This window comes from Pongo pygmaeus, chromosome 16, assembly GCF_028885625.2.
Source record: "Pongo pygmaeus isolate AG05252 chromosome 16, NHGRI_mPonPyg2-v2.0_pri, whole genome shotgun sequence".
Taxonomy (NCBI): Eukaryota; Metazoa; Chordata; class Mammalia; order Primates; family Hominidae; genus Pongo; species Pongo pygmaeus.
The window spans coordinates 68465528-69439473 of record NC_072389.2 but is presented as its reverse complement, the minus strand read 5'-3'; the positions used below and the strand labels follow the sequence as shown (position 1 = coordinate 69439473).

Here is a 973946-nt window from a genome sequence, read left to right as displayed (position 1 = left end):
CGCTGTGGGCGTGAGGTTTCCAGGAGAGTCTGCGGTGTAGGGAGCCCTCTGGCTGGGAGGGAGGAGACGGCCTATTCCTCAGTGGGGCTTCCTCGCTCACGATGTGTATGGTGGGGAGAGGAGCACACAAGTGCCATTTTCTGAGGATTGTGCCAGACCATATCATACGTATAAACTCATTCAAATCGATTTCCAGATAAGGCCGGGGAGGGTAGCCGACTTGCCCAAGGCCACGCAGCATGTGCGCGGTAGAGCCGGTAGGGACGCGCAGAGGGTCTTGCAACCGACTCTCCCTGCTCTCCCAGGGGTCTGGGAGCCCTGAGGTGTCCCCTACCTGGCCGGGAAGCTGGGCTCTCGCCCCGGGACTGTCCGGAGGGGGCTCCAGCAGGGGGCGCCCCGAGCCCCGTCCCGGGCAGCCGGGCGCGCCTCCAGCCGGCGCCTGGGACGGGGCTGGCCGCTCCGCCCCCTCGGCTCCTCGGCTGCTCGGCGGGCGGGCGCCGGGCGCTCTGGGAGGAGAGAACTGCAGGGCCGAGCCCAGCGCACCCCGCCGCGTCCCCCGTGCCCGCCGTGCCCGCCGCGCCTGCCGCGGCCGCGGCAGCGCAGCCTCCCGCCGTGAGTAGCACCCGTCTGCGGGCTCGACGGGCGGGACGGGGCGCGCGGCCTGACGGCGGCAGCGCCTGGGTCTGGGGCTGGCGGGGCGAAGAGATCCGGGGCACTCGCTCGCAGATCCCGGGCCCGCCGCCTCAGTGCCTGACGCCGTGGCCCGGGGCATTGTGGCCGGCACCCGAGCGCGGGAGCTGCCCGCTGCTGCTCTGGGGCGCCCTCCGGAGCCTGGCACTTTGACCTGGGAGACAGGGTGGAGGCGGCGGGCAGAGCCAAGCACCCAGCAGGGAGATGGGAGACAGACGTCCATCGAGTTAGGCCCCCTGGAACGGGCAGAGCACGCCCGGCTCCCGGCCAAGTCTTCTCAGTTTGGGCCGACACTCTCACCGCTTGCTCCCGCCTGGCACAAGGAGGTGATGCGAGGAGGGTGCTCAGATGTCTGAGCTTCCTCTGGGGCTGAATGAAGCTGGGGTCCCCGCCGTCAGGCGCCCCGGCCTGGGGTAGAGCTAGGGTGGGCGCGGGGGCGGCCAGCAGGTGTGCTGCAGGTTGGGGTGGAAGGGCTTGGAAGGGCGTTGCCAACAGTTGACTAGAACTCTGGGCTAGGCATTTTGGAGGTCCCAAGGCCTGCATAGGTCTGGCTAACCCTCACCGTAACTCTGCACGGTGGAAATTGGTATTCTTACTTTACAAAAGAGAAAACAAAGCCCAGAGAGGTGAGCCTCGTTGAGGCCGTGCAGGTAATGGTAAGGTAGTGGTGCACACTGGAGGAGAGGGCACCATAGCTGGCTGCCTCGGGGGCAAGTGGGCAGGTGCAGGTACAGTGCCTGACATCTTGTATCCTGGAATCCAGTGGAGGGCAGGTTCAGGTACAGTGCCTGACATCTTGTATCCTGGAATCCAGTGGAGGGCAGCCGCTCTGGTTTCTGACACTGCGATTCCCAACTGCCTCTGTGGAAGATATTCCTGGGAGAGTCCTGTTGACCTAAGAGGCCCTGGTGCCTTGGCCTCTTCACAGCTAACTTCACAGCCCTGTCCTTCCCCAAACCACTCATCTCCCAAGATGTTTTTTGAGCACCCTCAAGTGGCACCACTGATGATTCAGCACCTTCAGAGGAGACTTGGGCAGAGGGGTCAGGGGTGTGTGGATGTGGCTGGAGGTCTGCTCCTCTGGGGTAAGTTCCTGGCTGGCAGGAATGAGACCCGCATTGACCCTGCCCACCTCCCTGAGGCCTCCCGATTTGTTAGCTGTGGGGTGAACAAGCAGGCTTCCCAAGGGTGCTGGATCTTTGCCAGAGAGACCAAATTTTTCTTGTGCCAACTCAGGCAGGTGGCTGACCTTCTGTGGGCCCCAGCTTCCTCATTGGAGACCGTGATGGGTCAAAGCCTGGAATGCAGAGAGGAGCTCTGTAATGCATGAGCCCCATCCCTTCTGTTGGCAGCCTCTCCAGAGTCTGAGTGTGATGATTCCTAATGGGGCTGTGTGTAATGAGACAGTCGTGTGTGTTTGGCCCAGCCATTGCCTGCCCTCTTGCTGTGGTCCCGTTTCACTCGCTTGCACTTGGTGAGGTGGTATGAGGAACTAAGAGAGTTCACTTTGCAGAGTGAGCTGGGCCAGTGGTGGAGAGGGCTTCTTCAGTGTTGAGAGTTTCCTATGAGGTGATCTTCCAGCCCTAGACACCTCCTTCTAGCTTCTCCCTCAGGAGGCCACTGACTTTGCCAACCCTGGTGACATCTTGGAGGAGTTGGGGTGGCTATCAACAGAAGAAGCCCTGGGAAGAGGAGCGGGATGGGTCACCTGTGTGATGTTCAGCGAGTCCCTTCCCCTGTCTGGATCTCAGCTTCCTCTTGTAAAAACAAGTGGGTTAGACCAGACAGCAGTGGTTTTCAAACTTCTGTTTCACAGTGAATTCTTACCCAGAACCCCAACATATAGTATGGATAACATGGAACTGCTCTGGCTTCCCCTTCTCACCCTGGTGATCCTGAAGCAGGTCTAAAAATCCCTAAATAGATGATCTGTGGGGTTCTAGGAAATCTGTGGTAGCCCCCTGAAGTGTTGCCTGGTATTAGAGTTCTAGGCAGGAGTTTGAATTCTCAGGACTCCATCAGGAGAAACGTGGCCATTAAGGTGGGTATCATCCTGGAGCATCTGGAGCTGATGGCCTGTGCCTCTGGCCAAAAGTTGTAACTGTGTCCCTCCCCTCTGCCATGTGATTTCAGCTTTTCGAGGCTGGAAAGGTCCTTGTGCCTCTGGCTACTTATATGGGTCCTAGCTGGTGACTATAATTCCACTTCAGTTTCACCCCTTTAGTTTGTTTCTAAACTGGTAAAATGCAAATTCACCTTAGGAGAGGTGTTAGGAAAGTGCTTGAAGTGGCTATCAGTTGTTTTACCTGATGAGCATCTGAGCAGCGGCCTTGAGAAAGGAACTAAGTTAAAATCAGCCAACACTTATATAGTGCCTACTGTGTATTAGCCTACTACAAGGGGACGGAGGTGAGAATGTCACAATTCTTACCCTTTTGGGGCTCCAAGACACAAAGAGGAGGGAAGGAATTCACGTTATCCAGGGACCGTTTAAAACATTACACATGGGTTATCTCATTTGTCTCACATTAGTCTCATTTTAAAAAATTATGTAAAATTTTGATCACATACAAAATCATCCCATATATCCATCTAACTACCACCCAGATCAGGAAACAACGTTGCTGGCACTTTGAAGCCTCCGAAGCTCCCCTTCCAAATATCCCCTGAGTGAGGGGATAACCACTCTTCTGACATCTAGCACCATGCATTAATTTTACCTAAATGGGATCACACAGTATGCAGTCTTTTGTGTCTGGCTACTTCCATTCAACATTATGTTTCTGAGATTCGTCCATGTTGTTGTAGGTAGCAGTAGTTTGTTAATTCTTATTGCTGTATAATGATTCCATTGTATGGGTATATAGTACCTCAACAATTTGTTTATCCAGTCTTTTATTGATAACCATTTGGTTGTTTCCAATTTTTAGTTATTGCTAATAGTATTGCAGTGACCATTCTAACGTGGATCATTTGGGAAAACATCTGCATGCATTTCTCTTAGGTATGTCCAAAGAAATTGCCGAACAAGTTTCCAAAGTGGTGGTCCCACTGTATAACCCTTCCAGCAGTGTTTGAGAGCTCTAGTTGCCGCACATACTCACCAACACTAGACATTGTCTTACGTTCACTTTCCATGGAGGGAATGTGAAACTCAAAAGTTATCCTGTGCTCAGCTAAGCACAATGTGCCGGTAAATGACGGAGCTGGGATTTGAACCCAGGTCTGTGTGATGACTATGGAATCTATTCTCTCCCTCTGGGTTAGACATAAACATAAGCCAGAATATGATCAACTTGAACCCTAAAAATGTATGAAGAGCACTCTGGGGGAACTTGAAGAGGTGGAGAATTGTCATCTGTTTTGGGAGGGCAAGGATCGTGGAACCGCACTGAGATGGTAGCATTTGGCTGGGTCTTGTGGGAAGTGGGTGGTTATGCCCACTCTCCAGGGCTTTCCAGCTGGGCCTCCCCGGCAAGGGCCCCACTTCAGCCGAGATATAGCAGGGATGAAAGTTTTACGGGAATGGGAAAGGTCAACTTTGGCTGGAATATAGGATATGTAAGGGAGGGGGCAAAGGCTGGAAAGATGAGCTAAAGCCTAACTGGTGGGTCTAGTTTGTCCCTAAGGGGCTCACCTGCCCCCCAACCCTGGCCACCCAGGATATAGAGCCCAAGGCAGAGGCTTACTATTTTGCTGGGAACTGGGGCTTCTTTGAATTCTGCTCCCAGCAAATGGAGCTGGCCTCTCACCAAATGGGAGATCTTAGCTGTTCCTGGGACCACTCTCAGGGTTTCTGCCAACAGAATTTTTTTGGAGTTTCCTGCTTGCTTCTAGCTGTGTGAAATTGGTAACCCCACTCCGCAGGACCTGACCAGGAATTTTTTTTTTTTTTTTTTTTTTTTTTTTTTTCAGTGAAAAGAAGATGGTAGATAGCACTCCCTTTACTCCCTGGGCCAGTCTCGGGAGATTTGCCAGGATGTTGGGGATGAGGGGCATCGAGCTTCTGATTATGGTCAAGCTAAACTTGCTAGAGGGCTCCCTGGCATGGGTTAAATCACAGTAATAATCATCTTTCTTATTTGTACAGTAGTTTATATCCTTATCCCCACATGGATGTGTGAAGTATGTGATATAGATAGTACGACTCTGTTTACAGGTGAGGGGATGAGTCCCAGAGAGGGTACCCACCTGCTGTGGGTCACAGGGCTAATATACACTCACGCTAGTCTGGAACTGAGGCTCCTGGAGCCTACTCTTCACTATTTCATGCTTGCTCCAGCCCTGGCCAAGCATGGAGGATGCATGAGGGAGCCTGGACACCCACAGGCAGGTGACCATAAGAGTAAGCCCTGGGAACCAGGCCAGCTCTGCCTGAGGGTCTTCAGGCTCTATGTGCCTCGGTGGAAGGGAGAGAGGCAGGTGGCATCTTGGTAATGAAGCTCTGGTTTGCAGGGGGCTAAAGTGGTGGAAAGAGGGTGAAATGTATACACCCGCTGAGAGTTAGGACAGCTCCAGCCACTTGGCGTTGATGAGATGTGCCCTTATGTAATGATGCCTCCACCCAGCCTGGTGAAAATAGTCTTTTGGGGTTCGTGGAGCCCATGTGTGGTTGGGATCTGATTGGCAGTCAGCAGAAAAGCTGCCAGTGCTAACCAAAATGAGCTCCAACAGGCCTTTGCTAAAGACCCTTGGAAGATACATCCACAGGCAGCTGGTTTTATTCTTGTGATTTGCAGACTGTGCCTGGGCCCTGCTCTTGGGGTGTTGTCCAGAGTGGCACATGGCTGTCCCAGGAATGGGTAAGCCTCTTGGGGCAGAGGGATCCCAGGAGAGAATGCAGACAGTCTTCTGGTGGAGTGGTAAGTGCTCCCCATGGCTCAGAGTTGGCCTATGGCTTTCAGTGAGATGCCTGGGGCAGGCAGAGTTGGCTCAGTTTTACAGATGAGGACACTGAGGCCCTTCTGACAAGAAAGGAGATCACAGGGCTAGTTGTAGGCAAAGCTGGAACTGGCACCTCAGGCTCCTGACTCCTGGTGCCTGTTGGAATTTGCCTCACTCCTCCTGCCCATCTTTCCTTTGGGGGTGACGAGTGAGAGAGTTTACAGATTAGTTCAGACACGCAGTTGGGTGGTACAACACCTGAGGGAGCTGAGGTCATGATAATCCTTTACCTTTTAACATCATTTTCTAGCTTACAAAATAATGTCATGACTTGAAGTTGATTTTACAGTATTAGCTCCATTTTACAGATGATGAAGCTAAGTCTCTGGCAGCTTAGGTGGCTTACCCAAGCAAGACTGGAGCTTGTACCTAGGACTTCTGACTTTAAAGCTAGTGCTTTTTTTTTTTTTTTTTCTGTCGCCCAGGCTGGAGTGCAGTGGTGCGATCTCGGCTCACTGCAGCCTCTGCCTCTCGGGTTCAAGTGATTCTTGTGCCTCAGCCTCCTCCTGAGTAGCTGGGATTACAGGTGCGTGCCACTATACCCGGCTAATTTTTGTATTTTTGGTAGAGATGGAGTTTCACCATGTTGACCAGGCTGGTCTCGAACTCCTGACCTCAAGTGATCCACCCACCTCGGCCTCCCAAAGTGCTGGGATTACAGTTGTGAGCACCGTGCCTGGCCATTTTTTTTTAAACTGTACAAGGCTGCCTCTTTTTGCAGTAGTTTTGAATTTAATGAAAACAAATAGCTGAAGTTTACCATGGATGTTTCTCTGAACTTCTTCAGACAGATCTGAAGACCTGAAGAGCTCTCCTTTCCTGTCTCCTTAACAAATTTGAATTCATATAAATCAAATAAGAACCATACATCATCAGCTGCAGGTGAGAAAAGGCTTGAGCAGGGCAGTTCTTGAGGAACCAAGGCTGTGGATTATTACTAAATTATTAGCTCCCTTGCAGCCAATTACGTTTAGGCCTTAGACTCTTAGGCTTGTGCTAATTTGGATGGCTGTCCTAACCACAGGTTTCTTCCCGTTTCAGGGTTGTATGTTCCAGGCCTCAATGAGGAGTCCAAGCATGGAGCCATTCAAGCAGCAGAAGGTGGAGGACTTTTATGACATTGGAGAGGAGCTGGGGAGGTAGGAGACTGTGTGAGAGGTGGGGGGATGCCGAGGGAGTCAAAGTCATGCTTCTTCTGGCACAGTTGTCAGTTGGTGTTGGAAGGCAGGGCCACAGGACCAGTGGGAAGCTTTAAAAATGAGCCTGAGGATTATTCACCTGCCTGGGTGACTTTGCACATAGTCATTGCTCTGGAAATAATGACTTGCCAGTAAAAGGGATGAGAATTGTTGAGTTCTGTGTTTTCAGCATAATCTAGCTGGCAGGGACAACCTTCATGATTCTTGTTTGATCTGTTACTTTTTTCATAAAGCTCCCCCAGGCTCTGGATGGAGACCTGACTTGTTGGTTTTCTTCTGAGTCTCACTTGGGATTCTCCATGGTTCCCAGGGTTTTGTTTTAAGCTCAGAACCTGAATGGGAGGTGAGGTAATACTCCTGAGAATGGATTTATGTTGAGTAACCAGCCACACGAACCCCATCATGAAGTTTTCCTGGGATCTTTGTTACTGGTGCATTTTCAGGTTTGCTGAGCCCAGAACACAGCCAGGGTGAAAATCAGATCTGAAAGTACTATTGTTACGATTTGGATAGAAATTAAGATTTTCTGAAGCTCTTTTCTTGCCTTCCATTTCTACCAGCTGCTAATATTTAGGTGGTAGTGTAGTGATTGCAAAACACCAGTCCTGAAGTTTGAGTCTCACAACAATGCATGAAATAGGCATTATTTTTACTCTCCTTTTCCAGATGAGGAAACTGTGGTCCAGCGTCTGGGCAAGTTGCCCAAAGTTGCTGAGCCAGTGAGTGACATAGCCAAGGTTCTGACCAGTCCATTTTGCACCTGCACACCTGTTATGCCCTCTCCCATGAGCTTGGCACTTGTACATTCACACATGCTCATCAGAGCACCTAGCCTCACCCCTTCACACACAGCACAGCGTGAAAACATGGGAATTTAGAGTGTGTAGACCCAGAAAATCTGAGACAGGTCTTAGTTAATTTAGAAAATTTATTTTGTCAAGGTTGAGGATGCACACCCATGACAGCCTCAGGAGGTCCTGACGACCTGTGCCCAAGGTTGTCACAGCACAGTTTGGTTTTATACGTTCTAGGGAGACACGAGACATCAATCAAATATGCAAGATGAACATTGGTTTGGTCTGGAAGGGCAGGACAACTCCAACTCTAAGCAAAGATGGGAAGGCTCTAATGGGGAGGGGGCTTCCAGGTCATAGGTAGATAAGAGACAGATGGTTGCATTCTTTTGAGTATCTAATTAGCCTTTCTAAAGGAGGCAATCAGATATGCATTTATCTCAGTGAACAGTGGGGTGACTTTGAGTAGAATGGGAGGCAGGTTTGCCCTAAGCGGTTCCCACCTTGACTTTTCCCTTTAGCTTAGGGATGTGGGGGCCCCAAGATTTATTTTCCTTTCACAAGTATCTACTGTATCCAACAGACAAAACAGGAGTTCTTTTCTCTTTATAGAACTCTTATGTCAGGACTAATTGTCTTACCTTTTTTTTTTTTTTTTTTAAACTTTCAAAGATAAAACAGAGCTTCAAAGCCAGAAGAGCTTCACTCCAAAGAGAATGAAAGGCAGCAGGTGCTTCAAGATCAGGGAGTTAGTCCTGGCTGGCTGGAGGGTTGGTGGGGGAGCAAATAACTGCAGAGACCCCAGAGGGGGATGACTTTTCCCAGTCTTGGGCCTGGTGAAGGGGTAGGAAGAGGACATAGGACCAGAGGCTGGGGTTGGTCAGCTGGAGCCTGCCTCTGGATGGGAAGCCAGGTTCTCTTTGCCTCAGGTTCTTCTCCTGCCCTTGGTGGCACCAGCAGAAAGGTGGCATTCTCAGCAACAAACCACGGCCAGCCCTGCCAATGGTGCTTGATTCAGTGCCCTCACTTGGCCATGTCCTGCATGTAGGGGTCTGTGCTGAGTACTGTGGGTACAAAGACGAGCAAGATGAGACAGTCTCTGCCCTCCTGGAGCTTCATCCTGGCAGCTACACACATGCTAACAAGGGCATTCTTGGATTGGACTAGAGTCTGGGTGGGCAGAGAAACTGAGAAGTTGTGGGGAGTGGGACTCTGAAGAAGGAAGTAGAAGCAGTTTCCTGGGGATTGCATTTGTGATTCCTTCTTAGTCTTGTCTCTCCCCGACTCCATATATCAAGGACATGTGCTATTAGACCCAGAAGAGACCTCATGTTTCCTGGTCCTCCACTTGCAACAGGGTGTGGAGATCCCATGCACCTCATAGCCTGGGGTGTCTTGGGGTGATTCTCACCTCCCCTACTCTTCTAAAGTGCTAATGGGGCAAAAGGTGAGTAAGCAGCAGGGGAGGCCCAGGGACTAGGGGCCAGGGGCCTTTGGAGTGGCCAGATGTCCTAGGATTTGTGGTCTAGGTCAGCTGACCTAGAAGGCCTTTAGAGGTCCTCTCTTCCAGGCCTCTCACTTGACAGTTGAGGAAATGGAGGATCAGAGAGGGGAAGGGTCTTGCCTGGGGCCACAGACCAGGCTAGAACAAGAGCTGCCTTTGAATGACCACTCAGCTTCTGAAGGGACAGTCCTATTCTTCTCTCCTGCCCTCCTGTTCTTCACTTAACATATTCTTGAGGACCTACTGTGTGCCACGCACCGTCCGAGCAGTGGAAAACAAAACAGACACAGTCCTGTCCTCTGGCAGTTTATGCTCCCCAGGCTGGTGGAGAAAGGCACTAGACAAGTGGACACTAAAGGATAAATCACCATAAGGTGTGTTAAGGGCTAAGAAATGAGAGAAAAGGATGCCCTGCAAGGGAATGATGGGGGATGGAGATGTAGTTCCATCTGGGTGGTTAGAGAAGATTGCTCTGAGGAAGTGACTGTTCATTTGAGAACTAAAGGGTAAATACAGAAGCAAAGTCAGCGGCATGGAAGAGCCCTGAAGTGGGGAAGTGCCTGGGACCTGGGGAGCCGGCAGGAGGCCAGTGTGGCCTTGGAAAGCGGGCCAGGGGCAAGCAGCGTTACATGAGGCTGGGGGCATGGGTGGGGACCAGATCCAGTTGGTGAATTCCTGCCAACACAGAGTGGTGGAGAGGTTTGGCCTTTGGGGTCACGTGGGTTGGGGTTTGGGTTCCTGTCCTAGCTGTGCAACATTAGGACAACCTGCCCTCTCTGAGCCTCAGCTTTTTTACCTGTAAGACAGAAATAGTGCCATTACCTAGCTCATGGTTGTGGGGATGAAATGAGATGCTGAGTCAGGAATCCCTCTCAGAGCTGGGCATGGGGTAAGTGTTCATGATCAAGAGCTTCTGGCCTTCAACAGTGAACAGATCGAGCCTTTGAAGTAGGTTTGGGGTGTCAAGGCCCCACCTTCTGCCTCTGCAGCCTTCTAGGAGGAAGGCATGGGACTGCAGGAAGAAGAGCAGGGGGATCATCCTGATGTCTAGAGAGCTCAATGTAAACCTCTTTACTTGGCTGTCAGTGAGCACCCTAGTGTAGACTCAGGGCTCTCTCATTGATTTTAGCTCTTCATTAAGTCTTAACTATGCAAAAATGAAAATGAACAACAGTTTGTTACATGTAACAATGGATGAAGCTCAGACATGTAATGTTGAGCAAAGGAAGGCAGACTCAAAAGGGTCTGTACTGCTTTATTCCATTTGCGAAAGTTCAAAACGGCAAAAGGAATCAGTGGTGCCAGAAGTCTGAATGGTGGTTATCCTTTGGGGACTAGTGACTGGAAGGGGGCACAAAAGGGATTTCTGGGGTGCTGTATTCTGTTTCTTGATCTGGGTGTCTGTTTCACAGATGTGTTCATTTTGTGAGTATTTATATGAAGACATGCATGCATATGGGCATTTTCCTGTTTATTAGACCTTAACTAAAATAGTATATATGTATGTATACATGTATGTATAGATGTATATGTATACATGTATGTATAGATGTATATGTATACATGTATGTATACACGTGTACATGTATATATGTGCATATACACGTGTGTATACACACACACACACACATATTTTTTTTTTTGAGATGGAGTTTCACTCTGTCACCAGGTTGGAGTGCAGTGGTGAGATCTCGGCTCACTGCAACCTCCGTCTCCCGGGTTCAAGCTATTCTCCTGCCTCAGCCTCCTGAGTAGCTGGGACTACAGGTGCGTGCTACCACGCCTGGCTAATTTTTGTATTTTTAGTAGATATGGGGTTTCACCATGCTGGCCAGGATGGTCTCGATCTCTTGACCTTGTGATCCACCCCCCAAAAAATAAATAACCTTTAACTCTACTTCTTGCCCTGGACTGGTCCACATGTTTCTGATTCCTTTAAAGGCTTTGTCTATCCTTATCCTATGAGTAAGAGCATCTCTGTAGGAAAAGCTTTGGATGGAAACAGGATACCCTGGCTGGAGCATCCTGCACTCTGCTGGGACCCTCCCTGGCCCTGCATATTTTGCCTGATTTCTAGCTTCCAGTGCTGAGTGCAGGCAGTTGGCTGTGCTCACACTTTTGGCACCAGCCTGCTTGGGATGCTGGAGGTTGTCTGCTGTTTCTGGGAGTGTTTGGAGAAATATTGGCTTGCAGAAATGTTTGGCATCTCCCAGCCTTGGTAGCAATCAGTAGAGCAGAACAGGGAAATATTAGAGCAGGGCTCATAAAGAGAAACTCACCCAACTCCTCATTTTTTAGATGAGGCTAAGGCCATAGAGGAGAAGAGGTGAACTGGTGATAGAACCAGGGTGGGGTCTGGTGGTCTGACTCCTAGCCCAGGACTCTGGCTACTGCATCATAAAGACCCACAAGACACAAAGTCATTACTTCCTTTAATCGGAATGTTTCTGAGGAGTGGGAGAGAATATAAGGGAAGGAAGTCTTTTCTGTTTGTACTCGAGGGTAGTGTAGCATGGTCAAAGTTAGGAGGATGAGCCTTTGGGAAGGATTGATGTTTCCCAGGAGGAGGGTGCTAGTAGGTAGGCCCAGTGATGGTTTTGTGAACTTCCGCATAGACAACTACTGCATGCACAATGTTATAAAGTAATTTAACGTAAGCAGCATATAATGAAGAGTGATTCCTTGTTTCCCATCCTTTGATTACTTTCCTTTACTTAGATGATTTTTTTTTTTTTTTTTGAGATGGAGCCTCATTCTGTTGCCCAGGCTGGAGTGCAGTCGCATGATATCGCTCACTGCAACCTCTGCCTCCCGGGTTCAAGCGATTCTCCTGCCTCAGCCTCCCGAGTAGCTGAGACTACAGTCACATGCCACAATGCCTGGCTAATTTGTGTATTTTTAGTAGAGACGGGGTTTCACCATGTTGGCCAGGTTCATCTCAAACTCATGACCTTAGGTGATCTGCCTGCCTCAGCCTCCTGAAGTGCTGGGATTACAGGAGTGAGCTATCGCACCCGGCCAGATTTTCTTTACTTATATTATATTAACATAAAATCATAAGATGTTTTTGTTGAGCTGGATTTCAACAAAAATTTAATCAAAATCTACCATTTCTATAGATGAGGAAAGTGAGGCCCAGAGAGGGGAGGTGATTTGTTTAAGGTCATAAACAAGCATTGGAGGAAGTGGAACTCAAAGGCAGAACCTTCTAGACTACTGTGCTGGTTTAAACAAACAAACAAACAGATAAGAACTTATTTAAATCTACATCCAACCTTTATCTATAGCCCCCACTTCTCTTAAGGATCTTACCTTACCATTACCCCACATATCACCCTTGCCCTGAAGAAGACAGCAAGCATATAATTGCTACCACTTAGAGGAGGCTCATGTATGCAAGACACCCTGCCAGACACCCAACCTGCAGTCTCCTTGTGTGGGGATGAGAGACTTCGGCAGGGGAAGGAGCCTCTGCACTAAAGCCTCAGCCTTCCTGAATGTGGACAAAGATTCCCTGGGGCAGCCATGTTGATGGGGGCAGGGGGTAGCCAGACTGGAGTCTCCCAGTGGGATCATCTGTGGTTAAGATCAGCCACCATACATTCAGCTTAGCCAGGACAACTTCTTTGGGGAAAGAAACAACATCCTCTAGGAAATGTGTGAAGTTTAAATGTACCCAGGCTGGGTTCAATAGTCCAGTCTAGCCACACTGGGCACTATAGAAAACAACAAACATAGGTGTTCGATTTACTCATCTCAGCCCTTGGCAAAAGAGCTCCTAAGACTAACCTTGAAGCAAGGGGGCTTTTATGATCCTTTTAAATTAAAAAGATGTTTGTTTGTTATAGAAGTTATTCAAGGTGAATGTCATAAAGTTATGAACTCCCTCTGCCCTCTCGCTGAGTCTCACACCCCACAGGTAGACTTTGATGGTCTAATGGTCATTTTCTTTTTTTTTTTTTTTTTTTGAGTCTTGCTCTGTCGCCCAGGCTGGAGTGCAGCGGCACCATCTCGGCTCACTGCAAGCTCCGCCTCCCGGGTTCACGCCATTCTCCTGCCTCAGCCTCCAGAGTAGCTGGGACTACAGGCGCCCGCCACCACGCCCACCTAATTTTTTGTATTTTTAGTAGAGACGGGGTTTCACCGTGTTAGCCAGGATGGTCTCGATCTCCTGACCTCGTGATCCACCCGCCTCGGCCTCCCAAAGTGCTGGGATTACAGGTGTGAGCCACCGCGCCCGGCGATGGTCATTTTCTTCTGTCACCATTCAGAACCTTTCTAAGTTAAGCAAGTGTGTGTGTGGACAGAGGGGACCACACGACCATAACCGTCAACAACTTGCTTTTCTCACTTAATGAAATCTGTTGAATATCTTTTTATAGCAGTGCAGGTAGATCTGTGAGACTTATTTTGGATGAATGGTTTTTTTAAATTAATAAATTTAAGGCTGGGCGCCATGGCTCATGCCTGTAATCCCAGCACTTTGGGAGGCCGAGGCGGGTGGATCACCAGGTCAGGAGTTAACCCAGCAGCTTTTTTTTTTTTCTTCCTTCCTTCCTTCCTTCCTTCCTTCCTTCCTACCTTCCTTCCTTCCTACCTTCCTTCCTTCCTTCCTTCCCTCCTTCCTTCCCTCCTTTCCCCTTCCCCCTTCCCCCTCCCCCTCCCCCTCCCCAGGGGTCTCTCTGTTACTCAGGCTAGAGTGCAGTGGTTCAGTCATGGCTCATTGCAGCCTCGACCTCCTGGGCTCAAGCAATCGTCCCACCTCAGCCTTCCAAGTAGCTGGAACCACAGGCATGTGCCACCATGCCCAGCTAATTTATTTATTTACTTATGTATTTTTGAGATGGAGTCTCGCTCTGTTGCCCAGGCTGGAGTGCAGTGGTGCCATCTTGGCTCACTGCAACCTCCACCTCCTGGGTTCAAGCAATTCTCATGCCTCCGCCTCCCAAGTAGCTGGGTTACAGGTGTGCACCACCATGCCCGGCTACTTTTTTTATTTTTAGTAGAGATGGGGTTTCACCATGTTGGCCACGCTGGTCTTGAACTCCTGACCTCAGGTGATCCGCCCACCTCAGCCTTCCAAAGTGCTGGGATTACAGTCATGAACCACCACGGCCACCTAATTTTTAAATTTTTTGTAGGGACAGAGTTTCTCGCCATGTTACCCAGGCTGGTCTTGAACTCCTGGGTTCAAGCAATCCTCCTGTTTTGGCCTCCCAAAGTGCTGAGATTATAGGTGTAAGCCACCACGCCTGGCTATTTTTATTTCTGAATCTTGCATATTAATCTTTGCAGGGGTATTTTTCATACCCACAGACCTCCTGCCCTTTGCAACTACTGTGGCACACATATTTGCATGTAGTTCACATTCCCCCAAGTGCTAAGCAGGGGCAGGTTGGAGAGGCTGGGGCGAGCAGCACTAATGGCCGTATGAGAGCCAGTGATGAGATGAGGCTTATCTGGCACTTGTTTATCAACTCTTTGAAAGCAGGTTCAGAGCTGTTCTCCTATTTGGAATATCACTGCAGCACTGAGACAGAGGCCAGGGGCCCACAAAACGTGTATGACTTATTTTTGCTCTTGCTGTTTCCTCACTCTTGGAAAAATTACACTTTTTCTTCAAGGTCCAGATCAAACACAGTGACTCTGACAAAATCTGCCATGCCCCGCCCCATCCACCCCACTCCCTTCTGTCAGATTTAATTACCTCTTATTCTGGACCACGTCTCTGATCATACCTCATGTTACACATAGGGTTTTCCTGGTCATCCTCCCTGCTGGACTAAAGGTTTCCAGGCTGGGCTCCTGTGTACATCAGCTTTTATCCGTCCATCTCCTCTGCTGTGGTGTCCACCCCAGGCCTTTTATACTTGATAAGTGCTTAACACCTACAGATACCCATAAGTTAACTGCAGAGCATCTGGGATCTGCCTTGAGTTAAATTTAAACCTAAGGCAGAAAACCTCAGCCAAGCAAGCTCACAGCCCCCATAAGCCCTGGAATTCATGAATGCCCAAGATTCCCCAAACACAAAGTGGGAAACAAAACACAAAAATTACTTCCATTTACTGGACATACATTATTGTGTTTAATTCTCATAACACCCTGTGAAGTAGTTATTCCCATTTTATAGATGAAAAAACTCAGTCTCCAAAATTTTAGGCAACTGGTTCAAGAAATACAAACCTACCTTATCAAGGAGATGCCAAGTGGGAAATTCTACTCTGTGTGACACAGAAAATCTCAAAGAATGTCGGAAATAAAAGCCAGAAACTTCCTCTGGGCAAAGCCCTGTTCACTACCCTGTCCTGGGATTTTTGTGCCTCTCTGATCACACACATGCTTGCTTGTATTTCCTGCTGCTGGGAAAGTGAAAACAATTGACATATGTTAAGAATCTACTGTTGGGACAGGCATGGTGGCTCACGCTTGTAATCTGAACACTTTGGGAGGACGAGGTGGGAGGATTACTTGAGCCCAGGAGTTTGAGACCAGTCAGGGCAACGTATGTGAAACTCCATCTCTACAAAACATAAAGAATTAGCCAAGCATGGTGGCACATGCCTGTAGTCCCAGCTGCTTGGGAGGATGAGATGGGAGGATTGCTTGAGCATGGGAAGTTGAAGCTGCAGTGAGCTGTGATTGCACCACTACACTCCAGCCTGGGCGACAGAGCAAGACCCTGTCTCAAAAAAAAAAAAAAAAAAAAAAAAAAATCTGCCCTCCTGTGAGTGTCTGTGCTGAGTACTTCCTCCCTTTCAGAACAATTGGACTTGGATCACATTCCCATTTCCCAGGTGAGGACAGTGAGGCTCAGAGAAGTTAAATAACTTATCTGTAGTCACACACTTTTAACAAGGCAGTCAGGATTCCATCCTAGGTCTGTCAGATTACAAAGCTCATACTGTTTCTATTATACTATGCAAATTCTGTGTGTGTGTGTGTGTGTGTGTGTGTGTGTGTGTGTGTGTGTGTGTGTATTTTGAGACAGGGTCTTGCTCTGTTGCCCAGGCTGGAATGCAATGGCACAACCACAGCTCACTGCAGCTTCAAGCTCCCTGGCTCCAGCAATCCTCCCGCTTCAGCTTCCTGAGTAGCTAGGGCTATAGTCATGTGCCCTAGACTTTGATAATTTTAAAATTTTTTGTAGAGATGGGTGTCTCACTGTATTGCTCAGGCTGATCTTGACCTACTGGCCTCAAGCGATCTTCTCACCTCCGCCTAATTATATAATTTAATAAAAATCAATCCAGGAGATTCTTCAGAGGTCATCTATTCTAGTAAAGGCCCAGGGCTCAGGGTGGTTGAGGGCAAGTAGGGGTGGGGGGTCAAAGAGTTTGTCAGTAAAAGGGGCTGGAAGGGGAGGAAGGGAGACAGGGCAGATATATCCATTCTCTGCATAGGGCAGCAGTGAGGACCATACCAGGCCACCAAATTCCCTTGGTGGGATTCCATCCTGCAGCCTTGATGAGGTTCTTAAACCCATGAGACTTGTAGCCACAGGACTATGGCCCAGTTCAGGGTTGGAGAGTGGCCACAAACAGGAGAGGCAGGTGAGGGGAACCAGCAGCCCCGTCAACATCTAGGTACAAGGGTATCGTATTTACATCATCTTTGATCTTGTCAACACCACAACAGACTTTGGTTTTTGGTTTTTGTTTTTTGAGATGGATTTTTGCTCTGTCACCCAGGATGGAGTGCAGTGGCGTCATCTCGGCTCACTGCAACCTCTGCCTCCTGGGTTCAAGCGATTCTCCTGCCTCAGCCTCCCCAGTAGCTGGGGCTATAGGCACCCGCTACGCACAGCCAATATTTGTATTTTTAATAGAGACCAGGTTCCACCATGTTGGCCAGGCTGGTTTCCAACTCCTGACCTCATGTGATCTGGCCTCCTCGGCCTCCCAAAGTGCTGGAATTACAGGCATGAGCCATTGCGTGCGGCCATACAGCAGACTTTAGAGAGAGGGGTGTCAGAGAGGGGCTCTCTACACCAGTTCTCCTGAGGGGTGTAGGGAACTGTGAGCTGGCCAGATCCAAAATGGTATAGTACAGTGGTCTCTTGTTACTCAGGCTGTAGACTGAGAGCAAAACGAACTTGGTTAAAAGCAAGGAAGCCTCCTCCACCACAGCAGCACCCTAGGCAAGCTGGTGGTTTCTAAAAGGTTAGTGGGTATGTGTGGATGTGTATGTGTGAAGGAGCTTATGAGTATGTGCACATCTGCACTGTATGTAGGTCACTATCACAGTCAACAATAAATATTCTTGGGCACCCACTGTGTGTTGGGGAAGGCCTTGCCCCAGAAGAGCTGAGGCTCAGTTGGGGCACAGGAGTACTCTCCTCCTTAGCAAATGAAATGAGATGTACTAGACTATGTGCTAATAGTGGGACCCAAAAACACGTGCCAGGAGATCAGAGGAGGAAGCTATCACCCTGGGTGGGGCAGGTTCTAATCCAGGAGACAGGCCGGTAACTACCTCAAGGGTGAGGGCTCTGCCATGACCAAGGAGCAGAGGCCCAGGCTTGGGCAAGAGGGCACGTGGAGGGGGTGAAGGGATGGGGCTGCCAGGAGGACTGACGACTACAAGGGGCCCTGGGTGGCAGAGGGTGTGGATGAGAGAGGGAGGCACTTTCATCACCCATTGTTAGGAAAACAAAGCACAAAGCCACTCAGACAAAGTGGCTGCATTGCACACGCTTGAGTTAGAAGCTCAGCACACAGTGCAAATCGCTTGCCCTAAGGGTAGGTCTCACTGAGCTCTCTCTGCATTATGGAAACTGTAAGAGCTGGGGGCGGGGAGCAGTACTTATGTGGGGAAAATGGAAACCACCATGGGCCTGTGTCTCCTGGATATCCTTGCTTTTCTACTTATTTATTGCTAGTGTGTACATTTTGTGTTGGATTGTTGTTTTTTGACTCCATGTTGTTTTTAAGTATGTACCTTTCCACATATCCAGAGTTCACATACTTAAAAATATTTTTGTTTTGAAATAATTTGAAATGTGATAAAAAAGTTGTAGGAATAACAAAACTCCCATATACCCTTGACCTATATATACCAGTTTTTAACATTTCGTCATTTCTCTCTCTCTCTTTCCCCTTCTCTACCTGCCTCCTTTCCTCCTTCCTTCTTTTCGTCTGTGGGTTATCTGTCTGTCTGTCTACCTACCTGCCTACCTACCTACCTACCTACGTATCCATCCATCCTAGTTTCTGAACCATTTGAGAATAGGTTGCAGACATTATGCCTCTTCACCCCTTAATACTTCACTATGGATTTCCTAGTGAAGCATTAAATACATGGATGTTCTCTTTCATAACCACTATAGAGTTACAAATTCAGGACATTTAATACCGATATAATATTTTTACCTAAGCTATCACTCTTGCTCTAATTTTGTCAATTTTCTTATTAGTGTTCTTTATAGCAGTTTTTCTCCCTACAGTGAAAGACACAGGGCAGGATCATGTGTTGCATCTTGTTGTTGTATCTCTCCAGTCTCCTTTAACTGGGAACAGTCTTTCTTTGACTTTCATGACACTAACATTTTTGAAGACTACTGGACAATTAAAAAATAAATAGGGTCGGGTGCAGTGGTTCATGCCTGTAATCCCAGCACTTTGGGAGGCTAAGGCAGGCAGATCACTTGAGGTCAGGAGTTCTAGACAAGTATGGCCAACATGGCAAAACCCCATCTCTACTAAAAATACAAAAATTAGCCAGATGTGGTGGCGCACACCTGTAGTCCCAGCTACCTGGGAGGCTGAGGCCAGAGAATCACTTGAACCGCAGAGGTGGAGGTTGCAGTGAGCTGAGATGGCACCACTGCACTCCAGCCTGGGCAACACAGTGAGCCTCCATCTCAAAAAATATAAATAGATAGATAGATAGATAGATAGATAGATAGATAGATAGATAGATGGGTAGATACAGTTTATGTACTTCTGTTAACTTCATAATATTCTATCCAGGCATGCCCAATTTAGGTAACTTTCCCCTGTTGTTTCTCACTGCTAAAAATATTGGTGTTTCGGTGAACATATTTGTTTAATTTCCTGTCTGCATTATTTTGGTTGGGTGTATTCCCAGAGGTTGCATACCAGGTCAAAGGTTATGACTGATTTGCTTAATGGTTTAAACTGGAAATAGTGAATCACTTTACAGTGTCATCAGCATGTACTTATTTCCTTGTGGCTTTGCCAATACTCTTTTATTGTTTTTGTGTATTTTTGGTAGTTTATGAATTTTGTAAAGATACATTAACATTTTCACTGTGGGAAAATTTAAAGTAGTTCAAGTTTTCTGTACTTTCCCCTTAATTTCAAACCTTTTTCTCTCCTGCACTTTACTTTTCTTCATGGTGTTTGCATTTCATTTTTATCTTTTCTTTTTTTGAGACAGGGTCTTGCTCTGTCACCCAGGCTGGAGGGCAGTGGCATGATCACGGCTCAGTGCAGCCTCCGACCTCCTTGGGTTCAGGCGATCTTCCCACCTCAACCTCTTGAGCTGGGACTACAGGCATGTGCCACCACACCTGGCTAATTTTTGGTTTTGTTTTGTTTTGTTTTGTTTTGTTTTGAGACAGAGTCTCGCTCTGTTGCCCAATCTGGAGTGCAGTGGCATGATCTCAGCTCACTGCAGCCTCCATCTCCCAGGTTCAAGTGATTCTCCTGTCTCAGCCTCCCGAGTAGCTGAGATTACAGGCACACACCACCATGCCTGGTTAGTTTTTTTGTATTTTTAGTAGAGATAGGGTTTCACCATGTTGGCCAGGCTGGTCTCGAACTCCTGACCTCAGATGACCCACCTGCCTTGGCCTCCCAAAGTGCTGGGATTACAGGCATGAGCCACCGCACCTAGCCTCATGTTTTGTATTTTTTATAGAGACAGGGTTTTGTCATGTTGCCCAGGCTGGTCGTGAACTCCTGGGCTCAAGTGATGTGCCTGCCTTGGTCTCCCAAAGTGCTGGGATTACAGGTGGTGAGCTACTATGTAAGTCATCATTATATTTTCATGGATATTTTGAAGTTCCAATGGCAACATAAGGTAGGTAAGGCAAACATAATAGTTCCCATTTTGTAAGTGATGAAAAGGAGGCTCAGAGACTCTATCCGACCCAGGCCAGTTGGGACTAAATGCAGAGCTCTTCCTATAGACTGATGGTTTCACTTTCCTTCTCTGAGAAGTAGAGTATACATGTCCTTAAGGGACCTAGAACTCCTGCCAAGGGGTCTGCTCCTTTGTCTCTGCTTTTAGAAGCTGGCTCACAGGATTTTCTTAGGAAGTTTTCTGAGAGAGTACCATTGGGAGAAGCAGGTGCTTGGGATGGTGAGTGCTTTCGAGAGGGCAAAAGGGAGAGTTTCTGTCCTCCACCTTGCTGGGGAAACCAAAGTGAGGCTTAAGAGGTACCCTATCAGGCCGGGTGCGGTGGCTCACTCCTGTAATCCCAGCACTTTGGGAGGTGGAGGTGGGTAGATAGCTTGAGCCCAGGAGTTTGAGACCAGCCTGGCCAACATGGTGAAACCCTGACTCTACGAAAAATACAAAAATTAGCCTGGTGTGGTGGCATGCGCCTGTAGTCCCAGCTACCTGAGGGGCTGAGGTGGGAGGATCGCTTGAGCCTGGAAGGCAGATGTTGTAGTGAACGGAGTTCATGCCACTGCACTCCAGCCTGGGCAACAGAATGAGAAACTGTCTCAAAAAATAAATAAATAAATAAAAAGAGGTACCCTATCAGCTCAGCTGTAGCAAAGCACCCCAGGGCTCTGGTAGGGCAGGTGGGAGGCTGTGTGAGACCCCGGCAGCTTCCAGGGTCTTCCAGAGAGGGGATGGCTCAGCTGCCAGCCTCTCTTCTCAAGATTGCCCCTCACCCCCAGTCAGCCATCCACAGGGTCTAGAACCAGGAACTCACCTGCAAGGGCTCCTACATTGTTGAGTGTGGGGCACAGAAAACTATAGCCCCACAGCCAAAATCTGGCCTGCGCCCTGTGTGTGAGTGGCCCTGGAGCTAAGATTGGCTTTTACAGAGGAACGTTTCCAGTAGATTTGATGATAGAGAACGCTAACTTTAGACCCCAATTAAGCAAAATGTTATCCATCCCCCACAATGTCCATATGTCCATTCTTCTCATTGGACTACTTGTATTATAAAAACAAAATAAAACTCAATTATTATTATATTTTGAATTTCATTAATTAATTAATTAATTAAAAACTTAAAAACTTGTGGAAATTCGATTTTCTCCTTTGTTATATAGGTGCCTACATAATATCCTACATTTTGCTTCTTGGCTTGCAATACCTCAAATATTTACCATCTGGTCCTTTGTAGAAAAGGTAGGCTACTCCTGATCTACTCCAGTAAGGTTTACCATCGAAGCAGCAAAACTGTAAAAGTAATTTATGATGGAATTGGGGTGCAGATGAAAGTGAAGGTGCAGTGTTGGGAAAGGAGGATGCAGTGGTGAGCAGAGGCCACCTGCCCCTTGCCCTGACATCCTTCCAGGGACTCAGGGCCCTGGGAAGCCCAGAAGCACTGTCTACCTAGGTCAATCCTGCCCTCTTCGGAGTGTGGCTGGGGTAGGAAGAAGGGAAGGGAGCTCTGGATGTTGAGGATCGAGTGTCTCCTCGATACCTAGCCCTGCACTAAGCTCTGAGGTCTGTTACCTGGCTTCATCCTCTTGCAGTCCTATGGGATTATAGGTATTTTTCCCTTTTTACAGATGAGGAAGCTGAATCTTAGAGACTGAATTAACTTACACTTGGTAAGTGTCTGAGCTGGGATTTAAACCTATGACTTCTGACTCCTGGTCCAGGGCTCTCTTTGAAGTACCAAGTTGCCTAGAATTTTCTTTCTGTCTGTGACCCTGGGATCCCCTCCAGAGAACAAGGAAGGTGGTTGATAATAGTGTCTGGGTCTCTTGGTGGTTTACTGGGGAGCCTGCTGAAAGTCCAGTTGTCCTGTGTCTAATCCATTTCCAGGGCTGGCACTGCCTCCCTGCTCACCTCCACCTCCTTGCTGGCAGCTTCTAACCCTGAGGCCTTAGGACCCTGATCTTGAATCCTGAAACACTGGCCCCTGGTGGCCTGGCCACAGGGCTTGAAGGGTGATGAAATATCCTTCCCTCATTGGGGTGAGGTTTATTTAGCACCCTGGGGGCAGGGCCCACTAGTTGAACTTGACTGCTCAGGGCTGTGGTGTGGCTCTAGTTGGTGAAGCATTCCTCCCTATGTTTTGCAGGCTAAGAGACAAGATGGACTGGGCAGAGGGGAGAAGGGCAGTGGAGAGACCCAGGCAGAAGGATAGGCTCAGGGTGGGACAGCCTGGCAGTGACTGTTCTTGGCACTGGAATCACCAGGTCCAAGGATCCTGGCTCTGCCACTATGAGCTCCTTGGTGCTTTGTACTCATAGGCTCTGTTTCTTCGTCGTAAGATGGTTGCTGTCTCACGGGGTTGTTGAAATACCACATGTGGAATCTGAGTCTCTACTTTTCCCGCTTTCTGGGGTCTCTGTCCTTTAATGTCCGAATAAGAATGAGCATTCCATTCCAAGCAACAGGAAGTCCTGTTCCCCAACCCAGGCTTTCTGAGCCTCCCCAGGGCATGCTCACATCTTCCTCCATGCCTTAGGCACTTGCAACTCGAGGATCACTTTCCTCCTTCGAGACAAGGCTGCACCTCCTCTGTGACCTTGGAGTCTCAGGCAAGGACCCTGGCCCATTTCTGAATCCCTCCCTTGCCACTGAGACTGGTTGAAGGATGAATTGATTTTCACCTAAGGCTTGGGGTTGATGAGAGGAATTGCTGCACAGAGAAGGAAATGGCTTAAAGTTGGGTAACAAAACCTCTGCTTCTTTGACTTCTGACCTCTGCCATGATACCAGGGTCTTCCAGGACCCCAGCCTAGGCCCCAAGTCTGCTACCATTCTTTTTACTTACTGCACAAGGTAGACTCCCCTTTTCTTTCAGATAGGCAGTTAAACTCCTTGTTGCAGCACCTCCCTGATTGGACCCCAGGCCTCTCTTTTGCAGAACCAAAGGTCCTTTAAAGTTTTTCTTAAACAAAAAGCCATCTCTGACCCCCGCACAATGCAGTCTTCTGCCTCCTGTAGCAGATGGTAACTTTGAGCAGCTTTTTAAAATAGCACCTTTTCCATTCCTGCCACAGATGTAAGGGACATAGCGTGGCACGTGGGAAGTGCCCAGCAAATGGCCGCAGATAGCAACATCATTTCCTTAAAGGCCCAGTCGTCGTCAGTTGTTTTGAAGAGTTCACAGGGAGGACTTGCCGTGAGGCCCTGGTGTCGGTATTTTTTATATGCCCCAGTTTGAGCAGAACATACAACTGGATCCACCATCAGTTCTTCAAAATGGTACTTGAGACACATCAGAGGCTCTCAGAGATGTTAGTTTATTCCTTTCCTCCCTTGATTGAGTGAGTCGGTTTATTATCCTCTGTCCCAGCTCTGTTAATTCTCTCTCTTTGCCTTTGCTCACGTTAGACTCCTGCTGGGATCTGCCCTTCCCCCACTATGTGTGTGTGTACCACACCCAACAGTGACTCCGCAAGCCAATTCCTTTATGGCTTCTAGGTTTACTTCCCACTAATAAGTGTATCCTTTCAGTGGCCACCTTTTCCTTAGAGTCCTATGCTCATCTAGGTCTCACCCATGCATTGAGCCCTACTCAAGTTCTGCTTCCTCCTGGAAGCGTGCCCTGACTACTGCAGGCAGGGTTGGGCGAGCCTGTTCTGTGTTCCCACAGCACATTGTGGATATCCCTGTTGTCATTCTTTGCCTGAGAGTCAGCTTCCACCGTCCTCCACATCGCCCCTTGACAAAGAGAAGAGACTCTGTAAACCCTTGCTGAATGAAGGATGAGTAAGTTAAGATGGCAGCAACTAAGAGAAGATAAAGAGATGGTGAGGATTGTATACTGGTACCTACAGTGAGTCTCCTAGCACTTTTGCCAGAAAATTTCTGGCAGAGATACCCTAAGGGGGTTTAGAAAGAGTCATTTCTCATCATGATATCTTAGAATTTAGACTGGAAGGGCCCCAAGATATCATCTGTCTAACCCCCTTTGAGGGACTGTGAACTCTTTTAGGGCTTGAGCTAGAGTACACACAAGTATTCTTCACTCGGTCTCACTCTGTCACCCAGGCTGGAGTGCAACGATGCGATCTTGGCTCACTGCAACCTCTGCCTCCTGGGCTCAAGAGATCCTCCCCCTTCAGCCTCCTGAGTAGCTGGAACTATAGATGCACATGACCACACCCAGCTAATTTTTTGTTATTTTTTTGCAGAGACGGCATCTCGCCGTATTGCCTAGGCTGGTCTTAACCTTCTGGGCTCAAGTGTTCACCTACCTCAGCCTCCCAAAGTGCTGAGATTACAGGTTTGAGCCACCATGCCCATGGGGCTGTGAACTCTTTAGGATCATTGAAACATTTTAGGTAGTCAATTCTTTACAGAAGTAGTCACCATGCACAAGGGAACTTCTCTATTGGGTGAAGTGAAGAATACTTGTATGTATCCTAGCTCAAGCCTTAATTCTGGCTAATGCTCTCTTTAGAGCTCTATTTAGCTCTTCTCAGAAATAAGTCTAGGAAACCTTTGCCTAATGCTTTGAAGAAAATGACTGTTAACAGAGAAAATAACCTAAACTATTTAAATGTTAATAATTGTAGGTGCTCTTTTAGTAGTAACAGTGTTGTACATTTCCTTTTGTCTCTGTGAGATCACCCAATAGCCACCACCTGTAGCATTGCCAAGATTAGCTCCCTTGTTGATACTAACCAGCATTTGGATGGTTACCCTAGGAAAATTGTACTCTATGCCTGTGGTTTGTGTTTCTAATATGTTTCCCTTCCCTTTTTGTTACCCTGTTTTCCTCTTTGCAGGGTAAGTGCTTCCAGACCAACGTTTAGGCCATCTCCACCCTATCCAGTGTCTGATACAGAGTCAGGAAAGTGGCTGGCAGATTAAACTGAATGATGTGACCAACTTAGTCTCATTGCTTTGCCCACTCTGCTGTCCAAACTTACCTCCCAGTACTTCCAAGCTTTCTCCTCTCTAGCTGCTTAGTCCAAGCCTTTTTATGAGATGTTCTTTTCCTCCTTCCTGTCTCTTCTTGTCTTCCACTTAACTAATTATACTTAGCTCTCAAGTCCAGTGAAAATACTTCCTCTCCCTCTGAGTTCTTCCCATGGGTTCTTCCTTCCAGCCCCATCTATCCCTCCAGCTTTGAGCATCCATAGCCCTTAGTATCTGTGCCTCTTACACAATTACTCCAAAGTAGAAGGTTTTCTGGGGATTCATTCTGTATTTCAAGCCAGATTGTGAGACCATTGAGGACAGGGCCACATTTTATCCTTCTTTGTGTCCCTTCCACCTCTAGCATATGGCTGGATCCACAGTAGGCACTCAATGAGCACAGGGGCTGGTAAAGCCATCAGCTGTGCTTAGCCAGCTTTGAGGCCCCAAGGGCGCTGAGCTTGTGTCCACAAGCCCAGGAGAAGGTAGAAATTCAGCAGCAACATTTTCATCAAGGCCCTGTTCACATGAGCTTCTTTGTTTTCTTGCCTGGAGGGGGTGGGGCAGGGGAACAGACCAAGTGTGCAGAGCTAGCTGCTTGACATCCCAGCAACTGTACGGAATGCTCACTCGCACTCCCTTTCATGTGCCAGAATCGCCCCACATCGCAGTATCATCCTGTGCTGATGTGAGCCTGGGGGCCGCTGTCCTGTTCCTCCCAAAAGTGACTGAGGCTGAACCCCACTGAAGTGCCTACTCCCAGGAGAAGATGCCAGGGCTTCCACTTGTGGGTAGGGTCTGATCTCTACTGAGGGGAAAGATGAAGAGAAATTCTGTTGCCATGGATGTTCTAGATCAGGGTTGTGGCTTTCTTTAAGGCTAATGATAAGAGGGGTAGAAAGACTCATCTGTGGCATCTGGCCCATCGCCATGGACTTGGAGTAAAGAACTTGTTTCATATCCCACTTTGGCTACCAATATGTTAATGCACTTGGGCAAGGCACTTTCTGTCTCTGGGTCACAAGGCATTTTGGTGGCAGAAGTGAGACCTGAATGTGGGTCTTTGCACTCCAGGTCCTTTGCCCTTTCCATTACTCCACAGAAACACTATAGGCATTTGGTATCACACCAAGTTATCTATCCTTTCCCTTTTGATATATTCCTTCTAGTACCTGAGGTGCTTTTGGGAACAGGGACTTTCTTTAGAGGCCTGTTGTCAAGGGGCTACCCTGACATCATTCCATGATTCTCCTACATTTCCTTTTTATAAATATTTTTCTTTAAGCCTAGATTTCTTTTTGCTATCAAATGAGTGTGTCTCTTTTGTCAACTATAAATCCTTCCCAGAGGAGATGGGCAAAGTAGTGCTGCTTTGGTGAAGCAAGCGATACCTTTCCATAGCTGGTGCTTAATAAAAATATGTGATATGAATGAATAAATGATAGCAAGAGGCAAGAGAATTGGTGATGCCATGGTATCACCTTAATCATTACTGCAAGACAACATGCCACTCTTGGGGAAGACCCCTGTGAAATTGACCATTTCAGAGCAAGTGCCGAGTTTCCAGTCCTGATGAAATGGGTTCTATCCCCCACTGCCTTCTCAGCTGTTTCTTCGTGTTGATGCATTCAACAAGGCAGTGCAATAAGAGTGTGCTGGTGTGGGAGAGAAAGGGGTCCTGGCTTTGGCTCTGGAGCTGCATGTGCTTAGGCAAGTCCTCAGTTTCCTTTCCCCATCTCTAGCATATAAGTGCCTTCTGGCGCTTAGCGTCCTGCAACTTCATGATTACGTGAAGTGTTCTTACTGGGCCATGGGCTGTCTACTCAGCTGGGGCAGGAATCACTCATCTAGAGCCATGGCTTATGGCACAGTAAAGCCTGCGGGTGCCACTGAGACTGCTTCTGCTGAGATTAGACACAGTGGTTTGGCACCAAGTCTGTGACCAATGCCTGTTTTTAGCAACACGGCTAGTAAATATTGACTCTGTGGCATGAAAATTGAAAGCAGAGATGACTATGTCAACTCACTCAGAGGATAGAAGTTCACCAACCTCTGATAAGATGTAGTTATACAACACATAGGTGTGTCACTAATAAATAAGTTGTTTGGGGGCAGGGAGAATGGAAAACAAGACAAGGAAGCATTCCATGGGCAATTAACAGCTACTTTCCTGTCTGCACTGTCTGGCTGGCTTATTTATTTATTCTCTTTAAAATGAATGGATACTTACATACACACTGGCATGCAGGAAAAAAAAGGCTAGAAAGAAATACACCGAAGCATTCACTGTGGCATTCTCTAGAAACAGTGAAATTGCCACAGATTTGTACTTTCATATACTTTTTCTGTTTTCCTCATGGTCTACAATGAGCACATATTACTTTTATTATCTGACAAGGACAATGTATTAGACATAAGATAATTCTTTCTGAAGAGTCTGAAGGAACTTTCAGAATCATGCAAGTACCTCAGACCTTTGTGTTTTGCCTACTGGACACTGGGTAGTACCGTAGTTATCAAAAGAGAAAAGTCCATGTAAGAAGCTACTCTTCCGAATAAATCCTGATCTAAGTGTGTTCACTGATTTATGTCCATAAAAGCAGATGTGGTGGGAAAATATTGCAATCATGTAAGATTTCAGAATTTTTTTCTGTGTAAACAGACACTTAACTGCTTTGAGTGCATTCTGTACTTCACAGCAGCTAGCTCCGCTTGGCCCAGAGGTGGACAGGTCTGAGACAGGGCACTCTGGTAAATGGTTGCATGTGACCTGAAGGTGGGAGCGATCAGTTCTGGAGGATTGACTAGACCTCAGGATTTGGAGTGTTGGGGTAGGGATGGGGGTGAGAATGGCGTTATAATAGTAATTACCACTGGTTAAGCACCAACTGTACACCAGGCACCATCCACATATTGTTATAACCTTACAAAGCCTTATTGGACAGGCATTAGCCACCTTTTAGGGAGGAGGAAACCAAGGCCAGGAGGAGTCACTTCTCTAAATCCTTAGAGGCAGTCAGCAGCAGGCCCCGGACTTAAACCTGGCCTCAAAGCATTTGCTCTCTCTACCATGCTAGGGTGTCTCTCAAAGGATTCAGAGTTTTGTAACAGAGAACAGAAACTGCTAAAGGGAGCCTGAGCTAACAAATAAGGTGCATGCATCTCCATCCAGGACTGAGGACCTTTGGAGTAAGAGGCAGCCCCAGGTGTAAAGGCTGGGCGAGTAGCTACAGGTAGGATCCTGGCCTTGTTAGCCCTGAACCCAGTACTGGGCGTGTCTGCCTTCCTCAGCCTGGTACAACCTAGAGGGGCCAGGTGGCCTGGGTTGTGGGACCCAGAGAACCATGGGACAGGTGGCCATTTCCAGTCTGGGAGGAACTTTCATCTGCCGGCTGCCTGTGTGATGGGGGAGGCCATTTTTTGGGGGCAGGGAGTTGGAGTGTGGGGTTGTGGCATCCAGGCCTGCGGGTGAAGAGGAGTTGGTCTCTCACCTTCTTCATACCTGGTTGATTAAAACAACCAGTAAAAGAGTCTTAAGGCTGTTTAACTTTTTCGCTGGGTTAGTAGAGCTAATTGCTGAGTCTGAGGCAGCAGTTGCTTCCTTGGGCTCACAGGTCCTGTCCTCACAGCCCTTGGGACTGGCCAAGTGCTGATTTCTTCCACCTCCACTGGAGATCTGTCTACCTGCAAACTGTCATTTGAGAATGCTTGTCTGCCCGCCTCACCAGGAAACGAGGGTCCTGCTCTCTGAGAATGAATGCCTCAGAGTTGGATTTCATCAAAGTTGGATTTCACTTAATTTCTTAAGAGAAAGGATGTATGTTTTGGGGGACAGGCCAAATTGTGTTGTGTGATGTTTTTGAAAAATGATTTTTTGGCCCAGGCAGCTGAGTTGATTGAAGCCCAGCAGTACCCATTATAGAAACGGCTCATCTTGTGGTTCTCTAGAGTCGTGGCTTGAATATTTTTGGTCTCCTGGCAAAGGCATATAGGATTTTGCAATTTTATGGAACGGGTTTCAAAGTTACAGGAATTGCAAGGAGCAGTGATGTTTGTCCTCTCCTCCTTCTCCAGGAGTCTGTATTCCTCTGAGGCTTAGGCCAGTGTGGCTGCTTTTCAACACAATGGGAATCATTGTAATAATCACCTGAATTTGTACAGAACTGTACAGTTGACAAAGCACATTGACATGCATTGTCTGTTTCAATGCTCATGGCTACATTTCTAGTTAGGCAGGGATAATTGACTATTTTTTACAAAAGAGAAAACTGAGGCTTGGAGACGTTAAGTGGCCTGGAGACACAGCTAGGAAGAGTCAGCATCAGAGTTGAGTCAAGGCTTTCTGACTCCAGACCAGGGAAAGCAGGGAGGTTTGCACCTGTTAAGGTGCGGACCTGCCCGTGTCCTGGAATGCGGCTCTCTAGGCACAGGGAGAGGCAAGCACCTTGAGACCTGACTGTGACTGTCCTAGGTCCAGCAGAGCCACCTTGGTGGAGGGTGGGACAGCCTTTGAGGTGCAGGTGGGGCTTCGTGTAGTGCTTTGCTGTCTTCCTATGCCTTCCTTGGCTGTTGTCTATTTGGTCTTTACAACTGCCCTGTGAGGCAGCAGGGTAGGTAGACACTATTAGCTGTATTTTATAGGTGAGGGAACTGATGTTTCAAGAGGTTAGGTGACTCACTCAACATCATGTATTCATTAGTCACAAAACAAATATGTATTAGGTGCCTACTGAAGGTACCTAGGGGACTGAGGTCACAGCCGGTGTCTGGGGAAGAAGAGACTTGAAGGCAAGTAAGAAAAGGGAACACAGTAGGTCCCTAGAACTCCCTGCTGAGTGAGAGCCCCCAAGGACAGCCCCCACATTGGGATCTCTTTGTATCCACAACAGCAATGAGAACAAGTTGGGCTTAGGCCAGTGTTCTAGAAAAACTTTGTTATGATGTAAATAATGGTGATGAAAATTCCTGCCATTTATTGTGCGCCTGTTGTATAGCAGACCATATACTGGGCATTTTACATGTCCTTCCTTCCTTCCTTCCTTCCTTCCTTCCTTCCTTCCTTCCTTCCTTCCCTCCTTCCCCTTCCCCTTCCCTTCTTTCTTTCCTCCTTTCTTTCTTCTCTGCCACCCAGACTAGAACTCAGTGGTATAGTCATGGCTCATTGTGGCCTTGACCTCCTGGGCTCAAGCGATCTTCCCGCTTCAGCCTCTGAAGTGGCTAGGACTACAAACATGAACAAACATGCCCAGCTAATTTTTAAATATTTTGTAGAGACAGGGTCTTGCTACTTGCCTAGGCTGGTCTTGAACTCCTGGCCTGAATCAATCCTCCTACCTCAGCCTTCCAAAGTGCTCGGATTAGAGGCTCGAGACATTGCACCCAGCCTACGCTATTCTAACTGTCACAATAACCTTGTAAGGCAGCGATTATTTACCCCACTTTACAGATGAGAACACTGAGGCTCACTGAGGTCAAATCACTCATATCCCAAGTCACCCTGGAATTAAAATCCATGTCTCTTTGGCTCCAAAGCCAGAACAATTTCCAATGAACTACACTGCCTCTCTGTGATAATGGACTCTAAGAAACTTGCTGGAGAAGGATAGTGCCAGTTACTTTGGGAAACTCATGGATAAGGGGGGTCAGGTGTGGAAGGTGCTGGAGAGATGGACAGGACCATGGCTCTGGGCAGAGAATCTGTAAGAGGCCATGTGTCCTGCTGGTGGCGGCAGTACCTGAGAGAGAGGAGGACTTTCCTGCTTATGGCCATGCTGACCTGCAGTCCCCAGGAGCCAGCCCTCCCTGCACTGTGTGGGCCCTGAAGAGCAGAGGCTGCTTTGTCCTCTCGGATGCTTTCCTGAAGAACCCAAGCCTTCCTCCCTATGCCCCCTTTCCCTGCTGTGTTAGTTTGCTGGGGCCTCCATAACAAATGACCACAAACTGGGTGGCTTCAAACAACATAAATTTATTCTCTCCCAGTTGTAGAGGTCAGAAGTCTAAAATCAAGGTGTCAGCAGGGTAGATTCCTTGGGGAGGCTCTGAGACAGAATCGGTTCCATACCTGTCTCCTAGCGTCTGGTGGCTGCTGGTGATCCTTGGTGTTCTTGGCTTGTAGACACATCACTCCAATCTCTGCCTCCATCTTCATGTTGCTTTCTCCCTGTGTGTCTCTGTGAGTTCTCCTCTGTCTAATCTCTGCCTGCCTCACTCTTATGGCATCTGTCATTGGATTTGGGGCCCACTCGGGTAATCCAGAATGATCTCATCATAAGATCCTTAAATTAATTACATCTGCAAAGGCCCTTTTTCCAAATAAGGTCATGGTCACATGTGCCAGGGGTTAGGATATGGACACATATTTTGGGGAGCCACTGTTCAACCCACTATGACTGCCCACCCCTGTTTCTTCTTGGAGTTGCATGAGAACTTTGGGGGTCAGTCCACTCACTGCAGGCTGGGCCCTGAGCTGATAGCAGCTGCCTCTGCTCTGCCTATAGCAGTGCACTGAGTGTTATGATCAAGTGGTCTCGACTCCTTTAGACCGGCAATGGGAAGACCTTATATAAAGAGCTCACAGAGCTCTGGGATTAGCTACTTTTGAACGTCAGAGTGGTAATTCCCACCTTGAACATGCTGTCGTTGTCTTGTGTGGCATAAGCGAGAGAGAGGATGTCCTTGGCATGGCGGGGCCCTGTGGGTCGGCCAGGCTGTTTGTTCTCCTGCCAGACTGCAGCTGGCACAGATTCCTGACCACACGGTACCCTTTCCTGCTGCCTTACATTTACTTAACACTGCAGAATCTGTTCTTCTCTCCTCTTCTGTCCAGATCTCCCTCCCCATCATTCCCTGCCCACTTCCTCTTAGCATTGTTCCTTACTGCACGCCTCTTGGCTGTCAACGCATCTGGTAATTTATCTGTCCTCCTTCAACAATGTCAGATTTTTTTTTTTTTTTTTTTTTTTTTGAGACGGAGTCTCGCTCTTTCACCCAGGCTGGAGTGAAGTGGCATGATTTCAGCTCACTGCAACCTCCACCTCCCAAGTTCAAGTGATTCTCCTGTCTCAGCCTCCCAAGTAGCTGGGATTACAGGCGCCCGCCACCATGCCCAGCTAATTTTTGTATTTTTAGTAGAGACGGGGTTTCACCATGTTGACCAGGCTGGTCTCGAACTTCTGACCTCAGGTGATCCACCTGCCTTGGCCTCTCAAAGTGTTAGGATTATAGGCGTGCGCCACCACGCCCAGCCAGGTCTTATTTTTATGTAATAATATTAACTCTTCTGAGGGATCAGGCCTTGTTTTTCCGGTTAGACGTAAGCCCCCCTGCAGTACCATGCAGTCGTTGGTAAACACCTGTCAATGCCTCCTTGGCTGCTCAACTGGCATAGGAAAGTGTTTGGTCTCGTCTCCTCTCTGTTCCTAAATCGTTGGGTGATTTTGAACAAGTGACCTACTCCCAGGGTTTTCATTTCTTCCTGTGGAAAGCCAGAATGTTGGACTATTGGATACTATCAAAGGTCCTTTTCAGGCAGAACACTGTGTGATTGTCCCAACAGCTCTCAGGTCTCTGAAGGCTCATGTCTGATAAGGCCAGGGCCTGGACCAACATAAATGTTCTCCCTGTGGCCAACGTAGGGTCAGAGATCCCATTCCCTCATCCTGGCCCCAGCAGTGCTGCCTGCACAGGTAGTATTCCTAAAAACCCAAACTGCAGGATGGACCACGCTTTTCCTTGTAAAGCATTCTCTGTGATAACCCCATTTCCCAAGGATCAGGTTCTCTGTGGGTAGGTGAAGTCCCTCTGGGAGCCTAGTTAGAGGAAAACCAAGTAAATAAACACTTGACCTGTGTTGGTGCAACCTCAGCAAGGCCTCTGGCAGCCTAGCTTCCTGGCCAGAACCCTGGCTAGAAGGTGTTCCTTTCTGGCACAGCTGCCAACCACACCTAGAGAAGGTTGGGGCCTCTCCCATTTGCTAAGTGAAATGACTAATTAGTCCTGAAGCAGGAGATTTCTATCTGCTCATAATGGCATCATGATTTATTCATGTGAGGCTGGACCACTTACAGGGACTGGGCCCATGTTTCCTGTGGCTTTGATGTGGTATGCAGCCAACTGTAGTTTTCCAGAATGAATAATTTCTCAAATCCAGCTTACTTTCTCAGTCACCGCTGCCAGGAAACCTATAACTCTGTTCACTTAATAGCACCCTCCTTCCCAGGTCTGCAATCATTTTAGAAGAAATGCATTCTTATCTGGGGCTCAGTTCCTTCTCTGGCAATGTAGGGGTTAGGCTAGATGGTATCTCACGGCCTTTCTAGCCCTTAGGTTTTTTTACTTTTAAAATTCTTGCCCCTTCTCCTCATGTTTTCTTAAGGTATTTGCTTCCATAGGACTGAATGCAAGGTAATCAGAGACATAACTGTTGAAAGCTTCTCTCCTGGTTTCACTTTTCTGCCCAATTACTAAGTCTTAAAGGCACGTAGTGTAGTTTAAGCTGTTAGTTCCTGGCCTCTTGAGACTGCCTACATTCACTTAATGTCTTGTGACTTGCAGCCTCCCAGCTTAAAATCTCAGTAATGAAGAACAAGATCTTAACCCTTGTATAAAGATAATGGCAGGTTACCCCATTTCCATAATCCCGTGCAGAACAAGGGAGTTAGACTGGTCTCATTTTACAGAACAACCGAAATGTTATTGTGACTGCTTTGTGCACGTGAACTGTGGAATGAGTCGGCTCTTTAATGATTTGGTTGCCACCTTATGGATTGTCTGGGGGTCTGGGGTGGCAGGGGTCTCAGGCCTCCTTTCAGGGACTAGGCTGGTAGGGACTGTCATAGTTTTGCTTCTGTGAATTCTTTCTTGTCTGTTTGACATTATGATCATATTGAAGATACAATTTATATACCATTTCCCTATTTATGTTGTAGTGTAAACATTTTACTGTCATTCCCTATATAAATATATTCATTGGCTATGCAGTGCCCCAGATAGAATGATTAACATGATCATATTTAACTTGTATAGTTAAGAAAGAAAATCAGTTAATAACAAAATTAAATAGTGCATTTAAAAGTTCCCTCCCACCATCCTCCTGAACCTCTCTAGTCCTATTCCTCATAAGTGATCATTAAGTTTCTTGTATATCCTTCCAGAAATTGTCAATGCATATATGAACTTACATACACATAGTCTATATTTTCAAAAAGGTAGAACAGACTGTATACACAGATGGGATCAGAATGTTGTTCTGTAACTTTGTATTTTAATCTTATGTATTTTCCCAGATCAGGGTATGTGTATCTTTTTAAAAGCTGCATAGACCACCTATTATGGATGGACCATAATTAATTTAAGCAGCACCCTCTTGATAGACATTTAGGTTGTTGCTGAAATGCACATCTTTTTACATACATCTGCATACCTCATTTACTCATCCGCTGTCTGCCAAGCATGGTTCCAGGCACTAAGGATTTAACTGTAAACAAGACAAACTCTTGTGTCACCCTTGTACTGGTAAAATTGTCAGATAAATTCTGGAAAATGGAATTGTTAGTGCATCAATTTATCACATTTCTTGAATGCATGTGGCATATAAGCCATGTAGACTATTTTACTGAATGTTTGATAAATCAGTGGATGTTCTCCCATCCCGCAGTATGGTCACCTCTTTCCAGCCTCTCAGTGGTTAATGGGTCATGTATTGAGGCTTCAGGAAGGTTGCTGCAGCAGTGAGGGGTAGTGACAATCAGTAATGTATGTTTGCCAGGACTTTTAAGGTTCCTTATGGTACAGCTTTGCAGTGTGTTCTCGCAACTGTGTGAGGAAATCAGAGTGGCTGGTCTGCACTTTACAGAAGGAACTGACACACAGAGAGATCAAGGCTGGGGGGCTGGAAGAGACTCATCACTTTCCATGAAGGTGGCTGGTGGCCAAGCTGGGCTGAGGGCGCAAGAAGAGGGGTTTTGCTTCCTGGGACTTCTTTAAGGGGTCCTTGGAATTTCTCCCACTTAGAGTAAAGCATGTGCAAACTGGAGGAGCAGTTTTATTTTTTCACTTACTATATGGAGACAAAGTTCTCAAGGACTTGGATTTCATGAATTCAGTTAGAGCTGCATTGTCCAATGTGGTAGTCACCAATAACATCTGACTGCTTAAATTTAAATGTAATTTAAAATAAGTAAAATTGCAAATTAGTTTCTCAGTTGTACTATCCACATTTCGAGTGTTCAGTAGCCACACGTGGCTAGCAGCTACCACATTAGACAGCACAGATACAGAACATTTTCATTATCCAAGCATCAACCTAGAGTGTATAAGGCTGTAGTGTTGTTTTTCTCCTAAACACTTCCACAAACACTTGAGTGTTTTGAATCTTGGCTCACTGCAGCTTCCGCCTCCTGGGTTTAAGCGATTCTCCTGCCTCAGCCTCCTGAGTAGCTTGGATTACAGGCGCCCGGCACCATGCCCGGCTAATTTTTGTATTTTTAGTTAGAGATGGGGTTTCATCATGTTGGCCAGGCTGGTCTTGAACTCCTGACCTCCAGTGATCCACCTGCCTCGGCCTCCTAAAATGCTGGGATTACAGGCATGAGCCACTGTGCCCAGCCTGAGATCATCTTTACTCTCTAACTTTTAGGGAAAGGAGGCTCACAGTCAAGAGGTGACTTGGTGCCAGAAGTCACATAGTTGGGGGTGCAAAGCCACAAGCACAGCCGATCCTCCACCTGTGTTTTTTCCACTCCAACCTGTGCTGTTGATCCTGATCCTTTGCATATGGCTTTATCTGTTCCATTGTCCTGCCTTTATGCTAATCTGGAGGGTTCAGATTGGGCGCCTGCCATGAGTGGGGCCCTCTGCCAAGTAGCTCTGGGTCTGTGTTGTTGCTGTGTCCCCAGACAGAAGACCACAGAATGAGTCAGCCACCTCCACGTGGGGTTGCTGGTGCCCTGCAGATTCTGCCCCAAGACTGAAGGCTTCCCTGTGAACCCTCTTCTGATGCAGTCAGGACATGCATCAACAGTTTATAAACAAGATTACAGGAAGCTTGCCTGCTGTTCTACACACAAACCCACCCCACCCACTGACCTGCAGAGCTGGGACAGGTGCTGAAGAATGAGTCCATAGGAAGCTTGTCTTCATGGGTGGGATAAAACCCAAGCTGGTAGCAGACTGACCCAATGTTTTCCAAAGTGGGGATGGGTAGACAAATGAGAGACCAAAACTGCAGTAGGGGCTCAGAACAATTATAGTGCCAACTGTGAAAATCAAGACATTAAGGCAGGCGGGTGGGGACTTTGCCTGAAGTGGTCAGCTGGGGTTTGGGAGTGATGAGAAATAACTGGTTTGAGGCTGAGAGACAAATGTGGGGATCATCATTCCATTGAAAAAGCCAAGAATGCAGATCCCCATGCCTATACCTATGCTGATAACCTCTTGCTCCTGAAAACTGTAGTTGGGAAAGTTGGCAGAGGACACTAAGCAGTCAATACTGTTGTTATATTATTACTATTATTATTGGGAGGAGTAGTAAATAGAAAGACCTAAGTTAAAAATGATATTTATAGGCCGTCTTTAGAGATAGAAGAAACTGAACCTTCTGGCATACCAGGATATTCCTGTTGTGTGAGAACTCGTGGTTCTCAAACTTTGGTGGGCATTAGAATCCTCAGAGGGCTTATCAAACCACAGATGCTGGGCCCCACCCCCAGAGTTCCTGACTCTGTAGATCTGAGCTTAGGGCTTGATAATTTGCATTTCTGACAGGTTCCCAGATGATCCTGATCTTACTGGTCTGGGGGTCACACTTTGAGAACCACTGGTTTATACCATCAGGTGCTATGGAGAACTCAGTTTGTTTCAGTGGCATAGGTTTACAATTCTAAGGCCCTTGGACAAACCCTCTTACCCACGGCCCAACTGTGCTGGCTGCCTAGAACAAGCCTTTGTGCCACTGGAAACTGCTTTTGTTGTTACTCATCATGACTGTGTTTCAGATTTTTAGTGCTAACCACCTCGAAGTCTTGAGCTGCTGTGAGGTGCCTCTCTTACAGTGGGTGTGGTGGGTCACACAGATGAAGTATAAGACATTGCCCTGCCCTTAAGCAGATTAACCTAGTTCAGGGGCGGGGGAGGGGGGGGGCGGGAAAGGCAAACACAGTAAAGAAAAGGGCACAAACGGATAATTAAGTGTACTGAACTTTAGAAGCTGATGCATTCCAAGGTGAGGGTTTCTGGGGGGTGCTATGGTCAGGGAAGACTTCCAGGAGGAGTTGGAACTTGAGCTTAAAACAGGAGTAGCATTTGGGTAGGCAGACGACCTCCTAGTTTAGGCAAATAGGGCTAGCAGAAGCCCAGAGGTGGGAATGAGTGTGTTGGGGTGTGTCTGCTGGGAAGCAGAGTACATTTGGGCAAGTAGAATGGGGCTAGGTGGTGAAAGGCCCCTGGGGCCCGGCCAAGGAGCTCAGGCTTGATGGGAAGGAGAAAATAATCTTGAGCAGGGAACATGATGATGTCTGCATTTTAGGAAAATATACTGGGGGATGTGGGGTGTGGATTGGGAGTGTGGGTGGAGGGCTGAAGACAGGAACACTGATCAGGAAGCTGTACTAAGTGTTGGTCTGTAAAAGTCTAGCTCAAGAGGATGGCAGGTAATGAAGAGACACTAGCCCAAGTCCATTCAGAAAACATGCACTGCACATCTACTGTGTATCCACTGTAGTTGGTGCCTGGGGGTACAAGGCTGGACAATTAGAGTCTAGTGAGGAAGAATAATATATAGAGAATTTCAGTAAAATGGGCTGAATCCCATGATGGAGGTGTGCACATGAGGTGAAAATAGAGGAGGGCCTCATGTCCAGGACACATAGAACATCTTGAGGGCAGGATCAGTTGTGACAATAAATTCTGGCCAACTTTCCTATGCCTCCTTTTAACAAAGAGGTCTTATGTTTGCAGACTGAAAAGGGGATCCTACCCTTTCCTCCCCTGTCATCTGTAAGGCCCTTGGTGATGCTGCAGCTCTGTGGCCTGTCCCTCAAGTACACCCTTGATTGGATGACAGCAGTGCACTGCTGTGTTGGTTAGGGATGTCTATGCAGGTGTTTCTTCTCATTTTCTTACTTTTAAAACACAGGAAATTTTAAAAGGAAAAGTTTCACTCAACTATTTGTTATCCTCATGCACTTTTGCATCTGTGTTCTCTAATACAAAAATTGAATCAAACCATACATATCATTTGTGCATGTTCACTTACTATTTTATAAACATGTCCCTCATGATGCTCATACTTGCTATTTTAATGTTTATATAATTGTCTATTGCAGCCAGAACATCTGATTGCCACAGCTGTTCCTTAGTGGAGAATGCTTAGCCTGTTTCCAGCTTTTTCTTGTCTATGAAACTATGTTCCTTCATTTGAAGTCCCTCTAGAAGCCAAATTCCCAGAATACAATGCACTTGGACTCAGATAATCTGATTTTAAGTTCTAGATCTGTGGCAAATTGGCTCTGTGACTGTAACTCTCTGAGTCTCAACTTCCTGATCTCTATAATGGGGATAGCACTGACTGTGCAGGGTGTTGAGATACGGTCTGAGGCCAATATATGAGAAGTGCTTCATAAAGAACCTGCATGTAGGGTAGAGTTGATATCACCTGATGAAAGCATGTGAGTATTTTTATGGTTCTTATTTTTTAAAAAAACAGAGATATAATTTATATACAATTCACCCATTTATAGTGTACTAAGGCCATTAGTACATTAGCATATAGTGTATTAAAGCCACTAATTGGCTTTAATATATTCAGAGTTGTGTGACCATCATCATCATCAATTTTAGAACATTTCTTTGCCACTCAAAAAACCCCCTTACCTATTAGCAGTCACTCCCCACTTCTCCCAAACCCACTAGCCCTAGGCAACCACTAATCTTCCTTCTGTCTATGGATTTGCCTATTCTAGACATTTTGTAGAAGTGCAATCATACAACATGCGGTCCTTTGTGACTGGCTTCTTTCACTTAGCATAGTGTTTTCAAGGTTCATCCATGATACAGCATGGATCATTACTTTTTTCCTTTTAATTGCCAAATAATATCCAGTTGTATGGCTACACCACCTTTTGTTCATCTATTCACTAGATGATGAACATTTGGACTGTATGGTCTTGACATTTAGTGCTAAATGGCACACAGCAAACATAGTCGTATGCTCCACGCTATTTGATGTGCGAAAAAAGTAGGACTCTTAGTCCCTTATGCAGAATTTTATAGTTAAACAAACTGTAGACATCAGGTAACTGTTAGGAGAAGCATCATAGAGCTACCCAAGGGGGTTTTGGGAAACTCCCGTGCAGAGTAAGCCTGTCCCCTCTAGGAGGGGACCTGTGCCTGCCTTCCCAGCATTGACTTTCTCTGAGGCTGGAAGATTAGGAGGCAGGAGAGGCTTCCAACTGGCCCTTGGAGGATGGAGAGCTCTGGATGGAGCTAAGATGAAATGTGAGCAGGGGACAAGTTGCCATGATAGGGGAGAGGAAGGAAGACTGGGGGGAACTGGAAACTGAGTGGGGGCCAGAAAACAGGCTGAGGAGACCCTGTATCTTCTGGTCATTTTGGGGAGAGTGAGAAAGGATTGTGTGAAAGAGAATAAGAAAGGTTGGCTGGGCATGGTTGTGCGTGCCTGTAATCCCAGCTACTCGAGAGGCTGAGGTGGGAGGATCACTGGAGACCAGGAGTTCAGGACCAGCCAGGGCAACATAGTGAGACCCTGTCTCTAAAAAAAAAAAAAAATTTTTTTTAATTAGCTAGGCGTGTTGGCACACATTTGTAGTCCTAGCTACTTGGGAGGCTGAGGTGGAAAGATCACTTGTAAAGTGAAAAAGCACAGTAAAGTGAGGGTGGGCCCACCACTGCCTTTAGCTCCCCTCCCCTGCAGCCCGTGCAGGTTTTTCCGAGTTAAGGTTTTAGCCTCCCTGTATTTCAGTGGCTTCCTGGAGTCGGGCTCCCTATGGGTGGGAGGGAAGAATAATGTCTGCTTCCTTCTTGGCTACCTGCTAGATTGATGTAATCTGTACTTGGCCTCACCTCCTCCAGCTGCCAGGCCTTCCCTTGGCAGCCACCAAGGCTGAGTTGTCTGACACATGAGGCAGGGTGAGAAGGGAAGAGAATGGGGCCACCTGACAGGAGACCTGTCTGGTCCTGCATCTATCACTGCCTGGGAGAATAGGTGATGCGGGCAATTCCTTTCCTTTGCTGGGCCTCAGTTTCCCCATCTATAAAGTGAGGTGATGGTGAGAAATTTCTTTTATTTCCATGGTTCCATGAGATTTTCCAAGTTTTATTGTATACTGGGGGATCTCTGACATCTTTCTTGGTTGGTTCTGCCCTGCTTTGGTGAAGTGGGAATGGAGTTGAGGGAGTTTCTTGCTTTTCTTGAGCGTCCTAATGTAGGTGATGATGTTGTACGTCCTTAGCGGGTGGTTGCCAAGGGCTGACATATACTGTATAAACCAGGACATGATATAAGGAGAAAAAAGTCATTTTTGCTCTCTGACTGGTCAGTCTGGGGGCCTATGGCCTCTGATGGTAAGGGCTGACACTCTGCCTCCTGGCTGTTTTTTGGTAAATTGGCAAAAGCTACGTGTCAGAACTTAGGTGGGTACACATCTTGGTGGCAGGTGCTGCTTTGGTGGCAGAGGGGTCAGGTTGGCCTGGGAAAGCTGGATGGACCAGTGTGGTGAACGGAGACCACTCAGTGTGGGTTGGTCCTGACACCCTCTCAGGAGTGATGGGATGCCAGGAGATGCTGTAGGGAGAACCATGCTCAGCTGGCTGGGTTTGTACGTATTGCAGAGGGTTTTCTGTTGTTTTTTGTTGTTGTTGTTTGTTTGTTTTTTTTTTTTTTTTTGAGACAGGGTCTGGCTCTGTCACCCAGGCTAGATTGCAATAATGCAATCATAGCTCACTGCAGCAGCCTTAAACTTCTGGGCTCAAGTGATCTTTCCACCTCAGCCTCCCAAGTAGCTAGGACTACAAATATGTGCCAACATGCCTAGCTAATTAAAAAAAAAATTTTTTTTTAGAGATAGGGTCTCACTGTGTTGCCCTGGCTGGTCCTGAACTCCTGGTCTCCAGTGATCCTCCCACCTCAGCCTCTTGAGTAGCTGGGATTACAGGCACACACCGCCATGCCCAGCCATGTTGCAGAGTTTTACGTGGGTTGAATCTGGTTCTTCTCCCAGATCTAGTCTTTGTGTTGACTTCTTCTCCTTTGTGGGCAAGATGGGTTTTTGTTTTCCTCCCCTGCCCACCCCTGCCTTGGCTATCTGTTTCCCCGTATTTGCTGTTGGCCTTAGGCATGAGGGACTCTGGGCAGATTCGTACAAGCCCATTCCCATGTTGGGAGGGCACATGGCTGTCTTCCCACCCTCTGAGTTGTTTCAGACATTCCCTTTCCACATCTTCTCCAGCACCTGCACATCTTTCCGGAACGGCACATGATATTCCTGGGCTGGCATCTGTGACTTAGGTCAAGGAAAGGTAAGTTTCTGCTCTTGTATCTAGTATCTGTGGTGGCTGAACTTACCAAACCCTTGATCAAACACACAACCTCACACACAGAGCCTGAAAGTGAATCAAAGGGTTTGAAATTACTGCTCTTTGGGAAAATCTAAGTAGGATGACTTGCCCTGAGCTAACTGGATACCCCTCCTGAGAAGAGCCTCTTGGCTTCCCTGAGACCACAGGACAGACCACCACTCAAGGATGGGTATTGGATTCACTCAGAAGACATGTCTTTGTCTTGTCAAACCCACAATCTTGCACCCTGAAGTGCAGGCCTGAGGCCAGAGCACAATAGCAGGTGGATCAGTTAAGCTTTGGGCTCAGTTTCCCTGTTTCGGAAGTGGGGTCTCTTGGCTAGTCGTCTTTCATCCTTACTTAAGTGCTAGGAGGATTAGGTAAGAGAGTGTTTTGAAAGCTCATGAAAACCCTCATCTCAAAGGAACTCTGGGAGTAGAAGGAATTAACGTTTCAAAGGAAAGACAAGTCATCACTGATTTTGGCACTGAAGCCAAGAGTGTGAGGTCAGAGAACAACCTGTGGCTGCTGAAAGGGAGGGTGTGGCTCTCAGAGTTATAGGATCATTGGGTTGTGTCCTTGGATGACTCAGGAGTGGTGCTGCACGTGCTTAGTGCTTTTGTATGTGTGCCCTGGAGCCTGTGTGAAAGCCCGCTGCCAAACCAAGGGGCCCACTGTGGAATTATTGTTATGCAAGCTGAGAGGAAAGACCCCACCAAACCAGCCAGCAGTTTCCATTGAGGCCTAGTAGAGACCCCCTACCTCCACCCTTGAAGAGGGGCAGTAATGTCTTTGAAAGTCTCTATCCCACTAAGGTGCTCAAAGTCCTCAGAACACTCGTCTAAACCAAACTGCCCCATCCAGGCAAAGGTATCAGCATGAGGCAAGCCATAGATTATGATGAGGATTTTTTTAAAAAGTGAGGGTCCCCTTGTTGTATTAATGGATCTAGGCATTGATCATCAGAAGCTGGTAATATCACAAAGAGAGATAGCCAACGTTAGGCACCTCCTGATGGGAACGCACAGCACCACCAATGAAGGAGTCTTGCAAGAAACTCAAACCTGAATCTGATCAAGCCTCTAGATCCAGCTACTCATTTACAGGAAATACAGGGGACAGAGGAACATGTAAACAATACTATGAGGAAGTGGCCAATAAAATCCAGACAGAAATGCTATAGGTCAAAAGACCTGGTATTTTTGACAAATGAAGTATAAGAAAAAGAGAAAAATGGAGGGATGGAGGGGAGCTCTGGGAAGGGAGAGAGAGAGAGAGAGAGAAGAACCTAAAGATTAAAAGAGGCTTAAGAGACAAATCATTTGCAATATGTGACCTTCCTTGGGTTTTGATTTGATGGAACAAACTGTAAAAAAAAGTTTAAGTCACATGGGGGAAATATGAACACCAAATGGATATTGATGACAATAAAGAATTATGGTTAATTTTAAAAGGTGTGATAGGCCAGGTGCCATGGCCCATGCCTATAATTCCAGCACTTTGGGAGGCTGAGGCAGGCAGACACTTGAGGTCAGGAGTTTGAGACCAGCCTGACCAACATGGTGAAACCTCGTCTCTACTAAAAATACAAAAAATAGCCTAGTGCGATGGCACACACCTGTAATCCCAGCTACTTGGGAGGCTAAGGCAAGAGAATCACTTGAGCCTGGGAGGCAGAGGTTGCAGTGAGCTGAGATTGTGCCACTGCACTCTGGCCTGGGTGACAGAGCAAGACTCTGTCAGAAAGAAAAGAAAAGTAAAGAAAAGAAAAGAAGGAAGGAAAAGAAAAGAAAAGAAAGAAAAGAAACTTAAGACCCAAGAGAGGATGACTGATTTGCTCTTGATCACTCAGCTGATTAAACCCAGGTAATGCCACCATGGGTCAGCAAAGAAGTAGGCGAATCCTGGTGATGCTGGAAGCATTGGATGCCCTGTAAGGACATGATTTTGATTTTGCAGTCTGCAAAGTGTGTCTAGGTCTCTGCCAGAGCAATGCACTGCCTATGATAGAGTGCTATTGCTAAACCTTCCCACTAATGTAGATTAATTTCACACCCTTTGCAAGTGTTGCTATTCCAAGTTTTTCCTCACTCGGCCACTGAAGAGGAACAGAATCTAGCGATGTGCTCTGGACCGAAGTCCAGCCTTCAGAGTTAGAAGAGAAGAGCCAGTAGGGAGTTGCCTGTCCATTCTATCCTCAAGGAGTCTCCCCTGAGGTCAGTTCTTCCCCACCTTACCTCGTGGCCTCATTGCATCCACCCACCTTCCTCAGCCTCCAAGCCTGGGTCCCATTCCTGCTAATTCCTGCTTTGGGTAAATTAATAAAAGAGTCAGCCTTAACACTACCCCACCACCTCTGGTCCCACCACACACACACACACACACACACACACACACACACACACACACACACACACACACACACAGTGTCTCAGTCGTTCTCTCTCTCTCTCACACACACACACACACACACACACACACACACACACACAGTGTCTCAGTCTTTCCCTTCCTCTCTCCTCCTGCCTCTGCTGGTTTCATTAATTAGGCGATTCTCTGTTTAAAAGACCCAAGACTCTAAGGAATGATACTTTACAGATGAGATATCAGTGAGTTTATTGGGTGAGTTGGGAGCACAAAGGCCCCCTGAACTCTTACCAAATAGCTGCCTACTGTATCTGTGTGTGAGACTGACGGGAGTTCATACTATCATCCCTTGCATGTGTGTGGCCTTTTGCAGTTTACAAAGCATATTCACTTGCATTGCTATGTGAGCCTCATAGAAGCCTGACATAGGTAGATATTAGCCTCATTTTACAGAAGAGGAAACTGGAGCTGGGAGAGTTTAGTATGTGTTCTGCCAAGTCCTCCAGTTGGTCATCTATCCATCCATCCGTTAATTATGAAATATTTTTTACTATTATGTACAAATTATGTTGATAGATGCTATGGAAGACACAGGGACAACAGAAGAAACTGTTAAAACCTTTCAAAATGTGTTCATCTTCAAAACATATTTTATTGAAGGACATATATTGTTTATTGCTAGAGCATGTAGAGCTCATTTGTGTTTCCAATAAGAAGACTTACATAAAAAAAGGAATTTCTGATGAACTCTGTTAATAAAAATGTTTTAAAGTAGTCCATCCTTTCCTCTCAACACTATGGTTGATCTGCGTTGAGCTGGGACATTTCCACCAGATGGGGATCAGAGGTGCCACCTTGGAGGTTGACTGTGCCACTCTCCCCAGGGCCCTGAGCTTGGCTCTTCTGTAGTAGGAGTTGGCAATACCTGTCCCCATGAGCCTCCCAAGGATTTGAGAGTGTAAAATGAGAGGATTCATGTGAAACTACTTTGCAAATCATGAAGTTACTCTTCAAGAGCTACTTTTATTCACAGAAGGAGTCACTCAAGAGATATTTATTAATTTGTGTTTGCTCATAATACTGCCTTTACCAAAGTAGGAAAGCAAATTTTCAGCAGAGGGTCAGAACCAAAGGACATGTGGCATGAATATTGGGGTGCCTAGGATTCTGTTAAGCAGTGGATTGGGGCCTTGCCATAATATTTTCTAAAACAGCACTTCTCAAACTTTAATGTGTATGTGGATCACCTGGGAGTCATGTTAACACACAGATTCTGATTCAGTAGTGCTAAGATGAGATCTAGGATTCCACTTTTCTGACAAGCTTCCAGGTGGAGTCAATGCCGCTGGTCCAACATTTAGGAGAAATGTTCTTAAGGGTGCAATTGAGAGGAGAGGAGGGGAAGTACAGCCCGGGGCTCCTAGAGTGGGGAGGGGGGCACACTGCTGACCTATTTGTGCTATAAGGGGAGATTTCCAGAAAGGTCTTGGGAGCTCTGATCACTGCTTAGTAGCCCCACTTCCTTCCCATCCTCCTCAAGTGGGAAGAGACTGTTGTCTTCTTAGGCTGTGTATTTGCTCTGAATTTTGGAGAGAGAAAATATATATTGTGAGTGCTTGAGCCCCATCTCGGGGTAGGAGGAGGAAGGAGATTACACCATCACATATGGTAACTGTTCTTTGTCGGGCCAAGCTGCTTGGGGAAGCATGGCTGTACCATGATCTAGAGATAGCAGATTCAGCCAGTGCCCGCCTTCAGCATCTGATGGCGCAGCACAGTAGAATCCAGTGCAGACTAGATTTTTTTTTTTTTTTTTTTTTTTTTTGGCAGGTAGTGGAGGTGGTTAAAGAGTGTTGACTCTGGCTGGGTGTGGTGGCTCATGCTTGCACTTGCAGCACTTTGGGAGGCTGAGGCAGGATCACCTGAGGTCAGGAGTTCTAGACCAGCCTGGCCAACATGGTGAAACCCTGTCTCTACTAAAAATACAAAAATTAGCTGGGTGTGGTGGCACACACCTGTAATCCCACCTACTTGGGAGGCTGAGGCAGGAGAATCACTTGAACCTGGGAGGCAGAAGTTGCAGCAAGCCAAGATCACACCATTGCACTCCAGCCTCAGCGACAAGAGCGAGACTCTGTCTCAAAAAAAAAAAAAAAAAGTGTTGACTCAAGTGTTTTGAAGAAGGGAGGGATTGGGGTGTAAGCAGTCAGAGGGTGCTCCCACCACCTTCATTTTACATTCATCAGATACTTTTTGTCATCACCTATTCCCAGCTTGCCAGGCTCTGGGTGCCCTCATGTGGCTCTCCAGCACCCCAAAGACCTCCACTGTGCAGCCATCTTGATCTGCCTTCCCCCTAATTACCACGGTTCTCCCCACCCCCAGCATCATGCCTTCTTCCATTACATCGAAATTTCATTTTTTTCCCCCTGCATACCTGAATTCTTCCAACTAGTAGGAAAGTAGTGTAATTCAGTCATGTTAAGGAATACATGGCTACTGATCCAACCAGCTATTAGTTGCATTTTTGTGAGTCATGACACACAGGAGTTCCTCCCTAGTTCTCTCCTCCCATTCAGAGCCTACACTTTAGGGAAAACCAGAGGCTTTGTAGAGGTCTCTTTTGCTGTAGGTGGTGACACCTCAGGAGTCTGGGTGTGGGGACAAAGTCCAGGTGTGCTTGGTGCAGGTGTTTGTTCAGGGAGAAAGGTTTCTTCTGCCCCATAGCAAGCAGGCCCCAGTAAAAGTGGGATGCTGTGATATAAGGGGGAGTTTGCTGTAGCGGGGTGGTTTTTACACAAAGTCCTGTGGAGCAGACCTATGGGCTGTGTGTGTGTGTGTGTGTGTGTGTGTGTGTGTGTGTAGTAGTAGTAGTCAGGCAAGTGCTTTGTATCATCCCCCTTTCAACCAAAGCAAAGATGCTTTGATCTATTCTGTACATTAAACATCTATGTAAGGCTTATTTGAAAATGTTCTTGATCGGGCGTGGTGGCTCATGCCTGTAATGCTAGTACTTTGGGAGGCCGAGGTGGGTGGATAGTTTGAGCCCAGGAGTTCGAGACCAGCCTGGGCAACATGGCGAAACCCCATCTCTACAGAAAATATAAAAATTAGCCAGGCATGGCGGTTGTGTGACTGTGGTTTTATCTACTCAGGAGGCTGAGGTGGGAGGATAGCTTCAGCCTAGGAGTTTGAGGCTGCAGTGAACTGTAATTGCACCTCTGCACTCCAGCTGGGGCAACAGAGTAAGACCCTGTCTTAAAAAAAATAAAAAAATAAAAGCAGGAAAAAAAGCATTCTTAAATACAAGAAGACTTAAAAATGGTGCCTCTGGCAAGCAGAACTAGGGCAGGAGAGGAATGGAGCAGGGGACTCTTGTTTCCATTATAAGGCTTTCTATGCAATCTCATTTTTACTTAGCCATGTTTGTGTATATTATTCTGCTAAAAAGTTTTTAAATAATGAAAAGGAAAAGACCCCTACTGATGGAGCAAGTTTGGAAATCCTAGCTGTTGTAGAAAGTCACAGGAATAGGAGTAAGAGACCTGGGGTCCTGGGTTGTGTGACTGTGAACTGCTTTGTGACCTTGGGCAAGCTGCTGTGAGTGTTTCCTCAGTTATGAGATGGGAGGGGAGATGATCCTTCCTCTCCCCGGTGGTTTGACCCTGCAGTTCCATGAGAAACAGCTGTTGGCAGCTGTGGGGGCAGAACTGTCCTCCCAGTCCCCACATGCCCTGGAAAGGCTCGGGTCTGATGCCTGGCCCATGGATAGTCCTGACTCCCAGCCCCAGCTTGGTCAGATCATTCCTGGGCTGGAGAGGAAGAGAGGTTTTGACCAAATTAGTTTGCTTGTTACTGGCCTCTGGGATCCATGGGAAAACTCCTCTCAGAACAGAGATTGATTGCTAAAGAGTGAATGGGCGAGTTTCCAGCATAGTGTCCATGCCATGCTCCCGAGCTGAGTTTAGTTTGTGTCAAAGTGCCTACTGTGTACTTTGTGGGGGATTGGGAGGTAGAAAATTTCACAAAACAGCTCTGCCCTCCAAGAGCACAGGAGAGTCAATACATAGAATATTTCCTTTGGGAAAGAGAAGATTTGTGAGGAAGCTGCCTTCTTCCAATATTTGGTGGTTCTTCCGTGGATGGGCACTGCGTCTTGTTCATCTTTGTGTTCCCGGTGTTTACTCTCAAGACTCATTATTCAACTTATCCTCATCAAGCACAAACGCACAACAGTGAACAAGCAGCACTGTCCCTTCCTTTCAGGAGACCACACCCATGGTAAGATTTGGGGAAGGAGACAGAACAGTGCAGGGCAGGACGAGCTGCAAGGGGGAGGATGCCAAGCTGTGCACATGGAAAGCACCTACTGTTACGGCCATGGCAACCTCAGCTTCTCCTGCCTGGGCTTCCTGGCGATTCCCCTGGGTCTCCTCTGGGCATAGGTCCACCCTGCAGAGACCCAGGGAGCCAGAGAGCCTGGCATATGTGGGGACCCTTCTCTGTGTATAGAGGAGGCTTGCCAGCCAGGCCCAGCCTCTGGCAGGAGAGACCCTGCAGAGTCCCCAGCCTGGAGGAACAGTGTGGTGGCAGGTGGCCCGAGGGAGACAGTCCATCCTTTGGCTGTCCGGGGCCCTGACATATTGAGACATAACCTGGCTTCTCCCTCTGTCCCAGAGGGAAAGCCTGGACCTGCCACCTCTCAAGATAAGGCAGGAATGTGCTTGTGTGGCCAGCCCACATCCATGTGGGAGCCCATGACTGCTCTGTCGGCCTGTTTCCCTGAGGACAGAGGTGATTTTCTGGGGTACTGAGGGGCAGGAAAGGGCAGCCTGCACCCATGGGTAAGAATGTCTGCTCTGACCCATGACACTCACTGTCTGACTGCTTCATCCTTCATCAATCAGAAACCATTTCCTAAGCACCAAGGATATGTCAGGCTCTGTGCTGTGTTCTCCCAATTCTCAAATTCCTTTTTCTTAACTGACTGTGAGATAAGTGTATTACTTTCATTTCACAGGTGGGAAAACTGAAGCCCAGAGCGCCAAGGATAAAATCCTATTTGTTGGTGTTTACCACGTGCTGGATGCCATCGTGGGCACTCGTGTGGATCAGCACATGAAATCATCATAGCTTATGAGGCGGTTTTCATTTCTGTCTCACTGATGATGAAATTCGCCCAGGGTCTCACAGCCAGCTTGTAACAGAACTGGACTGGAGTTATCCTGGAGTCCTTTCCAGAGACCCCCGTGCCCTCAGAGCACTGCTGGTTAACCTCTGCCCCTCTGTGACTCCAGTGTGGGCCATGTGGGTGAGGACAAGGGCAATTGGAGGCAGTTAGTGTGGGATACTTGATGGGTGGGTTTTCTAGAGGAAAGAGACCATTTTAGAGGCTAGGGTCCATTTTAAATTGCAGCTAAGGCCGGGCATGGTGGCTTACACATGTAATCCCAGCACTTTGGAAAGCTAAGGTGGGCAGATCACCTGAAGTCAGGAGTTTGAGACCAGCCTGGCCAACATTGTGAAACCCCGTGTCTACTAAAAATACAAAAATTAGTTAGGCATGGTGGCGGGCACCTGTAGTCCCAGCTACTTGGGAGGCTGAGGCAGCAGGAGAATTGCTTGAACCCGGGAGGTGGAAGTTGCAGGGAGCCAAGATCGTGCCACTGCACTCCAGCCTGGGTGACAGAGCGAGAATCTGTCTCAAAAATAAAATAAAATAAATTGCAGCTGGGGTAGACAAAGGACAAATAAATCATGTTGGATTTGACACATACCTTTCCTGCACCCTGACAATTAGGCTTGAAGGAAACCTGTCAGGCAGTGCCAAAGCCTGTAATGGCTTAGAGCAGAGTTGGAGGAGTTGGGCAGGAGTGGCAACCCTGAAGGCACCTGGGAGTTGCTAATTGGGGGTGGTGATGACAGAGGAGATGGCACAGCTGCACTCTGAGCTGCTTGCCTGACAGAGGCTCTGGCGTCTGCTGGGGAGTAGGGCTGGATGGGAGAGGTGTAGAGGAAGATGTGCTTCTAAGAGGACTTGGAACTGTTCCTTCTGTCCCCACCCAGCCCTCCAGGCTTGTGGGCATAGAGAGGCTGGGTGTGGACCTAAAGCCAAATCTTTTGAGGGTGGGGATGAGGGAATAGGCCACCTGCAAGCATGAGGGCAGAGGGGGATAGGGTGGCACCATTTTATTCCTGTGATAAATGCTTTTTGCTCTACAATCAACTTGGCCATTAGGATCGGCTGTACATGATTGCTTGAGTAGTCCTCCCTTGGGCAAAGCCTTTCACACTTTGGGACTCCCTTTAGCCGTCTGTGAAATGGGCTAAGCTCTGTTTTGGAAGGCATGCTCTGCTGCCCACTGTATTTCTCCATGCTCATGTCCTGGAGTGAACGCTGCAGTGATGGCAGCACAGAACCACTTATGGTTCCTCTTGCTCATGCATGTTAAGAATTTGAGGCAACCTATGATGAAAGGCACATGGATAGAAAGCAAACATAAAAGTGGAAGATCAAAAGCCAGATGCCCTCCAGAAGAGTATGATTTGGCAAATGTGTGATAAGGCCCGGGTGTCTCATTTATTTTTATTTATTTTTAATATTTTTGTGTTTAGAGCCAGGGTCTTGCTCTGTTGTCAGGCTGGAGTGCAGTGGCACCATCACAGCTCACTGCAGTCTCCTGTTCCTAAGCTGAAATGATCCTCCCACCTCAGCCTGCTGAGTAGCTGGGACTACAGGCACATGCCACCATGCCCAGCTAATTAAAACAATTTTTGGAGGCAGGGTAGAGATGGGATCTCACTATGTTGCCCTGGCTGGTCTTCAACTCCCGGCCTCAAGTGATCCTCCTGTCTCAGCCTCGCAAAGTGCTGGCATTATAGGTGTGAGCCACGGCATCTGGCTGTGCCTGAATTTTTAACCAGCTCCCCAAATGATTCTGATATGCCCCCAAGTTTGAGAATCCATGGTGCAAAGGAAGAAGGAGGAAATACACCCAACATCTAGGTCATCACAGTATGTCACACACTGACCTGTCATTCGGTACCAAGATAACAAAAAGGAAATAAGATAGAGGATGTCATTTTCATTATCTGAAATGAGGTAGACAAGCATCTTTATAGTAATTTCTGAAAGAAAGCCAACATGTGAGTCCTACTGTAAAGGACACTACACACATGCTGCATAATTTGGGGTCAGGAGAGATGCTTTGCCTCTCTAAAGGGGTCTTGTGCTAGTTGCCTCACAGCTGTGGCCCACCCTGGGGGCACCAGGCACACTCTGCAGCAGGACCTGCTCGCCCTTCAATGCCATGCCTTCCTTTAGTCAGCTAACAGGAGGGACATTGCCCGGAGCAAGAGTGCAGTGACTTTGAGGAAAGGACCAGGTCAGGGGGACAAGGGATGGCAGTGGGTCCCCTGGGCCGTGCAGCAAGTTTGAAGGTACACCCTGCATGGAGTGACCAACAATGTGACCAGCAATGGCAAGAGTCACTGAGGTACAGAATTGCTCCCTTCAGAGTAGCCCTAAGACACAGCAGTTGGGTGATTGAAGTAACAGGCAGGAGAAGTGAAGGGAAAAAACTTGTTAACACCTTCTGATGCTGAGAAAGACCTATAGCTCCTTTAGACAATAAACCTATAACCACTCTGGCCTATAAGAAAATCAGTTAGGCCTAATCAGTTAGGCCGAGGCAGGAGAATCGCTTGAACCCGGGAGGCGGAGGTTGCAGTGAGCCGAGATGGAGCCGTTGCACTCCAGCCTGGGCGACAGAGGGAGACTACGTCTCAAAAAAAAAAAAAAAGTAAAAAGGATTTTAGTATGTGCTGAAAAACATCTGAGGGGGCGGACACCAAGATGATAATGATGGTTATCTCAGAAAGGTGGGACTAAGGAACATTTTTTAGCTTCCTTTTTGTGCTTTTCCTTCCTTCCTTCCTTTTTCAACATATTTGACAAAAGGTTAAATATCACAAATACATAAAGAGCTTTTACAAGTAATAAGAAAAAGGAATAGCCAGGTGTGGTGGCGGGTACCTGTAGTCCTAGCTACTCGGGAGGCTGAGGCTGCAATGAGCTATGATTGTGCCACTGTATTCCAGCCTGGGTTACAGAGTGAGACCCTGTCTCAAAAAGAAAACAACAACAACGACAACAACCAGGGATGTATGCAGAGATTTATACATGTGGGTATTTATAACAGTATCATAATGATATTAAAAATTGGAAATGATATAAATGTCCAAAATTGAGAATTTGCTTTAAAAACCATGGTTTACCTGTATAATATGATATTATACAGCCATTTAAAATTAGATATTAAAATAATTTTTAATTATATGAGGAGATGTTAATGATCTATTGTTAAGGGGAGAATTTTTAAAAAGCAGGCTTCAAAATAATATCTACAGTACCATCTCACTTACATTAAAAAATGAAAAAAACAGGCCAGGCACAGTGGCTCACGCCTGTAATCCTAGCACTTTGGGAGGCCGAGGTGGGCAGATCACCTGAGATCAGGAGTTCGAAACCAGCCTGGCCAATGTGGTGAAACCTGGTCTCTACTAAAAATACAAAAATTAGCCAGGCATGGTGGCGGGTGCCTGTAATCCCAGCTACTCAGGAGGCCGAGGCAGGAGAATCACTTGAACCCGGGAGGCGGAGGTTGCAGTGAGCCGAGATGGAGCCATTGCACTCCAGCCTGGGCAACAGAGGGAGACTACATCTCAAAAAAAAAAAAAAAAAGAGTAAAAAAGATTTTAGTATGTGCTGAAAAACATCTGAGGGGGCAGACACCAAGATGATAAAGATGGTTATCTCAGAAAGGTGGGACTAAGGAACATTTTTTAGCTTCCTTTTTGTGCTTTTCCTTCCTTGCTTCCTTCTTTCCTTCCTTTTCTTTTAACATTCTTCTTTTTCTAATCAAAAACAATCAAGAATGTTTTATTTGTAAGTGAGTCTGCCAGTGAAGGGCTCCTGCTGCATTGGGGGCCAGCCAAGGGTGACAAGGCCCTTTATCACACTTCCCGGTTCTTCAGCTTAGATCATCATTTCTACAAACACTGGCTGAATACCTGTTTTGTGCCAGGTGCTGAGGTGGGCCCTGTGAGAGTTATGAAGATAACACCTCTTACTCTCCAGGCTCTTACAGGCTGGCTGATAGTTGAGTGCCAAGATGAATGCCCAGGTCATTTCTTATGGAAATACTTTTGTGGTGTTTGGAGAGTTCAGCATTTTCCTGGCCATGAAGATAGTCCCTGAGATCTGCTCTCCTTGCCTGAAGCCCTGGTGCTCCTTTGTCTTTGAAAATTTAGTTGGCTGACACGTGACAGATCAATGTCAGTAGCCTGGACCCATGGCTGGGCCCTGTGCGGTAGGAAACCCAGAAACCACCCTGTGTGTCTGTGGAATGTTTCATATGTATCAATATGAAACATATGATACCTGTGATACAGTGTGTCACACACTGACCTGCATCAGAGACTCTAACAGGGATTGGGATGAGGACCTGAAAGAGATATCTTGGCCCAATCCTTCATTTTTGGATGAGAAAACTGAGGCCCCAAGGGAAAAGGAAGCTTGGAAGTTGGTGGTAGAGCCAGGACCCCTAACCCTGTACTTTGCCCATGATATGTAGTCTTCCCCATTCACAGCCCTGCATGTCTGGGAGAGGCAAGCAGTCTTGGGCATTTTCAAGTCATGGTGAAGAAATAAACATGGGATTAAAAATTCACAAACATTTTGAGAAACAGAGACCATCCATCCTAGATGGCTAAGAGTTGACTATATCAGTGAAAAACAAGATTCTTGCATCAAGAATCTCTCAGGCCTTAAGATCCTGGTGGACAGAAAAAAAAATGGGCAAGAAATAACTGGTTATGATGTGTACACCATCCGTATTCACATACACAGACACACATAGCCCTCTGCAGAGCCACCTATTTAATGTGAATCTTGGGAAAGTAAAAAGACCTTTCTATCTCCAAGTCATCTTACCACTTGCCCCATGTGTGCCTAAACTTGCCACTATTAAAGCCCCTTCTTGGTCACAGATGGTGTTAAACTGTGAAGGTGTTACTTTGGAGGGAGGTCAGGATAACCCTTAGGGATCCTTTGTCACCTTACATGAATTATGGGAAGGATCACAGGGGGTTGTGGGCCAGGAAGAGGTGGAAAGTTCACAGGAGGCAGGCTGGATGCAGGAAAGGGGAGGGCAAGTGGGGAGGGGGGTATCCTAGAACATGAATGGTTCACTTTACCATTCTATGAGGGGTAATCCTGTACCCCCACAGTAACAGGACAGCCTCAAACCATCCTGGATTTTCCCATCTTCTTTCTGCACTCTTTTTCCTGCGTGGCAGCACAAGCTTGTTTTTAAGATATTATCCTTTGGTTCTGTCTCCTGGGCTTTGCCCAGGCTATGGGCCTGGCTGGCATTTCTAGAAGGGAGCAAACTGACCTGCTCTGTTGAAGTTCTTTTGTTAATCAAACATACATCTGACTGTCAGGAACTCAGATGGTGGGAAGGGTGCCTGACCCAACTGAGCACAACTGGCCCCTTGACTGCTTGTTCTCTCCTTCCCTGTGCTCCCATGAGGAGGAAAGGAAAGGGAAGGTTCAGCTTCCTGATGTATTTCCTTGAGAAAGCAGCCACAGCCTGATAGGGAGGGAGTGAAGGTGAGAGGTTAGTTGGGGCCTTCACAGAATGAAGCGTTTGTGTATCACTCTCTGCCTCTCCAGCTGTTGCAGATATTTCTTTCACGCCCAGGCTATATTTCCTTTTCATCTGCATTTGTCTAATCTCTGCAATAGACTATATAAGCCTTTCAAGTTGTGAGGTGTGTCTTGTTTACAGCACTTAGGACAATGATCAGTAAGTGAGAGACAGATGGATAGGTGAGTGGACAGTTAGGAGGATGCATGGGTGGATGGTTGGGTGAGTAAATGGGCAGGTGGGTGGGTAGTGGGTGGTACCTTCCAAGCCCAGCATTTCCTCAGTAATCTACATGATGTTTAGTGTCTAGAATCTAGACTCTAGACTAAGGGAAATATCAGAGGATACTGAACTATATTTTTAGTGAAAATCTTTCTTTACGTAGCCAAGTCAAACTTTAATTGAGCCTAACTTATTTCAGGTCCTAGACTTGCAGGCTTGAGCTCATTTGACAACAGCATCAAAATGTACTTAAGTTAAAAAATAGTTGTCATACTTTAGCCCGACTTGGCCCTGCTAAGTGATTCCTTCCTTTTTGTGCTTTAGTTTTTTTGACTCCCTGTCCCCCGCAACAACAACAACAAAATGTCTAGAGGAAGGAAGTTAGTCTGTAGGACCTGGGAATGAAACAAGCCAGCCTCTAAAGGCAGCTGCTGCAGGCCCATACAGAGCAGCCACCTGTGACTTTGTGGACAGGGGCCATTTATAGGTCAGGAGTCAGTTCCCTGGAGACTCTGGCTTCTGGTACTTAGCCTACATGTGCTCCTCACCGCTGACCCTGAGTTTGGCTTGGTTGGAGTGACTTCCTAAAAGACTAGATAATAATACTGAGAAGCATCTGCATGTTCTGTTTTTCATTTTCATTTATGATTTGAAACTTCTTTGGGATCCTCTAGAGCATGCTATGCTTCCATGCTATAGAGCAGTACTTCTCAAACTGTGTTCCCTGGAGCTTTTGGGGTTCCCTGAAGCCCTTTTAGGCCTCATGGGTGGGGGCGGTCAGTGGGTGGGCTCTGGATGCCTCTCCAAAAGAAGCACAGCTTTTAATCTGTTTTACATATTGGACTTTGGTGAAAGATTTGAGAGAGGGTTCCACACCTCAAATTTCAAAGCCATCGTCAAAGGACTAGAAAGACAGTAGCAACGAGGTCAGGGAGGGGAAACAGGCTCGTGAAACGGGGGGCCTGGGTCATTAGCTGGGAGAAGAGTCATATTGGGCAGCCCTGTGCCCTCTTCTGTTTGCAGGTTCTTGGCTGGTGTTTCTGTTGTTCCAGACTCTCCACCTGCCACTGACTTAGCTGCTGCTCCCTGCGTGTTTCTCACTCCTGTCATGCCCATCTAATTCCCAGCGCACTGCCCACCTGGCTTTGGTAAACTTTTCCTCCCTACCCTTGTCTCTCTGGCCTAAAACCCTGACCTGTTTCCTGCTCTGACCTCAGATAACGTTATGTTTCTTCACTCTGTTTTGGTTTCCTGAATATCTGGTCCCTTGCTTGCTCTGACCTTGGGGAATGTGTCCCCACGTGTTTTCTGCCTCTTGTTCATTGGATTTGGAGTGGCCTGGCTGGAAGATGGATGTGTTGGGAAAGGGTGGGAAATAAGGACAGGGTCAGCCACAGAGGCTCCACAGTGGAGCCTGGCCAGGCAGAGGAGTAGGGAGGGGGCTCAGTGACACCATCCCCAGGCAGGCTGTGGCTGTGGGATGTGGGTGTGGGTCCTCCGGGATCAGGCTGACCTGGTTCTTGTGGACTACAGCTTTGAGCTGCTCCTGCCTTTGAGACATATTGGCTGAAGGTCCTTGGCTGGAAGTTCCTAAGCATTATCCCTGCACCTATGGCCCTCAAACCTTGCAGGGTAATTCCAGAGGAATCACAGCTCATTGTTCTCCAGAGTGGAAAGAGGAACTGCAGTGTCTGCGGTGGGGAAGCAGGAGGAGGAAGCCAGTCTCTGCGACCCTCTGCTTTGGAACACTTCCCATTTGGTACCTCTCATCTCTGGTGGCATCTTGTCCCTCGGCTGGGGCCGTGCGTTCTATGCAGCTCTGCCTCATTTCCACCTTGATAGACTGGCGACTTAGGGGCACATCACTCAATTTGTGGACACTTTAGAGTTGACTAAGAGAGGGAATGAGGTAGACCCACTCAATCCATAGACCTTTCTTTTTCTTTTTTTTTTCTTTTTTTTTTGAGATAGAGTCTTGCTCTGTCACCCAGGCTGGAGTGCAGTAGTGCGATCTCAGCTCACTGCACCCTCCACCTCCCAGGTTCAAATGATTATTGTGCTTCACCCTTCGAGTAGCTGGGACTATAGGTGTGCACCACCACGCCCAGCTAATTTTTGTATTTTTAGGAGAGATGGGGTTTTGTCCTGTTGGCCCAGGCTGGTCTCAAACTCCTGACCTCTGGTGATCCTCCCACCTCCCAAAGTGCTGGAATTAACAACAACCACACCCAGCCCATAGACCTTTCAAAGCCTTTAGCAGCTTGGCCCTGGTAGTTGACAGAACAAGTCTGGTTGGCTGTGGCTTACCACAGAGGGTGAGGGTGGGTGGCAGTGGGAGTGGTCTACCTTGATGCAGGCCGTGAGGGGTGTATTGCCTTTTGAGAATTTAAAACCAATAATAGGCCCGGCGCAGTGGCTCATGCCTGTAATCCCAGCACTTTGGGAGGCCGAGGCGGGAAGATCACTGGAGACCAAGAGTTCAAGACCAGTCTGGCCAACATGGTGAAACCTCATCTCTACTAAAAATACAAAAATTAGCCAGGCATAATGGTGTGCACCTGTAATCCCAGCTACTTGGGAGACTGAGGCAGGAGAACTGCTTGAACTCAGGAGGTGGAGGTTGCAGTGAGCTGAGATTGCACCACTGCACTCCAGCCTGGGCAACAGAGCAAGACTATGTATGTATGTGTGTGTGTGTATGTATGTATGTATGGATGGATGGATGGATGGATGGATGGATGTATAAATAAATCAAACAAGCAAACCGATAATAAAATTGAGTAAAAATCAGTCTGCTTTTTACTATCACCACATGCCAGCAATTCAAAACAATGTCGAATACTGTTCTCTTCTGGGATGGGTCCCTCTCCTTACTACTTGGTACACACTACTGGTCAGTTACCTTGAGAGCCTCACTGTAGCCGGAGTCAGTGACATGGATCTGTGCCCTAGCCCTGTTCCCTGGCCTAACTGCCAGTCACTTTACTTCTCTAAGCCCAGTTTTTTCTCTCTTTTTTTTAATTGGCTTTTTTTTAGAGACAGAGTCTTGCTTGTCGCCCAGGCTGAAGTGTAGTGGTATGATCATAGCTCACTGTAGCCTCAAACTCCTGGGCTGGAAACCATCCTCGCACCTCAGCATCCTGAGTAGCTGGGACTGCAGGTTGTGCCCCCTTGCCTGGCTTTTTTTTTTCTTTTTTTTTTTGGAGACAAAGTCTCACCCTGTCACCCAGGCTGCAGTGCAGTGGCATGATCTCGGCTCACTGGCACCTCTGCCTCCTGAGTTCAAGTGATTCTCGTGCCTCAGCCTCCCAAGTAGCTGGGATTACAGGCTTGCACCACCATGCCTGGCTAATTTTTGTATTTTTAGTAGAGACAGGGTTTCACCATGTTGGCCAGGCTGGTCTCATACTCCTGGCCTCAAATGATCCCCCCGCCTCAGCCTCCTAAAGAACTGGGATGACAGGTGTGAGCCACCATACCTGTCCAGTTTTCTTATCTGTGAAATGGAACTAAAAATGATACTTGCAAATATTGAAAAAGAGAAGGAATATGAAGTTAGCTCATTAAGAGAAAAGCTGGCCGGGCGTTGTGGCTCATACCTGTAATCCCAGCACTTTGGGAGGCTGAGGCAGGCAGATCGCTTGAGGTCAGGAGTTCAAGACCAGCCTGGCCAACATGGTGAAATCCCGTCTCTACTAAAAATACAAAAAAAATTAGCCAGCCATGGTGGTGGGTGCCTGTAATCCAAGCTACTCAGGAGGCTGAGGCAGGAGAATCACTTAAACCCAGGAGGTGGAGCTTGCAGTGAGCCGAGATTGTGCCACTGTACTCCATCCTGGGCAACAGAGCGAGACTCCATCTCCAAAAAAAAAAAAAAAAGGAAAAGCTGGATGTAAATGTTGTAATGTTCACATTGCTATACAAAATCTATCCCATGGTGTGACATTTGGGTCATGCCCTGTTTATTCACCCTTGACAGTGAAGACTTTGGGGGGTGGGGATTAAGCCAGGCTCCTCCATGAACCTTAAGAGCTGAGGTTGGGGACATTTCTGAGCACTGAGAAGCTGTTCTAGGTATACCCCTTTTCATGTGAGTCCTGGGCAGACAACTAGAGAGCCCTTATGAGGTGGCACCTGGGGGCCTGACAAGTTTGGAAATGAGGCCCATCTGCCAGTGACACTGATCTTGACACAGCCCACTTGTCCTCCCAGGTGCTGAGTGAGTGAGGAGCTGAGTCCTCTGCCTGGGAAGAGGGGTGTGTTTCTGACAGAACTGCAGGAGAGTGTGCTGGCAGAAGCGGGGTGTTTTCTGTATCTTGAGGATTTACTGTCCCTCACGAAACCATCCTACGTGACTTTTGCAAGCCAGTCTCAGGCACAGAGTTCCCACCCACCCATGCCTCATGCTCTTCTGCAAGGCTGGATGGTAAAGTCCTATCTCAGACATTACCTCATGATTTCCCAAACAACCCTGGGAAGTGGGCAGGGCAGGTGTTTTCGTCCCCATGTGACAAAGAAGGAAACTGAGTCCCGGGGAGTTGAACAGGCTGCCCAGGGTCCTGGCTTGTTAGTGGTAGGGCTCTGACTAGACTCCCAGTCTCCTGACACCAGCCCAGAGTTAGGAATTTGGAGAGTGAAGAGAAAGGGCTTCATTCCTGTTTAGTGTTGTCCCAGGCTCTTTGGAGCTTTCCGACAGGAAGCTTTCTAAGATGAGACCTGAGGTGGCAGATGGAGAAACATGAACTGAAAAGGCAGCTCCCTGTCAAGCCCATGAAACTTTGATAGCAGATTAGGACCAGGAATCAGGCCTCCTACCAGCCCCGTGCTGCAGTAGACCATGCATAGGTATTGATTGTTGCTACGGGGGCAGAGATACTGGAATATGTGTGCTTTGCATATGTATACCAGATTCCAGTATTCCCATCATTTTTGATTTAGTGTTAGCAATGACCTTCATTAGAGGTTGAATTGCTCCCTTCTGCTCCCTTCCTGGATGACATTCTGGGTGGCTCTTTCCCAAAGTAGACAGACCCTCGCCTCCCACCCATCATCCCTGTACCCTAGCTGGCGACTTCTGCACTGTGGGGCCTCAACTTCTGGCTGCAGAGCCTTCTGTGTGCAGAAAAAGGCCTGTTGCTGTCACTGTCTTCACCTGCCCTTGGGTTGGCTGGGCCCTCTGCTGGGCATACTAGAGCCACCTCAGGTTCTGCTTTTGTGCATCTGCTGAGTACAGTGGCCAGGGAGTGCCTGACTGCAAATTTTCACTCCTGTTATCCTCCAAAAGCTAGAGTAATCTTCGGTCTTGATTTGCATATTCATAACACAGCAGTTAGACTGGTGAACCCCTCAAGCAAAAATCATGCTGATGGGAGAGACAACCCCTCCCCTCTGATTCCCTTTCTTTACTCCTTTCCTGAAATGATCAGATCAGAGAACTATGGGGAAGTGTAATACAGAAAAGGAGGAACTTTGTATGAGTAACAGTGGTATAGTTTCTTCATTTGTGAAATGGAGATAATCAGAAAGCTGTTGTAAGTTAGTGGTTCTCAGCCCTGGCTGCGTGTCAGTTACCCAGCGGGCTTTTAAATAGCCCCATCTTCAGGCCCAAACCCAGGAGATCAGAATCTCTCAGGGTGAGACTTAAACACCAGGAGTTTTAAAATTCCCCAGGCAATATCAATGTGTGGCCTGGGTTGAGAACCACTGCTCTAGGATTTAAAGAGTTGGCTACTTGCTTGGAATAGAGATATTTTCACATCTGGCTGTGTGTGGGAATCATTAGGGTGGGTAGGGTGGTACTTTTAAAATTAAACTGAAGCTGGGTGGTGTGGCACGCACCTGTGGTCCCAGCTACTCAGGAGGCTGAGGTTGGGAGGATTGCTTGAGCCCAGGAGTTTGAGGCTGCAGTGAGTTATGATCACACCACTGCCCTCCAGCCAGGGCAGCAGAGCCAGACCCCATCTCTAAAAATAAATAAAATTAAACCAATTCCTTGGTTTCACATTCCAGACCATTTGAATCAGTGACTTATGTCTCTGGATGTCTCTTGCTCAGCCTTCACATGAACCACTTTTGAGTACCACGGGCCAACATTACAAATATTTCCAGTCTTCACAATTCTCTAGCAGGGAACCCTGATTCCCATTTGACAGATGAGCAAATCTATGTTCAGAGCAGGTGAAAGCATAAGTCTCTGAGGCCAGGCCTGTCTGACCTTGAAGCCTGGGGGCTGGGTCTGGTGGAGGGTGTTCTCTACTCTTCTGGAAACAGCCCAAGGAATGGGGGACACCAGCCAGTGGCCTTGGCTCCCTCTGAGACTCCCCTCCACAGATTGAGCAGAGGGCTGTGCCTGAGTGAAGACAGGTGAGATGAGTGGTGGTGTGTGGTATTTGGCACCATCTTAGTTACCCACTCTCAAAATACCTCCATTTGGGGAAGGGAAGATGCCTGTGCAGTGGGCCTGCCCCAGTCACCACTCATTGCCACAGCTGTCTCGCAAAGAGAAAACTCAGGCAGGAAAAGCAAACACTCATTTGGTTTTTGACAGTTTGAGGAATTTTTCAGGCATGTGATATAGAAAAAAAATGCCTCTGTTTCCTTCATAAGACGAAGGGGAAACAACGTCAAGGTGGCCTGAAATGTTTAGCTCTAGTTTACAAAAGCTCTTCTGCCCCTTCCCAAGTCCTAAGGCTGTCTGTCAACAAAGTGCGGGGCTGGGAGCTGGGGGATTTGGATGCCAAGCCAAGCCCTGCGCCACTACCTATGTGCTCTGTAAACCTAAATGTATCCCTTACCACCCTTAAGCTTTGCTTTCCCCACCGGTCAAGTAGGAACTCAGGGCTTCTGTGACAAGGTCACAGGGACTCTGAAATGCCAGGCCCTGCCAGCGGCCGCTTGAGGTGTCGGAGAGGAGAGGCGTGTGGCTGCCTTGACACTGAGACTCAGAACCACCAGGGCCTGGAAGCTCGGTCAAGTGTTTGTTGGCACCTACCAAGGCACCCGCTGTCCTCGAGGCCCAGAGTGGCTCCAAGAAACCATATGTGTTAGAGATCACACTGAATGTGTTCACTCTGGCTCTGGGAGGCCTGGCTCCACTCCACCTGCGTCAGCTCTTAGTGTGTGGACAGCTCAGAGCCAATATTTGGAACTGAAATAGCTAAAAATTTAGAGTCAGTGGACGATGTAAGATAAATTTGGCTCCACAAAGCCTTCTCTGCCCACTCCAGCCCCCAGGGTCTTCTCTTTCCCTAGAGCTCCATCTGTACCTGTTGTCTGTGCCTTTGGTCCCTGCCCCGTAGTGCCCAGCACAGATCCTGGTGCAGAGTGGATGCCCAGAGAGTGTTGAGTGAATGGAGGTTAAAGCAATGGAGAGATGCATGAGTTTGTGTTTGGAAACGTCTCTGAAGTGGCTGCCATAGAATGCTATCTAAGTGTTGGCCCGTCTATCTGTTGCTTGATCAACTTGACTTTGTTGTTGTTATTGGCACTCCGGGTATTTTGAAGACTGTCTCACTGAGGATGATTCTAATGATGGAGTGGTTCAGATGCAATGCTATTTTGCTATTTTCTGCAGTTGGGGCAAATATCCCAGGCATTTCCTTGTATGTAGCTTTTAACCCAGAGCCACTAAGAGTGTACCTTGTAAGTCTGGAGTCTGCTGGCCCCTCATTAAGCCATTAAGCTGAACCAGAAAACTTTCTGAGTTACTCAAGCAGTGGGTATTTTGGGTGGCAAGAAAACATGGGGCAATGATGGCAAATGGCAGTAAGGGGATGGGAGGACCCCCTGGGCAAGATGGCCACTGGGAAGTCTCTGAGGACTTAGATCTGCTCCTGCTGGTCACTGAACTGAGGTGCAGAAGCAGGTGGTTGGTACCCTTCCCTGTGGGGAGGGCCCCTGGAGCACTCAGGGAAGCTGGCTCAGGGCTGCCTGCCACTCTGCCATGGGCTCCATTTCATGGTTGCTGTCTCTGTCCCTGGAGTGAAGGGTTTCTGAGCCCAGCCTTGGGTGCTAGTGCCTGAAGGGGACTAATAATGGTCTAGACTGCTCTGTCTCAGAGGCTTTGTGGACAGCCGATTGGGTATCTGACTTTGAGGCTTGGCTTTGCCATTAACTCTGCGATGACCTCAGGCGAGTCACATGACCTATCCTTATGCCTCAGTTTCCTAATTTTACAACTTTCTGTTTATACCAAGTCCTCTGACTGTGATGCTCCCCCACTGTGATGATTAACCTTGTTAGGCTGCCTCCTCCCCAAACTCTACCCAAACCTGGATTCCCACCAGCCCAGTCTGCTTATGGACATTGTGATTTCATCTGGTGGATCCTAGACTTGGGTTCTAGCTGAGACTTTGCAGTGACAAGGCTATGTCATCCTGATCAATAACCTTTCTGGGCCTCAGTGCTCACCTCTGTACACTGGGACTAACAATACTAACATTCATTCCTCATAGAAGGAATGGACAGAAGGGAAGCCCAGTCCCTGCCCCATCTCAGCCACAGGTTGTCATCAGGTGGGGATGCAGACTGGTTGCGTGATTTATCCTGTCCTGGCAGAATCACTCTGAATTTGTGTGACCTGGTAGCTGACAGTGGGGTCACTTCCCCAGTGACCACAGTGATGACCTAATCTTGTGGGTCTGTGTCCCCACAGTGGCCAGTTTGCCATCGTGAAGAAGTGCCGGGAGAAGAGCACAGGGCTTGAGTATGCAGCCAAGTTCATCAAGAAGCGGCAGAGCCGGGCGAGCCGGCGCGGTGTGAGCCGGGAGGAGATCGAGCGGGAGGTGAGCATCCTGCGGCAGGTGCTGCACCACAACGTCATCACGCTGCACGACGTCTACGAGAACCGCACCGACGTGGTGCTCATCCTTGAGCTGTGAGTGGGGTCCCCAGGACCCACAGGGTTGGGGGGCAGGCAGGGCAGTGGAAGCTCCAGCCACAGGCCCCAGGGGGCAGCAGCAACCAGGCCTAAGCTCAGCCTGGAGGAGGTGAAGTCAGTGGTGGGCAGATCCCTTCTGTCTCAGTTACCCCCTTCCTCCTCCTGAAACTGAGCCAAAGGAGGGCAAGCTTGCTGAATAGCAGGCGCAGAGGGCAATGGCCTAAGTCTGGCTTTCACTGGATCCTGGAGATCAAAGGGAAGAAATGACTGCACTGGGGTCTTTTCCTGGCTGGAGAAGCATGTGGGAGGGTGAGGGGGACAGAGGGTGGGGCGGGGCCAGGGGAGGCTGTCAGGGAGGGATGTGTACTATGAGGAGGGGAAGTACAAACATTTCCGGGCTCTGCGAAGCCCTTCTCCAGCCCTTTCCTGGGGAAAGTCCACTACATTTGTGCTGTGATTGACACCTTTATTGTTATAATAATAGCTATTATTTAGAGAATCCTACTGTAAGCTAAGAATTTGCTAGGTGCTTTGTATCTGTCGTCTTGTTCAATCTTTAAAGACTGTGATGAGGGAAATGTCTTACTAGTGCAGACAGGTTATTTTGTATTCATTGTGCAAGCCAAGTACTTCTGTACCTTATTTAATCCTCGTAACAATGCCGTCACACAGACACTCTTATTATCCCCATTTTACAGACAAGAACACTGAGAGGCCAGGTCACTCACAAGATCTTATAGCCAGGAAGTGGCAGGACCAGGACTTGAGTCCACACGGCCTGTGCAGACAGCTATGAGTGTGAGGTGGGTTGGCCTTATGCTGGCTTAGCAGAGGAAGACCTCACAGTTCATGATGGAATTTGGATAGACGACCTCAAGACTCTTGGGGTTGGCTGGCCACCCTGGCATCCTCCTGGGCAGGTGGGGCTCTGATAAACAATAGAGTTTGAGTTGGGTCGTGGACAAGTTATAGTGGCTGTGTCCAGTCAAGCAGCAAGGCCTATATAAAGAATGTTCTGGCCTGGTGCAGTGGCTCACGCCTGTAATCCTAGCACTTTGGGAGGCCAAGGGGGGCAGATCACAAGGTCGGAGTTTGAGACCAGCCTGGCTAACATGGTGAAACCCCATCTCTACTGAAAATACAAAAATTAGCCTGGTGTGGTGGCAGGTGTCTGTAATCCTAGCTACTCGGGAGGCTGAAGCGGGAGAATTGCTTGAACCCGGGAGGCGGAGGTTGCAGTAAGCCGAGATTGCATCACTGCACTCCAGCCTGGGTGACAGAGCAAAACTCCATCTCGGACAAAAAAAAAAAACAACAAAAAAAGAATGTTCTGAGGCTCATAAGCATGTATACACCTGCCTGGTAGCGGGAGTGATAGAATCTCTCAGGAATCCCTGATTTTGTGCCCTTGGACAAGTCACCTCAATTCCCTGAGCTTTAGTTCTCATCTGTAAAGCAGGCAGCCATCCTTAACCTGCCTACAGACTGGGTGGACCACCTGACATTTGAGATCATTCTAATTTGAGAACTATGCTCTGGTATTGGCAGGATATAGATTTAAGTAGCAGATGGACATTTGCATACTCTTGCATTTGATTCTTAAATTATCCATCTCAGTGTTTAAATGTATAGAATTGCCTGTGCTCTTCCCTTCGCTAGCTCCCAGTGTCCTCCATGTTTCTCCCACGGGCCTCCCAGCTGGTTGGACTACTGGATGCCTGCCCTGCCTGACCCAGAGAGAAGCTGAGGGTCAGCAGTCAGCATCCTGATTCCCAGCAGAGAGTGACATGTGCACCTTGCTGGAAAGGCCGAGCCACTTCTTAAAAAGTTTATTATGGGGAGGAAAAAAAAAAAAACTAAGCAGGAATGGAAAAGAAATTACATTTATAATCCTACAACCCAAACACAGCTATTTATGTTTTTCTGTGGTTCCTCTCAATCTTTATATATTTGTATACAATCATTGTACTTGTATAATTTCCTGCTCTACTTTTTTCCCCAATTAACATAATTCTAAAAATTGGCTTTTCTCTTTTAACTGACTATATATTTCACTGAATTGCATACCAGTATTTCCCTTGTCTTAGTCCATTTTCTATTGCTTATAATAGAATATCTATCTAAAACTGGTTAATTTATGAGGAAAAGGTATTTATTTCTTACAGTTATGGAGGCTGAGGAGTCCAAGGTTGAGGGGCCACATTTGATTAGGTCCTTCTTGCTAATGGGGACTCTCTACAGAGTCCCCCAAGGCAGCCCAGTGCATCACACGGTGAGGGGGCAGAGCGGGATATCTCAGGTCTCTCTTCTTATATAGCTACCAGTCCCACCCATGGAACCTGTTAATCCACTAATGCATGAATGGATTAATCCATTCATAAGGACAGAGCCCTCATAACCCAATCACCTCTTTTTTTTTTTTTTTGAGATGGAGTCTTTCTCTGTTGTCTAGGCTAGAGTGCAATGACGCGATCCTGGCTCACTACAACCTCCACCTCCTGGGTTCAAGCTATTCTCCTGCCTCAGCCTCCCAAGTAGCTGGAATTACAGGCACCCACCACCACACCCAGCTAATTTTTGTATTTTTAGTAGAGATGGGGTTTCTCCATGTTGACCAGGCTGGTCTCGAATTCCTGACCTTAGATGATCCGCCTGCCTTGGCCTCCCAAAGTGTTGGGATTACAGGCATGAGCCACTGCACCCCGACCCAATCACGTCTTAAAGGTCCCACTGCCTAATACGGCCACATTGGGGATTAAATTTCAATGCGAGTTTGTAGGGCACAAATAGTCAAACCATAGCATCCTTATTGTTGGACACATGGTTTTTATTTCCTAGCTTTTAACCATTACAAATTTTACTGATAAAACAACTTTCTTCTCATGATTTTCCTCTTTTCTTCTTAATTAATTCTTTCAGCAAAGTCCTGAGGATTTAGCTAACATCCCCAGGAATGGGATGACTAAGCCAAAGGCTGACATTTTTGGGATTCAATATCCTCACTTTTCAAAGATGGTGCTGGTTGACCATTACTACCACAACATAGGAGTGTTGCTGTGTGCCTGCAGCCCTGCCAGCCCTGGGTCATTTGTTTTGAAACGTGTTTCATTATTTATTGATCTTTATAGCTATAAACTGATACTTTCTTACTGTAATTGGTGTGCCTTTAATTGCTGGAGAAATTGCCTGCTTCTTCCTGTTTGTGGAACCCTAGGAGTCGGTGGCGGGGTTGTGGCAGGTAAATGCTCTTGAGATGTCCATGTTTTTCCCAACAGGGCTCATGGTCAGCCAGTTATGTGCCGGCTTCTTGTGAGCTCAGGTGCACCATCCATAACATCAGTTGTCACGCTGGTGCTCCCATGACTTGCTTGGGCCTCTGTGCTTGTTAAGTTCTGTCCCGTTTCTGTCTCCCCCTTCACTTCCAAGCGGTCTCATTGTTCTCAGGGTGCCTGTCTATGGACTGCTAAGAATTTATGAGATTGGAGAAGACCCAAGCATTCTAAGACTGTCCCTAACCCATGTATGGCCAGGGTCTGAGAGGGAGGACCTCCCAGGAGAGGAGTTCCTGGGCTTTTGTTTTTGTTTGTTTGTTTTTTGAGATGGAGTCTTGCTCTGTCACCCAGGCTGGAGTGCAGTGGTGTGATCTCGGCTCACTGCAATCTCCACCTCCCGGGTTCCAGTGATCCTGGTGCCTTAGCCTCCTGTGTAGCTGGGACTACCTGCATGAGCCCCCACGCCTGGCTAATTTTTTTTGTATTTTTAGTAGAGGTGGGGTTTCACTCTGTTGGCCAGACTGGTCTTGAACTCCTGGCCTCCAGTGATCCACTTGCCTTGGCCTCCAAAAGTGCTGGGATTATAGGCATGAGCCATCACACCCGGCCTCATGGGCTTCTGTTGCTTAGACTTAGTGACTCTTGTTAGGCTGGTCAGAAGTCTTGGCCTCCTTGTCCTCACTGTGCCCTAATAGGTTAGTGGGTTTGCCCAGTGAGTGTTAGTATCCACCTACTCAGTTGAAAGCTGCCCAGTTGCAGGTTTTATGAATGAGCCTACCCTAATCCCACTGCCCCTCTCAGCAACTGTTGCCTGGTGCAGGGCTTCCTCCTGCTTTCTGCTCAAGTGGCCAGCACTAGGAGGACATGCCTGGCCCTGATCTAAATCCCTTTCAGCTGTTATTATCCCATCTGTGACTTCCCTAGAAGCAGCTGCCTCTGGTCATGACTACTGAAGGCAGGACTGGGAAGGATTTAATTGTCCATATAGGTTGACTTCTGTGTGGGGTATAGAATATATTCAAAATCTCAGTAGCTTAATTCATGTCACATGTGGAACTAGCCCTGAAAAATGTAAGTCTCCCTGTGAAGGTTGGGCTGGCCTCCCATCTCAGGCCCCTGACTGCTCTGGGGCCTCCTGGATTCCAACTCTGTGGAAAGCGATACCGCGGTGGTGTCATACCAGAGAACTGCCTGGCAGAGTGCTCCAGGGTGGCAGTGATGTTTCCCAGGTTCCTGAATTGAGCCCAGCTTCTTGGGCCCAGCAGCTCTGGCAGCATTTTTCCCCTATCGCTGCCTGTGCAGGTCATTCATGTATACATTCCCGGAAGAGTCTGAAAAGCTTTTCCAGCAGGCATGCCACCCTGCAGGGAGGAAGGAGGCAAAGGTCAGATTTGCAGGAAGGGGATGATCCTGGGAACACTAGGAGAAGAGATGAGGCCAGGTCGTTAGACTTTGTTTTTCATCTTAAAGCTAAAGAGATGTGGGATGTAAGAGGAAAGAAACTTAGAAGGAGATGGGGGGTGGCTCCAGGGCAGAGGTCTTAGAGGCTAAAGAAACAACACCCAGGCTCCTTGATTAGGCTTTGAAAAGAGGTGACTGAGTGTTAATGTGAATGTCCCAGCCTGGGTATCCAGGGCCTAGAAAGTGGCAGGTCATCAGCCTCCCACCTTTCTGAGTTTCTGGGGGAGATTCTAGGGGTCACAGTGGCTGTTCCCTTCTTCATCCCAAGGAGACCATGTCCTACCAGGTCTCCTGCCCAGATCCCACCTTCAAACAGATGACTGATTACCACGCCCCAAAGTCCTCATTCAACCCGAGCCTTCATGTCAGTGGCTTTTGGGAACAGGATACATCTCCATTATAAGAAGCTTTTACATTGATGCAGCATTTTATTTAAAGTAGGAATTGCAGGGTTATTTATTTAGATATTCGCCCAAGGTTACAGGCCCACACAACCTGGCAGGGGCTGGCAGACTAAGGGTAGAGCTGGGTTCTGTGTGTTTCAGAGGGGGTACTGCAGATGTGAAAATTTGCAGAGGGCTCTGGACAGGTCTTTAACAAATACCAAGGCTTCACTGTCTATATGATACAGAATATTCTATATCATGTTATTATTTTTAATGTTTTATTTCTTTCCTTTGTTCTTTTATTCACCAAACTTCTATTGAATGTCTTTCTTGCACTAGGTGCTGTGGAAGCAAAAATAATCTAGCTGGGAAGAGAGAAAGATAGATAGTGAAGCCCACTGTGATGAGAGCGTGGATGCAGCAGAACAGGGATATCAGAGGACTGTCCAGTGCCTGGGGCTGCTTTGAGCCTTTCCATTTTGCATCAGCACCTCAGGCTTTGTAATATGGAAGGATTGTGGTGAGAGGGACACCTGGTGAACTGGGGCTGAGAAAATCTGGGTCTAAATCCTGGTCCTGCCACTTACTAGCTATGTGATCTTGGGCAAGTCGCTTGCTCTCCTGAGACCTCAGTTTTTTCATCTGAGAATGAGGATGCCCTCTGAGTGGATATCAAGCTCAAGTGAGGGAATGTTTGGGAAAGCACATTGCACTGGTGGCAAACTTCAAATAAACTCTAAATCAAGCCCCCTTCCACCACTGCCACCGCTGATGATGACACCATGTATGGTGTTTATGTCAAGGACTTTATCAAGAATCTCATGGAGATTCCTCTCACTCCCACCCTCACCTGCAAAGCTGGTAATGAAAGCATTTTTTTTTTCACTTGTTTCACAAGAAGAAAAGCTGAGCCCTAGAACTCTCACATGTCCCACCCCAAAGTGAAGGTTGTATCTTTGCTGCTGAAGGATTGGAACCATCATCTTGGCCCTTTGACCCCAGCCTGCAGAGCAGACCCAGGGTTACTCCAGCAGCTGGGAGGGTGCTCCAGCTTCCAGCACCTGCCCAAGGTGGGGGCAAGGGTCAGAGTGGGGCACAGGACGGCCTTACCCATGAGACACTGAGAAAATAGTGCACCAGCCTGGTCCCCAACACCAAGGCAGCTACCTTAGGCCACACCCTGCTCACCCTGAGCAGAGGGGCGCTGCAGCTATGGCAGATGGTACATATGCTCAAATGTGCCATCTTATCTCAGTCTCTCTTCACCCTTTCACCTTCCCCCTTCCCCCTTCCTTTTTTTGCCGCTTTTTTGATGCCATTGATATGTTGGAAAACTAGGCCACTTGTCCTGTCTCACAGTCTGGATTAGACTTGTTCCTTCCTCGTGGTGTTCTTTAACTCATTCCTCTGTTCCCTGTATTTCCTGTAACTAGTAGTTAGATCTAGAGGAGATACCCTGCCTATTGGCGCTGTCCAATAGAAATGTAATGTGAACCACATACGTAATTTTAAATTTCCTAGTTGCCACACTGACTAAACAAAAAGAAATAAGTGAATTGATTTTAATAATATTTTTATTTAAAATTATTAATGAGATAGTTTACATTCTATTTTTCAAACTAAGTCTTCAAAATCCAGTGTGAATTTTATACTTACAGCACATCTCATCTCAACCTCTTTTTTTCTTTTTTTTTTTTTGAGACTGGCTCTCACTCTGTTGCCCAGGGTGGAGTGCTATGGCACAAGCACGGCTCACTGCAGCCTCGACCTCAGGTGATCCTCTCACCTCAACTTCCTAAGTAGTTGGAACTACAGGTGCACATCACCATGCCCGGCTAATTTTTGTATTTTTTGTAGAGACGGTGTCTCACTATGTTGCCCAGGCTGGTCTTGAACTCCTGGGCTCAAGTGATCTGCCTGCCTCAGCCTCCCAAAGTGCTGAGATTACAGGTGTGAGCCACTGTGTCCAGCCCACATTTCAATTCTTATGCAAAGCAATGCAACGGTTAAAGTGAAATGCAATTCTACTGAAACAATAAAGTTGTATTTAATGGAAAATATTTTATACCACTTTGGTTTTTAAATTAGAATTAATTAAAATTAAATAAAAGTTAAAATTCAGTTCCTCTATTACACTAGCCACATTTCAAGTGCTCAGTAACCACATGTGACTAGTGGCTACTCTATTGGACAGCACATATCTAGAACATTTTCATCATTACAGAAAGTTCTGTTGATAGTGCCAAACAAGAGGCTTAAGCAGATTTAGGTTCCATTTTTTAAGTCATAGCGTATCATAGGTGTTGCTTTGTACTTCCTATTACACTATTTTATGTCCGGTTATTCTACTTTTAATGATGATGAGATTATTGAGTGGGTCCAGGTGTGCTTCTGGAAATGTTTAAAGAAAGAAGAAAAGAAGATTTTGATGCTCTTTATTTAGGGTGGACTGGGGACAGGGAATGATCCCCAAAGTTGGGTCAGAGCCATTTTAGCCATATAAGAATCATCTGGAGCTGGGCGCAATGGCTAACATCTGTAATCCCAATACTTTGGGAGACTGAGGTGGATGGATTGCTTGAGGTCAGGAGTTCCAGCTTAGCCAATATGGTGAAACCCCATTTCTACTAAAAATACAAAAATTAGCTGGGCTTGGTGGCATGCACCTGTAACTCCAGCTACTTGGGAGGCTGAGGCATGAGAAATCAGTTGAACCTGGGAGGCGGAGGTTGCAGTGAGCTGAGATCACATCACTGCACTCCAGCCTGGGCAACAGAATGAGACCCTGTCTCAAAAAAAAAAAAAAAGAAAAGAAAATCATCTGCAATACTCAGTATGCTGTAGTGGTTGAGAGCTGTTCTGTTGGGTTTGAATCCTGACTCTGTTTACTAGCTATGGGACTGTGGGCAAGTTGCTTAACCTCTCTGAGCCTTTGTTTCTTTAAGTGTGAAATAGAAAAATGTTAGTCCTTAGATCATAGGATATTGTGATGATTAAATGAGATAATGTACATAAGGCATGTAACGTAGAATATGTGTTCAATGAATATTAATTACTGTTATTATGTTGTTACAGTAAAAATACAGGTTTTAAGGCCTCACTGCTGGAGAATCTAATTTGTTAAAGTCTATGGTGGGATCTGGAAATCTGCATTTTAAAACAAGTTCTCCAAGTGATCCTAAGGTCCTGGATCCCTTGGCCTAGAACCCTTCCTGAGATCTTTCCCTTTGGACCCTTGGCTTTATTTCAGCCCCAGCGGAGCACATGCTGGCTGGATACCCCAGCTTCTGTCAGAGGATTGTAAACCAAAAATTAAATTCTAAGCCCCCCAACCAACTGAATAGACCCCTCTCTCAGCCAAGGGGATTCCAAAGTAAACCTGAAAAACTTTCAGGCCATGATGGGAAGAGGGGTTGGACATGCCTCACTATACTCTCCGCCCATTGAAATTCGGGCACAAGTGACCAGCATTAATATGAAAACAGTGAACTTAAGACTAACAAAACAGACTCTTTGCAGCAATAAGATAACAAATTCCAACCTGACTCTATTATAACATCACATGACAAATAGCAGGCCCTGAAAGAAATAGAAGTATTTTACCCTAATAAATCTTTTGACATATTTTGAAATGGCCCTGCAAAGCTGACTCTTGTGGGAAAAATCTGTATTCTGTGGAGAATCTCTGTGCCTTTCCATGACTTTTTCTGATCCTGAAGAGATTAGCTGAGCGTCTACCACCTTTTAAGAATGTGAATAGTAAACATTTGCCATCTATTGCCTCCAAGGGCAGCCACCTGTGAGACTTCATCTACATAATAAAAACCTCGGTCCATAACCCTTGTCTTAACTCAGACACTCTTTTCTATTGATTCCAGGTCTTTTGATAATAACCAATTGCCAATCAGAAAATCCACCTGTGACCTAGAAGCCCTCCCAACCCCCTATCCCCACCGTCAAGTTGTTCCACTTTTCCAGATGGAACCAATGTACACATTACATTTACTGATTGATTCTGCCTGTAACTTCTGTCCCCCTAAAATGTATAAAATCAAGCCCAACTACCTTGGGCACATGTTCTGAGGACCTTCTGGGACTGTGTCACGGGTCTTGGGCACTCATATTTGGCTCAGAATAAACATCTTTAAATATTTTACAGAGTTTGACTCTTTTTGTTGACAGGATAAACAAGCCCAAGTAGAGTTGCCAGATTTAGCAAGTAAAAACCTATTTTATCTGGCAATCCTAAATCTCAGGGGAGATTTTTTTTGCTCTGTCACATCAACTGTAGGAAGCAAGAATGTAGAGTGTGAAAAAGTAGTATCAAACATCAAAAATAGTATTCTAGAGTCTTTAAAGATGAATATAATTAATGGGGTCTTATGCTTAAGTTAGGGGCCATATTTAGATTCTTTTGAGCCCCATAAAGGGGCCATCTTTTATAAAGTTAAAGAAAGGGGGCTTTGGGGGCTGTCTTGCCCAATCTGCTTCTTTTGTAGGTAATGAAACCAGGGCCTGCCTGGAGAAGGGAAATGAGTTGTCCAAGGTCAGTGGCAAGGCTGAAATGGAACCTAGGTCTTTAGTTTCTGGCACAGCATTTGTTCCTCTTTGTCATCTGTCTTAGTCCATTCAGACTCTGGCATTCTGTCTTTGCCCCCCACCCCAATTAATGTCCTTCTCAAATGTAAAATACATTCCTTCCATTCCAATAGTCCCAAAGGTCTTAATTAATTCCAGCATCAACTCCAAAGTTTAAAGTCCAAAGTCTCATCTAAATATCTAAATCAGATGTGGGTGAGACTCAAGGTATGATTCATTCTGAGGCAAGTTGCTCTCCAGCTGTGAACTAATGACATCAAACATGTCGTGTTACAAAATATGATTGTGGGACAGGCAGAGGATACACATTCCCATTCTAAAAGGAAGAATAGGAAAGAATAAAGGAGTGACCTGTTCTGAGCCAGTACAAAACATTGAGAATAATCTTTGGCTCAATGCTCTGCCCTCCAGGCCCATGGGGGCGGAATGGAGGTCTTGCCCCTGCAGCTTTGGGCAACCCTGCCCATAAAGCTTTGCTCTCCAAACATTAGCCCCCACACCAAAGGCAGTTCTCTGCCCAGGGGCCCACCAGCTCTCTAAGGTATCTTTTGAAATCCAGATGAAGGCAGCCACCCACCCACCAGCTTTGCTTGGCACAGAGCATGCCACACTGTTGCCCTCCAGGAGCCACACCTGGTATGTCTGAGGAGTGTGGCAACAGAGTTTGGAGAGCAAAGCCCACAATGTGAGGCAGCACTGGGCAGTGGAGGCCCCTCCTTTGATATCATTCTGCCCTCTAGGCTCTGGCACTATGAATCTGTGATGGGAGGGACAACCCTCTTCACCCCCATGATCTCTGAAATGACTTCAGGGTTATTCTTCCATTGTCTTGGACAGTAGGTCTTGGCTTCTGTTTGGATGGCTGACTAATCCCCTTATTGTCTTGATGAATAGCACCCGGCTTCCCTGGAGAGCCATATTAATCTTTTTATCAAATGGTTGCTTGGTCACACCTTTTTTTCTTTCCCAAACAGGTTTTCTTATGTTTTCCAATATGAGGAGGCTGAGAATTTTGCATACTTTTAAGCTTTCTTCCCTTTGAGTAACAATTTTGTCTTTAAACCATTTCTTTTCACATCTTACTTTAAGTAGTCAAGAGGAACCAGGACACTCTTCCAACACTTTGCTTAGAAATTTCCTCAGCCAAATATTCCATTTTTATTGCTTACAAGTTCTGCCTCCTGTAAAACACTAGGGAACACACACAATTCAGCCACGTTCTCTGCTACTTTATAACAAGGATGCCCTTTCCTCCATTGACCAGACCAGTAACATGTTCCTCATATCCATCTGAGACATTATCAGAATGGCCTTTCCATCTGTATTTCTACAAATATTTTGTTGATGGCCACTTAGGTATTCCCTAAGAAGATTGAGAATCTCCTCTCTTTGTGATCCCTCACCAGAACCACCCTTACAGTCCATTCATTCATGGCAATGTAGGCTTTTTCTAGTTGGCACCCCAAACCTCTTCCAGCCTCTACTTGTTAGCTGATTTCAAAGCAGCTTCCACATTTTTAGGTATCTGTTACAGTAGCACTCCACACTTGGTACCCATTTCCTCTCTCAGTTCATTCAGGCTGCTGTATAACAAAATAACCATAAACTGGGTGGCTGACAAACAACATAAATTTATTTCTCACAGTCCTGGAGTCTGGGAAGTCTAAGATCAAGATGAAGGTTCACTTCCTCATAGATGGCTGTCTTTTGACTGTAACTTCACATAGTGCAAGAGAAAAGTGAGCCCTCTGGGTTCTCTTTTTTATAAGGGCACTAATCTCATTTGTGAGGGCTCTAACTTCATGACTTAATTGGTTCCCAAAGGCCCTATCTCCTAATACCATCACCTTGGGGGTTGGAATTTCAAAATATGAATTTGAAGGAACGCAAACATTCAGGCTAAATAATCTGCTTGTTTTTGTCCCCTGCCATCTCAGGCATATGGAGAGGAGAGGGCATCCTCCAGGGTGACTGGGACCAGGGCCTGGAGTGGGAGCAGAGGCTCTCCTGACAACACCTCCAGGGTGATTCCTGTCCTTGTGATCCAAAAGAAAGAACAAAGCAAATAGGAGTAAAGTCAGTCCCTGGCACTGGACAGACAAAGCCCCAGACATAAGCAAGGGGGATTCTGCCATACAAGGTCCCTGGGGGGTCAGGATCAGGGCTTGCACCCATCAGCCCAGCCTCATGACATGTAGAGCTGACTGGGCCTGGGCCTCCCCTCCCCTCGCTGGTGTTTTACAGAGTGTCTGGAGGAGAGCTCTTCGATTTCCTGGCCCAGAAGGAGTCACTGAGTGAGGAGGAGGCCACCAGCTTCATTAAGCAGATCCTGGATGGGGTGAACTACCTTCACACAAAGAAAATTGCTCACTTTGATCTCAAGGTCAGTAAGGGGAGAAAGTGAAAAGAATCAAATTTCAGAAGAAGAGGCTTAGTCCCTCCTGGTGTCTTTCCCAGGATGGGCCCAGTGCCCACCAGCCCTTCTTTCTCATCTTACAATGAAAAACCCTGAGCTCCTGGGAAAGAGATGATGCCACGGAAATGTCCACTTTCTCAGTTTCATTTTTCATAACAGGTTTTCTGCACACAGGAGCTGACTGCAGGGAGCTGCTTAAATCAGACTTCAGGCACCTTATTTATTTCAGGGAGCAGGGGGGAACACTTTCTAAATAAGTAGACCAGTGACAGGAAACTTGAAACCAAACACCTTTCACAAGGCTGAACTTTTCAGTAACAAAGAACTAGAAACGTTTGGAGGATTGCTGAAGTTGGCTGGCTCGCCAGACCCATTCACAGTGCAGCCTCCATCATCCCTTGACCAGAGCTTGTAAATCCTGGAGCCCAGGGACTGCTGGCTGCGCTCCCCCATTCACCACCCCTACTGTGCTCCAAACTGTGGCCATAAAACTGCTTGTAGGGGCCACTGATCATTTGTGGTAACTGGTATTCAGGATTGAGAAAGTTCACTGTGACCACATAGGACTTCATAAAGCAAGAATGTGGTCAAAGTAGAAGGATCAGTCCCTTAGTAAGTGAGCTCAGTTGCATAGACCGATGAGCCTATACAGATACTTAAAGTGTAAAGGTCCTCTAACTTTGATCAATTCTATGACCTGTTTGCTGGGGAGATCCCTTCATTTTTCTATCCAGAAATCCCTGTGGTCTTTCAAGCATGGTGCTGGGTGCTTGGGTATTGCTGCAGATACAAAATTCACTGAGGCCCTGTCTGAGATTACTTCACCTTTTCCAGGAACCTTAGTGTAGGAGATAGAAAAACCAGCAACTCTAAGTACTATGCTAGAAGGAAGCCCAGGGTGGGTGGGGAGGCTAAAGGAGGGGACATCTAAGTCCAACTGGGGTATCAGAGAGGGCTCCCTGGAAGAAGTGCTATTTAGTTGAGTTCTGAAGGATTGGCAGGAAATAGAAGAAGGGAAGGGCCTTATAAGGAAGAAAGGCCAGCGGAATACATGGTCACAAAACAGCGCAATGCATTCAGGGAAGTACAGGCACGGGAAGTGTGTGCTGAGTGGCTGGGGAAGAAGCCAGGAACAGTGCAGGAAGCAGACACAAGAGTCTGGGAGCTAAGCCAAGGAGCTTGCACTTTACCCTGAGAGATAAGGGTTCAGGTGAGCAGAGAAGTGAAGTGAGCATGTACATGTTTCAGAATGATCCCTCTGGCTGGGAGGTTAGATAGGCTGGAGACAGACTGGAGGCTTGGGCTCAGCTAGGAGGCTAAAGCAATAATCTAGGTAAGATGTGAGGAGAAGACAGAGTCAAGATCTTTTGCAGAAGTCAGTCTGAGGATTGATTAGGTGCCTAATTAGAGGTAGAGATGAAAGAGGGGACAGGGTTCTGGATGACACCCAAGTTCTGGCTTGTGCCCCTGGCCCAGAGAGGGTCTGGCATGTCCATTGTCTCACAGTGGCTATGCCAGGGCATGGGCTCAGTTCCCATATGAGTCCCTACCCCAGCTCTTACTCTACTCTGCCTGATAGGGTGACCTTCTGTGAGTCCCCTTAACATGGTCCCCCTTCCTTATGCTCACTGTCACTTTTTTTTTTTTTTTTTAATAGAGACAGTCTCACTCTGTCACCCAACTGGAGCACAGTGGTGTGATCACAGCTCACTGCAGCCTCGACTTCCTGGGCTCAGTCTATCCACTTGCCTTAGCCTCCTGAATAGCTGGGACTAAAGGCGTGTGCCACCATACCTGGCTAATTTTTGTATTTTTTGTAGAGGAGGGGTCTTGCCATGTTTGCCCAGGCTGGTCTTGAGCTCCTGGGCTCAAGTGGTCCACCCGCCTCAGCCTCTCAAAAGTGTTGGGATTACAGGCATGAGCCACTGCATCTGGCCATGATTGTCACAGTTTGTTTTTGGTGTTTCTTTCTGGGGGGGACAGGGTCTCACTCTGTCACCCAGGCTGGAGTACAGTGGTGTGATCTCAGCTCACTGCAGACTTGACCTCTCAGGCTCAGGTAATCCTCCCACCTCAGCCTCTCAAGTAGCTGGGACTACAGGAACATGCCACCACGACCAGCTAATTTTTGTAGTTTTTGTATAAATGGGTTTTCGCCATTTTGCCCAGGCTGGTCTGCAACTCCTAGGCTCAAGCAATCTGCCCACTTCAGCCTCCCAAAGTGTTGGGACTACAGGCATGAGCCACTGCTCCTGGCTGTCACGGTATTTTTTAATACCTCCAACAGAAGTCTTCCAGAGTTTTACTGAGGCATCACAGGGTAAAAATGGGGGTCACCGAGGATGGTGAGGCCTGGGCAGGCCTTTGGACCTCAGGGTGGTAACAGCAGGAAATGGTCTGCCTTGATTGCACCTGTGTGCCTTCCTGGTACTGCTATGGACAATTAACTTGTTGTTTTCTTGTGTCTTTGCTGACTCCAGGAGAGCAGCTTCAAAATTGGCTCCTTTATCTTTTCTTGAATGGGTCTGGTAGGAGGAGTGGCTGTAGCCCCGCAGGCACCAATGACTGTAGCAGGTTCGTGATGTTTGGCTTGCCTTTATGGCAGCTCGCTGTGGTGGGGAGAGCACTGGCTTGGAGTTAGCCAGGCTGGGTTACCATGTACCATGATACACCAGAACCTCAGCTTTTCAGCTTCAATGCAAATAATAATACCTACCTAGCAGAGCTGTAAGGATTAGAGAGAAGAAGTATTAAGTGCCAAATATGGAATAGGTGCTCTTTAATAGTAGCTGTTATTGTTATTCCCCTTCTCAGAATAGAGGAAAAGGAAATAGAACTTTTGTTACAGTGTTTTGGGCCCCATAGACTAGGAAAACAAACCCTGCGAGTACAGTTCTGTTAGTAAATTGCCCAGCAGAGAGCTGAGTTGGTTGCTAGGTAGAACTGCTGGCAAGGTCTGGTGAGGCTCCGGGGCTAACCTGGACATTTTCCATGACCTGGAAACAGTCTGGGTTTTCCCTGGATGCATGTGAGGTAAGGATGCTGCCAGTTCCCACCATGGCCAGGTATCCTTAGAGTTGTGAGGACCTGAGCTTTCTGATTCTTCCACCCATGGGTCCCTTGGCCCAGGCCCACCTGGGCAACTTCAGGAAGTGATGAATAGCTGGAACTCAGAAGGATTACCTCATGATTAGGTAGATGTTTCCTGGAGCCAGAATGTGGCTATGCATGCCTCCTGGCTGGAACATTCTGTCTCCTAGAAGGGATCATGCAATTAAGATCCAGCTGGTAGCTTAGAGGAGGCTTCTTGGTTCTGTGTTGTTTCCCACCATATAAAATCCACATTTTTCTTCCTGATTTTCATTCTCCATGATGGATTTTCACTTTCCTCTCCTGCTTATATTCTGTTAACTCCTTGCCAAGCTCAGGGTCCTTACTGCCCCAGGAACACAGCCAGCATGTTGTCTCCACACCCTTACCCATAACCTGTTCTCCATGCACACCTTCCAGCTTGAAGGGGCAGGTAATAGAAGAGGGTTCGCTCTCTTGCCTACCTTTGGAATGTGAACAACCTCTCTTCAGGCTGGTATTTAATCAGCTTCTCCTATGTTCAGCCATTGTGCAATGGACAGTCAGGCTCTGTCCCCGCCTACCACATGCTCCTAGCCTGGTTTCAGGGAGCAGACAAACGGACATTTTTTTTTTCTTTTTGAGACAGGGTCTCGCTCTGTTGCCCAGGTTGGAGTGCAGTGGCACAATCTCGGCTCCCTGCAGCCTCCGCCTCCTGGGTTCAAGTGATTCTCCTGCCTCAGCCTCCTGAGTAGCTGGGATTGTAGGCGCCCGCCACCACGCCCAGCTAATTTTTGTATTTTTAGTAGATACAGGGTTTCACCATGTTGGCCAGGCTGGTCTTGAACTGCTGACCTCAGGTGATCCCCACTACCCACCTTGGTCTCCCAAAGTGCTGGGATCATAGGCATGAGCCACCATACCCAGTCCGAATGGACAAATTAATATGAGATAAGCAGTATTGGTAAAAACAAGAGACAGAGCAAGATGACCAAATAGAAGCCTTCACTGATCACCCTCCCTGCAAGAACACCAAATTGAACAACTATCCATACACAAAAAAAGCACCTTTATAAGAACCAAAAATCAGGTGAGAGGTCACAGTACCTGGTTTTATTTATTGTTTTATTTTATTTTATTTATTTATTTTTTTGAGACTGAATCTTGCACTGTCACCCAGGCTGGAGTGCAGTGGCGCAATCTCGGCTCACTGCAAACTCCACCTACCAGGTTCATGCCATTCTCCTGCCTCAGCCTCCTGAGTAGCTGGGACTATAGGCACCCACCGCCATGCCCGGCTAATTTTTTTGTATTTTTAGTACAGACGGGGTTTCACCATGTTAGCCAGGATGGTCTCCATCTCCTGACTCGTGATCTGCCCGCCTTGGCCTCCCAAAGTGCTGGGATTACAGGTGTGAGCCACTGTGCCTGGCCCACAGTACCTGGTTTTAATTTCATATCACAGAAAGAGGCACTGAAGAGGGTAGGAAAGACAGTCTTGAATCACCTATACCACCCCTTCCCCATCTTCTGGCAGCAGCCATGTTGCATGGAGAAATAACCTGTGCACTTGGGGGAGGGAGAGTGCAGCAATTGCGGGACTTTGCATTGAAACTCAGTGCTGCCCTGTCACAGCAGAAAGCAATACCAGGCAGAACCCCGCTGGAACCCATGGAAGGAGCATTTAGATTAGCCCTAGACAGGGGAGAATCGCTCATCCTAGTGGTCAGAACCTGAGTTCCGGCAAGCCTCACCACTGCAGACTAAAGTGCTCTGGGTTTCTAAGTAAACTTGAAAGGAAGTCTAGGCCACAAGCACTGCAATTCCTGGACAAGTCCTGGTCCTGTGCTGTGCTTGGAGCCAGTGGACTTGGAGGGTACACCTAGTGAGACATCAGTTGGGATGGCCAAGGAAGTGCTTGTACCACACCTCCCTCATCCCCAGGCAGCACAGCTTGCAACTTCAGGAGAGAATCTTTCCCTCCACTTGAGGAGAAAAGAGGGAAGAGTGAAGAGGACTTTGTCTTGCAATTTGGATACCAGCTCAGCCACAGTAAGATGGGGCACAAGGCAGAGTCTCGAGGCCCCCATTCCAGGCCCTAGATCTCAGACAGCATTTCTAGACACTCCCTGGGCCAGAAGGGAAACCACTGCCTTGAAGGGAAGGACCCAGTCCTGGCAGGATTCATCACCTGCTGACTAAAGAGGCCCTGGGCCCTGAATAGTCAGCAGTGACATCCAGTGTATCACTCAGAGATGTGCACTCAGAGACATGCTGGCTTCAGATGTGACCCAGCACATTCCCAGCTGTGGTGGCTATGGAAAGAGGAAAGGGAATGATAAAGGGGACTTTGTCTTGCAATGTAGGTATTAGCCTGGCCACAGTGGGGTAGAAAATCAAGTGGGCTCTTCGGATTTCCAATTTCAGGCCTTGGCTCTTGGACAGCATTTCTGGACCTACCCTTGGCCAAAGGGGAGCCCACTGCCCTGAAGGGAGAGTCCCAGGCCTGGCAGCATTCACCACAAGCTGACGGAAGAGTCTTGGGGCCTCGAATGTACACTGGCAGTAGTCAGGAAGTACTTGCCATAGGCCTGGGGCAGTGGGGGCCATGGGGAGAGATGCCTCCACTTGTGGAAAGGGGAGGGAAGAGTGGGAAGGACTTTGTCTTCTGGCTTAGATACTGGCGGGGCCACATTAGAATAGAGCACCAGGTAGATTCCCAAGGTTTCCAACTCCAGGCCCTGGCTCCCAGATGGCATCTCTGGACCACCCAAGGCGGGGGGAAGCTCACCACCCTGAGGGAAGGACACAAGCCTGGCTGGCTTTGCCACCTGCCTATTATAGAGCCCTAGGGCCTTGAGCAAACATAGCCACTAGCCAGGCAGCTGTTATAAGCCTTGGGCAAGACCCAGGGCCATGCTGGCTTCAGGTCTGACCCAGCACAATCCCAGTGGTAATGGCCACAGGAGTGCTTGTGTTACCCCTCCCCTAGCCCCAGGCAGGTCAGTGCAGAGAGAGACTTCATTTGTTTGGAAGAAAGTAAGGGAAGAGAACAAGAGTCTCTGCCTCATAAACCAGATAATTTTTCTGGATCTTATCCAAAACTACCAAGGCAGTACCTTTACAAGTCTGCAAGAACCACGGCATTACTGGGCTTGGGGTGTCGTCTAATACAGATATGGCTGGAGTGACCAAAAACTTAGATTACAACACTCAAGTCCGTTCAAATATCTGGAAAGCCTTCCCAAATAGATGGGTACAAACAAACTGAGACTGAAGACTAGAATAAATACCTAACTCTTCAATGTCCAGACATCAATAAACATCCACAAGCATCAAAACCAACCAGGAAAACATGTCTTCACCAAATGAAATAATAAGGCACCAGGGACCAATCCTGCAGAGACAGAGATATGTGACCTTTGAGACAGAGAATTCAAAATAGCTGTTTGGAGGAAACTCAGTGAAAATCAAGATAACGCAGAGAAGGAATTCAGAATTATATCAGATAAATTTAACAAAGAGATTGAAATAATTAAAAAGAATCAAACAGAAATTCTGGAAGTGAAAAATGCAATTGATGTGCTGAAGAATGTGTCAGAGTCTCTTAGCAGCAGAATTGATCAAGCAGAGTAAAGAATTAGTGAGCTTGAAGACAGACTATTTGAAAATACACAGAGGAGACAAAAGAAAAAAAATGAAGCATTCCTATAAGATCTAGAAAATAGCCTCAAAAAGGCAAATTTAGGAGTTATTGGCCCTAATGAGGAGGTAGAGAGATAGAGGTAGAAAGTTTATTCAAAGGGATAATAACAGAACTTCCCAAAGCTAGAGAAAGATATCAATATTCAAGTACAGGAAGGTTATAGAACACAAAGCAGGTTAAACCCAAATAATAATCAAACTCCCAAAAATTAAAGACATTCAATAATCAAACTCCCAAAAGTCAAGAGTAAAGGAAGGATCCTAAAAGCAAGAGAAAAGAAACTAATAACATATGATGAAACTCCAATATGTCTGGCAGCAGACTTTGTAGTGGAAACCTTATAGGCCAGGAGAGGGTGGCGTGACATATTTAAAGTGCTGAGGAAAAAACCTTTATTGTAGAATAGTATATCCAGCAAAAATATCCTTCAAACATAAAGGAGAAATAAAGACTTTCCCAGAAAAAGAAAATCTGAGGATGTCATCAATACCAGACCTGTCCTATAAGAAATGCTAAAGGGAATTCTTCAATCTAAAGGAAAAGGACATTAATGAGCAATAAGAAACCATCTGAAGGTGTAGAACTTACTGGTAATATTAAGTACACAGAAAAACACAGAATATCATAACACTGTAATTGTGTGTAAACTACTCATATCTTGAGTAGAAAGACTAAATGATGAACTGATCAAAAATAACTACAACATTTCAAGACAGACAGTACAGTAAGATATAATTAGAAACAAAAAGTTAAAAAGTGAGGGGAGAAAGTTAAAGTGTAGAGTTTTTATTAGTTTTCTCTTTGCTTGTTAGCTTGTTTATGCAATCAGCATTAAGTTGTCATTAGTTTAAAATAATGAATTATGTGACAGTATTTGCAAGCCTCATGGTAACCTCAAATCAAAAATCCTACAGCAGAGACATAAAAAAATAAAAAGCAAGAAATTAAAACTTACCACCAGAGAAAATTACCTTCACTAAAAGGAAGACAGGAAGGATGGAAAGAAGGAAAAGAAGACCACAAAACAACCAGAAATAAAAAAGCCAAGTGGCAGGAGTAAGTCCTTACTTATCAGTAATAACATTGAATGTAAATGGACTAAATTCTCCAATCAAAAGACATAGATTGGCTGAATGGATTAAAAAACAAAAAACAGTTAAAAGTTTTCAAGGTGGCCGAATAGGAACAGCTCCAGTCTGCAGCTCTCAGCGTGAGCGACGCAGAAGATGGGTGATTTCTGCATTTCCAACTGAGGTACCAGGTTCCTCTCACTGGGGCTTGTCAGAAAGTGGGTGCAGCCCATGGAGCAGGGCGGGGTATCACCTCCCCTGGGAAGCGCAAGGGGTCAGGGAATTCCCTTTCCTAGCAAAGGGAAGCCGTGACAGATGGTACCTGGAAAATTGGGACACTCCCATCCTAATACTGCGCTTTTCCAATGACCTTAGCAAACGGCACACCAGGAGATTATATCCTGTGCCTGGCTCGGAGGGTTCCATGCCCACAGAGCCTCGCTCACTGCTAGCACAGCAGTCTGAGATTGAACTGCAAGGCAGCAGCGAGGCTGGGGGAGGGGCATCTGCCATTGCTGAGGCTTGAGTAGGTAAACAAAGTGGCTGGGAAGCTTGAAGTGGGTGGAGCCCACTGCAGCTCGAGGCCTGCCTGCCTCTGTAGACTCCACCTCTGGGGACAGGGCATAGCTGAACAAAAGGCAGCAGAAACTTCTGCAGACTTAAATGTCCTTGTCTGACAGCTTTGAAGAGAGTAGTGGTTCTCCCAGCATGGAGTTTGAGATCTGAGAACGGACAGACTGCCTCTTCAAGTGGGTCCCTGACCCCTGAGTAGCCTAACTGGGAGACACCTCCCAGTAGGGGCTGACTGACACCTCATTCAGCCAGGTGCCCCTCTGAGACAAAGCTTCCAGAAGAGGGATCAGGCAGCAACATCTACCATTCTGCAATATTTGCTGTTCTGCAGCCTCCACTGGTGATACCCAGGAAAACAGGGTCTGGAGTGGACCTCCAGCAAACTCCAAAAGACTTGCAGATGAAGGTCCTGACTGTTAGAAGGAAAACTAACAAACAGAAAGAACATCCACACCAAAACCCCATTTGTACGTCACCATCATCAAAGACCAAAGGTACATAAAACCACAAAGATGGGGAGAAACCAGAGCAGAAAAGCTGAACATTCTAGAAATCAGAGGGCCTCTTCTCCTTCAAAGGAACACAGCTCCTCGCCAGCAACAGAACAAAGCTGGACTGAGAATGACTTTGATGAGTTGAGAGAAGAAAGCTTCAGACGATCGGTAATAATAAACTTCTCTGAACTAAAGGAGGATGTTTGAACCCATGGCAAATAAGCTAAAAACCTTGAAAAAAGATTAGACAAATGGCTGACTAGAATAAACAGTGTAGAGAAGTCCTTAAATGACCTGATGGAGCTGAAAACCCTGGCACGAGAACTATGTGACACATGCACAAGCTTCAATAGCTGATTTGATCAAGTGGAGGAAAGGGTATCAGTGATTGAAGATCAAATGAATGAAATGAAGGGAGAAGAGAAGTTTAGGGGAAAAAGAGTAAAAAGAAATGACAAAAGCCTCCGAGAGATGGGACTATGTGAAAAGACCAAATCTACGTCTGATTAGTGTACCTGAAAGTGACAGGGAGAGTGGAACCAAGTTGGAAAACACTCTTCAGGATATTATCCAGGAGAACTTCCCCAACCTACTGAGGCAGGCCAACATTCAAATTCAGGAAATAAAGAGAACACCACAAAGATACTCCTCAAGAAGAGCAACTCCAAGACACAAAATTGTCAGATTCACCAAAGTTGAAATAAAGCAAAAAAAATGTTAAGGGCAGCCAGAGAGAAAGGCCGGGTTACCCACAAATGGAAGCCCATCAGACAAATAGCAGATCTCTCGGCAGAAACTCTGCAAGCCAGAAGAGAGTGGGGGCCAATATTCAACATTCTTAAAGAAAAGAATTTTCAACCCAAAATCTCACATCTAGCCAAACTAAGCTTCATAAGTGAAGGAAAAATAAAATCCTTTACAGACAAACAAATGCTGAGAGATTTTGTCACCACCAGGCCTGCCTTACAAGAGCTCCTGAAGGAAGCACTAAACATGGAAAGGAACAACTGGTACCAGCCACTGCAAAAACATGCCAAATTGTAAAGACCATCAGTGCTAGGAAGAAACTGCATCAACTAACGAGCAAAATAGCCAGCCGACATCATAATGACAGGATCAAATTCACACATAGCAATATTAACCTTAAATGTAAATGGGCTAAATGCTCCAATTAAAAGACACAGACTGGCAAATTGGATAAAGAGTCAAGACCCATCAGTGTGCTGTATTCAGGAGATCCATCTCAAGTACAGAGACACACAGGCTCAAAATAAAGGGATGGAGGAAGATCTACCAAGCAAATGGAAAACAAAAAAAAAAAAAGCAAGGGTTGCAATCCTAGTCTCTGATAAAACAACTTTAAACCAACAAAGATCAAAAGAGACAAAGAAGGCCATTACATAATGGTAAAGGGATCAATTCACCAAGAAGTGCTAATGATCCTAAATATATATGCACCCAATACAGGAGCACCCAGATTCATAAAGCAAGTCCAGAGAGACCTACAAAGAGACTTAGATTTCCACACAATAATAATGGGAGATTTTAACACCCCACTGTCAACATTAGACAGATCAATGAGACAGAAAGTTAACAAGGATATCCAGGAATTGAACTCAGCTCTGCACCAAGCAGACCTAATAGTAGACATCTACAGAACTCTCCACCCCACATCAACAGAATGTACATTCTTCCCAGCACCACATCACACTTATTTCAAAATTGACCACATAGTTTGAAGTAAAGCACTCCTCAGCAAATGTAAAAGAACAGATATTATAACAAACTGTCTCTCAGACCACAGTGCAATCAAACTAGAACTTAGGATTAAGAAACTCACTCAAAACTACTCAACTACATGGAAACTGAACAACTTGCTCCTGAATGACTACTGGGTACATAACGAAATGAAGACAGAAATAAAGATGTTCTTTGAGACCAATGAGAACAAAGACACAACCCACCAGAATCTCTGGGACACATTTAAAGCAGTGTGTAGAGGGAAATTTATAGCACTAAATGCCCACAAGAGAAAGCAGGAAAGATCTAAAATTGACACCCTAACATCACAATTAAAAGAACTAGAGAAGCAAGAGCAAACACATTCAAAAGCTAGCAAAAGGCAATAAATAACTAAGATCAGAGCAGAACTGAAGGAGATAGAGACACAAAAAACCCTTCAAAAAATCAATGAATCCAGGAGCTTGTTTTTTTAAAGATCAACAAAATTGATAGACCGCTATCAAGACTAATAAGAAAAGAAGAATCAAATAGACGCAATAAAAAATGATAAAGGGGATATCACCACCAATCCCACAGAAATACAAACTACCATCAGAGAATACTATAAACACCTCTACGCAAATAAACTAGAAAATCTAGAAGAAGTGGATAAATTCCTGGACACATCCAGCCTCCCAAGACTAAACCAGGAAGAAGTTGAATCCCTGAATAGACCAATAATAGGCTCTGAAATTTAGGCAATAATTAATAGCCTACCAACCAAAAAAAGTCCAGGACCAGACGGATTCACAGCCAAATTCTACCAGAGGTACAAAGGGGAGCTGGTACCATTCCTTCTGAAACTGTTCCAATCAATAGAAAAAGAGGGAATCCTCCCTGATTCATTTTATGAGGCCAACATCATCCTGATACCAAAGACTGGCAGACACACAACAAAAAAGAGAATTTTAGACCAATATCCCTGATGAACATCGATGCAAAACTCTTCAATAAAATACTGGCAAACTGAATCCAGCAGCATGTCACAAAGCTTATCCACCACAATCAAGTTGGCTTCATCCCTGGGATGCAAGGCTGGTTCAACATACACAAATCAATAAACATAATCCATCATCTAAACAGAACCAAAGACAAAAACCACATGATTATCTCAATAGATGCAGAAAAGGCCCTCAACAAAATTCAACAGCCCTTCATGCTAAAAACTCTCAATAAACTAGGTATTGATGGGACGTGTCTCAAAGTAATAAGAGCTATTTATGACAAATCCACAGTCAATATCATACTGAATGGGCAAAAACTGGAAGCATTCCCTTTGAAAACTGGCACAAGACAGGAATGCCCTCTCTCACCACTCCTATTCAATATAGTGTTGGAAGTTCTGGCCAGGGCAATCAGGCAAGAGAAAGAAATAAAGGGTATTCAATTAGGAAAGGAGGAAATCAAATTGTCCCTGTTGGCAGATGATATGATTGTATATTTAGAAAGCCCTATCATCTCAGCCCAAAATCTCCTTAAGCTGATAAGCAACTTCAGCAATGTCTCAGGATGCAAAATCAAGGTGCAAAAATCACAAGCATTCTTATACACCAATAACAGACAAACAGAGGACCAAATCACGAGTGAACTCCCATTCACAATTGCTTCAAAGAGAGTGAAATACCTAGGAATCCAACTTACAAGGGATGTGAAGGACCTCTTCAAGGAGAACTACAAACCACTGCTCAATGAAATAAAAGAGGACACAAACAAATGGAAGAACATTCCATGCTCATGGATAGGAAGAATCAATATTGTGAAAATGGCCATAATGTCCAAGATAATTTATAGATTCAATGCCATCCCCATCAAGCTACCAATGACTTTCTTCACAGAATTGGAAAAAACTACTTTAAAGTTCATCTGGAACCAAAAAAGACCCCGCATTGTCAAGACAATCCTAAGCCAACAGAACAAAGCTGGAGGCATCACGCTACCTGACTTCAAACTATACTACAAGGCTACAGTAACCAAAACAGTATGGTACTGGTACCAAAACAGACATATAGACCAATGGAACAGAATAGAGCCCTCGGAAATAATACCACACATCTACAACCATCTGATCTTTGACAAACCTGACAAAAACAAGAAATGGGGAAAGGATTCCCTATTTAATAAATGGTGCTGCGAAATCTGGCTAGCTATATGTAGAAAGCTGAAACTGGATCCCTTCCTTGCACCTTATACAAAATTAATTCAAGATGGATTAAAGACTTAAATGTTAGACCTAAAACCATAAAAACCCTAGAAGAAAACCTAGGCAATATCATTCAGGCCATAGGCATGGGCAAAGACTTCATGACTAAAACACCAAAAGCAATGGCAACAAAAGCCAAAATTGACAAATGGGAGCTAATTAAATTAAAGAGCTTCTGCACAGCAAAAGAAACTACCATCAGAGTGAATAGGCAACCTACAGAATGGGAGAAAATTTTTACAATCTACCCATGTGACAAAGGGCTAATATCCAGAATCTACAAAGAATTTAAAACAAATTTACAAGGAAAAAAAACAAGACCAACAAAAAGTGGGCAAAGGATATGAACAGACACTTCTCAGAAGAAGACATTTATGCAGCCAACAGACATATGAAAAAATGCTCATTATCACTGGCCATCAGAGAAATGCAAATCAAAACCACAATGAGATACCATCTCACACCAGTTAGAATGGCAATCATTAAAAAGTCAGGAAACAACAGGTTCTGGAGAGGATGTGGAGAAATAAGAATGCTTTTACACTGTTGGTGGAACTGTAAACTGGTTCAACCATTGTGGAAGACAGTGTGACGATTCGTCAAGGATCTAGAACTAGAAATACCATTTGACCCAGCCATCCCATTACTGGGCATATGCCCAAAGGATTATAAATCATGCTGCTATAAAGACACATGCACACGTATGTTTATTGCGGCACTATTCACAATAGCAAAGACTTGGAACCAACCCAAATGTCCATCAATGATAGACTGGATTAAGAAAATGTGGCACATATACACCATGGAATACTATGCAGCCATAAAAAATGATGAGTTCATGTCCTTTGTAGGGACATGGATGAAGCTAGAAACCATCATTCTGAGCAAACTATCGCAAGGACAAAAAACCAAACACCACATGTTCTCACTCACAGGTGGGAATTGAACAATGAGAACACTTGGACATAGGGTGGGGAACATCACACACCGGGGCCTGTAGTGGGGTGGGGGGATGGGGGAGGGATAGCATTAGGAGATATACCTAATGTAAATGACAAGTTAATGGGTGCAGCACACCAACATGGCACATGTATACATATGTAACAAACCTGCACGTTGTACACATGTACCCTAGAACTTGATGTATAATAATAAAAAAAACAAAAAACAGACCCAATGATATGTTGCCTACAAGAAATGCATTTCACCTACAAAGGCACACATAGACTAAAAATAAAGGGATGAAAAAAGATTTTCCAGGCCAATGGAAACTAAAAAAGAGCAGGAGTAGCTATATTTACATCAGACAAAATAGATTTCAGGATAAAAACTTTAGAGAGACAAAGCCATTATATAATGATAAAAGGGTCAGTTCAGCCAGAAGATATAACAACTGTAAATGTATATGCATCCAACATTGGAGGACCCTGCTTTCAGCATTGGACAGATCATCCAGACAGAAAATCAACAAAGAAACATAGGACTTAATATGCATTATAGACCAAATGGACCTAATAGATATTTACAGAACGTTTCATCTAATAGTTGCAGAATACACATTCTGCTCAGCACATGGATCATTCTCAAGGATGGACCATATGTTAGGCCACAATACAAGTCTTTAAAAAATTTTTGGCCAGGCGCAGTGGCTCATGCCTGTAATCCCAGCACTTTGGGAGGCCAAGGCGGGTGGATCACGAAGTCAGGAGATTGAGACCATCCTGGCTAACATGGTGAAACCCCGTCTCTACTAAAAATACAAAAAAATTAGCCAGGCGTGGTGGTGGGTGCCTGTACTCCCAGCTACTTGGAAGGCTGAGGCAAGAGAATGGTGTGAACCCAGGAGGCGGAGCTTGCAGTGAGCCAGGATTGTGCCACTGCACTCCAGCCTGGGCGACAGAGCGAGACTCTGTCTAAAAAAAAAAAAAAAAAAATTAAATTTAAATCATATCAAGTATCTTCTCTGACCACAATGGAATAAAACTAAAAAATAATAAGAGGAATTTTGGAAACTATACAAACACATGGGAATTAAATAATATGCTTCTGAATGACCAGTGGGCTATGGAAGAAATTAAGAAGGAAATTGAAAAATTTCTTGAAACAAATGATAATGGGAATACAACATACCAAAACCTATGGAATATGTTGAAAGCAGTATTAAGAGGGCTTTTGCAAACCAAACCCAAAATTAGTAGAAGAAAAGAAATAATAAAGATCAGAAGAGAAATAAATAAAAGTGAAATGAAGAAAACAATACAAAAGATCAGTGAAACAAAAAGTTGGTTTTTTGAAAAGATAAAATTAACAAACTTTTAACCAGACCTAATAAGAGGAAAAAAGACCCAAATAAATAAAATCAGAGACGAAAAAGGAGACATTACAACTGATACTACAGAAACTCAAAGGATCATTAGTGGCTACTGTGAGCAACTATATGATTTCCAATAGGCTGGAAAACCTAGAAGAAATGGATACATTTCTAGACATGTACAACCTACCAGGATTGAACCATGAAGAAATCTAAAACCTGTACACCAATAACAAGTAAGAAGATCAAAGCTGTAATATGAAGTTTCCTGGCAAAGAAAAGCCTGGGGCCCTATGGCTTTACTGCTAAATTCTATCAAACATTTAAATGAGAACTAATGCCAGGCCAGGTGCTGTGGCTCATGCCTATAATCCCAGCACTTTGGGAGGCTGAGGTGGAGAGAGCACTTGAGCTCAGGAGTTCAAGACCAACCTGGGCAACATGGAGAAGCCCCGTCTCTACTGAAAATACAAAAATTAGCTGTGTGTGCTGGTGCATGCCTGTAGTCCCAGTTAGTTGGGAGGCTGAGATGGGAGGATCACCTAAGCCCTGGAGGCAGAGGCCACGTGAGCCATGATCACCCCATTTCACTCCAGCCCAGGTGACAGAGCAAGACCCTGTCGCAAACAATGACAACAACAACAACAAAGAACTAATACCAATCCTACTCAAACTATGCTGAAAAATGGAGGAGGGAATACTTCCAGACTCGTTCTAAGAGGCCAGTATTATCCTCATACCAAAACCAGACAAAAACACATCAAAGAAAACTATGGACCACATCCTTGATGAACACTGATGCATTATAACAACAGAGTTAAGGAAAAAACATATAATCATTTCAATTGATGCTGAAAAAGCATTTGATAGAATTCAACATCCCTGCATGATAAATATCTCAACACAATAAAAGCTGTATATAACAGACCCGCTGCTAGTATCATACTGACTGGGTAAAACCTGAAAGCCTTTCCTCTAAAATCTGGAACACAACAAGGATGTCCACTTTCACCACTGTTATTCAACATAGTACTGGAAGTCCTAGCTAGAGCAATCAGACAAGAGAAAGAAAGGGCATCCAAATTGGACAGGAAGAGGTAAAATTATCCTTGTTTGCAGATATAATCTCATATTTGGAAAAACCTGAAGACTCCACCAAAAAATTGTTAGAACTGATAAACAAATTCAGTAAAGCCGCAGGATACAAAATCAACATATAAAAATCAGTAGTATTTCTATATGCCAACAGCGAACTATCTGAAAAAGAAATCAAGAAAGTAATCTCACTTACAATAGCTAAAAATAAACCTAGGATTAACTTAACCAAAGAACAAAATATGTGAAAGATCTCTATAATGAAAACTATAAAACATTGATGAAAGAAATTGAAGAGGACACACAAAAAAATGGAAAGATATTCTATGTTCATGGATTGGAAGAATTAATATTGTTAAAATGTCCATACTACCTAAAGCAATCTATAGATTCAATGCAATCACTATCAAAATACCAATGACGTTCTTAACAGAAATAGAAAAAACAAAACCTAAAATTTATATGGAACCACGAAAGACACAGAATAGCCAAAGCTATCCTGAGAAAAAAGAACAAAAGTGGAGGAATCACAATTATCTGACTTCAAATTATACTACAAAGCTATATAGTAACCAAAACAGCATCATACTGGTATAAAAACAGACACATAGACCAATGAAACAGAGTAGAGAACTCAGAAACAAATACATACATCTGCAGTTAACTCATTTTCGACAAAGGTGCCAACAACATAACTGGGGAAAGGACAGTCTCTTCAATAAATGGTATTGGGAAAACTACATATCCACATGCAGAAAAATGAAACTAGACCCCTGTTTCTTACCATATAGAAAAATTCAAAATGGATTAAAGACTTAAATCTAAGACTTCAAACTATGAAACTACTAAAAGAAAACATTGGAGAAACTTTCCAAAACATTGGATTAGGCAAAGATTTCTTGAGTAATACCCCACAAGCACAGGTAACCAAGAAACATAGACAAATGGGATCACATCAAGTTAAAAAGCTTCTGCACAGCAAAGAAAACAATCAACAAAGTAGAGACAACCCACAGAATGGGAGAAAATATTTACAAACAACCCATGTGACAAGGGATTAATAACCAGAATATATAAGGAGCTCAAACAAGTCTGTAGGAAAAAATCTAATAATCTGATTTAAAAATGGGCAAAATCAGCACCACAGGAAAGGTTAAAAAATGGGCAAAAGATCTGAATAGACATTTCTAAAAAGAAGACATACAAATGGCAAACAGGTGTATGAAAAGGTGCTCAACACCATTGATCATCAGAGAAATGCAAATCAGAACTACAGTGAGACATCATCTCACCCCAGTTAAAATGGCTTTTATCCAAAAGACAGTCAGTAACATGCTGGTAACAATGCTGAGAAAGGGGAACCCTCGTACACTGTTGGTGGGAATGTAAGTTAATACAACCACTGTGGAGAACATTTGGAGGTTCCTCAAAAAACTAAAAATAGAACTAACATACGATCCAGCAATCCCACTGCTAGATATATACCCAAAAGAAAGGAAATCAGTATATTGGAGAAATATCTGCACTTGTGTGTTTGTTGCAGCACTGTTCACAATTGCCAAGAATTGGAAGCCACCAAAGTGTCCCTCAGCAGACAAATGGATAAAGAAAATATGGTAAATATACACAAATAAGTACTATTCAGCCATAAAAAGAATGAAATCCTGTCATATGCAACAACTTGGATGGAACTGAAGGTCATTATGTTAAGTGAAATAAGCCAGGTACAGAAAGACAAACTTTGTATGTTCTCATTTATGGGAGCTAAAAATTAAAACAGTTGAACTCATGAGAGATTGAGAGTAGAAAAATGGTTGCCAGAACTTGGATGGAGCTGGAGACTATTATCCTAAGTGAAGAAACTCAGGAATGGAAAACCAAAAATTGTATGTTCTCACTCATAAGTAGAAGCTAATCTATGAAGATGCAAAGGCACAAGAATGATACAGTGGACTTTGGGGACTCGGGGGAAGGGTGGGAGGGGGGTGAGGTATAAAAGACTGCAAATTGGGTTCGTTGTATACTACTCAGGTGATGGGAACACCAAAATCTCACAAATTACCACTAAAGAACTTATGTAACCAAACACCACCTGTTCCCCCACAGCCCATGGAAATAAAATTTCTGGTTGCCAGAGCCTCAGAAGGGTAGAGGGGCCAGGCCGTGGTGGGGGGAAGGGAGACTGGTTAATGGGTACAAATATATAGTTAGATAAATGAAGATGATCTAGTATTTGATAGCACAATAGAGTATAGCCAACAATAAGTTATTGTATATTTAAAAATTACTAAAAGAGCATAACTGCATTGTTTGTAACACAAAGGGCAAATGCTTGAGATGATGGATACCCTGTTTATCCTGATATGATTATTACATTGTATGCCTGTGTCAAAATATCTCACATACCCCATAAATACATACACCTACTATGTACCCACAAAAATTTTAAAAAATTAAAAAAAAAAACAGATCATGGCATGCTCTTGCCCAAAAATCTGTGATGAGTCCTTGTTAGCCATAGGATGAATGAACCCACTCTTAGCATGGCATTCTCGGGCCTTTCTTGTACTGCCTTAGCCCTATTTCTGGCCTCATCCACTGTTCCTCTCTCCAAAACCTAGCCCCGGGCAACAAGATACAGATACACATCCTGGCCTCTCTTCTCTGTTTGTGCTATTCTCATCCCGGATGCTGCTGCTCTTCCTTTTTTCTGCTCATGGATTTCCTGCTAATCGCTCAAGGCCCAACAGAAGTGCCATTTCCTCCGAAACACTTTCACCATCCTTACCACCTCTGAAAAGTGTAACTAAGAACTAATCTGCCTTTCTGCTTCCATTGTTCTTTGTACAAACTTTTTTTTTTTTTCTTGAGATGGAATCTCGCTCTGTCTCCCAGGCTGGAATGCAGTGGCAGGATCTCGGTTTACTGCAACCTCTGCCTCCCAGGTTCAAGCCATTCTCCTCCCTCAGCCTCCTGAGTAGCTGAGATTACAGGCGTCTGTCACCACACCCGACTAATGTTTGTATTTTTAGTAGAGATGGGTTTTCACCACTTTGGCCAGGCTGGTCTCGAACTCCTGACCTCAAGTGATCCGCCCACCTCAGCCTCCCAAAGTACCGAGATTACAGGCATGAGCCAGCACGCCTGGCCCTGTGTACAAACTTCTGCTGAGCATTGATCACAATGAGTCACTTTCTGCTACGTAGTGCCCAACACATGCTGAGTTACTCAGTGTTGAACAAATGAGTGAATGGGTGAATGAATAAGTGAATGCGTTAGTGAAAACCAGGCACACACACGGATGGCCAAGGCCCTTTCATGTCTTACCTGGAAAATACAGAAGAGATTGCAGGTGGATTTCAATTTACTGATATGAATATTTGTTGAAGGTCTACTGTATGCCAGGGGGTAGAGTGACAAACATCAATGTGCTATGGTACCAGCCTTCCAGGAGCCCATTATCTACTAGGAGCTGGCCGTAGTGAGACTCGATTGGGATGCCATCGGAAATAAAAGGTAACCATTTCTCACCAACAAACGCTCGCTGCCAAGGAGTGCGCTCTCTGTCTCTGCAGAGTGGAGATCATCCTGGTGTGTGTTGTACATCCACCACAGAAAGCCCGCTGATGTGGGTAGGTGGAGGTGATGTGCATAGATGATGTCACCTATCTTGACATAGATGGAAGGGACACTGGGGCTGACTGCCCTTTGGTACCTGGTAGCACTAGATGTACCTTCCACGGGATGGATCACCAGGAAACAGGGCTCAGTTTCACCCAGGAACCTCACCCCCATGCATGATTCCAACACAAAGGCCTTGTAGAGGGCGTTTTTATGTGGTTTTGTCTTTGTTTTGGATTTGGGAGCTTCCCCTCTGAGTAATGGTATGTCCTTCCTCCACCCCCAATCTGCACCCAAGCCTGATCCAACTTGAGAACTCAGAAATGGAAGGTGAAGTTTTCAGGTCTGATGGTATTTTATGCCAAAATAACAAGTCATGAGAATTGATGAAAATTCTATGCAGGCCAGGAATCCAGAACCCCAGGGAGGGGGGAATTGTTTTATATAAACAGTGTTAAGAGGTATGAATCCTCGAGTAAGATATTCCAAAAAATCCAAATTCCTCTATGCCCTGAGTCATTCTGCGAGCTGTCCTTTAATAATGTGCGATGAAGTCTGCTGGCCAAGCTGTCATGAGGATGTTAATACTTCAAATGTGTGTGGAACTTTCTAGAACATGGTGTGTTTACATGTCTGTTTTCTCATTTGATCCTCACTGAAGTACAGGATCTTGTTACTTTTTTACATATAGGCAATGGAGATTCAGAGAGGTTAAGTAACTTACCCAAGATTACACAGTATTAAGTGACAGGGCTGAGACTTGAACTTAGCCAGTGAGGAAACACTAAACAAAGCTGCAGGTCACCAAGTTTTATTTTACCAGATTCTAACATTACAGATTTCTTACTTCCTTAGGTTATGCCTTTTACACACAGTTAATCCAAAACAAAAAACAAAAAACAAAACAAAAAAAAAACTGTTTTTTTTCTTTCTAATAGCTGTTTTTTTCTTTCTAATAGTTGTTTTCTCTTTCTGGCTGGGCACTGTGGCTCATGGCTGTAATCCCAGCACTTTGGGAGGCTGAGGCAGGAGGATTGCTTGAGCCCAGGAGTTTGAGACCAGCCTGGGCAACAGAGTGAGTCTCTACAAAAAAAAAAATGTTTTTTAATTAGCCAGATGTGGTGGTACATGCCTGTAGTCCCAGCTATTCAAGAGGCTGAGATGGGAGGATTACTTGAGCCCAGGAAGTTGAGGCTGCAATGAGCTGTGATCGCACCACCACACTCCAGCTTGGGTGATAGAGTGAGACTATGTCTCAAAAAAAATTGTTTTCTCTTTCTAATAAGTTATCCCTCATACTTAAAAATTTAATTTGTATTTTATTAATTGCTATAGAATGTGCATACATTTGAAAGTAGAACTTATGCCTGGAGCTGTTTCCATACTAAAACCTGAAGGCATGGAGTGGAGGTGAGACTTGGTAGAAATCTAACTGGCAAGATCTGTTAGGATGAGACTGTAAAAGTTCAGGGCCAGACCAAAGAGTTTCTATCGGCAGTCACAGCATGGAAGTGTTTTTCCCTCAAAACTTTATTGGGAAAAAAATTTCAGAACATTTGAAGAAATTGGGAGAATAAAATAGACATCATTAAACCCTCTCCTTACATTCAACATTCAGCCATATTTGCTTTACCTATTAACATTCCCATTTTGCAAGTGAGGGACCCAAGGCTCAAAGAGATGAGTGACTTGCCAAGGTCACAGAGCCAGGATGGGTAGAAGTGGAATCGAATCTCTGTCTACCTAAGGATGGGGCCCTCTTTAGCATTGGTTTTCTAAACACTGGACCCCAGCTGATTTTGACTTCCTTGCAGGCTTGCTTCGAAGTCATGACTCTTGGAGCCAACTCCTGGTGAGTTGGATTTAGTTGGTTTGGGAATTCTGATAGGCAATTAGCACAGATAGGGGGCCCCCTAAAGCACAGCTAGGTGCTCAGAATGCCTGAATCCAGGCCCAGGTTCCTCACTGGTTAGATGGGAGCAACATCCATCCCAGCCTCACCCGTTGGCTTTGAGGGTCTGATAAAGGAAAGGGAAGGGAGAGCCCACGGCAAATGGTGGTGTGTGGCACAGACCATAAAGCCAGTGTGCTGCTTAGCCCAGGACTGAAAGCCAGTGGTCCTGGAATGGCCTTGAAAGTGAATTTTTATTTCTTTCCCTCTATCCCATGAGAGTATAGAGACAGAGCAGCTAGTGGTTTTCTTTCCTGCTTTACCCAGTAGGGCAACAGGAGGTCAGAGCCACACAGTGGCCTACCCCAGAGGAGGAGGCAGTCATGGGTGAGTAGCCAGAGGCTGTGGTTTAACAAATGCAAGTGCAACTGAGTTCAGGCCCTTTCCTAAGCCACAACTGTGGGTTTTCTGGGAAAAACATGGAGCTGCACAGCAAACTGATGAGGCACCAGAGCTAGGTTGGAAATGGCAAACCAGCAGGCAAGAGTGATCTCAGAAGGCACGCCAGCATCAGCTAGAGGAGGGGAGGCCATGTGGAAGAGTGGAAAGCACACAGGATTGGGGGTCAGCCTGCGCTTGAATCTCAGCTCCATTACCTATTAGCTGAGGCAGTGTGGGCAAACGATCTCTTGTGCCTTAGTTTCTTCATCTGTAAAACTGGGGTCAGTTTTACAGGGGTCAGAAGCAAGACAGCACTTGCTTCACAGGGTGAGGACCAAATGAGACACATGTGACTACTTTGTAAACTGTGAAGTGCTACAAGTTTTGTTCTACACGGACCTCTAGGTTGGGTGTGTGGAGGGACACAGGAGGAGTGTGAGAAGCAGGCCCTGCCTTCAGCCAGTGTGCAGTCTAGCGGTGATATGGTTTGGATCTGTGTCCCCACCCAAATCTCGTGTTGAATTGTGATCCTCAGTGTTGGAGATGGGGCCTGTTGGGAGGTGACTGGATCTTGGGGGCGGATTTTCCCCTTAGTGCCTTGGTGCTGTTCTCATGATAGTGAATTCTCACAAGATCAGGTTGTTTAAAAGTGTGAGGCACCCTCCCCTCTCTCTCCCTCTTGCTCCTTCTCTGGCCAGGTAAGATGTGCCTGCTTTCCCTTCACCTTCTGCCATGAGTGTAAGCTTCTTGAGGCCTCTCCAGAAGCAAAAGCTGCTATGCTTCCTGTACAGCCTATGGAACCATGAACCAGTTAAATCTTTTTTTTTTTTTTTTTTCAGATGGAGTCTCACTCCATCATGCAGGCTGGAGCGCGGTGGTGCGATCTCCACTCACTGCAACCTCTGCCTCCCAGGTTCAAGCGATTCTCCTACCTCAGCCTCTGAAGTAGCTGGGATTACAGTTGTGTGCCATCACACCCAGCTAATTTTTTTGCATTTTTTCTTAGAGATGGGGTTTCGCTATGTTGGCCAGGCTGGTCTCGAACTCCTGACCTCAGGTGATTTGCCCACCTCGGCCTCCCAAAGTACTGGGATTACAGGCGTGAGCCACTGCGCCCATCAGGTATTTCATTACAGCAATTCGAGAATGGACTAATACAAGTGGAGAAGGCAAGACTCGCTCACAGAGCTTTTGGTGGTGGTTGGTGCTATGGATCAAGCTTGTTGCATGAATGGAGATGGGAGAAGGAAGAAGAGCTGGGCTGCATATCCAAATGATGCTTCTGGAGGAAAGAAGATTTGGGCAGGGCCTGGAAATGTGGTTAGGGGTTCAATAGGCAGATGATAAAGATTCTCATTCTGGGAGGGAGGGAGAGACATCATGAAGGAAATAGTCACAGAGATTATGATAACACCTATAGGCCACTTTATACGCCTTGTTTGATCCTCCTAGTAACCCTCTTGAGGTAGGTTTTATGATTGTTATTCCTAATTTATAGGTGAGAAACCTATGCTGAGAGAGGTTCAATAACTTGCCCAGTGTCAGGCTGCTGGTAAATAACTTGTCAGGCTGCTGATAAATGGCAGAGCTGGGATCCGAACCCAGATTCCAAGGCATGCATGCTTAGCCATTATCTATATACTCCAAAAGCAGGATGTGTGAGAGATGCATATGTGACTGCATTGGTCCATTTCTTTATTTGTCCAGTAAACAATAACTGGGCCCTGCTATAATGCCAGCCATCCTTGGGTGCTGGGGGTGGAAATTAAAGGCAAGGCCCTTGTCCTCTCTCATGGGGCTTTAGTATAGCGGGGACAGGACAAGTAAGGAAGGAATTGTAGTGCAGCTGGCTCTCTGCCAGAGGTGTGTGCAAGCTGGGGACAACTAGCTGTGTGTTGGAGGGGAGGGAGATTGTAGAAGAAGTTCCAGCGTGTGTGGGAACTGGGTAGGGAGGGGGAGAAGGAGCTTGTCAGGAAGGCTGTTCCAGCAGAGTGATCTGCAGGGTGGGATGGAGTGATGAAAAGGTAGCAGGGAGGTAGCAGAGGGAAAGCGGGCAGGGAGTAGGAGGTGAAGCAGCAGGGCCTTGAATGCCACACAGAGGCACGTATTGGGCATGGGCCACACTGGAGACTTGTGGGGAGGGGCTGCCTGTGGTCCCATCGACAGTGTGCGAGGAGAGGGAGCTGAGCACCCTCGAAACCTGTCCACAGAGGCCTAGCATGGAGCGGCCGGCCTTTCTCAGGTTGCCCAGCACTGCCTGAATAATCTGGGGCTGTGCTTGACATGGCCGGTGAAGATTGGTAGGTAGCTTCCTTGTCCCCACAGCACAGCCCTGGCTGGGCCTCTGCTTTGCTGAGCAGAGCAGCCTCACTCAGCAGCAGGCAGGCCACACGGACATCTGGAGAGGGCACCGGGCTGGAGGTCCTTGCTCAATGACCTTGGTGGTTTCTTGATGTCTCTGGGCTACTCTGACATGAAGGGACTAAATGATCTCTGAGGTCCCTTGCAGCCCCAACATTGTAAGCTCCCAGGGATGACTGTTCATGCTGCATCCCAGAAAAGAATGAGCAAACATAGTCGCTGTTCTCTGACATCTCACTGGGTGCTGCTCCTTACATAAACCATCTCTCTCAATCACAGAGCAACCCCATGGCTCAGTAGGTTTTGCCCCCATTTTATAGATGGGAAACTGAGCCTCTAAGAGCTCCAGTGTCTTTGTCCAATTTTCATATTGTGAATAGCAGGATTTGAACCCAGATTTGCCTTTGTGTTTTGTACTTTACAACATAGCCCCCCAAGGGTGTCTTCATCCTGCTCAGACTTCAGGACATGCTGTGCTGGGCCCACAGGCCATGGGTGCCCCACCGGACGACCACCACCTTCTGGTCGGCACCACTGCAGGCACCTCTGGCCAGATCCCCCAGGACACAAAGGAGCACGTTGGCCTCTCCCATGAGTGCCTCCCTGGCAGGATGAGCTGGGTGGGTTTGTTTTGACAAGGGCATTTCTGCCTCCTGGTGGCAGGCAGGCCCTGGGCTGGGCAGTGGTGGCACCTGTGGGAATGTGACCCCTCCCTCCAGCCGTGCTTTGGAGGTGATGTCAGGTATGGGGGTGAAGTATTTGGTTGAAGTAAATAAAGCTGGAGGAGAATGACAGGAGTGGGGAGTATGGCTAGGATCGGACTGCCCCAGAGGGCACTCTGGCTTGGACCCAGCAGTGTGTGGTTGCAGCAGCCTGTTCTTACTTCCTGACCGGGGGCCAGGAGACCTGCGCCTTTACACGTCCTGCCTTAGAGCCCAAAGCAGTAGGAATTTTCCCAGCCAGCTTGGGAGGTTGTGCCATCTTGAAACTGCAGAGCCTAGAACTTGAAGGGGCTTTGGATACCATCCACTGCCTGACTTAGAGTTGGGGGGCTGAGGCCCAGAGAAAGGACGTGGCCTGCTTAAGCTCACATGGCCTTAGGTGGTGGAGCTGGATCTGCAGTTTTCCAATCCGCAGGCCTGGGCTCTTTTGCACCACCCTGTTCTGTTTGGGGAGGGAGGAAGCAGAGAAGCTTAGACCAAATTCCTGGGGAACTGCCACTTTGCTGACCCTCAGCTTCCTTTTGGACCCTGCCTTAGTCCCGTTCCCTCCTGCTCCATCCCCATCACAGCCCTATGGGAGGAATGCACTCTGGAGCCCCTAGTGGTGGCCTGGCAGAAAAGGAGGAGCCTCTGGCCCTGGATTCTTTCAATTCATTTCCTCAAATATTAATGGAATATGCAGGATGCAAGATGCCACAGGGGATGCCAGGAACCCTAAAACCAATTAGAATTTTCCCAGGGAAAAGGCTGCCACCTAGGAAAGTGGCATCACCTGTGAGAGACAGCCTACAGCTTAGGACTGCCAGCAGGCCAGTATCATCAACACGGAGGGGTTAGAGCACAGGGTGGGGGGTAGCTCAGTGAGGAGTAAGGGAGTTAGCTGGGTGGTCAGGGTGGCTCACGTCTGTAATCCCAACTACTCAGGAGGCTGAGCGAGGAGGATCACTTGAGCTCAGGAGTTTAAATCCAGTCTGGGCAACATCTCATCTCTTTTTTTAAAAAAAGTTCTCTCTCTTTTAAGTAAGGGAGTAAGAGGAGGCAGGGTTGCAGGGGAAGAGGCTCTGAAAATGAAGAGGAGTAGGACAGGCATTCCAAGCCAGAGCAAAGGATGGAATTGAGATGTCGTTGTGGAGTGGTAGTGCCCACCCTGCGGGGATATAGAGCAGGTACAGGCAAGGGATGGGTGGTGAGGCTGGAAAGAGAGCATGGGGCAGTCAGTGCCTTGACTACCTCAAATATCAGGCGGGGCATTTGGACTTTCTCCGGTGGCCGGTGGGACCACTGAAGATATTTAACCAGATTCAGTTGTTGGGGAGAAAGGGATTGGACTGCCAGGGAAGCCCCCACCCCACTGCTCCCCACTGACTGTGACATTACGAGCTGTTGCACCTTGGCAAATCATTTAGCCCTGTGTGAGCCCCGTTTTCTTATCTGTGAAATGGAGTTGATAATAGTACCTATCACTCAGGGTGGCTGCAAGGATCACATAGAGCACTAGCATCAAATTTGGCTTAGTAAACATGCTGTAAATGTTAGTCCCTACCCTCTGTCCTGGCTGTCATCAGGCTAGTAGTGGAGCTTGGGACAGCAAGAAGGAAGCCTGTCTGAAAGCAGGTAGAGCTTCAGGCTTGGGGGTCCAAATTCCCTGGCCAGCCTATAGGTACCTTGGTGGCCTAGGAAGGAAGCAGAAACATGGTTGGATGGCAGGGAGCCATGGCCTCTGTTTACTCCCAAACAGGGCAGGTCTGAGTCTATGGGTATGTCTGGTCCAAATGGCCCAATAAGTGAGTGGTGAAGGTAGGGACGAGAACCTGGGTCCTGACCACCCAACAGAGCATTCCTACTGCCCCACGGCCACCTTCCAGCCTGAAACCCCCAGGCTTCATCCCTTTATCCAGACCCAGCTTGGGTGTTCGCCCTGCCAGGACCTCCATTTTCTCATCTGACTTGAGGACCTCCTGCTCAGGAGCTCCTGAGGCCAGGGATGGGGTCTGGGGCTACTCACTTGCATGGAAGCATCACCAGAAGAAAAGGCACCCTGGGGTGGGACGCAGGTGCCAGAGGAGGAAAACAGCTGTGTCTGAGCCAGGCACGAGGTTGCCCCAGGTTGCCAGGCCAGAGTGGCATTGCTGCTTCTCTCTGGGATAGATTTTTTTTTTTTTTTTTTTTGAGACAGAGTCCCTCTCTGTCACCCAGACTGGAGTACAGTGGTACGATCTCAGCTCACTGCAGCCTCTGCTTCCCGGATTCAAGCAATTCTCCTGCCTCAGCCTCCTGAGTAGTGGCGGCTACAGGCGTGTGCCACCACGCCCAGCTAATTTTTGTATTTTTTTAGTAGAATCGGGGGTTTCACCATGTTGACCAGGCTGGTCTTGAACTCCTGACGTCAAGTGATCCACCTACTTTGGCCTCCCAAAGTGCTGGGATTACAGGCATGAGCCACTGCACCCAGCCCCCTGGGCTAGATTAATAAGACCCCTGAGAAGCAAGGAAGGGGAATCATTTAGTCTAGTGGTTAGGAGCACAAACTTTGGGGCCTGAGAGATAAAGGTTAAAATTCCTAATGAGGGATAATACAAACTAATGTTATAGTCTTGGTTTCTTTTCTTTTCTTTTCTCTTTTCTTTTTGACAGGGTCTCACTCTGTTGCCAAGTCTGGAGTATAGTGGCACAATCATAACTTATTGCAGCCTCAACCTCCTGGGCTCAGGTGATCCTCCCACCTCAGCCTCCTGAGTAGCTGGGACTACAAGTGTGTGCCACCATGCTGGGCTAATTTAAAAAATTTTTTTTTGTAGAGACAGGGTTTCTCCAAGTTGCCCTGGCTGGTCTTGAACTCCTGGGCTTAAGCAATCCTCCTGCCTCTGCCACCCAAAGTTCTGGGGTTACAGGCATTAGCCACCACACCTGGCTAGTCTTGGTTTCTTCTTTTTTTTTTTTTTTTTGCAAAAGGAATGATAACACCCACCATGTTAGGTAGTTGAGAGTTCAATGAAGTATAAAGTATGTTGCATGTTTGCTTAGCACGGGGTCCGGTATATTGCAGGGGCTTAATCAGTGGCACCTGTCTTCACTTAGGGCACATATATTGAGCAGCTGCTGGATATCAGGCTCTATCCCAGCCTATGGGGAGATGACAGGAACAAAACCCTTGGGCAACCCAGTAGAGGGAGACAAGCAGACAAGCTCATCAGAGTAAGAAGCACTGTGTTTGGGTATTACAGGGTACTTTGGGAACTGGGGAGGGTGGCAGGCAGGGAGAGAGCAGAGAAGGCCTTCTGGAGGAGGAACTACCTTTGCTGAAATGTGAATAGGAACTAGCCAGGTTTGGGGTTGGGGCAGTGCAGGGAGAGTGTTCCAGGCAGGAGAGAAGTCACCTGCTGTGTGTTAGGTGCTTGGGGTGGGGCTGAGGACAGATGGGACTCGAGCGGGGGAAACATGGCCTTGCCCTGAGGTTCTTTTTTGTTTTTTTATTTTTGTTTTTTTTGTTGTTGTTTTTTTGAGATGGAGTCTCACTTTGTCGCCCAGGCTGGAGTGTAGCGGTGTGTTCTCAGCTCACTGCAGCCTCCACCTCCCGGGTTCAAGTGATTCTCCCATCTCAGTCCCCCGAGTAGCTAGGATTACAGGTGCATGCCACCACGCCCAGCTAATTTTTATATTTGTAGTAGAGATGGGGTTTCACCATGTTGGCCAGGCTGGTCTCGAACTCCTGACCTCAGGTGATACCCACCCCCCGGCCCCGCCTCGGCCTCCCAAAGTGCTAGGATTACACGTGTGAGCCACTGTGCCCGGCCTGCCCTGAGGTTCTTATAGGCCAGTGAAGAAACCATCTCTCCTGGACTGTATGCCACAGAGGTGAGCCTATGTGAGGAAGGAGACTCCCATCTTATTTCAGCCTCAATTCTTCCCCTCTACCACCTCATCCCTGCTGCTCCATAGTCCTGGGGATCACCAGGTCTGGTGTTTCCACCTCTGCCCACTGTGGCTCCCACCCCCATTCAGCGTGTGGTGTGAGATGGTGTCCTGGGCTCTCAGCTATGGTGGTCGGGAGGCCTGGGCCATGGCTCTTCAGCACCAGAGAGATGTCTCAGGGTCTTTTCCCTGGAGGAGAGGAGACGTTCCTAAGAGGGTGAAACTGCCCGCCTGGGAGATAATTGGCAGTTGGGAGGTTGCAGCTGACTGCATAGGGTGCCAGGACACTTGGGTCCATGGGCAACCCCCAGTGAGCTGGTCAGGGGTGCTGGAGTGGGGCCACTTTCCTGGATCCTCTCCAGGTCATAAGCTGACCTCACCCACCCTCATGCTCCTTTCTGTACAGCCTTGGGGAAATTTGCGGTGCCTTGGGGAAAGACTTGGACACATTTTCAAAACAGTGTTGAGAGTAATCTCCAGAGGGGAAGAAGAATAAAAAAGCAAAAAAATGCAAAAGGAAATGTGTTATTTATTTTTTTCAAAAAAAGGAAAAAAAGCTTGGGGAAGGCCTCAGCCACCTCCCTTGAGTGGAAGTTTCCAGCTGGAGGGTCACAGAGAGCATAGGCAGCCGGGGGACCTGGGAGAAGGCATCTGTCCAGATTCACTATCAGTTCAGCTAACAGCTAGGGTCACCCTCAGCGTGCCAGCTGCTGTGCTCTGCATTGCAGGGGCAAAGATGCAAAGATCTGAGTCCTCCTTCCGGCTGAGGACAGCTCTGGTAGGGGAGCTATGATAAAAACAGCAAAGGACCGCTGGACAAGAGAAAGCATGCCAAATGTCATCACAGAAAGGTTCAAATAAGCCTGGTGGGGCCTGGAGGGGGGGTGGGGCTCACTCCTGGGGGTGGTGGAGGGTGCTCAGGGTTGCTGAGGAAAGTCTGCAAGAACACAGTGGGTTGAGTTAGACTTTGAAGCTCAGCTAGGATTTCAATGGACAGAGACTGAACAGAAGGCTTTCCAGGCAGAGCAGATGGTGTGAACAAAGGTGCAAGCTGTGGAAACCCTTCAGTGCTTTAAGAAACAGGGATGTTCGATTTTCTTAAATATTTATTTATTTAATAGCTTTATGGAGATATAATTCACATACTATACAATTTATTCACTTAATGTGTACCGTTTACAAAGTTATATAACCAACACCACCATCATTTATAGAAAATAGAAAAGAAACCTTGTACTCCCCATCTCTCCATTCCCCCAATCCTAGGGGACTACTAATCTACTTTCTGTCTCTGGATTTGCCTATGCTGGGTATTTTGTATCAATGGAATATTTTTTGTCTTTTGTGACTGGTTCTTTCCCTTAGCATAAATGTTTTCAAGGTTCATTGCTGCTGTAGCAGGTATCAGTACTTCATTCCTTTTTATATTTCATTTTATTTATTTATTTATTTATTGAGACAGAGACTCACTCTGTTGCCCAGGCTGGAGTGCAGTGGCACGATCTTGGTTCACTGCAACCTGCACCTCCCGGGTTCAAGTGATTCTGCTGCCTCAGCCTCCCGAGTAGCTGGGACTACAGGCGTGCACCACCACACCCACCTAACTTTTGTATTTTTAGTAGAGACAGGGGTTTTGCCATGTTGGCCAGGCTGGTCTCAAACTCCTGACCTCAAGTAATCCACCCGCCTCGACCTCCCAAAGTGCTGGGATTACAGGCATGAGCCACCGCGCCCAGCAGTACTTCATTCCTTTTTATTTTTTTCTTTGGCTTCATTCCTTTTTATGGCCAAATCGAATTCACATGTGGATACTAGATGTGCTATGGGTGTTCACATCTTGTTTATCCATTCATTCACTGTTTCCCCTTCAGGGCTATTGGGAATATGCTGCTGTGAACATTTGTATACATATTTTGTGTGGATGTGTGTTTTCAGGACATTTCCTTTAGAGTGGAGTGAAGGAAAGTTGTGTGGAGTGGGAGAAAGTGGGTGAGGCAGAGGGGACCGTAGTCTGAGTGGTTGGGTGGGAATGAGAAGGGAGAGCTCAGGATTCCATTGCAGCCTCACTAGGAGTCTGGGGTGTGCGAGGGCCAGGCCCATAGGTGTGTGAGGGGCTGTCCCCTACCCTGCACCCACCTGCATTGTTGTGTCAGACCTGGCAGCTGCTTGCTGGTCTGGAAATAGCCTGAGCAGCTGGTATTTTCCCTGGAAATCGGGTGCATTTTTCCTGTGTCCTGCTGAGGACCAAAATTAGTTAAACACAGAGAGAAATGTGGTCTACACGGTTAGTCTAGAGGAGGGGAATGTTGTCAACAGGAAGTTGGCTGGCCAGGGGAAGGAGGCGGTCAGGAAGACCAAGGTCAGTAAGCCAAGTATAAACAGAGGCTAAGCTGGGATGTCCCCGTCCCTTTCACACTCACACAGCAGTGCTGGGTTTGTTTACAGGAAATGCTGCAAGTATCTCATTGACCCCATTTGACAGATGGGAAAACAGAGGCACTGCATTAAAGGGATCTGCCACTCAGAGACAGAATGGAGATGAAGGCTGGAGTCTTCAGTTCTGCTGTGAGCAGAAGGTTTGGTAAAACCCAGGCCTTGCCCTCAATGCTTTGCTTGTCTTTGGGTTCACAGAGAAGACTGAGGACCAGAAACAAGGAAGAGTTTATGCTGTTTCAGTCTCCTAAAAAGAACACCAAGTCCCACCCCAAACCCCAAAGCCAAAACACAAACCAACCAGCCTTTAATTACCGTCTTTTTTTTTCTTTTCTTCCTTCCTTTTTTTTTTCTACTTTTTGTTGTCCAGCCAGAAAACATTATGTTGTTAGACAAGAATATTCCCATTCCACACATCAAGCTGATTGACTTTGGTCTGGCTCACGAAATAGAAGATGGAGTTGAATTTAAGAATATTTTTGGGACGCCGGAATTTGTTGGTGAGTTGTAGGCCTGTTTCTCTCTCAGCTAAGAATCTGGCATCAAAGGTAGGGATCCTGGGAAGAAACCTGTGTCTGGGGCTATGGCCTCTGGGCAAAGAGATGATGCATTGGAACATCTCTAGCAACCTAATGGGTGGGGAAGGAAATGTCTTATTGGGCCTGGGGGTGAGGGCCCAGGTGTAGGCTTTGAGTGCTCAGTGGGGCAAGGGCTGAGTGGGGCCCAGTGGCTCTCAGTGGGGCTACAGCCTGTAAGGTTAAACCCTCGCAGCGCTGGCCCCACCTCGTGCTCTTAGATGAGTTTATTCTTGTGAAGATTTAAAATTACCTTGCCCTCTTGAATTCCCATAAACTCAACCTTCTCTGAACTAGCTTTTGATTTCCTGAAAAGGAAAAAGGAAATCATCTGCCAAATACCACATCCACCCACTCGCCTCTCCTCTATGCCTGGCTTTATTCATGCATGGGGGTTCCCAGCTCCAGTGGGGCCCTGGCTGCTTTCTCTTCCCTCTGTTTCTCTCACCCTTGGCCCAGGCCCCTGCCCATTCTGTACCCCAGAAGCCCCCTTGTAGGGCTTGGGCCGGAGATTGGGGTCATGGAGAAACAGCCTGTAGAGGGGGAAGGAATGAGCGCTGAGAACCACCATCTGTTTATCTGCTTTGGGAGTTGGAGTGGTCTTGGAGATAGGGAGGGCATGATGTCCTCAAAATCTGAGTGCTAAAACTTTGACCACAGTCAAATAAAAAAGAAAGAATGTGTCAGACCAACCACCTGGTGGATTTTCAGGCTCTGCAGCCACCGTAGAATGCTGCTCAGAGACCCCACAGATGCCAGGTCAGGAAGCCCTTGCTGTGTGCCAGGCACTATGTCTCATGCTCTACAAACATTGTCTTAATTATCCTCAAATGGCTTCATGAAGCAGAGTTAATTATTTTCTCCAACAAGTGCCTTGTTCAAGGCAACACAACCAGTAGGCGGTGGAGCTGAGATTCAAATACAGATACAGTCAACAGCAAAGCCTGTGCTCTTCCCATTATGCCGGGTTGTCTCTCTAAGAAAACCCTGCCCTCAAAGAGCTTACAATTTAGTTGTAGAAACAAGGCATCAAACCATCAAAAAAGAGTGCCAGAAGGATCTTTTTAGATTTTCTGGTCCAGTTTAACAAATGTGGAGATGGCAGGCTGGGGGATTTTAGTTAAGGTCAACTCAGGTTATTTGTCGCCTACTGTATGACAGATATTAGGTGATGTATGGGGGACACAGTGATGTTAAGGAGCCATACTCAGAATGGCACACCCAAGGTCACCAGTTCGTGGCAGAGCCAACTTAAACTTGGGGCACAGACATCTAGACTCGAGCTTTGTCTGAAAGAGCAGTTGCTACCCACCATTCACATATGTGGTAAAAATGCATGTCTATTAAATTTATTCTAATTGTTAAATAACAATAAACAACTAGAAACTGAGAGCAATAAGGAAGAGGTGTCACAAGACAGGATGTGATTAAGTGTAAAGCAAGTAAAATAGATGTTCTGAAAAGACTGTTCATATGAGATACCCACTCTGGCAATGGGATCAGTCATGGCCTTGAGTGAGTGAGGGAAAAAGGGCTGGTGTTGGGGTGGGAGAGGTCTCTGAAGAGGGGTAGGGAGGGAGCCAGAGGAGAGGAGGAACACCTCCCAGCTTCACTGATACCCTAGCAGGAGGTAAGGCCAGAGTAAGGCATTTATCAGGGACAAGTCACTGTCCACTCCAAATGGAGCTGAGAGTTCACACTAGACTGTTAGTGTGAGTGGGTTATTGATGGATGAGGCTATACTATGGAGAGTTTTGCCCAGTGGTATGCTGATAAATATCTAATAACCAGGTCTCAAAAAAATAATTCCCTAATTTAAAGCATTGGCCAATTTCAAAGTACTGGCATGTTGTCACTCAATACAGAGTTGGAAAGACATATACCTCATTGGCTTTTGTGAGCCAGTATGGTTTTGTTTGCACTGGTTTTGTTTTACCTTAAAATATATAAGATGACTTCTCCAAACCCTTGGCTAAATTATGATGACTTTCTTTTCCAAGACCCCTGAGAAACAGGTTATAACCATTTTCCCCTGCTCCCACCATTCCTTTGATATTTTAACCTGAGACCCAGGGTTAAAAAATTAGTGTCAGCTTTTAGTACTAGGGTGGATTAGGTGTTCTAAAAAGCCCTTCTCCTACAAAACTGGATTTTTTTTTTTTTTTGAGACAGGGTCTCTGTCACCCAGGCTAGAGTGCAGTGATGCAATCATACCTCACTGCAGATTCAATGTCCTGGGCTCAAGTAATCCTCCCACCTCAGCCTCCCGAGTAGCTTGGTCTACAGGCATGCACCATTATGCCTGGCAATTTTTAAAAAATTTTTGTAGAGGTGGGGTCTCACTATATTGCCCAGGCTGATCTCAAACTCCTGGACTCAAGTGATCCTCCCACCTCAGCCTCCCAAAGTGCTGGGTGACAGGCGTGAACCACCATGCCTGGCTTACAAAACTGGATTCTTGAGAAAAATTTTCTTTCTCATGAAATTCTGGTCTCACGGGAAATAAGGTAAATCTTTATTTTTATTTATTTATTGAGACAGAGTCTCACTCTGTCACCCATGGAGTGCGGTGGCGTGATCTCAGCTCACTGCAACCTCCACCTCCCGGGTTCAAGTGATTCTTGTTCCTCAGCCTCCCTAGTAGCTGGGATTACAGGCACCCACCACCACGCCCAGCTAATTTTTGTATTTTTAGTAGAGACAGGGTTTCATCATGTTGGCCAGGCAGGTCTCGAACTCCTGACCTCAAGTGATCCCCCTGCCTTGGCCTCCCAAAGTGCTGGGATTACTGACATGAGCCAGTGAGCCAGTGAGCCACCGCTCCTGGCCAGAGAAATCTTTAAACATAGTAACTCCTTCAGCACCACCTGTCCCACCCCCAAAAGCTGATGAGCTGAACCTAGAGCTAGAGCAGTGAGCAGCAAGAAAATTCAACAGAAGGAACTCCCCTAGAGGCAAGTGCACTTGTCACCACTTCAGTTAGAGACTAGCAAAATTTAGATGTTCAAGGACATAAGATATTGAAATTATCAGATGTTGACTGTAACATCTGATGGATGGAATATATACACTAGTGGAATATAAACATTAAAGTACATTTTATATACATAGAAATAAAAGGTAGACTCACAAGAATGAGCAAGCAACAAGAGGTGTCAAAAATGACCAGATGAATTTTAAAAAGAACTGGATAATAGAACTTTAAAGAATTTAATTGTTGAAATTTAAAACTCTGTGAATGGGTTATACATCAGATTGTATACAGCTAAGGAGAGAGTTGAAGAATTGAAAGAGCTGAAACAAATTAGCTAGAGCACCGTAGAGTGACAAAGACATAGAAATATGAAAGAGAGGATAAGCAAAAGAGAATAAAAAGAGAAAACTTATCATAGGTCTCTTTGGAATTCTAAAAGGAGGAAATAGATACCAAAAAAAAGGAGAAGCACTATTTGAAGAGAATGGCTGAGAATTTTCAGAACTGCATCCATGCATCCACAGACACAGAAAGGACAATATATACCAGGCAGAAAAAAACAAAAATCTTACCTAGACACATTATAGTGAAACTAAAGGGTACCAAGACAAAGCAGTCAGAGAAGACAAATACCTACAAAAGAACAATAATTAGATCTACAGCATACTTCTCAAAACAACAATGGAAGCCAGTATCCAGTGGAATATTATCTTCAAAGAGCTGAGGAAAAATAAAAAGTAAACCCATAATTGTGTGCCCAGAAAAAATATATCTCAAGAATGAGGCCGGGCATGGTGGCTCATGCCTATAATCCCAGGAATTTGGGAGGCCAAGGTGGGTGGATCATTTGAGGTCCGGAGCTCAAGACCAGCCTGACCAACATGGTGAAACCCTGTCTCTACTAAAAATACAAAAATTAGCCAGACATGGTGGCACACACTTCTAATCCCAGCAACTTGGGAGGCTAAGGCGGGAGGATCACTTCAACCCAGGAGGCAGAGATTGTCGTGAACTGAGATCTCGCCATTGCACTCTAGCCTGGACGACAGAGTGAGACCATGTATCAGAAAAAAAAAAAAAAAGAATGAGGGCAAAGATTTAAGAAAAACAAAAAAGAACAATTTTTAAAAAACCCCCAAAACATTGATATAGAGTTTACCACCAATACACCATCATTAGCGGAACTTCTAAAAGATGTACTTCTGAATTAAAGAAATGAACTCTGAAGGGAGGCCTCAAAGCAAGAAGTAATAGAAGCAAAGAAATCAGTAAATATTAAGCAAATATAAACATTTTTCTGCTTAAAATTGTGATGATAGCTGGGTGTAGTGGCTCATGCCTGTAATCCCAGCATTTTTGGGAGGCCAAGACGGGCAGATCACTCGAGGCCAGGAGTTTGAGACCAACCTGGGCAACATGGTGAAACCACACCTCTACTAAAAATACAAAAAATTAGCCAGGCATTGTGTCTCACACTTGTAGTCCCAGCTACACTGGAAGCGGAGGCAGGAGAATTGCTTGAACCTGGAAGGCGGAGGTTGCAGAGAGCCAAGATAATACCACTGTACTCCAGCTTGGGCAACAGTGAGAGTCTGTCTCAAAACACAAAACAAAACAATAGGCTGGGTGCCATGGCTCACACCTGTAATCTCAGCACTTTGGGAGGCCAAGGCAGGCGGATCACCTGAGGTCAGGAGTTCAAGACCTGCCTGGCCAACATGGTGAAACCCCATCTCTACTAAAAATACAAAAATTAGCTGGATGTGTTGGTGGGTGCCTGTAATCCCGGCTACTCAGGAGGCTGAGGCAGAAGAATCGCTTGAACCCAGGAGGCAGAGGTTGCAGTGACCCAAGATGGCACCATTGTACTCCAGCCTGGGTGATGAGCAAGACTCGGTCTCAAAAAAAAAAAAAAAAAAAAAAAAAAAAACCAGGATAAAACTAAAACATGAGAAAATGTTAAATGGAACAGTGTTTAAAATTAATGTTCTGAGGTTTTTAGGTTGTTAGAGGAGCATCAAAATGTTGATTTATATTAGAATTTGTTAGATATCCACAGTTATGTCTCAAAGATAGCTGTTAAAAAAAAAGAAGTTGGGGAAAAACAATAAAACCAAAAGTCTTCATTTTTTAAAGAAGGCAAGAAAGGAAAAGAAAGGCACAGAAAAAAATAAAACAGACAAATAAAAGCATGTTGATGACAGAAATAAAAGTGTATATATCTCAGATCAATGGCACGAGAAAGTGAGTTTTGCTTCTCAATCTATGATGAAAGCTTTAAAAAAAAAAAAATTCAGCTGGACGTGGTGGCTCATGCCTGTAATCCCAGCACTTTGGGAGGCTGAGGCCAGAGGCTTGAGCCTAGAAATTGAAGACCAGCCTGGGCAACGTAGTGAGACCTCATCTCTACAAAAAAATTTAAAAATTACGTGGTATAGTGGCACATGCCTGTGGTCCCAGCTACTTGGGAGGCTGAGGTGGGAGGATCGCTTAACCCCAGGGGGTTGAGTCAGCAGTGAGCTGTGATCATGCCACTGGACTCCAGCCTGGGTGACTAAGCAAGACCCTGTCTCAAAAAAAAAAAAAAAAAAAAAAAATCAATCTGTCCTGAACTGCTACTTCAGTAAGATACAATAAAAAATAAATTCTTAGGCCAGGCGCTGTGGCTCACACCTGTAATCCCAGCACTTTGGGAGGCTGAGAGGGGTGGATCACCTGAGGTCAGGAGTTTGAGACCAGCCTGGCCAACATGGTGGAACCCCATCTCTACTAAAAATATAAAATTAGCTTGTTGTGGTGGCGCACACCTATAATCCCACCTACTTGGGAGGCTGAGGCAGGAGAATCACTTGAACCCAGGAGGTGGAGGTTGCGATGAGCCGAGATGGCATCATTGCACTCCAGCCTGGGAAAAAAGAGTGAAACTCTGTCTCAAAAAATAAAAATAAAAACAAATAAATTATTAGAAAAATGATCATAGTTTGGATGTCACAACACTGTCACACTGCTATCAGAGTCTCTAAATGCATAGTCCAAATTTCTGTGCCTATCTTGTTGGACCAGTGACAGTCTGTGGACTATTCGTCTGCAGACCACACTTTGAATTATCACTGACCTAAAGAAAGTCTTTCGTGTGCACATTAGGAAACACATGCAAAAAAAAAAGTTCATAGCAATGTCGTTTCAATAATTGTTTAAAATGGAAGCCATTTAAATGAACTCTGAGAGGAGAATGACTAAAAAATGATACACATTCACACAATGGATTACTGCATAGCAGTGAAAATGTAAAAAGCATGGATGAACAATCAGTGAACACTAGAAGCATAAATGTTGAGTGAAAAAATAAAGTAACTATAAATCACATGCAGTATGACAGCATTTTTATAAAGCTAAAACAGCAGCAAAACCAGGAGCATAGTTCCCTGAGTCTTAAAGTAGCAGGATGCAAGAGGACAGGAGGGCAGACACAGGCTGTGGATGCAATGGTTTTGATATTGTTTTAGATAAACTCACACTTTCCCACTCTCCACCTTTTCCATTCGCAGTTGAATGGGCTCAGTCCTTCCTCCTTCTCAAGCTACTGTCCTCTCTTTTGCCTCCATGATCTCCAAGCTTTGAAAAAGTGTCATCTATGCTCTTACCTCCACTTCTTTGGAGCGTCTTTTTTTTTTTGAGACGGAGTTTCGTTCGTGTTGCCCAGGCTGGAGTGCGATGGTGTGATCTTGGCTCACTGCAACCTCCGTCTCCTGGGTTCAAGCAGTTCTCCTGCCTCAGCCTCCTGAGTAGCTGGGATTACAGGCATGTGCCACCATGCTCAGCTAATTTTGTATTTTTGGTTAAGACAGGGTTTCTCCATGTTGGTCAGGCTGGTCTCAAACTCCCAAACTCAGGTGATCTGCCCGCCTTGGCCTCCCAAAGTGCCAGGATTACAGGCGTGAGCCACTGCACCCGGCATTTTTTTTTTTTTTTTTTTTTTTTTTATACAGGGTCTCACTCTGTCACCCAGGCTGGAGTGCAGTGGCATGATCTCAGCTCACTGCAACCTCCACCTCCCAGGTTCAAGCAATTCTCATGCCTCAGCCTCCCAAGTAGCTGGGATTACAAGCACCTGCCACCATACCCAGTTAATTTTTTTGTATTTTTAGTAGAGATGGGGTTTCACCATGTTGGCCAGGCTGGTCTCGAACTCTTGACATCAAGTGATCCACCCACCTTGGCTCCCAAAGTGCTGGGATTACAGGTGTGAGCCACTGTGCCCAGCGTGTACCTTCTTGACACTCTGGGCACTGCGGGGCTGTGAAATTCAGCACACACTTTCCAGGGATTATCTGCTTGATCTCTGGGGAGCATTTCGTCTTCTTCTCTCCTTGGCAGAGCCTTCTCTCCTAGTCTCTGCACCCTCTCCTCGTTGGCTCAGCTCCTGCTCCTTCCTGTACATGGATAGCTCCAAACGTGATGGCTCTGGCCCACTCCCCTGGAGCCTGCCCCTGGACATCTTCCCCTGGCTGCCCCTCAGGCACCTCAAGCTCATTGTCTCAGGGGCCCCCAGGAATGTCCTCCTGCTCATCAGGTGGGAGGTACCCTCTTTCAGACCAGACTCAGGAAGATGGGGTTCTTCTCTGCCTTCTTCTTCATCACTTTCTAGCACTGACATGACTGGTCTTTACCAGAGAGTTCTAAAGCAGGCTGCGTAGCCGAGGCCCCATTTCTCCTTCCTGTACCTTCCTCTCCCTGCCCTTCTCTTCCTTTTTCAGGTGTTCTGTGTACTTTTCCTCTTCCTATCAAGGCCTGTTTGCAAAAGGTTTCTACCAGGATAACAGACAACTCTTTTCTTAGTCCTTTTGGGCTGCTTTAATGAAATACCTTAAAGTGGGTCATTTATAAACAACAGAAATTTATTGCTCACAGTTTTGAAGGATGGGAAGTCCAAGGTGAAGGTGCCAGCAAGTTTGGAATCTGGTGAGAGCTCACCCTGTTGCATAGATGGCGCCTTCTTGCTAAGTTGTCAAATGACCAAAGGGGCAAACAAGTTCTCTCAGGCCTCTTTTTCTATTTCTTTCTCTTTTTTTTTAAGATGGGTCTCACTCTGTCACCCAGGCTGGAGTGTAGTGGTGCAGTGATGACTCACTGCAGCGTCAACCTTCCCAGGCTCAAGCAATCCTCCCACCTCAGCCTCTTCCCAAGTACCTGGGACTTGTGCCACCATGCCCAGCTAATTTTTAAAATTTTTTGTGGAGATGGGGTCTCACTGTGTTGCCCAGGCTGGTCTCCAACTTTTGGGCTCCAGCAGTCCTCCTGCCTCAGCCTCCCAAAGTGCTGGGATTATAGGTGTGAGCCACCACAGCCAGCCCTCAGGCCTCTTTATAAGGGTACTAGTCCCACTTGTGAGGTTTCCATTCTCATGACCTAATCACCTCCTAAAGACTCTACCTCTTAATACTATTGCATTGGGGATTTGCTTTCAATATATGAATTTGGGGACACACAAACATTTGGGCCGTGGCAACTCCTTTCCTCAGAATTCTTAGATGCAGATTACCTTTATCTGCTGCTCTAATTTTCCTGGAGATTCAGGATGGAGACATTTGGCACCAAATTCCCTAAAATTCCCTACAACCACCTCTCCTCTCATTTTCATACTCATGTTGACTATTTAATATGACTTCTTTCAGCTCCAGAAATTGTGAACTACGAGCCCCTGGGTCTGGAGGCTGACATGTGGTAAGTTGGATAGGCCACTCAGGTGACCTAGCGATCCTTCCAAGGGCAGAAGGCCTCAGATCCTGCTCCAGGTGACATCTGCTTAACCATGAAAGCCCCTTACTCCACACTCACTGTTCAGAGCCTCTGGCTGCTCCCCCGATGTGTTAGACCTGTGGCCAGGGCAGCTGGAAATCTCTAGGCCTGGACCTGAGGCCAGTTAGCTCCTGGCCAGGTCACAGCTTTGTCAGGAATGGAGGAGCAAGAAGAGAGGCAAGGTGGAGGCGCAGGCTCACCCGTGGGCCTGCCCCTGCCGGGTTAAATATAATAGTAACAGTAGCTCGCTCAGTCAGCCAACCAAGTGGTCACTGAAAATCCATGAGTTCTGGGCACTGTGCTGGGCCTGCAGATACTGCAGGGATTAGTTCTCTGCACAGATGGGACTCTTTTCATTTGGACGCAGCTTTACAGTTGGCCAAGCACCTCTGTTACCTGGTTTTCTAAAATCCTGCTAACAGTCCTGTGAGGTAGTTATCATTATCCTCATTTTATAAGGGGAAAAGGGCTCCGAGGTGGTAAGGGACTTACCGAAATCACACAGCCTGCAAGTGCGAGAGTCTGATCTTGAACTCGGGTCTTCAGACTCAGGATTCAGAGCTCGATGACTCCAAACACACCCTGGGCTGCTGCTGAAGAGCGGGATGGAGAGGGGTGTGGAGCATGAGACGGCATCCAGGGTCTGCTGTGGAGGAGGCAAGTGACCTCTTCCCCTTAGATCCATGAGGGTGTCCCTTGCTGGTCGGGGATTGGACCCAGGCGGCCCTGACTTGACTGTTCTTTATTTTGCAGGAGCATAGGCGTCATCACCTACATCCTGTGAGTATCCCTGATCCAGGGGCTCTGGTTCAGCTTAGATCTGGGGGAACCAGAAGGAATGAGACAGGGGCAGGCTGACAGACTGACATTTACTAAGCACCCACCATAATCCAGATGCATTAAGTCCACACAGCAAGCCTGAGGCTAAGTGCTGTAGGTCCATTTCATCCATCTGACCCTGGCATTGAGGTTAAGTAGGCATCCAGGGGAGCAGCCTCAGGCTCTCCACTCTGCACAACCTGTGTCTGCATTCCTCCTGTGGAATGCCAGGGCTCCCCTGCTCACCCTCCCCCAGACTGAGGTATACTGGAGAATGTCACTTTTCACTCAGAACTCTTTTTTTTTTTTGAGACAGAGTCTTGCTGTGTCACCCAGTCTGGAGTGCAGTGGCACGATCTCGGCTCACTGCAACCTCCACCTCCCAGGTTCAAGCAATTCTCCTGCCTCAGCCTCCCGAGTAGCCGGGATTACACGCACCCACCACCATGCCCCATGCCCGGCTAATTTTGTATTTTTAGTAGAGACAGGGTTTCACCATGTTGGCCAGACTGGTCTTGAATTCCTAACCTCATGGTCCACCCACCTCAGTCTCCCAAAGTGCTGGGATTACAGGTGTGAGCCACCGTGCCCAGCCCTTCACTCAGAGCTCTTGGGACAGCCCTGTGAAACTACTTATGCCCTCCCCAATCTTGCCTCTTCTTTCTTTCCCCTTTTCCCCAGATCCCCTTTTCTTCCTCTCACTGTCTCTCTCTTCCTTTCTCCTTCCTCTTTGCCTGTCCCTGAAGTACTCAGTTGCTTAGACAGAGATTTCCTGCATAGCTCCATTGTGTAGTGAGTTACCTCTGGGGCTGGAGTCCCATGATACTATCACTTTCCATCTCTGTGGCCTTGGGTAGGGACTTAACCTCTGGGCTTGTTTTTCTCATGAGAAAAATAGGAATCACAAACTTCCTGCCATGGGTGTGTTGTGAAAGCTAAGTAAGTCAACATGCGCAAGTCTCCTAGCCCTGACTCTGGCACATGCACAGTAGGCTAGTGAGTATTCATTCCATCAGCCCTTCCCAACCATTTTGCCTTCATGGCACACATGGAAAATGCTATTTTTATAGCACACTGGAGTAAGAGTCAACCAGATGGGGCAGGGGGCACCAGTGCTCAGCAGCTGAGGGGATCATTCTCTCAATGATCCCTATGAGCCAGGTCCCTGACTCTCCCAGCAGCACTTGGACTAGGAGCCCTGTGTGACATGGTGGATCCCCCCGAGCTGCAGCTGAAGATCTCAACCCTGGCTGCACAGCAGAGCTTTTAATACCCACCATGGCCCAGGCCCCACCCCAGATCTATTATATCACAATTGCTAGGGGTAGGGCCTTAGTATCTGTATCTTTTAAAACTCCAGCTGAACTTGGTGCAGAGAAGGCTGAGAACCATGGATCTATAGTTTCAGATCAGAGCCAGAACAGTCTGATGTTGGCTCTTGAAACTTTGATTTCTTCAGGACTCTGATTTGAACTATGAAGGGATCCCACGTAATCCCAGCATTTTGGAAGGCTGAGGTGGGCAGATGCTTAAGTCTAGGAGTTCGAGACCAGCTTGGGCAACATGACAAAACCCCATCTCTACAAAAAACAAAACAAAAAACTAGCTAGGTGTGGTGGCACACATCTATAGTCCCAGCTACTTGGGAGGCTGAGGCAGGAGGATCGCTGGAGGATCGCTTGAGCCCAGAAGTTGCAGTGAGCTGTAGTCGCACTACTGCACTCCATCCTGGGCAACAGAGCAAAACCCTGTCTCAAAAAAAAAAAAAAAAAGAAAGAAATGGAATCCCAGTGTCTACTGAGCATATAGTCTTCTTGTGGATCATTTGAATTTAACAGCTTTGTTGAGGTCTGCTCCATGGCAGGCACTGTACCAGGCACCAGGATACTGACATGAAGGAGGGTCTTCCCTGTTTGCTGGGGCTTCCTGTCTGTGGGAGACACACCATACACCTAACTCGCACCCAGTGGAACCAAGGTTAGGCTGGAGGAATGAACATGCCTCTTTGAGACACAGATGGGGAGCCAGTGGTTTGCTGGACTGCTGAAGGTTTATTGAGAGAGAAATAGAGACAGCACATGACTGATGGATCAATTTGAACTGGGATTTAGGGAATGAAGTTAATTCTGTGGGTGGAGGAGGGAAGGGCTGTGCTGGCTGAGGAAATGGCGTAAGAAAAGGAACGGTAAACCTTAAGTGTGGCTGAAATGTACCAAGCGTGGGATAAGGACCAACTCTTTATGCCTTGCTCAAGAGTTTAGATGTGATCCTATAGAAGATGGGAAGTCATAGAGGGCTTTTGTGTTCTCACAATGGCAATAATAATGGCCATTAATTCCAGAGCCCTTAGTGTGGGCCAGGATTGCATGAAGGCTTTTGTATGTATTTATTCTTCACAACAATCATATGAGGTGGGAATTTTATTTTCTTCATTTTGCAGATGAAGAAACTACACAAGGGGTTCTAGCTTCACACAGCTAATGAGTGGCTGAGCTGGGATTCAAACCCAGGATTGCAACATCAAAATTTTTACAGTGTACCTTGCTGCCACCATGCTAAGAAAGTGGCTGTGGAAATGGGGATGACTTTCAAGAGATATTTAGTACATGGAACCCACAAGGAAGCTTTTGGCCAGTCAGATGTGGCAAGGGAATAGAAAGAAGAGTCCAAGGTGACTCCTGTGCTTCTAGCTTGGGTACATTCGCGAAGTACCCGTGATGAATGACAATTCATCAAGGGAGTGCTTGGAATGGGTTTGGACACAATGAGTTTGGGACAATGGCACGTCTGATCCAGACACTGCTGGATCATGCCTCTACCAAGGCATCCCATGAACAACTGAAATCTGAGTCAGGAGATAGTAGATGTAGGAGTCATTATTTGTATGATATCCTTGACAAACCCTGTTGGGGAACCACACAGACCCTTCTTGTCCCTAATGGTCCGTCTATTTCCAAACTTTGTGGGCTCTGCTCAAGTTGCTCCTGTAACCCAGAAGGCCTTTCCGTCTCCTTCTCTGACTGCTGACAACCTCTTTATTCTTGAAGACACAAACGATGCAAATATCTGTGCCACTGTGAAGCTGCACTGGGCCTCCCTCTTTCCTGTGCTCCCCTGTCCTTTGGCTGGCCTTCCATTATATTCTGCTTTGTCCTGCTTGGGATCACAAAAAGACATGTCTCTGTGTTTCTCTCCCCTCTGCTTTTGAGTCCCTTGAAGACACAATTTCTCTCTGTCAGGTGCTTAGGAGGAGCTCCGTGAACATGTATTGAATTGGACTCAGCTGAACAGGCTGCTGGTTGGCTGCCCAGAGGGGGCAGGCTGTGTTGCTGGGAGCCTTCCAGCTCCCTGCAGCAGTCATGGGGCAGGGTTCCCCGAGTCCATCATCCCCATTTCCACCTACTTTCCCTTAGTTATGTGATTCCCTCTCTGTTGTACTCAGCTTAAGTGGAGCATCCCCTTTCCTGGGAGACACGAAGCAGGAAACACTGGCAAATATCACAGCAGTGAGTTACGACTTTGATGAGGAATTCTTCAGCCAGACGAGCGAGCTGGCCAAGGACTTCATTCGGAAGCTTCTGGTTAAAGAGACCCGGTAAGAGGACAGAGAAGCCACTGGTTTCTCAGGTACTGATCCCTTCCTGTCGCCTCTGTCAAAGACCTGTCAGTGTGTCCCCGCTTTGACATAGCTGTCATCTGCACTGTTGTGGTCTAATCCGGGCAGGTGCTGGAAAGTGTGGCCTAGCCAAGATGTGGCATTTGTCTTGTTTGCTCAAGTCTTTCTGCTTTCTTCTCCTGTTGAAATGTAAATTGTGTGTGTGTGTGTGTGTGTGTGTGTGTGTGCTGCAAGTCAGCCTGGGTTTCTTTAGGGCTCATTACCTTGTGCAGTCTGTCCCAAAGGCACCTGGAATTCAGATTTGAAAAGGTTAAGTGGCAGGGTTTTCAAGCCAGTTCAGGTTGGGAGTAGGAGCTGGTAGGCTCAGAGAGGTCAGTATGGTGCGATGGTGGAAGACATGCTAACCGTATCCCTTCTCCAGGGGCCAGGGTGAACCCCGTGGCTGTGGGGTCAAAGAAGGAAATAGGCAGGGAATTGCAGAGTGCTCGGTACCCAGAGCATGCCCTGGATGGGGCAGGAAGAAAGGTCCACAGACTAGAACACCATGTCCTCTCCATCCCACAGACTTCAGAGAGGGCCAGAGTGGGGTTGTCTGGAGTGCAAGGGCCCTGATTTTCCTGTCTAAGAGCAGTGCTAGGGAGAGTTGCTTACCTGGGTACAGAGCAGCGAAAGGCAGAGAACAGATCCAGGAGGCAAACAGAAAAACAGACCAGGGATTTAGCAATGGAGAGTTGGCTTTCGGAAGATTCTGGAAGCTCATTGGAGCATTTATGACTCTTCTTAGGCCTTTCAGCTTTGGGACTAATAGTATGGGTTTAGGTAACAAGGCCACTCTATTGAGGGGTCTGCCTGGACTGCTTCCTTCCCCTGGAGTGCAGGATTTGCAGCCAGTTCCCATCCATTTCTGCATCCTCCATTCCACTGGTTTGATGGCAGTAAAGCCAAATAATGCCAAAATACAGGTCTAAAAAGAGTGAGAACGGAGATGGTTGCTCCCAACTTCTGTCCTCATGGATCATCACTGTTTCCCAATCCTCATTGCAGGAAACGGCTCACAATCCAAGAGGCTCTCAGACACCCCTGGATCACGGTAAGGGCACAGCCATGAGTTCCAATGGACAAAGGGTCCCTGCTCTGTCGCCAGGGTTGGCCTGGGCAGCCAGATGCAGAGGGCCCATGGAGAGGCCTTTGCTTTAAACACTGACCCTGGGCACAGATGAAAGCTAGCCAGGGGCCCCAGAGGGCCTGGGCTTGTTCGAATAGGTTTATTTGCTTGCTATTTTAAGTTTGTGTGTCTCAAATTCAGGTAACTTATGAAATGAAACCCTCACAAACCGCAGTTGAAACTCTTTTTCTTTGGGGCTAACTTACACAGTGTTCTTTGTTGAAGGGTATGTCACTGCCACTTCTCCAAGTGGAAATCAGGACTCCCCAGGTGTAGAGAGATCGATGACAATTGAAAACCCCAACTTTGTGACCAGGCCTCCTTCCTTCTGATTTTTGGGGCTCTAAGTCAAGGATGATACTTAAATCAGCCACCCACCTCCTCAGGCCCTGAGGAATGGGGCCTGAGACAGAGGCCTGGTGGAGAAGAGAGACAGCCACTGTTAGGGCAATTCTGTTCCCTCTGGGGAGAGTCAGGGCAAAAAAAATGAATCCCTGCCTAACTCGCCTTGCAGTCAGGCTTCTTGCTGGCTTTCCAGTCAGCTGCTGGCTTTCCAGAGGCTCTTGCGGTCTGGTGTAATGACGAACACTTTGAGAGGGTGAGACTCAGCAGGATTCAGGCCCTGATTCTGCTGACTGACGAGCTATGCACACCCAGGGACGTCACCAGACTTCCCATTCACCTTAACTGTTATGTGAGAAGGCCAGCAAGGATGAAATGACCATAAGAAAGGTGGAGATAAGAGAGGATGAGGCAGGCCAGGTGCAGTGGCTCATGCCTGTAATCCCAGCACTTTGGGAGGCTGAGGCAGCAGAAGGATGACTTGAGCCCAGGAGTTCAAGACCAACTTGAGCAACATGCCGAGACCCCATCTCTCTAAAAAATAATAATCAATCAATCAATACAAAGAGAAGGTGAGGCCTGTGGAAGACAGAACAGGGAGGGCTGGAGTCGTCTGGGAGGAGGTCAGCTTCATCTGCTCAGCTTCATCAGCTCATTGAAGTATGGGGAAGGCCCAAGGAGCCCTGAAAGAGAGATGCTCCTCAGCCCCGCTGTGTGAGCCCTGGCCTTGTGCGCTCCAGCCCTGCGCAGATGCCTGCGGAGTCCTGGCTGCAGCCTGCTTGTCTGCCTGAGCACCCCTTAAATGCTATGTGTGTGGAGCTCTCTCTAATGGCTGTGGACCCTTCCGCCCTGAATGAGCATGCAGACAGCACCCCCACACTCCTTGACCTCACTTATGGTCTAAGGGGGTGCTTATCCCACCCTGGTTCTCCCCGTGGCCTGACGCATGCAGTGAACGCCAGAGGCCGCTTGTGTGCCTTCCGCCTGCCCCTTGGACTGCCCTCTGGGGTGGGCGGCAAATTAACACTCTGGTTCTTCTGTCTGAACACCCACCAGTCAAAAGGAGAAGGCAGAGCCCCCGAACAGCGGAAGACAGAGCCCACCCAGCTGAAGACCAAGCACTTGAGAGAGTACACTCTCAAATGCCACTCAAGCATGCCTCCCAACAACTCCTATGTCAACTTTGAGCGTTTTGCCTGTGTGGTGGAAGACGTGGCTCGGATGGACCTGGGATGCCGTGCCCTGGTGGAGGCCCACGATACCATCCAGGACGATGTGGAGGCCCTGGTCTCCATCTTCAATGAGAAGGAAGCTTGGTACCGAGAGGAGAATGAGAGCGCCCGGCACGACCTGTCCCAGCTCAGGTATGAGTTCCGCAAGGTAGAGTCATTGAAGAAGCTCCTGCGAGAAGACATCCAGGCCACGGGATCTAGCCTCGGAAGCGTGGCCAGGAAACTGGACCATCTGCAAGCCCAGTTTGAGATTCTGAGGCAGGAGCTCTCCGCAGACTTGCAGTGGATCCAGGAGCTGGTGGGCAGCTTCCAGCTGGAGAGTGGGAGCTCCGAGGGCCCAGGCTCCACATTCCACCAGGACACCAGTGAATCCCTGTCAGAGCTGCTCAGCAGATCATGCACTGAGGAAGTTCTGGCCGGCTGGAAGCTCTGATCGCCAGAATCCAGTCAGTGATGCATCCCAAGAGGTTTGCAGAAGCATGTTCTCATCCGCCCTGCTGCAGCATCCAGCTAGAATTATCCTGCAGGGGTGTGTGTCTGTAGTATAGCCTTCCATCCTCTCCACAGAATCCAGAATCGCTGAGGTGCCAGTTAATTCTTCATTCTGCACCTCCCCTCACCAATCTGGTTTTCTGGGAGGGCGCTGGCAGGGCAGCCAAGCTGTTAAAACAATTAGAGAGTGAGTACCCCTCAGGGTCCCTTTCTCCAGAGGGAGGATGGCTGGCCCTGGGGAGTTGCTTGAGAATTGATTTGTGATGAAGGATTTGTTCACATTTCACTTTCTGCCTACATACCTTAGGGACTGTAGATCTTGGGTAATATTTGAGTTAATTAGGAATAACTAAGTCAGCGTGGTGCTTTCCTGCTACAGAAGCAGGGATTTAAAATGCATAGAGAAAATAATATTGCCTTTCGTTTGCATTGATTTTTCACTTACCAAGCACTTATGTCTGACAAATGACCTCACTTGGTCCTTAAGAGAACTCAGTGAGATAGAAAGGTGGGTGGCATTATTATTATTATTATTATTTCCATGTAACTAATGAGAAAATTGACTCAGAGAGGGAAAATGATATAGTCAATCAATACAGATGAAACAGAAACCCAGGATGCCCATCTCTAAGATGAGGTATATGGGAGAAAGTAGTAAGGCTTTGCTGTAAATATCTACCTTAATATTAAAGTCCAGGTCCCAGAGGCAAAGTAAGCAACTTCATGCATTCTGCCAGGTGTAGGTGGAACGCATACACCTGCAGATGATTGTCCCAGGAGCTCTGTCCCAGAAGGCACAGTCATTGTCCCTACCCAGCCCTGTCTCTGTCTGAAGACCAGCCTGCAAGCAGGAGAGAAGGAAAGAAGGAGTCTTCCCATTCTCCACCCTTTCCCCTCTTCTGGCTAACGGCCCCATCTCTGTGTCGAGAATAAAGGCCAGAAGGTCCTCAACAGGAGATTCCTTTTCTTAGGTACCTAGGCCATTGGGCCTTGAAGGCCTAAGAAGTTCCATGAGGGTTTTTGAAAAGGGCAAATGTAAAGATGGGGAAGTGCAAGGCCACATGGTCGTTTCATGACCCAAAGCTTTGAGCACCCCTCCCCAAGGATTATAAGATCTCATCTCCCTTTCTCTGGGGGAGGGGACAGTCAACCAACTCATGTCAACAGAGCGTGGCATATGAGCCTAGTGCTGAGCTAGAAGCTTATGGGTAGGGGCATAACTTGTATAGTTCAAACTTGTATAGTTCTTCATGGCCTCACAAAACATCCCTATCTTAGAGGCAGACTAAATGATATTCCCAATTTAGAGATGAGGAAACAGGGAGAGGATGGGATTTTCCCAAGGTCATATCATTATGGCAAAAGTAGAGACCTTCTAATGACAAGACTGTTGCTCTTTCTGCTTCCCCTGGCTGCGCCAGGCTCCAGAAGTTTACTCCCTGCTTGTGGGGGCAGCTCACACCTGGATTCATCCATCCATTTACGAATTATACTTAGGCACCAACCAACCTCCAAATGCCCGGCTTGACTCTGGGGATACAATGTTAAGTAAAAACAGGCCTGATTCCTGCCTCACGGAGTGCTCAGTCCAGTGAAGGATTTGAACATTGATCAAGAATCACAGAGAGATAGAGCTGCAGCTTGTGTTCATGCTGAGAGAGAAGCACATAGCACTGCAGGGGCCTGCCGTCGGGGTCTGACAGCGTTGGGGGAAGTGTCCTGAAGCAGTGACACTGGAATGGAGGTCAGCTAAGCCAACCAGGGAGAGAGAAGTTTCCCAACAGAGCCATCATACCAGGGCTCTGTGATGAGAGGCAGTGTGGAAGGTTGAGAATGCGAGGACTGAAAGCTGGAGGGGAGAGAATAGGAATACAGTGTGGAAATGACCAGAGAACAGGCAGGACCAGCAGGGCTTTGGCCATGTAGAAGAGCTCTGCCCTTATCCCAAAAGTCATGGGAAGCCAACGGGTTCCAGGTGCTGGGGAGGGAATGCCCCGTGAACAGCTCAGACAGGAAGTGGTTTAGGACAAGACAGGAAAGCTTCATCTCATGAAACTATTTCTTCAGAATCCTGTCTCCTTTTCTATATGCATGAAGGATCATTTCAAATATCATATACAATATTTGTAACAGAAACTTTCTTCATCAGCTATGAGAAACCATGGTGATAAGATGCATCATCATTTTATGGACCACTAAGAAAAAAAGCCCAAGATGGGGAGTCTAATAGGAAACTCTCTCTACCCCCACCACATAAAGCTGTGATGCCCTCAGTGAGAGGGTAAATGAGAAATAGAACCACCATGCAGAAAGGGGGAGCAAGGAAACCCGTGCATCTCAACCTTGACACTAAGTGGGGGTGAAAAATCCTTCCCTGAGAACAGGAGTCCCAAGCCGGTGGTACTCATGCAGGTTTGCTTTCTGAATTTGCACAATCAGTGTGATCCAAAAGAACATCAAGCAGAGTGTAATGTCCAACAGTCTGAGGCTGGGTGGCCCTGGATGGCTGGCAAAAACAGTACTATCCTCTCCCGGAGCACCTGCCTTCTGTCCGGGCCAACAGTAGGAATATGATACCATCATCTGGGAGATGCCTCCTGACTTCAGAGATCCAAAAATGTACATCTTGGCACCAGTGAAAGATGGTAAAAGCTCCGTTTCCTACATCTTACCCTAGAGAATTGGTTCAAATGACCTGTCTACAGTCTCTCCAAGGTCTTACCTGCCCTGTCACGGGAAGTTGTATACTTGTTTGGTGCTGAGACACTGCAAATATTAAATGTCCCTTTGGCCATGTTAACAGACCTTGACCTTCACACAGCCAGGTTTCTAAGGAGAGGAAGCCACTGATGGGGCAACACAGGGCAAGCTTTTTAGTGAGGGTCAAAATAGAATGCAGGCCCAGTGTGGTGGCTCACGCCTGTAATCCCAGCACTTTGGGACGCTGAGGTGGGTGGATCTCTTGAGGTCAGGAGTGCGAGACCAGCCTGGCCAACATGGAGTAATCCTGTCTCTACTAAAGATATAAAAATTAGCTGGGCATGGTGGTGGGTGCCTGTAGTCCCAGCTACTCAGGACACTCGGGAAGCTGAGGCAGGAGAATCGCTTGAACCTGGAAGGCAGAGGTTGCAGTGAGCCAAGATCATGCCATTGCACTCCAGCCTGGGCGACAGAGTGAGACTCTGTCTCAAAAAAATAAAAAATAGAATACAGTAAAAGAGTAAAATGTCGGCAATGATTTGAATGGGAGAAATTGGGAAAAGGGAGGGAGAAGTGGTTATTTTAGAATCATGATCAGCTATACACAGTGCTGAGAGTCACCCATTTAGTTGGCCCCGAGCTGGACTCTGAACTCTAAGTGGTTTTCCTTACAGCAGTGACATCGTCCTCTCTATGCTCATGTCCAGTCATAGTAACTGTTTCTCACTTAGATGTGTCGTAAACAGACCTTTTTCTGTACAAAGAGCTTCTAAAGACAAATGAAAGAGAGTTGAGAAATGCCCCCAAGTCTTTTGGGGAAAGCAGAGGAGACCATGACCTTCCTCTGTGTCCTGGCCAGCTGAAGTCCCGTCCTTCCATGGCATTGGAACCTAATGCTGGGGGAGCCCGGGGGCCTGTGGGATGCAGCCACAGGACCTGCTTATCTCTGCTCCCCACATGCCCTCAGCTGACTTTTTACAACAGTGTGGAGGGCTAACAATGGTGGGAAGGGCTGTGGGAATGGACTGTTTCGCTGGTGCCTAGAGGAAGGAAGTCTTGTGGGTGCTGCTCTGTGGGCAGCCATTGAGGATTTTTAATTCACCAAATTGCAATTTTTTTTGGAGGGGGGCACACAGAGTCTCACTCTGCCACCCAGGCTGGAGTGCAGTGGCATGATCTCGGCTCACTCCAACCTCTGCCTCCCAGGTTCAAGCAATTCTCCTGCCTCAGTCTCTTGAGTAGCTGGGACTACAGGTACGCAGCACCATGCCTGGCTAATTTTTGTATTTTTAGTAGAGATGGGGGTTTCACCACATTGCTCAGGCTGGTCTCGAACTCCTGACCTCAGGTGATCCACCCACCTCTGCCTTCCAAAGTGCTGGAATTACAGGCGTGAGCCACTGCGCCCAGCCCAGACTGCAAATTAAAGGTCGGCTTCTGTGCTCTGTTCAAACACCATCCTGGGCCATTTGGGAGGAGAAAGTGAGTGTATGACATTGCCCTGAATAACAATTCTCAAGGAAGCTGGCAAGCTGGCCCTTGGGGAAGGGAGCTGCCTGTCCCTGCTGTGAGGCAGGTGCTCACAGCCTAGCATTGCCTGACTGTATGTCAGAAGGTGGGGTGATGGTTTGGTAATCGATGATTCCACAGCTGTGGGAACCTGGCAGTGAAGGGATGGAGCAGAGGAATAATGGCAGAAAGAGCCGGAGTCTCCCCCATGGGCCCCCTCCCCTCCCCTGCAGGTGATCATGAAGATGGTGGCTTCCTACCTCACTCCATCACGCAGCACAAGCGGCCCAGCCCATGCTGGAGGTGGCTGTGTGCCCAGCTGTCACCCCTACTGTCAATCTTCTATAAATGTCTGTGGGACTAGATGCCTTTTTTCCTTGGTCTGTGAAATTCTTGACCCCGCAGTGGGCATGTTCACGTTGCAAAAGGGTCCAGTGCCATTGAACAAACACTGATTGTGCTCTGGCTCAGGGGGAGGTGACAGACAAGGACAAGACAACCTCAAATAAAAGACTCAGTGTCTGGGGCAGATGGGGATGCAGCCAACTAGATTGGAAAAGCTATGGTGAGTGATAAAATAGAGCTTCCTCATCTCCTAGAAATCAAAGGAGAGAGGAATCTGATTGAGAAAGGGTAAGAGGGTGGCAGAGAACAGAGGCCTTCCCAGGGACGCTGTCCCCACCAGTGACCCCCCTCCTCCACCCCCAAGCTGTGTCCCTTGAGGAAGGCATGAGTAAAGTCTGGAAGGTCGGGGGGCTGAGCCAAGATTGGGGTTGGAAACTTGGAACAGTTGAATGGAGATTAAAGAGAGGGAGATTACACAGATTTAAAAGAGTGTTTTAAACTTTTCGTTACGGTCCCCTCAGCAGGAAAATTGCCAAAAGTTGCACAGAAGTATAAGGAATGGGATAGTGGATTCCAGGACCTATGACCCCGCTCCAGCAGGAATGAAGTCATGTGGGTCCTCTTTCATTCATCTCTCCCATTACTTTTCTTCTGGGGTATTTTAAAGCAAACTTCAGACTTATTTAACTCATAAATTCTCCAGCATAAATCTCTGCTAAGGATTTTCTTCTTCTTCTTCTTCTTTTTTCTTTTTTTCTTTTTTTTTTTTTTTTTTTTTGAGACAGAGTTTCACTCTTGTTGCCCAGGCTGGAGTGCAATGGCGCGATCCTGGCTCACTGCAACCTCCATCTCCCAGGTTCAAGCAATTCTCCTGCCTCAGCCTCCCGAGTAGCTGAGATTACAGGTACCCACCACCACACCCAACTAGTTTTTGTATTTTTAGTAGAGACGGGGTTTCACCATGTTGGCCAGGCTAGTCTTGAACTCCTGACCTCAGGTGATCTGCCTGCCTCGGCCTCCCGAAGTGCTGGGATTACAAGCATGAGCCACCACGGCCAGCCAGGACTTTCTTTTTAATGCAACTCCGTGCCATTATCACACTTGACAAAATCAGCAATAATTCCTTCATCTCATCTGGATTCCCATTCCATACTCACATGTCCCCCCAACTCCCAACAGTGTCCCCTTAAATCAGGATCCAAACAGTCCACATGTGGCATTTGGTTGCTACGTCTCTCAAGTCTCTTGGGTTTTATAATAGTACAAAAGGAAGAACCTTTGAAGCTTTTCCTGGGGACAAAAAATTGCTCAGAAAACTGATGGTCCCATAGAAGAACAAAAAACAGAGCGTATCCACGTTGAGACCTAACTCAGAAATGTGAGACCAGGCCAAGCAAGGAAAGGAACGTTTCTGCCTCCTTCCACTGGCTTGTTCACTATAGGGGACAGCCTGCAGGCTCACAGCCTTTCTGCAACTCCCCCTCCCACTTAGGAGGAGGCAGAGCCTCAAGCCTCCCACAAGCCCCATGTGCTCCTTTCCTGGGAAAACAGGTGGGTGAAGGCAGCAGAGCTCAGGCTTCAGCCATCAGAACATCCACCGAAGGGGAGGGGTGGAGGAGTGCCACCTATAAAATTCCATTGAGGGAAGGGCAGTGGGGAGGGGTCCTGGGCAGGAGAGAAGTGGGTATGAGAGTGCCCTGGCTTTCACTGGAGTAAGGGGCTGGAGAGATGGCACAGATGGGGGTTGGAGGTGCAATCTGCTTGCAGTTCCTAAACAGGCCTAGTATCTAGAGAAAATCGTTGTGTGGGGGGTGGAGTTGAGGGAGTCGCCTCTTCAGTAAAGCCGGGATTCCTTTTTCATGCCTTAGCAGCGGCTGCTGCTTCCTGCCCCTGCCTGTGGATGTTGGTACTGACCTGGCACACCCCACTGGACTTTTTCAAAGGCATTTGCAGCTGCATAAACAAAACTTGACTACCCCACAGTTTTCTGTCTTCTTGCTTCCCTTTTGGACATTTTTCCAAGACACCAAACACACTTCTAGGAGCCTGGTCAGAATCGCCCAGGGCTCCCTGGTATCACGGATGGACCACAAGGCCAGAAGGCGGGCACTTTCTGTTTGCAGGGAGGGGCGGGTAAGGAGAAGGCAGGACACAGTTCCATCTCCCCCTCACACCCCCAGTTGAATCAGAAGTGTTTGTGCCACATTCCCTCTGGGAACAATTTTGCTGCAGAATTTTCACCTCTGCTGCAGAATTTACATCTTTCCAGGCTGAGATGTCAGCATCAGTGTTTGGTGGGGCTCTTAACAACCAGGAAGGCCCATTGATTAGGAAAGGCCAGCCTGACAGAATGATAGCCCCGTGGCCGCCTCCTCAGGGTTGGTGCTGTTGTGTGTAGCTATAAACAGGGCCCTCAAAAGAATTGCATCACCTCCCATTAATAGCCTCTGGGAATGATCTCACCTGACATTTTAGCTGGGCCCCTCTGCTCAGTGGCTGGCACTGCTGGGCCAGGAGGAGGGTGGGATTCTCATTAACAAGATTCCCCACACATGCAAGTTGACCTTCCAGCCATGGGCTTAGCTCTTCCTCCCCTGGGTGAGGGTGCCAGTCAGTAAGTGGGCAAAAAGAAATCTCTTCTCCCCCAGAGTCTACTAATCCCATCTGAGCAAACTCTCCTTGTGAGGTGTACGTGCCTCTGTGAGGGTTAGGCTCAAAGGTCATTCATGCCCAGGGGAATTGCAGACATCAGTGAAGTTAGACTTAGACATGGTTGATGGGTTGGGGAGGGTGCTAAGCACCTTGGAAAGGAGATTCTAGGAGCTTGGAGGTGTGAGGGAGAGAGGACTAACAAAAAACAAGCAGTCAGCCCTCCCTACCTGCAAGTTCCACATTCTCAGATTCAGTCAACCACAGATCAAAAATATGCAAAAAGTAAAAATAAAAATAACATTACAATAATAAATGCAAATAATACAGTGTGACAACTATTTAAATAGCATGTACATCATATATGCTATTACAAGTAATCTAGAGATGATTTAAAGCATTAGGGGAGGGTATGTGTAAGTTATATGCAAATACCACACTATTTTATAATAAGGGACTTGAGCATCCGTGGATTTTGGTATCTGCGGCAGTCCTAGAACCAACCCTCCAACGATTGAATGTGAATCCCTCAATGAGGATTCACATGAGGAGTGAATGTGAATAAATTCACATGAGGAATGAGGAGTGAATGTGAATAAATACAGAATAGAATATTGGGTAGCACCACGTGTAATGAAGATTTAGTGCCCCGGCATAGTGAATCATGGGGGAAGTTGAGTTGCTACTTTATATAGGGTGGTCAAGGAAGGCTTCCCTTAGGAGGTAACATTTGAGCAAAGACTTGAACAAAGTGATAAAGTGAGTATAGGAGAGAGCAAGGGCAAAGACCCGGAGGCTTTGGATTCACAGACCAGCAAGTGGACCTGTGCGATGGGAGCCAAATGGATAGGAAGGAGAGAGGTAGAAAATCAGGGTGGAGGGTGCAGGCCTTGAGGGTCTCCATGAGCTCGTGGAGATGTACAGAGGGCACAGGGAAGCCACTGGAAGGCTTGGAGAAGGGAAAAGGCAAGGTCTTCAGCACAGATAGGTCACCCTCCATCCACTTTTGTGCCTCCCTTCCAGGGGGGACTAGACCCAGGGCTGGGCTTGCAGGTGCACAGAGTGGGTGACAGACAGTTAAAGACAGGATCTAGAGGGCTGGACATGGCCTGGTGGTTCCTCCGGCAGCCTTGTCCTTTTCTCTTCCCATTCCTTGTCTTTCTCCTTCCCCTCCTTTCTTTCCTTCTGTACTCTTTGGCCCAAAAGCACTGTGCTTCAGTTTCAGAGGGTGAATAGCCCCTGGTTTTCTCATCTCCCATCCACTTCCAGGTTGCATGCACTCCCCCTCCAGCTCCGGGTCACCCCACCCCCTGCCCCTGGAGCTCTACATCCTACTGACTCCTGGGCAAAGCCATGGGGAGCCTTTGTGCCCTGACACCCTTTCAAGGTGGTGTGACTTGGCTGACCAGGTGACCTGGGCCCCTCATCAGTGGGAGTGAGTAGGTCCCAGGTCCTGGGATTTCATTCCAACTTGTCTCTCCAACAGCTCAGGGAAATGACTTAACCATACAACTATTAAGCACTCACTGTTGTAGGTCCCGGGTTGGGAGGAGAGTGGGGTGGGGCGTTGACGTAGACAGGAAGAAAGTCTGTGCCCTCCAGTCATTTTCCAGGAGTGGGGTGATTCCTCAGCAAGGCTGGCTCTGAGAGGTGCTGGACTTCATAAAGGAGCACACATGTGCTTTGTTCATGTCAGGGAGGGAGACATGATTTTCTGGAATTTGTCTTGGAGGAGATCATGTCTCAATTGGGCTTTGAAATACTTGAAGGCCTTCCAGGGGGATGGGCAGCAGGGGCTGCCACGGGATGGACCTCCTGCCAGAGGCTGCCAGCTCCAGAGCAGCGTGGCCAGCAGTGTGCACTGGCTTTCTTCTGGTCCCTGATGCCATGATGAAAAATCAAGCTTGGAGGTGTGCTCCAAGCATGGTTAGGAGAGAAGACCCACGCTTGGGAATCAATAGGCTCCCTCGCTTAGCGTTCACCAGGTGAGTGAGGCGTTGCGGCAGGAAGGCTGTCAGAGCAGAGAGAAAACCAGAGCTGCCCGGGACCTTTGGAATCATTCTAGGCAGTTCATTTTCTTGAGGTCATGGGGGCCTTTGAGAATCGATAAAAGCTATCGACTCTCCTCCAAAGAAATGCATGTCTGTACATACACACTAAATTTTAAAAATTAAGTTATAATTTATAGATCATAAAATTCACCATTTTAAAATGTACAATTCAGTGGTTTTTAGTATACTCACGAGGTTGTGTAACCATTATCACTATCTAATTCCAGAACGTTTACATTACCCCAGGAAGAAATGTCATACCCTTTAGTAGCCATTCCCTGTTCTCCCCTTTCCCTAGCCCCTGGCAGCTACCCATCTGCTTTGTTTCTATGGATATGTCTGTTCTGGACATTCTATATAAATTGAATCATACAGCAGGTAGCCTTTTGTGTCTGGCTTTTTTCATTTAACATAATGTTTTTAAGTTTCATCCGTGTTGTAAAATGTATTGGACTCAATTTTTTATGAATAGTATTTCTGACTAATATTCCTTTGTATGGATATATAGGCACATTTTGTTCACAGAACCCCTGAAACCTATCTCTTGATTTCAGAAAACCTTACTTTACAAAAGGGGGGTGTTGAAGAGGGAATGGAGAAGGCAGGAAAGCTCACAATAACTTATTACTATTTATTGAGTGGTGCTGGGCTAAGCACTTTATATATGCATGATCATATAATCCTTAACAACCCTGTGACATGATATTATTATCCCCATATTACAGATGGGGAAACTGAGGCTCAGAGAAGCCATCCCAAGCTTCTTGGAGAAGTCAAAATTTAAGCTGAGCTTTGACTGCCAGGCTGTGAAAAGCAACTGCACATCCTGTCGCCTCTTGACCTTCATCAAAGCCCTTATTTCCTTCCATTTATTTTTTAATGGAGTATGAATTCCCTGTCTACCAACAAGGCATTTGTTTTGCTAAGCCCAGAATCGCCCCAGTGCCCAGAGGGCATCCCAGACTGCTGTAAAATGACCCTCTCCCCAGAGTGATGTGCGATTGGGGATCCTGCCGCCTGCTGTTCCCCTTCAGGAGCTGCTGAGCCTCCAGCCAAGGCTGCGTGTGTGTCAGTCTGTGGTAATAATAGCTGAGAGGCATCTCCTGAACAGCTGAGACATGTGTAGCTGTTGCCCTGACTGTGATGCTCCCACGGTGTGCCCCGCCTGGCGGGGAGATGCCTGGGTCAAGCCAAGGGCGGTGGGCATGCAGTGGGTGGGGGGTTCTGTGGCGAGGAGGGTGGCTGCTGTCTGAAGCCCAGCATCAGCTGCCATGCTCTGCTTTGTCTCTCAGCCAGTGGACAACCAGCAAGCCATGGTGCGCAGGGAGTCTGTGGTCAATCTGGAGAACTTCAGGAAGCAGTATGTCCGCAGGCGGTGGAAGGTGTGTCCAGGGTTGGGGCCGCGGGGGACAGAGCGGGGGCTTGGGTGGGGTTTCTGGCTCTCCAGGGTCTCCATGCATGTTCTCACCTGGGCGTTCCTTTCCTCTGCCTCCCTCAGCTTTCCTTCAGCATCGTGTCCCTGTGCAACCACCTCACCCGCTCGCTGATGAAGAAGGTGCACCTGAGGCCAGATGAGGACCTGGTGGGTAAATGCATGCCCTCTTCTTGGGCAGAATTCTGGGGTAGCCTGGAACTCAGGGATGGGTGAGTTTCCTTTCCCCTCACAAGGCAGGTGGGTGTTCACTGTTTCCAGCCAGTTCTGCTGGCCCAGTCCTCCTGTTCACTGAAGGCTGAAGTGTGATCTTCAGAGGAGTGTGTTCTGGGGACCTCTGGGTGGTGCCAGGAGGGGAGTGCCAATGCGGCAGCGTGAACTCCTGGAGGATCTCCCATCCTTTCCTGGTGGGCATTCAGAGGGACCGCTGCTGCCGGCTGACCGCAGACAACCCAAAATGTATTTCTGACAACCCAAAAGCTGCTTTAGAATGGGAGCTTTACATTCTTTTTTCCATATTTCTATTTCTGCTTTGTTTCAGATTACCATCATCATAATATTTAGACAATATCTTATATTTGATTACTTTATTGCCATTTTGTATACATTTAAAAGGAGTAGCTTATAACAGAATAATATACTGGTGAAGAGGGTGGCCTCTGGAGTCAGACTACCAGGATTCAAATCTGCCACTTACTGCTTACTGTGTGACCTTGAGGAAATTACTTAACTTCTCTGTGCTGAGATTTCATCATTTGTAAAATACAGTTAATAGTAGTTCCTAAAGATTAAATAATGACATCTTCTTCCTTTTTTTTTTTTTTTTTTTTTTAGACGGAGTTTCGCTCTTGTTGCCCAGGCTGGAGTGCAATGGTGTGATCTCAGCTCACCACAACCTCTGCCTCCTGGGTTCAAGCGGTTCTCCTGCCTCAGCCTCCCAAGTAGTTGGGATTACAGTCATGCGCCACCACACCCAGCTAACTTTGTATTTTTAGTATAGATGGGGTTTCTCCATGTTGGTCAGGCTAGTCTCAAACTCCGGACTTCAGGTAATCTGCCCGCCTCGGCCTCCCAAAGTGCTGGGATTACAGGCATGAGCCACCATGCCCGGCCAATAATGACATATTCTGAAAGCCTGGTATGTGAGTGCTCAGTAAGTGTTAGCAATTATTGTTGTTTAAAACCCCTGTAGGCTGGCAGTAGTGGTTCATGCCTATAATCCCAGCACTTTGGGTGGCTGAGGTGGGAGGTTCATTTGAGGCCAGGAGTTAAAGACCAGCCTAGGCAACATAGTGAGACCCTGACTCTACAAAACAAAAACAAGCAAACAAACAAAAAAATTAGCCAGGTATGGTAACATGCACCTATAGTCCTAGCTACTCAGGGAGCTGAGGTGGGAGGATCACTTGAGCCCAGGAGTTAAAGGTTACAGTGAATTATGATCACACCACTGCATTGCATCCTGGGCGACAGAGCATGACCCTAACTCTAAAGAAAATTAAATTTAAAAATTAAAAAAATAAAATCCTCCTGTAGACTTTAAAATGCAGTTGGTAGGGGTTCCCTGGACAGCCCCACCCCCGGCTTATGGAGTGTGATGTAGGGTGCTCAGGAGTGTCTGGGATGGCACAGGTCAGGACAGAAGGGGACACCCTGTTCAGGGAGCGACTGGGAGGTGGGTGCCTAAGAAGGCTGAGCAGCCTCATGGTGCACGGCTAGACCCAGGACAGCCCTGCTGTCCCCACTCCCTCCACACAGCCTGGGTTCTTCTCTCTTCAGCATGATCTGTTGCCAGCACTTGAGGATTTATGGCCCAGAGGCCCCAAACAACTGTGTGGCTTTGGCCAAGCCCTGTGCCTGCCCTGGCTGCTTTCCTCATCTCCTATACAGGGGATTGGACCGCTCTCCCTCTGAGAATCCCTGATAATGGCAAGCAGACTTTACCCAGCTTATTTTTTTACTGTTTGGCTCTGACTCAAGCTAAAAAGTTGCTATTCAGCAGAGCTTGAGTTATTTTTATTGTTATAGCCGGGCTTGGTCTAGGATGTATTTGGCTAAAGTTGATCTTGACCTTGGATTTCCAGCTGGCTCAGGCTGGAGGAAGGGGAAAAGGCCCTGGGAGGATGAGTGGCAGATGGTGGGCATGCCTTGCAGGCTGAGCCACTGGCCCTGCTTCCCTGACAGATACAATCTGTGGGGAGAGAAGACCAGAGTAATTGAGAGGAATGTCAATTTTTTTTTTTTTTTTTTTTTGAGACAGAGTCTCACTCTGTCTCCCAGGCTGCAGTGCAGTGGCACCATCTCAGCTCACTGCAACCTCTGCCTCCTGGGTTCAAGCGATTCTCCTGCCTTAGCCTCCTGACTAGCTGGGATTACAGGCCTGCACCACCATGCCTGGCTAATTTTTGTATTTTTAGTGAAGATGGGATTTTGCCATGTTGGCCAGGCTGGTCTCGAACCCCTGACCTCAGGTGATCCACCCGCCTTGGCCTCCCAAAGTGCTGGGATTACAGGTGTGAGCCACTGCGCCCAGCCAAAAAGAATGTCAGTTTCTTTCCAAACTTTTGTTCTTGTACAAATATTCTTAAATAGTACTCTTTTTACTCAAATAGCAAGCACCATCAGCTCAAAGGTTCATCCTAGAAGTGGAAAAAGGTTGGGTCCCAGATATCTGTTATGCAGTTTTCCCAAATGGACTTTCCTTAAAAAAAAAAAAAAGAGTAATGATAGGTCCTTTTGTTTAGGAAGCAACAGGAATTGAACATTGGACAACAGATATTTTAGGAATGAAGTCATTGTGGAATAGTACTTCTTTTAATAATTTTATAATTACATTAGATCATCATGACTTGGATGAAAAGACATTATGGCCTCGGGGTGGCTGCCTCAGCTCTGGTTTGCCATGTAGGAACTGACAGACAGTACTTTACACTCATTTCCTCTTTTATAAAAATGGAGCTCAGAAGTCATTTACCTGGAAACACTGGTGGGCAAGGTGGCTGAAGGTGCAGCCCATCAAAGAAGAAGGGGCATGGGATGGTGGCTGTCAGAGCATAGGGAGGACCCTGTGGCTTATGCCATCCTCCAGTCTCTCTAGGCCGAGCTCAGGAGACCCAGCAGCCACAGACCACCCAGCCAAGTGGCCTCGATTATGTGGCAGCCACAAGGGGAACTAGATGTAATTTTCTGTATTATAATTTGGCCTCTCCTGATGTCTGGTTTCCCTTAGATGCCCGGCTGCTTTCCTTCCTCCTGGTAGTGTCCTTCCTCAAAGCAGTTGGTCTGGCCTCATTTCAGATCCCTCCCCTCCCCCAGCCTCTGGATGGATCAACAGGCTTGCTTTCACCACCCACCTCCCTGGCTTGCAGTCCCCTGATCCAGGTGAATCAACCCAGGTTGCCCAGCACAGCCCCATTCCTGGCATCTCATGATCCTCCTGCCCTTTTTTCTCCAGAGGAACTGTGAGAGTGACACTGAGGAGGACATCGCCAGGAGGAAAGCCCTCCACCCGCGGAGAAGGAGCAGCACCTCCTAACTGGCCCGACCTGCAGTGGCCACCAGGGAGGTCTGGGCCCAGCGGGGCTCCCTTCTGTGCAGACTCTTGGACCCAGCTCAGCACCAGCACCCAGGCGTCCTGAGCACTTTGCAAGAGAGATGGGCCCACAGAATTCAGAAGAGCTTGCAGGCGAGCCAGGAGACCCTGGGAGCTGTGGCTGTCTCCTGTGGAGGAGGCTCCGGCATTCCCAAAGCTCTTAATTCTCCATAAAATGGGCTTTCCTCTGTCTGCCATCCTCAGAACCTGGGGTGGGGATGTGGACTTAGGAAAACAATATAAAGGACATCCTCATCATCACGGGGTGAAGGTCAGACTCAGGCAGCCTTCCTCACGGGCTGAGGGGGTTCAGAACCAGCCTGGCCAAAAATTACACCAAAGAGACAGAGTCCTCCCCATTGGGAACAGGGTGATTGAGGAAAGTGAACCTTGGGTGTGAGGGACCAATCCTGTGACCCTCCCAGAACCACGGAAGCCAGGATGTCAGGCTGACCAACACCTCAGACCTTCTGAAGCAGCCCATTGCTGGCCCACCATGTTGTCATTTTGCTCATTTTTATTAAACTTCTGGTTTACCTGATGCTTGGCTTCTTTTAGGGCTACCCCCATCTGATTTCCTTTAGCCCGTGTGCCTGTGACTCTTGGGGGGGCACCCAGTGGGGTGCTGAGTGGGCAGAATCTCAGAAGGTCCTTCTGAACCGTCCGCACAGGCCTGCAGTGGGCCTGCCTCCTCCTTGCTTCCCTAACAGGAAGGTGTCCAGTTCAAGAGAATCCACCCAGAGACTGGGAGTGGTGGCTCACGCCTATAATCCCTGTGCTTTGGCAGTCCGAGGCAGGGGAATTGCTTGAGCTCAGGAGTTGGAGACCAGCCTGGGCAACATGGCAAAACGCAGTCTCTACAAAAAATACAAAAAATTAGCCAGGTGTAGTGGTAGGCACCTGGCGTCCCAGCTACTCCAGGGGCTGAGGCGACAGCATTGCTTAAACCCAGAAGGTCGAGGCTGCAGTGAGCTGAGATCACGCCACTGCACTCCAGCCTGGGTGACAGAGAGAGATCGTATCCAAAAAAAAAAAAAAAAAACTTGCCAGAGACGAGTATGCCCATGCTCCCTCTACCTCACTGCCACCACTCCTGCTGTTAGGGGCTGAGCGTGTGTCCCTAAAATTCCTATGTTGAAGTCTTAACCCTCGGTACCACAGAATATCACTCTATTTGGAGATGGGGTCTTTAGAAAGGTACTTAAATTAAAATGAGCTCACTGATGTGGGCCCCGATGCAACATAATTGGTGTCCTTATAAGAAGGGGAGGTTAGGACACACAGGAAAGACCACATGAAGGCCCAGGAGTGGGAGGGGGAATAGCCATCGACAAACTAAGGAGGGGGCCTCAGAGGAAACCAACCCTGCTGACACCTCAATCTTAGACTCTGGCCTCAAAAATTGTAAGAAAATAAACTTCTGTCTTTTAAGCCACCCAGTCTGTGGTACTTTTTTAGGGTGGCCCTAGCAAAATACACACCTGCCAACTACAGACAAGATGGGAGCAGGAGAATTCCTAATGATGTGGGCGGAGAAGGGCGAAGAAGGATCCACGGCGAGAAGGGAGAGGAAAAAGAGACGGATGACCTGGCCCCTCCGGTGGAAATGGCAAGGGAAGCTCACTCAATGGCATCGAAATGTGGGCCCTGTTTTTCAGGCCAAAAGAACAGTGTTGCTGAGCAGCATTCAAGAGATGACCCATGGAAGTCAGAAATAAAGTCAGGGCGAGGCCAGGAGGTTGGGAAAGTACATGGAAAGAGGCTGAAAGAGAAGTTTTGGAAGGTGAGGATACTGAGCTGAGGAAGGGAGCCAGGAAGGAGAGAGGGGGAAAACTATTATTAAAAGGAAAGGGCGCTGGTGAAAGAGGTCCCAGTTCCCTTTGTCAGCAGCCAGTTGATGGGCCCAGAGCAAAATGGCCCCACAGGAACGGCAAAGCAACCTAGTTTCAGAAAAGTGTCCGGCCAGAAATGGAGTGAGCCCGCAAGCTGGTTGCAGAAAGCTTAGCAGCTGACCTGGACTTCTTGAGCTTCCCCAGATCTCAGGCAGAAACAGTCCTGTGCCTCCCTCCACCCTGGGAGGATAGCAGAGGCCGAGAACTGCCGACTGCGGGCAAGCGCCCTGGGCCTGCGAGGGGCTCTTGGCTATGGTTGGTTACATAAATCAGCAGGGCGTGTTCTGGAACAGGGCTCACTGGGAGCTCCTAGAAAGTCAGTTATGGTAAACAGGGGGCTGCCCTCCTGCTAGGAAGAAGAGCAGGGAAGACCTTTGACAGACCCAGTCTTGATCAGAGAGCCTTTTACAACTTGTCTAGCCCAACCACTATGTTTCACTGAAGAGGAAACCGATGCCTAGAGAGAGGAGGTGACTAGTGCTTCACACAACAAATTTGTGAAAATATCTAATGACAGCCCAGACTTTCTGGCCCCTAGTAACAGTGCTCATTTCTTCAGCTGATAAACTGCAGTGGGCCTTTCAGGAAAGGATGAACCGTTCGCTTTGCCTCATTGTTAACGAGTCTCATCTATTCTTGACTGGCCTGCCTCATCCTTCATTCTTCGAAATGGAAGAAATTGACACACTTGCTTCTGCCCATCTTTCACAGTAAAGGACACTGCCCCTGGATGGGGGCATCTCAGCGGCCCACCCCCACAGGCTGCAAGGCTGTCAGGGAACCAGTATTCATCAGGCTCCTGCTGTATGCTTGGCACTGTTCCAGATGCTGGGTTGGAACAGAGCAGGACAGACACAGACCCTGTCCTAAAGTGGTCCACGTTCTCTAAGCCCTGGGAAACCAGGACTCCATCATGCCCATATCTCCTCCTGGCCCTCTTCTCATCCGGGTTATATAAAGCACTGCTAGCTGAGTCTTCTTAGCCCAGCTTTCTGGTGTTGGATGGCACCTGCTGTGTTTCCCAGAAGCCCTTGGGAAGCACAGGGCCAGGCAGTGGGCAGAGGGGAGACTTTGAGAATGCACAATCCTTTGAGGATGACTTTGAGGACCAGCAGCCAGAAGCCAGGCACCCATGCGCCTCCCAGACAGGGGCCCAGTCCCTGTGGCCTCTGCTAGCAGACGACTGCAGCCCCCAGGTGTGAGGATGAGCACAGCAGCTGGTCCAGGGCGCCACGTGTGTTCTGTTGGCTCTGAAGAAGGATGTGTTGACCAGCTGACACTTACAGGGCTGAAAGAGACCACAGCATTCTCAGAGGCAAATGGAACATTCCAGTGACGAAAGCCATGCCGGTTCAAATGCAATTCTTTCAAGAGGTCTGGAGGGTTCCTGCCCCAGAGTGTGTGCTTATGTGAGTGTTGGATGCTGCATTAATATTTCACAAATATCTATATAAATATTTTAGTGTGTTGCATTTCGATGTCAATCTCACTAGCTTTCCTGACTCCAAATCTTAGATTGCATTTGCCTTTTCCCTTCTCATATTTATTTGCTGAAAACCTTATTTTGGAAGCAAACGAAGGCCATACTATAGGAGTATGAGGTGAACTACAACATCTCTATGAAGGAAAAGTCAGGCCCTGGACTCCACAGACAATCAAAGTAAGTACATGTGAAAGAGCTAACTTGAGGACTCGTATCTCACAGGGAATTTTATCTGGCACAGGATTGGAGAACTTTCCTTCCATAGAGTCCCCAACTTGATTTCATCCTGACATTGTTCTGTTCACTGTAGCTGCACCCCAAAGGAAAATATCTTCCTTGGTGGTTTGCTGAGAGGATCCCATTCTAAGCAAACATCAATAGGCTTAGGGATTGAGCAGTTGAAGATCTGTGAACAATGGTTAATTGACATTTCAAAAAGCAGACACACCATTGGTGAGCTCCCCTTAACAGTTTCTCTCCTCCGGTTTTTCCCTCTCCGTTCTTTTTCTCTCCCTCTTCGTCCATTAGCAATTCATAATATATAGCTGAAGTATATATTTTAGTCTTTTATTTACTTATTGAATAAAATTCATGTTCCCAGTTCTTAATCTAAAAAGCAGTTGATTATATCATCTAGGGAGAAATATTTTTTTAAGTATTTTTTCCTCTATGGGTCAGTGATCCTCCACCCCTAAGCTAGAGGAAGAGTGAAAGAAAAGAAAATGAAGCTCATAATAATTGTTTAAAATCTGCTCTGCAATAGGAACATTTTGCATAAATTTCATTTAGTCCTCTTCCTAATCTTGTAAGGGAAATGAGAGACCCATTTATATGATACAGCTGAGATTCAGCGGAGTTAGGAAATTTGCATGCAGTCACACAGCTGGAGTACTTAGAATCGGGATTCCAGCCCAGTTTTGCCTACCCTCAAATCCACATTCTTCTCTACTTTTCCTAGAGAAGTACAGTGTTCAATGAAAAAGTAATCCCGGAGAACTATGTACACTATTCTTTTTTTTAAAGCTCACAAACTATGCCATAAGTTGTTTAGGGATACAAGTGAATGTGATAAAATTTGATTAATTAATTTATTTATTTTTGAGACACAGTTTCGCTCTTGTTGCCCAGGCTGAAGTGCAATGGCGTGATCTCAGCTCACTGCAACCTCCGCCTCCCAGGTTCAAGTGATTCTCCTGCCTCAGCCTCCCGAGTAGGGATTACAGGTGCATGCCACCATGTCCAGCTGATTTTGTGTTTTTAGTAGAGACAGGGTTTCAGCATGTTAGCCAGGCTGGGCTCGAACTCCTGACCTCAGGTGATCCGTCTGCCTCGGCCTCCCAAAGTGTTGGGATTACGGGTGTGAGCCACTGCACCCGGCCTAAAATTGAATTTTAAAAGCAAGGGAATGACCACTCTCAAAATTCTGGATGAAACTTACATCTGTGTGGCTGAGATGGGAAGGAAGACAAGGTGGGCACTGGGCTGTTGGCAGTGTTCCAGCCAACACTAAGTTCACGGTGGGCTCCTGCGAGTTCTATTTATTATAATGCTTTCTAACTTACATATTAGTTGTTTATGCTTTTGCATGTATCAAATATTATGTTAAAGGGAGAAATGAGGTGAAAAAAGTCCATCCTAATGGTCACCAGTTGCCGCAGCGGCCTCTGTTAGGGACAGGACGTAATGCCCCTCCCTGCAGTGTTTTTCCCACATGACTTGATGGTGGGCTTTTTTTATGTTCTTCTACTGGCATCTAGATCAGAGGTCATCACACCACTCAGTGTGAGAATACCTGGCTGGAATTTTCATTTCCCTTTTATTTATTTATTTATTTTAAAATTTATTATATGTATATTTTTTAGATGGAGTCTCGCTCTGTTGCCCAGGCTGGAGTGCAATGGGGCAATCTCGGCTCACTGCAACCTCCGCCTCTTGGGTTCAAGTGATTCCCCTGCCTCAGCCTCCCTAGTAGCTGGGACTACAGGCGTGCACCGCCATGCCCAGCTAATTTTTGTATTTCTAGAAGAGACAGGGTTTCACCATGTTGGCCAGGATGGTCTCGATCTCTTGACCTCGTGTTCTGCCCGCCTCGGCCTCCCAAGGTGCTGGGACCACAGGTGTGAGCCACGGCACCCGGCCTTTATTCCCCTGTTAAAGAGAAGGGGTAGGAAATACCCTCTGCCCCTCCCAGCCCTGCCTCCTCAAACATCGCCTCCCCTGGGAGCTTGCATAAGGACTTGGGTCTGAGGACAACTTCCAAGGCCGATAAGGCTGAGTTTGCCAGCTCATGCTCTGGTGCCTTCACGTCTCTTTGGATTTAAACCCAGAGGCCAGAACAGCATTTGAAAAGTCAGCTGGGCCATTATCCCGCTCTAGATGGGACTGCACTTGGGTTTCTTTGTCTCATTTTGGAATTGAGCCAGGGAGATCCTATATCATCCCTCAATTCCCTTTTCCAGTTCTTAACAGTCTTTATTATATTTTACCACTCAAATCCAAAAAGCCTGGGCTAAGTCCTGCCACTTTGCAGCTGTTGGAACTAAGCCTTGTCATTCAACCTTTCTGGGCCTCAGTTTTCTAATCTGTGAAATGGTGATATCAGTGTTACTTGTCATGAGTGCCTTGTTGAAACCAATTTTGTAAACTAGCTTTGTCAACTTTGAAGGACTTGGCAAGCATAAGGAATTTGTTTTTACACAATTTAGTTACACTCTGGGACCACAGGCATAAAGAGTGTAAGGAAGCTCCAACTTCCTCTGAAGATTCCATAACAGTCACTTCTGAAATAAATTGACAATAGACAGATTTACAGGAGAAAAACCATTTTAATTTTGTGGCTGTACACAGGAGCCTCATAGAAGAATGAGCCTCATAGAAGAATGAAGAATGAGCCTCATAGAAGAATGAGAGGGACCCAATAGTTGAAGTTTTTACAGCATAAAGGAATAGAGCCTTGAGGCTTTTGGGGGAGGTGGTGATAAGTTATGCGAAGGAAAGGGGAAGAACTGCACAGAGAATGGTGTCTTATGCAAATACAAGTCCCTCAGGTAATCAAAGTTGTTTTGGAACTCCCTCCAGAATAGGCAATAGCCTGTCTGGGGGTGGTGATGACTTTTAATCTCCTTGTGGTTATTAATATTGCCTGGTTGTTTGATGAGCTTCCTAGGGAAGGGGTTCAAGACAATTCCATTCCTTTTGGAAGACCATTCCTCAGTCAAGAGGTGGGAACTTCAGAGGGAGCTCTTCCCTGCCCTAGGGAGGAAACTGAGGGGAGGGAAGGAAAAGGTCAGAGAGAGACCTTAGTTTTCCTCTGGGGCCTTTCAGTCTCCTTTGTTCAAAGCAGTCAGCATAGCACCCCAATAAGAGCAACTCTGAGAAATGTAGACGTTAGTCAACCATGGCCAATAGTGAGACTCAACACTGCTTACCTAGACTCTGGGCGGAGGGCTCCTGGAGATCAGTGAACCTCTTACCTCTCAGACTCTCAGCAGTGGTTTAAACAGGAGAAAGCATCACATTGATGCTGGAGGCTCTCAGCGAGGGGCCTCTCAGCTGGCTGTCTTCCTTCCACCCCTCCGAGAGGGCCTGCTGGGAGTCAGGGAGCTGAAAGGACAGTATACTGCTCCTTTGTCTTTTCATTTAGCACCCTAACACAGGTTCTGAATGAAAAGACAAAGCGTGTAACAACTCTTTTTTTTGAGACTGAGTCTTACACCCAGGCTGGAGTGCAATGGCGTGATCTCAGCTCACTGCAAGCTTCTCCTCCCAGGTTCACGCCATTCTCCTGCCTCAGCCTCCCGAGTAGCTGGGAGTACAGGTGCCCGCTACTACGCCCAGCTAATTTTTTGTATTTTTATTAGATATGCGGTTTCACCATGTTAACCAGGATGGTCTCCATCTCCTGACCTCGTGATCCGCCCACCTCGACCTCCCAAAGTTCTGGGATTACAGGCGTGAGCCGCTGCACCCGGCCTGCTCTTTGTCTTTTCATTCAGCACCCAACACAGGTTCTGAATGAAAAGACAAAGACTGTAACAACTCTTTAAAGAACTAAGTGTGGGACTTGACTATTTGCCCCTACTCCGTTTTCTTATTTTGAGTGTTGTATTAGTTTGTTAAGGATGCCATAACCAAATATCACAGACTGGGTAGCTTAAACAACAGAAGTTAATTTTCTCACAGTTGTGGAGACTAGAAGTCCAAGACCAAGGTGTCAGCAAGATCAGTTTCTCCTGAGGCCTCTTTCCTTGGCTGGCAGACGGCCGCCTCCTTGCTGCTTCTTCACATGGTGGTCCCTCAGTGGTTGTGTGTCCCTGGTGCCCCCGTGTGTCCACATTTCCTCTTCTTAGAAGGACCCTTGTCAGATTGGATTAGGGCCCTTACAGCCTCATTTTAACTTAATCACCTCTTCGAAGTCTGTCTCTATAAATACAGTCACATTCAGAGGTACTGAGGGTTAGGGCTTCCACATGTGAATTTGGTGGGGACCTAATTCAGCCCATACACTGATGTGAATCTATCTAATTCTTCATTTAAAAAAAAGTAAGTACTTTGCCTTCCTGTTTTACATCCAGCTTCTGACTACCCCTGGGAGATGGAGCTATGGGCCCAGCCTGACACAGACTATCTTTGGTTTATGAGGTCAGGTGTGCCAAACCACCAGCAGGGCAGGAACAAGCATCTTTGTAGGCTTTATATTCCAGGCACCCTTGGGCATTGGACACCCTGCCTCTTTTCTTACTCAGGAGTTGATTGTCTGTGGAGTCCAGGGCCTGACTTTTCCTTCATAGAGATGTTGTAGTTCACCTCTTATGCATGGTGGCATGTGCCTGTAAGCCCAGCTACTCAGGAGGCTGAGGCAGGAGAATTGCTTGAACCCGGGAGGTGGGGGATGAAGTGAGCCAAGATCATGCCACTGCACTCCAGCCTGGGTGACAGAGTGAGACTCCGTCTCAAAAAAAAAAAAAAAATTGCCACACTGTAACTCTGCTGTGGTTGGTGTATATCTGCCTTTTTCACTCCAGTTTTTATAGATGAAATACTATTTTATGATGCATCCCAACAAGTATTCGTTAATTTCAAGACAGTAGTGGATAAAAGTGAGGTGCATAGGGGGTTAAGGTAAGAAAGAAGCTGCAAAGGCCGGGCACAGTGGCTCACGCCTGTAATCCCAGCACTTTGGGAGGCTGAGGTGAACAGATCACCTGAGGTCAGAAGTTCGAGACCAGCCTGGCCAACATGGTGAAACCCCGTCTCTATTAAAAATACAAAAATTATCCAGGCATGGTGGCAGGCACCTGTCATCCCAGCTACTCAGGAGGCTGAAGCAGAAGAATCGCTTGAACTTGGGAGGTAGAGGTTGCAGGGAGCTGAGATTGCACCACTGCACTCTAGCCTGGGCAAGAAGAGCGAAACTCTGCCTCAAAAAGAAAAAAAAAAAAGAAGAAGAAGCTGGGAAGAATTATGTTTCCATTGAAACTTAGAAATATACTTCAAATAGCCAAAGAGTTTCATTGTTTTGGCTGCTTCACTTATTTACACACTTTGCCCCTGTGAGCAGGCACTGAGTGTTTGTCTCTGGACTGGCTGGCAAGACAGAGGGTGGTGGAGGTGCTTGGAAGATCTGTCCAGAAGGGCTGGGCAGCCTGACGGAAGGTCGTGCAAGCTTCCCGTCTGTGGGTGCGAGAGGAAGCTCTGGATGGGAGCTCTTTGAAGGGAAGGACTGTCAGTTCATTTATGAGGCTCCACAATGTGTTGGTGCCTGGCAGATGGTATGAAGATCTGAGGAGGAAATATGGAGTGGGAGGGAATGAAGGAGGGAACAAGGGAAGGAGGGAAAGGGATAAGAAGTGTGGCCGCCCCGGAAGTGCCTTCAAGAGAGAACCCGCAGCAAGGAGGGCTGTTCACTGCTGGCCCCCAGCTGCCACCCCTTCAGGGTGTTGTATTAGTTTGCTAAGTGCCAGCTGACTTTTCAAATGCTGTTCTAGTCTCTGGGTTTAAGTCCAAAGAGACATGAAGGCACCTGGAGCGTGAGCTGGCAAACTCAGCCTCGTTGGCTTTGGAAGTTGTCCTCAGACCCACGTCCTTACGCAAACTCCAAGAGGAGGCGATGTTTGAGGAGGCAGGGCTGGGAGGGGCAGGGGTATGTTCTACCCCTTCTCCTTAAAAGGGGAATAAAAATCCCAGCCCAGGTATTCTCAGAGCATTCTCGGAGTAGTCACAGGGCCTTCGCTCTTTGTAGGCTGCTTTCGGCCAGCGATTGAGCATGGTGGGATGGGAGACAGGTGGCGGGTACTCGAACCAGGCCATTCCTGCCCAGCGTGGGACCCTTCTAATCTTTGCCCCTGGACTGCTCATCACCTGGCTGAGCCGTTCTCTGGGTTGCTCTGCCATCAGAGGCACTTCCTAGCCAGCCCTCCTTCCTTCCCACCCTCCTTTCTTAGGTGTCACACCGACATCATGGCCTGAAAGCTCTCCCTTGCCTACTCCTGCTTCCTTTCCCCTTTATCCTTCATAGGCGTTCCTCATCCCCCACCCCAGGTGTCCAGCACTTCTCATCCCATCTTGGCATCTGCTTCCTGAAGAACCTGAACCCACACAGGAGAGAGGGCAAAAGGAGGAAAGTTTGAATTTGCTCCTTTTTGTCTCCACTGATTCCTTTGGCAGGCATGGACTGACAGAGCCACCGCACTACCTTAAAGCTGTCAGCTGGGGACAGTGATGCACCTGTAGTCCCAGCCACTTGGGAGGCTGAGGCGAGAGGACTGCTTGAGTCCAGGAGTTGGAAGCTACATTGCAAACTATGATTGTATCTGTGAATAGTCACTGCAGTGAGACCTGTCTCTTAAAGAAAGACAAAAAGGAAAGGAAAGCTGTGAACAGAGCAGTGGGTACTCAGTTAGTCTTTAAAAAAAAAAAAAAATCAATGGTGGGCCCGGTGCGGTGGCTCACACCTGTAATCCCATCACTTTGGGAGGCTGAGGCGGGCGGATCAACTGAGGTCAGGAGTTCGAGACCAGCCTGGCCAATATGGTGAAACCCTGTTTCTAATGAAAATACAAAAATTAGCTGGGCATGGTGGCGGGCACCTGTAATCCCGGCTACTTGGGAAGCTGAGGCAGGTGAATCGCTTGAACCCGGGAGGCAGAGGTTGCAGTGAGCCAAGATGGCACCATTGCACTCCAGCCTGGGAAACAATAGTGAAACTCCATCTCAAAAAAAAAAAAAAAAAAAAGAGAGAGAGACCAAGAAGCATGGTATGAGGGGCGCATGGGAGAAGCTGCGGTTTCTAACTCTGGGAATCTGGAGGACTATATGAACAAGGTGGACTTTAATTTGGCCTTAAAGGATGGGTGCTAAGAGAAAGGACAGGAAGTTATGGGTTAGTATTCTGATTGCTTGTCCTTACGCCTTCTCGTGGCTGAACTTTGGAAAGCTCCCAATTAAATGAAAGAATGAGACTTCTTTTCTGGGGGTTAACTGCACAGTGGTGAATTGGTAGTTCTACCATTTTCCCCTGTCTATTGTGACCCTGGTTCTTGGTCAGAGAACAGAAGGCCCTGTCGGAGAGCCAGTGGCCATCTGTTGGGGTTGGCAGAAGCACTCAAGGTCAGGCATACAGGACAGATCTGATTCTTCCTGAGTCCTCTGGAGGAGTCTGTGTGTGTGTGTGTGTGTGTATGTCTGGCTGTATTTGGGTAACTGTGTTTCTGGGCATACCTAGGCGCCCGTTGTGGACATGTCTCTGTGGGGGGTGTGGACGTGTGTAGATGTGTCTGGGTGTTTGTGTGTGTAGATGTCTTTGTGTGTGTATCTGACTGTCTGGGGGCCTGTGTGTGCATGTGTGTGTTGGGTGTCTGGGTGTCTCTGTGTATGTGGGTGTCTGTGCATGTCTGTGTGTCTGTGTTTGGGGTATGTTTGGTTATCAGTGTGTGCACATCTGTCTCTGTAGTGGATGTGTCTGTGTGTGTGTGTGTGCATCTGAGTGTGTGTCTGGGTGAATGTATATTGTCCAAAAGGACTCGTGGAGAAAGTGCCTTCTGGGCCCAGGCTTTGCAGAATCTATTCTGCTGTCAGACCTCTGAGGCAGGTCAGAGTGACATTCTGGGCGATGTGGTTGAGGACAGCCGCATCTGCTGAGTCATAAGGATGTGGGCCTTGTGTGTTCACAGTTGGACGTATCGCCTTTCACACCCACGGAGGGGAAATTTCAGCCAGGCTGGCTGACCCTGCATTCTTTCAGAAGGTCATGACCTCAAGCATCCCAGGGAAGGAGCGGAAACAGGAATGCTCGTAAGACCTAGAGGTTGGCAGAAGGTGAACTGAGACCCAGGTGTTCCCCAGCTGGGTCCGCTGGGTCGTGGCTTTCTCAGGCCTTTCCAATAACTAAGCTGAGGGCTTTGGAACGGATGGGACACTTCCTGGTGGGGGAGGAAGCCCGGGCAGATTTTCTTAAATGATACAAACTGCTAAGCTCACCAAACTTTCACAATCAATGCTGACCCTGGAAAGCCCCACAAAGCCATAAGAGTCTAGACTCTGGAAAATGCTTCTCCTTCCTCTCCAAACCAGCCAACCAACCAACGAATAAACACTACCACTACACATAGTATGCTTAGCTGCCATGCAATCAAGCGAGGCTTTCACGCTTATCAGATTTAAACAGTAACGTTTCCCCCAGGGATGGCAGGGGCAGAAAGCTTCAGTCCCAGCCTTCTTGGTTGAAATGGGTTTCATGGGTTCTTTCCTAAGATCAGATGGGGAGGGGTGAGGAGGGCATTTGCCCGCTGGAGCACACCTGGGAGAGCACCACATGTGAGGGAAGGGTTCCAACAGGACATCGAAGGGAAATGCACATCTGAGCATTTACATGCACCCAGCATGGCGCAAGGCACTGGAGAATATTCTACAGGAGGATATTCCTGTTCCTAAGGAGCCTGAGCTGGGAGTGCACCTGTAGATATTCAGCCTGCCCATAGATGAGCTGCTTCCCCTGGCCACGTGAGGTATGGATGAGGTAAGGAAAGGCGATGTGAGTACATTGAGGTGGGGTTGGTCCTTCTGGGGAGGCAGTGATCAGAGGAAGGCAGGGAGGCTGGCCTGGAGCAGGAGGGTGTCACCACTGGTCACTCCTTGTATTCAGACAGTGAAGGCCACTGACAAAATGTCACACTTGCTGTGATCACTGGTCTCCAGTAAGGTCCATCCAGCCTGTGGGGCCTTGTGGGTCTGGCATGCTGGGCAGCGGGTTTGGTGGGGGGTCAGGTTCTCCTGGGGAGAGAGGGGCCCAGGAGGGACATTGAGGTAGTCAGTACTTGGTCTAAGCAGGGGTTTCAGAGACTTTGTAGATGCTCATCCAACACCACTGAAGATGCCCAGGGGTGACAGGGAGCTCAGGATCTCTTGGCAGGACCCTTAGGGGCTGGTATCAAACTGTTCATTTTGTTACAAGTTCTTTCTCGGGTTGAGCTCAAGTCTGCCTCCCTGCAGATCCATCCATTGTCCTGGTTCTGTCTTCTGGGGTCATATCTGTTTGGCAAATATATAGACAAAGATGGGAAAAGATAGTTCACATCCTCAAGGAATCCACAATGCAGTGACAAGGATGAAATAGGCGCTAAGCTGGGAGCTGAGGAAGGAGTCCTTTGTTCCGAGGGATGGGGGCCCAGGAAGGCCTCCAGAGGAAGTAGCATTTGAGTGGGCTTCACAGAGAAGAGGATTCACATGGGTGGAGGGGGCTACAGAGTCCAGGCCAGGAACAGCTTGAGCAAAGACACAGAGGCGGGAGAGAGCAAGGCATCCCCTGGGGACACGGGGCACCCTGTTGGGGTGGGGCCTGCTGTGGTGGGGAAGGGGGCTAGATAAAGAGGGGCTTCAACCAGGCTTAGGCCTTTATTCAGCAAGCTATGGGGAGGGTTTGGAGGTTTTGTGAGACTTTATCAGAGCTGTGGTTAAGATCGGTGGTTCTCAAAGTGTGGTCCCTGGCCAGCAGCATTAGGGTCACCTGGGAACTTAGAAATGCAAATTCTCCAGCTGCCTCCCAGACCTCCTGGATCAGAAACTCTGAGGGTGCTTTAATAGGCCCTCCAGGTGATTCTGATGTGCTGCTTTAGAAAAACAACCCTGAGAGCTGAGGGAGAGAGAGGGGAGGTGGGGGGAGCCTGGAAGAGGCCGCAGGTGCTGCTGCAGCCTCAAAAAGCAATCACAGCTGGAGGATGGACCCGAGCATGGGAGGAGATATCACTAACAACGCTCCCAACTACAGTAACTAACTGTCCCAGCTTGCCTGGGACCTGAGAGGTTTCATGGGACGTGGGACTTTCAGTGCTAAAACCAGGAGAGTCCAGGGCAAACTGGGATGGTCGGCCACCCTGCCCTAACACTGCCCAGGAAGACGTACTGCTCAGGTTGTTTATGAAGGGAACGGGTGAAGGGTGGAGTTCCCAACATCCCTGAAGCCCATCCTCGAGGACTTTGTAGTAGCTAAAGTTGCCTGTCCCTCTTGTCACCCGTTTCTGGTGCCTGCTGTGCCTGGCAGGAGCCCTTCCCACAGGCCTCTGCTGTGGCCAGGCTCTGGAGACCAGAGCAGAAAGGGAGGTGGAGCCCAGGCCAGTGACAAGAATACAAGGCTGGCTCTCCATGGCCATGTCGCTGGCCAGGCGCCTCGGTCACATGAAATACAATATGGCTGAGGCCTCTCCGACCTTGCTGATGCTGCTGGAAGCTGAAAATACCCAGGGTCCTGGCCTGGGCACCTGGGTGGCTCCTCTGGGCCAGGAATTGGAGGAGAGACTGTGGTGACTCAGCCAGGCTCTGGCCTCTGTGGGGTGATTTCAGGGCACTGCAGCCTCCTACCTTTCCTACAGGTGGAGGTTTTTAAAACAGGAGCCTTTTTATTACCCCAGCTGCCTTCAACACATACAGGGGATGGTGGGGAGAGTGACTTTACCATGTTCACTGAGCTGTTAAACACCAGACAGGAAGCCTGCCTATGGAAGCTTGCTCAGAAAAGTGGGGCAGCTGCTTTCTGAAGACCCCAGTGAGTCCCTCCCTGTGTCTTGTTGATCCACACGCCCTATCCGTGGACCAGTCATGGAGGCTGAGGGATGGATGAGGGTGATTTGTTTAGGCCTGAGACCCAAGGCCTTAGTGCCTGGGGTGGAGTTAGCTTCCCCGAAACTGGAAGGAGGAAAACTGGTCATTGCTAAGAGAAGGGGAACGGCTGCTGGGAGGTGAACCTCATGTCTCCTTCAATTCTCTTCCTCTGCTTCTCTGTGGTGCTCTCTACTTTTTCAGGACTGCCTCGTGAGCAAACTTTCTGGGGTTCAAATGAGGCTCCCTACTCCCAACACACCTGCCCAGGAGTTGGTCCTGCTACAGCCTTCAAAACCTTCAGGCAGGAGGATTTCTTGAGCCCAGGAGTTTGAGGCTGCAGTGAGCTATGATCATGCCACTGCACTTAGCCTGGGCAACAGAGCAAGACACCCATCTTTAAAACAACGACAACAACAATAATAAATAATAATGATAACCTGTAGGCCCTGCCTCTATCAACCTCCCTTCCCTGGAAAGAAGCATCATACCTGGGCAGGAGGTGCTGGCATGGAAACCCTGGCTTTGGAGTTAGACTGGACCTCAGGGTCTGAATCCCAGTTCTGGCACCTTCTTGGCTGGGTAACCGTTAGCAAGGAACTGAGCCTCAGTTCTCCCTCTTGTAAAATGGGAATGACAGTATGCTCCTGCAGGGCTTCTGTGAGGGTGAAATGGAATGAGCTGATGCATGTGAAGTTCCCATTCCATTGCACTCGGAATGTGGTTGCTGCTGTAACAACCATGCTTCTTATTGACAGCATATAGTACAGGGTAAAAATAGACATGTAAGTGAGGAGCCTGGAGCAAAAGGGGAAGGAAGATCCCCTGTAGTGGTTCTGCCTCTGGCAACCACTCTGGCGACTGCAAAGCATGTGATCGGTAGGGCCCTTCATATGAATAAGGGGTCATGCCTCTTGCTTCTGCATGCCATGGGCTGGGTGTATGGCTCCCACGGCCTGCATACTCTGCAACTCTGGGGTTAGTGAAGAAGCCTCACTACCCAGCCACAAGGCACATTCTACTTTCCACACATCTGACTCCTTCAACCAGAACCCCATGCCCCTGCCATGACCACCACCGAGTGCAAAGCTGCTGTGCCTGAGAGCTGCAGCTGCCAGCCCTCTTCCTGCCTGTCGGTGGCTGGTGTGGTTTGCGTAGGAGAAGCAATAATCGTAGCATCCCCACTTACCATGTGCCGAGTGGCTTGCACATATTATCTTTAGTCCTGACAACACTCCTGAGCAAGAGCTCTGCTCTGTTTTACAAAGGCAGGAAACCAAGGCTCAGAGAGGTAGATGACTTTTCTAAAACCAAACGGCTAGCAAAGTAGCAGAGGAGTTTGGGTTCAAATTCAGTTCTACTTGGCTCCAAAGACTGAGTGCTTTGTACCATGCAATGGGGCTCAGGAGACTTGAAGTCCAGGTCGGGGTCATCCATTAATCACATGGGACTGAGGCAAGTACCTCCCCTTGCTGGTCCTCAGTTTCCTTACCTGTGAATTGGGTAATGCCTAAGGTTAGGACTCTGTTCTCCCAGCATCTGACTTCTTGGAGGTCCTCTGCTGTCATGGGTACAAAGAGCAGAATTGTGACTCAGGTGATCTCAGTATCTCCCAGTTTCCCTTTGGGAGGCTTTCCTCTGGCCAGGCTGGTGTCTTCCCACTGCCAGGGGGTCTGGAACCCAGCAGTCACCCCTTCTAGGAGTGCTCTGCTCTGTCCTCTGAACATTCCTTTCTACAGCTTCGAAGAAAAATGTTTCAATGTCTTGTCTATGTTTTTATAATGTCTCATCTCTCTTGGGTTCTGCCATCTTCCAGAAGACCTAGGAGGGAAGCAGAGATGCTAATCTGAACTAAAGGGTGAGGGAATCATGGGCCCCTAGTTGCATTTTTATCAGGAGCTTCTAGAAATAGTGTCACAACCTGAAAGAGCAGATGGTCAATTTAGTAACTTCATCAGTGCCTCTGAGTCCCCTTAGTCCCCTGCACATTCACTGTGATTTGTGTTCTATTTGGCTCTCCCTGAGTATAATGCACTCCCCGAGGGAGGGCAGGGACTGGGCCTTGCTCCCAGGCCAAAAGACTCGATTGATTGATGGAGCACCCAGGCCTATAGCACAGGACTGGAACCCCACCTGACTCTGCTTGTGGGAACTGCAGCCACTTCCTGAACTCCCCTCCCCACCTCAGCCAGGCCTGAAATGTATTCCTTGCTAGCTAAAGAAGGGGCAAAGAGGAGGGAGAGAGTTTACAAAGACAAGAAGCATATGGATTTCTTCTTCCTCAATCTCTCCAATGCTTGAACCCTCCCAGGCCACAGGAAGCTCCCATGAGCCCAGCTAGGCTCTTTAGGGCCAGGGAGTAAAGCTATCTAGAAGTAACAAAAGGGAAGAGAATGAGCATTAATCAAGTTCCTGTTGAGCACAGGCATTATACTAGATGTGTCTACAGACTTATACTTGTCTCCATTTTGCAGATGAGAATACAGAGGACCTGAGAAGTTATGCTGCATGAGATAATGAGGCTAGTAGTTGGTGGAGCCGAGGTTTGAACTCAGGTCCGTAGGTGTGTGCTCTTGCAGGCTGCCTCTGGGTGGCTCCTTGGGACAGAGGCTGTAGAACTTTAGGACCTGTGCCTCATTTCCCTCAGGACCCACACAGGCAGTCCTGGAGGTCGACATTGTGTCCGCTGGGGCCAGCCCCACCCAGCCTGTGGACACAGTGCCATGTTACCCTTTGTCCTGGTCTGTGTTCGCTGGCCATCCACACGCATTTTTCTGAGGGATGCTTGGTAACTAAGGCCACCAGGTGGCGCTGCAAGGGCTGGGACCTTGACTGCTGGATCTAAGGCTCAGTAGGTTCTTAGGGATCTTCCATGACAGGCCAGGATTCCCCTAAGAGATTCCTAGGAAACTTTTTAAAAAATATATGGGCCCAGAGTGTCTGGTTTGATATTTTGGATTGGATTCTTGGAAACTTATTATTTTAAAATGGTGTTCATTTTCTATATTGGTAAAATATCATTCACATGGTTCAAAAAATTTAAAGTATAAAAAGGTATATAAGGCCAGGTGCCATGGCTCATACCTGTAATCCCAGCAGTTTGGGAGGCTGAGGCAAGTGGATCACATGAGGTCAGGAGTTCGAGACCAGCCTGGCCAACACAGTGAAACTCTGTCCTACTAAAAATGCAAAAATTAGCTAGCGTGGTGGTGCACACCTGTAGTCCCGGCTACTTGGGAGGCTGAGGCATGAGAATTGCTTGAACCCAGCAGGCTGGGAGGGGGAGGCTGCAGTGAGCTGAGATCACGCCATTGCACTGCAGCCTAGGCAACAAAGCGAGACCCTGTCTTTAAAAAAACAAAAACAAAACAAAAACCTTATTGTTCAAGGGTCAATTGTATATTTAACAAAAGAAGCAAAATAAACAGATTTTAATCAAAGTAACAAAATATGAACAGTATATTCATTTGCTTTCCATCAAAACATAGATAAAACAAAAAATATTAACAAGCAATAGCTATTGATTTGGTAGGAATATGAATATCCTAGCCATGACCCTTACTTGACAAATTCACTTGATTTTTGATTAGGCAATCTCCAATTGTGGTTTTAGGAATGTTTCACAGTCTAAGGCGCCAGGTTTGTGTGCCTCGTGTGTTTCGTCCTTCAGTGTTAATGATAAACGCTTGCATGGCATTCTTAATTCTTGCTTGCACAAGGCTGTCTCAATACCTTTGGTCATTAGGCTGATCCCATTCAGCTTTCAAGTGACCCTGCTTATCGGACTATATAGAAGTCAAAATAGCATGATGCTTCTGAAGGCTGTGGCAGATTCTTTCCAGGTGTTGCTCTCAGTTTGACCTTTGGGAGCCTTGGCTGTAATGATTGTCACTCTGGGAGGGGGGCCCTTAACCTCCTGCTATAGGATGATGCCAAACTGCCGGCTGCTCAAGCCTCCTTGAGATGGGGGCAACAGCTGCCACTGTCCCCCAACCATGGTGACCTGTAGGACCTGATTCCACAACCCAGAGGTCTGGTTGCCACAGTGCGCCTCACGGGGTAAGACAATTGCCTGTTATACATACTGTCCTGCACTTTGCTTTTTTCACTTAAGGGTATAGAGATATTTTTTCCATATCAGTTCAGAAAAGCTTCCTTATTCTTTGTTACAAATGTATAGTGGTTCATTGTATGGATGAAACATATTTTTACCAGTTCCCTAATGATGGTTGTTTCCTTTGCTGTTATAAACAATGCTATAATGAATAACCTTGTGCATATGTCATTTCATACATCTGTAATATCTGAGGATAAATTCCTAGATGTGGTCTTGCTAGATCAAATGGTATGTATGTTTGTAATTTTTACAAATATAGCCAAATTGCTCTTGATCAGAGTTCTACAAATGTATACATCTACCAGCAAAGAGCGAGAGTGCTTGTTCCTCATCAGTTTCACCAACACAGTGTGTTAGCAAACTTTACAACTTCCGTTAATCTGACAATGTGAAATGGCATCTTAAAATTTCTCTTATTATGTGAGTTTTTAAAAATATTTTCAAGATCATTTTCTATTTTCTGTGATTTGTCTGGGGAATTTGTCCTTTTTTTTTTTTTTTAATGTTCCTCACTTATAACCTTTGGCAAGACACAAAAACAAAAAAACTTAAAGGAAAAGATGAATAAATTTAACAACATTCAAATCACAAACTTCTATATGATAAATAATACCATGAAATGTTAAAAGATATAACAGGAAAAAAAATATGTGCAACCTATATCCCAATACAACTTGCAGCTGAACTTTCAAAAGAAGGGAAAAGGCCAGAATTCTGACTGTCCACTAGCTCTCACCATCTTTATAGCTTGTAAGGAGGTGCTTGTATCACATGACTCCCTGGATCCTCACGGAAGCCCTCTGAAGTGGGTGTTATCATCTCACAGATGCAGACTCTAGGCTCAGAGAAGTTAAGTGACCTGCCCCAGGTCACACAGCTGGGGGAGAGGAGATTAGGTGGTGTGCTTCCACCACACCACAGCTGCCTGAGCGCCCACTCTGGCTCTGCCTATACCCGTGTAACCTTGGGCAGGTCTCTTGTCCCTCCACTTCAGGCATCTTATCTGTACAGTGGGTGTGTTTTTTTCCATTGCTGCCAGCTCTAGACCGCTGCTGTGGAGATGGTGGCAGAAGGTGGATTAAAGTGTGGGTTGGGATTCATAGGGGCACACTGTGGAGGTGTGTCCACAGGAGAGGTGGTGAGTGCAGAAAGAACATTTCTGCAGGCTGGGAGTCCTTTCTGGAGAGCTCCTGGGCTCTCCCAACAAGTCACTTCCATTCAAGAGCCCTCTTGTGGCACCTTCATCCTCGTGAGGCCCTGCAGGGAGGGGATGATGCTCAGCCCTAAAGGAAGATGGCCATTTGCAGCAGCTCTCAATGAGGCTGATATTCTGGGGCAAGTGGGGACTCATATCTCATAGAGACTAACCCCTGAGGCCTGCCCTGTCAGGAGTCACCTTTCCACTCAGTCAGCCCTGGGGACAATCTGAGCAATTGACCTCATCATGGACTGGAGGGCAGTGAACTGTAGTGGGACCCATGTGATCCAGCCACATAGGCCTGTTGGGCAGATGTCCCCAGGGCCAGGCTGAGGCTGGGCAGGAATAGGGAAAATGCCAGCTCCACACCCATTCTTCCCACACAGCATGACAAAGGAGCCTAGTGTGCCCAGCATGGGCACAGTACTTGACTAATGGTCACCAACATTGGCCATCTTTGAGAAAGAGAGACAGAAAAAAAGCCGTGGATAAACAAATGTTGCAAGTTAAAATCTAAAACAAAACATAATCAAATAAAGATAGTATTCTATAAATACAATATAAGATTCCAGAGTTTTAAGCAGACAGAAGGGTCTCCATTGTTGGCATTAGTCCTGGGTTCTGTGCATGTATGTGTGGGCATACACATGTTGGTTGGGGCTCCTCAGAGCATCTGCATCCCTCGAGGCATCATGTAGTCAGGGGTAGAGTCAGGAGGAAGGACTTCAGGGGCCTGTCCCAGGCCTTGTGGCTTTCTGAATGATAAGGGCTGAGCTCAGAGCAGGACTAGAGGCCCTATCCACCCACTTCCCCATGTTGAAACCAACTCCAAAGCAGAATTCCCCAGGCCTAGCCCCAGCACTGGAAGAGGAGCTGGGGGCAGCTTTCCCAGGCCTCCAGCCCAGGGCCTGGCCCTCAGAGGAAGTGTCGGCAGAAGGGTTAACAGAAGCCTGGCTGGAAGAGGAGGAAGTCCTCCAAAGGACGGAAGTGGAGAGCAGGGGTCAAAAAGAGAGAGGAAAGGGGGACACATCCTTTGGAAAACTGCCGTGGCTTACATGGCCTTGTTTCAATGGCCCAGGCAGAGAAGAAAGACACATTCATAAGCATAGATTCCCATAGCACAGATGGACCTTGAAAATAGAATGCTACGTGAAAAAGGCCAGACACAAAAGACCATGTATGTGATTCCATTTATATGAAATGTCCGGGATGGGGAAATCTATAGAGACAGAAAGTAGATCAGTGTTGACTTTGGGACTAGGGGACCTGGGAATAGGGGAGTGATAGCTAAAGGGTGTGGGGTTTCTCTTTATGGCTATAAAAATGTTCTAAAATTGACTACGATGATGGTTACACATATTGTTGAATATACTAAAACCTATTGAATCATTCACTTTAAATGGGTGAATTGTATGGTGTGTGAATTATATTTCAATAACCCTGTTAAAAAGAGGGAGCAGGGGCCGGGCGTGGTGGCTCACACCTGTTAAATCCCAGAACTTTGGGAGGCCGAGGTGGGCGGATCATGAGGTCAGGAGATCAAGACCATCCTGGCTAACACGGTGAAACCCCGTCTCTACTAAAAATATAAAAAATTAGCCGGGCGTGGTGGAGGGCGCCTGTAGTCCCAGCTACTCAGGAGGCTGAGGCAGGAGAATGGCATGAACCCTGCAGGCGGAGCTTGCAGTGAGCCGAGATCGTGCCACTACACTCCAGCCTGGGTGACAGAGTGAGTCTCCATCTCAAAAAAAAACAAAAAACAAAACAAAAACAAAAAAGGAGCAATTCCCATGGAGAGTGAAGGACATTGGGAGCAGTTGGAACAGGTCCTATTGGGGAGTGGGCAGAAGGGTACAGAAAGTCTAGTGGGGCAGGGAAGACCAAAGAAAAGAACAACTTCCATTGGTCCCTGAGGATGGGCAGTGTTTCTGTTGCCTTTCCAAGAAGAAATGGAGGCCTCCTTCTCCCCCTTGCTCCCTCTCAAGCCATGGGCATCATGTTAAGAGAACTGTAAATTCAGACCATCGAGAAAAATCCAGAAACCCAACTCAGGGGCTGGAGAGGTCCTAGGATCTGACACTGGTGAGAGTGGAGAGGCAGCGCTTCCCACGACCATAAAAATGATTAAAATGGTAAATTTTATGTTATCTATATTTTACTACAATAAAAAAATTAATGAACTCAGACTTCAAGGAGATTAGGATGATATATCCTCTCTTGTGGCCTGGCTGGGATTAGAAGAATAATAGTAAATGTTTATTAAATCCATACTGTGTTCTAAGCCTTTTGCCTTACGTTATCTCGGTTAATCCCCCAACAAGCCTACAAAGTGGGCTTCCTTATCGTTGCCACTCTACAAACCATTAAGCTGAGGCTCAGCAAATTTAGGGGCCTGTATCCTTCAGCCCTTGCTTTAGTCAGCAAGCAAGGGAAGACTCAATTCAATAGATCTGAAGCAATTAAAGGATTTATCTGCCTTGACAAAAAGTTAAAATGGAGCAGCTTGGGGGAGGTGGTCTATTCTGCATCTCTCAATGAAATGCAATTAGAAGGTTATTTCTTATTTCTTTCTAAAAGCAAAGAGTCTTTGGCTGGTGTGGTGGCTCACTCCTGTAATCTCAACACTTTGGGTAGACCGAAGCAGGAGGATTGCTTAAGGCCAGGAGTTCAAAATCAGCCTGAGCAACAAAGCAAGGCCCCCCCCCCCACAACTCTACAAAAAAATAGAAAAATTAGCCAAGTGGAGGCTGAGGCAGGAGGATCACTTGAGCCCAGGAGGTCAAGGCTGCAGTGAGCCATGATCACAGCACTGCACTCTGGCCTGGGTAAATGACCAGAGCTTGTCTCCAAAAAAAAAAAAAAAGTCTTTTTGAAAATAAAGAAAAGTGGCAATCCAGAGACAATAGAGATATTTCCTGTGGTCCTGGGGCAACCTGTTCTGAGTGGGAATGTAGACAGGAAGAGGAGGGCACAGCAGGAGACATGCAGGGCTCTTGTCGCCTACAACCTGACACCTTTGAGATAACAGACCCTCCAACTCCTGGAGTGGAAATTGCAACCTGTTGGGAGTGGAGACACCTGTGGTTAAGCCCTGGTTCAGCAAGTCAAGGCGGTCCTTTCACCTGTGGGCCTTGGTTTCTCTAGCTCTAGAATGATAACCTCAAGGCTTCTTCTAGGTTTCAACCTTAGGCGTTTTGGCCTACACCTGGCAAGTGGGAATTGTTTGTTCAGAGCCAAATTACTCTGTCTTGTTTTCTTGAGTAAAAAGTGAAGGGAAACACAATCAAACCCCCATCCCTCTCAGACAACAGTCGTATTCTCCCCACGCTGTCGTCCCCACTGGCTCTGGGGCAGCCCTGGGCAGTGGGAAGATGGTGGAGCTGACTCCCACAATCCTGGTCCTGATGACTTGGAAACTGGAGGCACATCTGCTTCTGAGGACTCACAGCAAATGCTAGGAAAGTGCTGAGTGAACCTGGCGCGCGACCCACGCTCAGTAGTGGGTAGCAGTTGTTGTGATGGTCCTGCCAAACCCCCGATCCTGGTGGGAATTCTCTGCATGCCGGACTGCCTTCTGGAGGCCTAGGAGCTCTGGCCCTGTCTGCCCTTTCCTCATTCCGGGGGATCTCCCCAAAAGGACATATAGTAGCCCTAGAGGAGAGTAATGTCAGAGGGGGCCAACCCAGGGCAAAAAAACCCAGGATACTGGATCCCTGGCTGTCCCTGGATGGTGTGAGGCCAGCCCTGCCAGCCACCCTGCCCTGGCCTTTCCTGGCCTCAGGCAGAGCACAGGCCACTCCTCACAGGCTCAGGTCTCACACCTCCTGATTCACTCCTCTGCTCAGGGCATCTTGCCTTGACCCCTCAGGGCCGACCACCATGAGGAGGTCTGTGAACTATAACTTGAGGGTACAACTGTCCTCTTCACAGCCCTGCCCTGCTTCCTGACTCCTGCAATCGCAGAGCTAGAAATTTTTCTCTTTGATGCTTCCCTGAACATAAAAACATTTTAAGCCTTCTCCGTCACAGGGAGTAGGATGGGAATGATTCAGGGAGACTCTTTCCCAAGAGCAAGCTTCCGTGGGGCAAGCAAAGAAGGACACGTATCCAGGAAGTGCCCGGAGGTGGGTGGGAAGGGAACACAAGGCACAGAAAGGGTTCCTGAGACCCGTCTGCCTCACAGTTGTGCCCAGGGCCAGATCTGAATCTGCTCTTCCGACTTCCAGAGTGAAAAAATAGAATGCTCTTCAACGCTTCTCTTTTGTCACCTAAAAAATCAGCAAAGTGCCAAAGGAAGGTGCCTCAGATATCGGGGAGAGCGTGAACTTTGTGATGAGACAATCTTGGTTCTCTTAGGACCTGGTTCTGTCACCAACTCCATATGCGATAGACAAGTGACTTCACTCCGTTAAGCCTCAGTTTCCTCCTCTGTTAGACTGGGCCTAACGAAACCTACCTTGAAATGCTGTTATCAGAATAAGTTGAGAGAATGTATGGGGGGTACCTAGCCCAATGCCTGTACATAGTAGGCCTGCACTAAAAGCTGGCTTCCTTTCTTCATTCATCTCTCTTGTTCTCCAATCTGTTTGAATGGTGAAACAGATGGTTCTTCAGTTGAAAGCAGCAGGAACTGACTGGGGCTATAACGTAAAGAAGAAAAAGACATGTGTTAGGAAATTACCAGGTAATTCACCAAAGCAAAAGAAATTAATAAACTAGCCTTGGAAAGGACAGTAACTAGGAGATCATAGGCAGGACAAGCTGGTGATTTGGAGACCAGCTCCTCACCTGCCAGTGGGCTCTGGCCATAGGCCTGTGTGCTTTGCAGGGTGCACCCGGGGGCTGATGCTTGCTCTCGGGGAAGGCTTGTCCTCTTTAGCTCTCCAAGGTCTTGTCAATCCCAGGAGCCTGGGCTCTGAAGGCCCTCGGGGATAAGGAGAGCTTTCACTAGTCTTAGGCTGACCACAAATAAAACCCAAACCCTGCTTTCCAGCCCTGGACTCTGACCACTCAGCGCACGCTAATTCAGCCTGAAGGTTATGGGTGCCAGAGACCAAGGAGAAAGTTTGTTCTGAAAATATGTTTATTTATTTTTTATGGAGAATTTTTTCTCATTATAAAAGACAAGATACTCAAAGAAAATTTGGAAAACAGAAAAACACACAAAATCCCCCAAATCTCCACAATTAACACTACTCAGACCTAACCATTAGTAACATTTTAGAACATGTTCTTTATTTTTTCAACACAGACACACAGACACACACACACTTTCTAGCAACATGAGCTCATACTATCATAATGTTTCAGTACATTTTCATTTTTAAATTTTATTTTATTATATATATTTTTTTGAGACAGAGTCTCATTCTGTCACCCAGGCTGGAGTGCAATGGTGTAATCTTGGCTCACTGTAACCTCTGCCTCCCAGGTTCAAGTGATTCTCCTACCTCAGCCTCCTGAGTAGCTGGGACTACAGACGTGTATGCCACCATGCCCGGCTAATTTTTGTATTTTTAGTAGAGACAGGGTTTCACCATGTTGGCCAGGCTGTGTAAATCGAACTCCTGTTTAGTCAGATTTATTGATCTGTAAGGTGGAGGGGCCGTTCTGCCCACTTTCGCTTGGTGCCTGACAAGCTTTCATTTATATGATCTGAGCCTCTCATATTTGTTTCCGAAAACCAGTTGGGATGTCTCTGCCTCCTCTGGGTAAAGGATGTTTCTTGAGCTATAGGGCAGGGCCCAGAGTATAGTCCTAGCTGTCCATCCATGGGGCACAGCCAGGTGAAGAACCCTCTCCCCACACTGCCTGGGGTCACTGACCTCAAGTTCAAACCCTGCTTGGTGAAGATGATTCTGCTGATGAAGCCAACGTTCAGGTCAGCCTCAGCTGTTCAGAACATGTCTACCCACTGGCCATGCTGGAGCCAATGTGGTCAAGGCCAGCCCCAGATAACCTTCTGGGAACCCTGCTCTGGGCTCCAGCTTTGGTATTAGCCAGGGTGCTCAGAGCTTGGCCCAAGGCTCTCGGTGCAGTGGCTGCTCTCTAGGCCTTGCTGTGGAGCAGCTATGGCAGGGGCAGCCTCCCTCAGCCTGCCAGGCCTGAGGAAGGGAGGAAGGAAGGGAGGAAGGAAGAAAGGAAGGAAGGGAGGGACAAAAAAAAAAAACCCCAAGCAAATATTGGGGCTCAGAACACAATATCCCAAAATATGGCACTCTAGCACTCTGAGTTATTTGAACTGGAAGGGATGGGAAGGGCCTCAGAAACCAAGTCTTCCTGATCCTCTCCTGCCTTCCTTTTTCTTTCCCTCCTTTCTCCTTACCCCGTGTTGCCCCTGAAAGAGGTCATCGAAACTAGAACTCCTCTCCCCAGTGCAAGCCACAAAACCTGAAAGGTCACTCTCTAACCTTTTCCCATCTCCCTGGAAGACCCTCATATGACAGGGGTCCTGCCCCTTACTCAGGAAGGAAAGAATGCTACACAGAGGCCTTAGAGAAGCTGAACAAGAGGCCTCGCTGTGTTCCGCCTTCAGTCTATCACCATTAGAGCACACCCTCTTTCCAATCACATTTCTACATGGCTGTCTGTTCTTTATTGGACCTAACCTTAAAAATACACAGTTTTCCCTTTGTCTCTGGATCTTCATTTCTGAAGCCTCTCGCATCACGTAAAACTTAGATTAAATAAATGTGTTATGCTTTTCTCTTGTTAATCTGTTTTTTGTCATGGGGGGTATTGGCCATGGACCTTGGAATGGGTGAGGAAAAGGTACTACACCTCTTTGCCCTACAAAAGCAGGCTGGCAAGTAGGATGGCGCAGCGCCTATTGCATGCCAAGTGTCTTCACTCAGGCAGTTCCATCCGTGGTCTAAACAACCTCCCACTTTTCACTTCCCCACTTTGGGGATGAGGAAGCTGAGACTCAAAGGGGCAGGTTATTCGTCTTAAATCACTCAGTTGGCAATTGGAAGAAATAGTGTTTGAAACCACAATCTGTTGCAGCCTCCCAGATGGGTACCTGCCCACCAGAAGGTCTTATGCCTAGTGTTCCATTATTGGAATGCTAAGCAGGTGGGAGTTATTTATATCCTGCGGCTCAAGGTCATCACCAAGGCCTAATTTTTCACACATGTCTGCAATTCAAATTGTAACCTCTGGGCCGGGCACAGTGGCTCATGCCTGTAATCCCAGCACTTTGGAAGGCTGAGGCAGGTGGATCATTTGAGGTCAGGAGTTTGAGACCAGCCTGGTCAACATGGTGAAACCCTGTCTCTACTAAAAATACAGAAATTAGCCGGGCACGGCAGCCTGTAATCCCAGCTACTCGGGAGGCTGAGGTGGGAGAATCACTTGAGCCTGGCAGGTGGAGGTTGCGGCAGTGAGCTGAGACCACGCCACTGCCCTCCTGTGGTGGGCAACAGAGTAAGACTCTGCCTTAAAAAAAAAAAAAAAAAAAAAAAAAAGTAACCTCTTAAGCTCTCTCCTTAGCTTCTGGGAAAAATGAGTAGGGGAACTCATTCACACTAGAATTCAAATATAGGTTAATAATATCCTCTTTCCCAGGGGGCTCCAAGATATGGACCCAAGTCTCACCTTTCTCTATCTCCCTCACAGCCAGTCATGACCATGCGATGGCCTCGGACCGTAGAAGTAGTTGAACCGAACTGTTTCTCTTGGGAATTTCCCCTAAAGCTGAGGCATTTCCTTCTAAGTCTCACTGGAAAGTTCCCAAGAGCCTCCTTCCCTACGCCTTCTACCTGGTTGGCTCCAGGTCAGACCAGAGGTCAAGGCAAGGATGCGGCAGTAGTCTGCCTTAGTAGTCTGCCTCTCCCAACTCCAACTTGTCTCTGTGGCATCTGCAGGATTTCTATGATCCTTGAGAGCAGGAGATCGGCCGGGGAGGTGGGGGGGATGGGGGGGATGGTTGGTGTGAGGTGGGGGCGGGGAGACTCTTTGCCAGCCTTGTTCTATGGAGCAGGAGTTAAAGGTACCTTATCCCCCAGCCAGGCCCTGGTGTTGATTCTAGTGGTAGGAATGGGAATAGAAACGAGATTCTTCCAAAAGCACTGTGGATCTCCCAGGGGCCGCTGCCATGGAACGCATCCCAGATCTCCAGGCTTGAGCAGGCAGAGGGAATTCAGGCTTTGGATTCTGGCAGACTGGATTTGAATCCTGGCACTGCCACTTACCACTGAGTGCTTTAGGGGAGGTGACTTAATCTCTCTGAGCCTCGGCTTCCTCATCGTAAAAGGAGAACACTATCCCAAAGGGGCAAGAAACTGAGAGATTCCAGCAACTCAGTGGCAACTTCAATAACTGGTGCTGTCTGCCCAGAGTGGTGTCAACCAGCTGTCTCTACTGGGTGAGAGGGGTGAGTGGACACTTAGGTGTGACCAGTTAGCCATCTCTGACGTGGCGCATAGTAGATGTTCAATAACTAGGAATTCCCTTTTCCCCCTGCTTCTGGGAGGTCACCTTCTCCATTTGTCACTCCCTTTCCCATGTGTTCCTGGATGTCCCCTGTTCTTCTCTGCCCCCAGCCACAAACTCATCTGGTCGCTAAGGGTCTGAGGTTTGCACCCCAGGGGAGCCTGGATTCCTAATTGCAGAAACCTCCCTTTCTTCTGTGTTTGCCTCAGGAGGCATGCCACTAAGAGCCTCAGGATGGCTGAGAGATAACTCACTTCCGATCGAGGAACATGTCTAAATGTACATTTAAAATACCATACTTGGGCCAGGCTCGGTGGCTCAGGCCTGTAATCCCAGCACTTTGGGAGGCCGAGGCGGACATATCACGAGGTCAGGAGATCGTGACCACGGTGAAACTCCGTCTCTACTAAAAATACAAAAAAATTAGCCGGGCGTGGTGGCGGGTGCCTGTAGTCCCAGCTACTCCGGAGGCTGAGGCAGGAGAATGGCGTGAACCCGGGAGGCGGAGCTTGCAGTGAGCCGAGATTGCACCACTGCACTCCAGCCTGGGCAACAGAGCAAGACTCCATCTCGAAAAACAACAACAACAACAACAACAACAACAAAAAAAACCACACTTGGCGGGCGCAGTGCCTCACTCCTATAATCCCAGCACTTTGGGAGGCTGAGGCAGGTGGATTGCCTGAGGTCAGGAGTTCGAGACCAGACTGGCCAACATGGCGAAACCCTGTCTCTACTAAAAATACAAAAAATCAGCTGAGTGTAATGGCAGGCGCCTGTAATCCTCGCTACCAGGGAGGGTGAGGCAGGAGAATCACTTGAACCTGGGAGGTAGAGGTTGCAGTGAGCTGAGATCGCGCCACTGTACTCCAGCCCGGGTGACAGAGTGACACTCCGTATCAAAAAAAAAAAAAAAAAAAAAAATAGGCCAGGCACAGTGGCTCATGCCTGTAATCCCAGTACTTTGAGAGGTTGAGACGGGAGGGTCGCTTGAGCTCAGGAGTTTGAGACCAGCCTGGGCAACCTGGCAAAACCTCATCTCTACCAAAAATACAAAAAATTAGCTGGGCGTAGTGGCACACACTTGTAGTACCAGCTACTCAGGAGGCAGAGGTAGGAGAATCATTTGAGCCCGGGAAGTTGAGGCTGCAGTGAGCCCGGGAAGATGAGGCTGCAGTGAGCTGAGATCGTGCCACTGCACTCCAGCCTGTGTGATGGAAGTGAGACCCTGTCTCAAAAAAAGTAAATAAATAAATAAAAATAAATTAAAAACCATACTTAGCAAATAACTGCAAGTCTACATGCTGAAATAGTAACAGTGGCATTGCATGTATGCTATGGCTCCATAAAAATATATACTGTATATACATATATATGCAGGACTTTATTGCCTTTATATACATTAATGTATTTTTCAATGAACATGTATTATATATTTATAATAAAAAATAAAATAGCCGGGTGCAGTGGCTCACGCTTGTAATCCCAGCACTTTGGGAGTCAGAGGCAGGCAGATCACTTGAGGTCAGGAGTTCAAGACCAGCCTGGCCAACATGGTGAAACCCCATCTCTACTAAAAATACAAAAATTAGACAGGCGTGGTGTCGCATGCCTGTAGTCCCAGCTACACAGGAGGCTGAGATGGGAGGATCACTTGAGCCCACGAGGTCAAGGCTACAGTGAGTGATATTTGCACCACAGTACTCCAGCTTGGGTGACAGAACAAGACCCTGTCTCAATAAATAGATTAATAAATAAATAAATAAAGTACTGAAATCTGTATTGGCAGGTGCATCAAGATGTAGAAACTCTCCTTGCTCATTTTGGTTCTGTGAACTTCCAAGTACATTTGAGAACCCCCAAGGAATCTGACTCGGTTTCTTTCCTTTCAACTTAACCCATTTTCTAAATACTGTGCATCTCGGCTCTGTGCTAAGGTGCTTGGATTGTGCTGAAGAAGTCATAATCACCATCCTTAAGTGGTTGGACAAACTAAGGAAATAAAAGCCTCTCAGTGGATGGTATTTAGAGATGAAAGAATTATATACAGGAAGGAAAAATGTAGAGCGAGGCTTCTCAACTGGGCAAGGGACCCTCACAGGCTGTTACTTGGGTCCCCCAGTGTCCTCTCAAGTTTTGCCTAGGATTGGGGTCCCCAGGTGTGCTGTTGGGGGCTCAGGCCCCACAAGGGCAGCTCTCTGAAGAGGTCCACTTGTCCCTGCTGACTCTGAGGGCACAGCTGTTGAGATCTGGGTCCCTGGGATGAGCATTTTGGGAGCTGCCTCTAGGCTAGCCTTCTCTTGGTGTACTCCCTCAGTATTCCTGGAGCCTGGTCGGGGGCTGGCCCTAGGGAGCCCGCCCCTGCCTGTGCAGAGTTGCTCCTGGCCCAGGGGAGAGTGAATGCATCGTGCTCAGGCCTCAGTAAGAGGCAGCCTTGGCAACCAGAATCCTGAGGGAGGGTGTGCCTGGCAGGTCCCCTATGGACTCAACCAGCAGCTGTCCTCATCACCAAGCATTAGTTTGGGCACTAGCTGCTCCCTGCTACCAACAAGAGATCAAAGAATCATGTCTGGGACATAGAGTCCAGAGACCTGGGCTCTAGTCCTGGCCCTGTCACTAATTCTCGGGGCAAACTTGGTCATATTTGTTACCTCATATGTGCCAGACTCTGTGCAAGATACTTCACACACTTAAGGCCAGGCACAGTGGCTCACGCCTGTAACCCCAGGACTTTGGGAGGCCGAAGCAAGTGGATCACCTGAGGTCAGGAGTTCAAGATCAGCCTGACCAACATAGTGAAACCCCGTCTCTACTAAAAATACAAAAATTAGCTGGGCCTGGTGGCACGCGCCTGTAAACCCAGCTACTCGGGAGGCTGAAGGAGGAAAATTGCTTGAACTCAGGAGGTGGAGGTTGCAGTGAGCTGAGATTGCACCGCTGCACTCCAGCCTGGATGACAGAGGGAGACCATCTCAAAAAAAAAAAAAAAGATACTTTACACACTTTTTTAAAAAAGCATTTTCTCTCTTATCACATCTTCTGTCTCTGGACCTCCCATCTCTTCATCCTGCAGAGAGGCTGGACTTGGTGAAAGGAGAAGGCAGGAGGAGGCCCTTTGGCTGAACAAGCCTGCCCCGTGCCCCACCCCCACCCTAGAGGCATACAATCATTGCCAGCTGAGCCACCGGGCCCAGGATTTCCCCACTCTTTATGGTTGGGTTTGCATTGAGGCTTCTGGTTCCTGGGGGAGTCTGGCTGCAGAGTGGCCCCATCGGATGCTCTCAGATGTCCCCTCTCACCCACCTGCAATGGCCCCAGTCCACACACTGTAGGATGTTTATTCTTTCCTGCTCTCCTCTTCTCTCATCTTCTCCCCTCCCTTCCTCTCTCTTTTTTCCTGTCTTTCTCTCTCTTTCCCTTTCACCAGCTGGGGCTAGAATATCAACTTAAGGAGGAAAATACAAATAAAGGGCCTTCCTCAGGGAAAACCCTGATCAGAGGAGACTCTGTGCCTGGAGGCTGTTTTCTGCCAGCTGTCAGGGATTCTGTAAGATTGGCCTCTCCCAATCCAGAGCTCCCTAAAGCCAGGTTCCTTCTCCCTGCTGCTGTCCTTTGGCTTGGAGAGTGGGGACCTACATGTCCTGTCTCCTCCGCTTGACCAGGAGAACACGGCCTCTTGGGATTCTGAGGGTGAGCGCTCCCTGCAGTGCCATCGCTCTTTCCTGCTTATTACTTCACCATCCTCACAACAACCCTATGTCGGAAGAGAGCGTTCAATGGGCACACAGTTCCATGACCATTTTACCGATGAGAAAACTGAGGCCACACAACTACTAAAAGACAGGACTTCCATCTCTGAGTCCTGCACTTTGCTTAGGTGAGTAACTTCAGCCATTGAACAGGTCGTTCTGTGCCCCTCTCTCCAGCCTCCCTGGGGTTCTCTTGCTGAAGCTGTCTGAATTGGGAATGCAGCTTGGCTCCACGGGCTTCCCAGGTTCCTGCCAGAAGCACACCCAGGCTAGCTTTACTGCAGGAATGGAAGCTACCCTCTGCTCCATTTCTGCTAACAAGAATGCCTCAGATAGGCTGGGCACGGTGGCTCATGCCTATAATCCCAGCACTTTGGGTGGCCGAGGAAGGCAGATCACTTGAGGTCAGGAGTTTGAGACCAGCCTGGCCAACATGGCAAAACCCCGTCTCTACTAAAAATACAAAAATTAGCCGGGCGTGGTGGCATGCACTTGTAATCCCAGCTACTCGGGAGGCTGAGGCAGGAGAATCGCTTGAACCCAGGAGGTGGAGGTTGCAGTGAGCCGGGATTGTGCCACTGTACTCCAGCCTGGGCAACAGAGCGAGACTCCATCTCAAAAAAAAAAAAAAAAAAAAGCCTCAGCTGAAACTAGAAACCTGTGGGCATCAGAAAATACTTATCAACCACTTGCTCATGCTCCACTACACCCTAAGGCAGAAACAAGTGTTCCCCTGGATGCTTGTGGTGAGAGGTTGGCAGTAGGTCCCTGGAGCTGGGGCCTGTTGCAGCCCCTGGGATCAGGTGAATCAAGGGAATCAAACGCTTCTGTTCCACTTCCAGATAGGATAAAGGTTTCACTTTCTTCTCACTGGGGAAAGAGCTGACCTTGCCAGGTGACAGAAATGCTAATGAGGCCCCAAGAGAACACCTGCCTGGTAGAAAGGGTACTGAGCTTGGAGTCACAGTGTGCTCTGCTCATTTCTAGAGGAGTGAACTTGGGCAAACAAGGTTGCCACTGAGCCTGTCTTGTAAGTTGCTGGGGGGGGTGATGAGGCAATGCTGCAATGCTTATAGCCTTAGAAAGATGCTCATGATATGTTGGTATGAAAAAGCAGATTACAAAAAGGTATATGCAGTAGGCCCCCATTGCTGTGAAATATGGAAAAAGAGCCAAGAACCATATTCCACTATGCTAACAGTACTTATTCTGGTTGATAGGATCATGGGTGTATTATTTTCCCTGTTTACTTATCTATATTTTTAATTTTTTCTACAGTAAATATATATTATATAATTATTAGCTATTGCCACAATAATACTGCATAACAGACCAGCCCCAAATCTCAGTAGATTACAACACAAGGATTTATTCTGAAGCTCACAGTTCTGCAGATCAACTGCAATTTGATTGACTTAGGTTAGGCGTGGAAGGGCTGCTCTGTCTCAGCCCTGCCCTGCTAAATCAGTCAAATTGCAGTTGGACTAGGTCTGGCTCCTCACTGCAGGTCAGGCTGTATGCCCCACATGCCTTCATTCTGGGGCTCTGGCTGAAGGGGCAACAGCTATAAAAGCTTGCTTCGCTTCACCTTCCAGCTTGTCAGAGCCTAAGAGACAAGCCAAAATGCACAAGCATGTATAAAGCCTCTGTTTACCTCATTTCCTAACATTTCATTGGCTAAAGCAAGTCCCATGGCCAAGCCCAACACCAAGGGGGCAGGGAAGTATATGCCACCCACAGTGGGAGTGGGAGGGGAGTGGGTATATTCTGAGTACTAACCCAGTTTATTGCTTATTACTTGTATAATAAAGCAAACATGATGTGCTTTGTGACATGTTTTTATGTTATCCACTAGAGAGTATCCTATGGGGCTCCCCAAGGTTAAGAAAGTGGAGCCATTGTAGAATTTTATAGTTAGAGGATAGAATTAATGTGTTTTTGTTGTTTGTTTGTTTGTTTGTTTGAAACAGGGTCTCACTCTGTCACCCAGGCTGGAGTGCAGTGGCACAATCCTGGCTCACTGCAACCTCCACTTCCCAGACTCAAATGATCCTCCCATCTCAGCCTGCCGAGTAGCTGGGACTACAGTGTGTGCCCCCACATCCGGCTATGTTTTTGTGTTGTTGGTAGAGACTGGGTTTTGCCATGATGCCCAGGCTGGTCTCGAACTCCTGAGCTCAGAGCTCCACCCACTTTGGCCTCCCAAAGTGCTGGGATTATAGGCATGAGCCACCGCGCCCGGCCCTGAGGATAGAAATAATGTGAAAGGGGTAGGCTGACCCTCTCTTCCTTCTCCTCCGTCCCTTTAAGATAACCAGACACGACCATTTATGGCACCTACAGGCTCATAAAGGAAGGCAGAAAACACCCACACAGCCTCATGGGCCATTCTCGCCAGAGGCCCAGGACCTTGCTAGTTCCCATCCAGATCTGTCTGAATTGACTTCCTGCTGACTTCCTTTCTCTTGATTTCTCTCAGTTCATCCAGTCATTCATTCAAGTTCTATTTATTGAGCACCTACTATGTGCTGGCACTCTTCTAGCCCTGGGGTTATGTTGGTGAACAAGGCAAGTGTTGATGAACAAGGAAGTCTTTCCTCACAGGGATTACATTCTAGTGGGGAGGTGGGGTGGGGGCCCGGTAGGGGAGAAATGCTAATATCAAGTAGTATGAATGCTAAGAAGTAAGTAAGATGGGAGAGTGCAACAGAGAGTGACAAGGCGAGGGATGGCTACTTTGGATAGTGAGGTCAGGAAAGGCTTCGCTGAAGAGGTGCTGTTAGAAGTTACTGGAAGATGCTTCTTAGGAACTGATGTTTAGGTCTGGGCTCTCCAGACCTTGACTCTTAGTCCCTCTCAAGAATTTGGCTTCGGTTCTCCCTACTGTTTGCTCTCCACTTTGGCCTGCTGTAGGGAGCTCTCCTGTCCTAGCTATCTTCCAACCAGCTTCCCACTGGGTCTGGTGCCCAACTGGCTTAGCCGGTCCTCAACAAAGAGGAGACTCAAAAAACCCTAGTAGATCAAGCCAGTCACTTACTGAACTCCTATTGTGTACCAAGCTAGTAGGCGTTTATTGAGCACTTTCTATAAACCAAACCAATAGGCATTTATTGAGCATTTATTGGATGCCAGATCAACAGTCATTGAGTGCTCACTGCATATCCAAACCAACAAGTGTTGATTTACTTTGTTTCTGGAACTGAGAAGAAAACAAAACTATTGCTCTCTAGAGACTTGCAATCAAGTTGTGAAGGCAAATGTTACACAAATGCAGACCATTAGCTATAAAAGGCAGGACTTACAACTATAAGTGCCATGTTGTCTAGAACAGCATCCTGGGAAGCTAGAGACAGCCTAGAGGTCATTGTGCAGTGGAGTAGCCACAGAAGTCTTCATGGAGGAGGTGAAAATTGAACTGGGCTTTAAGGAATGGACAGAATTTAGATAGAAAAGAAAAATAGGGGCGGACCACAGTGGCTCACTCCTGTAATCCCAGCACTTCGGGAGGCTGAGGTGGGCAGATCGCTTGAGTCCGGGAGTTTGAGACCAGCCTGGGCAACATGGCGAGACCCCGTTTCTACAAAAACTATACAAATTAGCTGGGTGTGGTGGCATGTGCCTGTAACGACAACTACTCAGGAGGTTCAGTTGGGAGGATCACCTGAGCTCAGGAGGCTAAGGCTACAGTGAGCCATGTTTGCACCACTGCACTCCAGCCTGGGCAACAGAGTAAGACACCATCTCGCAAAAAAAAAAAAAAAAAAAAGAAAAGAAAGAAAAGAAAAATAGGGACTAGGGTAGCATGGCCCAGGCCTGGGGGCAGTTGTGTTTTGGAACCCTTGGATAGAATTCTGAACATTCATCATTTGGGCCTGGTGTCTTCTCTTTTCTGGTTTGTCAGCATTCCTGTAACAGCCAGTTACGCTATGACCCCTTTCTTCTAGGCCATGGCTAGATTCCTTGGCAGTCATAATTTGTCTGAGCAATCCAGGGCTGACATAATCTGGCTAATGTCAGAATGGGCCAACCCTGCAGAAAGGTGTTTGTGATGCTCTAGCTGGATAAGAGCATAAAAACCATGAAGGTTGGCCTCAGGATATCCAAGTGCAGTACATTTTTAGTCCAGGTGTCCTCTCCTCTCCTCCCAGGAGTCCTTAAAAACCCTCATGTTCGGCCGGGCATGGTGGCTCATGCCTGTAATCCCAGCACTTTGGGAGGCCAAGGTGGGCAGATCACCTGAGGTCAGGAGTTCAAGACCAGCCTGACTAACATGGAGAAACCTCATCTCTACTAAAAATATAAAAAATTAACCAGGCATGGTGGCGCACGCCCATAATCCCAGCTACTAGGGAGGCTGAGGCAGGAGAATCGCTTGAACCCGGGAGGCAGAGGTTGCAGTGAGCCGAAATTGCACCACTGCACTCCAGCCTGGGTGACAGAGTGAGCCTCCTACTCAAAACAAAACAAAACAAAACAAAATTCATGTTCATTTCTTCAGCCTGGAGCCTTGAGACTACAGCCAGGACTATTTAGAATTTATAGATTCAAGATATGGGCTCAGTGGCCTCTTTATATATTTCTGAAATCAGGAAGAATTTTATATCATTATTTTATTACTTTGATGATTAATAATATTCATATTATTAACCATGTTACAAGTTCGGATTTTCTGCTTTCCAGAAACCGGTCATGAGAAAATCTGAACTTGTAAAATGACTCCATTAAAGATAATCATTTCTTCACATTAAAAATATTTATCCAGTACCACTCTGTATAGTCTGGGTCTGGGGAAAAAAGGGAATAAGCCATAGATTCAGGGTTCTTTGACATAGGGAGTCCCTCTACCCCTTAACTATAAAGGTTAATATAATTTTTGGAAAGAGCTGTTTATACAGCTTTTCAGGAAGCTTGCTCTTGCTCCTAGTTGGGGGTGTCTGTACCATCTGTAGGATTACTTTCTATTTCATTTATTTTCACGTCACAAAGTCTGTGCAGCACTCAGGAAGCTTGGAACATTGTCATTGTGGAGGGAATTGTTCAGACCTGAGGCAAAATAAAAACCGAAACTGAAGGCCAGGTATGGTGGCTCACGCCTGTAATCCCAGCACTTTTGGAGGCCAAGGTGGGTGGGTCACTTGAGGTCAGTTCAAGACCAGCCTGGCCAACATGGTGAAACCCCGTCTCTACCAAAAATACAAAAATTAACCAGGTGTAGTGGTGTGTGCCTGTAATCCCAGCTACTCAGGAGGCTGAGGCAAGAGAATCGCTTGAACCCGGGAGGCGGAGGTTGCAGCGAGTGGAGATCACGCCACTGCATTCCAGCCTGGGCAACAGAGTGAGACTCTGTCTAAACAAAACAAAACAAAAATAACCTGAAACTGAGAGGTAGGTGTAAAACAGGCTGGAAGATTCATTTCAAGATATAAATAAACCCACGTAGACTTTCTTCCCCACTGGAGTCCCAGGGAAAAGTGAGAAGCAGCCAGGCAGGCACAAAGAGATCCCTGAGATTCCAGAGGCAGCCAGTCACTCCATCTGGAAGGAAGCAAGGAAGCTGTGGGAGGGGGGAGGGCTAAGGAGTTCTGTCCTGTGCTGTTTAAAGAAAACCAGGCAGCAGCTCACATTAGTCCCCAGTGTTTCCATTTCATGGCAGGTGGTACATGGTGCAGAAGAAGGATTATATAGGTCAGTCTAAGCCCAGCCAGCTACCATTAGCTGTGTGGCTGTGTTAGCCCAGGTCTTCCAAGTAGCAGACACCAAGACAGGTTATTATTCGGTAAGTGTGCAAAACTGGAGGGGGAGCTGGCAAGGCTGAGAGAGGCGTCAGACTTCAATGCAGGTCTGACCCATGTGATAGAGAGAGGGAAGGAAGGAAGGTTACATCAAAGTATCTTACACTGCAGTGCAGTTCTAAGAAAGGTCAACAAGGCCAGTGGATTAGGGGGGTCCTTGAGCTAAAGATTTCCTTCAGAGCAGTGCTGTCAATCTCAACTTCCAGGTCGGCCTTAGTATCCCCATAGGCAGATACTAGTGGGAAGTATGGCCTCAGGGGAAACACCTCAGGCAACTTATCTTACCTCTCTGAGTTTTGGTTTCCTCAATTATAAAGTGAAGGTTTTTGAGAGGATTAAATAAAATAGCATATTTAAATTAAAGTGTTTACGACCAGGGTGTGGTGGCTTATGCCTGTAATCCCAGCACTTTGGGAGGCTGACGTGGGCGGATCACAAGGTCAGGAGATTGAGACCATCCTGGCTAACACGGTGAAACCCTGTCTCTACTAAAAATACAAAAAAATTAGCCGGGCGTGGTGGCGGGTGCCTGTAGTCCCAGCTACTCGGGAGGCTGAGGCAGGAGAATGGCATGAACCCTGGAGGTAGAGCTTACAGTGAGCCGAGATCGCGCCACTGCACTTCAGCCTGGGTGACAGAGACTCTGTCTCAAAAAAAAAAAAAAAAAGTGTTTAGAATGGAATCAACTGCCTAATAAATGTTCAATGAACATAAATTCCGTTCCTTGTCTTCTTGTACCCCATCTTGAGGCAAGTTTGGCACAGCAGTATGACTCCTCTCCCCAGCCTGTCCTTCAGTCATCCTTCTTCCCTCTCCCCAGCCAGACACAGAGGAGGCAAGTAAGTGGCCCTAAAGGCCAGGACCTGAGTGCTTGTGTTTTTGTGTTTTGGTAGCCAGGCCTTGAGCCTTTATCCTAGATGACATGGGGCTTCAGCCCACAGCTAGGCTGGGATGGAGGAGGGAGACCCCAGAAGGAGAGATACCACTTTTTTTTTTTTTTTTTTGAGAGATAGTCTCTTTCTGTCACCCATGCTGGAGTACATTGGCGTGATATCGGCTCACTGCAACATCCACCTCCTGGGTTCAAGCAATTCTCATGCCTCGGCCTCCCGAGTAGCTAGACTTACAGAAGTGCACCACCACACCCAGCTAATTTTTGTATTTTTAGTAGAGACGGGGTTTTGCCATGTTGGCCAGGCTGGTCTTGAACTCCTGGCCTTAAGTGATCTGCCTGCCTCGGCCTCCCAAAGTGCTGGGATTACAGACATGAGTCACTGAGTCTGGCCAGATACTATTCTTACTTGGGAGAGGTTACTGCATAGTTGGAAGGATGAGCCACACCCCTTGGGAATACCGTCAGGGAAAACACTTAGGGAAGCTCTGCTCCAAAATTTTTCAGGCTGGGGTCCAGAGAGTCTGCTGCCCCGGGACTAATGCACATGTTCCCTCAGAGAGAGCCTTTAGGGATGGGTGTGTAAGACAGTCCCCAGCCCCACCCTGCCCACTGTCTCCACCGCACCCTCTATCATCCTCCGCATGCCTCATGCTCCTGCAGTGCTCTTCTCTCTCTGCCTCTGTCTCTCTCTCCCCAACCTCATAAATCTAGGCTTTGTTCCTGCTGGTCCCTCTCCCTACAATGTCTTTCCCTTCCTTTACCCTCCTAGTGAACACCTGCTTCTCTATCCAGCTCAGATGTCCCCTCTTCTGGGCAGCCTTCCCTGACGCACTGCTCTCACAACTGACTCCAGTCCCCAAGTCTGGCACCCCACCTCTCTGTGCCTCAGTTTCTGTAGCTGGAAAATACGATGATGATGACGGTACTACCATAGCTAAACACAGGGTAGTGGTAAGAATTAAATGAGATGATAAAAGCACCTTGTGAAGGGGCTGTATCACTGAGTGTCATGGTCAGTGGTAGGTATGTGTCAACAGATGCATACCTCATTGGTGAGCATATAATACTGTATGTTGCTGGGGGAAGCCCACAATGTGAGGACATGAGAGAAGCACTGGACTGAGGGTCAGAAGGCCTGAGTGTCTCTGCTGCAGATGGGCTCTCTGTCCCTGAGCCAAGCTTTGTCCTCCCTGGGCCTCAGTTTCCTCCTTTGTTTATTTGGGCATGGCCTCCAGGGCCCCTCCTGGCTATCCTAGCTTTGCTCAGAAGCTCTGGGTCCTGGGCTCTGAGCTCCGAGGCACTCCCTGCCCAGCTCCTGTTCTCAGTGCTGGCTCCCTAAGCTGGACAGCTCCCATGCTATTAATATTCCTGGAGACAGCAAAGGCTCTCAACTCTCAGCATCTGGACAGCACCTCAGGCCAGGAGCATGGAGGCCCAGGCACACATCAGACCCAGAGCTCCAGAGTGGGGCATGGGAGAGTGGGGAGCTCCTTCCTGGAAGAGGAGGTTTTCACCGGCAGCGAGGAGCTCCAGTGCTTCAGAGGGGAAGCAGGAGGGGGTTGGGCACACCCTTAATGGAGGAGCTCAGAGACTGTGGCTTTTGGGTTTTGGCTGCAATCCTTAGGGCCAAGATCACCAAAATCATTTAGACCCTGACATCCTAATTGGTCCTAATCCACATTATAGAATATAGGATTCTCACTTGATCCTATGGAAGAGCAAAATTTTCCACTGTGAATGTTCAGAATCTTCTTAGCAATCAAGGGCTCTATCCCACACATAGCAATTTTGTCACATCCTAGACTATGGGACTTTTTTTTTTTAAGTGCTTCAGTGTGTCTTTGATGCTGGATTTGGTAATTGGTTCTTGGGTTTTAAAGACTTGGTATTTCCACGGTGAGTCATAATTGTTCATTGACATACCTCATTGCCTAATGCCATTTATAGCCCCAAAAGATAACATACATCACATGAAGATTTTTTAAGCTCACTTCTTTAAACAGATTCTATATTGTACTGTTTGCTGGGTCATTCATCCATCCAGTATTCTCTCTGCTTCCTCATTTCTCCTGTGTGCTGGAGACTGTGCTCTCACCTTCGCACCCCTCATTTTATTTAATCCTCACAACCATCTCAGCGAGGCAAGAATTATCTCCTTTTGAAAAATGAGAAAAATATGACTCAGAGAGGTTAAGTGATATGCCCCGGGCCACACAGTAAGCGACTGGAATTAGGATTTCAACTTAGGGCACTGAACTTTTCATCATAGCAAATTGGCCTCCTCTCTCCTCCTAAGCTCCCCACTTCTCATAGCATTCAAGTCCTCCTTACTAGTGTGTGTGTGTGTGTGTGTGTGTGTGTTTTAGAGACAAGGTCTTGCTCTGTCATCCAGGCTGGAGTGCAGTGGTGAGATTATAGCTCACTGCAGCCTCAAACTCCTGGGCTCAAATCACCCTCCCACCCCAGCCTCTCAAGTAGCTGGGACTATAGGCACATACCACCACACCTGGATAATTTTTAAAAAAATTATTTTAAAGATGGGGTCTTGCTGTGTTGCCCAGGCTGGTCTCAAACTCCTGGCCTCAGGGGATCCTCCCACCTCAGCCTCCTGAGTACCTCCCCATTATTTTGAAGCAGAGAACACTGGGGATAATTATGAGTTTTTTGTTTGATGAGAAGAATATTGTCTAGGTTTATTTTATTTTTATTCTTGATGAGAAGAATATTGTCTAGGTTGATTTTGTATTATTATTCTTGATGAGAAGAATATCGTCTAGGTTGATTTTTTTTTTTTCAGGAGCTTATTTATTAATTCAATACATTTCAATGAGAACTGGCTAAACAGGGACACTTGGTGTTAGCCCAGAGACCTACAAGTCATGGCCACTTATTACATGCCAGGACCCATGGTCATTCCATAACCACCCTGCTCCCACCCTGAAAAAGAGTCACAAACAATTAGGACCCAGACTGGTGGGTGGTCTTGTAGGAGAGGGTCTTGTAGGAGAGGGTCCAAAGAAGCGAGGACAAAACGCTACCAATTAGAAGTCAAGTCTGAATGAACTCCAGGCAGGAAAAAAGAAAAAAAACCCATCAACTCAAAAAACCCTCTGTTCCCGTTAAGAGCATAAGCTTTAGATTACAAAGTCTTACATAGTGGCGAGATATCCTTGGGAAGGAGGTGTTGTGAGGTGGAGAAATAGAGGCACTGATGTTGGCACCCAGAAAATCCTGGGCCATCTCTCAGGCAAGTGGCTTGATCTCTCTGGCCTATGTTTCTTTATCTGCAAAACAGAAAGATGCTTTCCGTTTCTCAGGGTGAGGGGAGTAAATGAGCTAACATGTGCAAAGTCCTCCATTCCTGAAATGTGGCAGCTACTTTAAAATTGTTATTTCAATGCCATGAGTTATGTGTGGAGCAGTTGGTCCAGAATAGAGGGGGACCAAAATTTGGATCAAAGAACAGCCCCTGAGGGATTAAGCATATAAGATAGACATGAATCATTGCAAAGGCACACCCTTTTTCCCAATGTGCCAATGAGACTTCTTCATCCTATCAAGGAGTTAGGCTAAATGGAAGTGAGGTGGACTCTAATTCAAGACCTATAATAGACCAGGCATGTGCCATTGATAGATGCTAATGATGACTGCAAACAAAGGGGGGTGGCTGCATAAATGTAGCTTCCTCTACATGCTCTGGAGGAATGGTAACATCTATCTGAGACCCCTGGTTGGGGACTATAGGCTTAAGAAGGCCAATATAATAGGGAGGACAGCGTGGTAGCAAGAAAGAAGCTGGACTTAAAGCCAGAAGAGCCAGGCTCAAGTCCCAGCTCTACTTTCCAACAAGCTTTGAGACCCTGGGCCAGCCACCAAGTGTCCTGTCTGGTTTATGAGAACAGTTGTCTTAGTATCTGCCTTACCTTGGTCATAAAACTGTTGTCAGAAAGACAAAGTAGGTCCCTCAAAAAATTAAACATAAAATTACTAGATGATCCAGCAATTCCACTTCTAGGTATAAAAAAAATTGAGGCTGGGCTCAGTGGCTCACACTTGCAATCCTAGAACTTTGGGAGGCTAAAGGGGGAGGACTGCTTGAGGCAGGAGTTCAAGACCAGTCTGGGGCAACATAGTGAGACCCCCCCTTCTCTACAGAAAAAAAATTAAATTAGCTGGGCATGGTGGCATGCACCTGTGGTCTTGCCTACTAAGGGGGCTGAGGTGGGAGGATGGCTTGAGCCTGGAAGGTTGAGGCTGCAGGGAGCTGTGATCACACCACTGCACTCCAGCCTGACTGATGAAGTAAGATCTTGTCTCAATGAATGAATGAATGAATGAATGAATTGAAAGCAGGGACTTCAACAGATATTTTTACCCTCATGTTCATAGCAGCGTTGTTCACAAGAGCCAAATAGTGGAAACAACCCAAGTGTCCATTAATGGATGAATGGATAAGCAAAGTATGATACATACACAACGGAATACCATTTAGCCTGAAGAAGGAATGTAATTCTGATACATGTTTCAATATGATGATCCTTGAAAACACTATGTGAAGTGAAAGAAGCCAGACACAAAAGGAGGACAAATGTATGATTCCAGGTAGATGAGGTTCATAGAGGAATCAAACTCATAGAGAAAGAAAGTAGAATAGTCATTATCAGGAGCTGGAGGAGGAAGCAATGGGGAGTTATTGTTTAATGGGTACAGAGTTTCAGTTTAAGGTGGTGAAAAAGTTTTAAGATGGATGGTGGTGATGGCTGCACAACATGAATATACTTAATGCCAAAGAATTGTACAGTCAAAAATTGTTAAAATGCCTAACTACTCTGGAGGCTAAGGCAGGAAGACCACTCAAGTCCAGGAGTACAAGGCTGAGGTGAGCTATGATTGTGCCACTGTACTCCAGCCTGGGTGACAGAGTGAGACCCTGTTTCAAAGAAAAAATGTAAAAAAGATAAATTTTATATTATGTATATTTTAACACAATAAAAATTACCTTTTTTAAAAAAAGAAAGATACAGGCCAGGTGCAGTGGCTCACGCCTGTAATCCCAACACTGTGGGAGGCCGAGGCGGGCAGATTACAAGGTAGGAGATTGAGACCATCCTGGCTAACACGGTGAAACCCCGTCTCTACTAAAAATACAGAAAAAAAAAAAAAAAATTAGCCCGGCATGGTGGCGGGTGCCTGTACTCAGGAGGCTGAGGCGGGAGAATGGCGTGAACCCATGAGGCGGAGGTTGCAGTGAGCTGAGATCGTGCCACTGCATTCCAGCATGGGAGACAGAGCAAGACTCCATCTCAAAAAAAAAAAAAAAAAAAAAAGATATACTGTAGAGGAGAGTCCTTTGCAATCTGTACAGCAACATGAAATAATTAGCTGTGGTAGAGGGGTTAGGATGCAATAGTTACATTATTATACATTATTTTAACTACCCTCTACCACAGCTAATTACTATTGCTCTACAAGATTTCATATTGCTTTACAGCTTCTCTTAGAGCAATTGTCAAAATTGAGACCCTCATCTAGGACTTCTACAAACTGTTTTCCAATCTGAAAAATAGCAGGAAGGAGTAGATTTTTTTTTTTAAGACACTGTAAGAGCTGAACATGGTTTCCCTGGAAAGTGGGAAATGGGAATGGTAGGGACTGATGTTTTTCCTAACAGGTTTGTAGAACTGGAATCTTAAAAAAAAAATGTTCCTGATTCATTATTTTCTAATGCTCTTTATTTGCTATCTGCTCTGATCATTGACTTCTATCCCACAATAAAGTTGAACCAGCCAGTGAAAACCATGGTTGTTATTGCTAGGAAGAGGGTGCTGAAGAACACTGAGCATCCTGTGTTCCTCCTTTCTGCTGGGTGCGCAGTGATGGGGAGGGCCCTTCCCCAGGACTGCTCAGTGTGTCCCCATCGGTAAAAGGATCCATTGGCCTTCCTGTTTATCAGCCTCTCAAGCATCTGCATCAGAGGCCTGGATTCTCCAGAGCTTGGTTACCCCAGAGTGAGCTTTGCAGGTGGAGTTTGACAACTTCTGAGATGAAGATCAGACTCAGGGTCTAGGAGACATGGACAAGGTTCTTAACCTGGAGCAGCCCAGAGGTCTGGGCCCCTTTAATGACTGTACACCACTTAGGGTGAAAATTAAATTGTAAACTGTGAGTATATGGGTTAATATATACCAACAAATAAAACTTAACATGGGCAGTAAGTTGGCACAATTCCTATAAACAACACTTTATAGGAAATAAATAAGCAAATTAATATGCCCATTCATGTTTTTTAACAGATTTACTGAGATATAATTCACATACCATACAATATACCCATTTAAGGTGTACGATTCAGCCAGGCACAGTTGGTCATGCCTGTAATCCCAGCACTTTGGGAGGCCAAGGTGGGCAGATCATTTGAGGTCAGGAGTTTGAGACCAGCCTGTCTAACATGGTGAAACCCGTCTCTACTAAAAATATATATATAAAAATAATAGCCAGGTGTGATGGCGAGGGCCTGTAATCCCAGCTACCTTGGAGGCTGAGGCAGGAGAATCTCTGGAACCTGGGAGGCGGAGGCTTCAGTGAGCCGAGATCGCACCGCTACACTCCAGCCTGGGCGACAGAGCGAGACTCCGTCTCAAAAAAAAAAAGTGTACAATTCAATGGCTTTTGGCACATTAATTTATTAATCTTAACATTGTGAGAAAATATATATAACATAAAATTTGTCATTGTAACTTTTTTTTTTTTTTTGAGATGGAGTCTCACTCTGTCGCCCAGGCTGGAGTGCAGTGGCGCAAAGTCAGCTCACTGCAAGCTCTGCCTCCCAGGTTCACGCCATTCTCCTGCCTCAGCCTCCCACGTAGCTGGGACTACAGGTGCCTGCCATCACCCTTGGCTAATTTTTTTGTATTTTTTAGTAGAGACAGGGTTTCACCATGTTAGCCAGGATGGTCTCGATCTCCTGACCTCATGATCCGCCCGCCTAGGCCTCCCAAAGTGCTGGGATTACAGGTGTGAGCCACCACGCCTGGCCCATTGTAACCATTTTTAAGTCCATAGTTAAGTTGATTATATTCACAATGTTCTTTTATTTAATCCCTGTGAAGATGCCATTTTACAGATGAGAAAACTGAGGCTAAGTTAATGAATTTACCTATAGCTACTCAACTAGGAAGCAGCCAAGTAGAGTTGCAAACTCAAGCTGAAGGCTAGGTGCTTCCCAGCAGGCCAGGTTGCCTTCTATGAGGTGGAGAGGCTCCTGGCAGATCAACCATCCAGAGTAGCTGGAAGGCGGGCTTGTCATTGCCTAAAGGAGCCAGGGGAAACCGCACAGCATGCTTTGGCCCCTCGTGGCTCCTCACTGACCCTCCTAACTCGACTTTGAACCACAGTGACATGTACTCTCCTTTGTGCCCTGATACTTGTTCTCCCTAGAGGGCACAGATGGGCTACCTCCTCCTCCTCCTCCTGGCCAAACTTTTTGAAAGAAGGACCCACAACTCTCTCTGATTACTCATTCCTTGTTATTCCTCAGTCCACTGAGATCCAATCCCATCATTCCTCTGATACTACCTTCCCCCATCGGCGTCACTGAGTGGCCTGGAGAGCAAATCTAATGGATCCCTCTCCCGGAGCTGTACTGGCTTTCCTAGTGGCTCAATGGCACCCCACTCTCCTGGTTCTCCCAACTCTCACCACTCCTCTGCTTCCCTCACTCCTCCCTTCCCTAAAGGGAGGGCATAGAAGGCCAAGGGAGCCCTAAGCTAGGCCAGCATCTGTTTCCTCAGAGTACGGTCTCTCTTTGGACTGCACTTGCTTGCCTGGTCAGTCCCCTATCTCCCTTAGATTCAGAACCATCCATGTGTGGCCACTACCAAATCTCTACCTCCTGCTAGGCCAGACCTCTCATCTGAGCTCCAGCCTCAAGTCCTGCCCGGCCACCCTCCCTTGTCATCCCACAGGCACCTCAAGCGAACCATGTCTAATGGACCTCAGCACCTCTCCCCTTCCAAACCAGCTTCTCTTTCCATGTCCCTATCTCAGTGACACGCACCATCATCTACCCAGTCATAAGAAGCAGAAACCTGGGAGTCACTCTCTGGAATGTGAACTCACGGGGCAGGGGTTTTTTTCTTACTTGTTTAAAGCCTATATTCCAAGCAAGTGGAACTGGCTTAGGAGGTGCCTAATAAGTATTTGTTGAATGAAAACCTTTTTTTTTTTTTTTTTTTTTTTTTAAATAGAGATGGCGTCTCACTATGTTGCCCAGGCTGGTCTTGAACTCCCGGCCTCAACTGATCCTCCCACCTCAGCCTCCCAGTGTGCTGGGATTACAGGCGTGAGCAACCACACCTGGCATTGAATGAATTGTTGCCTTCTCCCACATACCAAAACCATCTCCAAGACCTGTCCATTTTGCCCTTTAAACATTCTCTTTCCTGGGATGGTGAGGCACACTTGTAGTCCCAGCTACTCCAGAGGCTGAGGCAAGAGGATTACTTAATCCCAGGAGTTCAAGGCCAGCCTATAGAACATAGTGAGACCCATCTTATAAAAAGAATAAAATGAAAACATTCTCTCACATACTTCTACATCCTCCAACAACGTTGCTGCTCCCCTTGCCTAAGTCCCCCTCATCTCTTGCTAGGACGACTGCAACAAACTCCTCACTGGTCTTTCTGCTTTTGCTCTCCCGTTCCCTGGGGCACCAGCTGGCGGATGCTTTCTACAACCCCAGCATCACCTTGCCCTCACCTGCTTAAAACCCTGCAAAAAGTCCCTGTTGATATCAGGATAAACTTTTTTGGCATTGAGGGGTTTAGAGAATAGTTTCGAATAAATGTTTTTCTACTCCCTGTAGCAGACCGAGGACCAGAGCCCTTGGCACGCCCAGCCCCAAACTTTTTTTCCTGAGGGTTGGGGAGTATCGAAGAGCCCTCTAACATCAGAGATTCTCCCAAGGGGAGTGGTGTCGAGCTAACACCAGGGAGCTCTGCCAGCTCTTTGCCAAGATGCTGGCCTAGCTTAGGACTCCCTTGGCCTTCTATTCCCTCCCTTTCCCTTTGCTCCTCCCATTTACTGTAGAGTCCATTCAGGGCACATGACCTGGGTGTTGCTACCAGCAGAGGTGAGAGAAAGAGAAAAACGGGAGAAAGAGAGAGCTGCCAGGGAGACTCAGTCCCCTTCTCTCCTGGGATCCTTCTTTCTCACCATCCTGAGTCTGCACCCTGATCTACCTGTGGCCACCACTGAGGGTCTCCTAGGGGCTTGGCAGATGGGGACACTAGGCTGCCAGCAAGGGGCAGAGGCCTTTGTCAGAGTAAGCAGGACAGAGAGACAGAGAGAGAGAGACAGAGAGAGAGAGACCTAGTGTCCTCTCTTCCCTGAAGGAAAAGACTCCTGGTTTCACGTGCCTTCCTGGCCTTGGGCCTTGGTAACTTAGAGCCTGAGGATGAGCCTGGAGTGATGGGGACTGGAGGCACAGGGGTTTCCTGGGGGTAGGACATAGAGGGATTCAGCCTGCAGGGGGGTCAGAATGCTTTGAACTCAGGCTGCAGGAACCTTTGAGAAGTGCTCAGAACTCAGATTCTAAGGACACCCTAGCAAAGTGACTGAACTGAGGCTGTGGGACCTTTTCGGGAAATGCACTAAATTTAGGCTGCAGGGGCTCACTGAATTCAGGCAGGGGGTTCTTAGGAAATGTACTGACTCTAACTGTGAGGCTGTCTGGGGAGGCTGATAAACTCAGGTCCAACAGGACATTCTTGAGGACTGCATTGAACTCAAGTTGTAGGGGCTTCTTGGAAAGACCCATGAACTGAGTTTATAGACCCTTTTTGGGGAGGTCACTGAACTTTCACTGCATGCCTGGAACTTTGCTTGCAGACTCAAAGTCCACGTGGCTGTCCTCTGCTACACAAACTCAGAGGTACAAGACATACAGACAGACATGGCCATGGACTGCAGTCACCCAAGGATCATTCACAGTCTCTCCTCTCTCCTCGCTCCACACACACACACACACCCTGTCTCTTCAGTCCCCTCTCCTGGTTCTTCCATATTTTCCTAACCTCTGAACACAGGAATGTTCAGAGTTCAGTCCGCAAACCTCCCCGTTTGTTTATACTCACTTTTTTCTTTCTTTTTTTTTTGAGACAGGGTCTTGCTCTGCTGCCCAGGCTAGAGCGCAGTGGCCTAATCTCGGCTCCCTGCAATCTCTGCCTCCCGGGTTCAAGCGATTCTCATGCCTCAGCCTCCCAAGTAGCTGGGACTACAGGCACATGACACCTTGCCCAGTTAATTTTTGTATTTTTAGTAGAGACTGGGTTTAACCATGTTGCCCAGGCTGGTCTTGAACTCTTGACCTCAAGCGATCCCAGCATTGTCTATCTGGGCACTCTTCATTCCTTTACCCAGCTTTGTATTTTCTCTGTAGCTCTTATCACAGTCTGATATACTGAGATTTATTTGTTATTTGTTCATTGTCCGTCTCTTCCCACTTAAATATAAACTCCATTAAGGCAAAGACTTTGTCTTGTTCACTGCTGTATCCCTCCAATTACAACAGTGCTTGGAAAATAGCAGTGCTCAATAGATATTTGTCGAATGAATGAATGAATGCTGGGAACCAAGTGAATATTTGTCGAATTGAGGGGAACTGGACCCCACTCTTTTTTTTTCTTTGAGACAGTTTCGCTCTGTGCCCAGGCTGGAGTGCAGTGGTGCAATCTTGGCTCACTGCAACCTCTGCCTCCCAGGTTCAAGCAATTCTCCTGCCTCAGCCTCCCAAGCAGCTGGGACTACAGGCACAAGCCACTAATTTTTGTATTTTTAGTAGAGACAGGGTTTCACCATGTTGGCCAGGCTGGTCTCAAACTCTTGACCTCAGGTGATCCACCCACCTCGGCCTCCCAGAGTGCTGGGTTCACAGGCATGAGCCACTGCACCCAGCCTGGACCCCACTCTTGATCTTTGTGGATCACACAGACCTGTATCTTCCTTTTCAGAGATTCTTTAAAAAAAAAAGAGATTTTTTCTAAATCAGTTACCAAGGCTGTTAAATGGGAAAATGAATAGCTAGTCTAAAGGAGGAAATTTAGCACTTCTAGAACAGCATGGGGTGCTTGAAGCATGACAGCTGAAGGTAACATATATAGGTAATGTAATACAGGTAACATAGCCTACATGAGTAATGTCTAGTCTGAAAACGAATACCACTTTGAGTATTTAAAACAGAAAGATGTTAATAGACATCACACAAGCAATGGAAGAATCAAGAAAGCACTGGAGAGTATGATGCAACTCAGATCAGCAGCAGCAGGAAACCATCTCTACTCCTAGGCCAGAGAGTGAGGAGAAGGTTTTCAGGGCACAGGGACCAGGGACATCAACAGATGCTTTCTTATAATTCTGACAGCTGCTATAAGGAGAGGAGTCTGGGGCATCTGGCCGGGTTTCCAAATCTGCTCGGCCCTTTTCTTCCAAGGATGATCTGGTTCTGCTCTTTGATCCAGGGCACTGCTTTAAAGAGCCTGTTCGTTTGTGGCAGGCACCAGACTAGTATTTTCCACTGGTGCATGGACTCTGAAAGTACCCAGAGGATCCACTGTTCCTGTGGCAGTGGATGATGGCAGAACACACCCTAGGTGCAGCTGGTGTCTTTGATTTAGTACAAGCACCTTTCAAAGATTTCATTACACTTGAAAACCTCACCTCCGGAAGGCAGTGGGTGGGGGAGCAGCTGTTCAGCCTCTGTAGAGATAGGACCAATGGGTGCATTTCTGAGGAAGTAGGCTTCAACTAAGGAAGAAGTTTTTAACACAGCTGCCAGCAATGGCCTTGGCTCTCTTGTGAAGGAGTGAGCTTTCTGCTCCAGAAGGTATTCTAGCAGTCTGTCAACAATCTTGCAGTGAGGAAAGCCTACAGTGGCCTATAAAAGCCTGCTAAATGCCTTCTCCATTGCTTCTAATTTTGCCCAACTCTGAATTCTGTTTGTGAACAACTAGCTCCTTTCGTTCTGGCCCTCTATTCTTTCTTTTTTTTTTGAGACGTATCACTGGTGTCACCGAGGCTGGAGTGCAGTGGGGCCATCTTAGCTCACTGCAACCTCTACTTCCTGGGTTCAAGTGATTCTCCTGCCTCAGCCTCCTGAGTAGCTGGGATTACAGGCATGCACCACGATACCTGGCTAATTCTTTTGGTATTTTTAGTAGAGATGGGGTTTCACCATGTTGGCCAGGCTGGTCTCGAACTCCTGACCTCAAGTGATCTGCCCGCCTCAGCCTCCCAAAGTGTTGAGATTACAGGCATGAGCTACCACGCCCAGCCTGGCCCTCTATTCTTGACACATCCTTCTGCAGACCAACCCCATGTCTGCAAGTTTCATAACCCCAGTGAGAGAGCATCTGAGGGCAGGGTAGGCATGTGCCACTCAATGGGACTTCCCTCCTGTCTCGCTTCTCACTCCCACGGCCAACTCATAGCCTGGCTTTTGGTTGAGGAAACTGGCACTTGGTGAATAGAGTAGATCGAATAACAGCCCCTCAAAGATGTCCACATCTTAATTCCTGAACCTACGTTAATTTATATAGCAAAAAGAGGTCTTGCAGATGTGATTAAATTAGAAATCATGGAATGGGGAGATGATCCCGGTTAGCCAGGTGAGCCCAATGCAATCACTAGAGTCCTTATAAAAGAAAGGCAGAGCAGAGAAAAAGACAAGCAGGGGTTGGAGTGATGTTCTTTGTAAAAATGGAGGAAGCAGCCATAAGCCAAAGAATGCAGATGACGTCAGAAGCTGGAAAAGGCAAGGGAATGGATCTCCCCTAGAGCCTCCAGAAAGAATGCAGCCCTGCTAACACCTTGCTTTTAGCCCCATAAGACCCATTTTTTTTTCAGGCTTCTGACCTCCAGAACTGCAAGATAATAAACTTGTATTGTTTTAAGCTCATACATTTGTCATAATTCATTTTCAAAACAGGAAACTAATATAGAGGACTTATGATCCATTCCCATGACAACCAACACAACAGCCTGGTAGTTGACCAAAAAAAAAGGCCAGGCATGGTGGCTCACACCTGTAATCTCAGCACTTTGGGAGGCCCAGGAGGGTGGGTCACTTGAGGTCAGGAGTTCAAGACCAGCCTGGCCAACATGGTGAAACCCCATCTCTACTAAAAATACAAAATTAACTGGGCATAGTGGCAGGCACCTGTAGTCCCAGCTACTCAGAAGGCTGAGGCACGAGAATCACCTGAACCCAAACCCAGGAGGCAGAGGCTGCGGTGAGTCAAGATTGCACCACTGCACTCCAGCCTGGGCAACAGAGCAAGACCCTGTCTCAAAAAAACAAACAAAAAACATTTTCCATAAGAAGGAAGCAAACATGGTAGTTAAAAGTGTGGGCCTCGCAGGCAGACAGACCTGATTCAAATCCAAGCTCTGCTAGGTTGCATGATAGCTCAGAGCTTCACTGCCTCATCTGTAAAATGGGAGTGTTATGGCCACCTTGCCCAAGACGGTTGTGAAGATGAAATAAAATAATGCAGTTAAAGCACTCAGCATAGGTCCTAGAACACAGGAAAGGCTCAGTAAATAGTAGTGGTAGCTATTATTACTGCTACCACCATCTCCACCATTGCTACCACTGTTACTACCAATACTACTGCAGTTGCTGCTGCTGCTGCTACTATTACTGCTGCTGCTATTGCTAATATTACTATTGCTATTTACAACAATATCTATGCCTGGGGTCAGACACAGTGAATCACTCCTGTAATCTCAGAACTTTGGGAGGCTGAGGCAGGAGGATCGCTCAAGCACAAGAATTGGAGACTCGCCTAGGTGACACGGCAAGACCCCATCTCTACAAAAAAATAAAAACGAAAAAATTAGTCAGGCATAGTAGCACATATCTGTAGGCCTAGCTACTTGAGAAACTGAGGTGGGAGGATTGCTTGAGCCCAGGAGTTTCAGGTTGCTGTGAGCTATGATTGTGCCACTGCCCTCCAGCCTGGGCGACAGAGAGAGACGCTGTCTCTAAACAAATCTATCCCTGAAGAGCAGGGGCGATGTCACAAAAAGGATGAATAGAGACAGCGGCAACAGTAAGGGAGGATGTGCTTAGAAGGGGTCAAAGTCTGGAAGTCACAACTTCACACTGCTATTTGGGATTGAATTTTCAGTCTGAAGCCTGGTCTGAGGGCTCTTGAGGCTGAGGAGGTTAACATCTGCATCCACCCACTCAACATCTCTGCTGGAGTGTCTGTGTCTGGGGTGCAGCCTCCTGGCTAAGAGACTCTGACTCAGGATCACCAACCAAGGCCTTCCATCTGTGCTTCTGTCTGGCCCAGTGCCCTTAGGCCAGGCCTGGAATTATGGGATGCTGTGGAAATGCAGACATGTGACATAGCCCAGAATTCAAGGTGCTGACCTTTTGATCTTAGAGACAAACCAGGATCCTGAACCCAGTTACACATCCATGTCCTCATTGTATTTCCCAGTTGAGAAGGCAAATCAGACAGCAAAAGAATGTGTGGACAAGGTACTAACGTTTCTTCGTTATTTCTGTGATTCTTTTCCAAGGCCTCACTGTTGTTTAGGGGCCTACCCTGCTGCCTTTCTTTGAATGTACAGAAAGGCACCAGGTTGCTTTTCCCGAAGACTCTGGGTTTTGATGAGTGACACACTAAGACAATATGCTGCAGATATTTTTTAGCAGCAACAGCACCTAACATGTTGTTAAGAATTCTCCTCTGGAGTCAGATAGCATCTGGCCTCACATCCTGGTTTTGCTACTTGTTAGCTGTGTGGCCTTGGGCAAATTCCTTAACTTTTCTGAGGCTCAATTTCCTCATTTTAAAATGGTTTTATAGTAGATACCTTCTAGAGTTCTTGTAAGGAGAAATGAGATGATCCATATAATCATACCGAGCACAATGCCTGTACTTTAGCCATTACTCAGTAGATGTGGGTCATTGCTGTTAGCGCTATTGTGATGTTACCATTTTCAGAGCATAGCTTTAACTTAGGACCAGAGGCAGCCACAAGTCTAGATGCTAATGTGGCTTTACCTCTCTATGTTGTCATAGTTGGCCTGAGGCTGCATGCTTGGCAAGGTCTGGGAAGTTAGAACTCTTTCCCTTTCAGAGTTCAGGAGGGTGAGCAGCTTAAGGATCCACCAGGTGGGTTCAGCTGGGCACAGTTCTACAAACAAGGAAGACATGTTGACATGTTCCAGGTGTGCTCCACAGCTGTTGTGGCAGGGATTGGTGCTGTTTATTATACTAAACCATAAAAGAGGCCAGGCACAGTGGCTCATGCCTGTAATCCCAGCATTTTCGGAGGCCAAGGCAGGCAGATCACCTGAGGTCAGGAGTTCAAAACCAGCCTGGCCGACATGGTGAAACCCCATCTCTACTAAAAATACAAAAATTAGCCAGGTGTAGTGGCAGGCACCTGTAATTTCAGCTACTCAGGAGGCTGAGACAGGAGAATCACTTGAACCCGGGAGGCGGAGGTTGCAGGGAGCTGAGATTGCACCATTGCACTCCAGCCTGAGCAACAAGAGCAAAACTCTGTCTCAAAAAATAAATAAATAAATAAAATTAAAAGAAATAAAAGAGGCCAGGTGTGATGGTTCACACCTGTAATCCCAGCACTTTGGGAGGCCAAGGTGGGCAGATCACGAGGTCAGGAGTTCGAGACCAGCCTGGCCAACATGGTGAAACCCCATCTCCACTAAAAAACACAAAAATGGCTAGGCATGGTGGTGCGCATCTGTAGTCCCAGCTACTCGGGGAGGCTGAGGAAGGAGAATCGCTTGAACCCGGGAGGTGGATGTTGCAGTGAGCTGAGATCGCACCACTACACTCCAGCCTGGGCGACAGAGCGAGACTCTGTCTCAAAATTAAAAAAATAAATAAATAAATAAAATAAATCAAAATCACTGCTGGAAAGTTGGTTTCTAACTTTACATATCTTTGGATGAAATGTTGACTTAGTTGACTGGCTAATTCACTTCTGAGTGATGAAAACATACCTGAGAAATCATGACACTTCAGGTTTACCGTAAATGTCATAACTCGGGACAAGATGCCTGAGTACAAACAAGATATAGAGAATGAGTCAAATGACATTTGGCAAGGGCTTTGAATTCACTCGCCTGGAGTGACAACAACTGATGGGGGGTAGTGAATTAGGCATGCTCGTTTATCACAGGTGGCAGTGAAATCACTGCAATCTTTGGGGATGTAATTTGGCTGTTCACATCAAACTGTTTATTTCTTTAGGCTTGGTAAAAGCCTAAAACACCTCTGATAATCTATTCTAAAGAAATAATCCACAAATTTAGAAAGAGCTGTATGCATATATTTGTTCGTTGGCTCATTATGTATAAGAGTGAAAAGATGGAAACCTACATGTCAACCTAAAGGTCTAACAACAGGGAGTTGGTTAAATAAGTGACAACATACCCACTCAGTGGCATATTATGCAGCCATTGCTAATGAGTGTCATAAAGGCATAGGAAATGGTGTGTGGTATATATCAAGTGAGAAAGTTAAATACAAAATAGTATAATTGTAACTGTGTGAACAACTGTAAATAGAAAAAGATTGGAAAGACTCAAGAAAGATACTATTAGTGATTGTGTTTAGGGTGATGGAGAAATTGTGGGTAACGTTTTTGTACATGTTCCAAGTCTTAAATTTTGTAGTTATATAACTTGTGTGGGAGGCAGAATGATGACCTTTCAAAGATCACCTTGTCTTAATCCCTGGCCCCTGTGAATATGTTACCTTGCATGGCAAAGAGGGCTTTGCAGATATGATTAAGTTAAGGATTTTCAGATGGGGAGAGTATTCTGGATTATCCAGGTGGGCTGAGCAGGATCACAAAGGTCCTTATAAAAGGCAGGTTAGGAGAGTCAGGGTGAGAGAGAGGTTTGAAAATGCTGTGCTCCTGGCTTTGAAGATGGAGGAATGGGCTATGAGCCAAGAAATGGAGACAACTTTTAGAAATTGAAAAGGAAACAGTGTCCCCTAGATCCTCCAGAAGGAACACAGCTCAGCCAACACCTTGACTTTAGTCCATATAGACCTATTTCAAACTTCTGACTTCCCAGAAATGTAAGATAAAAAATGTTTGTTGTTATAAGCCATTAAGTTTGTTATGACAGGGTATGGTGATTGTCCAGGCCTGTGTCACATGCCCACTCCTGCAATCGGGGACTAGGAGGAATAGTGTCACACAGCCAGAAAGAGGGCAATTCCTTAAAGGCATGCAAAAGCAGGAGCTATCCTCAATCCATTTTTATTTTATTTAACATTTATGACGTTTTAATTGAATAAAAGTCATATGTATTTATAAACACAATTTTGTAAAAATAATTTCAACTATTTTATTTTATTTTTTGAGATGGAGTCTTGCTCTGTCACCCAGGCTGGAGGGCAGTGGCGCAATCTTGGCTCATTGCAACCTCCGCCTCCCGAGTAGCTGGGATTACAGGTGCACGCCACCATACCCAGCTAATTTTTGTATTTTTAGCAGAGATGGGATTTTGCCATGTTGGCCAGACTGGTCTCGAACTCCTGACCTCAAGTGATCCGCCCACCTTGGCCTCCTAAAGTGCTGGGATTACAGGCATAAGCCACCGTGCCCGGCCCACAACTTTTATTTTAGATTCACAGGGTACATGTGCAGATTTGTTACATGGGTATATTGCATGATGCTGAGATTAGGCATATGAATGATCTCATCACCCAGGTAGCCAGCATAGTACCCAACAGGTAGTTTTTCCATCCTCATTCCTCTCCCATTTACCCCCTCTAGTAGCCCCAGTGTCTATGTTCCCATTTTTATGTCCATATGTACCCAATGTTTAGCTCCCACTTATAAGTGAGAACATGTGATATTTGGTTTTCTGTTCCTGCATTAATTCCTTTAGGATAATGGCCTCCAGCCCCATCCATGTTGCTGCAAAAGACATGATTTCATTCTTTTTATGGCTGTGTAGTATTCCATGGTGTATATGTACCACATTTTCTTTCCTTTTTGGAGACAGGGTCTTGCTGTGTTACCCAGGTTGGAGTGTTGTGGCCTGATTACAGCTCACCACAGTCTCAAACTCCTGGGCTCAAGGGGTTCTTCGGCCTTGGCCTCTCAAGTAGCTGGGACTACAGGTGTGTGCCACCACACTTGGCTAATTAATTTTTTTTTTTTTTTTGTAGAGACAGGGTCTCATCACCTTGCCCAGGCTGGTCTTGGACTCCTGAGCTCAAGCAATCCTCCCACCTCAACCTCCCCAAAGCCTAGAGTACAGGCATGAACCACTGCACCTGCTGGCACATTTTCTTTGTCCAGTCCACTGTCGATGTGCACCTAGGTTGATTCCATATCTCTGCTATTGTGAATTGTACTGTGATGAACATATGAGTGCATGTATATTTTTTGTAGAACAATCTGGATATTAGTCCTTTGTTGGATGCATAATTTGCAAATATTTTCTCAATTTTTGCAAATATTTTGTCAATTTTTGTTTTTGTTGCTATTGCTTTTGAGGACTTAGCCATAAATTATTTGCCAAGGCTGATGTCCAGAATTGTATTTCCTAGGTTTTCTTCTAGGATTTTTATAGTTTGAGATCTTACATTTAAAAATTTAATCCGTCTTCATTTAATTTTTGTATACAGTGAAACACAGGGGTCCAGCTTTATTTTTCTGCGTATGGCTAGCCAGTTATCACAGCATCATTTATTAAATAGGGAATCCCTTTCCCATTGCTTATTTTTGTCAACTTTTGTCAAAGATCAGATGCTGTCAGTGTATGGCTTTATTTCTGGGTCCTCTATTCTGTTTGGCCTATGTGTCTGTTTTTCTACCAGTATCATGCTGTTTTGATTATTGTAGCTTTATAGTTTGAAGTTGGGTAATGTGATGCCTTTGGCTTTGTTCTTTTTGCTTAGGATTGCTTTGGCTATTCAGGCTCCTTTTTTGGTTCCATATGAATTTTAGAAGAGTTTTTCCTAATTCTGTGAAAAATGACATTGGTAGTTTGATAGGAATAGCGTTGAATTTGTAGATTGCTTTAGGCAGTATGGCCATTTTAATGATATTAACTCTTCCGGTCCATGAGTATGGAATGTTTTTCCATTTGTTTGTGTCATCTTTGATTTCTTTCAGAACTGTTTTGTAGTTCTCCTTGTAGAGATCTTTCAGCTCCTTGGTTAGATGTATTCCTAGGTACTTTTTGTTTTTAATGCTCTTGTAAATGGCATTGCATTCTTGATGTGGCTCTCAGCATGAATGTTATTGATGTATAAAAATGATAAGATTTTTGTACATCAAGTTTGTATCCTGTAACTTTACTGAAGTTGTCTATCAGATCTAGGAGCCTTTTGGCAGAGTCTTTAAGGTTTTCTAGGTATAGAATGACATTGTCAGCAAAGAGAGGTCATTTCTCTTCTTTTTTATTTGGATGCCATTGATTTCTTTTTTGCCTGATTGCTCTGACTAGGACTTCCAGTATTATTTTGCATAGGAATGATGAGATTGGGCATCCTTGTCTTGTTCTTGTTTTTATTTTTTAATTAATTAATTTTTTTTTATTTTTTCAGACGGAGTTTCGCTCTTGTCACCCAGGCTGGAGTGCAATGGCGCGATCTCGGCTCACTGCAACCTCCGCCTCCCAGGTTCAAGTGATTATCCTCCCTCAGCCTCCTGAGTAGCTGGGATTACAGGCATGCACCACCACACCCTGGTAATTTTGTGTTTTTAGTAGAGACGGGGTTTCACCATGTTGGTCAGGTTGGTCTCGAACTCCTGACCTCAGATGATCTGCCCACCTCAGCCTCCCAAAGTGCCATTTCTTTCTTTTTTTTTTTTTTTTTTTTTTAATGAGACAGAGTCTTGCTTTATTCCAGGCTGGTGTATGGTAGGCTCGCTGCAACCTCTGCCTCCAGGATGCAAGAGATTCTTATGTCAGCCTCCCGAGTAGCTAGGATTACGTGCATGTGCGAACACACCTGACTAATTGTTAGTAGTAGCGACGGGGTTTTGCCAGGTTGGCCAGGCTAGTCTCAAACTCCTGGCCTCAAGTGATCTGGCCACCTCAGCCTCCCAAAGTGCTGGGATTACAGGCATGAGCCACAGTACCCGGCCTTGTTTCTGTTTTTAAAAGGGGTGCTTCCAGCTTTTGTCTATTCATGATGTTGGCTGTGGGTTTGCCATAGATATTTTGAGGTACAACATGATGTTTTGAAATATATATACATTTTGATATGGCTAAATCAAGTTAATTAACATATGCATACCTTATCTATCCATATTTTATATCACGATTAATTTGCATATTACTCCATAGTCTTCATAATTACCATTTTAATGGATTTAGGATTGCATCATACCATAGCTTGACTAACCCTTGTGTAATATTGCTGGCTACTTAGATTGCTTTTAAAATTCTTCTGTTATAAATAATGCTGTAATGAACATCTTTGTGCATATAGTTTTCTCTATAAGTTAGATTATTTCTGTCAGATAGATTTCCAGAAGAGGCGTCACTGAACTAAAGATGAGAACAATGATTTATTTTGGCAAATTGTTTTCCAGAAGGGCTTTATTAGTGCATAGAGAGTGGTGCAGCTGCTGAGGCAAAGGTGGAATTGTGCTGTCAGGCTTTGCAAACTGAGGTGGGTTGAAGACATATTATAGATTGGTGTGTCCTGAGCCCATGACTAAAGCAACAAACAGGAAACATGTTTATCCTGCAAACTGACTTGTAGTTAGGTAATGCATACCTTTTTCATCTTTCAGATTGGTAAAACTTTAAAGACTGATAGATAACATACAATGCTTGTAAGACTGAGAAAACAGATGCCACATCTTACTGGCTATCAAATACAGAAAAAAAAAGGTTATTCTGGAGGGCTCTACCTCATTCTGTTGTCAAAGGACCAAACCTGAGTTTAATCCAGTCCTTGGATACAGCTGCAGATTGTAGGAAATATGGGAGACAGAAAAACCCGTTGAACTGCGCCAAGTAAAACAGATGCCAGGTGATAGAAACGGAAATTACTACAACCTTGTGGGAAAATAATCGGCCATATGAATTAAAATTTAAAATACACATAATCTTTGACTTGGGAATCCCATTTTTGTGAATTTAACCTATAAAAAGACGGTATCAGGTCTGTTTCTTGTTGGTGTCAGTTCCTCTCTCTTTATAGCTTACAGCTCCCAGCATGGGTTGAGGCTATCATCAGTCTTTGGCCTTATCTCTAAGGGATGCCATATTCTTTGTCTTAAACAATTAAGCATTTGATATGGACTGTGGCAGAGGCAGCTGTCTCCAGCAGCCATTTTACCTTTCTTCCTTTTAGGAAGAGCCACAGAGCCTGTGATCATCCAGTTAGAGGCCATGAAACCTAGCCTCACTTACAGCTAGACGTAGCCACGTGAATAAGTTCTGGCCAACAGGACTTGAGTGCAAGGGATATCTGCAACCTCTGGGGGTGAAACAATCAGATTTATCCATCTGGAAATTTTGGCCTTGAGAAATACTAGTGAATATCCGCTGTCTCTTGAACTGAAAGACAGAATTGAGAGCTACAGGATGGCTATTTTCTGCCAGGGGAAAAGAGAAACGAGAAGAAATGTTTTGCAGAGAAAGGAGAATGGAGCGCATACAAAACAGAAGAGTTGAGGCTGGGATCCCATAAGGTCCCAGGGTGCTCAGAGTAGCTATTCCAGTCTTGTCCTTGGGTCCTTATTTTATTTTATTTTATTTTATTTTGAGACAGAATTTCTGTTGCTCAGGCTGGAAGGTAATGACATAATCATAGCTCACTGCAGCCTCGACCTCCTGGGCTCAAGCAATCTTCCCACTCCAGCCTCCCGGGCGTGTACCACCACACCCAGCTAATTTTTAAAATTGTTAGTAAACACAGGATCTCACCACATTGCCCAGCCTAGTCTTGAACTCCTGGACTCAAGCAGTCCTCCCACATCAGCCTGCCAAAGTCATGGGATTACAGGTGAGAACCACTGCGCCCTGCCTTTTTGGTCCTTTTAATAGTTGTCCTGTTTTTCCTTCAGCTAATTTAAATGATATTTCTTTCATGTGCAAGAAAAGTGGCCTTCATAAAGATAAAGCCCTCAAGAATAACCTTTTTTTCTGTATATGATAGCCAATAAGATGTGGCAGGAAACTGAGATGTTGTGTTTTGCTTTGCTGTTGTGGAAGAATTAGAAGAGGCCGGGCACAGTGGCTCACGCCTGTAATCCCAGCACTTTGGGAGGCTGAGGCAGGCAGATCACTTGAGGTCAGGAGTTCGAGACCAGCCTGGCCAACATGGTGAAGCCTCGTCTTTACTAAAAATACAAAAATTAGCCAGGTATGGTGGCGTGCACCTGTAATCCCAGCTACTGGGGAGGCTGAAGCATGGGAATCACTTGAACCCAGGAGGCGGAGGTTACAGTGAATCAAGATCATGCCACTGCACTCCAGCCTGGGTGACAGAGCAAGACTCAGTCTCAAAAGAAAAAAAAAAAAGAATTACAAAGGATAACAGCCATTTATTTAGTTAGTTATTCTTGGGGTTCCCCCTTGTTTTCTGAAAAGGTATGCAAGCTTTTAAGTTTCCTGCCTCAGAGGAAGTTTGAACTGTAGGGCTGAGAGAAGAGGTCACCTAAGGTGGCTTGCTCTCCTGGGTTAGGTTTCCAAAAGTTTGAGCTCTTTGAGGGGATTATTCTGGGGGAAGGGGGAGAGGTTAGATGTCTAAGATAGGGTAGGCACAAGCCATGAAAGTAAAGGGAGAGTCCTTGAGACAAGAGGGGATAGAAGTCTGTAGATTCTGTGACTTTGGGGTCCTGTACTCTAACCTGACTAGTCCCAGGGAGATGGCATGAACTCAGAGGGGACCAGCAGCCTGGTGTTTCCAGAGACTAGACCTTAGATCTTGGCTTTCCATGCCTGACTGTTGCTTCCTGACCACAACATTTTACTTATAGAAACAGGGGAAATTTGACAGATTTGGCCTGCAGGCCATAGTTTGCCAACCCTTGAATGAGAATATCATCATTTAACAACCCTCAGTGAATTAAATAGATATGGGCATTAGGCACTATAACATGTTAACATGGCTGTTATCATAAAAAGGGAGACAACCAGGCATGTGTGTTTGCTATGGACTTACCTAATATCTCTTACTCTGCTGTCAAAGGACCAAACCTGAGTTTAATCCAGTCCTTGGATACAGCTGCAGATGGCAGGAAATATGGGTGACAGAAAAACCGGTTGAACTGCACCAAGAATATGCAATCAGCAAAATCTAGACCATGGGAAGCTGTGCAGGTCAAAAGGATTCTTTAACAGATTGGGTAAAGAAAAGGGACAGAGGGTGTGTTAGTCTGTTTTCACACTGCTGGTAAAGACATACCTGAGACTGGGAAGAAAAAGAGGTTTAATTTGACTTACAGTTCCACGTGGCTAGGGAGGCCTCAGAATCATGGCGGGAGGCAAAAGGCACTTTTTTTTTTTAGACAGAGTCTTGCTCTTCATCAGGCTGGAGTGCAGTGACACAAACTTGGCTCACTGCGACCTCCACCTCCCAGGTTCAAGCGATTCTCCAGCCTCAGCCTCCTGAGTAGCTGGAACTACAGGCATGTGCCACCACACCCAGCTAATTTTTGTATTTTTAGTAGAGACAGGGTTTCACCATGTTGGCCAGGCTGACTTTGTGATCCGCCTGCCTTGGCCTCCCAAAGTGCTGGGATTACAGGCGTGAGCCACTGCACCCGGTCAAAAGGCACTTCTTACATGGTGGCAGCAAGTGAGAATGAGAAAGATGCAAAAGCGGAAACCCCTGATAAAAGCATCAGATCTCATGAGACTTATTCACTACCATGAGAACAGTATGGGGGAAACCGCGCCCATGATTCAAATTATCTCCCACAGGGTCCCTCCCACAACATGTGGGAATCATAAGAGTACAATTCAAGATGAGATTTGGGTGGGGACACAGAGCCAAACCATATCATTCCACTCCTGGCCCCTCCAAATTTCATGTCTTCACATTTCAAAACCAATCATACCTTCCCAACAGTCCCCTAAAGTCTTAACTAATTTCAGCATTAACCAAGAAGTCCACATTCCCAAGTCCATCTGAGACAAGGCAAGTCCCTTCTGCCTATGAGCCTGTAAAATCAAAAGCAAGCTAGTTACTTCCTAGATACAATGGAAGTACAGGTATTGGGTAAACACAGCCATTCCAAATGGAGAAATTAGCCAAAACAAAGGGGTTACAGAGCCCATGCAAGTCCAAAATCCAGCAGGGCAGTCAAATTCTAAAGCTCCAAAATGATCTCCTTTGACTCCATGTCTCACATCCAGGTCACACTGATGCAAGAGGTAGATTCCCACAGTCTTGGGCAGCTCCACCCCTGTGACTTTGCAGGGTATATCTCCCCTCCTGGCTGCTTTCACAGGCTGGTGTTGAGTGTCTGTGGCTTTCCCTGGCACACGGTGCAAGCTGTCAGTGGATCTACCATTCTGGGGTCTGGAGGATGTTGGCCCTCTTCTCACAGCTCCACTAGGCAGTGCCCCAGTAGGGACTCTGTGTCGGGGCTCCGACCCCACATTTCCCTTGTGCACTGCCCTATCAGAGGTTCTCCATGAGGGCCCCGCCCCTGCAGCAAACCTCTACCTGGGCATCCAGGCATTTCCATACATCTTCTGAAACCTAGGTGGAGGTTCCCAAACCTCAATTCTTGACTTCTGTGCACTCACAGACTCAACATCATGTTGAAGCTGCCAAGGTTTGGGGCTTGCACCCTCTGAAACCATGGGCCGAGCTGTATCCTGCCCCCTTTTAGCAATAGCTAGAGTGGCTGGGACTCAGGGCACCAAGTCCCTCGGCTGCACACAGCATGGGGACTTTGGGGCTGGCCCACAAAACCATTTTTTCCTCTTAGGCTTCTGAGTCTGTGATGGGAGGGGCTGCCATGGAGATGCCATGGAAACATTTACCCATTGTCTTGGGGATTAACATTCGGCTCCTTGTTACTTATGCAAATTTCTGTAGCCAGCTTGAATTTCTCTTCAAAAAATGGGTTTTTCTTTTCTACTGCGTCATCAGGCTGCAAATTTTCTGAACTTTTATTCTGTTTCCCTTATAAAATGGAATGCCTTTAACAGCACTCAAGTCACCTCTTGAATGTTTTGCTGCTTAGAAATTTCTTCTGCCAGATACCCTAAATCATCTCTCTCAAGTTCAAAGTTCCACAATCTCTAGGGCAGGGGCAAAATGCTGCCAGTCTCTTTGCTAAAAACGTAACAAGAGTCACCTTTGCTCCAGTTCCCAAGTTTCTCATCTGCATCTGAGACCACCTCAGCCTGGACCTGATTGTTCATATCACTATCAGCATTTTTGTCAAAGCCATTCAACAAGTCTCTAGGAGATTCCAAACTTTCCCACATTTTCCTGTCTTCTTCTGAGCCCTCCAAACTGTTCCACCCTCTCCCTGATACCCAGTTTCAAAGTCACTTCCACATTTTTGGGTATCTTTTCAGCAACATCCCACTATACTCGTACCAACTTACTGTATTAGTCTGCTTTCACACTGCTGATAAAGACATACCCGAGTCTGGGAAGAAAAAGAGGTTTAACTGGACTTTCAATTCCACATGGCTGCAGAGGCCTCAGAATCATGGTGAGAGGTTAAAGGCACTTCTTACATGGCAGTGGCAAGAGAAAATGAGGAAGATGCAAAAACAAAAACTCTTTATAGAACCATCAGATCTTGTGCGACTTATTCACTACCATGAGAACAGTATGGGGGAAACCACCCCCACAATTCGAATTATCTCCCACCAGGTCCCTCCCACAACAAGTGGGAATTATGGGAGTACAATTCAAGGTGATATTTGGGTGGGGACACAGAACCAATTAGAGGGGAAACCATATTAGAGGGGAAGATATGAGTTGAAAGAAGCTTAGAGACATATTAGCTTGGAGAAGAATGGGAAAGACTAAACCTTAGTTTAATAATGCACATTTGGGTGATTAATACAAAAATCAGGATATGAGGAGGGTTGCAATGGGGAAGGGGCTCATGGATGGAACTTCTGGGGTAGGTTGCAAGGTATTCTATTTCTCGGCCTGGTGGTGACAAGAATCCTCACTTTAGATTGAGCTATGCATTTGTTTTGGGTGGGCTTGTTTATTTATTTTTGAGACAGAGTGTCCCTCTGTTGTGCAGGCTGGAGTGCAGTGCTGTGAACTCGGCTCACCGCAATCTCTGCCTCCTGGGTTCAAGCGATTCTCCTGCCTCAGCCTCCAGAGTAGCTGAGATTACAGGCACCCACCACCACATCTGGCTAATTTTTGTATTTATCAGCAGCGTGAAAATAGACTAATACAGTAAATTGGTAATTTAGTAGAGACAAGGTTTCACCATGTTGGCCAGGCTGGTCTCGAACTCCTGACTTCAGGCAATCTGCCCACCTTGGCCTCCCAAAGTGCTGGGATTATAGGCATGGGCTACCACGGTCCTGTTTTGGGTGGGCTTTTAAAAAATTAGTTAATTAATTTTTTGATACAGGGGCTTGGTCTGTCTCCCAGGCTGGAGTGCAGTGGTACGATCATGGCCCACTGCAGCTCGACCTACTGGGCTCAAGTGATCCTTCCACCTCAGCCTCCCAAGTAGCTGTGACTGGAGGCACATGCCACCATGTCTGGCTGATATTTTATTTTTTGTAGAGACAGGGTCTCACTATGTTGCCCAGGGTGGTCTTGAACTCCTGGGCTGAAGCAATCCTCCCACCTCTCCCTCCTGAAGTCCTGGGATTACAGGTATGAGCCACTGTGCCCAGCCTGTTTTTTTTTTTTTTTTGAAATTGTGTTTTATTTTATAGTTTTTTAAAAATATTTTTATTATACTTTAAGTTCTAGGGTACATGTGCACAACCTGCAGGTTTGTTACATATGCATACATGTGCCATGTTGGTGTGCTGCACCCATTAACTTGTCATTTACATTAGGTATATCTCCTAATGCTATCCGTCCCCCCTCCCCCCCCACCCCACAATAGGCCCCGGTGTGTGATGTTCTCCTTCCTGTGTCCAAGTGTTCTCATTGTTCAATTCCCACTTATGAGTGAGAACATGCGTTGTTTGTTTTTTTGTCCTTGCGATAGTTTGCTGAGAATGGTTTCCAGCTTCATCCATGTCCCTACAAAGGATGTGAACTCATCATTTTTTATGCCTCCATAGTATTCCATGGTGTATATGTGCCACATTTTCTTAATCCAGTCTAACGTTGTTGGACATTTGGGTTGGTTCCAAGAATTCTTTTTTTTTTTTTCTGACACAGAGTCTCGCTCTGTCGCCCAGGCTGGAGTGCAGTGGTGCGATCTCAGCTCACTGCAAGCTCTGCCTCCCAGGTTCATGCCATTCTCCTGCCTCAGCCTCCCAAGTACCTGGGACTGCAGGCGCCCACCACCACGCCTGGCTAATTTTTCGTATTTTTAGTAGAGACGGGGTTTCACCTTGTTAGCCAAGATGGTCTCGATCTCCTGACCTCGTGATCCTCCCGCCTCGGCCTCCCAAAGTGCTGGGATTACAGGTGTGAGCCACCGCGCCCAGCAAAAAAAAAGAATTCTAATGACAACATAAGCCTAGAGCTGCTAGGTGCCATGATCCTTCTCTATGCAAAGAGAGAGAGAGCTGCTAGGGAATGAAGCCATTCCAAAGGAATGCAGTGCCTAGAGATACAGTGTGAGACATAAAGTCCATGATGATCTCTGATTGTCTGCATCCAGCCTTTTCTGAAGCTGGATATATCATGGAATTTCCAGTGATGTGAACCAGTAGTGTTCCCCCTTTGCAACCAAGAGAGTCTATCTACATTTCTGTAGATCCTTATAAGGCTAGTGAATGTTTCTCAAGGAACTGCTGGTTTTGCTGGGTTTTTGGTGATTGCTTTAACTGTCTGCAGTAACTCACATTCACCACCACACACAGGCAAACCTGTTCGTCTTCATTCTCAGTGCTCTTGAAAGCTTTATTCCATATTTCACAATGATGGGGGTCATTGTCATTCACTGAGGCTTGGTTCTTTCTGACCTTTTTGGAGGGTCAGCAGGGCTCACTAAGAGAGGGGATAGGAAGGGGTGTTTTGCTAAAGATGAATACAAATCCTGTCACCTGGAACAATTGGCCCATGTGCTGGGTTAGTGTGAGGCCCAGGGAAAATAAAGTGCAGTTGTGTATTTCAGATATCATTGATTCATCATATATTTATTGATTTCCAGGCACTGAACAAGACATCCCCAGGTTCAGCTCTCAGGGAACTCACAGCTGGGTGTGTGTGTGTGTATGTTTGTGAAGATCTACATGGTACAACCTAGTGAACTCTCAGAGGCCTACTTCTCTGTAAACAGCTTTGATTTTATTCATGTCCCTTTTCCAGGTTCTGAAATTCCATCTTTTGAATTATTTCTTAATATTGTTCAATACTCCCAGGAAGTCCAACTTAGAATGCAAAAATGTGTGGACTAGAGGGAAGGGCACATCAATTCTTTACAATGCAATATCACTATGGTGAAGAGTAGAACAGGACAGATACATTTTGATGAGAAGATAGTCCTTGGGGAAAGTCTCCAGACCTGGGCAGCCAGGAGGTAGTGTGTAAGGGGGATGAACACAGGAGAAAGGGTAAGAGAAAGACAGGTTAGGAAGGACCTATTCTTTCATCAGTTTTCTCAGATTTTGGTAGTACTCATGCCTTGAATATCTCTCTCTGGTAAGAAAGTAGGACTTACTTTGTATTCTAGGCTTTGAAGTGAGACAGACCTGTGTTTGAATCCCAGCCTTGCTACTTACTAGCTGGTGACCTGCAGAAAGTCATTTATTTTTTCTTTCTTTTTTTTTTAGAGACAGAGTGTCACTCTGTCACCCAGGCTAGAGTGCAGTGGTGCAATCATAGCTCACTACAGCCTCAAACTCCTGGGCTCAAGCAATCCTCCCGCCTCAGCCTCCCGAGTAGCTGGGACTATAGGTGTGTGCCACCACACTCAGCTAATTTTTAAATTTTTTTGTAAAGTCATTGTCTGGCTATGCTGCCTAGACTGGTCTTGAATTCTTGGCCTCAAGTGATCCCCTGTCCCAGCCCCACAAAGTGCTGGGATTACAGATGTGAGCTACTGTGCCCAGCCTCCTTATGATTATCTTTATCATGTTTTCTTTTCTCTAGCTTGCTTCATTGTAAGAATACAGTATATAATACACATAACATATAAAATACATATTAATAGACTGTTTAACGTTATTAGTAGGGCTTCTGGTCAACAGTAGGATATTAGTAGTTAAGTTTTGGGGGAATCAAAAGTTATACATTAATTTCTGACTGCAGGGGTGGGGTGTGGTTAGTCCCCCAGCCCTTGTATTGTTCAAGGGTCAGCTGTGTATAAAAGGCTCAGCACAGAGCCCAAACACAATGGATTTTGCCAATGAGTGTTAGTTCCTGTCCTTGGTTGAATAATCTGAGTTGTTTGATGGCATTCAGGTCAAAGACAAGAGAACTTTAAATGGCTCAGCTTTACAGATGGGCATTTTTTGGAAAGTTCTATCTCGCAAGAAAAAAGAACCAAAAACGTAGGCCACTCTCATTTGCTTGACATTCTACTATCACACTTCTCAATTTCCTACTTTCTGTTTGTTTTTTAGTAGCTCTCCTCATGACTTATTTTAGTCCCTGTTAAGTCCTATCCTATCTACCCCCTTCTATGTCAGAGATAAGGAGTTACAGAGTCTAGAGTCTTTTCCTTCCATTTGTTGTTTTTGGTTTTTCAAAGCTTTTGGTTCCCGAGGCAATCAGGAAATGCAGAGAGTTTCCTTTTTTGGACAACAGATCATTACAAATTATGATGTATTCAGGGCTGGCTGTGCGCCAGGCAATTGGTCTATGCATCTGGTTTTTTTTGTTTGTTTGTTTTGTTTTGTTTTTTTGAGATAAAGTTTCACCATTGCTGCTCAGGCTAGAGTGCAATGGCACGATCTCGGCTCACTGCAACTTCCACCTCCTGGGTTCAAGCGATTCTCCTGCCTCAGCCTCCTGAGTAGCTGGGATTACAGGGGCCTGCCACCATGCCTGGCTTTTTGTATTTTTAGTAGAGACAGGGTTTCACCATGTTGGCCAGGATGGTCTCGAACTCCTGATCTCAAGTGATCCACCTGCCTCAGCCTCCCAAAGTGCTGGGATTACAGGCGTGAACCACCACGCCCAGCCCAGGCCATGCACCTTATGTGGGTTTTAATCTTTACAATAACCTTATGAATGGGGATTATTGTATCAGATTTATAGAGCCTTATAGGTTTGTTTTGAAGATTAGATATTTGAAAAGTGCTTAGAACACCAAGATTCAATAGATGTTAGCTATAATTATTAGTATTATTTTTCAATGAGGAAATTGAGGCTCAGGTTGGTTAAGATGTTCACCTAAAGTCATCTGGCAAGATAATTGAAGGATTCCAGGTCCTGTTGTCATTAAGCCAGTGTGAAAGATCCACTATGTTTCATATCTTGACTGATATGACAAAACATTAATAATTTGAACAATGCCATAAAATTTTCAACCTCATTTTAACCTGGTAGTGCAGCAAATGTTACCATAATTTTGGGCCAACATGTTTCCTCCCCTGTTGATATGCTTCTTGTAAAGTTGCGATCTTTCAGTCCTTATCAATTCTCTGAACACAGCCTCACAAGACTGCTTTCCAGACCCCATCACCCACTTTCTCTTTTACTATGCTCTGCCCCTCCCTTGGGCCCCCTGGGATTGGTCTAAGGATGGGCACTGATCCAAGCCTGGCCAATTAGCATTCTTCCCACAGGATTTTTTTCAAACTTAAGAATGTTATTGCCATTCTAGGGGTGGAAATGGTAAGACGTAAAGCTAAGAGGTGCCATATATCCAGCTATATGAAGGAAGCCAGTCTGTGTTAAGATAAATTGAAGCCAAGGCAGCAAGGTGAGCAAAGAAGCAAGAGAGTTCCTGGCTCCAGAAGTTCCTGAAGCCTTGGCTCATTGCCCTATCCTAGCTTGACATTTAAATGCTTTTTTGGATCTCTTGAGCTGATTCTTCTTCACTTTAGCCTAAGCAAGTTCAGGTTGGGTTTCTGTCACTTGCAACCAAGAGTCTTGGAAAACATAAGCACCACAGAGCTACAACTAAACTGGACTGCCTGCTGATCCTGAGAACACTTTTGCTTATCCTGTTTCTTGTGCCTAGAATGTGCCCTATTCCCACTATCCAAATTTAACCACTCAACCTTTAAGAACCCATTTCTGGCTGGGTGCACACCTGTAATCCCAGCATTTTGGGAGGCCGAGACAAGTGGATCATTTGAGGTCAGGAGCTCAAGACCAGGCTGGCCAACATGGTGAAACCCCGTCTCTACTAAAAATACAAAAAAAAATTAGCCGGGCCTGGTGGTGCATTACTGTAATCTCAGCTACTCGGGAGGCTGAGGCAGGAGAATCACTTGAACTTGGGAGGCGAAGGTTGCAGTGGGCCAAGATAGCGCCACTGCACTCCAGGCTGGGTAACAGAGCGAGACTCTGTCTCAAAAAAAAGCCAAAAACAAACAAACAAAAAAACCCATTTCTCATTAACTGTCCCTGATCCAACCTGCTATAATTTAACTATATCTCGTCTAAGCCCCCCAGTCCTTTTTTGAAAGGAGAAAAAGGGATACATACTTCATGTTGTGCTCACAGCTTTCTAACTTGTGTTATGATTATTTATATATCCTGAGGCTTGACAGAGTGTGGAAAAAAGGTAAAATTATTTGTATAAGCTTCTTATTATTTTCTTTCCAGAACAAAGATGTGCCTAGTTCATCTTCTCAATGTGCTACCACAGTGTCTGGCATGGATAGCACTCTGTAATTGTTAGTTCCCTTCTTCTTTCCCTTCTCTCTACATAGTAGGCTTTTCCTCCTGTAGCTTCATTTTCTTTCCCCAGCATCAACATTCCATTCCCTGCTGCTGAATGAGAAAATGTTCGTCTGTGTCTGCCCCAGGGTATTGTGTTTTGATGAAACAACACTAACTGTTGTAAAAATAATTTATCTAAAAATGGTTATTGCATTGTAGGTCTAAGAAACAGCTAGAAAGGGAAGTCTTTAACACTGTTTAGATGGTGGGTTGTCCTAGTGTATGTAATATTTGATTTTAGGATATGGATTTCAAATAGAAACCCTAGAAGGTTTGCATTTAGCAAGAAAGAACTCTGTTTCCAAAAGAACCAACTGCCAATCTTATGATCCTATTTTTAGTATCCCTACTTCCCTTCAAACCTCTTTGGCAGATCAATTATCTGTTAGTGAGATAAGAGGCAATGAATGTGTTTTCATATGTAGATACATTTTAAGAAAAATTCTAGGCAACTTTTGTGGCTTGGAGGTTGGTGTTCTGAGAATACCTTATTATCAGAATATGTAAGTTTTTGTATTTAGCTGTCAGCTACCCTCTCAAATTCTACCACCTGGATGAAATTCTCTCCAGGAGTCTCTTCTGAGTTCTGGGGAATATTTATTTTCTTTCTGTACTTTCTTTTACCTTGTATCATATTGCTTTTTATCAAAGGCTATTTTTTTGTGCAAGTCTTTGTCTTCCAGAATTAATTTAAATTAGTCTTTAGGTTTAGCCAATTTCAAATTTTACCTGTACCAGGAGAAAATTGTCATGGTTGTGCTCTGTTTAAAGGATGAGGTATTCAAGAAGACCTACTAAAATACCTATTATAGATCTATAAATATCAAGTTAAAATCTTGCCCTTCTTTGATATCCTGCTCCTCTGGAAAAGCAGCAGTGTAGAGTGAACAAGTTTCAGAAGTTGGGCACCTAACTTTATAATTTTGCTCATACAACCAATAGGAAATATAAAGAGATAGAATAGACTATAAGGATAAAGGGATAGAGTTGTTTATTATTTAGCTATATTTTCATGGATATATATCTCCATCCATAGTTTTCAGACCTCTAAAGGGCACGGACACTCTTCATACAGCTTATAGTTCTAGCATAATGTCTTACACATGGAAGGCACTCAATAATTGTGAGAAATGATGAACTGATACACTCTCTTGGAGTTTCTTTGTAGGGAATATGATTATGAATAAAGTGTTAATAGCTATCTCAAAGCCTTTTGTAAAGAAGCAGAGTATGTGGAGATGCTCCTCCACATACGATGGGGTTATATCCCAATAAACCCGTCATAAATCAAGTCAGGCCAGGCGTGGTGGCTCATGCTTGCGATCCCAGCATTTTGGGAGGCTGAGGCGGGAGAATTTCTTGAGTCCAAGAATTCAAGACCATCCTGGACAACATAGCAGACCTCATCTCTACTAAAAATAAAAAAATATAAAAAATTAGCTGGGCCTGATGGCATGTGCCTGTAGTCCCAGCTATTTGGGAGGATGGGGTGGGAGGATTGCTTGAGCCTGGGTGGGTAGAGGCTTCAGTGAACTGTGACTGCAACAACAACAACAACAACAACAACAAAAGTCTGTCTCAACAACAACAAAAAAGTCAAAAATGCATTTAATACAATTAACCTATTGAACATCATAGCTTAGCCCACCCTAATTTGAAGTGCTCACAACACTTACATTAGCCTACAGCTGGACAAAATCATCTGGCAAAACAGGACACTGTAGTGTTGGTGATTGCGTGGCTGACTGGGAGCTGCAGCTTGCTGCCACTGCGCAAGACTGTAGGAGAATATCCATATTGCCCGGGAAAAGATAAAAATTCAAAATTTGAAGTACAGTTTCTACTGAATGCATATTGCTTTCACACCATCGTAAGGTTGAAAAATCAGAAGTCAGAGACCATCTGTATAAATAAACCATAAGTGAAAATAAGGTATGTGTTATCGTATTTTGGAAATGCCTCTTAGGCTCTGATCTGCAATATTACCTGGATCAAAAGAGTGGCTGAAGGGAACTATTGGGGACCAAGTACGTGAGGTGGAATGAATTCTTTTTCTGGTGTTTAAAACACAAGCTGTAAGAACAAAATGTTTCTAATTAAGATGCCACTAATTTTTCCCTCCATTAATTCCATATTTCTTCAAAGGTAAGGGTGTATATAATGACTCCACATCAAAGACTCTTTTCTAATGGTTTAGGAGATACTATTTTTATTAGAACCAAGGAGAATTCACAGCCCACAACAGAGCAATTTGTTGAAGTTATTTTGGAGTTGATTTAGGAATCGCTCTTCATGAAATGTGCTGAATCTTCATTATGGATGCTTTTTTTTTGAGACAGAATCTCACTCTGTCACCCAGGCTGGAGTTCAGTGGTGCGATTTCCTCTCACTGCAACCTCCGCTTCCTGGGTTCAAGCAATTCTCCCTGCCTCAGACTCCTGAGTAGCTGAGATTACAGGTGCCCGCCACCACGCCTGGCTAATTTTTGTATTTTTTAAATAGAGACGGGCTTTTGCCATGTTGGCCAGACTGGTCTTGAACTCCTGACCTCAGGTAATCTGCCCGCTTCAGCCTCTCAAAGTGCTGTGATTACAGGTGTGAGCCACCGTGCCTGGCCCATTATGTATGTTTTCTAAACCTCCTCTAAAAAGGCTTTCAGCTCTTTTTGCACTTCTTCTGATTTGCTTGCTCCCTCCCACTGTACCTTTATCACTTGCACTCTCCTCATGTTACATTATAACGATCTATTTTCTTCCCTCTCTCCTCCCATTAGACCATAAGCTCCTTGAGGGCAGGTATTTAAGCTTGTTCAATAGTATATTTAGTGCCTTGCACAATGCCTGACTTATGATAGGCATTCCACAAAGATCTGTTAAATGAATGAATGAATAATCATACCTCACATTTAAATAGTGCTACGAATATGGTTACAAAGTACTTATGTTATTTGACTCCCATGATACTCTCTGGCAGGCAGTGGGTTTTATTATTACCACTATTTACAGATGTGAGACTAGGCTCAGAAAGACTGTGTAATGGCAGGGCAACTAGGCTGCGATTTCTGGAGCTACCAGAACTCATGTCCATGGATTCCTGCTCTGGAGCTCTTTTCTGTTTTCAGAGTGATATGTTTCCTGAGCCAAGTGCCAAGGGCAACACAAACTTACTCCCAGTGTCCGTTTACCCCTGCTGCTCTGCCTCCATACTTTACTGCTCTGCTGGATTTCTTCACTTCCAACTTAGCCCTAATTTTTATTTAGGAGCTGCACATTTCCTATATGCAGATTAAAGATGAAAAATATATATTCTACTGTTGATTCTTCAGTTCCTTTGCCTGGGAACTCTGAGCTGTGGTGTGGTACTGTGAAATATGAGGCATGAAGTGGGGGTGACATATGTGAGGGGAGGAAGATGTGGCTGACTGGTATGGCCAGGGTGTACTGCTCAGAGGGCTATCAGACCAAGGGCTTGTGATGCTGAGGACTTGGCCGTGGCTCTGAGATCCCTCTATCCACTCTTCCCATCTCCAACATTTTTCTTTAGGGAAATCTGAATAAAATGAACTGGTGGAGTTGGGAGAATAATGCTGACAACAAGGTTCCACGATATGCTGATTTGAGTATGAAACAGTGTTTTGGCATGGTGCGGTGGCTCACGCCTGTAATCCCAGCACTTTGGGAGGCTGAGGCAGGCAGATCATTTGAGGTCAGGAGTTCAAGAGCAGCCTGGGCAACATGGTGAAACCCTGTCTCTACTAAAATACAAAAAAATTAGCCGGGTGTGGTGCAGCAAAAAGGAAGACTGAGGCAGGAGAATCACTTGAACCCGGGAGACAGAGGTTGAAGTGAGCCAAGATCATGCCACTGCACTCTAGCCTGAGCAGCAGAGTGAGACTCCACCTCAAAAAGAAAAAAGAAAGAAAGAAAGAAACAGTGTTTTGGGAAAGAGTGGTGTGGTCAAGGTGAGGGTGGCTAGTAGTTAGGGCTCACTTGCTGACACCAACAGTATTTGCTAATTGTATGCAACTGAACACAATTGTATTCAATTCTCTTTTACATACAGCTCTGAGGGTGGAAGCTAAGGAGATGGTAAGAGGGAGTCTCTTGATTGGTGTTTAAAGTAAGCAGTCCTTTTCTTGAAATAGAATGGGCAAAACCAGGCTGGGCACGGTGGCTCACCCCTGTAATCCCAGCACTGTGGGAGGCCAAGGCGGGCGGATCACGAGGTCAGGAGTTCGAGACCAGCCTGGCCAACATGGTGAAACCCCATCTCTACGAAAAATACAAAAATTAGCCAGGCATGGTGGCACACGCCTGTAATCCCAGCTACTTGGGAGGCTGAGGCAGGAGAATCGCTTAAACCTGGGAGGCGGAGGTTGCAGTGAGCCAAGATGGTGCCATTGCACTCCAGCCTGGGCAACAAGAGCAAAACTCCATCTCAAAAAAAAAGAAAAAGTGAAAAGTGGGCAAAAACCAGTACAATTTTACAAATTCAAGAAAGACAGAATATCATATTTGTGAGTGACGTAGATGACTACATCAACAAGTTAAAAGGATGACGAAAAGCTTGTTGCTTTTGAGTGCGCTTCACACACAATACCCAGATCATAAAGCACTAGCAACAATGACATCACTCCTCATGTAGCTACTCCCTTACATCGTTTATCAGAAATACACATTTTATACATAGAAACTTAAAAGCTACACACATAAGACTCATCATTTAATGAGTACTTAATATGTGCCATATGTGAGCTTTACATATATTTTACTCCTCAGAGGAACCTTGTGATAATAACTGGTATTATAAATTGACACATAAGGAACTGAGGTTCAGAGAGGTCAAGCAACTTGCCCAAGGTCACACACCTGGGGTAAGTGGGATTCCAGAATTCCCACCAGTGTCTGACAGTGAAGCACATGGCTCCTAACTCTTGGACTAAACTGCCTCATGTGACACACAAACATTTATCTAATTTAACCATGGGAAAGCACTCCCTCGTCTGTCTATACCGTAATTTCTTACATTAGTGACACATTCATGGCTCGTTTGTTTGTGTGCTTCTCCTACGCCTCCAATTGGATTGCAAACTTCTGGAACACAGAGGCCAACTCTATTTTTTGTCCCCAAGTCATCGGTCAGTTTAATTGGTGCTCGTTAGAATATCTGGAAGGAAAGACACCATGAAGGTGGCTGCAAAGGCACGAGTCCAGGAGTAAAACCAGGTACAGAAGGAGGAAGATGGAGATGGGGTATTCACTCAACAATTTAATGTCCACTTGGACCAATGTTAGGCGGTGGAGATATGGTGAGGACTGAGCCAGTCTGTGTCGTTCCCCTCATGGGGTTTCACGTGGAGGTCGAGGTCATGATCAAGGATGTAAGTCACCCAAAGGACACTTTACTGTGTTCCCAGGCAGAAAAGAAAACCGAGGAGCCAGGCCCTGGCATCTGCGGGGTTCTGGCAGTCCCGTAAGGCGCAAAGACATGAACAAGGTGGAAGAGTAGGTCAACGCTTTTATGTGATTGAATTTGGCCGGTCGGAGGGCCGGGGCCGCTGCGATGAGAGATAAAGAGCGTGGGGCGCCGGGTGCGCGGCGGAGATAAAGGGGTGTGGCCCGGGCCCTGCCGCCGGCCGTAACACGTGTCCCTTCGCCCGGCGGCTCAGGGACGCCGGGCGGCGGGGTCTTCCCTGCCCACCACGAGGAAAAGGGAGCGCACCGCATGGCCCCCGACTCCTCACCACCCTTTGTGAAACGCCCCCAATTGTGCTTCATCTGTGAAGTCAGGTCCCCGCAGGCGGTCGGGGCTGCCCGGATTCCGCGACGGCTGAAAGGTGAGGGCCGCGCGGTGGCAAAGTGTCCCCAGCACCTAGCTTGGCTCCCCCTCGCTCCCAAATCCCCTTCCCCTTTTCGCTCAACCCCCGGCTCCACCTCAGCCGCCTTCCTCTCCGTTCCCCTTTCACCTCCCGCGCTGGGCCTGCTGGGCGGGGCGAGGGCTCCCGGTTGCGCGAGAGTTCCGCCCAAATCTCGTGAGACTCGCCTGCCGCCGCCGCTGCCGCCGCCTCTTACGTCTTTCCCTTTGACAAGTCGCTGCTGCTGCAGCAAAAATAAAGGACGCGACCGCCGCAGCCTCTGCGGAGCCGGGCTCGGGTCGCCGGAGCCGCGCCCCACCCCGCCAGCTCCAGAGCCACGTACGGTAACGCATCATTTTCTGTCCTCCTGGTCCTGTGTGTGTGTGTGCTTTGCCGGCCGCGCAGGGCCGGCCGGGGCCGTTTCGGGACTGCCGCCGAGCGAGGCTGCTGGGGTCCTGGGTGGGCGGCAGACGAGCTGGGGGAGCCCTCCCGGCGCTCCGCGGCCCCCCCGGGTCCCCGGCTCTAGAGGCCTCCTGCCGCCCGGGCGCCTCGGAGCAGCGTAGAAGCCGAGGCGCCCGCGGAGAGGGCCGAGAGACCCGCCCCTCCAGCGGCTTACAATGTCTGTGCCCCGGCCCCGCGGTGGTCGCGTCTCTTTCTGCCTCATTCCTTTATCCGCTGACCAGCTCCTCTGCCCCGGCTGGGGCTCGGTCCGCGGGCGGCGGCCAACTCCCTCTCAGGGTCCGGGGAGTGCCGCGACCCCGGTGTCCCCAGGCGCCGGCCGCCTTTAGCGGGGTGGAGGCTGGGACGACGTATCTTCCTCCTCTCCTCTGCCTTTGGGTGGGGGCAGCTCATCTGCTAAACCTTTCTCCAATCTCCCGCCCCAATAAAACAACAAATTATAAAGACTTTGCAACCGGGAGGCGAGGCGGGGCGCATTGTTTAGTCTTCAGCGTGAGATGAGGATGATGATGGTGATGACAGGAGCTACCCCCCGGGGAACATGGTGAATCTGTTATGTGATGGGTGGCAGGTTACTGGGAGACACGAGGAGGACAGGAGCTTGTACCACCTCTCCCAGGAGGTTATGTAAAAGACATGTTATCTTAGAGAGCTATGAAACACAGGGACAGATTTGTCTTAGTTTAAGAAATGTCTGTAATACTTAGAATTTAGAGATAATTAAATGATAGGAATAACAAATCTGAACAAACTAACCCATCTTTGTAATTCCATCTCCAGAGGTGGCATTTCATGGTTAACATTTTGGTGTATTTCCTAACAGACACTTTTTTTTTTTTTTAATCCTTGCTTGGGACTTCCTCATTCTATATTTGTTCCAAAAATGATTTGTTTTATTTGAATCAGTTCTCTGGCCTGCTTGATTAAAACTGGCTACTAGTTCATTATCACTGGCTGAACTCTGCCGTCACTATCTTTTTCATTGGGCCCTTTTCCAAAATGATTGTTAGCTAAGTGGTTTGAAAAATCAAACGTTAAAACATTGTCTGTTTGGATCTAGTACCTATGTATGTATTATATTTTTACAATTCTGCTAGTGGTGGTTGCTCAAAATGGGGCAGTATTTGTAGAAGGCAAAGAAACTATGATTATTCATAGTGGGAAGAAACCTATTTACCTCAGGTTTTATGAAATTGATTTCTACTGGATATTTTTAGACCAAAATTGTTCTGTGACATTGTTAGTTTCATAGTGCCTGTTGTGATTAGTGTGGGATGAGTATGTCCCTTTGATATATGTGTTTCCATAGCCTGCGTTTATACAAGCAAAATTGAGTGTCCTAGGTGCCTGTCTTATGCATTAATGTACGTATATATGTATATATACACACACACACACACACGTATTCTGCACCTATACACATTTATATATCTTGGAAGTGAGTTAAGATGTATTGCTATATTATTTGAGAAAAGATAGCATTAGGAGGGCAAAGAACAGTCATCATATTTCCCCCAAATCACTTGACGAGGTTGTATGGCAGAATGAGATATCTAGGGAGATTGGAAATCTGGAGCCTTTTAGAAATAGGATAGATTGTCGTCTGGGGTTGTTGTTATTGGAATGGATTAAATGTCCTATTAAGGCCTCTTGTAATTCTAAACTTTTATGAATTTTGCTTTCCCTAAGGTTATCATTTTGCTTCTTAAATTTCCAGTCATGCCGTTTGCATGTGACACATCCATTCATTTGCTGGTCATGTATTCCATTTCCAACGCAGGCACCCTGATGTTGCATGGAAGAGAAAGCAAATGTAAATGCGTCACTTAATCTGCTTATTAATATAAACATCTCTTGAAAATCTCACTTAATTTAAAGGAATTTTGGAGGATGTGTTGGTGATTGGACTGGATTGGGTTAGTAGAGGGTGCAAATAATAAATAGTAATACAATTCCAACATTCCAAGCATTTTTTCTCCCAAAAAAGTCATACTGAATACTCCCTAATATTTGAAATAGAAAAAAAAAGGGCTGGGTATATTGAAGGAGCTGATCTTTTAAAATTTTTAAAATTCAGATTTTCAGATCTTAAAGTGATGATAATGATGACATTGTGGGTTGGAGAGTGAGAAGTTTGTGTTAGAATAAAAAGAAACTTCTGAAACAAAACTTGAATGTTATAGTTGGATAACTATATAATAGCAAGTAACAACCTTACTATAATCCGTTGAAGATAGTTTAAAAAATTGTAAATAGAACTTTTGGCCAGGCAGAGTAGCTCACGCTTGTAATCTCAGCACTTGGGGAGGCCGAGGTGGGAGGATGGCTTGAGCCCAGGAGTTTAAGATCAGTCTGGGCAACATGGTGAAACCGTGTCTCTACGGTAAATACAAAAATTTGCTGGACATGGTGGTGCATACCTGCAGTTCCTGCTATTAGGGAGGCTGAGATGGGAGGATCAATTGAGCCTGGGAGATTGAGGCTGCAGTGATCTGTGATTGCACCACTCTACTCCAGCCTGGGAGACACAGTGAGACTCTATCTCAAAAGCAAAACAAAACAAAACAGACAACAAAGCTCTACACAACTTTGGCTTAACATACACATAAAATACAATGTTATGAGCCCGTATTGCAGATTATCATGATGTTGAAAACATAAAAAGTTGGTCAAATCATTTACAGAGAAGTTTGCAAAGCCAGGAAAGTCACATCTGTTAACATTTTCTTTAACTACAAAAAGTGAAAAAGAGCATAAAGTAGTTATTTACTTACTAGATGCCAGATCCGATTTTCATGATTTTAGTTTGTTCTGATGTCGCCTACTGGGCTCTCTAAATTAATGGGACTGTTAAATTTCAGATGAGATCTTTCAGCAAGAAGATATGACAGTTGTATCAGATGATTGGTTGATGGATTTTAGTTATTTTTAATGGTTTATTTAGAAATAATGTTAGACTTACAGAAAAGTTACAGAGAGAGTACAGAGTTCTTACATACTCTTCACCCAGCACCCCCTAATGTTAACAACTTACATAACCGTAATACAGTGATCAAAACCAGGAAGTTAGCATTGGTGTAATTCTATTAGCTAGACTACAGATTTTACTTAATTTCACTGGTTTTTCCCATTAATGCCTTTTTTTTTTTGTTCTAGGGTCTAATCTAGGTTCCCATGTTGCATTCAGTTGTTGTGTCTTCTTCATTTCCTCCAATCTCTGACAGTTCCTCAGTTTTTGTTTTTTACGACCTTGACATTTTTGATGAGTACTGTTATTTTTTAGAACTTCTTTCATTTTGAGTTTGTCTGACGTTTTTTCTCATGATTTGATTGAGGTTAAGCATGTTTTGCAAGAAAACTACAGAAGTGATGTTGTGTCCTTCTCAATGCATCACATTGGGGGTACATGGTGTTGACATGTCTTTTTGCTAGTGGTATTTTAACTTTGAACCCTTAGCGGTATTCTTCACGGTAAAGTTACTATTCTTCCCTTTATTGTTCATACATATCTTGGGGGAGATACTTTGAGACTGTGGATGTACACTTTCTCCTCAAACTTCCTCCCATTGATTTTTAACATCCATTGGTAGATCTTGTCTGCAACAGTTATTACTGTGGTGTTTGGCTAATCATGATTTTGTATTTCCCTCATTCCTTCTGCATTTATTAATTGGAATTCTTTAAGGGAGAGATGTCCCCTTTCCGTCACTTATTTATTCAATTATTTGTTTATATTAGTGTGTTCTTATGGGATCTCTATTTTCTATGGATTATAATCCAATACTATCATTATTTATTTTGTTGTTCAAATTGTTCCAGCTTTGGCCATTGGAAGCTCTTTCAGTTTGGCCTCTACCCTTTTTCAAGCACTTCCTTATATTCCGGGGCCACAGGCTGTTCCATGCTCATCTTATTTTTTCTTGCACCAGTCCTGGAGTCGACTGCTTCTCCAAGGAGCTCTGGTTTCTTTTATTGGAGAATAGTATTTAAAATCAAAATCTGTATACTCAGTATGTTTATTGGAGTTTTATTGGTCCCAGGACTTCAGTTGACAGAACTAGGAAATATATCAGTATATTATATATATATTTATATATATATATAAACATATATGTGCACACACATATTATATATATATAAACATATATATGCACACACACATTTTATATATATATATATAAACATATATGTGCACACACACACACATACTGACATTTCTTTCTTTTTTGAGACAGGGCCTCACTCTGTCACCCAGGCTGCAGTGCCGTGGCGTGATCATAGCTTACTGCAGCCTTGAACTCCTGGGCTTAAGCCATCCTTCCACCTCAGCCTCCCAAGTAGCTGGGACTACAGACGTGCACCCACCATGCCCCACTGATTTTTTTAAAAATTTTTAGTAGAGACGAGGTCCTGCTATTTTGCCCAGGTTGGCCTTGAGCTCCTGAGCTCAAGTGATCCTCCCACCTTGGCCTCTCAGAGTGTTGGGATTCCATGCGTGAGCCACAGTACCCTGCCTGTATTCTATATATATTTAAAACCATGGGTTCATATTGACACCTATTCTAATCCAGTACCACAAAGTTCGTTCTAACCTTCTCCCATTCCTTATTTGTAGCTTCTGTCTCTGTCAGAAACCTGGCTTTCATGATGTAGAGTATACTCACTTATTTGTTGACTTCTAGAATACACATGAAGTGGTTACAGATTGCTAACCTGTACCCTAGTGAAAAACAGGTTTACTAATTAGTGTATTTGTATGTAGTTATTTTTGTCTTTAGCCTTATAGTATCTAGTCAAAATAGTTTTCCAAAGTTACTTAGATTAGTTATTTTTTTTCCCACTCCCTAAAGTTTAATCTTATTCATCCCTAATGCATTACGTTCATTTGTTATTGTTACTATTCCATTTTGGGTTCCCTCCAACCCTAGTTGATTTTAATTATTATTATTTTTTGGCATATGAAACAGTACAGTTACTAAACACTGCTACTACTAAACACTACTGTATAAAAAGGTGTACTAGGCTGGGCGCGGTGGCTCATGCCTGTAATGCCAGCACTTTGGGAGGCCGAGGAGGGCGGATCACCTGAGGTTGGGAGTTTGAGACCAGCCTGGCCAACATGGAGAAACCCCATCTCTACTAAAAATACAAAATTAGTTTGGCGTGGTGGCGCTTGCCTGTAATCCCAGCTACCCGAGAGTCTGAGGCAGGAGAATCACTTGAACCTGGGAGGCGGAGGTTGCGGTATGCCAAGATCACGCCGTTGTACTCCAGCCTGGGCAACAAGAGCGAAACTTTGTCTTAAAAAAAAAAAAGGAAAAAAGTTGTGCTCAAAAGTGTCACTCTCTCCTTGTTTTTACTATCTCATTTCCATCACCCCATCCTTGTTTCTACCTCTTGCCCATGCCCTGTGGGTACACAGTCTCTTTAGTTTCTGGTTTGTCCCTTACTTTATTTCTGTTACACAAATGAAAATATATGTGAGTGTTCTCTTATATTCCTTTTCTTCTGATACAGTTTCTTATTGCCATACAATTCACATACCATACAACTCACCCTTTTAAAGTGTACAATTCAGTGGTTTCTAGTATATTCACAAGATGGTGCAACCATCACAACTATCTAATTCTGGAACACTTTCATCACCCCCAAAGGAAACTCTGTATCCATTAGCAGTCACTTCCCAGGTCCCCTTCCCAGTCTACTTTCTGTCTGTGTGTGTTTGCCTGTTCTGGATGTTTTGTGTTAATGGATCATATAATATGTGGCATTTTGTGCCTGGCTTCTTTCACTTAGCATAATTTTGTCAAGGTTCATCCATGTCGTAGCATGTATCAGTACTTCATTCCTTTTGATAACTGAATGTTATTCCGTTGTATGAATATACTACATTTTGTTCATGCGTCAGTTGAGGTACATTTGGTTTTCTACTTATTAGCTGTTATGAATAATGCTGTTTTGTACATTCATGTACAATTTTTTGTGTGGACATATATTTTTAATTCTCATGGGTATATATATACCTAGGAGTGGAATTGCTGGGTCATATGATTACTGTATGTTTAACTTTTTGAGCAACTGCCAGATTGTTTCCTGTTCCCTTCTTTTTTATGTGAAGAGTATACTATACTCTTTTGCACTTTACTTTTTTCACTCAATAGTATATCCTGGAAATGACTCCAAATCAAGTCATTCTTTTGAAGAGATATTCCTTTCATTTTCTTCGGTCTTTTTTTTTTTTTTTAGACAGAGTCTCACTCTGTTGCTCAGGCTGGAGTGCAGTGGTACAATCATGGCTCAAACTGTGGCCTTAATCCCCTGGGCCTAAGCGATCCTTCTTCCTCAGCCACCCGAGTAGCTGGGACTACAAGTGTGCACCACTATACCTGGCTAATTTGTTGGTTTTTTGAGATGGGGATTTGTCATGTTGCCCAGGCTGGTCTCGAATTCCTGGGCTCAAGTGATCCTCTCACATTGGCCTTCCAAAGTGTTGGGATTATGGGCGTGAGCCACTGTACCCAGCCTATTCTTTTTTACAGCTGTGACTTGACTGTGTAGATGTTTCTTAACCTCTTCAACTATTCATCTATGTATGGGCATTTAGGTTGTTTCTTATGTAAATAGCCTTGTGCGTAGTATTTTGGTATCGTTAGAACCGTATCTTCAAGGTAGATTTCTGTAAGTGTGATTGCTGGTTCAAAAGTTAAGTGCACATGTAGTTTTGTTAGATATTCCCAAATTCCCAGATTTTCTTCCACAAGTGTACCAATTTGCATTCTCACCAGTAATGTGTGAAAGCACCAACAGAATACGTTGTCATACTTTATATATATGTATATATAATTTTTTTTTTTTTTTTGCCAGAGATAAGTGATTAAAAAAATAGTAGTCATTCTGGTGACCCCTTGTGGATGAGTGCTTAATGCTTGCAGATGGTTGGTTCTTATAGCTTGAAAATGAAATACATTGTCCACTAATATTGCATTCATACATGTAGCTTATTATGTGCAGGTAAAGTCCATTAGTTCTGGCCTAGTCAGGATTGCTCATTTTAACATTTTGCATTTAATGGAAGTGCTGCATTGATTCATAGTACCTGTGCTCTAAAATACTTGTGGGGTTTAACAAAGGATAACTGAAATTCTAAGAATATTTCTTCCTCTAGAATATGTGATACGGTAGTTATTGGTTCACATTGTACATAGTTATTTTGAACAGTATGTACAGTACGTATTGATACCCATGGTATGGTAGTTATTTGGACCAGTAATGGCAGTATCTTGGAACCTGTCATAGTTCCATAAGGAAGAAGGGCAGTTGTAATGAAAATTAAACCGCGAGTTTAAAGTTCTGGGTTAGGGCAATCCTATTAGATTTTAGCGGTGCCAAAAAACCAAGACAACATGAAGAAATCCCCATCTTTTAGGGTAACAAGTGCTGCCCAGCAAGACTGGAAATTTAGGTTCATTCCTAGAAAGAGTACTGCTCCAGGTGCTTGGAACACATTAATTGAAAATCAAAGATTCTGGCACTTGATGAGTTTATATTCCATTCGTTTTCTTTTTAAGAAATTATTATTTGGTCGGGCGTGGTGGCTCACACCTGTAATTGCAGCACTTTGGGAGGCTGAGTTGGGTGGATCACCTGACGTCAGGAGTTCCAGACCAGCCTGGCCAACATGGTGAAACCCTGTCTCTACTAAAAAAACAAAAATTAACTGAGCATGGTGGCGGGTGCCTGTAATCCCAGCTACTCGGGAGGCTGAGGCAGGAGAATCACTTGAACCCAGGAGGTGGAGGTTGCAGTGAGCTGAGACCCACCGCTATACTCAGCCTGGGGGAAAAGAGTGAGATTCCGTCTCAAAAAAAAAAAAAAAATTATTATTTTTCTTTTTTTTTAGTGGTTTTCTAATGAACTGATGTTCCCAGGAAAATAGATACTGAGTGCTGATTGTGAATGGAACCAGTAAAGGCCTGGGATAGTCTTAAAATACAATCACCTTTGCTGCTATAAAAACTTCAAATAATACTTCATTTTACTGATTACAAAATAAGCCCACAAAAAGTCACAGGATGGTAACATATTGTTCACCAGTCTCTTCTCTCTCATTTTATTTGTTTATTTCAGGCATACTTACTTATTTATTGTATAAATTTAATGTGTACACATGATGTTTTGATATACGTAGTGAAATGATTGCTATATAAGCAATTTAACATACCCATCATCTCACATAGTTACTTTTTTGTGTGTGTGCTAGGAACATTTAAAATCTACTTTTAGAAAACTTCTGGTATATAATATGCTAATATTAATTATAGTGCTCTTGCTAACTTTATTTATTTTTTGAGACAGAGTCTTGCTCTGTCACCCAGGCTGGGGTGCAGTGGTATGATCTCCGTTCACTATAACCTCCACCTTGGGTTCAGGTGATTCTCATGCCTTAGCCATCGAAGTAGCTGGGTGTGTGCTGCCACACCTGGCTAATTTTTTGTATTTTTGAAGATGGGGTTTTGCCAAGTTGGCTAGGTTGCTCTTGAACTCCCGGCCTCAAGTGATCTCCCTGCCTCGGCCTCCCACAGTGCTGGGATTGATTACAGGCATTAGCCATCGTGCCCAGCCCTCATGCTATACTTTAGATCTCTAGATTTATTCATCCTACATAACTGCAACTTTGTTCCCTTGACCTACATCTCCCCCACTCTCCCAGCCACTGTTCTAGTCTCTGCTTCTATGTATTTGACTTTTTTTTTTAAGATTCCACATATAGAAAAGATCATTTAGTTGTTTTTTTTTTTTCTTACGTCTGGCTTATGTCACTTAAGACAATGTCCTCCAGGTTCATTTGTTTTGTTGTAAATGGCAGGATCTCCTTTTTGAAAGCTGAATACTATTCCAGAGTGTGTTTGTATCACAATTTCTTTATCGAGCCATCCACTGACAGATGTGTAGGTTGGTTGCATATCTCAGTTAGTGTGAATAATGCTGCAGTGAACATGGGAGTGCAGCTCTCTCTCAGAGGTGCTGCTTTTATTTCTTTTGGGTTAAAACCCAGAAGAGAGATTGCTGGATCATATGGTTGTTTTCTTTTTAATTTTTTTTTTTTTTTTTGAGATGGAGTCTCGCTCTGTTGCCCAGGCTGGAGTGCAGTGGCATAATCTCAGCTCAGTGCAACCTCTGTCTCCCAGGTTCAAGTGATTCTCCTGCCTCAGCCTCCTAAGTAGCTGGGACTACAGGTGCCTGCCACCACACCCGGCTAATTTTTTTGTATTTTTAGTAGAGATGGGGTTTCACTGTGTTAGCCAGGATGGTCTCCATCTCCTGACCTCGTGATCTGCCCACCTCAGCCTCCCAAAGTGCTGGGATTATAGGCGTGAGCAACTGCGCCCGGCCCTTTTTAATTTTTTGAGAAACCTACATACTGTTTTCCATAATGGCGGTTCCAATTTACATTTCCACCAACAGTGTTCAAATATTCCCTTTTCTCCACTCCCTCATCAACACTTATCTCTTGTCTCTTTGATAATTGCCATCCTGACAGGTGTGAGGTGATACCTCATTGTGGTTTTGATTTGTGTTTCCCTGATGATTAGTGATGTTGAGGCATTTTTATGTCCTGTTTGGAGAAATATCTATTCAAGTCATTTGCCCATCTTAAAATCAGGTTATTCATTTTTGTTTTTTGTTATTGAGTTGTGTGAGTTCCTTACATATTTTGGATATTAACAGATACATAATTTGCAAATATTTTCTCCAAATCCCTAGGCTACGTTTTCATTTTGTTAATTGTTCTTTTGCTATGCAAAAATGTCTCTCATTTTAAATTATTCCTAATAGTAGTAATGGAATAATAATAATGGAATAATAGTAGTATAGTATAGTTTCCTTTTTTCTTTCAACTGGGTTTCATAAGAGAATTAAACCCAAATGCCCAAAGACATTTGGACATTTGTTATATGTAAAGAATTAACTTTTCTCCAATGTAGGATGGCACTAGTTATGTACCATCCTTGTGAGAATTGAGAAAGTATCCACTCCGACCATTGTTGATGTTCTGAGGTTCAGATAACAAGCCCCAGTTGAGAAAGGTCATGGGCATTGTCGTCAGTTAGATCTGTTCTTTTCCCCCACCTCCTTCTTCCTTCTACCAGTTAGGTAGAATGATGTTAGGCAAGTCTTAATCTCTTAGTCTCAGTTTTCTGATCTATAAAATGGGAATAATTACAGTTGCTACGTCATAGGGCTGATGTGAGGATGAAATAAACAAAATCTTCTACATCTATATTTATTTAGTTCCATGACTTTAAATACTATCTGTATGCCAGTTGACTCACATTTGTGTCTTCAGCCTAAACCTCCTCCCCAAGATCGAGTGTCATAGTTCATCTGCTTGTTCTCACTTATACGCGGGAGCTAAATGATGAGAAAACGTGGACACACAGGGAGAGCAACAGTCACTGGGGCCTATTGGAGAGTGGAAAATGGGAGGAGGGAGAGGATCAGGAAAAATAACTAATGGGTACTAGGCTTAATACCTGGGTGACGAAATAATCTGTACAACAAACCCCATGACACGAGTTTACTTATATAACAAACTATCTAATAGACATCTCAAACTAAATTTGTACAACACAGAAGGTATTAATAAATGGCAGGACCATGCAACTAGTTGCTCAGGCCAGAATCCTAAGTGATCTATGATTCTTCTTTTTTCTTTATACCCTTTAACCAGTCTATTAGCAAATCATCTTGGCTCTATTTTCTGAATACATTTCTAATCTGATCACGTTTTGTCATCTCTGCCTTATTCTGGTTTAAACCACCACCATCTCCTGTGTGGGTAATTATAATAGTCTCTTATCTGGTTTCCTTGTTTTCTCACTTGACCTCTTATAGGCTGTTTTCTACTTCATAACTAGAATGACCTTTTCAAATGTTAATCACTCCTTAATACTTTAGATGACATCTAAATTAAATTACAATTTATTATTTAAAATTACAATTATTATTAAAAATTTTTTTTTTTTTTTGAGATGGAGTCTTGCTCTGTTGCCCAGGCTAGAGTGCAGTGGCATGATCTTGGCTCACCTGCAACCTCTGCCTCCCGAGTTCAAGCGATTATCCTGCCTCAGCCTCCCGAGTTGCTGGGATTACAGGCACATGCCACCAGGCCCGGCTAATTTTTGTCTTTTTAGTAGAGACGGGGGTTCACCATGTTGGTCAGGCTGGTCTCGAACTCCTGGCCTTAAGTGATCTGCCCGCCTTGGCTTCCCAAAGTGCTGGGATTACAGGCATGAGCCACAGCACCTGGCTATTTTAAAGTAATTTAAAATACTGAAATTAAAAGAACAGCCACATTCCTAGCCATGACCTGCAAAGTCCTACATGATGTAGTCCCTGCCTCCCTCTCCTTGTTTATTCCACTTCTGCTACATTGAACTATCCGTATTCCTTGACCGGGCCAGGCACACTCCCAGGGTTTAAAACTTGTTCATCCCTTTCCTCAAGTTTTTGCACTGCTGGCTCGCTCACATAATTCAGGCTTCTGTTTAAAGAGAGTGCCTCAGACTTCACCCCTGTAGAGAGATCTTCACTGAATACAGTATAAAATAGTGGCCACTCCCTACATCCCCTATCTCTCTTGCTTTTTTTTTTTTTTTATGGCACTTATGCTTCCTTAAATTGAATTACTTGCCTACCTGGTTGTTATTTGTCTTCCTTACTAGAATGTAAACTCCATGAAAGCAGGAACCTTGGATATGTTGTTTATTCCACTGCCTAGAAAAGTGCCTAGCATGTAGTAAACTAGGAGTCCAACTTCAGGAAGTTGTCTGTGAAGTAAAACTGTCTCTAAATTAGATTAACTGATTTTTTTTTTTTTTTTTTTTTTTGAGACAGGGTATCACTCTGTCTCCCAGGCTGGAGTGCAATGGTGGGATCATGGCTCATTGCAGCCTTGACCTCCCAAGACTCAGGTGATCCTCCCACCTCAGCCTCCAGGGTAGCTGTGACTGCAGACGTGCACGACCACACCCTGCTAAATTTTTTTTTTTTTTTTTTTGTTTGAGATGGAGTCTCACTCTGTTACCAGGCTGGAGTGCAGTGGTACGATCTCGGCTCATTGCAACCTCTGCCTCGTTGGTTCAAGCGATTCCCCTGCCTCAGCTTCCCAAGTAGCTGGAACTACAGGTGCATGCCACCACGCCTGGCTAATTTTTTGTATTTTTTTTAGTAGAGACGGGGTTTTGCTATGTTGGTCAGGGTGGTTTCCATCTCCTGACCTCGTGATCTGCCCGCCTCAGCCTCCTAAAGTTCTGGGATTACAGGTGTGAGCCACTGCACCTGGCCCTCTGCTAATTTTTTTAGGGATGAGGTCTCACTCTGTTGCCTAGGCTGGTCTCAAACTCCTGGGCTCAAGTGATTCTCTCACCCCAGCCTCCCAAAGTGCTGGAATTATAGGCATGAGCTAGTGCACCTGGCTAGTTCAAGTAATTCTTAAGCTAAAGGAGGACTGTTGCGTCAGTTAAACAATGCTGTGAATTCTTTGCATTGAGTACTTACATGCGAAATGTTAGAATTTAGAATTTATAACATTATCAAGAGCATGTAATTGTTCATCGAGTGTGCTAAGTAATATGTAAAAACAAAACTTGAATTTTTAGCTCTTGTTCTGGTTGCAAGTGTTTAAGCTATTTGGTTGTCCCCTAATGATAATGGTAGTAATGTTAATGTAGTAGTAATATTTCCTCTTGTTTCTGGTAAGTTATTTTTCCCACCCTAAACTCCTGATTTAAAGTCTCTGTTAAGCTGGGCATGGTGGCATGCCTATAGTCCTAGCTACTTGAGAAGCCAAGGCCAGAGAACTGCTTGAGCACAGGAGTTCCAACACTAGCCTAGGCAGCATAGCAAGACCTTGTCTCAAAAGCAAAAAAAAAAAAAGGATAACGTCTCTGTTGCTTTTGATTTTTTTGAGATACATTGTTGTTTTTAAGCAAATACAGTAGTATTTGTGGAAGGCTTTTTAAAGTTTTGCCGTATTTTAAGACCTTAGTCCCTATACCATAGAACTCTTTGGTGATGGCCACTTTTATGTGATATAATTCAAGTAAGCAGCCTTGATAACTGATAGCATTGGAAATAAGTGGTTAACCTAATTTAGAACTAGGAAGATTATATTTCAGTGTTAATATAATTTAGAAGCATTGTGGGCCGTTATCTTTTTTTATGAAGTATCATTGAACTCTGTTATAAAACCAAGTATTCAGTCATGTATAATGAAATTTAGTCAGTAATATGATCATAGTATCTGCTTTCTCAAAATTTGCTCATTCTTTTGGAAAGAATGAGGGATGGAGAATGATGGAAAGATTTGTGTAATTAATGATGGTGGTGTGGTAGGGGAGTAGACAGATGCACATATAAAGGAATAACACTAGCACATTGAACGTTTACTGTGCAGTCACTGTTCTAAGCAGTTTCATGTTTTTTTTTATTTTTAAATTGGCAGATAAAATTGTATGTATTTCTTGTGTGGTACATGAAGTTTTGAAGTATATATACATTGTGGAATGACTACATCTAGCTAATTTACATATACATTACTTCATTTAGTCATCATTTTTGTGGTGAGAACTCTTAACATCCACTCTCTTAGCGTTTTTCCATGTATTATTTAACGCACGTTTAAACTTATGAGGTAAAACCTTATTTGCAGATAAGGAATTTGAAGCACAGAGAGGTTAAGTAACTTGCCTAAGATCATACAGCTAGGAAGTGATGCAGACTGGATGAGAATTCAGAAATGAAAAAGTGTTGGTGGAGACTAGCGGGGGCAGAGCGTAGACATGGCCAGCCTCAATGACATAGTTTTGGCTGATATAAAACCCCATCCAAATAGTGTCATGTGGGCAGGACTATGATATATGGGTGTTCAGGAATTCATGGTGACAATGAGACGGAACTTTAGAGACTACCTATTGCTTTGATTTCTTATAGCATGTTTCTAGTTCTGTTTTGCCAAGGAGAGGAATAGATGTTAGAAGAGAACAGTAATTGGTGTAAGGACTGGACTTCACTATTAAAAGTGAATATTAGTGAATCTTTATACCTTGAAATACAAAGTTTTTCTTGGTAGACCTTGAAACCCAATGATATTAAGGAGCAAGATTAAGCAAACTGTCTAGAGTGCAAACAAATAGAGGATAACAACTTACATTTATTTATAGTTTTTTAGTTTATAAAATACTTTGGTAAACATTTTCTCAATTGATGTAAATAACACCTCTGTGAGACAGGCAGGCAGATGTTATTCTCCCATTTGACAAACTTCCATGGAAGAGACAGCGAGCTGCCTTGGGAATGAGCCCCTGAATAATCTCAACCTCTAGTTGTTCTTTTTTTATGATGCAACCAGAAATGAACTGGTTCTGGTTCTGCAACCAAAGCCTAGAAATTGCTATTTCTTTGTAAAATTGCCAGAGTATGAGTAGTGGTCTTCTATGTTGTATGGTACTGCAGGTTTGATCTCCCAAATAAGTGATTGGAAAGCTACTTAATCTGGAAGCAGAAGTGCTTGGCATTACGAATGGGCCAAGATGGCTTATGGTAATTGGCATGTTCTTAAATAATGTTTCTTATACCAAAAGCCTAGGCATTTTACATAAATTTAGATTAAAACTATAATGGCAACACTATAATATCTTTTAAAGCAATATTTTAATTAAAACCTACTAGTAGGCTGCAGTAATACTGAAGTGGTTTTGATTGTATCATGGATTAGCATGGAGGTGGGGCACTTTACTCTTTAGAAGTTGAAAAAGAAAGTCTGGTAGCTTCTAAAAAGGCAGATGTGTGGCAGTAGTGAAATGTTGATAAAAGTTTAGTATGTCCCATTTCTGTTGTTCTTTTGAGAATAGTTTGAAATACTTTGGTTAATTTAAATTGGTCTAAGATATTAAGAAGGATTTTTCAAAACTCTCAAAGCTATGCCATATAAAGGAATAAAATCCAATACGAATTCACAGAATCACTTAGCTTTAAAGTAATTGAGTGACAAAATGTGACTTAGTTTTGCAAAAATCTAAGAAATTGGTGAATATTTTATATTTTTATATTCATATTTAAGATGTCTTTCAGTTCTTTCTGTTATTTTTTCCTGGTGCTGTCTTGTACTGCCTCCTTATCACCTCCCTCTTCCTTTTCGTCTGCCATCTGTCGGTTTGGCTCCTTATTTCAGAGTAGGCAGGCAGGAAAGGGTTTTTGTACACAAGATAAAACTAGTCCTGTTTGGGAGCTCAGTGAGCTGGAGTGCTTAGGCAGTAACTCTGCTGACAATAAATTCCAGAAGTACCAAAGGCCCGTATGACTAGAAAGACACCAATGATTCTGCAATATTGTCTGCAGTTTTTTTCTGTGACTGTTGCTTTATTTAATACAAAAATTTAAAAATAAATAATACTTAAACACTTTTTTTCACAGAGAGCTATAAATTGGTTAGATACTGTTAACAGACTTGCAAATAAGAGTAATTATTACATAGGAGAGCTTAGCATGTTGATTACTTGTGAAGTTCATGTCAAATGATTCCTTATGGTATTCTAGAAATATAATTTGATCTTAGTAAATTATGCTAAAGGCACTTACTTGTGCCTGACTCTGGGTTAATCTATTATGGGAATAGGTAGATACTATGATAATTCAATTCCCATACAGCATTTTTTCTTATCATTTTATTATAGTGTATTTTAAATATATATCAATATAAAAGTAGAGGGAATACTATAAAGAGCTCCCATATACCCAACATTGAACTTCAAGAATTATCGACTCATAGGCAGTCTTGTTTCATCTATATTTCTATCTAGCACCCCTCATCCCCAATCCTTGGATTGTTGTTGTTATTATTATTTGAGACAGAGTCTCGCTGTGTCACCCACACTGGAGTGCAGTGGCGCGAACTTGGCTGACTGCAACCTCCACCACCTGGGTTCAAGCGACTGTCGTGCCTCAGCCTCCCAAGTAGCTGGGATTACAGGCATGTGCTGCCCTGCCCAGCTAATTTTTGTATTTTTAGTAGAGATGGGGTTTTGCCATGTTGGCCAGGTTGGTCTTGAACTCCTTGCCTCAGGTGATCCACCTGCCTCAGCCACCCAAAGTGTTTGGATTACAGGTGTGAGCCACCACACCCGGCCTCTGGATTTTTTTAAATCAAATCCTTGACATACGTAATGTTTACCTTTCAGATATTTCAGTATTGATTTTTAAAAGATGGAGTCTCTTTCTTTTTTTATAGCATAACCATAGTAACATTATCATACCAAAAAATGTATAGCAAGTTCTTAATATCAAATATGAATCAGGCTTCATATTTCTCTGATTTATAGATAGCTATAGATCTATAGTTTATTTGCTTGAAGTGACATCCAAATAAGGTTCATACTTTACAACAGTTTGGCATGTTTATTACATCGTTTTAAATCTTTAGACTCTCTTCATCTCTTTTTTTTCTTAATTTTTAAAAGAAACCAGGTTGTTTGCCCTGATAAATTTCCCTTAGTCTCATTGCATCTCTGTAATGTCACTTAACATGTTCTTCCTGTCTCCTGAATTTCCTGTAAATTGATAGGTTGGTTTGTATTTTTTTTTTCTCTCAGTAAGAGTACTTCATAGGAGTGATTTGTGTTTCCATCAGGAGATATGTAAGGTCTTATGTCTCTTAGCAGCTGTTGATGATAATTGCTTAGACTTCTTAATTCATCAGGGATTGCAAAATTGTGAAATTCTATTGTTCCTTCTTCATTCATGTGTTAGATGGCATTTTCTTTTTTCAGTATTTCTTCAACCCTGTAAGTTGTATGTTTAGGACACTGTGTGCCAGCACTGGTACTGGGATGATTGGCAAGGTTCTGTGGTGGAATTCCTTTAAAGGAAGAGTGCAAGTCCTCATTATTGATAATTTGAGAATGTTGAATAAATAGACTTTATTTAAAGGATGTTGGTAAATAAATAGGTTAAAATCTCATCATGAAATAAATAGCTTGTGACTTACAGTATGGAGCTGGTCAATGATGTTTGTTCTTTTTAAGAGGACAATGTTGATATTCAGAAATTTCAAGAGTAATTTGTGCAGGGCAGTAGTTATTAGTTTCTTGAGCCAGATTTCTCAGCATGAACTTGAGAACAGACCTTTTGTGTGAATCAGATTAATAAAATATTGAGTTTACATAAGACAGCATATTTTTATTAAAGGCTGTCAAAGAACTGGAGCAGCAGCATTTCCCAATGTGGCTCCTTGACAAAAGGGCTCTGGAGTCGAATAAACTTGGGAAACAATGTGTACTTTATTTTCTCTTGGAATGTCAAGTACATATTAACATGTAAAAGACTTACAGTAAAGAAGCCTGTTTAACATTAAACTCAGTATTTTCCAAATTTATTTGATCTCTGAACCTTTTTTCCTCCTTATAACATCTTGAGGAACTAGTGAACAAATTTTGGGAAATGTTAGGTGATATGGTTTGGCTGTGTCCCCACCCAAATCTCATCTTGAATTTTAGTTCCCATAATCCCTACGTGTGGGGGGAGGGACCCGGTGGGAGGTAAATGAATCATGGGGATGGTTACCCTCATGCTGTTCTCCTGATAGTGAGTTCTCATGAGATCTGATGGTTTTAAAAGGGGCTTTCACCCCTTTTGCTAGGCACTTCTCCTCTTGCCCCCATGTGAAGAAGGATGTGTTTGCTAACCCCTTCTGCCATGATTGTAAGTTTTCTGGGCCTCTCCAGCCCTGTGGAACTGTGAGGAAATTAAACCTCTTTCCTTTATGAATTACCCAGTCTTGGGTATTTCTTCACAGCAGCATGAGACTGGACTAACATGTTAGGTTAGAGGATTTGAACAGAGTAAAAAAAAAATATATCCAGCCATGAAGAGTGTGTTTGACTTCACTACAGTGATGTGGAGAAACTTTTGATAGGTAAATAATAAGACATTTTTCAGTGAGAAAAAGCCAGAGGCAAATGTTGGTTCATTGTTTCATCTTAGCCTGTAAGCATTACACTTTTAGAGAAGCAAGGTTAGAAAAGGACTTCATCAGTCACTATGTAACATTTACTACATCCAGGCACGGTTTTCATTACTTTACACAACCTTCTGCAGTAGGCATACTCTTGTTATACCTATTTTACAGATGAGGAAACTGAGGCACAGAAAGATTAAGTAAATTGTGCAAGGTTACGTTGCAGAGTTAGTGACATAGCAAAGCCAGGATCTAAACCTACGTAGCCTGGCTCCAGGTTTCATGTGCATAGCCACTACTCTACGTTGCAAGATATAGAAGGTGGAGAGCATGAAATATAAATTAGATTAAGAGGGGATTTAAAGTCTTTTTGAAGGGAACAGACATATTTTCTTTAACTTTTAGACAATCAGAGCCGTAAGAGAAGAATGCAGAGAGTTGGCTATGTCCTAGTGAAGATAGAAAGCATGAAGACCTGGGAACCATTATCCATAAAAAAAAGATATACTTCTAGGGGAGGTAGGTTAGATGCAGGTAGAAGGCTGAGTTAAGAGGACACCGTTAATACAGAATTTCAGGTTTAGAAATGCGTTGGAACTCATTTAGGACCCCACTTATTTTATACATGAGATCTGAGGTTATACAGTTTTATTCATGGACTTGTCATAATCATAGCTCACATTAGTACATTGCATTAAAGTACTTTCATATGAATTCTTATTTGATCCTCTTAACAACTTTGAAACGTAGACAGGTAGGTTTCATATTTTCCATAGCAGAGCTGATTCTTGGATTTAAATTTTCTGCATCTTGAAAGCTAATGTTGGCCGTGTGTGGTGGCTCACGCCTGTAATCCCAGCACTTTGGGAGGCCGAGGCGGGCAGATAACTTGAGGCCAGGAGTTCAAGACCAGCCTGGCCAACATGGCAAAACCCTGTCTCTACTAAAAGTACAAAAACTAGTACAAAAAGTAGCCAGATGTGATGGTGCACGCCTGTAATCCCAGCTACTTGGGTGGCTAAGGTATGAGAATTGCTAGAAACTGGGAGGTGGAAGTTGCAGTGAGCTATCGTGCCATTGCACTCCAGCATGGGCAGCAGAGCCAGACTGTATCTCAAAAAAACAAAAACAAAAACAAAAACCTCCAATCCCCTCCCCCACCCACAAAGCTAATGTTGTCTATACTAAATCACATTGCCTTAGTTCTTGGCAAATAACATATATTAAAGAAGAGTAGTGTGTGCTCTTGAGATGAGGATTTGGGTCACAAAGAAAAGTTGCATTTTAACAAATGGAAATAACTCCCTTCTAAGTGTGAAAAGTAATATATTTGTTGTAAAAAATGATTTTTAGGTAGTGGAAAAAGTGAAAACCATCTGTAATCCCACGACACAGAATAATCATTGTTAAATTATGATGTATAATTGTCCAGATTTTTCATAGGTCTATTTATATACAGAAATACTCTTTTCCAAATTCTGTACGTATTGTTTTATAACTTAAAATACTGTACTCTTTTTTTGTTATTGTTTGTTTTTTGAGATGGAGTTTTGCTCTTGTCGCCCAGGCTGGAGTGCAATGGTGCTGTCTCAGCTCACTGCAACCTCTGTCTCCTGGGTTCAAGCCATTGTCCTGTCTCAGCCTCCCAAGTAGCTGGGATTACAGGCACCCGCCACCACGCCCAGCTAATTTTTGCATTTTTTGTAGAGACGGGGTTTCACCATGTTGACCAGGCTGGTCTCAAACTCCTGACCTCAGGTGATTCGCCCGCCTCGGCCTCCCAAAGTGCTGGGATTACAGGTGCGAGCCACCACACCTGGACAAAATGCTGTATTCTTAAAAGAGGACGTTGATAGGCATTTGATCTTCTGCCTCTGCCACAGTAAAATGGTACACGCAGAAACACAGGCATACAATGGTAATGTCCTGGGCAAACTGGGATGGATAGTTTCCTCTCCTCTTCTTCCCACACTAATAGCTGACCTGTTAGTTAAGGCTAGGTGAGTAGGTAAAAAATTATTTGGGGTTAAGTTAATTTAAGGAGACAATGAGTAGTGTAAATCTTCATTTTACTGTTTTTTCTTTAGACTTTGGGGTTATTGATTATTTTTTGGGTTGATATTAAAAAAAAAACCCTTTCACACTGTCCTAGATTAAAAGATAAGTAACTCAGGTTTTGTAAACATTAAGAAGAATAAAGTGTGGCTCTTTTGGACCACTCTATGTATGGGCTCTTTTAGTGCATGTACTTATGAGTGTGTGTGTGTGTGTGTGTGTGTGTGTGTGTGTGTGTGTCCATCTCTGATTATCAGTACTGTTGCAGTGGTGGGAGGGAAAAGAGCCTGTTGTGTTGTGAAATGGATTTTTGTACTTGAAGTCAATTCTTTAGGAACCACCTATATATTCTTTAGCAAATCTTCCTGATTTATTGACAATATCTAGTAATTTGCTTTGTTAATCATTCTCTCTGCCCAAGCAGATTTTTATGAAGGTCTTATTTTGAAAATCTTTTTGAGGGTTGGCAATATGTTTTATTTATGTATCTCAATATCGTTGATTGTAAGTTGATGGTAAGGTGTATGTTTTTAGCTATTCTAGTTCCTTAATCTTTCCATATAAAATTTTAAAATAAGGTTGCTTATAAAACCAAAAAAATCTTTCTGGTATTTTGTTAAGTATTACATTCAATTTATAGATCAATTTGGGGGACAATTGACATTTTATAATATTTAGTCTTCAAATCTAGGAATGTGGCATGTCTTTCCATCTATTTTATCTTTGATTTCTTTCCTTAATAATTTTTTCCTTTATTATTTTTATTTTTTTCTTTATAATTTTTAGCATGTAGATCCTGCTCATTTTGTTAAATTTGTACCTATGTGTTTTATTTAAAAATGTTTAAAAACCTTTTTTAATCAAAATATAATATACATTCATAGAAGTGTGTATATAGTAAGTGTGCAGCTTCATGAGTTCCACAGGGATGGATTTATTTTCATATTCTGCTTATTTTTTGTCACCCTGAGAGATTCTCAGGAGGGAGTTAGATACAGTTCAAGATGAGGAAACAAGAAAAACTTCCCATTTCCTTTTGAATCAGATCTTTATAGTGTGACTTCAGTGTGTTGTATGAAAGTGAATTCTCAAGGCAATAGATGTATTCAAAGAAAAGTAAGCACATACACATTTCCAAATCAGTTTGGCCTTTTAGATTTTCCCTGCTAAAACTTACCTCCAGTCATGTTACAATACAGATTTGCCTAGATATTTTCTAACATAGGAATTCCTACTGTTTTGAAACAATGAAAATGTGGGTTGAAGATTTAAGAGATGGAAGGTTGTGTCTTCCTATAATTTTTGGTGAACCAGGCTATTCGCTGCCCTTTAGCTTCCTTCTGTGTAATTTGTAAAAGCATAAGCCTGAGTAAACTTGTCATCTTGCTGTCTGGCTTTTCTCTTACTTGTAGGAAGGGTAGGCAACTTAGTGTCTATGTTTATGGGAACAGTGTTTTTCTGCCAGCTCGTTTTTGAGCAAGAGTTACAAATCTAGCTCTAAATTTATAGAGGTGGATTCACTGTAATTACTTAAAGAAAAATGATTATGTTGTAAGGAAATTAAAAGTAAGATTTGTTTAATACAGATACTCCAGGGAATGAATCAGTTTATTATGTATGCCCCGTCAGGAAGAACATGGTTAATAATGGAAAAACCATGTCTGTCATGTAATTCCTATGTATACTTTTATTGTCAAAGATAACCTTTGTTTTTTCCTTTCCGTTTTTTTTTTTTTTTTTGAGAGTCTCACTGAGTCGCCCAGGCTGGAGTACAGTGGCGCGATCTCGGCTCACTGCAAGCTCTGCCTCCTGGGTTCACGCCATTCTCCTGCCTCAGCCTCCCGAGTAGCTGGGACTACAGGCACCTGCCACCACGCCCGGCTAATTTTTTATATTTTTAGTAGAGACGGGCTTTCACCATGTTAGCCAGGATGGTCTCGATCTCCTGACCTCGGGATCGGGATCCGCCCGTCTCGGCCTCGGAAAGTGCTGGGATTACAGGCTTGAGCCACTGTGCCTGGCCCCTTTCCTCTTTTATGTTACGGGGGCTCAGCTGTGCCTGATTCAGCTGTTTGTATACTCCTCCCCAAATTCTGATTTTGAAAATTTCTCAAATTTATAGAAAAAATGAAGAATAGTGCTTTTCACCTAGATTCACAAATTGCAACATTTTGCTGCAACTGCTTTTTTCCTCTGCTCTAAACATACATACATTTTGCTTTAAGTGAGACTAAGTTGTAGTCATCATGATCCTCCCTATCCTCTCCCAGTACATTGGCATGTATCTCCTAAGAAGAAGGACATTCTCCAACTTAACCACAATACTTTTATCACACCGAAGGAAAATAACATTAATTCATTATCACCTAATATGCAACATTTGTGTTTAAATCTTTCTCGTTTCCCACATATCTTTTATAGTTGCTTTTTGTTTTTTTCGGGTCCAGGATCCAATCACATTCACATACTGCTTTTGGTGTTTATGTTTCTTTAACTCTAGAGTAATCCCCAGCCTTTTTTTCCCCAAATGATGTTAACTTTATTGAAGAATCTAGGCCAGTTGTCTTATACAATGTCCTACAATGTGAATTTGCCTCTTGGTTCTTTAATATTATATATTCAAGTTAAACATTTGCTGCATTAACACTATGTAGGTGATGTTATGTACTCCTTAAATCACCTCAGGAGGCACTTAATGCCATTTTCCTTCTTTATAGGTGATGCTAAATTTGATTGCTTAAGGTGGTGACTATCACCAAATTATTTCTTTGCAAATGTACTTTTTTCCCCTTTGTAATTAATGAACAATTAGGCGGTGGTATTTTGAGATCACGTGAAAATTGTCTCTCCTACAACCCTTTCCCATTGGTTTTAGCGTCCATAGAAAACTATCCTTGCCCTTTTTTTTAAATTAAAAAAAATTAAGCAATATATATAAATGATAAACTTACATAGTATAAAAAAGGTTGTAGCAAAAGATATATCTCCCTTTCATTCATTCTTGCTGTGTCTTCATTTTCCTAGTTTTTCCCAGAGTTAACTGTCATTGGTTTCTTATGTGTCTTCCAGAGATTTTCAACCACTCTAGTAATGCTTTCATATATATAGCCCCTCTTTTTTTTATTTTTACACAAATGGCTTATTTCATGAAACATAATAGTTTAAAGATCTACTCATAGTATATATCAAAATTTCATTTCTTTTTATGGCTGAGTACTATTTCAGTGTATGTATATACACCACATTTTGTTTATCCATTCATCTGTTGATGGACAGTTGGTCTATTTCTGCCTTTTGATTATTATGAATAATGCTGCTATTAACATTGGTGTACAAATATCTGTTTGAGTCTCTGCTTTTAATTCTTTTGTGTATATACCTTGATGTGGGTGCTTGGTCTGCATCTTAATGTATTTTTAACTTAGTATATCATAGTAATCATTTTCAACTTAATACATCCCAAATAACTGTAGATCTTCCTCATTCATTTTAATGATTGCCTTGAATTCTAGTATATGTGTATAATTTATTTAACCAGTTTATTATTTGTGGACTTTAGATTGTTTCCTGGCTGGGTGCAGTAGCTCACACCTGTAATCACAGCACTTTGGGAGGCTGAGGCAGGAGGATTGCTTGAACCTAGGGGTTCGAGACCAGTCTGGGCAACATAGTGAGACCTTATCTCTATTTTAAAAAAACAAAAAACAAAAAACATTGTTTCCCCTTTTCATTGCATTTATTACTCTTTTTTTTTTTTTTTGCTATTCTAAACAAGGCTGCAATGAATAGGATATTTCTTAGCTTAAACAGTACTTTGTTTCTTGATTAAAACTACACTAAGAAAATGTTGACTGAGCCTAGTCCTGCTGAGTATACCTTCTAAATGTCCTTAAAATTAATCTCTGTACAAGTTCAATATATTGTTCCTCTTTTATTTTAGGCCCATATTTCTCAACTCAACTTTTGCAGTGGCCCAGGATTGGTCTGTTGTGTCCTGGCCATTCTTTCTCTTCATTATGTTAGTGTTATCCACAGATCCTGATGTGTAGCCTTGTATGGGAACGTTATCATATTGTACTGTAATTGCTTATATATCTTTATATGCTTTGAGGTTCTGAGTCTTTTAGGAGCACTGCTTTGTATGCAGTGGAATTTACTATGGATAAATTTTGCACATTCTTGTTAAGTTGTTTGTAGTGGTAAGTCAGAATGCCTTTATTAAAATTAACACATAATTACAGATTTAGAAAAATGCACAAATAGGACTGACCCTTGGTTCATTAGAATATACTAGGGGTTCATGCCTTTATTTTTGTTTATTTTTTGATGAAGAAGTTAAAGGTAACTTCGAAGCCAGTCAGTGGTTGATACTATTGTGTCTTCCCCCTCCATCCCTATTTCTTTTGATACCATTAACTCTTTCAGATAATCTTTTGAATTTTATTTTTTTCTCCTTAAAATCTTACTCATATATAACTATTCTGTGACTATTTGAGGAGCTAGCCAGAGTATTTACTTCTGATATTTTTGCTATTTCTTCATTTTTTGTTTTAGGGAGGCCATAAGAATGAGTTCTTGAAGTATCAATTGGATATAACATTGGGAGTTCTGTGAGGATAAATTTACTAAAAATGTTGATTGTCATGATGTAGGCTTTCCTTTATAGTTGCTAACAGATTGATGGTTCTAAAGACGTGGAAGGTGATTTTTTTCTACAGACAATATGATAAGGACCCTCAGGATCTTCATTCCTCTAGAAAGTATACTTCTGTTGACATCTAGTGTCTGCTTCATGGCCACTGGTCAGCTGCAAATTAAGGTATTTGCATGTGCTGACATTTCTGTTTGCATTTCTGGATTAATTGCATCTATTACCATAACAGACTGTTGAACTTGACAAATGGATAACTTACTTTACTCTTTTTTTTCCCCAAAGATTCTTTCATTAAAAAGTACATTGATGAGCAGTGTACAGTGGGTCATGCCTGTAATTCCAGCACTTTGGAAGGCTGAGACAGAAGGATTACTTGAGGCCAGGAGTTTGAAACCAGCCTTGGCAACATAGTGAGACCTTGTCTCTGGAAAAAAGAAAAAAATTAGCTGAGTGGTAGCATGTGCTTGTAGTCCTAGCTACTCAGGATGCTGAGGCAGGAGGATCACTTGGACCCAGGAGTTCAAGGCTCCAGTGAGCTGTGATTGTGCCACTGCAGTCTAATCTAGGCAACAGAGCAAGACCCTGTTTCTTTGAGGAAAAAAAAAGTACATTGATGTTCTAAAAAAGAAACCACCCAAGTTTGATAGCAGCCGTTATTCAGAATCACTACATTGAAAACAAAATCATTAAAAACATAATAAATTTGCTTATAGCTGCTTGTCACAAACTTTTTGTACTCGGACATTGTAGTGATGTATTTTTTTTTTTTTTTTGGTCAACTAGAGTTACTATAATGTTATGCTAAACTTCCATAAAGGAATACAAAAGAAGAAACTTAAAATGGCTGATGTTACTTACCTTTAGGGGATATATGATGAACAATTAGAGACCATATAGGGTAACAACTAATATTTATTTTCATAGTTTTCAAAGTAGTTCCTTGTGACAGATACAGAAATTCCAAGATAAGAAAGATAATTGAGGGTTAAGGTTGTTCAGGCAGGTTTAATTTGGGCGGGGGGCGGGGGAGGTAGGATTTGAATTAGTAACTGTAGAAAGTATAAGTGGAAAGGAAGGGGTGGGCATTACAGAGGACAACAGCATGAATAGAGGCACAAAGGTAGGAGTGAACATATCTCAACTGAGTGATGTAGGAATTGGTAGGAATTCCTACCTGACTAGAGCAGAGACAGTTGGGGAGCATGGTGTGGTAAAATTTATTAGGTTGGTGGGGACAGTTGATTGTGAGCCTTAAGCAGACTAAGTGATTTTAATCCTGGGGAGCTATCTATATCAGTGAGGGTCCTGGCAGGAAATAAATGGACTAGTTGTAGAGGTTTGAATAGGGTTAAGGAGAGCAGCAGAGTATTGTCATGTTCCCAAGACCTAACCCTATTGGGAAGCCGTTAATATACTTTTAAGTCTGAGGGGAAAAGAAAAGGAACACTGGAAACTGATGAGAACTGGAGCAATGGAAGCCAAGCTAGTGGTCAGGACCTGTAGCCCTAGAGGAAATGGCTTTGTGAGATGGGAAGGGAGCTAGAGAAATAAAAACCCCAATTTCTTTTACTTCTCATCCTCTCATTTCCTCCTATGTGTGCCTCTCAATGGCCCAGTGCAACTGGAAGTAAGAAGAGAACTTGGGCAGTGTAATCCCAGAGGACAGCCTCACAGGGTACAGAGCAGAGCTTGGAAGGGTAGAGAATAGGCTTGATTTGAGGAGGTTGGGGGCAAATAGAGAATGCCTAGTCCAGAGCCCATTTTAAATTATTGCAGATTTATAAAGTAGGGGAGTGTTATAATGAAAATGCTCTTGGGGGAAGATTTGGTTTAGTGGATTTTGAGCCTTAAAAAAATCTCTCAGGCTGGGTATGGTGGCTCACGCCTGTAATCCCAGCACTTTGGGAGGCCAAGGTGGGTGGATCACCAGGTCAGGAGTTCGAGACCTGTCTGGCCAACATGGTGAAAACCCTGTCTCTACTAAAAATATAAAATTTAGTTGGGCGCGGTGGCGCATGCCTGTAATCCCAGCTGTTTGGGAGGCTGAGGCAGGAGAATTGAAGAGTGAGCTGACATCACACCACTGCACTCCAGCCTGGGTGACAGAGCAAGACTCTGTCTTGGAGTGGGTGGGGGCAGTCTCTCTCTGGGCAGAGTTCCAACTTACAACAACAAAGGCAGAATGCAATCTATTATCTGATTTATCCTTATAGCCCCCACTGTAGCTTATTTTGTTATTTCTCCGTAGACTTGTTAGACCAGAATTAATTCCTCTTCCCAGTGTTCTGAGCCCTTGCAGTGAGAAAGCTAGGGTGCCAGTGGCTGAAAGGGACAAAAGAGTAGGGCAGAGTACCAGCCTTGTAAAGCATGAGTCTGGTTGTGGGGTGGATGGAGCAGTAGTGATGAAGACAGGTACACAAATAATAACAAACCAGGCAGAGTATGATAAATGTACATGTGTGTAAGCAAAAGTAAGAGAGTTAGAGGAGGAAGTGATTAAATCTGTGTTGGTGAGCGTAGGGTGATTACAACGTGAAAAGCTTCATGGAAGAAGTCACCTTTGAGATAGGCCTTTGAAGGAGAAGTGTGGATTTTGACAGGTAAAGATTATGTAGGTGAGATGGGAAGATTGCTTGAGCCTAGAAGCTTGAGGGTGCACTGAGCTATGACTGCACCCGTGAATAGCCACTGCACTCTATCTAGCCTGGGCAACAGAGCAAGACGCTATCTCAAAGAAAAAAAAAAAAACAGTTGTGTTCTGCAGAAATGCTCATCAGAGGTGATTTGGGAGGTATCTGTAGTGATGATGAGTTAAGCTTTAGCAATGAACAGGAAGTGGTGGATGTTAAGAAAAAAAATATACTGAGAAGAAAAAGGAGGTTCTAGAACTTTTGGGAATACCAGCATTGGGTGGACAAGAGGCAGGGCCTGCAAGTAATTGGGTTTTGTTTGTTTTTTTGTTTTGAGACAGGGTCTTGCTCTGTTGCCCAGGCTGTAGTGCAGTGGCATGATCATGGCTTGCTGCAGCTTTGACCTCCCAGGCTCAGGCAATCCTCCTGCCTCAGCTTTCCAAGTAGCTAGGACCACAGAAGCGTACCACTATACATGGCTAACTTATTTTTTGTAGAAATGGGGTCTCCCTGTGTTACCCAGGGTGGTCTTGAACTCCTGGCCTCAAGCAATCCTCCTGCCTCAGCCTCCAAAAGTACTGGGATTATAGGCCTCAGCCATAGTGTCTGACCTTTTTGTTTGTTTTTGGTCAGCTTTGATGAGGTATAATTAACATACCATAAATTCACCATTTTAAGTCAACAGTTTGATAAATGTTAATACAGTTATGTAACTGCCTCCACAATCATCATATAGTCTCTTTTCATCATACCCAGAAAGTTCCCTTTTATCTCTTGGCTGTAATCTTCTCCACCTGTTCATTAGCCACTAGCAACAGCTGATGTGCTTTTTATCACTGTGGTTTTTACTCTAGAATTTCATGTAGCTAGAACCATAGTTATGTAGTCTTTGTGTCTGGCTTATTTCGCTTAGCATAATGCTTTTGAGAGTCATCCATGTTGAATCTCCAAATAATGAATAATAATGCTTATTATTATTTATTTTGCTTGTAATGAATAAGCATTATGTTGTTTGAATCAGTAGTTCATTCCTTTTTATTACTGAATAGTATGCCATTGTATGCATATATTATGATGTACCTATTCATTCATCAGATGATGGACAGTCGAGTTTCCAGTTTTTGGCTGTTATGAATAAAGACACTATAAATACTCATGACCAAGTCTTTATGTAATCATGTATTCTCATTTTTCTGGGCAAATACCTAAGGAGTAGAATTGTTGCATATGTGGTAAGTACAGTGTGTGTTTATAATAAACTGCCAAGCAGTTTCCCATGTCACATTTCTACCAGCAGTGTATGAGAGTTCTACACACTGGTGGTGACATCCTCACCAATACCTAGTATTATCTGTGTCTTTAAATTGAGCCATTTATTGAATTTGTAATAGTATCTTGTTGTGGTTTTAATTTCCATTTCCCTAATGACTAATGGCGTTGAACATCCTTTCATGTGCTTATTTGGCTGTTTATATATCTTCAGTGAAGTGTCCAGATATTTTGCTCATTTTAAAAATTGTGTTTTCTTATTGAGTTGTAAGGGTTCTTTTTATATTTTTTTGATACATGTCTCATTGGATATGTTTTACAAAATAGTTTCTTTCATCTTGGGGCTTGCCTTTTCATTTTCTTATTTGTGTATGTGTTCATCATATCTAAGTCTTTTCATTTTCTTAACAGTGGTTTTTTTTTTTTTTTTTTTTTTTTGAGACAGAGTTTTGCTCTTGTTGCCCAGGCTGGAGTGCAATGGTATGATCTCGGCTCACTGCAACTTCCACTTCCTGGGTTCAAGTGATTGTCCTGCCTCAGTCTCCCAAGTAGCTGGAATTACAGGCGCCCGCCACCATGCCCGGCTAATTTTTTGTATTTTTAGTAGAGACAGGGGTTTCACCATGTTGGCCAGGCTGGTTTCGAACTCCTGACCTCAGGTGATCCACCCGCCTCAGCCTCCCAAAGTGCTGGGATTACAGGCGTGAGCCACTGTGCCCAGCCAGCAGTACTTTTTGAAGGACAAAAGTTTTTAATTTAGATCAGGTCTAGCTTATCAATTTATTGTGTACTATTTAAGAAATCTTACCCAGGATTGCTAAGATTTTCTCCTGTTTTCTTCTAGAGATTTTCTAGTTTTAGCTCTTATGTTTAGGTCTATGAATCAATTTGAGTTGATTTTTGTATATGGTATAAAATTAGGGTCAAGGTTTATTTTTCCTGTTTGCATATTCAGTTGGTCCAGCACCTTTTGTTGAAAAGATTATCCGTTCCCTATTAAACTGCCTTGACACCTTAGATAAGCATCAGTTGGCCATGTATATGTGGGTCTATTTCTGTACCCTCAGTTCTGTTCTGTTGATCTATCTTGATGAAAGTACCACTATCTTTTTGCCACTACCACGTCTTGATTACTAGTTACTAGTTTTGGATTAATAATGAGCTTTAAAGTCAGATAATGTACATCTTTGATGTTTTCTCTATCAGAATTGTTTTGCTATTCTCAGTCCATTGCCTTTCTGCCTTGCAAGTTTCTGTGAAGACTGAAAAGTGTTTTGCTTCTTTTGTTATCCAATTGAGATCATTTAATAATCTTGAAAGAGTGGTTAGGAGGAATGTATTTTATCATAGCAACAAGACTTTTAAGAAGGAACTGAATTGGCAATTGGTCCATTAAAACCTTCTGAGGTTTTAATTTTTAAAAAGTTAGTATGGGGCTGGGCGTGTTGGCTCATGCCTATAATCCTAGCACTTAGGAGGCAGAGGTGGGAGGATAGCTTGAGCCCAGCAGTTCAAGGCTTCAGTGAATTATGATTGTGTCGCTGCCACTCAAGCCTGAGTGTTAGAACCAGACCCTGTCTCCAAAAAAAAAAAAAAAAAGAGAGGAAAAAAAGAGCATGATATACACCACAATGTTGATAAGAAGCAGCATGATTTAGTGGTTAAGGGGTCACCTGGCAGACTAGTCTGGTTTGAATCCTTACTCTATCAATTACTGGCAGTTGTGACCTTGGGCTATTTAGCCTCTCTGTACCTCCATTTCCTTTCCTGGAAAATGGGGATAATACAAGTACTTACTTTTTTCTTTTTATTAGTTTTTTAAATTTAAATTTTATTTTATTTTTTGAGACAGGGTTGCTCACTTTGTTGCCCAGGGGCAAAATTATGGCTCACTACAGCCTCCTAGGCTTAAGCAATCCTCCCATCTCAGCCTCCCAAGTAGCTGAGACTATAGAGGTGCACCACTATGCCTGGCGAATTATTTTTTGTAGAGACGGGGTCTCATTATGTCACCCAGGCTAGTCTCAAACTCCTGGGCTCAAGTGAGCCTCCCACCTTGGCCTCCCAAAGTGGTGGGATTACAGGCATGAGCTACCGTACCCAGCCCCTATTTTATAGAGTTGCTCTGAAGAGTAAATAATACATGTACTTTCTGCCACATAGAAAGTGCTTCAGTGAATGTTAACTGCTATTATTGCTTTGTTCACCTAGAGAATGCTAAAAGCTTCAGAATTTGATAAACTCACTTATAGGAACTTAAACTTACTTGCAGTAACTCGTTTATTTCAGTTTTAGAAAGATAGTTGTAGTGCTGATTGGTTTTTTCCCAGTTCCTTGGTAGTTTTCTAACCTTTCTTTTCATTGGTGAATTTTGGTAATTTATGTATGTATATCAGTTTGGATTTGTGCATTGTACCAGGAGTGGAAAAAAGAACAATTGGCTTTTAGTGTTATAAATTTTTACTGTAAATTAATAAAACTGCAGTTTTTCCTTTGCCAATATTTAGCTGGTTCATCAGGATTGTGAACTGGTGGTTCTAGAATGCAAGTGAAAACGCATTAGTTTGATTTGATTTTGTCTGTAGTTCTTTACTCACTGAATAGGCACGTCTGTTTCCAGGTTTATTTGACTAGTTCTCATTATTGATGTAGCAAAAACAATTTGCCAGCAAACTCAGCAAATCTTTTCCTTTTCTAAGTGTACTTTCTTAAATAGCAATAATAACAATGAAAAAGTTTTTTCTTTTTTAGCAGGAGTTTAATTTTGCACAGCTAACCATTGATAATTTGTGTGGTTTAATGAATAAGAGTGCCAACATCAATCATTCAGCTGAATGAAGCCTTCTAGAAGTACATGTGGCAGGAGTGGGGAGACCTGGACCACAGTGTACATTTAAGTTTTAGTTATAGAACTTTGCAAATGGGCTCTTCCTCCTGCACTTTCAGAAATGCCCTTGAGAAGTCTTTATTGACACTTTCTCTTATGATTCTCTAAGCACTGTGTATGGGGGGAGACATGGGATAGTAGATGTCGAGAGTTCAGTTTTAAACATGATGTGTTAGAGATTGCTTTGGTACATCTCAGTGGGTATATCATGCTGGCAGTGGATGTCCAGGTCTGGAGCTCAGGAGAAGTTTTGACTGGAGTCATTAGCATATGAGATAGGTAAAAGCCTTGGGAGTTGCTGGGATCCAAAAATGTATGTACATGAAGAGGAGGAGACTGAAGTGGACTGCAGATAGAATCCCTAGGATATATCCACTGTGGTACCACCACGCTTGCACTTGCTCACATTAGGTCAGTTCAGAGTAAGATAATAAGTGAGATTAAATTATATTCAATATGCATAATGGACTACCTGGATTCAGATTGCTCAGCTTAATTCAGGAAATATTTATTGAGCTCCCTCTATGTGCTTTACCTATGCTAATGAACACTAGGGATATGAGCAAAATCGACACTGCCTCTGCCCTGATAGTCTTTATAGACTAGTGTGAAAGTTTGTCTTTGCTGTTTTTACTCACAGCACTTCTGACAACAAGTGTGTGAGTTTTTTGCTCACACCAATCAATTCTTCAACTTTCCAGATACCAACTGGCTGTCCCTGCAGTTCGTTTCCATTCTGACACTATCCAGGGTTAGCATCAGACTATACAGGTTTAAGGGCTCAGTCCCACAAGACTACTCATACTTCAGATGCCAGTTGCATGTATTGAGTCCCACACTTCAGAATTGCCTACAGATGGGGGAGTTCCTACAACTACCCCCTCACCTTTGAGTGATTTGCTGGAATGGCTCACAGAACACAGGTAAACATCTTATTTACAATGACTGGTTTATTATAAATGATACAACTCAGGAATAACCAAATGGGAGAGATGCATAGGGCAAGATACAGGGGGTAGGGGCATGGAGTTTCTGTGTCTTTTCCTGACATGCCACCCTCCCAGCATCTTGATGTGTTCATCAACCTGAAAGCTTTGTGAACCCTGTCTAGGGGTTCTTATGGAAGCTCCATTATGTAGGCTTGATTGATTAAATCATTGACCATTGGTGATTAACTTGATCTCCACCCCTTTTCCTCTCCCTTAAGGTCTGGTGGTGGAACTGAAAGTTCCAACGCTTTTATCGCTTGGTTGGTTTCTCTGGCAACCAGCCTTCATCCTGAAGCTATCTAAGGGCCCACTAAAAGTCACCTCATTAGCATAAACTCAGGTATGGTTGAAAGGGGCTTGTTATGAATAACAAAAGATGCTCCTATTCCCCCATCACAAAGGAAATTACAAACACCAAGTATGTATTTCTTATGCCACAAATGGACATTAAACAAATCGCACAAATTATATATAATTGCAAGGTGCTATGAAGGTAAAGTACTGGATGCTGTGTGAACATTTTGGGAGAGACCTAATCTCACATGGGTACAGTCAGGGATACCTTCCCAGAGGAAGTGACATTGAATTCAGCTAGTGATACTGTTACTGAGTACCTAATTAATATCTCTGGTACTGTACTGTTTAAACTGATACCTTGTGACTAAACATTAACTGGGTGAAAGAGGATGGAATGGAGAAGGCAGGCTCTAAATAAAGAGAACTGCCTGTGCAAAGTTCCTGAAATACAAAGGAGCATAGTGCCTTCCAGGAGTTAAGGATCTCAGGCGTCTATAGAAGAGAGAGCAAGAGGAGAGGTCAGTTCTTGGCCTTCTTGTCAGAGGAGAGATTTTGTTCTTTAGAGTAAACCTATTCTTCAGAAAAATTTTAAACTCTTCCCCTTGAAATAGACTTCATTAACTTTTTATTACAGAAAAATATTAACAGATGTGTTAGTGGAGAGAATATTTCCCCATACCCCAGTTTCTTTCTTCTTCTTTTTTTCTTAAGAGACAAGGTCTCACTGTCACCCAGGCTGAAGTGCAGTGGCACGATCACAGCTCACTGTAGCCTTGACCTCCTGTGGCTCAAGGGGTCCTCCTGCCTCAGCTTCCCCAGTAGCTAGGACTACAGGCACATACCACCACATCTGGCTAATTAAAAATATTTTTTTTCTGTAAAGATGGAGTCTCACACTGTTGTGCAGGCTCAGGCTGGTCTCAAACTCCTAGCCTCAAGTGATCCTCCCAAAATGCTGGGATTATGGGTGGTAGCCACCGCACCTGGCCATGTTTTAGAGTACCTTGAGTCTGATTTAGGAATGGCTCCTGAAACCTGCTTACAGAATTTCTCTGACTCCTTTCTGGGTTCTCTGCAATTTTAGTTTTGCTTGCAGCTATCCTTGTTAAGTGTTTGCCATTGTTTTTTGGCATTTTATTGTCCTGTCATTTTCCATCTTCTGTCTTTTCCTCAAATTCTGTATTTTTCTTTGCTTTCAAAGCCTAGTTCCTTAATAACTGATCTCCATTACTACCCATGGAGATCATAATTTTCTTCCAGGAGTTTTGTAGATCATTGCCTCCTTTGGATACTGGCAGAAAGGATCAATATTTTTATTTTTATTTTTCATTTTTTTTTTAGAGGCAGAGTCTTGCTCTGTCACCCAGGCTAGAGTGCAATGGCACGATCATAGCTCACTGCAGCCTTGACCTCCTGGGCTCAAGTGATCCTCCCACCTCAGCCTCCTGAGTAGCTGGGACTACAGGTGCAAGCCACCATGCCTGGCTAATTTTTTAATTTTTTGAGAGACAGGGTTTTGCTATATTTCCCAGGCTGGTCTCAAACTCCTGGGCTCAACTGATCCTTCTACCTCAGCCTCCCAAAATGCTGTGATTACAGACGTGAGCCACTGTGCCTGGCCAATAGCTACTTTTTGTTAAAGCCTTAAGTATCAGAACTGAACTGAGGAAAGAGATAGGCAGAAGAGGCTGTCTCTGCTAAGCTACAGAGTTTACAATTTTGTTGAACAACTCCATGTCATTGGCTGGTTTGAAGTTAACTTGTCTGAAAATGTGCAATTATAACCTAGTTCTGAAACGTATCTTAAAAAGTAAGCTCAGAGATGATGCTTTAAAAAAGTCAACTTCTTTTTTAAAAAAGAAATTATTTGTGCCCTTTTTGCTTTGAGTTTGGAATTGGGACACCCCCAAACCTGATGGTAAAATATTTTATTTATAAATCTACTGAAGTAAGAAATAGTATGCAACCACTAAATGCTTAGGGCTTATAAAAAAACTGACATTAATATACCTATGAGTTACCATTTTGGTAGCCAAAAATATTTAAATGTAGAAACTGTAGTAATTAATTAGTTAATTTAACAAACACTATGATGGTCTAGGTTGTATGGCAGAGAATTAAAATAAGGTGGAATCCATCCCTAACAGTGAGGAATGAGTGCATTATCTATTAGGGGAGTAACAATCCTAAATAATCGTAGTTCAAAGTGAGAGGTATCCTGTTAGAGAATTAGAAAGTGCTAGTTTTCAAGTTCTGAAAAGCCCTGTAAAGTTTTTTTTTTGTGTAAAGTTTGAAGATTGAAGAGGAAGGACTTTAGTAAGTGAAGGAGAAGAGGATAGAAGCAGTGGTTTGAAGGCTCGGAATGACTTGGTAGTTTTAAGAACTTGTAAGATTTTCTTAAGTGGTTGTTATGTAGGTGGGAGAGGGTAGAAGAAAATTACCTGGAAAACACTTTAATTCCTGATTGTAAAGAGGCAGTTGTTGATTCAAAGTAATTAGTCTTTACCTGGTTAAGCACTGCGTAGTCATTCGGGGCTTTCACTAAGGGAGTAACATCAGATTTTGGTTTGTAGAAAGATGGAGGATACACTAGAATTGGGGAGAACCTGCTATCAGGGAGCTGAATAAGGAAGCTACAGCAAGGAGAGAATTTTCAGTTAAATTTTATCCTAAAGCACTGATTCTGGGGTTGAAGGGAGAAGTAGCAGGTGGTAGTGTCACACTTCTCTAAAATAAGTGCTTTAGTGAGATTGGGTGGGGCTGGGGACTTGGACATGTGTGTTTTGACAAGTTCTAACACTTGATTCTCATTCACATCCACTCAGCATTTAGAGTTAATTTTTCCAGGGAGTGATATTATGGGGCAGTGAAAATAGCACTGGACTTCAGAATCTGGAGACTTATATTCAAATCCTGACTCTGCCATTCACCTGTCATGTAATCTTGTTGTACTGTTTAATTTTTTGAAAATTGTTTTATGTTATTAATAACTATCTTACGGATTTTTGTGATAATTCAGTTGAAGTTCTGAAATCTCATAGGTATACAGTAAACATTTTGTAATCTGACAGGTTTTCCCTGCCTGCTGCACAGACAAAATCAATTAACAGATCACTGCATTGCAGTAAAGGAAGAGTTTAATTGACAGGAGGCTGGCCATGCCATGCATGAGAAAGAGTTATTATTCAAATTGATGTATTTCCCCAAAGGCTTGGAGTTTAGGGTTTTCAAGGATAATTTGATGGGTAGGGGACTAGGGAATGGGGAATGTTGATTGGTCAGGGAAAAAAAATGATTGGAGTGTGAAAAACAGTCCTGGTGTGATGAATCTGCCTCTGCATGGGGCCACAGGATGTTAAGTCTTGATGCAGGAGTCCAGGTGGGGTCATTCTGAAAGATAACACAAAAAAACCAGTCTTAGTTTCTATTATAATGATTTTCTCTATGAGAGTAATTGAGGAAGTCACAAATATTGTGACCCCTGGCCACATGACTCCTGAACAGTCATGTGGAATGATAGAAGCTATACCTGTCTTGTGACCTCTAGCCATGACTCCTGAGCAGTAAGGAATGATAGAAACTATGCCTACATCTTAGCAGAGTTCAGTCCCCTCTCATAATCCTAACCTTGTGGCCTTTTATTAGTTTTAGGAAGGTGGTTTAGTTTTGGGAAAGGTTATTATCATCCTTGCTTTAAGGTCAAACTATCAATTTCTCTGAAAATCAGCTTGGTCTTGTAAACCAAAAATAAAATTCTAAGCTCTCTAACCATCTGAATGGCCCCCTCCTCTCAGCAAGCATTCCAAAGTTAACCTGATAAACTAGTTCTGGCCATGATGGAAAGGGGGAGCCGGATATGCCTCATAATACCCTCCTGTCTTTTGGAATTACAGATAGAACAAGACTCTTTAAGTCTGATAAGAAACATTTACATCTGTTCTCTGAAGCCTGTTACCTGGAGGCCTCATCTGCATGATAAAACCTTGGTCTCCGTAACCCTTTATTGTAACACAGACATTTCTTTCTTTACATAATAATTCTTTCAACCAATTGCCAATCTGAAAACCTTTCAATGTATCTATGACTTGAAAGCTTCTGCTTCAAGTTGTCCCACCTTTCTGGACTGAACCAATGGACATTTTACAAGTATTGATTGATATCCCATGTCTCCCTAAAATGTATAAAATCAAGCTGTCCCCGACCACCTTGGGTACATGTCATCAGGACCTCCTGAGTCTGTATCACAGGCACGTCCTTAACCTTGGCAAAATAAACTTTCTAAATTGATTGAGACCTATCTCAGCTATTTTTGATTTACAGTCTACACCCAGGAATGATCGAGGATAGCTTGGAGGTTAGAAGCAAAATGGACTTAACTGTGTCAAATTTCTCTTACTGTCATAATTTGCAAAGATGGTTTCAGTTTTGTGAGTTTGTTTTAATTTAGAATTTACATTAGAAACGACTGAATTTAGTCACATTTCAGTACCCTTATCCACATATTAAATGAAATAGAAACTTATTAAAAGTTGCAGAAGATGTAACTGTTGGAAAATATGTTTGTTGGCATATGGACTTAAGGGATGATACCCTTTAGTAGTGGACTAAATTTAGTTTAAAAAATATAATTAATTTATTCTACTTGTAAAAAATAAAGGTTCCCCTTCAAAGATTTTCCTCCCTATTTAACTAGGAATAAATAGTAACTTCTCTTAGAAGCAAAATTTATTTAAAGACCTTTGCTAACATTCTTAAAAATCTGCAAGCTGTGATAAAGAAATCAATGTACTTTATGTTCTTAGCTCCCACAATTTAGCCTAAATATTTGCCCTGGCATGCTTATACTGGTTCAAGCAAGCATTAGGTCGTAGCCTGTTCCTCTTCCTTATTTAAAGGTATTTTTACCTTTCTCAGCATTCCACAAGTTAACTTCCTGCTTCCTTTATTCCCCTCTACCTTTGCCTCTTTTAAAAAGTTCTGAGTTGCTAGCCAGTTGGGACAAGTACAGAATGTGAAGTCCTGTTCCAGCCAGTGGAAACCGGACACAGCAGTAGGGCGGACACGTCAGGTTATAAATGACCCTGTCTCCTTTGTTTGGTGTACTCTCGTGGCAGAACTGCTGGCGAGTGTACCCTTTCTGCAGAAAGTATAAAAATGACCTTGCTGAGTAAATTAAATTTATGTTCAAGTGCTATTTCTTTACGGCACCAGGGAACAAGCATTTCAAACATACTGCTGGTTCAAATGGGCAAACATGAAATATCTTCAGATTGATTCAAAATAGGAACCTTTTGTATCAGAGCTTTTCTATTTGATTGAAAATAAAATCAACCCACTTTAAATTCCAATTAAATGTTAATTTTCTTACATTAAACTGATATTTTTTCCTCTCAATTTTATCTCTACTTCTATAATCTTAGGTGCTATCAACATCTCTCATACACATTTTCTGAAATCTGTTTTTATTGCTTATTTTATTTTAAAATTATCACTACTCTTTATCTACTTTGAACTTTTATTTCCAAAATGATAAATGCAAGCAGAATATTTTAATAAAACCATTGTAAAAGGCAAGCTTTAGTAACTAAGACAATTGACCCAGTTTTTCCTTCCTCAAAACTTTAAGATCTTTAAAGCAGAAACTTGTGCTTTAAAACCGTATTGATACATTTTAAAATGATATAATTTGTATGTCATTTAAATGTTTAAGTAGGAAAAAGGATGATTATTCCTTTACTTTTTTTTTTTTTTTTTTGAGACAGAGTCTTGCTCTGTTGCCCAGGCTGGAATGCAGTGGTGCCATCTTGGCTCACTGCAACCCCCGCCTCCTGGGTTCAAGCAATTCTCCTGCCTCAGCAGCCTGAGCAGCTGGGACTACAGGTACGCGCCACCATGCTTGGCTAATTTTTGTATTTTTAGTAGAGATAGGATTTTGCCATTTTGGCTAGGATGGACTTGAACTCCTGACCTCAGGTGATCCGCCCTCCTCGGCCTCCCAAAGTGCTGGGATTACAGGTGTGAGCCACTGTACCCTTTACGTGTTTTTCTTAAACTGCTGGGTATGGGGAGTGGGAAAGTAGGGATCTTAGCTGTTCTAAGATGAAAGAGTGGCATCTCCTGCTAGAGTCCCAGTTTTAATGGATGGTAGGTGAGATATTGTAAAATATATATTTGGTCTTCCCCTCATGTCTCCTGGAATGTAACTCCTAAAATCCTTGGAATCTCCAAAGTGATCTGTGTCTTTTTGTGTGCTGTGTGCTGTGTCTTTTTTTGGCTGATGCCTGGTCACCTCTGGTTAGCTTCAGGATTGGGGCTGGTCACTGGAAAGACTGAGCTATGATTAGAGGGTTAGTACTTTCAGCCCCATCCCCAACCTCTGGGGAGGGGAGGAAAGAAGGGCCAAAGATTGACTTGATCACTCAGTGATTCGACCAGTAATACCTAGTAATGAAGCTTCCATAGAACCACAAAAAGACTGGGTTCAGGTGTCACAGGAAAGGGGTTCTGATCCAGACCCCAAGAGAGGGTTCTTAGATCTCATGCAAGAAAGAATTCAGGGCGAGTCTATAGAGTAAAGTGAAAACAAGTTTATTAAGAAAGTAAAGGAATAAAAGAATGGCTACTCCATAGACAGAGCAGCCCCCAAGGGGCTGCTGGTTGCTTATTTTTATGGTTATATCTTGATGATATGCTAAACAAGGGGTGGATTATGCACGCCTCCCCTTTTTAGACCATATAGGGTGACTTCCTGACATTGCCATGGCATTTGTAAACTGTCAGGGTGCTGATGGGAGTGTAGCAGTGAGGACAACCAGAGGTCACTCTCATGGCCATCGCGGTTTTGGTGAGTTTTAGCCAGCTCCTTTACTGTAACCTGTTTTATTAGAAGGTCTTTATGACCTGTATTTTGTGCTGACCTCCTATCTCATCCTGTGAATTAGAATGCCTTAACCATCTGGGAATGCAGCCCAGTAGGTCTCAGCCTCATTTTACCCAGCTCCTACTCAAGATGGAGTTGCTTTGGTTCACACGCCTCTAACACAGGGAACTTCCAGATAGCTGAACCCATAGAGGTTCTGTACTGGAAAGGGGTCCCTATCCAGACCCCAAGAGAGGGTTCTTGGATCTCGTGCAAGAAAGAATTCGGGGCGAGTCCACAGAGTCAAGTGAAAGCGAGTTTATTAAGAAAGTAAAGGAATAAAGAATGTCTGCTCCATAGGCAGAGCAGCAGCATGGGCTGCTCCACTAAGGATAGTTATAGTTATTTCTTGATTATATACTAAACAAGGGGTGAATTATTTATGAGTTTTCCGGGAGAGGGGTGGGCAATTCCCGAAACTGAGGGTTCCTCCCCCTTTTGGACCATATAGGGTAACTTCCTGACATTGCTAGGGCATTTGTAAACTGTCATGGCACTGTTAGGAGTGTCTTTTAGCATGCTAATGCATTATAATTAGTGTATAATGAGCAGTACGGACTACCAGAGGCCACTTTCGTGGCCATCTTGGTTTTGGTGGATTTGGGCCAGCTTCTTTACTGCAAACGGTTTTATTAGCGTGGTCTTTATGACCTGTGTCTTGTGCCAACCTCCTATCTCATCCTGTGATTTAGAATGCCTAACCTCCTGGGAATTCAGCCTGGTAGGTCTCAGCCTTATTTTACACAGCCCCTACTCAAGATGGAGTTGCTCCGGTTCAGACGCCTCTGGCAGTTCCTGGAGGGTGGCATCCCCAGAGAGGGCATGAAAGCCCTGGGCCCTTTGCCCCATATCCTGCCCTATCCTCTTCATCGGTGTTCATTGATACCCTTTGTAATAGCCTTTATTATAAACCCTTAAATGTAAGTATAAGTGTTTCTCTGAGTTCTGTGAACTGCTCTAGAAAATAATCAAACCCAAGGAGTGCGGTGTGGGAACCCTGCTTTATAGCTAGTTGGTCAGAAGCACAGATGAAACAACCTGGGGCTTGTGATTGGAATCAGAAGTGGGAGACAGTTTTCTAGGACTGAGCCCTCAACCTGTGAGATCTGTTGCTGTCTCCTGTAAGTAGTGTCATAACTGAGTTGAATTAGAAGACACCCAGCTAGCGTCTGCTGCAAGATTGCTTGCTTGGTGTGTGGAGAAAATCTCCCACACATTTGGTCACAGAAGTGTTCTGTGTTGTGAGAGTGTAATAGGAAGAAACTGAGTTCTTTCATTCTATATCATCCAAGAAGGTAATATTAAATATTATTTTACATTAAAACCACACCATATATTATGAAGAAAAATGCCAAAATTGTAGGAGTTTAAAGTAATTTCTTGCTTAAAAGGGAATTAGTTGGGGATACTCCAAACTCCTGGAAGCACGCATTCATTCTGCTTTGCTGATAGGGTTATATCTGGAAAGGGTTTTGAAAAGTCAGTAATATCTTCTGCACTTGAAGTTATTTTTATTCTTTTTGTATTCCTTCCAGAGGTGGATAGAATGTAGTAAGAACCAATTTTGTGTGTTGAACATTTGGGTTTCATTTTCATATTATTTTAGATGTGGAAAGGACTTTGGAGATTATTTTATTCACATCCCTTATTTTTAGATGAGGCCTGGAGAAGAGGGTAAGTGTTCTTGCCCAAGATCATTTCTTGGGTATTAGAACCTTTATTTCCTGATACCATCTAATATTTATTGAATTGCGCTGGTCTGTTTGTAGCTAAGGTAGGAGATTAGAAACTGGTTTAAGACATTAAGGTTGGAGAATATTGGTCAGTTGAATATAAAGCTATCTATCAGTGAACCTACTATATACTTTATTGGAGTTTTAGGAAAAGTGAAAAATTAAATCAGTTATCAATTACACTTTGCCCCCAACTCAGACAGTTGCTGATAACAAGAATTACACTGGAAAGTAGTTGATTAAATCAATGATTTTGTTTTTTGAACAGTTGTGTGAGGCATCAATATAAGAGATGTTACTGCCAACAGATAATTATTTAGCTTTGAAATAAATGGTTTGAAAACTTGCTTTTATAAAATATTTGAAGGAATATCAACTTCTTTATTCTTAGTAAGGAAAAAATTCATTCTAAATTTTCACATTTAGAGAGGGACTGCTGATTATAGTTGATGTGAATGGGCTTACAGCTTAAAACATTTAGACATCGAATTGATTTTGAGTGTTTTAGAACTGAAGGAACCTGGATTTGCAATTTGAACTCCCTCGATGAATTGTTTTTTACTTTCATTTGCCACAACATAATCTGTTAAAGAACTAGGCAGAATTTATCCAGTAACTGAAAGTTTTATTGGAAATGTTACTAGTTGGATGTTCTGTTTTGTTCTTTGAACTTCCCTCTGCTGATCTTGTTTTGCAAAAGATCATCCCTTATCTTTGGCAAATCTTGCTGCATTGATGATTCATCTTTCTGTTTGTACAAGGCATCTTCAGAATATACACAGAGCTCATATTTGTAATATATGTGTACAGTACATATGTACATATAATTCTGAAAATTTTTGAGTCCCAACATAATATTCCAAGGAGATGCGCATTGGAACATTTCAGATTTTGGATTTTCAGATCAGAGATGCTCAACCAGCAACAATGCAAATATTCCAAAATATGAAAAAATTCAAAATTTGAAATGCTTCTGGTTTTAAGCATTTTGGATAAGGGATACTTAATCTGTACATACACACAATGAGAAGTTATAAGTAAAACTATCTCAGAGTGTCTGGGGGAGAAGGTTGATAGATATGGTCATCTCTCAGGTATTTATCCCCAAACTGCAAATTTCTGTATGTCCGAGGAAAGGACAAACCCATTAAACCTACTTTATTTTTTATTTTCCTAACTTTCTGTGTTCTAGTTAGAAGTGTGGTAGATACAATCAACCCTTTGAAAAACTTTTTTAGGATTTTTGGTTGTTAAAATGATGTTTGTAAAGATATCTTTTATAAAGATATCCTTCAGTTTTTATATACCCAAATTAAAAGAATAATAGGATAGGGATTATAACTTTTGATTATATTGCAATTGAAAACAATATGGTCATACAAACTTTTTTTGTTTTTCCTTTTCTTGAGAAAAATTTAAGACTGAAGAGAAGTACAGAGAATCAAAAAAAAAAGGAAAACCCTCCTGTTTCTTCTGCCAGCATTTAACAAGTGTTTATGCAGTCATTTTTAAACTTAAAAAAAGGGAAACATAACACACAAAGTTGATGTCCTGTTTGATACCCGCCAACCCCCTGGGCAATCACTATCCTGAGTTTGGGTGTCTATTATTCTAGTATTTAAAAAGTACTTTTTAAAAAAAAATTTTTTTTTTGAGATGGAGTCTTGCTCTGTCGCCCAGGCTGGGGTGCAGTGGTGCGATCTCGGCTCACTGCAAGCTCCGCCTCCTGGGTTCATGACATTCTCCTGCCTCAGCTTCCCAAGTAGCTGGGACTACAGGCGCCCACCACTACCCCTGGCTAATTTTTTGTATTTTTAGTAGAGACGGGGTTTCACCGTGTTAGCCAGGATGGTCTCGATCTCCTGACCTTGTGATCCGCCTGCCTCGGCCTCCTAAAGTGCTGGGATTACAGGCGTGAGCCACCGTGCCCAGCCTAAAAAGTACTTTTATATACACCTCCATTTCTACAACCAATATTGGTGGTAGAGATAGCAATAATAAAATGATAATGATCATAATAGCAGCTTACGTTTATTGAGTATGTACTGAGTTCCAGGCGATGAGTCCAAGAACTTTATATGCGTTATATCATGTAGCCCTCATGGCAATGATAGAGGTTCTTTTATTATCCATTATATTACAGATAAGGAAATTTTACAGATAAGGAAATTGAGCCATGGGGAAATTAAGCAGCTTGCCCCAGTCAGCTAGTAAATGGTATAGCCTAGATTCAAACCTAGATGTTCTGACAGACTTTTTGGGGTTTTCCTTTTAACTTACGTAGTTTGGTTCCTCTAATATTGTTTGTGTGATCTTGATCTTCTTTCTAGCATTTAGCTGATTCTTCTGATGGGTTTTTGAGGTATTCAGTATCATGTAAATAATAAAAATGTCTAGAATATATAATACTTTTATTTATTTATTTATTTAGAGACAGGGTTCGCTTGGTTGCCCAGGCTGGAGCGACCTGGGTGGCATCATCTTGGCTCACTGCAACTTTCACCTCCTGGGTTCAGGCGATTCTCCTGCCTCAGCCTTCCAAATACCTGGGATTACAGGTGCCCGCCACAACGCCTAGCTAATTTTTGTATTTTTAGTTGAGATGGGGTTTCACCATGTTGGCCAGGCTGGTCTCGAACTCCTGACCTTGGGTGATCTGCCTGCCTTGGCCTTCTGAAGTGCTGGGATTACAGGCGTAAGCCACCATGCCGGTCCTCAATTTCATTATTGATAATAGTGGTGACAAGTGGGCACTCTTATCTTCTACTTGACTCTAGAGTCAGTACTGCTAATGGTGGTTTTGTTTTGTGATATGTAATTTTAAATCATTTTAAAAAATCTTTTATTCCTGCTTTATTAGTAGATTTTTTATTAGGAATGGATTTTGCATTTTATCAAGTTTATTTTTAACATCTCAACATAACATGAAATTGGTTAATGTTAATAGATTTGCCTATGTTGAGCCATCATTATATTCCTGGAATGAACTCCTATTAATGTACTTTCTCATTTTCCTTGCTAATTTTTTTTTTTTTTTTTGAGGCGAAGTCTTGCTCTGTTGCCCAGGCTGGAGTGCAATGGCGCGATCTCCTGCCCTAGCCTCCAAGTAGCTGGGATTACAGGCACTTGCCACCACGCCCAGCTAATTTTTGTATTTTTAGTAGAGACGGGGCTTCACCATGTTGGTCAGGCCAGTCTCGAACTCCTGACTTCAGGTGATCCACCTGCCTCAGCCTCCCAAAGTGCTGGGATTGCAGGCGTGAGCCACTGTGCCCAGCTGCTAATATTTTTAATTGCAGATTTTTATTAATTATAGATTATGAAATCCACAACTGTGGTAGTATTACAGCTGTACTTTTTGTGCTTCATTAAGTTTTGCTATTGTTACTTTATTGACTGCTTAAAAAGAACTAAGACTCTGCTCCATGCCCTAAAACATTTAAAGTAGCTTAGGAATTGTCTGTTGAAGTCATGATAGAATTCTTCCTTAAAACAATCAGGGCTTTATTTTGTTGTGATTATAGTTTCTTTAAATCTCATTACTGATTTATTTCGGTAGTATCCCAACTATATTATCCCAATTCTCCAATTTACAGTGAATAACTGTTAAATTGGTTTTTTTGAAATGCATCCTTCGTTGAGGGCATATGGGTATAAGATGCTGTGTTAGGTGCAGATAACACTTTTGTTCCCCAAATCATCAGTCTGACTTGTACTAGATTATAGAATAAAAATCCAAATTCATTTGTTCGTTAACTGTCTTTTTCACATTCTGTACTGCTTTTCATTTTCCTACAATTTTATATGAATGTCTTTATGTATTCTAGCTATTCTGATCTACTTCCTGTTCTTTAAATGCACTTGAACTTTCTTTCCTTTGAATTCATTTTGATGAAACTGGCTTGTAAGGTTTTTTGTTTTGTTTTGTCTTTTTTTTTTTTTTTTTTTTTTTTTGAGACAGGGTCTCACTCTGTCACCAAGACTGGAGTACAGTGGCACAATCTTGGCTCACTGCAGCCTTGACCTTCTGGGCTCAGGCGGCCTCCCTAGTAGCTGGGACCACAGGCATACACCACCACGCCCGGTTAATTTTTTGTATTATTTGTAGAGTCGGGGTTTTGCCATATTGTCCAGGTTAGTAAGTTTTTTAAAAAGAGATAGAGTCTTGCTATATTATCCAGGAGTGATCATACTGCACTACAGCCTTGAAATCCTGGCCTCAAGTGATCCTTCTGCCTCAGCCTCCCAAGTAGCTAGGACTGTAGATGTGTGCCACCAAGTCTGGCTTTATAATATTTTGACCCATCAAAGTCATTCTTGATGTAGCGAACTTTTTTTGAGCATTTGGTTGCCCACCATTGGTTCTGTCTTTTAGTAACATACCCTCAGTTCATTTTGGGGAAGCATTATCTGCCATATATATTTTTTTAATTTAAATAATTTATTGGTCAGCCATGGTGGCTCATGCCTGTAATTCCAGCACTTTGGGAGGCTGAGGCAGGTGGATCTCCTGAGGTCAGGCGTTTGAGACCAGCCTAGCCAACATTGTGAAACCCTGCCTCTACTAAAAATACAAAAATTAGCTGGATGTGGTGGCACGTGCCTGTAGTCCCAGCTACTCGGGAGGCTGAGGCAGGAGAATCGCTTGAATCCTGGCGGCGGAGGTTGCAGTGAGCTGAGATCGCACCACTGCACTCCAACCATGGTGACAGAGTGAGACTCCATCTCAAAAATAATAATATGATAATAATAATTTATTGAGACTGGGGATGGTGGCTCATGCCTGTAATCCCAGCACTTTGGGAGGCCGAGGCAGGCAGATCACTTGAGGTCAGGACTTCAAGACCAGCCTGGCCAACATGGTGAAACTCCGTCTCTACTAAAAATGCAAAAATTAGCCGGGCATGGTGAGACCATGCTATTGCACTACAGACTGGGCAACAAGAGTGAAACTCCATCTCAAAAAATAAATAAATAAATAATAATTTATTGAGTTGAAATTCACATCACGTACAATTAACCATCTTAACGTGAGCGATTTAGTGGCATTTAGTACTTTCACAGTATTGTGCAACTACCGTCTCTAGTTCTAAAACATTTTCATAATTCCAAAGTAAAATCTTAGTTTCTCTATTTTCCCTTCCTCTCCAGCCTCTGGCAGCTACCAATCTACTTTCTATCTCTATGCATTTGGCCATCCTGTACATTTCTTATAAATAGAATCATACAGTATATAGCCTTTTATATCTGGCATCTTTCAATTGGCAGAATGTTTACAAGGCTCAAATTATAGCATGTATCAGTATTTCATTCCTATTTATGGCTGAATAATATTCCACTGTGTAGATAATATGACATTTTGTTTATTCATTCATATCTTGATGGTCGTTGGTGTTGTTTCCACTTTTTGGCTATAACGACTAATGCTCCAGTGAATGTTTGTGTACAAGTTTTCATATGAACATGTGTTTTCAGTTCACTTGGGTATAGATCTAGGAGTCGAATTGTTGGGCCATAAGGAAACACTGTTTTTAACTTTTTGAGATACCACCACCAAACTGCTCTTCACAGCTGTCTTTCCATTCTTCTTCTTCTTCTTCTTCTTTTTTTTTTTAATAGAAACAGGATCTTGCTGTGTTGTCTAGCCTGGAGTATAGTGGCTATTCTCAGGCACAATCATAGCATACTACAGCCTCGAACTCCGGGCCTCCAGCAATCCTCCCACTTTAACCTGCTAAGTAGCTGGGACTACAGGCACACTGCAGTGCATCTAGCTTGTCTTTCCATTCTTATTTATAATATTGAGTACCTTATGTTTTTTTTTTTCTTAATTTTGTTAGCTGATTGTTTTCATTTTTTTCCACTAAAGAATTATCTCTTGGGTTGGGCATGGTGGCTCACACCTGTAATCCCAGCACTTTGGGAGACCAAAGTGGGAAGATTGCCTGAGTCCAGGAGTTTGAGACCAGCCTGGACAACACGGTGAGACCTCTGTCTCTAAAAAAGAAAAAGAAGAATCATCTCTCTGAGATATCAATCCTGTTGTTTTTGAATTTTTCTAATTTACCAATTTCTCTTCCCTTCCCCTTCCTTCCTTCCCTTCCTTCCTTCCTTCCTTCCTTCCTTCCTTCCTTCCGTCCGTCCGTCCGTCCGTCCGTCCGTCCGTCCGTCCGTCCTTCCTTCCTTCCTTCCTTCCTTCCTTCCTTCCGTCCTTCCTTCCTTCCGTCCTTCCGTCCTTCCGTCCTTCCTTCCGAGACAGGGTCTCTGTTGACCAGGCTGTAGTGTAGTAGCATGATCTTGACTCACTGCAGGTCTCTGTTGACCAGGCTGTAGTGTAGTAGCATGATCTTGACTCACTGCAGCCTTGACCTCCTGAGTGCAAGGGATCATCCCACCTCATCCTGCTGAGTAGCTGGGACCACATCATGCGCCACCATGCCTGGCTAATTTTTTGTATTTTTTGTAGAGACGGGGTTTCTCCATGTTGTGCAGGCTGGTCTTGAACTCCTGAGCTCAAGTGATCCGCCCACCTTGGCCTCCCAAAGCGTTGGGATTACAGGTGTTAGCCAGCGTGCCCAGCCTAATATTCTTAAAGTTTATTTTGTTTTTCTAATTTTGAATTGAATTATTAATATATTTAATTTTTTTTAAGAGACTTTGTCTCACCTTATTGCCCAGGCTGGAGTGCAGTGGTGCAATCATAGCTCACAGCTTTGAACTTCTGAGCTCAAGCGATCCTCCCACCCAAGCCTAAATTGCTGGGACCACAGTCGTGTACCACCATGCCCAGATAATTTTTAAACATTTTGTCAAGACAGTGTCTTGCTATGTTCCTCAGGCTGGTCTTGAACTCCCGGCCTAAAGCTTCCTCCCACCTTGGCCTCTTAAAATGTTGGGATTATAGGAGTGAGCCACCACACCTAGCTTTCATTTAATTCTTACTTAGAAATGGAGCATTTAAGTCTTATATATTTATTTGAGTCAACTTTGACTACATTCCCTTGATTTTGATATATTTTTTTTTATGTAACTTTCTAGATAATTTGTAACTCCTTTCCCCTTCCTCTCTTTGTCTAAGAAACTTAGTTTCCAAAAATTTAGGTTTTGCCTTGTTTTGGATTTCTTTAAAAATGCTTTTTGCAAATTTGCACTGATAGGCCAGGCGCAGAGGCTCACGCCTGTAATCCCAGCACTTTGGGAGGCCGAGGTGGGCTGATCACCTGAGGTCAGGAAAGCGAGACCATCCTGGCCAACACAGTGAAACCCCGACTGTACTAAAAATACAAAAAAAATTAGCTGGATGTGGTGGCAGCCACCTGTAGTCCCAGTTACTTGGGAGGCTGAGGCAGGCGAGTTGCTTGAACCTGGGAGGCAGAGGTTGCAGTGAGCTGAGTTTGCGCCACTGCACTCCAGCCTGGGTGAAGAGTGAGACTCTGTCTCAAAAAGAAAAAAAAAAATTTGCACTGATAATACATGCACATATAAGAAATTCAAATTTATGCAGTGAAGAGCAAATATCTTTCCTACCCCAGCTCCTGGTAACCCAGTTCTCCTTCTCCCAGAGGCAGCTAGTGTTCCTAGGTTTTAAAAAAATGTTTTCAGCATTTATTCCATGCATCTATCAACATGCTATATGAATATATAAACCCTTTTTAATATAGTTATGTTACTGTATATGAACTATTACAGTATACACAAATACTTTACATATTTTTCTTTTTTAACGGTGTATCTTGGAGATTGTTCCATTTTAGTTATTTTGTAAATACTTTTTGGTTTCACTACTTTCTGACTAGAACTGTGGTCTATAATTATGTGTATATTTTTGAATTATTTGTTGGATAATAGTCAATTTGAAAATATTTTCCACTGGTACTTAAAAAGAACATATTTTAGGATATGCATAATATTTTAGATTAGATTTATCATCTTGGATTACATAGATGACTTCAGGACATCCATGAAACCTTTGGAAATTTGCTCATATTTTTATAAGTATGAGCGTAAGTTTTATTCTTTTTTTTTTTTTTTTTTGAGATGGGGTCTTCCTCTGTCACCAGGCTGGAGTGCAGTGGCATGGTCTTGGCTCACTGTAACCTCTGCCTCCCGGGTTCAAGCCATTCTCCTGGCTCAGCCTCCCGAGTAGCTGGGATTACAGGCACCCACCACCACGCCCAGCTAATTTTTGTATTTTTATTAGATACTATAAAATAAAATAATATTATTTTATTATTCTGTTGCTTCACCATGTTGGCCAGGATGGTCTTGATCTCCTGACCTTGAGATCCGCCCGCTTCAGCCTCCCAAAGTGCTGGGATTACAGGCGTGAGCCACCGCGCCCAGCCCAAGCATGAATTTTATTCTTTGGGGAGTCAGGGTCCACAGCTTTTATCAGATTCTCAAAGGAATTCATGGTCTACCAATAGATTTAAGGACTGGTGGTTTATATACTGTTGTACTTTGCCTTATTTGTCAAGTACTGGCATATACCTTAGAGATACTGTGGTTTGGTTCCAGACCACTGCAATAAAACGAAAAGTACAGTAAAGCAGATAAATCACAGTAAAGCCAATGTCATAGTAAAGCAAGTCACACAGTTTTTTTGGTTTCTCAGTGTATATAAAGGGTATGTGTACCATATACTGTAGTCTGTTAAGTGTACAGTAGCATTATGTCTAAAAAAAAAGTGTACGCAGCTTAATTAAAAAATACTTTTTTTTGCTAAAAAATGCTGAGAGTCCTCTGAGCCTTCAAAGAGTTGTAATCTTTTTGCTCATGGAGGGTCTTGCCTTGATGTTAATGGCTGCTGACTGATCAGGATGGAGGTTGCTGAAAGGTTGGGATTACTTTGGCAATTTATTAAAATAAGACAACAGTGAAGTTTGCTGCATTGATTGGCTTCTCCTTTCATGAATGATTTGTCTGTAGCATGCAATGTTGTTTGATAGCATTTTACCCACAATAGGACTTCAAAATTCAAAAGGAGTCAGTCCTCTCTAACTCTGCTACTGCATTATCAATTAAATTTAGGTAATATTCTAATCCTTTGTTGTCATTTCAGTAATATTCACAGCGTCTTCACCAGGAATATCTTTCATTTCAATAAACTACTTTCTTTGCTCATCCATAAGAAGCAACTCCTCATCCGTTAAAATTTTATCATGAGATTGCTGCATTCAGTCACATCTTCGGGCTCCACTTCTAATTCTACTTCTCTTGCTATTTCCACCACGTCTGCAGTACTTCTTCCACTGAAGTCTTGAACCTCTCAAAGTCATCCGTAGGGGTTAGAATCAACTTCTTCCAAACTCTTGTTAATATTGATACTTTGGCCTTTTCCCCATGAACTCTTAATGGCATCTACGATGGTGAATCCTTTCCAGAACATTTTCTATTGAATTTACCCAGATCTCAGAGGAGTCACTATCTGTGGCAGCTATAGCCTTACAAAATGTATTTCTTAAATACTAAGACTTGAAAATCGAAATGACTTCTTTATCCATATGCTGCAGAATGGATGTTGTGTTTAGTAGGCATGAACACAACATGAATCTCCTTGTACATCTCCAGTAGAGCTCTTGAGTGACTAGGTGCATTGTCAGTGAACAGTAATGTTTTGAAAGGAAACTTTTTTCTGAGCTGTAGGTCTTAACAGTGGGCTTAAAATATTTAGTAAACTGTGTAGTAAACAGATGTGCTGTCATCCAGGCTTCGTTGTTGCATTAGTAGAGCACAGGGAGGGTAGATTTATAATAATTCTTAGGTGCCCTAGGTTTTTCAGAATGTAAAAGAGCATTGGCTTCAACTTTAAGTCCACCAGCTTCATTAGCCCTTAGCAAGAGACTCAACCTGTCCTTTGAAGGCAGGTATTGAATTATTTCTAGCTATGAAAGTCCTAGATGGCATCTTCCAATAGAAGGCTGTTTTGTCTACATTGAAAATCTGTTGTTTAATGTAACTACTTTCATCAGTTACTTTAGGTAGATATTCTGGATAACTTTCTGCAGCTTCTACATCAGCACTTGCTACTTCACCTTGCACTTTTATGTTGTGGAGACAGGTTCTTTCCTTAAGCCTCATGAGTGAACCTCTGCTAGCTTCAAACTCTTTCTGCATCTTCCTTACCTCTCTCAGCCTTCATAGAATTGAAGAGAGGGCCTTGGTCTGGCTTAGGCTTTGGTTTAAGGGAATGTTGTGGCTGGTTTGATATTCTATCCAGACAACTTAAACTTTCCCCATATCAGGAAAAAGGCGATTTCACTTCTTTATCATTTATGTATTCATTGGAGTGGCTCTCTTGGTTTCTTTAAGAACTTTCCCTTTGCATTGCAACTTGGCTAACTGGCGCAAGAGGCTTAGCTTTTGGCCTGCCTTCCTCACTAAACTTAATCGTTTCTGGCTTTTGATTTAAAGTGAGGGACATGGTGTCTTCCTTTGTCTTGAACACTTAGAGGCAATTGTAGGGTTATTAGTTGGCCTAATTTCAATGTTGTGTCTTAGGCAATAGGGAGTCCCAAGGGTAGGGAGACTGGGGAATGGTTGGTTGGTGGAGCAGTCAGAACACGTACAATTTATCGATTAAGTTTGCTGTCTTACATGGGTGTGCTTTGTGGCACCCCCAAACAATTACAATAGTAACAATCAAAGCTTACTGATTACAGGTTACCATAACAGTTATAATAATAATGAAAAGTTTGAAATATTGTAAGAATTACCAAAATGTGACACAGATACATGAAGTGAACACATACTTTTGGAAAAATGGCACCAATACACTTGCTCAAATCAGGGTTGTCATAAACCTTCAATTTGTAAAAAAGATGCAGTATCTGTACAGCACAGTAAAATCAAGTGCAATAAATGAGGTATGGCTGTATTTAAGTCTCTATTACTGTGGTTACCATTCTTCCTATATTTTCTGTGGTTTCCGCTTCACTGTTTTATAACTCTGCTTGTAGTAAAGGTTTGTGACAGTTTTATTAGTGATTATACTGTTCATCATTACCAAGTAACCCTTTTTGTCCCATTTATTACCTAACAGATGATACTTTTTTGTTTGCATTTGTTTGTTATATCATTACCCTACATTTTATCTTTAACATTTTGAAATCACTTGTTTTAGATCCATCACTTATAGATAGGATATACATTTAAAAAATGATTTACTTATTAGATTTATAGTTATATACATTTAATTTATAGCAGAGATTATAAATTTTGGGCCATAACTACTTTCATATATGTTTTGTTCAGTTAGCATATAGGTTATTATTATTTCACATCAGGCTTTGTCTTTTGGTTTTAATAGGTGAATTTTACAGATGTTGATGTAGTAGCTGTGCTCGGTCTTACAGCTAACCTTTAGTCTCTGTTTTACCTTTTTTTTTTTTTTTTTTGAAACGGAGTTTCATTGTATTGCCCAGGCTGGAGTGCAGTGGCACGATCTTGGCTCACCGTAACCTCCGCCTCCCGGGTTCACACCATTCTCCTGCCTCAGCCTCCCGAGTAGCTGGGACTACAGGTGCCCGCCACCACGCCTGGCTAATTTTTTTGTATTTTTAGTAGAAATGGGGTTTCACTGTGTTAGCCAGGATGGTCTCAGTCTCCTGACCTTGTGATCCACCCGCCTCGACCTCCCAAAGTGCTGGGATTACAGGCATGAGCCACCGCGCCCGGCCTTCTGTTTTACCTTTTTAATACTTGCTTGTTTTCTTCCTTTATTTCCTGTTGTTAGATGGCCTCTGTTTCTTTGATTCATTTCTTGTTCTATCTTTGTATAATTTTGGAAAATATATGGATTTACCGAGATTACTAGACAGCAGTAATTAACCAGAAATGGAAATGAGGAAATTCCATTCATAGTAATCACAAAATCAAAAATACTTAAGAATCAACAGAAAAGCACAGGATTTATATGAAGAAAATCTAAAATAGGATAGGAACAAATAGAAAGGCACACTTTGTCCTTGGATGAACAAATTTCATAAAAATGTCTATTTTCTGAAAGTATATAAATCTAATGCAATTCAGATTGGAACCTCAATAGTGTGTTGGAAGGGATGGCATATAATTGAATAAAATAATTTTTTTTTTTTTTTTTTTTTGAGACGGAGTCTCCCTCTGTCGCCAGGCTGGAGTGCAGTCGTGTGATCTCGGCTCACTGCAACCTCCACCTCCCAGGTTCGAGCGATTCTCCTGCCTTTCCCTCCCGAGTAGGACTACAGGCGCGCACCACCATGACTGGCTAATTTTTGTATTTTTATTAGAGATGGGGTTTCACCATGTTGGCAAGGATTGTCTCCATCTCTTGACCTCGTGATCCGCCCACCTCGACCTCCAAAAGTGCTGGGATTACAGGCGTGAGCCACCGTGCCTGGCCTGAATAAAATCATCTTAAACTTTTGGGACTTGCCTTACCAGTCATCAGAACATTTATACATTTATAAGGCTATTGTAATCAAGTCACTGTTGTAAGAATAGACAAGTGGACCGGAATAGAGAATCCAGAAATAGATCCTATTAGTGGAAAAGTGAATTATTTTGTTGTTTAGATCTTCTGTTTTCTTATTTTTGTTCACTTGATCCGTCTTGTACTAAGAGTGGTATATTCATGTCTCATGTTATTAGTGTTTCTATTTATGTTTCCTTGTATCTCGTGTAGTTTTTGCTTTATAAAAGCTGTGGCTGTGCTATTTTGTTTTAAAATAATGCCTGGCTAATTCTTTTGCTTTTTAAAGTAATTTCATCTCTTTGCTCGGAGGTCTTTAGGATTTTATCTTTATCTTTGAAATATAATAGTTTTACTAGGCTATTTCTTGGAGTTGATTGTCTGGGTTAATTTTCTCAAGTACCTTGTATATTGATTCAGATATTTTTTCTATTTTAGAAAGTTTTCTTGCATTGTAGCTATAAAACCAGCTCTGTTTTTGTTTTGTGTTTTTCTTCCTCACGTAATCCAATAATATGAATATTATTCTTTTTTCTTATCTTTTTCCAATTATTTCTCTCTGACCCTTTTTATTTTTCTTTATGTCATTGAGTCTACTCTTCCTTGAACACTTTTATAATTCATTCTTCATTGCTGGGATAATTTTGCCTTTTTCTTCATATTTCTTTCCTGAGTTCACTTACCTCTTTCCTTTTCTTTCTTCCTTTCCTTTTCTTCTTTTTCTTTCTTTTTGTCTATTTCTGCTTTCAGTTTTTGGATTTTTGATTCAGGATTTTTCACATCATCATATGTTTCAGTTTATTTAATTTTGTTTGGATTGTTAACTTACACTTTCCTTTGCTTTGTTGTTATCAGGGAATTTCCCTCAATTGATAAGTGTAAAATTTAATTTTGTTTTGCTTTCTGCAATAGCTCTGTATGCACTTGAGTTTTCTCATGTTCATTTTTGTGGTATTGAGTATTTTATAATATTCTTAATTTAATTGCATTCTCTTCAGTCAATATAGCAAAGTCCAAATACAATAGCAGAAATTTTGTTTGTTTTACTTGAGGAAAGTGTTCTGTCTTCAATTTTATGGGTCTATTTTGCCTTGCAGGACACTAAATATTTCCCCTTTTTCTTCTTTTACCCTTCACCACTCAGTTCTTAAAGCATGCTTCTCTCTTCCTTTTTGCTTTTTCTTTCCTCTGCATTTCAACAAATGCTTATTTAACACTTGTCTTTTTTAATTGCACCTGATCTTTTAAACCGTGCCTTCTGCTTTAAATTAAATGTACTTTGAAATCTCTTCCCTGTAGTCTGTGCTCTGATCTGCCCAGATACTTTTCCAGTGTTTTCAGATATGGTGTGGATTTAATCTCTCTGGGAGTCACTCCAAATCATTTTTAGCCCCCTTCACTAGCCTTTCTCCTCTGTCTTTCCTGCAGTTTTTCTTAGTCTGCCTTTGCTTGCCACAAAGCCTTGTGGCTGGATGGAGGTGAAGGCATGTACCCTGGATTGGTTGACTTTTTGTCTTTTTTATTTACAATTATTTGCAATTTTGGCATTCTGTATCTTCAAGTTATGCTACAGGTGTGGTTTGGTATAGAATTTAATTTTTCCTTCTTGTTTTTCTTAAATTTTGGGCAGATAGCTATGCAGCTGCCATTGTCTTCAACTATGTAGAAGTCTTGGATTACTTAATAAATGGTAGTGGCATAACTAGCCTTCTACCTGGAAACAATAAAATTGGACTCAGCTTGTCCTATATAGAGTGTTTTAAACTTCCAGATAAATGTACAATTTATTTTAATTCCAGATGGACTAAAGACTCAGGTGTTTTTTTAAAAATCTCTCAAGAATATCAAGGTGCTTTTGTATAGGTGATTACCTATATAATCTAGAATTCATGTGGAATCTGGGTGTGAGAGTGGGGCAGGGATACTCTTTTGACCAAGAATGGAAAACAGAAGCTATAAAATAAAAGATGTGTGTGTATGTAAAAGATAGATTTAGAAGAAATATTTGCAATGTTGAGGACCGACTGTGATAAAATACAAAAAACTTTTACAAGTTGACAAGATAACAAAATAGGAGAATGCATGAATAAGTATTTCCCAGAAGAACATATCCAGATGACCAACAAACATAAGATGTTCAGATTTATTAGTAATCAGGGAAATACAAATTAGAGTAACAACATATCCCTCTACAGCTATCAAACTGGCCAAATTTAAAACAGCAAAATTACATATGGCTTATGTGGGAAGGGATGGAGGTAAATAAGGCACTTTTATGTCCTCTGCACAATGCTGGTGTTTAATACCAAATGAAGTCAGGGTGGGATGGAGGATCATGATTTTCCCCCCTCTAAAGTGCATACTTTACAAGTATCTTAGGAAGATGAATTAAGCATAGTAATCATAAACTTGTGAAGGCAAGTGTCATCAGATTTTATATTTAGAATTTACCAGGGCATAATGAGATATAAGAAACTCCTTTTAATTACTGTAGTCTGGGATCTTTATCGTTGGAGTGCTTTCTTGAAGATCTGCCTATGTCATGAAAATTAAATTCCCTTCAGTGATTGAGGTTTTTCTCTATTACCAGCTATTATAAGTGACATTCTGAGGACTTGCTTGAGAGACACCTTCCCTGCAATATTTTGTAATTAAAAATTTTGTGTGTATATAAAAAATATATGTCAATGTGTCTTATTTCTGATGCATTTCAAAATAAATTACAGATGTCTGTTTACTTCCCTCAAATATACTTCAGCTTGCATATCATTATTCAGTATTTGTTGAGGCAAAATTTACATGCAATGAAATGTAAAAATCTCAAGTGCACTTTCACTGAGTTTTTTTATTTTTATTTTTTTATGTAGAGACGAGATCTCACTATGTTGTCCAGGCTGGCCTCAAACTCCTGAGCTCAAGCAGTCCTCCTGCCTTGGCGTCCCTGAGTTGTTAGGATTACAGGCGTGAGCCACCGTGCCCAGCCCACTAGGTTTTAACAAATGCGCAATCTGTGTATTCCACACCAGTATTGAGACATAGAATATTATCTCAAGAAGTGTCCTCATGCTCCTCACAGTCAGTTCATGGTGTCACCCTCTAGAGGCAACCACTATTTTGATTGAAGTATTTTTATGGACTTATGTTTTCTTTTGGATAAATCTTTAGAAGAGGAATTGTTGGGTCATAGGGTTAGATATGCGTTTCGTTTTATGAGAAACTGCCAGCCACCTTTCCAAAGTGGGTGTTCCATTCTACAATTATGAGTCCCAAAGTTTTTGGCTCAGGGAACTAGAAGGATGGAGTTACCATTTATTGAAAGAAAGAAGTCTACAGGAGGGACAGGTTTGGTTGGGGTGGTGGTACTGGTAGATTAGGAGCTCAGTTTTGGATATGTTAATTTTGAGATATCCAACCATAACCAAAACTGTTAGATAGCCATGTGGAGGGGCCAAGTAGGCAATTGTGTATATGAATTTGGATTTAGGGAGAAGGCCCGGGTTGGAGATAAAAAGTTGGGAGTCATCAGCATGTAGAACCCACTGTTATACTGATAGTGGAATCAGAACTGAATGGAAAAGGTACATCTGAAGAAATTAGTGTTTTTTAAAATAAACTTTTTTTTTTTGAGACGGAGTCTCACTCTGTCACCCAGGCTGGAGTGCAGTGGCGTGATCTTGGCTCACTGCAACCTCCGCCTCCCAGGTTCAAGCAATTCTCCTGCCTCAGCCTCCCAAGTAGCTGGGACTAGAGGTATGTGCCACCATGCCTGGCTAATTTTTGTATTTTTAGTAGAGATGGGGTTTCATCATGTTGGCCAGGCTCGTCTTGAACTCCTGGCCTCAAGTGATCTGCCCACTTCGGCCTCCCAAAGTGTTGGGATTACAGGCGTGAGCCACCGCACCCGGCTGCATTTCACCAGTTTGAAATCATTAATTGTAATGTAAGATGAAATTTTAGAAACATTTTATGAGTCCTCTGTATGTTTTTGACTGTTTTCTCTTCTCCCTTTGCAGGACTAATGGCTGAAGGATAAATCAACATGGCAACTATGATTCCACCAGTGAAGCTGAAATGGCTTGAACACTTGAACAGCTCCTGGATTACAGAGGACAGTGAATCTATTGCTACAAGAGAGGGAGTTGCTGTTCTGTATTCTAAACTGGTTAGCAATAAGGAAGTAGTACCTTTGCCCCAACAAGTTTTATGCCTCAAAGGACCACAGTTGCCAGACTTTGAACGTGAGTCTCTTTCAAGTGATGAGCAGGACCACTATTTGGATGCCCTTCTTAGCAGCCAGCTAGCATTGGCAAAGATGGTATGTTCAGATTCCCCATTTGCTGGGGCACTTAGAAAACGACTGCTTGTACTCCAGCGTGTCTTTTATGCACTTTCTAATAAATACCATGACAAAGGCAAGGTGAAGCAGCAGCAGCATTCTCCGGAGAGCAGTTCTGGTTCAGCAGATGTCCATTCTGTTAGTGAACGCCCCCGGTCAAGCACTGATGCACTTATAGAAATGGGTGTTCGAACTGGTCTAAGTTTATTATTTGCGCTTCTCAGACAAAGTTGGATGATGCCTGTGTCAGGACCTGGTCTCAGTCTTTGCAACGATGTCATCCATACTGCAATTGAAGTTGTGAGCTCTTTGCCACCATTATCATTAGCAAATGAAAGCAAGATTCCTCCTATGGGCTTGGACTGCTTATCGCAAGTAACAACATTTCTTAAAGGAGTCACTATTCCTAATTCTGGGGCAGACACTTTAGGTCGTAGATTAGCTTCTGAGTTGCTGCTTGGTTTGGCAGCTCAACGAGGCTCATTGCGATATCTTCTTGAATGGATAGAAATGGCTTTGGGGGCTTCGGCAGTTGTACACACCATGGAGAAAAGCAAACTACTCTCAAGCCAGGAAGGAATGATCAGCTTTGACTGCTTTATGACCATATTAATGCAGATGAGGCGTTCTTTGGTATGTACTATAAATCTCAACTTTAAAGTTCATAATAGTTTTTGGGAAAGTCAATGCAGTTTTTAATGAATTGGTGGTAATAGTGAATGATTTGAGACTTTTGGTGATTTTTGAGTTAATTAAATATTTCGTATACTTGGAGTGAAGAAACTTTTATGCATATTGATAATATGTGGTTGGTACAGTGTTAAGACTACTGCATCAGGAGTCAGGTTTATAGTTTTAGCTTTGTGGATTCTCATGTGAACTAGGGAAATTCATCTAACTTTGTGTTTTAGCAAACTTATGAAAAATGAGAGATTTTGGCTAGTGATCAGTAGGTCTTTAGAAAAAAAACCCTCTGATTTTCATCTTTCCCAATTTATATTAAACATTTACTATATGCGAAGTACTATTCTAGGCCTTGGGGCAACAGCCTTGAGGATACAGTTTCTGCCCCCATGGAGCTAACAGCCTAGTAGAGGAGTCAGATAATAAATATATAATATCAGGTAGTGAAAATTTCTAAGAAGAAAAATAAAAGAGGGAAAGGGAATAGAGACTGGTAGACTTAGGACAGAGGTTGGGAGGTGAAAAGTTGCTGTTTTAGTTAATGTGGTCAGGGAATGACTCTCTGAGTTGTGACATTAGAGACCAGAATGAAGGGAAGTGATGAGCTAAGGAAAGATCTGTGAAGAGCATGTTGTCAGAGGAAATTAATTATTTGACTGTCATAACCTTGGATACTATATTAAAGAATAAACAATAAAATAGTGTAGTATAATCACTTTCAAGAATTTGTAAGACTGAAATATACCTTTGTGAAAACAAAGAATAAAAATTCAAATGTTAAAATACAAATTTAGGCTGGGTGTGGTGTCTCATGCCTGTATTCCTAGCACTTTGGGAAGCTGAGGAGGGTGGATCACTTGAGGCCAGGAGTTCGAAACCAGCCTGGCCAGCATGGTGAAACCCCGTCTCTACTAAAAATACAAAAATTATCCAGGTGTGGTGGTGCGTGACTGTAATCCTAGCTACTTGGGAGGCTGAGGCAGGAGAATCGCTTGAACCCAGGAGACGGAGGTTGCAGTGAGCAGAGATCGTGCCATAGCACTTCTGGGCAACAGAGCAAGAATCTGTCTCAAAAATAAAATAAAATAAAAAATAAAATACAAATTTAAAATATTAAGACTCAAACACTTAAAAGCTGACTTAATTTTCATTAGGTTACACTGATCAAGTCTTTTTTTTTTTTTTTTTTTTTTTGAGACGGAGTCTAGCTCTGTTGCCCAGGCGGGAGTACAGTGGTGTGATCTCTGCTCACTGCAACCTCTGCCTCCTGGGTTCAAGCGATTCTCCTGCCTCAGCCTCCCGAGTAGCTGGGATTACAGGCGTGCACTACCATGCCTGGCTAATTTTTATACTTTTAGTAGAGCCGGGTTTCACCATGTTGGCCATAGCTGGTCTGGAACTCCTGACCTCAGGTGATCTGCCCACCTTGGCTTCCCAAACTGCTGGGATTACAGGTGTGAGCCACCGCACCCAGCCTACATTGATTAGTCTTTTCAGTATCCTTTGTTACCAGATGTCAACCAACAAATCTATTTAGTTAAAATAACTAAAAATGTCACTTATAAATGATATATGTATATTTCAAGTCTCCCCCTACCCCCAACAAGTAGAAAGCTTTTGGACAGGAGTGTCTCATAAAAACCAGTTATGTTGAATTTATTTTCAAACCAGGGACATTTAAGTTTTCACCTACTTTACTTTTTGCATTTATGAACTAAATGGTAAATATTGGGTCATTTTTTACAGTTTTATCATAGGTAAGTACTTGGGGATTTTAGATCATAAGATCTATGAAAATTTGAATTTCTTACTGTTACATAAAAATAAATAAGAAAAGCATGCCGTGCTTTGTTTGGGTTATGGAATGTTGTCATGGGTTCTGTGCTCTTCACTTGAGGTGCCCAGGGATGCAATGATGTAATAATTAGGAAGGGCTTTAGGGACCAGCTGTGGGAGGCGTGTAGGCCTCTTTGTGTTTTCTTATTCAATATTCAAATCCTCTCACTTGCACATGCTTTTCTAACTTTGTTTTCTGATTCTTAATACTTTCTGGTAACATCCTCTTAGGTTATACTCCTTTCAAGTCTGTAAAGTGATTTATTGACCTAAAATAATGTATCTAATATATAAATAAAATAATGTATTTATGGTCACATGTTAATATTTCTGTAAGAAGTCACTTAATTCCTTATTTTACGGGCTATTTATTTTGCATTACCTTTGTTACAAAAAAGATATTAATCATTGCACGATATAGTTATGTGATTAAATGGTTGCCAATGGTGTGTTTGAACAAAATGCTAGTTACCTTGAGGCAGAAGCCTCTTCCTCGAGGATCTTACCTTCTAAGGCCTTATTCTACAATATTGCTCCTTAATGGGAAGAGGGTACCCCAGAAAATAGATTTCTTTCCTCAGTGTCCATTTAGCCTCATTGTCTAGGCTTGTATGCATATTTGATAATTGACTGGATAGTTTAAATATTTTTCCTTTTTCCCTTTTTTTTTTTTTTTTGAGACGGAGTTTTACTCTTGTCGCCCAGGCTGGAGTGCGGTGGCGTGATCTTGGCTCACTGCAACCTCCACCTCCTGGGTTCAAGTGATTCTCCTGCCTTAGCCTCCCAAGTAACTGGGACTACAGGCACCTGCCACCATGCCCAGCTAATTTTGTTTTTGTATTTTTAGTAGAGACGGGGTTTCCATGAAGGCCTACCTTAAAGTAGATCTAAAATAATTTTTTTTTTTAACTGCTGGATTTCCAGTTTTCTTTCTACTTGGCCTCTCATTCCCAGACAAAATAGCAAATTCACTAGTCAGGGAGGTGCCTCCCTCCTTCCTCTCTAAGGCCATACCCTATAATATAGCTCCTTATTGGGACAGAGATGCCTCTAAAAAACTAGATTGCTGGCCAGGCGTGGTGGCTTACACCTGTCATCCCAGCACTTTGGGAGGCCGAGGCGGGCAGATCACCTGAGGTCAGGAGTTTTGAGACAAGCCTGGCCGACATGGTGAAACCCTGTCTCTATTAAAAATAAAAAAATTAGCTGGGTGTGGTGGCAAGTGCCTGTAATCCCAGCTACTCGGGAGGCTGAGGCAGGGAGAATCGCTTGAACCTGGGAGGTGGAGGTTGTAGTGAGCTGAGATCGTGCCATTGCACTCCAGCCTGGGTGACAGACCAAGACTGTCTCAAAAACAACAACAACAACAACAAAACAACAAAACTAGATTGCTTTTCTCAGAATTCTGGATCTATCCTGGGGAAGAATATGTGTTTGACTTAATTTAGCTCTCTCAAAGCCACCTCAGGCCTACATTAGATTGAATTTTAATTAAATCTCAGATTGGTTTTAGGGGAAAGGAATGGTTATTAAACTGAATTATATATTTGTTATTTCTTCTTGCACAGTCAGTGACAGTATCTGATGCTTTTGGTTTCCAGAACCTGTGTTTCTTTTCTTTTCTTTTTTTTTTTTTTTGAGGTAGAGTCTTGCTCTGCCACCCAGGCTGGAGTGCAGTGGTGTGAACTTGGCTCACTGCAACCTCCGCCTCCTGGGTTCAAGCTATTCTCGTGCCTCAGCCTCCCCAGTAGCTGGATTTACAGGCACTCGCTACCATGTCTGGCTAATTTTTGTATTTTTAGTAGAGACGAGGTTTCACCATGTTGGCCAGGCTGGTCTCGAACTCCTAACCTCAGGTGATCTACCTGCCTCGGCCTCCCACAGTGCTGAGATTACAGGCGTGAGCCACTGTGCCCAGCCTAGAACCCATGTTTCTTACACTTTACTGTTGTCTGAGAACTAGGAAATTTGTAGAGTCTCTTCTGATACACTAGACCCCAACCTGACCTGATCCTCCCCGTCTTGAATTTCTCTATCCTTGGGTAACTGGGCCAGAACTTATCTCCAAGCTATAAGTTAGAGGGAGAGGCACATAACCATCTATTGAGTATCTGGTACAAGACCTAACAAAAATAAGTTCAATCTGTAAATTATATTTACTTGTGTGATTCTTAATCTCTGCTGCCCACACATATGTAATCAGTTTGGTGGGAACACACAATATATTCATTAACTTATATGAGAATAGGGAAGTAATCTCAGTGTACATCTTCAAATTATAAAAAATAACCATATGTACGCCATTCGCCTTTGATGCCACTAGGTGTTTACTGCGCATAGTATGCCAGATACTGCTAGGCACTGGGTTAAAAAGATGAATAAGCTTTGTAGCACCGTGTCTTTAGACAGCCCACAGTGTGATGAAAGAGGGATGCACAGACATTTCAAATTAATGATAATGGACTATAGTAGAAGTCTGTACTGGGAGGAGATGAAGGGATGCACAGACATTTCAAATTAATGATAATGGGCTATAGTAGAAGTCTGTACTGGGAGGAGATGATGGGATGAAAGAAGAGGGCGGGAGGCAGAGGGACAGAAAATGTCTTATGGAGGAAGTATCCCTGAAGTTAGTTGAAAAGTAGGAGGATTTTTCCAGCAATTGTGAGGTGTGTGTGTCAGGGGAGCTGGAGAAGTTTTCAAATGAGGGGCTCACAAAGCGATTGAGGTGTGGGAGAGCAAGCCCCAGGATGTATGGAATGGAATGAGATGAGATTGAGGCTGCAAGCTAGGCAGGGCCCTGTATCCCATGCTATAGGCTTTGGGGACTTGATCCCATATGCAATGTGGAGTTATTGAAGCAATTTTGAGTAAAAACAGCCAGAGTGGAAGGAAATGTACTCCATCTAATCTTATGTCTTTGAATATCTTAAGCAGACAAATGTGAGGGGGAAAAATTGTTATTTTGTATGGTAGATAAGAGGAAGGTAACTAAAGACCTGTGAAACAAAAACATTTATTTTATTTATTTTTTAAGACAGAGAGTCTCGCTCTGATGCCCAGGCTGGAGTGCAGTGGCATAATCTTGGCTCACTGCAACTTCCACCTCCTAGGTTCAAGTGATTCTCCTGCCTCAGCTTCCCAAGTAGCTGGGATTACAGGTGCCTGCCACCATGCTCGGCTAATTTTTTTATATTTTTAGTAGAGATGGTGCTTCACCATGTTGGCCAGGCTGGTCTCGAACTCCTGACCTCAGATGATCTGCCTGCCTCGGTCTCCCAAAGTGCTGAGATTACAGGCGTGAGCCACCGCGCCTGGTTTATTTATTTTTTTTGAGACGAAGTTTAGTTCTTGTTGCCCAGGCTGGAGTGCAATGGTGTGATCTCGGCTCACTGCAACCTCAGCCTCTGAGGTTCAAGCAGTCCTCCTGCCTCAGACTCCTGAGTAGCTGGGACTACAGACGTGCACCACCACGCCCAGCTAATTTTTGTATTTTTAGTAGGGATGGGGTTTCACCATGTTGGCCACGCTGGTCTCGAACTCCTGACCTCAGGTGATCTGCTTGCCTCAGCCTCCCAAAGTGCTGGGATTACAGTCATGAGCCACCACACCTGGCCCTAAAATTTATTTTAATTTCAACTTTATTTTTGGACCATTGAACTTTCTATCATGTTGAGAATGCGAACAAATGGAGTTATACATTTAATGGGCTATATTTTTCAAAATTTATTTTCTCTAAAAATGCCCAGCTTTAGCCATGTTTTTTTTTGGAAACAGTCTCACTCTGTCACCCAGTCTGGAGTGTAGTGGCAAGATCTCGGCTGACTGCAGCTCCCGCCTCCCAGGTTCAAGCAGTTGTCCCTGCCTCAGCCTCATGAGTAGCTGGGGTTACAGGTGCCCGCCACCACACCTGGCTGATTTTTGTATTTTTTAATAGAGACGGGGTTTTGCCATGTTGGCCAGGCTGGTTTTGAACTCCTGACCTCAGGTGATCCACCTGCATAGGCCTCCCAAAGTGCTGGGATTACAGGCGTGAACCACTGTGCCCGGCCTCTGTAGAATGAGTTTTAGGTGTGTCTTTAATCGTAACTGACTGAAGCTGGAGTAGACTTATCCTTAAATACTGACTTTTTTGGGAAGAAATTAACAACAGTCATTACAGTGTTTGTAGGATATTTTGTTGGTTTGGTATTGTTAAATTTGGCAGTAATTTATTAAAGGCTCCCGGTATTTTCTCTTCCTTCTCAATATATATATATACATAATGCAAAATAATAATTATTGCTCTCAGTTTTGAGATCTTACTATGTAGTGGGAACTGTGCTAAGCATGTTTTACACATAATTTCAGTTAATTATGTAACAGCTCTAAATGTTGTGGGCATCATTCCCATCTCAGGATGAGACCCTTTCAGTAAGAGCCAGTAAGTGATGGAGCCTAGATTTAAACCCAAGTTTATCACTAAAAACTTTATGCTGTTTTCAACATTTTTCTCCATACTGTAGAAAGGCATAAAAGAGGGATCATGATGGCGCTGGTGCCAGCTCCTAGAAAGGTGCATCAGCCTACTCCTTATCTGTTTTTGTTTTGGTGATCACTAGAGTTGGCTTTTAGTTAACGAAGCCACAGATCACAATTGCATTTTTTCTCAGAAATGCTTCACAGCTAACTAGGGAATTTGGAGATGTTGCAACCAAGTATTTGTTGGTGTAGCAACACATTGTATGTCTAGGGACTAGTTACTTTTAAACACTTAGCTTCCGGTATGATTCCGTACCTGAGTCTGGACTCTGAAGCCTTACTACTCAAAGTGTGAGCCACAGACAATAGCATTGGCATCACCTACATTTGTTAGAAATGCAGAATCTTAGGCTTCTTCTATACTTACTGATTAGGATCTGTATTTTAACAAGATCACCAGGTAATTCGTGTCAACACTGAAATTTGCGAAGCAACATCCTAAATAATTAAAAAGAAAAACTGACTTGGCAGCAGCAGGTTAATAGATGACCCAGCAATAAGAGAAACAGTCAAATAGAATCAGAGATCTGAAGACGATGAGCAATGTGCTATGATTGGAAGGCTCTGATTAGCTATCATAGTTATTGAAAGCTATCTGAGAAGTGAGAGATTTGGAACAGCTGAAGAGAATAATGAAGAATAATGATTATTAATGCGGTGGGGCGATAACAGAGACTATGACAACAGGAAGCTTTACATAGTAGATTTATAAAGATCTTGGAGAAAAGGAAGCTATATGAAGAGACTGAAGATTAAACGTCTCTGCAGCGTTGCTGGGGTGAGGAGAGTGGTGTGAAAGTCATTCACATGGACTTCATCATAGCAGCTTTTGATGGCAGAGGGGGAACTTGTTAGATGGCAAAAAAGTTCTGCCATGTAATACTCAGCTCTTCGGAGAACTCTCCAAAGTGATTGACATTTCATTGATTTGAGGGTAGCAAGATATTTGCTGTTTTGTTTTGTTTTTGAGACGGAGCCTCGCTCTTGTTTCCCAGCCTGGAGTGCAGTGGGGCGATCTCGGCTGACTGCAACCTCCGCCTCCTGGGTTCAAGTGATTCTCCTGCCCCAGCCTCCCCAGTAGCCGGGACTACAGGTGCCCGCCACCACGCCCAGCTAATTTTTTGTATTTTTGGTAGAGATGGGGTTTCACCATGGTCAGGCTGGTCTCTAACTCCTGACCTCAGATGATCTACCCGCCTCGGCCTCCCGAAGTGCTGGGGATATTTGCTGTTTTTATTTAGAAGTATTATTTATTGTTTATCTGCCCAGTAGATACAGATTGATGAAAATTTCACCGTTGTTTTATTTACCTGATGGAATAGAAAGAGGACAGATGAATATATAGAGCAACCTAAAACCTATAGGCCAGGCGTGGTGGCTCATGCCTGTAATCCCAGCACTTTGGGAGGCCCAGGCGAGTGGATTGCCTGAGGTCAGTAGTTCGAGACCAGTGTGGCCAACATGGTGAAACCCTGTCTCTACTAAAAATACAAAAAAATTAGCTGAGCGTGGTGGCGTGCACTTGTAATCCAGCTACTTGGGAGGCTGAGGCAGGAGAATTGCTTAAACCCGGGAGGTGGAGGTTGCAGTGAGCCGAGACTGTGCCACTGCACTCCAGCCTGGGCAACAGAGCAAGACTCCATCTTAAAAAAAACAAATGAAAAACCTATAAAACTTTAGTGTAGGCTGGGCATGGTGGCTCATGCCTGTAATCCCAGCACTTTGGGAGGCCCAGGTGGGCAGATCACCTAGGGTCGGGAGTTTGAGACCAGCCTGAACCAACATGGAGAAACCTCGTCTCTGCTAAAAATACAAAATTAGCTGGGCATGGTGGCTCATGCCTGTAATCCCAGCTACTTGGGAGACTGAGGCAGGATAATCACTTGAACCTGGGAGGTGGAGGTTATAGTGAGCCGAAATCGTGCCATTGCACTCCAGCCTGGGCAACAAGAGCGAAGCTCCGTCTTAAAAACAAAACAAAACAAAAAAACAAAAAAAACCCTAACCTTTAGTGTATTACGAAACTTAAAAAATTCTAAGCTTCGTTAATAGTTAATAAGCTTTATTAATGTGCTGTTTTTTATTTTGAGACGGAGTCTCATTCTGTCACCTAGGCTGGAGTGCAGTGGTGCGATCTGCAACCTCCGCCTCCTGGGTTCAAGTGATTTTCGTGCCTCAGCCTCTCAAGTAGCTAGGATTACAGGCACATGCCACCATACCTTGAGAGTTTTTGTATTTTTAGTAGAGACAAGGTTTTACCATGTTGGCCAGGCTGGTCTCGAACTCCTGACCTCAAGTGATCTGCCCACCTCAGCCTCCCAAAATGCTGGGATTACAGGTGTGAGCCACTGTGCCTGGCCAATGTGCTTTTAATGATATTAATTTTAATTAATTACTAATATATAATGTAATATAACATAAATAGTATTAATCAAATTAATTAGTCGGATTAATATTGATGAAGTTAATGTTTGACCTATATGATTATATTAATAGTATAAATACATTTTAATATTTATTAATAGTTAATAAGCCTTAATAATAAGCTTTGTTAATAGATCCTGAGGTGGGAGGATCACTTGAGCCTGGGAGGTTGAGGCTATAGTGAGTTATGTAAACCAAAAACTATCTGAGACAGGTCGCAAATCAATTTAGGTTTATTTTGTCAAGGTTAAGGACAATGCCTGGGAGATGAGTGTAAACCAAGAAGTGTCTGAGACAAGAAATTGATCTTTCTCTATCAGTTTAGAAAGCCATTGCACTCCAGCCTGGGTGACAAGAGCGAAATTGTCTCAAAAAAATAAAGTTTATTTTGCCAAGGTTAAGGACATGCCTGTGACAGCCTCAGGAAATCCTGGTGGCAGGTACCCAAGGCGGTTGGGGTACAGCTTGCTTTTATACATTTTAGGGAGACATAATATATCAATCAGTACATGTAAGATCTTATTGGTTTGATCTGAAAGGATGGGATAACTCGAGGCCGGGGGGCTTCCAGGTCATAGGTAGATTTAAGCATATTCTGATTGGCCGTTCGTTGAAAGAGTTAGTAGAAAGGAATGTGTGGGTTACAATAAGGGGTTGTGGGAGAGGTAGGTTTTATCATGCAGATGAAGCCTCCAAGTAGCAGGCTTAGAGAGAATAGACTGTAAATGTTTCTTTTTAGACTTAAGGTCTGTGTTGATGTTAACGCTGGATGGATATAAAGAGGCATGTCCGATCTCCCACTTCCCGTCCTGGCCTAATCAGTTCTTCAGGTTAAATTTTAGAATGCCCTCCCATAGGAGGGAGTCCATTCAGATGGTTGCTGGGGGCCTTTGAATTTTATTTTTGGTTTACACAGATCTGTGCCTTTCTCCAAAGGTGATATTGAGGGCTTCACTACTTAAAGGGGGTAAGCAGGCTGGAGGGGAACAAAGGAGGGTATGGTCACATTACTGAATCCACAAATTGCAAGAGAAAAGGAGCAGAATAGTGGAATTATGTATTTCTCTGGCACTCAGTAGATAGGCATTTTATATAAGATAAGGTGAACATAGAGTAGTTACCTGTGAGGATATTCACCCTTTCATCTGTAGCTATCTGCTTCGGAACAAAAGGAAAAGGCAGCTTCCTGCATAAGTCAGCCTTCAGCTTAATTTTTTTCTTTCGTCAGGGTGAATTGGAGTCTCCAGTTTTTATTTCCTTTTCACAGCAATAATCTTTGCCACTGAATTCCAGTCTTGGCAACAGAGCAAGACCCTGTCTCAGAAATAAATAAATAAATCCACAAATAAATAAATATTTTAAAAAATAGGGTTAGGCTGGGCATGGTGGCTCACGCCTGTAATCCCAGCACTTTGGGAGGCTGAGGCGGGCAGATCACCTGAGGTCAGGGGTTCGAGAGCAGCCTGGCCAACATGGCAAAACCCATCTCTACTAAAAATACAAAAATTAGCTGGGCGTGGTTGTGCAGGCTTGTAATCCCAGCTACTAGGAGGCTGAGGCACAAGAATCACTTGAACCCGGGAGGTGGAGGTTGCAGTGAGCCGAGGTTGTGCCAGTGCACTCCAGCCTGGGCGACAGAGTGAGACAACGTCTCAAAAAAAAAAAAAAAACATTAGAGTTAGGTATAAATACTGTGGGCATTTGAAGACGTTGATTGGAATTTTGTACTTGGTCCAAAATATTCATTTTTTAATTATTATTTCGGAATCATGTTACTTAAAATAGCCTGATTTGAAAATCAGAGAATCTTAGAGTTGGATGAGATCTTGTGGGTCATCTAAGTCAATTTTTCTTCCCCTGTAGAGGATATACTTTTCTGTGGTGTATCTGCTAAGAGATAATTTAGAATACAATTATTTTTACAATATAGTATCCTTTGAAATAAAGCCACTGATGAAAATTTCACAATTATATGATGGATAAATTATAGAAAGAATTTGACATTTGTGCTCTAAAGACTTAAGGATATGGAAATTTGAGGGACAATGGATATTGAGTTCACTTTCTGATTTGTCTTTTTTTTTGAGACAGAGTCTCACTCTGTTGCCCAGGCTGAAATGCAGTGGCGTGATTTTGGCTCACTGCAACCTCCGCCTCCTGGGTTCGAGTGATCCTCCTGCCTTAGCCTCTCGAGTAGCTAGAATTACAGGCATGTGCCCCCACACCTGGCTAATGTTTTGTATTTTTAGTAGAGACGACAGGGTTTTGCCATGTTGGCCAGGCTGGTCTTGAACTCCTGAGCTCAAATGATCTGCCTGTCTCCTCCTCCCAAAGTGCTGGGATTACAGACATGAGCCACCGTGCGTGTCCTATCATTTTTTAATGAGATAATGATTTCTCCCATTGGGTCCTATTGTGGAGAGTAAGTCTCAGAGAGGTGCTGTGATTCCTCAGCTGTGCTAGGAAAAGGATGAACTGACTTCCTGGTGTTAGCAGTGGCAAATCCTTATGAACCTGCAGCAACCTTAATTCTTGCCTCCTCAGAAAAAGAATTCGACTGAGGGGCATAAAGAGACAGGCAAATTTTAGAGCAGGAGTGTAAGTTTATTTAAAAAGCTTTAGAGCAGGAAGGAAAAGAAGTGAAGTACACTTGGAAGAGGGCCAAGCAGGTGACTTGAGAGATCAAGTGCCCAGGTTGACTTTTGACTTAGGCTTTTATATGTTAGCATACTTCCCGGGTCTTGTGTTTCTTCCCTTGGGGTGGGCTATTCACATGCACAGTGGCCTGCCAGCCCTTGAGAGGGGAGCATGCGCAGTATGTTTACCAGAGTTGTACTCATGCTCACTTGAGGTGTTCTTCCCTTACCCGTTGAATGTCCCTAGAAGGTCATATACCAGTTAAACTCCTCCATTTTGCCTCTTAATGTGCATGCTTGATCCCACTCACCCAGCTCCTGAGATCTTATTAGCAAGTTGCTGATCACAAGTTTCAGGTTTTTTTCTGTTTGTTGGGAGACTGCCTTTCCCTGGTGCTGGCTGCAATCAGTTATTGTTTAGAGAGACAGTTAACCACTGCCTGACCATCACTTGATGGTCCCGTGACATACCTGGTGGTAGGGGTTGTAACATTGTAACACTGGGACCTTGATTGTGGTGAAACTAAGAAGGGAGGGACAGACTTTCTGCTGCTTTGGTCAAGTCATTACTAAAGCTGGCTATATTCTGTCAGGTGGGCAATATACCCATGGGGAGTGTTTCCTGAGACCACATTTTCTGGATACTGGTCACCCAAAGAGTGTGTAACTGGCAAAATTCCACTTCCTTGATTGTTTCTAGAGCCCTGTGTCCCTTGGAATAAATCACTTTTTAATAAGGTAATCAGTGAGGGATTGGCACTTAATTTATCATGTGATGCGGTAGCCACCTCGTTTAATAAAACTTCCTTGCAAAAGTTAGTTTCATGACCTAATGTTAGGATTTGGTTTCAGTGCACATAATTATATAAACAGGTCTTCAAATAGGTGTTGTTTTTGTAGACTGTTTAAGTAATTTTAATGCATATGTCTCTCCCCTTCCTACACTGTGTCCCACAATGTTTTAATTATAGGGTTCATCTGCTGATCGGAGTCAGTGGAGAGAACCAACCAGAACATCGGATGGCTTGTGCTCCCTTTACGAGGCAGCATTATGTCTCTTTGAAGAGGTATGTAATAATCATGGCTTTTGTATTAAAAACTTTGTGTTAAAATGCTATGGCATGTATTTATCCCTTAAAAATAATCCATTTTCTCTGGAAAAGCTACAAAAGGAAGTGGCACCAGTTGTTACCTCTAGAGAGAGGAACTGGGGTATCTAGGGTGGGGGTGGGGTGAGTAGGAGACATACTTTTCAATGTATACCCTTTCATTTATTTTGATTTTTGAATTATGTGCTGGTAACTTTAATTGAAAAAATTTTGTGTCAAGTAAAACACATAGAAAAATGTACACATATATTGCTTAATGAATTATTATAAAATAAATACCCTTCTAATATGTACCTAGGTAAAGAGAGAATTTTCTTAGTCATTGCAGAAGGCCTTTCACAGCCTTGTCATAACCTCTTTTCTCCTCCCCAGAGTAACCACTATTGTGACTTTGACCACTTCCTTGCATTTCTTTATAGTTCTGTCAACCAGATGTGCATCCTTAGACACTATAGTCTTGCCCATTAAAAAAAAAAAAAAAGGAAAGTCTTTTAAATATTTTAATCTCTAGGTTCTCTCCTCCATTTTTCTTTTCCTTCAATATGTTTGTTCAGGAATCTAGGTTTTGTAGGCTGTAGCATTTCCCACAGTCTGGGTTTTGCTGATAGATTACTCATGATGCAGTTCCATACGTTTCTTTATTCTCTGTATTTCCTATAAATTGGCAGCTGGATCCAGAGGCTTGATCAGTCTCAGGTGTTATGTATTTAGCAAGGCTATATACATGTTGTGTTCTTCCATTAGGTTCCATCTGGTTGTCTCTCTTTGTGGTATTAGCAGCCCTTGATGCTTAATGACTATTAATTCATTTGTGCTTGGTTGCAAAAATATGATATTCTAATTCTATCATTTCTTTTTATTAGTGTTGGGGTGATCAGACCCAACACCAGGTCGTGGGGGTGACAAAGTCCGGTGGAGTCAAAGGATTGAGAAAAAGACAGTTTGAGAGAGAAAGGTGGGACACCAGGAGGCCATCGCTATTGTGGAGCCCACAAAGGCCCTGAGCTCTGGGAGCCCACAGTATTTATTGGTAATCCAACAAAGAAATAGGTGGTGAGAATGTGGAGGTCAAAAGGGCAGGTGCATGGTCTACAGCTGTGATGGTGTAGCATTTATATGGAACATGTTCTGCTACTTGAGATAATGGGAATAGGAGCCTAGGAGAGCTAGAAGCAAGGAGCCAGCAAGTCTAGACACATTCGAGAGGAGATTAGGCAAGCCCTGCCTCAGTTTCCCTCCCAACACTCAGCTTTTTCCCAACAATTAGTTGCAATATTTTTATGAAGAGATTCCCTTATTGACTGATTACTCTGCTATGGTTTATATAGGAAGAGCAGAATAAATGCTTGATTCTTTCTATCTGCTCTTTATTTACCAGTTTTCAATTTAATGAATTGTCCTCCTACCATCCTCCAAACTTGGCCAGTTAACTTCATTTAAAAAATATCATGGGCTGGGCGTAGTGGCTCACGCCTGTAATCCCAGCACTTTGGGAGGCCGAGGCGGGTGGATTACCTGAGGTCAGGAGTTCGAGACTAGCCTGGCCAATATGGTGAAATCTCGTCTCTATTAAAAATACAAAAAATTAGCCGGGTGGGGTGGCAGACGTCTGTAATCCCAGCTACTCAGGAGGCTGAGGCAGGAGATTGCTTGAACCTGGAGGCGGAGGTTGCAGTCAGTCCAGATCATGCCACTGCGCTCCAGCCTGGGAAATAAGAGCGAAACTTCATTTCAATAAATAAATAAATAAAAAATAAATCATTATGAACCCACAGATTTAAGCCTATTTGACTTTCAGCACATTGAATTATTATCTGCAGTGAAGGTCATATTGTTTCATTTTTGGCTATTAGTCTCTTCAGGGTGGTTCCTAAGTTATTTTAACATAAGCCTAATAATCTTTTATAGCCTCCTTGCTTTCTGATATGTTTCATTGTTTCTGGCTGATCTTACACATTTCTTTCCCCCAATCTGGAATCATCTGGCTAGTTTTCTGAAAAAAGTCCTGGTTTCTTTTATTGGAAAATGATATTTCAAGACCACAATCAGGGTGCTAGAAATGCTTACTGCTACTGAGTTGGTCTTATTTCTAGGCTTTTATATTTATAGTAGACAGAGCTAGGATGTGTATACATGTGTATTTAAAGCTAAGATACCTAATGAGTTCATACTGATACTTTCAAATTCACAGCTATAGAATTTTTACTTAACCCTTACATTTATATCTTCTTCCTTTTAAACTAAGATTGTTGATTCCCAAAGATACAAGGATGAGAATTAGAATATGCCATTATTACTCATTTGTTTTAATTACATGTTACACACATATACACATAAACAGCAGTACTAAAATTAGACAAATAACTACTGCTGTATGATTACTGAAAAAAATAATTTCTAAAGTATGCTTTCCCTGTTTTTTAATAATTGTGTTACATGTATATAGGGCATATAGTTATTACATACTCTCTGCATTTTTTTTTTTTGACACAGTCTTGCTCTGTTGCCCAGGCTAGATTGTGCAGTGGTGTGATCATAGTGCCCTGCAGCTTCTATCTCCTGGGCTCAAGTGATCTTCCAGCCTCAGCCTCCCAAGTAGCTGGGACTACAGGCCATGTGCCATCACACCTGGCTAATTTTTTTTTTATTTTTAGTAGAGATGAGGTATTGCTATGGTTGCCCAGACTGGTCTTAAACTCCTTAGCTCAAGCGATCCTTCTACCTCGGGCTCCCAAAAGTACTGGTATTACAGATGTGAGCCATGGCGCCCAGCCTGTCTCTGTGTTTTAACCTTCATTTAGTATTAGTTCTACAAATGATTACATATTTAATGCTCAGTACTAGTCTCTGTGTCAATGTCTATTCTTTTTGATAGTTTGAGGGTCATTCTCTAGTAGATTTCTTAATAAAGACTCATCAGAACAAGATTTGAGTTTTTGCATGTTGATAATTGCTGGGCTCTTTATTCTTGAATGTCAGTGTTGATAATATTCTTTAGTTCATCTTTTCTTTAGTTCACATTTTCTTTTCTTCTTGTCTATCTTAAATATGTTACTCCATTCTTTTCTGGCATAAACTGTTACTGTCAAAGTCCAAAGGTAATCTGATTTTCTTTCCTATGTGAGCCATGCATATTTGCTGAGAAGCCCAAAGGATTTTTTTTTCCCTTTAAAGATCAGTAATTTTACTATAGAATATGTCTTGATATTATTCATTCTGGGTTGATATTCTTAGAGATGTGATAATTCAATATGTAGTTTCAAATCTTTTTTATTTCAGGAAAATGTCCCTAAATTACAGTTTCTTATTTTTATTCCTTTGATTGGGTTCTATTCTTTAGGGATTTCTATTATGTGCATGTTGGGTCTTTGCCTGATTTTAATATTTGTCAGTTTTTCTTGAATACTTTTTTAAATTTTTTAATTTCTAAAAATGCTTTTTGTCTTTCATTACTCTTAGGGCATTATCTACTGTATTTATTTACTTTTGGGTTTCTTCTAGTTTAGTTTTCAGTTCCAAAATGATTTTTTTCTCTTATTTCTAATTCTTGAGTTATGTTACCTCATTTTTGAGGGTTTGTAATTCAGATTTCTGTTTTTCCTTTGTGTCTTTTTTTTTTTTGGGGTGGGAGGGGGATGGTGTCTCTGCTGCCCGGGCTGGAGTACAGTGGCATGATCTTGGCTCACTGCAACTTTATAATAACTTCATATGGGATTTGACCTCAATACTTTTCTGTTGCTTATTTCTGCGTAGGATTAGTTTTCCTGAACTCTTAGAATGAGGTGAGATTTAAGATGGCTTTTTAAACTCCATAGACTCCCTCCCTCTGTTTTTTTTGTGTGTAATGTTAAAAAAAGTGGTTTTCCAGTTTGTGCCCCTTCCCAACTTTTGTCTTGGTATTCTCTTTCCTTTCCATCTTTCCTTTCTATTGTCCCTATCCAGTTCAATTTTTTTTCTGCTCCCAATAGTTTTTCTCAGTGTAGGGGCTTTGTTCTGGAAAGGAATCCTGGCTGGCCAGTATCAAGAGGCGTGAGCCACCACACTGGCTGTGATAGACCTGTAGGTGAACGATTCTGACTCTCTTGGCCCCACTATCCTCCTTTATCTCCAGCAAAATTCCAGACCTTTTATTAGGGACTGACAGCTGTCCTCAGATACTGTCCTCATGTTCACTGGAAAATATTTGTCTAACACACATATTATTCTATTGTTTTGGATACTATTTAAAGTATCTGACCAAGATGACCCTATCCTCTCCCATTTCATGTGCTGGCAAACTAATATGTTGACTTCTTAAATTTCTTTTATTGTTTTGCTTGATTCAGCAAAACCAAAAAACTAAAAGGCAGAAAACAAATTGATGGTCACTGTAGTCAGTTAATATCTTTATTGTATTGAGTTCATACAAGTCAATTTAAAAATCTATTAAGTTCTAATAAATAAGTGAACAGAAGTTCACATCACAAAATATAGTAAATAGATGGAAAAATTTTAGTTTTGCTAACAATAAAGAAATGTGAAATTAAGATAAGGGCATCTTCCTTTTTCCTCATTCATGTTTGCAAAAAAATTTAAAAGCATAATACTTATTATGAGTATGGATTCAGTGAAATTGGTACTGGGATGGCCATCCTGGGTCCTATGCTTTTGGCAGGCAGCCTGGATTTTTAAAAAGGCTTATGAATGGCAACAGACTTTACCATTATATTCTACAGAAATGGTAAATAAGCCATGATTTTTATTTTATATATTCAGATATATGTGTGAATGTTAATTGCTTTGTGCCTTCGCTGTTTTTAGAACAGCCTTCTTTCGTACATTACTAGTGACGTATTAATAGCACCATTTTGGAAGGTAGTTTGGTATAGTATGTTTCAAGAATCATAGGATTGTCTTTTTTCGAATATTGAGTCCCATTTCTGAGGTTCTCTACTAAGGAAGTAATAAAAAGTATAGTAACAACTATATCCTTAAAAATGGCCTATATAACAAATAAATAGACTCTAAATGCCCTATTAAAGGAAAGTGGAGCCAGGTATGATTACTTGCGTGCCTGTAATCTCAGCTACTTGGGGGGCTGAGGTGGGAGGATTGCTTGAACCCAGGAATTTGAGTCTAGTCTGTGTAAGATAGTGAGACCCCATCTATTTAAAAAAGAAGTTGGGGGTGGGGAAGTGGTTGAGTACATTGTAATGTTTTTTACTAGATGGAATATTATCTATTCAATCATGAAGACTAGGTAGGCATGGATTTGCATGACTCTTTTGTGCAATTTGTCACTTTTATGTATCCTCTGTGGTGACTGTGTTAAAGAATTTGCATATGAACAATTCTGGAAGGACATATATTTAAAAGGTAAAATTTATTGTATTAAGGTGTTAAGATTATCCATGGTGATTTTTTCTACTTTATTTCTTAAGCTTTGTTTTTCTACAGTGTTTTGTATGCAGTAATAAAATGTTTAGCTAAAGGATTGTGTGCCTCCCCTTTCCCACTTTTGCCACTTTATTAGTGTCTTTCAGTGGTTTATTCCATATGAGTAAATAGTCTAGTTATCTTTATTTAATAGGTTCTTTGAGCATTTGAGAGTGTTGGAAGGAAAGGCAACAGTAATTTCAGAGGATATATATAAAAAATGCCCAGACTAAAACTGTCTTGACTATTTGTTGCATATTTTAAATTTTTAATAGGTTTGCAGAATGGCTTCTGATTATTCGAGAACATGTGCTAGCCCAGATAGCATTCAGACTGGTGATGCTCCCATTGTCTCCGAAACCTGTGAGGTTTATGTTTGGGGGAGCAATAGCAGCCATCAGTTGGTAGAAGGTACACAGGAGAAAATACTGCAACCCAAACTGGCTCCTAGTTTCTCTGATGCACAGACCGTAAGTTTTCTAAATAGCTTACAAACTGGTAGATAATCTGGTGTATATTCTTGCTTATTTGCATTAAATAATATTGAGTATTTTTTAAATGAGTGAAAATTATCGATGGTTATTTCTGATCTATATACTGCATTAGTTTTTTTCATTTTAATAGAAAAATACATTTTGGCCGGGCGCAGTGGCTCACGCCTGTAATCCCAGCACTTTGGGAGGCTGAGGCAGGTGGATCATGAGGTCAGGAGTTCGAGACCAGCCTGGCCAATATGGTGAAATCCATCTCTACTAAAAATACAAAAATTAGCCAGGCATGGTGGCGCATGCCTGTAGTCCCAGCTACTTGGGAGGCTGAGGCAGAAGAATAGCTTGAACCTGGGAGGTGGAGGTTGCAGTGAGCCGAGAACACGCCACTGCATTCCAGCCTGGGTGACAGAGTGAGCCTCCGTCTCAAAATAAATACATAAATAAATAAATAAAAAATACATTTTTAGTCCCCAGTATCCCTGACAGCATTTCCAACTTTCAGATAACTAAATTGGGATCTCGATTTTTAAAAAGTGTTAAGAATAGCAACAGACTTTACTGTTATGTTCACCACAAATGGCAATTAAGAGTAAATAAAGGCCCGGTATGGTGGCTCACACCTGTAATCCCAGCACTTTGGGAGGCCAAGGCCGGGTGGATCATTTGAGGTCATGAGTTCGAGACTAGCTTGACCAACATGGTGAAACCCTGTCTCTACTAAAAATATTTACAAAAATTAGCCAGGCATGATGGCGCATGCCTATAATCTCATCTACTCGGGGGGGCTGAGGCAGGAATTGCTTGAACGTGGTAAGTGGAGGTTATAGTGAAACGAAATTGCACCACTGCATTCTAGCCCAGGTGACAGAGCGAGACTCTCAAAATAAATAAATAAATAAATAAATAAAAACTGGAATTTCTTTTTGCTAGATTAGCATTTCATTTTCTTATGATCACTTTTTCTTTTACATTTATAGCCCACCTAGAACTTTCTATTTATTACTTTCATTAAAATGTATTTTTTTCAAATAGGTTTAGAATACATTTTATATGGTTCTTGCCATAATGTACCCTAAGGAATTTATAGGAAGGAAAATTTTATGTCTTGCCATTCTCAGTTATAAGAGGATATTAAGCGTTTTACTTTGTTTTCATTCAATCATAACCTGGACAATAACCTGGAAAGATAACATATACATGAAGAATTTGAACTCAGCAACAAAGTCATGAGCATGAAAAGGCCATTCATGTTCTCTTAAATTTCTGTATATTCCTTAATCTCTCTGGAGAATCATGCCATATTCTGCTAAAAGACTTCCTTTGAGGCTCTTTGATAAAACCAGCCTTAAATATTATACTTTGATACTCACAGAAGTATTTTATATTTATGATTCTTTGTTTATAGATTGAAGCTGGACAGTACTGCACTTTTGTCATTTCTACGGATGGCTCTGTTAGAGCTTGCGGGAAAGGCAGCTATGGGAGACTGGGCCTTGGAGACTCCAATAATCAGTCAACTTTAAAAAAGTTAACATTCGAGCCTCACAGATCCATTAAAAAGGTTTCATCTTCTAAAGGATCTGATGGTCACACTTTAGCTTTTACGACAGAAGGAGAAGTCTTCAGTTGGGGAGATGGTGATTATGGGAAACTGGGGCATGGAAATAGTTCAACACAGAAATATCCCAAGCTTATTCAGGGACCTCTACAAGGAAAGGTATGTGCATTCTTTTTGGTTGTAAAAATAATTAGATGCATTGGTGTTGTAATTGACAATATCTTTCAGATTTTGATGTGTTCTTTCAGCAGTTGCCCCTTCAACCCTTTGGCTTAATCTTTTGTATATCTGCTTTACAGTTTACAGAACACCTTTGTATACATTATTGAATTTTAATTCTTATATTCTTATAACTATTCTTGTAAGGTAGTTATTATCCCTATTTCACAGATAAGCAAACTGAGAGTCATTCATTTAACAAACATTTAGCACTTTTCAAGTGTCAGGCAGTATTTTAGGCATTAGACGTGTAGTAGTGAACAAGACAGATAAGGTCTCTACTTTAATCCTTTAGTCTTCAGGATAGAGATAATAAGTTAACAAGCATATAAAATAATTTCAGATAATATTAAAAAAAAGAGCAATAAAGATTACCTTGGGTAGGGTGTGGTATTAGGTAATGAGGTAGGTCAGAGAGTGCTCTTAGAAGAGGTGGCATCTTAATAGAGACCTGAATGGTGAGGCATTTAGAGTACCTAAGTAATTGCCAAGGACCCACACAAATAATTGGAACCATAAGAAACTGAGCTCATATCTTCTCTTTTTATTAATCTCCCCTCCCCTCCCGTCCTCTCTTTTCTTTCTTTCTTTTTTTGATAGGGTCTCACTTTGTCACCCAGGTTGGAGTGCAGTGGCGCTATCTCAGCCAACTGCATCCTTGATTTCCTGGGGCTCAGGTGGTCCTCCCAACTCAGCTTTCTGAGTAGCTGGGACTGTAGACATGCGCCACCATGCCTGGCTAATTTTCGTATTTTTTAAAAGAAACAGGGTTTTGCCATGTTGCCCAGGCTGAACTCGAACTCCTGAGCTCAAGCAATCTGCCTGCCTTGGCCTCCCAAGTGCTGGGATTACAGGCATGTATTTCAGCACTTGCGGGAACTCTTAGCTAGTCATCCTTGGCCTGAACACAGCCTCCACAACAGTACATGGAAATTCCTGGATGGGTTGTGAATATTAGTATCTGTGAAGTCTCTGTGTATAGGATCAAATACGGACTATATGTTTTAACATGTGCATGCTCATCGTATTTACTTGTGTGCAATGCAGGTAGTTGTTTGTGTGTCAGCTGGATACAGACATAGTGCTGCTGTCACAGAGGATGGGGAATTATACACATGGGGTGAAGGAGACTTTGGAAGATTAGGTAAGATTTTTTAAAAATGGAAGTTATTCTTCTAGAAAATTAGAAATGATTAAGTTACTGAGAAGCCGTGAGAGTGGATTTACTAGGCCAAAGACTGTCATTTATTTTGTTAGTTTAAGCTCAGAGGAAGATAATTTTATATAGGTAAGACCTATATTTTAGTGCTGATATTTAAGATGCAATTAAATCTAGCAAGCATTTACTGAGTGTGCCCTATTATGACCAGGCACTGTAGGGTTTCTGGAATAAAAGCAATACCATCATTATCCTGAAGTTTATAATCTAGTGGGTAATGAAAACAAGTCAACATGAGCATGAAACAGGACAACATAAGGTAAGTGCTGTGAGGGGAGCATGAAAAGAATATTCTAGTGGTTCACTGAAGTGACTCTATGACCCAGTTTAGGAGCACCTTAGAAGATTGAGAAGATGTTAGAAATGATTGTCTTTTTCATATTGCATTGCATTAAAAGAAATCTCAATTCTATTTTAAAGTTGTAACATTTATTCTACTTGTGAAGTCGAGGCCTAGAGAAAAAGAGTTAACGTTGTTTCTTTGTTGTTGTGTGTGTTTTATCCAAGGTCATGGTGACAGCAATAGTCGTAACATTCCAACATTAGTAAAAGACATTAGCAATGTAGGAGAGGTTTCTTGTGGCAGTTCACATACTATTGCTCTGTCTAAAGATGGGAGAACTGTATGGTCTTTTGGAGGAGGAGACAATGGTATGTAAAAAATTATTTATCAGTAGCTTTGGCTTTTTTCTTGAGTTTTTTAAAAATTTATTTTTCAGTTATATATGCCATGTAGAATGACTCAAATACAGATGAGCAGAAATTAAAAAATGAACTGAGCTTTTACAAATGTTACTTTAACCATTGTTAACATTTTGGAAATAGACTTCTAAATAAATACACATTTATACAAATATTTACATATATTTCTACTTAGATGTGTTTTTAAAAACCAAAGTATACCTACATGTGTATGTTTTATATAAGTTTATATATGTTTTGACATATATATATTTTACTCTAATAGTTTTTTTTTTTTTTTTTTTGAGACAGGGTCTTGCTTTGTTACCCAGGCTAGAGTGCAGTAATGCAAACCTGGCTCACTGCAGCCTCAACCTCCTGGGCTCAAGCAATCCTCCTGCCTCAGCCCCCCAAGTAGCTGGGACTACAGGCACGCACCACCATGCCTGACTAAGTTTTGTATTTTTTTTAGAGACAGGATTTTGCTTTATTGCCCAGGCTGGCCTCGAACTTCTGGGCTCAAGTGATCTGCCAGATTTAGTCTTCCAAAGTGCTTGTATTACAGGCATGAACCTCTGTGCCCGGCATAAGTATCTTTTTTATATCAACAAGTATGACTCTACATCATTCTTTTAAATGGCTCAAAGTGTCCTTTTATTTGATGGTGGCACAATTTATAAAACCAGTTTCTTATTGTTGAGTATCTAGATGGTTTCAATTTTTTTCAGTGTTAACAACAACACAATGAATGACTAAATCTTTGTCCACTTTAATTAGTCACTCCTACTAGCAGTGTGAATGCTTACTTCCCCATAGTCTTCAACAACAGCATGTATTAAATTTAATTAAATAATTTCAATAGTGCAAATGGTATCATTTAATTTATACTTTTTTTATTCCTGGTGTGGTTGGATTTGTAGATGGTTGGCCATTTGTTTTTCTTCTTTAATGATTTGTCAAGTTTTCAATTTCATGAGCTATTGATTTTTTTAAAAGTTTATGAAAAATTATATGCATATACATTCTTTTTAAGTTTATGAAAAATTATATGCATATAGTACCTGTGTATTTTGTCAGCAAATTTGAAGTTAGAAATATAGCCATTAAAGGGGGAGAAAGAGAGAAAAATAGTTTTCTATGTTTCTTTTAAAGTGATTTAAAGTGATTTTAAATTGCTCGATTTTAATTGCTTGAAATTAAGATATAAAAGGCTATCAGTGATTGTTAACTTTCTTGTAATAAAAATGCTCATTTGTTAACATCCTCAGCTATCAGAAACATAGCTTTTCATATCTGTCAGGTTAGTGATGGAAACATTAGAGCTCTTTATCAACTTTAGTAGTGTTAAAAAGAGTAGAGGTTCTTTAAAACAAGTAAATTGTTTAATGTGTTTGTTTTTATAGGTAAACTTGGTCATGGTGATACCAACAGAGTGTATAAACCTAAAGTTATTGAAGCTTTACAAGGAATGTTCATTCGCAAAGTTTGTGCTGGGAGCCAGTCTTCACTTGCTTTGACATCAACAGGGCAGGTAGGACTAAGGGATGAGTACAGAAGACTTAGAGTATTTCAGAGGATTAGGTGACTAAAAAGTAATAATTGTATTTAAATTTTAAAGTTCAAATAAATACATTTTTAGGCAACATACTGAAATGAAATATTTTCTTCTGTTTGAAGTAGAGTATCTGAGAAGGAACCAGGTTTTCTAACCTGGCATATGTGACCCAGATAAACCTTAGTGGAGCCTCTGTTCTTTGTATTAAACTGACTTTCTAAAATGTTTTAGCATTTAGCTTCCCTTAAACCTTTTCTAAAACATGGATAGTTGGGGAAAGCTGAACTAAATCTTGATGGAGCCAGTGATATGAACTAAGAAGGCAAGAGGGTGATCAAAAAGGAGGGTAAAGAGAACACTTAGGTATGGAAAATATCCTGAGAGAGTTAGGTGTTTCTGAGAAACACTGTGAAGTCAGGCTTAGGATGGTCGGAATTTTATGAGCCTTTATAAAGGCTCATAAGCTTTGTACTTTCATAGCTTATAAGCTTCGAACTTTTACATGCGTATTTTCACTCTTGCCCTATTTGTTTGTTGAGGATAGGGAGGAGCCAGGTATAGTTATAGACTGACAATATTTGTCCCTGTGTATCCATCAGTGATGGCAGTAAAAAAGTGAGCTGGCCACTTACTCTGTCATGTATAGGAGGCCACCTTGTGTCAGGCAGTGGTATAAAAGTGTTTTATGACTAATTCACAAGGCAGAGGAGCAGAAAAGCTGAAATCAGCATATAATTTGATTATTCATTGAGAAACTAGAATGCCTTGTGTTCTAAAAATCTTCAAGCTATTCATCATTACATTAGCTAGTTGCTGCCTTAAGAATATCTCTTCTATGTATTTCTCACTATGGTTTTTGTAGTAAGAATCCATGAATTGAAGTTAGAAGATGCTTATGTATTTGATGTATACACACAGGCAAATAACAGACATCCCTTGAGCATCATGTGCTTCTTTTTTTATGAAGGAGTAATAATTTCTGCTTTGCATACAAGTGATCATATAAGATAATCATTAGAACTGAGAGTTTCTATAGATTATCCAGTACTATTCAACTATTAGTTGGTGGTGGTAGTAATAATAGTAATAATAATAATAAATCCATTACATTGAATTCCAAGAGAACTTGTGAATTGTTTGCTGTATAGAATAGTTGTATTATGAGTACCTTAAGTTATATGAAATCAAATATATATGCATGGAAAAAAACAAAGTCAGAAATACTTTTAAGGGGTAGGAGTAGTTCTGTTTACCATTAAACTTGAGCATGAAATGATGATCAACATTTGCTTTTCCCTCAGTCTGTCTCAGCCCTTTCAGGCCTCTTCTGTACTGACTTCCCACCATACTATACAGTATGGTCCAGTCCCTAAAGGCAAGCCAAGTATTTCTCATCTGGTGCTCAACCGAAGGAACGCTGCAAGAGAAAACTCTATGTAGGCCTTACTGAGTGACAGTATTACAATGATGTGTCACTTAATGGGATGTGTTCTGAGAAATCTGTTATTAGGCCATTTTGTTATTGTGAGAACATTGTAGAGAGTACCACACAAACCTAGATGGTGTAGCCTACTACGCTCCTAGACTATATGGTGTAGCCTATTGCTTCTAGGTTACAAACCTGTACTGCATGTTACTGTACTGAATACCTTCAGAAATTGTAATATAATGGTAAGTATGTATCTAAACATATCTAAACATAGAAAAGGTACAGTAAAAATACTGGCATCAAAGCTCCATTAGATCTTAAGGGACCACTGTTGTATAATGTGGTCTGCTATTGACCGAATGGTGCATGAATGTGTATGATACTTTATGAGTGATTTAGGAAATCTTTGTGATGATTTTGAGTATACATTATTTCACTGTCGTTATCTTTAGTTCCTAACATCTCCTAAAATATGCCTTATATACTGGAATTTTGTTGCATTCTATACTTAAGTAAGTTATCTGGGAACAAGTACAAATATATGTTCTCATTTTATTTTATTTTGAACTCAGGGTCTCACTCTTTTGCTCAGGCTGGAGTACAGTGGCACAAACATGGCTCACTGCAGCCTTGACCTACCTCCTGGGCTCAAGAGATCTTCCCCATCCCAGCTCCCAAGTAGCTGGGACCACAGGCCTGTGCCACAATGCTTGGCCAATTTTTAAAATTTTTGTGGAGATCGGGTCTTGCCACATTGTCCAGGCTGGTATTGAACTCCTGAGCTTGGGTGATCCTCCTGCCATAGCCTCCCAAAGTGCTGGAATTACAGGCTTAAGCCACTACACCTGGACAGTGCTCTTTATTTTTAATTGAAGTGGTTTAATCTCTCAGCAGCAGTCTTTCCTAAAATAATTGCAAGACAAAAACAAATTCTCAAATTTGATGGCATGAAGATAAGAATCTATATAATCTTACCAAAATCTATTGAAGATAAAGAAAAAAAATCATTCAGATTGCTGATTGTTTTGATTTTGTTGATTCTGGGTTGCCAAATTGTCAGTCACTCACCTATTTGTCTTGCCAAAGACAAAAATTTTTTTTCCCACCTAACCGTTTCCCCAAGCATCTTAAATCAGTTAGTGATTATTTTCGTATTCATTAGTCAAAAATGAAGATGTTTAAGGGGAACTATCTTGTTACTGCTTCACATGGCCCTCTTTGTAAGTGATAATTATTGTAACAATGAGGTGAGGTATTTCTAAAACTAAATAATAAACATCAGTTTTGTGATTTATATAATCCATTTTATATGATCATACCTTGTTAAATCTCACCGGAATAGTGAGAAACACATAAAGGAGAAGTTTTAAGACAGTATTTTCAAAGCTGGTAAGATGGGGCAAATATAACAAATTGCAAGCCAATTAGTAGTTTAGCAGACCCTCTCCGAAGACCTTTCTGTTTTTTCTATGACCAGTTATTTTTATTTTCAGATCAGCTGTTTTTCTGCCTATACAGTGAATGCCTAAAGGCAGCATGATAAATCGCTATAACAATCTTTAAAATGATCAAAATGATTTTAACATCAGAAAGTTATTTACTATCAAACCACACTTTAGTTTCATAGATTTCATTTATCCCTAAAGCCAACAATCTAATCATCTCAGGAAGTTATGTGTAGCGTATTTCTGTTTTTTTTCAGGTCTATGCTTGGGGCTGTGGAGCTTGTCTGGGTTGTGGTTCTTCAGAAGCTACTGCTTTGAGACCCAAGCTTATTGAAGAACTTGCTGCCACAAGAATAGTTGATGTTTCTATTGGAGACAGTCATTGTTTGGCTCTTTCTCATGGTAAAGTCATTTGTTTTTAAGGAAATAGTATTAACTGTTGTCTTGTGTAAATATATTACACTTGAATTTGGCTTTTCTTTTATATAATACTTTATATTTTGTTTTTAGATAATGAAGTTTATGCCTGGGGCAATAACTCAATGGGGCAGTGTGGTCAGGGAAATTCCACAGGTCCTATTACTAAACCAAAGAAAGTGAGTGGCTTAGATGGCATAGCTATTCAGCAGATTTCAGCTGGAACATCACATAGTCTGGCATGGACTGCTCTTCCTAGGGACAGGTAAGAGTTATATTTATGTTTAAAAATTCTTGTGTGTTTTAACACAAGAAACACCAATAAAAAGTAGAAACACTAATAAAAACAGAAATAATTGTGCTTTGTTCATAAAATACTCTTCTGAACATATATAGTATTGCTTTTTCTCTATCATAGAAATGACATTAGATTTCTTGTGATTTGAATGTTGAGGTTAGACATGTTTCAGAAGCAAGAAGTCATACCCAGTATTTAAGACATTGTCTTTTAAACATTTTGAATTCTCTCTCATCTCTATATGCTGATTTAAAAAAATTAATTGTCTGCATATCAAGAGGAAATTAAAATAATTAAAATCAGAACTAGTCTTTATTGATTTAATGTTTAACCTCAGTGCTCTTTATCTGGTTGGTTTTTGAAATTTTTTTTTTTTTTTTTTGAAAAAAAAAAAAGATTGTCATACTTAAATCAAGGAGGTTACTTTTTGCAGAAACTTAGCTTTTTCCTAAAGTGCTAACTGTATATGTTTAGTCAATCAGGTAGGTGAGTTTCAGTCACTATTAGGAGATTGAATTTTAAAGAATGTTTGGGTTATTTCAGATATTTTCAGATACACATGGGCTAATTTATAGCTCAGAATGTATTTTATTTGCATTCTATGCCTTTGACTCAGGGTTTTAAAATGATATTCTAACCAATTAAAAATATTTATCGATAGTTATTCCTCTAACACAAAAGCCAAAATAAATAAGTTGAATATAAATAATTTGCTATTAGCATTAAATCTCCAGCTTCCCACTTCATATGTAGATGGTTGGGTCCCAGGAGCTTAAAAGTATTCACAAGAAATTTCAGGATTTTGTCTTTTAATAGATTTCAGTATATCACTCTATAGAGTCAGGATATTTTTCTTAATATGAAATATATATTTTCTGGACTCTTCGAACCAGAGGGCTTTAGTAGATCATGTGACTCAGCCCTCTGCTTTCAGGTGAGTGGACATCCAAACCTTCCAAAACAGGTGGTGGTTGTATGTTTTCTTCTTAAAGATGGCAAATTCTTGGTTTTCCTTAGTCGCTAAAATGAAAGGTTTTATCACTTTGATAATCAATAGTGTCTTCTTTGTATCTTGTTGAAATCATTCAGCTTTAATGTATATATGTATATATATATTTTTTGAGATGGAGTCTCACTCTGTCGCCCAGGCTGGAGTGCAGTGGTACAATCTCTGCTCACTGCAGTGTCTGCTTCCCAGGTTCAAGCGATTCCCCTGCCTTAGCCTCCCAGGTAGCTGGGACTACAGGTATACACCACCATGCCCGACTAATTTTTATATTTTCAGTGGAGATGGGGTTTCACCATGTTGGCCAGGCTGGTCTTGAACTCCTCACCTCAGGTGATCTGCATTCCTTGGCCTCCCAAAGTACCAGGATTACAGGCATGAGCCACCATGCCCGGCCAATATATGTTTTAATTTTCGTTTTTGATCATGCATAAAAATTTCATTTTAAGACTGTTTTATTATTTTCTTGTGTGTCCTTCTAGACAAGTTGTTGCATGGCACCGACCTTATTGTGTAGATCTTGAAGAGAGTACCTTCTCACATCTGCGTTCTTTTCTTGAGAGATACTGTGATAAAATAAACAGTGAGATTCCCCCACTCCCTTTCCCATCATCAAGGTATGTTATATGTACGTTTTGTATGTGTGTGTGTGTGTGTGTGTGTGTGTGTGTGTGTGTGCATGTGTATAAATTATTCCTTTTGAGTTTTGACTTACTGTTCTTTCTTGTTTGTCTTCCCAAATTATATGAAACTTTTTTATAATCTAGAAAAGAGCTAAACTTAGATACTTATTGATAATAACTTCTAGGAAAAAGTTATTTGTAATTTCACAAATCATGTTTTAAAAATTACTGTTGTTCATGACTTGACAAAAATTTTTTTTTTTTTTTTTTTAAGATGGAGTCTTGCTCTGTCACCCAGGCTAGAGTGCAGTGACATGATCTCAGTTCACTGCAGCCTCTGCCTCCCGGGTTCAACCGATTCTCTTTCCTCAGCCTCCTTAGTAGCTGGGATTACAGGCATCCGCCATCATGCGCAGCTAATTTTTGTATTTTTAGTAGAGATGGGGTTTTGCCATGTTGGCCAGGCTAGTCTCTAACTCCTGACTTCAGGTGATCCACCCACCTCGGCCTCCCAAAGTGCTGGGATTACAGGCATGAGCCACCGCACCTGGCCAACAAAATTTTTAAAGATATAAAAATGTTACCCAAACTGGATAGCACAGGCACTTTTATGTTCCAAGAATTCATAGACGTTTATTTGGTTTCAGAGAACACCACAGTTTTCTCAAGCTGTGCCTGAAGCTACTTTCAAATCACCTTGCTCTTGCACTTGCGGGAGGGGTGGCTACCAGCATTCTCGGGAGGCAGGCAGGTCCACTTCGAAATTTGCTCTTCAGACTGATGGACTCAACTGTCCCAGATGAAATCCAAGAGGTAAGAGAATAGGACTTGTGAATCTGTATCTCAAACCACATCTTTCTCTGAGATTTTAGCTATACAATATATTCAACTGTACATTGGACAATTTCAATTGGATGTTGTTTCCCTTACTCCTGTTTTCTTGGTGAGAGTATTTTTGGTTAACTCATCCTTGAGACAAAGGTCAGATACCATCTCTGAGAAACTTTTTATTCCTGCCCTCCCACCAGATTTGGTTTTTCTTGTGTATGTTCTCATTATATCACATTGTATTCTAGTTGCTTATTTACAAACGTGTCACTCTTTTTTCACCAGAAGATGAGTTCCTGAGGGCAAGGACCTAGTGCATGGCTTGGTCAGTAGTAGTAACTGAATAAGTGGACTGGATCATCTATTAGAACTGTAACCAGAGCTAAGGAGAGAAAGGTCAGCTTAAGGAGGAAGAAGTGGCCTAGAATAGAATACTGATTATAAATAAGGAGAGTATAGTTTAAAAAAACTATTTAGTATTATAATACAATATTAAATTTGGGGGAAACTTAAAAATATCTATATATTTTTAATACAAAATACAGAAAATAAACTCTTTTGGCAGGTAATAATAGAAAGTACAGTAATTTTTAAACCAGTGCACTCCTAAATTATCAATGGATCAAAGAAAGAAATTACAAGATAAATTTAATACTTAAGATTAATGAAAACAAAAACTTAACATACCAAAACTCATGAAATGCAGCTAAAGCTGTGCTTGGAGGAAAATTTATAGCTTATAAACATCTATATTAAAAAATATATATATATCGAATCAGTAATTTAACCTTCTACCTTAAGAAATTAGAAAAAGAAGAGTCAACCCAAAGCAAGTAGAAAAAAGGAACTAATGTAGATTAGAGTGAAATTAAAAAAATAAAGAACGGAAAAACAATTGAGGAGATCCAGGAAACTAAATGTTCGTTCTTTGAAAAGACAAAATCAACAAACCTCTGGCTGGACTGACCAAGAAAAATGAGAGAGGACTTAAATTACTCAAATCAGGAATGAAAGACAAGATACTACCACTGACCCTACAGAAATCAAAAGGGAAATTGAGAGGCAGAGCAAGATGGTGGAATGGAAGGCTCCACTGATCATTCCCCCTGCCAAGGACACCAGTTTAACAACTCTACACAGAAAAAAGCACCTTAATGAGAACCAAAAATCAGATGAGCACTTACAGTACCTAGTTTTAACTTCATATCACTGAAAGAGGCACTGAAGAGGTAGAAAGAACAGTCCTGAATAGGCAGTGCCACTCCTCTCCCTGCAGCAGTGGCAGTATGGTGCAGAGAGTGTCTTTGGGTGCTTGGGGAGGGAGAACACAGCAATCGTGAGGCATTGAACTCAGTGCTATCCTGTTAGAGCAGAAAGGAGAACTGGACCAAACTCAGCTGACACCTGTCCACAGAAGGAGCATTTAAACCAACCCTAGCCAGAGGGGAATTGCTGATCCCAGTGATCCAAATTTGAATTCCTGCAAGGCTTGCCACTGAGGGCTATAGTGCTCTGTGTCTCCAAGTAAACTTGAAAGGCAGTCTAGGCCAAAAGGACTGCAACTCTTAGGCGAGTCCTAGTGCTGAACTGGTCCCAGAGACAGTGGACAGAGGGGTACATGACATACTGAGACACCAGCTGGGGTAACTAAGGGAGTGCTGGCTAACACCCCACCGCCCCGACCCCAATGCCAGGCTACACAGCTCGTGGCTCCAAGAGAGACCCCTTTCTTCCACTTGAGAGGGAAGAGTGGGCAGGACTTTGTCTTGTGTCTTAGATACCATCTTGGTCACAGCAGGATAGGGAACCAGTCAGAGTCGCAAAGCTCCCTGTTCCAGGTGCCAGCTCTCAGATGACATTTCTAGACATACCCTGGGCCAGAAGGGAACCCACTGCCTTGAAGAAAAGGACTCAGTACTGGCAACATTCATCACCTGCTAACCGAAGAGCCCGTGGGCTGTGAATAACCAGCATTGATACCCAGCTGCTACGTCAAGGGCTTTGGGTGAGCCTCTGAGACTTTCTGGCTTCAGGTACCAGCACAGCCACGGAGGGATAGAGTACCAAATACACTCTTGGGATCCCTGATTCCAGGACTTAATTCTTGGATGGCATTTCTAGACCTGCCCTGGGCTACAGGAGAACCCATTACTCTGAAGGGTGAGTCCCAGGCCAGGCAGTATTCACCATAAGGTAACTTAAGAATCCCTGGGCCTTAAGCTTGAGGGAACATTGGTGCTTGTCTGGCAATACTCCTTGTGGCCTGGGGTGGTGGTAGCTATGGGGTGAGGCTCCTCTAGCTTTGAAAAGGGGAGGCACAAGTGAAAAAGACTGTGTCTTGTGGTTTGAGTGCCAGCTCAGCCATAGTACAATAGAACATTGGGTAGACCTCTAAGGTTTTTGACTCTAGTCCCTGACTCCCAGATGGCACCTCTAGACCCACCTGAGGCTTGGGGGACCTCACTCCCCCTGAAGGGAAGGACACGGCCTGGCTGTCTTTGCCACTGGCTGATTGTGGAACCACAGAGCCTTGAGCTAACATAGGCAATAGCCAGGGAGTGGTTACGGCAAGCTCGGGTGAGACCCAGTGCTGTGCTGGTGCTGTGCTAGCTTTAGGTCTGACCCAGTGCAGTCATAGTGATGTTGGCCACAGGGGTGCTTGTGTCACTCCACCCCCAGCTTTAGGTGGCTGAGGAGAGGGGGAGAGAGAGAGAGAGACACAGACACACACACAGACACACACACACACACACACACACACACAGTGGTGTTGGCCACAGGGGTGCTTGTGTCACTCCACCCCCAGCTTTAGGTGGCTGAGGAGCGGGAGAAACACACACACACACACACACACACACACACACACACACACACACACACACACACACACACACACACACACACACACACACTCTGGGAGAAAGTAAGGGAACAGAACAAGAGTCTCTGGCTGATAAGACCATCAAGGTGGTAACACACACACACACACACACACACACACACACACACACACACACACACACACACACACACACTCTGTTTGGGAGAAAGTAAGGGAACAGAACAAGAGTCTGATAAGACCATCAAGGTGGTACCTCTACGAGGCTGCAAGAACCACAGCGTTACTAAAGCAGATACAGTTTAGATCACAGTACCCAAGTCCTTTAAAATATCTGGAAAGCCCAAGATATATATGGAAAGCCCACGAAGGATGGGTACAGATAAGCCCAGACAGTGAAGACTACAATAAATACCTAACTCTTCAATATCTACTAGCATCCGCGCCATCCATGACCTGACCAAATGAACCGAAGAAGGCACCAAGGACCAATCCCGGAGAAACAGATTTGTGACCTTTCAGACAGAGAATTCAAAATAGCTTTGTTGAGGAAAGTCAAAGAAATTCAAGATAGCACAGAGAAGGAATTCAGAATCCTATCAGATAAATTTAACAGAGATTAAAATAATTTGAAAGGATCAAGTAGAAATTCTGCAGCTGATAAATGCAATTGACATTTTGAAGAATGCCTCAGAGTCCTTTAATACCAGAATTGATGGCAGAAGAAAGAATTAGTGAGCTGGGCATGGTGGCACACGCCTGTAATCCCAGCACTTTTGGAGGCCAAGGTGGGTGGATCACAAGGTCAAGAGATAGAGACGTTCCTAGCCAACATGGTGAAACCCCTTCTCTACTAAAAATACAAAAAAAATTAGCTGGATGTGGTGGCACATGCCTGTAGTCCCAGCTACTCGGGAGGCTGAGGCAGGAGAATCGCTTGAACCTGGGAGGTGGAGGTTTCAGTGAGCCCAGATTGCGCCACTGCACTTCAGCCTGATGACAGAGTGAGACTCCATCTCAAAAAAAAAAAAAAAAAAGAGAAAAAGAAAAAAAAAAAGAAAATGCACAGAGGAGACAAAAGAAAAAGAATAAAAAAGGTAGAAGCACACCTACAGGATCTAGAAAATAGTCTCAAAAGGGCAAGTCAAAGAGTTATTGGCCTTAAAGAAAAATCTCATGAAGAAAAGCCCAGGACCAAATGGCTTCACTTGTAAATTCCACAAAATATTTAAAGAAGGATTAAGACTAGTTCTTCACAAACTCTTCCAGAATGTAGAAGAGAAGCTAATACTTCCCAACTATATTTTGTGAGGCCAGTATTACCCTAATTGTGGACCAAGACATTGCAAGAAAAGAAAAACTATAGACCTGCTATTAAAGTACTCTGATGCATTCTTCAATATCCATTATGAAGATAGATGTAAAAATTCTCAACAAACTACTAACAAACCAAATCCAGCAACTTACCTAAAAGATTGTACACCATGACCAAATGGGATGTATCCCATTTTCAAAGTATGAAAATCAATCAATATAATACACCATATTAATAGAAAAAATGAACAAAACAATGTGATTGTCTGGATGCTGAAAAAGCATCTGACAAAATTCAACATCCTTTCATGATAAAAATATTCAACAAACTAGGAATAGAAGGGAACTTTCTTAACCTGATAAAGGGCATCTGTGAAAAAGTTATAGTTAATATCATATTCAATGGAGAAAGACGGAAAACCTTCCCCCTAAGATCGGGAATAAAATAAAGACTTCCACTCCTGCCATTTCTATTCTAGCTGGGGCAATTATATAAGATAATGAAATAAAACTCATGTAGATTGAAAAGGAAGTTGTAAAACTATTTCTGTTTGCGGATGACATGATTTTGTGTGTAGAAAATCCTAAGGAACACACACACACTCATACACAACTATTTGGGCTAATAAACGAGTTCAGCAGAGCTTCAGGGTAAAAGATAAATGTACAAAAATTGTTGCTATACACCAACAATGTACAATCAAAAAATGAAATTAAGGAAACAAGTTTATGTACAAAAGCATCAAAAAGAATAGGATACTTAGGAATACATTTAACAAAAGAAGTGTAAGACTTGTACACTGAAAGAACAAAACATTATTGAAAGAAATTAAAGAAGACCGAAATAAATGGAAACACACCTCGTGTTTATGGATTGCAAGACTTAATATTGTGAAGATGTCAATACTTTGCAAATTGGTTCACAGATTGAGTGCAATCACTATCAAAATTCTTGCTGGCTTTGTTTGGCAGAAATTGATAAGCTGATCTTAAAATCATATGGAAATTCAAGGATCCAGAGTAGCCAAAACAGTCTTGAAAAAGAAGAGGAAAGTTAGAAGACTCACACTTTCCAACTTCAAAGCATACTACTTTATAGTTACAGTAATAAAAATAGAGTGGCTGTGTCAGAAGGATAGATATATAGATCAGTGGAATAGAATTAAGAGTCTAGAAATAAACTCATACATCTGTGGCTTACTGATTTTCTACAAGAGTGCCAAAACAATTTCATGAGAGAGTAGTGTCTCATGGTACTTGGACAACTGTATACCCACATGCAAAAGAATGAAGTTGGCCCCTTACATCATATACAAAAAAATTAAAGTGGATTAAAAACCTAAATATAAGAGCTACAACTGTAAAACTCACAAAAGAAAACATAGGGCCAGGCGCACGCCTGTAATCCCAGCACTTTGGAATGCCGAGGCAGGTGGATCACCTGAGGTCAGGAGTTCAAGACTAGCCTAACATGGTGAAACCCCGTATGTACTAAATACAAAAAATTGGCTGGGTGTAGTGGCGAGTGCCTGTAATCCCAGCTGAGGCAGGAGAATTGCTTGAACCCAGGAAGCGGAGGTTGCAGTGAGCTGAGATCACACCATTGCACTCCAGCCTGGGAGACAAGAATGAAACTCTGTCTCAAAAAAAAAAAAGATGGGCCCGGCGCGGTGGCTCACGCCTGTAATCCCAGCACTTTGGGAGGCTAAGGCGGGTGGATCACGAGGTCAGGAGTTCGAGACCAGCCTGACCAACATGGTGAAACCCCATCTCTACTAAAAATACAAAAATTAGCCAGGTGTGGAGGTGCACGCCTGTAATCCCAGCTACTTGGGAGGCTGGGACAGGAGAATCGCTTGAACCTGGGAGGCAGAGGTTGCAGTGAGTGGAGACCGCGCCACTGCACTCCAGCCTGGGTGACAGGGCAAGAGTCTGTCTCACAAAAAAATAAAGAAAAAAAAAACCATAGATGTAAATCTTTATCACCTTGGATTAGGCAATGGTTTCTTAGCTATGACATCAAAAGCACAAACAACCAAAGGAAAAATAAATTGGACATCATCAAAATTAAAAACATTTGTGCTTCAAAGGATACTTTCAAGAAAATGAGGACAGCACACAGAATGGGAGAGATACTTGTAAGTCATATATCTGATGAGGTTCTAGTTTCTAGAATGTATAAAGAATTCTTACAACTCAACGATAAAAAAGACAGATACCCCAGTTTTAAAAATGAACAAAGAATCTGAGTGGAAATATCTCTAGAGAAGAGATACAAATAGCCAGTAAACACATGAAAAAATGTTCAACATCATTAATTATTAGGGAAATACAAATCAAAACCACATTGAGATACCACTTCACACCCACTAAGTGACAGTAATCAAAAAGGCTGACTAATAGCAAACATTGGAGGAGGTGGAGAAATTAGAACCTTCATGCATTGCATGAGAATGTAAAATGGCGCAGCTGCTTTGGAAAACAGGCAGTTCCTTAAATAGTTAAACATAGAATTACTGTATGATCCAGCAGTTCCACTACTAGGTCTGTACCCAAGAGCATTGAAAACGTGTCCACACAAAAACTTGTACATGAATGTTCATAGCAGCATTATTTATAATAGTCAAAAGGTGAAAACAACACGTGTCTGTCAACTGATAAACAAATGAACAAAATTTGGTATATTCATACAATGTAATATTATTTAGCCATAAAAAGGAGTGAAGTAGTGATACATACTACAACCTAACTGAACCTTCTAAATATTATCCTAAGTGGCTGAATACAGTGGCCCACACCTGTAATCTGCACACTTTGGGAGGCTAAGGTGGGCAGATCACTTGAGTCCAGGAGTTCGAGACCAGCCTGGCCAACATGGTGAAACCCTGTCTCTACTAAAAATACAAAAATTAGTTGGGTGTAGTGGCGCATGCCTGTAGTCCCAGATACTTGGGAGGCTGAGGCACAAGAATTGCTTGAAACCGGGAGGCAGAGGTTGCAGTGAGCTGACATCATACCACTGTATGCTAGCCTGGGCAACAGAGTGAGACTCTGTCTCAAAAAAAAAAATTATGGTAGGTGAAGAAGCCAGACACAAAGGGCCATATATTGTATAAGTCCATTTATTTATTTATTTGTTTGTTTGACAGAGTCTTGCTCTGTCACCCAAGCTGGAGTGCAGTGGCTCGATCTCGGCTCACTGTAACCTCCACCTCCTGGGTTCAAGTGATTATCCTGCCTCGCCTCCCGAGTAGCTGGGACTGCAGGTGCACACCACCATGCCCAGCTAGTTTTTGTATTTTTGGTAGAGACAGGGTTTCACCATGTTGGCCAGGCTGGTCTTGAACTCCTGACCTCAGGTGATCTGCCTGCCTCGACCTCCCAAAGTGCTGGGATTAGAGGCATGAGCCACCGCTCCTGGCCTATATAACTCCATTTATATGAAATGTGCAGAGTAAGCAAGTCCATAGCAATGCCTTAGTGGGCTGGGTGCAATGGCTCACGCCTGTAATCCCAGCACTTTGGGATGCTGAGGAATGTAGATCACTTGAGATAAATAGTTCGAGACCAGCCTGACCAACATGGTAAAACCCTTTTTTACTAAAAATACAAAAATTAGCCTGGCGTTGTGGCGCGTGCTTGTAGTCCTAGCTGCTTGGGAGGCTGAGGCAGGAGAATCGCCTGAACCTTTGAGATGGAGGTTGCAGTGAGCCGAGATCACACCACTGCACTCCAGCCTGGGCAACAGAACAAGACTCCATCTAAAAAAAAAAAAAAGTAAATTAGTGGTTGTTGGAGGTCTTGAGCAGGGATAGGGAATGACTGGTAATGGGCACAGGGCTTTTTTTTTTGGTAGTAATGAAGATATTCTAAATTGGATAGTGGTGATGGTTGCACAACTCTGAATAGACTAAAAACCATTGAATTTTATACTTTCAAGGGGTGAATTCTGTGGCATGTGGATTATATGTCAATTTCAAAAAAAAAAAAAAAAATTAATAATCTGACTTTTCAAGTAGAGGGACGTATCCCCTCAAATGGGGTTGGAGGAATATCCTGGTGGTGAGTAGGAACTGTAATGATTTAATATTTATCAGAAATGGGATAGTGTAAGAGTTTGAAAAGGATAAAAGTACTAGAATAAAATAAGGAAAAGTAAACTTAAAAAATTATATTTTGGATTATCTTTTTATTCTTTGGGTCTCTTTGATAGCCTTTGCATCTTAGAAGAGTACTTGGAGATAGATTGTTCCAGGATGTTATACACAGGCTGTTTCTGTTTACAGCTATTTGTGTTCCTCTTTTCTTATTTCTGAAACTTCTGGTAATTTATCTATTTGCAGTAACCACATTGCTGCTGTTTCTTGTATGCTTTCCCACCATTTTCCTTTGACCCTCTCTGAATTTTCTTTTTAAAAAAATTTTTTTATTTGAACTACCTGTAGACTTAAGGAAATATTGCATAAATAATAGTTTTCATATGTCTGTCACCCAGCTTCCCATTATGTTAATGTCTTACATAACCATTATATAATTATCAGAACAAAGAAATTAGTATTGGTTTAATACTATTAAGTAAACATCTTATTAGAAATTTTATCAGTTTTCTACTGATGTCCTTGTTTCGTTGCAGGATCCTATTTGGGATCCCATATTGCTTTTAATTGTTATTTCTCTTGTGTAACAATTTAGTGTCCTGCAACAATTCCTCAGTCTTTCCTTGTCTTTCACGAGCTTGACGTTTCATGAGTATTATTTAATTATTTTATTGAATATCTCTGTCATTTTTTCCATGATGGGATTGAGTTATGTATTTTGGGCAAGAATACCACAGAAATAATGTGTCCTTGGTATGTTATTACATGAGGTTAATGATGTCCATATATCTTATTACTGACAATGTCGGCCTCAATCACATGGTTAAGGTGATTTCTGCTGGGTTAAGGTGATTTCTGCTGGGTTTCTTCATCAGTAGCTTCTGAGAGAGGACTGATAGAAAATACATTAAATGAAAATATGCTCACACTTAAATAGTTTGACAATTGAATATCTTCTTGAATGGTTTAGGCATAAAATTCTAAATTGGAAATCATTTTTCAGTAAGACTTGTGAAGTCATTGCTTCATTGTCTTCTAGTTTTCAATGGTGTTACTTAGAAAATCAGTGCGCTTCAAATTTTTGATCCTTTGTATGGAAATCTGTTTTTCTCTTTAGATGCTATATAGCAAGTTCTTCTTGTCCTTTGTGTTCTCACATTTCAAAGTGATATGAACTGATGTGGGGAAAGTCATAGCCTTCAATATTAAAAAATTATCTTGGCCAGGCACAGTGGCTAACGCCTGTAATCCCAGCACTTTTGGAGGCCGAGGCAGGTGGGTCACTTGAGGCCAGGAATTGAAGACCAGCTGGCCAATATGCAAAACCCCTTCTCTACTTAAAAAAAAAAAAAATATATATATATATATATATATATATGTATATATATATATGTATATATATATATATATATCTGGAAGTGTTTTGTTGATTTCCTCTTCATTGTTTTCTGTGTTCTTTCTTTCTCTCTGGAACTCCTTATTATTGGGATACTTGACCTCCTGAGCCAGTCCTCTTAATTTTCTTATGTTTTCCTTCCTGTTTTCCATCTTTTCCCCCCTCTACTTTATAAGAAATTTAATTATATATTCTAGCCCTTCTATTGAGATTTTCTGTTTCTTTTATCGTCTTTTTAATTTATAAGAGCTCTTTTCTTCATTCTCGAAGTGTTCCTTTTTTAGTAGCTTCCCGTTCTGACTTACACTTTTTGAAGATACTAATTTTTGTTCTTGTTTCTATGTACTTTTTTTTTTTTTAAATTAGACCATTTCTGTTAGTTTTAGTCTCTGTCATAATAAAGGCTTTCCTCAAATTTCTAATAACCTTTGGCTTCGAAGCCAATCATGGGTAAGAGTGTGATGCTATGGCCGGGCGTGGTGGCTCACGACTGTAATCCCAGCACTTCAGGAGGCTGAGGTGGGTTAGTTACATATGTATACATGTGCCATGTTGGTGTGCTGCACCCATCAACTCGTCGTTTAACATTAGGTATATCTCCTAATGCTATCCCTTCCCCCTCCCCCAACCCCACAACAGGCCCCGGTGTGTGATGTTCCCCTTCCTGTGTCCATGTGTTCTAATTCTGTAATTCTTAAATGCCTAATCCTCAGGGAGATCTTCCATGAGCCCATAGACCATGTTAATTGCCATGTTTGTGTGCTCATGCAAGTTCCTGCACCCTTTTACTTTCCCTATGTGACTCTTTTCACATTTATACTTTCTTGCTCAGGGTCTTTCTTTCCCATTAGACTGCAGGTTCATGAAAGCAGAGATTTTGTCTGTCTTATTCATTTCTCCACCCAAATCACTTTGCACAGAGCCTTACCAAGGTGAATGCTATAGAATCAACACTAAATATTTGTTAGGTGATGATTAGCTATTTAGTGGCAAATCCAAAATATGTATTCATAGTCTTCTTAAAGACATCTGAAGGACGACTTGCATGCTTTCTTTTTTATCATGCCATCTTTTTTAGACTTATGTGATCCTAGTAGTCAGTGAGTTCGCTTTAAGTGTGTTTTTATTAAAAACTAAGAACCAGGCCAATCAGTACACTTTTCTCTTTTGATATTAGGTGGTAATTGAAACTTTGTCAGTGGGGGCAACCATGCTGTTACCTCCATTACGAGAACGGATGGAATTACTTCATTCTCTTTTACCTCAAGGACCTGATAGATGGGAAAGCTTATCTAAAGGACAGGTAGGCCTTTGCTTGCTATGTAAGTAAACCAGTAGTATCATAAAAATTTGGACTGAGAAGGAAGTAAAACTAATCAATTGCCATGTGTTCATGGAGCATAAGTAATTGATGGGTCTAGTAAATCCTGGTTATTTAATGTTGTATGCTGGAAGAATTCCCAGCTGTCTAACAACCTTAGGTGAAGCAAGTGATAATTTATTAAGTTATTTGGGGCTAATTATTAAAATAAGGACTAATTTTTCCAGTGTTTCTTATGGTACTAAGCCAGACACTCTGTGGTTTATTTGTAGTATGCTGAGTTGAAATCAAGTGCATGTGCTACTGTTGGTTCCATGCTGAGAACTTTGTCTCAAATCGTTTGTATAAAGAGTATAGATGACTATTAGGAAAAAGTATTTGGTAATATGAGTATACTTATTCTTTCCATTTTTATCTTATGTACCTTAAAATAGTACATTTTGCTCAACCAAGTAGAAGTTATCAGATTCAGAGATACAGATTTGAGGAAAAAAAATTGGTACTTATTTGCAGTATAATATTTACTGATACTTTTCTTTCTTTTTAAATCTTTTTTTGGAGACAGAGTCTTGCTCTGTCACCCACGCTGGAGTAGGGTGGTGCAATCATAGCTCATTCTAACCTTAAACTCCTAAGCTCGAGGGATCCTACTGCCTTGGCCTCTGGAGTAGCTAAGACTGCTGGCACGTGCCACCACACCCGGCTAATTTTTTTGTTCTTATTTTTATAGCAGTGGGGTCTTGTTGTATTTCCCAGGCTGTTCTTGAACTCCTGGCCTCAAATGATCCTCCTGCTTTGGCCTCCCAAAGTGCTGAGATTATAGGCATGAGACCCCTGTGCCTGGTCCACAGGTGATTTTTTTTTTTTTTTTTTCCAGACAGGGTTTTGCTCTGTCACCCAGGCTGGAGTGCAGTGGCACGATCACGGCTTACTGTAGCCTCAACCTCTTGGGCTCAAGTGATTCTCCCACCTCAGCCTTCTGAGTAGCTGAAACTACAGGTGTGCACCACCATGCTCAGCTAATTTTTGTATTTTTTGTAGAGGGGGTTTCGCTGTGTTGCCCAGGCTGGTCTTGAATTCCTGGACTCAGGCGGATCCACCTGTCTTGGCCTTCCAAAGTGCTCTGATTACAGGTGTGAGCCACTGCGCCTAGCCCACAGATGATTTTTAATGAGTATTTTGCATTAGTTTAGATTTCAAGTGATTTATTTTAAACATTAGAATAAGTAATTGTCATTGGTAATGTCACACTGTAGAATCATGTGTCATATTATTTATCTATTGGCATTTCGTACTCCTCTCTACTTACAGTACTAAAATCATTATGCATAGTATGCCATGTTAGCTTAGAGATTTAGGCATCATAATGAAGGCTGAAATAAAAACCTGTAAGTTGCATTTTCCTAAATCCCATTTCCTAAATGGGATTAATTGGGTAGTTTTTATAATTATGTACTTCCTGAAGATGATTGTTGATTAAGCTAGTAAGTGGATTAGTATAGTTTTTTTCTGGAATCCTTTTGTGTTCTTTTCTAGTGCATATTACGCTGGTTACTTGTTCCTATTTTATTGTTCTTTAGAGAATGCAACTGGATATCATCCTGACAAGTTTGCAAGATCATACCCACGTAGCCTCCCTGCTTGGCTATAGTTCACCCTCTGATGCTGCTGACCTATCTTCTGTGTGTACTGGCTACGGAAATCTGTCAGATCAACCTTATGGCACTCAGAGCTGCCATCCAGATACCCACCTGGCTGAAATTTTGATGAAGACCCTCTTAAGAAATTTAGGATTTTATACGGTAAGTTGTTCTTTTATTGTAGTAAAAAAAGAATAAAGGGGTAGGGATCTCTTTAGTCAAGGTATTTTGACATTTAAACACCTATGATAGAAATCAAACTCTAGACCCCTCTCCCCCAAGGGGAAAAACATGTCAGGTTTTCTGAAATATTGTGGGGACCAAATAACATGTAATTGAGAATTTCAAAGGGATTTATTTTAGAATTTTACCAGATTTTTCTGATACTGTAGGATAATAAAGAGAATAAAATAGTCAGGAACATTTTTAGAGAGAAGAATAATGAGCAAGGGATTAACCTTGCCAGACATAATCTTATAATGAAACAATGTACTTGGTACTGAATGAGAATAGGTTGGTCAGTAGGATAGAGGACAGTGGACCCTATAGCTTTCCCTGTATTAGTATGCCATTAATTCTAAATCTTTAGTGTTTCTTAAATTCATCTTTTTTTCCTGCCATTTCTTTGAGTTCTAAGCCAGATCATTATGATTCAGTGCTAATAATGTTATAGCTATTGCCACTATTGCTGGTTTCTTCTCAGCATCTTACTGCTGGAATAACTTTGTATTAAATAACTTATAAAATTAAAGAATATAACTTCTTTGTATTAAATTTAAACCCCTTCAGGCCAGGCGCAGTGTCTTATGCCTGTAATCTCAGCACTTTGGGAGGCCGAGGTGGGTGGATCACCTGAGGTCAGGAGTTTGAGACCAGCCTGGCCAATATGGTGAAACCCCGTCTCTACTAAAAATGCAAAAATTAGCCAGGCGTCTTGGCTGGCGTCTATAATCCCAGCTACTCAGGAGGCCGAGGTGGGAGAGTTGCTTGAACCAGGGAGGCAGAGGCTGCAGTGAGCTGAGATGGCGCCACTGCACTCCAGCCTGGGTGACAGAGCGAGACCCCATCTCAAAACAGCGCCACCACCACCACCCTTCAGACCCTTTATCGTCGGCTCACACACCATTCTTATCTGAAATCATCCCTTTCCAGAATTGTACATTGTACACGTATTCCTGTTGTTTTTCTCTACCAATCTGTGATGTGAGACTTGACTATTCTAGGAAACCTTGCCCAAATAACCCCATCTAGCCAGAGATGTGTATAGATACACATCTCTATACTCATCAGCACTTACAGGATCAGAGTGTACTGTGCAACTTAACTTTGAATTGTTTGTGTATCAATTCATATTGTTTCCTGTGGCTCTTCAGGGCCTGGTCTGTGTACTCTTTTTCTTCCAATACAAGTCTTAGCGCTCTATCCCACCCACATTGAAAGGCTGATCACTAAGTCAGAGTGAAAATTCTTCCTACAAAATTCTTTGCTTTCAGGTTTAAGAATGTAAATTTAATCTGATGTTAAGGAGTAATGGCTGCAAATGGATAAGAACAATATTGTGTATATAGCCATTTGTTAATGACCGAAAATTTTTCCCAAAGTTATAAGGAATGTTACAACAAAGTTGTAAGGAATATTAGGGCTAAGGCAGATTTATATATTATATGGAAATGGAAATAAAATACTAACTGCTTTTGGGTAGAAATAATAAATTGTTGTCTCTTTCTGATGTGATTTAAACCAAATTTGTTCTAAGATTTTAAAATAATGGTCCTAATTAACAACTTAGAGGAAGGGCCCTACAGTGTTCCCATATTCTATCTTGTATATTGTACACATAAACCAAATTTTCTGCCTAAAGATATTCAGCACGTGATTATTTCAGGAAAAAAAGTTGGAAATAACAGAAATATCTTAAAATAGGGGAGTGGTTAAGTAATTTATGGTGTATGTGTTCACTGGAATATTTTATTATATTTTATGTACACTTGGTTTATGAAAATGTGTAAAACATTTATGATTCCGTTGGAAAAGAGCAGACCAAAAATAGAATATGCAGTACAATATTATGAAAAATGTTTTAAAAGGACAAAATCAGGAAAGAAATAAACCAAAAAATATTATAGTAGCAGTCATTTTCTTTGAGTAGTTGTTTAAATGGTGCTTTTAACTTTTTAAAATAGAGTTTTGATATTTTCTAAATATACAAAGCATCTCTTTTAAAAAAATATTTTTAACTTGAAGTAATTTAAAACTCACAGAGGAGTTACAGGAATCATTCAAAGAATTCCCCTGTGCCCTTCAGCCAAATTTGTTCTCTGTCTCTAAATCATTTGAGAGTAAATTGCAGATGGCTGGCTGCCCCTAAGTATTTAAGCATATATTAAGTATGTATTTTTTAAAAACCAGGACATTTTCTTATGTAACAAGAGAATAATTATTGAATTCAGAAAATTTAACATTGATACAGAACTGTTATTTAATATATAGTCTACATTTACATTTCTACAGTTGCCCCAATAATGTCCTTTATAGCAGTTTCTGACCCCAGCCCTTCCTCTTCATGATCTAGTCCAGAATCACACATTGTATTTAGTTGTCATATCTCTTTTTTAATTTTAATTTTAATTTTATTAGAGAAAGGCTTTCTGTTGCCCAGGCTGGAGTGCAGTGGCACCATCATAGCTCACTACAGCTTTGAACTCCTGGGGCTCAAGTGGTCCTCCCACCTCAGCCTCCCAAGTAGCTGGGACTAGAGGTGTGCACCACCGTGCTCAGCTAATTAAAAAAAAAAAAAAAAATTGTAGAGATGAAGTCTTGCTGTGTTGCCCACACTGGTCTTGAACTCCTGGCCTCAGGCAGTCTTTCCACCTCGGCCTCCCAAAGTGTTGGGACTATAGGTGTGAGCTGCCGCACCCAGCTGCTTTTTTTTTTAATGGAAAAAACAAATAGAAGTAGCTTGATGAATTTTACCATCTAATAGCTAGTATCATAAGGATTATAGCAAATACTTAAAAATTGGTAATGGGAGAAAGGATATAATGCTTTTTTTTTGAGACATAGTTTCACTCTTGTCGCCCAGGCTGGAGTGCAATGGCGTGATCTTGGTTCACTGCAACTTCGCCTCCTGGGGTTCAAGCGATTCTCCTGCCTCAGCCTCCCCGGTAGCTGGGATTACAGGTGCCCGCCACCATGCCTAGCTAATTTTTGTATTTTTTAGTAGAGACCAGGGTTTCACCATGTTGGCCAGGCTGGTCTCAACCTCCTGACTTCAGGTGATCTACCTGCCTCGGACTCCCAAAGTGCTGGGATTACAGGTGTGAGTCACCGCACCCAGCCCATATAATGCTGCTTAAATTGGATTTATGGTAGGTTGTTACTTTCAATTTCAAGCACTTCAAATATAAACTTCCTTTGTGTGTCATTTTAGGATCAAGCATTTGGAGAGCTAGAAAAGAATAGTGATAAATTTTTACTTGGAACATCATCATCAGAAAACAGTCAGCCTGCTCATCTTCATGAACTGCTATGTTCACTACAGAAACAGCTGCTGGCATTTTGCCATATCAATAACATTAGTGAGGTATGTGATTATTTGTCTTTTATGGTGATCTATCAGGGACCTTGAAACTCAGATATTTGGATAGGCCATGATATTTTTGCACCTTGAATCTTCCAAAGTAGTAATTTAGGAACTTTATTTCTTCTTAGAACTCAAGCAGTGTGGCATTGCTTCATAAACATCTTCAGCTTTTGTTGCCTCATGCCACAGATATTTATTCACGTTCTGCAAATTTGCTGAAAGAAAGTCCTTGGAATGGCAGTGTTGGAGAAAAATTAAGAGGTGAGTTTGGTATTTCATTTCAAATTTAATCAGTCGTTAAGTAGCAAAAACAGTATTCCATGGTGTATATATGCCACATTTTCTTAATCCAGTCTATCATTGTTGGACATTTGGGTTGGTTCCAAGTCTTTGCTATTGTGAATAGTGCCGCAATAAACATACGTGTGCATGTGTCTTTATAGCAGCATAATTTATAGTCCTTTGGGTATATACCCAGTAATGGGATGGCTGGGTCAAATGGTATTTCTAGTTCTAGATCCCTGAGGAATCGCCACACTGACTTCCACAATGGTTGAACTAGTTTACAGTCCCACCAACAGTGTAAAAGTGTTCCTATTTCTTCACATTCTCTCTAGCACCTGTTGTTTCCTGACTTTTTAATGATGGCCATTCTAACTGGTGTGAGATGGTATCTCATTGTGGTTTTGATTTGCATTTCTCTGATGGCCAGTGATGATGAGCATTTTTTCATGTGTCTTTTGGCTGCATAAATGTCTTCTTTTGAGAAGTGTCTGTTCATATCCTTTGCCCACTTTTTGATGGGGTTGTTTGTTTTTTTCTTGTAAATTTGTTGGAGTTCATTGTAGATTCTGGATATTAGCCCTTTGTCAGATGAGTAGGTTGCAAAAATTTTCTCCCATTTTGTAGGTTGCCTGTTCACTCTGATGGTAGTTTCTTTTGCTGTGCAGAAGCTCTTTAGTTTAATTAGATCCCATTTGTCAATTTTGGCATGTTCTCACTCATAGATGGGAATTGAACAATGAGAACACATGGACACAGGAAGGGGAACATCACACTCTGGGGACTGTTGTGGGGTGGGGGGAGGGGGAAGGGATAGCATTAGGAGATATACCTAATGCTAAATGATGAGTTAATGGGTGCAGCACACCAGCATGGCACATGTATACATATGTAACTAACCTGCACATTGTGCACATGTACCCTAAAACTTAAAGTATAATAATAATAAAAAAAAATAAAGGCTTTAAGTTAAAAAGTGGCTGCGGCAGAGTACAAAGGATGGGAAAGACTGGTCAAGAAAGCAGACTTAGCAAGTGATGAGAGTAAAAGGATTTTCTAGCATTTTGGAATTTTCTAAATGTAAAAATGCAATATACAAATAAACTATGCTTCATGTAAAAAAAAAAAAAAAAAAAGCAAGAACACTTGCCTTTCCAAAGTCTTAAGAGGGCCAGAAGCCTCTGACTGGAATAGGAATGGTCTTGAATTTCCTTCTATTGAAGATTCCTTTAGTCTTGGTTTGGGGGTAGTGTTAGCAGTGATTGATCTTAGAAAGAGTCTACTTGGCATGACAGAGGCCTAATTTAAAGGCACTGGATGATATAAACTCAAAAATATTAATTTTAAATGGCAGAAAGTGAGATTTTTTAATCTGCTCTTTTTTTTTTTTTTTTTTTAAACCTGCTCTTTCTTTACCTTTCTCTTCAGCATTTACCATTTTTTCACTTTCCTTCTTGAAATTATTTCTTTGGGCTTCTATGTAGTCACAGTCCTTTTTTCTCTCCTCTTTCTCTGACTCCTGTTTTTCAGTAGGTTCCTATAGGCTCCTCTTCCTTGGACATGCCCTCTAATGTTGAGGATCCTCCGAATTTTGCCTTCTATCCTCTTTCCTCCCCCAATGGTCTTATCTAGTCTCAGTGTCTTTAACAACCATATACATATTAATGACTCCTATATTTCCTTCTAGCTGAGAACACCTTTCCTGAGTCCTAGAGCCTTTCTTTAATTGCCTACTCGGTGTCTTTTCTTGGTTATCCAAAAGACAACCAAAATTTAATGTTTATCTAAAACCAGCTGCCTCTGAAGTTACCCCACTAAAAAAAGAAAGAAGGGAACATTGTGAAACTGAAACCATTCCTCGTTAGATTACCTCCATTTGGCTGTTCCACAGCAACTAAAATATGTTCAAACTGAGCTCATTTCTGAATGGCCCTCTCTGCCCTGATATACAATGAAATATTGAAACAAAATTGATTTAAAACCAGTATGGATTATAAAAACACATGATTTAAGGTGATCTCGATTTTTAAAAAAGTAAATTTTGTTTAAAAAATATGAAAGCATTCCCTCACTAGCAGGTAAGCACCAAGGGGCAGGAATTTTTAACCACTTTCTTCAAGGCTGTATACCTTTCACCTAGAACTGTGCCTGGTATGTCAATAAATATTTCTTGAGTAAATTATAAAATGAAGATAAATTAATGAATGAGAAATTCATAATGAATTTTAAGGAAAACAGTTTTAATCCTTTGGATTTGTTGGTATGGAGGATACATATGCTTTCCTATAAAGTGTTTGTTGGTCGTACTTTCTGAAAGTGGATAAACACTGATACTACATCAGTCACCATGTAGGTGTTCAACAGAGAGTTATTGAATGAGTCTACTCTATTTCCAAGCTAAAATAATATTTCTTAGGTTCTTTTTTTTAAAGTTCATTTGAAACAATTGTCCCTTGTTTAATTTCTTGCCCTTCATAGATGTGATATACGTCTCAGCTGCTGGCAGTATGCTCTGCCAGATTGTTAACTCCCTGCTGTTACTCCCTGTGTCAGTGGCTCGGCCTTTATTGAGTTACCTCCTCGACTTGTTGCCACCTCTTGATTGCCTTAATAGACTCCTGCCAGCTGCTGATCTTTTAGAAGACCAGGAGTTACAGTGGCCTCTTCATGGTAAGTAAAGACAATAAAAGAGCAAATAATGCCTTTGAGAAAAGTTGTTCCTCTTGCACACATCACTGTGTTTTTCCATTGGAGTCTGTCTATCCTAAGGCTATCAAAGGAATTTCGTCACTGAAATCTTAAAAACTTTTCAAATTTAAGTAAGTTCTCTTATTTTATTGGACAGAATCCTGGGCTGGAGCATAAAAGGAAAAGCATTGGGGTTGGAAAGATGACCTTGAGGGCCTATCTTATTTTAACATTATACAGTTCAGTGATCAAGTGTCACTTAGTCCAAGTGTCAAATTTACAACCATATCAGGATATTGATTAGGCTTTATATGGAGTTGTTCCAAGTTTATTCTTTCCTTTTTTCTTTTTTTGAGATGGAGTCTCACTCTGTCACCCAGGCTGGAGTGCAGTGGCACGATCTTGCCTCATTGCAACCTCTGCCTCTCGGGTTCAAGCGGTTCTCCTGCCTCAGCCTCCTGAGTAGCTGGGATTACAGGCATGCACCACCACGTCCAGCTAATTTTTGTATTTTTAGTAGAGACGGGGTTTCACTATGTTGGCCAGGCTGTTCTTGAACTCCTGACCTTGTGATCCGCCCACCTCAGCCTCCCAAAGTGCTGGGATTACAGACGGGAGCCACCGCGCCCGGCCAGTTTATTCTTTTCTAAAGTGTCTCAGAACTTGCTAAGATTCAGTCTATTTCTATCAGGTGAGTAAGGTGTCATTTTATTTTTTCATCTGTGTTTATAACTGATATTTTTCTATAATTTTATTTTTTCATGCTATCCTTTCCTAGTTTTTACTACCAAAATTATACTAATCTCATAGCATGAACGCAGAACTTCCTTTTATTCTTGTTCACTGAAATAATTTGTGTAAGATAGGAGTTATCTCTTCCTGAAGTTTTAGAAGAATTTATCTGTGAAACTATCTGGCCCTGGTGTTTTGTTTGTAGACAGACTCTGGCAATTCTCATTCTTTAGTGATTAGTATTCTCTTCCATCTTATGTTTCTTCTCAAGTCCATTTTGGAAATATATATATTTCCAGGAATGTTATTTTGTTGTTTTTCAAATTTATTGGCATAAAGTTGTTTATAATACTCATGGTTTTAAAAAATCTCTAGTGTATCTATGGTTATATCCTCTTTATTCCTATTTTTTGAATTTGTGCCATCTTTTTTTCTTGAGTAATTTTATTAATCATTTATCCATTTTCCTTTTAGATAACTTATCCATTATCATTTCAAATAACCACTTTTTGGATTTTTCAATCTCTATTTTTATTTCATTGGTATGTGTTCCTTATAGCTGTCATTTTGTGAAGTCAAGAACTTTTAAAAACAAATGTACAATAAGAAACCATGGATCTGGGCCCGGCATGATGGCTCACGCCTATAATCCCAGCACTTTGGGAGGTTGGGGCCGCCGGATCACCTGAGGTCAGGAGTTCAAGACTAGCCTGGCCAACATGGTGAAACCCCATCTCTACTAAAAATACAAAAATTATCCAGGCACTGTGGTGCACACCTATACTCCCAGCTACTTGGGAGGCTGAGACAGGAGAATCGCTTGAACCTGGGAGGCAGAAGTTTCAGTGACCCAAGATCATGCCACTGCACTCCAGCCTGGGTGACAGAATGAGACTCTGTCCGTTCCCCCCACCTCTGCCCCCCAGAAAAAAAGAAAGCATGGGTCTGGATCTTGGTATTAAGACAATTCTGAATTCAAGCCTTAAAAAGCATTAAACAATCTTGAATGGCATTTTAATGGATAAATTTGTGTGTTGATTTTGGAGGAATAAACTCAGAATACTCCCTAAAGATAGTGAATTTTGGTCTGGATAATGAAAAGTAGGAATATAATTGATTGGAATAATGTTGTCATATGTTGTTTTAATGTTTATCTTAAAATTAGTAACTTTACCAAGGAAAATTTTATTTGATAGCATAACTTCTCTGGATATTATTTTATATCAGTCTGGTAAAGAGAAAAAATACAGAAAGTATTATAATTTTTGTTTTCATCATAAAATATTTTGCATCAGTATCTTATTTCAGTACGGTAGGAGACTATGAGAAATACTTTGAATCTTAAAAGTACCAGATAAAGACACAATAACTAATGATTTTGTCTTTAGGAGGGCCAGAACTAATCGATCCTGCTGGTCTGCCATTACCTCAGCCAGCTCAGTCCTGGGTATGGCTTGTGGATCTAGAAAGAACAATTGCTCTGCTTATTGGGCGGTGTCTTGGTGGCATGCTTCAGGGCTCCCCTGTGTCTCCAGAGGAACAGGACACTGCATATTGGATGAAAACGCCACTGTTCAGTGACGGTGTAGAAATGGACACTCCTCAATTGGGTAATGTGCTTCTCTGCAGCATTTAAAATACATGCTTGTTTGTACCTCAGTTGGAGATTTCTCTACTCTGATTTGCTAAACAGAGAACTGACAGGCACCAATTGCAACATTAGCAGTGTAGGGAATCTGGGGCTATGACTTGGAGCGCTAAGAAAAATGGTTAAATCCTGCAGCACGGTATGGTGAAAGAGCCCCCAAAGGAAATAGAAATTGTAGGTCTGGTCCTACTCTGTCATATTTATCACTCATTTTGAGCAAGTCATCAAACTCAATGCTTCATCACTTATCTTCCGAGGCTTGGAGGTTATGAAACTGCTTCCCAAAGTGTAAAGCACTGTAAGAGTACTTAACCATGATTTATCAGTGCAGCACCCCTCAGATGTGAGTGGCAGCCTCTTTTCCTCCCAGCCTGTCTTGCTTTCATGCTGACATTATATTATGTCCTAATTTTTTCTTCGCCACTTAAAGTTCCTTTAGGATTTCCCTTCTGCATCATCTTCCATTTGTATATATTGCTGGCAGGCTAGTTCCTAGACTGAACATGAAGACTTATCAGGTACCCCAGATAATCCAGTTGTTTTATCTAGAATTGGTCCTTTAATCTCTCTAGGCTTCTAATTTTGATTCTATAAAATAATGATTTGGATTAGACAGGCTACATGATATTATTAGATCTAAAATTTATTATTTCTCTGATAAGGCAAAGAGACTCAACATGTCCCTGAAGGAAAGTCTAAGAGAGACTGAGAGGAAAGAAGGAAAGAAGGAGAGCTGAAAAGAAAAGAAAAAACAAAATGAGAAAGATTATGCTTTGGGATTTGGAGGGTTGGAGAGTGGGAGTGAGGGAAGCAGTTGAGGATTTTCCTCCATTTCCAAATATGAGTGTACATTCATCATTTCATTTATGAACCAGAAAGTGATTTTGGCCATGGCTGGTGAATGTTGGACTGGTGTTTATGAAACATTTTGTTAAAGAAAGTAAAATCGTGGTTTTTCAAGGGGTATTTAACATGATAAAGATAGTTCCACTGCTGTCAATGTTTAACCTTGTGACAGTCCTAAAGGACCTCCTGAGAACAAAAGTGTCTCTATCTCTACCCTCTTCATATTTCTGTTATATTAACTCAATTAAACTGGCCTTTAATATGAAGAAAATCAATTTCTGTTTAATGTTATTTTTCACTTTTTAAGTTATAAAATCGTGAAACTATTAAAATTTTATTTTGTTTCCTTGTATGTATTAGAAAAAGGTATTGTCCTTTGTAAAATTATAAAAATAGAATAATTCAGTTATATTATGGGTTAAATTGATTTTTGATACTAGCCCAAGAACCTCATCATCACTTAGAACATGGTTTTGTTTGTTTTTTAAATGTGAAATGAATTCTGAATGTCAAATGTCCTACTGAAAAGTTAGGAACCACCTGTACAAATATAAATATCAATTGAGAAATTGTTCGTGGTATCTTTTACGTGGATCACTTTTAACTGATTATTTTTACTTAAGTCTATTAAAAAAATGGTCTAGTCGCTTTTCCAATGGTTCCTTGTTTCTCAAAGAGGATATCATTCCATTTTGAATGAGATGGTTTTTTGTTATACAAGACTGTTGCATGTGTAGGACATTTAATTTATCTGGCCTCTGCCTGCCAAAATGCCAGAGTTTTAGGGTACAGCTCAGAGGTAAAGCATTTGACTGCAAAATGCCAGAGTTTTTTTTGGAGTGTCACAATTGGTAGAGTGTTACATCCTTTTGGAGAATGTAAAACGGTTGATACTACCTCCAACTGAAAAACATTAAAGGACTTTACCTTGGTAGCATCTACTTAAAATGGTTTGAAGTTTATCATTTCATAATCATCAAATAAATGTGGTAAGATTTTATCTGTAGCACCAAAATTTATGATGTTAAAATTGGTAACGTGAGTATTTTTTTTTAGATAAATGTATGAGTTGCCTGTTAGAAGTAGCACTTTCTGGAAATGAAGAACAGAAGCCTTTTGATTATAAATTGCGGCCTGAAATTGCTGTCTATGTAGACTTGGCATTGGGTTGTTCTAAAGAGCCTGCCCGAAGCCTTTGGATCAGCATGCAGGACTATGCTGTTAGTAAAGGTAAGATAAAAAAGATAAAGGGAGTAAATTTGTAGTTAGCTCATAATGCTCACAAATATATATGCAGTATATGTAAGTGAAAATCATAGGGATCACCCTTTTTTTTTTTTAATAGGAAAAAGTATTTTATTAACATTTTTAAACAATTTGTTTTTCCCTTTGTGGAAAATAGTGTAACTATTTTTTATATACATGTATTCCACTTAAGCCTACTGTGTGAAAATTGAGATTTATATAATACATTTGTAGGTAATCATTTTACTAAAGTATAGTAGTCTCCGCATATCCGTGGGTGATGTGTTCCAAGACTCCTAGTAAATTGCCTGAAACCACAGGTAGTACCGTACCCTATCTAAATTACGTTTTTTCCTGTGTGTACATACTTGCCCATGGAAAAGTTTAATTTATAAATTAGGCATAGTAAGACATTAACAATAACAATAATAAAATAGAACAATTACAATAACATGCTAACTGAATCACTACTCTTGCATTTTGGGGCCAGTATTAAGTAAAATAAGGGTTACTTGAACACAAGCACTGTGATACTACAGCAGTAGATCGTATAACCAAGAGGGTTACTAAGTAACTTCGTGAGATTTCATCATACTACTCAGAAGGGCATGCAATTTAAAAGTTATGAATTGTTTATTTCTGGAATTTTCCATTTAATATTTTTGGACCACAGTTGACCGCAAGTAACTGAAACCATGAAAAGCAAGATCATGGATAAGGGAGACTGTTGTATTCCATGCTATGTAAATGGATCTATTTTAAGAGTCTGTTTAATGATTATCTTCCTTTTTTTTTTTTTTTCTTTTTTTTTTTTTTGAGACGGAGTCTCGCTCTGTCACCTAGCCTGGAGTGCAGTGGCGCCACCTCGGCTCACTGCAAGCTCTGCCTCCCGGGTTCTCGCCATTCTCCTGCCTCGTCTTCCCGAGTAGCTGGGACTACAGGCGCTCGCCACCACGCCCGGCTAATTTTTTTGTATTTTTAGTAGAGACGGGGTTTCACCGTGTTAGCCAGGATGGTCTCGATCTCCTGACCTCGTGATCCGCCCACCTCGGCCTCCCAAAGTGCTGGGATTACAGGCGTGAGCCACCGCACCCGGCCAACGATTATCTTCCCTTTGCAAGCCCTGGTTTAATGACTGAAAAGATGTGTACTTAGAAGTCTAAGCTATAGGTGCGGTCAGTATTTGTTCATCTATAAAACATTTTGCCTACTCTAGAGTGCTGGTGAAGATTCCAGTTTGAGATAAGATATACTATTAAGTACCATGGTAAAGTACTATGCAAGTTTGTGGTGGTATTTCATTTTCTAATATTATTTGATTGAGAAAATTAATTTTATAGGCTGGGCACAGTGGCTCACGCCTGGAATCTCAGCACTTTGGGAGGCTGAGGTGGGAGGTATCACTTGAGGCCAGGAGTTTGAGACCAGCCTGGCCAACATGGTGAAACCCTGTCTCTACTAAAAATACAAAAAAAATTAGCTGGTCATGGTGGCGTGTGCCTGTAATCCCAGCTACTCGGGAGGCTAAAGCACAACAATCACTTGAACCCAGGAGGCGGAGGTTGCAGTGAGTCGAGATTGCACCACTGCATTCCAGCCTGAGTGACAGAGTGAGACTCTGTCTCAAAAACAAGCAACAACAACAAAGAAAATTAATTTTATGTACATATTTTCAAAGACTGTACCTGATTTCTTTTTAGCTCCTTTGTTTTTTTAACAATGATCGGGATTGTTCAGAATCACCTATCTCTAGTTTTCTTTCTCTGTGTCATTCTCTTATCCTGTCATTAGTTTTGTCCATTTTTTTTGGATTTTCTTTCTTGTGTGATCAAAGTGGCAAAAATAAATACATTTTTACTTTTTATTGGCCTTTATTTTTTATAAAGAAAATGAAATGAGATACATATTATTCAGCTCTATCAATAAGATGACACCTTTGAACGTTTAATCTCATCTGTTTTTTGTTTTTGTTTTTTTTTTTTGAGGCAGAGTCTCCTCTTGTCGCCCAGGCTGGAGTGCAGTGGCATGATCCCAGCTCACTGCAACCTCCGCCTTCTGAGTTCAAGCGATTCTCCTGCCTGAGCCTCCCGAGTAGCTGGGATTACAGGCCTGCATCACCACACCCAGCTAATTTTTGTATTTTTAGTAGAGATGGGGTTTATGCCATGTTGGCCATGGCTGGTCTCGAACTCGTGACCTCAGGTGATCCATCCGCCTTGGCCTCCCAAAGTGCTGGGATTACAGGTGTGAGCCAAGGTGCCTGGTCCCATTTTGTTTCTTAATCATTTATTCATTCATTCTGTTGTGGTGACTCCTACCAGAGGTGAAATAGTAATGAGGAGGAAAAAAGTTTACTTTCTAAGATGTATTTTCTGATATTTCATATTTGTAACATTTGCTTGGGATATGTAGTTAGGTTTTCTATACCACATTATCACTTATTACCTTGCAATGAGAACTAAAAAAAAAACTAGATATAAGGTGAATAGAAACTTGTTGTATGGGTCTGTTTGTTGTATTGCTTATACACTGTAAGCATAGACTTTATTCTTGAGTAGTGGAAACATTCTTTGTTGTTTGGTATGAAATGAACATAACTTTAATGAAGGTGTTTTAAAGGAACCCATTATTTTTAAAATGGCATAGGAGAGTAATACCTGCTAAATTTAAAACACAACAAAGAGTGTTATTTTAGTTTGCTTTTAAAATTGAATATTAGGTTCCTCGAAATGGAGTCTTGTTGGATTTTTTAGTCATAGCAGTTCTCAGAATAGCAAACAATTCCATGGAACGGATGATTTCTTAAGAGCCTGATGAGGAAAAAATTTGTACCTAATACAGACTGTCATTCTAAGATTCTCTGTGGGCTGTAAGATTTTCTTAAAATCTGGCATATTTGTCCTTGTCAATTTTTTTTACTGATAAAGCAGGATAAGTCTGAACTTAAATTTCTGACTTAGGCATACTGAAATGAAAACCAGCATACAACATTTTTATCTCTGGAGATGAGAGTTTTAAGAAGGAATTAAGAACCAAAATTAATTTGAGGCTAAAAATTTTTCAAGCACATTTTTTGTTGGTTTTGTTTTGTTTATAAGTAGCCCAGACATTTAGCAAATCTGTCAAATGAGCAGAGACTAGCAGTCCCTCTGGGAGCAGAGTGGACAATAACTCTCCCACCCCCATTTGAAATCTACTGAATATACTACATTGTTAAAGTACAATACTGGTGTGCCAACATAGAATTAAAGAATGGGAAGAGGCCAAGTGTGGTAGCTCATGCCTGTAGCTCCAGCTACTTAGGAGGCTGAGGCGGGAGGATCGCTTGAACCCAGGGGTTTGAGACTGCAGTGAGCTATGTAGCCACCACTGCACTCCAGCCTGGACAACAGACGCTGTCTTTAAAAAAAAAAAAAAAAAAAAAGAATGGGAAGAAAAAGCACCTGACTAGTCCTCATCATCTAATGTGATTTGGGTTTTCAACTACATGTCTTCATTTCTGTTTGAAGAAATGTTGTTTCATTTCTTACCCACTTAAATGTACTTGTATTCACAGTGTATACTTTTATGGCGTCCAATACCAGATACATGTATACGTGACTAGTTTACTCACTATCTCCTCTAGAATGTCTAATGGAGAGTATTCAAAACTAGTCTCCTGATTCCAGCTCCCTACCCTCAAAACTGTTCCTGTGGTCTTCCTTTCTCAGTAAATGCCAACTACATTTTAAATACATTTAGAATCACCTTTGACTTCTCTCATATTCTCACATCACAGATCTGATCTATCAACAAATCCTGTCAATTCTACCTTCAAAATGCTTGTGGACTCTCCAGCCACTTGTCATTACCTTCGCTGCTCTTACCTTTTTCTGAGCCATCATCATTTCTCACTTGAATTACTGCAATAATTACTTCTGCTGTTGCTGTCCCTAAGTCAGTTCTCAGCAGAGCGAGCTTTCAAAAATACATGTCAGATCATGTTGTATCTCTGTTCAAAGCCTTCTAATGCTGCTTCTCGTTTTTCTCAGAGTAAAACCTGGAGGACTTTTACTGGCCTGCAAGGCCATTGGGATCTGGTCCCCAGCGAGCTCTCTGATGTCTTCTACCCACTCCGTGCATGCACGGTTTGTCCCAGCCACACTGGCCTCCTTGAACCCATCCCAGATCGTCTGCACTAGCTTTTTCTGAGGGGACCCATTTTCACAAGCTTCTTCCCCCGCTTCATTTAGATCTCCGCTCAAATGTAACCTTATCAGAAACTTTCCCAGACCACCTTAAATAGTAATCCCACATATACAGTACTCCCTGTTCTTACTCTGCTTTATTTTCCCTCGTAGCACTTACCTGTCATATTAATGTTTTCTTTTTAATTTTCTCTCCCGCCCCCCTCCTCCTAACAAGAATATAAGCTCTGTTAGATCAGGGATTTAGTTTTGTTCACTGCTATATCCACAGCGCTTGGAACAGTAAGTGGGATCTAATGAGGTGCATTTGTTAAGTAACTGTTTAGAAAGATGATAAAATTCAGGTGTTGGATGACTAAAGCTATAAAAATTACCTCTGAACTGTTTTCTGAGCCCTTTTAAATGTCAATGCATCATTTTTATTTTCAGATTGGGACAGTGCAACTTTAAGTAATGAGTCACTCTTGGACACTGTGTCTAGATTTGTTCTTGCAGCTCTTCTGAAACACACAAATTTACTTAGTCAAGCATGTGGAGAAAGCCGGCAAGTAACTTAAAACTATCCTCAGACAAATATTTGCTCTCATGATGTTAGAAATTAGGTAACTTTTCTATTTTGGTTCTTCATTTAGATATCAACCTGGTAAACACTTATCAGAAGTGTACCGTTGTGTATACAAAGTTCGAAGTCGTTTACTTGCTTGCAAGAACCTTGAACTTATTCAAACAAGGTCATCATCACGGGACAGATGGGTAAAGTTTGAAATCAATTAATTTCTATGTTTTTCTGCAAGCTGTGAGAGCTAGCTCTAAATTGGTTTATGTGAGAAAAAAATGTGCCTTCGTTATTGCATATGTTCAATACATGTTGAGTAGTTCTTTTTCTAGTAGAAAAAAAAAGGAAAAGATTTGAGATTTACTTAACCTCACATTTACCAAGTGTGATATTGGTTCTAAGAAAGTTTAGTTGGCTGCGTAAATATTAATAACAAATTGAATGATTCAAATCATAGGAATTATTATTCCTCTCTTTGTGCTGATCAGGCCACATTTGAATTATCCTGTTTAATTTGGGGTGCCATAATTTATGAGGGACATTAAGAAATACCTTGGCTTGATAAAGTCCAAAAATTATGTCATGCAAGGACTAGAAAGTATCAAAAATGTGCAGCTTAGAGAAGTGAAAACCAAGGAGGGGGTTGTATGTGTGTGTGAGTCACATAATAGCCGCCTTAAAAATACTTAAAGAGCTTCTCTGTAAGAGAGGAAATAAATGTGTTCCTTGTTCTGGAGGACACAACTAGAACCAAAGGGTAACAATCAAATGGGGAATCATTTTAGCTGAATATTAGGAAAATAGGCCTTCTGATGATTGGAGTTGTCTACCATTGGAAATGAAGATTGAAACTACTTATTTTTTATTTTATTTTTGAGACAGTCTCTCTCTGTCGCCCAGGCTGGAGTGCAGTGGCACGATCTTGGCTCACTGCAACCTCCACCACCCAGGTTCAAGTGATTCTCCTGCCTCAGCCTCCTGAGTAGCTGGGATTACAGGCATGCACCACCACGCCCTGCTAATTTTTTATATTTTTAGTAGACACGGGGTTTCACTGTGTTGACCAGGCTGGTTTTGAACTCCTCGAGTGAGGAGTTTGAACACCTCAAGTGATCCACCCGCCTCGGCCTCCCAAAGTGCTAGGATTATAGGCGTGAGCCACCTCACCTGGCTGAAACTACTTATTAAGAACAGTCCAGAAGTAATTCTTGCAGCAAAAAGGAGATAATTTCTAAAGTGCTTGGTAATCTTGATAACATGATCGTAAAATTATAAATGCAAGCCTGGATAATAAAACATTATCTTTGTAGTGCTTACTTTGAAACTTAACTAATCAGATGCTTTGCACTCCATTATTTAGTCCTTAGATTTAAAAAACCAAACTCTGTCTCTCCATTTGTAGACTTTTGGCATATACTGACTTAGTATTTGTGGATCTGTTTGTTGGTGACCTTGAAAGTCCACGAAATGTATTAATTTGCCATTTTGTTGAGGCTCAGATTTCAAACTCATATATGGGGATAAATGACATGTACTGTGTGTGTCTGACTACTCAGTATTCCCATCTCTGTAAAACTCTTAAGTTATTTAATGGTCACGAGTCACAGGTAACTTTTATGATGGATCTGGTGATATAATTAAAATTTTTCATTTGTGCTTTATATTAAATGGTATTCATGACTGTCTGAGTATCTGTTTTAAGGATTCTTTCCTTTGTCTAGATGACTGCTAGGTAGTAACCACTGTGGGAAATCAAGTCAACATTGTCCTTAGCAGATTTCTAATTTTTGGTTTGTTCAGGGGCAAAGTTAAAGAAAAAAAATTAAAACCAATACTGTTTTAAATTTAGAATCATTAAACACTTATGCAGAGTAATAGTAACATAAACAACTTGAAGAAAATGGAATGGAGTCAAAATTCTTTGCTTTAATTACCTTTTATGCTTGGTATCGTGTTTATCACTACTTACTAAGTTGCAGCTCTGTAGGAATTTATAGCTGAATAGCAATATAGATATGAATAAATTTACAGCATGACGTTTTAATTAAAATAATGAGGAAGGAAGAGCATATATGTGTCTGTATATATTTTGTATACATACATTATTTCTAATCTTTAAGATTTATCTAGTGTGTCTTTTGGGTTTTTGTAGTAAAGTTCATGTGTTATTACTGATATCAACAATATTTTCCATGATAAAAAATTAAAGGTTTTTTAAAGTTTTAAAAAGATTTTGGAAAAAATGTATTTAGTGTAGTTTCTGATAATTTCTTTAAGATATCAGAAAACCAGGATTCTGCAGATGTTGATCCTCAAGAGCATTCATTTACTCGAACTATTGATGAAGAAGCTGAAATGGAAGAACAGGCTGAGAGAGACCGGGAAGAGGGGCATCCGGAGCCAGAAGATGAAGAGGAAGAACGGGAGCATGAAGTGATGACGGCTGGCAGTGAGTATACCCTTCTTACTTTCTAGATACAAACTGTGGCATGCTTTTTGATAGGGGAACTAACTTGAAAGAGAAAGGCAAAGTTTCTCCATAGTTTTTTTAAAAGGACTTTATATTCTGCTGGTGATCTCAATTTGTATTAGCTGACATTTCAGGGGCTCCTACAACTGTGCTAGTACTATTCTGATGCTTTTGGATTGCATATTCAGGGCTGAGAAGCTCTGGAAGCAGGAATTTCAGTACCTGCTTCACTGAGCCTCATGCATGAAATGAAACTCATGAGTCATCGGATAGGGCCATTCAAAATATATCCTCTGGGGCAACAAGTTGTCCACCAGCCTTGAAGACCTCTGAGCGGTGAGGAAGAGAGCCCCTTTCTATGCCTATTAGGAGAGCCATATTGTTTTCCATGTGTGGAACTTTTAAAATTACAAATTTCAGCCACTGACTACACTGCTGTTTTGATAGGGAGCAAGAATATACATGAGACTGCTATTGACTGGGTGCATAAAACTTTTCATACCTTTATATTCCAAGGCTCAGATAGTTTTTAAAGGTAATTATTTATATGTTTAAAGAGAAGTGTTAAAGCTTTAAAAACATTTATTAGTATCTTTTGAGTGGTTTTGGCTATTTCCAGTTAAAGTGCGCATTCAGTCTGTACCCTAAAACATTATGATCAGCAATGCCTTTGGTTTTGAGATTGTCTGTATCTGTCAATTAACTTGGCACTTATTTTATTATCAACTTATTTGTGTTCTGCATACTTCTAAAAATGATTTTTGAGGGGGCTTGAAACAAGACTAAACATGATTTAAACAAAAGGAAAAAGATCCAAATGGAGTAAAGGGAGTTGGAGATGGGGAAGGAAAATAATTGTATTATAAAAACCTAGGCTGAGGGAACTTTTGCAGTTGAATATAAACTTAGTTTAGAAATTCCTGGAAGCAGACCGAAGGTGAAAATATAGTAAAGTATAACCCTCAATTACAATAAAAGAATGATAGTCATCTGGGAACTAATACTTTTTAAACTAGCTATGCTTTTAGAGCATCTATATATGCCAGGCACTGGTCAAGTTCTTTACATAGATTAGCTCATTATCATAACTGTCTAAAGTTCTAGTACTACCTCATTCTAAAGATGGATGAACTAAGGTTTAAGGATGCAAAATTGTATGACTTAGGCCACAGTTAGTAGCAGCTAGAATTAGAACCAGGTCTGCCCCAAACACCAATGACCATTCTCTTAACCACTTTAATTGATTTCTAGCTCTGGACTCTGAGAAGGCTTATTGCTTTGATTTTTGTGGAAATAAGGGACTTTTAATAGCTTAACGAAAATATTGTCACAATTTTATAAAAGATACAGATCAATTTTTAAAGTTTGTACTTCCATATTAACTGATGAATTTAGTATTTTACCAACTTTTTTGGCCTGGTTTCCCATTAAGAATACCGTCTTTGGGCCAGGCGCGGTGGCTCACGCCTGTAATCCCAGCACTTTGGGAGGCCGAGGCAGGCGGATCACGAGGTCAGGAGTTCGAGACCAGACTGGCCAACATGGTAAAACCCCGTCTCTGCTAAAGATACAAAAAATTAGCCGGGCGTGGTGGCATGCATCTGTAATACCAGCTACTCAGGAGGCTGAGGCAGGAGAATTGCTTGAACCTGGGGCAGAGGTTGCAGTGAGCCGAGATCGTGCCACTGTACTCCAGCCTGGGCAACAGAGTGAGACTCCATCTCCAAAAAAAAAAAACAAAAACAGAAAAAGGAAGAATACTGTCTTTACTCCAAATTTGTGCAAAAAATTTCTTTTCTAATGTGAAATATCTACCACTGCATCAGAACGTTGTTAACTCCATTGATGGAAAGGCTGGCATCAGATGGGTATTCCTGGTGATGCCATCTCACTCTGGAGGCAATCTTGCCCCGTATATTAAAACTAAATTCTGTTTCAGCAAAGACCTTTAGTGACAGTGCTTATTTAATGTGTTTAAGATACAGCAAAGTGTAGATGTTAGGGATTATATGGACTTTGGAAGGGGAAAGGGAATTTTTTGTTTTAACTAATATAACTTAAATTTTGTCCGGTTTTTTTTCTTTTGAAACCTCATATTTTTCATACCAAGCTTGTGAACGTTTTGGAAATAAGCAGTTATTTTTACCTAACCTTGTGCTTCACAGGCTTTTGTGGGCTTCAAAATCAGCTGAAGGGCCTTTAAAACAGAGATTGCTGGGTCCCCCTCCTAGAGGTTCTGATTCAGAAGGTCTGGGGTGGGCCTGATAATTTGCATTTCTAACAAGCGCCCAGGTGATGTGGGTACTGCTGGTCTGGGACCATATGTTGAAAATAACTGATCTAATTCATTAATAACATTTGAATTGTGATTACATTAAAATTCTATAAAGGCAGATTAGTATTTCCTAATGAAATTTTTATGAAAATATAGTATTTTAATATATTTTAAATGTAATTTTAACTAAGTTAACTATGTTGTATATAATGTCTAAAAAATAATTTTTCCCTCTTTCAGTAAGTTTTTGGTCCAAACTTTTTGACTATTTTTATTGTTATTTTCTTTGCTCTTCTCTCCCCATGTGTTAAGACCTTGTTTTTGTGTTGCATGTTACAGAAATCTTTCAGTGTTTCCTCTCAGCCCGTGAAGTAGCTCGTAGCCGAGACCGAGATAGAATGAACAGTGGGGCAGGGTCTGGGGCTCGAGCTGATGATCCACCTCCTCAGTCTCAGCAAGAGCGAAGGGTCAGCACAGACCTTCCTGAGGGTCAGGATGTGTACACTGCTGCATGCAACTCCGTGATCCATCGGTGTGCCCTGTTAATATTAGGAGTAAGTCCTGTGATAGATGAGCTTCAGAAGCGAAGAGAAGAAGGACAGTTGCAGCAACCTTCAACAAGTGCCTCTGAAGGGGGTGGACTTATGACCAGGTGGGACTGACTAGACACTGAAAACATGACCTACTCACTTCCCTTTGTTACTTTATGCACTGAAATGGTTTGTTTCCAAAGTTAACAGTGTTCTGATGTTAACATAAACATGAAAGAAGAAATGCAAATTGACTAGGATGAATTTAAAGTAAAGTAAATACTGATACTGATTCAGCATGGGCTATAAATTTCTGATTAAATGAGGAGGCACAATTTTTCATATATATAAACAACAGCAGTGAAAAAGCATGTGAAGTTACTTGCATCACTCTGTAGTTTAGTGACATGCAAATTATTTTGAGAAGGGCTTTGTGCTCAGACAAGAGTCAGGATTTCCTGTCAACTGACATTACTCCTCACTGTGTGTGTATATTATCTCTGTGCTCCAATTCCATTCAATTATATGTTCACTAACAGTCCTAAATTAAAAAACTTTTTTTTTTGTACATGTGAGACAGGAGTGAAAGTCTTACTGCAGAGAGTCGGCTAGTCCACGGAAGTCCAAATTATAGACTGATCAAATCGAGGAGTGAATCTGATTTGTCTCAGCCTGAATCAGATGAAGAGGGTTACGCACTGGTAGGTATACCCAGATTCAGTAAAGAAAAGTTTTTGTTTTCAAGGTATAGATATGTAAGGCTTTGGTTAGAGTAAGTAATATGTTTGTTTTAGACATATAAAAACTTTTTTCAAAAATAACTTAAAGAGAAATAACTGTATTGCATATATGTTTACCACATATGTGTTAATGGTTTCAATCTCTTGTTCTGACTTCTTTTTAAACTCTAAATTCATATATCTGACTCTCGGATAGATGTTCCACCCGAACGAGTCGGGTTACCCCAATCTTAACCTATCTATAAGTGAACTTGTCTCTCTCCAAACCTGTTTCTCTTTTATTCCCTATTTTAGTAGGTGGTACATTAACTATCCAAGCGAGAAACTTGGGATCATCCTTGACTCTTTTTTTTCTTATCTCCTGATCCCTTTATTCTCCACCCCTTCCCAATCCAGTTAAGTCTTAAAAATTTTACCATTAGTGTGTCTCCAGTGTCCTCTCCTCTCCCTTTCCTTCTGCCACTGCTCTGTTTTAAACTTTCTCTTTTGAGTGGACGTGTGCAGAAGCCTTCAAACTGGTTGCCTCACCTCTTGCCTTGTGCCCACCTTCCACATTTCACTAGACTAATATATCTAAAGTACAAATCTGTTTATACCTCCTCTACTCAAAATCTTTTAACAGCTCTGTTAACTATCAAAAAAGCCTCAGAACCTGGACTGTAGGCATTTAGGGTAAAGATAAATAAGATGCTAATTTATATAAAAAGGAAGTAAGGTAAAGGTATGCTACAGTGTCACTGGTAAAATATAAAGTGAAAACTAGAAGATTGCTTCTACTTGAGGAACTTTGGACTTGGAGTTAATTGATAGCTAGATTTTCAATTTGGCTGTTCCTCTGCCTTGTGTGTGATTCTATATGTGCTATGACCTCCCTGGGCTTTAGTGTCTTATTGTATGATACGAAGATGGTAGTGCCTGTTGTGTATATGGTGATGTGTCAAACTTGTCTTCTGGTCTCGATTCTACTGTTAAAGAGCTGTGGGATCTTGGTCATATCATGTGATAGCTCATAGAGAAATGCTAGCGTTTGAAATGGACTTATCTATAAGCTCCATGTTTAATTCTGAAATTCCTCTATTGTGTGAACTGAGATAAGGGATATGAAAATATTTTTGAAAAAGTATAAAGTGCTACATAAAGAATAAGTTATTGTTTTAAAAAAGCTTCCATAAAGGATTCCTCATCTAAGGAAAGTTGAACAGTGTCTTTACATTTCATTGTATCGTGACATTTTGTTTATACTTCCTCCTTTTCTCCTTCATTTGCATTAATATCTCTGTGCTTCCACTTCACACTCCCAGTCTTATAGTCTGGTGACATTCCTGTGCTCATTTATTTCTCTGTCAATTAATTTTTTAAATCTGATCAATCTGACTCATTATCTAGTCTCCTAACTCTGATAATTTACCTTTTTTTTGAGACAGGATCTTACCCTGTCACTCAGGCTGGAGTTCAGGCTGCTCACTGCAGCCTCGAACTCCTGAGCTCAAGCAATCCTCCTGCCTCAGCCTCCCGAGTAGCTGAGACTACAGGCATGTGCCACCGTGTCTGGCTAATTTTTTTAATTTTTATGTCTTGCTTTGTCACCCAGGCTGGTCTTAAACTCCTGGCCTCAAGTGATCCTCCTGCTTCAGCCTCCCAAAATGTTGGGATTACAGGTGTGAGCCACTGCACCCAGCTCCCAACCCTGCGATAATTTTGAAACACAGATCATGTCATTTCTCTGCTCAGAGTCCTGCAATGACTTCCCTTTTCTCAGACTAGAAGTCTAAGTCCTTACAGGGGTCTATAGGCTCTACATGGTCTGGTCCCACTACCTCTCTGATCTCTTCTGTTACTCTCCTCAGTGATTCTCCTTCTGCCACACTGGACTCTTAGCTGTTCCATGAATCTACAACACAAGTTCCCTTTAGGGCCTTAACTGGCTGTTTCTTAGGACTGGAATGCTATTGCCTGCATGGCTAACTCCCTCTCTTTCTTCGAGTCTTCATTCTGATGTTACTTTTTCCATGAAGCCTGTGCTGACCACCCTATGTAAAATGGCAATTTTCCTTCTTTTCCAAATAGTCACTTCCTGTCCCCCTTGCCTTGCTCTGTTTTTTCTGGGGCACCGATCACTTAATGTATAATGTAGTTATTCATTGATCAGTTAGTCTTAGTCTACATTAGAATAGAAGCTCTTTAAGGACAGGAATTTTTTGCTGTTTTATTCACTTCTGTATCCCAAGCACCTATAATAGCACATGGTAGGTAGTCAGGAAATTATGTTTGAATTTATAAATAACTGTAATCTATTTTGGCAAAATTTCCACATGCATTCGGTGTTTTCCTTTCTTTAATTGAAGCACCCTATTACCTGTTTCTGGAGTAGGTATTTTCAAACTGGTCCCCCTACTTTTTCCAGTTTTGCTCCTTAGACACTTCTTTCCAGATTAGAACTCTTGGAAACACACACAACAACAACAAAACACCTACCTGCTGACTGTGCTACTTTCCTACTCAAACATCTCGTCTTACTGCAGAGAGCCAGCTAGTCCACGCAAGTCCAGTTTACAGACTGATCAAATCTAGGAGTGACTGCACTGCCTACTTGGAAATCAAAGATTCTGGGAAGTGTCACCTGCCTGCTTTTGGAACCAGTATTCTTCTGCTGTGGTCTGCATTTTTGCCATAGTATTTCATCTGCCGGACCCCAAACATACCTCTTGAGCCTTTGCTAAAGCACTATTTGCCTTGAAAGTTCTCCTAGGCTTCCTTGCTGATGTCCTGTCTTTCCCTGAAGGACTGTCTAAAATGTTACCTCTTGCAGAAAGCTTTCCCAGCTACCTTACTCTCCCAGTTGTCCCATGACAACTTGTTAGGATCTCTAATAATTCACTGTTTGTCTTATGTTGGACTTATTTATGTATTATTAGTATGTCTTCCCAGTAAACCCACTAGAAATCTAGGATTTTTTGGTTTTTATTTTTCCTAAATGCCCCTGATATCTCCTACACAGTGCTTTACATATTGTAAATGATTAATAACTCCTTTGAACTAAAATGAAAATATAGAAAGGAGGATGGGTAAAATTAAAGTGGCGTACTTTTGGGAAATCAGCTATGAAATCTGACTCAGAATAGGGTTAAAACTCACTATGGACTTTGACCTGTACGAGACGTTTAACCTTCCTGAGCTCCAGTTTCTGTATCTTTGAAATGGAGAATAATGACTGTTGTACTTGCCTCAACTGTGTTGTGAAGAATAAATTTGGTAATACAATTTAAAACATCTGGAAAATTATAAATGGGGACAACAGATCAATGGAGGAGGATTGAGCTTAGATTTAATTGTTAAGATTGTTAGGTTTTTCTGGTGGTTCACTTAGTTTTTAGAAAATTTTTAAAAAGACTAAAAAAACCCATTTTTAAAAAAGATTGGGCCAGGCGCAGTGGCTCACACCTATAACCCCAGCACTTTGGGAGGCTGAGGTGGGAGGATTGCTTGAGCCCAGGAGTTCGAGCCCAGCAGTTCAAGACCAGCCTGGGAACATGGCAAAACCTTGTCTTTACAAAAAAATACAAAAAAAAAAAAAAAAAAAAAAAAAAAAAAAAAAAAAAATTAGCTGGGTGTTGCGGTGTGCACCTGTCCCAGCTACTCGGGAGGCTGAGGTGGGAGGATCACTTGAATCTGGGAGGCGGAGGTTATAGTGAGCCGAGATGGCACCACTGCACTCCAGCCTGGGTGACAGAGCGAGACACTGTCTCAAACAAAAAACACCAGATTGACTTTTGATCATCTTTCCTTATGGAATATTACAAAGATAGTGTCAAAAGATGGAAAAGACAAGAACTAGAGAGAAAGCAGATTCCATTTCAGATGAAGGGAGACCTGGGCTAAGCCTTCAGCTTCACAGAGCCTGGGGTGGATGAAGAGGAGCAAGCACTTGGGACAGTTTGGGTTTTCCAGCTGAAATATGTTACCCTTCTATACTATATGAGGTTATTTAAGATCACCATTCATATCTTTGATACCTCATTTACTCTGAATTGTTCGTGAATGAAATGCATTTTAAAATGTTTGAAGTTAACCACTTTAATGTCAAATCTTTGTTTTAACCTTCTTTCATAAAATGTATTATATGACGTGTTATCTACTGTTATTCTCTGTTTGCTAAAACAGAGAATACCAACCCTAAGTTTAACTGTTTGACAGGTGTTATTTTTACTAACATTTCTTGCTACACCCTTCTAGTCTGTTCCCTAGCTCCCTCGTTTCTGGCAGGATTTGATTTAACATATGAAAACAGATACTTTACAAAAGGATAATTTAGATGAATGAATTAGGACTGAAAAAGGCTGAGAGAGGAAACTAAAGCCCTGGGTAAGATATTCTTATCTCGGCCCATATCCTGTGGTGTTCTGCTAGATGTTGGTCACCACACAGGAAAAGCATAATGAGTTACATAATTCACAGTGTCTAAAAGATAAAAAACAAAATTGTTCAAGAGAACCAGATTTTTCTGGTTCTGAGGCCTGAGATCGTTTTCTTCCATGAGCCCTCATGGCAAAGGTACTATGTAATGAAAATGTTTTATTGCCTGACACAGTGATGCCTTGAGGAGCTTTGTGATGACTATTGTGTTTTATCCAGCACCAAATGGTCCAAGAATATATAATACTTATTTCTGTTGATACATAGGTAGGTGAGTATAAGAAAATGTGTGTTTATCTGCAATAGGGGTACATGTATCTATATATGTGACCAGGTAAAGATTTTATATAACATTTTCCAAATGAATCTGTTTTGTCTCTTCTTCTTTTTTTTTTGAGGTGGAGTCTTGCTCTGTCATCCGGGCTGGAGTGCAGTGGCACAATCTCAGCTCACTGCAACCTCTGCCTCCTGGGTTCAAGTGATTCTCCTGCCTTAGCCTCCCAAGTAGCTGGGATTACAGGCGTATGCTACCACACCCAGCTAACTATTGTATTTTTAGTGGAGATGGGGTTTCACCTTGTTGGCCAGGCTGGTCTCGAACTCCTGGCCTCAAGTGATCCATCTGCCTTGGCTTTCCAAAGTGCTGGGATTACAGGTGTGAGCCACCACTCCCGGCCTTGTTTTGTCACTTCCGGGCCTTCTTTGACACAAGCTTTTTGGACTGTATGATAGAGTACAATTGAAATTGCTGATACCATAAGCTTAAGTCATATATGATTTGTTTATGGTTGGCTGTACATATGGGCCAAGTAGGCAGTTGTCTACATCCCCCCCACCAGATACACAGGTAACACACAGAAATATACTTCCGTTGTTCTTGTAAGCCTTCACTGCTTTATTAAACTGTCTGTAGTTCACCAGTTTTGAGATTTATCTATTGTAATAGGTTTTCTAAAAAGACATTTAAAAATCTTTTCAAATACTACCAGAAGGTTTAGGACTGTTATTTTCTGTTAGTATGGAGACTATCAGATTTTCTTCTTCTAAACACCTAGCGAAGGCTAGTGGAAGTTTTGGAAAGAAAGTGAAGCTAGCGGAAGGAGTAGTAATTTTGGAAAATAGGGCACTACTTCAAGGCTTTAGGCATCCAGAAGGTGCTAATAAGATCATACTGTGTCCGGAAGATAAAAGACAAAGATTCCAATGGAAAAAAGGTAACACAAACTACTGCTACTCTGCAATGTTAATTAATGTGACTTTTTTGAGTTAGTGTTTCAGAGTTATATGTGCTTGAGCCTCCTTATAGCTATGTTCAGTGGGTTTTTAGGGACATTTTGTTATTAGTTTGACTTGAATGATGAATAAGACATTTCTGTAATTACATAAATTTATATTCTAATACTCTATTAAATCTTAAAATACTTTTCACAACTGAATTTTATTTACTTTTTACTTTTAATAGAGTGGCAGACGAAATGTTGATTTGGATTTGGCAGCATCTCGCAGAAAGAGAGGTAAGTGTAAGTATTAAGAACATAGTAAATATCTTAGTGAGACCCTGTCTCAAAAAAAAAAAGAGCATAGTAAATAAATTAAGAAGCTGTTTTTATATCTGATGTATTTAGGTCTGATTGTCTTTGAAATGTAATTGCAAAAAATTTCAGAATCATTTTATCAGAAGAGTTAAAACGAAGACTATTTTCTTTAAAATATACACCCTTTGCAAATCTGGGAATGTTTAGGAGTTAATAATCAGTTATTTTCTCATTTGTCATGTATTTTGACTTTTTAAAAGTCCTATAGAATTCTAAAAACAGTACATTCCATTATGGTGGAAAGGGGTTATTTACATAATTTTCCATGTTTTAGCTCACAGAGTTGCTATAGTTTAAATGGTGTTACAGGGAGAACTTCTTACCCCATACACGTGTACACACACTTTGAAATAGAAAGTTTCTATTTTTTTTCCCCTCTTGGCCTATTAAGATAAAGCATGTAAGAGATGCTTTATCTCTTACATAAAAAATTTTTTAAAAATTTCATGAGGAACAACTTAGAGTGTCATTGAGAGTTAAGGTCTTTTGTTAATGAATAGTATAGTTAACTCATGGTTATGTATACAAATTGAGGAAAAAACCCAGCAGTTTTAGATAATGTAAATCCAGTGATAACTAAAAACTCTCTTAAGCATTTTTCTCTATTAACTGGTACTGCTGCCTTTTTTTTTTTTTTTTTTGGAGACAGGGTCTTGCTCTGTTGTCCAGGCTGGAGTGCAGTGGCACCATCATAGCTCACTGCAGCCTTGGCCTCCTGCGCTCAGGGGATCCTCCTACCCCAGCCTCCCAAGTAGCTGGGACTACAGGTGTGCACCACCATGCTCAGCTAGTTTTTTATTATTTTTGTAGAGATAAGGTCTCCCTGTTTGCCCAGGCTGATCTCGAACTCCTGGGCTCAAGCAGTCCTCTCACCTTGACCTCCCAAAGTGCTGGGATTATTGTATGCATGAGCCACCATGCCTGCCCTAACGTATTTTTGTTTAAAACCATTTATTAAGTGGTTGTGAAAATGTGAAGTGTTAAAAATTGCCACTACTGGCAGTTTTCTAAAAGCCTGTGAAAAAATTTTTTTTCATGATATTAAATCTTTTGTATTTCAGAATGAAACCCTTCTCTAAATAGCTTCCTTGGCAGAATGTTAGGTTTCTCATCCATAGAAAAAAAACAGAAATGAGGGAAAGAAATGCACACATAATTTTTTCATTTTCATGTGTATAGCTCAAAAGAATAAATGTTGTTACTTAAAATTTGGCAATATTTCATCATTTAATTACAATTAGAATAGAAAGAATGGGCCAGGTATGGTGGCTCACACCTGTAATCCCAGCACTTTGGAAGGCTAGTCTGGGCAACATAGTGAGACCCCTGTCTCTACCAAAAAGAAAAAAAAAAAGCTAGGCATGGATGCATGCACCTCTATTTCTAGCTACTCAGGAGGCTGAGGTGGGAAAATCACAGGAACCCAGGAATTCGAAGTTGCAGGGCACTGTGATCATGCCACTGCACTCCAGCCTGTGTGACAACAGTGAGACCCTGTCTCAAAAAAAAGAATACAGAGAATGGTTTCTCTGAAATATTAGGAATAATAAAGACTAGAGCTTTCTTTATTGAGAAGTCTTTTGAGACCATAACATACCAAAGCTGCTGAGTTTCTTAAAAAAAAATTACAGAGGGTGGGGCGTGGTGGCTCATGCCTGTAATCCCAGCACTTTGGGAGGCTGAGGCGGGCGGATCATGAGGTCAGGAGATCGACACCATCCTGGCTAACATGGTGAAACCCTGTCTCTACTAAAAATACAAAAAATTAGCCAGGCGTGGTGGCGGGCGCCTGTAGTCCCGGCTATTCGGGAGGCTGAGGCAGGAGAATGGCGTGAACTCAGGAGGCGGAGCTTGCAGTGAGCCGAGATCGCACCACTGCACTCCAGCCTGGGCGACAGAGCGAGACTCCATCTAAAAAAAAAAAAAAAAAAAAAAAATTACAGAGTATTTGTGTTATCAAAAAAAATTAAGTGATATTTAGTATAATGTGCAACATGCATTTCATTATTTGGTAATTCTTTGAAAATTGGTAGTTCATTTTGACTTAGGAATTAAATTTTTGAAACAGATTTACTTTCCTAATTTTGTTTAGCTCAGGTGAATATAATTGCTAAAAGTTGTATGTTATATTAATAAATGTATATCATTTGGCGCTAGAGAGAAAATGACTCCAGACTTACTGAGTAGCATAAGAAATCCAATTTATAGTTTGTACTATATTACTTAAGTTTATATTTATAAGTAATAGTTCATTGGTTAAAATTGTTCTTTTCTCGCAAATCTCTATCATGCATATGGAAATATAAGTTGAGATTCAGTTTGTGTTAACCAGGTCAGCATGTGCAAAGTAATATCTTTGGAATAAAACAAAGTAGAATCTTCATCTTTCCAACTAAGAAAAAACTGTAATTTGAATGTGAATTACTTAGGCATGGATATAACATATTTAGGAGATTTTATTTTCAAAGAGATTTTACAAAAATATTGTATATTTAGTGACTGCCCTTTGACACAGTGGGGTTTTTTTGTTTTGCTTTTAAATGATAGTAAAATAAATGACTCTATTTCTTTTCCTTTTTTGTCAATATAGACCAGATGCCTTAAGCCATAAAATCTTCAACTGGGCAGTTGAACCTGCCAAGTCTGAGAACTGTTTGGGAGTCATTCAAACTGCTGAGTATTCTGATTCTGACTTGAGCCATGAAGGACAAACAAATGTCCAGCCGAGTGAGAATTCTTTTTTTTTTTCTGTCTTTTTTTTTTTTTGAGACAATGTCTTGCTCTGTCACCTAGGCTGGAGTACAGTGGTGCGATCACAGCTCACTGCACCACTGAGGCTTAACCTCCCCAGGCTCAAGTGACCTTCCCATCTCAGCCTGTCAAGTAGCTGGGAGGCACTACAGGCACATGCCACTATGCCTGGCTAATTTTATTTATTTATTTATTTTATTTATTTTTTTATTTTGTAGAAATGGGTTTTCGCCATGTTGCTCAGGCTGGTCTTGAACTGGGCTCAAGCAATCCACCCACCTTGGCCTCCCAAAGTGCTGGAATTACAGAAAGGAGCCACCGTGCCTGGCCAAGAATTCTATGTGCTTGTTTACCCCTTCCAATATTTTGAGGAAGAAATGTAAAATGTTTTCCCTCATACAGCATTTGCATTTACTAGTCTCAGTGGTCTTGAATTACTAAAAGCCTGATGAGAGGAATAGGAGAGAGATAATGCTGTTTAGTTATATCCTGTTTACTGAAGTTTAATGGATGTATAAATGACAATGGGTGTATACACATTTTCAGCTGCTCTTTCCATGCCTGCAAAGGCTCCTCCTTGAGAGGGCCCATTGCCTGTAATCTCAGTATTTGACAGTGGGGATACTAAGATTCACGCTGTTGAACCACGATTGTGCCTTTTTCTCCCCTCACTTCAGTTAATGTTTCACAATTGGTCTAAGCCCTTGGTCTAAGAAAGTGAATATGTAGGAAGGGGCAAAGAAATGTGGCGGATACATTTAGCCACCTTGCTCAGCTTTTCAGAGCCATCAAAGCTAAGTTTACTTTTTTTTTTTTTTGAAACAGAGTCTCGCTCTGTAGCCCAGGCTGGAGTGCAGTGGCGTGATCTTGGCTTACTGCAACCTCCTCCTCCCGTGTCCCTGTTCAAGCAATTCTCCTGCCTCAGCCTCCCAAGTAGCTAGGATTACAGGCATGCGCCGCTAAGCCCAGCTAATTTTTGTATTTTTAGTAGAGACGGAGTTTCACCATGTTGGCCAGGCTGGTCTTGAACTCCTGACCTCATGATTCGCCCGCCCCCCCACCCCCCGCCTCGGTCTCCCAAAGTGCTGGGATTACAGGCGTGAGCCACCGTGCCCGGACAGCTAAATTTCCTCGGTCTCCCAAAGTGCTGGGATTATAGGCGTGAGCCACTGTGCCCGGCCAGCTAAATTTACTTCTAAAAGAGGTGGATGAAACATTTCTTCTGGTTAGCACCTCAGAGGCAATATGAAATTTGTATTTAGTAAACATTTATAAACTACTTACTATATGAGCATTGTTCTAAGCCCTTCACAAATATTATAGTAACTCATTTAATAACAGCCGGATAAAATTCTTGACAAAACCTGTAAAAATATGTTAGTAATTTGGTACTTTGATAAAACTTAAAAGATTTGCTATGGTTGTACGATTGTTTACAGAAAGACAATACGTTTTTGCGGATATTTGATTTTAGTTTTCATATTTAAGTTGAAGATGATACAGTGAAAAGTTGTGGGATATCAAAACAGCACTTAAGAAGCAACATCAGAAATCTTATTAGTTAAAATACTGTGTGGTTTGATTATCACCCCTAATCTTTAAATATTTTGTTAGGGTTTTATTGCTAAAATAATGCTGGAAACATTTATCAACATGTGTGTTTCATGGTATAACATGTATGGGCGAAATGCTATTTTGTCTGTGCATTTCAAATTAGATGATATAAAGAAAAGTGAATGTAAATGTTTCTCTCCTGTATCAAATTTCTCCTTTTGTTTTCTGATTCTTGTGTGGTAGTGTATTTACTCCTTTTTGGCCAGTTGAGCCCCAGAAAAAAGAAGAGCTTCAAGCAAGTACATGATGGCATGTTTAATTTTTTTTCCCCTTTTAGCTTGCCTACATATTTTATGGTTTATAAAGTATGTATTGCAGCTCTGCCATGTTCATTTTGAAAATTCCATTTAAAAACTAAACTTGTAAGGACAAGTAAACAATCTCAAAAATGTTTTGTTGGATTTTGTATTTTCTTTATATAGTAGGTGATTCTGAATTAATATTAAGAATTGGGCTTAGTCTCAATTGTTATGTAGAAGCTTTTAATGCCCTTTTCAGATATAATATTTCCTATATTCAGATAGTACAGAGCAAACCAAAGTTATCAGATTGTTATACTTTAAAAAAAAATTAAAGTTCTTTCATCTCCCATTTCCATATTATAAATTTTTGTGTTTTAAGTCTTTTTGATGTCAAACTAAATATTTTGATGGAAATTATTTATCCTGATGCTTCCACATAGTGTGTTTCCTGTTCTTAATATTTTATTTATACAAAGTTACATTTGGGTTAACTTCATCCGTTAGGGCTCAGCAGACTACAGCTAGGAGGCCAAGACTGGCCTGGCACCTATTTTTGTTTATCAGGTTTTATTGGAACACAGCCACACTCATTTGTTTAAGTGGTTGCTTTCATACTACAACAGCAGAGTTGTGTAGTTGTGATGAGACCTTATGGTCTGCAAAGCCTAAAATATTTACTATCTGGCCCTTTACAGAAAAAGTGTGCCAACCCCTGCTTTAAATTGCAGAGGATTTAATTTTGGGCTTCGTCAGCCATTCCATAGAATATTTTGGTTTATATGAAGACAGTTCAGTATTGGTAGATTCATAATTGAACCTTTATATAGGCAGGCAATTGAAATTTCCGTCAGTGATTTGTGAGTTGGTTAATAATGAATATGTAAGACTACATCCCATAAAATTAAGGAATTAATGTCATTATGTGACAAACCAATTTTTTTGTGCCTCTGTTTCCTCAATTGTGAAAATTGGACTAAACTTTAAGGTCTCTTTTTCTTCTGCAGTTCAAATATCAGTTCCTTGCGCATTTTATATTCATTTTGAAAAGTAACTTATAAGTATTAGTAACTAGAAGAACCTTTTATTCTGAAATTTTATTATTAAAAAAAAACAAACCCCAAAAAACAAGTTCAATGTGAGGAGCCAGAAGCTATCATTTGTAAGTTAAGGCTAAATACAGATTCTGAATTTGAGGTGCTTTAAGGAAATGAAAAAAGAACGTATATATTTTTTACATTAGCCTCTACTTTATTCTTTAAATATTTTTAACTTAATACATTATGCATCTATGATATTATTCTTTGAATTTTCAGTCTTTTCTGTGTTACGTGAAAGAATATTCAGGTCTACAATTTAGGGAAATTTTTAGGTAGGTAGTTATTTTTCATGTTCAGCAAGACTGAAAATTAAGCTTTTTTTTTTTTTTTTTTTTGAGGCAGGGTCTCGCCCTGTCACCCAGGCTGGAGTGCAGTGGTGAAAATTAAGCCTTTTTAAATCTTAATAATTCTTGCTAAAACACAGAAGGCAGATAAACCATATATTCTTTGCCATTCTACATTATTTTACTAGGATACATATAAATTATTTCATATTTACTTTGTAATATTAGCTCCCTGTTACAAATTTTGAAGTTCTAGGGTTTAATTGACACCAGTATAGTAATTCAAAAATAAGATTCTACATTGAATATTGTGTTAGTTTGTTTTCTCTGTGGGCATTAGTGGTTAAGTAGTTATCTTCCCAAACTTTTCTATCTAGTTATATAACTGATAGAATGTTTATGCATATTTAATTGGGTACCTTAAGATACTTTCCTAATTGAGAAATTTAGTATATTCACATAATAGGATGTTATACAGCAATCAAATAAATGAACCATGGTTACACATGGTAATGTGGATGAATATTAGCAATATTATATTGAGTGAAAGAGTATGTCCAAAAAGGTGATATAAAATGATACTCTTTTTTAAAAGTCAACAACAACTAAAACCGTTATTCATCTTAGGAATACATTAAAACAATAAAAACAAGGAAATAATAAACCCAGGCTTCAGGATAATAAAACTTAGGTAGCAAGAGATGGGCTGGAGGAGGAGCAAATAGATAGAAGTTACCGTTAGTTTTCTACTTCTTGTGTTCACAGATGTTTATTATAAATATGTGATTTCAAAATTGGGCCATGCATGGACCAATGATGAGAGTATATCATGAACAAAGGATTGTAGTTAATCAAATTTATGTATCTGAGATCAGTTAAATTAAAGATTTGTAAGAATTGGACATTTATATATTTATTTAAAGCTAATATTGACAAATGACTTGGACAGTTGCTGTTGTGTTCAAACGTGTTAACATTTTGCTGTCTAATGTAAAGATTTTAGCTTAAAAAATACCCACTGTCAAATCTAATGGTATTATATTTAGCAACTATTTTGATGCCACTTGATAATTTTATATAGGTATCATTTTACAGTAAATCTCATATATTCTTGTCTGTGAAACTTTGCTTCCTCTATATAGGAGTTTCACAACCTGCAGTAAATATGCACATGACACAGTCAGTGAGAATGTTCCTTATATTAATGAAACCCAAAGGGTGATGTTTGTGTCTCCTTTTTGTGTAAGTTTACTTGCCCTTCTATATTCATTTTTTGGTAATGTTTCATTGCAGATATGTAGACACTTTGTTCAGTCTTAACTTGCCCTTTGTAATGATAATGTTAAATTAGATGAAATCTTTCTGTTTTGAGTAGGTCTTACCAGCAGTGTCTTAAGTGCCTAGTTCCTTTTTGTTCATAAATGATGATCTGGTTTAATACTGCAGAGCATTTTAAGCTAAGCATTTTGAGAACAGCTTCTGCCTTTCTTTTTCTTGTGGCAGCGTGTTGCTAAAGCGCTTACAGAGACACTGGTACATCAAACAGGGCTTTCCCTTTATTTTCTTACATTGCTCTAATTTTTGTTTGTTTGTTGTTTTTACCAAAGCATTTTGCTCAGATTCACTTAATGCATGCGTGTATTCAAACATGAGTATCCATTTTTCACCAGTTGGTTATGGTAGCAGCACTCAGCCTTATCTAGTTTCAGAATGTATGCTCTACTTGATTGCCGTTGATATATGTTTATTCTGTTTGTATATAGGTCCTATGCACAGTCAATTGGAATCCCTGAGTGACTCTTGGGCTCGCCTGAAACATAGCAGAGACTGGTTATGCAACTCCTCCTATTCCTTTGAGTCAGATTTTGATCTTACCAAGTCTTTGGGAGTTCACACTTTGATTGAAAATGTTGTAAGCTTTGTGAGTGGAGATGTGGGGAATGCCCCAGGTTTTAAAGAGCCAGAGGAAAGTATGTCTACAAGTCCCCAGGCCTCCATCATTGCAATGGAACAGCAGCAGTTAAGAGCAGAAGTAAGTCTTTGATATTTACTCCTTATGAGAGCTCTGGAAACTTAAAACTGAACCATTGAATGTATAGTTCTAGGGAAAACCTTTCCTTTTCTTCTGTTCCTTGCCTTCCCCTTTCCTGTACCTGAGCTTTTAAACATAACTTTCTTAACTAGAACAGCACGTTATTTTGTTTGAACTAGACAAGTGCATTTTAAAATTGTCATCTCTCAGAACAATATACTCAGAAGTCTTCATGTCTCCTACAAACTAGGGTGAGACTAGTTGATGACAATAGGTCATCAGAGCCTTTTTTTTTTTTTGGAGAAGGAGTTTCACTCTTATTGCCCAGGCTCTAGTGCAATGGTGAGATCTCGGCTCACTGGAACCTCTGCCTCCTGGGTTCAAGCGATTCTCCTGCCTCAGCCTCCAGAGTAGCAGAGATTATAGGCATGCGCCACCATGCTTGGCTAATTTTTTTGTATTATTAGTAGAGACGAAGTTTCACCATGTTGGCCAGGCTGGTCTCGAGCTCCTGACCTCAGGTGATCCACTTGCCTCGGCCTCCCAAAGTGCTGAGATTATAGGCGTGAACCACCGCTCCCGGCCCTGAGCCTTCATTTTTGACCCATTTGTCTCAGTGTAAATTAGACACCTGCTTTAGGTTAGAACCTCACAGAAATAATTGCTGCAATCAAGACCCACTGTTGAATGCTAAAATGAGTGAGCAAAACTTGAAAGAGACATAAGATGTTTGCATAGCCTTAAAGTATCTTCTCCCAAATATTTAGTAATTATTGTGGTTTTAACATGTCCACAATTCTTCCGTAGTTCTCCCTGCAGGAAGTGGAGATTAATTCTTCTCTCCTTGAGAGTGAGCTGGACTTAGTGGCTTGCTTCTAACAAATAGGCTATAGGAAGGAGATAAAATTGTAATTTCACATTGCAGAAAGCTGGCAGGTATCGCCTTAACTAAATGATTAAGATTGGCCGGGCGCGGTGGCTCACTCCTGTAATCCCAGCACTTTGGGAGGCCAAGGTGGGTGGATCACCTGAGGTCAGGAGTTTGAGACCAGCCTTACCAACATGGTGAAACCCCGTCTCTACTAAAAATACAAAAATTAACTGGGCGTGGTGGTGGACGCCTGTAATCCCAACTACTTGGGAGGCTGAGGCGGGAGAATCACTTGAACCCAGGAGGCAGAGGTTGCAGTTAGCTGAGATCACGCCACTGCACTCCAGCCTGGGCAACAAGAGTGAAACTCCATCTCAAAAAAAAAAAAAAAAAAAAAAAATCAAGATTAACATTACCTGTATTAAGTCATGTTGATATAGTGTAATGAGAACACTTTATGTGGTATTCTTCCCCCAAATCCATAATTCCACTGTAGTCATGAGAAAAAAATCAGACAACCCAAAATTTAGGGACATCTACAAAATATATGAACAGCTACTCCAAAGTGTCATCATAAAAAAGAAGGAAAGACAAAATCTGTCACAGGGTAGGAGAGACTAAAAAGTCATGGCAACTAAATGCAATGTGGTATCTAGGATTAAATCCTGGAACAGGAAATGAACATTATGGAAAACTAAAATCCAAATAAAGTCTTTTAATTAATACTATTTTACTTTAGGTTTAGTTAATAGTATTGTACCAATGTTAATGTCTTAGTTTTCATAAATGTACCATGGTTATGTAAGATGTTAAGATTGGGGAAGCTCAAGGAAGAGTATACAAGAACTCTCTGTACCATCTTTACAACTTTTCTGTATATCTAAAATTATTTCAAAATAATTTTTTTTTTTTTTTTTTAAAGAAGAAGGATAAGCTGATCAACTACAGTGATGGGGAGTGTCTTCCTAGGGAAGATAGGGGCAGAAGTTCAAGGAAATCACAGAGAAATAGTTCAGAAGTATTTCTCATTCCTGGGCTAAAGAGTATTCATTCTATATAAACTTATTAATAAAGAAAGCAATAGCACTACTACCTTATAGTTTTGAAACCTTCACATACATCTCCTTGTGAGCTTCACAATAGCTGTGTGAATAGATTAGATAAGGTATTATTAGTCTTATTTTATATACAAGGAAACAAATTCAGTAAGTTAAGTGACTTTCCCAAGGCCACACAGTAAGATAAAAGAGTCTGTCCTTGAAACCATGTCTCCTACATCCAAAGCTACTACTTTTCGTATTGTACTCTAACCTTTTCTATTCTGATGTGTGCTTATAGAGTTTTTAGAAATATCTTCATAAAAAGTAATAATAAAATAAATGTTTATCTTAGAATAGATTCATATGAAATGTCAGAATTTTCTAAGTGTTAAAAATACTGTTTTTGGCATACAGAGTTTAGTCGTGTCTGAGTTAAGTGAAGAACTCTAAAATACGTTTTTTTCCTCAAGCTTCGTTTAGAGGCACTTCATCAGATCCTCGTTCTATTGTCTGGGATGGAAGAAAAAGGTAGCATCTCACTGGCAGGAAGCAGGTTGAGTTCAGGCTTCCAGTCCTCCACACTACTCACATCTGTGAGGCTGCAGTTCCTAGCAGGGTGTTTTGGTTTAGGCACTGTTGGACACACAGGAGCCAAGGGAGAGAGTGGCCGATTGCATCACTATCAGGTAGGTGACACCTTGCGGTATATACAGATTTTAACTGTCATTTTACAAAGCCACTTTAATAATGTGAAACTTTTTGGTGTTTATGATTCAGTTTAAAAATACAAAGACTTTAAATTTTTTAAGATAGCTCATTGGTTTCGTTTCCTAAATAATGCAGTTGAGATTAGGTGAGCCATGGTATTATTGTACTATTGTAGATTATTTGCCGGCTCAGTTTTATTAATCCAGTTTTATTATCCAGTTTGGATGGGAATAGATCCAAGTAAGGATAGAGATTGGAGTTTGGGAGGATGGGTTTCAAGAGCTTATGTTTTGGATTTGATCATTTACCTAGTTTTTGTGATTCCTTTGATAACTTAGAAAAAAATGTTATCTTTATGTCTTTCATATTTAGGCAGGAAAAACTGCTTTGTGAGGAAATAGATTTTACAGACTCAGCCGGGCGTGGTGGCTCACACCTATAATCCCAGCACTTTGGGAGGCTGAGGTGGTCGGATCACCTGAGGTCAGGAGTTCAAGACCAGCCTGGCCAACATGACGAAACCCCGTCTCTACTAAAAATACCAAAAATTAGCTGGGTGTGGTGGTGGGCACCTGTAATCCCAGGTACTCAGGAGGCTGAGGCAGGGAGAATCTCTTGAACCCGGGAGGTGGAGGTTGCAGTGAGCCAAGATCACGCCACTACATTCCAGCCTGGGCAACAGAGCAAGACTCCATCTCAAAAAAAAAAAAAAAAAAAAGATTATGCAGACTCAACAATTATCAAGCATTTAAAATTAAATTTGGAGGCTGGGCATGGTGGCACCCACCTGTAGTCCCAGCACTTTGGGAGGCTGAGGCTGTTGGATTGCTTGAGCTCAGGAGTTTAAGACCCTCCTGGACAATATGGCGAAACCCTGTCTCTACAGAAAATACAAAAAATTAGCCAAGTGTGGTGGTATGTGCCTGTAGTCCCAGCTACTTGGGAGGCTGAGATGGGAGGATCACTTGAGCCTGGGAGGTGGAGGTTGCAGTGAGCCAGGATTGCACCACTGCACCCCAGCATGGGTGATACAGCAAGACCCTGCCTCAAAAAAAAAATTATTATATACTTTATATACTGAAATATAGTAAATAATTAAAAACCATTGTAAGGCTCTAGCATAGACTAGAAATAAAATGTTATTACTTCTTTTTGCAAGCAGGTATTATTATTGCTAATAGAAAAAGTAAATCTTTATGTGTAATTCAGGATGGGATCAGAGCAGCTAAGAGAAATATTCAGATTGAAATCCAGGTAGCTGTGCATAAAATTTATCAACAGTTGTCTGCTACCCTGGAAAGAGCCCTGCAAGCAAACAAGCATCACATTGGTAAGTAAACTGTCCTTGTAAATGCACAGTGCAGGTTACATTTTAGCCTGAGGTTATGGTACTAGTTATGTTCTATATTTTGTGTTTAACATTAGTAGATAAACTTATAGGTAAAGAATAAATAATTAAAAATAGTGTTTCATGTTATTAATATTTTAGAAAATGATTCATTTTAATAAATGCTTTGTTTACTCAAAGGAACATTCTTAACTGTCTCTTTGTCTTTTAGAAGCCCAGCAACGTCTCCTTCTGGTTACGGTTTTTGCCCTAAGTGTTCATTATCAACCAGTAGACGTTTCTTTGGCAATTTCCACTGGTCTGCTAAACGTATTGTCACAGTTGTGTGGTACAGACACCATGCTAGGACAGCCCCTGCAGTTGTTGCCAAAGACGGGTGTTTCCCAGCTTAGCACAGCTTTGAAAGTGGCCAGTACAAGGTTGCTCCAGATTCTAGCCATCACTACTGGGTAAGTATGGTAGATGTCTTTGTAGAACTGTCTGAAGTCTGGCCTTCCTCCATTTTACAATTCCCCCTTTCCCTCTAATCTGCTTTATGTATTTAAGCACTATGTTTGCCCTTCTGTGTGTTTGCCACTTATTTTTTTCTTTTATTTCACATAGGACCTATGCTGATAAACTGAGTCCCAAAGTAGTTCAATCTTTGTTGGATCTACTCTGTAGTCAGTTGAAGAATTTATTGTCCCAAACTGGTGTACTACATATGGCCTCTTTCGGAGAAGGGGAGCAAGAAGAGGGTGAAGAAGAAGAAAAAAAAGTTGACTCCAGTGGAGAAACTGAGAAAAAAGATTTCAGAGGTAATGTAAGCCTCTTTCTCTGTCTTTACTTACAAGCATTTATTAAAACCCCATTGTGTGCATATGATTAGAATGTAGAGTTCCTCTTCCTTATGAGGTATGATGGGATTTGTATTTGTTTATTTACAAACCCCTTTTCTCTTCACGTATATATGATTTAGATGAGCTTCTGACCAAATATCCTCTGCTTAGAGTCTGTTAACCCTCATGTTGTGACCATACTGCCCATTCTCTAGGTTCAGCCTCTCCTTGGCTGGCTGGGCTCTGAGACCTAGATTTTCGATGACTGATTTTCCCCAGGTTGCATTTTGCCTAGGGGGAAGCTTAGATGTTTTCTTAGCATTTGATCCTGACAAGCCATCTCTAACCTAAGTCCTGACCTAAACTTTCCCCCAGGCCAGGCGCAGTGGCTCACACCCGTAATCCCAACACTTTGGGAGGCCGAGGTGGGTGGATTGCTTGAGCCCAGGAGTTCAAGATCAGCCTGGGCAACTAAAAATACCAAAAATTAGCTGGGTGTGGTGGTGGGCACCTGTAATCCCAGGTACTCAGGAGGCTGAGGCAGGGAGAATCTCTTGAACCCGGGAGGTGGAGGTTGCAGTGAGCCAAGATCACGCCACTACACTCCAGCCTGGGCAACAGAGCAAGACTCCATCTCAAAAAGAAAAAAAAAAAAAAAAAAGATTATGCAGACTCAACAATTATCAAGCATTTAAAATTAAATTTGGAGGCTGGGCATGGTGGCACCCACCTGTAGTCCCAGCACTTTGGGAGGCTGAGGCTGTTGGATTGCTTGAGCTCAGGAGTTTAAGACCCTCCTGGACAATATGGCGAAACCCTGTCTCTACTAAAAATACAAAAATTAGCCTGGCATGGTGACGCATGCCTTTAGTGCCAGCTGCTTGGGAGGCTAAAGCACAAGAATCACTTGAACCCGGGAAGTGGAGATTGCAGTGAGCTGAGATCACACCACAGCACTTTAGCCTAGATGACAGAGCGAGAGAGAGCCTGTCTCAAAAAAAAAAAAAAAAATTCCCCAGCATCAAGGGTTTTGATACCTGTTTGTTTGTTTTCTGGGTTTTTTTTTTGTTTTTTTTTTTTTTGAGACAGAGTCTCACCCTGTCACCTAGGCTGGAGTGCAGTGGCATGATCTGGGCTCACTGCAACCTCTGCCTCCCAGGTTCAAGTGATTGTCCTGCCTCAGCCTGAGTGGCTGGGGTTGCAAGTGTGTGCCACCACACCCAGCTAATTTTTGTGTTTTTATTAGAGACGGGGTTTCGCTATGTTGGCCAGGCTGATCTTGAACTCCTGACCTCAAGTGATCCGCCCACCTTGACCTCCCAAAGTGCTGGAGTTACAGATGTGAGCCATTGCGCCTGGCCTGATATTTGGGAACTGGATTATAATTAGGAGGAGCTCGACTTCTTCCTAGACTGTTCTGTTCTCTAGTCACCAATAATTCTTTATTATACTTAGTCATCATAATTATAGCATATTCATTTTTATTGTACAGAGATGTAAAAGATGTTTCAAGTTTAGGCTTTATTTTCTGACCTTTCCCCATTCTGTTCTTCAGGTTTTCAGAATTCAGTAGCTGACAGCCTAAGATTTTGAATTAGATTTGTGCTTACTGCAGTTTCTAGGTTAAATTATGTGATATAAGACTATTTCTTGTTGGCTCTTGGTTGTAACGTAAACTTGTCTCTTCACTGTAGCTGCTCTTAGGAAACAACATGCAGCCGAACTCCATCTAGGGGATTTTTTAGTTTTTCTTCGCAGAGTTGTATCTTCAAAAGCAATTCAATCAAAAATGGCTTCCCCAAAGTGGACAGAAGTGCTTCTAAATATAGCATCTCAGAAATGTTCTTCAGGTACATGTCCTTTGCCTTTGTCTTAGAGTATTTATAGATATTACTTGTATTTTATTAAGATAATGCCAGACTTTAGCAACACTCTATGCATAACCTTGATTTGAAGACTTTTCTTTCTTATTTTCTGCGTACCTATTTGATCAAAAGAAAACTAATTTCAGAAGTAAAAATTGGCAGAAAATAAATAATGTAGCTCTGGAGAAGATCATGGAATTTATCTAGAGAACTTCATCCTCTTTGTTCAGATTGCAAAACTAAGAGTAAGCAGAGAACATCCTGTTTAATATGATATTTTAGCACAGATTCTGACCTTGCTTCTTGAATTATCAAGATGCAGGTCTGAATTTGTACAGTCTCTCTTATCATAATGTGATTTCTGTTGCCTTGATTGTGACTTCTGATTGTTTGATATTTATCACAGTTCTATGGAATAAGCTTAATCCCTGGTCCTTACCCTAAAAGGTCTGCTTACATAGATTACAGTCAGTCCTTTCCTGTTCTCTTTTGCTAAAATTGTGGTAAAGTGTACGTAACATAAAATTTACCATTTTAATCATTTAAATGTACAATTTAGTGACATTAAGCTTATTCACAGTATTATACAACAATCACTGCCATCCATTTCCAGAACTTTTCATAATCTCTAATCTAAGTATGCCAAACATAATGTAATCCTCTATGGCACATGGTATTTTATATGTTTACATGCTCAATATACTTTTTTTCTTAATTAGTATAACTTACAACTGCTCCTTTTCCTTTAATAAGGTAAGGCTTATATTAAGTTTCAAGAGGATAAAGAAAAATCAGATATTCATTTATTTTCAACTGATCTTATTACAGTTATATGTATTTTTTAATTACATATTTATGTATCAATATCCTATTTTCTACCTTGGATTACTTCATTTATTTATTTATTTTTTATTATTTTGAGACAGAGGCTCTCTGTGTCGCCCAGGCTGGAGTGAAGTGGTGTGATCTCAACTCACTGCAACCTCTCACTTCCGGGCTCAAGTGATCCTCCCGTCTCAGCCTCCCAAGTAGCTGGGATCACAGGCGTGCACCACCACTCCCAGCTAATTTTTGCATTTTTAGTAAAGGCAGGGTTTCACCACGTTGGCCAGGCTGGTCTTGAACTCCTGGCCTTAAGTGATCTGCCCGCCTCAGCCTCCCAAAGTGCTGGGATTACAGGTATAGGTCACCATGCCCGGCCCTTGGCTTACTTTAGAAAAGTACAGTCTGTTTACTCCCCGTTAACCCTAACAATCCCTGTGAGACAGTGCATGGATGGGGAGAGACAATGAGAGGGAATAATAAGCATGAGCTTTGGAGATTAACAGACCTACTTAAAACTCTACCTCTATGAGCTTGTGTGGCTTTGGTCAAGTTACATAACTTCTCTGAGCCTCATTTTTCTCAACAGTAAAATGGGGCTGTAATTCAGTTTGTGAGGATTAATAGAATGTATGTGTGTGAAATGTGTAGCATAGCATAGTATGTGGCACAGATACTTTTTTACAATGCTTTTCCCATTATGTATACATAAAAACTGAGGCATAAGCATGAATGTATTCATACGCATTTATGGGTACAGGATGGATCCAGAATTCTTGCGATAATAGTTTGAAATCAAGTTTGTTCCACCCATAAATGTTTAGCAGCCTCAGGAATTTTTTTCCCAGAAGTTCATTTTTACTTTGAATTTAAGTCACATTGATAATAAGAAAATGTCTTTTCCCCTCCAGGTATTCCTCTGGTTGGTAACTTAAGAACAAGGCTCCTTGCACTTCATGTCCTTGAAGCTGTGCTGCCAGCTTGTGAATCTGGTGTAGAAGATGATCAAATGGCCCAGGTTTTTATTTTTGAAGTTATTAGAAGATGTTTTCCATATTTGCAAAATGATTCACCCGAATCTGTACTTAACAGTCTCTTCAGTTGTAAATGTGTCTTATTCAGTAGCATAACGTTTACTTTTAGGACTGCTTTCTTTATTATTTCACCCCCAAGGAGAGAGCAAAAAAAATTAAGTTATGGGGTGTGAGAAGTAGAGGGATAGAGAATATTCTGCAAGGTCAGGAGGAAAGAAAAATCTGGAATTTCTTACTAGGTTTGGACCGCTATAGGAAGAAACATGTGGGCGTGTCCTAATCAGAGGTCTAAATAGTAAGGCAAAATGGGACCCACTTTCTAATGGGTTAATATTTCTTTTTTTTTTTTTTTGAGATGGAGTCTCACTCTGTCGCCCAGCCTGGAGTGAGTGCAGTGGTGCGATCTCAGCTCACTGCAGCCTCTGCCTCCTGGGTTCAAGTGATTCTCTGCCTCAGCCTCCAAGTAGCTGGGACTATAGGCACATGCTACCATGCCTGGCTAATTTTTGTATTTTTAGTAAAGACGGAATTTCACCATGTTGGCCAGGCTGGTCTCAAACTCCCGACCTCAGGCAATCCACCCGCCTCAGCCTCCCAAAGTGCTGGGATTACAGGCATGAGCCACCGTGCCTGGCTTCTAATGGGTTAATATTTCTAAAAAGTGATATTTAACTTATAACCACTAAAAGTAGCTGTTGAACACTGGTATAATCAAACTTCGCATGCGAGTTAATATTACAGTTAACATGATACAGCTTTTCTAAAAATACTTAGTTACTTTTTTACAAATTTTATCCTTTTTTCTTCAATAAAACAGATTGTTGAGCGCTTATTTTCCCTTCTCTCTGATTGTATGTGGGAGACACCCATTGCTCAGGCCAAACATGCTATTCAGATAAAGGAAAAAGAACAAGAAATAAAACTACAGGTAATTGGTTTTTCCTAAAAGGTATTTCTTAACAGCATAAGTGAATATTCTGTCACTTGTCTCTGAATGCCTGTTCCTCTGAGGCACCTTGCTCTATCATTTGTTCCATCTCCTCTCTTGGCATTCTGTCTCCCTCTCTACTGATTCCCTCCCCTCAGCTTATAACCACCCTTAACTCATTTCCCCTCTCCTAAATCACATTTTTATCCATGAAGCCTTCTCTGTTTTCTCTCTCGTCCTGTACTACTAAGCTTCTTAGAAGAGTAATCTGCATGTTTCAGCCACTTTCTTCTCATTATCTCTTCAAAGTACGAAATTAAATGACAAAGATAAGCATTTGTTGCTAAATATAGTGTATCCTTTTTTTTCCACTACTTACTTTACCTCTGGAAACTCTAGCCTTTTGTTATTTTCAAAACACTTTCTCCTGGATCTCCGTATATTCTCTGCCAATCCTGATTCCCTTTGAAAGCAACTCTTTTTTGGTGCCACTTTTACCTTGCCTTCATCTCAAAATGTTGGTTTTCCACAGAGTTTGATCCTTAGCTTTTCCAGCAGTCTCATCCATACCCAAAGCAGGGGACCAACATGCTTTGATTCATGGTTTTAAAAGATCAGTCTGCAGTGCCTTCCAAACTTAAATGCTAGCCTGGGTGTCTCCCCCTCAAACCCTTCCCCCCGCCGCTTTTTTTGTCCCATTTCTGATTGAAAGCACCACCATTCACCTAGTTTCCCAAACCCAAATTCCTGGGAATGCTAGATTATCCTAATGCCCCCATACATGTAGTCACTAGCCTCCATTGACTTATAGCTTGTGAATCCATCTCTTCATTTACCTTAATTCCTATCTTGGTTTTTGTGATTCCACACTTTTCCTGGTTCTCCTTCTACTTTGATAGAATGGCCTGTTCTCATTCTCCTTTATAGGTTCTTCTTCTATTCAATCTAAGTGTTGGATTAATCCCCATTCCTTCTTAAGAAACCTTATTCAGACTCATATGCCCATTTCTTATTCAGACTCATTAATCCACATTTCTTCTCAAAGAAACCTTATTCAGACTCATTTAAGACTTGATTCCCAAGTTTTAAATTCAAGTTCTGGCATTTCCCCTGAATTGTAGACTTATATCCCCATCTTCTACTAGTTTTATCACTTAAATGTCTAATAGGCATCTCATACTCAGTATGTCAAAAATGGCGCCCTTAATCACGTTCTGTTTCTTCCCCCAGGCTTTCCCAGCCTCCTAGTGAGTTACTCAAGTGAAAAACCTAGGAGTCATCTTGATGCCTCACCCCCATTTCTCTATCCATACAATCTCTAGATTCTGTTGGCTCGTCTTTAAAATGTGACTTGAATTTGCCTACCTCCTTATCTTTTCTGTCATCACCCTGTTCCAAGCCATTATCATCTCTGGCCTGAACTATGCAGTAACCTCCTAACTGTTCTCTCTGCTTCCATTGTTATGCCCTAAAGTCCATTCTCTGCACAGGGTCCAGAATGATCTTTTAAAATTGTAAATCAGAGCATGTTGGTCCCCTGCTTAAAATACTCCAATGGTTTCTCATCATTCTTGGGATAAAATCTAGAGTTCCTTGTCCTCTCCCCTTTGCTCACTATAGTCTAAGCAACTTGCCTTCTTCTTCTTGTAGTTCTTTAACACAGTAATCCTGCTCATTCCTTAGGGCTTTAAACTGGCTCTTACCTCTAGATATGTTTTTTAGAAATTTCTTGTCATTCAGGTCTCAATTATCACATCTTCAGAGAGTTCTTCCCTAATCAATCTAGAGTAGTTGCCACACACTCTTTGTCATGTCACCTGCTTTAATTTCAACATATCACTTAATCCTTGTATTTTCTTATTTTTTCTTTTTCTCTTCCAAAATATAAGTTCTATGAGAGCAGAGACCTAATACCCTGCTGAATATGGAGGACCTGATAGGATACCGGGCAGAGAATAGATGCTTAATAAATGCACATTGAATGAATGAATTCAGGCCCTCACTATTTCTTTCCTTCTTTTTTTTTTTGAGACAGAGTCTCGCTCTGTCACCCAGGCTGGAGTGCAGTGGCGCGATCTCTGCTCACTGCAGCCTCTGCCTCCCCGGTTCAAGCGATTCTTCTGTCTCAGCCTCCCGAGTAGCTGGGATTACAGGCACCTGCCACCACACCCGACTAATTTTTGTATTTTTAGTAGAGACGGGGTTTCACCATACTGGCCAGGCTGATCTCAAACTACTGACCTCGTGATCTGCCCGCTTCGGCCTCTCAAAGTGCTGGGATTACAAGCGTGAGCCACCACACCCGGCCCCCTCACTATTTCTTACTTGAACTTGCAGCGATATCCTGATTAGTCAGTCTCTCTGTCTTCATCCTGTATACCCTTCGTAAAATGGGTATACAGATGTGATCAGAGATCTCCTATGTACATCATTCTGTGTAGGTCTCCCTAATGTCAGTAGAGTAAAATTCAAACAATATGACACAGAAGGTTTTCCATTATTTGATTTCTTCTTCTCTTTCTGGACTTGTTTTCTGCCAGTTTCATCTTCCAGTCATTACATACTGCTTGTCTTTAAATCACTGAACTCTGTTGCATGTCTCTGCCTGGGCACATGCTGTACACACTGCCTTAAAATGCCTCTCCCCTTTGACCAGCTGCTTACTGCCTTCTCATCATTCAGGACTCAACTTAGAAGTCACCTCCTTTTCAACATTACTTCGTCCTTCTCAAGCATGGTTAGACACACTTTTATGTTTCTACTATACCTATTATGTAATTTTGATTATTCTCCCACTGTAATACTAGCATTATGTATTTGTCTTCTGTCCACTAATGACCTAAGCTCTTTATGGGAAGGGACTATGCTCTGTTTATCATTGTGTTCCTGTTGCCCTGCATAGTAACTGATTCATAGTAGATACATAATAAATATTTGTGGGATAAAACCAAGGAGCCTCAGAATATATCTTACCTGAGACGTGGATTATTCCAAAATATTGACCCAGCTTCTTTTCTGGTAGAAGCAGGGCGAGTTGGAAGAAGAAGATGAGAATCTTCCTATCCAAGAAGTATCCTTTGACCCAGAGAAAGCTCAGTGTTGCCTAGTGGAGAATGGACAGATTTTAACTCATGGCAGTGGAGGGAAAGGATATGGATTGGCATCTACAGGAGTAACTTCTGGGTGCTATCAGTGGAAGGTACGTAGAAAATCTAATTAGTTTTTAGCATTTTGTCTTTTAGTCCTTTTTTTTCCAGGTTCTTATAATAAATGTGTAGAAAGACTGAAAAAAAATGATATGTAAATGTTCTATTATTATGTAAGATAATATAAATGGAAACCAAGTGAAGGATATCCAGGAACTCTGTGCTATTTTTGTAACCCTTATAATTCTAAAGTTATCTCAAAAATTTTAAAAATGGATGTTTAAAATCATGCTATAGCCCTCCCATAAGGAGTCACACAGAACACATTTTCTTCTAGCAATGAAAATGAAGCAAAGCGTGTGATGTTTTTGTCTAGAAAAGCCCATTAGAGATTCAGTGCCCACAATTTTTATAGGGAACTGTTCATATTGGTACCCTCTGCCTGGCATGTACTAAAATTTTAGATTCCCAGAAGGAAAGCTAGTATTTAGCGTAAACCATATTTTGTTCGTACAATCTAGATACAATAAGCCAGCCTATATCAGTTGGGTAAAATTTTTATCAGTATAGGGGACTGTTTACCAGTCAAGTTCCCCCATGCCAGCCAAGGGCCAACATTGCAAGCAGGCATTTCTAAGGATAGTAGTCTCTGTTGTGTTAACTCCTTCTTTTGCACAGTCTACTCCTTTATCTCTTGGGCATGGTGTATATACAGTAAAACTATCAATAGGACCCCATGCAGGGGGATAAGATTGGCCAGTAATATTGACTTCAGTTATGCCTTTTAGGGGTCCTAGACTTAGCCAGTTACAACAGATCTCATTAATCAACAGGTCTATCTTAAAAAGCCATGTGACTTCATTCTTAATCTTTTGTCTTAACTTTTAAAATGTAGATTCGTCATCAATTTAGCACCAGACAACTCTGGCCAGTCCAGGACTGAGGTATTATGATAAGGTACACACACAAGAAATATAATCCCTTAGGGCATATGTGTTGCCCTTGGAAACAAAGAATTTATAATGATTAGAGCACCTGTAATCAGAACATATAATAGGCAGCACAGGTTAACATGACACCAATGTGACCTGCCCCCATGGGGCCTTCCACTCTGTGCTCCCAGTTCAGTCTGAATAATTAAGTTGAGTCTTGGTTTCAGAGGGACTGTCTGAAAGCAGTCAGTTTTAAAGGATTTTGTTTTCTGTGACATCATTATTCCCGCCTCAAGAGTATGGATGACATCTCAAGGTGTTTTGTGGAAACTGCAGGAGTTGGAGCCACCCACTGTGGTCTTTTGACAGACTTGACAAATTTGATGAGAAGCTCAGCAATCAGTTTGAATTTAAAGTGCTCACAGCAGCTTTCAAGACAAAATTGTTTTGTTTTCTTTTGTGTTTTTGGTTGAGACGGAGTCTTGCTCTGTCGCCCAGGCTGGAGTGCAGTGGTGCGATCTTGGCTCACTGCAACCTCTGCCTCCCAGGTTCAGGCGATTCTTTTGCCTCAGCCTCCCATTTAGCTAGGACTACAGGCGCCTGCCACCACGCCCGGCTAATTTTTTATATTTTTAATAGAGACAGGGTTTTGCCATGTTGGCCAGACTGATCTCGAACTCCTGACCTCAGGTGATCCACTCACCTTGGCTTCCCAAAGTGCTGGGATTACAGGTGTGAGCCACCGCGCCTGGCCCAACATAGATTTTTTTTCCCCACTAGAAGATAGAGAGCTTTTAGGAACAGTTCTGAAAAACAGATCATTAATGCCCTCCCCACTCCTCTATATTTTCCCAAGTCTTGAGTTTTTGTTTTTTCTCTGTATGAAATTGAGTGTCCCATTTAGTAATTACAACTTTAAATTTTTTAATTTTTAAAAATCATTTGTTATTTTTATCTAGACCTTTTGTCCAGAAGGGTTAGATGCAAGAGGAAGAGTTTTCACACAAAAACATTCATTTGCATACAACTTAACCAGAAAGGTTAGGAATCGGCCAGGACAAAATTTCAGTTACAGTTTATTTTTTTCAAAATAGGTTTATAAAACCTTCTACGTCTTTCGTCCTAATCATTCATCCAGTGAGCAGTCTGGAAAAGATCAGTTTCTTTCTGAGAACAGTTTTATTTAGTAAACTGCCTTATTGGTGTGTGGTGTTTATCAGGAGAAAGGTGAGGGATGTAGAGTCAAATGACCAGTCCCTTGTTGCAAACTGCAACTATTCTAGAAAGCTTAACATGTTGGGACATCACCTAGAGGATATTGAGAATACAATCTCTTAAAGAGTGAATGGAAGTATATTGCTCCCAGAAAACACACTCTTTTCGTGGATACCTGCAAGAGACCTGGAGAGTCCAGCCAGCATCCAAGATGTTTTTCAGACTTTGTGGCCCCACAGAGGGGGAGTGTTCCAAATCCACAACAGTCCCAGATTTTGAGTTTTGTTCATTCAGCTTGTGCCTGCTTTTAGCCGAGCACAGCTCACTTTGGGTTGAAATAACCTAGAGCACACAGTGTCAGGTTTTAGCTTATAGTCAGGTCCAGGCAATTAGAATGTGTGAGTTCAGGATTCCAAGCCAGCAGGTTTTTGGGGCAGCAGTTAAATCTAGATGGAGCCAGTTATGGGGGCATGTGCCTATAGTCCCAGTACTTGGAAGGCAGAGGCTGGAGGATTGCTTGAGCCCAGGAGTTTGAAGCCACAGTGAGCTCTGTTTACACTACTGCATGCCAGCCTGGGTAACAGAAAGAGACCCTATCTCTTAAAAACAATAACAAACCCTAGATGGTGTAGGACCTGACAATAGTGTTTTAAGTCCAGGCTTGAAAACAAGGCTTTTCTAAGCTCTGTTTGCTTGTCAATCTTGGAGTCCAAATTGACCCACTCAAAAATATGTACTTAGGCTAGAAAGTCATCAGCCTGTAAGTGTTAGACATATGATTTTATAAGAACTCATTGGCCACTGAATGTTTTTTAAAACTCTAAAAGCATATCTCTATATCTCCATCTAGAGCTTGCCTCTCTTTTATTTTATCTCCGTTTTCCCAGAGGCTCCAATAGGAAAAAATCATAGCAAAAACCCACCAGTTATAGACACTTGTTTTGTTTCCAATATAGAGTTTAAATTCCAGTCCACCCACTGGTGGCAAAAAGCAAGTAAGTTGTGTCCCACTAGTATGTTTTTCTTTTGGAGCTTTCCCTGATCAGGATGAAACTTCAGCATTTATGAAGTTACAAGCTTGTAACATTTTGCATCTTAATTTTTTTTTCTTTTTTTTCTTTTTTTTTTTTGAGACAGAGTCTAGCTCTGTTGCCCAGGCTGGAGTGCAGCGGCACAAGCTTGGCTCCCTGCAACCTCCGCCTCCCAGTTTCAAGGGATTCTCCTGCCTCAGCCTCCCAAATAGGTGGGACTGGAGGCACGCATCACCATGCCTGGCTAATTTTTGTGTTTTTAGTAGAGATAAGGTTTCACCATGTTGGCCAGGCTGAACTTGATCTCCTGACCTCAAGTGATCTGCCTGCTTCTGCCTCCCAAAATGCTGAAATAACAGGCATGAGCCATCATGCCCAGCCTTTGCATCATTTTTTTTTATCATACATCTAGATGTAGTCGCCACAAAATAAAGCTGTTTTTAAAAGTTTTCTTCCTCCCTTCTCACATCTTAAGTTTACTCAAACCTCTAGCAATAAATTTAGCATTTACGAGATAAATTGTGGCAGGGGGAGAACCTGCTGTAGCAATAGCAGCAGCTCAGCTTAAGAAAATAGCTGGAGTAGTTCCTTTCTATTCTTGTTTGTTTGTTTTTGTATATTTTGTAGAGATGGGGTTCTTGCTCTCTTGCCCAAGGTAGTCTCAAACTCCTGACCTCAAGCAGTCCTCCCTCCTTAGCCTCCCAAAGTGCTAAGATTACAGTTGTGAGCCACTGCACCTACACTCAAAGCTGTCAGGGGTTTTTGAACCCTTTCCCCTCCCACTGGAGGAGAGAGCAACTACAAGCTAATTTTTCTACTCTGGCTCATCTAAAGCCCACTTGTGGGAATGTTTGGGCCCTTTCTCTTCGGGAAAGAAGTTGTTCCTGGAAGAAAGAACAGCACAGTTTTTACCTGAACTGCTCTTTTTTCCTAACTTTAGCTAGCAAGGCCAAGAGCATCCGGGGTAGCAAACCAACTCTCTTGTGGTTGGATTTATCTTAAAAATTGATAGGTAACTTTTGCCCCTCACAACAGATAGCAGCTCACCTTCTGTTTCATACTATGTGTAACTCCATAGCCACCTAGGTACCAGAGTTTTATCTTTTCCATTCGTCTCTTTTTTCCCAGCAATATTTAACTATATTCTAATGCATCAAGGTTGTTCTAGTGAATCTCATTGCTGCCACTGCTAAGTCGTGAGTCCCCAAGACCACCCTCACATTCAGAGATTCACTAGACGGACTTGTCAGACTCCACATGTTGATACACTCATGACGGAGACTTATTATAATGATGCAGTAAGGATATACACCCAGATAATAAGGGAAGGACACAGGTGAGGTATAGAAGAATCCATGTACAGGCTTCCTTCTGTTCTCTCCCTGCCATGAGCACAAGTGCACAAGCTTTCCCCAGGAAGAAAAATAACACGTATGTGATGTTTCTAGAGAACCCCATTAGAGATTCAGAACCCAAGGTTTTTACTGGGGGCTGGTCACGTAGACACCTTCAACCTGACATGTACCAACATTTCATACTCCCAGAAGGAGAGCAGCAGGTATTCAGCATAAACCACATTGTGTGTTTAAATGTTCTAGGTCAGTGAGCCACCTTTATCACTTAGGGGAAGTTTTTTTTTTTTTTTTTTTTTTAAATCAGCGTAAGAAACTTCACCAAATTCCCAGATCCTAGCCAAAGGCCAGTGTTGCAAGCATGCCTTTTTGAAAATAGTAATAGTCCCAACACTTTGGGAGGCCGAGGTGGGAGGATTGCTTGAGGCCAGGAGTTCAAGACCAGACTATGTAACATAACAAGACCTCATCTCTACAAGAAATAACTAGCCAGGCATGATGGTGTACACCTGTAGTCCTAGTTACTCAGGAGACTGAGGCAGGAGAATTGCTTGAGCCCAGGAATTTGAAGCTTCAGTGAGCCATGATCATGCTATTGTACTCCAGCCTGGGAAACAGAGTGAGACCCCATCTCTTTAGAAAATTAAAAACAAAACAAAACAAAACAATACACCTAGTCTCAGGCTTAATATATTAACTCTTTCTAAACAGAGGTATATGCAAGAGAGTAGTTAAAATCTATATGTAAAGAATTAAAGTTTTCATTAATTTCTGGACTAAACATACTTCTTCAGCTTCATTATTAAGTTGTAAGTTCGAATTGCTTATTTTAAATACTATAGATATTCAAAGGTATTCTAAATGTTCTGCAAGATAAAGAGTAAGTTTGTTTTAAAATCTTTCTAAATTGATGCTATTATTTTCATGTTATTTTTATTTATGCTGAAAAGAACATGTTCCCATAAATGCGTTAGTATTATTTTTAAACATATTTTCAGTATTGGTTAATGCAGTTAATAGTATATAAATAGATTTTTTGAGTATTAATGAATATCCCACTTTTCTTTAGTTTTATATTGTGAAGGAAAACAGAGGGAATGAAGGCACGTGTGTTGGAGTTTCTCGCTGGCCAGTACATGACTTTAATCACCGCACTACCTCGGATATGTGGCTCTATAGGGCCTACAGTGGTAACCTCTATCACAATGGAGAACAGACTCTCACATTGTCCAGCTTTACTCAAGGAGATTTCATTACCTGTGTGTTAGACATGGAAGCCAGGACCATTTCTTTTGGGAAAAATGGAGAGGTACCGACACCCATTCACAAGCATTACATTTTTTTTTTGTTTCTATTTATAGTCAACTCGGTTATTCAAGTGCCACGTATTCAGTTTATAGATTATCTGCTCGTCTCTCCTTTCTCTCTAATACTTTCTGGTTCTTAAAACATTTATTAACAACAAACAGGAAGATAGTAAAACCCCAATAAGATTTTTGAAACAGATGAACACGTTATGATCACTTATTATATGTAGAATTTTCTTGGTTAGCAAGGTTAATTGAGAATTTGATCTAGTAACTTTGGTTCTGTCTCATAAAAGCTTTCAATTCTAATGTGGTTAAATATTGTGAATTAAATTTCTATTTCCTTTTTCTTTTCCTCACTGCTGCCACACTGTAGGAACCCAAATTAGCTTTTGAAGATGTGGATGCAGCAGAGTTGTACCCATGTGTGATGTTCTATAGTAGCAATCCAGGGGAAAAGGTAATGAAGTCTCAAACCTTTATTTAAGAATATTTGTTATTTTATTGTTTAGCATCAGATAGAGTTTATAAATATAATAAGCTATTTCTTCTGCCATTAAAAGTACTTGAGTTAGGTAATCCATTCTTCTAGAAGAAGGTTGCTTTCAGAAATTGATTTTACGATATATTAATATTAAGGCACTATTTCATGTTCTGGCAATTTGAATACAGTGAGTCAACTTTCAAACATATGTGAAGTCACAAGAACTACAAGAACTAGTTTAGGGATAATCTAATTCACTGGCAATTATAGGTATGAGAGAGAAATCTAGAAATAATTTTAAATATAATAAGATGTTATCAGCTGAATAATAGAAGTTCTAGTCATGATGAGGAAACTACCTTTCATTCAGCTGGGGGAATTTTCAGGTGTTGTAGATGGTGTGAATTTGAACTTCATGACAACAGTATTAATAGGATACCCTCCGTTGTAAAGTTTCTCTTTCACCTCATCTAAAACCCAGGCAGAGAAAACCTTTGTGATCTCCCTGTCCTGGTGGGTAGATTTTTTTCCCTACTCCATCCTTTCACTTGGCGGATGCATAGTACAGCTTAAGTCAAGTCTCAAGAATTTCTAGCCATTATGTAGTAGAAAGCTTTCAAGTTATATCATGTATAATATTTCCATAATGAAATTGCTGGACCTGATAAATTCTAACAAAGAAAATTACCTTTTATTCTATGTTTTTAAAAATACATATTTTTAATGTCAAGGAATTATAATTTAAGGCTAGCTGAGAACTGTTTCTTGGACAGCCAGGCAACCAAAACTGAACTGGAGATGAAGTAAAGATGCAGTCCAGTGCCTGATATCATCCTTTGCCTTATGTAGGTTTGCATCCCAAAGTAGTTTCTGTCATCTTCTGGTTCGAATGATGGCCTGGTGCTTTCTGCCATCTGTGAACCTTGAAGAAATTCATTCAGACTTAGACTATGTATCAATCAATTTATTCTATCTAGAAGGCATTTTTGATAAATTTTAGAACCTCTGAGAAACACAATACTTATAGCAGTTAACTTTTTTTTAACATTTACAGCGTGACTGGCAATGTACTAATAAGCACTTTATGTGCATAATCTCATTTAATCTTTAAAATAACTGTAGGAGACAGATGCTATTATTAGTGTCAGGTTTTAAATGAAAAGCTAAGACTTAGAATGATTAAATAATTTCCAAAAATTATACAAAGTTATGATTTGAACCCAAGTTTTGCTCCTCTTTTTACTTCTGTGTCTTATTTGCAATGTGTATCCAGATTGTGACTATTCCAAATGTCTAGATTTATGATTCTACTTTGCACCCCTTGAGCAATGTAAAATGTCCAGGACTCATCATTCTGGAGTCTTCAGGATGAGAATGAGTATGTCCTTAAGGCTTATTTTACACTAAATTGAGTCAGTCACATACGGCTTGGTCTCTATATTCGTCTTTCAAATTTTCCTAACATCTCTGGAATTCATGAGTTACAGGAAATGTAAATAACAGGGCAGCTTATTCCAGTGGACCATACCACTACTAACTTCAGTGTATCTGTAACATTTCCTTACTCTTTGGGGGCCAGTTGGTATAATTCACATGTGTGAAGAGACCCAAATGCTAGTTCAACATGGGATTCTACATGTTAGAATTTATAGTGACCAAGAAGAACTACTAATAGCACATGTTTTCCACCCTCTTTACTTTTATATAGGTGAAAATTTGTGATATGCAGATGCGTGGCACACCCCGAGACTTACTTCCAGGAGACCCTATTTGTAGTCCAGTAGCAGCAGTGCTGGCTGAGGCCACTATTCAGCTCATCCGTATCCTTCATCGAACGGACCGTTGGACTTACTGCATTAACAAAAAAATGATGGAAAGGCTACACAAAATTAAGATATGTATTAAAGAGTCAGGTCAGAAGCTAAAGAAAAGCCGCTCGGTTCAGAGCCGAGAGGAAAATGAAATGAGAGAGGAGAAGGAGAGCAAAGAGGAGGAGAAAGGTAAACATACTAGGCATGGCCTCGCTGACCTCTCAGAGCCGCAGCTGAGGACTCTTTGTATAGAGGTGTGGCCCGTGCTGGCTGTGATAGGAGGAGTTGATGCTGGTCTTAGAGTTGGAGGTCGATGTGTTCACAAGCAAACTGGGCGCCATGCCACGCTGCTGGGAGTGGTCAAAGAGGGCAGCACGTCTGCCAAGGTCCAATGGGATGAAGCAGAAATTACTATCAGGTATGATCTGTTGAGTTACACTTTTAGCAAACAAATATTTAATGGTGAAATAGGCCATTGCCTGTTGGCAGTGAGTAATTATGTATTTTAGGTGAGCTGCCAGTTAACTTTTAAAAATATTTCTCATGCAGCTAGGTGTTTGTACTGTAATTTCTTAAAGGAGAATTTCCTAAACCCATGTTCTTTGAAATACTAGTGGGTTTTAAAAATACATAGTCTTTTTGTTTTGTTTTGGGGAAAAAATGGTAAGCTCATTAGTTTATATGTTTAACTGGGATTCTTCCAATTTTTCATTTGGATTTTTGCATTTTGATCATTTCTGTTACACACTGGCATAGTAAAAAGCCAGCCAGCTAATCTGTTCATTGCATTTTGTGGTAGCAAGGCTCTGAATATTGGATACAAACGTTTGACGGACTGAAATTAGACTTTGCATTATCTGTAATTTTAAGTATTCTTCCTTTTTATAAAACCACATATTTCTATCCCCTCAATGTAAACATTTTGATTAGATGTGAAAGTTACATTTATTTGACACAAACTGGGTATTTAAAAGCATTTAGGTGTGTTTGCATTCAGAGAGGATTTGTGCAAAGTACAAATTTCATGTTTACAAGGAAATGCAGGTTGAGCATCCCAAATCCAAAAATCCAAAATCCAAAGTGCTCCAATGAATATTTCCATTGAGCATCATGTTGGTGCTCAAAAAGTTTCAGGTTTTCACTCAAAGGAGCTGCTCTTTGGAACATTTCAGATTTGGGATTTTTGGATTTGGAATGCTCAACTGGTAAGTACAATGTAAATATTCCAAAATTTGGGAAAAAAATCTGAAATCCAGAACACTTCTGATCCCATGCATTTTGGATAAGGGATACTCATCCTGTCAAGTATCTTCCTTGATAAGGAGACTCATTAATGACTCTACATAATTGTATCATTTGAAAATATGGATTTATTGGTGATATTATATAACTGTACATTATGCAGCCCAATGTGATTCCTGTAAAGTTACATGTTGGTATGACATAGAACAATATCTTTTTAAATTTTATTATTTTTTTTTTGAGACGGAGTCTCGCTCTGTCGCCCAGGCTGGAGGGCAATGGCATGATCTTGGCTCACTGCAACTTCCACCTCCCGGGTTCAAGCAATTCTCCCATCTCAGTTTTCCGAGTAGCTGGGATTACAGGCACCCACCATCATGCCTGGCTAATTTTTGTATTTTTGTAGAGACAGGGTTTCACCATGTTACCCAGGTTGGTCTTGAACTCCTGACCTCAAGTGATCCACCTGCCTTGGCCTCCCAAAGTGCTGAGATTACAGGCATGAGCCACCACGCCTGGCTGGAACAATATCTAAAACAGTGATTCTTTGTGGTTTTGGAATGGTACTGTTTCAGAATTTAGTGAATGCTATGGATCATCTTAGCCAAAAAATACATATACATAAACTTTACACACAATTTCAGGGGTTAATGGACTCTGCCTTCCCCTCCATTCTACCAAGCTAAGAAACCAGTGACAACTTCACAGAATGTCATGCAAGTGTCTACCTTTCCTCTCATTCTTTGCCTTGTTTCAGAAAGGATTTATGATGCCTGGTTAAGATGCATGCAGTAGGCTGGGCTTGGTGGCTCACACTTGTAATCCTGGCACTTTGGGAGGCAGAGGCAGGTGGATCACCTGAGGTCAGGAGTTTGAGACCAGCCCGGCCACCATGGCAAAACCTTCTTTCTACTAAAAATACAAAAAATTAGCCAGCCGTAGTGGCGTGCGCCTGTAATCCCAGCTACTCAGGGAGCTAAGGCAGGAGAATCTCTTGAACTCAGTAGACAGAGGTTGCAGTGAGCCGAGATCACACCACTGCACTGCAGCCTGGGTGACAGAACAAGACTCCGTCTCCAAAAAAAAAAAAAAAAGATGCATACAGTATAGCAAAATAAGTGAATTAATAAATTAAAACAAGAAAAATGAGCCTAGAGGAAAATAAAATTAGAAAGGTAATATAGAACCAAGATTTAGGTTAGAACAACAAAACTTTATACTGGCAAAAGCTTTTTATTGCATTTTGTATAATTATATCATTCTTAAACTTCAGGAAGTTCTTGCCAATATCAGGAAATATATAATTATATTTTGGCTTAAACTATAGAGGCATTATTTGAGACTACAAAGTAAACTTTTTTATGAAATGAAGTCCTCACTGAAATAAGTTACAAATAACCATTTGTAAACTAGATTTATTATACAAATTTTCTGAATAGCTTACATCAAACGACATCTGACCAACCTCCTGTTTTTGTAAGTAAAGGTACACAGCCACACCCATTTGTTTAGTTGTATCAGTGGCTGCTTTCGCACTATGATGGCAGGGTTGAGTGGTTGCAGCTGAGACTGTGTGCCCTGCAGAGTCTAAAATATTTCCTGTCTGGCCCCTTACAGAAAGTTTGCTAACTCCTGGCGTACATTATATATTAGTGAATATTCTTATTTGAAAGCACATGCACATCTCATTGCTTCTGCATTTAGCATCACATCTCCCCATTTTCTCATAATAGACTCGTTTTTCTCTGTGTTTGTAATGATTTCTCTAGTTTGTGTAAATTATTCTCTGTATTGTGTACATGATGCACCTTATTTTGTCTACATTATTTTCTGTACCTTCCTCCTGTCTTTCCCTCACTTGCTTCTTCCTGTGTCATTCTGATCTTTATTAAAGCTTCCCAACTTTTTGGTCGCCTAGTGATACTCCATTGTATAATCTGGAACCCTGTGAACCATTGCCGTTTGATGTGGCGCGATTCCGAGGCCTGACGGCTTCTGTGCTGCTGGACCTAACATATCTCACTGGCATTCACGAAGACATGGGGAAACAGAGCACCAAACGACATGAAAAGAAACACCGACATGAATCCGAGGAGAAAGGGGATGTTGAGCAGAAACCTGAGAGTGAATCTGCTTTAGATATGCGAACAGGCCTAACATCTGATGACGTCAAAAGTCAGGGTACCACAAGCTCCAAATCAGAAAATGAAATCGCTTCATTTTCTTTAGATCCAACACTGCCAAGTGTGGAGTCCCAACATCAAATAACAGAAGGGAAAAGAAAAAATCATGAACACATGTCCAAAAACCATGACGTAGCCCAGTCAGAAATCAGAGCAGTCCAGCTGTCCTATCTTTACCTCGGTGCTATGAAGTCACTTAGTGCCCTTCTTGGCTGTAGTAAATATGCTGAGCTGTTGCTAATACCAAAAGTTCTGGCTGAAAACGGCCACAACTCAGACTGTGCAAGTTCTCCAGTTGTTCATGAAGACGTGGAGATGCGAGCAGCCCTGCAGTTCTTGATGCGACACATGGTGAAGCGAGCAGTCATGCGGTCACCCATAAAGAGAGCATTGGGATTGGCTGATCTGGAACGAGCGCAAGCCATGATCTATAAATTAGTGGTTCATGGGCTTTTGGAAGACCAGTTTGGGGGCAAAATTAAGCAAGGTATGTTATCTGATTTTTTTTTTTTTTTTTTTTTTTTTGCTTTTGTGCTGTTGAGATTATGTTCATAATTGTCAGAAGTGATACATTCTGTAAGTGATTTGTAAAAAAAAAAAATTTTTTTTGGTCAAAGCAATTTTCACATTTTTTCTTGAAAGGAAAACAGTTCTTTTTTATTATTTTTATATTAGTAATCTTCTGTCTATAATTTTGCTGTTTTAAACCTATACCAGTGTTAGAACACAGCAATTATTACTACATTTTGTAAAACAAAATTTAACTTATACCAAAAAAAGTATTTATTGATCTGACTCAAAATACATAGTATTCTGGCAAGCGCCGTGGCTCATGCCTGTAATCCCAGCACTTTGGGAGGCCGAGGCGGGCAGATCACTTGAGGCCAGGAGTTCTAGACCAGCCTGGCCAACATGGTGAAACCCTGTCTCTACTAAATATACAAAAATTAACTGGGCACAGTGGCGTGTGCCTTTAATCCCAGCTACTCAGGAAGCTAAGGCAGTAGAATCTCTTGAACCTGGGAGGCGGAGGTTACAGTGAGCAGAGATTGTGCCACTGCACTCAAGCCTGGGCAGCTGAGCGAGACCCTGTCTCAAAAAAACAAAACAAAATACATAGTATTCTGATATCTTCTCAGAGACATTTTAAAGGCAATTTTAAAGTCTCTACTTTCATAGGCTGCATATTGCATGTAAAAAAAAAAAAGCTCCTGTTTTATCTTGTATCCTCACATTTGGAGAGAATATGAATGCAGAAATAAAAATGAGATTCGTTCAGTAAATGTTTATTGAGTACCTACTATGTGTTGGGTACTTTCTTAGGTTCTGGAGAGGCAGCAGTTAACAAAACAAAGTCCCTTGCCTTCATGGAGTTTATATTGTTCTTCCTTCTTTCCCTTCTTTCTTCTTTTCCTTTGTACTTATTCCTTTTCTTCTTGTCTTAGCTTAGACAGTAGGTAGAGAGAGAGAGAGAGGTACATGGTGTATATAAGTAGGAATGTTAAGATCATGATGATTGTGAAGTAATGTGGCTTTTTATCAAACCTAATAGAATTACTTGTCTTTGTAGCAACTCATATTTTAGTTATGTTTATTTGTAGGCTTCCTTAACAATTAAAAAAATATATAAATACTTTGTAAACTTTTAGACTTGTTAACTAAGTGGGTTTTTTAATGAAATTGTCCTTTTTAAATCGTGAAGTTTCTGTCTCGGTTTTTACTCTTCTTGTATTTACATGCTTTTATCTTTGCCTATTTGTAGATTAAAGATAGGCATCAAAATGAAAGTGTGAAGGAAACACAGTTTTAATGATTGGATACCTTAGAGAACCTCTTATCAGATCTTACAACCAAAAGTGAGACTTTTTTTGTTTTTAAGAGAACCCTCTTCTCTAAAAACAGAAATGTGTAATTACAAGGGCTCATTACAATACTGTCTGTAGAGTCTGGAATTAATAAGTACAATAGTGAATACAAAGATGTATATATGTAAGAATATTTTTTTCTGTCAGTCTTTCATAGAAATCGATGCTTGTGAAATATATTTAGAAACTTTTAAATTAAAAAGGTAGAAGTTTTTTATTCCCACTGTTATTTTTGAAAAAAACAAATCCTTACTACTTTCTTAACCTTTTTTTTGGTTTCTAGAGATTGATCAACAAGCTGAAGAAAGTGACCCTGCCCAGCAGGCACAGACACCAGTTACTACTAGCCCATCAGCCTCAAGCACGACCTCCTTTATGAGCAGCTCTCTGGAGGACACCACAACTGCCACCACTCCAGTCACTGACACAGAAACAGTGCCTGCATCTGAGTCCCCGGGAGTGATGCCTCTTAGTCTTCTCAGGTAGAGAAGTTGACCTTTAATGTCCGCCATACTGATGCCTGTGTTTCTGAAGGCACAGTTGTCCTCTTATGAATAGTATGCCTAACTGAATCTTGGTGTTCTAGAGCTAGAAAGAACCTAAGAGATCATATAGTCAAGCTCATTTTACTGAAGTTGGAAATGTCCCTCAGAACTTTAATAACTTACCCAAAACTCACAGCCAATTGGTGGTGATCCCAGGTCTAATCAACTGTGGTGCTGAGCAGCAAGTACTCTAACATTCTCTCTCTTATGATGATCTTTTTTTCCCCTAAGTTTTTGAGTATTTTTTTTCCTCAAAAAGTAAATACTTGTATTTTGAATATTCACCTCCATGAAAATAATTTTCTCTTCTCTGGTTGTTTTCCTTTTAAGCATACTTCTTTAACTGTATTTTTATTCTTAAAAAAATTTCAAGCAAGTCTGCTTTTCAAACGAAAAGGCATGTCTTATGATGCTTCTTCAGCCAACTCTATTTTAATAGGTTTGTAAATTCCAAGTGATGCTTACTTAAATTTCTTTTTGCTTTAATTTGCCAGATGTATATACAAATGAAAACTTTTGAGAGAAGAACCTTCAGGGAGAGACTGTTTTATGAGCTCTCTTAACTATGACTTAAGTGAAATAAGGGAAGCAGAATGGTTAGCCTCCCTTTTTCTTCTTTCCCCTCTTTCCTTAGTTAAGAAGGCATTATCATTTTCACTGTGTAGACTGACATCTTAAACAGTGGAACAGGGGAGTGTCTATTGTAGTGACTCTCAATTTTTGGTGTGCCCAAGAGCCACCTGGGAAACTTTTTAAAGTTCTGGGGCTGTATCCCTCAGCAAGTCTGATTCAGTAGGTCTGGCGGGGCCCATAGTTTACATTTTAATTAAGTTTCCCTAGTGATTCTGATACAGTGGCTTCAGTGTACACTTTGAGAATTACTGCTGTGGTCTTGTGCAGGAGTACAATCCTAGTACCATTTTCAGACCCCACATATCTCCTACTTGTTAGCTCTCTCACTGGAATAACAGTTTCAGGAGGTGTGTCTGTTCAAGGAATAAGGCAGATAGAGGAATAATAGGTTTTTTTTTTTTCTCTCTCTCTTTTTTTTGTTTTAAGAGACAGCATCTCACTCTGTCACTGAGACTGGATTACAGCGGCACAGTCATAGTTCATTGCAGCCTCAAAGTCTTCTAGGTTCAAGCCATCCTCCTGCCTCAGTCTCCTGAGTAGCTGGGACTACAGTACCACCACACCTGGCTAATTTTTTTTTTTTTTTTTTTTGAGACAAAGTTTCACTCTTGTTACCCAGGCTGGAGTGCAATGGCGCGATCTCGGCTCACCGCAACCTCAGCCTCCTGAGTTAAAGCGATTCTCCTGCCTCAGCCTCCCGAGTAGTTGGGATTACAGGCATGTGCTACCACGCCCGGCTAACTTTTTGTATTTTTAGTAGAGACAGGGTTTCGCCATGTTGGTCAGGCTGGTCTCGAACTCCCAACCTCAGGGGATCTGCCCACCTCAGCCTCCCAAAGTGCTGAGATTACAGGTGTGAGCCACTGCACCTGGCCCCTCGCTAATTTTTTGAAATTTTTTGGTAGAGACAGGATCTTGCTTTGTTGCCCAGGCTTGTCTTGAACTCCTGGCCTCAAGTGATCCTGGGGCCTCAGCCTCCCAAAGTATGCTGGTATTACAGGTGTGAGCCACCATGCTTGCCTGATAGGACATTCTAATATGGTTTTTAATCCCTCTGGCAATTACAGAATTCAAGGCGTCCACACAAGATCGGTAGCACTGTGACTCCTCGTAACCTTTTCTGCTCTGACTAGTGTGGGCATGGGATTCAGTGGTAAAATCATGCCCCCTTGCTCCCATAGGCATTCACCAGGACTTTTGACTCCTCATTTCTTCTGACTTCATTTCCCTGCTATTGGCTGGGACTTCATTAGAGTTGCACTTGGCTCTTAACTGGGCGAACATCATTTAGTAAAGGAAAAACCAGAGAACTATTGCTTCCTGTGTGTATACCATTGTATTACTGACTTGGTAGACAGTACATTTTTGATACTTAGAAGGTTCCTAGTTCTTTTGGACAAATCTAAAGAGCAGTCAGTGTGGATCTTCATGGACTTTATTCTCTAACTACTGTCCACATTTCTCAACTGAAGAGGGGCTCTCCCCCCATACCTTTCCCTGACTGTGCTCCACATTCTCAACGGAGGAGGGGCTGCCTCCCCGTACCTTTCCCCGACTGTGCTGCTGGCATATCATTCATGTACTGTTTTGCAGTTGTGCTAGGTGACTAGACAGTTACCTTTTCTTTCCATAACTTGCCTGTAAACCATTACTTTCAATCCATGTGAATAATTTTATGACTAGCTAGTGAGTTTGTATTAATATTTAAAAGTAACTGCAAGTTACCTATCTTTAAAAGCCTTCTTTGCACTGTAACTATACATACCAAATTACCCCTCTTATCTTGGTATTGTAGTTGAAGGAAAGCTCTGTGAAGGCAGGCATTTTTCATCTATTTTGCTAATGGCTGTATTCCCCCCACCTGCTATGTTGCTGGCATTTTGCTGAAAGAATCATAAGGTTTTATTACATTTGTACTGAAAGTGCTGCATGAGATAATCATTTTTAAAACTAAGGAGTCTTTCTCCCCACACTCCATTAAACTATAGCTAACCTGTTTAGTCTTCCAGGTTGCATATTCTTCTATAAGAAGATTGTGATGTATGTATTATTTCGTAAATTGGATTTTTATGCTAACCACTGTTATTTTCTTAAAGGCAAATGTTCTCTAGTTACCCAACTACCACTGTACTTCCCACACGTCGGGCACAGACTCCTCCAATATCGTCGTTACCAACCTCTCCTTCAGATGAAGTAGGAAGGAGGCAAAGTTTAACTTCTCCTGATTCCCAGTCAGCAAGGCCAGCTAACCGCACAGGTGCGTGTGCTGATATGCACTATGATATCCAAAAGTTGGCATTCCAGATGTGTGGGCCTTTATTATGTAGGCATTGTGTTTTGTCTTCACAGAAGGTAAAACAGTGATTTTAATGAAGGGGAACTGCCCCATTAAACTGAGCTATGATCTTCATGTTGAAGCTGTGGATTGAATTATGGCCATTTTGGAGAGAAATAATGTGCTGTACATTAGTCATATCAGCTCTTCATTTTTCCCAATATAGCCATTTTTAGTGTTGTAAGTTTCCCTCTAAGTACTGCTTTAGCTGCAACCCACACATTTTGAAATGCTGTGTTTTCATTTTCATTTAAAGTACTTTCTAATTTGCCTTTGATGTCTTCTTTGCCCTCTGGACTATTTGGAAGTATGTTATTTAGTTTTCAAATATTTGGGGGATTTTCTAGATATCGTTTTGTTACTGCTTTCTAATTTTATTATTGTCAGAGAACATATCTTGTATAATTTGAATCACTTTAAATTTATTGAGACTTGTCTTATAGCCTAGAATATCATCTGTTGTGGTAAATATTCCAAGTGTACTTGGAAAATATGTGTATTGTGCTGTTGTTGAGTGTTCTATAAATTGTTTAGCAGGCTCAAATTGGTTGATAGTGTTGTCCAAGTCTTCTTTATCCTTTCTGGTTTTTTTGTCTGCTTGTTCTGTCTATTATTGAGAGTGTTGTTGAAATCTGTGATGATAATAGTGGATTTTTCTATTTCCTCTTTTCAGTTTTCAGTTTTTGTTTCATATATTTTAAAGCTGTGTCTTTAGGTTCATAAACATTTAGGATTCTTACATTCTTTTAATGAATAGACCTTTTATTATTATGAAATGCCTTTATCCTTGGCGATATTTTTTTGCCCTGAAATCTGCTTTCTCTGATGTTATAGCCACTCCTGCTTTTAAAAAATTGTTAGGATGGTTTATCTTTACTCATCATTTTACTTTTCATCCATTTGTGTTTCTATATTTAAAATGGGTAAAGGCAGCATGTAGTAGTTAGGTCTTGCTTTTTTTTGTTTGTTTTTAGAGACAGCCTCTTGCTCTGTCACCCGGGCTGGAGTGACCTTGGGTCACTGTAGCCTCAACCTCTTGGGCTCAAGCAGTTCTCCCACCTCAGCTTCCCAAGTAGCTGGGACTACAGGCGCATGCCACCACACCCAGCTAATTTCTGTATTTTTTTGTAGAGACAGGGTCGTACCACCTGGGCTGGTCTCAAAACTCCTGACCTCAAGGGAATCTTGCTTTTTTAAATCCAGTCTGATGTTCTCTACCTTTTAATTGGGGTGTGTATGCCTTTTACATTTAATGTGATCATTGATATGGTTGGTTTTAAATCCACCTTCTTTCTATTTTGTTCCACCTGTTTTTTGTTCTCTTTTGAATTAATTAACTTTCTTTGAATTAAATAAGTTTTATTATTCCATTTTACCTCCTTTGTTGGCTTATTAGCTCTACAGTTGACCCTTGAACATTGCAGGGGTTGCAGCAGCAACCCCCTGAACAGTTGAAAATCTATATATAACTTTTGACTCCATAAAGATGAGAAAATATATTTACTATTCATTAAGTGGAAGTGAATCATCATAAAAGTCTTCATTATAGTCATATTCCCATTGAGTAGGCTAGGAAAAGGAGGGACTAGTCTTGCTCTCCCAGGAGTGGCAGAGGCAGAAGAAAATCCACATATAAGTGGACCTGAGCAGTACAAACCCATGTTGTTCAAGGGTCAACTGTACTTCGTTTTATATTTTTAGAGATTACCTTCTGGTTTATAGTATACGTCTTTAATTATCAGAGTCTACCTTAAGGTGATATTGTACCACTTCATACGTAGTTAAAGTAATAATTTTACAACAGGATGATTTTATTTTCCTTTCTCATCATTTATACTTTTGTTATCATACATTTCACTTTTACATATGTTATAAGCTCCATAATAAATTATTATTTGTTTTGGATAGTTTTTATAGCTATATCTTCTAATTCATTCATCTTTTCTTCTGCGTTGTCTAATGTTCTGTTAATGTCCAGTGTATTTTTCTATTCAGACACTATAGTTTCATCGGTAGACATTTGATTTGTTTTTTTTTAATCTCATCTTCCATGTCTATTTCACATGCTCAGTCTTTCCTCTAACTTACTGAATACATGGAATAATAGTTGATTCTCATTATTAGCAATAGTTATGTTCTAAAAGGTCATTATGAACACTGAATTAGCAAATACTGAACCATTGCTTCTAGGAGAAATACAGAGTTAAGTTCCTGTGAACTTCTAGTTACATTTCCACCATCTGATCAGTATACTGTATAATCTTGTTTTATGCATCTTTCTGTTTAAAGATACCACGTTTCATATATACTGTTTATTCACTAACATTGAGCTTATGGCCACCAACACTATAGCTCATCATGAATGAAACTTATCTAACATATGTATTTTCTTCATAAGGCACATTACAGCTTCCTTGTGCTTAGAAACACTAGACAGCACTTTAGCACTATGGTTGGGGCCATTTTAATCCGGGAAATCACTGACCAAAAGCACAAAAATGCAAAGAATGTAGCACTAAATAGACTATGAAAAGGACACTTGTTTTTCACATGAGAGCTGAAACATGAAGGCAGAGCATCACCTTGTTGGACCTCAGCTGTGAACACGTGTTGAGGGACTAAACTTTTTAGTCCCTCTGCATATGTCACAAATGACTACAAAAGTACATGAGTATTGATTTTGAGATTACAAATAAATTTTATTGAGTACACAGATTTACAAATATGGAACTTGGATGAGGAGTGGGTTATTTACATATTCTTGCAGTACCTCTACACAGATCTTTACTAAGTATAACATAAATGGATGGTAGTAAAACTGGGATTACAGGTGTGAGCCACAGTGCCTAGCCACATATTCTGAGTAGAGGAAAATTTCATTAAACTTGGGCAATACTAGGAAATTGAGGACTATGAAGACAATTTTTGCTCACGGTATCTAGTGATATTTAGGTTCTTATTTCTCTTCCTTTTGTCTCAGCCTTGTCAGACCCAAGCAGTAGACTTTCAACTTCTCCTCCTCCTCCAGCAATTGCAGTTCCCTTGCTGGAAATGGGGTTCTCTCTTCGGCAGATTGCCAAAGCCATGGAAGCTACAGGTAGGATAAGTTTTTATATATCAGTGTATACAGATATGAGAAGTCCTAGCTTATTAAAGACAACATAATTTTTAAGAGGCTATGAAACTTGGTAAGATTTTTAACACTATATTTTGTTAAAAGAGCATCATAGCAAACACTCTTAAACTGATAACATAAAGACCTAATTCTTTGCCCATAGTCAGCATCAGACTGTTTTTCCCCTGTATAGGTGCTAGGGGAGAGGCTGATGCCCAGAATATCACTGTCCTTGCCATGTGGATGATAGAGCACCCTGGGCATGAGGATGAAGAGGAGCCCCAGTCCGGCAGCACAGCAGACTCCAGGCATGGAGCAGCCGTTCTAGGCAGTGGCGGGAAGTCAAATGATCCTTGTTATTTGCAGTCGCCTGGAGACATACCATCAGCTGATGCTGCTGAAATGGAGGAAGGTTTTAGTGAAAGGTGAAATTCTAGTTTCTGTACTTTTGTTCCATGTGTTATAAATTTCAAAGCCCCATTTATTATATACCCTTCATAAATGCTTCTAATTGTATGTAAAGTTGATAAATATAGTTATATGAAAAGATGGGCATTTTAGTTACAAGTTTATATTTCTGTGAAGGGTAAAAGTGACATGACAAGTTTTGATTTGAATAGGTGTTTTCATGCCAGAAGGAATTTCATAATTTTTGTGTAAAATTATACAGAAAAAGGAAACAAGTCAAGTTTGTTTTGAAGTAAACATGCTAATAAAATAATTTTATCTCATACCAGTGATATAAAGTCGAGTATTCATTTTAATATTGGACATTGATTTAATGTATTTGATAGAATTGAACTTTTTTTTTTTTTTTTTTTTTTTCCTGAGACGGAGTCTCGCTATGTTGCCAGGTTAGAGTGCAGTGGCGCAATATCGGCTCACTGCAGCAACATCCGCCTCCCCGGTTCAAGCAATTCCCTGCCTCAGCCTCCCAAGTAGCTGGGACTATAGGCACGTGCCACCATGCCCGGCTCATTTTTTGTATTTTTAGTAGAGACAGGGTTTCACCATGTTGACCAGCATGGTCTCGAACTCCAGACCTCGTGATCCACCCGCCTCGGCCTCCCAAAGTGCTGGGATTACAGGCATGAGCCACTGTGCCTGGCCTAGAATTGAACTTTTAAGTCTTCTCTGTGTAATATTTATATTTTCATCTCTTCTATAGTTTTTAATATCTAGTAGAAGATGCCCCTTTAAAAAGTGTAAAAAGATTTCTGTGATAATGCCTATCCTAAAATGAGATGTAATAGAATATCTTACAAATTCTCCCTAAAATCTTTTTTCCTTCATCACTTCTTATGACTTTAAATCTTTATTTTTCACTTTAACTATAGAGCCATATAGTAACCAAGGCTTGTGTCCTAGATGGCATGCAAGCTTTTTCCAACAAGCTCAGTGAATATTTTCATAACGTATTTCAAAATACCTGTTTTTCGTAGGCAAGAATTCTCAATCATTTCAAATTTTAAGTATTTAATCTTTTAGGATTTAGTTAAGGTCATATTTGATCTCATTTAAATTTGAGCTTCATTAAACATCATTTTGTTGTTGGAAGAATTCAACATCAGATAAAGTTATTGCTCAGGTCACAGGAAATGTTATATGCATAATTGAACTGTTCAAGGGTTAAAGATGTGTTTCAAATTTTATCATAAACATATTTTATTCTCAGTGAGAATAAAGTAATACTACAAGTAAGCTTACACCTATGCTTTCTTTCCATAATGGTTTTAAAAAATTTGTGTTGCTTTCTCACTTGCACTTGTAGCCCTGATAATTTAGATCATACAGAGAATGCAGCTTCTGGAAGTGGACCATCAGCTAGAGGTCGTTCAGCGGTAACAAGAAGACACAAGTTTGACTTAGCTGCTCGCACATTGCTAGCAAGAGCAGGTAATTGTATGTTTCGTATCCTTTTCTTTGTGAAAGATCTTATTTTGAAAGCAATATAAAGGCACATTAAAGAAGATGCAAACTAATGATACTAAGTGCTGAGTCCCTCCACGTTAACAGAACAGCTATTTGGATATCATTTGCTATGCATTTACATAATTTTATTTAAATCATAGCATACATTCATAGGCTTATTTTTAAGTTTCCCCGGGTGCAGAAGTCTATACTGGCCACTTACAGATTTTGAGAAATTATATAAATGCTCTTCCTTCTGCTCTCAGTCAATTATAATTTAAGAAGTGATGATACATGTGTAATGTTTAGCATCAGTGGTAAGAAGGAGCTGGAAAGGGCACTGTGCCAAAAAAGTAGGCCCTGGCTTTTCTGATATACTACTCTGTGGATGTTAGGGCTTCACTGCTAGATAAGGACCAGATTCCCTCATTACATTAGTAAATTCTAGGATTATGTTCTGGGCATGTAAAATATAAATTATAGGGAATATATTTTCCAAACCAAAAACTTGAATATGTGATTTGTCAAAACAGAATTTGATCACTGAAATACTAGAACATGAGTAATGATTCAGTAATTTACGGGAACAGTGAGAGAACTTGAGACTGTCCTAGACAATAAAGCATGTATATTTCTCATATAATTAAGGTGACTGATTTTTTTTAAAACCTAAAAGAATAGTAATAGCCAATATTTATTGAAGTTTTTTTCTATATGATTAACATTATAGCAGTGGCTCATGCCTATAATCCCAGCACTTTGGGAGGTGGAGGCAGGAGAAATCACTTGAGGCTAGGAGTTTGAGACCAGCCTGGGCCACACAGCAAGACCCTGTCTTTACAAAAAAATTAAAAAACGGTTAGCTGGGTATGGTGGCATGTGCCTGTAGTCCTAGCTACTCAGGAGGCTGAGACAGGAGGATGTCTTGAGCCTAGGGGTTCAGGGTTACAGTGAGCTAGGATTGTGCCATTGCACTCCAGCTTGGGTGACAGATCCAGATCCTGTCTCTAAAAACAGCAACAAAGACATTATAAAGCATCGCATGGATTCTCTTACTTAAACCTATCAATAACGCAGTGAGATATGACTGCTATTATTATCCTCATTTGCAAGAGAGGAAACACACGTGATAGGTATAATTTGACGTTTTATGGTCTGAGATCCAATAAGACAACTGAGATAGGTTCTCACCTACATGTATGGCAGTTAAGAACTGGTGAAATATTCAGAATTATTTTATGCATGCAAATAAAATGCCTTTTTTGTTTTGTTCTGAGCGGGATTATACCGCTCTGTGCAGGCCCACAGGAATCAAAGTCGGAGAGAAGGAATATCTTTGCAGCAAGACCCAGGGGCATTGTATGACTTTAATTTAGATGAGGAATTGGAAATTGATCTTGATGATGAAGCAATGGAAGCTATGTTTGGACAAGACCTGACCAGTGACAATGATATTCTGGGAATGTGGATCCCAGAGGTACTGGATTGGCCTACCTGGGTGTGTGTGACTGCAGCGGGGGCTGCTCTGACTTATTTTCCTGCCCTCCTGTTCATATAGCTTACTAACAGCAGCCTTGCCTAGAGTTGAAACACTCTAAAAAGTCTTTTATCTCATCCTGAGGTTTGGGGATTTAAAGCATGAGGTTACTTTGATACCTACAAACTAATAAGGAAAAGTCTCTCTTGCTTTCTCTGTGGGATTTTATTGTTTCTCTCCCCAGACAAGATGAATAGAGTCATACTGTGGTAATATTTGATTCTGATGTCAAAGATAGATTACAAAACAAGCATCAGGTTCCAGTAGACGTTGACAGGTTATATAACATGGCTGCTATGCTCACATTGCTATCTGAATGCATGTTCTTCTCCTTCATAGGTTCCATTTAATCAATGTAATGCCTTATTCTAGGAACCAGTGCTCACCTAGATCTTGTAAATACCTCCATCCGGGGGCAGGGTACATGGTGGGTTTGTATATACATTGTTTAGCATTACATTTTTGTAGTAGGGAGACCAAAAAGCTCATAGATGTAAGTCCTACAGGAAAGAGGATCTGCTATATAAATAAGTGAATCGTTATGGTTTTTCTCAAAAATTTATAAAATAGGTATGCATTTTGTGACCAGATGAAAATTAGTCTTTTCACTAGTGGAGTTTTTTTTAAAAAAGCCTCATTTCGAGATAGGACAGATTGTCATGTTCATTAACTCTTCTCAGTAGGATACTCAGTTACTTGTATTGTTGATATAACTTATTAGAGTGAGAGAGGGCAAAGAACACCTTCAGATTGTGTTATCTGAATTCTGATTTGAAAGAAATTTTTTATGTAGCATTAATGAACATGTTGGAAATATTCTAGCATATGTAATAAAGTAATTTAATATCATAAATAATCTACTTGGTACTTCTTGGTTTTATGTTAAATTGACTAATCATTTGGTATGAAATCCTTTTGTGCAGCATGTTTGCGAGTCTGAAGACAGGGAAGAAGTGGTGGTGTGTGAACTGTGTGAATGCAGCGTTGTCAGCTTCAATCAGCACATGAAGAGAAACCATCCAGGCTGTGGGCGCAGTGCAAACCGCCAGGGCTATCGCAGCAATGGTTCCTATGTGGATGGCTGGTTTGGTGGTGAATGTGGGAGTGGAAATCCATACTACCTGTTATGTGGCACCTGCAGGGAGAAGTACTTAGCCCTGAAGACGAAATCCAAGTCAACAAGTTCTGAAAGGTACCTTGAAATTGTGTAGATATCCAGACCTCCTGAAGATACCTCATACCTTAAGTCTTGGGAACTATAGATTTTTCATGTGAGGAGTTACATATAACCTTCCCTGAAATCCCATGATTCTTACACTTTGGGCAGAAGGGATGGAGGGGTTTCAGAAATTCATGTTCCCAGGAATAATGGCATGGCAACATATCCTTCCCTGGAGTTTGACTGTGTTAACCTCTGACTTGTTGGCAAGTAATGGTCAGGACCCTTGCCTTAACCCTCAGGAGGCTTCTACTCAATTCTTTTCATTGGTGTTTTCTACCATATTTCTGGCATTTTAAGAAAAAACCAGACTTTTGATTAAACGAGTTCCATAAAAATATTATCTCTTTACATCCTTAATCCCTAGAGAGTAGGTTTGTTGCCTTTATTGTCAACTATTAAAATCTTTAAGGCTTTATGGAATAGAATTTGGTTAAAATAGTTGTTTTAGGTAACCCAGAAATCTCCCCAGTAGTTTGGTGAAGTAATCATTGATTTTGTAAGCATGTGTGTACCTACATACCAGCAGTTTTTATTATGTTAGCCTATAACATGAAACATACTTTTTTATTTTGTGCTGCTTTATTAATGACCTCTTAAAATGTTCTAATGACTTAATTTGCATTTTGGGGTACTAACTGTTTTATATAAAAATGCAATGTTCTTCATGTTTGGTGCAGGTACAAGGGACAAGCTCCAGATCTAATTGGCAAGCAAGACAGTGTGTATGAAGGTAGTTTGTTTTGAGAGCCTCTTTATTTTACATGTTTTTTTATATATCCTCTCTGCTTAACATCTGTTACTAAAATTCACCTTCGTGTGTGTGTGTGTTTGTATTTGTGTACATGTTAACTTAAATTTTCCCTTAAAAACTCAAGGGAATTTAATAGCAACAACGCTGGTTTAAAAGTCAAAGGAAAAGAACCTGGTTTCAAAGACCAACTTTACCACAGAATATTAATTTCTATTTGGTGTATTTTTTTTCAAAGTAGGGAAAGGATGTGGTATATTTTGAATTTCCACCCTAATTGTGGAAAGTAAAAAATAAATAGAGATGAGCATTGATTTTTCTGGAGCACTCATTTTCTTGAAATAACTCATTCCGTAATGATTACAGACAGCTAAGAACTCTTTGTTGGACCCATGACAATATTTTTAATTAGTTTAAACCTCTGTTACCAGCTGTAGCATTTGCTATTGCTGTCAACTTATTTAACTACATTGACTCCCTTTCCCTGAGAGTCTCACTTACGCTTCAGGAGTGCAGTTTGGTTAAGTTTTCAGGAGATGGTGCTGTAGTTCATTATGTGGTCACTGGACTTTCAATCCATCTGCATTTTATTTATTTATTTATTTATTATTTTTATTTCTTTGAGATGGAGTCTCACTCTGTTGCCCAGGCTGTAATGCTGTGGCTTGATCTCAGCTCACTGCAGCCATGGCCTCCCAGGTTCAAGCGATTCTCCAGTCTCAGCCTCCTGAGTAGCTGGGATTACAGGCGCACACCACCATGCCTGGCTAATTTTTGTATTTTTTAGTGGGGATGGGGTTTCATCATGTTGGCCAGGCTGGTCTCAAATTCCTGACCTCATGTGATCCAGTCGCCTTGGCCTCCCAGAGTGTTGGGGTTACAGGCGTGAGCCATCACATCTGGCTGCTCATCTGTGTTTTAGATGTATTTTCAGAATAACCATTGCCAGCAGGTTTATGTAATATTTAAATTCACGTACTATACATTTATTTATTTAAATTCCAGAAGACTGGGACATGTTGGATGTTGATGAAGATGAAAAGCTAACTGGTGAAGAAGAATTTGAATTACTTGCTGGACCGCTTGGTTTAAATGACCGGCGCATTGTACCAGAACCAGTTCAGTTCCCTGACAGTGATCCACTGGGAGCATCAGTAGCAATGGTCACAGCCACCAACAGTATGGAAGAGACTCTGATGCAAATAGGTAAACTGAAATCCTGATTTGCATTGATTTTATAGCATCTACTAGAATTTGTTTCTTAGATAGGTAAATAATAATAATAAAGTAAAAGTAAATAAGACTAATGGTTCAACATTATCTCACCCCAACAAGTCTCTTTAGCCAGTTGTTTTAACATTTTGAAGGTATAATGTGGTATTAAGTTTTGGCTGGGCATGGTGGCTTATGCTGGTAATCCCAGCACTTTGGAAGGCCGAAGAAAGAAGGTCGCTTGAGGCCAGCAGTTCAAGACCAGCCTGGGCAACATGGTGAGACCCATTTCTGTAAAAACAATGAAGAGAAGTAGCTGGGTGTGGTGGTGTGCACCTTTAGTCTCAGCTACTCAGGAGGCTGAGGCAGAAAAATTGTTTAATCCCAGGAGTTTGAGGTTATGGTGAGTGATGATTGAGCCACTGCACTCCAGCCTAGGTGACAGAACCAGACCCTGTCTCAAGAGGAAAAAATAAATGTTTTGATTTTTTTTTTTGTCTTTCATAATACCGAAGCAATAAAAAGATGTATAAAACTTGTTATTTAAAAAAAAAAAAACTTGATGTTAAGAGAATCCTGTAACCAACTCAAAATTATTGTGCAGTCTTCTTTTTATTTGGGTGAGAGGGTGTGGTAAATTTTTGGTATAGGGAATACAAAATAAAGAATTGGGCGGTATTGGTAATTCAGTCCTTTATAAATTCTCAAAGCATGTTTTTAAAACTTTCTTATATCTTTCTTATCATCGGTAGATGTGATACATGGGCAAAATGAACAAAACAAAAAATACGTAATGGAAAATTTCTCCTATGGTAAATACATTGTTAACATAGAAATATCTAAGTTAGAAATATCCATGTTTAAACTTAGAAGTATGTGAGTTTCTCCTAAGAAATTTTCTATATAACCAAGTTCCAAATGAGCAAAAGGCATTGGTTTGTTATGGAACATCTGTAGAATACGAAATTTTTTTAGTAGTTCAGATATATTTTTTTCTTACCTTGTTGAGAACGAAACAAAATTATGTTTTTCAGGTTGCCATGGCTCCGTAGAAAAGAGTTCCTCTGGGAGAATAACGTTAGGAGAGCAGGCAGCTGCCCTAGCAAACCCTCATGACCGTGTGGTGGCTTTAAGGAGAGTGACTGCTGCTGCTCAGGTTCTTCTGGCCAGAACCATGGTCATGAGAGCACTGTCTCTTCTGTCAGTCAGGTAAGTGAGTGTTATTTTATGTCACATGATGCTAAGTTAACTTCTAATGTACATTAACTGGGAGTCTGGTGGTGTTTGGGAGGGTGACATGGAATTTTAGAAGCTTGAATATGTACTGTTGAATGAAAGATGTTAGACTTAGTCATCATTGTTATTCACTCAATCAGTCATTCAGTTAATACTTGGCTCTTTTTAGGTAGAAAATAATGCCATTATCGCAACTGAGTAAACTGCATACATTTTATTTTGTTGCTTGAAATGGGAAACTAAGGCTGTTGATCCCAATGGTGCTGGATCAAAAACTAAAGGTCAAAATGTATTGACCGTCTGTGTAGCTAAGTCAGCCTGCAGATGCCATCATGGGGATCCTTGCTGTGTTCATACTGTGGAGTGTAATGTAAAAAGGGGATGAGAACCAGAAATACCTAAAAGACAGCTGTTTAAGAAATGATTAAGCAGGAGTATTTAATGGCAAATCAGTGAAGGCAGAAAGATCCTGAAAGAAAAACAAAATTTCCATAAGACTGTGTGCTATTGGCTCAAGGATAGGCAAATAGGATAGTACAGAAGAGAGTTCAGAAGCTGACCCACACATATAAATAAACACTTGATTTATGGTTTGATTTATGACAGTGGTTTACACTGTATAGCAATAGAGAAAGGATGTTTTTTTCAATAACTGAAGCAGGGTCTGATGGTTTATCCACATAGAAAAAAAAAAGCCTTGGTCCCAACCTCAAACTATATAAAGCAAATAGTTATAAAGTGGCTATTAGATCTAAATATGAAAGAAAAATAAATCAATAAAGTTTATTGAAGGTAACAGAAGAATTGCTTCTTGTTCTTGGGACAAGCAAAAATTCCTCAGGCAAGTCACAAAAGGAATCTGCCATAAAAGATTGATAAATTGGAATACAATAAAATAGAAAACCTCTGTTTAGCAAAAGTGATTTGAAAAGTAAAAGTAAAAAAGCAAGTCTGGAAGAAGATATTAGTAATGCATCTAACCAACAGAATGTGTAAAGAATTCCTATAAATTAACAAGAAAAAGACAACCCAGAAGAAGGTGGGCAAAACACATTAAGAAGTGTTTCACAAAAGAGGATCTCCAAATGGCCAATAAACATGAAAAGATGTTCAGCCTCACTCAGTCTTCAGAGAAATGAAAATTAAAACCCAGTGTGACTGGGAGGCCAAGACGGGAGGAACCCTTGAGCCAGGAGTTTGAGACCAGCCTGGGAAACATAGTGAGACCCTGTCTCAAAAAAAAAAAAAAAAACCTAAGACAAAAAACCCACCAATGAGATACTACTGCACACCCACAAGAATGGCAAACATTTAAAACACTGGGGAGAAAAAAGTGACTGAAACGGCTAAAACTCTCATACATTGTTAGTGAGAAAATAAATTGGTATAACCACTTTGGAAAACTGTTTGATAGTATCAACTAAAGCTGAACAGGAACATACTCTGTGACCCAGAGATCCACTTCTGGGTATATATCCAACAGAAATACTTAAATATGTGCCCCCTAAAGACCAATCATTCATGGTAGTACTATTCATAATAGCCCCATGTTGGAAACCGCCTGATTGTCATCTGTAGGGATAAATGAACTGTGGCAGGTTTCATGTATATGTCAATGAAAATGAACTGCTCAATGCTACAAGATTTGGATGAATCTTACAAACATAATATTGAAGAAGCCAGACACAAAAGAGTACATACATTAATTATTCAATTGATGTAAAGTTCAAAACCAGGCAAAACTAATTTGTAGTTTTAGAAGTCAGGATAGTGGTTACTTTTGAGAGCATCGTGACTGAGAAAAGCCCAAAGCAGGTTTCTGAGGTACTGGCAATGTTCTGTTTCTTGATCTGGAGGGTGGTGACATGGGTTTGTTCAGCTTATGAAAATTTATGCTTTGTGAACATTCCTGTTTTACTTTGGCAGTTCAATTGTACTTCAAGTATATGCCAATACTTATTAAAAGGAGAGAACGTTTAGATGCCAGTTTCCAGCTTGATACCTTTGACAGCTCTTAGGACATGTATGGCTAATAATAGTGCAGCTTACATTTTATTATGGTTGTTGATGCTGTGGATGTTATGTGGGACTGCAAATGGTCCCTTAAGAAATCCATTTTCTTCATCCATCTGAAATGTTTTTCTTTACTGGCAGTGGTTCCAGTTGTAGCCTGGCTGCTGGTCTTGAGTCTCTGGGGCTAACAGATATCCGAACGCTGGTTCGATTAATGTGCTTGGCAGCAGCAGGGAGAGCTGGCCTCTCCACCAGCCCTTCTGCCATGGCTAGCACCTCAGAACGATCACGAGGTGGGAATAGCAAGGCTAACAAGCCTATCTCTTGCCTGGCCTATCTGAGCACAGCAGTGGGATGTCTTGCATCAAATGCTCCTAGTGCTGCCAAACTGCTTGTACAGTTGTGTACACAGGTAAGCTAGTTTCAGTACTTTTCCCCGTTACATTGCTTATTTCTGAGTGATTCTTGAGCCTTTTGAAATGAAATATTTTTGTTCCAAAATTACATGTAAAAATTAAGCCTGTTTTTCCAATTGCTTCTTCAGAACTTGATTTCTGCTGCAACAGGTGTAAATCTAACCACAGTTGATGACTCAATTCAGCGAAAGTTTCTACCCAGCTTTCTCCGAGGAATTGCTGAAGAGAACAAGCTTGTGACCTCCCCAAACTTTGTTGTAACACAGGCCCTTGTGGCATTGCTAGCAGACAAAGGGGCCAAACTAAGACCTAAGTATGATAAGTCAGAAGTTGAAAAGAAAGGTAGGTTTCATACTACTGAAACATACAGTCTTCTAATCGACTTGATTCTTATTTTTAAATAATGTTTTTACATTGTTAGTATATGATAAATTATCTGACGTTTCTTAAGTTTAGAATGTAAAAGAAGTGCATAGATTCTTTTTCGCTGTGTATGGAAACAAAGATTAGAAAATGTACCATATTAGTTTAGTTATAGATTATGATTTGAGTTACCATAGATAATAATCCTGGTAGGTTTCTTTAATAAAATTTAGATGAAGGCAGTGTTATTTTTCTCTTTGTTTTAAGATTATAACACTTTGAAGGGACTACTTATCAGTACTGCCTTTCTCTTCATCAGGACCATTTAGCCAAGAGATACTGGCTTTTGTTTTTTGTTTCTTTTTGAGACACAGTCTCACTCTGTCGCCCAGACTGGAGTGCAGTGGCACAATCTTGGCTCAGTACAACCTCCACCTCCTAGGCTCAAGTGATTCTCCTGCCTCAGCCTCCCAAGTAGCTGGGATTACAGGCACATGCCACCATGCCCAGCTAATTTTTCTATTTTTAGTAGAGACGGGGTTTTGCCATGTTGGCCAGGCTCGTCTTGAACTCCTGGCCTCGTGTGGTCCTCCCACCTCGACCTCCCAAAGTGCTCAGATTGCAGGCATGAGCCACTACGCCCAGCTGATACTGGCTTTTGGATCTATAGCCCAGTTCCTTGACTGGTTACAATCACACCATCACTTTTGAGCAACAAAAGCCAAACTGTTTTTCTTAAAGGCATGCTGTCTCCGTCCTGGTTTTAAAATTATTTGTGCTGCTTTCTTAGTCTACTGAGTCCTTGGAGCAAAGACTATTGATTGCTGTACAATAATTTTTTTTTTTTTTTTGAGATGGAGTCTTGCTCTGTCCCCCAGGCCGGAGTGCAGTGGCACAATCTCGGCTCACCGCAACCTCTGTCTCCCAGGTTGAAGCAATTCTCCTGCCTCAGCCTCCCGAGTAGCTGGGATTACAGGCACACGCCACCACACCATGGTGTGGCTAATTTTTTTTTTTTGTATTTTCAGTAGAGACGGGGTTTCACCATGTTGGCCAGGCTGGTCTTGAACTCCTGACCTCAGATGATCCTCCTACCTCGGCCTCCCAAAGCACTGGGATTACAGGCGTGAGCCACCGTGCCCAGCCTAAAATGTGTATTTTTAATGAATCAGATTTCTTACAGAATTTGATGTGAGATAAATGCTTTATTTTTTGTGTGCATATTTTAGTGAAATAATTGCTTGCAAAAGTGCTAATTCTTAAAAGATATGGGTTAACCCATTTGCTTGTTCACCACCACCGAATCTCACCTGAGCATCATTTCATGTTTTGTTTAAGCAGGTTTAATTGCCCAATTGTATGCCCATCCTTCCTATGATCCTTCTGCTGTAGGCCCTCTGGAGCTGGCTAATGCCCTGGCAGCCTGCTGCCTCTCCTCCAGGCTGTCCTCACAGCATCGGCAATGGGCAGCTCAGCAACTCGTGCGCACTCTTGCTGCACACGACCGTGACAACCAAACTACTCTGCAAACACTTGCCGATATGGGAGGAGATCTTAGAAAATGCTCCTTTATCAAGTTGGAGGCTCATCAGAATAGAGTAAGTATTTTGAGTGTAAAGTGTGTTAATCACCTTATGTAAGATGAAATAGTCTCTGCCTTTCTCAAAGAGCTCAAAGTTTAGGTCTCTCTGTGTCACTCTCGTTCACACACGTACACATACACATGCACACAATTACAAAGATGTTCCTGGCGGTTAACAACTCTACTTTCTCTGTATTTTGATATAATAGTATACGAATTGGAGAATTGGATGGGGGATGAGAAGAAAACCAAAGGAATAGCTTCACAAAAGGTGAAGACTTATGCATTTGGTCCTCTGTATCTGTGGGTTCCGCATCCATTGATTCAACCAACTACCAATGGAAAATATTGGGGTAAAAAATAATGATCCAATAATAAAAAATAATACAAATAAAAAGTACAGTATAACTGTTTACATAGTATTTACATTCTGTTAGGTATTTAAAGTAATCATGAGATGATTTAAATTACATGGGAGGATATATATATATATGTTATATGCAGATACTACCCCATTTTTATAAGGAATCTATCTGCCAGTTTGGGGCAGGGAATCATGGAACCAATCACCCACAGATACTGAAGGACAACACGCAAAAGGAAAACGGATTGGCCTCACTCTTTTAATCTAACCCACGGGGTCTCTGAGCTATAACAAGAAATGAAGATTGAATTGTATTACTTAAACAATTTTTTTTTAACGGAGTCTCACCCAGACGAGTACAGTGGTGAGATCTCGGCTCACTGTAGTCCCTGCCTCCCGGGTTCAAGTGATTCTCCTGCCTTAGCCTCCCACGTAGCTGGGATTACAGATGTGCACCACCACACTCGGCTAATTTTTTCTATTTTTAGTGGAGACAGGGTTTTTGCTTGTTGGCCAGGCTGGTCTCAAACTCCTGACCTCAGGTGATCCACCCGCCTTGGCCTCCCAAAGTGCTGGGATTACAGGTGTGAGCCACTGCACCTGGCCTACTTAAACAATTTTTAAAATTACTTCTTAGTCAGTGTTATTTATTTTATAGAACATAAAATGTTAAAGTACTTATTAAGTAAACATATTTAGTAAAGATTATAATAGGTTTCAGATAATTCAAATGCATTAGTGCATAGTACCTTAAAGCTATACTTCAAATAAGTATAGCTTCACATATATTTGCAAGCCATTTAGAAAAGAGTAGAGGCTGGGTGTGGTGGCTCATGCCTATAATCCCAGAATTTTGAGAGGCTGAGGTGGGCGGATCACTTGAGGCCAGGCCATTCGAGACCAGCCTGGCCAACATGGCGAAACCTATCTCTACTAAAAATACAAAAATTAGCCAGGTGTGGTGGCACATGCCTGTAATCCAGCTGCTTGGAGGCTGAGGCATGAAAATTGCTTAAACACGGAAGATGGAGGTTGCAGTGAGCTGAGATTGAGCCACTGCACTCCAGTCTGGGCAACAGAGCAAGACTTCATCTTAAGAAAAGAAAAGAATGGATGCTTTTCTTTTAATTTCATGGTAGATTTTTAAAAATTGGATACAACTTTTTCAAATAATAAAATCATTTGAATCAAAAATTATTAGACTACCTGTTTCAACTTTTCTAGGTAATGACATGTGTTTGGTGTAATAAAAAAGGTCTTTTGGCTACAAGTGGCAATGATGGCACCATCCGCGTATGGAATGTTACCAAGAAGCAATATTCACTGCAACAGACCTGTGTGTTCAACAGATTGTGAGTGCTAACATCACATGTATACCATTTAAAATAAGAGAATCCTAAACATGCCTCACCTTGGTTGTGTTAATGTAATCATATTGTCACTAAAATTTTTTGAAATTTTCTTTTAGATTAGTATTACTGTATTTTCAGTGTGTATTTTTAACTTTCCAGGATAACAATTCAGAAAACATAATTTTAAATCATCTGTATCTGGACTTAGAATTAAATCAAGATCTACTAGTAAATAAATGTTCAGCTATGTAAAACAGTAGGCTAATTTGCCATAGGTCTTTAAGAGTTGTTTAGGAATTAGAGTAATTATATTGCTTCTGTATCAGAATGTAGCATTTTTAACAGGTTTTTTTTTTTTTTTTTTTTTTGAGACTGAGTCTGTCTCTGCTGCCTAGGCTAGAGTGCAGTGGTGCAATCTCGGCTCACCACAACCTCTGCCTCCCGAGTTCAAGTGATTCTCCTGCCTCTGCTTCCCAAGAAGCTGGGACTACAGGTGCCAGCCAGCACACCCGGCTAATTTTTGTATTATTAGTAGAGACAAGGTTTCACTGTGTTGGCCAGGCTGGTCTCAAACTCCTGACCTTGTGATCTGCCCGCCTCAGCCTCCCGAATGCTGGGATTACAGATGTGAGCCACTATGCCCAGCTGCATTTTTAATAGTTTTATAGCCAGCTGTAGCTATTTCTTTTCTGAAGACTTCTCAAGAGATTAGGCAAATAAGAATCAATGTTTTCTGAATAATAACCATCTGTATAACCCATACAAAATTTGAATGTCTTTATTGACAAGTGTACTACATTAAATGAGGAAAAGTCTAATATCACTCTTTTATAATTCATTTTTCACATGATGACAAACATTAATGAATGTGTAACTGTTAAATACTGCTAGCCAAGGTTTTGAAACAGAAGAATCAGTTACATACTCTAGTCTATATGAAACCCTTATTTTAAGGTTTGGGGTTTAATTTACTTTTGAATGATGGGGATTAGAATTGCATATCTATCTGTTACATTCTAGGGAAGGGGATGCTGAGGAAAGCCTGGGATCACCCAGTGATCCAAGTTTCTCACCAGTTTCCTGGAGTATCAGTGGCAAATATCTAGCAGGCGCTTTGGAAAAGATGGTGAATATCTGGCAAGTTAATGGTAAGAGTCATGTAAACACTAATAAACTGCTGAAAGTAGTTTTTTAAAGCCTTCTTCTTAGTCTTCTGAGTCCAAACAGTGGTTTCTCTTCACCTTGAAATTCACAAGCCTTCCAACAACTCTGAAATTTCAGTCTATGCACTGTGTGCTTGAAATTAGAGAGGAAGTGCTCATTTATTCACTTTTCTTTCTGGGACTTTCAACTAACCTAGTAGTTATAAACTTAAATTTTTTTTCGTGTACCACTAAGTATTCAGAGTAGGGTTTGAGGAGATGTAGTTGTCACTGAATTTTAAGTTATGTATTCTTTTGAATTGCTTGAAATATTTCTATTATGTTTATTTTGTAGGTATAAATTCTTGTCAGTTTTTATTATACCTCTCTGGAAAGTAAAAATAATTATTGTAATATTGAGCTTATTAGTATTTTCGTTTGTTTTTACATATTTGAGGAATAGCTGTTCTGTGTCACATATTTGAGGAATAGCTGTTCTGTGTGACGTATTTGAGGAATAGCTGTTCTGTGTGACATATTTGAGGAAGAGCTGTTCTGTGTGACGTATTTGAGGAATAGCTAGCCTTAACTGCAGGTAAGTTTCTTATGCTAATTTGGTTATCAGTAATTGTTGAGAAAGGACTTAAGTGCTTGACATTTGTACATTCAGTGTTTTTCTTTACACTCTCTTCTATAATGCTACCATTTTGCCCTATTAATAGTTACAGACAGCCAGGCGTGGTGACATATGCCTGGAACCTTAGGGACTCAGGGGCTGGGGCTCAAGGATTGCTTGGGCCTAGGAGTTTGAGGCTGCAGTGAGCCATGATCATGCCACTGTACTCACTCCAACCTGGGCAACAGAGCAAGACCCTCTTTCAAAAAAAAAAAAAGTTACAGAAAATCATTAAATAAATTTATTTATTTATTTATTTATTTATTTTGAGATGGAGTCTTGCTCTTTCATTCAGGCTGGAGTGCAGTGGCGTGATCTCGGCTCACTGCAGCTTCCATCTCCCAGGTAGCTGGGACTACAGGCGCGCCACCATGCCTGGCCAATTTTTTGTGTAGTTTTAGTAGAGAAGAGGTTTCACCATGTTGGCTAGGCCGGTCTCGAACTCCTGACCTCAGGTGATCCGCCCGTCTCGGCCTCCCAAAGTGCTAGGATTACAGGCATGAGCCACTGCGCCTGGCTGAAAAACTTTAATTTTATGATCATATATAGTATATAAATGAAGGATCCTGCCTTCACGGTCTTATTCATTAGTAGGCTATTATGAAATTCGGAACTGCTTTGAGTGTGTTAGAATTAAGTAGTATTTGTTTCTGTTCCTTTTTTTCTTTTTAAGAATTAAATAAAAACTAGTTAATATTTTTTCCCTCTTCAGGAGGAAAAGGATTAGTAGATATTCAGCCTCATTGGGTATCTGCCCTGGCTTGGCCTGAAGAGGGTCCGGCTGCAGCCTGGTCAGGAGAGTCTCCAGAGTTGTTGTTGGTGGGACGGATGGATGGATCTCTGGGACTGATTGAAGTTGTTGATGTGTCCACCATGCACCGTCGAGAATTGGAGCATTGCTATCGAAAGGATGGTAAATGACTGCACTTACGTCTAGTTGACAGAGTCTCCAACTTCCTTTCTAGACTTAGCTTTTTGGCATTTGCTTTTAAAAATACCAAGTGAATATTATCTTGGCTTTGTTTTCAAAATTTTCCAGTCATGTTTTAATTTTAATTAGTTACTGATTTGAAAGATATTTATCTCCCAGCCCCCACCACACATCTCTGTCAAAATGAGATTTAATAGTATTATATAACATTAGTAATTCATCTTTTGTGTGGCTTAATATTTATAGCAGATTCCAAGTCTCCTTTGAAAGTTAGGACTGTCCAAGACAAAAAAAGTCAATCATTGGTGGAGATGAAATTGTTTTTTTGTGTGTGTGTTTTGTTTTGTTTTGTTTTGTTTGAGAAGGAGTCTCGCTCTGTCACCAGGCTGGAGTGCAGTGGCACAATCTCGGCTCACTGCAACCTCTGACTCCCTGGTTCAAGCTATTCTCCTGCCTCAGCCTCCCAAGTAGCTGGGATTACAGGCACTCGCCACCACGCCCAGCTATTTTTGTATTTTTAGTAGAGACAGGGTTTCACCATGTTGGCCAGGATGGTCTCGATCTCCTTACCCTGTGATCTGCCTGCCTCGGCCTCCCAAAGTTCTGGGATTACAGGCGTGAGCCACCATGTCCAGCCGAGATGAAATTGTCTTTTAAAAAATGAGTAAAATTGAAGTAATGGAGGAAGGGGAAGCAGGGAATTCCTGGTCTGACAAGAGAGATTAGGAAGTCTGCTTTCTTCTTACTGTGGTGTTCCTTTGAACATGAATGCATCTCACTAGATTTTGTTGGTTGTCTGGGGGAAGTGGGGTAATTCAAAGTCATAGTGCCTGCTTACATGGTATTCCATTAACAGAAGAGGTTTGTTTTGTTTGTTTAAGAATAGGTAATACTTTCATAGGGTTCAAAAATTCAATTTTTAAAAAGTATACAGTGAAAAGTCTTTCTCCCGTCTACTCAGTTCCCACACTCCCATTCTACCCTCACAGATACTGTTTTTACTTCTTTTGTAGTCTTTCAGTGTTACATATACTTAAAGAAGCAAGTAGAAATACAGATTGTTAGAACAGAACATTTTGATAGAATATGGAAACATACTGAATAGGGAATATTAAATAAGCAGAAAAAGAGATGTAATTTTCTTTCTATGACTTGGGTTCTTTCACTTCTCAGTTTCATGGTAGATTTTGGTCCAAAAGGAAAGAACCTATAGTGACTTACAATCAGCAAAGGAATTTAATTTTTGTCTCTATTTTTCAGCAACCACGTGCAAAAGAATGAAAGATTATAAATTAGGTAGTCCTTGTCACAGATAAGTGACACTTTTAAAAAGTATGTTACGTGGAATCCCCACTGTACGCCTACATTTTGTCTAAATGCATTAAAGAGCTATTTGGAAATTTACTTGCAATGGTTGCATTATCATTATTTGTTTCAAAGTCTCTGTCTTTTAAGTCAGCCAATGACAAATAATTATATTTTCCTTACTCTTTTGCTTTTGTTTTTGTCATGTTAGTGTCTGTTACTTGCATTGCATGGTTCAGTGAAGACAGACCATTTGCAGTGGGATATTTTGATGGAAAATTGTTACTGGGAACAAAGGAACCACTTGAGAAAGGAGGCATTGTTCTAATTGATGCACATAAGGTAAATGCATCTTTAAAAAGCATAATTTTATGGGATACAAATATAATTTTGTTACATGGATAGATTACACAGTGGCGAAGTCAGAGATTTTAGGATATCCATCACCCAAATGACATACATTGTACCCATCAAGTAATCTCTCATAATCCACTCTCCTCCCAGCCCTCACCTTCCAAGTCTCCCTTGTCTATCATTCCACACTCTAGGCCTGTGTGTACACATGAGTTCCCTTTTCACCACTTTCTTGCCAACATCTGTTGTTTTTTGTCTTTTTAATAACAACCACTTAAAAGTGAAAAAAATGTAATATTTGCCCTTCTGTATCTGACTTATTTCACTTAAGATAATGGGCTCCAGTTCCAACCATGTTGCTTGAAATACCTGATTTCATTCTTTTTATGGTTGCATAGTATTCCATTTTTTATATATACCATGTTTTTATTATCCAGTCATCCATTGATGGACACTTAGGTTGGTTCCATATCTTTGCTATTGTGAATGGTGCTGTGATAAACGTATGAGTGCAGGCATCTTTTTGAGAAAATGATTTATTTTCCTTTGGGTAGATACTCAGTAGTGGGATTGCTGGATCAAATGGTAGTTCTGGTTTTTGTTCATTGAGAAATCCCCATACTGTTTTCTATAGAGTTTGTACTAATTTACATTCCCACCAACAGTATTTAAGAGTTCCCTTTTCACCACTTTCTTGCCGACATCTGTTGTTTTTTGTCTTTTTAATAATAACCATCCTGACTGGGGTGAGATGATATCTCATTGTGGTTTTATTTTTTTAATTTAAATTTTTATTTTTTTAGACAGTCTAGCTTTTTCGCCCAGGCTGGAGTGCAGTGGCACGATCTTGGCTCACTGCAGTTTCCAACCCCCAGGTTCAAGCAATTCTCCTGCCTCAGTCTCCTGAGTAGCTGGGATTACAGGCGCTCACCACCAAACTGGCTAATTTTTATACTTTTAGTAGAGACAGGGTTTCACCATGTTGGTCAGGCTGGTCTCGAACTCCTGACCTCAAGTGATCTGCCTGCCTCAGCCTCCCAAAGTGCTGGGATTCCAGGCATGAGCCAATGCGCATGGCTCATTGTGGTTTGAATTTGCTTTTCTCTGATGATTAGTGATGTTGAGCATTTTTTCATATGCCTATTGACTATTTGTATATATTCTGGTAAAAGCATCTTTACCAGATAGTTGCTTTTTCTTGCTTTTGTTTGTTTGTTTGTTTGTTTGTTTTTTCCTGAGATGGAGTCATGCTCTGTCACCCAGCCTGGAGTACAGTGGCACAATCTCAGCTCACTGCAACCTCCACTTCCCAGGTTCAAGCTATTTTCCTGCCTCAGCCTCCTGAGTAGCTGGGATTACAGGCGCCCACCACCACTCCCGGCTAATTTTTTTTTTTTTTTTTTTTGTATTTTTAGTAGAGACGGGGTTTCACTATGCTGGCCAGGCTGGTTCTAATTCCTGACTTCATGATCCGCCCACCTCGGCCTCCCAAAGTGTTTGGATTACGGGCGTGAGCCACGGCGCCCGGCCTTCTTGGTTTTTGTTTTTTTTTTTAACCTCTACTATTGCTTGATACTAGTTTCTTTTAAAATTTTTTTACCTCAGTCACTTATGACTTAATGTTCTATTGTTGCACAAAATCTGTGGACCGTGGATATACATGGATAAGTCTATGTAAAAATAAATAAGCCATGGAAGAGTAAAGCCAAAACAGTGAATTAGGAACACCCTGGTAATACCTCCTGTTCAAGTGCTCCCAGTAATGTCAGAAATTCCGTCCATGAAGAATGATTTTTTTACCTTAAACAGAGGTTGCCAATTCAGATATTTACAGGACCATCTAGGCAAGTAGCATAAATGCGTGAAACCAGGAGTTAGAAGATGTGGAAGAGGATTGAAAAATAAAAATAAAATCAGAAGAGCACAATGATCACAACCATATAAACACAAAACATATCCCAGATTCTCATAAGTGTTTGCTATTGGGATGTAAGGGGTGCATTTTTTTTAAGTCTCTTCTTTTTTATGCTGTAATGATTACCAGTCAGTAAGGATAACTCTTAATAAATACAAATGCTAATGACAGATAACATATCCCTTTTGAGTCAGAATTTCATAATTCATTTATCCTACTAACATTTGTTGAGCTTTGACTGCAGCAAATATATATAACACAGACTACATTAAAGGGTAAGTTGGTCTAGTGATTGGGAATGATACGGCAGTATCTGATTTGCATAAAATATTGATTTCAAAATAAATGAGTTATAGAAATATAGATACTAAGAAATATAGGTTATGTATTACTGAATTTAAAGTATTTGTGAAGGAAATATTACTCTGATTTTTTTCTCTTCCTTCCATTTTAAGGATACTCTTATTAGCATGAAGTGGGACCCTACGGGTCATATTCTTATGACATGTGCCAAAGAAGACAGTGTGAAACTCTGGGGCTCTATTTCGGGATGCTGGTGCTGTCTACATTCACTCTGCCATCCATCTATTGTAAATGGCATTGCTTGGTGCCGCCTTCCAGGGAAAGGATCCAAGTTGCAGTTACTGATGGCTACGTATGTTGTCAATTTGCATCTATACGTCTTAGTTTTTATATTGGTATAGACTGTTATTTGCATTAAGTGTGGCTTCTCAGTAGTCTTAAAGAGTTTATTGCCAGTTACTATTCTTATAATGTGTAACATTATAAGATTACCTCAGAGAAAAGAAAGAGCAGTAGTTGTCCAGTGTGAAACTTGGTATGTAATCTCCTTATCTCTGGGTGTGATGTTGTTAGAATATTGGCTTCGGTTGTATTTCTTGTTAAAGATTGTATGTACTACAAATAAGTTTAAAAAATAATGCAGTGGTTCTATCAGATCTTAATTGATTGCAATTTGGAAATATTTTTACTTACGCATATTGACATGTTTTGGTTTTATGTGATCAATTTTTTTAAGTGGCTGTCAGAGTGGCTTAGTATGTGTTTGGCGCATTCCACAAGATACTACACAGACCAGTGTGACTAGTGCAGAAGGATGGTGGGACCAGGAATCAAATTGCCAGGTAACATTCTGGTGTTTTTGAAGACTTTATCTGAAACTATGGAAAGTATATGACATCAAAGTCATTCTCCCTTGGTTACTAAAAAAGTCATTACCGTATCCCAAAGAGCAAGATCCATTGGGAAATATACGTAATTGTCATCCTGAATTAGCTTAATTTTTTATAAATCAGAGATACCATAATTGCTTGGTAAAATGAGATATTCCATACATATTAAGTGGTGACTGTTACTGTGATAGTGGATATAATTGATACTACAGATAGACGAGTCATAAGTTGTTAGCACATTAAAATAGAAACTCCATGGGAGCACATCCATCCAAAGAATCTCCAACTGATGCCAGAATCCTTGCTTTGAAGAACGATTTATTTATATTAAACAGAAGTTACAAATGTATATATTTATAGAGAGCCCTCTAGGCGAGTAACATAAATTCATGAAGCTAGGGTCAGAAGGTTTGGAGAGGGTAAAAAACAAAAACAGAAAAAAAAACAAAGATGCATACATGCTTTATATAAAGGCACACAGCTGATTGGCAGTTTCCAGAATTAAGAGCCTGTTGTTACCAGATTGTTTTATTTTTTCTATAGATGCTAAGAATCCAATGTTTAAGTAAAATCTCCCAATATTAAACGTTGGCACCTAACTTAAAATTGTTTAAAACACTGAATGACCAGTCAGATCACATCTCTGAGCTACCAGTTTGTACCTTCTGTTGCCTTCCTTTTGCTCATGATACCCTTGGAAGAAATACACTTTACATCATCTTTGGGTAATGAATACATTTAGTATTATGTTGTCATAACTAAAAGGAATAAGGAGCTTAAGCACGGGGAGAAAGGGTGAAGACGGAGGGAAGGAGTAGCCAATTCACTAATAGGAGAATATCACAACAGTGGAGGTGGGAGTGCTACAGATAGGTCTGGTTTACTCTTTGTGCTGGAGGGCAGCCCTATAGACAGGCCTTACCTATGTCACTTCTAAAGCCTGCAGAACAAATGTGTGACAGACAGAACCATCAGCCAACAAAAAGAGGAATCTATTTATATAGAGTCAGCATGTGCAGTTCACAAATGTTAGGGGATAAAAATGAAAATTACATGAAGTAAAAATTTAAAAATCAAAACACTGGTTAAAAAGTAGTCAGTATTTTCCTGTCTCTGAGGGATAATTAGAACTTTGAGATGTTATTTTTGTAGTTTGAAGAGTAGAAAACTAGTTTAGAAATATATTTTTTAAAAAAGATGAAAGCTTCAACAAAGGGAATCAGATTGATATTTTATGACTGATTCAGTCAAGCTTACTATCCTTTATGAGAGAAATTATCTCTCCCCCTTGGCAATTTTATTCTGAAATATAAAATTTCCAAGAGTGAATGATAAATCTTGAACTTATAATTTATCTTTATTTTAATGCATGTTAAAAATAATGAATTTCAGGATGGATATAGGAAATCATCAGGAGCCAAGTGTGTTTATCAGCTGCGGGGACACATCACTCCTGTTCGGACTGTTGCCTTTAGTTCTGATGGGTTGGCCCTTGTGTCTGGTGGACTAGGTGGGCTCATGAACATTTGGTCTTTAAGGGTAAGAGCACAGATTTTATTTTTATGTTAAGGAATATTTTGACACTAACTTAAACACATATGATAAAAATTAACCAATTCTAGAAACATTTTATATAGTAATTTCTTGAATACTGAGGAAACTTCTTTCAGAATCCTCTGCCCTTACATTTTTCTTACTGATAAGTATTTTTAAAATCACCTGTGTCCTAGAAAATTGGGTAGTAGGTATGTGATTGGACGTTGCTGAATTTAGCTAAAATGTAGACTTTAGAATATGTTTTTGTCAATGTGAAATATAAATTTAAATGTAAATTTATACCTACAGTTCAATGATGTGTATTGGTAAATGTATCTCATTTTAGGATGGCTCTGTCTTGCAAACTGTTGTGATAGGCTCTGGAGCTATTCAGACCACGGTATGGATTCCAGAAGTTGGAGTAGCTGCTTGCTCAAATAGATCAAAGGTAATATTGTAGTTATATCAAATGATACGGTGTAAGCTTGTAAGGAACTTTAGAAATCATAGTCTAACCACCTCACTTTATGGAGGAGAAACCTGATATCCAGAGGAATTACTACTTGTCCAAAACAGTGCAACTATTTAGTAGCAGAAAGAGAATTAGAACCTAAGTCTCCTGACTTATAGTCTAGTATTTTTTCTACTACACCCCATACTTTGGTGACAGTGCTTAGATATTGAACAATTTCATTTCCATTGGAAGTGATAAAGTAGATTTTGACTTTCTGCCATGATTTTTGACAGTAGCACTAAAGTATCTCAAGGCCAGGTGCAATGGCTCATGCCTGTAATCCCAGCACTTTGGGGAGGCTGAGGTAGGCAGATTGCTTGAGGTCGGGAGTTCAAGACCAGCCTGGCCAACATGGTGAAACCCCATCTCTACTAAAAATACAAAAATTAGCCAGGCGTGGTGGCACATGCCTATAGTCTCAGCTACTTGGAAGGCTGAGACGGGAGAATCGCTTGAACCCAGGAGGCAGAGGTTGCAGTGAGCTGAGATTGCACCATTTTACTCCAACCTGGGTGACAGAGCGAGAGCCCATCCCAAAGGAAAAAAAAGCTATCTCAAACAATTTTTCCCTGAAAAGAAGAAGCATTGCAAAGACATTTAACTAAGTATACAAAATATATCTTGGCTTTCAAATTTAATATTCTAGTAAAAATGCTGGTCTCCTGCTGTAAAGTAATTCTATGATATAACATTATTCCCTACAGTATTATTTTTCATACCCTTAAAGATTAGAGCCAATGTGCTGATTTGATTTACATTTTATATGGTTAAATGATGTTAAAATAAGCTGTAAACCTTCATGAAAGGTTCTACTGAAAGTAAAATGTAGAATCAGTCCCTAGGCAGTAGTGGCCTGTGTAGAATAAACCATAGAGCCAGAGTTAAAGCAGTGCCACCCCTTTTGCAGCTATCCTTGTAGTCATGTCAGACATGACTTTTGAAATATACTAGATGCCTTATTCTGCAGGTTCTGAAGAAATAGTTAATAATTGTCATTATTTCCTTAAAAAGTACCAGCTAATCAGAGGTAGTTCACAAATTTTATTATTTCTCATTATTTTTTACTTAGACAAAATTTAGGATATTTTGAAGTTCCATAGGCATTAAAAGTATAGCCTTTTTGGATATAAAATATCCAAAAAGCAAAGATGCCCCAGTTACTAGAAGGAATTTCGCAGATTAAATGGTGATAGCATTATTTTTTATTTAAACAAATTTATTATGTGGCATGATTTATTTTCAACCAGGATGTTTTGGTCGTGAATTGTACAGCAGAATGGGCAGCTGCCAATCATGTTTTGGCAACCTGTAGGACAGCATTGAAACAGCAGGGTGTTCTGGGATTGAACATGGCTCCCTGCATGAGAGCATTTCTGGAGCGGCTCCCCATGATGCTTCAGGAGCAGTATGCCTATGAAAAGGTAGCTCATTACACTCACTCCTAGAGATCCACAGATACCTGGTGCTTTGGAATGTGATTATAGCCTTGAACTTATCCCTTAAGAGCATGAGGTCTGAGGATAATAAGTGTGGCTTTTTGGGCAGAATCAAATGAAGGTAAGTCATGCCTAAAAGAGTTGTTCAGCAACCCTAAGTCTATTCTTGCTTTATTTTCATCAGAGTAAAATAAGGAAACAAACAAACACCAAGTTTGTATTACTGTTTTTTAGATTATTTATTCACTCCAAAGTTTCTTAAAATACCTATGCAGCAGAATATCTTCCCTTTTCTGACCCACACATATATCTGTTTTTATATGGCTTGGCCATTCCAAAGTTGAGGGATAGGGATGGATGTGGGTATCAGAGTGAACATCATCTCCACTTATTAGATAAATCTTTGTGGAAAATTTAGTGGAAGAGCTATGTTGAATTGAGTAGGGTCATTCAATACTGGAATGAGGAATTGCAGCATTTGAACTTGTCCAGACAGTGATCCTAAAGTAGCCTGTCTTCCAGCCTTTTGCTTTTCCTTTGATGGCTACCAGGATTCTCTTATAAAGGAGGAAAGTGAGAAGAGCAGATCTCTGTGGTTAAATAGTTACCTGCTTTTTTTTCCAATCAAGAAAAACCATGATGAAAATGTACTATATGCATTGTGATAGCTTAGATTGGATCCTGGAGCAGAAAAGGAGTATTAATGGGAAAACTGAGGAAAACCAAATAAAGCTCTGTGGTTTAGTTAGTATTGTACCAATGTTAGTTTGTTAGTTTTGATAAATGTGCCAGGGTTGTATAAGATGTTAACATTAGATAAAGTTGGGTGAAGGGTATACAGAAATCCTCGGTACTATCTGTACAACTCACTCTAACTCTAAAAATATGATTCCAGACTTTCAGACTGCGGTAGGTTAATTTAGAATATTTGGCACAAACTCTTTGACATATTATATCCTTGTATTTTGTTTTAGCCTCATGTGGTTTGTGGTGACCAACTTGTTCACAGCCCCTATATGCAATGCTTGGCTTCCCTTGCTGTGGGACTTCATCTGGATCAGCTGTTGTGTAACCCTCCAGTGCCACCACACCACCAGAACTGTCTCCCTGACCCTGCATCCTGGAATCCAAATGAATGGGCCTGGTTAGAATGTTTCTCAACCACTATAAAAGCTGCTGAAGCCCTGACCAATGGAGCCCAGTTTCCAGAATCTTTTACCGTTCCAGATCTAGAACCTGTTCCAGAGGATGAACTTGTATTTCTAATGGTAAATGTACTGTGAGCTGCTATTATTTGCAGCTGAGATTTTATCATGGGTATTTGGCATGTAGCAGACCCCTAATAAGTCTTTGCTAGTATGAATGGCTAGAAGGATACCCTTAAGAGAAACGGAAAATATTTTTCTTTCAGATAGTCACTTTCAATCTGATGGCAGGCCTCCATAGTGACAGGAATTGATAATGTAAGCACTGTTGAACTCTTGTAAACTTGCCAGCTCTCAATGATATAGTCCCATATTTTCTCATTTTCTTTTGTCCATAGGTACTTTGTTAGTGCTTTAGTTGTATATATCTTAGCATCTTTTCCTCGTCATGTGGTGGGTTATATGCCACATATAGATTCTAATTTATTTGGCATTTCAATCATGTCTTTAATTAGCGTCAAATAAAATATAGAAGAGCATTCTAATTGTCATTTCATTCTGATTGTATTTGCGAGTGTCCACTGTAGAAACTGTGACATAGATAAAATACCTGTGTAGACTACAGGACAGCACATGATCTAACAACCTCTTTGTAGACTTAAGATTTATGCATACAAACATTTAGATAAACATTGATACAATATGAAACAGACAAATATAAATTGAGTAAAATTATGTAACTGTAGTTATGCATCACTTGATGGGGATATGTTCTGAGAAATGCATTGTTAGGCAATCTTGACACTGGGAATATCATAGAGTGTATAGTACTTACACAAACCTAGATGATATAGCCTACTTACAACAAGACTATATGGTATAGTCTGATTACTCCTAGGCTACAAACCTGTATAGAATGTTACTGTATTCAATGCTCTAGGCAGTTGTAACAGTGATAAGTATTTGTGTATGTAAACATAGAAGGTATAATAAAAATAAGGTTTTATAATCTTATGAGACCATCTTCACGCATGCAGTTTGTTGTTGACTGAAATGTCATGTGGCACAAAAGTATAGAATATTTTAATCAGAAAATGTCCTTCTAAGCCCATTTGGCCCAACTCTGTAATTTTGTAGATGAGGAAGCTGAAGCCCAGAAAGATGAAGTGATTTGCACACAGCTACACAAAGAGTTTATAGGGGTGTGGAGTCCTCCACATGACCTTGTACCTGTGGGTGTTCAGAAAACACATGGCTAGCTTTGAATCACCAATGCTGTAGTGATAGTGATAGTGATAGTGATAGTGAAAGTGTTTATAATAAAGGGAAATACTGATCAGTGCATAAAATCAAGTTTGAAATAATGATAAAACTGCTCTTAATTTATCATAATATTACCATGTTCTTTTTTGGAAATAAGACTTAATGATTAGAAGAAGACTTTGTGGTTAATTAGAGCAGGTGAATCTTGCCTAAGCAGAATTGATCATTATGTACCCCCTGTTTTTCAGGATAACAGTAAATGGATTAACGGCATGGATGAACAAATTATGTCTTGGGCAACTTCCAGACCTGAGGTCAGTAAAGATGAAGATAACTGTATGATGGTTCTCAGTCAATGTTTTGATTCTGAATGCTTGTGTGTTTGTGCCCTGGTGTCTCCCATACAGGCTGGCACACACTTGGTACGTAGTACATGGCTGTTTGAGTGAATGGGTGACTCTAATTTTGAGATGATTGTGGTTTTCTAGGACTGGCACCTGGGAGGTAAATGTGATGTCTACTTATGGGGTGCTGGTAGGCATGGACAGCTGGCAGAAGCTGGAAGAAATGTAATGGTACCTGCAGCAGCTCCCTCATTCTCACAGGCCCAACAGGTAACTAACAGGGTAAAAAATAGAAAAGAAACATGGGAACTGAAAATTCTAATTCTTTTGCTTCTTATTGTGGGATAAAGCTTGTCCATTTCATAATCTTTTATGAGGAATCATTAAAGAAAGTCATGATACATAGCTTTCAAATAAAAACTTGCTGTGGTTTTTATCAGACTTAAGAAGTTAACACATTTCTAAATTTTTCTTTCAAGTTTAATGAACTAACATCATGATGTGTTAGGCCTGCGCAGTATGTATTTCTAGCAGTTTAGATACTCCTAATTAGTGATTTTCTCTTTAGGGCTATAAACTTCCTAGGATCTTTAGCCAGATTTTATTGACCACTCCCCTTTTCTAATAATCCTGGTATGATATAGCGCCAAACCCTTCTCAAGGCCTCTGCTTTCTCTTTTGCTCTTCTTTACCTCAGCTAGTCCAGATTGCATGACTCATTCTTATGTATGAGTTTCTGCTTCTTTCTAGCCCAGTCTTTAATATTTCCCCATCACCCCTTCCCTTTTCTTTCATCCATTTTGTTGTTCTAAACTATTTTAAATGGATGAATCTCATACATCTCTTGGTTAAATAAGCAGTTTTATAGTCATCAAGGAGTTACGGGACTGCATAGTTATATCAACTCTTCCCTTTCAGTAAAAGGATAAGACAATTATAAAAGCATTCTATGTATATGTGGAATCATTTCAAGTGCTTGCATGTTAAAGCAATATAATAAAGAATAAAATATTTAATTCTGTGTTTTTATACTAGGTCATTTGTGGTCAGAATTGTACCTTTGTCATCCAGGCCAATGGCACAGTGTTGGCTTGTGGGGAAGGAAGTTATGGCAGATTAGGACAAGGAAATTCAGATGACCTTCATGTGCTGACAGTTATTTCAGCCTTACAAGGTAAAATTGTCCTTAATAAAAAGATGGTTAGAACCTATGGCCTAATGTAGGTTTGGTCATACAAACCTTTGCCCTTCTCAAACCTTTGCTAGATAAAATCATATCAGGTTTTCACTTACATTTAAATCCTTGTTTAGGCGTGTGTACAGCTTTAATTGCCATATTTCAAGCTATATTGCAGGTTACTTATAGCAATGCTAGAATTCAGTGAAATATAAATAACACTTTTTGAGACCCACTGAAGATTGTAAACAAATGCTTAAAAATTGCAAAAGTGTAAGTAGGCAGATGTTAATAGCAGTAGCAATCATGCATGTGTTTCATTAAAATTAAAAATCAGTTTATATGGAAATCTGCAAATGTGCTGAAGACTTTAAAGGACATCTTCATCAGAGTTCTGTGTGACTTGGAGAGAGAACACCTTTGGAGAAACCACTGTACAAGCCCCCAGCTTGCTCATTAACTGAACTCATAATGACTCTGAAGCCTGCAAAGAGAGCACTGACGGTTTTTTTTACGTAAAAGCATACAAGTAACTATGAGTTCAGAACAAGTTCCTAGAAGCTCAAGTTCTTTTCATTGTGATCTGGGTGTGAAGAGCACAGCAGTAGAGATGAGAATATGTGCTGGGTTCCTATGGGTTCTACTGGTCCTTGGCTCTGGGACATTGCACAAGCTACGAGACCTTTTTGTGACTCAGTTTTCCCAATTGTAAAAATGGGATGTTAGTATCTGTTTCATAGGTGCTATGTGAAAGTAGAAAATGAGATAATCCATGTAAAGCATTTATAGGAGTGGCTAGAGCATAGCCAGTCATTAATGACTGTAACTATTGCTGTCATCCTCCTTTTCCTTGTCGTCATCATTATTTTAGGTGACTATTCGCAGTTTTGGTAGGTTATGGCTACAAATTCAATTTAAAACTAAAGAAATTGGGCCGGGCACTGTGGCTCATGCCTGTAAACCCAGCGCTTTGGGAGGCTGAGGTGGGTGGATCACTTGAGGTCAGGAGTTCATGACCAGCCTGGCCAGCATGGTAAAACCCTGTCTCTGCTAAAAATACAAAAATTAGCCAGGTGTGGTGGCACATGCCTGTAATCCCAGCAACTCAGGAGGCTGAGGCAAGAGAATCACTTGAACCGGGGAGGTGGAGGTTGCAGTGAGCCGAGATCACGCCACTGCACTCCAGCCTGGGTGACAGAGTGAGACTCCATCTAAAAAAACAAAAACAAAAACTAATGAAATTATTCTTATTTTCATAGTACCAATTCGGTGGTTTTTGATTGAGGGTATTCAGTAGCAGCTGCAAGTAAAGAGGAGAGTTTTAACATCCAGTGACTCCTGTTGGGTTTCTGTTCTGTTCCAGGCTTTGTGGTGACCCAGCTGGTGACTTCCTGTGGTTCTGATGGGCACTCTATGGCCCTAACTGAAAGTGGTGAGGTCTTTAGCTGGGGAGATGGTGACTATGGTAAACTTGGCCATGGGAACAGCGACAGGCAGCGGCGGCCCAGGCAGATCGAGGCCTTACAAGGAGAAGAAGTGGTGCAGGTCAGGCAGGAAATGGATAAGTTTGCGTTTCATTGTAAATATACTAGTTGTTGAATAGGTTTCTTAAAATTAGGTAACAGAAAATATAGTAAAAATATATTACACAATCATTATAAGAGATCCATTGGTTTTGGATGTTCAGATTCATTCTTGAGCTTGTCAGAAGTTTGAATAGGCTTTGGTGTTAGTATTGGTCTTGTTAGTATTGGTTAGAATGGTCTTTTTCCTGAGCCAGCTGGTTGGCCCAGACAAGGGTGCTGCAGGCCCTTGGAAGAAATATTGTGTGGTGGTTTAACTTCTGCCACACAGTTCTTAATACACAGATAAATGGAAAACTTTGCTTTTAACCTATCATTTTTGTTACAAAAGCTAAGTTAATATGCATTTTCTGGAAAGTAGTGTTCTAAAATCATATTGTAAGATTGTATAGCACCTTATAGTTTACAAACAATTTCCCCATTTATTATCTCATTTAGTCTAGGTCATCTGTACACAGCTGAAGAGTAGCAGTAGTTATTCCAGGGTATGCTGTTCAGCTTGGGCTTCCTGAGGCTATTGAGACAGATCAGACTTGGGAGAGCAGGAGAGCAACTTGGGCAGATCAGTGTACTAGTTGGCCGGATGCAGTGGCTTATGCCTGTAATCCTAACACTTTGTGAGGCCAAGGCAAGAGGATTGCTTGAGGCCAGGAGTTTGAGACCAGCCTAGACAACATAGCAAGACCCTGTCTCTACAAAAAATAAAAATAGACATAAATAGCCAGGTGTGGTAGCACATGCCTGTAGTCCCAGCTACTTGGGAGGCTGAGGTGGGAGGATTGCTTGAGCCCAGGAGTTTGGGGCTGCAGTGAGCTGTAATCACACCACTGCACTCCAGCCTAGGTGAGAGAGCAAGACACTGTCTTTTTAAAATTTAAAAAAAATTAAAAAAAAAATTTTAAAAAGCATTGGTCTTTGAAGATCCAGTTTTCAGTGAAGTTTATGTAAAGTTTATTGATATATTAATACCAAAAATGGCAGATTTACTTTTTTCTTAGTTTCCCTTCTTAAAAGTTTTCTTTCTCCTTGGTTCTTAGATGTCTTGTGGCTTCAAGCACTCAGCAGTGGTCACTTCAGATGGCAAACTGTTTACCTTTGGGAATGGTGACTATGGTCGTCTGGGTCTTGGAAATACCTCTAACAAAAAACTTCCAGAGAGAGTGACTGCACTGGAGGGATATCAGATTGGACAGGCATGGAATAAATCAATAAGATATTCTAGCTGATCATTGTTTCTCATTTCTTCTGTGTTCACTTAGACACCCTCAGGAAGATCAGGATCACCAGTTGTATCTAACCTCATGTACATTTTGCTGTGGTCTAATTGATAATTTTAACTGTTTCCCAATGTGAAATTCATATTTTAAGTCAATTTAAGTTTGTTTATGTGACAAACCAACAAATGTAACCCTTATTTCAGGTCGTGAATGTTTTTAAAGCCCCCTCCATAACATACTAATACCACTTGCTATAAAACCCTTAAAAAATACAGATACTAGTAGCTCCTGTCTTGTATCCTTGAGTTGTATGGCTGAATTGCAACATCACTGGTAGCTACTGCTCCTAAGTAGTAATTATCTCTGTCTTGTATACATCAAGAGTGTCCTTTAACAAGGAAATATTTTTGGCTTTTTCTGTATCATTCCTTAGATACTTTTTGATATGAATGAGTATTTTTGGGTTATGTATACATTTCCCCTATCTTTTGTACTGATTATGGTTTAGCCACAGACATTTGAAGGATTTCACTTTGAAGAAAAAAGTTTTATATGGACATTAAGAATTATTTCTTGTTGACTTATTTTGGTTAACATTTGTAGTATGCTCTGAAACCATTGTAGATATTTGGAAACATAGCCAAGTTTTTCACTGAAGTAGAGAAAAAGGGTCCCAGAAACGGGGGAGCATGTTTTAGGTCTTGTGATTTGCCTTACGGAATACTGTTATTTCTTCAGGTGGCCTGTGGATTAAACCACACTTTGGCGGTGTCAGCAGATGGTTCCATGGTGTGGGCTTTTGGAGATGGAGACTATGGAAAACTAGGCTTAGGAAATTCCACTGCAAAATCTTCACCTCAGGTCAGTACTGCCTTGAGTCTAGGTTTTCAGACAACATAAATAGTTTTCATCTATGTCAGTAGTTATTATTAGTTGGAAATAATTCACCTTTAGTACTTTTGGTAATTCATAATGAAGTTTAGAAGCTTCTGTTGTGCATTCTTGAATGCCCACATGCTAGGTCTTGATTTTAAATAAGCTATTAATCCAACTAAACTGCATTTAAAATTCTGCAAGGATAAGCTTCTGTCTCCGTAAATGAGTTTCACACTGTAGGACCTCTGATGTAGAGAAGAAATAGTTAGAAACATATCCCCAGGGTGTCATGGAAGGAACTATGAGTAATCCTTTGTAACCCTCTGCATGCAGCTGCCATTTCTGCTTATTATTACCACTGAATTACACAGGTACACATCTCCTTTTAAAAAACAATACAAAGGAAATCTGAGTCCATAAAGAAAGAAATTAGAAGCTGTTATTCACACTATAGAAGATTTCTTGACTCTGCAGAAGTCTTTCTATGTAATTGTTTTATGTGGGTTTTCCTGACACATTTCACAAGCAGTGTGATTTACAAAGCTTCAGCTTATATTCGGATTCACCACCATTTATAGTCTGTGACATCCTGATAGCTAGACTAGTAAATATTCAGCTAGGTATGCAGAGAAGCAGGAAAGCCCACTCTGGGGAACATACAAAGCAGTTATTGTCATCCATAAAAGCTAAAGTGTTAAACTAACGTGGTCTTCTAGTGTTCTTTAGAAGGTCCTGGAATTCTCCGTGGTCTCTATTACCCAGAGGAATGCTTCTACTTCACACAGGGCCCTGGGGACTTTAGTCAAACTGCCTCTGCCCCTGCACACTCCCTCCCCCAAATTCAGTTAGTTTGTAGAGCAGTAGGAGAAAATAACATTTCAGGTTTGGATTTGGGTCGAACAGGTAAGTAACAATTAGCATTTTTGTTGGAAGATAGTTTTTGATACATGCCATTAGGCAAATTCAAGAGTGATTTTTTTTCTTCTTCTTAAAGTTGTGTGCCTTACACTTTCGTTTTGCAGAAAATTGACGTCCTTTGTGGAATTGGAATAAAAAAGGTTGCTTGTGGAACTCAGTTTTCTGTTGCTTTGACCAAAGATGGTCATGTGTATACCTTTGGTCAAGGTAAGACATTTTTCAGCTTATTTGCTTGGGTACACATCATTATAAACATTGGCCTTCCAGTGTTATAGAATGTGCTCTAAATTGAGTCCTTTTTTTGTTCTAGGTGGTGAGTAGTCACTATGACCTTCTTTCAGTAGATAATTTTCTACTTCTCTTTCATGTATTTTATTATAAAGACAAACTCCCCTCCCCATTAAGACCCCTTATGCCAGAGCCAGCACTCTTGCTAGAAGAGTCCTTGCCAAGGGCCGTCCCCTCTTCTTTTCTACTGCCTTTGACAAGCTGCCACAAATACTGCCTTGACCACCAGAGCTCCTCAGTGTCCTGCCTCATTCTTCATCCCTTCTAGGGATTGGGACTGCAGATCTTAGGAACTGGAGGAATTCATAGGCGCTCTGGGTTCAAATCTTGAGTAGGTTCGTAACCCAGGCATTCACAGTGGGACTGAGATTCTTGGCAAGGGTAATTGTTGAGGGATGTGTGAGACAGGTGTGAAGAAGAGGAAGTAAACCATGACTGAAGTTTCTAGTTGTGGGAGAACATCAATGCCTCTGACTGAGGACATGAGCTGGTTTGTGGGGAGGGTAAGGAGCTTAGTTTTAGTTATGTTGAATGGACCCATTTGCCCTAAATAAACGTGTGGAAATGTCCACTAGGCTATTGAGAATTTAGATCTGGAACTCCAGAAGGATTGGTTATGAAGATGTAGGTTTAGGACATTAGCTGCATAATGGTAGTAGTTAAATCCTTATTCGTATCATCTAAAAAACCCAGAGAGAGAGAGAGTATAGAATGAGAAAAGAAGAAAATAGAGCTCTGGGGCATGTGATGTAAAGGGCAGATGGGCACAGGAATAAGACTTGGGAGGGCCGGGCGCAGTGGCTCACACCTGTAATCCCAGCATTCTGGGAGGCCGAGGCGGATGGATCACCTAAGGTGAAGAGTTTGAGACCAGCCTGGCCAACATGGCGAAACGCTGTCTCTACTAAACAGACAAAAATTAGCCGAGCGTGGTGGCAGGCGCCTGTAATCCCAGCTACTTGGGAGGCTGAGACAGGGAGAATTGCTTGAACCCGGAAGGCAGAGGTTGCAGTGAGCCAAGATTGTGCCATTGCCCTCCAGCCTGGGCGACAAGAGCGAAACTTCATCTCAAAAAAAAAAAAAAAAGATTAAAAAGAAGAAGAATTGGGAGAGCTGGCTTTGAAAGGATTGGGAAGAGAGGTCACTGGTGAGCCAGGGAAGTGCAGTCTCTGAGAGGCAGGAAAAGCTGAGGCCACATTATTAGAAGGTTGCATGATGTTCCCATGGGCTGGAGCCTGAAAATAAGCCACTGCAGTAGGCAATTAGGAGCTCACTCATGGCTTTTGAGAGTAGAATTTCAGTGCAGTGGAGACAGTGAAAGTTAGGCTGCAGAAGGCGGGCAAGCCAAATGGACCTAGCAGACTTTGCGCATCAGGGGCTGGCTAGCACCCTCTAGAAGTTTGGCAAGGTAAGGAGAGGTTGGTTGGAAGTTTGAGGACAAGACACGTTGAATGATCTCTCGTTTTAGAATATAAGAAACTTAAAATTAGCCAGGCAAGGTGGCATGTGCCTGTGGTCTGAGCTACTCAGGAGGCTGAGGTGGGAGGATCATTTAAACCCGACAGGTCGAGGCTGCAGTGAGCTGAGATCGTACCACTGCACTGTATTCCAGTCTGGGCGACAGAGCAAGACCCTGTGTCAAAAAAGAACATAAGAAACTTGAGGGCCTGAACTGTGTCAGTCAGACCCTATCCTTTCAAAGATGTGGATATTGGAGAAGCCTCTTATTTTGAAACAAGTTACCGATTTTAGATATGACTTTTTTTTTAATTTTTATGAATAAAGAGCCTGTGACATTTTGCAGAGAAACAGCTTCACACTTTTTATTTATTCAGAACCTGGTGTGCCTTTCCAGAATAGTAGCTTTAGTCTTAGTTGAGTTATATGTGTCATTGCCGTTCCACCATAAGAAGCTAAATGACTGATGAGAAAATATAAAAGCACTGTGGTGTGTGGTGCATAACATTTCCACATGTTTTTGTTTTGTTTTTTTCAGATCGCCTGATAGGCTTGCCAGAGGGGCGTGCTCGCAATCACAATCGACCGCAACAAATCCCTCTCCTGGCTGGAGTGATAATTGAAGATGTGGCAGTTGGAGCTGAACACACACTTGCTTTGGCATCAAATGGAGATGTGTATGCCTGGGGTAGCAATTCAGAAGGGCAGGTAAATATTTATATTGCTTGCTGCTCTCTCAAATTCTAGAAATCTCACAGTGTTCCTCAGTTGGGGAAAGAGATAAGCTAGGAAATTCATAATCTACTACAATACTCCAAGCACATCACTTTGCCATGGGACTGATTATTTTGTAAGTCTAGTTATGTCTTTCTCTCTCGAGTGTGGCCAAAGAAGTATTATACCATGGTTTAAAACAATTCTGGCAGTACAGCAAAGTGATTAAGGGGATTAACTGAGTATATATGTGTGTGTCCTCATACACTGTTAAGTGCCTGGCATGTAGTAAGCTGCAGTATGTAAGGATTTGCTACTGTCAACATTATCATCATTACTACAGCAAGATGTGAGATTAGGTCCTGGGAACATCAGTTGATATGGGAAAAAGAATGAAACAATAATATTTTTATATTTTATAATATGATGATATACAAAGTATCTTTAGGTTTATGCAGGAAGTCTTGTCACCCCCATTATTTATAGGATTAAACTGAGCCTCTGAGATACTGATAAGAGACTCAAGAGGTTGATGTGTTCACCCTCCTCTATTTATGAAGGAGGGAGAGACCTTGGTGTGAGATGTCTGAGATGCTATGATGGTGACTTTTAGCTCCACATGCAGAGCCACCTCCCCTTCCTCCATAAATCCTCTCTTGGTCTGGCTTCCCCTAGTGCCAGGGACCCTTAAGTTCAAGGTCTAGCATTATTCATATTAGCCTCAGTTTGGCTCCTGTGGTCTCCTCATCACTAAATTAACAGACAAGGAAGCTGCTCGTCATTGTGGTTGCACTCTTACTGAGAGGAGAGTTAATGTTGAAGGCACCTTTGGGAGTTTCCTGGCAGTGCCTTGACATGATCCTTCCTAATGATGTTGATTTGCTTAGCTGCTGAAACACTGGCTGTCCCAGTCAGACCCCACATATAGAGATTTGGAGATTAGAATTTGCTTCCATACATGTTTTTATATATGTTTATTTATTGTTACACAGAAATCAGTTTTAAGTAAAAACTCCATAGATCATTCTGTTATTATTTAACTTTCCAAGAATTCATTCCCTTTCCATAAGTGGAATCCAAGGATGTGTTTAGTCATTAAGACTCATCTGCTAGATTTGAAATTGCCTTGTTGCAGCTTAGTTTTTAGCAGTCTGAGCTGTGAGGACTGTTATGATAAAGAAAATCAGAATGTATTTTATTATTGGGGGCTGGGCGCGGTGGCTCACGCCTGTAATCCCAGCACTTTGGGAGGCCGAGGTGGGTGGATTGCCTGAGCTCAGGAGTTCAAGATCAGCCTGGCCAAGATGGTGAAACCCCATCTCTACTAAAAATACAAAAATTAGCCAGGTGTGGTGGTGGGCACCTGTAATCCCAGCTACTTGGGAGGCTGAGGCAGAAAATTGCTTGAATCAGGGAGGCGAAGGCTGCAGTGAGCTGAGATTGTGCCACTGCACTCCAGCCTGGACGACAGAGCAAGACTCCATCTCAAAAAAAAAAAAAAAAAAAAAAAAAAAGAACGTATTTTATTGATGCTGATGCATGGTTCAGTTATTAACTTATTTATGTCTGCCACTATCTAAGAAGAATTTCATATTGACTTCCTCTCTTCCTCTTTCTAGTTGAATGTCTGTATATTTGTGATTTATTCCCAGCTCGGCCTAGGCCACACCAACCATGTTCGAGAACCAACCCTGGTAACAGGTCTGCAAGGGAAAAATGTTCGGCAGATCTCGGCTGGTCGCTGCCACAGTGCTGCATGGACAGCACCACCTGTCCCACCAAGAGCACCAGGTGAGGAATGAAATATTCACGCTCCTGCAGCATTTCTTTTTTATCAGTACCGCATGGCACTGTCTGCTTTCCAGTTCCAAACTGTATCCAGCATTGTTGTGAAACCATCAAGCCTTCTGCCACACAAAGCATTCTTTGTGCTACTAGCACTGGAAGTATTTTCATAGCAGGCATTTGTCCTACTGACATCAGTATGAACCAGGTCCTCTCTGCACCCCCAAAAGCAGAATATATATTACTTATGCAAGCAAAAATTTATAATTTTAGCAGCAACTAAGTTTTTTTTTGTTTGTTTTTTGTTGTTTTTTTTTTGAGATGGAGTCTTGCTCTGTCACCTAGGCTGGAGTGGTGTGATCTCAGCTCACTGCAGCCTGTGCCTCCCAGGTTCAAGTGATTCTGCTGCCTCAGCCTCCCAGGTAGCTGGGACTACAGGCGTGCACTACCATTCCTGGCTAATTTTTTGTATTTTTAGTAGAAACGGGGTTTCGCCATGTTGGCCAGGCTGGTCTCGAATTCCTGACCTCCAGTGATCTGCCCGCCTCGGCCTCCCAAAGTGTTAGGATTACAGGCATGAGCCACAGCGCCTGGCCAGTATTTTTAATATATAAAAGAAATGACAAATTATAGTTTTCTAAGGCCCACTGTTAGAAATAAAGATTAAAAGCCCTGAGACCATTTGTCAAATTCCTCACCTTAGTTAACCATTTGAAACATGATGTCTGTGCATTGGCACAGCAATCAACTTGCTGTCATTTTATTCCTGTGTTTAGCAAGACTGGTGGGCTACTTCTAGCTTTTTGTTGTTTGTTTTATTTTTAATTTATTATGAAATTTTTATATAGCTACACAAAGATTTAAAGAAAACCATAATACATACTTGTGTGCTCAACACCCAACTGTGGGCCCTTTCTGATTTGATCTATCTTCCGTTCCTTCCAGATGTAGCTATTACCTTAATGTTGTGACATTTGTCATTCTTACACATTTCTTCATATTTGGGCTGTTTCCTTTTTTTTCGAGACAGAGTCTCACTTTGTTGCCCAGGCTGGAGTGTAATGGCGCAATCTCAGCTCACTGCAACCTCTGCCTCCTGGGTTCAAGCGATTCTCCTGCCTCAGCCTCCCGAGTAGCTGGGATTACAGGCATGCGCCACCACGCCCAAGTCATTTTTATATTTTTAGTAGAGATGGTGTTTCGCCATATTGGCCAGGCTGGTCTTGAACTCCTGACCTCAAGTCTGGAGTTCAAGCCTCGGCCTCCCAAAGTGCTGGGATTACAGGTGTGAGCCACTGTGTCCAGCCTATTGGACAAGGCCCTCATGCCTTGTCTTTCTACCATCTTCTGTTGTCTAAGGCACTAGAATTTCACTGAAGCAACGTTGTGCCTAAGAGCTCAGCATTCTCTTCCAGTTTTGTTAACCCCTCTATTTCTTAGGGGGGTCCTAAGATTCCCCATAGGGATTTTTTTTCTTAGATATCTAAGAGAGAAAAGTGGGAATTCCAGGTAGATTCCAAACAAGCAGGAAATGGTTTCTATTAACAGAGTCTAGAATGAGCAGAGCTGCCTACGCACTGACAATTTCAGGTACTCAGTGGCTTCAGAGGGATTTCACTTCCACTTCAGAGCAGAAGCTATCCAGTGTGACAGGTGAAGGTTCAAGCTCTGGGGCCACATTGCTGGGGCTGAATCCCAGCTCCTCCACATATGATCTGAGTGACCTTGAGACTCAGTGTTTTGTCTGTAAAATGAGGATAATAATAGTACCTACTGCAAAGAGCTGTAGAAGTAAGTGGCCCCATTCATGTAAAGCTCTTAGAATGGTGCCAGACACATAGAAGGTACTCAGTAAATGTTAGTTTTTACTACAAACAATAATAATACCTCTAGGAATTGCACTGTTCCAGTCTTTATTTACAGGAAACTGAAGTGACTTTGTATCTTGTTTTTATTCTTTTATGTGTTTTTATAGGAGGGTAGCTGTGGATGCAGGACTTGTAGTCTTTGCTTCTTACAGAACTTTTATTCTTGTAGTAAAAGCCTCATGAATCATGCACCTGTATGTTTCTGTCATGAATACTTGCTGTCAGATCCCTAGTGAATATGGAGTTGGCTCTGCTAAGTTTCCCATTTCCATTTTCCAGAACTGTCTGCCTAGTCCTTGCCAACATTTGCGGTATTATGAAGATGGCAGTTATTAAATATGAAAGGAAAAATTTGGCTTTATTTACTTATTTATTTTTGTGAAGGAACTGCCTAAGTTCTATTGTTAAATAAATGGGAAACGAAAAGAGAAAATAACAGGTTTCATTTCCATAATAATGAAGACATTTTATTTTATTTTATTTTTTTCTCCACCCCCTGATAAAGACATTTTAAAAACCAACACAAATGCACACACCAAACTAAGATGAATCGATGGATAGAGGTTGGAATGGGTGCCCATTGCGTAATTATCTCAACTTCTCTGTATGCTTGAAATTTTTCAAAATGTGAAAAGTGAAAGCAATGCTGTTTCCTTCACAAGTGCTCATTTGCTTTCTGGACAGGTGTGTCAGTACCTCTGCAGCTGGGCCTGCCTGACACAGTGCCCCCCCAGTATGGGGCGCTGAGAGAAGTCAGCATTCACACGGTGCGGGCCAGGCTCCGGCTGCTTTACCACTTCTCTGACCTCATGTACTCATCTTGGAGACTGCTGAACCTTAGCCCCAACAACCAGGTAACAGACTGGCATGGTAAGCAGCCAGGCACAGACTGGCTTGGTAAGCAGTGCCCATGACATGCTCACCAGGCCCCAGGGCCTTTCTGTCTGCCTTTGGAAAATTCTTTAATGGCTAATAAGATAACACTTCTATTCCCATTTTATTGCTGTGTTAGGGACAGTCTAGAGGTGGTCATGATGCTGCTGGACAGAGTGGTCTTCCTTCTGTGTTTTGGTTTATCCAGAAATCAAGTATGAATGGCTACGCATACTACACATACCATTTCCTTTTTTTTTTTTTTTTGTGAGACGGAGTCTCACTGTGTCGCCCAGGCTGGAGTTTAGTGGCGCAGTCTCAGCTCACTGCAACTTCTGCCTCTTGGGTTCAAGCAATTCTCCTGCCTCAGCCTCCTGAGTAGCTGAGATTACAGGCCAGGGCCACCGTGCCTGGCTAATTTTTGTATTTTTAGTAAAGACGGGGTTTCACCGTGTTAGTCAGGCTGGTCTCAAACTCCTGACCTCAAATGATCCCCCCACCTCCACCTCCCAAAGTGCTGAGAATACAGGTGTGAGCCACCGCGCCCAGCCACTAAGCATGCCATTTCTACAAAGTCTAAAATGTAAGCACACAAAGCTATTAGAACCACAGTTAGGGTTGTTATATAATTGAATCTGAGAAATTTCAGATACTTTTTTCTCTTCTTACAAATTAGCATTCTGGGTCCTGGGGAAAGGGAGGTCGGGGAAATAAAGTAAATTTTGCTAATATGTCTGTCTTTATGGACTAGTCCAGTAACAAAGTGGCTAGCTATTGTGTGTGCATGCGTGTGTGTGTGTGTGTGTGTGCGCGCGAGATTTGACAAATCACTGCTAGAAATAGATAGGCAGCAGAGTCCTGTGCAGCACTAAACAGAGTGTTAGCAAACTGTAATTAGTGGGAGAAATGTTTATAATATAAAGTTAAGTGAGAAAGGCAGCTCAGAATGATATTAACAGTGTGAAAAATGTTATGTGTACATACACAGAAGAGAACTGGAAGGAAATAGATGAAATTATTACTGGGGCATCTCTATATGGTAGGATTTGGAATTACTTAATTTGTGCATACATGTGTGTATCCTTCTCTGTATTTTCTAAGGTTTTTAAAAATGGTAATTATCTATTTTATCAGAAAAAAAATTTAAAGGTTACTAATAGTTCCTAATCCTGAGTTTATGCTCTTAAAGTGCATTTTTAAAAGAATGTATGTTCTTTTTTCAATTTTTAAAATAATATTGAGACAGGGTCTCACTTTGTGCCCAGGGTGGAGTACAGTAGCATTATCTCAGCTCACTGCAGCCTCAACTTCCTTGGACTCAGGTGATCCACCCACCTCAGCCTCCCGAGTAACTGGGAGTACAGGCACATGCCACCATGCCCAGCTAATTTTTGTGTTTTTGTAGAGACGGGTTTTGCCGTGTTACCCAGGCTAGTCTTGAACTCCTGGGCTCAAGCGATCCGCCCACCACAGCCTTCCAAAGTGCTGGGACTACAGGCATGAGCCACTGTGCCCAGCCAAAATAATGTATGCTCTACAAGTGAAAATTGTTATTTCTTTTAAGCCTAGATTATACCATTTCTGATAACCGTACCTTCTGTTACAGAACAGCACATCCCATTATAATGCTGGAACTTGGGGCATTGTACAGGGACAACTTCGGCCTTTGTTAGCCCCAAGAGTCTACACTCTGCCAATGGTGCGCTCCATAGGAAAAACCATGGTTCAAGGCAAAAACTATGGACCTCAGATAACTGTAAAGAGGATATCAACCAGGTTAGCATATGTATGTGTGTTTCACTAACGAGCTGGGATTTTTTCAGATGGATGTTATTACTAATTTCTGTGAGTCTTGGTTTCCTCACTTCTAAGGCAGGGTAGCTAGTAATAGTACTTACATTAGTATCTGGTGTGGTTACAGTGGGCCTAGCACAGTGCTTGCCTGTTAAACTAACTTTTTCATTCACTGATGGGAAGATATCATGTGATTTTGGGGAAACTGGTAAAAGTTGTATTTCATTGCTTTCTCCCTTTCTTTTAAAGAGGACGGAAGTGTAAGCCCATTTTTGTCCAAATAGCGAGACAAGTAGTTAAGCTGAATGCTTCGGACCTCCGCCTGCCTTCCCGAGCGTGGAAGGTTAAGCTGGTTGGAGAAGGGGCTGATGACGCTGGAGGAGTGTTTGATGACACCATCACAGAGATGTGCCAGGTATATTCTTGCAGTGTCCCCTGCTGAGTTATCTAGTCTGCTAGTGGCCATTTTGCTGTTTCCAGTGATCACTCTGCCAGGCATGTTTTTATAAATGTAGCAAGGATGCATTTGTGAGCCTCATATGAAGTCATGCTGTTAGTGATACATAGGTAAATTAGAGCAACAGCTTTTGAAACGCTTTGTCAAGATACCTTACTACATAAATATCAGTTCTTAGGCATCTACCAATGACTCACCATCTGTTGTGTTATAATATTGGCAGAATAACAATGGCATATATGTACATTTATGTAACAGACAAATCCAGGAGCACCCATGTGCTCTGATTTATTCTGGTGCTTTTAGAACAAAGTAGAACTGCCAGATTCCAGGGGAATTAGAAAAATAAATGTTAAGAACTGGTCTTAAAATTAGACCGGTTCTAATTTTAATATCTGCATTGGCAGCTTTGCTTCCAGATCAGCTCTGTGCTTTCCAGCATTGCCTAGTATCAGGATTTTTCCAGTAAACTCTGTGACTAAAATAATGCTTGGCTATCACTATTGAGTCGATTTGAAACATCACTACACTCTTTTCACAGCTACCACTACTCCTGCCCTGGATTGACTTTCTCATTCCTTTTGGTTCTTCATACATGAATGCTTTCCATGTGGGGGATTTCCTAATTTCATTTTAAATTGAAACCATAAAAATAAAGTATGAAATCGTTGGTTGTCACATGGCATTATAAATTCCTCAAAATATTCTCTTTTCAGTATGATCTTTAATGTAATTGGTTTGTTCTCTTCATGCATTTGATTGTCATTTCTCAAAAAATTTTTTTCTTTCTTCTGCAGGAACTTGAAACTGGTATTGTTGACCTTCTTATACCCTCTCCCAATGCCACCGCAGAAGTAGGTTACAATAGGGACAGGTATGGCAGTCAGCAAGTGTTCATTATATGTCTAAAATAATAATAATAGCTCACATTTATTGAGTGCTTACTATGTACCAGGTACTGTTGTAAGTGCTTTACACGTATTATCCCCTTCAGTCCTCATTGTAACCCTAAGGAGTAAATATTGTTGTTATCCTCTTGTCAAAGATGAGGAAACAGGCCAGGCACGGTGGCTTACGCCTATAATCCCAGCACTTTGGGAGGCCGAGGTGGTTGGATCACCTGATGTCAGGAGTTTAAGACCAGCCTGGCCAACATGGTGAAACCCCATCTCTACTAAAAATGCAAAAATTAGCCGGGCATGGTGGCACATGCCTGTAATCCCAGCTACTTGGGAGGCTGAGGCAGGAGAATCACTTGATTTGAACCCAGGAGGTGGAGGCTGCAGTGAGCCGAGATCACGCCACTGCACTCCAGCCTGGGCAACACAGCGAGACCACGTCTCCAAAAAAAAAAAAGGAAACAGGCACTTCCATCAAGACTTGGTATTTATTGAGTTATTGAGACCAAATCAATGATAATATAGGGGGGAGAGGAAGCTCAGACTTGATCATGAAACCTGATTTATGTTTCTGAAGGCCCACATGGCCTCCCCATAATGAATTTTCTGCACCAAAATTTATTTAAAAGTGTTATTATGCTAGCAAATCACAAAATTTAGTATTTGCAATTGCATATTATCTTTATATTTGCAAAATTTTGAATTTTGGATCCTGTTTCATGGACTTGTAAATTAAAAACAGAATGATTATGCAGCTCCTCACCAGCAACAGAACAAAGCTGGACGGAGAATGACTTTGATGAGTTGAGAGAAGAAGGCTTCAGACGATCAAACTACTCTGAGCTAAAGGAGGAAGTTCGAACCCATGGCAAAGAAGTTAAAAACCTTGAAAAAAAATTAGATGAATGCCTAAGTAGAATAACCAATGCAGAGAAGTCCTTAAAGGACCTGAAGGAGCTGAAAACCATGGCACGAGAACTACGTGACGAATGCACAACCCTCAGTAGCCGATTCGATCAACTGGAAGAAAGGGTATCAGTGATGGAAGATCAAATGAAATGAAGCGAGAAGAGAAGTTTAGAGAAAAAAAGAATAAAAAGAAACAAACAAAGCCTCCAAGAAATATGGGACTATGTGAAAAGACCAAATCTACGTCTGATTGGCGTACCTGAAAGTGACGGGGAGAATGGAACCAAGTTGGAAAACACTCTGCACGATATTATCCAGGAGAACTTCCCCAGTCTAGCAAGGCAGGCCAATATTCAAATTCAGGAAATACAGAGAATGCCACAAAGATACTCCTCGAGAAGAGCAACTCCAAGACACATAATTGTCAGATTCACCAAAGTTGAAATGAAGGAAAAAATGTTAAGGGCAGCCAGAGAGAAAGGTTGGGTTACCCACAAAGGGAAGCCCATCAGACTAACTGCTGATCTCTCAGCAGAAACTCTACAAGCCAGAAGAGAGTGGGGGCCAATATTCAACATTCTTAAAGAAAAGAATTTTCAACCCAGAATTTCATATCCAGCCAAACTAAGCTTCATAACTGAAGAAGAAATGAAACACTTTACAGACAAGCAAATGCTGAGAGATTTTGTCACCACCAGGCCTGCCCTAAAAGAGCTCCTGAAGGAAGCACTAAACATGGAAAGGAACAACCAGTACCAGCCACTGCAAAAACATGCCAAATTGTAAAGACCATCAAGGCTAGGAAGAAACTGCATCAACTAACGAGCAAAATAACCAGCTAATATCATAATGACAGGATCAAATTCACACATAACAATACTAACCGTAAATGTAAATGGGCTAAATGCTGCAATTGAAAGGCACAGACTGGCAAATTGGATAAAGAATCAAGACCCATCAGTGTGCTGTATTCAGGAAACCCATCTCACGTGCACAGACACATGTAGGCTCAAAATAAAGGGATGGAGGAAGATCTACCAAGCAAATGGAAAACAAAAAAAGGCAGGGGTTGCAATCCTAGTCTCGGATAAAACAGACTTTAAACCAACAAAGATCAAAAGAGACAAAGAAGGCCATTACATAATGGTAAAGGGATCAATTCAACAGTAAGAACTAACTGTCCTAAATATATATGCATCCAATACAGGAGCACCCAGATTCAAAAAGCAAGTCCTTAGTGACCTACAAAGAGACTTAGACTCCCACACAATGATAATGGGAGACTTTTAACACCCCACTGTCAACATTAGACAGATCAACGAGACAGAAAGTTAACAAGGATATCCAGGAATTGAACTCAGCTCTGTACCAAGCAGACCTAATAGTAGACATCTACAGAACTCTCCACCCCAAATCAACAGAATATACATTCCTTTCAGCACCACACCACACCTATTCCAAAACTGACCACATAGTTGGAAGTAAAGCACTCCTCAGCAAATGTAAAAGAACAGAAATTATAACAAACTGTCTCTCAGACCACAGTGCAATCAAACTAGAACTCAGGATTAAGAAACTCACTCAAAACCACTCAGGTACATGGAAACTGAACAACTTGCTCCTGAATGACTACTGGGTACATAACGAAATGAAGGCAGAAATAAAGATGTTCTTTGAAACCAATGAGAACAAAGACACAACATACCAGAATCTCTGGGACACATTCCAAGCAGTGTGTAGAGGGAAATTTATAGCACTAAATGCCCCCAAGAGAAAGCAGGAAAGATCTAAAATTGACACCCTAACATCACAATTAAAAGAACTAGAGAAGCAAAAGCAAACACATTCAAAAGCTAGCAGAAGGCAAGAAATAACTAAGATCAGAGCAGAACTGAAGGATATAGAGACCCAAAAAACCCTTCAAAAAATCAATGAATCCAGGAGCTGGTTTTTTGAAAAGATCAACAAAATTGATAGACCGCTAGCAAGACTAATAAAGAAGAAAAGAGAGAAGAATCAAATAGACGCAATAAAAAATGGTAAAGGGGATATCACCACCAATCCCACAGAAATACAAACTACCATCAGAGAATACTATAAACACCTCTATGCAAATAAACTAGAAAATCTAGAAGAAATGGATAAATTCCTTGACACATACACTCTCCCAAGACTAAACCAGGAAGAAGTTGAGTCACTGAATAGAGCAATAACAGTCTCTGAAATTGAGGCAATAATTAATAGCTTACCAACCAAAAAAAGTCCAGGACCAGATGGATTCACAGCCGAATGCTACCAGAGGTACAAGGAGGAGCTGGTACCATTCCTTCTGAAACTATTCCAATCAATAGAAAAAGAGGGAATCCTCCCTAACTCATTTTAGGAGGCCAGCATCATCCTGATACCAAAGCCTGGCAGAGACACAACAGAAAAAGAGAATTTTAGACCAATATCCTTGATGAACATTGATGCAAAAATCCTCAATAAAATACTGGCAAACCGAATCCAGCAACACATCAAAAAGCTCATCCACCATGATCAAGTGGGCTTCATCCCTGGGATGCAAGGCTGGTTCAACATACAAAAATCAATAAACGTAATCCAGCATATAAACAGAACCAAAGACAAAGACCACATGATTATCTCAATAGATGCAGAAAAGGCCTTTGACAAAATTCAACAACCTTCATGCTAAAAACTCTCAATAAATTAGGTATTGATGGGATGTATCTCAAAATAATAAGAGCTATTTATGACAGACCCACAGCCAATATCATACTGAATGGACAAAAACTGGAAGCATTCCTTTTGAAAACTGGCATAAGACAGGGATGCCCTCTGTCACCACTCCGATTCAACATAGTGTTGGAAGTTCTGGCCAGGGCAATCAGGCAGGAGAAGGAAATAAAGGGCATTCAATTAGGAAAAGAGGAAGTCAAATTGTCCCTGTTTGCAGATGACATGACTGTATATCTAGAAAACCCCATCATCTCAGCCCAAAATCTCCTTAAGCTGATAGGCAACTTCAGCAAAGTCTCAGGATACAAAATCAATGTGCAAAAATCACAAGCATTCTTATACACCAATAGCAGACAAACAGAGAGCCAAATCATGAGTGAACTCCCATTCACAGTTGCTTCAAAGAGAATAAAATACCTAGGAATCCAACTTACAAGGGATGCGAAGGACCTCTTCAAGGAGAACTACAAACCACTGCTCAATGAAATAAAAGAGGATAGAAATAAATGGAAGAACATTCCATGCTCATGGGTAGGAAGAATCAATATCGTGAAAATGGCCATACTGCCCAAGGTAATTTATAGATTCAATGCCATCCCCATCAAGCTAACAATGACTTTCTTCACAGAATTGGAAAAAACTACTTTAAAGTTCATATGGAACCAAAAAAGAGCCCGCATTGCCAAGTCAATCCTAAGCCAAAAGAACAAAGCTGGAGGCATCACGCTACCTGACTTCAAACTATACTACAAGGCTACAGTAACCAAAACAGCATGGTACTGGTACCAAAACAGAGATATAGACCAATGGAACAGAACAGAGCCCTCAGAAATAATGCTGCATATCTACAACTATCTGATCTTTGACAAACCTGACAAAAACAAATGGGGAAAGGATTCCCTATTTAATAAATGGTGCTGGGGAAACTGGCTAGCCATATGTAGAAAGCTGAAACTGGATCCCTTCCTTACACCTTATACAAAAATTAATTCAAGATGGATTAAAGACTTAAATGTTAGACCTAAAACCATAAAAACCCCAGAAGAAAGCCTAGGCAATACCATTCAGGATATAGGCAAGGGCAAGGACTTCATGTCTAAAACACCAAAAGCAATGGCGACAAAAGCCAAAATTGACAAATGGGATCTAATTAAACTAAAGAGCTTCTGCACAGCAAAAGAAACTACCATCAGAGTGAACAGGCAGCCTACAGAATGGGAGAAAATTTTTGCAATCTACTCATCTGACAAAGGGCTGATATCCAGAATCTACTATGAACTCAAACAAATTTACAAGAAAAAAACAACCCCATCAAAAAGTGGGTGAAGGATATGAACAGACACTTCTCAAAAGAAGACATTTATGCAGCCAAAAGACATGAAAAAATGCTCATCATCACTGGCCATCAGAGAAATGCAAATCAAAACCACAATGAGACACCATCTCACAACCAGTTAGAATGGCAATCATTAAAAAGTCAGGAAACAACAGGTGCTGGAGAGGATGTGGAGACATAGGAACACTTTTACACTGTTGGTGGGACTGTAAACTAGTTCAACCATTGTGGAAGTCAGTGTGGCGATTCCTCAGGGATCTAGAACTAGAAATACCATTTGACCCAGCCATCCCATTACTGGGTATATACCCAAAGGATTATAAATCATACTGCTATAAGGACGCATGCACACGTATGTTTATTGCAGCACTATTCACAATAGCAAAGACTTGGAACCAACCCAAATGTCCAACAGTGATAGACTGGATTAAGAAAATGTGGCACATATACACCATGGAATACTATGCAGCCATAAAAAATGATGAGTTCATGTCCTTTGTAGGGACATGAATGAGGCTGGAAACCATCATTCTCAGCAAACTATCACAAGGACAAAAAACCAAACACCACATGTTCTCACTCATAGGTGGTAATTGAACAATGAGAACACATGGACACAGGAAGGGGAACATCACACTTTGGGGCCTGTTGTGGGGTGAGGGGAGGGGGGAGGGATAGCATTAGGAGATATACCTAATGTCAAATGAAGAGTTAATGGGTGCAGCACACCAGCATGGCACATGTATACATATGTAACAAACCTGCACATTGTGCACATGTACCCTAAAACTTAAAGTATAATAATAATAATAAAACAACAACAATGATTTTAGAAAACAAGGCATTCTGGAGCACGTAGCTTAAGATCCTTACATAGTTCTTCTAAAAATAGTTCAGAATATAGTCCATGTGCTGTGTGAAACAATAACTACGGTCCACATGTGGCTTTTGAGAACTCAACATGTGATTAGGGAAGCCAAAGAACTGAATTTTTAGTTTTATTTAATTACTTTAGCCTTATGTGGCTAATGGATGCCATATTGAACAGTACAGGTATAGACTAACGCTATAGCTGTTGTTGCTAACTTATTTCTAACAGAAATAAGGAAAATACTGTTTGAAATATTCCCTTTAATTTTGCAGGTTCCTTTTTAACCCTTCTGCCTGCCTCGATGAACACTTAATGCAGTTTAAGTTTTTAGGAATTTTAATGGGGGTTGCCATTCGCACAAAGAAGCCTCTGGACCTCCACTTGGCCCCTCTGGTGTGGAAGCAGCTGTGCTGTGTCCCACTCACCCTAGAGGACCTGGAGGAGGTGGATCTGCTCTACGTGCAGACTCTCAACAGCATTCTTCACATTGAAGACAGTGGGATTACCGAGGAGAGTTTCCATGAGGTAAATCCTGGCCAGTCTGTGTTTCTACTGGTGTTGACGTCCTATATGCACAGACTAGAATTTTTCTGTGTAAAATTGAGATATAGTCTTCCACTTGCTGTCTGGCTGAACCATGCCATATCTATGCCATTGCTGCCCTTAGCAGCTCAACCCCAGCAGTTTAAACAGCTTCTAATAGATAGAGCGGGCTCCTGCACTTAGCTGCTCCCTTCCCCCTTAATTTTTTTCTGCCTGTTAGAGTGAAGAACCAAGGTGGAAGGGGAGGCCTGGGGTCACGAGAGTTCAACAGGCTTGGTTTGTGAACAGAGAGATTTGGTCCCATTTTTAACTACAGCTGGTTGAGTCATCACATTCCTGCTGATCAAATAGCCTGATCAGTCCTACCTGTTTGGTGTTCCTTGTTTTTATCCTTAAAAATTATGAGTTTGTTATTGCTGTGCCATATTTGTATGTAAAATACTTTTTGCTGTCATTTCTACCATGTAATAAAAATTCTTTTTTCTTCTGTTCCTAGATGATTCCTCTTGATTCTTTTGTTGGCCAGAGTGCTGATGGCAAAATGGTTCCTATAATCCCTGGTGGAAATAGTATCCCACTCACATTTTCCAACAGGAAGGAATATGTGGAGAGGGCCATTGAATATCGACTTCATGAGATGGACAGACAGGTGAGATAAACATCTTGGGAGGTACACATGAATGCTTGGGTTTCTCTTGGGGTATGCCAAAATCTGCTAATATGTATTTACTGTGTTAATTCCTCTGTATGTATGTATGAATTTATTTATTTTAATTTACTTATTTATTTTTGAGACAGCATCTCACTCTGTCGCCTAGGCTGGAGTGCAGTGGTGCAATCTCAGCTCACTGCAGCCTCTGCCTCCTGGGTTCAAGTGATTCTCTGGCCTCAGCCTCCCCAGTAGCAGGGACTACAGGCATGTGTCACCTGCCTAGCTAATCTTCTTATTTTTTGGTAGAGACAGGGTTTTGCCATGTTAGCCAGGCCGGTCTTGAACTCCTGGCCTCAAGTGATCCACCTGCCTCAGCTTCCCAAAGTGTTGGAATTACAGGCATGAGCCACCGCACTTGGTGATTCCTTTGTATTTATATTCCAAACCCTATTCAGAGACTTCCTCAGGCCTTTTTCTCCTTACCCAGTGCCTTAAATCGGTTCTGAATTGGTCTTTGGTTGGGTTGAGACCGTTTTCATCTGGCATTCAGACCTTGCCTTCTTATTCCTCCTTAGTCCTGTTTGTCCTCATGTCTTACTGCTTCCCAGCTCAGCGTCCCCACTCTAGTTGGGTTAGTCAGGGCCCACATAAATGAACCTTCAAATGCTGGTCTTATGACCTCACATGCATTTCCCTTTCCCTGTCTTGCTGCTGTTCTTTAAGCCTCAGCTAAGTGGGCATCTCCTGCACACACAAGCTTACCTCCAGGTCACCAACCTGTGGAGATCTTTTTCCTTACTTTGAAGTTCCTCAAGATATATCTTATGTTATGGTCTAAGAATTAGGCCCCAGAATTTAGGTCTTGTTTCCTCAACTTGCAAGAAATTGAATGAAGAATGCATTTTCTATTTCATTTGAGTTATCCTTGTTCTGTGCTGACAGGTAAGTAAGCATTTAATAAATAATGGGAGTGTGAATGAGTGACCACAGAAATAAATATGGTGTCCAAAAATGGTTCTTTTGATAATACAATCATTAATAGCATTTCAGTAATACTTTATTTGCAGAATATGTTGGGGTCTTCTCAAGAGCTGGACTCAGGCTGTGAAGCTATAGAAGTTTAGTGATTTGAAGTATACATACTCCATACCCCTCACTCCCGGCTCCTTCTTAGACTTTGGGCCAAGTCCAATCAGAAAAATGATATCTTTAGCCTAGTGAAGTTGGGTCTTGTCAGTGATGCTGTTTACACAGCCAGGGATTAGTGTTTGTCTCCAGTTCATGAATATTTTTAATTCTCAGAGAATAAATAACTGACTAGAAATGTATTGATAACCTCCTGCACGCCAGCCATGGTGCCAGGAACTCTTGCGTGCCATTTTTCCCATAGTTACTCTGTGAGGTAAGGATTGCCAGCTCCGTTTCACAGAAGAAAGCACTGAGTGCCCACACCAGAGCCAAGACCCCAAACCAGGCTCCAAGATGGTGTCCAGGCTCTTCTGATGACCCTTATTCTGAGGGTTGGATGGACACTCCCTTTCCACAGCTGTGCTCTGCTCTGCCCTGGCTTTGTTCTGTTCTCAGTAACAAGCCCTTCTTCCTCTTTCTTTGTATATGAATTGGTCTTTGGTTCCTCTTCATCTCTTAGAACTGAGTGTTTATCCCATAGCTGTCCTCAGTTGTCCCCCTGCCATCTCCAAGCAGCCAGCCCCATACCTCAGCCTAATTTTTTTTCCAGACAGCTTTTGTTTTGTGTTCCACCAAGCATAACAGCTTGTTTGTTCGTTTTTGTTTTCGTTTGGCAGACTTTGGTGGGGTATTGACCTTTACTATCAGTAGAGACTGCCTTTACTGCCAATCTCTGATACTTATGGGACAACCTTAGTGCCAGTTTTTTATTATTTTATTTTTTAAGAGAAGGTCTTGCTCTGTCACCCAGGCTGGAGTGCAGTGGCACAATGATAGCTCACTGCAGCCTTGAACTCTTGGGCTCAAGGGATCTCCTGCCTTAGCCTCCCAAGTAGCTGGGATGACAGGGCAAGCCATTGTACTTGGCCCAGTTTTTTTTTTTTTTTATATATATATAATAAATTTTGTTATGTGTATTTAAGGTATACAACATGATAATATAGGATATGCATATAGATAGTAAAAGTTATTATAGTGAAGCAAATTAACATATCCATCACCTCACATAGTTACTCACTTCCTTAAGGTATGGTCCCTATTCAGATTCTTAGACTTTTTAAATGGTGGTAGATGGTTTTGAGTTGGCCAAAAGCAAAGAAGTGTTTATGAAACAAACCTCGAACAGTGGTGAGTCTGTGTGTAGGGTATGCACTACTGTATAATCTTGGAGGAGACATTTTTCTAAACAAGCTGTCAAGGCAGCCCCTGGTTGCACCCCACTTGGCACTCCCCAACTTGCCTGTGCCCAGCACTATGATGCTAAGAGAACAGAGCAGGGTAGAATTACCCAGTCACACAGAATTTCATGTAGTTACTGATACACAGTTCTCATCAGAGCCACATGAGAGCAGCAATATCTGCTTTTTTCAGACGGAAAAATTAAGAGAGTTAATAATTGGTGGAGCTGGGAGTTAGAACCCAAGTCTCTTCACTAAATTCGTTGCCTCTTCTATTGCCTTCCTAAAGAAGGACTTCCCATTTTTTACTTTCTTCTTTGTACTTTTCAGGTTTTTTTTACGATGAGCACGAATAATTTTTACAAAAAGGATATAATTATTTTCAAAAGACAGATATAAATTTAAAAAACAGTAGACAGCTAGATGAGTCCCCCCAAAGCTTCTTACCTTTATGAGATGAGGTGTCCACACATGCATAGTTTGACAGCACATGGCACATATGATTAGGAATGTGAGTGAGTGGGGCTGGCATCAGGGAAGGCCCCAGTGGGCTGAGATTTTGTGGTAGAGGGAAGGCAGGCTCCTAAATTGGACTTGAACTGGAACCAGGAGTGTAAGAATCCCACAGCAGGGAGACGCTCTAACAAGGGTTGAGAGGCAGGGAGGGTGGGCCTTTTTGACTGACTCTCATGCCTGGCAGTCTGAGAAACAAGTAGAGGGTCTGGGGAGCGGATGAGCAGGCAGCAGGAGGCGCCTAGCCCCACAGGGCCCATGGCGGGTGCCAGGTTCACGCACACTCATTGAATGAGCAACCTCTCCTGGGAGCAGGTGGCTGCAGTCCGAGAAGGGATGTCCTGGATTGTTCCTGTGCCGCTGCTGTCCCTCCTCACAGCAAAACAGCTGGAGCAGATGGTGTGTGGGATGCCCGAGATCTCTGTGGAAGTCTTGAAGAAAGTGGTGCGGTACCGTGAGGTGGATGAGCAGCATCAGCTGGTGCAGTGGTTCTGGCACACGCTGGAAGAGTTCTCCAATGAGGAGCGGGTGCTTTTCATGAGGTTTGTGTCAGGAAGATCTCGACTACCAGCCAACACTGCTGACATTTCTCAGAGATTTCAAATCATGAAGGTTGATAGGGTAAGTAAGCTATTCTTTTTTCCTTTGTAATGTCTGCCTTATTGCGTCATTGTTGTTATTGAGACAGGGTCTCACTCTGTGGCCCAGGCTGGAGTGCAGTGGTGTGATTTTAGCTTACTGCAACCTCCGCTTCCTAGCTTCAAGCAGTTCTCTTGCCTCAGCCTCCCCCGTAGCTGGGACTACAGGTGTGTGCCACGCGTGGCTAATTTTTTTGTATATTTTGGTAGAGACGGGGTTTCACCATGTTGGCCAGGCTGGTCTTGAACTACTGACCTCAGGTGATGTGCTCACCTCGGCCTCCCAAAGTGCTGGGATTACAGGCGTGAGCCACCACGCCTGGCCCTCTGCCCGTTGTTGCTTTTATGTTGGGGAAACCAAACTATGACCCTCAAGTAGGCCTGCCGATTCATGCTTAATACTTAGAATTTCCAGATTAATGAAAAAAATCAAGCAGTAAAATTTGTTTAGAAATATCATTTAGCTTCAGTGGGAAGAGTCCTAAGTGGATGAAGAGAGCATACTACAACCAACAACCTTCCCTAAATCTTCCAGCATCTTCCTGAGTTAAAGCTGAATTTAGCAGAGGGATCATCATACTGCCTCTTCCTGTGCTGAGGCATGGCCTTGTTTGTTTTCATGAAGATATTAACCATTAACTGGTGGGTGTGCCCCAGAAGGAACCCAAAGATGCGGGGAGCAGCGATAACCTCTGTGCCCGCTTGTGTGGTGTGCATTGTGGAGCAGGCAGGGCTGCATCTCTGCCATCTGATGAAAGACCCCAGCTGCAGAGCCCCAGCCCAGCTGTGATTTTGACAGATGGCTTAGAAATAAGAGGGCTTAGAGTCTGAAAAGCACACTGCTGCCAGAGTCATCTTTCTTAAGCACCCGTCTGACCATGTTACTCTCCTCCTTTTAGACCTTTCAGAGACCCCCTATGTTGACTCCGAAATAAATGCCAATGACCTTAGCTGCCTTAAACACTTCTACAGTCTGGCCTCTGCCCCACTTTCTGATGTCACATCTTGATACTTCTCATGTTCTGGTCATAATGGGCTGCTTGCCTTTCTCCCCAGTAGACCAGGCTGTTTTTAAAATTCTGTGCTTTTATGTAACCTGTTCCCTCTGCTTTAGTAAGTCCTTCTTCACACCCCTTTCCTTCTATCTCTGGCAAGCACTTACTCATCCTATAAGCCCAATGCCAGTCATCTCCTCCAGGAACCCCTCCTAGATGCCTTCCAGGAGTGCCTCTACCATTGCTGAAGGCAGACCTAGCCAGACTCCTTCTCTCCACCTCCTGAACACTGGGTACAGCCCTCAAACCCAGAACTTACTGCATTCAGTTAGGAGTGCCTCTCCTCCCTCTCTGTCTCCATCCCCACTCTTCACAAGCCCCCTCTCCCACATGAGCTGGGCAGTTCTCTGAGCAGGGCCCATGATGTTTGTTCAGAAAACAGTAAGGGAAGTGGGGCCTCTTCACACACAGGCCCTTCCTGCCAGTTTAAGTGTCTGGCTTTCTGGTATAGCCAAAGCTATTCCTCCCCGTGCTGCCTCCGGAGGCTGCAGGCTGCTGCTCTGCTCCTGGACTAGGCTTGCTGGAGAAGCCACGTGCAGGAAGGATTATAAAAGAGCCTTTCCATAAATTTTCTGCATGACTTGCCAAGAACTATAAGTTGTAAATCTGTTATGTTGCTTCAGAGAGAAGTAGGGAGGAGGAAATGGCTCATTTCTATTCAGCTCTGGAAACAACCCTTGCCTTATATCTGTCCTGGGCTACTCCTGCCATTCTAGGAGTTAATCCCCCACTAATCTCCGGTCTCAGGGTTGTCAGCCTCAGTAACTGACTACCGTGGTCGGTTCCTCTGTGGCTTTTAGATCATTTCTACAGTACTCACATTTAGGTCATCAGAGCCACCTAGTGGCACCTCCCTTCCTTGCTGCTTCCAGTTTTTCTGCGTTGAGCTCTGTGTCATCACTGGCTCTGGTGCATTTGGGCTGCTGGGCCATCCACCTCCCATAGCAGGACATGTGGCTCACCTGGGTGTGGGCTCTGGGGAGGAGGGCTGATTTCAAGAGGATGTTGAGTGAGAGAAGACAGGTTCTTTTTTTTTTTTTTTTTAAGCAAACGTTTTAAAAATTTATAAAAACTGTATAATGCCATTACTGTTATTACAAATTGTTTAGAAAATAGTTGTTTGCAAGGAGGGATAGGGAACATATATAATCCTGTCTCTGCAGTAGTAGCTATTTTTACCTTTGTGAAATTCCTCATAGTCTTTGCCTCAATTGTACAAATTTTTACATGATGTATCTAGAATTTTTTCTGCCTTTAACCTCCTAATGTATCCTGAACACCTTTCTGTTTTGCTGCCAGTCATCATAATTATAATTTTAAATGATGCATCACCATCAGTTAAATGGATGGATTGGAGTTTAATTGACTGCCCCTTCCTTATGTGAGCTGTGCGAGGCAGCCATGGCACCTGCAAAGGAGGCAGAAAGCACATGAGGACAGGGAGAGGAGAGGGGGCAAAGAGGCTCCCATAGCCGGCTGCACCTCACAGTTGTTCTTTACATTCTACCTGCTCTGTGGGGGCATCCCTGCAGCTGGTTTCCAGTCTGCACCCTCTTGGTGGATGGGTATGAAGGACAGGTGCCCTCTTACTACACTCTAACCCTGTGCCAGGCACTGTGCGTAGTGTATTCTCTCAAGCAATCCTGCCAGTCAGAGCTTCTCCTCACTTTACACACACAGTCACTGGAGGAGGTGAGGACAGGAAGGAACTTCTTCACCCAGAGCCTTGAGGGCCACAGGGCAGTAGGGCCTCAGCTCATTCTATCTGGCCCAGTCTCTGTGTCCACTTGACTTAACCACGTGGCCATGTTAATTCCATCTTGAAGGCAGGGAGAGGTCATGGGCAGCCCCACTCCCCCTTAATGGCACTCTGATGTCCCCAGTCATGGCTCTGGGTCTCTCTCCACAGCCTTACGACAGTCTGCCTACCTCACAGACCTGCTTCTTCCAGCTGAGGCTGCCCCCGTACTCTAGCCAGCTGGTCATGGCCGAGCGCCTGCGCTATGCCATCAACAACTGCCGCTCAATCGACATGGACAACTACATGCTCTCGAGAAACGTGGACAACGCCGAGGGCTCCGACACTGACTACTGACCGTGCGGGTGCTCTCACCCTCCCTTCTGTCCCTCAATAATGCTCACTTCTGATTTGATGTTGATATACTTTTATGGTAACTACATAGATGTTTTAGGAACATAAATCAACATTATAAACAATGGCCACATTTAGTTACTCTAAATGTAACAAAGAAATTAGATGTTTTTATTTTTCTGTGATTGTACAAAAGCAACAAAAACAAAGTGCTCTCAGTCAGGTTTTTCCCTCCATATTTTTGGTCACTTTTGATAAGTTTGCATGAAACCATTTTGGTGCATTTTTAGTTGGGAATGGTACATTTTTGTAAACCCACCCAGTGAACATGAAATTGTACATTGTGTATAATTGTTCATTAGAAAGGACAGTTTTACATGAATATTCATATATTTATTTTGTTTTAATTTGAATTGCCTGTTCAGGGTTCCTTATGCAGAGAAATAAAGCAGATTCAGGAATTGGAGCATGGCTGTTGGTATTGCTTCCTGCGGAGCTTCTGACTGGGGGTTACCATCGAGGCAGACATTAGCCCAGAACAGAATGAGCTTCCAGGCTGGTCTTGCTCTGATGACTTTTTGACCCATTCAGAAACATTCCTTTACGTTGAGGGTGGGCTTCACTTGGAAATAATGTATCAGGGAACCATGTGGTTCTAGGAGACCCCTCTGGGTTGGAAGCCCCTATTTTCCATTGTTCTTCTGTCATCCTGGGTCTCTCTGACTTTGTTCCCTCAGCTGCTCCGCCCCTCTCAGCACCACCTGTCCTTCTCTGGACAGCCCCAGCTACCTAATGTGGAGGGCGACTCTAGAGGACCACAGTAATGCCGTCTGGCCCTTCCTATGAAGAACCTACAAAGATAAAATGAGCACGTGATGGAATTAAAGAACAGGGCAGTTTACAACATGTCTCAGTGGGGAGGGCAGCCAAGTGGAAGGTGTTACAGAAAGGCCAGCTACTGCTAGCAGGCACTTAGCATGTATCAATGAGTGAATGAGTGAGTGAATGTGTGAATTAGCATGAGAACTGATGAGTGGCTTTCATATCCTTGAATGATAGAATTGTGCAGAGGTGTAGGGAAGGGGTTACATTCTTGGTGCTCAAACTCAGCCAGCCCCTGCGGGCCCTCAGTGCCGTGTGTGTGTTCAGCAGCATCAGGGTGAGCCTGTGTTTCTCGGGGAAAGGGCCATCTTGAGAGCAGCTGGGAGGGCTCTGGCTTCTTGGAGTGTGTGCAGGAAGAGGGGAACGCCTGTGGACAGCTTGTCTCCCTCACCTACAGCAAGTTCATGCCACAGGCTGCTTCCCCTGTACTTCACGGACAGGGTCTTTGCCAACAGCCTGCTCAAATGAGGTGCCAGACAGCCAGCCCTCTGCAGGCAGTTATTTTCCACAAGGAAGATAGGTGTATGTTTTCAAAGAGAAATTAAAAGAAAAATAAGGTGTTGCCAGCTAAGATAATGTGGTAAATGGATCTTTCTTAGTGAGAATACCTAATAATATTTCGAATTGTGACATCTTTGTTTTATTGAAAAAAGGCTTCAACTAGAATTGGGTCTCAGGGAGAGACTACAGCTTTGGGGGGAACCCCAGGAGTTCTGGGTAAAGATGAGGCTTTAATACCGATCTAAGAGCGCAGTCAGTAGCATCGTTGAAGGGCTCTGGGCTTGAAGCCCTCCTGCTTGGGGTGGGAAGGCCCTGCCTGGGCCTCTGGACCAGGAAAGAATTTAAGAAAAGAAAGGCTCACGCCTGTAATCCCAGCACTTTGGGAGGCCAAGGCGGGTGGATCACAAGGTCAGGAGATCGAGACCATCCTGGCTAACACGGTGAAACCCCATCTCTACTAAAAATAAAAAAAATTAGCTGGGCATGGTGGCGGGCGCCTGTAGTCCCAGCTACTCGGGAGACTGAGGCAGGAGAATGGCATGAACCCGGGAGGCGGAGCTTGCAGTGAACCGAGATCATGCCACTGCACTCCAGCCTGGGCGACAGAGCGAGAAAAAAGAAAAAAAAAAAAAGCATCTGTGCTGCCAAGATCCTGGACGAATCCAGGAGAGGCCTCTTAGGGTCTTCTGAGCCGCTTCCTGCGCCCCTCTTGCTGAGCTGGGCTGAGGACATGCAGAGCAAAGGATACCTCTGCAGTCTCTAAATTCAAAATAATGCCTCACCCTGTGCTGCTGCCACAGTTGGCTCTGGACTCGGGGGCAGGAGCACCCCCAGAAGGCTGGCACTCATGGTTGCAGGTCCTTGGCTCAGGGCTAACAGACAGCAGCTCAGGTTTGACCCTGTGAGGGGAATCTGCACAGTGCCATGGTTTTATAACACACACTGTTTCGTTGCCAGCAACCTGTTATTTCCTCATTGTCTTGACTATTTTTTCATTTTTGCAGAGACAAGGTCTCACTATGTTGCCCAGGCTAGTCTGGAACTCCTGGCCTCAAGCAGTCCTTCCACCTTGATCTCCCAAAGTGCTGGGATTACACACGTGAGCCACTGCGCCCGGCCTCTCTTGACTTTTTGAAAACTCTGGAAAAGGGGGAAGCACAAGTCCCTGATCTGAGGAGCTGAATGGGCCTGGTGCAGGTGCTTCCCTTGGTTTACTTTCAGCTCTTAGAGAGGCTTAGGCAGTTGTTTGCTGGCCTCATTCACTTAACAGATATTGCAGTTTTTATGACCCTTAAGCGGTCTCAAGTAAACGTTGACCATCAGTTTTTAAAATTTAAGATTTCTCCAGACATCCTTCAAAGTATGGCTTTGTTCTGGGCCTCCTAGCTTTGTGGCCTTTGCCCAGGACTTCTGGCTGGATGAAGCCCACATCTTGTGAGCTCGGTTTTTAGCCAAAAGCAGATCTTGGATATTGAATCCTAGAGCTGGAGGGAAAGTCTCTAAGGGGTCAGATGATCTCTGCCTTTATAAACCAAGAATCCAAGGTCAGGAGAGGGAAAGCTGGATCATAGGTGTGCCCTGGCTAGAACTGGGAGCCTCTGCTTCCTGTCAGCGTGCCATGGTAGAGCCGGGGGGCTCAGTCAGTTCCCCTCCAAACACTCATCCTGTGCAGAAACAGGCCAGTGTGTCCCTGTAAGACAAGCCTCAGAGCACCACCTCCTGCCAGCAGCCTGCTGCCTCCTGGGGGGGATCTGGAACCCTGACCTAAGAGCCTGTGGCCCTGGTCTCTCTGCCGGCACTGGGGCTCCTGTGCAGACCAGTGCAATGTGGTGACAGGTCAGCCTCCAGCCAGGGAGCAGCGTCCTGCCCCAGTGGTGAGGTTCTGTTCTCTCCCACCACCTTTACCTGCAAGTGACCATTTGCTGCCTTGGCCAAACCTTAGAAAGAGTTAGCATTCCAGGAGTTGAGGGATGTCTGTGATCTAATGGAGGCTGTGAGGGCATAGATAATCCCAAACCATATCTGGGTGGCTCGGGAATACAATCAGGCTCCCATCAGCCCTGGCTCACCCATTCCCTGGATATGCCTTGGGCTTCTTGACCTTTGCCTTTGCTGTGCCATGCCTGCCAATGGGAATATTCTCCTTAACGGTTGGAACCTGTGGCCCAGCTCAAAAGCTCTGTCTGCCACAAAGGGTGCCTGGCTTACCCACAGATAGACCTGGCTTGCTTCTTCCCAGTGCCTGGGATTTGTGTGTTGTGCCAGGCGCTCAGCTTTTCTAGCCCCCTAAGGATATGAGGATACCTCCCCCTATCCCCCAATCCCAAGAGGGTATTGGTCCCATTTTGCAAATAAAGAAACTGAGGCTCAGAGAGGTCATATCTTGTCAAAAGCTATGGATGGCAAGGCTTGGAGATCACTCAAGAACACCCCCTCAACCTCAGCTGCATGCCTTCTAACTAGGGCTGAGTCCCTCCAGGTAGGGCCTGGCCCAGCCCATGGCCAATACCCAGTAAATGCTTGTGAGATGAATTAGTTGGTGGATTAATTAAGCCTGGAGAGCTCTTTGTTATATGCTAACCTGAGTTTGAAAGGATTTTTGTTTTTTACTTTTTTTTTTTTTTTTTGAGATGGAGTCTTGCTCAGCTGCCCAGGCTGTGCAGTGAGTGCAGTGGCCCGATGCTCAGCTCACTGCAACCACTGTCTCCCGGGTTCAAGCGATTCTCCTATCTCAGCCTCCCAAGTAGCTGGGATTACAGGCACCCGCCATCATGCCCGGCTAATTTTTGTATTTTAGAAGAGACAGTTTTTCACCATGTTGATCAGGCTGGTCTTGAACTCCTGACCTCAGGTGATCCGCCCGCCTTGGCCTCCCAAAGTGCTAGGATTACAGGCGTGAGCCACCACACCCGGCTGTTTTTTACCTTTTAATTTAGTGGGGAAGGGGCACAGAGATTCCATGCCCTCCCTGGACACACCACCCTCCAGGAACCTCCATGCATGTAGCTATCTGGAAGCTCCAAAAGTGGTTTTGTAGATTAAGTGAGGTATTGCGCTCTGTTAAGTGTTTTGCTCATGCCTGGTGGTGGTGAACAGTGTCTGTTAGAAGGCAGAGTGGAGAGCCATGTGTCTTCATCAGTGCCCACCTTCTGGGGGCACCTAAAATGACCCTTCACTTCAGAACCCAAAGCTCCTCTGGCTAAGGTGGGGGCCAATTAGGGACCCTAGAAACAGCACTGGACACAGCTGCCAGCACTGCTTGAGTTCTGTGATCACTATGTCTTGGGATGCAGGGGAGCTACTAGGCATTGGAGGGTTAACTGGGAACTTAACCCTCACTACAAAAGAGCTTCCATGGGAAAGGGGGGGTCGTCGGGGAATGCAGGTTACCCCATTCTAGCTCAACCTATAGTGACCTCTGCTTTACATAATCACAATCCTTACAAGAACCCCAAAAGCAAGGTTCCCTTGTTATCCTTAGTACTCAGATAAGAAAACTGAGGTTTGGAGAGGGCCAATCTGTCCTTGGTCACAGGGCTAGAATGTGAGGGAAATGGGATGGAAACCCAGATCCATTAGATCCTGAAGCCAGGATCCTGTTGTTCTCCAGGCTAAGCCACCAATTTAGGACAAATAGAACATGCTGGAAATTGGGGCTTATTGGAGAAGATGAAAACAAAGGCCTGGGGTTTAAGTAGCTCTGTTGTAGACAAACATTCAACCCCCTGGAAGCCTGTGCTTTCTTTCAACAGTGTTCAGAGTAATGGGAGAAAAATTAGTTCCCAACAAGGCCTCTCCAGAGTGCAAAGCAATGGTGGGCAAACTGGGAAATCACCAAAAAGCAGCCTGCGTCTCACAGGCTAGTAGCAGGGTCCTGCCACTCCACTGCAGCTGGTGGTGTGACAGAGCTGGCTCTCCCGACACAGGGATTAGAAGGAATTATGCTGGGCCAGGGCTTACTGTGGCTACCCTGTTTCTGGAGTAAGCACTGCCCCAGCCCGGAGTCCTTTGGCAGTCCCCAGAAGGGCTGGGGTGGGACAGGGTGCTGCTTACCTGTCCACATGTTCTGCCTGGAACAAAATCCAGGGCCGCTGGGACTTCACCTATCATCTGTGCATGGCGCCCTGGTTCCTTCTGGGGGTGGGTTGGGCTGAGGGGGAACCTTCATCTTCCGTTTCTTCCTCACATTAATCTGTCCATCCACTGCTACCCCCATCCCTTACAATAACCAAACAAAGCAGGTGCAGATGCTTGAATTAACAAGAACGAAGTCTGGTAATAAAAAGCAAATTTATTACCCAAAACTAGGAAAGGGGGAAGTAGCCAGATTGCTATTTAAAGTAACTGCTTCAATTTTTAGTGGGGAAAGCAATTTTTAGGGGTTTTAAAAGGGAAGACTTGATAAGGCAGGCATGCAAGAAATGGGCGGAGTATGATGTCTGTGTGTTTTGTTCTGGTGGCGACCTCGGATTGACATTATTTTAACAATGGTCAGGTTGTTAATTAGCCATTTTGAAGTAATTTTTGGAGGTTTGCAGCTGGGTCTCCAGGCTTGGTCTGTCTCAAGATTAGCCCCTGAAACTTCTAAGACATCACACAATTAAATAGTAGCATACAGTTAGATAAATGAAAAGGGAGCATATCTGGTGAGAAAGGGGAGGGACGTGGAGTCTACTTTAAGGCTAAGGAGAAAGACTTTTGAGTTGCCTCAAGGTTATATCTTGAAACCCAAGAGAATGGGAAAAAAAGTTTAAAATGCATGTCGAAGTTAAGCTGCGGGCTGCATTGCTTCTCTGATACCTGCTACTCAGCTTCCCTCCTCATTCAATCTGCTCCAGCCACTCTGATCTCCTTGCACATGAGCCATGCCTGTAGCCCGCGGCGTCTGCACTGACTGTTCCTCTGCCAGGAGTGTCTATGCCCCCTGGCTCACTTCATGCCTCAAATGTCATCTTCTCAGTGAGGCTTACATTGGTCAACCCGTTCTCAGAGGCTTCACCCCCCAATCTCTTGCCAGCAATCCCTAATAGCCCTTGTTACAGCCTGCACTTTTTTCCAAATACTTTCTACCTTTTTTTTTTTTTTTTTTTTGAGACAAGAGTCTCTGTCGCCCAGGCTGGAGTGCAGTGGCACGACCTCGGCTCACTGCAAGCTCCGTCTCCCTGGTTCACGCCATTCTCCTGCCTCAGCCTCCTGAGTAGCTGGGACTACAGGTGCCCACCACCACGCCCGGCTAATTTTGTGTGTTTTTTTAGTAGCGACGGGGTTTCACCGTGTTAGCCACGATGGTCTCGATCTCCTGACCTCGTGATTTCGCCCATCTTGGCCTCCTAAAGTGCTGGGATTACAGGCGTTGAGCCACCTGGTATCTAAGAGGGCCCTTCTACCCTCTTATATACCAGGTACCTGTTGTCTCTTCCCCCACTAGAAGGTAAGCTTCATGAGAACAGAATTTGTCTTTTTCCTTGCTGTCTCCCTATTTGAGCAATGAATTAAGGAACCTGTGAGTAGGGATCAAGCTCCTCTTTCACACAGAAGAAACACCTGGCCTGGGATGGGTGAAGGGCTTTGTCGCAGCTGGCGCTGGGTGGAGCCAGAGTGTGAACAGCGCCCATCACAGTGCTCCTCGCCTCTTCCACCCACCCAGAATTCTCCCCAGTGACCCAGGAGCAGGCGGCTGCCGGGGGGCCGAGAGCCTTCACTAAATGTGACACATCAGTGACTACAACCCTGAAATTCAAATTGGAAGCCCAGGCTTGTGCTCATGTCCAGCAAATCCAACAGGTGAAAAATCTAGCTTGTCAGCTTATTATGGTTCCATTATCAAAAGCTTAGCCAGGGCTGCTGGTTTTGTTTTTAAATGTTTAGTTTGAGGCTTTTTTTTTTTTCTTCCAAATCATTTCTTTTTCCCTTATGATATAAGAACAGTAGAAAATATGGGTAACTGCAGTTTATGTAAGCATTCAACAATTGGGAGCGAATTTTCTACAATCGCTAGTGCGGTCACTGCGGGAACGCATCCGCCCCAGGAAAGGTGGGCGGGCAGACGCGCGTGCGGGCAAAACCGCAAGGAGGAGCGGCTCGGTGGCTCTTTCTGCCCCTGCGCTCCTGCTTCACCGAGATCACTGCCGGGGCCCCTGGAGGTGGCGGTCCCCAGGACACTCCGGGAGCCGGCCGGGTCTCGCTGGGTCGCTCCGCCCGGAAGCTCCCCAGACCCCTGCGCGCGGCAGCCCTGGCCCCCGTCACCCCCGCGCGCAAGGCGGCGAACTCCAAGTGGTCATGTCCTCCCCACCGAGGTGATTTCGATCCAACGGCGATCGGAGTCCCCGAGGACGGTGCAGGCGCCTCCCGCCTCCGTGGGGAGCGCGCAGGAGAAAGCCTGGGGTGGAAGCAAGAGGGGAAAGGTGGCGGTGTTGAGTAAGAACCAGCCGAGTGTTTTCCAAATATCCATTTAATCTTGCGTTTATCCTATGTATAAAATCGTAACGTGAGGTAGGCTTTCTTATCCCCACTGTGCAGACGGGGAAAATGAGGCTCAGAAGATGCGGTGGTGGTCTGAAGGTGGAAGAGCTGGGTTCGAAGCCAGGACGGTCTGGGGCTGGGCTCCTTCCCCGGGGGCCGCGGCGGGGCGGCGTCTAGCGCGGCAGCAGCTTGCCGAGGGCCGCGGCGGACGCGCGCGAGCGCGGGGGCTGGTCGGGCAGCATGGCGGCGCTGTGTTCTGCCCGGAGGGCCAGGCGCGGGCACGCGGCGCGCAGGCGGCGCAGGCCGGCCGCGCTCACGTTGCGGCAGAAGTCCACGTGCAATGTCTGCAGCGCGCGCCCGTCCGCCGCCACGGCAGCCAGCGTGCGGTTGGTGACGCGCGCGCAGTTCTCCAGGCGCAGTGAGCGCAGGCGTGGGCAGCAGCGCAGCAGGCGCGCCAGGCAGTCGTCGGTAACGTGGCCGCAGCCCGACAGCGTGACGGACGCCAGGTTGGGGCACCTGTGAGGAGAGTGCGGTGATCCGGGGCTCACTGGCTTGTTAAAGCCACCCAACCGCCCCGGGGGAGTGAGTGGACTCATTTACCGAGGAGGACTCGGGCCCTGCGAGGTGAAGACACTTGGCCGCGATGACACTGCAGGGTTCCAAGTCGGCTTTCTGGCCTGCCCATTTTCCCTGCTCTTTCTGCCCCTGCACCCCACCGTACCTTCATCTGCATGGGTTCTTGGCTCGTAGCCTTGGGAGCCCCTAGTGGAAAGCCCCGACCCCGGCCCAGCAGAGTCCTGGGGCGGCTGTGGACAGAGGGAATGCCGGTTCCAGGAGCCACAACCCTTGACTCTTTGTTTCGCTCTGGACGTGCTGCCTTGCAGGGGAGCGGTGCGTGGCGATTGCTCCAGTCTAGCTTCAAGCTGAGGCCCCTGAATGAGTGGGAAGAGGGATTTGTTTCCTTGGAGGTGGCCTAGTGACAGGCCCATTCCAACCCTCGAGGCGGTGGGGGCAACGCGTTAGCATTGAGTCCGGGTTCAGCTTAGTAGACTAGAGCTGTTCCTGCATCCCCTGGGCCACCAGCCTGGAAAAGGGCAGGGTTCGGAGGCAGCTAGAGGCAAACCCTGAGCAGGTACAGTCACGGACACCCACCCAGGTCACTTGCCAGAAAGCTTGGGGGACCCTCTGCTGCAGCCTCACCAGTCCCTCCCAGCAAAAAAAAAAAAAAAAAGATCTTGAGCCAAGTTAGACTTGGCTTATCGCCGTGTCAGTCACTCACAGATCCTTCGTTTCCTCTGCGTGGGGGGAATAATGTCTACCACTGGGGTGGTGAGGAGCCTGCAACGGGGCCTTCCACAGGCAGTCCTAACCCGCTTTCCCTGGAAACAAACGGGACCAGCCTGCTTCCAGTTTAGAAGGACAGACTAATGGGCCGGGGCCTTGGCTCCCCGCAGCCAGAGGGAGCTAGGGTCTGGGCTGGGGAAGCGTTTCCCTTTCCCTGCCAACCTCCCCCGCAGCTCCGTGACTGCCCCTGGCTGGGCCCACTCAGCTCCTTTGTGCCTGGGGTGGGAAGTAAGGAACTAAAATATGCTGGGTGCAGCCAGGTGTCACACTGAGCCCGGGCCTCCTTCAGGTTCCTGTGCCTTCGTTAGTCACCCCGTCAATCTCTGCACCCCCAGTTTTGTACGTGAAGAAAGTGGCCCCGGGAGCTCAAGTGACTGACTGGTGACTTATTTGCTGTCAGACCCAGGACAGATGTCTGAACCTTGCTGGGCGTCACTTCCTCATTTGTCAAGTGTGGGAGGAATTGTTACCTTCAAGGTGGTTATAAGGATTAGGTGTTTAAGCCTCAAAGGTGTTGGGTGATCTTTTCCTCTAAGAATCTTTGGAATAATTCTGCTACAGGGAAAAAACAAAGAGCGGACTGTCCCCCTGCCCAGCCATCCTCAGCCATTCCTCCCGACCTGAGCTGAGTGCCAGAAGAACCAGATTCAGTAGACGTTCATCAGTACCTACTATGTGCCAGGTGCCACTGTGTCATTTAATCCTCTTACCCTGCCGGATAAGAAAAATTTAGCACATTTTATAGAAGAAGAAATGAGGTTGCAAGAGTTTAAGTATTTGAGCTGGGGTCACATGGTTGGACGAGCTGGGCGGCTCAGCAGAGTGCTGACAGCAAAGCCCTTTGCTCTGTATGTGACAGCAGGGCCCCTTGCTTGATCAGTACAGTGGCCTGGGAGGTCCACTTCACACCTTGCAGGTTTGGGGCATTAAGCTCTGTTCTCTTACAGTAAGAATGGAACAACTTCAGGACATGTTGTGCCATTCGCCTCCCCCCAACCCCCACCCATATCACTCTAGTCTAATTCCTGGGCCTTGTTAAGCCCATCAAAATAGCCTTGTCCAGTCGGGGCCCAGCCCCAAGTCCATCTTCTGTTTTCTTCCTACCAGCTTAAAAGAAAGGTGGGGTCACTATGCTGTTTCCCTCCACTGCTGTGATGCGGCCAGCAAATGGCAGCTCCGAACTTGGGTGGCAGTAAACTGGCTGAGTCTAGTTTTCCATGAACAGCCAGGCCCAGTTTGTTACATGATCAAGGGAGTGTTTCTCTCAAAGGCAGCACGGGACTGGCAGAAGTTCAGTGAGAGGCTGGTTGAATAGCTCCGTGTTCTTGCCTGGGCCGCTCTACCCATGAGGCTGGGACCATGGAGGGAGCCTAGCCTGGTGGTTCAGCGTCTATGTCTGTGTCTGGGGTGGGGGTTAGCAGATAAACACAAGATGTATTTGGGACATACTTATACTAAAATATTATTCACTGTTTATCTGAAATTCATATTTAACTGGGCAGCCTATGTATTTGCTAAAATCTGGCAACCCTAGACTGGAGAAATCATACCACCTCGTGGAGCATCAGTTTGCTAATTTGAAAAATTAGGCTAAGCCACCCTCCTTAGGAATACTGCGTAAATCAGTAATTCATCTACTCCTGGAGTCTGGTTTGGCTCAGCTGACCCGAGCACCCTGGCTCCTCCACCTCTGGCTCCCCACCCTCTCTTTCCTCCGCAGTTTCCCAGGCCTTGGGGGCTGCTTGCTAGGCCTAATGGAGGGGGAGCTGATTGCTGCATCTGGAAGTCTTTTCCCAGAGCCTGACCTTGAAAATCCAGGCCCAGCTGGACCCACCCAGCACTTAATGACTACCAGTAAGGAGGCCCCACTTCTTGGTGTTTGCATGAAGCAGCCCAGGACCTGTGAGGCTAAGAGGAGGATTAGCAATTGTTTCCCTCATGATTTTATTGTCTCCTGGGGACCCTGCTTTGGGCGGTCTGGATGTCTGCCTTGGGCCTAGTTTGAGGCGCCCCAAAGGTGGAGCCATCTTGGTCTCATTATTTGCTCTTCCCTGCCCCCCAAGAGGGAAGCCAGAGCTAGCGGGGCCAGCACTGCTCAGGAGGCAAGGTGGCCTACCTGTCGCACACCCGGAGGAGGAAATCATTGACCAGGCTCTCGTGCCGGCTGCAGATGCTTCTCTGGAAGGCACTCTTGAGCCAGTCCTCAATGCTGCACACCTGCACGCGGCTGGAGTGCCAGCAGATGGAGAGGCTGCGGAGTGCCGGGCCCAGGAGGAAGTTGTCCTTCTGGAGTTCAGTGAGGGAACGGAAGTGCAGCAGGGACCAGAGTGCGGGGTCCTCAAACACGTCGTGGAGCTGGGAGCAGGTCCTGGCAAGGCTCTTCCTGCTGTCCTTGTCTAGGAAGGAGAAGAGGTGCAGCAGGCACTCCCGGTTGAGCTGGGTTATGTGCATGGTGGGCAGTGGCCACATGTGAGTGCAGCTGCAGCCGGGGGACGGCTGACCTGCCTCCTCTCCTCCTCCCCTGCTTTGGGCCAGTGGACATATATGGTTGAGGAATGGTGTTTATTTTTGGCTAACAACTGGTGCTGAAGCTCTGCGGAGGGGTGAGGGAAGAAAAGCCAGGACCCAGACATATGTGCGGCAGTCTGTGGTTCGGCTTAGGTTCAGAGGGATTGGAGGTCCTGGCAGAAAAGGAGCCTATTGAAGTTACTTTCCTTAAAAGGGATTTTTTTTCCCTTTAGCTGACAATGGTGTTTAGCAGTGAGCACTTTTGGCTTTTCTCAAGGCGTTTTCATTGGCGGTGGCCGCGGCCAGGCCAGCTCTGTCTGGCTTTGCAGTCTGTACTTATGGGGAAGGAGTCTAATTGTAAATGTTAACTGTTTTGATTTTCTAGTACATCAGTGTGAATCTTTTGCTCCACGCTTACTAGGAAGAAACCTGTTGCGTATGGAGAGCTAAGGGTGAAGTTGTGAGCAGAGTCCATGGCTGCTGCCTCATTCCTGTTATTTTTGTGCCATAGAGTAATTGTCTCCAGGCTAGGCTGGTTGGCCTTCAAGTCCTGCTGCCTGCCACTAGGCAGGGGGATTTTCCTGGGCCTCCCCAACAGCTAGATTTTTACCCTGAGTTGTTTCATAAAAGATTTTACTGAAGTAGCTGCTTTCCAAAGTTGTGTGTCTGTTTTATGTTTTATTGGTGCTTTGTTGTTGTTGTTTTTGTAGTTTTGGTCAAGCAGTACTGTCTGTGTTTTAAATTTAAATTTACTTGGCTTTACATTTTCTCACTGATAAGGCCTTGTACTATGTATAACCTGTATTTCCCAAAATGTCAGGATGGATGAGGTAGCTCTTAATGTGAAACTGCTTGAAACAATTTTAAGTTCAATATTTTAGTCCGTCTTTGCCTTTAAGTTGACCACACACCATCCGCTCTATGAGTGCCCTCTGTTCCCTCTTGGAGAAGCCAGTGGGCCACCCCTGCCCTCCCTGACTCAACTCTAGGCAAGGTGCCTGGAGGTACTATCCGTGAAGCTTCCCCTTCCTGAGTACCCGAGGCCTCACGATATGGCAGACCCTTTTCCTCATGCTGCTTCACTCCCAAACCCAGGACCCGACCTTAACTCCCTTGCTTTGAATCCCAGTCGTCGTTTTTTGGTTTGCTTGGGGGATGCTGATACGGTGCAGCTGTATAGGCCACAGTCTGCCTAGGCAATAGTGAGAAGAGAACGGTTTTTCCTCTGCCAGCCCAGGGACCACCACCTCAGTGGTTACTTCTGTTTGTTCTCCCATTTGGAATAAGAGGGAATGGGAATCCATGTGTTTTCCCATAGACTCAAATGAAGCAGCCTATGCTGAACCCACTTCTGGAACTAAGGTTTGGTCAGGGCTAGTGCAGCTTTGCCTTTAAAGGCAGAAGGCAGTCAAGCAAAGAAGAAAGTAGCCATTGTCAGTGGCTTTCCTGAGAAGCCAGCCTCAGCTGGTGCCCCTGTACCTCCATTACTCGACCATGCCAAGATGAAGTGCAGTGGGGGGTTCTCTTAAAAACAAACCAAGGAAGTCAAAAGGAAGCATTTCCCAAGGAAGGGGAGCAAGCTACTGCTGCTATTTCAAGCTCATCAATGTAGTGCTGAATTATAGCTGACACCCTAATTTAGGCTCTGTCTAGGTGTACTTCTCCACTTAAAATGGATGCTGCAAAACCACAGGTGGTGTTATTAGCCGCATTAGCTCCACTTTCCCTCCTCAGTCCTCCTCAAACCAATGCTTTTCAGAGGGTTTGACCCTTAGGAATAGGTAGTTCTTTCCACTTCTTGCAAGGCCAGAGTGGTACTTGTGCCTTCCACTGAGTAAGAGTCACTGTGCTTCAGCGTGGCTTCCAAGTTGCACTACTGCAGCCCGGCTGGAATGGCAAAAGATTGGCAGGGAGAACATTTAGAGCCTTGCCCCTCTGCTGTTCCTTCAGGCTGTAGGAAGCATCCTAGACTACCAGGGCGGGGGGAATGTGCTCCTGCATGCTGCAGAGGGTCTGAGGCACAGCCCAGGAGGTGACGAAGCTCTGCCCCTTTGGCCTTGTCCGGAGCTATGCTGTTTGTTTGGCAGCAGTGACAGCAACCACGCAGCCTCTGACCAGCACAGCTGCCAAAAGAGAATGTGCCCTGCAGAACAAGGATGCATAACAATTTGAGCTTCAGGCATCTGTGTCTTCAATTTTAGAAGACTGACAATAACAGGCAAAGGATGACTGTGGAAACAGGGTTCTGTCTGCAGGAGGCATGGGGGCAGGGAGGTAGTCTATAGGAACTTCCTGTAAGCAGGACGTTTAGTTAACAGCACTTATTTGCCTGTTTTACCTTAAAAGATATCCAATATCCTTTGCTCAGAGCCCCAAAACTGGTGCTTCAGGGTAGAGTCTAGCTCTAAAGGGGAAGGGAAGGGGCCTCATTTTTATAAGATCAGTAGTCACAAGAGACTGAGGGTGATTTCATTGGGCAAGGCTGAGTGGGACCTCAGGCACCTGACTGCAGGCACTAATCTCCGGGCCATCACTTTGCCTGTACAGGTCACTTCATCCTGGCCCAGCTACAGCAGCTCCAAATCGTGGGGACTCTGTAAGAGCTTGCTACCTGCTGACTGAGGAGGCCCACGAGTCGAGTAAGTACATCATCATTTATGTGGCTCTACTGAAAAAAGGTGTTCAGAAATAAGTCAAAAGGAAAGAGAACAGACTTTTAATGATACTTTTTAAAACAGTTCAGGTTGGTGAAGCAGAAAAGGGATGTGATTACAATTTAAATGAATCAGTCACTTGCACAATTAATCCTCTTGGCATCATACAAACTGGGTTTTAATGGCAAATGATGACATCACAGCATGACCAACGCTCATGGAAGGCAGCCTAGAGTCCATCACGCTCACACCTGAGGGGGAAGGCATTGCACCCACTGATGAGACGCAGAGACCTGGGACTACAGATGACACCACATGTCCACTCCTCCTTCCTCGCCTTCCTATGGCTACTCCTAGTCACCTGGGACCCAGGCCTTGGCTGCAGGAACAGACATTTTCTGTGGGCTTTTCCAGGGCCCAAGTGAAGAGGCCACTTCAGCAACAGAGGGTACACGAGAGAGTTTAGGGGCTGGTGGAGATTAAAGTGGGATAAGTGTATCTAAATAGACTTATGTACACTAAACCAATGAAGGAGAGGTTTGGCTTTAAGAAATAAATATGTCCCCAACCCCAGAAACCAAGCTGCTGAGTAGGTTCCACAGGCGAGATACACATTTAACACTCACCCCGGGCCAGTACACTTGACTGGTTTAATTCTAGTACATTTGTCATCACTATACACTGAGTAGAATACAGTGGATAAGCAAAGGTTTCTCCACCATGGAGAGAGATTTGTGTTGCCACAAACTGTTTCTATCACCCACCTGTGTGGGAGGACTTCTGAGAAAGTTTTCTTGTTCCAAGGAGCCATGTGACTCAGTGCGAGGCCCTGCTTCAGCAGAAGCTCTGAGCGAGAAGCCACATATATTGCTGGAGACAACATGGCACAAGGGAAAAGCCCTGAAGCGGACAAAAGATCAGCTTTCCAAATAGGTGTGGTAAGGCTACACAGTTAAAAATGAAAATACAAATAGGCACATTTACATCACTGGTGTTCAAGTACACAATTGAGATGGATCCAATCACTTTTCTAAAGAATCTTCATACCGTTCAAACGTTTCTGTTCAAGTAAAACCAACCAATAAAAACAAATTCAGAGAGAAGACGTGTTCATCTCTTAAGCCAACAGCATCACTTGTCTGAAGACCACTCTGCCCGACAGAGTAGTCCAACATGTTGCTAAAGTTCCATTTGGTATAAAAATACAGCTTTTTTTCACCATCAACTCTGCCCAGGCCTTTACTGTTTAACACCTGCCCATTCAGAGAGACTGAAGATGAAGTATCAATGTTAAGAGGTTACAGCTGTCTACCTTCTAAGCAAAAGAGCCTGGATTCATAGGAGATACTTTGCAAGATCAAAGGAGACTCACATTTCAGGTTGAATTAGATGTGATGTTAATGTGTGATACATCAGATCAGGTGGAGCTGTCATTTTTGTAGATCAGAACTCGTCAAATAGCAGAGTTTCATACAGTTTAACCTAATATAATTTAGCATTGTAAATTAATTTAAGCACACATCTCCCTATTATCTTTTAGGACTCGAAGTGGTAAGACCTAAACATGATGGCAAAGCTTTATTCTTTGGAGTGAAAATTTAGACCAGCACTGTCCTACGCCGTATGTGGGTGTTGAGCACTTGAAATGTGGCTAGTGTGACTGAAGGCACTGAGTTTCTAATTTAAATTTCAATCACATGTGGCTAGGGGCCATTGTACTGGATGATATAAGTTTACACATAATTGCAATTTGCTCCCTGTCATGTTAAAGTGTTCAGCAGATGTGTTCTGGGAAGATGTGGGATTTATCCAGTTAATGTTAAAATGGAAATGGAGCTACATCTGCTCCCACAACTTCAGATATCCAACCTGAGGGAAAGCCCCCAGACTGTTTTTACATCATAAACAAACAAACAAACAAAAAGGTCAAGATGTTTTTAATAGAACAGGCTGGGCGTGGTGGCTCATGCCTGTAATCCTAGCACCTTGGGAAGCCAAGGTGGGTGGATCACTTGAGCCCAGGAATGCAAGACCAGCCTGGGCAACATGGCGAAACCACATCTCTAGTAAAAATATTAAAAATTAGCTGGGTGTGGTGGTGCCAGCTACTTCGAGGCTGAAGTGGGAGGATAGCTTGAGCCTGGGAGGTTGAGGCTACAGTGAGCTGTGATCATGCCACTGCACTCCAGCCTGAGGGACAGAGTAAGACTCCATTAAAAAAAAAAAAAAAAATTGCCAAAAAAGTCTCGTTGGCTTAACACAAGATACATGTTGTCCCTTGTGGAGAATTGGTAGGGTATGTCTACCAACCCCCACCCCCCAAACCAAAAAAAAAAACAACCAAAGCACTGCCTTAGAACACTTGTAGAAACCACAACTGCTTTCTTTAAATGGGATTCTGGTTCCAAATTTGAATCTGAGTTAAATCTATTTATTTTTTAAAAACACAACTGGCTGGGTGTGATAGCTCATGCCTGTAATCCCAGCACTTTGGGAGGCTGAGGCAGGCGGATCACCTGAGGTCAGGAGGTTGAGACCATCCTAGCCAACATGGTAAACCCCCATCTTTACTAAAAAAAAAAAAAAAAAAAAAAAAAAATAGCCAGGTGTAGTGGTGGGCGCCTGTAATCCCAGCTACTCGGAGGCTGAGGCAGGAGAATTGCTACTCGGGAGGCTGAGGTTGCAGTGAGCTGAGATCGTGCCACTGCACTCCAGCCTGGGCAACAGAGAGAGACTCTTGTCTCCAAAAAACCCCAAAAAACAAAACGAAAACTCCACTTACTCAAACTGAGAATATTTTCAACTTGTCCTATCAGGATAGGCCGATGAGAAGTGTTAAAACCCAGAGCAGCGAAGATTCTAAATTTCCTCCTGTGGAAGCACACACCCCAGTGATAAACTGAAGTGCGGGTGATGATCCAAGTAAATCCCAGAGGTTCATACCTCAGACTTGGATGCCAAACACAAGCAGTAAGTCTAAAATGGACATGTCGTGACTTCCAGTGCTACAACTAAGGGGGAATGAGATACTGATTCAAAAAGGAGGCAGACGCCATGGCTTTACCTCACTGGTAACACCTATACCATGTCAGTGAGTCACAGCATTTTTTTTTAAACATTACATGTATTTGGTCTTTACTCCCATCTTACCTCCCCGCAAACAAGTACACCCCAAAACCAAAAAAAAACAACAAACAGTAATTCTTGTATTTGCAGGAGAAGTACAACTGAACCAACAAATTTATTTAGTTAGTGCTGATAAACAGCAGCCTCGAGAGACAAGCAGTAATTACCTGGTCTACTTAATGATGCCTTTTGTTATATTTTACAGGCAAAAAGAATGATTCCTCAGCAGTCATTGTGAAATTTTGTGGGCCACAAGTATTGTGCACACATGATCCTTGATTTAGAGTCAACCTGATGTCCATTACAGCTGTGGAAAGGCAGCAGGCAGTTGTGTCGCTCTTCACAATAAGGAACATATCTTGCTTTCAGCATGTGAGAGGAACAAAAGCATTGATGTAAATGTGCCTCAAAGTGAGAACTGAAAACATTAACACAAAATAAAAAAGTCAAATAAGACTAAGTTCTTAAAACTACATATAAAAATTGAATTATTACAACTAAAGCAGCAAATCAAAACGTCTGCTGAGGTTTTCTAGTAGAACAACAACAAAATTAGTTGGTGCCCATGTTCAGTAAGTCACTACCATTGACAAAACTAAACCCAAAATAGGAAATTGAAAAGTGCATAATGAAATTAAATCTTGGATCAAGTATTTGTGGAAAACTGGAAATGTTTCTCTGGTATGGTTGGTGAATGATGATTTGGAGGAGGTATTAAAGTTTATCCGATCCAGCTTTGGCCTGGCGTTCCACGTAGAAAAGGATGTAGGCCTTCGCCTTCACCACAGTCTCCTCGTCAGTCAGTGTTACAGTACTGTCATTGAAGTGGAACCAGCGGCCTTCGTGAGTTGCGTATGCTGTGTAATGTCCAGAACCAACCCTGTAAAGGCAAAAGACCAAAGGAAAAAAGAACCTCAGAAATCACAAAAAGACCTGTACAACTATATAATGTTGGATTTAAATTTTAGTAAGAATACATCCTAGACTTTTGATTTAAGATGCTCGCTAAATTCATGTTTTTACCTTCCTCCAAACTGACCAGAAATCGAGGGTTTGCTAGAACACAAAGCAGATGGCCCTGGACTAATGGAGAAAACAGAGATGAGGAACTCTCAACCTAACAAGCACAGGTCAAGGCCTACGGAAACATGGAAAACTAGGTACCAGGTTTTCCCATCAGAATCTTAGGAAGAAAATAAGCTTAACAAAGAAGGGCACCCTCCTCTGACACCATGGCCATCGGGGGCTCTCCCCTGTCAGCATGACCCACCCACCCACTCACACACAGAACCCTGGAGTCAGTCCTCCAAGTCAGACAGAAGGCCTGCAGGTAGAACAGACCTTTGTAGGTGCCAGGAAAACCCTATTTAAATAATAAAGATCCATCCCATCATTTACTATGATTCCAAATAAACCACCAAAACCAAATTTTAAAAATAAGCCTTTTGCACGCCTACAAAATCACATTTTTGAGGGGAAAGAAATACCAGGAAGAGCAAGTAAGGCAATCAACCCTGAGGAATTGAATGCAGAAAACCTAAGAGAACTTTACATTTTTAAATTAGTGCTAATAGTTTCAAAAAGATAGTGCAATCATAAAACAAGAATAGGCTGTTATGAAAAAGTTGTCAGAAAAATGTGACTGATTTAATATAAATATTTTATGGAGGAGCTAATCTTTTATTTGGATACAGATGAAACCCAAATTGGTGATTTGGAAAAGTAGGCCATGGCAGTCTTTAGAAACAGAGACAGAAATCATTACAGTATTTAAGACATGTGGAAGAGAGATCCAGGAAATTCACTATGTATATAATAGGGGTACAGAGAACAAATGGTTTCAGACCTACAGTATAAAGAATTTTATGAGCTGAAGGCACCAAATTAAAAGTGTCCCTACCAACTACCAAGCAGGAATACACTCCAAGGAGAAAAAAGCTAGGTGCCTGTAAAGTAGTGAGAATCAGACTTGTCATTTATAACACTATGTGAGTGTAGACGTTACTTTATCTCACAGCTCTGCAGGAAAAGGATTTTCAACATGGATAGTCGTCTGCTCACATATAGTAGTCTTAAGTTTGAAGGTAAAATAGCCACTGTCAAACCAAAAACCAGAAGGTTAGACCCCTAATACAAACTTTCAGGGGAAAAAATTAATGTTTTTTAGCAAGACTTAAAATGAGTCTTTAAAGTAGATGACATGGAGTAAGTTATTCCAAGTAATTTCCCCTTTTGCCCCATTTAAATTTCAATTGGTAAACGAATAAGCAACTTTGGAGTTTGTGGACAAATAAGACTGGGTCCTAAATACTGGGTTCAAATGAACCATTCTTCATTTCACTTTTATTTACCTTCCCTTAAGCCTTCACAACATCATCTCAGGAGTACTCTTCCACACCAAAACTGAAGGAAATTTCACCTACTTTATCTGAATCCATTTTTTAGGGAGAACTATCAAGAGTGGCACAAAACTGCAGGTCACTGGGCTGGCCACCAGGTATTCCCACCCACCAGAAGCTGGCTGTTGTACTCACCCGGAACCATGGTGCACCACCACAGCGGCGAGGTCATACAGGCAGCTCTCTGGGCCACTGTTCTCAGGCTACAGAACAAGGAAGAAGGCACAGTGGTCAATGACATCGGTATCTTGATGACCTCTACCCTCTCCATGTGATGACAATCTTACCGAAGAGCCATTTTTTCACCATGCTAAAAAGGTAACCACCTTACCTCTAGTAAGTAGCATTTCATGTCTAGGCCTCTCAGTGGAAATTCTACATATGTATCAACTTTATTTCTTAAATATGCTGTCCAGTGAAATCTTTTCAAATGTAAGCATAGCACCTGGAGGACAGAGATGAGGTCAAAGATTGTGAACACCTAACTTACCTTTCAGTCAAAGTTTGATACTACTATCAGTTCAGTAAATAACATTTTAGCTGCCCTATCAATCATTCTTCCTCGCATACCTTATGCATTCATTCTGTAAAGGGTTCAGCTTTTACTGAAAACCCTAGAGACAAATACAGAACAGTTCACATAGTGTAAAGTTATAGACATGGTCTTAGCAGTCAAGCATTTTCCCCTTGAAACTGCTTCGTAACTCAAAATTCAACACTCACCTTGGGTAGTTTTTGAATCCAAAACTTTTTTGTGGACTTTTGTTTCTTTTTGCATTTATGGCACATATATAACTCTGTCTCATCAAGTTCTTCTAAGTCGGTAAAACTGCGAAGACAATCTAAACAAATAGATTTTGGCAGCATTAAAACAAGATGCCTTTTATAGAGGCAATGTACTGTAGAAAAAAGACCCAGGTTTAAAATCTCAGCTTTATTAGCTATACGACCTTAGAAAAGTTAACCTTTCTCAGTTGCGAACTGGAGACAAAAAATAATACCTACTTTGAAGAACTATTGTAAGGAAGAGAAATAACATGTGTAGAGCACCTGGCATCATGCCTGACATCTGGTGATGATCAATTGTGTTGGTTTTACTATTAATGAAAATTCATCTGGATAATTCTGATAAAATGGTTTCCTGATAAATTTAAAGTTTCAATTGTAGTTTTCTGTCAGTATGTTATACAGGACAAAGCTCCAAACTTATAAAAAAAAGTCAAATTTAGATCATTTAAAAATAAACATAGATCACAGAAGGCTACACTACCAACCTTCTCTGTCCAGACGCTGTACTCTCAGTTCCTAGATAAATCACAGCTACTTTTTTTTTCATTTAAAGATGTAATTGTGTAACCCAGGGCTTAGTAAACTACAGCCCTAAAACATCCAGCCAGCCACCTGGTTTTGTAAATAAAGTTTCATTGGAACACAGCCATGCCCATTTGTTTACATTATTGTCTGGCTGCTTTTACACTACACCAAACTGAGTCACTGGGGCAGAGACCTTATGTGGTGCAAAGCCTAAAACACAGTAAATCTTCACTTAATATCATGACGGGTTCTTGAAAATTGTGACCTTATGTGAAGCAATGATAAACCACTTTTTTCTCATCAATGTTATAACTAAACGTTAAAGGAAACTGTTATTGGAGGACCTGCTGTATGTCATTTTGCTTTAAACTTGCAGTTTCCAAGAACCTACTGATGACATTAAATGAAGACTTACTGTATTTACTCTCTGGCCCCTGTGCCAATTCCTGATGGAATCAGATAGTCATAAATCTATATAAAATGCACATTATTCTGTAGAGAAAAGTATGAATGCCTATGGACCCCACACTTGGATTTTCTCGAGTACTCAAGGAGCCAGGGTCTTGGTGCACGGCCTCTCCTAGAGTTGTGCAGTGGACAACCTGTGCGGCCATGTGCTTCTTACCAAAGATAATTCCCCTTCCTCTGCCCAGAAGTAGCCATTATCCTGACTTTTATGTTAATCATTTGTCTTTATAGAACATGTATGTATCTTTAAATAATATATTAAAGTTGGGTAGCAAGCAGAAACCTAGCTGTGTACAGAAGAGTGCTCTTGTCTCTGTAATCAAGTTTCCAAGCCATAGTCAGCCTTTGTGTCCGTGACAGTAGCAGACAGTGCCCCTTCAGGGTAAGTTATTGGAGGCAAGGTGTGGCAGAGGACTAGACAGTCTTGAATATGCCTTTGTTGCCTGATCCCAGTACCTAGAAGGCACATCCTATGCCTACCTCCCTGCAACTCAGTTCTCACTTCTTTGAGACTTTCTCAACCTCCAGTGGACAGTTACCATTCTTTCCTCAATTTCCCACGAATACTACATTGCCAACCTGCTCAACCTGCTATTTTATGTCAATGATGGGTCCTGGGAAAGGATGTATTATATTTTGACATTACATTTCCTGAAGCAAGTCTCAGACATTACAGCCAAACTTGCAAATAGAGTGATGCTGTTCTCAGGAGCCTCCCAAGTCCCACATCTCTGGCTACAAAGAGCACTGACTACACAGCAGACTGGCTGGCTGGCACTAATAATCCCTTCAGACTGATCACTAAGGTGCTTGTGAGCTCTGCAGCTGAAGTCATGGATGCTTTCATCAGCAAGTATTTGTTACATCATGTAAAAAGCTATGGCCTTGGCAGGGACAGCAGGGGTCATAGGGAGAATAAGAAATGAGGAAAGGAAACACAGAATTTTCCGCATTTAAAATCATCATTTGAACACTCAAACTAGAAAAAAGGAGAACTTCAATGTGACAAAGGCCATATATGAAAACCCACAGTGAATATCACACTCAATGGTGAAAGACTGAAAGCTTTTCCTCTAAGATCAGGAAGACAAGGATGCTCACTTTTGCCACTTCTGTTCAACATAATATTGGAAGTTTTAGCTAAAGCAATTAGGCAAGAAAAAAGCATCCAAAATGAAAAGGAAAAAGTATAATTATCTCTGCTGACAGATCACATGATCTCATGTAAAAAACTCTACAATTAAAAAAAAATTAACTACCTGAAAGCTATAAAATGTTGCTGAAAGAAATTTTAAAAGACATAAAGACATCCTGTGTTCATGGATAGGAAGACTCACTATTGATGTCAGTTATTCTATATTGATGTCAACTTCATCTATAGATTCAGTGCAATCTCAAACCAGTAAATTATTTTGGGATGGTGACAAAATTACTCTAAAGTTCATTATGGAATGGCAAAAGACCAAGAATAGCAATTACAACACTGAAGAAGAACAAAATTGAAAGACTGATATTACCCAACTTAGACTTATTACAAAGCTATAGTATCAAGACAATGTGCTGGTGAAAGAAAGAAAACAGATCAGTGGAACAGAATAGAGCACCCAGAAATAGACTCATATAAATATAGTCAACTGCCTTTGACAAAGGAGCAGAGACAATACAATGGAGAATGGATAGTCTTTTCAACAAATGGTACTAGAACTGGACATTCATATGCCAAAAAAAAAATTCTAGACACAGACTTTTATACCCTCCACAAGAACTAATAAAATGGATCAAAGGTATAAAACTTTTAGAAGAAAACATAGGAAAAAATCCAGATGACCTTGCATTTGGCAATGGCTTTTTAGATGCAACACCAAAGGCACAATCCATGAAAGAAGGATTTATAAGTTCGACTTCATTAAACTTAAACATTTTTGCTCTGTAAAAGATACTGTCAAGAGAATGAAAAGACAGGATACAAAATTAACACACAAAAATTAGCTGCATTTCTATACACTAACAATGTATTCATTGTTAGGTATTTCCAAAAAGGAAATTAAGATAATTCCATTTATAGTAGCATCAAAAAGAATAAAATACTTACTTAGGAATACATTTAAGGAGACAAAAGACTTATACCTGAAAACTACAAAACATTGCTGAAAGAAATTTTTAAAGACATCCTGCATTCATAGATTGGAAGACTTGATGTTGTTAACATGATTATTGAAATTTTAAAAGACATCCTGCATTCATAGATTGGAAGACTTGATGTTGTTAACATGATTATTACTACCCAAAGCAATCTACAGATCCAATGCAATTCTTCTCAAAATCCCAATAGAAATTTTTACAGAAATAGAAAACCCATCCTAAAACTCACATGGACTCTCAAGGAATCCTGAATAGCCAAAACAATTTTGAAAAAGAACAACAAAGTTATAGGACTCATACTTTCGATTTTAAAACTTACTACAAAGGTACAGTAATCAAAATAGGATGTCACTGGCATAAGGACAGACATACAGACCAGTGAAATAAACTCTTACCTATATAGTCAACTGATTTTTGACAAGAATGACAAGACTACTCAATGGAGAAAGGACAATCTTTTCAAAAAATGATGCTAGGGAAACTAGATATCTACATGCAGAAGAATTAAGTTGGACTCTTGTACCATATACAAAAATTTAAATAGATCAAAGGTCTTAAACATAAGTCTTAAAACTATAAAACTCTTAGAAGAAAATGTAGGGGAAAAGCTTCATGACATTAGATTTGGCAATGATTTGGTATGACAACCAAAGCACAGGCAACAAAAGAAAAAATAGATAAGCTGAACTTTATCAAAATTTAAAAATTGTGTATTGAGGGATACTATAAAGAGAAACCACAGAATGGGAGAAAAATATTTGCAAATCATGTATCTGGATAAGGGATTAATGGCCACGATATATGAAGAACTAAAACTCAACAACAAACTGATTCAAAAATGAAAGGACATTAATAGACATTTCTCCAAAGAGGCACAAATGACCAATAAACACATAAAAAGATGCTCAACATCACTAATTACTAAACTCAACAATGACAACAAACTGATTCAAAAATGGGGAAAGGACATTAATAGACATTTCTCCAAAGAGGCACAAATGACCAACAAACACATAAGAAGATGCTCAACATCACTAATTACTAGGGAAATGCAAATCAAAACCATAGTGAGATACTACTTCACAGTTACTAGGATGGCTGTTCTTTAAAAGACAAAAACAAAAGCAGAAAATAACGTGTTAGCTAGCAAGTGGAGAAATTAAAACCTTTGTACTGGCTGGGTGCCGTGGCTCACGCCTGTAATCCCAGCACTTCGGGAGGCTGAGGCGGGCAGATCACGAGGTCAGGAGATCGAGACCATCCTGGCTAACACAGTGAAACCCCATCTCTACTAAAAATACAAAAAATTAGCCGGGCGTGGTGGCGGGTGCCTGTAGTCCCAGCTACTTGGGAGGCTGAGGCAGGAGAATGGCGTCAACCTGGGAGGTGGAAGTTGCAGTGAGCTGAGATCACGCCACTGTACTCCAGCCTGCACGACAGAGTGAGACTCCGTCTCAAAAAAACAAACAAACAAACCATTGTACCTTGCTGGTGGGAATGTAAAATGGTACAGCCACTGTGGAAAAGTCTGGCAGTACTTCAGAAAGTTAAACAGAATTATGATTCAGCGATTCCACTCTTAGGTATATACCCAAAAGAACTGGAAGCAGGAAGTCAGATACTTGTACACCAGTGTTCATAGCAGCATTATTTATAATAGCCAAAAGGTAGGAACAACCCAAGTGTCGTCAACAGATGAATGGATAAACAGAATGTAGTCTATACATACAAGAGAATATTAAGCCTCAAAAAGGGAGTAAATTCTGAGACATACCTACAACATGGATGACCCCTGAAAATACACTAAGTTAAGCCAATCACAAAAGGATAAATATAGTATGATTCCACTTATATGAGGTGCCTAGAATAGACAAATTCATAGAGGGTACAATAAGAGTTACTGGGAACAAGAGAGGAAAAATGAGTTACTGTTTAATGGGTACAGAGTTTCTGTTTAGGATGACAAATTTTTACAAGTAGTAATAATGGTTGTATACTATATTTTGGGTGTGCTTAATGCCACTGAATTACACACTTAAGACAGTTAAAATGTTACATTTTATTCTATGTATATTTTACCACAATTTTTTAAAAAATTGTTTTAAGAGACAAGGTCTTCCTCTGTCACCCAGGCTGGAGTGTAAAATAGCTCACTGCAGCCTCAAACTCCTGGGCTCAAGCAATCCTCCCCAGTAGCTGAGATTACAGGCATGAGCCACTGTGCCTAGCTCAAGTTTTTTTTAATTGACAATGTCTGCTTGAAACTTTCACAGGCAAATAAGAAGGCAGGGAGAATATGACTGTGAGATACTGTCACTCCAGCCTCTCCATCCCATTAGCCAGATGGTTTTAAGATTCACCAGCAAGACATTGTTGCCCGTGCAACCTAGCCACACAACACTGAGAAGCAGAAATGCCTCAACAGCAGAGAAGCCTTTTTCCCCCCTATATTTAACCTGTACAGACCCACTTTCTGAAGGGGTCTCCCCATGTGTGGAAGTACGGGGTCATTCAGAGGGCTACTACTGAGTTGGCAGGTGGTATTCTAAATCTCCTTTAGTAACTATTTAGAACCTTTAATTCAGGAATTTGATACCCTGAGGAGCACTGATATTACTGAAAGAATATATCAACATTTCACAGTAACTCATCTGCATTTATGTGAAATGTGCATAAATACTAGACTGCTCTCTTGTTCCTTCTACCTGCCAGGCAAAGCCCCTGCCATCACCCTGCTCCTTTTCTGAAACCAAAGCACCTCTCGCAGCCTTCCTTCCTGTCCTCATCTTCTCTCCAACGCAAAAGAGGTTCTTTATGCCTTCTCCCAGCATCTTCCAGCATCTTCTTGCTTTCCAACATTTTCTTCCACCCTGCCTTTTTGAGTTGCTTAAACTTACAAGGTGACCATGTAGTGGTCTCCCTGCTGATTTATGCACAAGATAATGCAGAGTTAGTCCTTTTCATCTAAGACCACGTGAGATACCAAAAAGGAATAGACACAATCAGGTCAGGCCCATAAGATGATTCATAGAGAGGCAATATAAGCTGGGCCTGGTTTTTCAAACTCTCAGTTTAAAAAATGGTGGCGCTAACTGCCTTGAGAACCCCTCTCTGTTCTCCCTGCTGGTACTGCCTGCCAAGAGGTGGGGACATCCTCACGATCACAGACGAAGCAGAAGGTAAGGAGACCGGTGTGCCCAGTGGGGCCTCCTGGGGAGTTCCCCTAAGAAAGTGCTATTATAGTGAACCCTAGTTGGATTAGTAGAGAACAATCTCCGCTACCACTATCGTCTCTTCATGGGTTTTAAAAAGTTACTTGAGCATCCCCAGAAACCTAATGCCTATTTGTAATCCTCAGCCTCCCAGAGTGCTGGGATTACAGACATGAGCCACCATTCCCGGCCCTAAAAAACAACTTTTAAATCACAGTTTTTAAACATAAAATTTCTGAACTACAGTATGTCTGAATGATAAGCTTATAAGGGATGTATATGTTCCTCTTTTTACTTTTTTGAGTTTTCTCCAAATTCTTCAATGAACATATGTATAAAGAAAACCATTATTAAAACATACAGGCCAGGCTAAGTGGCTCACGCCTGTAATCCCAGCACTCTGGGAGGCTGAGGTGGAGGATCATTTGAGCCTAGGAATTCAAGACCAGCCTGGGCAAAAGGGCGAAACCCTGTGTCTACAAAAAATACAAAAAACACAAGCATGGCGACATTTGCCTGTAGTCCCAGCTACTCAGGAGACTGAGGTGGGAGGATCACCTCAGACTAAGAGGTTGAAGCTGCACAGACCCATGATCCCGCCACTGCACTCTAGCCTGGGCAACAGAGTGAGACCCTGTCTTTTAAAAAACAAACATATGGGCCAGGCACAGTGGCTCATATCTGTAATCCCAGCACTTTGGGAGGCCGAGGTGGGTGGATCATGAGGTGAGGAGTTTGAGACCAGACCAATATGGTGAAACCCTCTCTATACCAAAAATAAAAAAAAAAAAAAAAAAAAAAGCTGGGTGTGGTGGCTGCACACCTGTAGTCCCAGCTACTCGGGAGGCTTAGGCAGAAGAATCACTTGAACCCAGAGGTAGAGGTTGCAGTGACCCAAGATTGCATCACTGCACTCCAGCCTGGGCAACAGAGCAAGACTCCATCTAACACACACACACACACACACACACACAAAAAAAAACCCAACACAAACATACATATAAACACATGGACACATATTTCTTTAAGAGGAAGACTATCTAGATATACCCTTAACATTCACAGATTTGGCAACTGCTGTTTTAACTATTCAACTATTTGAAAAGCCTGAATGACCCTGAAATGTACCTCAGTTTAGTATTTTGCAGCAGCATGAGTGTGAATTTCACCTCAGAGCTCACATGTGGAAGTGAATCATATGGCCTGTAAAGAGTCTATTAGCAGCCAGGCACGGTGGCTCACGCCTGTCATCCCAGCACTTTGGGAGGCTGAGGGAGGCAGATCACTCGAGGTCAGGGGTCCGAGACCAGCCTGGCAAACATGGTGAACCCCATTCTCAGTTAAGTACAAAAATTAGCTGGGCATGGTGGCTTGTGCCTGCAATCCCAGCTACTCGGGAGACTGAGGCAGGAGAATTGCTTGAACCTGGGAAGTGGAGGTTGCAATGAGCCGAGATTGTGCCACTGCACTCCAGCCTGGGTGACAGACCAAGACTCCATCTCAAAAAAAAAATGAGTCTACTAGCTATCCAGTGTTCACACTGGATCTGAGGAAGCTGCTTAATGTTTCATTTGTATTTTATTCCATTTCCTAAAAAGGAAAAATATATATTTATATAAATATTAAAATATAGAAGTATATATGCTTATATATATTATACATTGATATATATATATGCACCACTTTCTGAAACTCTTAAGATTCTCAAAGATTTCAGGGCATATATTTCACAACTGTCAGTCTTCCACATGATATAAACTGTTAAAACAGCATCTCTATGGAAAGTGAGAAATAAAGCTGGTTTGTTGAAGTTATTAGGTCAACTTTATATACTATATAAATTTAATTTAGCAAAGCAGTAGTTTGGAAGTGTACATTAAGTTAATATGCATTTTTTACTTTCCCCCAAATAGGTATTATAAAGGTGACACACATCGGTTAAAACAAATGAAAAAAATAATTCATAGTTCCATTTCCCTCCTGAATCCCACTTCCCTGAGATAATCACTGTGAACAGCAGAGTGTACGCTGTTTAAGAATTTTAACACTCATATAAATGTTTTTTATCTCACACAAATGGAATTATTCCACACACATATTTCCATGGACAGTTTTTTACTACACAATATTTTGTAGCTATGTTTCTATGGCACAGTTACTGGTCAACTTTATCTTTCTTAATTGCCACATAATGCAATTTATTAAACCACTACCCTACTGGTGGACATTTAAATTGTTTGATTTTTTTCAATAACAAAGTGTTTAAAATCTTTTACACATATTATTGTCCACCCTTGTAAGTGAAATTAGTATGTCTAAGGAAATGCCTATTAAAAATGGTGATGACTACCCTCCAAAAACAACCATGCCAATTTATACTTATAACACCAACATGAGTGTCCTCTTCCACTGATATCCATCTTTATCCTTTTCACCAATCTTGTTTTACTTAAATTTTCTTGAATATAAGTGAGGATTAACACTTTTTAGATGTTATAATGATCATTTATATCTTACTCATGTGCTGTGCCCAAGTCACCTTTTTCATATATGTCCAAATGTTTGTCTCAAGTTTATCATCTCTTTTCCACTTTGTTTATGGTCTTTTACCATTGCTCAATTAAATTTATGAAACATTTCCCATTATAGGTTCTGGCTTAGAAAGCTCTTCCCTATGACAAGATCATAAAGACGTTTTCCTATAGTGTCCTGTGGTTTTATGTTTCATATTTAAATATTGAAACCTCAAATTAATCAGGGAAAGGATATGAGGCAGGGAGGAAATTAATGTTTTCCCAAATTAATTTTAATTTACACTAACACCATTTATTGCCTAATTTCTTATTCGTCCCACTGGTTTGACATTCTTTCGCATATTGTAAATTTCCATAAATATTTTACATTAGCACCTGCTCTAGATTAGTAGTTCTAGGACATTTCCTATCTCATTGCTATGTTTCTACCTTACTTTCATTTTAGAAACTTCTTTAGCTCTTCTTGAGAATTTCTGCTTACAGAGGAATTTTTGAATAAATTAGAATAAATGTAGGGAGTAATTTGGGAGAAAATGGAACATTTCTACCATATTGGGTCTTCCCATCCAAGAATATGATGTGGCTCTTTTTATTCAGGCTTTATCTGTCCTTTTATAATGTTTTATTAAGGTACTGCATATTCCTTATTAAATTTATTAAGTACTTTTGAGTTTTTATTGCTACTGTGAATAGATTATTTTGCTATGTACAGAAAGCCAGCTGGCTTTTTACCTAAACTTTTTAGCTCCATGTTTAGAACATATTTATCAAAGTATTACTTGTGTTTGATTTTTTAAAAATTGAGAGCTTCTAGAAAAGCAGGTGTCCTCCTGCCTAGTCTCACTCTCCATGGCAATAGTTGTTAATATTTCTTGTAATTTTCCAACTGATTTTCCTGAAATGTTCTAGATATATAATCAATCTGCCTGCAAATGTTAATAATTTGGTCATTCTTCTTCTATAATTTATTCTTATTTCTTTTCCTAGTTTATTGCCTTGTTCCTCCAGAAGATGTCTGAGCAGTATTTCAGTAGGCCTCCTGGCTTATTCCTGGCCTTAATGGAAAATCATCAGTGCTTCACCATTAACTATGATGATCACTGATAGCTTTTAATGAATAATTGTCATCAAGTTAACATTTCTTTTTTTTTTCTTCTTCTTTTTTTTTTTTCTGAGACAGAGTCTCGTTCTGTTGCCCAGGCTGGAGTGCAGTGGCGCAGTCTCAGCTCACTGCAAGCTCCGCCTCCTGGGTTCATGCCATTCTCCTGCCTCAGCCTCCCGAGTAGGTGGGACTATAGATGCCTGCCACCACGCCTGGCTAATTTTTTTTTTGGTATATTTAGTAGAGACGGGGTTTCACCGTGTTAGCCAGGATGGTCTCGATCTCCTGACCTCGTGATCCGCCCACCTCGGCCTCCCAAGTGCTGGGATTACAGGCTTGAGCCACCGCACCCGGCCAAGTTAACATTTCTATTCCTAATAAAAGTTTTTTCTTCTCTTTGTTTTTGAGACAGAGTCTCACTGTGTTGTCCAGGCTGGAGTGCAGTGGCGCAATCTCGGCTCACTGCAACCTCTGCCTCCCCTGTTCAAGCCATTATTCTGCCTTGGCCTCCCGAGGAGCTGGGACTACAGGCACATGCCACCGTACCTGGCTAATTTTTATATAAGTAGAGATGGGGTTTCTCCATGTTGGCCAGGGCTGGTCTCGAACTCCTAGCCTCAAGTCATCTGCCCGTCTTGGCCTCCCAAAGTGCTGGGACTACATTGCACCCACCCCTTTCTCCTTTTAATCAGAATAGATTTGGGATTTTATCAGTATCTATTTGAACTTTTTTTTTTTTTTTTTTTTCTAAACACGGTCTCACTCTCTCACCCAGGCCTAGAGTACAGGAGCAGTGCAGGCTCAATGCAGCCTCCAACTCCTGGGCTCAAGTGATCCTCCTTGCCTAAGCCTCCCAAGAAGCTGGGATTATAGGCATATACCACCATGCCCAGTTAATTTTTCTTATTATTTTATTTATTTAATTTTATTTATTTATTTTGAGACGGAGTCTCGCTCTGTCACCAGGCTGGAGTGCAGTTGCACGATCTCAGCTCACTGCAACCTCTGACTCCCTGGTTCAAGCTATTCTCCTGGGTCAGCCTCCCGAGTAGCTGGGATTACAGGTACTCGCCACCATGCCCAGCTAATTTTTGTATTTTTAGTAGAGACGGGGTTTCACCATGTTGGCCAGGATGGTCTCGATCTGACCTCATGATCCACCCGCCTTGGCCTCCCAAAGTGCTGGGATTACAGGCGTGAGCCACCACGCCCGGCCTTCTTTTTCTTTGTACAGACAGGGTCTCACTGTGTTGCCCAGGCTGGTCTCAAACTCCTGGGTTCAAGCAATGCTCCCACCTTAGCCTTCCAAAGTGCTGGGATTACAGGCATAAGCCACTGTGCCTAGGCATTTGGCCTATTAGGGCATTTTGTTTTCACCTAATTATATTTATAGTATTAAATCAGTCCTATTTGATCTCTGTATATTATTGTTTTAGTACACTACTGAGTTGTATTTGCTAATACTTTATTTAGGATTCTTCGCTCTATAATATAAGTAAGTGAGATTAAGCTACATTTTCTTTTTCATGGTATCTTTGTCAGGTTTTAGAACTGGGGTTATTTAATGCCTTTTGCAATATGCATATTTTTAGTTAACTTCAAAAGTTATTTAAGATGGGTCTTTCTCACCATCACTTTTCCTTTCTAAAGGAAAACTAAGCTTAACAATTACAAATCCAAAAAGTACACAAGTAGTTCTTGCCAAGTGGACTCAAAGCATGTAGAAGACTTACTAGGTAATCACAAGTCTCCATCTCCAGTAAATAAAGAAAGGTGTATCAGTCAACTGAAGTCCATGACATTCTGGATGTCCAAGAAGAGAAGTGCCCTTAATTGATAAGGGTGGTCAACAAAAACACAATGAGGAGGTACCAGACCCTGTCATCGACTTTTTAAAGCCGACAATAAGCTCTTAAATAAAAATCAAGCCTGGGGATTCAAACAAAAGCCAGCTGAGAATACAGGAAACATGTTTCCAGCCAAACCCTAAACTACTTAGGATGGTCTGGGCCCCCTGAAGCTAATACCAATCACATCAAATTTCAAGGATACTGTGCCAAGAAAAATACTCCGTGGGATGCAAGGCAGATGCCACTTGCCACTTTTCTTGTTTGGGGAAAAATCAGCCATCTATAAGCTGTGTCATGCACTCTCCTCCTGGATGGGCTCAAGAAGTGAGACTCTGCTTGGTATTAAAGTACTCTGGGATAAGTCATAACTGAATTATGAAAGTCAGTAAGAACTACATATAGAACCAACTCAGAATGAGGGAAACAACACGGAAGGAAGGAAGGAAGCAAGGAAAGAAGCCTAAACAAACTAGTGTCTCTGAATCTTCTAGCCAAAGATCATCTGGATTTACTGAGTTTTGTTAAACATCAGAAAGTACTGTTCAGGCTGGGTGCGGTGGCTCACGCCTGTAATCCCAGCACTTTAGGAAACCTAGGAGGGGGGATCACTTGAGGTTAGGCATTTAAGACCAGCCTAGCCAACATGGCAAAACCTCATCTCTACTAAAAATACAAAAATTAGCCAGGCGTAGTGGCATGCGCCTGTAGTCCCAGCTACTCAGGAGGCTGAGCCAGGAGAAACGCTTGAACCTGGGAGGCGGAGGTTGCAGTGAGCCAAGATCGCACCACTGCACTCCAGCCTGGGCGACAGAGCAAGACTCAGTCTCAAAAAAAAAAAAAAAAAAAAAAAGTATTGTTCCGATATATATCCATGTATTTACAGTGAGGAACAGTTTTTAAACTAATGTGATTATTACTGTTCTTATTGAAGAGTTTATAAAATGATACAGTTTGAGGCTAATTCCTTTCTCACTGACTTCCACTGTAAATAACCAGATATTCGGATATTTATGATTAAGTTAGCATGTATTCACATGCCCTAGATATAAAGAGAAAATGTGTGACATTTGACAATATCAAGCATACTGTGATATTTTCTTAATCTCAAATAGGCCAAAAACAGTTTTGGAGACACATACTATAGCCATATATTTTGCAGAGAAGGGGAGTGGGGCTTTTTCTTCTGTATTCCTGTTAAGGAAGACAATCAACACTGGTTGTGTAGGTAAGGAACAAACTAAGAGCATCTACAAAATGTTTCATATACAGAGTTGCTCTGGTTCCTTACTGGAGTGTAGTCTAGTCATACCATGTATCATCTGACAGATTTCTAGAAACAACCTGAGCAACAGTGCTACAAGTGTCTGAGACCTCTGCTGCTTCTAACAAGCCAAATGCCTCACATTACACAGAATGCCAGTAGCACAGAGAAGCCTAGCCCTTCTCCAACAAAAGTTTTATTTCTACTAGGATAATCTGATCCTAGGGTAGTGCTGTCTAATGCAGGTGCCCCCTACTAGCCACATGTGGTTCCTGAGCACACGTGGTTCAAGTGTGATTAAGCAACAGAATTTTACATTTTAATTAATTTAATTTTAATAGCTACATGACTCGTGGTTATCATATTGGACAGTGCAGTTTGTTTTGTAAAAAAAAAAAAAAAAAACAAACCATCATGACAATACTCCCTAAAATAGAGAAAAGAGAATTACTTTTAGTGAACATACAAATCAGAGTAGAAACTGTTAGCTTCAGTGTAGAGTTTCTGATAAAATACAGACTCGGCCCTCTTTCGTCTATCCTAGCTTCTTTATATAACTAGCAAGAACAATTAGTCATTTTAATTGTGACCTGTCTGTACACTTATGGTCTAGGATAAAATTTTAAATAAGGTCTTCTGCCTTGATTACAGTAGCTAGTACTCATCAAGGAAAAAATATGTTCAAATCTCCCTAAATAAATGTGAATTTTAACAGTCTTAAAAGCAGGGCCTCAGGCTTAAGCAGCAGTTATATCATCCATAGATTTCTCAAACTATTAGACAACAGAATACGTAATACCATAATCTATAAAACTCTGCTGAGTATTCTTCTTCCTATAGATGCTAGTGGGATAACCACAGAATAACTTCTGTTTCTCTTGGTCAGAAAAACTTTTGCTACAGACCTTCTATTTTAAAGTCAGTATTAAAAAGAAGAAAAAGGTGAGAAATATTTTATGCTTCACACAGTATCTTATGGCACACATTCTTATTCAATAACATTTTGGGGGGTAGGAAAAGACATTCAAGTTTGACTTTTGTTAAGTTACAACACAGAGTCATTAAAGATATTAACCACATAGCACATATAAATGAAGCTTATCAATCTATTCAATTATTTAAAGAAAAAAAATTTTAGAACATTCAAGTATCTTTACCTCGTAACGAACAAACTGGTCCATTTTCTTGATTCTTAGAGCGCTTACCTCTGAACTGACTTGGAATATCTAATGAAAGGTCTTAAAAGGAGAGATAGGTAAACAGAGCTGTTAAAGGCATATATGTCCATTCAAAATAATTTCACAAACTGATGTATTTCTAGATTTCTCTTGACACTTATTTTTTGAAGGAAACATTAAATTTATTTTAATAAAATATTATATATCCACATGCCACATATATCTTACCTAGGAATGGATCAAACTTTCTAGATTCTGTCCCACATATGAGGCAGTTAACCTCATTTTGGAGAATGCCTCCGAATATAGCCGTGACAACAGTAGATGCTCCATTTCTAAACAAAATCACCACATAGGAAAATATCTTAGTAAGAAGCCATCTCTTTGACATTTAAAAAACTACAAATATTTATTAAAGCCCCTACAGATGACTCCCTTTGAGGGAATATTTAAGTCATTTATTTCTAAGTTAAAAAATAATATAAAAATTTCAAAACCTTACAGACACATACTAAATAAAAGGTTTAAGCTACAACTGGCCTCCCCCAGTGCCCTCATCCAGTCGCACTACTTTCCCCAAGAGTAACTAACACTGGCCATTTGCTGTCATAACACAGCTCACATGCATGACTCTGCACAGGATGACATGACTCCTTCCATTTCCTCCCCAAGTTAGGCCTCAAAAGGATGAAACTGCCTTGTACTGGAATCTTTGCAAGGCCTCTCATATTACAGGGAACTCTCACAATTACTTGACTTCGAACATCCTTGATCTGAGATAGTTTTAGAGTTTTTATACAGACATCTGTCAGATTTGGGGAAAAGGAAGTAAAGGAATTTAATACAGATTTAGTAATTACTGCTGGAAATAAAACTTCACAATTGAAAATGCTGGATATTACTGTCGAAAACATTTTTTAAAAAGCTCACTTAATACTGCAAATTTCCTTGTGGAGATGAAGAATATACTGTTTTGAAAATATACAATTTTCAAAACCACCTGCCCTAATGTTATTTAACCTTTTTATGCCTCTGCTCCATCAGATATAAAACAGGAATACAGAAAGAGTACCCACCACAGAGGCCCAGTGTGTAGATGAGAGAGTTGTGTATGTGAAGTGCTTTTAGAAGAGCACTTACCAAAAATAAAGCACTTAAAGTGTTTGCCACTATTTTATTAGTATGAAGTCAGATTACACCTGCTTCTTGCTTTTATGTTTTTCCCTAAGTGTGTATCTTAAACAGCTACCTCATTCTTCCTGACAGCTCCACGGTGTGTCAGAGTATGGACATACAATGGAAGCAAGAACTACTGATAAAGCGTACCAGTGAGACCAGGAGTAGTAGGCACTTATAATAGCACTTACTACACGCAGGCTCCATTCCAAGCACATTCTTTCCATCTATTCAATCAATTAATCTTCACAACACACCTGTAAGGTAGCTACTGTTAGCCCCATGTTGTAGATGAGGACGCTGAGGTTAAGTTAGTCCAAGGTCATACTGCTGGTCTGGCCTGAATATCTGTTCTAACACAGCTCTTTCAATCGTTTGCTATCATTAATAGTACTACATGAACACTTGTCTATTAGCCTTCGTGCACTTATGGAGTTACTTGAGACAATACATGCTTTTTTTTTTTTTTTTGCTAATAGCAATATAAGATGGTTTCTGTCACTTGAATCAATTACTCCTAAACACTGAAGTATATTTTCTAGACCACTTTAAGTTAAACCTACTGCAATGATGACAAAACCTACTCAAGCAATTCTATTTGAAAAGTTTGATTCCTTTTCTAGGAAAAGCCTTCCTTTACTGACAAAATAAATAGGCTGTAACTTTGTTATTGCTTTTTAAAGTATTGTTTGTAAGACATACTGTCTTAAATTTTTTTTAAAAAGATGGCATTGGGGAAGAGGGAATGGGAGTTGTAGAACCTAGTGGCCATTTCAGGTTTAGGTTTAATATCTGTGTCACTAAAAAAGGACATAGCAAAAAAAACCCTGCTGAAAATGAAGGGACTGTAACTGACCCTTTCATGCTGATGTTCACATACAAGGTTGCCTTTAATTAAAATGGAAACTGCTTCATTAAGAATTACATTTAGACTCAATGTAGTTCTTCCTTGTAATCACTTCCTCTGAGAAATGGATACTAATCAAGATTTTAGCTGCCTGACATGTTTAATATTAAGTTTCATATATACCACGACTTAGTATTAAAAATGAGTTTTATTTATTATAACCGCAACTGTTTAAATACTGAATACTTATTGGATAGGCTCTTATGATTCTAGGGTCCTTTAACTGGCACTAATGATTTCCTATGTGCTATAAAGATCACATCTGCCACTTATTTCTTCCATACCACCATCCTCACCTTCACCTTCAGTAGGGGTGAAGTCAACAAAGACATTGCACAAGAGACCTTTTTCTAGTTGTAGCAAATATTCTTAGATCCTGAAATGGCTTTTCCAATGCACTGAAGGAAATCTGAATTTTTAATATTTGATAATGTTTGGTTTCTGCCCCTAACTCACTAATGAAACTTGCAATTCCTAATCTTTAAAATGTCATGAAAAGGGATAGATTAGTCCTGAAAACTCATGAGGCACTAAAAGAACATTCTATGAGTATTACACAGTGTGATTCCACAGGGTGCCCAGGCATCATGTAAAATCATAAAGACATATACCCTCTCTCACCTCACACAACCTATCCATGATAGAGCCCAGATCAATATCCTTTGTGGATGAATATGCCATGATAAAATACAAAACAGAATTTTTCATTTAATACTTTTTAATTTGGTGCTAGCAGGAAGAACAATTCTCCCAGGTCACAGGTCCTTCCCTTTTCGTATTGGATTCTAATTGGAATCACAGCTACTAGGACCTAGAGGGACAAGCATTTTGAGAAGTATGGCAATTCACATTGGTTGCCCTTTTCTAACAAACACTGCTTGGTTAGCTATAAGCCTGCTTTGCCATTAAAAAGAAGTAGTCCTACTACATCCGATTTATGGACTGCCAGGCAATACTACAACGACACCTATATGTTACTTACTCTTTTCTCTCTGTTTGGGGGAGGGGTTTGTCTTCTTGTAAATCTCTCCCATGTAGCTCAATACTGATGAAACTTTTCAAAACATTTAAACAAAGGAGGCTGCAACTGACCAAAATCCAGGCTAAAATATCAGTAAATCTTCCCTTCTTCAAGCAAAATAAGTGTCCTGATCTCAGTGTATACTTGGGGGCTACTAGTACCTGGGAAAGCAATCCAAAAGCTTTGTTTTATTCATATTGAGAGGCAAGAAAAACTTCTGAGAACTTACAAATGCCTCGATTTCATTAAAGAACAGATAAACTTTAGGAAAGTTCAAGTCCATAATGAAGCTTTAGGAAAGTTCACATTCAAAATGTTTTAGGCTTTTGTTTTTAGTGAATAAATATTATTTTGGTATATGAAAATTTAAGTCTCCTGCCTATCATTCAATATATTTGGAGGAAATCTTCTAAATGCTAAATTGTACAAATATTTTCTATTTTTTCAAGATTTAAAATAATCTATACCAATTAATCACAGTCAGAACTAAATCAGGATGCAAATACAAGATGCCTCTGGTCTGGAAGCAAGAGGCATGTGCTAGTTCACTGGGTCACAAAGTTCAAGGGCACGAAAAATTCCAACAAATGTCCAAGAAACCCCTCTACCTTCCGTCATAAATCTAACACATAGTTAACACCAAAAGAAATGTCTGAGGCCCTCCTAAAAAACAGAAGGCAACTAAATCTTACATGCAACACTTGTTACTTGCAGACAGAGTAGAATTCTCCTGCAGAATTGCCGAGCGGGAAACACCGTTGAAACCGCCCTGGAGTTCCAAGTGTAGGTGGTCCAAAAGGTAGCGCATGAATTCATGGGCGTCCTGCTGTTGATAGCCCCTGAAGCAAACAGAAACAGTCACTTATAAGGCCGGGTGGAGGGCTCTTTGTGCCCAGCCACACCAGCAAGAGGCCAAGGCGTGGGAAAGGACTGCAGCCCCGTGCTCACAAGCACAGCCAGGTTTCCTCACCTTCATGCCCGCAAGCTCCACAGGTGACAGAATTTCTCTTCAAAAATGAATTCTACTGTTTAAAGATAGGTTTGAAAACCAAAAAATATTAGAGCTAACTGGATTTTTAATGATCTCCTCACTTCAGAGGTGAGGAAATTGTGGAGGTGGGGGGGCGGTATGTGACTTCCCCAAAGTCCTACAGCAAGAGAGTAACAGAGATGGGACTACACCTGTGTTTCCTGGTGGACTCTGACTCTTCTTCCTGCCCACATAACCTCTCTAGAAGATGCTCCAGTGTCATAGCTTCACCTCTTACCCTCACTAGAAAACCAGGTGTGAACCACTACTATAAGAAAGGGGAATTTAAAATTATTAATGACTCCTTAGATTGAAAGATACTAATTTTTAAACACTGCCTGAAAAGAAGAAAAACTTTACTGAAAGAGTTAAAGATGTATAACCTTCTCTACCTGCATTCTAACTTCTGACTGAAGACATCTTTTAAATACTTTTTAAAAATGCATTGGCTCATATACAGTTATGCTCTATCCTAAAACTTGAATTTATATAACAACATATTCTTAGGTTACTTCTTACAGTATAGTCAGACAGGAAACTATATGAAATTCTTATATGAATATAGATCAATGACAGTGAACAGGAATGAAGGCAGACACAATGAAACTGGAACAGGTGGAAGGTCTGGGAAGTTACTTGGATGAAATAAAGAAAGCATTGCTATATAAAGTACTTTTATAAAACTAAAATAAAAAAGACTTCTGTCTGCATTTTGCCAGCATGGAAGGTCTCTTTAATTAATCTAAATCATTAAGTTTTTCTGGTGTCGTCTTAAGATTCAAAACTCCCACTACTCTTCCAGGCAACGGTTCCATAAACAAAATTTCTTCCAACCAAAGTTTCTGTCAATATATATTTTCCCCTTTTTCTGGAAATTATAAATTATGAACACAATCTCCCTAATCAATGGAACTTTGGAACTTAAAGTCAGAAGTTACTCTGGCATTTGACTGTAGCTTTTTCTAAACTAGCTGGCAACTAAATATCAATATATATGTTCAAGTATTTCTTCTAAGGCTCATCAATACAAATGTTAAAATTCAGCCAAAAGCATTCAAAGTTGGTAGTTCCTTTGTATATCTAAGGAGGTGCCTTAAACTTATTTACTACAATATCCATTATTTTCATGACTCAAAGGTAAGATTAGTAGTTTAAGTTATAATATCTGAAATTCTGTCACTTACAAAAAAATTTCATTCTCTCCCCAAAATAACCTAATATCTAAGTCATCATTTTCCTAAAATTTATCATGAAAACCAGCACCTTATAGCTATACCAATTTGCATTTTCATCAAGTCAACACAAGCCCATCCCATTTTAAAAAACAACGTGCCTCATGTACATTAATGTATGTGTCCAACCATACCGTGATTTTCTTATATCAAAATGCATTATTTTCTAGTGTTTCCTATACCATTACAAACACATCTTCTTTAAACTACATGAGATCACGGAACACTCAGCTATTCTATAAAGGTAGGTTATGAGTCTATTTCAACTTGTGAAATTTACCAGAGAACACTCCCTGCTGCTCAGACTGGAACTTTTTCTAATTCTTACTAAAGAGACATTTACAATTGTCTTTCTAAACATTTAAATGTATAACTTCATTGACTTATCTGAAAGCCTTAATAAATATTTTATTTAGTATATTAAATTCAACAAATTTCAGTTATCTTTTCAATCATTTCCTAGTTGTACAACTGGGCTTCAGAATTGACTCTGTAGTCAACTTCAGTTTCTCTTGTTTTATAATCATGTTAAAGGAAACAGTCCTCACATTTGGGTGCTGTGTTTATGTTTTGTATACATATTTCAGCAATGTCACCCAAACAGCTGTTTGAGAATTAGTGAGGAAATGCATTTATGAAGAACCAACTAGTGTCCCTGTGACAGACCAGAAGTACAGGAGAAAAGAAAACAGAGGCAAATAACCGTGGCTCCAATTTTTTTTTTTTTTTTAGATGGAGTCTCGCTCTGTCGTCAGGCTGGAGTGCAATGGCGCTATCTTGGCTCACTGCAACCTCTGACGCCCTGGTTCGAGGGATTCTCCTGCCTCACTCAGCTCCCGAGTAGCTGGGATTACAGGCACATGCCACCACACCCAGCTAATTTTTGTATTTTTGGTAGAGACGGGGTTTCACCATGTTGACCAGGATGGTCTCGATCTCCTGACTCGTGATCCGCCTGCCTCAGCCTCCCAAAGTGCTGGGATTACAGGCGTGAGCCACCATACCCAGCCAACTGTGGCTCCAATTTTAACACTGTTCCTTCTCTCATTTGTCACGTCAGACAAAGATTACCCCCTTCTCCTAAATCTGTCATGAGGATGCTGTGAGAAATCACTGGGGGAGACAGCACACTGCAAACATAGAAAGCCTAGAAGGTCTTGAACCATCCACTCTGAACACTGCTGAAGCACAGTGTACAGGAACATGCGGCAACTGTCTCTTCACAAGGTTTTGGCACAATGACTACAAACCAAATTTCCCCAAATCTTAAAGACAAATAAATGTTCCAATAAAAAATGATCAAGCCGGGTGTGGTGGCTCACGCCTGTAATCCCAGCCAGCACTTTGGGAGGCTGAGGCAGACGGATCACCTGAGGTCAGGAGTTTGAGACCAGCCTGGCCAACACGGCAAAACCCCGTCTACCAAAAAATACAAAAATTAGGCCCGGCGCGGTGGCTCACACCTGTAATCCCAGCACTTTCAGAGGTTGAGGAGGGTGGATCACGAGGTCAGGAGATCGACACCATCCTGGCTAACATGGTGAAACCCCGTCTCCACTAAAAATACAAAAAATTAGCCGGGTGTGGTTAGAGGCACCTGTAGTTCCAGCTACCTGGGAGGCTGAGGCAGGAGAATGGTGTGAACCCGGGAGGCGGAGCTTGCAGTGAGCCGAGATCGTGCCACTGCACTCCAGCCTGGGCGACAGAGTGAGACTCCGTCTCAAAAAAAAAAAAAAAAAAAAAAATTAGCTGGGCATGGTGGTGCACACCTGTAATCCCAGCTACTCGGGAGGCTAAGGCAGAAGAGTAACTTGAACCTGGGAGGCGGAGGTTGCATTGTGCCATTGCACTCCAGCCTGGGCAACAGAGCGAGACTGTCTCAAAAAAATCAAATAAAATGTTAGTTTGCACCTGCTTGAGTGTGAAAAAGCAGACGTTCCAAATAATGAAATTAACATCCCAGAATACAGGCACATAAAAGGACTTGTGTTCCCACCACATACTTAACTATGACATGCCTGCACATTACTATTTTCTGTGTCTTGGCAGTGCCAGTATATAATCTGTATATATTGTATGTAGAAAGAGATATACATATGTATAATCTAAAATACCTAAGATATGTTAGAATTTTAGGTTCTGCTCATATTTAAAATATCCTTGACATTAAAAAAAGAATTCTAAAGTTGTTGTTTTGGCCAAAATATCTGCAAAACGAAAATAAGTTAAATGTATTCCTACTCAGCATTTGGCAACAATCATGACTGAGTTTCCTCAAAACAAAACTGACAAAAATAAATTAGTGTTTACAAACACACACACAAATACAATAGCAAAATTTCTGGCTACAATGAAAATGGTTTAAATATAAAATATCAATAGCACAGTATTTTAAAATCTTTTTACAAATATCCCAAAAAGACTTGTTAAATAAAACTTTAATAAAGTATCACACGTGGCCGGGCACGGTGCGTCACAACTGTAATCTCAGCACTTTGGGAGGCCAAGGCGGGTGGATCACGAGGTCAGGAGTTCGAGACCAGCCTGGCCAACATAGTGAAACCCTGTCTCTATTAAAAATACAAAAAAATTAGCCGGTTATGGTGGCACGCACCTGTAGTCCCAGCTACTTGGGAAGCTGAGGCAGGAGAATCACTTGAACCCAGGAAGCAGAGGTTGCAGTGAGCCCAGATCATGCCACTGCACTCCAGTCTGGGCTACAAAGCGAGACTCAAACAAAAAATAAAATTAAAAAAAAAAAAAAGCATCACATGCGAAGATCTATCTTTTGTCTACAAAAATCCTTTACATTGTCTATAAACCTGAGAAGAGCAAGCAAATATAAGAATTATGTGTCAATGATTATTTACCCATCATTTTAAAACATTAATTATAACAAGAACTGATTTAAAAAAATAAAGTTCCATCTTGGGAAGTCAAGGCAAATATATTAAATCAGGCTGTACAGAAAGACCTGATTTGAATCATCAAGAGACTTTCCTGAAGAGTGTTAGCTTTAACCGGGATCCTAGACAAAGAGATAGGGACCACAAGGCAAATCCTGTGGGCAGAAGCACATGACATACAGAGACAGCAAAGCAGCAAGATAGAGCTGTGTTAAGAAAAGCAAGGAGTGACAAATGCTAGCAGAAAAGACAATCAAAATTACAGAAGCACATTTCCTTGAGCCCGGCACTTTCTCTCTTAGATACCTGCACATGTATGTAAAAGACTACTCACTGCAGCACTGTTTAGAAAAGCAAAGACTAGAAACAGTCCATAAAGCCACCGGGAGGGGACTTGGACACAAATTGTGATAAAATGGTCTGAGGAAGCTATTTGTATGCTAATATGAATCATCTCAAAGTAGGGAAAAAAGATGATACATCACCAATTAGGTTAAAAATGACATAAACACACACACACACACCCTTGTTTGTATATGTACACAGAATGTCTGAAAGGATACACAAAACTCTAGTAACTATGGTTGCTTCCAGAAAACAGAATGAATGGCTAGGGAATAGAATAAAACATTCACTGCATATTCTTTTGTTACCTTTTGAATTTTGAACCACATATGTTTTTGCCTATTTAAGAAAATAAACTTTAAAGTATTTTTATGAAAAGCAAAAGGATATAAAGAGCTGAACATACTAAGAAATCATAAGAAGTGTGGTAAGTACATATGTGTATGTTGGAAAAGGTCAAAACTTCAAGAAAATTTTCCCTGCTAGGTAACTGGCTTTTAGTTTCGGTGGGGAAAAAAAGAAAGAATAGGCTTAATGATTTCTCTATCCAAAGCTGCTGATTACATTGAGGGTGTGTGTGTTTTGGGGGTGTGTGTATGTATATATATATTTGTGTATTTAATAGATGAAATTTGTTTCTACTTCTACATGCATGTTTGTATTTCAGAGTCCTCATATTTCATCCCAAAGGATCAAGTTCTCTAGACACTGTCATGTGTTAATCAAGGAAAATGGGCTTTTTAAACCTAAAAAAAATTCCTTTGGGATTATAAATAAACATAAATCAAGATTCATGCACTTACACACAGGCATGTTATAAGAATCTTACCTGCATACCTCATAGGGTAAGAGCTGTAAAAAGCAAGCCCCACCTCCCTGCCTCACACCTGGGCACTGTGCAGTGACCCTGCACTAAAGCTTTATCCATGATATAATCTCAAGATCTAGATCTGACCAAGAGAAAAACTGTTCTTTGATTATATAAAAATGGGGAACAATCTCAATTATTGCAGAACTAAGAGCAAGCCCAGCTAAGAATACAAAAGCATCCTATTCTCATCAGCCATTCAAGAAATTTAAGAGTTTACGTATGATCTGAAATCTTCCCCAGAGACTCCACATGCTACCATTCCTCAGCCTGATTACCTTATTCCTTCATCAGTAGGAATATTCCGTGTGGAAGTTAAACAGCTAAAAACTAAATCATGCTCACAGTTGGGCTACAGAAACTAGAAAGGACAGAGATGTGGAAAGATTTACAGGAAAAGTAGATTTCTACTGTATAAAATATGATAATGTTTCTAAGCTTTCAAGAATGAGGGACCTTGGTCACCGTGGGGATCAAGGAAAATAGTATCAAATTAGTTAATGGGCCTTGTTCAAGGTATGTGGGCAAATCATTGTCAACACGTCTATTATTAGCCAACTCCACAAACACCTGGACTCTAATTTTGGTCATTACCCCTACTAGATGTATAAACTTAAACAAGTTGCTTCTCCTCTCTGTCTCAGTTTTGTTTCCTCTAAAATGGGGGCAATATTTCCTGCCTTGGCTGGAATTTTGTTCTTGCTTATTTTTTAATGAAGACCAGATAAAAAATACCCAGTGGGTGGCACACAGTAGGCATTCAATAAATGTAAACTGTTATTATATAATAATAAAACATGAAGACTAAATTTCTAGCAAGAGTCTACTAGGTGATTTATGTTAGAAATTTTTTTATTAGGTCCACACCTGGCCAGTGGTAACTTAACTGTCATTCCTGCCTTTCCTACTTAGAGTCAAGACATTCTCAAATTCTTATGTCTTTCCTGAGAGGAGAGTTAAATGGTATGATACATAAAAGGAGTTTCTTTCAAAACCAAGACTAGGGTTAACACTAGTTACTCATGTCAGATCCTCAAGACTAGACTTTTTAGCAAGGCAACAATTTAAAGTCCTTTGAAGTTAATTACCTTTTAAATATTTATCTATATTAACAATACATCTTTTTAGGCAATAGGGCAAGATAGATCGCTAAGTTTACTACAGCATGATTTTTTTTTTAAAGAAAAGGAGAAGGGATGTACATTAGGTGCCAAAATCATAACTAGTAAGAACCATGACTTGCTTCAGAAGGGTAAAATCGGCAGAAGGTGGCCAAGGCTGCTGTCAAACACCTGCAGTGCCTCAAAGCTGCTATCACCTGAATCCCTACAGGGATGACAGACCTAGGAGAAGAGGCAGGACTCCTCTGACAGCTAGGTGTACAGCAGAGGTGTATTTTGCTCAAGCAAAGGCGAGACAGAAAGCATAGGCACCACAGCAGCTCTCTGGTCACACCGGGATGTGGCACAGCCGCCTTCTGGAGAGTGCATCCCAGTCCCTTGACAACAGCCTTCCCAGAGCTGCCGAACTCAGCTCCGAACAGTTCATATAATACCATGCACTTCTACTGATCTTATTAATTTTTTTAGCTGGAATAACAAGACAGTGTATGATGGTAATTATTCTACATTGTGAAAGAATTAAGGAAATTTTGTCCAGTATGTTTTCCTAGTGCGCGTAAGTTATTTATAAGGGCTTTATGTTTATAGCAACAAAATACCCCACCTCTTGTTAAAGACATTTCTATAGTCTATTATTTAAATAAACACATGTGTTTAGTCAGATGTATTCAATTTCTACTCTTCTTCTTAAAAAGATAAAACACCAAACCAGTCTTAAGTATTTAGAATATTTAGAATACAACCACTTCATTAGGAATTATTTCAGGAACAGTATAAACACTAATATTAATGTTTTAAAATATCTTTATATAATACTTACCTAAAGTTTGGCATAATCTTCCAAACAACATAAAATAAGGACTCTGGGCTAAATGCAGTCTGGCTGCCTTGCCATAAAGCACAGAGTGTCTTTCTAAACTCTTCTACCAAAGACCTGCAAAAGACAAAAGGACAGTGCCCTCAGATTAGTGAGAGGCTACAACTTCAACACAGCGTCCACTCATCTAAAATGCCTAATACATATGAAATGAACACTTAAAAAGGATTTGGTCTTTTCTGAAAGACCATAAGAGCATCTCAAAGATACATAAGATACATAAGAGCATCTCAAAAACCCATAAAAGTAGCAGTAATTCTGACAAAACTAATTTGTAACCATATGGTTAACTGTGAGTGTGCCTATGCACCGCCATATTTGTACACTCTTGAGTTAAAACACGCAAGCAAAGCATACAGCACTGGGTGAGTTATAGGCCAAATGACTTAAGAATGTACATTTTCAAAATGCAAAACAAGCATTCGGCTCTCTTTCTCCCCCTCCTGCCTTGTCCTTCTTGCCACTCACTAGCACCCCCAGACTCCAGCCTGTGTCACAAACCTTCACCACTCAGCTCTCCACCAGTGACTCTCAACTCCAAAAGTCAGATTCTCTCATGACTATTTTTATTTAAACTTCTCCAGTTTCCAGCAGGAATTTTCTGCTGGAGGTCCTCTTGTCACTTTCACCTCTATGTGCACTGACCTGCTCCAGCATCTACTGCTCTCTGTACACCTCTCCTATCACCCAATATCCACACTCTTCTCGCATATGAATAGAACACTCTTTTTTTTTCCTGGGCATATAAACTCTCACAATAAAAAACTGAGTGTGTCCAAATTCTGGGAAATGTCTTAAAAAGAAAGAGTAGTCCTATATTAATCCTTTCCTTCTTCCTGCTAGGAATGAGGACAGAGTTAGGGAGCCCCAGCACCATGGCAGACTATGTGGATGGATAGGGCTCTGGAGGTTGGTGGAACAGAAAGCCAGGAGGAGCCCGATGACTTTGTCAAACCACCCTAGACAGACAGCCTCTGACTTTTATGTGAGGAAACAAACCATGGATGTTTAAGTCACTTAATTTTGGTTTTCTACACCTGTGGCTAAACTGATCCAACTCAACTTCAACTTCCATAGCTGTCAATATAAGCACCATATTTTTGGATACTTGATTGATATCTCAGAGAATCTCAATACCTTCTTTCTCAACCCTCACGATCACGTAGGACCCTGGAATACAAATCATATTTTTGACTTCCTAGTACTTGAACCCTCTTCAGAGAATCCCTACTTTAAGAGTTTGCCTCCCACTTCCAAAGCTAAACAGCCAGACACTCGCCTTCTCAGGCTCCCTTGCAGTCAGAGCACAGGTACATAGCCTGGGCTCTGCCCATGCGAAGCAGGAGTTAGTGACACAAAGAAGAAGGGATGGCACCAAATCCTCTCTGGTAGCAGTGGGGGCAAAGAGCACCATCCGGAGTGCAGGGCAGCAGCATGGCCGTGTCCGCCAGCACCCATCTCCAGCAGTGCTGGCAACAGGAACTCTGCTGCTGCGCTGGGCACCAGAGGCAGTGGCGGCCTTACAGGACAGTTCTGTGGGGTGACTGTGACTGCGGTGCTGCTGCCTCGGACTCCAGACCTGATTTTTCACTCACCCAGTATGATTAGCTCACCAATAGCCCTGCAGTAAATTCCTTTTCTGCCTAAATCAGCCAAAGGCAATTTCTGCAGTCTGCAACTCAACCCTGCATGACACAAATGCATCAAGTACTACTAACTCTTCTTAACTCATACACATGTATTTTTTCTACTGTTTCACTGCTGTCCCCTCTGACCTGATTACTGAAGAGTGCAAAGCCTCCTTGAATGCAGGCACTTTCAAACTCATCCTAGATGCTGCTCAACTCATCCTCGATGCTGCTGTGAGGGAAACTCCCTTCAAACACCACTTGTAGTGATGTCATTCCAGCCCTGCTCCACGCCTGGCTTTCCAGTTTCCCTGCACTGTGACTCTGGCCCTACTGCCCATTATTCTGACATGTTCAGTCCTACTCTCCCTCAGCCACCAAGGCAGGACAGTGTCAGATCACCCCTTCAGAATGAGTGAGAATGGCAGTGTGGGGAAGTGGAGGAGGCAGACAGAGAAAACATTAAATATATAAGGAGTATGAGTCACAGTGCTTCTGAAAAAGAGCTGTAAAGTTAAGATATGAAAAATGTGCCCACTACAATTGTCATAATGAAAGATCTTCTGAACCCCAAATAAGGGAGGTCTACACCAAATGAGGATACAGGATTGGTTCTTAATGAGCACCTGTCCGTTTTTTTCCCCTCTCCATATCAACCAAAAATTGACTTTATTCCCCCACAACTAATTTGTTGACTACAAATTAATTTCAGTATCCAAGACAGGTTTACCTAACACTGTCGGACAAATCAATTCACGTGGACTAATAAGATTCATAGTCGTCTACACCTAGAACTGCATTTCATATCTAGATGCTAATTTTAGAATGCCCAAATCTGCAGAGTCAATAAGTAGAATGCTAAATTTATCCCTCCTGTTATGGTAAATAAAGGAATCCCAACAATTTTTTTTTTTTGAGATGGAGTCTCGCCCTGTCACCCAGGCTGGAGTGCAGTGGCGTGATCTCGGCTCACTGCAACCTCCACCTCTTGGGCCAAAGCGATTCTCCTGCCTCAGCCTCCTGAGTAGTTGGGATTACAGGTACCCGCCACCATGCCCTGCTAATTTTTGTATATTTAGTAGAGATGGGGTCTTGCCATGTTGACCAGGCTGGTCTTGACTGACCTCAGGTGATCCACCCGCCTCAGCATCCCAAAGTGCTGGGATAACAGGCGTGAGCCACCACACCCGGCCGGAATTCCAACAATTATTAAGATTGCCAGCTAGATACTTCAACACAATTTTTAGAAGATTTTTTTTTTAAGGCATGTGCCTGTTAGCTCACATAGTACAATGGAAACCACCAGTGAAAGTAATTTGTTTCGTAACTCAAAGCCAGAAAGGACATACTCTTATAACTCACACATTGTTATCCCCTTGGCTCCTGGTGTGGTATGTCCGCCTTCCTGCTGTTTTCCCATTCCTTAACTCCACAGCGGGCAGTTCTTTGAAATAACAGCAAAACTGCTCAATGTTACTATTTTGAAAGGAAGGGAAAAATATTTTAAAAAGAAAAGAATAGGACTGTAAAGAAAGTTGATGAAGCCTACATATACATTTTGAAACTGCAATTTTTCAATTGTCTCATCTAAACTGTACTCAGTGCAATCTCTTGCATTCAGTTTCTTCATTATGATTTTTCCTTCTCTCTAAGAAAACAGTATAGACAGATGACTTTGTAAAAAAACAAAAACAAAAAACAAAGGGCTGAAAACAAAATCTCTTTTCAAAAAAAATCCCCAATTCTCCCTCCAGCTATAGGTAGTCACCATTTCTTTCTTTTCGGTTGCTTGTTTCCAGGTATTCAATAATTTCCTCAAATAAAAACAAACCATGAAACCGACCATATTATTTTGATACACTATACAGAATCCTAAGGAGAATTCAGTAGTAATTATAATTTCCTCTTTGAGCAAGAAGAGATAAGCTAAGAGGCAGTGCCTTCCAGGAGAGATCAAATATGCCTTCCGCTTCTTATCAGCAACGTAACCTTCGGAAGATCATTTATTCTGGCCTTTGATGTCTCATTAAAATCTAAAAGTATGCAACTTTCAAAATAATTTATTCTACAAAACTTAGGTCAGCCTTGTTGACTATTTTATTTTTACTACTTGTCTCATATTTTGAAGACATCTCATCTTATGACCTTGATTAACCCATTTATGCCTGATGTTCCATTACTGGAACGCTAAGCTTCTGGGAGTTATTTATATCTTACTGCTCAAGATCATCACCAAGGTCTGACTTTTCATACAAAAAAATTGCAACCTCTGACATAAATGGGCTAAGACTCAACTAATGACTGAAATAAGCTCTCTGAACAAGGTTCTCTGTAACCCAGGGGTCTGCAAACTGTAGCCCACAGGCCAAATCTAGCCCTCCACCAGGCAGCTCTTAAAGCAAGTTTTACATTTTTAAAGTGTTGTTTTATTTAATTAATTAATTTATTTATTTATTTTTGAGACAGGGTCTCGCTTTGTCACCCAGGCTGGAGTGTAGTGGCACCGTCTCGGCTCACTGCAACTTCTACCTCCTGGGTTCAAGCGATTCTCCTGCCTCAGCCTCCCAAGCCGCTGGGATTAGAGGCGCACGCCACCACGCCCAGCTAATTTTTGTATTTTTAGTAGAGACAGGGTTTCACTATGTTGGCCAGGCTGGTCTCGAACTCCTGACTTCAGGTGATCTGCCCGCCTCAGCCTTCCAAAGTGCTGGGATTAGGGGCCTGAGCCACTGCACCTGGCCCTAAAGTGTTGTTTTAATAAAGGGCGGGGGGTGGGGGATATCTGAGAGAGACTGTAGCCTGAAATACTAAAATGTTTACTATCAGGCCTTTCACAGAAAAAGTTTGCTGACCTCAGTTCTAGCCTATTCAAGAAGCAACTGGGAATAACCACAAACAACTATTCACTGCAGGACACTGCTATAAGTACTTTAGACAAGTAGGAACTACTGTCCCCAATTTTACTGATGAGGAAACAACAGCACAGGAAATTAAGGTATCTTGCCCCAAACCATATGACGAGAGTTAGTGGCAGACAAGATAGGGAGCCAGAGCCCGTGCTCTTAACCTTTAATGTCAGACACTTAAGCTCTGACTGTAGCGTTACCTGAGTGACTGAAGGATGGCATTCATGAAACATGTGTTCCCCAAATTCCGAAGGCCTGTGGCACAAATAGCAGTGGTGCTTCCCTGTAAGTGGTGCAAGAAGAGGCCATCAGTAATGCCAAGGGAAGGCCAACTGTTTCAAACATCAAAGCTAAGGAAAGGCCTCTAAAACTCTAGCACCAAGCCAATTTGGAATTGGTCCTTTTCTGTCCAATGAATATTTCAAACAAACTCTCTAGTCTCTGTATAAATGTCTGGATATTTTTAGAAGGCTGTTTCTGATCCTGGGATTGTTCTAAATAGAAGTATCTTATTGAAAGCTTATGAGGAAATCACCATTAATGAGTACCATGGAGTACACAATGCAAAAAACAGGAAATCCTTAAAATAACATTTAAGACTTAATGCCTTTTTAAGATTCTATAAAAACTAAGAGAAATGGAAAAAATATAAATAAATACACGCCAAGAATTTTTGTCCCCAAACTTTTAACTCTAAGCCATACATAAATGACCAATACACGTTTTCCTAACAATGGGATATGAATCTTAAAAAGCTGCCTGAGGCCAGGCGCCTCACGCCTGTAATCCCATCACTTTGGGAGGCCGAGGTGGGCGGATCACCTGAGGTCAGGAGTTCAAGATGGGCCTGGCCAACATGGCGAAACTCCGTCTCTACTAAAAATACAAAAAGGCTGGGTGTGGTGGCTCATGCCTGTACTCCTAGCACTTTGGGAAGCTGAGGTGGGTGGATTGCCTGAGCTCAGGAGTTCGAGACCAGCCTGAGCAACACAGTGAAACTCCATCTCTACTAAAATAGAAAAAATTAGCCGGGCATGGTGGCGTGCGCCTGTAATCCCAGCTACTTGGGAGGTTGAGGCAGGAGAATTGCTTGAACCCAGGAGGCTGAGGTTGCAATGAGCCAAGATTGCGCCACTGCACTCCAGCCTGGGTGACAGAGTGAGACTCCGTCTCAAAAAAAAAAAAAAAACAACAAAATAAAAATACAAAAATTAGCCAGGCGTGGTGGTATGCACCTGTTGTCCCACCCCCTTGGGAGGCTGTGGCAGCAGAATCACTTCAACCTGGGAGGCAGAGGTTCCAGTGAGCCGAGATTGCGCCATTGTACTCCAGCCTGGGCTACAGAGTGGGACTCCGTCTCAAAAAAAGGAAAAGCTGCCTGAACCTAAAGACTTAGTCTTAAAAACAAAGGCTGGGTTTTCTGATGACTAAGGAGTGTGAGCAGGTATTAAGAGTGAACTGTTTTCTAGGGAAGAGGAGCACAGCAGTAATGCTGATGGGAAGAAGGTGCTGACAGATGGACTCACTGGGGTCACAGCAACAATCGACAGTACAAGTGGCAAACATTGTGTAAAATACTCCAAATCTAAGACACATATTTATAAAAGTCTGTAACAGGTAACATTACATGTTAGAGTTGTAACAAAACAGTGATTAAATCTCAACTAACTCTTATATTTAAATAAATTTTAATTACTCACATTTACTTTTAATAACTTGCTGTTTAGTGTTGAGTTTTCCAAAAGTTTTCTTTTCCTATGCCTGTCAGCTGTGAAAGCTGAGCTATTAAAACACAAACAGATAGTGAAAAAGTTATTAATATATGCATGCTACACCAAAGGTCAAAGAATAAACTCCAGCTGCCCTCAACACCTAGGGCATGGAGACCTCCCTGACTGCTTCGTCAGGCCCACTGGGGCCCACACATATTTGAAGTTAACCGAGGAGCTCTACTTCCTTGGAAATCCCCATTGCTCCTCCAGCAGAGGTGGGCTGGACACTGCTCCTGGCAAAGCTGGCTGGGAAGATGCAGACCGTGGGACACTTCCCACCACCACTCTCACTGTCTGACTGACTGCGAAGCTTCACAGACCAGAAGGCTCATTCCTCACAACAAAAGGAAAACCCTGGTCTGACATGACTGTTCTGAAATTTAACAGTAAGTCTCCATATGCTATTTCTTTCTTAATTTCGATAAAGATGTCATGTTTTGCTCATTTGTCTTAACAGATGATGATATGATCTGAGTTTGAGGAATGATAAATAAGTTACAGGAATATAGGCATATGTACATTCATTAGATGCAGCGACGCTCCAAAGGACATTCTAAAACACACCCTTATTAGTGCAGAAATTCTGAATTAAAATCACTCAAAATTTTTCTTGATGTAAGAAATATTTTGCTTAAAATTTATCAGGAAGTTATTTCTATTTTCAAAAGGTCACTTTAAAATTTTATGTCTCAGGCAAAGTCATCTAAAGGAAGTAAAAATTATGGTTAAACAACACAGACTTTTAAGGCTGCCAATTCTTTCTCACCTTCTAAAAGTACCAAGTTCATCCAAAGTAACTACATAATTATTTTTTTCTTACAGAATTTCCACATGAATTATGTCTTTGAAACATCAGAACTAGTGACAGTTGCTTCAAACCTCAAAATGTTCTTCAGAACTGTGTGTCTCTCTCTTACAGTACTGGTAACTGCAAGATGAAGAGACCAATTTCATACACTATAGCGTTCAACTAATTCCTTCACAAATTCTGTGAAGTGGGGAAGGTAAACCACAAGCATAGTATATATGCTCTTTATGACAATGCCTAAGAGTTCATTTTCAGTTGTAACCTATATAAATAAGGCATTTCACCTTTTAAAAATGTAAGTTACTACATTGTATCCTCAGTGACTCTCAAAATGCAGAATCTTCTAGATCCATGCTATCTAATATAGTAGCCACTCACTCCATGTGGCTATTTAAATTAATTAAATTTGAAGTTTAAAATTCAGTGTCTCAGTTGCACTAGCCACTTTTCAAGTATGGCTAGTGTTACCATATTAGAGTGGATGGAGAACACTTCTGTTGCTGCAGAAAGTTCTGCTGGACAGTGCTGCTCCACGGGGCATGTGGAATAGTCGAAAGTTAAGTAAAACACAAATATGATCGTAGTTTCTAAATTCCACTACAGATTAAACCAATGTTTGCAAAACACAAAAATGAATCTAGGTAATGTTTTTCAATATAGGAAATGGGCTGTAAGGTAGACTTTTCATGGAGCCAAGCAGACGTGTAGACAGGTGGTCTGTGACACCTTTCATATGATGAAGTGGTCAATAGAAAGAAAAGATTTCTTAACTGTATAAATGCATGCAGGTTCTCAAATGCCCTCTTTTCCCTTTGACTTAGTTCTGATTAATTTATTTCAGACTGAGAGGGTAGTCTTTTCCTAGAGAAAACCATAAGTGGTAGAAAAAATATTCTGATAGCCACGCACTTCTATAACAAATAATCAAGTTACTAAGACCTTTACAATGACATCACCACACCAAGGAGTAATACTACATACATTCCTTCAGGAATCTCAGACTTCATGTTTATTGTGAACAATTTCAGAGAAAATTAAATATTTTGGATCTGTGTGTATCTGTCTCTAATCCTAGATAGGACTCATCAAATTAGAAGACAAGTACTCTGAAAAAGAGCCAAAAGATGACAAACCAGAAAGTACTTAAACCTGAAGTACTTTAATTGGTTTAGATTTAAAGAAATCATTACTCTTCCAGTATCGGCTTTATAATCTAGTTAGTCAATGAGACATACATAATGTCTGTGGTTTTAACAAACACTACACAGTATTGCCCTCAAAGAAGTTAGGTTATTTCTTGTCAGTATGCAATTTTCAAACATTCTATGGGCTTTACACTTAAGTTTGCTAAGGGACTCCTGCTTTGTGGTTGTTTTCACAATACCTTCTACACATCAACTGCCAAAATAAATTAGATGGCACTTAATGATTTGGTGTGATGCACACAGATTTCACTTGAGTCAGCAGTCATTCCAGAGCCATGCTTTATCCACTGTAGCTTCAAAGGCATGGCTAGCTGGGTTTCTGTTTATTGCTTCAATTTTGGGTCCAGTGAGTTTTATCTAACTATTTGACTATACCAATAAAAGTCTGTTCACATATAAATAGTTTCATTTCTTTATGATGACAAAGTATTCATAGCTCCTTGTAATGTCAACTGATATTTAACTGCCCCTTACAAGCAAGGAAAAGAAACTAGGATCCTGTCAGTGGACAGTATGTTCATTAAACCTAATTTCCCTTAAAAATGATGCATAAATCATAGTGCTTCCTAGTAGACCTCATAATACATTTGACAGGGGTTTTCTATTATCAAAAGTAACTCTATGATTATTTCACACCTTTTTCTGCCCTTTTCTTGTACCCTCAAAATAAATTGAGAAGCTTATAAATTGTTGGGTAATATTTTTAAAACAGGCTCTTGGGACCTTGGATATGGTTTATGACAAATACTAAATACAATAAATGCAGAGCTATGACCATTAACTATGGGCCCAGTTTTAGCTATCCAAAGCCAAGGTTTATTTTATTAATATTTCAATCATATTATAAACATGAAGTTATAAAACTCATCAACAAAAACCCCACTCAAAAATTCTAAAAGACCCCTCAAACCCATTCTTAGACCCTTCTTTTTCCAAAGGCCTATTACTTACTTTTCCAAGTTCTGTAAGTGTTCTCTGACTTTCTGTACCAGTCCCAGCTTGGTGTCATTAACCACAAAATCATCACAGCGATAACTGCAAGGAAAATATTAATCAATGTGTGTAAAGAGCTTGAGGAAACCACAGTAATGAAATCACTAAAAGGCCTGGCTGCTGCCAAGATGGTCACATGGCTCTGCAGGCAGTTACTGCTGGTGGTAAGTTTAAAGAGGACCTGGAATTCACAAGGGAATGTTTTTCAAGAGTCTTTTTTAAAAGCCACGTAGGCAATGAACATGAGCTTCTTTTCACGTTTTTTACTCAAAAGCTCTTCAATTCCTCCTTTGAAAATGAAATAAGCTGCTACATGTGTTACATTCTTTTTAGTGGTGCCTAATACATGGAAAATGAAATAAAAAGCACCGAGTCTTTTCATGTAGCATTAAGCCTAAAGCTTTAAGGTGACACTTCCCAACCCAAATTAATGGGGAACTGGGGGGAGGAGAGATTTAAGTGAAAAGCAGGGAAAAGGTAATTAACCTGTAGGGATATCTGAATAGAAAAACTAAAGTTAAAGCTGCACATTTTAAACATAATTTAATTAAAATAGATTGAATTCAGATGAGCTGAGAAGAATGATCTTTCACTCTGAGGCACTACAAAACAAAAGTATGAAATAGTGGCTATATCATTCAGGCAACTGATAAGTGCTTTGAAGAAAAATATTTAAGCTATTTTTAAAAACCGATACTCTGTGTGTTTTACAAGTCAAAAAGCAAATGTAAGAAATCACACATAATATAAACTTTAACTTGTACACATTAGCATTTAATTTTTTCCTGGGATAAGGCCAGTTTTAACAAAAACAATTTACAAGCTGGCACTAAGATATTATTTTGAATATGCTTTGCATGAAACCATTTGTTATTACCATCAAAGAATAATAAAAATGACACTGCCATTCTGAGCAAACAAAACTTTGAAAGCATAGCAATTAGTAAAAATTAGGTCATCTCTAGCAGAATCCCAAAAACATACCTGAAAACGATTTTATTAAAAAGAGGGAGAAAGAAAGAGAGAGAAAGGGGTGGGGAAAAGTAATTTTAAAAGATTACACAAAAAAGCATGCTTGTGTCTTTTATTCAGAGAAATGAAAATTTTAAGTGAATGCTTCTGAAAACTGTCACTACAACGTTATATATGTAATTATTTAACACACACTCTCATTAACTGATCACCCAGGCAGTCAATCAAGATTTCTCTAACATATTCTCCGAGCGTCTAAAGTCAATTCCCAACATTTCCACAAATAGCAAAAGCAGTCTTTTATATCCTGGACCATTTTCTATTATCAAAGTACTACCAGCAGGAGAAAAAATTCTTCATTTGTCCTATAACAACTACATAAAGAAATTAAATTAGTGAAAAGTTTTAATTTTTTGCTCCCTCTCGGCGTAAATATTAAGAGGATATCTACTTTGTAAATTTGGGCTTAGGGCATTTGGTACCTCTATAAACCTTAAGCATTCACTGAAGAATGAAATTGTATTGCTATTCTACTCGAATTTCTGCTTACATTTTCATTTTATGTTTTTATAAATTTATGCATGTAGTTTGAATAAAACAATACTCAGTGTCCAAAACTCGAAATGCTAGCATTTATCTGGAAAGTGAAGTCTTAAGAGCAAACTCAGATCACTTTTTCTGTATTTACACAATGCCATTAATATCTAATTGAAAACTGAACCTCTAACTGCCACAAGTAAGTGGTTGTTTAAACAAATAAAATATTTCAAAGTAAATTAAATAACTGATGTATTTCTTTTTAAGGTAATCCTTTCTGGTATAACATGAAGTCAGCCTCGGACATAAATTACATTTGTTAAAGTACAGACTCATTTACGGACTTGCTCTGTTCTTCCAGGCCAGTTGGGTCCAGCAGCTTTGCCTCTCTACCCTTTCATCACCAAAGTAAGTTGATCTAGACTCCAGAGCTGTGCAAATGTGGCTACTGCAACTGAGGAATACAATTTTTATTTTTAAAACTTTAATTAATATAAATTTTTAATAACTGAAGCAGTGTAAAATCTTTTACCATTAAGCACAATGTTATAGTTTGGTAGAACTGTCTTTTGCTTTTATTATTAAATTGTGCAAGATATATGGGAGTGCACAGCTGGGTAAACATGTCATTTCTAGCATTACACAAAAGCATATCACCAATCTAGTGTGTATCAACAGAATGAGTCAGTTCAAATGATTTTTCTATGATTTTTCTATGCAACAATGTAGCATTGTAATTGTTTATTTGAACATTTTATGCAGATACCATGAGTTACGGTGACCTATGTAAATCATAATTGGCAATTAAATTAAAATACTTATTTTAATTTATTTTATAATTAAATTTTTTTAACTTAAAAATTAAAAATAGAAAAATTTTTACTTTCAAATGCAGGTATACTACTGAGAAAGAATCAAATGAAAAGAAAAAAGACTCAACAAGGTATGTCACAAATTTCACAAAGAATGGCAATTGCGATTTGCTGCAGCAGAGCAAAGTTAAAAAGCTGCTGGGTAAAAAAAGAATTTTAAGATAATAAACAACAGTTAAGAGACATTTTCAGCAAATGCATTTCAATTTAACACGAAGTGGCTTCAGTCAAAAAATAATTGATAAAATTAGTCACAATCAGTGAAATCAGAATTAAATGTAAAACAAAAACATTCCTGAAGATTTTACAGAACTTGAGCTTGTAAGTGGCCAGCTATAAAACAGCTTGGATTCTTTTTTTCTTTATTTTTTAAAAATACAGCCAGGGTATTCTGTTTCCCAGGCTGGTCTCAAACTCCTGGCCTCAAGCGATCCTCCCACCTCAGCCTCCCAAAGTGCTGAGATTACAGGTGTGAGCCACCGTGCCTGACTAGTTCAGATTCTTGTTCAATGTAGAAAACAATTTTAAGATGGTGAGATGAAAAATTAAATTATTTCAGTTAAGGAAATTATATTTTTAAATTATGAGGAAAAAACTTAAAAAGATATTTTACGGAAAGTGAAAAATCTTTGAGACACCAAGCAACTGTCAGTGAATAAAAGGCCCTTCTAACAATATTAAAGATCAATTAAGTCAGCATTTGAAAAGTTACAAGTCTTTTTAGCTTTAGATGAATTTTAGAAGAGATAATGCCCACTTAATACTATGGGTATATCTGTCTCAAATGACCTTCAAATTTACAGAGAAATGTCTTCATCTATTTGCAGCCTTAAATTTAAAAACTGATCTTATGTTGTAGATATTTTTGAATTCTCTACATCTGTAACTGTCAGCTACATATAAAAAAGTCAGTTTCCAGCAAGACAGTGTTCAAACATCTGTGTTTGTCGGATTTATTTCTCTTATTACTTTGTTCTGCTGTGTGAAACACAATGCAAATATTTGTGCCCTAAGGCAGACTGTATCATGGAAGCAGCTATTAAAATTGTTCAGGCCGGGCATGGTGGCTTATCCCTGTAATCCCAGCACTTTGGGAGGCCGAGCAGGGTGGATCACAAGGTAAAGAGATCAAGACCATTCTGGCCAACATGGTGAAACCCTATCTCTTCTAAAAATACAAAAATTAGCTTGGCGTGGTGGCACACGCCTGTAGTTCCAGCTACTCAGGAGGCTGAGGCAGGAGAATTGCTTGAACCCAGGAGGCGGAAGTTGCAGTAAGCTGAGATCGCGCCACTGCACTCCAGTGCACTCCAGCCTGGCAAAAGAGCTAGACTCCGTCTCAAAAAGACCCAAAAATTGTTCAGTACATATGCACAAATGCTCTAAATCATCACCAGTTTATGGAACTGTTAAAAGAAATAGAAGACAATGAATTTAATGACCACATTATTAGCTAATGTTGGTTGCTTGAGTCAAGGAAGAGTTTTGCAAAGATTTACAATTCTGTTAACTCTAATTCAGATTTTCTTGAAACAAAAGAAATGCTTGCCAATATTTGACAATCAAAAAGTAAACCAGGAACAGATTTTTAGAAATCTCAGTGTGATTTACATTGTTACCCCTATATCACAATGCGTATCAATTAGCTAGATTTGAAGATCCAAGGAGAGAAAAAGCTTATTCATGACCTAGCTAGACAGGTACAAGAATTTACGTTAAAATTGAAGCTTTTTATAATACAAATCAATGATCGTACACATTTTTCAACATGAATTGACATGCAGCAGCACAGCACTGTGTAAAGTGGCTGCAAAACCTATGAAAAAAATACAACAAACGCTTTGTTGATTTGGATAAACTTAGAGTTGATTTTCAATTTATATGATGTCCCTTTGAATTTGACATTGATAATAAGAAGTTTTCACAAGTGTTAGTGGACTTATTAACCTGCATGGATATTTTGACAGTGCTGCACTTCTTCTGAGTCAAATCAATTATTCTTAAAAGAGTAATTTTTGTCAATACAGATACAAATATTGGAGAAAAATTATTTGTTTGGTACTCCATTTATTGGAAAACAATGTTTAAAACAGTGTGAATCTACTTTTTTAACTGCAATTTTTATGAATCTAAATACAGATCAAATATTTTTTACGAAAATTTCACGAGTTGAAATGTACTTAAAGTTGTAAAATACACAATGGATTTCAAGGATTTCATATTAAAAAGTGCAAACTATCTCTAATAGTTTTACATTGATTACATGTTGACACAGTATTTCTGATATACTGGGTTAAAAAATATACAATCAAAAGTAATTTCACCTGTTTCTTTTTGCTTTTTTAATATGGCTACTAAAATATTTTAAATTACATATGTGACTTGCATTATTTCTCTTTTATATAGCACTGCTAATGTAGGGAATCTAAGATACTACCTGCTCCAAAATTCTATAATACTAGCATAAAGAGATAAGAAATTAACTTTATTGAACTATAAGAACTCAATTTTATAGTCGGGCGTGGTGGCAGGTGTCTGTAATCCCAGCTACTCAGGAAGCTGAGGCACGATAATTGCCTGAACCCGGGACACAGAGGTTGCAGTAAGCAGAGATCATGCCACTCCACTGGGCAATAAAGTCAGACTCTTGTCTCAAAAAAAGAAAGAAAGAAAAAAGAACTCAATTTTAGGCCAGCCTGGGCAACATAGCAAGACTCCATCTCTATGAAAATTAAAAAATAAAAAATTCCCTGGGCAAGGTGGCTCACGCCTATAATCCCAGCACTTTGGGAGGCCAAGGTGGGTGGATCACCTGAGGTCAGGAGTTCGACATCAGCCTGACCAACATGGTGAAACCCTGTCTCTACTAAAAAAATACAAAAATTAGCCAGGAGTTGTAGCGTGTGCCTGTAATCCCAGCTACTGGGGAAGCTGAGGCAGGAGAATCGCTTGAACCTAGGAGGCTGCAGTGAGCTGAGATCGTGCTACTGCACTCCAGCCTGGGCAACAGAGTGAGACTCTGTCCCAAAAAAAACAAAACAAAGCAAAAATAAAATAATAAATAAATAAATAGCCAAGCATGATGGTGTGCACCTGTAGTCCCTCCCAGCTACTTAGGAGGCTGAGGTGGGAAGATCACTTGAACTCAGGAGTTGGAGGCTGCAGTGAGCTGTGATCACGTCACTATACTCCAGCTGGGTGACAGAGACCCTGTCTCTAAAATTTTTTTTTAGTTTTTTTGTAACTCTTTTTTTTTGAGACAGGGTCTCATTCTGTCACCCAGGCTGGATTGCAGTGACCCCATCTCAGCTCACTGCAACCTCCGTCTCCCTGGCTCAAGTGATCCTCCCACCTCAGCCTCCCAAGTAGTTGGGACTGCAGGCACGCTACCATGCCTGGCTAATTGTTTAACTCTGCTTCCCAAAGTGCTGGGCCTACATGCCTCTCTCTTTCTCTCTCTCTATTGGGACAGGGTCTTGCTCTGCAGCGATGCTATCACAGCTCACTGCAGCCTTGACCTCCTGGACTCAAGCGATCCTCCTGCCTCAGCCTACCGAGTAGCTGCGACTACAGGCATGAGCAACCATGCCTGGCTAATTTTTTTTACTTTTGTAGTGGCAGGGTCTCACTATGTTGCCCTGGCTGGTCTCAAATTCCTAAGCTCAAGCAATCCTCCCACCTCAGCCTTCCAAAATGCTGGGATTACAAGACTGAGCCACTATGCCCGGCCATAACTCAATTTTATTTTGGCTGGATTTGTTTTTCACTGGTTTAAAAAATTCTTTTTAGGTTTTTACAACTATCTCTATTTCTCAAGAGCCAATTCTAGGTGTTCCTATAGTCAGTCACTAAGAGGGACATTTATTTTAAGAATATAACTTTTCTTTGTTTTTCTACTGTTTGAATTTCATATTATACAAGTTGTATATATTACTATGATTGTTGTTACCACTATTCTTTAAGGAAAACAGCTGCTTCCACGGCTGTTTCCACAAAACTTCTTTATTATTATTATACTTTAAGTTTTAGGGTACATGTGCACAATGTGCAGGTTAGTTACGTATGTATACATGTGCCATGCTGGTGTGCTGCACCCATTAACTCGTCATTTAGCATTAGGTATATCTCCTAATGCTATCCCTCCCCCCTCCCCACACCCCACAACAGTCCCCAAAGTGTGATGTTCCCCTTCCTGTGTCCACGTGTTCTCATTGTTCAATTCCCATCTATGACTGAGAACATGCGGTGTTTGGTTTTTTGTCCTTGTGATAGTTTACTGAGAATGATGATTTCCAATTTCATCCATGTCCCTACAAAGGACATGAACTCATCATTTTTTATGGCTGCATAGTATTCCATGGTGTATATGTGCCACATTTTCTTAATCCAGTCTATCATTGTTGGACATTTGGGTTGGTTCCAAGTCTTTGCTATTGTGAATAGTGCCGCAATAAAAATACGTGTGCATGTGTCTTTATAGCAGCATGATTTATAGTCCTTTGGGTATATACCCAGTAATGAATGGGATGGCTGGGTCAAATGGTATTTCTAGTTCTAGATCCCTGAGGAATCGCCACACTGACTTCCACAATGGTTGAACTAGTTTACAGTCCCACCAACAGTGTAAAAGTGTTCCTATTTCTCCACATCCTCTCCAGCACTACAGGTCAAAACTTCTAAGGCAAGAGTGCCTGTCACGTGGTAGAGGATTAGTAAATGTTAGTTTCCTTCCTCTGTGTAACTAGCCTCACAGCACATTCGTCTCTAGCTGCCTACATTCCCCTGGTTTGATTTCTTTTGTCAAAAGAAAATAAGTAGCAAAGGTGGGAAATAAATGAAAATGTAAATGTTACCAAGTTGTTTTAGTCTTCAGATGAGACACAGCTTCCAAACTTGAAATTGTCCCACTAATATTGGTGTTTAAAAAGGCAAACAGATTGGCCGGACGTGGTGGCTCACGCCTGTAATCCCATCACTTTGGGAGTCTGAGGCGGGCAGATCATGAGGTCAGGAGATCGAGACCATCCTGGCTAACACGGTGAAACCCCGTCTCCACTAAAAATACCCCCCCAAAAAAAATTAGCCGGGCGTGGTGGCGGGCACCTGTAGTCCCAGCTACTCGGGAGGCTGAGGAAGGAGAATGGTGTGAACCCAGAAGGCGGAGCTTGCAGTGAGCTGAGATCAGGCCACTGCATTCCAGCCTGAGTGACAGAGCAAGACCCCATCTCACAAAAAATAAAATAAAATAAAATAAAGGCAAACAGATGGATTTAAAAGTTCTAAAAATCTTTTCCTGATTCACTACAATTGTACTGAAGCTTTTTGGTCAGAATTATGCATACCTCGGACACCGGGAAAAAAATTTAGCCACTCTTCTTAATTTTCCCTTCAAGAAGATTATGCCAGAATAAGTGGTACAAAAAAGTACATAACTCATACGTTGTGTTTCAAAAACGTGTAGATTGGTCCTCTGAAGCCTGGAATGCATATATCCTACTTTGAAATAAATGTTACAAAACACGGTTAAACGTTTTAGGTGGAAATACATGTTTCCCAAAATGTAGCTGAAATCCACAGTATTTGAAAAAGCTCGATTTCTCCTTTGGTCTGTATATACTACTGGCACTGAGAAACTGACAGGAGAGGCCTAGGCAGGATTCAGATAACCTGACTGGCCTCTAGGAGAGGAGGTCCAGGCTCAGCATCTTCATATACATAGGACTTCATATGATAAACAGAAGTCAGGAACTACCTACATTATATGACCAACTTTTAGGCTATAAAATTTATACCTAAGCAAGTTTTTACTTACTGACTTTAAATGACTCTTCAAGAAAAGATGAGCTCTACTGTTTTTTTTGTTGTTGTTGTTGTTGTTGTTGTTTTTGAGACAAGGTCTGGCTCTGTCACCCAGGCTGGAGTGCAATGGCGTGATCTCAGCTCACTGCAACCTCCGTCTCCTGGGCTCAAGCCATCCTCCTACCTCAGCCTCCCGAGTAGCTGAGACTACAGACACGTGCCACCATGCCCAGCTAGTTTTTGTATTTTTAGTAGAGATGGGTTTTCGCCATGTTGCTCAGGCTAGTCTCGAACTCTTGGGCTCAAAGCCATCTGCCCACCTTAGCCTCCCAATGTGCTGGGATTACAGTTGTAGGCTACTGTGCCTGGCCTAAAATAAGCTCTACTTCTGACGGACTTTTTGTCAGATAAGGACTATATTTAATAGAAAGAAAGAAGTATTTAAGAAAAAGTAAGTACACTGAACATTAAAAAAAAATACTTGAAAATTGTATTAGGGTACATATTAGAGATGTTAGATAAGGAAATAGGATATAAAAAAGGAAGGTAAGAAGAATATTGGTGTCTTTCTTTACTTCTAAGACAGACAAGTAACATTATCATCTTGGCTATGTAAAGATTAATCTCAAATCCAAATTCATTGAGCCAAATGTGATCATAAAGTAGTTTTAAACTTATTTAAGCCAACAGCTAATAAACTCCTAATTAAATGTACAGTATAGTATAATATGCATACTGCTGTTAGACAGGATATATAGAACTGATTTCACTACTGTGCACTGAAAAAAGATACATCAAGTAGCAGGTAAATTTTCATAAGAAACACAAGCTACTTATTCTATTATATAATTAAGGAGGTAAACAATGAATAAAATCGGAGCTTGAAAATTATTTCAAATTCTGTTGACACTAATAAACAACAAAAATGAAATTGCTCAATTTTCTCATTACACTTATACTTTATATGTGCCTTTTTAGATTTTGATTTATTTCTAATTTCTAGTATTTAAACTTGCCTAAACCTTGCTACTTTTCTTTCTATAAACTCTCAAAAACTCATCTTTCTTCTCTTCATTTCAAACAACATTCTTTTCTATACTTTGGTTATTTCCTTTGGTACATCTTTTTCCCTTTTCCCTGAGAAACTTTCAATTCCATAGCTATCTGTAACTGAACTCAGTATAGTATTTGATGGTCCCCACAATGTCAGCCTTGCTTAGATATTCTTATCTCCTACCCCTTCCCTCCCAATCTTCCCTTTCACTTCAGTGTTACCTGCTCTAGTTTTAGAGTTAAGCTTTCATCCCATATACCACGAACTCTCTTACCCCTCGGTATTTTCCATTTTGCACCATTCACTTATTTAATGGCAAAACAATATTCCTCATTCGGTCATCTCCATCTTTACATTCTTCCCCCATTCTCCAAAAATGAAAACACACAGCATGGCTCAATCGTTTTCTTGTCCTAAAATTTAATGTAGGTTTACTTCCTTTAAAAAATTCTCTTTAGAAACACTCGTTTCCTTCCTGTTTTTGCCCTGCACTACTTGCCCCCTCTCTAAAAGACAAAACACTAGTCTACTAAAGTCAAAACAATAACTTTGGATTGAAATCCAGCTACTTCCCCTTTCACTAGTTTTGGTTAATGAAGTTTCTTTCTTTCTACCAGACTTCACTCGTATTAACTGGACTCTACAAGCAGTGAGCATCCAGACCTGCATTCGGTTACAAAAGAAGCCTTCAAGCTATTTTCATCAGCTTCCTAATCAAGTTAAAGAATAAACCACAAAACTGAGTGTCCACTACCCTCTCTCTATATATTCTATATATATATGTATATATTTGTATTAATAAAATATATATACAAGTAAATTTAAATTATATATTACAAAAAAGAATAATTTTTAAAGAATGAGCTAGAGATGAAATAAACTATATTAAATGTCTTGCTATTCACAATATCTTCATACTATTATTAAACTAATTTCCTTTTTTTTTTTTTTTTTTTTTTTCTTAAAGACAGTGTCTCCCTGTGTTGCCCAGGCTGCTTGCGAACTCCTGGGCTCAAGGGATCCTCCTGTCTCAGCCTCCCAAAGTGCTAGGATTATAGGTGTGAGCCACCATGCCTGGCCATAATTTCTCAAAGTACAATATATCATAAGGTAAAGGTTTGACATTAATGACAGTGAATATAGATTCATACTTCCTATCATCTTCATGTTAATTTTTAAACATTTTGTCCAACTTATCAGGTCTTATTAGTCTGTGTTTTTATTAGATAGCCAACAATTTTATCCTGTAATGTGATTGATGGGCACAAAGTAGGAAAATGTGTGCATCTGCCCCTTTCTTGTGTTTACATCATCGTCACTATCTTGCAGAATTTAAAACCTTTTAAAACATGTGTCCATTTGGCTAAACATGTTATATGGAAGGAATAAATCCATTTAACTAAGCAGATATAGAATGCAAAATGCTCAAAGTAAACAGTGAGGACACCACAGGTGAAACTGATTTAGGAGACTGTGTGTAACTCATGGCACACAATCATCAAATCTACAGACCTCTGGCAGCAGGTGTTAAATATTTGACAAAGGTTTTTTTTCTCCTCCAAAATAAAAAGGTATAGTGTTCTAAACTCTCTTCCCATACTGCCAGTACATTATTTTGGAGACCACTGCACTAAAAACTAGGTCCCTAGCACATAGCTTCTCAAAAAATGTTATTTATTGAGTAAAAGGTGTTTTTTTTTTTAATGTTGTTCACAATATGTTTGAGGACCTTCATGTAAACCACGATCTGTCCCAAGTAAACATTTTGAAGACAAAAACTGAGGGAGAAAAGGACTACTTATTATAATATCAAGTTTTCTTCATAAGGGTCATTACCTTCACTTTGTACCTTTAACACATTTATTCCTAGGTGTAACCAATAGTTTTGTCATTCTGTTGAATATTTTTGCTTGGTCATTTCCATTTTCAACTGATGACTACTAATAAAGAGAAAGCTATTAGTTTGTGTACATTTCTCACACATGAGCTTTCCAAAGTGTCTTACATTTAATCCTCATTGCTGTTTTCTACTAGAGTGCCCCTGGGCTTTCCAGCTATTCTATTGTATCATTTCAAAGTAGAAATAATTTTTTGTTTCCAATATTTATGCCAATTATTTGACTTTCTGTCTACTGTCTTACTGCAATGGCTAGAACTACCAAAACAATGCTTAATAATAGTGACAATCATGTAAATGATGACAGGAAGTATTAGTCTGGTTTCTGATATAATGGAAATGGCTTTAGCATTTCATCATTTAGTATATGATGTTTGCTTTCTGGTTTTTGGCAAACTATAAGAGCTTAAGTTTCTGTTTATTTCAATGTTATTAGTTTTTTAAAACGAGAAATGGCTATTTATAAATGTACATTTTGCTTCCAATGGGACAATAATCTGAGGTTTCCTTTAATAATGAATATATTCATAGAACTCAGGTGAAATTAACTCTACTTGGTAATTATATAATTTTTCTTTTTGATAGCTTACTGGGTTAGATGTGCTTTAAGTTATAGTTATTTGCAACTACAGTATTTTATTTAGTAAAATTGGCTTATTTTCTTTTTGGAGTTTCTGTTAGATTTCTATCTTAAGGTTTTGAAAGTTTATAACATTAATATACTTAATGTTAAATTTTAATAGTTTGAGGCTGCACTGTCCAATAGTAGCTAGTAGTCACATGGGGCTATTTAAATATTAATTAAAATAAAAAACACTTAATTCTTCACACTAGCCACATTCAATTGCTCAATTGCTACCATACTGAATAACATATATGTCATACCCAAGACAGAGAAAAATCTCTACCTCTTTCTCAGCTTTAAAATACTAAGTTTTTTTCAATTCCTGTTGTTAGTGCTATTGAAGTTACTCAAGTCAAGACTTCCACATATGTCCTTGAAGAACTAAGAAAATATTCCTAAAGCAAACCATTCTTCACTCATCTGAAACAAGGAGGAATAATCATACAAATAAAACATTTTTTATGCAATAGTAAAGAAACAAGTCCTTTAATTTACTGGCTACAAAGCTATCTTTATACAGTAAGCCATGCATAACACTCATACCAAAAATAAATAAATAAATAAAACCTCTTATGCAACAAACATCCCTGAAACATGACAGATCCTTCATTAAGTTTCAAGCTCCTTTTCATTCACTTCTAAGACATTTTGATATTTATGGGCAAATTTGACCTCTGGTTTTATTATAAATGACAGTAATACTGAAAAAAAAAAAAAAAGCAAGCTGATATTCTAGTGACTTTATTTCAAACTGAGAAAGGTTAAAATCTAAAAGAATTTGTTTAGGAAGCAAGAATATTTTTAAATTCTCTTACTAAACTCTGATGTATTGCCATCAAATAAGCCAATTATGGAAAATTAGAAGAATACCCGCAGAGCAAACCCATATCCTTTGTTAAAAGCAGACAAAGTACCAGCATATCTTAAGGAAGAGCCTTTTATGTTTTCAGATTATCTCTATTAGAAAGTTTCTTCTTAAACTTCAAAATATTGTTTTTAAATAAACAAAACTCTCCCTGTTGTTTAATTTTTTACATTGAAAATTTGCGTCCAAATCATTTATAAGAACAGTCAACAAAATATTTTCCTTCTTTAAAATTTTTAATCACAACTGCTGTAGGAAATGATTCATTATCTATTTAAACTCACAAATAAAGCTTTATGTTCATTTTAATTAAAATTGCCATTTATTACAAGTGTTTAAAATCTGAAATTCAAGCCTCTTTTCTAGACAACTGATTCACATTTCACAATATTTCTTCATTTGAAAGGATGCTTTAAAACATTACCTGCCCTGAAGGAATATACTTTTAATATTCCTTTCATAATTCTTCATTCTCAAAAATTCAGCTATTATTGATAAGGATATCAAAGTTGACAAGACTATGTCAGATGTCAAAAATTATTGGTTCAGTATTTTAAATCTATTAACTACAAAGGTCTACCTCCATGAAAAAACCAAAGTTCCTAATTTTAATCTTTGTTTCTTCTCAATCACAATAATGTACACCACATACAATTCCATTTGTATTGGTTAAGGGAGGGAAATTGGGTTGGGAGCAAATGAAATATTACCTAACAAACAGTAAACGAAACACTAGCTCTTGTGTGAAATCTTGGGAAGATTTTTATTTTCATCGAAATCTTAATTTACCTTTCATTTTCAAGTTAATCTGCTTATCTCCTTAAGAAGTGCGTTTGTGTCAAATCAGAATCATTCCTTTTCGCACTGCTTTCTCTCTTAATGAACAGTAACCTGATTTCTATTGTTCTGCCTGGTTAACGCATGCTTCCTCTCTGGGCCCCTGTTTACCTCAAGGTGGAGGGGCACTGCTCTACAAGGGTGTCCATCTTGGGAGGGAAATGAAGTAGTTCACCTATATCATGATTTAAGTTGTCTGCAGGAAAAATGTTATGTGGCTCTTTAGTCCTTCAAGATGATCAGGGGACACAGTATTATAGATTTGATGTAACCTTCCCCGTTTCTGAAAGACAGTTAACAAAATTCAGTCTTTCAAATGTATGTCGCCTACTCTGCACCAGACACTACATACTAGGGAAGAATACAAAGATCTGAGATATGGTATCTGCAGTCTCCAAGGACATTTACAAATAACTAACATGCACCAGGAAATTATAAGTATTCCAAGAGCTGTGAGTTCAGGAAAGATTACATTCAGCTACAACTGGAGCTGGGGAAAGAGAAGAGTTCAGTGATAACTTCATAAAGGATTGCAAACATAGGACAGGGCAGGGACTATTGGCAAGGGGAAAGCAGGGAAAGAAGAACTACAAGCCTCAAGAGTATGTTATAACTTCTCTAGGGCACAGAGCATACTGCAAAAAAGGCTTTGACTTTAGTCAAGATATTTATAATCAAACATGTTAAACTTAATGCACCAATGTTTTACTTCTGAAATCAATCATTCAGTCTAACCACAAGAAATTAGTGTACAAGGAAAATTAATAAATTGAAGTAAAATTACTAACGGGCACTAGGAAACAACACATGCACACACTCCACACAGAAATAGGAAATCTGTTTGTTTCTTCATCACAGTGAAGTGTGGGAGGAATGTTAATTTAAACTACATCTTCATCAATTTACAACTATCACAGATTCCTTTTAGGCCATCAGTGTAATGCTACAGGGTGATTCCCTAGCATTTTATTCTAAAACCCACAAGTGAGCCGATAATGTGACCAGCTGCAGCTCCCTTCCTGAATTCAGCAGCTCTGGGTGTCCACACACTTGCAGCTCTGTACAACTTCACACAAAAGCCTGGCAATCAGCCAAGAAGACTCCATCATAGTGTATACTCCCCAAGGTTCAAGATTTTCCATTTAATTCCAATTCCACCATGAAACGACATATACTTTAGCAGACTATAGTGAAATAAAACCAATTCAATTCCTATTTCTAGTTAATAAAATATGCCCATAAATTGTAATGTATAAAGATATTAAAATATATAATCTACATTTTTAAAGGGCCTTGAATATAATTCCACTCCATTAAGATAATTCTTAAAATTTTCTTTAAGAGTTAGTTTCCTCAGAATCTTACCAACAGCAAGAAAACAATGGCAAACTTGTTATAGCACAAAGCGATTTAATTGTATTTCCAAAGTCCTCCATTAAGCAATTCACTCACATTGCTAACTGAAAATCAAGAATCAATGTTCTCAGTATCTGGTACTATAGGATGATGTGACCCATGACAATGTGAGACAGATATTTCAAGAATTACATTAATTTCTGTTGTCTAAAGCAGAAATACAAACACACAGAAACACACACTTCTGCAAATTACGTAGCTGCATCACTCTAGTATGTAAGTTTCCTGAGGGAAAGGGGGGAAAAAAAAACCTGAGGGAAAGGGGAATGCAAACGCTTTAACTGCCTGGCTAACACTTAACTTTGGTAGGAGTGTTTCACAACAGCAAATAACAATAAACTGAGCACTAACCTTTGTGTGAAAATCTTGGGAAGATTTTCATTTTTACTGAAATCTTCACCTACCTCTAGCTTCTCTCTCTCCAGGTCTGGAAACCTTCCACACAAAGGATCACTAAAAACAGTAGTGATCTGAATGCATAACCCTTAAGATGTCTATTCAATAGCCAAAATTTAACGGTGTTGAACCTGTAAAAATGTAAAAGACCCTTTGGGAGGCCGAGGCAGGCGGGTCACGAGGTCAAGAGATCGAGACCATCCTGGCTAACACGGTGAAACCCTGTCTCTACTAAAAATACAAAAAAATTAGCCGGGAGTGGTGGCGGGCGCCTGTAGTCCCAGCTACTCAGGAGGCTGAGGCAGGAGAATGGCTTGAACCTGGGAGGCGGAGCTTGCAGTGAGCCGAGATCGGCCACTGCACTCCAGTCTGGGCGACAGAGCAAGACTCTGTTTCAAAAAAAAAAAGTAAAAGACCTGGCAAACCACTGACCCTTTCTTCTTCCTTTTGATGGGCACCTTCCTATGATACAATTATCGACTAAGGACAATGTGGAAAGGATTCTCACACCATTTCAGTAGAAAGTAAATTAAAATTGTTATCTGGACTTCTCTAAATCCCCATTAATGCCTTCATGTAACATTCAAGGGCTGTCTGGCAATAAAAAATATCTCCAAAGTCATCTTTTAAATGGCTTATATCCCCCGCTTTAACGTCAACAACGTTTTGAATCAAGGGAAAGCTGATTAAAACAAGAATTGTTCATCATAATTTACTAGTCACAGAAAGAAATTTGCTTCACACCAAAGTTAAAACTGCAAAATATACTTTCTGAGCATAACCAAATGGATATGGATCATTAAGCATCGCTCACAACCTAAATAACCTAGTTCTAAGTAGTCACAAAAATAGATACCTACTTTGTCATTTACATGAAACAGACATGAATATTATATTACAAAGAGGGAACAGAACCCGCTGCCAACCTCTTTTTAAAGGATACTAACAAAAAAAAAAAAAAAAAAAAAAAAAAAAAATAGCCCCGGGAGCGGTGGCTCATACCTGTTAATCCCAGCACTTTGGGAGGCCGAGGCAGGCGGATCACCTGAGGTCAGGAGTATGAGACCAACCTGACCAACATGGTGAAACTCTGTCTCTACTAAAAATACAAAATTAGCTGGGCATGGTGGCACATGCCTGTAATCTCAGCTACTCGGGAGGCTGAGGCAGGAGAGTTGCTTGAACCAGGGAGGCAGAGATTGAGGTAAGCCGATATTGTGCCACTGCACTCCAGCCTGGGCAGCAAGAGCGAAACTCCGTCTCAAAAAAAAGAAAAAAACAGCCTGGAAAGCTATGTACCAAATTCTTGACATTCACCTTTGGGGGAGTAGAAGAGGAGCGTGGAACTGCACTGGGAGAAGGGAGACTGTCAGAACAATTTTTTTTTAAACAAAGCAGTTAAAATGTTTAAGATTATATGACAAAAATGTTAACTGGACAGGGGACAGGAGGCACATGGGTTTGTTTGTTGAGTTCTTCTGAACATGGGTTATCACATTATTCTTCAATTTAAAATAACACAAGAAAAAGAAATTATAATAACAACAAAGAAATAGATCTATTTCCCTGAAGCTAGGATAGATGAGGAACAGGAGGTGGGAGAGAAGAGGAGGCAGAGAAGAGGCGGCCTAGAAGTTGAAAGGAACAAAGCAAAGTAAAATCTGAATGAATAAAGATAAGCGTTCCCAATGGCTCCAGTCCTCTGTGAATCCTAATAGTTCTAAAAGGAGGTAACAGCAGTAGTAACTGGCTTAGAGACTGAGGGAAGGGAGGGGAGGAGAGCACACTTGCACACAGTAAGAAATCTCATTTCCAGAAAATGTTAACTTACCAGTATGTACTGTAGCTACTGCAATCCATACATACTGTGTGCTGAGCTTTATCTTGCTTTTCTGATTTCTTATGGTTGGTTAAGGGTACTTGTGCATCTTCATAATGTTTTTTTGCATGGCCATTCACATACCTTACAAAAACCAAATGAAAATTTACTTTAAATATTGCTTTGGAAATTAAAGGAGTAGGAAATGATAAAATTAAATATTAATCAAATCAAAATAAGAAAGAAATCCTATAACAGCAGTCAGTCATGTAGTGATTTCTTATACTGAATATTTAAAATACTTTTTTTTTTTTGAGACGGAGTCTCGCTCTGTCGCCCAGGCCAGAGTGCAGTGGCGCAATCTTGGCTCACTGCAAGCTCCACCTCCTTGGTTCACACCATTCTCCTGCCTCAGCCTCCTGAGTAGCTGAGACTACAGGCGCCCACCACCACACCCAGCTAATTTTCTTTTTTGTATTTTTAATAGAGATGGGGTTTCATCGTCTTAGCCAGGATGGTCTTGATCTCCTGACCTCATGATCCACCCGCCTATGCTCCTTTTTTGCAACCAAATACTATAGTCAACTTTTAATTATATACAAGAGTAGGCCCAGGCAAGGAAAGGCATAATCTATGCAAATCGGTTTCAATACCATGGATATTATTTATAAACTCCTTTGCTGCTGCTTTCACTATAGCTTTTTTTTTTTTTCTCTCAGACCACTAACCCCCAACTTGGGATATTATCAAAGACAAGCTCTGTTAAGTAAACTACTCAGCCACTTCCCACAGGGCCATAGACTCTGCTCAAGTTGCTGCTTAACATAAAGTGTGAGAGTCAGAGAAACAGGACAATGTTCCATCTCTCACCAATATAGCTTCCAGTCTTTTATCTGAATGCCTGAATAATCAGCTCCTCTCATATGGAAACATGTTTGTTTAGAAATAATCCAAACAAAACAAAAATCACCTTAAGCTTACAAAAACTGCTATTTCTCTACATGGACAAAGTTAATCAAAAGTTGATTATGTTCATAAAAATTGTGTAACACATTCCAACTCAGATTTAATATTACAGCAGGCACAATGAAACTGAAATAAGGCTCCATATGCACATGGTGTACACCCAAATTCATCTACACCTTCATCTAGAGACTGCACAATTCTGTCACTGACCACCAACGTGAAGACCCTTAAGCAACATTTCCCAGTTCCTAGAAAGCTGCCAATGTGTGGAAGGCAAGGCCTACTTGAAAACTCAGTCAAAACAAATGTTAGTTAAATGGTACCAAAATAAACAGATGCAGAGAGTTAGATGACATTTGCATCATGAGGCACCTTAACTGCACCAGGAACAACACTTACCTTGGAGAAAGTAGGAGAGTTACGGGAACTGGGAAGGATCAACTTCAAACCTAGCCCCTCTACCCAGGAAAACTGGGCACATTCAAGGCACTATTAACCTCAACTCGGAATGTGATCATGTTCTTTCTCCATTTTTTCCCTGTACTTTACACTTTTGCATATACCTGAGTCCTCTGTTCATAAAACTGTACTAAAATGAATTTTAGAGTCAAATAATGATTAAGAGGATAAGCGCAAAAACTAGACTGCCTGGGTTCAAAATTAGGCTTTATCACATCCTGGCCATGAGAGCTTGGATGAATTATTTAACCTCTCTGTACTTGTTTTCTCATTTGTAAAATGGACGTAATAGTACTTTGTGTCTCATGGGTTGTTAGGTGATTACATAATCCATAGTTCATAACAAATGAATGTTAGCAATCATTTTATTAGCATTCTTCTTTCTATGCTTAACTACTACTCACTCAGAATCCAAACAACCAATTGCTTAGCAGGCGGGCACATTTAGCACATATTTCAAGATAACATGTAACTGTATAGGTCAAGAAACACTATTTAATAAAACGTAAGGCCGGGTGCAGTGGCTCACGCCTGTAATCTCAGCCCTTTGGGAGGCTAAGGCAGGCAGATCACTTGAGGTCAGGAGTTTGAAACTTGCCTGGCCAACATGGCGAAACCCCATCTCTACTAAAAATACAAAAATTAGCCATGGTTGGTGGCACATGTCTGTAATCCCACTACTTGGGAGGCTGAGGCATGAGAATCACTTGAACCCAGGAGGCAGAGGTTGCAGTGAGCCGAGCTCACCCCACTCCACTCCAGCCTGGGTGACAGAGTGAGACTCTGTCCCATAAATAAATAAATACATAAAAATAAAAGGTAAACTCTAAGATATCATATAGGTTCAATACTTAATCATCTTAATCACCTATTCTTATTGTATATATTTATAATACTAAACCATGAAAAACAACAGTAATTCATTGCTACAGTAATAATACTGAATAAGCACATTACCACTTGCACATTTTTGAGAACTCGTCATCTTTACGTAGTCCATATAGTTTGTTTAACCACAACGCTGTAGTTTCTAAATGTACTAGATGTTTAAATAGTTCTGGTGCATATCAGAGATAAACTAAGAAGTATTAATACTGATATTAAGATTAGCAATGTTTTGCCTAATACCTGAATACATTAGTCAAAGAGGTTAACAGTTTTGTATAAACTAGCTAACAGGAAATTAAATATTTCCCTCATCTAGTTTTGGATTTTAACTAGACATTTTGGTCTACAGCACAAGAGGAAAAATTTCACTACACATATGTCACAAATTTCTAATAACAATCACAAAAATTTGAAAAATAACTTCAATGGGATGGGGTCATGAAGACCAGCAGAATTTATAACCCATATATGCTACTGATAAACTATGTTTCCTAGTGGGAAGAATATTCACTTTATGATTTCCCTAAAGACAAGCAGTCTAAAATTACCAAAAAATCAATAAATTTAGCAATCAACAGCTGGGATTACATGATAAAAGAATATTAACCAATCAGCTATGTAAAATGGAGATCCAAATTCAGGCTATTCTGAATTTTCTGTTTAATCTACTTTATCACATTTCTCCAAAACTATGTCAAATTTCTAAATTTAAGCTTGTTTGCAATTGGCAACAGTCCACCTGCAGAGGCTAGAAATTTTTCCATTTATTTTTCCAAAACCTATTTTAGTTTGTTGTTTAAGAACATTAATCTCTAATTTTTGAGTTTGTCAGGTCTTTTGATTGGCACATGACCATCAAGATTTAGGTTGTAGAGCACTACGAGACTTCTGGAGAACAGAACTACATAAATTTTATTGCATTATAATTCTCACCTCTCAAAATCTAGGAGAGGAATCTGTCTCTTCAACTGCAGAATTTAAGTGCTTCTACTTTTCTTCTTTTTTTAAAAAAAGTTATCTGTACAAAGTATTTTCAGGTTCCCCAAATCCTAGAGATTTCAAAACCACAACAGCCACAATTAAGAAATGCAGTTAACATTTTCCAAAGGTACTCTTAAGTGCACATGGAAAAAATACTCAATTCCAGGACTCAAAATGCGAAAAATCAAAACTTCACTGAACAAAGAAAGATGCTGTCTTCATGCAATGAGGATTTAAAAATAACAATGGGGAAATATTCTGGATAAATACAATATAGATTTCAGCCTATGGGACTCAGTATGATTTCTCATTTCCTTACTGCTAAGGTATTAACTTCTAAATTAAATTCAAAGTAGATTTTCTAAGCTAGAAGAGCAGTGGAAATAAATGTGCGGCTACCAGGCAAAAAACCACAGACAATATTTACTTGAGTTTGTGCTAGAAGAGTTACTATTTAAATAATATTATTTTGAGGCCAAGAACTGGGAAGAAATGCTCAGGTTTAAACTGGGGTGGGGTGAGGTAGAAGATGTTGTTCATAGAAAGTAGTATTTTAATGGAACAATGAAACATTTGGTATATCTTAGGAATTAATAATGAACTCCACAATGAGATCATTTTCAAAAGGAATTCGTTTATCTGTAAATATTTTAAGGGTTTTTTTCTTTCGCAGAAGAATGATACCATACCTGGGATTTGATTCAAAAGTCAGTAGAGGTGGGGATGGGGTAGGTAATAGGTGAAAAAAGATTGCCACGTGTTGATAATTGCTGGGTGAATGCGACATGGGGTTCAATTATACCATCTCTATGTTTGTGTGTGCTTAAATTTTACCCTAATAAAAGGTTTAAACCATTAGGTAAATTTGTACTTCAAGAATTCCCTTAGCTCATCTTTCCACTCAAATATTACTAGCAGATTGTCAAACTAATTCTTTTGAGTATCAATATGAAGAGCTTTTCTCCCCTACATGTTTTCCCCAGTTGTATCACAGAACAAAGGGATTCAACTGGAGAAGGAAGCCCTACAGAGAATTATGCATTATGATTAACAACGGTACTAAATCCAAATCAATAAAACTCTGACATAAAGCTTAAACACAAATTTTAAAAAGCAAATAGGGCAGTGAAGTAATAAGTATGTCACCTACCTTCCACAGTGAACACTTGAACAAGTCAAACAGACCCAAGGGCTTTTGTTGGACCGGCACACTAATAAAAAGAAAAATACACAATATACCAATTGTATCATGTTATTTCCCAATTTCTCCCCCATTTTCCTGTGATTAAGTTATAAATTCCATGGCTATGTGGGAATGCTGAAGTTGCAAATCCGTGCTTTGTGAATGCATTTACACAAAATGGCTGCCTAATTAAGTTATACTGAAAAGAATTTAAATGCATGTCCACAACAGCAGCTCATTTTAATTGCTGACTCAACTCAAATAGCTTAACCACGTTAAACACATATACACTTGTCTCCTTTATTATTTATTCCCTTTCGCTACAGTCTCTGACAAGTTAACGACAGTCTATTTTCCTGTTAAAAAACATTTTTTTAAGTCTAGTCATTTAATCACATGTCTTTGCCATGTGGGTCATATACCACTACAAATGACAATTCTTTCAGTTTATTTACTAAGAGGCACAACATAAGGTTACAATTAGGAAATCTAAGCCTAGTTTTCCCAAAGTAATTCTTAGTTGCATAAAATATATGACAACTGCACATAATTCTTGCTGATGGTATAATCAAGACATTAATGATTTTAGCTGATGTATTATAGTGGTGGGGAAGGCAAGAAGGTATGGAAATGAAATACTGATTAAAATTTTGCTTGCTGTCTACTCATTCATTTTTTAATAAGTCCTATATAAGTAACAATGATATTTAAAAGGGAGGGATATCAAAATCACCTGGAAAGCTTTTTGAAAACGCCTATGTTCTACTCAAGGTTATCTACATTGGCGTGGGGAAGGAAGTACAAAGAACATGTATATTGTGCGCAAAGTAGCTTCCCAGGTGACTTCCTAATACAACCCCTTGGGAGCCACCAGTCAGCCTCCTAGAGGCATGGGAGGAGCACTGCGGCACAACCACACAAGATCATAGTAACCACCTAGCACGTTGTAGATGCTCAATAAATATTTGTGGAAGAGAAAGTTTAAATTTCTCAGTTTAGGATATCCATCTCTTCCAAGATCTGATCTCTACCTACATTTCTCTTGCCCAATCCCATATCACAACAGGACTTTCTCACTGTTAAAAAAAAAAAAAATTAACCAAAACTGGAAATAAGGTGAATGGAGAACTGTAAGCCCTTTCAACGTATACTGAAACACTGTTTAATAGCTCCTCCCAAAGATAGTTAATTATAGTACCACTGACCTGTTTACTTGACTAGGACCCAAATTCTATGAAATTACAGGTAATAGAGTTTTTAAATAATTTCTGTCCAGCAGACTCCAAAGGTTACAATTATACTACCCTGTAGGATATTAACCAGTTTTGTATCTAACCTAGCAATTTTATTTCAACGTTTTTTTCTTCACTGTCTATACACACTCAGTTCCCAAATACTCTTGGAGCCAGCTTTACCATCTTACTACTGGTTCCCTCATTAATGAGTTAAATAAATCTTTGACTATGTTCATCCCATATTTGTATGAGAGGAGGGGACAGGAGGTGAGAATAGGAGAGCATAGTGATTACTGCCTGAGGGACTCTACAGTTTGGCCAGCACAGAACTTTAGTTTTGAACATGAAAGCTTTGAGTGGTGAAATCCCCTCCTAGTTGCCAAAGGCCTTCCCTTTTCTTAGTGCATTCACATATTTACATTCACTATCAGGGCCATCCTTGAAGGCACTGAAGGCATTTTTTACTCAACTGGGTCTAATTTTGTTACATGTGCACGTAAACCACATGACAGAAAGGTGTGGAAGAATACCTACCAAACTGCTGAAACAACTCTGTTAGGCAGGTACTTGGGAAGACTTATTGTGAGGGAGACTGCTGGCTTTTTATTTGTACTCCCCTATGGTGTTTGCCTTACAGCAATGAGAATATGATGTTTTTACAGTTTGAAGAGAAAGCCCAATAAAATGTATCTTACAAAATAAAAAGTAAACTAGTACACAGCTTACTTGAACAGCTATTCATGGTTTGAGGTATGATTTGGAGTACTGAGATGTTATGAATATTAATATTTTCTTTCTCCAGTAAAGCTTTTTTGTCTTAGTAAATATTAAGAACTTTGGGGCCAGGTGCACTGGTACGTGCCTGTAGTCCCAACACTTTGGGAGGCCAAGGCAGGCAGACTGCTTGAGTCCAGGAGTTCGAGACCAGCTTTGGCAAAATGGTGAAACCCCATCTCTACAAAAAATACAAAAATTAGCCGGGTGTGGTGGCACGTGCCTACAGTCTCAGCCACGTGGGAGGATCAATTGAGCCCAGGAAGGTGAAGCTGCAGTGAGCCATGATTGCACTACTGCACTCTAGTTTGGGTGACAGAGCAAACTGTGCCTCAGAAAAAAAAAAAAAAAAAAAAAAGATGGATGTAAGGAATGAAGGAAGGAAGGAATGGAGGGAAGGCGGAAGGGAAGGAATGGAGGGAAGGCGGAAGGAAAGGAAGGGAGGGAGGCAGGGAGGGAGGGAAGGAAGGATGACTGTAACTCAAATCTGGGAGAAAAAAACTCTTATAGGTTAATATTATCCTGAAATAATTATGTTACAATAGTAAGTTTAGGCCCAAGGTAGTGTTTTTGTTTTGTTTTGAGAAAGGGTCTCACTCTGTTGCCCAGGCTGGAGTGTAGTGGCATGATCACAGCTCACTACAACCTCTGCCTCCCAGGCTCAATTGATCCTCCCACCTCAGCCTCCAGAGTAGCAGGGACTACAGGCATCTGCCACCATGCCTGGCTAATTTTCTGTTTTTCATTTTGGTAGAGACAGAGTCTCACTATATTGCCTAGACTGGTCTTGAATCCCTTAGCTCAAGCAATCCTCCCTGCCTCAGCCTCCCAAAGTGCCCAGATTATAGGTATGAGCCTCTGCACCTGGCCTAGGCCCAAGTTTTTACCTACCCAGGATATTTTTTTAATTATGGAGGATTTTTGTCCCTCCTTTGTACGAGGAAAAAGAAATCTAGAGCAGAATCCCTGTGACTTTGCTTTGGGTATGTTTCCTACCAAGTGTTCCTTTCTTCCTCACTTTAGGGTTGTAAACCTACACACAGTACACACAATTTGGTGATCTCCTTTTCCCCACTTAAGGCGCATGAACACATTTCTTCATGTTACTGCATTTAGAAGAGCGCATTATAAAGCTAGTCTTATAATATCAGCTATCTCACAAGGCTTTAATTTTTTTTTTAATTTCTCAATTCAGTAACACATTTTAAAAAACCAAAAAACTCTAAGACTGAGGGGGCCAACAGAATGGGAAGTAACTGTTTAACTGGTATAGAGTTTATTTTGGGGTTATGAAAATGTTTCGGAACTAGATAGAGATGGTAGTTGTAAAACAATTGTGGATGTACTAAACGCCACTGAATTCTTCACTTTAAGATGGTTAATTTTATGTTATGTGAATTGTGCATCAATTAGACAGACAGATACATAAGGATAAGGAGAGAAAGTAAAAGGGAATAAAGTATTGACTTCCAAAATCGTTGGAAACAAGTGACTGTGGACTGTGCCTTTTAATATATCTCAAAAAAAAAAAAAGAAAACAAAAAAACCACTTTACTACCTGCCAAGTGTGGTGGTGATTGCATCTGTAGTCCCAGCTACTTGGGAGGCTGAGGCAGAAGAATCACTTGAGCCTAGAGTTCGAGGCCAGCCTGGGCAACATACAGTACTCTCTGAGGGCATAATACAGTCACACCAGATAAACATTTGAAGGCTAGAAAGATACAGAGGATAGGGTATTATGAGGGATTCTGAAGCCAATAAATGGCATTGCTTTGGGGAATATTCACTGTTTATACATGCTTCATCCAAATTAAGAACCTTTAATGTACCCAGGACAAATATAAAATAGAATGAAAAACACTGGCTTTAAATTAAACTCTCAATTATTGTTAAGAAGAGAACAGGTAATTGTACAAATAAAAGAATACTACAGATAATCTTAAAACCATTTATTTTAATGACCTTTAGGGGGACTATCTTATTATAAAAGGTAGTTTCAATTTATAGATAGATGAGATTCAAAAGTTTACCTGCAGGATAAACACATTTCCCATGGAAACAGTATTAAAGGTTTCCAGGGTTGTCTGTAAAGCCCTAAATGAAACATAATATAGCTGAAATACTCATATACACACACATACTTATGCCCACACAATAAAACCACACAGTAATAAAAATATTTTTAGGCTCTGAATATAGTGTCTATTCAGCAAAACATAAAAATGTTAAACCAAAGTGTTTATTTTTTTAATCTTAAATGCTGGTACATGAGAGAAAGGGTGATAAGGACAGACACTTGTGAAGGCTCAAAAAGTTAAATCTGGGAATTTATAAGGGCTCTTTAATATATCCAATTACACTTCAAGGTGATGTCAGGGAAAAGGAAGCCATGCAATTTATTTCTCACACTTGGCCATAGCAGCGTGACTGGGAGTCTCATAAGTGAAACTCATCTTTTACTCAGATTGTAAAATTTCCTCAAACCAAGACACCCTGGCCTCCAGCAAATTTCTTCGGTTTACTTCGATTCTTCCAACCCTGACTGCAGTGTCTCACTTCTCAGTCCAGAGGCTGGCACTAACTAGGCTCCTTTCACTGCCTCCTCTTCAGCTACAGCTTCAGAATCTTCCTCTGTCCCTGTTCTCACCTCAGCCTGAAGCTCTTCAAGTTGGCAGGAGGGCCCCTTTGCATGGAGGAGATGAGGAAGCTCTATCCTCTCCTGAGCTAGAGGCATTCTCCAGAAGGTAGAAGCTATCACATATGCTGGGCCATGGAGAGGGCAGGAAGAGCCCCAGCCTCTAAAACATGGCTCAGACTCAAGTCTTCCTCCTAAAACCGCCTAAACATTTAACTCTCCTGAAAACCAGATGAGAACCGAAGGCACACAAAGGCATCTAAGTGACCTAGATGCCAAAAGTGGTTTAGTCCATGCTATACTTCCAAAAGGAAGGGCAGATGGCCCTTTATCAAGAGAGACCGGAGCAGAAACCAGGGAGTTCTGTGCCTATAGAGGCCTAATTAATCCATGCATCTTTTCAGGTTGTGTTCACAAGAAAAGGAGTTCTTAAAACAAAAGCACATCCACACTGAATATGTTATTTCTACATAGCCATTGATCTTCAATATCCTGTTAGTATGCATACAGAGAATCTCATAATAGAGGATATTTGATATTCGAGGCTTACCAACAAGTCTGGAATTCTAAATTTTTGGACAAAACATCATACATGACCGCTTATGACACAACTTCATCACTGTCTCTACACAGAACAGTTTAAGCACATGGCACTGACAGGTAAGCCATTTATAGTGCATCCATTATTCACCAGCTGTTTCAATTGGGAGAGAAGTCTCTTTCTTCTCAAGAATTCAGAAAGATGAGGATCAGATGACCGGGATTCTAGCTCTGGCTCTACCATTACTAGCTACAGAAGAGAGAACATCACTACCATTCTGGGTCTATTTCCTTAGTGTAAAATGAAGAGGAGGTGAGGATCACGTTCCCTCTAAATTATAAAATTATTCAAAGAACATGCTGGGCACAGTGGCTCACACCTGTAATCCCAGTACTTTGGGAGGCCAAGGTGGGAGGATTGCTTGAGCCCAGGAGTTCAAGACCAGCCTGGGCAACACAGGGAAACCCCATATCTACTAAAAATAAAAAAAGATTAGGCGGGCATGGTGGTGCACACCTGTGGTCCCTGCTGCTCTGGAGGCTGAGGCGGGAGAATCCCGTGAGCCCAGGAAGTCAAGGCTGCAGTGAGCCGAGATCACACCACTGCACTCCAGCCTGGGCGACAAAGCAAGACCCTGTCTCAAAGTAAAATAATTTAAAGAACATAAGGACTGGCAAAAGTTAGATGAAACAATCATATCATCCTCCCCCATAAATAAAATCCTTCCAACTCTAATTTCTGCCTAAGTCTCTTAAAAGGCTTAACAAAAAGATTAACTGCTAATGTAGTATAATTTTCTAAACCAATGGTTTTCAAGTTTTTTCTTGCCTCCCATCATCCCTGAGACACAAACACATTGCCCATCAGTAACAGCAACTCACTGCAACAAGGGCGTGGGAAGTACATGGAATCGCTGTTCAAGACATTACAGACAAACATGCTGCTACAACAGTGAAACTCAAAAACCACCCCCCTACACAATTTTTAAAGTGCAACACTCTAAAAATATTAGCAACCCATAAGGAAACATCTAGGATATGTTTTTTAAGCAAGTTCATTTTCATTTAGTTAACATTTATATAGTACATACTGTGTGCTATATACAGGCGCTAATTAATCTTCTACAATCCAATGAGGTACAGACCATTATTTGGTCTGTTTTACAGAAAAGGAAAGTGAGGCACAGAGAAGTAATGTAACTTGCTAAATTACTAAGTGATAGGGCTGGAAATTAAACTCACAGAGTGTTTCAAGGCACTGACTGCTGCAAAGCAGTCATCCAGGAAAGTAAAACTTTTGTTTTAAAAAGATAACATGCTATGTGTTTCTGAGTCTATGTATGTATTACATACCTGCATATAAATTTTTTAAAGACTGGAAGTAGCTGTTATCAGCTATGTAAAAGGAATGACATGGGGATAGGAGCCACTACACTGTTAAAAGTTTTTCAAACAGAATTATTTCTTTTATAATAAAAATTAAATTTAAAGTGTTTTAAATTTAAAGATACTGGTATTATAAAGTCCTAATAAAATGAACTTATTCTAAATTTTCAAGCATGAGTGGAAAGTTAAATCAAAATCCAAGATTACAGCTCTATGGATTTGTAAAATTATAATCAATGAAAATTTTGAAATTTTGCAGCAGTTATTAAAACACACACATACATCGTGAAAGTATCAATAGTAAAAGTGTTATTCCTCTTAAAACTGGAGGATAGGGCAGTAGCACCATAAAAATTCTATAAACATTCCAGTACATATAAGTAAAAATATATTCCAGATGGACCTAACTTACCTTCCAAATGAAACATTTTTAGATGCTTAAAAGCAAGACATAAAATCTTCTGTACACTATAAATCCTCTCTGAACTGCATGTTCACAAGCCTACTCTATGCTGAAATTTCAGAAGTCTCTTCTATCTATAACTTGAGTCCCTTGAAATTATTAGGGAGAGGAGTTAGTGAAGTCACAAAAAGAGAGGAAGAACTGAGCCATAATGTAATCCAGAAAAGAAGGAATCAAGCTACATGAAGCAACTGCCAAGGTGCCCAAGCAGCCCGAGTGCAGCCAAAATCAGTGTCTGATGTCTCCCCAGCCCCAACAATGCTGCTCATGCTGAGAGAGGATGGTTAGGTTCCCAGGGAACAGGGCAACAGGAGGTACTTAGGGCCAAAGGGGTGACCAATACAGAGCTTGGGAAGCCAACCAGAGGTCCTGATACTGGGGAGGAGACCAGGCATGAGCACCAAATCCAAAGTGGTCAGAAGTGGCCACCTGGGACTCAAGGCCAAGATCACAGAACCAAGACTTCAGGTCCAAGGCAGGAAAGATAAAATTACGAAGCAAAGTTTATCTTGGTTGCCTTTCCACTTTCCCATGAAAAATTTTTCCACTTTCCTCCTTCTGGAGGCTCTCTTTTGCCTCTATCCCTTTCTTATTCCTGACAACTAGTCTCTTCTGAATCATTATGTAAGTAGGCTTACATTTGCCGGTAAAGTCAGTTCAGCATTTCTTGTAACAACCCTCTCCTTTTTGCTTAATGGCCTTGTGGTAGATTAAAGATGGCCACAAATTCTTTGACATTCTTCCCATGGAGAGACAGGGTCTATGTCCTCATTCTCCGAATCTGGGCAGGCTCTGTGACTGCCCCGGCACACTGAATATGGCAGAAGTGATTCTATGTCAACCTGCAACTCCAGGCCTTATGAAATGCACATCTCCCTCTTGCTATTGCTTGAAATGCTTGCTCTTGGGAAAGCCAGCCGCCATGTAAGAAGTCTAATTACCCAGAGACCAACATGCTGAGAGAAGCCCAAACCATGTGCAGGGAGACTGGGGAGATTATGACACCACTGGGGGACAGAGAGACACCACGGAGCACAGAGGTACCAGACAGGTGAGTTAAGAAGACTCCAGAACATCCTCCTCCAAAGTGTCTTCTTAACACACATGTCTGGTAACTCTGTGAGCCCACGTTCTCCACCTGATGCAATCCCAGCCAAGTTCTTCCTGAATTCTTGGCCCACAAAATTATAAGCAAAATGAAATGGTTGCTTTAGGCTTCTAGGATGTATGGCTGTTTGTTATGCAGCAACAGATAACCAGACCACCACTTACAGAGGGAGCAGTATCAGTGATGCAGCATCATCCACACCCACCAAACAACTCACTGGAATGACTGACCTGTTGTTTAGGAAAAGTGAGGATGGAAAAGAAACTTCAAAAGGTTTTACCCAGTAGGATTCAAAGCTATCCAACGACCACACTACTCCCTCTACAACAGAAGTAGTGAGAGTAAAGACTTGATATTTATCTTCAACTAAGCTGCTACTGTCCTTTGGACTAAATCTTTGTGTATCACATCAATATTTTAATAACTCAAATCTAGATGTGCCACCTCTATCTCAGGACAACCTAATTCTTGAGCACAAACATCATTCCTAACAATAACACAGTAACAAGTAATTTTAAAACCTTCAAATTTTCAAAAACACTATTTCCATAGAAATCCCAAATTCTAGGTAAAGATCCTTAAGAAAGTGCCACAAACAGTGGCAGAAATTCCTTTTGTCTTCATTAAAAGGCACAAAGCCTTATCCTTCCTTCCTTTTGCTTCTTTGGATTATGTTACTTAATAAGCATTCTAGGAAACCCCAGGCTTTACTGAAGGTTGAACTTGGAAAAATGCTTCTAAATAATTATAAGAGTTGAGAACACTACTCATTCTGCTTCTATTTCTCTTTACCCCAAGAGTTCTGACATATTCCTCAGCCAGCATGACTTGATCCCCATCATGCCCAGCAATGCCTGATCCCAGGCCTTTGTAAGCTGGAACTACTCACAATTTTCTCACAAAATTCCTAGCAAATTGTTCCACAACTGACCTAAAAAGGAAGGGGCACAGTGACCAGGAAACTGCTCCACATTGTTTTGGCTGAACTAGCCAAATTCCTTTATCACCTGCCCTTGAACCCTTCAAGAAGAATTCCTTCCCTCTTTTATACAAAAATGTACCAAACAGAATGAGTTGCCTTTGTAGGAATTTGTTCCACTGCAGACTCAAAACAAATATGATACAGGTCATGTGACATAACCAACCAAGCACAGGCTTCAGAACCAACTGTCTTAAAGTTGTAGCTCTACTATTTTATTCTACGACCTTACGCTAAGTTCGTTCCAGAGCCCGCCTCCTCTCTGTGAAACGGGTCAAATCCCACCTTCTACCTCACATGGTTATGGTAAGGATATCATGAGACAAACTACATAAAGTGCACATAGCACAGGGCCTAATCAACGGAAAGCACTCAGTGAATGTCAGTTCCATTCCCTCAAAATCCTCCTATACCAGAATTAAATTAAATTATATTCAAAACACCAAATACTCAATTTTAATAAGCTTATTTCAAAATTGATGTAACTGTTATAACCACCTTAAATGTCAGAATCATTAAATTTTACGTATCTAATGTAAAATACTTCAGGAAAAATGCATTTTAGAAGCACATTTTAAGAGATAAGGTTTAGATAACAGAATGCCACTCAGATAGAACATTTAAGTACAGAAGCAACTCAACTGTCAAAACTTTATTAGAATACATCAAACTCAGAAGTATTCAGAAAAGACATTAAATCCTGGTTCACTAATCTCATCAACCAAAATATACCCTGGGTATCTACTTCATTTAGTGCACTGCCAGTACATTATCAATATAGCAATGAATAAAATGTCAAAATTCAAACGAACAAAGATGCTAAGTTCTTTAATGTGAACTGTTCTATATTCCAATATCCAATAAAATGGGGTTACAAGCCAAGTCACTTAGAAATACATTTTAATTTCTAACTTTTGTTTTAGCAAAGAAGTGAGTAAGAATTTCAAATCACACCAGATTTCAGATATGGTTATCAGCTTATCTTTATGGACAAGTAGGTTTTAACCTCTACCCTAAATAATTCAATTCCTCTTCACTCTATTACCTGGTTCTCTTTAAGGAGCAATATCCTTGGTTTAGCAACACCCTTAGAGGCTAATTTTGAGACTGTGCTTTAGCCTACCTTCCCAATCTTTCCCATGTCAGGGCACGCACAGAAAATATCTGTATGACACATGCACATTAACTGAAGAGGCTTCTCACAGCCAGAAACGATTTGTCTGGGAGCACAGCCACCTCGAGGATAAGGGGATAATTTATTTCAACACATATGTAATCCATTTGTGGCCCCTCTGATGGGAAGCTATGCTAGCCAACCTTTTACGTGGTTATCTAGCAATGCAGGAGAATGTCTCCCTTCTACTCCAATGTTCACTAGCTGGAACGAAAGACTAGAAGTCATTAATCACCTGAGAGGACTGGGCACAGTGGCTCATGCCTGTAATCCCAACACTTTGGGAGGCCAAGGCAGGAGGATCGCTTGAGACCAGGAGTTCCAGATCAGCCTGGGCAATATAGTGAGACCTCGCCTCTACAACAGGAAAAGAACTTGAGTGTGGAAGGTAAGGGCTGCTGTGAGCTAAGATAGCGCCACTGCACTCCAGCCTGGGCAACAAAGCAAGACCCTGTCTCAAATAAACAAATCACTGGAGGAGACCAGCAGCAGCATCTGGGAATCCAAGATGCCATTCCTCTGATGATCTACAGTTCATAACCATCAATCCTCTGAGGCCTATCAGAGAAATAAGATGCTGAAATCCTTATTTCTATCCCATGTATAATTGTCTTGTCCTACTGCCATTCTATAACTCCAGGGAGTGGCCAGTCAACAGTTCAACATGAAGGAACCTCTTGTGAATTAAATTAAATGTAAGGGAGAAGTATCCGAAACAGCTGGTCTGAGCCGAGCTGGCAGAAGAGCACTGATGAGTGTGTACAAGGAACAGTTAACTGCTTAAAATGAACCCTGACCCAGGGCCTATGATCGGCTACTACTTGACTAAAAATGTCCCCAAGGCTACTTCCAACTCTCTAATTTCAAGGTTTCCCAACAGAAAAATAATTACGATAGGTAAGTATTTCACTTCAACAGCCTTGGATACATTTGTAAGACCACAGTGGAAGGGAAGTGTGGAGTAGGCAGACAAATAGCTTGAAGTATTATCTTACATATTACTGCTCACACAATTAAAAAGTTAATTTTTTTGTGTGTTCTTCCCTGAAGATACCTGATAATACAAAAATATCTTTGTACAAGGGTATTAACTGCTGCATTATTTGTAACTACAAATATTGGAAACAACCTAAATGCCCACACATAGGAGAGGAATTCACTGTAGCATATCCACAGATGGAGTACTAGAAGCTGTTTTAAAAAAGAGAATAAGGAAAATTCCTACAAACATGGAATGACATCCAGGATATACAGCCAAATGAAAAAAAAAAAAAAGTCCAAAAGAATGTATCTAGTTTGCTATCTTTTGTGGGGGAAAAAAAGAAAATACCCACCTGCTTTTCTTTACAAAAAGAAACACAGGAAAGATCAATCAGAAATTAATGAAATTGGTTGTCTACAGGGGGTGGGTAGGAATGAGTGGCCGGCATTAGGTAGTGACATTGCTTAGCACAGCTTTTTGTATAGTTCTAACTTTTGGAACCATGATAATGTTTTATATACTCAAAAAGCAAAATAAAATCAGTAAGGATGAGATTTTAAAAATCTTAAAATGGGGCCAGGCACGGTGGCTCATGCCTGTAATCCTAGCACTTTGGGAGGCCAAGGTGAGCAGATCACTTGAGGTCAGGAGTTTGAGACCAGCCTGCCAACATGGTGAAACCCCGTCTCTACTAAAAATACAAAAATTAGCCGGACATGGTGGCCCACGCCTGTAATCCCAGCCACTTGGGAGGCTGAGGCAGGAGAATCGATTGAACCTGGGAGGCGGAGGCTGCAGTGAGCCGAGACTGCATCATTGCACTCCCGCCTGGGGACAAGAGCAAAACTCCATCTCAAAAAAAAAAAAAAAAAAATCTAAAACGGAAATCAAACACAAACAAATGAAAAAACTTTATGTAAAATAAGTGTATTAAAAGGGAGACTAAAACTAAACCAAATAGCTTTTTAACATAGTACTTTTTATGTTTTCAGTATACAGACAAAAAGAACTGTAAACAAATTTGAACTCGAGTTATAAGGGGTTTTCTTTACAATGGTATGGGTTAGCAATTCTGGAACTATTTTCTCTGATTATAGAATTGTGCAAATGAGTACATACTCGTTGTAGATAATGGGAACCAGGTTCTTACTGTTGAAGAAAGGTGTTACAAATATGGAAAGGGGCAAGACTAGGCTTGTGCTGTTGAATGAAATTGTAGGTATCAATATAAAATCATGGTGATAAACACACAAATACACACAGACATAAACAGATGTAGACATGTTTATTTATTTATATTTCTTAGCTCTACTGTGCTGAGAGATCTTAGTTTATAAACATTATTCCCAGCCAAAAAGAATGAGGGCTACTTGGAGAAATGGCTAATACCAAGGCTGCAACAGGCTAAGTACAAGATGAGCCTGGAACATCTTGTGCCAGAAAGTAAGAAAGGGCTCAAAGAATGACAGTGCGTGCCCAAATCACAGCTTAAGGGTGCTCCCACCAGCTAAATATAAGCTAATTTGAGACTCAAAATAAATAATGATGAATACCTTAGAATAAAAAAAACAACAACAATGAGTCCTTATTAAGTAAGCAAGTTAATAGTAAGCAGGGGAGAAAGTTTTTTCTTATAGCAGAATGCTAACTAACATGTAGAAGAATTACGAGTCAGAAAATCATCACCTTGCAATCATCCTACTAATAACTGATTCAGGCAAGAATCATCAATGGATGTGAAACTATTGGGTAAAACTTTGGTAAGAAACAAGGTATACACATAATCTAAAAACATTTCCCACAAATTACTTCTTAATAACAAAGGAGAAAATAGTAACTTTATAGCTGATTAACCTACCAAATATTACCTTAATAAAGTAATCAAAGTTAGTATCACCAAAAACAAGACAGACCAACTCTTGATATGATGCCTGAGAAGACACAACATTACTTCTGTGGTATTCCTACCAAAAATGCATTACCTGAATCTAATCATGAAGAAACCGCTGAAAACTCAAACTGAAGAACATTTTATAAAATAACTGAAATGAACTCTTCAAAAATAACAAGACATTATGATGTTAGAATAGGAAAAAAAAAAAAAAGCCAAAAGCCAAGACATGAAAAACAAAGGCTGAGGAACTACTGGAGACAAAAGAAAACTAAAGAGCTATGACAACTAAATATAACATATGATCCTGGATTAGATCCAGGGTGGCTGGGGAGGTAAACAGAAAGGAGTAATAGCTATGAAGGCCATTGTTGGGACAATTGAGGAAATCTGAACATGGAATGTGCATTAGGTAACAGCATTCTATCAGTATCAAATGTCCTGATTTGACCAATATTCTCTGCTGATTGAAAAGAAAGACCTGGCCAGGCGCGGTGGCTCACACTTGTAATCCCAGCACTTTGGGAGGCTGAGGTGGGCAGATCACGAGGTCAAGAGATCGAGACCATCCTGGTTAACACGGTGAAACCCCATATCTACTAAAAATACAAAAAATTAGCCGGACGTGGTGGTGAGCACCAGTAGTCCCAGCTACTTAGGAGGCTGAGGCAGGAGAATGGCGTGAACCTGGGAGGCGGAGCTTGCAGTGAGCCGAGATCACGCCACTGCACTCCAGCCTGGGCAACAGAGCAAGACTCCGTCTCAAAAAAAAAAAAAAAAAGACCTGTTCTTGGGGAAAAACAAAACTATGGATAAAGGAGTGTTATATCTGTAAATTAATAAGGGGAAATATATAAACAGAGAGTACATATATACATGATAAAACAAATGAGGCAAAATGTGAACAACTGGCAAATCTAAGTATATGGAAGTTCTTTGTATGCACTATTCTTAGCAGTGTTTCTCTGAGTATAAAATTATATCAAAATCAAAAGTCTTTTTAAATTCTGAGATTAAAAATCTGTGTCCTTTACTTCCAATTAAGAACATACTTTTTAAAAACTAAAACACAAGGGAGAAGGTTAAATTACCAGTGTACAGAGCCAAAAATCCTATAAACCTGGCACTAACTTCCCTTCATTAATGAATGATGAGCTAGTCCAATAAAAGTATTACAATGCATTAACTGCAGTAGTCCCAATGACCTTACAACTTTCTTTCACAGACATATACCTATCCAAAGTCTGGCTTGTGATCTGACTTTCCAAGCAAGGTCGAAACCCCTGGCTTGCCTATTTGCTCTGCTGACTCTGATAACAGCAACAATATTTTGTTCTATTTATCAGAGAAGGTAAATCTGAATATAAATTTTTATTCAAATAGATTAATGTAAAATTTCAGTTCAGTGATTTAACTCTGAGTAACTAATAAGATCCATTTCTGACAGGGCAAAACATTTTGCCCTAAAAACTGGATTACAAATGACATACATTTAAAAATGGACACCAAACTAAACGTGGCAAATTCTCACTTAGCTCCTCTCCCACCTAAGACCCACTTAAATGACAATAAAGGAAAAAACAGATACAAACCCACAAAGATAAAGAGAATAGTGTGAGGTAACCAAAGCAGACAAAAGATTTCAACAGGTTTTTGGAAGTGAGAAAGAAGTTAGGGGAGCAATAACAATCTTAGTAGTGCAGAGGAAGCTATGGCCTGAGTGTCAGCCAGGAAGAGTGCACATGGGAGGAGCTCTAGGTACAGGGACACAGCAGACAGCAGGTAAGGATAGGACTGAACACAAGGAGACTAGGGGCTCTAAGGACAACCGAGTCATGGAACTTCTGCAATCTGATCTCAGAACATCAGTGGCCAGGTACCCACCTCCCAGAGGGAAAACTGAAAAACTCAATGGTACCAGAAAAAATTCTCAGCACAGATACGAGTGTCTTCCTCCAGTGAAGAAGGTGACTTGCTCCCTACCTCACAGTGAAGCCCACTGTGGACAAGCCCCACCCAGTTACAAAGCTTTTTACATGAAAAAGTTCACTATTCTATGAAAAGACAAAGACAAAACAGATCTTTATAGAAAACCTCCAATCTGAAAGAACCATTTTAAAAAGAAAAAGAGGAATCCAGGAGAAATAGAAACCATACAGGGAGCACAGCAAAACTTCAAAACCAACACACTCTGAACTGCTGGAGTGGTAAGAGAAGATACTGCAAAACAATAGCAAGAGGATATGTGAAAAAGGAATGATGGGAAACGAGAAAGAGCTCTTAAAAATTTTAAATACAATGATCAAAATTCAACAGAAGGGATGGAAGAAAAAATATCAAGGAAATTGGGGGGAGGGGGTTGGGACAGCATTAGGAGATATACCTAATGTTAAGTGACGAGTTAATGGGTGCAGCACACCAACATGGCACGTGTATACATATATAATTTACCTGCAAGTTGTGCACATGTACCCTAAAACTTAAAGTATAATAAAAAAAATCAAGGAAATATATCAGAAACTAGAACCAAAAGGCAAAGAAATAAGAAAATCAGAGACTACACTCAGGACACCCAACATCCAACTAACAAGAGTTCCAGAAAGAAAAAAAGAATAAATTGGGGGATATAAATATGGGGGGAGGAGCACACTATCAAATTTATAGTACAAAAAAAAGTCTTTTAACTCAAGGATGTGAACCTGTACATAAAAAAATCCCTCCACTTCCTATTAAAAATAAAAGAAAAACCACCCATGCCCAGACATATTTTGAAATTTCAGAATACAGAGGCTGAAAAGAATACCCTAAAGAATTATAGGAAAAAGAATAAAAGGACATATATGAAGGAGGAAATCAGGAAGGCATCAGGTTTCTCAACAGCAACACTGGGAGCCTAGAAACAAACCAACAATGCCTTTAAAACTCTAAAGGAAAATTATTTTCTTACTAATATTCTCTATTCAGCCAAGCAATCAAGTATAAAGGTAAAATAAAAACGTCAGACTTCCAAGGGGTCAAAAATTTACCTCCCTTAATGTGCCATGGAATTAGAGAAAAAAATTTTTTACCTCCTGTGAGAAAGGAGCTTGATGTACTCCAGCAAAACAATGAAATAAACCAAGAAAAAGAAGACATGGGATCCAAGAAATAAGTGATCTAATATTATAAGAGAACAACAGAGGGAATCACAGGATAAAAACTGTCCAACCTGGAGAACAACTATTTCAAATGACAGCAGAGGTCAGAGGGCTCTGGAAAGGATTTTAGAAAAGAGTTACTGCTTGGAGATTATCTAATCCGTTGAATGGGTTAGAAAATAATATTCATAGACCTTTGACAGGTTTAAAGGAACATTTAAGAGAAAATGTGTCTAAGGTAAACTAAGCAATTTTTAAAAGAGGCAATTATTAACTCAAGAAAAAATAAAATGTTGGACAAGAAAGAAAAATTAATCACTATAGTAACCAAAATATGTAATCTAATTATATTGGGAAATGAAGAGACTGAAGGACAAGTGGTGCAAACACTGAAGTCTTCATTTACCACAGCAAGATATCAAGGAATAATACCTAAAAATGACAAATTAAGAAATAACAGAGCATTGGTTAGAATTATGCAGGTAAATATGAGACAGAACGCTAAATAGAGCCTACAGAGATTGTCTGTGGACAGCAGGACTGAGAGTGGAGGCGAGGAAGACTAAAATTCTATTTTAAGCCCTTTGATACTATTACCTGTCTCTGTATATTTCAGAAATGTATATCACTGTTCTGAAAACATGAATTAACCTTCACATGGTAAATTGATGTAACACTCATAACAATTCATGAAATTGCTCAATTTTTATCTTTTTTATAAAAAAGTCTAAAATATATTACACAGCATAAAAATTAGAATAGCAGTTTATCATTTGGGGTCAGGCACCTACTGAATTCCTTATTCCCACTGCAGAGTTAATGATATGTGTCCTCCACTAGCAAATGTAATTTCAAAGCTGGCCAAAATTTGTCATCTATATGTTAAGAGATCCAGATACCTACAGAGCCAAAGAAGAGTGGGGCATCTGGTCCTGCTGACTTCCCACACAGAGGCAAATTCTGGTCCACGGGGCTGTCCCCAACCCCCAACTGGCTGTAGCATTTTACTCTATTTTTAAATGGATTCCTTATGCTTTCACCGTGAAATGGAAACAACAAATAGAAACAATGCGTGTGAAACAACATATTTTCAAAAACTGTAATGCACTAAACAAATTTGTTATGGTTCCTTCTACCACAAATTCAGACTTATTCAGACCTATTTTGGTGAAAACACCTAATGAAGCTATTATGCCACTCTTGATCTTCATTTTAAATACTGGAACTGGGCTCCTCCTACCCCTAAATGAGGGGAAAGGATAATGGGAGGAAGGATAAAAACCACTAAAGCCAAAGCAGATTACTAAATCAGAGTCAAAATGGGCCATTTTTGCCTTTGGAAGACCAGACACAAATAGCTACAAAAAATTATTAGGAGCTCAAATTGTTTCAAAAATAACTTTCCCTATGAAGCTGATCATATAGAAAATAAAAACAAAAGCCATGAACTACTTAAAAATTCTGACATCTAATATCTTCATTTATTGAATACAGCAAGATCTGATGCAATTCCATGCTGTTGCCAACAACCTGAGTAAGCAAGTCTATGGTTAAACAGCAGTGGCACTTCAAAAGACATGAATCAGGTCATAAATGTAAACACCACTCAACTATTATTTCAAAATAATAGTTGCAAGTGTATGCAATATAAGAAAAGACTCGTATATATTTAAGGAAGCACCCCCTCTCACAAGTAAATAAAATAATTAAGAGGTTTAGGGACCTCTTAACATCAAAGATTTTCCTTGGAGAACAATAGGCTTAATACCTGCATTGTACAATTCTCTTCCTCATTCTCTGTGGTTATGTAATAAAGGTTAACACTAAAGTACAAAGTGGAGGAGGAAAAGGTACCGCACTTGTACTTACTGGGAAACTCTTTATTCTTTTAAAATCAACGGGACTTATTTTGAAGAAATAGAAAAAAGAAATACAAACTTGGCAAATACGTATACTCTGCCCGAGGGACAGATAATCAATATTTCAGAAAATAGGTACCTGCAAACTCCAAAACCATTAACTATTTCAGTTTTTCTAAATAGCTGTTCTAATTATTTAACCAAAACCAGGAGTCAGAATTTTTTTTTTTACAATCAATAGACAGAATTTTCAAACATGACCCACATTTTCCCAAAAATCTGTATTATATATTCAAAGAAAAAAACTAGAAATACATGTATTTTTTAAATGAGGCTCTAAAAAAACTGCATATAAACAAAATATTCAAAGCAAATAAAATGAAACTAATGCATTTAAGCTCTCAGAATTAAATTCTCATGGCACGAATGTTGAGGTCTGGCAGCTACTTCATACACTTAAGGTGAAGTCTGATCCTTCAGTTTTTATAAAGCAATTTCTCCAATGCTAAAGCATCTCACTATTAATATCCAAAGTAATTCACATGGAAATAAGAGTTAATCTTAATGAAACCAAAGAACATTTTACTGTGTGCAACTAAAATTAAAATTTGCTCAATCAGCAATTTGTACAATTGTTGCTCCCACAGTCTCTATCTTATACAGTTATTTTTTAAATGCCTAATATCATAGTAGAACATTTTTCTAACATGTCATCCATCAATTATCTAAGAGAAACATTCCAAGTCAGAAATTTGTTTTCTAGAAATTTCAACTTGATATTCAAAAACTTTAATCAAAATATTCCTCCAGCATTGTGCAACAAATGTTCAAAACAAAGTAATGAACAATTTAAATCTTTTAAAAAAGAAAACCCACCCAGCCTGGTGGCTCACATCTGTAATCCCAGCACTTTGGGAGGCTGAGGTGGAAAGATCACTCAGAGTCAGAAGTTCAAGACCTGGGCAACATTGAGACCCTATCTCTACAAAAAATTTAAAAATTAGCTGAGCGTGGTGGCACGTGCCTGGAGTCCCAGCTACTTGGGAGGCTGAAGTGGAAGGATCACTTAAGCCCAGGAGTTCCAGGCTGTAATGAGCTATGACTGCACCACTGCACTCCAGACTGGGTGACAGAGTGAGACTCCATTTCCAAAAAATAAATAAATAAGCAAAAATAAAAACCTGAGCTTGGTCATCAAGGACAAAGATTTAAAGAAGGTAAAACAATAACTGTACTTTCTTATAATCAGTTAAATTAAACCTGCGGGAATATGACAGTTAATTTCCAGCCTGCTTTTTCTGGTGATGAGGCAGTACAAGAACAGTCCACAAAATTAAGTGTCTTCAGGGTGGGTGAAGGAAAAACAGGCCAACAATTTCTACAAAGAAGGCTGTCTTAAACCCAGCTAGAACAAAGAAAAAATAACAGGAGAAAACTTCTACTCAAGAATGGAAACAGCTCACACTGATAGAGCTAGTGGATTCTAAAGCGCAGTACAAAGTCTCCAAATAAAATCTAGTTGGTTACAATATCTTTGATATAACCTGGCTTATCTTAAAAATAAACTCACAATTCCCTCTTCAAAGGGTCTTATAAAATTATATTAGCCAGTATTTATTAATTGTGAAGCATCTAACTAACGCAAACACTTAAGACAACTGCAAATTTGATTTTTCAATGTCCAAGTTTAATTTCAACAGTTTTCAAAATCTGAAATTGCCTTCCTAAATTCATCTGCATTGTATACATCCATAAAAAGCACACATTGAAAAGATACACTTCCTTGTATCTTAAGAAAGGGGGAGGCCTGGTGCACTGGCTCACACCTGTAATCCCAGTACTTTGGGAGGCTGAGGCAGGTGGATCACAAGGTCAGGAGTTCAAGACCAGCCTGGCCAACATAGTGAAACCCCGTCTCTACTAAAAACACAAAAATTAGCCAGGCATGATGGTGGGTGCCTGTAATTCCAACTACTTGGGAGGCTGAAGCAGGAGAATCACTTGAACCTGGGAGCGGAGGTTTCAGTGAGCTGAGATCGTGCCACTGCACTCCACCCTGGCCACAGAGTGAGATTCCATCGAAGAGGAAGAAGGAGAAGGAGGAGAAGGAGGAGGAGGAGGAGGGGAAGAAGAAAGGAGAAGGAGAAGGAGAAGAAGAAGAAGAAGAAGACGAAGAGGAGGAAGAGGAAGAAGAGGGGAAATCTGTTTTAAGATCTGCAGTTATTGGCTGGGTGCGGTGGCTCACACGTGTAATCCCAGCACTTTGGGAGGCCAAGGCGGGAGGATCACGAGGTCAGAAATTTGAGTGAAACCCTGACTCTACTAAAGATACAAAAAATTAGCGGGGCATGGTGGTGTGAGCCTGTAATCCCAGCCACTCAGGAGGCTGAGGCAAAGAATTGCTTGAACCCGAGAGGCGGAGGTTGCAGTGAGACAAGATCGCGCCATTGCACTCCAGCCTGGGGAACAGGGCGAGACTCCATCTCAAAAAAAAAAAAAAAAGAGATCTGCAGTTATTAGTTTTAGTTTTTATGGTCTAAAGACTATAACTTTTACAGGAAATACAATTGGAAAATCTTAGAATAACTAAATGGAATCAACAAAATATACTGACTAAAAGCAAAGATTTCAAATAATCTCTCAGCTACCAGAAGCAAATGCAAAATTCTATACCTTAAGAATTCTCTCCTTCCTCCACCCTACAACAAACCACCTCCAAGAAGAATCTTCTCTAACAGAAACAAAATGAAAAAATAAGGGGTGTGGAGAGACTTCAATAACTGAAACCCATTTTAAAAATAACCAAAAGCTAATTGCATTTTATCCATAGCTATAGTGAGGAGGCTGGTTTATTATGTCTGAACTAATGCAATATGAATTTCGGCCTACAAAAATACTAGATCTGAGTATAACAAGGTTGACATTTAAAACAGTTGTTTCTTCCAAACTGTATCACCAATTCCTTGTTCCAACTTGCCAGCACTTTCAATATTAAATTGGGTGAGGGGGGTAACAAAAGACCAAATTTTAAAATAAGTAATTTTTGAGATATGGAACTTAAAATATATTTTCATATCAAAAATCTTCAAAGGAATTATTTAAACTATGTGTTCCAAACATTTTGTATTTTTTAAATTGTCAAGCATTAAGTTACTGAATGACAAAATAAAGACTCTTGTGTGTTTTTTTTTTTTTTTTTTAAGAAAAAGCAAGCTAAAAGTCTGAACAGTGTTAGAGTTTAAGCTTTGGGCTATCTTTAATACCCCCCAAGCATCTTAAGCAACTCGTAACTTTTGTCTCAGTTTCATAATCAATAAAATAGGAAAAACTACAAGGATGCATAATTAATTAAATTAGTCAGGATTAAATGCTAGCAAACTGCTTTGAAGTTACTTTATGTTGTTCTCAGTTATCTTCCTACTCAGTAAAACTAATAGATGAGAAAACATCTGGAATTACTATAGATAATCACATCTGCAGACTCACAGCAGTTAAAAAGATGATCTCTACAAATTTCTAAGCCAAAGTTCATTCAACAACCCCAAAGATTTTAAGATACAACCACAATGAACAATTTTAGGTGAATTTCTTTTCAGTCTCAAGGACACCTATTCTTACCTACATTCTCAAAACAAACCACTACACAGAAATCTCAGAGCATCTTGAGGGGTCTTGGCACAAGACAATTCTAGGTAAGATGAACAAGCTGTTACTGTTGTTAATGCTATTCTCAGCATTCTAAACTGTCAATCAAGGTAAGCTTAATCACAAACACACCCTCCAAAAAGTACTAGCCCCTACTGAGAACCCATCAAAGTACTTCCTTCCAAGCCATCTGTCCAGGAAAGCTCTATTAACACACCTAGAATGCAATTGCTCTCCTGTCTAAAGAGGCAATGAATAAACATAAAATATCAAAATATGTTACACAGCATACCTTTGCCACTTCAAACAATGATAATCTACCGACTAAATCTATTTATTTCAATGCCTTGGTTGAACACAAACCTGTATGTGTGTAGGTCAGAGACTGCAGCTTAATCAAAGGAGACTAACATTTTGTTTTCAAAGAAGGAAAAAATATTAAAAACAAACAAGCTCAAGAAGGGGAGAAAAGCTCAAAAAGAAAAAAAAAAGAGCAGGTTAGGTTAGGGGAAATGTACATGTTAATCAGTTCCTGATGGAAGAGGGACTCAAATTTTAAAACAGGAATTTAAATGACTCACTGAGCTACACACTAAATTACTCATTGGTCTACTCACTGAGCTGCAAACACTATAAAAACATAAGTATTTCTAAATCTAGCTTGAAGGATCCAAAATCAATCTTTTATATTCCAGTGGAGAAGGAAATTACATAAATTTCAATGAGGAAAAAGGAGGCTGTTACACGAGCCTAAGGCTAATGGTGTACAAGCAAGGAATGAGAATAAATTATTTTGAGGATAAATAACAGGAAACCACACCAAAGAGTTCGAATTCTTCCCCCAACTCCATCATTTCTTCTGCTTAGACCATGAAGGATGTTCTTTATACACTATTAAGCATATTACTAGGGAAATAACTTCTCATCAATGTGTCAAAACTTCTTCACAACAAGTAAATGTTAGGCTCAATCTCTATACCGAAGCTTCTTTAAACAAAACACATACATGGAGCACATTCTAAATTTCACACATTTCACATCCATGACCAATCATTTAGAGACTCTAGAAATAAGCTGAGATTGCTTTAAGATTCTGGGGGACTGGGTGGGGGAGGAATACTGCAGAAAGACTAGAAAGACATTTGACTTAGGCTTTATAAATATCACCAAAAAAGTTTAAAATTCTTCAGAAGGATATATAAAACTCAAATACTAGTTTTTAGAATTAATGTGAAAAAATCACCTGTCCACTGATTTTTAACTACCCCATCCACATTTACAACTAAATTGTCCACCTGCCCAACTATAAATACAGACTACCAAAAGAACACAAATTCATTGTGATAACAACACTGCAGATGGTCATTTGCTCACAATCCAGCCAACGTTTACTGACTAAAATACTGGGAGTGCGGGCTAGTGAAAGCATTCTGGGGAAAGTTCACTCTGCGTTTATTTTCAACATAAAGACCCTGCCAGACACATCTAAGTGAAAGTTCCTTTATTAGGCAAATATTTACTAATTGCCCTATTAAGTATTAGGCACTTAATAAATACGTCATAGAATGTTACTAAAAAGCAGTAAAACCATTTGACCTAATGACAAGGAAATGACTGATTGTATTTAGAAAATTTAGTCCACTGAGCAAACAAGAGTGTTAAATGTAGGTTGTGGAGAAATATGATACAAAATAACCCATCACTCCATCAAGGTTGATTTCTCTTTATCACAACCTGATCAGTCCATTACAAATTTATTACCACTGACAACCAATAATCAACACCTCATCCTACTGAATGGATCTCTTAAAAAAGGATTTATTTCCAGTATTTTGGGTGGAATTATCTGCAGTTTTTGGTGCAAAATTGCAGAACATTTACTTGATCTACACTTACTTTTCTTGGGTAGAGTAATATGAAGGCAAGTGTGTAATGAAAACTTAAAGAGGCACTCTCAACTCATTGAAGAATTAATCAGGGAAAAATTAGCATGCCTATCCTACTAAATATCTCTAATTTAACTGGCTGTTTAACCCAAACCCTCAAGTTCAAATGTTTGGTCCTTGGCTTTCCTTAGTTATTAAAACACTTGTATTCAGGGCATCTTTTTAAACAATTTGTGTTTTTTCCCACTGGTTAAACTCTTTTACCCACAAAAATAAGGAATGCCCAAGCCTCCAGCTTCTGAAAATAACATCTGGTATGTGCACATAACAAAAAGCTTGAGAGAATGCCCTAACTTTTATTTAAAACTTCTTCGTTTAAAACTAGAATCCCTTAAGCAACAATTAGACATAAGTCAGCCTTTACGTTATTAGGAGATAGCTATTTTCAACATTTACCTTAAACCACAAGGATGTATATCTTCTAACTAGTTAGCTTCCTATCTCTCCCCCAGCTAGAATAGACTGTTAACTTTTTTGGCAGCAAAGGACTACTAGACCCCATGATCTATTTCCCATCTAATACATTTCAAAAACCTCAGGTCTCTACAGAAACATAAATGTTGCTAGCCTTAAGGATTTCTCTACTTTTTTAAAGTTATTTTGATATGAGCAGGTATCCTTAACTGTTAACTATAGCTTACACAAGTGGGTTCTCAAAGTGTGGTCCTGGACCCTTGAAAGTTTCCAGGACCCATTCAGGGGGTCCAGAAGGTCAAAACAATTTTCATACATAATATTTAAGATGTTACTTTTGTTTACAGTCATTCTCTCACAAGCATGCAGTGGGGTGTTCCTGAGGCTACATGATGTGACATCTCAAGAGACTGAATGCAGAAGCAATATAAGAATCCAGCTGTCTTCTATAAAGCTTAACAAAGAGTTACAAAAATGTAAAATAATGCCATTCTTCCCACTAAATTTTTGTTTTGAAAAACATTTTACATAAACTGTCAATTTATGTTATGGGTATGGGTCTATTATTATTTGTAAGCATATTCACAAACACATATTTAAGTTTTTCTCAGTTTTAATTTCTAATAAATATCATAAACAGATATAAGCTACACGAAGGCTCTTTAGGTGCTCAACAATTTTTAAGAGTGTAAAGGGGTCCTAAGATCAAAAAGTGTAAGAACCACTATCATACACAATTATATAACCCAACACACAGTGCCTTCCATGGATAAGAAGCTCATGTTAATTCTGAAGTGTAATGACTTCTTACTTCTTGTAATCTTGTTGAGTTCTGTATCTCCCTGTAAAGCATCGTTCAGCATAAAGCCAGTCTGTTCTAGTCCCCATTTAATGGGCTTTGGATATTTAAGTATTCAGAGTCCTCTTTATAAAGATGTTCTGACCTCTAATACCACCTATTACTTGAACAGTGTATACAAGTTTCTCGAAGTTTTCACAAAAAATTACCTTGTTCATCCTAACAGCAACCTGTGAAGTAAATGCAAAGTATTACCCTTTTCTTTACAGATTATATAAGGAAACTGATACTCAAAGAAAATAGAACTATTTGTCCAATTAGGTACTGCTAACTGGTAAAACCTAGAATGTTGTGGCATTTTGCAATTTGCTTGGCTGTCTTACTGTGGTATAATTGCAAACTCGCAAAGAAAATAAGGCAAGGGCATTACTTTTACTGTCCCAGTGCCAAAACAGGGATTTTCCCCTCCTTAATAAGAACGTAATCAGATTCAATACCCAGTCACAGTATTAGTCAACACATCAGCTACCCTTTTGGTCCCCTACGAAAAAAACAAAAAAATAAAATAAAATCAGGAGTGTGGGAGAAAAAAAAATACGACTATGTAACACTCCACGATAACGACCTAGTTAAGGACTCACAGATTAATCATTTAATCACTGAAACGACAGGCACGCAAGAACAAGATCAAGCTTAATACAATAACGCTAGATTATATCAACAAATGGATGCCAAAGGGTTAAGACGGGAGGCCTACATAAAATGGATTCAATTCAGAGTGTGGACTCACACAAAGTTGCGAAACTCGCTTTATTGGTTCTACAAATCCAAGCAAGTGACTAGATCCAGGCTTGCAAAGCTATATGTCAGACACACTTTGCAGCAAGATGCAAAGATGCCATCCTACCCCTTGAACAGAAATCACCCCACATACTAGTTTATTCTTGTTATCAGCACATCTCGTTATGCTCCATTTTAACTTATTAAGTTCCTCAAAAGATGCTCAATTTCCTGCATCTCTTTTTCACAGTCAAGTGGACTCCCTGACTAACATCGAGGCAAGACTGACTCACAAGAGGGTATCTGATACTTGCACAGTTCTTTTCCATTTTTTAGATGTGCTCAGTGAAGCCATTTTTAAGTTTGATGTGATTTTACCTAGAAAATACCAGAAGTGTGCTAATTGTCCATGTTGTCTTTCTGTAGTTTACTACAGATGAGCAAGAGTAATCCCACCATTCCCTGTGAGGTAGGCTTTTCCTAGTGTTTACTTGGGTCTTTTTTTTTCTTCAAATTTCTTTTGAGAAAAAAATTAAGTTACAATTATAGCACCACAGCAATAGCTACAGTTATAGCTAATGTACCACCACCAACCAATTTGTAAAGCAGTGCCATACACCTTATTTGTTGTTCCATACTCAACATCCCGACAGATTTACAGGCAAAAGCTAATTTACACAAGTTTCTGCATCCTCACAAAAGAACTGCAATACTGCTCTGTGAAACCAATTAACCGTTAATTTTTAAAGGCTTCATGCAGGAAAAGATATCTGACTTTACAAAGGCAAGCAAAGCATCAGATGTCTGAGCGCGCCAGGAAACCGCAGTTATTTCTATTCCTTATCCCAGAGTATATTTTTCTTTGTGGACCTACTGATGTTGTTTCCAAGGACATAATCACTATTTAAGTAGTAAGCTGTCAAAAGTGCTAAAGGCATTCTCTAAACTATCTTCCCAGCTCCGGCCCACAATGAGACATGTCACAGCTAAATCATACCATTGCCGTTTTTCTATATTTCTTCAAATGAACTTAAGATTTCTGAGGTGCACAATTCGAATTGTACGCTATTAATATAACCCAAGATACCAGTGATCATCTCAAAGCTAATAAACAAAGACTAGCGGTGGCACCAGGGCCCTACCAGGAAGTAATCAAAGCCGTGTGGCCGGTGCGATCCTAAGAAGTCGCTTAGAGCAGACAATGAGAGGGCACTGGGGCTTCCAAGGGGGCCAGCAGGAGGAGTTAAAACGTTTAAGCTACTCAAAAGCCTTATATAAATCTAATAACTGTTTCACAACACAGGAACTGGGAATCCCAACGCATTTTCGGACAACCCAAAAGGTCTGAAAAACAAACTCGAGCCGTCCCCTCCAACGCAGCTGTTGGCTCAGCCTCCGAGCTTCTCAGCCCGCAGCCTGTTTTCAAACTTCACCATCCCTGACGGATGAAAGACCCCGACCTCCGCCGCCCGAGCTCCGAGCGCCTCTCGGGGTTTCGAGGTGCCCGAGACTGCGGAGAAGAGAAAGGAAACCCGGGCCGGGGTCGGCGGCGGAGAGGGGCCCCGCGCGCCCCGCAGCCCAGACAAAGCTGCGCCCGGAGAGCGGCGCTCTTCCCGTACTGTCCGCGGAGGAGCGCGGCGCGGGCCCCGCCACACGTGCGGCCGCTCCTCGGGGGCCGGACACCCGCCCCACAGGCGACCCCGCAACACGGACGGGCACAGCCCCCGGCCACGGCAGGGCGGGGCAAGGGCGCGCGCAGCTGGCCAGAGTCCCCGCCCGCCTCTGCCCCCACGCGCTAGAGGCCTCCGCGGACTCCCGCCCTTCGCGGCCCTCTCCTTCGCTGGCTCGGCCGTCGGGCCTCGGGAAACAAAGGAGCCGCCGCCGCTCCCGCCCGCTCCCGCCTCATCGCGTACCCTCCCCAGCCCGCCGGGCCCGGCTCGCCCTCGCCCCTCCCCGAGTCCGCGCGCCGGCCGCCGGCGGCCCCTAGACGGCAGGCCCGGCAGAGCCGCGGCCTCGGGTGCGCGGCGGGGCCGGCCCGTGGCCGCACTCACCGCTGCAGCACCAGGACGACGGGGAGCCGTTGGGGAACTTGGCTGAGTCCGGAGCAATGCAGACGCTGGAGCTCAGGTGTGGACACTCCATGGCCACGAGGAGGGCAGCTGGGAGGACCGCGGCTCCAGGACCCGGCGAGGTGGGGGCGGAGGAACTCCGGAGGCTCCGTCTGGTGTCGCTCCTAGCCGGGCGCTCGGCCGACGGCGGCTGCGTCTCGAGCCCTTGCGTCAAAGAAAGCACGGGCTTCCGGACGCCGGGTTTTCTCGCCCGCCGACTCCCGGCGCCCCGCTCCGTAGAACGTGTAACTCCGAGATCCGGGTTCTGCAGCCACCCCTAGACTGGAGGCTTCCGCCTTCCCAGGCCGGCCCCTCCCCGCCCCGCCCCCGAGCAAGCCCCGCCCCCGGGCCCGCCCCCGTCCACCCCGCGGGGTGGGGTCCCGGCGAGCTCCAGCTGGTGGCGCAGAGTCCGGCTGTGTTCCGAAGTGACTTTCCTAGTCACGCCGCTTCCCCGGCCCCGGGAAGGGTGGGGCGCCGAGCAGGGCACTCCGGGCCGTCCGCGGCGTTTCCTGCGGTGGACGGAGGAGACTGAACCTACGTGGTGGGGACTACTCGGTGGCTTCGTGATAAAAATCCGGCCGCTCCGCAAAGTGTAAAGAAGAACATTAAAACCTCTCGGGCAGACAGGCACTGTGGCCCTCATTTTATACACGAAGAAACAAGCTGGGGAGGCCGAGGGCCTGACCCCGGGGGAGGCGGGCAGCGGGTTTCATGGGTGCCAGGGCAGTCCCGACTTAGCGTTAGGCTCCTTGCGGCAGGTGCGATCCGTAGCTCTTTCTAGGTTCTGAACACGTGGCGTTAGCCAACCACCTAGATGCTGCGTGGCTGGGCCCGCAGGGGCGCCCACGAACCCGGATTCAAACCCTGTCACTGTGACTCACCATCTGCGTTACCTCCAGCACATCGTAGGACTTTCAAGCCTGGAAGTTCAAGTGAGATTAACGTAGCCTGGGATTGCTGGGCAAGCTAAACTCCCCATTACCAGGCGATAAGAAGGGAAGGGATCTAGCATTTGTTAGACACCTAAGGTCTCCCAGCCAGGCACTTCACATACCGCATTTAAGCCTCGCAACACCCTACCAGCTGTTACCATCCCCTTTTTACCGCGGGGGAAACCGAGTCTGTAACTTGTTAATCTGTATGGAGATTGGATCCCTGACCCTCTGACCTCTTTTTCGTAAGGGATTAGAGAAGAGGGCAAGCCTCATAGGGGCCGCTTGGGCCGGCATACCCTGGGTCGAGCCTGCGATCTCACTGGGGCACTTGAGGACGTCCGGGGCTATTAAAATATGGCTTCCAAGTTGGGGCTCCTTGTAAAACCCGGCGAAGGAGCCTCGGGGCCAGAAGGCGAGCAGGGGAGGGGGAAGACTGATGTGGCAATCCTGCGGCCAGAGCTGGAGGAGGAAGCAAGGTCAGGAAATGATTAACCGGGCCGGGCAGTGGTTAGAGCCGGGCACCTCCCCGCAATGCAGTCCTAGAGCAGCCAGGGACGCCCCGTCAATCACTTCTTACTCCTCCCTATCTCCCACGCCACAAGTCGGCCTCTTCCGCATAGACCTCTGCCTAATGGTATCCACCCACCGGGGGCACCTCTGCTCATCCTTTCCCCAGAAGTATTTCTGAGTCCCCAAAGATCTGTCCTTTTCCAAGTGGTATTTGATTGCTGTTAGAGCAAGCCTCGGCCTGGGATTTTTATGGCAGTGAGGCGTTGTGGAAAGTGCGTCTGCCTAGGAAGGCAGGCCGGCATGCTTTCAAATCTTAGCTCTGCTGCCTACTTGACGGCCAGGCTTAGCAAGTGTCTCTAGCCGTTCCAAGCCTTTTCTAGATCTGTAAAACTGGAAGAAGAATACTTGTCTCGCAAGGAACATGTGAGAATTCATGAAAATTGCCACCACATACTAGGTGGCCAATAAATTATAACTTTGTATTTGTTTTTACTGACACTAGATGAGAGCTGCTTCCCTGGGAAGCGGGAGGAGGAGAAACAATAATATCTGCCCTTGGCTCAAGTTCTTCCACCCATCTCTCCATATCAACCTATTTGTCTTTAAGGCCTTGCTCCACCAACCTTCTGTTTCCTCTGGACACCCACCCCCACTTAGCATCCATAACCCCTTGTTCGGCCCTGGAGCATGACCTCACTCAGGCCATGCTTCATACTGGTATGTAATATTTCTTCACCCTCTCAGAGATTCCGTTTCCTAATCCCTTAGACTTCAGTTTAAACATCACTTCCTGAGGGAGTCTTTCCCAGCCCTGTCCCACCCCCAGGGTACCTCCCAGTGTGTGATGCCCTTATCTGCCCCAACACCAGCTTTTAAAAACACTTAAAAAAAAAAAAACAAAAAAACAAAAAAAAAAAAAAAAAAAAAAAAAAACAGTGTCTCCTGTATTGCCCAGGCTGGTCTCGAAATCCTGGGCTCAAGTGATCCTCCCGTCTAGGCCTCCCAAAGTGCTAGGATTACAGGCATGAGTCACCGCGCCCGGCCTAAAAACACTCTTCATGCATGTAATTATTTGTTTAATGTCTCTCTTCCTCTTGTTTGTCCATAAGGTAGCAAACAAGTCTGTCTGGTTTTCTGCTTTATTTCTAACATGCTATGTAGAACATGGAGGATGTCTGATAAATAAGTGAATACATGAACGAGTGAGTGTGCGGTATGTTAGCCATGTCTACCATGGGCAGGAGCTTAGCAAGTGGCCCAATATTTGCCAATATTTGACCCCTAGAGATGATCTCTAAATTTCCTTTCAGTTCTAGCTTTATGATTTTAATGGGATCAGGAATGTGAAAGTGCTTTGTAAGGTGTAAACTATTTTAAGGGGAAAAAAAAGTTTGTATTAGTGACTTCTCTCCCCAGCCAGAATAAAAACCCTTGGGAGCAGGGGCCTAATTTAGTCTGGATTGTGATAGTCCCCAGAGGGCAAGCTCTATCAGGCAGTCCAGAGAAGTTGGGTGAAATCAGAGAGGCCCTCCTGGGGCTTTTGCTAGATTTCCCTAAAATAGCGAACTTTCCTGTGTCTTTGAAAGTTTTCATAATAAGAAAAGAGTGGAGAAAAAGAAACCCGCAGTGAGTAAATGAGTCAAATGGGGGAAGACCATGAGGCACACTGGGAAATCTGCCTTTTCAGTCCCTCGTTTCTTCAGCTGCATTTAATACAACATTCGCGTTTTTATTCTTGGCCCGCATCCCTCTGGCACTGAGGAGCTCTGACTTACATCCCAGGGAGCCCTGATGGTGACGAGCCAGCCTCCAGCCTCCAGCTCCCGTGCTCTTGAGTGCGCTGCTCCCGGGATTCCCCACCCAGCCCTCTGGACATCCGGGGGCGGGGAGGGAGGGAGGGTGGTTTCCGCGGCAAAACCTGCCCGAAGCGGCAGGCCTGTTTTAAAAGTTTGCATTTTTCAAAGAGGAGGAATGCAAAATTGCAACCGTACTATCAAATGTTTCTCTCCTAAAGGATAATTGTGTATATACATGGAGTGGGGCCGGTAGTGAGGGGAGGGCGAGGTCATATGTTGCAGGGGAACCACTTCAGGAAAGGTCTCAAGGTTGCCGCGATTTTCCTAAAACCTTAAACTTAGGACTTTTGGCAGAACTGATGGTCCTTAACCAACAATTACAAGGCACACCAGGCCCTGGGGAAAACTAGCTCTGACTATCCCCACCCAGGGAAGGCTCACTGGAAACACTCCGAGAGATGGCTTAATTATTAATATTTACTATAGAGATTGTTCTAGGAGCAACGCCTCCTTGGGAAACCAAAGTTATATCAAGAGGAGGCTTGGTAAGTGTTGGGGGCAGGGAATGGGCCGCTGCTGCTCAGAGACTCTTCTGTTGCCTGGTTTAATTTTCCTAGTGGCACCTATCTAATATTTCCTTGCATGTTTACTTGCTTATCTATTGTCGGTCTCCATGAGAACAAAGATCTTGCCAGTCCTGTTGGTTGCCTGATTTCCAGCCCCTGGAATACAGCCTGGTAGGTGGCAGGCCCTCAGTAACTATTTGTTGAATGACTAAATAAATGGAGAGGGGTGGGTGTGGGCTCCAACCACCCGGCTCTCACTTCCCCACTCAGGAATACTGGTGGTGTCATTCTCCCCACTACTTCCCATTTACCCCTTTCACATCATCTCCCTGCTGGAATTCTTCAGTGGTTCCCCATCTTTTGGATAAAATCCAAAACCCACTGCTCTCACAGGTACCTGGCCCCTCCCTTTTATTATAATTTTTTTTTTTTTTTTTTTTTTTTTACTGTTACAGAAGTATTTCAAATAGTCCCCTCATAGAAAATGTGCTTCTTCATACCTCCGTGTCCTCCCCTGTCTTGTCCTCTTCTACTTGGTCTGTTCCTACTCCTTCCCCATGAAGCACATAGCCTCTTCTGGGAAGCCCTCCGTCACTCACCCAAGCACGCTTCTCACATGGTGCTGTTATTTTCTGTTCACATTTCAGTCTGTCTTGGGAATAGGTGTTTTTTTTTTTTTTTCATCTGAGGATTTTCAGCACCTAGTTCAGCAATAGCAGATCTTAAAAAATTTGTCCACTGAATGTTGTTGGAAGGGCTCCTTTTTAAAGTGATTACAGCAATAATTATATGATATGGTCCCCTAAGTATTCAGAGAAAGGACCTCAACTATTTGAGAACAGAAACTTACATGTTATTGGGTCCCAACTAGGTGCCTGATACTGTGGCAACTTGTTGGGACCCAATAAATACTATGGTTTTTATTTCTTCTTTAATCCTTACCCCCTCCAATGCAAAAAACAGACAAACAAACAAACAAAACCTTGGAGGTGGATATTATCATCTCCATTTTACTGGTGAGAGAACTAAAGTTCAAAGAATGTTAAACAATTGCACAAATTTACACAATCAGCAACTGGTCTTTTATCAAAAGAGGTAAAGTTTCACCCCTCATGCACATGGACATGTCAATGATTTTGCAGTATTACACAGGAGAAGCCAAAGTTCCGAATAATGGAGTCACTTAGTGACCACAGGACACAGACAAGCCTCTGAGTAACTGAAGAAAGATTTATGTTCGGTGCCATTGTTGTAATTACCGCATCATCAACATATTGACTTATACTGCTTTTAACGCTTTCCTCTTTATCATTGGAATCTCCTTTTATGAAGGAGATGAGGGGGTTTTCTTGTTTAAAGACCCATTTTGCAGATAAAGCACTGACAGATTAAGCAAAACAGTGTGGCTCTAGCGCTAAACAACTTTTATTTATTTATTTATTTATTTATTTATTTATTTATTTTGAGACACAGTCTCTTTCGTCCTGGCTGGAGTGGGATCGCAGCTCACTGCAGCCTTGAACTCCTGGGCTCAAGCTATCCTCCTGCCTCAGCCTCCCGAGAAGCTGGAACCACAGACATGTGCCACCACACCTGGCTAATTAAAAAAAAAAAATTGTAGAGATAGGGTCTTACTATGTTGCCCAGGCTGGTCTCCAGTGGCTCCCGCCTCAGCCTCCTGAGTTGCTGGGATTACAAGCGTGAGCCACCTTGCCCGGCCCCAAACAACTCTTTGATAGTAGATAAGTCACTTCCCTCTGGGCCCCAATCTTTCTTTCCATCTGTAAAATCAGGGGGTTGAACTAAATGACCATTGAGGGCCTTTCCAGAGAGCGAATCCAGCAATCCGGTGATAGTTCACAGTCATCCAGACACCAGCAGAGGCAAGACTGCTTTGTATGCTGTGGAAGAGACTGCTGTTTACACCAAATCTGCTTTCTTTTCTTCTTGGTTTCACAACTCGAAATTTCTTGGCTTCCCTTGTAGCTAGGTGTGGCCATTTTAGCCAACGCTGTCTAAGCAGAAATCACAAGAAAGCCTTGGCTGGGGCTGGGCGCAGTGGCTCACGCCTGTAATCTCAGCACTTTGGGAGGCTGAGACGGGCAGATCACAAAGTCAGGAGATGGAGACCATCCTGGCCAACATGGTGAAACCCCATCTCTAATAAAAATACAAAAATTAGCTGAGTGTGGTGGCGTGCACCTGTAATCCTAGCTACTCGGGAGGCTGAGGCAGGAGAACAACTTGAACCCAAGAGGTGGAGGTTGCAGTGAGCCGAGATTGCGCCACTGCACTCCAGCCTGGGTGACAGAGTGAGACTCCATCTCAAAAAAAAAAAAGGAAAGTGTTGGCTGGGGCTGTGAACAGCTGCCCATGACAAAAATACTTCAGTGTCCAGTTTTGTTTATCAATAACACATGAAGGAAATGGGAGAAATACATTAGGCCAGGCCTAGAATGAAACACAGGTCTTCTAGGCTTGTAGTCTGCCCTTTTTTGTGTTCCGTCTTCGAACATTCATTTATTTGGCACATCTTGTCTGTGCGCCTACCACGTGCCAGGCACTGAAGATTCAGCAGCTCAATGCTACATGGGTCTTCTATTCTGTTGACATCTCTTTGCCACTATCAAGATGGAAAATGTTGTGGTATCACTTATTTCCCCTTGCTCATTAGTTGCCTGATTAGACATCAGAACCTCTGAGTTTCAGTCAAAGGGCTGTCTAGACTCGGAGCTCTAAGCCTTTTAATTGGGAAAATGACATCACCAGTAAAGGGCCTGGCCTGGTGCTTGGCACACAGTAGACCTTCCATAAATGTCTGTTTTCTTGAGACCTTGGCAAAGAGGAGGATTGATGCGGGAGGTGGCGCAGAAGGTTAGATTTTTGTCCTTTTTAGAGAGATCTGAGCTAGATCATTCATTCAACAAATATCACTGTTGCACTAGGCTTTGAGATAGAAGAGTGTGCAACACACAGATTAAGCCTCAAAGGGAGGAGGCAAGGTATAAGAGAAACAGACTAGCAAACAGGCAATTGCAACACAGTGTGATAAGTGCTAGAAGGGGAAGTACAGGATGTTTCTTAGCCACAAACAAGGGGCAACTGCAACTAACCCAGGCTGGTGAGTGGGGGTGGGGGAAGCATCAAGCAAGGCTTCCTGGAGGAAGTAGCATATGACCTGAGACTTGACGGAGACCTAGGCATTAGGAAGGTGAAGTATGGGGAAGGAGTGGGGAAGGGTGCATAGTGTCCCAGGCACACGGAACAGTATCTACAAAAGCTCAAAGGGGCTCAGAGGGGATTGAAACTGATAGTCTGGCTGGAGAGTCATGTACAAGGGGATGGAAGGCTGAGAGATGAGGCTGGCAAGGTAAGATGATGAAGGGCTGCTAAAGGGTTGTCACAGAGAACTGTGAGTAGAGGATTCTGGATCCCAGGACCCTGGCATCTTTCAGGGTTGCGTTTTTTTTCAGGTCCTGGGAGAGGGAATAACGGGGCAAAGATACAGAAAGAAAGGGGAGACAGAGTAAAGAAACAAACTAACAATTACTAAAAATCTGTAAGATGTTCATAGCTTGGGCAACATGGCAAAACCCATCTCTACAAAAAATACAAAAATTTGTCAGGTGTGGTGGTGCACGCCTGTAGTCCCAGCTACTTGGGAGGCTGAGGTGGGAGGATCGCTTGAGCCCAGGAGGTCGAGGCTGCAGTGAGCTGTGATCATACTGCTGCACTCCAGCCTGGGTGACAGAGCGAGACTCTGTCTTAAAAAAAAAAAAAAAAAAAAGTTTGACTGTATTAGTCATCTGAGAAATGCAAATAAAAACCACAGTGCCTACCTAGCTAGAAACAAATAGACAGGGGTTAGAATGGAGATGTGACTCTCAGCCTCACGCATACCTTATCATTACCAGATCTCTCCCAGACTATGTCCCAGAGGAGTTTACAACCCACTGAGAAGGACAGACTCATAGACTTTAAGAAGTGAATTGTGATGGGAAGAAGAATCCAAGGCTTAGGGTACCTCCACCTCTGTCTTCCCCTCTTCCCTCCTAACCCTAATCTGCAGTGTCCATTCTTCTATCCAGAATATTCAGCTGACCAGAAAATGAATTTCCCAAACATCCAGAACATAGATTTTCATAGTCCCAGACCTTTCCATGAGGTGCTTGATGCATTGGAAAAAAGTGGGGCTTTGAGTCAAATATCAAGCAGGCTGGAGTCCTGCTTCTACCACTGATCTTGGGCCAGCAGCCTGACCTCTTCTCAGCCTCCATCTCTGAAATGGGAATAATATTAGCCGCTTCCAAAATGGTGACATCCCTACTTTATATCCCTCAGCCAGATACTTAGTGTTTGGAAAGAGAGAGCAAGGATTTCTATGTTATGATCAGCACCACTTTCTGAAGTTGCTTTTGTGCATTTATGTAATCACACCACAGGTTATAAGCATATTTTATAATTAAGTCATTGAGAAAGCTCTGTGCTGACCCCATTATAAATATTTTCTGGCAGCAATAGCAGGGGAAAATATATTTATATATAACATTACTACTGTCCAAAGAACAACGGTGAGAAAGTAAGGAAAGGGGCTTAGAGCTCTTTGGCCTTTCTCAGTTACCTGTGGGACAGCTGGGGTCTTCCGGCTAGAAATGGAGCCCAGAAGCAGCAACGCTTCATGGAAAATTATGCTTCCTAAGAGCCCCTGGGGCAGAGCAATTAGAGAACTGGAAGGGTCAGGAGTTTCATAGAGGAGGAAGCTGATCCTAGATCCAGCATCACAGAGTCCTCTGGTCAGCTCCTGACTCCATAATGGCTCCTTGCTTGCCAGGTTCTGTGCAAAGCAAGCTACAGAAGAGGTTTTGGGGCACTGAACTGGCCTTTTTCCAGTGTGCAAATGGTGCAAGCTGATTTTACTGGGGGAAAAGATGGCTGCAGAGGGAAAAGCACCAAATGCAGCAGTCAATATAGTAGTTCCGTCCATCAGTGACCTCCAGACTCACGCCCAGGAGCCCTCTGAAGGCAGTGGTAGCACCAGGATAGAGTGCCTAGCACAGATGAGGCACTCAGGGAATTACATTAATCTGGAAAATAAATGTGCATTAGCAATGAAAAGCTTACTCTAAAGCTGGCTCTGCAAGGAACTGGGAACAGCTGTTGGCCTGGGGGTGGGGAGGCTGGGAGAAGAGAGAGAAGGGGAAAATTACTTTTTCACTATACACCATATTATTCTTTTTGAATTTTGTACCATTGGTTATCACAAGGTAAGTAATATTTTTAAAAATTTAAAGCCTAATGTTATTCCCCAATCGAGGAAATTTGCAGGATAATGGGAGGGAGAAAGTGGGTCTTTAGAGTCAAACTTAGTTGAGTTTTCACTCCAGCTAATCCTACTACTTCCTAGCTGTCTGAAAACAAGTTACCTTTTCAGAGCCTCATACTACTTAACTATGTTGGGGAGAATGAGCCTCCACTGCATTGTGATGTAGGTGAAAGTGATAACAGCAACACTTAGGAGATTCACTATGTGCCAGGCACTCTTCTGAATGCTTTCTGGCTGTGTGTGGACTCATCTTATTCTCAGGACAACACTACAAGAGGGATATTATTCTTTTCTTCCTCCCCATTTTACATATGAGGAAACAGCCATAGAGAGACTAAAGAACTTGCTTTAGTTCTTTAGTTCTTTAGGCAGGCTGTTTACCTCCCAAGCCCAGCTCTTCCTGCCTCTACCCTGTTGCCTTGAACTGTTAGCATCCTCTTCCTTTCAATTAGGAATTCTTAAAAATGCAGACATTATCAAGATCCAAAGAAATGTCTTTCTCATAATGGGCTGTTGGATATGGTCACAGGCTAGTGAGGGCAGTGCTGGTTAGGGAATTAGCAAAGCAGGTGAGAGAGAGAAAGAGAAAGAACTCTACTGAAGTTAAGAATTTTGCAATCAGAGAATGTGATTTAATTGTAGCATAGCACAATCATAGCTCGCTGTAACCTTCAGCTCCTGGGCTGAAGCAGTCCTCCTGCCTCAACCTCCCCAGTAGCTGGGACTACAGATGTATGCTACTTCACATGCCCAGTTTTTTAAACAAAAAAAATTTTTTTTTTTGCTATTTTGCCCGGGATAGTCACAAACTCCTGGACTCAAGTGATCCCCCTGCCCTGGCTTCCCAAAGTGCTGGGATTACAGGTGTGAGCCACTGCACCAGCCTATTTTTATTTTAAAATGTTTAATTATATATTAGAGGAGGATTCCATAAGGTCTTCAGGACTTAGGGCCTACAAAAACATTAAAAGGGTGGAGCAAACTTTTAGTAAGGGTTGCCTCCTCCATCCCCCTCAAATGGGTCCTGGGTTGAGTCACCTTCTGCTTATGTTGCTGACTCTGTGGTCACCCATAGTAGGTCTTTTTGTGATTAACATCCTGATACTAAGTTGTCTGTGGTCATTTACCTATTCTACTTCGAAGATCAAATCAAAAAACAATCGCAGGGCCAGGCGCTGTGGCTTATGTCCGTAACCCAGCATTTTGGGAAGTCAGGACGGGAGGATTACTTGAGCCCAAGAATTTGAGATGAGCCTGGGCAACATAGTGAGTTCCTGTCTCTACAAAAAATTTTTAAAAATTAGCTGGGCGTGGTGATGCATGTATGTAGTCCCAGTTACTTGGGAGACTGAAGCAGGAGAATCTCTGGAGCCCAGGATTTTGAGGCACTCCAGCCTGGGCAACAGCAAGATGTCGTCTCAAAAAAAAAAAAAAAAAAAAAAAAAAAATCCCAGTGACTTGAATGTTCCAGGCAGTTGGTTTCTCAATTTCATTGAGTTTTTACTGCACTTGGAAAAAAAGGTTTTTTTCTGCGTTTCTTTAAAAGAGTTTCAAAGTAAGTAATGAGCCTGAATGGGCAAGGGGTGAGGACACTTATTTTCCTTTGGCTGAATTGAAGATTCTTCCTCCCCATGTGCCAGAATGGTTCATTTCCTTCCAATTTCCCCTGTGCGTGCTCACTACCCCTCCTACTCTAAGACCCTCAATGTTTCCTTTAGGTCTTTCCTTGCCCCTCAGAATTAGGCCACTCGCCCTTCTGAGCCCCTCCACAGGCCTTGGAGAGGCCTTGGGCTTGGCCTATGCTCAGAGCACTCCCAACGCTGGGACCATCCCTCCTCTTCCTGCCCCCTAAAGTGTCCAGCCTGGCAGTGGACCTTGGCCAAAGAGATGAACCATGTGAAGACCTCATCTCTGCCTCCCATCACCAGTTTTCTCTGCAAGCTCACATCATCTCTTCCTGCCTGTCATGCTTTATCTACAAGCAGCTTTCAGCAGCTCCTGACTGCCCCCAGAAGCAAGCCCAGACCTTTCCCTGGCATCTGGACTCTCCTGCATTTGATCCTGACTGACCTGCCAGGCTTGCCTCTCTCCACACCCTGACCCAGGCCTGACTGTGGAGCAGATCCTGAATGCTGTCACCCTGGCTCCTGGCTCAAGCTGTTTCCTCTGCCTGTTTCTCTCCAGCCTGGGGAACTTGACCCATCTACCAGGGCCTAGCACAAAGCCCATTTCTAGAAAACTTCTTCCCAGCACTTATTTCATTCATGTTCTCTCTCCTTTCCTTCCCTCCTTCCCTACTCTCTTCCTCCCTTCTTTCTCTCTGTTGCTCTCTCTCTGCTTCTCTCTCTCTCTCTTTCTGTTTCTCTCTCTCTTTCTCTCTCTGAGTGTGTATTGATCTCCCTCCTCAGCCACGTTCCTATGGGACTCCCGTTTTACCTCTGAGATAGCACTTATTTCAGGCTGCTTTGGAGTAGAGTTCTTCATGTTCACACCACTTCCCAGGTTAGAAATTGTGCTCCTGGAATTCAAGAGCTACCCATTCTTCATTCATGTGCATATTGATCATCTGCTGGCCACACCCAAGGTTTTGCACCTGGAATAGGTTCCTAATAAATGTTTGGCACTTGGTACAGTGGCTCGATGGACAGAGCGAGCCTTGGCTTTAGCAATGGATAGCACACCTCCTAATGTGTGACCTTGGACAAATGACTTACCCGCTCCAAACCTCTTAGGACCAAAACCTATAAAACGGGGGTTAAAATAGTGCCTACTCCATAAAATGGTGAGGGATAAATGAGATAATGTGCAGAACATGTAATGTAACACTTACCACTCATAAACTAGGAATGAGTCACCAGCTTCATCCTACACACACTTTCGGAGATTTACTTTTGCCCTGGATCCTCTGGAATGGGTACTGGGGAGAAAGTTACTAGAATATTCATGTTGAAAGACAAAGATGACCTCGATGCAGTCTGGGCCTGGCTACAGAAAGGATGGTTAAGTCTGAATGGATTCTAAAGAAATCAAGGGCACAACACTGGCAGCCCCAGGCCTTTATAAAAGGCGGAGCCTCTCTCTTCCCAACTAAAGAAATCGGACACTGCCTAGGAAACCAGCTCCTTTAATCTCCTTACGCTAAAGATTAACACCTACCAGAGTCCCTCCCCAAAGCCGTCTTCATACTTTAATGTGAGCCTGAATAATTGGAGGACAAGAAAGGCAATCGGGAGCATGGAGAAAGGGAATTTTCAAAGGAACTTGGCCATTGTGTCTCTGGCACTGAGGTTGAAGGGAACAGAGGCCAGGAGGGCAGGACTCTAGAAAGCCAGGGAGCCCCTCCTGTCATTGAGACACACATTGAATCCTTTTCCTTGGATTCCAGGAGCAGCAGTCCTGGACAGGGGCGGTGGAGGGTGAGGTATAGTGGGGAGGGAAGGGTGGGTGGGAGCAGAGCAGTATCCTCCCTCTGTCTGGCCACTGTGGTTCTCAGCGTACACTCTTAAATGGGTGTTTTGATATATTTCAGCCTCTGAGAATGTTGGCAGACCACCAGCTTTTCTCAGGGCCAAGCTCCCTTGAATAAGTCGATGTACTTCTGCACATCATCCCCACTGGCCTGTCCACCGTCCAGGTTCCTGTGATGGGGTGGTGGTGTGGGATTGGGGGAGGGATGGGGGGATTGATGCTGGGGACAGAGCAATTGCTGTGGAAGATTTGAGTCCTGGGTGGCAGCCTTTCCCTTGGAGACAAGATTCTGGGCTAGGCTTTTGGCACGTGAATGACTTTTGGAGACCATCTAGTCCAATGCACCCTTTTACAGATGAGGAGACTGAGACGTAAAGAGCCCAAGCCAAGATGAAAACCCAAATCTCATCCCAGTCCAGGATTTTTGTCCTGTTTCTCTATAACAGTCCTGTAAAGAAATTTTGCTGTGATATGATGCAGATGTCACAACAAGGTTGAAAAGGACAAATCTGGATTTGACTAGAAAGTGTGAGTCCTACTTGCTCAATCTCACATTGAAGCCACAACTTGCTCCTTGCCTGAGTTGTAGCTTCTCATCCTATTGTGTGAGGAGGGGTGGGCAGAGGGAGGACTGGTGCAAACAGTGTCTAGATTTCCTCTCTGATAGACTCCTGGGGTGGAGTTGGAAAGGTCCAAGGTGAGGTGTGAGAGTTTTGACTTGACGGATCTGCTCTTTTGAGTGCTGGGCAGGTAGGCAGGCATTCTCTTCCTCCTTCCCTAAAAGATCTGTAGCCTCTTTAGGATCAAAGGATGCTGGTGTGCAATGAGAATGCCACTGAGAGGTGGCACCCAGCACCCATCCAGGAAAAGGAACAGACAGAGTGAAAAACTGATGATGGTAACTCACATGAGTTAAAAAAAAAAAAAAAAAAAAGCAGAAGTAAGTAAAGCTGGTATGGGTATGACCAATGGAAAGGCTCAGAGAATGGGGATGTAGAAAGGATTGATGAAACTCTCAGTGGAAATTCATTCACTCAGTCAAGAGCTCTTTAATGGAACACTTACTCTGTACCAGGTTCAGTTGTTGGCACTGGAGAAATCACACCAAGAAGGGTGCAGAGACCCATTGCAAGTGACCCAGGAAGAGGAAAACTCAGTCATGGGCAGACACCCAGTTAAATGGAAAGCAGAGTTAAAGGAGGACAGTGGGAAGAATGAGATCTTGAAAAATCCATCAGCAATTTCGGGACGATAACATCTGCACAGATGATCTTTTTTTAAAACCTGGGAGAAAGGAGTCAGTGGGATACACAATTTGAGAGCTACTGTGGCACTCTGGGGACCAAACTAAAGTGTTTGCACCACATGCTGGGGTAATTCAATCACTCAGCAAGCACTGTCTGAGCACCTGTGTTTCTCTGGCCACACTAGTCTCCCTGCTGTTCCTTGTCCTCACCAGGCATGCTTCCCTATTCTGCCTTTAATCTATAGGGGGACTATCGTAGCTCATTGTAACCTTGAACTCCTGGGCTCAAGCAATTCTCCCACTTCAGCCTCCCCAGTAGATGGGACTACAGGCCTGCGCCACCATGCCAGGCTATTTTTTTTTTCTATTTTGGTATAGGTGGGGTCTCACTATGTTGCCCAGGAGGTCACTATCTCCTGGGCTCAAGCCATCCTCCTGCCTTGGCCTCCCAAAGGGCTGGGATTACAAATGTGAGCCACCACACCCATCCAGAGTTCCCCTTTTTTTTTGAGGGCTTCCCCCTACTCAGTAGCACCATTGTCTTAGGTCATTTTCTGTTGCTGTAACATATACCACAGATTGGGTAATTTATAAAGAAATTTATTTCTTACAGTTCTGGAGGCTGTAAAGATCACATCTTTTGCTGGTGGGGACTCTCTGAAGAGTCCCCAGGTGGTGCAGAGCACCGCAAGGTGAGGGGACTGAGCGTGCTAGCTCAGTTCTCTCGTCCTCATCTTATGAAGCTGCTAGTCCCATTCCTGTAGCAACCCATTAGTCCATCAACCCATGAATCCATGAATGGATTTATCCATTTATGAGGGCAGAGCTCTCATGACCCAATCACCTCTTAAAGGCCCCAACTCTGAATATTGCTACATTAGGGGTTGAACTTCAACATAAGTTTTGGAGGGGACAAATATTCAAGCCATAGCAACCATTTAGCAAATGCATAAACAAGCTGAAATTGTGGTGACAAGAGAAGGCACATCACCCTGGAAAGGACCCTGTCTCATTTTTCTTTGTTTTTATTTTTTATTTTTATTACTATTATTTTTTAGAGATGTGGTCTCTCCATGTTGCCCAGGCTGGCCTTGAACTCCTAGTCTCAAGTGATCCTCCTGCCTTAGCCTCCCAAAGTGCTGGGATTACAGGTGTGAGCCACCAAGTCCAGTTTATCTCATTCATCATTGTACCCCAGTGCTAGGCACATAGTAAGCATTGGGGAAATGTTGAATGAATGAATATCATTTTTAAGCACTGAGGAAACATATTTTTAAAATAGTAAATGTTGTTATCACAACTTTGTAAAAAGTGCATTTTAAAATGTTTTTAAAATTCACTAATAAATACCAACAGTAAGCCGGACATGGTAGTGTGTCCATAATCCCTACTACTCAGGAAGCTGAGGTGAGGAGGATCACTTCAGCTTAGGAGTTTAAGGCTGCAGTGAGCTGTGATTGTGCCACTGCACCGCAGCCTGGGCAACAGAGCAAGACCCTGTCTTTAAAAAAAATTCTAAAAGGAAATACCAACAGCAGTTGAATGGTGGAGTTCTGGGAAATCAATCTTTTCTTTCTGTCTTTCTTTCTTTCTTTCTTTTTCTTTCTTTCTTTCCTTTCTTTCTTGTCTTTCTCTTTTTTTTTTTTTTTTTTTTTTGACAGTGTCTCGCTGTCACCCAGGCTGGAGTGCAGTAGTGCGATCTTGGCTCACTGCAACCTCTGCCTCCTGGGCTCAAGCATTCCTCAACCTCCCTAGTAGCTGGGATTACAGCATGCCACAACACCCATCTAATTTTTCTATTTTTAATAGAGATGGGGTTTTGCCATGTTGGCCAGGCTGGTCTTGAACTCCTGACCTCAAGTGTTCCACCTGCCTCAGCCTCCCAAAGTGATGGGATTACAGGCATGAGCCACTGTACCTGGCCTTTTTCTTTCTTTTCTATATTTTTCCCATTTTGTGTACTATAGCAACATTTTTAATAATGAATAAAGTATATTTTAGTCTCCTCCACACCTTCCTTCCTCCTAAAAAAGGAATTGTGAGAATTACAATTTACAACCTAATATTTTAAAAGTCTTGTGCCATGTAAAGTGTAAATGATGAAGACTGAGAAACCATGACCTGAACTTTATAATGCAATGAAATAAAGTTTACCACACTCTGACGTGTTTGACAATATGCATGAGGATTGTGTAGCTGGGCATAACCAACAGTTCTCATAAAACACTTTGATCGGTATTACTTGAAACAGCCAAACTGGCCTCTGTCAGATGCTTGGGGAAGGGAGGAGGGAACTGGATGGGGTGTGTGTGGCTCTGTTGGCCTCAGAAGACCCCTGGATCCATAACCCAGGTACGCCACTTTGCTGGCAGAGAAGGCTAGGACCTGGGAGCTCTGAGGACCTCCGGCTGACAGATTTGCAGCCTCCAAGTGGGGCTGGTGCTGCTCAGGCTTCACAAAGGAGCTTTTCACCACAACAGGAACGGCACGAACACCCCAAACTCTCCTTTCCTTCCCTTCCCAGGCTTCTAGATATGGAGAGCTCATAAGGATACTGCCTGAAACGTCATCAATAAAAATGTGTTGGGGCAGCAGAACGATTGCCTTTGAGAGGGCTAGAGGAGAGAATATTCATTCACACAACAAATGTTTATTGAGAATCTACTATATGCCAAGCATAAGGGAGGTCCTGTGCATACATGGTATCATTTCCTTGCATCAGCCTGATGAAGATGGTATTAGACCCATTATACAGATAATGAAACAGGCTGGGAAAGGTTAAGTTAGTGACCCTGAGTCACACATTTAAGTAAGTGGTGGTAGTGGGGAGGGAGGTGGAAAGGGAGGGAGGAGGGGCTCAAACAGCCCCATCAGAGGTGGAAAGTCTCTCTTCCCACACTGCGCATTGCACCACAGCAGAGGTTTCCAGACTTCATGCTTACAGCCTTTGTGACCGTCAGCAGCTACTCTGGGTCTCGATCTCCTTGTTTATAAAAATAAAGTGCTTGAATGGCTCACACCTGCGATCCCAGCACTTTGGGAGGCCAAGGCAGGCAGATCACTTGAGGTCAGGAGTTTGAGACCAGCCTGGCCAACATGGCAAAACCCCATCTCTACTAAAAATAGAAAAATTAGCCAGGCGTGGTGGCGGGCACCTGTAATCCCAGCTACTTGGGAGGCCGAGGCAGGAGAATCGCTTGAACCTGGGAGGCAGAGGTGGCAGTGAGCCGAGATCACACCACTGCACTCCAGCCTGGGCGACAGATGGAGACTCCATCTCAAAAAAAAAAAAAAAATAATAATAATAAAATAAAGTGCTTGAGAAAATACGTTTCCCAAGTGTCCCAGCGCTGGGTTCTTTGTCACAGTGTTTCCTCTTCTTGCCTTTTTCCCCACTGTGATCCCTTTTCGGTGATCCTCTTCTTGCCTTTGTAAAAGCTCTGCCGAACCAATTCTCTCGGGCCGCCAGCGCAGAGCTCCCCTGGGGACTCCGGTCTCTCCCCATCTCGCCCCCTAGGGGACACAGGTGGTGCTGCGGGAGCCCGGGCTCCCAGTGAGAGTCCATGCAATTGTCAGACCAAGTCAATATAATCACGGGTTTGAATTCAACTTCAGTTGCTGCTTTACCTTTTAAAAAAACATGGATCTAGAAAATATTCAGCCCTTCCCACATTCACCAGGGCAATGCTGCTGAAACATTTAATGACGGGGAGTATTTGTAGCCTGAAGACCTACTGTTTCTGTGAGTCATATTTAAAAATGGGATTATAGGTTTACTTCCTACACCTCAGTTTCTTTTAGTCCTGTGAGACTACTGATTGATCCAATGCTGATGTTGCAGGTATGCCAAACTGCTTATAAAACAATATATTTGTCTCTACTTGGTTATTTTTATTAAAATAATCAATTTTTGTTAGGTAATATATGCGTGTGGCACAATATCCAAAAATCACTAAGAGGTTTTCAGTAATTATCACATGACCCAGCAATTCCACTCCTGGGGATATACCCAAAAGAACTGAAAAACAGGTGTTCAAACAAAAACTTGTATACAAATGTTCACAGCAGCACTTTGCATGATACCCAAAAGGCAGAAACAACCCAAATGTCATCAACTGATGAATAAACAAAATGTGGTTTCTCTATACAATGGAATATTATTCAGCCATAAAAGGGAAAGAAGTACTGATACGTTCTACAACATGGATGGACCTTGAAAGCATTATGCTAACTGAAAAAAGTCAGACATAAAAGGCCACATATTATATCATTTCATTTGTATGAAATATCTTGAATAGGCAAATCCGAAGAGACAGAAAGCACATGAGTAGTTGCTGGGCCGGAGGTAGGAAGGAATAGGAAGTGCTAATGAGCATTGAGTCTCCTTTTGGGTGATGAAGTGTTCTGAAACTGGATGCTGGTGGTGGTTGCATGACATTATGAATGTACTGTATCATACACCTTAAAATAGTTAAAACAATACATTTTATGTTATGTGTATTTTACCACAGTAAAACAAATAGTACTCTTCTCTATCTTTCCAGAAATGATGATGATGATTATTATTTTGAGACGTAGTTTTGCTCTTGTTGCCCAGGCTGGAGTGCAATGGTGTGATCTCAGCTCACCGCAACCTCCGCCTCCCAGATTCAAGCGATTCTCCTGCCTCAGCCTCCCGAGTAGCTGGGATTACAGGCATGTGCCACCACGCCTGGCTAATTTTGTATATTTAGTAGAGACAGGGTTTTTTCATGTTGGTCAGGCTGGTCTCGAACTCCCGACCTCAGGTGATCCACCAGCCTTGGCCTCCCAAAGTGCTGGGATTATAGGTGTGAGCCACACACCTGGACTGTAATGATTTTTATTAGTTGGTTTTTTGCCTTTGTTTGTTTATCGGTTCATTCTTCAGAAAATTTTAAAGTTTTGTTGTTGTTGTTGTTGTTTTTTGAGACAGAGTTTTGCTCTTGTCACCCACGCTGGAGTGCAACGGCACGATCTCAGTTCACTGCAACCTCCCTATCCTGGGTTCAAGCAATTCTCCTGACTCAGCCTTCCAAGGGGCTAGGATTACAGGCACCTGCCACCACACCTGGCTAGGTTTTTGTATTTTTAGTAGAGAAGGGGTTCTGCCATGTTAGCCAGGCTTGTCTCAAACTCCTGACCTCAGGTAATCCACCCGCCTCGGCCTCCCAAAGTGCTGGGATTACAGGCATGAGCCACCACGCCTGGCTACAGTTTTATATACTCAAATTTATCAGTGTTTGCCTTTATGGTTTCTGTATTACATGGCATGCTTAGACAGAGCTTCCTCATTGCAAGATTATAAACAAATTCAACTATATTTTCTTCTTGTACCTTTTTTATTTTTTATTTTTTTGAGACAGGGTCTTGGTCTGTTGCACAGGCTAGAGTGCAGTGGTGTGACCACAGCTCACTGCAGCTTCTCCTGGGCCAAGATTCTCCCGCCTTAGCCTCCTAAGTAGCTGGGACTACAGGACACAGCACCACACCTGGTTAATTAATTTATTTTTTTAGTGGAGAAGAGGTCTCACTAAGTTGCCTGGGTTGGTCTCGAACTCCTGGGCTCAGGCTATTCTCCCGCCTCCGCCTCCCAAAGTATTGGGATTACAAGTGTGAGCCACTGTGCCATCCCCTTTACTTTTATGGTTTCATGTTTGACGTTTAGGTTTCTATTCATCTGGGATTGATTTTGGAATAAGGAGTGAGGTAGCAATATAATTTAAATGGTTTTCCCAAATGGAAAATGATGTGTAGCCTGTTGTCTTGATACTATTTAATGAACAGCCCTTTTTTTCTCCTTTGATTTGAAATGCCAGCTTTAAAGTATTAATTCATATATTTTGGGTCTATTTCTGAATTTTTTTCCTGTTGGTTTATCTGTCTATTTCTCAGTCTACAATGCTTTGTTAACCAGAAGTCAGCATTCAATTTTATGGGGTCATCAATATAAATACTACTAAATTTGACATAGGTAACTCTTGGAAGTTAGAACACAGGAAAGGAAGGGTGGAGTCCCTTCATGTCTGAGAAACTAGATGTTGATTCAGGAGGAAATATCAAAAAATTGATTTTTTAAACCAAGTCTTCCTGAATAATATTTTTTGTTGATAAGGCAAATACACATTAAATGTCTGATTTTAACCATTACTTCTGTTGATTTTTGGCTGAATGAAAACATCAAAGTTTGAAACTATGACTTTATGTTCAACTTATTTATTTTCTTATATTTCTCACAGGTCGTATATTTACAAAAGTATCAAAACCAGGAACTTGCAACCCTGAGGGACTCTCTCTAGGTATGCAGTGTCTTCCTCACACAAGGTTAGCAGCTGCTAGGATACTAATGCTCAGGGCTTTCAGTCTTATCAGTGATGATCTCGATAGAAACTTGAGTATATTTCCCTCTTTTTTTTTTTTTTTTTTTTTTGAGACGGAGTTTCACTCTTGTTGCCCAGGCTGGAGTGCAATGGTGCAGTCGTGGCTCTGGGCAACCTCCACCCCCCCGGGTTCATGCAATTCTCCTACCTCAGCCTCCCGAGTAGCTGGGATTACAGGCGTGTGCCACCATGCCCGGCTAATTTTGTATTTTTAGTAGAGACGGGATTTCTCCATGTTGGTCAGGCTGGTCTTGAACTCCTGACCTCAGGTGATCCGCTTCGGCCTCCCAAAGTGCTGGAATTACAGGCATGGGCCACCATGCCCGGCCAAAGCTCTCCATTGTTCTTTCTAACCAGGGATCAGAAGTGTGGAATGCTTTTGCCTTGAAATGTTTTTATTCCAGCAAGAAGGCTCAATTTTAAACACAAAATGTACTTGTTTTAGCTCTGTGCTCCCAAACTTCCAAAGGGAAGATCTTTTATAAATTTGCTGGATTCTCTGTGGGTTTGTGTTTATTAACTCCCACCATTTGCAAAGTATTTTGTGGTGGCATAAACATCATTTTAAAACAGGAAGTTAGCTTTTAGTCGTTAGTCTGAAATCAAGTGTTTCAGAAGAAATGAAAAGGCTTCAGCCAGAGGAGACTTTAACATGACAAAAGTCACAACAGGAAATTAGGTGACTCTGGCTCGGCCTCTCCATTCACAGATTTTGGGCATGTTCATTCATTTTGTCCATCTCTTAAATACCTACTTTATGCTTGGCCTCATTTAACACTCTAGTGTACACCAGTCAAAGAGCTACTCAGTCAAACTGCAAGGACTCTGTTAATACACAGGCTCCTCATGTACAAAGGTGGGGAAAAGAGGCATTATTTTCACTGCTATACAAATATTCTGATGTGTGAATGAACCATGATTCATGTATTCATTCTCCTGATGATAGACAACATTTTGGGTTGTTTCCAGTTCTTTTCTATTGCAGACAATGCTGCAACGAACAGTCTTGCACAACCCCGTCGTGCACATGTACAAGAGTTTCACTAAGGCAGCAGTCCTCAAAGTGTGATCCAGGGACCCACAGGGGTCCCCAAGGCCCTTTCAGAGGGTCCACAAGAGCAAAACTATTTTCTTTTTCTTTTTTTTCTTTTTCTTTTTTTTTTTTTTTTTCCGAGACATAGTCTTACTGTCACCCAGGCTGGAGGGCAGTGTTACAATCTGGACCCACTGCAACCTCTGCCTCCTGGGTTCAAGCGATTCTTCTGCCTCAGCCTCCTGAGCAGCTGGGATTATGGGCACGCGCCACTATGCCTGGTTAAGTTTTGTACTTTTAGTAGAGACAGGGTTTCACCCCAGGCTGGTCTCAAGCTCCTGACCTCAGGTGATCCACCCACCGTGGCCTCCCAAAGTGCTAGGATCACAGGCGTGAGCTACCGCTCCCAGCCGCAAAACTATTTTCATAATAGTTTTCACTCTCATCCTGTCAGGGGTATGCTGTGGAGTTTTCTGGAGGCTGCATGACACATCCACAATTATCTGAAAAGGCTATTAAAATACTCCTACCTCTTCTAATTACATATCTGGGTGAGGCTGGAATTTTCTCACATACTTCAACCAAAACAACATATTGCAACACTTGAATACAAATAGAGATTCTAGCTGTCTTCTAGTAAGCCAGGCAATAAAGAGATCGTAAAATATGAAACAATGCCTCTCATCTTCCTAAATTTTAACGTAAATAAATTTTTTTTTCATAAAATGTGTTAACATCCATTGAGTTTATTTTTTATTTTAAAGCTGATTTGAACTTTTTTTTGACTTTTTAACTTTTTTCAGTTTTAATTTCTAATACTGTAAATATAAATAAATACAGCCCACGTGAACAAAAGCTTTTTGGGGTCCTTGATAATTATTATTAGTGTAGTGGCACGATCACAGCTCACTGCAGTCTCAACCTCCTGGAGTCAAGCAATCCTCCCAAAGTGCTGGGATTGCAGGCATGAGCCACTGTGCACATCCTGATAATTTCTAAGGACATAAGAGTCCTAAAACCAAAAAAATATGAGAAGTAGTGCCCTAGGGTATATACCCAGGAGTTGTGACGTAGGTGCATATTCATCTTTAAATGGTAACTCTAATAACCACTGATGATTAAGTTCAGTTTGATATCATTTATATAGAGCCCCCCAAAGCAGTACAACTAAACTTTATACAGCTCAGAAATGCATGCATATTGCTAAAATTGAAAAAAAAATAGGCAAGGTTAAGCTCAGAATGTAGGATAGTTGGCAGGGTGCGGTGGCTCACGCCTGTAATCCCAGCACTTTGGGAGGCCGAGGTGGGTGGATCACAAGGTCAGGAGATCGAGACCATCCTAGCTAACATGGTGAAACCCCGTCTCTACTAAAAATACAAAAAATTAGCCGGGCATGGTGGTGGGCACCTGTAGTCCCAGCTACTCGGGAGGCTGAGGCAAGAGAATGGCGTGAACCCGGGAGGCGGAGCTTGCAGTGAGCTTGGATTGCACCACTGCAACTCCAGCCTGGGCGACAGAGTGAGACTCCGTCTCAAAAAAAAAAAAAAAAAAATGTAGGATAGTGGTTACCTTTCACGGAGAGGCAGGGGGATGGAGGGAGAAGGGACAGATTGGACTGGTCTCAGGTACAGTGTTTAGTACTGTGCCTTATAACTTACAGATATGCTGCATTTTTCTTTCATATGTGTTAAATACTACATACTTTTTTATGTACTAAAAATAAGAAGGAAACAGTTTCTGCCCACAAGAGGCTCCCTGTCTGGTGATTGTGAGTGGAAATCACATTTCTCTTCCCTCTGAGTTTCAGCTCATTGAGAAACTGATCAGGAATCAGATCAGCTGAAAGTCCAGGCTCTATTATCTGCAAAGCTGGATTAGAGAATGTGGAGGCCAGTGGTTTTCTCCTCCTTGCCTACCTGATCCAGATGGTCCTGTGCAAACCAGGGAGTCCCCTGCTGACTCTCCCCAGGTGGCAGGATCTGTCTGGTGGAGGAGGAGACCCAAAGTTATGCAGGCGTTAGGGGATGGCGCCTGTGATATCAGAACCCAGATCTATCCTCCTCCAAGGGTGATGGCTTTTGCTGACCCTTCTGGGCCTCAGTTTCCCTTCCGTAAAAAGGGAATAACATCTTACAGATGTGTCATGAGCACTAATTGCGTATCCTAGCACAGGGGTTGGCTTTCCTCCTTCCCTTCACGTGCAAGGTCAGGCTACACCCCTAGGATGACTGTACCCACCTCTCTGGGTTTGGCTGTTCTCAGCCACTTTCAGGGCAGAGATCTATCCAGAGAGGGCAATGCTATGACTCATGTCACAAGCGACACAGCTCATTCCACATCATTACTTCTCCCATGTTTCTAGGGCTTACATATTATCTCCTCACTGGGAAACTGTAGGGGAACCCCCCTCCCTCCCTCCCTCTCCTTCCTCCATTTACTCCCAGGCTGCCCTCAGACACTCGCACTTTGGGACTTGATTCAAAGCCAGTCATTTACCCCAGGCAGCAGCTATGAGAAACCAGGTGGACCCTCCAAGCAACGAGCTAAGAGAAACATCCCCAAACCACCAGAATGGGCCCTCGCACTGTGCCCTCCTCCTCTCAGACACCACACAACGGTGGGCTCATCTGGGCTGCATTTAAAAGGCTGCTGGTCCTGATCTGCAAGCCTGGTTTAGAACCTGCCCGTTCAATTTGGATTTGATTCTATTCAATTAGATTTAATTCCTTCCAACAATGAAGTATCAGGTGCTGGGCAAGACCAGTGTGTTTAAACCTCTGAGGCTCACCTCCCCAGAAAACAACTTTGTCAGTGACAATTCCAAAAGTGGAGTCTAATTGAAAGGTATTTTAACTGGGACAAGGAATGGAAGGAGAGGGAACTGCAGGCTGTGTGGGTTTTGTCGTGATTGAGGAATCGATCATGACTGTTCCTCCCACTGAGGCCTCCAAGCCTCACCAGGGAGATAGGGTATTCACATCAAACAGGCCAAGGCCGCAGAGGGCTGGTCACCCCTCAGTGTAGTTTAGAAACCTGTGTGTGCTGCGGAGCAGGAGCAGGAAAACCAAGGGGAAAAAGAGCACATCATGCGGGGAGAAACAGTTAAAGCTGTCCCCTTTGATATCCTCCCTATTGGAAAATTCCAATTCTGACGATCCAGTTCATTTTTTTTTTTTTTTTTTTTTGAGACAGAGTTTCGCTCTTGTTGCCCAGGCTAGAGTGTACAATGGCACAATCTTGGCTCACTGTAACCTCTGCCTCGCCAGTTCAAGTGATTTTCCTGCCTCAGCCTCCCAAGTAGCTGGGTTACAGGCATGCGCCACCACGCCTGGCTAATTTTTGTATTTTTAGTAGAGATGAGGTCTCACCATGTTGGTCAGGCTGGTCTCGAACTCCTGACCTCAGGCGATCCGCCCTCCTCGGCCTCCCAAAATGCTGGCATTATAGGTGTGAGCCACCTTGCCTGGCCTCCAGTTCATTTTTAATACATTGAAAAATATATCCATCTATTTTGAGGGAGCAAGTCTGATCACAAGACAGTAGGGAGAGGTATCAAGGTGAGCGGGTGAGAATGAAACAAGTTACACAAATTAGTAAATTGCAGAAGACACTGTACATGTCAGCCAGACCTCTAAAGAGACAAAACAAGATCAAGACAAAAAACCCCAGCAGATTTGAAGAATGTTTACATTCTTGCAACCACAAATGGGAAGTGAGCTCAGGGCCCAGTGGGAGTTTAACAAAATAAAGTTCAAAGTGGAGGCTGCTCTGTGCATATTCCACCCCCTGGTTGCCCTGGCAATGAAACATCTGCCTTACAGTAATGAAATCATATTGAGAAGAAACCCACAAGCGCAAGAGAACGTCTTTGCATGCAGACTTGCTGTTGATGTTGCATCTGCCTGCAGCCACCACTGCTTTACTCACTGACAAGGTGCCTAGTGGGAAACCCCAGGAACCTAGGCCTGGGAGGTTTCAGGGGCTTCACCTCCCGGAGGCCTGCTCGAGGGGCTTGGCCTCAGAGACCTGCACTCAGGAGGGGTCAGAGACAGTAGAACTTGGGGTCCACTCCTTGGCTAGCTAATTAATTCTTGAGCATGTCTTGGAGATGTCATGGAGAAGGCAAAATGAGTAAGATAAGATCCCTGTTCTTGAGGAGCAGAGAAAGTAGAGGTGCAAATACACAATTAGTTGTGAGAGAAGGCCGAGTTGAGACGGCAAACAGAGTCCTATAGAAACTCTTTTCTTCTTCATTATTCTTTTTTTTTTTCAAGACAGAGTCTCACTCTGTCGCCCAGGCTGGAGTGCAATGGTGCGATCTTGGCTCACTACAACCTCTGCCTCCTATGTTCAAATGATTCTACTGCCTCAGCCTCCCGAGTAGCTGGGATTACAGGCGTACAATACCACATCCAGCTAATTTTTGTATTTTTAGTAGAGACCTGGATTCACCATGTTGGCCAGGCTGGTCTTGAACTCCTGATGTCAAGTGATGCGCCCGCCTCCGCCCCACAAAGTGTGGGGATTACAGACAGCCGTCACACCCGGCCTTCTTTTTCTTATATAGGTCATGTTTTTATGGAAAGAAACTTAGCAAGGATGAAAATAAGCAAAAGGAAAGAATTAAAATCACTCCAAATCGCATCAGCCAGAGAGAACCACCATTATTAACACGTTAACATTACCATTAAAGGTGTATCTTTTCAAATGTTTTGTTATGCAAATAGATGCATATGTTAAAATATATACTTGTTCTGCCTATATAAACATATTTTTTCTGAAACAAGATTATATTACATATAGGATTTTACCTTTTGGCACCTAAAAATACACCATGAGTATATTTTCAGGGAGCACATATATACAACTGGCACCGACATATTTAGTATCTGCACTGCTTCCATTATTTGACCTTAAAATAACCTAGCCAACCAAGGTGGAGAGATGGGAGGTTGCTGTCCTTTCCCTCAAGTCGAGTGACGGGGTTCCGATGGCAACACGCACTGCGGTGCACAGAGCACGCGCTGGTGTTGGATCCCACTTGAGAAATCTCAAGGGCATGCAGTCTGTCTGGTAGCTGATGGATAGGATAAAGGGCAGAAGCTGTGCCGGGATCAGCCACCACTCCCAGGGTTGTCAGAGTCCAGGATTTGCAAGCATTTCCCAAGGACCACAGGCCCAGAGAAACAGGTTGCTTGGTGATCAACATAAAGGTTACAGCAGAATGGAGCTTGCACTTTATTTGGATACTAATGAGTGCCCATTGGGAGGCTGAGGAGGGAGATGGTTCTTAGAGCCTGGTGGTAGCAGATGAATCTCATTGTGTGTAAGTCACCTGGAAGGAGGGAGACAGGAAACCAGGAAATCAGTTCAGAGGCTGTTATCAAAGTTTGAAGAGAGACATTTCCTCCTTCTACAGGAGTTACAGAATCTGGGCTCAAGTCCGACCTCTCCCACTGACGAACTTGAATCAGTCACTCCACTTTCCTGAGCCTTAATAGCTCACCAGTAACATGGGCATAAAAACAACCTCAACGAGGTATGAAAATGTTTCACAACTTGATAGAAGTGGTGGTTGTACAATATTATGAATGTACTAAACGCCACTGGATTTCATACTACAACATTCTGAATGTACTAAATGCCACTGGATTTTATACTTTAAAATAGTTAATTCTATGTTATGTGAATTTCTCCTCAGTTAAAAAACAGAATAGTCCCTAGGGTTGTTGTGAGGATTAAGTGAATCTGGTGGGTTTGTTTGAATAGTCACTCTTTTTCTTTTCTTTTCTTTTCTTTTTTCTATGACAGAATTTCACTCTTATTGCTCAGGCTGGAGTGCAGTGGTGCAATCTCGGCTCACTGCAACCTCCATCTCCCTGGTTCAAGCGCTTCTCCTGCCTCAGCCTTCCAAGTAGCTGGGATTACAGGTGCCTGCCACCACATCTGGCTAATTTTGTATTTTTAGTAGAGACAGGGTTTCACCATGTTGACTAGGCTGGTCTTGAACTCCTAACTTCAAGTGATCCACCAGCCTCGGGCTCCCAAAGTGCTGGAATCACAGGTGTGAGCCACTGCGACTGGCCTTTTTTTTTTTTTTTTTTTGAGACAAAGTCTCGCTGTGTTGCCCAGGCTGGAGTGCAGTGGTGCGATCTAGGCTCACTGCAACCTCCGCCTCCTGGGTTCTAGTGATTCTCCTGCCTCAGCCTCCCAAATAGCTGGGATTACAGATGCACACCACCATGCCCAGCTAATTTTTGTATTTTTAGTAGAGATGGGGTTTCACCTTGTTGGCCAGGTTGGTCTCTAATTCCTGACCTCAAGTGATCAGTCCACCTTGGCCTCCCAAAGTGCTGGGATTGTAGGCGTGAGCCACTGCAACCAGCCTGGATAATCACTCTTTTTTTTTTTTTTTTTTTTTTTTTTTAGACAGAGTCTCACTCTGTTGCCTGGTCTGGAATGCAGTGACACCTTCTTGGCTCACTGCAGCCTCCACCTCCCAGGTTCAAGCAATTCTCCTGCCTCAGCCTCCCGAGTAGGTGGGATTACAGGCATGCGCCACTACACCCAGCTGATTTTTTGTATTTTTAGTAGAGACAGGTTTTCACCAGTAGGCCAGGCTGGTCTCAAACTCCTGACCTCATGATTCGCTCGCCTCAGCCTCCCAAAGTGCTGGGATTACAGGCATGAGCCACCGCCCCTGGCCCCAAATAGTCACTCTTATGTGAGCAAACATGAAACTGCTTTTCCATCTGGCTCCTGGCCACAGCCTCATCCCAGTGCTGGTGAGGAGAGGGAGGGTCTCCACCTGCTTCAGTCAGGAGTCCGCTGAAGAGACAGTATCCCCATGGGTGCTCTACGAAGTGTCCTAGAGCAGCATTCAACCTGGCTTCCACCATGGAGGACACCAGAGTGGGCAGCCACATCTGTGCTGGTGTTGGTGTGGGCGGGAAGAACAGCTATCCCTCCTTCCAGAGCTCCTTCAGTGCTTGCTCAGCCGAGTGACCACCCAGGCTGCCTGAAGGTTCTTGCCTCTCCAGACCCCCAGCACCTAGCTAATGTCTCTGCTTCCTTTTGAGGGTCCCTTCCCATGTCCTCCCTGCTCCTGGTCTTCCAGCTGCTTAGGGAGAAGCCATTCTGCTGAATTCCAATCCAGAAGTTGCTTTCTCAGTCACCACTAGTTAAGAGATGCGTGTAAATCTCCTCCCCTCTGACCTCATGCTCAATATGTCATTGATTCCAGGCTAACATTTACTTTCACTGACTCAATGAGGACAGATGACGTCTGTCATTGATGGCTCCTCCCTCATCTATCTCTGGTCTGTCATGGTTATCACATGATGAACTCTAGGAAAATAGTCATTGAGGAAAAATGGATGGCAGACAGCGAGGAAAAAGAGACCTTCTTAACATTTGTTCACAAGCCAGATTATGTCAGCTAAAAGCACACCCACCAGCCCTTTGCTTGCCAGCACTTTAGACATCTGGATTTTCTGGAGGGAGCTGTTGCAGGAAGATAGATGTAAAAAAGTTAGGGCTTTTCAGACTGCAGTGGAAAAGGAAAGGCCAAGAGGCCAGTCTCAAGCCCCCTGCCCACCTCCTAGCTAAAGCTAAAAGTGCCCATCACGCTGAAATGACACAGCGGAAGAAATGGCAGTGACCTTGCCTTTCTGGTTTCTGCATGAAGAGCTTCTACCCATACTTCTGGGAAGCTTTGCCCATCCCCCACAAGGAGATGTTAGGACTCCCTCCTTTGTGCTCCTCAAAGGGTTGTGCCAAGGCTCCATGCGATGTCAGGCGTGGAAGAGCAGAATGCTTTGCACAGGGCCCTTCCTCTCTCCCCTGCGGGAATGTTTCCCATGAGGGTTGCTGGACATCGTGTGGGTATGTGAACTGACAGTCTAAGCTACGAAACACCGTGTTAAAAATAATACTTATCTGCCTGTGTAGTCAGTTGCTCGTACCTATACCTGAGCTGTGAGCTCTTTGAAAACAAGAATATTTTATTTATTTTTTTTAAAAAAGGAGGCTGGGCACAGTGGCTCACACCTGTAATCCCAGCATTTTGGGAGGCCAAGGCTGGCGGATCACTAGGTCAAGAGATCGAGATCATCCTGGCCAACATGGTGAAACCTGTCTCTACTAAAAATACAAAAATTAGCTGGAGTGGTGGTGCATGCTATTCGGGAGGCTGAGGCAGGAGAATCACTTGAACCCGGGAGGCAGAGGTTGCAGTGAGCCGAGATCGCGCCACTGCACTCCAGCCTGGGTGACAAAAGCAAAACTCTGTCTCAAAAAAATAAAAATAAAAATAAAAGGAGCGTCAACACCTAGCACAATGCTGGGCACAAAGCATACACTGATGGACGTGGAGAGCAGGGGGACTGTCTTCAAGCAGACCCACACCTGGGCAGGAGGGCTGGCACCTGGCTCTTTAGAGCAGCCCTGGCTAGCTTTGCTGGAGTCGAGGCCCCTGGCTGGCTGCTCATCTTTCCTTGGAGATGACTGTCATCCTGCTTGCTTTGACCTGCTCCCAGCAGCTCTTGCTACTAACTCTATAGACTCTTGGCACCTCCCACCTGCTCACCCAGCACTCAAGCATGACCTGTTTTCTCAGTTCGTCCTACCACCCACTACCGGCTTCTCTAACTGGACTAGTCCTTGCTTCCCCAGCACTGACCACTGTATGACTGACACATGGTGTCTTAGCAAGCCAGGACAATCAATGGATATCACATTATGGAGACCATCAATGCTATGGACTGCTGGGCAAGCAGTAGAAGAGAGAATATTGGGTAGACCTGGGTTCAAATCCTGGTTCTGCCACTAGCTAGCTGTGTGACCCTTACCAGTTACTGAACTTAGAATCTCAGTCTTCTCATCTATATATGGGGATTAAAATGAAAAAACCTAAACCCTATCTCATAGGATTACTGTGAAGAGTAAATACTATGGCACATATTAAGTCTCTGGCCTTATGCCTAACACTTGGCAGATTCTCAATAAGTGTTTGTTCTCTTCCCTTCCTTTTTTGCCGCCAAGATCTCTTCCAAATCTAAAAGTCCACGAGCCTTTGAAACATATGTTCCCTTGTCAAACTATAACTTGGGAAGGTCAACAAGATGCTAGAAAGTTTATCTTTCCCAGAGCAGCAAGGATCCCAGGTGACAGAAGCAGCCTGTGTGTCCCATATTACCCTGGAAAAGATCTCTCATTCCCAGTCCAAAGTCCAACTAATGAAGAGAGGGTGTTGTAGGCAATCAGAGTTCATAAACCACACTTGACTAGGCAGATGAAAGCAGGTTCAGTCTGCTTTCTGGGCAACAGAAAGCCCAGAGAGGCCTGGGAATGCCCCCTGGGGTTCAGAGAGAGAGAGCAGTGACCTGAGAGTAGATGTGTCTGTAAACAACTAGGAGCAAATGGCTTAGCCAGGAATCCTCTGCGCTGGGTCAGGGAGGAGCCTACATCCTCCCACACAGACTCCCATGGAAACAGATGGGCAGAAGTGAGGGCAGCATTCGCCCCGGCCCTCTTCTTCAGGTAGGTGAAATGGGTCGATTTTGGACATGTCAAAATGAACACAAAGAGGAGGAGGAGGAGGCAGTAGCATCATCTTCTGTTAACCCCAAGAGCAGTGGTTCTCAGAGCAAGGTCCCAGGGCTAGCTGCAACACCAGCAAATCTGGGGTTGCCAGAAATGCAGATTAGCAGGCCCTGCCTTAGACCTAATGAATCAGAAACTCTGGGGCTCAGACCCTGCAATCTGTATTCTATTAACACAGACTCTGATGCACACTAAAGTTTGAGATCCATTGGCCAGATGCTTTTGTTCAAAAATGGGAAACTTCCTTCCCATTTTGAAGCGGTGGGAGATGGCATGACAATGGAATGGTCATAACCTTTAGCGACAAGATCTGAATTCAGATCCTGGCTCTGCCCCTATGTGGCAGTACGATCTTGGACAAATCCACCCACCTCCCTGCACTCTGATTTCCTCACATGTAAGATGTCTACCTTGCAGGGTGTGGTTAGGTTTAGAGAGAATGTAAGGGAAGCACTTTTCAGAGTGCCTGGCACAAAGTGGGTGCTCTCCATCACCACCGTCATCATAACCACCACAGCTGTGGACAAGCCTCCGGGTGAGTAAGAGCTGCATGCATTTAGGGAAAATCACCAGGCCACATGGGACCCATCTTGCTTTCTGAGTGTTTACATGTTGCTATTTGATGCCACTTATCACCTGGCTCCATCTTCATGAAGTTGGGAACCTAAAGACTTAAAGATAATATTTCCTTTTCAAACTTGATGAGAAACACATCTCTATCTAATTTGGACATACCAAGTGAAACCCCAGTGAGAAAAACCACTCTCATTATAATCTGACCTCAGTGTTTTCTCACCCTACCCCTTTCTCTGTTCCTTTTGGGTAAATCTCTTAAGCACACAGTAGCAATGGGTAAATATTTGTTGAGTGTCAAATGAGTGGATTGGCTCAATTTGACTTTAAAATGCCCTGCTGTTGTGCAATACAAAGAACCAAATTCATGATCGGGCCTTTAGCCTCCTGAGCTGGAAACATGATGGGACTGACCATAGCACCCATGTGGGTAACACATAGAAATCTTGGGGAATCAGACACTGAGGGGGCTGTATGAGACCCAGCTGGCCAGCACAGTTCATGTAGGTGGTGGTCTGAATTCACAATGAGATGGCTATGGCTCTCAGCTCCTGATAAAGGCCCTAGCTCCAATAAAGTTCAAAAGAAGTGGACACTGGACACATGTCCACTTCCCCACCTTCTTCTTATAATAATTATTATTATTATTATTTTGAGACGGAGTCTCGCTCTGTCACCCAGGCTGGAGTGCGGTGGCATGATCTCGGCTTGCTGCAACCTCCGCCTCCCGGTTCAAGCGATTCTCCTGCCTCAGCCTCCCGAGTAGCTGGGACTACAGGCGCCCGCCACCACGCCCAGCTAATTTTTTGTATTTTTAGTAGAGACGGGGCTTCACTGTGTTAGCCAGGTTGGTCTCGATCTCCTGACCTCGTGATCCACCTGCCTCGGCCTTCCAAAGTGCTGGGATTACAGATGTGAGCTACCACGCCCAGCTCATCCTCCTCACTTTCTACAACATCTAGCTCATCACGTCACTGCCCACCCCTTGCTTACAGGATGAAGTCCCAGCGCCTTGGTAGGGCATTCAAGGTCCTTTGCAATTTTGCCACAACCTACATATCCATCTTTAGTGCCCATATCCAGTACCTCAGCCACACCTGCCTCCTGCCTGTTAGCACCCTACTCACTCATACCTACTGGCCACTGACTGGAAGGCCCTTCCTCCTATTGTCTGCCTGGAGGATTGTGGCACCTCTTTCTAGAACATGCTCAAATGCAGCTTTCTGTGAAATGGGCCACCATCTCCTGGTGGCTTAGAGACAGGGCCTTGGTATGTTGCTTAGGCTGGAATACAGTAGGTATTCACAGGCGTGATCATAGCTCACTGCATGCCTAGAATTTCTAATTGCAAGTAATCCTCCTGCCTCAGCCTCCCGAGTAGCTGGGTCTTCAGGTGCTAGCCAGCTGAATGCTTTCTTAAGTCTTTACTCGGCCTGCAATTAATTCCCTTCCCCCTCTTTTCCCACCCACAAATTCCCAGTCTCCTTCAGCACTTGGCTCCACTATCACCTTTAAATTGTTTTAAAATTATTTTTGACATAATTTCAGACTTGCAAGAAAGTTACAAGAATAGCACAAATAATTCTTGTATATCTTTCACCCCGATACCCTAAATATTGTTTGTGACATTAACCTTAACCTTCCACCCACCCAACTACCTACCTATCTTTTTTTTTTTTCTTTTTTTTGAGACAGGGTCTCACTCTGTTGTCTAGGCTGGAGTGCAGTGGCACTATCTCAGCTCACTGCAACCTCAGCATCCTGGGTTCAAGCAATTCTCCTGTCTCAGCCTCCCAAGTAGCCGGGATTACAGGTGTGTGCCACCACACCTGGCTAATTTTTGTATTTTTAGTAGAGATGGGGTTCTGCCATGTTGGCCAGGCTGGTCTCAAACTCTTGACCTCAGGTGATCTGCCTACCTCAGCCTCCCAAATTGCTGAGATTACAGGCATGAGCCACCACGCTGCTTGCCTGCCTTCCTGCCTTCCTTCCTTCCTTCCTTTCCTTCCTTTCCTTCTCTCTCTCTCTTTTTTCTTTTTTTTTTTTTTTTGATGGAGTCTCACTCTGTTGCCCAGGCTGGAGTGCAGTGGCGTGATCGTGGCTCACTGCAACCTCTGCCTCCTGGGTTCAAGCAGTTATCTGCCTCAGCCTCCCAAGTAGCTGGAATTACACGTGCCCCCTAATTTTTTTGTATTTTTAGTAGCGACAGGGTTTCACCATCTTGGCCAGGCTGGTCTTGAACTCCTGACCTTGTGATCCACCCGCCTCGGCCTCCCAAAGTGCTGGGATTACAGGCGTGAGCCACTGCGCCTGGCTGCCCCTACCTATCTTTCTATGTACTGTATCTAGAATCATAATTTTACTCTTCTGAACTGCTTGTGAGTTACTTTACAGACATTACTCCCCTATACTCCTTTGGTGTATATGCTTTGTAAAACCAAGGACATTCTCTTAGATAAGTATAGATAATCATCAAAATTAGGAAATTAACTTTGGTACCAACTATTTTATCTAATCCATAGATCTTATTCCGATTTCACAAATTGTCCCAATAAAGTTTTTCTTTTTTTTTCTTTTCAGAGACAAGGTCTTGCTCTGTTGTCCAGGCTGGAGTGCAGTGGCACAATCATAGCTCACAGCAGCCTCAAGCTCCTGGCCTCAAGTGATCCTTCCACCTCAGCCTCCCAAAGTGCTGGGTTTACAGATATGGGCCACTGTGCCTGGCCCCAGTAAAGTTCTTTAAAGCAAAAGAAAGTCCAAGATTAGACACCATATTTAGTTGTCATGTCTCTTTAGTATCCTTTAATCTAGAACAGCTTCTTCATCTTTCTTTCTTTCTTTTTTTTTTTTTTGAGATGGAGTCTCGTTCTGTCACCCAGGCTGGAGTGCAGTGGTGCAATCTCAGCTCACTGCAAGCTCCGCCTCCCGGGTTCATGCCATTCTCCTGCCTCAGCCTCCCAAGTAGCTGGGACTACAGGCACCCGCCACGATGCCTGGCTAATTTTTTGTATATTTAGTAGAGACAGGGTTTCACCGTATTAGCCAGGTTGGTCTTGATCTCCGGACCTCGTGATCCTCCCACCTCGGCCTCCCAAAGTGCTGGGATTACAGGCATGAGCCACTGCACCCAGCCTCTTTTTTGTTTTTCATGACAACATTTCTGAAGTGTCTAGGCCAGTTATTTTGTAGAAAGTACCTCATTTTGGGTTTGTTTGATGTTTCCTTGTGATGAGTTCTTGTTGTACTAATTTGGCAGAACTATCCCAGAGGTAATGCTCTGTTCATCTCAGTGTGTCATGTCAGGAGGTATGTGATGTCAATTTGTTCCATTTCCCGTGATGTTTACATGGGTCACGTGGCTGATTTGTCGATATGTCTGAGTCCTCCCCCTGGCCCATGAAATCCTTCTCAAGGTCAAAGAGAGACTTGGCCTGATTCATCCTGGCATCATGGTACCTGAGTACTTAGAATGTTGGAAGGTGAGGAATAAACACCTACAGAGCCCCTCCCACGTGCCCAGCTCTGTGGTTGCTTCTCATTTAAGACTCACAGCAACCCTACAATTTATCCTCATTTTACAGGTGTGCTCAGTGAAGATGAATAATTTGCCTAAGAGCACTTGACTGGTAAGTAGCAGATCCAGACTCAAATCCAGGTCTCTCTGCCACTTCCCATAACACGAATTCCCTGGAACTAATACACCTAGTCAACATCATGCAATGCTTTGAATGAATATATTTTTTAAAATTATACAGAAAAATCTAACACCAAGATGACCAAGAAACTTAACACCTTTCTATATCAGCAAGGATTCATTTTTTCCTTCCTTTTTATTCATTTATCCCTTCAACAAATATTTACGGTGGGCTTACTATGCACCAGATGGTGTTATAGGTAACAGGGCTATAATAGTGAATAAACAGCTTACATTCTAAACACTAGAAAACCCAGCTAAGGTCATTTCAACAAGAAAAAGGCTAGCATTAGAGTAGCTTCAAGGTTGGTTAATTTAGTGACTCAAAGGCGTCATGGCTAAGGTTTGGGTTCTCTGAGACTCTTTTAGTCTTCTCCTTAGGTCAACAAGGTGTTTGCTTCAGTTTTAAGCAAGACATCCTCAACGGAAACACAGGGGATGTTCCTGTCATTGTTCCTTTGTATGAGCAAAGAAAGTCTTGCTAGAATCCTCCTGGCTGACTTCCCTCCCACCTCATTGCCAGAACTACCATCATCAGCCCATGCCTAAATCCATACTTGGCAAGAGGATTGAGCCACTATGCCTGGCTTAGGCACTCTGGACTCACACCCCCACCCCACTCCAGACCACCTCTGAGCTCAACCTTCCCCAAAGCATTTGGTCATCAGAAGAGTAGGCAAGTGAACAAAACTGCAACTTTTTTTTTTGAGACGGAGTCTTGCTCTGTCGCCCAGGCTGGAGTGCAGTGGCGCCATCTCGGCTCACTGCAAGCTCCGCCTCCCGGGTTCACGCCATTCTCCTGACTCAGTTTCCCTAGTAGTTGGGACTACAGGTGCCTGCCACCACGCCCGGCTAATTTTTTGTATTTTTCGGGGTTTCATTGTGTTAGCCAGGATGGTCTCAATTTCCTGACCTGGTGATCCTCCCGCCTCAGCCTCCCAAAGTGCAGGGATTACAGGCGTGAGCCACCGTGACTGGCCTGCAACTTTCTTTTAAGAAGGAAATAGGGGAAAGGTTGTTAAATAGGCTACTGACAAAATTTTTCAAATCTCCCCTCTCCTAGTTTACCAAATATTTAGACTCTGTGGCTTCTTAGAAACTCTTGTTTATACAAATATAAATTTGCCTCACTATTATTCCTTGTATTAAGTTCTGCTTCTTTTTACTTACCGTTAAGTCACATAGTATCTTTCTTTATATATTCCTATATCTTGTCCCATTCCAAAATAAGGTCGCTTTTCCATGAGTATACAGAATCTTAGCCAGGGGAGGTTTAAAAAATATCTAACAACTAGTACTAAGATGTTCATTTACCACTGCTTCATGTGGGATCCTGGAGGCTGCTGGGCCAGGCATTTACTATTTAGTTGCCGGATCAGGGGGAGTTCAGGAGGATCCCAGTAGAGGGGCAAGGGAGGCTTGAAGGACACTCCGGCCCTACTATTTACCAGCTGGTATGAAAATACTTATTTTAACAACTAGTATAACAGTCCCCACGTGACAGGCTGGATGTCGGTGCTAATCTGCATGAGAGCCATTTCCAGTGTGAGTATAATGACCACGGCACAATTTTCCCAGCTTCTGTCCCACGGTCGGGCATCTGGGCTGCCTCCAGTTTTAACTGCAATATCAAGCTCAGTTCTACACAACTCTATACTGCTTTTGTTTCATTTTTATATTTTATAAACTTATTTATAAATATGTATTTCATATTTTGTTTCCTTGGAACGTATTTCTCAAAGTGGTATTCCAAGGTCAAAGCGTCTGATCGATTTTATAATTTGACATGGTGATTTTTAAAAGCATTTAACCATGGGTTCAGAAACATCCTTGCCCATTTTTTCACAGACTCCTGTTGCTGGAGAGCTGGCAGGCAGTACGGTATGGTGGAAGGAGGGTGGGTGTTGGAGTAAGGAGAGCGGGGCTCAGGTCTGGGCAGTGTTTCTCTACTAGGAGTGGGGGACTTGGCAGTGTCTTAGCCTCTGTGAAGCTTGGTTTCCCCAACTGTGAAATGTGAAACGGGGAAGGTGCCATCTCGCCCAGCATCAGGCACAGCAGGCATCAGTTGCCTACATCTGTTCCTGATCTTGGCCTGAGGCCCTGGCCATCCTTGTCACACCCTCAACCGTAGCCCATCTTTGTGGAGGGTAGGCTGAGTAACTTGACTTGAACAATTAACTGTCAAAGTGTCAAGGAAGGTGTGGGTTCTGCACCATAAGGAGGTGTGTAGACTGCCATCTTCTGGTGCAAAGTGTTAGTGTCCAGATGATTTAGGGATCGAGCTACTCTCCCTTGTGTCCCCAGGAAGATCTGCCCCCACAGGGGAAGCTGCAAGAAAAGGGGTGGGGATGTTCTCCCAACACAGGCTGGCCCTAGAGTCTGGTACTTTTAGGTGATGTCCTCCTTCTGCCAGTGACACTGAGAGAGAGGAAGATGCTGGGTTTTGAAAGGCTGCTTGTAAATGAAGGTGCTTTTTGAGACTGTGGAGGTGATGGCAAAAAGTATCTTTGTGAAAACAGGAGGTCTATATCAGCAATTTATTAAACCAGTTCAGAGAGGCTGACAGCAGTGGTCGATCAGTCCACAAATATTTACAGAGCGCCTACCATGTGGCAGACACATGCTCTGGCAAACGCTGTTGAACGAGACAGGCAGGGTTCCTGCTCTCATTGTCTAGTGGGAAACCTTGGTGATAAGGTTCATTCTTTTTTAACTGATATGCTTTCTTTTATTTAGTTGGAGATAAACAGAAAATTAAAAGTAATTTAAACCATAATATTTTGCCTCTCAAACACTACAGCCAATTTTATTTCAATACCTTCCAGTCCTTTCAGATGTGTATGCACACTTTTAGCAGAGCTATAATCATAATGCATACGTGATCCTGAAGTTTGTTGTATTTGACTGATAATAAACATCTCTACATTGCTATCAATCTTCATAATTATCCTTATCGCTGTATAAGAGGCAAATGTGTGGCTGTATCAAAATCTATATAGCAATTCCCTCAAGTTTAGACTTTTTTTTTTTTTCTATAATAGATATTGTTGATGTTGACTTCTTCTTTATGGAGGTTTTTTGTTTTTGTTTTTGTTTGTTTGTTTGGAGATGGAGTCTTGCTCTGTCACCCAGGCTGGAGTGCGTTGGTGTGATCTCGGCTCACTGCAACCTCCAACTCCCGGGTTCAAGCTATCCTCCTGCATCAGCCTCCTGAGTAGCTGGGACTACAGGAGCCCGCCATCACCCCTGGCTAATTTTTGTATTTTAGTAGAGATGGGGTTTTACCATGTTGGCCAGGCTGGTCTCGAACTCCTGACCTCAGGTGATCTTCCTGCTTTGGCTTTCCAAAGTGCTGGGATTACAGGCATGAGCCACTGTGCTGGCCTCTTTATGCAGATTTTTATTGCATTACTGCTGAATAATCATGGATATAGTTCTTCCTATGTGTTTCTATATTAGTTCCCAAAGGAATTATTACTAATTTCCAATGCCACCAATATTGTATCAGTAAATCAATTTTGCTACAACATCAGGTACATTGAATATTGTTGCTTTAAGGCATTTTTGAAAATATTTTTAAATAGAGTCCCAAATTTGCTTTCTGCAGCATATCTTTGGATGCCAGTAGGCAGGTTTTTTTTTTTTTTTGCACATGTGCTATTTATAATTGCTCTTGTGTGAATGTCTGTTTATATTGTGGTTAAAAATTTGAATGAGTCCCTTGTTTGATGGCTTTTCTTAAAAGAGAGAAAAGCAATAGAAGATTGCATTATTGTAGTGCAGAGGGTCAGAATGGCACATAGGGTGTTACTCATTGGGTTAATAGCTCTGTCTGGAATCTTCCCAAGAAAGCTCAGCTGTTCCAGGATCTAGAGTGCAAATCTCTTCTGCTGCCCAGAACTGCTAAGCAAGAAAAGTGATTCTATAACACCCTTGGTGTGCTTGATTCAGGCATGGAAATGACATTATTTCTCAGTGTTTATGAAAAAGAGTTGGACACCAGCCTAGGTTACAATAATGCAAATGAAAGGTATGCGATTGGAGAGTTGTTTCCTAGTGTCTTGGCAAAATGCATGGCATCCTTGAGTGTCTCAGGTGGGAGAAGGCCTCTTCAGATATGGCCTAAACCAGAGAAATGAAGTGACTTGCAGAAGCTCACACAGCAAGCCAGAGAAGGACTAAACCCCTAGCTGGCATCTATTTTAAATGAACCTGTGATTCTCTCCTTCCGGGCTTCCTCTCCTCTCCATTCCTTCTTCTCCCACCCATGGCCTGCCTCCTCCCAGCCTGCATAATTACCAAAGCACGCTCTGGGAGTACCTTCTGCCTTGGGAGTAGGTTTCCTTTTCTTACATACCCTCCAACAAGACCTCTGGGCCTTTCTCTCCGGGAATTCAAAGTACTGTGCCACGCAGTGTTCTGTGCAGTAGCTAAAATATTTTGCCAGCACACAAGATCTTCTCCTCAAAGAAGACTGCGGATGTTAGAAGCTGGGCCTGTGTGAGGGTGGGAGATCTTGACTTTGCCAGGAAGGCTTTTGGTTTAAAATCTTGCCAGGCATGGTGGCTCATGCGTATAATCCCAGCACTTTCTGAGGCCGAGGCAGGTAGATCACCTGAGGTCAGGAGTTTGAGACCAGCCTGACCAACATGGTGAAACCCTGTCTCTACTAAAATTACAAAATTAACCAGGTATGGTGGCGCATGCCTGTAATCCCAGCTACTTGGGAGGCTGAGGCAGGAGAATCACTTGAACCTGGGAGGGAGAGGTTGCAGTGAGCTGAGATCATGCCATTGCACTGCAGCCTGGGCAACAAGAGCAAAACTCCGTCTAAAAAAACAAAAACAAAAAAACCCACCTCACTACTATTTTCTGGGAAGATTAGATGGAGAAAAGAACATTTGATTAACACTTACCGTGTAGTAGGCACTACCTCCCTTAATTTCCTAAAAACACCTATGAAGTCAGAGATTTAGAAGTGAAGGTTATGAGAGGTTAGGGAACTTGATCGGCTCCCACAGCTTATGAACCAGTTGCTAATCCACTGGTTCTGGAAAGGCTGATCAGAATCACCTCGAGCGGGGAGAGTTTCCAACTGGTGCTCACATATGTTTCCCAGTGAGAACAGCTGCACCCTATGGTGCTCAAGGTAGGATTCATGTGCCAGGACACCACCCCACAGACATCCTGGTCTAGACAAGTGTCAACAAACTGATGAGGTATAGCAGGAGCTAGAAATCCATATAGAGGGTTTGTGGCAAAGCCAAAGAAAAGAGCATCTGGAAAAGTTCCTTTGGGAAGAAAAAATAGAAGAATCCTAAAGATTGGGGCAAGGGGAGCATAACTCAAGGCCAGAGAAGGGAGAGGCTTGGTGGGTGGGAGGGTGCAAGGGGGCAGGGCCCAGGACAGGCTGACCTGTTCCCAGGAAGGTTGCTGGGGGTGGGAGGATGTGGCAGGGCTTGGGATAGGGAGGGGGCACCTGGACAGAATCTCTGTCTACCACACTTGGAACAGGCAGGCAGCAGCTGTGCTAGGTGGAGCACTTGACCAGGAGATTTAAGATGCAGTTCTGGCTGTGTAGCCTCAGACAAGTCACATTAGCTGTCTGTGACTTGGTTTCTTTCTCATTAAAAATAGGCATAAAAATAATCTTCTCTGCCTGCCTCTCAGTGGGATTATAGGAACTGACTGAGTTAACTCATATAAAAGTGTTTCATAAACTGTAAAACACTATACAAATGTCACAGAAGGATTATTAGATACAGCAGTAAGTTCTAATTCATTATTATTCAGAATTCCAGCAACTCAGCTTGTTCTTGGCTGTGTTTTATTGACAAGGCAGCATCTGATGCCCATTGAGATTCTGCTCATTAAAGCCTGCCACACAGAGAGGCCTCCGTGTTAGCACCCCTCCCCACCCCCGCTCCTTTGTCCTGATGTTCTTACACCCTCAGTCCAACTAGGATGGATCTCAGCTACATAGAAAAATCTCTGATAGTGGTCTCACTGTCCTTGAAAAAAGCCTAACCCTCCTTCTTAAAAAAAGTTTTTGGTGAAAGCTTCATTCATACAAGAATATATATATAATGTGTAAGTACAGTTTAAGGAATAACAATAAAACAAACCGCACACTAAACTTTAGAAAAAATAACTACCAGTGCCTGCAAAGCTCCTATTGTTCTTCCCTGATGCATTCTCTTCACTCTCCTATCCTCGATTTTACATTAATCTTCCTCTTGCTTTTTATTTTTTTGAGACAGGGTCTCACTCTGTCACCCAGGCTGGAGCGCAGTGGTGTGATCACGGCTCATTACACCTTTGATCTCCCGGGCTCGATTGATCCTCCCACTTCAGCCTCCCAGGTGGCTGGGACCACAGGCATGTGCCACCATACCTGTTTACTTTTTTATTTTTATTTTTAGAGATGCAGTTTCACTATGTTACCCAGGGAGGTCCCAAACTCCTGGAGTCAAGCAATTCTGCCTCAGCCTCCCAGAGTGCTGGGATTATAGGCATGAGCCACTGCGTTCAGCCTCTCTTACTTTTTAGAAAGAACTTTACCTTATAAATATTATCCCTAGTTTTTCTTGCCTCTAAACTTTTATCAAGGGGATCATACTGTAAGTATTCTTTTATAACTTGCTTTTTGCATCTGTGATCTATGTTGATGGGTACAGCTGTAGTTTATTCATTTTCACAGCTATATAGTTTCCACTATGGGAATGTGTCAGAATTTATTCCTCCTACAGCAAATGGACATTTCAGTTGTTTCCAATTTGGGACTATTTCAAACCATGCTTGTTTATTTCTCCTACTGCCTATATATGAGAGTTAATATTTATCTAGAAGTGGAATTACTGAGTCATAAGCTATGTGTGTCTTTAATTTTATCAGATAAGGCCAAACTGTAACTCTCCTACCAACCATGTATGAGAATTCTCATTGTTCTACATCCCTGCCTCTGCTTGATATTGCCGTGTTTTAAATTTCTGCCAGCCTCGTGGCTGTGGAATTGTATCTAATTTTTATTTTAGTTTGCATTTCCCTTATTACTAAGGAGGCTGACCATTTTTTCATATGTTGGTGGTCTTTTTGTATTTCCTTATTCCTGAAATGCCTGTTCATGTCTTTTCCCCATTGAAAAAATTAAATTGTTCATTCTTATTGATTTGTCGAAGTTTTAAAAATAGATTCTGGACAGGAATTCTTCGCCGGTTGTAGGTGTTAGAGTGATCCAGTCCAGTCTCTGGATTGTCTTCTCTCTCTGTGTCATGTTTTTTTATGACTAGAAGTTCTTAATTTTAGTGCAGTCGCCCTTCCTCTTTTCCTTGAACTTTTGGTGTCTTGTTTAATTAGTGATTTTTTACCTGACGCCCTAAAAACGGTCTGGATTTTCTTCTAAAAGTTTCAACATTCCAAATGTCTTTCTTGGGACTGCTCTGCCTACTGAGCTCCTGAATCTTTCCACAAAATGCTTCTGCAAGCCGGAGGTTATTTCTATTCCAATGGGCCTCCTCTCTGCACAGAGGCCCCCGAGTTCTGCCAAGTGCCCAGAGAAAGGCTCCATTCACAGGGCGGGCTGCTCTCCGTGGCCGCGAGTGTCCCGCGCTCTCTGCCGGCCGCAGGCCCCTAGGAGGCGCCTTTGCTCCAGGCCTGGAGCTCCCTCCCGGGGCTCCTCTTGCACCCTGCTCCTGCCCGGGGCGCCCTTCCCCCCTGCAGACGGCGGGAGCGGCATCTCCTCTGCGCGGAGCCAGGATCTCTGCATGGGGCCACCGCACTTGGGCCTCGCTAGCCTAGTCCTGCCCCTGACCCGCTGAGGCTGGGCCTCTCTTCCCATTCCTGCTTCCTCAGTCCTGCTTTCAAATCTACCATCTCACCTCCTGCTTGGACGCCTTTCTTGGAATCCTCTTGATTCCTCCCTTCTTGTCTTTCAGGGAGGCCCCGCAGTAACATTCTTTTATGGGTCAGATGCTGCTGAGGTTTCAACCTATCCCAAACTGTTACAGCATGTAACTGACGAAACTGCAGGCTCTCCAAAGGATCAGACACTAGGGAGCCACAAAAGGTACAAAACCAAAGGGGACACCGCATGTTTCAATGTTTGATTTTGCCTGACATTTCCCGCTCCACCAGTTAATAGCTGGCTCCACGGTCTCCTCTTTCTTCAGTTTCCTTATCTGGAAGGCTGAGTTAATAATCACTACCTTACCGTTCTTGTAAGGATGAAGTAAGATAACTTGGGTAAGGTTCACGGTGCCTGGCACATAATAGGGACCCACAAATATTAGTTTCCCTTTGTCTTAGTTTGAGATCCCAAAATACACAGCCAGAGGCCAAGCTTAGGCACAAATGCTTTTTTGGTTGGTTTCATCTCACGGACGCAAGAGTGGAGGAAAAAGAGAAACAAGCCAGGCAGGCAGGAACCACAGATCCAGGGAGGTGTGGAGGGGCCAAAGCAGGTCAGGGGCCATGCGGGGTTTCTCTGGAGAGGCTGCGTGGAAACCCGGGAGGAGAAGAGAGCACTCTACCTGCCGGTGCCTGCCCACCTCCTATCTCTCATTAATCAAAGTTCACCTTTTGGGAGGTTGAGTCCCCTGCATTCTAGCTGTTTCCCTGGGAGACTTTCTGGAGGACTTCTCAAGAAGCCAGACCTGCCTCAGGTCTGAGTGCCTGAGCTACTGCAGCTCCTGTTGCAGTGCGAGGAATGAGAACCGCACCACACCCTGACCCTTGTCCTTAGGGGAGCCCAAGGCAACCAGTGGCATTAGCAGATGCGGTGATGGGGGTGACTGTTAGGAATCCATGACCTCAGGAACAATGTGAGTTACCAATTGTGTGTCTGGCCTTGGTGGGTTCTTGGTCTCACTGACTTTAAGAATGAAGCCGCGGACCCTCACGGTAAGTGTTACAGTTCTTAAAGGTGGTGTGTCTGGAGTTTGTTCCTTCTGATGTTTGGATGCATTGAGAGTTCTTTCTTTCTGGTGGGTTCGTGGTCTCACTGGCCTCAGGAATGAAACTGCAGACCTTCCCAGTGAGTGTTACAGCTCATAAAGGCAACGCGAACCTAAAGAGCAAAAAAACAAAGCTTCCACAGTGTGGAAGAAGATCCTAGCCAGTTGTCACTGTTGGCTCGGGCAGCCTGCTTTTATCCCCTTATCTGGCCCCACCACACACTGCTGATTGGTCCATTTTACAGAGAGCTGATTGGTCCGTTTTGACAGAGTGCTGATTGGTGCATTTATAATCCCTCAGCTAGACACAAAAGTTCTCCAAGTCCTCACTAGATTAGCTAGACACAGAGCACTGATTGGTGCATTTACAAACCTTGAGCTAGACACAGGGTGCTGATTGGTGTGTTTACAAACCTTGAGCTAGACACAGAGTGCTGATTGGTGTATTTACAGTCCCTTAGCTGGACATAAAGGTTCTCTAAGTCGCCACCAGATTAGCTAGATACAGAGTGCTGATTGGTACATTTACAAACCTTGAGCTAGACACTGATTGAGTGCTGATTGGTGTATTTACAATCCCTTAGCTAGACATAAAGGTTCTCCAAGTCCCCACTAGACTCAGGAGCCCAGCTGGCTTCACCCAGTGGATCCTGCACCAGGGCCGCAGATGGAGCTGCCAGCCAGTCCCAACCGGGTGCTGCGGAGCAGGAGGCAGTGCTCCTCAGAGAGGCTCGGGCCCTGAGGGGTTGGGAGGGGGAGAGAGGGAAGGAAGGCTCGGACATGGCGGGCTGCAGGTCCTGAGCCTTGCCCCGCGGGGAGGCAGCTGAGGCCCGGTGAGAATTGCAGCCCAATGCTGGCAGGCCGGCACTGCTGGGGGACCCAGCGCACCCTCCACAGCTGCTGGCCGGGGTGCTAAGCCCCTCATTGCCCAAGTCCAGCAGCACCGACCGGCTGCTCCCAGTGCAGGGCCCGCCGAGCCCACGCCCGCCTGGAACTGGCGCTGGCCGGCGATGGCCGCATGCAGCAGCCCAGTTCCGGTCCCTGCCTCTCCCTCCACACCTCCCCACAAGCAGAGGGAGCTGGCTCCGGCCTCGGCCAGCCCAGAGTGGGGCTCCCTCAGTGCAGAGGCGGGCTGAAGGGCTCCTCAAGCACGGCCAGAGTGGGCGCGGAGGCTGAGGAGGCACTGAGAGTGAGTGAGGGCTGCCAGCACGCTGTCACCTCTCAACAGGACCACTCTGGCCAAGAAGCAGGGTGAGGGGCCCAGGTGCGGGATGGGAAAGGCAAGTGAGCTGAGTGGATCTGTGGCGTGAGTAGACTGCATTTGGTACACCTGTCACTTTTCTTGTGCTCATGCAAGCTCTGCTTCCCAAGACATCTCACACCAGGCATATTCACATTCATCGAATACCAATAGGGGTACAGAGATGAATGAAGCAGGCATGAGGTCTATGGTTTCATGAACTAAAAAATATTGTATTTCAGAAGGATGGGGTGTTTTTGCTCACATCATTGTCCAGTGCAGGTCAGTGGTTCTCCCGAGTGGCTCTCCTCCATGTGGTGACTCGGGGATCCTGGCTGCCTTCATCTTCTGAAACCATCATCTATACCATCCCAGTCACTGTGAAAGGGGCAGAGAGGATTGACAGCTCTCATGAGAGCTTTTAAGGGCCACATCACTTCTGCCTACATTTTCTTTGTTAGAATTCAAGTTCAAAGCCAATCTAACAGCAAAGGAGTCCAGGAAAAGTAGTTTTCCTTTGTGTCTAGGAGGAGGAACAGCATAGGAAAACACAGCATTGTCTCTACCACAGAATAAAGAGAAGTTAAGGTATGACCTCTGTCTCAGAGGACATCAGGATCTAGCTGGGGAGAAAGAGCAACTCGAAGGAAAAGTTGAATCACAAAACATGATTGCAAATGCTGTGTCAACAGTATTCGGAAAATAGCAATAATAGTGAAAAAAAACAGGCTGGGCACAGTGGCTCATGCCCATAATTTCAGTACTTTAGGACGCTGAGGCAGAAGGATTTCTTGAGTCCAGAAGTTCGAGGCCAGCCTGGACAAAATGGTGAAATCACGTTTCTACAAAAATATAAAAAGTAGCCAGGCGTGACAGCAGGTGCCTGTAATCCCAGATACTTGGGAAGCTGAGGTGGGAGAATTGCTTGAACCCAGGAGGCGGAGGTTGCAGTGAGCTGAGATTGTGCCGTTGCACTCCAGCCTGGGCGACAGAGCGAGACTCCGTCCCTTCCCCTCTCCCCCTCCCCAAAAAAATACTGTAAGAGTTCATAGGACCAAGAGTGGACCAGAATAGTTGAATAAGGGTTTATGGAGAAGGTGGGACTCAAATTGGATTTCGAAGGACGGGTAAGATTTAGCCACAGAATAGGAACTATTCTGCAGGTGGGGGAAGCAGCATAAACCAAAGGTCACACTGGAGAAGGCAGGAAAGAGGTAATCCTGGTTAAGTACAGGCACTAAGGAGTCCTCTTGATTGCTGGCCAGGGAAGAGGTTCCTATGGAGGGACTGGGGCAGAGTAAGGGAGGGCTGAACAACAGTTAGAGAGGCTTCCTAGCAATTTGCCTCCCTCTCCTGTGCTGAAGTATTTCAGTGTTTTAACAACCAGAATGGCCCCATCAGTGCATGTAGGCTGAACATCTGCCCTGTGTTAAAGACTTACAGTGGCTGAGGATGGAAAGAAAGGTTGGAACTAAATTGTGATAGACTTTGAATGCCAGCATGTTTGAGATTTCCAAAACAGACGAACGTCGTTTATTTTCATAGACAAAGCTTAGAGACACCTCCTCCCAATAATAACCAATAATAAACAAATGATTACATAGAAATAAATGATAGTGCATTCCTATGATAGGATACTCTGTAATCATTAAAATCCAGCTTCTGAAGACTTTCAATGACAGAATAAATGAAAACATAGAAAACTAGAGTATAATATCAATTTAGTAAAGAAGAAATATAAAAATATCAAGACTAAAAGAATAAACATCTAACTGGAAATAGTGGTTATTTTTTAAATTGACAAATAAAAATTGTATATATCAGTTACAACATGTTTTGAAATATGTATAATTAGTGGTTATTTTTGGATGGTAGTACTATCATTGATGTTTCTTTTCATCAAACTTTTTTATGTTTTGACTTTTTCTATAATGAACACATTACTTTTATAGTGAAAATATATAATAAATGTTATTCCACAAAAGTAAAGTATAAACATGTGGAGTTTGGTACAGTGGTTGCCATTGCTATTGTTTTATTCTTTCTTGCAGGTGAATCCCATTCTCTTTTTGCAGTACCCAAGAGCTGGATGCCTACATGATGAAGTCCACAGTGGCTGAGCACCTTCTGTCCCTGGGATCTCAGACTCTGCCTGCCACAGAGCAGATGACTGGAAAACCCTCCCCACTTGCTGTCATTATTCCTGAAAGGTCTTCAGGTGTGCCAGCAATTCTCAGAGTGAATATCTACACCAGAAAAGCACATAACTATCATGAGCATAAGATGTGGGAGTGCCACGGAGTGACCATAGAAGTATAGACAGTAAGATCACAGCCAGATACAACTTCTTGTTTTATAGATGAGAGACCTGAGGCCCAGAAAGAGGAAGGCACTTGCCCATGGTCACACAGTGAGTTAGTGAGACTGGAGCCCAGGTCTCCAGGGTTCTGTGCAGTGCTAGTCACAGGCTGTTAGGCAATTGGCTTTCCTGGGTTCTGGTCAAATTCATTTTTTGCCTACTCTGCCGCATCTACACAGTCAGATGTGATTTGGGTTAAAGTTCATTGAATCATGTCTATTTCTTGTCTGTTCAGTTTTGTGGCTCCCTGGGTCTCTTTGACTAACTTCTGTTCTTTTAAAATCCAATATGGTGTCAATACATGGTGAAAATATTCTCTGCAAACAGTCTGGTACTTCCTCAAAAAGTTAAACATAGAGGTACCATATGACCCAGCAATTCTCCTCCTAAGCATATACCCAAGAGAACTGAAAACTTGTTCACACAAAATATGCACTCATATATTCAGCAGCATTATCCATAATAGTCAAGAAGCGGAAACAATCTAAATGTCCATCAACTGATGAATGGATAAAGAAAATGTGCCATGTCCATACCACGAGATATTATGTGGCAATAAAAAGGAACAAAGTACTGATCCATGCTACAATACAGATGGACCTTGAAAACATTATGCCAAGTGAAAGAAGGCAGTCACTAAAGACCGCATATCGTATCATTCCATTTCCATAAAATGTCCAGAATACGCAAATCCATAGAGACAAAAAGTAGATTAGTGGTTTAGGGGTTTTCAGGGGCTGGGGGTGGGGCAATGGAAAGTGACTGCTAATGGATGTGGAGTTTCCTTACTGGCTGATGAAAATTAGATAGTGGTGATCATTGCCTAACTCTGTGAAAAAAAAAATATATATATGTATATATATACCAACACTTTAAAAGGATGAATTTTGGCTGGGCACGGTGGTTCACACCAGTAATCCCAGCATTTCGGGAGGCCAAGGCGGGTGGATCATTTGAGGTCAGGAATTCAAGAACAGCCTGGCCAATATGGTGAAACCCCATTTCTACTAAAAATACAAAAATTAACCGGTGGTAGTGGCACATACCTGTAATCCCACCTACTTGGGAGGCTGAGGCAGGAGAATCGCTTGAGCCTGGGAAGCAGATGTTGCGGTGAGCTGAGATGGCGCCACTGCACTCCAGTCTGGGTGACAAGAGTGAGACCCTGTCTCAAAAAAAAAAAAAAAGACAAAGACAAGAAAAGAAAAAAACAAGGATGAATTTTATGGGATCTAAATTACATTTTAACAGAGATAGTCTCTGATTAAAACCCAAGAAAAATGAAATTGGAGGAAATCCACAAAGAGAAAAGTGTTATAATATGAAGATGTACACTTCAGCTAGACTACACTTCAGCTAGACTTATAAATGCCTAAAAAGAACATTTATAAGTAGGTTTTCTACTCTAAAAAATGGAGTGGAATGGTGGAATGTGTCCTGCCTTATAAAGTAGCTACTCAGATGTGAATTAGAATCCCAGTTCCTCTACTAACTGGTTGCATGACCTTGGTCAAGTTACCTACCCTTCATCAACCTGTTTCTTCATCCATTAAATGGGATAATAAAGTCTCTCTTACAGGTAATGGCATGTACTGTGTCAGCAGTCACCCTGAGACTGCAATGTTGGGGGCAGTTTCACTCTCAAGCAGTGTCTGGAAACTTTTCTGAGTGCTTCTTAAACTGTAACATGCATTGGAGTTCTTTCTTTCACCTTAGCTTTTCTCAAACTCTGTAGGTTTAGTGACTAAGTACAAGGCTTCTCAAACAAAAATGTGCATAGAATCACTTGGGAATCTTGTTAAATTGCAGAATCTGATTCACAGGTCTGGGATGGGGTCTGAGATTCTGCATTTCTAAAAATCTCCCAGGCGATGCTGTTGTTTCTGGTCCTTGGAAACATCTGACTAGTATGGTTCTAAGTCACCGGAAATGTGAAGCTAGAATGATTTATAGAACCATCCTCGAGTAGCAAAATCAACTGGGTTTTATAACTGAAATACTTTACAAAAATACAGTCCAAAATAGTGTTAAAAATTTTTTAAAAATTCCTTTTAGAGGCCGGGTGCAGTGGCTCACGCCTGTAATCCCAGCACTTTGGGAGGCCAAGCAGGCAGATCACCTGAGGTCAGGAGTTCAAGACCAGCCTGATCAACATGGAGAAACTCTGTCTCTACTAAAAATACAAAAACTAGCCGGGTGTGATAGTGCACGCCTGTAATCCCAGCTACTCCAGAGACTGAGGCAGGAGAATCACTTGAACCTGGGAGGCAGAGGTTGTAGTGAGCTGAGATCGCGCCATTGCACTCCAGCCTGGGCAACAAGGGGGAGACTCTGCCTCAAAAAGAAAAAAAAATCGTTTCCTTTTAGATATTCACAGAAATTTCTGCAGCCTTCTCTGAGGGTCCAGAGTTAACATGAAATTCTAATTTGAACCACAAAAATTAATAGCAACATGTATGCTTGTATGAAGTGTCAACATTTTCCAAGTGTAACTTGCATCTAAAGTCTCCTTTATTCCACTTAGAACAGGTCTGGGAGGTAGGCAGAGTATGAGTGATTATCTCTATTTTGTAGATGACAAACATTGAGTTTCAGGTAGGTTAAGTGATCTATTAAGGCCACTTAGATTGTCCCTGGCTGAGCCGGGGCACATGCAAGACCACACCTCCCTGTACCTGAGACCTGGGCCCACCCCACTTATCATGACTTGTCACAGGATTCTGTGCAACTTCAGATCTTCCCCCTGGTCCTGGGGCTATAAATAAGGCAACTTTGGGGATAAAGAGGCAAAAGAGGCTGGGTATGGTGGCTCATGCCTGTAATCCTAGTGTTTTGAGAGGCTAAGGCGGGAGGATCCTTGAGGCTAGGAGTTTGACACCAGCCTGGGCAACATAGTGAGACCCCATCCCTAAAAAAAAAATATAGGCAAGAGAGAGGACCCCTAGTAAAGTGTGTCCTCAGATATGCAAGATAATAGAGCTAGTAATATTTCTTCCCTTCCTCTCCTTGGCCCCCACCCCACAATTCAGAATTTTAAAATGTCAGTCTTGCCTACACTAAAACAAGCATGTTTGGGATCCAAACACCCATCCTGCTATCTTCTTTCCCCTGCTGTTTACAGGAAAGCAGGAAGGCTGCAGGTCTCCAGCCTTCCTTTCATATGGCACACCACAGCCTAGCTGATGCAGGCTCCAGAAAACTCTCAGGCCTTTGCAGGGGGAGTGGAGGGAAAACAAACTCTCTTCAGAGTTGGAGTTTCTCTCTGCTAACTCAGTAAGTTGGATATTCATAAGTCTAAGAGTATGACTTTCAGCATTGTAGGTTTCAACCTGGGGAGGTTTAAAAATGAAGTCTGAGCCCCACCCCCAGAAATCTGGGATTTTGAAAAGCTTCCCAGGCATTCTAGCATATAGCTAGGGTGGCAAACTGCTGAACCATGGCCAAGAATTTCAATAGACCCCACCTCCTACCCTGCTCTACAGGCAGGTTACTTCTATCCACTCTATCCCACATACAGAGATTATGGTCACTCTGAATTGAAATGTTGTATAAATTCCACTCCTCACAAATGAGGTCACGTGTGTAAAGCGTGGGCTGGAAAGGAGACGGGTTCATCTCTTAGCTTCACCACTTGCTATTAGCAAGGCTATACAGGGAGGGAGTTACAGGCACAGGCCTTCTGGGCCTGCATCCCGACTCCACTGCTAACTAATTTAGTGACTCTGGACACACTGCTAAGCCTTTCTAAGCCTCAGTTTCCTGATCTATGAAATGGGGCTGTGGGTTGTTGAAGGGTTGCAGGGCTGGGAAGAGAGCACAATGGCATGGCCTGAGCATGAGTGTCTCTTTATATTTCCCAGCCTCAACACCTCACTTTCCTCACCCTGGTCACTGTTTCAAGAGGACACAGGAGTTGACTAGGCCGGGCGCAGTGACTCATGCCTGTAATCCCAGCACTTTAGGAGGCTGAGACAGGAGGATTTCTTGAGGCCAGGAGTTTGGGACCAGACTGGGTAACATGGCAAACCCTGTCTCTACAAAAAGTACAAAAATTAGTTGGGCATGGTGGCGCCCATGGTCCTAGATACTTAGGAGGCTGAGGTGGCAGAATCACTTGAGTCCAAGAAGTCGAGGCTGCAGTGAGCCAAGATTGCACCACTGCACTACAGCCTGGGCAACACAGCGAGACTGTCTCAAAACAACAGCAACGACAAAATAAAATAAATGTTGACCGGTAGCAGGAGAGGGGTCCAGCACCCATCTCCTAAATCTGCTGACCCACTCTATATATTATTCCACCCAATCAAATTAAATTGCATTTCTTCCTATTTAAGCTCACATCAACAACCCGATTCCATCCCTCTATTCCACTTCACTCTCCATCCCACCCAGCCCTGGCAGCTTTCCTAACTGGTCAAAGCAACTGAATTTCATTCAGTTCAATTATTCTATATCGCTCTACTCATAGAGTTGCCAGATTTAACAACAACCATAACAACAAGATACAAGATGCCCAGTTAAATTTGAATTTTAGGTAAGCATTGAGCAATTATTGTAGTACAAACATGTTCTGTGCTACATTCAAATTTGTATTTGAGATCTTTTAAAATAAAAATTCCAATTTCAGCAAAATGTACTTTATCTGGCAACCCTACCCTAATATCACTGCTTGGGAAGAGTTGGCTCTGTGCCTCTGGGGCTTTTTCTTTCCCACATTATAGCGCTTGGATTGTAAGACAAATTATAACTGTTTCCCTGCAGACTGGGAGCAAGTAGGAGACATGTATGCAATTAATATTTCTTTTTTTAAATTACTTAGCATAGTTCCTGGTACTATTTGTGGAAGGTAGAAAGGAAGGGAGAGGCTGGGCGCAGTGGCTCACGCCTGTAATCCCAATACTTTGGGAGGCCGAGGCAGGCGGATCACAAGGTCAAGAGATTAAGATCATACTGGCTAACATGGTGAAACCCCGTCTCTACTAAAAAAACAAAAAATTAGCTGGGCGTGGTGGCAGGCACCTGTAGTCCCAGCTACTCAGGAGGCTGAGGGATGAGAATGGTGTGAACCCGGGAGGCAGAGCTTGCAGTGAGCCGAGATCACGCCACTGCACTCCAGCCTGGGTGACAGAGCAAGACTCTGTCTCAAAAAAAAAAAAAAAAAAAAGGGAGAAAGACAGAGATGAAGAGATGAAGGGGAAGAGTATCCCCAGGTCTGAAGCCCCAATAGTACCTTTCAAGAATGGGACTCGAGTGGTGGCCTTGGCCCCTTCTATCTCATTCTAATGCCCGCAGCTCTGGTCAGGGCAGAAATCTCTGTGGCTCTATGAAAGATTGTCTTGGGGCAATTATCTTGGTAGGCACATTGTTGGCTTTAACATATGGGACTGTATGGTGGACGCACCTGACGGCGATGCATACCCTGAGTCTACCCTGAGAATGACCCTGTATGGCGGACGCACCTGAATGCAGTTCCGAGCTAAGGAATCCAGGAGTGGCCAACCCGAGTCATTCCTTATTTAGGAGGAACATCTGAGCCCCTGGCCCTTCCTGTGGAACGCGTACAGGAAATTGAGGCCCTTCGTTTTGTCTTAATGAAGGTTGCCAGGTGGAGGTTGCTAGGGGGAGGGTACTAAGTGAAAATGCTATGTAAACTACATGCCTTTTGCAAACAGTTGCAGTTCTCCTGTCCAGCCTGCCAACACTGGACTCTTTCCCCTGTATGTAAGCCCTTAATAAAACCCCATGTGGGGCCGGGCGCGGTGGCTCATGCCTGTAATCCCAATACTTTCGGAGGCTGAGGCGGGCGGATCACAAGGTCAGGAGATCGAGACCATCCTGGCTAACACGATGAAACCCCGTCTCTACTAAAAATACAAAAAATTAGCCGGGCGTGGTGGCGGGCGCCTGTAGTCCCAGCTCCTCGGGAGGCTGAGGCAGGAGAATGGCGTGAACCCGGGAGGTGGAGCTTGCAGTGAGCCGAGAATGCGCCACTGCACTCCAGCCTGGGTGACAGAGCGAGACTCTGTCTCAAAACAAACAAACCAACAAACCCATGTGTCCTTCACTGGCTCTGGGCCTCTTCTTCAGCCTTTTGAGCCTGGTGCCATTCCCCAGTGGAGTCGATAGGGGTTTGGCACAGCAGGGATCAATCCAGTAACCCTGCCCTCCCCCCACCCATGGGAGGAGATAGTAAAGAATGGTCTCACTTTATATCAGCTGTACTCCCTACAAAGTTAATCATCACCCCATCCCAATGCATCTTGCAGAGATTAGAGGTGGAGTGGTGGGGTTGTGGGGGAGAAATGAGGTACTGGCGCTGCAGAAATGGCGCTGTGCCTTTCAGAAAGTTTATACAGGGGTAGCTGACCCCACAGCTGGAGGTGCTCTAAAAATGTTAAACGTTTCCAGCTGTTGGCTCTTGGGAAATTCTGGAAATGAGGAAAATCCCACTATCATGTCCTTAAAATACAAGGAGGCAGGTGCTACACCAAGGACGTTTACCAACAGGACGGGGCAGGGCCACCTCTGCTTGGCTGGGGGGTGGGGGGGGGGCGGGGCTGAGGTTGGACAGTGACTTGAAGAAGCCAGGCACTTGCTCAGAGAGGGGAGGGGCCTTCCAGCCAGAGAAGAGTATTTGCAAAGATCCTGGCAGGAAGGACAGGAAAGAGTCAGGAATCCTGGCCTGGCTGGCTGGTAGAGTGCCTGGGGGCAGAGGAAGGAGACGCTTCTGGAAAGTGGGTTGCAGACACTTGTGAGGGTTATGACTGCCCAAGTAAGGGGCATGGCCTTTTGTTGACTTAAAGGGGCACTCAGAGTCTTTAGGTAGGAGAGTAACATAATAAAATGTGTGTTGTTTCAACTTTTTTGCATATTATCTCTTTATGATAAAGGGTATTACAATGGCCTATATGTTTAAACATTTTACATTTCTAACACTTGTTTTTAAAATTATAGGGTGTGCAACATTCCAGAACAAAAATTTCCATGGGATTTTATAGAACAATTAAGAGGAGATACATTCTTTGTGCAGCTATTTTAATATAGTAGTCTGCTGTATATACTTTTTCATTTCTATTAAATTATAAGGGGTACTAAGTAATTGTAAAGTCTGAATAAATCTATGTTTATAGAAGAATATTGCCGAGGTCAACACAAATTACTATTTTTATTTGCATTTTCAATTAAAAGATTAACTTTAAAAACCTCACCCAGTGACTCCTGACATGTACAGTGCTTACTTGACACAATATTTTCCCACTTCTGCAGTAACATAGGCAAATAATTCAGTAACTTTTGTGCTTTTAGAAACAACAGCCAAGTTTCAGAAAAAAAAGTATTTTATCTGGTTCTTCACAGCTCACCTTGAATATTATTTGTTGTCGTTTTTTTTTTTTTTTTTTTTGAGACGGAGTCTCGCTGTGTCACCCAGGCTGGAATGTAGTGGCGCGATCTTGGCTCACTGCAACTTCCGCCTCCCCGGTTCAAGCGATTCTCTTGCCTCAGCCTCCCGAGTAGCTAGGACTACAGGCCCATGCCACCACACCTGGCTTTTTTGTATTTTTAGTAGAGATGGGGTTTCACCGTGTTAGCCAGGATGGTCTCCCTCTCTTGACCTTGTGATCCACCCATCTCAACCTCCCAAAGTGCTCGGATTACAGGCGTGAGCCACCACACCTGGCCCTATATGGGTATTTCTAAAACTACTTGTACTTTTCCTTTTATTTAAAAAATTTGAAAACATACAGAAAAGTTGCAAAGACCATACAACAAGCACCTGTATACCCTGCGATGAGATTCACCAGCTGTTAACATTGGACCACAGTCTCTCTCTCTCTGCACCTCCTGGGTGTTGATGTCTCTTCGGTTCCCACCTTTGGAGAACCTGAGATCTTGCCCTGCTCTGAAACTTTTCAATCTTCCCTACATCCAAAAAATTTACACCCACCAGCCTCCCGGTTTTTCACTGTACTTCTTTCTTTGAAATGAGGAGTAAGAAGATTTGAGCTCAAATTCTGGTTCCTCTACCTTGTGATCATAAGGAAGACAATGTTTCTGGGCTCCAGTTTCCTCATTTTTAAAATGGAAGAATATGTGGGGGAAGAGGGCAGGGGAAGGGAGAGCATCAGGACAAACAGCTAATGCATGTGGGGCTTAATACCTAGGTGATGGGTTGATAGGTGCAGCAAATAACCATGGCACATGTTTACTTATGTAAGAAATCTGCACGTTCTGCACATGTATCCCAGAACCTAAAATAAATTTTAAAACTAATAAAATGGAGGAATAATGCTTTAAAAAAGTCAAAGTATATGAAAGTGCTTTGTGAACCCTAACAGCTCCATAAAAATGTAAGGGGCCATTATTACCATAAATGAAATCCTCTGATGTATTAACAGCTTAATGAGTTAATGCTTCCAAGTTATCAAGGCAGCCCGATGAACTGGGAACCACTTTGAAGCCAGAGAGATCTAGTCTGCTATTAAATACTTGTGTGACCTTGGGCAAAGTTGTGTAACAGACTCTCTGGGGTCTTAGTTTCTTCATCTGCAAAATGGAGATCGCGATCCCTACCTCGCAATGGAGTTATTTGTATTTGCTCAGCCCCAGGGCTTGCTGGACTGACCAGGGCTGCAGTAGAAGAAGACAGAGAGGTGAGGGTTGAGTGTTGGGGTGAGAGGGCACAGGGGCAATGATTCTCAACCTTGGATACACATTGGAATTATCTGGGAACTTTAAAAAAATCCCAATGCCCAGGCTGCACTTGGGACAAATTATGACTCTCCAGGGGGTGAGGCCAGCCATCAGTATTTGTTAAAGCTCTCAGGTGATTCCAATGTCAAGTGAGCTAACAAAGCTAACTTCTGCTGTCCCTTCTCTTCACTCCCTTTGGGACCATGACCCAAAAGAGTAACTAATGGGGGCAACCCTAGGCCTGGTGCAAAGTGGTGAAGAAGGCACTCCAGGATAGGCAGGACTTTCAGATCCTCTCCAACACAGGCAGCTGCGCATTGGGGCTGCCTAAGCTTCCCGAGTGTATTTAGGTCCAAGTCATTAAGTGACATCATTTGAAAGCTAAAAAGATCAGATTACAGCATCATGTTGATACTCCTTCTCCCTTACCACCACACACCCCCCCAAGTACAAAGGATCTTATTTTTAAAAACTCTCCTTAATGATAGCTATACACTGAAATGTTGTTGAAGCTGCCTGTTCAAAACATCAGCAATATACTTAAATGTATAATAAGCACATTATGCATTTAGCCTGGGGTTAGAATTGTCAGCCAGAGGCTTCCAGGAGACCACGTGGGCACCCTCCAGCCAGGTCCTCCTATGCTGGGCTGTTCTCTAGCCCGCATTTGAATAATTTGGGTTTAGGAATTACAATGAAGCTTTGCATCTATATTATGTTCTTGCTAGCATGTTTGGGGGAAGGCTGTAATTTAGTGCCTCTGCCCCCAAAGATGGGGAGCAGAGTCCTGCTTTGTCAAAAGAGTGGCAGGAAAAGCAGGAACTAGACCCAGAAGTCTTGGCTCTGAGGATCCCTCTCTCCTTCCATGAGCAGTCGCCTTTGCTTTTTGGGGAGCTTTCCTTTCCCAGGTAAATGGCCAGTTTCACCTGGCATGAGGTTTGCCGGGTAGATGCCGCAATAAATAGTGCAGGTGATTCAAATCGCCTAAGTGGCAGAACACCTGGAGGTTGTGGTGCTTTTTCAGCTACTGTGTGATTATCATTTATTATGTGCCATGTGCTTGATGGACATTGTGGTATCTAAACTGCCCTACATTCTGCAAGGTGGATACTATCCCCACTTATTTTCCAGTGATAAAGGCTCAGAAAGGTGAAATAGTTGCCCAAAGTTACACAGCTAGTAGATGGCAAGACCAAGATCAGAAACATAGAGCTGATGGACTCCACTCTTAGCATGAAGCTACACTGTTTCATGAGGCCCACATTATCAGCCCCACCACCTCCTCTGGTGGTGAGGCCTCCTCAGAAGCATGAGGATTAATGAGCAAGTCTTGTCTGCACCTGAAACAATCGAGCTGCTAGGTGGTACCTGCAAAAGGCCTCCCCACCCAGAATGATTTCCTCTTACGTCCATAACCACCGCCACAGACATGACGATAATTACATAAAAGGCATCAAAGAAAGACATTTCTTTCACTCTGGCATCATGGGAATGTCCTCAGCCTTTTCTGGGAAGGTCTCACGTGGGCACATCCAGAACAAAACACGGGCCATCAAGATTCATCTCTGACTTTCATGCTTAATGTTTTTGTGCCACTTTTTGTGCCCACCCATTGCTGTTCCCCCTGGGTAGCAGAAGCCAGAGTTGTAATACATGTATCTTAACATCTAGTCTTGATTTTTAAAATTCAGGTCTATAGCATCTCACAATCACAGCATTGTAAAGCTGAGAAGGACCTTGAAGCTCATCCATTTTATTTTGAGACAGGGTCTCACTCTGTTACCCAGGCTGGAGTGCAGTGGTGTGATTGCAGTTCACTGCAGCCTCGACCTCCTGGCCCCAAGCAATCTTCCAACTTCGGCCCCTTGAGTAGCTGGGACCACAAGCATGTGCCACCACGCTTGGCTAATTTTTAAATTTTTGGTAGAGATGGGGTCTCTCTCTATTGCCCAGGCTGTTATTGAACTCCTGAGCTCAAGCCATCCTCCCACCTCAGACTCCCAAAGTGCTGGGATTACAGGCCACCGCACCCACCTCATTTTAATCTCCCTTATTTACAGTTGGGGAAACTGAGGTCTAGAGCTGCTCAGACTCCTGCTAAGGCTACATCATGTAGTTAGTGGTGAGGGCACAGTCTTCCCACAAAAGGCTGCTGGGTCATGGGCTCCCTTTCTCTTTGTCTCAGAGCTTTGTTCCTCTCTCACACTTGATTCTTTTTCTAACCTGCTTCTGGGACTGCTCCATCAAGATATAAAGCAAGCTGAGCAGGACCTGCAGGCACAAAGGAGGGAACAGGGCAGTTACTCACCCTCAACCCCAGGCTGCATCTTGGGATCAAATGCAGCCTGGTGAGAGGCTGGTCCCAGAGCATCTTTGCCTCAGAAGCAAAGGTCCTGAGGCCACGACTCCACATGGAGATAGAGACACAGGCGAAGTTTCTCAAATGGACACCAACCTGAGGAAGCCCCAGTGGCCCGAAATTCAAGGAGGCCTGGATCCTGGTCCCCACTGATCCCTAGAACAAGCCGTGAGCTCCAGAGAGCTTCTGGTGTGTAGCAGACGCTTAGTGAATTATTGCCATTGAAACCACCTCAGACCCCCACAAGGAACCCAGACACACGTCTTCAGGCATCTCACTTTGTTTTGGACAAAGAAGGATGGCTCACTTTTAATCAGCAGATTCAGTTCTGAATAACTTTTAGCTGCTCTTCAAAAATCCCACTGATCTTTAAAGGAAGATTTCTTACCATTGAAAAGCTTCAAAGGAAAGTGCCACAGACATTGAAGGTATTTCTACAAGAAGAGCTCCCCCAAAGGCTTGGCACAGTGATTTTTCAACCCTCTGCATGTTAGAATCAACTAGTAAGATTTGAAAAGCCCCCAAGCCCCTGACCCCACCTGCCTAATTCAGTCAGAATCTCTGGGAGGTAGGACCACTGGATATCAGTATCTTAAAGTACTTTGGCAGGTGATTCCAATGTGCCAAGGTTCAGACCCACTGATGGAATCAGTGGAGTCTCCCAGGGTGAAAAGGGCAGCCATGGTTTGCTGAGCTAAGTTCCCATGTGATTGCTCAAAACTACCCATTTAACTGCCTTGTCGTCATTTTAATTTTCCACCCTCTCCCTACAACACACACACAGTGGATTCATTTCATTGCTCTGATTGGATTCGGGTGCAGTCAGACCTAGCACCATGGTTCAGCAGTTCTGGATGGTAACCTTATAGGTGGCTCCAGCCGGTTACACACCCTGAGGTGGGAAGGAGGAAAGCAACAGTTCACAAAAGCATGGTCTTCCTGTTGTTCTGTTGGTTGGTCCCAAGCCTACCTCTCTTTGCCTCTTCATCCTTGCTGCTGGAGAAACGCAGGAGTCTGCGGGTGATCTTGGATAAGTTACCTAGTGTCTGTGGGCTTCAGTTTCTTCATCTGTAAAACGGGAATAATACTAACCTCATAGCACTTAAGAAAGGAACAAATGAAATTCTGTTGATCAAACACCTGTCCTAGTGCCTGCCCACGGGAGAGGCACGCACTGAATAGTAGCAAATGTTTGTATTCACCAATTTGCCAGGCCCTTCATTATCATACAAAAGACTCAAAGGTGGGGACAGAGCGTGGGGATGTTTCAGAACTCAGCAGATGATCCTAATGTGTAGAGGGTTGAAAATCAATGCTCCAAGCCTTTGGGAACTCTCCTTTCTGAAATGCCTTTAATGGCCGTGGCACTTTCCTTTGAATCTTTTCAAGGGTAAGAAATCTTTCTTTAAAGATCAGTTTATTTTTAAAAAGGATACTACACCGGTCAGTTCTATTTTAATGTGCATAGGAGAGGTGAAGAATTTCCGCTTCTTCACTGTTAACTCCTGAGATGTGAATATTGAGATCACAGTTAGCCACTTAAACATGATAGTTAATGTCCCTTCAGCAGATGTTGGCCCAAGAGGACCCTCACAGAGGGGACCACATTTCAGTGCCATAACCAAGAGCAGATATGAAAGTCTGTTCAATGTCAAGATCTTATGTTTCTTTTTTTTTTTTGAGACAGAGTTTCGCTCTTGCTGCCCCCAGGCTGGAGTGCAATGGCCCGATCTTGGCTCACTGCAACCTCCACCTCTCGGGTTCAAGCAGTTCTCCTGCCTCAGCCTCCTGAGTAGCTGGGATTACAGGCATCTGCCACCACGCCCGGCTAGTTTTTTTGTTTCTTTAGTAGAGATGGGGTTTCACCATGTTGGCCAGGCTGGTTTCGAACTCCTGACCTCAAGTGATCCACCCACCTCAGCCTCCCAAAGTGCTGGGATTACAGGCATGAGCCACCATGCCTGGCCATCTTTTTTTTTTTTTTTTGAGACAGAGTCTCGCTCTATTGCCCAGGCCAGAGTGCAGTGGCACTAGGCTCACTGTAAGCTCCACCTCCTGGGTTTACGCCATTCTCCTGCCTCAGCCTCTTGAGTAGCTGGGACTACAGGCGCCCATCACCATGCCCGGCTAATTTTTTCTATTTTTTAGTAGAGACGGGGTTTCACCGTGTTAGCCAGGATGGTCTCGATCTCCTGACCTCATGATCTGCCCGCCTCGGCCTCCCAAAATGCTGGGATTACAGGCGTGAGCCACCGCACCTGGCCAGTGTTTTTTTTTTTTTCTTTTTCTGAGACAGAGTCTCGCTCTGTCGCCCAGGCTGGAGTGCAGTGGTGTGATCTCGGCTCACTGCAACTCCGCCTCCCAGGTTCAACAATTGCCTCAGTAGCTGGGAGTAGCTGGGATTACTGGTATGCACCACCATGCCAGGCTATTTTTTTTCTATTTTTAGTAAAGACAGGGTTTCACCATGTTGGCCAGGCTGGGTCTTGAACTCCTGATCTCAGGTGATCCGCCTGCCTCAGCCTCCCAAAGTGCTGGGATTACAGGTGTGAGCCACCACGCCCAACTCTATCTTTAATGATCAAGAGAAATAATTCGCACCTATGTACTTGCAAGGTTCTAACTGCTTTAAAACTGGGGCACCGTAAGAGCTGAGAGGAAGAGCACCCCCTATCAGCAAGAGTTAGGATTCCTTAAGTTTACCAGAGGCTTTCAGTTTTCAAAGTATTTCCTGTATTCATTGCTATAACTTTGGGAGGAAGGCAGGTGGGGGGGACTTATACCCATTTTATAGATAAAGAAACTGTGGACTAAAGTTACTCAACAGAACTGGGACTGAAACATTTGACATTTCCAAGACAGCATACAGATTCTGTAGCCACCAGAAGAGAAACTTTTTCCACTGGAAGCCTACTATGAGCTGGGCACCATGTTAGATGTTAGGAAGAACAGTGAACAAGACACACGTGGTGTGTCCTCACAGGGCCCAGTTTAGTGGAACTTGACCAGGGGCCTCACTCTCGTCTCCAGTTTGTTCTTCTGTGCGGGGTGCTTGCCCTTGAACCTCACCTTAGCAGTGACTCTGTGTGAATCCCTACTGGGGACATGCTCTGGAAAGGCAGGTACGATTGCCCATCAGCCAGATGTGCAGCTTCTCCAAGGCCACAGCTTATGGCCACTCTGTTTGGTCAGCAGGTGCCTTCACATGGCCGGTGATCAGAGCCCTGCATGTGTCATCTCTCACATCTCAGAGACTTGGGGTCTCCAGGACCAAGCCAGAGGCCAGTGGCCAGAAGCCTGGCCTCACTTGTTGGTCCAAAGCTAACAGAGGAGCCTCCCTGGCGGGTATTCCCTTAACCACAGTCTGAATTACGATCCTTGGCCACAGACTGGTGACTTCTGTAAGTTAGGTGTTGAAGGTGGAAGAGTGGAGAGGAGGAAGGCGGGGGAGCTATTTTCATCTTGTTACAAGGGCTTAAAACACCAGCTTCTCTTGTGCCTTATTTAGATGAATAGTCTTGACCTAAAAAAAGTCAAAGCTGTGACTCAGTTGAGCTCCCAAGTTGCTCAAAATGCTCTGAGCTCCTGTCTGGGGCTATATTGAAGAATGTCTTTGGATAGTGTGAGGTGGCACCCTATTTGGGCACATGAAAGAGCTTTGGAAATCATCCCCATGGTTTTCTGGCCCAGGATGAAAAGCACAGGGGTTTGAGAGTCCAACTTGCTGTTTTTGTCCCCTCTTATTTTTAAACAGCGTGATGGTGTGGGGAGGGGCTCGCCCATTTAAAGAGAAGTATGTTTCTAGCCTTCCAAAGCATAGGGTATGGGACTTCCAGACATGCCAAGGTGAGCTCAGAGACCAAGCCCCCACTGAAGAACCACATAGGTGATGTGTACCAGGGATGAGGTCCCCTGGGAAGAAGAGCCACTTGGCAGGGCTGTGGGTGGGGAAGGCATGTTCATCACCAGGATGGCCTGAGGGAAGATTGTGGAGTCTGTGCATTTGCCTCTGGTGTCCCGAGCTGCCCTATGATCACTGCACAGCCCTATCCCAGGCCCCACTGTTGTGTCCTGTTCATATCTTCTTTCCCAGAGAGTATCCCATACTCCAAAATGATCCCTTTGCCTGGCCATGCCTGTGTCTTTGTACTATTGCTTATTATTCATGTAGAACCCCCATTGGCAGGAGAACAATGTGCTCCCTCACTTTGTCCCATTGTCCGGGCTGTCTGGGCTCAGCATCTAAACAGGATGTACACGAGGTGACCTGGCATAAAGCGGATTTGTGGGTTCTGGGGACTTGGGTTCAAATCCCACTCATGCTGCTTCCTGGCTTGGTGACCTTGGTCTAAGGCTGTTAACCTCCTTGAGCTTCCGTTTCCTTTTCTGTGACAATTTCATGGGCCACTAATCCACAGAAACATTTCTACCAATGGTTTCAGACACATATGTGCAATAATGGTGGTCCTTGTACACATGTTAGAATCAGCCTTTGGTTGGAATGTCAATGCCAATACCACCCAACCATCCCCTCCAACACGGACAGGCTTGATGAAGTTATGGTCAGACTCTAACGATGGCTTTGACACCCAGAAGAGTGTGTCATTCTCACAGCGCAGGCTCTGCAACCAGACTACCTGGCTGCATTTCTCAGGGCTTCCCCTACCTGGCTGAGTGGTCTTGGGCGAGCATCTTTGTCTCCTCATTGAGGGTGTGGGTAATACCAGTGCCCACTTCATGGTGTTGTGAAGATCAAATGAGCCAATTCATGTAAAGCTCTTAGAACTGCACCTGGCACCAAGCAGATACTTGATGAATATTATCACGAGTGGCTTATCTTTGTAAAGAATGCTCAGATGCATCATCTAATTTGCAACTTGATTTCTACAACATCCTGTGAGAGGTAGAGCATCAAATCATTTTGCAAATAAGGAAACTCAGATCCAAAGTGATAAAATATCTCACTTGAGAACAGAGCCCAGGTTTTCTGCTTCTAAGATGAGTGCTCCATTTTCTCTGCTGCATGGACAGAAGTACTCTTAAAATTAAACAACAAAGGCCCCTCGCAGTCAAGTCACAAGTCGGTATTTTTGTAAATTCTTGTCAGGGACTGGATAAAAACAAGGATAGGTTTAGATGTGGTTTTTGGATAGTGGGTCTCCATTCCAATGTTAGCAGCAAGGTCAGGTGTGACCTGGACAGTGACAACATTTCTGCAAAGGTGACCTCAGAGTTCCTCTAGGGCAGAAATGGGTGCTCTTTCTGGGCTGGTGGTGGGTGGGAAGGTGGTAAGAGAGGAGATGAGGGGTCAAGTGTATTCCCCGCTTTGGTGTCTTCCATTGAGGGAGTTTCTTCACTGGAGTTTGGCTGCTGTCATTACATGCCCACTTCAGTTAAATACAAATAATAATAAATTTGGTTAAAGCCAGAATCCAACATTCTGAATCGAAAAACAGTTCCAGAAATACAGAGAGGCAAATGCAACCAGAACCGTCTGCCTGTGGAAACAAGGATGACTGAGCACTGGTTCCCTTCATTTTGTCCCATTCCTTCCAGTCATCCACCTGCCCGTCCATGCAGTCACTCTGTCATCCAGCATGCGTTTATTCAGCTCTGCCTCTTACAGCCATCCCCATGACAGTTTCCTGTGGCTCGTCCAGCAGTCACAGCCGCAGCTTAGAACAGTAGCCCTGGCGTCTCTCCTCAGGGGCAAACCTGGCAGTAGCTCAGCCTCTTTGGCTTGCCCCTTTTCCCTCCCTCTCTCCCTTTTAATCTGGACCGGTGTCCTCAGATGTGGCCAGGATGGTGATTTCCCAGAGTATGGCTGTTATTTTGTTTCCATATTTGGCCCACCTGGATGCCATGTGTTTAATTTCAAGGCACCATTGGGCCCTGTTTTTCCTCTGCTTCTCAGAAACGGGTCCTCCCAGAGTCACCTCTTGGGTCCTCCCCTGCCACATGCAGCTGGTTCCACCCACGCCCTCTCATCAGAAGGGCCCAGAATGACTCCCCGCTTGGTCACTGTGTGCATCAAGGCCTGAGTCAGGAGATGCTCAGGAGCCTGGACACCCTGCTCTTCTCCAGTGACAACAGATGCAGCGGGCAGACGAGAGGCAGGCCAAGTGGAAAGCACAGAGCACCAGGAGGCAGGGACCTGGTTTCTTCTTGGTTCTTATCCTGACTCTTACCCAGCAGCGAACTTGCTCTCAAACCCCAGGGAAGAAGCTCCACCTTTCTGTTCCTTGTTTCCTTCTCTATACCTAGGGATGGGCACCTGGCCTTCACTATAGGGCTATAGAAAGGACCATGAGAGACAATATGGATGCCACATTTTAAGAGGTTCCGGTCCTATCTGAAAATTAGTTGTTATGGTCAACAGATTGATACAGGGACCAAAAAGAGTCCTGGTGATTCAGATGCGTGATTCTTACCACTGGCTTAATGCTTTTATGCAACCAGCAAATAAGATGGACCCCCTCCCTGATCTCAGGCTAGAAGTTCATGCCCAGACAGTGCTAGGAAGGGTTGAGAGACTGGGAGTCTATGACAGAACAAGTTCCTACAACTCACAGGGCAAGTAGCTGGAGATGATATCGCTGTTGGTCCTATGGTTGTAAAAATACATCATGGTCTTAAAATCTGTAGCAACTGTGTCTTAAAAGGCACCAATGTGAGAATATTCATCTGTGTAGTATTCTTTTTTTTTCCAAAAAACTTTTTTAAATTTAAGTTCCGGGATACATGTGCAGAATGTACAGGTTTCTTACATGGGTAAATATGTGCCATGGTAGTTTGCTGCACCTATCAACCCGTCACCTATGTATTAAGCCCTGAATGCATTAGCTATTTATCCTGATGCTCTCCCTCCCCCTGCCCCCACCCCACAGGCCCCAGTGTGTGTTGTTCCCCACCATGTGTCCATGTGTTCTTATTGTTCAGCTCCCACTTACAAGTGAGAACATGCAGTGTTTGGCTTTCTGTTCCCGTGTTAGTTTGCTGAGATTATTTATTTATTTGAGACAGCATCTCACTCTATCGCCCAGGCTGGAGTGCAGTGGCACTCAGCACAACCTCAGCTCACTGCAACCTCTGCCTCCCAGGTTCAAGCGATTCTCTTGCCTCAGCCTCCTGAGTAGCTGTGACTACAACGCATGCTACCACGCGTGGCTACTTTTTGTATTTTTAGTAGAGACAGGGTTTCGCCATGTTGGCCAGGCTGGTGGTCTTGAACTCCTGGCCTCAAGTGATCCTCCCACCTCGGCTTCCCAAAGTGCCGGGATTATAGATGTGAGCCACCGCACCTGGCCCCACTTCATTTACTTTTGAATCACTGTATCTTTTTATTCCCATTTCCCCTGATATCTCTCCCTTAAGCTGATCATAATTCAAAAACAAAGTTAAAACAACAATTCAAGCTTCATTGTTTTGTGTTTATTGAAAGAGTTTTAAATACCCTGCTCTTATTTTTAAATTGGATGGATAGAATATTTTGTGAATGGTGAAGCCATCAAGCAAAAATAAACAAAATTTATTTTTGACTAACACACCAGAGTTTTTCCATCAGAATGTTTTGAAACTACTTGGAGAGAATTCTTTCTCAGATCCTCAATGAGAGCAAGATCTTCCTTTGGGGGAAGATTTTTAGAAAGAGCCAAAAATGAGTAGAATCTCTGAGGCTTTAACCGCTATCCTTAGCATTCTCTAACAAGGTTTACACTTTTTTTTCCTTGTGCCTTGGGCAAGCTCCCTTGGGTTCCACTCTCCAATACCCTCCCAAGTATGCCCGCTCGGTGACAGGATCTGGGGACAGGGCAGTTACTCTAGGTTCTTCTGTTCATAAGGCCTGCTCTGGCCCTCCTCTAGCCCTACCCTTCCCCATGAGTCAAGGAGCTCATGGGCCAAGTGGCTCTGTCCCACTAGACCATCCTTGAGGCTCCAGAAACTCCCAAATTCCCTGCCCAAGAGTCCCCAAATGCATTTTCAGGGCCCGTGTTGCCTCTCCTTCCATCTCTCCAGCCAAGGGCAGACTGCCCTGCTGCTGTGCTTACCCTTGGCCAAGGGGGGAAAGGGCGGCTGTTTGTGGGGGGCTGGGGTATCGAGGGGCATTCACCCAAGATCCCTTGTGGTGTGTGAGACAGAGCTGGGAGTGAAAGAAAATGGAGGAGGGGAGACCTCCAGGTTGGGGGCCCTCCCCTAATGCTGTATTTTGACTTGGAACTTTAAGGAGTGTGAAAATTCTAAATCTGAACCTGGCATTCCATCTCGTTATGAAAGTATTTGTCAAGCTAGGAGGATAGAACATATTTGATTTCATGTTACGTTAGCTCGATTTATAACTTTAAATACTGAGGCATGTGGTCCGTGGCCTCTGTTTATACTCTTGCTCTGCATGGGTTAAGAGGCCTGAGCTGGGGCAGGCTGGTTGCTCTGGCCTGGTGTCTGCCTCCCAGCTTGGAAGACCCCATCTTCACCCCAGATCCCAGCTTTTAGCTCTCGCTTGGTATCCTATTATTGGGCTCAGGGCCAGCCTCTTTCACCCCTCCAGCCAACCCTGGTTCTGAGAGCCCTGGGAAGGGAATTTCAACAATTGGGAACCAAACCTGGTGAATCAGGCTGGGACTCAAGCTTTTGTTTTGTTTGCTTTTGTTTGTTTCAAGATGTGGGAGGCCATGAAAAAGGAGGGCTGCTTTCTTCTGTGGCAGGCTGTCTCTTCCGGCAGCTCCACAAGAGATCTGGGGCGTTGGCAGCAGGCCAGTTGCAGGGAGTAGACGGTAGTTGGAGCTCTACTGAAACAGAGAGATCAGATGTGTCAGACAGGGAGACAGTGGAGCCCAGATTCAGGGCGAGACTGTGAGTGAAGCCTGCAAAGCCATACCAGAGCTAGATCCAGGAGGAATGACTGAGCGCTGGTCTGTAGGGGACAGCAGAACCCCCTAGAAATGTGTTTCTCAACACTCCTCTCACGGAGAGCACTGTGAGGCATCAGGAGAAGGTCTTAGTCCAGGGTGGGAGTATAAGACCCCCAGGGGCATGTTGATGACAGCAGAGTTTGTACAATGCCTCCTGGGATGGTGGGCTGAGTGACTACAGGACTTCCTTCTGCTTGGGGCCCTGTTCTCTTCTGGACTCACTGCAGGCTCTGAGATGGAGTGTCTGATGGCAACATGAGTGATGAGTAGACCCGGGTATATGTAACAAGGCACTAAAGCAGAGGGCACGCTCCAACTGGCAGAGGTCCTGTTCATGGTCCAGCCCTCCAGCAGCTGTCCTGACTGGCCTCTTCCTTGCCAGAACTCTCATGGCCAATGAGTTCGGACCTCATATTTCTCCACTTATTAAATCTACAGATGTGTACCCTGTCCCTCTACATGATAGGTTCCTCTACATTATCCCAGTAGCAGTGATAAGGCCTGACGTTCTTGTGGGGTAGACAGACAAGAAATGTTACTGGTGGCGAATCTGTACGGGTCTGCAGCAACCTCAATTCTTGCCCCCTCAGAAGGAAGAATTCGACTGAGAGACATAAGGCAGAAGGAGAGGCCGAGGCAAATTTTGGAGCAGGAGTGAAAGTTTATTAAAAAGCTTTAGAGCAGGAATGAAAGGAAGGAAAGTACACTTGGAAGAGGGCTAAGCAGGTGACTTGAAAGACAAGTGAGCTTTGAGCTTTTGACTTGGGGTTTTATACGTTGGCATACTTCCGGGATCTGGCGTCCCTTCTCCCCTCATTCTTCCCTTGGGGTTGCCTGTCGGCATGCACAGTGGCCTGCCAGCACTTGGGAGGTGAGCACGCGCAGTGTGTTTCCTAGAGTTGTACGCATGCTCACTTGAGATGTTCTCCCCTTACCAGTCAAGTGTTCCTATAAGGTCATATACCAGTGAAACTCCACCATTTTGCCTTTGAGTGCACATGTGTGAGCCCACTCACCCAATTCCTGATCTTATCAGGAAGCTACTGATCACTTGTTTCAGGTTTTTTCCTATCTATAGGGAGACTGCCTTTCCCTGGAGCTGGCTGTGACGGATGTTTCCTTAAGAGAAACTGTTAACAACTGCCCAACCATCACCTAATGTTCGCCTGACATTCCTGGTGGCGAGGCGGGGGTGGCTCTCTCCTCCTGTTTATGCCTGACTAGCTGCCCACTGTAATACAAAGACACAGAAACATACAAATGCATCTCAGTAGGACCAGAAAGCAGGGTCCGAGTGTAGAGTGTGACTGGGAGGGGGGACTGTTTTACATGGGGATGGGGGGATCTCTGAGCAGGTGACATTTGAACAGACACCCCAAAGGAGTGAAGGAGTCAGGTGGGTACTGGAGAGAGAAACAGCGCTGGGCGGAAGGGTGTGAAATGAGTGAGGGGAGGGTGGTGGAAATGAGGATGGGGAGGTAGCCAAGGTCCAGACTGTAACTGCTTGAGGGGTTCTTCCTGCTCACTGCATAAAGACCACAGCATTGTAGTACAGAAACAGTTTGACAGACACAAGCCTGACCACGCCATGTGGGAGATGGAATCTGGACTCAAATCATCTGAAGCTTCTAGGTTAGGGGTTTTTCAAAGGCAGTTTGGGGGAAGGCCAGGTAATAGGTGCTTGCTGCTGATTTGTTGGGGTGGAAATGAAATCAGTGGGGGTCAAAGCTGTCATTTGAAGGGCTGAATCACTTCTGGGTGGGGCCACAGGAGTGGAGTTGGCAGTCCAGATGGAGCCATGGGTGTCAGACATGGATTAAGCCTGGAAAGATATCTGAAAAGGCCAATCTACAATAGTGGTGTTATTTGCAGGACTAATTGGGCAAACTGCATATCTTCTAACCTCCCGAATAATGGCTGACATTGTTTGTATCTGCACCTTAGCGGGATTCAGGCTTCTCTCCTCCCCCAAGCCTGACGGCCTCCCATTAGCTTTACAAAAGCAGTTGAGTTTGGCACAAGGACTATTATTTACACTGTAGCCTAAATGTCTTCCAAAGTTAGCTCAGCCCAACAGTCCAGGAATAATTAAGGGAAAGGCAAGATTGGGGGAGGGTTAGCTTAGCTTACTGTTATAATTTTTCTCACTGATATAATTTTTGCAAAGGCGGTTTCCAGATGATCTGGGGCCTCATTGGTTGTGATGACGACTTTGGAATTTATTTATGGTGATGGGCTATTGTTGGAGGGTTCGAAGTAGGACAGTGATATAATATGACATCCACAGGGAGGGAGTCATTGGGACTGCCAAGCTGAGAATGGACTGGAGGAGGCCAGACTGGATGCCTGGAGGTGCATCGGAAGGCTGCTGCAAACACCCAGGCCAGGGACACCTGAGGTGTGCACTCAGTCACGTGTTCTCAACCAGAATGTAGGGAGTTTGTGTACTTCTAAGTGGAGGAATATGTATGTGGGTGTATGAGTGTGTGTGTTTATGTGCTTCTAAGTGGGGTGTGTGTGTGTGTGTGTGTGTGTGTGTGTGTGTGAGTCTTTATTTTCATGAACCTCTAACTAGGGTGAGTTCGGCTCTGTCACCCAGGCCGGAGTGCAGTGGCAGGATCTTGGCTCGTTGTAACCTCCGCCCCGTACCTGGGTTCAAGTGATTCTCATGCCTTAGCCTCCGGAGTAGCTGGGATTATAGGTGTGCCTCACCACACCTGGCTAATTTTTGTATTTTTAGTAGAAACGGGGTTTTGCCATGTTGGCCAGGCTGGTCTTGAACTCCTGGCCTCAAGTGATCCGCCCACCTGAGCTTCCCAAAGTGCTGGGATTACAGGCATGAGCCACTGCACCCGGCCTCTAACTAGGTTTTAGCACTCTTTTCAATGATAAATGTAGGCAACAAACTACAATAATATGAGCAGTGCCTGGGACTTTGTCACCACTAGAAATCACAGATGTTTTTATATCACATTACATCAGTCCCTGCAGCTCTCTGGAAATATTGCTTATACTTATCACTACTTTGGAATTATAATAGTTATTAGACTTGCCACCAGATCTTTTTATTTAATGTGGTAATAACAAAGCACATACATTAATATCTCATAAATCTATTCTTTAAAATATTTTGGTAAATAGATTTTAATATGATTGGTTTCCTTTATAATTCTCTGTTTTTTATTTTATGCATTTAAAAATATTATTTTGATAAAGTGGTGGACATAGTTATGTGGACATAGTGTATGTGGTGTTATGTGGACATAGTGTATGTGGAGTTATGTGGACATAGTGTATGTGGTGAGAAAGGGTCAGGTTCTGGATGTGTTTTGCAGGTAAAGCTGGCAGGACTTGCAGATGGATTAAAAGTGTGGAGCAGGAGAGGAGGGGAGAGGAGTTAGGCCTCCTGGGTCTTTGGCCTGAGCAGGTGGATGCAAACCAATGGTGTCACAGAGTAGAGGCAGATGAGGGGAGGAGCAGATTTGGGGGCCAGGAAATAGAAAGCTTCATTTTTGCATGTTGACTATTGTAAAATAAGGAATGATGATTGTGCTGGGAAGAAATCATGTTCATAAAGCTCCTGACACATAGTAGACCCCAGTGGTAGCTGTGATTGATAACTTGCCCCAGATCAAGAAAGCGGCAGCAGTGAGATGGGGGCTGGGTCTCAAGAGCAGGGTCTGGTAGACAGTCGTATGTATGAATCTAGAATCCAGTCGTATATATGAATCACACTTGATTCATATATATCATGTGTGATATGATTGCAACTTAGCAAAGTGTGTATGCGTGTGAGCAAGGTCTGGAAAATGAATTAATGAAAATGAAAATAGTGGTGTTAGGTTGTTAGGAGGCTTCAGTCTATAGATTTTATTTAAAGCTTTAGGTCTAGATACAGTAAATATTAATGCACCCATTTTCTAGAATTGAGGCTCAGAACCACAAAGCCCATTTGTTACCTACCATGGGCAGAGACAATTCCTTCAGCCTGGTTTTCTGCTACTAGTGTTCCCTCTTTGCTTCACTGGGCTGAAAATAACCTACTATGGTGGGCTAAGACCCTCCTATAAGGACGACTGCAAAGACGAATTATCTGGCAGAAGCCTCCCTGTGCTAAATCTGGCACCACAAAGAAGAAATACACAACGCTTCCTTCCATGTTGACAAGTGGAACAACTTTCTCCTAATTTGGATCCCTGTGTGCCTGCGGAGCCCATGGTCACTTCATATTCAATGCTGAAATTGAACTGCTCCAGCCACAGTACATTTCAGGCAGAGATTACTTTAGAAAGGTGGTAATTAGCTGCACAGCCAGAGATGTTCTCATATACGACTGCTCACATTGACACTAAACCTCAAACACTGTTTACCAGAAGCACAAGGATGGTTAGTAATTTTGTCTCAGACACTAACGCCAGGAGCAGTCGTGACCAACGTGACCGACTGGGCCTTGGTTTCCTTACCTGTGAACCAAACAGGTTCAGTGAGGTGTAGTGAACATCCCAGAGGCTCTAAAGTCAGGTTTCACTTTTCTCTGAACTTGCTTGGTCTTGTGTGGGTGCCCTGCAATTCTGGGGAAGGTCCTTATCCAGGGAGGAGGGAGAGTTCCAGGTGAGGGCATCAGGCTTTCTGTTCCTGACTCACTGCTTGGATCTGGAGTAAATCCTTCTATGTTTTGGGACTGCATCCTTTTTAAGCTCCTGAAAAAGAAGGGAAGCTTTCAGAAATGACTGGAGGAATGAATTCTTTGATTACAGAACCCTTGAAACACAGTACAAAGGGCCCAGAATAATTCTTTTCTTGAATCACCATAGAAGTATTTCTCAAGTATTTTGTGTCACACGGACCATGGGCATTTGTATGGAGGTAAATGTGATGCAGTGGAAAAAATGTGGGCTCCGGAGGCAGGAGACCCAGCTCCGGAGGCAGGAGATCCAGCCCCAGTCTCAGTGCTGCCACTTTCTGGGTGACCTGGGGCAAGCTGCTCATTATAGCTACTGCCAGTGCTTACTATGTGCCCGGCGCTTTATAAAAATGATTTCTTCCCAGCCCAATGATCATTCCCCAACTTACAGATGAGGAGACAAACTGAGTGCAGTTCTCCAGCTGGGAGATGCAGGGCTAGCATTTCGCACATTCAGACGCGAGATGCCTGGATAGCCTCAACATCCATTCCTGTACCTTTGCAGTCTTCCCTCACCCCTGCAGGGAGGCCTGGGGAGAAAATGCACGTGAAGCACCTGGGACATCATAGTTGCTCAATAAACATCAGTTTTTCTCTCATTTCCATGCTAGATATGGAAATGCAGAGAACACAGGCTGGTAGTTCCAGAGAAGATTCTTTCCATTCTCTCTCTCCCCCTGCTTCCTCCAATTATTTAATTCTCACCAGCATTACAGCCATTGAGAAATATCAGCTGGAAGGCAACTCCCCTAGCCCCTCATTCAGGACTCTGCTTTCTCGGGGTCTGTGGGAAGAGTGTTTTTGCTGACCTTACTTAGGACCAGCTCATATCCACTGAGTACTTACTACGCACCAGCTGCTGCAACCAGCACCTTGTGGGCATTTTCTCACTTCATCCTCAGAACAAGCCTGTGAGGCAGATGTGATTGACAGCTCCATTTCAGAGGTAAGGACACTGAGTCTTAGGGAGGGCCGGTCACTTTCCTGAGTCCACACAATTTGCCAGTAGCAAGGTCAGAATTAGAAATCAGATCTGCTTTATTCTTAAATTCTCCATGCCCCTTGGAAAATAGACATTTCTTTGGGGAAACTACAATTTGCCCTTCTGCTCCCAGCTGTCTCCTTTGCTCTCCTGAGAATCCAGTAAAACAAAACCAAGCCTAAAATAGGTTAAGTCTAAAATGAAGATTCCCAGGCATTTGGGAGGCTCCAGGGCTTTAAGTAAACAATCGTCATCAAAGGGAAAGCTTTGTGTGTTACAGGGCAAAGACACACCCTCTGACTTAGTAATTGCACCCCTGGGGTTTCTGCTAAGGCTATATTTAACATAAAAACTTCCACAAGTATATTTATCATAAAGTTATTTCAATATCTGAAATTTAGAAGCAATATAAATATCTCAAATAAGGAAACGGTTGGTGAACTACTATGTATCGACAAGACAGAACATTATGTAACCATTAAAATTATGATCCTTTAGGCTGGTTATGGTGGGTCACGCCTGTAATCCTAACATTTTGGGAGGTCAAGGCAGGAGGATCATGTGAGCCCAGGAGTTCGAGACCAGACTGGGCAACATGACGAAACCTCATCTCTACAAAAAATACAAAAATTAGCCAGGCATGGTGGTGCATGCTTGTGGCCCCACCTACTTGGGAGGCTGAGGTGGGAGGATCACTTGAGCCTGGGAGATTGAGGCTGCAGTGAGCAGAGATTGTGCCAGTGCACTCCAGACTGGGTGACAAAATGAAACCCTGTTTCAAAAAAAAGAAAAGATGATTATTTAGACTATATAGAAATGAAGAAACTTTTATGTACATATCATATATGATTAAGTGTAAACAGTATAAAATACATGTGTGATATGATTGCAACTTAGCAAAGTGTGTATGCGTGTGAGCAAGGTCTGGAAAATGAATTAATGAAAGTGAAAATAGTGGTGTTAGGTTGATAGAATTACAGGTGCTTTTAATTTTTCAATAAAGCAGTACTTGTTCATGTTAAAAACAATTCAAACAATAAAAAAGGTGTGATCATTAGAGAAATGCAAATCAAAACCACAATAAGATACCATCTCACACCAGTCAGAATGGCTATTATTAAAAAGTTAAATAACAGCTGGTGAGGTTGTGGAGAAAAGGAAATGCTTATACACTGTTGGTGGGAGTGTAAATTAGTTCAACTATTGCGGAAAGCAGTATGGCGATTCCTCAAAGAGCTAAAAACAGAACTACCATTCAACCTAGCAATCCCATTACTGGGTATATACCCAAAGGAATATAAGTCATTCTACCATAAAGACACATGTACATGTATGTTCACTGTAGCACTGTTGACAATAGCAAAGACATGGAATTAACCTAAATGCCCATCAATGGCAGATTGGATAAAGAAAATGTGGTGCATATACACCATGAAATATTATGCAGCCATAAAAAGAACGAGATTATGCCCTTTGCAAGAACGTGGAGGGAGCTGAAGACCATTATCCTTAGCAAATGAACACAGAATCAGAAAACCAAATACCGTGTGTTCTCACTTATAAGTGGGAGCTAAATGATAAGAACACATGGACACATAGAGGGGACCAACACACACTGGGGCCTATCAGAGGGTGGAGGATGGGAGGAAAGAGAGGATCAGAAAAAATAACTACTGGGTCCGAGGCCTAGTACCTGAGTGACAAAACAACCTGTACAACAAACCCCCATGACACAAGTTTACCTATGTAACAAACATGCACATGTACCCCTGAACCTAACATAAAAGTTAAAAAAAAAAAAAAAAAAAAAAAGGTGTGAGGTTGAAAGTATTTCGGCTCTCCAGTGGTAGCGCCTATTACATTTTCTTATACCCTTGTCATGAAAGAGTTTTTACATTGAAAAATATCCTTAATGCTATTTTTAGTTAAAAACGAAACAAGTCTTTTTTTTCCACAATGGCCAATCCTCATGTCTTTCAGATCATTTGAATTTTTTAAATAAGATTTTACTTTGTTTATTATAATTATTTTTAAGTTCTCACTCTGTTGCCCAGGCTGGAGTGAAGTAGGGCAATCATAACTTACTGCAGCCTCAAACTCCTGGGCTCAAGTGATCCTCCCTCCTCAGCCTCCCAAGTAGCTGGGACTACAGGCATGTGCCACCAGGCCAGGCTAATTTTTTAAATTTTTTGTAGAGATGGGGTCTCGCTGTTGCCCAGGCTGGTCTTGAACTCCTGGGCTCAAGTGATCCTCTCACCTTGGCCTCCCAAAGTGCTGGGATTACAGGTATGAGGCACTGAGTCTGGCCTGTTTATTACAATGTTTTATTTTTTTAAATTTTGGGCATACAAAAAAATTAGAATATAATATAATGGTCATATGTGTACCTTCTACCCAGCAAAAAATTTAAAACATTTAAGATGTAGTCAAGGCCTCCTCCTGATTCCTGATTCCATTCCAGCCCTCCCTCTTTGTTGATACTATGACTCTCCTGAATTTACTGTTCATCATATTTTTCTACTTTCGCTATATATATGTATGTGTGAGTATCTTTCTTAAAAATATTCTTGTTTTGCACGTTTTAAATTTCTCTCCAATTTATATAATACTGTTTAGATTCTTCTGAACCTTGTTTTTTTCACTCAATATTGTTTTGGTGAGATTCGTTCATATTGACAAGTTTGGGCATGTTCAGGGTGGTATGGCCGCAGACAGATTCATCCATATTGATACAAATAGCTAATTCATCATCACTGCTGTTTAATATTCCCTTCTGTGAATGTAGCAATCTCTGTTGGTGTCTTGCCTGCCTATATCCTCTGAGCACTCAGCATTTCTCTGGCTCCCACTGCCAGCACCCACACATCATTGTCCACGGGCTTTCTTGACTGTTGGAGCACGATCAGTTGCTACATGGAGCAGGCCCAAAAGCCTGGGATTTAACAGCCCCCAGGAATAGCCCTCACCAATGACTGATGGAAGTTGGTAGATAAATACCCCAGCTCCCTTGCTCCTTAGGGAGGATAACTCTGAGGCCTCACTCTACACTGCCTCCTAGAATTTCCCAGCAGGATTAACCTGCAGTTCACTGCCCACAGTGGTAACTTGCTTGATAATCATCTCAGGCCAGGTTTTCCAGAAGCAGAAACTGAGCTGGAATTTGGGATGTAAGATGTTTATTAGGAATCAACACCTCCAAAAGGAAACAGGGGAATGCAGGACTGGGAAGAAGGAGGAGGAGAACTGTGATGCTGGCCTGATAAAGCCTTGGCCAACCTGCAGGGAACTGGGGAGCAAGTACAGTAGCACCCATTCGAGTGTCTCGTGGTAGACCCAAATGGCTGGGTCTTTATACCTCCGCCTTGCTCAGTCCCTGGCTGTGGGCTGTCCTGGAGTGGGCATGACCTTGGGTGAGGCTGCTGTCTATGGCTGAGGCAGACCCTGGAGGAGCTGACAGCTGGAGGCCCTCTGCTGATGCCAACCCCTGCAGCTTCCTGAAGTGGAATCTGGGCAGCACATCTATGTCTACCACAAGAACACACCTTGTGGCTTGTTGGCTTCTTCCCTAGTATCATATTTTGCTGTCAAACATTTGAGACCACGTCCCACATAAACTACTTGTATCTTTGTCTCAGAGTCTGTTTTTTGGAGAACTCAGACAATGATTATATCTCAGTTTATCCATCCTCCTTTCAATGTTTCCAATTCTGTGCCACTGCTAACTAAGTTGTAATGGACTTTCTTGTACAAGTCTCTTCGTGTATGTGTGAGAGTTTTAAGGTCAATGTTTAGAGCAGAGTTCTTGGGTCAGAAGGTATGTATGTCTTCAACTTTGTTAGATGTTGTCAAGTTGCCCTCCAAATTGGTTGTCTTAAGTAACTTGAGTTGTATAAACATTCAAAAGTTGCATGGGCCTAAAAGAATTACTGTTTCTCCCTGACTGTTCCTACCACAGAAGATCAGCATCATTGGGCATCTCTATTGTTTGCCAGAGAAAGGCATTCCATGGTGCCAGATCTGTCATGCTGAGCATGCTTTCTGGAAGGTTAAGCTGTTACAGACTTCTGAGACCGGGTCAGTTTGAGACAACAAACAAAATCACTTAAAAAAATACTAATAGTTTGTGTCATGATTGGCTACATAGACTAAGATGACATTGGTGTAGTAACTATCAAGAATCATATGTAATGGACCATTTTACAGACTGGATAATCCCTCCCACCCCAGATGTCTATGTCTAATCTCTGGAATCTCTTACAGGGCAAAAAGAACTTTGCACATGTGATTAGGCTAAGGAGACTGAGATGGAAATTTACCTTGGATCATCCTGCTGGGCCCAATGTAATCATAAGAGGGAGTAAGATGTGACATGACAGAAGCAGCGGTCAGAGAGACTAAGAGAGAGAGAGAGATTGATTTGAAGATGCTATGCTGCTGGCCTTGAAATAGAAGAAGGGGCCACAAGCCAAGGAGTACAGGCAGCCTCTATAAACCTGGAAAAGGCAGGGAACAGATTCTTCCCTAGAGCCTCCAGAAGGAATGTAGCCCTGCTGACACCTTGATTTGGGGATAATACACTTGTGGTGTTTCAAGTCACTAAGTTTGTGGTATTTGTTACAGCAGTAATTGGAAACTGATGCCCCAATAACCACATAAAGAGCCACCCAAAAGGATTTAAGGGAATGGTACTCAGAGGGTACTCACAGAGAGCCTCAGATAATGCGTCTTCCCAGCAGCCAGAGTGGAAAACCTCATAATTCAGGCAGCATTGATTAGAGTACCAAGGAGTATCTTGCATTGGTAGGAGGGGGGAAAATTAACCCTAAATTAAAAGCAGCTCTGACCTGGCCTAACAAAGTTTAAGAGTAAGACCTGAAATGATCAAACTCTTTCCAAGTAACTTAATGGCATCCCAGAACAAAGCTTAAGAATATTTGTATGAATACAATACTATTCAACATCCAACAAGGTAAAACTGACAATATTTGGCATTCGAACAAAAAGTACCAGGCATGCAAAAAGGCAGGAAAACACAACCTAGAATGATGAGAAAAGTCAATTAGTCTAAACTGACCCAGAAATAACACGGATGATAGAATTTGTATATAACATATTGTAAAAGTTATTATTACATATTCCATATTTCAAGAAGCTAGAGGAAAGACTGAACATGACAGAAAGACATGGACGATATCAAATAAACCTAAATTGAGCTATTAGAGATGAAAACTACAATGTCTGAAATGAAAAATGCACTCAATAGGACTAATAACACAGTATACTTTGCAGAGGAGAATAACAAAGCATCAGTGAACTGTGGGATAACTTCAAGGCCTAATGTAAGTGGAATTGGAGAATGGAGTCCTTGAAATGGGGCTGGTATGCCAAAAATAATATTAGTCAAAAATGTTCCAAGTTTGAGGGAAACTGTAAACTTGCCTACCTGAGAAACTTAACAGACCCAAGCACAGAAACATGAAAAAAAACAACCCCAAGGCACATCATACTTAAGTTGCTAAACATCAGTGATAAAGAGAAAATCAAAAGCAGTTGAGAAAAAAGACACATTTATATACAGAGAAATGAAGGTAAGGATGACAGAAGATTTCTCATGAAAGCAGAGCAAGCTAGCAGACAGTGGAATGACATCTTTAATGTGCTAAACAGAAAACAAAACAAAAAGCCCTGTCAAATGAGAGTTCCACACTCAAAGAAAGTGTCTTTCAAAAAAGAGGTGAAATACTTCTTCAGATCTACAAAGGCTGAAAGAATTCCTCACCAGCAGACTTAACTCTGCAATAAATGTTATTGGAAGTCTTACAAACAGAAGAAAAATGATACCAGATGGAAACATGGATCTACCTAAAGGATAAAGAGCACCAGAAATGACAACTATATAGACAATTTAAATACTTTTTTCTTCTTAGCTAAGTCTCTTTAAAAGACAATTGACTGTTGCTGGGCATGGTGGCTCACACCTGTAATCTCAGCACTTTGGGAGGCCGAGGCGGGTGGATCACGAGGTCAGGAGGTCAAGACCAGCCTGGCCAACATGGTGAAACCCCGTCTCTACTAAAAATACAAAAATTAGCCAGGCGCAGTGGCAGGTGCCTGTAATCCCAGATACTCGGGAGGCTGAGGCAGGAGAATCACTTGAACCCAGGAGACAGAGGTTGCAGTGAGCCAAAATCACACCACTGCACTGGAGCCTGGGTGACAGAGCAAGACTCTGTCTCAAAAAAAAAAAAAAAAAAAAAAAAGATAATTGACTGTTTAAAGCAAAAATAATTTAATAATTATGTAGAGGTACATCTGTAACAACAATACTACAAAGGCCAGGAGGGGAGAAATAGAAATATACTGTAGTAAGTTTCTTTTCTTTTTTTTTTTTTTTTTTGAGACAGGGTCTTACTGTCACCCAGGCTGGAGTGCAGTGGTGTGATAACCACTCACTGCAGCCTCAACCTCCCAGGCTCAAGTGATTCTTCTAACTCAGCCTCCTGAGTAGCTGAGACTAGAGGCATGCGCCACCACCACGCCTGGCTAATTTTTGTATTTTTTGTAAAGATGGGGTTACATATTACCCAGGCTGGTCTTGAACTCCTGAGCTCGAGCGATACACCCGCCTTGGCCTCCCAAAGTGTTGGGATTACAGGCGTAAGCCACCGTGCCAGGCCTTGTTGTAAGACTCTTATATATGAAGTGATATGATATCACTTAAAGGTAAGTGATTACCTTTAAGTAATCACTTAAAGGTAAGCAATAAGTTAAAGGTGCATACTATAAATCCTAACACAACCACTAAAATAACAAGCAAAGAGTTATAGCTAATAAGTCAACAAAGAAGATAAAAATAGAGTCATGAAAAATACCCAATTACTTAAAAAAAACGAGAACAAGAGGGAAATGTGAGTAAAAAATAGATGGGAGAAATAGAAAACACATAGCATGTGTTATAATCATGATAAATGTTATAGTGTTTATAATAACCATGTGAATAATCATGATAAATGTAAACAGGCTCAATATTGAAACTAAAGCAGGGACTGCCATGTTGGATAAGAAAAAGCAAGACTCAGCTATGTGCTCTGTGTAAGAAACCCACTTTAGGCCAGGCACAGTGGCTCAGGCCTGTAATCCCAGCACTTTGGGAGGCCAAGGTGGGTGGATCACTTTAGGTCAGGAGTTTGAAACCAGCCTGGCCAACATGGTGAAACCCTGTCTCTACTAAAAAAAAAAAAAAAAAAAAAAGCAGTAGTTGGGTGTGGTGGTGCACACCTGTAGTCCCAGCTACCTGGGAGGCTAAGGCAGGAGAACTGTCTGAACCCAGGTGGTGGAGGCTGCAGTGAATCAAGATTAGGCCACTGCACTCCAGCCCGGGTGGCAGAGTGAAACTCCATCTCCAAAACAAAAAAGAAGGAAAAGAACTCAGTTTAAATATAAATACATAAATAGGTTAAAGGTGAAAGGATGGGAAAAGATATGTCATGTTAACACTTGTCAAAACAAACTAACGTGGTTATATTAATACCAGACAAAATAGATTTCAGAACAAAGAATATTACTAGAGATAAAGAAGATAATTTCATAATGATAAAGGGGTCAATTCATCAAGATGACATAATCTTAATGACTTATACACCTCAAAACAGCTTCAAAATACATGAAGCAAAAACTCATAGAACTGCAAGAAGTTATAGTCAGATCCACAATTATAGTTTGAGATTATAGAACCTCTCTCTTGATAACTGAGAACAAAAAGAAAATCAGACCAAGTGGTTCAGTTCAATGGGAATGGAAAGTGCAAGAAAGGAGTGATGGAAAATGAGTTAACTATCCTGGAGGGCCAGGTAATAGGCCAAAACATAAAAACAGAGATGAACTCAGTAACTCTGGGGGCCAAGCGGGCAGGCATGTTTAGTGAACACAAAGCTCTCCTATTACTATCCATAATTAGGACAAATGATTTCCAGTTTCCATAGTCTCAGTTATCCTTTTTATTTTTGTATAAACAATCTACAAGTGTGCGCCAGAAATATTGTTGCCCTTTAATCACACAGAACTGGTTTGAAGCAGAATCCTTTGAATTGTATAAAGTCAAGCTGAGAGAATAGTCTGTGACAGACGGGACCCACTTTTTAGTGCAGTCTTAGATCCATCTCTGAGTGAGGCAAAGCATAGAAGGTGGAAACATAAGGAAATGATGTAAGCCACCATAAATTAAAGGATAGTGAAGAACGAACAGAGGTCCTGAGGAGATAGTCCATCCGTCTAATGATCATCTACCCATCATCCATCCATCCTTCCATCCATCCATCCTCCATCCATCTACTTATTTAATAAATAATTATTAAGACCTTGGTGGAGGAAAGTTCATCTGTGTCCTCCTGACTCTTAGTCCTATTCAGGAATAACTGAGACCTCATACCTAGTTTGCCTTTAGGGAAAATTACCATCAAGGCACACACAGATTGTACCCTGGGGGGTGCTCTGGCAATAACAGATATCCTGTTGTGTGAACAATGGTCTATCCTGTCAACTCAAGCCATTTAATTTAATTTTAACTTTAATTTTTTCATTGAGACAGAGTCTCACTCTGTTGCTGAGGCTGGAGTGCAGTAGCACGATCTCGGTTCACTGCAACCTCTGCCTCCCTCCTGGGTTTAAGCGATTCTCCTGCCTCAGCCTCCTAAATAGCTGGGATTGCAGGCTCCTGCCACCATGCCCAGCTAACTTTTGTATTTTTAGTAAAGATGAGGTTTCACCATGTTGGCCAGGCTGGTCTCGAACTCCTGACCTCAAGTGATTTGCCCATCTCGGCCTCCCAAAGTGCTGGGATTACAGGTGTGAGCTACCACGTCTGGCTTCAAGCCATTTTAAATCAGGCCCCCAAAACATTGGATTGTCAGGAATTAGAGTAGAATGAGAGACATACTTAGATCAAATTGTGTTGAAGGAAGAGGGAGCCATTTAGACAAGAGACCCTTCTCCAAGAAGGGATACAGAGATGGATGGGAGTGGAAGTTCACGTCTCTCCCTCAATGTCTTCCATTCCTCCCCTGAATCTGCCTCTTCTACCCCCAACCCAAGAGCATGATTTGGTCCTTAAGAGCCAACCAGCCTCTTAGTTGACAGATGTGTGAACCTCTCTTAGAAATGCTGGAATAAACCCCACTCAAAAGGAAATCTGGAGTCCAGAAGAGAGGATCAGGTTTGGAGTCTAGACGTGCCTAGATTCAAGTCCCAGCTCTAACACTTAGAAGTTGTATAATCTTTTTTTTTTTTTTTTTTTTGAGACAGTCTCACTCAGTAGCCCAGGCTGGAGTGCCATGGCACGATCTTGGCTCACTGCAAACGTCACCTCCTGCATTCAAGTGATTCTCATGCCTCAGGCTCCTGAGTGGCAGGGATTACATGCTTGTGCTGCCATACCAAGCTAATTTTTGTATTTTTAGTAGTGATGGGGTTTCACCATGTTGGCCAGGCTGGTCTCGAACATCTGACCTCAGATGATCTGCCCTCCTCCACCTCCCAAAGTGCTGGGATTATAGGTGTGAGCCACTATGCCTGTCCTCAAAGTTGTATAATCTTAAGTCATTGCACTTCTCTAGGTCTTGGTTTTCTCATCTGTAAAATGGGGATACTAACCTTATACAGGTGGTTGAGAGGATTAAACCAAATAACAGGTGTGGGTATATTTCCCAAGCTATAACCTTGAGTATCCCCCAAATATCTAATTTTGTTTTTCTGTAATTTAAACAATATCTTGAGCTCCCATTTTGACTACTGATTAAATACAAACAATAATAACAAAATAGTCCAATTCTAAGCAAATTCAGACACTTAAATGTGTTTCTTGGTCATTTTAGTTTTAAGCTTGCTCAAGTCAGTATTTTCTCCTTCTCTTTCTTCTCTCTGGGGAGTTCTCCTCTGTCCTGGGGTTGCTCGAGTGTTAGCTCCATAGTGGAGAGAGACACCTGCCCTTGTTTATTTCCTGAAACTTAATTCATCTTGACTAGCCTTTGGTCCAGAATACGCTGGCATCTTTTGGGACATCCACACCCCTCCCTTACCTGTTACCAGGTCTACACAAGTCCCTCTATACTGTTTTTGTCCTTCTTAGAGCCTCAGAGACCCTCCTAGGCCGTTATCTTTAAAATGTTTTAAATTTACCTTACATAAACAACTAACAAACCCATATCATCCACCATGACAAGGGTACAAAAAGGAAAACAAAATTCTCTCATCTGTCCTTGTCCCATAGCCCCCCACTTCTCCTCCCCAGAGGCAACCCTTTTTACGAGTTTCTTATGTGTCCCTTCAAAAATAATTTAAGCATATATATATATGCTTGTAATGCATATATAGTTAATGCATTATGTGTATTATATATATTATGCTTGTAAATGCTTATATATTAAAAATCATCTATCATTGATCAAAGTTCACTATGGACTTTAACTCGTACATACACACATACATATATATAATCTTGTTAACTGCCTTAGAAAACAAAGCCTAAGGCAAAGTTTCTGTGCTGACACTTTATGGAGGGACAATCTCAGGGCACAGCACGAGTCAGGGGAAAACGGAAGCGAGATAGGGTACTAATTTCCAAGTGCTGCCATAACAAAGTACTGCTAATACATACAGGATGGCTTAAAACAACAGAAAGGTATTCTCCCACAGTTCTGGAGGCTAGAAATATGAAGGCAAGCTGCCGGCAGGGCCATGCTTCCTTGGAAGCTTCTAGGAGGAGGATCCTTCCTTGTCTCTTCCCAGATGTTCTTTGGCTTGTGGTGGTGTAATGCCCATCTTGGCCTCTGTTGTCACATAGTGTTCTCCCCTTGTGTCTATGTCTGTGTGTCTCTCATCTTCTTATAACACCAGTCACCTTGGCTTAAGGACCCACCCAACTCCAGTATAACTGCATCCTTTATTACATCTGCAACGACCCTATTTCCAAATAAGTTCACATTCTGAGATACTGGGGGGTTAGGACTTCAACATACGTTTTTGGGGGCACAATTCAACCCATAACAGGCAGGAAAGTAATCTCATGATGATGTTGCCAAGCTGGCTGAAGCTTCACGAGAAACACAAAGCATTTGGGGTCACATGGCAGATCTCCAGAGAGGCACATGGAGCCACTGTGCCTCAAAACAGTCTTTTTGGGATGTGAGGAAGAAAACAATTTATCTGCAGGATCTTAACCCCCATCTCTCATTGGTCAAAGTTCACCCATGGGGCTTTAACTCACCCGTATTTTCAGATGGTATACCTGCCTCCTCTGGACAGCCACTAGAGAAGCCAGATCCCATGGCCCATGGCATAGCACTTCATCCAAGTCAGGAAGTGTTGGGGGTGCCTGGGCCTCAGCGGGCCTGGGCAGGGTAGGTCCAGCGCTCAGGTGTAGAACCAGGAAGGGGCAGTAAAGCAAGAGCCTGTTGCAGGGTTGTTCCCAGGGCTGGCCTGCCTTACAATGGCCTCCGAGTCCCAAATCGTCTTCCTTCACATGGCTTGGACTCTTATTTTCTCTTAATTTATCTGTCAGAAACTGCAGAGAATTATCAGGCATCCATTAAGGGCTTAAAGGCAGACTGAAAAATTTGACTACCCCTGCGAGTATCAGCAACCATGTGGGAATCTTAACTTCTGGAGATTACTGTTCTCTTTTACAACTGTCAACTGATTATATTGAGCACCTACTAGGTGCCAGCCACTGTGCAAGGCGCTAGGAATATCGCAGACAAAGGAGCTTGTGTTCAAGAGGGAGAGAGAATAAACAAACGTTAAATGCAATTCTAATAGAGCCCTGATCGGGGAAATACAGGGAATTATAAGATCCAGCCTTGCCTATGTTGCTGTTTATATTCTCTTCTTAACTTTTAAATATCAAACAAGAAAATTTGGAAAATATAGAGATGTTCAGGAACAGTGCAAGATGCTATATGTTCCTTTTATTACTGAGCAGACAGGAGTTACACTGAGGGGAAGGGAATTTTGTTGGTTGGAGGGGAGGTAGGTAATAGATACTTTTGTCTGGCCTTGGTCTGAATGGCTTAGGGCATCCTAAATTCAAGGAAACTCAGCCCAGCACAGGAGTCTGACTTTATTGTGCATCCTACTTTCTTGGAGAGCTTGTTAAAAATGATAGCTTCCTGAAGCCTACTGTCAGAGATTGATTCCCAATGTGGGACAGGGGCCAAGAACAGATGCTTGGCCCATTGCGGCTTTCAATACATTTCTGTTGAATAAATGAATTATAATGCAGGCAATTCGAGGATCGCACTTGGATCTAGAGAGAGCGGCAGAGGGAAGTTTCTCCCATCTCGTAGATATTCCTAGGGGCATCCTGTACTTGGGAAAGGAGAAAGGAAACCCTGTTCCCACCTTGTCCCTCGTATGTCCTGTGGCCTCCTTCTCCTAGGACCCAGAATTCAGGCTGGCAGTATTTATACTCTAGCTCAGCTCTATTTGGGGTTAAACTTTTGAGAGTTGGCCTGGGAACTTAACCAAGATTTATAGCATTATTTCTATTGGAAACTAATTGAGATTCAAAATGTTTATGAGCATAAAATGTTTTCATTCTTATTATCCCATGTAAGCTTTGCAACGTCCTCCGGAGCAGATATTGTAATTATTTTCATCTTATACTGGAGGAAACTGTTGTTAGTGACTTAAGTGGACTGTTAACAGTCCCTTCACTGCACTTTCACGATTCCATTGCCCACTAAATCTTAGGTCTGTGAACACCTTTCTTCAGATATAATAAACTCAGAAACGGAAGCAGGATCCAGGCATCTGTTTTTCCTGTCTGTGTATCTGTTGTATCTTCGAGCTGGTCTTTTCTCTGATCATCCACTTTGCTGGTTGTGTGTGCTTGGTGGGGGCTTTGGGTGAAGCCCCTGCAGAATCTGCTTCAGCCCTAACCCTTCATTCAAGTCTTAGGGGCGGGGGTTAATTCTTAATTCGAATAGCACTGGGAGTAGGTTTGGAGGAGTGGGTTGAGGGCGGGTTAAGGAGTTTGAACCATATCTGTAAGCCAATCATTTCATCCTTGGTTGTGCCTCAAAATCATTTATGCCCAAGCTTTTAAAAACACATAGTCTAGGGTCCAAGACCAGTTCTACTGAATCAGATTCTATGGAGGGATGGGGAGTGGCGCCTGGGCATCGGAATTTGAATTTAGGTCATTCTGTCACCTAGCAGGTTGACACTCTTGCTGTAGGCATGTAGGCAGTGAGTGCATAGTTATTGAAGGAAGGGAGAGACAGCACTGTTTTAGGAAGATTAATTTGGCAATTGTAGGAGGGAGAGAGGGGAAAGGAAGAAAATTGGAGGCAGGGAAACTAGTTAGGAGGCTCCAGAAATAGACTGGAGATAGATGTGCTAAGACCTGAAACTGGCTGGCGATGGGAACCCCATGTGGAAGGCAGTGGAAGAGCTCTGTGACACTTGGGTGTGGGCGGAGGCTCAGGGAGTGAGGCAAGAAAAACAATAAGTCAACGGTTTTCAGCAAAACCCACTAAAGCAAACACTTTACTTTCTCGAGTCATCAGTTCTTAATTCGGGAAGTGAAAACTACAGCAATGGATTTGGTGTTTCCTTACTGTCAGCAAGGCTCAGTGATCAATAGTCAGTCTAGGCTTTGTGATTCTCTCTCTCCCTCTCTGTCTCTATCTTTCGACGGAGTCTTGCTCTGTTGCCCAGGCTGCAGTGCAGTGGCGCGATCTCCGCTCACTGCAAGCTCCGCCTCCTGGGTTCACGCTGCCGTTCTCCCGCCTCAGCCTCCCGAGTAGCTGGGACTACAGGCTCCCGCGACCACGCCCGGCTAATTTGTGTGTGTGTGTGTGTGTGTGTGTGTTTGGTAGAGACGGGGTTTCGCTGTATTAGCTAGGATGGTCTAGATCTCCCTACGTCGTGATCCGCCCGCCTCGGCCTCCCAAAGTGTTGGAATTACAGGCGTGAGCCACGGCGCTCAGCCTGCCTGCTTTCTTCCTTTTCCTTTTTTTCTTTTCTTTCTCTCTCTCTCCCTGCCTTCTTCTCTTCTCTCCCCTCCTCTCCTCTCTCTTCTTTCTTTTCTTTCTCTCCTTTCTTCCTTCCTTTCTTTTTTTTTTTTTTTTTTGTTTTGAGACAGAGTTTCACTCTATTGCCCAGGCTGGAGTGCAGTGGCACATCGTGGCTCACTGCAACCTCCACCTCCAGGGTTCAAGTGATTCTCCTGCCTCAGCCTCCCAAGTAACTGGGATTACAGGCGCCCACCACCATGCCTGGCTAATTTTGTATTTTTAGTAGCGACGGGGTTTTGCCATGTTGGCCAGGCTGGTCTTGAACTCCTGACCTCAGGTGATCCACCCACCTTGGCTTCCCAAAGTGTTGGGATTACAGGCATGTGCCACCATACCCGGCCCTCCCTCCTTTCCTTCCCCTTCCTCCTTTCCTTCCTTCCTTCCTTCCTTCCTTCCTCTCTCACTCTCTTTTTCTTTCTTCTTTTCTTCCTTCTTTTCTTCTCCTTTCTTTTTCTTTCTTTCTTCTTTTCTTGAGACATGGTCTCACTCCAATGCCCAGGCTGGAGTGCAGTGGCACGATCATGGCTCACTGTAGCCTCGACCTCCAGGGCTCAACTGATCCTCCCACTTCAGCCTCCCTAGTAGTTGCGACTACAGGCACACACCACCACACCTGGTTAAAATTTTGTGTGTTTTTAGTAGAGACAGAGTTGCACCATGTTGTGCAGGCTGGTCTCAAACTCCTAGGCTCAAGTGATCCTCCCACCTCTGCTTCCCAAAATGCAGGGATTGCAGGCATGAGCCACTGCGCCCAGCCACGGGCTACAGTTATTTTCTAGAAAGATCCAGCAGTGTGTCAACAGGGGTGCAAAGCCACAGGAAAAACATGGTGTCTCTCTTTAGAGCAAGGTTTAGCAAACTTTGACTATAAAGGACCAGTAGTAAATATTTTAGGCTTTGAGGCTACATAGTTTCTGTAGCAACTATCTAACTGCTGTCATAGTGTCAAAGCAGCCATGACAATATCCAAGTGAATAGGCATCGTTGTTGTTCCAATAAAACATTTACAAAAACAGGTGCTAAGTTGGATTTAAACCTCCCAGGCTTAAGTCTGCAGGTTATAGCTTACCGACGCCTGGTCTAGAGCACCGATGTTACTGGAAGATTTCAAGGGATCTTTTTTTTTCAAATTTTTATTTTTTTTTTGGTGATGGGGTCTCGCTCTGTCATCCAGGCTGGAGTGTAATGGTGTGAATTCGGCTCACAGCAGCCCCAACCTCCCAGGCTTAAGCCATCCTCCCACCTCAGCCTCCCAGGTAGCTGGGACTGCAGGCGTGTACCACCATACTTGGCTAATTAAAAATTTTTTTTGTAGAGATGGGGTCTCCCTATGTTGCCCAGGCTAGTCTCAAACTTCTGGACTCAAGCAATCCTCCTACCTCAGCCCCAACCCCCACGAAGTGCTGGGATTACAGGCGTTGAGCCTGGCATAAACATTATTTTTGAAACCCAGGTTTTTACACGGTCTCCAATTTCTAGCGTCACCTTCTCTTTAACATCTGTGTTAGGCCATTCTTGCATTGCTATAAAGAAATATCTGAGACTGGGTAATTTATAAGAAAAGAGGTTTAATTGGCTCACTGTTCTTTAGGCCGTATAAGAAGCATGACGCTAGCATCTGTTTGGCTCCTGGGGAGGCCTCAGGAAGCTTCCAATCATGGCAGAAGGTGAAGTGGTAGCAGGTATCTCACATGGTGGGAGCGTGAGCAAGAGAACCAGTGGCAGGGAGGTGCCATACACTTTTAAACAACCAGATCTCGTGAGAACTCACCCACTATGGAGAGGACAGCACAAAGCCATGAGGGAGCTGTGCCCATGATCCAATCATCTCCCACCAGGCCCCACCTCCAACATTGGGGATTACAATTCAACATGAGATATGACGGGGACACAGATCCATATCAACATCTAACCAGTACTGTTCTGCAAATGCAGGCTGTGCAATGCACAAAGGCAGCTAAGCAAGGGGACAGGTGGGGGCTTAAACCAGCCTGGTAACAGGTGCAGTGTGGAAGAAAGGGGTGCATTTCGTAATTCATTGCTCAGATGAGCCCCTTTTGTGTGGTTTGCATAAGAGCATCATATATGCCAGTCACAGCCTTGACATGCTCCACACTCTCACGTGACCTGACTTCAGTAAGTCTGTCCCCCTCTGCAGTACTCCTTGGAGTCCTGAGAAGGGAACAGTTTCTGTTTCTCAAGTGATGTTGAGCTTGTTTGCCAGGTGTTGGCTTGCTGCCTCTCCATTGGTCTCTACTGGCCACCTTGGGACCCCTTTTCCAGGCTGCTCCACCTGGTCCACCTTCTCACAAAGGTAGACTGAGGCCTCCCTCTGATTTCAGGTACTTCTCAAACAAGGCCAGCAGGGGTACTAGACCAGGACGAGGCTTGAAGCAAGCATAAAAGAGTTATAGCTAAAACCCAGAAACCTTAACATCAGACATCACATGTGTCTTGGTTGAAGCCAGCCTTTTTAGATTATTCATCAGTCACAATACCTGGTTAGAAAAACCTGAATTCGCTTACCTGTTTCAGACCTCCCTTCAGAAGTAGAAGCCTCATGTCTGATGATCCGATGGATTTACCAGCTTTACAGCCTTCCACTAAACAAATGGGGATTTTTTTTTTTTTTTTTTTGAGACAGAGTCTCACTCTGTCGCGTAGGCTGGAGTGCAATGGCGTGGTCTCGGCTCACTGCAACCTCTGCCTCTCGGGTTCAAGTGATTCTCCTGCTTCAGCCTCCCGAATAGCCGGGATTACAGGTGCCTGCCACCATGCCCAGCTAATTTTTGTATTTTTAGTAGAGATGGGGTTTCACCAGGTTGGCCAGGCTCATCTCGAACTCCTGACCTCAGGTGATCCGCTCACCTCAGCCTCCCAAAGTGCTGGGATTGCAGGCGTGAGCCACCGCGCCCGGCCCAAATGGAGATTTTTTAAAAACAAAACTAAATGCACAATTGTATACATTTTGAAAACAAAACACAAACCTTGGAAGAAATTTTGCATTTTCTATAAGTATCTTTGAGCCATGGTCCTGGGCTTCTGGGTGCAAAGCTACTGGGCTCTGTCTGTCATTAGAGATGCTTCAGTAGAAAACCCTGAGAAGCCCTGAGTTAAGTACTTTCATCTTATTTAGCACGGATGCACTGACTTCTTAGAAACTGCATATCTGGTATCAAACATGAATGCCTTTGGCCAGTTTAAATGAGTTCCCATTTTCGTTTTGAAACTCCATCCTCATTTTCCTACTGATAGATTTCCTCGAAGATTACTGCTTCGAGGCTGTGAAGGTCGAAGCTGCTTGCTTTAGGAAACTCTAGCTCCTTGCCATGGCTGCACATTGGTTCTCCTGAAAGTGTAAGGGCTTATTTTCTCTTGGAAATTCTGTGAATTTATAAATTTCTCTGGGAAATTCTTGGAAATTATAAACCCAAGATCTGATTTGCTTATTCAGGTCTTAGGGCTTCCGGACCCAGAGCTCACCATGCACCTGCATCCAGCAGTGACTCTTCTGCCTTTCCCAGGGAGCAAGGCTTCATTGTCAGAGGAAGGGGCAGGAGGGACATCTTGTCCTTTCCCCAATCCCTGAACTTGGAGAGCTTCTCTTGTCCCTGCTTTGTCTGTGAAGCGGTTCCTAGTTGCTTTGAGATTTTCCAACTGAAAGCTGCCTTGTTAATACAAAGAACTAGGGCATTTCAGCCTAAGGGAAAAAAACTATCAAACAAAACACAGCTCAGACACGGTTTTAGCACCAGAGGAAGAATTTTTAGGGGGAGGGGACATTCAGTCCTTCTGAATTCCACATTGGAGTTTCTCACTGGGTCCAGAGATGTCTCTAGGCCTAGGGTAGCCAAACCCTCTGCCCTTGGCGTCCAGCAGAGGTGGCCTGGCATTGGCAGGCAGTGCTAAATACAAAGGCAGCATCAACCCCAGATGAGGGCAGCTGAGGTCCTTGTTCGGTACCCTCTACATTTCTCTGGCTTTGCCCCTCGCCATGGAGTGAGAACAAGCAGCCAAGGGAAGCCAAGGACAAGGAACACTCCCCAGATCCCTGGGGGTCTATGAGGGTCCTGGCATTCTCTGCTGAAGTGATCCCAAGCCCTCTTCAAGGGACTTGTTGAACTCTTTCCCAACTCCATCCTCCCAAAGGTGGGAAGTGCATCTGATGTGCACACCTAGGGGCCCAAGACGTGGTCAAGGGACGGCTGTTTGCTGGTGAAAGCACACGGTTGGAACTTGGACAGAGTTGTTTGCATACACGCATGCAAGGTCCTCGGTGGTAAGAAACGGAACCGGAGGTACATAGAGAACTAGCATGAGCTGTGGACCAGGGAGCCCCCATTTACATTCTCATCCCAGCCCCTGCAAATGTTAGGTATGAGCCTGCCAAAGGAAGAACAGATGGAAAATCTCCAGAAAAAATACAAGAATCATGAAACCAACACATTTACCAGAGCTCCTGTTTTGGTGCTGAGAGAAGCGTCCCCAAAGACATTGCACTGATAAATCTGGACACGAAGCTTAGTTTATTTTTCATTTAAAAATCAGACAAAATATTAGTTATTTCAATAATGGGTATTTGTTTTTAAAAGGGTGATAATAGCTCCCTATGTTATTGTGAGGCTAAAATGAGAATGTGCCGTGGAGAGGAGCTATTATTACACGTTAATAAGATTCTTCTTTTTCTATTTTCCTCCAGCTGGTCCCTAAGATAATGTTCAAAGCTTTTTCTTTCGTCTTGCTCTGTCTGGTGGGATATTGTTAATAAAAACCAGATACTAAGACATTTTTAAATGTCAAGTGAAGACAAGTTAATAATTGCTCTCCCACAATATGAGAGCAAACGGTGGTCCAGGATCAAAAGCCATGTTTTTCTCCTTTTTGGAGCTGCCAAAATTCCCTTAGGAGTGTGCACCATGTAAGTGTAAGAACAAGTTCAGAATCTGAATGACATTGTCACAGCCCATGCCAGACCCCAGCTGAGGCCTCTCTCCACTTTGATGTGATTAAATCCCAGTCTTGTCTGCAAAGAAAGCACAGGCTGAAAAACCACGCAGATGAGCCAGGCAATCTGCCCAAATATCAAAACACAAGACCTGCGGATAGTCTTTCAGTGCCTGCGGAGTTTTAAGGGATGTGGCTTGTGCTGGGAACCACAGTTATCATCCCTTACACTTTGTGGAGCTCTTTGTTGTTTGCAAAAGGCATAGACATGATTTCACGCCATTCTCCCACGGAGACAGAACGGAGCTTTTCCACATGGAGCACCTAGAGATGAAACCCTCAGCATTTCCCAAACTCCCATTTTAGGGGGTTTGGACAGAACGACATTGGCTTTGTGGGTTGGGCAGGGCACCATGTTCTCAGTAAGTAGCCCATAAGTGGCTGCCGGGATTCAGCTGTGCCACCCTCTGCAAGACTCCTAACAAGTGTACAAGCCACAGATGCCTTCAGGGAAACAAAGTCTGGCTAACTCCACCCCCACCCCTGGGCCCCCAGCTGTGGCCCTTCCCATCAAGACCCTGCTCATGGGGAGGCTGCTGAGCTTCTACTTCATGGCTAGGAGTTTTTTTATTTTTAATTTTTTATTTTTAGAGACTCCCTATGTTGCCCAGGCTGGTCTTGAACTCCTAGGCTCAAGCAGTCCTCTCACCTCAGCCTCCCAAAGTGCTGGGATCGCAGGCATGAGCCACCGCACCTGGCGTGGATAGTGGGTTATGTCTCTGCTCTGCCTGCCCTGCAGGAATGGCTGCTCCTCACCAGGGTGGGCATCAAGAGACTTGGGGTTTGAGCCCCAAATGTCTGAAAGGGATCTCTGGTCTGCAGATCTGGCTGGACAAAGTGGCCTTGGGCATGTGAGAGCCTGGAGCTGGGCATGCAATATCCTTATCATGGGAAGGGAAAAGGGCTACTTTGTCAGCTTTTTCCTCTTTCAGCAGCACATGGAGCTCTGGCTGGGGAAATGGTAGAACAAAGATGATTCTCCAGAAGGCCTGTCAGTGCCGTGGGGCAGGAACAGCCAATTCCTTGCAGTTAGCAGTTCCCAGGAACCAAGTCTAGGTGTTTTCTCAAAGAGCAACAACCCCTCTTCTCTATGGTTCTGTGAGGCCACCCCTCTTTCTCCAGGTAGAGGAGGAAAGACTGCATGCCTCCTTCCGAGTCCTCATGGCTTTTAACCCTCTTGGAAGACAGAGGGAACACATCCCTGAGGGGGCCAGGGTGAGCCCAGGACGGGTGCAGAACCTGGGGTCCAATGCCCAGAACTGATGTTGGGCCCTAGGCTGGATCAGGTGGACAGAGCTTAAATCAGAAGCGGACTGGGCCTGCACTAAGAGTGAGTGTCATGAGGAGTTGAGGAGAGGAGGGGCCGGGGGTTCCAGGAGTGTCAAACCGATGATGGAAGCGAGGAGCAGGTGAGCAGCAGCCAGGTGGGGTGGGAGCCCCAGGAACCAGCAGGCTCCAGGTGGAAAAGAAGCAAGAGGATCAGGAATTTGGCCAGAGGTGACAGGGGCATATGGAGAAGGCTGCTCCTGACTGGCGGTCCTATAGATTCATCAGAGTTAAGAGAGAGAGATAGTCCACCCCAATTGTTCACTCCTATGAGGAATATTGCACAAATTAAAGGAAAAAAAGAAAAAACCCTATAGGATTAAAAACAGGTCAGGCGGCTGGGTGCAGTGGCTCACGCCTATAATCCCAGCACTTTGGGAGGCCGAGGCGGGTGGATAATGAGGTCAGGAGTTCGAGACCAGCCTGACCAACATAGCGAAACCCTGTCTCTCCTAAGAATACAAAAATTAGCCGGGTGTGGTGGTGCGTGCCTGTAGTCCCAGCTACTCGGGAGGCTGAGGCAGAAGAATCACTTGAACCTGGGAGGCGGAGGTTGCAGTGAGCCTAGATTATGCCACTGCACTCCAGCCTGGGTGACAGAAAAACCAAACAAACAAAAAAACAGGTAAGGCACAGTGGCTCACAGCTGTAATCCCAGAGCTTTGGGAGGCAGAGGCAGGCGGATGACTTGAGGTCAGGAGTTTGAGACCAGCCTGGCTAACATGGTGAAACATTGTCTCCACTAAAAATACAAAAATTAGCTGGGTGTGTATGCCTGTAGTCCCAGCTGCTTAGGAGAATGAGGCAGGAGAATCACTTGAACCCTGGAGGTAAAAGTTGTGGTGAGCCCAGATCACACCACTACATTCCAGCCTGGGTGACAGAACAAGACTCTGTCTCAAAATAAAATACAATAATACAAAATAAAAACAAACTTTTTCATACACTGGCATCTACTTTCCTTTCTAGCCTCACCTCCACCAGTTTTGTTTGGTTTTTTTTTTTTTTTTAGTAACCTACACCCCAGCCCAAAAAGTCTGTGTTTTCCTTAATACACTGTGCTTTCCTGCCTCTATGCCTGACTAAGCCATTTTTTGTCCCCAAAATGTCAATTCACTGGCTCTCTGCCAGTGGAAATCTTATTCATTTATCCTGAATAGGCAAAGGATGCCAACTCATTTAAGAGATATGATTAGGAAGAATATGGAAAAATAGTTATCAAAGAAATGTGAATTAAAATAACAACGAGGCATAGTTATAAATCATAGCAAATTATAAGAAAACCAAAAACAGCCCACCCAATGCTGACACCATTTTGCTGAAACAGGTACATCTATTGCTGGTGACATTGTAAATGCGCTGCGATAGTTCTTTTATGTGTCAACTTGCCTGACCTAAGGGATGCCCACATAGCTGGTAAAACATTATTTCTGGGTGTACCTGTGAGGGTGTTTCCGGAAGAGATGAGCATTTGGATTGACAGGCTGAGGAAGGAGGATCACCCTCACCAATGTGGGCAGGCACCATCCAATCTGTTGAGGGCCCAGATAGAACAAAAAGGCAGAAGAGGAGCGAAGTTGCTCTCTCTGCTTGAGCTGGGACATCCATCTTCTCCTGTCCCTGGACATCAGTGTTCTTGGTTCTCTAGCCTTTGGACTGGGACTGGGACATATGCCTTCGGCTTCGTGGTTCTCAGACCATCGGGACTGGACTGGAATTATACCACTGGCTTTCCTGAGCCTCCAGCTTGCAGACAGCAGTTATAGGACTTCTCAGCCTCCATAATAGGCAATCCCTCAGAATAAACCTCTTTCTATATATCTATAAGTATCCTACTGGTTGTGTTTTTCTGGAGAACCCTGCCTAATACATGGGCCCAAACTTCTGGGAGAAACAATGAAGTAATATATTTCAAAAGAGACAGAAATGTTCCGTACCTTGATGCCCATCAATCCTATTTTGCAGAGTTGAGCTAAACAAAATGACACTAAAGAAAAAAAAAAGCTACTTGCATAAAGATACCTCTTGCATCATAGTCATCATAATTTTTAACAGTGAAAAGACTGGAAATAGCCCAACTACCTCACAACAGGGGACTCTAAAGGAAATTACACTCAGACAGATGGAAATTATGATGATGAAGACTAGCCAAAGGAAATGCTTATAACATAATGCTCAGGAGACACAAAGTTTATTGTGACTACACTATAAAAATCACATAAATGTATGGACAAGGATATACAAGGGAACAGAGAGAAAGGAAAATCACTACTTATTAGGGTATTATTTTTATTAGAGTGTTGCTGATGTAATAAAAATCTCCTAGAGGAAATTTCCTTCAAAACCCCTGATTCGCTTTGTTCCCATCTGGTCTGTGGTCCTTATTGCATTGTGCCTTGAGTGTAATAATTTGTGTCCTAGTTTTAGCCCCATTTGGACCATAAACTCTTCAAGGGCAAGGACTATGTTTTACTTTTCTTTGTCTCACCTGAGCACTTGTATCTCCCTGGGACGTAATAATATTCAACAATTATTTATTAAGCAAATTAACCACTGCTAAGGATTATGTTGTGCTTAAAAATAAGATTCAATGATCATTCTCTCCATTCTCCTGTCTCCTGGCAAAAGGCACTCAACTAAATAGATATCTATATTATCTTTAGGCTTCCTGGGAAGGAAAATCCACATTCAGAAATCTAGCATTTTATACCCGGAATGAAACATAGATGCAGTAATGCAGGCAACACTTGGGAATCTGGGAAACTGAGGCTCTTGGGACTTATTTACCTTTGCCCCTTAAGGCAACAAGATGTTTAAAAATTGAAGTCATTCTTAGGTTTACCACCTGGGGCCAACTGGATCCTGGCCAGAAGGAAAATGATCCACCACTCCTAATGGGAGCCTAGAGCTGCTGTGCCTAAGCCAGGTCTCTCTTTTACGAGCCTGTCAGGGCTGATTAGAAGACAGGAAATGTGATAACATGGCTGAAGCTTATGCTTCCCAAAGAAAATAACAGGAATCCAATGCTGAACTCTTTTTAGGTACTGATCCCTTATTGCATGCCAGATGCTTTATGCACATCAACTTACGCTCCCATTTTACAGATAAAATCTTAATGTTCAGAGAAACTATGTGACTCACCCAAGGTCAAATAGCTTTTGTTTCGATGGGGCCTGTCACGATCCCAAAGCAACCACAGGCTCTTAAGCATCCCTACCCAGCATGCCTTGGAACTCACAATAAATAGGCCCATTTTGTCTGTCTGTCCAGGTTGATGAAGTCTTGGCATCTTCCTTTTCCTTTCCCCTTTATTCTTGCATGTACAGATATTGGACCTTTTCTGCAGCCTGGCTGCAGAAAAGCCTATTTTCACCTGGCTTACATTTTTCTTCTTTTCAGACTGGGTCACCAAGCCGATGGTTTTATTCCATGCTCTTTGAATCCACTGTGGTCATCAGTCATTTTCTCCTGAAGAAAATCACACACTTCCTTGTATCAGTGACCTTTCCTGAGGTCTGAGCGTATATATCATTTCTAGGACATGTTTTCTTTAACTGAATACAGTCTCGCATACTGGGGATAAGGTTTGGGGATTGCTATGATTTGGATGTATCCCTTCCAAACTTCAGGTGTTGCCAATGTGATAGTGATATTAAGAGGTGAAGCCTTGGATGGGTGCGGTGGCTCACGCCTGTAATCCCAGAACTTTGGGAGGCCGAGGCAGGCGGATAACTTGAGGTCAGGAGTTCAAGACCAACCTGGGCAACATGGTGAAACCCCGTCTCTACTAAAAATACAAAAATTAGCCAGGTGTGGTGGCGGGCGCCTGTAATCCCAGCTACTTGGGGAGGCAGGAGAATTGCTAGAACCCAGGAGGCAGAGGTTGCAGTGAGCCGAGAGCATGCAACCGCACTCCAGCCTGGGTGACAGAGCAAGACTCTGTCTCAAAAAAAAAAAGAAAAAAAGAGATGAAGCCCTTAAGAGGGGATTAGACCATGAGGGATCCACCCTAAGGATTGAGACTAGGTGCCCTTGTAAAAGGGCTTGATGGAGGGAGTAAGTCCCTCTTGCCCTTCCGCCTTCTACCGTGTGGCACCATCTTGGAAACAGAGACCAGACCCTCCCCAGACAACAAACCTGCCAGTGCCTTGGTCATGGACTTCCCAGCCTCCAGAACTGTGAGAAATAATTTCTGTTCTTGCAAATTACCCGGTCTATGGTACTTTGTTATGGCAGCACAAACAGACTAGGAGAAGGATTAAAACAGCAGTTGTTCCAGAACAGTTTCTTCCAACATTATGCTAATTTTCTTTTTTCTTGGACACTTTTTTATAAGTTGCACTTTTTAAATGTGATATTCTCCTACTCTTGCTGAGGCCTCTACTCCTCTTTTCTTTCATACATTTTTGTCTGTGGTGCAAAACTGACAGTTTTTTGTTTCTTTAATGCAAGCAACAATAACATCTAATTAATACGTAGCTACACTCAGGCTGAGGCAGAAACCCTTCCATCTGCTATTCTGCGATATAGCTGCTTCTCCTTTTGCTCGCTTATGTTCTTTTTAGCTTATTCTATGCCCTTTAAATTGCCTTCCTAAAACATAGAATTCCACATCAACTCAAAATTAGTTTAGAAAATAGATGGTGCTTGGTAAGTTCCAAACTATAAAATCCTGCCCATCCTCGGCAGTCTGGGGCTTACACCATTAAACATTAAGTGGTAGCAGATGCTTCCTGTCTGGGACTCAATTTCTAGACCTATGTTTTGTTATTCCTTCTAAAAGATAGATTTTTTTTTCTCTTTTTTCAGTCATTAAAAAACAAAACAAAACAAACAACAAAAAAAACCCACTAGGTTTTGGCCAGGTGCGGTGGCTCACGCGTGTAATCCCAGCACTTCGGGAGGCTGAGACGGGTAGATCACTAGAGTCCAGGAGTCAGAGACTAGCCTGGGTAAAACCCTGACTCTACAAAAAAAAATACAGAAATTAGCTGAGCATGGTGGCACGTGCCTGTAATCCCAGCTACTGGGGAGGCTGAGGTGGGGGAATTGCTTGAGCCCTGGAGGTGAAGGTTGCAGTGAGCTGTGATCACACCACTGCACTCCAGTCTAGGCGACAGAGCCAGACCTTGTGTCAAAAACAGAAAATAACAACAACAACAACAACAGAAACCACTAGGTTTAAATAAAATGTAAACTTCTGTACGGCGGCGGGGAGGGGGGTAGTGTGGTGACAGATGTCTTGTTTTCAAAAACCTAATTGAGGACTGGGCTGCCATTTGTCTTCCCATCATTAGAAACTCAATCCTGCATGTCCTGGGGAGCCCAGTTGTAAACCTTAGTTTTTTTAGAAGGACGATGATTCCCCGCAAAGCCAGGCTGGCACTGTAGAAATCCACAGTCAGAAAGAACCACAAACCAACTCCCCTGGGTGGCGTGGTCCAGGCATCGCTTTATTTAGATGAATTCACACAGAGGTGCTATAGTGTGGTCTGGGCATATGATTATATGGTTTTGGTTTCGATGTCATGGAAACTTACAGGAAGTCAAGAGTGCTGTGAATCCCAGCTCACACATTTACTGTGTCTGCCTCAGTTTCCCTTTTTCTCAAATTGGCGGTGTAACTAGTTCTTATTTTGTAGGTATTCTAGTCCCCAAATTTCTTTTTAAAGAAACATGAGAATTTACTATAAATGCTACATAAATCCCAAGTTCGAAGTGCCTTTGGGCTAAAACCAGCTTTGAAGTGAGGCAAGAACTCAGGCTCCCTTCTCTTTTCTTCCCTGAAGATCCAGTGGTCCTGAGAAGAACACACAGCCATGGCTAGCCCAGGGGAGCCAAGGAAAAGGAAGAGAAATGGTTACTTTCACTTTATTCCTTAAGCCCTTGAAAGAGAGGTGACTCAGTGTGCCCCAGGAAGGGAGGATCCACCTAGCTTTCAGCATTTTCCAAGGTCCTTTTTGAGACGGGCACCAAAGTGACAGGCTCAAAAGAAGGCTCCTTTTCTTTTCTTTTTTTTTTTTTTTGAGATGGAGTCTCGCTCTGTTGCCCAGGCTGGAGTACAGTGGCGTGATCTCAGCTCACTGCAACTTCTGCCTCCAGGGCTCAAGCGATTCCCCCACCTCAGCCTTCTGAGTAGCTGGGATTACAGGCGCCCACCACCACGCCCAGCTAAGTTTTGTATTTTTAGTAGAGACGGGGTTTCACCATCTTGGCCAGGCTGGTCTTGAACTCCTGACCTCGTGATCCACTCGCCTCAGCCTTCCAAAGTTCTGAGATTACAGGTGTGAGCCACCGTGCCTGGCCAGAAGGCTCTCTTTCTAATGTAAACTTTCATTGGCAGTCAGAAGGTGCCACTCACCAGAGTATTCTAATTCTTAGCAAATCGTCATTGCACATAAAGTGAACATAGTACCACATCTCCACACATTAGACACATCATCATCGAAACCATGCAGCCTTATTCAGAAATGACCTTGTTTCTGAGAGCTCATCTTCCTGGAATCATTTTGGTTTGATCCTTTCAAGGCTGTGAGATTTATTTTCAAGTATTATTTTTCATTTGAAAAGTTATTCATAATTCAATTTAATTTTAAAAGCTTCATATACACATATCTACACAGATATGCACACATACACACACACCTGGTACAAATCCAAATACTATAAAAGGGTTCTCAACATAAATGTCCATCCCAGCCAAACACCACTGTGTTACCAGCTTCCTGTGTCCCATTCCAGAGCTGTTCTATGCATACAATATATATTTTTAGGTATTTTTAAAAAGGATGTACTGTTTAATCTTAAAGCTACTTTAGCACAAGACAAGGTAAAAAAGTAGGAACCTATAGATTAAAAAAGAAAAAAAAAGGGCCTGGGGTATAATTGTTTTAAATGATGTGTTGATGTGTTGAGTTTAAAAATATTTTGATGTGTTCCAGTGTATGGAAAACAAGATGGTGTGAAATCATTGTCCTGAATAAACTGTCCAATATGATGACATATTTTGTGTGTGTACCTTGGCAAGGTCATGTTAACAAGTTTACATAATAATATACAGAAAACAGAAAGCCACCCAATAGACTGGAGTGAGCAGGGAGGGACAGGGAGGAGCAGAAAGAAGACTGTCTCAAGAACTGCCACTTAGAGAAGAGGTGCTGAGAAGGAAAAGAGGTGAGCCGAGGGTGGTAAACAAAGCCTCAGGCCCATGCTTTCCAACAGGATTGTCCGCAATGGTGGGAATGATTGCGTCTGCGCTGTCCAATATGGTAGCCGCTAGTGCTGTTGAACACTTGAAATGGAAGCAGTGAGACTGAAGGATTGAATTTTTATTTTAATTTTGTTTTAATCAATTTGAATTTAAACAGCCACATGGGGCAGTGGTTACCATACTAGACTGTGTTGCTCTGGGGTTTGTAACATCTTGGGAGGCATCAATGGGCTTAGAGAACTAAGAATGGAATGGGGGCAGAGGATAAACATGGGGTAAATAAAAGCAGAAGAGGAAAGAAGGAGGGCAAGGAGCAGGAGAAAGAGTGAAATTCAAGTGGAAAGGCATAGACAGACAGGAATAATTGTCTTAAGTGATGAGTGACCCCTGGATCACTGGCTGAGACCTTCTGGTATAATTCTGAGGTCTTCCGCAACCGCACACAGAAACAGTCTCTTCTAGAACAATACTGCACTTGCTGACCCTGGGAGGTCTGCAGGTCTTCACCTCCTTATCTTATTGTGAAGGGAGCAAGGGTACACAATCCCAGGGACTCCCCCACTCCATTGTGTGAAATAAAATAGTTTACTCCAAGAAAACCCCACAGTTTTGATACACCACTAGGTGTCACCATTAGCCAAAATGAGCTTTTATTTTTTATCGTTTTTAACCTGCAGAATTTGGTGAGTTTCTTCTCTGGGCCTATTGTTGATCTTTACAATTCATTTAGATATTTTCCTACTTTGTCACAAAGCAAAGTGGCTTGCGCTCCTGGAGGCTACCCAATAGGGATACTCATTCTAATTTGGTTTATTTTTCGTTGCAGTTAAAACTCAGTTACTAAGGCTGGATGTGGTGGCTCATGCCTGTAATTCCAACACTTTGGAAGTATGAGGCAGGAGGACCGCTAGAGACCAGGAGTTCCAGATCGGCCTGGACAACATAGTGAGACCCCCATTTCTACAAAAAAATTTTAAAAATTAGCCAGGCATGAGGGCGTGCAACTGTAGTCCCAGCTACCTGGGAGGCTGAGGTGGGAGGAGCATTTGAACCCTGAGCCCAGGAGATTGAGGCTGTAGTGAGCCATAACTGTGCCACTGCACAGACAGAGCTAGACCTTTTCTAAAAAAAAAACCAAAACCAAACAAAAAAACCTGCTAAATACCACAAATGTGTGTGTGTACACATGTGCTCGGCCTCCCAAAGTGCTGGGATTACAGGTGTGAGCCACCATGCCTGGCTAACATTCATTCTTAAACATTTACTGTGTGCTATGCAGGGGCCCCTGTACACTGCACAACTCTGGGGATGGGAGCAGAGGACACTGTTTGCATAGACCTCAAGGTAAGTGGTGTTTCCTGAAGTTGTGCAGCCTAGCAGCTCTGCAAGACTCTGGTCTGGGCCATAAGAACTGTATTAGTCCATTTTCATGCTGCTGATAAAGACGTACCCAAGACTAGGTAATTTATAAAGAAAAAGAGGTTTAATGGACTCACAGTTCCACGTGGCTGGGGAGGCCTCACAATCATGGTGGAAGGTGAAATGCATGTCTTACATGGTGGCAGACAAGAGAGAATGAGGGCCAAGAGAAAGGGGAAACCCTTTATAAAATCATCAGATCTTGTAAGACTTATTCCCTACCACATGAACAGTATGGAGGAAACCACCCCCATGATTCAGTTATCTCCCTCCAGGTCTCTCCCACAACACATGGGGATTATGGGAGCTGCAATTCAAGATAAGATTTGGGTGGGGACAGCCAAACCATATCAGGGACAAAATCATGAGTAAGATATGGGCCCTGCTTTTTCCATCCTCTCTGTTCTATTTCTTAGGAGAGTTCCTTAGTCTAAAACCTTCTTTGTAACTAGAAATATCTATGCCCTATATAAATTCCAAGAGTTATACATGTAACAGTTAGCTTTCCCTTCTATCCTTACAAAAACAACTAAAGTTTAATTCCTTTTCAGAGAAGTAACACCCCTCACTGAGCATTATTTTATTAATAAGGCAAAGTGCTATTCCAGCTGGATAAATCAAGTCATAGCCTTTGCCCTTGGGAAATTCAATGAGGTCCAAAATAAAATCCTTAAGTTTTGCATATCTAAATTTGGCCTTTGAACAGAAGAGGAGTAGTAGCAATTGAACATGAATCTGGGGACCAGGACCCCTAGAATCTAGCCTGACTAGGCTTTCTTGGGGAATGTACCAGTTAGGTTGGGGGTAAAACAAACCACCCCAAAGCTTAGTGGCTTAAAGCAATGAACACTCATCATTTTTCATGATTCTGTGAGTCAGCTGAGCAGTTCTGATCTAGGTTGGTGTGCAGATCTGAGGTGTGTAGGTGGCTCAACTGGGGTTGGCTGGCCTCCCTCACATACATGAAATTGACAGGCTGGTTAGTTGAGGATGACTTAGCTGGGATGGTTTGTCTCTGCTCCATGTGATTTCTCCTCCTTCAGTAGGCTAGCCCAGGCTTCACATAATGTTCTCAGCATAGTGGTCTCAGGGTATCAAAGAGCAGCAAGAGAAAGCAAGCTTCAGTGTGCAAGCCCTTGAATATTTTTTCTTGTGTCACATTTGCTCTTGTCCCATTTGCCAAAGAAAGATACATGGCTAAGCCTTGAGTCAGTGCGAAAGGTATTATCCAAGGATGTTGTAGAGAGAGGTATGAACAAATTGAGGACCAGTGTTGTAACAATCTACTGAAAAAATTAATTTAATTTCTCCTTATCTCAGTGTTTACCAATATGATAATATTAATAACACTTTCTTGACCTACTTCCCAGGGAAGAAAAAAAATAAACACATGGAAGAAACTGCTGTATATCATTCAAAGAATAGGGACAATATAACTATTATTTATTTTACTTCGGTTTACTCATCTACCTTTTTCATGTCTCGTCCACAGCATGGCTAATCTATCTGTGGGGCAATTAGGAAGCCCACTTAGTGAAAATTCCTATCAAAAATAAAGGTAACAATTTCAAAATAAAATTGTTTGTTTTCATAATTTTCACCAGTAAATTGGTACATTTTATGGGTTGTGTGTAAGGATACCCACTAAGGATGTAACTAGCAGGATTCTTCGAGAATAGAGACCCACGAATGTCTAACCACACGCTAACTTTCACAATTGCCCTTATATGTTAGACTTGGCAGATACATTTTGGTTTTTTGTTTGTTTGTTTGGAGAAGGAGACTTGCTCTGTCACCCAGGCTGGAGTGCAGTGGCACGATCTCTGCTCACTGCAACCTCCATCTCTCGGGTTCAAGTGATTCTCCTGCCTCAGCCTCCTGAGTAGCTGGGATTACAGGTGCCCACCACCATGGCCGGCTAATTTTTGTATTTTTAATAGAGATGGAATTTCACTATGTTGGCCAGGCTGGTCTTGAACCCCTGACTTCAGATGATCCGCCTGCCTCAGCCTCCCAAAGTGCTGGGATTACAGGCATAAGCCACGGCGCCCAGCCAGCCACCGCTCCCGGCCTACATTTTGTTTTAAATAATTGCTCAGCACTGCACAAGTTGAACACCTGTTATAGCACTCGGAGGACTTAATCAGATAAAGAAAATGACTAGGAGTTTACAGTATATGTTTTCTTACTTTTTCTTTTTCTTTTTTTTTTTTTTAATGAGATGGCGTCTCGCTGTGTTGCCCAGGCTGGAGTGCAGTGGTGCAATCTCGGCTCACTGCAGCCTCTGCCTGCTGGGTTCAAGCAATTCTCCTGCCTCAGGCTCCTGAGTAGCTGATACTACAGGTACCCGCCACCATGCCCGGCTAGTTTTTATATTTTTAGTAGAGATGGGGTTTCACCATGTTGGCCAGGTTGGTCTCAAACTCCTGACCTCAAGTGATCCACCCATTTTGGCCCCCCAAAGTGCTGGGATTACAGGCGTGAGCCACCACGCCCGGCCTACAGTATATGTTTTCATTCCTGTTTGCATGGTGCTGAGAATTGCTGAAGACAACACCACTTCTGGAAATTCACACTCAATCTTACTGGAACTAAGATTAGCCAAGAAAAGGATTACTTCATTCTTACTAATAACTTATCTTTCCTACAAATCGTGGTCTTCGTTATTTAACTTGATGAATAAACATTTATTGGGCATCTGCTGTGCGTGAAAAACTGAACCAGAGATAGAGATATGGATAAAACACAGTTTTTGCTCTGCTGGCAACAAACTATACGGCAAATCCAACAGATAAGTGCTCCAGGGAGTATTGAAGAAGAAATGATTTACACCAACGGCATGAACTAGAGAAAACTTCTTGAAGACAACTTTTGTTCCGAGCTTTGAAGAATAAGTAAGACTTCTCAATGTGATAAAGGGGAGAGAGAATTCCATACAGAGGTAACTGTATGGTAAACAGAGGGTTAAAGTGTATGGCGTTTTTGGGGGAAAAGATCACCCAGGGTAGTTGGAGTGTGGGGTATGTTATGGGAAGTAGAAAAGGAGGTGAGGCCAGCTTGTTAAGACCTCGGAATGTGATATTAAAGGGCTTACATGAGGGCTTTAAAGGCCCTTGATTAAAACATTCTCATGATTATAACTATTTTAGAAGTGTCATTCTGGCTTCTGGATACTGACACAATGGGGACCCAACAGGGGCTCCTGGCTATCTCTGTCAACCTAGTTGTGGGAGTGTCTCAGAAATGGTACAACTGATGGATCTGAGAACCTAATGTGATAATTGTGAGAAGTTTCTAGAGGGACAGCAAATGATTGGAGCCCAGTGTACGTGTTTGCGACTGCAGACTGCAGGGGAAAAGGGAAAGTGCTGTAGGTGGGGAAGATTTTATCTTGGACTGTTTTCCTCCCCTGTATTTCTATGGGCAGATGATAGTCTTCCCCAACTCCACTGCAAGACAGAACAGTATCACTAGCCCTGCACCAGCAGGAGATGAAGCTTGTGGGTACATCAGGGGAAAGGAAGGAGATAACAGGTAAAGATACACCCACATTCCTTCTAAGAACTGCCACACCTCAGCATAGTATTGGAGGTCCTGGCCAATGTGATAAGACAAGAAGTACTAGGTATAGGATTTGAAAGGAAGTAGCAAAACTGTTGTTATTTACAGGTGATCTGATTATCTACATAGAAAACCTCACAGACTTAATAGAAAAACTTTTAGAACTAATACTTACGTTCAGCAAGGATGTCAGGAACAAGATCTGCTTATAAAACTCAGTTGCATTCTTCCACAACAGCAACATTCAGCCAGGAAACCTAATAGAAAATAAGATAACTTTCACAAGAGCAACACAACTAAAAAATCAGCTTAATATTCAGAATAAATTTTTGGAGAAAAATATAAAACTATTAAAGGACATTAGACTTAAGCAAAGAGATATGCCATATTGGTAGACAAGACTACTTAACGTGTAAAGATAACAATTCTCCCAAAATAAATCTAAAAATTCAAGACACTTTCAGTATAGTCCCAACAGAATTTTTTGAGGGAATAAAAAAAGCATATTCAAAATTTATGTAGAAGAAAAAAACAAGGTCCACCATCAGTTGAGCCAATTTCAGAAAAAGAACAAAGAGGAATGACTTGCCCCAGTATACTCCAATGCTATATAATAAAACATTATGGCACTGTGGTGCAGAAGCATGGAAATAGAGTAAGGGTGAAAAAGTGTCGGAAATTCATATGTATGCTTATGTGTTTGGTTGTATGTGCACCTGATGTATGAAAAACAAGTACATGGGGAAAGGATGCGTTGCTTAGTAGACAGTGTAGGGAAGATTGGCTCACTACATGGAAAAAAATTAAGCTGCATTCCTAACACCATAAGCAAAGGTGAACTTCAGAAGAATTAAAGATATGAATGTGAAACACCACCCTACAAAACATAGATATGCATGTGTATGTATATATATATATGTCAGAATATATTTATGACCTTAGAAATGGGGAAGAATTTTTTTAAAAAACATTCAAAAAGTGTAACTGTATTCCCTGTACCTTAAATTGGTGACTATGTCAAAATTAACAATAATGACGATGGCAGGTATAGTTTTCTAAATGAACAGACAGGTGATAGACTGAGAAAAAATATTTGAGACTCCCAAAACCAGCAAGAGATTATTATACAGAATATATATGAAAGTCCTACAAATCAATCAGGAAGTCCTACAAATCAATCAGAAAAAGAGAATGCAACAGGAAAATGGGCAAGGCTATGAATATGTGACTCACCCCAAAAAACCCACTGGTTTTGCTCAACCTCACTAGTTTTGTTTTTTGTTTTTTGTTTTTTTTTGAGACGGAGTCTCACTCTGTTGCCCAGGCTGGAGTGCAGTGGCATGATCTCGGCTCACTGTAACCTCCACCTCCTGGGTTCAAGTGATTCTCCTGCCTCAGCCTCCCGAGTAGCTGGGGACTACAGGCGCCCGCCACCATGCCCAACTAATTTTTGTATTTTTAGTAGAGACGGGTTTTCACCATGTTGGCCAGGATGGTCTCGATCTCCCAACCTCATGATCCACCCGCCTCAGCCTCCCAAAGTGAACCTCACTAGTTCTTAGATAAATGAAAATTAAAACACTAGTAAGATTAAGTCTTTTTACCCATGAGGTTGGAAAATTAGGAGACTGGATAATACCAAACTCTGGCAAGGTTGTAAAGAAACAAAACGGAAAGGAAACAAACACTATATTCTAGGGCATGTCAAAGATAAAGCCAGGCACCAGTTAAAGCAGCCAGGACAGGTTTTATTCAGGGACTATTGCAATAAGGAAAAAGAGTAGAGCGTGAACGGAGCTCAATACCTGATGCAAAGTGCTGGAGACTATTTAAAGGTTAAGGGAAAGGCACTGTGGGGTGTTAAGGGAGGGTTAGTCCATGTGATTACGCCACCTGGATTTGTTCATTGGTGCTTATCCGAAGGAGAAACACACTTCTCCTAAAGTAAGGCATCCACAGCAGTTAGGCCCTTATCCTCCTGGGAGAAGAGCTATAGCTCCCTGAATATCTGCATTTCAAAGAGAGGGCTCTCAGATCCTTGAGGAGACCGTTTTGGGTGGGAGATTTACATCTCAAAGGGCAAAGGAAAGATTTATAATTGTAAGCTTTCTAAAATAGCTGCTCTAAGGGGGAGCTCAGGGACCTATCTGCCTATCACCAGGTTTTGGCCAGAATAAACAGTAAATTCTTCTGGCAGCATTGAGCTTCCAGGCAAGCATTTTAAGGGAGGCTGGGATCATCCTAGGGACATGGCCTTAAGCTGCTAGAAGCCATGCTAGAGTTTGGTCAAGTCTGTTAGTGCAGGGGTTTGGACAGAGTCATTACGGGCAGAGAGTTCTGCAGTTCGCAGGCACAACCTAGACGTACTTTGTGAAAATAAATATGCATCAGCAATTCCGCTCCTAGACATACGCTTCCGAGAAACTCTTACACAGGTCCTAAAGGATCACGGACAAAAATACTCACCTCACTGTAGTACTGGTAGCAGGGAGCTGGGGCATTTGCTAGGGGAATGGATAAGTAAATGCGGTAGGTAGGTTTAAAAACCAAACCACACAAAATAACATATTTTTGTTAAATACAGTGAACTGCAAGTTTCTCTTCAAAGAATCAGCACGTCAGTAGTTTCAGCTCTCTTATTCTTTGATTCTCCATTTTAAAGTTTAACTTCCTGGTTCTCTTTGCCCACTTGCTTCTAGTTTAAGCAAACAACTTTCCCTCTAGTCCTAATCAGTAGTTCACATCTCTTCCCCTGGTCACCTGCTCCGTCTTGACTCATTCTGGTCATCTTCTTTGACCTGAGTCACCCTTGGTCACCTGCTCTGACCTAAGTCACCTTTAGTTACCTGTTCCTAACTGTCCTTCCTACTAAACTACTCACTCCGCCACTCTGACTCATACCCCTGCCCTCTTTAAAATAGCCAATCGAAATTAGCTTAGACTGTGCGGTTCAACCCTAGCCAATAGGGGAACGACACAGCAGCAGGGGCTACCTGTGTCAGGAATCAGAACTCCTGCCCCTCCCCTGTCCAGGTGTGCTCTCGCCATTGTTCCATCTGTGATGAGCACCCTTTCTGCAGAAAGTAAAAATTGCCTTACTGAGAGAATTAAATTTATGTTCAAGTGCTATTTCTTTGCGGCACCAGGGAACAAACATTTCTAACATTTTGTAAGTTCACATACATACCCAAGAATATATTATCACAATATCAGAGTGACAGCATGTGGGAGGAAGGAGAGTGAGTATCAGAAATGAAGGTTGGGGGGAAAGCAAATAAATAAAACAAGAGCAACTCCTTACACGATGGATAATGAGTGAGCCACATACTCCACTCACTACAGTTGCAGTCAGAAACAGAGACAGGGAGAGAAGAGAGGGGAGAGGATGAGAAGGTGGGAAAAACAGAAAGTATGTCACTCTGGCAGGATGGACAATGACTGAGAGGCTAGGGTGGGAAGAGGGGATGGGGCAGTGGAGGTAAGAGATGACAGTGGTTGGAAGTAGAGCAGAGGCAGCGGAAATACAAATAATCAATGCTGATTAAGGACCTATCATGTGCTAGGCACCGTTAGGTTCTTGCATTCTGTTTGGGGATGGATCCCAGAAGCCCCCTTAAGATGGAAACACTGATATGGCGAATGTGGGGTGGAGTTCAGGTTGATCCCAAAAGTCCTAATCTGGGCAACTAGGAGGATGATGGTGGCTTTAACTGAACTGAGAAATAAATAAGAAGGGAAATACACAAATTCACATTCATGGCTTGGGATCTCCCAATCCATCACTTTGAAAATCAAGATTCTGAGAAGGCATTCCTATTTAGGAGGAAGAGGAGTGACATTCATTGTGTGGCTAAAATAACTGTTATTTTCATAACAATACCAAGTCTGAGTGCTTATTACAGGTTAGATAGTGTGCTTAAGATGTTTACACTCATTAGCTCATTCACAACCCATAAAATAGGTATTGCTATAATCGTTTTATTGATTAGAAAACTGATCTTAGTGAAGTTAAGTACTTGCCCCAGGTCACAGAGCTTCTGATCCTTAGCCCTAATATGTATGGATTCCACTCCACAGGCGTAATTTTTATATAATTGTCAAAGTAGCCCATGAATAGACTTATTATCTTCATGTCTTCATGTATCTCTAGTAAGTGGTAGAGGTGGGATCCAAACCAAAGTTTGTGCTTTTTTTTTTTTTTTTTTGAGGTGGAGTCTTGCTCTGTTGCCCAGGCTGGAGTGCAGTGGCACAATCTCAGCTCACTGCAACCTCCGCCTCCTGGGTTCAAGCCTCTGAGTATTCTCCTGTCTCAGCCTCCTGAGTAGCTGGGATTACAGGCACCCACCACCATGCCTGGCTATTTTTTGTATTTTTTAGTAGAGATGGGGTTTCCCCACGTTGGCCAGGCTGGTCTCAAACTCCTGACCTCAGGTGATCTGCTCGCCTCGGTCTCCCAAAGTGCTGGAATTACAGGTGAGAACCACCGTACCCGGCCTATAGTCTTTTCACGACACACATCTGCATATCTCTCTCAACTATTGCTCAAACTGTCTCTCATGCTGCCCATTCAAACTCTACCTACAGAGGAAAAGAGTCTAAAGAGACATATTAACCAATTGCAATCCATAGACCTTGTTTGGATCCCAGTTCAAACAAATGGTTAACAAAAACACTTAAAGGATAATTGGGAAACATGATATTAAGGAATTATTAGTGCTTTTTATGTGTGCTGATAACATCATGATTATGTCTAAATAGGGCAGTCCTTTTTAAAGAGAAATATCTATAGGTGAAATACTAACTACAATGGTTCTCAGATCAGCAGCATCAGTATTACCTGGGAACTTGTTAGAATGCAGATTCTCAGGCCAGACCTACTGAATCAGAAACTCGGTGGGTGGAACCCAGCAATCCGTGTTTTAACAAGCCCTTCAGGGGATTCGAATGCATGCTAAAGTTGAGAGCCACTACAATAATGTGATGTCTTGAATTTGTTTCAAAATAATCTGGGGAAGGGTTGATGGGTATATAGGGATTCATTATAACCATACGGTCTCCTTTTTTTTTTAAGAGATGGGGTCCCCCTCTGCTGCCCAGGCTGGATTCAAACTCCTGGGCTCAAGCAATCCTCCTGCTCTACCTCCTGAGTATGTATTCTCCACTTTTATATGGGTTGGGAAGTTTTCCACAATACAAAATTTTCAAAACTCCAAACAGTTTTCTCTGCAGTGCCGCCTAATGGCTCTCTCCTCACTGCTCTTGTCTCTCTTTTTTGCCTGCTCCCCTCCAACTGGAACATTTCCTCCTGGCTTCAGAAATGGCTGCTCTCCTTATTTTGTTTATGTTTATCATTATTATTTTGAGATGGAGTCTCGCTCTGTCACCCAGGCTGGAGTGCAGTGGTGCGATCTCGGCTCACTGCAACCTCCGCCTCTTGGATTCAAGTGATTCTCCTGCCTCAGCCTCCCAAGTAGCTGGGACTAGAGGTGTATACCACCACACCTGGCTGATTTTTGTATTTTTAGTAGAGACAGGGTTTCGCCATGTTGGCCAGGCTGGTCTCAAACCCCTGACCTCAAGTGATTCGCCCACCTCGGCCTCCCAAAGTGCTGGTAGAAGCCACCGCACCTAGCCCTTATTCTGTTTATTTGCCTCAAGTTTCTCAAATCTTAGGAGCTTCTTCTGTTCTTGCTCTCTCTCCTTGTCCTCTCTGTAAAAGTCTTTAAATGGCCCTTCTCATATCATTCAGTCACCGTTTCTCGCGACTCAGCGTTCTTCTTCCTGGCTTCTAGTTTCTGTGCACTCTGGTTTGCAGAACTTGTTGTCCAAGACCTTGTCTTTGCACATGCGCTGAGTGATCTTTCTGCTGCTTTTATTGGCACTATCGACAGCTTCTTTTCTTTCTCTTAGAAAACATTCACCTCCTCCAATTAAAACAAAATTTTATGTGATTGTTTTAGTTTGCAACATATCTGCCATTTAAAAAACCCCAAACAATACAGAAGTGGAACAAGTAAAAATGTCACCTTGTTCCCCAGAACACTATCTTCATTGCTAACTTCCTAATGCTCTCGCCTATCCCTCTGTGATATCTGAGTTCATTCCTCCTCTGACCTCTGCCTTAGATCCCCCAGGACAGCATGTAGAGTATGGAACCAAAGATCACAGCCCATTGATTCTTCAGGCTGAGGGGTGGAGTAAGTTAAAGGGACAGAAGTAAATAAAATTGAGAAGGCTGGGCCCAGTGGCTCATACCTGTAATCCCAGAACTTTGGGAGGCTGAGGTAGGAGATCTCTTGAGCTCAGGAGATCAAGGCTGCAGTGAGCTATGATCATGCCGCTGCACTCTACCCTGGGTGACAGAGTGAGACCCTGTCTTAAAAAAAAAAAAAAAAAAATAGAGAAGAGAGCAAAAGAGAGCCAGGAGTGACTGGGAGGAGGATGGTTGGCAGCTGCTGGAAGTGAGACAAGGAGTTAAATGTCCTTTGTGTCCAGCTCCCACAACTCCCCCACCTTTCCCTTGGTCTTGATCATGGCTTTTGATCTCTTTGGGGAGCTCCAAGGTGCAGAAGCTTCTTCAGAGAGTCTGCTGATGAAGCACTGTTCAGCATGTGGACTTAGAATGAAGCCTCCTTGACCACCGCTATAGCAGCTTCTGCTCTTGGCTATGGGCTTGGACCCATTCTAGAGGGCTCCCTTCCCCAGTGTGGCCAGCCCTGTGGGTATACTCACCTCCTCTTGTTGTCCCCATTAAGCCATCAAGCCACTGACTTAACAACAGTCTACCTATTGTCATATATATCTGCATCCTTCAAGTTGTAGTTTTGCTGCTCTTCTAGGAGTTTCCTGACCTTCTAGAGGAAGTCACTCAAGAAATTTGACTCCCTGTTTTAAATCACTAATCTTTCCAGGCTTCATGACTTCTTGGAACTTGTCTTAAGATTTTATCAATGTTAAAATAATTAAGACTATGTAGGAATGTGGGAAAGTGTTTATAATCCAATGTTAGTTTTTAAAAAAGTAGTATATACAATAGGGTATCTTTTCTCCATAGTAACTAGGTATATTTCTCTGTTGACATGGACAAGAAGAAGGGAACGTGTAAGAATGAAGAGTCATTATCTGGTAGGTTGGATTATCACTTTTTTTTTTCTTTTAAAAGTTCCCTCTTAATAACTCTTTATAAAAATCCCTCTCCCTCTCCCTCTCCTTCTTTTTTCGGTCTCCCTCTGTTGCCCAAGCTGGACTGTACTGCAGTGATCTCGGCTTGCTGCAACCTCCCTGCCTCGGGCTCCTGTGATTCTCCTGCCTCGGCCTGCCAAGTGCCTGGGATTGCAGGCGCGCGCCGCCACGCCTGAATGGTTTTTGTATTTTTGGTGGAGATGGGGTTTCGCCGTGTTGACCGGGCTGGTCTCCAGCTCCTGGCCTCGAGTGATCTGCCCGCCTCGGCCTCCCGAGATGCTGGGATTGCAGACGGAGTCTCTCGCTCACTCAATGCTCAATGGTGCTCAGGCTGAAGTGCAGTGGCGTGATCTCGGCTCTCTACAACCTCCACCTCCCAGCCGCCTGCCTTGGCCTCCTAAAGTGCTAAGATTACAGCCTCTGCCCCGCCGCCACCCCGTCTAGGAAGTGAGGAGCGTCTCTGCCTGGCCGCCCATCGTCTGGGATGTGAGGAGCCCCTCTGCCCGGCCTCCCCATCTGGGAAGTGAGGAGCACCTCTGCCCGGCCGCCCATCGTCTGGGATGTGAGGAGCACCTCTGCCCGGCTGCCACCCCGTCTGGGAGGAAGTGGCGAGCGTCTCTGCCCGGCGGCCCATCGGCTGGGATGCGAGGAGCGCCTCTGCCCGGCCGCCCCGTCTGGGATGCGAGGAGCGCCTCTGCCCGGCAGCCCCGTCTGGGAGGAAGTGAGGAGCGCCTCTGCCCGGCCGCCCCGTCTGGGAGGTGAGGAGCGCCTCTGCCCGGCCGCCCCGTCTGGGAAGTGAAGAGCGCCTCTGCCCGGGCGGCCCCGTCTGGGAAGTGAGGAGCGCCTCTGCCCGGCCGCCCCGTCTGGGAGGTGAGGAGCGCCTCTGCCCGGCCGCCCTGTCTGGGAGATGTACCCAACAGCTCCGAAGAGACAGCGACCATCGGGAGCGGGCCATGAGGACGATGACGGTTTTGTTGAAAAGAAGGGGGGGGAAGTGTGGGGAAAGGAAGGAGAGATCAGATTGTTGCTGTGTCTGTGTAGAAAGAGGTGGGCATAGGAGACTCCATTTTGTTCTGACTAGGAGAAATTCTTCTGCCTTGGGATGCTGTTGATCTATGGCCTTGCCCCCAGCCCCGTGCTCTCTGAAACATGTGGTGTGTCAACTCAGGGTTAAATGGATTAAGGGCGGTGCAAGATGTGCTTTGTTAAACACATGCTTGAAGGCAGCATGCTCTTTAAGAGTCATCACCACTCCCTAATCTCAAGTACCCAGGGACACAAACACAGCAGAAGGCCGCAGGGTCCTCTGCCTAGGAAAACCAGAGACTTTTGTTCATGTGTTTATCTCCTGACCTTCTCTCCACTATTATCCTATGACGCTGCCATATCCCCCTCTCCGAGAAACACCCAAGAATCATCAATAAATATTTAATTAAAAAAAAGAAATATGTAATACTCTAACACAAGAAAATAGATTTAGAGAGGTTACTCTCTAAAAAGTGAAAGTGTTAGTAATGAAGTCAGTTCGCAAATTCAGAGTTGAATAAAACCTATTTTGTTATAGGTATATACAAATTTTACCTTTTTAGGCCGGGTGCGATGGCTCACACCTGTAATCCCAGCACTTTGGGAGGCTGAGGTGGGCAGATTACCTCAGGTCAGCAGTTTGAGACCAGCCTGGCCAACATGGTGAAACCCTATCTCTACTAAAAATACAAAAATTAGTGTGGTGGTGGGCGCCTGTAATCCCAGCTACTCAGGAGGCAGAGGCAGGAGGATCGCTTGAACCCAGGAGGTGGAAGTTGCAGTGAGCTGAGATTGCACCACTGCACTCCAGCCTGGGCAACAAGAGCTAGACGCAGTCTCAAAAAAAAAAAAAAATTTCTGCTTTTCAGAAAATGAAATATACATACTAATCTGCAACATACACACACACACACACACACACACACACACATAAAGTTATGACAGGGTCTTGCTCTGTGGCCCAGGCTGGAGTGCAATGGTGTGATCATGACTCACTGCAGCTCCAACCCCCTGAGCTTAAATGATTGATGCTCCTGCCTCGGCCTCCCAAAGTGCTGGGATACAGGTGTGAGCCACCACACCAGGCCTGTATTTTTCATTTAATATATTTTGGATATGTTTTCATGTCAGTATATATAAGTTTATGAATGCATTGTTTAACAGCTGTAAAGTATGTCATTTCCATAATTTATTTATTGAATTCTCTGTTGATGGGTACTTAGATTACTGCCAGTTTTTCACTATTAAGAACAATGCCTTGGTGAAAATCCTTATACACATAATCTTTGTACATTTATGAGGGTAAAGTCCTAGAACTTGAGTTGAGTCAAATCACATAACTACAATAAGTATTTTGACAGAAATGATCAAATTGCCCTCCAAATAAATAACGGCAACTTGCATTCTCACTAAAAAAAAAAAAAAAAAAAAAAAAAAATCACTTGGCTGAGATGTTTCCCTGTTTCAGTTCAACGTTTAAAGTTATGTTTCCAGGCTGAGTGCGGTGGCTCATTCCTGTAATCCCAACACTTTGGGAGGCCAAGGCAGGTGGATCGCTGGGGGCCAGGAGTTCGAGGCCAGAATTTGTGGCCAGCCAGGCCAACATGGCAAAATCCCCATCTCTACTAAAAGTACAAAAATTAGCTGGGCGTGATGGCAAGCACCTGTAATCCTAGCTACTTGGGAGGCTGAGGCACGAGAATCAGTTGAACCTGGGAGGTAGAGGTTGCAGTGAGCTGAGATCATGCCACTACACTCCAGCCTGGGTGACAGAGCCAGACTCAGACTCAAAAAAAAAAAAAAAGTTCTGTTTCAAGTCTTGGCCAGGCATGTTTTGCCCAGCATCAAACTCTCTGGGTGGAATCTTCACAAAAGCACCATGTTGCTCATCACCCTGGAAGAGGCCACGGAGTTATCTTTCATTTCCCTGCAACTTCCTTCTTGTTGGGACAATGGCTGCAAGTTAGCACTGCTCCTTCCATAACTTTTCTGTGCCCTTTCCCCCAGTTTTTAGCAGTTCCCTTCTGCTGACGGCTAGTTATATAAGACCTATTATGATGGGACTTCTGTCATTCACTGCCTCTGAATTGACTTCTTTCCTATGAACTGGAATATCTCAGGGGTGACTTGAACCCAGGGAGCCTTCTTATCACAGACAGGTCTGATGCCTCCGCTAAAAACAAACATCTCTTACAGTTACGAGCACCAATACACTTTGTAATTATGGACTATGATGTCGTTCCTAAATGTCTCCAAATAATTTTACAAATATTCACTGGGATTAAGTGGCATGGTCCCTATCATAAAAATGGAGTTACGGAGGTATCTCCCCTTCACCACTGTCCTCAGGGGATACAGAATTTCTAAAGACAGGCCAAGTTTCTGGGGTTTGAACTTTCTGATTCTTTGAACATTCTTTAAGAACTCCAACTATATCTTGCTATCATTTCTACTGTCCACAAAGTCCTGGACAGTAAACAGAGACATGTAAGATCAAAAAGTTTTGCATAGCTGTGTCAAAAAACAGAGATGCTAACATAAATAATCCAGTTTTAATCACAGTAAAAGGAGCCCCAAACTCTTATTTCAAGTGGGGCAGGCATAAAGAAGTAACTCACCAGCTAAGATTTCTTTATGCATCTCAGCAGGCTTGCCACGCTGTGTCTTCTTGGGGAAGTGTCTCTAGTTTGCTAGCTGAATTGCCGTGGGTGAGAACTATGAAGCCTTGGCTGACTACCTGCTCTGCCAGCCACCAGATACACCTGAGCCCTTTCTCAGTGCTTGAGAGGAAGTTGGATACCTGCCAGGGCTGGCTTCTGGCCGGAGAGGCAACTCAGCTCAATTGGTCTACTGGGAAGCTTGCTGACTTTCACCTGTCCAAGCTACAAAGCCAGCAGTGTTAACTGCAATAGGCTTCCAGCCCACTGAGCTCTTTGTCAGGCACTAGAACCTAAACAAGGTGGCCTGGCTCAGTCTACAGACTCCAGCTGGAAGAGAAGCAGAATTGTGCTGCATGCTCCTAGTACCCTATACCCAGTGCAGATGAATGCAAACTAAAATGTAGGCAACTGGGTGTTGCTTGTCAGTTTTCTTTGGAAGCACCTGAAATGAAGGAGTCAGCTCGTGAATTCCTGCAATGGTAGAGAGCTTGAGTGCCCAAGCAAGAGGAAATTACCAATAATTTCAATAGTATGTGGCATCTCTGAGCTCAGGAATACCTTCTAGCTACAAAATTCCAGTGATCAGGCATTTCCCATGGAAAAGAGGTTCTAAGCCTACTTGTTTAGAAGTCTTCAACTTATTTCAGTAATAAGACTGGGTTTGTTATGACCAAAGTTACATTCTATGAGAGGCCAATGTGTGGGGGAAAGGGATATCTGGAAATCTCTACTCATTCTTCCCTGAGGGTTCCTGGAAGTTGATGGAGTTGCCCAAACCAGGGTTGGAATTTTGGGAGAAACAGCTCCCCTTGATCCAGTCAGGATGTTTCTACAGAGGACAAAGACCACTGACATAGTTCTCATTATGTGCCGCCGTGCTAAGTTCTTCATATGTCTAGCTGATTAAATGTATTCCTCCCTTTCTCCCTTTGGGGTATACTTACTCTAGGACCCTCATCTCTATTTTTCTCTTTCTCTTCTCTTTTTTTTTTTGAGATGGAGTTTCACTCTTGTTGCCCAGCTTGGAGTGCAATGGTGTGATCTCAGCTCACTGCAGCCTACACCTCCCGGGTTTAAGCAATTCTCCCACCTCAACCTTCTGAGTAGCTGGGATTACAGGCATGCGCCACCATGCCTGGCTAATTTTTGCATTTTTAGTAGAGATGGGGTTTCACCATGTTGGCCAGGCTGGTCTCGAACTCCTGACCTCAGGTGATCTGCCCGCCTCAGCTTCCCAAAGTGCTGGGATTACAGGCATGAGCCACCGTGCCTGGCTGGACTCTCATCCCTTTAACCAGGAAGAAATCAAGATTCAAAGAAGTTGAATGACTGGCCCAGAGTCACACAGGGTGGTGAATGGTGGAGTTGAGTTTCAAAACCCAGGTTCATATGATGCCAAAGCTCTGCCCCCTATACCATTCTGCCTGCCTGACTCCGAGCGGAAGTTGTCAGATTTGATATTAGCACTACTCATGTCAGGCTGGCACTTGTGAGCTTGCTGGAACGTGGCCTGTGAATACACTGTGGTTTAGAAGATGGGTGGGAGAGGACAGTGCTTCAGACTGAGAAGAAGAAGAACAAGAAGGATATGAACCAAATCCCTGAGGCTAGAGGAGAGTGGGTTCCCCAGTAGGTGTGAAAAAAGAGAAGGCTGTGAGAAACCTTAAGCTATTACAGTCTAATTATATCTCCTAAATGTCTGAGTGTCAGCTAACCATGACGTTGTGAATAATGCACCTGGAAAGAGGTGACACTATTGCACCAAGGTTTACTTCACGTAAAATGCTAAGTTTCCCCGTGCATAGAAATTTGAATTATTATGATGTTTAAATGAATCACGCAGAGTGCTTTATGAAAGTCTCAGTGAAGAGCTGTTATTCGCCACTCAACAGAAGTAGGAGCTGAAGGACTCAGGGATCAAGTGACCAGACGAGAATCATCATGGTAACTGGTGTCAGGTATGCAGTGAGAATTTACAATCCCTTGTTGGAATCCAGTTTTTATTTTCTTAGATTAGTAAACCGAAGCTGAGATCAAACACACTTCCTTTCTTGTGAAGTCCACTCTTAGGAGTGACATCTTATGTAGGACAAATGCCGTTATTTATTTTTTTCCCAAAGCGCTCTCACATATACGGCCTCATCCCACTGCCAACCCTGTGTGGAGTTAGACATTCTTATTTCGACTTACAGATTAGAAAACAGAAGCAGAAACACAGCAAGGGACTTGCCGACATTCCACTGCTGGCTCCTGGCAGACTCAGAAGCCTGGCATTCTTTCCTCCAGGTCACACTGTCCTCCAACTGATCCTGCCTGAAACTGAGCAGGGCAACGAGGGTTCACACAGGGGTTATGTCTCCAAGCCAACACTGTGAAAGGGAAGAAGCAGATGTGAATAAAACTACAAAACTGGCTATATTTTAAAACACAGACATTGGTACCCGGATCAATAGGTCTATGTGAGTCTTGGCCTAGAGTTTCCCTCAGCCACTGCCCAGTCAAAGGATACCATGCGGACTTTTCCTTCCTTCTTCCCTCCTTCCTCCCTCTTCTCCCTTCCTCCCCCTTCCCTCTCTGCCTCTGTCTTGTCTGGCCTTCCTAAGTCAAAGCAAAGCTCGTTAATGTAACAAAAGAGCTATGTGGTATGGCTCACATTCTCCTTCCTTTGCTTGAGACCTATGTCGATTCAAAGCGCTGAGCTCTCCTTTTGGCAAATGTTCTATCCACTGATCACAGAGTATGATACAGGGTCCCTTGGTCCCTCAGACACAGCCATATCCCATGCTGAGCATTATTTGATTGCTAGAATCTGTACACGTGCCTCTGATTAACAAACAAACGATTATAGCATCTAGAAAATTGGAGAACCGTAGGCCAGGCATGGTGGCTCATGCTTGTAATCCCAGCACTTTCAGAGGCTGAGGTAGGCAGATCACTTCAGGCCAGGAGTTCAAGACCAGCCTGGCCAACATAGTAAAACTCTGTCTCTACCAAAAATACAAAAATTAGTCAGGTGTGGTGGCGCACGCCTGTAGTCCCAGCTACTCAGGAGGCTGAGGCAGGAGAATCACTTCAACCTGGGAGGCGGAGGTTGCAGTGAGCAGAGATCACACCACTGCACTGCAGCCTGGGCGACAGAGGAGACTGTCCAAAAATAAAAAATAAAAAAAAAGAAAAGAAAAGAAGGAAAACTGGAGAATCCTCCTCTTAGAGGCACCCAGTAAGAAAACATCTCCATCTGAGGTATCTCTAGGACAGCCATGAAAAGAGCCTGCCTGGGCCTTGGAGACAAAATCATCTGGGTTCCTCATGAACTAGAAAAGATTCACCTTCTCCAAGCCTCAGATTCCTCATCTATAAAATGGCAAACCTAACACTATCCCTGCAGGTTGTTGTAAGAATAAAGTGTCAAGCACAGTGGCAGGCAAACAGTAGGTGCTCAATAAATGTCTATTTTCCTCCCAGCAGTCCTTTCTTTAGCTTCCCAACTGAGTGCATTCCCAATTGAGTGATACCATTTGAAGAGTTCATTCTTATCTTAAGAAATAAAATTATCACCTTAAGAAACAAAATTCTCTATACCCTAACCTTTAGGCCTGAAAGGCTAACAACTTGCTATGTCAAGGCAAATGCCACCAAATGGCACTAGGTTTGGGAAAGAAGAGCCTGGTATGTGCTGTGCATTTCAAAGTTTTTATGAAGTCATAAAACATAATCCTTATACTGATGATGTTTTCCTCACCACCCCAGGACAGAGTGAGCCCCTCTCAGTCATATCTCAACCTTCTATTGCACTTATTAGAGTTGTAATTATATAGTTATTCATGAGATTATTTGTTTTATGTTTGTGCACTCTCCAAGAGCCTAGCATAGTGCCTGGCACATAGAAGATGAATGAATGAATGAATGAATGAATGAATGAAGAAAATGTCCACTGGCCTTATCACCTTCCAGCCATATATCAATTCTATGATGACTCAGGGGTATGGATTACACCTTCACTTTACAGAGAATGAAAGCTTGCATCACGGTCAAGGTCAGCCATTGAGGAAGTGGTGGGGCAGGCACTTCAGCCAGCCCAGACTTCCTAACACCAAATCCTTGTTCATTCCGGCTTCTCTGCCCCTTGACTCACCAGCCTCACCCTTGTGTCTATTCAGATGGTAACATCCTGGGGGGTACCATTCCCTGTCTAGGCATGTCATTTGGTGGCCAATTGCCACATTTTGAGTGCAGAAGGTCTACTTTCTACCCTAACTCATTGAGCAATGGGTTATTTATTGGCTGACAACAGCCCCAAATGATGATGGCACAGCAAGCCCTTGCATGTTCATCTGCACAAGCCTCAGGAAGCAGACAAAGGATTCCCAGAGTTGGGGACTTAAGCTGGTTGAGTCTGTGCTGTTTGTCACGAGGGGATCCTTGACATTCAACTTGAATACCTGTGGTCATTCCATTCATAATAATAATAATAATTCTCTCAAAGCACTGGGGCAACTGGGCCTCAGTTTATATGCTCAATTCCCTTTTAATTGTTATCCATTCTTTACTAATTAACCAAGTTTCTGACACAGACATGCAGTAAACATCTCAGCCCTGTTCATTCTGTCTATGAAACCCAGTTCACAATCTAGCCTTACTGGTCTATGAAGTCCACCTGTTTCTGCCATTTTAACCTCTCCATCTCTGGGGATCTCTGGAGAACACTTAGAGGTGCCTGTTCAAGGAGACAATGAACTTAATGTTTAGACAGACATGATGGGTGAACACCTGGAGTGGGAATACCAAAATGTGTGTGCATGGCCCGGTTTACCTTTAACTGGTTGTGACATGCGCAACAAGTGATTTCACCTCCACAGGTTCAGTCTCTGCATCTTTGAGCCTGTAGTGGTTTCTCCCCAAGCTCTGTGTTCCTCTAGTCCATTTAATCTTCTAAACAGACAGACTGCCCTCGATGACACATCAGAACAAGAGAAACACTCCTGCACCACTCCAGAGCTCACTCGAGGCCCTCTATCAGGCAGAAAAGATTATCCGTAAGCCTACTGTGGTCTGGAAGTGCTTGTAACAAGATTGTCTTTGTAACAACTTCCTTAAGGAGACTTCAAAGCCCTTTATTAACCCACACAGTAGCTAAGCTGGTAGGGACAGAGCAGTAACACCCCTTGAAATGTGGGTGGCATTGGTGGCTCTTGGAGGAGAAGCTACTCCGTCCCTCCAAACCCACCACAGGCAAGTGGCTTCATTGGTCACTAAGGCTGGCCTGAGAGTGTGCACAGGCTGAGGGTCAGCACAGATGTGAGATCAGAGAGGGCCTGTCTGGCTGCTGTGGCCAAGAGAAGAGGGCATGACAGGCCAGGTCACAAAGCCAGGGGTCCTGTACCAGAACTGGGGTGGACACCCTTCTGCAGCCCATGTGACCTGAGCAGTGTGCGTAGGCAGCAGTGAGTAGGATCATGGAGAGGGGAGGAAACCGAGCCTGGCACCTGCAGTGGTGCAGAGACACACGGAGGGCCCAGGGAAGCCAGAAGCACAAATGACTACAGTGGTGGCAACAGCAGTGGGAAGATTTAGGGGGTATTAGGGGCAGCAGGTTAACAAGACTAGAGAAACACTCCTGTTTCTCTAGCACAGCCTGGAGGTCTAGCACAGCCTGTAGGGACGGAAAGCTGTGAACCCTTTCCTCCCCCATCATAAAGGTCACAGCTGACACTCAAATAACAAAAGACAGGTCAACAAGTGACACAGGAGACTTCAGAAATGAAGACCCAAAGACTCAGGGAGAACTGTGTTTCTGCTTAGGTTTGATGAAGAATATGGATGGCCATATGGAAATGTGATTGGACAGAAGGGTGTGATCTCATAGTGATAGATTGAGGGGAACCCAGCAAGGCCTGTCTGTTCCGATTCTTCTTGACCTCTCTGTGTAGCATTGCTTTCTCCTGGGTATGGGGCAGGACCCCTCTTAAATGAGGGTCTTTAAAGGAGAAGGGAGAGGGGAGAAAGTGATGTTTCTAGGTTTTATGGCTTGCTGTGGAGGAGAGGGGCTCTAGTTTCTATGACGTGCCTGGGGAAGAGGGATTCTGGTTTCCACGATTCACTTAGCGGGAGAAGGAGGAGCAGGAGACAGGAGGATGGGAGAAGGTCAGAGAGACTTTGTTTCTGAGGCCTTTTCAGTTTCCTTCAGTTCAAAGTACTCAGCATGCCAAGGTGCCATACTTTGGGGTATCATGTTCTGAGCCCCCCCATAAAAGTGCCTGACACACAATGGGTGCTCAGTAAATAATGTAAGTCTCTTTCTTCTGCTGCCACCCCAAAAGAGGGACCCTCTCTCCCAGCTTCCTAGTGAGGACGGAATGACGTATTGAACCAGCATGAGTTCCATCTACTTACCCATTACTAGGGGGAACGCTAATAAGCTCTTCATGTGTACCCCACTGTGCTGTTCTCCTATTCTCAGTTCATCTCTTTGCATCTCAACTTGGAAGGTAAGAACCTAATCAGGATGCACTGAACAATTGGCAGAAACTCATGTGAATGTAGCTGTCTTGTCCAGTTCCTTAACCTGTGCTAAGTCCAGGCAGGCACCTGAAGAAAAAAAAAAAAAAAGCGTGAAGGAGGCTTTTGCCCAAATGGCACTATACTTGGGGGATTCTGAGTAGGGCTGAAACAGCCTTTGCAAAAATTATAACTGAGGAAATTATGGCAGTGACAAAGATCAGACCTAAATGACTCAGTCTTTCTTCTAACCTTTATGCTGTCCTTATTCATTCCTGGGCATAGGCCAAACTCACCTTAGAAGGGAATTCAGTTTATGGTGTGACTCAGAAACAAAATCAATAATAGCCCTTTCCCAAAAAGACCCCCTTCTTGCCTGGGTACCAGTCTGCCTTTGTAAGACTAATCAATTAGTTACAACATTAGAAATTATGGTTTAGGGGTCTTGCGGCATCAGGCTGCAAGAGTCTGAACCTTCCCAAACTGCTGCTGGGGATAACATCACTATTGTAAAATCTAACATCCTATTTTGCAGACCCCACACTGGATGGATCAGCTGACACCACTCAGACCGTGTGTGATCTGGCTCAACCAGTTCTGCGATCCCACCCAGGAACAGAAGACTGCAAGAAAACGTTACTTCAACCCCCCTGTGATCCCATCTGCAACCTGACCAATCAGCACTCCCCAAGTCCCAAGCCCCTACCCGCCCAATTATCTTTAAAAACTCCCAGAGGCGGAATGCAGTGGCTCAACGCCTGTAATCCCAGCACTTTGGGTGGATCACGAGATCAAGAGATCAAGACCAGCCTGGCCAACGTGGTGAAACCCCGTCTCTACTAAAAATACAAAAATTAGCTGGGTGTGGTGGCGCGTGCCTGTAATCCCAGCTACTCAGGAGGCTGAGGCAGGAGAATCGCTTGAACCCGCGAGGCGGAGGTTGCAGTGAGCCAAGATCATGCCACTGCACTCCATCCAGGGCGACAGAGGGAGACTCCGTCTAAACAAACAAACAAACAAACAACTCCTGCAATGCTTGGGGAGACTGATTTGAGTACTGGAATCCCAGCACTTTAGGAGGCCAAGGCAGGTGGATCACTTGAGGTCAGGAGTTCCAGACCAGCCTGGCCAACATGGTGAAACCCCGTCTCTACTAAAAATAGAAAAATTAGCCGGGTGTGGTGGTGGGCACCTGTAATCCCAGCACTTTGGGAAGCCAAGGCAGGTGAATCATCTGAGGTCGGGGGTTTAAGGCCAGCCTTAAACTGGCGAAACCTGCCTCTACTAAAAATACAAAAATTAGCTGGGCATGGTGGCATGTGCCTGTAATCCCAGCTACTTGGGAGGCTGAGGCAGGAGAATCGCTCGAACCCGGGAGGCGGAGGTTGCAGTGAGCCGAGATCGCGCCATTGCACTCCAGCCTGGGCAACAGAGCGAGACTCCATCTCAAACAAACAAACAAACAAAGCAACGAAAACCTCCCGTCTCCGGCACAGCAAGCTCTGCGTGAATTACTTTCTCCATTGCAACTCCCCTGTCTTGATAAATGGGCTCTATCTAAGCAGCGGGCAAGGTGAACTCGGTGGGCTGTTACAGGACCAGTGACAGACCAAGGGCATGCCACTGAAGGAATCCCTAGACGCACCCTTCTGGATGTGAGGCAGGCGGATCTCACCCACGCCTGCCAGCAGCTCCTCGGAGAACTGTGTTCCCGGGTCAGCCCTGGCCCAGAGGAGCGCCGGGGACCCGCAGAGTGCTGCTGAAGTCAAGGCTACAACTCACCTAGGATCTGGGGCGCCAGCCCTCCGGTGGGCAGGGCGTTCTCCTCCCCCACCCCCTCCCCGCACGATGACATCAAGTGTTTGGGGTTGAGTTGCTCCATAAAAGCTGCCCGAGGAAGCCAGGAGAGTGAAGGGCGGACGTACTCGCCACGGCACCCGGGCTGCGCGCACGCGGTCCCGGTGTGCAGCTGGAGCGCGAGCGGCCACCGGGAGCCCCCGGGACAGCCCGCGCCCGCCCCGCAGGAGCCCGCGAAGATGCCCCGGCGCAGCCTGCACGCGGCGGCCGTGCTCCTGCTGGTGATCTTAAAGGAACAGCCTTCCAGCCCGGCCCCAGTGAACGGTAAAGTTTCCGCCTGCTTCTTTCCTAACACTCCTGAGCGCCCAGCCGCCCCTGGACTGAAGGCTCTTCAATGATAAAGTAAAATCATTGCTGGGGGGAGCAGGGAAGGTGTAGTACCAAATAGTACATTCTCAAGAAAGGATGCTCCGTTTTCCTTTGCTGAGGTTGGGGCGGGAAGCATGTTCCTTTCTAGTGGCGCTTCGCGCAGATTTGGTGTTAAAATGTTTGCGTGTACTCCGGAGCACCGCCACCTCTGAAGATGTGGCTTGGGAACTTGCTAACCAGGGAGGAGATGCAAAGCCAAGATTTAAAACAGTGTCCCCCCGATCCACGTTTACAAAGTAGAGAGGTTGACTGTGGCATTCTGACTGGGGTAAGCACAGAGAAAGGCTTGCTGTGCCCCTGTGCAGAACCCGCAGACAGTGGTAGGCGCTTTTCTTTGGAGGAGAGGATCTTTACCATTAAGTCTTACCTACAAGTCAAAGGGATGATGCATCCCGTTCTTAATCATTGTTTTTCTCCATGAGGATTCTACTATGCTGAATGTACATGTGTGTGCACGTACACACACACATGCACGCGCGTGCGCACACACACAACCACACACACGCACACACACACAGCGTATTTCTGATTGTAATTAGAACACTAAATCCCAAAGGGCTGGAGGCTGAGGGACTGGATGGAGGCTGCGTGGAGTGGCAGGAGGCGGTGGCAGGGGGGACCTGAACTGTGGGCTCACGCGGGGCCAGTGAGCTAACACGTGTACAGCCAAGGCTGGTTCATTAATCTTTTGGAATAAGAAAGTGATTTTGGACCGAAAGTGATTTTACTGGCTGAAACTAGATTCTTCCTGGCGAGGCAGTGGTGGTGGGAAATGTGTTCTGCTCAGCAGCATAAAAGCTCTGAGCCTCCTCTCTTGGAGGTCACGGTGCCCATGGGGAAGGGCAGGGGAGCCAGGCTGTGGATAACTCTTAATTAAATTCCAGTCAACTAGCTGGCATGATGTGCTTGATATTATCTCCCTCATCTGATCAGGGAGAAACAGAAGCGATGTAACAGAAGGTGGGAGGAAGGAGCGATGTAAAAGTGAAAATCAAGTTTTAAAACCACAAACTTTACATGTGTCCTCCTTTTATGAAAGCTGCACTGAGACCAAAGTTTCCCTGGAAATCTCTTTAGTTCTAAGTTGCTCCAAGACAAAAGGGAGAAACAGCCATTAGCTGGCCCTCTTTCCTATAGCTGGTTGCTCCTCTCACTCTGGGGCAGCTCCGCCTCCCTTCTCTCTCTTTTCCTGCCCTTCCCTGTTCTCCTCCCTCCCTCCCCTTCCTTTCTTCCCTACTTTCCCTGCTCTTCCTCTTCCCTCTCCCTTTCCCTCCTCCTTACCTCCCTCCCAGTTCTCCAAGTTGGGATTGGGGAAGCTTGTAGTCAAAACTCCACTTTCGCCTCACTCTGAGGAAGGAGACTGCCTACCCCTGGGTAGAACACAGCTTTTATTCTGTAAATTCTCATGCAGTTTCCTTGGGTTTTTAACTGCCTTAGAGGACAGGTTAAAGCAAAAATCACTGAGGTGTAGAATGTCAGCATGAACCCAAAGTTGGGGGTGGAGAGGAGTTAAGCTGAGTAATGGGGTCAAAGTGTGATCTGCTCTCTGCCTGGCGCATTTAAACTTCCAGCATTGGAGAATGTTCAAGAACAATGTCAGGGGCCCAGGAGGGAGCATGATAAGGTGAAGTCAAGTGTCTTCTGGAGAAACCCTTGGAGTTCTTAGTTGCTGTGGCTTTGGGGGGCATTTCAGTGAATTCTGCAGGCTTGCCCTGCCCAAACCTGGTGTGGAGAGCCAGGCAGTCTTGGGCAACCCAGGAGATGGTTACTCAGGGAAAGTTCTAGCACCCAGCACAGGAAGTAGGCAGGGCCCAGGACCTCTGATATGGATCTTGGTAAATACCATTTTCTCTGGGCATTCCCTCCAGGGGAACCTCCCTGCCCACTACCAGCTGGGTCTGCAGGTTCTAACAGGTTTCAGGCTGAGCCTCCCAGGTTTCCCAGATGGAACAGATAACCTTCCCTGGGAAGGAAACTATTCCCCTCCAGGAAGGGCCTGCTCCCTCAGGATGCCACCGAGGCCTTGGCCTGGCCTTGCCTGTGGAATCAGTTTAATCCTTTTAAGCCTTCTGTTCTTACAGCTAGAGGTGGGGAACCAGGGGGTGCAATTCCTGAATAAAGCACACCTTTGTGCGCTTGCACACACACACACACACGCACACACACATACACACACGCACACATACACACACACACACGCACACATACACACACTTTTAGAGAGACTTCCTGAGGTCAGAGCTGAGCTAGGGCCCTGATCCTCACCCGATGAACCCCCTTGACTCGCCATCCTCACTTACAACACCGCTTCTCCCCAGCCCTCCAGCTCCTGAGCCCCTCCAGACACTGCCATTTATACCCAAAGTGCCGAGTCTGGAGTCCCAAGCCAGCTCACTCACAGAGAGGACGGCAGGGAATGTTGCTCTGGAGGCTGCTGCCTTTCAACAAGTCCTCAGTCCTATGTCACCACCGAGGCCTCACAGTCCCAGATGTCCACTCTATGACTTTCAGCCCTGAGCTTTCCAGAGTGTGATGCTGAGGCCTCATCTGAGGATGAGAGCTCCAACAATAGGGAAAACCTCGATTAGCAAGCCCTGGGGAGGGTAGCAGGAGATGTAGGATATAAGGCTATGATTTGAATGTGAGCAGGTGCAATGCAAACTGCTGGCAAGGCAGCAGTGCTCAGGCAGCAGATGTGTTTCTAGTGGCCTCCAGGATCACTGGAGTGGCCTGTGCCTCCCCAGGGGAAAAGTAGGGTGAACTCCTCTGTTATTTGTGGAATTTTACATCCTGGGCCTCCAACTGTTCTGCCTGCTAAGAGGTAATGATCTGGCTTATTATATCTCTAAGGTCCGGGATTACATCTTAATAATGAACCTCTCACACAAAAGACTGAAGGAAAATGTCCAGAAGAGGTTTTATGTCTTCTATAGCTTGGTTTGAAAGCAATGCTTTCTTTATTTTTTTTTTTTCATTGTTGTTTCAGCAAAGGGGTGAGCAGTAAACTTGGGGGTCACATACAAGTTTGGTTTCCCCATGGTTCTGAATGTCTTCATCCAATTACTAATTCAAGGGAGGTTGATCTTGGGACCCTCAACTCTCAATGCACTCATAGCTGGTTTCAGGGGAGTCTGTAGGCCTTCTGAAATGACTTGCATATACAAATTTATGTGTCTAAGCTTAGGGAAATTATTTTTTGAGACAGAGTCTCGCTATGTCACCCATGCTGGAGTGCAATGGCATGATCTCAGCTCACTGCAACCTCTGCCTCCCGGGTTCAAGCAATTCTCTTGCCTCAGCTTCCTGAGCAGCTGGGATTACAGGCACCCGCCACCACGCTTGTCTAATTTTTGTATTTTTAGTAGAGACAGGGTTTCACCATGTTGGCCAGGCTGGTCTCGAACTCCTGACCTCAGGCGATCTGCCTGTCTCAGCCTTCCAAAGTGCTGGGATTACAGGCGTGAGCCACTGTACCCAGCCAGCTTAGGGAAATTTTTACTGGGAGAGGTCCATAACACTCATCAGACACTCCAGGGGATCCGGACTCCTCCACATAACTACTCCAAAGATTGAGGAGACTTGAAGATTCCCTAAGTTCATGGCACTAATGCTAAATTAATGGTAAATGCAGTGGGACTTCTCTTAGTGGGAATGTGATATTGGTCAGGACATTTCACCTTGGTGGACTTTCATTTTCTCACCTATAAAAGGAGGAGATGTGCTATCAGTGTAAGAAAGAGATCTAAACTCTTCTCTTCCAGAGTGGGATGTCAATAAATAATGCCTAAACGTAAAACAATCAAGGTAAAACAATATTAGCATGTTATATAGAGATATGGAGATAATAGCAAAATAATCATTTTAAAAAGATCCAAAGTGGTTGCTCTAGGCAGCAGTACATGGTTAGTGAATGTCAGGGAACTGAGGTTTTTGTTACACAGCCTCGTAGAACCATCTGACTTTCTAAACCATGTGCAAGTGTAATTTGATAAAAATTACCAATTACATTGGAAAATTAAAAACAAAATTAATTACAAACACTGAGGCAAAGAAATGGAACAGAATAACAAAAAATATGAGATTAAACCAGCTTAAAAAAAAAAGCCAAGTTCACTTTTTAACTTTTAAAAAACACAATTTGCTTAAGTAGGAAATGCCAGGAGTGATAAGTGACCAGATTGCTTGTTAGTTAAGTTTTACTGCAAACTAATTCCCACGAGAGAAAGGGGATGTGAGGTGCTTCCCCACAAGGGTACGCTTTTCCATCTGTACCCTTGTGGGCCGAGAACCACGGAGACCCTGGGAAAAGTTGAGAGGCAGGGTTTTAGGAGTTGCACAGTCCCCTCATTGGATGAGTCCCCTGAGACACACAGTGGGATGCTTCTCTACTCAGGGTCCCTTCCTCAGAGGTGAAGAGGAAGGCCGGCAGGCAGGGTCACAAGAGCACAGCTCTGCACTTGTGAAAAAGACCTTTTTGACATAGGAACGAAGAACCTTTACGCATTAAGGGTGTGGAGTGCGAAGTAGTGGGTGACTTTTGTCTATTTCTGGCAGAACTTTGCCTACATATTCCTACTACCCCTGGAATTCTAACTCAGATGTGGGTAGCAGCTTCCTCAAAGAGAAACTTTTTCCCAGCTTGGTGTTGTGGCTCACACCTGTAATCCCAGCCCTTTGGGAGGTTGGGGTAGGCAGATCGCTTGAGCCCAGGAGTTTGAGATCAGCCTGGGCAACATGGCAAAACTCCATCTCTGTGAAAAATACAAAAATTAGCCAGGTGTGGTAGTGCGCGCCTGTAGTCCCAGCTACTAGGGAGGCTGAGGTGGGAGGATTGCTTGAGCCCAGGAGGTTGAGGCTGTAGTGAGCTGCAATCACACCACTGCACTCCAGTGACAGAGTGAGACCCTGTCTCACAAAAAGAAAGAAAGAGAAAGAGAGAAAGAAAAAGAAAAAGAAGAAAGAGAGAGAGCGAGAGAAAGAAAGAAAGAGAAAGAAAGAAAGAAAGAAAGAGAGTGGGAGGGAGAGAGAGACAGAGAGAGAGAGACAAAGAGAGAGAGAGAGAGAGAGAAAATGTAAAGTGGGAAAAAGCAAGACACAGAACACTATTTCCAGTATGCCAATGTTTGTGTGAGGAGAAAGAGGGAGATCGATGCATATGTGTGTGTAGCCATGCCATGAAAGGGCTCCCAATCATCCGCTAACCTCCTTGTCTAATGGAAGCAAGGAAGGTAGAGTGGGAAGAAGAGCTTCTAGTGTATATACCGTTTGATGGCTTTTGGGTTTTGAGCCACATGAAATTATTGCCTATTCAGGTAATAAAGTTTAGCTTCTCTAAGATGTCTGGAAGGCACCTGCTCAAGAAGCCCCCTCCTGCTTCCATAAGCCCCTGCATGAACCGACTGCCTGTGCTGCTGACTGGAGCACAGTTGCCCTGAGAAGCTGTTGTTCTGATGCAGACTCAGAAAAAGTTTCAATTTGGCCAGGCACGGTGGCTCACGCCTGTAATCCCAGCACTTTGGGAGACCAAGGCGGGTGGATCACCTGAGGTCAGGAGTTTGAGACTAGCCTGACCAACACGGAGAAACCCCATCTCTACTAAAAATACAAAATTAACCGGACGTGATGGCGCATGCCTGTAATCCCAGCTACTCAGGAGGCTGAGGCAGGAGAATCGCTTGAACCCAGGAGGCAGAGGTTGCAGTGAGCCGAGATCGCGCCACTGCACTCCAGCCTGGGCAACAAGAGCGACACTCCACCTTAAAAAAAAAGAAAGAAAAAGAAAAAGTTTCAATTTCTGGGCATCGACCTCCTTTTCAATTTCACTCATATCAAAACAAAATGTGTAGTGTTTTCCGTTACTCATCTGGTTCCATTGTACTTACTTACTGTGTTTTGTTCTTTGTAGGTTCCAAGTGGACTTATTTTGGTAAGTAGAGATTTTAAATACTTTTTTGTTGAAAAGAAAATAGAAATGGTTGTATTTAATGAGAAAAACAGAAACTTCATGCTCTGTGGAGGTGATTTTGAAGGGTGGGAAGCACAGTTCTTGTATTGTAGAAAGAGAGTACAAAAGCATCTCCTAAGAACACTTCAACTTGGGTTGCATACCGCACTTTCTCCAAACAGGCGAGCCTGCTCCAGGCACTGGACTGTGAGTCACAGCGTCCAGGCTCCAGATTCCTGCAAGGATTTCTACCAAACCTCCAAGATTTGGAGGTAACTTGCCCCACCTCCAGACTGCAAGGGTCCTGGGCAGGAGAGAGCCTTTCTTCCTGGCAGGACACATATCCTACAATAAACAAAGAAGAAAGGGCTCCTTTCTGAAAGTTTGGCGCAGGTCCCAGAACTTAAGCTGTCAGTATGTCTAGAATTAACTTCTTGTTGCCGTGATTGTAAGCTAGCGATGGATGAAGAGGTGTTGGTCAGTCCTTAGTGAAAGAGGGACGGTTGTCTTAAATGAAGCGAGAGGAGCACCAGTGTGCTTGTTGCCTGGGCTTTCTGTGGGACGGTCTCCAAGAGCATGTTAGTCCCATCTGGCAGTTCTGCCAGAGAAGCAGCTGGAAATCAGCTTAGCTGGAGAGTTGCAGTGAATTAGAAATTGGTCTTTGGCTGGAATGGATGTGGCAGGCCAGACACCCGAGTCCCCTGGCAAGTGAAGGAATGTTGATAATGTCTTGTTGGGGCACGGCCACAGAAGATGCACAAGATCGATTGTTTTGGTAGCAGAAGGGTGGAACTGACTCACTGGCACAAGAAGCATTTTAAGCAAGCAGGGATGTGGCCAAAGTTAAAGCCACGGGGTGTAATGGCTGTGGGTGGGGACAGGCGGGAAGTTGATTACTACAGTGGAAGCACCGTCCAGAGAAAGATCTGACACCAATTTGCATAGGTCAGCCTTTGGAGGTTCACCAGCCCAAGATGCATAGAAAAGTCACTGAACTGACCAACCAGCTACCCACAGGCCAAGGTCCCCTCAGCCCTAGCACCGCACGGCTCCGTTATTGCCAACATCCCTTATGTACTTATTATGTGCACAGCACATTGCTAAGTGGGTGGGTAATAGAAGGGTAGGCTGTGGTCCATAGCTGGGAATTACTTAAAGCTCACAATTCAAAGCAGAACATAATAGGTAATAATAACATCATAAACAAATGCTTCAGAGATCTGAGTGCTCAAAGGAGGACGAGTGTGCTAGGGCTAGATGGTCAGGGAAGGCCTCCTGGAGGAGGAGGGCTTTCACCTGGGCCTTGGAAGATGAGGAGGATTCGGTGAGTGGGGAGGGGGTGCTGTTGGCTAAGGTGATGATGAGCAGAAGCAAGAAAGAGCAAGGTGGTGTTCGAGGAAAGCATGTGGAGAAGGGTTTATAGGGGAGTCACGGGCTCTGAAGTCAGAGAGATAGGCTGGGTCAAACAGGGGAGGTGTAGAGGGGCAGGGCAGGCCTTTCCCACCTGTCCTGCTCCTGGAGGGGCAGGGCAGGGAGTAAGTCTGTGTTTTAGGAAGAGTTACTTGGTGGTAGGAGGTGGAGGGGGAAGGATGGAGGGAGGCAGGGAGGTGTTCCGCCTGTGGAGAAACCCCGTTCCGTGTCTTCACATCCAGTTTACAGCGGTGGCAGTGAGGGGGAAGGCCAGGCCAGGATAAGAGACCTGACAACGTGAGAATCGCAGAATCTGGGCCACAGGGCCCCTTGGGCAGGTTCTGTGTGTGGGAAGTGACAGGCATGGAAAGAAGGTGGCACTTGGGTTCTAGGCTTTATTCCGTATGATCCCCAGTAAGCCATTTCAGCCCTGGGACCTCACCTTCCCCATCTGTAACCTAGGGGAGGGGTTGTCTAGACCAGTGTTTTTCAAACTACCGCTTGGGATCACCCACATCGGGATCACCTGGAATGCTTCCCCAAAATGCAGATTTCTAGGCCTTGGGCTAGACCTGGGAAAGGGAGGGAGCCTGAAAAACCTGTATTCTTAACGCACTCCGCAAGTGATTCTTAGCTGCACTCTATCAGAGAATCACTGACCAATGGTTCCCAAGCCCTGTCTATCCAGAGAGAGGAAGCTTGCCCCTCCTCTTCTGCTGGCCTCTCAGGTATGATAAAAACACAGATCACATCTTCACAGGGTCCTCTATCCCTATCTCTCTGTTACAGCCCTCCTGGGCAGAATGAGATGGCGACAGGGAACAGAGACATTGTGTGAAGGTGTGGGAGGAAATTTTTTTTTTTTTGGAGTCTCATTCTCACCCAGGCTGGAGTGCGGTGGCATGATCTTGGCTCACTGCAACCTCTGCTTCCTGGGTCCAAGGGATTCTCCCGCCTCAGCCTCCCAAGTAGCTGGGATTACAAGGGCGTGCCATCACGCCCAGCTAATTTCCATATTTTTATTAGAGATGGGGTTTCACCATAATGGTCAGGCTGGTCTCGAACTCCTGATCGCAAGTAATCTGCCCACCTCGGCCTCTCAAAGTGTTGGGATTACAGGCGTGAGCCCCCGTGACTGGCTGGGAAGAAAATCTTAACTGCCTCTTCATCATGACGTGGTGTTCGCCAAGGGCGGGCTTCTCAGTGCAGCCACATTGACCTGTCCAGAAGTATTTCTCCCTGACTACTAGCTCTGGCCAGCCCTCTGTCCCTCCTGCCCTGCATAATTAGAGCAGCTGTTTGCTGAGGAAGCAGAGGGCAGAGTCTAATGATGCATGGACACGCGTAGGGTAAGCACAAAGGCAAGTCTGGTTTTTATTAGTGACACGGGCATGTGTGATGTGGAGTCAGCCCTCAGAGGGGACGTGTAGGAGAGGACAGATGGAAGACAGCTAAGGAGGCAAACTCCTCCTGAGGTCTTGGCTAGCTCCTCCTTAGGTCCTGGCTGGCAGCTGGCACCTGTGCTCAGAGCTGCACAGGTAGACAGAGGGCCCAGCATAAGTGCCGGAGGGAAACGGTTTCCAAGCAGTAAGGGCCGCACTGAATGGGGCAAGTCCAACCAAAGGCTCCGTGCTGGGCATGGTGGCTCATGTGCAGAACTCAGCTTCTTTGCACGTACACTGCTGAGTCATTCTCCAGGGGCCTCCCGCTGTCTGGCACACATGGTAGGACTTCTAGAAGTACAAAAAAGGGAGTTCTACCTCCACATCCTCATAGCTGAGTCACCAGGCTGACTGCATGGATGGCTCCTCCCTGGAGAGAGGAGGACCATCTGACTGCCAAGATGGGGCCAGCGCCACCTCTTTGCGCCCCTCCTAGGGTGCTGAAACAGCAGCTGAATGTCTGCTGGGCTTAGCATGGCTGAGGTGGCATCATGAGAGAGAGGCTGGGGATGTGACATGGACCTTCCCCGCCGGAAATCAGTCCCGCATCAACCTGCTGAGCCTGGCAGCTTCACTTGCTCTGAACTGAGGGCAGCTGCAGGTCAGGTTGTCATGTGAGCTAAGGACAAACTCCAGCCTGCTAAGGTATCAGAATATGTGCCCTGTGGGGGATGAAGATGACCGGAAGGAGGCAGGAAGGGTTGTGGGCACGTTCAGGTCCTTGGTGTGGGTGCTGCAGTCAATTTTTGAGCATTCATCCAGCTGTTTGCTTATGGTCTACACACTTTTCTGTACGTATTTCATATTCAATAAAAGAGTTACAAAGTTCCAGCTGGCTGGAAGATTCATCCTTACTCTGACAGCTTTTTTAGTGGGAGATTCATCCTTACTCTGACAGCTTTTTTAGTCCTTCCCCAAGAAAAAACCAGACCAAAACAAAACAAAACAAAACCCAAAAACAAAACAAAAAAACCCCAGTGTGTTCAAAACAACAGAGCAACCAGAAAGAATGACTGTATTGGAGCTAGACCCGAGAGCACATCATGTTAGCTGAGAATGGGCGTGGTGTTTCATCCCTGATGATATCAGATATTGGCTTGCTGCTTCTTGGATGTGAGCTGGTTGAGAAATAGATGAAAACCCCTGTTTGCTCAAGATCTGGGAAGTCTTAAAGGCAATGGTATGGCAGAAGAACATGGTGACAAGCCTTCCTTTTGGAGGGTGCGCCAACCCCTGTCACAGCCCCAAAGGGCACCCGCGAGGCCAGCCCCTCCATCCTGTTCAGGAAACCTTGGAAAGAGGGTGGCCTGGCACAGGGGTGCCGGGTGGCTGGCCGTGGCTGTGGCCGCACATGCTTACAGGTCAGCCTGCCCAGTTCTCTGTTGGGGCAGGCCGGCCCTCGGCCCTCGGCTCTGGCAGGACTCGGTGTGACCCGGGCAGTGCTGTGCATTCCTTTTGCTGCACTCCTTGGTTCCTCTCCCAGACAATAGATTGTCCATCTTAAAGAATTTCCTTTGGAAATCGGGGGATATCCTCCACTGGGGCAAACCTCATTTTCATGTCCCTGAAGTCCTCCAGGCCTGCGCCTCCACCTGCCTTCTGTCCTGTATCTGCGGAAATATTTAGTTTCTTTAATGAACTTTCTTGGGGCTCCAGACACCCTTTCAGCCTCTTCCCACACAGAACTAGAAATGGAACACATGAAAGCAGGCCAGGAAGCAAACTCTTGACTTTCTATTCTTCAGCAGTGATAAAGGCACTGTGTGACCTCACACCTGAATTGCAATATAAAAAGCAGGCTGCAGTGAGAACTCAGGGGAGAACTCAACACAGCAGGGAATACCTGCAATTAATAGACCAAGGGCTCTTGTCTCTATCAAAGAGAGAGAGGCTTGACCATCTCAAAACACTCCAGCCACTTCTCGCGACTCCCAGCTGCCATCCTGAGGATGAATAAGGGGCACAAAGTACTTTCAGGAGAGCTGGAAAAGGCCAGACATGTTTTTCTTTTTCTTTTTTTCTTTTTTTGAGATGGAGTCTCGCTCTGTCGCTCAGGCTGGAGTGCACTGTTGCGATCTTGGCTCACTGCAACCTCCGCCTCCCAGGTTCAAGCGATTCTCCTGCCTCAGACTCCCAAGTAGCTGGGATTACAGGCGCCCACCACGACGCCCGGCTAATCTTTGTATTTGTAATAGAGACGGGGTTTCGCTATGTTGACCAGGCTGGTCTCGAGCTCCTGACTTCAGGTGATCCACCTGCCTTGGCCTCCCAAAGTGGTGGGATTACAGGCATGAGCCACCGTGCCCAGCCCAGATATGCTTTTCTTTTCTTTTTTTCTTTTTTTTTTTTTTGAGACAGGGCTTTGTCACCCAGGCTGGAGTGCAGTGGCACGATCGCTGCTCACTGCAGCCTCCATCTCCTGGGCTCAAGGGATTCTCCTGTCTCAGCCTCCCAAGTAGCTAGGACGTGTGCCACCATGCCGGGCTAATTTTTAAATTTTTTAGTAGACACAGGCTTCATTACCAGACTGGTCTTGAACTCCTGGACTCAAATGAGCCTTCCGCCTCGGCCTCCCAAAGTGTTGGGATTACAGGGGTGAGCCACCGTGCCTGGCAGACATGTTTTTCATGCCAGCACACTGAATCCCTATCCCCAAGTCCCACGGATTTCTGCTGAGGGTAGAAATCCGACCCCCTATCTTGGATTAAATCTGTTGTAGTTCCAGTTACTTCTAATTGAAGTTGTGACATCTAGGGTCTGTCTGGATATGGTGTGGCCCGCCCACTCATAGTTACTTCTCATCTTTCCTGAATTGCAGAATTGGGGTTTGTGCGTATCCTGGAGGCTTTTGGCCTGTGGCTGCCAAAACGCCTACATTTTTGTGTTCACAGCTGGCCTCACCAGCTGAGTAAAAACATAGGGAAGCTAGCATTCGTTCCTAAAGACAGGCACAGTGGAACAGAGGATGAGGCAGAAAACCAGGAGGAAGAAGCGGAAACTTTAGAGACCCCAGAACCAGGCGACCTCCATGGAAATATCTGCTAGGCCACTTTCTGTCTGGTGCGCCTTAGGAAAGTAACGACCTCTCTGAGCCTTGGTTTCTTAGCTACAAGATGAGAATCATGGCATCTACATCAGTGGTTCTCAAAGTGTGGTCCCTGGGCCAGCAGCATCAGCATCACCTAAGCCAAATGCAAATTCTCAGCCCATCCCAGGCCTACCTGCTAACCAGAAACTCTGGGGTGCGGGGCCCAGAAATTTGTTTTAACAAGTCCTCCAGGTGATTCTGTTGCTCACTCAAGTTTGAGAATCCCAGCTGTGCTTCAGAGGGTTTTGGTAAGGATCAAATAAGATAACACATGGAGAGAGGCTCACACAGGGCCTAGCACATACTCACAGAGCTAACTGTCGTTTCTTTCTCTTTGCCTCGCAGAGCTATGGTGCAGATTAAATGAACTAATATGGAGGGAAAGGCCTTGTAAACTCTACAGCACCAAACACATGAGAGCTCTATTTTTGTTAGGAAGGGTTCTGCTTCTTCACGCTTTTCTGAATTGTGAGTTTTTACAGCCAGGAAATATTCCTTTTATATTTTCAATAAACAAAGGGTATTTCCTTTTTGAGTAAGAAAGGAATTTAAAAAACACAAGGACTGCAAGCTCTTGTCCCAAGGGCCTCACAGGCCAGAATGTCCTTTCTAGCCTGGTCCTTCAGACCAAGGTGAAGTCAGGTCTCATCTCCCTGGTGCTTTCCTGGCATCTAGGAACCAGATATCTGGTTCCATAACCATGGCCGCCTCAGCCAAGCCCCTGAAGTCTCCCAGAGAGCAGGCAAATCCTCTGGTTCCCTGTCTAGCCCATGGGGGCTGAGCCTGGTTTGGGGTTCAGGAGTGGAGGCCTGAGCCTAGGAAGAAACTTGGGGCTGAGCTATCTGGGATCTGAGCTACACCAGCCTAGCCCCATGCAGCGCCCTTTTCCCACTGGGGCAGCATCAAGCCTTGGAACCGCAGGTGCAGCGGGCTGGCAGATGAGGAGGAAGGAGGAGCTGTGGGGCTGTCCTGCCAGGGCCCTTCAGGCTTCTGGCTGTGCTCCGACTTGACCCTCCTGCTACCTGCTGGTCTTGAGCCCCGGGCATTCAGGTGAGGGCAGGGCACGGCTTCTGCAAGAGCTGGCCAGAGCTTTTGGCAACGCATCCCCTTAAGAGGAGGAGCCAGTGTGCTGCCCTGTGAACCTGCTCAAAATAAATCTTTCAAGCAAAAAGGCTGAATTCAAAGCATGAGTGGGAAGGTGGCTGCGGGCAGGAAGGAGAAAGTCCTGGTTTTCCTTGAGGAAGAGAATAGATCAGAGAATGTTTCCACGGGATCCTGCAGTCTCAGAAGGAGCAGGGGCCTCCTTCCTGGTCTGTTACTCTCTTCCTCTGCAGGGGCAACTGCTGGGCGAAGGGTGCAGGCACCACGGTGGAGCCCAGGCACCATGGCCAGACTCTTCCAGGGGCCACACCACCAGGTCAAGAAAGAGAGATAGCACCTGCTACAGTCAAAGGTCCTATTTTATTGGTTCTTAAGATGTCCACTTTCCCCACATTTTAGCATCTCTGAAATTGGGATATATCTTGTTATCAGTTGCATCGAGAAGCAATGGAATATGATAGCTATTCCACAAATACAGAGAAGCACCATGTTAGATATTAAGAACACATAGAAAGGGGCTGAAATGATTAATTTCAACAATACTGAAAACAGTGGAGTCAAAACGGTATAAAAATAACGGCCATTTTGCACCTGGTCTGACACAGCACATAAGTATGATGGGGAACCATGTCAGATCTTGAACTATAGCTTTTTCCAACTTGCAGTTGATTCACAGTTCACATATACTTTTTGGTGATGTTGGGTCGTTCTCACAAGTATGTAAAAACAAAGTAATTTAGGCACTAGTTTTTTTCAGTTTATGTAAGTATTCATTTAAGGAGAAAACTTTCCAATTACCTGACAAGCATTCAATTTATGCCAACCAGGAAGAAACAAATACTAGCTGCTACCTCCTTGAGTCTATAAATGTTGACTCAGAGCTGGTGTAACTCCAAATACGTAGATCACTTAGCTCATTTTAACTTTTAAACAATTTTGCAATTATTAACTTGTAACTAGGTCAGCTATGTGGCTTCTGGGTGAAATGGATGCAACCCATCCGGTTCTCAGAAAGATACCTGCAGATTCAGGGCAAGTGGCACATGCTGCCCCCTCCTTCTAGGACACAGGGCTCTGCAAAGTCTCCTCGGTAATGATGACAGTGAGATTTCCTTACATAAGGTCATGGTGGCATTGGCAAGTGGGGCCTGGTGCCTTCCCAGGGTGGCCCCTCGTTGGCACACCACTTTTCTGGAAACTCCATCAGAAATGGAGAAAGGAGAAAAGATGGAACTCTCAATGTCGTAGAAGAAAGTTTTGAAGCAAGTATGAGGCAGTGTTTACTGTTGACTCTTTTGGCTTTGGTCACCAGGAAGCCCAGAGGCAAATTGATGTCTCCAACTTGAGCAAATGTCTATTCTTCTATGACCTGCAAATCTAAAGAAGCCACAGTGGCTGGGCGCGGTGGCTCACAGCTGTAATCCCAGCACCTTGGGAGGCCGAGGTGGGTGGATCACTCGAGGTCAGGAGTTCAAGACCAGCCTGGCCAACATGGTGAAACCCTATCTCTACTAAAAATACAAAAATTAGCCGGGTATTGTGGCATGTGCCGGTAATCTCAGCTACTTGGGAAGGTGAGGCAGGAGACTCGCTGGAACCTAAGAGGCAGAGGCTGCAGTGAGCCAAGATCGTACCACTGCACTCCAGTCTGGGCGACAAAGCAAGAGTCCATCTCAAAAAATAAAGTAAAATAAATAAATAAGCCACCTTAGTGTTACCCTTCTAGCTTGGGGATCTTATTTCCTGATCCTGAGCCAAAACCTTGTAACAGATTTCTGGATTTTCATCTAGAAAGAGCCTTAGTCTAGTGGTACCCTACATTTTCACCACTGTTTTATTCTGCCTTCCCCCACCACATGGATACCATGATTTAAACAGTTTTTAAACAAATTTATATAGTAATGAAATAGTTTAAAATTTCCCACTTGTTATTAATCAAAGGCAGACGTAAAAGCCAACCAAAGTTTTCAACTTGCCTGAGATAAATGGTTCACATTCATTCCACAAATATTTATTTAGTGAAGACTAAGTGCCAAATATTGGACTAAAGAAACGGATAAGTATTGGTGCTCAGGAAATGGTTGACAAGGCTTGGTCCCTACCATTATGAGACTAAGAATCTGGAGGACAGAGCAAGTAACAGGGCCTTACAGTGCAGAGGAGAGAGACCTCACTCAGTATTTTGGAGGAAAGGATTAAAGAAGGCTTCCTGGGGGAGGTGATGTCCAAGATGAGACCTGAAGGACACATAAGAGCAAGCCAGGCAAAGGGCAGGGGATGGAGGGCCTTTGGGACAAAGGGACAGCCTGTGCAAAGAAGGAAGCTGCTATGTTCTGGAGATTACCGAGGACCTCAGTGAGGAGGGAAGGGGCTTGGGGCCAGAGTGTGAGGAGCTGAGCCAGCCAAAGAGCCAGGACCTCGTTCTAGAGGCAGCAGGGAACTGCAGGACCTGTGTTTTTTTGTTTGGTTGTTTGTTTGTTTTGAGATAGTCTCGCACTGTCACCCAGGCTGGAGTGCAGGGTTGCAATCTCAGTTCACTGCAACCACTGCCTCCCAGTTTCAAGCAATTCTCGTGCCTCAGCCTCCCAAGTAGCTGGGACTACAGGCACGCGCCATCATGCCCAGCTAATTTTTTGTATTTTTAGTAGGGATGGGGTTTTACCATGTCGGCCAGGCTGCTCTCAAACTCCTGAACTCAAGTGATCTCCCGGCCTTGCCCTCCCAAAGTGCTGAGATTATAGGCATGAGCCGCTGCACCTGGCCCACTGCTGGACCTTCTAAGTAGAACACTGACAAACTGGGATTAGCATTTTAGGAGGATCATCCCAGCTGCAGGGTGGAGAATGGATTGAGTGTGAAACCCCAGAGGAAGGGAGACCAGAGGGATGTAGGGGAAAGGGAGAGGATCTGGACCAAGGGAGGAGCAATGGGGGTCCTGACCTTTTGATATAATTGGGCCAGAAATGTAGATACCCGACATTGCAATTGCCTGGAGCAGACTGATTGTGGCTGAAAGCCCCATCTCTGCTGGGCTTCACAAGTATTCAAACAGGCGCCCAGACAGCCATTATTGCCTAGGTGGGCCGCAGGCAGGGGAGTGGAAGCTCATGTCACCAAGCCCTGCCCCTGTTTACAACTGAAGCCAGGAAAGCTCAGAACTGTCAGGTGGCTCCAGCAGCCTGAGAAGCAGAGTCAGAACTTGGGCCTCTTGACTCCCGCCCGGTGTTCTTTCCCAGTCCTTTGGTGGATACTTGTTTTATGCCAGGCACTGTGTGCCCTGCACTACACCTCATGCCACTGAGGAAATGCAGGGATTTTTTTTTGAAGAGTAAATAGTGTAGATTTGCCAGGAACAAATTATGCCAAGTTCACTTGCTTTTCTTCCCCCTCATCAGGATCAAAGGCTTAGCAGTTAAAGAAAACACAACAGACTTAATACCTGTTGACATAAATAAATATTTTACACTGTTGGTTGTGACATGCTCATGGGAAATGTGGATCAAAGACCAGTGTGGCCGGGTGAGGTGGCTTACGCCTGTAATCCCAGAACTTTGGGAGGCTGAGGTGGGAGGATCACTTGAGTCTAGGAGTTTGAGGCTGCAGTGAACTGTGATTGTGCCACTGCACTCAGCCCCAGCAACGGAGACAGACCCTGTCGCAACACAAACAAACAAACACACACACACCAGTGCAGTTGCTAGGAAGACAAAATAGAATCCAGTTGTTGTTGCTGTCAGCAGCACGGGGCTGAAAGAGGTGCAGGACTTCCTCCAGGAACAATCTTGAAACAGTGCCCTCAGGAACACATCTTAGGAAGAGGTCGGGCAGCGGAGGGAGTGCAGTGATCAGCACTGGACAGGACCACATTGGAAGAGGGAACACAGAGGACAGGCCATGCACAGTGAAGAGTCATATGCCAGAAACTTGCCTGGACAATGAGCCAGGACTGCAGGGCCTGGGCAGCAAGCCGTGATTCGGTGAGCAGATACCATATGAGAATGGCACACTGCGAGGCAAGAGCCCAGGCTGCAAAGACTGATTGAAGAGGAGCGCCCACACCCCCCAATCTGTGTTCATCTGCGTGTCTGTGTTCTAAGGTGTGTCTGTACTCACACACACTCCCAGCTGCGTCTCCTGTACAGTTTAACTGGGACCCCACCTCTCAGCTGGTTTCTGAATTACTCATATGTGCATTTATAGCTCCCTGCTTGAAACTGTGCTTAGGTGAAATCTTAAAGAGACTCCTTGTGGCAGTTTCCTAAGAGTCTCCCACTGTTTTTTTGTTTGTTTGTTTGTTTGTTTGTTTTTCTAGAGACGGGGTTTCACTGTTTCACTGTGTTGCCCAGGTGGGTCTCAAACTCCTGGGCTCAAGTGATCTACCTGCCTTGGACTCCCAAAGTGCTCTAAGATTGTAAGCCACCGAACCTAGCCAAGTCTCCTCACCGCCTCCCGCCTTTTTTTTTTTTTTTGAGACAGATTTTCGCTCTTGTTGCCCAGGCTGGCAAAATCTCGGCTCACTGCAACCTCCGCCTCCAGGGTTCAAGTGATTCTCCTGCCTCAGCCTCCTAAGTAGCTGGGATTACAGGCATGCGCCACCACGCCCGACTAATTTTGTATTTTTAGTAGAGATGGGGTTTCTGCATGTTGGTCAGGCTGGTCTCGAACTCCCGACGTCAGGTGATCCGCCTACCTCGGCCTCCCAAAGTGCCGGGATTACAGGCGTGAGCCACCGCATCCGGCCAAGTCTCTCACTCTTGATAAGCCTTTTAGTGGAATGCTTAACTTGTACATCAGCAAGGATGAAGCAGGGAGCGACCCATCACTTGGTCAGACTGCATCTGCACAGATGCCTGGTCAGAAAACTTGTTATGCCCTGGTAAAAAGTTAAGAATTATAGGCATCAACTGTTTCCTGCCACATAACTGTCCCATGATGGCATGGGTACTTCTTGGGTTAATAATCAGGTGTTGGCTTTCCTGCAAAGGCTGATTATCACTTGTCAAATTATCACTGCTGAATTGTTTCAGTCAATGGTGGCTTTTGAGCTTGAGCCTGCTGCATGCACAGCAGTGTTCTAGGACTTCCAAGAGGAACAGAGGGTGACCAAGGAGCCATTTGTACCCTAAAGAAGAGTTATCTAGAAGGAGGGTGTGTCTGCACAGCCTAGGGGTCAGCGTCCCCACAGCAGCTGCATAGGCAGATAGATGCACATAGCCTGGCCCAAGTGAGGTGCTCAGGAAACACTTGTTGATGAATGAGGAAAGAATGGGTTATTTCTCTATTTATTTTTGGCTCTGGGACTCAGGGAAGGCACCGGAGAGAAGGTGACATTGATCTGGCATGGTCGGATTTCAGAGGTGAAACCAGCCTGAAAGGAAATGCCACATCACCATGCGCATCTCATTAGAAGTGAAAGGAGACATGTAGGAAACCTTAGATTTGTTTTTCGTGAAGTGAAAGAGAGAAGTTGCTCTGAAAGGTTGGAAACCAGCCCCTAAGAAAAAAAGAAAGAACTGAGACCAATCAACTCAGGAGGGCCTGGGGCCCAGCGTGCGTGAGAGTCTACCTTGTCTAGACACGGCTCTTACGCAGTGATTCCTCACAGCACAGCACCCAGTGAGATAGGTGCTGCCACTTCCATTTTGTAAGTGAAGCCCAGAGAAGCGAAGAAATGTGCCCTAGGTCACATAGCTAGTCGGTGGCAGAGCTGTGATTGGCAGGTTGGTCGAACGCTTCCAAAGCCCTCGACCTTCCCGCTATACTTCACGCATCTCTAGAGAAGAGACAGAAGTAGCCAGGATGAAGGTCTTCAGGTTTAAGAAGAACTATGAAAAAGCAAAAAAATTTTTTTGTGGTTTTTTTACTATAAATGAAAACTTTAAATAGTAGCAAGAGTGCTATAGGTAGGATATCAGAAAGAACATCCTTATTGTGAAAGCTGTTACGTGAAACATTGAGCCAGCATCAGGTCAACATTCAGCGGCCAGTCAATCTTCACTTTAGTTCAGGCTTCATCCTGGGGAACTTCAGGAAGTTCTGTCTTTTATCAGATCCCCTCTTTGGGTAATTTCCAGACTCCCCAGGGATTGTTCACAGAGTCACAAATGGCTAGTTCTCCACTCCCTCCAGCTCTGGACCATTGCCCAGGGCTTATCTGCTGGTCACCTCTCACCACCTCGTAGCCGTTGCTACTGCCTGGGCTCTGGACCCTCCAAAGAGCATTGAGAGGCTGCTGTCGTGGAGGATGTGAACTGTCATGGTTCAGAGCTCAGGCTTGCTACTCACTGGCAGTGTGACTTTGGCCATATTAGTCAATCCTTCTGTGCCTGGGTTCCTTTGTCTATTAAATGGAACACAGTCTCTATATCATAGCATTGGCATTCAGATTGCAGTAATTAACACATGTTAAGCTTACAGAATGGCAGTTGACAAACTGTGGCCCATGGGTCAAATCCAGCCCAACACCTGTTTTATAAATAAATTTCTTTGGAACACAGCTACATTCATTTGTTTGCACATTCTCTGTGGCTGCTTTTGGGCTACAATAGCAGAGCTGGTAGTGACAGAAACCACAGGGCCCGCAAAGCTTCAAAAACTTACTCTCTGGCCTTTTGCAAAAAAGTTAGCCAACCCCTGATATAGAATGACGCCTGGCACATAGAAAGTGCTCATTAAATGGTAGCTTAAACAAAGAAAAGGGAAAGAAACCCCACTAGTTCTTGAATTTAACAAAATTTGAATGAGGTCCTATGATGAATGCTTAGACAATGACAACCTAAAAGGAACATCTAACACAGCTGTTTGTGTGATCAGTGCTCCCTGAGGGCAGTGATCACATCCTGCCTCCTCAATGCCAGGAGGCACTGCCATCATGCTGTGTCCCATGGACTGGAGTCCCTCCTGACTGTGTTCTCCCATCACTCTTTCCTGCCCCAGAGAATGACTGACAGGGAGAGGAGCCAACTCCTTCAAGATCAACCTCCGCTGTGGGGCATGCTCTGGTTCCTCTTTCCTCACAGCCCTGAGGGGACAATCACAATAGTCCAGTCTCGACCTTCCAGTCTCTTCCCTGTGGATATTTTGGGCAGGATAACTCTCTGTTGTGCAGGACTGTCCTGCACATTGCAGGATCCTTAGCAGACTCCCTGGCCTCTGCCCACTAGGTGCTAGTAGCACCCCCCAAGTTGTGACAGCTGAAAATGTCTTCAGACATTGCCAATGTCCCCTGAAGGGCAAAATCGCCCCAGTTGAAAATCACTGGCTTAGTCTAAAATAACATCACAGGTGGGGCAACAGCAATCCGGTCTAGGATGGCTTAACTTCATCCTTTGAAAAACAGTGTTCTTTGCAAAGGCACAAACTGCTAAAGATGCATCCAGTTTGTATTATTGTATCATTAAACAGAGCATCTCACCTCGAAGCAGCAGCATCTGGACTGCTCCGTTGGGAGCTACACTTCTACTGGGCAGCTCCCTGCCTCACATCTGTGTAGCTAAGAGGGTCTATCAAAGAGCTACCTTCCACAGCCCAGAGAGGGCCTCCCCCAGAGTGTGGAAGATGCTTATGAATCCCCCCACCTCTGGCCCCATGCTAGCTTTCCAGCTTCACTGTATTTACATCCGATGCCACCTCAAGTGTCAGGAAGAAACTGTTGACAGCTTTAAAATAATAGTTTATTCACCGATTTGCTTATTCTCTCCTCCAGTCTTTGATGAATCCCTTTGTGGGCTGGTCACAGGGAACCAGAGACAGAGCCCCTGCCTTCAGTGAGCTGGTAGGTGAGGGGCAGGTAGACATATAAGCAGGTAATTACAATGAAGCACATTAAGTGCTATGATGACGTGTGCTGGTGTTGTGGAACACAGAGGGGACAAATAACCTCAATTCGGGGGAATGCGTGGCTGTCAGCAAAGTCTTGCCTGAAGAGCTAATTCTGGAAACACACAGGAGTTAGCAGGGCAAGGAGAATATGTGAGTATTTATGTGCATGGGTGGTGTGTGTTTTAGGGATGAGGATGGCATCACATTGCAGGCAAAAGAGGCCCTAAAAAGCAGACGAGAGCACGTGGCACAATTAGAGAATCGGCAGCCTAATGTTTGAGGGGTGGTGTTGGGAGACAGTTCTCCACGGGTCTTTCATGTTTCAGCATATCTGTGAACAGAGACACTAGACAGGTTTTGTTCCAGACTTGCTTTTAAAGGATGTTTATGTAACAGTCTTAGATGATAGTGACAATATCTCCCTGCAGGGCAAAGAGCGATTTATTTGCTGTCAGCATAATAAAGATCATGTCTCCTTTCAGAGGTAAATGTTGGACAGGTTTGCTAGCTGCCCCCTTTAAAAGAATGAGGTTTCCCAAGCCTTGAGTTCCTCAGCCAATGATGCTGAGCAGTTTGCATGTGCCAGTGTCACTTGGTCCACATATCATTCTGTGGAATTGGGGCTGGGGAAACAGGTGCAAATGTTACTCTGGCTACTGCTGTGAGTATTAAACTGTCCTTTGTCTCTGACCCAGGCATCTCATGTCTTCTGCCGATATCCATGAAACTGGCAGACTAACTTGTTAACTTGCAAGCAGGATAAAAGCTCTGACCCTCCACACTTTTGGACAGGTGATGAGTGGGGAAAGCAAAGCCTGGAGAAGGGAGTGGGATTGTGAGGGTCTTGTGTGCTACATGACAGAGCTTGATATTTATCTCAAGGAGCCACTGAAGAACTTTCAGCAGAGAACTGTCTGGATCTGGTGTGTACTGTTGTGGAGAGTGGAGAGCTGGAGGATGAGCCTGGAGAAACACGGCCAATGAGGGGTACAGCTGTGGGGCAAGTGGTCTGAACAAGGGCTGTGCCAGTTGGGAGAGTGGCAGTCAAGTTTAAAACAAACTTCATACTACCCTTGATAGCATTTTTTTTCTGATCCAGGATTCAATCCAGATGGCATTTGTCTGTGGTATCTCTTTAGACCTTTTATGCCCTTGACATTTCTGAAGCATGTAGAACAGACCTTGTAGCATATAGCATACAGATCTTAGAGAATGTCCCTCGATTTTTATTTGTCTGAGGGTTTCTCATGACGGGAGTGAGGTTGTATGTGTATATATATATTTGTGTGTGTGTATGTGTGTGTACATATATATGGTTAGGGTTAGGGCACATATACATATACACAGTAGAGTGCGTGAGAGAAAGCAAGTGTGCAAAATGTTAACAACTGGTGATTCTAGGTGATGGCTGGAAATGAGGGTTGAAGGAGAGGAGAGGAACGAGTCAGTTGTGATCGCCAGGCATTTGGTGTGGTGGCTGGTATTACCAGCTGACATAGAGGGTTGGGGGGAGCTTTGGAGGGAGGAAGGGGGAGGAAAAGATGGTGAGTTTGGTTATTTTAAAAAATGATTTGCTTGCCTGAGTCCCCTTCCAGCCAGATCTGGTTTTAGGATCCCATGGGTTATCCAAAGAGGGTAGCCAGTAGGCAGGTGGTCTGGAGCTCAGAGGAAACCTGGGCAGGGGCAGAGCTGGTGTTGAAGCCATGGGAGGGGACAGCTTCACCCCAGGGGAGTGTGTCTGTAAGAAGAAGAAGGGGCCAACGACAAAACCACCGTGACAGCTGACATTGAGGGGCAAGTGGCCACAGAGATCTGAGAAAGGGCAGGGAAATGGGAGGACAGTTCAACAAAGCAGCGTCCCCAGAAACAGAGGGTTCAGAAATCGGGAGTGGGGGGTTAGTGCCACCAGGGTCAAGGGCTGCTTGAAGTGCGAGGGCCGAAGAGTCTATGCGGACTCAGTGGGACGTGGGCGTGGAAGAGCAGGGAGGTCTGAATGGGAAGTGAAGACACAGATGCGGGCATGCACACAGTTCTTTGAAGATGCTCGGCCGAGGAGACGAGAGTAATCAGGTCAGGGGCAAAAAGGGGTACTCGCCTGAGGAAGTAGACACTGGATGTCCACAGCTGAGAGTTAGTTCAAGGTCACATTCAATTTAGATACCCCAATTTCTCCCGGCCTCCTGTCTAAATGCCAAATCAAGTCATGGCTTCTCACCTACCGCTTCGCACTCTTCACAAAGATGAGTGCTGGGAAGGCGGATGGGGAGAGGGAGACTTTTTTTGTCAGCCAGGGGAGACAGCTGTACCAGTGATGAAAAGCACCTGTGACATTTTCAAGTCTCTCTCTCTGCCAGGAAAGGAGCCTGTCACAAAAGCAGCCTCTGCCCACAGTATTCGCTCTCCCACTGGTTTCCCGTGAGTGCCGGGGAACATAGCTACATCACCCTGTGTGGAATATGGCTTTATGATCATGATCATTTGAAGTTTTCTCTTTTCACTCAAGAGCTTGTCACAAATAATAGCCTCATTGACCCAAGGCCCTCATTTTCTGGAAACCAGGCTGTATTTTCTCCATCTTCCTTTCCTTCCAGCTGCCTCGCAGCACTCTGCACAGCTTATTTTCTAAAACTCAAACAGGAGAAACACCAACATTTTATTTCGGTCAATAACTATTTTACACAAGAGAATTCGTAGCAATTTAACCAGAGTCAAGTATTTGAACTACAATAAAATGCAGTCCTATGAATGAATAACCAAATTGTGGTATATCCATAGAATGGGATATTATGCAATCATAAAAAGGCATGAAGGCCCTTTTTATTGTGTAGAAAGGAATGCTACAACATGGATGAACCTTGGAAACATTACGCTAGATGAAAGAAGCCACCTGCAGTTGACCACATATTGTATGATTCTGTTTATATGAACTATCCGGAAGAGGCAAATCCATGGAGGCAGAGAGCAGATTAGTGGTTGCCCGGTGCTGAGAGCAGGGAGAGTGGGAAGTGACTGCTTCACAGGTATGAGGTTTCCTTTGGGATGATGAAATGTTCTGGATCTAAGTAGGGGTAATGGTTGCACAACATTGTGAATATACTAAATTTTACTAATGGTAGTTTTATGCTCTACGTATTTTACCACAATAAAACATTAATTAAAAAAAAAAAAAAGAGAGAGCAACTTCACCCTGAGACCAGAGAGAAAAAGGCCCTGGCTCTGCTCATAAGAACCACAAGGCCTTCAGTGTGCTGAGGGTTTCACAGCAGCTCTTCTCTACTTTGGCTGCACGTGACAATCACCTCCCACCTCAACAGCAAGATCAATTAATCCTGATCTCAGGGACTGGGGCTGGGAGCAAAATCAGGAGCTCTTGGAGATTCTACTGTGCAGCCGCGATTGAGAAATATGGCTCTGGGCTAGGGGTTCTCTAAATGTGGTTCCTGGACCCAGCAGCAGCAGCAGCAGCATCACCTGGGAATGTGTTAGAAATGCAGATTCTGGGGCTCCGTCCGTGAAGTACTGAATCAGAAACTCTGAGGGTGTGGCCCAGCAGTCTGTGTGGGAACAAGCCCTCTAGGAGATTCTGATGGGCGCTCAAGTTCTGGCAACCACTATTCAAGTCTAGGCCAAGTAAACTACAGAGTTTTTCTCAACCAGTGAGTATTCACTGAGCATCTGGCATAAGTTTGGTTCCATAAAGGGTGTCGTGAATATAAAAAGACCTATCCCAGCTCCTCTCAAGCATCTGGTGGGTTAGATTCTTGGAAAAGAAATGGTACATTAAAATGAGATCAGCCTTTTTATGGCTAAACAATATTCCATTGTGTGTCTGTGCCACATTTTGTTTATCCATTCATCTGTTGATGGACAATTGACTTATTTCCACCTTTTGACTAATATAAATAATGCTGCTATGAACACGGGTGTACAGGTATCTCTTTGAATCCCCGCTTTTAATACTTTGGGATCTATATCTAGGATTAGAATTACTGGATCAGGCCAGGCTCACACCTGTAATCCCAGCACTTTGGCAGGCCAAGGTGGGTAGATCACTTGAAGTCAGAAGATCGAGACTGGTGAAACCCCGTCTCTACTAAAAATACAAAAATTAGCTGGGTGTGGTGGTGGGCATCTGTAATCCCAGCTACTTGGGAGGCTGAGGCACGAGAATCGCTTGAACCCAGGAGGCAGAGGTTGCAGTGAGCTGAGATCACACCACTGCATTCCAGCTTGGGTGACAGAGCAAGAGACTCTGTCTCAAAAAAAAAAGAATTGCTGGATTATATGGTAATTCTATTTTAACGTTTTAAGTCACCACCAAACTATTTGATGTTCCCACCAACAATAAATGTTTGAGATAATGAAAAAGCTCTGTTATGTATATTTTACTACAATTTTTTATTTTTTATTTGAGATGCTTGTCACCCAGGCTGGCGTGCAGTGGCGCAATCTCAGCTTACGGCAACCTCTGTCTCCTGGATTTAAGCGATTCTCCTGCCTCAGCCTCCCGAGTAGCTGGGACCACAGGCGCATGCCACCATGCCCAGCTATTTTTTGTATTTTTAGTAGAGACGGGGTTTCACCATGTTGGCCAGGCTGGTCTCCAACTCCTGGCCTCAGGTGATCTGCCCTCCTCGGCCTCCCAAAGTGCTGGGATTGCAGGCGTGAGCCACCGTGCCCAGCCAACAATTTTTAAAAAGAGATTACGCCATGAAAATATGGTTAGAAACATGACCATGTTTCTGATGGTCAACACTGAATAAAAATTACTTCCAACACCATATTTAATCATGTAAATGTTATGCATATAACAGTGCATGAAAAAGATGGTATCTGTAGTCCTTTCTTTTCAGAGATGGTTACCAGTCCTTGCCTGAGCCTGCAGCCCCCTGTTTGAATATTATGTTTAAGAAAGATAGAGCAGGATGTCTTGCGAGGGCGGTGGCTACAGGGCTGTGGACTTAACACTTTCACATCTAGCACGATTCCTCACATGAATGGGCCAAGGAAGATGAAGGAGGATAACATGTGGTGAGCACTGATGCGGGGCTCAGGCCTGGCTAGTTTTCATGATAGGGGTTAGGCTGTTAGCATGTCAGCAGTTTGTTTAACTTAGTGATTTGTTGTTGTTTGTTGCTTAGTTTGAGAGCCATTTGTTGAACCCTTCAGTGTGCCAGGCTCTGCAGCAGGAGCCAGGTGTACACGCATGCAGAAAGCGAGCTGACAGTCTAGTGCAGCACTTCTCAGCCTCAGCCTGCAGCAGCATCGCCTGGCAGCCTTGTCCAACGGCAGATGCTGGGCACCACCCCCAGAGTGTCCGGTTCCGCAGGCCTGGGGTGGGGCCCGAGACTCTGCATTTTGAATGAGTTCCTAGGCGGTGATGATAATGCTTGTCTGGAGCCACGCGTTGAGAACCACTGGACTATTGGGGTGGAAAGGCAGACAATATTGCTTTGATCAGTGTGGCTGCTACAAGGAAGAGAAATGCAAAGGCTGTATAGGAGCACAGAAGAGGGGGAAACCCTTTGCCCTGCCCCAGCGGAGGGGAGGGTGTTTCAGGGAGATGTGAAGCAGCTTGGTGTGTCTGCAGGATGCAAGCAGCTCAGCGCTGCTGGAACGAAAAGGAGGGCTGGGAGCAGACACAGAGAAGTCCAGAGAGAGGTGGGCAGAGCCTCTCCACGATGAACATACTCTAAGGTCACAGGTCATGAGAACCTAAGAGGGAGTTAGAAATGGAGAAGCAAAAGCAAACAGATCGTCACCCTTTACCTTTGGCAGCCTGGAAACCCCACCCGCCTCCCTGTAATAAACCTCGTTTCCAGAAGGAACCTGATGCAGGCCTTGACACCAGTGTGTAAATGACTGCAGAGCCTTTTTGTCCCCGCCTCATTCCCCACCCAGCAATATTAGACGGGGATTATTGGCGGGGTGGAGGAGAAGGACTTCCTGAGGGTGGGTGGGGGGCTGAGTTGGCAGCCCCAGCCTTATGGTTCACCTCTTCTGGCCTCCAGCCTGCACTCCTGGCCCCCACCACCATGGCTGGATGGGAAATGATTCCCATCTCTCTCTGTGTTAATACATCCATCAGTCCCGCTCCTGTGACTAGAGCCACAGAGAACACAGCTAAGCTACAGGACTCAGAGGGGACAGCAGCCTTCATGTCCCCTCTAAATCCACCTGGAAACCCAACATCCTCAGGATGGTGTCTGCATGTAGAAGCCACTTTTTTTTGTTGTTTAGAGATGGGGTCTTGCTATGTTGCCCAGGCTGGTCTCAAACTCCTGGGCTCAACTGATCCTCCTGCCTCCCCAAGAGGGGATTTGGGGGGATTTACCAAGCCCAAGTCTCAACCCTCCTTCTCCAGCTGACCCAAACAAAAATTAGACAAAAGTTTGATGCAAAGTGTGGATTAAAGCATCTTTAGAAAATGTGCTTATTTTTATTGATCTATAATGTAAAATCCAAGGAAAAAGAGTGGGCCTGCTATGGCAAGTCCAGCTTTGAGCTTTATTCATAACAAGTAACCCTCACCTTCTAGCCCTCCCTCACTGTCCCGGGACCACCTCTGATTCAGTGGTGATACTGACAAAGGAAAACTCTAACGCCAGTTTGATTCCTTGCCCTCTATTTGTACATAATAACATCATAAGACCTCATCCATCGATTATTAACCCATGCCCCTGGTCACCTCCTTTCCTCCTGGGCAGGACGTTGGGGTTTATGACTGTGCCTCTCCACCTACCAGGCAGGAAAACAGGTAGAATTCAGCAGGTTGTGGCCTTCTGTGTGGGGGGTCAACCTCTCACCAAGGTGATGCTGTGGGAACCGCACTACTGACTGGCTGAACCCACTGGGTTTTTATGAGAAGACATAGATATTTTAATCAACTTCAGAAGTGAACTGCAGGACCTATAAATATATTTTAAACATGTTTTTAAAATGTAGCTTCTAGGCTGGGTGCAGTGGCTCACGTCTATAATCCCAGCACTTTGGGAGGCTGAGGCAGGAGGATCAGTTCAGCCCAGGAGTTTGAGACCAGCCTGGGCAACACAGCAAGACCCCATCTCTAAAGAAAAAAATGGCTTTTACATGCAGACACCATCCTGAGGATGTCTGGTTTCCAGAAGGATTTAGAGGGGACATGAAGGCTGCTGTCCCCTCTGAGTCCTGTGGCTTAGCTGTGTTCTCTGTGACTCTAGCCACAAGAGCGGGACTGTTGGATGACCCCCAGAGAGAGGCGGGCACTAGCCCCCCAACAGGAAGAACTTTCTAACACATGGAGGAATGTACACAAGCAGGTGTCAAATGATCCTAGCTCAGCCTTGGCACAGGGCAGGACCCAGACCTGGCAAAGGGAGGCCGGATGGATCCCAGACTCTTTCTGAGTCAATGCATCACACATCCCTAGAATATACCAGACTCTCCACTGCAGCAGGGCCTCTGAGCTTGCTGGGCCCTCTCTAGTGAAGGCCATTCCTCAGGTTTCACTCATGGTTGGTTCTACTTGTCCTTTAAATCTCAGCTTTAATGGCACCTCCTCCAGGAAACCTGCCTGTGTCATCCACTTGACAAGGATCCCTCTATTTTTCTGTCGCAGCCCTTGTTTAATTCCTTCGCAGCGCTGATTGCAGACTGTAATTATTTCCTTTGTGCATTGGTTTACTTGTTATTTATTATCAGTCTCTTACACTGGACCGTGAGTGCCACAAGGTCAGAGACTAGAGCTGTTTTGTTCTCCATTGCATCTTCAGCACCTAGTACAGTGCCTGACACATACTAGACACATTTATTGAAGAAATGAATGCATTAACTTCAAAATTAAATGGCACTCCGAGAAGGAGAGCATTTCGAGGTTTTTCTCCTTCATTCAACATTTGAATGCTCATTTTTTATTGCAAATACAATTCATCTTATTAAATGTGTATTCAAATTTGGTACATAATTTTTGATCATTTTCATATAGATATACATGCCTTTTATTATGGTCAGATCTCCTTACAAAACAAACTTTGAGGGACTAACCAAAAGCTATCATTGTCCTGAAATTGTGCCTATTTGTTGAAAAAGGGTGTGTCATCATCTAGAATGTGTAAACTTTGCCACTACGGTGGTATCCGTTGGGGCAAGTTTTGATCTCACTGCATGTTGGTAGCCGGCCCAAAGAGATGTGCCCTGGAGCTTGGGCCCAGGCAGGTTCTCCAGGAAGCTGCCTGCAATGAGCACTGACACAGACACAGGGGGGTCCACCTCAGCGTATGACCTCCAAGAAGTGTCATGGGGCAGAATTAATGTTGACTCCAGTGCCTGGATCCCCCCACTGTCTTCCCATGGCTACCTTTCATCAGTGAGCCCCTCTTTCTTCTGTCTCCAATCTTCCTTCTCTGCTCTCTTTTGCCATCTGCATAGCAGTTTGCTCAAGCCTCTTCATAAAAAACAAAAACACAGGTTGGGTGCGGTGGCTCGCGCCTGTAATCCCAGCACTTTGGGAGGCCAAGGCAGGCGGATCGCTTTAGGTCAGGAGTCAGAGACCAGCCTGGCCAACATGGCGAAACCCCATGTCGACTAAAAATATAAAAAATTAGCCGTGTGTGGTGGCATGGACCTGTAATCCGAGCTACTCAGGAGGCTGAGGCAGAAGAATTGCTTGAACCTGGGAGGCGGATGTTGCAGTGAGCTGACATTGCACCACTGCACTCCAGCCTTGGTGACAGAGCAAGACTCAGTCTCAAAAACAAAAACAGAAACAAAAAACAAAATCTTTCACATTACCCTCACCTTACCAGAACCACCACACATACACCCTTCTGTCATCCCTTTATGGCTAAATTTCTGAAATGAGCTTAAAAAACCCTCCACATCCATTCAAGGATGTGTTCAGACATAAGTAGGGATATGACATAAAGTTCTGGTCTTCCAAAGGTCTTTGAAACTCGTAGTCTGAGCTCTAGTCTGTAATAGGCTTCTGTACTAGTCTGGCTTGAACAGTCACAGGTGAGGCAGGCTAACAATCATCACTGCTTGCTAGTGTGCACAACCCGAGTAGGCTGGCCGAGAAGTTCAAGTCAGGGACGAGAAAGCACTGGGGTATCTTTGGCAGGACCTGAGCTGGACTTTGAAGAGTGGATGAGATTTGGAAAGGTGCAGAGGAAAGAAGAGGGCATTTGAGCAGAATTTTTCATAACGGCATTTGTGAAGGTGGGTTGGCATAGCCTGTTCTTAGGCTCGGGGAGCTGGCTGAACCATGGGGCAGGCTGGGGCTGGATGTGGGGGCCTTTGAAGACTTTGACAGGTTGGGGCACTTCAAGGCCATGAAAAATAGCTAGGCTGTGCTTTGTCTTGTTGGGGTGGGGCAGGGCATGCTAGGGAGAAAGGGAGTGTACGGATGGGTGGCAGGGTGGTGCCACCCAAGCCAGGCTATGACAAGATTGATCTGGTTACTGCAGGAGAGCCAGCCTGGCAGTGTAACAAGGAAGGCTGGGGCCGGTTGCCTGTGGGAAGCCTTTGCAGTGTGACATGGCGAGGGCCTAAACCGTGGAAACATGGGAGTCCATGACCCACTAAGGGCAAAGGATAGACCGAGCTGGCTCTGAGATGTTGAGCCTTGGAGGAGTGGGGCCCAGGTGTTCTCTGATGAGGCGTTCCACCATCAAGCTGTAATCTAGGCCATAACACATCCTCTAATTGCAATACTGCAAAAAATTTATGGTCTGTATTTGAACCCTGAAATTTACAAACTGTGAAAAACTTATGACTTATTTGGAAAAATTTGAATTCTAATTGGATTTGATAATCTTAAGGTATTAATTGTTAATTCTCTAGGTGTAGTCATGGTACTATGGTTTTAAGAGCCCTTATGTTTTAGAGAAACACACTGAAATATATACAGATGAAATATATCTGGATTTGTTTCCAGTTATCCAGGCAGATAAGGGGAGAATGGGCTTAGCATAGATGAGGCAAGACTGTTTGTGAATTGTAAACTGTCCAAGCTGGGTGACATGGGGTTCATTTCACTCCTCTCTCTATGTTGTATACATTGGAAATTTTCTGTAAAAACATTCTGGTCCTTGGATAATGCAGGTCCTACACCCTGGGCCTCAAAATTCCCAATCAGAAATCACGAGAGGCATTTTGAGCTGTGCCATGTTCATCTCTTGTTACCTTTCAAAACAGGAATTCTGACCACTTCTGTTTTGCCTAGAGCAGGAAAAACGCATAGACAGGAAAGAAATAATGCCTTGGCTTTATTTAGAAAAGCAAACTGTGAGAGACACGTGATCCTCCTGTATCACGATCATGGGAGAAGTCCAACCAACCAGAGAGGCAAAGTCAAAACTCAGAAGAGCAAAGGTAAATTTTTAGCTGGAAAGAAATACTTCTTTTAGAAGAGTCACTCCCAGTGGAGGATTTCTGGCACTGGAGCCCTTGGCATGAGTGTGAAAGCTGACACTGAGTTGAAAAATGGTAGCCCAGGGTGTAGCAGCCAGCATAAGGCCAGCACTGTGCAGTCACATGTCACAGCTCAGGGAACAGAAAGGCCTGCTGTTGTCACCTCTGATATTGGTTGTCCCAGTGGCCATCCTCATGGCACCTCTATCTCTCACATGCCATAAAGAAGGAGGCTGCTCTGACAGTGTCCCCAGCTGTGCAAGGCGGGGACACCCACTAGCCATTACATGCTGAGGGAGGGCCCTATGATCTTCCTTGGCAGCCCATCTCCCAGGCTACACGGCAGAAATCAGATTTCTTTTTCAATGAGTACCCCCAGACAGAAACCATTTGCACACAGGTAAGCTAGAAAGCTAGGAAGGTACACTTTGAACCTGAGCAAGTGATCTCATTTCCCTCCTCTTTTTTGAGGAGAAGAAATATATGAGGGAATTAAGGTGGGTGCGCATTCCCTGGGAAACGAACAAGCATGAAACAGGTGTTGTGAGTTCAGCTTAGTAAACATGTGAGGGCCCGCTCTGCACCAGGCACTGTGGGAAGTGCAGCGATGGATGAGCCATGGTGCTTGTCTTCAAGGAGAGCGTGGGGGAGCCAGGAAATTCCAGGTGCACAAAATCTCCTGGATAAATACTGAAGGACACGTAAGTCCTGCGACCCAAGCCAAGTAACTGTTACTTAGCCAAAGTCAAACTTCGGGCAAATCACTTAAATCTCTATTTTTCACCTATAAAATGGTGCAATTCTTGCCTTGCTTACCCCATAAGGTTATAGAGTTATAAGGATCAAAGCTACTACAATATAATAACAATGAGGAGGAGGAGGAGGAGGCGAAGACGAGGCTTTCTTGACCTTGCTGACCTACAGACCTGTGACTGGTGCCCAAGTACAAACTCCGCTGTGGATGGCAGCCAGGACCAAGGCGGGTTCCTGATGCAGATGGCTGTCCGATCCCAGCCAGTCCTGGAGCACCGGTGCCCTGTGCCCTCATTCCCGAAGCTGCTTCCCCTGGGCACCTTGTCACATGCCCAGTAGCTGCCTTGACATGAGCAACCTTTCTGACTCGTTCAAATTCACCTGACAGATGGTGAAGGTGCTTAGTCCTAGTATTCTTAATAAATATCAGAGCTTAAGAGCCAGAAGGAACCTTCCAGAACATAGCATCCACACACATCCCATCCCCACCACCACCCCCACCACCCCCACCATTTGTACGAAGAGCAATGGAGGCTCCAGCAGGGAACATAACCCACTGAGGTGTTGGGACAGCTGATGCTGGAATCTCATTCTCTGGACTCCCCTGGTCCAACATAGCGCTTCTCTTTCCAAGAGAGGTTTTGCCAACACCAACTCTACTGCCTTTAATATCCTTAGTCTTTCCTGCCCCCAAATACCTTATTTGGTCCTAACTTCCAATAAAGCGTATTTAGGGCAAGAGAAAAAGGAAACATTCCCCAAGTCACATTTTCCCAAGCCCTCTGTTCTTTTTCATTCTTTGGGAAAATGTTTCCTAAATGCCCATGAGGGCATGAGACCCTACTTGTAATATGGGTTCACAGAGACAAAGATGAGGGGTCCCTATCTTCACGAGGCTCTCGTTTAGCTATCAGTAAAATGCCTTCTTGATGAAACCTTTTTGAACCTCCACTGTGGGAAAAGAAAACCCTTCTAATCCGGTTCCTTTTAGTCATGTGTGCAAAGAGAAAGCTTCTCATTGATGCACCTCTTTACTTCCTGAGTTTTTTGCATTCATGCCTGGCTGGCAGCTTCTGCCCTGCTGGCTGTGGGCCCAGGCAGTATTGTGAGCACAGAAAAGGCTGGCAGCCTCACTTAGGGAGTCTTATCCTGTGCTGTGTCTCTCTCTGACCCTGGGGTTCTACATGAGGCCTCACGGTTGCTTCATTCTGCTCCCCGCTGCCCCTAAAGCATTCGGTTTGGCTCCCAGCTGAATAATTGTCTTACTCCAGTTTGGCCCTGGAGTGCCTGCTTTGATATCCTCCAGCCTCCCTCTTCCCCAATCACCATCTTGGTGTAGTTAAGTTAGTTTGAGGCCTTGAAAATAAGAATAGTAGAGCTCAGCGGAGACTCTGCCATGCCCAAGTGAGAAGACTGGTGTCCAGTGAAAGGTTGGACTGGAGATTCTGCAATTCCGTCATGCTGTAACATTTCTGAAAATGCACAGCCTAAGGTTGACAGCCTGAAAAATCAGTAGGGTTCCGATGTGTGTGTCTGGACCTAGAAGTGAGAACTAACTAAGCCTGGGACCAATGCCTCATAGCATTTGAAATGAACCTGGGTACCAAGTATCACTTCTGATTCTTCCCACTCTCAGATAAGGTCCCCTAGTTAAAGAGCACGATGTAGGGGGTTGGGATTCTATGGGGCCAATATAACATTTACACCCTTGTGAAACAGTGCGGTGGTCTACAGAAGAATTCCCAGAAGAGGTGGTGTTCCTTTCCCCTTTTCTCTATTTACCCACCTTCCTTGTGTTGAAATACTGATGAATGGACCCCAGATGGCAAAGCTCGATCCCCAACTCTGCTAGAGCCCACAGGACACCCTGGGTCTACCCTAACGAGCCATGACATGCCAATTCTTTGCTTTTCTGGAGAAACCTTGGCCTGAAAGTCTGTTTAATTACCATGGAGATAATCTTTTAAACATAGATTTACATTCTTGAAAGACTTTTTCTCTGTGGGAGTAGGAAAATTCATCTGCACATAGCATGTTTATTTTCATTTCCAGGGGAGGAACTGCTATCTGGTAGTTAGCAAGAAGCTTGAGCCCTGGAGGAATTTCTTTTTTTAAAGTCTGTTCCTCTTCACTGATAGTGTGTCAATTATATTGTAATAATTAGTTTATAGTGTGGTCATATTTTTTTCCAGCTTAAACTCTGCACTTCACTGTGTGATTCCAGGCCTATAATTATTTAACATTTGTCAAGCATCCCTATCAGATTGGGTTCTATAGTTGCTCTAAATGTGGGTATCAAGAGTCAATGTCCTCAGGGGTTTCTCTTCAGGAAGGTCACACTTGCAAAGCCAGCAGTCGCAAAGACCTATTTAGGTTGGTGCAAAAGCAATTGCGGTTTTTGCATGAAAGGAATGGCAAAAACCGCAATTATTTTTGCACCAACATAATAGTTGGCGTTGTAGTCAGTAAGATACTAATTTTTCCCACCTGGGGTGGCCCCACAGATTTGCTAAATTCTTTTTTTTTTTTCTCTTTTAGAAGGCCTTTATTTATTTTTTTACTGAATAGGTGAAGAACTACTTCAGAATTCCCATTCTTCTATTGATTCTTTTTCTTTCCTCTCATTTTCCAGTCTTGCTGAATAATTTTCTTAAAACACCCACTTCCAACACTGGAGAGGAATGTAATATTATTTCTAACTGACTATTTCTAATATGACATATTTCAAATCTACTATGACTAATGTAATAGTCAAAGGCAGTGTTTTACCTATTCAGCACAATTGTTTCTAGTTGAAGAGGATGTTTTATTCCTTGAAGGTCCTAATGGCTCCTCTTCTTTTTTTTTTTTTTTCTTTTTTTTATTATTATTACTATTATTATTATTATACTTTAGGCTCTATGGTACATGTGCGCAACCTGCAGGTAAGTTACATATGTATACATGTGCCATGCTGGTGCGCTGCACCCACCAACTCGTCATCTAGCATTAGGTATATCTCCCAATGCTATCCCTCCCCCCTCCCCCCACCCCACAACAGTCCCCGAAGTGTGATGTTCCCCTTCCTGTGTCCAGATTTGCTAAATTCTTCCCCGCTGGAATGCCAGCTTGGATGAGCAGGGGTTCTATTGTATTCAACGTGGCAGCCTCAAGACCCAGAGTAATTCCTGTCTCATAATAGGTACTGGCTAAGCAGATGCTGAATTGCTGAAAGTCAACAGGTCCTGACGTGTGTGTCAAATAGGAACAATGTACAAAATAAAGCAGAGTTTGGTGGGCTCCTGGCTCTGGCCTGGGCAGCCCTAGTCCTTCTTTCCCCACATCACTTAAGAGCAGGTGGTCCTGAGTGGTTGCTGGACCTGATTCTGGAGGCTGAGACTCTGAGCCTTGAAGATTTACCTCTGGGGATTCAGAAAAGAGGAGAAAAGGAGTAATTGTATTGAACAGAGAATTAGAAGATAAGGAAAATCCCTTTGTGAGAAACTCTAAATCGTGAGCATGGATCTCTGTGTCCAGGTCCTGATGGGGAGAATAGCTGGTCCAAGAAGTACCCGTCGTGTGGGGGCCTGCTGCAGTCCCCCATAGACCTGCACAGCGACATCCTCCAGTATGACGCCAGCCTCACGCCCCTCGAGTTCCAAGGCTACAATCTGTCTGCCAGCAAGCAGTTTACCCTGACCAACAATGGCCATTCAGGTGAGGGAGAGGCCTTGGTGACCTGAGGGGTATGTCTGAGTCTCCCTCGGCTGCCAGGCCTGTCCTTTTCCATCTGGCAGGGAGGTGTTCTGTGGAAGCATCCAGGAGGAGGGGCGGGGCGGGGTGGGGCGGGGGCGCCTTTGAGGGATTCCAGAAGCACTCTCTCCAGGGGATGCTGGAGGCTCTGGGCTCCGACGGTCCTGCCAGGGCTGCACTTCCCAGAAGAAGCACATCTCTCAGGATGGGGCAGGAGACTGGCCTGAGCCCCGTGGTTCATTGGCTGTGCGGCTGGAGTGAATTCTGGACCATAAACGACTCAAGGAACCACACAGTTTGGCGGGGGGTACCCAGGCTTTGGAGTCAGACCAACCTGGATTTGAACTCTGGCTTGACTGCTTATAAGCCATGAGAATCTAGGTGAGAATTTTAGTCTCCTTGAGCTTCCATCTGGAAATGGACATATTGATGGATACCGTGAAGACTGGAGATTATGTATGTTGGGGTCTGGCATATAGAGTGAAGTAAATGCTTCATAAATAGCAGTTATTGTTGTTGTTGCTATATAATTCTAAAGCTTGGAAGGTACTTCACTAAAGGTGTCTGATCCATCAATACGTAAATAAACACCCATCCGTTGGTCTAGTGTTAGTGTTTCTGGTATCACTTTCCAAGGCGAACCAAGAAGGTGCTGGTGCCACTGGAGTTGCTTTGGGGAAAAGGGGACATTCTCAGGGAAAGAGCCCAGGTATCTGACCTTTAGGCTGCATCTCTGCTCTGCACCTCACTCCATCCACCTGCTTCTCTCTGGGCTCCAGGGGGTGGCAGTGGGGGTGGAGGGAGCGTTGCCTACCTGACTGCTCTCTGGCAGTGCACAGCTGGCCGGGGCTCTGAAGGCTGCTCCTCCACTCCCCGCAGTGAAGCTGAACCTGCCCTCGGACATGCACATCCAGGGCCTCCAGTCTCGCTACAGTGCCACGCAGCTGCACCTGCACTGGGGGAACCCGAATGACCCGCACGGCTCCGAGCACACAGTCAGTGGACAGCACTTCGCCGCCGAGGTAAGTAGGGCTGCCAGTCTGGCAGAGGCTGCTCTGCAGTGGGTGGTGTGGCACCCTCTCGACCTGGCTGCTGTGCAGATAACACCAGAGCATGGGACAGGCTGCCTTTAGGCTCTCTGCCCCACCTCTGGCCCTGGCACAAGGGGTGCAGCCACTCCACCAGCCTGCAGCTCATCTGCACTGTCCTGGTCCCTTTCTTCTCCTGAACATGCTGAGTTTGTCCCTGTGTCTTTTACTGAGTGATGTTGCTGGGGAGGCAGTATTCCCAGGGTGGCCCAGTGGGACATACATGCCCTTCTTTTAGACATTGCCTTCCTATCTGTGCAGATAAAAATCTCCTGCTGACTCACACTGGGCTCATTGCTCCCCCAAACTTCTCAGACTTTCTTCATATGTCATGCTGTTTGCATCTTTTTGGTGCTATCTTTCCTTTCTCTGGGCATGGGTTGTGTTTAGAACATGGGGACATGGGTCTAGGGCCACTCTTCTACCTGGCCACAAGTCTAGGGGTGCCTGGCAGTCTAATGTGCAGGGCATCATGGCAAGCAGACTCACTAGGGACAAGATGTCAGCCAGCACAGCATCGTGTCATGTTGCCTTGAGGAGCTACCCCAAAATGCCAAAAGAAAATTAGAAGACGGGCAGAGCATTTGTCCTATGCAATCGCAGGATGGGGTGGGGCAAGGAGGGGGTTGAGATGCTCCATTTTGGCACTCCAATGGTCCCGAACTGGGGGTGTGGCTCTGAATATTTACAGGGAAATACAAGCAGATAAATGCTGCTGACTGATCAGCCAGGGGAGTCCGTGGTAAATAGAGACCATTCCCCTCCGTTCATAACTGCTGAACTGCTCAATGTTTCAGACTAATCATAGGTCTACTCGCAAGCATGGAAGGGATAGGATCTGGTTCAATAGGATGGTACCACTGGAGGTTCACATATTTCAGAGCAGGCCCTTCCCTGAAGCTCAAGAACTGAAATTTCCTCCAGGCTAATTGCAGTGTTGAGACTTCTGCTTCCCCCATGGGGAATAAAGAAGGTGTAAACCAAAAAGTGTCTGAGACTCAATCCATTTAGAAGTTTATTTTGCCAAGGTTAAGGACACATGCCTGGAAGACAGGGAGACAAGTCTGTGCCTTTCTTCAAAGATGATTTTGAGGGCTTCAATATTTAAAGGGGAAAGGGCAGACACTGGGGAAAGAGAGAGAAATGTTTAAAAGGTGTGGGGAGGTAAGAGGCAAGAGGTCGCATTCTTCCGAGTTTTTGATCAGCCGTTCACATGTGAGAGAGGGGTAGAGGAATAGTCATTTGTGCATTCATCTAGCTCAGCGAATCTGCATTCTTACAAGATAAAATAGACATGGGCAGAGGAAGCAATTAGATATGCATTTGTCTCAGGTGAGCAGAGGGATGACTTTGAGTTCTCTCCTTTGTCCTGAACCCGTGAAGATAAGTTATCCATTTACATTGTCAGGGTGAAATTCAACAGAACTGTTTTAGGGTAAAGACCTTGCGGCCCACAGTGAATTTCCTAGTGGGCAAAATGTGAGGTGTGTAGCTTTTTTATCTTTGTAGCCGTCTTATTTAGGAATAGAATGGGAGGTAGCTCCCAGCTTGACTTTTCCCTTTGGCTTAGTGATTTAGGGGTCTCGAGATTTATTTTCCTTTCACAAAGGAGGTTAGGGTGTAGATTGGCAGGGTTTATGTGTTTTAAAATATTTCTACTTCTTGTATTTTCTGCTATTAAGTCACAGCATCAGACCAAGAGTCTGGTTAAGATGGACCATAAATGCCAATACTAGAGAAAAGGCATCAGGGTGTCCCTAAAGTGGGTCCTCTAAGGAAGGACCTTGAAAGTGTAGTGGTTCTTTTGGATGGAGTTCATATAAGAAGATTCTGGCGGGGCATGGTGGCTCACACCTATAATCCCAGCACTTTGGGAGGCTGAGACGGGTAGATCATCTGAGGTCAGGAGTTCGAGACCAGCCTGACCAACATGGTGAAACCCCATATTAGCCGGGCTTAGTGGCACATGCCTGTAATCCTAGCTACTCGGGAGGCTGAGGCAGGGGAATCGCTTGAACCTGGGAGGTGGAGGTTGCAGTGAGCCAAGATCACGCCATCGCACTCCAGCCTGGGCAACAAGAGCGAAACTCCATCTCAAAAAAAAAAAAAAAAAAAAAAGATTCTTTCTGTCTTAATCTCCTCAACAGGGAGCTCCTTTATGCTTGGATTAGTCTTCACTTCCTCTGAGCACAATAAGAAAAGTACAGACAAACCACAAGCTCAAAGGTCAGCTGTAAAAGGAAATAGGGGCTTAGGACCTCAGGGGTTTTAATCATATAGAATTCAGCTCTGTTTCTCAAAGTGATGCCAGGCCGAGATGGTGTGGGCAGTGTGGCCGACTAAGTCCTTTGAGGGGAAGATGGTGAAGTAGGAGCTCTGAAGAAATCCTTAATAGAGGACCACTTAAAAGAAGAAATAACTTGATATATAATTTTTTTTAAATTAGAAGGAGCCACTTAAAGTTCAAAATGGGAAAATTAAGCTGTATTCAATAACATATGTTGAATTGTATTTATGAACACATGAGATGGAAAAGGATGAATGAAAAGAGAAAAGAAATAGAGTTAAAATCTCAATATGTCATAGTCTCAAGGACAAAGAACCAACAAAAATGCATGGGCTGTGTAAACCAAAAATAAATTCTAAGTCCCCCACCCCACCCCCCTGCCATCTGAATGGACCCCTCCTCTTGACCAAGGGCATTCCAAAGTTAACATGAAAACTAGTTCAGGCCGTGATGGGGAGAGGGAGTTGGACATGACCCATTATACCCACATCCCTTTTGGAATTCAGGAAAAGCCCACGTTCATTAACATCAACGCAGACCTTAGTTCTGATCAGAAATATTTACAGTCTATTCTCTCTGAAGCCTGCTACTTGGAGGCTTCCTCTGCATAATAAAATCTTGGTCTCTACAACCCCTTACTGGAACCCAGACATTCCTTTCTATTGATAATAACTCTCAACCGATTGCCATTCAGAAAAAAGTTAAATCTACCTATGTCCTGGAAGCCTCCAATTCGAGTTTTCCTGCCCTTCCAGATCAAACCAGTGTATCTTGCACGTATTGATTGATGTATTATGTCTCTAAAATGTATCAAAACAAGCCGTGCTCTGACCACCTTGGGCATATGTCCTTATCCTTGGCAAAATAAGGGGAGGGTCTGAGAGACCTAATCTAGTCTGGGGGGCTGAGGGGGCTGGGATTCTGTCCTCACAGTTGGAGTCAAGTCTTCTGCCGAAGCGACAGTCTCCCATGAGTCACTTATCCTCTAATGGGTGGCTTTTCCCCCACTGCAGCTGCACATTGTCCATTATAACTCAGACCTTTATCCTGATGTCAGCACTGCCAGCAACAAGTCAGAAGGCCTCGCTGTCCTGGCTGTTCTCATTGAGGTAAGAGATATTTAAAAGGTCCTTAGGTGAAATCTGAAGCAGGGATGAGATTGGGATTCCACCTTTTGTTCCATGCATACCTGTTGATAATCAGCTGTTCCTGTATCGGCTCTGTGTCCACTCCAGAGCAGGCGGTATCCCTCTGTAGTGCACCTTCTCTCTTGGCCTGGAGGCAGCACTTTCTGTGCCTGGGCAGCAGAAATGGGGAATGTCCTTTGGTCCATTGGAAAAATGGGCCCCAACATCTAGCCCTGTTGCATAAGGCATGGAATTGCCCAGTTGGGGAGGACCTGTGCTGGAAAGGGATCATCAAACTCCATCTGCCCCATCAGATGCCTGAACTCTTGATACAATTCCTGCTATCCAAGCTCCATCCTCTAGATCAGTGGTTCCCAACCTTTTTGGCACCAGGGACCAGTTTCTTAGAAGACAATTTTTCCACAGACCATGGACCAGGGAGGGAGATGGTCTTGGGATGAAACTGTTCCACCTCAGATCATCAAGCATTAGTTAGATTCCATGAGGAATACACAGCCTAGAACCCTTGCACGCGCAGTTCACAATAGGGTTTGTGCTCCTATGAGAATGGGAGGCCTCTGCTGATTTGACAGGGGGCAGAGCTCAGGCTGTAATGCTTGCTTGCCCGCTGCTCACCTCCTGCTGTGCGACCCAGTTCCTAACAGGCCACAGACCGGTACTGGTCCACAGCCTGGGGGCTGGGCACCCCTGCTCTATATGGACCCTGGAATGAATTCTTTTTTTAATCCCAAGACAGAGGAATGTCTTCTGATTGGCTTGCATGTTTTTTTTTTTTCCTAATGAGGCAGTATATACCTCATTTTCCAACATGCTCATTTGTCTGACGTGGCTTTTGTGAACTCAGAGCTCCTCAAGTTCTGTGTGACATGGATGTTAGTCACAGCCTTCAGGCTCATATCTGGATCATCAAGAGCACACACTGTACCCCATGCCCCAGGACATTCAAGCCCAACTCCTTAAGCTGAAAACAGGACATCCTGAGATGCAAGAAGGCAGGACCATTACACTAACTCCCAAGAACCTAGTGATCCATCATAATTGTCCAGTAAAGTGGATCCTTCAGGCAGTGGTGGCAACACACCCTCAGCTTTGCCCTTCTGATAGCAATCGTCAATCCTGGCTCAGCCTATCCTGTTCTGTCCCAGTTTAACCTGCCCTGTCTCTGTTGCAGATGGGCTCCTTCAATCCATCCTATGACAAGATCTTCAGTCACCTTCAACATGTAAAGTACAAAGGTGAGGGGTCCTTGCGTGCATATTCACTCTGCTGGAGAAGGAGGTAGTCAGCCCTGTGTGACTTTAAGAAAAACAAACACAAGGGGCAGGTGCTGTCTGTGTTCACCAGGTTAAAAGCAGCAGGTTGTTGAACGATGATGCAACCAAGTCCTGGGGTTAGATGACCCTGAAAGGGGCTAGTTCATGTTTCTAGGCTCAGTCGCTCTGTTCAGCTGCACTTGTGCCCTACGGAGGGAGGCTGACACTATCACCTCTGCAACATGTCTCTCTAGGCCAGGAAGCATTCATCCGGGGATTCAACATTGAAGAGCTGCTTCCGGAGAGGACCGCTGAATATTACCGCTACCGGGGGTCCCTGACCACACCCCCTTGCAACCCCACTGTGCTCTGGACAGTTTTCCGAAACCCCGTGCAAATTTCCCAGGAGCAGGTAACTGTCGTGCCAGACTCAGCCAGAGTCCACGCGGCACCTCAGTTCCCATCATCCCCCATATCACAATCAATGACTTGATTTCCTCACTTAGTTTCATTGGCAGCTCTTCAAAACCTCTCCAAATATCACAGGTGTCTGAAAGCACCGCAGAAATTCCAGGCTGAGCTTCAAAAGAAGTCAAGCTAGGCAAATGAATAGATGTCTCCTAGTTCTTTTTTAAAAAAAGAGCTCTAAATCTGCATTTGCTAATATGTCCTCAGTGGCTGGGTAGTATTCACTTCCCTGGCAGGAGAGAGCCTGGTTCCTTTACAGGGCAGAATAAAGACAGGATCAGATGAAATCATTTAACAGATGGGATTGCAGCAATGACTAAGTGAGGGTCCCTGCACCCAAGAAGCTCAAGGTCTAGTGCAAACTGGGGAACAAAATCCTTAGCCATCACCTCTAAAGCTTCTTCTTTGATAGGAGATGGGAGAGAAGAGTAGAAGTCTGTGGGATCATCCGCGGGTTAGTGACAAAGCTGAGACCCAAAGTTAGGTCATCTGAGTTCCGTGTCACTGCTCATACCTGTCCTCCACAGCCTAAATTCATGAGAAGAAAAATGGCTCCCCAGGAGACAGGGCTGGGGCCAGCACTGCACCCTGGCTCACAGCCCCACCCCAGCTTTGTGCGGCCAGGGCAGCCTCACAGCTGCTCCTTCTCTTTACAATAAGCTTCTGCTCTGAGTCACCTAGTAAATGGCAGCAGGTGGGTGGACAGGAATGAGGACGTGATGAACCAAGAGATGGATGAAACATGTGGGGAAGCAGCAACATCCTACCCCAGAAACTACCTTGGAAACGGGTTATATAATCTATGCAGGTGCATGAAAATGCCATGGAACCCGTAATCAGATGACCTGTGAAACTCTTAACTCCCTTCTTTATTCCTTCTGATGTGACCATCAGAACAAGCCCTGCGACCCTCTGGTTGAGAGCTGGGCTCTAATTTAAGTTCATGAGAGGAACGCAGTCTCCGTGGGAGGCTAAGGAGCACTCCATCACCCCAGGTTTCCCTCCACGCAGGGCAGATTGGAAACTAACAGCACTGCCCTTCCCTGGAGTCTCGGGTGCTGGGAAGACAAACCCAGCGCTGCCCAGCTCCCAGTCACCCAATGTGGAGGGAAGCAGTTCTCTGGCTTTCCCTCTGCTTTCTAATATCTCCCACCCAGCCCCACAGAAGCTGGTTCCAGAGGCTTCTCCCAGGTGCAAGAGCCGAGAGCTAGCCTCTTCCCAGGGGGTCAGGCGAGGAGGTCATTCTGTCTGCGGGCTATTTCTGCTCTTGCCCTCAGCTGCTGGCTTTGGAGACAGCCCTGTACTGCACACACATGGACGACCCTTCCCCCAGAGAAATGATCAACAACTTCCGGCAGGTCCAGAAGTTCGATGAGAGGCTGGTATACACCTCCTTCTCCCAAGGTGAGGAGAGGCAGTGCTGGGGGGAGGGGGTGCGGGAGTGTGGTGCCAAGACATTGGGCTCTGCTGTGAATTCAGCTCTGGCACTGATGCCCTCAAGAAGTTGGCTGAGAGCTCCCTGGCTGCCACAGGAACCAGGTGCCTTGTGAGACTAGGTGTGGGGCTCACTGGGGTCCCCCTTCACTGAGTCTTTGCAGAGAAGCAAAAAGCCGGGGCCCCCAGGCACATGGACCAGAGCCCTCTTTAAGCCTGGGAGTCTTGCGCAGATGGAGAAGAGAGAATTCCTTGGGGACTTCTCTGTTTCAGACAATGATCCCTTCTCTAAGACACAGGATAGGACCCTTTCCATGAGATCAGACTTCTAACTTCCCTCCCTAGGCTTTCTTGGCATCAAAGGCTGCAGCCAGCCTATCTTAGGCCTGGCAGGGTGATTCACGCACCACCACCAAATGAGCAGGAATGTTCCTATGTTAGATGTAAAACAGTGAGTGTAACCCACATCCATGTCTAATGTAGCAGGGCCCGTTAGGCAAGGAAGCACCCTTGTGCACTGCATTTTTGTCTAACCTCCTTGGAGCTTGCATAAGCACAAGCACATAAGTTCCCAATTGAACAAAACTTAATAGCTTGGTTTCTTCCTAATACTACAAGGGCTCGGGTCTCCCTTTTACAGCTGTAACCAATAACTCCCCAGGAGGACATTAACCTTTTTCCTTGCTCAGTGCCTACATCAACACTGCTGGAAACTGGGCATCAGGGGAAAGGGGTGAGGGAGCACTTTTGGGGCCAACACCCCTCTTCAGACCACTGAGTTCACTTTCAAGCTCACTTTCTTACTGTAGATTCTCGACTGGGGTCCCAACTTGGGAATCTTCATGGCTGGTCTGTGCAGTTCCATTTCATCCCCAGCATCACGTGTGGACCAAACCGGGCCAGGTGTTCATATTTAAAGATAACCCGTTCTCACCTGGAATCCCAGCACTTTGGGAGGCCAAGGCAAGCGGATCACCTGAGGTCAGGAGTTCAAGTCCAGCCTGACCAACATGGTGAAACCCCGTCTCTACTAAAAATACAAAAATTAGCCGGGCACGGTGTCTTGCGCCTGTAATCTCAGCACTTTGTGAGGCCGAGGCAGGTGGATCATGAGGTCAGGAGTTCGAGACCAGCCGAACCAACATGGTGAAACCTCGTCTCTACTAAAAATACAAAAATTAGCCGGGCATGGTGACACATGCCTGTAATCCCAGCTACTCGGGAGGCTGAGGCAGGAGAATCACTTGAACCCAGGAGGCGGAGGTTGCAGTGAGCCGAGATCATACCACTGCACTGTAGCCTGGGCGACAGGGCGAGACTCTGTCTCAAAAAAAAAAAAAAAAGATAACCCGTTAACCCACTTGTCAGAATCTGCTCTCCTTGTCTCACCTGGTGCACTTTTTTGGGTTCCTTTCTTATTATATGAGGTTATAACTATCATCTCCTAAACTTAGTTGGACATATGGAGACTGTATTTGAAGGCCCTTTCCAGGAAGCTTTAGAAACTGACCCATCGTTACGGTCAGGATTACTTCATTCTGTCTTTTCATGAAGAACTGCCCAAGAATTTGTCTTTTGTGTTTTCTCCTCTCCAGGTATCACTAGTTAAGATCATTTCCCTCTTTCCTCGGTTTCTTAGTTGGAAAACAGAATCTGTGAACAATAGCCTTCCTGAAAATTCAAAATCCATGTGATCATAACTAACAGTTTCTTTTCTAGGAAATGAACTGAGTGCATGGAATTATCCCTGTGTATCTGTTATGGATACAACGCTGTCTTTTCTCATTCTTCTAAGTGGAGAATGTAGTATCCAAGGGTTAAATGGAACTACTTCAATTCTTAAAACCAAAAACATAAAAACTCTGCCAGGAGATTAGGAACTTTGCCCACACAGATCAGGTAGAATTTTGCTCACGATCCCAGGACCCCATTGCCGGCTCTGTTCTCTGAGCTCAGCTATGCACACCCAGGGAAGGAGTGGCACATATTCTCCTTACAGTCAGGAGGCCTAGGTTCAAGGCCTGGCTTTGTTTCCTCCTGGCTGCATGCTGTGGACAAATCATGTCCCTTCTTTGGCCTTGGTTTCCTCAGCCACAAAATGCCAGGTAATCCCAGCTACTCAGAAGGCTGAGGCAGGAGAATCGCTTGAACCCGGGAGGTGGAGGTTGCAGTGAGCCAAGATCATGCCACTGCACTCCAGCCTGGGTGACAGAGTGAGACTCTGTCTCAAAAAAAAAAACAAAAAAAAAAACAGCCAGATTGGATTAGGTGATCTCATGTCCTTTCGGTGCTAATATGTTGGGATGGTTAAGTGGACACTAACAACTGCCAATCCTGACTTTACATTGCAGGGACAGTGTTTGAGGGCAGTTACAGAGGATCAGAAGAAACCGGGCAGGAACTTGACTCTGACATCCAAAAGTAACCCCCGCTTGTAACGATGGACTGTGGCATTGGGGATAAATAGCCATCTTCTTAGACCAGCTTGTGTCTAAGCAGCTGCTTGTAGTGGGGCAGCGTAGGCAGGTTTGTAGCCAACTGCTTCAGTAGATTCTCCCAGTCTGGATAGAGGAGCTTGAGGGGCCTCTAAGCAGAAGTCTGGAGACCAACTCCCAGCTTAGGACATCAAGATCAAAGCCCAAATGCAGCGTTGCCACTGCTCTTCTTGCATGGCTTGTCCAGAGCTGGTGCTTCCACAAGCCCAGGCTAGGACCAGCTTTCTCCTCTGAGTGAGACTCTGTAGCAGTTCAAGGCAAACCTGTCCATTTGGAGGCTGATTATAGAAGCTTGGCCAGAATTCTCCGCTCCCTCTTGCTTCCCAAAGGCACAGGCAGCAAGCGGGGCTGCTTCCCAAGGAGCAATGAGGAGGCAGCCCCAAAGTGGTGAAGGCCCAAACCTCATCTGCCCAGGGGGCTGCATTCACAAGGCCTCTCTCACCCAGCTCGGAGCGGGCCTCAGACTGTAACATGATGTTTCAGGTTTATGGTGTGGGACTTTGTCAGTGTGAACCTTGAGCAGTTTGGACTCAAATTGTAGCCTCATCCACTGAGGCATGTTTGTAATTAGGGTCTGGCTTACTCAGGGCTTTCTCTGGAAGTTAACAAGAACTATAGAGTCAGAAAATTCTGCCAGGAGAAAAGTGATGTTTAAAAAATCGTCTAGGATGGCCGGGTGTGGTGGCTTATGCTTGTAATCCCAGCACTTTGGGAGGCTGAGGCGGGAGGATCACGTTAGCCCAAGAGTTTGAGGCTGCAGTGAGCCATGATCACACCACTGCACTCCAGCTTGGGTGACAGACTGAGACCCTGTCTCTTAAATAATTAAAAAAAAAAATTCCCTGTGAGAGAAAGTACATGGACTTTGGGGAAGGATCTGCAGTTTAGCCAGGTTGGGACAATTGGGACTGAATCATTTCACTTAACCCTGCTATTCTCAACTGTGCTTAGAAAAGGGGTACAGGACCTGATTTCTGTCCTTAAGAGGTTTATAGTCCAGCTACACCTTAGCCTGGGGGCAGAGTTTCTCAACCTTGGCACTACTGACAAATTAGGCAGGATAATTCTTACAGTGGGGGGTGTCCTGTGTGTTGTAGCATTGGCAGCACCGTTGGTCTCTACCCAGTAGATGCCAGTTGCCCCTCCCCAGTTTTAACAGCCAAAACTGTTTCCAGACATTGTCAACTCTATGCAGGGAGGAGGAGCAAGGTTTCCCCTGATGGAAAACCACTGCCCCAGGGTTTCTGCGGCCCAGAACTCATTATTTTCACTCATGTCATAGGAGTCTAGAGTTTTATATCACATGCCCTGGTCCTCATTCTTTTATGGCATGCACATTTCAGTGTGATGATGGTTATCCCTGAAACAGTAAGGTTGAATTGACTGAGGCAGAACAAACCAACCCAACAGAGACTTTGTTCCCCATCTTCCTTTAGAATTCAAGTATAGATTCTTTTTTATATGATTGGGTAAGACCAAGAGACGTGGCGTGAGAGAGAACTGTGCACCCTTAGGAGTGTACAAATCCTTTATCGGGTGCAGATGCCTCTGAAGTAGCAACTTCTTCAGGATCCCCCCTTTATTCTTTTTCTCTCTCCCTTTTGTATGAGTTTTTCTCTCTTGTATGTTATGTTTCTTGTTGCCTTTAGTTAAAACATCCACTCTTTATGGACAAGTGAAAGTCATGTCAGGCACTTTTTTCCGTTCTTAAAAAGTGCCTCTTCCATTGGCCAGGTGTGGCTCATGCCTGTAATCCCAGCATTTTGGGAGGCCAAGGCAGGTGGATCACCTGAGGTTGGGAGTTCGAGACCAGCCTGGCCAACATGGTGAAACCCCCTCTCTACTTTAAAAAAAAAAAAATCAGCCGGGCATGATGGTGCATGCCTGTAGTCCCATCTACTGTGGAGGCTGAGGCAGGAGAATCACTTGAACCCAGAAGGCGGAGGTTGCAGTGAGCCAAGATTGCACCAGTGCACTCCAGCCTGGGCGACAGAGTGATACTCCATCTCAAAAATAAAATAAAATAAAATTAAATTAAAAAGTGCCTCTTCCAAGTGGCAGATGGAAGATTTGAGCTGAAAGAGAAAGCAAGACTCGTTGTCCTCAAGGTGGGCCCCTGGGAGGGGACACGTCCTGGGGCCAGTTCGGGTTTCAAGTTGGGTGCTCTTAGTGGGAAAGGGGAAAGACAGCAGAGGCCGGGGGACATCACAGGGGCTCGGGCTTAGGGCTTTGGCCTGGTTCTTGGTTCCTTTGAGTTCACCTCCTCCTAGCCAGTGGCACCAACATTGGGCCCAGATGCTGGGTAGTAAAGCAAGAGCCCATCGGACAGAAATGCTAACATAATCTAGCCCTGTGCTCAACACGTGAGGGCCATGGAAACTTGAGGGACAAAAGGAAGCCAAGAAGTTTCTATAATCATATCATTAGTGGGCTTGCTCTGAGCAACTGCATGTCACTCACCAGAGCCAGCTAAGGCACACTCAGACAAGGGTGCCAGGCAGCCAACCGCAAGGGCAAATCTATAGTCCTGCAATTAGGATCTGCTTAAGCCTAGACCTGGGCAATTTTATGAAACCTTAAAAGGAGGGAGAAAGAAATCATACATGGCTAAGATGGCTAATTATCTAATTTTTTTAGGCTAGAATGCATGTGTTGTCATTATTGACCTTGTATTTCTTAAAGTTTCTATTTATAAATAAAAGCTATTAGCTGGAAGAATATCATCGATTCTCCCAAAGGATCCAAATGATTAGCCAGCATCATTTCCACCTTCAATTGCTGGCCTGAGTCAGAGGCTGAACAGTCAGGAGCATTGGTCCAAGGTGCTAAGAAGTGAGGTCCTAGTCCCTTTAACATACCATATGTTTCCTGAGCACAGCCTGAGTTATGCACTATGGGGGACAGAAAACCCCATGGTGGGTGTCATCTTGCTCATAAACACAGCCCGTGGCACAGGGCAGACTATGTTCAGGAAAGACAATGGGAAAAGGGGCTGGGCAGAAGGCTGGACCCACCCTTGGTGATGGGGCCCTAGCTGATCCTTCCGCATCATCTCCCCACTGCCCCATCCCTGCCCTCAGCCTCAGCCCCCAAAACTGTAGAGCAGATGCTTTCAAGTACACACACTTGATGTCTGGGATGCCCCCTCCCTCCTCCATCTGGAAAATTCTTTCAAGACCCAACTCTAATCACGTCTTCCTGGAAGTCCTCCCCATCCCTCTAAAGGTGACTTAATCTCCCTCAGTGCAGCCAGAACCACATCTCCATCTCTGTTATGTTACTTGACACACCATAGGGTAATTATTACCACACAGCAAAGACAAACAGAAAAAGAACAATATGTGTATATTATACAGATACCACAAGCTCCTTAAGGCCAGGGATGACTGACGTGTTACTCATTTTTATGCCTGGCATGGTGCCTGGCGCTCATTATAAGCTTGTTGAAAGAACGTCCCTGACCCATCTCCAGTTCCCTCCCCTCTCTGTGTCTTCTCTGCAGAATGATTTACACATAAGCCTGGCCAGTTGTCACCTTTTAGTTTTATTGTCTTATTTTTCTATGGTCTCCATTTGCTAACAATGTTAAAAATCAACCCATTTGTTTCAGAGAGATTAAAGATCAGAACTTAGCTGTCAGTTTTGAAGGTCTGAGAGGAAGTTGCCTAGAGATGCTGTTGTGCCTTCTGTAGCTCTGGCTTGATAGGGATCAAAGGCCCCAGTCCGGCCACTCATTCTTTCCCCAGGGACAGTGAAGACAGCTTAGAGTGCCAAGCACCCAGTGCCAGCATTGTAACCTGCCCCTGAGGCTCTGGGATTTAGGCCCTTCAGAGCAACGTGCTGTCGGCAGGGCCTGCATTCCTGCAATCTACGGGCAAAGCCCTCAGTCCCATCATGGCTGTATAAAACCAGTTCCCCCATGTAATCTGGTACTATCTTGTTGGCAGATCTCTTTGTAGCAATTCTTATTTTGGGTTGCATAGCGTTCATAAGGAAAACTCCGCAGTTAAATATGTCCTCCGAAGATGGCTCCGCTCTGTGGTGAGGGTTTCTTCCTTGTCTTAGCAAAGCATCATCTGAAGATAGCACTGGCATTGAAGTTTCTTGACTCTCTGATTTTTTATTAGGTGTAATAATAGGGGTTTTTACCTTCCTAAAACAGATTTTGTGTATTTAAACTATCAAACCCCTGATAAATCAAAACTCTCTGACCTCTTTTACAAGGCTGGAGATGGCTAAGGATATCACTATGTAACATGCCATCTATGTAAACAGTGCGTTCTTTAAAATAATACTTGAAAAGGATTATAGTCCACAGTCAAACAGAATTGTAAATAGAGCTAGAAAATACTAGACTGTTGTTCCAGGAACCTCCAGATGTGAAAGTGAGGTGCTTGTTCCTCGTGCTGGACTCTTCTGTGTTTATGCTTGAGGCTTCAGAAGACCTCAAAAACCCTTAACCAGCATCCCTCGGTCCAGCAAGATGCCGGTGGAAGACGCAGCTCCTGGGCCCGCCAGAACAGGTAGAAAGGCCCTTGTGGCAAGCAGCTCACTGACCTTCTTTGGGTGTCTGTACCTTCCTGGGCAAGGCGTGTGATCATCGAGTTCTTCTATATCTGTGTGGTTTCCTTGTGTGTGTCACACTGCCATCTCTCTGTTCGCCTTGACTCATACCCGAGCACTTTGTGAACAGGTGGCTCTCCCACGTCCTCATGGTGTGCACCCTCTTACCAGCCAGCCCCAAAGCTCCTTCTGTCGGGCTGTCACTCATGCCTCTCATGGGCCACCTCTGTGACCTAGCCTGTCTCCATTTCTACTGTCTGTCCCATTGTTCTTCCGTGGGAATCGCCTGCCTTCTTTCCTATTCGGAAACAAACCATTTCTTTAACCTGAAAGTGAATTTCTCTAGTTCTGCCCCTCCCTGTACCATCTTTGATGCCTGTTCTCTACAGCGTCCTAGAGGCTGGGCTCTCACCCAGCCGAGGCTCTGCTGGGAAACAGGCTTTAGCTTTGCACTCAGGCTCTAGTTCTCTGGTTGCCCTGACAGTTCTCCCTGTGTCCTGAAAGTCTCGCTGACTTTCTCTCTCCCATCAGATAACAGATGTTTTGGCATCTGCCTCCAATGGGACTCAAGCCCATTTCTGCAAAGAAGCTGAGCCTCCATGACGGTTGGTGCTGTTTCAATTGGCAGGGACAGCGTTCCAACAACATCTTCCTGCCCTGGGCTTCCTGAGGTGGTGGAACTATCAGGCGACATCCTTGCTGGCATTCCTCTTCCTTAACAGCTTATGATGTTGGCTCAGTCAAGCTGCTTCGTTTTTGCTGTATCAAAGTCTTGGCTGAAAAGTATCTGTCCCAGTCTCTGGGGCTTTCTTTGCCTTCATGCCTGTTTGGTCTCATTTCATCATTTCCAAGGAGAGTCCATTTATGCCTTGACAAGTGGTCATCAAGGAGCAAAGATCCCAGGTCAGAGCACTGGGTTCAACTATGCTGTTGCTTACAGGGCCTCCGACAGGAACCCCGCGTAATAACCCGGGGAAGCCAGACTCTCCCTCCAGAGAAGCCACCACGCAGGGCATGTGCCCTGAGAAAAGCCCCACCCTTGCTGGGGCCTTGCCGTCCATAGACTTTGCTCAGCTCCCCAAGACCAGGCATGAAGGGTACCCCCACCAGCCACAGACTGGGCCGCTCAGTGGTCTGAGGCCTGTGTGGCTCTCAGAATGTTTGAGGTGACTATGAAAGAGATGACTTTAGAAACTGTCCAGCCTGGATGGCTTAGCCAGGTGGTGAGGCTTCCTAGTATTAGTCTTCAGGTGGCGAGAACTGGTTTGGCACCACAAGCATCTGGAGCTTCAGGAACAAAGAACGAGAGTGTATTTCATCAAAGGGTTGGGAAGAAAAACCACGGCTAGGTTTATTATGTTTGTTTTTTTAAGATTCCAGGGACCATGGTCTCTGGTTACATTTAAAAAAGAAACAACCAACCCTAATACCAAGTTCCACTGTGCAGAGGCCACAGGTCCTGCAGGAAACAGAGCCTGTGCTGTACAAACACTGGAAGCTCCCTCCAGGTGGAGACTCATGTCTTGAGCACCTCCCCAATCCACAGGCTGGTCCTTGTGTTCAGGTTACACGAAAAGGCCTGGGACAGGGAGTCTGGCCTGTGGAGCCACTCTCTGCCACTTGGGAGGTCATGAGCAGCTGGTGGTGGCCAGCAGAGCAGGGAGAATAGGCTTCCCTGTCCTTGGGGATAGCTCTTCTCCCTGCCTGCTCTGCTAACCCTCACAGCAGCCCGGTGCCACCTGGAGAAGCCAGACCAGGAACCTCCAGGGCCCAGCTTTGGACCAGGGAGGCTCTGCAGGTTCAATGTGAGATTGCAGAAGAAGACAATAGGAAAAGCACACAGCTGACGGCTCCTGGGGAATCAGCTAGACTTGGGCCATAGGACAGGAGAAGGGGCAGTGAGCAAAACCTCACCCTGCAGCCTCAGATCTGGTTCCCCAGGCTGTTAAGGGCCCCAAGGGAGAGTCCTTGGCCTCCTGCTGGCATCTTACACTTGACCGGGGCTCTCCCAGGGCCTCAGCCACCATTGTGGGCTCTATGGGCACAGGATCTTCTGTGTCAGGCTGGGTGGCCACCATCTGTACAACTGTGGCTCCCAATGTGAGTTAGAACAAATACCCCTTCTTCCTCCAAGACACACACACATGCTAGAAGTTTCCATTGAGATGAGAAAACCACCAGACAGAAGGGTACGTGAAAATCTGCACTTTCTTTAGACAAAGGACCTGATTAGGAGAATGGGGAATGGCTGTGGGAACCTTGGAAAAAACAGGCTGGGGGTTTTCAGGGGAGACTTCATGACTGGGATCCTCTGCTCACTCAAGACAATGGATTCTCATGTGATTTTCCCCCCAGGAGGTGCCTAGTAGGCCGACTGTGAGACTTAGGTAGCTGGGCATGGGTTCAGCCACACTGAGGACTCCTCTCTCACCTTATTTATCCCAAACAGTAACTTGCTGGTTGAAGCCATAATCTCCTGGTTCCATGGAGCAGAGAAGTGGGGCTGGTGTGGTGAAGGAGTTTGTCCAGGAGGGACAAAGCAAAAATAGAACCAAACCATGATCACAAGCTGATGGGCTGGGGGAGAAGTCTGGTGATGGATTCCTTGCTTAGGAAGTGAGGCAGGTAGCAGGGACGTGGACAGGAGCCTGCCCAAGCAGGCTTTGATCCCTACCCTTCTTCACCTTTCCTCTTTGGCCATGTTGTATTAAAAACTGAAATCTTGTGCGCTAGCTCATACTTGTAATCCCCATAGTTTGGGAGGCCGAGGCAGGTGGATCACTTGAGGTCAGGAGTTCGAGACCAGCCTGGCCAACATGGCAAAACCCCATCTCTACTAAAAATACAAAAATTAGCCAAGCATTGTGGTGCACGCCTGCAATCCCAGCTGCTCGGGAGACTGAGGCATGAGAATTGCTTGAACCCAGGAGATGGAGGTTGCAGTGAGCCAAGATTGTGCCACTGCACTCCAGCATGTGTGACAGAGCGAGACTCTGTCTCAAAAACAAAACAAAACAAAACAAACAAACAAACAAAACTCAAGTGAAGTCTTGCCCTAGCCAGGAAACTGCTGTGATAAAGGAGCATCGGGGCCGGGCGCAGGGGCTCACGCCTGTAATTCCAACACTTTGGGAGGCCAAGGCAGGTGGATAATGAGGTCAGGAGTTCAAGACCAGCCTGGCCAAGATGGTGAAACCCCCGTCTCTACTAAAAATCCAAAAATTAGCTGGGCATGGTGGCGGGTGCTTGTAATCCCAGCTACTCGGGAGACTGAGGCAGAGAATTGCCTGAACCCGGGAGGCAGAGGTTGAAGTGAGCCAAGATCGCGCCACTGCACTCCAGCCTGGGCGGCAGAGCGAGACTCCAGCTCAAAAAAAAAAAAAAGGAGCATCGGAAGGAGGGATTGCAGTATGAATTCCCTAGATGGGCAATTTCCTGTACTTCATCAGGCAATCCCTGAGCCAAGGGTGGACATCCCTAGAGGTCTGTCTGCCTAAGACCAAACAAAAGGTAGAGCGTCTCTCAACACACTGCTCAAATCCAGTGTGGTTTGACTCTAGAGTAACCTCATCTTTTCCTCTCCCCTTTTAAGTGCAAGTCTGTACTGCGGCAGGACTGAGTCTGGGTATGTGGCTGGGCAGCCAGCCGTGCATGCTGCAGCTGGGTGATCACTGTGATTCCTGGTGTGATCAGGGTCTGTGATCCAGCCCGTCCTCTCTGCTTCTCTGTACTATTGCTCTGGCTCCTGGCCCTCTCTTTGCTATGGGTCTTACCCTCAAGTCGCTCTGTGATTCAAAGATGAACTGCCAATCAAATGTTCCTCTAATGAAAGATCCAATCACTCTACAGCATGTGTGTATTCAAAGAACCTATCATCTAAGACTTTCTTTTGGTCATGGTGGGAGGCTATTGCTGAAAACATGCCAGAGCCCAGTGTGGAGGTCAGCTGACAGGCCACATGACCTTGGCAATGGACTACTGGTCATCTGGGACTGCTTAGGACTGTGCAGTGGAACTTGGGGGCAAAACCGATAGAGACAGCCAATGGGCCTTAAATCCAGCAGGCAAAGACAGAGTAAGTTCTTATTTGTGTAGTCCAGGGCTTATCAAAGTGTGGTTCTTGGAACACGTGCATCAGTATCAGCTGCAAGTATTTGGTAAAATGCACATTCCTGGGCCATGCACCAAACAGATTGAATTTGAATCTCTGGGGGTTGGGCTAAAAAAAAAAGACCCTACATTTTAAACAAGCTCTTCAGATGATCCTTGTGCATGTTTGAGAGCCTCTGCTGGAAAACCACTAGAATTTGCAAATGGCCCCCTCAAAATACTCCAGCCAGTCCCACTAAGCCAAAGACCAGAATCTGAGAACAGGGATGGGGAAATTATTCCTTTCTGTGGATGATTATGCAGCTGGGCTGTGATTTCACACCCCGGGGGCCATGGGCTAAGATGGAGGGGAAGGAAGGAGTGTAATGTGTGCCATCTACCTCTTCACCAGGCATCATCCTCTCGCTGGCCCTGGCTGGCGTTCTTGGCATCTGTATTGTGGTGGCGGTGTCCATTTGGCTTTTCAGAAGGAAGAGGTGAGCTGGTTTGGGTCCAAAATGGGAATGGGCAGCTATGTGTCCATGATGATTAGTCTGCCTGGGAAGGCAGCTTTGTGGCATGAAGAGCTGCAGTCACCTGGACCACCACTTACCCTAGGAGTGCTGTCCCCAAAGCACCCGTGCCCTGGCCTCCTTTGCATGAGACACACATGTGACCCTGGTCATTCAAGGGGTTCAAGGGTCACTGTGTTCAGATTTGGAAGCGTGTGTGCCTTCCTTGCTTGCTGCTATTGCACGGCCATGGACGAGTCTCTTGACTTAGGGCTTGTGCCTAAAGTTAAGCAGCAAGGCTGTCTTCTTATCAAGATCTTTACATATGCTTTTTGGTCTATAAATTCAAAAAGAAAGATAAAGGAAAACCTGATCTCTCACTCACATTAACTCTTCATGCCCTTTGTCCATGTTTTTATTGTCACATTTGGCTTTTCCTAAAACCTAATTTATTTGGGGGGTATGAAAAATAAAAAGGTTTCTGGGAACCCTGTTATGGAATCAGAGGTTTGAAGAGGGGGGTGACGAGACCTCTTTCAAAATATAGGTCTACTGTTGTTAGGCGTGAAAGAGAACAGTTGGAAAACAAACAAGTTCTGTTTTTGTTAAAGCTTTATTTGGTGACATTCCCTCCCAAGACCAACAGAATGGGGAAAAGGTCCCAAAGAGAGAAATCCAACTTTTAAAAATGGCTTCATTCCATACCTGAGTCAGGCTGCTCTCTGGATCGCTCGCTCGCTCTCCTTTCTAACAAGACTTATGTGTTCTTTTTGTTCTAGTATCAAAAAAGGTGATAACAAGGGAGTCATTTACAAGCCAGCCACCAAGATGGAGACTGAGGCCCACGCTTGAGGTCCCCGGAGCTCCCGGGCACATCCAGGAAGGACCTTGCTTTGGACCCTACACACTTTGGCTCTCTGGACACTTGCGACACCTCAAGGTGTTCTCTGTAGCTCAATCTGCAAACATGCCAGGCCTCAGGGATCCTCTGCTGGGTGCCTCCTTGCCTTGGGACCATGGCCACCCCAGAGCCATCCGATCCATGGATGGGATGCACTCTCAGACCAAGCAGCAGGAACTCTAAGCTGCTTGCTGTAACTGTGTGAGATTGTGAAGTGGTCTGAATTCTGGGATCAAACCAAGCCATGCTGGTGGGCCATTAATTGTTGGAAAACACTTTCATCCGGGGCTTTGCCAGAGCGTGCTTTCAAGTGTCCTGGAAATTCTGCTGCTTCTCCAAGCTTTCAGACAAGAATGTACACTCTCTGCTTAGATTTTGCTTGGGAAACTCAACTTCTTTCCTCTGGAGACGGGGCATCTCCCTCTGATTTCCTTCTGCTATGACAAAACCTTTAATCTGCACCTTACAACTCAGGGACAAATGGGGACAGGAAGGATCAAGTTGTAGAGAGAAAAAGAAAACAAGAGATATACATTGTGATATATTAGGGATACTTTCACAGTCCTGTCCTCTGGATCACAGACACTGCACAGACCTTAGGGAATGGCAGGTTCAAGTTCCACTTCTTGGTGGGGATGAGAAGGGAGAGAGAGTTCCACTTCTTGGTGGGGATGAGAAGGGAGAGAGAGCTAGAGGGACAAAGAGAATGAGAAGACATGGATGATCTGGGAGAGTCTCACTTTGGAGTCAGAACTGGAATCACATTCTGTTTATCAGGCCATAATATAAGGACAGAACAATACAATATTAAGTCCAAATCCAACCTCCTCTCAGTGGAGCAGTTATGTTTTATACTCTACAGATTTTACAAATAATGAGGCTGTTCCTTGAAAAGGGGTTGTTGCTGTGTCCTGGAGGAGACGTGAGTTCCAAGATGACCCAATCTGCCTTTGAATCTGGAGGAAAAGGGAAAAACAAAATGACTCTAGAACTTCATCTCTTTGGGCCAAATTTCATTTCAGCCACTTCTGCAGGATCCCTACTGCCAACCTGGACTGGAGACTTATCTACTTCTCTCTCTCTCTGAGGAGGTCAAATCGTGGTTTAGATCAAATATATTTCAAGCTATAAAAGCAGGAGGTTATCTGTGCAGGGGCTGGCATCATGTATTTAGGGGCAAGTAATAATGGAACACTACTAAGATACTCCATATTCTTCCCCCTGAGTCACACAGACAGTTTCTGACAGGCGCAACTCCTCCATTTTCCTCCCGCAGGTGAGAACCCCGTGGAGACGAGTCAGTGCCATGACTGAGAAGGAACCGACCCCTAGTTGAGAGCACCTTGCAGTTCCCCGAGAACTTTCTGATTCACAATCTCATTTTGACAGCATGTAATGTCCTCTTGAAGCATAGCTTTTTAAACCTCTTTTTCCTTCTACTCCTCCCTCTGACTGTAAGAATTCTCTCTTCTGGAATCGCTTGAACCCAGGAGGCGGAGGTTGCAGTGAGCCAAGGTCACGCCACTGCACTCCAGCCTGGGTGACAGAGCGAGACTCCATCTCAAAAAAAAAAAAAAAAAAAATTCTTCTGTACCATCACAACTTTTCACAATGATGGCAAGCCTTATGTCTTGGGAGCCTGTTTTGCTAGGCAAAGTTACAAGTGACCTAATGGGGGTTCAGATGTGTGTGTATCTCCCTGTGTGTTTGTGTGTGTGTGTGCACTCAAGACCTCTAACAGCCTCGAAGCCTGGGGTGGCATCCTGGCCTTGCCATTAGCATGCCTCATGCATCATCAGATGACAAGGACAACCCTCATGACGAAGCAACATGAATTAGGGGGCCTCTTGGCCTTGGTCCAAAATTGTCAATCAGAAATGAACATAAAGGGCTCCAGAGCAGAGGGACTGTCTGTCAAAAGACTGTATATCTTTTGTGGATGAGTTTTGTGTGAGAACAGAGAGACCATTGTACCTGGCACAAGGGCTGTTCATGAAAAGGGAGACTTACTGGGAGGTGCAAGACAGTGGCATTTCTCCTCTGCTCTTCCTGCTCAGCACAGCCCTGGCTTGCAGCCCCAAGGCTGAGACCAGACAAAGCCCAGGAGGCAGAAAGATGCTCCAAGAACCAACACTATCAATGTCTTTGCAAATCCTCACAGGATTCCTGCGGGTCCAGCTTTGGAACTGGGAAACCTTTCTTCAGATCCGCACTCATTCCACTGACGCCAGCTGCCCTTGAAGGATGCCAGTACTGTGGTGTGTGAGGCTCAGCAGCCGCCCACACGCTCCTAACTCTGCTGCATGGCAGATGCCTAGGTGGAAATAGCAAAAACAAGGCCCAGGCTGGGGCCAGGGCCGTGGGGGAAGGCCCTGGATTCTCACTCATGTGAGATCTTGAATCTCTTTCTTTGTTCTGTTTCTTTAGTATCATCTGGTAAAATAGTTAAAAAACAACAAAAAACTCTGTATCTGTTTCTAGCGTGTGCTGCATTGACTCTATTAATCACATTTCAAGTTCACCCTACATTCCTCTCCTCTTCACTAGCCTCTCTGAAGGTGTCCTGGCCAGTCCTTGAGAAGCACTGCTGTCTGTCTGCAGCACCCCTCAGTTCCTGTGCCTCAGCCCATAGGCCACTGTGATAATGGTCTGTTTAGCACTTCTGTATTTATTGTAAGAATGATTATAATGAAGATACACACTATAACTACAAGAAATTATAAATAAAATGTTTTTCATATCAGGCTGTTCTTTTTTTTTTTTTTTTTTGGAGGTGAGGTTAAAGCATTACTATTTGCAAAGCACTCTGTAGCTCCCTGTTATGAGGATAGGTAACTAATCAGAATAATAATGTCACTGGCATCCACTTCTTAGAACCTGGCTCCAAAGGAAAATATACTGATGGACTCAATCACTTTCCTGAGGATGGAGGCCTATGGCATGTGTGGCTGCAGGTCACGAAGCTGCTTAATGGTGCTGGGAAGCCTAGAGGAATCAAATAAAGACCCTGGAGGAGGTGGGATCAGAGCTGCACCTTGAACAGATAGCTCAGATTTGAACAGATGGATGGAAAAAAGGGAGATGTTCCCAACCAAGGGGACATGATACAGGGAACAGGTCCTATGTCTCTTTACTCCTGAGACTATTAAACCTAGTAGGTGGGCAGCCCCTCTTGGTTGCCTGTTACCTTATTTTGAATTCTTTTTGCAAAACATACTATCACCCCTCCAAATAATCTTTTGTCTAAATCCAGACTTCACATTCTGATTGGGGCAAAAAGAGGCGGTCCAGTAAAGGTTATAAAATAGGTACCATCGTTGTTTGCATTATTTAGAAAAGCATCCAATTTTCACTATAATCACCCTAAGCCTGAGAGAGGTGAACTGTTCAAGGGTACCTTGGCTCCAGTGGGTGACAGCACCCGGCCCAGCTTTGGAATTGAAACATTTCTGATGGTCTGTACTCTGCTAGAACACAGGATGCTTCCGCTGTCCCTGCTCTGGCGTCCTGCCAAGTGTCATGGCCACGCACAGGCATGAAGACAGCCGGGAAGCCAGAGTTCTCACGAAGCACTCACTTCTCGGACTTGCTCCCACCCCACTGGGGAGAGCACTCCTGGAGCAGGCAGTAAGCATCTCTTGTCTCCCTGAATTCCACATCCACTGGGTGGATGATCAGGGAGGCATAGCAGTGAGAGCCATAGGTCGGCAGAGGGAACTCAGGCCCTCCTTTAGGATGGCCATTACCTCATCTCAATCCAGCCAAATCGACCGTCTAGAGCACACAGGCCGAGAGAAATGTAATAAAATATGAGACAAGTATGAAATTTAAACTTTCCGGTAGCCACGCTAGAAAAAGGTAAAAAAAAAAACCCAAAAAACCAGTGACATTAATTTAAATTTAATTTTAGATAATCCAACAGATCTAAAATACTATGATTTCCACATGTAACCAGTATTTTCATGTGTTTGTTTTTCTGCAGTAAATCTTTGAAATCTGGTGTGTGTTTTACACTGACAGCACACTCGATTCAGATGCTAGATTTTCCTTGTAGATATTTGGTCGTTATTTAGATTTCATAAAATTTACAGTTTAAAAGATTCCAACATCCGAGTTGCTCCAAACACACTTAGAAGTTGTTTTCCAAATAATGGAATCAATGATCGGCTTTTAGATGTAAACTTATTAAAGTAAAGTAGCGTTTCTCAGTTGAGGCACATTCCAAGCGCTCAAGATCCATGCCCTGCGCAGACCGGGACGACGAACCCAACTTTCAGAGACTGAGGGTTCTGCCTAGAGAGCTCCCACAGAAATCAGCCCGAGAAGAAGGCCAGGGAGGGAGACAGGGAGGGAGACAGGAAGGGAGACAGGAGGGCAGGAGGAAAATCAAGCCTAAATGAGCACATCGTGGACGCCGCTCTTCCTCTCCCCACACCTCCTCGCCTCGCCGCAGGGGGCCCGGCCGTGCCCCAGGTCCCCGCGGGCGAGAGTGAATGGCGCTCGGATGGCAGGCACGTGGGCACCTGGTGAACTGCAGGACCCTGGCACCGCCACCCCCTCGCCCCTATACACACACACAGGAGCGCCCCTCTCGTTGTCACGTGGCCTTCCTGCTGGGTATCTGGAGCAGTTGCAGCCCCGCTTCCGGAAGGAAACGGGGCCTCTGGGGTGCAGGGACCACCTGCCAGTGCGTTCCAGCCGGGCTGCCATCCACACTGGAGACCGCCCCGCACGTGCTCCTCGGGCTCGGATTCAGCTGTCACAGGATGTGAGGGGAAAGGTGTGCGGCCCGACAATGCCACCAAGGGTGTCCCCGGGCTCCACCCTGTGCCTCTTTATTATAGAATGACTGCGCAGAGATAAGGGCCAGATTACTTTGCTGTATTGAATAATTCACCATAAAAATGATTGCAACCAGGTCAGCTTATCATGATGACGGCAAGCCACCCAGGGATTCGGCAATGCCTCTCGCTCTTGACCGCCCTAAGTCCCCTTCACTCCATTGCACAACCCAGGGTCAGGCGCAGCATTGCCCCTAGCTTCCAAGTGGGAAAGAGGAGGTGGCTCTGGCTAAGCCAAGCTCCCAGAGCTCCCACAGCCCTCGGATTTTTAGTGACAGTGCTAGGGCCACCCTCCACAGCCCCAGTGACATGGAAACACCTTCTGGTCGTAGAGTTTACTGTGCTTATCCCAATCAGGCGGCATGGAAACACCTTCTGGTCGTAGAGTTTACCGTGCTTCTCCCAATCACGCGGTGACCTTGTAAAACCCCAGGGGCTAAAGGCACTAAAAGCATTTGTACTAATGACTTCCAAAAAGTCAACCACAACCTCCCACCTGCAATCTGCTTGGTAGCTCTAACCACCGGCCTCCACTCAGGTTAAGCCTGACCAAGGACTGCCAACTGCATTTGGGCAGAGGGGTCTACTGAGCTCTTGAGATGTTACCTTCACCTGTTAATTCAGCAAACCAAGTTCCCGAGGACACGTTCACAAGCTTTCCCTTTTCCTAAGGCTGAACTGGAGAGAAGGAATAAACACACACACACACACACACACTGACAGAGACACACACAAAATAGTGTGTCTCTCTATATAGTGTGTGTATATATAGTGCATATATATATATAGTCACGCACTGCTTAACAATGTATCCCTTAACCATAGGGATACATTCTGGGAAATTCATCATTAGATTACATCGTTGTGTGAACAAATCTTCATAGTACAGCCTGCTACACACCTAGGCTAAGCTAAATGGTACAGCCTATTGCTCCTAGGCTACAAAGCTGTACAACGTTACTGTACTGAATACTATAGGCCATTGTAACACAACGGTATTGGTGTATCTAAACATAGAAAAATTACAGTAAAAATGTTATAAAGATTAAAAATGGTACACCATGAATGGAGCTTGCAGGACTGGAAGTTGCTCTGGGTGAGTGAGTGAGTGGAGGGAGTATGAGGCCTAGGACATTACTATACACTACTGTAAACTCTATAAAATGCTGTACACTTATGCTACACTACATTGATTGAAAACTTTTCTTTCTTCAATAATAAATTTACTCTAACATTTTTACTTCATAAACTTTCAATTTTTTTTAACTTTTGGACTCTTATAATAGCACTTAGCTTTAAACAAACATACTGTACAGCAGTACAAGTTATTTTCTGTCTTTATATCCTTTTTCTATAAGCCTTTAAATTTTTTTTTAAACTTTTTTGTTTAAAACTAAGACACAAATATACACATTAGCCTAGGCCTACACAGGGTCAGGATCATGAGTATCACTGTCTTCCACCTCCACGTCTTGTCCCACTGGAAGGTCTTCAGGGACAATAACATGCATGGAGCTGTCCTCTCCTATGAATAGCAACGCCTTCTGGAATACCTCCTGAAGGACCTGCGTGAGGCTGTTTTAGGGTTAACTTTTTTTTTCTAAGTAGGAATACACTCTAAAATACCAATAAAAAGTACAGTGTAGTAAATTCATAAACCATAACAGAGTCGTTTTAGCATATAAAAGTATATAGCATATACAATTATGCTATATAATTGTACAGCATATACATTTATAGTATATAACAATTGTATATGCTATATACTTTTATATAACTGGCAGTGCGGTAGGTTTGTTTACATCAGCATCACCACAAACATCTGAGTAATGCACTGCACTAGGATTTTATAATGGCTATGACGTAACTAGGCAATAGGAATTTTTCAGCTTCATTATAACCTATGAGAACACTGTTGTATATGCCATCCATCATTGACTAAAATGTTATGTGGCACATGACTGTATTCCATTTAATACAAATTTCTTAATGCTGTACAGTCTAATGACAGAAAGCAGATCAGTGCTAATGACAGAAAGCAGATCAGTGCTAATGACAGAAAGCAGATTGCCTCACCTAGGGATGAGGTGGAGTGGGGAATGGAGGGATTACAAAAGTGTATAAGAAATGGTAAAGGTGATCCATATGTTCATTATCTTGATTGCGGTGATGGTTTCTCCACATATGTGAACACAATTCTAATGTTATATTTTAAATATGTGCCATTTATCTTAAATCAATTATACCTCAATAAATCTGTTAAAAAAAAGAAAAAAACAGTCCCTCCCACCACCACCTCCATCCCACACACAGCCAAATGATACTCAGTCCCATCCTGAAATTTCCACTGAGAGCTTACCTCCTCCTGGTCCCTCTAGAGAAGCAGTTCAGCAAAGGCTGGTATAATGCACCTTCCTGGGCTCCCACCCATAGGGCGAGTCCATACTTCCCTTGGACTCACCCTGTGGGTGGGAGGCCAGAAAGGAGCATGCTCTATTCACATGGTTGGCTATGACCTCTCAGTATTGTAAGTCAAAGTCATTATTTCTGCTTGGGTTCACTCATTTCAAATATTAACTTTTAATGACCAGCAATGAAGACAACAAACACAGGGCCCATGGGGTCAAGGGCAGATTGAGACCTATAGCAACTTTGTTGATGATGACATAGTCAACTGGCTTTCTCTGGAAGAAGCAAAGAACTTTCTAGTGACATAGGTAACATAACCAGTTCCTTCATCTGCTGAAACTAGTTTCCAAAGCTACCTGGATATCCAACAACAGATCTCATGCATCTAGTGTCTCCCCTCAACCACTCAACACATAACCATTTGAAAAGTGTTCCTGAATATGGTACATCCTTTCCATGGAGGAGTGCACAGCCACTAAGCAGCGCAGCCCAGGAGCTTATCACTCCTTTTATAATCAATGGGAGAAATCTGGATTAACCCCTTCTATTATTCAAACTAATTTCCAACTAACTTTTTCTCATACCTCCTTATTCAAAAGTAAAGATTTAATGAACTACTACTGTCTGCTAAACACAGATTAAGTGGTCGGGATTCAAGCATAATTTAGATACAAGGACTAAATTATTGGAAAAGAGGAAAGAAAAAAAGGGGGCAGGGGCTGGGCGCGGTGGCTCACGCCTGTAACCCCAGCACTTTGGGAGGCCCAGGCGGGCGGATCACCTGAGATCAGGAGTTTGAGACCAGCCTGGGAAAGATGGTGAAATCCCATCTCTACTAAAAATACAAAAATTAGCCGGGCGTGGTGGTGGGCGCCTGTAGTCCCAGCTACTCAGGAGGCTGAGGCAGATTTGCTTGAACCTGGGAGGTAGAGGTTGCCATGAGCTGAGATTGTGCCACTGCACTCCAGCCTGGGCAACAGAGCAAGACTCCATCAAAAGAAAGAAAGAGAGAGAGAGAAGAAAAAACGGGGGTGGGTTAGATAGACTCAGGTGACTGAACCCCCAACCTGTGGGATCTGACACTATCTCCAGGTAGATCATGTTGGAATTGGAGGGCACCCAGCCCGTGTCTGCTGCTTGGTGTGTGGTGAAAAAACCTACACCTCTGGTCATGGAAGTCTTCTTCTGCGTTGATATTACTGTGGTGGTATGAGAGCAGAGGAAAAACACGGTTTGAGAGAGCTTTCCCCGAAACACAAACAGAAATTGCCAGCCCCGCTATACAGAAGAGCAGTATGTACAGAATGCTATGTGTCCATCAAAAGAAGAGTGACTAACCAAATTATAGTATCTCTGTAAAATAGAATGCTATTCAGCAATAAAAATAGCAAATTCTTGATATATACAAAAATATAGAGGATGTCTCAGAAAATTATGTTGAGTGAAAGACGCCAGACACAAAAGAGTACATTTTGTGTTACTCTACGTATATGAAGTTCAAAAACAAGTGAAACTGGCTGGGCGCAGTGGCTCACGCCTGTAATCCCAGCACTTTAGGTCAAGGCGGGTGGATCACCTGAGGTCAGGAGTTTGAGACCAGCCTGGCCAACATGGTGAAACCCCATCTCTACTAAAAATACAAAAATTAGCCGTGTGTGGTGGCACATGCCTGTAGTCCCAGCTACTTGGGAGGCTGAGGCCAAGGAATCGCCTGAACCTGGGAGGCAGAGGTTGCAGTGAGCTGAGATTGTGGCACTGCACTCCAGCCTGGGTGACAAAGGCTCCGTTTAAAAAAAAAACAAAACACAACAACAATAACAAATGAAACTAATCTATGGCAATAGAAGTGGGAACTAGCGGTTGCCCCTGTGGATGGTCTGGAAGGGAGACGGAACCAGCAGGGAAGGAAATGTTTTATATCTTGATTGGGGTGGAGCTTACACAAGTGTGCACATTTGGCAAAATTCATCCAGCTGTACACTTTGAATCTGTGCATTTTATTGTATGTAAATTGTTCCTTGATTTTAAAGGAAAGTGTAAAGAGATCACAGTGGAAAAAGCTATTTGCTTTTCTGGGCCTAATAAGGAAAGACTTCGCAAAGGAAGTGACATTTGAGCAGGATCTTGGAGGAAGAATAGGACATTTTCTGGTTGGAGCTAAAAACAAGAACTAAAATGTGGAGGTATGAGAGTCAACGTGCATCTCAGTAGAGAAGACCTCACAGATGTGTTTGAGAATGTCTGAGAAAGGAGGGTTGGGAATGGTGTGTGCAAGGAAAATAAAAATCTTGGGACCCCAAACTTACTGTGCCAAAGGGAAAAGTTCAGTTTGGGAACTGAATCATGCAAAAACTGCCTTTCATTTTGTTTCTAAATAGCTAGCTGCAAATATAGAGGGCCAAGTACCTCCCCAGAAAGAGCCCCCCTCCACATAATTTGCTTACAAGGAAATTCCTTGTAGGCCCCAAGATCTTTACCCTAAAACAATTCTGTTGGATTTCCCCCTGACAATGTAAATTAACAGCATATCTTCACAAGTATGGCAGAAAGACAGGACAGAAGTCATCCCTTCACTCACCTGAGACAAATGCATATTTGACCGCTTCCTCTACTCGGTGTTTATCTTACATAAAAATGCAGATTCTCTGAGCACAAGATGAATGCATAATTGACTGTTCCTCTACCCCCTCCTTTCATGAGTAAAATGCAGATTTAGTGAGCACTAATCAAAGCCTAATCAAAGTCTTGAGATAATGTAACCTCTTGCCTTTTTTATCTACCCTCCTCCCTTTTTTTTTTTTCTTTTTTGAGACAGAGTCTCACTCTGTCACCCAGGCTAGAGTGCAGTGGTGCGATCTTGGCTCATGGCAACCTCTGTTTCCCGGGTTCAAGCGATTCTCCTGCCTCAGCCTCCCCAGTAGCTGGGACTACAGGTGCGTGCCACCATGCCCGGCTAATTTTTTGTATTTTTAGTAGAGATAGGGTTTCACCATGTTAGCCAGGATGGTCTCGATCTCCTGACCTCGTGATCTGTCCGCTTCGGCCTCCCGAAGTGCTGGGATTACAGGCATGAGCCACCGTGCCCGGTCCCCCTCCTCCCTTTTTTTTCTTTCCTCTTTCACCTATGGTCTCTTCTCTCCCTTTAAATATTGAAGTCCTAAAACCCTCTTTGGAAAATGCATGGATCACAGACTTCCTATGATTTGTGTTCCTTTTTCCCAGGTGCATCCTCGACCTTGACAAAATAAACCTCTCAACTGAGGCTTGCCTCGGTCATTTTTCTTTGGTTTACAGGTGGGAGACGGAAAAAAGTGGTTGAGATCAGATTACAAAAGACCTTGAATAATATCCACTTTCTACCAAGGACAAAGAGAAATTGTGAAAGTGCTTAGATTATGGTTTCGTCTGATTACATAAACAATGCATGCCCATTTTTTGAAAAATGCAAATAATTAAACTGTGTATAAAGCAGAAAGTCCCCCATAATCCTAGCTCCCAAAAGTCACTTTTAACAATTTAGTGTTAGCTAAACAATTATCTTTAGCTAACAATTTATTTTCCAGACGTTATGTATATTCATATGTATTTTTACACTCATTTTTAAATTTTTAATAAAATGAATTAATAGGATTCTATATTATATGCTCTATAAGGGCCAGCATCATGCCGATTTTCATTCTAAATTTTCAGTATCTAGCACAATGTCTGGCATAAGAAATATTTGCTGGATGAAAGAATGATCTTTTATTCTTGCTTTTGTTTTCTAGCACATCCTGGATATCCTCATTCTTTTCAGTGGCTATACAATGTTCTGCTGCTTGATGCAATGCCCTATTGATAGGCACTTGCTGCAAATTCCTTACTGTTACAAGACTGTTACGAGATCCATGTGTACTTGGATGTATTTCTGTGATACTGTGAAATATATATTTGATCTTCATCTCTGTTTCCTGGCAAACAATTCCTAAAACCTTAGAATCTCCAAAGTGATGTATTTTTGTATGTGATGACTGACTGAAAGCTAGCAGTCCCTAGGCAGCTTCAGGATGGGGCTGGTCTCCAGAAAGCCCAAGGCAGGATTACAGGGTTGGGTCTTTGAGCACTACCCCTAACCTCTGGGGAGGAGAGGAGGCTCAGGCTCAAGATTAAGTTGATAGCCAATGGCCAAAGGTTTAATCAATCATGCCTATGTAATGAAGTCTCCATAAAAGGTTCAAGAGGACAGAGTTTGGGAAGCTTCTCAATAGGGGACTGTGTGGAGGTTCTTGGAGGGTGGCACACCAGGGAGGACATGAAAGCTCTGTGTCGCTTCCACCACACCTCGCCGTATGAATCTCTGCATCTGTATCCTTTGTAATACACTTTATAATAAACCAGCAAATGTGTTTCCCTGAGTTCTGTGAGCCACTCCAGCAAATTAATTGAACCCTAAAGTGGGGTTGTGGGAACCCCAACTTGAAGTTGGTCAGTCTGAAGTTCAGGAGGCCTGGATTTGCAACTGGTGTCTGAAGGGGGCGTGGTTTTGGGGACTGAGCCCTGAACCTGTGGGATCTGATGCTATCTCCAGGCAGTGTTGGAATTGAATTAGAGGACACCCAGCCGGTGTCTGCAGCAGAATTGATTGCTTGCTTGTTGAGAGAATAGAAAAAAACTGTGAGTTTGTGGTCTTTTTCCTCTGACACACCATTTCTATGGGACAAATTCCTAGAAGAGGAATTTGCTGGTTCAAAATATGCACATCTCAAAACTGCATAAATGTAACAGATTTCGCTAAATTACCACCCAAGAGGGTTGTACTAATTTCCTTTTTCATAATATGTCGTTTCTACCATATGCTCAACAATCCTTGTTATCAATCCTTTTCACCCTTGATAATCTGATAGTCCAAAATTATTTGCTTGTTTTGCTTTTATTATTCCTGGTTTAGCATTTTGTTTTATGTTTATTGACTATTTGCATTTTTTCTGTGAATTGTCTGTTTATATGCTTTGATCTCTTTTTACTGTATCATTAATTTTTTTAATTATAGAAGCTTTTTATATATTATAGGTGACAATTCTATATATGTCAAAAATATTTCTCTCCATCTTCTTTGTTTAGAATGTCTTTTGCACTGCAGTTTTAAAGTTCTATGTAGTCAAATGTTTTCTTTCTTCTTTGTGGTTTGTAGCCTAAGTGAAATGTGGAGAAAAGCTCTCCTCCTTTAGAATATAAAACTATTCTAATTTTAAAAGATTCTTTTATGGTTTTATTTTTTGCATTTGAATCTTTAATCTGTTTAAATAAGTGAAAGTAAAAACTTTGCTTTTTTTCCCAAATATAATCAAATAAATGATCAAACAGACCCATTTATTGAATAACATATGCTTTCCCCACTGACTTAAAATGCCAATTTTACTATACATGAAATTCCCATATATACCCGGGCCTGTTCTGAAACTCTACATTCATATCCATGACTGTAGATTTGTGATATATGTTGGTATCTAGTAGGATAAACAGAAACATTTCACACAATTTTATTCCCTGAGAGTGGCACTGTTATCAATCCAATCTAGATTAGGTAAATTAACAGGAACAAGTTCAGTTATCCCTTTGATAAATTATCAAAAAATTTAAATATTGGCATACCAGGTATTCTTTCATAGTGTGTATATAGCCATTTAATATGGAGAACTGAAATTTCAATCATGACATTTTGTTTAGTTGTTACAGAACAAAAAGTTATGTGTCATAGTGATTCTATATTGCCTACAAACATGTACATTTTAACAATTGTTTTCTTTATAAAAACTACAAATTCAACGTATTTAATAGATACAGAGGATGTCCAGTTAGCTCTAACATATAAAGAGCTTGGAAGCCATCACTCCCATCCTTACAAGAAAAAGCTAAGCAAATGGAAAAATCAACAATTCTTTTGAACCCATCAGAGAACTGAGGTCTCAGGGTAAACCACCACTCTGAAATCTGGAGAGAGAGGTGAATCCAGAGTCACGGCTGAGATTTGCTTACCTGGAGTGCAAGCTGCTGGAGCCATAAGCTGGTAGCAACACTTAAATGCTAATGTTGACAAATTGCTGGAGTCTGAGTATGGACTAGTGTAAGGGTGAGAAATACTGTCCTCATTGTAAAATACATCCAGAGTGTTTTCCACAACAAAGTCCTCTCTCCAAGGAAAAAGACTTTACCAAAGCCTTATCCCAGCTAGGGAAAGGTACCTTTCTTCTCCAGCCACCTTCTAGCTTCCTGTCTTATCTAAGGGGGAAAAAGTTAAGAAACTCTCAGCCCAGGGATTCAGGCCCATGAAAATACTGAGATTTAGATTATAAATCTAATAAATAAATCTAATAAATTATAATAATAATTTTATTATTATACATGTCCCCTCCTCCACATCGCACTGCCATACCAACAGGGCTCTAGTGTAATTTACAGTGGATTACAGCTGAACGAGTTGCAAGACACAGGCTTTCTCTGAAAAAGGGCACTGAGGGAACTCCACAGTCAAAACGGGAGACAAAAACAAGACCACCAGAGGAACTCGAAGCCTCTGGCACTAACAGCCACAGCAAATATTAAATATAATCCAACTCCTACCTAGATTAACATAAAATTTACACTCAAGGCTTTTAAAATTCAGTTCCTATTACCCAAGAGGCGATGTCTAGCTTTCAACAAATAATTACAAGGCATATTAAGAGGCAAGAAAAAACAAAGTCTGAAGACATAGAAGGATATGCAGATTTTTTTTTTTTTTTTTTTTTTTGAGACAGAGTTTCACTCTTGTTGCCCAGGCTGCAGTGCAATGGTGTGATCTCAGCTCACCGCAACCTCCGTCTTCTGGGTTCAAGTGATTCTTCTGCCTCAACCTCCCAAGTAGCTGGGATTACAGGTGCCCATCACCACGCCTGGTTTATTTTTTGTATTTTTAGTAGAGATGGGGTTTCACCATGTTGGCCAGGCTGGTTTCAAACTCCTGACCTCAGGTGATCCACCCACCTCAGCCTCTCGAGTGAATTTTGTGGGTTTTTTTAAAAAAGGAATTTGTCCATTTACGTTTTTAAGTTTATTGGCATTAAAGTTATCCATAATATCCTTTATTATTTATTTAATAATGTAGGGCCTATAGTGATGTCTCCTGTCATTACTGATATTTGTGCCTTCTCTTTTGTCCATCTGGCCAGAGCTTTAACAGCTTTATTGGTTTTTTTCAAAGAACCAGATTTTTGTTTCATTTTTCCCCATTGTTTTACTGCTATTTCTTTGGTTCCTGTTCTTTTATGATTTCATTTCTTCTCCTTATATTAGCTTTAGTTTGCTCTTCCTTATCAAGTTTCTTAAGTACAGGCTTAGGTCATTGATTTTGAATATTTTTACTTACCTAATATAAGCATTTAATGTTAAGAATTTCCCTCTCTTGGCCAGGCACAGTGGCTCACGCCTGTAATCCCAGCACTTTGGGAGGCTGAGGTGGGCAGATCACTTGAGGCCAAGAGTTCAAGACCAGCCTAGCCAACATGGTGAAACCCCGTCTCTACTAAAAATACAAAAATTAGGTGGGCATGGTGGTGCGCACCTGTAGTCCCAGCTACTCGGGAGGCTGAGGCAGAAGAATCGCTTGAACCTGGAAGGCAGAGGTTGCAGTGAGCTGAGATCATGCCACTGCACCCCAGCCTGGTGACAGAGCGAGATTCTGTCTCAAAAAAATAAATAAAAGAATTTCCCCCTCTATTCCCTCTTTCAGGTCTTTGCTTTGGCAACTATCCTATCCCTCTCCTACGTCATTTTTTCCTTTCTATGGAGTCATTCTTATCTTAACATAAACATGCAGTTACAGTTACAGTCTACATCATAAGGAAAAAAAAAACTCTCTTTCCCCCACATCCTCCTTAGGTTATCATCCCATTGCTCTACAATACCTGTGTTCTCAATGCTGTGTCTACTTCCTTATCTCCTGTTCCGTACAATCCATTCTATTCAGGTGTTCACTCTGATTTCCATCTTGTTTTTATCAAGGTCACCAGCAAGTTCCATCTCTCCATACACAACAATCAATTCTCTCTCCTCTTCTTACCCATTATCCAGCAGCATTTGACACCCTTTCCCCACCGGCTGTCAAGCCACTGCACTCCTCTGGTTTTCCTTTCCTCTTCTCTCCTTTCCAACCTTTCAATTGACTGCCCCAGGGTTCAGTCCTCAGCTATCACCTATCTATATCCACTACCCAGTGCCCGTCATCCACTTCTAAATTTTAAGCATCATCTTAGTAGTCGAGCTATTCTATATTATTCCATAATTTGTAGTGCGTTTTGTAGTTGCCTTGAAATAATACTTAGGTGTTTTAATCTGTGCAGTTAGATTATATGTTTTCCAAGGACAAAGATCCCCACCATCTCGTTCTTTTCCATCCTTTTGAAGTGTCTAAGCAGTATTCCATGCCTGGTAAGCCCTGAATAATCACTGTAAACTCCATCTGATTTTGTGCAAGCTCTAAAAAATGTGTAATTTTACTAGTAGCTAGAAGGATTTACAGTGATCCACACTGAGGCAAAAAGTACCACTTATCAATTAATTGAGCATTAAAGCCAAGATCTGCTTGGGACTCATAATCTATTATGGTCACCTTAGAGTGTATCTAATTCTTCTATTGAGACTGGGACCATAACCTGTCCAGAGGTTCCTTCTATTCAGCATTTTCAAAGAGGTGAAAGTAAAATATGCACTTCTTTCCATTAGAGGTTTCTCATGTGTTGAGGCTGGTCACAGGGAAATCTCCATTCCAACTAAATGCCAAACAAGTAACAATTAAATTAGAACAAAAATTCAGTGTTTAAGGGCCAATGAAATTGTACACGAATCTGGGCTGATAATGGAGGAATGCCCACCTCTTCCACTGGTTTACAGGTTAGAAGCAAAGAGCCCTTGGGACCTGAGAGCGTTTCATCCAATAACGTCATCAACATAGCCTGCAACAGCCTCATTTCAAGCCAGAGTGAACCAGCATCAAATAGTTTTGAGTTTCGTATCATAATCCCCTATGTATCCTGTCTGATGGCGAGGGCCAAGCTCAACCCTTTAGCTGCACTGTCTCCTCACCAAGGGAAAGAAAGAGAAAAGGACTCTATAGGCTACTCAGAATCACCAGGTAAAAGCTAAATTGTACTCTCCTCTTCACCGGACTCCAATCCTCAGCCACTATTATGCAACATTCTTTAAATTCACCATTTTACAATTAGGTGATTTTGCAAAGCAAGCTTCCAGGATCTTTGAGGATTCCCCCGCCTTGGTTTAAGATACCTCAAGGAAATGCTCTACACCAAACTACTCCTAAACACACAGATATGAAATAAGCCTTAGGAGTTTTAAATCAGATAAAGTATTTCTCTTTGAAAAAAGTCTCTGAACTGATCAGTCATAAACAACAGAATGTACATCCAAGTTTCACAAGGAGACAAAACACGGTAGTAACAGATACTAAAGGATACACCATTCCACAGAACAGGAAACACAGGAAATGAGGAGTGCCAGACAATCTTTTTATTGTTCACTGAAAAATGCAGGTCTGCAAAGAGTCAATTGCATTGTATACTGAATGCAAGGTCTGATATTGCAAGTGTATATGACATGGTATAACATATAGAATATTACATATTTTACACAGTGACAGTACCCGCCTCTTCTAAACACTAAAATTTAATAGAATGAAGTAAAAAGCCTGTTAAATAAGAAACAAACACTGCAATCATAAACAAAATGCACTAAGCAAAATACTTTAAAATTGTTGTGTGTGACATCTATCTTGTCTACCTGGAGTTAGGAATGGTGGAGCCCAGAAAAAAACTGAGCTAACAAAAACAGCCAACACCGTCCAGGAACTCTTCCCCGGAATCAGGCCGCTGGTGCCCATCACAGGCTGCCCCCGTCTGGTGACCCAGCCAGGCTTCAGGGCTGCTCGAGGGCCCACACTGAACGCTAACGCCTGTCTGGGGCTGGGCTGAGGTGAATGGGAGGAGTACCAGGTAGGAGGAAGCTTCTCTCCCAACTGCTTATTCTGCATCCATGCTATGGATATGAACACCTAGTGTTTCTGGTGTGAATCTGCCACTCTCCGCAAACATTGAAATGTGATTGAGAAGAAAATGTTAACGCTGGGAACAAAAGCCATTTTCTATGCAGTCTGCAGATATCATCATTAATTCCTTTCATCCATGTTTTCATTAAGATGCTCTAAAAGAGGCTGCTGCTATTATACTGCCAGTCAGGCAGGCCAGGGTAGAGGTAACAAAACTTCTCCAGTTATAACTAGTAATTCAAATGAATCAAAAATAAATATAGCTTACACTAGAGAGCAACACAGTCTCTATTATTCACATGGTAATATATTCAAGAATTGCAACAATATTCACAATTCTCTAAGGTCAACATATTTCCCTCCAAGCAGAAAATCCTGAATGGAAGGGAGTGTATAACATCAATAACTCCTGTTTGTCTCACATATCATCAGGGCTCAGAAAGCTCATTATAGATAACAAATGCAAAAAAAAAAAAAAAAAAGCATTTCAATATATGCACAGCAACAGAGGAAGACTACGCCCTCCCTCTGGGCCTCCTTGGCATAAGGCAAAGCATGGCTATTTGCGACAACAGTGTCTAAGCTGACTCTGGAAAGGCTCATGTTTTAGGAGAAATCAGAATTACAAAGTTCCTTCATTCACAGGTAACAAAGCATTATTAAATAATTTCCTGAACTAAGACAACAGTCTCACCATCAAAGAAAATTTTCTTCTCATCTGAGTTCTTATAAATGAGATTTTACAATATCCAGTTTTAGTTAATATGAAATCATCAGCATACAGAGAACATCAACAAAGCTCAAGATGAGTAAAGCTAATATTCTCAGATTTTCCACACTCTACAGATCAGCAAATATTTTATCAGAATATCCATTTAACACAGTTTTAAGTCCATAATAACCAACTATGTATTTTTCTTATTCAAAGAAGACCATGTTTCGATAAGAATCATCCCAGTTTGATGAGTATCTTATTCCCCTTGATGCTGTACAATAAATGTCACTGTTGAGTCTCTATATCCTTGACTCTTCCAGTCAAAGGAAAATCTTGTATAAAGCTGGAAAACTGCAAACTCCAGCGGAAGCACTAGTGTTAGTGCTGAAGTAAACTTTAGGGGAACAACCACAGTCGCTTATCAGACTGTTTACAGCATTGCTAGAAGCCCTCCTCTTCTTTTATCTCTATTATCTCTATTTTATCTCTAAACATTCTAATATTTTAAACATGGGGGTTTACTGATATCGATAAAGGTCTAGTTCATGAGTAAGGTTTTGGTCTCTGGAATGATGTGTGGCTAGCCCAAAACACTGGCTATGTTAACTTTAAACATGATCATTCTTCTTCCCACCACAATCTGTCAAACCCGCCCATCTGTCCTGCCACTGTCACTCCCCCAGCCCCTCAGGATTGCTGCTCCTGTCTTTTGAATGTTCTACTGCGTGTATGGTATTCACTGAGACATCACTTTAATGTATAGGTCATTTGCATTTCACACCACCAGCTCCCCAAAAGACATCAACTGGGAACAATTTCTAATAGTAAAGGCACGATTTGCCAGCATTTTCCCTTTATAAAGGAAATCAAAGGGCCTGTTTGGAAGCTTGAAAGAACACCTTGGGTATTCCTGTAAAGGGAACGCTGTATCTGCTACCAAAACCCAGAGACACTGACTAGATCTAAAGATCATATGGATTATGCAATAGTGTGAGATTTGGCAGTTTAAGATCTATTTCCAATATTACATTAAACCATTTGGGTGAAACTGTTGTTAGTATCACAGGAGCAAATGAAAAGTGTCAACAACACCCTTTTGGCTTATTTCCTTGTGCTTCTGGTTATACTTCCACCAGCTCCAGTGAAGCCTGTCCCAGGGCACATCACTCAGCTCCCTGCACAGCTGCTCAGAGAGAAAACAATGCACTTCACCTCAACTAGTCCAGCAACTGGCACTCAGATGGTGAACGCTGCAGCCAACGGCCTTGGGGCAGAGCCCATGGAAAGCTTTAAACAGGCTTATAGACATTGCATAAAAATTCCTGATTTTAAAATACCTTCCCAAGGAAGTCAGAAAACAATCATTTTTAGTTAATAAAATGTAATCTATACTCAAAAACAATGTAATGCCTCAGAAAGCAAAACCTGGAATGGAAGAACTTCAGAAAAATACGGCTTAATCTGTATCTCACTTTGGCTAAGTTATCATAGTCAGCGTAATTTATTATTGCATTTAGAAGCCCAACCTACCGTGTTCTCCTAAGATGGTGAAGTACACGAAAACAGTGAACAGGGGTGATAGCCCTTTAGCCTTTTGTGACTTCGGAACTTAGGAAGATAAAAGATAACCAGGATTTGACATTCAGATACTTACTTGCTCAGCACAAGTTGAGTTAGGAGACAGTTAAACACCAGATTCTCATTCACTTACGGTGTTCTCAGGAAGCTCCTATTTGGATACCAAACCAGTGGGTCTCTACCTGGCTGCACATCAGAATCACCTGGGAAGCATTTAAAACTCACCACGTGCCCAGGCCAATTAGCTCTGGAAGGTGGAGCCCAGAATCAGTTGGCTTTACGCTGTCCCAGGTGATTCTCGTGCAGCCAGGATGCACACCACTGAGCACCCCTTTCGGAGAGCAGTTGCGTGAAAGCCAAGTGAATGGAACGCATATCTGGATAGTTTTATTTCTTTCTCAATTCCACCAGAAAAAGGGATTTTCAGAAAAAGGCACAGTTGTGCTTCCTCTAAAGATGTAGTCTGCGGTCTGGGAAGTGCTGGTTCCCCGAGGTTATCTGGAGCGCTGGTTGTAAAGAAGAAAGTCCTTGTCTTGGCAGAGTAGGCAGAGTTTCAGGCTTCGGCAGCTGCCTCCCGCAGCTAAGAATGCCCAGGTGCCCATGAGCACCAGGATTATAAATGCTGACGCCAGGTTTATTCCATAATAAGAACTTATGAAGGTCTGCAAAAGAAAAATAAATCAGCTTGGGTAATAACAGCAAGCTTATTAAACATGTGGAATAACCAAACATAAAGGGAAGCATGGAATACTTTCAAGAACTTGGGTGTGTTTCACCAAACATATGATGTGTGTCACGCATTAAGGCCCCGAGGCATGTAGAACTAAGCTGGTCAACAGATATTGTTGGTCCCGTGCTTTGCTGTATTCAGATGGTAACCCTAGAAGGCAGTCATTAGGCAGAACCTAATGGAATATACAATACAAGATGCATGTCATGTAACTAGTTTCTATTCATTTCTGTGTTAAATTGGTTCTTAGAATTTGCAAGAAAGTGAGACAAGTCCAAATTACTTTGGTATGAATCCTTAGTACTCAAGGGAACATGAGGGAATAGTCTTTTTCAGTTGCACAATTGCTGTGGATTCCAAAAGTGTATTCATTTAAAGAACACTAATGGAATGCTGAGAGGTACTGTCTACACCTTGGTGAGACCAAAGTTTCTATCTTAATGGAGGTTCTGTACTAGTAAGGGAGGCAGGTAATGAATGAAGAAACAATTAGTTACAAATTGTGATGAATGCTAAGACAGCATAATTATAATTGCAATGAGGCTAGGATGGGTAAAAACAAGGTGATCTCCTTGTTTTTACTCATCAAAGAAGGCCTGAAGAAAGTGGTAGATTTTACAGGTAGCACCTTATGCAGAAAGACTGCTCTTCTCAAGAGGCCTCCGTGGGCATGGCAGGCATTGAGCATTTGCTAGATTATTCTTCACAATAATTCTATACCTCAAATCCACTGAATTTTAACTCATTTTACAGAGTGCTACACTCTTTTGTATTGCTCTTTTCTTCTTTAAAAAACATTTTTCCTCTTTTAAACAATTACAAAAGCAATACATGATTGTTGTAGAAAATTACAACCCAAAAATGAGAAAAATAGAACAAATTTTAAAACTTAAAATTCAGCTAGGTTAATATTTATTAAAAAGCTCAAAAAGTGAAACCAAAAAGAGAAAAACTGATCAGACTATATAAAATTAAGAACTTTTGTTCATCAAAAGACATTAAGAGAATGTAAAGACAAACCATGCCACAGAAGTTATTTGCAATACATACATCTGACAAAAGATTTTTTTCTTTTACAGAAAACATAAAGAACTCCTAAAAATCAAAAGGAAAATAGATAGGCATAAGATTTGAACAGGCACTTCCAAAAGAATTATCCGAATGGCCAACAAACATCTGAAGACTTGCTCAACCTTATTTTCCCGGTGTGAACACACCTGTGTAACTAGCACCTAGATGAAAATCAAAACATTCTCAGCCCCCAGAAGCCTCTCTGATTCCACCAGTCACTGCCCCCACTAAGGGTGACCATGACGCTGACTTCAACACCACAGCTTGGTGCTGCCTTTTGGTATTTCTGTCAACGGAGCCACACAACATGTGGCTCAACCTATTAATCATCAGGGAAATGTAAATGAAAACTTTTACTATAATTTATCAATTTATGTATTTATGATACCATGACATACCCAGCAGGATGACCAAAAATAAAGAGAATGCAGTGAGGAGGTGGAGGAACCACAACTTGTAAATTGATGGTAGAGTGTAAGGTGATACAATCACTCTGAAAATTGAGTGGTATGAACAGTCAACACATGTACACCCCATGACCCAGCAGTCCCACTCCTAGGCATATACCCAAAAGAAGTGTGTGTGTGTGTGTGTGTGTGTGTTGTGTGTGTGTGTTCACCAAGAGATATACATTAGAACATTCATAGCAGTACCATTCACAATAGTTAAAAATGAGAAAGCCAGGTGTGGTGGCTCACGCCTGTAATCCCAACACTTTGAGTGGCTGAGGCAGGAAAATCACTTGAGCCCAGGAGCTCGAAGCCAGCCTGAGCAACATAGAGCTCATCTCTACAAAAAAATTTAAAAGTTAGCCAGGCATGACGGCACATGCCCATAGTCCCAGCTACTTGGAAGGGTGCGGTGGGAGAATCACTTGAGCCCAGGAGGTCGAGGCTGCAATGAGCCATGATCGTGCCACCGCACTCCAGCCTGGGCAACAGGGCAAGACTCCATCTCAAACTAGAAACAACATCAATGCCTCTCTGCTGTCAAATGGGTAAATTATGGTATAGACACACGGTAGAATACTATACAGCAATGAGTGAGACATCTATAGTGATGTGAAGATGAATCCCACAAACATGCTGAGCAAGAGGAGCCAGACACAAGAGCAAACGTTGTGTGATTCCATTGACAGAAATACCAAAAGGCAGCACCAAGCTGTGGTGTTGAAGTCAGCGTCATGGTCACCCTCAGTGGGGGCAGTGACTGGTGGAACAGGGAGGCTCCTGGAGGCTGAGAATGTTTTGATTTTCATCTAGGTGCTAGTTACACAGGTGTGTTCACACTGTGAAAATTCATCAAGATGTATACTTCTGATTTGTGTGCTTTTCTGTAGGTGTGTTATTTTAATAAAACAATTATGTAATCATTCTCTGAAATCTGCCACTGACAGAGAACTACTATGAACATTTTGGTATATACTTTTCAAACTTCCTAGGTTCTTTCCTTTTAATCATTAAAAAGAATAGTATCAACTATTCAATATACACCAACATTTACTGGCCACCTACTATGTGCCATGAATTGAGGATACGAAGATTGAAGATAAGGCCCCATCCTTGATTATCAAACTCTAATTAGAAAGAGAGAGAGATAAAAACTATATTAAATAAAATATGCTAGCCAAGGACATGTGTTATACGAGAGCTAGGAATAAGGTCCAGTCATGGTGCCGAGTCTGGAATATGCAACTTTTCCACGCAGCTGTCACAGAGAATGAACAGTTTTCCAAACTGACCTAGGTTAGGGAGAGACAAATCACTGCAAATAAACAGCAGGGAAAAAAATATTTTAATAAGACACACCAAAAAATTAAAAGTGGTGGTCTTTTTGTGGTAAGACTTAGATGACTCATTCATTCACTTAAATGGCTTTTCTGAATTTCCTCATGTTCTCATGAGCATGTATTTCATCTAGAGTAGAATTTACCATTTTAGATACATAGACTTGAGTACCAGAATACAGTCTGAGCACGGCGGCAACACTCACCTGGGCTGACACCAGCAGGTGGGTCAAGAGAACGATAAGGAGGATGCCCCACTTTTTCTTCTCACAGCCATCAAAAAATACAATGCCCCAGAACACATGCAGCAAGATGATGACCAGCGTCATGAAAGCTGAAAGACAGCCAACCATTAGTGTCACTCCTACAGACATCAGAGCCACTGAGGGCCCTGGCACTGTGCACGGGCTCTCAGGGTGTCCACCACACCTCAGCGAGAGAGTTTACCACCACCTGACAGAAACAGGGCCTTGACACACTCAAAAAGCAACACTGCGGAACAGGAGACTGACCGCCACAGCTTCTTGTCTAGAATGTAAACCTGTTCAATAGAAGGTCACCTGAGATCTGGCTTTCAGGCAGCTTCCCTGAGGAATGCAGTAAAATTACTGTGATGTCCAGCCAGCTTTCCCCATGCTCATTTGAGCCTTCTGCACGAGTAAAGAGAGACTTCAATGAAAAGGAGTATCTTCTGTTTAAACAAGGCTCCTCACTAAAGTGGAATTTTTCCTCGGATCCTTTTGAAAAAGACCAATGGAAAAATATTAAAATCATGGCCAGGCGCTCTGGCTCATGCCTGTAATCCCAGCACTTTGGGAGGCCGAGGCGGGCAGATCACTTGAGGTCAGGAGTTTGAGACCAGCCTGGCCAACATGGTGAAACCCCAGCTCTACTAAAAATACAAAAATTAGCCAGGCATGGTGGCACGTGCCTGTAATCCCAACTATTCGGGAGGCTCAGGCAGGAGAATTACTTGAACCGAGGAGGCGGAGGTTGCAGTGAGCTGAGATCATGCCACTGTACTCCAGCCTAGGCAACAGAGTAAAAAAAAAAAAAAAAAAAAAAAAAAAAAGAAGAAGAAGAAGAAAGAAAAGAAAAATATTTAAAATCACAGTAATTATCTACAATGCTTCTTAAGCAACTGGCACTGAATTTGATCAGCACCACCAGGTTTTTTCTGGGGAACACTACCTCTGTGTGGGATAACAGTCTTTATTTAAAGTGGGCAAGCCCTATATATTCTGCAAAGGTTAACATGGAAAATAAAAAGGCATCTAGATTTCCTCTTTCAACCACATAATAAGAAATCATTAACACCCACCAGACTGGCAAAAATTCAAGTCTGACAACTCTCTTTCATACTGCTGATAGGAAAACAGTCTAGCATTACAAATTAAAGAGGAATTTGCATTCTCTATTTCACTCCAGCAATTCTGCAGCTAGAGCTACACTCTGAAGCAATTAGTTCTGAAATTAATAGATCACCTGCACCTGGGAACTTGTTAGAACTCCAAATTATGGGGACCCACCCCGCACTTCCTGAATCAGAAACAATGGGGTGGGAGCCCAGCAATCCGTGTTTAAACAGCCCTCCAGGTGATTCTGAGGCACGGTCAAGTTTCAGAGCCATTGCTCTAGAGAAACGTACACATCTGCACAAGGAGCATATATAAGTTTAAGTCAGCACTGTCTGTAATAATGAAATATGTCCATCATTACCAGAATGGATAAATAAATCATGCTCTATTCACACAATGGAATACTATATGGTCTACAATATAAATGATCTCAAGAATCTAATGTTATATAGAAAAGAAATGCGTATCGTGAAAAAATGCGTATTATTTCGTTGATATGAATTCTAAAACATGCAAAACTAAAAGACGTAACTGTTGTGATTAAAGAAAGCTGTTATATCTGGTGTAAACGTGTAATCATTTCAGTAAACGGTGGTAGATATTTTAACTAAAGTAGAAGAGAAACAGTTTCCAAAGTTTTGACGCTATGGCAGATGAAGCTAAAGTGATGTATTTTAACCCTGGTGATGACCCTGGAAAAGGAAGCCTCCCTGGAGAGAGATGCTTGGTGACAGCGGGGAGCTGAGACCACTGAAGATGCCCAGGAGTGCAATTTAAGTTTTAAAGTTTTTGTGTCAGAAAAGATCAAGGCAGAAACTGACACAAATGGAAACACTGATTTTTTAAAGAAATCATAAAGTGTTCATACTCTAAGAGTTTTTCAGAATCTAGATGACAATCAAATGTCAAGAGAAAGCAATGACACCATTAAGGTGTCATCTGTTTGGCAGCTTATGTTTGCCATTCTTTCTGAATATTGATGTTACCAGGGCAGCCCTGATGAAATAACCGGGAAAGGTCCTTAGTTCTTGTTTTTGTTTTTTTTAACTGTTTTTCTTTAGTTCCTTTATCTATAGGCACAGCTGCTTAAAGAAACCAAATGGCTTGAGATGGCACCAGAGCTTCTTGACCCCTGACCAGATACCATAGGAAGACCTCGCAAAACCAGCACAAACTGGAATAGGTGACTCCTATTTGCATTTAGATCATCAGCATATCTTTACAATGCTAAAACTCCCTCCCCTGAAAGAAAATCCCTGCCATTTCATGCACATATAATATATGAAGGCATATGTTCATGAATAGCACCTTCATGTCTGGAGTCCCATCCCACACATGCTAACATTCCTTTCCCGCCCCACACCTAGTCCCCCTATGCCTTCTGCTGCGTGAGGAGAAAGTACATTTAGCGCAAGAGCTCACCTTCTCCATTCTCTGGCCAGGGAATAAAACCTGATTGCCTTTTCCAATTGGATGTTCTTTCTTTGCGACCAATACTGAGTGGGGAAAGAAGTGTTTACCAGTGACACTGAGTCACAATTATGCTCCTATAGTCAAGGCCTACAGCTCATTTAAAAATGCTCTCACGGGTTGGGCGCAGTGGCTCACGCCTGTAATCCCAGCACTTTGGGAGGCCGAGGCAGGAGGATCATGAGGTCAGGAGATCGAGACCACCCTGGCTAACACAGTGAAACCCCGTCTGTACTAAAAATACAAAACATTAGCCGGGCGTGGTGGTGGGCGCTTGTAGTCCCAGCTGCTCGGGAGGCTGAGGCAGGAGAATGGCGTGAACCCGGGAGGCGGAGCTTGCAGTGAGCCGAGATAGTGCCACTGCACTCCAGCCTGGGCGACAGAGCAAGACTCCATCTCAAAAACAAAACAAAACAAAAACAACAACAACAAAAATTCTCTCACTTACAGAAGTTTCAGTCTATTCTTGTCCAAAAGAGCATTACTGTGAGTTTTAGGCAAGCATCCTCAAGACATCATTAGCCCTGACCTTTTTCCAAATTCTAGGTCCACATTTCTTGGTCCTTCTTACTAAGAAGTCTGATGGATTGACTTTGCCTCCAAAGTCAAGTCCATACACCTCAGACTAGCATTCAAGGACCTCTACAATCTACACCCCAATTACCTTGACACCATATTCTCTACTAATCTTCAACTGCATCCTATGGAAGAAAACCAGAACTCTTCTTCACTCTGTCTATACCTCTGGTTTTCTTTTTTATTTTTAAATAGATTATCCCTTTTGTCTGAAGACTCTGCCCCTCAGCACCACCCCTCTCCATTTCACCACATCTGAATCTTACTTTTATTTACAATCCAGTTCAAATGCCACCTCTCCTCAGTAAATTATTTCCTAACATCTACCCTCCTCCTATTTTTTTTTTTTTTTTTACATTCAACACAATCTACTGAGCATCTAGACAGCCTGGCCTGAAGGTTATATATATTATCTTTAGAGTCGGACGGTTCTGAGTTAGAATCCCAGCTCCACTGTGTGGCTTTGGACAAGCTATTTAAACTCTCTGAGCTTCCATTTCCTTTATTTTTAAAATGGGGATAATACCACATAGGGCTGTTACAAGGAAAAACAGTGCTTGGCAAACCACAACTTTTTAATATGTGGTAGCTACCGTGTGCTATGGTCTACAGATTCAAAGACGAATAAGCCAGGGTTCTCAGTGAGTTGTACTATCACATGGGAAAGTGAGACAGCAGCCAGCAATGACCACTTATATCCAAGTCTCCTGGGTACCTGACTATGTATTAAAAATGCATTCCTGGCTAGGCACAGTGGCTTACTCCTATAATCCCAGCACCTGGGAGGCTGAGGTGGGCGGACCACTTGAGCCCAGGAGTTCGAAACCAGCTTAGGCAACATAAGGAGACCCTGTCTCTACGACAAATACAAAAATTAGCCAGGTGTGGTATTGTGCGGCTGTTGTCTCAGCTACTCAGGAGGCTGACGTGGGAGGATTACCTGAGGCCAGGGAGGTTGAGGCTACAGTGAGCCATGATCGCACCACTGCACTCCAGCCTGGGTGACAGAGCTAGACCCTGTCTCAAAAAAATAAATAAAAAATAAAAACAAAAATGCATTTCTCTTCATTCTTGTAGATTATTTCTTCCTCTGACTTTGTATTACTCTTACATTTATTTTCTTCCTCCCCTCTTTCATCAATCCACATAAAAAGTATGTATGCAGTGGCCAATATGGGCCAGGCACTTTCTAGCCACTGGGACTATTACAACACATGAAACACAGTCTCATAGAACCTTTCCTCATCCTTTCAGTTTACCATTTTATTAACACAATATCTAGAGGAGATCCCTTGGACATGTATTAAAATACTGTGCTATGTTCATACTCAGCTCATTTATGCAGCCAGCACTCGTTTCTGGGTGGCTTTGATGGTCATCACAGCCTTCACTATCACGATGTGCTACGTTAGAATGCTGGGATTTACTCTTTCTTCCCTCTGCAGTTGGTTAAGAGGTCCAACAGAAACAGACACGGATATCTGCATTATTCTGCCACACACATGTGGCTACAGCTACATACATCCTATTTAAATCCTTCTCATTAGTAAAAGGAACAAATTCCAGCTAGTAATGAAAATTTGCTAATAGTATCTCTAGAGTACAACCTTTTAATTACTAAACCTTTCTCAGTTAATGCTCCTAAATATAAAATTCTAAAAGTCCTTCAGTAAATCTAACCCCCAAATTTGCTTTGTTCTAATATTCTTTTTTTTTTTCTGAGACAGGGTCTCAACTCTGTCACCCAGACTGGAGTGCAATGGTGTGATCATGGCTCACTACAGCCTCGACCTCCTGGGGCTCAGGTAATCCTCCCACCTCAGCCTCCTGAGTAGCTGGGACTACAGGTGTGCACCATCAGGCCCGACTAATTTTTTCTGTTTTAAGTGGAGATAGGGTTTTGCCATGTTGCCCAGGCTGGTCTCAAACTCCTGGGTTCAGGCAATCTGCCCACCTCAACTTCCCAAAGTGCTGGAATTACAGGCTTGAGCCATAATGCCCAGCCTGTTCTAATATTCTTAAGCCAAAAAAACTTCCCTAACTTAACCATAAGAATATCAATGTTAGTTTATAACCCAGATTAATAAAAGGAGCTTCCATAATTTTCATATGTTGTAATACATTAATCAGAAAGCGGAATAATTCTAACAAGTACTGTATATCAGTTTGTGACGACTGTAACTGTCTAGTCGATAATGGACTTCCTCTTCTAATAATCTTCTAAGTCAAAGTATCTTGGTAGTGAATATTTCTAACCTATTTCTAAGCAAAATGTTTCAGTGTTATCTTCAAGAAACAACATTTATGGCCGGGCGGGGTGGCTCACACCTGGGAGGCCAAAGCAGGCAGATCACCAGGTCAGGAGATCAAGACCATCCTGGCCTACATGGTGAAACCCCATCTCTCCTAAAAAATACAAAAAATTAGCCAGGCGAGGTGGCACACGCCTGTAGTCCCAGCTACTCGGGAGGCTGAGGCAGGAGAATCGCTTGAATCCAGGAGGCAGAGGTTGCAGTGAGCCAAGATGGCACCACTGCATTCCAGCCTGGGCGACAGAGCGAGACTCCGTCTCAAAAAAAAAGAAACAACATTTACTGTTTGGCTCCTTCACCCTTCCTGAATATACCCCAAATGCTCTAACACACAGATTCATAAGCACCCTCATTTTCACACATGTTCCTTTCCCTCATTCCTGATACCTATTTTTCTGTCCTTGCAAAGCTAATGGCCTAAGACAGCAATTGCGTCTAATACTGGCTTCCTGCCAGCATAGAAATTGCCATCACCTGGCTTCCCCTAACACGGGCAGGGTATCTCTAACTAGGTCAGAGCAAGCCAAAGGCTGCTGCTGGGTGGTGGCAGCCACAGACACAGGAGGACTTCCCAAGGCCAAAGCTCAGCCGCAGCTGAGAGACTGTGCATTGCTGATAAAGGCTGGGCTCAGCTGGAAAACTCTGCTGCAAGTTCCTGGGGTGGGCTCTGTGTGGCTCTGGGTATATTCATTCAAGGGTCCAGGCTAAGTGGGCATTAAGTTTCCAAGGTATCTTCTTCTCATGGCACCAGAGTCCAAGAAGGAAGGTCCAATCATGCAAATATTTTTTAAGCCTCTAACTTACATCATAACCACTAATTGGCCAATTCAAGTCACATGACTGAGCTCAAAGTCAAAGGGTGGAAAAGAACATTCCAGCCACCACGAGACTTATTACAGGAAATGACAAATTGGGACAAAAACAATCTCCCACATTCCTCTTTTATTTTCTTTAAGCTCAATATTTTTCTTTCTTCAGTCATAACCCACAGGCCATGGCTTCTAGATCTTCTACCATACTGACAACATTCTTTCTATATGAATTTTACTTCTTCAGTATTCCTGTTAAATCACAATGCTTGGAACAATACAACACTCCACATGTGGTCTGACCCATATTGGTTTTCCCCTTGTGAAAGGTTTAGTGGCTAAAAAGTTTAAAAGCTTGCCTAGGTTTTAAGCGCACTGTCTAGAAAATATAATAGAAATGAAATGGTCTGGGGAATTTTTAAAAATAAAATGATCAGCTGTTCTTTTTTACTAGTAGCTAAAAGACATTTTTAGCTAGTACTAGCTAAAGACATTTTTTCTTCTAAAGCATAAGGGAGGCAATTCGGAATGAAAAACCCAGATTCTATATAACACTAGCAAAATTATCTTCTCTCTGAATTCTGTTTTCTCATCTCAAGCGCTAAATTCTCCACCTTAATAATATTCTTAGGCCAGTTTAGAGCTTATAAGCACTTAAATACACATTCTCTAAATTAATTTCATTTAATTCTCAACAACTCTTAGCTAGGCATTATTTCTGCCCTTCCTGAAAGATCAGGAAATTGAAGATTAGATGGAAGGACAAGACTTCCTTTGCCCTGTGAACAATGCTGCTCTTAACCTCCAGGCCTGGAGGAAAGAGGCCTCTTCCCTCTGCCTGGAACATCTCTCCCTGACAACTCCTTTCTTTGCCTGCCTAGCTATTATTCACCCTTTAAGTAAATCTCTACTCGTTATGGCACTTCCTCCATAAGCCGTGCCTGGCTTTCATTTTTCTGTAAGTTATTTATTGAGTGCCATCTAGAAATAAAGGACTCCACAAGATGCCAAGGACACAGCAGTGAACAATACAGATGTTGTTCTTGCACTTGCATGGCATAGCACCCGACTGGAGAGAAAAGACATTCAACAAATAACTATACCATTACTTAATCACGCCTGTGATAAATGCTGCAAAGCCAAGGTACTGTGGCCTGGGAGCATGGGTTACAGCCTGTCCTTTGTGCCCTGTGGCTCTTCCTCATTTCCCTGTAGCATTGATTATGCTTTACTGTAATTAGCCATTTGTCTTTATTCCCCACTAAGAATGGAAGTTATGAATGGTAACTGGGCTCTATTTTCATAGCTTTGTATAACTCCTTTAGACTAAAAACACTTAATAATTATGTATGGAATGAGTGATTCAATAATCAAATGGACTTGCCCAAAATACTAAATTAATGAGCCAGGATAAGATTCGAACCTAGGATTCCAATTCCCATACTTTTGTCTCTACACAAAATTACCAAGAACGGGTAATGATTCTAGTAAAATTTAATGCTAGCCTACAACATAACCACAAATAAAAAAGAAGTAACCTATACATAAACTTTATTTATAAACTATGCCTGTTTGTAACATAAGAGCCTATGTACATACAGGTATCATATAGTATGGATCTTATTAACACATACTAATATAGACAGATATATACTACAGGCTGAATATCCCTTATCTGAAATGTTTGGGACCAGAAGTGTTTCAAATTTTGAAATATTTGTGCATCTATATATATAAAACGAGATATTTAGGGGATAAGACTCAAGTTTAAACATGAAATTCTTTTTTTTTTCTCTTGAAACAGAGTATCCCTCTGTTACTCAGGCTGGACTGCAGTGGGACGATCACAGCTCACTGCAGTCTCAACCTCCTGGGCTCAAATGATTCTCCCACCTCGGCCTCCTGAGTAGCTGGGACCATGGGTGGGCACCACCACACCCAGCTGAATTTTTTAATTTTTAGTAGAGACAAGGTCTCGCTATATTGCCCAGGCTGGTCTCACTCCTGAGCTCAAGTGATTCTCCTGCCTTGGCTTCCCAAAGTGTTGGGATTATAGGCATGAGCCACCACACCTGGCCAAAACATGAAATTCATTTACATTTCATATATATCTGATACATACAGACTGAAGGTAATTTTACACAATATTTTTAATAATTTTGTGCATGAAACAGTTTTTTCTTGTTCTGTCTGTGACCCACCACACAAGGTCAGGTGTGAAATTTCCTACTTGTGGCGTCATGTCGGTGAAGGAAGTTCTGGATGTTGGAGCATTTTTGGATTTTGGATTTTTGGATTAAAAATGCTCAATCTGTAATTAGTGACCCTACATTCCTTATTTATTCTGATTATTATTTAGGCATTTGTAATGGAGTATGCTAAACATATAAAGTTACGGATTTACCTGGCAAAAATGAGTTGTGTCTAAATAAATGGTAATTACAAGTAGTTATAAATAACATAAATACAACAAATATAAATTTGGGGATCTTATTTTTAAATGTAATAAAAATTAATTTCTTAAATTTGTAATTCAAAGTTTATGCTTCAAAGAATGATGTTATAACAGTAAGAAACTTGCACATGATAAAACAACACTGTTCTTTCATTCTATAGATACAAATTTATAACATAGTCAGTCTGCCATGCTAACTTGGCTAAAGACATTAAGATAGCTTATTGAATATTGAATTTTTCCTTTAATTCCTAGAAATTACAAATACAATCCCCAAATTGGTACTGAATCTTTCTTTTACTACCAAAAGAATCATTTTAAACATCTTATGAAAACACCCTAGGTCACTAAAGGGAATTAGCACCATCTAGTGAAAAAAGCTGGCAAAACTTGTATATCAAAAGAAAACTCCTGTAGCAGGGAGACAGAGCTGTGCTAACTGTATATGAAAACAGAAAACAAACTGTAGCACTAACACCCCTTACGATTATGTTTTATTACTTTTTATCGGGTTCTAACAGACTTTACTAATATTACATTTGTTTTAAAGACCTAACACTCAGTATAATCAAACATTAACACATTTGCCAGAAATATGCCAATGATGAAATGTTCAAAAGAAAGATAATTTGCTATGCTGGAAGCACCATTAAATAAGTATGACCCATGAACACACTTTCTCGTCCTCTAACTTGCAGCCAGATTTAAAGAGCCTTGACTTTATCCTGTAAGCCCTGAAAAGCCAAACCATTTTTGCAGCAGGGAAGATTAGTTAGGTAGTTGCATACAGGATTCACATGGATAGTGTGTCAAGGAAAGACTAACCAGTTGAGGGCAGATGATGGTAAGCCAGAGAGGAGATGTCAAGGCCTGAACTGAAATGGAAACAAAGGGTCTACTGGGAATGGTGAATGAGTGTCCAATGGGCTTGGGGATCACTATGACATTCAGCATGCCTCTAAACTACTGCAGAAATTTTTAAAAATTGGTCATACCTCTTTATATCTTTTCTATTATTACCTTACACTGTTACTGGAATGCTTATTCACTTTTTTTTCTCTTATTCCCTTATTAGAAGATAAGCTCCCTGAGGAGCTTTAGCATAGATGTTATTAAAAGAATATACAAATCATGATGTGAACTCAGTTATTTCAATGGCATAACTGTTGTGGAAATGACTAAAAATACAGTGGGTGTTCTCCCCCTATTTTTAAAAGAGTTTTCTTGTGGAACTTAGAAGAAATCTATGTTAATTATGTACACTACCAACTCTCAAATTTGTGATCACTGCATCATGATGACAATTTTTAGCTCGTGGACGAAAAAGCAACTTGAAATGAGTTGGTCCTTTTAGCTGCATCATTTGGATGAAATGATCAACTCATCTATTATCCCATTTTTCCTCTCAATTTCAGATTAAATTTTACTGCCTATTCCCACAAAAGGCACCACAATGACAATTACAGATTAGGGCTTCTACTGAAGATAACATAAAATCGTAAAAACCAAAAAGAGCACATGGCCTTTAAAAATTCACTTCTAACATTTCAACTATACAGCAACATTGTTAGTAGAGCAAAATAAAAATAAATTTTACACAAGCTAAACTCCACTCTAAAATTCTAAAACACTCTAACCAAAATTTTTATTTTCCTAAGTCTTTTACTTCACAGTGCCTCAGAGTATTTCGCCTTTAAAAGACATAACATAAATTCGAATTCACTGGAATTCCTAAGCCAGTGAACTCCAATAAGAATGATCATTTAGACTAGAAGGACTAGAAGCCTGAATGTTGACAGCTATGAGACACATACCTGAATAAAGGAAGAATTGAGGAGAATCTCCATGAATGCCCACTGTGCCTGGCCCCAAGGAGTCAGATAGGGTATTCACAAAGGAAAATACTCCACTCATGATTCCAAAGCCCAAGCCAGAAACTAAACAGGAAGAAAAACACTGTTAACTCTTTTCCTTTCAAGATTTCAAGTCAAATTTCCAAGGACTAGTTAATACAAAGTGTGTTGGAGGGGAAAGGGTGCTTATGTTCTTCCTGAAGCAGCAGACAGCTGGCTCTGGAGAGGCATGTGCTTGGCTAAATGATGAATCAGAGAGGGAAGGGGTAAGAGGAAAGGAAATGAATGGCAGAATGCAGCAGAGTAATAAAAAGGGGAGAAAAGGGTCTAGAAAGACACAGAAGAAATAGGTGAGACAGAGGATACAACACCAAAACTCTGGCTTACTTTATGATAACAGAGTCTACAGAGTTATGTTTGATGGCTTAGAACTGAAATTGAGTGTAAAGGGGAACTGTGTATTCCTGAGCCCAACTGGGGAACCTAGATCCAATCTTAAACATAATTCTCAAAGTATAATATGCAGACATATTAACCGCTTTAATATGAAGAGTACTCCTAGAACAGCCAAAGTAAGATTCGGAGAAAGTAACAGTTTCATCATCTAGAAAATCTTAGTTAACTAGGGTACATACACATTAAAAATCTAACTTTCAAACCTGGTTAATATACAATGGACATACAGGTAAGGGTCACTTGCAATCACTTTCATTTACAAGAGGAACCTGGAAGACGGGGATAATAAGCAAATATGTACACCAATAGGCCAAGGCAGTAATAAAAAACTACTTGAAATCTACAAAGATACAAAAGATACAAACGACTTTTATGCCAAGTCTGATTTTTTTCCTTAATGAAACCATGCGGTTCTAACTTACCATAGGCCAGCAGTCGCATAGAGGGCGCTGTCTCACCTGGGTTTATACTCTTCAAACCCTCACTGGCTTTTCTAAAATAAAACCACACATGTAATTAAGAAGAAAAAAAAAAAACAGAAAGCACAATATATCAGGAAAGTCCAACAAGACACTTCAAACCCAGATACTCACTGAGGCTTTGCATCAGGTTATACTCTAAATCTGTTATTTATTTAAACAAAACTCAGCAAATTTTCAATGAACTAAAATCAACCAAAATTGCTAATTTTTACCTTTTGACATTCGCATAAAATAATAAGAAAAATATAAGTAAACAAGTCGCCAGGAATTGAATTTAAAAAGATAAAAACCACAACACTTTCAACTGCTTTCTGAACTCGGCAAATATTTAATTCAATATCCTATGGGATCTACCACTGATTTTTTTCCCCTTCCCAAAGTACTATATCGTTATTCCTGCTTTGTTGGCACTTTGTTCTATCTTCCACCAGGACTATACTTGCTCTGCCACCCTCCCTTGCACCTTCTACTCTGTAGAACCTAAACTACACTCACCCTTCAGAGTCCACTTCAGGCAGCGATTTGTTAAAGAAGCTGCCTACCAATGGTTTGTAATCACTAATCTCTCCTTATTCTTAAATCCTATAATACTGATGGTCTGGACTCTCACATGAGTATTTAATCAAATGATCTTCTGATTCTAAAACGTTTTACATATTTGTTTTCTATCACCAATAAGGCTTCAAGGGAGAAAATGATCTGATACTTTCGTTGTATCTTGCAGAATAAAATGCTACCCTCAGAATAGGAGATAAATGAACCCTTGAATGAAAGAACAGAATACTGCTCAAGAGAAAATAATCTTCAGCCGAGCATGGTGGCTTAGCACTTTGGGAGGCCAAGGCAGGAGGATCACTTGCATCCAGGAGTTCGAGACCAGCCTGGACCACACAGCGAGATCCTGTCTCTATAAAAAAATAAAATAAAATAAAATAAAATAAAGAAGTGATCTTCAGAGTGATCTTATGCATGCTTCTGTTGTGGCCAATTTATAAGCTTACCATGAGTGCCATGCAGATTTGTTAGGAATGCTAGGTGTGGCTGGTCAATTCTACTAGCATCACTATTACTAATTCTTGTTGGCGAGAAAACTCTGCAATAATGTAAGAGCCTGATTCAAAGAATATTTAAATTATATTTACTATAAAGTATATTTATTAAGGCAACAAAAGAACCAAAACATTTTAAAAATGATTTGTTAGCAAATGTTGAAACAAGACAGGTTAACTCTAAGAATAGACAATTAAATTAAGCAGAACATACTTTCTGGGCATTGTGTTATTTTAAATTTCAGGGTATGGATATTCATTATAGTCAGCTTATTCTTTACATAAATATAAATATCATTGATTACATTAAATTAAGGCAATGTAGAATTCAACCAAAATAGGGACAAGCCTAGTGAAGGCGGTGCTTTTCTAGACTCAAAAGAAACAATCTGCCATTTTGGTGCTCTCCATCTGGAAGCGTTTGGTAGTGAGGACATGAGCCAGAAATTTAAGTGACCATCTTCTTTCTCTGAAGCAGTAACCAACTAAAATGTCCAATTTTCCTAAATAAAATAAACTTACCTCTCATAGTGATATTGTTAAAAGTGAATTAAAGCTTATGGGACACATACATAGTAAAAATCTCTGTCAACAAATATATCAATATAGTAGAATCAAAAAATTTGGGAGGATTTCTGTTTTCTATAAATTCCTCGATAATAAATAAAAGACTTGTGTCCATGTGGACACAAAGAAGGGAACAACAGGCCTAGTTTAGACTAGAGTGGGAGAAGGGAGAGGATCACAATTTACCCAGGTAACAAACCTGCATGTGTACCCTTGAACTTAAAAGTTAATAAAATAAAATACAGTTATGTGTTGCATAGCAACATTTCAGTCAACAATGGACTGCACATATATGATGGTAGTCATTATTATAAAGGTGCTAAAAAAATCCCTATTGCCTAGTGACGTTAAAATGTTGTACCATAATACATCACCCCCGTGTCTGTGGTGATGTTGGTGTAAACAAACCTACTGCACCGCCAGTCATATAAAAGCACAGCACACATTGGCCAGGCGCAGTGGCCCATGCCTATAATCCTAGCATTTTGGGAGGTCAAGGCAAACAAGTCACTTGAGCGCAGGAGTTTGAGACCAGCTTGGGCAACATGGTGAATCCCCATCTCTACAGAAAATACAAAATGAGCCGGGTGTGGTGGTGGTGTGTGCCTATAGTCCCAGCTACCTGGGAGGCTGAGGTGGGAGGATGGCTTGAGCCAAGGAGGTGGAGGCTGCAGTGAGCTGAGATTGCACTGCTGCACTCTAGCCTGGGCAACAGAGAGGCTCTGTCTCAAAAAAAAAAAAAAAAAGCATAGCACATACAATTATGCACAGTATATAATACTTCATAATGGTAATAAACAACTGTTAATGGTTTTTATAAAAAACAACAACAAAGTTAAAAGACTTCTCCATTTCAAAACTTACTACAAAAATACAGTATTCAAGATCATCTGATACTGGTGTAAGGGCAGACACACAGATTAACAGAATAAAATTGACAGTCCAGCAATAAACCTTTGTATTTACAGTCAACTGATTTTCAACAAGAGTGCAAGATGATTCAATGAGGAAAGAGAGATGGTCTTTTTAATAAATGGTGACAGAACAACTAGATAATCACATACAAAAGAATTAAGGTGGACCATTACCTTACACCATATATAAAAACTAAAATGACTGAAAAGTCCAGCTATCAGAGCTAAAACTATAAAACTGTCAGAAGAATACATAGGTGCCAGTCTTCAAGACTGTGGGTTGGGTAATGGTTTCTCAAATACATACACCTAAACCACAAGCAACTAAAGAAAAAGTAAATAGATGAACCTCATCAAAATTAAAAACTTTGATGCTACAAAGGACACTATCAAGAAAGTGAAGAGACAACACAGATGGGAGAAAATATTTGCAAATCATATTTGAAAAAGGACTTACATCTACAGAACTCTTACAACTCAATAATAAAAAGACAAATAATCCAATTTAAGAGATAAATTGGGCATGGTGGCTCACACCTGTAATACCAGCATTTTGGGAGGCCAAGGTGGGCGGGTCGCTTGAGCTCAGGAGTTTGAGACCAGCCTGGGCAACATAGGGAGACTATGTCTCTAACAAAAAAATACAACAGTTAGCTGGGTGTGGTGGCATGCACTTATAGTCTTAGCTACTCAGGAGGCTAAGGGTGGGAGGATTGCTTGAGCCCCGGAGGCGGAAGTTGCAGTAAGCCATGATTGCGCCACTGCACTCTAGCCTGGGTGACAGAGCGAGACTGTGTCAATTAGTGAATCAATCAAAGATTTTAGCTATTTGATACAGCAAAGTACTACTATCACAAATATATTAAATAAATAAACTCAAAAGTTTAATAAGCTTCCTAATTCTACGTTATGGAAGTATGTGGGAGGAAAAGTAACAGCACTAAGAGTTCTCAATGTCAACATCAGGAAGTGAGAAAGTACAAAACATCATCAGTTTCTGGGTTCACTTCCATCTTACTGAAGTGGAAAATTCTTTGTTTGCATTTATTATTATGTTCCCAAGAACAAAAAAAGAAACAATTCAAATTTCAAAACTATAAACTTTGAAAAACTACTGCTAAATCACACCATCTTTCTCATTTGTTCTATCCTTTTTTGAATGTGCGTTATGAGAGAGAGAAAGGAGTATAAATACAAGTTAAATACGCCATTTTCGGAATTTTTAAAAATAGACACGCTGCTTAAAAGTTGCAGCAATGGTTGTCTTAATGTTTTTTTCTATAAATGGAAGATTTTCTAAAATTACAAAATATTTACAGTATCAACATTTTAAGACAAAATTGAATTAAATTACAAAAGTTTCCATCCAAACAGAAAAAATCCTAATGTCTGTTTTAGGCAAAATACAGGAGTTTCAAGCAACACAGAGTTGTCTAAACTGTATGTTTTTGGCAAAATACGATTATGTTTTAAGCAACATAACTTGGATTTTAAAAAAATTACTGTAGAAAGGGCTACCACACATGCCAATTTCTCATCATGCAAGGCTTTGCCAGGCTGAAAGTTACTATTCATTCATGTAAGAATAAGATTAGTAAGATTAAGTGACTAAGGCCTAACTCATGAAATAAAACTTATTTATTATTAGATTGCAATGAATATTTTGATCCAATTCCATATATTTATAAAAACTGGTATAAACTCTCCACATTTTAATCTTGGCACCAAATTCTGACAGCAAAAGTCTGAGGTAGCACTTTAAATTTAAAAGTTCAAGACCTACTTTGGCAGTGGAGATAAAGTATTGATTAAACCAAAGTCCCTATATTTGAATGCAATATAGCATAAGAGAGCAATGTAAATGTATCCATACAAATGTCAGTCATAAATAAAGTATTATAATAATTCTTAAATTGTTTTAATACAACTACATAACATTCAACATTTCTCAAATTTGCTGGGAAAATTTTGAATATTCTAAAGGCTTGTAAAAGATGCATTTTGCAAATGCAAACAAAGGTATCTGTTAGTACAAGTCTGTCCTACCATTTGCAAATTTCCAAAGGTCCTTTCAGAAAAGCAAACATGGTTTCCCTAGGAGCCTAAAGAGGCTTCTCTGAACTTCCTGGCATTCGAGCCTACAGACTGACAGCTGTAATTTCTTCCTCATGCGGTCCTACTCCTTTCCTGCCCTCATTAAAAAAGTGGACCCAGGCTCCTCACTGTAAAAAGAAAATTTTAAAAATTAAAAAAAAAAAAAAGAGGAACAAAAACGTGGATCTATGTTCAGCTACAGTCCTTTGGAGCCCTAAGTTAGTGCCAGGAAAATGTTGCCATTTCAGGTGGAAACCATGAAGATGCAAGGCAGTGAAGAACAGCCCATGCTCATTTTGTCACGCTGGTAATTCAGGTTTTAGAACATACAAGTCCTAAACTTTAAATTCTGTATTAGAAATTAAGTTGTTGTTGTTGTTTTTGTTTTTTGTTTTTCAAAATTAGACCCATGGCATGAAAATGCATATGGGCCAATGATGTCACTGACAGGAAAACCCAGTGCAATGTGAGGCTGAGCTGTGAAGAGTACAGTGCCCAGTCAGGGGCACTACTTAGTCCGCACTGCAGAATACCGTGCTGGGTCCTGAGCACAGGCAAAAACCAGGAGCTGACAAAAAGGGTCATGTCCACTGACCAAAAAGAACAAACAGCCTTTCTTTTGGAAAGGTTTGGAAGCCACAACCATGCCTGTTGAGGTCCAGGTGAAGAAATGAGGACTGTTCAATCTTGAAAGGGAGATAATTATAACCATGCAGCAGAGACTTCATTTACCTGGTACTTGAGTAAGGCAGAGGTCAGAAGGGAGTTTTTGTTTTTGCTTGTTTTTTTTTTTTTTAGACAGGGTCTGGCTCTGTCGCCCAGAATGGAGCACAGTGGCGCAATCACGGCTCACTGCAACCTCCGCCTCCTAGGTTCAAGTGATCCTCCCACCTCAACCTCCCGAGGAGCTGGGACCACTATGCCCAGTTAATTTTTGTATTTGTTGTAGAGACAGGGTTTTGCCATGTTGCCCAGGCTGGTCTCGAAATCCTCAGCTCAAGCAATTGGCCTACCGTGCTTTCCCAAAGTGTTACAGTTACAGGCATGAGCCACCAAGCCCAGCGGAGGTAGATGTGATTACCTTAATGATATTCTACAGTTAAAGCTTAAAATTGTAGAATGGTAGTAACCATTCTGCCACATACCAGAAACATTCAAACACAGCTAGATGTCCATCTATTAGGGATGTTGTATTACCATGGAAATTTCTGTGTTACCTATGATATTTATTTATTCCCATGTAATATTTCCAGGTACTAATGGGAATTTCATTTTTGAAACTTTTCTAAGATATGATTTTTACTTCTAAGCAATGGCCTCCTGGATTTCAATTTCTAATTTAAATTCCTTCATTACGAAAAGGGAATTCAGTATCTGGTATTAAAAGCAAAGAGTAACAAATACAGAAAACCTAGCATATTGGCAAGAACAAGTTATCAGAAGCCTATGAAAAGAGTTGTTGTTGAGGTTCCTCTTGGTTATAGCCATGAAATTCATGGACAGCCTTAATTACTTCATTTGTGCAAATGAAAAAAGACAGCACATTTATCACTCTACTAAGTCTTACTACATACTCAAAGCCAATCTCATGACTGCCTGAAAGGAAATATGGTTCCAAGTTTCAGCTGTGTTTCAAATCAGTGGTTTCATGTGAGGCCCTCATAAGTCCTAGAGAAGACCTACTTTCTGGCCCAACAAGGGAACCCAAGGCATTTTTTAAAATGTAATTTTCTATTATTGATTTAAAACTACAGGAAATACCACAAAATGAACTCCTATTTTCCCCTACCACAGTCAAAATAATGGAAGGCATGGTCTCCATAAGAATTATTTATCTTGGCCAGGCGTGGTGGCTCAGGCCTGTAATCCTAACACTTTGGGAGGCCAAGGTGGGCAGATCACTTGAGGTCAGGAGTTTGAAACCAGCCTGGCGAACATGGTGAAACCCCGTCTCTACTAAAATTACAAAAATTAGCCGGGCGTGGTGGTGCACGCCTGTAATCCCAGCTACTTGGGAGGCTGAGGCAGGACAATCGCTTGAACCCAGGAGGCAGAGGTTGCTGTGAGCTGAGATTGCGCCATTGCACTCCAGCCTGGGCAACAGGAGCGAAAACTCTGTCTCAAAAAAAAAAAAAAAAAAAAAAGAATTATCTGTGGGCAGCAAGCCACCCAGGCGCCAAGGCAAAAGACAGAGGACACGAGCTGTTCCAGTATAATAAAACATAAAACAAGAATAGTTATACCAGATATAGATCTTAGAGATGATTATATATGAATATCATTAATCATTAGTTGGTAGCAATTACTCTTTATTCCAATATTATAATAATCCTTGCTCTAAAATCATAACCTAGGAGAAACCAGGCCATCCAGAGATAGGAGCTGAGGGGACACAGTGAGGAGTGACCAGAAGACAAGAGTGCGAGCCTTCTGTTATGCCCAGACAGGGCCACCAGAAGGGCTCCTTGGTCTAGCGGTGACGCCAGCATCTGGGAAGACGCCCGTTGCCGAGCGGACGGTGGTCTAGCGGTAGTGAAAAGTGTCAAGGAACAACACCTGCTACTTAGCAGACTGGGAAAGGGAGGCCGCCTTTCCCCCGGGGAGTTTAGAGAAGACTCTGCTCCTCCCCCTCTTGTGGAGGGCCTGACATCAGTCAGACCGGCCCACAGTTATTTGGAGGCCTAACCGTCTCCCTGTGATGCTGTGCTTAAGTGGTCACTCTCCCAGTCCGCCTTCATGTTCCATCCTGTACACCTGGCTCTGCCTTCTAGCTAGCAGTAGTCAATTAGTGAAAGTACTAAAAGTCTCTGATATGCAGAAATAATGGCATAAGCTGTCTTTCTCTGTGTCTCCTCTCCCTCTCTGCCTCGGCTGCCAGGCAGGGAAGGGCCCCCTGTCCAGTGGACACGTGACCCACGTGACCTTATCTATCATTGGAGATGACTCACACTCTTTACCCTGCCCCTTTTGCTTTATATCCAATAAATAACAGCGCAGCCAGACATTCGGGGCCACTACTGGTCTCCATGCATTGGTGGTAGTGGTCCCCCGGGCCCAGCTGTCTTTTATCTCTTTGTCTTGTGTCTTTATTTCTACACTCTCTCGTCGCCGCACACGGGGAGAGACCCACCGACCCTGTGGGGCTGGTCCCTACAATTATCTTTGGTGGTGGCAAAGAGAACATATACATTCTAAGCTGGAATGATTTCTGTAGTTGTTTTAATGCTCCCCTAGCTTGTCTGTCTCCATGACACTTATCTACTATACCAGTGTATTTCTTGTTCATTCATTTATTGTCTGTCTCTTCCTACTATAATATAACCTCCATGAAGCCAGAGACTGTCTTTTAATCACTGATGTATCCCCAGTACCTAGGATAGTGTCTGGGATTGATTCTCAAGAAATATTTTTTTGAATAAAGGAAGGAAGGAAATAAGAAATTTCCACAAGATAAAAGAACACTCCATATTTTCAGGCTGGAAATGTACCAATCTCTTGGCTTAGTACTATGTAGGAGGGCACAGATACAATACTATATTCATGTTTCAAATGACTAAATCATAACTAAAATCTAACTGGAGAAAAAAAAGGTAAGGCAGGTATTTAACTTACTTTAGGAGTCTATAGTATGCAAATCGGAACATTTCTTGAATATAGACGGAGACAAACGTTCCAAAGATCAGCAGATATTTCTGTGTTGGTCCATCTTTGTTGTCAATAATGACTCTTGCCATGAACCAAACAAGGGACGAAATCAGTAGAGACACCAACCAGAAGAAAGCTCTGAAAAACACGGGAAAAAAAGTTACAAGTGAACATCAGTACAGGATTAATAATGTTTAAAAGCAGAAAAAAAAAAACCTGCTTGAGGAGGAGATTTCTTGACGTTTTAATAAGGGAAAAAAAAGTCCTCATAAAGTGATACTCTGATCAGTTGTTCTTAACAGTGCATTTTCCTTGGTGAGACAAACGTGTCCAAGAGGAAGGCTGAGGTTTCCTGACAATTACTTTTTTCAGTGACCCTGCTACTTCCAAGTACCTCTGCAGACTCTGCCAAGGACTGTCTAGCTAGAAACTTGGTTATTTGTTACTCTTTCTAATCAATGCTCTGCCCATTAATGAGCCAAAACAAGAAAATACACAACTCTGATTACTGCAATTTTCATATTCTTAAAACTTATAAGAAATTATGGATTTACTGGTCAGATATCTGCAAAGATGAGTATCTTTCCCGGAAAAATATCTACATCTCTATTAATAAGGTGATTGGTATAAAATTCAACTTGAAAACCTGTGTTCTGATCTGGATCAGTATCCAAGCCCTCCAGGGGTCTTACAGCACCGCTGGGGATTCTAATGATTATAGCGAGCTTTACAAAGCTTTCCCCAAATCTCTATTATTTTTAAAATGACATGCAGCGAAGCACTTTCAATACGTTTGTGGGAGGTGAAGAAACGCAGAAAAGGCGGAATCATTGGCCTAGTCTGGTGCCAAGAGAGACTCATCAGGGGAGGGGGGATGTGGTATGTGCAAGTAAGAGCCAGGTGATGACTGCGATGGGACACCAGAGTCCGGTATTTACCAAGCTCCCAGAAGGAGACGCACAGTCATGTGCTTCGGTGTTTTTACAGGTTTCCACCCTTTAGCTGCACAACGGAACCATCCAAAAGGAGCTTAAAAATTTTTTTTTTTCTGAAGCCCGAATCCCATCCACTAGACATTCTGATTCAATGGATCGGGGTGGGGGTGGGCATCGGCATGTTTTAAAGCACCTGGCCACAGGTGATTCTAATTGGCAGAAGTCGCGCACTACTATCCTAAACGCCAATGGTTCTTAACCCTTTGGGGATTACAGATGCCTTTGAGAATCTGAGGGAAATTACGGACTCCCCCTCCAGAAAATGAAGGATGCATATATGAACTTATCCATAATTTTTTAATACAACTTTAGTAGCTTCACGGATCACTAAACCCCACCCACGGGCCCCAGGCAAAAGGCCCTGACCCCCAGTGTGGCTTCTTCCTAAGAGGGCGAGGCGCCTTTGGGGAGCGGGATCTCCGGTCTCCCCCTCTCAACCCTCCTCCCGTCTGAAACGCAACAAGGTCGAGCCGCGCGGTGGGGCGCCGAGGGTCGCGGGTAACCCCAGCGGGGTGGGGAGCCCCGGCGTCCGGGTTTCCCGACGCGACCGCCTCACCCGGCGATGAGGAAGATGATACGCAACGGCTCGGTGGCGATGGTGAAGACATAAAGGGCGAGCGCAGGCCCGAAGGCAATGAAGGCGCAGCCGAAGAACACGGCCGCAGTCATGGCCACCGCGGAAACCGACCCAGGGGCCCGTTGGGGACGCGAGATGCTCCCGGCGCGGGCGGGGTTCGGTGGGTGGGGCTTGGAGTGGGGGGCTAAGCGGGACGCGGGGGGCGGGGCGAGGCTCAGGGGTAGGCACGGCGACGGGGACGGGGGCGGGGCACGTGGGGCGGGGGCGGGGCTCGGAGGCGGGGCACGTGGGTCGCGGGGCGAGGCGGGGCGAGGCGGGGCGTGGGGGTAAACGCTAGGGCCTGGGGGACTGGGCGGGGCGTGGGCTGAGGGCGCCGGGCGCAGGGGCGGGCTCAAGGCGGTGAGCGCGGCCCCCACCATTGGGCCCTCTGCCTTACCGGGTGTCCGGAAGCTCCAGGGCCACGCCGTAGCTTCTGCTCCCGAGGCGGGCGTCCTCGGCGACGTTAGAGCCCGAGCCATCGCCGCACCCCCACAAATACACTCCGATCGGGTTCCAGTGCCGGCCGCGAGGTGGCTAAGAGAAGGGGAGCTCCCCAGCCCACCTTCGAGTCGCATGCCCCGAGAACAGGCAGAGATTCCAAGTCAACTGAAGAGACTAAAGAAAAACGTAGCGCAGTAACAAGCAGGATTCCTTTTTAAATAGTTTTTTTTTTTTTTAAGTACATTTTACCGTTTGGATAGTTGCGGGAACTTCGTACTCCATCCTGTATAAAACCTAGGCTGGGATAGCAGTGACCCCGGGGATAACCCACAGATGGTAAAATGATGAAAGAGTGGTGGAAGAAGCTGCCCTTCTCAGGGCTGTTTCAGCCAAATGGTTTTTATTTTTTTCCCAATTCTTCAAAAAAGTTGTTGTTTGCAGGCATTCTGTGAGCACCCTACAAGCAATAGTAACATCTCCCTGCTCCGTCTTCTCACAGTCGTCCATTTCACTTGCTTATTTTTCTTGCCTGTTAAAACGCGAACTCCTGGGGGACAGGGACTTTGCTTTGCTCTTTGTTGTTTCCTCAGCACCTAGAAGTTCACTAATATCTGTTCAATAAGTGAAATAATTTAAAAAGTGGAAGTTATAAACATCTATAACAATTTCTGAAAGGTTTAAAAATTAAAACTTAAGTTCTCTGATCATTCACATCCAAGTTAGATTTTTCTTTATGTTGAATAATACTTCGTCGGTTATTTTGATCAGTGTGCCTGACACAGGTTAAGTGCTATATAAGTGTTAACCACTCCTACATAATGCCCATCATGAACAAAGATTTTGGCAATCCACATTTAAAAAAACACCAGTAGACAAATGTTGGGACCTGACAGAAGTTTTGCAGCTCGCCCCTGAAAATGCACCTTCAAATAATACAACTGCAGGTATTTAATTCTTACAGAAAAACATTACCTTTGCCCATTTAAAAGTCATATATATTTCCATTCACTCCCACAGAATACTTCTTCAGATTCCAGTGACTGTATTTTGAATGGTCAGATCCCAGCACAATACCTATCAAAACTCAGGTCGAGACAACAGTTCAGAGTGATAGATCTGCTTTGTAAATATATGGAAAATGCGATTCCAGACTGGAGGTCCTCGGTGCAACGCAGGTATGAGATGGCAGTGGCCTGAATCAGGGAATTAGCAGGACTCTGGAGGGAAGCAGACAAATTTAATAGAAGTTTAGGAATTGTACAAACAGAATTTAGTGACTAGAGTGAGATGGGGGAAGAGTCAATGATGAGGGCCTCTAGAGGGTTCGGGCTTAAGTGGATGCTGTGCAGACAGGAGGAGGAGACAATATGGCAAAGTAGACACGATAATGAGTACCATTTTGTTATTTTGTTGTTATTGTTTTGGAGACGGAGTCTCACTCTGTCGTCCAGGCTGGAGTGCAGTGGCGTGATCTCAGCTCACTGCAACCTCTGCCTCCCGAGTTCAAGCAATTATCCTGCCTCAGCTTCCCGAGTATCTGGGACTATAGGCACGCGCCATCATGCCTGGGTTATTTTCGTATTTTAGTAGAGACAGTGTGAACAATGTTGGCCAGGCCAGTCTCGAACTCCTGGCCTCAAGTGACTTGCCCACCTCAGCCTCCCAAAGTGCTGGGATTACAGGCGTGAGCCACCGTGCCCGGCCTTCATTTTGGACGCCTTGAGACTGAGATACTTGTAGCACTCCAAATGGAGGTGTTCAGTAGGCAACTACATACACAGGATCAGGAGAGAAATGGACTGAACATCAGAGCTGAGACCAGAATACCTGAAGCCGTGAGAGTACATAGAATAGAATCACCTAGATAGCTAGTAAAGCCAGAACAAGGCCTATGTCAGAACACCAACATTAAAGGTATGAGGAGAAGAGGAACCTCATAAGAAACTGAAAAGGAGTGGCCAAGAGGGTAACAAGAAAACTGGGGGAATGTGGTGCTGTGGAAGCCAAGGGGAAAACATTTCAGAAAGAAGGGATGTCGAGAGGTTAAACAAGTGGCCATGCACAGTGGCTCACGCCTGTAATCCCAGCACTTTGGGAGGCCAAGGCAGGCGGATCACTTGAGGTCAGGAGTTTGAGACCAGCCTGGCCAACATGGTGAAACCCTGCCTCTACTAAAAATACAAAAATTAGCTGGGCATGGTGGCAGGCACCTGTAATCCCAGCTACTCAGGAGGCTGAGACAGAAGGATCACTTGAACGTGGGAGGCGGAGGTTGCAGTGAGCCAAGAGTGTGCCACTGTACTCCAGCCTGGGCCACAGAGTGAGACTCCTCCGTCTCAAAACAAACAACAAAACAACAACAACAACAACAAAACAAGCTACCAGTGAATTATATCCACTGAGTATAGCCACTCTGAGTATATCCACTCTGAGTATATCCACTCTGTATAGCCATACAGAGGTCATCAGTGACTCAGACATAGGGGTAAAAGGCAGTCTGTAAAATCTTCTCACATGAATGTGTGGTAAGAAAAAAAAGGAAAGAGGAGAAAATGGAGAAATTTAGCTTTAGAGGAGAAAATGGAGAAATTTAGCTTTAGAGGAGAGGAGACAGGACACCAGCTGAAGGAAGACAGGAAATGGAGGGATCCTCAGAGTACTCCACCCAGTTTCCTTGGTAACAAGTGATGCAATTTCAATCCTGCTGTGATCCTGAAGGTCAGAGTGAAGTTACCAGCCCTAAGAGAGTCAAACCTAGGACCCAGCTTTCAAGCAGCACTGGTTTTGTTGATGGTACAAGATGAGAGTCTTAACTACATTCTCTTAGAGTTTTTTCAACTTCAGCTTGCACACAATATTCACAAGTAAATTTTTTTTAAAGGCAATGCAAGAGGAAGTGGCTGGGCACAGTGGCTTACGCTGTAATCCCAACACTTTGGGAGGCTGAGGCGGGTGGATCACTTGAGGTCAGGAGTTTGAGACCAGTCTAGCCAATATGGTGAAACCCCGTCTCTACTAAACATACAAAAATTAACTGGGCGTGGTGGCATACATCTGTAGTCCCAGCTACTCAGGAGGCGAAGGCACTAGAATTGCTTGAACCCGGGAGGCAGAGGTTGCAGTGAGCCAAGATCATGCCACTGCACTCCAGCCTGGGTGACAGAGCGAGACTCCAACTCAAAAGTAAATAAGTAAATAAATAAGTAAGGGCAATGCAAGAGGAAGAAACCTTAAGAAACAAAAACAAGGAGGGCAAATATTGGTCATAAGAAATCAGATAAAGAATTATTACCTAGTTTATACTAAGTGTCCATGTTTATAATGCCAAGTTGATTTAATTTATAAACCATAAAGCTAAATACCTTCATTGAGATATCAGAGAGAAAACTGCAATGATGGTAGAGTATCAAATGATCTGTATTAGAGAAATGACCAGTGTTTTCTTAGAATTTTAGAGCTAAGAAAGGACATAGAGATTATCCAATATAATTTTTTTTAAAAGCAAACAGAGGATACAACAAGCCTAGAAAATACTCTATTACCGAGCAGCTGGACCCGCTTGGAACCTGGAAGTCTTGATTTCTAGTTCAGGTCTCTTTTTGCTAGATCCAGCTGCCTCAGTTGAAGCCTGAGACATTTTGATAATTTATTGACTAATGTTACTACCTATTTGAAATTTTTCCCTAAAGTTTTATTGCAATATTTACTCATAAGAAACAAAAACTCATTTCATGTGTTTAGCAGTTGCTATTCTTAACCACAGCAATTTGTTTTTCTTTCATGTCATCACCCAACTACTTTCACCTTAGGTGAATGTATATTTATTTATTTTAATTTATTATATATTTATTTTATTTGCTATGGTGCATTCTCATATATCCCTGGAACTAATATCGGAACACGAATCTTGAGGGTTAGAATCATGAAGTGGGAGAGAAGGTTTAGTGAATTTATCAATACCTAAACAACATTCTGGGTGATTTTATTAAAAGCAAATCCTTCTATACTTAATAAAGATTAATATAGTGTAAGATACACACAGATTAAGATAGTATAAGGCAGTGGTCCCCAACCTTTTTGGTAGCAGGGACTGGTTTCGTGGAAGACAATTTTTCCATGGACTGTGGGTTGGGGTGATGGGGATGGTTTCAGGATGAAACTGTTCCACCTCAGATCATCAGGCATTAGATTCTCATAAGGAGCACAAAACCTAGATCCCTCACATGCACAATTCACGATAGGGTTCACACTCCTATGAGAATCTAATGCCGCCATTGATCTGGCAGGAGGCAGAGTTCAGGCAATAATGCTTACTGGCCTGCCGCTCACCTCCTGCTGTGTGGCCCAGTTCCTAAAAACCAGAGACCAGTACCTATCCATGTCCCCAGAACTGGGGACCCCTGTAAGGTGTTTAACAAAGATTAAAAGATAAGAACCAGAATAAAGATCATATAAGGCCAAGGTGGGAGGATTGCTTGAGCCCAGGACTTCAAGACCAGCCTAGGCAACATGGTGAAACCCCATTTCTACAAAAAATACAAAAATTAGGCCAGGCGCAGTGACTCATACCTGTAATCCCAGCACTTTGGGAGGCTAAGGTGGGCAGATCACCTGAGGTCAGGAGTTTGAAACCAGCCCGGCCAACATGGGGAAAACCCATCTACTAAAAATACAAAAATTGGCTGGACGCGGTGGTTCACGCCTGTAATCCCAGCACTTGGGGAGGCTGAGGTGAGCGGACTGCCTGAGCTCAGGAGTTCGCAACCAGCCTGTGCAACATGGTGAAACTGCATCTCTACTAAAATACAAAAAATTAGCTGGGCATGGTGGCAGGCACCTGTAGTCCCAGCTACTCCGGAGGCTGAGGAGGAGAATCGCTTGAACCCAGGAGGTGGAGGTGGCAGTGGAGGTGGCAGTGAGCCGAGATCACGCCACTGCACTCTGGCCTGGGCAACAGAGCGAGACTCCGTCTCAAAAACAAAAACAAAAAACAAAACCAAGAAACAGAAAAATTAGCTGGCCCTGGTGGCGCACGCTTGTAATCCCAGCTACTTAGGAGGCTGAGGCAGGAGAACCGCTTGAACCCGGGAGGCAGAGGTTGCAGTGAGCCAAGATCGCGCCTCTGCACTCCAGCCTGGGCGACAAAGCAAAACTCTGTCTCAAAAAAAAAAATTAGCCAGGTGTGATGGCCCACACCTATAGTCCCAACTACTCAGGAGGCTGCGGTAGGAGGATTGCTTGAGCCCGGGAGGTCAAGGCTGCAGTGAGCTAAGATTGCACCACTGCACTTCAGCCTGGATGACAGAGTGAAACTGTCTGAAAGTAAATGGAGAACAAAACTTCTAAATTACACTTAGCTCCCAAATTACACTTCACTTACTTCATGGGGAATGTTAATTTTGATGATGACTGAAGTACTGATTCTTTCATTTATGTATTATTATTTTGACACAGAATCTCACTTCTGTCGCCCAGGCTGGAGTGCAGTGGCACTATCACAGCTCACTGCAGCCTAACCTCCTGGGCACAAGCGATCCTCCCACTTCAGCCTCCTGAGTAGCTGGGACTACGGGTGCGTGCCACCACGCCTGGATAATTTTTGTATTTTTTTGTAGAGACAGGGTTTCTCCATGTTGCCCAGGCTGGTCTCCAACTCCTGAGCTCAAGTGATCCACCTGCCTCAGGCTCCTGGAGTTTTGGGATTACAGGCGTGAGCCACTGTGCCAGGCGATTCTTTCATTTATTAAACACCTACCATGTGCCAAGCCCCTTACTGGGTATGGTAGATACAAAAACTAAAGACACAACTCCCACCCTTCAGGAGCCTAGAGTCTGTCTAGTAGAGAAGGAAAGTAAATAGTCAACTCCAATCCATGTGGTGAGTGACACTTTGGGCACACACAGAGGCTTCTAAGCACGGGTGGGTTGTAGAGAAACCCTCAGTGAGTCTTTTTTTTTTTTTTTTTTTTTTTTTTTTTAGACAAGAGTGTGGCTCTGTTGCCCAGGCTGGAGTGCAATGGCGTGATCTCGTGATCTTGGCTCACTGCAAACTCCACCTCCTGGGTTCAAGTGATTCTCCTGCCCCAGCCTCTTCAGTAGCTAAGAAAGGAAGGGTGATCAATTTAAAGCTACAGGTTCTACAACAGAATAACCTCAATGTATGCTGAGCTAAGTATGATGTACAGGGGAGCTGGCTATTTTTCTAGATCTTTAAACAACTCTGGGTCAGATATAAAGTTTGCTAAAACATCTTAAGTCTGCCATGGTTTGAAACATATACCTATCAAATTTGCAGAAACATTTTTAATTTATTTTATTTTATTTATTTATTTTTGTGAAACAGGGTCTCACTCCATTGTGCAGGCTGGAGTGCAGTGGCCCGATCCCAGCTCACGGAACCTCCACCTCCCAAGTCCAAGCGATTCTCCCACCTCAGCCTCCTGAGCAGCCGGGACCACAGGTGTGCCCTGCCATGCTGGGCTAATTTTTGTATTTTGTAATTTTGTAGTAGAGATGGGTGTCTCACCGTGCCGGGCAGGCTGGTTTTGAATTCCCGACCTCAGGCGATCCACCCACCCCAGCCTCCCAAAGTGCTGGGACCACAGGCGTGAGCCACTGCATCTGGCCCAAATTTGCAGAAACATTTCTAAAATGTGCAGTCCATTTCAGAGAGCCAATAGCATTTTCATTTTCATTATGTAGTTTTTATTTTAGACGAACATTATTATAAAAAAAAAGTTCACCTGGAATAAAATCCATTTAAAAAAAACATAGCATCAGTATCAGTACACAGTTAATGAATTGGCTTAAACAAGATTAACCACATGACAGGTCCACTTATCTGCAGGAGCTTTTCACATTAAGCCATTGGAGCAAAAATAAAATATGTTTAAACATGTACAGTAGGATAATTATATGGAAAAACTAGAGAGTTTCCATTAGGGGCATGATTTTCATCAAAAAGTTTATGGTATTTTGCATGAAAGGAACTGCAGTGTCAGCTGCAAACAAAATAAAACCCATCTGTAAGGCCATAAAATTGAACTATAATAACTAAATTCACATTTTAAAAAAAGGTAAGAAAGTGAAATAAGTTCTATTAGTTTCTTGGCACAAGAAATGCAACTGCATATGGCACACGCATTTCAAGAAATGAAGTAAAATCTGAAAATATCCCTAGAATAATTGTTTGCTAATTTTTATTTCTGTACATTTCAGTCATTTAGATTTTTTTCAGAGTGAACATGACAGCCATTAATTTTATTAGTCTAAAAAAATGACTTATTCTACTCTAAAACTGTGCTAGAATTTGAAATTCTTTTAGCATATCCTGTCCGTCTAGGTCCGTCTATGTCAAGGGATTTCATTTTTAGACATTCCTTTCCACCCACCCCTGTGCCCCCCTTGGATGTAACAAGGAAAAAGGAATGTCTCTTCTGTTTAAAAAAAAAAAAAAATTCTGAGAAACCTGATTGCAGAAATGAGTGCTTAAAATTTACAATAAGTAAACCAACATAATGAAATGTGGTTTTTAAATTTTAAGCTTAGAAGCTCATCTTTAAAGACTGAGAACTAAATTTGTAAAGGAATCTAAGTCATGAACTTGAAAAGAATGTCTGCTTAAATGTGTCACTTACTGATCACAGGAAAAACTTTATAAGCCTTAATATAGACTCGAGCATTCAGAACCTGTAAAATGGAGTTATAATCTCTTACTTAGAAACTTCTGCAAAAACGCACCTATATTGCACAGCTAAATTTATTAATGGAGACAGGGAGATAATACTTTTTTTTATGCTACTGGATATGACATGTATGCTCTATTCTAAACTAATATTTCCTACCTTTCCCAATGATGTCTTCAGTTCAAAACAAAACAAAGAGTCTAAATTTTGTTAGATGCTTAAAGGCTGGCTCACTGTTTTTCTACCAGGTATTAGAATACTAGTTAGCTAAATGAGGTATAATTAAAAAATAGACCTTCAAAGTAAAGAGTATAGTCTTCTGAAAATTTATAACAAAGACTGCACAAAATGTTTCTGTAAATAGTAAGAAACCCTGCAGCACCTACTAACTGATGCACAGGTAGATTATTGTATCATAATCTGTCTGAAGTAAAATATAGCTAAAATAAGTTCCCAGCGAAACGTTTTACAATCAACTGATTTACATGCTACTTAGTTACAGCACATTTTCCCTGTCTGATACCCTCAGACTCTATTTGAAAGGGTCTAGTCCAATCATTGTCAAAAATTAACACACTGATATAATAAAGTGCAGCCACTGAACCACTAATACTGCTGCAAAAATCCTCATGTACCTTATCCATAAGACCACAAAAATGTTCACAAAAGAACTAGATTTCTTCAGTTTCAGCAGGGAACAGACAATTATCTGTCATTAAATTCATCTACAAATAGAAAAAATAATGCACTGTATGTACATTATTAAGCAAAGTGGAATATTTATTGGGTCATTTTATCATGCAGAAAGTGAATTTCCTAAGGTCTTAGCTCAATGTATATACAATCTAGCAAGGCTAAATGTAAGAAAATAGCAAGGACAATTTATTTCTATATAACAGAGCATATACTCCCAATTTGCTGCTACTTCAAAGAGCACTTTTAGACTCATCTAACTTTCACAGGCTCTTTCAAGTGAAGTTCATGGAGACTAGTTATTAATCCATATAAGACAAAAGAAGAAAGAAGAAATATAACCAAAGCAAAGCATTCTGTTAAAAAAAAAAAGTAATAAAAGCTAACCACAGAATATGTCAGTTTTGGTTTGCAGACAACCCCTGAGATTATATAAACCAAAGCGTTAAGACACCAAATAGTCAGAGGTAAATTACTAAGAGAATTACATTCATACATGGTGTCATAGCACTTATCTTTTAGAAGGTACTTTGTTACCATCCAGAGAGCGTTAACTGTTTGGATTTTTTTCAGGAAATAGTGAATATAAGATGTTTCTAAAAAATTATCTTTTCCTTTTGAAAATGTATCTAATTTGAAGATAGTAGAATTACAATAAACTTTCAATCACGGAACTACTAATTATACTAGAACAGCAATGAATGACTTTTAAGCCTATAGGTAAATACCAAAAAAAAAATTAAGGAGGCTGAAATTTGTCAACAATAAGTTTAGTATATCTACTAAAAATAGCTTGGGCATATTTGCAGCTGCTAAATTGTTCCTATATTTTCGAATAAGTACAAAAGATTGACTGGTCCAAGCATTCTAATGACATATCTTAATTTGAAGAGAATTATCTGTGGTAACAAGCAATCCCTTTCCACTGCCATCTCCTGTTCTTAACTATCCAGCATGATAGTAGCCTTTGTGAAGCAAAACAGGCATACCAGGAAGAGTCATTATTAACAATTCATTTCCCTCATCCCCTCTGTATTATCCCCCTCTGTGTCATGACACTGAAGGCTAGAGCAAAAACAATGACATAGTGATCTGAATTTGGCACATAAGTTAGCACTAAATACCTTGTGATGGTTTCATCTACAAAAGTATACCAGTACCAGTGTTTGTTGAGAAAGGCAACTAAGCTTTTGGTTGGCTTTAGCCCAAATGACTAAGTTCTGTAACAATGAACCAAAACAGATGGAACTGGGTTCTATACATTCAACAACAGCTGTTTGAAAACTGAAACCTTGGTCCTGTTTTCTCTAATGAAAAGGCAAGACTTTTCCTAGAGGCTGCACTAGGTCTAAGTACTTTTATTTCTAAAAATATCTCCCAAATAAAACCAACCAAAACTCATTATTTTCACCATTACCAAGAGCTAGCTCTATTAAATTTATATCAACAAGTTAATCTGTCTCTATATAGGGAAGGTTTCCACAAACTAAAATCTAAACCTAACTTTTGTAGACAGGGATTATGGTAGGAATTTGGTATTACAACTAAACCAGCCAGCTAAGGAGTGAACCTAAGAAAAAATATATTACATATCCTTATTGACAGAATCACAGTTAGATGCTGCACTAAAACCCTAAATGGTATATCTCTCAGCCCACGTAAAATTTCAGCTCAAGAAGTTCACAAATAGAAAGAGATAATAATGTTCAAATATGTTATTAGTTTTAGGTAACTGAGTGATTACAGTTAAGTCAAACATGGGAAAGAATAGCAAATACAAACCCCAGGGAAAAATGAGATTATGGTGATTTCCAAATGCAGTTTCTATAGATTAGGCAGAGGTAATCATTTTAAAAAGTGATTCATTCAGCTACCCGGACTCTGGCAAACAGGTCAGGGATGAGGCAAAGCTCTTAATCTGAAGAAATAAAGAAATTGTGGCCTTTGATGACAAGATGGGCATTTCAGTAAATTTTAATGACTTTAATAATTCTTATTTAAGAAAAAGCCCTTAAATAAATGCTACCAAGGCAGTAATATTTGACCATATGAACCAGACCAATACCCTTTAATTTTAGTATATTAACCTCTGCTGTAAATGCCCTTTTAACATTGCCACATGTACAAATTTGTCTAGAACTTCATGACACAGAAGTGTGCAAATATGAGTCTAAGATTGTGCTGAAATAGGGAAAGGCTAACACTGATGTGCAAAGTAAAAAAGAAAGATAACAGCTTCTGCAACAGGTAGTAAAACAAGGAAAAAACGAGTTAGGTCCTGCATGTGTCTCCACTTCATTGCTTCCATATTTGAAAAAAGGAGCCTGTTCTTTTGCTAGGCCATGAGGCTGGAATCCACTTGGCATTCTGTGTTGAGAGGTCTAAGTTCAGTGGTGCTCTCAGCAGCAGCCGGGAGGTGTGATTCTGAGGCTGGGTGACCTGTGCTTTCAGAGAAGCAGGAAAGGGCCCTCTAGGTGTGCTGCAGTCTCTCAGAAAGAGTTCATCAAAGTAGCAAGCAACGAAAGAAACTGGTCTTCTTTGATCGGTTTTCTGTTATTTTCACTGGTCCACCTGCTCCTGCTGAATTGCTGTCATTCTAAAAAATAGAAGATGAAGTTACCAAGGAAATAAAAGTTTCATGGTTTGACCTCAGTTACCTAAAAAACAAAAATAACTAACCATACCATGTGAAATGTGTATTCTAGTGAAATGTGTATTCACTAGAGTATTTTATTAGAACGGGAACTAGTTAAGCACCAATGTTGTCTTTTTCTTTGGAAATGGTGAATTGAAAAGAGGAAAATGCCCTTACGATAGCAGCTTTTATATCAATAATGTATTCGATAGGAAGCTTCTATTTCTAGTTCCAATGGAGTGTAAAGTTTCAAAGGTAATGATGGAAACAATGTTAAGATACTGGCATAGACAATTCTGTTAGAGGTAAGAAGAGTTAGTAGTATAAGGTATGCAATTATAGTCAGGACTCAGGATAAAACAAACTTTCAAGGTTGTCTTAATGATTTCAAATTTAAGCAAACTTTAGCAACTTCAAAATCATAGTTATGTAGATATAAATACCTGTCACATGAAAACTGGATAATTTTATGGCAAAAATCTAATTTGTGCCATTATTATTTTCATTATTCTCATCAAAATTCAATTAAAGATCACTTAAAGAGCCAGATGAAAGAACTGAAACAGCGGCAGTTCAGAAATAAGAATCCTAAACAAACAGAACTAAGAATCAGAGTTCAACCAAATGAGTATCTGAGTCAGAAAAAAATGAGTTTAATTTGAGTATCTTATAATTAGACCTATCCTTTTCATCAAATGCCAAACAGAGAGCATAATGGAAATAAAAATTATAAGTGATACAAACCATTTTTCTGTTGAGTTTTGTCATTATATCTCGTGCAAGTGTAAAAAATGCCTATAAGTAAAACAAAACATTTTCATTATTATATATTCACTATATATATATATATATATACACACATACATATATATATTCCCCCCGCCTCAGAGATGGGGTCTTGCTATGTTGCCCTGGCTGAATTGGAACTCCTGGGTTCAGGCAATCCTCCCACCTCAGTCTCCTGAGTAGCTGGGACTACAGGTATGAGCCACCATGCCTGACTTATTTTAAAATAGAAATATAGAATTTTTCATTATTTCAATAAAAATATACCACTTTAAAGTTTTACATTAAGAAAGTAATAATTGTAATCATAGTATGCATGTGAGTGTTTACTCTTTTGATATTGTATCATAAACATTTTCCAATGTTATCAAACTACCATTCATTCATCAAATATTTTCTTCATGTGATATAATATCACAATAACACCCTTGTTGAGTCACGAGTAACTTCTTCAGTACACCAAGAACAGGACAGAAGCTCTGTCTAAGCTACCCCACTTCCCTAGAGCAGGGCACAGTGCTGATCTAGGAAATGCTGAATATCTGGTTTAATGAGTGAATAAATAATTATGTATTACCCTACAGCTCTAAAATCTGTCTTCACAAAAATCTCTACTTTTTATTTCTGACCTTTTCTTTCAAATTGCTCTCACTCTTATAGCTGAATATGTATAATCTTCCATGTCTTACTCCAAAATCCCAACAGTTCCTGGAGCTCTCAGCCAAATTCCCCACCGTGGAAGTCAGTTCAAATAGAAGCAGGGCAAATCTGATTAATCTTCGTGATAATTTATCCATAATGTCTCTTGATACAAACCAAATATTTTTTAAACCCATCATCACTTTTTCTAAGAAGCCAGGAACTGTTAAAGATTCTTCATTTGTCACCATGCTAAACCTATTGTTAAATCAGCCTCTTTGTTCCCAACACTCCTGATCCCCAAAAACTGTTCAGGAAAAGGATTATTCCCAATCCAATCAAATAAAAACAATATGGCAACTACTATTATTACTCATTGTCAGTGTCTCACTGTCAAACTCGTCACCTATGAGCCTAACCACACTGATTTAAAGCTCTGGCAAAGTTGTTACCATCTGTATGCCTGGCTAGAATAAGCAACTCAGGCAACTCCCAGTTCAGGGAGTTCTATCCATACTGATGCAAATTATGGGATTTCATTCTTTTTTATGGCTGAATAGTATTCCATTGTGTATACACACCACATTTTCTTTATCCATTCATCCACTGATGGACACTTAGGTGGATATACTGATTCCCTTTCTTTTGGGTAAATACCCAGTAGTGAGACTGCTGGATCATATGGTAGTTCTATTTTTAGTTTTTTTATTGTTCTCCATAGTGGCTGTACTAATTTACATTCCTACCCACAGTATATGAGGGTTCCCCTTTCTCTACATCCTTTCCAGCATTTGTTATTGCCTATCTCTTTGATAAAAGCCATTTTAATTGGGGTGAGATGATAGCTCACTGTACTTTTGATATGTATTGCCCTGATCACTACTGATGTCGGGAATTTTTTCATACACCTGTTGCCATTTATTTGTCTTCTTTTGAGAAATGTCTATTCAGATCTTTTGTCCATTTTTAACTTGGATTATTTCTGATGGCGGGAAATCCTTTTGTATCAAGCAGAGGGAAGCATTTTTCTGCTTATCTAAGCTTGTGTAAGTAAATCAGTAGAGGCTTCCTGTTTCCTAACACCCATCGGCCAACCTAAACAAATAACTGTTACGTTATTTAAAACAAAGAAAAAGTTCTGATCAGTGTCCACTGGCTAATAAAGTCATGTAGGTCTCGATTTTTAACCATCATGTTATGATGAACAATGAGTAATCTAGGAAATTAAATGTTTATGAAACTATCAGTATTATTAAAAGAATTACATGTATTAACACATATCACATGTAAATTACATGTATTATTTTTATGATCAGTTCAAAAAATGTTTTTTAAAAAAGAAAATATCAACAGTTCTCTTGGTGAAGAAAACCTATTTTTTTTTTTTTTTACACTTTAAGTTCTGGGATACATGTATAGAACATGCACGTTTGTTACATAGGTATACACATGCCATGGTGCATGGTGGTTTTCTGCAACCATCAACCAATCATCTACGTTAGGTATTGAAGAAAACCTATTCTCATAAGACTTTAGATGGTTTGGTTTTCCTTAACAGCTGACTTAATGAAAATTTATTGAAGCTACTCCCTGATAAACGCTTTCTTATTTCCACTAAATGCCACTGTTACAACTTATTGTGCTTAATCTACTTCAAATGTGTACACTAAAGGAATGTGTCCAATAAACTAACAGCTTAATTCTTCCTTGAAAGAGTACAGCCTTGAAAGTGATTTAACTCTTCTGCTGCAGGCATACAGGGTGACATGAATGAGCACAGGACACTGGTTGGTCTTCTAGTCCAGGATTTCCAGCTGCCCAAAAAAAGGGCAAAACTTAATTTCCATATTCTATTGTGTGAATCTTAACTGAGCAATCTAATATAACCCAGGTGGAGGCTAGATGCTAGAAATTCAACAACTAGCGTCTACATAAAAATCAGAAGCAGCTGGGTGCGGTGGCTCACGCCTGTAATCCCAGCACTTTGGGAGACCAAGGCGAGTGGATCACGAGGTCAAAAGATCGAGACCATCCTGGCCAACATGGTGAAACCCCGTTTCCACTAAAAATACAAAAATTAGCTGGGCGTGGTGATGCACACCTGTAGTACCAGCTACTCGGGAGGCTGAGGCAGGAGAATCGCTTGAACCTGGGAGGCAGAGGTTGCAGTGAGCCGAGATCATGCCACTGCATTCCAGCCTGGTGACAGAGTGAGACTCTATCTCAAAAAAAAAAAAAAAAAAAAAAAAATCAGAAGCACAAAAGTGTACAAAGTGAAGTTGGGTCAACAAAAGGCATTCATTAGGTCAGAAAATACCAAAGCTTTGAGAGCTGTTTGAACACTGGCCCCTAGGCACTGGTGCTGCTCCGTAACAGTCACCAAATGTTTCCTTCTTACCTCTTCTACATTTGTACTGGATTTTGCACTTGTCTCCAAGAATTTAATCCCATAGTCAATTGCTAGCTGAAAAGTAAACAGAAATATTTAAATTTAGCAAAAGATACTTGAACATATAATGCATTTATATTTCTTAGGTTTTTCAAAGTCTCAAAGATAGGGTATCTATTTCTGAACTCCTGTGGTTCTCAAATTTCTTTGCTTTCTTCACTGTATTCGGAATTTAATAATTTAACTTAATCATCATAAGAAGGATGGCACAACTTCCATTTAAAACATAATTTAAGGCTGGGCATGGTGGCTCACGCACTTTGGGAGGCCGAGGCAGACGGATCACGAGGTCAGGAGATCAAGACCCTCCTCGCTAACACGATGAAACCCTGTCTCTACTAAACATACAAAAAATTAGCCGGGCGTGGAGGCACCCGCCTGTAGTCCCAGCTACCCGGGAGGCTGAGGCAGGAGAATTGCTTGAACCCAGGAGGCGGAGGTTGGAGTAAGCCAAGATTGCACCACTGCACTCCAGCCCAGGTGACAGAGCGAGACTCTGTCTCAAAATAAATAAATAAATAAAATAATAATTTAAGTACTTCTCTTTTTTTCTGTTTTTGTACTTTTAGTTCTCCACTATGGGATAAATACCCACCCTCCTGAGGTAGGAGAATAGGGTCTGAAGGCAGGGAACCTAAGGCCAATTCACACTGAGTTCCTAGAACTAAATCAAAAGAAAAACCCCAGCCTTCCACGCCCAAGTAACAAAAGTACAGGGGTACTCCCTTTGCAACCCCCTCCCCTTTTCTGACTCACAGATTAAAAATGGAAAGTACCTCTGATTGGTCCCCTCCCACAACCAATCAGACGTCTGTGCAGGGTATAACTTTGTAACTTCATTTCATCCTCTGATTGGTCACCTTCTGCAACCAATCAGACTGGTCATGGGCCACTACTTCATTTACAGAGTGTAAACCAAGTAACCCACGGGAAATTTTTAGAGGGTATTTAAACCCCAGAAAATTCTGTAACCAGTGCTCGAGCTGCTTGCTCGAGCCCACTCCCACTCTGTGGAGTATACTTTCATTTCGATAAACTTGTGTTTTTGGCTTCATTCTTTCATTGTTTGTGTGTGTGTGTGTGTGCATTTTGTCCAATTCTTTGCTCAAAATGCCAAGAATCTGGCTGACCTGTATAGTAAAGACCCTCCACTGGTAAAACTACCATTATCTTGGGATTCATTCACTCCTTTTAGCTGCTCCCAAAGTATAATTCTCCAACAGTTACTGTATTGACTTTTAGGCCGGGTGCGGTGGCTCACGCCTGTAATCCCAGCACTTTGGGAGGTCGAGGCAGGCAGATCACCTGAGGTCAGGAGCTAAGAGACCAGCCTGGCCAACATGGCGAAACCCCGTCTCTACTAAAAATACAAAAATTAGCCTGGTGTGGTAGCGGACGTCTATAATCCCAGCTACTTGGGAGGCTGAGACAGGAGAATCGCTTGAACCAGGGAGCCAGAGGTTGTAGTGAGCCAAAATCGTGCAATTGCACTCCAGCCTGGGTGACAAGAGTGAAACTCTGTCTCAAATTAAAAAAAAAAAAAAAAAACTATACTGACTTTTAATTACTTTTTTTTTTTTTTTTGAGACAGAGTCTCGCTCTGTTGCCCAGGCTGGAGGAGTACAGTGGCACTATCTCAGCTCACTGCAACCTCCGCCTCCTGGGTTCAAGTGATTCTCCTGCCTCAGCCTCCTGAGTAGCTGGGACTACAGACGCACGCACACCACCACGCCCAGCTAATTTTTGTATTTTTAGTAGAGACAGTGTTTCACCATGTTGGTCAGGCTGGTCTTGAACTCCTGACCTTGTGATCCGCCCACCTCGGCCTCCCAAAGTGCTGGGATGACAGGTATGAGCCACCACGCCAGGCCTTAATTAATTTTAATAAATGAGTCCAGAATTGAACAAAAACTTGAATACTAAAGTATTCATGCTTTGATTTCTATTGATTGAGACAAATTGCGAACTCTTATATATTCCTCAAAAACTTCCTAGTTCATTTATAATGCTAAAATTAAGTAAATGTTTTTAGGGGAAAAAAGTTTGCAGCAAAAGTTCACAGTCAGATTGAAAAATAAAATGTGGCCAGGCATGGTGCCTCACACCTGTAATCCCAGCACTTTGGGAGGCTGAGGCAGGTGGATTGCTTGAGGCTGGGAGTTCAAAACCAGCCTGGCCAGCATGGCAAAACCCCGTCTCTACTAAAAATACAAAAATTAGCCGGGTGTGGTGGCACATGCCTATAATCCCAGCTTCTTGGAGGCTGAGGCACGAGAATTGCTTGAACCCAGGAAGCAGAGGTTGCAGTGAACTGAGATTATGCCACTGCACTCCAGCCTGGGAGACAGAGCAAGACTCTGTCTAATGCATTTTGCATATATAATTTTTTTAAAGGCTAAAGCAAAATTCCAAGACTTAAAAAGTGAAGCTTCTAAGTCAATTTAGAATCTGTCACAGAAGTAAGTATGTGCACAAAATATTCCTTTGCTTTACAGGACACAAAAGAGAGAAATGCCCATGCCCATAAACAACGTATAAACAACATCCATAGCTTGATCAGTTACAAGGAATTTATCCATAAAACCTAAAGCTAATGTGTAGTAAAATATTCTTAGGGGAAAAAATGAATTGGAAAATGATTCCTTTTGAAACTTCACCTATCCTATAACTTCTTTTTCAAAAAGAATGAATTACTTTAACTTCAAAACTGGGCATTTTCACACAGATCTGGAAGAAACAGCCTGAACTCTAAGCTGCAGGAATCTGAGAAAGGACCAATTTGTATCTCCCAGAAAACATTAGCAAATTCTTTAGGAATGAGTCATGACCACACAGTATAGGGAGCTGGATCTCGAATACTAATTCACACCATTCAAGTATGGATTACATCTCTTTGTTGTTGATATCCAATTTAAAAGGATTAAAACACAGATTTAAAAAAAACTTAAATCAATAATTAAATAATATGAAGAAAAGAAATGCTTAATGTGAGTAGATTCCAACCTTTATCCATTCCATTCACATTTACCTTCTCCCCTCTTTCTTTTGACACTTGTCTTTTGTCATTCATATCACATTTGTTACCCAGGATCATTCTTTCAACATCGGAAGAGGCATGCTGCAGGGAGAAAATAGCATGCTATAAAATCAGCCTGAGAAAAACCCGTTACTTAATAGACAAATCCAACCTGTCAGAAACACATGAATTTAATAAGACAAATAATCTTTTACTCACACAAGGCCTAATTCAGAGAAAAGTTTAAAGATGGGAAGAGGGGCAAAGCTACAGTACAAGAGCCCTCACAGAGCCTGTGCAAACCTTCTTCCCGAGGTTTGGAAAGAAGGTGGAACAAACACAAAGCTTAAGGTGATCTAATGACAAAATTTCCAAATATTCAGGTCAAAGAAGGACAAAAACTTGGTACTGAGTGAACCAGTGGAGAAGGTATTCTGGATTCTGTACTATTTAAAAAAGAAATTCATCTAAGTTAATAGAAACGTGTACAAAATTATTTCAGAGTCAGATTTCTTTCTTAAGTGACAAAGACATTAAAAAATCTTAATACCAATTATCCTGGAATTAAAACAATCTTCAAATATCTAAGATGGAGAAAATGTCAGAAGGGCAAAAAGTTGCCAGGGTAAAGAGATAATTGTTGCTAGCCAAACAGCATGGTGGGATAGAAGCTGGGAACCAGATGTTTTAATCCTGGCTCTTCTTTTTAAAGGCTGTATGAGCACAGGCAAATCACTTCTTTCTGTTCTCAGTTATTCATGTGTAAAATGTGATCTAGGATTAAATTATTTCCCATATCTGGCCCAAGCTTAAAATCTTGTGACGTTACTTCTCTGTCCCCCAACCCCCAGTAGTCAAACTGGCAGCACCAGAGATTTATGGAGCTCTTCAGAGAGAGAGGGCCCAACCTGCCCATGCCCTGCTTCTAAGCAGCTCAGCTGCCTTGCAGAGACAGAGGAGCCTTTTACAAGCACCCAGCAGGACTCTTCTCCAATGTCACCATTCTCTTTCCGCACATACCTCTTCTATGTTTCTGATCCAATTTTTAATATTGTCAAAGGATTTTTCATTTGTGATGTCATAGACCAGCATAATGCCCTATAAGGGGGAAAAATACCTTTATTTAGTACTTTATATATTTAAAGTTATAGTATATAATGTCAATGTACTCCTACCCTCCAGAAACCTTTTGTTTGTCCATTTTTTCCCTTTAAAAAAGGGTTCATAATAAATTTGAAAAGTACAGAGAAACAAAAATCAATAAATACTTATTCCACTGGTCTCACCATGTAAATAAAAACCCTTTTAACATTTTCACTGTTAACCTTTAATGAATTAGTGATCGTGGTAAAGGTGATACACCCTTTCTACCTGACCTCACATGATAACAATCAGCCCCAATTGGGGCTGAGTGTTAAGTCAAAACAGAGATAACATTGAGAGTAAGAGTTAATCACTTCCACTGTGCACTTTGTTTATTCCAAGTAGAAACTATCTTGCTTTCTACTCTTCTACTAAGATTGAGACCACACTGCTTTAAAATCATTTTTTATATAGGTTGATCAAAAAATAGGTTGTCACTATTTATCTAAGTACATCACAGACACTTAAAATCCAATGCATTTGTTATACTGGTTTAATGAAAGGCATTCTCGTCATATTTTTAAAGACTCCATGTCTGGTATTTCTTTTTTTGAGACGGAGTCTCGCTCTGTCACCCAGGCTGGAGTGCAGTGGTGGCATCTCCACCTCCCGGGTTCACGCCATTCTCCTGCCTCAGCCTCCCGAGTAGCTGGGACTACAGGCGCCCGCCACCACACCCAGCTAATTTTTTGTATTTTTAGTAAAGACAGGGTTTCACCGTATTAGCCAGGATGGTTTCGATCTCCTGACCTCGTGATCCGCCCGCCTTGGCCTCCTAAAGTGCTGGGATTACAGGTGTGAGCCACCGTGCCCAGCCCATGTCTGGTATTTCTAAAAGGTTTACCTTCCAAATGTTTAAACTAACACCCGTATGCTACTGCAAAATCTATATCCCCAGACCACACTTCTGTACTAAGTGCTAGAACTACTCACCTGTCCATCTACTACACAAATATTTAGTGAGCACCTACTGTGTGCCTGATACTATACTAGATTCTACTAGCAGTGAACAAGATAGAAAAGGTCTCTTCCTCTTGTAGATGGCTAACAAAGACAACAGACAATAAACCAATATCTATACAACTAATTATAATTTTGACAATTGCTATGAAGATGCATGGGGAGCTCATATGCTAGGGATGTAATTGAATCTGGTTGAGGGGCTGGAGTGGGCAGGCGAGGCTTCCCTGAGGAAATGACATTAAAGCCAAAGCCTGGGAACTTAGTAGACTTAAACTAGTCAAAGGGCTAGGAGCTGGGGTGAAGAGGGGAAGCCCAGGTACCTGGCAAATAGCAGAAACATTGTAAATCTCTTGCTGATGTTGAACCAGAGACCATTGGATTGAGTGAAAGAAAGTCAGCTTGGCAAGGCTGCACAGATCTAATGGGCGGAGGGCACAAGATGAGGCTGAAGGGCTAGGCTGGGGTACTCGAGAGACCACTGTCTGGACATTGGCCAATAGATATCCCCTGTGATCACGGCAAACTCAACAAAGTAAAACATGAGATTGTCTTGTCTCCTCTGAATCTTCTATTTGTCCTTGTATTACCATTTTGGTGAAAGTAATACAACCCAGTCAGCCAGCCCAAGCACACATGTGGGAGTTATCTTCTTCTCTACAGCCAATCAGTCACTAAGTCCTGGAGACTCAATGTCCTAAATATTCCAGAATCTTACCTACCATACACATGGCCTTAGTCAGATTCTCACAAATTAGTCTTTACCTGGATTCCTGTCATCTTTAATTGATCTCCCTGATTAATTTCATTCTTTTTCTTTCTTTCTTTTTTTTAGAGACGAGGTCTCGCTATGTTGCCCAGACTGGCCTCAAACTCCTGAACTCAAGCAGTCCTCCCACCTCCACCTCCCGAGCTGCTGAGATTACTGGCATGAGCCACCACATCCAGCTTCCCTGCTTTCATTCTTAGCCTCCTCTAATCCACTTTCCATAAGGGCACTAGAGCTATCACTTCATTGATCAAAATCCTTTAGCACCTCTCCTTTATACTCAAAATTAAATTAAAGTTCCTTAGTATAGTAGGGGAAGTCCTTCCAGGTCTGACTTCCAACTTTGTAAGTAAATATAAAATATAAATAAATATAAATCATATAAAACACACATATACACATAGACAAAGAATACATGAAATAAAACGTTAACAGAATATATCTCTCAGAGTAGTTAGGATTTTAGATGATTTCTTGGGATTTTCAAAGTTTCCTATAGTATATGTATCCTTTTTGCAACCAGAAAAACATACATTATTGTTTAAATGACAAACAACTCCTCTATCCTCCCTTCTTCCAGCCTCAAATACAAATGCTTCACTTTGGCTACACGCTGTAAAGGCAATTTTACAATTGTCTCAATATAAATAATTTTATTTTATAAAGGTCAGCCCGGGAATGGTGGCTCACGCCTGTAATCCCAGCACTTTGGGAGGCCGAGGCAGGTGGATCACCTGAGGTCAGGAGTTTGAGACCAGCCTGGCCAACATGGGGAAACCCCATCTCTATTAAAAATACAAAAGTAGCTGAGCGTGGTGATGCATGCCTGTAATCCCAGCTACTCGGGAGGCTGAGGCAGGAGAATCGCTTGAACCCAGGAGATGGAGGTTGCAGTGAGCCGAGATCGTGCCATTGCACTCCAGCCTGGGCAACAAGAATGAAACTCCATTTCAAAAAAAAAAAAAAGTCAAAGTAAAGAACTATACATTTTTAAATGGTCAAAATGGTAAATGTTCTATTATGTATATTTTACCACAATAAAAACAATTCAAAGTGGATTCTGCATAATTCCTGATGCAATGTGTTTGGCTGCCTACAATATTAAAATTACCCAAATAACTGCCCTAGCTCTACCATCCTTTGGACTGTATGAACAACCCAGATCATTTACATGCCATGTCATGATGAAGTTTCATTTCACTGGTTAGCACAGAAAGTGTGAACATGGTGTGGTGTTAAGAACACAAGCTAGAGTCTGAGGCTTCTAACTTAGGCTCCACCACATATTAACTGGGAGATCCTGGAGACATTATTTTATTCCTCTCAGTCTCCATGTCCTCATTTACAGAATGAGGATAAATACTTCTTCCACGCTTGATCGTTTTGAGGATCTACTGAGATATTTGTAAACTACTTCACCTAGAGCCTAGGACATAGCTTGGACTCAATAAATGGCAGCTATTATTAATTTATATCTTCAGTTTCAATAGCAGAAATCATTCACCTACTTCTTATGTTTTTAAGCTAATTGATATTATGAATCAGTGAGAAATACAAATTCAAGTGTATCAGTTAAAACTTTATGTATCTAGTATATATCTAGAAGAAGAATAGCTTCCTAAGAATTCAGAAGATGGTGTTGGTCTATGAGAAACATTAATAATGTAATGATATGGTCTTGTTTTTCCCCAAAGCCCAAATGTCCATCAGGATCACTGCTATGCCTATGAATGCTGCTGATGTGTTTGAAATGCCATGGTGACAGACTCCAGTATAGTGCTTGTCAACACGCCACATACCTGAATCAGCCAAACTAAACCTGCCATAACCACCACTTGCTGAAAATGGTGGGCCTGGCAACCCACTGGAATAGATGACTTGAGAGATCCAAGAGTCAGGCACAGCAGGATTTCCTGAAGATTTATCCAAGATGGTGTCTAGGTCTAAAATTTCCCACTGATTCACCCCTTCAGCCAGCATTTATTGAGCCTCTACTATGTGTCAGACACTGGCATTGTATACAGCAGAACAAAGACAGAAATCTCTACCTTCAAAATGTGGAAGGTAATACTATCTAGAATAGCAACAATTTCTAATTATCTAAAGTAATGTGAGGAAAGACTAGGCAGTAAATAAAAGACAATCCTCAAATCTAAATGTATTATTTAATACATTTCCATGCCCTCTTTCTTCATACAATGAGCTAGAGCCAGACATCCAAGTGAAACATTTACTCTAATATTCTAAGTGCCCCTGCTCACCCTCCAGTGAAAATGAGCATGCAAATGGTGTCAGCACATCATTCCTAGCATGCAAAAAACTGCTCAACAGAAAGGCATGTGTGTCTAAGATGCCTCTAATCAGAATTACCTGTAAACTATTCCAAATCATCCCTGTTATGATGTTCTTTTTATCCCTAAAATTCCTTCCTGGGGGAAACAAACAAACAACAAACAAATGTCTTCCTGGCACATATGATAAGCCCCTTCCCTTTGATTCCAGTCTATGCAACATAGAAAGTGGCTGGCAGCTATTTTTATTAAAATGATGACCCTTCACAATCTTAAAAGTATTATAGGGTGGAGTGTGGGGAACAAATACACATAAAGTGGTTAATGGTACACTTCAGCCTTAAAAAGGAATCCCTAATCTTTTTGTGGGGATGAGTTATGATGCTACTCCAACACTGGAGAGCAAGTGGTGGTGGAGGAGGAAGGGCAGCATGTCAGTGAGGGGATCTGTGGGTTCAGACCACATCTTCCTGGAGGTGTGGGGACAGCTATCACCCCTTCAGCTCTGTCATCCTAGCACCACTCCCAGGAATACAAGAATCTTTTAAGCAATGAGCTGGGAATGATGGCAGCTGGTACCCTACAGTCTACCAGGTTGGGGTTCATGACCTCAGTTGTTCAACCTTCAAAGACTCTCTGAGCATACTGGATTTCATCATAATTCAAGACTCCAACTTGTGCTTGGCTTAGGCCTAAACACCAGAGATAAAGCCGTGGTCTGGGCCTGGCATTCTAGGCATGGTTAAGCACAGCTCATGGAAGTAAGGCAGCTTCCAAGCTGCCTTACTCACCACTGTACTTCCAGCATCACACTGCCCAGAGCCAAAAAGCAATAAAACTGCACTGAATAGATGAAGCATCTTAGGATAGAACATAACAAGTGATGAAGTTATGACAGCAAGGAAAATGCCTGGATTCAGCAAAGAACTTGGTAGTCAAGATTCACCAGATTCTTTCAGGCCAGCTGGCAGAATGGTGGTCAGGGGGATGACAGGGAGATGAGCCACAGCAGTGGATGTTGTGGAGGTGGTGAGGTAAGAGATAATGGTGGCAGGGCTGAATGACAAGAGAGTATAAGAAAGGAATACTTAGTCATAGGGCTTGTGGTTTGCTACGACTGCCATAAGGTATTAATAAAAGGAAAAATAATGAAAATATACAATCACATCAGAATGTGTGGAGGAGTTCTAGAACATCTATAAGTTAATCACCTGATTATTACAATGAAGACCACTGGCAAAGTATACAGTTGCTAAACACAACCAAAAAACCTTTTAAATGTCTTGTTTCCCCATCAGAAAATTTATTTTTCTACATACTAGACTCCAGCTTGAATCCTATAATCTTGGCAAACAAACATTCATGCTTTACTTCTACCTGAAGAGTTACAAAACCCTACAACACACTCACCATGGCTCCTCTGTAGTATGCTGTCGTGATTGTTCGGAATCTTTCCTGACCCGCTGTGTCCCTAAAATATGAAACAAAGGAGAGTGGTTTTTAAAGTCATCACCAGCATCACTGAGGAGAAACCCTGCTGTAGGAGATGTAATTCTAGTCTGCTCAGGGTGCAGTGGTCACAGGGGAAAGGAGAATGAGACACAAAGGGAGCCCTTTGCACATCTGCAAGCTGGAGGTGGTGGTGGCCACAGGAGCCTGTCAAGAGCTCACAATGACCTGGGTGAAAAACAGACCTTGATAAAAGCAGCAACAGAATAATACACAGAAAAATCTTGCTAGGAACTGGTGTGTTATATTAGTCAAACACACGTGGGAGGGAATAGAGAATAGTTCTGAATTCTTGGACTCCCCAAGATACTTATAATCCTTTTTGTAAGTGCTTAATGATTAAAGCACTTTGCTTTCTTGCCTGAATGTCTGATTTCTGTATAAAGCAAGCAATCGAGCTGGACTTATTACTGTGTACATTCTGCTCAGCAGAGCACAATAAAATAGATCTCCTCAAGAACTTGTTCAGCTATGGAGCGAGCCCATGATTTCATGGGGACCTGGAGTTCAACACATAAATCTTGACAATGTTTTCAAAGACTTTTAAGCATAAACAACATATCAAAACTATATAAACTGTCATATATTTTTGCTTTTTAGCTGATGGCATACCATTAAAATGTATTCTGAAAAAATATAAGAGTTTCTGATTTCATTTATAGAATCCTATAAAGCAAGTTAAATTTCCTTGATACTTGAGAAAATCAATATTCTCAAATTTTCCACTTCCAGCCAGAACTAATTCACTCCCTGTGCTACTAAGACAATTCAATTGCAGGAGAGAAAGAGGCATTTGTGGAAATATACTAGAAATCTAGTATATACCAAATCCTAATAAAAGATGAAGGCCCAAGGGAATATCATAAGTTAAAAAGCAATAAACACCTTAACATAGACATATACCTTACAAAATACTTTCACACTGCACTCATGTGATGTCTACCACAGCCCATTAGGGTGGGCTACTGGCTGGGGGTGTTACCAGCATCCAAGTTCTGCAGATGAGGAAACAGGCTCAGAGGAACTATGGCCCCAGCTCTGCCACTAAACAGCTCATATTCTTTCTTTCTTTCTTTCTTTCTTTCTTTCTTTGTTGCTGAGATGGAGTCTCGCTCTGTCACCCAGGCAGGCTGGGGTGCAGTGGCACAATCTTGGCTCACTGCAACCTCTGCCTCCCGGGTTCAAGCGATTCTCCTGCTTCAGCCTCCCAAGTAGCTGGGACTACAGAAGCCCACCACCACGCCCGGCTAATTTTTGTATTTTTAGTAGAGACGGGGTTTCACCGTATTAACCAGGCTGGTCTCAAACTCCTGACCTTGTGATCTACCCGCCTCAGCCTCCCAACGTGCTGGGATTACAGGTGTGAGCCACTGCACCCGGCCTAGCTCATACTCTTGAAGGAGACAAGCATCTTAGGTCTCAGCTGTTCAGCTCTGGGCCAGGCCTTACAAAAAAGCCATCTTATCCTGTCATTTTCTTTGATCAGCATTAGATGCATGGGGCACTTGTTTGATGCACAACTAACAAATCATGGGGAAATGGAAGGCAAGCACTTTTTAGCAGACTAACCATATTTCTCTGAGAAACCCAAGGAGGGGATCATGAGAAAAGATGTAATTTTTTAAATCTGTAAAATATTTGGCATCTTGTTCAATACCAATGGACGGAAAGGGCAGCCTATAGTAAACTTCATAACATTTTCCAGTGAAGTACACTGGAAACCACTAGGAAGCCAATCACTATGTTCCACGGCAGTTGAGTAGTTGTCCCAGCTTCATCACATATGCCCTCAAGTGGACCTAACCACTCTCAGTCCCTGTTTCCTTCTCTATAAAAGAAGAGCTGGGGGGATATTCTTCTTCCGTCCCAGTTCTGAGATTCAAAAAAGAAATGCAGCCTAAGGCAAAAGCTAATATGTATAACTTTACTCTTTAGCCCTGCCTCGTTCTTAGCCAGCGCTGCTCTGAATTCTACGTTTTGTCTACTGCTGTCATCAATACACATTAGATCAGCAAACATCACCAACAACCTTCCAAAAGCTCCAAATCTATATGGTTCCATGCAAGGCACTGAACTGAAAGAAATTAAACCAGCTTCTAGGAGGTTAAAAAAAAATCTAAGAAGAGCTTCTGAGTTCAAGTCAAAAATATTCAACCTAGCAATCTGGAGGAACCATATTATTCACTGTAGTTGGACAAATTCTTCAGGAGTTTATGAACCACAGTTGGGTAATCGTAAGATCTTTGCCTTGCATATTGCAACATTAGAGTTAGGAAACATCCTAAGGACTAATAGTTTGTGTACCTCCAACATTTATATGTTGAAGCCTAATCCTCAATGTGATGGTATTTAGATAGGGGAACTTTGGGAGGTAATTAGGTCATGAGGGTGGAGCCGTTGTGAAAGGGATTAGTGCTCTTCTAAGAGACACCATAGAGATGATCTCTCTGTGGGCCATGTGAGGATACAAGCGAGACAGCTGTCTACAAACCAGGAAGCAAGACTTCACTAGACACTGGATCTGCTGGCACCCTGATCTTGGATTTCCCAGCCTCCAGAACTGTGAGAAATACATGTTTATTGTTTAAGACACCCAGTCTATGGTATTTTTGTTATAGTAGCTGTGATAGTGTGACACAGTAAGAAACACATGTAATAAGAAACATATTTGGTCTCTGCTCCTGATTCTTGGCACACAGATACTAAAATTCTTGGAATCTCCAACAAAGTGTTTAAATTCTTTTTGTGCGCTAATGAAATTACTGGTGGCTGGGGCTCCTGTCCAGCCACAGGATAGGAGGCTGGTTGTATTTTTAATAGAAATGGGGTTTCTCCATGTTAGCCAGCTGGTCTTGAACTCCTGACCTCAGGTAATCCGCCTGCCTTGGCCTCCCAAAGTGCTGGGATTACAGGCGTGAGCCACTGCGCCCGGCCAATAAAATTTTTTAAATAAACTGTGTTGTATGTCTACATTTTGACTGTGATCCATCACATGAGCTCAGGTGTGGAGTATTCCACTATGGCATCATGTTGGCACTCAAAAAGTTTTGGATTTGGGAGCAACCAAGTGATAAGCGGGCTGGAACTTTCAGTCCTACCACTCAACCTCTGGAGAAGGGAGAGAGGCTAAAGGTTGACTTAATCACCAATGGCCCACGATGTAATCAATCATGGCTATATAAGGAAGCGTCCATAAAAACTCAAAAGGACTGGGTTTGGAGAGCTTCAGGACAGTGAGACACGTGGAGGTGCTGGATGTTCTTGGAGAGTAGATGACCCCTCCCACAAGGAAAGAAGTGTGGAAGTTCCTCACTCCTTCCCACATGGCTTGCCCTTTGCATCTCTTCCATCTGGCTGTTCATCTGTATTCTTTGCAATATCCTTTATAATAAATGGGTAAACATAAATAAAGTGTTTCCCTGAGTTCTGTGAGCTGCTCTAGTAAATTAAAGGAATCAGAGGAGGGGGGTCATCAGAACCCCAATTTATAGCCAGTTGGTCAGAAGTAGAGGTGACAACCTACTACAGTTCAGTATCCCTAATCTGAAAATCCAAATTCTAAAATGCTCCCAAATCCAAAACTTTTTGAGTGCCAACATGATGCCATAGTGGAATACTCCACACCTGAGCTCATGTGATGGGTCACAGTCAAAATGTAGACATACAACACAGTTTATTTAAAAAATTTTATTGGCCGGGCGCAGTGGCTCACGCCTGTAATCCCAGCACTTTGGGAGGCCAAGGCGGGCAGATCACCTGAGGTCAGGAGTTCAAGACCAGCTGGCTAACGTGGAGAAACCCCATTTCTATTAAAAATACAAAAAAATAGCAGGGCGTGGTGGCACATGCCTGTAATCCCAGCTACTCAGGAAGCTGAGGCAGGAGAATCGCTTGAACCCGGGAGGTGGAGGTTGCAGTGAGCCGAGCTCACGCCATTGCACCCCAGCTTGGGCAACAAGAGCAAAACTCCGTCTCAAGAAAAAAAAAATTTATTAAAATATTGTATAAAGTTATATTCAGCTTCATGTGTACCAGCTGTATATGAAACATAAATGAATTTCATGTTTAGACTTGGGTCCCATCCCCAAGATATCTCATTATGTATATGCACATATTCCAAAATCCAAGAATATCCAAAATCAGAAACACTTCTGTTCCCAAGCATTTTGGATAAGGGATACTTAACCTATACTTGTGACTGGCAGCTGAAGTAGGGACACTGCGGGACCCAGCCCTCAACCTGTGGGATCTGATGCTATCTCCAGGTAGACGGTATCAGAACTGACTTAAATTATAGGACACCCAGAAAGAAAAAGAAAATTAAAAAAAGAATTTAAAAAAAAGTATAGGACACCCAATTGGCATCTGCTGGAGAATTACCTGGTGGTGGTGGGGGGAACCCCCTGACATCTGGTGTCAGAAGTACTGTGCTATGTATGAGAAAAAAAGTGTGTTTAAAAATATCTTAGAGCAGTCTGAACTATGACATGATTTTTTTTTTCTCAGTCTTCATTTTTCTATTTAATAAGAAATATGCAAATAAATCATAAAATATCATAGCTGGAGGGGAACTCCAATGTCATCAATCCAACCAATTTACAAACGAGGAAAAGGTGAGACCCTGAGAAGGGAAATAACTGGCCCAAAGCCCTCAATTTGGAGGCATCGTGGCTAGAACCTAGATCTGTACTTCCTGCCAAGGGTTCCTGCGACGTGACTACTCTGTCTTATCAGATTTCAAAACTACAACAACTGTGATGAAGAAGTAATTTGCGTTCCTTAGAATTTAGTTTCCTCCCCTCAAAAATTATAGTTTTGGAAAGATGAGCTATCGGATCTCTTCTGGCTTCAACAGTTAGTACCCTCTCTCACCTTCCCAACTCTTGGTAAAGATACCTTTGAAGGATTCCCAGTGCTTACTTATTTCCCCCTGGTTCCGATAAAGAAAAGATGTTTTAGCTATCACAAGATGCCTCTAACTTATTACAATTCACATTTAATTCCTACTTTCAATTCCCAATTAAAGCAGAAACTCTGTGTGTGTGTTTACTTACCATATCTGAAGCTTAATTTTCTTTCCATCTAGTTCTATCGTTCTAATTTTAAAATCAATTCCTGCCAGAAAAACAAAGAAAGATATGTTAAGTTTCTTCAGATATAATCCAAGTCTCATTAGGAGGACAAAGATTTCTATTGAAAAAAAGCTCTCCAACGCACTGGAAAATGTGAACACAGAGAGGGTGTGAATGGTATGTTTCCTCTGAATACAGGCTGGAGAAAGGAATGCTAATTACTCAGCAAAGAATTCCCACATGTGTTAAATGCAACGTATTATATGCCTCATTATTCCGACACAAATGGATCACATCCTGCAAAGTTATATAATTTAGATAGATTGAGAACATGCCATATTTCCTACTTTCTGAAGTACATATAAACAATGCTTCCTACCTACTCCTCAACCCCAATCCTTCCCTAAAGAAGGCTATGGGACCTCTTTAAAGAATATTCCTCCATCTCCTTCCACTTTTTTCTTCAGATTCTGCAATTGACTGAGGAAAAAAAAATCTGTCTATTTGACAGTAAGGGAGGGAAAGCCTGCATATCTATTTTAAACAGTTAGCAAGTATTTTATACACATTTTAATAAATGGTCCCTATAGATTACTTGCTACAGCTGAAACAGGAAGAATGGATTTCAGGCCTGACTGTCTAGAATTGCCTGGTACTATGATCTGAAAGTCCCCTCCAAAACTCACGTTGAAATTAGATTGCCATTGTGGGACCTTAGAGATACTAAGAAGTGGGACCTTCCACAGCTGATTCATGGGGAGCCTGTATGAATGGATTGTCCTTATCACAGGAGTGAGTTAGTTATCTTGAGAGTGGGTTTTTATAAAAGTGAGTCCTGCTCCTCCTACATTTTCTTCTGCATGAGTGCACTTCCCCTTCCAGTCTTCCAGCATGAGATAATGAAGCATGAAGGTCCTCACCAGATGCTGATGCCATACCCTTGGAGGTCCCAGCCTCCAGAACCATGAGCTAAATTTCTGTTCATTATAAACTATGCAGTTTCAGGTATTCTGTCATAGCAGCAGAAAATGGACTAAGATGACTGAGAAATGTTAAAAAAAAAAAAAATACTCATGATTAGGCCTGCCCCCTTCCCCAAATTCTGAGATTGTGACTTAATTAGTCAAGGGTGGGACCTGGGCACTGGTAATTTTTAAAGTTTCCCAGATGATTTTAGTCAAAAGTTTTGGCTTTTGAAGGGCTATGCCTTTTGAAGGGCTCTGGCACTTCAAAAGTTCAGCTCTTCCCTCACATATTTCCCCCCACTATGGTAGCTCAAAACTTATTTATCAATTTCAACGATAAGGAACCACAAAGCCCTTGACAAATATCAGCAAGCTCTATCATATATCAGGAATAAGCTTTCTGAGGAGACCAGCTAGTGAATACAACTTAGTTGCAATTTGCTAAATCCTCATCATCTGGCTACTCAGCTTTGTTTAGATTTTTCTATTCTTTTGCATTCTGTCCAGCAGGGTTTCTCAACCCCTGGGCCACGGACCAGTACTGGGCTGCACAGCAGGAGTTGAGTGGCAGGCAAGTGAGAGAAACTTCATCTATATTTACAGCTGCTCCCCACTGCTTGCATTGCCGCCTAAGTTCAGCCTCCTGTCAGATCAGCAGTGGCATTAGATTCTCATAGGTGCGCAAACCCTATTGTGAACTGCCTATGCGGGGGATCTAGGTTGTGCACTCCTATGAGAATCTAATGCCTGATGATCTGTCACTGTCTTCTATCACCACCAGATAGGACCATCTGTTGCAGAAAAACATGCTCACAGCTCCCACTGATTCTACATTGGTGAGTTGTATAATAATTTCATTATATATTACAATGTAATAAAAATAGAATATAAGTGCATAATAAATGTAATGTGCTTGAATCATTCCTAAACCACCCCCACCCCCACACCACCACCACCTCCAGTCCCTGGAGGAAAAACTGTCTTCCATGAAACTGGCCCCTGGTGCCAAAAAGGTTGGGGACCACTGCTATAAAGAACCCCTTAAAGTGGTTTCCAAGAAATTTCAGGAAACATGTAAATTACATATCCTCTAAATTGACTTAAACATTAACTCCAGTTTTGGTTTGTTTTGGTTTTTGAGATGGAGTCTCACTCTGTCACCAGGCTGGAGTGCAGTAGGGCAATCTCGGCTCACTGCAACCTCCACCTCCCAGGTTCAAGTGATTCTCCTGCCTCAGCCTCCCGAGTAGGTGGGACTACAGGCATGCGCCATCACGCCCAGATAATTTTTTGTATTTTTAGTGGAGACGGGGTTTCACCATGTTGGCCAGGGTGGTCTCAATCTCCTGACCTCATGATCCACCCGCCTCGGCCTCCCAAAGTGTTAGGATTACAGGCGTGAGCCACTGCACCCAGCCAACTCCAGTTTTATTTAGGTGGGGAGCATTCAACTGCTGTTACTACAGTATTTTTTCATATAAACATTGAAAGCACCCAAAAGGCTGCTTCCTAGCTCCAGCTTTATACAATGCATAGACATAAACCAACCGAATTTCCCCCTTTTTTCTCTGTGTGGTACTTTTTCCCCAGGGAGCCTTTTTAGATACTCTTGTGTCTTGAAATAGGCAACAATCACACCCAGGCTAATTTAGCAGAACACCTTCTCAATCATTATTTCCCCTCACTAACAACCATAGATTATTAATAAATATTAGGTTGGTGCAAAAGTAATTGCGGTTTTTGCCATTAAGAATGGCAAAAACCGCAATTACTTTTGCACCAACCTAATGCAATCTCATAACCACTATTCCCAAGTTATCTGGCTCACATTTTCTCCTCTAAGGCACCTCCCTCAGCATTTCAGGGTCTGTAAAGGTGACACAAAGCAACTCAGCATAAATATTACTGCTACCATCTGACAAAATGTACTGTTTCCATCACTCATTTAAGACTTAATAGACATTGATTTTTATTGTGATTTACATTTTATATGCCACCAAATCCAGTGTAACAAAGACCCTCTAGGAATCCTCCTCTATCCTTTACCTCTCTTTGGGCCTGGCATCAAGAACAATGCCCAATACCTGGTATGTACTCAATACATGTTTCTTCAGATAAACATTTTAAAAAAATTCATGACTTTCCAAATCCATAGAAACAGAAAGTAGTACAATGGTAGTTACCAGGATCTGGAGGGAGGGGGAAAGGAATAGTTGTTTAATAGGTTTGGAGTTTCAGATTTGCAAGATGAAATAGTTCTACAGATCAGTTGCACAACAATGTGAACAGGCGTAAAATTACTGAACTGTACACTGAAAAATGGTTAAGACTGCAACTTACATATTGTTTTTTACCAAAATAAAAAATAAAAAACAATGACTTTCAAAATGCCTACTGTATACCTGAATAAATTAATTAAAAGGCCAATGTCCAACATTTTACCACTTAATAGTTCATTCACTTATTTTTTTTGAGACGGGTCTCCTTCTATCGTGCAGGCTGGAGTGCAGTGGCGTGATCTTGGCTCACCGCAACCTTCGCCTCTTGGGTTCAAGCGATTCTCCTGCCTCCTGCCTCAGCCTCACGACTAGCTGGGATTACAGTGTGCTCCACTACACCCAGCTAACTTTGGTATTTTCAGTAGAGACGGGGTTGCACCATGTTGACCAGGCTGGTCTCAAATTCCTGGCCTCATGTGATCCACCTGCCTTAGCCTCCCAAAGTGCTGGGTTTACAGGCGTGAGCTAGCCTGCCTGACCTTCATTCACATTTTAAATAAAAGACGACGTATACCAGAATATTTGTTCAGATTAATATTTTCCTTATTCTGGCTTATTAAAATAGTAACTCCTGTTCTTATTAAGGTTGATTTTGCCTGTAATTGGAAGTCATGGGCAACTTTATCACCTTCACTCAACAATGCCAATTTGAGGCTCCTTAAAGTCTCACTCTCCATTCATTTAAAACACTTCAAAAACCTTCTACTGACAGAGGCTTTTTTTTTGTTAGGAACATTACCTTTCAGTTATGTGAGGAAGTTCTACAAGATGGTGATACTTAGCCATCTTTCACTACTCAAAGGTTTTCAGTGTTTCTAAGAGCTGTGAACTATGGCATTTAGCTTTTGCTTATGCTGTTGTCAAGGGCCAACCGACAGACAACGGCTGTAGAACAAAGTCAAATTAGCACCATATGGAAAAAAAAAGCAAGTGGGGACCTGGAAAACAGGCAACAGTTTTAGAAAATAAGAATTTCACTACAAGTGATAAAAATTCATTGAAAAGCACTGAACTGTAGGTTAGGTTCTGTCACTAAAAACTTGTGAACAGGCTGCTTGACTGCTCTGAACCTATACATCCTCATCCATAAAAAAAGGTTGACAGGATCTAATTAGATAAATTAGACGATGTGTGTGAACGTGCTCTGGGAACTCTGAAATTCCATATAAACCTAAGAGATTACACATTCAGAGTCTATAACCCTACAGCTCTTGTCACTTAATGTATGGATTATTTGTAATAGCTTTCCAGGATACTGTGCCAACATCTCTCCCTGGTCTAATTCCCCTACATGTCACTTCTAGAATAGCTTGCAACAATCCCTGTGGTAATGTCACTGCACTATTTAAGAAGCCGTGGAGCCAACTTCTTCAGCCTGGTGATACAGCCTTTCCCACCAGATGCACCGTTCTCCCGACACTGCAAACCTCAGAGTGTCTCCAAATGAGGCCTTTTGCTTCTCTCAGTGGGCCCCATACCTCCTTTCCTCCACTCCTGCATGACCACCTCACTTTGCAGCCTTCTCTGAGGATGCCATTCCACCCATGTAGTTCTCTCTCTTCTCTCCTCAGCTCTGCCTCAAAGCCTGGTTTTTGCACTGTGATTTAATCCTGTGTTATTGGGTTTTATTAACATAGTGCCCTGCAATTGCTCTCAGATCATGCGAAGACTCCATCCTCTCTTTGCCAGTTAAGTTGTGCACAGAAACATGTGTACACTAACTAAATTAAAGGTTAGGTACTCTTACATATTTAAGTAAACATTATATACTACTAAGGGTGAAGATGGCTTTAAAAACTTTGGAAATTTGGCCAGGTGCGGTGGCTCACGCCTGTAATCCCAGCACTTTGGGAGGCCAAGGCGGGCAGATCACCTGAGGTCAGGAGCTGACCAGCCTGGCCAACATAGCGAAACCCCTACTCTACTAAAAAAAATTAGCTGGGCATGGTGGCAGATGCCTGTAATCCCAGCTAGCGGGGAGGCTGAGGCAGGAGAATGAATCACTTGAACCCAGGAGGCAGAGGTTGCAGTGAGCCCAGATTGCACCACTGCACTCCAGCCTGGGCAACAGAGTGAGCCTGTCTCTCAAAAAAAAAAAACTTTGGAAATTTCTTAATATATTATAGTTACAATAGTTAGGATGCTGAGAAATCTTATTCCAATAAGAAAATGAAGACACATTACAATTAGTTTGACAATAATATCAGTAGTGGATTAACATTCATGTTAAAATTTAAAGCAAAGATAATTTCCTGATGCTACTCCAGGGATTAAAAGAATAATTAGCTATAAAATGATAATATAATTAGGATGCTTTCAGCTGCAAATAGCAGAAACCCCAAATCAAACTAGCTTAAGGTAATCTGTTGACTCATCTCCAAGTCCAGTGGTGAGATGGGGTTCAGAGATGGCTCAATCTAGGGCTCCAGCTCATTTCTTTGCACCTCCCTGGGCTCTGCCCTCCAGGGAGTATCAATTTCACACTCTTGACTGACAGCAGTTCCTGACCACAACAGCAATACCAGAAGAAAAGAGATTATTTTCCTCTTCCTCTCAAAAGTGAGAAAGCGTTTCCCCAAAGCCTCCAACGAGTTTTCCTTCATGTCTCATTTCTGGACTTATAACCATGGGAATGTCATGTTATGGCAGGCTAAGGCTGAATTCCTGAACTAATCACTGCCACGGGGAATTACCAAGATTGGATTAATCTAAACCCATTCTCTAAATTTAGATTAATCAAGGCCTATCCCTGGAGCTGGGTCACTCCTAGAATCCATAGGCTGCTAAAAATAGAATAGAAAGGCTATTGAGAAAAATCATAATATCCTCTATATTATATACATATTATATATCCTCTATATAATACTCAAACCTATTTCATTAATAAAATTTTATATTCATAGCTATATGAAAGGACAAATTTTATATTCATATCTGTATGAAAGAGCTGCACTACTACCCTGTCATGAATGTTATTACATTTAATGAGAAACTGTAGTACTTCTCTGAAGGCAATTTCATGTAGTGTTTGGCTAAGAACTAGAAAATAAGAAAGAAAAAGAGGACAATGAGCAACCCAAGTAGCTGCCACAACATCTCTGTGCTGAACTGTGACCACAGCTGCTACGAGAGTCCTTGAGCCCACAACTCCAAAGACTTGGCTTATCCCCTAGCCCCAGATGACTGGAGACTAGAAAGAAGGAGGGGGCTATCACACCAACAGCAGCAAGAACCAGAGGTCATCCTGGCAGTAAGGGAGCAACTTTTTTTTTTTTTTTTAATTTAAAAGGACTATACAATCTCAAAAAACACAGTTTTTGAAGGACATTATCCTTCAGGTCAAAAAGCCCTTTGTTTAAATTATACTACAGAGCTATGGTAACCAAAACGGCATGGTACTAGCATAAAAATAGACACATATACCAGTGGAACAGAACAGAGAACCCAGAGATAAATCTATACATCTACAGTGAACTCATTTTGACAAAGGTGCCAAGTACATACATTGGGGGAAAGGACAGTCTCTTCAATAAATGGTGCTGGGAAAACTGGGTATCTGTATGCCGAAGAATGAAACTAGACCCCTATCTCTTGCCATACACAAAAATCAAATCAAAATGGATTAAAGACTTAATTCTAAGACTTCAAACTATGAAACTACTAAAAGAAAACATTGGGGAAACTCTCCAGGACATTGGATTGGGCAAATGTTTCTAGAGTAATACCCTGCAAGCACAGCCAACCAATGCAAAAATGAACAAACAGGATCACATCAAGTTAAAAAGCTTCTGTACAGCAAAGGAAACAATGAGCAAAGTGAAGAGACAACACACAGAATGGGAAAAAATATTTGCAAACTACCCATCTGACAAGCTATTAATAATCAGAATATATAAGGAGCTCAAACAGCTCTACAGGAAAAAATCTTATAATCTGATTTTAAAATGAGCAGAAGACCTAAGCAGACATTTTTCAAAAGAAGACATACAAATGGCAAACAGATACATGAAAAGGTGCTCAACATCAGTGATTATCAGAGAAATGCAAATGAAAACTACAATGATATATCATCTCACCCCATTTAAAATGGCTTTTATCCAAAAGATAGGCAATAACAAAAACTGGCAGGGATGTGGAGAAAAGGGAACCCTTGTACACTGTGGGTGGGAATGCAAATTAGTACAGCCACTATGGAGAACAGTTTGAAGGTTCCTCACAAAATCAAATACAGAGCTATCATATGACCCAGCAATCCCACTCCAAAAGGAAGGAAATGAGTATGTCAAAGAAGTAACTGCACTCCCATGTTTATTGCAGCACTATTCACAATAGCCAAGATTTGGAAGCAATCTAAGAATCCATCAACAGATGAATGGACAAAGAAAATGTGGTACATATACACAATGGAGTACTATTCAGCCATAAAAAGAATGAGATCCTGTCATTTGCATCAACATGGATGGAACTGGAGGTCATTATAGTAAGTGAAATAAGCCAGGTACAGAAAGACAAACTTCGCACGTTCTAATTTATTTGTGGGAGCTAAAAATTAAAATGATTGAATTCATGGAGATAGAGCGTAGAAGAATGGTTAGGCTGGGAAGGGTAGTGGGGGGTAGGGGAAAGTGGTAATGGTTAATGGGTACAAAAAATAGTTAGAATAAGACCTAGTATTTGCTAGGACAACAGGGTGACTATAATCAAAAATAATTTAATTATACATTTAAAAATAACTACAAGTATAATCGGACTGTTTGTAACACAAAGGATAAAAATGCTTGAGGTGATGGATACTCCATTTACCCTGATGTGATTATTATTACTCATTGCATGCCTGTACCAAAATATCTCATGTAATCCATAAATATATACATCTACTATGTACCCGCAATTTTTTTAAAAGCCTTTTTGTATTTCAAAAGTCTTTTTGAGAACATCATTTTTTTGGCAGCACATAATATAATAATTCGTGTTCAAAATGATGACCCTGAGTCATCCTGACTCATGAGCAATCCATGACCCACCAAGAGGCATGCAGCCCACCCAGCTGGAAACACAATCCAACATCTGAGTTTAGGAGGCAAGATTCCAAAGGTATTTCCATGTTGCTCAAATATACCTCAACATTCATTTTTTGATGATTTTAAAGTAGTCCCAGTTTCCTCATTAATATTTATCTGGTCAATACAATAGGAAATATAAATTGTGTGAAAACATTCCCAAGGGAATGACTCAAAGGCATTTTCATTTTGAATTTAAAAACCCTCTCTCTCTAATAGATTTTGCTTTCCTGAATTGACTCTTATGCTAAATGGTTGCTTATAACATAAGGAGGCAGGGAAATAAGAATGAAAGAGAATCATAGAATTATAGACTTGAGAAGTACCTTAGAGATCATTTAGTTCAGTCCTGTCTGTGTGGTTAAGAAAACTGAGGCCAAGAGAGACGCAGCAATTTACTCAGATTCACGAAGACCAATAAAAAAAGGTTAGGTTAAAATCAAGTTTTGGCTTTTAAAAATCAGGCCTTCCCAAAGGGATACGTACAAGAATGTCCACATCTTGATGGGGAAACCTCTTTAAGGGTCATAGTATAGAACGCAGGCAACAACCTAAATGTCCATTAACTGGAGAATGCCTTGGTATACAAGTAGAGAAGGAATACTTGAGCAGTGAACAAAAGCCATATTTATCAACACAGATTAATCTAAAAAAGATGATGGTAAGTGAAAAGAACAAGTTGCAGAAATATACAGTCAAATCAATTTGTATATTTCTGAAAAAAATATTTAAAATGCCAAAACAACACTATTATCATTCATATATATAAAATATATATAGTATATTTATATATTATATATATCCTTGTATAATTACAGTATAAAACATGGATAGGAATGATTATTAACAAATTAAGGATAATACTCAATGTTACCTCTAGAAAGAAATGAAAGAGGAGGGATTCATAGGGGACTTTGACTCTATAATTTATTATTTCTAAAATTGAGTGGTGGGTACATGGACATGAGAATGTTTTATATTAGCTATACTTTAATAGGTCTAAAAGTTTTTGAAATTCTTTTAAAAAGTAAATATTAGTACCTGGAAAACATATAGAGAGGTATGTTCATTAATGTCAGTAAAAAACCAAACCAAATTTTAGAGATGAGGGGTACCTTAGAAGATTTAGTCAGGGGAAAAGCAGGCTCTATCGCTCTTATTCAATACAGTATAAAGAGGTCCTGTGAGCCCTTGGTAGCCCACCCCATCCATGCCTGGTCACCAATGGCTTACAGTCCTTCTTTGTATTGAACAAGGATGGTATGGTTGTGCCTGCTTTTTCCCTGACTAAATCTTCTAGGGTACATTTTATCTCTGAAATTTTGGTTGATTTTTCTACTACCATTAATGAATGCATGCCTTCACATGTCAGATTTCCAGGTAACTAATACTGGATCAAGTTCAGATTGGATCAAGTTCAGAAAGTGAGGGGCAGAGCAGGGAAGTGGGGTGGCAAGGAATGCTAGCACTCTGATTTCAAGCAGGGGGTTCGGGGACTGTTCTTCTCCACCTCGAGGAAAAGGAGTTTTGACTTGGACCAATGACAAGCGAAGAATACACATTTGGGTCACTGTTAGGAGTGGCACTCTGGCAGGAAGAACAAAGGAGTTCTGATTTTCCATTCAATGGGAGAAGGCGGACAGCCACTGCCCCACCCTTGGGGTGGGAGGTTTGGGCCAGGAGGCTCTTTCCTGCACCTCTGAGGAGAAGGCAGTGTGGTATTTGAGGTTTCTGCATTGTCCAGGGCAACCCACAGGGCACCAGAGCTCGCAGATACCTCACCACGTGGCACGAGTGAGGGGTAAGGAGCAAGCTCTTACCCAGAGTACTGCTTACCAGATATTTCTCAGCAACCAGTGATGTCGCTGGAGGCAGCTGAGGGGAAGGGCTTGGCCAGCAAAACAGAAAGAAGGAAACTTTCAACCTGGCCCAAGTCCATAGTTAACAGATCTAACAGGGAAAAGGAACTTGGAATGAGCAGTACTGGGCCACTTTTCATTCCGCAAATTAGATATAATTGAACATGAGAAAGGGACAGATTGACAAGACTCTTTTACACTAAAGTTAGTCAGTCAACAGATATTAATAACATAATCTTTTCTGTTTCAAGAGAATAGGGAGGTTGCCCCTGCGTTTGTGAATGGGTGAAAGGATACCATTGCTGGAGTGTGGGAAAGAGTAGTTTTCTTGGCCTTCGGACCTCTCTCTTTAGGGCCAGCTAGTTCTCCTGACCTTCAGCATAAGCTGTGACTTGATGCATTTTGGCCGGTGGGTGTTGCAGCTTAGAACACACACAGCTTTCCTGCTTTCAGTAGTACTATCTTGGGTCTCCTGGGGAAGTCTGCTGCCTGGTCCAGAAAAATCAGGGGTAGAAAAACATCAGGGACCTTCAACTAAGGTTTTCTATACCTGGTTCCCACTGAATTTCTTTTAAAAGACTAATTTGGCTGCAGTCATGAGAACCTTGAAAAAAAATTCAGACTTCTGGGTCATTCAGCCTTTCAATGAATCATAACAATGCAAGATTTCAATGCTGGGTTTACTCACAGCACTGCACATTTTTCTACAAAGGTTATCTATCCCCTTTGACCCACTTTAAGAAGCAGAAGTTAAATACTGTGCTTTTACAATTAAAAAGGAAAAAAAAAAACAGGACTTTGTTTCAAAAGTACATTTGGAAACATGTGTGATCCCAGGCTACCTGAATATGGGTTATGTGGTTTGTCTATTTACATTTCAGAGATCTTCCAGAAATAGAAAAATAGTTTCCCAAATATTGAAGTCTACTTTAAAGAAATGTTACATTCACCTCCTTAAGATTTTGATTAACAATAAAGATACAGTTCTTGACAGTTTTGAAACTTTCTTTGACAATCAAATTTTGCTTATGCTTTTTTTGGTGTGAATTTAGATTAATGAAATTTTAGAGTAGCTGATTTTAGGATAATTAGTTGAAATCTCTAATTAGAAAAATGGACTACTGAAATAAAAAATGAGTCATAAACTGAAGCTTTAAAATATTTTTTTTTCTCAAAATAAAGGACTTGGAGAAAATGTAAAGGTAGAAATAAATTAAGAATGTTACTTAGATTGAGGCTGGGAACAGTGGCTAATGCCTGTAATCCCAGCATTTAGGGAGGCTGAGGTGGGAGGATCACTTGAGGCCAGGAGTTGGAGACCAGCCTGGACAACATGGTGAGACCCCATCCCCCAAAAAAAAAATAATAATTAAAAATTAGCTGGATGTGGTGGCACGTGCCTGTGGTCCTGGCTACTTGGGAGGCTGAAGGTGAGAGGATAGCTTGAGGCCAGGAGTTAAAGTCTGCAGTGAGCTATGATCATTGCCCCACCACTCCCCAGCCTTGGCACACCATGAGACTGTTCTCAACAAAAAGGAAAAAAAAATAGAATGTAACTTAGATTGAAAAAAAGAGGTCAAGGCATTGTTCTTTCATAAATATACGTCACATAAGTTATAAAGCTATTTTCATCAAGTATAAGTTATTTTGCTGGATATATTTAGAACTATTTAAATTTTTGTTTATTTATATTAAAATTGTTTTCGTGTTTGAAAATTAGGAAGTCTAAAGTTTAGGAGGAAAAACACAATAAAATAAGTTTAGAAAACATTTAACAACAGTGTGAAATGATCACTGGCAGCCAAATATGTTTATTTTAGCTTTGTTCAACCCAACAGAGGAAAAGGGGGCATTTTTTTAAGGGGGACAAATGGTCAGCAAATATAACTTGCCCTTAAAAAAAAAACCTGATAAACTAAGAAGATGGACTAGAATTTTCTGACGTGTTTGGTTCTTCCATCCTATGAATAGGAAGTGGCAAATTAAATGGCATTTATACATAAGTCAACAGTGACACACATTACCACTTCCTGCTAAAAAAGCTGAACGGCTTTACACTGTTTCAGAATTTTCTATTTGTTACTAAATTAAATTCAATTCTTGGCATTCTTCATATGACAGCTGTACCCATAAGATCTAATCATACCAACAAAATACAACAAACTCATAAACTGATTTCAGAAATTAGGAAGAATTTACTATTTTCTCTTTGAGCCATAAACACGCATTACAGATATGCAAATAGTACAATTAAGAATAGTTTTAAATAAAGTCTCTATTTGACTCTCGAAGGGCTTTAATTTATAAGATTAAAATATAATGATCTAATTAACCCTTAATATACCTCTGGGACATAAATGAGCAAAATAAATAATTATACATCAAATGATAACTACCAAAATATAACTATATGTTGAATCATAAATAAAAGGTTTCTAAATGCTAGAACTACCAAAAGTCAAGAAAGACAGAAATAGCAAATAAAGTGTAATAACACAGCTACAACTCAGATAAAGTATGCAGAAACAATTAGGAAACATTGAGAATTTTAAATCTGATTAAGGAGCCAGCAGAGATTATCCAGCATTCAGCTCACCATTTAAGCCAGGCCAAAAGACTTCATAAGTTTCTTTTGCAAATCTTGCATTTTGAAAAGGAAATGTGTTTCAAGTGTTACTCAATCTAGAAGTAGCAATAAGCTCAAATATGTCAAAATCTGGATTTTAGAGATTCTCAGTGAACAGATGTTTTACCTTCAATAAAGTCTCTTTTCATAAAGGGGCTAACTGGTGAACTAACCTTTCTTAAAGAATAAAAGTTCAGAATGCCTCTGAGCTTCTATTTCTTTCCCCACTATTAATTCATTATTATCTCAAGAACCAAACTGCTCCAAAACAAAACCAGTTGTGTCTCTCTTGCTCCATCCATTGTTTACAATAAAGTGTACCTTTGTAGCAGGAAAACCCCTCGAGTATGAATCTCTATTATTTCCTAAACCTAGAATTTCCTTGTTTGAATTCTGACAACTCAGTCAGGTCTGTTTCATTTAAGGGTGAGGTGAATACTCTGAAGACATTCAAAAACTGAAGTTAAAAAAAAAAAAAAAAAGAAGCAAATCCCTGATTTTAGGTACTAAGGCGCTATTGCTATGGGAAGACCATATTGCCAAATTACTGGAATTATCACTGGAAAAAATTACAACTACATTCCAATGATGCTGCACCAAAAATGCAGTGAAACTGATTAATCTGGCTCTTTCCAAGTATTGACCATGTATCATATTTTCCATTCATTTAGAGGTAAATGAAAGCTAAAAAAAAAACTAATAGAACTAAGTAATAACACCACATAGTACAACTAACTAAAAACAAATGATATCTCTTTTCCCTTTTAGAACGAATTCTTAAAAAGAAAAAATTAAAAAGAATGTTATCCATGTAATATATCAGATAATAACCAGGGTTAAAACAAACTTTAGCTATATATATATTTTTACTTTCCAGGAAAATTCCCAAGTCACTTTGTTCAGAAATATTTCAGCTTATATTGGTATGAACTGTAAAATTTGGTAATTTTCCCACCCAATTAATACAAATAAACACTTTAGCAGAAAGGGGAGGAGGAAGGGTCTTTACCAAATTACTAGAGGCAGTAGAGAAAAATCTAAAGTCATGCTCTCCCAGCCTGGGCAACATAGTGAGAGCCCATCTCTACAAATTAAATTAAATTAAATTAAAAATTAGCTGGGCATGGTGGCACGTGTCTGTAGTCCCAGCTACTCGGGAGACAGAGGCAGGAGGATCATTTGAACCTAGGAGTTCAAGGTTACGGTGAGCTATGATTGTGCCACTGCACTTCCACCTGGGAAACAGAGCAAGGCCCTGTCTCTAAAATAATAATAATAATAAATAGTAAAATCATACTCTCTCCTGCAGGCCTGCCTCTTCCTTCTCTCATCCTCTTATCCCACTGACTTTTCTCTAAATAAAAAGTGATAAGAGGCTGGGTGTGGTGGCTCACACCTGTAATCCCAGCACTTTGGGAGGTCCAGGCGGGCGGATCACCTGAGGTCAGGAGCTTGAAACCAGCCTGGCCAACATGGCGAAACCCTGTCTCTACTAAAAATACAAAAATTAGCCGGGTGTGGTGGTGGGCGCCTGTAATCCCAGCTACTAGGGAGGCTGAGGCAGGAGAATTGCTTGAACCCGGGAGGTGGAGGTTGCAGTGAGCCGAAATCAAGCCATTGCACTCCAGCATGGGCGACAAGAGCAAGACTCTGTCTCAGCAACAACAACAACAACAACAACAAAAGTGGTAAGAGATTATAAAATAAACAAACATAACTGCAAACTTCCAGTGTTCTGAATCTAGTTAACAAGAGCCTTTTCTTGATCAAAACCAACATCAATGCCACAAAAGTGTATGAAAATTAAGCAGCACTTACAGCTCACTGTAGCCAGTGTGATGGAAGGATAATTATAATAAGCTATTGCTGATGAGTAAAGTTACAACCAAAAGAGTAATGCAGGTAAGAGGATGAGTAAAAAAATCAACATTTTGGCACAAATGGCATATTTTTCCCAATCAATAATGAAAAACTACCAGTGACTACATCCTCCTGATTTGTAAGCACAATCCTCTATGATACAAAAGTTTGAAGATGACAACACTCTATAACCTTCATGGCCTATTACACTTATCTATACATGTAGCCATTCACCTTAAAATAAAGACACTCTTCTAACTTTATAGGGTGCCAAAGGATTCTGTCCTCTATTACTTCCTTGGTTTGGCTTCTTTTTTTTTTTGAGACAGAGTCTTGCTCTGTCACCTAGGCTGGAGTGCCGTGGTGCGATCTCGGCTCACTGCAACCTCTGCCCTCAGGGTTCAAGAGATTCTTGTGCCTCAGCCTCCTGAGTAGCTGGAATTACAGGCACGTGCCACCACGCCCAGCTAATTTTTGGATTTTTAGTAGAGACATGGTTTCACCATTTTGGCCAGAATGGCTTGAACTCCTGACCTCAGGCAATCTGCCCGCCTTGGTCTCCCAAAGTGCTGGGATTACAGGCGTGAGCCACCATGCCTTCTTTTCAAATACTGGAGAAATACATTAAGGATCACTCAATGTCTGTGAGCACCTATCTTCCTCACGCATATTTTTCAAAGTTACAAAATGCTTTTTAAACAGGTCATCATCAGGCAGTCACCCCAAATGACTGACACATAAGATACCAAAGACTCATTTAGAAATCTCTAGCCTGACCTTGAGCCCTGAAGGGCAATGACCTTTATTTCTATAGCAGAATACCTGGGAGTGAGCAACCAAAAGATATGCCTTCTCTTAGGCATACATAGAAATAATTCCTGGAAAATAGCTTTCCTCCTCTCCCCCACCCCTTATTTCCCAATGCTGGGGTAGCCACTGAAGGCTTTGTGTCTTATTTACCGTGAAGGAATATTTTGAAGCTATTAAAAGTGATCCTTGATTGTTACCAAGGTTATACAGAGATCTCAAAAATATTTATGTTATCATGTTACAAACGTGGCAAAATATAAAATGCACTGTCTGCAACATATGTACATATGGAAAGCGACATGTAAAACAATTATGTAGCTATGTTAGGCTAAGTATATTAATGCGAGATGATTTTCAAAATTACAAACTAATGTTTTCACTTACTCATATTATTTTTGCATTAATAAATTTTGAAGAAAATATTATACATACAATAGTGAAAATAGTACTCACTGTAAGTATACTTCAAATTCTGAATTAAAGAAGCTTTTAGGGGCTGCCCTTGCAAAATCTTAGCATTTAGTATAATGTTGTTTCTACGGGAAAAAAAGCACAAAAAAGGGCACCAAACAACTAATTCACACACTCCATCCGAAAGAGCTAGTGTGAAGTGGGGACTGCAATCATTATCCACCAAAGAGCCCAGACAAATTTGTTCCTCTTTCTCTAATACTGCAGTTCCGGTTTATTTCTTGTCACCTGCAAGACAGCATGTGGGAAACAAAGAAAGGGATCAAGATGTGAACTTGCTTTCACATGCTGTGTTTTATGACCATCTGCAGAAACAAATCCAGGAGGAAAGGCATCATTTGCAGAATTCATTTTTCCAGGCTATCCCTGTCCCTAATTAACACAGATAATTCTGAGTTTGCCATATCATAATTTATTAGCCATATTCAATTAATCTAATCAGCTGTAAAACAGGAGAGGGCAACAGTACAAGTTTTAATAAAGTGAGCTCACTGGGGCAGGGTTCGGTAGCTCACACCTATAATCCCAGCACTTTGGGAGACCAAGGCAGGAGGATCACTTGAGCCCAGGGGTTTGAGACCAGCTTGGGCAACATAGGAGACCCTACCTCTACAAAAAAATAAAACAATTAGCTGGGTGTGGTGGTGTGTGCCTGTAGTCCCAACTACTTAGGAGGCTAAGGTGGGAGAATTGCTTGAGCCTAGGAGGTCGAGGCTGCAATGAGCCATGTTTGTGTCTCCAGCCTGGGTGACTACACTCCAGCGTGGGTGACAAAGTGAGACCCTGTGAAAGAGAAAGAAAAGGAAGAAAAGGAAAGACAAAAGGAAGAAAAGAAAAGAAAGGAAAGGAAAGAGAAAAGGAAGAAAAGAAAGGAAAGGAAAGGAAAAGAGAAAAGAAAAGAAAAGAGGGTGCTCACTGGATTTTAAAAGCTGCTCAGCTGAGGATCATGGTGAATTCCCACACAGACAAAGGGCAAAAGCAGCCTTGGTGAACAATTTTATTTCTCATATTTTTAACTCATCTTTCTGTTTATAAAGCCCCATAATACAATGAAGTTAAGAACAAAACAAACAGCAGGTATGTACAGATTATTTTAAAAACAAATCCAGGGGTTCAGAAGGTGAAGAATTCTGGGTTCCTGGGTGGACAGAGCCAGAATGTTTCCATACGTAAACAGTTGAGGAAAACAACCAAAACTAAATAAAACAAAATTGAACATCAAGTTGTAAATTTACCTCTGCAATTGAAAAGTTAGTATTTTACAATGTTAACTTCATTTACCCAGTTTCTGACTGATCTAAAAGTGCTTTTGCAGCACCCTAACAGTAACCCTAAGTTACCAACATGAAAAACAAAAACAGAACTATTCACTCACAGATAAGTTTACAGGCACAGTGTTATTTCAAAGATGTCCTCAGGCAAGCCTGGGGCAGGATTTCCGTATCTGGTGGTCACAGTTTTGGTGTTCTCAGTTTGGTCCTCACTGTCATTAGGTCAGGAAATACATACAACAGTGGATGCAAATGTCAGAGGCGTGTGAACCAGAGCAACTCCATCTTAAACAGGAGCTGGGTAAAATGAGGCTGAAACCCACTGGGCTGCATTCCCAGATGGCTAAGGCATTCTAAGTCACAGGATGAGACAGGAGGTCAGCACAAAATAAAGGTCATAAAAACCTTGCTGATAAAACAGGTTGCCTAAAGGAACCAGCCCAAAGCCACCAAAACCAAAATGGCCACGAGAGTGACCTCTGGTCATCCTCACTGCTACACTCCCACCAGCACCATGACAGTTTACAAATGTCATGGCAATGTCAAGAAGTTACCCTATATGGCCTAAAAAGGGGAGGCATGAATAATCCACCCCTTGTTTAGCATATCATAAAAAAAAAAAACCATAAAAATGGGCAACCAGCTGCCCTCGGGGCTGCTCTGTCTATGGAGTAGCCATTCTTTTACTCATTTACTTTCTTAATAAACTTGCTTTCACTTTGCACTGCAGACCCGCCCTGAATTCTTTCTTGCATAAGATCCAAGAACCCTCTCTTGGGGTCTGGATCAGAACCCCTTTCCTGTAACACAAAGAAGTTAAGAAATGTGAAAACACAATGACTATGTATTTTTAACCTCAAATGGTCTATCAGCAGAATGAGAAGTGTGAAGGAAAATGTCACTGGCCATTTTAGGAACAGATCACAACCATAGACGGCAGATCTTGGCATGAATTTCTGAGGGTGAGAAAAGAAAGCAGAAAAAAATGTGTGCATTCTGAAAAACTGATATTTAGTCTATTTTGCATAGGTAACATAGCTTTGCAGGACTCAAAGTTGAAGGCTGAAGTCCATATTTGGAGATTATGATACTGAAGTCAGAAAAGTGGGAGATTTGGCCCCTTATCTGATTTACAACCAATTCCTTATCCTACGTGTGAGTATAATCCACTTATCAAATTGTAGAACAGAAAACTGACAGAGGCTGCTTCATTTTAGCTATGTAACAGATATGGCTAAAGAGTGCTCAACCACACGATAGATACAATAAGGTTTACCTTAGTCAAATGAAGTCAAATTTAGCGAAAATCAGATTGACTAAGGAAAGGGCAAATTTCAAGATTTAATTTGACAAAGAATTAGTGGCTGGGCACAGTGGCTCACACCTGTAATCCCAGCACTTTGGGAGGCGTAGGCGAGAGGATCACTTGAGCCCAGGAGTTCAAGACCAGCCTGGGAACATGGCAAAATCACGTCTCTGTAAAAAATACAAAAATGAGCCAGGCATGGTGGCAAGCACCTGTAGTCGCAGCTACTGACAGGGCTGAGGTGGGATGATCGCTTGAGCCCAGGAGGTTGAGGCTACAGTGAGCTATGATCACGCCACTGCACTCCATCCTGGGTGACAGAGCGAGACCCTCTCTCAGAAAGAAAAGAATAAAACAGAGAAGGAAAAAAATCTTAAATTATTCTTGCCAATGAGCTAAACAAGAAAAAAGAAAAAGAATTAGTGGGCACCTCCATGAGCCTGACACTACGCTAGGCACTGAGGAATACAACAATGAAAAGTTATGAGTCTCAAGGAGCTCCTAGGCTAATAGTCATTAAAATTTCATAATGTGAAAATCCTACTCCATACTGGTGTCTTTGCTAAAGACAATATTCTAAGGTTCGCGCTTCAGGAGCAGGAACTAACAACAGATGATGAACCAACAAAACCATGATTTCCTAAGATATGAAAGTGTCTGCTGTCATTTCCAGAAGCAAGTATATATTTATCACCCAAAAGGCTGAGAGTAAGCAAGAGGCATTTGTCTCTCACAAATGGCAAAAATGTTAATAGTAACTTTTCATGTTGTTTAGAAACAAATTCAGCTTAAAATATATGACAGCAATAAAAATTAAAAGTACTCAATATACCATCACTTTTGCATTCTCTCCTAGCACTCCAGTAAATAAACTATAGTCCTGGTCAAGTTTGAAATTCTGACTTGTAAGAGCTTTGAGGACTAGCTAAAAATAAAAATTGCCAAACATATTTATAAGGAATGGTTAATACTAAAAACTCCATAACGGTTAAGTTACGTTAACAAAGGCTAAGGGGCTCAGCAAACTTTGGTAGTGCAGCTGCAGAGTCTTGAATCCTAACTCCAAAGTCCTTTGTCTGATAAGCATGATGATATTACGTTAAAGATGATATTATATTTATTGTGTACCTACTATGTGCCAGGTAGAACTATAGGAAATATCCATCCCTAACCCTCATTTCACTGACAAAGAACCTGCAGCTCTAAGAGGTTAAGTAACTTGTACAAAACAACAAGAAAGTGGCAGAGCTGGGGTTTCAACCCATGTCTGCCCATCTCTGATATCTGATCTCCCCTCGTTGGGCTAAGGATGAGAATTCTGTGTCTCAAGTGACACTAACAGGAGAATCACCCTTTAGAGTCCACCCTGGAGGAGGTACTAGCTCAGACTATGGAGGACTTGGGAGGAACCTGTTTCCAATACATCCCTTAAAGCTGAACCTAACTCTAGATTATGTTGCGATCACAAAAGGAAAATTGGTCCATTGTTGGTGGACCTGAATATTAGGAATTAGTTCTTTGAGCCTCTGAGTATGCTTAGCACAGCCATTTTATTATGAAATCCTTATTTCTAGATTAATCTGAAATAGATCTGATCATCCTGGCAAACTAGAGAAGACCCCATCTATGTAGGTCTGTTCTGAATCAGAATGAAGCTATCTCCCAAGGCAAGGTTCAAAATAAAAGATGTTAAGGAGATGGGGCAATAGGTAATTTTCCACTCATATGATTGAAATCCATCCCATGTTAGCCTATGTGACAGGGACTGCGACACTCATGCTGCTCCAGGAAACACGATCTTGGTTCTACAGTAAGGCTAGGAAGAACTAAAAAAGTTTGGATACCTGGGGTGTTATCAGTGGTCAAATGTACTTGGCCATTTGAAGAATACCTTTTAAATATACAAACATATATTCCAACATGGGATGAATATTTTCTATAACTTTTCTCTATCTAATTATAGTTGCATCTTCCAATTCTGAGTTTATAATGAGAAAGAAACTATGTTGGAAACAACTACAAATGATAAAAACAAATAAAATAAAATATGGCCAGCTGGCAGACTGTTCTACAACATCATTGAGGCTCCCTGCATCACTTGAAGAAAGCTTGATAGTTTATAAGCATTTCCTTGTTTTGATCATCACAGACAACCCTGAAGATGTAGGTATAACAGGAATCATAAGTACCTCCACACGGAGAGAATGAGTGACTTACCCAACACCACAGTGCTATAAGTGACAGTGATTCCAAATCCAATACTCTGTCCACTACATCACACTGCTTCATTAGGAGACATTTTGTGGGATAATAAAATGGGTTGTTTTTATTCCTCTATGTGAGGCCGCACTATAGAAGAAAACAATATAAAGACAAAAGAAAAACTTCTTTTTTGGAACAGTGTATCAGTCAGGGTCTAGTCAGGAAAAAGAAATCAAATACAGTCATGTGTCACTTAACAACCAAGTACAGTCATGTGTCACTTAACAACCAGTACAAGTACAGTCATGTGTCTTCAAGTATAGTCATGTGTCACTTAACAACCAGACGTTCTGGGAAATGCATTGTTAGGTGGTTTCGTCTTTGTGCAAACATCATAGCATGTACTACACACCTAGTCTACATAGTATAGCCTGTTTATTGCTCCTAGGCTACAAACCTATATAGTATGCTATTGTACCAAATACTGTAGGCAACTGTAACACAATGGTAAGTATTTGTATATTTAAACATATCTAAACATAGAAAAAGTACAGTAAAAACATGGTATAAAAGATAAAAAATGGTGGCTGGGCCCAGTGGCTCATGCCTGTAATCCCAGCACTTTGGGAGGCCGAGGCAAGTGGATCACCTGAAGTCAGGAGTTTGAGACCAGCCTGGCCAATATAGTGAAACCCCGTCTCTACTAAAAATACAAAAATTAGCCGGGCATGGTGGCAGGTGCCTGTAGTACCAGCTACTTGGGAGGCTGAGGCAGGAGAATCGCTTGAACCCGGGAGGCAGAGGTTGCAGTGAGCCAAGATCACGCCACCGCATACCAGCCTGGGTGACAGAGCAAGATTCCGTCTCAAAAAATTAAAATAAAAAATAAGTAAAATAAAAATGGTATACCTATATAGGGTACTTACCATGAAAGGAGCTTACAGGACTAGAAGTTGCTCTGAAGGAATCAATGAGTGAGTGGTGAGTGAATGTGAAGGCCTAGGACATTACTGTACACTACTGTAGACTCTATAAACACTATACACCTAAGCTACACCAAAATTATACTTAAAAAATAAGGTAACTGTAGTACAATGTTATGATAGTTATGATGTCACTAGGCAACAGAAATGTTTTAGCTCCATCATAATCTTATGCGGGCCTGGCATGGTGGCTCACACCTGTAATCCCAGCACTTTGGGAGGCCAAAGCGGGAGGATCACTTGAGGTCAGGAGATCGAGACGAGCCTGACCAACACGGTGAAACTCCATCTCTACTAAAAATACAAAAAAAATTAGTCGGGTGTCGTGGCATATGCCTGTAGTCCCAGTTACTCGGGAGGCTGAGGCAGGAGAATTGCCTGCGCCCAGGAAGGGAGGTTGCAGTGAGCCAAGATTGTGCCACTGCACTCCAGCCTAAGCAACAGAGTGAGACTCCGTCTCGAATAATAATAAGAATCATCATCATCATCATCATCATCATCATCATCATCATCATCATCAACTTATGGGACAACCATCCTATATGTGATCCATCATTCACCAAAAGGTTGTTATGTGGTGCATGACTGTATTTACAACAGAAGGAGTTTAATAGAGGGAACTGGCTATATAAGCCATCAAATTGCTGCAAACCATACTGGGGATGGTAAAAGGTTTAACAACAGCAGGGAGCCACTACCACCCCTTAGCTGGAGAGACAAAAGGAGGAGATGGTGTTATAGGAACTGAAGACATAGAGTCACTGGACAAGAACCATGGTGGTCCTGTCCAGTGAGAGCTAAAGCCAGAGAGAAACAGTCTGCTAGAGAAGCCACCCAAGGCAAGAAGGGAAAAACAGAAATATCTTGGTTTCTCCCTTTCTCCTCTTGCATTATTTCCTGCCAGTTTCTCTAATTGGCTGAACCCAGTCTGAAGCTAGCTGACCCAGGAGCCTGGGTAGAGAAACAGGGAAGAATGAATCTTAGAGAAAACTGACCAAGGACTATAGTTAATCCTCAGCTGCAATAATCAAATATGTGACTGTTACAAGCAACTGAGATTTTGGGGTTGTATAACTGCAAAAGCTGACTGATACACACCTCCACAAACATCAAGGAGGTAAATAAATAAGCAGACAGAAGTGAAATAAATGGAGAATCAAAAGTGAAATCATATAAATAATTACTTTTAATAATTGCTTTGAAGACATTTCCACTATTAATTTGTGAGCCCAGGGTGGAAGGCAAGCACATGTACAGACCCCCAACCATGCCCCGGTCCTGAAGGAGAAGTCCATTCAGGAACCCGTCTAGCAATGTGGTGGGATCCCCAGCTAGCGGTGGAGATGAGCCCTGGCCAGGACTGTCTTATAGCTTCACAATTAACTGGGCAGTTCGGGACAGGATGACCTGGTGAACTGGGAGTGTCATATGCTGGCAAGTGAGGAGCCAGGACTTCCAAAAAGGAAGTTTGTCACTGAGTCAGCGATATTGCCAAGCCCTAAGCCAGAGCAGTATTAATATAGCTCAAAGGTAACCACTAACATGGCCATTCAAGCTTTTTGCTTATAATACTTCCAGCACAGTACTAGCTTCCATCATAATACATACAGTACAGCTTCATTAGTTATTTCTAATCCCTCCCTTCTCCCAAAGTAGACTGTATGCACCACAGGATACTGGATACCTTTTTAGTTTATGTAACTCTACAATTACCCATCTTAAAATAAATGGCCCCATCCAACATATCCAACGTTATTTTTCACAATTCCTCAGCATACAACCTCAGAAATGCCTCCTTCATGCTCTGCGGTATTCCCTGCCTCTAAGCATTTTTCAAGATCTCCCCATTGTCTGGAACATTCTCCATCCTTTCCATCTGAATCCTGAAAGTGCCTCAAGATTCAGAAACTGTACCTCCTCTGTCCTCCAGTTATCCCAGCCAACTCTGCTCACTCTCTACCCTAAACTCCTACAGAATTTAGAATGTATATCATTATGCATGTGGCAATTAATTATTTTTGTTGTTTCATGTACGTTTTACCTTCCCAATTACACTCGAGCAGAGGATCTAGCACTGTATACGGCTGATTGAGTAAGTGCCTGATAAATGTTTAAAGGGATAAATGAAAGATAAACCCTTTTTAAAAAAAAGCAGGAGCTTCATCTTTTACTTACAGTACTTCATTTGGAACCTCCCTCCTGTTTGCCAAGCAAGTAACAGGCACTCAATAAACATTTCTTGACACTGATCAATTACTTTGGAATACAATCAGGTTTACATATGTCTAGATTGATCCTACTGGAATGCATCTTAATGGCTGGCAAATTAAGTTACATATTTGGGTAACTTCAAGTGATAAAACAAAAAAGTGAAACAAAAAAACACTAAAATATGAAACTACTGAAAGTTTCAAAAAATAGCACTTGACTCTTACTCCTCCTTACTCTTATATGTGCAGTGAACACTGTACTCTCTCTTCTATTCCCATGTTCTTGTCCTATTGTCTTTCCTTCTATTAAAAAAAAAAAAAAAGTTGGTCTGTACACAATAAATTGACTTCATGACCCAATAAAGGGTTGCCATCCATACTAAAAACACTGGCCTAAAGAATATTCTAGAATAATTTTCTTAAATTATTAAGAAAAGTACAAATGACAAAACAGTACTAAGCACACATAAAGTAGATGTCTTCATTTTAGAATGAAGAAAAGGCAACAATGCAGTCTCTTCTAGAGAAATGAAATAGAATGAAAGGTTCTGCTACCATTGTCTCAATTCTAATCACGTTAATTTAGACAGGTTTAGGGGTTCGGGTGATTTTTTAAAATTCAACACACTGAAATAAATACCAATTTTGTAATTAAAAGGCCTGATATAAGGGCTACCACTGAAGTGGGGGGAAATAATTGGATATTTCATATTGGTTAGAAAGTCTTACTTTCTTCAGAAACCACAGTTTTCTTAACACTTGGACAACAATCGCAAAACCAAATGTTGTGGATGTCTCTACAGTGTGTGGGAACTTCTACCATTGTTCCAACAACTAGAATGGCTTCCAGAGTCCATGTAGAAAGAGTAGAAAGCAGAAAACCAAAAAAGAAGAGAGACAATAGACTCATTACCCAAGTGACCCTCTCAAAAACACAGCCAGTTAAGCCAGCAGTGGAAGCCTTCCATCAATATAGGCTCAACAGTAAAAGACCCAGTTTTCTTTCATGGAAAGAAAGGGATCTGTCTGATCAAATACAGCCTCCATAGAATTGGTTTTTCTAAAAAATGAGACAAGTCTTCAGTGGCAAACTGCCCCACAGCAGTGGCTTTCTGCCTTTTTTAACCCACTGGTAAGAAATAATTTTTATATAACAACACATTCCACATATATACACATACTTACATAACTGAAACAAAAGTTTTATGAAATAGCACTTGACCCTTACTCCTTGTTACTCTTACATGTGCAGTGGACTCTGTGTTCTCTTATCTATTCTCATGTTCTTGTCTGTTCTCTTTCCCTCCATTTAAAAAAAAAAAAGTTGGTCTGGACACAGTAAATTGACTTCACGACCCAGTAATGGGTTGCAACCCATATTGAAAACATTGGCTTAAAGAACATCCTGGAAGTCAACTAAAGGTCACATTCTCTCTCTCGATCTCTTTCTTTCTTTCTTTCTTTTTTTTTTGATGGAGTCTCGCTCCTTCGCCACGCTGGAGTGCAGTGGCATGATCTCGGCTCACTACAATCTCTGCCTCCCGGGTTCAAGCAATTCCCCTGCCTCAGCCTCCTGAGTAACTGGGACTACAGGCGTGCGCCACCACCCCGGCTAAATTTTTGTATTTTAGTAGAGATGGGGTTTCACCGTGTTGGCCAGGATGGCCTCGATCTTCTGACCTCGTGATCTACCCACCTCAGTCTCCCCGTGCCCGGTGATCTCTTTCCTTCTTAAAAAAAAAAAATTCCACTGCTGGAAGAAAAGATCATTTTAGCTTCACTTTTTAGTGAGAGAGAGAAAAATGACAACTTCAGGGTCTTGTATATAGTTTCCCCTAAAATATTTGTTAAACTTAAGAGGCTATTCTAAAGTGTTTTTTTTCTTCCTATTTTGTGAGTAAAGTAACATATTAAGGAGCAGGGAGGCTAAGATTTAAAGGAAAAAAGGAGAATTCCAATAATGGAAATACTGCTTGAGCAACATGCCCAATATTTTGAGTATGACATTGCCAGGAATTCCTCTATCACCTGAGATACTTTGATTTATCAGCCTAAGGCCAAGAAACAAAAGAGAGAAAGGTCCATCACAAAAGGCCAGAAGAGTTCAGCAGTTTGGTAACTGACCTCATTTCAAATGAATGAAGTGGGACTATGCCCTTTAAATGAGGAAATAATTGCCTGCAAAATCAATGACTCCAGCTTAAAACAATCCAGAATGTCTAAAGCACAAACTCTTAGAACAAAATGCAGCCAAACAAAATGAGCTTCAGATTAGATAATCCCGTATAGTGGAGTCCAATGATATTCTTCAAGATACTCTCCTGAGATCCCTGCTCAACAGATAATGATGCTGACAGCTATAATGGGATAGGCTATCATTAATAAAAATAGCTATCACTTCTTAAGGGCCCACTTAAGGCCAGGCACTGTGATAGGTACTGAATATTCCTTATCACTATTCTTATAACAAGTCTGCAAGGGGGCTTTAATCCCCATTTAACATAAGAGGAAACAGAGGTCCAGATAAGTAACTTGCTTATACTTGTAGAAAGTGATAAAACTGGGATATGAACTCAACTGTTATATTTTAAACCTTCACCTCCCATTGGTACATTTCTTTTGCCAACATAAGGGTAGAAGCATAAAAAAAAAAGAACAGATAACCACATGTACAACATACATGGAGCAATAGGAAGGAAGCGAGGAAGGGGAAAAAAGGCAAAAAGGAACTGGTCCTTTTAAATAAGAAAGACACATTATTTCAGAAAATGGCAGCTTCCCTTCGTTTGGAACCTAAGCTTTGGCTCTATAGTTCTAAGTGTCTATTTTAACAGCAGTTATTACTATGTGAGCTCTGTACTCTCAATCTAGGGAAAAGAATCTTGCCACTTGAAGAATAATTTTAAAGTGAGAGTCTGCTTTTGATACAAATATTTGATACAAATATTTGATATAGATACTAAGTGAAGCGATCTACCCTTCTCTCTCCCGAAAAACTGTCTTTATCACATTTTACTTTAAATTGTTTAGATTTTCTTCAAATTAAAAAGACAAGCTAAAGTAAAGGTAATAAAATATTATTAAAGGCAATGCTTTAATTATACAGCATGGAAACCACTCATTTGCACAATGAGCATTTTATAGCTGAATGAAACTCTTCTCAAGCTTGGGGAAAACACTCAGAGGTATTCAAAATAATTAGTCCTTTGATCCTTCATTTGGTTTCAAATGGCCATAAGTGACTCTACAAACTTGGTCAAGGATCTGGAGTTATTAAACACAGTACCACCCAACAATCGTCTTGGTTAAGGCTTTCTCACTGACCCAAAAACATGACACATAGTGAAAAACATTTTCCTTAAATGTCTAAATTGCTGCTGGAATAAATACTGGAAAAGATTAGAAAGTTCCAATGGAAAAATCCCATATTCCATTCAATATTTTTAAATGTAAACGATGTTTATTTTTACATCTTTTACACAAAAAGAAAGTAATCATATAGAACAATCCTAACTCCTTTATGTTTATTCCTCAAACCATTAGGCCCCCATATATACCATCTTTTCATTAGTCTCTTCGAAGTACATTTGAATTCCTTTTATCTGACTAATCATACATTAATCATATATGATTTATCTAATGAGATATCTGATTATTCTTTCTAAAGATGAAGGAAACTACCATGAGCTCAGAGGATATAAGGAAATGAAATGAAAGAAAATTAGATTCAGTGGAACTAAGAGAAACAGATGTAATCAACCCATGTGCATCTAGTCAGAGGCCAACTTCTCTGTGGCAGAAGTCCCCCAGTGTGTTAGCAACAGAGACTACTGCACTGATACCACTTTATGGACTAAAAAAGGAGGAATACTTTACAAGTCAAAACTTTTCTTTTTTTTTTTTGAGACAGAGTCTCACTCTGTCACCCAGGCTGGAGTGCAGTGGCATGATCTCAGCTCACTGCAACCTCTGCCTCCCAGGTTCAAGCGATTCTCCTGCCTCAGCCTCCCAAGTAGCTGGGACTACAGGTGCACACCACCATGCCTGACTAATTTTTGTATTTTTAGTAGAGATGGGGTTTCATCATATTGGCCAGGCTGGTCTCGAACTCCTGCCTCGTGATCTGCCCGCCTCGGCCTCCCAAAGTGCTGGGATTACAGGCATGAGCCACCGAGACCATCCACAAGTCAGAACTATTACATCAGTGGTACTGAACATTTAAAAGTTGGATTGAGGCCAGGCACGATGGCTCATGCCTGTAATCCCAGCACTTTGGCAGGCCAAGGCAGGTGGACTGCTCGAGCTCACGAGTTCAAGACCAGCCTGGACAACATGGTGAAACCCCAGTTCTACTAAAATACAAAAAATTAGCCGGGTGTGGTGGTGTGCACCTGTAGTCCCAGCTACTTGGGAGGCTGAGGCAGGAGAATTGCATGAAACCAGGAGGCGGAGGTTGCAGTGAGCTGAGATTGTGCCACTGTACTCCAGTGGGGGAGACAGAGCAAGACTCCGTCTCCAAAAAATAAATAAATTAATTAATTAATTAAAGTAAAAGTTGGATTGAAACACTTATATGGATGTTAAAAGAGAGGAGAAATCACAGTAGATAACATATATGAAAAATTATAGAGAAGAAAAACACATCATATGGTGCTAAGATGCTAATTATGGACTCTTGAATAGGGTAATTTTCTTTAATTTTTCTTTTTTTTGAGACGGTCTCATTCTGCTGCCCAGACTGGAGTGCAGTGACACAAACAAGGCTCACTGCAGCCTCAACCTCCTGGGTTCAAGTGATCCTCCCACCTCAGCCGCCAGAGTAGCTGGGACCACAGGTGCATGTCACCACACCTGGCAAATTTTTAAAATTTTTTACAGAGATGGGGTCTCGCCATGTTGCCCAGGCTGGTTTCAAACACCTGGGGTCAAACAATCATCCTGCCTCAGCCTCCCAAAGTGCTGGAATTATAGGCATGAGCAGCTGTGCCTGGTCTATAGGGTAAAATTTTAAGGGCAAATATAATATAGTTCCTCTTTCTTCTGAATCTTCTGCCAATTCCCACTTCAACTTTCAGTAAAAAGTAAAGGTTGTGAAAATAAGACTGAGTTGACAATTCTAAAACTAAGATAAAAATGAAAATTACGAGGACCTCAGGCATTTTTCAAAGTAAACTAGAAAGAACTTTCCTTTTGATAGTCCATTTACAAGTAGCGAAGTCTATCATACGGGGATTCTCAGTTCCTTCGAAGACTACAAAGAAATACAGTATGACAAAGATACAGTGTTAATTGGTTAAATTTTTACATAAGTATAAAAATTACTTCCTACTCTTTACAAACTTGTTATTCACTAGAAGGCAGTTTTTCATTTAATATCTTTGAAAAATCAGCAGTTAAGTAAAAACTACCAAGACAATTTTTGGAACACTTTAATCAGAAGTATAGAAGTATACAAATGAATTTTAAAATAAAATCAATGCATCAATGAATAAGATCTAATATGAAAGTACTCACATTTCACGATGAGACTATGATAAGATGTAGAAAGGCAAAAGTCTAAATCCCAGTAGAGAAGAGATGGGTATGAGGGAGAAAGGGCCCTTGGACTGAATTATCAAGAGTGATGTCTTCAGCTTCCAGATTCCCAGAGCCCCTGTTGGTAGTTATTGACAAATATGGTATTTGGTTACAAATAGCAACAGCAGGTATCTCTTGTGACTGGAATGGGAAAGGAGCTCAGAAACCTATGGAGATTGCAAACTCCTGACTCCATAAGAATGAGGTGGAAGGTCTGAGGACAGAGAGCTCTAGATGCCCTATTCAATTTTAAAGACCTTAGTAAACAAGAAAAATAAAATTAAATACTACATGTGTATTCCATGGGAAATCATTTTTATTGTTTCTTTTGGTGGGGAGAACACCACTATATGCAGTTTTAGGAGGAAAAGATAAGAAACATGAATTCTCAGAAGCAGATTTTAATCCCCACAGCTCAAGGGTTACATTAAAAAAGAGAAATGAACTGTGCTGAAATTAGAAGCAAGAGAACCCGCTCTGGTCACATCCACTGTCAGATGCAAAAGCTTTGTGAAGTGTTAGAAACTGGGCCGGGCGTGGTGGCTCACGCCTGTAATCCCAGCACTTTGAGAAGCCGTGGTGGATGGCTTCTCAGCCTTTTGGCTAAGATCAAGTGAGAAGCCGTGGTGGGCAGATCACCTGAGGTCAGGAGTTCAAGACCAGCCTGGCCAACATGGTGAAACCCCATCTCTACTAAAAATACAAAAATTAGCCAGGCATGGTGGCACCTGCCTGTAATCCCAGCTACCCGGGAGGCTGAGGCAGGAGAATCGCTGCAACCCGGGAGGCGGAGGCTATAGTGAGCCGAGATCATGGCCCTGCACTCCAGCGCCTGGGTGGCAGAGTGAGACTCCGTCTCAAAAAAAAAAAAAAGAAAGAAACTGAGCATACCCATTTCCAAGGAATTCAACACCATTGGTGAATTCTTTTTCAAACTTAAACTCCTAGATAACTACATTAGATCCTTTACCTCCCACACTGTAATACCTTGAAAGGAATAGCCAATCAGAATTTTTAAACACTGGAAATTTCTACATTTTACACGTTGGTATAGCAAAGGAAACCACTTTTTTTCTTCTCTGAGACAGAGTCTCGCTCTGTCAGCCAGGCTGGAGTGCAGTGGCACAATCTTGGCTCACCGCAACCTCCATCTCCCAGGTTCAAGCAATTCTCCTGCCTTAGCCTCCCGAGTAGCTGGGATTACAGGCACATGCCACAACGCCCAGCTAATTTTTGTATTTTTAGTAGAGTAGGGGTTTCACCATGTTGCCCAGGCTGGTCTCGAACTCCTGATCTCGTGATCTGCCCGCCTCGGCCTCCCAAAGTGCTGGGATTACAGGCGTGAGCCACTGCACCTGGCCTGGAAACCACTTTTGTTTTGTTCTTGAGAGCAGATATAAGCGATGGAAATAAATGGAAAATGTAGAAAATTATTTGGAAGACAGAATTTACTCATTTTAAGTTTCAACACTCATATAAACAAAAGCAGTTGGAAAGAACTCATGTAGGAATTCCCCATAACCAGAAGGAAGATTGTTTTGTTTTGGGTTTTTTTTTAAGTGTCCATATTACAACTTAAATTTACAACTTAAGCTTTTATCATTATTTTAAAAATGAAAGCGGTATCATCTATAGTCATAAATGCACAGCCTACTGAATTTAAAAGAGGCGCACATTCCAGTTCTAGGCATAAGTACAGTAACTAAATAGACTTGAACAAGAAATTCTTTATCCAGTACAGATTTTCTGAGCATTTGGCACTATACAGAAAACCATGATTTACTAAGCACCAATCAACTGACCTAAGTTACATTATAACAGCACCCCTAGCCTATCCTCTGCTTTGCCCCACGTCCCCCTCCACACATATCCATCTGGTTTTGGTAGTGAAATAGTACCTAGAAGACATTTGTCCTCATTGGATTTTATTTGAAGGAAGAAGTCAGAAAGGAATTATCTAGTAATAACTTAGTTACAATTTCAGGTACCAGCAGAGAAGCCAAAAAATGAAAATTAATCTGTGTACAAGCTGAAATTGTCCCTAGTTCTGAAAAGAGAGTAGTCAGAACTTAGAGTTCCTTTTTGATTCCAAAGAGGGAGGGAAGGGAGAAAAGAAGGGAGGAAGAGAGGGAGGGAGGAAAGACTTAGACACTAAAACATGCTTTAGGCCTCTGCCAAAGTCTTATAAAAAAAACTAAGACAAACCTCATAGTTAACTACTGACAGTGGCATGTGCTTTTAATTATATTCTGAAAATGTGCATGCAAGCAAGGCAAAATTATATCATGGTTCTCATTTACATTTATCATTGCCTCACTATGGGAATATATAATCACATACGGACATCTGTGGATGATTATATACAAAGATGGGCCTTTCAAGATCAAGTTTAAGAGTTCTAGTGTCTTTCTATTCATACACCAATCATGAAGCAATTCACTAGAGCTGTTTTAGGGAATACGGAAATATTTGGGGAAGTCCAGAGGCTGTCTCTTCATCACGTACAAAAATTTTGTAATAATTTCCTTCACCTCCCCCTCTTCTCACAGTAAAGTTCAGCAGTGACATTTCCTCTCCCCTATCAAGTTACGTGAATCACTTTTACTTTACAACATTTTTAGGGATTCTGTGTTTTTACCTTGAATCAAAAGTGATGCCAAATTATCACTAATACATCTTGACTCTTCTGATCCCCAATCAGAATTTCCCCTCCCCAATTGAAAGTGACATTTTCTAGTACAAAAATTTTCACACAAAATGAGGTTAGACTAGAATAAATATGAGTCAGATGAACATGAACTGAAACAGAAAAATGTGCTGGTGCAATCCCTCCCTTAACAACTTTATCTCACAACCCCGGATGTTTAAAAATGATAAACATGGTGACCTATCCAAGAACAACCTGGATATCAAGTTTTCGTTGTTTGTTTTTTGCTGCGAACTAGTTCAGCATGCTCTGCTTGTTATACACCAAGGATGCCTCTACATCAACTCAGGAGGAAAGACTACAATGCACTGTGTAGGAAGATGGGGCTTTTAGGCCAGGCACTGTGGCTCATGCCTGTAATCCCAGCACTTTGGGATGCTGAGGCAGGAGGACTGCTTGAGCTCAGGAATTCAAGACCAGCCCGGGCAACATAGAGAGACTCTCTCTCTCTTAAAAAATTAAATAAAATGAGCTGGGCATGGTGGGACACACCTGTAGTCCCAGCTACTCGGGAAGCTGAGGTGGGAGAATCAACCTGAGCCTGGGAAGTTGAGGCTGCAGTGAGCCGTGATTACGCTACTGCACTCCAGCCTAAATGACAGAGTGAAATCCTGTCTCTAAAAAAAAGAAAAAAACACAGCGTTCTTCATGATGTTGAATGATCAACTAGGGGCAACTCCCCTTCAGCCATGACAGTTATGAGATGTCTATCAATATCTATCATGACCAGTCACTAGTCGCAATTGACTAGTGTCAGTCAATATGTGACAATACTAAGAAAAATGCGGTGCTTGGCAAAAAAATCCACCAAAACTATGACTGGATGTAACTGGAAGTTAATTTTGAACTCTACCACACTACCTGTACTTTTAAGAAGATACATTTAACGAAAGTAAATACTAAACAGTATCAGGAAGCTTTATAAAGGAAATATCAAACTATGGCTCTCTAAAGTCTTGCTTAAACATTCTTTCCCATTCTAATGGCCATCAAAGTTAAGGATATAATAGGGTTAAACAAGAATCTCAATGAGAGAGATGGTGAACATATACAGTCTGGGGTAGAACACAGTTATAATATCACAGTACGTGAGACAATAATCCCCCAACCTCCCAACTCAGAAAGGGACAAGAATTCACTCAATCTGGCTGTAGTTTCAGGAACATCTGTGAAGCATTTCCCAGTATTCTCAGTAATTTCTATACTTCCGATCTACAAAGGATATTCTACTATTTGTTCTCTTGTCAATAAAGAAAAGTTAGGCCAAAAGAGATTTTAACACAAAACACTTAAGTTAATAAAAGCAGAGCTGGTCTTTCACTTTTATTTGGGTTTTTGCAGATAAGACACACATCTCAAACCAACCATAGAATCCTTCCCCAAACTCTTTCCCTGCTGTTTATCTTTTGATATTGCAAGAGCTCTGATGGGTCCCTTGTGTAGTGGTATCTTTTGGCAAAAGAGGTTTCCTCAGGTTGAGTTGAGCTCTGGCTCTTCAAAGCTAATTAGAACCACACCACACAGTACCTCGAGTATGCTGATAGAAAATGCCTGTGGTGTGATGTTAAGGAGAGACAATTAAATTTCTCTTTGTTCTCTTCAGAAGACAATTACATTTCTCATCTTTTATTTGCATACCAGCCACTCAATAAAAACCAGCCTACAGCCTAGTAAAAAAAAGGCCAAGAATGGGCCTTGCCCACAGCTGCAGCTACCACCCACTACTTGGCCACCCCTTTCTCAATAGAAAAGACAGGGGGAGGCCACGGCACAAACTTCCTACTCCTTTCAGGGTCTTCCATGTCAGAAACCCTGCCACGTTCCCCACATCCAAAATTATCTCAGTGCTTTGGTGTGAAAAAATTGAAAGATGATCCACAGAAGGTTGGGAAGCTGGAGGTGGAAGGTACCTGGACAGCACCAAAGGTTCCCTTGTGCAGACAGCAGGAGGCCTAGCTGTGGCACTACCTATCTCTTACCCAGGTTTGCTTTCACGCAATTCAATTTCAGTAACAAAAGATTTTAGGGGAGAGAGTAGAGGTAGACAAGGCAGGAAGAAAAAAGAAATTCATTAAGGAAACATTTTCTAATGAAGAATGAAAGTAACAGTGCTGTGCGCAGCACAAAGATGGCTTTCTCAAAGACACAGAGAAAGCCTCATTGTCTAAATCAGGCCAATGTTCACAGGGCACTGACAGCTCTAGCGAGGGCCAGAGGCAAAAAAACTGTAGCCTCTTACCTGGGGAAAAAGAAGATTTTTAGGGCCTCTTCTGTCAAAATAAAATAAAAATCAACTTTTCACAAAAGAAAGCCAATGAAACATGCAACTTCTCCACTTCACCACCACAACCACAGCAGGCCTGAATCCTACTCTGAGATGTCTAGAGTTGCAGTCTAAGATTATTTTATCTTTAAAAGATAAATGGTCATTCTCAGCAAACTAACACAGGAACAGAAAACCAAACACTGCATGTTCTCTCTCATAAGTGGGAGTTCAACAATGAGAACACATGGACACAGGGAGGGGAACATCATACACTGGGGCCTGTTGGGGAGTCGGGGGCAAGGGGAGGGAGAGCATTAGGAGAAATACCTAATGTAGATGACGGGTTGATGGGTACAGCAAACCACCATGGCACATGTATACCTGTGTAACAAACCTGCACATTCTGCACATGTATCCCAGAACTTAAAGTATAATTAAAAAAAAAAAAAAGATAAACGAGCAATCATTCCTAACATGTTTCAGTAAGCAACTATAATTCTAATTTCAGAATCATCAGAAAAAAAATTCTAAGCTGGTACCTTTAAAGGCTCCCTTCCCCAGAAAATGACGGTTTTATTTCATCGAATTTTTTTTTTTTTTTTTTTTTTTTTTTTCTTTTTGTCTCCCAGGCTGGAGTGCTGTGGTGTGATCTCGGCTCACTGCAACCTCCGCCTCCTGGGTTCAAGCGATTCTCCTGCCTCAGCCTTCCGAGTAGCTGGGATTACAGGCGCCTGCCACTACGCTTGGCTAATTCTTGTATTTTTAGTAGAGACAGGGTTTCACCATGTTGGCCAGTCTGGTATCAAACTCCTGACTTCAGGTGATCCACCTGCCTCGGCCTCCTAAAGTGCTGGGATTACAGGCGTGAGCCATTGCACCCAGCCTCATCAAATTATTTCATAATATCATCCTGAAATTTCAGTTCAATGACAATTTTTTCAAGCACCAAATAGGTACTAAGTACAGTATTCGGCAATGCAAAGAACACAAAGACAAAACATGTTTCTGTCCTAAAGAAATTTATCGTGGGTCCCAGCACTTTGGGAGGCCGAGGCAGGTGGATTGTGTGAGCTCAGGAGTTCAAAACCAGCTGGGCAACATGACGAAACCCTGTCTCTACTAAAAATACAAAAAATTAGCTGGTTATGGTGGCGGGCACCTATAATCCCGCTACTCGGGAGGCTGAGGCAGAATCCCTTGAACCCAGGAGGCGGAGGTTGCAGTGAGCTGAGATTCCATCACTGCAATCCAGCCTGGGCAACAGAGGGAGACTCCCCCTCAAAAAAAATTATCATGGGAGTGGAGGGTTGGGGAAGCAAAGGAAGACGGTTCTACTTATAGGAACAACATGGTAAGTGCCACATGAAAGATCAAAGTACTACAGAGTACAAAGTCCCACTGAGGAAAGAGAAAGCATCTTGGTGGTTGGGTTGGGGGTGAAGGGAGACAATCCTGACATGGCCTCATAAAGAAAGTGACATATGAGGAACATCAGGAAAGACAGATGTCAACAGACCGAAATGAGGTATGTTCTTGGAAACTGCCATTATGGGCAGAGCAGTAGAGCAGTTAATCTTACACTTTTTAATTTTGTGAATTAGTAAAATGTGCAGGCGAGAATAAAAGGTGGTGGTAGTGAGAATAAAAGAAGGTGAAAGCCAGGCGTTGTGTATTCCATAAAGTTTGCTTAGGGAGAAAACTTACCTCCCTTAGAGAAACAAAATAGCAAGAATTCTATTACAATCGTTTTTTCTTTCACAAAGGACAGTGAGATAATGACCATCTATTACTACCAGCATTTTATAAGTAAAGGAGCATTTTAATTCCAAAAATGTAAGAAGCACATCATCTCAGAGACTTAAAAATGGTATTTCTTCTCATGTAAGGGACTCTAAAACCCTTATACTGGCCAGCTGAAAATGTGGCCACAGTCCACCCAGCACAGATGTTGAGGGTCCCTGGGTTAGAGTTTAGGATTCCTGTAAAAAACAGAGAGAGATATAGCTGAAGCCACACTGTAGGGAGTTTGGAATGATAGGTCAACGATGATGTATTCCAGTGGACAAAGTAAAAAATAAGACTTTTAAGGGAGGGATAAGGGATTAATACGATAATCAGAGCTATGCTCTAAAACTAATTTGCTTGAAGTGTATAGAATGGAATTCGGGAAGGACGCTACCCAAATGAGACTGGAAGCGCTCGGGTCACTTAGGAGGACACGGCAAAGTCCAGGAGAGAGGTATTGAGGGCCTAAATTAGGGTGGCAGAAGAAAGAATGGGAAGGACTTGGCAACAAATTGTACATAAGAATTAAGGAAAAGGGGCCAGGCACGATGGCTCACGCCTGTAATCCCAGCACTTTGGAAGGCCGAGGTGGGCAGATCATGAAGTCAGGAGATCGAGACCATCCTGGCCAACGCGGTGAAACCCCGTCTCCACTAAAATACCAAAAAAGAAAATTAGCCGGGTGTGGTGGCACGCACCTATAGTCCCAGCTACTCGAGAGGCTGAGAAAAGGGAATCGCTTGAACCCAGGAGGCGGAGGTTGCAGCGAGCCGAGATCGCGCCACTGCACTCCAGCCTGGTGACAGAGCAAGATTCCTTCTCCAAAAAAAAAAAAAAAAAAAAAAAAACTAAGGAAAAGGAAAGAGTCAAAGATGACTTCCAGGTTTTGAGCTTAAATACCTGAAAAGAAAAATATGGAAGGGTTAAAAAATATGTGACAATTCATGATAGGGTACTAGATAAAAAGAGGAAATGAACCGACCGTGGGGTGGGATGCACACAGAGGAGTCTGAGAGAGGCTGGGAAGAGGAGGAGTCAGAAAGTTGGGTAGTCACACAGGGAAGGAGACAAGCTTAGCTCCATCACCACGTGGGAGCTTTTGAGCACTCATACGTGCCCCGCACTGCGCTAGGAGCTAGGGATATGATGAGAACCATAATAGAGCTGGTATGTGCACTCACGGAGTTTACAATCTGGCAGGAGATACAGACATCAATGCAATAATCACACAGACGGGCGTAATTACAAATTTTATTGAAGTGTCCAATTTCTAAAAGAGAAAAAAAGGAAAACCTAGAGAACAGACACTTGGAAGTGATTTCCATTAAAAGACAAAATGAGACTACCATGGAAAGGGGAGGAGCGGTTAGAAGAGTAGGAAGTATGCTGGAGCAGACAATTCCTGGAAGCCGAAGGAGGAATGAGTTTCAAGGAGCAGATAATAAACAGTGTGAAATGCTGATGAGAGGCCAAGGATGACAAAGACTGAGAAAGGACCACTGGACAGTTGTTAACAAGGAGGTCATGATGACCCGAGTGCAGTTTTGAAGGGGGCAGAGCAGGACTTTGAGGGGTTAATGAGTGAGGAGATGGGGGACAAGACTTCTCTCTTTCAACAAATTAAGGAACAAGGAAGGAGAAAGGGGAGATGGGTGACTTGAGAAAGTAGCGAGTTTATGGGATATCCTACGTAGAATGAGGATGATTACAATAGGGTTGAAAGTAGAGCAGAAAAGGGCAAGCGGAGAACTAGACAGAGAAGACAGACGACGGAGGAGAGGAGGGGAATGACTGCCAGGGCCAGGTCCCAGGAGAGTGGGAAGGTATTATTACATCAAGCATACCAACCAACAGGTTAGCACTGGCTCCTTGGAGAGAAGAGCGAAAGAAACAAGGAAAGGTGAAAATATCCAGAAATCAGAGATGGTAAGCAACGATGCTGGGGAAGCACTTGTTAGGGAGTAGGGGATCTTTTCAGGAAAATGAGGGGGAGAGGGGAGTCTTCTGCTATGATTTCAGTGAGACACCAACAGCTGGGACTTAAGGAAACTGCTACGGGCTATCAACTGCACAGTCATTAAAAAAAAAAAACAAACATTTACTCAGGGCCTTCTCTGTACCAGGAACTGTACATATTTATGTGCGGCATAAATGAAGTTAGCAGGCATTTATTACTATAGATAAATACTCTGGGTAAAAAAAGAAATGGGCTGATTTTATTGCTCTCACATCTAGAAAAAGACCATAGGCAATAATAGGTGATAATTACACATCCTTTGAAACATATGTATGTGCTAATGGAGGAGATATCACTACTGCAGGGGCCCAAGAGTCATTCTTCAGAAGGAAATACGTGGTGTTGTTCATTTATTCCACAGATACCGTGTGCCTAGGCACCAGATAAAAGAGCTCTGAAGAGGCCAGTTACAGTTCCTGTCCTCCAGGAGCTTCCAATCGGGTATGACAGGCCCTGAAAGCTCCTGCTCTTCCACCATGGAGGCACACTTCACTGCTTTTACTGCCCATGAACTGAACTCCCCATCACAAATCTGTATGCTTTATTAGAAAGTAAAACTCTTACCATCTGAACATTTTTTACAATATGCTTTTCTGGGTACATCAAAATTTTAGGGAACAGACTGGACCTGAGAGTTTCATGGCATGGTTTTTCAGTGCCATTAAACTTTGAAATGAACTCTCATAAAACTGCTTTTAAAATTATAAACCAAATGTGTCACTTCTTATGAACCTGACATGTTTTCAGAGCAAAGAAATAAAATAAAATGTGTCACTTCCCTGAACGTAACTATAGTCAGAATAAAATCTATCCTCCTTACATTGCCTTGAGGCCCTTCATGCCCTTGTCCCTACCAAATATCATCCCGTGTGTGTGTGCGTATTTTTTTTTTTTTTTTGATACAGGGTCTCACTTTGTTGCCCAGGCTGGAGTACAATGGTGCCATCATAGCTCACTGTAGCCTCAACCTCCTGGACTCAAGTAATCCTCTCACTTCAGCCTCCTGAATAGCTGGGACTACAGGCGCATGATCACACCTGGCTAATTTTTAAATTGTATTTATTTATTTATTTATTTATTTATTTATTTAGAAATGGAGTCTCACTCTGTCACCCAGGCTGGAGTGCAATGGTGCGATCTTGGCTCACTGCAACCTCCATCTCCCGGGTTCAAGCGATTCTCCCGCCTCAGCCTCCTGAGTAGCTGGGATTACAGGCGCCCACCATCATGCCCAGCTAATTTTTTTTGTATTTTTGTAGAGATGGGGTTTCACCATGTTGACCAGGCTGGTCTCAAACTCCTGATCTCAGGTGATCCGCCTGCCTCAGCCTCCCAAAGTGCTGGGAATACAGGCATGAGCCACCGTACCCAGCCAATTTTCTTATTTTTTTTGTAGAGATGAGGTCTCCCTATGTTGCCTAGGCTGGTCTCTAACTCCTGAGCTCAAGCAAGCCTCCTGCCTCAGCCTCCCAAAGTGCTTGGATTATAGGCATGTGCCACTGCACCCCAGCCCTCATCCTTGTATGAGAAAAAGTGTTAAATGGAGGAAATCACACTTTATTCTAACTTACGCACATTTCTTTTCCTAAATCTCTTGAGACAGTTTAAAGATGAAAAAGAAACTAACAGCATGTATTGATACTGTAAAAGTATGATTAATGACTGTTTTGAGATGGAAACAGCATCTTGATTATTAGGGAAACAAAAACCTATTAACTAACTTTCAATCTGGGTAATTTACTCCATTAAAATCAGCTACCGTGTTTTAAGATTTAATGTATTGTTCGAATTCATGTATGCAAACAAACTCATTAAAATTCAGGAGATTTCACTCAGAAACTCACTGTACTTAAAATTCAGGGCCCTAACAGAGGGTATTGAACTAGAATATTTAAATGGAAACATTTGTCCCTTCTAGACAGGGTGTTCTACGCTGTTTTTTGTTTATGTTTTCACCCAAAGTAGGAATTCAAGATGCCCTGAGAGTCTGCAGCAATTGGAAGAACTTGCTCCTGATATTACACTAACATGCTGCATCCGAGGTCAAGGGCTGATTTTTCAATGCCTCCTTATGCCCACTGATGTAGGGGATAATCACCATCACTCTGGGGATGAGTTTAAAGACAAATATTTCCAATTCTAGCTTTGTAAAATGCATGTAGTCCTAAACTTTATTAAGAAGTAATTTTCTAGAAAACTGACATACATTCCTTTAAGTAACCAAAATGAATGCTCCCGCTCATATTTTGTATGGAACTCATGCTAACAGGTGCTTCTTATGTTACCTGGATTTTAAAAAAAAACCCTCACCTTATACTGAGCCTGACTGCATGATAGGCCCTGTGCTTCATTAATGCTTTACCACAGCACTTCATTCAACCACCCCACGACAATCCTCTGCAGAGAAGAGGAACTAAGGGACCACGCAGGTTAAAAACCTCATTGAGGTCACCCAGCTGGTAAGGAGTGGCACCCGCAGTTCACCCTGCACCATACCACCTCCCTGAAGATAATGAATCAGAAAAAATACTTCTGAGTCACTGTTGGGATAGAAAAAAAAACATGGCGGTTAAAAATGGATTCTGGAACTAGACTGCCATTTACTAGCTATATGACCTTGAAAGGTTATTCAACCATTCTGTGCCTCAATTACCTCATTTGGAAAATAGAGAGAACACAACTAAGACGCTGTTGCAAGAATTAAATGGGTCAATCCATGAATAATGTTAATGCCTAGAATTTGGTATACAGTAAGCACTCAATAAATGTTAGCTCTTACTAAAATCATGTGCTATAACAATGAAGCCCCCAAAGATTACCAAGGTTCTTACAGCTGTCTGGACCTACCCTCAGTGAACTAGGGACTGATTTCATTTATATGCATTTACACACTTTTTGTGTGTGCTTTCCATGTGACAAACACATCATACACACAGTAACAGCATTCAATTCTCAAAAAATAAAATAAAAGTCCTACAAGGGAGTTACTATCCTTCTTATAATAAAGAAAATGGCTGAATAATTTGCCCAAGGCTTTCAAATAGGAATTTGAACTTTGGAGTTTCTATCTCAAAAGCCCAAGTTCTTTTAGCTACATTATTATTTTGAGTTCTTATGTCTACTTTTTCCATTTTGTCAGTGAGTCCATTGGTTATAACTTAGGATCAGAGTTTGGACAGAGACTTTACAGTGTATCTAGCACAACATTTCCTTTTCATACATGAAGAAATAAAAACCCAGGAAGTTTACTGTTGACATGTCTGAAGTCATATAATGAATGTCTTCCATAGTCCCACACTGCCACTTTTTCCTCTCCGATGTTGGTGGCCTGCCTCCAAGAGGCTCTCAGTCCTGCTCCTAATCTTTTTGGGCCATAGAGAAACCAGTGACCACTGCATAAATCAAGACTATAAAGGCTAAGAGAGGGCTCAGAGACTTCCCTATGAGGCAAGCTCAGGCGTTTTAGCAAGTGGACTTTGTTACATAAAAAGTTGAGTTGCTCAGACTTCTCTGCTTTCTGGATCACAGTGGCATTATGGAGACTTAAACAAATCAGGTGTTCATCTAGTTTACAATGCTACTGTGTCTGTGAGGAAAACTTTGCCAAACAAGGTTTTTACAAACAAAAGCTAGAGTAGATACAATTTCACCCTCAAATAAAAGGACAGGTTGACATGAAGTTTAAACCTAAATTGCCAAAGGAAGGAAGCTCACAATTAAGGTAGCTGTTCCTAGCACTTAGTAGTCTAAGGCCAACAGCATACAAGCATAACAAACCAACAGTCCCCATGTGGACAGACAACACTGAGATTTCTGATATTAGTTTCCTTTTCACGAAAGAGTCAGATTCATAATTAAACTCTGTCCCCTCCTGTTCCCATTCTGCTGTACACATATTTGATTGCTTCCTAAGGGCCTGAGTTAGAAACCAGGAGACCCAAACCACAAGTCCACTGACCTCCAGGGGCCAAGAGGGAACTTGATGCATGTTTGCATTAGCTATTACTCAGGCTTGTCCAAGGAGAGGTTGATTTCATCTTCCCACTCAACATACCTTTCAAGGGTTTATTGGTCAGTTTTAATAGTTCTTTTTTTTTTTTTTTTTTTGAGACAGAGTCTCGCTCTGTCACCCTGGCTGGAGTGCAGTGGCGCGATCTCGGCTCACTGCAAGCTCCGCCTCCCGGGTTCATGCCATTCTCCTGCCTCAGCCTCCCAAGCTGGGACTACAGGCGCCTGCCACCACGCCTAGCTAATTTTTTGTATTTTTTTTTTTTTTAGTAGAGATGGGGTTTCACCGTGTTAGCCAGGATGGTCTCGATCTCCTGACCTCGTGGATCTGCCCACCTCGGCCTCCCGAAGTGCTGGGATTACAGGCATGAGCCACCGCGCCCGGCCAATAGTTATTATAGACCACTGAAAGGGACTGGTCCTATGGCTAAGTGCCCAACACACTGAGTCCTGTGGAAAACTCCAGCACCTGTTTTGAGAGGAACAGGTTGTTGCAGCTAGAGTACAGTCCAGAACTGAAGTGCGAGGCTCATGTGTTGGCCCCTCTAGCTTCTTACTTGATTAATCAAGTCGACTACCCTCTCAGAACTTTAGATTCCTTGTCTACAACAAGGAGATATATATCTCCTTCTACCTTATACGATTATTGAGTAGTTTACATAAAGTAATAACATAAGTGAAAGTACTTTGTAAACGGCAAAGGTCCAAGTGAAGGGAATGGGCAAATGATGTCGTCTCTTAACATCCTAATTGGCCTCCCCATATATGATCCTACAGTGGCTCCCTACTGCTCCAGGATAAAGTCCAGACTCTTGAATAAGGTTAGAAGCCCTTCTGCTCTCTAATGACCCAACTTCACCTCGTCACATCCCCCACTTACCTGAGGCTTCAGCCAAACAAGATATCTTCAAGTTCCTCCTTCAAGGGCTATGCTGTCTCTCTGGAGGGCAGGAGTGGCTCTGCCCGGAGAGCCTCCCTTCCTTACTCTCTTCCATTCTACCCAACTAACTCCTCCTTTGGGGTCCAATCTGAGCTGAGGTGTAATTCCCTCCTAGAATCTTTCCTCGACCTCTCCTCTGCATGCTTTCATAACACGTAGATTTACTCCTTTGTAGCCTTTTTCATCATTGTGTTAAAATTGCCTGGATACTCATTAACTCTTTCCCCTTTCAAAATTTTGCAGACCACAAAGTGTTGAATGAGTGAATTTAGTGAAAATGATAATGACCTAATTTTTGGCATGAGTAACTGACTGACAAACCAATATAGCACCCCCACCCCCAATTTCATAAGCAAGGAGGAAAGAGGTTCTTGGAGATCTAGCTAAAACCTCACCCACCCCCAGCCACTCCCTTTTAACCCCAAAGCAAAAGGCTAATCAAGGGCCGAATATGTACTTGCATCCCAGATCTCCTAGTCCAATTCCTTCCTTTTCTCCCACAAAATGTTGACTACGCCCAGACTGTATGCCAAACCATGTGTCTTTTCATAGCAAGAGAAATGAAGGCAGATGGAGTATAAGAGAAAATAGATTTGAAATTAAAAAACAAATGCTCAATGTCAGGCTTTGTGTGACCTTGGGCAACCCCGATGCCTCTAGGCCTCAGGCCCACCATCTGTCAAATGGAAATTTAGCACCAGCAAAGGGCTTCCTATTATTTTAGACTATTTTTCACCTACCTCACCATGAGGTTTTTGTTTTTTTTTTTTTGTCTTGTCATGCTTTTTCTTTTTGTGGTGATGAGTGTCTCACTATGTTGCCTAGGCTGGTCTTGAACTCCTGGGTACGAGGGATACTCCCTCCTTGGCCTCCCAAAGTGCTGGGATTGCATGCGTGAGCCACTGCACCTAGCCTCACCATGTTTTATAGTAAGTAAATGAGACTATTTGAAAATGCTTTATACATTTCTTCTCAAAGAGATACTTTTACAATTTTCAGTAAGTTATTTTTCTGGTGATATTTAGCTTTATTACTCAAACCAAAGCATTTTAAAGAATAGGATTCAAAAACATTAAGCAATCTCTTTAGTACAACAAAGATTTTAGCCAATTTACAAGATCAATACAGGCTTGTTTGAATTAACTAATGCTACTTCTTCTTCCATCTTCATGTCATCAAAACACTAGTGTCTATCAGTGCAAAGAACCCTCATCCACAATCATTAACTGAAGAAAGAAAACGACAAACCCTTTTATAGACACTGTTTGATCTCACAGACTCACAGAATGCCACAGCCAGAAGAGACCTGAAGACCGTCGAGGCCTGCACTCATCCTTCATGATCAGTCTGATGTTTTCAGGAGGGGCTTGTGCCATGAATAATTCAAAACACAAAACAATTGTTTGTCAAAGCCCTACACACTTTTTAAAATAAGAATTAAGAGATAACTTGAACAAAAAATGGTAAATCATATAATAAGATCACAACATAAATTTAAAATGTAATAGTGCTTATCAAAGTTGAAGGCTGGCCGGGGGCAGTGGCTCACACCTGTAATCCTAGCACTTTCGGAGGTTGAGGCGGGCAGATCACTTGAGCTCAGGAGTTCAAGACCAACCTGGGCAACATGGTGAAGCCGAGTTTCTACAAAAAATACAAAAATTGGCTGGGTGTGGTAGTGCACAGGAGGCCACTAATTCCAGCCTGATGACAAAGTCTCAAAAACAAACAAACAAACAAAACCCAAAGTTGAAGGCTGAAGGGCCAAAATAAAGACATAACTCTGATGATATTATATATATTTATATATGCATGTTTTTCAACTTAATTATAATGGAATTTTGTGCATGTTAAAGAAATTATTTCACTTTTCCCACAAATTTTTCATCCTTCTATAAGGTTGGAAATTTTCAAAATGATGTAGACAAAATAGGGAATGCAACAACTCAAATTATTTTGTTTGTGGACAACACCCTGGTCTGTGCTCATTACTGGCTATGGCAGAGAGAGGCACCAATTTTTTAAAAATTATCTAGTTCTAAACAATGTAAGAGAAAAACAGAAGTCAAAGGTCACTATTAATTCTCAAACTATTTTACAGAGACATTTCTAACTCTTCATCCAATAGTTTACTCCAACTGCTAACAAAAGCAAAAAGAGACTGAACCAAGTAGCCAAAGAAACAGATAGGGGAAGGGAAATGTTTTCATTTTTCTCTTCCCAACCCAATCCCCTCTCTCTAAGTTTTGGTATGGGTGAGGTGCTAACAGACAGTGAAACAAGAAAGTGGTTGGAGTCATTCCAAAAGGGGAACAGTTGACTCTCAATAAAGAATTGTTTTCCATGCTGTATCAAGATTTTACTCAGAGATATTTAGAAGAGAAAAAGTAAACGATTCCTTGTTGAAAACCATAAACAGCTATCACATCCAAATTCATAAGCAATAAACAAATTACAGAAGGGTTAGTCACTGACATCTCCCAACACAAACTCTTTTTTTTGTTATGGATTTTGTGTATTCGTATGTATGTGTGCATAAGGAGATTAGAGTATGCTGCAATATCCATTCCAGATAAACAAATATTGCATAAGAAATGAATTTACAATTCAACTTTTAATAGATCATCCAATACTTCACATTAAAACTTGACCATACATCTTCAGAGTTGTCCTTCCACTTTATACATCAGGATAACATCTATGATTTATTAAAATAATTACCGCCAAGTTCTTCACCAAAATATGCAAAATTATAAAGTGATATGGGAAGCCACGCCAGTCCTAGCTCTGCCAGCAGAAGGCCGTGCAATACTACGCGTTGCTTAACAGCTCTGTGGATGGTTTTTATCATAATGAGGTGGGATTCCGTACCTAACTGAGCTTTTGCAAAGTGCTTTGAAATCCTGCAATGCTGTCACGAGACCACAAGTACCACCATTATCCAGGCTTTCTCAGTGGTGGCAAGCCTAAATACGGTGAACATGATAACAAGCACAGTGTTAGCATTTTCCCTGAGAGCCAAGAATTAAAATTCTGGGCCGAGGAACATGAGAGCTCCCTGGAAAACGTCCAAAGTTGCAGTAAACAGGTAAATACCAAAGTGCCTAGTTAAACTAATGCTAAATGCTACAAGTAGGACAGCAAGAAAATACTTTCATCACAGCTAATTGAGCTGCTGTAGAGAACTGTTCCCAAACTGTTTCCACCACTTTATGTGGCCTCCCAAAGGAAGTCCCAAGCAACTAAGTAACTTTTTTTGAAAAGCAGATTTATTTCTTCCTCTAAGGACAACCAGGTACCTACCTCCTTTCAGGTTCTTATTAATTCAACTTGAAATAAGAAAAATCCCAAAACACAAAACTGAACATAGGAAAAGGGCACCTCTCCAGACATACTATATCTAATAATTATTTACTAATAATATTACTAATATTAAAATTTAGCCATAACATGTTGGACAGCAAATAGCTACCTATTCATTTTAGAAAACAGCAAATGTGTAGGAAGTTGCTGCCCTCCCTCTCTTTCCCTACTGTCCATGGCAGACATTAGGAATCCATCACAGCCCTCAGCCTTGCTGAGCTCAGACAGGACGTCAGAACTCAACAGAACACAGCATTCCTGGCAGCCACTACCAATCCATCAGGATTGACATTTTTCATCCCAGCTTTGCATATTCCTCAATATACTATGCCAACATATTGAAATGAGTCTTTAAAGAAAGCCATTTCAGCCAGGTGTGGTGGCTCACTGTAATGCTAACACTTTGGGAGGCCGAGACAGACAGATTACTTGAGCTCAGGAGTTTGAGGCCAGCCTGGACAACATAGCGAAACCTTCTCTCTATAAAAAATACAAAAATTAACCAGGCATGGTAGTGTGCACCTGGGGTCCCAGCTACTCTGGAGGCTGAGGCAGGAGAACTGCTTGAGACCAGGAGGCGGAGGTTGCAGCAAGCCGAGATTGTACCAACACATTCCAGCCTGGGTGAAAGAACAAGACTCTGTCTCAAAAAAAAAAAAAAAGAAAGAAAGAAAAAGAAAAGAAAGCCACTTCATGATAGTTTCAAGACTAAAGAAAACCCTTTATTTAAACTATAAAATGATCATTTTTTTTCCTGTAAGATGAGAATAAAACACAACCATAAACATCAGTACTATAGACATATGCTATTCCAGTGAGATACACAAGGGCTTTATATAAAAATATTTATACAAATATTTTTTTAAAATAGAATTTGGCTTTATTCAACCCAAACGCCCAGTCCAGGTCTAATCTACTCACTACCCTGTCACTCAAATGAGTGCTGGGCAGAACACAGACACAAACACAGCTCCATCTGCTAATTAAAAATGGGCATGAAACTGTTAACAGGCATCTGTTGCATTGTTTGAAGCTAATGGGCAGAGACAAAGCTGAAATGGCTCTTATAATGCAAACCCAGTGATTTCACTCATTTTCTATTTGGTATTTATGTTAGTGGGGGGGTTGGAAGCTGGGTGTTAAAACAGCTTATTATGGAGACTGAAAGATAAGTGAAATATCTTTGATATTCTAAAACAAACCTTTCAAACTGATTATAGAAAGATATGCAGCATTTTATACTGGGGGAAGTAACATTCCTGTGTTAAGAGTCCACATTAAACACTTTTTATCTTAACTCAAATATCATCTAATCATCTATAATACTGTGAAAGAGAACAGTAACAAATTCAAGCTATGCTTTACAGCTCATATAGGGCTTTCACAATTCATCCCTTCATCCGTTCATTCATCCAATGTGCAGACATTTAATACAGGCCTTGGAGATTTAAAAGGTGAATATGACTTGATTTTTGCCTTAAGGAGCTCACAGCAAGTCTGAAAGGTAGACATGGTATTCTTACACTCTGTTATAAGGAACTAAGGCCCTAGAAGGATAACCGACTCCCCAAAGCCCACAAAGCTAGAACGGCAGATGCCCATTGCTCTTAATTCAACACGCTATCTCCATAATGCCAAACATACTAGTCCACCTCATCTGCCTGGAAAATGAAAATAATTTAAGGCTTTTTCATGTCAATACCAGCTCTGATAAAGGATCTATTTTAAAGTATTGTAACCACCATACATCCTTGATGGCCATGCCTGCTTTGCAAGCTGGTAGCTCACAGGCCTCATCTAGCCCACAGACATGTCTGTTTGGCCCTTATTGTAATGGCCCTCACACTGTTTTTTGTTTGTTTTTATTAATTGCCCATAAAGTTGAGTTTTTATGAGAAATTTTCAGCAAATCTTGAAATATGTGATGATTTTCCAGCATGGCAATGGTAAAGCTGCAAATAAAAAGCAGCCACGCCCTCAGAGAGGGAATACATACAATCCAGGGTCCACATCACTCCCTGCTGCTTCCCATTCTGGGTCCACTCACCTTATTCATAGTTCCCACCAGAACCATGTGAATTTGCAACCCCTAACCTAGGTAGTAAGAATCTACAATGTTACCTTGAATTTCCCTTTTTATGTTTCCGTGGCTACTTGCATTTCCGAAGCTTAGTGATATCACACTCCACATTACTCGCCACCTAAAATCTACTTCCCTATCCTCACCCCAACCCTCTTCTCATGCTATGAAAACTCTATTCCTGCAAAATATTCTCAAGTAACAGTTCTAACACACACAGGAGGGCTGATGTCCAGAGCTAGGTGCAGACAGGCAGACCTAGACTAGAGCTGGCCTGAGGCCGGCAGCTCCCTGCTCATCCACTTCAGGATCTATGGTTCTTTTCAGATTCAGTTATTGGATTCAATTCAAAAATATACTGCTAAATTTTTCTTTGTCATCAAAGACTAGACTTATTTACCTCTAAAACAATATCTAAACCTATTTCCCTCCAGCTTTTCTCAGTGGATCCAAACAATCTCGCTGCTGTTGCCAAGAGAACCTCCTCCCTGACTTGCTGCCTGCAGAACAGCTGGTGAAGCTCTTCATTAAAGTACACATTCTTCAGACAGATCCATATTTGTACCCAAGACTCAGTTTCCCCATGCCGATCCTTTATATGTAGGAAGGCTTTTTTCATTCACTAGAACATTGATTGAAGAGATGAGTTTAACCCTTTATGATCAAGTATTAAATTCTACTTTTTCTGAACCAGAGTCGTTATCAATGCTATTGCTTAGATGGGAAATCTACTGGCAGCTTTGAAAGAACACAATGACATTAAAATAAGGCTTTATGTACAAAATGTTCAATATGAACTTGCATGTTCCTTGCATATTTTTGTTTGAGAAGTTGAAACCAAGGAAAACAACTATGAAAATGAAAATCAACTTGCTCTACATATCTGGATTATGCTCAGCCAAATGTTGATATCATCTTGGATGAAAATGTAAATATGACAAAGTTTGTTTTTCAGTCAATAAGTCTTGATAAAAGCTTTGAAATGCTACCAACCAAAAACAGTTTTTAATTTTAAGCAACGGTCAGCAAACTTTCTACAAAGAACCAGTTAGTAAATATTTTTAAGCTTTGTGGGATACATACGGTCTCTTTTGCATATTGCTTTTTTTTTAATAACCTTTAAAATACAAAAACCATTCTTAGCCTGTGGTCTACACAAAAACAGGCTGCAGGTTACACTTGGCCCATGGGCTATAGTGTGCTAACCCCTGATTTTAAGGAAAGTGAACCCAAGAAAAATATCCAGTGTTACAGAATAAAATGTCTAAAAGTACTCTGATAAGACTAAGCTACAACAATTACTAACATACCCCCATTAATATGATTTCATTAGTTACTTTACGTATGGAAGAAATTTTAATGATGGGATACACTTTGATCTCTTAATGTGAAACTATAGACACAGAAAGAAAGGGCAAAGGACAGCTATGCGCTGAGTTATTCCAGTATAAACTCCAACAGAACTCAGAGTCATTGTAGTAACATTTGCTATTCACCTGAACAGACTTGGCTAATCGAAATGGAAATGTCTTAACTTTCCTCACATAAAGGCGTATGTGCAAACTCTAATTCTACCCTGGAAAAGGTGATAACTTGAATTAATGGGGATAATCATACTGATTAGGAATAGTAGTAACTCAGTTGTGAAAAGTGACACAGACTTGGATTTGGGGTTTCACTACAGGATCTGCTATAATCAGCTGTGTAATTTTGAGGGTGTCAATTAAACCTTCATTTTTTTTTATTTATAAAATTGGGACAGGAATAAAGTAGATAATATCTAAGACTCTTTCTGCTGTTAAACTATGACTATACTAAATAGTGAAACCACTCAGGAAATACCTAACAGGAAGAAGGGGGCAGGGCAGGAGAGAGACGGCAAAGGGAAGAAGCTCTGATTGTCCTGTCAAGAGGACAGGGTTGGGTTATCTCTTTTTGTTAAAACAGCACCTTTTTCTGTCCAGAGCCATTTCAAGATGTCGGTATGCCCTCATATCAATATTAAAATGCATCCATTTCCCATAGGAAGTATAATCTATAGCTAACTGTATCATCATTCCTAGTTGTCTTTATGTTATATTTTACAGGCACTTAATTAAATTTTTTTGTTGTTGCTTGTTTTTTGTTGGTTTTTTTTTTTTTTGAGATGGAGTCTTGCTCTGTCGCCCAGGCTGGAGTGCAGTGGCGCGATCTCAGCTCACTGCAAGCTCTGCCTCCCAGGTTCACGCCATTCTCCTGCCTCAGCCTCCCAAGTAGCTGGGACTACAGGTGCCCGCCACCACCCCCGGCTAATTTTTTGTATTTTTTAGTAGAGACAGGGTTTCACCGTGTTAGCCAGGATGGTCTCAATCTCCTGACCTTGTGATCTGCCTGCCTTGGCCTCCCAAAGTGCTGGGATTACAGGCATGAGCCACTACGCCCGGCCAATTAAATGTTAATTATGATTACATAAGGGTTTTTAGAGCCAATAAAAAAAATTCAATTTTCAAACATTTGGAGTGAAAGGCGAGTTGGTCCTAGGCACTTGACCAATAATTTCAAATGGATAAAACATCCTTTCCTCACAGTTAACTAAATTATTGACAGATATACTAGAAGATCTTCAAAAAGTCAGATACAAGAAAATCTACCTTCCACCACCCCTCAAAGAGCAAAAAGGAAATGAGGGGACCTGAGATATCAGAGAAGATAGCAAAACCTTATTTATTTACTTATCTATTTTTTAGAGACAGAATCTCGCTCTGTCTCCCAGGCTGGAGAGCAGTGGTACAATCACAGCTTACTGTTAATAACCTTGAACTCCTGAGCTCAAGTTATCCTCCTGCCTCAGCCTCCCGAGTAGCTAGTACTAAAGGTGTGCACCACTCCACCTGGCTAATTTTTTAATTTACTTTTTGTAGAGATGGGGTCTTGCTATATTGCCCAGACTGGTGTCAAACTCCTGGCCTCAAGTGATCTTCCTGCCTCAGCCTCCCAAGTAGCTAGGAATACAGGCACACACCACCACGTTTGGTGAATTTTTGTATTTTTGTAGAGACAGAGTCTCGCTATGTTTCCCAGGCTGGTCTTGAACTCCTGGCTTCAAGTGATCCTCCCACCTCAGTCTCCCAAAGTGCTGGGGTTACAAGCGTGAGCCACAACACCCAGCCAATAGCAAGACCTTAGAGAAGTGAGAAGAAGAAAGTATCTCTGAGATAACTGTATCTGGAATCAAAATGACTGTCTCCTTCCCTTCGTGATGACAGAACCCCTATCAAAACAGTGTCGAAAGATGGCAGATTCCCACTTTTAAAACTACTAAAACTTTGACAAAGCGAAATTAAGACTTAAAATGTATCTTCATGGGAAGAAACAGACACCCATACATATCTACCAAAACACATACACACAAACCCTAGGCGTTGAGAAATACATCTTTTCCGTACGACACAGAGCTTATCAAGTGTTGTCAGCAATGCTGTGGCAGACCTCATCAAAACCCAGTCAGAAAAGCACAGGAACTTACACACTTAGGTACTTCATGACTAGGGAGGAGATGGGCTGTCACCTCAATAACTTCAGATCACCTGGGAATGAGGTGAGGGGCATGGAGGGAGTCGCTGCTAGAGATGTCAACACTCAAAATCTATACTTGTAATCAGTGAAGAGTCTGTGGAACCAGAATGGTGCTAACATTCACCTTACTTTCCCAGCTTAATTTTGACTGCAGAGCATTAGGTTTCTGGTATATAAATTCTGCAGTTTGAAGGCAGTGTGCTACCACTTCCTGTTGGAGCTCTGGGGCTAAATAAGAGGTATGGGATTTCCCCTCCTCCACGTCAACTGAAGACACAGCTCACAGCCTCTTTTTACCACATCCACCTCACAGAAAATATAAAGACCAAGATCTCACATGAGATTCACCTCCTTTTCATGTCCACTTCCTATTCTAATCTGTTTCAGGACACTGGTTTTCATGCCTTCATAGCTGTCGCCCTCCAAAGAACCTCATTTCCATCATTTTTTGAAATACACTGATAGACTTGAACCCTTCAAAATGAAAATTTTTAAAAGCTACTATTTTAAAAGGAAGCAGATACCCTTACAGGAAACATGGGACAAAAATTAAGGGAAAAAGAGAAAACGAATAAAACTATTACAAACAAGCAAGTCGTCCAAGAAGCTTAACAAAAACAGCATCAGCGAGATTCACTTACTTTCAAGGCAGGAGACACTTCTGGGAGGCTCAAATACAGAATGGACAAAAGGACACCCACTCAACTTGTTAGAAATTATCCTTTACCATCTGGACTGCAGTATGCATTCAACAATGAAAAATCGTTATTTGAGGCTTTGAAATTAATACCAATGTCAAAAATTAACGCCCTTTAGTTGCTGTACCAGCAGCTACCACCAAATCTTAGGAATATACTTGAGAGATGACATTTAAAATCTGCTTTTTCAGAAAAGAAAAAGTCCCACTCAAGACTGACTGCCAAGAACTTGCAATTCAAACTTCCCTAAGCCCAGACATCAAAACACCCAGGAGATTTTAGACTGTTCAATCTATATGAAAGAAGCCAGAATGAGCAAACAAACCATAGCCTTTTCTAATACTTAGAGTGTTCGATACCAAATACTCTTTTTTTAAAAAAAGATAAATTATCCTTAAAAATACACAAATATTTAAACACACGTATTACCAAAGCACTAGCTCTCTATTATTTCCCAACCCAGAAATTCATGGTGAAATATGCTGTAAGAACCATAAGAAAGATGACTAAATAAGCCACTATTAGAGGCCAGAAACATCACCAATACAACCAAAAGCTGAGGTATTCTTAAGGTATTTAATTAACCTGCAACTATTTAACAGGAGAAATGATGTTAAGGTGGTCACGTCTAAGACAGCTTAAAACCAGCTTTGACTTGGTGTTCAGTTTATGGTAAGTTAAGAGATCTTATTACCTGAACACAGTGTCTTCCAGTACAAAAGTAGAAAGGATAGCTCCCAGCCAGGATCAGAAAAACTCTTGAATCAATTGGAAGTAACTGAGAGGTATATCACATGTTGTGATTCATTTAACAATAATTAGAACCAAAGCAAAATATACAGGGAGGCGTGTAGAATGTAAGATCAGTTCCTTGGCTGAGAAGCTGTTAAACATTCAAACCGAAGGATTTAAAATACTGAGAAGTCTTGCTTCTCAGGAGATGGTAGGAAAGAGGTGAACCATATTTTCCTGACCACATCATTTCCCAAAGTCACCAATTCCCTTAACATCCATTAACACTCACAGAACAAATTAACGCTCTATAGACATTATTCCATCATTAGTCACATTTTGCTTTCTCCTGCACTTGATTCAAAGGAAGTAAAGAGAAAATGGTAATCAGTTACTATAGCAAGTCTTGCGCCCCACTACTTTCCATTTCCTCTCTTTTCCATCTCCTCTGTCTTCTCTGCTCAACCTCCCTTTACTATGATGTTGCTTCCTCTTTTCCTTTCTGTCTCACACCCAGATCCCTTTACTTTCTCCACCAAGTATCCTCATTCTGCCCTCTGATCCCTTGAACTCTTCTTCCACCTACAGTTTTCTTCTGCCCCCTCCTACGACATCTCAGTCCAGACCTCCTGTGGCCAGCCGTCCCCTTCTTCCTCACCTCCGGACCGCTCATTCCCCTGAATTCCCTTCCAATTGCCTGGTTCTCACCTCTCTGTCCCTTGTGTCCTCTGTCCCTTTACTTCACATCCCTCTCATTGCTCCCATCCCTCATTTCCCCCTTCACATTTCCTTCCTCTCCTGTCTTTTAATCTTTGGCACGTCCACTATCCCCTTCTCTCTCTACATGAGATTTCCTGCGTCTTACCCCCAACACATTTTGTCCCTCAAAGACCCCTCCCTGTCAGTCTCCGAACCCTCTCGTTCCCCCAATACCCCTAGTCCTTGTTCCTCTGTTCCCCTTCCCCTTCCTTTGCCCCCAAGTTCCCCCTTCGCCCTAGCCTCACGTTCCCGCTCGCCCCTCTCCCTCACGCCCTCGCCCCTCTCCCTCACGCCCTCGCCCCTCTCAGTGCCCCCGCCACCTTGCAGTCCCCGGGGTCTCCTCTCCCGGGCTCCCAAGCGTCCTCCGCCCTCTCCCCATCCCCTCGTACCCGCCCCCCAATTCTCTACCCGGTCCCGGGCCGCGGCCCCTCCCTCACCGATGGTGGAGATGAAGGTGGTGTTGAAGGCGTCCTCTGAGAAGCGGAACAGGAGGCAGGTCTTGCCTACCCCCGAGTCGCCGATCAGCAGGAGCTTGAAAAGATAATCGTACGTCTTCGCCATCTTCTCGCTCCGGCCCTCTGACCGGGGAGCCAGAGGAGGCGGTGGAGACAGGCGGGGAGGGCGCCGCGGGCGAGGGGGCGTGCCCGCCAATCCGCCGCTGTTCGCCCCGCCCTGCGCCCCGCCCCTCCTCTCGGAGAAGGCCTGCGCGCCCCGCCCCGTGCGGCCAATCAGCGAGAGCGTCGTCATCACCGCCCGCGCCCCGGGACTTCATGGGACTTGTAGTTCCTCCGGGGAGCCTCGGGCGTGCCCCGCGAGGACTGTCCAGGCGGCTCCAGCGGATAAAAGACCTGCTATGGGCGGGGTGACAGGGTGGAGGCGTTTCCACCCGAGTTGAGAAGTGAGGCCCCGTTTCGAACTCTGCTGGTCGAGCCGCCGGAACTTAACTTTGTTATTTCTTTGTGTGCGGGCGCCTTCCAAATCCAGGACCTCAGAATCAGAGCCCCGTAGTTCCCGCATCTCTTCCGCCGAGACCTGGAGCAGAGATGCTTTCTTTCCTTGGCGCTGCTGTGGCGCAGCCTACGGGTTATCTGCAGAGTGCATTATCCAGCTTCTCCCCGAGGCCATGCCCAGCACCACTATAACCCCCTCCCGCAGTCCCTCAGTCACAGAGCTGAGAAAGAATGGTTACCATGCTAACTCGAACCTCACTCGTGCCCCCTTCTTCACGCCACACAGACCAGAGCCAAATACAATGAGTATTTAGAGAATCTGCTACGCTGATCGCTCCCCTCTCCTCGCAGGAGGATGGATTTTTAAATCTGGGAAGCCTTGTGCTACAGGTCTGTGCCCCATGAAACTGCAAGCATGCTGTGAGGCGGGCCACGGGAATTTAGAGAATAAGATTTGAATTTAGTCTTGGCTCTGCTGCGTAACCGCTGTGACAAGTCACGCAGGCACTGGACATTTCAGTTTTCTCATCTGTACAATGGATATGAAACAAGATACTTCATAGGGTTCTAGTGAAACTTAAATACTAAATGTGAAAGTTCTTTGAAACCCATAAGGCGCTGTTAGCAGTGACGGTAATATTCATTACTCTTCAGTAGGCTCTCACTTAGCTGATGACGAATATAGGGAGGAAACAGCATTCTGTTATACTCAAGTTAATCCTTTATTATTTATTGTCTTAGGCTAATTCTCTGTTTTGTGGATGTATTGTTCAGTCCCCTTTCATTTGCTAGTGGCAGAAACCCAACCGGATTAGCTGTTGTGAAAGGGGTGTTTACTGGTTCAGGTAATGTGGAAGCAAAAGGCTAAGGAGGTGTGGGACTAGGAGTCCACCCTGCCAGGGCTCTCTGTCTCTCATCTGTTGTTCTCCCATCGAAGTTTTAATTTCTAATATGTCAAATACCGACAGATAAAACCCACATGAACAAAAAAAGCTTCTTGGAGTCTTCAATAATTTTTAAGAGGATAAAGGGGTCTTGAAACCAAAGTATTTGAGAACCACTGGTCCAGACATTTACCTTAGCTATAAGGAAACACCTTCTGGAAGGCTAGGGGTTATATTAAAGGAACCAGTGGACTCCACCATTAGTGGAATAAGAAAAGGGGGGCGGGGGGGAAACGTGGACGGTTAGTTGAACAAGCCAGCAGGCTTTTCTAAGACACATACTGTGTGCCTTGTGACTTTAGGAACAGTGCCACTGATAATCCATTCTCAGTTGCATTGTGGCAGAAGACTTAGTTGGCCCTAGAATTGGCCTTCATTTTCTATGTGGGTAAAAGATGAAATGTATCATCATTAACTTATTGATCATACAGTAGCCAGAGGGCTGCTGCTGCTGCTGCTGCTTACGGAATGTCTCATTCCTAGAGTCCACTAGATAGGAACAAAGCTCTAATGAGGTCAAAGTCACAGTGTCTGCCCCTAATGAAGAAGGATTCTGCCCTCTGGCACAGGCTGAGCCTCCTTGCCCAAGCCAGTCCTTGAGCAAGCCTCTGAACGTGGCTTCAGCCATGGTTCAATCCACATGAACAGTGTGGATTGTTCTATACCTTCCTCCTCATTCCTGGAAAAGAAGGGGAAAAAATTCCGCAAAGACCAGTGGAATTTATTTCTTTTTAAAAATGTATATTTATGGCCAGGCGCGGTGGCTCACGCCTGTAATCCCGGCACTTTGGGAGGCCAAGGCGGGCGGATCACGAGGTCAGGAGATCGAGACCATCCTGGCTAACACGGTGAAACCCCGTCTCTACTAAAAGTACAAAAAATTAGCCGGGCATGGTGGCGGGCGCCTGTAGTCCCAGCTACTCTGGAGGCTGAGGCAGGAGAATGGCGTGAACCCGGGAGGCGGAGCTTGCAGTGAGCTGAGATTGCGCCACTGCACTCCAGCCAGGGCTACAGAGCAAGACTCCGTCTCAAAAGAAAAAAAAATGCATATTTATTAAAATGATGTTTAGTCCCACTGTCTGTATGCAACTATTATCATTCTCTTTCTATATGAATAAAAATGTACTGATACGGTAAAGAACTTAAGTTCAAAAGAGAAACTAGCATTAGGAATTTTAAAGTCCCTAAATTTTCTTAGGGGAATTTTGTTAATTGATGGGAATTTTAAAAAATAATAATGTTGTCTTATTTTCACTTCCCCAGTTTTTCTCTGCTACCAAGTATATATGATATTGGGACTTTCTAGCTGGTAAGTTTGTGCACCACTGTTGAACCATTCAAGCATTTTGATATATTGATACTACTTCAAAAAGAATAAGATTTTTGTCTCTTACACATTATTCATTTTCATATTTTGTGCAACAATGTTATTTAGATATCAGATTCTGGTAGTAGTAACTGAGTACTATTGAATCAAGGCATTTTGCTCAAAGGACTGGACATTAAGTATATTTGTAGCAGTACGGTTACCTCAGGTAGCAGGTTGCTGGTTGCCACTGTTCCTTCTTTCTCCGAGAGCTATTAGTGGACCCCGTTTTAAACTCCAAGTTACTATGCTCTGAGTGAACCACATCAATACTTTCTGTCAGTTTCCCAAGCCCACCCTGTAAATACTACATCACTGCAGAGCACCAGGCACATTCAATTTGATTTAGCGAATGTTTATTGAAGGCTTCTATAGGGTTAACATTGTACATGACAGCTTGACTACAGAAATCTAGATGTCCAAGGAGTCTACCTTCTGTGAATTTTGTCAGACCAGCACTCTTTCTGTTTTTGGAAAGCCACTCCTCTTTCTAATGATGGCTGTGAATCATGTCACTTCACTCCACATGCCACAGAGGTGGGCATATGAGCCAGGCTGCATCAATCCGAGTTCTTCCCTGTGAACTTTCTAAGGAAATGGGTTTTGATGCTGAAAGTAGGTCTGTCTGGTATGAGGTCTATGTGAGCTTTTGGCTGGTTTTGATCAAAGCTTTAGTTCATTTTCCTGTATTCTCTTGTTCCTGCTCTCCTCTGTGTTTACTTTGTCCTCAGGCTAGCTTTCCTCATGGTAGCAAGCAAGACTGCCATGTTGCACAATTCCAAAGGCATTATTCACTCTCCACAGTAATGTATTCATCTTGGAGGTCCACTCCCAAGATTCTACAAACATAGTCCACTCCCAAGATTCTACAAACAGGGTCTGTGTGTTCTCTAAGCAAATTTTCAAAATAGTTTAAGAATTTTTAAACTGGTTTAAGTTGCTCCATGACACTTGAGAGCAAGAAATGTCACCTTTCTTAATGGCTTTAATGAAATTAAATTTGGCTGAGACCCCCTACTTATCAAAGGCTGGCAAAACCAATATCAGGGTTTTTTTGTTTGTTTTTGAGATGGAGTTTCACTCTTGTTGCCCAGGCTGGAGTGCAATGGCACAATCTCAACTCACTGCAACCTCTGCCTCCTGGGTTCAAGCATTTCCCCTGCCTCAGCCTCCAGAGTAGCTGGGATTACAGGTGCCTGTCACAATGCCCGGCTAATTTTTATATTTTTAGTACAGATGGGGTTTCACCATGTTGGCCAGACTGATCTCCAACTCCTGACCTCAGGTGATCCGCCCACCTTGGCCTCCCAAAGTGCTGGGATTACAGGCACGAGCCACTGCGCCCGGCCCAAAATCAGTTATTATTGGGACTTTTCCTCTCCTTAATTGTATCTTACAAGAATCCAGGAGCTCACATGGTCCTGAAAAATTAAAGGCAAAGCAGCCTCTGGGAATCAGTGTGTACCCATCTCGGTTGACACTTTTGCCCAACCACTCTTAGGTTCTGGCCCTCTGCCATCTGTTGAGCACAGCTGTCCCGGTGGGCTACAAAGATGTCCTTTATGGTGATTATCTTCACTGACTGAAGACTCAGCTGTTGAATAAGTTCTCTCTCTGTTATTGAATGGTTTGTGTGCTTCTTTGTCTGCTCCCTTAAAAGTTGAGCTCTTTGAGGAAAGAGACTGCTAATGTATTGCTGCATCCCCAGCATGCTTATCATGATGTTTTATACATAGCAGGCACTCAAGGTGTTGAATGAACGAATGAATGAAGATCTGACTGGCATCTTGGCAGTCTAGCTAATTTTAAAACATCTGGACACCTTTAGTTTATTATTTGCTATATTAGGTGTTTGGGACCTCACTAATATCTTTCTGTTTGTACTCTACCTTGTATTTAGATGTTATTCATTCAGTAAGTACACTATTCATTGTTGTGTTTAAGAAATCAGCATAATTATGTATTATTTTTCTGGTTTGTCAAGATCACATTGAATGATAAGCCCTTAAAAATCCAATTTTTCCTCCCTCTCCCTCTCCCTCTCCCTCTCCCTCTCCCTCTCCCTCTCCCTCTCCCTCTCCCTCTCCCTCTCCCTCTCCCTCTCCCTCTCCCTCTCCCTCTCCCTCTCCCTCTCCCTCTCCCTCTCCCTCTCCCTCTCCCTCTCCCTCTCCCTCTCCCTCTCCCTCTCCCTCTCCCTCTCCCTCTCCCTCTCCCTCTCCCTCTCCCTCTCCCTCTCCCTCTCCCTCTCCCTCTCCCTCTCCCTCTCCTCCCTCTCCCCTTTTTTCGGTCTCCCTCTGTTGCCGAAGCTGGACTGTACTGCCGGGATCTCGGCTCGCTGCAACCTCCCTGCCTCGGGCTCCTGTGACTCTCCTGCCTCTGCCTGCCGAGTGCCTGGGATTGCAGTCGCGCGCCGCCACGCCTGAATGGTTTTTGTATTTTTTGGTGGAGACGGGGTTTCGCCGTGTTGACCGGGCTGGTCTCCAGCTCCTGGCCTCGAGTGATCTGCCTGCCTCGGCCTCCCGAGCTGCTGGGATTGCAGACGGAGTCTCGCTAACTCAATGCTCAATGGTGCTCAGGCTGGAGTGCAGTGGTGTGATCTCGGCTCTCTGCAACCTCCACCTACCAGCCTCCTGCCTTGGCCTCTTAAAGTGCTAAGATTACAGCCTCTGCCCCACCGCCACCCCGTCTAGGAAGTGAGGAGCGTCTCTGCCTGGCCGCCCATCGTCTGGGATGTGAGGAGCCCCTCTGCCCGGCCGCCCTATCTGGGAAGTGAGGAGCGCCTCTGCCCGGCCGCCCATCATCTGGGATGTGAGGAGCGCCTCTGCCCGCCCGCCACCCCGTCTGGGAGGAAGTGAGGAGCGCCTCTGCCCGGCTGCCCCGTCTGGGAGATGAGGAGCACCTCTGCCCGGCCGCCCCGTCTGGGAGGAAGTGAGGAGCGCCTCTGCCCTGTTGCCCTATCTGGGAAGTGAGGAGCGCCTCTGCCTGGCCGCCACCCCGTCTGGGAAGTGAGGAGCGCCTCTGCCCGGCTGCCACCCCATATGGGAAGTGAGGAGCGCCTCTGCCCAGCCGCCCCTTCTGGGAGGTGAGGAGCGCCTCTGCCCAGCCGCCCCGTCTGGGAGGTGAGGAGTGCCTCTGCCCGGCCGCCCCGTCTGGGAGGTGAGGAGCGCCTCTGCCTGGCCGCCACCCCGTCTGGGAGGAAGTGAGGAGCACCTCTGCCCAGCTGCCCCATCTGGGAAGTGAGGAGCGCCTCTGCCCGGCTGCCACCCCCTATGGGAAGTGAGGAGCGCCTCTGCCCGGCCGCCCACTCTGGGAAGTGAGGAGCGCCTCTGCCCGGCCGCCCACTCTGGGAAGTGAGGAGCGCCTCTGCCCGGCCGCCCACTCTGGGAGGTGAGGAGTGCCTCTGCCCGGCCGCCCCGTCTGGGAGGTGAGGAGCGCCTCTGCCTGGCCGCCACCCCGTCTGGGAGGAAGTGAGGAGCACCTCTGCCCGGCCGCCCACTCTGGGAGGTGAGGAGCGCCTCTGCCTGGCCACTCCGTCTGGGAAGGGAGGAGCGCCTCTGCCCGGCCACCCCGTCTGGGAGGTGAGGAGCGCCTCTGCCCGGCTGCCACCCCGTCTGGGAGGAAGTGAGGAGCACCTCTGCCCGGCTGCCCCATCTGGGAAGTGAGGAGCGCCTCTGCCCGGCCGCCACCCCATATGGGAAGTGAGGAGCGCCTCTGCCTGACCACTCCGTCTGGGAGGTGAGGAGCGCCTCTGCCCGGCCGCCCCGTCTGGGAGGTGAGGAGTGCCTCTGCCCGGCTGCCACCCCGTCTGGGAGGAAGTGAGGAGCACCTCTGCCCGGCCGCCCCCTCTGGGAAGTGAGGAGCGCCTCTGCCTGGCCGCCACCCCGTCTGGGAGGAAGTGAGGAGCGCCTCTGCCTGGCTGCCCCATCTGGGAAGGGAGGAGCACCTCTGCCCGGCCGCCACACCGTCTGGGAAGTGAGGAGCGCCTCTGCCTGGCTGCCCCATCTGGGAAGGGAGGAGCACCTCTGCCCAGCCGCCACACCGTCTGGGAAGTGAGGAGCGCCTCTGCCTGGTCGCCCCATCTAGGAGGTGAGGAGCGCCTCTGCCCGGCCGCCCAGTCTGGGAAGTGAGGAGCGCCTCTGCCCGGCCGCCCTGTCTGGGAGGTGAGGAGCGCCTCTGCCTGGCCGCCACCCCATCTGGGAGGAAGTGAGGAGCGTCTCTGCCCGGCCGCCCCGTCTGGGAAGTGAGGAGCGCCTCTGCCCGGCCGCCCCCTCTGGGAAGTGAGGAGCGCCTCTGCTCGGCCGCCCCGTCGGGGAAGTGAGGAGCGCCTCTGCCCGGCCGCCCCGTCTGGGAGGTGAGGAGCGCCTCTGCCCGGCTGCCACCCGGTCTGGGAGGAACTGAGGAGCGCCTCTGCCCGGGCGGCCCCGTCTGGGAAGCGAGGAGCGCCTCTGCCCGGGCGGCCCCGTCGGGGAAGTGAGGAGCGCCTCTGCCCGGCCGCCCCGTCTGGGAGGAGAGGAGTGCCTCTGCCCGGGCGGCCCCGTCTGGGAAGCGAGGGGCGCCTCTGCCCAGCCGCCCTGTCTGGGAGGTGAGGAGCGCCTCTGCCCGGCTGCCCTGTCTGGGAGGTGTACCCAACAGCTCCGAAGAGACAGCGACCATCGGGAGCGGGCCATGAGGACGATGGCGGTTTTGTTGAAGAGAAGGGGAGGAAGTGTGGGGAAAGGAAGGAGAGATCAGATTGTTGCTGTGTCTGTGTGGAAAGGGGTGGGCATAGGAGACTCCATTTTGTTCTGACTAGGAGAAATTCTTCTGCCTTGGGATGCTGTTGATCTATGGCCTTTCCCCCAGCCCCCTGCTCTCTGAAACATGTGCTGTGTCAACTCAGGGTTAAATGGATTAAGGGTGGTGCAAGATGTGCTTTGTTAAACAGATGCTTGAAGGCAGCATGCTCTTTAAGAGTCATCACCACTCCCTAATCTCAAGTACTCAGGGGCACAAACACTGCAGAAGGCCGCAGGGTCCTCTGCCTAGGAAAACCAGAGACCTTTGTTCATGTGTTTATCTCCTGACCTTCTCTCCACTATTATCCTATGACCCTGCCATATCCCCCTCTCCGAGAAACACCCAAGAATGATCAATAAATACTTCAGAAATAAATTAAAAAAAAAAAAAAAAAAAAAAAAAAAAAAAAAAAAATCCAATTTTTCATGTCACCTGTGTGTCATTAAAAAATGCTATTTAGTGATACTCCAGTGTATAATTCTACAATTATCCTAATCAGAGGGACAAACTGTACCCTTTCCACCGACTGATATTTCCTGAGCAATCACTGGGTGAAAAATGTCCACTCAAACATTCATTAAGTTCACACTTTGAAACCAGCTAAGCAAAGCCACCTGGAGGATACAAAAAGGTGTCTCATGTGGTCCTTGCCCTCAGTTTGCTCCCAGCTAATTGAGGGGAGAGCCCACAAATGAAAAATTCAATGATAAATGTGAGGCTAGTACACACTGCATTTATCTTGATAGGTGAAGATAAGTTGTCCATTCTGATTGGTTGGCTTTTCATTCGGATTAGTGGGGCATCCATTCTCATTGGTTGAGTGTTGATTTTGATGATTTGGGCATCCATTCTGATTGGCCAGGCTTCCAATCTGATTGGTCAAGTGTTCCTGCCAAACTGATTGTTACATATTATGCATATCACCACTGGATGCAAAAGTTAAATAAAAATGAGAGATGATAAGACTCCTACATTATGTATATTCTACAATAATGTAGAATCAGTGGGAGCCCTGAGCTTGTTTTCCTGCAACTAGATGGTCCCATCTAGGGGTGATGCGAGACAATGACAGAACATCAAGCATTAGATTCTTTTTTTTTTTTTTCTTTTTGGGACAGAGTCTCACTCTGTCACCCAGGCTAGAGTGCAGTGGCACGATCTCATTCCCTGGAACCTCCGCTCCCCAGGTTCAAGCAATTCTCCTGCCTCAGCCTCCTGAGTAGCTGGGATTACAGGCACACACCACCATGCCCGGCTAGTTTTTGTTTTTAGTGGAGATGGGGTTTCACCATGTTGGCCAAGCTGGTCTCAAACTCCTGACCTCAGGTGATCCTCCTGTCTTGGGTTCCCAAAGAGCTGGGATTACAGGTGTGAGCCATCGCACCCGGCCTAGGCATTAGATTCTCATAAGGAGTGCGCAGCCTAGATCCCTCACACACGCAGTTCACAATAGCGTTCATGCTCCTCTGAGAATCTAGTGCCACCTCTGTTCTGACAGGAGGCGGAGCACAGGTGGTAATGCTTGCTCACCTGCTGCTCACCTCCTGGTGTGTAGCCCAGTTCCTAACAGGCCACTGACCAGAACTGGCCCACTGCCTCGGGTGTTGAGGACTCCTGCACCAAAGGGTGGTTTGGAAGGAATTCATTCTAATACCTCTTATATTATTTCTTTCTCTGGTAATAAAGTTGCTGACAATAAAATATTACCAAAATTCATTCATTTCATTAAGCTAAGCATTGCTATTTTGTGGGATTTTGTGTAAAGTAAGACATGTGCAATAAGGACTATGCATTTTGGGTAGAGCATTTTGGGTAGAGCTTCTTGTAAACTTGAGTTTTTGGGTTTTTTTGTTTTTTTGTTTTGTTTTGTTTTAAGTCTTTTGGGGCCAACTTTAAAATGGACTCTTATCCAATAGCAAAGTCAAGATGTGCTGAAACTCACAATCAGCATCAGAACAGGTATTGGGATGCTTATGGTAGTAAATAACAAAATACTAAATGACCTAAATAAAAATACTGATTTAAACCATAAAAATATTTAACCCTAAGCTAGAATTATCAGATATAAGCCTAGTGACAGGTGAGGCTTAATCTAGTAGCTCAAATTACATGCCCAGTTCTTGGTTTCTCTTTGTCAGCATCTTAGCAACACGTCTTCAAGATAGCACTTATTTCAATAGGCTAGCCCCATGTGGTTGCAAAATGTCTTCCTGAAACTCCTAGGGCTCCTTGCTTCCAGATTCAAACAGAGCAGAATGTAGAGAATCCTTTTCCCCAAGAGTTCAAATAAATGCCCAGGACTTGAGTTCCATGGGCCTTGACTGCCCTTCCCTGAACCTATCCAGGGCCCAAGAGAGTGGCCTCTGTCAACTGATGTAAGCCACTGGGACTGGGTGTAGAGTCAGCCTCACCCTAAACACAGGGTTCTATTAGTGAAGACTGGAGAAGATAAGGCTGGGAAACCAACAAATGAGCACGATCTGTGTTTACGTGTCAAATGCACATGGATATTTGTTTGCTTGTTTTTGAGACTGAGTCTCATTGTATTGCCCAGGCTGGAGTGTAATGGCACGATCTTGGCTCACTGCAACCTCTGCCTCCTGGGTTCAAGCAATTCTCGTGCCTCAGCCTCCTGAGTAGCTGGGATTTCAGGCACATGCCACCACACCTGGCTAATTTTTGTATTTTTAGTAGAGATAGAGTTTCACCATATTCATCAGGCTGGTCTCGAACTCCTGACCTCTGGTGATCCGCCCACCTCGGCCACCCAAAGTGCTGGGATTACAGGTGTGACCCACGATGCTTGGCCATCACATGGATATTTGTGTCAAGTACTACCAAGTGATTGATTACATTGGAGAAATCACAGAACTGAATCCAGAAAAAGTGTGATTTGTCATTCTCTAAACAGATAGGTTGATGCTTAACTGGGAAGAAGGAAATATGGCCTCCTTGAGGAGGGAATGGGTAACCCAAAGCCAGAATTAACCAAAGTGCTTCGACACCTGGCCCCTTTTCTGCCCTACTTCAGGAATCAGCTGAGGGTAGAAAGCCCATTTTGGCAGCAAAGAATTTAAAAAGGGCTTTATACCCTTAAATGGTTCCTGAAGCAAACTTTCTAATTTTTCTATCAGGCTCTGACAAATCTGTCCTGGGACTTTGTAATTATAAAAAGGACTGAACTTAGCATCAGATGACCTGAGTTCTGTTTCCCCTCTGCTACTAAATAGTTCTGTGACCTTAAAAAACACAGCATTTCTGTGCCTCAGTTTCCTTAACTGTAAAATGGGAGGAACTGAATAAAATCATCCATTCCCATCTGTAAAATCCTTTGAGCTCTTGAATCCAGGCCCCGATAACAGATGTCCTGAGACCTGGAAGTTCTGGTCTTTCACACAATAGTCTCCCAAGCCACCCAAACACCCTGGTGAATCAGGGGATTTATCAGCAACCTCAGAGGTCTTGTGAGTCCCATTGAGGCCACGTAGGGTGTGGAGCCGGGAATGGAGCCCAAGATACTTAGTTCCTTGTTCTAAACAACATTCAATTCACCCTTATGACTCAGTTATCATTGCTTCTCTCTTTCCAAGGAGCGCAAAGTTTCAGTCCTGAGATAGCAACAATGATTTGTTGGGTTGCCAAATAACTGGGTTAAGAGAAAAATGAAACTCTGCTTTGTATTTTGAGCCAACTCCAATCAGATTTCTTCCTGCAATTCCTACTTAATATGAATAATCATAATCATTTCCCGAATAACCTTAAACATATATATATATATATTTATTTAGAGGTAGGTTCTCACAATGTTCCATAGGCTGGAATGCAGTGGCTATTCACAGGCACAATCATAGCTCACTGTAACTTCAAACTCCCGAGCTCAAGTGATCCTCCTGCCTTGGCCTCCTGAAAAGCTAGGACTACAGGTGCACACTACTGCGCCTGGCTCCGACTTTTTTTTTTCCCTGGTTTAACAGCAGCAAGGGATTATAAACAGAGTTAATAAGGGAACATGTTGAATTGCTCCAGAACCTATGATAAAACACCCTCTCCCTTTGTGAAATTCCTTGCTCTCACTGGTTCAGACAGAATTGAAGAGTTAATATGAAATTAAGCAGGATTCTTTGATTATTCACTTTTAAAATTACAAGGATAAATGATGATGATAACCTAATAGAATGCTGAATAAATAAGGCTGAATAGGTGATTCCTTTGGGCCAGGCTGAATATTCAGATTAAGAGAAACTGCAAATGAAATCCCAATCATATAGTAATTTCCCACCTATCGCTTTCTGAAACTCAAGTAGCTATATGGTCTAATTAGGCTGTTTGGGGGATTATCACATTTTATTTCTGCAATGAATGGCATCATTTGGGGTTTAATATTTATTGAGGCTTTTATGAAACAGAGAGGTTTCCATATGTCTCTAGAGCAAAACATTTGTGTTTGCCATCTGCTACTCAAGAGTAGTTTTGTAGAAAAAGAAGGCAAATTGCTTGCTTCTTTAATTACTTTGGGGCTAGGCTATACTATAGTTGGGACTGTGGAATAGCCAGTGGAATTAACTGCTGGGAGAATACCATTGTTCACTTAGCCATCAACTTAAAGAATTCTTTACAAGCAAACTGCATGAAAAGAGATTAAAGCCTAGAGTTATTTTTGTTCTTTTAACTCAAGGCAAAGACCAAGTGAAGAGATGTGTGAGAATTTTTTCAAGCTGGCAAAAAGGAGACCCTATCCAGGAGACTAGGCTTTAAGGTCAGTATAGTAAGTATCAGATCTCTTTTTCAAGGTCTGACGCCAGCTGAATCTGTGACTCACACTTAGTACTTAAAAAAAAAAAAAAAAAAAAAAAAAATCAGAGGATCTCCTTGAGCCCAGTATCAAAAAAAGTAATTTACTTTTCATTACCAGGAGCTAATTACCTGGGCTCTGGACTCCATGCTGTTTGTTTCTCCTTTCCCTCTTCTCAGTGGCTTCTTGAACTGTGTATAAGTCTCTATTCAGTAACACCTCCACTAGCCTGTAGATAGTCATCATTAGAAAATATAGAATTTCTAATCACTTTTGCTTAATCAGGAGTCACTTCAACCAACAGGGCTCACCCAAAAGTGGAAACTCTGGGGCTTAGGAATTGTCTGTGGATTTCAGTTGCTGATGCTTTTTCTAGCTTTCCTCACAGTAAAATTTTATCCATCAAGGTTATGAGAATACAAATGTAAGAAATTGACAGATGAAAGGGACCTAGTCTTCCCAGTGACTAACTGAGATCCTTGACAGGCTACCTAACCTCAATGGACCTCTGACTTCTAAGACTACTTCTTGCTTTAAGAGGCCATAAAAACCTGCCGGGCGCGGTAGCTCATGCCTGTAATCCCAGCACTTTGGGAGGCCAAGGCAGGCGGATCACGAGGTCAGGAGATTGATACCATCCTGGCCAATATGGTGAAACTCCGTCTCTACTAAAAATACAAAAATTAGCTGGGCATGGTGGCGCGTGCCTGTAATCCCAGCTACTTGGGAGGCTGAGGCAGGAGAATCGCTTGAACCAGCGCGTTGGAAGTTGCAGTGAGCCAAGATCACGCCACAGCACTCCAGCCTGGCAACAGAGAGAGACTCCGTCTCAAAAAAAGAGGCCATAAAAGCCAATGTCTAGGCCGGGTGCGGTGGCTCACACCTATAATCCCAGCACTTTGGGAGGCTGAGGTGGGCAGATCACGAGGTCAGGAGTTCGACACCAGCCTGGCCAACAGGGAGAAACCCCGTCTCTACTAAAACAACAAAAATTAGCCGGGCGTGGTGGCGGGCGCCTGTAATCCCAGCTAGTCAGGAGGCTGAGGCAGGAGAATTGCTTGAACCCAGAGGCAGAGGTTGCAGTGAGCCGAGACTGCGCCACTGCACTCCAGCCTGGTGACAGGGCGAAACTCCATCTCGAGGAAAAACAAAACAAAAAACCAGTGACTACAGAGATGTATTCCAGGGTTTCTCAAAACGTGTACCTCAGAACGCTAAGTGAGTCAGCAGATGCTAGCAGGTGATACAAGAAGAGATTTCAGGGCTAAGCTTTTTGACAAATGCTGCTATCAGTTGTTTAGACGGTGAGGCTTCTCTGACGTCAGTATGCAGAGGCGCAGCTGTGAGTCTCCACCGCAAGGTGTGGCACACGGCTTTTCCCACACTCCATTCTGATGGCGCATCTTATGGGGCTTGTGTCCTGCAGACTGTATGTTAGGAAACTGATTTAATCCAAACCCTTTTTTGTTGTTTGTTCGTTTTTTTTTTTTTTTTGAGACGGAGTCTCACTCTGTCGCCCAGGCTGGAGTGCAGTGGCGCGATCTCGGCTCACTGCAGCCTCTGCCTCCCGGGTTCCAGCGATTCTCCTGCCTCAGCCTCCCGAGTACCTGGGACTACAGGCGCCCGCCACCACGCCTGGCTAATTTTTTGTATTTTTAGTAGAGATGGGTTTCACCATATTGGCCAGGCTGGTCTCGAACTCCTGACTTCAGGTGATCCACCCGCCTTGGCCTCCCAAAGTGCTGGGATTACAGGCGTGAGAGCCACTGCACTCGGTCCTTATTTTTATTTTTATTTTTATTATTTATTTATTTATTTTGAGACAGGGTCTCTCTCTGTCACCCAGCATGGAGTGTAGTGGCATGATCTTGGCTCACTGCAACCTCTACCTCCCAGGCTCAAGGTATCCTCTCACCTGGGCTCAAGGTATCCTCTCACGTCGGCTCAAGGTATCCTCTCACCTGGGCTCAAGGTATCCTCTCACGTCGGCTCAAGGTATCCTCTCACCTGGGCTCAAAGTATCCTCTCACCTGGGCTCAAGGTATCCTCTCACCTGGGCTCAAGGTATCCTCTCACGTCGGCTCAAGGTATCCTCTCACGTCGGCTCAAGGTATCCTCTCACCTGGGCTCAAGGTATCCTCTCACCTCTGCTCAAGGTATCCTTCCACCTCAGCTGGGACCACAGGCCCGCACCACCACGCCCGGCTAATTTTTATATTTTTTTGGTAGAGATGGGGTTTCACCATGTTGCCTAGGCTGGTCTCAAACTCCTTGCCTGAAGTGATCTACCCGCCTCGGGCTCACAAAGTGCTGAGATTAGAGGCTGAGCCACCCCTCGCAACCTAACCCCTTAGTTTTACATATGAAAACACTAAATAGCAAAGTCCTACTATCAAGTTGAAAATCAGCATGTTTACAGGAAGCTGTGAGGAAAGACGGCAGCATCCATTCCCAGAATTCCTGACAGACTGGACTGAGAACACCCGTCCCTGCCTCCCAGGCTTCTCCTGAGTCCCAGGGCAGGGCTCCCTGCTGCCGCCTCTGTCACTATCAGATCCACAGAAAGATCAGAGAAGAGGGTGGGGCGCTGTGATGGCTCTCTCTCCTCCACACCTGGGGAGGCTGCTTCAGCCTCAAGCTCTGGGGGAATGGCAGATGTTGTACTAACCTGAAATTATGTGCAGAAGCATATTTACCCAGAATTCTGAATGAACATTCTGTATATTGTGTTTTTGAGAAAAAGACCAATGTCAAGTAATTAAGCTAACTGGCATTTTTTGCTTTGTATTGTTCTGTATTTTGAATGAATTATAGGCTAGGTTAGAGGGTCACATCACACCCAGGCTAATTTCCCACGTTAACATTTAAAGGGCTGTAAAAATGATCTGCACAATGAAATGTTTTTACAGATAAATTATTTAAATTTCTTGAGGGCATGTATTATATTTACATTGTATCCCTAATGACTGACTAACACAGGCTTGGCATATATTAGCCACATAGTGACGAATATGTTTGCATTAATTAGTAAATTATAATCTAATAAGCAGGTTTTAATAAAGTGAAATAATGGTAATAATACACTCACAGCACTAATGGAATCCTACCTTTTCAGATTAATTGACTTATCATGGTCAAGGACCATGAATTCTGGTTAAGGCTTATTAACAGAGGCTATTTGACAGTTTTCACTTGTAATCTCTTGGTTTCATAAACATGTTTCATTCAGGTGATAATAAATGAGATCATTTCTATATTTGACTTTTCAATACATACACACAGAATTGGAATGAGCTGGTAGTTATCAAGTCCTATCTTCCAGTCACTGCAGAATTCCCCTTTCAACCACTTGGTCTGTGTTTAAACATCCCCATAGATAACACACGTAATAACAACCTTGAAGAAATGTGTGATCCTGGAGGGCCTTCTGAGTCATCACAGGATTAAGTCATGTTAGTAAATGATAGTTTGTGTTCTATAGTTTCATTCAACAAGCTCTTTTAGCACCTACAATATATAAAGCAACTTACTAGATACCATAAGAGGAATAAAGATGAACTGACACAGACCACTCCATAAGAAGCGTATGGCCTTCACAGGAGGTGGGACCCACACTTAAATAGTTAAAATACTAGGTAGAATTATGATATACTGGTAATGTACTGTTGTGCTAGTTTATAGTTCTTTTTTTTTGAGACAGAGTCCCACTCTGTCGCCCAGGGTGGAGTGCAGTGGTGCAATCTCCACTCACTCCAACTTCTGCCTCCCGGGTTCAAGCGATTCTCCTGCCTCAACCTCCCAAGTAGCTGGGATTACAGGAGCGCACCACCACGCCTGGCTAATTTTTTAATTATTATGTGGAAATGAGGTTTCGCCATGTTGACCAGGCTGGTCTTGAACTCCTGACCTCAAGTGATCCACCCATCTCAGCCTCCCAAAGTGCTGGGATTACAGGCATAAACCACTGTGACCAGCCTTATAGTTATTTCAAAACTAGTTTATATTTCTTTAGACACTGGTAGTCTATAATTAAGTGGATTACCCAGTGTATTAGAACACCTAATTCCCTAACTATTGTTCATAAATGGAAGGTTACAACACTCAGTATCGATGACATCGGGTTTTACTAGCAATCAACAGCATCACCTAAGAGCGATGCTCTTGGGTGAACCATCCCAGCGAGGTCTTGCTGACGAGAGTTGAGTCACCTACTTTAGACCCACAATTCACCTTAACTGGATGAGCAAGGGGGATGAATCATGATGACATGGGAACCGGAACTGCGTTGAGCGAGATTTCAGGGATGCTTTTGGGAAGCTGGATGCTTGTACAGGCTGCAATATAGACCAAGTTGCCAAGTGACAACCAAAAATGGAATTAGTCGGGGAATAAAAATTGTCCCTAGCTTTTCAGAATGGCTCTATCTGAACAGACAGTGCATCTGTTGGGGAGAAGGTGAAGGGGGTAGGAAAAGAACCTGCCTGTTTACACCCCAGAAGTGACCACCACCCACTAGTCTGAACCAACTTTTAAATTCTGATTTGGGCTCTGTTTCTACCTCCATATGAAAAGCAAAAAAAATTAAAGGAGGCCGGGTGTGGTGGCTCACGCCTGTAATCCCAGCACTTTGGGAGGCCGAGGCTGGTGGATCACCTGAGGTCAGGAGTTCGTGACTAGCCTGGCCAACCTGGTGAAACCCCGTCTCTATTAAAAATACAAAAATTAGCTGGGCATGGTGACAGTGCCTGTAATCCCAGCTACTTGGGAGGCTGAGGCAGGAGAATCACTTGAACCCCCTGGGAGGTGGAGGTTGCAGTGAGCCGAGATCGTGCCATTGCACTCCAGCTTGGGCGACAGAGCGAGACTCCGTCTCAAAAACAAAACAAAACAAAACAAAAACTTTAAGGAAATTAAATTATATAACCAACCTCCAAAGATCATTAACGAATGTATCCTTCATATATTATGAACAGTATTGTTGGAGAAAGTTGGACTAACCCTTGCCTGAGCCGAGAATCCAGAATTCAATGCTGTTAACGTTTAAACACACAACAACGAATTTGCATCCAAATAAACATTGTACACATTTCCTTACATCTGTTGCCTTGAGAACTTGGTGATGAAAATACTTTTTACATGTGAACATATTTCCCTTAATATTAAATGTTGTAAATTATTATGCAAAACTGAGATATGGGGGAACAATAAGGAAGCTCATAATTTTGGCTTCTTTGCATCTCAAAGCCAGGACTGTGATCATGACTGATTCTGAAGGAAATGATGTGGACAGAAGCTGTTTTGTCTGACAGCTCCTCACAACCTTGACTGACCCAAGCAACCCCCACAAAAAGCAATGCCCAGCAGTCCAGGGAATCAAGCTTCTCTTCCACCCCCTTGGTCCATTCTGGGGAGGCAGCAGCAGCGGCACTGACCTTAGGATCACCCTCTAGAGTTTTGATGTCTGGTTTTGTGTGGGAGTGCAACCTTAGCAGTAAAATATTTACTTACGGAGCTCATTCATTTGTTCTCTGGCCCTTATACCTACTGGAGATAATGCCTACTGCCCAGAATAAGTAAGTTATTTATTGGAGGTAGCAGATAAAATATTGAAACAGCTCATGCCTCTGTGTTGTATAGTTGAGGTAGAAATAATGGTACCCAGATTTGTGCAGACTCTATTAACTCACACCTTTGGCTTATTTATTATTTGGCCAGATATGATTTGCTCTTAGGTCTTGGCAAGAGGGGCCTCTCCCCTGGGGCCCACTGTGTAGAGAGCCCTATGCTACCCCTGTTCTCTTCTGGTCAGTCCTCTCCACTGGGCAAGGAGTTTACAGGCTAAGTGGATTTACTCACCCAGAGCCATGCCATCTTTTTAGGCTACATTCCAGGTACCTACAACTCAGGATTCCCTGCCAATGGCCCTGCTTCCAGGATTGGTATGGGCCTCTTCTCCTGATCGATCTTTCTTTCTTTCTTTTTCTTCTTTATTTTTTTATTTTATTTTTTTTTTGGAGACGGAGTCTCACTCTGTCGCCCAGGCTAGAGTGCAGTGGTGCCATCTCAGCTCACTGCAACCTCCACCTCCGGGGTTCAAGCAATTCTCCTGCCTCAACCTCCCAAGTAGCTTGGATTACAGGCACACGTGGCCATGCCCAGCTAATTTTTTGTATTTTAGTAGAGACAGGGTTTCGCCGTGTTGCCCAGGCTGGTCTCCAACTCCTGAGCTGAGGCAATCCACTCATCTCAGCCTCCCAAAGTGCTAGGATTACAGGCATGAGCCACCGTGCTCGGCCCTTTCTTTTTTTTATATTTGAAAGTGAATCTTGCTCTGTTGCTCAGGCTGGAGTACAGTGGCACAATCTCGGCTCACTGCAAGCTCCACCTCCAGGGTTCAAGTGATTCTCCTGTCTCAGCCTCTCGAGTAGTTGGAATTATAGGTGCCTACTACCATGCCCAGCTAATTTTTGTATTTTTAGTAAAGACGGGTTTTCACCATGTTGGCCAGTCTGGTCTCGAACTCCTGACCTCAAGTGAGCCTCCCAAAGTACTAGGACTACAGGTGTGAGCCACTGCACCCGGCCCTGATCCATCCTTCTGAGGGTGGAATTGGTCCATAGGCCCAAGTGGCCACCAAAAGTGGGTGATGATATGGCCAGCGCTTGGACATATGGGCTGGAATCCACATCATGTGTGTGTGAGGCCCTTCATGATGTGGGCCCAATTTGAGGGGTGAAGGAAGGGCACTGTTCTGGGCCAGGGCTGCTCTCCTGGGCCACCATGTTTTGGTATGGAGCTCTAAGGAGCTGAAATATTCTAAATTCAAACCAATTATCTGCATCATTGTAAAGGTATATCTGTCAAGGTAGGAAACCCAAGTTTGTTAGCTTTGGCTAGAATTTTTAAATATTTAGACATATGATATGTTGGTTTTCGTTTTCATTCTTGCTCCATGCCCCACCAAATGGGAGACCGGGCCTGTCCTTGGAACGTGCTTGATTTTGAGTTTGTTTAAAATTCTAATATAAAGGCTCGGGTAAGTGGTTGGAGTGTGGGTAATGGGTGGGCCACTTTGCCACCAGGTCAAACAGAGCATCGCTGCCAACCAGCGTTCCAACTACATTCCAACATCCTTCTGCTCGCTGACCCAACAAGAGAAACTCTGTGTGTGTGTGTGTGTGTGTGTGTGTGTGTGTAATATCCACTGAGAATCAGGAAAACATGACATGGCTGTGCTCACATCATCCAAACCTCACACTGATGTTCTGTTCTAGATCGCCACGGCCGCTCTGCCAAGCTTCTCTTCCCGCTTGGCTTCCTTTAGCTGCTCGGAGTTAGGAGCTAGGCATTTTGAAGGCCTCCTCCAGGAGAAGAAGAATGAACTAGAAAGGGAATCATGCCAGGCTTCCTTGATTGAACCCCACTTCACTTCAGCAAATCCTTAAGCCTTTCTGTCTGTTTTGTCAGCTGTAAAATGAGCAGACTAATTCAGCTCTACCTCAGAGGGCAATGAGTGGCAGGTTTAATTAATGCTGATTGTGACGGGCTTTGTAATATAAAGTTGTATATAAATGAAAAAGAGCTTTAGAGCCATTTTATCCAAAGTCAGCTAAGTTTGGAGTGCATCCTGCTTTCCACTGCTATGGTTAAGCCTCTGAGTCCTGATCACAGACTGCTGCAGACAACAGAGGAGCAGGAAGGCACAGTTGGCTCACATTGCCTGAACAGAAAGCAGGGCTTAGCAATGGCAGTAGGGGGCAGAGTATGTAATCAACGCACGTCTCAGATGTCTGCATGGCAGGCAGCACCAAAATTCACTGGGTCCAGCTGGTGGCAGATGATGGGCTGGTTTTTGCAATCAAAGTACAAAGAACAAGGTGTATCCATTTATTCCTACGACTGTTCTGGAGAGATCCTTGAGATCTAAAGTGTCACACTGAGGAAAAAGCTCTTTCCAAAGATCTCCTCTGCAGGTCTTCCTATCATCCCTGCCTGGGTTTGCTGGCTGACAGCTCATGATAGGAGTCTTTTCTTCAGGGACAGTGCTTACTGAGAACGTGCTGCGAGGCTCAGGCCTGTCTAGGATCCATTCCTTCCTTTAAAGTCTTGTGTCTTTCCTACTTCACTTAAAGACATGGTGATAATGGTTTGGATTTGTGTCCCTGCCGAAATCTCATGTGTGAATTGTAATCCCCAGTGTTGGAGGAGAGGCCTGGTGGCAGATGATTGGATCATGGGGGCGGCCTTCCCCCTTGCTGTTCTCGTGATAGTGAGTTCTTATGACATCTGGTTGTTTAAAAGTCTGTAACACCTCTCCCCTTCGCTCTCTTCCCCCCGCTTCGGCCATGTAACACATGCCAGGCCAGGAGCAGTGGCTCATGCCTGTAATCCTAGCACTTTGGGAGGCCGAGGCGGGCAGATCACGACATCAGGAGATCGAGACCATCCTGGCTAACACAGTGAAACCCCATCTCTACTAAAAATACAAAAAATTAGCTGGGCGTGGTGGCACATGCCTGTAGTCCCAGCTACTCAGGAGGCTGAGGCAGGAGAATCGCTTGAACCTGGGAGGCTGAGGTTGCAGTGAGCCGAGATCGTGCCACTGCACTCCAGCCTGGGCAACAGTGCGAGACTCCATCTCAAAAAAACAAACAAACAAACAAACAAAGACGATGTGCCTGCTTTCCTTCGCCTTCCACCACGATTGTAAGTTTCCTGAGGCCTCCCCAGCCATGCCTCCTGTACAGCCTGTGGAACTGTGAGTCAAACCTCTTTTTATAAATAAATTACCCAGTCTCAGGTAGTTCTTTATATCAGTGTGAGAACAGACTAATATACATGGCTACCTAACTTACCAGAAGTCATAGTGGTCCCACTGAGGATCACACCTGGGCACTGTTGGTTACTTTGGCTAACATGGGACTTCTGTCTCTTTCACACAATTCATCTAGCAACATTCACATGCAGCAAATCATAACTTGTATATGCTTAGTGGACATGACCACTCGTTCCCTTAATCTCTTAGAGCCCTGTGTTTCTAGGATGACAGCTCATATACAGGCTTTTCCTAATATTAGATGACCTTGAGCTCCTCGAAAACCCCAAGAGGGTCTTAATCATTTTTATATTGCCCTTGACCTCAGTACTTCTTTATAGGAAACATAAAAGATACTTGTTCAAATGCACTGGAAATAAAAAGACATAATGAGTGATGAAAATTATAGGAAGGCCTAATGCCCATTAGGGAGCTTTGTTTTCAAAATCTAAAAAAAAATCTTGTTGGAAGATCTAGATATATTATATTCATAAGGATGAAAGGTCTTCAGCTTTAGCCAGACTTAGGTTTATAGCTTGGTTCTGCAAGTTACCATTTCTGAGAACTTAGGAATGGTACTTAACTATCTCTGTGCCTCAGTTTCCTCATGTGTAAAATGGGGATAATATTACTATCTACCTCATAGGGATGTTGGAAAGATCAAATTAGATAATCCATGTGAAGAGTGCCTAGCAGGGTGCCTGGCACGAAATCAGTGCTCAGGTGATATCATCATCATCACCACCACCACCACCATCAGAGATTATGGGGGAAGGAGTCTTAGTTGCTCTCCAAGGCTCACAGTACAGCCTTTGGATTTAACAACGTGCCCCACAGTTCCCTTAATGGCACCTTATAAGTCAGAAGCAGGACCCACTTAGGTCAGAACCTCTAGATTTTCTGCTTCTCACCCCTTATTTCAGATTTTCTTCTTTGGCCACTTGAAGAAGTGTGAACAAGGTAGTTCTCATTTGGACATAATGTGAGGGCTGTTTAGAAAGGCATTTTGCAAATGAATTACTTGTATATTATGCATAGTAATTTTGTTGGTTGTAAAATATACTGTTAGACACATGTAGATCCTTGTAAACTGACTCAGTTCCAATGTACTTGGCATGTCTTTAGTTTAAATGGTTTCTCCCCTCAACATGTGGTCCCCGGATTTGATTATTCCACAGGAGAAAATGTTTTCGTTGTAGACATTCACCACCAGTTTGCTGAAGTTTGTGGAGAAAATGTTTTCAGTTAACAAACAATGTCCCATTAATGCTAGGGGTTTGAGGGAGAAGGCAGGCAGCCTGGAGGTGGCAGCGCAGAGCCACCAGCTGCGGTGCCAAAGGCAGCAAAGACGCCTGGAGGGAGTGGGCACCTTTAGGGTCTTCTGTTCAGTCTGTGCCTCCTTTCCTCAAAGTTGCCCCCAGCCTCCTTCCACAGGGGTGGCCCAGCAGTCACTGTCTCCTCAAGTGGCCCTGAGGCTCTATCACAGATGACCAGGGTAGACACTCCTGACCCAAGCTGAGACAACCAGATTCTCTCTCCAGGGCACCTGGAATTAGGACACAGGCCTCTGGTCAGTCACAGTTGGCCCTGGAACTAGGACAGCTTATAATGGGGGGCTGGCCTGGCCATTTTCACTACGTACCACAGAAGGAAAACTGGGCTGTGGAGAAAGGAGACTGACACAGTGTCAGGGAGAAAGAGAGATGAGAAACCAGGTCACCCCAAGAGAAAAAGAGAGGCAGCAAGAGCATGGCTGTCTCCATTCGCAGTGGCCTCTCAGGGCTTTGTTCCCACCCCATGTGGCCCAGCTGCCCTTCCTGCCCTGGCCCGTGCCCAGCACACTCTCCATTTTAGCTCAGGCAAGTGTGAGATGTCTCTGTTACTGGAAACTCAAGGAGTCTTGGCTAAGTCCGTGGGCTGGCAGGGAGAGAGGCTTAGCCAGAGCTTCTGGTTGCACAGAAAGTGTCTGCCTGTTCACACCTACCCTGCTAGTCCCATCACACTCAACTGGCCCATCTAAATCAGACATGCACAGATAATTTTTACTGATCACAATATTAAATGCAGCAGATTCACACTTATCCCTAAAATAATGTTTTCTCCTAGTCACTTCCTGATATACCTTCTTGTGTCATAGGGAAGTGGATGGATGGCATTATAGATGGCATACCCAGAACGAAACAGGATTGGCACTGGTCTTGCCAATTCCCCTGACAATCGGTCAGTCCCATTGCTGGGGCATTTGATACTCGTCTGTAGCTTTGGCCCTGCCCCAGGTTCACATGCAAATCCTCTGTCTAGATGGAAGGCTTTAAGAAGCCCTGTCTCAGTAGTTCAGGAGACACAGTTAGTTTACTGTGACTTGTCCTGCTTTTTTTTTTTTGAGACAGAGTCTCGCATTGTCACCCAGGCTGGAGTGTAGTGGCATTGATCTCGGCTCACTGCAACCTCGGCCTCCTGGGTTCAAGCAATTCTCATGCCTCAGCCTCCTACGCGTGCCACCATGCTAATTTTTGTATTTTTAGTAGAGACGGGGTTTTGCCATGTTGGTCAGGCTGGTCTTGAACTCCTGACCTCGTGATCCACCTGCCTCAGCCTCCCAAAGTGCTGGGATTACAGGCATAAGCCCCCACGCCCAGCAGGACAAGTTACTTAATTTCTCTAGAATCCAAAGGGATTGTTGAAAAGATCATACGAGATAATGTGCTTGGCAAAATTTAGCAGGTATTTAATAAAATAAAACTGTCTTTCTTTCTTGTACTTAGATTTTTTTAACAGGTTTACTGAGATATAATTTACATACCATACAGTTCGCCAATTAAAGTATACAATTCATTGGTTTTTAGGGCGGGGCATGGTGGCTCATGCCTGTAATCCCAGCACTTTGGGAGGCCGAGGCAGTTGGATCACGAGGTCAAGAGATCAAGACCATCCTGGCCAACATGGTGAAACCCCCCTCTACTAAAAATAAAAAAATTAGCTGGGTGTGGTGGCATGCACCTGTAGTCCCAGCTACTCGGGAGGCTGAGGCAGGAGAATTGCTGGAACCCAGGAGGCGGAGGTTGCAGTGAGCCGAGATCGCGCCACTGCACTCCAGCCTGGTGAAAGAGTGAGACTCCATCTCAAAAATAAATAAATAAATAAATAAATAAATAAATAAAATTAAAAAACATTTTTAGTATATTCACTGTATTTAGATTTCTTAAAATGCAATTATAGCATAAGGAATGTGAGGTTTAATAGTTTTAAAAGACAGGATTTTAGTCAGCTGTAAGTTTATGTAAATCAACAGTGTGATACCACTGCATTGACAAAAAAAACTTTGTGATGTTGGGATGTATTGATACACGTACGATAATCTGAACAGGACAAGTAATAATTCCCTGTTATTCTCCGCTGGCAGTGTGTTCAGTCATTGGGCCTATTTTAAGAGAGAAATGGGCAAATTGGAGCATGACTAGAGAAAGGGTGATAAGGGTGATGGGAAACTTTATAGGAGCCAATGATACTCATCCTGGAGAAATAAAGCCTTAGAAGAGATGAAATATCATCCTTAATTAGCTCTAGAGTTTATTTTTATTTTTTTAGAGACAGAATCTCACTCTGTCGCCCAAGCTGGAGTGCAGTGGTGAGATCACAGCTCACTCATAATCTCAAACTCCTGGGTTCAAGTGATCCTCCCTCCTCAGTCTCCTGAGTAGCTGGTACTATAGGCATGTGCTACCATGCCCAGCTAATTTTCTTTTTTGGTAGAGATAGGGTCTCCCTATGTTGCTCAGGCTGGTCTTGAACTCCTGGCTTCAAGTGATCCTCTCACCTTGACCTCCCAAAGTGCTGGGATGATAAGTGTGAGCCACTGTGACCAGCCTAGACTTGTTTGTAAAATGAATGATATGTATTTCTATGTTCCCTCCCTAGACAGAACTTCAATAGGTGAATTCAAATTAAAAAGCAAGCAGATTTTGATACAACATAAGGAATAAGTAGAGCTGTCTAAAATTGGAATTGATTATCCCTAATGTGGAATGAATTTTTTTCTTTTTTTTTTTTTTTTCAGTAGAGATGGTTTCTCACTATGTTGCCCAGCCTGGTCTCGAACTTCTGAGCTCAAATGATCCTCTTGCCTTGGCTTCCCAAACTGCTAGGATTATAGGTGTGGGCCACCACACCTGGCCTCTAATCTGAAATTCTATCTTTAATATATAACCACATTATTTACAAGTCAGAAAGCAATGTCCCATAGAGCCCTTACTCTGTGCAATGTATTATGCCCAGGCAGGTAAAATTATTAAAAAGGTCAACTCTTCTTTATTCAAGGCCAATTTTCCAGTCTATGGATTAGTCTAACAGATCATTCTTTCTTTCATTTTTCATTTCTGCTCCCTGCTTTTTGATCAGAGGATAGAGAAAAGGAATCCCAAAATGATCAATACAGATATTTTATTAGAAGTTCTGATGATAATGGAAATACTCCAAAAAGACTTAGGCATTACCGATCAGAAGGCTGTGCTCATCTCTTCCCAACTCTCTGTAAATTGACTTCACCTTAGTAGATTGAAAGTGCTAACAGTGGGAATATTTTCACCATGGAAATTAGCAAACACTACTGATCAGCACACCAACACCTTCTTCCCCACCTCCGAGCTCACTGACCAGTGCCCTACTGCTTGAGAGTCTATGCTACCCAATGACTACTGGCCTGGCACTACTAAAGGACAATAGCGCTTCTAGTAGATTGTTCAATTATGTGTCTCTATAAAAATACATTTAAAGCCAATGCTATTTCACGTTTTTTTGTTTGTTTTGAGATGGAGTTTCGCTGTGTCGCCCAGCCTGGAGTACAGTGGTGCTATCTCAGCTCACTGCAACCTCCTCCTCCCGGGTTAAAGTGATTCTCCTGCCTCAGCCTCCCGAGTAGCTAGGATTACAGGTGCCCGCCACCACACCTAGCTAATTTCTGTATTTTTAGTAGAGATAGGGGTTGGGGGGGGCGGGCATGTCTCACCATATTGGTCAGGCTGGTCTTGAACTCATGACCTGAAGTGATCCGCCTGCCTCGGCCTCCCAAAGTGCCGGGATTACAGGCGTGAGCCACCTGCTGCTATTTCACTTTTGTGTGAGGGCAATTGGAATTTAAGTGGTTTCCTTTAGTTAATGAGTTTCAGATGAGTGAAATATTGGGGGAAATACTTAGGGAAGACTAGCTTTACTTTCACCTGCCCTGTAGGCCACATATTCTGTCTTTAGGAAAACCCAAAATAACTATGGTCTGTATATTGAAGGGGCCTATTATGCATCGCTACTTATGGAATGGCTGTGTAACATGAATAGGAAGACATCTCCAAGGTGAAGGCCCCCTGGAGACAAGAAGTTAAAGTTCTCTGCTGGCCAGCACTTGTCCTGTGTAAGTGGCTCCTTGTGCCACCTATTGGATCTTGAAATAACAGTCTCTTAGCTTTTGATTCAGAGACTCCAGTAAGTATTTTTTGCAGATAGAACATATTCTCATAATCTTCCTTAAGGCAGAACTGTTGTAATGACATTGCATTTTACAAGTTGTTATGAGGGAAATGCCATCAGTCCAAGATTCCCAGAGCCAACTGATTTCGTTTGCAAACGCTAAGCACCCCGGAGAACTTCTACAGCAGTGGTTCTCAACCCTAGCTGCTGATGGAATTACCTGGGGAGTTTACAAAAATACTGCCAGCTGGCTTCTACCCCCCAGGTACTCTAATTTAATCGACTTCAGCTACTCCTTTGGTGATTCTAATGTACAACAAATTTGGGTTTTATTGACTTAGAGGGTTCCTAGAAGTGGTAAGAGAGAATGAGATTTGCTAGAATGAACAGGGGAAGAGAGATGCTTTCCTGCTCCAATGTGGAGAAAAATCCTTGATTTGTTACCCTGGAGTAGTAGGAGTCTGGGTTCTGGCTTCCTGACAACCGCTGGGAACTACAGTTGGCATTTATTGAACACTTGCGGTATACTATGCCTCATCTCATTTTTTCTTCATATAACCTTATGAAATAGGCATAAATATTTTCACTTTATAGATAGAGACACAACTTAGAGAGGTTAAATGGCTATTAAAGTTTCTGTGCTCCCAGGAAATAGGGTTTCCAAATTGCTTACTGTTTTGTATATAGCAGACATTCCATAAATAGTTGAATAAGTTTTTCAGTGTGAATAAATAGAACACCATTCTTCTCTATACTTTGAGCCCTTTAACCCATTAGCCTTTTAGTCAGCTTTTATCTAATGGAAAAACAGAATGCTTTTCACTTATTTTGCTTGTACCCACTTCCCAAGGGAAGAAGAAGCAGAGGTTACTACAGTGTCACATTAACTCTGCAGTGACTTTGAATCACTTTCCTAATTTTATCTTATTTGTTTGTTTGTTTTTGGAGACAGGGTCTCAATGTCGCCCAGGCTGGAGTGCAGTGGTGCAATCATGGTTCTTTGCAGCCTCACCCTCCTGGGCTCAAGCGATCCTCCCACCTCAGCCTCCTGAGTAGCTGGGACCACAGGCACATGCCACCATGCTCAGCTAATGTTCTTTTTTCTTTTTTTGTAGAAATGAGATCTGGCTATGTTACCCAGGCTGGTCTTGAACTTCTGGCCTTAAGCAATCCTTTCACCTTGGTCTCCCAAAGTGTAGGGATTACAGTTGTAAGCCACCGCACCTGGTCTTTCCTAATTTTAGAAACAAGTTAACTGAGGCTTAGTCAGAATTCAGTGGTCTTTTGGTCTTTTCATAACACCAAGTTGAGACAGAGGAATGATTAAAGGAGTGCATCAAGAAGGATCAACTAAAACTATGACGAGAAGAAAGGGATTCTGGATAACTGGAATCATTGTTAAAGAATGACCATCAAGTCAGCTCTATTGAGTATGGTACTCAGCATATTCCTGGAGTGCCCATTATGCACTGTGCTAGGCTTTTGGGGAGATGAGACCAAATCCGGATCTTCAAGAACCCTATGGGCCAGGCACAGTGGCTCACGCCTGTAATCCCAGCACTTTGGGAGGCCAAGGCAGACAGATCACCTGAGGTCAGGAGTTTGAGACCAGCCTGGCCAACATAGTGAAACCCCCTCTCTACTAAACAGTGGCTCATGCCTGTAATCCCAGCTACTCAGGAGGCTGAGGCAGGAGAATTGCTTGAACCTGGGAGGTGAAGGTTACAGTGAGCCGAGATCGCACCACTGCACTCCAGCCTGGGCGACAAGAGCGAGACTCCAGCTCAGAAAAAAAAAAGCCTATAGACTTTTGGGGAAGAGAAGGCATGACACATGGAAAGTGAAATAGCATAGCAGTATAAGAGCATTTTTTAAAAAGTTCATATAAGACAGCAGTAGTTATTGACAAGTGGTTAAGGTAGGGATTAAGAGTTCAGAAAGGGGAGAGATTATATTTGCATAAATTTATGCTGGCCTCAGCACCTTCATAAAACACCTGACACTATGAACTGTGGGTTACAATGAAGTCTGAGACAACACTGTGCCTCTCAGTAGCTCACCTTCTCCTCTGGAGTCTCAGGCGGATAGTGAGAAGGTTTGCAGGAAGCAATGGTAGGGGAAATGAAGAGACCTGATCATCAAGGCAAGCAGGACAGGTGCTGGGAGATCTCACCTGGCTGCCAAGCTTGGCTATTTTGAAATATTAATGATTTTTGTCTCCCTGTATTTTTCCCTCATTCTCCTTTCAAGCATTAGAAGTGTATATAGTACTTTCTGGGCTTTGCTTTTACAAATTCTAAGCCCTCCAGACAATTTATAGCAGGAAGTGCAACGCTGGTTGTTCATGGAATCACCTGGGGAGTTTTAAAAATACTGCCACCTGGGTTCCACCCCTAAATACTCTAATTTAATTGACCTCAGCTGCTCCTTTGGTGATTCCAAAAAGCAAACAACTTTGGTATCACTGACTTAAAAGCTTCCTAGATATGGTAAGAGAGAATGAGATTTGCTGGAATGAACAGAGTATCTTGGAGAAGCAGTGAAAGAGGAGTGCTTTCCTGTTCCAAAATAGAGAAAAATCCTTGATTTGTTACCCTGGAGTAGCAGAAACCTGGGTTCTGGCTTCCCGACAGCCCCAGCGGGGAGGCAGGAAGACTCCAGAGAGAATGGCAGTGTGATATATCTAGGCCAGTGCTTCTCACACAGGGATGTGCACAAGGATCACCATTGTTAAAATGCAGATTCTGACTCAGTAGGTCAGGGGCGGCGCCTGAGAGTCTCTATTTCCAAAAAGTTTGTAGGTGGCTGGTCCACAAAGTGGCAAGGATCTACATGGCTAGGACTACAGGCTATCTCCTTTAAGATTCCCATATCCATTTCAAGCATAGAACAGGAGCCACAGCCTGTTAAAACTGAATGGTCCCACAGGCACGGACAAAGTATGTCTCTGCGGTGATTTCGTTTGATTGATGACTGAGGAGCAGATGGACCCCAACTGCAAAGCCTTCTAGGCTAAAAGAGGACCACATCCTGACAGGGGATCCTCATGTCAGGGTCTTGGCAGATCACAGATGGCCACTCGGAAGGGATGACTGAAGAGAATTTCATGAAGCATCCTCATGAATAACAGATAGATGGCAACTCTACAGTTGGCACTTTGGGGGCCATGGGTGTGGTCCTGTTGGAGAACTGGTATGCAGAAAAGACACACACTTGCAGAAGTTGCTGCTGATTTCAGGAGTGTGTTGAGAATGAGCCACAAGCACTTTAATAACTGCCAACAGGTGGACAATGGAAGAGAAAAAAGAATGCAGTCTTGTTATAGTTTCCTGATGACACAGATTTCTCGGAGTGTCTCAGAAAAATACTTAGAAAGGGTATGAAAAGTTATCTTTAGGCCGGGCGCGGTGGCTCACGCCTGTAATCCCAACACTTTGGGAGGCCAAGGTGGGTGGACCACCTGAGGTCAGGCGTTCGAGACCAGCCTGGCCAACATGGTGAAACCCCATCTCTACTAAAAATATAAAAATTAGCTTGGGTGTGGTGGCATATGCCCGTAGTCCCAGCTACTGGGGAGGCTGAGGCAGGAGAATTGCTTGAACCTGGGAGGCGGAGGTTGCAGTGAGCTGAGATCATGTCACTGCACTTCAGCCTGGGCGACGGAGTGAGACTCCATCTCAAAAAAAAAAAAAAGAAAAATTATCTTCAGTCTGGGCAACATGGCAAAACCCTGTCTCTACGAAATTTTTAAAAAATGAATCAGGTGTGGTGGTACACACCTATGGTCCCAGCTACTCTGGAGGCTGAGGTGAGATTGCTTGAGCCCAGGACGTGAAGGCAACAGTGAGCTGTTTCACACCACTGCACTCCAGTGTGGGTAACAGAATGAGACCTTGACTCAAAAAAAGAAAAGAAAAGTTATCTTTAGGACCTCCACCTCAAACTCTAAATTTTTTTTTTTTTTTTTTTGAGACAGAGTCTCATTCTGTTGCCCAGGCTGGAGTGCAGTGTCACGATCTCAGCTCACTGAAACCTCCGCCTCCCAGGCACAAATGATTCTTCTACCTCAGCCTCCTGAGTAGCTGGGATTATAGGCACACACCTCGATGTCTGGCTAATTTTTGTATTTTTAGTAAAGACGGGGTCTCACCATGTTGGCCAAGCTGGTCTTGAACTCCTGACCTCAAATCATCCATCCGCCTCGGCCTCCCAGAGTGCTGGGATTATAGGCATGAGCCACTGCGCGTGGCCTGAATTTCTTAAAAGCAAAGCTAAACTAAACCCTTGATCATTTTTCCGGAAAAAGGGCATAGGCATTGAAAAACTTCAGTCCAGGGGAAAGCTGGGGATCTGATTTATTTAGAGCAGCACTTGGGGCCTGAAATTTAGCACTGGTTGGGTTCCCAGCTTAGCCTGTCCGAACACCTGTGTGTTTTCCCGGCACTAGAAGTTGGTAAAGGGAGGCTGGGCGCAGTGGCTCACACCTGTAATCCCAGCACTTTGGGAGGCTGAAGTGGGTAGATTACCTGAGGTCAGGAGTTTGAGACCAGCCTGGCCAACATGGTGAAACCTCGTCTCTACTAAAAATACAAAAATTAGCTGGGCATGATGCGTGCACCTGTAGTCCCAGCTACTTGGGAGGCTGAGGCACAAGAATCACTTGAACCCAGGAGGCAGATGTTTCAGTGAGCCGAGATAGGGACCACTACACTCCAGCCTGGAATTCCATCTAAAAAAAAAAAAAAAAAGAATTTGGTAAAGAGAGATGGGAGTAGAGATGGCCCCCACACCCTTCTGAGGTGAAGGGAGTCAGTGCCAAATGGGAGGTTTCAGTGGCACCTACTTAGACCTGGCCAGCTAGAATGGCTGGAAAGTTCTCAGGGCAGTAAATAGGATTTTGACTGGTGCTCTACAGTTCTTTGGAAAGCCAGGTGGGAGCTCCTTCTGCAGGATCCCTGAGAGCAGGGTGCCAAGTGTAAAGGGACTCCAGGGCCCTCCATCTGCCATCAGTGCAGGGGCCTGAAAACATTTTAGGAGAAATTAAGCTTTGGAGGAGGAGGAGGCAGAGTTGTAATTAGAGTCCAGGTCTTCTTGACCTGGAAAATTTTATTTCTCAGGCTGCCCGTGAGTGTCTCAGAGGCTGGAGGCTTTTGACACTATACCGGGCATTAGTTAACAAGAACTGAAGCCATAACTAGGCCTAATAATCAGAAATTGTTCTGAGACCTATGATACATGAAGTGCCAAAATAAATTCCAACTTAATTAAAAAGTTAAAGAATAAATATCACAACAAGAGAATTAGAAGAAAGCAACGGCAAATGTTCAGTTAATCCTACAGTGACCAAGTCCTCTCTAAACCCAATAGCAAAAGGGAAAAAAGCAATAAATTTGAAATATGTATGTATGTGTGTGAATATATAACACTAAAAACTTCTGCATGATTAAAACAAATTATCAAAAAATAAAATTAGGCAGGGCACAGTGGGTCACAGTGTAATCCCAGCATTCTGAGAGGCAGAGGCAGAGGCAGGAGGATTGCTTGAGGCTGGGAGTTTGATGCTGCAGTGAGCCATGACTGCACCCCTGCACTCCAGCCTGGGCAATAGAGCAAGACCCTGTTTCAAAAACACAAGAAAACAAAAGTAGAAAAATGCTAATGGCCAATAAGCCTATGGAAAATATTAATTACAACAACAATGAAATATGACAAAATATTAGTTCAAAACAATAGTTCTTCTGGATTGAGATAGGGAAAAACATAATATCCAGTATTGTCAAGGGTGCAAAGAAAGGGACATTCACATACATTTATATCTGGAAAATAAATTGGTTTCCTTTTTTGGAGGGTAATTTGGCAGTTTATATTACAAACCTTAAAATGTGCATAACTTTTGACTCAGCAATTCCTCCTCCAGGAATTTATCCTAAGGGAATGAGGACAAACACAAAAACGTATCTATAAGAATGTTTATTGTAGCGTTAATAATGAAAAGTTGCTGGGAGGGAGTATTGAATGTTAAGCTTTGACAGAGCTAGGTAGTGGGTACATGGATCTTCATTATTGCATTAGTGTTCTATTGTTGCTGTAACCAATTACCATAAATGTAATGGCTTAAAACAACACAAATTTATGTATTTATTTATTTATTTATTTATTTATTTATTTATTTTTTGAGACAGAGTCTCGCTCTGTTGCCCAGGCTGGAGTGCATTGGCGCCATCTCTGCTCACTGCAACCTCTGCCTCCCAGGTTCAAGCAATTCCCCTGCCTCAGCCTCCCAAGTAGCTGGTGTCTACAGGTGTGTGCCACCATGCCCGGCTAATTTTTGTATTTTTAGTAGAGACACGGTTTCACCATGTTGGCCAGGCTGATCTCGAACTCCTAACCCCAGGTGATCTGCCCACCTTGGCTTCCCAAAGTGCTGAAATTACAGGCAACAAGACAAATTTATTATCTTACAGTTCTGGACAGAAGTCTGAGCCAGGTCTTACTGGGCTAAAGTTGAGATGTTGACAGGGCTGTGTCCCTCTTTGGGGGATCCAAGAGGGAGTCCATTTCCTTGCCTTTTCCAGCTTCTAGAAGCTGCCCACATTCCTTGGCTCATGGCCCTCTTCTATCTACAAGCCATCAACATAGCACCTCTCAGACCTTCTTCCATTACCACATCTCTTTCTCGCTCTTCTGTCTTCCTCTTCCACTTTCAAGAACCCTTGTGATTCTAGTGGGCCTACACAGATAATCCAGGATAATCCTTCTAGATTAAATCAGCTAATCAGCAACCTTTATTCCACTTGCCATGTAACTAAAGGTTCTGAGGATTAGGACATTGATGTCTTTGGGGGCCACTATTCTGTGTATACAATTGTATTATTCTATATACTTATACGCATTAAATATTTAATATTCACCAATATTTTATTAATTTTTAAGTATCAAATATTTAAAAACCCAAACCTAATGCCCAATTTAGTGTATGGCTGAAATGAAGATATATATAGTCACAGGACAAATGCTATATGCCCATTAAGAAGCATAATGTAGAATATTCCAGCCTGGGCAACATGGCAAAACCCCATCTCTACAAAAATTACAAAAATTAGCCAGGCATGATGGCTTGCACCTGCAGTCCCAACTACTCAGGACGCTGAGGGGGGACAATTGCTTGAGCCCAGGAGGTCGAGGCTGCAGTGAGCCAAGATTGTGCCACTGCACTCCAGCCTGGGCAACACAGTGAGAACTTGTTTAAAAAAAAAAAGAATATGTAGTGACATGGAGCAATGCTCATTTTATAGTAAGTGGGAGGAAAATTCAAGTCTACAAAAGATTATGCACAAGATGATCCCAATTAGGTTAAGTCAAAACCCAAAATAAACCTATATCCAAGAGAGTAAAACATATTGGGAAGGATATAGGTCAAAAGTTAAAAATGTTTATCTCCAGATGGTAAATTTTCTTCTATTTTTCTGCATTTCCCAAAATGTATATTATACATGTATCCTTTTTGCAAAGACAAATAAGGTGATTAAGAACATCAAGTCAGGGCCGGACGCGGTGGCTCACGCCTGTAATCCCAACAATTTGGGAGGCCAAGGCGGGCAGATCACTTGAGGTCAGGAGTTCGAGACCAGCCTGGCCAACATAGTGAAACCCCCCCCCACCATCCCCTGTCTCTACTAAAAACACAAAAAGTAGCCGGACATGGTGGTGGACACCTGTAATGTCAGCTACTTGGGAGGGCTGAGGCAGGAGAATCGCGTGAACCCAGGAGGCGGAGGTTGCAGTGAGCCAAGATCACGCCACTGTACTCCAGCCTGGGCGACAGAGCAAGACTCTGCCAAAAAAAAAAAAAAAAATCCAGTTAGACCAATTTTCTGGTAAAGTGTCTTTCTGGTTTCTTGCCTTTTGGTCGCCCATGACACCCATCTTTCAGGCATAGAGTTTCCTCCTCAAAAATAGAGCATGCGGTCACGCGCCGGTGGTCCCAACTACTTGGGAGGCTGAGGTGGGAGGACTCCTTGAGCCTAGGAGTTGGAGACCAGCCTGGGCAATATAGCAGGACCCTGTCTCCAAGGAAAAAAAAAAAAAAAAGAATAGTGGTGTGTTCCTGTGGTCCCAGCTACTCGGGAGGCTGAGGCGGGAGAATCGCTTGAGCCCAGGAGGTCGAGGCTGCAGTGAGCTGTGATGGCACCATTGCATTCCAGCTTGGGCAAAAGAGCGAGACCTTGTCTCAAATAATAATAACGATAAAGACTCATGTTCGGTCATAGGTGACATTCGCCTTTCTCAGGCCCCTAGTTGTCCACTCTGCAAAGTACGTGTAATCCTTGGAAGGGGTGGGGTCTCTTAGTGAACGAGGCACAGCAGCGAATCCGTGCTGTTTTAAAAACTTTTTTCAGAACAAAGCAAACCTAAGGCATAGCCATACCCCGCAGAAAACTTCGAAAACTGCGCCTTGAAAAGTGAAGCCAAAAGGATACGAGCCTCTTTCATTATCTCTCTGGCACGTATTAATGGTTAATAATACTGTATTTTTTAATACACAAAAGAAGAGAATAGTGGCATCGCCCCGTGTGCCCACCCCCAGAGCTAACAGAGCAGCCGGGCCAGGGGGCCAGGGCCAGGGCTGAGCTGCCCGCCGGGTTCCGGGGTGGCGCTGGCCAGGGTGGCCGCGGGCGCTCCCTCGCCATGGCCTAAGCCCGAGGCCGCTCCCCAGGCAGATTCTAGCCTCAGGCACTGCAGAGCCCGCGGCCCTCGCCAACAAACCCGTTACACCCACGGGACCTCGCACCCTGGAACGCGCGCCATCCCTGGGTCTTCCCTGCGCCCTGGACCCGAGGACACGGCTGGAGCGTCCCCCTACCACCGAGAGGAGGGCCTAGAGCAGACAAGCCCGCCCCGCCGCTCCTCCCAGGCGCTTCTATCCCGGAAGTTGATGCCGAGCGCAGATCGCTTGCCGCTTGCTAGCTGTGTGGGCTGAGAGGTCTGGTAGGGCTGAGCTTGCGAGAGGATCAACATGCCTGTGAGTTGTTTACATCGGGCTCCGGGTTTGTTTTGGGCTTCTTTACCGAGGGTCATATGGGACGGATGAGTCCGGGTGCCTCTCGGGCCTGTAGTGTCCGAGAGTGGCGAGGCGGCTCCGGTTGCGCAGCGTCTTCGCGCGTGGCGGGCATGTAGTGACTTGCCCGGTCAGCGCGGCGCGGCTGGCCCTGCGGGGGCGTGGGCTGCAATTCAGAGGCGGTGGCTGGGAGGGGAACAGTTCTCTGTGTAGCTTATGAGCGGTCTTGGTTTTTGAGGGTGCCCCTGAGGTTGTGATCTTTCGGTCTTTTTGCTTTCCCAGTGCTTGGTGTTTCTCGCCCCCTCTGCCTTCTTTCGGAAGCGATTTCCTACTTGTTTTCCTTTTAAAAACTGTCCTCGTTGTTGCCTTATATATTAATTCCGTCACGGACGGTCGCTCAGCAAGAATTCCTGTCAGCTCAGCTGTTGAGCCACAGGAGCAAAAATCACCCAGGCGCTGACGTTCTCTGGTCTACTTCAGCAGTTTCTACTCTAAGCGAGTCCACAGTCGGGGTCACTTTCTTTGCTTAGCACCTCGACTTCGCGCAGTTTTCATTGAAGACAGTTCATTACGCAGTTGAGTAAAGAAGGACAGAGTTTGCCTTACCATATGTTTCCTGATCGTCCGAAAGCCCTCTTCTAGGGACTTGGAGAACACAAGTATTATGAAAAGTACTGATGAAGGTTATTAACAGGTTTCGAAAAATAACTTTACTATCTGACGTGTTGCTTCTGCCGAGGATGACCGTTATTCCTGTTTTTGCATGTATATTTCATGTATGGTTAAATGTGCCAGCATTGTGGCTTAAAACTAATAGTAATAATATGCTTCTTTGTTCAGTTGGCTAGAGATTTACTACATCCGTCCTTGGAAGAGGAAAAGAAAAAACATAAAAAGAAACGCCTAGTACAAAGTCCAAATTCTTACTTTATGGATGTAAAATGTCCAGGTAAAATTTGAAATCTTAATTCCTTTACTAAGGAAAATTTCTGTAGGGATTGCTAGTGTGGTGTGTATAGTTAAGATACATTAGAACCCTCTGTTGAGTAGAAGTGGGATTACAGAATTGGAAATGTCAGGGACATTTTAATAATAAATGTACTGAAACCATTGTAGAAACATTTCGGGGTAAGTAAAAACGGGCATTCAAAGGGGATATGCCATTTGACTTAGCAAGTCTTGAAGCTCTTCAGATGATGAGTTTTCTATTTCATGATACAAAGAAAAGTCTGTTGATTCTTCAGTCTAAAGCTGTGCTGCCCAATACAATGGCCATTAGCTGAATGTGGCTACTGAGCACTTGTGGATAATCAAAATGTGGATACTCAAAATAGAGATGTTCTTTAATTGTAAAATACTCACTGGATTTTGACGATATAGCACAGAAAAAAAAAACATTGATTACATGTTGAAATGATATTTTGGAAATATTAAGTTTAATGAAATATATTATTGATTTTACCTGTTTTTAAAAAATTTTGTGTCACTGCTAGAAAAGTTTATGTTACACATGTGGCTTGCTGTTTCATAGCACTAAAGTTACTAGTTTTTTTACATATTACCAGAAATGTCGAACAGGTGCTGTTTTCCTCTGCTTTTCACTTTTAACATTGCCTTTTTTTTTTAGGTTGCTACAAGATCACCACGGTTTTCAGCCATGCTCAGACAGTGGTTCTTTGTGTAGGTTGTTCAACAGTGTTGTGCCAGCCTACAGGAGGAAAGGCCAGACTCACAGAAGGTATATCATTTGGCATTCTCCAACCCAGTGATGAGATTGATGATTATAAATGTCTCTATCTTCACTGAAAAGTTTAAAGAAATCTTAATGATTACCAAAATAACTTATCTTTCATTGTGTGCTTTCAGTAAAGAATGCCCTGTTCAAATGGATATATTTATACTCTTGACCTTGCAGTGAACTCCACTGACTTATTTTTCTTAGTTTAGAACACATTTATTCACTTAATTTGCTTAACGTGGAATAAATTAAATCAGAATAGAAGCAAAAGAATACATGTTATAGGACATACAGATTTATTTATTTATTTATTTTATTATTATTTTTTTTATTAGGAGTCTCGCTGTGTCGCCCAGGCTGGAGTGCAGTGGCGCCATCTCGGCTCACTGCAACTTCTGCCTCCCCGGTTCAAGTGATTCTCCTGCCTCAGCCTCCCGAGTAGCTGGGACCACAGGCGCATGCCACCATGCCCGGCTAATTTTTTTGTATTTTTAGTAGAGATGGGGTTTCACTGTGTTAGCCAGGATGGTCTTGATCTCCTGACCTCATGGTCCGCCCGCCTCGGCCTCCCAAAGTGCTGGGATTACAGGCATGAGCCACCTCGCCGGCCAGGACATATAGATTTTTAAAACCATATAGAATTTTAAAATTTCTCTTACAAAATTTTGTTCCATATGTATTTAGTACATATAATAGTTTTTTTTATCATTGCCAGCTAAGCAACAGATAGCTAATATGTAAGTTAAAATGCCAGAGGTTTTATTTTTATGAGCAACTGCAGTGATTAATATAAAAATCTAATTTTAATTCCTCTTTCACTTTAGTGCAATAAGAAAAAAAAATTATATATATAGTTTCCATAGTAATACTTGTAAATTTACAATTCCATAATGATGTTATAAATTTGCTTGTGATATTTTGGGGAGCTGTAAGTTCCATGCTCTCACTGGAAGAGTTCAAGTGGATTGGCAGCAAATCCGAGATCTATTTGGTGTGACCTGGTGAGATCTAAATATGGAGTCAGCACATGATATTTTAAGAGTAATATTGCTAAGTATACTTGTGAGATTTTTGAAACAAAGTATGTCATGTCATGATTTTGGAATTTAGTGCCCATATGCTGACAGATGGTTTAATGGGTCTATCTGTTCTAGAGTTTTCCTAATAGGTCTGAAAATACCTCTAATCAAAATTATTTACTTGAGAAAAGTATTCAGAATAGTTCCTAAAAATTAAGAGTATATCTTCTGACAGCTTACTTGAAACAGTCTTCACTGTTGAATTCAGGCTCATGGTCTTAAGTAGACTTCATTATAGCATTTGAGAAACAGGAGTGACACTTATAGTCATACCAGAGTAAACTCAGATATGATAGATGTATTATAGCAAATTTCTGTTATAAAAGGATAAATAATCTGTATATGAGTATTAATCCAATATTCTTAAAACTTCAGTATTTTACTTAAAAGTACTTTTTGTCATTAAAATTATAGCAAAGGTAGAATGCACTTGTTTAATATACTCTCATGATTCTTTTGCAGGGTGTTCATTTAGAAGAAAGCAACACTAATGATTCAAACAGCTTCCTGAATTTTGTGTTGTCTCACAGAAAGCCTTATCATAAATTCCATAATTCTAATTAATTTACCAAGATAATGTAATTACATTTGGTTTTGTAAGGTATACAACAGTAATCTCCTATTTTGGTGTCAGTTTTTCAATAAAGTTTTGATTATGGGCAAATCCCCTCTTTTTCTTTTTTCTTTTTAAAATATATTTGAGTATGCCATACATTTATATATATGGTGTATATGAATTTGGTTTAAACATTTTAAAATTTATTCTGATTAGTTTGTGTCTTTTTTTGAGAGAGAGAGTCCTGCTCTGTCACTCAAGGAGTGCAGTGGTGCGATCTCGGCTCACTGCAACCTCCGCCTCCCAGGTTCAAGCGATTCTCTTGCCCTGTCCTCCCAAGTAGCTGGGATTATAGGCACACACCACCATGCCCGGCTAATTTGTGTCTCATTTTCAAGAGTAGAAACCCTAAATATTTTATTTTCATTCCTTTTCCAAATTGCTATGAATGGGATTAAAGGATTACAAATGTAAAGTCTATTATTTGTGAATTCTAAATGTAGTTCTGCTGTTGTACCTGTGGAAACATCATAAAGAATTACATATTTTGCACATCCTGCACGTGTACCCCAGAACTTAAACTATAATGAAAAAGAATAGTTTCAAAAAAATACATATTTAACACAGTAACGATCACAGTGTAATGCCTTGGATTTATGTGGCCTTGCTATACTACTATATAATTTAGGACAGTAACTGCTAGCTGGGGTCTGAGTTATTTATTGGAAGCTCCTTTTTAGGGTAGAACATTTGAGGAGAAATCAGAAGTGGCATGATTTACCCGCAGAAGTCCTGGTTGGGGATAGTAGATGGTGTTGAATTCTCTGGCCCGGATAGGTGAGCACTTCTGACTACAGATGTGTGTTGAGTGGTTCTGGTGCCTGCTTCATTGTCATTTTCATAGTTTATGAAGTAATCCTGGGGAGCTGAGATGGGGAGTGTATCCACTCACTATACAACTCCTCATTGGACTAGGAAGATAGTCCAGTTTCTACTCTGCTTCTATTTGATTTGTTACCTTATGGCAGGTATTTAAAACAGGCATTTCCTATCAACAGGTAGGCCTCTAATGTGAGCAACTGATCCTCTTACATACTGCTTAAATCAGAGAACTGTTGCACAAGAACTAAAGAATAATGGCAAGTTTGGGGTGTATATAGTTGTATGAGGAAGGCCGGGCGCAGTGGCTCACACCTGTAATCCCAGCACTTTGGGAGCCTGAGGCAGGTGGATCACCTGAGGTCTGGAGTTCAAGACCAGCCTGACCAACATGGAAAAACCCCGTCTCTACTAAAAATACAAAATTAGCTGGGCGTGGTGGTGCATGCCTGTAATCTCAGCTAACTCGGGAGGCTGAGGCGGGAGAATTCACTTAAACCTGGGAGGTGGAGGTTGTGGTGAGCTGAGATCGTGCCATTGCACTCTAGCCTGGGCAACAAGCACGAAACTCCATCTCAAAAAAAAAAAAAAAAAAAATATATATATATATATATATATGTAGATGACCCAGAGATTCTCAGACTTTTAGTTTCTGACATCGTTAGAATCTCAGTAATTTTTTTCAGGCCATTCCTTGGCCAAAAGAAATACCTAACAGTTACATTTATTAACTTATGTTCTAACAACTCTAGTAGCCATTTGAAAAAAACGACACAAGAGTAAAAGTGATGTGATGATTTTTAAAAAAATAGAGACAGTGTCTTGGCTCTGTTGCCCAGGTTGGAGGGTCATAGCTCATTGTGACCTCCAACTCCTGGGCTCAAGCAAGCCTCCCACCTCTGCCTCCTGAGTAGTGGAGCCTTCAGTCATGTGCCACCACGCTCACGTAATTTTTTTGTAGAGATGGGGCTCTGGCTGTGTTGCCCAGGCTGTAATGAACTCTTGGCCTCAGGTGATCTGCCTTGGCCTACCAAAGTGCTGGGATTACAGGTGTGAGTCACTGTGCCCAGCCTGATGTGATAATTTGTATCTCATCCTTAAATCATCAGTTACTGATGGAATGTATGTGCCTTTTGGGCTCCATACAATTTCTCAAAATTGAAATCAGATTGGGCACCATTGTCCTTATTTCTTCCACATTGATTTTTGCATAGTGCTTTTTGTCATAGCAGTGGCTCCAAACCCAGCTTCACAAGGATAGGATGCCATCAAAGGGAATGTAGAGCCATATCATTGAAACTGAACTACCTGGAACTAGTAGTTTATACAAAAGATGTGTCAGTGTCAGTGTTTTTCCTGAGGTACTCCAAGGCACTTCAGCTTGCACAGTTTAGGATACTTGGCTATAAGGAGAAGCAGTGGGGATGACAGCTTTTGATGAGAAGGAATCAAACCTATGATGAGGACTAATCTAACAAACCCCTGAAAATTCCCTTGGAAGTATTTTTTAAAAAAGGATTATACTTTAAAGACCACATCTAAGGGCTGGGCGTGGTGGCTCACACCTATAATCCCAGCAGTTTGGGAGGCTGAGGCGGGCGGATCACTTGCAGTCAGGAGTTCAAGATCAGCCTGGCCAACACAGTGAAACCCCGTCTCTACTAAACATACAAAAAGTAGCTAGGCGTGGTGGCGTACACCTGTAGTCCCAGCTACTTGGGAGGCTGAGGCATGAGAATTGCTTGAAACCAGGAGGCAGAGGTTGCAGTGAGCCAAAATCGCACCACTGCACTTCAGCCTGGGTGACAGAGTGAAGCTGTGTCTCAAAGAAAGAACACATCTAAGGATTTACATGGCATTGGGAAACGAATGGTGTATTAAGTTTTACTTTATTATTAATCTAGATGGTATTACTGGTTTTGAAAAGTGCTGAATAGGACACCAGGACTTTCCCAAACTTCAGGGACAGCCACATACATTATTATATACTGAATGTTTTAAATATTATTATTTATATTGACTTCATATTTTAATGTAAATATATTTGTAAAGGAAACCTTCCATAAACAATATAAATGTATTTTTAGAGGAAGCCTTCCATAAATGGAAAAACCAGTTACATAAAGATAGCTAAAAATAGGCCGGGCGCAGTGGCTCACGCCTATAATCCCAGCACTTTGGGAGGCCAAGGCAGGTGGATCACGAGGTCAGGAGATCGAGACCACCCTGGCTAACACGGTGTAACCCCGTCTCTACTAAAAATACAAAAAATTAGCCGGGCATGGTGGTGGGCGCCTGTAGTCCCAGCTACTCGGGAGACTGAGGCAGGAGAATGGCATGAACCCGGGAGGCGGAGCTTGCAGTGAGCCGAGATCACGCCTCTGCACTCCAGCCTGGATGACAGAGCAAGACTCCAGCTCAAGAAAAAAATAAATAAATAAGCTAAAAATAAAATGAAATTCTTGGCTTCTGGCCTGATGAGATGACAAATGGTTTTGTGTCTAGTTGTTCCTGTAAGTCATCTGATAAAGCTCTAATTCCTTTTTGTTTTATTTTTCTGAAGATATGATTCAGATACTATAAAACCCAACCTTTTGTGATGTAAAAGTCAGCAGTTTTTACTATATTTACAAGGTTGTGCAACCATTACTACTGTCTAATCCCAGACCATTTTCATCACCTTAGAAAGAAACTTCATACCTATCAGCATTCACTCCCTATTCTTCCCTCCTCTCAGCCATTGGCAGCTGCTAAGCTACTTTTGTCTCCATGGATTTGCTTCTTCTCAATACTTCATATAATGCTATTTCATATAAATGGAATCATATGGTATGTAGCTTCTGTATGTTTCACTTAGCATAATGTTTTCAAGGGCTGTCCATGCTGTTGCATGTATCAATATTTCATTCCTTTTTTTGACAATATTCTGTGTAATAATATACAATGTTTATCCATTCATCAGTTGGTAGACATTTAGAGTGTTTTCACTTTTTATTTATTTATTTTTGAGATGGAGTCTTGCTCTGTTCCCTAGGCGGAGTGCAGTGGCGTGATCTCAGCTCACTGCAACCTCCGCCTCCCAGGCTCGAGTGACCCTCTGGCCTCAGCCTCCCGAGTAGCTGGGACTACAGGCACGTGCCACCACACCCCGCTAATTTTTTGTATTTTTTGTAGAGATGGAGTTTCGCCATGTTGCCCAGGCTGGTCTTGAACTCCTTACCTCAGGCCATCCGCCCACCTCAGCCTCCCAAAGTGCTGGCATTACAGGTGTGAGCCACTGCACCCAGCCAAATTAATTACATCTGTAAAATCCGTTTTGCTATGTAAGATAACATATCTGTAGGTTCTGGGGATTAGGGTGTGGGAATCTTTAGAGGGCCATTATTCTGCTACCACAGAATATAAAGTTGTAAAATTCTACCCCATATTTGGAAACTGAGATTCTTAAATTATGTCTTTGTAATTCTCTTTTTTCTTTTTCTTTCTTTCTTTTTTTTTTTTTTTTTTTTTTTTTTTTTTTGAGACGGAGTCTTGCTCCGTCGCCCAGGCTGGAGTGCAGTGGCGCAATCTCAGCTCACTGCAAGCTCCGCCTCCTGGGTTCACGCTATTCTCCTGCCTCAGCCTCCAGAGTAGCTGGGACTACAGGTGTGTGCCACCACGCCGGGCTAATTTTTTTAAAAGTATTTTTAAAAAATACTTTAGTCACTGTGTTAGCCAGGATGGTCTCGATCTGCTGACCTCGTGATCTGCCCACCTTGGCCTCTCATGTCTTTGTAATTTTCCATGGAAAAAAACTTTTAAATCTTTGGAAGGAATAGAGTACATTATTGCATTTTACAAAGAAAAGGATAACTTTTGTAGAATAATTACCTTGTATTCTTTTAGGATTTTACAGCTACTTTTTCACAACTATAGGCATAGAAAATGACATCAGGGTCCAGGCGCGGTGGCTCATGCCTGTAATCCCAACACTTTGGGAGGCCCAGGCAAGCGGATCACGAGGTCGAGACAGGCCATCCTGGCCAACATGATGAAACCCTGTCTCTGCTAAAAAAAAATTAGCCGGGTGTGGTGGCGGGCGCCTGTAGTCCCAGCTACTCGGGAGGCTGAGGCAGGAGAATTGCTCGAACCCGGGAGGCAGAGCTTGCAGTGAGCCGAGATCGTGCCACTGCACTCCAGCCTGGGCGACAGAGCAAGACTCTGTCTCAGAAAAAAAAAAAAAAGAAATGACATCAGGTCATGGTGTTTGCTATTGATCGACACTTACATAGCCTTTGAATTTTGTTTCAAAGGAGATGCCAGAATTGCAAATTTTCTCCGTTGATTTGTGTTCTACCGATTCAGGCTCGCTTCCCGCCTACTCTACTAGGGCTACTCTCACTTTCATGCCTAGCAAAACTTCACCTTTCAAAGAATTTAGGCAGAATAGTCCTAATTTAGTTAATAAGCTTTCATTTTAAATCTTAGGGAAGCAGTGTTAGTTTGAGTTATTCTATAGGAACAGAAATTGGAGCTGCCACAGCCTTTTGAACCAGAGCCCGGCAGACCCTCAGCTTCAGCCCTCCTCAGTGTTTTGTGTCCATGAAAGTCTTTTTAATTTTCTCATTACACATTTTATATATCATGCTATGTATTTAGAACAGAAGGGGTGTGTAAGATTATGATTCTATGTTATCTTTATCTTCTGTTTGTATTAATTTGAAGTTGCGTTTTTTCTTTATTTGTAGCCAACTAAAATACCAACACATATTTATTTTTATTCATTTTTATGTGACAAACTTTTAAACTGAAGACTGCATCAATAAAATTGCATGCCATTAAATATGACTTTTATTGGATTGGTAAATTTTTACAGATGCCTTTTTTTTTTTTTTAGACAGAGTCTTGCTCTGTTGCCCAGGCTAGAGAGTGCAGCGGTGCGATCTTGCCTCACTGCAACTTCTGCCTCCTGGGCTCAAGTGATCCTCGTGCCTCATTCTCCCAAGTAGCTGGGACTACAGGCCCATGCCACCATACCTGGTTTGTTTTTGTATTTTTTGTAGAGACAGGGTTTCACCATGTTGCCCAGGCTGGTCTCAAACTTCTGGGCTCAAGTGATCCGCCCACCTCAGCCTCCCAGAGTGTTGGGAATACAGGTGTGAGCTACTGCGTTGGCCTAGAGATGCTTTTTATGGGAAGTCACGATAATGGTTAAAACAGGCTTTAGAGTCAGATATGTGTGGGTTTGAAACAAGTGCTAGTTAATGGTTTGTGACCTTGCGAAAAAATAATAATATTTCTACTTAATAGAGTTATGTTGAAGGTATAATGAGATAGCATATACAAAGAGCTTAGCAAAATGCCTTTCCCACAGTAAGTGCTCTGTTAATAGTTTGTGTGGGTCGGGCACGGTGGCTCACGTCTGTAATCTCAGCACTTTGGGAGGTCAAGACGAGTGGATCATCTGAGGTCAGGAGTTTCAGACCAGCCTGACCAATACGATGAAACCCTGTCTCTACTAAAAATACGAAAATTAGCCGGGCGTGGTGGCATGTGCCCGTAGTCCCAGCTACTCAGGAGGCTGAAGCAGGAGAATCACTTGAACCTGGGAGGTGGAGGTTGCAGTGAGCCAAGAACGCGCCATTGTACTCCAGCCTGGGCAACAAGAGCGAAACTCCATCTTAAAAAAAAAAAAAAATAGTTTGTGTGTTTTTTTTTAAGTGGAAAGCAGTCATGTCTATTCAACATCAAGTACTTTAATGTTCCATGTTTTTCCCTAAAGTTATTTACCCACCTTACCACCACACTGGAGCATAGATATGTTAACTTGCTACAAAACAAGTCACCCCCAACTTACTCTGTTGGTCTCACCTAGGTTCACTTACACAGCCACCTTCACCTGGAGGCTCAAATCGTAGGTCTGGCAGCTGGTGCTAGCTGTCAGCTGGGGCATCTCTGTTCCCTTCCACGTGGCCCCCCATCCTCCAGTAAGCTAGTCTGGCTTCTTTACATGGCAATCTTGGGGTAGTGTTCTTAGAGGGTGGCAGACAAAAGCTTGAAAGCCACTTAAAGCCTATGCAGTGGGACTTGTGCAACATTATTTCCACCACATTCAATGGGTCAAAAAGCAAATGATAAAGCAAGACCAGATTCAAGAGAGTGGAGAAAGAGCTCCACCTTTGGATAGAAAAAGCAGCAAAATCACATTGCAAAGTTGCATGCACAATGGAATGAGAGGAAATCGTGGCCATCAAAGAATTGGTGGCCGGGCACAGTAGCTCACGCCTGTAATCCCAGCCCTTTGAGAGGCTGAGGCAGGAGGATTGCTTGAGTCCAGGAGTTTGAGATCAGCCTGGACAATATTGTGAAACCCCTACTCTACAAAAAATTATCCAGGCATAGTGGAGTGCACCTGCATCTCTAGCTCCTCAGGAAGCTGAGGTGGGAAGATCACCTGAGGCTGAAGGTCAAGGCTGCAGTGAGCCATGATTGTACCACTGCACTCCAGCCTGGGTGACAGAGTGAGACCCCATCTCTAAATAAATAAATAAATAAAAAATAAAAGAAAATTCCAAATGGGGGCCCAGGCATGGTGGTTCATGCCTGTAATCCCAGCACTCTGGAAGGCCGAGGTGGGAGGATCACTTGAGCCCAGGTTACAGTGAGTTATGATCATGTCACTGCACTCTAGCCTGGGTGCCACAGCAAGATCCTGTTTCTAAAAAATAAATAAATTCCAAATAACATAAAACACTAACATTAAAGAAACATTAAATATTTAATGTTAAAATAACATTAAAGAAAGGCATGACATTTTTATGTTTATCTAAGGGCACGGATTGAAAATTTGATAAACATGAATACAGGACCTAGAGATCAGAAGTCAGAAAGAAATAAGGAGATGAAATGGATCTGTTTTAGAGAGCTGCTCTCTTTCTACTTCAACCAACTCAGAGATATCCATCTATTTACTTGTATAAAGTGTTAAGTGAAGAAACAGATTTAGGGCTCAGAATTATAGAAAAGCCCCTCTTTTATTAGAGTGTATAAAAACTTTGATTTCTTTTTGAATTTTCCTGAGTTCAGTGGCACACTGGTAATCTCTAGTACACATGATCTGTGGCTGTTAGAACAAAATTCCCCAATACGTTAACACTGCAGCCTCCAAAATGGCTCCCAATGATCCCCACCTTCTGGTATCCACTCCTTTGTACAGTCCTCTCCCACACCAAATCAGGGTTGGTTTCTGTAACCAACAGAATTTGGCATAAGTGATGGCATATAGCTTCCAAGGCTGAATTGTAAAAGAGATTGAGGTTTTTCCCTGTTTCTTCAATCCCCTGCTCTAAAGGGAAGCCATAGCACAGACAAGCAGACCTATGGAGAGGGCCATGTGGTGAGAAACTGAAAACTCTTGCCCAAAGCCAGCAAGCCACAAAGACCTCTTGCCCATGGCCACGTGGGTGAATCATTTTGGAATCAGATTATCCAGCCCCAGTCAAGCCTTCCCTCAGATGCCTGAAGCCCCTGCTGACATCTTGTCTACAAACTCATGAGACCCTGAGCTAGAAACACCCAGCAAAGCTGCCCCCAAATTTCTGAAACACAGAAACTGTGAGACAATAAGCTTTGGGGTAATTTGTTATGCAGGAATAGATAACTAATACACATTATACTACAGGAAAAAGCTCAAGACACAGAAGGCCAGATATGGTGTGATTCCATTTATATGAAACATTCGTAACAGGCAAATCCAAAGAGATAGAAAGTAGATTGCTGATTACTAGGGGCTGGAAGGACAGAGGAATGGGGAGCAAATGCTAATGGGTATGAGGTTTCTTCTTGGGGTGAAAATGAATTGGATAGTGGTAATGGGTACATAATCTCGTGACTATACTAAAAACCACTGAATTGTACACGTTAAAGAATTTTATGGCATATGGACTGTGAATTATATCTGAATTATGTGTGCGTGTGTGTGTGTATGTATTTGGAACAGAGTAGCAGATGGAAGTTGGAAGGACTTTCAGGAGGCTGTTAATGAAAACCTGAAGAGCCTTAAAGAAATTGTTGAGAAGTATGAGGAGGCTGCAGGTATAGTCTTAAGGAAAGTAAGAGAAATCTTATTGGCAATTAGAGGAGGGGATTCTTGTTTAATACTGACAGAAAATTTAGCAACACTGTCACCAGGAGTAACTCAGAAAATAGAAAATGTGCCTAATGAACTGGGTGACTAGCTGATGGGATTTCCATCCACAGTGGTTTTTTTGTTTTTTGTTTTTTCTTCTTTTGTTTTGAGGCTGGGTAATTTATAAAAAGAGATTTATTTGGCTCACGGTTCTGCAGGCTGTACGGGAAGCATGGTGCTGGCAAAGTGCTTCTGGTGAGGGCCTCAGGAAGCTTACAACCATGGCGGAAAGAGAAGGGGGAGCCCAGATGTCACAGGGCAAGAGAAGGAGCAGAGAGCCATACACAGTGTTGAATGTGCTTCCTTAATTCTTGTTGCTTATACTAACATGCAAGAGAAAGATAAGCTAATGGAAGAACTATTGGTAAAGAATTAATAATTGATGGTTTAAAAAATTCCCAGACTCTTCAGATGGCAAATGATGCCAAAATTAAGAAATGGCTTCAAGGCAAAGATATAACTGAGGGCACTTCCAGGAAAACAGTCTAAAGATGATATTGAGGGCATGACTACACAATCCTTTCTCAAGACTTCAAAATGAACCAACATGGTGCTTCAGAAAACTATTTAAACAATAGAGTTCCTTAGATTATTAGCGTAAGTAGTTCTTCCCATTATCTCAGCAGAGACAAGCCCCAAGTTAGAGAGGGGCTATTCTGAAGGGACTTTGGGGTGGCTTTTGTCTACTGGCATAAACCCCAATAAAATTCACAGGATACTCTTAACAGTTTAAAATATTATATTGTCAGTTAATAGGGTTGCTAAAAAAATTCAAAAATTAGAGAAATAAAATATTATATTGGCAGAACCACTGTTAACTTAGATGGAAAGGAAAGAGAGAGTACAAAAAGGTCTTTGGGTCTCCAAACTTCTACAAGTGGAAAGCAGACTGAGAAAACCACTCAGCTAGAAAGATATGCTACCTTTCATGAAAAAAAGGTATAGGGAAGCCGCCAGGCTTAGTGGCTCATGCCTGTAATCCCAGCACTTTGGGAGGCCGAGGGGGGCAGATCACCTGAGGTCAGGAGTTCGAGACCAGCCTGGCCAACATGGTGAAACCCTGTCTCTACTAAAAATACAAAAATTAGTCGGGAGTGGTGGCACGCACCTGTAATCCCAGCTATTCGGGAGGCTGAGGTGGGAGAATTGCTTGAACCTAAGAGGCTAAGGCTGCAGTGAGCCGAGATTGTGCCATGTACTCCAGCCTGGGTGACAGAGGGAAACCCTGTCTCAAAAAAAAAAAAAAAAAAAAAGAAAGAAAGTAAAAAAGAAAAATAAAAAAAAGTATAACTCAGGGGCTGGGTGCGGTGGCTTATGCCTACAATCCCAGCACTTTGGGAGGCTGAGGTGGGTGGATCACTTGAGCCCAGTAGTTGAAGACCAGCCCGGGAAATATGGTGAACACCTGTCTCTTAAAAAAAAGAAAAAGTATAACTCGTAAGGCAGAACTAAGAGCCCAGAGAACATAGCCAAGAGCTAAGAATTATTCTGAAGCCTCGAGTACTAATCAGAGTTGCCAACCTCTGTCTGACTGAATTTCAGAATTGCCAGTCTCCTGTATGTCTTCCACTTCCCTACTTTTTGAAGAGGATAGTATCTAGCAATTATCCTATATCTGCTGTGCTACTGTATGTTACACATATGGTGAGCAAATAACTTCAGTTCACAGGTCTTAAGAGAAACTGTACTTGAGTTGCTGTACCTAAGGAACTCATCCCAATGGGCCCTCATTCACACTTGGACCTGACCTGATTTAGATGATAAGATACTGGGCTTTGAGCTGATGCTATACTAAAGTGAAACTTCTGGAGGATTTGAAAGGAGGTAAGATATTTTGCATTGGGAAGGACATAAATCATTGGGGACCAGAGGTCAGACTGTGGTACCCAACTTCCAAGTTGACACCCAGTGATTCCTACCTCCGAATATTCACAGTGTGTATAATCTCTCCAACATTTATTAGGCCCCATGTAACCCATGGAATTTGGCAAATGTGATGGTATGTGACTTAAGGCTAGTTTATAAAAGAGTGACTTCTGCCTGGCACTCTCTGTCTCATCACTTACTCTGCGGGAAGCCAACTACCATGACATTAAGGTACTCAAGCAGCCCTACAGAGAGGTCCATGTGGTGACAAACTGAGTCCCCTTGCCACCCACCAGCCAGAGAACCGACTCTTGCCAGCAGTCATGCAAGTAAGCCATGTGGAAGCATTTCTTCCAGCCCTGGAGAATTCTTCAGATGATCATAACACCTTGTCTGCAACCTCATTAGAGACCGCACCAGACCCACGCGACTATATTGCTCCTGATTTCCCGATTCCTTCTCTGAACGTTTCTTTTAAGCTGTAGTGGATAATATACCATTTCTCATGCTTTTGTTTCTGCTCTCATATTAAAAGGATATTTGGGCTGGGCACAGTGTCTCACGCCTGTAATCCCAGCACTTTGGCAGGCTGAAGCGGGTGAATCACCTGAGGTCAAGAGTTTGAGACCAGCCTGGCCAACATGGCGAAATGCTGTCTCTATTAAAAATTCAAAAATTGGCCGGGCATGGTGGTGGATGCCTGTAATCCCAGCTACTTGGGAGGCTGAGGCAGGAAAATCACTTGAACTCAGGAAGCAGAGGTTGCGGTGAGCCAAGATCACACCACTGCACTCCAGGCTGGGTAACACAGCAAGAGTCCATTTCAAAAAAAAAAACAAAAGAAAAAAAACCTCAGCTATTTGGAGGCTTCTGTTGAATGAGATTTTCTCTGTATTACACATGCAGAAAAGTACATATTTTATCAGAATATTTTATTTCAAGAGTTAACACTTTTTTCAAAAAGTAAAAACAATATAATTACTTCCCTGAGTATAAAGAACCAATTCTACAATAAAAGACCATTACAAAATTAAGCAATTAGAGGTACATAATTCTCTGCATTCAATTATACTCTATTTCAAATTTATTCTTAAAAATTTCATGTTTTGGAACTTTAATATTTCAAAAAAACCTCAAAACAACTCATTTTGCACCTATGGTGTTAAGGTTATCAGTCTGATCTGTCTTTATCAAATTCAAGGGCAATCTTCAAAGCAGTGCTATTAAGGCCAACAGATTGCATGTTACATATGATAGAAACAATGATTCCTCTTGGGGGAACCTTGTTATTTATAGTCTCTGTATCCAGTTCTTCAGGAAGGACCAGAAGGACACTACTGGCACCCACTGCCCCTCCAGTATGTGAAGCATAATGCCGTTGCTTTCTACAAGAACCATACGTTTGTTTCTTTTCCACCACACCCCATGCCATTGCATATTTACCCTCTTTATCCCAAGACATCTCTGTGTTAGGGACTGGGGTCCACATCATAACCATTGTTTCTGGTTTGAGGTATCCAGGTAAAAGATTTTCATTTGAGTTCTTAAACAGCCCAACTTGGTAACCATAAAGCATTGCATTCCCAAATTTCAGAAGGTCACCCACTGTAGACAGAAATCCACCACCAGCCCATTTATAGGAGTTATCCACGTAAGGTGTGTTGACAAGACGTTTCTTTTTATTGTAAACATAAAATCTAAAAGGAAATAAGAAATGATCATTAAAAATTTCATAATCACTGGCTTCACACATGATGATAGAAAAATGTGTACATGACAGAGATTGTATTTCAATGTAATGATCATACATTCTCAGAAACTATAAACTAATCACTAATTTTCAGTATGATTCAGGTCCTAATGACACACAGATAACTAAGTAAGATAGTCTAATTACCTTTTGAATTAAAGCATAGAAAGTGGTTTTTTTCTATTGGTATGGCTTGTCCATGCTGAGTGTATCAAACTTTTAATACCTGCAAAAATGTATTGGTTAATATCACACATGACATATTTGCCCTGTGCATATGGAGAAAGTTATCATTTGGTAGATATTCCTTGTCCTTGGGGTTAATGCTGAATCGTGCCACAAATGAATTTTATAACCCAAACTGTAAACATCCAAAGCACTTTGGGATGTTTAGGAATAAGGTTATTTGTAAGATGACTAGATTTCTTGGGTAAAAATACCATATAAGCTGAGTGCAGCAGCCGGTGCCTGTAATCCCAGTGACTCAGGAGCCTGAGGCAGGAGGATCGCTTGAGCCCAGGAGTTTGAGTCCAGCCTGGGCAGCAAAGCAAGACCCTATCTAAAAAAAAAAATTCTAAAAAAAATACCGTATACATATCATATATAATGATGTGACATGGTAGTTTCTTGGTGCAGTGGGAAAGGCTGGAGTTAGCAAACCCTAGTTTGAATCCTTTCTTCTTTTTTCAAGATTCTTACACGTCCCCTAAAAGTACAAGTCATAATATTGGGTGAAGTAGGGTTGGCAGTTAGGAAATGAGTGGCCACAGGTATGTGTCTGAAGATTTTAAAAAAGAAAAAAAGTCTAAAGGGGATCTTAGTATGCTCTTTAGAGAACCAATGACTTGATAGGTGGTTTTCTCATTGTCTCAAAATCAACATGTCTGTCATGTTTCTTTCTCTCCGTTAAAACCTTCATTATACAACTTTTAATGACTTTCTTGCCCTAAACTCTCACATCCAATAAGATGCTAAATCCTATTTATTCAATCTCTGCTTTGTGTCTTACCCTTCTCCCTTCCTTCCATTCCTATGACAACTCTCAAATTTTAGGCCCTCATTACTTTCTGTGTCAACTCCTGATTATATTTGTAATTCCAGCCAACCAAGTAAAATTAAATCTAAAAGAAGTTACGTAATAGAAACACATTTTTTCATTGAGAAGTAAATTTCTACTTTTCTTTTGAGACAGAGTCTTAGGCTGGAATGCAGTGGTACAATCATGGCTAACTGTAGCCTCAACCTCCAGGGCTCAAGCAATCTTCCTGCCTCAGCCTCTTGAGTAGCTGGGACCACAGGTGTGTGTACCACCATACCTGGCTAAGTTTTTTTTTTTTTTTTTGTAGAGATGAAGGTCTCACTGTTGTCCAGCCTGGTCTTGAACTCCTGGCCTCAAGCAATCCACTCGCCTCTGCCTCCCAAAGTGCTGGGATTACAGGCATGAGCCACTGTGCCCAGCCAATAATCAGCTTTCTGTAACTTCTTTTTTTTGAGACAGAGTCTCACTCTGTTGACCAGGCTGGAGTTTGGTTCTCCTGCCTCAGCCTCCCCAGTAGCTGGGATTACACGTGCTGCCACCATGCCCAGCTAATTTTTTTCTGTATATTTACTTTTTATTTTTGAGACAGACTTTCACTCTTATCACCCAGGCTGGAGTGCAGTGGCGCGATCTTGGCTCACTGCAACCTCCGCTTCCCGGGTTCAAGCGATTCTCCTGCCTCAGCCTCCCGAGTAGCTGGGATTACAGTTGTGCGCCACCACATCTGGCTAACTTTTGTATTTTTAGTAGAGGTGGGGTTTTGCCATGTTGGCCAGGCTGGTCTCAAACTCCTGACCTCAGGTGATCCGCCCACCTTGGCCTCTCAAAGTGTTGGGATTACAGGCATGAGCCACCATGCCCGGCCTATTTATTGATTTTTGAGACTGAGTCTTGCTCTGGTGCCCAGGCTGGAGTGCAGCAGCACAGTCTCAGCTCACTGTTCCTGGGTTCAAGTGATTCTCCTGCCTCAGCCTCCCCAGTAGCTGGGATTACAGGCATGCACCACTATGCCCAGCTAATTTTTTTTTTTTTTTTTGTATTTTTAGTAGAGACGGGGCTTCATCATGTTGGCCAGGCTGGTTTTGAACTCCCGAACTCAGATGATCTGCCTGCCTCGGCCTCCCAAAGTGTTGGGATTATAGGCGTGAGCCACTGTTCCCGGCCGATTTTTTTTTTTTTTTTTTTTTTTGGAAACAGAGTCTTGCTCTTTCACCCAGGCTGGAGTGCAGTGGCATGATCTCGGCACACTGTGATCTCTGCCTCCCGGATTCAAGTGATTCTCCCTCAGCCTCCTGAGTAGCTGGGATTACAGGCCTTAGCCTCCTGAGTAGCTGGGATTACAGGCGCCCACCACCATGCACAGCTCATATATATATATACACAAAATATATATATATTTTGTATTTTTAGTAAAAACGGGGTTTCCCTATGTTGGCCAGGCTGGTCAGGAACTCCTGACCTCATGTAATCTGCCAGCCTCGGTTTCCCAAAGTGCTAGGATTACAGGTGTGAGCCACTGAGCCCAGCTCTGTAACTTCCTTTTCACAGTAAAGCATTTCAAACCACTTACATTAAGACTGGAAACTAGACTCCTCAGTCATTCCTCCTTTAAATATAAAAATATGGAGACTTCTAGACTTTATAATTCTAGCTTTAATAAGCAAATTCTAGATTTTAATCTCTTAGTTCCTTTTCACATAGGACAAATTAGTACATTTTTATGAAAATAATTTTATTCAGCTGAAAGATAAACTTTACCATTTCAAATTCCTAGAACATTTCTGCTTAAAAGAATACAGACACAAATTCTTGACTAAGTTACTGAGACATTTTTGTAACTAACTGATGGGATGATGCCAGATGACAAACAGCTTCTTCATACTTATTTATAAGAATCTCTAGATTCTGCACAAGAATGTTATATAACTACAGAAATCTACATCTACAAACTTAGAAACTAAAAATACTTTTTTTCAAGGGTGGGGGGACAGGGTCTCACTCTGTCACCCAGGCTGGAGTGCAGTGGTGTGATCCCAGGCTCAGGTAATCCCCCACCTCAGCCTCCTGAGTAGCTGGGACTACAGGCACACACAACCTTGCCTGACTAATTTTTGTATTTTTTGTAGAGACAGGGTTTTGCCATGTTGCTTAGGTTGGTCTCGAACTCCTGGGCTCAAGTGATCCACCTGCCTCCACCTCCCAAAGTGCTGTGATTACAGGCATGAGCCACTGCGCCCAGCCTTATTTTTAAAATGCTTCTTAAATGTCTTTAGAGACGATATTCATCACTTGGTATTTATTGTTATAAGAAGTTTGAAAACCAACATAATTTCAAATGCATGTTATAAAAACAATCCCACTTTAACATTTAGTATTAACATTTGAATTGAACATTTGAATTGAACTACCAGTAGAGAGTCTGTCAGCTAAAGGCATGAAAAAGAGCTTGATATGGAACAATTCTTAATTCTAGAAGACACTTTAGAAATAGAAGGTAAAGGCCATATCTATACTGTCAAAATACAGCCAAAGTTGAGAGAAGGTGGGGATGGTTAATGGGTACAAAAGAAACAGAAATAATTAATAAGATCCAGTATTTGAGAATACAACATGGTGATTATGGTCAATAAAAATTGTACATTTTAAAATAACTAAAAGAGTAGGATTGGATCATTTGTAACACAAAGGATAAATACTTGAGGGGATGGATAACTCATTTTACATGAGTGATTGTTTTGCATTGCATGCCTGTATCAAAACATCTCACGTACCCCATAAATATATACAGCTGCTATGTACCCATAAAAATTGAAATTAAAAATTTTAAACATTAATAAATGCAGCAAACACTCCAGAAAATATTCATTTTATTTGGTTTTCATCCCATCTAGTTATAAAATTAGAAATTTTTGTTGCAAACACTGCCAAACACATAAAAAATATGGCCAAGTTCTAATAATAAGCCGAGGCATTGACTGAGGATTCCCCTATCAACAAATTGAGTGTCTTTCAGTGGCAAGAACATTCACTGAGCTCCTTTGTGATGTTCACTTACAGAGTTATTTAGTGTACTTGCCTATACAGAGTATATTTGCTACACAGAATCAATATAGTTATGTGCCTAAACAGAAACAATGTTCCCACTGTTCCATTTAAGAAAATCCCAATTTTATTCAAGACAACAACATATCCAGTTAAAAACAATTCTCTTGCCTCTCTTACAGCTAAGTGTGATCTTGTGACTCAAATCTCAGCAAAAGAATTTAAGTGCTATTGTGAGGTGGGATTCTGGTGAGATACTTTTAAACAGGTGACAGACACCGTATGGTACTATTTTAAACACATGCATAAACACACAGAGAAGTGATAAAGAAGAGAAATATTTACTCCTGGAAACACAGTAACTCTAAAAAGCCTTAATCAGGATATTATAAACAGGTTTATGGTTATACCCAACAAGTCAGTAGACTACATAACAAAGCTGGAAACATTTTTTTCCCCTCAAAATGGTACCATAAAACAAATGAATACAAACATATATATTTATTAAGATTTACTTCAAGGTTTTATTTTTGTCTATATCTTCAAAAAGATTCCTTTTACTCCCTGAACTCCCCCAAAAAGCTGGTGCCTTTAAACTCCTTTAAAATAATTATTACAAAAAAGAATCAGAGTTGAGTTTTAGAGGCCCAAATAGATACTGTACAAATAAAATAAATAAAGCAAATAGACAAAACATTTTCGTAGGTAACAATATTTCCTTCTTTTAGTACCCTATTTTATTTCAGCAGCCCATTTTATCCAACTAAAATGAATCAACTACCCTTTAGAACCATTGAGAACTACCAAAAATTAAAACAAGATAAAACAAAAAAACCAAACCAAAAGCATCTCAGAGCTGATAGGGACCCTTAACACTAGAGATAGAAACCCATTGCCTTTTTTCAAAGAATAGAAAATAAAATGAGCTAGGCTCACGCCTGTAATCCCAACACTTTGGGAGGCTGAGGAGGGAGGATGATTTGAGGTCAGGAGATCAGCCTGGGAAACACAGCAAGATCTCATCTCTACAAAAAAATTTAAAAATCAGCCAGGTGTGGTGGCACACATCTGTAGTTCCAGCTACTTGGAAGGCTGATACAGGAGGATCACTTGAGCCAGGGAGTTCAAGGCTGCAGTGAGGTATGATTATGCCACTGCATTCCTGCCTAGGCAACAGAGTGAGATCTTGTCTCAAAAAAAAAAAAAAAAAAAAAATGAAATTAACTCACCATCATATGGCATATTTTGATTTTTGCGTAAGTCACAAGTTAATTACTCATCAAGAAAACGGGAAATAATAGCTGCTCTGCAGTCTGCACATTCACAGAGACTTAATTTCTAGCTTAGAAAAGAGGCTCAATGAGTGGAAATAATGTCCTTCTCCCCCTTATACACAGAGCTAGACATCCATTTTCAAATTTTCAAATGTCTAGCTCTAAATCATAGTAAGATCATACATCTATGCCATCTTTACTAGAGAATCTTTTTTTAGATTCAACTGACAACTTCTGGTATTTGTCTTTTGTTTTTGAGATAGGGTCTCATTCCATCATCAGGTTAGAGTGCAGTGGCATGATCACAGCTCACTGCAGCATCAACTTCCTGGGCTCAGGTGATCCTCCCCGCTCAGCCTCCAAGTAGCTGGAACTACAGGCACATGCCACCATGCCCAGCTAATTTTTTTGTATTGTCTGACAGGGTTTCACCATGTTGCCCAGGCTGGTCTTGAACACCTAGGCTCAAGCAATCCACCCCTCTCGGCCTCCCAATGGTATTTATCATTTTTCTTGTGCTTTCCAGTAAAATATAATGCTAGATCCAAAAATAATAAACACAAAGAGTCTGAAGTAGTTGAGAACCACAGCCATTTAAAAAATTAAAATTCATTGCTTGTTGCTAACCTAATTTATTTTGGGTCCCCAAGAAATCTCTTTTAGGCCATAAACTGATTTGCAATGCATATTTAATCCTTTTAAATAAGCTGATAATTAAACAATTATAATTTAAATACAACAGAAGACTGAACAAAACTAGTATGTAGATAGGAACATAAAGCTAAAAAATTTTCCAAAAAAAGCCACCATTTCATCTATTTCTTTATAAAGTACAATTAAACCATTTGTAAAGCATGTACTAATGGAAATATGCAAGGTAAAAGTAATGGTTGATTTGTTAAATGTGCTACCTTTCTAACAAATCAAATAATAAAATGGAAAATAAAATATCATAACTGTAAAATTCCTATTAGTAATTAAGCTTCAAAATTCTCTCCCAAAGCCCCTTTCACAAATTACTAGCAAAAATTATAATAAAATTTTAGTTTGACATATTCCACTGAATGGCTTTCAAACTTTTTTTTTAACCTCAACCCACAGTGAGGAATATATTTCTCCTTTTGACTGAATGAAAACACACACACACACACACACACACATCACACACACATCACACCCTTCTAAAACAGAAGTTTTATGGAGCAACACAGTGGCCAGTGGCATAGATGGCTGGTTGTTCACAAAATTGACTCTTCTCTTCTTCCTTAGTAATAAAGTAAAGCAAGGCACATGCCTGCTCAGCTACAAATTACATTTCTCAGCCTCCCTTGTCGCAAAGTGTGACCATACAGCTAAGTTTTTGCCAACAGAAGGTGGACAGAAATGAAGTGTGACACTTGCAAGTCTGGACCTTAAGGCCCTGAGTACATGCTCCATACCCTTTCTCTTTTCAGGAGGCTGGGGCACCTGCAGGGCTGTGACTGAGCTTCAGGTGTACAGACAGGGACACCACTGTGGAGAGAGGAGCAGTAAGATGGATGAATCTGGCCTCTTAAAGGTTCGTGGGGAACCAATCAGAACGGCTCACCTCAGGAATGCTGCAAGAGGGAATTAAACTTTTATTTTCCTCACGCCACTGCATTTTGGTGCCCCTTTAATGCAGCAGCCTAACCTTTATCCCAAAGCTTATATTTACCTTTACTACCTGCAATGTACTTTATCATATTCTATTTTGTTCCATTAAAAAAAAGAAATCCTGGTACTCAACCCACTAAACTGATTTTCCAACTCAATAATTGGACATACAAACCTACAGTTTGAAAACCACTATGGTAGGAAGAGAGAGGAGTAAACAGATAAAAATCAGTAAAGAATACAAATACTTAAAAAACTGAATTAATTCTGACCACAAATAATCAAGATATAACTCAACTGGCCATTTTATAAACTTCTGACTCACCCTCCTAACATCTGACACAACTGCCCTTTCATAAGTATTCTTTGTTCTTTCTGAATTAAAGTATTTTTGAAAAGTTACCAAGTATTTGCTTTCCAAATACTTTTTCCTCTAATAATAAACCCCAAATTACTTTAAAAGGTCAAATAAATCTTTATCGCATTTGCTAATACTGTGTCTCAAATTTTTCTCTACAAAATAAGCTCAAATGTTTATAATTTTTAAATTCGATACTTCCATGTGTGTTTTTTGAAGTATACCAGTTCAGACAAGAAATCTGTATTTGGTTCACATTATTTTAATCCTGTCTCATATCAATTGAACATGTAAATTTTTTAGCACTTTCATATAGTCTTGTGCTTGTTTTATTTAATTAACTAAGTAATTAATTAATGTTTAGAGACAGGATCTTGGCTTTGTCACCCAGGCTGGAGAGCAGGGTATAATCATAGCTCACTGCAGCCTGAAACTCCAGGGCTCAAGTGATCCTCTCCTCCTGATTAACTAGGACCACAGGTGTGCGCTACTATGCCTGCCTAATTTTTTAAAGAATTTTTGTAGGGACGGGGTCTCACTCTTTTGCCAAGGCTGGCCTCAAACTCCTGGCCTCAAATGATCCTCCTGCCTTGGCCTCTCAAAGTGCTGGGATTACAGGCATGAGCCACACAGCACCTGGCCAGAGTTATTTTAGATTATGTAAATTAGCAGTTAAAACTCTAAGTCATAGAAAATGTCTCCATAAGAGAAAGCATAAATTAAAATATAAAATTTGTAAAGGCTAAAAAGCTGACTAAACCCTTTCCTATTATAGTGGTAAATGAATCAAATATGAAATTATATAAAATCATAGCATTTTTCACTCCTAAGGGTAAAAATTCTAGTTAACTTGTCAAAATCTGTTCTAAAGCCTCTCCATAAAATATTAAAAGTCTGCTTAAGCAATTTGCCTAGAATTTTGTTTGAACACCCAATTCAAATTTACATAAGTAACTTCAACTTGATATTTTATATTTAAAAGCTGTAGAAGAGAGAAAATGTGGTTTAAATGTTTTAAATCTTAAAACTTATTAAAAAGTACCTAAGGATGCCTCATTGTAAAATAGTGTTTATACCCAGATAGTTTTTAAGTGTTCAATTATTTTAGATATTACTTTGTATTTTTATAATATATCAAAAAAAAATTTTTTTTAATGGGGTCTTGCTCTCTTGCCCAGGCTGGAGTGCAGTGGTACAGTCACAGCTCAGTGGAGCCTCGACTTCCCAGGCTCAAGTGATCCTCCCAACTCAGCCTCCCAAGTAGTCAGGACTACAGGTACACTACCATACCTGGCTAATTTTTTTTGTACTTTTGGTAGAGACAGGGTTTTACCATGTTACCCAGGCTGGTCTTGAACTCCTGAGCTCAGACGATCCACCTGCTTCAGCCTCCCAAAGTGCTGGGATTACAGGTGTGAGCCACCTTGCCCCGCCCCCAAAATCTTAATTACTTTTATTAATGGCATGTAGCAGAGGTCTGCATAATCCAAGTAAGAGCATTTTAATGTTTACTATCAACACACACAAAATAAAGCAAAAAATCATTAAATTAAATATATACAAATATACATAAAAAAGAACAAAATCATGTCCTTTGCAGCAACATAAATGTAGCTAGAGGCCATTATCCTAAGTGAATTAATGTAGAAACAGAAAATCAAATACCACATGTTCTCACTTGTAAGTAGGAGCTAAACACTGGGTACACATGAACATAAAGATGGAAACAAGAGACACCAAGGACTCAAAAAAGGGGGATGCAGGGAGGAGGGCAAGGGTTGAAAAACTACCTATTAGGTACTAAGCTCATTATTTGGGTGACAGGTTCAATTTAAGTCCAAACCTCAGTATTATATAATATATCCATGTAACAAACCTGCACATGTACACCCTGAATCTAAAATAATAATTACAAAAAGAAATTAGGGGATTACCATGTTAGCTACATATCTAAAGGGCAGTGTGGCCTCACTGATAACTATGTTACATAATCATCATATTCCTTTTTTTTGTTGGTGGGGGGCGACAGAGTCTTGCTCTGTTACTCAGACTAGAGTGTAGTGAGGCGACCTCGGCTCACTACAACCTCCACCTTCTGGGCTCAAACAATCCTCCCACCTCAGCCTCCCGAGTAACTAGGACTACAGGCATGCACCACCATGCCTGGCTAATTTTTGTATTTTTTGTGGAGACGGGGTCTCACTATGTTGCCCCAGCTAGTCTCAAACTCTTGGGCTCAAGCAATCCTCCTGCCTTGGCCTCCCAAAGTGCTGGGATTACAGGGGTGAACCACTGTGCCTAGTCATAACATGTATTCTTTTTGAAAGAAAATGTATGTACTTAATTGAATTATTTGCTAGATGTTGGTCTGTAAGCTCCTGGAGGGCAGGAGCTATGTCAGGTTAGCTCTACTATGTGGTACAGTATGTGGCATGTAGTATTTGCTTAATAAATATTTACAAATGTAAGGCAAAACAAAACAAAAAATACACATATAGGTAAGCAATCTAATAACCTTTTACTATTACAGTTTTAATATTTCATATACTATTTTAAAAGCAACATATTAAATAATGACAGTGACAGATTATAACTCACTGACTAAAATAAATCCATGAGTGCATACTGGTATGAATAAATAAATAAGAGAGAAGGGAAAGCACTTTTTTTTCTGAGATGGACTCTCACTTTGTCGCCCAGGCTGGAGTGCAGTGGCATGATCTTGGCTCACTGCAACCTCTGCCTCCTGGGTTCAAGAGATTCTCCTGCCTCAGACTCCCGAGTAGCTGAGATTACAGGTGCATGCCACCATGCCCGGCTGATTTTTTGTATTTTCAGTACAGACGGGGTTTTGCCATGTTGGCCAGGCTGGTCTCAAACTCTGTCTCATGTGATCCGCCCACCTCAGCCTCCCAAAGTGATGGGATTACAGGCGTGAGCCACCAGCCCAGCCCGAACCTTCTTATAATAGAATGCCAACTGATAAATATAGAATGAATGATGGAATTAGAAAATCACCATTTGACAACCATCACTGTAATAACTGATTCAGTCATGAATCATTGATAGATGCTAAAACTAGTAAAAAGTTTGATGAAAAACAGGATTTTTACATCATCTCAAATTATCTCCTCCAAATATACTTGTTAATTATAAAGTAAAAATAGTAACTTTACAATAACCTGACAGGCACCACCTTAAAAAGTGATTAAAATACCATCAGCAATAATGGAACAAACTGATGTCAAGTGACTTCTGATAGATATGACAAGTAAATGCAATGTGAGATCATGGATTAGATCCTAGACCAGAAAAAAAAGTTTTTCTGCTCTTTTGCTATAAAGGACATTATTGGAACAACTGGCAAAATTTGAGTAAGGTCTGTAGATTTGATAAAAGCATTGTATCTATGTTAATTTCCCAAATGTCCTTGTTTTTTTTTTCCCCCTTTTTTGAGATGGAGTCTCGCTCTTTCGCCCAGCCTGAAGTGCAGTGGCACGATCTTGGCTTACTGCAATCTCCACCTCCTGGGTTCAAGCAATTCTCCTCCCTCAGCCTCCCATGTAGCTGGGATTATAGACGCCTGCCACCACGCCCGGCTAATTTTTGCATTTTTAGTAGAGAGAGGGTTGATTTCATCATATTGGCCAGGCTGGTCTCGAACTCCTGACCTCAGGTGATCCACCCACCTTGGCCTTCCAAAGTGTTAGGATTACAGGCGTGAGCCACCGCGCCCGGCCCTGAATGTCCTTGTTTTTAGAAAATACACATTTAAATATTTTTAGGTAAAGGGGTATCATGTCTACAACTTATTTCCAAATGGTTCAGAAACAAACACATATGTAGACAGAAATGCAAATGCGGTAAACTAACATTAAGGGAATCTGAGTAAAGGGGATATGTGAATCCTTTGTACTACTCTTACAACTTTTCTGTAAGTATAAAATTATTTCAAAACAGTATGAAAACAATTAACAACTAATAACACGTAAACAAAGCATTAGTTAAAACCTAAAAAAGGAATGGTTAAAGAGCAAATTACAGATGCTCACGGTAGGTGCAATTTTGGTTTAGTTATTCATGTTTGAATTATTAATATTATTGCTGTCTTTCATCAAAGGGTCTTGGTGTACTTTATAAACATGTTTTACTGCCTTCACTTTACAGATGAGAAAACAGACATGTAGAAAAGCTCCCAAAATGTGGCAAGCTGATTTTGGAATGGAAACAAAGAAAATTTGACTTTTAATTAATAACATAGTGTTAAGATGCGATATAGCTAGACACAGCAGAAGGTATTCATTTACCTTGCTCTATTGTAAATCACTGGCTCGTTTTCTTCCTGCACAGTTGTCAGCATATCCAAGTCATGGAATATTTTCTGCATATAGTCCAAATATTTACATCCTGAAGCTCTCTCTACTATGGCTGCCAGTAGGGTATAGCCAAAAGTTGAATACAAAAACTGACTACCTTGAGACATCATTGTGAGGAGGAAAAAAATAAAATGCTTGATTATTATTCAAAAATATATAAAATATATTCCCACTGAAAATTGGCATACCTTTAAAACTGGAATATTTTACTTCAGCATTCAGAAAAAGAACACAGGCAATATATCAACAAATTGAGTTAACTTTGCAACTGTCCTTATTCCAAGTCCTTAACACAAGAATAAAATTATGATCAGCATACTTAACATTTCACATAAATCTGCTCCTTTTTCTGATAATAAAGTAAGCAAATAAATCCTACCTCAAAACAAAACAAAAATATTTCAAAGTGACAACAAAACAGGAAGAGAAAGAAAAGAAAAGCAAATTTGATTTCTTGAGTCAACTTTGTTCTTAATCTACCTCTACTCATTGTTTAGGGCATAAATGGGCAAACACGTTCTTATTTTAATAAAATATATGGGTCAGGAGCGGTGGCTCACTCCTGTATCCTAGCACTTTGGGAGGCCAAGAGGGGAGGATCACCTGAGGTCAGGAGTTCGAGACCAGCCTGGCCAACATGGTGAAACCCTGTCTCTACTAAAATACAAAAATTAGCCAGATGTGGTGGCCGGCACCCGTAATCCCAGCTATTCAGGAGGCTGAAGAAGGAAAATCACTTAAACCCAGGAGGCGGAGCTTGCAGTGAGCTGAGATCACGCCACTGCACTCCAGCCTGGGCGACAGGGCCAGACTCCATCTCAAAATAAATAAATAAAATAAAATAAAATAAAATAAAATATATGTAGGCACACAAACTTTGTTTCAAATACATATTTAAATTTAAATATATATTCAAATATATATAGTATTTCAAATAAATAACTTTATATCATTTTGGGTTCTGGACAAACAAACTGGTTTGAGACACGGTCTTGCTCTTGCTGTTGCCCAAGCTAGAGTAAAGTGGCATGATCACAACTCACTGCAACCTTGAACTCCTGGGCTCAGGGATCCTCCCGCCTCAGCCTCCTGAGTAGCTGGGACTACTTACACATGCAGGCCACTGAACCTGGCTAATTAAAAAAATTTTTTGGAGAAACAGGGCCTTGCTTTGTTGCCCAGACTGGTCTTAAACTCCTGGGCTCAAGCGATCCTCCCACCTTTGCCTCCCTAAGTGCTGGGATTATAGGCGTGAGCCAACTATGCCCAGCATGGAACTTTAAGAAAAAATCCATAATTATATTTTATTTGCTCTTATTAGTCATATCTATATAATATCTATTCAACTAAAAGCTTTTAAAATGAAAACAGAATATAAGTATATAAAACTATGGTAAATTTAGATATTAAGTAGCTTCAATAGGCACCAAATCAAAAAATAAAACAAAGATAATTATTTGTATAGAGCAGCTTTTTGGGAAAAAATTATTGATGAACACTCATTTCTTTAAGAAATAAAGGCACAAAATAAGTTGTGCAATTTAAATTCTAACTAAATACTAAAATACCAGCAATACCTTATCATGTCTACTTTGGTCCAGGTTGTATTTAGAGAACTATTATTCCAACATTTCTCCAGAAGTTTGCATGAACATCTTGATACTGAGAATCCTCTAAATGACTGGGTAGTCCCCAATGAGGTAAAATTTAAACAACGAGCTGCCTGGATGCTAGGCTTTGTTAGAAACTACAGACAAAAACGCAAGCACCAGACTAGTCCATATCACAATCATCAACCTCAATGAATGCACTCTGGATGGTATCATTTTGGATTTCCTGAAAATTAACATTTCAGTAATGATGATTTTGTTAAGAGAAGGGATTAACACTCACCAGGTTTAAAGAACAAAGGATCATTTTTAAATAATCTTAGGGATTCAATTGAATTTTCAAACTTTTCTCTCAAATATAATTCGCCTTGTTCAAAATCATTCTTTTTCTTGCCAGGTTTTGAATTCCGGCATTTGGCTTCATTCTCCTGCTCTGTTTTAAATTTAGTAAAATCATTCTTTTCATTACTTTTGCCTTCTTTTTCTTGCTCAAATGCAACATTCTCTTTCATCATCTTCAAGGCTTTATAAGCTTTCTCTTCTTTCACCTTTTTTATGTCCTTTTCATAATGACGAATTCCACTTAAATGGGATATCAGTAATCTTGTTGTGACAGAAACCTAATTGTAAAAACAAGAAAATTCAATTACAATATTAACCTGAAAAATAGAAAGTTAGTTGCCTTGGAATAATGTCTCAGTAATATTTTCCATTTAGAACTGCTGCTGGGAAAATGTCATGTACAAATCCTTAGCCTCAAATTTCAGAAAAATACCTATCTGATTATCATCTGGATTAAGAAAAACTAATACATGAACAATAACTAAAAACAAGCCAAAGAATCCTATGAAACATTTTAAATATAAATTCCAGCATAAACCATTTAACATGCCATTAGTAAAATGAACTGTGAGTTTCACTACCTTTTCACCTTCATATTCTTTTTCCGGGAATTCGGGAACATAATGTTGTACTGGAATATCAAGATCCAGTTTCCCTGCTTCCCACAATTTGGCAAGAGCAACCATGGTGAGACTTTTGCTGATGCTGGCAATTCGCATAACTGTCTCTGGCTTACATGGTACACGGTTCTCAACATCAGCATAACCTAAACCTTTGGGGGAAAAAAGCAAAAAGTTGCTATTAACAGGCTTCATGGTCAAACAAGTCTTCAAAAACTGAAATAATACGATCTTTAAACATGCTGTGTTTATCTAAAAGAAAAGATACTCCACTTTTATAAGTTACTTAACACTGGACATCTAAAGGATTAAAATCTTAGTATACCGGTAAGCCTAACAATTTAACCTTATAACTAAAGTGAAATTGTACCCTGTTTGCAATAGCAATTTTCTATGACTTAGATACAAATTTTTCTTAGCGTATCTAAACAACTGAGTTATTCCACATTTTAAATAAAGTATTCTTTAAAGAAAACATCATTATTCTTCTTCAGATTATATTTATTTTTGACTTTTGAGTAAATTTCCACTGAATTCCTTGAAATAGCCACTCAATAAAAGTAAGTGTGGGCCAGGCGCGGTGACTCATGTCTATAATCTGAGCACTTTGGGTGGCCGAGGTGAGCAGATCACCTGAGATTGGGAGTTCAAGACTAGCCTGGCCAACATGGTAAAACCCCGTCTCTACAAAAAATACAAAAATTGGCGTGAGCTTGTAATCCCAGCTACTAGGGAGACTGAGGCAGGAGAATCGCTTGAACCTGGGAGGCAGAGGTTGCGGTGAGCTGAGAACACACCACTGCACTCCAGCCAGGGCGACAAAGTGAAACTCTGTCTCAAAAATGTGAAAAGATGTCCTGCAAACCAAATCTAGCTAACCATCAATTTAATTTGACTGCAAACCAGAAGAAAAATTATGTACTAACTTAAAGCTTTTTCTAGAAAAAATTTTAAATTTGGCTTCCATGTTCTCACAGGCTGAAAGTGTGTAAATCTAACTAAGAAAGAGAAAGTGCCTGTAATCCCAGCACTTTGGGAGGCGGAGACAGGTGGATTACTTGAGCTCAGGAGTTCAAGACTAGCCTGAGCAACATGGCAGAAACCACATCTCTACAAAATATACAAAAAAAGAAAGAAAGAAAGAAAGAAAGAAAGAAAAAAGCCTGGCGTGATGGAGTGCACCTGTAGGCTCAGCTACTCGGGAGGCTGAGGTGGGAGAATCATCTGAGCCCAGGAGTTTGAGACTGCAGTGAGCCAAGATCACACCACTGCACGCCAGCCTGGGGAACACAGTAAGAGACCCTGTCCAAAAAATAAATAAATAAATAAATAAATAAATAAAAGAGAACCGAGATCTGAAAAGAAATAAAAGGAATACAATGACTATAAATTTGTATAATCTTAAATATCTAAAAAAATTTGCATAAAGTCCATAAAGCTGACATTTATATAATTTTTGATTACAAGATTTATCATAAATTAGGTATAATGATTAGACTATACTTATACTTGAAGGAAGAATCATTTTCCTTTTTAAAAAAGTTTTAAGCTGGGCACGGTGGCTCACACCTGTAATCCCAGCACTTTGGGATGCCAGGGCGGGCGGATCACCTGAGGTCGGGAGTTCGAGATCAGCCTGACCAACATGGAGAAACCCTGTCTCTACTTAAAATACAAAAATTAGCCAGGCATGGTGGTGCGTGTCTGTAATCCCAGCTACTCGGGAGGATGAGGCAGGAGAATCACTTGAACCTGGGAGGTGGAGGTTGCGGTGAGCTGAGATCGCACCATTGCACTCCAGTCTGGGCAACAAGAGTGAAACTCCAAAAAAAAAGTAATAATAATAAATAAATAAATAAAAAATTTTTTTTATAGAGACACAGGTGTCGCTATGGTGCCTGAGCTGGTCTCAAATTTCTGGCCTTCAGCGATCCTTCCCTAAGTGCTGGGATTACAGGCGTACGCCACCTCAATTCGCCCATTTTTCTTCAAATTCAAACCCCTACTGCGCCCATCAACTTCCTGCCTTTAAATGGCATATGAAACATTTTTTTTTTCTTTTTTTTGAGACAGAGTCTCGCTGTTGCCCAGGCTGGAGTGCAGTGACACGATCTCGGCTCACTGCAAACCTCCACCTCCCGAGTTCAAGCGATTCTCGTGCCCTGGCCTCCCGAGTAGCTGAGATTACAGGCACGCACTAGCATGCCTGGCTAATTTTTTGTGTTTTTAGTAGAGATGGGGTTTTGCCACGTTGTCCAGGCTGGTCTCGAACTCCTAAGCTCAGGCAACCCACCTGCCTCTGCCTCTCAAAGTGCTAGGATTACAGGCGTGAGCCACTGCACCCGGCCTGAAACATCATTTTCTAAAAGTGGGACTCCTAGAAACCTAGGATGACCAATTAGATCAATTTCTGTGCAACAGAGAAGTTATGAAAAATAATGCCTTGATAAAAGTATCATAAAATGAATAGAAATCCCTCTCCCTAAGTTTCTTGCCTTCTGTTTGAAAAAAAATAGTTGATACCTCTGCCTGGTTAAAAAGCCTAATAAAGTAGACTGAAAAGTCATTAAAGACAAGGAATAGTGGTATAACCCCAGTACTTAGTACTTTGCTTTCTACGGAAGAGAGGCCTCAAGAAATTGTTAACTTAATTAAAAAAGAAAACTTCACAAATTCTGAGTTTTATCTACCCATAAGTGTTACCTACAAGTACTTAGTTAATGGATTGTTCTACACAGTAGTTACCCCTTCTCTGTGGTTTCGCTTTCCTCGGTTTCAGTTATCCATGGTCCGAAAGTATTAAATGGAAAATTCCAGAAATAATTCGTAAGCTTTAAATTGCATGCCACTCAGAGTATTGTTGTGATTGTTCTATTTTATTATTGTTGTTAATCTCTTACTATGCCTGATTTATAAATTAAACTTTATCATAGGTATGTATATATAAGACAAAATATAGTATACACAGGGTTCAATACCATCCACGTTTTCAGGCATCCACTGAGGGTCTTGGAATATATCCCGAGGATAAGGAGGGACTACTGTATACAACTTTCAGACCAATAAATCCAGTCCTAAGAGAAAAGTGGGAGTGGGTAGCCATCTTCATGATTCCCATTTATTAGTCACATTTTAAACCTTACTGTGATTTAAAAACACCTGATTCTTTATTATGTTAGATGTTTTGTCTACAATATGCATCGTTTTATGTAAATGCAACAGCATTTCATGGGATCCACTCTAACCAGTAAAACAATATTTTATTTACCAACTGGCACAGAACAAAACAACAATTTTCTGAACCCACCTTCTGACCAGACTTCTTTTCCATCTACAGAAACTCCAATCACTATGCCCGGTGCGCCCACCTCATCCTAAGACCGAAGGGGAAAGAACCGACAGTTACGAGCCTGCTGAAAAAGCCCAGCGCTCTCCTCGGGGACCTTCCAAGGCCCCGCCCCCTGAGCCTGGGCCCCGCCCCCTCCACCTGCGCCCCGCCCACCTCGTCCCAGGCCATGCTCACTCACTAACAGCAAGGGATGTGTCTGTCCGCCCCCTAGGGGGAAGGGGCGGTCCCCGAAACAGGCGGTGACCTCCGCCCAGATTTGGGGAACCCCCAAGAGCGTCTGACCACGGCTCGGCGGTAGGGAAATGGGAAGTCTTTCTCGGAAGCCGATCGCGGGCATCCCGCCGCCCCGGGTGGGGTCCACTCAGCCCCCGACAGCACTGCCGAGAGGGGTGGATCCCCGGCCCCCTACGCCCCCCGCCCCAGTGGCCGCACCTTGATCCTGTGCAGCAGGTCGCGGCTGCTCTCGATGGCTCTGGCGAAGCACCTGGAGCGGGGCGGCGCCGGGGTCTGCGGACACCACGGGGCGAGGGACTGCTCCTGTGGCGGCTCGGCCAGAGGCGACGCCTCAGGGTCGGGGGCCGCGGGGGACTGCGCCGGGGCCGCGCCCCTCAGCCCACCCGCCAGCTTCACCCCGAGCGCCAGCCCCAGCCCCAGCCCGAGGCCCCCGACCCAGCCGTGGCCGAGCGGCGGCAGCCCGGCACGCTGATGGACCCCGCGTCGTCCGCAGCTTGAGGCCAAGCTCCCGGGGGCGGCAGCCCGGGCAGTCACTGCTGACAGGAGCCGGTACATGGCGTCTCCGCACAGCCGGCCGCCACCGAACTCACGCAGACCCGGCCGGCCGCGGCGCGGGGCGGAGGGAAGGACAGGGGGCGGGACGGGGGCGGGGACCGCGGTCAGACCCTAGCAGTCGACGCCTGACGACCCGAGCGCCGATCGCATCGAGCCCTTCCTCCTTTCCCTTTTCTTGTCTCTTCCTTGTTTTTCCTTTCTGTCTCTCTTTCCTTTTTTTTCCTTTGCTTACCCTCAGATCAAGCGTCACCTCCAAGAAGCCTTCCTAGTTCCCGTCCCATGGGAGTTCTCGCCCTTACCATCTTGCCCCTCAGTGTGCACACTTCTTTAACAACAGTTAACACTTTGTATCATTTAACTACTTGTCAGATTCCTTACCAGACTGGGACTTCTTTGGGGAGCCTAGACTTAGTTTTGGATCCTCAGATTCTGGAACAGCGCAGGGCACACAGTAGACGCTCAGCAGGCATCTCCTTTCCCTTTAGAGATGCCTTTCTCCTTTCCTTTCCCTTTCTCCTTTCCTCCTTTAGAACGCGCTTCTTTTCTCTCTCTTGCCATCTCCCTTATGTCTCATTTCAATTCACCCATTTCCCTAAAGATGTTTTAAAATCTATTGCTTCTAGAATTCTAGCTCCACACCGTACCAAAGACATGAAGTTACATCCAGACCTTATATTACCTTTCTTTTGCTATAAAAGATAAAGTGTTTTTTAAAAATTTCGTGCTTGAAAAATTTTAATCCAAAAGTAACTCTTGTAATTTACAATTACCTATGATTTCTCAGCATCTGTAAATGATCAGACATTCTTGTGAAATAAGAAACCTAATCTCAAATTGCTACAAAATGTAAAATGTGTATAAAATCCTAGTTTAACATGTAATGAAATTGATATGTTAATTTGAAGTTACTTAAACATTTATCGGTTTTGCAATTTTTATATTTTGGGACACACACACACACACACACACACACGATCTTTGAAAGCTTGTAGGCTTTAGACCTTCAGCACTGGGGCAATATGCCCCATATACAAAATGGCCCTGTCTTTTCTTGCAGGTGGAATAAAGAAGAGAGCTCACAGACTTGAACTGACAAGCCATCAGCAGAAACATATTGAAGTAATAAACTTACTGAGTAAACATATACAAACCTCAAAATAAATATATTGAGGTAATAATTATTTAATAGGAGGAAAAGGCAATAATGGTATCCACACCTACCAAGAAAATAGTGGGGCTAAATAAGTAAAGCTTCTGGGGCTACTCACAAAACCCAAGACTCCAAGAGACCAGAATATCCTAGGACCCAGAGCGTTTGACACTGAAACTGCAGTTATAGTGGACAGATGTACTCTATTAAGATAGTACTGGAGGTTCCCACGGTGGGGGTCACCACTACTCCAAGCACATGAGAGAAAAAATATAAAGAGAAAAATGTAAAAGACGCAGTCAGTGGTGGTTATGAGTGCCCAATTTTATTTAAACTGTACACAATTTTTCTTTAAACTGTACATATGTTACTGAAACACCAAGGGTTTAGCCTAGATCCCATTGCTCACCACACAGAAAGCCAGTCACCGAGACAATGAGTATTGCCAGGGGAAAACAAAGCTTTTTCAGGTGCTGCAGCCAGGGAAACGGGAGTTCAGTCTCAAGTCCATTTCCTCAGCTAACTAAAATTAGGGGTTTATACAGCAAGGAAGAAATGTAACTATGTGTGGGGAAACAGGAAATAGGGAGGGATAAGGAAGAAGAATTGTTCAACAGGAAGCAGGTGGTTGGTTAGGCCAGGGGTCCCAACCCCTGGGCCATGGACTAGTTAGGAACTGGGCCACACAGCAGGAGGTGAGTGGCAGGTGAGGGAGCATTACTGCCTGAGCTCCACCTCCTGTCAGATCAGTCGCGACCTTAGATGCTCATAGGAGCTCGAACCCTATTGTGAACTGCGCATGTGAGGGATCTAGGTTGCGTGCTCCTTATGATAATCTAACTAATGCCTGATGATCTGAGGTGGAACAGTTTCATCCTGAAACCATACCCATCAGCCCCAACCCCACGCCCCATGGAAAAATTTTCTTCTGTGAAACTGGTCCCTGGTGCCAAAAAAGCTGGGAACCGCTGGGTTAGGCAATCATGACAGGTGAGGGATCTGGTGTCTCATTGTCCAAATGTGGTGATCTGGTAAGTTTCAGTTTCTTGATACTATCTGGGAGACCTGATGGTTGGTTTCCTCCAAAAGGAACTCAGATAAGACAAATGTAAGTTTCTCAAGTTTTAAGATTGGGCAGGTCAATTTCTCTGTTTATTCAAAATAAACCACAAACATATTCTATGGGACAACTGGGCTGGTTTCACATATGTGTTTTTTGCACTCTTCTGTACCTCTCCTTGGATAAAAAATAAAAAAAGAAACAGAGCCCTGTGTTTGCCATGTACAGGGCAAAAGCCAATGTCCTGGTGGAGTTCCAGTCTAGAAGCAGGTACAGAGAGGCCATTTGAAGTATGGCTTCTGGGAAGTGTTAGCCTAAAAGGAAGAGGCTGAGGCACAAAATATAATTTAAAGAGTTTACTTTAGACAAAGTGAGGACAGCTGCCCTGAAGACTCAGATCCAAGGAAACTTGGAATGAGCTCCCCATTAGGCGGAGCTCCCCCTGTCCTCCTTTGCCTTTAAAGGCAAAAAAAGGGGGACAGGGAATGGGCTGATACAAAGTTGTTTGTCAGGGATCCCCATTGGTTTACAGAAATAACAATGATTGGCTATATACATTGTTAAGCAACAGGGTATGGGTTCTAGCATCTGTTGCCCCATTATTAGGTTAATTTATAACTACTCGTGGCAACAGCAAGCAGTTTCAAGAGATGAATACATAGCTTATTGTGGGGGTAGGACATGAATGCCATCTCTTTTTTTTTTTTTTTTTTTTTGAGATAAGGTCTCACTCTGTTGCCCTGGCTGGAGTGCAGTGGCATGATCATGGCTCATTGCAGCCCCAACCTCCCAGGCTCAGGTGATCCTTCCACCTTAGCCTCTTGAGTAGCTAGGACCACAGGCATGCACCACCACACCTGGCTAATTTTTATATTTTTTTTAGAGATGGGCTTTCGCCATGTTGCCCAGGTTGATCTCAAACTCCTGGGCTTAAGCGATCCTCCCACCTCGACCTCCCAAAGTGCTGAGATTACAGGTGTGAGCCACAATACCCAGCCACCATCTCATTTTAATGTCCCCCTGGGCCTGATAATTTGAAAGGACTTGGATTCTTCACATAAAAGTTATTTTCTTTTCTCAGAAGGTAACAGAAAATAAATGTTCTCCAGCAAGCTGGGTGCCTAGGAGGCAACCTGACCAAACAGCCTGCAGACTTGTTGGCAGGATCTTTACTACAACTCTAGGGCAGGAGCCCAGAGCCCCAGCGTTTGAGCTGGCTTTGGGGTGGGAGCCGCAGAGACCAGATAGAAGAAAGGTAAACAGGCCCGGCGCGGTGGCTCACTCCTATAATCCCAGCACTTTTGGAGGCTGAGGCAGGTGGATCACGAGGTCAAGAGATCAAGACCAGCCTGGCCAACATGGTGAAACCCTGTCTCTACTAAAAATACAAAACTTAGCTGGGCATGGTGGCACATACTTGTAGTCCCAGCTACTTGGGAGGCTGAGGCAGGAGAATCACTGGAACCCGGGAGGTGGAGGTTGCAGTGAGCTGAGATCGCGCCATTGCACTCCAGCCTAGATGACAGAGCGAGACTTTATCTCAAAAAAAAAAAAGGTAAATGACTACACGTGGAGAAGAATGGCAAGAGAGAAAAAAAGTGAGGAAAAGGGAGAAGGAAAGAAACTTTCCACTAAAAATAAATCTACAAACCAAGTTTCCAAAACATATTTTTAAAAGTTTTCTAAAAATCACTGACAATAAAATCAACCACCAAATTGTGAAATCACTCCAAACAAAATAAAATCAGTAGAAGGATATACAGGAAAAAAGGAAAAAGAGAGGCCTTTCCCTGGCTAAGAAAAAGATGGGTGACAGAAAATAAAACAAATATATGTATTTTAAAACAAATATATATATTTTAAATATATATTTTATATATATTTAAATATATAAACAAGTATATACAAAATATTTTATATATATTTGTGTATTTATATATTTTATATATTTGTTGAAAATATATATAAAAGATAAATATAATATCTACACAACAAAAAAGGAATTACAAAACAAAATAGGAATAAATGAAGCAAAACCATATAAATATGAAAAAGCACTTATCAGAAATTGGGGAAATAAAAGATCATGAGAGAACTTTAAGATCATCTCTTCTGAAGTTGGAGCTACAGTTTTGATGGACTGCTGTAACTGTGTCCAAAGCTTGTACTGCTCACCACACAACAGCCAATCAGTCAAGAGACAGGCATTGGAGCAGGAAAGATGACTTTATTTTGTGGAGCCAGCAAACCAAGATGGCAGACTACTGTCCTAAAGAAGCATCTTAAGTAAATGTGAATTTTGGGCTCCTTTTATGTTAGGGGAGGGGGAAAACGGGAAGAGGCTTAGGTCAAAAGGTGACCAGTGACCACAGACATCTGGGTGGCAGCAAGGGTAAGCTTCTTTGTCTTTGTCAGGTCACAGTGCTCTTATAGATTTTTAACTGTTACTTATGTGTATACCCATCTTATCTCCTTGGGGGTTAGTTTTGGGGAGGGACTAATCATCCTTGCTTTAAAGTTAAACTATAGGCTGGGCATGGTGGCTCATACCCAGCAATTTGGGAGGCCAAGGTGGGAGGATTGCTTGAGCCCAGGAGTTTGAGACCAGCCCTGGCAACATAGTGAGACCCGTTCTCTACAGAAAATTTTAAAAAATTAGCCGGGCATGGTGGCCTGTGACTACCAGCTACTTGGGAGGCTGAGGTGGAAGGATTGCTGAGCCTGGGAGGTCGAGGCTGCAGCGAGCTATGATCATGCCTCTGAACTCCAGCCTGGGTGACAGAGTGAGACCCTGTCTCAGGAAAACAAAACAAAATACTGAGTGGGACTCAGACAGAAACCACTGGTACACCAATAGAAACTTCTGTCCAACAACTCAGAAGAGACATAGTCCCAGCCCTCCTGGAACTTGCAGTCTATACGGTAATAGAGTCATGATAAACAGAACGGCAAGATTAAATGTAAAATCCTAGTTGTAATGAGTGCTGTGAAGGAGAGGTGCATACTGTGTTGAGAGGTTATAATGTGAGATGTTATCTGATCTGGGAGATCAAGGAAGACTTTCCTAATGAAATGAAATTACATCCAAGACTTTAAGGATAAACAGGAATTACCTTGGTTAAGTATGGGCAGAAAGAGAAGGGAAGTGTTCCATGCAAGGAATTAGCAAATGCTAAGGCCTTGTGGTGGGAAGAGGCGATTTCATTCAAGGAATTAAAAGATAGTCATGGGCCAGGTGTGGTGGCTCATGCCTGTAATCCCAGCACTGTGAGAGGCCGAGGCAGGCAGATCACCTGAAGTCAGGAGTTCAAGACCAGCCTGGACAACATGGCGAAACCCCATCTCTACTAAAAATACAAAAATTAGCCAGGTGTGGTAGTATGCACCTGTAATTCCAGCTACTAGGGAAGCTGAGGCAGGAGAATCACTTGGACCTAGGAGGCAGAGGTTGCAGTGAGCTGAGATTGTGCCACTGCACTCCAGCCTGGGCAATAGAGTAAGACCCTGTCTCAAAAAAAAAAAAAAAATGATAGTCATGGTGGGTGGAGTAGAGAACTAAGGGGCGTGAGGTAAGAGATGAGGCTGAGGACTGACCATCCAGTACCTTATTTCCTTCTGCTGCTATTTCTTTAGAAGAAGGAATGCTTTTCTACAGCTGCTTCTAGCCACAAGTCCTGTCCTACTATATCTCAGTATAGTGTATGCTATTAACCACATTAACAAGCTAAAAAAGAAAAATCACATGATCATATCAATTGATGCAGACATATCAATCATTAGGCAAAACACCTTCATGACCGAAAAAACCCTTAGAAAAATAGGAATAGAGAAAAACTTCTTCAAATTGATAAAAGAACATCTACAAAAAAATCTATTGCTAACATTATGTTTAGTGGGAAAGACATACGAAGCAAGTATGTCCACTCTAATCTTTCTTATTCAACAAGGTGCTAGAAATTATATCGAGTGCAATAAGGCAAGAAAGACAATTAAAAGCACACAGATCAAAAAGAAGGAGATAAAATTGTCCTTATTTGCAGAGGCCATGATTGCTTATGTAAACAATTTTAAAGGAGCCGGGCGCGGTGGCTCATGCCTGTTAATCCTAGCACTTTGGGAGGCTGAGGCAGGCAGATTGCTTGAGGCCAGGAGTTTGAGACCAGCCTGGCCAACATGATGAAACCCTGTCTGTACTAAAAATACAAAAATTAGCTAGGCATGGTGGTGCATGCCTGTAGTCCCAGCTACTCAGGAGGCTGAGGCACGAGAATCACTTGAACCCAGGAGGCAGAAGTTTCAGTGAGTCAAGATCACACCACTGCACTCCAGCCTGGGCAACAGGGCAAGATTCCATCTCAAAAAAAAAAATCTTAAAGGGAAAACAAAAACCCATCACCTCCTAAAATTAGAATGTTTGTCCAGCAAGGTCTTAGGATACAAGATAAGCATAAAATATCAATTATGTTTCTATGTATTCGCAATAAACTTGTGGAAAAGTTTAATGAAAAAAATAAAGATGGCCAGGCATGGTGGCTCATACCTGTAATCCTAGCACTTTGGGAGTCCAAGGCAGGCAGATTGCTTGAGCTCAGGAGTTCAAGATCAGCCTGCGTAACATGGTGAAACCCCGTCTCTACAAAAAATGCAAAAATTAGCTGGGTGTGGTGGTGTGTGCCTGTGGTCCCAGCTACTCGAGAGGCTGAAGTGGGAGGATCACTTGAGCCCAGGAGGTTGAGGCTGCAGTGAGACAATATTGCATCACTGCACTCCAGCCTGGGTGACAAAGTGAGACCCTGTCTCAAAAAAAAAAAAAAAAAAGACGGAATATGAACCAGGATGAATATTCTGAAACTCAAATATAACCATATCTAACTCCTATTCAAAATGCTTTAAAGCTTAACCAACAAGAGAAAGTCCAGACTCCTATGGTTGGACATGTGGTAGGATAACCTATTGAGAAAAAAATGGGTTTTGTTTTTTCAGAATCAGGTTCACCACAAAGGAATGAACTTCATTTCCTCTTCTGCCAAGAAGGAGGCCAGGCCTCTGACCCTGGAAGGTCTGGGTTTTTCATACCCCCAAAAGGGCAGTTAACAACTGTAACTGGTTGTTTGAGAGGTCCCAATCCACTGAAGTATAAACAAAGAAGGTTTTGTTTTTCCCAGTAATTGCTACCTGCTTTGCTTGGCCAAATCCCTCCCCACCAGGGTAGAGGGGAACTTTAGTGATAACTCCATCTGGTCCAACACCTTTTCGGTCACATCTAGCTATCAAAACAGTGTAATTTCAAGTGAATATTTGGTTGCTTCAGGTACTATTTCCCCTGCCAAGTCCAGTTCAACGGCTTCTCTCTAGGAGCTGACCAGGGTGCCATTTAAAGCTGCAGGGAGGTCCTGGCTGAAGCGGGTAGGTGGTGCCGTCAGGAATTTACCTTCCTAGTCTGTCTCCCTTTGCCTGGCAGCAGGTGTGTGAAGCAGGCCTCACCAGTCAGAGGTGCACATTTTCAGAAGCTGGCAATGCCATTGAGGGTGTTGGATGAGACATGCAGCTCTCTGGGCAGTAAGCGGCAGGGGTTCTCATAGTGTGGCAGGGCTGCCCCACTGTACCCACCACTGTAACAGGCGCAAGGCTGCTGTCAACAGCCCAGCTTCTAGGAGCACCCGAATCTTAAAAGACTCCATTTGTGTGTCCTTTACACTTGCAATCTTGGCATAATTAGAAATAACTCCACTTTCCCTCTCAAATGAGGAGATAAAATATGTAGCCATCCCACCCCACATGTTTTAATAAATTCATTTTCTATTTAACTGGCCAGAGTGGTCTTTGAATTTACAGCTAAGAACGTGTCTGATACAAAAGGCTTCTCAGAATCAGGCTCCTCCCTCCTACCCCGTCTCTATCCCACCTGTGATTCGATCTCAGTTCTATTAAAATAGATGGCTGTTAAATGTCTCCAGGCCATTGGACAGGCTTTTCTTTCTTCCTGGAACGTTTTTTCCCCCAGCATCCACCTGGCAAACACTGTCTTCCTCCCTCTTTGTGCCCTACGTTCCTCTATTGTCACACTTAGCCCCATGTTACAATTGTACTAGACTTTTTGGGTTTGTTCTTTGAGATTTCTCTGCCAATGATTTGTGAGTTCCCTCAGATTAGAGACTTAGTTTCCTCCAGGGTTAGCCCAATGCCAGTCACATGATAAGTTTCAACAAACATGTATTGAAAACTTTATATGAATGAGTGTAAAACTGCACTTTTTATAGAAAAATGGTGAAATCAATTGGTTATGATTACTGATTTAGAGAGTAGCTTTAGCAGTCTGCTAAGTTGAATCCTCTGAAGGTTTTCATTTGTAGATCTTGAGTTTTAGCTGGAGAGAACCGACCCTATCAGGGGTCTGGAAAATGGAATTCAAGTCAGGAGTGGACCTTAAGTTGGACTAAGCCATGTCACACCAATAGGGAGACAAATGGTGACAGCTCACTATTATTATTAGACTGCTATGTGCTGGCTGCCTTATATACCTTCTTTTTTTGTTTGTTTTGAGATGAAGTCTTGCTGTGTCACCCAGGCTGGAGTGCAGTGAAACAATCTTGGCTCACTGCAACCTCCACCTCCCAGGTTCAAGCAATTCTCTGCCTCAAGCTCCTGAGTAGCTGGGATTACAGGCGCCCACCAACCCGCCCAGCTAATTTTTGTATTTTTAATAAAGGCAGGGTTTCACCACCTTGGCCACACTGGCCTTGAACTCCTGACCTCGTGATCCACCTGCCTTGGCCTCCAAAAGTGCTGGGATTACAGGCGTGAGCCACCGCGCCGGACCTAGTAACAGTTTAAAGGATAAAGCAGGCGAGCACTAGGGACAAGAGGCAAGGATTTCAGGCCCTGCTCTACCACCAATGAGGTGGGCTCACTTCAGGCTAATTATTTTCCTTCTGAATCTCAGAATCTGTATCTGTAAACCAGCATGCACTCTGAGGTCCCTTTCAGCCACATGGTACAAAAATTCTAAACCTCCCAGCAAGAGGTTCACTTGCTGGGTGAAGACGATGCTGGATAGGACCAAAAAGAAAGAAAGAAAGAAAAAAGCTTTCCTAATAGTGGAAGTTGGAATAGGCTCAGAATTGTTTTTAGAGAGAGAAGTTATTTCTGGAAGTTTCTCAAGCCTCTCTCTGTTCTTGATGGAACTCAACACAAGCACTCTGCATCTAGCAGGCCCTCCATAACTATTTCTTACTAATGAACAGCATCTAGGGTGTCAGAGTTGGATCTTCAGGGCTGGGTACATCTAATAACCTCCTCTCCCAGCGCTTCACCCCGCCTGTGATAAACAAGTGTTTGATACGATGACCCTCTTGTTTTCTAGACTTTTGTTAGTTAGATTTCTCTGTGGGATGTTTTCAAACATTCTCAGGTAATAATAACAAGACCATAATGATAACCCAGAGGTGGTTGTAACTTTTATGTGATTAGCTGGGAGAAAGAATTAGAGATTTTAAAGGTGATGAAAAATTTTTCTTGAACCTGATCAGCCTTTGACATATGCAGACTGGAGCTTTAACAGTTGCAAAATGGAGATAGTGATGCAAGATGTTTAAAGGTAGAGTAGAAGGCACAGACCAGAGATAGCAGCCGTTAGTTTGCTGAGGAAATGGTCTCCCTTCTCGTCACAAAGCATTTCATTATCTATGTGTATATCAAAGTATCATGTTATATGCCTTAAATATATATGATAAAATCTTTTAAAAAATTCCTTTATCTGTTTGCAAACTCGAGGAGCTTGACACTAGGATGCAGTTAGGTCAGAACAATGCAATAGGCATGTTGAGCTCATGACTGGTCAAGGAATAGGCAAGGCCAGAGGGAAGCTGTGACCAGGGAGACAGGTAGACAAAGTGACACTCCTCAGATGTGACAGCTGTCCCTCCCACTTCCCCATGTTAGCCCTTCCAGCTGCCAGTGCCTGCCTGTGGACTCTGGTGCTGGATCCTGTCTTGCCCATGAGTGCAGCAGGTAGGAAGTGTTGGGTAGTAATTGCTGCCCCCTTCAAAAAAAATAAAGACTGATGGGAGTAGGTGTAAAATGCCTCAGCACTCTTGCCCTTCTGGGATAACTGTCTCTTGAGTTCCCAGAAGGGATCAAGCTTCAGCCACATGGGTAACTTGCATGATCTCGCATCCTTCATTGTCTCCTTCCTTTCCCTGTCTCACATCTTCAGTGGTGTTTCCTAGGATCATCTCCCACAAACTACCTGAGCTGGAATCCTTGTCTCAGGTTCTATTTGTGGGGAGACCCCAACTAAGATAGCAGGCCACTAGGCATATGATGGGTAAGGTCACTGACTTGTAGCCAGGGGGCTAACAGAACACAGGGCCGCCATGGGGCTTATAACACGGAAGAGGAAGTAGCTGAAATGTCCAGTATACAAAGAGATGAGCAAGGTGAGACTCATGGGTGTGCACAGGAAGGGGCAAGCTTGATTGGAAGCCTACCCTAGGCCTGACCCTGTGTTTGGGATTAGGTACATATTGTCTCTATCGATCCTTACAGAACTATATACTAGAGAGATGACACCTCCATTTTACAGGTTGAAGGAAGTTAAATAACTCATTCATGGTCAAACGGCTCGTAGAGAGGGGATGTGGACCAGGCCTCCCTGGTACCAAAGTCTATGCTGTATTCCCAAGAGCTCACCTAATAGCCCACACATCATGAGTGATCAGTGACCAGTCGGTGTGGTTTTCATGAGGAAGAGCCAGCAGTTCCTCAGGCCAGGCCAGGCTTCCCAGGGTGGAAGGACCTTAGAGAGGTTGAGGTCAGCCACATGGGGACTCAGCTTAGCAGATCCAGGAACTTGATTTGGCAACCCCCTAGCAGTAATCTGGCCCAGGGGACTGAATGACAGCCACCAGACTCTCCAGAGACTCATGAATGATCTGGGCACTGATCTGTTGATCAGATATTTATGTTTGTTAGCGTATTAGTTTTCTGTTGCTGATGTAACAAATGACCACAAACTTAGTAGCTTCAAGCAATATACATTTATTATCTTACAGTTCTGGCAGTCAGAAGTCTGAAATCAGTTTCACTGGTCTAAAATGAAGGTGTGGGCAGGGCTGCATTCCTTCTGAAAGCTCTAGGGGAGAATCAATTTCATTGCCTTTTCCAGATTCTAGAGACCACCCTCATTCCTTGGCCCCTTCATCTGCCTTCAAAGCCAGCAGCATAGCAGCTTCCAGCCTGACTCTGACGACCCTGACTCCTTCTTGTTACATTTGGTGCATCTGAACGATCCCGGATAATCTCCTCATTTCAAGGTTCTTAGTTTAATCACAGCCACGAAGTCCCTTTTGCCACATAAAGTAATGTATTCACAGGTTCCAGCGATGAAGATATGGACATCTTGAGGGAGCCATTACTCAACCTATCTCCTTCGGTCAGTTTTTTTCTCTTCCCATAGCCGGATCACAGTTAAGCCAGCCTATGAGCAAAGGCTGCTGAGGAACCTGAAACCGGAGCACAGGGGTGTGTACAATCTCCATGGACAGGTCATCAGCTGGCTGCAAATCAGCTGGGCCCCAGTCTGCCATCCAATCAACAAGGAGTGGAAACTTCTGACACTCAGGCTTCCCTTCTAGTAGACACTGTAGCGTTTTGTCAGACGCACTCCAGTGCTGATTGTCAGGTCCTGCTCTACTTACTGCCAGCTCTCCATCTCTGATAAAATTACAAGTCATCTTTTATGGTTGCTTGATGGGACCTGTCCCATCCTGGGTTCCCGTTAATCGTGCCCATCCATTAACTTATCTGACAGATTGTTACAAACCAGTCCCCAGTGACAGCATTTGATCCAGTGTTCTCCAGGACCTCATAGCTCCCTGCCCTTCTCTCCCTACCTCTCTGACTTTTGGCCACACATCCCAGGTTCCAAAGTCTGCTCTGCCCTTCCCCTGTCTTTTTGATAACTTGTTAGGACTTTCCTTTCTGGATTCTGTGTAGAAATAATCTCATCCATTATGTACTGAGTTTTTTTAGTAACCTTGTCTCAAAATTTGGGGAATACCTCCTTCGTGGTGACTTTTTTTTTTTTTTTAACTGATTCTCAATTTTCTGTGTTAGTCAATTTCTACGTTTCTGAAAATCATTCTATAAACATTCTGCAAGAACCTGTTTATGTGCCAGGCTTTGGGTAAGGCTCAGAGAGCCTAGAGGCCAGTAGAGAAAATGAATTTTTTTAATCAAATCATCACATTCATGTATATGTAATTATAAATGAAGATTAATTGCTCTTAAGGACAGAAACATGGTTAATGAAAATTTAAAACAGACCTGCCCCAGATTGGGGGTCCTCAAGGGAAACTTCCCTATGGAAGTGCCATTTGAACTGTGATCATCGGATAGGTGACAGGGAGAAGTCGGAAAGCTGGGAGGTGACTGTGGCTGCAGGCAGAGACAGACAGATGGGGAAGAAAGGTCAAGGGGGATTGTATAGGCAGGCAGGGGGCAAGGCGGGGGTTTTGAGTTTTAGCCCAAGAGCAAAGATTTTCAGCAAGGAGAGAGTGGGGATGGCATCACGTGTGCTGAAACCATCTTCCTGATGGTAGCGTGGTGAACAGCTTTTATGGGGACGGAGGAGAGGACAGGAGGGCAGTCAGGAGCTTCTTTTGGTAACAAAGGTGAGACATGAAGGCGACCTGGCTGGGGTGGTAGCAATGGAGAAGAAGCAGAGTGGTTGTTTTCTCAGAGGTAGTTTGGCAGTAAAAATCTAACAGGAGATGGTGACAGTTTGAATATGAGGCAAGAGGTGGAAAGTTTCGAAGATGGAACCAAGCTTCACAGCATATATAAGTTACTATTAACTAGCCTGATTTTTTTTTTTTTTTTTTTTTTGAGACAGTGTCTCTCTCCGTCGCCCAGGCTGGAGTGCAGTGGTGTGATCTCAGCTCACTGCAACCTCTGTCTCCCGGTTCAAGTGATTCTCATGCCTTAGCCTCCCAAGCAGCTGGGGCTATAGGCATGGACCACCATGCCCAGCTAATTTTTGTATTTTTAGTAGAGACGGGGTTTCGCCATGTTTGCCAGGCTGGTCTTGAACTCCTGACCTCAAGTGATCCACCCTCCTGGCCTCCTAAATTGCTGGGATTACAGGCGTGAGCCACCGTGCCTGGTCTGCAATGAAACATTTTTAAAAGGAGGAAATGATAGCTCTTGTGTATTTTGTGACAGGCCTAATGAAAACAGCTGCCTTCAGTGTGAGGGGGTTGCTCCATCCTTGTGAACCACAGACATGACTGTGTTGGTGGCTTCTGGGAGAAGTTTACATATCTAAGTTCAAGTTCGTAGATGGCCGACGTGGTCGATGCTTTTATCGTCAGAATTCCCCTAACATTCTTTGCGGTGGGGAGAGGGACTATCTCTAAAACCAAACCACCACCATGAGGGAGCCTTAGACTGAGAGGCTTACTTATGGACACTCATATTTAGAGAATTCTGGGAATCCAACCCCAAGAATGCTGGCCCCTTTCCCCACTTGTGACAGTCTTTTCAACCTCAGGATTTGGCAGTCTGTCAAACCAAATAACTCTGGGTGCAAAAGTCAATGCAGTCCAGAACAATATCTGCCTCATTGCTGCAGGCTGGATGTCTCTAACAGGCATGTCTTGGAATCCTTGCCCTTTTTTTTCAGTTAAAACGGATTCTCTGGTATAAGAATCTGCATGAACACTTTTTTCCCCAACATTTTTTTTTATATGTTTTATTTTATTTTATTTTGAGACGGAGTCTCGCTCTGTCACCCAGGCTGGAGTGCAGTGGCACGATCTTGGCTCACTGCAACCTCCACCTCCCGGGTTCAAGCGATTCTCATGCCTCAGCCTCCTAAATAGCTGGGATCACAGGCATGCACCACCACGCTCAGCTAATTTTTATATTTTTAGTAGAGATGGGGTTTCACCATGTTGGCCAGGTTGGTCTCAAACTCCTGACCTCAAGTGATACCCCCGCCTTGGCCTCCTAAAGTGCTGGGGTTACAGGTCTGAACCATCGTGCCTGGCCACAATGTGATTTTTTTTTTTTTTTTTTTTTTTTTTTTTTTGGTAACAAGACACTTGGTTGCTTTGTTGAGACAGAATTTCCAGGATTTCACATTTGAGTCTCTGGACCTAAGTATCCTGGTGGCACCACTTGGATATCTTAAAGTCACTTGTGGCTGCGGGTAGTGGCTCAAACCTGTAATCCCAGCACTTTGGGAGGCCAAGGCAGGCGGCTCACTTGAGGCCAGGAGTTTGAGACCAACCTGGCCAACATGGCAAAACCCCATCTCCACCAAAAATACAAAAATTAGCCAGGCATGATGTCACATGCCTGTAATCCCAGCTACTTGGCGGCTGAGGCATGAGAATTGCTTGAACCCGGGAGGCAGATATTATAGTGAGCTGAGATTGTGCTACTGCACTCCAGCCTGGGCAATAGAGCAAGACCCTGTCTCAAAAAAAAAAAAAAAAAAAAAAGTCATTTGTTAAAGTGAGTGGACCCCTTTGGAACATTCAGTCAGATTCTGTTACCCAAAGGCTAGAAACCCAGCCTCCCAGCACACAGTGGGGGAGAGGAGTGTGTACCTTAGGATGAGGCTGAAGGCTCTTGGACAGGGAGCCTGGCCAGTGTGCTCCAAACCCACCATTACTTTTGTTCAATTACACATTATGAGAAGTGGAATAAATGAGAAAAGCAAATTAATGCTTAATCACTGTTAATACCCAACGCACTTCTAAGGAAGGCCCCTCCCTGTGCCTCATTGTGGAGATCTACATACACCTGCACGGTGACCCCAACCACACCTCCGACTTCATCATTAACATCTAGGATTCTCCACCTTGGCTGCACTTTGCATGATGGAGAGGGGTTGAGGGGGTGGGAGTGTTAAAAAAAAAAATCCAACACTTTGGGAGGCCAAGGCAGGCGGATTGCCTGAGGTCAGGAGTTCGATACCAGCCTGGCCAACATGGTGAAACCCCATCTCTACTAAAAATACAAAAATCCAGCCAGGCGTGGTGGCATGCACCTGTAATCCCAGCTACTCGGGAAGCTGAGGCATGAGAATCACTTGAATCTGGTAGGCGGAGGTTGCAGTGAGCCGAAATCGTGCCACTGAACGCCAACCTGGGTGACAGAGCAAGACTGTCTCAAAAAAAAAAAAAAGACAATGCTATGGTAATGATTTTGTTCATTACCGTAAGATACATGGGTCACCCCAATCTTACGTGCTGGCCTAAAGGCAAGAGATGGCCACTTCAGTTCCACTCTGTCACGTGCCCCACTTGCCCGGCACACACTTTCCTTCCTCCCCGGTTAAGACGCTGGCTGGTGTTTCCAGTGGAGCTGGTACTCATGCCCTGTCTTAGCACTGGACTGCGCTGTTGAAGAATATGGATACTGACTCACCTTCTGGCTCTCTCCTCTCTGGCTTCCCCAGATTCCAGCCTCCAGGAACCAGATCCTGACCACGGCTTGCTTGGTTGGCTCCTGTACCTCCCATTGGGGGTTGTGGGCAGATATTTAGATTCTCATCGGCAATTTGGGAAGTATGAACTAACACTACCCCCGTTTTATAGTCAATGCTATGAATGCCCAGAAAGGTTAACTGATTCAGGCCGGGAGTGGTGGCTCAGGCCTGTAATCTGAGCACTTTGGGAGGCTAAGGTGGGAGGATCACTTGAGCCCAGGAGTTCAAAACCAGCCTGGGCAGCATAGCAAGACCCCATCTCTATTTTAATTAAAAAAAAGGAAAAAAGAAAGAAAGGTTAAGTGATTCATATACGAACACCCAGCTCTGAACTTTACTGCTTTTGATTCTGTTGAGAGGTGAAGCCGACTGGGCTTCAGCGTCCGGTGGGGCTTGGAGAACTTTTATGTCAAGCTAAAGGATTGTAAATGCACCAATCAGTGCTCTGTGTCTAGCTAAAGGTTTGTAAATGCACCAATCAGCACTTGGTAAAAACGGACCAATCAGCACTCTGTAAAACAGACCAATCAGCACTCTGTAAAATGGACCAATCAGCTCTCAGTAAAGTGGACCAATCAGCAGGATGTGGGTGGGGCCAAATAAGGGAATAAAAGCAGGCCACGCAAGCTAGCCGTGGTAACGGTTGGGGGTTGGTTTTCGTTTGGTGTGTTCAAGATGGAGGTTGTTGATGTTTATATTTTGGGTGCACGCTATGTGTGTGAGCTGCAACACTCACCAGAAAGGTGTGCAGCGTCAGTAGTGAAGCTATGAACATGAACCTTCCGGGAGAAACAACTTCGGACGCGCTAATTTTAAGAGGTGTAACACTCAGAAGGTGTGTGGCTTCACTCCTGAAGTCAGTGAAACCACGATCCTATCAGAAGGAAGAAATGCGGGACACATCTGAACATCTGAAGGAACAAACTCAGGACACACCATCTTTAGGAACTGTAACTCTCAATGCTATGGTCTGAGGCTTCATTCTTAGTGAGACCAAGAACCCACCGGAAGGAACCAATTCCGGAAACACTATCATCCAAATAGTCCAGTTACTTGAATTTTAGCTGTAAAATAGCAAAAATTATACCGACTTTGGTGAGGGGAGAATTTACATGGTGCGGATTAAACGAATATGGAGGCAACATTACTCAGTATAGCATAAATAAGGCTTGGGCTTTGGAAGCCAACTGCGTACTAAGTGTGGACATTAAAGATTGCTCCAGTGTTTCGTATTCATTATCTTGGTCTGCCATTGGGAAATACCACAGACTTGGCGTGGCTTAAAGAATAGTGATTTATTTTTTCACGGTTCTGGAGGCTAGAAGTCTGGTATAAGAGTGCCAGTGTAGTCAGCTTATAGGAGGGCTCTCTTCCGGGCTCGCGGCCAGCCGCCACCTTGCTGTATTCTTTGTATGACAGAGGGAGGGTGTGGAGGAGAAAAAAGATGGGAGAGGATTTTCTGTGCAAACCAGAGTGCTTTGTGTGTGTCTTCCTATAGGAACGCTAATCCTATCATAGCGGGGCCCCTCCCTGAGGAACTCGTTTAACGTTATCTCCTCATACTAAAGTAGTCACCCTGAGAATTACATATGCATTTTAACACAGGAATATGGATTAAGTCCATAGCATGTTTCCAGAGAAATCATTAATTCTGAAAGTTGGAAAAGAACACAAAGATCATTTTATACTTTTTTATCTTTTTTTTGGTGTGGTAGAGACAGGGTCTCGCTATATTGTTCAGGCTGGCCTCGAACTGGTAGGCTCAAGTGATCCTCCCACCTCAGCTTCCTGAGTAAAGAGCATCTTTTTATTTGCACGTTCGATCTCCATAACTTCTCTGCTCAGCTTCCTTTCCTTGGGGCAGGCGTTGAGGGGAGGCTTTCTGCTAGAGTCTACCCTGGGGCTTTGAGAACGGTTATCCAAACAGACTTTAATTGTTCTTTTCTAAGGCCTTTCCTGCCCTTGAGTTGGTTATTTACGAAAATGCCTCAGGGATTCCCAGAGGAAGCCCCCCGAATTCTAAGGTGCTGGCTTTCACTCTGGACTAAATGCTCTGTTCTATAGCTCACTCAGCTTATCTTTCCATCTTCAGGAAAGGGAGAAGCTACATTGCCGGACAGTTTTACTTATTTCCAGAGCCATTTTACCCTTTAGGTGAAGAGACAATCCCAAATGCAGGTGTAAAGACTCATCCTAGGGATGGTGATGGCCTCCAAAAGCATCCTCCACGGTATGAGGCCGAAGGTTTAGCTTCTCTCTGAAAGATTGTAACTTCCCGTTTTTGTCCTAAGGGGCTTTTTCTTAAGTTGTCAGAAGTCGGCTCTCTGAGAAAATCTTGAGGCCCTTACTGTATGACTTTCAAGAAGTTTAAAGTGTGGCTGTCTCAGCAGAGCATTACTGTGAAGGGGAAGTTAGATTTTAGTATGTCAGGGTCTTGAATCAAAGTTAGGAAAATCAGAGTTGGGAACTTTCTAGAACAGGCTAGGCAGTCTCTCAGAGGCCTGCACCATCTGGATGGGGTGACAGGATGAGAACCCATAGGAAGGAAGCCTGTGGTCCCCTCCACTTCAGCGCATTCACTTTGGCTACCATAGGCCGACCCCAGGGTGGACCCCACCTCTGTTGCTAACCACTTTGTTGCCAAGTTACCCTTCTGGAGGCTCATTTTCCTCAGCGTGGCTCTGAGAGGGAGGGCCTCCTTAATTTGTCTCTCTCTCTCTCTCTGTGCATGTAACTCCTTAATTTTGTACCCTGGGCCTCTTCTCTCACCTTAGTCCTGCCCTAGATACTAATATCTTCCTCACGGGGATTTGTGTAGATTAAATTAGAGAATGTGGGACGGTTGTGGTGGGGTCTGTAATCCCAGCACTTTGAGAGGCTGTGGCTGGTGGATCTCTCTCTCTTTATCTGTCTATAGATATGGTGGGGTCTGTAATCCCAGCACTTTGAGAGGCTGTGGCTGGTGGATATCTCTCTCTCTATCCATCCATGCATCCATCTATCCCTATATATGTATCATCTATATTATAGATGTATGGATAGAGATCTATAATATACATATCTATATATATCTATATATGTGTATATATTTTTGAGACAGAGTCTGACTTTGTCGCCCAGGCCTGGAGTGCAGTGGCGTGATCTCAGCTCACTGCCAACCTCTGCCTCCCGGGTTCATGTCGTTCTCCTGCCTCAGCCTCCCGAGTAGCTGGGACCACAGGTGCGTGCCACCACCATGCCTGGCTAATTTCTTTTTTGTATATTTTTAGTAGAGACGGAGGTTTCACCATGTTGGCCAGGATGGTCTCGATCTCCTGACCTCGTGATCCGCCCGCCTCGGCCTCCCAAAGTGCTGGGATTATAGGCATGAGCCACTGCGCCCGGTCAAATTAGCTGCGTTTTAAATGGAACCCTGTTTTTACTTAAAGGGATGGCTGACAGACAAACTATTATTCTTTTGACTTGGGAGTTTGGCAGATATTTTCTGAAAATGATTAAATATTCTGTCACGTAAAGGAAATCATACGACAGTATTTGTTGCCACATGGTAAACTTCGAATTTTCAAGTGAAAATTAGGATTTGGGGAAGCCTGTATCTGCTACCATAAGCTTGACAGCTTTTTAGTTTTTTAGTTTTTGTTTTTTAAAATTGAGATAGGGTCTTGCTGTGTTGGCCAGGCTGGAGTGCAGTGGCACAAACACGGCTCATTGCAGCCTTGGCCTCCTGAGTTCTAGTGATCCTGCCATCTTATCCTAGCTGGGACGACAGGCGCGTGCCATCATACCAGGCTAATTTTTAAATTTTTTGTAGAGACGCGTTCCCACTGTGTTGCCCAGGCTGGCCTCGAACTCCCTAGGCTCAAGCGATCTGCCCCCCTTGGTCTTCCGAAGTGCTGAAATTACAGGCATGGGCTGCTGCACCCGGCCATCTAATGTTAAAATACTTTTCTTATGAAATCTGTGGTGATAGTAATAAATGTAGTTTTCGATACTATGTAATGAACTATGTCAACATTTGGAAGTCTACAACTCACTGAACCAATATTTTCAAAATGGCCAATGCATGAAAATCCTACATAAGCAGAAGAGCCATTTAAAATGCAAGATGGCTCGCACCTGTAATCCCAGCACTTTGAGAGGTCGAGGCAGGTGGATTGCTTGAGGCCAGGAGTTGGAGACCAGCCTGATCAACGTGGTAAAACAGCATCTCTACAAAAAAATACAAAAGTTAGCTGGGTGTGGTGGCTTGTGCCTGTAGTCCCAGCTACTCAGGAGGCTGAGGTGGGAGGATCGCTTGAACCTGGGAGGTTGAGGTTGCAGTGAGCTGTAATCGTGCCACTGCACTCCAGCCTGGGCGGCAGAGTAAGACCCTGTCTCAAAATAAAATAAAATACATTAAAAAATAAAATGCAAGATGAACCAGTGAATTTTAATATGACTGAATATGAAAAGTTCAGTGATACGGTTCCAGATTCTACCTCGCAATTAATGTTTAAGGAACTACCATTTGGCTGGGGGTGTTGGCTTTTGCCTGTAATCCCAGCTCTTTGGGAGGCTGAAGTGGGCAAATGAGCTGAGGTCAGGAGTTTGAGACCAGTTTGGCCAACATGGTGAAACCCTGTCTCTACTAAAAATACAAAAATTAGCCAGACATAGTGGCGTACGCCTGTAATCCCAGCTACTTGGGAGGGTGAGGCAGGAGAATTGCTTGAACCTGGGAGGCAGAGGGTGCAGTGTGCTGAGATCATGCCATTGCACTCTAGCCTGGGTGATAAAAGCGAAACTCCGTCTCAAAAAAAAAAAAAAAAATGCCATTTGTTGAATTATAGTGCAGTATCGAAGAAGCACATCCACAGTTATCTGAAAAGTCTAATGACATACTCTTCCCTTTTCCATCTATACATATATGTGAGATCCTATTTTCTTCATATATGCAAACTAAAACAATATGTCAAAATAAGTGGACTATAAGCAGATAAAAGAAAGCAGCTATCTTCTGTTTAATGCAAACGTTAAATGGATTTGCAGAAATGTAAAAGAATTCCACTCTTTTCACTAAAGTTTTCTATCTTAGAAAACATATTTTTACTGAAAGTGTTATTTATTTTAATAATGGGTTTATTATTGTCATTTAGAAATGAATTTGTAAATAAATTTCCCAGTTTTAATTTCTAATATATAAACATTGATAGCTATAACACATATAAACAAAAGCTCTTTGGGGTTCTCAGTAATTCGTAAGAGCAGAAACGGATTCTGAGACCAAAAAAGTCATTCTCGGGCGGAGGGCCATGCTGCCCCTTTTTGTTTGTTTGTTTTTTCTTTGAGAGTGTTCTATGCCTGTACGCCATGGACTGTGTGTTAACTCTGCATATCCATCAGTTTCCCATTTGAGTGACTAGGAAAACATTTTGCATACAATGCTTTGTGATGTCCTTTGGCCTCTACTTGTTTACATAGTAAGTCCACCTCTATTCTTTTTCCCTTTAGCCTGCGACAATTCAAATAGAATTATTTGGCTCCAATCCCATCTAAACACAGTGCCAATGTAGATTGTGAAACCATGTTATGGTACTCGGTGGCTGGCCAGAGGACCCAGAACCTGCAACCATGAATCTAATTTTAAATAGTAATCAAATGGAAAGACAGAATTTGAAGCTCCACAGGTGTCTGGGGGTGAGTCTGCAGATGCCAGCATGAGAAGCCCGAGCTTGCTGGCTCAAGCATAGGCGCTCAGAGCCATGTCAGGAACCACAGGGAGGCTGGGGATATGATTGTTGTTATCAATGTGTGGTTACTTAGTTTTTTCTTAGAAACCATCTCAAGAGTTACTCCCTTTATTTCTATGCCCTGGTCTAAGTTTGAAAGGTTTTCCTCTGAGCTCTCTTGATCACTGAGGGACCAAAGATGTAAGACTAGGTCCACCCTTAGTTCTTCCTGCCAAAGTCTCCATCAGGCACTGCATACCCCCCGCCTCCCTCTCACGGATGCCTCCTGTTTGTGGGTACTGAGGTCCTGAGTCATCTTCCTGCAATTGTACCACACTCTGGCCTCACCATGTTGCTATCAGGCTTTCCAACAGATCATTGCGTGGGCCTCCCGAGGCACACTAATCATTCATACCTCACAAAACATTCCTTTCTGGGCCGGGCACGGTGGCTCATGCCTGTAATCCCAGCACTTTGGGAGGCTGAGGCGGGCAGATCACCTGAGGTCGGGAGTTTGAGACCAGCCTGACCAATATGGAGAAACCCCGTCTCTAGTAAAAAAACACAAAATTAGCTGGGTGTGGTGGCGAATGCCTGTATTCCCAGCTACTCGGGAGGCTGAGGCAGGAGAATCACTTGAACCCAGGAGGCGGAGGTTGTGGTGAGCTGAGATCGCGCCATTGTACTCCAGCCTGGGCAACAAGAGAGAAACTCCGTCTTGAAAAAAAAAAAAAAAATTCCTTTCTGCGCTTAAAAAGTCAATCAGTAGTTTCACCATAATCCATGTAGCTCAGAGTTGATATGCTACATGCCAACACTCACTGAGAGTTTAGTCATGACCCCTTATGACAGACAACTCTCCAATGTTTAGTTTCAGCTCTGCTGTTTACTAGCTGTGTGAATTTGGGCGAATCACTTAGTTTTTTGTTTTTTGTTTTTTTTGAGATGGAGTCTCACTCTGTTGCCCAGGCTGGAGTGCAGTGGAGTGATCTCGGCTCACTGCAAGCTCTGCCTCCCAGGTTCACGCCATTCTCCTGCCTCAGCCTCCCGAGTAGCTGGGACTACAGGCGCCAGCCACCACTCCCAGCTAATTTTTTGTGTTTTTAGTAGAGACGGCGTTTCACCACATTAGCCAGGATGGTCTCAATCTCCTGACCTCGTGGTCCGCCTGCCTCGGCCTCCCAAAGTGCTGGGATTACAGGCGTGAGCCACCGCGCCCGGCCAATCACTTAGTTTTCTAAGCCTCAGTGTCCCCATGTGTAAAATACTACATGCCCTGCCTGCCGTACAGAGTTGGGAAACTCAAACTTGATAAAAGATGTGAAAATATTTTAAAAATTATAGGCCGGGCGTGGTGACTTATGCCTGTAATCCCATCACTTTGGGAGGCCGAGGTGGGTGGATCACTTGAGGTCAGGAATTCGAGACCAGCCTGGCCAACATGGCGAAACCTCGTCTCTGCTAAATTTACAAAAATTAGCTGGGCGTGGTGGCAGGTGCCTGTAATCCCAGCTACTTGGGAGACTGGAACATGAGAATTGCTTGAGCCTGGGAAGCGGATGTCACAGTGAGCTGAGATTGCATCACTGCGCTCCATCCTGGGTGACAGAGTGAGACTGTCTCTAAATAAATAAATAAATACAATTATAAAGTGCTAGTCAAATGCAAGTTGATAGTGAAACAGGCCTTGACATATTTCATAGTCACTTTATAATTCTTCCATCAAGGCTAGACAAGTGTCACCTTAGCACAGATCAACCCAGATCAACATACTGAAGATTTAGGAGCACAAGATTCTTTAATAGAGGATATTTTTCTGCCTTGCTTCTTCCAATTGCAATATATCATATGTGATCATTGTAGTGCTTGATGAATTTATTTTGCAACTTACTACGATAGAATGAGAAATCACTGGCTTTTCCAAATAGATCATGGCTGCCTCCCCATTGGAGAAAGAGGTACTCTGTAGAGTAACTAGGTTAACTCAGAATATCTACACCCTGAAAGGCCAGTTTACTTTTTATAATGTAAACACATTAAGGGAATTTGGAAATAAAAAAAGAGAAATCATCCAGAATTCCACCATTTTAACACAGCTGTGTGTTTTTGCCCATTACAGCCTAGTTGGCATTCATAAGCACTTAAGAGGGCTGTCATTACAATGTACATATCATTTTGGTTTTCTGCCCCTTTTTCACTTAAGCGTTTCTCCACATTTCTTTTTTCTTCTTTTTGTGATTATACTTTGATAGGCTTCCACATTTCTATATAGCTTCCGTGTTTATCGTTTTAATGGTGAAATAATATTCCATGAACTGAATTAATCGTGATTCCTTTTGGGTCAGGATGTAGGTTGTTGCCAGGTTTTTCTTTTTCTACTATTAATAATGCTACAACAAACAGGCCAGGCACGGTGGCTCACACCTGTAATCTCGGCACTTTGGGAGGTCAAGGTGGGTGGACCACCTGAGATCAGGAATTCGAGACAAGCCTGACCAACATAGTGAAACCCCGTCTCTACTAAAAATACAAAATTAGCCGGGCATGGTGGCACACACCTGTAATCCCAGCTACTTGGGAGGCTGAGGCAGGAGAATTGTTTGAACCTGGGAGGTGGAGGTTGCAGTATGCCGAGATTGCACCATTGCACTCCAGCCTGGGCAACAAGAGCAAAATACTGTCTCAAAAAATAAAAACAATGCTACAACAACTGGCTTCTTAAATATAGCTTCTTGCCTTTGTTGAAAACTAAAGTCTCCAGGATAGAATTATTAGCTCAAAGTGTAAAATCTCTTTAGAGTTCTTGCAAATATATTTCTATTGCTTTCCAAAAGGATCCCACAAATTTCAATGCCATTAACATATTTGATCTCATTGCTAACATTCCAGCATTGAGCAATTTATTATAAAATTTTACTAATTTAATAGGTATCAAATGCTGTCTCTTTTAAAATGCTATTTTTATTTCCACAAAGGAAAGACAGTTTTCAAGGGCTACTTTTTTAGAGGGAAAAATTTTGTCACCAGAAAGATAAATCCAGGTAGCTGATAGTATCTTCATTTAGCCTTTTGTCCATACCAAGGATGTAGGAGAGTGAGTTGGTACTCAACCTCCCCTTTAGAGGGTGAGAGCAGCTAGATCTGCCCCTTTAAACCATGACACCCAGGTCTATGGTATGCAGCAGAGCGGATACTACTGAAATAGTTTACACATTCTTGCTGGAACTTACTAATACAGTTTCAGTTTTACTGAACTTCTAAACCAGCAACATAAGTTAAGGATCCAAGAATATTAGATTGGCAACATGCAAATTGACTATCATCTAACAACTGGCATCTAGACTCAGTCAGAAGGAGTTTTCAGGCAAACAGAATCTGGTGTGATGTTTATAGCTGCGTTGCGGGAGCCAGGCCTCTTAGCTTTGCTATTTGTGTCAGTTCCCAAGGGAACTTAAGTGGAAAAAGCCCACTCCAATTTTCTCAGTTTTAGGTTGCCCATTTGCCTGAAAGAAGTGATGTGAAACTTGTGAACCAGAATCTTGGGAATATTCTGAGAATCTCAGATGGAAGGGACCATTTTAATTATGAAATCTTTTTTCATTAAAAAAAAAAATCAGGTAACCTTTTCCCCATTTCACATTTCTGGTTCAGATACTCAATAAAATGCAAATAGAATGACAGAATTTACTTTGATAAGCTCAAAGTCAGTAGCAAAATATAAATCAAGATGCCTTATTAATAAAAAAGTTAAAGATGTGTTAAAAACGATAATGTAAGCAGAGATGATTTTAGGTATTTAGGATGTTTAATTGTGTCCCATCCTGCCTCGTCCTTCACATATTTAGCATTTTTTTTCTGATAGGAAAGTAAATTGTAGATTGGAAAAAAATCTTACTTTATCTTAAAAACAATTGCATGAAGCACATATTATTATGGTGTCTTCATTTTACAAATGAGGAAACAGACTTAAAGAGGCTAAGGGCCCCGAGGTCACACTGCTCAGAAGTGTGTCTCAGCTCCCTTTTTCAAGCTCTTCTGTTTCTAAGGGTTTACTCTTCTTGCATTTGAAATTGAGCAAAAGTTTAAATTATTTTACCCAGGCTGCAGAATGGGTCTGGGAAAGAGGGTAATGCTGTTGAGAGGCTCATGCATGTAGGTGCTGGGGAGAAGCCATTGGGTGGAGAATGTGTGAACAGCAGGTGGCAGCAGTGTCTTTGGAGTACGTGGTTGTCCCAGGCAGTCCCCAGAAAGCAAGGTCCATGCAATACCGTGGAGCCCTGAATCTAATGCCTGACCTCTCATCTCTGACCTCCTGCTGAGCCAGGTGGACTACCTGCCACCTAGTAAGGTACAGTGTATCCCTGGGGAAGGAATTGGGGAGAATACTGGGAAACAGGTGACTTGGGAGTCATTTATAATTGAAAGGTTCCCATCTGGGTAACTGGTATAATGTGTGGTGGTGTGACCCTGGCGTGTTACTTAGCTTCTCTGTTCTTCAATATCCTTTCTGTAAAATGGGGATAGTGGCCATCTGCCTCACAGGATCACTGAGATGATTAAGGGAACGTGATCTCTACAAAGCCCTTGGAACAGCCCAGTACTGGGCGCACACTATGTATACGTTACCTATTATTAATATTCTTTGTTGAAGGCTTTATCGTTTGCAGTGGACTTTCATACCTATCATTTCATTCCATCCTCCCACCATATTTTAAGATGCAAATATTACACCCATTTAATATAATAGAGGAGGACACCGGTTGAGCCAGAGAAAGTACAAATTAGCATGAGCTTTGAAGTCAGAGAGACTGGAAGTCAGGCTCATTAGAGTTGTGGGATTTGTGCAAGTTACTTAATGCTTTGGAGCCTCAGTTTCTTTCTAAATGAGTGATAATATTACCTATCTTGTGGGTTTATGACAACATATATGAAGTTTAAAACAACATACATGGTTTAAAACAATATATATGAAGCCATCTGGTGCGGTTTCTCTTCCATAGTGAACACTTAAAATTATTCAAGGGATGTTTTAAAACATCCAAAAGTATTTAGACAGGCATGGTGGCTCACGCCGGTAATCCCAGCACTTTGAGAGGCTGAGGCAGGCGGATCACCTGAGGTCAGGAGTTCGAGACCAGCCTGGCCAACATGGTGAAACCCTGTCTCTACTAAAAATACAAAAATTAGCCAGGTGTGGTGGCGCATGCCTGTAATCCCAGCTACTCAGGAGGCTGAGGCAGGAGAATCGCTTGAACCCGCGAGGCGGAGGTTGCAGTGAGCTGAGATCGTGCCACTGCACTCCAGCCGGGCGACAAAGCGAGACTCCATCTCTAAATAAATAAATAAAAAGTATTTTTAAAAGCAAGTAAATTTACTCACAATCCACCACCTAGAAATAACCTTGCTATTACTATGATGTGTTTTTTCCCCTAGTATTTGTAAGTGATATGGCCGAGCTCCCATCACATATGTCTAAGTCACTCGACCAAGGTGCCGAAGCTAAGACAGGGGCAGAGCTAGGCTCACACACCAGGCAGGGCTGCCTCCAGGGCCAGGTTCTTCTGTGTACCTATGTCTCCACACTTCCTCAATCAAGTTAAGGATTAAATGTCTTTTGAGAAACTGATGAAAAAATATTTCAAGTGTTTCAAGTTTGAAAATACACACTTACATTCAAAAGCATGTAAAGAAACCAGAGGTACCCAAGACAATCTTATCATATAGTTCAAGGCTGGAATTCTGCCCAGAAGGTAGGGTTTCACGTGCAAAACATGTTAATTTCTACAGATTTTTGTTTGGCCAACATTTTCACTGTTAAAACATTACCGTTCAAGCTGTTACAACTACAACAAGTAAATTTGGAAAAATCAGTGAACTAATCATTTGACAAATGGATTAAATTGAGTGAATTAATGATTCAGCAGATTGGGTCTTCGGGTGCACTGATTTTTTGGCAAATTGGCTCGCATCTATTAACATGGAGTAGTGCTCAATATATGTACTTGTTGAATTAATTAACACAAGAATGGATGAGTGCATTGAATCTTGCCATAAATAAAATGATCTTTCCCCCCAAAGGTCAATGACTTTACATGGTGTCAGCATTTTAAGAGCCCCAAAAGCTTCTTGAGACAGATATTCTGATTCTAGGGTCACGGCTACTCACCATGTGTGCATCCCAACTCCAAATCCACCCTCATTGCCTGGTTGGCTCCTCAGTGAGAGCTGGTGCTTCCCTGTTGGTTCTTAGGGTTGAAGCCTGCTCACTATGGGTCTTGGAGTCAGAAGCCCCAGGTTCGAATGTCGCTGGGCTTGTCCACATCTTAGCCACGGAACACTGGCCAAGCCAGTGCACCCTGGAACCGTGTTGTCACCGATTACACGGGGACAGTGCTGATGCCTGTCCTGCTTTGTTCCCAGCGTCACTGTCACTATCAAATAAAATGGAAATGCTCTCTGGGAGCCAGAAAGTGCTAGGTGAATTTTAGTTCCTTATGAGTTCATTATTATGAAAACCGCAGTGACCACGTGTGCGCTCTGTCACGGAGGGAGTGGGAGGGCTGGGGACGGCTCTCAGGGAAGGAGGGCCAGGCCTGCTCGCTGGGAGGGGGTCACTGCTCACCTTTGCTCTTTGGTCTCTGCCTTTCTGGTCACTGACACGCATGATAGAAGGGCACACACACCTATTAAACTGCTTCCCCCAGGTCATCTGCCAGTGAGGAGCTGGCAAACCCCAGTGGCCCTACAAATGCCTCCTCACTGGCTGCTTCAGGCTGAAGTCATTTGCCCGGAGCTACTGGGGTGGGGTGAGAGGGAAGCCGGGGTCCTCCCAGTCACCTTGGGCCCTGTGCAGCTAAGCTGGGTGGCATCCTCCTCCGTCTGGCCCCTCTGCTGCCAGCTCTGAACGCAGCTTGAGAGAGGGCAGAAGGGGTGTCTGCTGGGCACTTTTGCTGCCTCACAGCCAAAGAAACCTGGCTGGGGAGGGCCGGGCAGGGAGGGCACACAGCTGGGCGTGACAGGGAGGGCGTGTAATGGCGTAAGCTTGGGAGCAGGATCAAAGACAAAGAATGAGGGGGCAAGAGGTGTCTGGAGAACGCCGTTTTTTCCTCCTCCCTTTTCTGAAGTTAAGAGTGAAATTATTAAAGAAAATAATGCACCCTTCAAAGGCGAATTGGCAATCAGTGTTGAATTTTAGTGCTGGAGTGGGTGACAGCACATCCCAGCTGCAGTCAGGAGACCTACCGCTGCTGAGTGACGCTGCATCAGCCACCAGCCCCCAGCCAAGCCGTCATTTACCACCCACTTGGTGTGGCTGACTTTCTGTTTCCTGAGTTCCATTAGCTCTAGTGGAGACCTACCGTAACAGTTCATCATGCTTGAAAGGTGCTTCTTCCTCCCAGAGAACTTCACGTCCACCCTCTAAAAGCTCATCTGTCTCAACAGCCCTTCAGGGTTAAAAGCACTTGTGCTCAGATGGACTCTGAATTGGAAGGTTCTGAGGTTCCATCTAATCCTGTTATTACTCAGACTTCAGCTGGGTCCTCATTTCACCTCTCAGAGATTTGGTTCAATTTAGCCTGGACCCCAATTCCAGGGCCAGTTTAAGACCATTGCAGGCCCCAGGGTCTTTTAATTATGGAGTCCGCATTCCACATAATATCAAACACATTAGAATATACCCATATTTCACATTGAGTATCACATTTTTGCTGTGGAAAGGATCAAAAGGACTTTATTAATCTTGCTTTTGAAATTATAGCTGCTCATTGACTACATGTCTGGCTATGTTCTCCAGGCTGGCATTGCGCATGCACAGTACATTTTATGGAGGGAGAAAATAAAACCTTAGCATTATTTTCAAACAGAGAATCCAGAAACACTAAATTTAAACATGAATGAAGTTGACATTGTTGGTTTTACAGAAATTTAATTAAAATGTATTCCTTTCAATTTCATACTTTTCCTTTTATATTTTAGATTCAATAATTTTTTTTTTTTTTTTTTGGCACGTCACGTATTTTCACAGGCCTTTGAAAAAAGCTCATTGGCCAGAGGCCCTGTCCCCGGGGCCCGGCAGACCAGATGGCTCTGCTGGTGGTTGCTGAGAGCCTGTCCCAAGATTTTGCTCCACCTCTCACCTCATTCCCAGCATCCTTCTGATTCCCTGCTCCCTGCTCCTGTGTGTCTATCTGCCTGTGTTTCAGTTTCCACTGGTATCAAAACTGACCGCAAAGCCCAGCTCCTTCATTGTTACATGGACATTTCATGAGGTTGGTACCTGGACACATTCTGAGGACCATGGAGAACTGTCACTTACATACCTTGTAAGCTCCTGCCATCTGCTTGGCTCCACCCTTTCCCTCCCAGTGCCCACCCTTTCTCAGTCCACATCCTGCCAAGGGAAGCTCTCCAGGGAGCCTGCATCACATCAACCACTTCCCTTGTCTGGCCGCTTCTCTTTCAAACAGCCAGGAATGCCTGCAGTCCCTATCTCCCTTGAATCTGCAGAGCAACATTGCTCCATCTCTACACAAGCATTATCCGATGACTCCATCCCTTCCAGATCTTCCTGGGCAGGAGCTGCTGCTAGACACTTCCCAAGACGGGGATCTCACCGTCTCTCAGGACAAAGCTTTTGCTTGCTTTTGGCCTGATCTCACCATTAAAAAGGAATAAGATGAGGCCGGATGCGGTGGCTCATGCCTATAATCTCAGCACCTTGGAAGGCCAAGGTGGGAGGGTTGCTCCAGCTCAGCAATTTGAGACCAGCCTGGGCAACACAGGGAGACCCCATCTTTACAAATACTACTACTACAGCACTACTACTATTACCACAACTACTACTACTTGTAAAATTAGTTGGGTGTAGTGGTGCACACTTGTAGTCCCAGCTACTCAGGCATCTGGATAGCTTGAGCCTGGAGGACTGAGGCTGCGGTGAGCCATGACTGTGCCACTGCACTGCGGCCTGGGCGATAGAGAGATACCCTGTCTCAAAAAAAAAAAAAAAAAAAGAAGAAAATAATAAGATGAATCTGAATTCTGGCTTTATTTCAGCTGCTCCTGATCCTGCCTCTGGGCTCCTTTGACCTTCAGCCTACCCCTGAGAGACAGCTGTGTCTCCATGGGACAACTGAGGAGCCCTGTAGTAAAGCCCCAGCTGAGATCCAGCCTCTTGACTTGCAGTCCTGGACTTTCTCAAGGTCCTGTTTTCTCCCTGACTGCCTTTTATTATTCGGCTTTTTTCGGGGAAGAAATGCACTGCACTGTGAATTTCCTTCAGCAAACAGAAGCTCTCTGCTTGTTGTAAACAGCGCTGTGGAGGGTGGGGGCAGGGAGGGGCCGGGGTGGGAACAGGGCCAGCTTCTGCACTAGCCACAGGAGGCACAGTGCCCAGGGCCCACAATAGGACCCATGGAAATGATGGCGATTTCTTTTAAAATCGGGAGAAAAAAATAACTTTTAGGTCAAATAAAATGTTTTAACATGTAATACAAATATATTTGTCTTCTTACCAATACAGATGTAAAGTATGATTTTTAATTTTTTTTTCATAAAGCAGCCCATGAAGGCAACAGTACCCAGGGTCCAGGTCCACACAGTGATAATATGGCCCTGGTGGGCAGGGGTCTCTGGACTGAAATTTATGTGTGACAGTCCATTTAATGGCACCAGTCCGTTTAATGGCACAGTTGTGCTATTGAGGGGACAGAGACCTGGCACCTCCTGGTCTATGAGCTACCGTCACCCCCCCAACACACACACACCCAGATGAACCAGTGAAAGAATGACAAGGATGGTTCTGTTGGCGTGGTCAGCATGTGTTGGGTCCAAATGCCCAATCCTTTTGGGGGATTTTTCTATTTTTTCTTTTCTTTCCTTTTTTTTCTTTTTCTTTTTCTTTTTCTTTTTTTTTTTTTTTTTTGAGACGGAGTCTCGCTCTGTCACCCAGGCTGGAATGCTGTGGCGAGATCTCAGCTCACTGTAACCTCTGTCTCCTAGGTTCAAGTGATTCTCCTGCCTCAGCCTCCTGATTAGCTGGGATTACAGGCATGTGCCACCACACCCGGCTAATTTTTGTATTTTTAGTAGAGACAGGGTTTCACTATTTTGGCCAGGCTGGTCTCAAACTCCTGACCTCAGGTGATCCGCCCACCTTGGCCTCCTAAAATGCTGGGATTACAGCCATGAGCCACCATGCCTGGCCTTTTTTGGGGGATTTTTCTTAAGAGGTGACACCATACAGAGTATGTAGTAGTTGTTTTTCTTCCTGAAAAAGGAAACAGCATAAAACTTAGCCCTGGTTTAGGATACGATCCACTGTTTTTTTTTTTTTTTGGGGGGGACGGAGTCTTGCTCTGTTGCCCAGGCTGGAGTGCAGTGGCGCTATCTCGGCTCACTGCAAGCTCTGCCTCCCGGGTTCACGCCATTCTCCTGCCTCAGCCTCCCAAGTGGCTGGGACTACAGGCACCTGCCACCACGCCTGGCTAATTTTTATAAACATCAATATATATAAACATCAATAGTGTGTATCAGCGATAGAGGTGGCAGCCATCAGTGCTTCCGCCCTCTGGCATATAGGAGCTCCTCTCTCTTCTTTTGGATGAATTGGTCCCATCTACCAAGAATCTGTCTTTGTAGTTCTGCCCCCACTTCCCACCCCTATCAGCCATGGGGAGACTGTAGCATAAGGGGAAATGCTCTGGATGTGATGTCAGGGACCCTGGAGTGTAATGTGAACCCTGCTGCCCCTTAGCTGCAGATCTCAGGCAACTTGCTTCAGCAAGTGCAGTCTGGGCTTCAGTTCTACATGTGTAAAACGAGGTCTCCCTTTCAATTCTAGCATCTCTGATTTTATGACTCTGGGAAAATTCAAAGTTTCTTCACATCAGGAAAAGATTAGGGATTCTTTGTTTAAAGGTATTTCATAACATACACTCCATTAAGCTATGAAAACAGGGAGTTTGAAAGCTTCACTATCGACTGAGGTGGGCAGGCATAGTAAAATCCTGTCGCCTTCCATCAACTCCCCTCATTTCACATCCTGTCGATGGAACGGACTTTAAAATTGCTCTCAGCAATGCAGAGTGCAGCTAGAAGGCTCACATGCTGCTATTGACCCGGGAATTCTTAGGCATTACCCTGCTGCGACACTCAAGGCTCATATTGGTGAGACCAACAAAATCTCTCTGGCAAATCCGGGAAAATCTAGAATTCCATAGAAACAGGGGAATCACATAGGATCAGATTTCACCAGCTTTCTCTACTTGAAAATTCTTATGCTGGCAACCCATCCCAAGTGTACTTTGCTTGAAGTTGATCAGCTACAAAACCATAAGTTTGGGGAGAGAGTACATGTGGGGATATGAGGTTCAGGGGGCAAAATGACAATCACACATTTACCAATAAACTTGGGGGTTGGGGAGAATGGGAGAAAAACCACTTCTGGAATTCCTATCCTTGCCTGTTTACTCCTCCTACTCATTGCAGTATGGAAACCATTTAGCTGCAGACAAATGATTTCCTGGCATATTCTTGGGACTATTCCAGTAAATCATGTCCTCCTCTACCCCTGGGAAAAGTCTCTCCCTTGCTTGGGTCATAACTCAAAACTACAGCTTCGAGATACTTGCCCTAGACCCTGCTTTCAGTCTGCCTCCAGCGAGCTGAGGCTCTGAGATTAAGTATGGCATGCACCAGTGCTGATAGGCCTGAGCCCAAAGAACAACCATAGTAAAAGACAAACTAGGCCAGGCACTGTGGCTGATGCCTGTAATCCCAGCACTTTGGGAGTCCAAGGCAGGAGGATCACTTGAGCTCAGGAGTTCAAGACTAGCCTGGGCAACATGGAGAAACTCTGTTTCTACAAAAAATAGAAAAATTTATCTAGGCATGGTGGCATGCACCTGTAGTCCCAGCTACTCAGGAGGCTGAGGTGGGGGAATCACTTAAGCCCAGGAGGTCCAGGCTGCAGTGAGTTATGATGGCACCACTGCACTCCAGCCTGGTCAACAGAGCAAGACCCTGTCTCAAACAAAACAAAACAAAAACAAAATAAAAGACAAGATAAAAATGAGATTTCTCTAGGGTAACACAGTCCCTGCTTCTGACAAACTTGTCCAAAACTAGAAGAGACAACATTTTCATTTCTCTAACCTAAAATATTTTAAACAAATATTAAAAATATGATTTTATTAATAAGACTTCTATTTACACATGAACTCTTTGGGAATCTACCTCTCTAAGCAATGGTTTCTATTAAAATGAGATTATATCTAGTGATTTTGTAAAAAAATTACCAAAACAAGTTGATGGGATAAATACAGGAGTATAGACAGCTTCCCTTCAGAGTCAACAAACTTTTTCTGTAAAGGGCCAGACAGCAAATATCTTAAACTTTGTGGGCCATGAGGTCTCTGTCACAACTTCTCAACTCTGTCATCATAGCACCAAAGCAGCCACAGACACTGCATAAGTGAATGAATGGACTATGTTCCAATAAAATTTTATTTGTAAACACTGAAATTTGAATTTCATATAATCTTCACATATCATAAACTATTATTCCTCTTTTGAGTTTTTTTTCAACCACTAAAAAATTAAAAATCCATTCTTGGCTCTCAGGTTGTACAAAAACAGGTGATGGGCTGAATTTTGCCCATAGACCATAGTTTGCCAAACTCTGATTTAGAGGTTTCCCAGGGCAAAAACGCAAAGAAGTTAAAGTTTGGTTTTTGGTTATGTAACCTTTCCCTACTGGCACTGGCATTTTAAAATAAGACAAGTGGGTAAGGAAAATGAAAGTCAAAGGAATAAGTTATTAATAGAGGAATTTCAAAAGAGTTGAAACTATTTTGGAGATGGTCCCTCATCTGACACCTTGTAAACAACTACTAACTTTACCTTCAGGTGAAATGAGTTTCACCTTCATCAAGTTCAGTAGACTTATACTGACCTCTGTTATATTCCAGGAACACACTAAGTGCAAAGATGATGCAAAAATAGCCTCTGCCCTCTGAGAGGGACAACTGTTGTTAAACAATGAAAGATCCTTTCCATTTAGTGGTGGGATTGATTCATTCATTGAACAAACATTGAGCATGCCAGGCCCTGTGTCTGGTGCTACCCATTTCAAGGTAAATAAGTTCTGAAGATGTTTATGGTAAGCATCGTCCTTCCTCACTATTACCTTGTTCTTATTTGCTTGAGGGAAAAGACAGAGGCCCAGAGGTGGCTTGCCCAGGTGGAAGAGTAAAGAGGAGACCAAAGCGTGACTACTCTTCTGTAGCAGGGCTGGAGTCAGGTGAAGTGCCTAGCTTGCAAAATTTAAGAAGGGGCTGGGTGCGGTGGCTAATGCCTGTAACCTTAGCACTTTGGGAAGCTGAGGCAGAAAGATCACTTGAAGCCACGAGTTTGAGACCAGCCTGGGCAACATAGTGAGACACTCTCTCTACAAAAAATAAAAAAAAATTAGCTGGGTGTGGTGGCGCCTGCCTGTAGTCCCAGCTACTCAGGAGGCTGAGGCAGGAGGGAGGATTGCTTGGGCCTAGGAGTTGGAGGCTGCAGTGAGCTACAATTATATTACTGCACTGTCGCCTGGGTGACAGAGCAAGATCCCATCTCTTAAAAAGTAAAATAAAAAATAAAAAATTTGACTGGGCATGGTGGCTCATGCCTGTAATCCCAGCACTTTGGGAGGCCAAGGCAGGTGGATCACGAGGTCAGGAGATCGAGACCCTGTGGCTAACACGGTGAAACCCCATCTCTACTAAAAATACAAAAAAATTAGCCGGGTGTGGTGGCGGGTGCCTGTAGTCCCAGCTACTCAGGAGGCCGAGGCAGGAGAATGGCTTGAACCCGGGAGGCGGAGCTTGCAGTGAGTGAAGATCGCACCACCGCACTCCAGCCTGGGCGACAGAGCAAGACTCCGTCTCAAAAAAAAAAAATTTAAGGAGGCAGTCATATGCAAGTACTTTTATGACTTGAGAGTAAGCACCTCCTTAAATTTTGTACCCTAGCGCGCCCCACTTGTCGCCCCCTAGTCCGGCCTGTGCGTTGGCTCCCCCTAAGAACGCTGTGGTCCTGGGAGGACTTGGGCCTCCAGTTTCATTGTAGAGCCCACAGACTTCTTCCTCACTCCTCTCTCCCTCCCCAGCAGCACTGCTATGCACACCCTTCCTTCCTTCAGCCAGAGAGAGAGATGCCGTCAAATGGGAGGCACTGTCTCAGACTCATCAGGGCCTCCAGATCGCACTCTCTGTCCACTCATCTGGCTCCAAGGAATCCCTGCTGGAGTGGGCATTTGTGGGTTTTGGACATCTAGTGCTCATGTCCCCTTCCTAAGATGCCGCGATTTTCGAATGCAGAATTGAGGAATGACCTCTTTTTCACTGCACACAGTCTTATGGAACTTCTCCCAGGGCCTTACCATCCCAGGGCTGAGGCTGGTGTGAAGCCCGGTGCCTGGCCATTGGTGCTCCCTTCCAGGGCTGGGTATCCTGAGCTGAATGAACTGGTTTCTTTTTCTTGCCACCAACCACCGTGACACCTACAGTCCCTCTGAATAATGCCCATGTCACACACCACATCATATCTCAGAGCCCTGCTACTCAAAGTGTGGCCCACAGGCCAGCAGCACCGGCATCACCCAGAGCTGGCAAGAAATGCAGAGGCTGGAGCCAGCCCCCACCACAACAGAATCTGCATTTGGACAAGATCCCTGGCGGTCTCCTGTGCTCATTGAAATGTGGGGAGTGCCTCTCTACACCTTTCCTCACCCTCCCACACCGTTTCGCAGCAACAGGGGCCTGGGGAAGGGGCCTGTCTTGGCGTGCATGAGTTGCTCCGGGCTGGCCCTGCGTTTCCAGATGACCTCATTCCCCGAGGACTCCTCAGCTATAGGCTTCTCAGACGCACTCACCTGATGCATAGTGGATGGCTGACTCTAAAATAGGAAAAATTGGGCAGTGATTTCAGAAAATAATGACATTTGAACAAACCTCTCTCCAGAGAAGCCCCTCCCCTTCCAAGGTGTAGGGCAATGGAGGCCGGAGACTCCCGAGGTTGCTTCACAGGGTAAAGCTTCGCTACAAGTCCCTCAAGCTGAGATGATGGTGGCCCTTTTCCCTAGAGAAGGGACCTACTCTTATCTTCTTTTTAGGCGGATCAGGAGTGAAGAAAGGGCATGAATAACTCTGATATTTATAGGTAGTCTGCCATGTACCAGGCCTCAGACATGTTTTACCTTTTATTCTTTATTTGTTTGTTTATTTACTTATTTAAATAGAGACAGGGTCTCATTCCATCACCCAGGCTGGAATGCAGTGCTGCAATCGTGGCTCACTGCAGCCTTGACCTCCTGGGCTCAGGCAATCCTCCTGCCTCAGCTTCCCAAGTAGCTGGCACTACAGGTACATGCCACCATGCCTGGCTATTTATTTATTTTTGTAGAGATGAGGTCTCACTATGTTGCCCAGGCTTGTCTTGAACTCCTGGGTTCAGTGATCTTCCTGCCTCGACCTCCCTGTGCTGGGATTATAGATGTGAGTCATCACACCTGACCTTTTTTTTTTCTTTTCTTTTTTTTTTTTTTAGAGATGGGGGTCAGAGCAACTGTCACCCAGGCTGGAATGCAGTGGCGAGATCATAGCTCATTGTAGTCTCCAACTCCTGGGCTCAAGTGATCTTTCCACCTCAGGCTCTAAGTAGCTAGGACTACAGGGATATACAACCACACCTGGCTAATTAAAACAACTTTTTTTTTTTTGTAGAGACAGGGTCTTGCTTATGGTCCAGGCTGGTCTTGAACTCCTGGCCTCAAGCAGTCCTCCCATGTCAGCCTTCCAAGTAGCTGGGATAGCTTTTATTCTTTAACACAGCTATAAGGGGCAGGCTCTTACAGAGGAGGAAACTGATATTCAGAGAGGCTGAGTAAACTGCAATTCAGAAAGACTGAGTAACTTGCTTCAAATCCCCCAGTTGTTAACTGGGAAGAACTAAGGATTGAACTTAGGTTTTTCTCAGTGTTGCAGATTCACAAAAGTACATGCGACATAGCACATGCAGTATAAAAGTGGTCGGCATGTCTTCATACGATCAATGGTGGTGGTGATGCTGAAGGCTCTGAGTGTGGGGAAAGGTGGTGTGGTGGCCTTGGGAGAGTCAAGAACACAGACCAGCGGCTTGTGGAGGGCTCAGCTCTCTGTGATGGTGAGCTATGAGACCGACGAGATGTGCAGCTAGCATGAGACATCATCCTTTGCACCAAAGGGATTTGTAACTCAAGATAAAACATCACTAAACTATGAAACAAATGGAAATAAGACTACATACATTCAGATTTTTCCAATAATGACTTTGTCAATGCCTTTTTTTTTTTTTTTTTTTTTTTGAGACAAGGTCTCGCTCTGTTGCCCGCCCAGGTCGGAGTGCAGTGGTGTGATCACGGCTCACTGCAGCCTCGACTTCCTAGGCTCAATTGATTCTAGGCTCATTTCGGCCTCCAAAGCAGCTGGGACCACAGGCGTGTGCCACCACACCCAGCTAATTTTTTATATTTTTTTGTAGAGATGGGGTTTTGCCATGTTGCCCAGGCTGATGTTAAACTCCTTGGCTCAAGTGATCCTCCCGCCTCGGCCTCCCTAAGTGCTGGGATTACAGGCGTGAGCCACTACACTTAGCCAATGCCTTTTTTTGAAATATAAAATAACAAAATTCTGTCGCTGTTTTTCATTCTTTTGGGTGCCATGCTTTTGTCTATGCACACAGTACAAACCCTCGTAGGGTAATCCAGCTCTAATGAGTGGGGAGCTGACCTCCTGCTTCCTTTTAATCCCAGATCTGAGGCCAAGGGATGTTTGCTCAGCTAGTGGAGGTGGCAGTGACTCCTCCACCTGGAGTACCAACAGTGTGCACCATTGTTAGGGAGGCGAGTAGGCTAAAAACTCACGTAGTCACTTCTCTAAGGTTAATTTCTGGAGTGTCTGCTATCCTCATTCCTGGGCTCTCAGTCAAGAATGTAATTGAAGCCCCAGGACAGTAGAGTGTGAAAGGAAAGATGTTCCCTGGTGTCAGATGCCCTGGCCAGCCAGAACCAAAAGCATGGAGTAGATGCTTGGCTTTTATTCCTGGTGCTGGCTGGGTCCCTGTGTCCTGCCCTATACCTGAAATCCTCTTTAGGCAAAAGGCAAAGCTAACTAGGAAGCTCCAGCTTGGGCCTCCTCTGGCATCTCCAGGACCAGCTGTAACAGAACAGCTTGTTTCCTCCTGCCAACCCCCTTGTTTAAAGGTTAAACATACAAAGGCAGGAGCCGCAAGCCCAACAGAGGAAACTGCAAAGCAGCCCCTCAGATGCTAACGATTTCACCAGAGGACCAGGATATTATTATTGTCTGAACTCAACTTCTAAGTGCCCTAGGAAACTTCTAAGTGCCCTAGTGGCTGAGAGTACGATCAAAAAGGAGGTGAGCTAGGTTTTCACAGTGTCATTGAGAAGTCCCCAGGAAACCTAACCCCAGTGGCAAACCCCAGAGTGCCCTGGGGAGACACAGGACCTGGGCACCTCTTCTGGATGCCACTGGGGAGGCACTTCCTGGAGAGCTGATGAGGGTCGGTCATTGGGGTCTACTCGAGGCCCCTCCTCCCACGCTGGAGAGGGGCTGTTCTTACTGCTCACCAATGCCGGACTTTAGTCCTGACGGACAGTGAAGTGTGCTTCCGTCAGATTTCAGGGGAAGATCCAGCTGGGCTATCAGGCTAACTAGCCACTGGCCCTGACCCATCCCGATGAATCATCCTGACGAAATGAACATCAGAGGCAGCCTTGAAGGAGAAAATGACAGCACACTAGGGCAGCCTGATAGGTGAGTAGGGAAGAGGTGAGGGGCGGCCTTGTCTTTGAATCCTGGGGAGCGTGACTTCTAAGGGCTGATTGCCGGGATCTAAGACTATTTAAAGAACAGGGCAATAGAAGTTGTCTATCACTGAGAGTTTGCTATGCCAGGCACCATACTAAAACTTTTCATGCAGTATCTTATTCATGCCCTGAACGTTATGATGCGGGGTACTATTATTATTATCCCCATTTTGCAGATAGGGAAATAATCGCAGAGAAGCTTACTTTAAGCTTACTTTAAGTCACACAACCAGTACGTGGCAGAGGTGGCTGTTAAATTCTGGTCTAATTTCGAAGGCTGGGATTGTACATACTATCTAGGATGCCTCTTTTAGCAGGGCAGTTAAGTTTTCTATATGGCTGCTTCCTTCTTCTGTCACTGTTCATCATCCAGCAATTAAGGGTCTTCCCAGAACTGAGGCCCGAGGCAGTGCCTCTAAGCCCACACACCCATCATTCACTTTTATCAACTCTAGGTCTAGACAAGGGGTACAAGAAAGAGCCGGGTGGCTGCGGTGAAGGCATGTCTTAAAGCTCAAGTTTGTGTGTTTTTGTTGGGGGAGCAGGACAGATGAGGGAGGGGGAAAGGGATAACGTGTGGAACTAGATTTCTTTTCTTTTTTTTTTTTTGAGGTGGAGTTTCGCTCTTGTTGCCCAGGCTGGAGTGCAGTGTCTCGATCTCGGCTCACCGCAACCTCCGCCTCCCGGGTTCAAGCGATTCTCCTGCCTCAGCCTCCTGATTAGCTGGGATTACAGGCGTGCGCCACCACGCCCGGCTAATTTTGTATTTTTAGTAGAGAAGGGGTTTCTCCGTGTTGGTCAGGCTGACAGGCCAACCTCAGGTAATCTACCTGCCTTGGCCCCGCAAAGTGCTGGGATTATAGGCGTGAGCCACTGTGCCCGGCCGGAACTAGATTTCTTAAAGGCTTTACCACACCAGTTTGGGAAAAGTTGTTTTGTTTCTCTTTTAAGAACCTGAGGCCTGGAAATCAAAAAAGGGCTATCCAGACTGGAGTCCAGGCCAGAGCAGGAATCACTACATAATTAAAAAACAACTTAACACTATATTTAGGGTATGTCTGTGCTTAAATGAAATAGTTTTTTTTAAGTGTATGTTTTCATTTCTTACATGTCAGAAAATATCCATATTACAAAAAAAATCTCCCATCAGTCTTAGTTGTGAAAACAAAAAATTAGAAAAACCCAATGATCAAAAATAGGAGAACAAATTATGGCACATTAACCAGAAGACTAGGTGAAGCAACACAGGAAGATGCTTATGCAAAATTTTTTGAATAAAAACCAAAATTTTGAATAAAAAGCCTTCCATAAACACACAGGCAGAACATATGGAAAATAAGTTTTGTTTTTTTTTTCCAATGGTGACCTTTTTTCTTTCATAGTTTTTCTCTATTGTTTTTATAATGCTTTGTGACAAATAAAAAATGTACACAATTATATGATTGCATTTACCTTATGTGTACATTTTGCTTATTTCCCTTGCAACCCTGTATCCAAATGTGCCAAATAGCTTTTCATTCGAACTTGCAAATTGCTGCATGAAATTTAAATATTCCTTTAAATACACAACCCACATCAATTGCTGTTATACAAACTGGAATGAATTCTTCAGGTTCAAGTAGTTTTTATCCAAATTTAATTATCCATGTTTATCAGTAATACTTTATGTTTCTTGGGTAGGAACCAAAACGAGGAGAGCAAAAGGGGAGCTCCCAGCCCCCAGCAGTTCACATTAAAACAGCACTGAAGCCCAATTCTCTCTCGCTCACTGCCCCACTACTCCTCTTTCTTGGAAGGCTGGAAAGTGGGTTATCTGGAGACACCCAGGGCTTCTAGCCCATTAGGGACGCTCTGAACCTGGCTGAGGCTTCTGAAGTCTGGCAGCCTGAGCAGATCAGGTCGCTGTCTGCACTAGCGACTATAGCAATCAGCCTGGGGAGCCTTCTCATGGGAGAAGTGAATGTTAGCGGCAATCCTCATCCATTTGCTTTACCAGAAATCAAAGGCTCCTTCAGACCTCCCTGGTGGAGTAGGAAGCTGATTTTATAGGCTCTAAGAGTGTATGTGTGTATTCATTTATACTCTTTCCTCTAAAGCTTAAGAGATGCTCTAGGATTAAAGCGAAGGTATGGTAAGACCAAAAGTTTAAAAACAAAAAACAAACAAACAAACAAAACACAACTACATGGCCTACAGCAAGGAATGAGAGGTGGTTAAGAGGGGAGGATTTTAAAATGAGAATTTGGTAGAAAAAAGCTACAATAATGAACAAAAAATTTCGTAGCCAGAGTAAGTAGTAAAACCAAAGCATTTTTAAACTAGCAGAGCTCTTGTTTCTAAGATTTGAGAGGCCAGGGTGAGTGGTGATTTGCCTGTGGCTGGAGTACCCCTGAGAAAATTATAGAGCATGTCCAGGAGAGCCTTTTCTACTGGTTTTAGATGGTTAAAAATCTACCAGGAAGGGGGCGTGACATCTGTTTCCATGTAGTCTTGTATCATTTACTCTCTATCTGCTATGTAATCACATCCTGTTTTATTATTTTTTAGTGCATTTGTGCATATATTCAGTTGCTTCCATAGACTCCTTGAGGGCAAGACGTCTGTTATACTTTTTCTGTATCGTCCCACAACCCCAACCTTGAAAACAGACCAGGATTTGCCATCATGATGCTTGCTGACTTCTCAGCCCCCAGCCCCACAGAGCATCCGCCAAGAGGAGCTGACTCTTCTACTCCTCCGGCCCACCCGAGCCCAAAATACAGTCCCCAAAATACTGTAAACCATTCTTAAATGGAAATACAATTTGTCTTTTAGGCAAAATTATGAATCTTAACTTTCATAATTCTAGTGACTAGAAGACAGTATGGAAGCTCTTTCTGTGTCTGAGAGAAAGTGAGCAGAACAAGAGATTAGAGTAACAAAAAATTGTAGCCAGAAGGGAAGAACGAAAGCCAGAAAAAGGAGGCATGGCGGATAGGAAGTTTTCAAGTAGAGGGTTAACAACTGAAGAGAGGTGAGCAGTTTGGCCAGGATTTGAGCCTAACAACGCTTTGTTGAGGCACATTTTCTTGACATTCCTATTCTTAGGCAAATTATTCTGCCTTTGCTCTTTTTAATTTCTCTGGAAGGTGCTAGGCAGACAGTCCCGGAGTGTTCTGGAAAGGAGTGCTTTGTGTGAAGATAGCAGGAAAACAAATCATGGGAATGACAGGCTTTGAGCTGAGTAAACCAGCGGTTAATCACCTCCCGCTGGCTCAGGCTTCTGAGATGCAGGTATGCTTTGGCCATCCCTAGGAAGCCAGCATCCCCTTCAAAAACAAAAGCCCCTACTGCCTGGGTGTGCGTTCCCATTTCTAATATTTACATCACCGGACTTTGGGCAGCTATACTTAATCCTTTTGGGAATAGTGATGGGGCTCACTTCAGATAAAGGCGTCCTTGACCACAGCATGATTCAAGCAGTTCCTTGGCAAGTGTTTCATTGTGAAGTGTGGTTTTCATAGAGGAAGTGGACTTTGGGGCGAGGTGGGAGAGTGGAGGTGCAGGATGTGGGCAGCCCATCGAATCCCAGCTCACCAGAAGGCCGAAGGGCTATATTATACCAGTGCAGGCATCTGGGAGTTTAACCAAGAGTTCCACTGGAAAGGCAGCATTCCAAATCCTTTCTGAGTGTCTCTGGAGTTGAAAACAGACCAGGACTTACCATCATGATGTGTGCTGGCCCCTCTGACCCCATCCCCATGCAGCATCCGCCAAGAGGAGCCGACTCTTCTGCTCCTCCGGCCCCGCCGTGCCCAGCTGGCCCCTCGGGAGACACAACAACTGCTTCCCTGCCACAGACAAAGCATTTTTCACCTTCCCAGTCATTAGCTTCCCTCTGGAGACAGTGGATTCCATGGCTCCACAGGATCTGCCTCGTGGCTCCTCTAGAATAAATAAGGGCTGAACTGCCTTCATTTATGTCCGTTGCCAGGCCTAAGAGCAGTGTTCTGTTCGCTTCCATGAAGCAACAAATCCAAATGCAGTTTGACAATGGCGTAACAGAAACTTACAAAAGAGCCAGCCTTTAGCTTCCATGTGAGATTTGAATCTACTACTTTGAAACATTCTTTGCCTCCTGTGCACAGGTTATTAACAACTCAAAAACAAACTTCGAAACTGTGACTTGAGCTTTGTTTCTGGGCCACTTGTGGGGTACCATGGCCTTGCAGTGAATATCCTCCCGGGCAGTGGTACTGGGGATTTTCATTTCAAAAGGAAAAAGTTACTTTCAGTTTCCCTGAGGACCTAATGCAGGTGAAAAAAAAAAAAAGGATTGGGGCTAAGGAACAGAAGAGGGACTCTACACACATTGCCCCGTTCGGTTCTCAGCCCTGAGGAAGTGAGTGGGCACGTGGAGAGGGGCAGTGAATCCACCTCCTTCAGGGATGGAGAAATCAACACCCAGATGGCAACATTAACCCGGGCCGGTCAGTGAGCAGGGAGCGGATGCCAAAACCAGCGCCTCTGGTTTCCAGGCCCCACGCTGCACTGCCTGCCTTGACGGGAGCTGGATGACTCTGAGCAAGCCACTAAATCTTTCTAGGTCTCATTTTTCTCTGTCCTCGATAATCTTAAGGCTCCTTCCAGTTCTGAATCAGTGTTTAAGTTTAGGGCAACAGCCTTGGCAGGCCCTGATATGGCCTTGACTCGACCCTTGGTTCTCCATGGCTTTGGTAACAAATGGAAAGAAAATTCTCACAGGCAGCAGAAACCAGCCTTTTCCTGGGGGTTGATGCCCATTTGTCAAAAATTTGGCAAAAGTTACATTCATATTAGTGAACTCTCAACATAGCTTCATTCACTGTTTGACACACAAAATTTATGACATCTGTTGGAGGAATGTAGCTCTGAAAACCCTCAATGTCAAAAAGTATATATAATGGAAGGAACACTTCTTGTACTGCCCAACATTTCTATTTTCTTTCCAAACCTTTGTCTCCAATTCTGGAAATGATGGCTCCCTGAACGCCCTAGTGCTTTTTGTTTTGATTGGAGAATTCGGATTTTTTCCCCCTGTATATACATCTGACCGTAGATTTTTAAA

At 43.0% G+C, this 973946-nt stretch overlaps 9 protein-coding genes and 2 long non-coding RNA genes across 58 annotated transcripts; 5 read left to right on the top strand and 6 right to left on the bottom strand.

Moving 5' to 3' along the window:
* Positions 1-470: 470 nt before the first annotated feature.
* Positions 471-139565, top strand: DAPK2 (death associated protein kinase 2). 6 transcript variants are annotated; one of them, XM_054450123.2, is made up of 12 exons: positions 471-612; positions 6676-6773; positions 63693-63914; positions 75880-76018; positions 108103-108232; positions 116957-117005; positions 117834-117860; positions 121342-121494; positions 122560-122605; positions 135293-135382; positions 135499-135582; positions 138887-139565. In XM_054450123.2, the coding sequence occupies exons 2-12, from the start codon at positions 6682-6684 to the stop codon at positions 138965-138967; spliced, it is 1113 nt and encodes a 370-aa protein (XP_054306098.1). In that variant the 5' UTR covers positions 471-612; positions 6676-6681; the 3' UTR covers positions 138968-139565. The 6 variants fall into 6 exon arrangements, with proteins under 6 accessions (XP_054306098.1, XP_054306099.1, XP_063508339.1 ...); XM_063652270.1 differs by having other exon boundaries at positions 527-1016; XM_054450124.2 differs by lacking the exon at positions 122560-122605 and having other exon boundaries at positions 505-612.
* An 11654-nt stretch (positions 139566-151219) lies between these two features.
* Positions 151220-463050, top strand: HERC1 (HECT and RLD domain containing E3 ubiquitin protein ligase family member 1). 18 transcript variants are annotated; one of them, XM_063652260.1, is made up of 79 exons: positions 215708-215869; positions 273895-274850; positions 287290-287385; positions 293118-293312; positions 294739-295050; positions 296158-296254; positions 296837-296980; positions 298414-298541; positions 301697-301841; positions 301950-302121; positions 303643-303777; positions 304431-304596; positions 315435-315560; positions 317159-317380; positions 320649-320801; positions 320930-321062; positions 323562-323753; positions 325892-326113; positions 328054-328227; positions 332859-332973; positions 333062-333182; positions 335263-335434; positions 338043-338382; positions 338841-338961; positions 344876-344927; positions 352760-353028; positions 355410-355625; positions 356857-356977; positions 357207-357444; positions 357599-357792; positions 359508-359663; positions 361412-361518; positions 362352-362462; positions 365485-365661; positions 371208-371447; positions 371822-371905; positions 373638-374158; positions 376877-377652; positions 379314-379512; positions 382305-382465; positions 385524-385640; positions 385852-386083; positions 387430-387554; positions 388847-389067; positions 390030-390302; positions 391010-391058; positions 392082-392282; positions 393323-393497; positions 395679-395949; positions 396082-396295; positions 397658-397914; positions 399487-399614; positions 400635-400762; positions 402145-402345; positions 403880-404010; positions 406393-406592; positions 406977-407082; positions 408523-408669; positions 409013-409114; positions 410428-410601; positions 411591-411884; positions 413273-413338; positions 413513-413638; positions 414404-414542; positions 415909-416090; positions 417166-417321; positions 418084-418206; positions 419244-419346; positions 421424-421593; positions 423252-423390; positions 425937-426106; positions 427732-427901; positions 428169-428334; positions 429174-429250; positions 435403-435655; positions 436170-436322; positions 439520-439825; positions 457234-457325; positions 462912-463050. In XM_063652260.1, exons 2-78 carry the CDS (start codon positions 273921-273923, stop codon positions 457306-457308), a joined length of 14553 nt encoding a protein of 4850 aa, XP_063508330.1. In that variant the 5' UTR covers positions 215708-215869; positions 273895-273920; the 3' UTR covers positions 457309-457325; positions 462912-463050. The 18 variants fall into 18 exon arrangements, with proteins under 18 accessions (XP_063508318.1, XP_063508315.1, XP_063508331.1 ...); XM_063652248.1 differs by lacking the exons at positions 215708-215869; positions 457234-457325; positions 462912-463050 and adding exons at positions 151220-151415; positions 442807-443455; XM_063652245.1 differs by lacking the exons at positions 215708-215869; positions 457234-457325; positions 462912-463050 and adding exons at positions 215285-215507; positions 442807-443455.
* FBXL22 (F-box and leucine rich repeat protein 22) lies at positions 450308-454695 on the bottom strand. Of its 4 annotated transcripts, none has more exons than XM_054450102.2 (3): positions 454295-454695; positions 451435-451766; positions 450808-451350 (listed from the first exon to the last, which is right to left on the bottom strand). In XM_054450102.2, exons 1-3 carry the CDS (start codon positions 454645-454647, stop codon positions 451148-451150), a joined length of 888 nt encoding a protein of 295 aa, XP_054306077.1. In that variant the 5' UTR covers positions 454648-454695; the 3' UTR covers positions 450808-451147. The 4 variants fall into 4 exon arrangements, with proteins under 4 accessions (XP_054306078.1, XP_054306077.1, XP_054306076.1 ...); XM_054450101.2 differs by having other exon boundaries at positions 451556-451766; XM_054450103.2 differs by lacking the exons at positions 450808-451350; positions 451435-451766 and adding an exon at positions 450308-450751.
* USP3 (ubiquitin specific peptidase 3) lies at positions 457387-550078 on the bottom strand. Of its 14 annotated transcripts, none has more exons than XM_063652266.1 (18): positions 547177-547785; positions 545464-545484; positions 525989-526106; positions 523855-524007; positions 520255-520315; positions 515823-515954; positions 498680-498763; positions 495644-495725; positions 494144-494226; positions 492400-492513; positions 489353-489466; positions 481723-481869; positions 478155-478261; positions 477906-477986; positions 463589-463707; positions 463197-463310; positions 463001-463068; positions 457387-461346 (listed from the first exon to the last, which is right to left on the bottom strand). In XM_063652266.1, the coding sequence occupies exons 4-18, from the start codon at positions 523877-523879 to the stop codon at positions 461181-461183; spliced, it is 1497 nt and encodes a 498-aa protein (XP_063508336.1). In that variant the 5' UTR covers positions 523880-524007; positions 525989-526106; positions 545464-545484; positions 547177-547785; the 3' UTR covers positions 457387-461180. The 14 variants fall into 14 exon arrangements, with proteins under 14 accessions (XP_063508336.1, XP_063508334.1, XP_054306074.1 ...); XM_063652264.1 differs by lacking the exon at positions 547177-547785 and adding an exon at positions 545752-547126; XM_054450099.2 differs by lacking the exons at positions 525989-526106; positions 545464-545484; positions 547177-547785 and adding exons at positions 519057-519172; positions 548086-548651.
* LOC129013637 (uncharacterized) lies at positions 463148-514962 on the top strand. 2 transcript variants are annotated; one of them, XR_008494045.2, is made up of 5 exons: positions 463148-463183; positions 496635-496719; positions 500498-500638; positions 501126-501173; positions 508573-514962. It is a non-coding gene; the product is annotated as an uncharacterized LOC129013637 (long non-coding RNA). The 2 variants fall into 2 exon arrangements; XR_010123823.1 differs by lacking the exons at positions 463148-463183; positions 496635-496719 and having other exon boundaries at positions 499551-500638.
* A 93963-nt stretch (positions 550079-644041) lies between the features above and the next one.
* Positions 644042-671509, bottom strand: LOC134738203 (uncharacterized). Its single transcript, XR_010123822.1, has 5 exons — positions 671319-671509; positions 669739-669938; positions 667116-667294; positions 654233-654314; positions 644042-645335 (listed from the first exon to the last, which is right to left on the bottom strand). It is a non-coding gene; the product is annotated as an uncharacterized LOC134738203 (long non-coding RNA).
* A 1570-nt stretch (positions 671510-673079) lies between these two features.
* CA12 (carbonic anhydrase 12) lies at positions 673080-732310 on the top strand. Of its 2 annotated transcripts, XM_054451580.2 has the most exons (11): positions 673086-673544; positions 679555-679575; positions 709114-709293; positions 710209-710351; positions 713718-713813; positions 715024-715087; positions 715360-715517; positions 716851-716977; positions 727658-727690; positions 728567-728651; positions 729446-732310. In XM_054451580.2, the coding sequence occupies exons 1-11, from the start codon at positions 673460-673462 to the stop codon at positions 729516-729518; spliced, it is 1065 nt and encodes a 354-aa protein (XP_054307555.1). In that variant the 5' UTR covers positions 673086-673459; the 3' UTR covers positions 729519-732310. The 2 variants fall into 2 exon arrangements, with proteins under 2 accessions (XP_054307556.1, XP_054307555.1); XM_054451581.2 differs by lacking the exon at positions 727658-727690 and having other exon boundaries at positions 673080-673544.
* Positions 732311-746335: 14025 nt separating this feature from the next.
* Positions 746336-774631, bottom strand: APH1B (aph-1 homolog B, gamma-secretase subunit). 3 transcript variants are annotated; one of them, XM_054450712.2, is made up of 6 exons: positions 774364-774631; positions 772780-772950; positions 764484-764554; positions 763567-763689; positions 752979-753106; positions 746336-749847 (listed from the first exon to the last, which is right to left on the bottom strand). In XM_054450712.2, exons 1-6 carry the CDS (start codon positions 774474-774476, stop codon positions 749680-749682), a joined length of 774 nt encoding a protein of 257 aa, XP_054306687.1. In that variant the 5' UTR covers positions 774477-774631; the 3' UTR covers positions 746336-749679. The 3 variants fall into 3 exon arrangements, with proteins under 3 accessions (XP_054306687.1, XP_054306686.1, XP_054306688.1); XM_054450711.2 differs by having other exon boundaries at positions 774174-774549; XM_054450713.2 differs by lacking the exon at positions 763567-763689.
* Positions 774632-781546: 6915 nt separating this feature from the next.
* RAB8B (RAB8B, member RAS oncogene family) lies at positions 781547-859601 on the bottom strand. 2 transcript variants are annotated; one of them, XM_054450714.1, is made up of 8 exons: positions 859338-859601; positions 804494-804554; positions 799341-799401; positions 793788-793865; positions 792780-792869; positions 789701-789766; positions 786622-786672; positions 781547-785838 (listed from the first exon to the last, which is right to left on the bottom strand). In XM_054450714.1, exons 1-8 carry the CDS (start codon positions 859459-859461, stop codon positions 785746-785748), a joined length of 624 nt encoding a protein of 207 aa, XP_054306689.1. In that variant the 5' UTR covers positions 859462-859601; the 3' UTR covers positions 781547-785745. The 2 variants fall into 2 exon arrangements, with proteins under 2 accessions (XP_054306689.1, XP_063508757.1); XM_063652687.1 differs by having other exon boundaries at positions 781547-786672; positions 859338-859567.
* A 34987-nt stretch (positions 859602-894588) lies between these two features.
* On the top strand, positions 894589-898542 carry RPS27L (ribosomal protein S27 like). Of its 2 annotated transcripts, XM_054451106.2 has the most exons (4): positions 894589-895025; positions 895902-896010; positions 896689-896799; positions 898341-898542. In XM_054451106.2, the coding sequence occupies exons 1-4, from the start codon at positions 895020-895022 to the stop codon at positions 898367-898369; spliced, it is 255 nt and encodes an 84-aa protein (XP_054307081.1). In that variant the 5' UTR covers positions 894589-895019; the 3' UTR covers positions 898370-898542. The 2 variants fall into 2 exon arrangements, with proteins under 2 accessions (XP_054307081.1, XP_054307080.1); XM_054451105.2 differs by having other exon boundaries at positions 894704-895025; positions 896689-898542.
* An 11719-nt stretch (positions 898543-910261) lies between these two features.
* Positions 910262-929596, bottom strand: LACTB (lactamase beta). Of its 4 annotated transcripts, none has more exons than XM_054451102.2 (6): positions 929174-929596; positions 928700-928766; positions 925354-925544; positions 924714-925050; positions 922752-922917; positions 910262-911043 (listed from the first exon to the last, which is right to left on the bottom strand). In XM_054451102.2, exons 1-6 carry the CDS (start codon positions 929528-929530, stop codon positions 910518-910520), a joined length of 1644 nt encoding a protein of 547 aa, XP_054307077.1. In that variant the 5' UTR covers positions 929531-929596; the 3' UTR covers positions 910262-910517. The 4 variants fall into 4 exon arrangements, with proteins under 4 accessions (XP_054307077.1, XP_054307079.1, XP_063508756.1 ...); XM_063652686.1 differs by lacking the exon at positions 910262-911043 and adding an exon at positions 911244-911322; XM_054451103.2 differs by lacking the exon at positions 910262-911043 and adding an exon at positions 913851-918049.
* Between the last annotated feature and the right edge of the window lie 44350 nt (positions 929597-973946).

Bases quoted from the DNA above. Each gene is read 5' to 3' on its own strand.
- HERC1 (XM_063652248.1), top strand. From the start codon at position 273,921: ATGGCAACTATGATTCCACCAGTGAAGCTGAAATGGCTTGAACACTTG. The intron at 323,754-325,891 runs GTAAGTAAAGAC...TTTTGTCTTTAG, and splicing joins GTTACAGTGGCCTCTTCATG to GAGGGCCAGAACTAATCGAT. The intron at 335,435-338,042 runs GTGAGTATACCC...CCATGTGTTAAG, and splicing joins TGAAGTGATGACGGCTGGCA to ACCTTGTTTTTGTGTTGCAT.
- APH1B (XM_054450711.2), bottom strand. From the start codon at position 774,415: ATGTCTTCACCATCGCCACCGAGCCGTTGCGTATCATCTTCCTCATCG. The intron at 764,555-772,779 runs GTAAGTTAAATA...GTTTTATTTTAG, and splicing joins GCATACTATAGACTCCTAAA to AAAAGCCAGTGAGGGTTTGA. The intron at 749,848-752,978 runs GTGAGTGTTGCC...TTTCTTTTGCAG, and splicing joins ACCTGCTGGTGTCAGCCCAG to ACCTTCATAAGTTCTTATTA.
- DAPK2 (XM_063652269.1), top strand. From the start codon at position 6,682: ATGTTCCAGGCCTCAATGAGGAGTCCAAGCATGGAGCCATTCAAGCAG. The intron at 76,019-108,102 runs GTCAGTAAGGGG...TTTGTTGTCCAG, and splicing joins TTGCTCACTTTGATCTCAAG to CCAGAAAACATTATGTTGTT. The intron at 117,006-117,833 runs GTAAGTTGGATA...TTTATTTTGCAG, and splicing joins GGTCTGGAGGCTGACATGTG to GAGCATAGGCGTCATCACCT.
- RAB8B (XM_063652687.1), bottom strand. From the start codon at position 859,461: ATGGCGAAGACGTACGATTATCTTTTCAAGCTCCTGCTGATCGGCGAC. The intron at 793,866-799,340 runs GTGAGTGTGTTG...TCCCCCTTATAG, and splicing joins CATACTACAGAGGAGCCATG to GGCATTATGCTGGTCTATGA. The intron at 792,870-793,787 runs GTATGTGCGGAA...TTCTCCCTGCAG, and splicing joins GGATCAGAAACATAGAAGAG to CATGCCTCTTCCGATGTTGA.
- USP3 (XM_054450093.2), bottom strand. From the start codon at position 548,176: ATGGAGTGTCCACACCTGAGCTCCAGCGTCTGCATTGCTCCGGACTCA. The intron at 520,316-548,085 runs GTGAGTGCGGCC...TCTTTTTATTAG, and splicing joins GTCGTCCTGGTGCTGCAGCG to TGTGCCGGTCCAACAAAAGC. The intron at 461,347-463,000 runs GTGAGTACAACA...TTGCCTTTACAG, and splicing joins GTGGTGCACCATGGTTCCGG to GGTTGGTTCTGGACATTACA.
- LACTB (XM_054451102.2), bottom strand. From the start codon at position 929,530: ATGTACCGGCTCCTGTCAGCAGTGACTGCCCGGGCTGCCGCCCCCGGG. The intron at 925,545-928,699 runs GTGGGTTCAGAA...TTTCCCCCAAAG, and splicing joins AAAAGAAGTCTGGTCAGAAG to GTTTAGGTTATGCTGATGTT. The intron at 911,044-922,751 runs GTAAATGAATAC...ATTTCCTTTTAG, and splicing joins GTGATTTACAATAGAGCAAG to ATTTTATGTTTACAATAAAA.
- RPS27L (XM_054451105.2), top strand. The intron at 896,011-896,688 runs GTAAAATTTGAA...TTTTTTTTTTAG, and splicing joins TATGGATGTAAAATGTCCAG to GTTGCTACAAGATCACCACG.
- CA12 (XM_054451580.2), top strand. From the start codon at position 673,460: ATGCCCCGGCGCAGCCTGCACGCGGCGGCCGTGCTCCTGCTGGTGATC. The intron at 715,088-715,359 runs GTGAGGGGTCCT...ATGTCTCTCTAG, and splicing joins TCAACATGTAAAGTACAAAG to GCCAGGAAGCATTCATCCGG. The intron at 716,978-727,657 runs GTGAGGAGAGGC...TCCCCTTTTAAG, and splicing joins ATACACCTCCTTCTCCCAAG to TGCAAGTCTGTACTGCGGCA.
- FBXL22 (XM_054450101.2), bottom strand. From the start codon at position 454,647: ATGTGGCCACTGCCCACCATGCACATAACCCAGCTCAACCGGGAGTGC. The intron at 451,767-454,294 runs GTAGGCCACCTT...CCACTCATTCAG, and splicing joins CTCCTCCGGGTGTGCGACAG to GGGCCTCAGCTTGAAGCTAG. The intron at 451,351-451,555 runs GTACGGTGGGGT...CTCTCCTCACAG, and splicing joins AAGAACCCATGCAGATGAAG to GTGCCCCAACCTGGCGTCCG.